This window comes from Schistocerca serialis, chromosome 8 (genome assembly GCF_023864345.2).
Source record: "Schistocerca serialis cubense isolate TAMUIC-IGC-003099 chromosome 8, iqSchSeri2.2, whole genome shotgun sequence".
Taxonomy (NCBI): domain Eukaryota; kingdom Metazoa; phylum Arthropoda; class Insecta; order Orthoptera; family Acrididae; genus Schistocerca; species Schistocerca serialis.
Window position 1 is genome coordinate 196,497,131 of NC_064645.1, and position 1,153,433 is coordinate 197,650,563.

The 1,153,433-nt window shown below is 42.0% G+C and overlaps 1 non-coding gene across 1 annotated transcript; it reads left to right on the forward strand.

The window, feature by feature from the left end:
* Positions 1-780,761: 780,761 nt before the first annotated feature.
* Trnas-cga (transfer RNA serine (anticodon CGA)) lies at positions 780,762-780,836 on the forward strand. The gene has a single exon. It is a non-coding gene; the product is annotated as a tRNA-Ser (tRNA).
* Positions 780,837-1,153,433: the final 372,597 nt, after the last annotated feature.

Consider the following 1,153,433-nt stretch of genomic DNA (forward strand, 5'->3'; position numbering starts at 1 on the left):
TTTTAAATTTTTAAGCTGGCTGTATTTATGACAGTTGTTTGATAAAATTAAGTGCTGTACAATATTTACATGTTTATTTCTCCGATGGGACCTTCCACTAATGTCAACATGACACTTAGCAGATGTTTTCTGTTGTTGGTAGTAAGGCTAAATAGTTTAATCTGAATTATTTAAGTGAAAAACAAGCTGAACGATTACTTCATATTATAGACCAGTTTCCAGAAGTTTTAATGGAAGAAATTGGAGTGATAAGTAAAATTCAGTATCGCAATATTAACAAATTTTATTCCTTTTAGATAAACCGTTTATCGACAGTCGCCTCCAGAGATGGAGAAGAAGAGGAGGACAGTCGACCAGCTTCTGGAGGATGGTGTGATTAGGCCTTTGATGTGTCCTTACGTGCCACCCATTTTCTTAGTTCTTAAATTAGGTGGGGGCGGCTATCACCAGGTGGTGGACTGTCGCGCCTTAAATCAGAAAGTCGTTTTTGAATACGTAGAGTTGCCTGATTAAGGCAATTTAAAAAGACGCTTACAATTGTGGCCCTGTTGCTGTGTTACGTCAAGAAAAGGACGGCGAAAGGACGCTGTTAACATATAACTCACGATCTCTGTTAAAATGTGAACTAAAGTAGTCGGTCTACGAGTTGGAGGCCTGAGCTGTTCTCTTTGAACGGTATAAGTTTAAATGTAACCTCGAATAGAAAATCTTTGATCAGGAAATGGATAACCCCGCATTTGCCTTGATAAGCCTAGGAAACCCAGTCATTTTGCCTTAAAATTCTGCTGTAAACATATTCGCAGGTCGGAAAATCAGATTGCATATGCGCTGAGTCGGATGTTTCAGGAAGAGACTCCTGGACCACATCACCTCGTCCATGAAGACCCGTCTGAATGTGTCACTGCGGCCTTAATTGAGATTTTAATTTTATTTAACAATCTGTAATTGGGGCAGATTCAGGATCTGAAGCTTGGGAAAATTTTGGAAAAAAATTGGTCACTGTGTCATGTTAAAGTTGCCTAACATGGAAGGGGATTTACAAAACTTCAGGAAACTAATCGGTCAGTGGAAGTACTGTAAAGTTTCTAAGCCAAACCCCAACCTGCATCGGGATCTCTTTTGCCTCATCACGGAAAATAGCCCAATGCACAACTTCTCCACTGATTATATAGGACTCCTTCCCCATACTGAAAATGGGCCTATTTGTTACTGTGGATGTATTTCGTAGATTTTTTATCTTATTTACAACAAATGCTAACGTATAATATTTAACTAGTATTTTCTCTAGTTTTGGCCCACCAAAAGTTTTGGTATCGGTTAATGTGGCCGCCTTTATTTCTCATTCCTTTAGGAATTTCTGCTTTTATCATGCCATTACTTATGCCATCATTATCCCAGTTTCGCCCAGTCTTCACTTGCGGGTCCGCTCAACTGGAAGTCAACTTTGAAAATTTATCATTCCCATAATCAATCATGATGAAGTGTTTCAGTTGGCTGGAATTGTCATTTAACACTACAGTGTATTAAACGCATAACACTACTCCGAATAAGTTCATGTTAATCTAGCCTATCAATTTACTACTTAATAATCTGTAAACGATTGGCTACTAATTATCTAACAATATTGACTCATATAGCAGTAATAGCAAACGGAACTGGCCCACCACAACATCTCTCTAACACATCGGAGGCAGGCCAGTCGGTACAAGCAAGGTCGTAGCGGGGTTCTCCACCTTGTTGAGGACTTGGTTTATGGAAAGAACCTTTGAGTGCATAGTAAAGATAGACATGCAATTGTGCAAATGATGTTAACAAGTTCCATATGACCATGCTAAGTGGTCCAAAAAATCACATCAGTCAATTACTGTGAATACAACCCCAAAAACCGAGAAACTTACCGGTTTTCATCTCAGACAGCTTCAATTATACAATAAAGGCCATAAGGATGACGAAGCTGATTAGTGCTTACGCCTTCCTCATTTTATTAAGCAGGGGATAGTAAGCCAATAAGCGATCGATATTCAAAGATATTGAGACCACGTCTCTTGTTTATGCCTTGCCCGTTGTCCCACTGGGTAGCAGCAGGGTCTTCAGACTGGGCTTTGAAGTGCTGCACACCAGTCGGCTCATGGTTCTTGCGACCTCCAGCGAATGCAACAGTGAGTGACTCTTGTGGAAGAGCGGGGAAGCTACTCGTATATGGAACTGATGGCACAGGGCTGGCACAGTGTTACCCACATATGGAAGTTTGGTGGCAACATTCGTAGCAGATGTTTGCAGCGTCTTCAAAGAGTGAAGTTCGAGCTATGCTTAGATTTTTAATTGGGCGTTGACAAGAGAGTGTTATGTTTGTTTGACCAGCTAATTCTCCATCCAGAATTTGCTGTCTCCTTCATCTTATGCTCACCTGGCATGACAAGTAATGCTCGTGTCATTGTAATGTGGCTGCATTTTGCTGTATTGTTTGCGGATTTTCGTCATAGCAAAAAAAGGAAAGCGAAAATGAATAAACGGCGAGCTTCGCACTTTGAAAAGCTTCTGTGTTAATGTACGCCACCAATTAATCTTGACTAATAGTCTGACAGATCTGACAGCACTGTGTTCAAGATCATTTCCAAATTTATAATTTTATTTATTTTTTTTTTTTTTTTTTTTTGCCAGAATGCAGTAACGTTTCTGTATTCTGGCCAAAGATCTGGCGTTTCGAAGGCAATACATTTTAATAGCTATGCTCTTGTTGAAGTTTAGTGATTTATTTTCCTTAGAGAGAGAGAGATGTTCGTGAACCTGTGATTCATGTGACACTAGGTGCTCTTGAAAACACATTGTGAGAAAATGTTTTAATTTTTAATGCCAGAAATTTTGTCCAAACGTATTATTTATGTTGTAAGATGGCAGATTAAATGAAGGTCAAATTCGCACCTTACATGAAAGTTTTTATACATCATAACAGGAAGTTGAATATGTCACCTGACATAATGCTAAAAAATATATCGTCTCAACCACTTGTTTATAGTGTAAAACACTAATATTGACGCGTTTCGGAAGTCAAGCTTCCATCATCAGAATAATAATAAAAAATATTTAGGAAACCAACAACAACTGATGTGTTGATACAAAATAATTCCTGCCATCCTAATAGCCAGAAACTTTCTGCTTGTAGGTCTTTGGTAGATAGAGCCTTTAGAGTCCCTATGAATGAAGAAGACAGAATGACTGAGCTGAACATCGTGAAACAACTAGCCAGAGCTAACGGATATCACCCAAACGTTGTCACTACATTAATACGACAGAAACAGCGCGCGAATGCAAGGAAGAATACCTCAAATAATATTACGAGTGTCACAATAACATACTTCGGTGATATTTCGCAAAAAGTGGCTAACATTTTCAAACCTTTTAAAGTTGATACCGGTTTTCAGACCAATAATACGCTGCGGTTTAAACTAAAAAATAATTTAGAGCAGGAAAGCGATAAATATGAGAGACCTTGGGGTCTATAAAATTCAGTGTAACACGTGCAAGGCAAGCTATGTAGGCCAAACTGGTAGGTCCTTTAAAGTACGTTACAAAGAACATTGCGATGCTTTCCGGCTTAAGAATTTCTAAAAGTCAGCTGTAGCCACGCATATTTGGGAAACGGGACACCCCATGTTTGGAACAGATGAGGATCTCGTTATTTTACATAGACATGACAAAGGCAAAAAGCTGGATCTACTAGAACAGCTGGAAATTACGTAACATAGCGTGGATAATCAGAACACACTGAATGAACAGCTAACTGGTGATACAAATAACTTTTTCACACATTTCTCTGATTTCTTTTAGTAACTACATTTTTAGCAATTGGCAGGATACCATCATTTCATGAGGTCCTTGGAACATGTATATGTTATCTGTATAGACATCTTCGTGACTTCCTTGTTTACATGCGCGTGAGCTCACTCGCATTTCAGTGTCATGTTTGGCTACGTGGTGTATGGTATCAACGAAGACGCCCGGGCGGCTTACGACGATAGAGGAGAGAGCCATGTGGTTAGATGCTGAACACCGTAGGCGACACCATTTTAGAGTTTTTTATATTTTTATGTGGAGATGCAACTTGGAAGACATGGCTGCAGTAAGGGACGTAGCCACGATGTTTCAATTTTATTCATCAATTTTATTGTGCCTGGTGCATGTTCCATTATAGAGTTTTAACAGGATCTTTTACTTTTTATTATTCTGATGATGGAAGCTTGACTTCCGAAACGCGTCAATCTTAGTGTTTTACACTATAAACAAGTGGTTGAGCCAATATATTTTTAACATTATCATTCACAACCACGACCTCTCATATAGTATGAATAAAATTACCTGACATACTTTGGCGAAAATGAGCAGATTTGCCTATAAAACTGTGCAGTATGCACTGCAATGGGATAACAATCGACGGTATTAACACACGAAACCTATAACCTGCATGCCAGTGAGTCAAAGGTGAAACAAGCTGCTTGAGGAAACATTTCGTTTGGGAAATAAATGAGAGGGTCGACGTCCCGGGCACATCACGGATGAAGTACAATGGAAAGCTCTTAAAAGCAACCCGAGACAAGAGACAACAAACAGGCAAGGTGACTCACCCAGGAGGGCAAGTAGTGGGCCACCAGAGTTGTATGGAAAGAAGCTTTACAAAACTGCATTTGGGAATTCCAGATGGATACTAACAAACCACTGATTCAGTCAATTACGTGAACTGTGCGTGGTATGCTCATGATGTATGAATGTAACCTTTGACTAAAGTGCCGAAATTTCGAAACAATTTAATAGTAGGCCTTTGCGATTGGCAGATAGAGTTTCCACGTAGTAGTAAGAATAGTTTTGTAAAGAAACGTCTGGTAAGAATGAAGTTTTTAAGGTAGGAGACGAGGTACTGGCGGAAGTAAAGCTGTGAGGACGGGGCGTGAGTTGTGCTTGGATAGCTCAGTTGATAGAGCACTTGTCCGCGAAAGGCAAAGGTCCCAAGTTCGAGTCTCGGTCCGATACACAGTTTTAATCTGTCAGGAAGTTTCGTCTGGTAAGAAATTTTAAATTGTTGCGTTTAGAGTTATTTCGATTACTCAGGATGAAATTCGATCTTAACAACTGTCCTAATATTGCCACATTACAAACTATGCAACTTTGTGTATTTCCTTGACAATAGTTTTGCATTTAAACCAATTTGTGTACAGGTTAAACACTGTTGTGCTCCGTCATAGAGTAAAGGTCTACTCCTTACCCCAGACATTTATTCTATAGACTTACGCACTCACAGGCGTTTCTGCTGATGTCTGAGGAAAGAGAAAAAGAGTGGAGTGTCAGAACGTCACAATTAAGGCTATAGATTTGTTCAATGGGACCCCTGATTTAAGATTTGTTGTAGGTCTGTTACTTGGTTTTCTGATCAGATTACCCAAAAAAAGTGTTTCTCTTGCTCTTAGAGTGTAAAGGACATAGTTTCTTATTTCATTTTAAGGTACGTGTTACGATTGTTTTTATGTTTGTTTTAGATCAATGAAAAGTGTGATCTTCTCTGTGTCATGATTATCAAATTAAGAATGCTAGACCAGGCGGTAACCTTTGTAGCTCTTGTGAGATCTCTTTCCCGGAAAGGGACTGTATCTAATTTAATACTTAATATTTACATGTCTTAGACAAAATTAGTTTACATTTGTGGTCTGTATTGTTTGCTTTTAAATTTATAAAATGGGCATATTTATTAGAAAAATAATTGTACGTTAATTTCTCTGTTGGTATTTTGGTATTTTCTATCGCCGAATTGAGTGTGCTACCTTGCGGCACTTTTGAGGTAGCCCAAAAGTAAAAATAGCAATTATGAAGAATGAAGTAGTATAAAGAACCTGGTGGGGTAAACGAAGACTGCTGATTGGCCATTTAGAATGTCTTTCTTGGGGGGCAGAGAAAGAGCGTTTCTAATGGCACAGATACTTGGCTTGCTGGTATGGATAGTGAATGAATTGCTTTTGACTGACTACGAAGAGGAGAGTGTAGCCTTTGGCTTAGCCACTTTAGTAGTCAAAGCCGATGGGCTGTTAAGCTGATCTATGTGTACATAAAAGCTCTTAGTACGTTAAGAACATTCATCTTCAAAACGTTTAATTCTCTTTAAGGCCCTCTTCACTCCACTGACCTAATTATTAGAGCAATTTAAAATTTACTTAATGAGCTTCTAGACAATTGTATGTTTCTACAAACGATGTTTTTATTTTGTGATGTATAGCAATGGAGACCATTGCTATTAACAAGAAGTGCTTGATTTACCTGTTTCAGAACCGTTTCCCGCAAAAATGTACCCTCCCTGTGACGTCGCAGCAGAAGCTTCATATTCCAAGATATAAAAGGTAACATCGATTTCTCTGGAACAATATGTCTATACTACACCAACAGTAATCTTCAAGTAGTTGCGTCCTGGATAATCTCCGAACGTTAATCAATATAATTTTAGACAGAGCGTAACACAAAAATAAATATATAAATAAACACAGCCAAAATAGCCATGCTATAAAAGAAAGAAAGCTATAAAGATCCTAGAAGATCGGGGATGGCCTAGAATTCTGCATGTGTGCTGTGGTCTCACTCACATGGGGAGCCCTCTCACCAGTGACTAACCACCACAGCTCGGCAGGGCAATCACAAGGTTGTAATGCGAAAGAAAAAACTGTAATAAGCATAGGAGAGAATGAGATAAAAATCAGTAAAGGAGTGATTCAAATGTGTCCTATTTCATCCACTCTTCTAACAGTTGTCTTTTGAATGTTGCCAAAAATTGAAAATCGGTTACCGATGCAGGACTTAATTTACATAAACACACTAATCTAATTACGTTACTCTTTGCAAATGAAAAAGTAACTATGCGAGAATGTGAAGATGACCATCGGTCAGCAGTACACGGGGTGTACGTCTATGAAAAAAAAGTTTCTCACTGAGGAAAATTTCTCACCGGCTTTTCATCATAAATACCTAATACTGTCGACGTTGGTATTTAACAAAGAAAGAATTGAACAGAAATCACATTTTAAATATCTGTGCTTCGACACGAATTTGTAATGATATAGATGAAAGGCTGTACAAATTTCAAGCTGTATGTGGAACGATAAACATAATTCAGTAGCACAAAAGGCTAATGTATGCAAAAAAATAAGTTTCATTACACTAGGACAGTGCCATAAGTGTAGCACAGAATCCAAACTGGATAAATATAAGTAAAGGTGACAGCAAAATACAAGCAGCAGAGTTGACATTTTCAGAGAGTGGAAGGCGGCGTAAGATGTGTCTTAATAAAGAAAGTGAACATGTACGTGGCGTAAATGAGGAAATATTTGAATATAGAGATAGGTGGAAATAATGGGTTAATAGAAAGAGATCTTAAACGGTACCCACGAAAATCCTGAACTACAATCCAAAACAAGGAGAGACTGTGGTCGACCAAGGAAACGATTTATATAAACTTTGTGAAGACAGAACTGGCAGGTGACCCATTCCCGTACGTAAGACCGTGACTATTACGATAGTGATCATTTTAGCACCTTAGCGCTGAAAATATCACAACCGAAACATCCTCATGAGCTAAAACGTCAAGATCACCTCCTTAATAGCATGTTGGTCCACCTTTGGAACACAACACAGCAGCGATTCTGTATGGCATTAATCCGAAATGACCTTGGTAGTAGCCAGATGTTCACGCACAGGTTGCGTAATTTCCGTATACTACGGACCGATGGTTTGTGTGCCCCTACCTGGCGCCCAATATACCGGGTGATCAAAAAGTCAGTATAAATTTGAAAACTTAATAAACCACGGAATAGTGTACATAGACAGGTAAAAATTGACACACATGCTGGGACTGACATGGGGTTTTATTAGAACGAAAAACAAACACACAAACTATAGCTTGACGCGTGAAAGATCTCTTGCTCGCGTCGTTTGGTGATGATCGTGTGCTCAGTCGCCACTTTCGTCATGCTTAGCCTCCCAGGTCCCCAGACCTCAGTCCGTGCGATTATTGGCTTTGGGGTTACCTGAAGTCGCAAGTGTATCGTGATCGACCGACATCATTAGGGATGATGAAAGACAACATCCGACGCCAATGCCTCACCATAACTCCGGACATGCTTTACAGTGCTGTTCACAACATTATTCCTCGACTACAGATAATGTTGAGGAATGATGGTGGACATATTGAGCATTTCCTGTAAAGAACATCATCTTTGCTTTGTCTTACTTTGTTATGCTAATTATTGCTATTCTGATCAGATGAAGCGCCATCTGTCGGACATTTTTTGAACTTTTGTATTTTCTTTGTTCTAACAAAACCCCATGTCATTCCAAGCATATATGTCAGATTGTACCTCTCTATCTACATTATTCCGTGATTTATTCAGTTTTCAAATTTATACTGACTTCTTGATCACCCGGTAATTCCAGACATGTTCCATAGGGTTCAGATCAGGCGAATTTGCTAGCCAAGACATGAACGTGAGTTCACCCTTACGTTCCTCCAACCACTGTAGCCTTGTGATACGGGACTATCTCTGCTGGAAGATGCCATTACCATTGAGAATTCGTCAGACTTAAAGGTAAGCAAGTGGTCGGCAATGATAAAAACATAATTCTCTACTCCGCTTATAAACTTCCTTTACCACGTCACGTGATCTTACCGCCACTATGTAGCATTCAGATTTGCGGTGGTCAATAGTCATAATGTTTTGACTCGTCAGTGTACTGTCCTGTGGAAGCAGGAATGGGCTTGAAGGCTCAAAGCCACGAAACGGTCGAAGTATATACCTGTGAAGTATGTTGGGGTGATAACTTTTGTACTTCGGCAGAGTGGAATATTGCAAGGGTAAATCGTACAGCAAATTTCTCTTCTATATCCCTATTATATGTGCAGCAGTTTCTTTCGGTATTGACGCACTTTGTGAGATAATATGAGCAATCCCGCAGCGTGCTACACACTGTTTACTTACACAAGTCGAGTAAATTTTATGAGACACGTTAGTTTTTGATTCGTTATTTGTAACTCTGAGAGAATGCCAAAACCAAACATCAAACGGTTATAAAATGTTACCGGTATTTTAAGGCACAACGTCGGCCAAATCTTAAAATGTACGAAATCAGTATTATTAATTAAACAATCTAGCGTTTGTGTTTGTAATTAACTGTGAATTACAACGTAATTCCTTATAGTATATGAATAATTTCCTGAATCAAATCACATATGCTTGACCCCTAACTATAAACCTATAATTTTTTCTCGTTCCATTTTCCTCATTTGTTATATGATTCGTTGTAGAGTTTAAATTGTTACTTCCACGAAATTTTATTTATTTTATCTGTATCATCTGCAAGAATTTTCGTTTGGCATTTAACTCGGCGTCTTTTTTCATTAATTGAGAAACTATAAATACAGACTCTGAAACAATTAAATTCATAATGCGAGAGCTTGCTCCGTTCTCACTTTACTGATAACCGAAATGTTCTGCTGGCCAACACTAGGTATGGAAAGGATATTGGAGAGTGTAATTACATTCAAGGAACATACAGTTTATGTGAAGGACAATATAAAGGAAATGTTGACTGTTCAAGAACATCAACTTCATCGACGGGACCGCACTCTGTGACGTACGGCCGGCCGCGGTGGTCTCGCGGTTAAGGCGCTCAGTCCGGAACCGCGTGACTGCTACGGTCGCAGGTTCGAATCCTGCCTCGGGCATGGATGTGTGTGATGTCCTTAGGTTAGTTAGGTTTAAGTAGTTCTAAGTTCTAGGGGACTGATGACCACAGATGTTAAGTCCCATAGTGCTCAGAGCCATTTTTTTTGTGACGTACGCGAATTACTTGAATGTCGTTTGCTGTTAGGGAGATAGTAGTTCAAAACAGTATCGGCCAGAAATAAGGACAAAGATGCAATGATAAAGTCAAATACTGTTCGTAACTTCACAAATTTGTATACGAAGTGCACACCGCTCATGACAGCCTTCATATTGAACATTGATTAGACTGCTTTTTACGCTTCCAGGTCAAACACTGTTTGCAAAAGGTAAAACAGCCCAGTATTTGGTTTCTTCTTTATCTACATTAACAACTGAAGAATGTGACTACCAAACAAAGCACCGACTGATGGCAGAATCTTTCAACTACGGATAAGAAATACAATTTCTATAGTGAGTTGCACTGCACCATTGGACTCTGACATTTGATGAAACGTAAACACTATATGATTGTCGCAGATGATGGTTGATGTGTATTCATTTAGTCTTCCATACCGTCGCATCATAAAACCCTTTCCACTACACAATAAAAATTAAAACGAGCCCAACAATGTTGTCCCAATTTTCAAGAGACCTTTGGAGTTAATTTATGAAAAATAGAAAACATTTAAGCACATGATTCAAATGCTACGACGTCGATATGATTACTGGACGGCAAGTATTGAAGAAAAATGTTCCGATTTAAGCTCAAGTAATGTAACAAAATGTATTCTCGAAAATTTAAACAGTGGTTCTTAAAAGCCTTACGCCTACCTGCTTCTCGTTTTCTTACAGTAATGTACTTTACCAGGCAATATGACCATGTTCCTAGAACTAGTGCAAACACCAGAGAAACTACTTAGCCACCTACGCAAATTATATTACAAAAGGTAAACAATTCTGTAGTTAATTAACAGTCGTTGCTACTCGTTTACATATTGTAAGTGACTTAATTTACATTTAGACTGGGGGAGGCTTACGTCAAATTGCTAAGCTACCTAGCAATGAATTATGCAACCCTCAATATTCTGTTGCTTACATTTAGCTTTAATTAATTTCGAACTTACCAGGTACTACAATGAGAAAGAACGATCGATGAATAAGAAGACAGCAATTCTCCAAACCACTTTAGGAATTAATATGTCGACGCTCGAATAGTTAACTGTGATCACTACCTAAATGAGATGTTCGACGGCAGATGTCTATGCTTGGCTAGCAAAGATCAGTGTCCTTTACGGACTCCATATTATAGTTCGAGAAAAAACATAATCTCCCTGGGTTATAAAAAATATTTACTTTTTCTGTGTCCGTACGAACCGGTTAACCAAGTGTTTCACTTATCTGAAGAAGACGAAATGTGCTCGAAATGTGCTGTTCCCGAAATAGTACATAAAAAGCTACAGTTCTGGTAAATCATTTCAAAAGTGTGATGTATACTTTCACTGCTTGGTCAAAAAATTTGCATTCACTGTATCGCAACACAACGCCATGATATGTTTTATAATTTCGGTGCTATATGCAACAAATCTTTAAAGCGAAAAATGAATAACTCCAGACAATTAAGAAAACTCTAGACAAACATTAGGAACAGAGTACGGAGTTTTTAATAACAGATTGAAGTTAAAATGTAGAAGGTCACTTACTTCTAAATCTAAAGGATACATTTTTAAATATTCAATGTTTGAGGTCATACGTTGTCTACCTGTACTAATGACGCCACCCAGTGACATATACACACTTACAGGGAATGTGAGAATGTGACTATCACAATAGGACATGCAACGTCCAATTTTCAGCAAGCTTATCTATACTTCCGTTTATTAAATGTGTAATGTTTTGAGAAAGTAGAAACGTGTAGAGGTGACATTATAGATTTCACGAATAGAGCTGCAAATGCTGCGGTGTATACATATTAAATGGACCATTACAATTTGAACATGTGTTCAGACCTTAGGTTAGCTCCCTCAAAACATTCCTAACGATATTTTGATGTTTTGCGATGATTATCTGCTTAGACTCTGCATACTTAGCTCCACTCGCGTCTCTGTGTCAACTTGTTACGAATATGCAGCCGTAAGAATGAGAAGAAAGCATCTATGTGTCTCTCTAAACACTTTTAACTGCGTAATTATGATCTCGGCTAGGGTCTAATAAGTTCTTATGTGTATAGTGTCCTCAACCACTGATGAACGGAACAGTTCACAGTTCTGGCTTAATTTTTAACAATTAGACACCATAAGTGAATTGTCAAAACATTAGTGTGTTTGGAATTTTGACTTTACAACCTTCTGATCTTGATAACCTCCATTAAGTACCCTGCTATACAATGCAGTAAGAAATTGAGCTTGTTTCATTAATAACTCACGTGTTTAATATACGGTAGGATTTCAGCTGAACGAGAGAAAAAGTACAAAACATGGATTATCTTTCAACGTATTAAAGATCTCTATCAATGCCATAGAGGTTCCATATTTTTACTAGAAGCACGTGTGATTATCACATTTCAGATATTCATTTACTGTCTGCAGCGTCCTCAAACACATCGATAAAACTGATAATCAAGGATGAACAAATGAAAATTATTCACGTGTAGATATCAGATTTAGATTCCTCTCTGTCGTATGGTATTTACGAAAGACGATATGACGTCGTAAAAACATTCTGAATGTGGCGTAATCCAGCATTAAACGTGTAATATTTTCAAGTGGCATGTAGATGTACTACACAGCAACGGAAACTCCTCAGCGGAGCGATTATAGATCATTCTGGATTCCCGTGAAGAAGCATTGTTTTTCAAGTGCCACGCGATATAAAACTCCTGCGCTCGGGCACTCGTCCTTTCTGCAATATATGGTGAGAGAATGCATGCGTGTGTTGAACGGGTCGTGTCTCAGAATGATTTGGTGGTCTTTCGGTAGGATGTTTACTGTTCCCGTAGGTGAAGCAATCTGTTGTTGTGGGAATGTGCCGTGGTGGGATTCCTATTCTTGCAGTCCGAAAGGCAAACGGAGAAACAAAAATTCTGAGACGTTATAGGCTTGCCATTGTTGCGCAGTCGGAGAGATCATTCGTTCAGCCGAAATAACAAGGCGCCGCTTGCAGGCAGTAATACTTCCGAACCATCGATTTTAAAACTTGAAAATGATTTCACTTTGGGATAATTTTTCATGTTTCTCTTCAGTGATCTACCAGGAAACGAGCCCGATCGCAGTTCTGTTATACTAGAATACTCTTCCAAAGAGGAGTCCTGCCGAATCAGATGTATTGAATGCTAAAAACGTGAGCCTGCTGGAAACGGTCACGAACGTATGAGTGACATTTTGTTGTATGAACACGTCCATTCTTATGCTGAATTACGTTGAATGCTCCTGGACAGTCTGCTTTATATACGCTCAATTGTATTCACCAGTGTCTTATTTCTAGTGTCCACAATACATCTCCCTGCTTGTGAAAAACGTATCACCACTCCACAATTTCAGTATAGTATCTCGTATGTCCAGTATTTTGGCTATACCAATACTTATTATATAAAATTTCTAACTTTCCAGTTACCCATAGGACTCTCGGGAAGGCGTAAAGTACGTCTGATGTAAACCCGTTCAGCATTAAGGAAGAGATTAAACTTCTTTCAGTTGACCTCGGCAGATTCCAGTTGTCATCCTTCCGTCCGACACCGAGCTAATATTACTGTTAAGTCGTGAACTCTGCGTTTCTTTATGCATCTCATATACTAAATTTAAATTGCTATTGTCTTCCCTGGGCCTGCCAACCTCTTCTGTAGATTCGATTCATTGTGCGCAACAGTCCTGTTTCTCTCTTACGAGGGCATAAATCTGTTCTCTACAGGGGCGTTGTGTTTTGAGAAGATAGTAAACACAGTTTCAATACAACTGATGCTGCTGTGATACCTACATTCAGTAATGTTTTTACACTAATCGTAAGTACTGTTGTGATTATTCTGGGCAGCTAATGTATTACTCACATTTCAACGTTGACTCTATAGGCATACCTGGCTAGACATGTAAGACCACCATATTTGCTTTAGACGGTGGAATAGCAGCATTAGACACCTCGGTGAAACGTATACAGGCCGGAAGTAGTTGTATTAGAGAAGTGTCGCAGTTCAGAAACAAATTTTTGAACAATGATAGCAATTCTCAAACGGATGTTGCCGGTTTTTTTATAATTTCGTGCGGAATTTTTCTTTGCTGTACAACTTTGACGCCAATGAAGGTTTCCAAAAAGTTCAGAGAAACGAACTGTGAGAAATTAGCCAGCTACCAGCCAAATATGTATGTACAGTTTAAGTTAAATGCCACATGTAAAGTTAGACAACATCTTCCGTGTATACTGTGCAAGGACGGTCTTAATCTATACAGGAACATACGTGGCGTCACGAATCCTAGTATTGCCGAATATTAGTGTTAGAACTTCAGTATCTTCTGTTAACAACTTATTCACTGTCAATATCGATACATCTAGCTATTTAAGACATATACTTTATTGTCCGTCCTTACTGCATTAATATCTTAAAGTGACCGGTTTTTCTCCAACCTTAAGCACCTTCAGATCAGATTGTACGGTTACAAAAGTAATCCATCCACTATTCATTAAAGTTTAACACTCTAATCACAGAATAAAATGTCCTTTGACACAGCATGGTACCTCTGTCGATGGTTAAGCGTGTTACTTTTGTGTTCGATACAGTCAATTCGCTGCATGTTTCTTGTTGAACCGAAACGGCTCAATTGACCAAAAAAAAAATGCAATTTGTACGGACAGAAAGATGGGCTGTATTAAAAATAAGTGATTGTGGACTTTCCTCAAGACCATTGTCAAGTTCTTGCCATTTGCCGCTTTACCCACTTCGCTGTTGTGGCTGAGTCTCGTTTCAGGTATAATTCCAAGATTACGTATGTACAAGATATGCTCTGCAGGCAGTGCTCAATGGTCTTTAAACGGTTCAGAAAAGACGTGTAAAATCTACCAAAAACTATGGATATTCACACAGTCTCAGATGAACATATGTTATAAACTAATATATTGGTAATATTTGCGACCTGGTTTCGACTGAAGCTGCAGGAGAGTCCGATATAACAAAAATAATTAATATAACAGCTTTTAAAATTATTAAACTCTCTACTTTGAGTATTGTGCAACGATCAATTATTTCTCGCAGAAGCTCATGCTCTTGCAATGATCTGATGCTTACAATAGCAACAGCAATCTCTCTGATCAATCTTTTCGTGTTCAAGAGGAACAAGTGTAAAGTTGTCATCTAACGTTACTCTATATATATATATATATATATATATATATATATATATATATATATATATATATATATAACTGTTGCACAATATTCCAAATAGAAAGTGTAACGTTATTAAAAGCTGTTATATTAATTATGTTTATTATATTGGAACTCATGAAGTTTTAGTCACCACAAGGTCGCAAATATTACCAATAAAGCAGTTATGTTTATGACATACGTAGACCTGAGGCTGTGTGAGTGCCCATAGTTTTTGGTAGTTTTTAGACGTCTTTTTCTGAACCATTTAAAGACCATTGAGCACTGCCTGCAGAGTATATCTTGTACATACGTAATCTTGCAATTACATTTCTCTCAAACGGACATTTAAATTTTCAAAGCGGAAACTATTGTTTTATTAGAAGTTTTTAAAAATATCATGTAGAAAAAATATACTTCTGTAATCAAATGCTTTGCTTACCGATTATTGGTGCGTGGAAGGGTAATAATAGAACAGATGGACGTTTAAGTACACTATCGACTAAACTTTCTCAATATTTTTATTCTGGTGTAGTTGTTGTTGTTGTATTTATTACTAGGTACATGACCACGTTGTAGGTTGGAACATTTAGAAAAACCTTAATTTTGGGGACTAATTTTTTTAATTTTAAGAAAACGCTGTCGCGCATAAAAAGTGAATACCATTATTCGGTACTGGAATGCATATTGATACTAATATTAAAACCTTTGTCTCGTTTCCCGACTAACCACTGAACTGATTTCGATGAAATTAAGTATGGAGTGATCTTGAAACTTGAGGAAGTGCTAGGCTTCTATAGAAAGGATGTAATACAACACGTATTATTGATATGAAAAATACTACTTTCGGAAATGCTATTTACTACTCGACTTTCATTCATCATCAGTTTGTGAAAATCATTTTACCGCTTGATATGTTCTACATAGTGCGACTTAGAGAAGAACATAGACTACTCCAGAACGTAAGAAACTAAAACAATATAACATAAATTAAATTAAAAAAAGGAAAAACATAAACTATTTTAAAAATTATTAATTTTTTTGCGGAATGTACACGTTTTATAATAACTACTTCAGTACAACGATGGGTAGATTTGCGCACCTGCCCTCACCCATGCATAAGCACAGCACGGCAGCAGTGCGGCATGTGCTGTGTTGTCGTGTGTTGGGCAGCCCATGATAAGCTGGAACATCGTATTGTAGTTTATTTTCAGCAGCAGCGGAAATGTTTCAGCTGTATGAGACCACTCCAGACGACTAAAGAAGTCAATTGGATTGGCCTGATACAGCTTAAGTACATCAGTTACTGTCGAAAAGAAATTACTGTTCTTAAAAGCAATGTTCGGCCCCCTTAGCGCCAAGCTCAAGTTGTGTGGTGCTGGTATCTTAATCTGTAACACGACTAAATAAATGTATTTGTAAACAAACAAAATACGAATTATGTTAATTAATTTCTTCAAGGCAATAATTAAAACTCTTTTATTATCCCTCTTACAGTATTCCGAGGTAATCACAAGCAAAATTCTGGGCGATTTTTTATTCCCTAACGCGAATATAATCTCGCATGTCGTATTACGTTGATGATGCATGCTATGTTTATTTGTTGTCATATCTTTGCAATTTTCAAGCTGCTAGGCTAGTTTCGTTATCGCTGCCGTGCTGTTAATCATGGCTGGTCCGCTGTCTATTTGTACCAAAGAAGAGCAAAGTTCAGTGACCCGTTTTTTGTGGTCGGAAGGCGTATCAGGTGCCGAAATTCATTGAAGAGTTTCGGTACACTACGGGAGCAGTATTTTTCCACAACGAAGTGTCTACAAATTGACTGAAAAATTCCGAAATGGTCGTAAAGTATTATACTCGCTGAAGGAAACGGGCGACCGTGTACCGCCACAAACGAAGAAACCATTGAGCGTTCACATGAAATGACTCTCCTAGACAGACGATTAACTATTGAGGAAGTGGCACAGCGTCTGCACATTACTCACGGTTATGCCTACGAAATCATCCACAACAGACTTGGGTTTCATAAATTTTGTACCAGATGGGACCCAAAACAACTCACACAGTTTCCCAAAGAAGCGCGCTTGGACATGTGCAAAAAACATTCCGATCGCTATGGTAACGAAGGAGACAACTTCTTAGACAGGATCATTCCCGGTGACGAAACATGGATCCAAAATTACGAGCCAGAGACTGAACGGCATAGTATGGAATGGAAACATCCAATTTCTCCGTGCAAGATACAGTTCAAGCCCCAACCGTCCGCAGGAAAACTGATGCTCACGGTTGTTTGGGAAGCACAATATCCAGTACTGTAACATTATGGGGAAAGGGGTACAACAATAAACAGTGTACGTTACAGTGAGATGCTTACTGCCAGCCTAAAGCCTGCAATTCGAAGCAAACGCCGAGGATTGCTGTCAATGTTGTTTTGTTACCACGACAATGCCCGTCCGGATACTGCTGCCCACTCTGCTGAAACGCTCCAGAAACTCAAATTTGAAGTACTGGATCATCCTCCATATAGTCCCGATCTTGCCCGTTCTGAATATCATTTGTTTGGTCGACTCAAACAGGCATTCAGGGGCCGTCGATTTGCCTCGGACGAAACTGTAAAAGAAGCGGTCCATTCCGGGCTTGCAGCTCAACCGACAACCTTCTTTTATGAGGACATAAGTAAGCGTGTACAACAGTAGACCAAGTGCGTTGAAACGCAAGAAGACTATGTCGAAAAAGATGTTCTTGTAAGTTTACTATCTGATTACAATAAAATTTTATAACTGACTTACCCTCATATATTATATAAAGTCGCAGATATACCTCGCAAGATTCAAAACTGTTAAGCTTTTCGCCATCTTGGTTCTGTAGTTTGTAAACAGTGACAACGAAAATTACTAAGCGCAGATCTTCACAGTGAAGATAATGGGGAAACCAGAAACAGTAAGTGAAACGTAATGCTGACACATACACACACCTTCATACACACAGTGTTCCACGTAGAATCAGTGTTAGGCATAATCGTAACATTCTCTGACGTAAAATTTCGAATTAAATAACTGATTTAGGTTAAGTTTTAAATGGTTGCAGATGACAAACTATGAAAGAAAACAACTGCAATAAAAAACATGAAAATCAAGGAAAACTACAGCATGTGGTGACAAGATGTACATACAAGACTTTGTCGGTTTTTCAAATTTGGAAATACTGTCTTAAAAACTCAAATTTAAATGTATACAAGTAATAAACAGCATTTTTCTTGTTCTATGGCAAAATAATGAAAGCCCACATATAATGCTGGAACTTCTGTGAAACATATCAGGAAAATAAAAGAAAAAATAAAACTTGTGTTTAGCTCAAGGTGGATCCTCTGCAGAAACAAAGTTACACCTAGCGCTGTGATAAGTGATGGACTGATTGATTACTTGAAGGCTCAATCGAGGACTTTTGCTGTGCAGAGTTTCTCTCATACATAGGAGTGACAATCAGTACCTACGAATTCAAGGTAAGTTTTAGCTTCCCCACGGTTTAATTTATATATTTTAGGAATGACAGAGTAAACTGTTCTCGGCGAATCTGGTGTTTATGTGCATTGAGAAAATTATTCTCTCGTACACAATTTAACAGCTCTCCATCACAACACACCTCCTATTGCTTACTCAGATGTAACTGCATTGACTATCGACACTGTACAACTGACAACACTTTAATCTTTGAGAACAGAGGTTTTTCATTGTACTCTAAAATGAACATAAACAGTCCCGACCGCAATACTGACTGTTTCTCCTCCGACAACACTTTGCTCGTCCTTCGTTTATAATGGATTGTTTACTTGAGCGTAACTGTACTGATAATCAACAACTTACAATTCATAACAGTTTGCCTCATCCTTCGTTAGAATTAAAGCTGAGTTGCACAATCTGCACTCGCATTTATTATTGTTTAAGCTGTGTGTTGAAGAGCTGGGAGAAACAAGAATTGCAGTACCGCATATTATGACGGCGCATTTCGTGTAATAATTTTAGACATTTTTACTTCATAGTTGCCATCAACCGTTGAAACATGTCATGATTTTGACTGAAGCGTAATTACGTGCTGTTTAACCACTTCGTAGTGTATGATGCTACCCTGGGCGTGTCATGTGTTCCTTCCGTTGATGCCTACCTTAAACACCCGTGACTAACGCCTATCGAATTGGCACGTGAGGAAAATTTTCTTTCCGCTCCCTTGGTATCCCTCTGCATGTGGCGAAAGAATATGTCTGGCCCGCTCCTCGAAATTGGCTTCCCGTGCTGGTAACCGCGGCTGCGAGCTGCAGCTTTCGTCCCCGCCCAGGTAATTTGCCACAAAAAAGTCCCTGGGTCCGCACCGGACCGTCGTATCAGACGAAAACTTTTGCTATCGAACTCTGCAAGAAATCTAATAAAAGTCCCCACAACCTTTCTTCTTCCGGTCTCCATTTCTCTCCCCTTTCTCACATTACTTCCGTCCAACTTTACCGGGACGACTGCCTTCTTTTGAGGTAGGAAGTGAAAAACTAGCTCATTGCTCCCTTGACTTTATTTGAGGACACAGACAGAGACCTCGCTGATATCGTTGTATGTTCGTTGTGTAGGATCTCAAGGTGACATCCAGAGAGATATCGGTTGCAGATCTTGGCATGTTTACTATACAAGCTTTAAACTGCATCACCGTCTGAAACGCACATATCCTACGGTTTTTGACAGTCTCATATCACATATTCTCCATTCCCTACGCCGGGTACAGCGTTACACTGTCCCACCTCTCTTCAGACACTTTTCACTAATTCATTTGTTCATGAATTACTTCCTTCATTTCGCGTACCTCAGCTTCGATGATTCCTACATCCACCAATGCAATGGCAGTATGAGCATGATACACTTAATTCCTGTAAAGAGCATTCCTATCTCTGCATTTAACATACCTACAGAGTTACAGTTTTTTATTTTGATAACTTTGTTCAATAACATTTACACTACACGCCAACTCTTACTGCCGTATAATTTGATTTCTGATCAATTCATGCAACTATCTTTCACATTGCCTTGCGTCATAATCTTCCACTAGATTCACATTTTTCAGTTTACCGAAAGTCTGCAAAGATTGTAGTCTCCAGTTCTGAAAAGAAACATTTATTTCTTCGTGATGGTCGTAAGAAGAACTCAGGTGTATCTTTTACCTAATGTTTCAAGAATCGATTTGTAAGTGGAAACAAGCTATGTCCTTCGGCCGGAAATAGTTACTGCGTAGTGTACAGGTATTACACTCATGATTCTTATGTCCGTGTAATGTTCGAGCAACAGATGATTACTTTATCCAATAAAATAACAACACTCTGAGCTGGTCTCGCAGGCAAATACATATGACAGAATACAAAAATACCATATTGTACTACCTACCGTCATAAATAGCTGGTTTGGGGTATGTTCACCATTTTGGCATTTCTTAATTCCCATGTGTTAGCATTGTTAAATGTTCTGCGCTGTAAATAAGTTGAAGTATGTTAGCCACACGAATTTTAATTTTCAAATACCTATATATAATAAATTTTTGCTTCATGGAACATAATGTACTGGAGAATTGTTAACAACACTGATAAAATATAACAAATTTATATCAGGGAATTCAACCAAGAAATTCAGATAACTAGCATGCAGTTTTATTAATATGAGTAGTTTATCGCTCGTACCACAGAAACTGGAGCAGTCCCAAAACGTACCGAGCTGTTCTTGTAAATGTTATCAGCAGGTAATAACGTACCTTATACGCTACACTTCTTCACATTTATGTTGATAATGGTATATTCGTGTCTAATTAACACGGGGGTTCGAATGCTAAATTAATTCCTTTGTGTTCATAATCTCACCCTCAGTTTCCGACGAGAAGAATAGCTTCAAATAGGAAGGCAGTGTTAACACACTAGTACAAAACACAAATATCATATGAACTGAAACTATTCTCGAATGGAATATTACACTAGGATAACTTTAAATGCGAACATTTTAGATTAAGCTTTACCGTGACTGTTATTGACATTAAATGAAACAACAAGATTACTGTTACCAGTCACTCGTTATTTATCTCCACGACTCCTTTCAAAGGTTTAAACCTCCATCATCAGGTGGATTTACATTTGTGTGTGTGTTACGATTTTTCGGAGGAACTTGTGGCAATATCTAGTGGAGAAACAAAACATTATTTCCGAACAAGGTGTTGGGTTCCTTTTGACAAAAAATAAACGTATATTTAACGGTAAACATAAAATAAGTAAAATATCCTTCAGTGGTCACAAGTTCATCCCGCTGTCGTAACACACAACAAGTGTACTGTCATATTTTACAAACAAATATGGCGTCCGGAAACTACTGGGTGCAAGGATAATATAGCAGAAGAGAAAACATTATCACAAAGTACAACGAATATACATCGTAACGACATTATTACAGAATAAATTTTAAATTATTTTGAGGTGCTTGTTCCAGCAGAACAATGGGACATCCCACACGTCCAGAATTGCTACAGAGTTTCTCCAGGAACAGTCTTCTGAGTTTAAACACTTTTGCTGCCCACCGAACTCCCCAGACGGGAACATTATTGAGCATATGTGGGATGCCTTGCAACGTTCTTTTCAGAAGAGATCTCCACCCTCTCGTAGTCTTATGGATTTATGGACAGCCCTGTAGGATTCGTGTTGTCGTTTCCCTCCTGCTCTACTTCAGACATTAGTCGAGTCCAAACAACGTCTTGTTACGGCATTTCTGCATGCTCACGGGGACCCTATACGATATTAGGCAAGCGTACCAGTTTCTTTGGCTCTCCATTGAATTTCCATAGTCTGAGAGGGATAATTTCCGGCGCGACCTATGCTGCTATTTCACTGCTCAAGTATCTTACATTGCCTTCATAAACAATGACAAAAAGAAGCCTTAGGCAACTGAAATATAACTTCGCAGTGAGAATAAAACTGTAAAGTAAATGTAGCTCCTATAAGTTTTTCGTCGGATCCACTTTTCCCACCATCTTCCGGGCGTACATCCGGCATTTTATTAATTCTTCATCCAGTAATTCGGCTTACATCCTTAAAGCCATTTTCAGGGTGAATCACTTTTAAAATTTTCGAAACACTTAACAAGAACGCCGGACTTAGCCAACATTTTATGCATGTAAGGGTAAAACACAGAAAACACATTCAGCAAATTCACACTGCTGTCGAAGTATGGACTTGATGGTTATGGATTACACATGTTGGAATGCCACAAGAGTGCATTAGTGTTGTTTGTGTTTCATGTTGTTACGAAGCGCAGTAGGTTATATAAGGAGCATAAACAGCATTTGATTTCGAGTGATCAGTGTGGAGGATACGAAGATGCGGCGTCCTAGTGTGAAATCTCGATCTGACAGAGTTCGGAAGTGACTTTCTTATGGGCCTCAAGACTTCATCATGGGTCTCCACTTGGCAAGCTGATCGCGTTAAGCAAAATCTCGATCTGTGGGGCAATTAGAACTGACCGTCGTCCGATGTTGTACTGCATGGGAACCTGACCACAGTCATAATCGCGCTCAACTTTCCAAACAGCTAAGTATGACCACCACAAGAACGACCACTCTTTTGATCTCCAAGCGCATGTTAACTCCTTTCAAACCTGTGTCTCCCATGAGAGGCTGGGAAATGGACCCCCTGAAACAGTTTTTTTCATCTCACCCCATTGATCGGAGACTAACAGCAGCCGGCGCAGTGAATTACCTTACCATGCTGAGGCTACAAATAACACCCCAAGACGAAAGGCTGCGTTTGGAGCGGTACAGTGACCGCATAACGTCACTTTATTTACAGTCATGTTTATGCTTTTTTCGTATCTTTGATTGTCGATTTATGGTCCAGAGAAGCTTACGCCGTAGCCATTTACCCCTAATTGCAGCCTATCTGAAACTATAAAAGACATAACCGCCATTTAATGAAACACTTTTCTTCGATACCCCACTACTTCGACAGACCCACGTCTGTGAATCTTCTTCTGCAGTAGACAGCTTCTCAGCTAGATTTTGCTTAGGTTTCGGTATGATATGAGAGCTGATTGAGTTTATTAATTAGAATAAATGTTGAGAATTAGTTTACGGCAAAATTTCAGACATTGTGAGTGTTGTTATGCGGAAAGCGTCCTAAGCTAATGATGTAGGGAAGTAATAAAAGATAACGTCGACTTATCTGTGAATTATTTATCGATCATTATCAATTAAGTGCTTAAAAACACTCATAGCAATTTAACAGTGATTAATTCAAAATACATGTGAAAATTTCGCAACGTTGTCCGGAAGAGTAGAATGTCATATACGTTACTCACGCTCGTTTCTGTCTTGTTGATCATTGAACCTGCTACACATGTCAATTACAAACGTTCACACACTCAATTTTAAGTCTACAATAATTAGAAGCATTTTCCAATGCCATTTGCCGCCAAATAAGTCGTGCGTTAGTGTCGTACTGAATTTTAACACTCGGAAACGAAGCAAAGTTTATGTTACTCTCGTAGTAGGCGAAATTTTGTAATAGTACCTGTCAAGTACTAATACACTGCCTTTCACCTGGCAAAATTTTTCGGACCCCAGTGGCGCCGCTAGCGGCTCTTAAGTTTCTCGGTTGAGAATCGACGGTGCACATCGTGTTCGCATAGATTTTCGATTGGAATCACATCCGGTGAGGTGGTCGTCACGAGCGTTCGGTAAACTAACTCTGGTGCTCTTCGAACCACCACACACGTACACTGCGAGCTGTGTGACACTTTGCATTGTTCTGCTGGCAGAGGCCATCGTGTAGAGGATAAGCAAACTGCATGTAGAAATAGACGTGGTACCGCAGGATAGATGCGTACTTGTGCCTTCAATAATGGCGAGGTTACTCAGGGAATGCCACGAATATATTCTCCAGACCATAACGCTCCCATATACGCCCTGCACTCTTCCAAAGACTGTTGCTGAGTCTTTGCTTTCCGTCCGAAGAGCATAAAATATGAGTCACCTGGAAAGGCCACCTGTAGCCAGTTAAAAGGACGTCCACCTGCGGTACTGGTGTGAAAATTCCAGCCTCTGTCGCCAATGAACAGCCGTCAGCGTTGGTGCACGAACCTGACACCTGCTGCAAAGACAATATGTAAAAGTGTAGGCTGAATGGTCGATGAGCAGAGACTGAAGGAAGCCCCTTGGTTCATGTGAGGGGTGAATTGTGTAACGTCAGTTCGCCCTTACACACCTTCCCAGCTGTCGTTCACCCCTGTCACTTATGGCTCCTGGTGCATTACACTTGCCTCTCTGCCGGTGATGAGTAATGTAATTTAGCCACGCACGTTAAACATCAAATATTCAGGCTCATGTTCAGTTTAAAAACTTAGCCGTTTAGGAAATGATTCCACCCTTGGACCGACAGCGAATGATTAAGCCCTTTTGGACATCGGATTAATAGCGCCCTTCCACATTATGGCCGGAATGCACTGTTTTCCGCGTCCCCCCGACACTCATTACACTCGTATACCCTCCACTAGTAGGGCTGCCATCAGCTGTCTTTGAGTGGTTATTACACGTTCAGTCAAACATAGGCGGTGGTCCCTTTAATGTGACTAGACGTTGTTTGACTGGGAGGTATGGGTGAGTGATGAATGGCGTCGTGTTGTGTTCACCTGTTAATCAGGGTTCTGCTCTACCCCAGACGTCCATAGGCATTCGGCATAGCGGTGCCCTAGAGAGAGTTTGCTTTCTTCCAGTGGTTTGGAGTGTGTGGTGCTACTCTTGACTTTGGTGTTAGGAGCCATTAATGGCTTCAGGTAACATCTGGTACTAATTGAGGGAACTCTGACGGCACAGCTGTAAGTGACAGACATCTTTTGTCCTCCTTTGTCACCTGTCGTCCGACTGTATCCAACTACTATTTTTCAACAGGATAACTCTCGGCCAAGTGTCTCAGTGAAATGTCTGAGTGATGTTGAGGCACTTCGGTAGCCAACAGGATCACAGACGTGCCGTCAATAGAACATGTATGGAACCAGCACAGGTGACAACTCTCTTTCACTGTCAGTGTTTATTGTATCATTGACCGGTTGCAACAGACAGCCTTCCGCTGGAGATGATACAACTATTTTATGACACATTTCACAAACGAATCAGTGCGTGCATACAGACTTGAAAGGATGAACGTCAAACTGGTGAGTGGGTTTATACTGCCATGTTCTATGTAAATCTGATTCACTGAAACAACACCAAATATGCTCTAGGCACCTGAAGTTTCTTTTCGTTTCTTCATCCACTTCTGGTGCTCTATCTTTCTCTCAGGCAGTACATTTAACTAAGAAGTATTGAATTAATATTTAACTGTGCATCTCACGTTTACCCAGTAAACTGCAAAATCTGCTCTTGGAACATTAGCACGCTCATGTGGAACAACATGTGAACACATTTGTCTGTTATCTTAAGAGCTTGTATCTAGAAGCGACCAACTTTCATTTAAGTATGTGTTTTGTAGCTTAACTTATTAAATTTATTGCATCTTTGTGTGCTTACTGGGCACATTCTACGGTTTTAATAAGGTTATGGTGCATAATTCCACTGTCTTTAGTGCGGACAGGTACAGATGCGAGCTGAATTGGTGACCAAATGATCACAATTAGCTTTTCTGTTGGCTTTGGTCAGGCAGTTTGAGGCTGTTGCTAATGGGCACCACAGTGGAGAGTCGGACAGGTAACGTGAAATTTTGTGATTTTTATTACTTTGGGTGTGTGTGAGTTAACGCAAACAGTGTGAACAGAATTTGGTACTCCTAATTTTTCAGACAGAGTGAAGAAAGCGATTGGTAAGCACTTGAAAAATGACTTAGAAAATAGTGCGTTCCACAGTGCTTCCACGATTACCACACTAAATGTTATTACACATATAGCTCAGAAAACATAACACCTACAGGCACTTACACATAGGCGTGGCAGTGATGTCTTTGTTAACGTAGACAAAATTATAACTGTGTTACTAAAATGACAGAATAAGGAGAAGATCATTCTTCATGATTTTCTTAAAACGATTTTACTCAATGTATCGTCTGTGCAAATCATATATGCTTTTTCCTTTTAAATAGTGTAGTACTCAAAGTCCTGTCACATTTGTCTCTTTTGGAAGGTCACATAAAGGTATCCCAAGTTATCCTAGTTCACAGCGGGTACTTTTTGGCAATAGATCAGTGTTCAAAATGCTAACATTTTCACATGCTAATATAAAACATAAAGCGAAAAATTTTAATATGATATCTAAAATATTTCATACAAAAATAAAATTTTTTAAGATGGTCACTCTCACAACATAATTGTATGGCAGTTACTCACGAGTTTTAAATGATAACTGAGAAAGAAGTATTCAGCGAATGGAAATGAGATTTTTAAGAATTACGCCAGGAAATAATAGACAAATAGAGTAAAAAATATAGACTGTACGAACCTATTTATAATGACTGGTGGGAAAAAATTAAAAGAATAGAGGACACTACGGAATGATCAAGTATGTAACTGAGCTACAGAAAATCTACCAAAAGACTTAAGTCCCAGAAGAAATGTAAGAATGTAGCAAGTGTAACAGGCAGTAGTCACCCCATAAGCAAACTGGAAAAGATGAACATTTTCTTGCTTACCTTTGTTTCGAGATATCTATCGATTTTATGGAAGTTGCGGTGTTTTTGTCACCATTACTAAAAACAAAGAGTGAAACAAAAGCTATTTTATATTATTTTTTGTAAATAAAGCCACCTTTCTTTGCTGAAACTTAATTAATTTTCCCACACGCGTTTCGCCTTTTTCTTACATTAAGCCATGTTCAGCGGAATCTAGAAAAATACAGTTTTGTTAGTTTTAGATTGTCAAACAGTTCATGTCACGTTTTTTACGTAAATAAGTAATTACGTACAGTTGGTTGGCATCTGTGTTTGCTCTCATTTGGTCTCATTTCCGAAACATAAGCAGAATTTTGTAATCCCAACTTTTTCTTTCACTCTGTTCACAATGATTTTCCTACTTCTTTGTGATGCACTTTTATTCCTTTGCCAGTAGTTATAGCTGTTCTTTCCGAACGCTGTACTCTTCACGACGTAAATACTGTGAGTTCATTTTGGGTTTCCTATTTTTGGTTTGTTTAGCTAGGTGTTGCCAACCTAACGAAGTATATGTTGAAAACTAACTTTCATTCATGATGTTTATATCTGTGTGTGTGTGTGTGTGTGTGTGTGTGTGTGTGTGTGTGTATCAGAGAGAGAGTGCGAGCTGAAGAGTGTATATATGTCTTTTTTATTTATTTATTTATTTATTAGTATACGTGTGTCTGTTGGAGGGGGAAGGGATGTTCGGAAGGCGGGGTTGGTGGTGTTAGTTGTGGAGTGTTGAACATGAATGTAAAGTTGCCAGGAAGTGATTGAAAGCTTTGGTGATCATTCGATTTGAGTTTTGGTTTAAATCATCTGTGGAGCGTTCATGGACAAGTGAGTGAAAAAGTAAAGGACGGAATTATCATTATTATCCTTTCGAATATTTTATCTACCCAATTGTATACACTAAAAGATAAAATAACACAATAACACTCCAGAAGAGGATTATTATCATAATAGTAACAATACCACTCAACACCTTTTCACTCACTTGTCCATGAACCTCTGCACATACTGTTTAAACCAAAACTCAAATCAAATGATCACCAAAATTTTTGACAACTATTACATTCGAATTCAACACTCTACAACTCAAACCATCAAATCTCCACTCCCCTTCCCCCGTCACACACAGTGAAAGAAAAATGAAAGAAAAAAACATATACACACTCTTTAGCTAACGCTCTCTCACATACACACGCACAGATATAAACAACATGAACATACGTTGGTTTTCGACATGTACTTCGTTAGGTTGGCTACAATTTGGTAAACAAACCAAACAATGGAAACAAATAGCAAACTCACAATATTTACGTAGTGAAAAGCACAGTGATAGAACAAGTAGCTATAATTAATGGCAAACGAATAATAGTGCACCGCAAAGAAGTAGGAAAAATATGGTGAACAGTGTAAAAGAAAAAATTAGGAATGTAAAATTGTGCTTATGTTTCGGATATGAAGTGGTAGTGCGACGTCCAGACCAGACGAGAGGAAGTGCAAATGCCAAAAAACTGTGAGTAATTACTTATTTACATGAAAAATGTGACGCGAACTGCTGACGATCTAAAAATAACGAAACTGAATCGTCCTAGGTCCCGATGAAGTTGCCTTAGAGTACGAAAAAAGCGAAATGCATCTGGGAAAAATAAGTTGCAGCCAGAGATGGCAGCTATATTTACAAAGAGGTATCTCTGTGTTTGCTGCTTAGAATTGCCAGACAGACAAACTTACTATTCTTTGTGCTTTATAGTTACCCGTAGCCTCAAAGTAATTCGTGCCCGGGTGGGAAGAAAAAGAATACAATGTGACTACAATGCTCTCAATATTGCGTTGTGGCGACCATTGCACGCAGCGTAAACATGCAAACGAAATAACTGTAGTTTTGCTACAAACCCGTCCACGAATTGTTGCAACGGTAAAACAAACACTGCTAATTAAAATTACTCGTTTTCGTTCAGCGACGACGTCACAGACAAAACACTGTCTGTTTCACCGGTGTCGGGGGTATTCATTGTTAACACACTGCGCCATCCTATCCATATGCAAGCGCAGCAGGCGCGCGTGCGCACACATGCACTTGCCATAACTCCACATCGACTGTATATAGTAACAACTGCGTAGGGAAACACTAGAGAAAATAAAATGGGAGATAAGGTACCACATTTAAATGAAAAATTTTCGTTTACAAGCACCTGAAAAGATAATCATTTTTCATTCTTCCGAAATATCTGGGTATTTTGTAGAGCATCTAGCAGAATCATGACGTTAGCAGCGACATTCCTCACAGGAATAAACTTAATAGTAGAAAAGGTTCAAAAATTACACAGTAAAGAGAATTTTCCACTTGAGAAGGCCGAATAAATATTACGAAAGAGAAAAGATTTTTCATCGTTCTGAAACAGGCGGAAGGAATAATTTGTAAGACATCTCATACCTTTTAACGGTGCATGGGGGCTTAATTATACTAAATGAAAATATTTTTAGTAGCTGTATGTCCGGTTACGAAGTCTCGTAACCGGTTGGCCCTGAGTAGTATTAGTACGCAAACTGACTGCAGAGAATAACAATAAAGAATGAAAGGAAATTTCCATTAACACAATTGATTAATTAAGTCCCCAGCAACTATAAAAGCTACGAAACAACAAAGCACAAGTGTAACTGTTCTGTGTGTGGAAGTGTGATTCAACGTACACATCTGGCACGGATCTTCCTCAATACGACACGATATTTTAAACACCATTTACAGTAAAGTAATTAAAAAACAGAAATACTATAATTGCATATAGAAACCAGAATTACAATTTAAAACACGAACACAAGCCAGATGCTTTGTTGACTGAACCTGTGACCAACAGGCATTGCTATTTAGGAAATTTGAAATAAAAAATTTTCTTTGTTACCTTCATATATATTGACGAAAAATACACTGTGATCATTGCAACATTCTCAATCGAACAGCATCTACTGTCTCACCCAACAGAACAACTGCACACGACATGCTCTCAACTAGTACAGCTATCGACATCCTCTCAACAAGCACTTCCCACAGCAACCTCTGAACTACCACTGCCCCAGTGGAGACGGTTCAATAATACTCTTTGGCGCAATCTCTGGTGCTGTGACTCAGTGTAGTCAGCTTTTCTATGCCCCTCCTCCACGGGCTGGAATTTGATGGTATTTTTGCCAGCATTGGTGGTGAAAATACCACCAAATTCGTCCAAAAAAATACAGACACAAATAAAAGATAATATTAATAAGTAAATATCACATAACTAAATAAATTTTGGCTTTGCACTGACCCTTCAATAACCTAATATATAAAATACAGTAAGGAATGCAAATGCTTGAATACATGTGATTTTACATAATAGTTTATACAAATATCATTCAATCAGTGGTCAAGGTGGTTGGTAGAGGTAGCACTTTTGCTTGGGGTTGACTCAGTACTGGTCCTCACCACCCCAGGGATGAGCTGAGGAGGTATGCAAGAACTTTGCCTCTGAGGAAGCTACGTCCAAGACCGTCCGTGCGTGGTGAAGAGCCACATCCTACACGAGGTGACCCTGTTAACGCAGAACACGGCGGATCTATAGGAGAAAACCTTGAAAAAAAACTCACATTCCAAATCCTCAATGCGTCTGTACTCGAGTCGAGCGGCAGCGAGGTCAGCGTCTGTCCATCTAGTAGGTGCGGCTGTATTATATGCTCCAGGAACTGACAATCCCTGGTTCTAAACACCCAGTGGGAACACTGGACCAAAACTTACAAGCTATCATGATTCGTGAGAGTAATGACAGAATTACCCCAGGTGGCAACCAATCCACTCGTCGACAGACGACAACTGGGTTTTCGGATTCTGGGGAACCCGGGCCATCACGATCAGAGTTCTCAAGCAAACTTCGTCCCAAGGTTCCCATGTACATTGGTACCTTTAACATTCAGATCCTAATTCAACCTGGAAAATTACACAACTTAGTAACAGAGCAAGACCAACAAAAAGTTAAGGTCTTAGCGTTACAAGAAACTAGATTCACGGATGAAAATACAATAGACTATGGAAACTATCGCATCTTCAAGAGCAAGACTGACAAACGAATTGCCAGTGGTACGCCACTCCTGGGCATGGCATTTGCGGTGCACAGAAATATATTAGGCTCAATTAGAGAGGTCTCTTCCATAAATAATCGCCTCATGACCATGCGTATCCAGTGCGCCAACAAGAAATACACATTGATAAATGTTCATGCACCCACAAACATAGACAACAAGAAACGCCAACTACAAACTGAAAAATTCTGGACTAAACTTGAAGATGTCATGGCCAAAATTCCCCGGGATGATATCAAAATCTTAATGGGAGATTTCAATGCACAAATTGGCAGAGAGAAAGAACACCAAAAAACTATAGGAAAATATCCAGCACACAGAATCACCAACAGAAACGGACTGAGATTTATTGAACTATGCCAAAAAAGTAATCTAAAAATAATGTCTACATCTTTGAGAAAAAAACCTAGAAAACTAAAGACCTGGAGGTCCCCCATACAAGAGATCGGCGAATATCAGATTGACCACATTGCCATCTCCTATTTCGTACAGAAAGAGATCCATGATGTCCAAGTCCGCAGAGGGGCGAACATTGACTCAGACCACTACTTAACACGCATTAAAGTGAAATTCATCCCAAAAAAATTCTATCTGAAGAAAACACACATGATGAAATTTGACACACGAACAATCAAAGAAACCAATCTGAAGGAGGAGTGGGAAAAGGAACCAGCTGACTCTTGGGAAAAATTTAGAACAAAAATTACAAAGAAGGCAAAAGAATTGATCCCATTGAAAAAGAACACAAAACACCCCTGGTGGGACTCTGGATGTGAAAAAGCGCTGGAAGAAAGAAAGAAAGCCTTTCTGAAGTATAACAGTAAAAAATCCCCAGAAAATCTAGATCACTTCCACAACACCAGAAGACAAGTGCCAAAAACAATCAGACAAGTCAAGAGGAAGTACCTCAAGGAACAGTGTGAGTCTATTGAAGAAAATTTCCGTGACTATAATGTACGAGACTTCTATAAGACCTTTGCTGGGAGAATCAATGGATACGGCTCACGAAATCTATGTTTCAGAAAACCAGATGCAAAACTTGCGCTCACAAATCGGGAAAACTGTGAGGAGCTGGAAAGATACTTTTCCGGACTCCTCAATTGCCCTGAACCTTCTTCAATATTCCCTCAAGAAACTGCTATCTACACAAATCCAGAATCCCCGCCACCTATACTAGAGGAGATCCAAAGACATATTCATAGACTGAAAAACAACGAGGCATCCGGAGAAGATAATATCACTGCAGAACTACTTAAAAATCTTGGACCAAATTCCCTCAAAGAACTCACTCAAATCATCACAGACATTTGGCAGACAGAAAAACTACCAGAAAATTGGAAATGCGCCCTAATTCATCCACTGCATAAAAAGGGAGACATGGCAGATATAAACAACTATCGAGGAATCTCCCTTCTCCAAGTCACTTATAAAATCCTCTCAGCTTGTCTTCTTCAACGAACACAAGAACAACTCGAACACAGTATTGGTGAATACCAAGCTGGCTTTCGCCCTCACCGATCCTGTGCAGAACAAATTTTCAATTTGAAGACAACACTAAAATACAAAGCAGTCAGAAACAGTCCGATCATTTGTTCCTTTGTTGATTTCGCGAAGGCTTATGATTCAATCGATAGGCAATCTCTCTTTATTATCTTTGAGGAGCTAGAACTCGATCCGAAAACCCTAAACCTTATCAAAGAAACGCTCACAAACACAACTTCTAAGATAAAATTCCTGGGTGAAATATCAGAGTCCTTCCTGATCAAAACCGGCGTCAGACAAGGTGACGGCTTGTCTCCACTCCTCTTCAACCTTGTCTTAGACAAAGTCATCCGAGAATGGGAAAAAGAACTGAAGAATCAAAATTACTGGAAGCCTATATAACTAGGAAGATCTAAAGATGGTATTAAAATTTCATGCTTGGCATTTGCAGATGACGTGGCCATTCTAGCAGAAAACGAGACCACAGCAATTAAACAGATATACATTCTCAAAGAATGCGCCGAAAAAGTTGGGCTACAAATTTCCTTCCAAAAAACCAAATTCATCTGCTCAAAATTTGAAACTCAAAAACTGACTACAAAATATGGACAAATTGAGAGTTCCATTCTTTAAATACTTAGGCGAGGTCCTAGAACCCACAGGGGGAGAGAAAACTGCACAAAAATTTCGACTGCAAAAACTGAAAAGAGCATACTGGAAAACCCACAACATCTACAATAAAAAGTGTCTCTCCATTCACTCAAAAATACGACACTACAATACAGTAATCATGCCCGAAGCACTATATGCCAGCGAAACACTCACACTCCATAGAAAAGGCAACCTGGAAGGCATCCTGAAAGAGTAACGCAAAATTATCAGAAAGATTCTTGGCCCAAAAAGAACGGAAGATGGATACAGGTTACAGTCTCGGAAAACTACAGAAAAATTATCTAAAATCGCCGCAGACATCCGGAAAAGAAGACTAAAATTTTACGGTCATATCCACAGACTCCCAACTCCCAGACTCTCCCACAAAATTTTATTATACATTGAAAAATTGAAAACCATACCCTGGATACAAGAAACCAAAACAGATCTAGCAAATGCACAAATAAATTCTTCAGAAGTTATAAACAGAAATGTATACAGGCAAAAAATCAATAGTTGGAAAGTACAACCCGAGAATGAAGTTTGCAAGAGACAGGGGACAAAATGGACAGAGGAAAGAAAGAGAATTCATGGGGAAAGAATGAGAGAAGTTTGGAGAATTAAAAAATTGAATCGGAAAAGCTTTGCGTGATCCGTATGGGTCCAATCGCACATAATAATAATAATAATAATATCATTCAATCAATGGCACCAGCAATGACGAATAGGTGTAGGTAGGAGTCTCATAACATTTCATGAACAGTACATACACAAAAAACAGTTTATACAAATATTCACATAAAATCTTTTCAATAATTCAATAAACAAGTAGCACTCCTCAGAGTAGATGACAGTTCTAACAGCAGCACCCAGCAATGGTCAACAAGTGCAAATAGCAGTCTCATAACATTTCATCAGTAGTATTTAAGCAGCTCCAACAGTGGCACCCAGAAATGGCGAGCAGGCGCAGACACCAACGAGTAAAATTATCTCAGTAGCAGCAGTTCCATCAGTAGAACCCAGCAATGTTGAACAGGTGCAGACACCAACAAGTAACATCATCTCAGTAGCAGCAGTTCCTTCAGTGGCACCCAGCAATGTTGAACAGGTGCACACAGCAACAAGTAACATTATTTCAGCAGAAGCAGTTCCATCAGTGTCTCCCAGCAATGTTGAACAGGTGCAGACAGCAACAAGTGACATTATCTCAGTAGAAGCAGTTCCATCAGTGGCACCATTAACGTTGACAGATGCAGACACCAACAGGTGACATCATTTCAGTAGAAGCAGTTCTGTAGAAGCAGTTCCATCAATGGCACCCAGCAATGTTGAACAGGTGCAGACATCAACAAGTAATATCATCTCAGTAGAAGCAGTTCCATCAGTGGCACCCAGCAATGTTGAACAGGTGCACACAGCAACAAGTAACATTATTTCAGCAGAAGCTGTTCCAACAGTGGCATCCAGCAATGTTGAACACGTGCACGTAACAGTCCATAATATTCACTATTATTAATCAGACAGTTCATCAGAGTTTATCAGCAGAAATTAAACATTTACAAGTGGCACCCATCAATTATGATAGGTGCAAGCACGAACAACAGTTTGAATGTACACACAATTGCCTTTACAAAATTATTATCAATGCTCTTACACTAAACATACAAATTGTAATAAACACACAAATGGTATCAGATAATTGTCATATTAACTATTACAAATACACAAATATCAGTAAAATTATAATATTTATGCATGTCAGTGCAAGCCACAACAAACAAATAAAATAATATTTAGGAGGTAGGTCGGTACCAATTATTTGGGATTAGGAAAGGAAAACACACAAAACACACTCACTCATCTTTCTAAATTAATAGTGTTAACTGTGTAAATGCAATTCTGTCAACAATTTGATGTTCAACATGTGTATCAAGTAGTAGTGGCAGCAGTATATAACAGTGAATAATAGTTAGTCAACGTCATAGTCACCATTTCAAGACCAATGTTTGCCAAGCCAAATCAAATGTACGGTTGCTGAACAACTGTCAGTGTGCCAAGATATGCAAATACTTCCTCTCTCCAAAAGAAAAAGCATATACTGCTTATTGATTTAACAAAGTGTGTGTGTAGACAATCTTCCTTCTACTTGAGTGTTTTAGTCTGCCAACTTCATCCTCCTTGTTCCATATAAACCAACAAAAAAAATTTGCTCCTCACTTACTTTACCTCTTATCCACCAAAACTCCAATAATCATCAGCATCACATAATCTTAATACTTCAATAATACCTCTCACGTCGATACTTATAAACCTTATCATTAATATCATTTGCCTTACCTCTTGTCTACCAGAACTCCAATAATCATCAACTTCACACAATCTCAATACCTCCATAATACCTCTTCAGTACGTCGATACATATAAACCTTATCGCCAATATCATTTCACTTCCATAACAACTCTTTCCTCTAGTCAGTCTCCTCGAACAAGTACAGATAAAATCCTAGTGCAAACTTCAGTTCATCATCCCATACAATCCGAAGGCACAATGTCCACACACAACCTCTGTGTAATACATCTGACCCAAATCTTCTACTCATTATGAATTATAAAATACATTTTGGTTACCTTGTCCATCATTAAATAAAAGAAATGCATACATGACCTCTAACAGCCTTTAGTTTGAATAACTTTCAGTAAATAAGTGCGAGTACAGAGTGTGAATGATCGTAATATTTCACTGTGTGTACACCACTTCAAGAATCATGACAAAACAGAAGCAAACATGTGGAGTATTTCTTGTGTCAAGTGTCACTTGCTATTTCAATTGCTCATGAAGAATGCAGTGTAATAACTGTCAATGGTCTAAACCTAGTGTTGGTATGTCATGTCGTTAGCTTCCTTCCTATTAGCATAAATTTATACAGCTTCCATAAAACCTCCAGCTTATGTGACTCCAATGAAGTTTCTTGTACCAATGTCGTTCATTGAATTATAGGAGTTCATTTTCTTATCTTAAAATATAAGGCACTGAGCGAAAGCAAAACGTGCAATAGCGAGTAAATATACCAGTAGAGAACAGAATGTTAACAAGTGGATGTATCACAATCCCTATAACGAGGCTGTGCCAAGCGAGCAATCTATAATTAATACCATAGTGTGACATAACTCCATGTTCGTACACCGTATATCAGCATTCCTACGTACCAAATTAAAGACTAGTTATGACAAACAAACAGAAATGTGTAAATATTCAATCCATCTGCAAGCGGCAAGTATATTTCTTACATAATAAACAGGTCATTAGCATCATATCAGCATAAGCAAATAAATGTTCATATGTAATCTTAATAAGTCAACATGAAGGCGCAAGCAGATAAATCACAAAGTATAACTTACATACATAACCATATCAGCACAACTAATCAGGTGACAATTATAATTTAAATAAAGAAGCACAGCAGGCACATAATAAGAAAAAGTGACATCAATGAAAAAGCAGTGCAGCCAAGCGATGCACAGTATACATAAGTAACAACACTGTTCATTAATCAATCATTGTCAAAATCAGTTAACACAAAGTATAAATCAAAAATCACGAGCAGCAAATTATGTCTAAAGTACGTACCTAAGTGGAAATATATTATCTGAAAAATAAACTCAATTAATAGTTACCTTTTCAGTTTATTACTTTCTTCTTCGAAATTACATTCTTCCTGAATTTTCTCGATAGCAAGTCCTCTTAACGTCGGACACACACAGAATTTACCTGAAGTTCTTAAATATTTTATACAACTGTATCCTGAAAAAACTGAACTTAATAACATGATTTATCAAGTCACTATAGCTTTATACTGAATTTAATCAGAGAAATCAGACTGCGTATTTGTTTACGGCTGTCAGTGCATTCGCACTGAGCGCTCGATCAGCTGTAGGTACGCGTGACGTAGGAAGTAATTGTTTGCGGTGAACGACTGGCTTGTGCGGCGCGCAGACTTGACTGTTGCTTTGAGTATGTGCCGCCGCCAGAACACGGCGCGGTGTCCTTGTATTCTCTGCGTGTTTACGTATAATTGTTAGTTTCTCAAAAGTATGTCATTCCACAAAAATTTTAACGTTCGATATATGATGTATTCCCTTAGAGTGCCGAGATTTGAGAGTTTCTACTACGACAGTGTTATCATGAATAATTTTGCGAACTCTATACGAACCGTTATAAAGCAGGAAAAATTTGCGACACAAGACTTTTCCTTTGTCAGACAAACGATGAGACTTAATTAACATCTTTTGACCAACTGACAAGGTTTTTAATCGACCAGGACGTTTAGCTGATTTCTCTGTCCAAGCAGCCGCAGATACAATATTATCTAGAGCCAGGTTGACAACTTCAGAATGCCGCAGTTTCCGTGAAGGCGGAAAAGGAACGATTTCAGAAACGCAATTTGTCGTTGCTTTATTTTTTAATATCAATTTAAGCAGTAAAGGTGTTGAATCATTAGGCAGTTCATTCAGAATGTTTTGAAAAATATGAAGATACTGATCCCACGTTCTGTGATTCTGATGACAATAAAGTCGACACAATTTATTGATTTCCCTCATCCATCTCTCTGAGGCGTTAGATTGAGGGTGGAAAAGTGAAATGAAAATTGGTTTCATCTTACGACGCCGTAGAGTATGAAACCAAATTTTAGAGCAAAACTGTGATCCATTATCTGACATAACCTTATTAACATGACCCACTTCTTTAAGAAAATGTTTGATGAAAGCATTAGATACTAAACGAGCTGTTGCTTTGCATACAGGTGTAAAACACACATATTTTGATGTCAATTCCACTGCTACCAAACTGTACGCAAGACCATTAGTAGAACGAACCACTGGACGGAATAAATCGACTGCAGCTATCTCCTTTAATTTCACTGGAATGATAGGAAACAACGGTGCTCTGTGAGAAATAGTTGACGGCTTAGTCTTTTGACATAATTTGCATTTGGCAAGAACAGATCGAATACGTTTTTCCATATTAGTGAAGTACAATTTTCTCGTAATTTATGAAAGCATTTTCTGGGACCAAAGTGTGCATAACAGAAATGTGTATACCAAATCAATTTATTAACCCACTCATCAGGAATGCAAACTAACCAAACAGAGTTGTCGACCAATTTTCGTTTAAAAAGAATTTCATCGCGAACTAAATAATACTGTATAATCGCTACGCTTTCCTTTCTCCTCCACTTCTTCTTAATGTCCTTCCAAATTGGATCCTTGTTTTGCTCCTTAGCGATGTCTTGGAGCGAAGACGAAATAAAATTTTCAAACGCAACATCTTGAATATACTTCAAACAATAATTGTTTTGTTTGCAGTCCTCCTCAGCACTTTGTTTCAAACCCATAGGTGCACGTGATAAAGCATCAGCAATAACATTAGAAGAACCCTGTATGTAAACAACACTAAAATCAAATTCCTGTAGACACAGCGCCCATCGAGACAATCTTCCATGTGTTAATTTTGTTGACATAAGGAATTCAAAAGCTCGATGATCGGTGTAAACCTTAGTATGTCTGCTATACAAAAATACGCGAAATTTTGTGAAAGCCCAAACAACAGCCAAGGCTTCAAGTTTCGTAATCGAATAATTCTTTTCTGATTTAGAGAGAACGCGTCTTCCAAATGCAATAGTTTTCTGCACTAGAACGCCGTTCTATCTCTTGAAATATGTGTGCACCTAGGCCTTTGTATGATGAGTCCGTCGGCAAACAAAAATCTTTAGATAAATCCGGATGTGAAAGATGTGGAGCAGCAACTAAAGCATCACGAAGTTGTTCAAATTCTGATTGAGTTTCCTCATCCCAACACCAATTAGAATTCTTTCCAGATAGTTCACATAATCGAGGTGTGGCCAAATTGTCCAATCTAACAAAGCGTCTAAGAAAATTAGACACCAAGGAAACTACGAACATCACGTTTTGTAGTCGGAACAGCATAATTACGAATAGTGTCTAGTTTCTCTGGATCAGGAAGAATACCTTCTGTAGAAATAATATGACCGAGAAATTTCACCTGAGAACGACCAAATTCAGATTTTTCCAAGTTCACTGTAATGCCAACTCTCGCAAAAATACGTAATAATGAATCCAAAATTTTGTTATGCTCAATCCAAGAACATTTAGCAATAAAAATGTAGTCAACATATGAAGTAATATTGTCACGAAGATAAACAGGTAAAATTTCGTTTAAACTACGAATGAATGCTGCAGAAGATACGGTAAGTCCAAACGGTAATTTCCGAAATTGATAACAGTTACCAAAGGCTAAAAAAACATTCAATTTTCTACAATCAGGGTGGAGTTCTATTTGACAAAAACTTGCGCGCATATCAATCGTGGATAAAACTTTAATTCCATGGAAATGTTGAAGAAATTCATCTAGATTTTGTGGACGGTCAGTTTCAGGAATGATGATATTATTTATCTGTCTGGAATCCAGAACCAAACGAATTGACCCATCCTTTTTAAGGTCGACGTGTAATGGGCTGGTATAAGGACTGACTGCTGGCTCAATAATGCCTTGATCTAACATGTATTGAAGTTCACTCTTAACCTTGTCTCTGTAAGCCAAAGGAATGACGTACGTTTCCCCCCGAAATGGTGTGTGTTCTTTAATTTTAAATAAGTATTGTAAGACTTGTATAGTTCCTATGTGATGACTAAATACTGTAGCATGTGAAGTCAAAATTTGGTGCAATTCTTCTCTTGCAACGTCATCTGGCACTTCAGCTTTGTTAACCATTTCACTAGTCAATTCTTCGCTATTAATTATATCATCCATCCCGTCTCTGTATCTATTGTCGTTGTCATGAATGAACACATTGTCGTCATAATACTCAGCGAAAACATCAGAAGTAAGAAACCTTAAACATTTTGTGTCTGACTCAGATTTCGTTAAACAGTCGAAAAATTTCAAACATCTCGGCATTCCGGCAACAGTCAAGTTCACACTTCCTTCCTTAAAGTTTAAAATTGCCTTATGTGTGTTAAGAAACTCCATACCTAATATAGTTTGTGTACTGAGCGACGGAACAATAATAAAATTAGCAGAAAATTCATATCCTAGACAAATGAAATTTAAGTTGGTCTGTTGTTTAACTTCCACACTTTTTCCACAAATAGCACCTCGAATTGTAGTTTTAGAAACAGGTAACACAGGACATGCAATAGTTCTTACACAAATACGAAAAACTGATTCACTAATAACATTCAATGGGCTCCCAGAATCTAAAACCGCAGTGAACTCATTCCTACCCACACATACTTTAATAACATGATGTAAAAATGCGTCTACATTATTTTCCTTTTCGTCTAGCAAAATGTCTCTTATGTCTTCCAGGCGTACGTAGTGTAAAGTCGTAGTGTCATTACTTTCTGAACCGTCTATATTGCTGCCAGAAGCCGAAGCCACAAGTCATTGTCGATTGTTTGCGTCGCGCCTTTGATTATTCGCGTCATTTCGCGGATCAATTTCTACGATTTGCACTTGTCTCTCTGAATTTCTGTCACACGGAGGATGACAATTAGGTACCTCCTGTCTGTTACATGGAAATTCTTGGTTGTGTCTGTTATTAAAATTTCTATTTTCCTGGCTATCTGCATGACTACTTCTTGTAAAATTTCGACTGTCACTTCTAAAATTGTTGTTATATCTACTACTCTGGTTATTTATGTAGTAAGAACTCCTATTATTGTATTAATAACTTCTGTCTTGATGATACCGATTACTGTTTCCGTATGATTGATCATTCCGGTAGGAATTTCCGTTATTATAATTGTCTGTGTAATTTCTGTTAGAACGTCTGTTACTGTCATAAGGCTGGTATCTATTGTCCTGTCTGTATCGTCTGTCATTTTCTAAACTACCGCTATAACGTCCGTTCCGATCACTATCCCTTTTCTCTGAAAACCTATAGTAATTACTGTTACTGAAAAAATTACAAGAAGTCCTGTCGTCGTTGTCATATTCAAGTTCTTGTAGAAAAGTCTTAAAAGTCTCAATGTTTTCTTTAGATCTTTCGGCTAAAGCAATTTCTCTTATCGATTGTGACAGCTTAGTTAAGCAAATGCGAATTATTTCAGTCGGGCTATAAAGGTTGGAAAGGAACTGATTCTTTCACATCATGTCTTCAAAGTATTCTGCCAGCGTGCGGAAATCAGACTGTTTAAAATTACGCTGCATAATAAGACTATGTTTGACTCTGTCTTGCGTGTTTTCGGACCAATATGCCGATAGAAATGCATAATAAAAATCATTTAAATTATTACAATCTCTAATAAGTGCGCGCATCTGCGTCGCCGGTTCGTTTTCTAAATATCCACACATAAATTCCAGTTTGTGACTTGTGTTCAGTTTGGTGGAAGTGCGTACATAAATAGATCTAACCACGAACATGGATGGATGTCATTCTTAGAAGTGCGAAAGATCTTAAATTTCCGAACAGTTAAAGAGTGTTTATAGTCAAAGTTTTGGACTCGTGGCGACAAAGACCTACCGCGTCTGTCCCAGTCCGAATACCGAATATTATCAAGTTCGCGCGCATGGCGCTATCTTGTTATATCTCCTGAATGAAATAAATTATTTTCTTCAAAACCCGCTGCTCTCGGTGATTCCAAATTTCTTCTACTGTCTTTTCCTACGATTTCGCTTTCAATTTGTTTGACTTGTTTTCGTAACGCCTCAAATTCCCTTTTAATGCGTTCATTAAATTTTCCCTGATTTTCAACATGTTTGTTTATGTTCTGGTACTCATTGGTTTCTGCAAATGACTTTGGAGCTGTATCATCTGAACCTCTGTCCCCATTTAAACTAAGACTTGTCAATTTATCTGAAATCTCCTCAACTCTTTCCGATAAGTCACCTATTTGTTCTTTCTGTTTATTTACGTCTTCCGCAAGTGTCGCGACTCGGGTTTCAGTATTGACACATTTAGTAGTTAACTGTTCATATTCTTGTGTTAGGTTATTTATTCTGTCATTTGGTACGGATTTCTCGATTCTTTCAAATATTTCTTCTTTATCGTGTGCTCGTTGTAAATTTAACTCTGAAAATTTTTGTACTATCACGCGATCTCTTTCTTCCTGTTCTCTATCCTCTTCCTTTTGTCTGATTTCTATTGACAATAATCTATTATTGTGAGCATTCAAAATCGGTTGTACTTTTTCTCTAATTTATTTCTTTAATTCATGTTTCATGATTTTAAAACATGCTCTTATTCGTGAGTCTAACCGTGTTTCCATTGTTTCCATATCGGTTTTAATTGTTCCTATTTGTGATCCCACTGTTTTTAATTCAGATCTTAACTGTGTTTCCATTGTTCCCATACCAGTTTCTAACCATGTTGCCAACTTTAATATAGCACCCATCAACTGCTCCATATTAACTGGTTCAAAATTCTTTTCGCCCCTAATATTTCCCGTAAAACTAACTTCTTTTGGCATAGCCGTAAAGCTGTCTGTGTTCGATACTATTTCAGAATCTTCTATCGTTAATCTCGTATTCTGTGAATTTTTTGATTGAGAAAAATTTTGAACTGTTTCCGGACTATTTTCCCGGCTTATTAAATTGTTTTCAACGTCACTATTCATCATACTGTTCTCCTGTGTTGGCGAGTTCGCCATGTTAACAATTTCGTCATTCTGACTATCCATCATTTTTGCCTTTTTCATCGATCACGTAATCATTTACAAAATATACAGAACTCGTTACTATACGAAAATTACACACAATGTACACTTTATCACCAACAATACCATTCACACGAAATGCTTCCCGACAAACACGATTAACGAACAATTAAAATCTTCATAATTGCACAAAACTGTCAGCCCCGTATACGAGACATCATAAATTAAATTTTGCAAAAATACCATTAGAGAAATGTCAAGAAAACTACAAATGTTCAATTACCAAATCTACACATTCAATATAGACTTCAATTACTAGACTACAAATTACTACAACAGTACTACTGTCTGCTATTTTTACTATCAGAAGATTCCAAGGGACGATCCGAGGCAGCGGTCGCCACGTGCGTGGGGGCTTAATTATATTAAATGAAAGTATTTTTAGTAGCTGTATGTCCGGTTACGAAGTCTCGTAACCGGTTGGCCCTGAGTAGTATTAGTACGCAATCTGACTGCAGAGAATAACAATAAAGAATGGAAGGAAATTTCCGTTAACACAATTGATTAATTAAGTCCCCAGCAACTATAAAAGCTACGAAACAACAAAGCACAAGTGTAACTGTTCTGTGTGTGGAAGTGTGATTCAACGTACAAATCTGGCACGGTTCTTCCTCAATACGACACGATATTTTAAACACCATTTACAGTAAAGTAATTAAAAAGAAAAATACTGTAATTGCATATAGAAACCAGAATTACAGTCTAATACATGAACACAAGCCAGATGCTTTGTTGACTGAACCTGTGACCAAGAGGCATTGCTATTTATGAAATTTAAAATAAAAATTTTTTTGTTACCTTCATATATATTGACGAAATATACGCTGTGATCATTGCAACATCCCCAATCGAACAGTATCTGCTGTCTCACCCAACAGAACAACTGCACGCGACATGCTCTCAACTAGTACAGCTATCGACATCCTCTCAACAAGCACTTCCCACGGCAACTTCTGAACTACCACTGCCCCAGTGGAGACGGCACAATAATACTCTTTGGCGCAATCTCTGGTGCTGTGACTCAGTGTAGCCACCTTTCAAAGATTGAAATAGTTACTGCTATAAAGTGAGGAATATAATGGTGAATACAAAGCCGAATTCCCAAAAACGCTACTATGTTCACTATTTTTCAGTGTTGACACATAATGAATTTTGATATAGTAATCGAACGAACTAGTTTGCTATCTAGGATAGACCAGACAGAAATAAATCGAAAGTGCTAACGAAGAGTTCTGTAAGGGAACAAGGAAGTAGGCAAACAATCGGACTCCCTCCAGCGTGGAAAGCATGTTTCCGTAATCGCTGAGTCCGCACTCCCGGGCAAATACCCGCGCGTCAGCTATCCATGAGGAATAAAAGTGGGTCTTCCTACCGGAAGGATGATTGCTGTTGCTGTCGTCAGCTACCAGGCTTCAAATGTTCAAATGTGTGTGAATTCCTAAGGGACCAAACCGCTGAGGTCATCGGTCCCCAATCTTACACACTACTTAAACTAACTTACCCTAACTTATGCTAAGAACAACACACACACACATGCAGGAAGGGAGGACTTGAACCTCCGGCGGGAGGGGCAGCGCAATCCGGACATGGCACCTCATACCGCACAGCCACTCAGCGCTGGCACCGGGCTTCTGCATCGCCTACTAGTCGGTAGGCTACAAGGAAGCTGACCGCTACACAATACATATTAACGCGATTTTAATGAAGCTAAGTAAATCAACGGACGGTGTTCGAATGCTGATTACCTGCTCGCCGTAAGAACCTCACACTGATACTGCCATTCCTCTTGACCAGCAAAAGTCCTTATAGTTCATTTAAGGAGAATTTAATATACTGAATGTGCGACTACGTTCAAAATACGAAAGACCAAGATGGGCCAAATACTTTCCTATTGTATCCGTCAAAAATTTTGCTCTGTGTTTGTCGTGATACATACTTCAATCACCTGAATTAGATCACCGCCTGTCTCCGACGTCAAAATACAACAACCATCTGCCAAGGGCAGGTGGCAGTACTAACAATGGAGGGTGTATAACTTTGTCAGGGGGACTTGGGAATCAATACAGACCTTGTCGTAATGTGGAAACGGAGCGATTTATCTGGCGTCCAATGGGTCATGATCATTGCTTGTCGGGCCAACGGGGTGGAATCATTTCCGAAACGGCTAAGTATGTAAACTGCTATTGTACCGCCGTGGTCTAAGTATCCCACGCATGGCAAAATGGCGCTAATGATGTAATTATTACTATCACCGGCTTATATCTTTGTACGGGGGCCGCCCCGGGTGGCCGAGCGGTTCTAGGCGCTACAGTCTGGAACGGCGCGACCGCTACGGTCGTAGGTTAGAATCCTGCCTCGAGCATGGGTGTGTGTGATGTCCTTAGGTTAGTTAGGTTTAAGTAGTTCTATGTTCTAAGGGACTGATGACCTCAGAAGTTAAGTCCTATAGTGCTCAGAGCCATTTGAACCAATTTTGTGTACACAGGCGTGTTTCTAACTTGGATATTTACTTTACTCTGTGGGTACACTGTCACTCAGGTTATCCGAGCATACGTTACAAAAAATTCGAAGTATTTCTGACCTTTAGCATCAAATATGCGGTAAAGGGTTCTACAAGTATATTATGCTTTATAGAACCAATAATCGGAAGTGAATTTTTCTTTCCTGTCGAGTCTGAGATTGTTTGCAATCAACTACAGGAAAATTACTTACAGTCAGAGTGTTTCATTACTGATAACTACTTAGTGTTCAGTCGTATTGCCCAAGCACGGTCGTTAGAGTCGGTCTTCTTTTCGTTCGCAAGACGATCTGGCTCCGGCAGTACGGTGCACCGCCCCTGTTTGATATTTGTAGTATGATTTTGAGTAATTGAACAGAAAGTGGGGTAACAGTTGGAATGGGACCAATGGTCGGATCCCAGAGCCAGCGCGATCTCTGGATATCATTTATTTCTAAATCGATTACATTAAGTCTTGAAGTCTTTAGTAGATGAAGCCCCTGCAGGAATGTACTAGGCACCCGTAGGTAGGCTCTTAGCTGCCTCTCTCGTTGCAGAATACAGACAACTAGGCGACTGAAGAAAAGGTCGCAAAAATATCATGCGCCACTGTAATGTTCCCATTAGGATCGTTAGTTTGGATATTTTGTATGAGGATAAATTGTTGATAACATTTGTAAGTTGCGTATGGCAGTAACATTTTAAATATTTACTACCGCTCAGTCTTGCTCTTATCACGGGGTCAGCATGTTAATTTGGATTTGGCAGTATTAGTTGTACAGCGTACCCGGATGGCCACCTGTTCCTTTCTCCATCCACCTGGCTCGGTCTAAGACACACAGTTCCGATACAAGGCACAAAATATCAAATCGTGTGACGACAAGTCAGACACAAAATAAAGTAAAACAAAAACTGTAAAAACTGTAAAAATGCACGTACAATTATCTGTCATAACGGTAATTTATAACGAAATGAAATAATAACGGATCAAACGGACTCTATAAGAAAACTGCATAGGAACTTTGTGGTAATTAATTCTTCTTTTACTCGTTGGCGAAAGGAATTAAATAAGACCAGCATTATTACTCACTCACTGTTCAAAACTCAAGGCTAACGCACGCTACGGCGGCCATTTCGCATTTAAGTAGTAAATTTTAAATAATATATGGTAATTTATGTCGATTGTGTAGTTTTTTCTTTCACATACCTAGTGACCTTCATGCAGAAGTTCAAATATTATTTATACGGCTTCCAGACGGCGAGATAAACAACAAGAACAGTTGAACAAATGACCATTCTTGGCAGGAACCTTGCGTAGGAATAATTTCATTCTAATTTCATTGCGTTTCGTCATCAGCAGACGCTTCAAAAGGCTCGCACCATAATTTTTATAGAAAATTGAGTGAATATATTAAAAACAAAAAAACACAAATACACCTGAATATAAACCAACTGTTGCAAAGAACATACCTGTGTTGCACAAATTAACTCATAGACACTGGTATCAAGTTATCAGTAACCAAAACTGAGAAGCGATCACAATAACTGAAGTCGCTCTTTACATTCACCTATACAGCAGACCTCGGTGTGACAGGGTCTTGGAACGCCCTCTATGTGGCGTGTGTCGCGTGAAGACTTAACAATTCTTTATTTGCCAAGAGATTACCACAAAATACCAAAGTGCACTTGCAAATCATTAATTGAATATTTCAGTTTTAAAATTATACATTAGAAACGCATAGCAAGAAAAACAGGGGAGAAATGCACATCTTGCCAACATACGCTGGCGTGTTATTTAAAGAACATGTCAGAATAAAAATCAACAGGTGAAGTTATATGGTGTCAGATTACAGGAATAGAAAAGAAGAAAAATATACAAATAACATGACATCAAATATAAAAGAATTTGTTATAACACAGCAACCGCCATCTGGCGAAGGCAGTCAGAGATGTAAAGTTTTTAATTTACGTAAAATATTACATTGAAACCAGGAAGTCAAATACATAAATAGTGGTAATTATACAATGTATGTCACAATATAGCAGGTCAAAATGCCATGAAACTCATTACGTGTTATTTAATAAATATTAAGGTTGCAGACTAACAATTTTTTATCGTATTTAACGACGTGATGAAACACACATCTCATTCATCCCGTTGGGACATGTGAACACTTTATATAAATTAAAAAATTATCGTAATTATGAAAGCAGAATGTTTTAAAAGCACATTGTGGATGTAGAGATCTTTTAGCGCATTCGTGAGTGAAAACTTCTGTTACAGATTGCAAAGAATAAATTATATGTTGGACAGAGACAAGTGTATGAAATACGCTAGTTTAGTAGATGCCTCCACTATCACAACTATTTTTTTAGTTTTTTTTTTTACAATCGTATGGACCAACTAGGATCACGTTAACAACCTCAGTTCCTCTTCTTCCTTTGTTGTTGCTTCCTATTATTTATAGAAAAATTTATTATATGATGCAAACAGAACTTGGGTATAAGGAAACAGTGTTCTCTTTAAAGTATAAAAGCTTTGTCCCAAATAAATGCATCGCGCTCAAGTTTCGGCAATCCACAGTTTGGAAACTGAATAGAGAAATGTAGAGGAATTGTTACCTGCTGCTAGCGATCAACAGCTGCAACAGTAGACAGGCGTCAGCTCCGCTGACGACTGAAACAAAACAACATCAGTTGTAAACAGCCGATGTACTGCCTCAGCCAGCACCGACGAACGATTTTCTAGCCGTGTTGCTAGCAAATCTCGAATTGAGATAAAACGAAAGACAGAAACGCGAAAAAGTGGAACATCTCGAAAGAAAAAGGGCTGTAATAGCTCAAGTGAAGGGGATATTAGAAGCAGAACGCTTAGAGAGAGGAAAGAGGAAAAGCAGAACGCTTGGAAAGGCAAAGGAAAGAAGTGGGACGTGACGAACGTTTAGTTGGTCTGATAAACCACATTTTAGATGAGCGAGGTAAAGTCATTGTCTCACATTAAGGGAGAGAGAGATAGAACAAGTTTCCGGATTGGTAATACAAGGTAAAGGCATTCCTAGGAAAGTTCGGAAACTTGACGAGAGGTAATCGAACTCGACAGAGCGCAACAAGCCCTAGACTGTCAGGTGAAATCGCTAGCTAAAAATCTAGATCAAGCAGCTGACAGTGTAGAAATAAAAATAGAACAAGAAGTAACGAATGCGTTGCAAAAATTAAAAATAGGTGTCGAGTGTGAGAGCCAGGGCTCGATCACGTACACTCAGTCACAAAAGTATTCGGACAGCACGTAACGGCGCATAATTTTGCAGTTTTCCGCATGAAAAAATACAGAAATTGCACTTTTTAATGTATTTGGGACTCTGGGTACGATGTCGCAACGTGAAACACGCGTCAAATACGAAGAATTGTTGTCGGACATGTGTCTGTTACGTAATATTTCCTGAAAACGGCATGCGAAGGTGCAACAAAAGTATTCGGGCGAAGACGGACAACGTGAGAGAATAGTTCATTCCGATATGCACAGAGGGTGAAGCGACTGCAGTGTGTCCGACATTTCCGCGAGACGATAGCGATGATTAGGAAACACGTATCGCGTGCCTTTGCAGGTCGACGATGGGACGCAGAGGAAAGCGTTCAACGTTCGAGCAAAGGCAACTTGTCGTTTATCATGACGCGAAGGGGAATACCTGCAGGGAAATTGTCGCAATAGTGAACATGAAGAAAAGTACAGTTCACGACATTATTAAACGGTTCGAGAAAGAAGATCGATTGGAATTCCGTTGCAGTACAGGACGGCCACGGACATTTTCACGGAGAGATGAACGTGTGATTGAGCGAAAGGTACAACAGAATCCGAAAATACCTGCCACACGAATCGCAAGTGAGGTGGAGGGCGACCTTGGTATAAAAGTTCATCCCGAAACCGTGCGGAGAGTACTACGACGATCGCAGTACCATGGTCGAGTGGCACGGCGAAAGCCATTCATAAATGCAGTGAACCAGAAGGAACGTATGCGGTTTACGAGGGAATACGCCGAATACGATCAGGCTTGGTGTAATCGGGTGATATTTTGCGACGAATCTAAATTTACATTATGGCAAACCGACGGAAAGGCAAACGTGTGGCGAAAGACCAATGAAGAGCTGAATCCCAGGAACCTCAAACCAACAGTAAAGTTTGGAGGTGGGAGCATCATGGTGTGGGGATGCATGTCCGGCAATGGTGTGGGTGATTTAGTGTTCACTGATGATACGATGAACAAGGAAGCGTATTTGAATATACTGCGAGGACATTTGAAGCAAAGTGCACGACATTTAGGTATTGCGAACAACTTTCATTTTTATCAGGATAATGATCCCAAGCATACCGCGCATATTCTACAAATGTGGTTGCTCTTCAATTGCTCGAAAGTATTGCACCCCCCTCCCCAATCACCAGACCTTAACCCAACCGAACATTTGTGGGATAAATTGAAACGGACCCTCCGCGCGGACAACATCAATACGAAGGAGACCTCGAAAGAGACACTGCGCCAAGAATGGGCAAATATAGGCACAGATTTCACGAAAAAAACTCGTGGAAAGTATGCCTAGTAGATTGGACGAGGTATTGAAAATGAAAGGTGGACCCACAAGGTATTGACATCTAGTGGACAGTGTCCGAATACTTCTGTATCGGCAGGGTGTGCAGGATGTTTCATTTTTGTTGTTAATTTTTCTGTTATTTATGTTTTGGAAATGAAGTAATACAATAATTCTTTTGTAATTAATGTTGTTACGCGTATATATTGCTAATAAATAAGTTTGGGTTTCATAGTCAGTGCTTCTCGAGTACTCATTGTCAGGCTTCCCACTGTCCGAATACTTTTGCGACTGAGTATACTTAAACCCGGAACTAAGTGAGATGCCGTAGCGCACTTCCGCTTTAGATGGGGAAGATGGTCTTAGGGAACATGATAGCACACCACACATTAGTACCTGTGAATATGTCCAACGGTGCTTAATACTGCAGTTATGCCAAGGAGTATAACCCATGCAGTTACGGGAGAATTGTTGGTGCGACAGACGCGTGTGCAGTGTAAACTTTCGAACACGTAAAACATGAGGAGTCGCTTAGTAAGCACGGGCAGTTCTAAATATTGACGGACGTACCAAAGTGAATCCACCCAGTAATATTCATCAAGAGTTTTATAAATGTTTTACCTCCTTCGTGGACAGAGATTTATTTTACAAGCGGAGATGCGGGTCTCTGGGCAATGGAGGCTGCAGAGAATTGTCAGGTGTACTCAGACTTCGAGATAATGATTTTAGCTCGCTTCTGGTAGTCATGTGTACAACAAACGTTTCAGAAAGCAGGTGTATTACCCTGTGTATTTTAATCTCAGGCAAGGCAATCATCGAAAATACTTCGAAGGATATTTAAACAAGACACGACGCTGGGACGAACCCAAGCTTCCGAGAGACGTATTGCGTATATTAAAGGGCAAGTTACCCGTTTCAATTAGGGAAAAGCTTGTTCATGTGCCTGATACGAACGTCGAACAATTTATGACCACCATATATTCTTTAGATTTAATACAAGAAGAAGCCAGGCAAAACGAATTTGCAATGGCGGGTCAGGATTGAACAGTAGTAACAATAAGCAAAGAAATCCGAATGGAACAAGTCCCAGATAAGGTGGACAGAATAGTGAAAGTGATTACCGCGCCGACGACAGAAACAACAAACAAAATAGACACAGTGATTCGGCTGGCCACCAATACAATGGAAGTAGTAACCAATCCCCGAATAAAAACAGAAACGGAAATTTTAGTAGGAAACGGAGGAATGAAGGAAGTTTTAACATTTCCTTCGCTAACTAAAACATGCGAACTGCAAATGAGCAGTGGCACAAATCTGGACCTGCGAAGTGTCACAGCCGGCCGTTGTGGCCGTGCGGTTCTAGGCGCTTCAGTCTGGTACCTCATGACCGCTACGGTCGCAGGTTCGAATCCTGCCTCGGGCATGAATATGTGTGATGTCCTTAGGTTAGTTAGGTTTAACTAGTTCTAAGTTCTAGGAGACTGATGACCATAAATGTTAAGTCCCATAGTGCTCAGAGCCATTTGAACCTTCTTGAGTGTCAAGACACAGCACGCTTTCGACGATCGGAACGTACCGGTGAATAACATGAATGTTATACCAATGCCGCCTCCAACTACGCAGCAATATTGGACACCACAATCGCATTATGTCCCAAAACAGCAATAACAGAAACGAAATGAGACAGTACGCTGTGCGGAAGGGGTTGAGTAGCTTCAACTCATATGTTCGGGGACTATAAACTCCAACCAACTTATGAAAGCCTCCCACATAGGGTCGGTATGGCACGGAGTACGTGGTGCTGCAAAACGAACCATGCAGTTTAATTTGCATGCCATAAGTGCGTCCACTAATTATGACAGGTTTCTCGGAGAATACGTAACTATACTCGTTTAGCAGGTTAGTCAGTTCATTCTTTTTGTTAAGGTCGTGTAACTCGATTCCGACACCTTTACTTCAATACCTTGTCTTACTTCTCTTGATGGACTATCTTATTGTAAGTCCCCATGTACCAGTCATTTTTCTACATGCAGTACCTTTTGGTCAGAGGTATCCACCTGAATCTGCCTACAATAACTGTTATATGTGGCAGCAGTGTTTATTAGTGTTAGTTCAATAGCCGTATTGTGCTATTTCAAGGTGCACGTTCCAAGAGGGAGGTCTGTCTTTGCGTTCCCTTACGCAACGTATCTAAACCCAGGGTACAGGATACTGCTAAGTTCCAAACGACCAAAAACGAGCATTTCATCGCTTATTTTTCTGTGTATAGGACGGCGTGAACTTGATTTTTAATGATCTGCACCCGGCCATGTATGGCCCCCACAATTTTACAGTTTTGCACTGGTAAAATTGGCAGTCTCTTAAACTGGTATAGACATTTATAAAACTGATAATTCGTATCTGAAGCACTTGCTCCTGTATCAATAATGACAATTATGGGTATTCCCTTTATCTGAGCCTTAAAAGCAGCTTGTACTAACTCAACCTCTTGTTGCTGTGTTTGCCTTGGTTCAGCAATTAATTCCTCCCTGAGATTTTGACCTTCATTATATCTCAACATGAATGTTTCGACGATTTGCCTGCCTTCGCCCTGTGCCCTCCTAGGGACTATGCAAATTGCATACATTTCGTTAGTGACATTGTAATTTTATGAAATTTGCACTAACTGTGCCGTATGTGGTGCGCGCTCGTGCCATCTCTTATTTTACATCCTGTTTTTTGTGTGTTGCCACCTCATTACGTTAGTTTCAGTTTCTGTTGCCACTGTGTTGCTGCTTTGTCTGCCCAACAGTGGCTGCAGCAGCACCTGTCGATATAGCCCTCACGTGTTATCTTTCTTGCACTGCTATTACTTCCCGGTTGTCGTCTGTCGAGGAGTGAGTTGGAATGTGCCATAAGGGCAGTTCGTGGAGTTAGAGCGCGGCACTAATTCAGTCGGGTTCGAGCAGCAGTGAGGCCTGGATGTCCATGGCTCGCCCGACCGTTGCCGCCACGCATCACTTGAGCCAGCGACGGTCTTCGTGGATCGTTGGTTGGTCGTCCTACTGGACGACGTGAATTGGCTCGCCGATCGCTTGTGGCTTGGCTGTGTGTGTTTATCGACTCACGATTTGTCTTTGTGAGGGCACAGCCACAGCTGAGTGTCGTTCAAGTCTTCGTGTAAGTGTTTGTCAAACTGTGTGAGTACTTTGTGTCATTTCTATTAACAACTTGATTTAAGTGTTGTCGGTGTACTGGCAGTGAGTCGGTTGGTTGGAGCGGATCAGCAAGGAAGTCTCCACGCGGCGCAGTCGGCCGGGCCTGCTGGCGGTCTCTACGCAGGGTCAGAGCGTATGGGGGCTGTTCCGAGTGTTACGAGGTTGTTGGCCCACCTACCCAGGACATGAAAGTAGAGGGTGGTTTAATTGCCGAAGCCACGTCTGTTCACGTTGTCCGCTTGGTTGGTGGTTAGCTGTTGGCGGTATTACTGGGAGCAACAGCTAGTACTCGAGTTGGTGAAGATTTATCAGCCGTGTGGTGGAATTAACTATATTTGTCGTTTTGAAACTGTAGTGCACCATCGGAATTTTCTGCCTTGTGGCCGTTAGTGTTCCGGTTACCTACCCCGGTCGCTGATGTAAATTCAGGCAGTGTCCTTTTCTCACCTGTTGTCGCTGTCCAACATGGTGTGTAGTTTTGACAGCTCTATGTATTTTTGGTTGAGGGCGGCTATGACTGTAACGTTTTGGCTTTGGAATTCTCATATACTAGTCGGTGGTTAGCAAGTCGTCTTGTCGGTGGGACCCTGACTGTCTCTTCGTTGTGATGCTGGCGGATCGAGTGCTGGGCCGACTTCTTGTCTCACCTAAGCGAAAGTTAAGATTTCAAGGGCAGACGGAGCCCCCTGGAAACTTCTGAGCGCCGTTGCCTATACTGCCTTTCATGTTGGGGATTAATTGTATATTTTTAATTGCTCATAGCCGATGGTTCTAATTTGTATGCTTGTAATCGTGTTTTTAAAAACAAAGGCCTTAAGCCGTTTTAAAAGTAAGTTTGTCTACATTGGGCAAGTCTTACATTGTCTGAAGATAAGGCTTGGACCTTCTGCCTGTTGAAAATTTATTGTAATTGTGTTGTTCTGAAAACGATGGGCCTTCAGCCGCTTAAAAATTTTGGATTCTTACTTATCGGGTCTTACATCAGTTGAGCTTAAATACTATTTAAAGTTAAATGCTTTGGGCCTTCTGCTTTGGAAAATTGGTTGCAGTGTTTTTTTTTTTTTTTAAAAAAAAAGGCCTTCAACCGTTTGAAGTAGGGTTTCTTATTGATCATAAATCTTGGTCCTTCTGCCTGTTTAAAGCTTATTGTAGTTACGTTATTTTAAATTTATGGGTCTCCAGCAGCTTTTAAAAACTTAATATATCTGACTCGTCAAGTCTTACAGCGCTTGACCTTAAATACTATTTCAGATTAAAGCCTAGAGCCTTCTGTCTAAAAAATTCAGCCGTTTTACAATTAAAGACTTTTTGTCGATAGTCAAGCTTGTAAGTTGCGCTGTAATGTTTGGACAACTAAATAAAGTGTAATGTTTGGAGTGTAACTGACAGTCGCTCATTCTGGCTCCCTTCCACCATTCCTACTACTTGTCCTGTCCTGTGGGTTTAGCAGGGCGTTTCACTAACTAAGTGCACTGCCCTCATTAGTAATTCACTTTTGTTTCCATAGTTCACATGCCCTCTCACGCATTCATGCAGACATTTTGCTCTCATACACAGACACCTAAATATACACATACATAAAAATTAGGCACGTATTTACAATACACACACGCAAGAAACATACAAGAACGAACCTAAAACTAATTAAATACCCTTACACTACTGTAACTACTTCTGTTTCGTGATCTTCATTTCAGGTCAGGTTCTTACAGATATAATGATTTTGTTACAGTCTCGGGCATCCAACACTAGCCGCATACTTCCATCTGCTTTCGCGACTACGAGCAGAGGGCTGGCATATGGCGACAATGAATGTTCTATTATTTGCCATTTAAGCGTTTATTGAATCTCTTTAGCTACGGCTTGCTTTTTAGCCAAGGGCACGGAGTGAATTGCGCGTGGCAATGTCTAAGTATTAATGTGAAATTTCTCGTACATAATAGTTATATGCAGTGTAGAAAACTGTTGAAATATCACACGCATAAAAGTGTTAGATGGACTGTCAAACGGCAGAATCTGCATACGGCAATGAGTAACATGAAAACACGGGACATCGGAACGCTTGGAGTGACAGGTGGACCAACATACAACAGAACATCGTAACGGAACAGGACAACTATTCGAACACTCTAGGAAGTGAGAATGAAGTGCATGTGTCACGGGAGGTGTTGAGAAGCTATGAGCTGTGCATTTTATGAACCAGTAAGATAGCAAAAGCTTAATCTTAAAATGTCATAAAGTCGTGGACTAGTGACGTTCAAAACAAAGTACATAAACAAACAAGACAGTCACACGTGTGGCTGAAGAGTGAGATGCGCAGCGACCGCCGGTAGGAGGCAAGTTCCCGATCGTTTGCTCAGAATTCCAGCGGCGCCCAACAAAAAAATCAAGTGACGAGAGCGTCATCACGATCCTTTATAAAATTATGTTCTGTAACTCCAGATAATTGACATATCCTGCAGTACTGACTGCGTCAGACATGAATGAGAAGGTTTTTGGTGTTGTACGTATCTGCTAAAAACTATGTTACTTATATAAAGTGGACGTACATTGAAACTTCATGCACTAGAAAAGTGAACGAACTTAGTAAAATCAACCATAAATAAAATATTTTAACACTATATTTCCGATGACATGAATCAGATGTGAAAATTGTAAATATTGTGTAAAACAGTTTTCTGTAAAAATGATCGTCTACAGATCAAGGTAATCAAACGATAATATCATTCACAATAAATACTTGAAAGTAACGGGAGTTTGAACCGTTTGAAGAATCCGGGCGGTGTTTTTTTACCCGTTTTTTCCCGTCGCTCGTAATCAAAATAGGGGAGTAAAGATATTGTTTACCGGGATTGTTCAATCATACCAAGCGGTTCTCACCCGTCACATAGTGTAAGGGTGAAAGGTAGAGGAATGCCCTTAGTCGAAATAGATGAAAGCTCGTAAAAAGGGAAAATCTTCTTCATAGAGAAATGAAGATAAATTATCAACCATTGTACAGTGATATACACTGTATATATACGCATATGTGTAAGAAATAAATGAGACGTAAAGTGGTATCTGTCTAAAAAACATACGTGTGAGAAGTAACATGTGTTATTAGAAACGTGGTATGACTTTTCGGAAACCACAAGTGTTTTTGGCCCTTTCATACCAGGGGTTGCTTGTACCGATACACGGCACAAAATATCAAACCGTGCGACAAGCCAGACACAAAATAAAGTAAAATGAAAACTGTAAGAAACTCTGAAAATGCGCGAAGGATTAGCTGACATAACGGTAATTTATAATGAAATGAAGTAATAATGGTGCAAACAGACTCTATAAGATAACTGTCTAGGAACTTTGTGGTAATTAATTGTTCTTTTCCTCGCTGGCGAAAGAAACTAAAAAAGGCCAGCGTTATGACTCACTCTCTGTTCTAGTGTCGAAGCTAACGCACGCTACTGCGGCCATTTTGCAGTGTAAGTTGTAAATTTTAAATAATATATGATAATTTATGCCGATTGTGCATTTTTTCTTTCATATGCCTAGGGGTGACCTTCATGCATCTACATCTACATCTACATCCATACTCCGCAAGCCACCTGACGGTGTGTGGCGGAGGGTACCCTGAGTACCTCTATCGGTTCTCCCTTCTATTCAAGTCTCGTATTGTTCGTGGAAAGAAGGATTGTCGGTACGATTCTGTGTGGGCTCTAATCTCTCTGATTTTATCCTCATGGTCTCTTCGCGAGATATACGTAGGAGGGAGCAATATACTGCTTGACTCTTCGGTGAAGGTATGTTCTCGAAACTTTAACAAAAACCCGTACCGAGCTACTGAGCGTCTCTCCTGCAGAGTCTTCCACTGGAGTTTATCTATCATCTCCGTAACGCTTTCGCGATTACTAAATGATCCTGTAACGAAGCGCGCTGCTCTCCGTTGGATCTTCTCTATCACTTCTACCAACCCTATCTGGTACGGATCCCACACTGCTGAGCAGTATTGAAGCAGTGCGCGAACAAGCGTACTGTAACGTACTTCCTTTGTTTTCGGATTGCATTTCCTTAGGATTCTTCCAATGAATCTCAGTCTGGCATCTGCTTTACCGACGATCAACTTTATATGATCATTCCATTTTAAACGAGCTGCTTCCAGTTGCTGACCTGCTATTTTGTAGCTAAATGATAAGAGAACTATCTTTCTATGTATTCGCAGCACATTACACTTGTCTACATTGAGATTCAATTGCCATTCACTGCACCACGCGCCAATTCGCTGCAGATCCTCCTGCATTTCAGTACAATTTTCCATTATTACAACCTCTCGATACACCACAGCATCATCTGCAGAAAGCCTCAGTGAACTTCCGATGTCATCCACAAGGTCATATATGTATATTGTGAATAGCAACGGTCCTATGACACTCCCCTGCAGCACACCTGAAATCACTCTTACTTCGGAAGACTTCTCTCCATTGAGAATGACATGCTGCGTTCTGTTATCTAGGAACTCTTCAATCCAATCACACAATTGGTCTGATAGTCCATATGCTCTTACTTTGTTCATTAAACGCCTGTGGGGAACTGTATCGAAAGCCTTGCGGAAGTAAAGAAACACGGTATCTATCTGTGAACCCGTGTCTATGGCCCTCTGAGTCTCGTGGACGAATAGCGCGACCTGGGTTTCACACGACCGTCTTTTTCGAAACCCATGCTGATTCCTACAGAGTAGATTTCTAGTCTCCAGAAAAGTCATTATACTCGAACATAATACGTGTTCCAAAATTCTACAACAGATAGACGTTAGAGATATAGATCTATAGTTCTGCACATCTGTTCGACGTCCCTTCTTGAAAACGGGGATGACCTGTGCCGTTTTCCAATCCTTTGGACCGCTACGCTCTTCTAGAGACCTACGGTACACCGCTACAAGAAGGGGGGCAAGTTCCTTCGCGTACTCTGTATAAAATCGAACTGGTATCCCTTCAGGTCCAGCAGCCTTTCCTCTTTTGAGCGATTTTAATTGTTTCTCTATCCATCTGTCGTCTATTTCGATATCTACCATTTTGTCATCTGTGCGACGATATAGAGAAGGAACTACAGTGCAGTCTTCCTCTGTGAAACAGCTTTGGAAAAAGACATTTAGTATTTCGGCCTTTAGTCTTTCATCCTCTGTATCAGTACAATTTTGGTCACGGAGTGTCAGCACATTTTGTTTTGATCCACCTACCGCTTTGACATAAGACCAAAATTTCTTAGGATTTTCAGCCAAGTCAGTACATAGGACTTTACTTTCGAATTCATTGAACGCCTCTCGCATAGCCCACCTCACACTACATTTCGCTTCGCGTAATTTTTCTTTGTCTGCGAGGCTTTGACTATGTTTATGTTTGCTGTGAAGTTCACAAGTGCAGAAGTAAAAATATTATTTGTAAGGTTTTCAGCACGCGAGATAAACAACAAGAACGGTCGAACAATCGACCATTCCTGGCAGACATCTTGCATAGGAATAATTTCATTATAATGTCGTTGTGTCCCGTAATCAACGGACGCCTTAAAAGACTCGCTCCATAATGTTTATAGAAACTTAAGTGAATATATTAATTACGTTTTATGAAGATAAAAACTAAGAACATTCAGTTATGTTCATACATTGGCCACTTCTTGGCAAAATATAGATTATTATGTTTAAAAAGGGTAACATTAATTCAAGGATTTCTTTTAATTAAAGTTCGCAACAGTAAAGATATCCTACAGCAAAATTTTAGTATGATAACACGAAATACAGTTCCTGAGATTATTTCTACGTTTCTTTGTCAGTATGAACGCTCCACGTAGACATCAGTTTCAACAAATTCCAAAAGCGCCTCAAGCAGTCCTTTATTAACAAGGCGGTGAGTGGCGTGCTGTTAAATAATTAGAGCTCAGAGAACTACAGCCAGGCTCTTGCCAGGCGTAAATATCAGCAATGTTATGCGTTAAATTCTTCTTACACCCTCTTCGTCATATTCTTGAGTACACCGTAAGTATATTTGAGACGGTGTCCGCGCCGGGGCAGTAGTAGTACAACACTTCAGACAAATATGTTTTTTGTCAACGTACACAATGTCACATATTGCTTAAATGACTTATTACTACGTTCTCTATAATGCAGTGGGTGTAGCTGGTATTATAAATGGATTGCTGTAATTCAGTCCCTGGGTCTATTGAAAGTATATCTGAAAATTACTACGGGGTATGTAATCAGCTAACGTCCACACAACATCATTGTCAATCGGAATGCGTCAGAACATTAAACCTGATTCTGTATTTCAGCTTTGCTCTGATTCCAAATGTACAGTCTAGATAAATTTCAAGTATCAGTAGTGTCCTCTTGACTTTCTAATATGATGAACACGTGTAATCAGGAAAAGATTGGTTTCTTCATCTATTTATTTTTCCTAATAAAACTTGCCGGCCGCGGTGGCCGTGCGGTTCTGGCGCTGCAGTCCGGAACCGTGGGACTGCTACGGTCGCAGGTTGGAATCCTGCCTCGGGCATGGGTGTGTGTGATGTCTTTAGGTTAGTTAGGTTTAAGTAGTTCTAAGTTCTAGGGGACTTATGACCTAAGATGTTGAGTCACATAGTGCTCAGAGCCATTTGAACCTAATAAAACTTGTTGCGACAAACGATTCTGCATTACAGTGGTATGATATTGATGTGAGTTGCAAAACTGTACTGTCAGTGGATGCTATTGACGCTAGGTTTCAATTGAAACCACATGGGTGCAGATATTTTACTAAAATTCATATTAATTAAAGTGAAATATTAACTGGACATTTTACAAAGCATTGCGTATTTATTGAAACTAATGTAAATTAGTACTATTGTGTGGACGTTACTTGCCTGTTAGGGCTTCTACGACGGATATTCAAAAAGTAGGGGAAGTTTCCGTCTGACGACGTTAACCCGCGCCGATCGCGTATATTTTGGTATGTGCTTGCTCGGCAGCTCAGTTGGCATCCATCCGTCACCGGGCGAACGTCTCTGGGCGTCTGGTTTTTCAGTATTCGAATCTGAAATGTGCGGTGCAATCGAAAATCCCGCCAGTTGTGAGGCGAGGTCTGTGATGCGGTTTTTGTTGGCAAAAAGCCTAAAATCCATAGAAATTTATCGCAATCTGTGCAAAGTGTACGGAAACAACGTAATGACTGAATGTTCTGTCCGGAAACGGTGCATTCGGTTTAAAAATGGCCGAACATACGTTCATGATGAAGTGAAGAGTGGACGCCCGAGCATTGTGACTGATGATCTTGTCGCTAAAGTTGATGAAACGATTCGTGAAAACCGTCGCTTCACAGTAACGGAACTTTCGCTTTGTTTTCCACAAGTTTCACACACTTTGTTGTTTGAAATTGTCACTCAAAAGCTAGGCTACCACAAATTGTGTGCACGATGGGTGCCAAAAATGCTTACAGATCGCCATAAAGAACAGCGAATGGGGGCAACATTAACATTTCAGGAGGCCTACCACAAACGTGGTGATTCAATACTTGATCGAATCGTTACCGGTCACGAGACTTGGTTGATACGCCTCAGTTGCGAGACAATAGACGCATAAAGTGGTGGCACACAAGGCTCCCCCAAGAACCAAGAAAATGTTTGTAAACCTTGTCAGCAAGGAAGTTGTTGGCAACAGTGTTTTGGGATAGGCAAGGTGTGTTTCTCATTGATTTTCTCGACCGTGGAACAACCATAAATTCTGCCCAGTACTGTCAAACTTTGCACAGCCTTAGAAGAGCAGTTCAAAACAAACGCAGAGGAAAGCTCACGTCCAAAATTTTGTTTTTGAACGAGAATGCCCGACGTCACACGGCAAAATGCACTAAAGAACTCCTTAATCCATTCAAAGCGGAAATATTCCCCCATCCGCCCTACAGCCCTGATCTTGCACCAAGCGACTTCCACTTGATTCCCAAGATGAAAAACTGGTTTGCAATGCAGTGGTTTGATGACAACGCGGAACGCCAGGAGGACGTGAATCACTGGCTGAAGTCTCAGGCGGCAGAATTTTACGACTAAGGTCTTTCAAAGCTTGTCCACCGCTATGATAAGTGCCTCTAAGTGTTTGGTGACTATGTGGAAAAATTATATGTCAGTCGCTCTTTCAGATGTATACAGGGAGGTCCATTGACCGTGACCGGGTCAAATCTTTCACGAAATAAGCCTCAAACGAAAAAACTACAAAGAACGAAACGTTTCTGCTGTTACAATAGATAACAGCGTAATAATAACAACATCACCTACACATTACTGAGAGTCACCACATTCATCCATTCTTCATTTGCTTCCTGCAAACATTTGTATATTCAACTTTTCAACTTTGCCATTAATCTTGCACGGACGTTTTCTAACAAAAACCTTAATTGGTTGCCGGTCGGCGTGGCCGTGCGGTTCTAGGTGCTTCAGTCTGGAACCGCGTGACCGCTACGGTCGCAGGTTCGAATCCTGCCTCGGGCATGGATGTGTGTGATGTCCTTAGGTTAGTTAGGTTTAAGTAGTGCTAAGTTCTAGGGGACTGATGACCACAGATGTTAAGTCCCATAGTTCTCAGAGCCATTTGAACCATTTGAGCTTAATTGGTTGGTAACTAACTCTCCTAAATGGATAAACTGGTCCAGTTTCCTATTAGCTAAATTTTCTTCCACTTTCTCTGATGCTTGTCTCAAACTTTACCTGTCTTCTTCCACTTGCTTTCTTGGTCTTTTGTGGCTACTTGAAGTAGTACTTCCACTTGGGATTGAAGTTGCAAATGGACTGTCAGTTACATTGTCCTTTTCTGATTCTCTACGCTGATAAGTTGAGTAGTTTCAACTTCGACAATTTCTTCAAATGTTTAATTATCCACCTCAAGATTTTTATAAGGAAAAATAATTTATCCTCCTCACTTTGGGGTTGAGGCTTCGATGACCTTCAAAATATGTAACACATTTTCAAGGCAAAGTGAGCTGTACTTTATAAACATTATAATCAAAATAGATTAAAGCATTGAAACTGTTTTTGGTAGAATCCACATGTAAATGAAATACAAAATAACAATTTTCTTTCCAGCTTCCGGCTAGTGCAAAGGAGTGGATGGAAACTGCCAAAGGTTATGAAGAAAAGTGGAATTTCACCACGTGTTTGTGAGCTATAGATGGGAGGCACATTTACATTGCTGCACTGCTCAGTAGTGGAACAGTATACTTTAATTATAATGAGCGCTTCAGTAACTAATGATGCTAATTATATAATAATTTATATTAATGTTGGCACACAAGGGCGGATTTCAGTGGTGATGTGCAGACCCGACATTTCACAGAATGTTAGAGAACAATACTCCATGTATACCGCCACCGGCTCCTCTTCCTGGTAGGGATAAGCCAGTTCCATATGTTTTCGTGGCAGACGAACCCTTTGGCTCAGCAGAAAATATCATGAATCTGTTTCCAGGTCTGCATCACAAATATAGTTAGCAACGTATTTATAATCATGGATTGTGTGGAGCACATAGAGCTATTGAAAATGTGTTTGGCATTATAAACTCTGTTTTCTGAGTTTTGAGGAGGTAAATACTGTTGAATTGAAAAAAAGGCTACAGTGGCGACACTAGCTTGTGTGTATGTACATAATTTTCTTCAAAACAGAAAGTCTTAAACTAATCTACCACTAGGAACATACGAAAGAGATGGAGAAAATGGGAACTTAATACCTACGTCTTGGAGGAACAGTCCTAAACTGTCCAGAACTGGTAGAAAAACATCACTGTTAAATGACAACTGGAAATAATATGTGGAATTATTCTGCGTTATTTAGGGCTCCATACCATGGCAGTACAGAAAATAATTTCCTTAAATAACACAATTACTGAAAATACTATAATTATTTAACATTTTACTTAAGTAAACTATTGACTGGCGTATAATTAATAAACTGATTTAACAAATTTATTTACTGGTACTACTTGCTGAGTACTCCTGACCCGCCAGGGTAGCCTAGAGCGCTAACGCGCTGCTTCCTGGACTCGGGTTGGCGCGCTGGCCCCGGATCGAATCCGCCCAGCGGACTAACGACGAGGGCAGGTGTGCCGGCCAGCCTGGATATGGTTTCTTAGCGGTTTTCCACATCCTGCTAGCTGAATACCAGGCCGGTCCCCACGGTCCGCCTCAGCTACACAACTCTCATATGAAACAAGTTCGCACTATTCCATGGATTACACTAGACGCAGACAGTTGGTGTACAGACATTCAGTCCTGGGGGCTATGGGGTGGCGACAAGAAGGGTATCCGGGTACCCCCTACAATTAACATGCCAAATCCGGTTAACCATGGCAGCAGACCCAGCTAGTTGGGATTAATGCTTGGAAAGAAAGAGAGAGACTACTTGGTGAGTGCTCCTACGAGAGAGTGGTCTGTAACTGCTTGTTACGAAATGAAGACTTTCAAAAGGGTACCAAATGGACTGGTACACATTAGTAGCACTACTGCCAGAACTTCTGCTACTTTTCCACTTAGACAACTCACAACTGTACTGACTTTTTATGTTGTGCCACTTACTTTAACACTCTTTTCTAGACAAAAAATTGTATTGCAATCTCTCCTCATTTGCCAAACTTTTTTGGCAATTTTATAGTCCACGGGCTCCATATCCAAAATGCAGGCATGTGAGCCAACTTTTTCAATAAAATGAGTGTGTTTCGTTCAGCAACTCGTCTCTGGTGGAGACCAATTTCCAAAATAATTACGAGGGAAGTATGTGCACAATGGCCCGCCCATTTGGCCGAGCGGTTAACGCACGGCTTTCCGGGCGAAAAGGAGCGCCGGGACGAATCCGCCCGGCAGATTAGTGACGAGGTCTGGTAAGCCGGCCAGTCAGTAGATGGTTTTTTGGCGGTTTTCCATCCGCCTCGGCGAATGCGGGCGGGTTACCGTTATTCCGCCTAAGCTACACTATGTTGGCGGTTGCCGCGCAAGTTCTCCACGTACGCGTACAGCACCATTACCCGACGACGCGAACATAGGGGCTACACTCGTCTGGTGTGAGACGTTCCCTGTGGGGTCCACTGGGGGCCGAACCGCACAATAATCCTGGGTTCGGTGTGGGGCGGCGGAGGGGTGAAGTGGACTGCGGTAGTCGTCGTGGGGTTGTGGACCACTGCGGCTGCAGTGGGGACGGAGCCTCTCCGTCGTTTCTAGGTCCCCGGTTAACATAACATAATATAACATGTGCACAATACATTAAGACTACCACGAAAAACGATACCTTCACAGAACACTGAAGAGGGATCACAATGAAACACCTCGCTGAACAACTAACTGGACGTCTCTGTTGCTGGTGCCGACACACTCGTCTACCAGTTGGGGTACTCAAAGGAGTGTGCCCGCTGGGTTCATCGCCGCCTAACTGAGTACCATAAAGAGCAGCTAAGGGCCATCTGTGTGGAATTGCCTGCGCGTTACGATGCTGACTGTGAAAATTCGTTGTCGAATATTGTCACTGGCGGTGAAATATGGGTTCATCACTTCGAACAGGAAATAAAGCGACAATTCATTGAGTGCCGCCACTCCACTTCTCCTCGGAATAAAATGTTCAAAACCGCACCCTCAGCTGGTAATGTCATGGCAACGGACTTGAGGGACTCTGAAGGAGACATTCTGTTCTACATTTTCCCTCACGGTGCTACTATCAGCTCGGAAGTATGTTGTGCTACCCTCAGGAATTTCAAGAGAAGACTTCATCGTACAGTCGTCACAAAAATGTGGACGAGTTTTTCCTTTTCCATGACAAAACAAGGCCTCACGCTCAATAAAGAATGCACTTCACGGGAAGCAACACGTGGATTGTGGGAATGTTATTGACGCAATGAGACGTTGGCTCCGACATCGACCAGTAGAGTGATACCATGCGGGCATACAGGCCTTCGCAGTAAGTTGACGTTAGGCCATCAACTGAACTGAGACTATGTTCAAAAACAGGATTTTGTAGCCAGAAAAGTGGGGAATAATGTGGTGTATTGGAAACCTGAATAAAACCATCTTGATATCAGAAAATAAATGTGTCGCAATACACCTCTGAATAATAAAATTCGTTCCTTACTGACTGCGAGTACTGTCCTACCCACAGCTGAGAGAATACCACCGCGATAAGTTTGTATGATCTGTGAGTTAGTGCATTTAATTTTGTTACTAAATTTACTGCTGTTGAGCAGCTGATTAGAAAATGATGCTACTGATACTTGAAGTTGCGGAGGGTAACGTTCTTTTTTGACTAGAAACACCTCTTTGGCGGCATGAATGAGAGCTCTGGTTCCGTCCTAACATATCTGAGGCAACGTACTACTATAGTACCCATGGTTGCCAGATCTCATCTTGTCGTGGGTTTAATCACACCGTTTTTGTTCTTTCCTGAGAGTCTCCATGCAAACAAGAGCCTACAGCCCATTCTACACAGCTTCCACTACCAATGTAGCCGTCTCCTGTATGTGGTGGATCCCTGATCTACTAATCGAGAGATCTGTAATGTACACATGGATGCATAACCTCTCTGATTGAAACCCTCCGTTTGGCTCTGCACCAAATGTATTCGGCTGGTACTGTCGACGATGTTACTTGTATTAAGCTGTGCCTTCACCTCGGAAGCTAGACTGACAGTCTTTACCAATCCACACAGCCATCGGAAACCTGGGAGAATATTTTCCGATCCACCTCCTGCCGTTCGCTGCACCCAGTGCTCATCATGGCATCCGGAAGGAGCCGTTCCTTATGTGGAATGACCCCCTTAGAATGCACGCAGAGGACACACGTGACTTCTTCCTGTCCATGAGAGCCATATCTCTATGGCGCCCCGTTGAAACTCGCAACTCCCAGTAATTCCAACCTCTGTGACTGCCGGGATCTTAGAGCCTGAGAGGCTTCCTCTGAAACAGAACAAGAGACTACATCTGGCTCAGTATTTTTGTTAGCCACAGATGCCGCCTGTTACCTGTTTGACGGACAAACTAGGGTGAATTTTCGACGGGCTCCTGAATATTCTTTCGCTGCGTGATTCACCCTGGAACGACCTCCCACTCGACAACGGTTGAGGAATCAAGCTTTGTACGGGCAGTAACTGGGACAGCCACAATAGTGGACCGATCGGAAGCCGCGTGGGATGCGCTCGACGTTCCTTGGATCTCCAAGTCCGCGTCCCTCCCTGCTAACACAAACCCCGCCCCTATCCCCCCGCCACCTTTCAGAGTGATGCCGACTGGCAACAGCTCCAGGCTACGTGACCGTAGCCATCACCGTCTGGGATTGTGAGCGAAGGGCTATCAGCAGAGTCCCCATCCAGACACAGCAATCACAGTACCTACCCGTACTAAAGACGGCGGACCTATACAATACACAGTTCTGAAAACGCTAGACTGTGCTTCGTAAGCATACAACTGCGAAAGAAATTTGAGAGTTGAACTTCTAAGCACATAGGTAACAGAACATAAGTCGTTTCCATTTGATGCTCGTAAATATAATTAAAAAAGGAACACTGTACTCGCCTACCCCTTACTAAACTGTAATTGAAAAACGTTGCTCCTATTTGTGAAATAATTCACAAACGAACGCTATACACAGCTGTGCTTGTGGAGTAATGGAAGCTGCTGCCTTACGTTTTATTCTGTGATACAGACAAGCTTCAAAATACATCGAGCGGTCACCTTTGCTGGCAGCTGTGGCCGAGCGGTTCTAGGCGCTTCAGTCCGGAACAGCACTGCTGCTACGCCCGCAGGTTCGAATCCTCCCTCGGACATGGATGTGTGTGATGTCCTTAGTTTAGTTAGGTTTAAGTAGTTCTAAGTCTAGGGGACTGATGACCTCAGACGTTAAGTCTCATAGTGCTTAGAGCCATTTGAACCATTTTTTGGTCACCATGTGAAACGGTAAAAAAATAGTCCATCAGGAACAGTAACCATCACGTTCACCCTATACTACGGTGTTGACTGCTGTAGCTGAGGTGTCGAGCTGGGGCAGACTTCGTACTACTTGACACTATATTGACCTCAGCGTGAGGGCGCTGCTATCGGTGGGTTTGGGGTGGCTTGTTTGGGGGAAGAGAGCAAACAGCGAGATCATCGGTCTCATCGTATTAGGGAAGGACGGGGAAGGAAGTCGGCCGTGCCCTTTCAATGGAACCAACCCGGCATTTGCCTGGAGACGCTACTATGCTGAGAGGTGATGTGTTGTCTTCAAGAGCGCTTCCTATACGACGTTGTGGGCTGAAGCGAGCCCTCGCTAGTGTCTGGGGAATCGGTTCGTGTTGTCAACCTTTGTGTGGCAAAGCGATCTCTGTACGAGACAACATAATTTCTACTATATATACAAGCAAAATTGTGAAGAGGACAATTACTGTGGATATTCGTGTAATACACTAATATCGTACATGGAGTACCAATATACGATGCCGACGCGACATTTCCTACAGCTGAATGTTTCTTCTTGAGCCAATATGATTGTTAGGAATCTTTCATCTCGCAAATTTGTCTAAAAAGAACAGCTTTAGTGAACATGTAAGTTTTGTGGTTACCAGACACATGTAACTTAATTACCCCGCAATTTTAATCATAATTCAATAATTTATAAAAGTTACTTTTGTTACTGGTTTTTTCTGTAGAAAAGTATTGTACACAACCAAATACCACTTATTTTGAAATTGTTTCTTTTCTTGTAGCAGCTACGTGTGTTTCAAGATCATCTCTGGTGGTACAGAACTTTTCATTTCATATTTTCTTTATATCTTATTACGTATGATATATATCTGTATAGATTGTCGGTGTTATTTGTTCTGCATCTTTTTCCAAATGCGTGACAAATAACGTGTTGCTTTATGCAATGCGGAAGTGAAATCCTGATTCGTACAGTAGTCTTCAGTCAGTCAGGAAAGAATAAGTGAATTTTCATTGTCGAAGTATACAGACTTTGTGAAAAAATTTAAATCTGACAAATACGTATTGGCTAGAGACTGTTTACGTCTGAGAACTCGACATACTATAGAGCCTTTGTAGGAATTTACTTACCTATGTCGGTGAATATCAGTAACTGTTTCAGTCCAAGTGAGTGCGAGATTCCATTTATTATGGAAAGCGAGAGTCAAGATTTTGTACGTTTTGTTATTCCCAGTTGATACTCTAGGGACTGTATGGCCATTTCACTAAAAATAAGAAAGGTTTTCACCACTTTTAGTAATTCTTGGGCGAATTATGCTTCAATTTGATTGATCAGTTATTTCAGCTATTAAATTTTTTATATATGCACGATCCTTCGTTGTGTTTGTGTTACCGTTGATTGTTCTGAAGTACAACGCAAATCGAGCAGGAGACATTCGGTGTGTAAGTAAGTAAAGTGTAAGAAATACGAGTGAGGAACACAGAGTGAATGACTGCTTTGGATACATAGTCTTGTGAAAAAATTTCCTCAACAGTGTGACACTTACAGGAGACTTAGAGAGTGAAATTCTTTTTACTTTATTTATTTATCTGGAATAAATGAACGAATGTCGAATAGATTTCCCACCTGCCACTTCCTCAGAGTCCAGTGAGAATGCCCGCATCTCGTGGTCGGGCGATAGCGTTCTCGCTTCTCACGCCCGGGTTCCCGGGTTCGATTCCCGGCGGGGTGAGGGATTTTCTCTGCCTCGTGATGGCTGGGTGTTGTGTGATGTCCTTAGGTTAGTTAGGTTTAAGTAGTTCTAAGTTCTAGGGGACTGATGACCATAGATGTTAAGTCCCATAGTGCTCAGAGCAATTTGAACCATTTTTTAGCCAGTGAGAATATACATTCCTATATTATTCAAGAAATAATTCCATGTTTTAGTTTTAAAGACTGAATACGAATTTTGCACTTACGTTTAGCTGAGCAGTTAAAATATCTACTATTCTCAGTGAAATAGTAATTTTGATTAATATACAGGATTTGGATCTCTACTTGTTGAGACAAGCCTTGAAACTGTGAAAAGGTACAATGGGTTTTTTGAAGGATAGCTAATGTTCGTTTGTCGTTGCTTCAGTTATTCTGCAGTGGGTTTTTCATTGCTCATGGCACTACATAAACACGTTCCCTTTTTTAATACTAACTGATAATTACATCAAAGTTTCTACTTAAACATGTACCTTCCATTTTACGTTGTAATGTATTCGTTATTAGACAAATACACTTTTTAGTGTCTGCCTGCGCTCTTCTATTGAGAGCCGTGTGGTAGCGATTGCAGACCCGAAAGTCAAACTGAAGTCGAAGCAGATGTTAGAAAAGGAGGAGGGGGTGACAATCAGACAGAACACAGGAAATCTTTTCTTACTGATAACACGAAGTCTGCTCAGTGAAGGAACTCCACCCACAATAAAGTCAGCATGTTCTCGTCCTTTTCCTTCGTAAGAATTGCGGACGGTACAAAACACCTCACAAGGATGGTGAGCGATAATTTCATCTACTATTAAAAAACAAAATACGAGCCAGCCAAACGAGTGTAAGAAGGCGCCCTGCGACCCAGCTCCGGAGAAAGCAAAGTAATGTCCTTGGAGCCACATTAAGGGTCGATGCTCTGGAGAACGCAAAGAGACTTGTGGTCAGGAATACAAAGGCGACACTTCCTAGGGAGAGTCGAGATATGACACGTGGCTCCAGAGCGCTTTCTGCCGCGTCGGTTATGCATTCTGCAGACACGCTTCGCTAGCCGATCTCTTGTCGGTACCGGCAGACGCTGGCAGCCACAGACAGTGCGTCTACCGCCATGCCAAGAGCCTCACGATAGCCTGGTAAAAATGCGCAACGGTTCTCGCATTATAGTCGGCCTATCAGTACCGTTTGTCTCACAGCAACCACAGTTTAAAATCCCTGGTAACGAGACCTGAGAATCCTGTTACTGGCGATAGTGAAGTACTTGTTTCTTTCCTTATGGGCAAAAGAAATTTGCACAACATAATTGAATAACAGCAATGCAGAGATAATGTTGTTCCTAAAAATATATTTCTCTGACTAATTCGCTAACATTCTGGTTGCTGGCACTCCTAATCCTTTTACAATTTGTACGCAAATGGCGTACTACAGTGCAGTTTAAAATACTGTGACGCCTTTGATTCGACAAGTAACTGGTGAAAATTTTAGTACAGAAAAATCTATAGTATTTTCTTTCTTTTTTTTCAAAATCTCGGTAGCTTCTCAGTTTTTCTTGATCTCCTGTTGTTTTTCGTTAATGTGACGCGTTCAAACCACAAATTACCCGCCTTCGTTTAGTGCCATCATTGTATAGAGATGCGGTCTTTCTATTGGTGGAATTTGAGGTACAATTTGAATGTACGGAATTGTTTGTGGTCCAGCACGACATGTTCTACATCGGACTAACGAGATGAAAATTTACTGCAAGATCCAAAGATCGTATAAACAAAAGTGGAAACAATCTCTACACATTTACCATGCATCTCTGAGAAAATCGACACTCTACATTAGACATAAGCAATAATTTTCAAAAGAAGTCAACACACATTTAGCAGAAAATCCGAATAAGATCGTAAACAAACAGGCAAAACTCTGAACTAAAAAAATGGATTTAAAATACCAACAAAATCCTTATCTATGGCCGGCCGGTGTGGCCGTGCGGTTCTAGGCACTTCAGGCTGGAACCGCGTGACCGCTACGGTCGCAGGTTCGAATCCTGCCTCGGGCAAGGATGTTTGTGATGTCCTTAGGTTAGTTAGGTTTAAATAGTTCTAAGTTCTAGGGGACTAATGACCATAGATGTTAAGTCCCATAGTGCTCAGAGCCATTTGAACCATTTGAACCTTATCTATGACATAATTTAGAACGAAAGAGTCCAAAATTTCACATGTAAAATGAATAGAATTCAGTCAAATGGATATTTTTGCTTGTGCATTTTAACAGCGTAGCTCTGATGTATAACTCGATAAAGTAACAATCATCCACAAATATAAAAATATGCTAGGTATTCCATGGTTGAGAAATAGCATTTACGATGTTGTAGCGTAAGTAAAAAATTATAATAGAATCATCCTTTCCATATTTTTATCTACACACACGTATACAAATAATACCATGATTCCGTATAGTTACCGCTTGAAAATGAGATCGGACGAAACCGGTAACAAAAAGATATACATAAAAAGCACCTGTAGCTGGCTATCATTGCAATAGTGCACATTTCATAGAGTTGAAACCTTTTTTCTTGAAGTAATAAGCATAGACGCACTGTGCCACGTTATCTCAGTTTGCCTTGTAAGTAGCTTACTTAATATTAACTATAAATATAGTCACATAAACTGGCACGGTGCCACCAATATCATTACATCATTCAAAATGATGGATCACAGCAATCAGTAGTCCTTTTCATTCGGTTTTTATTAAGCAAATGTAGTTTTTGGCTAGTGTCTAGTCAGCATCAATTCACTGTATCATAGTATCAATGCATGTCCTAGAACCTCAGTCCCCTGTTGTTGGGGCTTCTGTCACAGTTTGTTCAAGACAAATCTAGATTTGCTTAATGCAACCTGAATGAAAAGGACGACTGATTGCTGTGTTCCATCGTTTTGAAAGTCATATCAAAGCCGTTAAGAGCACCAACATTCTTAAAGGAAGGTAACTTTGATTACGTTATTATCATAAGAATACAACGCAGTGACTGGCCCATTGCAGTTAACTTGATGTCTTCATAATCTGCAATGGTTTCCGGACGCTCTGCTGGTTGAACCACTGTCAAGTGGCCGTCGAGATTCACAATGCCTACGACGAAGTACTGCGTTTCCCGGCTGTTTGAAATACTGTGTCACAGCATCAGACTTTCTCAAAACAATTTTAGAGGCATTAATAAAAGGGTTATCCCGCAGCTGGAGCTTTCATCCCATCCCTCGGCAAATATTTTTTGAACATCGCCCTGGCCATATCACTTTGCAGCAGGAAATAAAAAAGTTTCACGTACCGCTACGGTATGTTCCACTAGGAAAAAGCTGTCGATATGTACCCCAGCCCCACATTTTTCAAATTAACGACTTTGCCGAGCGTTTCATCAGTGTGAGATAACAAAAGGTATCATTTACCAACGATTTGTTTTAAAACTCGTATACAATATTTTGTGTCACTGAACCGGCAGTGTGTCGCTGACTGTCGTTTCTACATCTGCATCTACACAGATACCCTGCAAGCCACTTGTGTTCGTGGAACTCGTTGGTTGTCTGTAACATTTCCTGTGATAGCGCTTGGGTTGTCTGCAAACGTCTTGTCCTTTGACATCCGTTCTGGCTGCTTTCAAATTAGGAACCTGAAGGAAACAGTAAGGGATTTACCTCAAATGATTGATGACAGTACCTTAGCAAATTCGAGGGACATGGCCCACACGCATGGATTTCGTTTGCACATATTCTATCTTCAACTTATTATTTTTGGGGAAACGGCAATACCTGATAACTGGAACCATGTGTCTATCGAGGAATCGTTCAAATTTATAAACTGCAGCTTATTTTGTGCTCAAAGCAAGTTAAGTCGTTTCTCATGTAATCAATCTTCTTGCGTTGCAACCTGTCCATCCCTGCGGTGAAAACTTGAATAACACTACACGATAATTTCTTTTCTACAATGAGGCGCCACTCTTTACCATGAGACATCTGCTTCATTATAAGACGAGTAGATGAAGTAGACATTTGGCCAGAAACAGCTTAATTAACTTAGACATGCCCGAAAGAACAGACACCATATCCATGTAAGTATATAGTTCTTGCAGTACCGGCCATGACCTTCTTCTTCTGCGCCGATGCACACATATCCCCCGAACTCTTACGGGACTTGGTAAGAATGTCTTCCACGAGTAATGAGTGTGTTGGAGTGGGACACTACGTATGTCGTGTGGGGACATACAAGGTGAGAATGTGTGTCTCGCGGGAGGCGTGCATGAGATAGTCCCTGCAATCGCGCTGTCCTTTGTGCCCTCGGTGGCTCAGATGGACAGAGCGTCTGCCATGTAAGCAGAAGATTCTGATTGCGAGTCCCGGTCGTGGCACACATTTTCACCTGTCCCCCCGTTGATATATATCAACGCTCGTCAGCAGCTGAAGGTATTAATGTAATTCTAATTCATTGAGGATTTCCCCTGCCAAACCAATCAACAATGCAACATTTGAATCTTTGTGTTCCAACGCAATGTGCAGTTTGTGAAATCAGTGTTTGTATATATTAACACAGCAACTGTAGCGACATTTACTACAGTAACATATTTAGTTTAAAAGCCCGTCGGACCTAACAATCAGAAGTTTAGGAATGCTTAAGTATCCTTATGAGGGTGGGTATCTTCATAGACATTCACGCGGTACTAATGAATTATAATCGTAATAACCCGTAAAATATCTTCATTTCGGTGAAATACTATAAGCCCGACAACACCTGCATAATTTATCATAAACAACAAAAAAACCACAGATGAAAAAATATTTCAGCGCGATGCAGAAGTTAACGGAGCATCTGAAATGCATATGTGACAGAAATGCTCTTGACTTCAGCAGAAACTGCTGTTACTACTTAAGTCTCAAGGGGTGAAACTAATGTCAGTGTAGAGAGACACGTATGAGATGACTCAAGCAAGAAAAAATGTCTGATGCCGCGAATGGGGGAAGGATTCTGATTGCAAAACGTGTTCCCTAACGACGTTCCCACCCGGCGACACTCCCTGACGTCACGATGGTTGTGCAGTCACTCGATATTAATAAACACTGTCTCCATTGTCACTTGTCTACCATTAAGTTCTAGCACAAGGAAGAAATAACGTTTGACTACATTTCAGAAAGGTGCAGCAATTTTATGGTTCAAATGGCTCTGAGCACTATGGGACTTAACATCAGAGTTCGTCAGTCCCCTAGAACTTAATACTACTTAAACCTAACTAACCTAAGGACATCACATACATGCATGTCCGAGGCAGGATTCGAACCTGCGACCGTAGTGGTTGCGCGGTTCCAGACTGAAGCACCTAGAACCTCTCGGACACACCGGCCGGCGCAATGGTTTTTTGTAGTTTTTATAATTGGCACTGAATGTATTTAAAAAGTTCAATGCTAGCGAAACATTTACTCTCTCGTAAAATGAGTTTCAATAGGTTTAATCTTTCCTACATACAATTTGGAAAGAGCAGATCCATTAAAAACTAGTGGTATGCGAAGTTTGATAAAATCTGTGTACCTTAAGTACACTCGACGTTGAATGACATTCTTGTCCCGTCGCAAGGCGGGTAAACAGACCACTGGGCAACGTAAAAAGCTATTTAACGAGTGGAAGTTTGAAGATCAATTTTCTCAGAATTGTATATACTAGAAGTCAGACCTTTGGATGACATTAAAATCATTCGCTTTGTGGGGCAGTGGACCACTGTTTTAAAAAATCTCGTAATGGCCAATGTCTAGTGGAGCTTTCTCATTGATGGAATAATGTTTGGCGTAAGTTTTGAGCAGAACATAGTGAAGGAATAGAATATTTGGGCACACTGCAATGAGGTGCAGAAGCAGATGCTTGGGGCTTGGATACATGGAAAAGCGACTACTTTCAAATCGCGCAGTGAAAGTCAGGCTTGGATTTCTGATGATCAACCGATCACACTGAAGCTCATGACCAGTCTCTGGCACCAGACTCTACTGTCTGTACGACTTGACACTCCAATTCATCATCAAGGCATTTCCTTTAGTTCCCTTGCTACTGGTACTGATCAGGTTTCGTTATTTAACATCTGATTAGCGATTTGAGGGCTCATCCATGACTGAGTCGTCTTCGTCATTTGCATGAAGATTTCATATCTCTACCTGTCATGATAGGACCAGTTACTGCAAACCCATACACAGATAATTCCGAAGATGAACTACTGCGACTGTAATTTCTGTAGTCACTCTTGTTCCTTGCAGGCTTTGCCAAACCAACCTACACTTCATTTAACTGCGTTGAAATATTCATAACTGGTATTTCCTCTCACCTAGTGATTTGTTGCTCACTTTAATGTCTAATTATTGCTTTTGTTGATTATATATTAGCTTACAAGTAATAATTGTAATAGACTTGGGTTAAATTGGGAAAGACTTTTCATTCGGTATTTAGATAAATTTTATTCTTTATAAATAAACTAATCTCTCTTTTAAAAATCAACACAATGAAATCAAAATTGTTAAGGCTTTCGTGGCCACTTGTTGACAAACTGCCTATTGGCTTCTGTCTCGGGTTCTTCGGCCGACGTTCATCTAATGATTTTTCTGACGTTTCGCCAGCACGCCTGGCTGGCATTGTCAAAGCTTCACCCTCCACTGCCGGTGGTGAACTCCAGCCGAGCTCGCGGGCTCAGACTATATGTACCTGGCGCGCCAACGTCCGAGGGCTTCTCCGCGGTCATTTCCGGTGCAGTTCTCCTCTTGCTACCTGCGACGGTCGTTCGCTGCAGTACGGGAAGCCAGGATCCCTTTACCTTAAGGTTTTCCTCTTTCTTGTTCAAACTGTTCGCGTGCTTTTGTATTTCTTCAGCTTCTCTGTACAAGCGCGTGTGATAATGCTTCTCTACAGCCAGAACTTCCGTGTCGGCGAATTTTATTACGTGGTCGGTCTCATTCAGTGCGCGCTCTGCCACGGCCGATTTCTCCACCTTCCCCAACCTGCAATGTCGCTTATGCTCTTTGATCCTGGTGTTGATGGATCGTCCAGTCATTCCGACATAAACTTTTCCGCATGTGCATGGTATACGGTATATTCCCGACATTGCAAGTGGGTCTCTTTTCTCCATCGCCGATCTAAGACACTCTTTGATCTTCCTTGTCGGTTTGAAAATCGTCTTTACGCCATGTTTGCGCAATTTACGGCCGATTCTGTCCGTCACTCTGGGAATGTATGGCAGAAAGGCCGTACCCGACATTTCTTTTTCTGGTTCCTTACTTCGCCGAGTGTTTGGCTCTGTTACACTTCTAATATAATTTTTGGAGTACCCATTGCTCCTCAGGACAGTCTCCAGGTGTTGCATTTCCCGTTTGAGGTGTTGCGGCTCACATATTCGTCCTGCTCTCGTTACGAGCGTACTAATCATGCCTCTTTTCTGTCTCAGGTGGTGGTTTGACAGTTTGTGCAGGTATCGGTCCGTGTGTGTCGGTTTTCGATACACGCTGTGTCCCAGGTTTTCGCCGTCCCTTGTGACCAGCACATCTATAAATGGCAGTTTCTTGTCCTTTTCTACTTCCATGGTAAATGTTATGTTGGAATGGAGGCTGTTCAAGTGTCTTAGTAAGTCACCGAGCTGTTCTTCACCATGGCTCCACACCACGAAAGTATCATTAACGTACCTGTACCACACCTTAGGTTTGCAAGTCGCCGAGTCCAGTGCCTGTGCTTCGAATTGTTCCATGAAGAAGTTGGCCACCACTGGACTGAGATGACTACCCATGGCGACGCCTTCCAGCTGTTCGTAGAAATCTCCATTCCACGTGAAATAGCTCGTGGTGAGACATGCGTGGAAGAGCTTTCTGATGTCCTGCGGGAAAATGGAACCGATGTCCTCCAGAGCGTCACTGAGAGGCACTTTCGTAAATAACGAAACAACATCAAAACTGACCGTGATGTCGTTTGGTGTAAGTTTCAGTTTCTTCAGCTTCTCAATGAAATGTCCTGAGTCCTCAATCAGTTCATTCCACGACTATTGCATTTCCGTACCTGGCTGGATGGAGAGCGATCTGTCATCAGGCACACATCATAGCAGCTAAAACGCTTGCTGTCTCGGTTGGCATCGTACAAATATCGTTTACCTTGGTTCAGTGATATGTTTTACTGGGGTTTTCTCAGGAAAAGATCTCCTTTCAGTAAAAAAATCCCCTATAACTAAAAAGTCCAAAATGGGAATACAAGGATGATTTATGACTATACGAATGGCTCTGACATACAGTCACGAGACGTTCGGATCAAAGTGATTTCTACGCCGTCAGCTTCGATGCACCAAATTTGCCCTGTGAGCCGTCTCCTGAAACGCTACTTGAAAGGCAGAACTCACCATATCGAGCGCCGGATCCCAGCAGCCTCAGTGCTGTCTCCGCTGCTAAACGCTCTGTAAACATCGGATTCGCCGTCGAGTCCACGTGCGCAGCTCAACACGGCATGGTGTGAGTGCTCAGCTTGCGCAGCGCAGTTCCCAGACCTCACGTAACAACCTCCCGTCATAGGCGGCGAAATGGCGGTTGGCCTTTAATGCAATTAAAAGAAGCGCTCCTGGTGAAGACACGCCCAGTGCTCACACATGGGAGGCAAATAGACGTCCGGCGTGAAGTTCGGCAATGGGAGGCCACAAGTAAGAACCTGTGTGTCACTCTCCACTGGCCGCTTACACGGCACAAACACGTCGAAGGCCTGCAGGATGAATGATTTACAATCGTTGCTAAGCCCGACCACAATCACACAGGTCCTTAGAATAGTTCTGCACAAAACGAGACTGCGCCCAGCTGAATCCAATAACAACGCTATCGACGGTATTTTAAAGTATGACAACACAATTAATTTTTCTTTCATCTTCCTTTCTTTCTTGGCTAGTTTAATTTCCCAGTTCCGTTTGCACATTTGGGCCTAATTTTGTTTCTGTTCTTTTTAGCCGTCACACTTGGATTGTAGCCGTTATTTAGAGCTAGGCTTTTAACTGTGTGTAATTATGTCTTCATATTTTCTTTGCCATTGGTGACTTCAATCATGCGACCTGTTTCTCAACAAATAATTATATACTTCGCAATACTAATGTTAAAAATAACTCCTTCTATTATACTATCCATCATCGGTTACTCCGTGCAAAATTATACAATATGATCAAGGACGCCCACCTCGTTAGACTACTCAGCACCCTCCTCCAAAACCGCAGGCTTTTTGTTGAATTTCAAGGACAACACAGTCGCTAGTGAGCGCAGAAAAATTGTCTACATCAGGGAAGCGTCTTGGCTCCTCTTCTCTTCAACATTTATACCAACGACCAGCCATTGACCCCAGCCACAAGGAGATTCTTATATGCAGATGACCTAGCCCTTGCTACGCAGAACTCATGCTTTGAAAGAGTGGAAAGAAACCTGACAACAGCACTTACAACACTGTCAAGCTACCACAATCGGAAACAACTCAGACCAAACCCTTCGAAGACACAAGTGTGTGTCTTTAATTTAAGGAACAGGGAAGCTAATCATGAGCTACATATTGCATGGTCAAGCATCCAACTCCAGCATTGTCACGCACCTAAATACTTGGGAGTCACTCTCGATAGAACTCCGACATTCAAAACCCACTGCAAGAACACCAAAATGAAAATCTCCGCTCGAAACAACCTAATTCGCAGACTAGCGAGGGCACAGTGGGGATCACATCCACAAACTATTCGCTGCTCTGCAATGGCACTGTGCTTTTCTACTGCTGAATAAGCTTCTCCAGTCTGGTACAAGTCATCTCATGCCAGACAAGTAGACATTGCTCTCAACGAAACCTGCAGGTTGATCACAGGTTGCTTAAGACCTACCCCAACTGATAAGCTCTACTGCCTGGCTGGAATAGCGCCACCATGGGTACGCAGAAGAGTGGCTGCTAACAAGGAGAGACTGAAAGTGGTACAGGACAGTACCCTTCCAATGCACGGACATAATCCACCACAGCAACGGCTGAGATCGCGAAAGAGCTTTCTGAGAACATCCGAGAAGCTCACCATTTCACCAGAGAAGGCAAGGCTGGAGTTATGGAAGAAGTCAACTCCTCATCTGCAGACGCCAGAAGCTGAAGAACTACCACCTGGACACAACGAGAGCTGGCTGGTGTGGAAATCTTTAAACAGATTACGATCAGGAGTTGGACGACCCAGAGACAACCTGAAGAGATGGGGCTTCGTAACAGAAGAGACGTCCTGTGATTGTGGACAAGAACAAACCACAAGCCACATGTTACAGTGCCTTTTGTGCCCTACATCCTGCACGAAGTTTGATCTCCTGCAAACTACTCCAAGCGCCTTGGAGGTTGAAAAGTACTGGGCACATGTTATATAAATACAATTTGAATATATATATATATATATATATATATATATATATATATATATATATATATATTAATGTGTATGGCTACTGTAAATTTGTATGTTTCTGACTCGAGAATAAAAAAATCTATTAACGAAGATACCACACTACTGGAAAAGAAATAGTGCACCTATTAGAGTTTTCCAATTCACTAATGATGTATTGTTGTGACAGTGGATATGGAATACATGAAATGGTCACATTTACAGATCAGTGCCACAAGCGGTTCAGCGGTACTATGCTGGAACACCCGTATTAGTACATTGTGTAATCTCTACTGGTGGAAATAATTGTACAGATTGCGAATACTGTCCTCGGATACGTTATTCTACACCTGCTCGACATGAATACATAGTTCTGTAACTGTTGCTGGTTGATGAGTGGCACGAGTCACTTCTCGTCCCATTATACGTCACACCTGCTCCATTGGAGACAAATTTGGAGATCGTGCTGCCAGGGAAGTTGCTGCAAGTCTAGCAGAGCACGTTGAGAATTTCGATCAGTGTGTGAGTGATCATTATGCTCTTGGGACAACACATTACTTTCCTGTTGCGCGAACGGCAATAGAACAACATTTTCCACCTACCGAGCGTTGGTTAGCATCCCCACCAGAAACACAAAAGGTGAACAACGGTTCTTGCTTAAATGCTCCCTAAACCTTGAGGTCAGGGATGGAGCCAGCGTGTCTTGCACGAATGCACTCTAAGAGAGAGCGCTCACCAAGTCTACGTGTAAGTGTGAACGACCACCACTTGCGAGGAGGCAGAATGTACTTTCATCGCTGAAGACTACGGTCCGCCATTCTGTCTTTCAAGTGATCCTCTGATGACAACATTCGAGCGGTGCATGTCGATACTCTGGCGTGAGTGGAAGACAGGCTATAGATGTGTGTGCGCGTAGTCCCACTGCAAATAACCGGTTCGCAACACATCTGGACTCACAACCCCTTTCATTGTTCTGTCGTAGCTGTAAAAACTGCCACTGATGCCCTTACAATACGAAGATTCTGGCGTGCGGCTGTGCTACGTGGACTCCAGAACCTTATCTACAGGTGTGAGAAAGTTCACGTGACTATCGATACCATCAGCGTAGCACAACAGACGTAGCATTCGCAACTTGTGTGACAATACTCCGAAAGGACCTTCCCGCAACTCGAAAGACCACAATTTGACCTAACTCGCTAAACTGACTGTAGGAAGCATGTGTGCGTCTCTTTGGCATGGTTTTATTCATGCTTCTCACATCTGCACAACAGTGAGCCATCGGGCTGTGAGTATTTCGTATTAAAGGGTAGATTTTGCCATTGCCAGTCTATATTTTATATCCTCTCTACTTCGGTTATTTTGCTGCCCAAATAGCAAAACCCGCCTACTTCTATAAGTGTCTAAGTTCCTAATCTAATTTCTTCAGCATCACCAAATTAAATTCTACTACATTCCATTATCCTCGTTTTCCTTTTGTTGATGTTCATCTTATACCCTCCTTTCAAGACACAGTCCATTCCGTTCAACTGCTCTTCCAGGTCCTTGTTGTCTCTGACAGAATTACAATGCCATCGGCGAACGTCAAAGTTTTTATTACTTCTCGATGGATTTTAATACCTACTCCAAATTTTTCTGTTGTTTCCTTTACTGCTTGCTCAATATATAGATGGAATAACATCGGCGATGGACTACAATCCTGTCTCAGTCGCTTCCCAACCATTGCTTCACTTTCACGCCCTTGACTCTTATAACTGCCATCTTGTTTCTGTACTAACTGTAAATAGCGTTTCGCTCCCTATATTTGACCCCTGCCACCTTCAGAATTTGAAAGAGAAAATTCCAGTCAACACTGTGAAAAGCTTTCTGTAAGTCTTCAAATGCTAGAAATGTAGGTTTGCCTTTCTTTAATCTATCTTCTAAGATAAGTCGTAGGTCAGTATTTCCTCACGTGTTGCAACATTTCAACGGAATCCAAACTCATTCCTCTTCTACTATTTTATCCATACGATTGTAAAGAAATCGTGGTAGTATTTTGTAGCCATGACTTATTGAACGGATGGTTCGGTAGTTTTCCCTCCTTTCAACAACTGCTTTCTTTGGGATAGGAATTATTGTAGACTTCTTGAAGTCTGAGGGAATAACGCCTGTCTCATACATCTTGCTCTCCAGATGGTAGAGTTTTGTCACAGTTATCTCTCCCAAGGTTATCAGTGGCTCTAATGGAATGTTGTCTACTCTCGGGGACTTGTTTCGTATTATAATTTTCAGTGCTCTGTCAAACTATTCACGCAGTATCATATCTTCCATTTCATCTTCATCTACGTCCTCTTCCATCTCCATAAGTATTGTCCTCAAATACGTCGTGTTTGTATAGACACTATATATACTCCTTCCACATTCCTGCCTTCCCTTCTTTGCCGGGAGTAGAGCGGGCGCTCTTCTTGCAGCCAATAACTTCCTTCTTGACTTCGAGACTCCAGCAAGCACGCCCGGTACGCCTATAAAAGGCTCGGAATTCGTCGCGCACGGCCTATGCGACACCACGCGTGGAGTCGTTCTTGATAAAGAGCGTAACCACATGCTCTGTTGATAAGAGCCGACATGGCACAGGTATATGGACGACAGTGCATCAGGCCACTGCCCATTCCAGTTCTAGAGATTAGCAATTTGTGTGCACTAGTGACTGCACTGAATATTTAAACTGCTACTGGAACTTATGTCGCGTTAAATTTGTATGGCGTTCTGTGACGTGAACAAGGAAACTGAGAGAGACAAGTGAGAAACTGGACTAATATTCGGGTGAATAATGATCCAGTTTCTTGTCTGTTTATCCAGACTTATATTTACCTCGATTTTCCTAACTCCCTTAAGGTGAATCCAGGATTGCCCATTGAAAAAGAGTGGCCAGTTTGATTCCGCCTTCATTTCTCAGTCCATTTCTAATGACCTATAAACCAATGGGTCGTTAAAACTTAATCATCCTTTTTCTACCGAGTACGGAATCATAGTGAAATATTGTCTGAAATGTCTAACGCTACACTCTAGGATAGAATGAAATGTGCTTACTTGTCACACAGACTTTCAGTACCATGCCAGCTCCGTGATGTTCCCAAATATCCCATAATATACGTTTAGAGAATCTCTTTCTATCCAAGGAAGCGACGTTGAGTCTTTGCTCTTGAGTGCTTTCTCTGAATCATTTCATCAGGAGACTTCAGTTTTTTAGTGATATGGAAATCTAGGAAGTATGTAAAATCTATGAAAAAAACAGAGTGTGCCACATTCCAGGTTCAAAAAAGAAATGGTTCGAATGGCTCTGAGCGCTATGGGACTCAAATTTGAGGTCATTAGTCTCCTAGAACTTAGAACTAGTTAAACCTAACTAACCTAAAGACATCACACACATCCATGCCGAGGCAGGATTCGAACCTGCAACCGTAGCGGTCTCGCGGTTCCAGACTGCAGCGCCTAGAACCACACGGCCACTTCGGCCGACTCACATTCCAGGAAACCGATCTGCCATCTTCCTTGAAATCGAGACAGAGTCGCTGCCCTGTATGGCGGAGATATTTTGTTCGAGTCACAACACTCCATAGATACAAGTAAAGCTCGTTCTTGCCCCTGCGTGTCCAACATGGAATTTCAATATGAACAAACACGTAAGTCAACAGTAATAGATAAATTCACCTGTCTGGGGTGTGCAATAACTTTTCACAACTGGATAAAATAGATTCAAGGCATAGGAGATCTTATTCTGTTGAGTTAGAGAAGATAATGGGAGACTTTCAAGGAGGAACTGTTACGCCCATCCTGCCTGGATCGCCGCCCCACCTGCCTTCTACAAATCCCTTCAAATCCTGGAACGCCTTGCGCTCTGCCTCACCTATCACATCAGCCTCCCCTCCGCCATGCGGATCCTCTACGACATAATTCCGTTCCCACAGCTCCTCCTTTTCCTCGAACGGATACGGATCCTTTACACCTCCCGCTTGTCTCTCCCATCCTTTCCCACCCCTGTCCGCTGCCGCACTTGTACTCCCACATCCAACGCACTCTCCATCTCTACACACTCCATACCCTTGCTCAAGGTGGCTTCTGCCAACTCCCCTCCCTGATGATGCCCTCATCCCCTCCTACCAATTCTGATCCTCCTCTTCCTACCCCTGTGTTTTTTCTCCAGAGCACCCTATTTCCCTTCTCTCCCCCCGCGCTCTTCCACCATCCCACCCCTCCCCCCCTCACCGGGCTTCTATGCACCCATCTACCCTCTTCCCTCCCCATCCCTTCTTATCTCCCACTGGCATCAACACTCTCCCCCTCTCCCACCTAGCCCGCCAGTCGGTTGTAGGCGCTACAGTCTGGAACCGCGCGAATGCTACGGTCACAGGCTCGAATCATGCCTCGGGCATGGGTGTGTGTGATGTCTTAGGTTAGTTAGGTTTAAGTAGTTCTAGGTTCTAGGGGGCTGATGACCAAAGACGTTAAGTCCCATAGTGCTCAGAGCCATTTTGAACCTCTCCCTCCTACCCTCACCTCTGACAGGCCCCCGGCTTTTTTGTGTGAACTGTGCGTCTTCGTGCGCCGGAGATTCGCGCTGCAGTGCTCGTGTTTGTCGTTCCGTCGGTGCATCAGTGTCTATCCGTCCGAGCTCCTCAGGTCATACGTGACATTCTGTATTCTCCGTTGTGTGCAGTGGTTTTTTTTTATTTTTTTATTTATTTTTTATTTTTTTTTATCCGAGCAGTAAATCGTTGAACGACTTCGCTTACTTTTACTATGTTTGTCTCCCGTTTTTGTCCTCCACGTATGTTTGTTTTTCTGTATTTCTGTTATACTGTGTGTCTTTCCTGTGGCCGAAGAGCCGCTGCCGGCCTACATTGTTTGTAAGATATCAAAATGACAATAATTAAAAGAAAGAAACAAGGCGGAAGTGACAATGACCCAGGGCGGTTACATATGTGCCATTCGCTTTCACATTTTTAATGGTTCTGTGAAATTTAGACACGTTTTAAGATATCAAGGTTTATTTTCTATTGTCCTGTAGGGAGCTGTGGCGAGTAATTAATTTGGGGGAAGAGAGACACAGGTATACATCCATCAAAAAATTAGGAGTTACGGTGAAAGGGCTATTGTGAGAAGATGAAAGTTATCATGAAAATTCATTGTGGAGAAGGTGAGGCTTGTTGGCAACAGGCGAGGTCAGGCAGGTACGACAGACTTTCCGTACCAACATTGAGGACCGCAGGTAAAGTCGCGATTAATAAAACTGTTAAAAAAGGAAAGAGGAGATTGACCGCGCTATTTTAAAATTTTTAATTCGAAAGTTACGACAAGTACCTCACTTTAATAATGTAAATATTAGTTATTAACGAGGTATTATCACAGAGGTGACTTAGGTGGAAAATGAAGCCTCCCGATTAGCTAGTTGGTAACGTCTTTCATGGGAGGCACGGAGGGACACGCTCCAGCGGTATGTTCGACTACATCGTTATTTGATCCGGAAGGTAGACATGTCTCTGTTTGTGAACAAAAGAGAATTCTAGCGGTGAAATCTAATGGACGTGGCCACCGATCTGCGATTTCATTGATATACTTCCAAGATAAATAATTTTATAGTTAAGGTTAAGTAAAATTTCAAATCAGTTTTAGAGCATATTCATTTCGTCCCACGATTATTTCTACACTCTGGCAATTATTTGATGAGCATGTAGATAATAAATGAACTTTGATTACAGGCAATGTTATTATTCTGGGATGCACCCCTGTGGAGACTATGCAAGGAAATTAAAATGAATATTTCAATTGTTCCAGCAGCACTTTCCACGGTCGCACTCCAGAACACATATACCTTATGATGACTCTGTTACGAGAATAAAGTGAAAATCACATGGCGTGAGAAGTAAGAAGCAAAATCACGTGAGGGTACCAGTGAAGTAGGGCGAATGAAAAACATTTGTAAACTAGGGTAAAATACATGACACATTGTCACTGCCGCGAAACATGCTGGTTAATATTCACTAGTGTCGATAGAGTGTCACTAGCGAATGTCCCTAGAAGTTAGGAAATGACGACTTGGACTTTTCTAGCCCTGGCAATACTTCTTTATTCAGTTTGTGAGTGTCGCGCTAGCACGCTTTGCAAAGTGTTCGCAAAGTTGTGCTTGCAAATGCAGGCCAGCGTGAGAGGCAAAGTAGAGCGGCGAGCGGGCGCGCGGCCGGACGAGAAGTTTTATTCGGCGCCCCTAATTAATTTGGCCGTGCGCCAGCGCGCCGTGTACCGCGCAGCCTTACCGCTAGCCCGGGCATTGCAAGGCTGCAGGATTTAAGGGGCGTCTGTCTACTGCGAGCCACAGTAGCGATTATCAGCTCCCCAGCCCTGTTAACAGCTTACCGCCCACGCCTGGTTTCGGCTTATAGAGAACGGAGCATCTGGCTCACCGTTCTAAGGCTCCAAGCACTCACATTAAATTGAGAATTGTAAATCACCGAAGCTGTACAATGGTGTCAAACTACCATGTCGAAAATTGACTTGTTGAGACCATGGAAAAGACAAAACATAGGACATTTCTTGCTACATCCAGAACTCCGCAACCGGAAACTGCTAATTGACTTACGAATTATTGGGTTGTTGCAAAAGTCTGTAGCACTTCTTCCACGACAGGTACGCATAAAGGAGACTTCAGTCATCAATAATATATGCTGATTCACTGTTTACAATAGTCTGTCAACGCTGGGGTGACATTTCGATTCCGGAACTGTAGAAATCACTTGCTTTTGAGGCGAACTCGTTGAGACATGTTAGGAGTCCATTTTTAGCCGCAAAGGAAGTTCTGTGAAGATTGTTTGACAGAGAGCGGAAAAGGTAAAAATCTGACGCCAGAAGATCTGATGAATAAGGTGGACGCGGAATGACACCCCAATACAACTGATTTATACTGTTTCTACATCTACACAGATACTCCGCAAGCCACAGGAAGGCGCATGGTGTGGGGTACGCTGTACCACTACTAGTCATTTCCATTCCTGTTCCACTCGCAAAAACAGCGATGTAAAAACAACTATCTATACGTCTCATTATGAACCTTAATTTCTCCTATCATATCTTTGTGGTCCTTACGCGCAAAGTATACTGACTGTAGTAGAATCGTTTGGCAGTCAGCTTCAAGTACCGGTTCTCCAAATTTTCTCAATAGTGTTTCTAGAAAAGAACGTCGCCTTCCCACCACAAATCCCATTTGAGTTCCCGAAACACCTAGGTAACTCTTACATGTTGTTCAAACCTACCAGTGACAAATATAGCAGCCAGCGTCTCAAATCTTTCGAAGCGTTCCTTCAGTACGACCTGGTGCGGATCCCATACAAGAGCAGTACCCAAGAATAGGTCGCACCAGCGTCCTATGTGGAATCTCCATTACACACGAAACACTCTTACTTAAAATTCTCGCAATAAAGCGAAGTCAACCTTCACTTTTCCTACCACAGACCTCACATGCTCCTTCGATTTCATACTGCTTCGCAACCATACGCCCAGGAATTTAAATGACTTCACTGTGTCAAGCAGGACAGTGATAACACTGTATCCGAACATTCAGGTTTGTTCATCCTACTCGTCGGCAGTAGCTTGTGTATTTCCACATTGAGACCTGGTAGCCATTCATGAAACAACCGGCCGGGGTGGGCGAGCGATTCTAGGTGCTACAGTCTGGAACCGAGCGACCGCTACGGTCCCAGGTTCGAATCCTACTTCGGGCATGGATGTGTGTGATGTCCTTAGTTAGGTTTAATTAGTTCCAAGTTCTAGTGGACTGATGACCTTAGAAGTTAAGTCCCATAGTGCTCAGAGCCATTCATGAAACAAACCAGAAATTTTGTCTAAGTCTTCTCATATCTTCCTACATTCACTCAACTTCGAAGCCATGCAGTACACCACAGCATCATCAGCAAACAGCCTCAGATTGCTGCCCACCATCTCCGCCAAATCATTCATGTGTATAGAGGACAACAGCGGACCTGTCACACTTCCCAGGGCCACTCCTGACTATTCCCTCATCTCTGATGAACACCCGCAGTCGAGGACAACATACTGGAATGAGTTACTTACGAAGTCGCGTAGTCACTCACATGGGTTGACAAAAAATTGTGACAACACGGTTATAATTCATACCAAACTTGACTGACGGATGTTTACCTTTTTACATCCAACAAAAAAAGGTTTGCGTCACCTCGGTTCCGAGAGTTCAGGAACATACACAGGAAACTGGAATAGAGGTCAAAACACACATCATTTCCGGACTTTTTAACCAAACATCATTTCCGCCCTTTTGCATTGATGCATGCCTGTATTCGTCGTGCCATACTATCCACAAGTCCGTCAGGACACTATTCGGCCAGACTGTCCCACTCCTCAACGGCTATTCGGCGTAGATCCCTCAGACTGGTTGGAGGGTCACGTCGTCCGTAAACAGCCCTTTTCAATCGATCCCAGGCATTTTCGATAGGGTTCATGTCTGCAGAGTATGCTTACTACTCTAGTCGAATGATATCGTTATTCTGAAGGAGGTCGTTCACAAGATGTGCAAGTGGGAGCTCGAATTGTTGTCGATGAAGACTAATGCCTCGCCAATAAATTGCCGATATCGTCGCACTTTCGGTCGGAGGATGGCATTCACGTATCGTACAGTCGTTACGGCGCCTTTCATGGCCACCGGTGGCGTACGTCGGCCCCACGTAATGCCTCTCCAAAACAGCAGGGAACCTCCACCTTTCTCCACTCTCTGGACAGTGTGTCGAATGCGTTCAGACTGATCGGGTTGCCTTCAAACACGTCTCCGACGATTGTCTGGTTGAAGTCGTATGCGACACTCATCGGTGAAGAGAACGTGATGCAAATCCTGAGCGGTCTATTCGGCATATTGTTGGCCCCATCTGTACCGCGCTGCTTGGTGGCGTGGTTGCAAAGATGGACCTCGCCATGGACGTCGAAATTGCAGTTGCGCATCATGCAGCCTATTGCGCATAGTTTGAGTCGTAACATGACGTCCTGTGGCTGCACGTAAAGCATTATTCAACATGGTGGCTTTGCTGTCAGAGTTCCTCCGAGACATAATCCGTAGGTAGCGGCCATCAACTGCAGTAGTAGCCCTTGGGCGGCCTGAGTGAGCAATATGATTGACAGTTCCTGTCTCTCTGTATCTACTCAATATCCAAATAACATCGCTTTGATTCACTCCGAGACCCCTGGAGACTGCCCTTGTTGAGAGCCCTTCCTGGTACAAAGTAACAATGCGGATGCGATCGAACCGAGATATTGACCGTCTAGGCATGGTTGAACTGCAGACAACACGAGCCGTGTACCCCCTTCCTGGTGTAATGACTGGAACTGTCGTACCCCCTCCATCTAATGGTTGTTTACATCTTTAGGCGGGTTTATTGACACCTCTGAACAGTCTGTGATACAATATCCACCGTCAGGAGTTCTGGGAACCGGGGTGATGCAAAACATTTTTTCATGTCTTCATATGCCCTCAATATAATCGCTGTCCCACGAGGACCGCCCACTGGCACGATGATGTGTTGTGTTGTATAGCGTTCCACGAAGAGCTTCTTTCATTTTGGTGACCGGGTCGTAATCGCACTGACTCATGTCGGGTGAGTGAGATGGATGCTCCAGTGTCTAGCCTCACGGGATTAGCCGAGCGGTCTAGGCGCTGCAGTCATAGGCTGTGCGGCTGGTCTCGGCGGAGGTTCGAGTCCTCCCTCGGGCATGGGTGTGTGTGTTTGTCCTTGCGATTATTTAGGTTAAGTAGTGTGTAAGCTGAGGGACAGATGACCTAAGCAGTTGGATCCCATAAGATTTCACACACATTTTAACATTTTATTGCTCCAGTGTCTCCCAGCCCCAAGTACGCAGAGGCTCCTTCACTGGATTCGGCATGTGGCTTAGTGCATTATTATGAAGGATGATGGGCTGCAGTACCAGATGGAAAAATTGCTGTGAGCAGGACTACGCACCATTTGAGTCTTGATCCACGCACGCTGTTCGTTTTTCCTAATCATATAGTTCAGGTGCTTGAACTGGTCTCCCACACTTTCAGTCAGTTCAAGCAGAAACTGACTCAAACACAGCCATTGCCGCTCACTGCATTACTTTAATTCACCTTCAGGTATCAGCAGAAGACAGCGGGCACGGCATGTGGCGCACATCCTTCATGTTACGGCAGTGTTGCCACTACCTTTTTATTTATTATCCTACCAATGTAGAACTGAGAGATTTAGTATGAGTTAAGAAGTGTTTCAATACGTATTTCAACGTGCTGACGTTAAAATTTGGACTCGCATAAACACACACACACACACACACACACACACACACACACGCCAACACAGACAAAGAGAGAAGCATGTATATGCATTACACTAAGTGTATCCTAAAGAAGTATTTTCTCTTCAAGGGGAACTTTTGATTGTGAAAATACTGAAAATTATTTTTGCGAGGTGTTCAGTATTTAATCATCAGTGAGTACTTACGTCACCGCTGCAGTCAGTGACATAGAAATTGTGTGTGTTTTGAGTGAATTGTAGTGCTGAAGTTTCCGGCGTTATTAATCAGCATTGACCGGCTTCTTTCATTTTGTGCACCATTAACAGCTTCTGGGTCTCGTATACCGGGGGCATCACCTAAGAGACGTCACGAGCGTTTTCTCTGGTGTTTTGGAGATCTTTCCAGTTTCGTCTTTGTAGATGAGGTCGATCCAACCAAATACTGGTCAACACATGTTTCGTGCTACGCACAGTGGTAACGAAAAGCTTCCGTTTGTTCCCAGTTACAAAAGCGGAATTTTACGATTCCATTCGATAGAACTGTCCCAGAATAGTCTCACGCGAAATTTATTTTACAGATGCGTGTTATCGCGGACGGGAAAACGCAGTGAAACTTTTGTTTGCAACGTCTTCGTAGTTCAACTTGTCCCGGCTTGTGTAATTCCCTCGCCTGTGCCGTGTGCTGCTGACATGCAGCAGTGTCACTCAGTATCTGTTTGAGAGCTTGTTATTCTTAATGTTTTACTATCCGTGTTAGTATGCAGGCTATTCTAGAACAGGTGACAGATGAAAGAGAAGATCAGAACAAACACATTTAGATAAAAAACATGTGGTCTCTGAAGTCGATTTGTAATGTGCTGGCGCAAGCTATTGTGCCGCTGTCACTGTGTGGGAATGTGTACTGTCATTCAAAACTGCACTGTGTTCTGATGGTTGGTTTCTACTCGTTGGATGTATCTGCCTGTTACACAAAGGATACACTCCCAGTGCAGAAGGCCACCAGTCCATTTCAGCGATGCTGTGAGGAATCATCTGAGAGCCACGATCGGGATTCGATGGATCGGACGCACTCGCCCTGTGGCGTTGACAAACAAGTTAACTGCCCCCCTGGGGCATATGAAGCAGGTGGTGTATGAAATCGTTGCGGAAACAAATGAAGATCTCGTCGCTAGAACTGCGGTCACTGCTGGTATCATTGTGGACATGCCAGTAACCTTCGAACGGACACGACAGTCAATGATCCGACCACGTACTGCGTGCATAAAGACCAATGGTCGTGCATCCGAGTAGATCCCGTGAATCCCACTGCTGAAAATAACATACTAAGTTACCTTCCGTTTCAATCGTCCCTAGCACCGTAAACTTCCGTCCGTATGTACCACAAATAAGTATATTTGTTTTGATGTTCTCTACGTCTTGTGTTAATCTGAAAAAAATGTTTCGTAGTATCCTATAACTCGCCAAACCGGTTATCACACCATACTAATTTGGTCGGCCGTATCCAAAGAGCGCATAAAACCCTGCATTAAAAATAATTTTGTTTTTAAGAAGAAACAAAGTGACGCTTTTCGCTGATACTGGGTGACGAGCAGATTAGCCTGGACTGACTTAATCTGTATATTGGAAAGACGAAAAGGTGTGCTCAAACCCCAAAGAAAAATTCCCCTGAGAATTTTAAGAGAGGCACTGGATATTTAAATATGCTGGGTGTAACGGTTATATCTGCAGATATTTTTATCGGTGACTAAGGACGGTGTACTGAACGTCAACACACGAGTATTTATTTCATTTACAAATTAATAATTGTAGCTATTAGCAGTAGTATGATCTTAGGCTGGTTAGTTTTTTAGGGTAATTAGTATCTAAAAGTAAGTGTGGCAGCGTGTCACCTGTTGAAATGCGGACGTGTGGATGCAAAACGGTGTTCTATATCGACAGAAGTCGTTTATTTCGCGACCCAGATACGACAATGCACAAAACGACAGATCCTAAATTTGTAACGTGTTTCTGGGAAGACTGTTCGATGCAGAGAAAAAAAAACAACCGACACACCGACGTGTGTACATATTAAGATACCACATGTACAGACATTTGCACTTACACCCGTTACACCCAGTGTGTCTAAAGCGTGAACATCAGTAAAATAGACTTACTGCAGGAATGGTTTTCTGAGTAGAAAAGGAGGAAAAAAGGTCTTACGAATATGGACACTGTGTCTGCAACGACAACAAACCGTCCTGGAACACAGCACAGAACAGCATCTCATCGACGTCACAACAGTTGTTCAAAGTGGGCTTCATAGGACTGCTGATGATGGGGACAGTAGCGGCTGTCATGCAGGATATGCGTATACGTACTTTGACTTACACCTCATTGGTGGGCCAGTACCCTGGAGCTTGTCTTAGGGTTGGTCTCTATCATGTAGAACCGCATCCTCTAGATCTGATGTACGTCTCCCTGCAAGATCGCAAGATCGTCTAACTGAGAGGACCAATGTTCACACAATCGCCCAAAAAGGGTTTGAAATGATGTGGTTGCTGTCTATGAGGTCACTAGTTTTGGTATAGCCGTGCTGCCTGTCGATCTTTCCCCCTCCCCCACACACTGCTGAGGTCATCGGTCCCTAGACTTACAAACGACTTAAATTAACTTACGTTAAAGACAACACACACATCCATGCGCGATGGAGGACTCGAACCTCCGGCGGGAGTGGCCGACCGATTCGTGACCTGGCGCCTGTAACTGCACAGCTGCGATCTTTTCCATCCGCCGGCCACTGTGGCCGAGCGGTTCTAGGCACTTGACTTCGGAACCATGCTGCTGCTACGGTCGCAGGTTCGAATCCTGCCTCGGGCATGGATGTGTGTGATGTCCATAGGTTACCTAAGTTTAAGTAATTCTAAGTCATGGGGACTGATGACCTCAGATGTTAAGTCCCATAGTGCTTAGATCCATTTGAACCATTTTTTTTTCCTTCTGCTTGGGTGTACACAAATGCCATCTTGGCTTTTCCCCGACACTGATACCAGAACATTCTGCTCCTTACAGTAGTCCCATCAATCAAACAGTCTTCAACAAACAAGGAACACAGGGTCGTGACCAGAGGAACTGTCATTAGTCAGCGCCATCCACCGTGACAACCATGGATGGATTCCCGGCAGTGGCGGATTTACATATAGGCTCACTAGGCACGGGCCTAGGGACGGCATCTTAAGAAGGGTGGCAGTTTTTTCTCTGTACTCGTTTTAACCTTTTAGGTTTTAAAATATCTGCGCTTACAAACGACAAAAATTTTAATATTGTTCGACAACTTGATAGTTTAAATAAGCTTTAAGAACGAAATAGCTTAGCAATATACATAGTTTACTTGGTGACTTTATGGAAATTTAACGTTGGATTTCTGTGTGGTATCATCTTCAAGATTGTTCAAAATATTTTGAAGTAATCTGTCAGGACGGCAATCTACTATACAATGAGAACTTTTAATATTGCAGCGCGTCAGCAGTCGTGAATAATTTAATGATTTTAACAATCCGCATCGAATTCAAATAGAAACCGGATGTTGACCTACGTTTCGGTGCGGATAACCAGGTCTTCTTCGGAACAGCGTCTTCCACAGAGCTCTCTGGAGAGCCCGCTGCCCACCGAACGTTGGCTGGGGTGAAGAAGCACGCTTCTGACGTTTGAGCTAAGTACAGCTATTAACATGGTACACACGTAACGTATATTTTATATTTTATGCGAGTCTTTTGCCCTTTTGGTCGTTTTGTATTAATGTTGGACCATGCCCCTTAGGCAGTTTGTAGTTTTAGTGTGTTCTGAAGAGGGCCTAGGTCAACATTTGGTTTCTATTTGCAGTCAAGGCGGATCCTTTATAATCACTACAATACAATGTTGAAACATTATTATTCCGCGAATGTTGTAGGCTTCGACTTAGCCGTACCATATTTTCCCAGCGAAAATACCGGAACCCCTGAAAAGCCGTGATAAACTAATCAGCAGTTTCTTAAATACTGTAACATCTGTAAGCCTCAATATTTAAAACACAACTCTATTTAAATTTCTTGTAGAAATTACGGGGAAGTATCGAGTCAATCCTTCATTACTGTAATTAATGTGAAAGCGCTGTGGTCTTCAATATCTGAGCTTTGTTGATACTGGGAATGTTTTACAATTTTAAACACATGTTTATACGAATAGAACATTAGCAGAATATCTGATAATGAGTGGCATACACTTCAGAAGAGTTTAAAAATTTGTTTACTTGTTTACTTCGTTAATTTTTGGCGAAAAAAGGAGAAGAAGCGAACTTTCGTTCGTCTCATTTATTGTGCTGCGGCCTGCAGGATATGAAAGTTCCCCACTCTGTACAGTCGAATAGTACGTGACCTTGCAAATTTTATATTAAACTTCTTAACTAACCTTTTTTTCTTCGAGGAAAGGTTATTTCTATTTTATGTTGGAACAAGAGGTCCATTCTCGTGTAGACATAACAGCAGTGTTCTCACAAATGACAACACACCACATTAACTGCCAACAAAACTACTTAAACTTCGTAGTCTGTCTTCTCTAGGCGCTTCAGTCCGGAACCGCGCTGTTACTACGGTCGCAGGTTCGAATCCTGCCTCGGGCATGAATGTATGTGATGTCCTTAGGTTAGTTAGGTTTAATTAGTTCTAAGTTCTAGGCGACTGATAACCTCAGAAGTTAAGTCGCACAGTGCTCAGAGCCATTTTTTTTTAATCTTCTCTGCCACAGAAACCGCTATAATGTTATAAGAATAAGGAGATAAGAGTCGATCCAGCATACCACACTGCAGGAAATTGCAAAAATTATTTGCTTTTTGAGTTAGAAAGACAGTGTCAAGAATATTCAGAACATATTTGCGTCCCAGCTAAAATTCCGGTGACGCGGGAGACAGGAGCCAAAAAAGGGACTGTCCCGTTTTCTTTACGAGACGAATTCCAGCCGGCAGGTGTGCTTCTACTGTTCACTGTCAGCAGAGAAAGAGGCGACAGTGAAGTTAAATTATTCTGCATTGTCGTTCTTTCATAGGACAGTTATGTCCAGTAATCCGAGTAGGTCCGTCCATCGCTCCGTATTTAAAGGAAAAATCTCTGAGCTCGTGCGCCGTGTTTAAAGTGAAAATCTTTATGCTCATGTGCGATGTAGTATGATTGGAACTGGATACAATCTTTCTTTCTTTCCTTTTGCAATTTTTTTGTTTGTTTTGACTGTTGGTTGACAATTTTGTAAGTGCCTTAACATGAATAACTGTGGAAAAAGCAAACGTGCAAAATTAAGTGGAGCGAAATTTCGGAAATTATCGAAGGAAAGACGAAACCGAGAATCCTATGTTCTAAAAACGCTTGGCAGAGTATATAAATTTTTCACAAAGAATGTTGCTGGTTCGACTTCGAGTTCAAGTAGTACGGATGATATTTCTTGCACTTCAGCTGTTGTAAAAGAAGTAAATACAGACGAAACAAAAGTACAAAATGAAGAAAGGCCATTTGTTCCTGATTTTGGCTTTCACAAAAAACTAAGTTTCGGGTCATCCATTACAAAAAGAAATAACATCGTTAGTGATGATCCTGCAGAAGGATGTGTCAATGAATCAACAATCGACATTGTTTTACAACGTGGCTTGAATCCAAATTGTAACGGTGATTCTCCTAATTCACGAAAATCTATAGGCGATAAACCAGATATTTGAACAAAAATATGTTTTACGATAAACTTTTAAATGGTGAATCAAGTTTGAATGATTTTCTAGTACACTCCTGTAGCACCTGTGCTGTTTTCTGTGGACCATGTAAATTGTTCGGAGGTAAGGCCGCGATTGCAATTAATGGTATTTCAGATTGGAAAATTATTTCTAATATTTTATCTGATCATGAGAATTCACTTGAACACAAAAATTCTCAGTCATCACTCTTAACAAGCAAAAAGTCATCTGGAACAACAGGTAACCATTTCGAGTCATATGTTGAGACCGAAAAACTTATACTGGCGCAGTGTGTTGAAAAGGGTGTTTGCAGTAGTGAAGGAGCTAACAAGACGTCGACTTCGCCTAAGTGGACAAGTTGAAAGATTCCATTTCCTACATAATGGCCAATTTATGATGTCTCTTGAACTTATAACTGAGTTTGATGCTTTTCTCGCAAAGCACGTAGTACGATATGGAAATCCTGAGGAGGGACATAAAAGTTACCTTTTTCAACAATCTGTGATGAAATAATAGACCTTCTTTCTGAACGAATGAAAATAATTATTATAAGTGAAATAACACAGGCCAAATATTTCTCTGTAACAGTAGACTCTAATGCGGACATTTCCCATATTGATTAGTTATCATTCATGTTAGGATACGTCAGTGAGAATGGTAATTCTGTTGAACGTTTCCGTCTGTTTTTACCAAACCCGTGCCACAAGTCTGAAAACGTAGCTGAGGCCGTACTAAAAGTCCTGTCTACAAATTCCATTGATTTTACTGACTGTAGAGGCCAGTCATATGACAACGCAAGTAATATGTCTGGTTTCCAGGCTCGCATTAAAGAACTAAATCCGGAAGTCCATAATGCGCCTTGTGCAGCACATTCTTTGAATTTAGTCGGCACTAGTGCTGCAAGCTGTTTTCAGGAAACATGTTCGTTTTGGAATGTAGTGCAAAACTTTAATAATATTTTCTCTGTTGCTACACAGCGCCGGGATTAACTTCTTTCTTTCATCAAACCAAGAAGCAAAAGGGTAAAAAGTTTATCAAAAACAGGTTGATCAACATAGGAATCATGTGTAAGTTTATATGAAAACTGGGAGAGCGTTATCGATTCCCTCACAGATATTACCAATAATACGTTTGAAAAACCACTTGTGCGAAATGAGGCTTCAGCTTTATTGTATCAACTCAGCAGGCCAGAAACAATATTCATGATGACGGTTTGGAAGAACATACTCCAGAGATTTAATAGTGCAAATCTGAAATTGCAAAAAGTAAATATTGATAATAAAATAGTGTATGAATTATATGAATCACTTGTAGGATTTACTGCATCCATTAGTGCATGTTCTACTATTATGAAAATAAATCCATGGAATTTGTGACTGATATAGACAATGGATGCACCTATAGAGAATGACGAAAAAGAGGTCTCTAAAGAAGTTTTTCTGACTGGAAGGGAAAAGTTTAGATTCGAAACATTTCTCGCAATACTCGACAACTTGTACGCCGAATTATTGATTAGGGAGGAAAGCTATAGAACACTGTAGGGCTCCTCACAGATTACTGTAACATTAAGAACCGTTCACCTGACGACATTGCTGAACTTGCAGCAAAACTCGAAGCGTCATATGGCAGATTTAGAGCCTTCCTTCCCTAGTGAATGTGTGCATTTCGCGGAACTTATGAAATCTTCTGAGATTAGTGATATGCCAGTCGGAATGAGGTTAGAGTCCGTGTTTCCGAATGTTAACATTCCTCTTAGAATATTTCTACGTATCGCCCTTAAAAATTGTTCAGCACAACATTCGTTTTCGGCTCTTAAAAGACTGAAATCGTACCTACGTTCTACGTTGTCTGTAGTGAGATTGAACACATTGTCCATTTTTCACAGCGAAGGTGACCTTCTACCTTGTAACTGTCTGAACTATGAAGATATGATCAACTAGTTCTCTATCATCAAAGCCAGACGAAACTTTGCTGACTGGTGAGTTTGTTTATTTATTCATATTAGTTTTAAAAATGTAAGATTATGATGTGATTCTTGTTATAACTTAGAGCATATCCATTGGATTTATAAAACACCTATTACCTGTTTATTTTACAATTTCCGATGACAGAACGCGGAACTAAACCTCGTTTACGTGGGGACATGACCGAAGGCGCCCGACAATGCAAAACATTACCGCTGGGCGCTATACAGTCAAGTCATACTCATATTGTAAAACTGATGCGTATTCTTGGTGTCTGCTGACATGTATAATATCGTGGAAACATACGATATCGGTGAGTACGCTCAGACGAAAAAGGGTAACTAAATAACGTAGTTCAGTTCTGTCGATAAATACGTAAAAGCTTTGCTAATACCGTTAGAAAAAGCTATGGTGAGAGCAGTAGCTGCAGTACAAAACTGTTCATCCCTTACATGGTTTAAATATATTATGTACACTTATTATGCATCATCTAGCTACACAAATCCTAATGCTTTACACTTTAATTATTAGGTAATAGATAGATTTCCACACTAGTCTGTAAAATTAAAAGTGAATGTAAAACAAAAATCCGTTGTCCCCGACACGTTCTGCTGAATTTTTAGACCATAAAGAGAAAAGTTAATTTCCTTCTGTTCGTTTCTGTAGTCTTTCGACAGAAGAATGTATTAACTCAATGCAGTTTTAAGTTTGTATTATCCGCTGTCGTACACCAAGTACAGTTCAGGAACCATATTATATCTTGATAGAACGCGACTACACCGCTAACACGTCCTTCAGAACAACGAACAGCAGAGTACGAAAACAGCTCACAGCGCTCCCACCCAAGACGGCTATTATGAAGTGATCAGATAACAGTTATTATTTAAAATATGTTTTTTTTAGGGGGGGCGCATATAACACGGTGTGCCTATGGGCACAAAATTCTTAAATCCGCCACTCTTTCCGGACACACGTTCGTACGTCCTTTCTCCTCCATTTCCCTCCAGGAATCCGTCCGTACAGTTTGTCGGTCTTATTCATATTCACCCTGTATATTATTTTCACTTGGTATTGTTTCCAAGCACGAAAGTCATACAATTGTGGGCTTCATATTTTCTCGAAACGTGTGCACGATTTGGGATACGTGTTATCCTTGCACATTAATATTTGCGTATGTAATTTTGTAGTACGTTGGGAGACGTTTCTTTTGTGTTAGTTGCAAATATTCTTGCATTAATATGAATTTTGAAGATACTTAGCGTGCGCTATTAGCAAGGAGGACTTAAACAACTCAGAATGCAGTAGTGTTTTCTCTCATGGAAATCCCATATACACCAGAATATTTCTAATTGGACTGTACGTGATTTCAGCGCTTAGTTATGTTTTAGACTTGACATGTATCATTCTTACCCAGCCTGTGGATGAATATGCATGAAACTTCAATTGTGTTGATAGTCATTACAATGTAAATGGCGTGTTTCATGTAAACTATAATTGTATGTTTCGTTCCCTTTCCAAATGACATTTTTTTCTACTTAACATCTTAACATACGATCGATTGGATTCAAGGGATTCTCCAATATATGCAAGTGTAAGGTATCAGTTATTTCCAATTTTAGAAACACTAGACTGCAGTTAAGAGTATTACTTTTTTTTATTTTTCAGTACACAGTCAAACCTAGATGACAGCTATAAATAAGGGGATATTTGGTTACAGTAAATGACAGTTTGTAAGCTGCTCTCTGTCTTCTCTATTAAGTTGGATTACAAGCAAGTATTATGACGAAAATATGAAAATTGTGTTTTGGGTGGCTGCCGATATTACCTCGAGATTGGAAAGACAGACAAAAAGGAACAGAGTGTATTTCCGCGACCTAGCCGTGCTTTCGGAATTCGCAATGCAACACACTAAAATCCGCTTTATATTGACCTGGCAACTCTATCTCCAATTCCAAACTGTCTTCTTTGTGGCCTGTCACACTACAGACATAATCAGCACTCTCTGCATTGATGAAAATAACTGTCTGGGGAGGACTACTTTTGAACGCTCAGCAACCAATGAAATTATCATAAAAAACATAAAAACTAAAAATTCTAGAATGAAGAGGAGTTTCCAAAAGCCAAACGTAAGCAAGGAAGTGCTTTATTTGCAGCTACTGATTTCACTTTATTATAGACACATGTTCAACAATGGGTATGCCTTCATGCTGTTGATGGAAAATTACCGAGTCCCGGCATTCGAGAAGTTATCCACATTAAGAGTCAAACCACATTGTGGGATGTACTCGGTTTTGTTACGAAAACCCTCAAGTTGTAATTACCAGTGCTTTTATTGTCATTCACTCTGCATATTGTGGGTGTACTTTAGCACGGATTGTTAAAATTCCAAGGTCGCAAACGGGTAACATACTGAAAATGAATACATGCAAGTCATGTTAATTTGATTTCTATTGCTATAACTGTCAACCATTTACACCTGCTTCAGGTTATCACATGTAAACATCCTATTATAATTATCCAAGATACACAAGCTGATAAGGCAATTACACTGTTTAGCCTATTACGTAATCCTGGGAAATAGTTGACTAAATTGAAAATTATCTACTCTTGTGGGCTTTCAAAACCTTTTAGCTAATTTGTCGCAGGGTGTGGTAATATCTTGCATCTCTCTCCTACCTGAATTCCTGAATATATTTTTTGAAAAACGATCTGGTATGTCCTACTGATCAAATTAATATATTACTTGGGAACTTCGGAAAATTGAATGGAATGCTTGCAACGTATACGTCAGAATTACAGTCTCTTTCACTTAGAAATTATTTATATGAAACAAAGACACTTATTATGTGCAACACACGGGGAAAATTACAGTTCAGTGGTTGCTACTCACAATAGAAATATAATTTGTGGCTGATAGAAATATACAGCTAAGGGATATAAAGTTGGCGGTGGTCACGATAGCAAATGGCACGAGAAATGGTCATGGAAAATCCACACAAAATGACATTGGAAATGAAGCACAGGAAACACACATAAATCCTTCTGTACACACGCTCAAAAAAAGGAGATCGTACAAGACATGCCTACACAATCTATTACCCACTAGAGACAGAGAGAGAGAGAGAGAGATTTGTCATCTATGATGTGATGCAACATCACAAAAATCCGTGATATTTATTTTTTCCCACTTGCATTTTTTTCCCTAATCGAAAGGAACGTTCCTTGCTATTCCAAGATAAGATCGGTCCAAGCATTATATGCAGGATAGAAACCCGTGGTTGGTTTGATGGACTAGCGATGAAAAACACATAAAATTCAGTATTTTCCAAACCAAAGAAATCGTTAATACATTTAGGTATTTATCAGAATAATAAGAGTGCGATGTTTGTAACGGAATAACTTATTCGTGCAATACACAATTGCAGCTTGTGGCTGGTCTATAGCTAAACCAGATGGATGAAATAAAGTGCCACGCAATTTATACAAATTCGCTCACAGAAGAAAAGCCTGCACTTACAGAATTACTACAGAAGATATCAAGGTATCATTTTGACCGTGAGAGCTGATGGATCAGTCAAAATCATGGAAAAACAAGGGAGGCTACTGACCGAAGTTCAACAAGCATTACAGATCTCTAAAAATAGAAAGAAATGATCCGGTGCAAACAATGAATGTGAAACGGCGAATTGAAAAGATGCCTTATACTGAAAGAAATTGAATCACAAAGACAGAAAATCTTTGAATACACTTAAGCACAATTCCAGTAGCTGAATCCAGCTCACTGCAGAGTGTCTTTAGGACACATCTCTTCTTACCAATGAGTACTCCCGTTGTTAGACGAGGGAGAAGGCTGAAAGCTACCGGTAGAATCTCACAGAAGTGTAGCACAGTCAGTATTGCCCACGTCTCTGAACTACTCGCTACTCTCAACAAGTTAGCCCCAAATAATACGTTCCCGACACCCACGATAAGTGTGAATTGAAACCATCCACACAATCATGCAAACTATTTCTGATACACAGAGTGAGGGGACAGGAAGAGAGTACATGTACAGAGAATATAAATTCATACAATAAAACTCTGCCAGAAGTTTGCTGTCATTGCACTAGGTATAAGTGTAGTCTTATGCCACAAGAAATCAGAACAAATGATAAGATTTCTCAATGAAACGGATTAAGTGGAACGGTTTCAACTGGCTGTCTGGAACCGCAAGTTCTACCCTATACCAATCCCTTCCTTCAAAAGTAACTAAGCTACGAATCGATAGTTAAGAGGCAGACATAATGCCAAACGAGCAAAGTATTGGATGTGGCACATCACACAATCACTCTTACCTGATGTCTCTCGACTCTATACTCTCAATGTCCCACAAAACACCGTCTTTTTAATTTATTCAGCTCCAGACAGGCTCGCACAACTAGTGCTGGCGTTAGCAAATCAGAGTCTGTGATTCTCGTCCACCTTACTCAAGCCTTTGGTATTCATTTTTTATTAACTCTTCGTTCGATAAAAGTAAAATATCTCCTTCAAAGACATATGCCCCCCCCCCCCTTTCCTGCTAGTAATGAAGGTAACAACCATTTTTATAGTAAAGAGAAATTCCTCAAGTGTTAAGTTGCGATTTGTCCGTTTCGTATCTCGGTGTTCAGCACTGTATTTTTGGCTACAACATAGGTTCAAAATGGTTCAAATGGCTATGAGCACTATGGGACTTAACATCTGAGGTCATCAGTACTTAGAAATACTTAAACCTAACTAACCTAAGGACATCATACACATCCATGCCCGACGCAGCTTAGCGGTCACTGGGTTCCAGACTGTAGCGCCTAGAACCGCTCAGCCACTCCGGCCGGCTAAAACATAGGACTTATGGCTGTCTGCACAAGTGCATTGCCACGTATTGGCAGAGGACTATCGTCTCATTGTGTCCCTTTTGATGCGAGCATTCGCCTGGTCGAAGAAGCTGCTGCGGCTAGGTCTCATCCTACGACTTGAACTCGTTCTTTCTCTTCATTAAAAGGGCTCGTTACGTTGCGCACCACACCTGCAAGGATGTTTTCCCTTAATCAGTTCCACATGGTTTTCTAGAACCCTGCATAGCCGGGGTACGCAAGAAAAATGGCTTCTCTAATCCTTCTACACTCCAACCATAGTTTCAGAGAAGTCAATAGCCCATCGCGTGACCAATTTTGCTACCTATAGGCTAACATTTTCTTAATTTTAGGTACCTTTATATTCCCTATTCTTTTATTTGTTATACAACTTTTTTAAAAGTTCTTTCCGTTACCTTTGCTCCTTTTGTCTAGCCCAGGTATGGTGAAAGGACAAGGGATAACATTTGTGCTTCTGGCATAACCGACCATACTGAGCGTATACAGCCATGGTTTTGTTTTTAGTATTTAGTACGGGCCTTATAAACATCGTAGTACCTAAACTGAACCTTTTGTAACATGCAAATACAAACAAATGATGGCTGTACTTAAGTTAGCTTGAGTTTGACAATTACAAATATTTTTTTCTTTTTTGTTTCGGCCAGTTCTTATACCTAGTGACCACCGCTCCTTTACAATACCTTTTTTCTTTGTAACTGTCGTGCCTCTGGCGACACGAGGAAGAGGTTGTTTCGACATATGACCCTTGATTTAGATAAAGATCTCAATGATGAAACTATCTGCCATTAGAAGCGTTTAACTAATTACAGTCTCGTATCGTAATCATTAAATTATTTTTGTTTGCAATAATGTAGACATACTACTGTCAATAAACCTAATCATAAATTTAATGAGCTTCTAATTTGTTTCATTTGAACACACGAATGCTAATAAACATCCACAGAATATGTATGGCAAAAAGAATGACCTGGAATTATTGTCTACAACAAGACAATAATTAAAATCGGACAATAAAATATGTATTTTGTAGCACCAGTGTTGGTATAATCGTGGTCTAGTGGCATCTGCACGGTACTAAGCGTTTTCGATCGTGGGTTGGCTGCCCTCTGTAGTAAAAAAAAGTATTCAACGATAAACGTGAAGCCCCTCCCCCCCCCCCCCCCCAGACTAGATGACGAGAACAATGACGAACAAAATGAGGAAAAAAGGAGGGAAGGAGGGTAGCTTCTTTGAATAGTACTCGAATCTTCCTCGTCACCGGGTTCGAAACACTTCACTGCTTAACTCTCAATAAAGATATTCATAAACGGCGGTCAAAGAGCCACAGCGTAAGAAGTAAATCTCATTTCTCCAATGGCTTTGTGAAAGAGGGAGGAGAAGCAGACAGAGGTTAAGGACACACTCGAGTTCTTAGATTGGTAAATTAACCCTAAAAGGTGAAAGATCAGCGTTATGAGAATGCAGAAGGCAATAGAAACCAGCGCATTAAAACCACATATGTGTAACCAAATCACATGTGACCTGTAACAGGACAAGCGTCACCATGATCGTTCGATAGGCCAACCAGTGTAACCCCCCTTCGGAACTCCGTAAGGTGGTTGCCAAGGGGGAGGTGACCAGCAGAAAAAGACTGCGTAACCAACGGAATGATTACATTCTACGTGCCGGGGCGTGAAATATCAGAAGTTTGAACACGGTACAGACGCTAGAAATTCTGAAAAGGTTATTGGCAATGCTCAATGGTGACATAGTGGGCGTCATTGCAGTGAAATGGAAAGAAGACGACGATTTATAGTCATACGAGAATTGGATAACGTCAACAATAGCATAAAAATGCTATAACTGGAGCAGGATTCGTTATGTATAGGAAAAGAGGGCAGAGAGTGTGCTACTGTGAACAGTTCACTGATAAGGTTGTTCTCATCAGAATCGACAGTAAATTAAAACCGAAAACATTAGTTCAGGTGAACACGCCAACGTCGTAAGCAGAAGATGAAGAGATAGAGACAGTATATAAGGATACCGAATGGATAATTCAGTACGTAAACGGAAATGGTCCAGTAGTCTTGGCGGATTGGATTGCGGTTGAAGGGGAAGAGTTAGAAGAGATGGTTACGGAGAATATGGGCTACGTAGAAGGATTGAGAGAGGAGATTGATTGAGTTTTGAAATAAATTTTAACTAGTAACAGCGAATACTCTGTCCAACAACTGCAAGAGACGGAGGTATACTTGGAAAAGATCTGGAGGTATGGAAACGTTTCAATTAATTAAATCGCGATCAGGTGTTGGATTATAAGGCGTACCCAGGAACACATATTGACTTACATAACAATTTCGTATTGATGCTGTGTGCTCTGAACTTTAAGTGACACGCCAGGAAGAAACAACGCACAAAGACATGTGGTACAAAAGTGCTAAGGAAAGAACAGATATGTATAAAATTCTCTGAGACTACATAGCTTTGGAAGACTTAAGCTGAAATATGACAGGAGAGGTACATAATATTCCATCGGAATTAGTACAATAACTGGGAGAAGTTGCAACAAAACGAATGTTGGTGTATTGAATTTATGCCATTGGCGATATACCATCAGACTTTCAGACAAACATTATCCACACAATTCGGAAGATAGCAAGAGCCGACATGTGCGAGAATTATGGTATCAACTCAACAGCTCATGCATCCAAGTACCTCACATGCATAATATATAGCAGAATTGATAAAAATATTGAGGTTCCGTTAGATGACGATCTGGTTGGCTTCAAGAAAGATAAAGGTACCAGAGAGGCAGTTCTGACTTCGCGGTTGAGAACGGAAGCAACACCAAAGAAAAATCAAGACACGTTCATAGGATTTTGAGACCTGGAAAAAGCGATCGAAAATGTCTAATGGGGCATAAGCTCGAAATTCTCAGGAAATAAGAGTAAATTATAGGGACAGACAGGGAATCTACAATATGTACAAGAACCAAGACGGAACAATACGACTGGAAGAACGAGAACGAAGTGCTCGGATTGAAAGCGCAAGACAGGGATTTAGACTTTCACCCCTACAGTTCAATCTTCACGACTAAGAAACAATGATGGAATTAAAATAAAAGTTCAAAAGCGGGATCAAAAATTCAATTTGAAAGAATATCAGTGATAAGATTCCCTGATGACTCGCTATCCTCAGTGAAAGTTAAGGAGAATTATAGAATGTGTTGAATGGAATGAACAGTGTAATGAATACAGATTATGGTTTGAGAGTAAATTGAAGGAAGAAGAAAGGAGTGATAAGTAGCAGAAATAATAACAGTGGGAGGATTATACCACAATTGATGATCACGAAGTACGTGCATTTAAGTAATTCTGCTACGTAGGTAGCAAAACCCCATGAAGGACAGAACAATCTGGGCATAAAAAGCAAATTAGTAGTAGTGAAAAGAACATTCCTGCTCAAGAGAAGTCAATTAATATCAAACATAGGGCTTAATTTGAGGAAGAAATTTCTGAGAATGTGGTTTTGGAGCACAGCATTAAATGGTAGTGAAACATTGTCTGTGTGAAAACCGGAACAGAGGAGTATCGAAGCAAATGAGATACGGTGCTACAGATGAATGCTGGAAATTAGGTGGTCTGATGAGATAAGGAATAAGAAGGTTCTCCGCAGCGACGGCGAGGAAAGGAAGACATGGGAAAAACTGAGAAGAAGAAGGGACGTAATGATAGGATAATGGTTAAAACACGGGGGAATGATTTACATGGTACTAGAGGGAGCTGTAGAGGGAAGAAACTGTAGATCAAGACAGATTGGAAAAATCCCGCAAACGACTGAGAACGCAGTTTGCAAACATTACTCTAAGCTCTGAGAAGAAAAGTTTGTTACAGGAGACGAATTTGTGGTGGGTTGCATTAAACGTGACATATGACTGATGACGCAAGAAAAAGGAAGGAAAAAATGAAAAATGATACAATGTGTCGCAGGCCAGAAAAATGTGTATACACTTTCAGATCACTGCTCTTTATTAAAACGGTTAACATTTACTTCAACAATCACACACAGAAAACGTAAAACACTGCAAATTACGAGATATCACACGGTAGTAAAACAAACGTGACACTTGATTAGAATCTCTCGTGTCAAAGAAGTGAGAGTAATCAAGCTCATTTCGTCTACCATTGCTTCATCTTTAAAAACGTCAACTCATCAAACATACGAATAAAGTGTAAAAGACTATAATTACTAGCTAGAAGAAAACAAACAAAAGTAAACTGGAAATTCACGTTTTAGTTAACTAGAATGTGTCATGTCCGAATAAGAGTGTTTATTCACATTCACTACGGTCGCAGGTTCGAATCCTGCCTCGGGCATGGATGTGTGTGATGTCCTTAGGTTAGTAAGGTTTAATTAGTTCTAAGTTATAGGCGACTCATGGCCTCAGAAGTTAAGTCGCATAGTGCTCAGAGCCATTTGAACCATTCACATTCATGTCATCGATTATTTCTTCTTCTTTAAAAAATAACAGACCTCCACATGAATAAATGAGAACATCTGCAAAACATAGCATTAAAGTAAACTAGACATTAATGTCCGTCAAATATAAATTTTATCATGGGCTATGCACTTAGTTTCCAGCATATATATGAATGCAGTACATTGAAGCATAGCTTTGACAGCATGGCTCTTCTGCCTATTTGCTTTCTTAGTTCTACATATAATCGACGATCCTCAACTGACGATGTTAACAAATAGACAGATCAATCTGAAGGTGAATGCTGCTATTGAAACTGGTAGCTGAATAAAACAAATACTTACTATCATAAACCGTATTGATTTTTATGTTTTTAAAACTTGGATCTGTGTTATGTTCAAGGTGTTCTCGAAACCCCTCCTCGAATCATGCATGGCGAAAATGGTGTAGACTCGTGACATTTCAAGTATCACATTTTCGAGACACTTAATTCTGTCAGTGAATATTCATATGTATGTTGCAGTCGACCAATGTCTTATGTTTGCCTGCTCCAGGAAACTGGAAGCATGACGATATTTACGAACGTAGATTGTATTGTTTACCAATTCCCTTCTGGCGTCCATAAACGTCTGAGAAAGGACGTGAGACGCTTAATTAAATAGGATTGTCTTATCTTGCGTCATAGTCATTCTGTCAAGTTCTCTTCTTAAAGACTGATGGAAAGTGGGCATCTCTCTCTCTGTCTCTCTCTCTCTTTCTCTCTCTCTCTCTCTCCCCCTCCCTCTCACTCTCCCCCTCTCTCTCTCTCCCTCTTTTCTAGCTTTCGGGGTGTGCCCTTACAGCCATTTCAAGACTGGAATTTTTATCATGACAACACCCAGTCACTGACTGAAGAAAATCTCCAACCCAGCTGGGAAGTGAAGCAGGGGTCCTTCAGTTAGAAATCCGACTGACCGCACAGCTACTGAGGTGGACATGTGAGCGTCTTGACTGGGAAAACCTCGGTAACCACACTTATCTCCTCTGCCAACAAAATAATGTACACAAGGACAGGCACTGGAGGCAAGACGGACGGTACGTGCGAGAGCGCAGCCCAGATCGGTACAGTGAACTAAAGGATCAAGCAATGGTATGGGCTCCTCACAAGGAGAATGAGTGGAGGCTAGAAAGAACGCAGGAAAGTGCACGGATAATCGATGCTGCAGGTGTTGGTCATCATGCACAACTGGGTGCTTGGGAGAAGTTCTAGGCTCAATGACGAGTTGAGAAAAAACTTCCAATGTATCAGATCAAATAATATCAACCGCTGGTAAAATTCTGCGCAACGGGTTAGCTGCAATATTGGGCTCAGATAGTCAATTATCTCCGGCTGCGGAAGGAAATATAAATGAAATACGAAAGAAAAGGCCGATTCCACTATTACAGCAACAAAAGAGCAGTCAGTGTTTGCGTTGTGTGCAAACGGCATTTGTTTTACTTCACACCCTTTTTTAGACAAATTTATTAAATTACTTTTATTTCGATACGAATTAACTAAATTAACTTTATTTTAATTTTTAAATATTCTTTATTTTTAATTAATTTTATTTATGAAATTTTTCAGGTGTTTATATTGAAATAAAATTAATTTAATTAATGCGCCGAAAAAATCGGCGTGCAACAGAAACATGACAATTGTGTTCATTTACCCACCTGCTACTATATAAAAATTCACATCAGTTTTCAATGTACTAGAATTTTTTTAAAAAAATTTGATCAAAGGTAAAGAAAGCACTGTGATTGAAAGCACAATTAAATTTGATAAATTTTTTCATTTCTGATTGTAACAAGTGAGCCCGTTCAGGGCATTTGCGTGCAAATTCTTTATAATTCTTCTCAAGCCGTCAAAAACTAAAAAACATCAATTTTTTAGAAAAGTGGTAAATTAAGGCAACTCACTGCAGTTAAAAGATTTATTCATGTTTACCTATTTTCCTTTAATAAGGTTTCAAAGACTGCTAAGCAATCCGCACATTGCTCTCCACACAACTTTTGTTTGTTTCTGACTCCTCTGACCATATGCATGTGGCTCTATACAAAAACTAATTTCTGAATTAGCAGAAGCGGTAATAAGTACGTAGGCACGGATTTTAGTTGCTTAAGCCAAATGCCAGCACACTCTACACATTACGTTATAGTGGCCTCACATAATGTGCACTCCCTTTGGTCGACATATGCAGTAGAATTTGGCTGAAGTAAAGAATCTCAAATGTGGTACATATAGTTAGTATTTCAGTGACAAACTTGATCAAATTAATTCACTTTTTACAGTTGTACTTTGGGTGCAAATAAATTATTGTTGTATTTTGTTTGAAGAGACTAAATGTAATGTGGCTTACAATATTCAAATTAACATTAAAAAAGATTAAGAAAATGAGGTATGTGCTCTATTAATTTACACGAATATTACGTCAACGCCACCTGTTGACAGATTTTTGCAACACTATAGCGCAGAATCTTTCTGAGATGCCAAGTTCAGAGTGCTTGAACTTTGTTTTTGTTATAACCTTATTTATTTTAAGAGATGCATCCCATTGATTTATTACAGGAGCCTCACCCCTGAAATTCCGCTACCCCTAATACATGGAAATAAGTTGGCTTGCATAGCTCTCATGGACAAGGGACAAAAATCATTTTTGGAAAATTTCTCAGCCTAATATTGACTGATTTTAAAAATTTATAAAGCTAACATGATATACATGAAAAGGAATATCCAAAAAAGAAATATGATCAATATACTCGGATATCATCTACTGTCTAAAATTTTCATGGAGTATTCTGTGTTAGGTGTCCCATGCGAAATTTTTCTTTCATACATGACTATAGAGAAAACTATCTTTTGGTCTTTTATCGTTAAATGTACCGACCAATTTTATCGTTGTCTTTTGATTTGTAGCAATATCTTTTTAGCAGTACTCTTTCTACATGTCAGGTTAATCATACATGTAGAATAATTTTTTGCGAATAAGAGCAGCTTCTTTCAGTGTCAGACAGGTAAGAAAATCACATCGCTATGCTTTCAGCTACCTAGTTTCAACTACCTTACGAAGACAATTAAGTCTTATCAATTTTTATAATATTTTTATTATATAATAATAATTTTCATTTACAATAGTTTTATTATATTACTTACATTTTCTTATTTTTGCAATACTTTTACACATATCGAATTAAAATTTTTTCTGTACAAATGAAGTTTAGAAATAAAATATATACTACAAACCAAAAGGAATATTCTATAACAGAACTACTTGGAAACAAAAAAGGACAACTAACAATTTAGTTGCTTTATGGTAACTTACAGAAAATTTAAATCATTATAATCTGATCACAGATATTGGAGGTATTTACTGCACAAAAGGAGAAAATCTTAGAAGAATTTATGACAATTACAGAACCATTATGCGACAGCATTATGATTTTTAAAATAACATATTGAGATTGAGAATTGGAAAACAATAGTTTTCTTGTAAATAACTGGAATATGGCAGTTTTAACAGTTTTTAAAATCTAGGTTTACTAAATTTAATTCAGCTGGACGTGGAGTTAAAGTAAAAACTCTTTATCTGTTTCTAATGTACCAAAATTAATGGTGCTAATGAAATAATTAATAAATATATAAAAATATAAAAATTCTATTGATATTCTTTATAGAATAGTATTAGCAGATACAAAATTAGATACATTATTAAATGAATTACAAAATTGCGACGTTTCCACGACTATTGCAAGACGGTTCATCATGGTGTATTACTAACCGCTGAATGGGCGCTATTACTTATATACTATGGAGGCTTGCGATCATTGGATATGAGGGTGAGGAGAAGAGTATTAGTTGTTCTTTTATTGGTATTTGCATTGATTGTTATCACGCCCACTTCCGGCAATGAAAACACGTAATACAAAGACCAATAAAAGAACAAAAAAAATGGTTCAAATGGCTCTGAGCACTATGGGACTCAACTGCTGTGGTCATAAGTCCCCTAGAACTTAGAACTACTTAAACCTAACTAACCTAAGGACATCATACACAGCCATGTCCGAGGCAGGATTCGAACCTGGGACCATAGCGGTCGTGCAGTTCCAGACTGTAGCGCCTTTAACCGCTCGGCCACTCCGGCCGGCTAATAAAAGAACACCTAATACCCTTCCACCTCACTCTCATATCCAATGACAACACTGCTCCATACCATATAAGAAATCAAACTAACGCCCATTTAGCAGTTAGCAATACACCCTGATGAACTGTCTTGCAATAGTCGCGGAAACGTCAGAATTTTATAGTTGACAATGCGATCACGAATCCAGGAGAATTTGGTGGCTGTGACAAAGGCAACGGAAGCCTACGTTTACATGATTAGCACTGTTAAATCATCGAGCTTTTAACTGGTCATTGAGATACTGATTTGACTTCGTCCGAACAGGCCTCAGAAGGCCCAGCGGTACCGGTCGACCGCCCTGTCATCCTTAACTGATAGGCGTCATTGGATGCGGATGTGAAAGAGCGTATGGTCAGCATACTGCTCTTCCGGCCTTTTTTAGGTTCCATGGACGGAGCCACTACTTCACAGCCAAGTAGCTCTTCAACAAGCCTCACAGGGGCCGAACGCACCTCACTTGCCAACAGAGCTCAAAGTCGGGCGATCTCCCATCCAAGTGCTGGCAAAGACCAACAGAGCTTAATTTCGGCGATGTGATGGGAACCGGTGGCATCACTGCGGCAACGCCATTGACTTAGATACTGATTTAGTTCTCAATATTCAAGCGAGAAGCTTTCAAACACGGGTAGACATTCCTGGCAAACATCCACTCTTGCATTGCTTAGACACGGACACCGTCCTGTTCTAAGTCAACCAAACTGTTTCCAAAAACTTTTCCTCAAATTCTCTTAGCGTGCAGCAGAAATCAGCCACCTTGAGACCCTATGACCACACCCTTTCCCGTAAACTACTAACTACATAACTAACATATCTCCTTTACTCCAGGTTCGAATCCTGCCTCGGGCATGGATGTCAGTGATGTTCTGAGGTTAGTTAGGTTTAAGAAGTTCTAAGTCTATGGGACTTACGACATCAGATATTAAGTCCCTTAGTGCTTAGAGCCATTTGAACCTCCTTCACTCCCTTGGATCGGTAACAGTCTATGAAACTGCGTGACGAAAGCTGCCCGATGCATTGTATTTGACAGTCGATATGTGTGCAGTGCACAAAGAAAGAGGAAACTATCCAAATCGTGGGTGCCTCCACTCCTGTTACTCCATGTGTCAATTATATGTAGTATAATCTGTAGTCATACTGTACAGCTCTAAGCTGTACAACACATTTGAACTTTTCGTCTGCTCCTTGAATAACATTATGTTTTCCCGCTTGTAATGTTTAAGAGGAATAACGATTTAACAACAAAAATTTTCTGACGCATACAGTTGTCTAAAGGCAGAGGTTTTATTATTTACCAAAACATATAATAATGAAACCTAGGAAAGATAAATTTAGTTAGATGTTTTTGGTCTTTCTTCTTTCTGCAGTGTCTTCAACTATGGAGCAATAGTTTTCTGCTAACGTTTGCAGTTCCGCCGCCCCACCAATCGTTTTTCCATTATTACAACGTGTCGTATTTTCCAAGTTGTCGAGGATAAAGTCAAAATGGCAATCAATAATATTTAACTTTGGTGACATATGGCATTATGTGCGTTGGGAACTTCTTTTCAGGTTATTCACAATGTCTTTAAAGTCTTTTGTGATTTCTAGGAGAGTGCGTACACGATGGCTTGAAAGCATTCCATCTATCTTTATCAGTCTCACTTAAGACGTTAGTGAAATCTATGTCTTGCATAAGTTGTCGTATTTGGGGGCCAGTAAATATTTCCTCTTTAAGTTGTCCACTGCTCATATTGAGAAAATTTGTCTTCCGATCGGCAAAAGCTTCCCCGTGCCTGTACAGCGCTTCTACAGATACCTATATTAACCTAATTGTAATACTTTGTTTTGATATTTTATCTTATATTTACTATCGGCTCGTATGACACTCTCATTTTGCCTGGAGTGTAGGAGTTTCACTCGGGGCACTTTTTATGTACATAATGTCCTTTCTTTTTCTGACCACCCTACTCGCACAGAAAGCAGTAGTACTTCGCGTTACTTGGTTGCATACCTGTCAATAGCCGTATTGGTTTTAGAACAGCACATAATATCCAGTTATGTCAAAGAGTAAGTATTTGAGCTAATTTCGCATAGATTCATAGTATCCTTCTTGTTAACCGAGTATCCGACTGGAACTGAGGAATATTTAATACCATTATTAAGGAGGACTGCCTTTAAATTTGATTTCGATGAGTCAAGAAAGTGTGTCCATGACTGAGGCTTATGAACATGACGCAGCGCTCCAAATAAGCCAATGATGTCACTACAGTACAAAAACTTAATGGAGGAAGAGAGAAAGGTTTCAGAGTCATTCTGGTGCCTCGTACATTAACACTCCGAGAAAGCAAATTCCATCACCGCAATCGCGATGCCAGTTATTTAGAGTGTGCCTGTGGCAGATTCAAGTACCTACAGGGGTCGTTATGTTCTCCCTGTGTAATGCCTTTAGGTGATGTTAATTATGATAGCAAATACTTCGGATCCGGACCAACAGGTGCTGTGCTGATTACGGCTCCTGTTTTCTACCCATTCTTGTCGGATAACATCTGTATAAGTTATTCATCAACGGTCAAATTATTTGGTGGCTTAGGCGGTAGAGAAACATCATGAAGAACTGGCAGCATGTATCAGGTCATATTTAGATGATAAATACCATCTTTCGATTTTGCCAGAATACCGCTCGGTCTCGAGTAAAATTTTCGTGATGATGGGTGTGAGAGTCGAAGTGTGAGATATAGCAAAAGATCCACCATCCTATCCAGAAAATGCACTGTAGCGTTAGATAATTAAGAGACCATAAGATAGAGAATCACCAATGCAAAGTCATACCCACTGGGCGGAGTTTCTCATGTGTAATTGTTGTGTAAAATGTAATGGCGTGTTTAGGTTAAATAAGTTAGTGAAAAGTTAAATAAGTTAGTAAAAAGAAAAAGATTGGTGGCCTTGTTATTCGAATAGTGTATAGTCATGATAACCAGAATTTATAATGTGTGCGCCATTCATATTCAGTGCGATGGCCACGTGTTGATTAAAGCCGTTGGGTAAGAAAGAAAATGTGGTATTGCCAGAGCGTAGTGAACAATCAGAGTTGTGTGAATTCCCAATAGTCAGATGTTCGTTATCCGTTTCCGTTGCTTAATATTCAAACAGGAGAATAATTTGTAGCTTAATTGTGGGTACTAGAGCTCATAATGAGTCACTGATGTTACTCGAGAGATAAGGATAAATCGACTCGTTTGGCAGACCACTCATCTTGCAGGCCTGACTGCTTGATGCCACAGTATGAGCAAGGCTTGTGGGTGTCTCTCAACTGTACGTTTATATTGCAATAATAAATAATTCAGAAAAATTCCTGTCCCAGATGAAGGCTCAATGAACAGTGCGTGGAATAGCTCGTTAGTGCAGCTAGACCGAAAAGAAATAGAATTTCAAAATAATGGCAAAATGTGACTATAACATTTAGAACCTTAAGTAGAAAAATATGGAACTGTATTGACTTCATAGGGATGCCGCTATTCCTCACACAAAATATGTGCGAGTAACATGCGATACAATGAATCATTATTCTTTGAATAACTGAAAAATCCCAATCTTCATACATCTAAAAATATTGAAAGCAGCTCATTAAACGGATATGTGATGAGTTCAAATGCTTGGATTAATGGAAAATCGATTCTGCACCGTGCTTCGAAAGCAACCAATCTTACAAATACAAGAACGTAACCTCACTGTTATAAAGCGTTCCCTAATGTTCTTAAAATATTACAAATATCAAGCTAACCCTTACATACGTAACTGAAAAAGGCATTCATTTATAGCACGATGTCTACGAGTGAACAACAAACTGCCGTTCTACCATAGTCTTACGTAACTATAAAGCGTCTTACCACAATTGCCGATGACAAGGTTCAGCGCCAAACTATCTTCTTCTTTCTCCATTCAAACACAACGTTCCACAAGTGTAAAACAGCATGCACGCTCCCCATTGGCCTCGCAGTCGTCTCAGCAATATGCTTACTCAAAGCTCCTAGTGTTTGTAAAAATTATTCCATCCATTGTGTCAGCGTACGACAGCAACCAGTTCCGAATTATTTAATAATGACAACGGTTTTTTTTTATGAAATTATTTAATATCAGTGACGCGTTACACCCTTTTGGGGCATCATCATACTGTCTATAAAAATAAGAAACCAACTAATTAGTAACAAATAGAGGGAGGTACATGGTTCTGTCTTGCACGACGATCCGCAGGTAAAATGATCTGAATGTAATACAATCTTACGTAAAAGTAGATGGACATGAAACCCATCCGTCATAAAGCGATATAAAATGGGAAGTGGACACAAACAGTAACTGGATATTTAACGACCAGTCTTAAAAACATCAAATACGAAGTGGACCTAGTTGAAAGAATAGAAACCTCCAGTTTATCATGAAGAAGTTACAGAGAGATGCCAGAAAAATTTCACCGGCTATCGCATGTTAACTTGAACACTAATTAGGTTTAGGTTGATTTTGTGTTTCGTATATGTGCCTTAAGCCGGTCATGTGCGCCACCTGGGCACCACTAGCCGCACCAATCACGGTGTTTGCGTCTTAAACTGCCACACTAGTATTGTGTACACGACAAAGGGAGAATGTGCTGCGTGCTGCATACGGCTCATACCGCGTTTCTTTTGTAAGAGTGGATCTGTTTTGTACTTTAATGGCAGGGTCATCTGAAGCTTTCCTCTGATTTGATTGGTTTCTTGTTTTTATAGACAATCTGCTGATGGCCCAGGAGGGTGAAACACGTCACTGATATTAAATAATTTCGTAGCCGAGACTGTTTCTATTTTGAAATAGGCCTACTGATTTTGTCAAAGAGAATCTTGCTTTCAGACATCGATAGCTCGGTAGAATGTCTTTGCCGGTTGTCTGCTATAGGTGGCGCACGAAATGTGTTACCATTTTGTTTTTGAATACAAACTTTATTGTCAATACAATCTGAAAGGAACATATACTACAATGAAGAGCCGTCCATGGAGATTTGTTACAACCCAGAACATGCTCTGTATGTCCACCATTTGATTTCGTAACTTCATTCAAACGAACACTGAAGTTAGTGATTATCCTACGGCACATGTCTTCCGTAATTTCACTGCAAGCTTGAAGAATAAGTCTTCTGAGCTCCATTAAATCACGTTGACGTTTCGGGGAAATTTTTTCCTTTAGGTATCCCCAAAGAAAAGTCACATGGATTGAGGTCTGTACTATTGGGGGGCCAATTTTGTCCGTCATTGCAGCGACCTGGAAACCGGAGTGAAATGATTCGCATGTCGAAATGCTCGTGTAAAAACTCCAACACAGTGTTTGCAGTTTGTGGCCTTGCTCCATCTTGCATGAAACACTGCGTGTTGAAGGGCAAGGCAGTAGCAAGAAGCTGTGGAATGAAGCTATTGCGAAGCATGCTCAAATAACGCTCGCTGTTCACAGTTTCTTCGAAGAAAAAGGGTCCATTAAGTCCGTGACTGGAAATTGCTGCCCACGCTGTAATCCTCGGAGAATAATGTTGTCTTTCATGAAGCAATTTTGGGTTTTCAGTGGCCCAAAAGCGTACATTTTGTTAATAATAAATGAAAAGCACAAGTTTGCTTTTGTTCTACAATATTATTTTTATTGCTAACCGGTTTTCGGCTTACAAGGCCATCTTCAGACATTTACTGAGTATTATCACCAAAGAAGTTAAATGTTAGCAGACAACATTGGAAGAGAAGTAACACATCTAGAGTGAAGTAGAAACATACAGTGAGTAACGTCTTTGCAATGAAATAGTAAAAACTGAACAGTACATAAATATCAATGGAGTTGACAGGAAAACCCTTAGCACAAAATAGGAATAGCATGCCTACATAACAGTTTCTATTGATAACCAAAACTAATAAAATAAGATAAGATTAGTACTAGAAAAGGCTGCATCAAGAGGTATGAAACATGGAGAGTGATACACAACCAATTAAAAAAGAAGAGACAGTTGTCAATGTAAATACAGAATACACGAGGAACTTAAGCAATATCAATAATATAAACAGAAATTAGTAAATGCAGGAAAATTGAGGTGTTTGAGGGAACCTACAATCTGAGAGTGTGATGGTACTGCATTTTAACATTAACATTATAATCAAAGCAGTGGCTGTATACCAGTTTACATTAAATAAATGAGCAAAGTAAAATATGAACAGTATTTGATGAGACAACTACAAGGGGAGTTAAACATGGACAGTAATACAAGTACAAGTTAAAAGCAAACCCTTAACTATTGAAACTACAGCATATGTGGAATACAAAGACAACTGCAACAAATAAAACTACTTAATGACTACAGGAAAATGGGAATATGTAGGAAGAGAGAGTGTGGGAAGTAATGAACAACAAAGATGATTATATGAAGTTTAGGAGAGGGGAAGTGTTGAGTTGTGTCTGGTCATTTAGGATGAGATCTGGACTGTTGGCAAGATGTTTGTTAATTTCTAGGGCTTCCAGCAGGTTGAGTTTATGGCCTTCGTTTGCTAAGTGAAGTACATGGGACACTGGCTGGTAGTTGTGACTCTCACTCAGTACATGCTCAGCAAATGCAGAGTCTGAATTCTGCAATCTCCGGCTGCGTTCATGTTCAGCCAGCCCAGTTGATATGTCTCTGCCTGACTGACCAATGTAAAATTTGTCACAATCAGAACAGGTGATTTTGTATACCCCACTGTTGGCTAATAACTGGATCTTGTCTTTGCTATTAAAAACACACTTGACTGTAGTGTTCCTATCATAGTAGGAAACCCTATACTTGCCGGATTTCAGTGCTTTGGCTACAGTCTGTGATACCTGACCTAGAAATGGTAGAGTACACCATTTCTTGCAGACAGTGGATGGGGAAGCAGTTGGGGCACAGAGGAGGGGTATAATTTACCGTTTTTGTTTTCTGTGCAAGATGTGGTCAATAAGAACTGCATTATAGCCATTGGCTGAGGCAATAAATTTTATTGTATCTAACTCTGCTTTAAAATCATCTTTGGACATGGGGATAGATATGAGACGGTGTACCATTGAGTGGAAAGCTGCATGTTTGTGAGCTATGGGCTGTTGTGAGCAAGAAGGTATTACTGTGTCTGTAGTTGTTGTTTTTCTGTAAATTTTGAAACAATGTGTGTGTGTACTGATGTCAATGGTGAGATCTAAGAAGTTTATGCATTTGTTGCCAATTTCCATAGTGAACTGGATATTTTTATGTTGACCGTTTAGGTTTTTCAAGAATGTGTTGAGTTGTCTTGTAGTACCAGTCCACATACACAGGACATCATCTACATATCTAAACCAGTATTTGATGTTTGCACTCAAAGGTTCTGTTTTTAGAAAATTTTGTTCAAAATGGTCCATAAATATTTCAGCCAACAGCGGACGAAGAGGGGAACCCATAGCTAAGCCATTTAATTGTTTATAAAGAGTGCCTTGGAACTGGAAATAGTTGTGTGCAAGGCAGGTCTGTGTGGCCAGTCTCAAGTCATTCAATTCCACAGGATTGACATTAGACTTGTGCATCAGCTCTGCCAGAATGTCAATACATTCTACTACTGGTATGTTAGAAAACAAACTGCTGACATCAGAGGATACTAATATATCACTGTGTGAGACAGATATACCTTTTAATTTGTTTACTCGGTCCACAGAATTTGAAATACCATGCTTTGGTTTGAATTTAGTCTTGCTCTTAATTAGGACATCAAGATTACTGGCTAGTTTGTAAGATGGAGCAGTGAATGATGACACAACTGGACGAATAGGAACATCTTGTTTATGCAGTTTAGGAAGCCCGTACATTCTAGGAGGCACTGGCTTCATATTAGTTAACAGTTTTACTTTAAATTCAGAGAATATGCTTTTGCATGAAATGATTGCATATTTAACATCCTCTTTGAACAATTTAGTAGGGTGTTTAGGAAGGACTTGGAAGCCTGTAGTATTCAGAAAATCATTAACTTTATCCACATTATCACATTTGTTCAAAAGCACAATACTGTTGCCTTTATCATATTTTGTGGCAACGATACCTTGGCGTTGTAATTTCTGTTTTAAGGACTTGAGGGTGTGAAAGTCAATAGACCGTGGGATGTTACACACGAATTTGGTTTCGTTCTTTAGTGCATTGGCAACTATATGTTCTGCAGTGGTGTCTTTCGTTAAGGCATATTCAATATCAACTTTCATAACATCCAGTTGTTTTTCTGATGGAGGGTGGAGAGGAGCATATTTAAAACCTTTTTCAAGCACTTTTTGTTCCTTTGGGGACAGAACCAAGTTCGATAAGTAAATTACACGTTGCGAAGAATTTTGTTTACAGTTTGAGGTTAGAGGATCACTGACCTTCCTAGTCATAGATAATTTCTTGTTCTGCCGCAAAAATACATCGTGAATAACATCACTTACACTTTGACGAACTTCTCGATCGAAAACATCGAACTCACACGGGTGTAACTTAGATGTGATTGCCATATGTATTACTTTTAGATGTGTACACACGTTGTCACGAACACGATACCATTTCTTCATTTCTTCCTTTATCTTTACATTTTGTTTGTTAACCAAACGATTGTTTGTTGACCAAACTTTATTGAGAGTTTCTTCCCTAACCTCCGCACACTGAGCAAACAGTAGTCTCTGCTGCTTGTGTTCTTCAGTGAGCTTCTGTGCACATGTCATCTTGTATGGGTACATATCGAGGTCACTTTTAAGAACGCTTTGAACGGAGCGTCTCGATATTCCCAGTTGCACTGCTGCCTTTCTAAACGATTTCCCGGAACTTCTCTGTACAGCAACTCGTACCGCTTCAATATTCTACGGCGAACAAACAGGCTTAGGACGACGTCGCTTCTCTTCCTATACTGTTCAGGGACCCATCGTGTGCTAAACTGTTGTCGAAAACGCTTATGAGTCTCAACAAGGCTTTTCGTTTCATGAAACAGAAACACAATTAACGATCGTTGCTGTGTCGTCAGTCTTCCATTGTCAGCCATTGCTGCTTATTTGTCTCCTAGCGGCAGTATCGTGAATTACACGTCATTACGTAACTCATTTGTTTTTCCAAGCTCTGCTGATACTGCTGTAGAGATCGCAGCGGGATATCTAATGGGCATCGTAAATATTAAAGAAACAATTGGTAACACATTTCGTGCGCCACCCTGTATTTAAGAACACGTGAAAGATATTCAGTGCTGAAAGTACAGAATGTGACAGCCAACCTTCAATTCCATTGCTGGTAACCACGTTATGTGCTTTACTCTACACGAAGGTGATAGATTTGTCGTACATAATTTAGCATTTCAGTATTCCTGTAAGCAACAGGAGAACCCGTTTCGCTGGAAAATGAAGTCTGCTTTTATCTTCCCTCTTGTTGCAACTCCCCAACAAGTGTTCACTTTCGTAGTCAGTCTACAGAACGACATGTGTGCGTAGCAAGTCCGAAAATGGTGTCCCGTACTCCTGTACCACGTGCTGTGTGACACAGAGGCCGACTTCTGTTCCGGTTCGCCAATATTGCTGCCAGTTAACTTTTATTCGCGTCGCCTGGGTACAAAAACATAGAGGGTGTCGAATGTAACTTGAAGAAATACGCGTAAAACTGTGCGGTTCGTGTGAACAGGGACAGGTTGTGTTCACGGTAGAATATTCTTCTGCCCAGAATACAGGATCTATCTGGTTCTTGTTATCTGCGTTCTGTATTGCCTTAAACAGCGGTGTTACATGCGAAGAGTATCTCCGTGTTGAGTATTAGCTTGCACAGTTGAACAGCAACAGAAGACATTTATGTACCCTGATCCTAAAGAACTATATAATCAGGATACATTGTAGATAAATGTGAACATTTTCCCCACAGCAAACAGAAACCGAATACTTTGCGCTAAATGTGATAAAATGGTGAACAATTACCGAATCAGTAAAGGAGAACTCATAACCAGAAAGCGTATTTACACGACCCACCAATATCAACAAAAAACGGAAGGCCAAAATTACGGTCGAAGTTAGAGTATCAGGGAATAACTTTCAGCCTGGCAGAGAAAATGTTCAAACCTCCGGCGGGTGGGGCAGCGCAATCCGTGACATAGTGCCTCAAACCAGACGGCCACTCAGTGCGGCCGTGGCAGAGAGTTGCCGTACGTATGTACGAACGTTCTAATGTTGTTCGTACGTGTTGCGTGAAAAGTTAATGCACCTACACCTTGCCTTCTTCGATCTCGAAAATACCTTTCATCCAGTGTCAAACGAGCTAATTAGGCTTGCCCTGGGAGAGTGTGGAGTACCCGAAAAACTGCTACGATCTGTCTGGCTACTCTACCATGATCCGGAGAGCCGGATACAGTCATCCGCTGGGATATCAGGGGATTATCTTATATCAGCAGAAGTGCGTAGGGTATCTGGTCTCTCGCCTCTCCTCTTGCTCACGGTCACGAATAAAGACATAGTAGATATACAGAAGACCGCTCTCTGGAAGTTAAGACTGGCCTGCAATGTCAAGTCCAATTAAAGAATGATCCCATTGCAGAAGTAGATCTACGGCTCAACGTTAAAAAACGCATCGTGTCCCTAAATGATCGATGTGATTCATGTCGGGCAATCTGTGTGACGAAATTATGTGGATACCATCAATGACATCTACTTACCAACAGCGAGAACTTTGAAGTACCTATGCTCGACAATTAATGCTAATGGAAATCTCTAACGACCAGAGCCGCATTTGGCTCAAACGGCTATATGGGTACTTAATGACAAAGATTGCAAACAGGCTCAAGCCGAAAGTAGACCGATTTGTAATCCGTTCGGTTGCACTATATGGTGCTGACAATGAGTACTGGCGTTCGACAGAACTATTCAGACGTAAGGCAGTGGAGTTGACCTTAAAAAATTTATACAACCGGGTGCGCTAGATCTATACTGAGGTGGCAGGAGTCATGCGATAGCCCATAGCACCGTGTAGGACTTCTTTCGCCCGGCGCAGTGTAGCGCACAGACGTGGCATGGACTCGAAAAGTCGTTTCAAGTACCCTGCAGAAATATGGAGCCATGCTGCCTCTATGACCATCCTTAATTGCCAGAGTGTTGCCTGTGCAGGATTTCGTGCACGAACTGACTTATCGATTATGGCCCGTAAATGATCGATGGGATTAATGTCGGGCGATGTGGGTGGCGAAATCATTTACTCGAATTGTCCAGTATGTTCTTCAAACCAATCGCGAAACACTGTGGTCCAGTGTCATTGCGTATTGTCATCTATAAAAATTTCGTTGTTTTCGGGGAACATAAAGTCCATGAATGGTGGCAATCTCTAAGTAGCCGAACATAATCATTTCCAGTCGGTGGTGGGTTTCGTTGGACCAGAGAACCTAGTCAACTCCAACTAAACAAAGCTCAAACCATTGTGGAGCCACACCAGCTTGCACAGTGCCTTATCGATAATTTGGGTCTATGGCTTCGTGGGCTCTACGCCACACTCGAAACCTACCATCAGATCTTACAAACTGAAATCGGGACTCATCTGACCAGGCCGGCGTTTCCAGTCGTCTAGGACCTAACCGACAACGTCGCGAACCAAGGAGAGGCGCTGCAGGTGATTTGGTGCCGTTAGCACAGGCATTCGCGTCAGTCGTTTGCTGCCATGCCGATTAACGCTATATTTCGCAGCATTGTCGATGCATGTCCCACATTGATTTCTATGGTTATTTCACGCAGTGTTTCTTGCATGTTAATACTGGTAACTCTAAGCAAATGCCGATGCTCTCGGCCGTGAAGTCAAGACCGTCGCCCGCTCCATTGTCCGTGATGAGAGGTAATTCCTGAAATTTGATATTCTTGGAACTCTCTTGTCACTGTGGATCTCTCAATATTGAGTTCCCTAACCATTTCCGAAATGGAATGTCCCATGCGTCTAGCTCCAACTATCATTCGGCGTTCAAAGTCTCTTAAATCCTGTCGTGTGGCAATAATCACATCTCACACCTCTTCACTTGAGTACAAATAATAGCTCCGCCAATGTACTGCCCTTTTAGACCTTGTGTACATGATACTACCGGCATCTGTGTATGTACACATCACTATCCCGTGACTTGTGCAACCTCATTGTATGAGACAGGCGAAAGTCTGTGAGATTACAAGAGGAATTTATTAATTCTAAACCCAAGGAAGGCATGTGCTGACAGACGTGAATAGTACCGAAGCATCACTTGAAAAGTCAAGGCAGTAAACTATTTACACGAATTGTTTAAAGAAGAGGCCAACCTTGTGGAGGATCAGTTTGGGTTCCGCAGGAAGGTAAGTACATGGGAGGAGATACTGGCTCTACCGTCTTCGGAGAACATAGGTTGACGGAAAGCGAACCTACATTTGTAGCATTTTTAGAGACAGAGAAGGCTTTTGTCAGTGTTAACTGCAATTCCACTCTTTGGAATTTCGACGGTAGCAGAGGTAAAATGAGGGTTGTAGCGTACATAAACCGCTCTGCAGTTATAAAAAAGTTGAACATGAAACGGGACCCATAGTCTAAAAGGGAGCGAAACAGTGATGTAGGCTATCCCCGATGTTATTCAGTCTGTACACAGAGATTTCTACGAACAGCTGGAAGGCGTCGCCATGGGTAGTCCTCTCAGTCTAGTGGTGGTCAACTTCTTCATGGAACAATTCGAAGCACAGGCACTGGACTCGGCGACTTGCAAACCTAAGGTGTGGTACAGGTACGTCAATGATACTTTCGTGGTGTGGAGCCATGGTGAAGAACAGCTCGGTGACTTCCTAAGACACTTGAACAGCCACCATGCCAACATAACATTTACCATGGAAGTAGAAAAGGACAAGAAACTGCCATTTATAGATGTGCTGGTCACAAGGGACGGCGAAAACCTGGGACACAGCGTGTATCGAAAACCGACACACACGGACCGATACCTGCACAAACTGTCAAACCACCACCCGAGACAGAAAAGAGGCATGATTAGTACGCTCGTAACGAGAGCAGGACGAATATGTGAGCCGCAACACCTCAAACGAGAAATGCAACACCTGGAGACTGTCCTGAGGAGCAATGGGTACTCCAAAAATTGTATTAGAAGTGTAACAGAGCCAAACACTCGGCGAAGTAAGGAACCAGAAAAAGAAATGTCGGGTACGGACTTTCTGCCATACATTCCCCGAGTGGTGGATAGAATCGGCCGTATATTGCGCAAACATGGCGTAAAGACGATTTTCAAACCGACAAGGAAGATCAAAGAGTGTCTTAGATCGGCGAAGGAGAAAAGAGACCCACTTGCAATGTCGGGAATATACCGTATACCATGCACATGCGGAAAAGTTTATGTCGGAATGACTGGACGATCCATCAACACCAGGATCAAAGAGCATAAGCGACATTGTAGGTTGGGGAAGGTGGAGAAATCGGCCATGGCAGAGCACGCACTGAATGAGACCGACCACGTAATAAAATTCGCCGACACGGAAGTTCTGGCTGTAGAGAAGCACTATCACACGCGCTTGTTCAGAGAAGCTGTAGAAATACAAAAACACGCGAACAGTTTGAACGAGAAAGAGGAAAGCCTTAAGGTCAACGGATTCTGGCTTCCCGAACTGCAGCGAACGACCGTCGCAGGTAGCAAGAGGAGAGCCGCACAGGAAATGACCGCGGAGAAGCCCTCGGACGTTGGCGCGCCAGGTACATATAGTCTGCGCCCGCGAGCTCGGCTCCAGTTCACCACCGGCAGTGGAGGGTGAAGCTTTGACAATGCCAGCCAGTCGTGCTGGCGAAACGTCAGAAAAATCATTAGATGAACGTCGGCCGGAGAACCCGAGACAGAAGCCAATAGGCTATTTGTCTAGAGCTTAGTTCTGTGTTGAAGTGAGGCAAAGGCGATCCAGACAAGAAGAATATAGGAGCTTTTGATATGAGGTGCTATAAAAGATGCCGTGGATTACATCGGTATATCGAATAACAAATGAGGATATACTGGATTGATTTGAGGAAAAAGGAAATTTGTGACACAATTTGACTGAAAGAAGATACCGGTTGCAAATTCAGTCGACAGCAGTGGGCACTCCATATTGATGCACTGCATGGATTTGTAGCCTCATGACTGACTGCAAACGTCAGACCCTTAAAATCTATCGATTTCAGTGAACGCTACGGCCCATTACTGTTACAGAGCCTGATAAAATACAAAATCATCTGAATGCCATGTTTGCGAATCCTTTCCCATATATTTTCTAAATGATTTCGCATACTAAACCACTAAATTCCTTGTTTTTCTATCCAGTTCGGCTGATGGAGAAAACAGTTTACGATCGCTTGCACTTGCAATGACACACAGACCCGTTAACGGCAGGCGGTTCCTGTGGGTGATGACAGCAAGGTTCACGACGAAATGGGCTATCCAGAACGAAATTCCAGAGCGAAGTGAAAATCATCGTAACATTGTGCAGACAGTCCAGGAAGCAAATCAGAATGAAATATTTAAACTCACAGCAGACCGATCCCGTGCCGAATGTTTCAGAGAACTGTGAGGACTCCTCAAGAAGTGTGGCGCCACGGTTATTAGAGGCGCTCTCACCTCGGTGTATGGTCCCACGTGACTTCACGGCTTCTACGGCAGCGGCCTCCATGGGAGCAGTTTGCGGCCGTGTTGTGAAGCCCAAGTGACTTATCATTCCTCCGTAACGATACTTGGGCTACAAGCGGAACCAGAATCGCTGTAGAATAATGAATTTGCATTATATGAGTATACATTTTTTTCCAATTCCAGATATGCCAGCATCATTTGCATCTGGCCTATCCTTCTGTTGTACACTGTAAGACGCACTGATGAGGACTTCGAGGAAGGAACGGAAATCGGTAGATGTGTTCTAAACGTTCGGACAATAAATAATTACAATCCCAGAAAAAAATGGACGATTGATTAGCTGATTGTTTCCAGAGAGATTTATAAACTGTGCAAGTCAGTAATGCGTTGATACGCCTCTATTCCTTATGCAACGAGTTATTCGCCTTGGCATTGATTTACAGAGTTGCTGGACATCCTCCTGAGAGATAGTGTGCCCAGTTCTGTACAATTGGAGCGATAGATCGTCGAAATCCCAAGCTGATTGGAGGACATAACCATAAGACTCCAAACATTCTCAACTGGGGGGAGGTAGTGCGACATTGCTGCTCAAGGTAGGGTGCCGGTGGTCAGTGTCTTACTGAAATATACACCCAGGAGGTCTTGCTATGATGGACCACGAAACAAGACGTCGAATATCGTCGACTTATCACTGTGCTGTAAAGGTGCCACGAATAACCAGTGGGGTTCTGCTGTGAAAGAAAATGTCACACCACACCATCATTCATCGCTGTCTGGACATAAGGCGGAAGCCGGTCTGCTTGGTAACCCACAGCTGTCTGACGCTTCTCCAGGCACGTCTTTGTTGGTCATTGGGGCTCAGTTCGAAGCGGGACTCATCAATAAAGACTCTTCTCTCCAGTGAATGAGATTCCAGGCCGAAGACATGTCTGGAGACGCTCAGGAGAGCGGTACGTTGCCAGCGGAGCCCTTACAGCACATCCAAGCAGGCGTACAATTCAGAAATACGATGACCGGTCGCCCGCCGCGAAAGTTTCTAATTCTTATCTTCGTGTTTTCTAAACTGTTCCTTGGGCAGCAAACAGCTTGGGATTTTGACGATCTAGTGTGCCAACTAGACAGAATTAGGCAGGTTATTCCTCAGGGAGATATAAAACAATTTAATCAAGAAGTGCCAAGTCGAATAACTGCTTTCATAAGAGGCAGCAGTAGACTAACGGATTACTGATTTACTCAGTATTTGCATTTATTTATCTGCACATGTACATCACATCTACCGATTTCCGTCCCTTCTGAATAATTATTTCATGGTAAGTCTTATTTTTAGACTGTATTTTACCGTACGAACTTAAGGTGGGAGATGATGTCGCGTAGAAGACATCAGACCACTATACTTTTTCAGTTCTTATCCACTCGTAGCTAGGTCTCAGATAATTGTTCACTTTGCAGTTAAGAAGTGATTTACTGACGCAATTAGTGTCAGCTCTTCTCATAGTGTAGATTGCAGCTCACGAGACCGATCAGCCTTCAGCTCGGGTTCGGCTCTGATTACTGTCATAAGTCAATTTTTGTACCTCTTTCTTGCTCGGTTTTAGGAAACAAAGGAGGAACACGTTTGACGACGTTTTCTCTTGTCGGCTTCTCGAATTTGCACGCGCAACCGCCTGACTGGCTAACTTCAATTAATTAACTCGGAGACGGCACAGAGTAAGGAGATCTCTTCTTAACAATTTATTCTTAGCGTAACTTACTCTTCAATACCCGTACCAGCTTTTCAGACTTTTTCTGACCGACCTGTATATCGTCATTCAGATTAACTGTTATACCTAATATAAGTACATTTGCCAACAGTTTGTATTTTATCTTTTACCACCAATGTAGCGGAAATAACGTAATTTTTTATACCTCAGTCCCGCCACTTGGCGGCAGTCTCTGTGAGATACTGTTTGTAAAGCTGTTTATTGAATAGTGTATACTATTGTTTTATTATATTTTTAGGGTTTTACTTAGATTTAGCTTTATATTTTTAGTAAAAGGATGTTCAGCTAGTTCTACGGGTACAAAAAGCGGTAGTGTTCTTATACATTCAAGCCGCTGGAGGCATGTGATATCGGTTAAGCTTTGTAAGTCTAATGATTTATTATTAATTACATTTGTGGTTATCAGCTTGCATGTTTCCTTGGCAGGCATTTCCGACGACGGGCAGAGACGAAAACGGGTCAATAAACCACTTCTCAGTGGGAAAATTAATATTTATTTTAGTGGCCTATTCAGCAACGTATAGAGAATTAAATCTCTGTACGTCCATCTCTTTAGAAATGGCTGCAGAACTCGGCTGTTCGGTACAGGATGTCAAATGTCGGGATGTCATAATTAAGTTGCCATACGAAACTGAGATTCATATTCTGTTGCCTTTGAAACTAGAGACGTGTTCGAAGCTATACACAACCAATATAACTTCAGTTCTTAACTCATACTAATTCTGAGGGCTCTCTACGGTTGATCTGCATTTAACTAACTCTATATTATCTTCTCTTTGACTTCTGCAGGCTGAAACGTTTATCCGTTAACTACAGTGACTGATCACTTCCTGCCTTAAAATATGGGCATAGTTGATCATTTCGCACATACAGGTGTTTCTTATATCTAAAGCCTCCGTAACTGATACGGTAGGAGTGTGGGTGCTTCGTGTAACCAGTTATCGATATTACCTATAGTGGTCTTATCTAATTGTAAATAATTTTTCTGTTTTTACCTAACGTGACTTTTGGGTAAATGTGCTCTTTGATGTAACTTCGATGTATATGTTTTATTCTTTACATACGATAATTTATAAAATTGTAATTAATCTATGAATCTAATTTCAAAAGTAATTTGCTGTAAATGTTTCTAAAAGCTAAAGATTTAATTGTAATACTATCTCATGCATAGTGAAAGTGGGTTTGTCACAATGTAAAACTTGGAGGGAAGTCACGCCGCAACGCCAGGCGGGAATAGAAAAGGCGGATCTGGCGGTCGAACTGTAGAGCTCCTTTGTGGCATGAGTCAGAAGGTGGCTAGCAGGCAATGGACGCGCCTCTTGTGAACTGAAAGAGGCGAGAAGAACTGCAAGATAGCCTCGGATGCAGAAGTAAGCGGTTTATTATTCATGGTATACTCTGGTTAGCTCTTTACTATGAAAATCCGACGCCTAGAAGAGATTTCTCAGAGCTCGTCACACAGGAGGAGCCTTGGATACTTTGCCGCCCTTTTTTGAATGGCACAGGAGATCGACACTGCCACCACCTCCGTCTCACATAAGAAGTTGAGTACTGAATATTTGCATGGACCAGTTACATGGTTTAGCTTCCAATGATAATTTCGTGCCCTGTAAACGTTGTGTTCAGCCACGATATTTGATCCTTTGTCATTTACCAGGAAAGGGTCCTATCCCTATCCGATTAATCCGTGTACCCTGTTTTATTGAACTGAAAAAAAAATTATTTTACGTAACAAAAGTCATAGAACTTCATGGAATTATAAAGTACGTACTATTTACTGGGCATAAGTTTTGAAATACTCCACATAGTTACAGAACTTTGTGAAGTTGTGAAGTACTTGCTACTTAGTGAGCATAAATTTTGAAATACTAAACGTAGTAGACTGGACAGTTAAATCGTACATTTTAGAGTTTATTTTAATTGAAATAATCGTATTTACTATTTCATGTGTAATGTAGTTAACAGTGTTTTCAATTTTTTGTGACTAAAGTGTTCAGCCACAATCTGAATCTAGTGATAAATTAATTTCTCTGTCCCCAGGCTGGTTGTTGAGCCAAATTTAAATGTCGTATTGCAATAACAACTATCAAAAATCCAAAACTGGTTACAATTATTGAAACAATGCTAGATCCAGGTGCCACATATTCCATTTCAGCTAAATAATTGAAGGTAGTGAACATTCAAGACAAAATATATTATTAATTCAAAACTATTTCAAAAGTAATAATTCCCTATAACTAAACTGACAAAAGAACCTTTTTTCCATGTCAATAGTGCTCCACCATTAATAATCACTTACCTATAATTATTATCATTTTCCTAGCGTAATGCACAGATCCAGTTGTTGCCTAAACACAAAAATACCTCTCCAGTGTACTTCAAATCAATTCACAGGAATCAAATCACAGGAAAGCTACTTGATAAATGGTGCTACTGTTCTGCATCTTGTTAGCAAAACAGAAGTCTAGTATCAGGTAAGTCAACCCATATAGTTAACTCTCCTTATGAATCTTGCTAAACTGAGTTCAAGCTTGCCTAATTAGCCTGGCGCCGTTTCTTGTCACGTAACTACGGTTTGCTTGATTACTAGTAGAAGCTCGGCTCGATTCCTGTTCATTTTCCTATTGTTTCCTTTCGATAAAAATCTTCCCAGAATCTAAAAACAGTCCGATACGTTTACATTACACATAGTCACGGTCACAAAATATTTTCACAGGTGTAACATTATCGGTGTAGTACTAGTATAGCAGCCGTTAGCGTTATATCCGGAATGGAACGTGCTGTGGGCTTTACTGGACATAGCTCCAAGTTTTCTTTTGTTAATCAACATTGTAACACCACTTTACACTTGAGAGCGATTTTACAAACATCAATCACTACCGAATTATATAGTCGTTTGCATTTTGTCGCATTGACGAATAAGTTAAACAAACATATTATCTTGTCAAACACGAAAATACGTTCACAAATTAGTTCTTCATAACATTAAAACATAAAATGAAAACAAGAAAACCTCCTCGGCACACGTTTTAAAATATGCGTAACAATATACTAAATTATTTCAGAGATTTTAAACGCTTCACATAACATTCGTGCAGTAAGCACTCTAAAACTTACTAGACCGGCAGTTATCAAAACAGTCACCTGAAACGTTGAATCATGGTACTTCTCTCACACACATGGTACCTTCCCTATTCAGTCTCTCCGCTACCAGAGCAAAAAATTAAAAAAAAAATGGGGCCTCCTTCTTTAACTCACGGAACATCTGATTTTCTTACATCACTTTAAGACATACGTAATGGCCGACGCCGGAAACTAAACTTAATATTATTGAAAATAGCGAAAGGACAAGGAAAAATCTCGTCATCATAAAAATCTCACATTTGTGGTAGATAGTTATTACACTAAAATACATAGTTAAGAAAGACAAGAACTCACTGTAGTATGTAACACCAAGGTGAAGCAATACTTGACACAAAAATTATCACAAGAACGCTACTGCCAAGACGCGGTAATAGACGACAGCTAAAATTAATGTCGTTCATACACAGTTGCTGTTCGAGAACACTTTTGCACACAAGCGAATTATCATTTGGTGTCCCCTATCCCTCTACTCGCTCGTGCTTTCTCACCCGTGTTCATTTTCGCTACCAATTGCAATACGCGTACTACACATGAATTTGCGTGCCAGGGGCGTCGCAAGTGGCCGCTACTGATTGTAATAGTCCTGCATAGAAATATTACTGTTGTGGCGCCTCTGACACCCTCTCAGTTTGTCTCGCCAAGCGGCGGGTTTCGTCGCATGGGCCTAAAACTGCCATTGCTCATCAACCGTCAAACCACATCGGCCTCCCAAATGACATCACTGAACACGTAACAATACAATGACCGCCCACAACGACGCTTAAACAGTGCTCTCCCACACTGTGGGTAAACGGCACCCTGCTGCACGAACATGCAGCACTAAAGAGAAAAATAGGGCAGACAGCCTCTACCAAAAGAGATTCTCGATGAACCACAACAAACTGACCAAGACTACACTCTGGTACCACCGGCGTGTTGATTATTTGTGCTCTTGCAACCACAGCCAAACACCATGCTAGCATCTTCCCTTTCGCATCAAAAATGGTTCAAATGGTTCTGAGCACTATGGGATTTAACATCTGAGGTCATCAGTCCCCTAGAACTTAGAACTACTTAAACCTAACTAACCTAAGGACATCACACACATCGATGCCCGGGGCAGGATTCGAACCTGCGACCGTAGCTGTTGCGCGGTTCCAGACTGAAGAGCCTAGAACCGCTCGACCACATAAGCCAGCCCTTTCGCATCAATCTAAATGACAAACAATGCATTAACTGGAGTGCCTTACATGCGCTCGGCAGCGAGAGATGGCAGGCAGAGTGCCGGCATTCGCTGCCTGCAATTCGGCATCTACTCGGTAATTTTACTCTGTACACGGAAATGAAAACGTGAGGCATACAGCGCACTTTCGTTTCCAGCACCTGAGCACCATCCATCCAGAGCCGAATTCCATATGCGGTCTCATCTCGGAAACTCCGCACATCGTGTGTCGACTTCCTCGTCCACGGGTAGACCGTCGCTGGCGCTCCGTCCAAGCTTGCGTTGTTCCACTCCTGCCTTAGGCACAGAAAATACTCGCTACATTGATTCCACGGCAAACCGCTCTGATATCGACGGCAGAGACGTTCCTGGAAGGTCTCAACAAGCGACCTGCAAATTAGGCAGACAAGTGATTCCACTTGTTTACAGTAAAGTATTTGTGAGAGAGCTAACACTAATGTTCGTACCTATTACTTATTTTGTTTGCGTCGTTTAGTAAATAACCTCAACTTCAATGTTTGGGTCTCCTTGCTGTGAATACCTTCAGGCAGAACAGTTTTGTGCTTCGTGACTGGAAATCACCTGTGTTAATAAAGTCTACGAAAAAAAAGAAAACGCAGAACGAAGAAATTCTCTAAGAGTTACAGAAATCGGTAGATGTGTTATACATGTACAGACAAACAATTACCCTTACAGAAAAATTTGGATCATTTATTCAGGAGAAACAATTTCAAAAATTGAGCAAATCAGTAACTTGCTGCAAGCGTCTATTCGTCTCGACACTGATTGATAGAGCTGTTGGATGACCTCTTGCGAGGTATCGTGCCAAATTTTGCCTAAATGGCTCATTTGATTGTCAATATCCAGAGGTGGTAGAAGGGCCCTCCCCCTAATGCTCCATGCGTCGTCAATTGGCGAGAGGTTCGGTTACACTGGTGGCGAAGGTAGACTTTTGCAAGCCGCCTTGCGCGGGCGGGCATTACCTTGCTCAAATGTAACCCAGGATGGCCTGCCGTGATGGGCAACAAAATGAAGGGTAGAATATCGTCGAACTACCGCTATGTTGTGAGGGTGCCCCAGATGACAACCACAGGGTTCTTGATGTTAAAAGAAAAATCACCAAAAACTATGGTTGTAGGGCCATATGGTACATGACAGTCAGGCTGGTATCCTACCAGTGTCGGGGGCATCTCCAGACACGTCTTAGGCCTATAATCTTACAAACTAGAGTGAAATTGTCTTCAGTGATGATCGAACTGATCTCCAATGACGAGCGAAGACGTGGCTATAGATTTGAGTGTCACCAGCCACACGGCCCGATAATTACGAGAGATGGTCTTGGGTTACATGTATTTCCTAAACGGGAACCATTTGGTTGTCATCTGCAGCACCCTTACAGCATAGCGGAATGTCGAGGGTATTCTACGGCCCGTTTTGTTGTCTTCATGGTAAGCCATATTTGGCTTAAATTTCAGCAACACAATGCCGGTCCTCGCACCACGAAGGTTTCTATCGATTGTCTTCGTGCTTGCCAAACTCTACTTAACCTGGAAGATCACTGGATCGATCCCCAGCTGAGGACGTTAGGGACATTGTGGACAGGATCTTCCAACTACGTCTTGATATTGATGATCTAAAGTGCCAATTGGACAGAACTTGGCACGATATCCAGTGGGAACAGGTCCAACTACTCTGTCAAACAATTCCAAGCCGAAAAACTGCTTGTATAAGTACCGGAGGTGGTCCAACGCATTACTGAATTACTCAAGTTATGAAACTCTTTCTTTTGAATAAATCATCCAATTATTCTGAAACTGTAATCATTTGTTTGCTATATATGTACGTCTACCTATTTCCTTCCCATTCATATATTTCCTTTGTGGTGGGACTTTCTTTGCTTTTCCTTTTTCTTGCCTTTGGGTGTACAACTAGTGTTTCAAATTACAGCGTCTAGTCCTCTGGGGCATGCTGTCCAGTATCGTCTTTTTTTTTCAGGTGATCTCTTACTGGAGGCTTGCTGCAAGCATCAGAATAGCTGCAGCTTGGAGCCAGAGCCATGGGCAGCTGCTGGGTAACAACACACGGATAACGACGCCTAATGGACAGCGGTCGCGGTAATTGCCGATGACTTGCAATCCAAGAAATCCATTCGTGAGTTAACTGTGGAGCTGCAGAAGATCCAGGACTAATGTCGTGTTCATGTGGAGCCGACTGGCAGTTAGTGGCTGATGGTACAAGAGAGAGGTCCCGAAGGCTAGGAAGATGGGTCATACGTTTTTCATATTAAATGCACTGTTCTGCCGGATACTCCATATCAGCGAACTCAGCAGTCATTACACATCGTGAAAGAGCAGAATGGGGCGCTCCGCGGAACTCACGGACTTCGAATGTGCTCAGGCGATTGGGTGTCACTTGAGGCCACTCGGTGTAGTCGCGCGGTCACTGGCTCCTTGTCACGGTCTGCGCGGCTTCGATTCCTCCCTCGGGCGTTGGTGTGTGTGTGTTGTCCTTAGCGTAAGTTAGTTTAAGTTAGATTAAGTAGTGTGTAAGCATAGGGACCGATGACCTCAGCAGTTTGGTTGCATAAGATCTTACCACCAATTTCCAAATTTGTCTCATACGTCTGTACGCTAGATTTTCACACTCCTAAACATGCCTAGGTCCACTGTTTCCGATGTGATAGTGAAGTGGAAACGTACAGAACAAAGCGTACAGGCCGACCTCGTCTGTTGACTGACAGAGAGACCGCCGACAGTTGAAGATGGTCCCAGTCTGTATATTACAGACCATCACACAGGAATTCGAAACTGCATCAGGATCCACTGCAAGTACTACGACAGTTACTCGGGATGTAAGAAAACTTGGATTTCATCGTTGAGCTGCTGCTCGTAAGACACACATCACGCCGGTAAATGCCAAACGACACCTCGCTTGGTGTAAGGAGAGTAAACATTGGACGACTGAATAGTGGAAAAACGTTGTATGGAGAGACGAATCACAGGACATAATGTGGTGATCCGATGGTAGGGTGTGAGCAAGACGAATGCCCGGTGAACGTCATCTTCCGGCGTGTGTAGTGCCAACAGTAAAATTCGAAGGCGGCGGTGTTATGGTGTTGTCGTGTTTTCCATGGACGAGGCTGGCACCCCATGTTGATTTGCGTGGCACTATCACAGCACAGGCCTACAATGATGTTTTAAGCAGCTTTTTGCTTCCCACTCTTGAAGAGCAATTCGGGGATGGCGATTGCATCTTTCAACAAGATCGAGCAACTATTCATAATGCACGGCCTGTGGCGGAGTGGTTACACGACAATAACATCTTTTTAATGGACTGGCCTGCACAGAGTCCTGACCTGAATCCTATAGAACACCTTCGGGAAGTTTTGGAACGCCGACTTCGTGCCAGGCTTCACCGACTGGCATCGATACCTCTCCGCGAAGAATGGGCTGCCATTCCCCAAGAAACCTTCCAGCACATGACAACGCATCTGACTGAACGTATGCCTGCGAGAGTGGAAGCTGTCATCTATAATTCCAGCATTACCGATGGAGTGTGCCACGTACTTGTAAGTCATTTTCGGCCAGGTATCCAGTACTTTTGATCACACAGCGTACGAATAGGAAGTAGAATAGGCCATAGTGCTACAAAGTTTACAAGGGCATTGATATTGTATTACCTGATCATGTAATAATGCTGACTTTAATTGGTTTATGTGTAGTTATATGGGAATGGCTGGCGAAAGATGATGGGTGTGCCACTGAGCCTAGTTAAAATTCAATTGTTTTTTGTTCTGGGGGTTTCCAGCACATGAACTGTAGCGCGAGTTCTACGAGTTTAATGTTCGAGGATCTAATATTATTTGTTAATCTGTTTTTAGAGACATTAGATGAATCATTTTAATTATACTTTTGTTTATTTCATAGTGGATTTTAATTACTGTACGTCGATCTTAGGCATTGGCATATTGTAATTCTGCTGTTTTTGGTGTCGCTAATATTGACTTTGCACTCAACTTTTCCATTCTTTGTGCTTTACTGCTTAGAAATACACTCGCAGGTATAACGGAGGGTTGTTGCGTTTGCTGCAATAGGACACCGAGTGGATATTGTATCACATAAAATATTAGTTCCTAAGATATTATTTCCCTTTATTACCAAATATATCTGATGAATTACTTAACTTTGTATAGCCCATTTAAATATTTACCACTGTCTCTGAACATAAACATATCGCTTAATTCAGATGATATACAAGTCTCTCACTCAAGTTACATCTAACAGTAGTCTCCACGTAGTGTCCTCTCAAATGCAGTGATCACACAGCTAGCATACTAGAAGACCATTCTGTCGCCTTTGTTGATGACAGCGGACAAGTGCTGAGCGATTTTGCACTTGGCCGCAAGTAGAAGATCCGTTGCGGCGGCGTAGCGGAAAGTTTCTGGTTGGTTCAATCAACTGGTATTCATATTTGCTTTCTTGTAGGAGGTCGGCTTCACAATGAAAATCGCATACAATCCGAAAATTTTCACACTTTATGCGAGTTTTCCCTCTTATCATAAAACCTATGCGTTTTACGAAGATGACCACTCGATATAAAATCAAAACACGTAATATTTCCTACAGTATCGGTGTCAGAAAATGCGCAATTTTGGTGGCCCTTCCGCAAGAACGTTAGAAACGGCCACTCCCGCCACCTACAACTCGAAAAATATACAATTTGTCATCACAAATTTCTACACCATGTGTAAATACGTTAAATTTCCCTAGAAGCGAGGTCTGTAAGATCCAGTTTTATCGTAAGCGGGGAGTGTGCAACGTGAAAATTACGAAAAATGCCTCGTACGCTTTACAGCCAAACGTCCCAACTCACCTTTTTATTTCTTGTCGGCACGGTATTGTAAGTGCATTATTCTTAGGCTGATTTGCACGAATTGATGAGAAATTATTTCTGACGAAAACATTAATAAATTACATTTATAACCTATTAGATACGGGCCACTGAATAAATAGATGAACATGACATCTCTATGTAGTAAGGGATATGTGGCATGAAATACCGAATTTAGGACTGGGTCAGCATTTCGTGTATGTTCTCCATCCGCTAAAGAAAGAAGGCATTTAGTGACAGATTATGTATGCATAAGATTAATAAGCTCTACACTGAGCAATCGATGTATGAAGAAATACCGGTACTGATATCATGTAGCCAGCCTTTTATTCGTCTCCGTTTGGCGTATGGTGATCCAGGCAATACTTCTTGGACACCAGAAAGTCAAATGAGGGGGGAAATGGAAGGTCTGGGGCTGTGGAAGGTCCGGGTTTAAAGGTGAAGTGAGGTTGTTAAACTGAAAAATTTGTAAATGTTTTATTAATGCGATGATGGAGAAGAACTGGTTAGTAAAGATGTATAATACTGCAAAATATTTCATGAGCAAATGCCTTTCCTCGCCTCAGCAGCAATGGGATCCTCCAGGTCATTTCGCTTTCTGCACCCCTTCGTGTAATTGGTACAGTTTCAGACATTACGGTCCAACTCGTCTGCACCCAATCAGATCCTGGAAATCTATCTTGCATTACCGAGACATAAATAAGAGAATTCTTAGTAGTAATGAGAACTACCCATTTTGTCAACTTCCATCGCCACTGCTCTGGATTCAGATAGTTGTGGTGGCTTTTTGTTGTCAGACTTGTATGGTCGAGTGGGCATACCTTCGAGCTAATGTGGGACACGTATATCTGTTAAGTACCTATTAAATACAATTAAGATGTACTAATTGTCTTCGATGGATACTCGGGAAGACTGACTCTGTGGAAGTTGACAAAAATGGGTTGGTGTCCATTACCACATGGAAATGCACGGCTCCCGAGAGGCTTCTTCATCTTATATCTTTCAAATACAAGTCAGATTGCCCAGGTCAGTGTGGGTGTAGACAAGCAGGACTGTTGTGCACAAAACCGCTCCAGCAAAGTGAATGGTCGCAGTCCAACATAGACGACCATTTGGATCTAGAAGACGAAGACGACTTAGACGTGCCCCTATTTTGGGATCGACAATGAATCATTTCATGACACTTGTACATAAATACTACGTTGTTACTTGAGTCATCAGTCGTCTGACTAGTCTCATGCGGCCAGGCACGAATTCCTCTCCTGTGCCAATCTCAGAGTAGCACTTGCAACCTACGCGTGTAATTACTTGATGAGTGTTTTCCAATCTTTGTGTTCCTCTACGGGTTTTGCCCTCTACAGCTCCCTATAGTACCACGGGAGCCAGGCCCTGATGTCTTACCGGATGTCCTATCATCCTGTTCCTTCTCCTGTGTGTTTTCCACATATACCTTTTCTCTCCGATTCTGCCCAGAACCTCCTCATTCCTTATCTTATCAGTCCATATAATTTTCAACATTCGTCTGTAGCACCACATTCGAAATTCTTCGATTCTCTTCTGTTCCGATTTTCCCACAGTCCATGTTTCACTACGGTACAATGTTGCGCTTCAGATGCACACTCTCAGAAATTTCTTCCTCAAATTATGGTCTATGTTTGACACCGGTAGATTTCTTTTTTAAGGAATGCCCTTTTGCCAGTCCTAGCCTGCTTCTGACATCCTCCGTGCTCTGTCTGTCATTGGTGATTTTGCTGCCTAGGTAATAGAATTCATTAAGTTCGTCTACTTCTTGACCAGCAATCCTCATGTTTTCTCGCTGTTCTCATTTCTGGTACTTCTCATAACTTTCGTCTTTCTTCATTTTAGTCTTAATCCATATTCTGTACTCATTAGGCTGTTCATTCTAGGCAGCAGATCATATAATTCTTCTTCAATTTCATTCAGAATTGGAATGTCATCAGCGAATCGTTTTACTGATGTCCTTCCACCATGAAATTTAATTTTTCTTCAGAATTTTCCTTTTCTTTTCATCATTGCTTCTTCGATGTGCAGATTGAACAGCAGCGGCGAAGGACTAAATCGCTGGTTTGCCCCCATTTGAATCCGAGCATTTCGTTCTTGTTTGTCCACTCTTATTATTCCCTCTTAGCTCTTGTGCATATTTTATACTACGCGTCCCTCCCTAAAGCTTACACATATTTTTCTCAGAATTTCGAACATCTTGCAAAGTTTTACTTTATCGAACGTTTTTTCAAGGTCGTCAAATCCCATGAGCGCGTTTTGATTCTTCTTTAGTCTTACTTCCAATATCGACCGGAACGTCAGTTTCGCCCCTCTTGTGCCTTTACCTTTCCTAAGGCCAAACTGATCGTTATCTAACAAGTCCTCAATTTTCTCTTCCATTTTTAGTGTATTATTCATGTCAGAAACTAAGTTGCATGATCTGTTAAGCTGATTGTGCAATAATACACTTGTCAGCTCTTGCTTTCTTCGGAATTTTGTGGATGACATTTTTTCGAAGGTCAGATGGTATGTCGCCAGACTCATACATAATAAAAACCAATATCAATAATGTTTTGTTGCCACTTAACCCAATGATGTTAGAAATCCTGATGGAACGTTATCTATCCCTTCAGCCATATTTGACCTTACGTCCTCCAAAGCTATCTTAATTTCTAATTCTAATACTGGATCCCCAGTGTCTGCTATATGGACGTCTGCTTCTTCTTGTATCAAATCAGACAATCATCCCCCTCACAGAGGCCTTAAATATACTCTTTCCACCTATTTGCTCTCTCCTGTGCATTTAACAGTGGAATTCTCGTTGTACTCTTAATTTTATCACCCTTGCTTTTAATTTCACTGAAGGTTGTTTTGAGTTTCCTTTACGCTGAGTCAATCCTTCCGAAAATCATTTTTTTTCCGACTTCTTCCCATTTTTCATGCAGCCATTTCGTCATAGAGTCCTGCATTTTCTATTTATTCCATTCCGCTGCGATTTGTGTTTCAGCATTCCTGAATTTCCCGAAACGTTTTTATACTTACTAAGTACATTTTTGTACTTACTACATGCATATCTAATTATATTCGTCTTTATATATAGTGCCACGTACGTAATATGTCATAAACGTTATTTATTAATGTTTTCGTCAAACATGGTTTCTCATTAATCCGCGCGAAATAGCCTGTTTTAATAATGATGCACTTGAAATTGCAACACCGATGACAGACAGAAAAGTGAAAGGTGTCGTTTGGCTGTACGGCGCACGAGGCATTTTTCGTAATTCTTGCTTTGCACACTCCCCGCTTCTGAGACAACTTTCACGCGAAACAAAGGTTTTTGTTGATGTAATCTAAATTTTTCCAGTTAAATGGCGTATGAGGTGGCGTTTTTGACGTTTTCGCAGCAGGGCCAAAAACTCCTTGCCTTTAATTGCTCTCTAGCGTCGGAACGACCAGTCGAAAAATCAAACCTGAATAGTGCAATTTGTATTAAGCGTTGTCTATTTCGATTTCGCGTTGAGCGGTCATCTTCGAAAGACCCGTAGTTTTGGAGTCATGAGAGGAAAACTGAAGGAAGTGCCAGAATTTTGCGTTTTCGTTGTGAAAGCGACTTCCTACGAGACAGCAAACGATAATCATATGCACCTGTTGAGAAAAGAGACTTATTCATCGACGCCGCATGCAACGAATACTTTCTCTTGTGGTTGTATCGTGAGGTAGCAACCTTGCTATGCCACTTTGCTCTTGGGACCACACCACACATTATTCATTTCAATTGTTGTTATGTGTAAAATAGGCACTTATCTTGATACAAGTAATAATTTTTCTATCTATTCCGATTAACTGCAGCAAGCAAAAATATGTTGTTCATGGCTATTGGTGATAGGCTTTTCTCTGAATATGGATCCTGGTTTAAGTATTGTGTGTTACTTAAAAGACTTTCTATCAAGATTCTGTCTTTATAATGCACAGTTAAATGAAATATTTTGCTGGTTGTTTGAAGCTGATTGGGCGATAGAGTACTATGATAAGTGACGTATACGCCCCCAGACCTCCATGACACTTCCACTCGTCAGCCTATGCTCTCGCTTAACCTGCCGATCTAGCTTCAGTTTTAATTCATGATAGACAATAGACAATGCCAATGAAATTTCTTTCAGAGTGGAAAGCGTTTGACCAGGTATTCCATACTGAGCTATGGGATTAAAATAACTTGTAAATGTTAACGATCTCAGTGTCACTATAATGATACTGGCACCTCGAGTTCTGCTGTCGTTCAATAATAGCATATAATCTTCGTCTCCATGTCTCTCTCCATCCACATACAAGTTTGCCGTTTAAGCCCCGTAATTATGTTATAGCTAAAGTTTAGTCTATGGAACACACTTGCACCGTTTAGCGCCGCGGCATCAGTACTTAAGATGCAGTTTCAGTACTCCTATAAGAGTAATACCCTCCTAGTAGAATTAACGTGTATAAAGGCGTTAATCATCCAGGCGTCAGCTTCATATCTTTCTTCTAAGGCGCTTTATTCCGGCCATTCTTTGTCAGAATACGTGCCTATAAACTCTATGTGTCTCTCGCTTCAAGAGGAGACAAGTAGCAGTTCATTACTTCTTAGATTATCAAAGACGTTACGAATATAAAACATGCATCTTCACGAGAAACGCGTTTGTTACAACTTCATTTTGCAAGAGCAGTGAATCACTTAGAGCTCTTGAGTCCGACAACTGTTCTCGCAAGATAATTGTAAACAACAAAATGAATGCGCATGTGAGTATGCGAGGCCTTATTTATGATCTGCAAACCACTACATTGGATTTGTGGTGATGAACCTACGGACAAATTTCGTTATAACCAAACAGTGAAAACTGCATACAATAATATTTTAATAGCCTATAACGCATCATTTCAGGTTTATAATGTAATTACACATAATTTCATACAATTTATGACGTAATGAGTTAATGAGATTTTAAAATATATATCGTTTCGTGCTTCGTCATTTAAATGACTAGTCCTTTACTTCGTACTTTATGATCTTCCGTAATTATAGATTAGTGGTAGCTAAATCTCTGCAGATGGCTGTTCCTAATGTGAACCACTGGGTCACTTCAAGGCTAAGGAAATTACATTCTCCCGCAGTCCTGTGTTAATCAGAAATGCGATGCGATGTGCCTTCGGATTTTCATGTACGTCCGGAGGAACAGGCCCCGTGGGAGTATAGCCGGCACGAGATATATGAAATGAATGCGCTGTCCCCACCAGAAGACCATCTCTCTTTCTCCCTCTCGTCACGCGTTCTCTAATTATTAGTGCTGTTTGCGTATTAACTTTAATTCCACCTCTTCTCAAGGTCCCGTTAACACAAGTGTACAAGGAGCCCTCCTTGTGCCATTATGGCTTATTGGTTTTAGCTTGCTGTCAACATGGCTGCACGTCAGCCTGGCACCGCTAGACAGCCAGCCTCAACAGTTCCCCGTTTTGCTGTCACTAGTGCAATCCAGACTTGATTTCACTCATGGACATAACAACTAGCAACACTACGTCGCTATAAGAAAGGTACATATCTGCAGAATTTATTATATACGACATCGCCACACACAAACGAGACAGAGAAATGGTAACAGTGCAGCAGAAAAATAGAGTCTTCCCACGTGCAAAGTTAAAGATAAGTGACAGAGGTCATTTTACTATAAAATGTGACCTTACAGACAAGCACCGTATACCGATAAACCGCTTCTTCAAAGACCAATAACCAACATGATTGGAGACACAATGACTGCTGTGAAAAACGGGTCACACTAACCTGGTAATATTGCATTTCACTCCGTATTGAAGACAAGAAGATGTGTGGCTCTGTCAGCCCAGGTTATTGACTCCTACAGACGTCACTGTGAGCCTGCAGCCATCTCTGTGAATAAAGAACAAACTTTGGCAGTGCAACATACCCCATATACATGTCCGCTATTCATAGGGAAGAGCCATCTCTTTGGCTCCAAGTAACTGCGGGAAAAATCATATGCAAGCCGAGAGATGGGTGGAATAAACGACGAGTAACGCACTCGAATTCTTTTCCAATTGCTTTCATTTGATAACAAACACCGAATCTGTTGCAATGCTCCCACGCACCGCATTTGATCAGCAGAGACCCGTTTGGCTCAAATGGTTCAAATGGCTCTGAGCACTTTGGGACTTAACTTCTGAGGTCATCAGTCCCCTAGAACTTAGAACTACTTAAACCTAACTAACCTAAGGATATCACACACATCCATGCCGGAGGCAGGATTTGAACCTGCGACCGTAGCGGTCGCGCGGTTCCAGACTGTAGCACCCAGAACCGCTCGGCCACCCCGGCCGGCGAGACCCGTTTGAAAACGCCACCAGTGTGTCGCCCACAGGCATGAAGCAGACATCAGGGACTGTCAGAATAAAAGCGTTTTAAATTTAATCTATAGGAAACATCTGTAAGCTGCAGCATACAATCATTTTAACAAAAAAGTATTATGTACTACAAAAAACAAAAACATAATTTTATTCATTCCAATAATATCAGCAGAGTTTGGAGGTTAAGATTCTGCTACTAAACCGCCTCTGACATATCGTTAGTGCTGCGGGAGCACGATTTCGGGACCGTGTTGCGAGGGCAGACCCTGTAAGTCGGCAGCAGTAAGCGGCGCATCCCTCTGCTGTTCCATTGCACCAGAGGAAGGCGTGCAACCATCCTCGTTAACAGTAGAAACGAGATCAGCTTACGTCTATTTTCGACGCTGTTCGGTACAGATAACTCGCCGTGGGCTACTAGTTTTAAGGTTTCATTGCAAAGCAAGCATGTACCAATTTGCCCACCTACACGCTCTATGAAAGCGGTAACCGTAGAGGGAATGCTACGTTTCACTACCGTCTCCACTGAATGGACTGCGCTATAAGATTGTTCAGTGTACCAGCATTCGTTTCGTATACCCCTCACATCACCATAAGGGAGCAATACCTCCTTAAGTAAACTGTCGACGAATTTCGGCGAGAGACTGAACTCTCAGAGATTGATATAATCCGGATCCACGTTAGCAAGAAGCACAGTACTTGTAGAACCAACGTGATACTTAAACGGAACTTGAAAACAATGACGCAAAAGCAACCTGTCTGCTTGTAGTTCTACTAAAACACATAATTATGAAAATGTGGCTCTAGCCACTATGGGAGTTCGGTCATCAGTCCCCTAGACTTAGTACTACTTAAACCTAACCAACCTAAGGACATCACACACATCCATGTCCGAGGCAGGATTCGAATCTGCGACCATAGCAGCAGCGCGGTTCCGGATTGAAGAGCATAGAACCGCTCGGCCACAGTGGCCGGCAATTATGAAAATAAAAATAGGTAGTATGAACCTGATTAGATGTTACAAGAATTGTATCAACGAGCCAATCATGAATCTCGAAAGGTCCGGGCTGCAAGGAATCCGTGGATTTGTCGAAACCAAAGCTGACTGTACCTTTTCTTGGAACGTACTTGGAATGCATGATGGAGATTAAGAGCGAACTACGCCGCTGCCAGCGGACGCACATAAACATCTATTGCTACGAACCTAACAACGATGTGACATTCAACAAGACTGAATAAAAGCTGTTCAGGTGCGCACGACGCTGCGATGAGGCGATAAACTAACGACCTTCCCGCTCGGCGCTCGAGGCAGAAATATTTATTAGGCTATCCGAGTACGACACACGGCCCGACCAACCTTCCATATCTCGTCACGCAAGCAAGTCCGAAGGTTCATCGTAATTCTGAACAACACAGGTTCCGCACTATATCGGTAGTACTTACTATCTGACACTGGCAAGTGACTTTCAATTAAAATGTCTCTTCCGTACGGAAATATAAGTAGCAGTGCAGGATAAAATACACTTTGTGGACAACTTATGGAAGTTTGGTTCTGGACAGGGAGCATGCTCGAATAGTCTAGTAGTAAGAGGACCATTCGCGATAGTCGGATAATATGGGTTCGAGTCCCTGTCTGGCACAATTTTTCACTTTCGTCATCCCACTCCACAAATAATGGTCGTCCATACAAGAATGATAAAAATATCTACTTCACTTGAAGCAATCCACTTTCACATGAATTATGAGAATATTTACAACTGTCTTTGAACAGTAATGCACCACTTTAGTCACACAATTACAAATACTGCTCTTGAAATGAAAGTTCAACGTTTACAAACTACAGTTACATCCTAGATTTGACTAGGTGCGTTCAGTCTTATCGCAGTTTGTGTGCCCTAATGCTGGCTCCAAACACAAAGATAGCAGTAATGGTTGCAGCATAATAGACATAAGCAGTTGCAAGAGGGTCTACATTCGACGGTTCTTGCTCTTACCAACCACTACATAACTTTCCCATCTTTGTGATATATCTAAGAGGTATGTGTATGAGGATTGCGCTTCTCGTCAAGTTTATACACAAATACGTTAATATCTAGAATTGGATTTTTACTCAGCAGCGGAGTGTGCGGTGATGTGAAACTTCCTGGCAGATTAAATATGCGTGCCAAGCCGAGACTCGAACTCGGGACCTTTGCCTTTTGCGGACAAGTGCTCTACCAACTGAGCTACCCAACCACGACTCACGCCCCGTCCTCACAGCTTTACTTGTGCCAGTGCCTCGTCTCCTACCTTTTAAACTTTTCAGAAGCTCTCCTACGAACACAGTTTTAATCTGCCAAGAAGTTTTACTTTAATGTCTCACTGGAGCGTACCTGATCCCCCAAAATGTGAAAGATTCTGCAAGTGCTAGAGGCTGCGTTTTCTTAGTTACTATCTGAGCACTACTTTTGTATCCGAGTGAGCACATGACATGCTTATCTTTCCAGTCTGGCACATATGTCCTGTACCACCGGAAAAATATGTCATCGGTACAGGATATGACTAATACCTGAGTGATTTAATTCAGTGTTGTTTCATATCGCTAAAGACTATGGTGCCTTAAACCCGACCCATATAAAAAACTCTTAGGACAACACCCACTATTTTACTGCAGATTTTGCCCCACGCCACAGCACTACTTACACTCTGGAAAGCTCTTGTATAAACATTATGGGACAATGGTTGTCTCAGACGGACAAGTGTCGCAAGCCACCACAAAATGTTAAAGACGCCCGGAGTGTCAACGACGAGGCCTCCGACATACATTTGTCCACAGTGCTAAAGCACGGTTTATTCCTTCGTCTTTGGAATGAGGCGATTGAATCACGTAACGTTTGAAACAAAGGCGTCACCACAAAATACGCCAGAGAGACACGAGAGGAATACTTAACATTCGGCTGGCACGACCAGTCGACTTTTACAGACTACGTGCAAAACTCACTCGAGTGCGCTTTACGTCTTGAACTAGCACATTGGGTGACCTCCGAGTTTTTCTATACATATACAACCACCTTACCATCCGCCTCGACAGCTGCAGCGTCAGTGTGGCGGATTGTTAAACTAATGGTTTGATTCCCCAATGCGTCAAAGATTTCCTCCGTTCGGGGACTCTGTGTTGTGTTGTCCTTCCTTTTGCATCTTCAGAAACTTCATTGCATTGCGGAGATGCCTATGTGGGTGCGTCCACAACGTCAATGAAAAAATTTTTAAAAATCAGGCTATTGATACTGCCGGTGACGTGGTCGTTCGATTTTAACTGTAAAAGGTGCAGTGCCATAGTCTCAATGCAGTCATAACTGAACTGCACTTGATGTGACACAGCACGCAAATCTCTTCCTGTTACTGTGCTATCGCCAACTGGGCAAGACGCACTTGTGTAATGAACGTGAAACGTCCCCTTCGAAAAATTAATGAATTACTGTGCTGATAATCCTCTTACATTATTTGATTTTCAAACAGCTAAGCAGAACTGAACGTACTCAGACATTTCGCTCTTTACCTATTGTGACCAACACTAAACTGACACACAATATTTTTAGCGCAACTTTCAATAATCCCTACAAAAGAATGGCCATGACTAATATTAACCTATACCTTTCACAAATCACTTACCTCACAAAAATCTTCGTTACTCGAACTACTGCAATACAGCGAGCGCCACTGCTGTCAGCTAAATAAAAGATTCAAACTACTTTAGGCACTAACTGATAGGCATAGTTAGCAAATGAAAGATTTTGATAGAGAACAAACCATGTGTATACCTTAATAGAGTTCAAAAGTCATAAAATATATTTGTAAGACTGGATGTCATGAACTGATATATATATATATATATATATATATATATATATATATATATATATATACCAGTTCATGACATCCAGTCTTACAAATATACTCTCTCTCTGATGGACACACGTCCAGATCATCCGCTCTCAAAACTCTGCCATCTCTCTGCTCACATCCACCACTGCTGGCGGCTCACCTCCAACTGCGCAACGCTACGCGCTGTTAACATCCAACTGCCCAACACTACAATAGCATGTACTCCAACAATGCAAACCAACCACGGCCTTCACACAGCACAGTCAGTGCTTTCCATACAGAGCGCTACGTGGCTTACCAACATAAAAACCTAACCAACCTACTTAAAAACGAACTAGTCACCGAGCTATTTGATCCTGAGAAAGCGGCCGGTTTCTTGCAACTGACACCTAGCTAAACTTTTAGTTTCGATGAATAAGTAAAAGCTTCCCCCAAGTTCCTGTTAAGAATCATGTACAATAATGAAATTGGGTGAAACGTTTTGGATCATACTGTATAGTGAGAAATAAATAATTAGTGGTATTGTGATGCCTGATTAAGGGAATGCTTTTAATCTCTGTAAAAGCAACGGTACGGTGACCACAGAAGCGTGAGGAAGCGGCTAGTGGTGAGATAACGCCCGAGGGAGCACGGAATGTGGGAGAGGAAGGGCGCGACGGACAGCAGAGCAACAAACGCAGCTGCGAATAATCACGACACGGCCTAGAGGAACGCCGGAAGCCATGTATAATGGAGGCGGAAGGCACGGCGCCGGCCAGGCGCGCTAAGTGAAACCACAGAGGACACGGCGCGCCGCCGCCTCGGCCGCCCCCGCGCAAGAGTGGTCCCTGGAGGCGGCCCGGCTGTCCGCAATCCGCTGGAGTGGCCGCCGGCGCTGGACAGGGGCGTAGGCCGCTTTGCGGAGGGTCGCCGGGCCATGAACTGCCCCTCCCTTCCCCCTCCACCAGTGGGAACGTGCTATCTGTTCCAGCTCCAGCTGCAGCTCCATTCCCGGGGCAGTGAGCCGTCGCGCCAGTTACGTTGGAGCCGGCAGCCGACAGAAGCCGGGCGTTTATTAGCATTCGTTAACGCTGACCGCCTCTGTTAACTAAGTGATTCCGCAACGACCCTAGTAAAAGGAGCGTAAGAACCACTACTGACAAGAATAGTAGTCAGAACAATGGGGACGCTAAATTGGGGGCTTGTTGGATAACGATCATTTTCAGTTTAGGATAGGCAAAGGAAACAATGAGACAGATCTGATATTGCGACTGTGATTCTGAATAGCATGAGCGGGATCGGTAACAAGCGAGGAGCTGGGAGTGGGAAGGTGCCAGGCCACAAAAACATAACACTTCATCCACAAATGAGATAAATTCTTATAATTTTCAACATAGCTGTGAGCCAGCAAGTGTAGAAGTATATGATTTGTATAATACATGCAACCGGTTGCAACAGACCTGGTTCCGACATATGCATTTGGTATCTTCATCAGAAAATCCAAAACAAACTAACACGTAGTACCAGATGAACAGATTTACCAGCAAAACTCTCTCGTCATACAAAATAACTTCATAAGAAGGTCATATTTCATCATATAAAAATTAGTGACATCGCAACTCACATAAAATTGGTAATTTTCAGCAAAATTGTAGCTACTAGACATAGCTAACGGCTATAAGACGAAACAGGGAGAGAAGGTGCTATAATATTGTTGGCAGTCACCAATTTTATAACAGTTTCATGTCTATGATTTTTATACCGTTTAGAAGTGATCTTCTCATGAAGTAATTTTATATGACTAGAGCATTTTGATCGAAAATCCATTCATCTGATATCATATGTAATTTTTCTGGAGTTGTGATGAAGCCATCCATAGTCGGCCTTAAAATGAGGTTTAAGTAAAAATTGTAGCAAACCCGTTTAGTGAATTATAAATATAATATTAATGGAGCTGTGAAAACTTCTTAAAAATTAATTTCTACATGAGAAATTTGCTAAATATCAATTATAAACCTTTGGAATTTATATTTACTAAGATGGTATCTGTTCTTTCGGACATGTCCGAAAGTTAAGGCTCACCGGCCACTTGACCATCTTCTTCTTCTGTGCGAATGCACAAACAGTGCACGAACTCTTACGGGAATCGGCAACGCGCCGCGAGTAATGAGTACAATGGGCGGGGGCACTACGAATGTAGAGCGGGACAATATGTTGAGAATGTGGATTTCGCGGGAGGCGTGCCAGAGATAAATCCCTGCAGTCACAGAATCCTCTGTGTTCTCGGTAGCTCAGATGAATAGAGCGTCTGCCATGTAAGCAGGAGATCCCGGGTTCGAGTCTCGGTCGGGGCACACATTTTCATCTGTCCCCGTTGACGTATGTCAACGCCTGTAAGCAGCTAAGTGTATTCATTTCATTGTAATTCCATTTTGAATTTAATTTGAGACAGCGAATTACGACCTTTTGTAGAGTTTGACCTCAGTAAGGTGATGTGTGTGAAATACAATTAACCACAGTATGAAATCAGGTGCTAGTAGAACAGACAGAACAAAACTTCAAGTAACAAAATTTCCAGAACAATACAATAGACATCAATAAACATTTAGCTAATGCATCAGTTAACACCTGTAACATGCCAAGCCACATCATGCAATGAGCAACTTTAAAATATTTTACCTAAATCAAATCAGAACAGTCTTTTAGAAGAGCGGGAGATAACGAAAAATTAGACAAACATAGAATTCGATGGGCTGGTAATCTCAGTCAAGGGAGGATGTACAAATGTGCTTAAATTGATTTTGAGTTGTGACAACTGTCTCTAATTCTGGGGAAAAATGTTGATGTGAATTTTAAACAACACCAACATGACTTAAAGTAAAACTGCAGGTAACGTAATGGAACTTACATTAAGCTGAAGTAGAAGTTAAATTACATTTAAGATTAGAAAGGAATACGACAACTCACCCAGAATAATTACGACACAAATCATTTTACCTTTGTAACGTAGCAAAGATGGAACCGAGTTAAACTTAAAACAATATAACACATACAGCTAAAAACTCTAACGGCACAGCAGACAGCTCCAAAAAATAGTCGTACGCACTACACACAGAAGTACTCACCAAATATGCCCAACAGTTGACAATGATGACGGATCACTTAACCCTCTTTGCCCACGAATAATTAGTCACAAATAGCAGACAAAGCTCCTAAGATATTGAGCCCTAGCTCCTTCGATATCCATCGCTCGCACTGCTTCATTTCAAACAGAAGTTTGCTGGAATCGCTGCGGTTGATTGATGGTGGAGTAAAGACAGGGTGAGGCGGCTCGCGATGGATTGAGTCGGTTCCCGCCATTGGGCAGCGATTGGCACGGCGGTTAGTTTGGCAGCACGGCTCTGTGAGAGAACGTGTCGTCACGTCCTCCTGATCTTGAAAAATAAATTGGAATACGGGCATTAGCTTATAACTGTGAACGCAATTCGACCACTAGTGCCCTCGTCCACGACAGTGCCCAAGCTTGTAAATTTCCTACTGACTGATATAGCGATGTTTAGTTGCTTAAGCAACTTCTGTATGTTAGTAGTGTTTTCAAAAGCCTACTTGTGTGACCAAGTCGTCTAAGCGACGTGTGCTGTCGTAAACGACCACGCACAATGAGCCTGTGAGGTGTTGATTTTTTTTTTAATGAAAGAAAACATTTTTGGTTTTGTTAGTAGTATTCGTAACTGTATTTCAACCATGAGATGACAATTTGGAAAAAGGGTTTACTGTTTTTAATTAACACCAAGTGGTGGACGCAGGATTAGCTCTTCAGCTGTAACTAGTCCTACGCCGATTCTTTTAATCCTCGAGTATGGTAACCAGAAAGGTTTCCTAGAAGTAAGTTTGTGCCTAGTTGCAAAATGATTGCTTTCCCGCTTCTTAATTTGATCGTTATTGAAAATGATATCAGTGCAAAGCAACGTTTGTGTGATGAATTTCTTTCATTATTATTTGTCATGCACAAATCATTCTTGATGAATGGCTTGTTAAATTGTTTGGTCAATAGTAATCTTTGTTGTTGTTCTCTCAGAATGTAGTGTTAATAGTGGTCTGCAACTATTTTTATAAAATTGAGCAACAATTTATCTAGATAATGGCTATTGGAGCAAAGAAAAGAGGACAAACAATAATATTGTTTAACTGCTGTTGAGCGGACATATTTGTTAAGAGTGCAGCCTTTTGTGAGGTTGTTACCTTGTCGTTCTGTGTAATACAGATATAACCGTAGGAAGTTCAACATATTGGATGTTAGTCAGTCAATACTTATGCCAAAAGAACTGAAACGCACCTCACCCTTTTTTCACATGATATCCTGCGAACCATGGATGAAGGGTATCAGACGGATGCCATATTCCTTGACTTCCAGAAAGCGTTTGACTCGGTGTCCTACTGCAGACTCCTAACTAAGGTACGAGCAAATGGGATTGGTAGCCAAATACGTGAGTGGCTCGAAGACTTCGTAAGTAATAGAACCCAGTACGTTGTCCTCGATGGTAAGTGCTCATCGGAGGTGAGCGTATCATCTGGAGTGCCCCAGGGAAGTGTGGTAGGTCCGCTGTTGTTTTCTATCTACATGAATGATCTTTTGGATAGGGTGGATAGCAACGTGCGGCTCTTTGCTGGTGATGTTGTGGTGAACGGGAAGGTGTCGTCGTTGAGTGACTGTAGGAGGATACAAGATGACTTGGACAGAATTTGTGATCGGTGTAAAGAATGGCAGCTAACTCTAAATATAGATAAATGTAAATTAATCCAGATGAATAGGAAAAAGAATCCCGTAATGTTTGAATACTCCATTAGTAGTGTAGCGCTTGACACAGTCACGTCGATTAAATATTTGAGTGTAACATTGCAGATCGATATGAAGTGGGACAAGCATGTAATGGCAGTTGTGGGGAAGGCGGATAGTCTTCTTCGGTTCATTGTTAGATTTTTGGGAAGATGTGGTTCATCTGTAAAGGAGACCGCTTATAAAACGCTAATACGACCTATTCTTGAGTACTGCTCGAGCGTTTGGGATCCCTATCAGGTCGGATTGAGGGAGGACATAGAAGCAATTCAGAGGCGGGCTGCCAGATTTGTTACTGGTAGGTTTGATCATCACGCGACTGTTACGCAAATGCTTCAGGAACTCAGGTGGGAGTCTCTAGAGGAAAGGAGGCGTTCTTTTCGTGAATCACTACTGACGAAATTTGTGTGTGTGTGTGTTGGGGTTTATGGGCGCTCAACATCGAGGTCATCAGCGCCCTGACACACATTAAAAGGAACGAATGTGGAGAGACCTAATAAAACTGAAAAACACATGCAAAGAAAACAGGAAAAGAGGGAAATTACTACATAAGAAAGTATAACCGAAGGGAAGGGAAAACAGAGCAACAAGAATGACACAGGAATGTGTCATTGGCTGGCCACTTACAGAAAAGATGGGCGAGCTTGTCACACAGTGAGAAAATTAAAATCCGCTCCCTAAAATCTTTGTAAAAACATTTGACAAGGCACAGAACTTTAAAACTTTAACCACATCGAAATTTAGAGAACCAGTATTTGAGGCTGACTGCAGTACAATCTTACTGCCGCCAACTTATATTTCGCGGAAAGACTACAAAGATAAGATAAGAGAGTTTAGGGTTCGTACAGAGGCATATAGGCAGTCCCTCGTTCCGTTTGGGAGTGGAACAGGGAGAGAAGATGCTACTTGTGGTACGAGGTACCCTCCGCCACGCACCGTATGGTGGATTGCGGAGTATATATGTAGATGCAGATAATGTAGATGTCTTTTGGAATAAATTTGAAGTTAAAACATATATCCTCCATTGGGATCAGTGTTTATACTCGAGCACCTCCAGCGCCCTGTTTTTCTACCTACCAGTAATAGCAGGGTACGGTTGCGTTTCATGGGATGAGGATAAAAAATGGTACACTGGTGCTACCATAACGGTGTGGTTGTTATTGTATATTATATTTGCTCTTGTTTCCGCAGCTCTTGTCGTATTGTATTGCTTTATGTTTCAGTATGGGTACCACTGGAGTAAGGAAAGTCATTGGTGGGGCAGCATCCGAATCTATGTGTCCAATGTGAGCTGCGCATACGTAAAAAGGAAGTGTTGGTGAACTCTGGCAACGATTTCCTGCTACCATGACCTTGCCAATAAACAATTTCGGGCGAATCAGTGGGAGAAGTGAGTGAGATGATTCTACAGGGTGAGTCACGTAGAATAACTCCGGAAGTATAGTAGATGCTGAAAAGTTTGTGTCAGATGCACGTTAGATGGATACGCCGTATTAAGCGAATATTTACTATTTGCATGATATACGAGAGAGAATAATCATAGTCGATAAATGCCGAAGTGATAAGTAATACCACTCAATCCACGATAAGAAGATAGCATGGTCATCACTTCGAACACCTTCTGTAAATGGACGTTCATGCCACTTCTCTGACCTTCGTTGACCTTCAAAGACCTTACTGTTACACATCATTGGGTTCGTCTCGATATCCGCCACCAGAAAACAAGTACCAAACTATAGCATCCCATTTAAGAAAACGAAGTTGATCTTCATAGCTCTGAAGCGACCCGACCTAGCAACAAAAAACCAGCGTCATATTATTGCCCACGTTGTCCCACGTAACTTTTGTCCACAAACGGGTTCAAAATGGCTCTGAGCACTATGGTACTTAACTTCTGTGGTCATCAGTCCCCTAGAACTTAGAACTACTTAAACCTAACTAACCTAAGGACATCACACACATCCATGCCCGAGGCAGGATTCGAACCTGCGACCGTAGCAGTCGCGCGGTTCCGGACTGAGCGCCTCAAACGCGAGACCACCGCTGCCCACAAACGTTTCAGCTATTGTCATACAGTACTTTCGGTGTTATTCTTGATGGCAATAGTTAGTATTTTGTAAAAATTTGTTAGGGTATCTACAGGATAATGTGTCAGCATTCTAAGTTATCTCCCGGTGTCGTAAGCAAATTTGCCGAGTACAGGCCCTCCACGATCATTTGGCTGACAGGATCCGTTATGTTTATACTTTCAGTAAAGATACCTTGGTGTCAACTGAAACTCAAAAATTGAAGGATGAAGTTTTCTTCCTGCGATTACACAAGTTATGACTAAGATGGTAAGATGGATAACGGAATGCTGATATTCATTTCAATGGCGTCAAACGTGAACTGAAACTTTTTAATTATTTCGGAAGGTTACCTAATAAACTAATGACTACTCTCAAGGAATGATGAGTTTATCTCTTGATAGTCCTGACGAATTAAGGGAATTTTGTAGTTATTGGTTGAATTACATGAATTGGCGAATGTGTAGCGGGCTAATCATTGTTTCGTGTTGCAATTTGTTTATCCATTAGTCATGTCTCGTTTGCCCAGGACTACTGCAGAGGCGTTAGAGAGTAAGGAATTGGAATTTCCGGAAATCACTTTTGACTAAATGTTTTGGGAGTCACGAGAAGAAAGCGTTGCTAAATAAACACGTGCAAAGTGTGCAATGCAAAAATGAACCCTTAGCTTTCAATATCAGTGAAGCCGATAACCAAGCCTTGAGCTGGACGTTGGCCCGCCCTCGTAAGAGCAGACGGATAGCGCGGTGGACAGTGAAGATTTCCACTGAACATCAGAGGTGGGCAAAACAAAGTTGTTGACGCCTTAAGTCGCAAGTTTCGAGAGGGTGAGGCCGAGCAAGAGCCGGAGTCTCCAGCGAAGCGAAGTGCACCATGGTAGTTATAACAGAAATAACATACTTGTCTGCCAATCTTAAGGAGGAATGGCGAAGTGATTAAGAATTAAAATCCATCCTTATTAAGCTAAATGAGGTTAAAATTCTGGGCGGCTATTTCATGCAGAAGGGCTTGCTATGTTTCCAGGCCCATGGTATCAAGTGACCTCATCTGTGTGTACCCAGTAGTTTAGTCCCCGGTGTATTATAGCACTTCCGTCAGTCCGAGTTTGGGGTCATTTTGGGTATCATAAAACATTCCTCAAGGTGAGGGAGTAGCTAACTTCGGAGAGTATGGACCGCAACATTCGCAGATTGGTAGCGGAATGTTTACCATTTAAGGCTGCAAAACCTGATACTTATGCCTCGGTGGCCGAGCGGCTCTAGGCGCTATAGTCTGCAACCGCGCGACCGCTACGGTAGCAGGTTCGAATCCTGCCTCGGGCATGGTTATGTGTGATGTCCTTAGGTTAGTTAGGTTTAAGTAGTTCTAAGTTCTAGGGGACTGATGACCTCAGAAGTTAAGTCCCATAGTGCTGAAAGCCATTTGCAAATTGTTCTAAAGCTGATGCACCACACATCACATTAGTCTACACAAAAGAAGGATCGTGAATGCGTCAGTTAGATCCGCTATTAAAGTAATGTTATATTCTTAGGTGTACTTCAGATGATGTCACTGCACAATCCGAGGTAAGTAAGTTGTTTCTGGGGCAGAGTCAGAATGTGACACAAGAGCTAACTGCTCAGGGAGAAAAATATGATAAAGCATTTCAAGAATGGGTTTCTAAAAACGATAGCGAAATAACGAAAAAGGTTGAACAAAAAATATGTCCCGGGGTTCAATCCTTAAGAGCGGAAATTGTGTCCGATCCAGGAACTGCAGGCGAAACAATTCACAGGGAACTAAGTGAAATGCGGAAAATTTTAGTAGAAGATTTGCCCCAATCACGCGCTGGAGTAGCCGACCTCAAACAACGTATCGAATGAGTTGTTAACACGCCGCGTGACAAAATACACAAGCCCACACACATGCCGTAAACGTACGGGTATGTACGGATGTACAACAAGCAAGCGCAAAATGAAACAGGATCTTATGGTACTGGTGCATGATGCAGTTACGATTCTACTGACACAGTACCAACATTAGCAGCCGTGCTTTTGGAAGAAAGCCTTCTTAAGCACAGGCAGTTTCATGTGTTTATTCCAGAAAAAATTTGTTCTCATCCGGTGATATTTATTCTTAAGCCAATATAAAAAAATTCAAGCACGTCTTAAGATGTAAAGTATTCAACCAGGACACTTGCAATGCTAAGCAAGTGTTCGGAAATATTTTGAAAAGTATATTGCAAAGACACGGTGCTGGGACAATCCTATATTAGAGGATGATATGATAGGAATTTAAAAAAGCAAATTGACAAAGAATGTTCGGGACAAGCTATTACATGGGCCAGAAGACAGTTTGCAAAACATTATATCTGTGGTAGATTCGCTTGATTTAATTCAAGAAGACGTGAGAAGTATGACCTGCAACAGTAATGAAAGCCCGCACCATAACGCTAACCACAACAATGGTAGGAATCATGCTGGGAACGGCAACGGAGCCACGCCCACTGGTGAGCACAGGAATGACAGCGTGCACGCTCAAAACCACACCGGTTCCGAATTTGTGGGTAGAAATAAAAATAATAGCCACACATATAACCACGTGTATCAGAATAACAGACACTCGCAAAATCAGGAATATTGGGGTAAAACCAAAACCAAACCGGGAGTCAGTGGCAGCCTAATAATTTTCGTGGTTCGCCGCCGGCAAATATTTCACAACCGCCTCCCTGCTAAAAAGACCAACAGCATGAAGCCAGATATAATAACCAACCAATATAAATAGTTGGTTTACCGATCAACAACATCAACAACATAAACAGGTGTCAGACTAAAAGCGGTCCTATCATCCTCCCGGAAATCGGATGCGTAATGGAATGAAGCCGGAATAAATGTTATGGCGAACATGAATCGTTGTAAGGAGAAGGAAGTGACGTAAGGGATGAGTTATCTAACGATCCACATTGGAGAACAGTTTGTTACGAAGAGCAATTTCAGGCAGCAGCAAACGCTGTAGTAGGTGGAATACCAAACACAGTCATTACATATACAGGGGCGAAATTAAATCTACTTGCTTTACATTTTTTTATAAGATATGTGACACCAGAAAGGTTCCGACTTAGCCTTTGGAGAATTGTGTTGTCTCGGGAGCCATTGGTGGAGAGACAAAAAAGATTGAAAAGCAGACACAGATCAAAGTATTATTTGAAAAGGCAGCTACAGAATGCTCGTTTTTCTTCGTTTACCTCCTATTGTGTTTCAAACAGAAACACACAGATTGTGAACGCGTCAGTTAGACCCGCTTTTAAAATAATGTTATATTCTTAGGTGTACTTCAAAATATGTTTCCTTGGTCTATTTTATGTAGGAAAACCGGCACTGGAACTTATCGACATTTATTGAATATAATTATTACAAAGTAAAAATTATTTACAATTTTTTTTCCAAAAATGAATTATTCTTAGAGGGTATTTCAAAATACCTTTTTTGCAGAAAAACACACATTGGAACTTATGTTTCTACAATTATGGCAGACAATAATTAAATTGCAAAATTTGACTTTGAGGAACCGTACTGAACTCAATTTGCATGCACATCGCATCAACTTATGTGATTCTTGCAATAAATGGCTGCGTGTTCTTGACAGAGGATAGACTGACATGTATTACACATTTTGTTTGTCTTTCGGTCTTTCTTAGGTCTACACTCTTTTCGCCAGCCTCTGTTCTTCTGTTATTTTGCTCCTGAACTCGTTGCTGCAATACTCTCCAAATTAATTTTGAACTTCTTAGAAAGATTTTTGGTCATCCCTTCCTCTCGCATTGGTTTCAATAGCTCATATCCAAGTTCTCTAAGAAATAGCCCCCTTCTGTACAGTTTCTTCTTACAGTACTCTGGACTGATGTGTACATACAACACATAAACATTTATTGGAGCTGTATCTAGCATGTTATAGAACAAATAAAGAGCCCATCGTTTAGTATACCTTTAGCAGTAATAAGTACTGGTGAGTTTATCTGCTGTGTCAGCTCTTTCTACCGTTTTGTTGTAGCGTAGTAATATTTCAGGCTTCTTATGCACTCCTGAAGGCAAACCACATTCACGATGCATTGTAGAGTAAACTGTTTTTTTTTTCTTTTTTTTTTTCTTGGCACCAACATTACGTCCCCCTGAAACACAAAGATTGTTGGAAGTACCGATCTACTATTGTTTGGCTGCGTTTCCTTCGTAGTCTTAGCTTTGTTCTTTCTAAGAGTTTCTACTAATGTTAGATTTTTCTTGAGAAGTTCTTTGCACACGGTGTAGTCCGTAACGAAATTATCGGTTTTAATGTTTCGCCCGGTTTTCTCAGTTCTTTTAGTAAGCCTCGAAACAACATTTCTGCCTTGATTTGTCTCTCGTGGCACATTATCTGGTTTTCCTGGCTACATTTCTTACACACAAACATAAGCTGTCTTTACGTCGTATGACAACCATAATTTAATTCCCTATTATCCTCTGGATTTTGAAGATTTATACTGCCGGAAGGAACACCTTCCTCTGAATGGATCCCATTGCTCATCCACTGTGACAAACTGGTAAGGAACGAACATTTAGGCAACAGTTCCAGAAACATTTAGAGAGAGTCCTGATAGCAGCCAGTTTATCGTGACGTCGTCTAGCTGGTCGATCTCCTCTGTTTTCTAATCTGAGGAATCTGTTCACTGCATGGAAACGCTGAAATGGGATCGTTGCACGAAAAACTGCCCGACCAATAATGTTGCCCCTGATTCTTCAGCAGATCTGTACACACCAGATTACGTAAGAAATCCTAAATAAGCATTCGGTTCCTGACTTGTAATAGGAGTGTATGTCGCATCTTTCACTTGTAATACCCGTGTACTGTTCTGTTTGTTTCACTCAAAATCACTTGTAACTTCTCTTCAGTTATGAACAGAAGTAAATTACGATAGTTTCGTTTTGTCAATAAGTTGGAGAGCAAACTGTGCATGGCATGGAAAAGGACAGGAATATTGGCAGCCCTAAAATAAACTAGAGTTAAAGACAATGCAATAAAAGAAGTAACTGAGAAACACATAAAAATCTAAACCTAGCAATAAGTAAAAAGTAAACATGTACTGCGTACAAGCCCAAAGGACGGATAGATGATAGAGGTTTTCAATTTTGTAGACAAGGAAGCCTGTCCCAGGGCCGTGTTCCACACTAAAACAATCACCCATGGATGAGTTTCGAACCCATGAGCACAACGGTGGCAGCCCAGCTCTCTAGTCACTAGACTATGAAGCAGAGGAATAATAATAATTGCAACAGTATACCCATGAAACACAGTTACGTATATTTATTATGCTCACCTTGTTCTTAACTCTGCTGTAGGATTTCCAGACCACTCTGTAACTTTAGGCGACCTACACTATGTGGCCAAAACTATCCGGACATCTGAATGAAAATAACTTACAAGTCCATGGCGCCATCCATCGGTAATGCTGGAATTCAATGTGTTGTTGGCCCACCATTAGCCTTGATGACAGCTTCCACTCTCGCAGGCGTACGTTCAATCGGGTGCTGGAAGGCTTCTTGGGGAATGACAGCCCATTCTTCAAGGACTGCTGCACCCAGGAGAGGTACCGATGTTTGTCGGTGAGGCCTGGCACCAAGTCGGCCTTCCAAAACTTCCCATAGGTGTTCTATAGGATTCAGGTCAGGACTCTGTGCAGGACAGTCCATTATAGGGACGTTATTGTCGTGTAACCACTCCGGCACAGGTCGTGCATTATGAACAGGTGCTCGATCGTGGTGAAACATGCAGTCGCCATCCACGAATTGCTCTTTAACAGTGGGAAGCAGGAAAGTGCTTAAAACATCAATGTAGGCCTGTGCTGTGTTAGTTCCAAGAAAAGCAAGGGGGTCCAAGCGCCCTCCATGAAAAAGACCACATCGTAACACCACTGCCTCCGAATATCACTTTTGGCACTACACGCTCTGGCAGGTGTAAGTTCACCGAGCATTCGCCATACTCACACCTGCCATCGGATACCCACATTGTGTACCAAATGGTTCAAATGGCTCTGAGCACTATGGGACTTAACATCTGTGGTCATCAGTCCCCTAGAACTTAGAACTACTTAAACCTAACTAACCTAAGGACATCACACACAGCCATGCCCGAGGCAGGATTCGAACCTGCGACCGTAGCAGTCGCGCGGTTCCGGACTGAGCGCCTTAACCGCGAGACCACCGCGGCCGGCCATTGTGTACCGTGGTTCGTCATTCCACACAACGTTTTTCCACTCTTCAATCGTCCAATGTTTACGCTTCTTACACCAAGCGAGGCGTCGTTTGGCATTTACCGGCGTGATGTGTGGCTTACGAGCAGCCGTTCTACCATGAAATCGATGTTTTCTCACGTCCTGCCGAACTGTCATAGCACTTGCAGTGGATACTGATGCAGGTTGGAATTCCTGTTTGATGGTCTGGATAGAGGTCTGCCTATTACACATTACGACCCTCTTCAACCGTTGGCGATCTCTGTCAGTCAACAGACGAAGCCGGCCTGTACGCTTTTGTGCTGTACGTGTCCCTTCACGTTTCCACTTCACTATCACATCGGAAACAATGGACCTAGGGACGTTTAGGATTGTTGAAATCTCGCCTACAGATGTATGACACAAATGAGACTCAATCACCCGACCGCGTTCGAAGTCAGTGAGTTCCGTGGAGTGCCCCATTCTGCTCTCTCACGATGTCTAATGACTACTGATGTTGCTGATATGGAGTATGTGGCAGTAGGTGACAGCACAATGCCCCTAATATGAAAAACGTATGTTTTTTGGTGTGTCCTGATACTTTAAATCATAGTGTATATATACGAGCCCCAACTACATTAGTTTCTTTAAACAACGATACTCTACCTTCATGTATTTCAATCCCATCGCTCTCCTCACTTTCAGCCGACACGTTATCGTCATCACTTGAACCATCAAGAAGATCTTGAAAATCAGGATCATTGACAGAATCACATACCATTTCATCGTCTGATACATGCAAAGGTCTTTCTAACTGATCATCAGTTAGCCACTTTGACACACAAAATCAGACTAATGATGCAATTGTTACACTTGTACCTATTCTTACAACAATTTGAAATGCCTCTGAACCATTGTAGAACATACGACAACAATGGAATTCATTTCATATAGAATTTTGTTAGAATTCAAACGACAGTATCTCAGTGGTTGAAAATGATCAATTCAGAATAAGAGTGTCAAAGCTGTGTGTCTACTAAATTATTTTAGACTTTGAAATAAACTTTGAGGACAACGTAAATTATTACATATCTGAGTATTACCTGTGGCCCTGTTAGAGTACAAACATTACTTGCGGTTTTATAGTGATTTCACTAAGCGATCTGCCTCAGTTAGGCCCATTCACAATAGCAAGTTTAAGGGCTTATCTGTGTCTTGGCAGTTAGGTATGGAATTTATATGAAGGGGGGATGCAAAGATCGACCTCCGGAGTGGAAACTGCCAAAAAAATAAAAAAAAAAATGTTGGAGGTAGAGTTTATTTTGAATTAGTTGTTCACTAAGGCACGTCAAGACTAATTTTGTCAGAGCCTTAAACTGAAGATTATAGGTTGCAAGGTGCTGTAGGCAGACAATTATCTGGTTGACTATGAACATGGAAAGAACGTATCCAATCATATAAATGATGTTTTACCTGATTCTAACAAGATATTCGTTAAGACACCAGAATCAGAATATATTAGCGAACAGCAGAAAGCTCAGCCATCTTATCCGTCATTATGCTTCTTAAATGTGTTTTCTTGTAAACCTAGAATCATAAAAGGAAACGTATACAAGATGAATGTTGTTTCACGTGAGACATTTTCACGTCAAGCATAATCCATTACGTGGTCGAAAAGCGAGGCAGTTAAACGAGAAATGCAAAAGATATGTGCCTGGAATATTATAGAAGCCATCCATAATAATCCTTGCTTCAAGAAAAAAATCAAGAAATGGAAAACAATGCATAACGGTCCATTCAAAATTGTCAACAGAACTCATGAAGGATCATATTTGCTGGCATGGCCAGACACAAACAAGATCAAAGGATTGTACCACCACCGCTATCTGAAAAGATTTATCCAGCATTTTGAAAAATTTGTAAATAACCTGTTCTTGTATAATTATTTTGTCATAAGGTTTTAGGGAATTGGGAAGCTTAAGAATCTAGATTACTGGAGCGTTTCCATGCATTCAAGGTAGCAGGCGCCAGACTCATGAAATCTTTGTTTGCGACAGCTGTGGCCGAACGGTCCCGAGTTCGAGTCTCGGTCGGGCACACAGTTTTAATCTGCCAGGAAGTTTCATGTATGAATGTGTTTATTTTGTTTTTTGACTTATACTATTTCGTGTTGTCATAAATTGTCAAGATACTATTATTTGTAATGTGTGAAAGATTGCATGCCATGTTGACGAAGTGCGTCTCACCAGTAAAAGCTGAAAAACTGTGAAAAGAAGTGTCACAATAATGCAATTTATTCACGTCATCAGCATTAACCCAGAGTGGTATCCACCAGCATTAAATCTCTGCACTGAGCAGCGGCGCTCCATTACACGCGGCCGAGAAACGCATCGTTAGCTCACTTCTCCATGCGCGGCCTGCCGTTAACGTCACACGCCTCCTTCGTGCGCATGAGCTTCAAAACACAGCGTTTGGCCACCCGTTACGCTCTTCGATTGGCTGCCCAAAGTATACAGCGACCGCAGCCTCTGGCTCCACTAATAATGGAGCCTTATTTAACGCCACTCCTGACGTCTGCAAGCCAGTTCTCATCGTGCTATTCCACAACTCGGAAGTGCTACGCTGCGGTTGACCTGCTGTTCACTGTTGATTCGGCTGCGCTCTGGACTTAAAATCCGAATGCTATACTGGAACTTGGCCTTCAACGTTAACTAGGTTTAGTATGTCAACGTACTTGTGGTTTCCGCCGGAATTCTGCATTTCACTTGCACTTCCCAGACATTTACATAATTTTTCGTGCCGGCCGAAGTGGCCGAGCGGTTAAAGGTGCTACAGTCTGGAACCGCACGACCGCGACGGTCGCAGGTTCGAATCCTGCCTAGGGCATGGATGTGTGTGATGTCCTTAGGTTAGTTAGGTTTAAGTAGTTCTAAGTTCCAGGGGACTTATGACCACAGCAGTTGAGTCCCATAGTGCTCAGAGCCATTTGAACCATAATTTTTCGTAAAGTGTTCACCTACAACTTGGCGCTTGGTAACATAATTATTTTTATCGGTGTTGTGCGAATAAAACGTAGGACGGTGATATTTTTGCTGTGTTATTCCTAGTTACAACACAGTAATGTGGCGACAATCCAGCAACTATCAACAATGGAAGCTCTACTCACGCAAATTATTCATCAGCAGGACGAGAACCGAAGCTGCTATTAAACGCACACTAACCACTTCTTCAAAGTGCCGGATTTCCCTTCCTTTCATAAGGCTTTAGGGAATTGGGAAGCTCAAGAATCTAGATTACTGGAGCGTTTCCATGCATTCAAGGTAGCAGGCGCCAGACTCATGAAATCTTTGTTTGCGACAGCTGTGGCCGAACGGTTCAAGGCGCTTCAGTCCGGAACCGCGCGACTGCTACGGTCGCAGTTTCGGATCCTGCCTTGGGCATGGATGTGTGTGATGTCCTTAGGTTGGTTAGATTTAAGTAGTTCTAAGTTCTAGGGGACTGATGACCTCAGAGGTTAAGTCCTGTAGTGACCAGAGCCCTTTGAAACATTTGAACCAAATCTTTGTTTTTGCCAGGATCAAAACCTGAGATCTGCCGGTTATTGTGAAAACTGGCCCCTTTATCTAAGTCTTCAGAGCACAGCTTTTCAAATATTCGTTCGTTGGTGACTAAGTACTAATAGCGGCAAACCCATGTCATTTCCTCCCTGGTAGCTTTTTACTAATGAAAGAAACAGCCAAAGCAATCTCACAGAGAATGGGCCGCAGAGCTGCAAGGTTCAGGGCGAAAATGTCATTTTGTTACCCCTAAAAGTAAGGAATCATATCGTATAATCGAAAATTCTTACCCACTGTAGCAACAGACACCGCCCCCTTTTCTCACGATTGAAAGAGGGGGGTACCGTTCCTGTGGACACCAGCTTGCGAGCGCTCCTTCCACAGGTTGAAACTCTAGTTATTGATGGCGCCCGTGCCTCGTATGTTTTGATCCAACAAAGCAGATAGTTATTGCAAAGGGCGCATCTGATACAGGCGTCGGAGCGGTCCTGGCACACAGGCAGGCTGATGGCTCTGAACACCTTGTGGCCTATGCATCGAAAATATTGACTGACACCCAACGCAGATACAACCAAACATGAAAAGAAGCGCTGGTTATCACGTTTTTCTTTATGGCACAAATTTTCAACTCGTCACAGATTGTAAACTGCTGATCTCTTTATTTAATCCACCAGAGAAGTTTCCAGGCAGGACTGCTCACCGTCTCCAGCGCAAGGCTTTATTTTTGGCGCGCTACCAGCATGAGGGCAGGAACCGCGAAACTGCAGAGGAAGACACAGACTGGAATACATCCAGCAAATCCGTTGGCATCTTGGCTTACATGTACTCGCACTTGGGAGTGGGTACACACTGATTTTGTGAGGCCACTGCTTAACGCCATGTTCTTGATAGTGATTGATGCTTACTCCCGATTTCCGTACATTGTCCGATGCAATGCCACCTCAACACCATCACTACCTTAGAAAAAAATTTGCGATTGAAGGTCTTCTGGAAGTGCTCAAAACTTACAACGGTCCACAACTCCATAGAAATGAAATTTGTGGTCTCTGTGCCCAGCATGGCACTCGCCGTCTTCCAACGACCCTCTTCCATCGTAATCGAATGGAGAAACCGAGAGGATGGTCCGCACTTTCTATACTGACATGAAGAAATACCTCCATAATCACTCCACTGATGAATCACTAACTTTTTTTGAGTAGTTACAGATCCACACCCATTGGACTCAAAGTCCTGCGGAACTTCACGGACGGCAGCCCCTGACCCTCTTGAGTCTGCTCATGGTAGCACCACCACTGACTACTTCCACATTCCGCTCTGGGACCTCGATGTGGGCGCAATGGTTTAAATGGCTCTGAGCACTATGGGACTTCACATCTGTGGTCATCAGTCCCCTAGAACTTAGAACTACTTAAACCTAACTAACCTAAGGACATCACACACATCCATGCCCGAGGCAGGATTGGAACCTGCGACCGTAGCAGTCGCGCGGTTCCGGACTGAGCGCCTAGAACCGCTAGACCACCGCGGCCGGCTGTGGGCGCAATGACTTGGCCAGCAACCAGCTTGGGACAACCGGGAACAATCGTCCAGCACCGGTGCTGGAAGGTCTTCGTGGTGTAGCTTCCGGATTGGGAGCTTCTGCGATACGCAAATCAACTTTGTCCACGACTACTATGGCAACAGTTATCTCCGTCCCACTCTCTGCACCACCATTGCCAGTCAACTAGTTCCCATCATACCGCAAGCCACCCAGGCAGATTAATACCAGACTTAAACATGCCTTTTGCCCACAGCCAACTGACCAGTACTACGCCCCAACAAGAGCGACTTACCTCAGATGTCCCCCAGCCCTAGAGGCTGCCCTTTCTGGAATTGATGTCTCCCAGTCACCAAGCACAAGTAACTCCGGATGAAGATGAAGACATGCTGCTAGTTCCAGCTCCACCGGCTCCGCTGTCGACGTCCTTACCATACAACCTTCACCCACGGCTGGGGCGTTTCCGTCCGTGTGCTCCTGTGCCCCAAGTCAGCACCGCGGCTGAAGACTTCATGGATGTCGCATTCATTCGCAGCAGATGGTTCCCGCTTCCCCAAGGGGGAAGGGGCATAGTATCCACCTCTATTAAATCTCCGCACTGAGCAACGGCGCGGTCCATCTTGCGCCGCCGAGAAATGTATTGTTGACCGCACACTCCGGGCGCGGCCTGCTGCTAACGTCGAAGGCCGCCCTCGCGCGCGCTCCCATCGAAATATTTGGAAATTTGTTGTAAGGTCTTATGTGACCAAACTGCTGGGGTCATCGGTCGCTAAGCGTACACACAATTTAATCAAACTTAAACTAACTTACGCTAAGGACGACACACACATCCACGCCCGAGGGAGGATTCGAACCTCCGACGGGGGGAGCTAGCTTCGAAACACGGCGATTGGCCACCCATAACACTCATCGATTGGCCGCTGAGCATATACAGCGACCCCAGATGCCGGCTCCATTAACTATGGAGCCTTACTTGGCGCCACTCTTAATGTCTATAAGACAGTTCTCATCGTGCTGTGTTTCTACTCCACAATTCGGATGTGCTACGCGGTAATAGACCTGCTGTTCGACGTTAAATCGGCTGCGCTCTGGACTTTACTAGGCTATATGTCAACAGACTTGTGATTTCAGCCGGAATTCTGCATTTCACTTGCTTTTCCCGGAAATTTATATAGTCAACATCAGTTTATATAATTTTCCATAAAGTGTTCATCTGCTACAACCTGGTGGTTTGTAACACAATTATTTGTATCAGTGTTGTGTCAAGAAAACACGCCAGGGCACCCGAGAGCACTAACGCGCTACTGCCTGGACTCGGGTAGGTGCGCTGGTCACAGATCAAATCCGCCTGGCGGATTAACGACGAGGGCCGGTGTGCCAACGAGCCTGGATGTGATTTTTACGCTGTTTTCCACATCCCGATAGGTGAATACCGGGCTGGTCCCCACGTTCCACCTCAGTTACATGTCTCGCAGACATCTGAACGCATTCGTATTCCATGGATTCCACTAGAGACACACAGTTGGGGTACACTAATTTCTTCCCGGAGGGTACAGGGTGGCTACAGGAGGGGCATCCGGCGATCCCTTCAAATTCACATGCCGCATCCGATTAACCAGCATACCCTGCAAGTCGGGATAAATGCTTGGAAAGAGAGAGAGAGAGTGGTGTGTCAAGAAACTGTAAAACGGTGACGTATATACTGTGTTATTCCTATTTGTAATATCTAGATGTCAGTCTTTTATTCTTATCAAATGGAAGAATTTTAAACAAATCTTGGACTAACGAGAGAAACCCAGCACATGCTTTCAATGAAAAAAAAAGAGGTGCTAGGTACAAAACAAAACCAAAGACTTTTGTAAAATGCAAATTCCATATAAGACTATGTTTACATGACAGTACACAGTACGCACATAATTTTTTCGTTAGATTTAGAAGCTGGTAAGCAAATGGTATGTCTATAGCAGAAAATGTATTACTTGTTTCCCATTTTATTATTTGTATTAGAAATAAGACCTGAATGTGTTTCTCTTTGTATATTTATTGAATTGTTCTCACATGTGAATATATGTCATGGTATCCAAGTAGGGATGAGCCCTGCCTTATTTACGTAAAAGATGAAAACGATTAGGATTTGATTCTTTGCCATGACCGAACGTCACTAATTCCCACTGTATCTAACTTTATCGTATCCATTTCCCTTTTTAAATTTTCTAACCTAATTGCCCGGTTATCATTCCATATTTACACTGACTTACTGCACTATGATTTATATAACTAATGTAATGTTTTATTAGCTATATACGTGCATACGTAAGTACTTTTTTAGTTGACATTTATATGGAAGTGTGTACAAATAATTTTAAATACTCAAACATTTTGTAAAGCCAAAAATCTCATTTTCAACAGTACCAAAAAGAAAATAAACATTTATGGAGTTATGTGCAGAGACCTTCAAGGGAATATATAAATAAAATAGCTTCAAGCATTCTGGGGCGCATGAAGCATTACGTGGACAGACCCAGGTAATTTGAAGTAAATTTATGGTCTCCGACACAAAGAACAAATGAAGTGCATTATCCATTTATTTACAGTAAGTAAATGGAAATCTTAATAAGTCACGTAATTAATTTTGTGAAACGTAATTATTATTTCACAAATATTATTCAAAGATATAGTGGCAATAAGCCTGGGGCTGATTGCTGCCGATTGTAAATTTCTTTTCAGTTTTAGAAAGTATTGAGGTGCGTTCTTGCTCGGATCCCTCCGTCCCGTCTGTTAGCCTTCGTACTGACAGGATGCACTATAGCTGTGTCCCTTGTGTATCATTAATTAATCTTTCTTTTATGTAGACGAATGTCGTGTGTCATGTATTGGCCTTAGAACCATTTGCAATTAAATTAATGTAAGTTTGTTACGTCTCATGAGTTCACAGTTTAGCAGTTCTCCCAATAGATATATGATACGTGAAATGTTTTATTGCTTTACTGTTAAAGCCAACGACCAGCACCGGCTTAACTGACGGTGGCGTGGAGACGCAATGGCCCAATGCAAACAGTATTCTGGCATTTACTCATTTGTTATATCTGCAGCGTCCCAGAGATTAGTTGCCTATCATCAAGAAGCGTTTTGCCAACTTGAATGCAAGAGTGGAACCTCAAATGATCTGGAAATAGTCTCCAAACTATTATTCCTTTTTCCCTGTTTATAACAGATAACGGTCCCGCGAAACTGATGGTGGTATTACTGGTAAAAGATTAATCTTTTCTAAATATTACAGCATTTTCTTTGAAGTCAATTTGATCACTAGAAAAAATTGCATCCACCATCAGCAATGGCCATCTGCTCTAGTTTCATTTCTGTGATTAACTTCAATTTCTAATTAAAAGCAAATTATCATTCCTTTTAGTAATCTGTCATGAGCAGAGGCCGCAGACCCATGAAGCGCTTAAGACTAAACCCGCCAAGTTGATGTTCGCATTTACTTTGAATTCCCTGTTGGCCAAACTTTGGTCAGTTAATGACCTCCTGCATGAACAGCTGAATCCAAAAGAGATCAAGCAAAAATGGAGGCAACCAATAACAATATTTAGCTGGAGTAAAACCGGGAGAGGATTAGACACAACAAGGACAGAAGGGTCTCCTCTATACCGATCGGCGGCAGGGTTTTCTTGAAAACGTGTAGCAGGCAGAGTAAGGGCAGGCAAGGAATTACTGAGAACTGGAGGCCCAGATTCGTGGGACATTATATAGCGGATACAACGCTCCCACTGGAGAATTTCCTGTTCTGAGATACCCAGTCGGGGGAAGAGCAATAGCGTGCACCTGAGGTGGATCAAGAAGGAGTTTACAGGCGTGGCACCTAAGCCTCAATTCCACTTCGAGCGAGATTAGTTGAGCTGTAACTTCCGTTGATATCCTAGGTCCACGCTGGTTTATCTGAGAGAGTATAGAAGTTTGCAGGCAGCCGCTATGGTTGGTTGGTGGCGGATTAAAGAGAGGGTGTGGCGGCTCGCGATGGATGCAATCGACATCGAGCATTGGGCAGTGAGTGGCAGTATGGCAGCACGGCTCTGTTGAAAACAAAAAAAAGAAATGTTCAAATGTGTGGTGTGCGTACTGTAAGGCCTTCGGTACACACACCATCAGATTATTTGACTTGTCGCTCTAACGAAGTAGGCGAGTGTCAGCAATATGTCTCGTGGTCTTATCTTGGCGTGTTTATCTTCTGCCGTTAGGTCAGACGATAGAAAAGCCACTTGCATGCTTAGAGTAGCAGATTGACGGTGACCAACTTTAAACTGAACTTCATTAATTTTCACACACATTTATTAAAATAATAACAAGCATAAAGATAGCTGAACTTGGTTCTGGAGGCTATTTACAATTGACAGTCTGAAGTTCCTTTGGTCTTGGTATGTTGATCTTATTCTCACATATCTCTGGTACTTAACAAAATGTCTATACATTTCTCTTCATGACTATTGCAGACTGACTAATCAGAGGTCTTGAAAGGTGGCTACACTGAGCCACTGCGCCAGAGATTGCGCCAAAGAGTATTATTAAGCCGCCTACACAGTGCTTGTCGAGAACTCGTAGTAGTCAGTGCCTGTTAAGAACTCGTAGCGGTCAGTGCTTGGAGAGAGCTCGTAGTAGTCAGTGCCTGTCGAGGACTCGGGGTAGTCTGTGCTGAGATGTTGTAGCAGAGAGTGTTCGTTGAGATGTGCTATTAGGCAATGCTTGCTGAGATGTGATATTGGAGAGTTCTGGTAGAGATATGATGTAAGGATTAGAATGATTTTCATCAATATAAATGAGGTAATTAATTCAGTTTGTTTTTATTTTAGTGTCCTAAATAATGCGTCATTACAGGTTCAGTCAACAAAGCATCTGGCGTGTGTTCTTATATTAGAGTGTAATTCTACTTTCCTTGAGCAATTATGGTATTTCTAATTTTCTTTTATCACGTCAGTATAATTGGTATTTAAAAATTCTTGTCTTGTTGAAGAAGAACTGTGCCAGATGTACGTTGAGTCACACTCCCACACACCGAACAATTACACTTGTGCTTTGGTTTAGTAGGTTTTATAGTTGCTGGGGACTTAATTAATTAATTGTGTTAACGAAAAATTTCATTTCATTCTTGTTGTTGTTCTTTGCAGTCAGATAGCGTAATAATACTAGTCAGGGCCAACCGTTTACGAGACACAGCGTAATCGGACTTACAGCTACTAAAAACTAAAAGTATTTTCAATCATATTTAATTAAGCCCCCATGCAGTCTGTACACTCGTTATAATACCTCGAGCGTTCAGGTATCACAGTGCGAGTGTAATCTGCGAGGAGAAAAGGTTCTATGTTAGCAGAAATCTCATTGGGTGCGTTACATATTAATACGCGGATCGGCGGAAGCATAAATTGGTCCGTCTCTAAGACAGCGCCATCTCGTAGTGCGGAGATGGACGAGCGCTGCGCCTGCGCTGTTGTGCTTAGCGGGGCGCGCTCTATTGGGAAAGTTGTATACGCGCTGACTACGCGGAACTATGTACACAACAAAATGTGTGTGAAATCTTATGGGACTTAACTGCTAAGGTCATCAGTCCCTAAGCTTACAGACTATTTCGCTTAAATTATCCTAAGGACAAACACACGCACCCATACCCGAGGGACGACTCGAAACTCCGTTGGGACCAGCGCCCCAGACAGCTCGGCTAATGCCGCGCGGCAGGCTCTGTTGGACAATGTGGCTTGGCGCATCCTGATTGTGGAGCCACTGTTGGACTGGGAGCGAGAAGCAGGGGTGGCTGCTGCTATGGGTTGTCAGTGTTTGATGCGCCCGCCGCAGACGATCCAGGGAAGAGGCAGAGTCGCTGCTCGAATTGATATTAAATGGTGAGCCACATTCACTCCTCCACATCTGACTATCTAATGGGCTCGAGCTCTACTCTGTTAGGGAGTTAACGCCATTCTATCCAGTACTGATGGTTGCATCAATATGTTGCCTCGTCCGAGTTCGATTTTTGGTTCTGAGTGTGCCAGGGCTCTTCTGACAGTAGCGTTAAGGATATAGAAAGGAAAGCAATTGGACTTGCTTCTGATAAAGGTATATATTTCCTTCTCTGAGTCCCTATTGCGATTGTTGACAAAATTAGTCTTTGCAAGCTATTATTGTGGGAATGTCCCAACTAATACGTTAAACAACTGCGGTTGAAACAGAGATCAAAATTGTTTGTGGGGGTTGATATTTCTAACGGTTGTTTAAGCCATGTATAAAAGGCGCTGTCATGGAACACAATACTTGAAAGTTACTGGTGTAAAGTTTGTATTCGGTGGCATGTTTAAGGTTAGTGCTTCTCTGTTCCATTTGGAGAATAGTCTGGAACACGGGAACAAGTTGTAATTGTCCAGATAATTCAACAACTAGTGCCCTCGTTCACAACAATGCCCAAGTTTGTAAATTGCCTACAAACTGATATCGCAACGTTCAGTGTCTGAAGCAACTTCTGTATGTTACTAGTGGTTTTATATTTTTTAGATTTAGGATTTCGTAGCCTAGGTGTCCTACCTATGGCGCAGTTTCAGTTGTGGGACCAAGTTGGCTGGGCGCTACTAATGGTGTCGTAAACGACCATGCACAACGAGACTATAAGCTGTTGATGGTCTTCTTTTTTAATAAAAGCGAAGATTTTTCGCTCTTGCTCTTAGTGTTAGTAATATTAGTTTATGTTTAAGATGAAAATTTGTAAAACTGGGAAGAGGTTCATTGTTTTTCATTAACGCCAAGTGGTGGGAGCCAGGATTGGTCGTTCAGCTGCAACTTCTTTTCTGCCAGGTTGTTTAACCTATGGTAGCCAGATTGGTTTTTAGAAGTAAGATTTGCTCTAGTTGTAAAATGATTGCTTCCTCGCTTCGTAATTTGACCTTATTGAGATTCAGAACAGAGCAAGGCAGTATATCTGTGAGTATTATCCTTCATTTTCAGTTGTCATGCACACATGTTGCAGAAGGAATGTCTCGTTAGTCTGAGAGGCCAGTAGTAGTCTTTGCTTGCTATTAGCTGTTAATTTCTTGTTAATAGATGTCGAAAATTGTTTTTATAAAGCTGAGCTACAATTCTTTCTATCCTAAGGCTAGTGAAGCAAAGAACAGAGAGAAACGATAATTTTGTTTAACTTTTGTTAATTTAAAAAAAAAGGTTGGGAAGAATTTCTTAAGAGTGTGGCCCGTTGTTAGCTTGTGTCCTTGTCGCTCTATTTAATGCTAATTTAACCATAAGTATTTCATCATGTTATATAAGCCCGCCCGGCTAGCCGCGCGGTCTAACGAGCTCCTTCCCGAGAGGGAAGGCGTGCCAGTCCCTGGTACGAATCCGCCTGGTGGATTAGTGTCGTCGTCCAGTGTGCCGGCCAGCCTGTGGATGGTTTTTAAGGTGGTTTTCCATATACCTCGGCGAATGCGGGCTGGTTCTCCTTATTCCGTCTCAGTTACACTATGTCAGCGATTGCTGCGCAGGCACTGTCTCCACGTACACGTACACTATAATTCTCTACCACGCAAACATTTGGTGTTACTCTCGTCTGGTATCAGACGTTCCCGGGGGAGGGATTCACTAAGGGCCGAACCGCACAATAACCCCAGGTTCGGTGTGGGGCAGCAGTGGGACGGGTGGACTGCTGTGGCCTGTTGTGGGGTTGTGAACCACTGAGAGCTATAGCGGGAAGAAGCATCTCCGTCTTTTCTAGGTCCCCGGATTACATACATAATACACCATCATGTTGGATATTAGTAAATCAATCAACATATACGTTAATACCAGTAAAGCTACTTTCACGTCTTTTGGAATAAACTAAAAACTAAATTATGTATCCTCTACTGGGCTCATTTTTTCTATTCCAACAGATCTTGTTGGCCCACCTTCGAAATCTTCTCGAGGAAATCTGCTGAGCGAATTGCTTTTCTGGCTCGCAAGTTGATGCATTAGAGAATTACATAACTGCTCAAACACAAAATCAACTTTCCCCAGTGCGTATTTATTGTTTCGTCTAAGTTGCACATTTTTGATAATCTGCGGCAGCAACTCGTGTTGTCTGCTCAAAACCAAGTACCATAGCTGTCTGATATGAAGTTCTAGGTAGACAAGACGAGTTGCTGACTCAGCTGCATACATCTGAAGATGACCTTGAGTCATTAAATCTAATAAAATATGTGCCACTAACTAGCATCAAGAAATGAGAGTTTTCTCAAATATCTACGGTGTTGTTGATTCTCACAAAACGAATGTGTCAGATGTAGTGAAAATCAACTGTAACCAATGCTCTTACCATTATAGCATAGCAACCGCAGAAAAACTGTAAATTAACTTATCGATATTCATCAACAATGGAAGCGCTCTCTGCTCCCTTAGATGTGCAATAATTACTAACTCTGTATCGTGGTATGTAAGAAAAGGATATTAATGTTTTTTTGTCTTTTCCTTTGTCTTCCTGGTCTTGTTGGTTCTGACGTCCTATCTGACGGTCACATAGAGATCACGGTCTGCAAATAATTAATAAAATTATCTGAAGCGTTATTATCAATTTTGTCAAATATATATGCAATTATTTATGGTGGTATGTGTTTTTGTTGGTAGCAAAAAGTACCTTCTCTGACCCATGATTCATTTACGTAGTAATTAAATGTTGCCCTGGCCATTTTGTGTAAGTTAATTGTTGTAGCGACGCCATTAATGACAAAATGATAAAAACACTTTTAATAGTCATTTCTTGCAAGAAGTGTTGAAGATAACAATCTTAATAAATACAGAACGGCGACTTGTAATATTTCCCATTTCCTTTTTTATGCCAGAGGTACAGTTTTTTGAATAATAATTTTTACTAATGTATAAGCTGCCATTGCACGTAAGCAGCTATTCTGGAGCATCAAGCCTCACAGAAAAGAAATAATTAAACAGTTTATTTAACTGATTTATCACGTAACACAAAAGAAAAATTTTTTTAAATCCATCGTGAGTAAGGCGGATGTCTTCACTTTGGAATTCGTATGATATTTCTGGCGGTAGCGGCCTGAGAGACAATTAGCCGTGGCTTTTAACCAACATAAACGAGAATTTTTAACAAAACAGTTTCCTTTTCAATTATCAGAATAATTTATTTCACTCTCTTTTGAAAAACGGTTACGCGATAACTGGAGCACAACGTGGGACCCGATGTTTCTGAAAATGTATGTATATGTAAAAAATATATTTTTAAGTTAAGAAAATTAATGCTGGTACATGTAACCTGTTGCATGTTTAAGAGGATTATTAATTTCGATGTAAAGATAAATCCGAAGACCTGGAACCTACCTTGCTATCAGATCTGAAATATAAGAATAAAGCCGACAATAAGAACCAAGGTAAGGGCTTCTGAAAATATCTCTTGCTTTCGTGTGTGGTGTTGTGTGCCAGTATTCACGGTTCGTACCGAATGGTAGTGTTTGGCAAATAGTAATTCCAGTACGCAAGGAAATGTATATTTGTTTTGGATTTTGTGTAGAATTAGAAATTTTAGATTCTATTATTATTAATTTTGTGTCGATTACCATGTAAAGGTAGTTGCGCTAAAATGATGTCCTGTTCAGAATCCATGGAATTACGTGGCAAGACTTTTCGACCGATATAGAAGCAGATTCAAGAGAGGATAATGATAAGGAACTATAGAAATTTCCTATGGGATCTACCTTGCATAGGACTATGCAGGACAATATTACTAATCATGAAACCGAGACTGCACATCAACGCGCAGTGATCGAGCTTAGTGCTGATGGCAGTGTGTTGCCAACTGTTGCGGGTGAAACTGCTGCGCCCGCAACTAAACAACAGTTACGGGCGCTGCCCAGGGTTACGTCACCGTAACTGCTATTTTGATCAAATTAGATCAGTTCGAAAAGCAACTGGAGGAGAGAGAAAGAGAGAGAGAAGAAAGGGAAAACAGAACATGCGAACAATTGAAAACTTTTAAAGTCATGAAAGCAGACATAGCCAGCTTAACACAAGCGTACCAAGAATTACAAAATTTGGCAGCCACTCTAATGACAGATGTTCAAAATCTGCAGATAGAACAAAATAGCATGGAGGAAGATATCCAAAACATAAACGAAAGGGTAGAAAGCATAGAAATAGGAAATGAAGAAAACATTCAGAAATGCGTAGCGGAACACACTAAAAAGGTTGTTGGAAAAGTAGAACAATGGATAGATGACAAAGAGAAACAAACAGACGATAAAATACAGACAGAAGTGACAGCTGCTATCAGCGCAGTTCACTCAACCGGTCCGATTAATCACACACAACAAGAAAGGGTAAACAACGTGAGAATGAATGTTATTATATGCCTGCTTCTCATGTTTCACACGATAATCCGCCGTTCGCTGCCACCTATAACACACTTCATGGGGTACAGGCAGGAACGTATAGTCCTAGCAGTGAATTACTGAATGGTTCGCGGGCTGTGCCTACTGTATCTTCAATAATGATGGAGGAGAGTTCAATAGAACACCGCCAGTTTCAAACCCTCTCCACCGATAAGAAAAACATTCACCCTGTAGTATTCATAAAGAGTTTTCAAAATATACTGCCCAGAGCATGGACCGAGAAACAAAAGGTACAGTTTATTGTTTCGCACATAGTAGGAGATGATGCTCTATGGGCAGCTGAAACTAGCTACACCTGTGAACAGTTTGGGAAAACATTTCGAAACAAAGGCTGATCACTCTGTGTTCCGGAAAGACTTAGAAAAGGAATGTACAGAGGCATACAGTCCTAAACAAGGAAGCCTGAGCAGGTATTTGGAAAAATGTGTTAACAAAATGCGATCTCAAATCGTTATGTGATCAGACTATTAAAATCCCGAATTCCACCCATTATTAGAGAAAAACTAATCCATGTACCAGACAATGATTTGGATAACTTCTTGTCTGTCTTGGATTCAATAGATCTAATCCAGGAAGACTTAAAGTTGCAAAGTAGCAATGGAAACGGTTACGAGTATAAAGAGAAGAACAAAAATGGGCAAAATAGTTGAAAAAATTGTGGTAATTGTTCTAATGGGCGAAAACACAATGGTAAACCTATTAATGGAAATCAGTCACTTAACAGCCATCCGAATGATGACAAAGCTAATAACAATAGACCGGCTTGGTGATACAGTTCACCTCAACATAGACGAAAAGGAAGATATGACGAAAGGTTAGGCCCAGGAGGTGGCAATCAATAGCAAATGCGAGATTCAGGGCCATAGGCAAAGTATAGGTTTGCAACGCCATGGTATCCGAGACAGGACAATCTGAATAACAACGAAAGATACTCAAACAATACTAACAAATAGAACGAACTTGGTCAAGCATATACTTCAAACAACCCGGCTTGGCAGAACCAGAATCAAAGTGTGAGAATGGTTGTTGTTGACGAATGACAATCGTCCAACATCAACTGATTCAGCAAACTAAAGACGGCGGCAATTAGCTCTCCGTTGTTGGCCATAGGACGGGGAGGAGAGCTCACTAAAGAGTAAGGGGAAACAGGATATAGTCAATATGTTAACAAATAACAATGGTGTTGCAATGAAGGAGGAACTTTTAACAGAGTACAAGAGACGTAAGCAAGTGCACTACTTTGCAAAAAAAATAAAATAAAATAAAATAAAATAAAAAAATGCTACACCAAGAGGAAATGCAGATGATAAACGGATATTAATTGGACAAATATATTATACTAGAACTGACATGAGATTACATTTTCACGCAATTTCGGTGCATAGATCCTGAGAAATCAGTACCCAGATCAACCACCTCTGGCCGTAATAACGGCCTTAATACGCCTGGGTATTGAGTCAAACAGGGCTTGGATGGCTGGTACAGGTACAGCTTCCCATGCAGCTTCAACACGATACCACAGTTCATTAAGAGTAGTGACTGGTGTATTGTGACGAGCCAGTTGCTCGGCTACAATTAACCAAACGTTTTCAATTGGTTAGAGATCTGGAGAATGTGCTGGCCAGGGCAGCAGTCGAACATTTTCTGTATCCAGAAAGGCCCGTACAGGAACTGCAACATGCGGTCCTGCATTGTCCTGCTGAAATGTAGGGTTTCGCAGGGATCGAACGAAGGGTAGAGCCATCTGAAATGTAACGTCCACTGTTTAAAGTGCCGTCAGTGTGAACAAAAGGTGACCGAAAATTGTAACCAATGGCACCCCATACCATCACGCCGGGTGATACGCCAGTATGGCGATGACGAGTACACGCTTCCAATGTGCGTTCACCGCGATGTCGCCAAACACGGATGCGACCATCATGATGCTGTAAACAGAACCTGGCTTCATCCGAAAAAAAATGTCGTTATGCCATTCGTGTACCCAGGTTCTTCGTTGAGTTCACCATCGCAGGCGCTCCTGTCTGTGATGCAGCGTCAAAGGTAACCGCAGCCATGGTATCCGAGCTGATAGCCCACGCTGCTGCAAACATCGTCGAACTGTTCGTGTAGATGTTTGTTGTCTTGCAGACGTCCCCATCTGTTGACTCAGGGATCGAGACGTGGCTGCTCGTTCCGTTACAGCCATGCGGATAAGATGCTTGACATCTCGACTGCTAGTGATACGAGGCCGTTGGGATCAAGCACGGCGTTCCGTATTACCCTCCTGAACACACTGATTCCATATTCTGCTAACAGTCATTGGATCTCGACCAACGCCAGCAGCAGTGCCGCGATACGATAAACCGCAATCGCGATAGGCTACAATCGGACCTTTATCAAAGTCGGAAACGTGATGGTACGCATTTCTCCTCCTTACACGAGGCATCACAACAACGTTTCACCAAGCAAAGCCGGTAAACTGCTGTTTGTGTTTGAGAAATCGCTTGGAAACTTTCCTCATGTCAGCACGTTGTAAGTGTCGGCACCGGCGCCATCCCTGTGTGAATGCTCTGAAAAGCTAATCACTTGCATATCACACCATCTTCTTCCTGTCGGTTAAATTTCACCTCTTTGGCACGTCATTTTCCTGGTGTAGCAATTTTAATGGCCAGTAGTGTAGATAGCGAGTTGATACAGGCTGTGGTTCGAGCTGAAGTTCTTAGTACACCTGTCAATATCATAATTGATACAGGAGCCACTGTTAATGTGATGAGTTATGATTTCTATAAGTTGCGCCAATTGTATAAAGTGCCAGTGTTGGCAGTTCAGAACTGCAAAGTATCAGTTGCCATTAGTGCCCAAGCACAGGTAGTTAAGGGACAGGTACAGGTGGACGTATTTTTGGGAAATGGAGCATTTAATTGCCCGTTCCTAGTAGTAAAGAGATTGAGAGTTGTCTGTATTCTCGGTTGGGAGTTTTTGAGAGAAAGGAATGCCTATGTGAGGAGTGCAACTGGAATTGCTACGCACAAAAGCTGTACAAGGCAAATATTGTCACAATGTCAAAGTAAAGTGTAACCTGCCAAAAATACTGCATATGAAGCAGTGTTTTGGGAGGCTAGATTACAACTAACGCAGTGGAGAGAATGTTGGTTCCACAGAATCCTGTTAATCAATAAAACATAATGTAGAGGAATCCTCATATCTGACACCAGAGCAACAATTACAGTTATCTAAGCTGTTAACGGAACATATATCAGTATTCCCTGAGAGACCAGAGGTCATCAGAGGTTATATGTACCACATTGATGTGATACCACATAAAACATTTTGAAATGCTATTTACTCCGTTATGGTCGAAAAAGGAGGCAGTTAAAACGGTTCAAATGGCTCTGAGCACTATGCGACTGAGGTCATCAGTCCCCTAGAACTTAGAACTACTTAAACCTAACTAACTTAAGGACATCACACACATCCATGCCCGAGGCAGCATTCGATCCAGCGACAGTAGCGTTCACGTGGTTCCAGAGTGAAGTGCCTAGAACCGTTCGGTCAGAGCGGCCGGCAAGGAGGCAGTAAAATTAGAAATATGTAAGATACTAGACTGGGGAATAACTGAGCCGTCAATGCCACATTACAGAAAGCAGCCCGTTACTATCAGTTACAATACACCGAGCGGGGTGGCGCAGTGGTTAGACACTGGACTCGCATTCGGGAGGACGACGGTTCAATCCCGCGTCCGGCCATCCTGATTTAGGTTTTCCGTGATTTCCCTAAATCACTCCAGGCAAATGCCGGGATGGTTCCTCTGAAAGGGCACGGCCGACTTCCTTCCCAATCCTTCCCTAATCCGATGAGACCGATGACCACGCTGTCTGGTCTCCTTCCCCAAACCAATCAATCAACTATCAGTTACAATATACCCATGTAAGAACATGAAAATTTTTTATAAATAATATATACATCTAATTGATGTAAGTTTAGGTTTAATAATGTTTCATTTCATTAATGAATTTTCACTTTATTTGTATTCAAAATGAAAGTTTTTTTGTAGTATCTAGTCAAAGTTTTATGCACTGTATATCATTGTAAAATTTCTTAAAAATATGTAATGACAAATGCAATGGCGTATCTCGAATTTTTGAAAAGACTAAAGAATTTATCAATTGGCTATGAGCGTAGTTCACCTGTTACAAGCTATGAATCAACTAAAAGGATCAATAGCTATATCTAGATAATTTTACCTACTTAATTTATAAACATATGACGTCATTAAAATCCGTTCACGATTTCAGTGAACCGAACTGTCAAGCACAGTGATTTTAAAGGATAACGCGGAAGCAGAGACATACTCATAAGTCCTGTATTCAGATAATACATCTATCTATTTGTATATATCCTACGATGTGACAACCTGAGCTGTTGTAAAAACCAGACCAGTGTCGTAAAGGCCAAAAAATGGTCTAATTGACCCAGAAATGTAACACGGAGGTATTGATACTACCTAATGTACATTGTAATAAGTTATAATGTGCATCCGAATACATTGTGTATTTCGTCATGAAAACAAAATGTTAAAGTTTTCATATAGAGTTCAATGTACCACACAAGACTGTAAAGAACAGTGACTGTGTGTCGACAGACCCGAATGAATGTTGTGTCAATAAACTCTATTCAGTGTGAACAAAAATAACGTCATTCATGGGAACTACAGTGATGAACGGTGTTCATGAAACAATATCAACGGTACAACACCAGAGACGTTGGTTTTATTATAGGGTATAAAGTTTAATTGAAGTGAATATCTTACAGACCGTAGCGAGCTGAAAAGTATGTTTCGGTCAAGGACGTTATTTAACGCAGTCGAGACACAGCTGATTTAAACGGACGTCAGCAACTCAATGAAATGACTGGAGGAAGTCAACAATGGGAATCAGCCCGCGCAAGCGAACAGAACAGCTGATCTGTGCAAGCGTGTCCGGAAAGACCTGTTTGTGTGTGACATGAGAAACAATGCGGTGTGACCGAGGTAGTGAGACGGTATAAGCTACTGACTCTTGGGCACAACAACTGTGTGAAGCTAAGGTTAACGTGTGACAAACAGTGCAGTTGAACAGTGTCAGACAGCAATACGAAACTGAAATGTAAACTTCAACAAAAGTGTGACGTACTATTGATTTAAACAACTTCGTATGTATAAGTAAATAAAGGATTAATTCATACGCAAACTGGTGCTGGCTGACACAATAAAACAGGACGAATAATCCTGAATAATGAACTAAGGCTGCTGATGTTCTTGAATTTCATGAAACTTTGCTTTGGAGTGGTGGCGGAGAACACCTGCAAGGAGGGTAGAAGACAACGCACGTCCGGTACGCGGGTGGGTGCGACTCGTCGCTGTCGCGCGTCAGCTGATCGCTCGTCTCGGTGACGTCACGACCTGCAGTGCACGCTGTCGGGAGCGCAGGCCGGCGCCCACGCCTTCACCACCTCATCTGCTCACCGCGGAAGGAGATTAACAGTAAATATTCTGATTTTGTAAACTCATTAATGAACGTTCTGATTTTGTGTAAAGTCAGTAATTAACATTCCGATTTTGTAAACCCATTAATGAACATTCTGACTTTTGTAAAACCATTAATGAACAGAAATAGACCATGTATATAATCATGTCTGTAAATGTTTGATAGGAGTACAGTCTTATAGCTCTGCCCTGGTTTTCCCTAGGTTTCCCAGTGGCTTTTACCCGAATGGGGCAGCGTAAAACACACCATTCCGAGAAAAGATAGTAAAAAGACGGCACTCAGCTCCAAAGAGAAATCTTCTACGTACAAGAATTCAACTGTAAGAAAGTACCGGTATTACCATAACTACTGTGCGGCTGGTCCCGGCGGAGGTTCAAGTCCTCCTTCGGGCATGGGTGTGTGTGTTTGTCCTTAGGATAATTTAGGTTAAGTAGTGTGTAAGCTTAGGGACTGATGACCTTAGCAGTTAAGTCCAATAAGATTTCACACACATTTGAACATTTTTACCATAACTACTGAAATCTCATAAACGTGCCGTCACCTGTTTGGACACAGGCATACTTCAAACTTATTAATATAATAATAAATCTGTCCTCAACTGTTGGAAGTAGACGAATTCAATCACTCGATAATAATAAAAAATAAATCAAATAAATCTGTCGTCACATGTTTGGGTGCAGAGAAACTTACAATCTATTAATACCCTGATTAAATCAAATATGTCTACCGTCACCTGTTTGGACGTAGGCCTTTATAAACAGTAATATGCTATCGTGGAATGCCATTCACAAGACTAAGTAACTATGCAAATGGCATTCCAGGGGGCTATTATAGAACAGCCTCCGGAAAAAAGTAATGTAAATTAACTTATTGATATCCATCGACAATGGAAGCGCTCTCTGCGCCTTTAGATGTGCAATAATTACTATCTCTCTAACGTAGTATATAAGAAAAGGACATTTTGTTATTTTGTCATCTTCTTTGTATTCCTGGTCTCGTTGGGTCTGATGTCCTACGTGACGGTCGCATAGAGATCACGGTCCTTAAATAATTTAATATAATTATCTGTAGCGTTATTTTCAAATTTGTCAAATACATATGAAACTATTTATGGTAGAATGTGCTTTTGTTGGTAGCAAAAAGTTCCTTCTCTGACCCATGATTCATTTACGTAATAATTAAATGTTGCCCTGGCCATTTTGCTTAAGTTAATTGTTGTAGCGACGCCATTGACGATAAAATGATAAAAACTGTTTTAATAGTCATTTCTTGCAAGAAGTATTAAAGATAATAATCTTAATAAATACAGAACACCGTCTTGTAATATTTTGAATTTCATTTTTTAGGTGAGAGGTACAGTTTTATGAGTAATGATTTTTATTAATGTAAACGATGACGTTCATATAAGCAGCTATATTGGAGCATCAAGCCTCACAGAAAAAGAAATAATTAAGCAGAAGAAAGATTTTTCTTAAATCCATCGTAAGACGGATGTCTTCACGTTGGAATACGTATGATATTTCTGGCGATAGCGCCCTGAGAAACAATTAGCAGCGGCTTTTAACCAACATGGAAGAGAAATTTTAACAAAACATTTTCAATTATCAGAATAATTTATTTCATTCTCTTTTGAAAAAGGCTACGCAATACCATCGTCATCCCACTTTATGTAGAGTCCTTCTCCTTGGATGGCCATCGTGCACTTACTGGTGGTAATGACTGAGAATAAGGTCATTCAGGACGCTGTTAAGTCGGCATGGTGAACAGCACCCATGACTCCAGACATGACGCTAAGGGGGTGGCTGTTTAGCTAGAAACGTAAACAGGTTATACCATAGTTTTGGGACAACATCAAGGAGCTGCCCGAAAAATAAATACACCACCATAGAATTTTTCGACCAGAAATCAGCGTTCTACAGTGAAAAATAGGGAATGGTGTTTGAAATGAGGAAAATAAATGGTGCAAGTAACATAGGACAAACAGTAACATACACAACGTACAGGAATCAAGGGGGGTAAATAAGGATGTGAGTTCCAGAAAGTAGTGTACAGATAAAAAGAAGTCTGTAATCTTTCGCTGACATTATTGAGTCAATGGAACGTTGAGGCAACGACAGGAATAAGAGAGATTCAAGGGAAGGGTTAAGATTCTGGTTGTTAATATCGATATCAAGATATACTGCTGACATTCCTATCCTTAGTAAAAGTGAGAGAGAATTGCAGAATCTGTTGAATGTAATAAGCTTCTAAAATTATCGGCTGAAGTTTCCAAAATAAAAACGAATGGAATATAAGTCTCCAAATTGGTTTGCCACAGGATGCTTTCTTGTTGCTTGCTTGACGACAAGCCCTCGATGATTGCCGTGACCGGTAAAATTCGAGCTTAGTAAAGGCACTCGGTCACAGGCTGCTCTTCCTTCTCTGCGACACGGTAAGGCAAAATGGAGTTTCACACCATTAATATAAGAAGAAGAAAAAACAGAAATAGTGACGTCACGACAGTGGGCAGAAACAACTTGAAGTAACCACATTCCAGTCATTTACAAGCTACATCTACATCTACATGGATACTTTGCAAATCACATTTAAGTCAATGGCAGAGGGTTCATCGAACCACCTTCACAATTCTCTATTATTCCAATCTTGAATAGCGCTCGCAAAGAACAAACAACTATATCTTTCCGTACGAGCTTTGATTTCGCTCATTTTCTCTTGGTGATCGTTTCTCCCTATGTAAGTCGGTGTCAACAAAGTATTTTCGCATTCGGAGGAGAAAGTTGGTGATTGGAATTTCGTGAGAAGATTCCGTCGCAACGAAAAACGCCTTTCTCTTAATGATTTCCAGCCAAATCCTGTATCATTTCTGTGACACTCTCTCCAATATTTCGTGATAATACAAAACGTGCTGTCTTGCTTTGAACTTTTTCGATGTACTCCGTCAGTCCTACCTGGTAAGGATCCCACACCGCGCAGCAGAATTCTAAAAGAGGACGGACAAGCGTAGTGTAGGCAGTCTCCCTAGTAGGTCTGTTAGATTTTCTAAGTGCCCTGCCAATAAAATGCAGCCTTTTGTTAGCCTTCCCCACAACATTTTCTATGTGTTCCTTCCAATTTAAGTTGTTCGTAATTGTAACACCTAGTGTAATCATAGTTTCTATTGTTGGACTTGGCTAGGTACTAATAACTGCAAGTGCACATTTCGTTTTACATCGCTTATGACAACAAAGTCGTCAGCGTTTGCTGCTGTTGTAGCTGTCAAATTAATTTTTTGGACTTCTGAAAGTTGCAGACGTATGCATTTAAAATGCACTATCTCATTGCCAATCAGACTAGAGTAGTCAGCTGTTAGCTGTTGTGCTGATTGTGGCAGTATTTTGTGAAGTACACTCTACGATGTTGGCGAGGGTCGTTCCCCAGCAGCGGCAGGGACAGACGTTCTGAGCTGATTCTGATGGAAGGGCGTGCACGGCACGAGTTGTCTGTGGACGGTCCGTCAAGGCAGGGGTGCCTTGGCTGTTTTAGGGACTGAACGCCGTAACTATAGCGTGGCCAGTTAGTCGAAACATTTTGTGACTGTGTGATTTTAAATTTGCAAAAAATATTACCTGAAAAAAATGAGCGCATAGGAAATTAAATATGAAATGAAGTTTCTTTCTCATCAGACTGGATTCAAGTTGGCGAACACGGTGAAAAAAAATCCGCAAAATTGCAAAATTGTTTTTCTTAAAGAAGTTAAAATCTGCAGCTTCGATTGGAAAAATGTTAAATTTGTACAGAAAGTTTTAGGAGTTAGAAAGATGTATCGAGAGGTTTTTTATGTGATTTCCTATTCATGTTTCGAGATATACAAAAAAAACTTAAAAATCGAATTCCCTGTAACTCAATATACACTTTCTCATACTTGCTATTTACTGCAAGTGTCACCTGCGGTAAGTAGGAAAAGTACTTGTTTGAAAAAGTAAAAAGATATAATTTTGCTTTCGAGATATAGCGATTTTTTTTAAAAAATAAGAGGCCCTTTCAATAATTGGCCGTATCATCTCAGTGGATGGTCCTACAGTTGCAGTAACAGCTGCTGTGGAGCCGCCCCGTAACGAGTGTGTGTGTGTGTGTGTCTCGGAGTAAAATTGGTGACACAGCACCGTACTGACTGTTCTGAAGTGAAAAGATAGTAATTTGCCCCCTACTACAGCTCTCGTTGAAAAATTGGTCATTCCAGAGTTGTTTCCCGCTGTCTCCGCGATCCTCTCTGATTGCCCTCCTTTAGGGAGTCGGCATGCCTTGTAGAGTGTCTGTGGTGTCGGGCAGGCCCCTCGCCCTGGGATGTTACAGATTACTGTGGAAGTGGCCTACGCTGCCGACTGCGGTGGCTATTATGCCTCATAGCCGGCAGTTTCACGCAAAACAACCAAGTTTAAGGTTCAAACGGTTCAAATGGCTCTGTGCACATCTGAGGTCATCGGTCCCCTAGACTTAGAACTACTTAAACCTAACCAACCTAAGGACATCACACACGTCTATGCCCGAAGCAGGATTCGGACCTGCGACCGTAGCAGCAGCTCGGTTCCGGACTGTGGCGCCGGAAGTTTCAACGGAAACTGCCTTATTCTTTTGGGAATTTTTCCATTGCTGAGTTAGAGGTGCTAGACTCTGGTTGTGGGATCGGGTGTATATATTTTGAACTCACCGTAATTCTATTATATACAACATCTGTTTCTGGTCGCAAAGTGGAACGTTCTCGTTTTCATGAAAAAGAGATTATTTCTTTTTTACGTAGGAGTCCTCAGGGTGTGTTGGTGGGAGATGATTTTAACAGTGTTCTGCGTCCTGCTGATCGGTCTCCCCATTTTAATTGTCGTCGGGATTTAAAAGAATCGATACGCTTGATACACTAGAAAGATTTTTGGGAGTGTATGCATATTACGTTCGTCAAATGTACTCAACTTACTGCGACTTCTAATAGCAGAACTGACTAATTCTACTTATTGCATTTGATGCCCGATCGCATTCTTGCAGTCAACGTTGCACCTGCTAGCTTGTCTGAGCACCGTGCCTTGGCTGGTACTCTTCGACTTGATCGGCAGCAGGCGAGAATGTTCCATTCCCTGTGGATGTTAAATGTTGCTCACATGGGAAATCTTTCTCGCGACGATGCGTCTTCGATCCTCTGGGAGGTACTCTCCCACTCTGCAGTGGCGGACTGTTCTAAGTAAACAGAATCTCCGTAAATCTCTGATAATGTATTGTGATGCTAGGGCGAGGGATTTTCGGAGGACTCATGACTTTTATTATTATGTCTCGTGCGACTTGTATGACGGTGCTGATCGCCTCACACTCCACGCGGATTGCAGATATACATTTTACTAAAAGAAAGTTGTTGCAATTGAAGCGGCGATGGATGAAAGGGTTGTATGTGAGATCGAAACCAAGATCATTTCGTTACACCATCTGCTCCAGCGACAATTTCGGAAGTGCGAGTTAACGAATTCACTCCTTACATCTGTTGTTTACAACGTGGAATTTTCCTTCGACCCGGCTATTGGGACTTTAAGTAAGCCATATATTTTTCTGTGAAAGCCTGAATCGCTTGATTTTAAGAGGTTTATTCCATTTACTAGTTTCGGCAGAATTGTGCTTCATCTTCAGAATATCACTCCACTGCATGAAAAGAAAATAATTAATCGATAACCTGCAACATATAAAACCACTTTCTGTGTGACCTAAATTTTGCAGAAACTATTACATACCTTTGTGTGTGTATTTTCAAATACATTTGACGTCGACATTTTGACAATAAAATGTCAGTACATCAAAAAACTCCAGATGGTTTTTCATTTATGACATAGAATGCTCCCAGACTGGTTGTCTAATGAATTAAACGTTAAAGTACAACATCCATAGCACCAATAGGGTTAAAACTATACGACATGTTGACGACCTCATGTAAACTAAAGCTGAGGCATCGTGGACCACCTGTGACAGGTGGCACCATCGTATTAACCAGCGATGTATTGAAATATTTTGAAATTAGTCCCATGAAAATTTTTACATACCTTCAAAAGCACGTTATATTTTATTGGAATTACAATGGTAAATCTTCATACCTGATCCATATACACACATATAGCTCTTTTCACCAATATAAATTACATATTTGGAAAAACACAATGGTAACAAATATTTGTAATTCTCCTAGATTGTCATTATGTGATACCAGGTGCACGATACACCACAACTGCCGTTAAGCTCGCCCATTCTACACGTCAATTTTTTATTGATACCCTACGCATACCATTTACCAATCCAACCAAGGCTATTCATACAAAAGAAATTATTATAAGCATCATAGAACAATAAATCCAAAAATCATGGAGAGTGGGTGGGAGGATGGGATCATAGGAGGGTAAGGGGGGCCATATGAGAGGGGAGTACAGGAGGAGGGTAGGAGAAAGGTTGGGGGAAAGAAGGGAAGGGAGGTAATGAGAGAAGGAGGATGGGAAGGGGAAGGCAATCTAGAGCTGTAGGGAAGTGAGTAGGAAAAGGGGGCAGTGAGATGAAGGTTGGGAAGGAAGAAAAAGGGGCAGGTGCAGTGCCTCGTGGTTAAAAAGTTATTTGTCATGACATGTTTGCAAAGATCAATAGTGAAAATATGCTGCTTAAAAGGAAATAATAATATATTAATACCATAGTGTCCATGAACCATAATAATCATAAGAGCTGGATGATAGCTAAGCAGAATTACAGTTCTATTGTTGGTGTACCACTTGCAGTAGCCTAGGCTCTCGCACAGGTCCAAGAAATATAGATGTATCGGGTAGCAGTGAGGATATTTTGATGAACCGGTGACAATACTGTATAACCAATGGTGGACAGATTGCACAATATGCTAACATAAACACTGATTACTATTTATAGAGCAAAAATGGTATCAAGGGACATAGTTGTAAAAATAATAATTGTGTAGTAGTCATTGGTGAACAGTATGCATAAGATGGTATCTAAATATTCATTGTCTGTTTTAAACAGAAGAATGCCGCCAAGTGTAACAATTATAACACATAAAATACACATGTATAAGTACATGTTACAATTTTTTTGTAAATATGAGTGAAACATAATATGTTAAGTGGATAAACACAAGGAGGGGTGTTTAAAGAATGGGTTCAAATTTTTGACGTTACAAATAATAACTAATCACACAATAACGTAACCTGTCGGCAAGGGGAATGGGGTAGGGGATTGGGTGGACGGCTGGTGGGGTGGGAGGGAAGGTGATAGTTAGACCTACTTAGTACATTTGAAACCATATATACAGCAGCAGCATAAAATATCTATACACAGGAATAGCTCAATATAGCTTAAGATACGTATGCTTATATTAACCGTTTGCCTTACGATTTAAGTTCCGTTAGCGTGAGCCGTAAGTGACTGCAAGGTACGGATGCGCCTTACGGTTCCCGGCGCTTACACACGCCAAGGCTGCGGTGCACTACGCCTGGTGGCGTCGGACGTCGTGCAGACGCCCTCGGGATTTGTAAGGACGTGTGTGAGATACCAGTAACGTGACATTTCTACAGGTATCATAAATAATGACGATTAGTTGTCCATCGGAAACGAAACATTCATTGTCTCGAACGCCACGATATATTCACAAACGTTTTATTTTCCTTTATGAGCAAACATACATTGATGAAAAACATCTTAATAAAAATATTCACAACAATGCAATGATCTAAGACTGTATAATATTTTGTTCAAAACATTCTGGGACCTGTTACGTTAGTACGTTGGCAAACATATTTTCAAACGCAAAATCTTCAAAATGACATGTACACGAATTTAATACTCTTCGATTGTATGATATCATTCAAAACAATCTGGCACATATACTGCAACCCTACATTCTTTGCATTCCCATGTTGTTTTCCTGCGTCATTTATGCTTTCTGCACGCTACACAAGCTCCCTCAAGATTTACATTTGATGGTGTTGGATCAATATGTTTGGGAAAATGTGTCCAATGTCGTGCGTGCAGTCTTTGTGGTATATCGACGGATGCTAATCGTCCCTTCCGATTATATTCCGGTAAAGGTGTAGTTTTCAACAATGATTCTGCAATGTGAATCCTATATTATGCCTAGCTCTGTCGTGTGCCGCAATGTATTTTGTAATACAAAATGTACGTGTTAAATAAAGCAACATCAAATAGGTAAAAGAATATCTTATGGTATCCTTTCATACATTTTCTCGTCACCGGGAAGCATGCAAGCATCTGATATTGGCGGTCAATTCCAATCATACCTCTATCGTATTCGACGACACATTTCGGTTCCCACGACGCATTGCGGAGAGGTGTGTCTGTGGCAATCATTTCTGCTGTTGAATGTTTTGTGGAAAGCATGTGAACGTCTCGATCATATTTCCGTTTTAGTGCCAATATTCCATTACAACTCCTCACTGTACATTCTCCCGTCTTTAATTTCGCCTTCAGGAAGTCTGAGGGCATATTTTTTTCTGTTTGAGCGGACTGTTCCAATCACATTAGTTGTATTGGTCAGGAGAGTTTTGAAAAGTTTCGGTGAAGAAAACCAGTTATCCAAATATAGAGTATGCTCTACGTGTAATACCGACTGTGATAGTTCTAGAGCTACACTTTCAGAGGCACTATCGCTAGCATCACGTTTGTCACAACCCGTGTATATCTTAAAATCACAGCAGCATACTGAACTTGACTCACACAATTTATAAATTTTAATACCAAACCTCGCTCTTTTTGATGGGTTAAATTGTTTGTAGTATAAGGGTCTTTAAATTTCAGTAATGATTCATCAATGGCAATATTCTCTTGCATTGTGTACAGTTCCTTAAATTTTTGATTGAACATATCTATGACTGGCCTTAGTTTGTATAGCTTATCTGTGTTGTTGCCTACTCTGTTATTCGCTAGATACAGAAATCTAATTATGTGCAGAAAACTAATGAATGGTATCGTCTTCCTAAATATCGGCGTTTCTATAACGGCCCTTCTAGACCAATACTTCTGAATCGACGGTTTCCTTACTTCAGCCATGATTATACACAGCCCAATGTACATTTTTATTTCATTACAGTCGATAGGACGTTGAGTACGTCTTGTGCATATCTATTCGTCTCAGTTACGATGTTTTCTCAAAATGTACTGCTAAATATTACATAGAAAACATCTAATTCTATTATGGTTGTACTCACGTGCTGTAAAGCTGCTCGCTTTATTCCGGGAATTTCCGTATCGTCCAGATTGTTGGTTCATTGTCTTCCTTTTGCCACATCCACGAATCTGATTGTTGCTGGAAGGTTTGCTCTTCTTCGTCAGTATCATCTTCAATGACCAGCCGTTTATACCGTTTTCGTACAGGAGGTAAAACGTCGCTACCACTGCTACTGCCGTTGCCAAAATATCCTGCAAAATCATTGCTGGCTATGCCACCACATGTCTCCCTTTCCTCGTGAACACGTTTGCTACACGACGGGAACATTGTGAAAGTATTTTTGTAATGTTGGCAGGTTCGAATGCGGCGAAGAACACTTCGTGTATGCCGCTTGTATTTGATCAGCTCCGCAACATGTCAGAGACGTTCTGTTTACATTCGGCGCGGCTGACCGACGACGTCTCTCACACGACATGCGCTTGTTCGGCGCGGTAAACATACCACGTCTCTGATACGTCTAGGTGATGTTTGGCCAGATCGGCACACTACGTCTCTCACACGACATTGTAAGCTAAGGGGTTAATAGGACTTCATCAGTCTGAGTGAAGTAGGGACGATATATCTTAAAAGGACCATGTTAATTACACTAAAATAACTAAGGTAACAGTATTACTGATGATGTAGTGAGCACACCATGTCATAAGCTGTCCTATGGGAGGAGGAAATTTCTGGTTAATGAGGTTATATATTGGAGTCATACCACTTCAAAGTGAGACAAAAAATTATTTACAACAATCTCCTAAAAACATATAAAATCAGTATAAAAAGAAGGAAACACATTGAAACAGGTATGGGACTGAAACATATACTCAGAGCAGGTACACAGAAATAAAAAATGCTGGGTGGGGAGAATATGAAAGCGATACAAAGTCTACAACCCAATGCTCTTCACCTCATATTACATTATTATATGATTATTTCCTATTGGTAATGCCAGATATGTACCCTTTCGTTAAACATACCTATTGGTGTTTATCCAGTTACCATATTACGTTTCATAAACATAAATAAAAGTATTTCATAACACTTGTGAATATATTTATATGCTATGTCATATGATTATTACACTTGACTCAATTTTCTGTTTACATCTGACAATGGGTATTTAGGTAGCATATTAGACATACTGCTCACCTTTGGCTACACAATTATTATTGTCATAACTATTACACTTGATACCATTTTTTGTTTTGTAAATGATAACCTGTGATGATGTTAGCATGTTGTGAAATCTGTTCTTCACTGGCTATACAGTGTTGTCACTGGTTCATCAAAACTTGCTCACATTATCACTTATCACACTCTTATATTTCGCCGACCCGTCTCTAAACCTAGGTAATTGCGAGTACTACAACAACAATAGAAATTTTATTCTGTTTTGCTATCCTCCTGCTCTTGTGATTATGTATTTCATGCACACTATGGGATTGGTATATTGTTAATTCCTTTTAGCACCATGTTTTAACAGATGATCTTTACAAACATACTGTAGAGTCAACGTGACGAGCAAACGTTTTTATCCTTATCATGACAGATAACTTTTAACCAGGTACTACTCCAACTCCCCCCTTTTCTACCCTCTGACCCTTTCCTCTTTCTGCCCCGTTTCCCTATACGTTTCCCTAACCCTCTAACTTTCCATTCCCTTTGCATCTCACTTCCCTCATTACCTCTCTCCCCCCTTTCCCACAACCTTTCCCTCTCCCCCTCCCCCTATCCTCCCCATCCACTCGGCCAGCCCATTCTCGCTGTCTTCACATCCTCCCACCCATCCCCCATGGTTTTTGGATTTTTTGTTCTATTGTGCCTACAACAATTTTTTTAGCTAGGTTTTTATGTATTGGTGAATGTTATATATAGAGTATAAACGGAAAGATCGTCGAGTGCAGAGGGCGTGTAGTATACTGGGCGCCTTGTAGCACATTATGACGGTCTAGGAGAATTGCAAATGTTTGATACCATTACGTTTTCCCATACATGTAATTGATTACAAACAAACATGTGATTGATTACAAACTGAGAGACATTCGAAGGTTCTAAATAGCTGTCCGCTATATGGGAGCCGACATATTGCAGCGGCCACTGCTCAGGACCAGTATTTTGCTGGTAAACAGGAAAGGGATTCCCTGCCCAAATTGAATCGAACTATTATCACCGTGAATGCCCTGTAACACTACATTATGTGATCAAAAGTATCCATATTCCCTTAAAAACATACGTTTTTCGTATTAGATGCAGTGTGCTGCCCCCTACGCCCAGGTACCCCATATCAGCGACCTCAATAGTCATTAGACATCGTGAGAGAGCAGAATGGAGCGCCCCGCGGAACTTAAGGACTTCGAAAGTGGTCAGTTGATTGGGTGTCACTTGTGTCATACGTCTGTACAGGTTGACCTTGTCTGTTGACTGACAAAGACCGCCGAAAGTTGAAGAGGGTCGTAATGTGTAATAGGCAGACATCTATCCAGACCATACACAGGAGTTCCAAACTGCGTCATGATCCACTGCAACTGCTATGACAGTTAGGCGGGAGGTGAGAAAACTTCGATTTCATCGTCGAGCGGCTGCTCATAAGCCACACATCACGCGGGTAAGCGTCAAAGGAACGTAAACACTGGACGGTTGAACAGCGGAAAAATGTTGTGTGGAGTGACGAATCACGGTAAACAAAGTGGCGATCCGATGGCAGTGTGTGCATATCGCGAATGCCCGGTGAACGTCATCTGCCAGCGTGTGTAGTGCTTACAGTAAAATTCGGAGACGGTGGTCTTATGGTGTGCTCGTGTTTATCATGGAGGGGTCTTGCACTCCTTGTTGTTTTGCGTGGCACTATCACAGCACAGGGCTACATTAATGTTTTAAGCACCTTCTTGCTTCCAGCTGTTGAAGAGCTATTCGAAGATGGCGACTGCATCTTTCAACACCATCGAGTACCTTCTCATGATGCACGGCCTGTGGCAGAGTGGTTATTCGACAATAACATCCCTGTTATGGACTGGTCTGCACAGGGTCCTGACCTGAATCCTACACAACACAAAGTAGATGAAGTTAAGGAATTCTGCTGCCTAGGCAGCTAAATATCCAGCTGCGGGCGAAGCAAGGAGGAAAACAAGAGCAGACCAGCACAGGTAAAAAGAGCATTTCTGGCTAAGGGAAGTCTACTAGTATCAAACACCTGAGGCAGAAATTTCGGAGACTGTACCTTCGGAGCAAAGCATGGTATGATAGTGAAGCTTGGACCGCCGTAAAATCTGGTCAGAAGGGAATCGAGAATTTGAGATATGGTGCTACAGCCGAATGTTGAGAATTATGTGGACTGATAAGATAAGGAATGAAGAGGTTCTGCCCTGAATAAAGGAAGGAAAGGAATATGTCGAAAACACTGAAAAGAAGAAGGGACAGGATGAAAGGACATCTGTTAATACATCAGGGAATAATTTCCATGGTGCTAGAGGGAGCTGTAAAGAGTAAGATCCAGAGATGAAGATAGAGGTTCGAATACATCCACCAAACAACTGAGGACTTAGGTTGCAATTGGTACTCTGAGATGAAGAGTTTAGAACAGGAGAGAAATTCGTAGAGGGCTGAATCAAGCCACTTAAGCAACTGCTACTCAGAGATGAAGAGTTTAGAACAGGAGAGAAATACGTAGAGGGCGGCATCAAACCACTCGGAAGACTAATGACACACAAAAAATAATACCAACCCCAAGAAGTTTTTCGTTGTGGTTTGTGGTTGACCTTCGTAACTTGCAACCAGTTTGTTGAACATCTTTCATGAGGGACTTCCAGAGTATCATGTCGTACGAATTTACTTTAGTAATTTTCGAAAGTGGTTAATGAAATTAAAGTGTGCTAATTGACAGCTAAAGTAACAACAAAAAACTAAATAACTTTTATTCTCCATGAATTGACATGCCAGATGGCTAAATTTTAAACGTGGACAAAACAATCTTAAGAGTACCGTTATAACTAAGATCAACACTTGAGTTCTACACAGTAGAGGAAATCAGTATAAAGGTATGGATATTTGTAGAAAAATTAACCATGACAGCTGAAATAGTTGTGCACGGTGTATATCCAAAGTATGAGATGCAATATACTGACAAACGTAGTCAAATACTAACGCAATTGACGTCAGTAATATAGCACGTAACAAGGCGTCAACGATTCAGGTGGTCGAGGGTGGAACTCGCTCTAAATGCAATTGGCATGTGCGGTTTTAGTGCGTGCGTACGTGCCTTTCCTGGAGAAAGGAAACGAACACCAAAACCAATGTGTAGAAGGAAGTGGGACTCCACAATCGTGAAATCTCCAAGAAACTGGAATGTTCAAGTACAGTGATTTGTAAATTAGTTAGATTGGGCGCAGTATATAGACAGAATGGAAAATATGGCAAGGCAGAAAATTATTGGAAGCATCAATCGAAACGATTACTTTTGCGTCAAGCAAGGGCAACAAAGCGTAGTTCTTCTCAACGTGTCGCTCATTTACAGTTGCCAGTAACTGTCAGACGTGAACGCCAGTTTAGTCGAATGATAAACGTCTTACAGTGAAGAAACGACTGCAGACACCTGCTTTAATAGCTAAACATAAACAGGCTAATTTAAAGTTTGCTGAAAAATATATGTCATGCACTTGCGATTGGGATACAATGATATTCAGTGATGAGAATGCGTTTCACTTAGATGGGCCGGATTTGCATGATCTGAGAACAGGGCAACGAGTAAGAGTGAGCAAAACTTTGACGGCGGAGGTGTAATGATCTGTAGAGCCATCCCCACAACATGTAAATCACACACTGCTTGGGCTACCATTAAAATGGGCTCTGAAATGTGCTGTGAGATGCTAGAGAGAGAGAATGGATTAGAACGTTTGTGGACCTAGAGGACGAAAGTCTAATGTTTCAACAAAACAATGCATTGGTACATGTTCCAGCAACAATAACATGTCTTGTCCTGGTCTGAATGTAGCCTGGCTGCAGCCAATGGAAAACCTTTCGGGAATAGTTTAAAGACGTGTTTATCTCAATGGAACGCAATTTGAGGCTGTATCTGACCTGAAAAGAGCGATGCGAGAAGAGTGGGTAAGAATTTCAATGCGAGAACTAAATATCCTAAAAAAATCAATGCTAAATAGAATTTTTTAGGTAATTAGGAAGAACGGAGTTTGAACAAAGAACTAACAACGGAATAACGCAAAAGGACAGAGTGTGCCTTTGTATCAACTTGCATCCATGAAATGCAAACGACTGATTTTGTTGCTGGTGTTATGAAGAAAACTATGTAGTTCCGTCATGATCTACTACTTTCATAATAAATTCGTTACAGACATACAACCCTGACTATGCTGATTTCCACTGCTCTAGACCAAGAACATGTGCCGTATATAACGACAGGTAGCGCATCTGGGTAGAAGTAGCATTTATCACGGTGAACCAGAGCATGAGGCTAAAACGAAACTGTTGCACTCTGACACCGGGATATGATAATAGCTATCACTTACAATTAGATTCACTTACATGACCAGTTTTTACTCCAAGAATTTATTTTGTTATTTAATTAACGTTCTGTTTCTTCTCTTTTTCTGAGTTATATTATTGTCAGTAGTGGTTGTGCTGTTTGCTTTTGTGAGCTGTAGCGCCTTTCGTCCCATCGATTCTCCTACAGAGATCGGGCCCTTCTGGCGCTTGTGATGCGGTCGCGAGGTCGTGGGAACGAGAGAGGATTGGACGAGCGTAGGCGCAGAGTGAGATGGAGGTAGTAAAGGCGTACGTTGGTAGTGAACACGAGAGGCAATCTTGGAGCCGAATACTGTAGCTATGAAAACGTCTATTTGATCAGTGTCGGGATGGACCGCGTAGCGAAGAAGCTTGGTGGTGGTTAACCGATTACATGTTGTTGCGGGTTCTGACTCGTGATGTGCCTTTCCGATGCTGTTGGACTCGGCCTTCAACTGACGTAATAATGTGATATCGTTGTGTTTACGCAATTCACTGACGACACGCTTCCTGCCCTCCGTGTTGCAAGTGCGATGAACCTGAGACAGATTACTGCTTGATTATCAATCACGAAGCTTTGTGCATAATTTATCTTGTGGTTCGCCCATACGACAGTTATGTCATTATGACTGTAGCAATTCATTTTGACATCTGATTCCGCCGATATTATAGTTTACCATTTAAAACTTGGGGGCTACTGTGTATTATTTCTTAATTTTAGTGTCCAGTCTGTTACAGAAATCACTGTGTATCACAAAAGCGCACCGATGCACCAGCGTATGGCTATTCCAGCAGATCTTTCCGTGGGGTCTTGAACGTTTGGATCCATACAAGACAGGTAATTATTCTAATGCCAATTAAACGTTTTATGCCTTCCCTTGAGACAATCTGACATTGGAGTGATTTGAATTTCTTGTTTAAAATACCTGGGGTTTGAGTGTGATTTGGTTACTGCCTGGAGCCCATGACAAGTTGTTTAAAGTGTTCTCGTACTAAATTGACGTTTTTTCATCTAATATTGTTCTAAGTGTACTGCCTTGGGTTCACTAGGCTAGAAGTATTTACATAAGGAGTTTAAGCTGTAGCGTGTTCGTTGTCGCATTAGGACCCGCGATTAAGTGAATCATAATTTCTTACGATTTGTTGTATGTCTGAGCCTGGGTTGTGGGTTTGACCGACGCCTTCAGCCCATTGTCCCCTATTCATTTTGAATCCATGTAGCAAACCAGAGACATGATGGCAATTAAAAAAAAATAAAAGAAACTAGAAGAGTTGAGCGAATTTTGATATTGCAGAAGTTGCGAAGCAGATCGATAGCGAAGGTGGAAGATTGAGACAGTGCCAACGACTGCACTATGGAATGTGACATTCATTAACAAGAAACAAATGCTACATCCAGTAGTATAAACCCTTACACTACAAAGTCTTCATTGAAAGCATAACTCTGTATCTGCGCGAAACATGGACAATGGGCAGGCCGGAAATTAAACAAATAGAAGCCTTTGATCTGCACGGAAGCAACCAAAACAACAACTTGCAGAATTCCAACAGCTTTGAGTCACGCTTTTTTTCTGTCGAGCCGATATTTCGAGGGTGCTTTTGTTTTTGACAGCTGATTTCATGGCCATTTACATGGTTCATTGTTTTAGCGTTGTACGGGTTGGTTCTCTGCCGCCAGAAATATTGTCTTCATAACAGTACCGTAACAGGACGCCATGACAGATAATTTGTAATTAACCTACAGGATGCAGTTGAGGTGAACATTACATTCCGTTTAGACCTAATAGAATTGAAGTCTGAGTGACATTTTTGCAGGTGGGAAGAACTCTGGTATCTCCTAGTAAAGGACAACAGTAAAATATCGACAGACGCGATATGGCAAGGCACAGAAAAAATAACAATGCATACATTATATGAATTCAGTATGTGCCTGAAGTCCGAAAACAAGCGTGATTATCAGCAAAGTATGATCAGCCGGATGTAACCCCTCTGTTTTGACAAAACTCTGTGCTGTTGGTTATTGTTAATCGAACAAGATAGCGGTCTGTGGTCACATTCAGATGCCCTATAATCGTAACAATATCTCCCTTTTCACAATTTCTCTTTTCCCCATTTATTCTACCATGGTTAGCTGTCATAGTACCCAAATTTCGGACTTATACAGACACTGGTTTATGACGTTCTTCGTCGACGATTCATTGCTTTCTAGCATCATGGTCCCTCAGTAGCTGACATCTACGTAACATTGATCGTTGTGTTCACAGGAACATAGAGCACAGCTGAACAAGCGTACGTGCATTAGTTTTGCTATTTAATCACCTGTTGTCGGAACTCTGTTCTAGCCTGGTCGAGTAGCTTGGCTACATGTTGGCTAGTCAGCTAGTCAGGCAGACTCACACTCACTTCACGTGCTGAATCGACGAAAAATTGCTAAATGGTTCCCAACTTCCGTCTCATACAAATATGATAACAGAATAGTTAAAATACGATAACTCACCTACGTTTACAGTTTTGACAGACATGAGGTGTAAATTTATCCTTTCCCCGTCCCCCTCCCCACTCACACCCCTATTATCACCAGTTAAGCTAACAATCAAGATAGAAATGAAAGTCAGTCATAAGGTTAAAATAAAATTTAAGAAAAAAAAATATGAATCTGTGGACCCACCAGAGGTAATAGAAATGCTACTGCAAAAATATTGCAAGTACTTTGTTCCAAACTAAATCGGACTTCAACACATTCAAATAATTCTTTTCGCATGCAGCAATTTATACAGCGTAATTGCCTTTTCCTACTTGCAGAAATAACGAGGTGGAAACAACTTGTTAAAGTAATAGTACGTGTTTTCTAAGACTAGCAAAAAAACAAGTTGTGTGTTTTCCGTGCTGTTTTATCATTTTCCACTTTCAGAATAATTGTCCACATACAGAGAATTTGTGGTCATTCTGTCATATGTCTACTTCATTAATACAGGTAATTTCCCATATTTATTATCCAAAACTTGCAACATTTCAATTTCACTTTCCAAAAAAATAGTAAATAGCATATGCAAAGGCTGGAACACATGTTACACTTTTCTACCATACCTCCATCTGGCACTGTCAATTCCTGTTTCAAGGAATTCTGTCGTAAAAATAAACATAATTACATGACTATAATGCTCATATTATTGTGTTGAAAAGTTATTTATGTTCACGGATTACCCTTATTTTGGGGAACGATAAAAATCAACATGAACCTCACCATGAACTAGAAGGTGACATGATTAGCCGTGTCCAGGTTATTTAAGCTTCCGCAAGTTGCTCGATACATATCCTCACTTCCGTCTACTCATAAGAATACGAGTTTACAAAGAATCACACTAAAATTGTGTCTGGACTCGAAACTTCGTAACTAGGACAACTCAACAGGTCCTCCTGGTGACCAAATGGAAAGATGTAAAATTTCTTTCGGGCATACTTGAAAAAGGCGATGTAGGCACATAACTTCTTATAATACTTTTGTAAATTCTGTTGTGGAAGGTTATAAGTTCAGTGACCATGAAGGACTGGCAATAGAGCAAGAATATAAATCAGTGTGAAATATTTTTCGGAAATGCATGAAGATATGAAACACTGTTCGACTGTATTACGGTTGTGTGCGTCATTCGCAACAGTTATAACGATTAAACACCGGTAACTAATCTTCCAGAGGAAACGAAAACATAAAAATAATCTCGGTAACAAAACATTTCACATTGAGATACACAGGATGCATCTCAAGGAAAAGTAATTCGCCAATGATATATGTAAATATGACTCTGTTTGACTGAATAAAGAAAAGCCTAAGGGGGGGGGGGGGGGTAGGACATGAAACGGGCCGACTTGGAGCAGGAGAGGCATCACAGGACATTTTAATTTCGAGTGTCTATACTTTTACAAATAAATTCATAATACATTGTCAGCATCACCAAGAAGGATTCAGGATTCACACTCATTGAAGTGGAAGTTCGGAAACATAACAAAATACATTTTTTTTCTTGTGAAATTTCATCATTTTTTCACTTACTAATGGCTGCATTTGTTGCTATATGTACACTTTTCTTCATAAGTCAGAGAGATTCTTCGGCGAATTTTGCACATCATACATACCATACTCACAGATGCATGAAACTCTAGAATTTATTTAATTTATGAAAAAACCAATGAACTGTTATATTTTAAATTTCATGTTTAGGAAAAACACAAATTTTATAGTTAATTACCTAAATTTTTACCACAGTTTTTAATAGATTTCTAAAATTCTAGACTTTCATACACCTTTAAGTATGGTTTGTATGTTGTGAACAATTCATCGAAGAATCTCTCTTCCTTATGAAGAAGTGTACCTATAGCACCAAATACTGCCATTAGTAAGTGAAAAAAATGATGAAATTTCAAATGTAAAAAAATTATTTCGTTATGCTTTAGAACTTCCACTGCTATGAGTGTGAATTCTGAATCCTTCCTGGTCATGCTGACAAAGTTTTTTGAATTTTTTTATAAAAGTATAGACAGTGGAAATTGAAATGTCATGTGGTGCCTCTCCTGCTCCAAGTCGGTCCGTTTGACGTCCTATCCCCGGAAGCTTTAATATCCATTTAACCATCCAGTGTGGTCTAGAAATATGCAATATCTTAACATATATGAAACGATATCTGATCCTTAATAATCTATACTATAAAAATTAGTGACAACCCTCCCCGCCCCCCCCCCCCCCCCCCACACACACACAGAGACGCATACTGAAAATATTCCGCTGTCAGATATATTTCGTACTGTGTAGTTATGCCTGTGTCAGTGTCCACTCGCATGTCTCAAAGAACCAGCAGTCAGTTCTGCATCTGCGAGGGTAGTTTATTTTCACATAAAGACTGTGAGTATGCGGCTTAGGTGAGATTGGCGGCGGAATCGGTTAACATGGCAGCATGGTCAGCGGACAAAAGAACGCCCTCTGCTTCCGTTAGGTTGTGCTTACGGCCTTAGAACACACGCTCACTCTTGTTAGATTGAAATGGGTAGATTTAAGCGACTTCGTATTGATTATGATGAGATCGTTGTTGGCTTGCTCTCTGTCTGCGTAATTGCGAGTTACGTGTTTTACATTACATTTGTGTGTGTCTATGTGTGTGTGTGTGTGTAGAGATTGAATATGATGCTCCACTTGCGATCAAATTTTTATGTTAAATGCAATTTTTAGGTATGGAGGTAATTTCATGATACGTACTTCCAGCGAGGGATCCTTCGAGATGCAGTACTGCTACGAATCTTCCTGAGATCTTTCATATTTATTAGTATTTGTAAGACACAGACAACATAAACATCTGCGTTACACATATTATATCAGAAAGATGTACTTTATAGCGACATACAGTGAACAGCTGCACGAGATCTGTTGTAAGACAGATGTTTTCTGTTTTTTCTTGGCTTAGCTTTTGTTTAAGTATATTGAAGTATGCCGTTGAGCTACGAAGAAGATCCTTTCATCACGATATTTAAAAATAAAAGTTAGTCGAGTTGTGTTAATCACATATGGGCCAGATTTAATGTACGTCAGTAATGTTTCCGGGCATTGAAAACCGGTGTCATAGTCGCTTTTGATATTGTGATGATCACACATGAATCCATTTCCTGTTTAAAGGTACCAGTAAAATTAACATTCACATATTTCACAGTGCCTTTAGTATTGTCATACATTATGCAACCTCCCTTTACTTTTTTGCAGGTACCAACAGGCTAATGAAATATCCAGTAGAACGTGACCCCCTATTGCTGCATATTGCCACTTGCACGACCAGCGAACGTGTAAGGTCCTTTTTCTGTGCACAGCCAGTATTCTTCACCTCCTCGAGATATGTGAGGGCGAGGCGACACTATACTGTCTGTTATTGCAGTCAGTATTAGTCAATTATGTCCGCACTTTGCGCTAATTTGAATCATTATCTATTGTTAAAAAGCTTAGATTCAAATTATTACTATGGGCTAGCAGCGTTGTTTAGCGGTTGCCGCCAAAGATGCACATAAACAGTTACTAGGGGACCCATTCGCTTTTTCAAAATGAATTGATATACTCGATTTGCGTAGCACATATACATCGAAGTAATTCCTTCAAAGTCACTTGGTTCCTTTAACACCGCACGATAATTTGTCCGTTGAAAACTATTCCCTTTAATATTAATGTAAAATAAACTATTACTGTTATTATTGTTCAGAGGTAATAGAATACACGGTTCACTTCTCGCTATATTCTGTTCGAAATCGTAGGACACTACAGTTTTCCTTTTGTTCGGTTTTTATTAACACAGTTCTTTTGATATCATTCACTACTATGGTCACATTTCATCCCGATAATAAATGATCAAACAGGGTCTATAATCGAAAGTCAAGGTGCTACGCGATGTTTGAATAGTAGCTATGGCAACAACTGAACCTCTGAAATTGGAATTAATGATATAGATCTTTTATCGGTTGAGAGGTTGGCGTTATCTCAGTTCAGATGCTTTTGGTACTATCGACAATAAATTAAACGTACAGAAATTTACTTTTATTAGCCCGACTTGAAATGAAATTAATAGTTTCACGCAGTGGCGCATTAATTTAAGAGACGCCAATACTCAGGACTCAAATACTAAAAGCTCGGACATTAAAATCTCGAACACAACGACTCCCAGGGGCTAAAGACGTTAACAATACGTGCGTTGAGTTTATGTAGTAGTTGCGAAACGAAAGAGAGTTTCGTTAGACACTCTTTGAATAAAGCCCCTTGCTTCTTTGCATGTAATAATCTATTATTCTCTTATTTAATTTTCTCTACTTCAAAACGTGAATTTTTGACTTAATATGAAATATGTGAATTGTTCATGGCCAGTTCGAATAAATATTAGTTTCAAAACAGACCAGATGTGTTACGAGAGGTTACACAGCCCCTCAACAATGACTATTTTAGTCAAGTTATCGTTTCAAGTTACTGCGGGATAAGCTAACATTACGCCTATTGCTCGGTCACGTTCCACCAATTGTTTGCAAGGCGACCGAACGAACACACGACCGCGACACCCTCGGTCTACGTCGTGGAACGGCTCGCAGGTCGTGGTTTCCGTTTCTGCAGCCGTACGGCGAAAATATGTCTGGTCCCACAAGATAACCGCAGCAACCCCCCACACTGTTTGGGCTGCAGGCTCAGCGACGGGCAACATGACTTTTAAAATGCTCCAGATGACGAATATAGAACATAAAGAAACAAAGAGGCATGAAATCTAAACATAATGTCCATTAATGTCGCTCATTCAATTCTATCCACAACAATCAACGTCTTGTTTAATAACGTATGCTGTCTCTCAGCCTTTCTAATAGTTCATAGCCTTCATTTTCTCATCAGTGTCAGACACTAACTGTTTGCACATGCGATATTTTATTGTTTCACAGTTATTCTTTTTACTCAAATCATCATCATTTCCAGCCGGCCGGAGTGGCCGTGCGGTTCTGGGCGCTACAGTCTGGAGCCGAGCGACTGCTACAGTCGCAGGTTCGAAGCCTGCCTCGGGCATGGATGTGTGTGATATCCTTAGGTTAGTAAGATTTAATTAGTTCTACGTTCTAGGCGACTGATGACCTCAGAAGTTAAGTCGCATAGTGCTCAGAGCCATTTGAGCCATCTTCATTTCCACAGGTTGCGTTGAGATTTGCGATTCTGTCAAATTCAGTTCCAGGCGCAACCGTATTGAAGTAATTGACACATCACTGGGCCACCAGCACCGAGACAGTTTAATATGCAACTAAATTCAATAACTCATTGCGGTTGTTCATAATCTAAGGTCTCTGTTCACTGAATAGTTTCATGTGAAGCACTCAACGAAATTACAGAACTAAGTATTAACAACTGCATTATCACTAATTAGTATACTATTTAACAGAGAATGCATTTATATACAATAATAACGGAACAGTACTACCAAAATAAACTTTAATATTACTAAACTACGAGAACTACTTAGGCAAAGCTTAAAATTCAGTATCCCATTAACTGTCACTAAAGTTCTCATCTATAAAATCTCTTCAGCTCTATGTGAGGAAACAAATCCTTGGTTTGCCCCTCTCCCCCCCACCCCCTCCCCGTTATCCTCACAAATAGATTCACACATGCAGAACGCAAATAATCTGGTAAGATCCGGAGTAAACATTTTGCCATTTCTTGTTTAACCTCTTACGAGCCAATGACTTAGGGTGTTTTCTTAATAAGACCTTATCGCCAATGGTATGTGTTATAGCTCTAGCCAATTTAGCATAGAATTCGGCTTTACTCACTGGCGCAACTTGCTTTAGTGATACATGCACGTCGGCGAACAACGACTTCCTATCATTGTTTGTATCAGTCAAAATCGGTAAAGGTCTAATTCACACATTATATTCTAGTGTGTTATATATTATCTCTGCTGGTGTATGCCTGATGGGCGAGTGTGGCGTGTTATTGTCAATCTCTTCAAAACTCACACGTACTTTATCCACATACATTGTTGTGTTGCAGCGTAACTGTGAATAAATCTGTTAAAGTCTCTAAATATATGTTCAAGTGGCGATGCTTCTGCATGAGATCGTGATATCTAGATATTCTTTATGTGTAGTTTTAGTATACAATCCTTCCAACCGTTGCTGGTATAATATGATACATTATCTGACAGAATTAAACTAACCTTAGCAAGTTTAGTTGTGTACCCTCTAATTAAGTGGTTCCACATAGGCTTAACATAAGTGGGCTTTATTGGGTACATTTTAACGTATTTTGAAAACAAGTCATAAAAGGGAGTTACCTATTTAATCTACCTCTTGAAGTCAGAAGTGACTCGGTCACAACGCAAGGTAGTATCGCTAAAGTTTCTGATGAAACTATTGGGTGTGGTACTAACTTAGTGCTGTAATTAATAGGTTTTACCTTTTGACGTAGGGTGCACACCTTAATAAACATACACTATATCTATACAAGGTGGTCCATTGATCGTGACCGTGCCGAAAATCTCACGAAATAAGCGTCAAAAGAAAAACCTACAAAGAACGAAACTTGTCTAGCTTGAAGGGGGAAACCAGATGGCGCTATGGTTGGCCCGCTAGATGGCGCTGCCATAGGTAAAACGGATATCAACTGCGTAATTTTAAATAGGAACACCCCCATTTTTAATTACATATTCGTGAAGTGCGTAAAGAAATATGAATGTTTTAGTTGAACGACTTTTATCGCATTGTGATGGATGGCGCTATAATATTCACAAACATATGGCTCACAATTTTAGACGAACAGTTGCTAACAGGTAGGTTTTTTAATTTAAAGTTCAGAATGTAGGTACATTTGAATATTTTATTTCGGTTGTTCCAATGTGATACATGTACCTTTGTGAACTTATCATTTCTGAGAACGCGTGCTGTTACTGTGTGATTACCTGTAAATACCACATTAATGCAATAAATGCTCAAAATGATGTCCGTCAACCTCAGTGCATTTGTCAATACGTTTGACGACATTCCTCTCAACAGCGAGTAGTACGCCTTCCGTAATGTTCACACATGCATTGACAATGCGCTGACGCACGTTGTCAGGCGTTGTCGGTGGATCACGATAGCAAATATCCTTCAACTTTCCCCACAGAAAGAAATCCGAGGACGTCAGATCCGGTGAACGTGCGGGCCATGGTATGGTGCTTCGACGACCAATCCACCTGTCACGAAATATGCTATTCAATACCGCTTCAACCGCACGCGAGATATGCCGGACATCCATCATGTTGGAAGTACATCGCCATTCTGTCATGCAGTGGTACATCTTGTAGTAACATCGGTAGAACATTACGTAGGAAATCAGCATACATTGAACCATTTAGATTGCCGTCGTTAAAATGGGGGCCAATTATCCTTCCTCCCATGATGCCGCACCATACATTAACCCGCCAGGGTCGCTGATGTTCCACTTGTCGCAGCCACCGTGGATTTTCCGTTGCCCGATAGTGAATATTATGCCGGTTTAGGTTACCGCTGTTGGTGAATGACGCTTCGTCGCTAAATAGAACGCGAGCAAAATATCTGTAAACGTCCCGTAATTTCTCTTGTGCCGAGTGGCAGAACTGTACACCTCGTTCAAAGTCGTCGCCATGCAATTCCTGGTGCATAGAAATACGGTACGCGTGTAATCGATGTTGACGTAGCATTTTCAACACCGACGTTTTTGAGATTCCAGATTCTCGCGCAATTTTTCTGCTACTGATGTGCGGAATAGCCGCGACAGCGGCTAAAACACCTACTTTGTTGCCGGTCATGGCTGACGTTTCACGTGTGGCTGAACACTTCCTGTTTCCTTAAATAACTATCAGGCGAACGATCTGGAACCTTGGATGATGTCGTCCAGGATACATAACACAAGCCCGTTGGGCATTTTGATCACAATAGTCAAACATCAAGTCGATATCGACCTTTTCCGCAATTGGTAAACGATCCATTTTAATACGAGTAAAGTATCCCAAAGGAAATACCGTCTGCACTGGCGGAATGTTACGTGCTACCACGTACCTATAGGTTTGTGACTATTACAGCGCCATGTATCACAAAGCGAAGAAAGTGGTCCAACTTAGACATTCATATTTCTTTACGTACTACACCAATATGTAATAAGAACGGGGGTTACTATTTAAGAAAACGCTGGCTGATATCCGTTTGACCTATGGCAGCGCCATCTAGCGGGCTAACAATAGCGCCATCTGGTTTCCCTCTTCAAGCTAGAGGAGTTTCGTTCTTTGCAGTTTTTTCGTTTGATGCTTATTTCGTGAGATATTTGGCCTGGTCACTATCAATGGACCACCCTGTATAGTGTGTGTGTAAAGGTATATATAAAAGCCGGAATCGGCCTACACATCAATTAAGCAGTTCATTGGAAATAGACAAATAAAATTCAGTGGAATCCAAAATGAAGATGAGATAGTATTATGTGAGCAGAAAGACACATGGTAGAAATGTGGGGACAATACCTTGGGAAACGTTCTGCAGGAAATAATGAAGACCTGGAACTGGAGAATGCTGAGGAAATCGATTTGGAAGAAGAGGTAGAGTTTATCTTGCGCGATGAGTTCAGTCTTGCCGTCAGGCAGGTAAAAACTGGGGAAGCCATCGGAGGTGATGATACACCAGCAGAACTCATGAAGACTGGAGGATAACAGCTACGTGAAGGAGTGTTCCAATTCATGCAAGCTATATACGAACCGAAGCGTGCTTGCAACAGACTTGAATAAGTGAATCACAGTCCCAATTCGAAAGAAAGCATCTTCATAGACGTGTGAACAATATATGACCCTCAAATTGTATCTAAGAACTTGATCTCCGTTATTCTGAGGCGGTTAGAAGGCCGGGTGGATGCAATTGTCAGAGACGACCAGTTCAGCCTTAGAAGAAGTATAGGTACACAAGAAGAAATTCCCAGATAGGGATTAATTCTTGAGAAGAAACTTAAGAAGGGTCAAGACCCATATATTGCCCTCTTCCACCCGAAAAAGCATTCAGCATGGCAGACTGGCGACAGCTTTTAAGACGCTGAGCGAAACTGGTATAAAGCATAAGGGCAGAAGAATAGTATGGAGTCTGTATAGAGAAAGTATGACAAGGCTGCTCGCAGTCTCCTGTCCTCTTTGATGGATGCATTAAGAATGTATTGGGTGGTGACAGTGAGAAACTCGAAGACATTGGAGAAATTAAAACTCATATTAAGAAACTAGACATCCTGAGATTCGCTGATGATACCACAGAGTTAAGTGAAGATGCAGAAAAATTAGAAGCGATGCTGGTCCAGGTGGAAATCACCCTCAGCTCTTTCTATTACAAGAAAATTAATAAATGTAATACAAAAACGTTAGTGCTGAGCACACAAAACAAGGTTGCCCATTGTTCACTTGAGCGACTGGAGACCGTCGAATCCTTTGCCTAGGGAGGGAGCAAAATTACATCAGACGGAAGGTCAACGAATGATATTGGAAGCCGAAACCAACAGGCAAAAACTACTTTTCACAAGAGAGGAAACCTTTCCACCTCCAGCAACAGAAACAAACATCTCAAGAAAAATCTCATAACGACGTATGGCTGGAGTGTGCTGCTTAACAGAAGTGAAGCCTGGTCACTCGGAGAAGCATAAAAACATAAAATAACAGCCATAGATTTGTGGTACTACTTCACAATGGTCACGATTTCCTGGGCAGACGAGATATCAAGGGAAGAGGTGCTCAACAGAGTGGAGGAAGAGAAGCCTCGAAGGTAATCGAACACAGAAGGAACACAATGATTGGGCTTCTGTTGAGACGTAGTATCAGTAAAAGAATCATTAAAGGAAAAGTAGAAGGGAAAAATTAAACAGACGAGATTAGACTACGTCTATCACATCTTGGAACGTAGCAGCTGCATCTCCTATACTGTTCTCATGAGGAAGGCTGAAGACAGAAATGAATGGGCAAATGCTGCTAAACAATATACGGTTGAAGAACTGAAAGAAACATCATGCCCAGCAATGCGAACCCTCGTGCTTGGTCTCCCTTCTAAACTATTGTAGTAAACTTGTAACTGACAACGAAGTCACGTGTCAAGTTTCCGGGCAAACGGACAGTGACGGAGAATCGCGAGTTAAGTCTACATCTACATCTACATCTATACTCCGCGAGCCACCTTACGGTGTGTGGCGGAGGGTACTTATTGTACCACTATCTGATCCCCCCTCCCTGTTCCATTCACGAATTGTGCGTGGGAAGAACGACTGCTTGTAAGTCTCCGTATTTGCTCTAATTTCTCGGATCTTTTCGTTGTGATCATTACGCGAGATATATGTGGGCGGTAGTAATATGTTGCCCATCTCTTCCCGGAATGTGCTCTCTCGTAATTTCGATAATAAACCTCTCCGTATTGCGTAACGCCTTTCTTGAAGTGTCCGCCACTGGAGCTTGTTCAGCATCTCCGTAACGCTCTCGCGCTGACTAAATGTCCCCATGACGAATCGCGCTGCTTTTCGCTGGATCATGTCTATCTCTTCTATTAATCCAACCTGGTAAGGGTCCCATACTGATGAGCAATACTCAAGAATCGGACGAACAAGCGTTTTGTAAGCTACTTCTTTCGTCGATGAGTCACATTTTCTTAGAATTCTTCCTATGAATCTCAACCTGGCGCCTGCTTTTCCCACTATTTGTTTTATGTGATCATTCCACTTCAGATCGCTCCGGATAGTAACTCCTAAGTATTTTACGGTCGTTACCGCTTCCAATGATTTACCACCTATGGCATAATCGTACTGGAATGGATTTCTGCCTCTATGTATGCGCATTATATTACATTTATCTACGTTTAGGGAAAGCTGCCAGCTGTCGCACCATGCATTAATCCTCTGCAGGTCCTCCTGGAGTACGTACGAGTCTTCTGATGTTGCTACTTTCTTGTAGACAACCGTGTCATCTGCAAATAGCCTCACGGAGCTACCGATGTTGTCAACTAAGTCATTTATGTATATTGTAAACAATAAAGGTCCTATCACGCTTCCCTGCGGTACTCCCGAAATTACCTCTACATCTGCAGATTTTGAACCGTTAAGAATGACATGTTGTGTTCTTTCTTCTAGGAAATCCTGAATCCAATCACAAACCTGGTCCGATATTCCGTAAGCTTGTATTTTTTTCACTAAACGTAAGTGCGGAACCGTATCAAATGCCTTCCTGAAGTCCAGGAATACGGCATCAATCTGCTCGCCAGTGTCTACGGCACTGTGAATTTCTTGGGCAAATAGGGCGAGCTGAGTTTCACATGATCTCTGTTTGCGGAATCCATGTTGGTTATGATGAAGGAGATTTGTATTATCTAAGAACGTCATAATACGAGAACACAAGACATGTTCCATTATTCTACAACAGATTGACGTAAGCGAAATAGGCCTATAATTATTCGCATCTGATTTATGACCCTTCTTGAAAATGGGAACGACCTGCGCTTTCTTCCAGTCGCTAGGTACTTTACGTTCTTTCAGCGATCTACGTAAAATTGCTGATAGAAAGGGGGCAAGTTCTTTAGCATAATCACTGTAGAATCTTAAGGGTATCTCGTCTGGTCCGGATGCTTTTCCGCTACTAAGTGATAGCAGTTGTTTTTCAATTCCGATATCGTTTATTTCAATATTTTCCATTTTGGCGTCCGTGCGACGGCTGAAGTCAGGGACCGTGTTACGATTTTCCGCAGTGAAACAGTTTCGGAACACTGAATTCAGTATTTCTGCCTTTCTTCGGTCGTCCTCTGTTTCGGTGCCATCGTGGTCAACGAGTGACTGAATAGGGGATTTAGATCCGCTTACCGATTTTACATATGACCAAAACTTTTTAGGGTTCTTGTTTAGATTGTTTGCCAATGTTTTATGTTCGAATTCGTTGAATGCTTCTCTCATTGCTCTCTTTACGCTCTTTTTCGCTTCGTTCAGCTTTTCCTTATCAGCTATGATTCGACTACTCTTAAACCTATGATGAAGCTTTCTTTGTTTCCGTAGTACCTTTCGTACATGATTGTTATACCACGGTGGATCTTTCCCCTCGCTTTGGACCTTAGTCGGTACGAACTTATCTAAGGCGTACTGGACGATGTTTCTGAATTTTTTCCATTTTTGTTCCACATCCTCTTCCTCAGAAATGAACGTTTGATGGTGGTCACTCAGATATTCTGCGATTTGTGCCCTATCACTCTTGTTAAGCAAATATATTTTCCTTCCTTTCTTGGCATTTCTTATTACACTTGTAGTCATTGATGCAACCACTGACTTATGATCACTGATACCCTCTTCTACATTCACGGAGTCGAAAAGTTCCGGTCTATTTGTTGCTATGAGGTCTAAAACGTTAGCTTCACGAGTTGGTTCTCTAACTATCTGCTCGAAGTAATTCTCGGACAAGGCAGTCAGGATAATGTCACAAGAGTCTCTGTCCCTGGCTCCAGTTCTGATTGTGTGACTATCCCATTCTATACCTGGTAGATTGAAGTCTCCCCCTATTACAATAGTATGATCACGAAACTTCTTCACGACGTTCTGCAGGTTCTCTCTGAGGCGCTCAACTACTACGGTTGCTGATGCAGGTGGTCTATAGAAGCATCCGACTATCATATCTGACCCACCTTTGATACTTAACTTAACCCAGATCATTTCACATTCGCATTCGCTAATAACTTCACTGGATATTATTGAATTCTTTACTGCTGTAAATACTCCTCCACCATTGGCGTTTATCCTATCCTTGCGGTATATATTCCATTCTGTGTCTAGGATTTCGTTACTGTTCACTTCCGGTTTTAACCAACTTTCCGTTCCTAATACTATATGCGCACTATTTCCTTCAATAAGAGATACTAATTCAGGAACCTTGCCCTGGATACTCCTGCAGTTTACCAATATTACGTTGACTTTTCCTGTTTTTGGTCTCTGAGGACGGACGTTCTTTATCAACGATGGTAATGTCCTCTCTGGTAAGCCGTCAGGTATTTTATCGTTTCGCCCAAGGGGGGGGTCCCTCTAACCTAAAAAACCCCCGTGTGCACGCCACACGTACTCTGCTACCCTAGTAGCTGCTTCCGGTGTGTAGTGCACGCCTGACCTGTCTAGGGGGGCCCTACAGTTCTCCACCCAATAACGGAGGTCGATGAATTTGCAACCATTATAGTCGCAGAGTCGTCTGAGCCTCTGGTTTAGACCCTCCACACGGCTCCAAACCAGAGGACCGCGATCGACTCTGGGCACTATGCTGCAGATATTAAGCTCAGCTTGCACTCCGCGTGCGATGCTGGTTGTCTTCACCAAATCAGCCAGCCGCCGGAAGGAACCAAGGATGGCCTCAGAACCCAAGCGGCAGGCGTCATTCGTTCCGACATGTGCTACTATCTGCAGCCGGTCACACCCAGTGCGTTCAATAGCTGCCGGAAGGGCCTCCTCCACATTACGGACGAGACCCCCCGGCAAGCACACCGAGTGCACACTGGCATTCTTCCCCGACCTACCCGCTATTTTCCTAAGGGGCTCCATAACCCGCCTAACGTTGGAGCTCCCTATAACTAATAGGCCCGCCCTCTGTGACTGTCGGGACCTTGCCGGAGAATCGGCCACTGGCCCAACAGGCGAGGCATCCTGTGGTGGCTCGGAAACGATGTCATCACCACTAGGAAGCACCCCGTACCTGTTGGAAAGGGGTAAGGCAGCTGCCACGCGGCCAGATCCCACCTTCGCCTTTCGGCCAGGCACCCGCGAGCCCACCACTGTCCGCCATTCACCCTGGAGTGATGGATGACCGGTAAGATGCTCACTGCCGGAAGACGCAGCGACATCAGGGGTTCCATGCGATTCCAAGGCCACCGAAGTAGGCATAGGTCTCACCACAGTTGCCCCAACGCCACTACGAGCCGACGCCTGCGCCTCGAGCTCGATGAGCCTAACAGACAAAGCCTCCACCTGCCCCCGAAGAGTGGCCAATTCTCCTTGCGTCCGCTCACAACAACCACAGTCCCTACACATGACTATGTTTACCCTACAACCGAACGGTGTACTCGCCTTATTAGCAGCAGGAAATCGAAGTGCTCTCTCACTGACGGTCTAACCGACACTGAGCTGTTCTAACCAAACAAACAAAAGCCTGTACGATACGAGGGTCGATAGCAACGGCGATACTGTACACTACACTGTTATTAAAATAAACGGTTGTGTCTAGTAGGCACTCAAACACGCAATAAATTACAAAAATAAAATAGTAACTACCCAGATAACTGAAAATAAGTTGTACCTGTTTGAAGCTCGCAAAAATGTGTAACAAGCGAACGGTGTACTCGCCTTATTAGCAGCAGGAAATCGAAGTGCTCTCTCACTGACGGTCTAACCGACATACGTAGTCGGTGAGTTCGAAAATTACATCATAGCGCCTGGTGACGAGTTTAATGAGTATATACGGACCTCATTTACGATCTCTACTAGACAGCTACTAAGCACAGATAATACCAACAAATCCCAGGGACGCACCTCGACAGAAAGAAAAAATTAATATTACGGTTTTTGGCGTATTATGGTAACACTACGCCTCCTTGCTTTGCTTTCTGTAGGTGCCTAACATATAATGATGTATAAATTATTGCTTGTTGTATTTGTGCACACAGCACTGGCGTTCGACTGTCCTTAGCCAACCATTGAAACCAGAAGAACTTTGAGGAAGATGCCTGCTTCGATGGGAGAAGTTCGCTGAAAAACTCTTTTTACGGCTCGTTTTTCTAATGCATGTTTTTGACAATTAAACTTTTAACTCGAGCTGTAAGTCTTTTTCTAATTTTTATAAAGTTTGACCTGGGTAACCCACCAACAATAGAGACCTAAAATGAAAATATCCTGAAATTAGTAATTTCCCATCTGAAGAGTCATCACTGAGATCCCAGATTACGCATCTGTTTCAGATAATAATATGGCGCCGCTCCGGTTGCGAGTCAGCTCCAGTGAATACCAACTATTAAAACACATAATAAATGAATGTCAGTAACTACTACTAAAAAGTGCACACCATTGGAAATAAGTAATTATACAGTCACATTTATCCTCTCTGTAAGATAAACGACCGTTCATTGAACTAAAAATTTGAATACGGTCTGGCAACAATATTACAATCTCTTCACCTTGTAAGGTTGTCACACGGTTTTAAATCAGTCTTACTAACGATAGAAGTAGCTCTAGCCTGACGAAACCAAAAAGGTAGACTATACAAATATGTGACTGACAAACATGTGTTATGTCATCATTCTAATTTAGATTCGGCAGCAACATGCAGGGGACTCCATGCTGTTAGGTGATGTTTCCACGCCTCCGTCATCTGCTACTGCATTGCCTCGAATTCGACCCTGGGCCGTAGAATGGACATTACACAGAAAAAAAAAGCAGGGAGCGGCTCCTTTGATTTGTATGAAGTGAAGTGTTTCGCTCGACGCCGTATTGAAACCGAGTAAACGCAACATGCCAGTCGATAAGTAATACGACTCGAAATTAGCATTCTTACGAAATGTAAGTAATGTAACCGAATAAATGTCAACTTCACCGGAAAAGACCGTAAATGAAACAAGTTGTGACATATATTTAATTAAATGTTATCACCAAAGCTTTTAGATTGATTAGTGTTGAACTGTGCAGGTTATGAATTGCCACTGTGTTTACTTTACATGACCATGAAACCACTTTCTTTTGAAAATACCGTTTTTTTCTTTGCAGTAGTTTTACTTATTAATTAATTTATTTTTTTTGCTGAGACTGAGACACTGAAGTGATAAATTACCTTCACTTCTAACAGAAAGATCTGTTTTGGGACACTACAGTAGGATCAGTGCTAGTTTCAGGTTCAAAACATGACTGAAAATTCCAGCTCTGGTACAACCACGTAGGTATTATTCACTTACATATTTACATAACATTCATTAATGGCTATTGATAACCGTCCGAAATTAATTGGAGTAAACAGGTATGTACGGATAATTAAAGTCGTTAATGCAGCCACTCGTGATAAGCGGGAATCCAGGTTCGAGTCGCAGTCCAGAACAAATTCTCAAATATCACTAATAGGTAGAGCATCTATACGTAACACAGCTGAACCCAAGATCTTCACACTTACAGAATTTAGTTAGATGTATCTCATGTAGTACTTCATGAATCATATCCATTTAATAAATGACTGTAGATAAAATAAGAGTTCTAAGGAAACGCTCATCGAGTATTCTCCCAAATGTGAAATATATTTCAGATTTCCCTTTCGTAACTCGTGGTGTGAAATATATTCTTCTTTATCATTTTCTTCCACCAATAAGTACAACAATAAATCGCGATCACAAATGTATAGCTTTTGTAACTCGTAGTGCGAAATATAGGCCTATTCTTCTTTATCATTTGCAGGATATTTGCATGCAGTGCCGTCAGGAACCACGCTCAAATAAAATATTTCAGTTCCTACTTTCTCCATACTGTAGTGAGATGCGGCTATCATTTCAACTTGAAACACAATCTCGTTATGTTAGCTACATTTATTACACAGCAGCATGTCACCTAAAATGAACCAAAGGTGAAATAGACAGCGAGGGTATTTTTCGTAGTAAAACTTTCAAACTTTATGCCGCAGTGAACTTGTATCACAATAGCTATGGGCAATATGGGAAACAGATACTTCATCATCGAGTTGTGATACGAAACAGAAAGTTATGGGAGATATCAGTTTTGCATCCCATTTGCTTTCCTCCGAATCGAATGACTGATAATATATATAGCTAAGAAGCAAACGTGAAAATGAGAAGCAATTTGTTTTATGCATATAGACCGAAGTGGCGGGTAAAAATTTTTACCCAAAGAGAGAAATCGAACCCAGGTCTCCCACTTACATGGCAGGTGGACTAGTCTCTGAGCCAACTCGGCGCAGCAGTTGGCACAACTTCATGGATTACACCGGCATGTCTCCCTCCTCGATCCCAGTTCTTTCATGTGTAAGGGGAAGTTTAAAACAGACTGGTGACGCAGTGAGAATTTGGATCTAGCAGACAGACGTGCCAGGGTGGTCCAACCAGTTGTGCGAATCGCTGTGTCAGCGTAGCTTAATGGCCAGCACACGTGCCTAGTAAGCAGGGGAATAGGGTTCGATCCCTCGCCTTGGTACAAACGTTTTACTCGCCGCTTCACTTTATATGATAAATTAATGCCTGTACGAGACCAGTAAAGTCACTGAAAACATGTCATTTCATTTGCATAAGTACGGTTTAATTTTTTGATGCAAAACTTGAACCTCTGCCGAATAACAAACACCAGCAAATATGTAGCTTTGCTCCATTCAGATTAAGAGCCTTTTACAGTTTAGCGAGTTTTATTACTTACAGCAAGAGAATCGGAAAACTCGTTTTAGTCATGTACTATCGGCTGGTTTGTAGAAAACGCTCATCACTTTTCCGTGTAGTCATATTTCTCACCACTCCTCATTGTGTATGTCTAATTTTTACAGTACATCAAACAGCTGTTTACTTGTAGGTAAGCTCAGCACATAAAACGCGCATTCAATAAAATGGACAAAACGTATCCGCTTGCCTTTGGCTTTAGACATATCTGTTTACTCAGTTTTGCACATATACACTAAATTTTGGCGCATGGAGTGCAGCCCAATTTCCATTCTCCCCTCTATGCTGCCTCTTGGCGGCTGCCTGGAAGTTCTTTGATGAGGATTTTTCCAAAAAAATTAACGAAAGTATTTCGTCTCAATTTCAGGCATTCAGCCAACACACGCAAACAATTTGGAATTACTGTTTGCCCTAACATATATTTGGAAGTCATTTTTCATAGAGGATTTCTAAACAGGTATGTAAATGGACCATTAAAAGTTTTAGTATTCAAAGTATTTTATTTCATTGATAAAAGCCGCTAAATCCTGCATTGTTTTATGCGTCGTATCATTTATAAGGTGAAGAGATAGGTTAAATATATAGAAAACACGTACGATGTATGTCGACTCTTGAATATGCGTAGTTTTTCTTATGCACTGCACGGCCAAATTTCTGCGGAAATACTCGGAAATTGTTCACAGTTGCTTTTTTACTATGCTGCGGATGATATTGTTCGAACATATTATGTGTATTAATCGTTGCATTGGCATCGATTGTCCTTTACTATGTTCCACGAGAGACGGGATTTGTGTCTCCTTGTTCGACAAGGTTGATGAACCATATGGCTCAACACCTGTTCCGGTATCACTTTCACTTGTTGATAACTGTCTTTGTACTCCTCATGCACCTCGTCCACACATGTGAGTGACACCAAATGTTCCAGTGACTCATCTTAAAGAGAGGCTACAATTTCGTCTGCCACATCTTTGTAACTCTGTAAAATTCCTACTATTCTACGTAGCCTCACGCTGTGATCACCACTGGATACTTCCCGTCCCGCCGTTAGCAGCCAATATGGTGTTTGCACGGTAGGCAACATGTAGGACGTCGAAAGCTGTAAACATCAATCGGTTTTCGCCGCCCCGCACTGAAGTGGTTCCTTATTAGACCACTGACTGCAATGTTTGACGTGGATATCATAAGGGACTGGTCCTACAGAATGTTCGTTTGTGGCTATTTCACTTTTGCGGCCACCACTATCTCAACAGGTGAATGTCTTTGTACCATTCACTCGTATTTCATGTTCTATATTTAGGGTAGTCCATATGTAGTTTTTAAGGCAAACTACTACCTGATTTGTGTCTATAAATTAATTTACCCTCCAGCTTCCACTCATTGTATATTGTGGATAAACTCATGAACTGACTCAGGGATTTTGATATGGTTTTCACTAACAGACTGATTCACCAAGAAGGTTTATGTATTTAATTTGTTGATAGTAATGATGGGTTTGTAACATAAGTGATGCTATCTGTTTCATATTTAATTGTCGTCTTCAGAGACATGTCGTTGCAATGGCAGGGGCTACAACCTGGCCAGTTTGAGACGCGCGGTATTTAGAGAGAAGTGCATTAAACTAAGGTCTCCAGCAACTCCAGAGGGCAGTGAAGATTGTCCAGGATCTGTATAAATTATAAACTGAAATCTTCGTCACTTTTATCCGTCCAGTTGTTATGGCTGCTATACGGAATCAATGTTAGGATCTTGATACTGAGGAGTATTAGACATTTTATCAGATTGGTCGCCTTATTTAAAAGGGAGGATTGTGTGTACGTCTACACATTGGGAACAAGTCGTGCAGACGTTACTAGTGGGACGCCAGGTTTGTGTCGTTAGTTTAACATAGTAGGAATATAACGGTTAACTTTAAAATATATGAATTTCATTCAGAACATTGAAAAGATGGCAAGCCAGTTACAATCCTGCCAAAATAAAATGTGCCGGGATGTTCGCTGAATAAGGAAAGGATCGCCACACATTCTGACATACACTGGGAGCCTAGGTTTGAGTCCAGACAACACGTGAAATTATGAATGTTTGTGCAGTCACGTGTCATCGACACATAAAATCGATGGCATGCCTCTAATACTATTTATGTGCTCTGTCTTGTTAGATTACAACAGGCATCGCATTAAAATAACGCGTGCTCAAAGCGTTGGTCGCAAGCACTACAGACGCATGAGTCATTTGCCGGAGTGCAGATGACAAGAGTATCCTCCCATATGGAATTGGCAGGTAAGACTCCCAATAAGAAGTGGGATACGAATGACTCACTCATTGTGGCCACAAAGCGTTTGGTACATCCCTACCAGACATACTTGCAACACCACAAAGGAAAGCAAGAGACAGTTTCTTAACAGTCCATACCTAAAGCTACATTTACCTTACCAGCACTACGCCCAACTACTCTCTTCAACCACCTGTAGCATATGTTTGGGATGGAGTGGCGTTTTGTTCTGGGATCTTTTTACAACAGAACTGGACAACCTATGTATTTGCCATTAAATACAGTGACATAATAAGACTGATTTGAAGTAATAGGAAACAATCCCTGTTTCTTCTTCAAAGGTTCCTGCGTTAACAGTGGCGTCACACATCAATAAATAGCAAATAAGAATCTTATCCTAAACAAACAGAATTTGTACAAAGTGAATCGGACTACGTCCCTTGTCACACCAATGGAAACCAGCGTAGCATAGAAAACACAAACTAAAGTACAGTGCATCATAATATTAACGTCCAACTTCCAGTATTACAACAGATACGTAACTGTAGTAATAGTATGGTACAACAGAAGGATTACAGATGGCCCCTGGATGCCACATGGTCGTCAACTCCACTTCGACTTAAGTAGTAATGTAAACTATTAAAATACTTTCTTGTTCATAAATAAGATCTAAATAAGATTCATTATTCATATCACATACAAGTGCACTTCAAAATGGCTTCATAATGCGAAACTGGCAATCTTATTGTCTACTAATATCTCACCAAAGTCTTCTGACGAGATTACGGTAGGGTGTTAAAAGGAAGTGTTACGGGAAGGTGTCAAAAAGGGGCATTTTTGCACTATGCTCACCCCATCTACTTCTGCACAGTACACGGTCACGCGTGCTGCCCCTTTGGAGTATGAGTTCGTCCCATTACCCGTATTGTTTTGAAATGGCGCGCACTGACTTCGTCGTCTTGCTCTCGATGAAGAAATCGGGAATCACGTGACTGGCGACCTGGTGGAACCTTCCCTGACCTGCCAAACTGCAGACTAGTTCAACAAAAGTCTGCGCCGAGTCATTCAGCGTTGGAACAAATGCATTTCATTGATTGGTGATTGTACAGACAAGGACTGACATCAAGTTTGATGATCACAGCCTAACTTATTCGGGTTGTTAACTAAATCTTTAAGACTTTTAATTTACAAAAACATTTTATGTGGCCACATAGAAATTAAATCATTGGGTTTCTTGGGAACTCTCATTACCGGCTGGTATAAATAATCATACTAACTTCCTCGAGAATGGATTTTACAAAGTAAATGAGGCCAACACATTCAGACTCGGCTGGCGGATGAAACCCGAGATAAAAACTCCCCAATGGGCCTCGCCAGACTGGTTGTAATTACCATATTCAGCAAAACAGCGGAATTTTGAATCAAACATGTTGGTTTTCAGCATAAATAAACAAATTTACTGTTAGTAAGGAACCAAAAAAGTACAGAAAATTGTTTAAATATTCGCAGAACAGTTTAGTGTCTTTGAAAACGGAGTTATTTACAAAACACAAGATTATTGATATTATGTCCACGATTCGGTGATAATTTCTATGATGTCGACAGTGCGATGCCGATGGTACAGCAGGATGGTGAGAAGCTGCAAGACATCGGGATGGAATGCTGGTCGGTGGTGATAACTGGTCATGTAATTAGATGGAAAGCTGTTAGTGAAGGACTAGATGCTGGAATGGGGATTACTGAGGCCCCACAACGCCAAGATAGAAGTTCTCGCGACATGCAAAAAGGTACAAATGAATGAGCAAGGACAAAAAGACGAACTACAGCGCCTATCTGAAATAAAACTGGTTATCGCTGAAATCTACCCAATTCGGTCCTGTGTATAAACAGTCCACTTCGGTTCGTTTTTGCACTTGCACTCCAGAGTGTCCAACATAAACAATCAAAACAAGTTACAGTACGCTGAAAACAATGTACACTGAGTTATTTTCTCAACACCAGATACGTTGTCCAGAGTATTGACAGTTACATTATCAAATGACACTAGAAGTCTTCAGAGAAGATTAGCGCAAAGAGTCACAAGTGTACTAGCGACTGTGGAGGGTGGATCACTGTCTTTGCGTAGTAAGACTAGTCTGCCTAACACCATAAAAACCACATCACTGTCAATCGACAACACTTCCATTGAAGTTTCACTGTCGGACAGCACACAGCCTTAAAATAACTCACAGTAACAAAGTTCACTGTCTTTATATCGCTGAATGCGATTTCAGAACAGTCACTAGTTAGCATGGGACACAATAGTCCCGACAAAATACAACACACAGTTTTACAGTAGAGTTATGTATAAAATAATATTTCCAAGTTTTACCTTCGCAGTCAAACAGTAACAATGTTCCCGTCTGCGATCTAATATATATAAAAATCTGAAACTTGCAGAAAAGGGCATAACGTACAGAATCAAGAAAACAATATGCAGATTATCCTACACGTAGTAACAACAGACAAGAAAAACAAGCATGGTGAAACTAACCGTAACTAAACCACATAGTTATATCCCTACATCTGGATTGAAAGTTCACTCATTTTAGAACACTAGTTCATGTCAAACAATGGCGGTATATTATCATCACATGTCAAACTACATAACTTAAATAACTACTAATTACAGATCATACAGTTGCACAAAAAAGACGTGCCAAGATATCTCAATAATTTTATTTTTACATGAAAGCCTGCACCTTAATCTACTTTTCTACATAATTTCCGTCAATACTGAGGCACTTATCATAACTTTGTACCAGTTTTTGAATACCTTCCTCATAGAAGCCTGCCGCCTGACTTGTTAACCACCGCATTAACACTGTTTTGTCTTCGTCATGAAGACGCTGACGGCACAGTTGTTTCTTCCAGTGCCGGTACAGATGGTAGTCACTGGGCGCAAGATCGGGCCTGTACAGAGGATGATCTAGAGTTTCCACTGAAAAGATGTCATGACATCTTTAGTCTGATTCGCCACACGCGGACGGGCATTGTCTTGCAGCAAAACGATGCCCTTGCACAACTTGCCTCGTCTTTTGTTCTGAATTAAACGGCGCAGATTGTGCGATGTCTCACAGCAAGCTGCTGCTTTGATAGCCTCATTACGAGGCAGAAATTCCTCAAGCAATACTCCTTTTATGTCCCAAAAACCGTGCATATGATTTTCCAGGCAGAAACTGTTTGCTTAAACTTCTTTTTGTGCGTGAATCTGAATGCCACCATTCCATGGACTGTTCCTTTGATTCTGGTGTGACGTAGCCCACCCTTGTTTCATCTTGAAGAAGCACCTTGCCGGCCAGCGTCTTCAAGACGATGACGAAGTCAAAATAGTGGTTATGCAGTGGTTAACAAGTCAGGCGGCAGACTTCTATGAGGAGGGTATGAAAAACTGGTGCAACGTTATGACAAGTGCCTCAATATTGAGGGAAATTATGTAGAAAAGTAGATTAAGGTAGAGGCTTTCATGTAAAATTAAAATTATTGAGATATCGTAGCACGTCTTTTTTTAATTTCAGAACGGTGCTAACTTAAAAAACACGGCTCTTTATTTTCCATGTCTTTGCATATGCCAACAGATATGCACGTGGATGTGGCAGTTTTATAATAACATATGGTCCATGGTACATTCTTTGCCACTTCTTGGTCTTCTTCTCCAGAAGCGAAGATTTTGAATAAGATCTCAATAGTACCACATCTCCAACCTTATAGTATTTTCTTCTCTTTTATCCCTCGTCGTGTCTCTTCTTTCTCATAAGAGCTTTGTCTTTCACGTTGAGGTAAGCATGAAGCATTTTTTCTTATTCAAATGTGTGTAAAATCTTATGGAACTTAACTGCTAAGGTCATCAGTCGCTAAGCTTATACACTACTTAAACTAAATTAGCCTAAGGACCAACACACACACCCACGCCCGAGGGAGGACTCGAACCTTCGCCGGTACCAGCCACACAGTCGATGACTGCAGCGCCCTAGACCGCTCGGCTAATCTCGCGCGGCATTTTCTCTTCCCACGAGATCCTATTTCGGGGTATCTTCGGTAACGCTTGCACTCACTCATTGTTTTCTTACGTATTTAGGAATAATCTTATTTATCTATCTTGCCTCCAAAACTATTCCAACATTGTCCTCTGGTTTAGGGACAACCAATAAAGTACTAGAGTAAAGGCTTGTGGAGGGCTCAGTCAGCTTCCAATCCATCATTCGTTGCAATTCTTGACCGACAGATCGTCGTAGTCGCCAAGGTAGAGGGTAAAAACTTTGCCAATATGTTCTATGTGGGTGCCCTTCTAAATTGCACACATAACCTTTCACTATACCCGTTTTCTCACTAATGACATCGATATTCTGCTGCAATAAGTTTGTAAATTGTCTTCGCTGCCGATCGTCCAAACAGATTCGGTCATCTTTTGAGATATAGCATCAGTTAATGTGCATACTTGATAAACCTCTTCTGAATTTGATCCCCGATTCTTCTTGAAACACCATACAAGCTTAAATGTTGAACCCCGACAATATCTTCCGTGGCTTCACCATCAATCTTAAACAGGCACATCCCGCAGAGAAGTCGAATTTTACGTCCTTCTCCCGAATACTCTCAATACCCAAAATACAATCCTCTATTAATTTATTTATTACTAGGAACGCGCATAAAGACGCTACATTCCCTATTCTTAATTCAATAAGTGTCTGTATCTTTACCTTCTGTGCCCTGGCAGCGATTGCACTTGTAACTTCACAATTACTCACGGGAAAGACTGATAGCTTCCGGTGTCGTGCCAACCTCTCAAACAGTGCTGCTGAGATTGCATTCACATTTGCACCTGTATCAAGAATTACTTTAATGTTATGGCCATATGGCCGCATTTATTGCCGGTATAGGAACGGACTTACGCTTGCCTGTACAATGCTGGACGTCAAGCGTAAGTTCATCCACTAGTCTCTCTCCTTCATTGCATTGGAACATAACAACTCTCTTGCCAGAACCCCTACACCACACCCGACCGATAATCCGGGGCACGATCAGGTCCTCTTTAGTTTAACGGATGGGTTCTGGGTTCATCAGTGACATCCGTAATCACTGGCGGTTGCTCTCTCCAGTCATTTATATTCAGAGATAGCTGGTTAATATTTTGTGGTTGCCAGTTCGGATTACTACAGTGGAATTGCTGATTATTCTGACTATGTATGTTGTGGTTATTTTGCTTCGTGGTTTGCATCTGGTTGAATCTTCGCTCTTCAGGTTCACTTTTCACCCAGCGAGGTTGGATGACCACCGCATTGGCATTCAGTCTCTGGCCGCCGTCCTGCTATTGTTTGTTATGCAGAGCTAGGAAGCCTGAGATCTTCTACGCTCTACTATTATTACGGCCGCTCGGTCAGGGATGATATGCAAAGTTCTTCTTCGACGGCCCATTCCCATGATTTGTAGCTCTTATGTCTTCGTTTAATAGATCGATGGTGTCGAAGGCAGAGAGAAAGTCTTCAACATTGTCTTCGGAAGCGTACATGAGTTTTTCACGTATCTCGATCGGTAACGTTGCCTTAATATTCTTCAAAATATCCACCTGTGGGACTGAAGTATCCTAATGTCTACTTCTATTCAGGTACTTCTCGAAGTACCGACGCAAGTTCTCACTCCGGACTGAAAATGGTTCTGATTTATAAACCACTTTTTTCAGTTGTTCTTGAATTCCCTAATACCAACTCAAGAACGCTAGCTCAGAATCCTCGTAAGGACCACAAGTTTTCATAATATCCGTGCACAATAAACTATCTTCCGCTTGTACATAGCCAGTGACAAAAGAAATCTTTTGCGCATCATTCCATGCACGGGATAAAACCCCTCTGAACCCGCGAATGTAAACGACGGGGTGAAGAGTTTTCTTCTCGGGACAGAAAGCTTGGAACCGCCGGTGCTTTAGGAGCTTCTCCTCTTTTAACGTTTGGGCGTATACGTTGTTAGGTGGTATGTTGCCATAAATATCTGTCTATTGTGTAGCTCAGAGGTTCGGCACGAGCATTTCGGAAACTGCACGACTTGTCAGGCGTTCTAAGAGTACCATGGTGAGTGTCTTCAGCATGTGGCGGAACCACCTCCAGACGTCTTGAGATTGAGTGGCCAATCCCCTCATTACAGATGACGGACGTCGTAGGCTTGGGAGATTGCTAAAACTGGGCAGGTGGTGAACTGTGGCGGAACTAACAACAGACTTTAATTCTGGTCGGACTATAAATGTGTCCGAACACACAGTGCACTGAACATTCCTAACGGTGCGCCTCCGCAGCCGACGACCCATGCATGTTCCAGTCTAACATCAAGACATCAAAAACTACGACTGACACTGAACGTTGGCGCAGTGACAGAGCGTTGCAGGTTCTGATGAATCCAGATACCTTCTTCGTCATGCCGATGGGAGGGCGCGAATGCGTTGTCTTTCAATGAAACAGCTCCTTGACACCTGTACTGCGGAACGGAGGCAAGCTGGCGGCGGCTCCATTATGCTCTGGGGAACATTCACGTGGGCATCCATTGGTCCCGTAGATTTATTGCAAGGCACCATGGCATACAAGGATTATCGTACTGTTTGCAGACCACGTACCACCATTCTTGAGGATCATATTTCTCAATGGCAGTGGTATTTTTCTAGATGTCACTAGGCCAGAAGTTTAATGTAGTGGTTCAAGGAACAAGGCTACGAGTAACAATTGATGTGCTAGCCCTCCAGCTCTGAACTCGGTCGAACGCATCTGGGATATGATTGGACATGGCTTCAGAGCTCATCGCCCCTCTCGAGGATTTTACGGGAACTAGGGCACTTGCATGTGCGGATGTGGTGCGATCTGCCTCCAGCGACCTTGAGAGGCCCCACAACTTCCATGCCGCAACGTGTCACCGGCTTTACTCGTGGAAAATGTGGGCGTGTCAGCTGCCAGGTAAGTGGTCATAGCACTCTCGCCAATCAGTGTTCTTCTATCAGCTAACCTTCACAGTATCATCTATGGCAATTACAGCATTCAATTTTAGTACCCCATATACAAAGAACAACCTGTGATGTCCCTAGGTAATGTAATATGATTGTAATACTCCAGCTGCGAGTACCAGCGATGATGAGCTACCGTACTCTGATACGACAACGCTCTTTGCCCTGACGATAACGCTCTTTGCTGAAAAAAAAAGTGGAGCATCTATGTTTCACTTGTAATTGTTGGAGATAAGTTTGCATATAGCACTAATCTGAAGTGCAGAAGTCAACCTGTAATCGCGATTATCAAGAATAAAAAACTGAATTTGTGGAAAAAAAGATAAACATCTTTACGAACCTTTATTCGATATTGGATCCTCGTACCTTCATAAAAACTGTTGGTGTGTTTGACAACACAGAGCATAGTGATTTCTTCGCGAATTAGCAATACTGCGCGAAACTGCTTCTATCATGGTCCGAACGACGCGCAATATTTCTCCATCAGCTTGTATGTTCAAGACGTTCCCTAAACGAGCAGTTTATGTCAGAAGATGTCATACTGCCACTATTATTGGGTCTGGTGAAGCAGGGGATACTACCCGTCGGCTTTGACCAATGACGTCAGAATTGGCCAGAAAGCATTTATTACACAGACGAAAGAGCTAACAAAACTGTTCAGATACGAGAGACGAAAATATAGTTGACATATAGCAGTGCAATTAGTATTTTCACGTTGAGGATAACGCGTGTTTGTATCGTATTATTTCTGTGGAAAATGAAGGGGAAAAATGGATGGAAATATTGGTAGCAAAGAATACCTCACGTCACATATATATATAGGTTGTATCTCGAACCTCATTCGAACTGTATTAGTTAACTGAGTACGGGATACAAGTTTAGCGTACGTCGATTTCTTCGTTTTCGTTAGCATTAATATCCTGTTGTTCAGTCGAACTATATAGGTCAACTGAAGCACGGGATAGAAAATTTACATGTGTTGTTTCTTTCGTCTCCGCTACCACTAATAGTCTGTTCTTACGTAGATAATAGTATTTCCGATGGCAGAAGGATCTACGTACATAATATTTGTGTCGAATACTTCCATTTACCTATATATATGTACACTGCTAACGAAAACGAAGAAAAAATATGCGTCCATAGGGAAGAGTTTGCGGATCCAGTACTACAATCAAAAGAGTTAAGATCAAATAAGCTATCGACTGTAAGTTATAGTTTTGATCACAGCAGTGACAATAGTACCTATTCCTTAGTTGAGCTATACAACTATATATAACATTTGTACCCTGCTCTCCAGTTGGCATATGTAGGTAAATCTCATCACTGTTACATATGTCGTTCTTTTGTCAGTGTGTCAGTGTGAAGGTCAACAGAAGGATGGGATACAAATTGTAGTTGTGTCGGGCGTTTCGCCTTTAGTACTGTTAGTAAAGATTCGAAACGAAAGAAGAACGACAGCTGCGAAATTTCTATTACGTGGAGTACACGAAAACATACGTAATGGTGTAATACAACAATGAAATACGTCAAAATAGTCAAATGCAGTAAAAGAAAAAATGGAAAACTGTAGCTACCACACTGGAACTTCTTAAAAGAACCGAAGCTCGCCTAGAAAGATGTCAACAAAAATCACATACCCACTTTCACAACAAACAAGACATTACGAAAACACTCACAGATACACACACACACACACACACACACACATTCACCCCCCCCACCCCCACCCCCACCCCCAATCCTAATGTGAAATTAGGTAACATACACTCCTGGAAATTGAAATAAGAACACCGTGAATTCATTGTCCCAGGAAGGGGAAACTTTATTGACACATTCCTGGGGTCAGATACATCACATGATCACACTGACAGAACCACAGGCACATAGACACAGGCGACAGAGCATGCACAATGTCGGCACTAGTACAGTGTATATCCACCTTTCGCAGCAATGCAGGCTGCTATTCTCCCATGGAAACGATCGTAGAGATGCTGGATGTAGTCCTGTGGAACGGCTTGCCATGCCATTTCCACCTGGCACTTCAGTTGGACCAGCGTTCGTGCTGGACGTGCAGACCGCGTGAGACGACGCTTCATCCAGTCCCAAACATGCTCAATGGGGGACAGATCCGGAGATCTTGCTGGCCAGGGTAGTTGACTTACACCTTCTAGAGCACGTTCGGTGGGACGGGATACATGCGGACGTGCATTGTCCTGTTGGAACAGCAAGTTCCCTTGCCGGTCTAGGAATGGTAGAACGATGGGTTCGATGACGGTTTGGATGTACCGTGCACTATTCAGTGCCCTCTCGACGATCACCAGTGGTGTACGGCCAGTGTAGGAGATCGCTCCCCACACCATGCTGCCGGGTGTTGGCCCTGTGTGCCTCGGTCATATGCAGTCCTGATTGTGGCGCTCACCTGCACGGCGCCAAACACGCATACGACCATCATTGGCACCAAGACAGAAGCGACTCTCATCGCTGAAGACGACACGTCTCCATTCGTCCCTCCATTCACGCCTGTCGCGACACCACTGGAGGCGGGCTGCACGATGTTGGGGCGTGAGCGGAAGACGGCCTAACGGTGTGCGGGACCGTAGCCCAGCTTCATGGAGACGGTTGCGAATGGTCCTCGCCGATACCCCAGGAGCAACAGTGTCCCTAATTTACTGGGAAGTGGCGGTGCGGTCCCCTACGGCACTGCGTAGGATCCTACGGTCTTGGCGTGCATCCGTGCGTCGCTGTGGTCCGGTCCCAGGTCGACGGGCACATGCACCTTCCGCCGACCACTGGCGACAACATCGATGTACTGTTGAGACCTCACGCCCCACGTGTTGAGCAATTCGGCGGTACGTCCACCCGGCCTCCCGCATGCCCACTATACGCCCTCGCTCAAAGTCCGTCAACGGCACATACGGTTCACGTCCACGCTGTCGCGGCATGCTACCAGTGTTAAAGACTGCGATGGAGCTCCGTATGCCACGGCAAACTGGCTGACACTGACGGCGGCGGTGCACAAATGCTGCGCAGCTAGCGCCATTCGACGGCCAACACCGCGGTTCCTGGTGTGTCCGCTGTGCCGTGCGTGTGATCATTGCTTGTACAGCCCTCTCGCAGTGTCCGGAGCAAGTATGGTGGGCCTGACACACCGGTGTCAATGTGTTCTTTTTTCCATTTCCAGGAGTGTATTTCGGACGGTACATTTGCCCAACACGTATAACAAAACATTTCAACGGGCAATATGTTTAAGGAATAGCATGCCTCCATGAATATTCGTCTAAGTGACTTTAAAGTGTGGAAATCCGGCTTATCCCCTTCCCTACAAGAGATTTCACAGCTAACCAACAAACCTCTATGTTATTTGTGCAAATCCCTGTGGATAATGATCCGATCTCAATATTGTGATTAACTACGAGATGCTGATAACCCCTTTCCCCTAAATCCACGAAAACGTGGAAATGAACGTACGTTACATTTGCAATCTCTACCTCAATTGAACTACGCGAAGAGGCAATAAGACGACACATATACAGTTTGTATCCCGTGATTCACTATGGGGTTCAGTTTTTTTTCGCCTACCTTCTAGCTTATTTCCTTCTGTCTCCTCATACACATCTACACCCTCGTAAAGGCCATCAATGAACTTTTTCCATCCATCCGCTCTCTCTTTTGCATTTAATATTGGAATTCCCGCTGCACACAATGACTCACGCTTTCAGTTTCACTTAAGGTTGTTTTGACTTTCCTATACGCTGGAGTCAGTCTTTCTGACAATGTTTCTTCCGATTTCTTCACTTTTTTCATGCAGCCATTTCGTCTTAGCTTTCCAACACTTCCTGTTTATTTTGATCCTCAGCGATTTGTTTTTCTGTATTCCTAAATATTCTTGACGTTTTTGTGCTTCCATCTTTCATCGATCAACTGAATTATTTCCACTGTTACCTCCTTTGTATCTGCGTTTTTATTTCCAGTTTACCTAGAAATTTGAGGCAGTGGTTTGCACACTGTACTCCCATTCTGGAGGACGGTGATTCAAACACCGCATCTGGCCATCCTGATTTACACAACGTGATAAGTGTCCGGACACCTGGCTCAATATGACTTACAAGATCATGGCGACCTCCAACGGTAATGTTGGAGTTCAGTACGGTGTTGACCCACCCATAGCCTTGATGACAGCTTCCACTGTCGCAGGCATACATTCAGTCAGGTACTGGAAGGCGTCTTGGAGAATGGCAGCCCATTCTTCACGGAGTACAGCGCTGAGGAGAGGTACCGATCTCTGTAAGGCCTGACATGAAGTCGGCGTTCCAAAATATCCCTGCGGTGTTCTATAGGATTCAGGTCAGGACTGTGTGCAGACACAGTTCCAGTTCCACTCTTCAGTCATCCAATTTTTACACTCCTCACACCAAGCGAGACGTCGTTTAACATTTACCGGCGTGATGTGTGACTTATGAACAGCCGCTCGAACATGAAATCCAAGTTCTCTCACCTCCCGCCTAAATGTCATAGTACTTGCAGTGGATTCTGATGCAGTTTGGAATTCCTGTGTGATTGTCTGTGTAGATGTCTGCCTATTACACAATACGACCCTCTTCAACTGTCGATGGTCTCTGTCAATCAACTGACGAGGTCGACCTGTACACTTTTCGCCTCTACGTGTCTTTTCACATTTCCACTTCACTATCAGACCGGGAACAATGGACCTAGGGATGTTTAGGAATGTGAAAATCTCGCGCGCAGACGTGTGACACAAGTGACACCGTATCAGCTGACCGTGAACTCCGTGGTGCGCTCCATTCTGCTCTCTCATGATGTGTAATGACTGCGAGGTCACAGATATGGAATACCTGGCAGTAGGTGGCAGCACAATGAACCTAATATGAAAAACGTATGTTTTTGTGGTGTCCGAATGCTTTTGATGACATACATTATGTTTTCCGTGATTTTTCTAAATAGCTTGAGGCAAATGCCTGTTTGGTTCCTTTGAAAGGGTACTGCCGACTTCCTTCCCCATCCTTCCCTATTCCAATTGCACTGATGACTCACTGTTTGGTCCCCTCCCCTAAATTAACCAAACAACCTCTTTCCAGCTTCTGTGGCTGGCCTTTTTAGACATGTCTATTACTCTGCTGAGCTATTCCTTTTTGCAGCATATAAAGCATTAGACAACTTGAAGCGTCTCTCATCATTCCTTAGTTCTTCCGTATCACATTTCTTCGCATATTGATTCTTCCTGACTAATCTCTTGAATTTCAGCCTACTCTTCATCACTACTATATTGTGATACGGGTTAACATCTGCTCGAGGGCACGATTTACAATCCAGTATCAGGTTTGTGTATGAGTATTGTAAGTGAAATCTTCCCGTATCTTCCGGTCTGTTCCAAGTATACCTCCTCCTTTTCATATTCTTGAATAAGATATTCGTTATTATTAACTGAAATTTATTACGGAACTCAGTTAGTCTTTCTCCTTTCTCATTCCCGAAACCAAACTCATATTCTCCTGTAACCCTTTCCTTTGCTCCTTCCCGTACAACCGCATTCCCGTCCCTCATGACTAATAGACTTTCATCTCTTTTTACGTATTGCATTACCCCTTCAAGATCCTCATATTCTTTTTCTACCTCTTCCTCTTCAGCTTGCGACGTCTGATTGTATATCTGAAATATTGTTGTCGGTGTTGGTTGGCTGTCGATTTCGATGAGAACAACCTTATCACTGAACTGTTCACATTGCCAGTGTCTGTCTTACTGCCCTTTCCGTACCAAATGCTATTGCCGTTATACCATTTTCTGATGCTGTAGATATTACCCTATACTAGCCCGAGTTGAAACTCTTGGCTTCATTCTATTTCATTTCACTGACCCTACTATATCTAAACTGAGCCGTTGTGTGTCAGTTTTCAGATTTTATAGCTTCCCAACCACGTTCAAGCTTCTGAAATTCCACGTCCGGACTCGCAGAGCTTTATCCTTTCGTTAGTTATTCAGTCTTTTTCCCATGGTCACCTCCCCGTTCCGGAGATCCGAATGGGGAACTATTCCTGATTCTTTTACCAGTGGAGAGATCATCATGACAATTTTTCTCTTACAGGCCACTTGTGTCCTTAATACCGCGGTTTCCATTGCATACTGCATTCTCATTCAATTGATCATTGCTGATTCTTCCGCCTTTAGGAGCAGTTTTGCACGCCAAGAAGAACAGACTGTCCTAAACCTCTGTCTACTTCTCCGCCCTCTTTGCCAAGGCCGTTGATAGCATGAGGACGACTTATTATGCCAGAAATTTTCGTCCGCCAATGCTAACTGTTGTTCAGTATTACGGCAATGGAACCCGGGACAGTGGACGTTTTGATTACTAATCAAAGACGCTCTCATTAAACTACGGGGGCTGATAAGCTAAGCAATGAGAAGATTCTCTGCAGAAAGAAATACGTGGAAAGCATTGACAAGAAGATCTGTAGAAGACTAAAAAATGGTTCAAATGGCTCTGAGCACTATGTGACTTAACATCTGAGGCCATAAGTCCCCTAGAACGTACAACTACTTGAACCCGATTAACCTAAGGACATCACACACATCCATACCCGAGGCAGGATTCGAACCTGCGACCGTAGCGGTTGCTCGGTTCCAGACTGAAGCGCCTAGAACCGCTCGGCTACACAGGCCGGTAGAAGATAAAACTGCAGCTGAAAGCAGAGATTGCAATATATCCACAAATTATTGACTATGGTGGATGCAATTACTACTTTGAAACGTAGGGATTTAACCGGACAGGAAGTTGTGATGGGCTGCAACATACCAGTCAGAAAACTGAAGGAAAAATGAAGCAGATGTAAGAAGTGAAAATTTTTATTTGTTTCAGCTGTCTGCAAAAATGGAGAAAAATCGTCAGTAATCGACATAGTTAGGAAAAAGTAATTACATACGAAAATGACATTTTGCGATAGTTTGAGATCACACCTGAAGCAAGTAACAAAAGCTGTTAGAATTACTGATGGGAAGACTAATGAAAAGCGTGTTATCTGTGTCAAGAAACAGCCAACAATTTGGCTTGAGATGATGAGATAGAGGTATTTTCCGAAGGCCACATTACAGAGCAGCATGGAGCCGTCTTAGTTACCGTCTTGCACTACATGCTGCTATACAATTCTTTTCTAAGGAATACAAACGAAGTGATACGTTCCTCGGAGCGACGAAACTTTGGCGGGTATGCTGCGCAGCCCGACGCCTCCGGTCCCAAGGCGGCAGCTGCCGTCTTACTCCTCTTCGGAGGGCCATTTACGTCCGGGAGAGGCAGCCGACTGCAGCGCTCCCAACGGCACTCTGCGAGATCCCATCCCACCGCGCCATCTGACAAGCATCAGCCCACGAGGCTCCTTTGCGTGGGCTCCAAGCACCGGGCTCACCTGCCAAATGCACCGGGTGACAAATGCTCTTCACCACTAAACCTGTAAATTTGTCGAGGTGCCTTACTTTCTGTTGCACTCTCTTACTGAAAAGCCAGGTAATATACTGTTTTTCTCTCTTTACAACTACGTGACGTAAAAAGTCTGGAAGAATTCCATCAGAAAACTGTCATCCAGGACAGAAAGAAGGTCAGAATCGGTCGGTTCAATTTTATCTTTCCTACTGCACTTAAGATTTAGTTTTCAACTGACAGTGCAACTACAATCACAGCGTTATACATAGCAATCTAGACTGCTATCTTACACCTCTTCATAGACAGCAGCTACGGCATTTGGACTCTAGATTTGCAATGCAATAAAAGACACAGATGACATTACGACCAAAGCTGACCTTCTCTCTGCCATGGATTACATCACGCTCGTGAAACACACCCGTTCCCAAGGAATTGAACGTGAGAAAAATGTTACACATCGAAACTGGGCCACAAAACAATTTTGTTTTACTGACATCAACAAGATACATAAAAATATAAAATTCACAATTGAAAGAGAACAGAACAACCAAATTAACTTTCTGGATATAACAATCATAAAACAAAACAATAAGTATATGCTTGAAATTTGCCGTAAAACTGACATTATCATTCCCCAATCCTCGAACCACCCACACGCACAAAAGCAAGCAGCACTTCGACACATGTTCCATAGACTCAACACAGTACCACTCACCAAAGAAAACTACCAAAAAGAACTGGACATAATAATGAAGATAGCACAAAATAATGATTACAATAATAACATAGTTACAAAGCTAAACAACAAAATTAAAAGTAAAATAAAAGCAGAAAGCTCCAAACCACAGACAACATCAGAATATAAGCAAACACAAACATGCAGTCCCATAACAACTATACAGGACACTTAGAAAAAGATGAAAGAAAACAGAAGATGGTACACAATGACGTACAAACACAAACTCCTCCATAAAATCACCAACATTTGGAAAACACAGGGAATAAACATAGCATACACAACACACAATTCTATACAAAAATACACCGCAAAACTAACAAAAAACAGAAGCATATACCAGAAAGCAGGTATATATTAGCTACAGTGTAACACTTGTAAAGGCATATACATACGGCAAACATGGAGAACATTTGATGTCAGATACTAGGAACATCTGAGAGCCTGGAAATATGTGACAAACCACTCCACATTTGCAGAACACCTAAGAGAAAATGACCACAAACCACTAGAGAAGATAACATTAAAATAATTAGAATCAACAATAAAAAACACCTCCTGACCACTCAAGAAAATTGCCACATACATAAAACCACAGCAGAGGGGAAAATCCTGTTCAATGATCAAGTACACATGGCAAGCAATTCATTGTTTAAACTAATAGACAAAATAATAGAATAATGTTCGCAAAAATTATTAATATAATAATACCGTCCAATGTAATAATAATAGAACCCAACATCTTTACACTCACTCATCCATGAACCCGTCCACAGAATATTGAAACGAAAAGTCAAAACAGCTGTCACCAAAGGTTTCAGCCACTCGCTAACAGCTAGTACACCCACCACCCCCCACTACAAAACAGAAAGGTTGGCTCTATCCCCCTCCCTCTCACACTCATGCACACACACCATAAATAGAAGTTAGTAACTATCATATACTTCGTTAGGTTGGCAACAAATAGGTAAACATACCAAAGAAGATGAAATACGTAATGGAGGAGCAATATTTACGCTGTGAAAAGAAGTGTACGACGAAATAGTTGTATAGAGGGATAAAAGAACACTAGTCCACCACAAAAAACTGAGAAACATGTTGAATAGTGTGCGGAAGGCGAGAACACAAATATGTGATTATATGGCAGTGATAAAAGTGGTAGTGCGACCTTCAGACCAGATGTGAGGAAACGCAAATCAGCAAATCGTAAGTAATTACTTTTTTTTCCAAAAAATCGAGAAGTGAACTGTTTGATGATCTATAACTAATAAAACTGTATAGCTCTAGATCCCAGTGATGATGCCTTAGAACAGGAGAAGGCGAAACGCGTATGGGATAAATAAAGCAACTAGCAGGAGGGAAAGGCAGTTGTATCTACAAATGTTCATAACATTAAAGTTACATCCTGTGAATGGTCCTCTCCTCAACACATATGTTCGTCCATTATTATATAGGAGTCTCTCGTGCTTCGCTGTGACGTTTCAGCTGAGAAAATATGATTATCATCTTAATCTCTCTTAATTATGCCACTGTCCTTGGACTTCTCTCTGAAAAGGGGTTACATCTGAATCTAGCTTTTAATCATAAACACGCCCTCTGTCTTGCATGGTGACAGTATGTGGCATTATCGATGCTGACCGCTTCATTCCTTTGGTACAGGTACGTCGGAGGGTTTCACTGCTGTTGTAGAGGGTTGGACTATTTGCTTACATCTGATGCTATTCTCCAAATGCCTTTCTCGTTGTAATGTTCCTTCCGTTGCACTCTCGTTTCTTGCCATGGTGCAGAAATCTTACTTCTCTCTTTTCCCAAAACAGAATACGGTAAGAATGAGGAAACTTATTGAATTGCCTTACACGGGATTTCCGATTGATAGGTGGAACCGGGTCAGGATGGCTCACATTATTCCTTGATTTTGTCTTGGGTTTGGGTTGTTTGGGGAAAGAGACCAAACAGCGAGGTCATCGGTCTCATCGGATTAGGGAAGGACGGGGAAGGAAGTCGGCCGTGCCCTTTCAAAGGAAACATCCCGGCATTGACCTGGAGAAATTTAGGGAAATCACGGAAAACCTAAATCAGGATGGCCGGACGCGGGATTGAACCGTCGTCCTCCCGAATGCGAGTCCAGTGTGCTAACCACTGCGCCACCTCGCTCGGTTTGATTTTGTCGGCTTGTATTTTGAGTTCCCCGCTATTGATCTTTCTATGTTGAAACACTGGTTCATTCTTTTAGCATCTACACAACCAAGTTATTGCGGCTTATCATTGTTTGTACATTCATAATAAATATTTAGTACACTAATACATTCGAGACCACCCTATTACTTGGTAAAAAGTGACCCAGTAACAAAAGTAAGTTGGCCAACATGATTTCATCATTTGATTTAGTTATTATATTGATTATTTAATGAAAATATATCGACTTTAATACAGTCAGTTTTTTTAACACAATATTTTGCCGCTTTATGGCCAAAACTAAAATCATAAATTGCGTTTCGTTATTACAATGAAAGTTTGGCAGAAAATAATGTCTACAATTTTTATCAATCTACCTCTGAATACCGGTGAATACATTCGTCTCCTTCAGTGCTATCAGATAATGGTTTAAGACACCTAAGTCACATGTTATCCTCATTCGCATGTTCTTCATCTTGACGAAACAGCTGCACTTTACTTAATGATTTTTATCATGTTATTCAGTTTGACTATGGCCATTTTCTTTTTAAAAACAAAGAAATCTGTTGTTTAAATTACCTTAAACCATTGCCATTTTGCAGTTTCAGAGGGTTTTAAATTTTCATGTTTATTGCAGTCCCTCTTTAAACTGTTTCTAGGAATGATTAACTATTGGGTGACTTCCCTATATGATGCTTCATGCCATTATATTTGCATCACTGTTAACCTCGTAGCTGTTTTAGAACTATTACCACTTTCAGTTTTCTTTTTATGATTTCGAGCCATCCTAAAACCTAAACGGCAACACGACAATAAATGAAAATGACTACATTGGAAGATTCACGTCGATTTGATACTTATATGTCCTGCAAAGTTCTATAAGTAATAATTTTAAATTTATATCACAGTCCTAGTAAAAGACCTCAACACAAATTATGGGTTTCGGAGGAGGACAAAAAGAAGTGCAACTTTGCATAAATGTTTTGGTTTAAAATCAGTGCAGGACACAATATAACAAAGTAAAAATTACGCGGGTATCATCCAGACTTTGAATACGTTGAATTTATTGAAATTAATAAGAGTACTTACTTACAAAAAGACAGTGAGCAAGTTGGCCATGTGGGTCGACGTGCCCTTAATCAATATCACCAAATGGGAATTATTTTAGTTAGTTGACTGACGCGGTCCAAACGTTTGGTGGCGTCTACAATGTAAGTATAATTCCTAATCTGTGAATATTATTCGTTGTATTTACTTGATTAGAAAGAGTATTGTTTTGGGGCATACATAATATTCGTTGAAGAAGCAAAATTTATTTTCACTAACAGAAAACATAGAATTTGTGCCAGTCCTCGCCCGACAATTTAACAAGCATTGGCGCGTTTGTGGAAAGACGACGGTATTTTACTCCCTGGTTGGAGGCGTATTCCAACAGCAGGTTAACGAAATGAAACCAATTGGCCGTCGTGCTTCTATGGGCAATGTTCCCCGGTCTCGTCTAATAACAATTTAACATATTCGTACTTTTTTCCACTATGATCAAACTTCAGTGAGCGCTACGAGTATATGCAACTGCTGTTATATTAAGTACCTGATTTGTAATTGTGCTCAGTCTTGAATCATTTCGTGTAACCAACTTTCTTATAACCAACAGTGGAATCGTCAACCACTCCCTTCCAACGGTCACCAACCAGTCTGTTGGCCGATTCGTACTAAAAGGGATGTATAACAAGGGGAGATGGCGATATGGACTCAAAGCGTATGTTGCTCTGAAGCCGAGCCGACGCCGACATATCACACGCCCCAAAACGTTAGTAGACTACTGTTTAAGACCGCTTCTTGTTCTTAATTTATGTTGTGTGCACGTAACAGTTGTTTTAAATAGAAAATGTAGCAAAGTTTTTGTAAATAACACTGTGTCGAGAGGCTATTTTCAAATGCTTTTCTGGTCTAAAATGCATATTTAATGCAGTAATACAGCGCGTTCCTCCTCGCTAATTAACTTTCTTCTTGTCATACGTTTAGAATAACCAAGGAGAAATGCATGTGCTATGAAACCGCAGCTTTCGTAATCCAGCATTTTCGTTAACGAAGAAAGTAGTGTTCCGTCTATGTCCATTCCCAAAAATGCTGAGAGCATATTCTGCTATGTTTGGTAGGTTTCCATTCTTTCCTTCTGACAGGGTTTCTTCACAGAGCGTTTCTATTAGGACTGACAGCAAATGTCAGGTCGAATGACAGAAATAAAACTACCACCAAAATTAATGTACACGCTACAAATTGTCGCTTAAGTTACACCATTAAGAATGAAATCTAATTCCTTTGAAATTTAGTCTATATTCTGAATCATTAATACATCCGTAAATGACGCAAGCTGGTAATTTTGATCGGAACACTTCCGTCAGAACGTAATGTTTACGGCAGCTAACACAGCGGACGTCAGTCTCAAGTTTGTGCCATCAAGACAGCTCCCTTTGTTACACCTCCATACCCACTACCACCGGGCGCTAACCGTAAGGCAAAACCCACCCACTGTTATGGCCAAAGATATATCTTTATTTACTCTCACAACTCATCGATGCTACATTTTTTAAAGTAAGATTCGATTGTCACATTTGATGGAAGTCCGTTATGTGATGTTGTCTTGTAGCTGTATGGGTTTCACTAATTTCTTTACTCTTGCTTCATCATCATCATCGGCATCATCAGAATGAGCACCACCATTACCAAAAATTTTTAGCTCCTTAGTCTAGTCCCAAATTCCTATTCATTACCAATATTCCTTGCCTATTATGTTAATTCTCCTTATTGAAGCAACTCGTTAGAGGAATAAGTGCCTCGCGCTTACTGTTGCTCGTCGGGAAATTCGTTGTTATGCTTTACGTTTATCTTCACTAATTGGCACGCTACCACAAGGAATGCGTTGTCGTTGGTTCTCGCACGATCAGACGCTTCTAACGAGGAACGTTTCAATCAACATGGAGAATACGGTCCACGCTCTTTTAGTATACCTCACTGTAACTGCTTGGTCAGGGAAATAATAATCTACATGAGTGAAATGCGTACACAGTTGATGTACCTCACCAGTATATCAACAATGTTATTGGTTTGATTAGATTTTCTCGTCAGGGCATATTTTCTTCGCGCACTAATCTCCAACGTACGAATTATAGTTTAGGAGATGCGCTACCAGGGTCATTAGTGCCCATGCTGAAAAAAAATGTTGCTAAATGATCTGATATGAGCTGCCTACGTGAAGCCGTATATTTAGGTGCTAAAAATCAGTTTCAGTTTAAATTCCCACGAGATGTACAAAATTAGGACGAAAACGTTACAATTCTCTCAACAGATATTTGTTATATAAGACGCTTACCAACGCAGAAGGAAACACTAGCAAATAAGATAAAATTTTCTTCGGTGCATCGTTGGTGCTTTACTAACAGATTAAGCAGCTGTTCTCGAATATATTAAAGCAGATTGTTTTTATCTAAGTCCGAGGAGGAGTCCACATATAATCATATTACTTGTAAAACTTCGGGAATACCCTGCTTATACCCCTAAAATGGATGAAAGGTGACTCTCTAGACCAATTTTTGCTCTTTTGCTTGCATAATGAACGCAGGCTGTCAAGTAGTTGTGTGATGTGCCTGCTCTGCAACAACCACAACAAACTGAGACGTATTGTCCCTGCAGGGGCCTGGGAGGTGGCAGTGTTGCAGACGGCAGTGTTCTGTTCTTTCATTAGCGCCGCTTCTTTCCATCTGAATTACTGGCATAATGCCGTCCTTCGTCTTGTATAAGGTATCACCTGCCGTAGCTTCGTGGTTTGTATTGCCAACCGTTCGCTTTCGTACTGACACAGGACCTTTCTTCAGAACTGTGATCTAAATACAACGCAGTGGAAAGGCACACTGTGTCATCCTGTGTCCCACATAGGACATCTGGATGCACTGACAGCTTAATCAATTCTATGGAGTCCCACGCGCTCTGGTACACACATGAATGGCAGCTCTTGATCCTGTAGAAGAAGATTATCCGGGAGATTAGCTATTAGTTTGCTCACCGGCTACAGTCTTTGCAGGGATGGTCACTGAGGGAATCTGAGAAATCGATGATATTCGTGTTCCATCTTTCCTCAATCGTTACAGCACTTTTACACAATGGTTCTGTCCAATTTAGGAAACCCCGTGCAGGGTGCAGGTAGGCATCTACTAAGGAAGTCTGATATAGCCACAGAGACGCTGAAAAAAATATCATATTGCTTTAAATAAGTGCATTTTTTAATATTTTTTGCTTATCTTAGAAGCAGACTTGTATGCAATCTCCAAGTGCAAATTTATGTGTGAAAGGCATTTCTGTTGATAAAAGTAATAGAAATCTATTCATTACTGTGCATTAATTGTATCTGTTCATGTTTCCCTACGATATACCTGGAAAAATCATCGCTATGTCTAGGGAAATGAGGGGCTCAGGCGCAAAAGATGGTAACTGGCATTCTGGGAAAGAATGACTTATGTTGCATATGATGTAATACATAGCATAGATTAGGTACTTTTCAAAAAATATCTTCAGATGGTAGAAGAATACAGCTTGTATTCCTGATAACTAGAAACTGCTGCATGTATAACTAGGAGAAAGCTTGAGTTCCAAGGGCTCATGAATGTGAACTGTACTGTGATGTTAGAACAACTATTAAACAGTGTTAATGAATTTGCTGACTTTGAAAAAGATCCAGATTACTAAGAGAGAGAAATTGAAAGTGACGACATTGTTAGTAAAGAAGAAAATGAGGTAAGAAGTGTCACTAATTTCAGATCTTTTTTTGCATGCCCGGATTGGTATCTGCCGTAGTTAACGTTTCGTACATGGTATGAATAAGTGCAGATGGTCTTAGCGTGTACAGCATGTTTTCGTGAAAAGTTAGGAATTAGAAATGTTGTGAAGATGTAGTTTTCAAATAGGGAACCTGAAAAAATGAAAGTACGAAATTTATCCCATGGTGAAATGGACCTTATATCAGTAAGACGAAGAGGGCTTCCAGCGCTGCTCCGTCAAGGCCCATGACCAATCGAGGTACCTGAATTCTGTTCTGTTCTGTTTAGTTTCCAGTACATACTTTGAGATCATTACGCTTATTCGAAGGCATTAAAAGCTTCTAATAAATCCAAAGCTAGCTATCAGAGCAGAGAAAGTGAGTTTTGAAAACAGATATTAGTGTTTTCAAATCATAAACTGAATGAATTTAATGACATAACATTATCTCATTAATACGTTGCCTTAAATTATGATCCACCAAATTTAAAGTAGAATTTTCCTGTGGCCGGTGAATATTTTCAACGCCTTGACTGCAATGGTATGTACATTTTACGACCATGAATAATCTGCTTTCAACCGTCTTTAAATCAATACCTTTTCTACAGTTTTTCTTCTATAATTTAAATAGCTGTTTCCATTTTGTAATCCTACCAGTGCATTCTTTAATGTCCAAACGTTTCATAAAACTAAGGAGAAAGAATGAACATTTCATATGTGTAGTTATATTTATATAAAACTTTATATTCTAATAACTTCAGTGCACTAAAATGTCACATACAATATGTTACATCCGATCTCCTCAAATACTGCCATCGTTTGGGCCGTAGCAAGAGGAGAAAAGTGTAAACAGCATGACCAGTATTTTTCTCTATGTTGAATGTAGAATGTAGCTGCTTAACAAATACATAGCCTCTTTTCGTAAGTTTTTCAAGTAACTTTGACTCGTACGGGAGAAACGTGCATTCGAAGTACAGTCATATTAAAAAACGTGTAAATTTTAAATAAAGGGAACCAATAAGACTCTTTAAGAAAATTGTTATTTTCAAGAAAGAGAACTATGTAAGTCATGTGAAAATTAACAATTTTATGTAGTTTTCACCACTGGCATTCAAGCGCAGATTTTTGGCGTATAAGTAAAAGAAATCACATATGCTACTTGAAGAACTTACAAAAATAGCTTATGTATTTGTTAAGCTGTTTCCTTCAAACTTTCTGGAGAGTATTAGTCATGCTCTTTGCCCGAAATTACCGATGGCGTCTTGTTAATTAACACCTCTGGTTAATTGAAACGTATTTTACTCATTCATTCACATTTTAGGCTACCATATTAGTAGTTATATCCTGGCAAATTATCAAATGCCAAATGGTATTCTTTAGAATTACAGTTAGATATATTCTTTTTGCTTCATATGACATTTCCACCATCCCTTAAGCGGTTTGTTTTCTTTCTCCATCTGGTCTCCTCCCTGAACGGTAGTTTTATAGGTTGCTCATACAGATAAACTAGCTACAAAAATAAGGAAGTGTTGGTGCCCAGTGTGTTGCATGGAACATGTGTATATTTTTGACAGGCTCAGTGGTACTTCACTATTTTTTTAAAGAGTAATTATAGTCCCTTTAGTGTTTACACGGTAGGTTGCTAATTTCGACGTGAAAATGTCGTCACCCCTGTATAAGGGGTGAATGCAGTATGTTGCCAGACTTTCTCCATCCATTATTCCAAAATTCTGATGTTTTCTGTAGGTCTTAAGATAACCCTCCTGTTTGCCACATATGGCGGATAGTACCTTTCTAGAGTGTTTTTCTATCTTTCCCCGTGAAGGAATGTGTTAACCACAGCTGATATTTTAGGGGAGAGAAAGTTTTATTTAGCGTTGTTAACTGGTTCTTAAAAAGAAAAATTGTAACTTCATACATTGAGTTTACTTAGCACATTAATAAACACAGCAAAATCTATTCCCCACATCAAACATCATTTAGTTTTCTCTTATTGGTACTATCTGAGGCTACCAACAAGAAGTAATGAACGTCTCAGACATCGACACATGAACTGCTTTTGATTGCTACCAAAAATGTAGCTTGATCTTCAGCTTACTCTAAACACCGCCAGTACTAATTCACTGCACGTTCTCCATCAATATCTGCATTTATACTCTGAAAACCATTGTAAAGTGCAGTGTAGATCGCTCTTCCCGTTGTATTACGAATTAAGGTTTTTTTCTATTCCATTCACAAATGGAACCATTAACAATGACTTCCTAAATCTCTGTGCTCTTCGTTTCGCTACCCCTACAGCAGGAAGAGGAATGCAACATGGTCCTAGGATTACGGTTCTTACAAACTTTTGGTGTAGCACTCTATTATCAAATAAGGCTGAATGAGTTTAAAAGTGTTTATTGTTTTACAACATAATACACTTTACGATTTGATATGAACTCCTATCAGGGAGGCTCGAAGAAGAAAAAGAAGAAGAATTGCAAAATGTCAGATACCTCTTTTTAACAAAAAATGAGACATTACATAGATAATCAAGACACTAAAAGGAGGTTAATACTCTGCGGTGTATTCGTGTATCTAATATCGTTCAAATACAGTGTTATGTTTGTTTCATCGCCCTGGAATGGAGGAGACATTGTCTATTACAGAATATGGATGCTGTATTAAACTTTAGTTCACTCACTTCACTCAGCAGTTTGAAACAGACGATACACAATACTAGTACTTAGGTAGCCATTTTGGAAAGGACATGGAGTAATTTCGTTTCAGTCAATTGATATTATAAAAACTAATCTCCTTCTTACGACATTCATATTAATATACTGATATGGAGAGCTTTCACAAAATTTGCAATAGAATACTAGGTACCATGCCTCACTGCTTAGTGTTAAAGTTTAAAATTAGTTATACTCTGAGGAATTTTTCAAAGTGAATTTGCAATTTTCTGCACCACTCCCCTGTAGTCAGCAGGAAAACTGGGAAAAAGCAGTGCCAAGGTGTATAGACTTTAACTCTTTATAGGTGATATTCAGGTGAATCATCTTCATGCAAAGAATTGTAGGAAATGCAATAAAAATACTGAGTCTTTGATTTGTAGCTCTTGTTTTAAGTTACTTCAACAATAGATTTTGCTTAGTAAAGAGGTACTTAGTAAACGTTTTAACAGTCTCTGTTAGTGCAGTTTATATATGTATCATTTTGTAAAATTCCTATCGACGTATACGTCCCTAAAGAAGTTAAGTTTTAAGGTTTTGTTGACACATGCAGTATGGTGTAGGTGATGTTCGATTTGAGGTGAAAGCACACTGTGAAAACAACCTTGGTACACATCGTAAGACGAAGGAGTTCAAGAGCTGGAGATGCTGGACTGTGGTGATGGCCGGATGGCCCAACAGCACGATTTAGGGGACGGTTGCCGGCCGACTGCATAAGGGACCATCATGATGGCTAGGATCTGGACATTGGGATCGATGATCGGACGAGAGACAAGATGATTCAGCGTAGCTTCTTTGCATTTCAGATACATGTAACAGTTAGTTTTAAAATGTAATCGGAAATACGCAGTGCATGACTCACACGACTTGCGCTGAAGGAAGCACATTTTTAACATCCAAGTAATCCCCTACTTCGATAAAAATAACACAGATTAATTTGACAACATTAATTTAATTAGATCCATCTTTAATTTTAGGGAGACCTCTTGTATTTCTTTTTGAAATCATTATTTAGTGTACAGTACACTGCGAACCAAACAGTCAAATTTCGCTCTTAATCAGCAGTTGTTATCAACGTAAGTCTTGTATTTTTAATGTCTAAAACATGCACAGAGAATATGTCTCAGACGGGCAACTTTTCATTTATGGTTCTGTAAAACTGAAATCAATAACAGTGCATCAATACTTCACATCAACCATCGTCAGCACTGGTGCTCATAACATTGTCTCCTCTCTACTCGAATAAAAGTTCAATCTCTAACACGGTACCACAAGTGGATAACAGTTCGCTCATCTCAATTCAAATAAGTGCAAAATAGATCACATGGTTTTCTTTTTTTATTGGGAATTCAGTCTAATTGTCCATTTCAACGTGTTCTCGCACCACATTTGGTTACAATGTTGTTATACATTCACCAAGCAATCACTAATGGAGAAACATTATTAGAACTGCGCTCACCATTCCACTGTCATCATACCACAGTCTTACAGTACATATCTGTTAAAGACTCGTGCGTTAACGTCACCCCATCCGATCTCAATAATTTGGTGATACATAGCATAGGCAATATATTTATAGGATACATATGTACATATTTCAATGGGAATCAAATCCGCAGTTCTTAGTACGCAGTGGATTCCATAACATTAGGTAACTGTTTACGACTCTAGCATGAGCTGCTAAAAATTGATATCACTTTGCAACTTACCATTCATGTAGACCAGGACAAATTTATCCAGCATTTAAAGTACAAAATTAGCCCTTGCGTCTTTGCATAACGTCGAATCCAAGTGCAGAATCACAACAGAAAACAGAAAGAACAGAAAGCAGATAGCAAAACATTTAATTATGAATCCGAATTTCGAAGGCAAATGCAATTATTCAAAGCCCACGTACTTTTAGTAATACTACTGTTCATCTAAATTTTGACACAATTAGTACAGAATCTAAGCTTCATACACAAATGACGGTAACAGTAATATTACCTTTGTTTAAACGATTAGTAGTGATGGCATTCCCTTCATAAACCAAGCTCTGTTTTTATTTAGTACTAGGAAAGACAAATAGATATTTCTTATGGCATATTACGTACTTAATGCCATGAAAAGTGGTAGAAGCAATTATTCACATAGTAGAAGATCAAGTTTTATTCGCAAATGTCTCCGTTACTTCGAGAACAGTTACGCAGTTTTAAATAACATATCACCTGAGTAACACTGGGTAGTAAAAATTCGTTTTCAAATCATGACTCAGTTCGTTTTCCTCTTGGAATGTTGTAACAAGTAGTCTTCAGTGTGAAAGTTCAATCTATACAAAACACACACTAACATTGAAAACGTCTGTTTGCTTTGTGCCACTATCAGTTAGTATTTAGGTATATGGATTTCAGTTATGCATTATAAGACACAGCTAGGGCAGTGGACAGTATTCATTCTAACTGAGTACAAATATTGTTGAAAATACTGCTTAATTTATGTACTAGTCATGGAGATTGTCAACATGCAGTAAGTTTCCAAATGTGAACAATACACGTGAGATACACTTCTCCCAGCTTATGTGGATTCCATGTGTAAGAATAGCTCTAAAATCTTCTCCACGAGTAGCAAGTTAAGTTAGTTAGTAATATACAACTAATTATTATTCATGTTTTGCAAACGTTAGTAAAATACAAACAAGATTAATCACTAGTGTAGATCCTTTCGAAGATCGTAATGGGAATACAATCCCTGTATTTTGTTGGTTTTAGGATACGCTAACAAGTAGGTCCCTTCATTAGAATTCCTCATTACTTCGTAAGGACTTTTGTAAAGTAGTTGCTGTTTACTGTTCTTCCTTTGGGGAAGACAGGATTGGTGGTGAATTTTCGAAAGTATTCCGCCTGCTTCGAGAAATCGTCGTTCAAGAGCATGACAGAAGTTTGCATTACCATATCTTCAAAAGAGTATTCTTCTTTTCGAAACCCTGGAAGAGAATCTATCCACTCGTTTCTCTACTTTACTTCAAATACGAGTTTGGCTGGAGTCTATTGTGTGGTTTATCGTGGCAGTTGGTTAGTGTTCATGATATTCTACCAAACGTGTTTGCTGGTTAACTGCATAATACTGAATGAGTATATTAAAATCACAGAAAATTCTCTCCATTTGGGTGAACAAGCACTGAAATTCTGAGGTAGGCGGTAAGGATAAAACGGCTCAGTCGAATTACTGTAATAAATTGCATAAATTACAAATACGTGCAGAATTCAACAACGGAAATTCCAGGATTGAACATTATTATGAAAAGGATGGTTGCTACTCATCACTTAGTTGAGATGCTGAGTCGCAGATAGACACAAAAAAAAGACTCTCAGGAGAAGGAGCTTTCTGCCAAAAGGGCCTTCGTCGGAGATAGAACATACATACACACTTACATACGGAAACGCAAGTCGGAACACACATGACCTCAGGCTCTGGCTGCTGAGTCCACAGTCACACTGTGGCCGCAACAGCCAGAGACTGCGGTCATGTATGTGCACGTTGCGTTTGCATGGATGTGTGAGTGAGAACTCGTGGACTTAGCAGCCAGAGACTGTGGTGATGTGTGTGCTGACGAAGGCCTTGTCGGCCGAAAACCCTTCTTTTCGTAATATTGCTGAGTAGCAGAAAAAATTGAAAAATAAAGTGTATTTGAGTTGGTTGTTGCGATGGAATGTTGGCATTATGTAAGCAGATGAATGTTGATGTATGTGTATAGATACACATGAATGTATGTAAAAGAGAAAGCATTCGCCATTGACTACTATTGATAGTGCAAATAATCAAGTGAACAGTCGACATCTCAGCGGGAAGGGATGGAACAAAGCAAAGTATATGGTGGCTGCATACTATGATATGGAACACGGCATTGTTTAACTGGTGCTGGGCTGATACTGATTTCTTTATCTAGATGGTCTAAATGAAGTCAGGCCAGTTTGAGACACATTGTACAAGCACCAATACACCTATTTAACCCAGATAGTTTATGAAGTTATTGAGAGTCAGTTTCTTCTGTGATACAGGAAGTGTGGACTGTGCTAGTTATAGAATATAGTATACCATTATTACGTTAATAGATAGATATTATGAAAATATAGCCAAATACTGCTTTTGTTCTATTACTTTCTGATCTGATTTTCTGTCGAGTTTGATGGAAATCCTCATCATACTCTGTCGCAATGTTTTGCTCGACTGCAGGTAAAGCGTTAGGGATGTGAAATACCGCCATTCGCACAAGAATGTGCACATTGTCGTCGAAACAGAAGAACCAGAGGGTGACTTCTGAGTGAGTATAATCAGTTCAGCGTTATTGGCTATACATTGCTTCGCAAAAACTGATGATTTCAGTGTAAATTCGTACACGAGAACGGCGATGTCAAAGAAAGTGGGGAAGCGGACAGAGGTTTAGGACACTCCTTTGGATGCGAAACTGCCCTTAAGGGCGGAAGAATCAGCAATAATCTACTTCAAGGCAATGTAAACCACGACGTTTAGGACACATAATATTTATCTACATGATGTTTTTATCTGTAGTTAGAAAGGTGACATGAAGATCATTCCTTTACCAAAAATTCCAGACTAGTCCATCGTTCGTACCTTCAGAAGGAGAATGTCAAGAGGGAAGTGACCATTATTAAAAGGTGGAACAACCAACGAAAGGATAACCGTATACGACTCGCAGCGTGGAATATCCGAAGTTTCAGCGTGGTAGGGACGTTAAAAACGTGAAAAGGGATACGTTAAAACTGAATTAACGAGGGCTGGAACTTAAATAGTGGCAACTATTTATTCACAGCCGATAAAAAAGAGTTACATGTTTTCACTGTTTACTGTCCTTCAAAGTAGCCACCAGCGTTGTGTAGAACTCGTTGCCAGCGATGTGGTAGGCGTAGTATACCGTTAACAGAGCCTGTTCTGTTGATGGTGCGAATTCAGCGGTCTACTGCCTGTCGGATTTCTGGAACAGTTCTGATGAAAATGCCACGAAGTTATTCCTTCATCTTCGGAATCAAATCAAAGTTACAACGACAAGTCAGAGGAGTATGGTGGATGGTAAAGTACTTCCCAGTCCCATCGACCGAACAGAACAGTCACACCTTGTGCTGTATGTGCCTGCGCATTGTCGTGCAAAATGATGGGTGGGTTGCACAGAAAGCATCTCCGCTTCTTTCGCAAAGCTGCTAGCAGATGATGCTCCAAAAACGTACAGTAAAACTGTGCATTGACAGTCTGCCATGGAGGAAAGTAATGCGTTAGGATAACACTATCACAGTCGTACACGACAATCACCACAACTTTCACCATACTGGGGCTCTGACGCACTTCCGACTTTCGCGGCAACACATAATGAAGCCATTCGTTGGATTGGCGTTTCAGTTTTGGTTTCGTGGCATTTGCTTCAGAACTGTTCCAGAGATTCGACAGGCAGTAGACCGCTCCATTCGCACCATCAACAGAACAGGCTCTGCTAACGGTACACTACGCCTTCCACATCGCTGGCAATGGGTTCTAAACAACACTGGTCACTACTTTGAAGGGCAGTAACAGGTGCAAACATGTAACTTTTTTGTATCGTTTCTGAATAAATAGTTGCCACTATTTATCTTCCAACACTCGTAGATATACTTGGCGTCAGCGAAGTGAGATGGAAAGAAGAGAAGGATTTCTGCTGAGACGAGTGTAGGGTAGTATTAACAGCAGCAGAAATGGAATAACGGGAGTAGGATTCGTTATGAATAGAGACATAGGGCAGGAGTGAGTTATTGTGAACAGTCGGGTGATAGGATTGATCTCTTCAGAATTGACAACAAACCAACACCAAAAACGACAGTTCAGTTATACATTTCGACACCGCAAGCCGAAGATCAGGAGACAGACATAGTAATTAAGGATTCAGAACAGTATTCAGTACGTAAAGGGTTTGGAATGCGTTTATAGGGGAAGGAGTAGAAGAGAGGTTTACGGGAGAATGTGGGTTTGGTACTAGAAATGAGAGGGGAGAAAGGCTAATAGCGTTCTCCAGTAAATGTCAGATAGTATTAGCGAACACTCTGTTCGAGAATCACAAGAGGAGGAGGTACACTTGAGAAACGACGGGAGATATGGGAAGACTTTGGTTAGATTACATCGTGATTAGGCAGAGATTCCAAAATCACATACAGGATTGTAAGGCATACCCAGGAGCAGATAAGGACTCAGAGCACAATTAAATAATAGTGAAGGGTAGGTTGAAGTTAAAGTGAATAGTCAGGTAAAATCAATGTGCAGAGAAGTGGGTGTAGAGGTACTACAGAATGATGAGAGATGCTCGAAGTTCTCGGAGGCTATAGATAATGTGTTAAGGGTAACTCAGTAAACGATTCAGTTGAAGAGCATTGGATAACTATTAGAAGGGCAATCACACAAAAACATATAGGTACAAAGAAGGTAACTGCGAAGAAACGTAGAGAAACGGAGGAAATACTTTAGTTGATCTATGAGAGAGGGAAGTCCAAAAATGTCCAGGGAAATTAAGGAGTACAGAAATACAAGTCACTTAGGAATGAAAAAATATTGGAAGTGCAGGGAGGCTAAGGTGAAATCGATGCATGTAGAATACGAAGAGATCGGAAAAGAAATGATTGTCGTAAGTTCTCACACATCATACAGAATAGTCAAAACAACTTTCGGCGAAATTAGGATCAATGGCGGTAACATTAAGAGAGCAATGTGAATTCCACAGTTAGATACAGACGAGGAAGTGGATTGATGGAAAGAGTACAATGGAGGCCCCTATGAGGGAAAGGTGAAGAAACAGGAGTCGATGAAGAAGAGATAGGAAATCTAATATTAGAAGCAGAATTTAAAAAAGAAACGTCATACAATTCTGAAGATTGCAGGTGCCGATAAGTACGAATATTCCGCACAATCAGCTTAACAGCTGAAGCATCCAACTGCTGACATGGGGAGTATACAGAAGAATGGAGAAGGAAACTGAGGATCTGTTAGAAGTTGATCAGTTTGACTTTATGAAAAGTAAAGGCGCTAGAGAGGCAGTGCTGGGACTGTAGTTGCTAATGGAAGCAAGACTAAAGGAAAATCAGTACACTGACATAGGACTTGTTGGCCTGCAGAAAGTGTTCGACAATGTTCGATAGTGCCAGATGATCTAAATCCTGAGAAACAATAATGGTACGCTATAGGGAAAGACTGGTAATATACTCTACAATACGTACGAGAGCTAAGAGAGAGTGATCAGATTAGAAGTCCAAGAACGAAGTGGAATAAAAATTCAACGTGCAATATTATCGCTGAAAAGATTCGCTGATGACATTGATACTGAGTGAAAGCGAAGAAGAGTAATAGCACCTGCTGAAAGAAAGGAATATTCTAATTTGTACAGAATATGCATTGAGAGTTAATCAAAGAAAGACGGAAGGATCGATTACGAATTAGATGAAGTTAAGGAATTGTGCTGCCTAGGCAGAGCCATGACGGTCGGAGCAGACTAGTACTGACAAAAAGGGAAGTATGCTACTATCATAGTCCTAAATTTGAGGGAGGAATTTCAGAGAATGCACGTCTGGGGAACAGTACTGTATAGTAGTTAAACATGGACTGTGGTAAAACTGGAATCGAAGCATTTGAGATGCGGTACTACAAAAGAATGTTGAAAATTATGTGAACTGGTAAGGCGAGAAAGAAGGAGGTTCTCCGGAGAACCGGCAAGGAAAGGAACATAAGGAAAACCCTGACATGAAGACGGGACAGGATAGTAGGCCATCTGATATAATTCACGGAATAAAGTCCATGGTACTGGAAGGTACTGTAGATGGTAAAATATGTATAGGGAAACATGGATTGATGTTGGGAGATAATTGTGAAAAACATGAGGATACCTCGTAGTGGTGTGAGACTCTGTTCTCGGCACGTTACATGTTGGACATGGACTCGTTGTCGGTCTACATTTGGCCCGCTGGTCGAGTCGTTCAGTATGCAGATTTGTGGGGAATTCGGATGACACAGTGAACAGATTTCGACGATGTGGAAATGAGGCAGGCATACACGTTCTCAAACTCCCGGTCGACCATGTCTGCCCACCATAAGAGATGACAACCACATTGAGCACCAAGCATATCAAAATACCTCCACAACTGTGTCTCTCCTCCAAGAACATTCTGTGCCATCGTACACCATTGTTAAGAGACTAGTAGCAGATGGACTAGGGAATGCTTTGACACTCGTTAACACAACAGATACGGCTTTGCTTGAAGTGATACCATTACCACTAATCATGTACCGCTATTGATGGGCGTCGCACTACTTTCAGCGATGTTGCACTGTCCTGCTCTACCCTTTATTCTGTCTCCCTTACTCCACCTCTCACTTTTTTACTACTGGAGTTAATTTCATTCGGCTTGTGGTTTTATTTATTTGGATATGATTATACAGTGTGAGTCACCTAACGTTACCGCTGGATATATTTCGTAAACCACATCAAATACTGACGAACCGATTCCACAGACCGAACGTGAGGAGAGGGGCTAGTGTTGTTTAATACAAACCATACAAAAATGCACGGAAGTATGTTTTTTAACACAAACCTACGTTTTTATAAATCGAACCACGTTAGTTTTGTTAGCACATCCGAACATATAAACAAATACGTTATCAGTGCCGTTTGTTGTATTGTAAAATGTTAATTACACCCGGAGATGTTGTAACCTAAAGTTGACGCTTGAGTACCACTCCTCCGCTGTTCGATCGTGTGTATCGGAGAGCACTGCAACATACATCGCGTTTCTACAGAATGATCTGCCAACGTTGCTGGAGAATGTCCCACTGGAAACGCGTCGACGTATGTGGTATCAGCATGATGGTGCACCTGCACATTCCGCAATTAGCACTAGGCTGACCCTTGACAGGATGTTCGACGGGCGTTTCATAGGACGTGGAGGACGCATAAATTGGCCAGCCCGTTCTTCTGATCTTACACCTCTGGACTTTTTTCTGTGGGGTATGTTAAAGGAGAATGTGTACCGTGATGTGCCTACAACCCCAGAGAATATGAAATAACGTACTGTGGCAGCCTGCGGCGACATTACACCAGATGTATGCGGCGTGTACGACATTCATTACGCCAAAGATTGCAATTGTGTGCAGCAAATGATGGCCACCACACTGAACATCTATTGGCCTGACATGTCGGGACACACTCTATTCCACTCCGTAATTGAAAACGGAAACCACGTGTGTACGTGTATCTCACCCCTCATGGCAATGTACATGTGCGTCAGCGAAAAAGACCAATAAAAAGGTGGTAGCATGTGGACGTAACGTGCTGTTCCAGTCTCTTCTGTACCTAAGGTCCATCAATGTTTCCTTTGGATCCCTACGTAATTCGGTGCTCTCCGATACACACGATCGAATAGCGGAGGAGTGGTACTCAAGCGTCAACTTTAGGTTACAATATCTCCGGATGTAATTAACATTTTACAATGCAACAAAAGGCACTGATTACGTATTTGTTAATATGTTCAGATGTGCTAACAAAACTAACGGGATTCCATTTAAAAAAGCGTAGGTTTGTGTTAAAAAACACACTTCCGCGCATTTTTTATGGTTTGTATTAAACAATTACAATAGCCCCTCTCCTCACGTTCGGTCTGTGGAATCGGTTCGTCAGTATTTGATGTGGTTTACGAAATATATCCAGCGGTAACGTCGGGTGACTCACCCTGAATATGTGTAGCAGCGAGTAAGTTGGTACATGGTAACTAGTAACTTTGCTTTACGATATTAAAGTTTGGATTTGCAATGTTCAGACTGATATAAAACTGAAACAGAGTTGTGGCAGTACACAAAATTAATTGTAACAAGTTGCTATGGTTTTGATTCAATGTTATTACACTGTCTTTACTCAGTAATTCTTCCTTCATAAAAGCAAGTAACTTTGAGTAATGTTGAATAAATATTTCACTTTGGATGTATGAGTCACACTAGCACACATATGTTAAGTTCAGACATGGAGTGGGAGAGGGAATAAGTACTTTTATCATAAATGTGGCACACCGTGGATCAAATTATTGCTTTTCCACATCTGCTCTGGATAATCATGTACGGAACATTCACTTGCTACTGTAACGAAATCAAGAAAGAAAGAAAACTGTATCTGAACTCACTACCTTGCATAGTATTCAGAAAAGTCAGTAATGAAACTCAATTGATCGTTACAGCAGTGAATGTTGGTTACGTTATGCAGTGGATTTTTGAATAATGTTAATTAGAACAGGCGTGCGGATAGCCCGCGTTCTCTTAATCTCAGGGAAAAATATTTAAAATATTGCTTCAGTTCCACAGAGCAGGGCCGGCCGGTTTTCCCGTGCGGTTCTAGGTCCTTCAGTCAGGAACCACATGACCACTCGGGCATGGATGTGTGTGATGTCCTTAGGTTAGTTAGGTTTAAGTAGTTCTAAGTTCTAGGGGACTGATGACCACAGATGTTAAGTCCCATAGTGCTCAGAGCCATTTGAATCATTTTTCACTGAGCAGACCTTGCCACAAAATGTGGAAATGATTAAGTCATAACACAGTTATTCATTATATTTTTGTGCCCGCATGGAATATGTCGTACAGTACCTTCCAAATCAAACTGAGAAATGCACTGAATAACATAATATAGTCTGCCGGCACTGTTGGAAGCTGTAAGAAAATGTTAAATATTATTATGTTACCTCGCGTTACCGGCGAGGCGACTGCGACGCCTGAAATAAACATTTTTTAAATGTGCCTCGTCTGCGGCCGTTGCCCTCGCAGATTGGTACAGCGGCTACCGCTAAATTAAATGCTGAAAATGTCTAAATTATTTACGGGACGAATGGCTGGCAACCTTACAAATTATTTGAAAAACATATTTGCTCAAACTCTATACATTCAAACAAAAATGCTTCAATTTTACACATCTTTTTACAACAACTCGCCTAATGGTGGATCTGAAGCTTCATGAACAAAAGACTCACGGCCAGCATATACATTTCGTTAACACGCAAGTGTTACTCGTAACGAAATCAAAGACAACAGAGAGATTATTACAATGCTTTTTACTATTTATACATGTGCTGAATTGTCCTTTTTATCTGTGGCACAGATCATAGTCACTAATTCATTTAACAAGAATACGATTTTCAAAGATAATATTATGTCATGGATTCAAAGTTAAAAAATGCATAAAACGTAAAATAATTATAAATGTTCTACATACGCACATAATACATTCGTGAAATGTTTACACAGTTTTACTTTATTGCTTCACTTGATGATGTTTATTCGTGTTTAAATTATTTCTCTTTCACCGTGTGCGTGGCACTATATCGATAAATGTTAACTTGTCTTACACACACGGAAAAAATTCTATCACAGGCTTTTTATTACGACTGGCCATGAGACGCTACACCTTGATGCCCATCATCGGCGACGATCAGAGGAAAAGACCCATTTTTCCAATGTTTTGGAGAGGTGCAGCTATGTTACTACTGCCAACATGGTGTGGGGATTCATGGGGTCACGGCTGGTAGTAATTAATTGAACTCTGACGGCACAATGGTACGTCACGGACACCATGCGTTCTCGTGTGTTACCTCTCATGGGGCAGTATGATGGAGCTGTCTATTAAGTGGACAGTGCACGTCTAGACATGACACGTGTCTTATGAAACGTCTACGCGATGTTGAGGTGCACCAATGGTCATGGTTCCCTGATTTGTTCCAGAGACAACATAGAACATGTGTGGGGCCAACTAGCACGTCAACACCCTCCCAGTCTCAGTGTTAAAAATTTCAAGGACCATTTACGACAGATTACGCCATCTTACCTCACGAGACGATATGACTGCTATGTGACGACATTTCCAAACGAATGAGTTAATGCATCCTGGCAGTATGGAGTACAGCGTCATACTGTTAAGTGGGTTGATATTGGAAAGCTCTTAGTAAATTTGTTTCTTGTTCGTAATCACTGAAATAATATCCCATACCCACTCATATGGTGAAGCTTCACTTGTTTCTTCGTCCCCTTCAGGGTGCTTAATGTTTTTGGCAGGCAGTGTAAATAAATTCTATAATGGAATCTGCATTTGGTTTATTTATATGAAATAAACGCAAATAATTACATAGCAATGCAGATCAATGCCTGCATCAAAACTAGAATCTATTTTGTTGTGAAGACAACACTCTGTTATACACGTTATTTACCACTTTACGTTTAATATAACGCATTTCGATAGTTATGGAGGAAAACATTATGACAGTAATATAAAAAGTTATTTGTCTGCGTGAAACTGTAATGACAACTATTTACAGAGTATATAGCAGAGACCTGTTGTTATAAATTTCATTCTAATGACAACACACGGCGGTGAGTAGGAAAGCTTGTTTAGGCCACAGTTGTCAGCCACGCTAGCGCTGCGCTAAACCCTGCAGCATTAATCAACTCCCATCTCTGACCGCAATATTCTGCAACAAAGCGTAACGCTATTACGTGCGCTATACACGCGCTGCGTGTACCTCGTATTGTGATGAGCTTTTAATGGTGGTTATTTAACACTTTAATTTTCGGTTCACCTGTGTAGCGGAAGCCACGGAGTTAGCCTTTTGTGATTTACAGACCGCTATTTGTTAAGCGGCAGCCACGTAAACTGCTTAAAGACTGCTATAAATTCGCAGCGTAAGAGGCTTTGCGGTATTTGAGTTCACTGGTGAGGTCTTCCTATAATTTATGTTGTTCCTCGCTCACAGACTGCAAGTGTATTGTCTCGAACAGAATTTATTGTACGTCTCTACCGACTTATCGGAAGGAATGACGCTCTAGGTACCAGATTCGCTAGATGTTTAACGTCAAACTAGCCACTGTTAGATGGTGAGTTGCAGATGTATGTTGCCAGGATATAGTAAGAAAGGTTAAAATTTATCATCTTGTTTGTATTACAGCTGCAATGTTTATTCAGTTGAGTAAATGAAGGTTAAACAGATCGCCCGCCATGCGTTTGATGTGATTTAGCGGAACTACGAAAAATAGACTACTTGGGTTTAAACATTATCCTTGAGTAATGTCAGTTTCGTTACAGAGTGCACATTCCCGCCAGGAATGTCCTCACATCTTGCAATTACCTAGTCCGCTCTCAACCAAACAGTAAAAATGAAAGGAAAAGTTTCAAGTTCAAGTAACTTGATTCACTTAAATTAGAGAGAGATGATGAAGTCCAAGATGACATGAAATAGTTCAAATGGCTCTGAGCACTATGGGACTTAACATCTGTGGTCATCAGTCCCCTAGAACTTAGAACTACTGAAACCTAACTAACCTAAGGACATCACACACATCCATGCCCGAGGCAGGATTCGAACCTGCGACCGTAGCGGTCACGCGGTTCCAGACTGAAGCCCCTAGAACCGCACGGCCACACCAGCCGGCCAAGATGACATAAATCGGATTTTTATAGTATGTAAGAATTACAGAAATGAGAATAAAAATAATGCTCTGATGTTTTGTGAAAGCATGTGTCTAACAGTAAGAAACGAAAAAGGTTACAGAAACAACAATATCGGAATTGTGAGTCCGCCTTGATGCAAGACAGCGCGTATGCTGGTGTTAAAACGAAAACGTTGAAAACGCTTTTCTTGGAATTTTTGGTAAGTTTCTACTGCTCATCTTTTCCACTATTACGCACATATTTTCCACGCCTGACCCATCAAATTCGTAACCTAACTTCAAACCTTTTCGTGACAAGAGTATGCATTTCACCTCATTCAAGAGAACAAATAAAACATGTATTAAGACGAATTACACCTGGTGATGGACCCACAGGGTACGAAATGCATCGTGTACTTAATAAAACACGAAAAGTTTTCACTGAAGGCGTTTTTTTAATTTATACCTCCAGTACCTTGTTATTTGTTTACTTATTTATTTGCCAAACTAGTTTCGGCGACAAACATCACCATCATTAGTGGGTTCATTAAATCTAAAACACACATTTAGCGCATCTGGCACGGCCGGCACGGTAGCTCAGCGTGTTCCGTCAGAGAGCTGGTTGGCCTCTGTAATAAAAGAAACTGGGTGGAAGGATCAACAAACGAACTTGAACGGATGCAATGTGACGTCCGCAACGACCAAACACAACAATCACCAATAAACAAAATGAAAAAAAAAATGCTAGAGCACTTGGCCGCGAAAGGGAAAGGTCCCGAATTCGAGTCTCGGTTCTGCACAAAGTTTTAATCTGCCAGGAACTTACACAGTAACACATTATTACAATCTTACTGTTAGTTTTTTTGAAATATAGTTTTCTATGGATACTTTCATAGTACCTTATTTATTCTATGTTATGGTACCTTTTAAGAATTACTGTCACTGTTTGCGTAATATTATTCACCGTATAGTACTCGGTTACTAACAGCCGCTCACACAGTTGCAGATGACGTGATGTACGCTGAGGAAAAACGGCAACGTGAAAAAGCGCAGAAAATGTAACGCAAACAGCGACAACAACTCTTAAAAACCTAGCATAATATAAAATAAATAGGGCAGCATGACAGTATCTGTAGAAAACTACATTTTAGTGTTACTTTCACATCAGATATTATCGGCAGGATTCGTAAAAACTATCGATGTATCGATTAACTATCGACTGTTTTGGACAGGTATTTCAAATGAAAAATTGTTTTTTAAGAATTTTGATTACTTAAAATATAGCAATACAAGATATGCAAATTTTGCTTTATAAAAAGGTATTTAAATTCATTAAATTCCTTTAGTCTGTAGTTTAAAATACAACATTAAAAGGTGTTTAAATTCTTCTCCTTTAGTCTGTTGCGTTTTTAAGTAATTATTTATCCTGTCTTGGACCAAACCCTCTCTGCAAGAACTGAAGTCGCTGGATACCACCAAAATTTAATGGTCATTACATGAAACATTCTATTAGATTTTGCACAATATTCTAATAACATTCATACTTGTCTATTACGGGTACTATTACGGGTATTTCAAGATATTGATGCACGTCAATTATGGAATCACTAACTGGTCTGACGACATCAACGTTACGCTGTTGGTAATTGGGCAAAAGAAAGTAGATCATCCGATTTGAAACTGTTAGACGTATCAGTAGAAGTACTGTATTAGCACTGCTCATGGATGGACCTGTTTCAGGTATTATTCTTGTAGCATACTTTTGCTGAAGTACTTGCCATTTCTTATGCAAAAAAATGCGCCTTGAAGATATGAACATTTTGACACTTCAAAAATATAGCAAGTGCTCGTCAAAGTGAGTTTGCCCTTATACCACAATTTGAATTTTCTTAAGTATCTTGTTTGATACAACTAAATATTTTTTTCGGAACATAATCTCAAATGGGTCCGTTTCGCAATCTACATTTGGCTACTAAATTGAATAAAAATTGTCTCTTAAATCGTTATCTTTTGTTAATTACTTCATCCACGTTCAAAAGTAAGCCGTTTTTTCTGCAAAACTAGACCTCACACTGGTCAGTTTGACACAGTTTGGCATCCCATTTGTCCATTTTTCCACCCTTCTTTTGGCTATGAAAATCAGGAGAATAATTCGTTGTGTAATTGTATTCTCAGATTGCTAAGTTTTTCTTAATTACTCTGATTACTTTGAAGCACTTAAATTACAATTTTTTTGAAACTAGACTCTACACTAGTCAATTCGGTACCCCTTATCTCCATTTACCGCTCTTAATTTGGCTACGAAAATTCGGAAAATATTTTTAGAGAAATCGCTCATTATTTTTTTAATTACCCTGATTACTTTAAGGTAATGATCCCTTCGTTGCGAATCTAGACGGTTTGATACCCATGTGCCCGTTTTCCGTTTTTCTACTGGCTATGAAAATTTGGGCAGCTAAACAGTTCGTAACTTATAGCGAGACTTGTTTTCTAGCTACTCTATCATTTGACCAAGCTTTGGTATTTGTGTGGGAAATGAGTCAGCTGTATCAAGTTAACAGGTTGAAAATTATGTATACCTCAGTTGTGTTATTACTGAAGTTGGTGGAAGTAGCCCATTAATTCCACGAATAAATGAAAAACCGGAAACTCAAAATAACACACTTGTTTTGCTTCAGTACAGTGGTAAGATTGCAGTGAAAGCGCAGTGGTCTAGTATCTTTTCGTGAGTAATTTTCCCAACACATTTCAACTAGTTTTAATGTCATTCTATTCCCTTTGGGTTTTTACCAGTATCCCTGCTCATCAGGCAAAGGTGGCTGTGAAACATTTCATATTTCCTCAACAAACAGCCATTACTGTACGAAAAATGTAGACCTGTTAAAAAGGTAATTCACAAGGACTCGACTTTACAAGGAATTGCTAAGTCTTGTTGTTTATATATATATATATATATATATATATATATATAAAGGTAAATACATTGTTTGTTCTTGATCAAAATCTTTCATTTGATAACTATGCCTATCAGTAGTTAGTGCCTTCAGTAGTTAGAACCTTTTATTTAGCTGGCAGTATTGACACCCGCTGTATTGCAGTAGTTCGAGTAACGAAGATTTTTGAGGTAAGTGATTCATGAAAGATATAGGTTACCCTTAGTCAGGGCCATTCTTTTGTAGGGATTACTGAAGGTCAGATTGCGTTAAAAATATCGTGTGTCAGTTTATTGATGATCAGAATAAGTAAAGAGAGAAATGTCTGAACACGTTCAGTTTTGCTCAGCTGTTTGAAAATCAAATAACGTATGGGGTTTACCAGCACTGTCATTTATAAAATTTTTCTAAGGGGATGTTTCAAAACTTTCGAGAACGTTCTAATTTTAAGTTGAAATTTCGTACGTAATTTCGAATTTGCTGTTGTAATTCCTGAGAGAAAGGGGTTTTAGCAGCCAGAAAGCCAGAGAGTCGGATTACACGTGACAAAAAAATATTTGGTCTTCTCACGTGATTAGAAAATAATTTTCCTTTTACTGATAAATCTTGCTTCTTGCAGAATTGTATGATGCTTGGTCTTGCAGCCTGCCTAATTTCATGATTTTATGCCAACAGGAAGTACCTTAAAACTTTGACAGGTGAGTTTACGAGTATCAAAATACATGTCATAAATGGCTGTATCCTTTGATTATACTGCTTAGCAGCTGAAATTTTTTACATCTCAGCTGGAAGTGTTTGACACAAATTTCAACTTTATATGTTAGTTCGTAAATGAGAAAAGGATTCTTAACAATCAGACACACAGACAGACGTTTATATAGTACACCACTAGCTCTAGCACCATGTTACCAAAGCGGGAACTGTAAAGATATTCTAATATCGGTCTGCTTGATGAATTATTTCTGGAGACAGACATTCTGTGTACGGAATGAATTATAATGTTACGTTATGGAGAGATTGCGTATTACACGAATTATGTAAATCATATAATTTCTTCTGTCCTATACGTTCTGCTCCTCCCCCCCCCCCCCCCCAAAGAGTCATTAGTAGGTTAGTAAAGTGTATGAGATGCCTCTGGCATAATACACTCACATCACAAAGCACCTGTTAATGGATGATACGGAAACACATACAATATTCACATTCCAATAATGGCGTTCCCCAAAAGGTCTTGGCTACGTCTACACTAGTTCTCTTGCGTTTGTATCCTGATTGGACTAATATGCTGCGCGGGATTAGCCGAGCGGTCTGTGCGCTGCAGTCATGGACCGTGTGGCTGATCCTGGCGGAGGTTCGAGTCCTCCCTCGGGAATGGGTGTGTGTGTTTGTCTTTATGATAATTTAGGTTAAGCATTGTGTAAGCTTACGGACTGATGATCTTAGCTGTTAAGTCTCATAAGATTTCACACAAATTTGAACATTTTTTTGGACTAATACGTGACACAGCACGTTTAACTAAGCCCGGCTAAGCATCGAAGGCTGCTGTTTTCGATCGCACATTTTTACAGATTTTTCCAAATTTCTATCAATTTTCTATGCATATGTACACAAGAATATACGTGCTGTCCCTCATGTTTCAAGTATCGTGTTTGTGTACTGCCTGCAGCATACTGTCTTTGACTTTTGCACCATTCGCCTAAGCATCATCCCATGCTTGGAAAACATTTAGTATAGAAACACGATGACTATGTGTACTATCAGGAAATGCTTCTTGTTGATGACGATTGTCCATAGCAGAAGCAAAAAACCATTGTAAGTAGGAGCTGTAGGCAGTGAATCACAGCAAATAAAAAGAATATTACGCACACTCTTGATTTATTCGGTAATCATCCGACCCCAGGTACTTGGCTGCCGAAATATATTAATTTCCATGTAGTTCACGATCCTACCAAAGCCAATTCTGTTTAAATATTATTATTACACACGTCTGCAATAACTCGGCAACTAACCTAAAGAATGACTCTCCGCAAACCTATATTTTTGCTGTAATTTCCTAAATTTCCCCTTCACGAGATATATACAGAAGCTTTGCCTCTGGCTACAATCCCTGCTTGGCCTGTCTAACACAGCTACACTAACACCTAACCTACGCTTACTCCATAAACACCGAAATTATCCACACTCTCCACGTCTATACGCTGGCGTCGTGATACGAGGTTTGGAACTTTAATAGTGGCAACTATTTACTTACAGCTTGTACAAAATAGATACGTGTTTCAAAGTTTTACTGTCCTTCAAAATGGTCACCAGCATTGTGTATAACCCGTTGCCAGCGACGTGGAAGTCGTAGATACTCTTAGCAGTGCCAGTTGTGTTGTCAGTGAGAGTGGTGTGGTCTATTGCCTGACGAATCTGCAGCAGTTCTGAAGCGAATGCCGTGAAGTGTTTCCTTCAGTTTAGAAATCGAGTTGAACTTACAAGGTCTTAAATCAGGGGAGAGCAGTAGGTGGTATAGCACTTAGCAGCCCTATCAGTCAAACAAATCAGTTATATCTTGCACTGTAAGTGCTTGAACATTGTCCTGCAAAACAATGGTCAGGACCTCCAGAAAGTGTCAACACTTCTGTCTCTAAGCTGGTCGTAGGTTGACTTCCAAAAATGAACATCATAGAGACAGAAATGATGACACTCTCTGCAGGACCTGACCATCATTTTGCAGGTCAGTGCTCAAGCCCGTACACTTACTATTGACGATTTGTTTGACTGATGGGGCTGCTAAGTGCTATACGAACTACTGCACTCCCCTGACTGAAGCCCTCGTGGGTTCAGCTCGATTTCTAAACGGTAGGAAACACTTCACAGCATTCGCTTCAGAACTGCTACAGATTCGTCGGGCAATAGACAGAGCCGCTCGAACTGTCAACATAACTATCCAACGATTTCCACATCGCTGGCAACCGGTCATACAGAAAACTGGTGACTACTTTGAAGGTCAATAAAACTTTGAAACACTTATCTATTTAGTACAAGTTGCAAAAAATAAATAGTTGCCACTATTAAAGTTCCAACTCTCGTACATAGTTTTCCGTCAGCGACTCTATAATGTGATCTGGGCCTTTGCCTACAGGTTATTTCAAAATGCGTCCCAGAGGGACGAACTTTCGGATGTTTATTTACAGTATTATGGAGCTGAGTGTCCAGCACTGAGGAAAACACTCGTATGCTTCTCCACCTAGTACTATTGCGCGCAGTACTACCTCCCGCCATTAACAAATTTTAAGCACAACAAATTTCAAACACGGTAATGTTGTGCGTCATACCCCCTGCCACCATTAAAAAAAGTTTCCATAAAATAATTAAAATGTTCTACTATATACATTCTCCCTTCTGAATTTGAAATGCAATTAGTTTACAAAGAATTCCCAGCACTCCAGCAGAACAATGTGATTGGATGCATAACTTAGACTGCCACATACTTTATTTGCAAATAACTAAAAATCTATAGGCAGCCAGAGCACAGATTATAAATTGTGCTGAATCATGACTGTCCGGAGATATGTACTTCTAGACAGCCTACGTCCGTGTGTTCATCATATTATTTCTGGACAACAGCGCCACGTCTGTTTTATACTCGAGTGGAGCTAGGTCACGACCAGTTTCCGTTTGTAACAAAAGTGTATCTAACTGTCAAACATTGTAACCATAAGATGCCGATAGGCTGTCGCTGGCGCCTAGATAGAGAGCGTTGATCGTCAGCTCTCTCGATGCACCAGAAACAGTGCTGACCTAATGCATGGAGATGTGATATGGACTGGAATCGCGCGAACAAAATCTCGCAGTCAATCTTCTCCCAAAAATTGGTCAATTTCAAGTCGAAATCAGTCAGTTGTATGTGTCGAAAGCGGCGAGGGTCCCATCACTGGTGCTACCAGAGAGAACAAGCATAAAAAGAGTAAAAACTGCGATGAATCTTGTAAAATTAAGCAAACGCTTCACTATTAAATGTCTGCTACTCACGTTGGACACTGAGCACTTATCTCCTCTACCAGCAAAGGTCTTGTGGGTTTGGCAGTAGTGACGTCAATATGTGACCCATGTGTCTATTTCTATTCTTTCTTATGAATTCATTCCACTTTAGTTTGCGTCAAATATCTTCCGATTCAAAATACATGACACAGCACGCGTGTATTTGGAGAGAATACCACAGCATTCAGAGTCCAAGTAAAGAGAGTCTTAAATCAATCTAACATCAGTATTAAAACGACTCGAAATAATAATACTTAGCACATGTTAATAACTTTTATTTTCTCCATATATATCTAAGGAGATTGCTGTTTAGAAAACGAGTAGATGCCTCCCAACTTGCATCCAAATAGAATCTTATGGCAGGGAACGTATTGTAAATACTGATATCTAATTTGAAAGAATGTGTAGTAGGCCTTGTGTGCAATTCTGTTAGAGCGTATATTAACAACTTGTTCCTATTTTGAGGGTAAATACAGAATAACATTATCTTTGCACTGGTAGTCTTCCTCTTGTTCAAGAAGTCGTGGTTTGATGTTTAGCAGTCACACAGCATCATATCGATAAAGAAATTTCAGTCGAAGTCTGGCCCTATATCCATGAAGTTGACGCAATAGTCAAGGCACTTGATCCATTAGAACATGCATTTGATGTTGACGTAGCTGCAGGCTATTTTTATATTTTCCTCGTCATGGTTTTCAGCGCTTCCCTACCAAAAGTCACCCTATATACCTACAGATGTTGCATATGATTCAATTGTAGAGGAATATAGTAATTTTGTCATGGCACTATGTTCCTCTCGAATTTCACCAATTAAAACACATACCACATCTCTCCCCTATCTCTGACTCGTGGTTACACAACAATTCCTACCATAATTTCGAATTGCCCGTTCTGTATAATGCTTTTCCTCAGTGTATGTGTGGTGTGACTCGCCTCCTATATATCCAGATTTACGCCACCAAATTTCGATTAGCTCCTGTGTATAAATACATATTATCATGATTTCCCGTAGTTTTCCATATTTTCCCAAAAATTTTATTTTTTCCAAATTTTCTCGTATTCTCTTTTTTCCATATTTTCATCCAGATTATATAAGTCAATATGCAAGACTCTATGCTCTTATTGCATACCCTACCAATTTTCCATAGCGCCAAATAGTGATTTGGATCCCTCCACTGAGACAAAGTGTCTGGAAGATCACTTCTTTCTGCAAGTAACAACACAGGAAAAACACGCACACCCTTCGACTGCTGACTTTAGATAAGTTAAAATACAGCTTTATGCCTAATGATTCCTACAAATTATCATTCCAAGACCATCTAATAACGACGTCATCAATTTATACTTTCTCATGTTAATAATACAGAATACGGTCTAACTACAGCTGGCAAAGCTTCACATATCTAAGGCAACAATGATCATGAAATAGAAGGAAATGATGGTTATGCAGATGACGATGATGATGATTGTTATGGTAATGATAGAGGAGTTGTCTTTATACGGTGTGGCCGTTTGTTGTATTAACTGGTTAATACAAGCTTCGGCTGTGTTTCTATAGGTTCGTTAAGACAATCTTAGGACTGAAATGATATCCTAGTGTCTCTGCTTTCCTGCTTGTTTAAGTAAATATGTGAAGGAGCATTAAAAACATTCATAGTGTCGCAATTCCTTATTAATACAATATCTATCTCCACTAAATTCTTGCTGTCTCCCACCAAACAGACATGAAAAATCGTAGCCTGATTCTGTCGTTCCTCGCCCCCTCTATGTAGCCTCTCGCGTATTCGAGACGAATGACCTCAAATCGCACTTAACCTACAGTTTCACTGCGAGATTCGAAGTAGGTAATTTGCGACCCACATCGAATTATGACAATTTAAAAGGGAATCAAACTCAAAGATGAATGAAGATATATTATATAGTGAGTTGAAGCAAAAGGCATTGTGTAAGAGGACCAGTTGGTTGGGGAAAGTCAATGAGAAATACAGGCAGACTTTGGAAACACTAATTGGGTAAGTACTACACTGAGATATGGCACTGGAATAATTGAACGATGCAACCTGGGCGAAGTTAAGAGGAGAGCCATCTACATCAGAATGAGAACTGGAACACTCGTAACTAAATTGTCCTTACAAGGCACAAGGGTTGGGGGTTGTGTTGGGTTGTTTTGGGGAAGGAGACAGACAGCGAGGTCATCGGTCTCATCGGATTAGGGAAGGACGGGGAAGGAAGTCGGCCGTTCCCTTTGAAAGGAACCATTCCGGCATTTGCCTGGAGCGATTTAGGGAAATCACGGATAACCTAAATCAGGATGGCCGGACGCGGGTTGAACCGTCGTCCTCCCGAATGCGAGTCCAGTGTCAAGGCACAAGGAAACTGTATAGAAAAGTGATTACCGAAAAAATAAAATCATTAATTTCATCTGCCGCTAAAGTAGCTCTTAATCAGATGAGGATGCTTACCAAGAAAGAATGTGAATACCTTTCAGAGGTCGATAAAAAGGTTCATGAGTAGATTATGAGAAAAGCTGCTAGGAAGAGGCAAAGCGTAAGATACAATGAGACGGAAGCTTTCAAAGAGAGTTCCTACACGAAAACCAAATTTAAACTACGTGGTGAGACAAGAGACTGCGCAGATATCTTGTATTTGTACATTTCCTCCAGAGACACCAAATGTATAGTACTTCCCGAACGCAGCTTACTACAAGGATGTGATAAGTGAAAGGCTCAATACCAGAAATGAGAACTGGAACACATCCGAGTGCGAACACGCCTAACTATATTCTTCTGTGTCCATGTGCACATAGAGTGGTAAGGTACTGAGCACACAATAAATTCCCAGTTTTCGAGAAATAATGCATTAACCGCAATCAGTTTGAGCAAATGAGGTGTCGCTTAGACACTTAAAGAAAATACATATGGTATTCTAATACAAAATACAGGATATTATTTTAGGACCACTGCAACACAAACGCAATAATATCTAGGTGCGCTAAGGTTTTCATGTTAGACATCTGGAGAAGTGTGATGTTTCTCTTGAAACAGGTCTGTTCGGAGTTTGTTGTTTGCTTTTCTGAAATCTGCATATACTATGTATGTCTCAAACGCTAGGTAAGAATTTTGAAATTGTTGATTATTTGCGCGCAGTCTTTGGTCAGAGTATCTGTGTCGTTGAAAGACGTGCTTGCTTTGTCATCGCTGCTTGTCAGGGAAAAGCGCAGGAGTTCTGTCGTTAGAGGAGTAGTGAGTAACACTCCGAGCAGAATACTCTTGTCAGGGTAGACGTAAAGTTAAGTGTATACGTGTATAGGTATAATGATGTATGTGTGTATTTGAATGCTGAGAAACAGGAGAGGAAGATTCGATTAGTGATTTAGAATGTAATAAGATTAGAAAAGCATATAAAGAAGAATGAAGGTAATATTTTGTTAATTAGTCGCACTCAGTTTTGATCCATTTTTGAATCACACATCGACATCAGGTAACTTGAGATTTTTCATTGAAGATTGAGTAACTTTTCATATTTGGTAATTATTTGTCTAACATTTGGTAGAGTGAGAGTTTGCTATCAGCGTTGCACTTTGCCAATGTTAATGAGTGTTGCATCATGAATTTCATACAAGTATTAACATATCAGCTAATTCAAAAAACAGTTTTTAAAAGAAATATTTTACGTAAGAGAATTGTCGACTTCCTCGTTCTAAGTCGTTTCTATTTAGACAGCGTCTCACTCAATGATACGTATAAAATAGTTCACTTTTTGTCTGGAGCATTGCACTAGTCACTCAGCTATTGTAGTTAGAAATTTGCAACTTGCACACAGAGGGCAGAAAGCATCGCATTTCCAATCAATTACAGATTCGAAACAAGTCCCCCGGAGTAGACAACATACCATTAGAACTACTGACGGTCTTAGGAGAGCCAATCCTGACAAAGCTATACCATCTGGCGAGCAAAGATGTATGAGACAGGCGAAATACCCTCAGGCTTCAAGAAGAATATAATAATTCCAATCCCAAAGAAATCAGGTGTTGAAAGATGTGAAAATTACCGAAATATCAATTTAATAAGTTATAGCTGCAAAATTTTAACTCGAGTTCTTTACAGACGAATGGAAAAACTGGTAGAAGCCGACCTCGGAGAAGATCAGTTTTGATTCCGTAGAATTATTGGAACACGTGAGGCAATACTTACCTTACCACTTATCTTAGCAGAAAGATTAAGGAAAGGCAAACCTACGTTTCTAGCATTTCTAGACTTAGAGAAAGCTTTTGACAATGTTGACTGGGATACCCTCTTTCAAACTCTAAAGGTGGCAGGGGTAAAATACAGGGAGCGAAAGGCTATTTACAAATTGTACAGAAGCCAGACGGCAGTTTTAAGAGTCGAGGGGCATGAAAGGGAAGCAGTGGTTGGTAAGGGAGTGAGACAGGGTTGTAGCCTCTCCCCCATGTTATTCAGTCTGTAAATGAAACAAGAGAAAAATTCGGAGTAGGTATTAAAATCCATGAAGAAGAAATAAAAACTTTTTAGGTTCGCCGATGAAATTGTAATTCTGTCAGAGACAGCGAAGGACTTGGAAGAGCAGATGAACGGAATGGACAGTGTCTTGGAAGCAGGATATAAGATGAACATCAACAAAAGCAAAACGAGGATAATGGTATGTAGTCGAATTAAGTCGGGTGATGCTGAGGGAAATAAGACACTTGAAGTAGTAAAGGGGTTTTGCTGTTTGGGGAGCAAAATAACTGATGATGGTAGAAGTAGAGATGATATAAAATGTAGACTGGCAATGGCAAGGAAAGCATTTCTGAAGAAGAGAAATTTGTTAAGATCGAGTATTGATTTAAGTGTTAGGAAGTCGTTTCTGAAAGTATTTGTATGGAGTGTAGCCATGTATGGAATTGAAACATGGACGATAAATAGTTTGGACAAGAAGAGAATAGAAGCTTTCGAAATGTGGTGCTACAGAAGAATGCTGAAGATTAGATGGGTAGATTACATAACTAATGGTTAGTAGGACATGATCTGAGGCAACAAGGGATCACAAATTTGTCATTGGAGGGCGGCGTGGAGGGCAAAAATCGTAGAGGGAGACCAAGAGATCAGTACACTAAGCAGATTCAGAAGGATGTAGGTCGCAGTAAGTACTGGGAGATGAAGAATCTTGCACAAGATAGGGTAACATGGAGAGCTGCATCAAATCAATCTCAGGACTGAAGACCACAACAATAACAACAGCAACATTGCGAGGTAAGATATTTTTACTTCAGGAATAGTTTACTACGAAAATTATTAACGTACATGGTCCATTTCATGAACAGCATCATCAGGCAGAGTTCGTTTTTTTGTAATTGCAAAGTCACCCAAAGCTAAACAACAACTAAATTACAACGAAGCATGAAAGCCAGTACACAGTATACAGCAGAAAGCATTTTCTTTAGACCACGACAGTCCACGATACCTGGAGATCCATTTTGCGTGTTACGGTATGAGTTGGTGCATGTTATTGGATCCCTAGGCTCAGAGGTATAATACAATGATAAAACGGAGGTTGCAGTCGAAGAGATTTTGACAATAAATTACGAGTCAATATGACACGCGCAACGTTTACATGAGCCACCAAATCCGCTTTCCATAAACCGCTTTCTAATGACGCTTCTGATTTGTCTGGTAAACACTTCGTTATCGACTCCAGAAAAGCAGACAAGTTCGCTCATTCCACAATCTGTTTTCGCTGCATGTAAACTGTTCTATCGAATTTGAGTCGTTACTGGGGTGACAGGTCGCTAATCGCTATTCATAACGTAGGTTAAAATAGGCGAAGTGATTTTATGCGCAGAGGAAGAATTGATGAAATACCTTCTAAAGTTATTCGTTTCTTTCTTTAGGTAACGAAAATCGTGTATTATTTTTATGAGATGATTACATATTTTTTTAACTTTCTGGGTAGTTAAATGTGAGATTCTCCTTATTTAAATGTAGGAACTGAATAACTTTTCAGTCAGTTCAGGACTTTTCTATTCCTGTACGTAAAATCAATTCGTCTACATTAATGTCCGTTTTGGGAAACAATTCTGGAAAGGAATTTGTTTTTGCCTGTGTATAAAGTAAATTAGAAAAATGAAATTGGCAACAACCCTACATAGCGCGTAGCTCGTTATTTCTACATTGTTATACATCCACTCGAGTTTAGTGGCAAAGACATTCATACATAAGCGATGGTTAGAAACTAAATTATCTGTTCGTACGATTAGGAATGTGTTTTTATTCATCAGCATGTAAGGGACGATCAAAAATTTCGAGGTCGTTGCTGCAGCGTATATGTACCGTTAAGTCGACTATGATGCGTGTATCCCTGTATAAAGCCCCGACAGCAGGCAAGGAATTAGTGCATTTATGTCTTTCGGACGTTTGTGTGATAAATATGAAAACGTGACCTGTGGCTAGGTTACTGCCGCATGAGTCCAAACAATACCGAAGGCTGTTACTATATTCTTGGTGACTATAGCGACGTTGTTACCAAATGCATCCAGAAAGGACCAACGTGCTGTTACTCTCTTCTTGGATGCCGAAGGATAAACAGCAGTAGATATTTATCTGTCGGAAAACACAGTTGTGGAATAGAGCGACAAGGGTACTGTTGCTTTACGATAACGCACGTCCCATATCGCAAATGTTGTAACTCAGAAATTACGCAAACTCAACTTACAGACATTCGTCCTACAGCCATTATATCTCTCAATGTGATTATCAGACCTTCGGTCTCCTAAGAAAAGGCCTTGAAGGGTTCACGATACCAGTAGAACGAGGACTTGCAGCAGGTAGTTACGTTTTCTTCAAGCAGCAGCAGAAGGCACTTTATCAGGTGGTTATCCTTCAACCTGGTCCATCGGTGGGATAACTGCTTAAAGCTCACTGCGATTTTGCTTGACTGGCGTGCCGGTTCTGTGTTGTACAGCCTTATAACGAAAACTTTTTAATCGCTGCTTATATTAGAGTAGTAAAATCTACCGTCCATGTTCAGTTGGCACTTTGTACCACTACATGCGTGCGTTTGTTGGATATAAAATAGTTTGGAAGTCATTAACTGGTGGAGGGTAATATTCGTAAGCGTCTCTTCTTGTAAATCCCTCTACATTTCCTCAGTGACAACCACAAAAACATCTTTTCTGCATCGTAGAATTAAAACTTTTATGAGGGAACTGATTACCACCGCGAAGAAATTGTGTCAACTGACTTACTAAAACGTAACAACTGCTGCTCGCGATTTCGGTATTTTCATCTGGTTTGCAAAACCAATACAGTTCTTAACACGTAAACAGAAAAGCTAAAAAAATTTACGAAAATCGGTATTCAACATCTGCATGTTGTGTCAGAAGGAGATAGGGCAATAGCGTACTTTAGATATCAGATAGCTGTCCACAAAATTACGCAGGGTTCATATTAGGGAGGAATGTTATTCGTATGTGTGTATTTAGATCATCACGGTAACAGAATGCTTACGCAACAGCAAATATAATGGCCAAGAAGTATTTTTATCTATTGGAGGATAGGTTGCAGCTGGATAGTTTGATTTATAGAATCACCCGTAACAAAAGATACATATAATTTGGAGCGAGATGTGTTGAATAAGTAAAACTTTTTTGCTTGGACTTCGGTGAACATCTTGACGTCTGCATTGATTGTGGAAGCACACAACGGCGTAGCACTGATAGTACATTAGACCTTACCTAATGTCCACTTGACACCTACTAATGCTTTGCACTTTTCTGTGGGTCTTCAATCTTCTGACTAGTTTGAAGCAACCCGTGTCGAATTACTTTCCCGTAACATCTACACCTACAGCTACATCTATACTCCACAGGTCACCTTACAATGGTGTGTGACGATGCAAAGGAAGAGCAATAGTAAGAAATTTCTGTGTCAAACGGTTTCGGAGAAAATCGTTTGTTATTTCCGTATTTTTGCCTACGCCATTTTTAGTTTCGATGCCAATACGGTCACAGACTGTTCGGACAATTGGCGTTTATTGATTTAACACATGACCAAAACAGGTTAGGATGTTCTTTTACTTTCGAAGTCATTGAACGCTTCACGAAAGGCTACCCGTAGGTCAGCTTTGGTTGCGTTAAGCTGTCAGGTTTCGGATGCATGTAAATTTGCAGTGAAGTTTTCTCTACTTTTGTGCTAGTTTTTTAACATGGTTGTCGAACCTCGGTGTGTGTTTTCTGTCATAACGTTGTTCTGCAGATTCCTGTCTAACACATATTGTGCAATACTATTGAACTTTATCCTTTGATGTTTTACGTTCTGCAGCTGAATTCTTCATTTTGACCACAGAAGTAATCCTAAATCTGTTTTTTGTCCCTCTTGCTAAGCGAAAATACTTTCCTACCTATCTTTAAATTCCTATTTCCAAACGTATCCAGTGGTAGTGTATCTATCTCATGAAAAATTATTCTCTTTTCTACGCTGAGATGGTTTGGCTCTTCTTCAGTCGGTTCTCTAACAGGATCCTCAAGTAATTTTTGGATAAAGCGTTTCGAACAATATCACACGATTCTCCCACCTACAATCCACCTTAATTCAATCTATAGATGGTAGTTTGAATTACGCAAAATCTGCTCCATGTTTTCCCTGATATGTTCGGCCACTACTGCTCCTGAGACAGAATATCTATACAAGCATTCGACGACCTTGTTTTATCCTCTGTTAACCCTTATACCCATACAAATTAGTAGTGTGTTCTAACCTCACTAGATGTTATCGTAATTCAGCAATAAACACCTCCTACCACCATCCTTCAACCTATCTTCACGATATAGATTCAAAACGGACTTTATGATTTCATTGATATCGATTTCATACTGCAGCCATGTTTGTGTTTCTAGTACTATGTGGGCATTGCTATCGGTTACAAGCGAGATTAGTTGGGAGTTACTGTTCTTCTTTGTCTGAAAAAATAAGGTGTCTAATGGGATCTGTGGAAGGATTAATGTATCCTAAAAAACCATTTGATGCATAGAAACGTACTCTACTTTACTAGCTGCTTCCTGCGTGTAGTGCACGCCTAACTTATTACTGGCGGGTCCTAAAATTCTCCACCCTGTAAAAGAGGTCGAGAAACCCAAGATCTTTAAACAGTTGTCTGAGTTTTGGGTTTAATTCAGCTTCGTGCTTAGCTCCAAGCCAGACGACACCGATCGGTTCTGGGGACAATGGTGCCAGACGCTATCTCTGCTTCCACGCAATGGGCGAGTCTAGCTGTCTTCAGGAAAGCGACCAGTTGCCTGTAGGAACCCAGGTAGCGATCTCCATTCGAGTTCATACTAGCCAGCCTTCGTAGCTGGGTGCACAAAGTGTGGTGGTATTGCTGTCCGCAAAGCCTCCTCAAAATCTCGGGCTTGAACCTCCTACAAGATAACAGAGTGGAATCTGGCCTTCCTCAGCAACCTGCCCCTATTCCCCTAAGGGACTCCTTCATACATCTAACTTCGGAGTGCCCAGTGGCAACACATTTCACCATTTGCGCTTTTTCGTAACTTTCAGGGAGACGCCCACGTCCCAACAGGCGAAGCATTGCGTGTTTGCTTACATGTACTTTTAGCAGTTGACAGTACCTCCAGCCTGTCAACAAGGAATAAGTGGCAGCTGTGTGTCCAGTATCACCTTACGCCTTCCACCCAGACATTCACTCCCTGACACTGTTCATTGTTCAATATGAAGAGAGATTCGACTTGCCAGGACCACTGAACTGGAAGCGACGCTATATGTGCTACAGGCAGTGGTCAAATCCCTTTGCATCCGCACAGAACAGGCTGAATTCCTATCCACCTTTAAAAGAAGTTCGTCTACACAAATAATATAAGACTACCGCAAATAGTCGCTGTATACGATCAAATACTTCTGCTGCGCTGCTTCTGGTTTATTTATTGAATACTCTGGAGTCACAACCATTTGACTGGTTTCATTCGTACGCCGCGAATTCCTCACATGTGCCAACCTCTTCGTGTCAGAGTAGCACTTGCAATCTGTGTGCTCAATTATTTGCTGCGTGAATTCCAATCAATAACAAAACAAAGACAATACTATTTGCTGATTTTAAGAAAGGCCATGACAGTATATCCAGAGATGGTTGTGGAAGAAAATGGGAGATTCTGAATACCGAATGTTGGGGGTGTTGTTGTTGTTGTGGTCTTCAGTCCTGAGACTGGTTTGATGCAGCTCTCCATGCTACTCTATCCTGTGCAAGCTTCTTCACCTCCCAATACCTACTGCAGCCTACATCCTTCTGAATCTGCTTAGTGTATTCATCTCTCTTGGTCTCCCTATACGATTTTTACCCTCCACGCCGCCCTCCAGTACTAAATTGGTGATCCCTTGATGCCTCAGAACATGTCCTACCAACCGATCCCTTCTTCTAGTTAATTTGTGCTACAAACTCCTCTTCTCGCCTATTCTATTCAATACCTCCTCATTATTTATGTGATCTACCATCTAATCTTCAGCATTCTTCTGTAGCACCACATTTCGAAAGCTTCTATTCTCTTTTTGTCTAAACTATTTATCGTCCACGTTTCACTTCCATACATGGCAACACCCCAACAAATACTTTTAGAAACGACTTCCTAGCACTTATATCAATACTCAATGTTAACAATTTCCTCTTCTTCAGAAACGCCTTCCTGGCCATTGCCAGTCTACATTTTATATCCTCTCTACTTCGACCATCATCAGTTATTTTGCTCCCCAAATAGTAAAACTCCTTTACGACTTTGAGTGTTTCATTTCCTAATCTAATTCCCTCAGCATCACCCGACTTAACTCGATTACATTCCGTTATTCATGTTTTGCTTTTGTTGATGTTCATCTTATACCCTCCTTTGAAGACACTGTCCATTTCGTTCAACTGCTCTTCCAAGTACTTTGCTGTTTCTGATAGAATTAAAATGTCATCGGCGAACCTCAAAGTTTTTATTTCTTCTCCATGGATTTTAATACCTACTCCGAACTTTTCTTTTGTTTCCTTTATTGCTTGCTCAATATTCAGATTGAATAGTATCGGGGAGAGGATACAACCCTGTCTCACTCCATTCCCAACCACTGCTTCCCTTTCATGTCCCTCGACTCTTGTAACTGCCACCTGGTTTCTGTACAAATTGTAAATAGCGTTTCGCTCCCTGTATTTTACCCCTGTCACCTTCAGAATTTGAAAAAGAGTATTCCAGTCAACATTGTCAAAAGCTTTCTCTAAGTCTACAAATGCTAGAAACGTAGGTCTTCCTTTCCTTAATCTTACTTCTAATCTAAGTCGTAGGGTCAGTATTGCCTCACGTGTTCCAACATTTCTACGGAATCCAAACCGAAGGAGATTATAAATCATGTCAATGTGACACTGAAAGGTTCGAAATGGTAATGAAAATGGGTGGAGAATATTCCAAGGCGTTTGATATACAAAACAGCAGTCATGTAAGGAGATGGCATAACACTCCTTTTGTTCAACATGGTGATACAGGACGCGCTGGACGCAGCAAGTGAAGCAGGAGAGGTACTTAAAGTAGCAACAGAAATAAATGTACTGACCTTTGCAGATAACGTTGTACCAATCGTTGAAATGACCTTAAAATGTGGCAGAAAGACTCTTTTAAAAATCAAAGCCTACTCGAGTATAAGTAAACGATGATAAAACAAAATTCATGAGGGTAGAAAGAAACTACAGAACCAAACGACGGGAAACTCTTCAGATCGATAACCACATGTTTCAAGGAGTAGATCAGTAAAAATATGTGGGTTCCGTTGATCTGGGGAGGAGACCAAACTGCGAGCTCATCGGTCTCTAAAAATATTTGGGGTAGTGTAAAACAACAAAAACGATAAGAAGCAAGAAACTGAGGCGAGGATGAAAGCTCCATCCAGAACGTCATACTAACTCAACGAACTCCTGCCACCTAAAAATTTTTTCAAGAAGAACAAAAGTAAGAATATATAAACTACCTTAGGTGAAATTAAAAGGAAAGGTGGTATCATTAAGTGTGGAATAGGAATACCACAGTCAAATGTAGAGGAGAGAGCGGATAGGTGAAAATAGTACATTACAGGCCCCTATGAATGGGAAGACTTGTATGGTTTGTTGTAGGGAGACACACAAAACAATATAGAACGAATAGGGGATCCAGCATTAGAATCAGCATCTAAAAGAGCGTTGGAAGACTTGAGGCAACTAAGGCAAAAGAGATAAATAACTTTGCATCAGAACTTCTGCAGTCTCTGGGGGAAGTTGCAACAAAACCATTATACACGATGGTGTGTAGAATGTGTCAGTCTGCCTATATACCATTTGCCTTTCGGAAAAATTTCATCCACACGGCTCCAAAGACTCTAACATCTGCCAAATCCGAAAATTATCGCAAAATCAACTGAACAAATCATGCATCCAACTTGCTGACACGAATAGTATACAGAAGAATGGAAAAGAAAACTGAACATGTGGTAGATGACGGTCATTATGGTTTAGGAAAGGTAGGAGAGGCAATTCTGACCTTGTGGTTGATAATGGAAGTGAAACTAAAGAGAAATCAAAACAAGCGCGTGTGACAATGTAAAATGTGCAAGGTGTTCGAAATTGTGGGAACATTTGGGTAAGCTACAGGGAGAGATGGGTCATATACAACTTGTGTAAGAACCAAGGAGGAACTAAGAATGAAGTGCACGGATTAAACAGTGTGCAAGACACGGCTGTAGTCCTTCGTTCATATTGTTCGATCTGTAAAACGAACAAATAACGATGGAAGTAAATGAGAGATTCAAGAGTAAATTAAAATTAAAAGTGAAAAAATATCCATGATAAGATTCGCTGAGCGTATTTCCGTCCTCAGTAAAAGTGAAGAAGAAATACAGGATCTGCTGAAAGGAATGTGCAGGCAAATGGCAATAGAATATGGCTTGAGAGTAAATCGAAGAAAGACGAAAGTAGTGGAAAATAGCAGAAACGAGAACAGCGAGAAACTTAACCAAATTGAGGCAGTCAGCTACCTAGGTAGCAAAATAATCCATGATGGATCGAGCACGGAGGACATCTGAAGCAGACTAGCAATGGCAAAAGGGGCACTACTGGCCAAGAGAATTCTACTGGTATCAAACATATGCCTTAATTAGAGGAAGAAATGTTTGAGAATTTACGTTTGGAGGAGAGCACTGTATGGCAGTGAAACATGGACTGTGGAAAAACCGGAACAGACGAGATTAGAAACATTTGAGATGTGATGCTGCGGACAAATGTTGAAAATTAGATGAACTGATAAGGTAAGGAATAAGGAGGTTCAGCGCAGAATCGGAGAAGGAAGGAATAAAGGGGAAACACTGACAAGAAGAAGTGACAGGATGTTAGGACATCTTTTAAGACATCAGGGAGTAACTTCCATGGTACTTGAGGGAGCTGTAAAGGGTAAAAGCTTTAGAGATTGGAATACATACTTATTTACTCTTACTCTCCTGTCCCCTCATATCGCAGTCGGATTCTGACCTTGTCAAGTAGCCTCTTCCATAGTACTGTTTCTTTGGCATCTTCTTTCCCTGCTCCCAATAGCTGGAGATTCTTGGCAACAAGGTACCTCCATCTAATTTTCGTCCTGGCTAGAGGTCTTCGTCCTTCCGGTTTATTCTCTGATACTTCTCTCAGTAAAGATCGCTGCTCTCTTCTACAGACGTGGCCAGCCCGTCTTAGTCTTCATGTCTTGGCTTCCGCAACTACATCAGGTTCATTGTATAGCTCCTGAGCTCCTTGTTCTTTCTTCTTCGTCATTCTTCTCCCTCACAGATTGGTCCAAATATCTTTCGCGGTATTTTATTTTCAGAAACCTTTAGCTCTCTCTCCGTGTATCTATCTATTCCCCATATTTCTGCCCATATAGTAATGCTGGTCTGATTGACTGTTCTACAAAAAAACCTTTTTTTCTATTTCTGATAAAAAATAGTGTGATCCCTGTTGTATTTTGAGTGCTGAATTGAGAACTGTTTTTGGTTTTTTTCTGTCAGGGATAGTTTATGAGTAGTCGCAATTTTAATTCTCTTTTCAGTTTCTGATATACTGCAGCAAACGTGAGGTGAAATTCGACAAACAAATGCACATCTTTATGAAGTTACAAGTTCATCACATTAATGGAGGATGGGATCTAACATATAACACAGTAACCTTTGTGTATACAATTTGAAGCATTTATTTGACATGAGAAATTACAGAAAATTGACAAACAATGAGCCACTGCCTTGTAATGAACATCACTTTTTTCTCTTGTATTGTGAATCTTTCTTCTCTCGAATGATATTCCAGCAATAATCTGCTAACATAGAAGGTACCCACTTCCCTTCATAGCGCCTTTCTATGGTAGAAATGTCTTTATGGAATCTTTCCCTATGTTCATCCGATACGTCACTACAACTCTCTGTGAAGTAGTCCAGATCAGAGTCCATCATATGTACCTTCAAAGACATATTGCACCCCAAATCCTGATATGCTTTGATCATATCCTTCACCACTGCTTTGTAGTTAGTAGCTCTTCCTCTTCCGAGGAAGTTTTCCGACACCATCTTGAAACAGTCCCATGCGGTTTCTTCTTTATCAGTTAAACATGCTTCAAAATTTGCGTCTTTCTGCAGCTCCCTGATTTGTAGGCCCACAAATACACCTTCCTTTATTTTTGCAGCTGAAAGACGGGGGAAGTTGGTAGCTAAATTTGCAAACCCACAGCCTGTTGGATCCATGGCCTTCACGAATTGTTTCATAAGGCCAAGTTTGATGTGAAGCGGTGGAAGTAGTATATATTCAGGAGCTACCAGACTTTCACGTTGTACATTCTTTTCGCCAACTTTCCATCTTCGCCTAGGCCATTTCTTTTTCACGTAGTGAGAATTTCGGTCTCGACTATCCCACTCGCAAAGAAAACAGGCATAATTTGTGTAGTCTTGTTGCATTCCCAGTCCCATAGCAATTACCTTGAAATCTGCACATACTTCCCATTCTCGATAAAGGCAGATCTGGGTAAACAATGTGCCTCTTCGACTTTTTGTTTGTAAAACCCTGAATTTTTGTTAGACAGAAATAACAATCAGTAACATGGTCCTTAGGCTCCCTCCACACCATGGGAACAGCAAACAACGCCTCATCCTCTTTACCTTTCCACCACTGAATTAGTTTGCAGTAACATGTAGCACAACAGAAATGTGGTGCCCATTCTTTATATTGGTCTCCTACCTTTACTCCAAAAAAATGTTTGTATGCTTTCTTTATGACTAAAGAAATTTCTGGCAAAAGTGAACTTCCCACAGATGTAGCAGAAGTTGTCCGGCTTATATCGACATCCAGGATGACGCGGCATTTCTGCAAATTTAAAAATACCACTTTGGTATTACACCTGTATTAAATTAATAGTAGGGAACTAGAGGAACGTTGATGTGTAAAAACAAGCAGTCGTTTTACCTTCAGCACCAGGCTCAATCAGCTTACACACAGGAACTAAAAAATTCAACCGTGCTCGGAAATATGACAGACAGTAATTTGTCAGCCAAAACACCCACTCTTTAAGACTGACACAAATTGCGGCTAACACCACTGTTGTGAACTCGATGCACCTGCCCCTAGGAGGCGTGAAGCTTTACTGCCGAGGTAGCGACCGGCTGTCGCCGTTCGAGTTAATGAGATGTTTCAGGTGGTCTTAATGACATAGGTGTGGCGGGGGATAACCTAATGATGTCTGATTCTTCCCACCTGCTGTTGCACAAGAAATTATCACATTCTATCACTACTGGATGCGGCAACATACCCGTATTTCTCTATAACGTCTCTGTGTTTGCCATGAATTGTGAATATACATATATATATACATATTACATAAAAAGTATCCCTGACAACGATATTTTGTTTACATATTTGAATTTCCCACGGTAAAATGGTCTAGAAGCACATACTTTAATATCAGAAATAGAACCCATGTCGAACAGTGTTATGGTTTTATATATTCTGAGTCAGTCTATCCGACAATTGTTTCCTTTTTCAGTTTATTCACATTCTTCGTGTAGCCATTTCGCGCTATCTTCCCAGCACTACCTATTTATTTCACAACTAAGTGATTTGTGTTTCTGTTTTTTTTTTCTGCCGTGGTTACCCTTTTTAGAAGTGCCCATTTCTTTTCAACTGAACTGCCTACTGAGTTACTCATTACGGCAGTATCTATAGCCTTATAGAACTTCAAGCGTATGTCATCTTTCCTTAGGACTTCTGTACGCCACTTCTCTGCGGATTGATTAGTCAAGATTAGTCTCTTAAGCTTCAGCCTTCTCTTCAACACTGATAAATTGTGATCTGAACCTATATCTGTTCCTGGGTATGCCTTACAACCCAGTTTCCACTTCGGAATCTCTGACTGACCATTTCTAAATGAAATATTCCGGTATCCACAAACCTTTTCCAACTATACTTCATCGTCTTGTGATTCTTGACAGAGTTTCGCTATTAATATTTGAAATTTTTTGCAGGACTCAGTTAGTCTAACTGTTCTCCCATTTGTACTACCAAGTCCCGGTTCTCCAGTAACCCTTTCCACTACTCCTTCTCCTATAACAGCATTCCAGTCCCGGATGACTATAAGATTTTCATCTCCCTTTACGTGCTGAATTACCCGTTCTATATCCTCATATGCTTTTTGTATCTTCTCATATACAGATTGCGACGTCAGCATGTAAACCTGAACTTTCACTGTCGGTGTGGATTTGTTGTCGATTCTGATGAGAACAATCCTGTCACTGAACTGTTCGCATTAACACACTCTCTGACCTAGTTTCCTATTCATGACGAATTCCACTCGAGCTAGACCATGTTCTTCTGATGTTGATATTATCCTATATTCATCTGTCCAGAGATCAAAAATGGTTCAAATGGCTCTGAGCGCTATGGGACTTAATATCTGAGGTCATCAGTCCCCTAGAACTTAGAACTACTTAAATCTAACTAACCTAAGGACATCACACACATCCATGCCTGAGCTAGGATTCGAACCTGCGACCGTAGCAGTCGCGCGGCTCCGGACTGAAGCGCCTAGAACCGCTCGGGCCCCGCGGCCGGCTGTCGGTAAATCATTGTCTTCTTTCCATTTCACTTCATTGACACACTACTAAATCTAGATTGAGCCTTAGGATTTCCTTTTTCAGATTTTCTACGTTTCCTCCAAGTGGCGTGGTTCGAATCCGTTACCGAGGATGTTTTGTTTGTTAATGATAGACTATACCCCTTTTTTACGTGGGAACCTTACTGGCGCCAAAAAAGAGGGGTCGGTGCAAAGTGGCCAGGTCTGGCCTCAATGACCCGTTCGCATTCTCCAGGCACCAAGAAACCGTAGGGAACATGGAGTAGAGATACAATGAACTTCATTTATTTATTTTTTCATTTTATTTGTGTATTTACTTATTTATTGTTTTCAATATCAATACCACCGAGAATAGCAGGAAACTGGCACCGCAAGGAGGTGGGCACAGGAAGTCGTCAGACTCATTGAGACTATCGACAGATAGTTTTTCCGAGAAGAACATTCCGTTGACCTGAGAATATAGTGGTTCTAAATGTAGAAGAACCGGGCATCAACTCTTCATGACAGGAACACCCCATCTATGGGATGGGTTAAGGAAGACAATGCAAGGGAAACTGGATAAAAATTCTCTGTATTTATGATTGCGGACAACAGCACAATGGTATTCATCAAGGAAGTGCCAAAATTTGAGAATACTTTCTCCGCCATTAGCAAACAGGTAGCGAGCTGCGTGTCCACAAATCCACTTCACAGAGTTCGTTTTCGCTTGCGGGAAGTATTCTGTCTTCGGAAACAGGAGCAGTTGAGTAGGTATCTGATGACGAGTCGTACGCGTAATTAGGGGCAAAATCTGTCGCACCAAGAACTAGAAACTTATTGCCGATCTACACACAAGGCGATGCTCGTCTGTGTTCAGAACATCACAGGCGACACACAGCGGGGTGTCGGCGAGGTGAATCCTGTGTAGGCGTGACAGTAAGGTACCATGCAGACTAAACATCAGTGTCAAGATATTGAGGGCACACCGATCACCAAAGGGCACTCCAGTCGACGTGGGGATGATTCCCCTCAACTACATTCGATGACCTGTGCTGCTGATGGCAACCATGGATCGCCTTCGTTGATGGCAAGTACTGGACGTATGACGGTACGGACGTAGCTGAGTTCAAGGAAAATGTGGGGGAAGTAAAGGAAGGGCGATGGGACTTCCGCAACGTGGCTCGGTGCTGAGAGAGAGAGAGAATGAGAGTAGTGTAAGGGCCTCCAGAAATAAGTAAGGCACGTAGGACAATGGAGCCACAACGCCAAGTGAAAGCCAATGAACCGTCGGGGTAGCTGCACGGTCTTGGTCGCCTTGCCACGGTTCGCGCGGCTGCCCCCGTCAGAGGTACGAATCCTCCCTCGGGCATGGGTGTGTGTGTTGTCCTTAGCGTAAGTCAGCCTAAGTTAGATTAAGCAATGTGTACGCCTAGGGACCGATGACCTCTGGGTCTCGTACTCATCTTGAACAGCATGCTGTGGCAAACAAATGAACCTAATGTCGTCAGCATGAAATGGGTCGTGTTTGATGCAGTAGGAAATGTCTATACCAAGAGAGGGGGGGGGGGGGGGGGAATGTTATGTGTTGCCTAATATACGTTTATAAATTGTTGTCCGTTGCTGAAGATCAAGTGGTCGTAAACGATGATCTAAGAGCCTAGCTCTTAGTTGGGAAAGTAGGCGCCGGCAGTTGAGGACATTTGTCTGCGGCAGATCGCTCGCGAAATGGAGTCCCAAGCATTATTAGCTATACGCAAAGGAGCAGCGCTATCTGCAGGAAGACCGAACCTCTAGCCATGGCGTTCGACTTGAGGACATTATGGCAGGTACCAGAAGCTTAGCCTATGTCAGTGACTCCGTGATCTAAGCACCGCCACGAAGAACGTTGACGAGATCGTCAGCATAAGCACAGCAGCTGGCTCCAGAAGAGGATGAAATGTCCGATAAAACTCCTGTGGGAGGCTGTGAGAGCCCCACAACCTGTTCATAGAACCCCGTGAATACATCATGTACTTCGTCCTCTGTGACGTTAGCAAGCAGATCCATGGTCGCATCCAAGAGAACGGAGCCAAAAGGGAGCCTGAAGACCGCAGTAAAGTTGGCCGGGTGGTGACGTTGTTCAGCGTACAGCACAAGAAAACGTGCCTGGAGGACAGACCTGATATCCCATTGGGTATCAAAACTCTGCACATCATCGGTAGTAAGAACGTTAATCAAAGTGTCGTTCCGCTATGACATGATACACGGATGGGCGCTCTTGCTTTAACCCATCGTGTGTTCGCGCCCTCACTTTTGCTCCTTCAAGATTGCGGCCGGAGAGGGGTATGAGTTGTGCCTTGGCACGATTCACCTACACCTGACGCTCTGGCGAATACGGCCTCATAGTACATTCCTGGAGAATGGTGAAATAGAATTCCTGAGTCCATCGCCGCCAGGCCGCAAGCTCCCTTCCGTCACCAATCAAGGCCTTGTGGAGAGCAGGCTTTGCACAAAGTACTCACCAGGGCAGACTGATAGGCATCAGGGCGTCGACGACAAGCTGTCCATGTCATCTCGATGATCTGCTTGCAGTCGGGTGAAGTAAGGTGCATCGTGTTCACTTTCCATGGTCCACAGCGCCGCCACACCACTTGGCGGCAGAGACTGGTGGCGAAGATATATACGTCAGGGTCAAAGAATGCAACGGGCTGAACTTCAGCAGCCTATACCACACTGACAATATCGCGGTAGATGTAAACACGGTCGAGTCGACTGGAAGAATGGCTAGTAAAATGCGTAAACACCCGACGATCGCCGTGAATATACTCCCAAGAATCCACTAGGCTGAGGTGCTGGAGAATTGTCGCTAGCGCCGTGCACAGAGAATGAGGTGGTAGTTGGTTTTTGGGTGTTTGGGGGCAGTTGATCAATGCACCCAGGCATAGACAGATGGAGCATAGACATTGACAATCCTGACGCCACTAAACGTGAGAGCCATACCTTTTGCATCAGGGAGTTAGGCAACTGCATCAGCGAGGATATCGTCACGTAAGAGGATCGCCACTCCACTATCAGTACGTAAGCATGAGAAACATGTGCCGTAAATCGATGGGAAGCATAGAAAATTGCAATGTGCACCTCTTGAAGAAGAGCAACGTCAACGTCCGTGGTATAAGGTATGTCATGGAGTAAAGCCAGTTTGTGGCGTACGCGAATGGTGTTGACACTCACGGTGGCTATGCGATGAGTCTGGAGAGCTGCCATCGACAGAAGGATGGGCGATTCAGACACGGGGGAATCACAGGCAATTCCCTGTTAGGTCCCTGTGGAAGGGGACATCACGGGGAGGGAGCTGACCCCACCATCCTCAGCATCGTCGTCCGCCTAGGAGACACGCATATCATCGGGCGGATTCAGAGGAACACTACCAGAGGTACGCCCATAGGTAGCGTCACACAGAGAAAGGGAGGCATCCGCAGGCGGGTAAAGGTCGGTGTCCGGAGGTGGACGCTGACCGGATATGGAGGCGGGTAAGGACGTCGCGTCGTCAGGTGGCAGGGCGCCAGAGGACAGCGCACTTTCAGTAGCAGTGTCGTCATCCTGTGCAGACATTCGATGGAGACAGTCATCGGAAGGGGTACAGCGTTGTCTCTTCCGTTTCCTTGGCAACCGTTGCTTCCTAACATGCTGCTCCGTGTCGGATGGCGGACGGCTATCGTCCAATATGTTGCCAGATGGCAGCAAATCGGAGGTTGGTCAACAACATTGGGATCGGGAGAGACAGCTTGTGCCTGCTTACGGTAATCGTTCATTTGTATTGGCTCCGGCGGGGGTGTAGGAGAGACAGGCAAATCTTACATCGCATCGTCGAGAGGAGTTTACGCCGGTACCGACTGATTCAGAGGGGGAGCAGCAGGCAGCACCGCCGCAGACGCATAAGATAGAGGAAACACAATGGGCCCTGCAGGAAGAGCAACGTCTCTGATCGTCTACGTCTGAGACATTCAGAACGGACATGGCCTTCCCGGCCACAACCTGAACAGGTGCGCGGCTGGCCATCGTACATGGCGACAGCCTTGCAGCCGGAAATAGACAAGCAGGAAGTAGCTCCTGGAAGAGCTAAAAAATTAAGAAAATTCCAGTGTTACATTGTTGATTTTCTTTATTTAAACTTACGACTTGTCTCCTGAAAATGGTTTTTTTTTAATTTCATTTTATCTGTTTATAATATCGTGTTAAAATTTCATGTGTTGACTCGTTCCATGATCATGGAGACTTCTCCTTAATTTGGTCCCACGGAACAATAAATAAATAAATAAGGAAGGCACGTGTTTCCGTAGTTCAGTTTTTATCTAACGCCTACCATTGATTTTATCAAAACTAGACACGATTGTCTTAATGGGATTTCCGCTATCGTTCATTAAATAAAAATATTTCATTTCAGTCTTTGATCACTATTTTTTATTTTCAATGAGCGGTTTCGGGCTAACTGCCCATCTTCAGATCTGTTAGACAAAGTTAACAGACGGTATGTTGACGACACTAATTTATTATTAAAAGAGAAAAAAGAAGAAGTAGAGGAAATGACTAAAGTTTTAAACGAGCAGCATCCAAAAATTCGATTCGCGCTAGAAATGGAGAACAATGGGGCCATTAACTATTTACATTTGACCGTCAGAAAGGAGGGAGGTAGGCACGTTTTCGGCTTCTATAGAAAAGACACTTGCTCCGACAACATCATAGAAGCGACGTCGCACCACCCGGCACAGCTTAAAGGAGCGTACTTTCATGCAATGTGCAACAGAGCCCTGAGATTGCCACTAAAGGAAGATGAGATGCAGAAAGAACTAGGTATTATTGAGCAAGTAGCAGCAGCTAATGTATAGAGGACACAAGATGTTACGTTGGCATTTAATACGTTCCAAAATTTCTTTTTGTAAACTAAGATATTTCTATCACTAACTTTATCTCTCTTGTTAATTATACTTTTTTAACTTAATCTAACAGATCGGAAGATGGGCAGCTAGCCCGAAACCGGTCACTGAAAATAAAAAATAGCGATCAAAGACTGAAATGAAACATTTTTATTGCATACCATTGAGGTTGCGGTACGTTTCGAACGTCTTCCATCTTTCAGCCACGTGACTGATGACGTTGCCGTGAGGTTTAATGACGGCCACCACAACGTACGACGGACCTCAAACGGGAGTTCGAGAACCCGCAACGTTCGGAGGCCAAAACCAGCGTGATCCGTCACGACAGTCCCTATAAGTCCATCAGAGTATCGGAACTTGAGATAGCTAGCGTGGCGTTTCACGACGTCGGCGCACAGCTCGCCATTCGCCAGCTTTATGTACATAGTAGTATTGAGAATCGAAAAATGAATTTCAAGAACATCTTGTGCCGGGAGACGCATTTCGTCCCGTATAAAACGCTCTACTTCATACGCCTTCGGTCGTTCGTGATCCAAAGGAAAAACTAATTTGATTGTGGCTTAGCAGTAAGAAAACGCCACGATAGTTGATGACGTTGGACTCAGAGACAAGCCGCTACGCGGAAGTAAACAAACGCGCGCTCGCTCGCAAGCAGCACAACAGACGAGACGCAATCAAGGCGTGCGCCCCTCACCAAAGCCAAATGCCGACTGCCACTAGACCACGCTTGTTACGCTGCTCTGTGCAACAGTCCAAAGGAAGCCACAGATGTGAAATGTGCTAAAATTTATGCAACAACTGAGAATAAGCGAACATAAACCAGTCAGCACAGCAAAATACATAGAAAACATTTACTTTTTCACTGGAGAACAACAGAAAGTAATTTAAACGAAATTCTGTGTATAAAGAGAAAATGATGCTGCTTCTGGCGTGTCCCCTACGTTTTCCAGTTGTACATATTGCAATCTCTGTCTTTCCCCATAGTTCTCACCCTCCAAATCTCCCTCGAAAATCGTCGAAGGAATTCCTTAATTTTTAATACACGTCGCATCGCTCGGTTTCTTCTTTATGTCAGTGTCTTCCACATGTTCTTATCCTCTCCGATTTTGCTGAGGCACTCCAGATTCGTGATATTGCATCATTTTCTGTTGTCATAAGCGTTTTCTGCGTCGAAAAATCGTGTGATAGTGTTAGGATTTTGCTTAAGTTTAGGTTTGTGATGTTACAAAATAAAAGTGATGTTGTTATTCAATGGAAAGTTGGAAATTGAGATTTAGCTTACTGTTTTATCAATCGCAATTGGCGTAAGAATCATGGATTGACCATTGTCATAAAATATTGCATTATGAGATGTGAATAGTTTCTACTTGCAGTTTCGCGTGGCTTGAGGCAGTCTCAACTAGCGTGCAATTGATTAAGAAATTGCGTTATCGTCTTTCTAATTACTTCATGATCGTAGATACGTTCATACCCGGTTGTGAAGTTATTGTTATGACAAAACAATTTCCTAAGGGACCAGAAAGTTCTTAAGGGCGCAAAAAACAACTGTAATATCACACAAAAGGGAAATTCGATATTAAAGCTGATGCAAGAAGACGATAAAACAGTTTTCTTTTTATCAATGTAACACGCACATTAGACTGCTGATCTTGGTGTCTGTAATATTAGCAAAATGCATAATTAAAATGAAAATAATACTGAGGAGATAATAGGAATGAGCACTGCTAAATGATTCAGTATTCCCAGAACAAATATTTATTATAACTAAAACATATATCGTACCTTAAGCTTAATACAACAATGACGGTAGATTTTTATGTCCGTATCATGTCCATTTAGCGCTCTTTTATATAGCCATTGTCTTCTTTGAGTCGCTAGTGCGTCGTCACGGTAAGTTATAACAGTTCTTTACACTTCACTCAACTCAGACATACACGTTTTTATACTTTTAGTAAAAATTAGATCAGACTGCCACAAATCTGCGTCCGTCTTACTTCAGAAAAACAGTACAAGTCTTCTTAGCGCTCCAAGCTTCATTTGTTCTCCAGCGAACAAAATAGTGAAGGCTCGTATATCTATCCGTATTTTTCTGTTTTTATTGCCGCCCAAAGACGACAAATTACATCACTAGAAAATTCCACCGTCGCTATGCGAGCCTCATTATACATTAATCATTATTTACAAACAAGTATTTGCCTTCTGGCTGAAAGTATTAACTACTCGTATTTTCTGTTTTAATGAAGTCAAAAATAGCGAATATCTCAGGTTCCATTATCGAACGCAACATCACGAACTCTAACGCACCTAAATAAGTGTCTGTCTGCTAGTGTTCCGTTTCTGTCAAAGCATTAATGCCATGCTCTGAAGAGATTCATTAATATGAAGGGGTTAATATGCTTTTTATCGTTTTTAAACTTAATTAGTGATATAATGATGTTTATTGCTCCAGAAATAGTGTCATGAAGTCTGATTGAGTTGAATCTGGGAATAAGATAAACTTGTTGTTGTTGTTGTGGTCTTCAGTCCTGATACTGGTTTGATGCAGCTCTCCATGCTACTCTATCCTGTGCAAGCTTTTTCATCTCCCAGTACCTACTGCAACCTACATCCTTCTGAATCTGCTTAGTGTATTCATCTCTTGGTCTCCCTCTACGATTTTTACCCTCCACGCTGCCCTCCAATACTAAATTGGTGATCCCTTGATGCCTCAGAACATGTCCTACCAACCGATCCCTTCTTCTGGTCAAGTTGTGCCACAAACTTCTCTTCTCCCCAATCCTATTCAATACTTCCTCATTAGTTATGTGATCTACCCATCTAATCATCAGCATTCTTCTGTAGCACCACATTTCGAAAGCTTCTATTCTCTTCTTGTCCAAACTATTTATCGTCCATGTTTCACTTCCATACATGGCTACACTCCATACGAATACTTTCAGAAATGACTTCCTGACACTTAAATCTATACTCGATGTTAACAAATTTCTCTTCTTCAGAAACGCTTTCCTTGCCATTGCCAGCCTACATTTTATATCCTCTCTACTTCGACCATCATCAGTTATTTTGCTCCCCAAATAGCAAAACTCCTTTACTACTTTAAGTGCCTCATTTCGTAATCCAATTCCCTCAGCATCACCCGACTTAATTAGACTACATTCCATTATCCTTGTTTTGCTTTTGTTGATGTTCATCTTATATCCTCCTTTCAAGACACTGTCCATTCCATTCAACTGCTCTTCCAAGTCCTTTGCTCTCTCTGACAGAATTGCAATGTCATCGGCGAACCTCAAAGTTTTTGTTTTTCTTCTCCATGAATTTCAATACCTACTCCAAATTTTTCTTTCGTTTCCTTTACTGCTTGCTCAATATACAGATTGAACAACATCGGGGAGAGGCTACAACCCTGTCTTACTCCCTTCCCAACCATTGCTTCCCTTTCAGGTCCCTCGACTCTTATAACTGCCATCTGGTTTCTGTACAAATTGTAAATAGCTTTCGCTCCCTGTATTTTACCCCTGTCACCTTTAGAATTAGAAAGAGAGTATTCCAGTCAACATTGTCAAAAGTTTTCTCTAAGTCTACAAATGCTAGAAACGTAGGTTTGCCTTTCCTTAATCTTTCTTCTAAGATAAGTCGTAAGGTCAGTATTGCCTCACGTGTTTCAGTGTTTCTACGGAATCCAAACTGATCTTCCCCGAGGTTGGCTTCTACTAGTTTTTCCATTCGTCTGTAAAGAATTCGTGTTAGTATTTTGCAGCTGTGACTTATTAAGCTGATAGTTCGGTAATTTTCACATCTGTCAACACCTGCTTTCTTTGGGATTGGAATTATTATATTCTTCTTGAAGTCTGAGGGTATTTCGCTTGTTTCATACATCTTGCTCACCAGATTGTAGGGTTTTGTCAGGACTGGCTCTCCCACGGCCGTCAGTAGTTCCAATGGGATATTGTCTACTCCGGGGGCCTTGTTTCGACTCAGGTCTTTCAGTGCTCTGTCATACTCTTCACGCAGTATCATATCTCCCATTTCATCTTCATCTACATCCTCTTCCATTTCCATAATATTGTCCTCAAGTACATCGCCCTTGTATAGATAGACCCTCTATATACTCCTTCCACCTTTCTGCTTTCCCTTCTTTGCTTAGAACTGGGTTTCCATCTGAGCTCTTGATATTCATACCAATCGTTCTCTTATCTCCAAAGGTCTCTTTAATTTTCCTGTAGGCGGTATCTATCTTACCCCTAGTGAGATAGGCCTCTACATCCTTACATTTGTCCTCTAGCCATCCCTGCTTAGCTATTTTGCACTTCCTGTCGATCTCATTTTTGAGACGTTTGTATTCCTTTTTGCCTGTTTCACTTACTGCATTTTTATATTTTCTCCTTTCATCAATTAAATTCAGTATTTCTTCTGTTACCCAAGGATTTCTACTAGCCCTCGTCTTTTTACCTACTTGATCCTCTGCTGCCTTCACTACTTCATCCCTCAAAGCTACCCATTCTTCTTCTACTGTATTTCTTTCCCCCATTCCTGTCAATTGCTCCCTTACGCTCTCCCTGAATCTCTGTAAAACCTCTGGTTCTTTTAGTTTATCCAGGTCCCATCTCCTTAAATTCCCACCTTTTTGCAGTTTCTTCAGTTTTAATCTACAGGTCATAACCAATAGATTGTGGTCAGAGTCCACATCTGCCCCTGGAAATGTCTTACAATTTAAAACCTGGTTCCTAAATCTCTGTCTTACCATTATATAATCTATCTGATACCTTCTAGTATCTCCAGGGTTCTTCCATGTATACAACCTTCTTTCATGATTCTTAAACCAAGTGTTAGCTATGATTATGTTGTGCTCTGTGCAAAATTCTACCAGGCGGCTTCCTCTTTCATTTCTGTCCCCCAATCCATATTCACCTACTATGTTTCCTTCTCTCCCTTTTCCTACACTCGAATTCCAGTCACCCATGACTATTAAATTTTCGTCTCCCTTCACAATCTGAATAATTTCTTTTATTTCATCATACATTTCTTCAATTTCTTCGTCATCTGCAGAGCTAGTTGGCATATAAACTTGTACTACTGTAGTAGGTGTGGGCTTCGTGTCTATCTTGGCCACAATAATGCCTTCACTATGCTGTTTGTAGTAGCTTACCCACATTCGTATTTTCCTATTCATTATTAAACCTACTCCTGCATTACCCCTATTTGATTTTATGTTTATAACCCTGTAGTCACCTGACCAGAAGTCTTGTTCCTCCTGCCACCGAACTTCACTAATTCCCACTATATCTAACTTCAACCTATCCATTTCCCTTTTTAAATTTTCTAACCTACCTGCCCGATTAAGGGATCTGACATTCCACGCTCCGATCCATAGAACGCCAGTTTTCTTTCTCCTGATAACGACATCCTCTTGAGTAGTCCCCGCCCGGAGATCCAAATGGGGGACTACCTCCGGAATATTTTACCCAAGAGGACGCCATCATCTTTTAACCATACAGTAAAGCTGCATGCCCTCGGGAAAAATTACGGCTGTAGTTTCCCCCTGCTTTCAGCCGTTCGCAGTACCAGCACAGCAAGGCCGTTTTGGTTATTGTTACAAGGCCAGATCAGTCAATCATCCAGACTGTTGCCCTTGCAACTACTGAAAAGGCTGCTGCCCCTCTTCAGGAACCACACGTTTGTCTGGCCTCTCAACAGATACCCCTCCGTTGTGGTTGCACCTACGGTACGGCTATCTGTATCGCTGAGGCACGCAAGCCTCCCCACCAACGGCAAGGTCCATGGTTCATGGGGGGGGGGGGGGGGGAGGGGGGGAAGATAAACTTATGGAAAAGAAATGATTTATGTGCACAGGCTTTGCATAGAAGTACAGAATCACCACGAGAAGTGTATGTTTGAACAAAAACGCTGGTGCCAGCGAAGCCTGCAGGTTTCAGTGCTGTATTTGACCACGAGGAGCCGGTCGAGGTGGTCGAGCGGTTCTAGGCGCTACAGTCTGGAACCGTGCGACAGCAACGGTCGCAGGTTCGAATCCTGTCTCGAGCACTGATGTTTGTTAGGTTAGTTAGGTTTAAGTAGTTCTATGTTCTAGGGGACTGATGACCTCAGAAGTTAAGTCTTCCCATTTTGACCACGACGAGCACATATCCAATGTCCTCGATACGTTTCAAGCACCAGTCGTGGTCAGAACTGTGTTATGGGAAGTTTCGAGTGCATTGTGTCGGAGCTAAGTGAATTAGAACGTGAGTAAATTGAGGGACTTTCTTAAGGTATGTGCTTCCGCAACCAACGGCGCCAAAGTGTTTTGTCTCTGTATGTCCATCTTTTCGCAGATGGTTTAAGGGATCACGACTGTTCAGTACAGAATGTCAAGTCAAACTCCTTTCAGACGCCTAAATTTCCATATTGTTATTTCATTGGCTTAACAGTTTCGGCGATATACTACGCCATCTTTATACCACCTGGCTGACGTTTACGACGATTCCCATCTTTGGTCCAGCATTCAATGACTGATATCTGTAGATTTTTGAGACAGCGATCACTTTAATGTCGAGATTTCCTCCGCACACAGAGAGAGAGGAAAACGTCATCCACTAGGTCACAAAGTGACAAAACGTATGTTCACTATCGTGACGGAAATCATTGAAGAGAATAGTGAGGAAAAAAAAGAGGACGACTCGTGCAAAATCACTGCAGAACATTTACGTCGCACTCGCAAACACTGTCAGCACTAAAATTAAAAAAGCAGTGCTCCAAAAGTACGGAATAAGTGCAGGGAGAGCAGGAATTCCAAAACCACTCGTCGGTGATGTCAATGTCCGGAACAGGAAAATGTGGTGTCGAAGCCACAAAACCTGCACTAAATAGCTACAGAAGATGTTATTTGGTCGGATGAGTTTTGTTTCACACTGAATTTGATCCACTTCACGTCCCCAGTGTGCAACATGGTCGGATTACGGTGACGATCCGTGCAAGAATATCATGGTATTTTATGGACCCCCAAGATTATTCTGCAACGTCCCATTACTGCTAAGGATAATGTCTCTAATTTGGCTGATCAGGTTCATTGTTTTCCCCAATGCTCATGCTATATTCCAAGGCGAAATGGCCACTGTTCAACTGTTTGCTTCATCGAGGACTGTCTTTTTTTAGTACAAGAATGAACTATCGTGTCTGCCCTGGCCACCACATTCACCAGTATTGTTGATCCCTTTGGTCACGTTTGGAGGAAAGGGTACGTGATCGCTATCCAACTCCTTTATCGTTACGTGACCTTCCCACTAACTTATACAGGAAAGCATACAGGACCTGTATTTATCCATTCCCAGACGATTGAAGCTTATTTAGGATGAAAACAGGTTTCCTACATCACATTAGGCATGGTAATATGTGGTGTTTTAGGTTATTTCACATTTTTGTCGACCCCAATATTTTAATTACACTACTGGCCATTAAACTTGCTACACCACGAAGAAATGCAGATGATAAACGGTTATTCATTGGACAAATATATTTTACTAGAACTGACATGTGATTACAAAAAAATGGTTCAAATGGCTCTGAGCACTATGGGACTCAACATCTTAGGTCATAGGTCCCCTAGAACTTAGAACTACTTAAACCCAACTAACCTAAGGACAGCACACACACCCATGCCCGAGGCAGGATTCGAACGTGCGACCGTAGCAGTCCCGCGGTGTGATTACATTTTCAGGCAATTTGGGTGCATAGATCCTGAGAAATCAGTACCCAAAACAACCATCTCAGGCCGTAATAACAGCCTTGATACGCCTGGGATTGAGTCAAACAGAGCTTGGATGTCGGGTACAGGTACAGCTGCCCATGCAGCTTCAACACGATAACACGATACACAGTTCATCAAGAGTAGTAACTGACGTATTGTGACGAGACAGGTGCTCGGCCATTATTGACCAGACGTTTTCAGTCGGTGAGAGATCTGGAGAATGTGCTGGCCAGGACAGCAGTCGAACATTTTCTGTATCCAGAAAGGCCCGTACTGGACCTGCAACATGCGGTCGTGTATTATCCTGCTGAAATGTAGGGTTTCATAGGGATCGAATTAAGGGTAGAGCCACGAGTCGTAACCCATCTGAAATGTAACGTCCACTGTTCAAAGTGCCGTCAATGAGAACAAGAGGTGACCGAGATGTGTAACCAATGGCACCATATACCATCACTCCGGGTGACACGCCAGTATGACGATGGCGAATACACGCTTCCAATGTGCGTTCATCGCGATGTTGCCATCCGAAAACATGACGTTTTACCATTCATGCCTTCAGGTTCATCGTTGAGTACACCATCGCAGGCACTCCTGTCTGTGATGCATCATCAGTGGTAACCGCAGCCATGGTCTCCGTGCTTATAGTCCATGCTGCTGCAAACGTCGTCGAACTGTTCGTGCAGATGGTTGTTGTGTTGCAAATGTCCCCATCTGTTGACTCAGGGATCGAGACGTGGCTGCACGATCCGTTACAGCCGTGTGGATAAGATGCTTGTCATTTCGACTGCTAGTGATACGAGGTCGTTGGGATCCAGCTCGGCGTTCCGTATTACCCTCCTGAACCCACCGATTTCATATTCTGCTAACAGTCATTGGATCTCGACCAACTCGAGCAGCAATGTCGCGATACAATAAAGCGCAATCGCGTTAGGCTACAATCCGACCTTTATCAAAGTCGAAAATGTGATGGTACGTGTTTCTCCTCCTTGCACGAGGCACCGCAACAACGTTTCACCATGCAACGCCGGTCAGCTGTTGTTTTTGTATGAGAAATCGGTTGGAAACTTTCCTCATGTCAGCACGTTGTATGTGTCGTCACCGGAGCCAACCTTGTGTGGATGCTCTGAAAAGCTAATCATTTGCATATCACAGCATCTTCTTCCTGTCGGTTAAATTTCGCGTCTGTAGCATGTCATCTTCGTGGTGTAGCACTTTTAATGGCCACTAATGTACGTTCTAGAATTCGGTAAACTTAGTCCTGATATTTGAAATTGATTAAAAATGCTGCAGTCTAGGGTGGCTAGAAAATACCGAATATAGATATTCGTTTGTCAGGATGAACGGTGACAGAAGCGTATCAGGTCGGAGAAATTCCTTATTGGAGTTAACAAAGTACTCGCTTGGCAGGAATGCTAACAGTGACTATATATCTTGACTAGTGAAAATATATGCTGTGTTATCTTTCCTAAGGAATGATGTTACTTTTGCAGTTAGCAATTCTCGCTTAGTAGTATTATCCTGAACGAACATATTAAAAAGTTAGTGAAAGGGTTGTTTCAAGGGGGTCTTTATTGCTGTTGTTGTTGTCGTTGTTGTTGATATGCTGTTAGGTTCTGAAATTGGTTGAATGAAGCTCTCCGTCTAGCTATTACAGTCTACATCCACTTTAATTGAAAGCAGTGGACCCTAATCAGAAACGTCACGAGATTATTCCATTTCCTGCTGCTTTCGCTTTTTTAGTTCTGGTGGAAATGCGTGGAGTTACTTGTATGTGATGTGAGCGATGATTTCGATTGTTTGACGTTGCGATATTGATGTTCTATTGTCGGGTTAAATCACACTGTTCGCAATATCTTACCATTCTTCTTCATAAACACAGTCTGAAGAGTTCACGATTCTGAAACTTCTTCTATGTGCATTATTTTCAATTCCATGTAGGGTAGACGTTGTGGACGTGTTACATGACGCTCAGTTTGGCGTTAGGAAAGGTAAGTGCACAAGAGAGACAGATCTGGCCGGCCGCTGTGCCCGAGCTGTTCTAGGCGCTACAGCCTGGAACCGTGCGACTGGTATGGTCGCAGGCTCGAATGTGTGTGATGTTCTTAGGTTATTTAGGTTTGAGTAGTTCTTAGTTCTAGGGGACTGATGACCTCAGATGTTAAGTTCCATAGTGCTCAGAGCCATTTGAACCATTTGAGACAAATCTGACGTTGCGATTTATAATGGAAGCAAGTTCAAAGACGCATTCAGAGAATCTGTCGGCATGGAAAACCAGTTCCATAGGACGTTCGAAATCTTTAGTCAAACAGAAGTAAGCTATAGGGATAGGCGGATATTATAGAATGTTAGTGAACGTAGAAATGCTTCGTAATTGTTAAATAGTAATGAGATTCAGATGTGCGTCTAGAGTGTAGTTGTGTACGCAGCAGCAGCCTAGTGACGAAAACAAGAAAAAGACAGGAAAAAAACCGATCTGCGGAGGATGAAGATGATCTGTGACGACATCCAACAAAAACAGATGATGTGGTTTGAGCATGTGAATAGGATTGATGACGACAGAATACCATCCCAGTGGAAGAAAAAGGGTCGCCCACAAAGCATCTGACAAAATGATGTGGAGGAACCGATTAAAGCAAGGAATAAGAACGTTGATAATAGCCGAGACAGAAGAAGACGGCGACTGGGGGCGGAGAAGCAGCGATAGCCGTTTATAATCAGCAAGACGATGAACACGAAGGAGGAGGAGGATGTACATTATACTTTGTTATGGTATAATTGACAACTGTGTCAGGATTTAAATTACGGGTTGTCTTCGCGACTGCACCTACTTTCGATGTAAGGAACTGGAAATTATGAAAAAAAGTATAGGTTATGCATGAAGAGGGCTGCTTTGTTTTCGTTTTACTGTTCAAACTGTTTTTACGTTTTCTTAAAAAATTGCGCGTAATACAGTTACAGAAGTTAATAATACACAACATTTTCCGGTCTTTGGCTGCTCTGTGGTAAGAGACTTGGGCAAACTCGTTCTTGTTACAGTGAACATGAACACGGTTTTGGTTTAACAAGCGCTGTTCCTCCTACTCGATTTGGCATAGCTGACGAAACCTGTGGACTCTTTACATCTCCTTATGAGGGCATTTTCATGGCTAGAAGCAGCATTACACGGCATTAGCCTGATTTGTCCTCTGGGAGTGTTTATTACGTGTGTTAAATTACATTGTATATTTCTTTGAATTTCGCAGAAATCCAGATATAATATACAGCTGTATTATTAGTCTTTTTGTTATATAAATCTGATGTCTGTTCTTTCGAACACCCACGTTCGAAAGAACAGACCCAGAACCTATACAGGGTGTTACAAAAAGGCACGGTCAGACTTTCAGGAAACATTCCTCACACACAAAGAAAGAAAATATGTTCTGTGGACATGTGTGCGGAAACGATTACTTTCCATGTTAGAGCTCATTTTATTACTTCTCTTCGAATCACATTAATCATGGAATGGAAACTCACAGCAACAGAACGTACCAGCGTGACTTCAAACACTTTGTTACAGGAAATGTTCAAAATGTCCTCTGTTAGCGATGATACATGCATCCACCCTCCGTCGCATGGAATCCCTGATGCGCTGATGCAGACCTGGAGAATGGCGTATTGTATCACAGACGTCCACAATACGAGCACGAAGAGTCTCCACGTTTGTTACCGGGGTTGCGTAGACAAGATCTTTCAAATGCCCCCAAAAATGAAAGTCAAGATGGTTGAGGTCAGGAGAGCGTGGAGGCCATGGAATTGGTCCGCCTCTACCAATCCGTTGGTCACCGAATCTGTTGTTGAGACGCTTACGAACACTTCGACTGAAATGTGCAGGAGCTCCATCGTGCATGAACCACATGTTGTGTCGTACTTGTAAAGGCACATGTTCTAGCAGCACAGGGAGAGTATCCCGTATGAAAACATGGCGGTGAATCGAGGAAGTACAGTACATACTGACGAAAATAAAATGAGCACTAACATGGATATTAAGCGTTTCCGGACACATGTCCACATAACATCTTTTCTTTATTTGTGTGTGAGGAATGTTTCCTGAAAGTTTGGCCGTACCTTTTTGTAACACCCTGTATAATAAGTCCCCTTCACGGTATATAGATTTTCCAGTGCAGATGCACAATAATGTCCACCCTCTCGTACGAATGCAGTAGCGCTACGGGAGAAATAGTCAGCGCACTTTACTCTGTAGTGCGTGGCATATGGAGATTTGGGTCGGAAGGGAGAGGTGTTCGGATAGCCGAAGCGGTTAAGATGACCATTCGTGAGAAGCAAGAAATCCGGTTTCGAATCCTAGTTCGGCACAAATTTTCGTCTGTCGGCAGTATTTCAGAACCCCAATTTAACAAAAGTCGAAAATTTCTTTCATCAATTTATTTTTGTGTATCATGTAACTTATCTTGGAAGAACATTAAGGTCACCTCACTTATCCTACTTACATTGACGATTGTAGGCTGTAATTTTAGTGCCAAATACAAGTCTGTTACAATACGTAAAGAGGTAGTTGAAGTGTCCGTGATGCTATTCGTAAATTATATTTAAGTTATACCATTTTCAGAAAACAGTGAGGTCTCTTGGACTAGAAATCTAGCCTTTTCTCTTGCTAGTTCAGATCGAGGACCCACAATGGCGTCAGCACCAGCTTTGTGTTCGCCGACGACTGAATGGAGCGGCAGTATTTCAGAAACCGAGGCGAGGCATCGCTGCTGACGTCAAATATTCTGGCAACGGGGAGGAGCTGGGGTTGGGTGGTTGGGGTGGGTGGGGCGGTATCAAAAGGGAGAGGGGGCAGGGGCAGGCCTCCCCCGTGTTGACTGACGACCCAGGCCGGCCCGACGGTTCCCCGTCCGCCGCCCTCTGTCAGGCGCCTCGCGACGACTGGATCAACATCGAGAGGTTTCACCCGCAGACGCTTTAAATCCTCTGCCGCCGCTCGGAGGAAGTGCTGGCCGTCTGGATGGAGGGCACTCGTTGCGCGATGAATGGCCAGGCTCGCCTGTTCGTGCCTTCCGATACAGCTGCCGACCTCAATGAGTTAAGTGCTGCGCTAATTCCCTACACCTACTTCACCACAGCTACTACACATTTCACGGCTTGGCGATGTGAGACGAACGTGTCCATTGCGAACAGTCTGTTAAAATTTAAGGCAGGCTACTTCATAATTCGGTATGACACTACGCAGAAAGCACAATATGAGTACCTCAGAATATATTTTTGCGATTTTTTTATACTGGGGAAAGAAAATGGATCCCCCAGTTCAACGACATAAAATTAATTGATACATAAAACTTGTTCCAAACAAAACTTTTAACTATCACTCTATTCTTATGCTCTGGAAGAAGCCATACGCAGAACTGTCCGGCATCCCAATTTAAGGGGGATAGGACGTCAAACGGGCCGGCTTGGAGCAGGAGAGGCACCACAGGACATTTACATTTCCACTGTCTATACTTTTACAAATAAATTCATAAACGTTTCTCAGCATGACCAGGAAGGATTCATAATTTACACTAATAGCAGTAGAAGTTCTAAAACATAACGAAGTAATTATTTAACTTCTAAATTTCATCTTTTTTTCAGTTACTAATGGCAGCATTTGTTGCTGTAGGTACACATTTCTTCATAAGTAAGAGAGATTCTTCGATGAATTTTGCACAGCATACAGACCATACTTAAAGAAGTACGAAACTCTAGAATTATCCAAATCTATTAAAAACTGTGGTAAAAATTGAGGTAATTATCTATAAAATTTGTGTTTTTTTCTAAACATGAAGTTTAAAATACAACAGTTCATTCGTTTTTTCATAAATTAAATAAATTCTAGAGTTTCATACACCTATGAGTATGGTATGTATGCTGTGCAAAATTCATCGAAGAATCTCACTAACTTATGAAGAAAAGTGCAACTATAGCATCAAATGCAGCCATTAGTAAGTGAAAACGTGATGAAATTTCTCACGTAAAAAAAAAAAAAAATATTATCTAATGTTTTCGAACTTCCACTGCGATGAGCGTGAATCCTGAATCCTTCCTGGTGATGCTGACAATGTTTTATGAATTTATTTGTAAAAGTATAGACACTGGAAATTAAAATGTCCTGAGATGCCTCTCCTGCTCCAAGTCGGCCTGTTTGACGTCCTACTCCCCCGTAAGTGGTTCTGTCCCAGTTTTAGTTTTGAACACACACATCCTGACTAAACCATGTAGAGATACGTAAGAAACGAAAAACGTGCCACGTAATGTAACTTGTTAGTTGTACAAGTGTTTAAATTTCGGTTGTAAGGTAAATCACAGAGTTTAATAGTCGCCGACGGCAAGAAACCTAGGCATTATGAACAAATGAAAATGAAACATAAGGTGGAGAATATTGTTTGGAGGGCAAAGAAAATGACTACGTTTTATTGACATAACACATGCATACCTAAGGGAGTGCCTATACCATGCTTTTCCGTCCTCCTCAGTAAAATTACTGCGCGGTATCATCAATAAGGTCCAAAGAAAGGAAGCAATCTCAATTTCGAGCACCAACTCTCTCCTCGGAGTGCCAAGCTAGAGGCAAATGACCGCCGTAATAAAGAAAAGAGTATTCAGAGCTCGCAAGGAAATAGTTAGCTGTTCATTTTCGAACGTTAAATAAATAGCCTGAAAGTTATTCTATGAAAGCTCTGCCATACAATTAGGTGTGATTTCGAATCACGTAAATTAAGCCCTTTAAACGCACGCGAGGAACAAATTTTGTTGATGGTCTGTACTGAGTTAATCTGGGAAACCAGCCCTCAGTTGCATTTAGCAACGAGTCCAAAGTAAATCAGAGCGATTGGAGATTGTTAATGTGCATTTTACAGTTACTGAATCATTTTTAGAAATACAAACATCGTCAGTCAGCGAAACTAATCAAATGCCAGTGACGGGAAAGAATGTGAAGTTTAAATTGAAATTTATCTTTAACAGCGGTGTAAATTTTGGTGAAGGCTTAACTGAAGGGAAGACCGTGCTGAACAGTGGTGTAAAATTTAGTGACGACTTAACAGAAGGTAACACTGTTATAATGCAAACTGTACTGCTCGCCTATCAGTTTTAGTGTGTGCCGAGGTGGCAAAACTGATGATAAAAAAATCACGTATATGCTGCACCACATAAGAGTTCCATTAATCATTGGGCCTCAAAAACTAAAATAGAAGTACTTAGTATAGAAAAATAAACAGTGAAACGAGTCATAGTTCTAACTGTGTGAACTGCGACGGAAATTTATTCTCGTACGTTTTTTCACATTCATAAATCTCTGCAAAATATACATTTATGTGCAAGAAACGTCATGGGCCTTTACAGTTGAAGGCCTGTACCTTATTCGTTCTTTTCGGCTGCAATCAAATTAATAGCTTTCCACTCCCATCGTTGTACCATTTCAAGGACAGCGAACCGGTAGTTTTAGGATATATAATTGAATTAGAGTCCTGTATGTGCTAACTGTAGCTTTAGAAATGCCAGAGTTGGGAAAATCTCCACCTTGTTTATAAGTGTGATGTTAGTAAAAAAATTTACGACTTAGCTTAGAAACGACTTGGAAAACCTGCATCCACACGAACGTGCCAAAACTACTGAAATCCTACTCCATCATATATTAAAAGCAACTCACAAAGAAAAGCACATCCGATACGCTTCTCAAGCTGCAGCGCCGGTCCTTGCCTTTCAAGGCTCCAATAAGTTTCCATCCGGAGCAAAAAGCTTCAAGTTCTCGTGCTGCATACATTCAGCTAATTTATGACAGCTGTATTTAATTAGCAACAAGTTGCTTCTGGCTGGCGTCACTCGAGACTGCTGTATAAGAGTTATACTCTCCATACTGTACTGTATGACCGCATTACGCCATCTAACAGCATGCTATGCAAGTCGTAAGTAGCCAGTGCCTCCTTAAGATTAATACCACCAAACATCAGTCGTAAAATATAGACGCTTTTATCCTAGTTAATTCACGCCCCTTTAACTGACAACATTTTACACCAAGTCCTATTTACAGTGCTTAGTCGTATAATATAGGAATAGATACTCAATTTCAGAAATATTAGCGAACGATTTGTCCGCATTAAATCAGGTCAATATTGTATCGCATTTTTCCAGTTTTTGAAAATACTGGATGCAATAGAAGTTACACATCGCAACAGACACTGTTTAAGATAACATTTAGTGTGAATTTGGACCAGTCTTAAAAAGGTAAAATTTTTGTTGTATTTAAAGCTCTTGGAGTATTTATGTCATTTCAAAAGGATATCAAGCGTTAATAAGAAGTAAACGCAAACCCAAACAGTGTTAATTCCGTAACGCATGCTTACTTTGAAATATCAGGATATTTGTATAAACGTGCATTGCTCGACTTAAACCACTGTCGCAGAAACTCTCTTCATAGGCGAAGAAATTGAAGCATAATAACAAGCCTGCGAGGTTGTAGGAAGTTGGAAGGACTACTGATATGCTTACTAGAAAGCACAGAGCTAAATAGGGCAAGTAGGTGGAGCAGCAGCCATTTGAAACAAAATTGCTGAGTGGTCCAAGGATACCCTGACTGGTAAAAAGTTAACCTGATTGACTGTATTGAAATAACATGTTTTTGATATTCTGTCTCACTGCCTTCTTGCACAGCCTGCTGTAATGTCAATTGTTACTGCAAACATTCGCACATTTCAGCGGGCTAGTATCTCTTTCTGTTGCCAAGTCTACGCTGTTTTTTTTCTTTCAAAGTTATATGGTATTGCATTTATTTACCTCTAGTTTCTGCTTAAAAATACAGTGCTTAATTTATTCTGTGGTCCTTTCGGATAAATGAAATAAAATAAATTGAATGAAATAAAATAAATTGAGCAAAATGAATCATTCTATAAACATTAGCCAGAAAAATTATTTCCCAAAAACAGCAATAAGATGATTCAGACACTTGGCTTCGCTTTTCCAGCTCAACATTTGGAAATATTTACCTCGCTGTGCGTCGGTAATCAAATAGTATTGATCAGTATTTGTAGAAATATATGAATATTCAATCTAGGACAGGAGCAAATTTTGTATTTGGATTTATTTGTCTTTCGACTGTATTGTTGCTTATCTTTCTTTCCATAGTTCTTTAATGTTTTAATCTGTAACTTTATACGAAACTTAAGTTCTTCCGTAAACAGTTTGCATATTGGGATCACTGGCTGCAAGTATAGTTTGTCCTTTTTTCTGCTGCTGCTATTACCAAATAAAAGAGACAGTTTTCATTTCACACCTCTCTCATCTCAGTTTCAGAGTCTTATTTTTCGCCAGGTTATAATTGTTTTCTATTTTTCGTCACTTATTTTCAAATATATCACGTAAAACTTTCATACAAGTCCAGAGAGCGGTAATACAGTAGCCAGCACAGAGGACTCGCATTCAGGAGGACGACGATTCAGTTCCCCTACCAGCTGTCCTAATTTAGGTTCTCCGTCATTTCCGTAAATAATTTGAGGCAAATTCCGTGAAAAACAAAAAGGAACAGTGGCTCACCAAAGACTAACTTTTTCACTGGCCTCCTCTACTTCTGACGAGACGCATCTCATGTTGACGCTGTGGAATCCAACAGGAGCAAGATCTCGCCGGCTGCCGATGAATAGCGGGTGTGGATAAGGCTATGCAAACACGCCAAGGGCGTGCGAGATTTTAAGCTGGTGCCGCAGAGGGTAGACAAGACGTAAGACTCAGGGAATGGAGTCGGATCAGAAGAGCTCTCTCACTGCACGCCTCCGCACAAACGCCCTAACTTCCACACCGTCTTTCATTTCCAGCCAATCCAGGCACTCACCCTCACCACCATCTTACAATTTCCACTAATCCTGCCGCGCAGCAATGTAAAAATCGCTGTGCGGATGCTATGGTTCCCACAATAAGATTCAATAGGTTTACTCAATACACAAGTCCGAAAACCAACTTTGGAATCTGAAAGTTTATTGATATTCCTATTGCCAGCAAAGAATAACGAGATGTCACACGAAAATTCTCATTATAAAGACATTCCGCTCACATCACGAAGTGTATTCTGTAGGTCTATTAGTATCATCAATCGGAATAAACAAGAAATGTAAACGTATAAGTCATGCATCATACATTTAATATAACGAAAACCACGTACTCACGGAAAAATGTGTTGTACGTCACTATGCTAGATAATAGTGTGTCTAATACCGAAATATACATCGCCGATTAGGGGGAAGCCACTAAGTACGGAGTTTTTTAAGATAGTTTCCATTGGTAGATGGGTGAATAAGTATTGGATTTATTATGAACAATAACCTGTTGAATATTATCACGAAACAGGTGATTATTTGACTCATCTCCTTAATAAGATTCAGGACGGTGAAAAATAGGTGGCGATAAACAGCCTTGGTCGTCTTGCCACGAAATGTTTTGGTAAGGCCTCAAGCTTTCGACGATTATCACCAACTTCTTCTTCAGGAGCAACTGACGGTCACGATTTATGCGCGCTTATGACTTTGTTGAGGCTTCCTGCTATCTTGTACGTGACCGACATTGGATGTGGTTTCCCAGACTGCTGATTCACACACTGACGCGTAGGGTTCTCTTGCATGTGCCGGAATCTTTAAACGATATGGTGTAGTTGCTTTGTCGGGAAATCCCTTTGAATTGGCAAAGCATGCTTGAAGCCTTTGTTTCGCAACTGTTTGCAGCGACTTGACTGTGGCTGCAGTGCCGTTTCCACATACCATAACAGCGTACTCGAGCACTGACTTAGCAAGTGCCAGTGGTCCAGTAAGGTATGAAATATTGCTTGGATTAGGTGGGGTAGAAGATTATACCTTTCTAGCTCGTTCATATGGTTGGAAATATTGGGAAACCAAGTTTTACTAAAAGAACTAGACCGCTAAGTTTGCTGTAGTCAAGAATCATTCAAATTTTGGAACTTTTTTAAGGTTCTTCCAAAAATTTTGTTTCTTGTACGCTTAGCGCTTTGGCGTCCACTTCCTTTTTTAAAAGAGCACAAAATGTGATAATGACAACTTTTATTCAGCACCCAATACCATGGGTACTACAGTTCGTCAAAAATAACTAAGTTAACTGATCTAGCGCTAAATGACAGTATAGCAAGTTTTTGAGCACTTTTATTTCAGTTCCTGATTATATACACTCCTGGAAATGGAAAAAAGAACACATTGACACCGGTGTGTCAGACCCACCATACTTGCTCCGGACACTGCGAGAGGGCTGTACAAGCAATGATCACACGCACGGCACAGCGGACACACCAGGAACCGCGGTGTTGGCCGTCGAATGGCGCTAGCTGCGCAGCATTTGTGCACCGCCGCCGTCAGTGTCAGCCAGTTTGCCGTGGCATACGGAGCTCCATCGCAAACACTGGTAGCATGCCGCGACAGCGTGGACGTGAACCGTATGTGCAGTTGACGGACTTTGAGCGAGGGCGTATAGTGGGCATGCGGGAGGCCGGGTGGACGTACCGCCGAATTGCTCAACACGTGGGGCGTGAGGTCTCCACAGTACATCGATGTTGTCGCCAGTGGTCGGCGGAAGGTGCACGTGCCCGTCGACCTGGGACCGGACCGCAGCGACGCACGGATGCACGCCAAGACCGTAGGATCCTACGCAGTGCCGTAGGGGACCGCACCGCCACTTCCCAGCAAATTAGGGACACTGTTGCTCCTGGGGTATCGGCGAGGACCATTCGCAACCGTCTCCATGAAGTTGAGCTACGGTCCCGCACACCGTTAGGCCGTCTTCCGCTCACGCCCCAACATCGTGCAGCCCGCCTCCAGTGGTGTCGCGACAGGCGTGAATGGAGGGACGAATGGAGACGTGTCGTCTTCAGCGATGAGAGTCGCTTCTGCCTTGGTGCCAATGATGGTCGTATGCGTGTTTGGCGCCGTGCAGGTGAGCGCCACAATCAGGACTGCATACGACCGAGGCACACAGGGCCAACACCCGGCATCATGGTGTGGGGAGCGATCTCCTACACTGGCCGTACACCACTGGTGATCGTCGAGGGGACACTAAATAGTGCACGGTACATCCAAACCGTCATCGAACCCATCGTTCTACCATTCCTAGACCGGCAAGGGAACTTGCTGTTCCAACAGGACAATGCACGTCCGCATGTATCCCGTGCCACCCAACGTGCTCTAGAAGGTGTAAGTCAACTACCCTGGCCAGCAAGATCTCCGGATCTGTCCCCCATTGAGCATGTTTGGGACTGGATAAAGCGTCGTCTCACGCGGTCTGTACGTCCAGCACGAACGCTGGTCCAACTGAGGCGCCAGGTGGAAATGGCATGGCAAGCCGTTCCACAGGACTACATCCAGCATCTCTACGATCGTCTCCATGGGAGAATAGCAGCCTGCATTGCTGCGAAAGGTGGATATACACTGTACTAGTGCCGAAATTGTGCATGCTCTGTTGCCTGTGTCTATGTGCCTGTGGTTCTGTCAGTGTGATCATGTGATGTATCTGACCCCAGGAAAGTGTCAATAAAGTTTCCCCTTCCTGGGACAATGAATTCACGGTGTTCTTATTTCAATTTTCAGGAGTGTAGGTCTGTTATATTATATGTAATAGTATACATTGCAACTGAACGTCTCACTTGGCAGTATTCAATGACTATGCGTGCCATCAGGTGATTCCGGGCATGCATCTATTGTGATTCGTATATCACTAGACGAAATTAAGCTCCAGAATACTTCAGTCGTGACTGATGCTTATTTATAAAACTGCACCGTTTACTAATTATGTTATATGAGTATAAACGTTGGTCACATTGGATGTCCACTTCCTCAATAATTTCCATAAAATGTACTTTGTATCTTTTTGCTTAGCATAAAAATTACGGCATGTTTTCACAGCTGACTCCACAGCAGTTCTAGACAATGTAAGAACATTTAAAACCTACTTTTCTACAGGAGGATATTGCTCATTGAGCATATTTGTACTAATAGAAACTGACTATAGCAGAAACACGCAACACATTGCGAAGGTAATTCGTGACTGAGGGAAATAAAAAATACTGTGACCCAAAAGTGAAATTGCAAATGAATAGAATATTTTGAAAATTGTCTCTTGTAACACTAATTACTCGTTGTAGAATGGCTACATTAGTTTAAGAGTTTTGTCGCAACAGCTAAGCATTTTTCCAGCTTTTGGTTGTTGAAGGTCATGGGAGCCTTCTGGTCGTCTAGCTTCCCATTGTGGACGTCAGTCTGGCAAGAGAGTGGCATAAAGCTTTTACACTGAAGCTAGTCGTCGGATAGTGGTATGCCCATAAAGAGAGATGGCGGTACTATCGGTTACACAAATTATGAAAGTTCAGTACGTTATCGGAGCTGTCGTTTGTACTCAGCTGATTCACACGAAAAGGTTTCCGATGTGATTATGGGAACTGGACGGGAATTAACAGGCTTTTAACGCGGAATGATAGTTGGAGCTAGACGCATGGGACATTCCATTTAGGAAATCGTTAGGGAATTCAGTATTCCAAGGTCCACAGTGTCATGAGTGTGCCGAGAATACCAAATTTCACGCATTACGTTTAACCATGGACAATGCAGTGGACGACGGCCTTTGCTTACCGATCCAGAGCAGCGGCGTTTCCACAGAATTGGCGGTGTTGCGTGAAACAAGCAGAGAAATAAATGGGGGACAAATGACGAACGTATCCGTTAGGGAAGTGTGGCGAAATTTGGCGTTAATGGTTTCTGACAGAAGACGACCGACGCTAGTGCCTTTCCTAACAGCACATCGGCTGCATCACCTGAGCCCCTGACCATATAGGTTGGATGCTAGACTATTGGAAATCCGTGGCCTCGTCAGATGAGTCCTGATTTCAGTTGCTGAGAGCTGGCGGTAGGGATCCGGTGTGGCGCACACCGCACGAAGCCGTATACCGAAGTTGTCTACAAAGCACTGCTCAGGCTGGTGGTGGCTCCATAATGGTGTGGGCTGTACGTGGAATGGGCTGGGACTTCTGGGCCCACTGAACCGAGTATTGACTACAAATGGGTGTATTCTGCTACTTGGAGAACACTGCAGCCATTCATGGACCTTATGTTTCCAAAAACGGATGGAATTTTATGGACGACATCGCAGCGTGTCACCAAACCCCAGCTGTTCGCGATTGGTTTGTAGAGCATTATGGACAATTCGAATGAATGATTTGACCACCTAGGTAGCCCAACATTAATCCCATCGAACATTCCTGGCATATAATCTAGAGGTCAGTTCATGCACAAAATCCTGCTCTAACAACACTTTCTCAATTATGGACGGCTATAGAAATAGGAAGGCTCAAAATTTCGCGCGGGGCTGCCAACGACTTGTTGAGTACATATCACGTCGGATTGCTTCACCACGCCTGACTGAAAAAGCTCCGGCACGACATTAAGAGATATCCCACGACTTTTCTCACCTCACTGTAAATGAATGAAAGAAACACTATCACTTGCAACAATATTTACTCCACTTTAATAAAACTGATTTTACGTTTCTTTTTCACTGCATCATTTTAAAGAGCAAATACGCAATGAGGCGCGAAGCGTAGCGGAAAGGTGGCCTACTCCTGCTGTTTTCGGCGTCATTTTGGTCCTGTATGGAGGGCATGGAATCAGTACCTTTCGTCACCTTACATACCGTACAATCCTTGCTTCTCATTCATGTAGCACGTCAACTGCCCTCATGAGGCACATTAAAACATCCCACTCCAGCCTTCCCTATAGGAAACATTCTCCGGCCAAAGTAAGAGCTGAACGCTGGTCTTTCACATAATTGTAGGACACACTGATCGCGCTCAGCCTTAGAACGGACGCAGCATAGTTAAAGATTAAATGATACTGTGTTTGAGATAATTCACGTACTAGTGAATCAAGGTGTTAGTTTCAGATATTAACTTGGTCCAGCCTTACGTCTGCGTGTAGTTTCCTGTATCTTCGTTTATGCCCTGCATTACACAGGGCTCAAGAAACAAGTGTACTAAATTTTAGTGTGCTTAGAGCATACGGGAACAGTTTTTACTGCATGAAGAAAATGAAGGTTTTTACGCTAGTGATCTTCAAGGACAGTGCTCTAAGTACCGTGTGAAGAATATTGCTTTCGATATGTTGCTGAAAATGCCGTCCGTTTACATTAATGCTAAACTGGCATCATTGCACTGATGATTACCTAATAGGTTCACAACTGCCAGTGTTTCACGAATAATGGCTGAACATTCACCAGAGCGGGCAACCAGCTCTTTTGGGACGTGTGCCTATTGGAGAATGTCATGTCAGCAGTCAGGCAACTACTACGCCGGAGAATATTTAGGCGATCCCCAATTCTTGACCTGGGTGATGTGGGCCAGTACAGTGAACTTCACGTTCTGCCGACGGCACTCCTGCGGATTTCTTCCGGTGCGGGAAGCTGAAGTGTCTGGTGCGTGAGACGGCGATAGACACTAAAGAAGAGTCGGCTGTCCGTTTGGCTGAACCTGCAGCAATTATTCGAGATGCAACTCGTTGCTTCGAGTGTGACGGACAAACGTTAGATGAAGATGTCAGTTGTGTATTAATATACGCGGACGACATTTTCAGCAACATCTCCAAAACATTTGTCATCACACAGAAATCTGAACACCGTCTCTCAACAACACTAGAGTCAAACCCTTCAATGACCACCAGCGGAGTTAACGTTCCACCTGTGACATTTTTATCTAAATAAATATTCCTGTTTGTCTCCTGTAAGCATGTAAAATTCAGTGTACGTAGCTTTTTTACACTCTGTATGAATACTTTGTATGAATCGAGTGCAGTGGTGTATCACATATGTTCCCTACTTTCTATGTATTTCTTCGCTGCACATTGTCGAAAGCCTTTGACTCATTTGTGAACACGACTGCCTTTCTTATGAAACTCGCATTCCTTTTATTTTTCTTATACTAAAAACGTTATCGATCCAGGATCGCCTTTCCAAGCAATAAGTTTTCTATTTTACACGATATATGACATTGGTTATAATTTATGTCATACTCCTATATTCAGAAGGCTTGGTCGTGAAATTCTGGACAAAAGTCAGTTCTTTCATTTAACGATGCGACTAACGAAAATTATTTCCATACTCTACAGATTCTCGGTGCCCTGATAGTCACATTACTTTACTACTTGAAAACTTTCAAAAAGGTCGTATAATGAAATTCTCTAACCACCAACCACAAACTCTTAGTTTTGCATACATGGTGATCCCGCGAAGACGTCACAAACTTTAAGGGATGATGAAAAATAAATTTCCTTTGTTTCAGGTCTATGGTCACAAACTTTTGTCACGAGACTACCGGTTTTGGTCTGTAATGACCATCTCCTGATCTTTTTTATGAAAACGTGTCCTAATATACGGGACATGTTTTTTTTTAAAATTTTTAACAGATCTGAAGTTGATCTTTATAGACGGAAACCAGCAGTCTGATGACAAAAAGAAAATTGTGACCATAGGCGTGAAGTAAAGGAAATTTATTCTATGTTAGGGTCACTGTCCAATTCGCGACTGTGTCGCAGGTTGTGGAACGACAAAAATGGTAAAAGCATCAATATCATGTAAGGGACCCTGATGCGGAAAGGATCGATTCGAAAGTTATAAGTGAAAATAGTAGTCATACATCCGATAGTCGATCTTTCATAACTGCAACCTTTTCGTTTCCCATGTTGTCGAAGGAGGTAGTATGGACCAAAACAAAACAAAATTTTCCAGTAAACGTCGACTCTAAGGAAACGCATACCTTAAGAGCTTTGAACGCTTATTCAGTAGAAGGGATGTGTTTTCGTAGCAGCAAAGGTGAACGAGTGGCCGTTGCTCTTAAGGTATGCACTGTAGAGCCCACACTATCTCCTCCCAAAATATAGAAGGGACAGAGCTTCCAGTAGAAGAGGTCCAATGTCAGACATATCAGAACGATATTCACTTAGAATGTTTCCGGACCGTAGTTCTACACCTCAAATTGTTACAGGTATCCTATTCAATTCTACCTGAAGGTTTGCATCAATGACGCGGAATCACCCACTACATCTATATCTCCGTCTTCTTTTAGTAAAATAAAATGCAGACAGGCCTGTGAGCCCTGTGAACTACTCAGTGATCGAACACGTTGGAGCTATGCTGTCCAAATCGGGTCACACAAGCTTGGACCACTTGTCTCTGTTCCCATTTATTTTTCACCGAACGGTACGGCCTCTGCAATGCGGATGGTGTTTATTTACCTCTAACGCAGATACCGTTAATGCCTGTATATTTTATTTGACACATTTCATACAAAATAGAAAAGATCGCTGCTGTTTGGTACACATTAAAATGAAGTAAATATTGTAAAACTTACACACACAACAAAATTAAATGGCACTTCGAGCTTCGAGAATCCTCTTATTAATGCAAACGGATGACAAATTTATTTAGCTCTAAGAATGCGCTCCTGCATTTTAAAGGTCTTTTTAACTAATGATTGCTAGAGAAGATATCATGCTGTTCGTAGCATCTTAAGTTATATGCCGAATTAATAAGCATACCTTAAACGTTAAGGAAATTACTTGTACTATGATGAAATTTATTTATAGCAGGGAAGTTAGCCATTGGATATCAGACGTTGTTTTGTATTCTAACGACTTCTAATTTTCTCAGTATGCTGCCTTTAGTCCCCACAGCACGACACTGGTCTCACATAATTATGCTACGTATATGCCAAATGTTGCGTTCTAAAGTTTTTAATGAGAATCAGCTGCCATACTAGCTGACATGTGCCACATCACTGCAACGTAAAAATTGTGATCTCTGTTACGAAATGATATACTTTCTGATTGGGTCAGTTGTAACGGCATAATGCCTTTGGTAAGACGATATTTTTTACATTTAATCATTTTAGAGACTAATTCTATATGCAAATATTGTTTCATTTTCACAGCCTCTCCTCTCTGTTAATATAAGTATATTCAGTTTTATGACCATCGCTCAATTACATTGGCCGCGACCGATTAAAAGAGGTTTTCAGTTATGTCATGTATTGATACTGGCATTGTAAGAAAGATGTGCGAAGCCGTAATAAGAGCTACACTAATCAAGAAAGTTTTCTGATATGAAGACGGATAGATCGTTAACTTAAACTAGTAATCCAATTCCTAAAACGAAAAAAAGGTTTGAAATGAGTTTATTTTACTTAATGTTCTATGTCATCCTTTGAAGTGCAGCAGAATATCTTCGGGATAAAGCATTATTTGAAAGAAAATTAATTATTTTTCTTGATTAATTTTGTAATCTTACACATATAACGTATGACCTTTTGCCCCCTTAGTGAGCAGGTTGTGCTCCAGTCAGCTTTTGTTTCTTGATATATGAATGTCAAGTAATGTTGACAAGGTTATTGACGACAAGAAGTAGTTCGACATTTAGTCTACAGAAATCAAAAGGACCGTGAAAACTACAAACGCCGTTCTTTAAAATAAATATGCGTATCTCTTTATTCCAAAATACTTTAGGATGATACACATTTAGTTCTGTAAGCAACATAACCAGATAAGAGTCTTTTTATTCTTTACTGGCAGCGAGGATACTTAATAAATGTAGCTGGGCTCCCAGGAACAGCTTTTAATGGAGACTATGGCATGGTGGTGGCAAATGTGAGGATCGGTAAAATAGAAAAAAGTAATGGCTGAAATGGAGAGGAAAATATATGAGGAAACTAAAATATAAGATTTTACAAGAAAACTTCAGGAGTTGTTTAAGCTTAAATTCGCAGTCAGTGAATTTGGAAGTGAGGAGGAGGAGTGATGTAAGTGTCAGAATATCTGGAAGGGCGAAGGATAGGGAGACTAAAAGTTAGAATGAGCAGGTGAAGTAAGCTGTAAATGAAGAGTCAAAAACATGAAAAGAATGTAACAGAGCCAAAAAGGGAAGTAACAAAAGCATAAAATGAGAGAAACAAAGAGAAATGCAAGAAAATGGTGGCGCAAGAAAAGACGAAAGCTCGGGATAAGTTCTTACGGGAGTTGGAAGAGGATGTTAACTGGGTTATAAGAATGCTGTATAGAATTATAAGAAGTAAAAGGAAGGGAAGCATGTACACAAAACTGCTACAACGTGAAAATGGTTAGCTAATAACGCAAGACATGCGACATAAGGGAAAAATGAAAAGAGTGCTATGACAAATTACTATTGGCGATGATGACACACTTTGGGAAACCAGCAGTGAAGGTCTACAAGAACAGCTACACATACCAAATGGAAAAAGTTGAGAAATTGGCATAAACTGCAGTGTGGAGAAAGGTAAGACTATGGTTCTAACTAGAGGGAATAGGGAAGGGAAGGGCCACATTACTGGTAAAGAGCAAGATATAAATATTATGGACCAACTTAAGTATGTAGGAAGCGAGACAATGCAGACTGCGATGATGGAGGTAGAAATTAGGAAAGGGATACAACAGAGCAATACATTTTACGTGTGTGTGAGGGGCTTACTCTAGGGGAAAAGGTGACAACGAAATGTAAAGAAGTGCCTTAGAATAAAGTACTTGACACTCATATTGACAAATCTTCGGAGACCTCGATAATGACAGGACTTCCGAGCCAGTGAAACAAAATTCCTAAAAACGTATGTGAGGGAAAATGGGGAGGGACAGGGTGAGAAATTAGGATGATTTGGAGGAAACCGAACTAGAAAAACTGAATAACATTACTGAGAAGAATAGGTTGAAATGGCTGATATCCGTTAAAAGAATGAAATTTACCAAAACGAATGAAGAGGCCAAATTCGAGGGCTAGACTACAAGATGAAGACCCGGAGCATAGATATTGACTAGATCAAAACCTGTTTGTTGTTGTTGTGGTCTTCAGTCCTGAGACTGGTTTGATGCAGCCCTCCATGCTACTCTATCCTGTGCAAGCTTCTTCATCTCCCAGTAACTACTGCAGCCTACATCCTTCTGAATCTGCTTAGTGTATTCATCTCTTGGTCTCCCTCTAGGATTTTTACCCTACACGCTGCCCTCCAATACTAAATTGGTGATCCCTCGATGTCTCAGAACATGTCCAACCAACCGATCTCTTCTTCTAGTCAAGTTGTGGCACAAACTTCTCTTCTCCCCAATCCTATTCAATACCTCATTAGTTAAGTGATCTACCCACCTTATCTTCAGCATTCTTCTGTAGCACCACATTTCTAAAGCTTCTGTTCTTTTCTTGTCTAAACTATTTATCGTCCATGTTTCACTTCCATACATGGCTACACTCCATACAAATACTTTCAGAAACGACTTCCTGACATTTAAACCTATACTCGATGTTAACAAATTTTTCTTCTTCAGAAACGCTTTCTTTCCATTGCCAGTCTACATTTTATATCCTCTCTACTTCGACCATCATCTGTTATTTTGCTCCACAAATAGCAAAACTCCTTTACTACTTTAAGTATCACATTTCCTAATCTAATTCCCTCAGCATCAGCCGACTTAACTCGACTACATTCCATTATCCTCGTTTTGCTTTTGTTGATGTTCATCTTATACCCTCCGTTCAAGACATTGTCCATTCCGTTCATCTGCTCTTCCAAGCCCTTTGCTGTCTCTGACAGAATTATAATGTCATTGGCGAACCTCAAAGTTTTTATTTCTTCTCCATGGATTTTAATACCTATTCCAAATTTTTCTTTTGTTTCCTTTACTGCTTGCTCAATATACAGATTGAATAACATAGGGGATAGGCTACCACCCTGTCTCACTCCCTTCCCAATCACTGCTTCCCTTTCATATCCCTCGACTCTTACAACCGCCATCTGCTTTCTGTACAAATTGTAAATAGCCTTTCGCTCCCTGTAGTTTACCCCTGCCACCTTCAGAATTTGAAAGAGAGTATTCCTATCAACATTGTCAAAAGCTTTCTCTAAGTCTACAAATGCTACAAACGTTGGTTTTCTTTCCTTAATCTTTCTTCTAAGATAAGTCGTAGGGTCAGTATTGCCTCACGTGTACCAACATTTCTACGGAATTCAAACTGATCTTCCCCGAGGTCGGCTTCTAGCAGTTTTTCCATTCGTCTGTAAAGAATTCGCGTTAGTATTTTGCAGCTGTGACTTATTAAACGGATAGTTCAGTAATTTTCACATCTGTCGACGCCTGCTTCCTTTGGGATTAGAATTATTATATTCTTTTTGAAGTATGAGGGAATTTCGCCTGTCTCATGCTTCGTGCCCACAAGATGGTAGAGTTTCGTCAGGACTGGCTCTCCCATGGCTGTCAGTAGTGCTAATGGAATGCTGTCTACTCCGGGGGCCTTGTTTCGACTCAGGTCTTTCAGTGCTCTGTCAAACTCTTCACGCAGTATCATATCTCCCATTTCATCTTCATCTACATCCTCTTCCATTTCCATAATATTGTCCTCAAGTACATCGCCCTTGCATAGACACTCTATATACTTCCATCTTTCTGCTTTCCCTTCTTTGCTTAGAACTGGGTTTCCATCTGAGCTCATGATATTCATACAAGTGGTTCTCTTTTGAACCAAGTGTTAGCTATGATTAAGTTATGCTCTGCGCAAAATTCTACCAGGCGGCTTCCTCTTTCATTTCTTAGCCCCATCCATATTCACCTAGTATGTCTCCATCTCTCCCTTTTCCTACTCTCGAATTCCAGTCACCCATGACTATTAAATTTTCGTCTCCCTTCACTATCTGAATAATTTTTTTTTTGCTCATCATACAATTCATCAATTTCTTCTTCATCTGCAGAGCTAGTTGGCATATAAACTTGTACTACTGTAATAGACGTGGGTGTCGTGTCTATCTTGTCCACAATAATGCGTTCACTATGCTGTTTGTAGTAGCTTATCCGTACTCCTATTTTATTATTCATTATTAAACCTACTCCTGCATTACCCCTATTTGATTTTGTATTTATAACCCTGTATTCACATGACCAAAAGTCTTGTTCCTCCTGCCACCGAACTTCACTAATTCCCATTATATCTAACTTTAACCTATCCATTTCCCTTTTTAAATTTTCTAACCTACCTGCCCTATCAAGGGATCTGACATTCCACGCTCCGATCCGTAGAACGCCAGTTTTCATTCTCCTGATAACGACATCCTTTTGAGTAGTCCCCTCCCGGAGATCCGAATGGGGGACTATTTTACTTCCGGAACATTTTTCCCAAGAGGATGCCATCATCATTTAATCATACAGTAAAGCTGCATGCCCTCGGGAAAAATTACGGCTGTAGTTTCCCCGTGCTTTCAGCCGTTCGCAGTACCAGAACAGCAACGCCATTTTGGTTAGTGTTACAAGGCCAGATCAGTCAATCATACGGACTGTTGCCCCTGCAACAACCGAAAAGGCTGCTGCCACTCTTCAGGAACCACACGTTTGTCTGGCCTCTCAACAGATACCCCTCCGTTGTGGTTGCACCTACGGTACGGCTATCTGTATTGTTGAAGCACTCAAGCCTCCCCACCAACGGCAAGGTCCAAGGTTCACCTGTTTCGGAAGAACGAATTTGGTCTGAAACAAAACAGCTGTAGAAGAAAACAAAGTGAAGCAGTGAAGTACCATAAATATACTAAATCCCGCCTAATTCCGGATGAAGAGGAAACGAAGACGAGTTACACGGATAAAATTGGCAATATCAGAAAAAAAATACTGGAACAATGCTACATTTGAGGAAAGGAATTAATATTAGGATTACCGCTTATCAAAACGTCTATCAGAGAGTTATTTAATGATATATTATCGTGTGACGTAGCATGTAAATTGGCTAATTAGTTAAATGGGTAACTCTTAAAATCTGCACATTCAGTTTTGACGAAATCTGCGCCACATTCACATCTTGTAGTCTCGAGCTGTCCAGAACAGCAGTCGTGGCTGCCGCATCGCGGTCGCGAAGTGGGGCCGAGGCAGTTTCAGATAAGTTTTTACAGTCTGACGATAATTTATGTATTTGTAGTTTTAGCTTGGCGATGTCAACTATGGACAAACTGTAGTTACTGTTATTCTGAAGAAGGTTGCGTTATGCCGACTGAAACCTAGGTAAATTCTAGGTAAACGGTGCAACTGAGGCTGTTAGTTATTAAATTAAAATTAACTGGTATACCATCTGGACCGGAAGAAGCTTTTATTAGTGTTTCACTACACCAGGGATACCTACGTCTACGTTACTTATGTTTGCAGCTGATCTTGATTAGAAAGCTGGAATATTTCTGAAGCCTGTGTATAGTAACTCTGCTTTGGAATCACTGTCTTCGAAAGTATCTCCAATGCTATTGTTCAGAGAAGGCACTGACCGTTTCTTGGCGCTAGCACACTTCGCATCAGGCTAGAATCTTTGGAATTTCAGCCAGGTTTCGAGACAAAGTTTCGTTGTGGAAACTATTATAAGCATCTCGCACTGAAATTCGAGTTTCTGTCCAAGATCACCAACTTGGGATATTTTGCGTCCGTTTAAATTGGGCATGTTTTCTTCGATGTTTCTGCAACAATGTTCCGACCTGTTTTGTGTACCAAGGGGGATCATCTCCGGCGTTTGTTAATTTGGTAAAAATCTCTTAGTTGCTGCCGATACTATTTCTTTGAATTCAAGTTAAGTTTTTGAAGGCGTCAAGTGGATTTTTTCCTGTTTATTTGCAACGGTATATTTGACGCATGTTTTTGGAGGATTTTGCACTTAAAATATTCATTCTCGCTTCGACATCCCTGTCTTGATTAATTGCTGTTTCCATTTTTATTCTAGTTAATAGCTCAGGATATTTGCTGCTAAGAGATCAAGTGTGTTTTCACAACCGCTTACTATTCGCTTGGGCTCGTGAACATCGCTTGGGCTCGTAAAGTAAGAGCTCGAAACAATTTTGAGAGACGGTGTTTAGCACAATTTCTGATGATGTTTTATGCATTTCTCCAGATTTCAACATGTATTATTGCCAACATATCGAGGTTAATTGAAAGTCATCAACAACTATAATTGTAAGAGACAGTTACGTGTTCGAAATCAAATTCATCTTTTCTTTGAACCTTTCAGCAATTGTATCATCTGAATTGGGAGGTCGGTAAAACGATCCAATTATTATTTTATTCTGGTTGCCAAGAACGACCTCTGCCCATTCTAACTTACGTTAACTATCTACTTCAATTTCGCAACAATAACATAACTGCCAACTGCGTTTAGCCCATCCTCCCGGAACACCGTTAGGTTCTCCGCAAAAATTTCGGCTGAACTTATCTCCGGCTTTAGCCAGCTTTTAGTGCCTGTAACTATTTGAGCATCGTAAGTTTTCTAATGCCTCTCCATTCTCTGTTGTATTTACAGTTTTTGTTTTCTTTATACTGATTTGCATCCGGTAGTTCTTTCTTTTAGGTTTGATGACATCCACTGTGTCGTGCAATTCTTTTTCATCCGTTACTATAAATAGCATGTCAACGACAAACATCAAACACCATACCCTTCTTTCTTCAACATTTAGCCTTTGTCGTATGGTGGGCAGTGCTAAACCGTACTGTGTTGAAAGGGTTGAGTGGCAGGTAGCAGCCTTTGTTATTCTTCTTAGTAATTCAATCGGTTTGGTACTTTGTATTCTTACTGACGCTTTTTGCTATAAATATTGTGAGATTATAAGTTGATTTATTTTCCAGCTACTCTCTTATCCCTCATAACATTGGCAAACATACTCCGATTCTCAATGTAAAATGCTTTTCGTGAAATTTATAAAAAGCACTCTGTCTTCAGGCCACGAGTGGCCTACCGGGACCATCCGACCCCCGTGTCATCCTCAGTGGAGAATGCGGGTAGGAGGGGCGTGCGGTCAGCACACTACTCTCCCGGTCGTTACGATGGTATTCTTAACCGAAGCCGCTACTATTCGGTCGAGTAGCTCCTCAATTGGGATCACGAGGCTGAGTGCACCCCGAAAAATGGCAACAGCACATGACGGCCTGGATGGTCACCCATCCAAGCGCCGACCACGCCCGATAGCGCTTAACTTTGGTGATCTCAAGGGAACCAGTGCATCCACTGCGGCAAGGCCGTTTCTGAAATATATAAAAGGTATGTTTAATTCTTCTCCATTCGCCGCAGATCTCTGTCTCAAAATTCGCAAAAGTTATTTTTCATCTCTGTGTCCATAATCAAATAAAACCGAACTGAAAGGTCCAAAGCTTTTCTGTGCAGATGAAAAAAAATAAAAATAAAAAAATAATAAAAAAATCCCAACATCAAGATATAATCAACGTGTGGCTACGACACTTCGGAAAAACATTTGTCTAGGAAAATTCTTAAGTTATTAACGTTCCAAGATCAGAGGTTAATGTAGGCTCGAGGAAAGCCATTGTAAATGTGAGATGCTGGAACATTAATAACCGGTAACACAGCCAGAGCGTTGAATGCAGTCGTACAACCCTGCATGCAATGCCTCGTACAGGTGCCGAATGTCACAGTCTGTGGCCGGCCGTTGTGGCCGAGCCGTTCTAGGCGCTTCAGTCCGGAAACGCGCTGCTGCTACGATTGCAGGTTCGAATCCTGCCTCGGGAATGGATGTGTGTGATGTCCTTAGATTAGTTAGGTTTAAGTAGTTCTAAGTCTAGGGGACTGATGACCTCAGATGTTAAGTCCCATACTGCTTAGAGCCATTTGAACCATTTTTGTCAGTCTGTGGGAAGGAGTTCTAGGCCTGTTGCACTTTGTCAATACAGGGACAGTTAGTGCTAGGTGTGGATGACGCTGAAGCCGTCCTCCAATGATATCCCATATGCGCTCGATTGGAGGCAGATCTTATGATCGAGCAGGCCAAGGTAACATGTCGATAATTTCAAGAGCTTTTTGGGTTACAACAGTGGTACATGGGCAAGCGTTTTCCTATTGAAAAGCACCCCTGAAATACTGTCATGAATGGCAGCACAGTAGGGTTTGCAGTCAGGGTGCGTTGTATAACTACGACAGTGGCCCTGCTATCAAACGAAATCGCGTTCCGGCTATAACTCCAGGTGTAGGTCAAGTGTGTTTAGGCGACAGACATATCGGTTGCAGGTGCTCACCTTGCGTCCTTCTAATCAACACACGGTTATCGCTGGCACGGAGGCAGAACCGGCTTTCGTCAGGGAACGCAACAGATCTCCACACTGCCCTCTAATAAGCTCCTGCTTGATACCACTGAATTCGCCGACGGCTGCGTCTGGGGTCAGTGGAATGCACGCTTCAGGCTGTTTGTCTACTTGAATTAACCGATTTGTAAAAGTTCGTTGTGGTTCTGGCGTGTCGATTTCTCCTCGAGTTGCTGCTGCAGACGCGATACGAAGCGCCACAGACATCCACTAAACACTGAACACGACGGTCTTGTACTGCCGCGTGTACGTCTAGAATCCAGTCTTCATACGACCTCACCGCTTACAGTCCGTATTTAGAAAAATCCTGATATACTCGTACATCCTCATAGTGGCACTTCTAACGCTACTCTTACGCGACTGGAAATTTGGGTTGACTTCCAACTGTAGAAACACGCCTACCAAATTTCGTTTATCTCTCACGACACGTTCTTGGCGTTGGCATAGTTGTTTCCTTCTATGTAATTGTTTGAATGCATTTAATCCTCTATAAATGCTTCTCCAGTTGAAGAATTCGATCTTCATGACCACGTTAGATGAACGGCGTCTTTTTAACAGCAAGTAAGAGACAGTATTGCCTTCTTCATAAGTAAATGTTTCATTAAAAGAAAACTTTGTGATATCTTTGCGTGTTAAATGTTAAAAAAGGAAGAAACGCGACGCACATCTCGGATGCCCCTGAGCGGCGATAGACTTAGCAGAGTTAACTTGCTGTCGATCTGGCACGCCAGGCAGGGGGGATTTGCATGTCAACGTGGTCAGCCGGGACTCGGGCTGCCACCGCGGCTGCAGTGACACGCGCCGTTATTCAAATTCCCAGCGTTCCGCATCAAGATGAAAGCGCCTGCGCATATTTGAATTTATGCGCCGCGAGGAAGCAGCCTTCAGCCAGTGGGTCGGCTGTCGGCTCGCATTTTTCTGCGGTTTCAAAAGTATTCATCTGGCTCTGTGCTCCCTGACTCTGCTTGCAATCTTGCCGTGGAAGCGGTGAGCAAGAATTGCCCCACAGCAAACAGCCCTGTAATAGAACCGGCGGTTGGAGAGAGCACCACGATGAAATGTTTCCTCTAAACGCAACACATTCTCGACGTATTTTGTCGAGCGCGAAAGAGTCTTTTTCTCTTCTGGTATGAGTGTAGAACATTTAGTACAAAAACGGAATTGTTAAAGTGATTACAGTCCGCCAAAACGAATTTTTACAGTTGTGGAAGAGAATTCTCTCCGTATCATTAAAATCTGGACTAGTTACTAAAAGAAGCGTAACATCATCTACTATAACAGCATGTTTGCCTACATGGCCAGATCTGCGTTTTAATCTATATTCGTACTGCTTGAATGTCGATTATTCAGTCAGTATCTTCCGTCGGTGTTCATTACCTAGTGTACAATGTGATCATAAATGACGATTATATTTACATAAACATCTACTGAGGGTAGCATAATAGCAAAGATGGAAGTCTGTCAACTGCAAGAAATTTAGATAAACGTCCTTTTTTCTTACGAAATTTGCAGTTGATACATTTTTATGATGATTTAGAAAAATTAACTTTAGTATTGCAGGAATGGTATCTGCAAAGTACCCAATACCATTTTAATTCAATAAACCTCTTAAAATTATGTTTGAAAACACAGGTGTCCGCCTTTTAAACCAGAATGTGTAGATATCCACTGCACAGCAATTAACTTCGTATGGCTGTGTATGTTTCACAAGAGTATCAGCTGGGAAATTGTAGGAATTTAGACGCAAAGTGAAAGAAATTAAGTTTGCAACTGTATCACCTTCTTGAAAAAGTGAAAAACCTAAAAAATCATAATAATTCTTTTGGTACTACATACAAAATAATACATAAATTTTAACAATATTCGTACAATTAAAGGATTTTGAGTAGTAATGAAACTTTTTATGTATTTTAAAAATCTTAGACTATAAGGAAATTGCCAGAAGAACTTCAAATTTTAATTGATATTGGGAAATCAGACTTCAAACAGGCGTGAATCTGATGCTAAACAGACATTAAAACGAGATCATTGCCAAAATCTGTCTGCTGTGTTTCCCTTTCACATTGATCGTGAGGCAGATCTAATTCTCGAGCTGGTCTCTGTAGTACATTTTTGCACCACTCATGAGTGGGAAGATTCCTCCAGTTTTCTCCAAAATACTTGAGTAGCAACCTATCAACATCTCGAAGTTTTCTGTCTTGACTAGTAAACCAATGCGAATGTTCAAACAGTTTATGTTTTCCAGTTTACTGTTGACCTTTGGAACTAGTTTCTCTGCTCAAAATTTCCTTTGATCCCCATTTTTTCCAGTCTGGTTTCTGGAAAATTTTGCGCTTGCTTGCTGACAGCTTCAAGTAGAGCTGACATACTGACTTAGTATGCCCCTTAGTTTGCTCTTTTCCAATCTTGAGATACCCAACTTCCTCAAATCTATCCCAGAATTCCATACTTCTCAAAAACTATGTGATATACAGCTTTATTTAATATTTTATTTATTTAATTATTTATTGATTTATTTAACCTGGCAAGATTAGGGCCATCAGGCCCTCTCTTACATCTAACCAGGCATTCTACTTATTTTACATTCATATGTTTTAGTAGGCATGTTAAACTACATCTAGTACAAAAAGTGAAATAAACAATTTGAAAGGTACACCTGGAAAAATACATACATATAGAGTTTATATTCTTAGGTCACAAGTACTGTTATAATTAGACATTATTGAAGAGACAGATTTTAGATAGGAGTTCCGGCAGCAGGGAGTATGAGGGAGACTCATGGTGAAGAGAGGAGAAGAATAGAGACATGATGAAACATAATTAAGGAAATATAAAGGAAAAGAAGATTGCGTGGCTAATAGAGAAAGATGAAGAGGAAGGCATCTCAGGAGTAAGATAGGAGACGCTAGCTTTGCTATTTGACAGATGAGGGGATTGTCCTTGTACATTAATTTTGTGGAGAACTTTGTGAGGATGATAATAGGAAATACTTCAACTTCTTCTTAAAAGCAGCAGGAGATCGAATTTTGCGCAAGGTAAGGGGCAGTTTGTTCCAGAGGCGGACAGCGGCAACTGAGAAGGAGTTTGCAAAAGTTTTTGTTTTGTGAGTGGGCACAGTTAGGATACCAAATAAGAGTGACCTCGTGTTTCGATTATGATGACATGACAGGTTTTTAATCTCTGAAGCAAGGTACTGGAGTGCTTGCGCGATGAGGAGTCGGTGGAGTAGACATAGAGTGTGGTAGTCACGCAATTTGTCCGGCCGCAGCCACCCTAGCTCGGAGTATGAAGCACTAACATGATCATATCGGCGAATGTTGCAGGTGTAACGCACACAGGCATTCATGGTTAGCTCTAGCCGTCTTTTGTTTTCACTACTCATGCCTTGTTGAATCACATCACAATAGTGGAGGTTCGGTAGAACGAGTGCTTGCACGAGCTGGCGTTTCAAGTCCTGTGGAAATATGTTCCGAAACTTTTTGAGAGCATAGAGACAAGCAGACGTCTTTCGGCACACTGCGACTGTATTCTCCGCCCAGTTGAGATGCTCATCCAAAGTTACACCCAAGTTCTTCACTGTTTTCTGATATGGTATTGGAGTACCGTCGAGCAGAATAGGAGGTAGCCGTTCGCGGAAATCTGAACTTATTAATTTCTGATGGGCTATTAAGATTACTTGCGTCTTTTTTGCATTTAGTTTAAGCCCCAGGTTTTTCGCCCATCTCACTACTGAAGACAGATCATCATTCATCTGAGCGATTGCAGTGTTTACATCTTCAGGTCTGACGCTTAGGTAGAGCTGGAGGTCGTCGGCATAGAAATGATATTTACAGGAGGACAGAACCGACGAAATATCGTTGACATATAAAGAAAACAAAAGTGGTCCTAAGACTGATCCTTGTGGCACTCCCGACGAAACATGTTTCCAGGAAGATTTTTCATTTACGCAGACAACACATTGCTGTCTGTCTTTTAAGTAGCTTTCAAACCATCTCATTGCACTGTCAGAGAAATTAAGCTGTTGCATTTTTCTGAGCAATATGTCAAAGTTAACAGTGTCAAAAGCTTTGCTGAAGTCCAGTAGCGTCAATATTGTTGCCTTTCGATTGTCGACGGCATATTTCAGGTCATCAGTTACTTTAATTAGAGCAGTGTTTGTGCTGTGATGTTTACGGAAACCGGATTGAAATTTGTCATATAGGCTGAATTCATTCAAGTGTTCAGTGATTTGATCATGAACAATATATTCAAGTGCTTTGGAAACAGCAGGCAGTATGCTAATTGGTCGGTAATCACTAGGCAGTTGCGGGTTTTCGATCTTAGGGATGGGTCGAATTAGGCTTCTTTTCCATGCAGTGGGATATATTCCGTTCACGAGGGAAAAATTAAATATGTCAGTTAAGACAGGTACTAAGATATCGGCAACATTCTTAATCATGGTTATACCGATACTGTCGTTGCCTATTGCATCAGAAGAGATTCTCATTATTGCTTTTCTTGCCGTATTTGTTGTTACATGTTTTAGATGGAAGGTATCGTTGTTAGTTATCCTGTTTGGGGATTCTTGTGGACGGTAATTATCAGCTGTGCTGGTATTCAGAGGTGCAGAGAAGAATTCATTTAATTCGTTAGCTGACACATGAAAAGTAGTTTCCGATTTTGCCTTTCCGACCCCCAAGCTACGGAGATTCTTCCATAGAGTCGTGGGCGTCAGATCGCTGCATACAAGGGAGCGAGCGTGCTTGATTTTAGCATTGCGAATGCATTGTTTCACTCTGTTCCGTAGCTTTCTATATTCTTGGAAACGCTCGGGTTTCGGATCTGCCTTGAAACGCCTGTGGGCAGCATCCCTATTAGTCATCATTTGACGTAATTCAGCTGTCAGCCAGGGAGCAGGAGATTTTCTTACACGGATTGTGCGCACAGGTGCATGTTTGTCATAGAGGGCAGCGAGTTTATCACCAAGTTCATTAATTTGGCCGTCGATTGTGGGTTTTCTGATTATTTGATGCCATGAGATTTCTGAGCAATCGGCTGTTAGAGTGTCAAGGTCAATACGTTTCATGTTCCTACAAGTTATGTAACGCGATTTGATCCTTGGGGGCTGCACAGAGTAGGCCAGGAATATTACATCATGTGCTGAGAGGCCAGGGGCCGATGTTTGACCAACATCTCTTACTTTGTCAGTCTGTTTCGTTGCGATTACGTCTATAAGAGTATGACTGTGCGCCGTATGGTGTGTAGGTTGTAATGGAAGAATGTTCATGCTATTGCAACTAAACAGTCTTCTTAGGTTTATTGCGGAGGGAGTGTCTCTTAGCAGGTCTATGTTCAAGTCACCCATTACGATGACATGTTCGTATTGACACTGAAGTGAATGTAATTCCGACTGGAAGGAACTCATTGAGCTTATTTTTGGCGGCTTGTAAACGACGCCAGTCAAGAATTTCCGACTTTGTATATTTATTTCAATGAACATGAATTCAGCCTCTTTTTCCTCAGCAGGATTTGACGTACATAAGACTTTCGCTTTGAGATCTGTTCGTATATACGCGCCGACCCCGCCACCTCGCTTTTTTGATCTGTCTGCCCAAAGAAATGTGTACCCTGGGAGATGAAAAGATGCAAAGGATATGTGTGGTTTCAACCACGTTTCGGATAAGAGGATTACGTGGTAGTTTAGTTGGTTGAAGAGGAGGCTAAGTTCTTCGTAATGCGCAGGTAAAGACTGGATGTTACAGTGAGCTGTTAAAAGCTCTGACGCGTTCCGCCGAGCAACCTGGACTAGGGTGGCAGACTGGTTTGTCCCTTTGTTAGGCACTACCTGCCGCGAGGGGCACTGGCCGCTGCTTCCGCCAAGTGACATAACACAGGGGTGTCCGAGTTTTTGCACGCCCTGTTTGTGACACCGCGAGTGCCGAAAGAAAGGCGCCTGCTAAAGATTTTCTGAGGTTGCGGGAGTATAGAAAATTGATTAGTGGTATTCTGTGCAAGGAGAATATGACCAAAATAGTGACGGCTGTGTGTCACTGTGTATCCTCTGTCGTAAGAGGAGAAATGTAATTAGCGTATTTGAAACAGCTTAGAGTGGAAATAAGGGAGAAGGGAGTGATTTAAGAGGCCGATGCTGCCAGCAGAGAGAAGTAAGCTTAGTAATTAATAGATTATCGTAGGAAGCTAGAACTAAATTGAAATTTTCTGAAGTGATACTGGTAGTGATTATCGTAGGAAGCTACAATTTGATTGAAATTTGCTAAAGTGATACTGATAGTGATTTTTGTTATGAACAATTTAAACCGAAGAGATGGGTGATTAATGAACTAAAGGAGAGACTAATAATTGCAATAGAACTATTTCAGAACGGAAGAGAATAAACTGAGAAAATGAAAAAAAGAATTAGCAGTAACTAAAATTAAGTAATGGTTAGAGCTACAGACACAAAAAAATAGTGAAAAGTTAATACAGTTACAAAAACAATTAGTTGAAGGTACAAATATGGGTATAATTAAAAAATTAATAAAATTACAAGACTATATCTGAGTATTGGGGCTGTTACAATTGCAAATGGTGTTAAGTTTGCACTTTTGGCTCGAGTAACTTCACTTAATACTATTCAGTTCTGTCATGTTTGTGACTGTCTTCTTTCCAGCTGCTGTCTTAATGATTACTCTGCCATCCTGAGTCCACACATTCTGAAGACCGAAATGGGATATGGCACTGTTTAAAATCTTTAGCCGTTCGTGTGTCAGATCTTCCCTTATTGTAAGCCCTGTCCTTGCTAACTTCTTCTTCTGGGTAAAGATCTCTGCCCTTTTTCGGTACGAGACAAATTTAATTATTATTGGACGAGGTTTGGTGGCACCTGGTAATTTTCGTCCCACCCGATGGCTCCTGTCAATGTCTGCCTTGGTCACTTCAACGCCTAATTTTTCACGCGCAACCTGTATAAGCAGGTTGTCCGTGTCTTCTTCCTTATTTTCTACTACTCCAAACAGTACTGTTCTAGTTCGTCAGTTGCGGCAGATAGTTTGACTTCCAACTCTCGTGCCTTTTTCTCGTATTGAGACACAGACTTTTTTAGTGCTGTAATTTCGGCAGTATTGGCCTCAACAGTTTCACGCATTTTGGCCAATACTGCTGCCGTTACAGTATCTGATATAGTGCCTGCTATCAGATCGAGATTGTTTTTATCGCGAAGCGCAGCGTTTACCTCAGAGCGGACCAGCTCCGCTATACCGGGAGCCGCGGCCGCACCTTCCGCCAAGAGCGGGCCCGCCGCACCTGCTGCTTCCCCGCTGCTGGACGCGCTGCTGTTCACTATTCTGTTTACCATTTTCTCGAAGATATTGGCGGAGCACAGAAAAAAAATAGCACTACTGCACAGAACACTGTTGTTTTCACGATTTCCACTTGTACTAGACAACACCACCTGCGAGAACACCTTCGAATTCAACTAAATTTCGCGAGCCGAACTTAACACGTGTTACACTGCAGCCGCCTTAGATCTCTTTCTATTAAACCAAATACTCTGTTAACTTAGGAAAGTTTGACCAGTAACTGCCAGCCGCGGTGGTCGAGCGCTTCTAGGCGTTACAGTCTGGAACCGCGCGACCGCTACGGTGCCAGGTTCGAATCCTGCCTCGGGCATGGATGTGTGTGATGTCCATAGGTTAGTTAGGTTTAATTAGTGCTAAGTTCTAGAGGACGGATGACCTCAGAAGTTAAGTCCCATAGTGCTCAGAGCCATTTGAACCATTTACCCAGTAACTAGAAAAACTATTTCAGTATTCAGAATGAGATGGTAGGAGACGAGATACTGGCAGAAGTAAAGCTATGAGTACCGGGCGTGAGTCGTGCTTCGGTAGCTCAGATGGTAGAGCACTTGCCCGCGAAAGGCAAAGGTCCCGAGTTCGAGTCTCGGTCGGGCACACAGTTTTAATCTGCCAGGAAGTTTTATTTCAGTATTCATTATGTTTGCAGCTGCGCAGCTAGCCAGGAACTCGGTAAACATTTGGCCTGCACATCCATCCGCCAGATCCAACAGCTTTCATCTTATTGCATGTGAGTATGTGATGGAAGCCACCTGCTTCGAGGATTTCTCGCCTCCATCTTCCATTGAGCTGTTTACTAGCACATTAGCACTAGGCAAGTCCTGAAAAACTGGAAGGTTGTAGCAAAAAAATTATTTGAAGTAGGAGACACTTTGGTCTCTACCTTAAGGACAAGAATGCTCTTTTAACGGTAGGAGCTCAAGAGAAAACAAACTGTTGGTTTTCATATGCAAGTGTAGGAAGATTAATTTGCAATCCCGACTTATTATTTTCATTTAGTACTACTGGTATTCTGTTTCCTAGTTCAATGCAGTTGCTAAACTCATCTCTACTTGGGCAAGATAATCCGATGTTAAATTGTGTGTGTCGCTCTTTCTGTACTGAACATTCTCCTTAGTTTGCTGATGCTGAGTTCTGTAGGCAGGTAAAAATGGAATTTTTTTTCTCTGTAATAATACGATTTATAGTAAATTAGACTTCAAATGAAGGTCTTCACCACTTCCCTAAGTGGGTCAAATTGGATCTAGATCTGATTTCCACCTCGGGATTCTACAGGGCATGAGAGTCACTTTTCTTGATGTTTCTGACCCCTATCAACCTGTGCATGGTTACTGGAGTCTACATCTTAAGAAATATTCGACGACACCCTTTTGCTCTGCGGTCTTTCTTTGTTGAAATGAAATTAGAAAACCAGAAACAACTTAGCGTCATATACAACTAGCACTAACGGTCCCTGTATTGATCAAATGCAACAGGCCTAGAACTCCCCACACACTGACATTCGGCTCCTGTACGACGCAGTGCGTGCAGGTTTGTACGGTTGCATTCAACGCTCTGGCTGTGATACCGGTTATTAGTGTTGCAGCATCTTACATTTACAATGGCTTTCCTAGAGCCTACATTAACCTCTGATCTTAGAACGTTAATAACTTAAGAATTTTTCCTAGACAAATGTTTTCCCGAAGTGTCGCAGGCACAAATTGATTGTATCTTGGTGTTGAGATTTTTTTTTTTTCATCAGCGTAGAAAAGGGTTGGACCTTCCAGTTCGGTTTTACTTGATTATGGACACAGAGATGCAAAACTATTTTTGCGAATTTTGGGACAGAGATCTGCAGCAAACGGAGAAGAATTATACATACTTTTTATAACTTTCCCGAAAAGCATTTTATATTGAGAAATGGAGTATGTTTTCCGATATTATGAGGGACAAGAGAGTGGCTCGAAAATAAACCAACTTATAATCTCACAATATTTATAGCAAAAAGCGTCAGTGGGAATACAAAGCACCAATCCGACTGAATTACTAAGAAGAATAACACAAGGCTGCTACCTGCCACTCACCCCTTTCAGCACAGTACGGTTTAGCACTGACCACCATACAACAAAGGCTAAATGCTGAAGGAAAGAAGGGTATTGTGTTTGATGTTTGCCGTCAACATGTTCTGTACAGTAACGGATGAAAAAGAATTGCACGACACTGTGGATGTCTTCATACCGAAAAGAAAGAACTATCGGATGCAAATCAGTGTAAAGAAAACAAAAACCGTAAATAAAACAGAGAATGGATAGACATTACAAAACTTATGATGCTCAAATACACTACTGGCCATTAAAATTGCTACACCACGAAGATGACGTGCTACAGACGCGAAATTTAACCGACAGGAAGAAGGTGTTGTGATATGCAAATAATTCGCTTTTTAGAGCATTCACACAAGGTTGGTGCCGGTGGGGACACCTACAACGTGCTGACATGAGGAAAGTTTCCAACCGATTTCTCATACACAAACAGCAGTTGACCGGCGTTGCGTGGTGAAACGTTGTTGTGATGCCTCGTGTAACGAGGAGAAATGCCTACCATCACGTTTTCGACTTTGATAAAGGTCGGATTGTAGCCTATCGCGATTGCGGTTTATTGTATCGTGACATTGCTGCTCGCGTTGTTCGAGATCCAATGACTGTTAGCAGAATATGGAATCGGTGGATTCAGGAGGGTAATACGGAACTCCGTGCTTGATCCCACCGGTCTCGTTTCGAACATTATGAACTACCTCGAAGAAAACGGTCAACTGATACACAGCCAACACGGATTTATAAAACATTGTTCTTGTGAAACACAACTAGGTCTTTACTCGTACGAAGTGTTTCGTGCTATTGACAGGCGATTTCAAATTGATTCCGTATTTCTTGATTTCCGGGAGTCTTTTGACATTGTACCACACAAGCGCCTTCAAGTGAAATTGCGTACTTATTGAATATCGTCTCAGTTATGTGATTGGATTCGTGATTTTCTGTTTGAGAGGTCACATTTCGAAGTAATTAACAGAAAGTCATCGAGTAAAACAGAAGTGATTTCTGGCGCGTCCCGAGGGAGTGTTATAGGCCTTCCGCTGTTCCTTGTCTATGTAAAGGATTTGGGAGACAATATCAGCAACCGTGTTAGGTTGTTTGCAGATGACGCTGTCGTTTATTTGATCAGTAGATCAAAACAAATTGCAAAACGATTTTGAAAAGATATCTGTATGGTGCGAAAATTGGAAACTGGCCCCAAATAACGAAAAGTGTGATGTCATCCATATAAGTGCTAAAAGGAACCCGTTATACTTCGGTTACACGATAAATCAGTCAAATCTAAACGCCGTAAATTCAACTAAATACCTAGACATTACAGTTACGAAAAACGTAAGTTGGAAAGAACACACAGAAAATGTTGTGGGAAGACCAACCAAAGACTGCGTTTTATTGGGAGTGCGGGTAAGCTACTACAAACAGCATAGTGAATGCCTTATTGTGGCCAAGATAGACACGAAGCCCACGCCTACTACAGTAGTACAAGTTTATAAGCCAACTAGCTCTGCAGATGACGAAGAAATTGAAGAAATGTATGATGAAATAAAATAAATTATTCAGATAGTGAAGGCAGACGACAATTTAATAGTCATGGGTGACTGGAATTCGATAGTAGGAAAAGCAAGAGAAGGAAACGTAGTAGGTGGTTATGGATTGGGGGTAAGAAATGAAAGAAGAAGCCGCCTGGTAGAATTTTGCACAGATCATAACTTAAACATAGCTAACACTTGGTTCAAGAATCATGATAGAAGCTATATACATGGAAGAAGCCTTGAGATACTAGAAGGTATCAGATAGATTATATAATGGTAAGACAGACATTCAAGAACCAAGTCTTAAATTGTAAGATTTTTCCAGGGGCAGATGTGGACTCTGACCACAATCTATTGGTTATGAACTGTAGATTAAAACTGAAGAAACTGAAAAAAGACGGAAATTTAAGGAGATGGGACTTGGATAAACTGACTAAACCAGAGGGTGTACAGAGTTTCAGAAAGAGCATAATGGAAAAATTGACAAGAATGGGGGAAAGAAATATAGTACAAGAAGAATTGGTAGCTTTGAGGGATGAAGTAGGGAAGGCAGCAGAGGATCAAGTAGGTAAAAAGACGAGGGCTAGTAGGAATGCTTGGGTAACAGAAGAAATATTGAAGTTAACTGATGAAAGGAGAAAATATAGAAATGCAATAAATGAAGGAGTTGCGGAAGTTAACCAAGTACGATAACTGGACAGATTATGTGCCTAACTAGCATCGAAAAACTTTTGCTCGTGAAAGAAAGGGTTATCAGAGATAATGATATACTGGAAGATGCTCACTGTGCAGTCACTTTAATGCGGCCATGCATCAGAAGCCTGAATAACCATCTTTTGCAGCGCATACCAGTGCGAGGGGTGTAAGAAGAAGGTCAATGAGGTTCAAGAAGGGAACGACAGTGATGTGGAGTCATGCTGATTACTGTGCCTTGGCCAGCTGCGCTAGGTTACTCGGTTGAGGATCCATGGCTCGAACAGCCTGTTCGAGATGCTCTAATAGGTTTGAAAGGTGGAAGTTTGGTGGCGACTCATCCTGGTGCTCTTCAAATCGCGTATGTACACTGCGATCCGTGTGACAGGTGGCATAGCCCTGGTGATAGATGCCATCGTATCGAGGAAAAACAAGCTACATATAGGATTGTGTACAGTCCCCTTGGATAGATTCCCCCAGGGGGATCGCCACTCTTTGGTAGGTTCGTGCTTGGCTTCCACGGGACCGTAGACTTTGCAGCATCTCTTACCTTCCGTCTGCATGTCTATTCTCTTGCTATTTTGCCCCTCCTTTGGGGAAGGTGTCTGTGGTGTTACTGGGAATGTTCTGCACTATCTGTCACTGACGTAAGAACACCCTCTCCACTGTCTTTCGTTCTCTTTTCTTTGCTTCCCTTGTCTCGTTCCTCCGCTTTGGCGTTTGAGGTTCCTCTTTCCCTTCTTCCTCCCTGTGCGCTCCTGAAGATCGGCCCACGCGTCTCACGCGCTGCAGGAATCTGGGTGACGCGCAATTCCCACCGCTAGGTCGACAGGTAGGCTTTGCGCGTACCCCCTGGTACAGGCCAGGCCCAGGGAAGGGTAATTGCCTGAGCTGCAACCTTCCCAAATTGCCGATTGGTCCCTCTGTCACGTTTTCGGGAGATGTAACGTGAGGTGTGAACAATCACGTAAGGCCAGTGCGCCCCCTTGTGAAGGGGGCAACCATTTGGAATGATCATGCCATCGAAGACGCTGGCAATCATAAGGGATTTCCTCGCAATGAGTCAATCATCTTCCAATCAATGTCTACGAAACGTGGGCATGAGGTAAACGATTCAAAGACCCTTCCCGCTGCACCACTGCTCCTTGGGGTTTGACATACTGAGGATGGTCAGTCCCTCGCCACTGTAAATCCATTTATTATTCAGAAAGATATTGTTGCAGTTGTCGGCTCTGTGAAATCCTGCTCTTGTTTACGGAATGGCACTTTGATTTTGGAAACTACTTCTGACTGTCAAGTACAACTGCCTGCCGCCTCGCTTCTCCATGGCTACCCTGTTCGTGTTGAGACCTCCCGTGGTGTTGTTTACACTAGGCTGCTCAACGGTCTAACTGTGACGAAAATCAATTTTACCTCCCTGATCAGGGTGCCATTGCTGTCCATCAGGTAGTGAAAAAGGTAGATTCCTCCTTTTTGTCTACCCACACTCTTCCTCACATTTGATAGAGTGGCGCTTCTGTCCAAGATCAAAACTGGCCATGAAATTATCACAGTCTGGCCCCACATTCCTAATCCGATGCGCTACAACCACTGTCATCGTTTGAACCAAGTAAGAACAGCTTGTCGGCATCCAGCCAAATGTTTCACCTGTGGTAGGGATACGCATGAGGGCGATTGCCCCCTTATTCTCCCCAATGTATCAACTGCAATGGCGGCCATGACGCATCCTCTCGGGATTGCCCAGTGTCTCTTGATGAGTGAGCTGTCCAAGAGATCCAGGTAAAGAAAAAAGTGCCGTAGCCAGTCGCTCGCAAGCTATTGCTAGTTGCAAACCCTGCGTTCTCCCCTCTGCCACCTATAGTTCTTGATACCCCTCGCTCCATGAAGGACATGAACACGCAGACATGCGACCTCCAATTCAGCTCTGAGGTTGTGAAATCGCCCAGTGCCAGGGTAGCATCGCCATCACCCGATCCAGCTGTGCAACAAGCCATCAACCTCTCGCCTCAAGAAACGAAGCTATCAGCTAAATTACCTGTAGTCAGGAAAGGACAGAAGGAGTACATCCGTGAAGACTTCCTATGTCCCTCCAGCCAACCAACACCCGAGTCTTCCTCTAACCGGAAAGGCTCAAAGAAGTCCATCAAAGACAAACGGTCCTCTTCACCAACTGGAAGATCCTTTTCGACGGTGTCGCCACTTGATACCTTAGCGCAGACAGCCTCCGCGTGGCCGGTGCGCACCACCAATCGCTTTTCAGCGTTGGACCCACAGACCGACAGCACAAGTAAGCCGATACTTCTGTGGACCCCAGGGATCAGGATCCTGATGCTTCTATGCCCTGTATTAGCGACTTTTCACAGGCTGTCACACGGTAGCCGCCGACTTTTTTTTTTACCATGACTCTCCTTGAGCTTTCACGTTTCTTACCGTTTCGTTTTGATCTTCCCCCTGAGGTCGGCATTCCATCTCATGGGGGCGTCATGCTGCTCATATGGGATGACATTCATAGTCAGCCTATCTCCCTGATTACCCACCTTCAAGCTGTTGCAGTTCGCCTTTTCCTCCCTCACCTGACTATTTCCCTCTGTACCATTTACGTCTCTGGTACTGCGCGCCGGGGAATTTGAATCCCCGCCAGACGTCATGGACGTCGAAGATCCATAGAGGTCTCTGTACCATCGCGCCGTAAGCTGTGGCTGAGAGCGCCTTCTGGCCCGCATTTAGAGTGAGGGCGCCACAGTGGAACACATGATTACAGCGGCCAATAGCGGCGTCACCGATCGAGTACTTAAGAGCCTGCATGTCGCTCAGCCTGCCAGTCTAACCTTGCGTACGTCTCAGGACATATCGCCTCGCATTACACAGCTTATTGACTTTCGTGTTTTCTTTACGAGTGGACGTGGCTGTCTTTTGGCTTTTGGTTTTCGTAACTCTATTGTCCGTTCTTGTTGTGTCATAAGGTCCTTCGTTGGTCGTGTCCGCCCTCTCCCGTTGTGTTGTTGTTCTCAGGCCGCTCCGCGGGTCCCGCCGCGTTTCCGTCACTACAACCCCGCGACTGTTCCGGTCGCCGTTACAACAATGTCCCTCTGTCATTCGATGTGGATATGGCAGACTTTCTTCAGCTTTTTTAGCAGCTACCTTTACTTTAACCCCTTTGGGGTTCTCGCAGGACCTATCAGAGACGTGCCTTCTTGGCTGACATTCTTAACCAACTTAACCTCTTCTGCCTTAGCACTGGGGCACCCACTTTCCCTTCCGATTCCTCGCACATCTATTCCCATTTGCATATATCCTTCTGCAATGCTCACTTGCCCATCGTCTTGAGTGTCCGTTCTTTCTGACACCTACTCGAACGATCATTTCCATGTGCTTTCCCTTTGCTGACTCCTAGCCCAACTGTGTGCACACCCAAATAGGAGCTTACTAAGGCTTACTGGAACCTTTACTTCTCCCTGGCGCCCTTCGAAGAACAAGATTTCCCTAGTTGTGATGACCAGGTGGAATTCCTCATAAACGTTATCGTTACTGCTGCAGAGTGTTCCATTTCTCGCACTTCCTCTTTACGACGTCGTGTCCCAGTCCCTTGGTGGACTGAGGCTTGCAGCTGCGCACTTCGTGCATGGAGACGTGATCTCCGCGTTTTTAACCGTCAGCCTAAGATGGCAAACTCCATTCATTATAAACGGATGCGTGCAAAGTGTCGTCGCGTTCGTGGGGACAGCAAAAGAGCTGGCTGGATTTCATTTACTAGCTCTTTTAACAGTTCCACCCCTTTCTCTGTCGTGTGGGTCGACCACCCACAGCTCTCTGGGACCAAGATCAATTACCCAATTTCCGACCTGACAGTAGCAGACGCTGTCATCGAGGACCCTATTGCTATCTCCAACACCTTGAGTCACCATTTTTCGGACTTTTCGAGCTCTCCATTCTATCACCCAGCCTTCCACTATCGGAAACGAGCGGAGGAGGCTCGGGCAATACCATTTTCTTCTCGTCATTGTGTGTGCTACAATGCCGCCTTTACTATGAGGGAGCTAAGCCAGATCATGCTCTCAGTTGATCCAGATCCACTAACCCAGGACCAGAGGCCGTCCACATTCAGGTGTTGCATCACCTTTCTCTTGTGGGCAAGCGCATTCTGCTTAACTCGCACAACTTTATCTGAGCAGAGGGCACATTTCCCAGACGTTAGCATGAAACCTACATCACACCCATACCTAAGCCCAGTAAGGACAAAATCCTTCCTTCTAGCTACCACCCCATCTCTCTCACTAGCCGCATTTGCAAGATGTTGGAACGTATGATTAATGCCCGGCTGGTTTGGTGGCACGAGTCTCGCAGTTTACTGACGAATGCACAGTGTGGATTTCGAGCGCGGCGTTCTGCAGTTGACCATCTCGTTACATTGTTCACCCATGCCATGGATGGTTTTCTGCGGAAATCCCAGACCGTGGCCATGTTTTTCGATTTGGAGATGGCCTACGATACCTGCTGGAGAACTGGTACCGTCAGTACTCTTTACACGTGGGGCTTCAGTAGCCGCCTGCCCTGTCTCCTTGAGGAATTTTTAAAAGACCAAGTTTTCAAGGCGAATTTCCGCTTTGTCGTACACCTTTATCCTCGGGGTTCCGTCCTGAGCATCGTCCTCTTTGTTATCGCCATTAAGCCTGCAATCGCCTGTCTCCCGCTGGGAACCTCTGGTTACCTTTCTGTTGACGATTTTGCCATCTGTTACAGTTCTCCACGGACTTGTCCCACTGAGCGGCGTCTTCAGCGATGTCTTGACAGTCGTTTCTCCTGGAGCATAGAAAATAGCTTCCGTTTTTCCACTGACAAAACCGTGTGAATGTATTTCTGGCGGCGCATGTGGTTTCTCTCGCAATCTTTACATCTTGGGCTGACCACTCTTCCTTTCGTTGAAACTTCGAAATTCCTTGGGCTCGTAGTCGATAGGAAACTCTCTTGGTCCTCCCATCTGTTTTATCTGTCTTACTGTACGCAGTTCCTCAATGCCCTACGTGTCCTCAATAGTACTTCCTGGGGTGCCGATCGAATCAACCTCCTCCATTTCTACCGGTCCCTTGTCCGTTAGAAACTTGACTATGGGGGCTTCGTTTATGTGTCTGCACGTCCGTATCCATTACGCTGTCTCAACGCTATCCACCATCGTGGCAACCGTTTGGTCACTGGCGCTTTCTACACTAGCCCAGTTGAAAGTCTGTATGCTGAAGCTGCTGAACTACCACAGTCCCATCGCCGTGACTTTCTCCTTAGCAGGTATGCATGCCGTTTGTCTGCCGTGCGTGGCACCCATCCTATGCCTACTTCTTCGATGATTCCTTTGATCGCCAGAATGAGGCGCGTCCCTCTTCCCTGTTAACTCCTGAAATCCGCTTTCAACACTTGCTACGACGGCTTAATTTCACTCTACCTGCTACTTTCCCGGTGGGTGTGAACCATTCACCACCTTGACTCTGACCACAGAGTACATCAGACGACACAGCCTTTAGAAACTTGTCCTCACACAGTGCCCTTCTAAGTCTATGTACGATGTACACCGCCCATCTCTTAGTGCAGTGGGTCCAGGAAAACTGCCACTTTCTCACTCTTGGTGGAGCCAGTGTGATGTTTCTGTAGGTTCCTGGTCATGTCGCTCCGCCAGGAAACGAGGCTTCTGACGCTGCTGCCAATGGTACAGTCCTCGTACCTCAGCCCCCTACTTCCTATATTCTCTCTGATGATCTCTGTGTTGCCATCTGTCATGAGGTGGTGTCACTTTGGCATCGCCAATGGTCGTCCCTTCACGGAAGTAAGCTCCGACTTATTAAGCCTCTGCCAACGGGCCTTGCCGCAGTGGTAACACCGGTTCCCGTCAGATCGCCACAGTTAAGCGCTGTCGGGCTGGGCTAGCTCTTGGATGGGGGGACCAGCCTGTCTGCGGAGCGCTGTTGGCATGCGGGATGGTCTCAGCACTTGTGAGGCAAACTGAGGAGCTACTTGATTGAGACGTAGCGACTCCGGTCTCGAAAACTGACATACGGCTGGAAGGCGGTATGCTGAACACATGGGCCTCCATAACCGCATCCAGTGACGCATGTGGGCTGAGGATGACACGGTAGCCGGTCGGTACCTTTGAGCCTTCATGGCCTGTTCGGAAGGAGTTTCATTAGGCCTCTCCCAGTGGCTTGGACAACCTCCTCTCGATCCTCCCGCCGGGAGGAGGTCATCTTAACTAGGCTGCGTATTGGGCACTGCCTTTTTAGCCATTGTCATTTGATAAGTGGTGCTACCCCACCACTTTGTTCACATTGCGGAGGCCGCCCGCTGTGGCCGAGTGGTTCTAGGCACTTCAGTCTGGAATCACGCGACGACTACGGTCTCAGGTTCGAACCCTGCCTCGGGCATGGATGTGTGTGATGTCCTTAGGTTAGTTTGGTTTAAGTACTTGTAAGTCTAGGGAACTCATGTCCTCAGATGTTAAGTCCCATAGTGTTCAGAGCCATTTTGAACCATTCACATTGCGCCCAAGTTCACCACTTCTTGACGGAATGCCCTTTTCTTAACCGTGCTGTCTAAGTTATTGGCCGTTTTAGCAATTGACGCGTAGGCTTTAGACCGCGTTTTACATCTTATCCGCCAAAAGCAGTACGGCGAAGGCCATTTAATGTTTAGTTTAGGACCTCCTTTTCTGTATGGTGACCTTTTTTAGCCCTTCCTCCACATGCCTGTTTGTAGCTGTCTGAAGCCAGTTAGGCATGGCGTACAGTCTTTTTTAACGCCTCTGTGCCTTCGTGTTCTATAGTTCTGACTTGAGCGCACATGATCCCAGTTGGTTTTTGTGCAGTAAAGTAAAACAAAACCAAAACCCTTGGATAGATTCATCCTTGTGTTGATCCATTGTGCCTTCCAGAATTACGAGATCATCCACGAGATGCCACGAAATAATTCTTCAGCCAATAACGCTTCCTCCTTTTAGTCTTTCCGACGTTTCACGCCGTACACGCCAATGGCCAACTGTTGGAATGCGAAACTTGACTCATCTGCCAGGACCATCTGTCACCGCACAGTGAAGTCGAGTTACCGTACTGGCGTGCAGTTTTCAGTCTTTGACACTGATGAACAGCTGTCGGTATGGATGCTTGGAACAGTGTGTGCTGTGGAGTCCCATTTGCACCAACGTTCGCTGAACGGTCGTTGAGAAGACATTGTTCGCAAACCGTTGGTTCATCTGGACGGCCGGTTGATCAAAAGTTGTAAATTATTCGCAAATACACACCTTTTCAACTGTCGTTCATTCCTGTCGTCTACGACACTTGGTGCACCGCAGTTGCCTCCAAGTCAGTTTCGAATAGTGCCGTGCAAGGTATAATGTAACCACGGTTGCATGCAACTGCTTCACTGCTTCAGGCATGTTTCCATCCTTGGCCCGAAAGCCAATGATCATGCTGTGTTATATATCAGATAAATCGTTCTGTCTCCATGTTAAGACAACGACTGCAGTGGTTTCCGCGTCTCCTGTGACGCTTTATATACCCTCTTCTGTTAGTACTGCGATATGCCATCAGCGAGTCGTTATTGCATTTTGACATCAAACATGGACAATGGTAACATTAATGTGATTGGACTGCACATTTTCAGATACGTACGATATACTTTTATTGATAAATGTGTCCAAGTGAAAAAAATGATAGAAAGTGTGGTGTGCATACTGTAAGACCGTCAGTACACACACCATCAGATTATTTGACTTGTCGCTCTAACGAAGTAGGCGAGTGTCAGCAACATGTCTCGTGGTCTTATCATGGCGTGCTTATCTTCCGTCGTTAGGTCAGACGATAGAAATGCCACTTGCACGATTAGAGTAGCAGATTGACAGGACCAACTTTAAACAGATCTTGATTAATTTTCACACACATTTATTAAAATAATAACAAGCATAAAAATTACTTACCTGGGTTCTGAATGCTATTTACAATTGACAATCTGAATTTCCTTTAGTATTAGTACATTAATCTTATAGTCACATATATGTCTGATACTTAACAAAAGTGTCTATACATTTATCTTCATGGCTATCTACAGGAATATGGTAATCTTATTAGGTACAGACTGAAACTTGACTATAGACTGGTAAAGACAAATGTAGAACTTGTACAGACTGGTACAGACTAATGCAGACTGGTACAGACTGATGCAGACTAATGCAGAGTAATGCAGACTGACTAATCTGAGGTCTGTACACTCGTTATGATCCGCGAGGAGAAAAGGTTCTACGTTTGGAGCAATCTCATTGGCTGCGTTACATATTAATACATGGGTGGGTGGAAGCAGAATTTGGCCCGTCTCTATGGCAGCGCCATCTCGTATTGCGGAGCCGGACGAGCGCTGCGCCTGCGCTGTTGTGCTTAGCGGGGCACGCTCTAGTGGGAAAGTTGTGTACGCGATGACTACACGGAACTATGTACACAACAGAAAGTGAATGAAAAGCCTTATTTAACCTGCTGGAAGATGAGCTGCCTTTAAATAAACAATATAAAATAGAATAAATCTGAGAAAGTTTGTAGGTGAATTAAATACCACTACTTTATAATTCACTTATAAAACTATCATAAAATTTTGTGGTACTAATAAGTTTGCGAATTATGGATGGTTAGATTTTATCGTTTCGAAAGCTTGATCAACGTTCCTGACACCAAAAGCTTATTGGAATTGTTGTGAAGCTGCCATACAAGTCGAAGCACGAACTGACAAATGGCCAGTCAGTGAAACAGATTCACTCACAAATGTGGTGAAATAGGCCATCGATCCTCCGCCATTTTGATGTAGATTCTTGTGTGCCCTTCGTTTGGGAAACAAATCTTCTTCCTCCATGCTTGACTCTCCAGTATTTCATTTCACTAACTCGTGAATTTTTCAGAAGCACGGAAATGAGCACCTTCTTCTTTCTCCTTATACAGTCGCTTCGATCGTGATATCTAAATCAGTATCCATTTAAGTTCTCAGCGGATATACTGTTTGATTTTGCATATGTTTTCAATAGTTGAAGCTGTTTTAAAACTTTCAATAGAGACATTTATATACTTCCTTCAATGACTATAAGAAATTAGTTATGCAATGCCTCGTTGCTGATCGTTTTTCCGGTGACTAAATTGGACTAATAATGTCGTCGCCACGAGGATATCGTTACTTCCTGTATACGCTATTGATGTGCGTTTGATACTAAATATCGAAAATGCGAGTAAATAAATAGCGACCAAAATGTTGTCCATGAACGAATTTGTTTGCGTAAAAGAAGATTTCAAATGAACTGCATTCTTTCTAGATAGCATTTCAATAGTTAAATGAGCAAAATTTTAATTTGCACAGTTGAGAAAAGCTTTTCTTAATATTGTTTCTTACTCTACGAGGAATTCCCATTTTGTGAATGAGCTCATGGCGAAATGGATGAATTTTTCTCAAGCGAGTTTGTCCGTTTTAAATTAGCAATTGCCTAAAATGTATTACTTGTGCTACATCTCCATCTTTTCTTCAGACTTCTTCATGAAGAAAAGTTCATTCATGATAATGTTCTTGGAGAACATTTGCATATATTTAATGTGTCTCCTCACAAACACTGCAACTGTTCGTTGTCATTCTTTTCCTTGTTCATGCCGGAATTTCAACAGCATAATTAATCAAGAATGTGCATGAACGCCAGATTATGTTTGTTATTTATTGTAACGTCTTTCTTTATCCATTCTTAAAAGTACATACAAAGGTTGATTATAATTTCTGTGGCAGTTATTTTCAAAATTCCTTTTCCCTAATGGGTCTGGCAGCTGCTAACTATAAGATCCTTATTTCTCCTGGAAATTCATTTCACAGTATTATCAAAGGCGTATTTAGTAAAGAATTTGTCATAAGCGTTTCAGAATCAAATGCTGATATCAGTATAACTTCGCGGAGATGAAGATTAATGTTCACACCCTAAGTCGGTCACCAAAAATTTCAGTTTTCAGTGGATTCGCATATGGGTTTATAGAAAAACTATGATGGTGTCTGAAGAATACATCGATGTGCCTACCAATCCTGCCCAAACCATAGGTTGTCTTTCTCCTCTAGTAACTGTCTTTGACGGGACGTTGACTCCTAATCTTGATTTATTTCACTGCACTCGAGTAGTAATCCAGCAGATATAATAGGGCAAGTTAATTATTATCAGCAATTTACTTACATTTTAGGATATTTTGGTAGTACTTTCGTTTTACGTTGATAACGCATGCTTTGTTTATTTGCTCTTATACCTTTGCAATTTTGAAGCTGCTAGGTTAGTTTCGTTATCGCCACCGTCCTGTTAATCATGACTGCCCTGCTATCTATTTGCACCAAAGAAGAGCAACGTTCAGTAATCCGTTTTTTGTGGTCGGAAGGCATATCAGGGGCCAAAATTCATCGAAGACTTTCGGTACAGTACGGGAACAGTGCGGAGTGTCTACGAATAGATTGAAAAATTCCGTAATGGTTGCACAAGTGTTACGCACGATGAAGGAGCCGGATGACCGTTTGCCGCCACAAATGAAGAAACCATTGAGCGTTCACATGAAATGATTCTCTTAGACAGACGATTAACTATTGATGAAGTGGCTTATCATCTGCAAAGTAGTCACTGTTCTGCTACGCAATCAACCACAACAGACTTGATTTTCATAAAGTTTGTGTAAGACGAGTCCCAAAACAACTCACACAGTTGCATAAACAAACGCGTTTGGACATCTGCGAAAAGCATTTGGATCGCTATGGTAACGAAGGTGACAACTTCTTAGACAGGATTATTACTGGTGACAAAACATGGATCCATCATTACGAGACGGACAGTAAACAGCAGACTATGGAATGGACACATCCAATTTCGCCGTGCAAGAAAAAGTTCAAGACCCAACCGTCCGCAGGAAAACTGATGCTTACAGCTTTTTGGGACGCACAAGGTCCTGTACTGGAAGATTATGGTGAAAGGGGCACAACAATAAACAGTGTACGTGACAGTGATGTGCTTCGAAGCAAACGCCGAGGACTGCTGTCAAGAGGTGTTGGTTGTTGTATGACAATGCCCATCCGCATACTGCTGCCCACAGGGCTGAAATGCTCCAGAAACTGAAATTTGAAGTACTGGACCATCCTCCATATAGTTCCCATGTTGCCCCTTATGACTATCACTTGTTTAGTCCTCCCAAACAGGCATTAAGAGGTCGTCAATTTGCCTCGGACGAAGTAGTGAAAGAAGCGGTGCGTTCCTGGCTCGCAGCTCAACCGAAAACCTTCTTTTATGAGGGCATCAGGAAGCTTGTGCAACTATGGACCAAGTGCGTTGAAACGCAAGGAGACTATGTCGAAAAATGATGTTCTTGTAAGCTCCCTATTTGATTAAAATTATTTTTTTTAAACTACTTACCCTCGTTATACGGTATAAAGGGCAATCTTCGCTCACTAATGCACTATTCTTGCAATATACTAACAAAGCATGGAAGCGGTTCCAATCGTTCAGTTTCGTGTAGTTTAGATCGCCTTGGTGCTCGTGAAGAACCTTATGACACTTAAGGATTGATGCCAATGAACAAGAGCTCCTCAGTTGTTTAGAAAATCGTGTGAGCAATAAAGTCATGTTGTTAGAAACGTTATGTGCAGAAAGATCCTTAGTCATGCGTCCAGACAGATCAGTTGTAGGACTGGATGAGTTACCGGAGAGCTGTGAAATGATATAGAGGAAGAGGGCAGCCAACAGACAGTATGTGTCTTCGAAGTACCAGGCTGCCTCCTCTGTGTGCTAGAACTCGGTAGAAACAGTCTCTGCGACGCAACGAAGTCGTGCCGCGATATTTCGGCACATGCTGAAGTGAGCGCGAAAGGTTTGCATAACTCCAGCGTGCAGGGAAATATGGGATAGTAACCCACTTCAGATTTTGATGTAGAAAGAGGCACCTATAACGGATACTTATTTAATTGGTGACCGCTTTCGGGTTATATCCGTTCTCAAACCAATCAGTGTTTGCTAAGTCGAATTTCCTACCAAATTAGCAATAAATAAAGCGGGTGCATTTGTATATAATGCCAATTATCGAACATTAGTGGGGTCCATGCATATATATACCTACTTTATTTACTGATATTTTGGACGGACCTTTTACTTGGAAAACATTGGTTGGTTTGAGAATGGGTAATGCCCAGAACCAGCCACCAACTAAATAAACATCCATATTCGTTGTAACTCTGTCTCTTTTTACCCCACAATAGAAATATTTTCTAGATAGCTTTCAAAACAGGGTTGTATGGGGCGCCTAGTTCTTGCTGCTCAGTGTATTGTTATCACAGTAAAGGACTGCTGCTATCTTTCTTGCATGGTATTAAGGGCATGCTCAGACAGTTTCGTTCTGTGTTGGCCCAGCACCTGGAGCACTGGAATCAGTGTATGGTGTCTAGATTGACGGCTGTTACTTTCGTATCTGGCGTTTGGCTTGTGGGCTGCACATCTGTCTGTGAGCGCTTGAGGGAGATCTTACGATGTTACAAGGCAAGATTACATACGAAAATTTTGCAATAGGAAGCCAGCTGAGACTAAAAATCCATGGCAATTTTATCTTCTATACAATACCTCTCTGAATAGCCCTCGTATCCAGACAATTCAGTATCTAACCAGTGGATTGCTCGAAATCGTGTACGCTATGCAAACGGACACAACCTACATCAGAGGCATGCCTAGCAAAGCTCAGCAGTTGAAACCAAAGGTTACGATACATCTACATCAGCTTAAACGGCGCTCGGCTATTTTTCCAGTTGTGGAAATATATCGCAAATGTCCTCTCCCTTGGAATGGTATTCTGTTTGGCATTTTGACCCTGATACACACAAATCTTCCGAAGTGGTTCCAAGCCATAGTTCTGAATAAATTTAGTTTCCACGTATTATGCTAGTTGTACAATGGTAACGGATTACCCACTTCTGAAATGCTTTTCAATTAGCGTGCTCATATGTCAACCGGTGCAGGTAGTTCCCTCCTACAATGGCTATGTCTGAGACTTATTCACGCATTTGCCACATATTCATGCATTTATGTTATTTAATACTTTATTTATTGTTGCTTACTGATTTCACACTAACCGGATTTGAACGAATGCTTAATTACATTAGCCTAATAGGTTGTGTTACGCGAAAGCTACTTCTTACTTTTGCACTTTTTGCTAAAGGTACTGGTGAACAGTCGTTGCGGATGTTGCTCATTAACGCAGTTCTGAATTACGTTCTCACCATATTAGACTCGATCAGTGATTTTAATTCTCGTCTAGTGTACCACTGAAGCCCACCATTCCACTGCGATGCTGTACTCTTTCAAAAGTGTATTGTTGACTGAGAAAACCGACAGTTCATGTTTCCCGTGCGAGAAAAATGACATCTGACAACTGACGGAAAATGTATATAGCATTTAGTTCAAATAGTTCAAATGACTCTGACCACCATTGAACTTAACTTCTGAGGTCATCAGTCCCCTAGAACTTAGAACTACTTAAACCTAACTAACCAAGGACATCGCACACATCCATGCCCGAAGCAGGATTCGAACCTGCGACCGTATCGGTCGCGGTGTTCCACACTGTAGCGCCTAGAACCGCTCGGCCGCTAGTAGTTTGTATTTTGTGGAGGCGCAAGCAGAAACTGAAGGATCTATGGGAGTGGGAGACAATCACCAATAGATTGCGAGAAAGCGAGAGATATCTCTGACAAGTAAAAACGTTGACGATCAGCGGGGTGGTTTTTTCTTACCAATGAACCAAAACAGACGACTGGCTCTTCAGTTGAAACACGCATCTGTCATAAAAAATTGCTTCAGTGTCACGTCATTGTTCGTTACAGGCCTAGGCTGCTATTTTCGGAAGCCCAGCCAATTTATAGAAGCTGTCTGTGTGTAACACTAGGCCAACGCGCAACAGTCTTATGACCAGTACCAGCCTCTACCCTGCTTATAGTCATTCTTTCGGCCATAACCGCATCTCGTCCGCTAAGAGGCGCCATGTTTATTACCACAGCTGTTTCCACAACTTGCTACTAGTTCCTCAGCACCCCCTTTTTTCCAAGCAACAAAGCGGGAGTTCTCTTTTAAGGGCAGATCACAGAAGCCACTGTATGACACATTGTTCCAACGTTCTTAACAATCCCATTAATTAGTTCATTTTATCAAGGGACGTGATAAAATAATGTCGAATTAGTTCAATATGGTATTTATCTCCCATTTAATTTTCACTAGATCAAAAGAGACCAGTAGCTATATTCTGCGTTCAAGTTACGCTTCCAATTATATCATGTAACATGAGGAGTGACCTTTAAATAATTATGGCCACTTTATTTATTGTAGTGTGAAGCATTATGCATTATGCATTTGACATGAATCTGAATTTTTCTATAAAACTACATACAATGCCGAGTTCTTAATCGGTGTATTGCAGCATTTCTGCTGGAACTCACACTGCTTCTGTGGCTAATAATCTACGTGTACCGTAAATGATGCTGCGAATGCCTCATTTCATGTTTACTAAGTCAGTAAATAGGAGCTTTTATTAAATAATTACTCTCCCGTTCCACGGCAGCCTTTAAAGTCTGAGTGACGCATCACTTCACCACTTAAGGATTTGCGCAGTAATGTTTTAAATTACAGAGTTACGACTACGAAGTTTCTTAAGAGCATTTATTGTGGACTGCAGTGTTTCAGGTTAGAGGCGCACAGTCTTCACTCGAAAGCCAGTTTGTGGCTTCATCAACTGCAAAAAAAATGGATCCGACAGCATTATCTGTAACGCAGTCATCTCTAGTACAAAAGTTATAACCGACAAGGAAACGACTACCGATGCACTAAAATGTTGTAGCTGTTAAACTGGTTTACGAGTGACAACATAAATTGAGATTAAAGGGTTGACTACAATAATACATTTAAAAAAATCCGTTTCACCTCATGCACTGGTGACATCACCACGTAACAGACAGCAGCGGTAGTGCAGGCACACATGCTGCAGGTCACAAGCTGAAGATGAAGGGACAGAGGAGGTATATGAAGATACTGAAAGGTTAATACAGTACGTAAAGGGAGACGAAAATCTAATAGTCATGGGTGACTGGAAAGCAGTTGTAGGGGAAGGAGACGAAGGAAAGAATACAGGAGAATATGGGCTTGGGACAAGGAATGAGAGAGAAGAAAGGTTAAGTGACTTGTGAATTACATTTCAGCTAGTAATAGCGAATACTGTGTTCGATAATCACAAGAGGAGGAGGTAGACATGGAAAAAGGCGGGTGATACTGGAAGATTTCAGTTAGATTCTATCATGGTCAGACAGAACTTCGAAATCAGGTACTGGATTGTAAGGCGTACGCAAGAGCAGATATAGAGATCACAATGTAGTAGTGATGAATTGTAGGCGAAATTTGTCAGGAAGAATCAATACGCAGTGAAGCAGGATACAGAAGCTCTGAGGAATGACGAGATCCACATGAAGTTCTCTAAGGCTGTAGATACAGCAACAAAGAATAGCCCAGTAGGCAGAACAGTTGGAGAGTGATTGACATCTCTAAAACACGGAAGTTGGAAAGAAAAACATAGGTACAGAGAATGTAACTACGAAGGATCCATGGGTAACGGATGAAATTCTTCAGTTGGAGAATGAAAGACGAAAGTACAAAAATGTTCAGGGAATTTCAGGAACACAGAAATGCAAGTCACTGAGGAATCAAATAATAGGAAGTGCAGGGAAATTAAGACGTAATGGCTCCATGAAAACTGTAAAGATATCGAAAGAGAAATCATTGTCAGAAGGAGTGAGTCAACATACAGGAAAGACGAAACGACCTTAGGTGAAATTAAAAGCCAGGCGGTAACATTAAGAGTGCAAAGGGAACTCCATGGTTAAATGCAGAGGAGAGAGCGGATAAACGGAAAGCGTACATTGAAGGACCCTATGAGGGGTAAGATTTGTGCGATGTGATAAAAGAAGAAACAGGAACATATAGGAAATCCAGTATTAGAATCCAAATTTAAGAGAGCTTCGGAGGACTTAAAATCAAATACGGCAGAATGGATAGATAACATTCCATCATAATTTCTAAAATCATTGGGCGAAGTGCGAACAAAACGACTATTCACGTTGGTGTGTAGAATGTATGAGTCTGGCTACATATCATCAGAGTTTCGGAAAAATATCATCCACACAACTCCGAAGACTAAAAGGGCACACAAGTGCGAGAACTGTCGCAAAATCAACTTAACAACTCATGCATATAAGTTGCTTACAAGAGTAATACACAGAAGAATGGAAAAGAAAACTGCGGATGTGTTAGATGATGATCAGTTTGTCATTTGGATATATAAATGCACCAGATAGGAAATTCGGACGTTACGGTTGATAATGGAAGCAAGACTAAAGAAGAATCAAGGTACGTTCTTAGGATTTGTCGACGTGGAAAAAGAGTTCGACTAAGTAAAATGCTGTAAGATGCTCGAAATTTCGAGAAAAATAGGGGTAAGCTGTAGGGAGAGACGGGTAATGTACAATGTGTACAAGTGCGAAGAGGAAATAATAAAAGTGGACGACCAAGAACTAAGAGCTCGGATTAAAAAGGGTGTAAGACAGGGATGTAGTCTTTCGCCCCTACTGTTCGGTAGACATATGATACGATTCACTGACGAGATTGCTATCCTCAGTTGAAGTAAAGAAGAATTGCGTGGTATATTGAATGAAACGAACAGAGTACAGAATATGGACTAAGAGTAAATCGAAATAAGACGAAAGTAATGAGAAGTAGCAGAAATGAGGGAAACCTAACGCCAGAATTGATGGTCACAAAGTAGATGAAGTTCAGGAATTCTACTACCTAGACAGCAAAATAACCAGTGACGAACGGAGCAAGGAGAACATAAAAAGCAGACTAGCCCTGACAAAAAGGGTATTCTTGGCCATGAGAAGTCTACTAGTATAAAACATAGGCCTTAATTTGAGGAAGAAATTTCTGAGATTGTACTTTTGCAGGACAGCATTGCACGACACTGAAACATGGTCTGTGGGAAAACCGGAACAGAAGAGAATTGAAGCGTTTGAGATGTGGTGCTGTAGACGATTGTTAAAAATTAAGCGGACTGATAAAGTGGGGAATGAGGAGGTTCTGCGCAGAATCGAAGAGGAAAGGAATACGTTGAAAACATTGACAAGCAGAAGAGACCGGATGATAGGACATCTTTAAGGCATCAGGGAATGACTTCCACTGTCCTGAAAGGCGCTGTGGAAGGCAAAAACTATAGAGGAAGCAGAGACTGGGATACATCCGACAAATAACTGACGACGTTGGTGGCAAGTGCTACTCTGGAATGAAGAGGGTGGCACAGCAGAAGAATTCGTGGCGGGCCGCATCAAACCAGTCAGAATATTGATGAGCAAAAAAAAGTGATATAGTACCTCGTTGGAAGAAAGCGATATCGTCGATATATTGATTCTTTGTACACCACAGAACTTGCAGAAGCCGCTGATGACAGTATTGAGGCGATGAATTAAATTCCAATGCATTCGATGTTGTTTGATTGCATGCTTTTGAAACTAATGCTAATCCCTTGCTGCGCCAGACCACATTAATTAATAATGATATGGAACTTAACAGCGTTTGATTTACCAGAAGGGATAACTATATGTTGTGAGGTACAGTGAGTGTAATTATGGTTTGAGAATAGACTGTAAAGCTCAGTGTTCAGTAGTGTACGGTTTCATTTTACCAGTCGACAGAGCTGGGTGAATGTATAGTGGTTTATTTTTGAATTTGGCTATTACAGCATTATTTAGTTTTCATTTAAAGCACGATATGTGCTATACGGAGAGATAATTATTTTTTGTGAGACGTGCGTGCGTTAGTATCGATATCCGCTCCTCGTTAAAATTCTCTGTACTTGGTATCATAGCGACGGTCTAGGCAGTGTGCCAGCAGGGGCAACGTAGTTGCGTACTGGGCAGGTTTAACTGCACACAAGCTCTACTAAACCGAAGAGTTTGCTTGCTGATCGGCACGGTAGCTTGGGTAGCTCTCCGAGGACTAGGTTCTGTCCGTCGAGTTGTGGATGGTGATGCTTTATCGTGGAATGTATGCCTAACATCACTGAAGGGTGACTGCTTCCCTCTGCCATCTGGTCGGAAGTTTGTATCTCAGAAGTCGGCGTGTTTCTTATTTCTGCCAGTTTGGTTTGTGGACACTGAGTTGCAAGCTAAGGACTGAAGTAGAAAGTAAAACGGTGAGCATCTTTTACTATGTGTCACTAAAGTACTGGTTGTCATTAGCGAAAACCCTCGTTCTTTGAGCGAGACTACGTTATAGAGATTTAATATCTATTAACGCATGTGACACTGCCTAACTTTGATTAACGACCGTCACATTGGTCTTATTCCCCAGTGCGGATCAGCATTCCGAGATTCCACTACATGGCAGAGTTACTTTAAGCCTCCTCTCTTGTAAACGTCAAAGTTAAATTGAACTATAATTGTAGCGTGGCACTACAGTACAACTGCGAGCTCAGGAATGGGGAACCATGGTGGGAGGGGGAGAGGGGGGAAGTGAATTGGAGAGAAATGAGCAGTGTTCGTTTGAAACATTTGGAAATTTAGTGGTCCACCAAATTGTTATTGCAAATCGAAATTGAGTACCAGATAATTATTACGAATTAAAGTAATTTTAACAAGGGAATCATTATTTCACTGGAAAGCACACGTGACATAACTATTAAATCTTACTAGATAGGTAACAGAATTTGCGAGCTCTTTCAAGACTCGTTTAAGTTTTATCCGAACGTCCTAATAAACATGTTGAAGATTCTTCAGTTAATACAAAAAGCAAACTTTACAAATGGTAAAAGATAAAAATACCGAAAATAACGGTCAGAATGCATACAAAAATAGTGTCAGGCGTGATCTCCAACAGTGTGAGTCCTAAGACCGATCAACGCTGCCAACTGACTCGTCACTTGAAACTGGCACAAGGTCTGCCCAGGCCGCGCAAGCAGATGCCAAATGCTGACGTGACGCACCAAATTATGATTGACTTCTGTAACAGAACAAAACCCTTTAAGACAAGTGGGAAAACGCGTATTACAACCAAACTTTTTAACGTAAACAAAAAAAAGGAGTTACCTTGAGATAAGTTGCAGCTTTTAACAAAATTCAAACACAAAATGCCAGAAGATGCTCAAATAGCCAAACATACTTAAAAAACACTTACACCAAGTACACCAGCCCGAATATAAGGTGTAAACTGATAAGTCAGAACGTTATCGATATAAACCCGTCTTGGCGATGGCAGCGCCACCTGGCAAGGAATGACTGCTACTCAAACACACACACACACACACACACACACACACACACACACACACACACACACACACACACATGTAGGAGATTCCCGGTTCGAGTCCTGGTCGGGGCACACATTTTCAACTGTCCCCGTTGATATTTATCAACTCCTGTTAGCAGCTAAAGGTCTGGATTTCATTGTAATTTCGTTTCACACACATGTAGTATCATAGGGCATGTTGTTCGTGTGTAGAATGGGGAAGGCGCGCGATCTATCTGTGACCAAGGGCACATTTTGATGGCCCAGAGGCTCGGCACGAGCATTTCGGAAACTGGACGGATCGAAGATTGCCGTGGTGGGTGTATTCAACACGTGGCGAATCCGGAATGAAACCACTTCCAGCCGTGGAGGGGTTGGGAAGCCAGACCTCATTATGGACGTCGGACGTCGTAGGCTGGGCAGACTGGTAAAACAGAACATGGAGCGAGCTGTGGCGGAAACAACGTCAGACTTTATTGACGGGCAGAGTACAAGTGCGACTGAACAAAGGATGCAACGAACATATCTAACGATGTGCCTTCGCAGCCGCCAACACATGGATGTGCTAATGTTAACATCACGATATCGGCAACTACGGCTGAAATGGGCACGGGACTTTGGCGCAATGGTAGAGCGTTGCATGATCTGGTGAATCCGGATACCGTTTTCATCATGCTGATGGGAGGGAGAGAATCCGTCGACTTCCAGCCGAAAACTTACTTTATACCAGTACTGCGGGTCGGTCGCACAAGATGTTGGCGGCTCCATTATGTTTTGGGGAACATTCACGTAGCATTCGATGGGTCCAGTGGAGCTCGTGCAAGATACCAAGGAGTATCGTACACTCGTTGTAGACTACGTACACCCCATCATGACGATCATGTATCCCGACAGAAGTCGCATTTTTCAACATGATAATGCGTCGTACGCAGGTACCCGTGGTCTAGGGGTAGCGTCTTTGATTCATAATCAAAACGTCTTCGGTCCCGGGTTCGATCCCCGCCACTGCCTAAATTTTGATAAATAATCAGCATTGGTGGCCGAGGACTTCCGGCATAAGAAGTCAGCCTCATTCTGCCAACGGCCTTGTCAAAGAGGGCGGAGGAGCGGATAGAGGTTCAGGGCACTCTCTTGTCCTAGGGGTGGGAAATTGCCCCTAAAGGCGGAAGAATCAGCAATGATCAACGACATGAGGATGCAGAAGGCAATGGAAACCACTGCATTAAAGACACGTAACGTGTATCCACAGGACATGTGGCCTGTATTTGAAGAAGTGTCATGATGATCTCTCCATTGGCAAAAGATTCCGGAATAGTCCCCCATTCGAATATCCGGGAGGGGACTGCAAAGTGGGAGGTTACCATGAGAAAAAGATTGAATAATCAACGAAGGGATAAAGTTCTACGAGTCGGGGCGTGAAATGTCAGAAGCTTGAACGTGGTAGGGAAACAAGACAATCAGAAAAGGGAAATGCAAAGGCTCAATCCAGATATAGTAGGGGTCAGTGAAGTGAAGTTCAAAAATGGCTCTGAGCACTATGGGACTCAACATCTTAGGTCATAAGTCCCCCAGAACTTAGAACTACTTAAACCTAACTAACCTAAGAACAACACACACACCCATGCCCGAGGCAGGAATCGAACCTGCGACCGTAGCAGCCTCGCGGTTCCGGACTGCAGCGCCAGAACCGCACGGCCACCGCGGCCGGCGAAGTGAAGTGGAAGGAAGACAAGGATTTCTGGACAGATGAGTATGGGTAATATCAACAGCAGCAGAAAATGGTATAACAGGTGTAGCATTCGTTATGAATAGGAAGGTAGGGCAGAGGCTGTGTTACTGTGAACAGTTCAATGACCGGGTTGTTCTTATCGGAATCGACAGCAGACCAACACCGACAGCGATAGTTCAGGTATACATGCCGACGTCGCAAGCTGAAGATGAACAGATAGAGAAAGTGTATGAGAATATTGAAAGGGCAATGCAGTATGTAAAGGGGGACGAAAATCTAATAGTCATGGGTGACTGGAATTCAGTTGTAGGGGAAGGAGTGAAGAAAAGGTTACAGGAGAATATGGGCTTGGGATAAGGAATGAAAGAGGAGAAAGACTAATTGAGTTCTGTAACAAGTTTCAGCTAGTAATAGTGAATACCCTGTTCAAGAATCACAAGCGGAGGAGGTATGCTTGGAAAAGGCCGGGAGATACGGGAAGATTTCAATCAGATTACATCATGGTCAGACAGAGATTACGAAATCAAAAACTAGATTTTAAGGCGTACCCAGGAGCAGATATAGACTCAGATCACAATATAGTAGTGATGAAGAGTAGGCTGAAGTTCAAGACATTAGTCAGGAAGAATCAATACTCAAAGAAGTGGGATACGGAAGTACTAAGGAATGACGAGATACGTTTGAAGTTCTCTAACGCTATAGATACAGCAATAAGGAATAGCGCAGTAGGCAGTACAGTTGAAGAGGAATGGACATCTCTAAAAAGGGCCATCACAGATGTTGGGAAGGAAAACATAGATACAAAGAAGGTAGCTGCAAAGAAACCGTGGATAACAGAAGAAATACTTCTGTTGATTGATGAAAAGTGGAAGTACAAACATGTTCCGGGAAAATTAGGTATACAGAAATACAAGTCGCTGAGGAATGAAATAAATAGGATGTGCAGGGAAGCTAAGACGAAATGGCTGCAGGAAAAATGTGAAGACATCGAAAAAGATATGATTGTCGGAAGGACAGACTCAGCATACAGGAAAGTCAAAACAACCTTTGGTGACATTAAAAGCAACGGTGGTAACATTAAGAGTGCAACGGGAATTCCACTGTTAAATGCAGAGGAGAGAGCAGATAGGTGGAAAGAATACATTGAAAGCCTCTGAGAGTGAAGATTTGTCTGATGTGATAGAAGAAGAAACAGGAGTCGATTTAGAAGAGATAGGGGATCCAGTATTAGAATCGGAATTTAAAAGAGCTTTGGAGGACTTACGGTCAAATAAGGCAGAAGGGATATATAACTTCCATCAGAATTTCTAAAATCATTGGGGGAAGTGGCAACAAAACGACTATTCACGTTGGTGTGTAGAATATATGGGTCTGGCGATATACCATCTGACTTTCGGAAAAGCATCATCCACACAGTGCAACAATTATCGCACAATCATCTTACAGCTCATGCATCGAAGCTGCTTACAAGAATAATATACAGAAGAATGGAAAGGAAAATTGAGAATGCGCTAGGTGACGATCAGTTTGGCTTTAGGAAAAGTAAAGGGACGAGAGAGGCAATTCTGACGTTACGGCTAATAATGGAAGTAAGGCTAAAGAAAAATCAAGACACTTTCATAGGATTTGTCGACCTGGAAAAAGCGTTCGACAATATAAAATGGTGCAAGCTGTTCGAGATTCTGAAAAATGTAGGGTTAAGCTATAGGGAGAGACGGGTCATATACAACATGTACAACAACCAAGAGGGAATAATAAGAGTGGATGATCAAGAACAAAGTGCTCGTATTAAGAAGGGTATAAGACAAGGCTGTAGCCTTTCGCCCCTATTCTTCAATCTGTACATCGAGGAAACAATGATGGAAATAAAAGAAAGGTTCAGGAGTGGAATTAAAATACAAGGTGAAAGGATAGCAATGATACGATTCGCTGATGACATTGCTATCCTGAGCGAAAGTGAAGAATAATTAAATGATCTGCTCAACGGAATGAACAGTCTAATGGGTACACAGTATGGTTTGAGAGTAAATCGGAGAAAGACGAAGGTAATGAGAAGTAGTAGAAATGAGAACAGCGAGAAACTTAACATCAGGATTGATGGTCACGAAGTCAATGAAGTTAAGGAATTCTGCTACCTAGGCAGTAAAATAACCAGTGACGGACGGAGCAAGGAGGATATCAAAAGCAGACTCGCTATGGCAAAAAAGGCATTTCTGGCCAAGAGAAGTCAACTAATATCAAATACTGGCCTTAATTTGAGGAAGAAATTTCTGAGGATGTACGTCTGGAGTACAGCATTGTATGGTAGTGAAACATGGACTGTGGGAAAACCGGAACAGAAGAGAATCGAAGCATTTGAGATGTGGTGCTATGGACGAATGTTGAAAATTAGGTGGACTGATAAGGTAAGGAATGAAGAGGTTCTACACAGAATAGGAGAGGAAAGCAATATGTTGGAAACATTGATAAGGAGAAGGGATAGGATGATAGGACATCTGCTAAGACATGAGTGAATGACTTCCATGGTACTAGAGGGAACTGTAGAGGGTAAAAACTGTAGAGGAAGACAGAGATTGGAATACGTCAAGCAAATAATTGAGGACGTAGGTTGCAAGTGCTACTCTGAGATGAAGAGATTAGCACAGGAAAGGAATTCGTGGCGGGCCGCATCAAACCAGTCAGTAGACTGACGACCAAAAAAAAAAAAAAAAAAAAAAAAAAAAAAAAAAAAAAAAAAAAAAAAAAAAAAAAAAAAAAAAAAATGCGCCTTGTTACAAGGCGAGGAGTATGGAGTATGATGGAGTGGTTTGAGGAAAAAAAGCGACGAGTTCCAATTGATGTGGTGGCCTGTCACATCACTGGATCTGAACCTGATCAAACACATCTGGGACGTGATCGAACGTGGCGTCAGAGTTCACCGCCGTCCTTCGCGGAATTTACGAGAATTACGCGACTTGTGTGGGCAGATGTGGTGCCAGCTCCCTTGAGCGACATACTAAAGCCCCACTACTTCCATGCCACAACGCATCGCCACTGTTATCCGTGCCAGATGCGGACATAGCGGCTATTAGGTAAGAGGTCATAATGTTCTGGCTGATTACTCTAAAGACGAATCAACAAGTGAACACAATAAAGCAGAAAAGCTTCGCAATAGAAGCCGAAAGCGAAATAAATTACATCCAAGACGGAGGCTCAACATTGCTACTATATATACATGAAAACGCTAAAGTTGCACTAAAAAAGCACTTCTGGCACATTTCGAAGTGAAGAGGAAATTGACGCATCCGAACACAACAAATGGGCAAGCTACCGAATAATATTCCACGAACTGTGGAAAACGCACCACTACCCGGAACTGACGAAAACCGGCAACGCTCATGGATAATTACAGTACTCACCCAGTCTTAGTAAATCCAGGAACAGCAAGGCTTCGTCCTCCGGATAAACCAACACCAACAGCGACATCTGGAAAACAGAAGTTGACAGAGGCCGCACGCCTTCTGGTCGCGGCGCGTCCCCGCTGCAGGGATCTCCCGCATGGCGTGTTTACTCTGTTTCTCCTTTACTCGCCCAGCGAGCTCCAAACAGAGTCCTTCCGTACCGAGCGCCTCGTAGCCAAAACAGACCGCCAGCGGCATCTTTCAGCGACAGCCACCAGAAATCTTTCCCCGCGCGTTGCACCAACCTGCTCTTTCCAAACAAACCAAAGATAGCCTCACATCGGAGCACCATAGACGTACTCGCGATTCCGGTGCGAGGCATCGACTTCGCAGCACGGCTCAGTAGTGGACGTTTAAGGAAGTCTTTCTTTATTTGTATTCTTTCAAGAAACTATAGCATTATTTTTAAAAATTGTGTTCTTCCCTTTAAATTCGCAGTGTTACAACTGTTATGAGAAGTTGATTTTTTTAAGCTGCCACAATTTTTTTCGAGGTCACTAAGAGTTAAAACCTGAATAACTCTTGTGAGTTTTTCGCCGTGTTATTCGTAATTCACTTTTGTCTTTGTCGTCTTGTGACTGTGGTTTCAAATTTTACCCTTTATGTGTTAAAGAGTAACTAATCTGAGAGCTGTGAAGGAACAGAGCGATGTCTGGGCTAAGCTCAGACTGGTAAACTTATGTCTGCGCCTGACCTATGACCAAATGCATTTCTTTCAGCTCCTTGATTTGGATTTCCGTAAGTGTTTAATCACATCTAGTGTCATGCTCAGTATGGAATTTATAAGTAGTTTGATGGTGGCTCTTACAACCCTAGTTTCGGGTCGTTCACTTCACCAAATGGCTCTGAGCACTATGGGACTTAACATCTTAGGTCATCAGTCCCCTAGAACGTAGAATTACTTAAACCTAACTAACCTAACGACATCACACACATCCATGCCCAAGGCGGGATTCGAACCTGGGACCGTAGCAGTCCCGCGGTTCCGGACTGCAGCGCCTAGAACCGCACGGCCACTACGGCCGGCGTTCACTTTACCAATGTTGTTTAAATTTTGCTGAGCGTGATAAATGTTAAGTCTTATTTCTTTTGCTTTCGGATTATTCCCACTCCAAGCTTCAGGCTGCCTAACATTTCATTTTTCACTGTGCTTCTCTTTCTTTAAAAGTTTGATTCACCTGGAGCGAAGAAATTGTTTATTAGAAATTACATGAACTTAAGCAGCCATATGCGAATTTGGGCCTCAAGAAGACGATGCATTTATCCATTACCCGTTATCAAAGATTTTCTGTTTCTACGGTTCACCCAGAACCAAACATCAAGAATGAGATACTGTACCTCAGCGCCTGGACGTTGGGTTATTTCTTAAATTCCATCTTTCAGGCCCTTAAATAAGTTCTGTGAAGCCTCGCACGCTATTCAAGTGAATTTGCTTGGCTACAGAGCTCTGCTCCAAATAGTTTCTAATAAGAGCTGTTTATGAATTATGTGACCGGGCTACACCCAGGTTCGTTAGCAGTTACCATCGTTTATCTATATGACACGCACAGTTTGTGGTATGAAACCTGAGACCATACAAATTTTTGTGTAACTTTTTGGCCAAAGTAGAGGGACACATTTTTAAGTTTATTGAATAAGTTAACTCGTTAGTGCATAATAATCGATAATGATCATCATTATGATTCATACGTGAGAAAGAGACGAGGATTAGATACTACTTCTACCTAAATATTTTTAGTAATGCCAATTTTATTACAGTCCCCCCAACCAGTTAGCATAACTGTCTTAGCCGTTGTACAAGTGTCTGTCTTTGTATAAAAGATGTCAGCAGCGGAAGAATGCTGGAAGTATTAGGCGGATGCTATTGTTCCTCATAATTCCCTTGTCAAAGTGAATCAGTCTGCTGTAGAAACGTCGATTTAGACTGTCTTACTACCCAATGTGGATCAGCACTGAATATTAGAATATAGGGTCACCCATAACTGTATGCTGTATTTTCGGAGGAACTGGGTTTTGAATAGGATCCCGTACGATTACTCAGTCTCTTGTTGGTTTCCTGAAGTGTTGAATTTGCAAAATCCTTGTGGTGCAGTCATTACCCTACGCAGCAGATCACGTTCGTATGTGCCATGGCGGCGAAAGACGCGCGCAGACAGCCTCAAGAACAGATCGCATTGTTTACGATTCGTGATGCGCGCATTGTAAGGGACAGTCAAACGTAAATGATACGCGTGGGAAAAAGTAAGTAAGATCTTCATTATTCCAAAAGTAATCGCATTAACAGTTAATACTTATATTCTACTGCTAGACAAAACGGACAACGTCGTTATGGAAAATGTTTGCGATTTTGCCTATGGAAGCGTGTTTGTACCTAAGCTTGCACCGCTTCGTCCGAAGCAAATCGACGGCCGCAAAGATTCTTCTTCAGGGATCAAAAAATATGAAAACAGCATGAGGACAAATTAGGACTGTACGATCCAACGAAACTTATGCAGTGAAGTAGTGACATGTGGACAGGCCTATATGTTACCAGTATTGTTTCGACTAAGCGGAAGAAGTTTCGTAGGGAAGTCCTTACACATCAACCATACAGTTCCGATTGAGTCCCATGCTATTCGTACATTTACTTGGAGCTATGAAGAAAGACTCCTAAGGCCGGCTATTTGCTTCAGACGAAGAGGTGCGTGCTCAGGCACAAACATGCTTCCCTAGCAAGGGGGAAGAGGAAATTAGTAATTAACGTTCCGTCGACAAAGAGGTCATTAGAGACGAAGAACAAGCTTGGTTTAGGGAAGGATGGGGAAGGAAACTGGAAGTGCCTTTTTGAAAGGAGCCACCCGGGCATTTGCCTCGAGTAATTTAGAGAAGTCACGGAAAATCTAAATCAGAGTGGTCGGATGCCGATTTGAAGTGTCGTCCTCCCGAATGCGAATCCAGTACGCTAACAATTGCACCACCTCACTATCTCTTCCGTAGGGCACTGACTATCTTGTCTCACAGCGACAAATATGAATTAACTGTTGTAGCGATTACATTGAAATAATAAACACCCAATGTAATCCTTTCCATCTGTCTCATTTTCATTTGACTGGCGTTTGCAACATGATATACTTGATCGGAAGAAGAATCACAATAACTACCTACACGCCGTGGTGCTGTCGGTTCATTGCTCATGTTTTCTTTTTTCGCTCGTCTGAACTGTTTAGCGACTACACAAATATCACGGGATATGCATTTGGTAACTGTTATTTAATATAGAAACTTGATAATTAATATTAGTGCACGTATTTCCTCTGATTGCAATGCCGACTTGTGTTTGCAACCAGTTGCGTATCATAAGGAAGCAATCTAGCTGTCTTGTCAAATCTGGCATATTTTTAGTCTTGTCTTTGTGATATGGCCCTTCCAGTTTACCTACATCCGTGTGATAAACGCTGATTAATTACTGTACGAAGTGACTACTTGATTCTTACTCATAAGGTCCTAGGTACCAGTGCATTGTGTCTCAGAATACACGAAATGAAATCTCTCTCACTTTCTGAAGCAACATAAGCTCGAGTTAGCCGTAGCGTCACAGCTGCTTTTATAATTTTTATGTTGCTTTCAGTAAGAAATTATGCACGACTTTTAAAAGTAAGAGCAAGCAGGTCCTCATCCAGCGCTCGCAACTAGACACATCAAGGAGCGATAATAACAACACAGGTAATGTTGGCAACACCATCAGTAACAAATAACTATTATTAAAAGTGTGTAATACCAAATGAATACTGATCAATTGTTTAGTGATAATTGGTATAACACGTTCATTAATTTGAATGCACTATTACGAGGAAAGACAGAAATATTTATTATTGGGAACTTGGCAGTGCACCGATTCATGGAGGTAAGAACTGTTAAAAGAAAGAAATAATCCTTCGTTTTCAGAATACTATAAGTGTAGTTAATCTTGGTCGATTTAATTTATCACATTCCATTAATGTACGTGCATTTTCTTCTTAAAGGAGTAAGTATTCACAGTTTGTGGACTCTCGTGTTATTGTGACTCATGTGATGTGCGTTTTGTCTGTTAATGCAAAGGACTTCTTTTCTTGTGAGGTTCGCGTTAGTAAACCAAGCGAGACTTGTAATCTATTGCTAAATCGCCCAATAACAAGTGCCTTTTGTGTTGTGGTCAAGTCTACTAACACTTTTTGCTGCTTTTTGCTTGGTTAGTGGGTACGCTAAGAAAAATAGTGTATAATGTATTTCGGTTGAACGCAGATGCTGCTAAGGCTTCTCACTATATCGTCTGCCAAGGGATCTACACTTTCTCCTTCGGCTACCCTCATAAGAGAAAGCAGGGCACTCGTCATGTTAGAACGTATTAAGAATTATCTGCTTGTAAGCCGACTTCCTGAATGGCAAACCTTGTTGTCGCCAGAAGGAATTTTTCACTTTTCACCGGAGTGTGTGCTCATATGAAAAACATATTAAAACCGGTACTCGAGACAGGATCTATGACTTTCGCAGGTTTATCGTAGCACTCCTGGCCTCAAGCTCTACTTCCCCCAATACAGAACTCCCAGTTTCGAAGCTTTAAACTCACAGGAACTTCCAGCTCAGCAGTGGGTCTCTTCTCCGATATTTATTCTTCAGTAACCTTGTAATTTTCGTGCTCTTCCGAATTAATGTTGCATCAATAACAATTTTTTGAGGCGCTATGACTTTTCTAGTAGTTTATATCGAGCTGGCTTCAGTTTAATCGTCGATGGAGCTCTGCTAAGCAGATTGTGCCTTGTTTCTGGGATATCTCATGCTCTTAGCCGACTACATACCAGCCGGTGGTTTCTCTATAGAAGAATGGTGCTAACAATAATAATGCTGTAGCATTTGACGACATGCATCTTCCTATTCTAAAACCCGTTTCAGTGGCGATAACTCGTATCATGACGCAGTAAATATCGGTGGGAAGAAGAAATTGTCATCGCTACCATCGTTACTACAATAGGTGTAGCTAATTTTTGTGATCTGTGTCTTATAAATATGGATGAGAATATTATCATAGAAAAGTGGTAATCAGTGACAACGTTTCGAATATTTGACCACGACAGGTAATATTGATTTGAAACCCACCCCTGTTTCAAGACGTTTGCATTGAATATCTACAGTGCAATCGTGGTCTTGAACAGTATTTAGCATCACTCGTAATCTAAATTATTTGAAACAAAGCTTTTGTGCAGTTTACTCCATTGAGGAAATAATATGTTGAACACATTTTGTATTTGCACATTACGTCATGGTGATAATGTACCGATTAAATTATTCGTAATATATTTGGTATGTGGCACTCCTGCACAGGAACAATTACTGACAAACTAAGAACTTGTCCCACAAGTGGGATTGGATGCATTTAAATTCGTTGCATTTTGTGCGTGTTAAAACGCAGTGTATGGGCCTGAAGGAAGTAAGCTGGCGCAGCGAACACATCTGCTGGGAATAAGCACTTTCGGATAGTTGGCAGGCTTAACGTCGGCCACAGTCAGCATGAGATGGACAAGACGCTTAATGTCGTCCGTAGCCCCTTCACCCTGAGAATGCTAACCATAAGTCTAAGAGCCGTTACCGTTATCCTGTAGAGATCTTTTGTACCGGGAGAGCACCTAAACGATTTTGGTTTACTAATCTATCATCAGATTGGGTGTCTTCGGAGTTCTTCTGTTACTCCACGAAGAACCAAGATTCCTGCCCCTTGTCCCATAGTTGGTGACAGCGCAAATACATTTCCTTATTTTCTGATCTCACTGCGAGTAAATTCTATTGTTGGTCGTTGTATTAATATTACTCGGACATGGATCCTGCGACTAGGGGACCGTTCCATCGCATACAGCAGATAGTAAAATTGCTGTGCCACGTAATGGGGTACTCAGTTTGTGCGAGTACAATGACCAATTACTGGAGATCCATTGCGGGGCAGAAGCTTAGGGGCCAACGTGCTAACTTACTGTTATGAAATGTTTAGTGGTCACGGCAATAGTTTACAGTCTCCCCAGTGCATACGGTACAGGATGTGCATCATAATACTGATCGATGTTAATTTTACTTTCAAAATCGTCGACTGTGTGTTACTGTGCGTACCACTGCAGTATGAGGCCATTGTTTGACAAGCTTTTGTCGGAGCTGAAAAGAATTTTTTCTGTTGCGAGTAAACATAGCAAGAGATATCCTAAATTAGTAGTTTCATAGATAGCCATACCCATTCCACACCTCTCGGTCATACTATGGCGATGCGTCGCAGAAGCCACTTACGGCATATCTCTGGTTTCCAATGGGTTCTGCCTTGTCTGCTATACCACGAATGTTTCAGCAGAACGATTTTTGTGGTAGTGTGTGCCGTGTGCCCTAGACCAGTCCCTTCCAGAAGTCACGGTGACGTGTGGCGGCCATATATCGTTTTGTAGAGATGGGGAAGTGCAAACTTTTTCTTAAGAGCAATGATCGTGTGTTAGGTTCGCCGTAGTGCATATACGACCCTGTGCTTAGAGTATCTGATTTCAAACCGATGAAAAGCAGCACTATGGCGTGGTAAGGAACGTGGAAGCGAAGGTCATACACGCCAACATCAATCTGCAAACAGTGCAGAAGGCCTAGGTATAGTTAGCTCTTACAGGCCAACATGCGACAGGCATTTGTGCGATACATCTCATGACAAAATAAATCTCGCATATTTCCCTAAAATTTTTCCTCAACACACATTTACGCGACTTACAAGCTTTTAGATGCGATTATGTCGACGTTTGGACCCACATGTGCAAGCAACTTTTCCGAAATGAAGAAAACGAAATCGACTCACAGAAGTCCGCCAACAGATTTCAACTTAGAAGCTTGTCTTCGGATTAGCAGTGTTTACAAAGAGGTAACAGACATTAGCACTTTAGTGAAAAGTGAAGTAACTGTTCATTGACGTAGCACTTTTATGTTGACTGCATGACTAAAACAGTCACAAATTGATGTCAGTTAAATTTCTTCATAAAACGACAATTACCGTAAGGTTGCATGAATCTGAAGAACTATCATGTTTCCTACCTAGCTGTCCCTAATCTACGCTTGATCAATAAAAATAAATTTAATTATTTTCATTGAATAAATTTAACATGAAAGACTTTAATCAATTACCGTGAAGCGGAACATCTCCGTAGAACCATCATTAGCGGCTGTGCAACAGACTCGTTGACTACAGTTCCTCGTGCGGGACTACCTTCTTTTGTCAGCTCGTTTCAGTATACTGCGGATGTAAAACTTGATTTATATCGGAATCTGTCCTATGTAATTTAGATCCAGGGTACGACTTAAACCCACGTGAATAATTATGAAAGCAAACTTTTGTGTAACATTTCCAGTTCTGAAATATATGGCATGTAGAAGAAAAAAGAAGGTACTGTGTTTCCGCCAGTTCCCGGAAAGTGCTGAACTGGAATTTAAAGTTTTGGAACTTGCACGGGCTCTGATAACCACGTTGTTGAGCGCCCCAAAAACCAAACATCATCATCATCCGTAACTTCCGCTCCCCAACCCCTACCACTCGTGGTTAGCCGGCAGGTGGTTCACTTATGTGGTTTGAGAACGAGCCAGCTCAGACGGCCAGATCGGTGAGCAGGCCTACTCTATACTAATATGAAGCTCGGCAGACACTTTCATGCCCCTGACAGTAATATTAGTGCTGAGAACCCCTCGTAACGATATCCGGTCTTTAAAAATTTGTGTTTCTTTCACTATTGTTTTAGCCCAGCATCTGTTGCCGTGGCACAGTACGTACAGACACCTACCTTTAAGCTGTTATTGATGACGCGCCAACTTAGGAACAATGGAAATTTTACTTGCTTGGAGTCTGTACCAAACGAAGTAGTAGCCGCAAAAAATACGTCACACATGTCACTGAAAAAGGTAAGTCCAAAGAATCATTACAACAGACGAATTAAAAAGTAAATTTCTGAGCTGGTTTTTCAGTATCAAATACTTCATATGCTTTTGTTCCACGCGTGCAGCAGGCATTTCTTTTACTAATGTACACTACTGGCCATTAAAATCGCTGCACCACAAAGATGACGTACTACAAACGCGAAATTAAACCGACTGGAAGAAGATGCTGTGAAATGCAAATGATTAACTTCTAAGAGCATTCATACAAGGTTGGCGCCGGTGGCGACTCCTACAGCGTACTGACATGAGAAGAGTTTCCAACCGATTTCTCATACACAAACAGCAGTTGACCGGCGTTGCCTGGTGAAACGTTGTTGTAATGCCTCGTGTAAGGAGGCGAAAAGCGTACCATCACGTTTCCGACTTTGACAAAGGTCGGATTGTAGCCTGTCGCGATTGCGGTTTATAGTATCGCGACATTGCTGCTCGCGTTGGTCGAGATCCAATGACTGTTAGCAGAATATGGAATCGGCGGGTTCAGGAGGGTAATACGGAACGCCGTGCTGGATCCCAACGGCCTCGTATACTAGCAGTCGAGATGACAGGCATCTTATCCGCATGGCTGTAACGGATCCTACAGTTGTCCCTGAGTCAACAGATGGGGACGTTTGTAAGACAACAACCATCTGCACGAACAGTTCGACGACGCTTGCAGCAGCATGGACTATCAGCTCGGAGACCATGGCTGCGGTTACCCTTGACGCTGCGTCACAGACAGGAGCGCCTGCGATGGTGTACTCAACGACGAACATGGGTGCACGAATGGCAAAACGTCATAGTTTCGGATGAATCCAGGTTCAGTTCACAGCATCATGATGGTCGCATCCGTGTTTGGCGACATCGCGGTGAACGCACATTGGAAACGTGTATTCGTCATCGCCGTACTGGCGTATCACCTGGCGTGATGGTATGGGGTGCCATTGGTTACACGTCTCTGTCACCTCTTGTTCGCATTGACGGCACTTTGAACAATGGACGTTACATTTGAGATGTGTTACGACCCGTGGCTCGACCCTTCATTCAGTCCTTGCGAAACCCTACGTTTCAGCAGAATAATGCACGACCGCATGTAGCAGGTCCTGTACGGGCCGCCATCCAAGCTTTGTTTGACTCAATGCCAAGGCGTATCAAGGCCGTTACTACGGCCGGAAGTGGTTGTTCTGGGTACTGATTTCTCAGGATCTATGCACCCAAATTGCGTGAAAATGTAATCACATGTCAGTTCTAGTATAATATATTTGTCCAATGAATACCCGTTTATCATCTGCATTTCTTCTTGTTGTAGCAATTTTAGTGACCAGTAGTGTATATTGATTTTCATGAGGCACTATTGCGTGGTTTTTTTAAATGACGAGTTTTTGATCTAAGTTTTAAATATTGTTACTCTTCTATGAATTATCGCTTCTGTTTAGGGGTTGCAGAAAAATATTATTTCAAATGTTAACATGTGTATGCACCTTACGTTTAACGGCACATGTGAAAACATGTGAAATTTTCCGTGGCCACCCTGCCACAACATGGTGCAGAAGGGCTCCCGTGGCGAGCAAACAGCCATTTGCTACTCTATTCTGGTGTTGCGCACGTAACAGTTTCATTATTTTAAATTTATTGGTAATCCAAACTGACAGCAGTAACATGGGCACTACCTGCGGCGGCCTAAAGTTAGTCGTTATCATAACGAGTGTGTAGTACAGTACACATTATCCAGATGATACTAAAACCAGTTGAATATGTATGAGGCCGTCTTTCGTTTCGAGCCAAATGACGCCTCTCAGTTAGTACAGAGCGATTACAGTGAGACTCTAGTTGTGGATTAGTTTTCGGTAATGTTCGGACTACTGTCCGTAAACCTGTACCACATTAACATATATTAAATTCTGATGAACGGCATTCTCTTTAGTCAAGGACTAAAAGCTACGTCAACTACACTGGTGGTAGAAATTCAATTATTTGAAGAAACATAGAAGTTTAAATAAATGGTTGCCACGAAAAGTGTGTTAACCAGTCTGAGACTATCACCAAATTCTGCATGACGCAAAAATTAAATAACGTATTATTATAATTAACTCTAGAAGGCCCAGCTTCGAAATGTCCTCTGGAAGGCCATATTGAAGTCAGTTTACTGTTATGGTTTGTATTGAACTTCTCTTTAATATTGATTTTCTTATTCTTCATCCATGATAATTATCTACGCACAATTGTAATTGAAGCCGTTGAATTATATTTTTATCTTATATCATAAAAAAAATTATTTTATATCATACAAAAAAATGAAGTTGAGTTAGATAAAATTTACATAGGTTTTGTGTTTTACAGTCATATAAAAACAGGTGACAAATATTATTATTGTACTGCTTAGCTATTCACTGATTATAATCTTGATCATGTTGAGTCCACAGCTGTCATTGATGTTAATGTTTAATGGAAATCACCTAACCTGTATTATTACACACTTCTTGTATTACAAACAATTCCGTTTTTTTTTTTTGACATCTAGAGATTGCCGAGTTGTACTGAAGTCAGGACATAAAACGTCTGGTTGTAACATGTAATGTCAAAAACCATCACTAATCGTAAACATTGGGTCGGCGGAATGTCTACGATCTCTGTTCTTTGATCAGGTCCTTAATATTACACTGAGGTGACAAAAGTCATAACATACCTCGTAATATCGTGTCGGCCCTCCTTATCGACGGCGTAGTACTTCAACCCTACGTAGCATGGACTCAACAAGTCAATGGAAGTCCTCTGCAGAAAAAAATGTTAAGCGGCCTCCAGACATACTTGATCAAATTCGTTAAATCTAGTGATGAAAACTGACAATGCCGAAATGACTGACGTTTAACCATACTGTCCTGTTGATAAACGTGAAGTGACAACGAGCTATTGGAAATTACGTTGTCAGACAAATATCTGAAAATTACTTTACACTGTAGAAATACATTTTTAAATGATAGCCTAAATACCAGTATTAGTTCCAGCTGGTGTCCCAGTTATATTAGCAGTCTTTTCGTCATCCTCCTGATGAAAGAGGTGTCATTATGTCCTTGGTAAGAATTCAACAAAAGCTGTGAATTATATTCTGCAAATGGTAAGAAGACATTTAGGATGTAAGTTGAAAATTATTCTCTCCAATTTTGGCAAATTTTGTTGTGTCGATTACAAGATTTTTACAAGGAAAGTCTTTTTCCTTTTAATTTTTAGTCCCAATTTTCCTTAAGTTTACTGAATACAAATATAAAACTGTGGAAATAGTAATGTGTCGTAGCATTCATCGACTGCACAGTTGACTTCCTTTCTTCTTTCGAAAATAGTTAAGTGAGGTTTTCTCGCAGTTACTGTGAAATTCTAGAACCCGTATAGATACAGATGATATTAGCAAGCACATACGCATTTATTACAAAGAATATTAATTTAGTTTTCTCTCTGTTGTTAACACTTACCGATACTGCAAAATTCTATTGCTAATTATTGTGGATATTAAATGAGTTGTAGATTCGAGTGAATAGAAACACTGAACCACAGTCAGAGAAACCATCAACGGTAACAAATTCACAGATCAGGTTGTACCACGTTATTTATCTTCTTTTTTATATACACGTCAAGTTCCGTAGGACCAAACTGAGGAGCAAATCGTCAAGGTCGTGGAACGTGTTAGTACATGAAATTACAACATAAAAGTATTAACAGATAAAAGTAAAATGTTTGTGAACCTGAAAAAAGTCAGTCCATAAGTTTAAGTAAACGCTATCGACAATACGGTAAGAATAAGCTTACTTTTTCAAGGAACTCTTCGATAGAATTGGAGAGACCCATTAGGAAACTATTCAGCTTCGATTTGAAAGCGCGTGGATTACTGTTCAGATTTTGGAATTCGAGTGGTAGCTTATTGAAAATGGAAGCAGCAGTATACTGCACACCTTTCTGCACAAGAGTTAAGGAAGTCCGATCCAAATGCAGGTTTGATTTCTGACGAACATTAACGAGTGAAAGCTGCTTATTGTTGGGAATAAGCTAATATTGGTAACTAGAAATGAGAGTAAGGAATATATATATTGAGAGGTCAATGCCAAAATACCCAGACTCATGAACAGGGGTCGACAAGAGGTTCGTGGACTCACACCACTTCTTACCCGAACTGCCCGTTTCTGAGCCAAAAATATTCTTTTAGAATGGGAAGAATTACCCCAGAAAGTAATACTATACGACATAAGCAAATGAAAATAAGCAAAGTAGACTAATTTTCGTGTCAAAGTATCACTCATTTCAAATACCGTTCGCATAGTAAAAAAGGCAGCATTAAGTCTTTGAGCAAGATCCTGAACGTGGGCTTTCCACGATAGTCCACTATCTATCTGAACACCTAGAGGTTTGAAATGTTCATTTTCCCTAGTCATATGCCAATTCTATGAAATTAAAGCGTCAGGTTTTGTTCAATTCTGTGTTAGAAACTCTAAAAACTGCGTCTTGCTGTGATTTAGCGTTAGTTTATTTTCTACAAGCCATGAACTTAGATCATGAACTACGCTATTTGAAGCTGAGTCAGTGTAGCACACAACATCCTTTACTACCAAGCTAGTGTCATGAGCAAACAGAAATATTTTAGAGTTATCCGTAATACTAGAGGGCATATGAACCATGGACCTTGCCGTTGGTGGGGAAGCTTGCGTGCCTCAACGATACAGATAGCCGTACCGTAGGTGCAACCACAACGGAGGGGTATCTGTTGAGAGGCCAGACAAACGTGTGGTTCCTGAAGAAGAGCAGCAGCCTTTTCAGTAGTTGCAGGGGCAACAGTCTGTATGATTGCCTGATCTGGCCTTGGAACACTAACCAAAATGACCTTACTGTTCTGGTACAGCGTACGGCTGAAAGCAAGGGGAAACTACAGCCGTAATTTTTCCCGCGGGCATGCAGCTTTACTGTATGATTAAATGATGATGACGTCCTCTTGGGTAAAATATTCCGGAGGTAAGATAGTCCCCCATTCGGATCTCCGTACGGGGACTAGTCAAGAGTACGTCGTTATCAGGAGAAAGAAAACTGGCGTTCTACGGATCGGAGCGTGGAATGTCAGATCTCTTAATCGGGCAGGTAGGTTAGAAAATTTGAAAAGGGAAATGAATAGGTTATAATTAGATATAGTGGGAATTAGTGAAGTTGGGTGGCAGGAGGAACAAGACTTTTGGTCAGGTGAATACAGGGTTATAAATACAAAATCAAATAGGGGTAATGCAGGTGTAGGTTTAATAATGAATAAAAAAATAGGAGTACGGGTATGCTACTACAAACAGCATAGTGAACGCATTATTGTGGCCGAGATAGACAAGAAGCCCACGCTTACTACAGTAGTACAAGTTTATATGCCAACTAGCTCTGCAGATGACGAAGATATTGATGAAATGTATGATGAGATAAAATAAATTATTCAGGTAGTGAAGGGAGACGAAAATTTAATAGTCATGGGTGACTGGAATTCGTCTGTAGGAAAAGGGAGGGAAGGATACATAGTAGGTGAATATGGATTGGGGCTAAGAAATGAAAGAGGAAGTCGCCTGGTAGAAAACTTGCGTGAATATCAAGAGCTTTGATGGAAACCCAGTTCAAAGCAAAGAAGGGAAAGCAGAAAGGTGGAGGGAGTATATAGAGGGTCTATACAATGGCGACGTTCTTGAGCACAATATTATGGAAATGGAAGAGGATGTAAATGAAGATGAAATGGGAGATATGATACTGCGTGAAGAGTTTGCGCAGAGCATAACTTAATCATAGCCAACACTTGGTTCAAGAATCGTGAAAGAAGGTTATAACATGGAAGAACCCTGGAGATACTAAAAGGTATCAGATAGATTATATAATGGTAAGACAGAGATTTAGGAACCAGGTATTAAACTGTAAGACATTTCCAGGAGCAGATGTGGACTCTGACCACAATCTATTCGTTATGAACTGTAGATTAACACTGAAGAAACCGCAAAAAGTCGGGAATTGAACGAGATGTGACTTGGATAAACTGAAGGAACCAGAGGTTGTACAGAGGTTCAGTGAGAGCATTAGGAAACAATTGACAGGACTGGGGGAAAGAAATACAGTAGAAGAAGAACGGGTAGCTTAGAGGGATGAAATAGTGAAGGCAGCAGAGGATCAAATAGGTAAAAAGACGAGGGCTAGTAGAAACCCTTGGGTAACAGAAGAAATATTGAATTTAACTGATGAAAGGAGAAAATATAAAAATTCAGTAAATGAAGCAGGCAAAAAGGAATACAAACGTCTCAAAAATGAGATCGACAGGAAGTGCAAAATGGCTAAACAGGTATGACTAGAGGACAAATGTAAGGATGTAGAGGCTTATCTCACTTGGAGTAAGATAGATACTGCTTACAGGAAAATTGAAGAGACCTTTGAAGAAAGGAGAACCACTTGAGTGAATACCAAGAGCTTTGATGGAAACCCAGTTCAAAGCAAAGAAGGGAAAGCAGAAAGGTGGAGGGAGTATATAGAGGGTCTATACAATGGCGACGTTCTTGAGGACAATATTATGGAAATGGAAGAGGATGTAGATGAAGATGAAATGGGAAATATGATACTGCGTGAAGAGTTTGACAGAGCACTGAAAGACCTGAGTCAAAACAAGCCCCCCGGAGTAGACAACATTCCATTAGAACTACTGACAGCCTTGGGAGAGCCAGTCCTGACAAAACTCTACCGTCTGGTGAGCAAGATGTATGAGACAGGCGAAATACCCTCACACTTCAAGAAGAATATAATAATTCCAATCCCAAAGAAAGCAGGTGTTGACAGATGTGAAAATTACCGAACTATCAGTTTAATAAGCCATAGCTGCAAATTACTAACGCGAATTCTTTACAGGCGAATGGAAAAACTGATAGAAGCCGACCTCGGGGAAGATCGGTTTGGATTCCGTAGATATGTTGGAACACGTGAGGGAATACTAACCCTACGACTTATCTTAGAAGAAAGATTAAGGAGAGGCAAACCTACGTTTCTAGCATTTGTAGACTTGGAGAAAGCTTTTGACAATGTTGATTGGAATACTCTCTTTCAAATTCTGAAGGTGGCAGGGGTAAAATACAGGGAGCGAAAGGCTTTTTACAATTTGTACAGAAATCAGATGGCAGTTATAAAAGTCGAGGGGTATGAAAGGGAAGCAGTGGTTGGGAAGGGAGTGAGACAGGGTTGTAGCCTATCCCCGATGTTATTCAATCTGTATATTGAGTAAGCGATAAAGGAAACAAAACAAAAGTTCCGAGTAGGTATTAAAATCCATGCAGAAGAAATAAAAACGTTGAGGTTCGCCAATGACATTGTAATTCTGTCAGAGACAGCAAAGGAATTGGAAGAGCAGTTGAACGGAATGGACAGTGTCTTGATAGGAGGGTATAAGATGAACATCAACAAAAGCAAAACGAGGATAATGGAATGTAGTCGATTTAAGTCGGATGATGCTGAGGGAATTAGATTAGGAAATGAGACACTTAAAGTAGTAAAGGAGTTTTTGCTATTTGGGGAGCAAAATAACTGATGATGGTCGAAGTAGAGAGGATATAAAATGTAGACTGGCAATGGCAAGGAAAGCGTTTCTGAAGAAGAGAAATTTGTTAACATCGAGAATAGATTTAAATGTCAGGAAGTCGTTTCTGAAAGTATTTGTATGGAGTGTAGCCATGTATTGAAGTGAAATGTGGACAATAAATAGTTTAGGCAAGAAGAGAATAGAAGCTTTCGAAATGTGGTGCTACAGAAGAATGCCGAAGATTAGATGGGTAGATCACATAACTAGTGAGGAGGTATTGAATAGAATTGGGGAGAAGAGGAGCTTGTGGCACAACTTGACTAGAAGAAGGGATCGATTGGTAGGACATGTTCTGAGACATCGAGGGATCACCAATTTAGTATTGGAGGGCAGCGTGGTGGGTAAAAATCGTAGAGGGAGACCAAGAGATGAATACACTAAGCAGATTCAGGAGGATGTAGGCTGCAGTAGGTACTGGGAGATGAAGAAGCTTGCACGGGATAGAGTAGCATGGAGAGCTGCATCAAACCAGTCTCAGGACTGAAGACCACAACAACAACAACAACAGAGGGCATATCATTTATATACACAGAGAACACGAAACTGGAAACTATGAAAGAGCTGCTCGTTTGCAGCACTTTCCTAACATAAATTGTGTTAATGTATTAACCACTGTTAACCACTGTGCCGTCAACTAAGGATATGGTTCCACGGTGTTTAACAAGCACTGACTGCTTCAGCAAACGTCAGGAGTGTGCAGAGCTCCAGCCACCTGTCGACTGATGAATTTGGCAAATTGGCAAATGAGGAAACATCTTTTTCTTAAAAAAAACAAAAAACAAAAAAAAACTTGCACTTTTTCTTAGCTGCTATACTTTTAACAGTGATTTTAGTTTGGTGTATTATTACTGCACAAAAAATTTCAGGGCAGTTTTTGACATGTCGGATTGGACATACATTTGTCAGTTATTGTTTATTTTACTAAATGCTACTGCTGCTTTGGCGAACTTCGTATACTGGCAAGTTTATGAAATATAATAATTTTGAACCCATAGCTGTTTTAATTAACAGTTACATGATCGAAATGCCAGGTTGTTTAATTTTATATGCAGAATAGAGTTACCTAGTGAAGTAAAATGAAATAGCAATATATATTTCTTTAAATAGCGTCGTCAAGCAAAACATTATATTCATGGAATGTTTATTATATCCGTTCAACAAGGCGCTGAACATAAAATCCATGGCATAAATATAAAACAAAACCTCCTCTAGAGAACATGAAACTAGAAACTATGAAAGATCTGCTCGTTTGCATTACTTCCCTAACATAAATTGTGTTAGCGTGTTAACTCGGTACGATTGCGACGTTTTCAAACGATGCTGAAGACAATTTTTCTCATTTCAACTACGTGTTTGTTACTCCTGAAAATATTTTTGTCGAAGAATGTCGATAATTTAATACTGTTACACGTTCATCTCCAGGCGCAGAACCACATACAAGTAATTCATAAGAAGTATTATCCTTATACTATGCAGACCTGTTTCATACATGAAATATATCTTAAAATTATAAAGAGTCATACACTAACAATATGCGCAATTGCGTGTCGTGGAAATGCCATACCCAGACAGCTACAGATGAATCTAGGGTTGAACTTGGACTTCACACCAGAGCGTAACTTTCGAATTTCACATACACACATTAGTAGTACATGGGGAAAAAATCAATAAGAGACAAAAAAATTGCTTTCCAGAAAATTTGTGGATTAGTGGTCTGACACAGCACTCAGCACAGCGCCACACTTGTCCTGTCTACTGTTTTATAAGTAATATTGTCAGGTATGCAAGTTTTTAAAATTTTGTTGTGTTCCATCAGAACTGAAAGTATCGAAGGGCTTAGTTCGGCTGCAAGAGGAAGAGTAACATCAGCAATCACCATGAGTCAAGAGGACATGTTAAAAAACAGCGAAGACAGATATTAATCATTAAAACGGCGTGCCGGATAAAGACTCGAACCCGAGACATTTGCCCCCTCGCGGGCAAGTGCTCTACCAACTGAACTACCCAAGCACGACTCACGCCCCGTCCGCACACCTTTACTTCTACCAGTACCTCGTCTCCTACCTTCCAAACTTACAGAAGCTCACCTGCGAACCTTGCAGAACTAGCACTCCTGAAAGAAAGGATATTGCGGAGACATGCCTTAGCCACAGCCTCTGATATGAAACTTCCTGGCAGATTAAAACTGTGTGCCGGACCGTGACTCGAACTCGGGACCTTTGCCTTTTGCCAGCAAGTGCTCTACCAACGGAGCTACCCAAGCACGACTCACGCCCCCTCCTCACACCTTTACTTCTACTAGTACCTCGTCTCCTACCTTCCAAACATTACAGAAGCTCACGTGCGCAGGTTCGCAGGTGAGCTTCTGCAACGTCTATAAGGTAGGAGACGAGGTACTGGCAGAAGTAAAAGTGTGATGACGGGACGTGTGTCGTAGCTGAGGTCGTAGAGCATTTGCCCGCCTAAGGCAAAGTTCCCGAGTTAGATTCTCGGTCTGGCACAATGTTTTAATCTGGTAGAATGTTTCATATCAGAGCACACTCTGCTGCAGAGTGAAAATCTTATTCTAGATATTAACCAGATTGACATTAAGTGATGAATGGTAATATACATACAGTCCGTGATGAGTGATTTGTGATTAAATGGATATGATTGTCAGTGACATGACAAGTTTCTGGACAGCCTGATAAACAAAGTGAATGGTAATATACATACAGTCCGTGATGAGTGATTTGTGATTAAATGGATATGATTGTCAGTGACATGACAAGTTTGTGGACAGCCTGATAAACAAAGTGAAATATGTGGTCAGATGTTGGCGGATATGTAGATGACTGGAGCTGCAGTTCCTTGTGATAGGAAGAACAGATATCAGAGTACATCAGTGCTGTTGGTATGTAGTTTTGTTCCAAAGCCTCCTACTGTACATAAAGACCACGAACAGTGCCGGGCGCTGAGTAACGACTGTGAAGGATACGAGGAGACAGTGTACACAACTGAGATGGCGTTTTCAGCACCTGACAGAGTTTGGTAGGGCCAACATTATGTTTCCACATTTGGGCGGCTGCTCGAATTCAGCAGCCCAATTTCGACAGTATGGAAACGTGAGCTCATATACTCATCATCAGGTTTCTGGTGGAGCACATCTGACCACCACAACGGATGATCGCCGTATTGAGCACGAAGCGCATAGTAGCCCGTTCATATCTTCGCGTCCCACCTTAGGTCAAGCTATGGACTTTTTGCAACATTCTGTATCATGATGCACCATTAATCAGACACTAGCAGTTGCTGAATTAGGGCATTACTGTCTCGCCAGTATGCTGCCATTAACAACGCAACAACAGTCGTGTCACCTTGTGTCCAGTGATGAATCACGGTTTTGCACCCTGGATGACCATCATCTGCTAATATGGTACTAACCCGGCGGACGTCATATTCTTACTATGATTTTCACAGGCACATCGATGCAGTTTCTGGATTCACGGTGTGAGGAGTGATTATGTACTGATTCAGGACACGAATAGTAGTAACTAAGGAAACTCTTACATCACAGTGGTACGTCACTGGCATCCTGCGGCCTTAGTATTACGTATTATACGACAGTGTCATGATGGTATTTTCCAACAGCAAAATGCTCATCGATATATGGCACCTGTGCCTAAGAACCGTGTGCATGATATTGGTGTAGACTCATGAGGTCTCCGCGATTTCAAAGGCCAGTTGCAACAGTTGTGGGGCAGTGTGTCTCAGGAGAGGATACATTGCCCATATGATGTCCATCCCGAACAAGTTCAGGCTTGATGCAATGTCATAGTGACTAGTGTTATGAAGCCGTTGTAGCTTCTGCACAGACAACGAGGCTAACAACTGTTACAATCGGTCTTTGATATTCTGGATACTGGAACTGGGATCGAGACGAGTCTGAAGTGATGCGGGGATCTTGTTGTCCACTGGAATACAACAATATTGCGTCACCAGAGTCCCGTCAGTTAGAAATGACCTTAAGTCATGCCGAGGCCTCTCCACACTGCTGCACCTCTCCCGAAGATCTAACGGATAGAACCTCTTACTAGGTCACGGCAGTTCTATTGAACGATGGTATTCTGAAGTAGTGAGCTGTGATTCGTCACTGAACACCATTTATCACCAGTCATTTATCACCACTTGTGATTAGGGCCTCCCGTCGGGTAGACCGATCACCGGATGCAAGTCTTTCGATTTGACGCCACTTCGGCGACTTGCGCGTCGATGAGGATGAAATTATGATCACTGGGACAACACAACGGCCAGTCCCTGAACGGAGAAAATCTGACACGGCCAGGAATCGAACCCAGGCCCTTAGGATTGACATTCTGCTACCGGGGGCGGACTGTGTTTTAATATTAACGACACTACTATGTATGTGACGGCAGTTCCATAGGCTGCTGTCAGTCTCTGACCGATGATATGGGATGAGACAGAATTTTACAGTACGCCGTTTACTTGTTATTGGGTGGCAGCCAACATGGCAAGTGGTTGGTTGGTTGGTTTGGGGAAGGAGACCAGACAGCGTGGTCATCGGTCTCATCGGATTAGGGAAGGATTGGGAAGGAAGTCGGCCGTGCCCTTTCAGAGGAACCATCCCGGCATTTGCCTGTAGCGATTTAGGGAAATCACGGAAAACCTAAATCAGGATGGACGGACGCGGGATTGAACCGTCGTCCTCCCGAATGCGAGTCCAGTGTTTAACCACTGCGCCAGCCCGCTCGTTGGCAAGTGGTTCAGTATACTTGGTCCACAATACTGCGACCGTTCCTTGTCGTCAGACCCAGTCACTGCAAGCTCGTTAATGTTTACGCATGCCATCACGTAGCCAAGCAGTCCCACATCAGGACACTGTCACAAACAAATGCCCCACAAACCCGGATATTGCACGATTCGACCAGCCAGCCAAATCGAGACCCGCAATAAATCACATTTCGAACTCGATAGGCGCTGATAATGCAGTCTCACCGGTGAATTCGGTATCTCTGCGTCTTTCCCTGTAGTCATTAAACGTATGACTCTGTTCATGGCCAAACCCTACTAGACCTAGTTTCATATGGCGACAGAAAAATAAAGAAGAGAAATTTAAATTGAAATTTACTTCTATCAGTATTAAACTTAAAATGGTAAAGTTGAAATAAATGTTACTTGAAGGTTGAGTTAAATGCTAATGTGCTTCACAATGAAGTTTTCCTCCTTAATGAGGTGTGCCTTTGAATGAAATAAATGTCGTGTGGCTAGGGCTTCCCGTCGGGTAGACCGTTCGCCTGGTGCAAATTTTTCGGCTTGACGCCACTTCGGCGACTTGAAATGATGTTAATAAGGACAACACAAAACGCAGTCCCTGAGAGGAGAAAACCTCCGACCCAGCCGGGAATCGAACCGGTAGGCATGGTATTCCGTCGTCCTGACCACTCAGCTACCAGTGGCGGACTGCCTGTGAATGGGTCTAAGCATTCAGCCTTGTCCATCTATGCCTACTGTAATACGTTGACTAGTGTGATGTAGGTCATACAGTCACCGTAACGATAAAATGATAGCGACGGCCAGCTTAGCGTTCGCGCTCTGCGCCGCTGTTATTGCACGCCGCTCTCCTGAAAAGCTCATTTAAGTTTATTTCTCTCGTTAGACATGCGTTTAACACTCTTAGCACAGTCTGTGATGTACGAATGTAATCGTCTAAGATTTGGGGGGAGAAAATATTAGTAAGTTTACTTCCGGACCGCGTGCAGGCTACGATCGATAAAGCCGCAGAGATGAATGTCTAATCGTGCGTTTGCGTAAACGTGAAGCAGAAATTTCGAGAGTTCTTAATATGATGAAATTGCTCGCTATGGATAAGTATGTATACGATAGTTCTCATTAACAAAACAAGCACTTTCGACTTTCTATTCGCAAAATATTACGATTCACATATTACGTAAACTTATTTCTCTAATTCAGTAAGAGCTATCGTGCAATAATATAATTAGATCTACTCCGACTACTGGTCTTTCTATTCCTGTAACTGAAGCCATAGTAAAAATTATTCACAATCCATTGTCAGGGATTCTATATCAACAAAGAGTACCATCGCCAAAAGTGAGTTTATTCTCTCAGTGACTTTTTTGGCTACCACAAATACTCCAATCCTCGAGAGCGTATAGCTGTTTGTAATGTAAGACATTGTCAACACGGCTGATACCTGAGAAATAGAAATTTGTGGTAAGCTGCTATGGGACTAAACTGCCGAGGTCATCGGTACCTAGGCTTACACACTACTTAATGTAACTTAAACTAACTGATGCTAAGGACAACGCACACGCCCGTGCCCGAGGGAGGACCCGAACCTTCGACGGGGGAGTCTCGCGAACCATGATAAGACACAACAGACGGCGCAGCCAACCCCCGTGGCGTTGGTTCCTGATGTGATGTACACAACACGTTTCTAAATTAGCACTCTGGAGACTGCTCTAGCTGCCACCCAGACTTGCGGCTCCAATCACTTTCATACCTGAGGTGATATACACAACTCGTTTAAAATTAACACACTGTTGACTGCTCTAGCGTTCACTGAGATCTGCAGCTCAAAATATTTACATACTTGGTGATGGTGTATAGGTGTACGAAGTTAAATTGATGTTTAACCGTGTCACCAGGTTTCTCCACTTCTTTTGGGAACTAGTGTACGACAAATATTAATCATGACCGCAAATTTATGATGTACATATCTCGACTGAAGTGACGAATGAAAATTTGTACAAAGGATTCGAAACTAAGTTCCCCGCAAACTAGGCAAATGTGCCAAACACCATCTTGGCACAGACGCTTTGCACAGCTGCAGTGGTGCACAGCCTCTGTGATCTGGTGGTGTAGCGGTCAGCTCTCTGCCTAGTGAGCAGGAGATTCGGGTAGGAATCCCGGGCTTAGCAAAAATTTTCAATGTATACATCACAGATATTTCATACTTGAGAAGCTCTCCGGAATCATATAGTTTCGATTGATTAAAGCACCTATGCCTAGGTTTCCCCAATTTCGGTAATTGCTGAGGCACTGTTCTAATACAACTGGAGAGCCTCTGCTAAGGCGTTCGGTAAATGGAAGTAGGCTGAGGAGTGAATGAGAATTTGGACTGAGGAGGGAGGCATGGTAGGACAGTCCGCGCTGGTGTGCAAAGTGTATTGGTTGCCCTGGGGAGAATAGTATTTATTTATACGGAATTACGAACAGTGCAAGACTTTTACAATTCTTGAAAGACAAACGTAAAATGTACAGAAAAATCGTTTAACATTCAACGAATTTAAAAACAATATCGATCTATTTCGCATATCATTCTTTGTTCTATGTTAAAAATGTTAATAACGGTGAAACAGTCGAATGATTTTATGGCCGCGCAGAGTGGCAGCGTGGTTAGAGGCACCATGTCACTGACTGCGTGGCCCCTCCAGTCGGAGGTTCGAGTCCTCCCACGGGCAAGAGTGTGTGTGTTGTTCTTAGCATATGTTAATTTAACGTAGTTTAAGTAGTGTGTAAGTCTAGGCCTCGATGACCTCAGCGGTTTGACCTCTTACAAATTCACACACATTTGAACGTTAGAATGATTTTATGTAATTACTTACTCTGGTCTTGGGTCTTGGGTGAGGATGGACGTGAGAAGCGTTGTAAGCGTGCTTATGACGGATTTTGGTTACAAATATATATTTATTTGCTCTTAAAACCTTTATTTGTATATCTTCAGCATCCCTACCAGTTAGGAAATTAATAACTTATTATTTCAGAGTACTAGAACGCGCAATGCAGCGCGAGCCAATGGTCGATTGTCGTCGGCGTATGCACGGCCGCACCGTTTTATTTGAATATAGCCACTATTAAACGTCACAAAGCTGTGGAAATAACTTACAAGGTTAGCATTTTATCTATATTATTTAACTTCAGCGTCATTTCAATCTGTTTGCACAAATTAATACCAATTTTCATTAAATTCTTGTAGTTGCTGCATAACAGCTAACTTTTCTCTCAGCTATGTAAATCCACAAAAATTAACTTACTCGGGAATGATCAAACAGCAATGCGCAACGCAATAATACATTTCTAAGCGAACCAATAAAATTAAAGGTATTTATCCCAATGTAGCTGCAATGCAAAACGAACCTGAGATATACGTTAACACACGAGATAGTACTATGATTTACACCGCTCTTTACGTGTTTCATATTGCGGTCATTAAACTTTCAAATAACAATTCTATAAAGAAAAGTTGCCCGTGGTAAGTTCTGTTATCACTTTTGTGTGTGTGTAGCGTCATTTGACGTTTAACTATACGTATAGGTGGCTACAAATCATACAGCTTAACGAACTACACGTGTACACACAATTAAAGCGTACCACTTGACGTACAGAACAGAACACAACATGCATATTGAAAAACAACACAAAAGCCACAGTGCCAACGGAGAATAAAGGTCTCAGGAATCGTATAGTTTCATTTCAATAAAAATATTCTTGTCTTGCTGGCCAATTCCTAATTATTGATCAGGAATGGATTGTGGATCAAACTTATTTCGAATATGATGTTGTTGTTGTTGTGGTCTTCAGTCCTGAGACTGGTTTGATGCAGCTCTCCATGCTACTCTATCCTGTGCAAGCTTCTTCATCTCCCAGTACCTACTGGAACCTACATCTTTCTGAATCTGCTTAGTGTATTCATATCTTGGCCTCCCTCTACGATTTTTACCCTCCACGCTGCCCTCCAATACTAAATTGGTGATCCCGTGATGCCTCAGAACATTACCTACCAACCGATCCCTTCTTCTGGTCAAGTTGTGCCACAAACCTCTCTTCTCCCCAATCCTATTCAATACTTCCTCATTAGTTATGTGATCTACCCATCTAATCTTCAGCATTCTTCTGTAGCATCACAATTCGAAAACTTCTGTTTTTGTCCAAACTATTTATCGTCCATGTTTCACTTCCATACATGGCTACACTCCACACAAATACTTTCAGAAAAGACTTCCTGACACTTAAATCTATACTCGATGTTAACAAATTTCTCTTCTTCACAAACGCTTTCCTTGCCATTGCCTATCTACATTTTATATCCTCTCTACTTCGACCATCATCAGTTATTTTGCTCCCCAAATATCAAAACGCTTTTACTACTTTAAGTGTCTCATTTCCTAATCTAATTCCCTCAGCATCACCCGACTTAATTCTACCACATTCCATTATCCTCGTTTTGCTTTTGTTGATGTTCATCTTATATACTCCTCTCAAGGCACTGTCCATTCCATTCAACTGCTCTTCCTAGTCCTTTGCTGTCTCTGACGGAATTACAATGTCATCGGCGAACCTCAAAGATTTTATTTCTTCTCCATGGATTTTAATACCTACTCCGAATTTTTCTTTTGTTTCCTTTACTGCTTGCTCAATATACAGATTGATTAACATCGGGGAGAGGCTACAACCCTGTCTCACTCCCTTCCCAACCACTGCTTCCCTTTCATGCCCCTCGACTCTTATAACTGCTATCTGGTTTCTGTACAAATTGTAAATAGCCTTTCGCTCCCTGTAGTTTTCCCCTGCCACCTTTAGAATTTGAGAGAGAGTATTCCAGTCAACATTGCCAAAAGCTTTCTCTAAGTCTACAAATGCTAGGAACGTAGGTTTGCCTTTCCTTAATCTTTCTTCTAAGATAAGTCGTAAGGTCAGTATTGCCTCACGTGTTCCAGTATTTCTATGAAATCCAAAGTGATCTTCCCCGAGGTCGGCTGATAACTGTACTAATTTTTCGGGTATTACTCCTATTGTGCCTGGTCACTGTAGAAGATGACAGATTGAGAGCACTTGTATGGAACATTTGTTGTTTAGTTGCGCCAGAGAAATAGAGTCGTATATCCAAGTGTTGCCATTTCACATCATATTTGAATTCCATCCGTCTAGCAGTTCGCGCTTGCGCTGCTCATGATCTGCTATGAGACGAGCACCGCAGTTTTCGCTCAACGCCTGCTATGTGACGGCGAGAAGTGGGTTGGTAGAGCGATAGAAATTCGCCGGTACGGAGCGGAAACGGCCACAGCGTGCGCTAAACACAGGAACTGCTGTGGCCAACGGCGGAGAAGCCGTAGGTTTACCGCTGTCCCTGCATAGCGTTCAGCTTTGGATGTCTTGTTGGTGATCATCTGACAGTGTTGCAGTGGAATGGAGTACGCTGAAGCAGACTATAGCAGTGAGACCCTGGAGAATCAGAGAAAACCGAGGAGGGCAGCAGTATAGAGACAGAAAGTAATGAGCCTGCGTGGGTGTGACCAGCTGTAACGAGAACACAATTTGTCTGTGGCGGCAGATATGTTTCCCTTCCTGCGTCCAGAAGGAACGGCAAATTGGGGCAGGGGAGAAAGGCAAAGGAGGCCTTCCCTTAAGACGGCCTGCAGTAGCGCATAAGAGTGATCTGTACCCCTGAGTGTTCCATAACTGAACCTCACAGATATTTGTATTAGCCAAGGATTCGACTGGTTGAAACGGTGGGGTCGTGGTGAGCCTGGAGAGTCGAAATTAGGGTCTCCATGGTTTCGTGATAAGTGAAGAAGCACGTCGAGGCAATGGTGTGTCTGAAATGTTTCAAAATTGATTTTGAATTTCAAAAGTATAGAGACACCGAGGTAGAATAACTGTTCTTCATTTCGAAAATATGACGAGGTCACTGCAGTGTCATCGTCTATGAGAGAGAAGTAATCTGTGTCTATGGTTAGCATACGCAGTAGCTTTGTGAATTATTTGCCAGTTTATTGGCCATGTAGATCGTGTTGATTACTCATGTTACCCATCTGGGATGTGGTTTTGAGTAGATAATATAAGTAAGTTATATTTATGTCTTCCATTTATAAATTGAATATGTCAGAGTTGTTTTATATATATAATAATGACCAAACGTATCTTACCACAAGTTTCCATTGAATTTTGTTATTGCCTCCTGTGTTATCCATCTGAAACATGGGTTAGGCGTTGGTGAAAAGGGGTGTAGATTAGCGAAGTTTCTTGCTGTATTACTTCTGTGTCGTATTTGTAAAACTGGTACGTTGGCTGAAGTGTTATTGTTTGATACATATGATTTCCATACATATCTCGGGGTTAATTCCCAATGAATATTCTCATGGCCATCATTGGATGTATTATTACCTCAGCATTGCGGGATATATAACATTTTTGGTTCCTGATATTATTGTTAATCTGATATTAATAGGCTTACGATGTTGAGTAGAAGTGTCTCCCATGGTATTCTAAATTGTTGGTTAATAAATCTAAGCTTCATTAAAAGTCCACAGTCGGATAACCCCCATCCAGACTACACTCCGACCCAAATCCTCACCACTTTCTGGTAGCAGAGCGTCGCTCTACCCTGTGCTGGCGTTACCCCTTGATGTAGTATGGTGATAGCGTTTATCCGGTAATAGCGTCTTCTGCTTCATGTGACATACTGCAGGAATGGCTGTTACGGATAAGGCGGGTGTTGGTTTGTTGGGAAAACGTGAGCTGGGCTACGAGATGGTATTTTGAGGTGAAGGGGGGGGGGGGGGGGGAGAATGTCTCGGCAAGCACTGTGGCCGAGTAATGCTGCAGATTCGCCTAATCTACGTGAGCTGTTTCAGCTGATGCTGCCTCAGCAGCTGGAAATGAGCATACAGTCGACGTTGAGTGGGGCAGACACTGTGTTAATGTTTTACATATGTGAGGCATTCTTTCATGTTCAGTTACGTTGATTAAAGTTTAAGGTTAGTAATTATGAGAATAGGATGAGTATTTGGGTACATTTAAAGAGGGAGTCACCAAGGAGACTTTATGTGAATTGCACAGTAGGGCAGCAGAATGTGACGTCTGCAACATCATTAGAGGTCACTAAAATGAATCTACGTAACATACAGGGCGAGAATATTAATGAAGCAGGAGAGGTAGATGCCCCATAGTTTGCATATATGAAGGGCGTGCAATAAGTAAATTAGCATTGTCTTTTTCTGAAAGCAGGTTGGTTTTATTCAGGTTTCCAGAACACCACTTTAATCTTCATTCATTTGGCTACGAAACTTTTATCTCCAATGTAATCGCAGTTAAATGGGAAGACCTTACGCCACGATTCTCTTAGGGCTTGTAATCCCACATGGTACCATTGCTGGTCGTCGTCGGAGCCAGTAACCTCTCCAACATCCACGTACTGCTTCCCGTGGAGTACATCCATCATTGGGTCAAACGAATGGAAGTCGGATGGTGCGAGACCTGGGCTGCAGGACTATTAGGAAGAACAGTCCATTGAGGTTTTGTGAGCTTCTCTCGCTTGGACATCCTTGAGTGTGGTCATGAGAACGGAGAAGCACGTTTGCATTTGCATTTTTATGGCGACGAAGACGCTGAAGTCGTTCCTTCAGTTTCACTACACTTCAGCATTGATCGTTGCATGATAAGAGGGAGCATCCAAGAGGACAACTCCTCCAACTCCCAGAAGATGGTGGGCGTGACTTTATCGGATGATGGTGTGGCCTTGAATATTTGAAACGTCCCCTTAGAAAAATTATGAATTACTGTGCTGGTTAACCTCTTACGTTGCTTGATTTACAAACACATGACCAAACCTCAACGTGCTCAGACAGTTTTCTCTTTACTTGTTCTTATCATCACTAAACTGACAGACAATATTTTAGCGCAACGCAATCTGGCTTTCAATAATCCCTACAAAAGAATGGCCCTGACTAGCAATAACCTTTACCTTTCATGAATCACTTACCTCACAAAAATCTTCGTTACTCGAACTATTGCAATACAGAGAGCGCCAATACTGCCAGCTAAATAAAAGATTCTAACTACTGAAGGCACTAACTACTCATGGGTATATTTAGCAAATGAAAGATTTTGATAGTGAACAAACAATGTATTTAACTTAATAGTGTTCAAATGTAATAATATGTATTATATATAATATTTTGTGATATCCCAATAAACAAATCTCCTTTTTCTGATGGACACACGTCCATATCTTCTGCTGAAAACTCTGGTATCTCTCTCTCCACATCCACCACTGCTGGCAGCTCACCTCCAACTGCGCAACACCATATGCTTATATAACTGCCCAACAGTACACAAGATAATATTCAAACAATGAGTCCTACCAGCCACAGAATGCACACAGCACAGTCAGTGATTTTCATACAGAGCGCTGAGTGGCGTTACCAACATAAAAACCTAAACAGCCCACTTACATAGCCACCATGCTCCCCACTAAAAATTGGTTTAGGGCAATGGCCAATATATATTTGTCAATTTTTTTTATATTAACGATAGCAAATATAGCAAATGCACGCACTTATTGATACACTGTTGGTCACAAAGCAAAAATTGTGCACTGTCCATGAAGACAGTCCTGATTGTTCATCACAATAGTAATTATATTGCACAAAGTCTGGTCGGTAAAAGAAAATACACACACAAGTAGTTGATTTCCATGCAGTCTCGAAGAAGTAGTGTTGGCCTTCCAGCGGAAAGACAGTGTTGACTCTAGACACGCAGACAAGTAATGGGCCACAACAGAGCAAACCCACAACCCACAGCAGAGTCAGTCGAAGTTTTGAAGAATATTAATAGGTGGGTCGCCACAGAGCAGACCCACAGTACTTCTTGTAGAGATTATGGTATTGGTGGGCCACCAAAGATGCAGACCCACTGTAGTCTTTGTATAGATGGTCAGCAGCCATCTGTTGCGACAGTGCGAGTGTACAATCACCATCGAAGGGTCTTGCTGGTAATACAACAAGTCCATGAGGCACCACTTGTGCAATCGCAAAATGTTTTGGAATGTCCTTAGCGCCAGCAATGCTGTTAATCAGTCCCTTGCCGAATTATCAACACACGTGTGAGCACTAACAGTCCTTTTTTTTCTCACATTTTATGCACATACTATGACCAACAGAAATGTGTGCATTGAAATGAAACTTAATTTGAAGAACTGGTGACCATATAATTACAAATTTACGACATGAGAATCCAATTACAAATGTAAAGAAAACATCATTAAAGAACATAATACAGATAACCTTTGTAGTAATACAGGCTTTACAAAAGAATAGAAATCAACATATGCATCAGTGTTAAATGAATTATGACACAAGTAAGTACATAAAAGATGAGAATAGCTTTCGAAACATTAACTTCACACACGAGCATTAAAACGGAACAGAATAAATAATGTATAAACATCATTGCAAAGCAAATAACATATTATTAACGCAAATTATATTTGAGGATAACAGTATTCCTCATCATAGTGAATGTAGCTGAGTGTTAGAAAAATTCTAAAACATAACTCTTATCAGATAAGCACATAAAGACAGGAAGAACACAAATAAACAAGGGTACACAAACACATAGCGTAATAACACAAAAGGTTTGTTTTCAGTGTGACATTTCGTACTGCAGACCATCCCAAGACTTCATTCCATTGCTCTTACCTCTTATTTCAACATTTTCTTCCAAAAAAAAAAAAAACCATCTAAACCTGTTGTCGCTAAACCCTACTGTTTTGTTCATATCCTCTTTTACAATTATTATTCTTCATTGTACACTACTTTTTGGCTAAACCTTTTTCTTATACCTTGTCAACGCATTTCTTCCTATTCCTCACAACTCATTCACTTATATAGCCTACCCCCTCTTAAGGTAACTTCTGTCTACTGAGCTCATATATATATGCTAGAGAACAAGGCAACGCAGCAGCACAAAACAATTAACACAAACAGCAATGACAAAAAAAGCAAACTGGCAAAGCCAGCAGCAGAACATCTAAATTAGCAGAGCAAATGCAACATTACAATTAATATGAGCCAATTTGCAGCAACAAGAAAAATAAATCAGCTGTAAAACTGGCTTAATACAACGTAAAACTCAGTAGGACAATGCCTGACAAACAGCTGCAGCAAATGTAATAACTTATATCTAAACATGACAAAGCTCAAGCTGAAAAAATACTACAGTAATGACAGGAAATGTCTAATACCTATGTCATATCTTAACGCTAGAGTGATGCATCACAATAACTTACTCTACTAAGTAAGTTACGATGTTGTTCAAAAATTTATGTATGCAATTTCTGTGAAGGGAAATGTCTATTTGTGCTCCTTTTTTTAAGAAAGTAGATCATAAATTATTATTTACTGGATCTGTAGACAGAAAATAGTGATATTAGTACATCTAATAAATTTATTTTAACCAATGCTGCAGTGCGGCTAGAAACTAGATATTAAACAAAATGAGCCTATATATATATATATATATATATATATATATATATATATATATATATATATATATATATATATATATATATATAAACCAAAGCATGAAACATCATTCACTAGCCATACGGCATTTCAGTAAATATCAGCAATTAAGAGCTTCAAAGTGTAATTATATGTCTCCAAGTATGAGCGTGTCGTAATTGCAGTGCTTTCTACAAAGAAATGTCAATAGCGAGGTTAATGGCCTCTTTTTTCTCCAATGGCATTTTTCCAGGCCACTGTCGTGCAGGTGGGCACCTAGAGTACATTACATCGAGGTCACTTACCTCCCTTACTGAAACATTTCCGACAGCAGTTTCCACTACAGTGACAGTCTCATATAAAATAAAATAAAATATCCACACGTTGAAAATTTACAATGGAAATGTGTAGAAATGAAATCTCATGAATAGCAGGGTTTCCAACATCCTTTTTCACAAATCAGAGTCCCTAACCACTACTCATTATTCCTTACCTTATTACTCATATACATATTCGTTGACACTTCTTCAATATTTCATCATAATAAATACGAAACATAATCAAATTCCTTATATAGCATCAGCTTGTTTATCATAAACATACCTCAACAGCTTAATACACATCGTCGTCGTAAAAAATAACATCGTAACACCTCAGTCAAATCTCAAAAACGTTGTAGCTTTCTTCTATAATCTCAAAACCTTAAAAAAATGCTCTCTCCTCGTTTCAGTAAAATCATCTACCTCAAACGTACTTTAAAAACGCGTGATCCCATACCAAATACATCATTCAAAGCTCACATGGTATCACAATGATTCTGAAAAAATACGAAGAGTTTACAAAGTACACACAAAATACATTTTCGTAAGTGTGAAGTTATCCAACTGTGTAACTGCATAAACATCTTTCACTGACATAGCAAAAAAAATGTTTGTCTCCGTCAGTTAAACGATCAGATAGCTGTGTAATTCGATGTTAGAGAAATATGGTACCGATGTGTAAAGTTGTATAAGCAAATACCATATTAGCTAGGGCTCCTAGCGCTTGCCACACGCTTGGTACACAAAACAGGCGTGAACCCCCTGAGGATTAATGTAATCATACCCTCAGGTGTTACAAATTACAGCAATGGAATGAAATGTATCGCCGAAAACTTCCTTTGTATCTTTGTAATTCTACAATCTTTCTACAAATGTTCCAAGCACAAAAACTAAATACTCAAATGCGTGTACTGTAGCGCTAGACTCTGCTTCTTATTGTAAGATAATCTCTGTCATTACTTAACGGTATAAATGGACCAAGTGTCGTAATTATCGTCGTCCATAAGCCAAGTTCTTTACTTACCTCGTAATAAACAAAAGTAAAATGCTATGCGTATAGATTATTGCCGTGATCAAGAAAGTACTATACTGTAAAGCATTGTTGTGCTACGAAAAACGCTGTCTCATTGTAGCTATACCACAAAAGTTACTACTGAAACCTGTTTTACTTTCCAGAAGAAGGTAGAAACACTGTGCAGATAAAAAACAGATACAGCGCAAAAACTATAATGTAAATTGTGTTACTCATTAATAGCGACGTGATGTAATTGTGTAGCTGTCAAATAAACTAACCACAGTGTCATCTGTTATCTCTCAGATATTACTTTAAATTCAGAATGTCTTTTCAAGTAAACCAGAATGTTCCATTAAAATCTCATTAGCAGTACATGTTCTAAGTAAGCCCTATAGTCGTTACGTAATGTTGAAACGAACAAGCAAGAATGCACACACAATAACACTGTGTCGTCCGTTCACTTCAAAAATGCATTCGTAATTGCTGTCTAAATAAGTACCCTACGATCTTGACTGGATAGTTAACTTTAAAACATTGTTGCATTTTAACAGTTTCTAAGTGTGACAAAGCGTACTAGTAATGTGAAGTGAAAAATTTTATGGCAAGACTAAGTTAAAAATCAGATTATCTGTCACTGAATGGTTTTACATTTGAAATGTAGTGTAAACCTTTACTCTTCCTAGAACGTAGAGTTTCAACTTCAACGCAATTATCGTGTGGTATACGTCAGATTCTGTAACGTCCATTGTAAATCAGAACGAATTTGTGACTCAAGTGTTTCTTCTTATGTGACAATGATTGAGTTTTAATGAGAACTTTCTGACTAATGTATAGTTTCTTTGCATTTGCTTTACCGTGTAGTTCTCTCCTTTCGTCTGCAACAGAATTTATATTATTAATAGCCAAATGAAGTACGTCTTTGTGTCGAAGTTTATGTGTATTCGGAAAAGGTACAAGCTCTCTGATTCAGTTTGGTGGTTCTTCATTCTTCAGTACAAGAATAGGTGGTAAAGCAGTGGAGTCATGAGGCATTACATTGAGCATGTTTTGAAATAAGTGTAAATATCTGTCCCAATACTGATTCTTTCTGTGACAATAAAGTCAGAAAAGCTTACTGATGTCTTTCATAATCCGTTCAGACTGCTTACAATGTGGTGTGTACAAAGAAATAAAAACAGGTTTGATTTTATGATTCCGAAGCATGCGTGACCAAACAGAAGACCTGAATTGTGGTCCGTTATCTGAAATGACTTAAGCAACACGGCCACCTTCACGTAAGAAATTTTTAACAAAGGAATTTACGTAACGGAGTGAAGGAAACTAATTTTGAAGTAAGTTCAACAGCTACTACAATGTACGAAAATCCGTTCGATGTTCTGACAAGGCGTCCCAAGAGATCAACAGCAGAAAATTCTTTTAATTTAGAAGGAATGATAGGAAACAACGGCGCACGATGTGAGATGGTAGATGGTTTAGGTTTTTGACAAAGTTTACAAATAGAGAAGACTCCCCAAATTCCCTTTTCCATATTGTTAAAATAACAAGTCATCCGAAGAATATGATAACATTTTGGTGGACGAAAATGTGTGTAGCTGAGATAAATGTACCAAATGAGCTTATTAATAAAATCGTCAGGAATGCAAAGTACCCATAAATGGTCATCAACAGTGCAACACTTGAAGAATACGTTGTTTCTAACCAGATAATAATGCCGAATCTGTGTGTGTGTGTGTGTGTGTGTCTTTTCATGCCATTTGCTTTTAATGTCTTTCTAAATCGGATCTTTATCTTGTTCATGAGCAATGTCCTTGAAAGATGTGATGATGAAGCTTTCAAAGGCGACTTTCTAAATGTAAAGGATACTGAAATTTTTCTCGAGGTTGCCTTCTGTGTACTTTCTCAAGCCCAGCCGGTGCACGTGACAGTGCGTCTGCAACAATGTTCTCGTTGCCAGGAATGTAGACTATTGTGAAGTGGAATTCTTGCAGAAACAATGCCCAACATTTTAACCTGTCATGATTTAATTTTGAAGACATAAGAAATTGTGATGCACTATGATCACTTTATACTTTTACGTGTTTACCGGAAAAAAAGAAACGGAATTTGTTAAATGTCCAAACGATAGTTAAAGCTTCTAATTCAATGCCAGAATAATTCCTTTCAGATTTTGTTAGCACGCAGCTAGATAAAGCAATGATTTTCTGAAAAGTAGTGTCATTTTCTATGGCTTCTTGAAATAAATGGGCAGCAAGACCGACTGTAGAAGAACCCGTGCTAAGGCAGAAATCTTGTGACAGATCTGGATGAGCTAGAAATGGCGCGGTAAGTAGCACTTCTTTCAAAGATTTGAATTCCAACTGTGCTAGTTCGTCCCAGTTCCCAATAGTATTTTATCCAGAGAGAGAACAAAGTTTTGGTGTAACTAGAATTTGCATATTCAGAAAACGACGGTAAAAATTTATGAGACCTGGAGAACTGCGGACTTGTTTTTTGTGGATGGAACTGGAATGACTCTTATTGCTTCTAACTTTTCAGGATCCGGCTGAATGCCTTCTGAAGAAATAATGTGCCCCAAAAACTTTATCTTTGACCCACCGAATTCAAACTTTACCAAGTTAACTGTAATTCCAGATTCTGCAAAAACACGTAACACAACGCTGAGGATGCGATTACGTTGTTCCCATGAGGCTTATGCTATTAGAATATCGTCCACATCTAAGGCGATGTGACGTTTTAAGAACTCAGGTAGTATGGAATTTAGCCCACGAATGAATTCTGCCGAAGAAATGTTCAAACCAAAAGGAAGCTTCCGAAATTGATAAAAAACGGTATTGATTTGTCTCGAATCCAAGACAAGCCTGATCGATCCATTTTTCTTCTCAACAACAAGTAACGGATTGTTGTATGAGCTTACTGCAGGCTCAATAATGCCATCGTCAAACATAGATTGTACTTCTGTTCCAACACGGTCCCTATAACGCGCCGGAATTACGTGTGGTCTGGTCGTGGGGTAGCGTTCTCGCTTCCCGCGCCCGAGTTCCCGGGTTCGATTCCCGGCGGGGTCAGGGATTTTCTCTGCCTCGTGATGACTGGGTGTTGTGTGCTGTCCTTAGGTTAGTTAGGTTAAAAGTAGTTCTAAGTTCTAGGGGACTGATGACCATAGATGTTAAGTCCCATAGTGCTCAGAGCCAATTACGTGTGGTCTAACACAAAATTTAGTATGCTCACGAACACGAAATTGTTATTGAATCCCTTCACTGTTACTGTTTTTTGAGTAAAAACTGTGGAATGTGCTTGTAAAATCTCAAAACGGTCCTGCCTCTCAATGTCATTACAATTCTCTATCGTTTGGATTTTATTCTGAATTAACTTATTAGTATCAAATACGCCGTCGATATCATCCCTGTCAATTCTTGCAGAGTGATTGTTAGTGTCAAGCTATGTCGAATGATAGCGCAACACATACCGATAGCAGTTACTTCTGTAAAATATCTGGGAGTATGCGTGCGGAACGATTTGAAGTGGAATGATCATATAAAATTAATTGTTGATAAGGTGGGTGCCAGGTTGAAATTCATTGGGAGAGTCCTTGGAAAATGTAGTCCATCATCAAAGGAGGTGGCTTACAAAACACTCGTTCGACCTATACTTGACTATTGCTCACCAGTATGGGATCCGTACGAGGTCGGGTTGACAGAGGAGATAGAGAAGATCCAAAGAAGAGCGACGCGTTTCGTCACACGGTTATTTGGTAACCGTGATAGCGTTATGGAGATGTTTAGCAAACTCAAGTGGCAGACTCTGCAAGAGAGGCGCTCTGCATCGCCGTGTAGCTTGCTGTCCAGGTTTCGAGAGGGTGCGTTTCTGGATGAGGTATCGAATATATTGCTTCCCCCTACTTATACCTCCAGAGGAGATCACGAATGTAAATTAGAGAGATTCGAGCGCGCACGGAGGCTTTCCGGCAGTCGTTCTTCCCGCGAACCATACGCGACTGGAACAGGAAAGGGAGGTCATGAGAGTGGCATGTGAAGTCCCTCCGACACACACCGTTGGGTGGCTTGCGGAGTATAAATGTAGTTGTAGATGTTCCGAACTATAGTCTAACAAGAGGTAAGGCCGATTAATTTCCTCGTGATGGTTTGAGAGCCAGTCTTCAAATTCCAAAGGTATTGACTTCCCTTCTTTCTCCAAACTTATTTCAGCATCGTGAAAGTTTAAGATTGCTTTGTGTTCATTCAAAAAGTCTACTCCCCATATAATTTCCGTCGACAAAATGGAACAGTAAGAAAGTTCATACAGAATCCGTGGTTATGACAAAAGAATTCTAAGTTAGTTTGCTGGCGTACATCTACTCTTTTTCCAAAAATGACACCTTGTAAATTAATCTTACGTAACGGAAGTGTGGGCCAATCGTTCGATATGTTGCGTTTGCTAAAAGCTGTTTCACTATTTACTGAAATAGGACTCCCAGAGTCAAGTACTGCCGTAAATTTTACGTCATTTACTGTAATGTGAATTACAGGATATGCAATGTTGTTCTGTTCTACGTCGTGTTCCTGGAGTAAGATGTCCCTAATGTCTTTCATTTTTTACGTGATTAATAGCCACGGCAACTGCGTCGTCAGCTTCGTAAGTATGTTTTGTCCCAGTCAGGGGTGTGAATCATTGTCTACTGTCTATTTGTTGTCGCGCATCGTCATTGGGATTGGAGACTTAACTTCTACAAATTCGCCTTACCGAGAGGGCCCTGTCATGTTTGAATCCCGCCAGTTCTGATGAAATTCAGGTCTGTCGTTATGATCATACCGTCGTCATGTCGGTAGCTTCCATAGTTTCTTTCTTGTCGGTTATGTGGTGGAGAATTCCTCCCGGAATCGCAACTGCGCGGTGCACCGTTGCATCTGAAGTTATTCTGTCTCCTTTGATAATAATTATTTTTGTTCCCATATTGTCTGTTTCTCTGAGTGTCGCTGTCATAGTCGTTACTGTGGAGAAGTGATCTTTCCCTGTAATTATTATTACTCTCCCAACGGTTGTAATACGGATGGTGTCTGTTTTGGTCACGACTTGCATTGTAAGAATAGCCTTGTCGTCGCGGAATTGTGACGAATGTGACCTGTAATTGTTGTGTTCCTGTTTCCACGTCCCGCGATTGTCAGTGTCAATTTACAATTCTTGTAAGAGTCCCTGAAAAGCTTCAATGTCGTCTTTGCAACGTCCTGCCAAAATAATATGTCTCAAATGTACAGGCAATTTGATTAAGCAAATGCAGATGAATTCTGAGTGGCTCTATGGCTTTGACAGGTACTGATACATGTGCAATATGTCTTCCAAATATTTGCCAAGACTTTAAAATTCCGATTGTTCGAAATGTTTCATCATTATGATGCTATGTTTTACGTGATGTTGGGTAGCATGAGATCAATATGCTGAGAGGAAGGCATGATAAAATTCTTCTTCACTGTGACTGTCGCGAATGACCGATCGCGTTCTTAAGGCTGGTTCATTCTCTGAGTAGCCACACATTAATTCCAATCAGTGCTGTAATGACCAGTGGGGACGAAAACAATGAGAGAATGGAGCAATGCTTGTGAATGAATGTCGCTGCAAGAATTCTTAAATGTTTATAATTTACGTGTAGTAATGAACAGCTTATAGTCAAAATCATCATGACGGCGAGTCGCATACCGGTCATTGTTACGTCGTGTCGGCGATTCCATCTCAAAATTGGGTGCACTTGCCGATTTCTCCATATCAGTAACATTCATACAACTGGCCATCACATTTTCCCAATTTATTTGTAATTAATGCTCACTGAATATGGTATTCTTTGTAAAATAAATACTTGTAATGCTACCTTGATCCTTGAAAATAAAATTTACTGCTACTATACTTGATTGAAAATCTCAGTGCACCATAGATAGACGTTAATACAATTGTTACTGTCATATTATTCATTTTATCTCACCTCTATGTTGATCCTTGTATATAACACAGTATTTAGATAATACCATATAAGTAGGATTCATACAAGCTGATTACTACATCTGTCAACTTCACTTGTAGTATTATATGCTCGTAATGTAAGGTTTTTTTCATTTTTTTCAATGTAAGGTTTATCTTTGTGTTTTAATTTTAATTAAGTTATGTTATTCTGTAAAAACAGTCATTCTGTGTAATCAAAACAACCTGTATGTTCTGATGTCTCTGAGAGAGAACGTCTATGACACTGTTTTGTTTGTAAATCTGCAATCTTTGTGATAACTTCACATGTGGCAAAATTCTTTTTGGTGTGTGTGTGTGTGTGTGTGTGTGTGTGTGTGTGTGTGTGTGTGTGTGTGTGGTGCTTTGCACAATATGGTGATGTACAAATTACATAAGTGCTGGATATATTTAGGAATATTCGGAAAATACAATGCTGCAACTTCGCAACAAAATCACGCGGAATTTTCGACGTAAGTACCATAACCTCTCACCTCACATATTTATTTACGCTGTAATTCATCGTTTAGAGGCTAGTTATTTTCACATAGGACGATTCCAACACTGTTTTCTACCATAGGGCAACAAGAGACGAAAAATAGTTCGCCACAGTGGAATAACAAAAATCGAAAACGGACGATAATGTAAAGTGTATCTTGAAAATCATGTGAACAGCCGTCTGATGATGAACTTGCCAGTTCGAAACCGGTAACGGCGCTATTTACCTAAATAAATAGCAGTATTAATAGTGGCTGGTTGCTGTTTTCTTCTTTGTAAGAATTGACCTACATTTTGCACTTCCTCTCACCTTGATTTTTTAAACGTTACCGTGTGTATTTAAAGCAAACCTAATCTGCACCCTCATAGTGGCACTACTACCGCCACCGTTATGCGACTGGAGCGAAATCTAAACACACATCTTCTTTTAGATGCAGTAACACGCCTACCAACTTTCGTGTGTGTCGCAGAACTTCTTCTTGATGTTGCGATATTTCTTCCGTCAGTGCTTATTTACTGTAAGTGGGCTTGTACCTCATACTGAAGTCAGTGACAGCTCGTAACTTCACTTTCACATTAACTTGCAAATGCCTCGTTTGTGGACGGATGATTACAGCGGTGCTTTTGCCTCTGCATCCGTATACATTCGCCTGTACCACTTTCTCTATCAATTATGATATTCCTAAACCTGGCGTCACAATAGGTAAAAGTAAAGTTCTTGGCTTCATGAAGCATTGATTCTTACAAAGAACGAGATGGTTAGCGATGGGTTTAGCACAATTTTTTGCGTCGTTTAGTGCGCACTGAAAATTTTACATGCTGCCGTTTGACTGGCCACGTAGGAACCCATCCTCCGTTGCTCACACAGTCTCGATTTAGTGCGGGCGAGGGCAGTCAGGTAGGATACGGTGAAAGAATAACAACGGCAAACGAAATTGAAGTGTCCGGGGGCGGCGCTGGAGGCGTGAAGCCGTCGGATAAGCGGCGCCGTTGTCCGCGGAGAAGGGGCGGAGTGGGGGGTGTATTTCCCGCCTCCCTTTCCGGTGGTCCGCCGCCCACAGCAGGTCGCGCCGGCTGGCTGTACTCCCGCCTCACCCTGCAGCAAAACCCTCCGCTCTTCCGCTGTTCTGCTCGTAAATTGTAGGCCACTCCAGAGCCAGCTCCATTCCTATATACGGGGCTGAGCACTCCAGCCGTGGCAGGTGTACGTCTCTGAAATGGAATTTCGAAACAACACGAAGAGCGGCGGAGAAATGTGCATAGCCGGGATCTTACCTAGACACCTTCTAGAGAGGAGAGGATGTGCCGTGGAAAGGCTGCGCCCAGTTCGTTCTGCTTGTAGAGGGGAATATTGTGAAAGAACCAATAGAAATGGCATTTTCGAAATGCGTCGTTGTATCACTCAACATATAATCTATTATTTTGAGATAATAAAGGTAATCACACCTAGACGACGAGTTTTCCAATTTTTATTTATCGCACCAATGCTTTTTAGAGTAATTTTTTTATAACACGCAACATTCTATAGAAAAGCTAGCAGATAAACTCACTTGGCATGGAATAATCCACGCCATTAAACGATCACATTGGAGTGCTATACACTGAATATCTACCAGGTGAATTTTTCAAATTCCTTCACTGACGTAAGTCATGGAAGTAAATTATTAATTATACATGCGGGACTGGCAATCGAACCTATGTCCATTCCATTTTGTGGGCAAGTGCTGTGTCAATTTGGCTATCCAGTCACAATGAACAACCCATCCTTACAGCGTCACTTGCGCCAGTACCTCGCCTCTGCTCTCTAAGGTTCACAAAAGTTCTCCTGTCTAACTTCCTTTCTTCCAGGAGTGGTAGACCAGCAAGCTGCACACGAAAACTACGCAAAACCTGGCGGATAAGCTCACCCAGAAATAAATTATTCGACCACTTAAAAGATTACAGAAGTCGCTCTGGAGTTGGTTTGGTTTGTGGGGCGGTCAACTGAAAGATCATCAGCACCCGTACAAGTCCCAATTTTTATACAGTCCAATTTTTAGACAGTCCGGTCTTACCACTGTCATCAATGATAATGATGATGATGATGCAGTTATGAGAACAACACAAACATCCAGTCCCCAGGCAGAGAAAATCCCCAACCCGGCCGGGAATCCAACCCGGGGCCCCGTGATACAGAGGCAGCAACGCTACTCACTAGACCACGAGATGTGGACGCCAAGGATACTGAATATCTAGAAGCAGGTGCTTTTCCTCTTTTTTTATGTTTCTTTCAACTTCAGTCACTGATGTAAATCGTGTAAATAAATTAGTAATTGTGTATGCTGATCTAGGAGTCGAACTTAGCTGCATTACATTTCGTGGGAAATTGCTTTACTACCGTCATTGCTCACCTCCTGCTCCTTGGCGCAGGTCGCTGTGGCCGAGTGGTTCTAGGCGCTTCAGTCTGGAACCGCGCCACCACTACGGTCGCAGATTCGAATCCTGCTTTGGGCATGGATGTGTGTGATGTCCTTAGGTTAGTTAGGTTTAAGTAGTTCTAATTTCGAGGTGACTGATGACCTCAGATGTTAAGTCCCATAATACTCAGAGCCATTTGAAACATTTCGCTCCATGGCATCACAGGCGGTCCGCTGCATAATTGCAGAGTTCTTTCCCGGGGAGTCCTGGTCCTGTGATTTGGCAAGAGAACTTCAGTGAACTTTGAAGGACAGTAGATGAGCTAGAGGGGAAAGCAACAGTGTGAGGACGTGTCGTGGGTCTTGTGTAGGTAGGTCGGTTTATAGAGATGTTGCACATCAAAGACAAAGTTCCCGTACTCAAGTTCTGTTCCAGCATACAGGTATAGTCTGCCAGGAAATTTCATATCAGTGCACACTAGGTTACAGAGTGAAAATTACTTCTGCTACTTACGTTACTGCCAGTTTTATGGAACCAGCAGAATATGTTAGTCGACGTGTAGATGCAGCCGGACGCCATATAGGAATTACCGTATTAGAATGTGTGTGCGTCAAAATAGGTAACACATATCGATACCATAGACGTTATCGAAGTCTCACTACAGTCCGCAACGATGTATGGAAGCACTCCTGAAGACAACAACACAGCAACACCCACTCACCGGAGGTCAATACAGTATCAGGGACGCAAGAGCTCCCTCAGTTTGTGACATTAGCTCTACTGGTTAACAACATAGTGTATGACCAACGAGTTGTTCAGCGCTGTGATAAAGTTGTGCTTCAGTAAAGATTGTTCAGTAGACCTCAAGAGAATATTTAGTTCATTACTGCATCAAGTGTTGATTTGCTGATCAATGAGAGTTGTAAATTATAGGGCAATGCTGTGAGCAAATAAGTGCGCCAAAGTTAAGGAAATCCTTTATTCATTTAAGTAATAAATTGAACTAATTTTTCATGTACTATAGTTTGAAGAACCTTCTCCCTTACCAATGAAAGAACTTGCAGTAATGACCAGACAAACGTAGTTTCGTCTGTTCACAATACATACCATGAATGAAGCTGCCTAACATGCTGGTGTATCAACAAAGAATGCCATGCTTCTGATTATCAACAAGGAATTGTATACCACTCGCCACACGTAAAAGCTGAAAGTGGATATGAAAGATACCGCTTATGACTGCTGATCTGTATCAAACGCATCTGTAGTTACTGCTGTCCATGTGTAAGTCCACCTCTACCACTTTCTAATGGAGCACTGTAGAAGGAGACGCATGCAGTTTATTTTGGGAGACGGATACCTTGTAAAAGGCCATTGCTCACAGAAGGACATATAGTTGCACGTCTAGAATGGGCTGTACAATGTAGACTGCGCACAACAGCTGACTGTATGCATGTAATGTACAAGTAGTGATTTTTACTCTTTTTAAATGGTGCAAGGCGATGAGTAACCCGATCGCCAAATGATGCGTTTGGCCCACATTGTGCGAAGGTTCATGTCGGAGTATGTTTCGTAATACTTTGGTCGTGTTTGACGTGACTTTTTATTGTTGCATCCTACCCTTGCACATGGAAGCTAACGCTTATTCCAAGTGCCAGAGTGAACCTATTTCGCTTATGTTACAGCTGGTCGACAATAGGTGGCCACAAAGAATAACATTTCACCACCCAGATTGGATGAGGGAAAATACAACATTGGAGCTACTACCGAACCAGACAGCAAACTTCACCAGAAATGTAGTGGGGCAGAGCAGCTAGACATGATCATGTCACCTTTGTTATATGATCAAATAAGTGCTATTGCTAATGCAACACAACATACCAAGAGCTTTCACAAACCAGTCTTACACTACGTCAAGCAAGCATGGCAGGATGAGAATCACTGATCCCTTCCTAATGGCAAGATATATACAGTAATGACAAGTCACAGCTTTGCTCCAAAAACGCCCCAGGTTTTAGTCAGTCAGACTGATCAATGGCACAAATAAAGTTCACGCTAGATTCCATTAGCACAGTAAAGTGACATCTGGCAAAACTGTTGTAGATTTCCTGCATGTTACTGAACAACAACAACCATAACTACTACTGAGAGAGATGGCCAGTAGCAAGGTTCAACACCACAGCCCGACGCTGTCGCAGTTGGGTGGATCCAGGGGTCTTTCTTCTCATCCGATGGAATGACACCATCGTCCTTAATACTTTGGTAAAGTGACCAGGGCTTACCCGAATGGCTGGCCAATACGTTTTACAACACGTCTAAGTGGAAACTGTCGTCACAGGTTAATGGACGAAGAAGAATGGCGCTGAGCGGGAGGATCACAGAACCTCGCAAATCAGCATGTGTCAGTCCAACATGTGCGCCGCCTTCCCTCACCGCCGTAGCGTCACGGTACCGCAGCGCCGGAGCCACTGCAGACGACGAAACGTCATAGCAGCAGCTGGCTGGGTTTAGCTACCTATAGCAGGCTAAAAGCCACTTACTACGCGACTGCTAGACAGACATCGACAGCTGATGTCAACATTTAGTCAAGACACTGATTATAATCCATGCAAATATATAAGTTAATCCGAATCTTATATCACTGCGCCTAGCGGCGAAAGCAGGTCACCATCGTCCTTCTGAAGAAACTGGCAAGGAGCCAACTGGGGAGTGCCACCAGACACAGAAACCTCTCTACTTCTTCCTTCCCAAACGTCACATTTTGCATTAATGTGAATATGAACGAGGATGTTGATTTCTACGTTCTCGCTGTTCGAATATTGCCGTTTCCTATACGTCTTGAAGATAAGTGTGGTGTGCACATTTCCGCTTCACAAGATCACAACAGCTGTCTCCTCATGCACTCTATCGCACCTTGAGAGGTACACTACACAATCCCATGGATTCCCACAGAAAATGCTTGAAGGTATTTGGAACAGCTGGTCCAAAGTGGCGATCTATATTTTTGAGGCTCTGTGGGATCAGTAAGTGGCCTCATCTGGATATGCCGTACTGGAAAAACTTGTGGACTCTATGTCTCTGAGCTGAGGCCATAATCGAGACTAATGTCGGTGTTAAATATTATTATCCTGATGTCTTCTGGGGATGACCAGATTTTGGTCCAGTGTGTTCAAGCCATTTTAGGTTTAGACTAAGGTAACAGTAATCCCATCACCCACCGTCCTCTCTGTTGTTAGGTTTCAACTGAATCACCACTCACCTTGTCGAATGGAAAAAGAATATTTAAAATTTCCATCATTATTGGAACAGCAGGAACGAAGCCATTTAAACTGAGAATAAGAATTAATTTGCATCAGAGTGGAATTAGATGACATTCATATTACAATAAGAAATGAAAGTCATCCAGCTGCAGTCTGGGGCATATACTGTCTGACTCACGAACAATCAAATATATATATATAGCAACTGATATTGTTGCTAGCAATTTAAGGTTGTGTAGTGTTGAACATCACAGTCGTCATCACACCAAAATACTGCCCTTATTCTAAGGGCTATTCTATCTATGGTGCTTGGCTCGCAGATGATTAAACTATTGCAGCGAATAAGTTCTTTAATATGCGTAAACGGCAACGTGACGCGTGTAATGTGACGCATTTCGTGTGATACGATTGGTGGATGGGGGAAAAATCTTTTCCATTGTTCTTCATACTGTCGTACTGTCCGCAAATACCGTGGTTAGGAGAAAGTTTTGATCAGTCTCTACCTGAAGAAGGCTTATGAACTTTTTGTGGCTCCAAAACTTATATCACTACCTGTGTTCAGTAACTGAAGCACGAGCGTGTATTTATACCAGACCACTGGATGACTTTCACAGACTATAAGCAATTCGCTATATTTAGTGTGATTTCTTGTTCCTGCAGAAAATTATGAGTAGGATGAAAACTATTCCTTACAGCAAATTGGCAGTACTGATATTCTACAATATTCCCGAAATCCATTGCCCGTCACGTTCTACACGTCTCTCTGTAGTCCAAGCGGACATGTGTACCACCAAAAAGCGCCGCTTATTGTCCTGAGAATCCGATGTTTAACGTGAGTTTGAGAGTAGACTTACAGTACGTGGTTACACAACACTGTGTGGGAACATAAATGCTGATAGTCAATTCACTACTGCTAATAACATTTCTGTAAACACATATAACATGAGTTTCCACTCAACGACTACTAGCGTAGCCCGTAAGTAGACTACGAATTATACACATGATGTAATTTATGCCGTGGTATTTTTTTCTCCTGCGAATGAAATAAATAAGTAATGCATAAGTGAAAACAAAGAAGAATCAATTTTATTATGAGCATCTCAATTTTCAGATTACACTAGCGTTTTTAACTTATGTAGCAGAACGGTCATAGTTCCTCCTATAAGAGTTTAAACCTCTGATTTCTTTTTGTAGCGAATTATGGAACATTTGTGAGAAGATTTATGTGAAAGGAAAGTCTTAAACAGTTTTCTTGCACATTCTAGAAACATATCGTGGCTGCCATGTTGCATTTAAGCAAAGTAATGTGTACAAGTGTCTTTGGCCGTGACACACGCACAGCTACAGTTCAACATTATTTTAAGATAGTGATCATCTAACAGACTATTTTGTATCGGTTCGTTCTAATGCTACATTGTCACATTGGGTGGTTGTTGTGTTCTAACTTGTATCGTATGAAGAAGTGTTGTTTCCTGACTGGTGATTTAAAAACCGTTTACAAAATACGTTATGTGTTGCTCGAGTTGTTACAGCAGAAGGTTTTCAAAAAGCCTGCGACGATGTTTAACAGAAAAGGAAAACGGAGACTCTCACTCACATCTACTTGCAGCAGTCTCATACACAAAACGTAAACAGTATTAAATTTACATAAGTTCTCCAAAACATTTACAGCTAAATAAAGAAAAAAGCAAGGGTGTTGTGCGTCCGCTGAACCTTGGAATACGTACATGTACGGGTGACGAAAAGGAAACATGCTGTTTTAGATACCCATGACATACCATCTGCACACGGATCTAAAAAAATCTCGCGATGCGAAATATAGAAATTAGCCCTAATCTACGAAAAAATATAAAGTGGTATACTTAAAGCCAAACAAAAGTAATTGCTCGGAAGATTAAAATCAAGAATGTAGAAAACTTGCGTTCGCGAGAGGATCGAACCACATACTTCTTGGATTCCATTTACGTGTCACTAGTGATTACTTAAGCCTCGACAAAAGCCAATAAGTCCAGAATGAAAATCAGCAAATAGGTATGTGGTTCTTAAGATCTCCTATACATACTGAAATTGGTGCATTCACGGAAAGAGAATCATCGAGAGTACGAGCACAATACTAAAAAATTTCCATGTTACAATTGATACTGTAGGTAACAAGAAATAGGATAAAATTACACACAATAAGAATTAATTGCAGTGTCACATATAATGAGCAGTAGATAAAGTAAATGAGTTCAGAAAGCACATTTAACACAAGGCAGCGCAGTCAGCCTCAAATGGTGTGCTGCTACTCAGCCTAACATTTGTTTGAAGAAGAAGATTACAGTGAAGTGGGATGTCCACAGCTCAGAATGATTCTTTAAGCATTTCTCATTTGTTCTTCACTCTCTTGCATAATGTTTTTTATTAAAAATGTGCAACCGATCAGGAGGAACAATTTATAATTAATATGAGCAACTGAAACAGAAGAATGAATGAAAATTGTTTTAAATATCAACACAGTTGCCAATTGTCTCGGGACAAATGTGTCGAATATAGTCAAAATAATAGTATTATGTTTCTAAATCATATGCGCTTTTAGCAGTACACGTCAAGTAAACTACCTGCTCGGTATTGTGCAAAACTACGGCCAAGCTTTCAAGACGTATCCTTGGTGAATATTGTTGTATGGGTACAATGCGTATTAATGTGTTTAACCTATCACTTTCTAATGCTGCAGACTTTCTCAGTGATTTAAAATACTCAGCGGAATTCAACGTAAAAAAGTTCAGCCAGCCGAACTACTGGATCAACATGAGCTTTTGGTACGACCAGTCGGCTTTCAAATAACGTAGTACTGTTGTGGTGTCTTTGATTAATGATCAGTTGTCGTAGTAAGGATCGAAAAGTGAGCATAGTTTACGTGAACTTGGAAACATTTCTGAATACATTTTCTCTTCGGACATAAAATTCATGCTTGGTTTGCTAATTGTTTTTAGAAATCGAAGCTCAGGGACGTAAAATTCATTAAAAAGCATTTTTTTAAGCAGCAAAAATACCAGTAACATTTTTCTAGTGAAGAATATGATGCATCACCTTCTGCTCCGTCTAAAATGGTGATTGGTGAGATATAGCATTACTGTCACGTTCCTACATCTACATCTACATCTACATGATTACTCTGCAATTCACATTTAAGTGCTTGGCAGAGGGTTTATCGAACCACAATCATACTATCTCTCTACCATTCCACTCCCGAACAGCGCGCGGGAAAAACGAATACCTAAACCTTTCTGTTCGAGCTCTGATTTCTCTTATTTTATTTTGATGATCATTCCGACCTATGTAGGTTGGGCTCAACAAAATATTTTCGCATTCGGAAGAGAAAGTTGGTGACTGAAATTTCGTAAATAGATCTCGCTGCGACGAAAACGTCTTTGCTTTAACGACTTCCATCCCAACTCGCGTATTTTATCTGCCACACTCTCTCCCCTATTACGTGATAATACAAAACGAGCTGCCCTTTTTGCACCCTTTCGATGTCCTCCGTCAATCCCACCTGGTAAGGATCCCACACCGTGCAACAATATTCTAACAGACGACGAACGAGTATAGTGTAAGCTGTCTCTTTAGTGGACTTGTTGCATCTTCCAAGTGTCCTGCCAATGAAACGCAACCTTTGGCTCGCCTTCCCCACAATATTATCTATGTGGTCTTTCCAACTGAAGTTGTTCGTAATTTTAACACCCAGGTACTTAGTTGAATTGACAGCCTCGAGAGTTGAACTATTTATCGAGTAATCGAATTCCAACGGATTCCTTTTGGAATTCATGTGGATCACCTCACACTTTTCGTTATTTAGCGTCAACTGCCACTTGCCACACCATACAGCAATCTTTTCTAAATCGCTTTGCAACTGATACTGGTCTTCGGATGACCTTACTAGACTGTAAATTACAGCATCATCTGCGAAAAACCTAAGAGAGCTGCTCAGATTGTCACCCAGGTAATTTATAGAGATCAGGAACAGCAGAGGTCCCAGGACGCTTCCTAAAAACGTAATGTGTTGAAAGTTCATTCAGTATATCTGCAGGAACATAGTCTCAGAAATATCAATATCGTTACGTACTTACTGACTATTAGCACATGGCAATAGCATTGTGGCTGTAATATAATAATTTATAGTCATGTTCTCAGCACCAAGTGTACGTTACACAACATGTCGTCCGCAACTCGTCGTCTAGTGGCTAGCGTTGCTTCCTGTGGTTCACGGGCTCCCGGGTTCGATTCTCGGGCGGGTTGGAGATTTTTCTCTGCATCTACATCTACATCGTTACTCTGGAATTCACACTTAAGTGCTTGACAGAGGGTTGATCGAACCATTTTCATAATAGTTCTCACTATTCAACTCTCGAGTGGCGCGTGGGAAAAAGGAACACCTAAATATTTCCGTTCGCGCTCTGGTTTCTCTTATTTCATTATGATGATCATTTCTCCCTACATAGGTGGGTTTCAACAAAATATTTTCGCATTCTGAAGAGAAAGTTGGTGATTGAAAGTTCGTAAATAGATATCGCCGCAATGAAAACCGCCTTTTTTTTTCAGTGTCTGCCACCCCAACTCGCGTAACATATCAGTGACACTCTCAACCCTACTGCGCAATAAAACGAAACGAGCTGCCCTTCTTTGCACTTTTTCGATGTCCTCCATGAATCCTACGTAGTAAGGATCCCACACCGTGCAGCAATGTTCCAGCAGAGGACGGACAGGTGTAATGTAGGCTGTCTCTTTAGGGGTTTTGTCGCATCTTCTAAGAGTTCTGCCAACAAAGCGCAGTCTTCGTTACGCCTTCCCCACAATAATATCTATGTGCCCGGAGACTGGGTGTTTGCGTTGTCCTCGTCATATCCTCATCGTCATCATTAGTGACAGTGGCTAGATTGGATTGTGTAAAAATTCGACTGTGTAAAAATTGGGAGTTTCTACGGGCGCTGATGACCATGCAGTTGAGCGCCGCACGCACCAAACATCAGCATCACGTCACAATATGTCGTGCCGTTAACAAAGGCATTCGCGCCGGTAGTGTGCTACCGTAGTCCATTAACGCCAAATTTCTGCTCACTATAATAACGAATAAGATCGTAGTACATTTCAAATTGACTTCTGTGGTTATTTGACGCAATGTTGCGTGTCTGTTAGCACTTAGTACTCTGCGCAAACGCCGATGCTCTCGGTCGTTAAGTGAAGGCGGTCGGCCACTGCGTTGTCCATGATACGAAGTAATGCTTGACATTCGGTATTCTTGGCGCGCTGTTGACACTGTGCATTTGGGAACACTCAATTCCCTAACAGTTTCTGAAATGGAATGTCCATGTGTCTAACTCCAACTGCCATACCACATTAAAAATCTGTTAATTCAGGTCATATGGTTATAATCACTTTTCACATCAACGACCTGAGTGCCAATGACAGGTCCACTTATGCACTGCACTTTTACACTTTGTGTAGGCTACACTGACACCATCTGTATATGTCCATATGGCTATCCCACGCCTTTGGTCATCTCAGTGTAGTTTTATCATGTTCTGCGCCTGTTTCTCCTCCGCCTGTATTGTATCATACTTTACTATCTCAGAGAGGCATTGTCACGTTAGGAACAGTATTGAGTATGTTTATTATCATTTTGCTACGTCTGATCTTTCCGCAACATGAAACTTTAATCATCTTCCTAACGTGAGGTCTCGATATTGATACCCCTAGACCCATGCGCAAGGTAAGCGTAAGGTCAAATTTTAGACACTGGAACGATGAAAAATTTTGAACCTACCTTAAGACGGGTGTAAGTGAAATATTGTTCTTTTCTACTCTGCATTTCAGCCACACCCAGTTTTTCGGTCACTGTGTACGGAGGCGAGGCAGTTGTGGATTTTGTGGAGAGTTAGTCACACGCGCCACTTCTACATGGACTTGGACAGCGATTTTGATTGGGAGCTACACTACTAGCCATTAAAATTGATACACCAGGAAGAAATGAAGATGATAAACGGGTACTCATTGGACAAATCTATTATACTACAACTGAAATGAGATTTAATTTTCACTCAATTTGGGTGCGTAGATCCTGAGAAATCAGTACCCAGAACAAAAACCTCTGTCCATAATAACGGCCTTGATACGCCCGGGCATTTAGTCAAACAGAAGTTGGATGCCGTGTACAGGTACAGCTGCCCATGCAGCTTCAACACGATACCACAGTTCATCAAGAACAGTGACTGGCGTATTGTGACAAGCCAGTTGCGCGGCGGCCATTGACCAGACATTTTCAGTTGGTGAGAGATCTGGAGAATGTGCTGGCCAGTCGAACATTTTCTGTATCCAGAAACGCCCGTACAGGATCTGCAACATGCGGTATGCATTATCCTGCTGAAATGTAGGGTTTCGCAGGGATCGAATGAAGAGTAGAGCCACAGGTCGTAACACATCTGAAATGTAACGTCCACTGTTCTAAGTGCCGTCAAAGCGAACAAGAGGTGACCGAGACGTGTAACCAATGGCACCCCATACCATCACGCCGTGTGATACGCCAGTATGGCGATGACGAATACACGCTTCCAATGTGCGTTCACTGCGATGTCGCCGAACACGGATGCGACCATCATGATGCTGTGTACAGAATCTGTATTTATCCGAAAAAATGACGTTTTGCCATTCGTGCACCCAGGTTCGTCGTTGAGTACACCACCGCATGCGCTCCTGTGTGTGATGCAGCGAGAAGGTTAACCGCAGCCACGGTCTCCGAGCTGATGGTCCATGCTGCTGCAAACGTCGTCGAACTGTTCGTGCAGATGGTTGTTGTCTTGCAAACGTCCCCATCTGTTGACTCAGGGATCGAGACGTGACTGCACGTTGCGTTACAGCCATGCGTATAAGATACCTGTCATCTCGACTGCTAGTGATACGAGGCCGTTGGGATCCAGCACGGCGTTCCGTTATTACCCTCCTGAACCCACCGATTCCATATTTTGCTAACAGTAACTGGATCTCGACCAACGCGAGCGGCAATGTCGCCATACTATAAACTGCAATCGCAATAGGCTACAATCCGACCTTTATCAGAGCCGGAAACGTGATGGTAAGCATTTCTCCTCCTTATACGAGGCATCACAACAACGTTTCACCAGGCAACGCCGGTCGACTGCTGTTTGTGTAAGAGACATCGGTTGGAATCTTTCCTCATGTCAGCACGTTGTAGGTGTCGCCACCGGCGCCAACCTTGTGTGAATGCTCTGAAAAGCTAATAATTTGCATATCACAGCATCTTCTTACCGTCGGTTAATTTTATCGTCTATAGCAACTCATCTTCGTGGTGTAACAATTTTAATGGCCAGTAGTGCAGTTTAAATTTTCGTGGAATTAACTTCATAAAATTTTTAAGGATATTTATTAGAAGCATTGTGCGGTTCTTGAGAGTGACACCTTATGCTAGGGTTAATAGGCAAGGAGCACTACATTATTAGAGTGTGGATAAGTTGAGAATTTTGGTCTTTTGGGAGGCGTGTCACGGAAGTCCATGCAGTTGCGATGATCAGTGTATCAAGACGGCACAATGGTCGGAGCCTTTACAAGAATCCCGGGTTCGAGTCCCAGTCCACCACAAATTTTCAACTTTCACACTGATTTAAATCAACGTCTACTCGCAGCTAGTGTCCATAATCCCTTTGTGTCTCAATTACCGTACTTCAGACCGACTGATTAGGTACTGAAGTTTACTAAATGCTTCCTAGTATCTTCCTCTTATACGGGTTACATGAGTTGAGTGACAACAAGAGAGGAGGTGGCGTGATGTTTAACGAACTGAGATTACTCGAAAATGATATTTGTTCATAAGGTGTCGCGTACGCGTGAAACATTGAACACGTATGATTTCGTAATACGGAAACAGTTTCTCGTTGTATAAATAATCATTGCACGATAACTATTTTGAGAAGGGAACGCAACACGGACATTCATGCGCTCACACACAAATATCCAAATAGTCACATGATAACTGAAATCAAAAGTCAGCATTTTCCGTAAATGTTGTGAAGATTTAATTGTCAAAACTGGCTTATGTCTCGCAGCGAGAAGAAGCGGAAACATAATCGGAAATACGATGGATAAGACGAATCTGGACCGGAATAAGGGGAAACTCATATACCGTGTGTGCTCTTTCTGACATGCCCGAAAGAACAGGAACCTCTTACACTACTATGTGATCAAAAGTATCCGGACACCTGACTGAAAATGACTCACAAGTTCGTGGCGCCCTCCATTGATAATGCTGGAGTTCAAGATGGTGTTGGCCCATCCTTAGCCTTGATGACAGCTTCCACTCTCGCAGTCAGACGTTCAGTCAGGCTCTGGAAGGTTTCTTGGGGAATGGCAAACCATTCGTCACGGAGTGCTGCGATGAGGAGAGGTACCGACCTCAGTCGGTGAGGCGTGGCGTTCCAAAACATCCCAAAGGTGTTCTGTTGGATTCATGTCATGACTCTGCGCAGGCCAGTCCATTACCAGGATGTTAATGCCGTGCAACCACTCCACCACAGGCCGTGCATTATGAAAAGGTGCTCGATCGTGTTGAAAAATGCTATCACCATCCCCGAATTGCTCTTTACATTGGGAAGCAAGAAGAAGCTTAAAACATCAACGTAGGCCTGTACTGTGATAGTACCACGAAAAACAACAAGAGGTGCAAGCCCCATTCATTAAAAACACGGCCACATCATAACACCAACGCCTTCGAATTTTACCGTTGGCACAGACATTCGCCATACCCACATCCTCTCATCGGATCTTCACATTGTGTACCGTGATTCGTCACTCCACACATCCTTCTTCCACTGTTCAATCGTGCAATGTTCACGCTCCTTACACCAAGCTAGGCGTCGTTTGACATTTACCGACGTGATTTGTGGTTTATGACCAGCCGATCGACCATGAAATCCAATTTTTCTCACCTCCCGCCTAACTGTCACAGTACTTGCAGTGGATCCTGATGCAGTTTGGAATTCCTGTGTGTTGGTCTTCATACATGTCAGCCTATTACACATTACGACCCTCTTCAACTGTCGGCGATCTGTGTCAGTCAATAAAAAAGGTCAGCCTGCACGCTTTTGTGCTGTACGAGTCCCTTCACGTTCCACTTCACTATCACATCGGAAACAGTGGACCTAGGAATATTTAGGAGTGCGAAAAACTCGTGTACAGACGTATGACACAAGTGACACCCATCACCTGACCACGTTCAAAATCCGTGAGTTCCGCGCTGCGCCCCATTCTGCTCTGTCACGATTTCTAATGGCTACTGAGGTCGCTGATATGGAGATCCTGGCAGTAAGTGGCAGCACAATGCACCTAATACCAAAAACGTATGTTTTTTGGGGTGTTCGGAGACATTTGATAGCATAGTGTATGTATATTCTCTCCTTAAATTTCCTTTGCCCAATTTTTTATGATACACCACAGCGCTAAACTCAATGTTTATGTATATTCAAGCGGCTTGGAATTGTCAATTGGAAATTCGCTATGTGGCAAGGCAGATGTTATCACATTTAGAAGTTTTCAGTATTATAAACAATGAACGACATCTAATCTTGCTAAGAAGCAAATAACGAATGCTAGAGAGCCTTTAGTTTGTTATTTAAAAACGTAATTCTGACGTTTGTTCGATCAACGCTGGCTCACTTTTCCATCAAATTTCCTGTTCTGAGAAATTTTCAGAAGCACTTGGTTCAATAAACCAAGGAATATTGCTATTAAAATAGAAAATCGATTAGTTTTTCCAGTACGCAACACAAATAGCAAGGAGGAACTTTATGATTACGAGTGCCGTGCGATATAACGTCCCTGTTGTGTTACAGTTCAATATCAGCGCCCGTATAAATGCAGCGCTCCGTTGTCTATAATGGAATAGCCAGCGGGCAGTAGCGCACGAAGCTAGAGGCGAGCTTTTGCAAGCGCATTGCGACCGCAGGGGGGGCTTTGCTGCACAAAGGCGTGCTCTGCTGCATCCTGCATTCGGGTTAATGCGGTGAGGGGACACACTTACCTTTGGCCGCAGAGTTCTTTGTGCTCCTAGAATTTCCGGAATGTCATTCGCGTGCTCGCCGCGCTTGTTTGACGATGCTATTACTAACGACACTGCGTTACAGAATCGGTCGGGAACGTCTGCACTAGTATGTGCACTGAGAGAACGAAGCAAATTTAATTTAGCGTACACTGGCTGTTACACGAGAGGATACCTTACGCTGCCTAGCACATCTCTATAGCTCGATTGTGCAGGATTTACCGACAGGATTAAAACTTTCTTTCTTGTTTCCATATTCTTCTTATAATACTGTGGATCTGAGAAGACGAAGTAGCATAGAGAATATTTTATCTTACGCATCGAATCTAAAAGATTAACTGGCGTCAGTTATGAGATGTCGGCTAGGTTGCATCTGCAAAAGATCTCCATGGTGCAACTAAGTCGCTCACTTACCTGTACGCTACCAAAGGCGCGTCATGATTGGGATAAAAAATTAAACGTGCGTGTGGCTAGGGCCCTCCGTCGGGTAAACTGTTCACCAGGTGCGTGTTTTAGTTGAAGCCACTTCGGCGACGTGCTTGTCGATTAAGATAAAGTAATGATGAAGACAGCACAACACCCAGCCCATGAGTGGAGAAAATCTCCGATCCGGCCAGAAATCGAACCCCAACCTCTTGCATGGCATTCTGCCGCCCTGGCCATTTTTTTTTTTTTTAATTACAGCTTCCTGGTACCCAAAGAGAAGGCTGCGGGCAAAGTGAGCAGAGGTTGCAACCCGAGGACTGGCCACCAAGTTCTGATCCCTCCGCCCAGGCACCAAGAAAAGTGTGGGGAAAGTGGAGGAGAGTTACAAAGAACATCGATGATATAGTTATTTTGTAAATCATTATTAATACCGCCGAGAATACCAGGAAACCGGCGTAACGAAGAAGAGAGAGCGGCAAGTTGCCATATTCGGTGAGACTATCGACGTACAATAATGTGCAGAAGAACATTCCGATTAACAGAGACTCTAAGAGTTGAAAAGACGTGTATCAATTTTTCATTGCAATAACACCCCAACTCTGGGGTTGGTTAACAAACACACTACAAAGATAACTGGAGAAGTCTGTATTTTGGATTGTAGACAACTGCGCAACGGCGTTCATTAAGGAACGGCCAAAAATCAGTGAAATTTTCTCGCCATCAGCAAATAAGTAGTGAACTGCGTGGCCACAAATGCACGTCAAGGAGTTCGTCTTCGATTACAGGAAGCGCCCGCGTCCCGGAACTGGAGCCAGTAGGGCCAGCATCTGTCGCACCAAGGGCCAGACACCTATCGCTGGTACGCACACCAGGCGCCGCTCGACCGTGTGCGGAACATCACGGGCGACACGCAACGGGGTACCTGCGAGGTGAATCCCGTGAAGGCGTGACAGGCATACTTGCTTCTCATTGAAAGTGAAGTACCATGCAGACCTGACGTCAGTGTCAAGATAAGGAGCGCACACTTATCGCCGAACTACCAGACAACGAGGAAATGCTTCCTCTCAATCACCTCGCTGACCCGTGCTACTGAAGAAAGCCATTGATCGCCTGCGTGGACGTCAATTGCGCTGGCATTATCGCAGTACGGACGCACCTCAGTTCGAGGAAAAAGTGGTGGATGTAAAAGATGGGTGACGGACATCCAAAAGCAGAATAGGTGCTGTGTGTGGTGCAAGAGCCTCCTGCAATAAGCTGGTAAGGCACGTAAGGCAACGGCGCCACAACACCATTTGACAGATGATAAAGAGGGCTATCGTTCTGTCAGGTACGTGATACACACCTAAACCGCCCCTGGACCGCAGGAACGTTAGTATTTCGTACCTTATCTTCAACAGCAAGCCGTGGCAAACATATGAACCAAGCGCAGTTATCATACAGTGATTCATGGATGGCGGAATAGGAAGTGTCTGTACCAGCAGGTGTTTCATATACTCCAGGAGCAGTAATTTTTTTTTCAACCACACTTAATATACGATCAGAGGGAGTGACTTCAGATGAAACACCATTATTTGTCTCATCGGTTGCTATTACAGCCTTCTTCTTCTTCTCTCACTTCGTGTTCTATATTATTTACCGACCGAAACTTAAACTATTAGGATATATTGTATGGGCTCACGGTATAGTCACAGTAGTAGTAGACATGGGCACATTCTGCATCAGTAACAATAATTATTGTGGTGCCAACAAGAATTAAGGTATTCAGGTGACTGGCAACAGTATATGGAACAAGATTCAAGTTTAAATCTTACATTATTATCAGCTGTAGGATTCATTTCCTTATTTACAATTGGAGGATTAACAGCTTTAGTACTGGAAAATTCGTCTCTTGACATTGTACTTCATGACATATACTATCTAGTAGCACGCTTACGTTATGTACTATCTATAGGAGCAGTATTTGCAACTATAGGAGATGTTATTCAATGATAGCCTCTATTTAAAAGCCTAACGAGAAATAACACACGATTAAAAATCGAATTTGCAATTATATTGGGGTAAACACAACCTTCTTCCCTCAACACTTCCTAGAATTAGCGGGAATACCACAACAGTACTCCAACTATTCAAATGCATATAAATCATGAAATATAGCACCAAGCATTTTATCAAAAATTTAATTGGTCAGAATCATTATATTCAATGCAATTTTATGAGGAAGAATGGTTACAAATCGATCAATTATATTCAGAGCTAATATGAGTAGATCAACTGAATGATACAAAATAACCTGCCTACAGAACACACATACTCAGAACTACCGTTAATTTCTAGATTCCAATGTGGCAGATTAGTGCAGTAGATGTAAGCTCCAAATAAAGGTTTAACCTTTTATTAGAAAGAATTCATGTCAATGTGATTGGGCTTCACCGTTAATGGAGCAACTGTCACTCTTTCATGATCATACCATAATTGTATTATTGTTAATTACAGTCATTGTAGGCTATGCTCTTAGCTATATGCCAGTCATCGCCTACACAAACTGAAATACGCTTCATGGGCACTAAATTGAAACCATTCGAACAGCATTACCCTAATTTCTACTGCATTACATTCATTATGTCTACTATGTCTATTTGATGATTCTTCAGATGCAAAGATTACAGCTAAAACAATTGGATGATAATGATACCGAAGATATAAATATTCAGACTTTACAGATGTAGAATTTGACACTTACATAACTCCTATGGAAGACTTAGGAAAGGATGGATTTAGACTCAGGATGTAAGCAATCGAACAATGGTACCTGTAAATACAGTAGTATGAGTATTAATATGACCTTCAGATGTCCTTCACTCGTGAGCAGTGCCTACATTAGGTTAAAACTAACAATAGACCTGGATTTTACTTCAGTCAATGCTCTGAATTTTTGTGGAGGACACCATAGATTTATACCATTTGTAATTGGAAGAACTTCAGTGACCTTGTTTATCGAATGATTATCTAAGGAGTTATTTAAAATATAATATTACATTGCCAGTCTAAAATAACTAAGTAATTGGTACTCCTTGAAACATCAGATGAGTGAAGTAAGTAATGGTCTCTTAAACCAAAATGTGGTAAATCAATGGCAACCTCTAATGGGGAGCTATTAATCTAAATACCTCAAGTATCACCACTAATATGATTCTCCCTATTTCATATATTTTCAGCTGCTTCAATTTTATTTAACAAAGTAGAATAATTATATTTTATATTTGACATTATTAGAAGAGTAGAAAAAAGGAGCAGTGGGATGAAATAAAAAATGTCGACTGAATGTGATAACAAGTTTGTTCTTATAAATTGAACCCCCTATAACATCTTTATTTTACCATTCAATTGAACAAGAACATTCCTAGGACTACTATTAACCCCATCGATGACCTGGCTTACATCTTCACGAATTAGTGTTATGTAAAATAAGTGAAGTCAGACCTTATACAAAACCTTATTAGGACCAAAATCATTTAATGGATCAACATTTATTCTCATCCCAGTTTTTGTTATAATGCTATTTAATAATTTCATAGGATTATTCCCACATATTTTCTGCTTTCACCTTAGCTGGGTGATTAAGATCTATACTATTTGGATGAACTAATCATATCAATCATACATCTACACACATACATCTACACATCTAGGTACTCCACCCTCACTGATACCATTTATGGTTTTAATTGAGACCATTATTTCACCAGGAACATCATCTGTATGACTAAGCGCTAGCTGGATACTACTGCTAACATTATTAGGAAACATTAGTACTTCAGTAGTGATAAATTAAATCTCTTCATTAATTATGGGCTATTACTGGTTCTAAAATCAGCAGCTACTATAATTCAAGTTTAAATTTTCTCAACCTTAAGAACCTGTATTCTAGGGAAGTATATTGAACTTACATTAACTAGTCACTCAAACCACTATTTCACCTAGTAGGTTATAGACCTAGACAGTTGACATGAGCAATTGGAGCGATAGTTATAGTATCAGGATTAACAATATAGTTTCACTCATTCAGTATTAACCAACTGAAGAATGTATTTGGAATTACACCACTCACAATAATCCAATGATGGCGAGATGTAGTGTGAGAAGGAGCATGCCAAGGACTATATGCAGGATTTGTCTCAACTGAATTGTGATGGCGGATAATTTATTTTATTGCATTAAAATTTCTGGTTTTCATGTATTTTTCATATCAGTATTCTGAATCTTTTTCAGTAGAAGATTAGCACCAACAAATATGGCAATTCTCCTTGCATGAAGAGTAACAGTAACATGAGCACACCACAGACTTACTTAATCTAACCTTGCTCAAGCATTACAAGGACTATTCTTTGCAGTAGTAATAGGACTATATTTAACTTTACTTCAAGCATGTGAATGTGGAGAAGTACTTTTTACCATCGCTGATGCAGTTTATGGATCAACATTTTTCGTTACCACAGGATCCATGGAATGAATGTAATTATTGGAACAATCCGTTTAATAACATATTTACTTTGACATTCAATAAATCAACCCTCACCAAGACATCACTTTGGATTTGAAACTGCAGAATGATACTGACACTATGTGGGCATAGCTTGACTATTCTTAACCATCTAAATTTATTGATGAGTGAGATACTAGTTTTCCTAATATAAATAGTGCATTTGACTTCCAGTCAGAGAGCTTGACTATTGATCAACAAAACAAATCATAGTATTATCTACAAGAATTTTTATTGGATCTATTATTCCAATATTTGTCATGGTCCTTGCTACAATTGTAGCAAAAAATTGATTAACGACCAAAAAGATCACCATTTGAATGCAGATTTGATCCAAAAAGATAAGCATTAATACCTTTTTTGGTTTGATTCTCCCTAATCGCCATAATTTTTCTAATGTTTGATGTAGATGTAGCATTCATTTAGCCAATCATAACTATCATAAATGCATGAGACATTACAATCTGAACAGTATCAACAATATTTTTCATCCTAGAACTTTTTGGTGATTTATTCATTAATGAAATCAAGGAGCACTACAATGTCCAGTATAAAGAACTGTAATTAAATATAACATTTGGGTTGCATTCAGAAAGTATTGATAATGAATCAAACTTACATCAAGTAATGAAGGAACTATTGCAGCTAATTTTGACCTTGAAGGTTGGTAAATACTTACCATTATTCTATATTATTTGAAGCCAAAAGAAGCATATTACAGTTATTAATATAACTGGACTATTAAGTTCCAATTAAGACAATATGAAAGCTGTTAGTTTTTTTACATTAGCAATTAACTTCTGCTAACATTTCTAACATTTATATACCTTAAGTAAAACATTACATTTTCATTGTAAAAATAGTATACTTATATTTATAAAAATAATCTAAAAATATAAATATTTCCTTATATGCTTCATTCTTCAATGTTCTACTCTAATTATATGCTATTTAGATATGAGAAAAGTAACACTACTAGAAGAAACATTCCAAAAATAAAAGTTAATAGATAAATCTAAAAATTAGAATTATATCATCTGTGAATAAGACCAATTAAGCAAATAAATAATGTGTAAAGACTCTGATCACAAAGTAATTGCCTCCAAGAAAGACGTTGACAATAACAACCCACTGTAAATATCTCACAAAGATTCTTGAAAGATTAGGTATAAACACAGAAAACCATTAAAATTAACTAAAGATAACGCATTTAAAGAAAATAAATTATGAGAAAAACCAAACTCCTAAATAAGATAAAAATAAGAACTTAACACAAGAACAGTGGTTGTTATAAGCTACAAACAATAAGGTAAAGCAATTGTTTGTAGAATAGGAAAAATCAGGCAAGATAAGTCTACAACCAAAAACATCAACTAACAATAAACCAACTATTGTGAAAGAGATGTAACAACTCTTAGCATCAATCGAAAATTCCGAATAAAAATTGTTGTAACCATACACTGAATAATAAAACAAACAAAAAGAATGTGTGTGTGTGTGTGTGTGTGTGTGTGTGTGTGTGTGTGTGAATTCCTAGGGGACCAAACTGCTGAGGTCACCAGTCCCTTGACTTACGTACTAGTTAGACAAATTATGGTAAGAACAGCACGGAGACCCAGTCCCAAGGGAGGACTCGAACCTTCAGTGGGAGGGGCCATGCAACATGAGACATGGCGTCCTAATGGCGCAGCCACTCCAGGCGGTAACAAAAAGTATAAGAAACTGTTAAACCAGTAGAAAAAACAAAGTAAAAAATTAAGCAATTAATTCATCTTAAACAAGTCATCTCAGTGATTAAATTTTCTGAATAAAATCCAGTCAAAATAGCTTTACCACACAGAATCAATCTAGAAACTTAAAACAAACATAAGAAAGACACATAAAATTTACAATAAAACCTGCAAACGAATACCCTGACAATAATTTAAGTTATTAGTTATAGAACCTGCACATACAAATAACAATGAATTAAATAATGCATGAGACAACAAAAGAAAGGAAGCAAGATCTGCATAACATATTGCCCAAATTCTTCTTATTAAATAGGGTTGCCTTAAAATAAAAAGAGAAACAATCTTTTTCAAATCACCATCAAAATCAGCCTTCAAACCAACTATACATATATTTACACTACCAATCAATAACAAAAATTAGACACCATTATATGTCCCCAATATTGGAGTAAAATACGTTAGTAAATAAACACCAGCAGTAGCAAGAGCAGAAAAATAACATAATGCAGAAACTGAAGTATGAGTAGCTATAGCTACTGGGAGTAAAGAAGAAAAAGGGATCTCAGTTCTGTTTCAATAGCTGCTAAAATAGTTAATACAGTAATAAGATTTATTTCAAACGAATTAAAGATAAATCATACTGAACTTAATTTCAACCATCAAAATTTAATATTGAAGCAACTGAGATCAGAACAACAACCTCACAAATCCAGTTAGACAAAGCAGTAAACATACTCACCACATTAGACTTTACATTTTGTTAATAAATGCGTATTTACGATTTTCGGATTTTTTTCCTTCTACTGTACTGTAAATCCTTGCTTCTTGACAAATTTTATGATTCTATGTCGAACCGAAGTACCCTCTCGGTTTTCACGAGTGGGTTTGTGAGTAAATAAGACGTGACATTAATGACCATATTTCGGACTGCATCGGTTTAGAAGCTTCGTTTTATTACATCACTAAGGGGCAGTAGACCTTAATATGACTCAAATGTCGACTAGATACATGTAGCCACTTCGGAGAAAAAGGGTTTTGATGAGTCGACCAGACTGACAGAGAAAAAAGTGATCCTATAAGGGCTCCGTTTTTACCGATCCAGCCAAGGAACCCCCCCCCCCCAAAAAAAGGACTCTGTTTAAGTACCTTCACTTCTAAAATACATGAGCTACAGTGAAGACAGTTATTCTAAAAATGCTAGAAGAAATGGAGCTCCTTGAGCACCATTTGTATGCTCGTCATCTATCCAGTGTAGGACACTTCAGCCAACTGCAAAAGATAATTTAAAGCTTTGTTGTTAACCGTAAATATAATACAAATGTGTGGATAGTTTATACTGCGTTTAAATTATATAACTTTCTAAAATCTGATGCATGATGTTCAAATACATCACAAGTTTCCATCTTCAGTCATGTAAGCGGCGGGACCTTGTAAAGTAAGATACATCCTTCTAGAAACCATGTACAATCGAAATGTGCAGACGACGTTTACTGTATGCAACGACGAGGCAAAAGTCATGGGATAGCGACAGCACATATAAAGACCGTGGTAGTGACGCGTACACACAGTATAAAATGGCAGTGCTTTGGGGGTGATGTCATTTGTAGTCAGGTGATTCATGTGGAAAGGTTTCCGACGTAATTATGGCGGGACGATGGGAATTAACAGACTTTTAACGCGGAGTGGTAGTTTGAGTTAGGCGCATGGGAATTTCTTATCGTAAATCGTTAGGAAATTTAATATTCCGAGGTCCAAAGTATCAAGAGTGTGCCAAGGATACCAAATTTCAGGCATTACCTCCAACCATTGACATCTCAGTGGCCGAAAGCCTTCACTTAACGACCCAGAGGAGCGCACTTGAGTGGAGTTGTCAGTGCCAACAGGAAAGCGTGAAATAACCAGAGATATAAATGTGGTTACATATGACGAACGTATCAGATAGGACAGTGCGGCAAAATCTGGCGTTAAAGGGCTATGGCAGCAGACGACCGACATGAGTGCCTTTGCTAACAGCAGGACATCACCTGCAGCGCCTCTCTTGGGCTGGTGACAATATCGGTTGGACCTAACACAACGGGAAAACCCTTGTCTGGTCAGATGAGTCCCGATTTCACGTGGTAAGAGCTGACGGTAGGGTTCGAGTGTGCCGCAGACCCCATGAGCACTTGCGTGACTTCCCCTTTCTAGTCGGCGAACTGGATTGCGATGTAACTGACCGTGATCGCATGTGCCTAATGAGATTTTACAGTGAGTAAGGCCATCGTTACCGAAGGAAAATAACGCCGGTAAGTTGGAGGAAAGTGTACAACAGACTCTTCTACATCTACACCTACATGGATATTCCACAAATCACATTTAAGTACCTGCTAAAGGGTTGTTCGAACCACCTTAACAGTTCTCTATTATTCCTATCTCATATAGCGCGCAGGAAGAATGAACACCTACACCTTTCCGTAGGAGCTCTGATTTCTTTTATTATATCTTGGTGCTCGTTCCTTCCTACGTAAGTCGGTGTCAACAAATTATTTTCGCATTCGGGGGAGAAAGATGGTGATTGGAATTTCGTGAGAAGATTCCGTCGCAACGAAAAACGCCTTTCCTTTAATGATGTCCATCTCAAATCCTGTATCATTTCTAAGACACTCTCTCCCCTATTTCGCGATAATAAAAAACGTGCTGCTTTTCTTTGAGCTGTTTCGATGTACTCAGTCAGTCCTATCTGGTAAGGATCCCGCACCGAGCTACAGTATTTTAAAAGTGGACGGACAAGCGTAGTGTTGGCAGTCTCCTTAGCAGGTCTGTTAGATTTTCTAAGTGTCCAGCCAACAATCGCAGTCTTGGGTTAGCCTTCCCCACAACATTTTCTGTGTCTTCTTTCCCATTTAAATTGTTCGTAATTATAATACCTAGGTACTTAGTTGAATTTACGGCTTTTAGATTAGACTGATTGATCGTGTAACAGAAGCTTAACGCGTTCCTTTTAGCATTCATGTGGGTGACCTCACACTTTTCGTTATTTAAGGTCAACTGCCACTTTTCGCACCATTCCGGATCCCGCACCGAGCTACAGTATTTTAAAAGTGGACGGACAAGCGTAGTGTTGGCAGTCTCCTTAGTAGGTCTGTTAGATTTTCTAAGTGTCCTGCCAATAAAACGGAGTCTTGGGTTAGCCTTCCCCACAACATTTTCTTTGTCTTCTTTCCAATTTAAATTGTTCGTAATTATAATACCTAGGTACTTAGTTGAAATTACGGCTTTTAGATTAGACTGATTGATCGTGTAACAGAAGCTTAACGCGTTCCTTTTAGCATTCATGTGGATGACCTCACACTTTTCGTTATTTAAGGTCAACTACCACTTTTCGCACCATTCCGATATTTCTTCTAAATCGTTTTGCAGTTTTTTTTTACCCTCTGATGACTGTATTAGTCGATAAATGACAGCGCCATCTGCAAACAACCGAAGACGGCTGCCCAGGTTGAAGGAAGAATCTATTCTAGACTTCAGCTAACTACTGACAATAATTTTGAAATGTGTGGAGTACAGTGTAATCGCTCACGAACCGCACGGCAGGGAAAGAGGGTACCACGTAACATTTACTACAAAAATCACTGATAGCACAAGAAAACACTGATTAGCTAAAAAGGGGATAATTCAACGGTCGCCAGCCCGCTAGGAAAATGAATCTCCAGAATCCTGAGAAAGGTAATGGCAAAGAAATTTAAGTAAATAATCACTGGCGGTTGCCACGCTTTTCGACACCACACTAGTTCACGAGAAAATTGCTGAATCAGAAAGCACTGAGTTGCAGTTACTTATTCTGAAATACTAAATTTTGAAAGCAAAATTAAATGAAATTATGTGTTAAATAAATGACACGCTTAACTTAAACTTTGTTATGCAAAAGAATGACTGTAAACTTTGGTATCTAAAAGAATGACTTTCAGTAACCTCAGTGTAACGTATTGGGAAATTTAGAAAAAGAAATATGCGGTTTACTTTTGATTATAGAAAGACTGAACTGAATTTACTTTAAGCAAATGAGCAACTTATTTTACTTTTAAAATAATAACAATAAAATACATACCAAGCCAGGAGCAGTCACTCGCTATGCTAAATACAGAATAAATGAAATTCCGCACTCTTAATTTGTGCTGTATCTTTAGTTTTTAGTCTTGCCCGTGAAATTTTACTTTACTTTAAGTAGGCTCTGTTTGCAATACAAGAATGAACAGGTACAGAGGCAGAAAATCAGGAATGCAATTGATCATTAGCAAACACACAAAGCTTGCACTAAGTAGTTAATCAGTTTTCGTATTCTTACGACACTCGGTGACTGCATGGAAAGGTAAGGGGCCCTGCTTGGTAATAATGTCGTAGAACAAAGACATCGCAGATGCCCTACAAGTTTTATCTACAACAGGTTAATATTCAGGTTAGCTATACTTCGTGAAAGAAATGTTGCTGGGTAATGCCTATGTAAGTTCAGAATTTTTCACTGAACAGTCTTACGATGTTGTAGCGGTGCGGACGACGAAGAATGTACCCGACGGCAATGTTGAGCTGCAGTTGTTCCAGCTGCTGCTGCTGTTCGATGAGAACCCTGAGTCGTCTCCAGACCCACGAATAGTTATGGGAGAGGCAATAGTTGGAATTGCTGCTTCCTCCACCTGTCCACTCGTACCGTGCACTCAATACTCGCGGGTTAACGAATCAGGTGCGTCTGCGTTGCACGAGCACAGCTGCACATCACGTCTGCTGGAGCGCCCAACAAACACTTCCGCACTCTTTTATGACTCAAGCTGCTCTGCCTCCTCTCTGCTCGCAAAACGACAGGGACTCTCCATGCGCGAAGATAAACTACAGCACAGCTACTGCCATTTCGTCGTTACTATCGATAGATTAGATAAAGTTCGCTTGGCTATTACCCAGCTATTTACAATGTTTTAATTATTATTACGATCAATTATATACAGCCAGAAATAAATACACAATTACATCGATTATTTATTAAATATAGTTTCTGAAATACATCTTACAGCTTCTGAATCATGAGTACAAGGCAAGTTATGAACCGATATTAAACGGTGAAAATTTTGGGTGGTGCAGAAGGTATTTTATCTGTATTTTCGGTGTTACACTTGGACCCAAGTTTTCAACAAGGCGCTGTACGAGAAGGTATTGGCTCCATAATGGTATGCACTGCTCATACGTGGAATGGACTGGTTTCTCTGGTACAACTAAATTAATCATTGACTGGAAATGGCAAAGTTTGGATACGATATCAAGAGGTGTCGCATGACTCTTGTCACTTTAGTGTATATGTGTAAGGAACCCATTACTCTAAAATAAAGGCGTAGTGAGATATATGTGTGGAGCAACACATTATGAATTTTTATAATATGTTAGATAGACGCCATTAGATTAATTAACGCCGTTTCACGTACACGATGTTGAAAGACAGGCCTACATGTGCTGTGCACCAGCAATACCTGCGACTTGCCCTCTAGTGTCGACCCTTCTTAGCATGTGCTCTTTGGCTCTTCTGTCGTCTTGTGGATGATCAAAAAATAGGAAAAGCTTGTAAATTTATAATCGAGACAGTGAAAAGACATACAGAGGATCTGTTTGGGGTTTATAATTGATCATACATTGAATTTTATTTTCTATTTAAAAAAATTGTGTCCGTAATTATGTTTTGATCAAGGGCGTGAGAGATTGAAGTAAACACACTGCGTGTGTTGTAGCCCCCCTGGGGTTAACTGAAATAATAAATGGATAACATCAGGCGATACAACGTTAACATTATGGGAGATAATACCTAACCATAGTGAAATAACCTTAAATTTAACTGTATAGTGCTAGCTTGAACTTTGAGTTCGATGTTTTGGGGATTTGTTTCAGCCTTTATGTCTTTAGAAAAAGATTGTTAACGTTAAGAAATTTCATGTATTGTAGGTAAAAGCTCCCAAGAAAAGTATTTACTTTGTGACATCAAAGACTGAATTTAATGGCTTGAATCGTTTTTACTTTATGCTGCACGCAGTTTTGAAAAATCGTCTCTCAATAAAAACCTGTTGAAAGCTTAGGGAAAACTTTTATACATATTATTCGTATGAATTGCGTGAAAACTACGTGCTATTATATATTTATGACGTCGCTGAACACAAACCTGAAGTTAAATTTTGAAATTTCTATATTGCCTATACAATATGGTGGAGCACAAACTATGTTATGACCAAAGGAGACCAAAATTTGAGCAAAAAAGTGTTTTCGTTACTTTCGTTTAGTCTGAAAGTCCAGGATCGTATATAAAGCCACCCTCTAACTCGAAATGATAGCAGCTCTTTCGTTCATTTTGTTAAGGAAAAGCAATATAGCTGACCTGTATATGCTGCTTTCGGCAGGCTGAGCACGTTGTTCGTGAACTTTTTCGGCGAAAATGTTTTCATACATACTTCATATAGATCATTTTGTGAACGTGCGTCACGGCATTACAGGTTTTCTACCTGAGTCGACCGTCTTCGGCTAAGAGCGTCCCACGGCGACTATGACACTGTATCGAACAATAGGCTGTAGAATCATTGGCAAAGCACGGATTAAAAGACCTTTCCGTCCCAACATTCTAGACACATAGCCCTTTCAAAAAATTAAATAAAAGTATCTAATTTTCGACCATTTTCGACAGTGGTGGCAGGAAGGCAGTACTGATCTGCTAAATTAGCTTAATGTATTGAGCTTAACAATTACGGTTCTTATCAACATGTAACTGGTTCATGAACAGAAGGTATAGTAAAACTGCTTCACAATTGTTCGTGGCTCTTGGCACTGTTTTCTTGTACGTAATACATTGGAAGATTTCTGTAGTGTTAAAGAAGGAAAGTAATATTTTTTGCACACTTATTGAATTATCAAGTAAGTTGAAATGTTTGATGTATTAAAATTTCTGGCCAGGTCATAAATTTCAAGTTCCACTTATTAGATATTTTCTGAACTGCTTAAAGTCTCGCCTTGGCCAATTGATTCCATATATTTTCTTGTGAATCAGCAAAGCTGCTTTTCAGTATAAGACTGCATCTTTAGCAGTTCTGAGTATGCTATATTTAATGTCGTCCGTGGTTGTTTAGTAACTGGGCTGGGTGGCTGTGATTGGAAATTGTTCTCTTCAAAAGATGCTTAACCGAGAGATAGTGAATAACAACTTGGGCCGTTGCTGTTTTCTATCAGACCAAAACTGTTCTTCTCTTTCAATGAAAATTTTTATTTTTCGGTGTTAAATTCAGTTACTAGAATAATGTTTTAAGATTTAGTTTCCTTTCAGTGTACGTTTAGGTTGTTTGGTAGGTTCTTTCTACTGTTTACTGTCTTCGAATAAGGCTTCAATACTGTTTATGTGGTTAATCAAATGGGCTTTAGTCAAAACATAAAGAATTTTCCTTATGAAAAAATCTTCGCGGTTGCCCGCCATTAGCAAACTTTTGTAACATTTCGACCACAGTGCCTTTTAAGAATAAAAGTAACATAAATTTAAAGCTATTCTGGTATCAGCCTCATGCATACATATATTAGTCATACAGTTTAATTTTAAATTAAGTACAGGGTGGCAAATAAAACTGGCTCGGAGAACAGAGTTCCACAGTACAAAGGAACACACCGGAAGGAAGGAAATACCGTACTAACTGACTATAGCAGATGCTGAAAGTGATCTCCATTCATCTCTTGGTACTTTTCAGTCCTCATCAGCAAGTTGCTGAAGGTGGGTCGAAGTTCGATTGCTGGGATTGCTGCAGTCTCATAAGAAATGTCCTGTTGAAGTTTCTGGAGTCTACGAGGGTTGTTGCATACATCCTAGACTCAAGGCCTTCCACACAAACTAATCGCACACTGACAGATCAGGTGACGTGCGTGGCCAGTTAGGACCGCGACCAGACTGACCGCTATTAATAGCTGTGTCAGGGGTGAAGATCGTATAAATGTTCTCCAACTTTCGACCTGCTGTATGGGGAGTTGCTTCATCGTGTTGCAAGTAGCTGTAGGTCTTTTCCTACTCCGTTATTGCTGTCATAAATGGTTTCAAAATGACGCCAACGTAACATGCCTAAGTCAGATTATGATGGAATAAGATGGGACCAATAATGTGACGTGCAGACACTGCACACCAAACCCCAATACTCTGACCAAGCATTAGTGTTTCGTACAAGTTAAATGGTTTCTCAGCTGCGCACAACATTGACTTTCTGAGATGACATAACTAATCAGGTGAAACCAGGATTCTTCAGACACACGGACACAACGAACATATCTGAACCGTGGTACTACTCAGTTCTTTAGAAAATCAAAATTGCACTATCATCACAGATATTTAAAGGAAAAAGGAAGCTCGGGATCACTGGTGATGGACAAGCTTGTAATTGTTTTACAATTTTAATTTGACTCAAACAGACTTTATTATAAACTTCAATTCGGACATTTGCCCTCTTACTGATACAATATACAAATTTTCACTTTAACTGGATTACATAAACACGAATAAGAGTCATATTTTGCATGCGCAACCAAAAACATAAATAGTAGGCATGGTGAATAATCAATAATAAACAATCGTTCTTATTTAACCATATCTCAAAAGGCTTCCAAACCAAAGTTATACAACCACATAATACCACAACTTCATTAAGAACAAAGATCTTAAAGCTTAATAAAACTGAACTGCCCACATAAATGTCCACAGTGAAACATGGTTACACTAGAAATGAAAAGTAGGCCAACCAATGTCGCAAAAGTGGCACACAGGAAAAAAGACAACTTGCACATTCATTAAAGACACACACAAATGATTAACATAAGTGTTGAATAAAATGACTCTGAGCACTATGGGACTTAACTTCTGAGGTCATCAGTCCCCTAGAACTTAGAACTACTTAAACCTAACTAACCTAAGGACTTCACACATATCCATGCCCAAGGCAGGATTCGAAACTGCGACCGTAGCGGTCGCGTGGTTCCAGACTGTAGCACCTAGAACCGCTCGGCCAGTGTTGAATAAGAATGCCTAGTAATAACCAGTAAAACAACTTACAGAAACGCTAATATTAACCAAGTGGCCTTACTTAACTTTAGAGAACAGCGTTAAGGCCCACAGCAGTATCTGGAAGCAATAACGCTACGGCCGGCAGGCAATACGAGCGTTCACTCCCCACGGCTTGTGCACAGGCTCACAAACAGGCGGTATATATTTATATATAGTCCTACCGGCCTCACAATGAGCGGTCCTGACAAGAATCCATAACCGCACCGACGCCAAGAAACGAGCAGACTTAACAAATTGCCTGCAGCACAAATAGATTGCAATGAGAACAAGTTCAAATCACAGCCACACTGGAATATATAATAATCATGCCTCCAAATTCTTATGGAGCCAAACTCTAACATTACTCGTGACCTATTAAACTAGCAAGAAACTTAGAGATCACTTGCAGTTGCCTTAAGGCACCGTTAACATTAAATAAACATACGAAACCCTGCCGTAAAAAATGATTAAACCATTAACTCTACGGCTGCCGTGAGCGTACACAACGGCAACCAGTCCCCAAGCGATCAATATGCCCTAAAACAAGTTAAAACTTGCACGAAAACCACTTAAAACACACACTCCACAAATGATGAGCAAATAAATGAGGAACATCAGCCTCCCTATATATATTAAAAAAAAAAAAACAACGCTGTGGAAATAAGTTCAGAACCATCTCCGGCAGCTACCCATGTCACAATAAGTTTCAACAATCTTCTTAGTTAAACACGAAATAACTAGGAGCTTGCAAATTACGAGCTGGGGAGCCGTTCAGCGTATATATAAATATATATACCCACCACAGTTTTGCACGTCAAGGCACCCAATGATCGGCACCGTACATTCGGAACGACAAAAGACACGGACGGCGAGCACGGAGAGGCCCGTGCACCACGGTTAGGGACGCTGGCTTGTTTTCAACACAAGTTGGCTTGATGAACGCCGATCGGAGACTCTTCGTCAAACGTTCACCCGGAAAACCCGCCGGGGGGAGCAGTCAAAGATAGCAAGACAGCCAAATATCGTTGTCAGCGATGAAAGTAGAACACCGTAGCGTCAGCCGCCAAGGCTCAATATCCATGTCCAAGCCATTCATTGTTTTCTGAGTGAACAGCCACACACAAAACTGGAGATACTGAGGTGCATCCACGGGTTTTAATGCATGAACAACAGACACACAGCGGATGCATGTGCATTTCGATGGAGCATTCGTCCTCATGATCTAAGTGATATACTGGCCTCATGAGACAGGCTTCGGGTCGATTTGGTAGGACTCTGACGTATTTTCCGATAAACTGCAGCAATATTTCCTGGTATGGCGGGCAGGTTTCAGAATGTTTTTTAATTTGTTCAAAACAGATCGCGTCACACCGTCTTCGGACTAAGCGGTGCATGACACCCTTTCCTGGCACTTTGACACCATTCAACTTCTCAGCTAATAACTGCCCACACCGGTTACACTACTTTGTTGTCACGTAACTTTCCACAACGAAAATCAGCTACTCCGTTACGAGTACCGTATTCCACCCTGCACTGTTCCATTCGCAATGACACAGCCTGCACTATGCTCTGAAACGTTGTGATCACTTAGTGGGCGTACGAGGTGAATGCGTCACGAGGTGTGGTTATATGTATACATTTACGTCCAATCGCATCCACTCGTCCAGGCCACTTTTATTTGCCACACCTTGCATGTGTAATATCCAAATTTGTTGCATATGTAATGTGCTTAGGTTTTCCATTCAGTAAGGATGCATTTATTAAAGATTGTGCGCCTACTTGTCGTATTTTACTATTGCATGTTTTTTTTATTATGTCCGTGTTTCACAGTGAATCTGAGAGTATATTAAATTAATGTTATTTGACGGATTTTTGTTATAACATTCAGTAGGCTGAGCTCAAAACGAAATCCCAACCCGCTCACTGCCGTTTCACTATTTAAAAGCATGAGATTTGAAATAGCTGTCAAGTACGTGGTTTGTGTACAATGACACACTAGGCCTTATTTTCCCAGAAAAAATGTTAACTGATTTTATCCGAAGCTTTGCTATAGATTTATGTGGGATTAAAAAAGGATTTCACCTTACGCAGGTAAAATGGTAACACTCTGAGATTTACTCTCGAATTCGCGACATCCTAGGAGCCGAGGTTTTCTGTGTGCGACTTGCAATTCCATGATTTGTTCTCCCTCGCTAAGTGACTTCGTCTGTTACATTTCTTTTTTTGTATCTAGGAAAATTAAGGAATGCTGATTCGCCTTTCTGCTGTTTGCTCATAACTGCCTGGGATCGTCAATCTCCTGATCGAAGGAAGGAAAATAAATTTTACTATGCGACAAAGTCAGATAAAGCACTTTAAAAATCAAATAAAGCACAGGAAATAAAATTTAATGTTGTCATCGCATGCAGTATGAGACTCAGTGACACAACAGCAACGAGATGTTTTCTCCATGTGAACTGCCTAGACACCATACTTCCTTATGAAGTACGGTTTCCTTTTCTAACATACGGAATGTACAACGTAATTTTAAAAGTCTTTGTGTGGGATTCTTCAAATCAAATTCTAGTACAAGGTCACTTTAACATGTCCAAAATATATCCGATTTTGATCCGTTAATCGAAGAAAATTTCACAAAATTCTCTTGCCACAAAGACATAACTAATATTGCCTGCTTACACTATTTGGAATATAGAAAAGTCCTCACAGTCACATCCAGTGCATAATCGTTCCGATGGATCCCATGACACTCGCTGAATTAGGTGGCCCCTCAAATAATAACCCAATGGACTCAGTTGAGGGGCTAGTGAAGATTGGTGAGGGGTTAGTGAAGGTTTAACCCATTGCTCTCAGTAAGTATACTCCGATGCGTATCGAATTATGTGACTCAGTATGTTGGAGACCCGTCATACACAAGCCATTTTCTTCCTGGAACCTTATAATAGCGAACGACAGGCAGTATTATAAATACACGACCACTACGAAAGTAGTGGGAGCTGTATTTTGGTTTCGAGTGCTGCTGTTCAATTCGACAATAAAACCTTCTTATCTGACGGTGTTTGGCATTAGACACGCTTTCTATTTATTCTTGGCTTTAAACTGAATGATCCGAACATATTTAAATTGAAACGTGAAGCAGATTCACCGGAAAACCAGTTAAAGTAGCGCAAATACCAACTCTAAATTCTAGGCTCTTAGATGAGATTACGAAAACGTGCACTTTTTATTTAAGTTAATCAATGTTTGGATTATAATTGTTTTATTTTCTTAAGAAATTGTTTGATGGGGCTATACATATGATTCACACCTATAGTTAATATCACATCTTTTCCTTTCCTTCCTGGAACCTTAAATTACCTAAGAATGCATTGTACCTTGTTACATTCACAAATTGCTGTCAAAAATTCTTTAGAATGTATTTAACAGATCAGCTCAGTAAGCTCTAATGCTGAAAGAACGACTAAACAAAATCTATCGCACAAGTGAAGGCCTTAAAAAGACAATTCTTTCGTATTTTCTAATAATCAGGATGTAGAACGAAAATTATTACAACGATGACTGAACTACGCATGCAAGCGTCTCGGGAATCAAAAGATATGGAACGAGTAGAAAAAATGGTTCATAATATAATAATATGTTTTACATCCTACCGGATTAAAACTGAGCGCGATCAGGAATGGAACGTGGGACGGTTGCCTTCCGCAGGAAAGAACTCTTCCGCCTGAGGTGTCCAAAGCACAACTCAGGTCCTCTCAGCTTATCTTCCGCCAGTACCTCAACTCCGTCTCATTCCGCCATTTCATTCCACTTATTTCCCGTCACACAATCTGCATAGAATTGCAAGACTGTTCTGATGAAATTTGGGTAAGAAGCACATGCAAGGAGCGCTGGGCGAAAATATGAATTTATCACACACACCTACAAAATTTCAGCCCACAGGTTAATGAGACTTCTTCCGGAGTCTAGCCTTATAAACACCGCTATGGCTCTAGACGCCATAAAATTTTGTTTAGGTAAAATAGCTTTTTCATAACTTCAAATCCTCTCATTTGTAAAATAGACAAATAACTCCCTATAGAAATTTGTTTACAAAATTTATTAATACTTCAGTTCTTATGGAACAGAGGCATTTAGTTCATCAAAATGATTGACCTATTAAGCATTGCTAAATTACTCCGTCATTACGACCTTTATCCATCACTCTCCGTAAAAGCATGGGGATAATCCAGTGCTTCGTTTTCCAGAATATGACGAATTCACTCTTCCAGTCATCAAGAGTATTTAATTTTGTGCTATAGAATTCCACTTTACCCCACCAACAAAAGAAGATGTCTCAGGACGTTACCTCAGGATTTTCTCCTGCTCTTTCGAGAGGGCCATGACGTCCCAACCAACCTACTGCACAGAGGGTGTCGAGCCACCCATGTACGAGCCTTTCCAAATAAGGCGGGGATCTGTCGCGCGTAAAAGTTTGCTCGTTGTAATTGTGTGGCCGTGCGGTTCTGGCGCTGCAGTCCGGAACCGCGGGACTGCTACGGTCGCTGGTTCGAATCCTGCCTCGGGCATGGGTGTGTGTGATGTCCTTAGGTTAGTTAGGTTTAAGTAGTTCATAGTTCTAGGGGATTTATGACCTAAGATGTTGAATCCCATAGTGCTCAGAGCCATTTGAACCATTTGTAATTGTGTGATGTCGATAAAGTACCGTAAATGCAGTCAGAAAGCGTATCATGCTACTGTTGAAATTCATTGAGTCCCAGTTTACGTACGGACCAATATCTTTCGTAGATGTTATGTTGCACCAGACACTAATCATTAAGAGATGTTGACTTTTTTCCAATAACCACCCCAGCATCCTCTGTTGCTCAATAGTAGCATCTGTGCCGGTTAACCACAGTTTCGTGGCACCATAGGACACCATAGGATGTAATAGAACATATCGGACAACTCTTTATAACGAATTATCATCATTTCACCACATTCCAGGCGATGGTCACTGTCGTACGTCGGTAACTCTGGCAGTAATGTGGTTTTCATGAGCACTAATCCTTCACAACAGTTAGAATTGCATGTATAATTATACTTTTCTCGCAAGTAGCCTGTCTTTTTATTTCTGGGGGCTTTGAGTGAACATTGCCTGAATAGGTGAATAGGTGGCTCTGAGCACTATGGGACTCAACTGCTGAGGTCATTAGTCCCCTAGAACTTAGAGCTAGTTAAACCTAACTAACCTAAGGACATCACAAACATCCATGCCCGAGGCAGGATTCGAACCTGCGACCGTAGCGGTCTTGCGGTTCCAGACTGCAGCGCCTTTAACCGCACGGCGAACATTGCCTGAATTACTTGCACATTTTCCTCCGTCTTAGTTGCTGAGGGGCCACCGCGTCTCCTCATATCTGACGGAGAGCGTATGTCTATTAGATAAGAGTTGCAATTCCTTATGTTCTTTCCACGAAATAGGGAACTCAGGGTACTTTCACATTTCTCCGTCATCTCTGTAATTGCAATGTACCTGACCGTAGTCAGTCTGCTCAAACGTATCCGGACACCTACTATTGGACATTAAAATTGACTGTGTCCACCTATCGTCTATATGACGACTTGAATTCTGCTGGGGGCTCTTTCAATGAGGTGGTTGAGTAACTGACGGAATGACAGTATTTATTTCATCAACACCCAAAATCAGCGAGGTAATGGAGTCGGACGCTATAATCTCGAGAACAGTCGACATTCTAGCTCATCTCTAACCTCTAACATGTACCATTTTGTTCAGGTCAAGATTCTGGGCAGGCCAGTCCAGTTGAGGAAGTTACTGTTGACAGACCATTGCCTCAAGGATGCTGGTTTGTGACAGGTTGCAATGCTATGCTGATAAAACGTTCAACATTCAGAGTTTTCCTAAGCGTAATAAGGGGACTACACACGAACCACAAAAAAGTACCCCCAATCCGTAATACCACCTCTCATGTATTTCTCTGTTGGCACTGCAAACGATGCCAAATGACATTCTCCAGTCATTCGACAAACGCAAACACTTCCAGTGGATTGCCACTGGTTATAGCGTGACATCTCTTCAAATTACTTCTTTACAGCCATCCGTTCTCCAGTGGTGTCGTCGCTCTTCACGCCGCCTCAAGCATGTCTCACTACTGACTGGACAGACTGTATTTGTCGACGGCAACGAACAATTCCCTTCCTATGGCGTCTCAATCTTGCTTTCCGATATACCTTCCACGCCTCGCTAAATATTTCGGAGCATTATACATCGATTTTCAACGAACCGTCTGTTTCGAGACTAATTTAAGCATGCCAACTTTCCTGAAGGGCAGTAAGTTACGTTTTTATGAATACTTCGATAATTTATTTTTAAAATTTCGACACTCAGTGTGTCTCTACTTTGTATGAGATCTACACTCCTGGAAATAGAAATAAGAACACCGTGAATTCATTGTCCCAGGAAGGGGAAACTTTATTGACACATTCCTGGGGTCAGATACATCACATGATCACACTGACAGAACCACAGGCACATAGACACAGGCAACAGAGCATGCACAATGTCGGCACTAGTACAGTGTATATCCACCTTTCGCAGCAATGCAGGCTGCTAATTTCCAATGGAGACGATCGTAGAGATGCTGGATGTAGTCCTGTGGAACGGCTTGCCATGCCATTTCCACCTGGCGCCTCAGTTGGACCAGCGTTCGTGCTGGACGTGCAGACCGCATGAGACGGCGCTTCATCCAGTCCCAAACATGCTCAATGGGGGACAGATCCGGAGATCTTGCTGGCCAGGGTAGTTGACTTACACCTTCTAGAGCACGTTGGGTGGCACGGGATACATGCGGACGTGCATTGTCCTGTTGGAACAGCAAGTTCCCTTGCCGGTCTAGGAATGGTAGAACGATGGGTTCGATGACGGTTTGGATGTACCGTGCACTATTCAGTGTCCCCTTGACGATTACCAGTGGTGTACGGCCAGTGTAGGAGATCGCTCCCCACACCATGATGCCGGGTGTTGGCCCTGTGTGCCTCGGTCGTATGCAGTCCTGATTGTGGCGCTCACCTGCACGGCGCCAAACACGCATACGACCATCATTGGCACCAAGGCAGAAGCGACTCTCATCGCTGAAGACGACACGTCTCCATTCGTCCCTCCATTCACGCCTGTCGCGACACCACTGGAGGCGGGCTACACGATGTTGGGGCGTGAGCGGAAGACGGCCTAACGGTGTGCGGGACCGTAGCCCAGCTTCATGGTAACGGTTGCGAATGGTCCTCGCCGATACCCCAGGAGCAACAGTGTCCCTAATTTGCTGGGAAGTGGCGGTGCGGTCCCCTACGGCACTGCGTAGGATCCTACGGTCCTGGCGTGCATCCGTGCGTCGCTGCGGTCCGGTCCCAGGTCGACGGGCACGTGCACCTTCCGCCGACCACTGGCGACAACATCGATGTACTGTGGAGACCTCACGCCCCACGTGCTGAGCAATTCGGCGGTACGTCCACCCGGCCTCCCGCATGCCCACTATACGCCCTCGCTCAAAGTCCGTCAACTGCACATACGGTTCACGTCCACGCTGTCGCGGCATGCTACCAGTGTTAAAGACTGCGATGGAGCTCCGTATGCCACGGCAAACTGGCTGACACTGACGGCGGCGGTGCACAAATGCTGCGCAGCTAGCGCCATTCGACGGCCAACACCGCGGTTCCTGGTGTGTCCGCTGTGCCGTGCGTGTGATCATTGCTTGTACAGCCCTCTCGCAGTGTCCGGAGCAAGTATGGTGGGTCTGACACACCGGTGTCAATGTGTTCTTTTTTCCATTTCCAGGAGTGTATTTCGGAGCATTATACATCGATTTTCAACGAACCCTCTGTTTCGAGACTAATTTAAGCATGCCAACTTTCCTGAAGGGCAGTAAGTTACGTTTTTATGAATACTTCGATAATTTATTTTTAAAATTTCGACACTCAGTGTGTCTCTACTTTGTATGAGATCTATTTTGTTTTGTGCGTATTTACCGGCAAACGATCATTAAAAGACCTCAAACTACAGCATAGCTTAAAAAAACAAATATGCTCTAGAAGTAGTCTGCTACCCGAGTAGCTTCTACCTTTGTGTGGTGCACTGATGACCTATCAAGAGGAGTCGTACTGCTCTACAACCCGAAGCGCAGGTCCAGGACACAGAATCGACGGAGTCTCTGGTAGAAATCCTTCACACGGCTCCAAGCCAAAGGATCACGATAGACTCTGCGTACGATGTTGTAAATTTAGAGCACCCGCTTGGCACTTCCGCCAGCCGCCTCTAGAAACTGAGGATGGCCTCTAAACGGAAACGACAGGCGTCATTAGTGCCCTAAGGGAAACAAGTTGCAGACTACTGCAACCTCTATAGCAGCAGGTAGGGCCTCCTTCACATCTCGGATGAGGCGACTACACCGAGTGCACACTGGAATTCCTTGCACCTCTGGATACTATTACCTAATACGGCTAACATTAGAGCTCCCGATAACTAATAAAATCTTTTAGAAGAACGACACCCTGTCCGCTCACACAGTGAAACGGCGAGGCCGTTAATATTGGTCTTTGAAGGGTGTCTACGTAATGCGTAAATCTGTTGATTGCAGTAGGTCTTGAATTTTAATTCATTCGAATGAATTTGTCTCTATCCATGAAATCAAAGTCTCTAGCGGGCACCAGCGTTAAAGTAAAGTACACGTTTGCTATGCACACTTCACTAGGATGTCTTGTTATGCTAACTACCAATTAATTGAATACGAAAGGTGAGTGGAAATTAACTTCTAGTTGTAAAGTGTTTATAACTTTGTTGTCATTAAACGAATTATCAAGGAACAGAAAATATTTTGTTCCTTACAGTGGTGAAATTTATTACATAGTGTCTTATTGTGGGTAGAAACGTGCGAGAGCCATATCATCTGGCATCTGGTAAGAAGTACACTATCTGATCGAATATATGAGGACTCCTAATGTAAGGTGGCATTCGCTTCTAGAAATCACGAGAGGCTGACAGGCCGGTACAACAGAGGTGGCCAGCGAGTACCGTAATGTCAGGAGAGAAGTGATAACAGCAGAACAGGTCGCCTAGGAGAGTTCAGTGACCCAGAACCATGATTAGTTACCGGATGTCACTATTATTATCATAGCGTAAAGCTATTGATAGTGTCTTGCTGCTGGTGTATTTTACATACGACCAGATTCTGCTGGGTTTTCTGCCAGATTTCAAGTTAGTTTGGTTGTGGCAACTATTACCAGCATCATGCACTGAAGTTCAAGCTAAACTTCGAGCTTCTACAAAATTTTGGCAATCACGGAGTTTTGTGTTTTCCTAAAATCTGAAATGGTAAATGTAAAGGCTCAATCTAGATATAGCAGGGGGTCAGTGTAGTGAAATTCAAACAAGATAAGGACTTCTGATCAGATGGGTATAGGATAATACCAACAGCAGCAGAACATGTTATCATGGGCATAGGATTCGTAATGAGTAAAACGGTAGGGCAAAGAGTGTGTTACAGTGAACAGTTCCGTGATAGGGTTGTTCTTGCCATAATCAACAGCAAACAAACACCGACGACGTTAGTTCAGATATACATACCGACGTCGCAAGCTGCAGATGAAGAGATAGAGGAAGTTTATGAGGATATTGAAAGGGTAATACAATACATAGAGGCAGATGAATGTCTAATAGTCATGGGAACTGGAATACAGTTGTAGGGGAAGGAGCAGAAGGAAATATTGCAGGATAATATGGGTTTGGTACTGGGAATGAGAGAGTAGAGAGACTAATTGAGTTCTGTACTCAATTTCAACTGGTAATAGCGAATACTCTGTTCAAGAATCCCACGAGGACGAGGTAAACTTGGAAAAGACCAGTTGAGAGAGGAAGATTTCAGTTACATTACATCACGCTCAGACAGAGATTTCGAAGTCACATACTAGATTGTAAGGCTTACCCACGAATGGATATAGATTCAGAACACAAGATAGCAGTGATGAAGAGTACCCTGAAGTTTAAGACATTATGCAGGAAGAATCAAAACACCAAGAAGTGGGATACAGAAGTTCTATGAGATGACGAGATACGCTTGAAAATCGCAATGGCTATAAAGACAGCAATAAGGAATAGCTCAGGAGGCAGTACACTTGAAGAGGAGTGGGCATCTCTTAAAAGGGCAATCACAGAAATTGGAAAGAAAAACATAGAGACAAAGAAGGTAACTGCGAAGGAACAGTGGGCACAAAAGAACCATGGGTAACAGGAGAAATACTTCAGGTTATCGATTAAAGAAGGAAGTACAAAGATGTTTAGGATATTCAGGAATACAGGAATACAAGTCTTTGAGGAATGAAATAAGCAGAAAACTGCAGGAAAGCTGTGACGTAATGGCTGAACGAAACATATGGAGAAATCGAAAAAGAAATGATTGTCCGAAGGACTCACTCAGCATACACGAAAGTCAAAACAACCTTCTTTGACATTGAAAGGAAGGGTGGTAACATGAAGAGCGCAACGCGAATTCCACTGTTAAATGTGGAAGAGAGAATGGACAGGTTGAATGAGAATTTTGGAGGCCTCTATGAGGTAGAAGATTGGTCGGACGTGAAAGAAGAAGAAACAGGAGTCGATTTAAAAGATATAGGAGATCCAGTAATAGAATAAGAATTTATGAGAGCTCCGAAGGACCTAAGGTCAAATAAGGCAGAAGGGATAGATAACATCAGAGGTGCTAAAATAACTGAGGGAAGTGGCAACAAAACGTCTATTCACGTTGGTGTATAGAGTATATGAATCTGGCGAGATAATATCTGACTTTCGGAAAAATGTCATCATACAACTGCAACAGCTGACAAGTGCGAGAATTAGCACATAATCAGCTTAACAACTCATGCATCCAAGATGATGCCAAGAGTAATGTACAGAAACATGGAAAAGAAAATTAAGGATGCGCTACATGACGATTAGTTTGGCTTTAGAAAAGGTAAAGACATAAGAGAGGCAGTTCTGGTGTTTTAGTTGATACCGCAAGCAAGAGTAAAGAAGAATCAGGAAATGTTCAAAGGATTTGTCTACCTGGATGAAGCGTTCGACAATGTAAAATGGGGAGCTCCCAAACGTTGACAATATTAGGCATACTTGGACTATTATATCTGTTATTCATGAGAAAAAGGAATTAAGTTCCCATATTGGTCTCAGAAAAACACAGTATAACAGGTTTTGAATTTTAAACAAACCCTACAGTCATCACATATCTGTCAACTTTAGATCTCTAGTAGTATAAAAATTGAACTATTTAAAATCCACTTTGTTGTTGATGACTTCATATGCACCAGGAAAGAGACGTGGGCTCCACAGTGGTGCAGCAAATGTTGCCATAGGGAAGCTGAACTGGAGCAGAAATGGTTAGCGAACAAGTTAACACGACAGGCAGATGATTTACATAACTTGTATACCGACTCGTTACAAGTACTACAGCAAGAAATGAAGTCCAAGCATCAACGTCAACTTGGATGAGGCTATTAGGCGGCATTAGCACAGCGACCCTCAGTGTAGAGGCTCCAAGCACAAGTAGGATGGGTGGCTGCCACACACACACTTGTATATCACAGCGGCAGAGGGCTGCTGGAGGTGTGCCTCAGTGGTCACAAACGATATGGTCCACCCTATACCGCGCAACCGCTGTCGCCATCAGACGAAAAGTTGTGATTCTCTTACCAACCCCCCCCCCCTCACAAAAAATAAAACCTCCTCACCATCATGTGGTGTAGATGAGCGACCGATGATGGTGGCGGCGGGGGCTGGGAACGCGGGGGGGGGGGGGGGGAGTGCTGGATGCAGGTGGCAATAAGCAGATGGGACCTGAAACTGAGGCTGGGCTGGTGCCGAGCTCCCACCCGCACTGCGGCACACTGCCTGGGTGTGCCCGGGGAACACCAGCCAAAAGGCGAGGCAGAAATCGCGCACACACATCCAGAGGCAGAGTAACAAACGTAGGTATCCCGACAGCATGCAGAGAGACCCAAGGTAGGAAGTGGCAAGGGGCCCATTCCCAGTGGCTGTCGAGACGGGGACGACCGTGAAAGGGTGTCGAGCTTCATCAGCTCCAGGAACGGCGCCGATGGCGGCATCTCAGCAGTCCTCTCGATTCCTGCAGGAGAATCATAAAACGTCGAATTCGTTGCATAATGATGCCTGGTTTCCAGAACCTCCATCCGCCATACAGTCTGTAAAGGACCCTATCGTTAGTTAGATGCTTTGGCTGTGATGGTGATGTGGGCTCCACCCTCCGTGGTGAGTACAGCACCTGAAGCCAGATGCGGTGGCACTGTCCACGTAACAACTCCGTCGGTGATGGGCCGCCGCATGGATGGGAGCGGTAGAAGAACAGCAACAGAGCCTCATACCGTGTGTGGGAGGCATGAAGTTTGCTCATCTGTTGCTTAAAGGTACATAAAAAGGGTTCAGCTTTGCCGTTGGATTGCGGGTGGAATGGTGCACTCTTGATATGGTTGGTGCCGCAGCAGTGCAAAACTGTTCAAACTCAGAGGCAACAAACTGAGGTCTGATGTCAGTCACACCAACTTCAAACATACTCTTGAGATAAAAGAACGACGACAATTCCTGGATTTTGGGACTAGCTATAGTGGAGTGCATAGGACGGCGATGAGCAGTCGTGTTTTTCAGTAAGGAACCGCGAAACCCAAATGCACACGCTGTAAAGGTGCGTGATGTTTGACCCAAGCAAAGAACTGCTGACTCAGGGGTGACTGGTGATTAATACAGGCTTCGCACACAGAAGTCAACTGTTCGGTTTGCTTATCCAGACCATGCCCAGTACAGTGACGTCGAGCCAACTGATTAGTGGAACGGCATCCAATGGATCTTACTATAGCAAACGAAGCACATCATGCTGCTCAGCGTGGAGTACCACGTAACTCGTCATTATCACTGCAAAACAAAATGACACTTTAGTGAAGTGTAAAAGCATTCAGATGGGCAAAATATCGGCGAAACACAAAGCTGTGAATCTGTCTGGCTGTCTCCGGCCAACCACTGCGGATAGAGTGCAGCGGAATAGGGAAGTCGAATCTGCTGCTACGGCCTGGGCAATTTCCCTGTGATATAGTGCGAAGTTTTGCAACCATCTGTGTCTTGTGTAACAGTGGCACAGAACAGGGAATCAGCGATCATAAACCGGTTACTGCATCGATGATTTCAGCTGTAAATACAAATATTCAAAAAGGTAGGAAGATTTTTCTATTTAGCAGAAGTGACAAAAAGCAGATTTCAGAGTACCTGATGGCTCAACACAAAAGTTTTGTCTCAAGTACAGCTAGTGTTGAGGATCAGTGGGCAAAGTTCAAAACCATCGTCCAATATGTGTTAGATGAGTATGTGCCAAGCAAGATCGTAAGAGATGGAAAAGAGCCACCTTGGTACAATAACCGAGTTAGGAAACTGCTGCGGAAGCAAAGGCAACTTAACAGCAAACATAAACCTAGCCAAAGCCTTGCAGACAAACAAAAATTACGCGAAGCGAAATGTAGTGTGAGGAGGGCTATGCGAGAGGCGTTCAATGAGTTCGAAAATAAAGTTTTATGTACTGACTTAGCAGAAAATCCTAAGAAATTTTGGTCTTATGTCAAAGCGGTAGGTGGATCAAAAGAAAATGTCGAGACACTCTGTGACCAAAAGTGTACTGAAACAGAGGATGACAAACTAAAGGCCGAAACACTAAATGTCTTTTTCCAAAGCTGTTCCACAGAGGAAGACTGCACTGTAATTCCTTCTCTAGATTGTCGCACAGATGACAAAATGGTAGATATCGAAATAGACGACAGAGGGATAGAGAAAGAATTAAAATCGCTTAAAAGAGGAAAGGGCTCTGTACTTGATGGGATACCAGTTCGATTTTACACAGAGTACGCAAAGGAACTTGCCCCCCTTCTTGCAGCGATGTACCGTATGTCTCTAGACGAGCGTAGCGTTCCAAAGGATTGGAAAAGGGCACAGGTCATCCCCGTTTTTAAGAAGGGACGTCGAACAGATGTGCAGAACTATAGAGCTATATCTCTAACGTCTATCAGTTGTAGAATTTTGAAACACGTATTGGTTCAAATGGCTCTGAGCACTATGGGACTTAAAAGCTGTGGTCATCAGTCCCCTAGAACTTAGAACTACTTAAACCTAACTAACCTAAGGACATCACACACATCCATGCCCGAAGCAGGATTCGAACCTGCGACCGTAGCAGTCGCGTGATTCCGGACTGCGCGCCTAGAACCGCGAGACCACCGCGGCCGGCGAAACACGTATTATATTCGAGTACAATGACTTTTCTGGAGACTAGAAATCCACTCTGTAGGAATCAGCATGGGTTTCGAAAAACACGATCGTGTGAAACCCAGCTCGCGCTATTCGTCCACGAGACTCAGAGGGCCATAGACACGGGTTCCCAGGTAGATGCCGTGTTTCTTGACTTTCGCAAAGGGTTCGATGCAGTTCCCCACAGTCGTTTAATGAACAAAGTAAGAGCATATGGACTATCAGACCAATTGTGTGATTGGATAGAAGAGTTACTAGATAACAGAAGGTAGCATGTCATTCTCAATGGAGAGAAGTCTTCCGATGTAAGAGTGATTTCAGGTGTACCGCAGGGGAGTGTCGTAGGACGGTTGCTATTCACAATATACACAAATGACCTTGTGGATGACATCGGAAGTTCACTGAGGCTTTTTGCAGATAATGCTGTGGTGTATCGAGAGGTTGTAACAATGGAAAATTGTAGTGAAATGCAGGAGGATCTGCAGCGAAATGACACATGGTGCTGCAGAGATTGGCAACTGAATCTCAATGTAGACAAGTGTAATGTGCTGCGAATACATAGAAAGAAAGATCCCTTATCATTTACCTACAATATAGCAGGTCAGCAACTGGAAGCAGTTAATTCCATAAATTATCTGGGAGCACGCATTACGAGTGATTTAAAATGGGATGATCATACAAAGTTGATCGCCGGTAAAGCAGATGCCAGACTGAGATTCATTGGAAGAATCCTAAGGAAATGTAATCCGAAAACAAAGGAAGATGGTTACAGTACACTTGTTCGCCCACTGCTCGAATACTGCTCAGCAGTGTGGGATCCGTACCAGATAGGGTTGATAGAAGAGCAACGCGCTTCGTTACAGGATCATTTAGTAATCGCGAAAGCGTTACGGAGATGATAGATAAACTCCAGTGGAAGTCTCTGCTGGAGAGACGCTCAGTAGCTCGGTACGGGCTTTTGTTGAAGTTTCGAGAACATACCAACACCGAGGAGTGAAGCAGTATATTGCTTCCTCCTGCGTATATCTCGCGAAGAGACCATGAGGGTAAAATCAGAGAGATTAGAGCCCCCACAGAGGCATACCGACAATCCTTCTTTCCACGAACAATACCAGACTGGAATAGAAGGGAGAACCGATAGAGGTACTCAAGGTACCCTCTGCCACAGACCATCAGGTGGCTTGAAGAGTATGGATGTAGATGTGATGTAGATGTAGAAAAGCAGACGACAAGTCTAATACAGAATTTGTGCCAACAGGGAGGCGAGAAAGAGTATCTGCTTTGGCATCATTAGATGCGGGCTGACACACAGTCTCTTATTGGTAATTTGACAAAAGAAGAGCCCACCGTTTTAGCTTCTGCGTTATGCGAGCCACAACTAACTGAGAATGGCTAAATAAAGATCACAGAATTTTATGCTCTAGTGAAATTTTGTGCTGAAATCATACTGGTGAAATTTAGTGACACCATAGACTAGAGGCTGTTCTCTACGCAAGGGATTCTTATTACTGTGTCGTCAATACGGGAGTCTATCCGATGGTTGAATGACTGTATGAACGATTTCTTGAACGTGTAATTTAAAACTTCGACTTTCGTTTTGCTGTCTTCAACTGCCACACCAGACTCGTCAACAACGGACTGAATGGAAGCCTTACATAAAACAAGAATTTCCTCGGGTTCTGTGCCAGATCTTTTGCTAAGGTGTGGTGGTGATGTTCTATGTTTCGCGCCCGTACCTCTGCCAACATTCGTTTGTCGTTATTTGTGCATTATCATTTGAATCGAGAGTGCAACAGCCTCTGATGCCTTAGCGTTCTTCGAATTTCGTTATTAATCCACCATAGGATTTTCCGCCCTTTATCCACATACTATGCAGATAACTCTCCACAGTACAACTTACAATCTGCTTAAGATTTGCCCCACAAACCAATCACATCATCACCACCCTTCCTATCGCCTCTTCCCGATATACGTTCTATGACTCGCTAAATATCTCAGAGATTCTCACTTTGCGTGGCAGTCAGCTATCGGTCCCAAGAATAATTTAATCGACCTCAACAGAAACACCCTTGCGTAGAGAACAGCCTCTTGTCTATGGTGTCACTAAATTTCACCAGTATGATTTCAGCACGAAAACCTTAGAGCTTTCCTCTTCAGGTTTCAGCCAGCTCTCGGTCCCGAGAATAAATTGAACGCTTTTCCTGGAGGGCAGTAAATTTGGGAACAATGTTACGAATACTTCGACAATTTACTGATAATGTTTTGACAGTCGATCTGTCTTTACTCCTAAGGTGATCTTACTTCGCTCGCTGCTTATCGACTGGGCTGTGTTCATCAGAGTGCCTCAAACTACAGCCTATCCACAGAAAACCGTCATATGTACTCCACAAGTACTCTGCCACCAAATCAGTTGCTTCCTTTGTGTAGTCCACCCTTGACCTTTCAAGTTGAGTCCTCAAATCCCCATCCGATAACGTAAATCTAGAAATCTGTGCCAAGACCATCCCAGCTTTGACGAATCCGTTGGTTCAAGCCCTCCACTTGATTGCAAACCACAGGACCCGGATTAACTCTTCACATCTCGGATGATCCGAACCCCGCTCCCCCCCCTCCCCCACCCACACACACACACACACACACATTTGCCCTTTGTCTCGATCGACGCGAACGCGTTAGCACTCGCCACTCACTCTGCTGTGAGGACAGATCCATGGCATCGGGTACATTAGGAGGCGCCACGGAAGTAGAGCTGAGGTGTCCCATGTACCGCGCCAGATTCTCCGTCACTGCTAGACCCCGAGACAGCAGCCTACTTAATGGCATTCAACTCTTCGTTCGCGGCCAGTTCCTTCTGCATCCACACACATCACGCACACATACTAACCAACCTAACAAGACTGCTGCAAAAGCAGACAAAATCCTAGATATCTACCCTTATGAAGTGTAACTAATGGAAGCTGATGCGTCAATAAGCGATGTAGCTGACTGTTCAGAAGAAATGAAAACTGCACTACAGACTGAGCGAATCCTCGCTTTTAAAATGCGAGCTTGCACCTCATAAAGAGAAAAACACAACATTTTAGAATCTTACTACAAGCAAAAGACAGGAAAAGATAAACACCTAACTTGCCGCTCTGTAGCTGGGTATCAGCCAAGAGCTGGCGCCTTATACACCAGCACCAGTGTCGCTAATAAGCTGCCGCAACGTTGTCAAAAGGGAACTTTTTAAACGCCCCTTATATATTACGTTAGATACTAGGAGGTGGTATCAGTGGGTGTGTTTATAAATACCTTTTCTGTAACCAGTCACCATTTCCCTTTATTCATATTTTACATTATGCATTTGTGGAAATGCTTCCAATTTTCAAACGTGTTTTCTCTTTGTACTACACCGCTTTTACATAACGTTTCGATATGTGAGGTTCCGGGGTTGTGTTGTTTGGGGAAGGAGACCAGACAGCGAGGTCATCGGTCTCATCGGATTAGGGAAGGATGGGGTAGGAAGTTGGCCGTGCCCGTTCAAAGGAACCATCCCGGCATTTGCCTGGAGCGATTGAGGGAAATCACAGAAAAACCTAAATCAGGATGGCCGGATGCGGGATTGAACCGTCGTCCTCCCGAATGTGAGGTTGCTTTGATATGTTAACTTTACTGCAGTACAAAGAAAAGGCACAATTGATACATAGTTATCGATTTTTATATGTAGTTAGAATCGAAATTTGGAAGAACTTGTACTTGCAGGTTTCTTATGGTCCATTTGCGCAGTCTCACACATGTTAAACAACATTTACAACTCTCAGAGCACAGTATTCATCGAGAATAACTTTGTAACTGTTTTTTTGTGTAAGTTATTATCCATGTGTACTGTGCACTGAAAAATGTATGTGATGTTTAACATGTGTGACACTCTGCACAAATGGACCGTAATAAAACTATAAGTACAAGAAAATGGCTCTGAGCACTATGGGACTTAACTACTGTGGTCATCGGTCCCCTAGAACTTAGAACTGCTTAAACCTAACTAACCTAAGGACATCACACACATCCATGCCCGAGGCAGGATTCGAACCTGCGACCGTAGCAGTCGCGCGGTTCCGGACTGCGCGCCTAGAACCGCCAGACCACCGCGGTCGGCACTATAAGTACAAGTTCTTTCAAATTTCGCCACTAACTCCAAGTAAATTAAGTAAAAATAACCCATTTTCTATATATTGCTGTAAAGTCAACAAAACAACGCAGAACCACACACATCGAATACATTACGTAAAAATGTCATAGTACAAAGAGTAAACACACTTGAAAATAGAAATATTTCCCGAAACGCGCTATGTAAAATATGAATAAAAGAAAATAGTGATTGGTATCCGAAAAGTTATTTATAACGAAGCCCATTATTTTACTGTCATAGGCTTTCGAAAAACTATTAATTTATAATGGAGAAAATCAGATACGTATCAAAATACAGAATGCGTAGATACAAATGAACGAACTTGACATTTATTATTTAAATCCTTTACAGCTTACGAAAGAAAGAACTTAGTTATCAGACAGAGCGTGTCGTAATCCGTCTTTACTCCTGAATTTCACGTTCCGTGGTATGCATCGAAAACAGTTTATACAGCTGCCGATAAACGTACGCCAATTCCTACGCTTACCAGCCAACAGGAACATACCTTTACTTGTAAACTCCAATTCTTATAGCTTTAAATTACTTACTGTCGATACAATACTAAGCCCTCTTCTGTGTGGCTGAATGTCAGCGTAATCGTAGCCTTTTGAACGTACGCATATTGCTATAAAATTTCATTTTCTAAAAGTCAAAACTTCGGGATGTAAAGGTATTTTTACACGTGGAATCATAATGCAGGGTGTATCACATAGATTCAGCAGTTTTTTTAAAAAGAAATCATAACTATTATGTTATTTGAGATATGTGGGTGAAGAACGTACTGTTATAAAGAGCAGACTCATGATTGCACATGGTTCCCGCTAGATAGCAGCAGAGCGGCAATTTCTAAATCAAAGGATTACTGCCACTTGTGTGGCCGAGCAGTTCTAGGCTCTACAGTCTGGAACCGCGCGGCTTCTACGGTCGCAGGTTCGAATCCTGGCTCGGGTATGGATGTGCGTGATGTCCTTAGGTTAGTTAGGTTTAAGTAGTTCTAAGTTCTAGGGGACTTATGGCCTCAGATGTTAAGTCCCGTAGTGCTCAGAGCCTTCTGAACCATTTGATTACTGAACGGTGGATCGGTCCGACTGGACCAAATGATTCAGCCTCCCTTGTACCGGACCTGACTGTATGTCATTATTTATTGTGGGGGTATATAGAAGACTCTGGTTATGTACCTACGTTACCAACAGCACTGAATGAACTGAGACATCACGTAACAGCAGCTGTGAAAGCTGTAACTCATGACGTGCATTCTGCAGTGTGGGAACAATTTGAATACCGCATTGACATATCCTGTGCATCTCAAAAGGGGCACATCGAACACCCACGAAAAGATATGATAAAAAATTTTGTTTCCCGTCCATCAGAAAACAAAGCTCATTGTATATGTTTACTAGTTTCAGAAATACAGAAGTGCCAAATCGGATGATTCTTTTCGATACACCCTGTATTTACACACATCGACGTGTTTGTGGCTTTTTCACTGCGTCTACCAGTCTTCCCACAAACATGTTACAATCTCTATGATCTGAGGTTTTCTGCATGGCTGCAACTGCACCACGAAGTGAACTAGGTCTGTCACTATAGAATAACCGTTTCGTTCCCATATGTCCACACTTCAACACCTGATCTGGCCCTTAGGGAAAAATAAGCATTAATGGCTTGCTCTTATGAAGTGTATCTGGAGGTACTAAACAACCTAAAAAGTACTACTACTAATAGCTATAATTGTTAGCCTGCAAATGAAGTAAATACTGATGTAATGTTGGTCAATACACCGTCCTCTGTCACCAACTGAAATATTAGCGCTAATGCTGTATACAAAGAATCGTGAAGGAAGAGTGGCGTATTACACTGCAAATACATATTAGCGGGACGCAGACAAAAGACAAGTATTTATTGGTTCGTAGTGGTATCCTTCAAGTTTCCATCGAGAAACAAAGGCGGAGACTTTATTGTTTTTGCAGGAGATAGGTTATTAACTGTATTTTGTAGCAGGATAATAGGTTCTGTTCTCCTATAATGGAAAAGAGATCATTCCAAAGTCGCGTTCCTACTACCGAAATGGAACTTAGATGAGGCACCTAGCGAAAGGAGTGGGGATGAAAGTATATGGGTCCAGTGCGAACGAGCGTTTCTGCTGATCTGTGACTAGGCCACAAAATGCGAGGGACCGTGTTCTGAGGCTCTTGCAGCAAGCACATTGTTATATAAAACAGGTACGTAAAGGGATGCTTCACGTTCCTGTGTGTCCCATCAAACTCATACGAGGGCTACATGCGCTTTACGGGCTTGCATTCAATTCACAAAAAAAAAGATCATGAAAGACAAAAAAAAATGCATGTTTCCGGAAAGTGTTTCTGGCTGTTCGCCCGGCGTCGCGCTGCGTAACAGCGACGGGCATCGCTACACTTGAGGCCGAGCGTCGGTCGTAATGAAAATGCCAGTTAGCGAGGCGGGCCGTGAAAGCGAAGCTAATGAGATCCCTCGCCGTGCGATTACGGCCGTGTGCTTGGTTAATTAGTGCTAACTTTTATGTGACGCGTTTCACGATAAATTCCCCGTGCCCAACGAGTGCGCTTTGTGTGCGCGCAGGCTGAAATTTCGAATGCAGTTTTTCTGCGCGGGCCTAAGCGTTTACCGCAGCTCCGGAACTCCGCTCTGAGCGCATTTAAAGTACGCCGTCTAGTCGCGCACTGCTGGCAGCGAATTACTCCGCAGGGTAAAAACTCTCCATGAGCCGGTTTCACTGTTATGTATGTGTCGCGTTCATGAAACATTACCTCTGTTTGACTACCTTTGTCTCCTTCTCGCTCAGGATAGGGCTGTGTTTCAGATGAATGCGATGCGGCTGTAAAAAAATCCACTAACGCATATGTCTCTCTCTCTCTTTCCTGTCATTTATGCCGTCGAATTGGATCTGCTGTTTTCGTGATCTGGTCTCTCGTGGCATGATGCCAAACCTATCGCCCCATTCTCACTCAGCAGGAGGTTCAAATGGCTCTTAGCACTATGGGACTTAACTTCTGAGGTCATCAGTCCCCTAGAACTTAGAACTATTTAAGCCTAACTAACCTAAGGACATCACGCACATCCATGCCCGAGGCAGGATTCGAACCTGCGACCATAGCGGTAGCGCGATTCCAGTTGTAGCGCCTAGAACCGCTCGGCCACTCTGGCCGGCCGCAGCAGGAGGGATGTAAGTTGTGTGCGCCCTCCGTCTGTGAATCGTGTACCTTTTATCTGTGTGTTGTCGTACTGAAGTTGTTAGCATGTCGTGTTTGCTGATACGGAGCTTCGGTATCATCCAGCATATGTTTAAACGAGGGCGTAAAACCTCCTGATTTTCACACTCAGGATGAGCGGTGTAACAAACTATTGGTCGTTAAACCAACGATCGGATTTTACCGTGTCTGACTCAACTCCCAGTATCTAAGGTAACGCTCTGCCCGCTAAGGTATACGAGACGGTCACGGTAAAGTAATAACTGTATTCGGACATAATCTTTCTAAAATATCTTAGGATGCTATGCGCAAAATACACTCATGCTCATAAATTAAAGATAATTGCAGAATGTGGTGCCACACAACGTGGCATTACACAAAACTGGCGCTGATAGCATAGGCACATAGGGAACACACATGAAGATCTGTAAGTCCACGGTATTGGTGATAAGTTGAGAAAACCGTCCCGAAACGCATGTGCTACAAAACTCCACTGTTTCCTGGGCATGTACCCCGACATCAATATGGGATATGATCACCGTACACACGTACACACAGGCCGCACAACGTGTTGGCATACACTGGATCAGATGGTCGAGCAGATGCTGGGGTACAGCATCTCTTTCTTGCACCATTGCCTGTCGGAGATCCTGATGTGTCGTAGGGATTTGAAGACGTGCAGTGATACGTCGACCGAGAGAATGCCAGACGTGCTCGATGGGGTTTAGGTCTGGAGAACAGGCAGGCCACTCCATTCGCCTGAGATCTTCTGTTTCCAGGCACTCGTCCTCCCATCAAGAGGGAAGTGGGACCCACTGCAACCCTTAAAAGGCGGACATTCTGGTGCAAAATGACGTCCCGATACATCTGACCTGTTACAGTTCCTTTACCAAAGACTTACATGTGCACCAATAATAATCGCACCCCACACCATCAAACTACGACCTCCATACAGGTCCGTTTCAAAGACATTTGGGGGTTTCTATCTGGTTCCTGGTTCACGCCAGAAGAAAACCCGACGAGAATCACTGTTCAGACTATACCTGGACTCGTCCGTGAACATAACCTGGGACTACTGTTCCAATGACCATGTACTGTGTTCTTGACACCAGGTTGTACGGGCTCTCCTGTGACCCTGTGACCAAGAGTCAGTGGAATGCACCTTGCAGGTCTCCGGGCGAATAAACCATGTCTGTCCAGTCGACCATGTCTGTCCAGTCGTCTGTAGACTGTGTGTCTGCGGACAACTATTCCAGTGGCTGTGGTAAGGTCCCGAGCAAGGCTACCTTCAGTACTCCATGGCCGTCTGCGGGCACTGATGGTGAGATGTGAGTCTTCTTGTGGGTAGTGCACTGTGGACTTCCCGTACTGTAGCAACTGGACACGTTTCCTGTCTGCTGGAATCGTTGCCATAATCTTGAGATTACACTTTGTGGCACACGGAGGGCCCGTGCTACCACCTGCTGTGTTTGACCAGCCTGCAGTCGCCCTAGTATTCTGCCCCTCACAAGGTCATCAATATGTGTTTTCTGAGCCATTTTCAACACACAGTCACCATTAGCACGTCTAAAAACGTCTGCACACTTACTCGCTGCACCATTCTCTGACATGCACCAACACACCTCCGCGTATGTGGACTGTTGCCAGCGCCACATGGTCATACCCCGAGGTGATTTAAACCCGCAAACCGCCCACCAGAGCGTAGTTTCACCGTGTATCAGCATTATCCTTAATTTATTAGCATGAGTGCACATCACATGAAAGTGTAACCTGCCACTCTGCTTGTTTGCGTTCTGTAGAAGGATGATGATCTTCGTTAATGATAACACTTATGTACTGCTACAATAAAATTGCTAACAGCATTCGCACATTTATCTCAGTTCGTGTTCATATCGTCGCTACACAATAAGTAGCAATTTACTGAAGACGATTTTAAACGTGGCTGTTACTCAGCAATTGTATACTAGTTCAATATAGGATTACATATTCAAGCACTTGCACGTAACTGGTAGGAACAATGGCCTGGGTTTCGACACCAACTAGGTGTGTCTTCATCAGAACGAAATTATGGTAAATCGTAAAATTACATTACTAATAAGCGATTACTAGAGTTTATAGCAGCTGTGTTCCAGTCCAAAATTGAAGCAAAACATTCTAGCCTTAGCCACGTGTGCCCAGCTGGTAATGACATTGTTCCCAGCTTGGCACACTTGCCAAATGCTTAATTTCACTTTTGACTTGAGTACGGCCGCTCCAAATTCTGACCATTGCTTTTTAGGAATGTAATTTTACGATTTATCATAATTTCGTTCTGATGAAGGTGCCTTTACGGTACGTGTTGAAACCTAGGTCAATGTACCCAGACGTTATGTGCAGCCACCTAGCTGTGTAATACTATGGAGAAGAGTTAGGAAAGATTTTCTAAGAATAGGGGGTACATCAGAAATACTAGAGCGTGCTGAAAGGCCATGCCTCCGAATGTTTTATTCTGTTGTCTACATCAGTTGGGGTATTACATGTCATAGCTACGTAACTGGTCGACTTTCCCGGTTCGCTGACGAGCAAGCAAACCTGTGCCGCTACAGCACCCCCGATTGTAGCGTGTAACATGGCGGAGTGTAACGAAACTACACTGCTGGAAAAAAAAGAAGTACATCTTGAAAGACGATGTCGATTTTGATCCGATCTCGGCATATACCACCTGATAGTAATAGATGTAGTCGGCCAACAGACATGGTAGTGGCATAGTTACCGGAGCGCCATATGTGTCTACTTTTAATAGGGAATGTTCGCTGCCAGAGATCTCAATGTGGTGCAGACATGTGAAGCAAGCACGCAACCATGTCACGGAGACTCAATCTTGTTTCCAACAGCCAACTGAGCGAGTCTGAAAGGGATTAAATCGTCGCCTTCCCAGTGGCGGGGTGGACCTTTCGTAGAATTGACACACAAGATGGACGTGCTGCGTCAGCTGTGAAACGATGCTGCTATCCGTGGTGAAATGAAAATTCCGACACTGGCAGACGAAGTTCGAGACGTCCACATAGCACAGACGCCCGCCAGTTTCGTCGTATTGAAAGACAACCGTGGCACATTGTACAACTACCACACCGCAGATAAGAGGGCTTGTGAATCCAGACGCGTCAACACGAACTGTTGCTACTCGATTTTTAGCAGTGGGACTAGAACCATTCACATCTACAGCCTGTCTTCTACTCACGTCGCCGGCCGAAGTGGCCGTGCGGTTAAAGGCGCTGCAGTCTGGAACCGCAAGACCGCTACGGTCGCAGGTTCGAATCCTGCCTCGGGCATGGATGTTTGTGATGTCCTTAGGTTAGTTAGGTTTAACTAGTTCTAAGTTCTAGGGGACTAATGACCTCAGCAGTTGAGTCCCATAGTGCTCAGAGCCATTTGAACCATCTACTCACGTCTTAAAGCCGGCGATTACGGCTGGACTGATGCCGCCAGAGGATCACTTTGTAGATGGAATGGTGCGCCGTAGTCTTCAGCGATAAAAGCGGATTCTGCCTGCACGCAAGTGAAGGTCGTTTTCACCTACGACGCTGACGCGATAAGCACTGTCTCTTAGAGTGCCTTCGACCAAGACTCAGTGGTCCCACACCAGGCCTTTGCGGTGCAATAAGCTACAACTCTCCTTCACCTTTGGTGTTTCTGAAGTTGACGCTAACCAGCACTCGATACGTGCAGAATATTGTTAGACCTGCTCTTTTTCCGTCACCCACACAATGTCCCTGAATCTCGATGTGCAGCAAATTCCATGGCCAATTCCGTGGCCAGCACCATCTCCAGACTTCTCCCCAATCGAGCTCGTGTGGGGTATGATGAGAGAAGTGACTCGTGCTACTCGCCACCAAAAATCTCTTACTGAACCACGTGAACAGGTCAGCAGGAGTAGCACAACGTATCCCAGGAGAGTATTCGCCATCTGTAGGATCGACTTGATGCCAGAATCAGCGCCTGTGTTACTGCACGTGCAGGCTACACCAGGTACTATTGTGGGTGTTTCAGCATGGGTGATACGTCGTACCACAGGACCGATTGTGATACTGATCTGTTAATTTTAATCATTTCATGAACTCTATATGCAGTATTCCACTAATATATCCTGAGTGAACTGAAAACTACTAAAACGATAAACTAATTTCTTTTTCCGCTGTGTATGAAGGTGCGTGAGAAATAGCGTACTATAATCGAGTTTCTAGCAGCGAGACACGTGCGTCCAATGGAAATCTATACGAGAATAACAACGATATTAAGAAAATTTTCCCTTCTTATCCGGAAGAATATCTGTATAATGACAGCGTTAAATAGGCGTAATTCAAATGAAATTTAATTTACGGCTGATTCATCGTCTATGAACTGCAGTGATACGTAAACTTTACAACGATTAACACTATAGTTTGCAAAAACAAAGATATTGGTGTTAATTAATTAATTAATTAAGCTTCTTTTCTATCGCTTGATCTATGCCTGTTGTCGCTGAGCTCTACCATTTAATGTGAATTTAATGTGTAGATCAAAAACACATTAAAAGGTTTTGCAGGAAGGCAACGTAATTCAAAAGACCTTGTCATTTCAAATCAAAATAAAAGTTAATTATTTGCACTGACAGTAAAATATTTAAATTCGGAAGCATTTCGTTTGGTCTGCGATCATTACAAACGCCATTTTACCTATAATTACTACTTATTTGTTACATTCGTTAAAACCTGCAGTTCCTTATTTTTAGGAATTTGGATATTATTTCTGAATACTATTTTTCCTAACGGAAATTACATTTCTTTCACAGTAATCCGATACACCAAACGAATTGTCCCCAAGCCATAGCTGTATTTTTCATTTTCAAAGTAGATGAGAGCATTATTAATCAATCTTAACTTTTGTGAAATCAGTCAAGATTGAATCAAGAATGTAATTTGGCTCCAGTTGTCTTAATATGAAGCCGACAAAGACATTCAGGTATAGTTAATTATTCTGATTACCAGATTCCGAGTTTAAAGTCAATTTCACTACAATTACAGGTGGTAATGTTACACTCTGTACGAAGATGATTATATCAACATCAGCACAATTTCAAGCCTTTTTGCCAGACTTACGATTCCGTGGAACAATGCCACGTCATGGTCGGATGTTCGAAAAATAGGCTGCGGCAATCGCTACGCCAAGGCAGCTGGGTTGTGTGCCATAGAGGTAAAAGAATACTGCTGCTAGTACAGTTAATTCGAGAAACTATTTCTAGCCTCGTATTGGCCTGCATGAGTGCAGGACTGACTCCGTTAACAACTTTCAATCCTAGAGCCGTTCCAAGCCAGACTGGGTAGTTTATGACAATATTTCGAGAAGTACATCAGGCAAGCTATTGAGTTCATCCCCTATCACATAGTGTTGTTGCAAGGATACTGATGATGACGCTGCCTATACACACACAGAAAAAGTCTTTAAACGTATCAGAATTGGACAGTGAGGCGTTCATGTCATGTTTGTATTGCATAGATCTAGCCCACAAGGACGTAGAAGCCTTGAACAGCATGTAAGGTTCAATAACAATAGTGCTAGCGACAACACAGAGCCAAATCATCACGCAAATTATACCGGATAACATTACGCCCTGGGAAATCGGCAACATGACGATAATAATAACGAACAGAACCACAATAAACACTTCAGTCAACGTAAGCAGAAACGTCGTGTCAATGTTTCATGGGAAAGGTTCGCCTTGATCATATAAACTATACAATTCAGAGTTACTGGTTGCTGACATTGCCATTTCACTGTATGCTCCAAGTAGAAATGCAATTATGTGAAAAGCTACAATTCGGTACCAAAGGCCGGCTCTACAAGAGGCAAAAATGTTCAAATGTGTGTGAAATCTTATGGGACTTAACTGCTAAGGTCATTAGTCCCTAAGCCTACACACTACTTGACCTAAATTATCCTAAGCACAAACACACACACCCATGCCCGAGGAAGGACTCGAACCTCCGCCGGGACAAGGGACGCAGTCCATGACTGCAGCGCCCTAGACCGCTCGGCTAATCCTGAGTGGCCTACAAGAGGCCTAGGAATATATAAAAAATAACAAATGAAAAACAATATGATTAACTGTGGTGTCACCGCCAGACACCACACTTGCTAGGTGGTAGCGTAAATCGGCCGCGGTCCATTTAGTACATGTCGGACCCGCGTGTCGCCACTGTGTGATCGCAGACCGAGCGCCACCATAAGGCAGGTCTCGAGATACGGACTAGCACTCGCCCCAGTTGTACGGACGACATTGCTAGCGACTACACTGACGAAGCCTTTCTCTCATTTGCCGAGAGACAGTTAGAATAGCCTTCAGCTGAGTCAATGGCTACGACCTAGCAAGGCGCCATTAGCCTTACATAGTTTGATAGTTATCGTATGAAATGTCTCATCAAGAATGCTGTATTCACATGACGGAATAAAAGTTAAGTATTCGAGGAGCTGCATACTTTTCTTATTAGCATTCACTACTTATCCTGTTCCAGAATTCACGCCCGTCTGCGTTAGATAGCGTGCATTTCGGCCTCCTCTATCTACATGGTGTTGGCACAGTTGCCAACACATCACTGGCGACGAGGGAAACGTGTTCTTTATAATTGCTTACATTTACTTGTGTCATGGCTTCGCCGGATGTACTGTCCGAATTTTATCGCTTGCAGAATTAGCAGACGCAGGCGTTATTGAATGCCCTTGGACAGCTCGTCCAGGGTCAACGTGCCATTCAACCCGATGCGGCAGCCGCCGCTTCATCGCTGCCGCCGCCACAACATGCAGTTGCACCGCCGTTTCGCAAGTTTGACCCAACCCACGAGACCTGGACTGAGTGGTCACGCCAGTTTGGATTTCATCTCGCCGCCTACAGAATTCAAGGTAACGAGCGCCAGCCTCATTTATTGTCGTGTGTCGGCGTGCAAACGTACCGTGTGATAGTGAAATTGTTTCCCCGACGCGACGTAGCAACTCTGTCCTACGAAGAAATTTTGTCGGCATTGGACGCCTATTTCAGAGAAACAGTTAATGTGGTTGCAAAAAGGTATACTTTGTTTCGTACAAAACGTACGGCCGGTCAAACTAATAGGGAGTGGGTTGCAACATTGCATGGACTTACTAGGGAGTGTGCATTTGAATGTGACTGTGGACTCCCTTATTCAGATACAATGGTACATGATGCAATAGCACAGAACGTTTCTGATGTTCGCATACGGGAGCAAATTTTGAAACTAGTTAATCCCTCCCTTCAGCAAGTGATAGACATTTTGGATAGACAGGACACGCTTGACTTTGCTCAGAAATCATTTGCAACTTCGCCAGCCATGTGTAACATTAACCGGCCCGCCGGACGCGCTGCGCGGCCCGGTACACTGCCCTCGCGCACGTCCGCGCAGCTGCCGCCACGCTCTAAACCAGGTGTGCCACGCCAGCACACAAATGCAGTGAAATCATGCCCGCGTTGTGCTACTAGACATTTGCGTGAAAATTGCCCGTCACGTCACGCTATTTGTTTTTACTGTCATAAGAAAGGACATGTTCAAAGTGTTTGCCAGAAAAAGCTCTGATCAGACAATCACAACCATTCCAGGCCTTTTGCTTCGCGCCGGAATCGAACCAAGGACACTCTGGCTCGGGGACCTTCGCCCATGGACATTCATGTAGTTAATTCCGCTTCGTCCAGTGCCACTCTTTCTAACAGTGACTGTGTTCATCCCACAAAACGTGTGCGTTGACGTCGCCGGAAATCACGTCAATTAGCAAGTGATACTGTACCTGTATCAGTTCAATTTGCACGAGACAGTCGCTCTTGTCGTCAGCAGGACGATAAACTTTTTGTAGATTTGGACTTTACTGGCACGGTCATACCATTCCAGCTCGATACCGGAGCTGCAGTTTCATTGCTCAATCACGACACGTACAAACAACTGGGCAAACCTCCGTTGCGTTCCGCAAATGTTAAGCTAACTACATATTCAGGACAGAAAATTCCTGTGTTAAGACAGTGCACTCTTCTTGCAACAAACAAGGGACAAACAAAACTTGTGTCATTTTACGTTCTTCGTTCTTCTACTGCAGTGAACTTGTTTGGTTTAGATTTATTTCAATTGTTTAATATGTCTATCATAAATCAGGTCCCCTCAGTGAATCAGACTGTGCCTTCAGACAGTGTTTCTCGGCTATGTGAAGAATTTGCAGACATTTTTGCACCGGGCTTAGGTTGCGCTAAAAACTATGAAGCACATTTGGAACTGAAAGTCAACGCGCAACCGAAATTTTTCCGAGCGCGCAATGTTCCTCTCGCATTGCGTGATGAGGTCGCAAGAACATTAAACGATTTAGAATCACAAGGTGTGAGTGCATGTGCGCAATGCCTCTTCCATTTCAGCTCCGCTTCATCGCTTACGCCGTAAGGGTGTTCCGTTCGTCTGGACGACGGAATGCGAACGCGCCTTTCGCCAGTTGATATCGGCGTTGCTTTCAAATACTTGCCTGACGCCATTCGATCCCCAGAAACCCCTTTTGTTGATGGTAGATGCATCGGATTTCAGGATCGGTGCTGTGCTTGCGCACAACGATGGGTTTCATGATCGCCCTATTGCCATTGCGTCAAAATTGCTCTCGTCTGCGCAAAGAAATTACTCGCAGATAGAGAAAGAAGCTTTGGCTCTCGTATTTGGTGTCACAAAGTTCCATGATTTCTTGTATGGTCGTCACTTTACCATCATCACAGACCACAAACCTTTGACCTCGCTGTTTCATCCGAACAAGCCTGTACCTCCGCGTACAGCGCAGAAATTCATTCGCTGGTCTATTTTCCTCTCGCAGTACCGCTACGATATCTTGTATCGGTCCACTGCTAAGCACGGAAACGCCGATGCGTTGTCCCGTTTGCCTGTTGCTGAGTATAAAGCATTCGATTCTTCCAAACTTGCTTGCATGTTCATTGATTCGGAAACTGATGACGTGGTCGACTCGTTTCCGATTGATTTTCGTCGTGTAGCTACAGCCACAGCTGCTGACCCAGTCCTTGCTACCGTTTTGCGTTTTGTTGCTACGCAATGGGCTTTGTCCAAGTCTCGGATCGAGGATCCGTTGGTTCGCCGATTTTTTGCTCACAAGGAGAGACTTTTTGTTCGACATGGTGTTTTGTTGTTGCGTTCTGATAATGATCAGTCCAGAGTCGTGGTCCCACGTTCGTTACAGTCCTCTGTTTTACGGCTTCTTCACCAAGGACATTGGGGTATAGTGCGAACGAAACAACTTGCTCGTCAGCACTGTACTTGATTCGGAATCGATGCTGCGATTACGAATATGTGTTCTTCTTGCATGGCGTGTGCCGAACAACAATCCGCACCGCTGCGGAAAGTCTTTGCATGGCCAAAAGCCACTTCCCCTTGGCAACGCTTGCACATCGATTTTGCTGGTCCATTCTGGAATGCTCGATGGTTGGTTCTGGTAGATGGCTTCAGTAATTTTCCTTTTGTTGTCCGGATGTCTTCCACGACGTCCTCTGCCACCATCCAAGCGTTGTCTACTATCTATTGCATTGAAGGTCTTCCGCAGACTATTGTTTCCGACAATGGTCCACAATTCATGTCTGCAGAATTTCAGTCTTTCTGCAAGGCCAATGGTATTCAACATCTGACATCCGCGCCGTTTTCGCCTCAGTCAAACGGTGCCGCTGAACGACTGATCCGGACTTTCAAGTCACAGATGTTGAAGTTAAAAGAATCGCATTCTCAGGAGGACGCGTTGTTGCTCTTTTTGTCATCGTATTGCTCTCAGCCCCGAGATGGTCGTTCGCCGGCTGAGTTGCTCCACGGTCGTCCTCATCGAACCTTGATGTCTTTGCTGCATCCGCCACATCAGGTTCCTGTGCAGCGGCAGACTTCTGCTTTTGCTCCAGGCGACGTTGTATTCTATCGCAACTAGGTGTCTGCCGGTCTCGTGATGGAAGCTGTGTGATCAGTACTCTCAGCACTGTGTGATAAAATTCAGACGTTGCCCGACGCCAGCATGCTCTGTCACGCCGCCGGAGGGCGGGCCTGGGGCGGTCGAGTCATCAATGTAAGGTGGGAGAATGTACATGTAAACTCCAGAGGTAGCAATCCCACGTAGCAGCCATATCCCGTCGACATGCGTCTTCGTACAGGTAGGAAACGCTCAGCGTCCATGGATCGTGGCTGCTATATGTGAGTTGTCGGTGGAGTATGATTGAGCAGATTATGCCAAATGGATAGTGAAGGCTGTCAGCCACAGTTCCGCGTCGCGGCTTCGAGTCCTCGGGAGATGTAAATCTGGTTGAAGCGGTTGCCAGAGTGGTCAGTCAAGTATGTATAGCCACAGCAGTCCGCATGAAGGAGACATCACGTATCTTGTAAGGACAGACCCCGCACGACTGCCTGTAGCTCCGCGCATGAAGAGTAGCGTCGTGTTTGGTCCGCTGGATCCAAGACGCTGTTAAAATCGCCGCCTATAATGTAGTGTTCTGTATTCCCTTTCAGGAGTGGAGCAATTTCGTCGGAATAAACGGTGGCTCTTTCACCATAGTGAGATTCTCCGGAGGGTGCATATACTGCTCCCACCGTGATAAGGCCTTGTGCAGAAGACAGATACGTGAAGTCCAATGCCTCGATGCCGTCGCGTAACAGGATGGCGGTTCCGCCGGCACTGTCACTAGATGGGATTCTGTAGGCTGTCTATCCATAAATGTTCAATAGGAGCTCAGGGCGCATTTCTTGAACGAGGGCGATATCCACATAGGGCACATGTAGCATACCATGGAACATGCATATTTTGGTGACAGAGTGTATGCCATCAACGTTAACTGTACCCACACAGCAGGACTGGACCATTTTAATGCAGAGTATGCGGATGCTAATGGCGGCCTCTCGATCATAATGAGGCTACACTTGTGGCAGGCATGATTAATTCAGCCCTTCTACGGGTGTTAGGCTCTCTCCCGCGTGGCGGAGGAGCGTCTAGCCGTCTCGCGCGTCTTCTGTCTCCATTACAGCAGCCCATTCACCAAGCAGGGATGGGGTTGGTGATAGCGTGTCTTTGTCCTTAAGGGTTTCAGCTATGGGGAGATCTGGGGTGGGAGAGACCGCCGTCCTGGGTCGAGTATCGGATGCCTGCCGTCTGGCGATACTGGTAGAGTCCGTCGGCAGCGACGCGTCAGAGAGGAGTCGGCACTTGCTCCCTGTCTCTGCCCCGTTTGTCGTCTTCCTTCGAGAGGCGGCGTTTCTTATGACGCTTCGGCGACCGTTGTCTCCGCGTCCGTGTGTCCACCCTCGTCGAAGGGCCGGGGTCAGTATCTTCAGAGATGCGGCTAGCGTCCGGAGCCGACTCCTCTGGTACGACGACGGTGGTGGTGGTGATGGTGGACTTTGTATCCTCCAAGGGCTATCGTCACCGTGTCGTCGGCGGCTGAGGCTATGGGCGCGGTGTCTGTGCACACGGTCCGCTCCGCTTCTATATATGTAAGTGGTAAAGCCGCCGGCGCCGCTGCCTGTGCTGGTTCCGCAAGGGCCACCTGGACAAGGCGGTGCTGGAGGCAGTTTGATAGGACGTGGCCTGTTATTAACAATGATGGCTCGGCAATCGCCGACGAACAAGACGGCATATATTTGCGGAGTTCCATGGGTAGCTTTCGGACGCCATTGAGAACGTGATAGGTTTTAAGGGTGTTCCACTTCTCTTCCATGTAGCTCAGGACCGTACTATATGGGTGCAACGTGTCAGACCGGCGCGCCCGGGACTATGAACAGCTCTTCGACTACGTGCACAGTACACACTCCCATACCGGCGTTGCCCGCGGTTACCGTGCTGACGTTATCGTCTGTATGGCGAAAGCGGTAGCCGTTGATGGAAGGTCGGACAACGTTTTCCCATGTCTCTTCGTTCTTCATCTTGAGATACATTGTACTGGAAGTGATAGATGTATGACTATCAACTTGTGAGGATTGACAGGTATGTCGCCTCTCAAATACCGTTCGATTTCGTATGCCTCTGGACGCGCGTAATAATAGTCGAATCTGAGTTTCACCTACACCTGGCAGTAAGGGAACGTCATATCTAGTGAGAGCTATAAATCACAACAACGAACGCAGTGCCTCTTGCAGAAAGTAATCAAACACATATGCGAAGCGCTTCTCGGGACGCCGCACGCTCGCTCCGTGTCACGGCTACACGGCTAATCTGTGACCCCAACGTCGTGGGCTGCCCCTGTCAGCAAGAAGGTTTTGTTTTCGTTCAGCAGGCCCTGTGGGAGAGGGCCTAGTATGCTCGTGACTTGAGGCCAGCGCACACGATCGAACACTAAGCTCCTAAGGTGTGTAACGCTGCTCAAAATAGTAGGTTTCTGAGTACAGCAACATAAGCATTCAAGTTAACTTATTCTGTTCGTTCAAAGTATGTACATAAATTCTATGTACATAAATTTCCATGTTTTCCAGCATGTTCAATAATCTCCTTTTAGTGCCTTTAGAAAACATTTATATTATCCTTCATGTTCCTTACCACATGATTTTCTTTATCTAATTGTCTACCAGATGTCCTCTTATTTTGGCTTTCTGTACATTGTAGAATGAAGGCTTTCACGACCGGGTGACATGGCTGTTGATATACTTTCCGGGATGTGAGGTCGTGGTCCAAGAACTTTTCTGCTCCCTACGTTTCGTCCAGGACTGCGCTGGACTTCCTCAGAGGCGCTGCTCCGCTGAGTCTTGCCGACTGACTGGTCGGGTGTTTGAGAGCGACTTATATCGTGAGAAATGGGGGCGTGGTTCAGGTGACACGTGATGAGCAGTGATAATCCATAGCAAAGATAAGGTTGACTATCGATTGCCACCTTGTCAAAGATAAAAATTGTTAGCAATTTTGTAGAGCCACTGTCCATATATCGCTAAGTTTCATAGCCTCCTCTTTCCTATTAAAATTATCGTGATGTTTATAAATTTCAATAGCTTTTCTATATAGCCGTGGTTAGTCAGTCGGCAAGACTCAGCGGAGCAGCGCCTCTGAGGAAGTCCAGCGCAGTCCTGGACGAAACGTAAGGAGCAGAATAGTTCTTGGACCACGACCTCACATCCCGGAAAGTGTTTCTGTACATTATTGTTATTTAAAACGAATCTTGAAATTTCTTCCCATCTGAGCAATACAAAATCTTTCTGCCATGGTAGCTGATCTTGCTTGTAGGCACAAGTTTCCAAATTTTTGTTGCTGTTGGTGTACCTTATGTTTGAAACATAGTTTTTACTTTGGTTTTTCTAAATGTTTGTGCAATGTTAAGAAGTGCACCATTGTATAACATAGCAAGAACACTCGTGCGCTCTCGACGTATTGTATGCTTCTGCTCATGTATTTTTGACATTAGGTTGTTATAAATGTACGTTACATCATGGTACCCTGGATACTTGTTTAATCACACTTAATGTTTCCATTTCACAGTTTTAGTATTCTGTTGTTCGTGACTCTAAAGTACACTTATATATTCTTCTTACGGTGACAGCTTTTCACATTTATAATCGTGTCATTAGGTGTTGCCTCTATCAAACATTACTCTTATATCCCACATATTTTTTAGTTAACCTAACATTCAAAATGAGGGTCGATACAGCCATGGCTATATAAATCACCGGGGACTTATGACCTAAGATGTTGAGTCCCATAGTGCTCAGAGCCATATAAATCACAACAATTATACACTGGCGGTGCCAACATGAAGGGCATCAAATGAATCACTCTGGTTCCAGACAGGCATGAGGCAGGCAGTGACAGTCGATTGTCCACGCCTATCTAGGATAACTAACAACGATTGCCTTAAGCTCTGAGATGCCCGTCTAGTAATGGCGTACGTGCAATGATTAGTCTATTTACCTAATTATATATGGTAATGGGCTTCACATTATTCATGAGCTGTGGTGTCAAGCTACTTAGTGTAATAGCTGACACATCACCATGTCACACTCTGCAATGAATACATGTGTAAGGAATATCACAACTGCAGTAATACTAGGCACAGGTGTAGCTGTGATTGTAGACTCTAACGACTTGTAAAAGAGGGCATGTCAGCGTATGGGTACACCAACCTTGCCCATCAGCAACTGTAAGGTGCTTGGAGCTATACGCACCACATCTCATAATTTAAAATAGCAAGCCTAATTACCATGGTGTCTAGGAAATGTAGGGACTTCATGCAGGTAATTGAATCTTTCATAGCTCACTGCATTTGACGAATGGAGTTTTTACACGAAAAGAATTATAAACTAGAACTTTCCATGAAGAGATGCAAGTTTGTCATTGACCAATTTGAGGTTTATCTAGAATTGTAAAAGGGTACATTGGACATCAGAAATATTGCCATGGCCTTACAATTACGTTAATGAGCAGCGAGACTAACTGCATGGATAAGTAACAACTTGAAGAGACTTGAAGGAGCAAGTAGTTAATAGAGTAAAAGAGTGTATGTGTTTCAGCAATGGACACTGTTCTGTCTAAGCAAGTATTTTGTTAAGCTATTCAAAAGTGTTTGAAGGGATACTTAATGTAATCAAGGAGTATCAATATCATCTGAGTGTCATATCTTATGAGGCCTTCTCCAACGGGTTCCACCTCGTTCTATGGGCTAAAAGGACAGCTGTTTCTAGGGCTATAAGAAAGAGTTGGAGTAGAATACATAGAATTTTCTATGAACCTGTACTGGAGACCACTACTATCTGTAGCAAAAACAGATGGAAGTATTTGGCTTGTCATTGACGCAAGGACCATCAATAAAATTATCATACTGATGTGGAGATGATTCAAGAACATAAAGGAACTGGTACAGAAATACCATGGAGCCACATATCTAACCACTATCGATCTAAGCGCCTCTTTTTGGCAAATTCCTGTAGATGAGAAATCGTGGAAGTACATGACCATTAACTATGCTCCTGTTGGCAAATTCCTTTGGATGAGAAATCATAAAAGTGTATGACCGTTAACTCTGTTGGTCGAAATAGTCTATAAAATGTATTAGCTTTCAGCCCTAATGGCAATATGGGGGGATTCATTCCTACTCTCGACTCTGTCCTCGGATCAGAATTATGTGGTAGAGCGATCCTGTTTGTAGACAGCCTCTTAACAGCTACACTAATGTGGCAGGACCATACTAACATTATCAGAAAAGTACTGAGAAAATTTTTAGAGGCTTCCAAAATTCGAAATATGGTCATGAGAGAATGAAATTTGTAGGACAAGTAGTCACACCACATGTATTCTTTATGATGAGGGCAAGTTAAAAGCAGTAATCTTTCGAACCATGAAAAGGAAGGGAATTAATAAAATTTTGTGTTGGACTAGCCTCATTTTATCATATATTTGTTCGAGGGAATGTATTAGACTGTGAACCAATGCTGAATTTGTTCAGGAAGCAGGTCACATGTAATGTGTCGAAGGACTGAAAAATAGTATGTGTGGAAATCAAAGAAGCGACAGTGAATTCTACAATGCTTTGCCTTCCAGAAAAATCAATTGAATTTTGGCTTGCCACTGATACATCATCGAAGTACGGAACATTAAAGGTAATTCTACGGTTCTCACTTTAGTGTTTGCTAGTGACATGAACTTAGACTGGAAGAGAACCGAAAACAATGGTCTGGCATTTAGACGATTTCGTCATTATCTCACTGGAAAACGCAGCAAGGTATACTTTGACCATCAGACTTTGAGTTTTATTTTGGGTTGTGAGCTGTTACACGTTCAAATGGTCTAGTGCTCCTTGACCCTTCAAGAGTACGATTTTGAAATTAATTATGTGAAATGCGAAAGCAATATGGGGGCAGCCACTTGTCTCACATATCTTGAGGACTACAGAAGATGCTGGATTGTGAAAAGCAATCGTTGAAATTCACAGCTCTGCCAATGTAGGATAAAATGTTTGGAAGGTAAAGCATTCACATATGTGAAAATATGGGACATTTTCAGGACACTGATACAACATGGAACAGAGTGAAACAGCAATTATTGATCATTCTGAGGGAGAATCTTACCTACCACAACATGATTTGCAATAAAGAATTATTTTTGCATCGTCTGAAAACAGGTACGTGAGTATGCCATCAGATTTCCAAGGAACGTTAATATGGTATGGCTTGAGCGTACTTCATTGTCATCAAGCACATCAGCAGGATTGAGTATGGCTACTCCCTGAACATGGCGAGGAAACTATGACAAACTCTGCAGACATGCTTACATTGTCAGAAAACAAAACCTCCTAACAACAATTGAAAATTATATGAAATTATTACTTGAAAATCCATAAAGATTGTTGCAGGCAATGCGTGTGGATCCCGTCTTTGTGTACATGCTGGAACCAGTCACAGAGGAGCTCAGTACAATGTGTTCTCCGAGCACATAAATCAATATGCACTGAATACTGCAATGAGTGCTCTGGTAATCTCGAGACTAGTGAGCGGCTACATTCCGAATTTATGCAGGCCAGCACATAATTTGACAATGCAATGAACCTCGCCAGTGCAAGCTGGAGAAGCTTCTTGCAAGAGAATAATATCAAGCAAGTATGGATCGCAAAATTTACTTTTCCAGCAAACAAACCATGTTAGTAAATCACCTAACACCATTTGAAGATATAGTTCATAACCTTCCACAGAATGAGTTCATGCAAAGGAAATTAGAACAGGGTTAATTGGGTTGATTCCTTACCAAGAAGCTCAAGAAATGATTTATTTTGGGATGAAAAGTTAAGGCAACCGCTTGCGACTTTGACAGACAAAGCTGCCCAAAGAAGATGTGGTTTGATGAAAAGATATTATAAGTGCAATGTAGGAAAGAGAGTTCTTTCAAGAATCCATCCTGGTTAGAAAGAGCAAGAAATGACAAGTGCTATACACTGATCCATTTGAAATTGTTGAAATGCTATATGCAGCAGCTTATTTATTATTGTAGTTTGTGACAAATGAATGAAAGGGGCTATACCCACACCAGGACCTACAAAAATGTTTTGTAGCAGGGTTTCATATGGGGATATGTATGCAGTTATATGTGTAAATATGCTGCGATTATTCAGTAGATCTGAGTGACTTAATGTTTCACTGGTGATGTATCACAATGTCAACCTGGACTGCCTAGAGTAGCACATGTGTGCAATCTACAAAATGTATATGCATATGTAGATTGAAGAGTCTACATACAAAGCATGAAATTAATTTTCTACTGCAGAAGGAATATGAAATGCCATGTTCATATTGTTGCTGTTGAATTAGTTATACTTTTTCTACGCTGGCAGACAGTCTTATGTACATATTAGTGAAATGCCAAGCATAAAAGGGAATTCTTAATCAGAAAATTAACATGTAGTCAGAGTATTGTACGTATGTATGGAACGAGGGACAGTGAACTAAGGCAATCATGACAATGTACTGATAATGTAGAATTGCCTTTGCCCATTTAGAGTAATGTAATATTGTATGTTACAGTGACTAACTTGTTTACCATGCTATCAGTAAATGGACTATTTTTGCATACTTAGCTGGTTTAAGTAGTATGACATTCTTAAGACAATTTGACTGATAAAAAAGTTACTAAGCAACAGCAGTTGCTATCAATCTAATAAGTTAATATTAACTTAATATAAAGAGTCTGTTGGATTATGAACGATATTTAGTTGAGCAGGGCATCGGGTTTTATGCTGAGTTGACTGCTGTCTAGTACAGTATTTCTCTGTCTCATTTAGTTTTGCTATCAGTCGTACACCTCACTGAGCTTGGAGCAAGGGAGTTCTGTATGGGAACAAATGGGGAAGGAAATATAAAGCCCTCTGTATTGTCTACGTGTGTACATATGGACTCACTCCAGATAAGGTTGTACACAAAACACTGAGGAGCTGAAGTGACAATACAATTTTCCATACTTGTAGGTTGTATGATTTGTAATAGCAGTCTTAAATGTTGTACTGTGGGAATGCGATATGATTCTATCAGATTTACATACGCAAAATCAAATATATGTACAATCAAAAGTTAACTAGTTAAGTAATTTATACGACTATATAGTGTGAGTAAAGGATGACAAACTGCAGCTGGGAATACCAAGAAACCCTTCGAGGCCTAAGCATTCTATAGGCAATCCGGTATTACATTCTGTTTTTGATGGATCTTTGGAGGATTTGCAGTCAAAAAAGGCACCAGGAATATAAGTTCTATTGTGTGAGAAGACAATGAAATATGTATTAAAGTTGGTGTGAAAAATCTATGAGGCTTAAGACATATCATAATATTACCGGAAAAAAATCACCCACAGAATTCCGAAAGTAGCAAGGGCAAATCAGTACAAGAATTACCTCGCCATCAGTTCAACACCTCCTACATTAAAGGTTTGGAGAAGAACAATATGGTGAACAAAAAAGGAAATTAAGAATATCTTAGATGACGATCAGTTTGTCTTTAGGAAAGACAGAGGCAGTACTGTCGTACATAACGATGGCTACACGTAAGAAAAATAGAGTTGTTTGCTCAGTTTTTTTCCGGCTAGAAAAGGGAGACGATAATGTAAAATTGGACAGTTTGTTCGAAGTCACAAAAAAGAGAAATAGGTGTACGATTTCAGTGAAAGAAGAATAATATTTGTTTTCTCCGCCTACCTTTGACTACAGAATACACCTTTTCCTCTGGTATAATAAAATGCAAAGAACGATGTTCACAGATTGAACAGTGAGTAAGAAATGAATGCAGCCATTCTCTCCTATAGCTCAAAGTGTCCACTGATGAGGTAGTGACGGATGCGAAAGTTACCCAAAGGATCAGGTGGAACACGCAGAGTGAAGAAAATGTCAGCTATAACATTCGCTAAAGTCATTGCTATCCTCGGAGAAGACGAGGATGAAGTACTGGATACACTGAGTGGAATAAACAGACTACTGAGCAAAGAACTTGAATTCAGATTAAACCGAAGAACGACGAGAGTAATGAGGCGTTGCAGAAAAAATACCACTGATAAACTGCTCTGCCTCGTGATGGCTGGGTGTTGTGTGATGTCCTTAGGTTAGTTAGGTTTAAGTAGTTCTAAGTTCTACGGGGCGGATGACCATAGATGTTAAGTCCCATAGTGCTGAGAGCCATTTGAACCACTTGATAAACTGAACGTCAAAACTGAGGACCAGAAAATAGACGAAATGAAGGGATTCAGCTTCCATGGAACTAAAGTAACGTATGACGGACTAACCCAGAAGCATATAAAAAGCAGTCTGTCGTCGGCAGAGAGAGCCCACCTATCGAAAACTAGGTTTTTGGTACCAAGCACTGGTCTTACTTTAGGGAGGAAATTTCTGAGAATGTGCGTCTGGAGCAGAGCCTCAACGGATGAGAAATATGGACTATGTTGTCGAAATACGGAAATGAAGAGAATCGAAGATTTAGGGTTGTGGTGCTACGGAACAACGTCGAAAATTAGGTGGGTATATGAGAAATGAGGACTTTCAACACAGTGGCTGTGCGGACAGAAATATGTGGAATACATTGATAAGAAGAGACGATGATACGACAGGACTTGAGTTAAGGCACGAGGGAACTACGTCAAAAAAATCGTTCGAATTTCTCTAAGCACTATGGGACTTAACATCTGAGGTCATCAGTCCCCTAGAACTTAGAACTACTTAAACCTAACTAACCTAAGGACATCACACACATCCATGCCCGAAGCCCGAGGCAGGATTCGAACCCACGACCGTAGCAGCAGCGCGGTCCCGGAACGAAGCGCCTAGAACCACTCGGCCACAACGGCCATCGGAACTACGACCTTTTTGCTGTATGTAGTAATAGAGGAAAAACCTGTCACGGATGACAGAGAGTGGAATGTATCAGAATATAACTGAGGACGCACTGAGTGCCTGCATGAGATGAAGAAGTTGGCTTATCAGAGAAATTTTGGTTCATAGTACGACAGGGGGTTGAAAACCGTCAATAAAAAAGTGTTGTAGTAACAGCCAGTTTTGTTTCTATTAGTCATCACTTCCTGTTGTTCTTTGGAAGAAGCAGTTAAACTACGCAGGCAACTATGATTCAGTTTAGCCACGAGACAAAAAAAGTATCGTTAAAAGAGCACACCTCAGGGATGCCAGCGACTCCATCATTTTCTCATGTCTCTGTATTTATTGGAGAACGTTTCTGTCGCATATCTGTTTCCCTAAACACTACATTCCATATTGTTTTGATTTTATTCTGTAACATACTTGTCCTGTTTACAAAAGTCACGATTTAATGAGACCTGGAAGTTTTCTCCAGTGAGCTGCAACACCTGAGTTGCGACTCTAGTATACGTTCTGTCACATTCTCTACATGCTTTCTCAACATTAGCCAAACTGGGAGGTTAAAATGAAACGAGCTCCTCGACGAAGTCTTAAATACCCAAGGGATTGCGACGGCCGCCATATGATCCTCTGCGTTGCGACTTCATGGGAATGCATTATGGGAAGGGAACACGTAGCCGTCACACGGCTCTCCCGGCCGATTTACTCATATCAGTAGCTCTCCAACTGGTATCACGAGGCTGATTGCACCTCGTAACAGTTCCCCCATTAAGGACAATTTTTTGGTAGTGCCGGGAATCTAACGCAGATCTTTCAGCATGGCATCAATCTACGCTGACCAACAGATAAGTAGGCGGACGGGAAGTTAATGTGAAGAATTTGTGAAAGAAATATTACGACCATGAGAGGGAGCAAAGAATGACTTTTTTACTCAACACTCATATCAGCTAATTGACGTGAGGCGTGAATCACGTAACGACTTATTCAGAGGTTGTAAATTCAACGGGACGCTGTGACTGGATTATTTTTCGATCTGCGTACTCAGTGAACCATTAGAGACTTGGGACAAAACAATACTACTAATGGGCAGCAGTCCGCCGCGGTAGCGGAGTGATCAGCGCGACAGAATGTTATGCGAAGAGCCCTCGTTCGATTCCCGACTGGGTCGGAGATTTTCTCCGCTCAGGGACTGGCTGTTGTGTTGTTCTCATCACCTCATCCCCATCGACACGCAAGTCGCCTATTTGGCGTCAACTCAAACGGCTTGCACCAGGCGAACGGTGTACCCGACGGGAGGTCCTAGCCACGAGACATTTAATTTTATGTGCAGCAGACTAGTTCTATCTTGATAATTTCACGCTCCGATTCTCTGTGCTAGGGAACTTCGTACTTCGGTGTTAACTATGTGGTGCGCAGTCCTGCGGCTGGGTGATAAGGGGTCTGCACCGGATGCTTTGTGAGAGGACCGGCGTCGGCTGATACTATTCATATGCTCCCGTATTGCATCTCACGAGCATCACGCGCTCGTCCTTCCCTCCTTTGATAGTGTTTCCCGGTCTTTATGGTGAAAAACTACAAAGTTTATTTTGCCCGTTAACCTTATAATAGTTGTTGCGCCTCCTAGTACATTATTTTCATCTTACATATGCATTCATATTCCCTTCTTTTTTTTACCTTTTCCCTAGCACCATCAACGTTTACTCCAAAACGCACATTACCGGGGAGGGGGGAGGGGAGGATACTTTGCGGCAAGTTAAAGAAAGCAAAAAATTATTTGACTGTTGGTGATTTATATTAACAACATAATATAAAAGAGGTATTGATATGTAAGGAGGGTCTAGAACCTGAAAATACATTTTAGAACATTCTTAGAACATCAATGCACTTTCAATGAAGTGCAATACCGACGTTATGGCCACTACGAAAAAAATAATTAAAATATATAAATTTCGTTCATTATTGTTGAATTTTACTCTCAATATGCTTTGTAAAGAGATATTAATGTGAAATTAAGGTTCTGAACCAGGAACTATTGAATACGACTTTATTTGGGGAAAGTGACATAAAATAACTTTTCGGTTAAACTTCACCCAAAACCTAAAAACGTATGTACATTCTGGTAGAATAATTCATTAAAATCAGTAAACATTTTTTCAGGATTTTAAAATATCAAGTAAGTGACTAGATTAAAGTATTTTCAGCAGGTGAGCATGAAGTCCCTACTTCCACATCAACAACAGGCGAGCATAAAGTAGCCCATCACCCCCCCCCCCCCCTTTCGGTTAATGCAATAAATATTAGTATTAATATCATTATAGAAGATGTATGGAAGCATCAATTTCTTGCTTAGCGCGGTTACAGATTGTTTTTCATTATCTGTTTACAACACTTGCAAGAACTAGCGGAAGCCGTGATGAAACCGGAAACATGCATCAGGACTGACATTAACCGTAGGTCTCCTCCACTATCGTCACTGTAGATTTGCTAGGTACGCAACGCTTGTTGTTGATCTACAGGTCACTGATAGTGAACAATGGATGAGTCGCAGACCTTTCCAGCTCTACAATTTTATGACCTTACTATATACCGAGTTCTGGAGACGGCGCATTGACAGGAAGATAGTGTGAAAGAATGAGTACACACTACTATGATAACTGTGGGGCTGCTGTAATGCAGATGCACTTGTCCTTCGGCTGATGTCTGTGAACTTTCTTTTTCTTATGGCTCTATTACTGAAGATAGATACCTGCAGAAACTATTTCTATAGTCTCCACCCTGAGGACAGAAGCAATGCCTTACTCTAGCATAGCACGCAGCGGTATCTTCTTTTCTGTGTTCATTTAAACGCGCTTACTGCACTCAAGAGTTGATCTCCCACTATCGCCACCTGTTCTTCCGTTACCAAATTAACGGTTCTTAGTGCTCAGGCGGAGTCTCATTAACTTATGACTGCTAAATTTAAAGCTACAATGGGTGGGGCTGCAGCTGCACAGGGCACTAAAGAGCTGATTGTTTCTGAAAGGGATTAGTGGAAAAATTAACAATTCTGCCGTTTCCGACCACCTGCCAATTTCAAAGAGAGAACTTTTTCCCACGCTGAATTCATACTAAATCCTCGTTTACACGTAATAAGGCACTGACTAAATATCAATAAATTCTAAGATAGTAGTATCTCACTGCTTTGAGAGGACGGAAAAGCTTCGAATTGGAATAACACAACTACTACTGAAGTTATTGGCTTTTCTTGTAAACGACTGTGTTACAACAGACGGCGAGATGCTCTCATGAGCCCAAGTGTTATGTCTGCCTGCTTAAAACCGTGCTGATTCACATTTGGAATGCAATACCACAGCGATTCGGTTTGGCACAGATTCGAGAAGCCCCTAGGTGCTCTAAAGAAGTATCTGGCACAAGATGTCCATTTGCAAGTCGCTCAATTCCCTTTAATTCTGGTGAGCACAGGGATGGTGATCGATAATGTTTGTTAGGTTTCCGATCAGGCGAATTTTGTGACTAAGAAACCAATAATATTCACTATCACACTCCTCAGACCACTGTAGCACCTCTCTGGCCTTGTGACACGAGCAGTTATCCTGATGGAAGACGCCATCGCTGCCAAGAACGACATTAAGCATGAGAGGAAGCAAGTGGTCCGCAGTAGTGTTCACGCAGCACACAGCTGTTATGGTGGCTTCGATTTCTACCGAAGGTCCCACGGAAGCACAGGTGAATGGTCGCATACCACATCATTGCACCCACCGGTCTGCTGCGTGGTGCACCGCATGTTTCGAGAAGGTATTCGTCCGTGTAGCGATGTAACTCAGCATTGGCCAAACAGTACTCCGCTAGCGCTAATGCTCCGGTTGCGCTCCTGCCTAGCATTCCGAGTACAGCGATGAGTGGGGCTGTGAAGCGAGGAGATAGAGGACAATGAAGGCTGCAGCCGCTAGAGCTGGACAGTTGCGTTGTCAGACACCAAGTAGTTTTCTGACTAACCTGCATTAAATTAGATTTAATGTCTGCGTTAGGAATATTATGGCGTCTACGCAGTCGTCCAAAAAAGAAAAAGTGAAGAAACACTCCTTCAGCGCCGAATAGGAATTGTCTTCCTCCTGGTATCGTTTAAAGGCAAACCAGTGTGCTTAATCTGGCATCATCCTGTTATGAGCTGGAAAAACATTTAATGGAACATCATTACATCACCCATAAAGACGATACGATGCTTTTGTTTTCTGACGAACGTTGGTGAATTGTGGCTGTATCGAAAGAGGTAATTAGGGAGTAAAACAGGGTTAAATGTATGTGCAGTGGTGACAAAATCCATAATTGTTGTCGTCACGTACAACTTTTATTCTCTAAGTGTCTTAATGCAAATGGTGAATTTGGTAACAGATCTGGCAGGCAAGACTGATGCTATCAAACAAAAATTAATCCAATGGAAAGTTAGGATTCAGGTACATGGTATGAAATATTTCCCATAACTCAATATGATCATTTGTGGACCAGACATGACTGAATACGTGTCAGTTATTGAAGCATTTCATCTTGAGTTCTCAAAGAAATTGAAAGACATTGCACAAATAGAGTCGGACTTCGATTTATTTGTCGACCATGTACGCTTTCGCTACTAATGCACCTCATTATTTCCGAGTTCAGGAGATAGGTGTATAATGGAGTTCCTAACTGGGCGACATTTGTGACAATCCAAGAACTTCCAAGACTGTTATAAAATGTTACTCCACTTCGCATACAAGCCAAAAAAGTTATCTCAGTGTTTGCTTGAACAATGTCTGTGGACGTTTTACTTCTCTTATAAAACTGACGAAGACCCTTTAATGTTGTGTATTAACAGATTTACGTAACTCTATGTGTACAAAATATACTGCCAGAGGTATGCCATATCCTAAAATCGAAATCTGTGTAACTTTATAAATACCGAAACATATTGTTAAATGCATCTATGTAATAGTTTTTGTAATTAAGCTTACCATATGAGCACTATGTTTGATGTATTTATTTAATTGAATAACAAAAGTAACTGCCTTACCAGCAAAATAATTAGTTGGAAACACACACGTGTGATAAAATCCCTGTTTAATCAACTCTTAGAAGTAGCTGCCCTCTGTTGCTAACAGATTTACAAAGTTTCCAGGAGTGCAAATGATGGCCAGGGATCATGTTACCTGACACCCATCGTCGACCAAGTGTAAAGCGAAACGTGATTCATCCAAACAGGCGACACTGTTGCACGATCCATTCTCGATGAACCCCTGCCCACTGCAGTCATAATTCACAATGTCGTTAAATCAGTAAGACAACAGGGTTGTCTGCCGTGCAGCCCCATGTTCAAGAATGTTGTGAGGTGAGGTGTTGGGCTCGCGAAATGCGTGTATCACATGGATTCACATGAATCTTCTTTATGAGAACTGCTCATACACTAACCCCCCCCCCCCCCCGCCCCCCCCCCCCGTTTAACTACCACCTTAACTTATATACAATGGAGAAATGAACGCTGAGAGAATAATAAAAAGGATCCTGTAGATTAATAGTGAAAAGGGCTCCACACACACTGCAATTTCATAAACTTGTTAGACAGTCTCTATGCTCAATAGTTGTACCAAGTGGGCAGAAAATGAAATTTATCAGATGACTACTAAGTGATAAACAACTTAAATATCAGAAAAAGATTTGTTTTATGTAATCAGCATGTAAATATACGATTCACTTAACAATACATTAATAAAACAAGGGCAAAAATAATGGTGTTCAGAATAAGTAGTTGGCAGGTTTTCACAGAGAGCATCTACTCTGAAATATTGAATACTACATTGAATTATGAGTGGGTCAATCAACACACATAATGATAAACCCTACTACAATAGAACGTCGATCGGAAAGGAGATTGGTTGGTTGGTTTTGGGGAAGGAGACCAGACAGCGAGGTCATCGGTCTCATCGGATTAGGGAAGGACGGGGAAGGAAGTCGGCCGTGCCCTTTGAAAGGAACCATCCCGGCATTTGCCTGAAGCGATTTAGGGAAATCACGGAAAACCTAAATCAGGATGGCCGGACGCGGGATTGAACCGTCGTCCTCGGAAAGGAGAATTCTGTGAAAAATCCACATCTAAAATGTGGGTACTGTAGTGCTAAAACGAGAACATACGTTGCCGAGGGCGTCAGAGAAGAATTATAGGTTCCTAATGCGCCGATGCTGCAAATAGTTTATCTCTGACATCTCAAGCAGCGACAAGAGATAAAATTGCCGTTCGTATTTGGCAGCTGTCAAACGTCAGAATTTCTTACAATGGTTCAAATGGCTCTGAGCACTATGGGACTTCACTTCTGAGGTCATCAGTCCCCCAGAACTTAGAACTACTTAAACCTAACTAACCTAAGGACATCACACACATCCATGCCCGAGGCAGGATTCCAACCTGCGACCGTAGCGGTCGCGCGGTTCCAGACTGTAGCGCCTAGAACCGCTCGGCCACCCGGCGGCCAGAATTTCTCAAGTGACTACCAGCGAAGATAGAATACCTTTGGGAGGACTACTGCAACAGTCTTTATTTGTAGACAGTTCTGGCCAAAACGTCCTTATGTCCAACCAATAAAACCCATGCTGTCGGAAATAACATCCTTGATCGTCAGACATTTGGCGAAAGAATAACCTCACATGGTTGCTGCGATGTCGGCTCTGAAGGATAGAGGTCTGTACGTAGTCCAGACTTGAGCCCTGTAGAGCACCTGTAGGCCTTACTACAGGATGCACTCTTCAAAGATTCTCGTCCACGCAAATAAATCAGCTTATTACGCGTGTTCAGGAGGGACGGAACTCGGTCACCCCTGAAGTGGCAGCACTGCCCTCGGAGAGTTTCGTGCAGACAGGCTGAAAAATGTCTAATTACTCAGGGACGCCGTACAAAATGCTGAAAAAATAGAACGGATGACATTCCAAATCATTCACCAAAAGCTTGAGCGTGAAACTTTGCTTCCTCTCTGTACAAATAATTCCTGTATTACGCCATGCAGGTTAAACCGCTTCAAGCAGCATGATTAGCTCTCGACCGTAATTCAGCACAGTTAGCTGAGAGCACAGAATATTACAGAGCCGTGCTCTCTTTCGATATGTGATCGAAAGCCAGATTTGACCTTTTTGAGTGCAGTTAGGCAACGGCCTGCTTAGCGTCCCGCCATGGGGCATACACCAGGTCGCGCGGGATTAGCCGAGCGGTCTATGGCGCTGCAGTCATGGACTGTGTGGCTAGTCCCGGCGGAGGTTCGAGTCCTCCATCGGGCATGGGTGTGTGTGTGTGTGTGTTTGTCCTTAGGATAATTTAGGTTAAGTAGCGTGTAAGCTTAGGGACTGATGACGTCAGCAGTTAAGTCCCATAAGATTTCACACACATTTGAACATTTTTTTGCACACGCCAGTCTGCTCGCGACGCCTTCACACCGCCCCGGATCAGCTCGGTCTCAGTTGTTGCTGACCGGCAACAGGAGGATGCGCATCCAACAGCAGCGTCCGGCTGTCCTGTGGGATTCGGGCGCTACGCGCTATTACTGGAATTGAGTAGCACCTTGCGTGAAGGGCTACGTTACTAACCTACGTTACTAATGCATCAGCTGTCTAGGGTATGTAGAAGAATGGGATGCAATCCGTCGGCTTTGAGCAATGACGTCATATTTCAGACATTAGTTAGTTTATTTTTGAACCATAATAAATCGGTGGAAACAAAAGAAAAATTCAGAGTAGGAATGGAAATCCATGGAAAAGAAATAAAAAACTTTGAGATTGGCTGATGACATTGTAATTCTGTCAGAGACAGCAAAGGCCCTGGAAGAGCAGCTGAAAGGAATGGACAGTGTCTTGAAAGGAGGATTTAAGATGAACATCAACAAAAGTAAAACGAGGATAATGGAATGTAGTCAAATTAACTCAGGTGATGCTGCGGGAATTAGATTAGGAAATGAGACGCTTAAAGTAGTAAATGAGTTTAGCTATTTGGGGAGGGAAATAACTGATGATGGTCGAAGTAGAGAGGATATGAAATGTAGACTGGCAATGGCAAGGAAAGCGTTTCTGAAGAAGAGAAATTTGTTAACGTTGAGTATAGATTTAAGTGTCAGGAAGTCGTTTCTGAAAATATTTGTATGGAGTGTAGCTATGCATGGCAGTGAAACGTGGAAGATAAATAGTTTAGACAAGAAGAGAATAGAAGCTTTTTAAATGTGGTGCTACAGAAGAATGCTGAAGATTAGATGGGTAGAACACATAACTAATGAGGAGGTACTGAATAGAATTGGAGAGAAGAGAAATTTGTGGCACAACTTGACTAGAAGAAGGGATAGGTTGGTAGGGCATATTCTAAGGCATTAAGTAATCACCAATTTAGTTTTGGAGGGCAGTGTGGAGGGTAAAAATCGTTGAGGCAGACCAAGATATGAATACACTAAACAGATTCATAAGGATGTAGGTTGCAGTAGGTACTGGGAGATGAAGAAGCTTGCACAGGATAGAGTAGCATGGAGAGCCGCAGCAAACCAGTCTCTGGACTGAAGACCACAACAACGATAAATCGGTTATCTTCTGTGGCGAAGCGTCATAGTGGTAAATAGAAATAAATGAACGGGTTATGAATAGATATCGTGTACGCTTTTTGTCGTTTGTGGTAATTTTAAATCAGTTGTGCACACATCTTCAATTTTAAACCTTTGTATAATAGTGAGTCGTTCCAATTTACTAGGTACTAATTTTCACTCTTAGTGATTTTCAAATGGTTCAGAAGAGTTATCTTTCATTCTGGACAATTTGTAATTTTTTTGTTTCTTTATGGGTGTGGGTTTACCTATTCCGATGCAGAAAGATGACTTGGGTTGGGGTCATCGGTCTCATCGAATTAGGGAAGGATGGGGAAAGAAGTCGGCCGTGCCCTTTCAAAGGACCCATCCCGACATTTGCCTGGAGCGATTTAGGAAAGTCACGGAAAACCTAAATCAGGATGGCCGGACGCGGGATTGAACCGTCGTTCTCCCGAATGCAATTCCAGTGTGCTAACCACTGCGCCACCTCACTCGGTGAAAGATGACTTGAATAAGACGTTAGTTGTAGATATGTTCCCTGCGAATCGTTTCTTGCAATTGCGTTGGCTAATAGTTGTTCATGTTCGCTGTCGTGGGTGCACCGAACATATGCGTCTAATTAGTGTTTCAGGGCGTCGTACCCATAATTTATAAATATGGAGATGGAGCAAAGATAAATTATGGCGCTCGATTCGAAGAAGCTGACCTGTTTAGGTCAACTGAAGTGTATGATACAACGACTTTCTACTGTGGAAAATGCGATATACGCAACATTACGTTCGAAATACGGATGTACATGACATTCCTTTGTTTGTCAACATTCTTCTATGCTTTTAAATCTTTGCAGTGTATCGGCTGTGGTAGCTTGCGATGTCCTTGGTCAAAGCCGACGGATGGTATTCCATTGTACAGTAATCTCGTCGCATGTCTGAGTCATACGACGCTCGAGTCTCGTGGAAGACGGCCTTGGTGCTGTGTCTCCTGTGTGGCGTCTACAAAAATTACAGGCAGAGTGGACTGACTGAGTCATATGGACTTGCTTGGTGAGCATCGTGATGTGTGGACTGTACTTAAAGCTATTTGCAGTTATCTTCTGCGCCGTGGAGTTCTTTCTTTGTGTGTTTCCGGCTTCTGTTAGGCCCTTTGGTCTTAAGAGGCATTTGCCGCTAGTTACATTGATAAATTTCCCTTTACTTCACGATTATGTCTTTTGTTGCCTTTGAATATTACGAGGGTTCCAGTAACTTGGACTCAGCGTAAAGGCATGTTCAAGTTTCTGTTTTAGAAGAAGCTGTATGAGCGTACTGGTTCAAATTTTATTTGTATACCTTTTGGGTGGAATTTGAAATCAAGCCATGCACATTAATAACGATCTCTTTCCATGTTGCAAATATTTATCTTTATTAAATGTGCGTCCAGTTTATAATTTTGGAGTGTTATTTACGCTGGCATGGGCACGCACTGTTAAATTTATTATTTTTCGCTGAAGGCAACCGGGTTTTCCGTTTTTTAAACTTTGTTTAAAAATCTTTTATCGTTGCCCATTTGCTGTACAGTGTTCTTTTAACAGTGGCTATTGTCTGCTCTGAGCTGCTAACTAAATGTCCCTTCGTGTTAGTTTTAACGGTAAATAATAGCTGATAACTGATATGTTTTTCTCTCTGTTTTAGTTCATATGTGCTTCTTTAACCTTTGTTGGAACACCGCTGTTGGCGATCTGAATCCCATCAATTGCCTATCCAAAGCTAAATTGTTCACTTTCTACCTGTAAAATTGCACTATTTCTTTGACTGTATTTATTGAAGTTTCCTCAGACTTACTAAAGATGTGGTAAAGAAAAACATAAATTTGTGCAGTACGTGTTTTCTTACTATTACATTGCCTTTTCTCCATAAGATGCTATTTTTTGGGACATGGCACCTTACCACTGCCAGCACTTCGCTAATTACAACATGTTTATTGAACACTGCATGGTTGTGGCATCATACTGGTTGAGCCAAAGTTCTCGACGCAACCTTGTCTTCTGGAACCTGAAAGTAATCTACCAGAATGCTGTAACGAATCTCACACTGCCGAAAAGTCTGTACGAGATTAAAAGGTTTTTCTCAATGAAGTAATGTTCGTGCTAAAGGCACAACATAACAGTCAGTAATCCTCACTGTACCAGTGGTACCTGTATCTTAGTTAGAGGAAGATTTTGCCTAGAAACTACCCCTGAAATTAACAGAAATGCAAGAAACATTGTGTGAATCAGGAACGTATTTTATCAACGTGATTACTAATTAAAAGCACTTAATAAAGAGAATGGAAACTGACTCACATTAATCATAACTGCTAGTCTCACTTCGCTATTGATACTGCCTCGGTACACAAACGAACGCTTCATACTAATATGGCTCGTCAAGGTCAAGTTTACAGAAAGCTGTTACCTGGTTTTCCAGCGCGGGTGCATAGAGAAATGTTGCACACAATCCTTTTATGTATCCAGAACCATCCATGCTGTAATCACAAATCACTTTCCCTTCTCAGTATAATTCAGAACAACTGCGTTCCTTACATTAGAGAGAAGGTTGGCCATAATATTGATCGTTTATTGACAGCAAAATGGTTTTCAAGCACATAGTGATCATCTTCACTGCTGTGGTGTACAAATTAAACTCATATGCACTGGTGTCAAGTTATTATTAGTATCCAAAGCTTATGAAACGATCACAATAACTGCGTTCCTTATCACACCATAACACATGCAAGTAGAGAACAGAACTAAAGCCAGCACAGAAAAGAAAAGAAAGAAAAAGCCTTTTTTACCCTTGAAATCGCAAACAATACTGTCTGCACAACCGCATTTCATTGTCATTCGACGAGCCACCGCTCGCCACAAAGACCTCTTCACGGATAATCGACCACTAGATGCAGATACCATAGCAAAGATTGCTCGCGAATAACGGACACACAAAACATGATTCTCGGAAGTTGTCAGTTATAACAGCCAACATTCAGGTTAGTGGTGTTTCATAAATCATGATTTGTAACAACAGCCTAAAAACACCGATGGCATTAATTAAAATGGTTCAAATGGCTCTGAGCACTATGCGACTTAACTTCTGAGGTCATCAGTCACCTAGAACTTAGAACTAATTAAACCTAACTAACCTAAGGACATCACACACATCAATGCCCAAGGCAGGATTCGAACCTGCGACCGTAGCGGTAGCCCGGCCCCAGACTGTAGCGTCTAGAACCGCACGGCCACTCCGGCCGGCGACATTAATTAAATGGAATCTTAAATCAAAGGGGCGGTAAACGTGCGTACTTTCCATCCTAAGAACCGCTGTTTCGAAATTTTTGTTATGTTTTCGTCAGTAATTATTGGGCGAGATTTTTAATTAGATTTTTCCAACCCTTTCCTAGTATTCTCTTACGGGAGTGAAGTAACCATATGATCAGCCACAACGCCGTTTTTTGTAGTTATGTACTTCAGTACCTTTGTAAATCAACCTAACATTGATGCCATAAATTGGTCAGAATTTCCGTCCTGTTATTATTCATCATAAACAATCCGTTTCGAGAACAAACATTGGTCGTTTCTTCTAATAGACCACGAATTTCATCTAATGCTACACTCCTGGAAATGGAAAAAAGAACACATTGACACCGGTGTGTCAGACCCACCATACTTGCTCCGGACACTGCGAGAGGGCTGTACAAGCAATGATCACATGCACGGCACAGCGGACACACCAGGAACCGCGGTGTTGGCCGTCGAATGGCGCTAGCTGCGCAGCATTTGTGCACCGCCGCCGTCAGTGTCAGCCAGTTTGCCGTGGCATACGGAGCTCCATCGCAGTCTTTAACACTGGTAGCATGCCGCGACAGCGTGGACGTGAACCGTATGTGCAGTTGACGGACTTTGAGCGAGGGCGTATAGTGGGCATGCGGGAGGCCAGGTGGACGTACCGCCGAATTGCTCAACACGTGGGGCGTGAGGTCTCCACAGTACATCGATGTTGTCGCCAGTGGTCGGCGGAAGGTGCACGTGCCCGTCGACCTGGGACCGGACCGCAGCGACGCACGGATGCACGCCAAGACCGTAGGATCCTACGCAGTGCCGTAGGGGACCGCACCGCCACTTCCCAGCAAATTAGGGACACTGTTGCTCCTGGGGTATCGGCGAGGACCATTCGCAACCGTCTCCATGAAGCTGGGCTACGGTCCCGCACACCGTTAGGCCGTCTTCCGCTCACGCCCCAACATCGTGCAGCTCGCCTCCAGTGGTGTCGCGACAGGCGTGAATGGAGGGACGAATAGAGACGTGTCGTCTTCAGCGATGAGAGTCGCTTCTGCCTTGGTGCCAATGATGGTCGTATGCGTGTTTGGCGCCGTGCAGGTAAGCGCCACAATCAGGACTGCATACGACCGAGGCACACAGGTCCAACACCTGGCATCATGGTGTGGGGAGCGATCTCCTACACTGGCCGTACACCACTGGTGATCGTCGAGGGGACACTGAATAGTGCACGGTACATCCAAACCGTCATCGAACCCATCGTTCTACCATTCCTAGACCGGCAAGGGAACATGCTGTTCCAACAGGACAATGCACGTCCGCATGTATCCCGTGCCACCCAACGTGCTCTAGAAGGTGTAAGTCAACTACCCTGGCCAGCAAGATCTCCGGATCTGTCCCCCATTGAGCATGTTTGGGACTGGATGAAGCGTCGTCTCACGCGGTCTGCACGTCCAGCACGAACGCTGGTCCAACTGAGGCGCCAGGTGGAAATGGCATGGCAAGCCATTCCACAGGACTACATCCAGCATCTCTACGATCGTCTCCATTGGAGAATAGCAGCCTGCATTGCTGCGAAAGGTGGATATACACTGTAATAGTGCCGACATTGTGCATGCTCTGTTGCCTGTGTCTATGTGCCTGTGGTTCTGTCAGTGTGATCATGTGATGTATCTGACCCCAGGAATGTGTCAATAAAGTTTCCCCTTCCTGGGACAATGAATTCACGGTGTTCTTATTTCAATTTCCAGGAGTGTATTTCTATGAACACTTGCAAGTAATAAAACCAGATACAACATTCTTACGCCTCGTGACTTAGGAACGATACATTGAGAAGTAGTTGCTACTCGTTCAACGAGATTCATATGTTTTCTACGTCACTGTACAGCTCGTCAGTACTTCCTGGATAACACTTCCTCCATGATAAGTACATTATCGGCAAGAAGGTTGTTGTGAGTAACACTATACATTCATTAATGCGTAAATGTTATACAACAATTACGGTTCTACTAAATTTTCGCATGCAAATTCGAAGCTAAGTGTGCTCGTCATACTCTACGTCCAGGAGTACTAAGTCCAAGGCGCGACTGTCCTCACTTCAGTCAGAATCTGACCCGATATCCCTACTGTCATTTCTTAGTACGTCTCCACATACTTTTGCATCAATACTTTGGGTCAAATGGTTCTAACGGCTCTGAGAATTATGGGACTTAACTGCTGTGGTCACCAGTCCCCTAGAACTTAGAACTACTTAAACCTAACTAACCTAAGGGCATCACACACAACCATGCCCGAAGCAGGATTCGAACCTGCGACCGTAGCGGTCGCGCGGTTCCAGACTGTAGCGCCTAGAATCGCTCGGCCACTCCGGCAGTCTATCAAAACTTTTCGACAGTCTCTAAACACAGAGTACACCTACGTACCTCTGTACATGGCTCTTAGGTTATCATGTGTGAAGAACACAAGATGGGTTTTACATAATTGCTGTGTTCAAAAATGTTCAAATGTGTGTAAAATCTTATGGGACTTAACTTCTAGGGTCATCAATCCCTAAGCTTACACACTACTTAACCTAAATTATTCTAAGGACAAACACACACACCTATGCCTGAGGCAGGATTCGACCCTCCGCCGGGACCAGCCGCACAGTCCATGACTGCAGCGCCGTACACCCCTCTTTTTTTGGGGGGGGGGGGGTGGTAGTGGACTGGCACTGGCTTGTGGGGCAAAGAGGGCTGGGGTCGAAACCCGAGGCCTGGCCACAGTGTCCCCCTCACCACCACCGAGCCTGTGGTGCTTAGGGAAGTGGGAGACACAGGAATCAACACTAGTGGAAGGCGTTGTTGTTATTTATTTATTTGCAATGTGTTTTTGTAATATACATTATTATCATGAAGTTATGTGAACACATCGGCGAAAGAGGAAAAGCGATATAAATTCTGGTTAAAGAAAAGGAAAATAAAAAGGAAAATCAAAAAGAAATAAAAAACGCGCGATCTGCGACGCGCTCTCCCATCCGCGGTGGTCAGAAGTATAATCGATCGTAGGCGTTTTAAACTCAGACACCGCCGGGGGAGGAGGGGTAGGTGCCCTCTGAGCCAGGCACCCCCCAACTCAGTGGAGGTCTAACAAAGACCTCTCGAAGATAGTTAGCAAATAATGTTCGGTAACGTGGCGTGTTTTCGAGAGCTGCATGGGCTGTTCCTAAATGGGTCCAGAAGTCGAGGAGGGATTTAAGTCCCTCATGAAAGAGATAAGCGACCGCCCGCCCTTTGACCCACGTAATAGCGTGACATTTGGCGGCGGGAAAATGTCTGTCCTCCGGGCATAGCAACATTCGAGGTTCGATTGTGTCTGGTGGCACCCGGAGACAGCAGGCAATGATTTGCTGCACGAAGCGCCATACATCTTGCGATGAGGCGCACGTCAGACGGTGTTCATCAGTGTGCAGTTGCTGGCAAAGGAGACAAAGCGGGGATTCTGGCAAGCCAATATTGTGCAGTCGCTACTTCGTGGCAGATTTCCTGTTGACTATGTGATACCACAGTGCCCGGACGTTCATAGGGAGGAAGGGCTGGTGGAAGGTAGTCCACACTATGGGCCACTGGATAGAGGGATGTTTGGTCTCCATCACATTCCGGGGAACACAGAGCAGCAGCAGGCGTTAAAAATCCTTAGTCCTGGGTGGGCGCGTATCTGGGAAACTGGTATGTATGTAACTGTAGTCGGCGAAAAAGGTCGAAATAGGGGACAAATGAGGCACGATATGGCCGACAGACACCGGTGGTGAGGTGGAAGCAGGTAGGAGGACCTCAAGCAAGCTGCGTGTTAGAGATGTACCCTGGCCCATCCACTGTTTTCTCATGGTATTCATGTACAAGGCTGCAGCTCGCACACGGACATTGACGAGACCGACGCCACCATCCCGTGAGGGCAGGGTAAGTGTCTCATAACGGACTTAAACATGGAACCAGCCATGAGGTAATAGCCAAAAGCCGCCTGAAGGTTGCGCCCAATTGCAGTTGGCAGAGGGAGAACTTAAAAAAAAATCTCTATTTCATTTCATAATAATTATACAATAATGACCCACCACCTTAGTGATTAGTGGGTCCTATGTTTCTAGATTTATAATAGCAGCTTTAACATTTTTCTTAACTACAGACAGTTCTACGATTTCTACTAGGCAGACTACTTCTGGTTTACTAGCTAACATAATTTCCAGTTACTACGATTGGTTAATACTAACTGCCTGCAGCGTTACAATTGTGCCAGTTTTAATAATATAAACCTACTTAGATGCCTTGCTCATAGAGCTAATCCCTATGAGCAAGCCCCTGGCACAGGTCAGGCAAGGGGTAACTTATCGCTGCAGGTTCATAACTTACTATCCTATTCTAATTAACTAAATCTAATTCTTATTCTATGTCATAATCGGTGCGTTTTCTTCATTCGGGATCGCCCCAGTCCCCCTGGTCCCGGTCGTGGCGGATTCTAACTGTAAAGTCGACCTATCCACGAACAGGCGGTACAGGATTGGGGCAGTGGTCGCATTCGGTGTTGTCTATTTATTTAAGCATGAAGGTCTCTCAAAAAAGTTGTCAATACTTTTTGTGATACCTCGTTTGCTAGCGTATTAAGTCTCTGAAATGTCTCCTCCCGTCTTAAAAGGTCATAGGTGTTAGTGCTTGGTAGTTGTCGTCTCAGTGTCCCGGCTACATCATCGAAAACAGGGCACTCGTAAACCACATGGTCGGGAGTACCCTCCGGTGCGCCACAGTCGCACGCAGGCGTTGCCCTTTTCCCAAACCTACAAAGATAAGTCGGATAGGGGCCATGACCGGTGAGAAAGTGGAACACTCCCCGAGTTGGCTCGAAGTACTTCATTTTCAGTCTGTCCTTTACATCTGGTAGGAACTGAAAGGTTCTTCTACCAGTTTCATCCGACTCCCATATTTCCTGCCACAGATCTACCCCTCTTTCCCTAATCTCCCCTTTTTCCCTGACTGGTGCCCCCATAATTTCCTCTACCTTGGTGATAACACCCTTTGTGGCCCAGTACCATGCAGCCTGTTCCCTAATCTTTATATCTAGGGGACAGAGCCCCATTATGATTAACAGGGCTCCCCCTGGAGATGTTCTGTATGCTCCCACGGACCTTAATATCATGTTCGTTTGTACTCTTCTCACTGTCACAGCAGGCACCACCCTCGTGAGCCTGTGAGCCCAGACTCCCGAGCCGTAACCCACTATTGACGTCAGTATGCTGTTATGGTAGAGTTTGATTAAATGAGGCGGGAGGTGGAATCTCTTATGTCCTATGGAAATTAGATTGATTAGTAATTGTAGTGCTTTCTGGGTTACGGTTTCTATGTGCTTTGCAAAATTCCACCTTTCATCGATGATGATTCCTAAGTAGAGCGTTTCTCGTCTCCGAAGAACGGGCATACCGTCAATTCTCACAGTCGGGTTTCTTATTAACTGTCCTTTAAGTAGTAGGTAGGTCGACTTGGATGGTGAGACAGTCATTTTGGTCATTCGGCACCATAGTTGTAGTTTGTTTATTGCTCCCTCTATTTTCGGTTCTATGTCCTCGCGACTTCGGCCGCCGACCAGCAGGAGGAGGTCGTCAGCGTAGGCTGTCACCTCTAGCACATCTTCGCTCTGTTGCAGGCTATCCAGAAGAGGCTCCATGTGGATGTCCCAGAATAGGAGACCCAACACGGAGCCCTGGGGCAACCCTTGGTGATAGTTTTCCGGACATTCCCGCTAGGGGATGATAGCTGTACCTCCCGATCTTCACAATAGCTCCTCAAACACCCATATAGCAGCCCTGGGCACTCCTTCTCCCGAAGGCAGGAGAAGAGCGAAGGCCACCACAGGTTGTCGAAGGCGTCACTGATATCCACCATGATGCCAACAACATACTTACCTGGGCTGAGCCACAGACCTCGGCCGCCAGGGCGATTGCATCAGATGCCGATCGCCCCGACCTAAAACCGAATTGCCTGCCGCTCCTCCCGTCCAGCGTGCGGTGAGCAGTCAGTCTATCCGCTAATAACTTTTCAAGGAGTTTGCCAAAGCCGTCCAACAGGCAGATGGGCCTGTAGGATTTGGCCTCTGCAGGGTCCTTCTCGGGGCCTTTCTTGATAATCACCACGTTTGCAGCTTTCCATATTTATGGAAATTTGCCTTGCCTGAGGCATGCGTTGAAGATATGTGTAAGTGGTGCAACTAGCTGGGGGGCTAAGAACTGCACTACCTCCGCCACAATGCCGTCTGGCCCGGGGGCTTTTCCTTTCTTTAAAGACTTGATAAGAGTAGCAACTTCCTCCTCAGAGAAGGGGAGGACCGCCACGTCATTTGCATACCTATGAACGTCTTCATCTCGTAATTGACGCTGCTCTTCGGTGTCGTCATTTCTATCATCGTCAGGCAACAGCGACCGGAGGAGGTCCTCAGCAGTTTCCTGCCAGGATTCCGTCATCCCGTCCCCGTGCCTGAGCGATGATATCATTGTTAGGGATCGAATCTTCTCCCTTACCAATCTATATGGCACACCCCAAGGATCAAGGGCCAGCTGATTGGTTACAAAATTTTCCCAACTAGTTATTCTGATCTTTTGTAATTCTTTTTGGAAGTTGTCTTTTGCCTCCCGGTATAACTGCAGCCATCTTTGCTTTTCCCACCAGACGACACTGCGCTGGTAGTGCTTCCTCAGTCTCCTGACAGACTGACGTAGTTCTTGTAGTTCGGCTGACCATGGATGGTGCCGGTGTGGCCGCCACGGCTCTCCTCCTGGTTGGTACGGCCGCCTTAATCGCCCTTGTTATTGCATGTACCAGCCCTCCGGTTCTGTCGTCCACGTTGAAGTCCTGTCGTTCGTCTCCTTCTGGTGACGGAGGAATGTCGCACTCTCTGGCTAGGCGTTCCCAATCTGTTTTTCTAAAATTCCTTTGCACTTCCCACCCCATGGCCCAGCGGCACTCTCTGTCTCCAACAGTAAAGGTGATTAGATTGTGATCGCTAGTGGTGGCATTGTCTTCCACTCTCCACTCTTGGAGTATATTCACTGCGTTTGGCGTGAGCAAAGTCACGTCAATGTTGGTGCTCTGTCCTCCTCCAGCTACGTAGGTGGGGGGATTACCTGGTCTGTTTGCCACCACTAGTTGAAGAGCCATTATCATTTCTACTGCTTTTGCACCATTTTCATCCCTTGTGCCACTGTACCATAGGGGGGATTTGGCGTTAATGTCAGCAGTTATAATGATTTTGCGCCCCCGCAACGCCGTGACCACACTCACTAGATGATCTATGTGTTGTTCAATTCTATCTCCGTACTGAAAGTACATGTTAATAATGATAACAATTACAGCAGGAGATTGTATCTCCACGACGTTGCAGTGACTGTTGGAGAACAGTGACAAGGGTGTTGCACGCAGTGCAGCGTTAGTTATCAGAATGGCCGCTCTGGGAATGTCCCCACTGCTAACAGTTTGCCATGTTGCGGCAGTGAACGCAACTTTTCCAGCCAGAGAGTACGGCTCCTGTAAACTGAGTATGTCCAGTCTCTTTTCCACCACTTTCTTTCGGAGCTCCTGCATCACTAGTCGACTGTTATGAGTGTTGAGTTGTCCGATTTTTATTCTGGTCGTCATGGAAAGTAAGTATGTATGTGGTCATGTGGCCAGGTTTTATTCCAGTCATATGCCAGTCGTCCGTTTGCTATCACTGATTGATGGTAAATGTCATCCAGGTCAAATTTCTCTCCTCGTCTTTCAAACACTTTTTTGAGTAGGTCCCGCAGTGCTCCGAAGTCAGTGGGGAGGTTCACCGACTTTAATTGTATTCTGTCCACAGCCTCCATCACCGAGAAGGTTACCCTTCGTCCGTACTCATGTCCTACTCGGACCACATGACGTAAGGCAGTGGTCAGGGTAGTCGGCTGCTCCAGTCTAGCTAGTTGCATGGTGTACTCAAGGTTTGGGTACACCCTCACCGGGTCCACGGGTGGCAACCTAACCACGCTGTTGGAGTTGGCGGTGGAGCTCGTTATCGTGCTTTCTTGGACGGGTTTTGCTGCTTTATCTGTCACTACCACAGGATGCTCTTGCCGTTGTGGATTTTTAGTCAGCAGCGTGTCCCGGCATTGGGAGGAGGGTGCTCTAACATGTGAGGGGAGCTCGGTTTGAATGCCAATGTCACTGGTGGAGGACTCAGGTTCTATGGATTTGTCGACAGTTGGTACGTCGGCGCTGATAAGCGACTTCAGGAAATTCCTGAATCTACTTGCTCTCATAGCATCCCTCCCCCTTTTGCTCGGGGATTTATGCTTTGGCATCCTGCATCGTATGCCGTTTTCAGCCATAATCGATTCGAGATATCAAACTTTGTTCGAGCATCCTGTAGGTAGGGCAGTTTCGTCCTGTGGCTCCACAAGACTTCTTGCCACGACTCTTGCACGGGATGCAGACACCTGTGGCCTTGCAGCCTTTCCGGGTGTGTCCGTTATCACTGCATTTTGAGCAGGCCGACCCCCTGGTGCAGTGCCTCAGAATGTGGTCCAAGTCGCCGCAATTATGACAACGAGGTACCACGATGTAATCTTTAGTATTTATAGCGTGGAATCCCACGTATAGTCTGCCCAGTACTGTTATTTTTCTCCACATTGTTGCGGAGACCTCGGCGACGTGATGTACGATATCACGGTCCCGAGGACCCGTCTTAAATCTCAGTTTAAAACTTTTTTGAAATTCATTTTCATTCATGTTCTCAAAGTTTTGCTTTCTGATTGCCTCAGACAGTTCCTCATTTGTCATAACAGTAGGAACATCATACAATATGACCAAGGGGTTCCTCTTTTTTGGGGGTTTGCATTTTACTACTGCGTTCAGTTCAGGATTTTCAAGAAGTTTGTTTTTATCCTCTTCAGACGCAGCTTCTACAATCACCAAGTTGCGGCTTGGTTTGACACGTTTTATCTTTATTTTATCTTTTACAGGGTCAATTGTGGTGGTCAGAAGTTCCTGGATCCTTTTGACGCTCGTATCTTTTCCAGGCAAGGTCCTAAGAAAGACTGCCGTCTCCTGTTTCTTTGTCACCCTGTCTATTGCCTCTTTCGTATTGTTTTGTCTGGTGGGGGCTTGTGCAGCCACCGCCGCCCAGGTCTTGCTCGGTTGTTGTTGCTGTTGTCTCATCCGGATGTTTTCTTTCTCCAGCTCCTCTACTCTTCCCTCCAATTTAGCATGAGCAATTGCCCATGCAGCCAATTCGATTTTTATCTGTAAGGTTGCTGCCTGGCTTATCTTCCCATTTTTGATACTTGGCTCCAGGAGCAACGTAATTTTTGAATGCCTCTGCATTACTGAGTAGTCCTCCTCTGCCTGTCCCGCCTCGTATTGTGGAGAGGGATCAGGCGCACAAGAAGCTTTCGAAGGCGCACTAACATCACTCGTCTCTGATGTCGCCATTATGTACGAGTGATAAAAAAGAAGTGGGAGCCCGTCTCTTACCCCGGACCGGCTCCTCTGGGATGGGGGGGGGGGGGGGGGGACTCCTGCAGCTCGCCCACCGACCTCGCCCCTAGGTCAAGGGCACTTCAGAGCTGTTGGGTTCAGCGCACCGTCACCAGTGCACTGGTCCCCCTCGGTGACTCCGTCATCGACGATTTCACGCGACGCTCCTCGGCAACTGCACCCCGCACTCCGGAGAGACGGATGCACCTCTCGCCCTTCGCCGCCTACTTGCACGAGAGGGAGAAGTTGCGCGATGTGAACCAAATTTGATGCCACACAAAGATTAAGAAACTCAACCCGTTGAAGTGTGCCCTGGCGGCGCAAGAGGTTCTGGCGGACGTCGTTGCGGATGACGTGTAACAGGCGACGGAAATTAGTTGCCACTGTGCGTGTGATCGTGGGGGTAAAGGTAATGCCAAGGTACCGGAAAGTCCGCACAAGCGGCAGGGGTGCCACTTCAGCCTCCTGGAGGCCTCGTCCAATGAGCATTGCAGAAGATTTGGCGACATTCATGGCACTGCCAGCGGCAGCCCCGTAACGGGTAATCAATTCGAGGACTTCTCGATTCTCAGAGCCGGAGCGAATGAGGAGGAGGAGGTCATCAGCATATGCCCGACAGCAAAAAGTGTGTTGGCGTAGGGTGAGGCCAGAGAGCTCGGTCGTCAAGCCCCCAATAAGGGGCTCAAGGGCAATGGCATGAAGGAGGGTAGAGAGGGGGCACCCATGCCTTATCGAACGGCAGATAGGTACCTGCCCTGCTAAACGTCCATTTACTTGGACACGTGAACTGGCACTGTCGTAAAGACGCCGGATGACGTCGAGAAACGGAGGGGGGATGTCCAGTCAGGCTGCCACCGAAAACAGGAAACGATGGCGCACTTTGTCGAAGGCGCTGTCGAAGTCTATAGCGACTACCGCTGCACGGAGTCTGCATGCCGCCGCCATCGCGATTAAGTCGCGGCATTCCCCTGTGGCAGTCTGTGTGTTTACCTGTCCTCCAGGCGTCGTTTGCTCTGGCAAGAGGATATGAGGGAGTATTGTTCGGAGCCGCATTGCCAGTAAGCGCGAGAAAATCTTGTAATCGGCATTGAGGAGGGTGAGCGGTCTGTAACTCGTGACCATCGAACCACGGTCTGGTTTGTGGACTGGTATGATGATGCCCAAAGCAAAGGCGGGTGGGATTGCTTGGTCAGATGTCATCGGTTCTTGATACATAGTCGTCCACCGTGGTGCCATGAGGTCCCGAAAGATACGGTAAAACTCAATCGGTAAGCCGTCAATGCCGGGCGATCTGTTGACAGCACCCTTGGTGATTGCGTTGTTGACTTCGTCTCGCGTGACCGCCACTGTCAAAGCATCCGCTTCCGTATGGGGGAGGGTGCGCGTGACGTAATGCAAAATGGAGTCGTCTGCTGCAGTTTCAGCATCTTCTTCACTATAAGTATGACGGTGGTGCTCGACGAATGCGTGGTCGATGTCATTCTCAGTGGACACTTGCGTGCCATGAGGCGTGGTCAGAGTGCTGATGATCTTCCGACGACGCCGTCGTTCGTCGGACACTATATGATGCATGGATGTAATTTCTAAATCCGCGTGATCGTGGCGTGGCGTCCGTATCACGACCCCATGCAGTTTCCGGCGTGCCAGTGCAATTATCTTCGCCTTAGTTCTTTGCCGTTCCAACTGGTTGTCCGGGGTTGGCGGTTGAGCGTCCAGATCTCGGAGAATCACATAATAGAAGTCAACAGTGTTGCGATGCCAGTCGGCTATGTCCTTCCCGTATCTCATAAGTGTCCTCCGGATCGCCGGCTTGGCGCAGTCCAACCACCATGTCAATGTCGAGTGGTAGCGGGGAAGGCGTCGTTCGCAGGCTGTCCACGTTTCAGTGACTTGTTGGCGACGTGCCAGGTCATGCAAGTGTGAAGTATTGAGTTTCCATGGCGCACGGCTGCGCCATACTGATTGCGGCGGAAGGAAGACCGTACAGATGTAAGCGCAATGGTCGGAAAAGGCCAGCGGCCAGCGTTCGGCGCCCCGTATCGCAGATCTAAGAGTTTGTGAGATATATCCTGTCTAGTCGGCTTGCCCAATGACTGGTAAGAAAGGTATGGCCAGCACTGTCGCCGTGTTGAACTTCCCAGGTATCATGAAGCAGGAGGTCTCGCACCACTATACGTAATTCCTGGCATGTAGTATAGTGGGGAATCTGATCATTGGGATGCAGAACGCAGATAAAATCACCTACTAATAGGCAGTGGTCATAACGCCCTAAAAACAGGGGAGCGATTTCCTCGGAATAAAACTGGGCTCTTTCGTGCCGTCGGTCGGTGCCTGAGGGAGCGTAGACATCAATGATGCGTGTCACCATGGCAGTGAGTGCCATACCCCGAGCCGATGGAAGGAAGGCGACATCGGTCATAGAAATCCCGTGGCGGACGTTGATGGCCACTCCGCAGCCCATAGGATCACTCACGGAGGCGTGGGCGGGAGACTAGCCAAGTGAACTTCCTGCAGAAGGGCGAAATCAATATCCGAAGCCCAGAACACCTGCATAAGGCGGATTTTCACCCTGGAACGGATGTTGTTGGTGTTGATGGTTGCTATCCGGTAGGCCTGGTGTCGGACTGCTGGAGGCTGGTCCTCTCCGCTGTCCGCGCAAGGGCGTGGGCGTCGCAGCGGAACATTATCCCGCTGGCCTGCAGGGGATTCTGGGGTGAGTATGATTAGTGGTGCGGCCGCGACGGCGCAGGGTCCCGTAACGGGTCCTGCTCCTCGACCGCCTCCTCGTGCCACGCCGCGGAAGCGGACACTGGTGTATCTTCCCTTTTGTCTGCAGAAGATGTTGTAATGGTGCGTGGTGGAGTGTCGCCTGTGAGACGTTCATGATTGAGTTCAGCATCAGCTCGGGGCGCAGGCACACCGGTAGATATCTCCGCGCTCATAACGTCTTCGTCAGCAGTAGCGGGTTCTGAGGCCTCGTCCTGGTCGATGGTTGCGTCCTCCTCGACTTGTAAAGTCTCCTCTTGGCCGGAAACTGTGCGACGTTTCGGAGAACGTTGTTTCCTTGTGCGACCCTCCGTGTCCGACGACGGAAGGGAGTCGCGTCGCTCTCGCAGAAATGCCGCTGCAGGAGCGATGAGCGACTCGATCTCCATCGTGTTGCCGAGGTCAGGGTCAGCGTCCGGTTGCGTTGGCATCGTCGGAGCGGCGTCGATGGCCGGCTGAGGCGGCGGGCCGTCCGAGGCGCTCTCCGTCGGTGTCTGGTCGGGCTCGTTGGTGGCGTCGTGGGTGGCGCCCGGGCGACGTTGCAAAGCGGTAGGAGACGTTAGAGCAGCTGCGTAGGTCACCGGTAGCACTGTAGGTTGCGACGTGGGTTGTTCTTCGGCAGCTGGAAGTTGCGTAACACGCCGTTGTAGGCATTCGGATCTAAGGTGGCCTTCTCTGCCGCACCCGGAACAGGTCCGAGGCTGGCCGTCGTATATAATTATTGCACGGCATCCACCGATCTGTAAGTAGGACGGGACGTGGCTTCGGAGATCAATGGTGAGCTGTCGGACCCCGTTTAGGACAGGATAGTCCGAAACTGTGTCCACTTCTCCGCAGTGTGGCCAGGGACTGTGCCGTATGGGCGTAGTGCCGCGACGACTTCCTCAGCAGGAAGTTCGAATGGCAATTCGAAAATGCGTATCGTTCGCATACCTAAGCCTGCGTGGTCGACGGTTACCTCCCCCACATTGCCATCAGCATGACAGAAGCGGAGCCCCTGTTTGGTCTCACGTAGTATGCGTTCGCACGCCGCGTCGTTAATGATTTTCACATAGACCGTGCTGCTCACGATTGACAAATGTATGCCGATAATATCGGTCACCGGGATCTTCACTTCTTCTCGCAGGAAACGCTCCACCTCGAGTGCTTTGGGTCGGGCATAATCTTTGCTAAAAGTAAATCGGAGTGTTGATTTACGTTAACGGTTCGCCATGGATCTTACACAGTAAGCCGGCACTTAACCAACGGCCGTCAGAATGTAAACAAGGTGAGCTCGGGCTCCGCATGCAGTCAACACGTACGCGTCCGCTCTGTTGCCCTGCCGAAGGCAGACTGCTCGGCTAATCCCGCGAGACCGATTGCTGTGTTCTCAACCCATGTTCGTTGCCTATTATTTCTTCATAAGAGGTGAACACGTTTTAATTGTGAATAAATTTTACAACCGGCGTACAAATAGAGATTACTGGAAAGGGACTTCCTATCCAACGTACGTTGCGCTAACCTCAACAACAACAAAATAGCTAAGCAATTGCACTCAGCCCTACATTTCGTTCCACTAATGAAACTGTTGTTGTCTTCTATGAATAGCTCTCAATCACTCTGAGAAAACAACGACAGAAAATAGTAAGCAAAATTTGCAGCAGTTAAACAGTTACAGAGTTAAATCGAAGCAACAGTAAACGTAGCCGGAATAGTAACGAGACTGCCGTTCGACTGGAAAATCATTTCCGCGTGCAGCTCCGCACTCTCCGCGTCGGGCCATCCAAACACAGCGTGCCGCAGTTCGGCCGCTGCGGTGGACGCGCGTCATTTGATCGCTCCGCAAACGAGCGTCAACAGGAAACGCATTGTGGCGGCTGCGGTGGACCGCATTCGCCCCTGCGCTCTAATTCCGGGCGGCAAAAAAGAAGACAAACACCGAAATGGGCGAACTGCAGCGGAAATCGCACGGGATTTTCACCCCTCTGTGCGCCAGGAGAATTGCGAAACAATGTTTATGCAAATCACTAACTAGATGAAATTTTAGGTTAATCGCGTTGGCTACAATAACATTTTGTCATGCAACAAGTGCCATTATGGAAGTTGTGTAATCGATTGTGAACGATTTGGGAAACAATGCGTTTGTCAACATGATGTCTGCACCAAAATATCGTCGAGTAGTAGTTATAATATACTCTTCATAACCAAAGCACTTTCTTAACATCGAACAAGTTAACAGAAATACCTTGAGTTGCTTCTCATGAACTCCAGTGATAAAACCTTTCCATGTCCTACTCGTTCCATTAAAAACGAATGGACCAGCTTTTCATTCACCCTATAGATATATTATATATCAGCGTCATCAAAGCAACAACTACTGTTAAGAAATTATTGTCTCCATAGCCCACCATCCCCAGCATTGTGACAAGTGATGGCCGCAAGGAAAGGGAGTAGAAAGACGAAATTCTCAATAGGATCTGGTGTGACGATTGCACACTCTAACCTTGTATACCAGTAACACAACGAGTTTGTAGTCGCAACACTTTTTATTGGTTACATGTACACATGAATTCATCAGCAGTAATAAACAATTAACATTTTCATATCAAGGCCCTATCCACAATTAGTATTTAAAAATGATCAAAAATAAGTATGAAGAATTGTAGCGCACAGAAACAGCATCAAATATATAGTAATTAAAAAATTTTATACAGGAATGAAACTTTTCGATGTAATGGAAGCAGTAACTTAAATTAACTTGCAAACGGGAGGTATTTCAGTCTTGCCACAGCCATACTGCAAACTGACAAAATCTTAAATTACATTAAATATGCGACTTACGGATAAGCACAACCAACGTGCAATTTACCCTTTGCGTGTGTTTATGTTCGAAAATTTACTGCCTTCCTTTTATTATGACTCAGTTTTACACCTATGCAAGCTTAAGGCGAAACGTCAATTTGATGCACATGTGATGGACGAGAGCAAACGTTGATCTGTTACGATTTCACAGACACACGATCCAAAGGGTGAACTTATACTCAGCTTTGGGCAGTAGGAAATCTTCTGCCGAAAACAAGCCTCTCGTTGAATGGAATAGAGAAATTGCGCGTTAACGGGGTCCGGACGGCCCTGAGGTCAAATCCTGAGATTTCCGTAACACTGAAAGCTCGTAGAGCGAGGTTTTCTCGCGTCAAGCACTATATACGTTTCCGAAAACAGGAAAACATGGGCGGCAGATACACTGTAGTATATGCAAGTTACACACATAGAAGCAATGCCTTAATATAAACATATTACAAGTTAACCAATGAACGGAATTAAGGAGCTTAGTTTCCTTTGATAAAAATAAAAGCCGGCCGCTGGTGGCCGCGCGGTTCTGGCGCTACAGTCTGGAACCGCGCGACTGCTACGGTCGCAGGTTCGAATCCTGCCTCGGGCATGGATGTGTGTGTTGTCCTTAGGTTAGTTAGGTTTAAGTAGTTCTAAGTTCTAGGGGACTTATGACCTCAGCAGTTGAGTCCCATTGTGCTCAGAGCCATTTGAACCATAAAAATAAAAAATAAAAAATCTAGATACTAAGTAACTAACGTGAAAATCCATACACACAAGAAATTATTAAGAAACAACAACTACCACTAATTCGTAAAACCAGAAAATTCTAAATCTATAACTAAATTAAGAAATGACGTTCAAGTGAACCAGCTACCTTCAGCGTGCCACTAAGCACCAAATTCAAACTTACATATACGAGGCGCTATTTCTAGCCACTTTAGTAACATAATTTCATGTTCGTTCCAGAACGTAACTCGCCTCGCCACCATTGCAGTTAATGGTTTGCTGCCCACTAGCACCAGCAACTGCTACAGCCAACAGTCCTTAAGTACACTATAATATTCACTATATACAGAAGGAGGAACCCACCACGAAAGATTAGCGATTAATTTTTTCTTATTCATGTGAAATTCACACGCCATACATCCACATAGCTCTCGAGGTGTTAGCAAATCCTGGTCGCCACTGGCCAGCCGTGTCAATACAACTTTAATACTTTCCGGCAGCGGCCCATGCTTCATCGTTGCTCCAACTCAACTGGTCCTCACGGCATACGGCCGTGCCACGTGACATGGTGTCGCCAACTTCCCACAACGACAACATCGAAAGCACGTCACGTCACATACTGACTTGCCTCATGCGCGGACCCACTCTCCTCGACCTGCGCACGTGTGCCACCATAAATAGCCTGCCTCAAAGACGCAAAGAGAACAAGGCACAGGACAACATTCAAAGACGGAAGTAAGAATGGATATCGCCTGACGCCAGAAACCCACCAGTTCTGGATCTATTCGCCGTTTGACGAGAAACTTCCCTTCTTTGGAAAGATAAATCCGGAAAAAGCTTTACCCCTATGACAAACTGCCTGTTCCCTTCTGTCTCGGGTTCTTGTTTATGATTTTTCAGACGCTTCACCAGCACGAGTGGCCGGCATTGTCAGATCTGGACTCTCCATCGCTGTACTGGACTCGAGTCGAGCTCGCGGCCGCAGATAATATGTGCCTGGCGCGCAAATATCCTAGGGCTTTTCCGTGGTCATTGCCGGTGCGGTTGCCCTCCTGCTACCTGCAATGATTGTTCACTCCAGCACGGGAATCCAGGATCCGTTCTAATTTTACTGTCTCATCGGCCTCACATAGTGCGTGCTCTGTCACGGCCGGTTTCACCACCTTCCCCAACCTGTAATCCTCGTGTTCACTGATTTTCCAGTCATTACAACACAAACTTTTTCTCATGTGCGGTATATTTCCCACATTGCAATTTCTCCTTTGCCGATGTGAGATACTCTTTGATCTTCTTTGTTGGTTTATAAAGAGTCTTTGCGCAATGTTTGCGCAACATGCGACCGATTCTGTCCGTCACTCTGGGATATTATGGCACAAAGGCCGTACTGGCATATCTTTTTCCTATGTGTCTTAATTTGTAACAGTTATGTTATAACTGGCAGAATATAGGTCGTAATTTGGGGAAGACATATCTGAGAATGTGCGATTGGTGCACAACAGTGTGTGGTAGTGAGACATGGACTGTGGGAAAACCGGAATGGAATAGAAGCTTTTGAGAAGAATGTTGACAATTTTGTGGAAGTTCTTCGCAGAATCGACGAGGAAAAGAATATATAAAAAACACTGACAAGAAGAAGAGATAGACTGATATAACATCTCTTAAGGCATCACGGAATGATTTCCAAGCTAAGCTAAGCTGAGCTGTAGTGGGTAAAAACTGTAGAGGAAGTGGAATACTTCCGACAAATAATTCATGACGTAAGTTGCAAGCGCTATTCTGGAATAAAAAAGTTGGCACAGGAGAGGAATTCGTAAGGCCGCAGTACGCCTCTCAGAAGACTGGCCACTCAAGAAAAAAAAAAAAAAAATCAAGGGCTCTAAAGTGTATACCTATGAGTACTTGTTCATCCCTGTTTCTCTGAAACATCTCTTCCAATGAACAAATGCTCGTAGATCTGAAGGTATGCGTTTCAGGGCCCATATTTACTAGATAATTATCGCATATTTTGATCCGTACTAACTCTTCCCCAAACACTGAAAGCGAAGAGGTTGCAGCAGAAAAGGTCTATTCTCAGACATATCCGAATGATTTTCTTCTTCTTCCTTTTTTCCTATGCTAAAGCAAGTTTCCTTGAGTACCCCTTAGTCTACACTCAGGCTTTGACTCCACTTTTTCCTTGGACGGCCAATATATATTTTACCAGCTAGTAATATATGTCTTACGATTTTCATCATCTTCTGATCTTCCATTCTGTTTATGTGCTTGTTCCATTCATGTTTCACTTATGGACCCACTCATTAATGGAGTCCGCTTTTCATCCTGTTTTAGTGCTTTCACTTCTCTCTCTATGTCGCAGTGATTTCCCTGTAATCCCTCGCAGAACTTTCATTTCTATGGTTTCTAAATCTCGTTTTGATTTTGATGTTTACGGTTTTAGATCAGCTGAGTATGTAATAATTGGTCTCAGCAATGTTTTGTATGGTGTTGCCTTTGCATATTCTCCTACATGCCTGTTTTTCCATATAGTATCATTTAAATAGACTGCCACACTATTTGCTATTGCTACTTGTTCTCTAACTTCCTTTTCGACCTTTCCGCTACTGGACAGTCAGTATCACGATATTTAGATTCCATTACCTTTTGAATTATTTTTTCCATCCACTACCAGTTTGCTTGTCATTGGATGCACAGATGTGGTCATACATTTGATTTTTGGGCATGTGTGACCACATTTAGGGTTATTACTGCTACGTTAAATATTGTAAAGGTTATCTCCACTGTTTGCCAGTAGAACTGCGTCGGCTGCACAACAAATGATTTTCATTTCTCCGTGCCCCATTCTATAACCACTATCAGGCATTACCTTATCACCTAGTTCATGGCTATATTAAAGAGTAGCGGGCTCAAAGTCGCCTTGTCTAATGCCACTATCAACAGCTACGCAGCCAGTTAACAGGGAATCAATTTTGGCCTGGATTTAACTGTTGAAAATAAATGTCTCCAATTGTTGTTATTAAGTTGGACGGTATCCCTCTTTTGTGGAGCAAGTTTACCACATCTGTTAACAGTAACCTGTCGACGGCCTTATGTGAATAAAAAAATCAATGGTCTGCTGTATCCAATGGACTTTTCTACCAACTGTCTAAGAAAGAATACTGCATTTGTGGATGGCTTGCTGAACATACAGCCATACCGCTCATCTGCAAGGGTTGTAATGCTTTATATTCCATTTCCTATTATTTTTGTTATGAATTTCAAGACTGCACACAATAGATCTATCCCTCTTCAATTGGATGAGTTTTTCTTATTTCCTTTTCTGTACATGAGAATTGTAATAATAAATCTTCCTTTATTACAGGTTATAATATTGTTAACCAACTTACTTAATTGTTAGTTTGGTAGACATTTCCAATAATCTGTTAATTCATTGGGGATTCTATCTTTCCCAGGAGACTTCCTACTTTTTAACAGCCTTACGACATCTTCTACCTCAACATGTGAAACAGTAGGTCATCATTTACCTGTATACTAATCTCTAATCTTTCTTAATTTTCTGGTCGTTTGCTATCTTTGTAGAACTCGGCTAAAATTTGACCCTTGGTTACTGATTTATTTTCTTCGTTTGTCAAATTTCATTTAATTGTTTCCCTGGCGTCGTTTGATTCTACAAATTTCTTCCTGCAGCCCATAGAGCTAATTTCTAATTTTTGAGAAAAGGTTTCCCACTGCTCATATTTAAAATGATCGCCTAGTGATTTGTCTCATTACAAGTCTTTTCGTAATCGTTACAAGACATTTGGGTCTTCAGTGTTTTGCATTTAAAATAGGTACCCCCTTCTCCTTCTTCACATATTTCTTTTACCTCTTCGCGAATCCACCGCGTTCTATTTGTTTTCTTCTGTTGCATTATAATTCATGTATCTAACGCTTCTTGAGATGCTGCTTCAAAACTTTGATTTTATCGCAAGCCTAAGTTATATTCTACATTAATGGATTTCTTTTTTTTCCCTCTGTTAATCGTTTCTGATACAAAACTTTTGTAGATTCATTCCATAATCATTCTATACTAAATTGCTCTCTAGCGTTCTTATTTCTTCCTACATGCAATCCGACTTTTGCCAAGAGTAAAATGCGATCACTCGCTACGTTGCCAGAGTTTAATGTCCTAACATCTAGCACAGAGTCGGGAGAACATTCCTGTTTGTAACAATTTAATCTATTGTAGATTTATGATGTATTGTGTTCTGAAAAGCGTATTTGTACTTCTACTTTGGCCCTAGTAGATATTGTCTATTCTCAGTCCGTTGCTTGAGCGTAAGTTGATCATAGTCTCTCCATGAATGTTTATAAACTATTCATTACATCGTTGTTTAAGTTCAGGGTTGAACTATTTCCAATATGAGCATTAAAATCCTCCATTATGACCACAAGACGATTCTCACTGATAGCTTTTGTTTAGGCCGTTTCCGAGCCTGAGTTCCTCCTCCTTTATTCCTGAAGGACTGTAACATCATCACGGTAACCCTGTATCAAAACTAAACGATGCGTCCGTTTCATCTGCTTATGGATCATGGTCACTTTAGTAGACGCTATATCATTTGAGAATGCAAATCGAGGCCCAGTCTCAAGAATCAGCGTTAAAGATCGTCCGGTTAACAATGGCGCCATGACGAATTTTTGAAGTATAACAGTTATATATATCAGTGTCGACTATATACTGTACTTTAGATGCTTCAAGACGTGATGCACGTGAATAACAATGGCATAGCTGAAACCTGCTTGTACGGAAATTTTGTGACTTGCATTTGGGATATTGTATTAATCTTTCTAACCTTCCACATTTCACACAGAGAAATTTTCGACTTATGGAAAGATTGTCTGCAGAGAGTGCTGATATTTTACAATCCTAAATTATCTTCCTATTTATTTTTAGTATTGTGTACATTTCTCTTATTGAGAGTACGCGGTGGACAGAGAATGTCAACTGACGACTTTCATCAACTAGTTTTACTGGCCAAGTCCAGGAACTATTAGTTAATTTTAAAGCTACGACCACTTTCATTTGGTTCACTGCTGAAATTTTCGTGTAGTTTGCTACAAACAGGCTTCAGTTAGACGAAGCAGCTCCATTTTATTAATGAGCGATCTGTATATTCTTCTGATTAAAATGTAGCAATAATTCCTTAAATAAATATTTATGCGAAAAATGCTACGTCACATTTCGATAGATTTCTTCAGCAGACTTGGTGAAGGATGCCTATCAAGTTGCAATATATACAGGTAGTCAAGACACATCAGACGCATTTTGTCTTGTGTTTCGCCAGATATTTTCAATTCCGGTTTTCAATTTGTAAATGGAGGTGTCCCAAATATTTACTGTTCATACAGCCATTCATGCTACGTCCATTTTAGAAGGAAAGCGTCGGTTTGTTTCCCGTTACAAACAAACTCGTTTCTAGAGCGGAATTTCGCGCTCCCATTCGACAGAGCGGTCCCAAATTAGTTTTGTGAGATATTTGTTTTATCGATCTACAGAGAGATTATAATTAAACTTTCAAACCGTTGTAGAAATAAAACCACTGGCCAGAATGACGCCAAATTGAAACGGAATATTACCGGAGAAGGGGGAAATCGCATGTCAGAAGGAAAAGAAGTAGTTGCATAATGTAGAAATAAATGGCGCCATAAGCACCTTAACTTAATAGTGTTCGACTACAAATGACAAATGAATCATACAGCGATACCTAAGGTGTACATTTGACATTAAAGAAACTCTACTACTCACGTGTATAGGTGTGATACTATTAGTTACGTAAGCCCATCCACCACGGCAAGGTCATATCACATCTGATGGAAAAAATCTGTTTTTAATTATCCTGAGTCAAAAACCGCATAAAAAGCATCACTCACATCGGTTTTTAATTGTCCTGAGGCCAGAAATTGCATAAAAAGCATCATTTACTTAGGTTTTTAATTGTCATGGGGCCAAGAACTAAATATAAAGCATCAATCAAATTCAAATCTGATTTTTAATTTCCCTGTGACTGGAGCAAAACGTGTTCAGTATGCTCTCCACCGGTTCCTGGAACAAGTTGTAATACCGGGTGATCAAAAAGGCAGTATAAATTTGAATAAATCACGGAATAATATAGATAGAGAGGTACAAATTGACACACATCCTTGGAATGACATGGGGTCTTATTAGAACCAAAAAAATACAGAAGTTCAAAAATGTCCGTCAGATGGTTTTTCATCTTATCAGAATAGCAATAATTAGCACAACAAAGTAAGACAAAGCAAAGATTATGTTCTTTACAGGAAATGCTCAATATGTCCACCATCATTCCTGAGCAATAGCTGTAGTCGAGGAATAACATTGTGAACAGCACTGTAAAGCATGTCCGGAGCTATGGTGAGGCATTGGCGTCGGATGTTGTCTTCAGCATCCCTAGAGATGTCGGTCGATCACGATACACTTGCGACTTCAGGTAACCCCAAAGCCAATAATCGACCAGACTGAGGTCTGGGGACCTGGGAGGCCAAGCATGACGAAAGTGGCGGCTGAGCACACGATCATCACCAAACGACGCGCGCAAGAGATCTTCCACGCGTCTAGCAATATGGTGTGGTTCTAATAAAACCCCATGTCATTCCAAGCATGTGTGTCAATTTTTACTTCTCTACTTCTCTATCTACATTATTCCGTGGTTTATTAAGTTTTCAAATTTATACTGACTTTTTGATCACCCTGTATAGAAACAGCATTTTGCACAAATGGTCGAAGTGTTTCCGGGAACACGTTCTGAATGTGTTGCGCAATGAGTGCCTTCAGCGCAGCTAAGTTTGTAGTCGGAACACTGAACACAACATCTTTCAGGTAGCCCACAGCCTCAAGTCACCCGGATTAAAATCGGGTGATCGGGACGGCCAGGCTGTAGGAAAATGGCGGCTGCTACTTCTAGCATTTCCGAAATGGCGCTTCAGCAGCTGCTTAACTGCATTTGCAATGTGCGGAGGTGGGCCACCTTACTTAAAAATGATTCTATCCACACATCCACGCTATTGGAGAGCTGGAATGAGATGGTTGGACAAAAGACACTCATAGCACTTACCAGTGACTGTACAGGTGACAGGACCGAAAGCACCTGTCTCTTCGAAAAAATATGGCCCTCTGATACATGATGCCACACAGTGGCCTGAGCCGCGCTCCGGCTTGCGTTTGTGCCGTTGACAGGTTGGCGTCGTGTATTCGGATTGTGACCTCTCGTTTTCTTAGTGCGTTCACTGGCGCCACTACGTTTGCTCTCTTTGTCTGTCCGTGAGTGGCAGCAGCGGCGTTTATCGATAGCGAGTACTGCGGTACTATCTTTGGAGCGACCTCTAGTATTTCCGGGTCGTCGTGCGTCGGGAGTTCGGTTGGGATGAGGGACCAGTGAGGTCCAGAGGATCAGTAAGGTCCGCACAGCCCCAGGACACGCCGGGACAGTTGCCAATACATGCACTACCTAATAGAAGGATGTGGTCGAGAGAGTGCACGACCACGCCAAGGACCAGATTCAGCTAGTTTAAGTTGAATTCGAGTAGTGAAACCGCCACCATTGTGTGTGTGCGCGTCCGCCGAAGTGACCTCATGGTAACAAGCTGTTAGTTGGCGATTCATATTGGTACGTTTGCCTTAACTGACTTGGTCGAGAACGACCATTAGTTAGTCGTTCGGTCGGTCGCCTCAACGGACGACCTGTATTTGCCCTTCCGACGGCTTCTGGTTTCTCTGTGTTTGTGTCCACTTGTAATTAGTCCTTGTTGCTCCACAGTGACTGGTTGTAGAATTGTTTGAGTTGTTTGTGGAATTGTTTTCGCAGATCAGTGTGTATTTAGTGTGATTTTTTAATGAGATGTCAATTTAACGGTGTCTGCGTACTGGATTCGTGGAGGCAACTTGTTGTGATTACCTATGATTATTCTTGCGTTTGAACATGTTCTCTTGTATAATCTTTGTCGTTTTACGATATCAAGAGTGTAGTCCACTCGTATGCCTGGCATGGGTTATGTTATCACGTATTAGGCATCGGACGAGGCCGGCCATGTTGGCCGAGCGGTTCTAGGCGCTCCTGTCCGGAACCGCGCGACTGCTACGGAAGCAGATTCGAATCCTGCCTCGGGCGTGGATGTGTGTGATGTCCTTACGTTAGTTAGGTTTAAGCAGTTCTAAGTTCTAGGAGACTGATGACCTCACATGTTAAGTTCTGTAGTGCTCAGAGCCATTTGAAACACTTGAAGCATCGGACGTTAGGAAGATTTTGCGAGAGTGTTGGTCTTGCGTTTAACTGTGACTGCTTTGAGTTGCCATCCTGTTAATTGAGTATAACACTGGACTGCCTGTCTCACATTACTTACGGTTGAGGGACTTTCCGAGGTCTTTCCTTGGAGCACTGTCTGTGGATCACTCCCTTCCTTATTTGGTCTGTCAACTGTTTAAAAAAAAATGTTCTTTAAATTATTCCTATTGCTTGTGGCCTTCATCCGACCAATAATTTGAATTCTTTTTAATAAGGCCTTCAGCCGTGGGTGTAGCTTGTGTTACAGTCACTTTTTTAATATGACTGTTTTAAAAAAAGATTTTGGTATTTTAAAAGTGTAGTTGTCTTGCTGATTTCTAATTGAGGCCTTCAGCCTTTAATTGTTCTGAACTATAGCTTGTGGCCTTCAGCCGACAAATAATTTCAATTCTTTCTTAATAAGGCCTTCAGCCATCAGTGTAGCTTGTGTTACAGTAAATTTTTTTACGATTGTTTTAAAAATTATTTTGGTATTTTCAACGTGTAGTTGTCTTCCTTACTTGTAATTCAGGCCTTCAGCCACTAACTGTTTGGAAGTATTGCTTGTGGCCCTCAGCCGACAGATAATTTTGAATTCTTTCGTAATAAGACATTCAGCCGTCAATGTAGCTTGTGCTACAGTCAGTTTATTTAAAAAATAATTGTTTTGAAAAAATTATTTCCTTAACTAAAGCGTGCGTGTTTACTGTGCAACCAACGGTAACTGATTAGGGCCCGTCCACACCTTTTCCCTCCTAAGTCCCCATGTTTCATGTCCTTTTCAGGATGAAGCGGTACTGGTTGATTTGCGTGTGGATTTTCCGTTGACCACATTCGACAATTCTGTGTAATGACATATCCTGTCAGATAGAAGTGGGCCTCGTCTGTCCATAAAATGTTCCACGGCCAATCATTGTCCACTCCCATGCGAGCAAGAAATTGTAAAGCAAATGTCTCTCTTGATGGCAGGTCTTCAGGAAGTCACTCGCGCACATGGGTAATTTTGAATGTATAGCAGAGAAGGATGTTTCGTAAGATTTTACGCTTCGTGCTCCAATGTTCGGGCAATTCTCAGTGCACTACACGTTGGCACACCGCCACCCGTCTCTTCCTGCATTCCTGTGGCCACTGCTTCCACTGACGTCGAATCGCTTTTTTTCCATCCTCTACCAGGTTGCACACCAAAATAACCCGCCTTTTCGAATTTCAGAATCATTTTCTCCAGACCCATAGCTGTCATTAGACCAACGACTTTTTCCAAACCCTTCAGTGTGCGTAACTTCTGCAGAGCTGTGAATGCACAGTAATAGTTACAAGCAGAGCACGATCCTGTATTGAGACAGTTACGGCGAACGTTGTAGAGGCGAAAGGGGGAAAATCCGTGTACCCGGCGTGTTTATACCAACTTCAATGGATAGTGGGCATGACAGGTCTTTTCATTTACGTATTCTGACACAAACAGAGTCATCTATTGATCAATTTTCATTTAAAAAAAAATTTCTTCTGTAATACCTTTTCCCCCTTCTCCGATAATATTTCGTGGCAATTTGACGTCATTCTGACCAGTGGTGGTATTTCTACAGCGTTTTGGAAGTTTAGCTTTAATTATAATCACCCTGTACAGTAACAGGGACAGTGTAACACGAAGAAGAACCAGATAACCAGTACTGCAGCAGTGACTGCGCTGCGCATCTGCATTACGGAATTGGCAGTAGCAATTAGCACGACCAAGGCTGTACTGTCGCTACTTGAGTACTGGTGATCTAGTCATTCTTCGTGTTATACTCTCCCTGATAACGCATATCGATAAAACGAATATCGTACTACAGTAGTATGGGACCGCTCTGTCGTCTGGGCACGTAAAATTCCGCTTTAAAAATTATTTTGCTTGTAACGGGAAACAAACCGACGCTTCTCGCCGACACTGAGCGTCACATGAAGGACATGATGTTAAATATAAATGTCGTGGGACTACAGCCTCCCGACGGGTAGACCGTTCGCCGGGTGCAAGTGTTTCGATTTGACGCCGCTTCGGCGACTTGCGCGTCGATGGGGGATGAAATGATGATGATTAGGACAACACAACACCCAGTCCCTGAGCGAAGAAACACTCCGACCTTGCCGGGAATCGAACCCGGGCCCTGAGGATTGGCATTCCGTCGCGCTGACCACTCAGCTACGGGGTGCCGACGACGTGATGATGAGCAGCACTTGTTTGGGTTGGATCCTGCTACAAGTGCAAAAACTAAATTGCAAATATCCGCCCAAACGCAAGAGGAAATGCCCCTGACGGCTCTGAGGAGGGACACGCTACATTTCAGAACATAAATCTACCTAATTTATAAAACAGTGACGTTCTGACCAACTGAAGTGGGTTGATAGCAAAATGCTGGAAATTTCCGCAGGGTACGTAATAAATGAGTGGGTAGAACTTGAGGGCACTTGAACAGCGTCCTTTGACCAGTCTGTATATTATTATTACTGTGTGCATGGTCATAAAGTTGCCGGAAGCTCATGAAAGACGGTTGAACAGTTCTTTTTATTTAATTTTAATGGACCTATGCTATCAGTTTCCAAGAATAGTAGATCTCGATGAGCAAGTTGAATGAAATAGCCCTTTTGTTGATCTAACAGGAAATCATGGAGTAAAGTTCACTGAATACAGCGATTTACGTGCTGTCATTGTTGCTGTCGAATTGCTCGCGACCTCTAAGGTTCCATGTCTTGCAGAGGCCTAGGCAATAGACATGTGATGTTTATACTACTGTAGAAGTAGACTTCAATCATTGAGAAAGGACATACCTCATCAGTGTGTATTGCCCGTCGATAGAATCGGATAAAGTGCAGTGGAACAATTACGTAGATCAGGTTTGTAACGAGGAGTATTGAAACTGGTCTAAAGGGAGCGCATTGCTTGTAAACCAAACAAATATTCGATCGTTATGGCTTACACCACTTTCAAGAGTACAGTGGCATTTAATAATGAATAAGTGATTGACGTGCTATCAAACAGCTTTTACAACTGTTTAACAATTATCTTAACAACAGCACTACACACGACCTTTATTGTGAGGTTAATTCCCACCATAATCTGAGACAGTTTGATACGTACTATAATGGTATAAGCTGTTCGTGGACATAGAAGACTGAAATCCTGCTGTTATAGTGTGACTACGCATGCGGATTCCGGTAACAAGGGAAATCCAGAGGATCGATATCTCCTTTGTATTACTCAAGCTCAATTGACCCCCATCTATAGCTTCAGCTCAGCATAATGTGTACACCGAACACTCTACATACAGAACGTGCAGCTTCAGCACGAACGAGTAAAAACATCAATGCTGTCGCTGGGTTCCTAACCCAGAATAAACAGATTAAGACAGAACAAGAATGTTTTATATTATACTTCTCACACCAAAACAACAATGGGCAAGTGATTAATTTTTCGGAAGCACCCATTTCAATCTCACGCTAATAATGTGCACTTGGGCCATGATTTGTTCCTGGCCGGGGAAACCTAACGCTAATGAAGGCAGGCATGTACACAATGCCCCACCAATATTGTGCACCACTACACTCAAACCTGTCCACCAATTCACGAATGTAAATGAAGTGATGCGCCTGTCCACGAGAGTCCTTTTCCCGTGTTATCATCTCCAGACTGGATCACTCAACGATTGTTTCTGACAGTCAACGAGGGGCCAGTATCTTTCTTCACGTTGCATTAGCTTTGAATGTTCTATTATAGTAACTGTGGCTTTATAATTAAACTTTCCAGATGTCCTGTTTGTAAAACAACCTCCTTTGTCATCATGTCTTGAATTCAGGAGGCAGTTCTTAGAGAAAATGCTGTTCCTAGATTCGTTGACTCCATTTTTTTCGCTAGCCTCAGTACTTTTTACGTGCGGAAATCAGGTTGGACCGTTGACTTCAACCCACGCCGGCGAAAACGCATTGCGTTCTCAAAGAGCTACTGTATCTCTTTCCCAACCAGCCTGCATGGCCTGTTCTCCAGTCCGGCTTGCACCCTCGCGTCATTTTTGGCCTTCTGTCTCTCTACATAGCGTGAACCACTCAAATCTTGCACGGCAGATACTGAGGAAATAGAAAGTGTCGTCGTAACTGCCGTCTGCTTCAAGCCTGCTGTGCAGCAAGCTACGTTAATTTAAGTATTAACTGTATTTTTCTTATTTCTCACTTCTTCTTCCGTGTTTTTTTGCTTTTGGAGGCTTTAATTGTCGAGTACTAGTAATAGTGATCCATAGATTTCGTGTTTGTTTTGATGCAGTCAGAGAGAGTCCCTTTAGTCAGCCATAGTGCCAGTAGTGTCAGTGTCGTCGTAACTGCCGTCTGCTTCAAGTCTGCTGTGCAGATAGCTACGTTAATTTAAGTATTAACTGTATTTCTTATTTGTCACTTCTTCTTCCGTGTGTTTTTGCTTTTGGAGGCTTTAATTGTCGATTGCTAGTAATAGTGTTCCATAGATTTCGTGTATGTTTTGAATACAGTCAAAGAGAGTCCCTTTAGTCAGCCATACTGCCAGTAGTGCCAGTGTTTGTTTTGAATACAGTCCAGAGACAGGTAGTGCTATTTTCATTGTTTTCTACAAGAAGTGTCTAGTAAAACACTGTTTAGGAAACTATCAGCCGCCTTTAGTGAATTAGCAGTCTAGTTAAAAGTTGATTAACTCTCTACAGTGAATTGATTTCTTAGGATGGATGGGATGTGTGACTTCTGTGTACGGACGCAGGAGGAGCTGGCCACTGTTCGCGAACAGCTGAACGTGTTGATGGCCGCGGTCAGCCGTCTTCAGGCTGCTGCCTCGGAGTGTGGCGGCAGTGGGGAGTCTGGTGCGTCGCATGGTACACCCCAGGTGTTATATGCTTCACCCACTGTACCTGCTGTCGAGACATCTTCGCGGGGACCGGGCGCTGTTGGGCCACCCTCTCCCCAAGGGGAGTGGCGGGTTCAGCGGCGTTCGCGGCGCACGAGGCGGAGGGTCAATGTGAAGGCTTGCCGTGCGGCGTCGCCCGCTCTGCATGTGAGTGGACATGTGGCCGCTCCTTCAGCAAGGTCCGAGCAGGCACACAAGGAGAGGGGTTTATTAGTGATTAGGAGCTACAACGTTAGGCGGGTGATGAAGCCCCTTAGGGAAATAGCGGAAAGGTCGGGGAAGAAGGCCAGTGTTCACTCTGTGTGCTTGCCGGGGGGGTCTCATCCTAGATGTGGAGGAAGCCCTACCGGCGGCGATAGCACTGGGTGCACCGGACTGCAAATTGTTGTTCATGTCGGCACCAATGACTCCTGCCTTCTGGGTTCAGAGGTCATCCTCAGTTCGTACAGGCAGTTGGCGGAGTTGGTGAAGGCGGAAAGCCTCGCTCGCGGGGTGGAATCTGAGCTAACTATTTGTAGTGTCGTTCCCAGAACCGATCGCGGTCCTATGGTTTGGAGCCGAGTAGAAGGCTTAAACCAGAAGCTCAGACGATTCTGCGGAGATCTGGGATGCAAATTTCTCAACATCCGCTATCGGGTGGAGAAATGTAGGGTCCCCCTGAATAGGTCAGGCGTGCACTACACGTAGGAAGCGGCAGCAAGGGTAGCGAAGTACGTGTGGAGTGCACATGGGGGTTTTTTAGGTTAGAGAATTCCCTCCCTAGGCCCGACAAGACGTCCTCGCAGACGCGGCAAGGTAGGAGTAGGCAAAATGCAACAGGGAATAACAATATTAATGTGCTAATAGTAAACCGTAGGAGCGTCTATAGAAAGGTCCAAGAACTGCTCTCATTAATAAACGGTCACAATGCCCACATAGTAGTAGGGACAGAGAGTTGGTTGAAACCAGATCTAAACAGTAATGAAATCCTAAACTCAGATTGGAATGTATACCGCAGAGACAGGCTGAAGGGGGAGGCGTGTTTATAGCGATAAGAAGTGCAATAGTATCGAAGGAAATTGACGGAGATCCGAATTGTGAAATAATTTGGGTGAAGGTCACGGTTAAAGCAGGCTCAGACATGGTAATTGGATGTCTCTATAGGCCCCCTGGCTTAGCAGCTGTTGTGGCTGAGCACCTGAAGGATAATTTGGAAAATATTTCGCGTAGGTTTCCCCAACATGTTATAGTTCTGGGAGGAGCTTTGAATTTGCCGGATATAGACTCGGAGACTCAAATGTTCATAACGGGTGTCAGGGGCAAAGAATCCAGTTAAATTTTTTTAAGTGCTATCTGAAAACTACTTTGAGCGGTTAAACAGAGAACCGACTCGTGGCGATAACATATTAGACCTTCTGGTGACAAACAGACCCGAACTATTTGAAACTGTTAACGCAGAACAGGGAATCAGCGATCATAGAGCGGTTACTGCATCGATGATTTCAGCCGTAATTAGAAATATTAAAATAGGTAGGAAGATTTTTCTGTTTAGCAAAAGTGACAAAAATCAGATTTCACAGTACCTGATGGCTCAACACGAAAGTTTTTTCTCAAGTACAGTATTGAGGATCACTGGACAAAGTTCAAAACAATTGTACAACATGCGTTAGATGAGTATGTGCCAAGCAAGATCTTAAGAGATGGAAATGAGCCACCGTGGTACAACAACAGAGTTAGAAAACTGCTGCGGAAGCAAAGGGAACTTCACAGCAAACATAAACATAGCCAAAGCCTTGCAGACAAACAAAAATTACGCGAAGCGAAATATAGGGTGAGGAGGGCTATGCGAGAGGCGTTCAATGAATTCGAAAGTAATGTTCTATGTACTGACTTGGCTGAAAATCCTAAGACATTTTGGTCTTATGTCAAAGTGGTAGGTGGATCAAAACAAAATGTCCAGACACTCTGTGACCAAAATGGTACTGAAACTGAGGATGGCAAACTAAATTCCGAAGTACTAAATGTCTTTTTCCAAAGCTATTTCACAGAGGAAGACTGCACTGTAGTTCCTTCTCTAGATTGTCACAGAGATGACAGAATGGTAGATATCGAAATAGACGACAGAGGGACAGAGAAACAATTAATATCGCTCAAAAGAGGAAAGGCCGCTGGACCTGATGGGTTACCAGTTAGATTTTACACAGAGTACGCGAAGGAACTTGCCCCCCTTCTTGCAGCGGTGTGCCGTAGGTCTCTAGAAGAGCGTAGCGTTCCAAAGGATTGGAAAAGGGCACAGGTCATCCCCGTTTTCAAGAAGGCACGTCGAACAAATGTGTAGAACTATAGACCTATATCTCTAACGTCGATCAGTTGTAGATTTTTGGAACGCGATTATGTTCGAGTATAATGTATTATCTGGAGACTAGAAATCTACTCTGTAGGAATCAGCATGGGTTTCGAAAAAGACGATCGTGTGAAACCCAGCTCGCGCTATTCGTCCACGAGACTCAGAGGGCCATAGACAGGTGTTCCCAGGTAGATGTCGTGTTTCTTGACTTCCGCAAGGCGTTCGATGCAGTTCCCCACAGTCGTTTAATGAACAAAGTAAGAGCATATGTATTATCAGACCAATTGTGTGATTGGATTGAAGAGTTCCTAGATAACAGAATGCAGCATCTCATTCTCAATGGAGTGAAGTATTCCGAAGTGAGAGTGATTTCAGGCGTTCCGCAGGGGAGTGTCGTAGGACCGTTGCTATTCACAATATACATAAATGTCCTTGCGGATGACATCGGATGTTCACTGAGGCTTTTTGCGGATGATGCTGTGGTATATCGAGAGGTTGTAACAATGGAAAATTGTACTGAAATGCAGGAGGATCTGCAGCGAATTGACCCATGGTGCAGGGAATGGCAATTGAATCTCAATGTAGACAAGTGTATTGTGTTGCAAATACATAGGAAGAAAGATCCCTTATCATTTAGCTACAATATAGCAGGTCAGCAAATGAAAGCAGTTAATTCCATTAATTATCTGGGAGTACGCATTAGGAGTGATTTAAAATGGAATGATCATATAAAGTTGATCGTCGGTAAAGCAGATGCCAGACTGAGATTCATTGGATGAATCCCAAGGAAATGCAATCCGAAAACAAAGGAAGTAGGTTACAGTACGCTTGTTCGCCCACTGCTTGAATACTGCTCAGCAGTGTGGGATCCATACCTGATGGGGTTGATAGAAGAGATAGAGAGGATCCAACTGAGAGCAGCGCGCTTCGTTACAGAATCATTTAGTAATCGCGAAAGCGTTACGGAGATGATAGATAAACTCCAGTGGAAGACTCTACAGGAGAGACGCTCAGTAGCTCGGTACGGGGTTTTGGTGAAGTTTCGAGAACATACCTTCACCGAGGATTCAAGCAGTATAGTGCTCCCTCCTACGTATATCTCGTGAAGAGACCATGAGGATAAAGTCAGAGAGATTAGAGCACACACAGAGGCATACCGACAATCCTTCTTTCCACGAACAATACGTGACTGGAATAGAAGGAAGAACTGATAGAGGTACTCAAGGTACCCTCCGCCACACACCGTCAAGTTGCTTGCGGAGTATGGATGTAGATGTAGATGTAGATATATGTGGTTTTCACAGAATGCGTTGGTAGTCAGGGACTCATATTGTTAGCCAACACACAGTTTGTAATAATACATAGAAGGCACAGATCTTGGCCAAACATACACATTTTCAAATGAAACAGTGTCTGTTGACATAAACAAACTAAAAGAAGGGTGAATTATGAATCAGTGGTGTTTGTTGCAGGATTATAGTAAGAGTCGTTTACAACATACCGTGTTTTGAGAAGTTTCCACACCAACATCTGTTCGTGCCATTCAATCTCCGTAGTTTCTAGGTACGTTGTTGTTATGTTATCTTGTAGTAAGCATAAGTGGACCTTGAGTGCATAGCTACTTGTTAGTCAGTTAATTTGTGAGAATCCAACCAGTAGGTCGTGAGCGCACGATGGAATGTACCAACGCAGGAAAAGCCGACCTGCTCATACACTATTGGCCATTAAAATTTCTACACCACGACGATGACGTTCTACAGACGCGAAATTTAACCGACAGGAAGAAGATTCTGTGATATGCAAATGATTAGCTTCTCAGAGCATTCACACAAGGTTGGCGCCTGTGGCGACACCTACAACGTGCTGGCATTAGGAAAGTTTTGAACCGATTTCTCATACACAAACAGCAGTTGACCGGCGTTGCCTGGTGGAAAGTTGTTGTGACGTCTTGCGTAAGGAGGAGAAATGCGTACCAACACGTTTCCCGCTTTGATAAAGGTCGGATTGTAGCCTATCGTGATTGCGATTTATCGTATCGCGACATTGCTGCTCGCGTTGGTCGAGATCCAATGACTGTTAGCAGAATATGGAATCGGCGGGTTCAGGAGGGTAATACGGAACGCTGTGGTGCATCCCAACGGCCTCGTATCACTAGCAGTCGAGATGACAGGCATCTTATCCGCATGGCTGTAACGGATCGTGCAGCCACGTCTCGATCCCTGAGTCAACAGATGGGGACGTTTGCAAGACAATAACCATCTGCACGAACCGTTCGACGACGTTTACAGCAGCACCGACTATCAGCTCGGAGACCTTGGCTGCGGTTATCCTTGACGCTGCATCACAGACAGGAGCACCTGCGATGGAGTACTCAACGACGAACCTGTGTGCACGAATGGCAAAACGACATTTTTCGGATGAATCCAGGTTCTGTTTACAGCATCATAATGGTCGCATCCGTGTTTGGCGACATCGCGGTGATCGCTCAATGCAAGCGTGTATTCGTCATCGCCATACTGGCGTATCACCCGGCGTGGTGGTATGGGGTGCCACTGGTTAAACGTCTCGGTCACCTCTTGTCCACATTGACGGCACTTTCAGCAGTGGACGTTAGATTTGAGATGTGTTACGACGCGTGGCTCTACCCTTATTTCGATCCCTGCGACACCCTACATTTCAGCAGGATAATGCACGACTGCATGTTGCAGGTCTTGTAACGGCCTTTCTGGTTACAGAAAATGTTCGACTGCTGCCCTGGCTAGCACATTCTCCAGATCTCTCACCAACTGAAAACGTCTGGCCAATGGTGGCCGAGCAACTGGCTCGTCACAATACGCCAGTCACAACTCTTGATGAACTGTGGTGTCGTGTTGAAGCTGCATGGGCAGCTGTACCTGTACACGCCATCCGAGCTCTGTTTGACTCGATGCCCAGGCGTATCAAGGCCGTTATTACGACCAGAGGTGGTTGTTCTCGGTACTGATTCCTCAGGATCTATGCACCCAAACTGCGTGGAAATGTAATCACATGTCAGTTTTAGTATAATATATTTGTGCAAGGAATACCCGCTTGCCATCTGCATTTCTTCTTGGTGTAGCAATTTTAATGGCCAGTAGTGTAGTTTATGGACAGCGTAGGAAGCATTCAGTTCGTTATTGTGCGCCAACAGATGTCAACCATCTCGGATACTATTTATCGCCCTCTTCAACCACTTACGTGTGAATGGTAATGTAACGCCTAGACAACGTAACAGAAAGGGAACAGATGACGACAGACGCGGAAGAAATTAATGTTCATGCTGCTGTTGCTGATGATCCACACACTAGCTCCTGTAAAATCGCACGAGGAAGTGACACGAATCACAGAAGTGTTCTACGTATTCTACATCCCTTTAACATCTCTCTCCGTGAAGAACTGCATGTCAACGATTATGAGGATCGTGTTATGTTCTGTACTTGGGCGTTGAGACAGGATACTCCATGTGTACCATGTATCTCGTTTAGTGATGAAGCTACATTCACAAATCATGGCATGGGTAACCATCGAAACATGTAGCATTGGTGTGTTTACAATCGCCATGAACTCGGTTGGGTGAAACACCAGCGTCCGTGGAATGCAGCCATGTGGTGCAGGATGATGAACCTCGAGCTCATAGGCCCGTATATAATAGACAGAACACTGAACGCGCGCAGGTATCGCAGCCTCCTAACAGACGGATACTAGAAGGCAGTCTTCTGCAGATTAGAAGGAACTTGTGGTAGCAACAAAATGACTGCCCTGCTCATAGCGCACGGAGTACTTCAGCATGTCTTCAAGAATTGTTTCAAAAATGGCTCTGAGCACTATGGGACTTAACTGTTGAGGTCATCAGTCCCCTAGAACTTAGAACTACTTAAACCTAACTAACCTAAGGACACCACAAACATCCATGCCCGAGGCAGGATTCGAACCTGCGACAGTAGCGGTCTCGCGGTTCAAGACTGTAGCGCCTAGAACCGCGTGGCCACCCGGTGTTCCAAGAATTGTTTCCAAATCGTGGATTGGACGCAGAAGACCTGTACCCCGGCCGGACCGTTACCCGGATCTGACGCCTGCAGACTTCTTACTTAGGGACAGTTAAAAGACGTTGTCTACAAGAACATACCAATGACACCTGATGCTATGGAAGGACGTATTACTGTAGCCTGCTCTGATATCTCCTCTGAAACGTTAGCACGTGTGCAGCAATCTTCCATGCCACACTAAAAGCGAGTATTGGCACTGCTGGGGGTCATTTTGAACACAACCTGTGGTGGCCAGTTGTCCCGTTACTTGTCAGAATGCACGAAACAAGTGTATACACTTGTGATGTTCTTCATTGTGTGCTACCATAGGTACCGTTCAAATGTCGGTGTGAGACCTTCCCAAAATACTATGTCTTGTAAACGACTCGCACTTGAATCCTGCTTCAAATGCCACTCACATTATAATTTAGTTTGTTGACGTCAATAGGCATTTTTCGGTTTAAAAAAGTGTAGGTTAGCACAAAAAATATGATATCTAAGTATTATTACAATCTGTGTATTGACTAACAGCACGAATCCCTGACTACCAATCCATAATGTGAAAACCAAACATCAACAGCACTTTACATTTCCGCAATATTTGCGGTGCAAGTTTTAGGTGATTCACCCTGTATATTTTCTCGTTACAGTATTTATTTCTTTATAAAGGCGTCCTCTAGTCTCCTCCATGCATTACGGTAGTAGTCTAAATGCATCCATTCTGCTCTTGCGTATTGTCTAACATGAACCTGATCTTAACGTTGAGAAGATATGCTCATCGCGAAACTTGAAAGACTGGTAGCTATCGACATTGCAGTTAGAAGCCTCATACGTTTATCAACTTTTCTATAAGTCTTACAAGGAAAACTCCCCATCGCGCCCCCCTAAAATTTAGTGATAATAAGGCCTTGTGGACAGACCCTCAAAAACTGAACTCAGATCAAATATGAAAACAGGAAGAAGGTGTACTGGACAGAGAAAATAAAAGGGAAAATAGTAACGGTCCAAGAAGAGGAAGTGCAATAAAGAGCAACGTGAAACAGCAACGACGTTATGCGTAAATGATCATGGTAGTAGACTACCAAGCGAGCGAGCTGTGTTCAAACCTCAACCTCAACCTTACCGTGAAAAAGCAACGACGTTGAGCGTAAACGATCATGGTAGTAGACTACCAAGCGAGCGAGCCGTGTTCAAACCTCAACCACGTCATTTTTTTACGCTGTTCACTTTGTTCAAATTTGTGTCTGTGTCGTGTTGTAACGTTTGCAACAGGTAGGTAGGAACCTATCATGACAGTTAATTCTGCACAACTACTCGCTTAGCAGCCGAAATGTAGAGGCTTTCGAACGGGAACCGAAAACGTCTGAACAAGACACATGTCAACCGAATCCACCGGAAAACACGTGTGGTGTGCCAGACACAGCATTAGTGACAGTACCTGTGCCATATGATAGGAATCTCTTATCGACGTAGCTAATTTGTACGACTGCTGAGTGAGTTATGCCTCTTGACCGATTTAGGTGTTCGCATGAATGTGAATGTGATCACTCCGAAGGAAATGATGAAAACATAACAGTTTGTCACACAAGCTGCAACAAGTGACAGCAACAGTTTCACAGTCACACAGTTTCTCTTGCTCTGTCAAAACATATGTATCTATTGTTTTAGAAGTTGCGTCCTGTTTTGAACGTCTTGACTCTCGAAGTCCTTCTACATCTACATCTACATTTATACTCCGCAAGCCACCAAACGGTGTGTGGCGGAGGGCACTTTACGTGCCACTGTCTTTAGCTCCCTTTCCTGTTCCAGTCGCATATGGTTCGCGGGAAGGACGACTGTCTGAAAGCCTCCGTGCGCGCTCTAATCTCTCTAATTTTACATTCGTGATGTCCTCGGGAGGTGTAAGTAGGGGGAAGCAATATATTCGATACCTTCATGGTAACATAGACCGCCCCTGGTAGCTGAGTGGTCAGTGCTTCGGAATGTCATACTGTTGTGTACATAGTTCCGCGTAGTCAGCGCGTGCACAACTTTCCCACTAGAGCGAGCTCTGATAAGCACAACAGCGCAGGCGCAGCGCTCGTCCGTCTCCGCACTACGAGATGGCGCTGCCTTAGAGACGGATCAAATTCTGCTTCCGCCGATCCGCGTATTTAACATGTAACGCAGCCAATGAGATTGCTCCTAACGTAGAACCTTTTCTCCTCGTGGATCACACTCGCGCAGTGATACATGAACGCGCGAGGTATTATAACGAGTGTACAGACCTCCGATTAGTCAGTCTGCATTCATCTGCACCAGTCTGTACCAGTCTGCATTAGTCTGTACCAGTCTATAGTCAAGTTTCAGTCTCCACCTAATAAGATTACCATATTCCTGTACATAGCCATGAAGATAAATGTATAGACACTTTGTCAAGTATAAGAGATATATAAGAATAAGATTACGTACCAAGACCAAAGGAACTTCAGATTGTCAATTGTAAACAGGATCCAGAATGAAATTACGTAATGTCTACGCTTTTTATTATTTTAATAACTGTGTGTGAAAATTAATCAAGTTCTGTTTAAAGTTGGTCACCGTCAATCTGTTACTCTAAGCGTGCAAGTGGCATTTCTATCGTCTGACCTAACGGCAGAAGATAAACACGCCACGATAAGACCACGAGACATATTGGTGACACTCGCCTACTTCGTTAGAGCGACAAGTCAAATAATCTGATGGTGTGTGTACCGAAGGTCTTACAGTACGCACACCACACATACCTAACGGGCCGTTAGATTCAATTCCTGGATGAGTCAAACATTTTCTCCGCTCAGGGACTGGGTGTTATGTTTTCTTTATCATTATCATTTCATCCCCATCGACAAGGAAGTCGCCGAGGTGGCGTCAACTCGAAAGACTTGCACCAGGCGAACGGTCTACGGGACGGTAGGCCTAGTCACACGACATTTCCATTTCCGTTGTAACATAGTACACACCCGTTTATTTGTTGTTTTCATTTCTGTGAGGAGTCTACTTGGTATCTCGCCTGCTGTCGCTGTTCATCATACTTACTTGCGACGGCAACGTATTCTTATCACATGACTCATATTCTGTAACCGATGTAGAGTATGACTACTACCAAGACTGCAGAAAGACAACAAACACTTCCGTGACAGGCTCGCCCTCTTGGCAGTCCAACGCCACGGAATCTTACCTATGTCGCCGTTGCTGTTTCACGCTGATCTTTATTGCCCTTATTTTTCTTGAACCGTTCACTGTCTCTCTTTTGCTTTATTTCCACAGTTCGGTACACCTTCTTCCTGTTTTCGTGCTTGATCCGTGTTCAGTTTTTAACGGGTTGTCCAGTGGGCCCCGTTACCACTAAATCTGAGTGTGGTGCGGTGGGGAATTGGTCTTCTCAGTAATATCGAAAATGAAACTCTCTATTGTCATTGAGCAGCCGTAAGTGTTGCAGTGGTGACCACATTGAAATTCCACGTCTCACTGCCATTTGGCCGTACATTCAATAAACACTGAGTGTAAGTTCCTGTTAACAATATTCTCTTTCTTAGGTGTCAAAATGTTTGCTAGCCGTGCCAGCACATCTTTGGGTATCGATATCAGAGACTGGTGCCGGGCTCAGTGTGAATCCAGCCTACGAACAAGGCTGGGAACACACGGGCCGCTGGAGTGGCCTGGGTAGCAGCCAGCTTGTGTACTGAAGCTGTGGCTACGGCGGTGAGCGATGAGGGCAGCCACGAGTCGTGCCCGTTGAGTGCAGGCTGTTTGTTTGTCTGCCACTTGTCGGCGGCGTGCACACAGTACGGCGCCGCTTACAGATGTTGTGAAGTAACTGGAATTGAAAGCTGGCTGTCTGCCTGTCAGTACTTCGGTGTTGCGCTCCAAGTCAGCCGACGCTGCAGACTCACCGGCCACGGGTGTAAGCTGTCGGCTCGCCATTTTCTCACTCCTGTCTGTAGGATACGGCGCCCAGGTACTTGCTACACCCGTCACTTCCCTGTCGGTGTGGATGTTAAAGTGACAGCATCTTGTTAGCATTAAGCTCACTTGCAGCTGCAAAGTGTCAGTCGCAAGTGTGCGTGGGGGAGGGAGAGGTAGTGAGTGGCATGTTCTCGAATGAGATACTTCCTCCTCGTTTGCCGAGGTTGGTCGAATTTAGCGTATAGCTTGGCTTGTCCTTTGTGTACTTGTGTCTATGACTGTGTGTATTACGTGCTGCAATGGACAGTCATGTTTTATGGATACGTTAAATTGTGAAGCTACCTGTCATTCCAATACTAAATGTGATGCATGATATTTCTGTAGAGTTTTGTATTCGATATTTATTTTTATGGATTTCTTGTCTGCTTGTAATGTATTACCACTTGCACCAAAGTGATGGAACTAATGTACATGAGCTATATATATTTTTATTCAGCTTCCGTTGGGATTGGAAGAATACAATGATTCCAATCCCAAAGAAAGCAGGTGTTGACAGATGTGAAAGTTACCGAACTATCAGTTTAATAAGTCACGGCGGCAAAATACTAACGCGAATTCTTTACAGACGAGTTAAGAAAGTGGTAGAAGCTGACCTCGGGGAAGATCAGTTTGGATTCCATAGAAATGTTGGAACACGCGAGGCAATACTGACCCTACGACTTATCTTAGATTAAGGAAAGGCAAACGAACGTTTCTAGCATTTGTAGACTTAGAGAAAGCTTTTGACAATGTTGCCTGGAATACTCTCTTTCAAATTCTGAAGGTGGTAGGGTAAAACACAAGGAGCGGGAGGCTATTTACAATTTGTACAGAAAAAAGGATGGTAGTTATAAGAGTCGAGGGGCATGAAAGTAAAGCAGTGATTGGGAAGAGAGTGAGACAAGGTTGTAGACTCTCCCTGATGTTATTCAATCTCTATATTGAGCAAACAGTTAGGGAAACGAAAGAAAAATTCCGAGTAGGAATTAAAATCCCATGAGAAGAAATAAAAACTTTGAGGTTCGCCGATGGTATTGTAATTCTGTCAGAGACAGCAAAGGACCTAGGAGAGCAATTGAACGGAATGGACAGTGTCTTAAAAGGAGGACATAAGATTAACATCAACAAAAGCAAAACGAGGATAGTGGAATGTATTCGAATTAAATCGAGTGATGCTGAGGGAATTACATTAGGAAATGAGACACTTCGAGTAGTAAATGAGTTTTGCTATTTAGGGAGCAAAGTAACTGATGATGGCCGAAGTAGAGGGGATATAAAATGTAGACTGGCAATGGCAAGGAAAGCTTTTCTGAAGAACAGAAGTTTGTTAACATCGAGTATTGATTTAAGTGTCAGGATGTCGTTTCTGAAAATATTTGTATGGAAGTGAAACGTGAACGATTAATAGTTTAGACAAGAAGAGAATAGAAGCTTTCGAAATGTGGTGCTACAGGAGAATGCTGAAAATTCGATGGGTAGATCACATAACTAACGAAGGGGTATTGATTAGAATTGGGGAGAAGAGAAATTTGTAGCACAACTTGACTAGAGGAAGGGATCGGATGATAGGACATGTTCTGAGGCATCAAGGAATCACCAATTTAGTATAGGAGGGAAGCGTGGAGGGTAAAAATCGCAGAGGGAGACCAAGAGATGAATACACTAAGCAGATTCAGAAGGATGTAGGTTGCAGTAGGTACTGGGAGATGAAGAAGCTTGCACGGGATAGAGTAGCATGGAGAGCTGCATCAAACTAGTCTCTGGACTGAAGACCACAACAACAACAACAGAGTTTTTATGTGAAACGTTACTTTAGAAATTGTGGTAATCGCTTGTAAATGCCTGTAACGATTCGCAAGTAGAAAGTGAGACTTGAGACGTTGCAGTATCTGTAATTTTCAGTATTTGTTTTTATATTGATCATTTGCATTTAGTTCAGTCATTACGTTTGGTGGATAGTTGTGCTTTATGAATAAGTATGTCAGAGCTTTGTTGTGTTTCCAATGTAATGTGCATGAGACATTACAAGCAAACTAATTTTTCTATCTACTGTAAGGCCAAATACTCATTTTCTTGATGCTGAATGTAATTAAGTGATATATCTCGTCTTATATCCTTAGCTCCCGGTCTCGCGGTAGCGTTCTAGCTTTCGACGCACGGCGTCCCGGCTTCGATTCTGAGCGGGGTCAGGGATTTTCACCTATATCGAGATGAGTAGGCGTTGTTGTCTTCATCATCATCCTTTATCCCAGTTACGGTCGGAGGAAGGCAACGGCAAACCACCTCCTCTAGAACCTTGTGTAGTACGTCGTTGCGGGTTTCGCGCATCGTCCCCCTACACTCTTTCAAGAAGCATGGGACTTCTTTTACATTTCTCGTCTTATCGCCGAACGTAATAAAGTGTGCCTTGAGATCGTAGTGCTGTGATCAGCCAGCATGAAGTTATCTTTATAAATGTGTATAATTTTAAATTTGGTCTTTTATGAATAAATGATGAATTGAAACTTTGCCATTAAAACCATCAGTACCAAGCACTCCTCCCACTGCCACGCTCCATACCATTGCAACTGGGGTAACCACTCTGGCCAGGCACGGCGTTGGCTCTCAAGCACTGTGACGACTGATTTCATGCTGCTTCCCAATTACCTTACAACCAGTTTGTTTCGTTAATAATTGTGATCTGATCTGCTGCACAGTGTTACTGCTGTAACTGGCTATTGTTGGCTTCCACAAAGGAAACGTATCTTACCGCAATTCCTGCTATGCTATTGTATAAACTGAGATACGGCTGCGATTGAACTTGTTAGCAGTAGTACTATTCCAACCAATACTCTATTCTTTCGGAATGGCTTTCAGATACAATTCCGAGTGACATTTAAAGTTCTACACGCCGGTTCCAGAATTATTCGAGCCGTGTCGGCGTGGTTCAGAGCTGCACCTCGTCTAGCCGCGGTGCACCGCATGCAGAATTCATTCGCTTGTTCGCTGCGAGTTGCCAACCACACGATATTTAATAGACTCCGCCGTACCGGGCGCAATCGGGGTAAACTCCGCGGACAGAAATTACTAACGAAGGGCAACCGTTGCCCTAACTTAGTTACAGCTGGCGGCCCGAACCGTAAACCGGGCTACCCGCAACTGAAACAGATTCCAGCTACTGGAAATACCGTCAACATCTGTGTCGATCCGGTTTCTGAGCGAGGCCTTAGGGGTATGACTTGACATTGCAAAGCGCACCACGGCAAGATTCAACTTAAACTGAGAGACAGTATGTGGTTTATAATTATTGTCTTAAGGCTTTGTAAAACATACACATATACTTTGTACGTTTGATGTTGCAGTTCAGCTATCAGATCGCACCAGTCGGTGTCGCTTGATGCTAGCCTTTCATCCTTTGGAAGAATAGATCTAAGAGCAGTTCTCCACAATACTTTTTATTCAATTGGTTCAAATGGCTCTGAGCACTATGCGACTTAACTTCTGAGGTCATCAGTCGCCTAGAACTTAGAACTAATTAAACCTAACTAACCTAACGACATCACACACATCCATGCCCGAGGCAGGATTCGAACCTGCGATCGTAGCGGCCGCTCGGTTGCAGACTGTAGCCCCTAGAACCGCACGGTCACTCGGGCCGGCGGAAGTGGTAGAGTTTCGACCATTAGTGACAGGAAAGATGAAACACCGCAATGCGGTCGCTGGATTTTGAATAAGGTGGACGCTCTAGTTTGATATTTCATCCAGTCACTGTTACCGCTTCTCTATGAAACTAAAAACATCTGTGAACGAAAGACATCCAAGGTGGTTGAGTGATTTCTGGAGTATAGCGATTGGATTATGAAAAGCGCTATTTACAAATGAGTGCTTAGGGAATCTCTCTTCTGAAGGATTTACAGTTTGACATGTATTTTTTTCTGGGATCAGGCAGAGCAATGACGGAAGAAACAGGTAACAAAAAATGGTTCAAATGGCTCTGAGCACTGTGGGACTCAACTGCTGTGGTCATAAGTCCCCTAGAACTTAGAACTACTTAAACCTAACTAACCTAAGGACAGCACACAACACACAGCCATCACGAGGTAGAGAAAATCCCTGACCTCGCCGGGAATCTAACCCGGGAACCCGGGCGTGGGAAGCGAGAACGCTACCGCACGACCACGAGATGCGGGCAACAGGTAACAGGTGAATGAAAATGTCAGAGTCGTCATGGCGTTACTCGGACGTATTGCTTTGTGATAAATTCAATGGTTTCTGATGGAGGGTAGCGATATTCACCTTTGTGGTGTCAAAAGATATAATACGGGATTATGAAGTATTGTGTTGTACGGAACTGGGACCTAGAAATGCGGAGAGGCTTCGTCCCCGCCGTAGTCGTCAGTGGTACACAACTCAAGAACAGGCTACAGCAGTCCACTACCGAGTGAGGTGGCGCAGTGGTTGGACACTGGACTCGCATTCGGGAGGACGACGGTTCAATCCCGCGTCCGGCCATCCTGATTTACGTTTTCCGTGATTTCCCTAAATCGCTCCAGGCAAATGTCGGGATGGTTCCTTTCAAAGGGCACGGCCGACTTCCTTCCCCGTCCTTCCCTAATTCGGTGAGACCGATGACCTCGCTGTCTGTTCTCCTTCCCCAAACCAACGAACCAACCAACCAGTCCACTACGCCACCGTTGCCCCACACCGAACCCAGGGTAATTGTGTGGTTCGGCCAAACGTGCCCCCCCCCCCACCACTCCCCCAGGAACGTCTCACATCAGACTAATGTAACCCCAGTGTTTGCGTGGTAAAGCAATTATGGTGTACGCGTACATGGAGACAGTGTCTGCGCAGCAATCTTACGAAGTTTGAGACAAATTATCATAACACTATTCTCAATAAAACCAAGCTCTAATATGTGATCTATTAGTGATGGTGTCTCGTACCCCTTTCATACCTTTCGAACGCCAACGTGCAATTTTGTCAGATTATTAAACAATTACTGATATACTATTGGAGGTTCGATTCCGGCACGTCTGTTACCAGTGACATACATACAGTTGCCATGAGTTGGTAAAGTCCCGTTTCGTTTGTCCGAAGTGCGACTATTAGTTTCATGGTAACACAAGAAGGTTTCACGAGTGAAATTCGCCAAAGAAGTCTAAAACTCCTGCGACCAGAAGACTGATCCGATGTGGCTTGTGTGACGTCAGTTGCCTTATTGACAATGCCGAACATGGATAATTCTCGTTCGGATCCACAGTAAGAGTAGATGCATGTTCGACTGTAGTGATAACAGTAGAAAAGCTGACAATAGCGCTGAACTGAACAAGTTTGTATGTGCCGAATGCTATCATTATCACCGTATGAATTTAATTTTGTATGACCGCTGCCAATATTCCAAAAAATTACTCCACGCCTATTACTTCTCTTGCTTCAGTTATTGACTACTTCCGTACCACAAATCAGTTTGTTTACACACATTTAAAGACGAATAAACAAACTTTCCAGACATATATAATTACTTACACATTACTCCACATATCTGAAACAGTTACTCTCTGAAGGTGGTCAAACGCAGCACTCAACGGAGACACAAAATGTAACAGCAGCGGCACGAGCGCTTTCTTGCGCTTAAACAAGGCTCAAAAAGTGCTGTCACTTTCCTGATCTCCCTCATATTTTCAGAATTAGAAGCAGTAGGCCTTATTTAAAATCGCGCATTATTATTTGCTCTTCCCTTAATTTACCTTGATCTTAAATGATTGTACTTACGTGATATTGTAGTCACTTAGGTCGAAGAACATCTGTATTTATTACACTGAACTTGAAACACATTACATTTTTCCAAATCTAGAGGGCTGCTCCTTAGATTAGACACTTTCGAAAAGTGTAGATTCTTTTAATATCCAAGAAAAATTCTAAGAATCTCACTGTCGGATGACCATAATATTTAGGCAAGCGATCATGTTGAAACAATGGGGTGTGCTTGAAAGGTGTCTACTAGGGTACATTTAAATGTGGTGCTCGAATACTGTAACGATACTAATGTAAACTAAAATGAAACTATAATCTTACAAACTACGTACGTCTCTGATGGGCTCTGTAAAGCAGATAGCTCACTGTGCATGACTGCAGAGTCAAAGATACTGCTTCTGGTCTGAGATTGTAGTGTTGGAGTAAGAGCGCGCTTCGCGCACAGGTGTGGGTAGCTGTCTGTGAGCGAAAGAGGATGGAGCAGGCGGTTTTGTCGTGTGCTCTGTGAAGCCACGAAGTGTTACATTATAATGTAGGAATTACGCGTACATGTGTTATTGGAAACATAAATGTGGAAGCAGAAGTCTTCTCTCAAGCAAGGTAAAGATTTTAAATATTTATATTATTTTGCCTGCGCGTTAGTGTATATGAGTTGGCTGATAAATGACATTTATAGAGTAACTACAGAACGTACGTAAACGGATCTGATGTAAGGGGTAAGGGATAGGTAGATATTTCCTTTTTGTAATGTTTCTAGGATTTGTTAACACAGGTATACGTACTTAATGGTTTGTCTGTATGCTCTTTTAGTGAGCTTAGGAAATACTTGCTGTATAACTCTCATTGTTTGTGACTCATTAACAAAAAGGATGAGGTTTTTGTGCGTAATGTAATTCCAATAGTCACATTTTTTGGAAAGCGAAACTTATTTCTAATACAATTTCACAATTGATAGGATCAGTGTTATAGCTCAAATGGCTCTAAGCAATATGGGACTTAACATTTGAGGTCATCAGTCCACTAGACTTAGAACTACTTAAACCTAACTAACCTAAGGACATCGCACACATCCATGCCCAGGCATAATTCGAACCTGCGACCGTAGCGGGCACGCGGTTCCAGACTGAAGCGCCTAGAACCGCTCGGTCATAGTGGCCGGCGGTCAGTGTTACTAATTCACCCAAATCAGTTCCGCTCCCTGTAAAGGTGATATGTTTTTCAGATTCACTGAATTTTTCTTAAATGTTTTTATTTATCAGCCAAAAGAATTTGATGTACATTTTAAAGTAATACGGCCAGCATTGCACACCGTTGAGCCTGTAAACATATTTTATTGTTGTAATTGGTATTATGACGCGATACCATACCCAGAAAACTTTTATGTCGACTGACTCTGGCCGCGGAAGCCTACGCAGTTACATTTTATTCTTCTTCATGAGAGACCAGAATGTTTCACAATCCATCGTTGTTGTTTTAGAGGTAAGACAATTTTATTTATTTGTTATGTGCACAGGGACCAAAGCTATCAATTTTGAACAGGGCGAGAGGACTCAGTGCGTAACGGTTTGAATGTATTTTGCAGTGACTGTATTTATTTATTGGTATTGGGAGTTGCATTGCCGAAACAGATCCTATAAAGTTTTTGCTAACAATAACAAAGAATAAGTACACCACTTGCAGTTACAACACGCTGCATGATTACTCCAGATCTGTGTGCATTCCGAACTCAGGCATTTTCATTCAATATATTATAAAGAAATTCCTTAAAGAAAGAACGTTACACGCTATTGAACAGAGTATAGCAGCACAAGAATGGCGGGTTCATCTCTCCATTCTCCCTTAATGCTACCCATCACCAGTCACCCGTGGTTAGAAGGGTGGAAGGAAAATTGTTGGGTTGAAAGCCCTACGATTGTTCATTACATTAATTCATCAAACATTTCAGAAAGGCAACGCCTGCAGCTAGATTGTTTCTTAAACATTGATCTGGCGTGGTTTTGTCCGCGTGAGTATAACTGAGGTACGTTTCATATTGTAGTATACCTTGAATCATCTCTAAATATCGCCGTATTTTGCGGAGGAGTTTGTGACTCCAAATGGTAGTTCACTGTACTAATATATTCCAAACGGTGTATAAAATATCACGACCTCTTGAGATTTTTACTTTCGTATTATCCACTTACACTTGTAACATGGAACATAGTTCTGCATCTCACAGGATATTTACCACAGCTTTGAACTTTTCACATAGCCCTATAACCAATTTGGTATTAGACAATTCACATGAAGAAATAGGTCAAATCACTCCTACCTTCTAAACCTATCGAACTATGAATTAAAAGCGTCTTTGTAAAAGACCTTGTGCACACTATAGTAAATGTTGCAACCGATATCTATTACTACTTCACAACTGATTTTAACAAATCAATGATGTTGAATTAGGCTTGGGACTAATTCAATCTTCGGTTAGTATCCTAATAAACAAAAATCATATACATTAAGTAAGCGAACAGCTGCTGGGCGATACTACAGATGAACTGCTCACACAGTTTTCGCGTAGTCGTTACAACTCAACCCAAAGCCGCATAATTTGTAAGCTGTAATCTACAATGTGGCTCTGTGCTTGATGTAGTGGCGGATTCCCAGAAAAGACATAAGAGCACGTCTCATGATTTACAGATCACTCAACAATAATTGTATCCATGTGGTCGCCTCATACTTCGGGCCAACGTCTGGATGCCCACACTTCCGTAACACTATTGTTGCTTTAACGCGTGTTTCTTGCCGTACACGAATCCAAGATGCCCGGGTATTTTATATATATGCAAGTCGGATATTTCAGAGTGTCACAGAGAACAGTCGGAGGGGCGCATAAACTTTAGCCAATGTTAACTCGTAACTAACAATTATGTCAATGAGAGAGTTTGAATAATTCATTTCAGTTAGGACCGGAAACCCAGAGATACTTAGCCCCTATACATTGTTCAGGTTATAACACAAGAATGAAATTCAAAATTAAGGAATATTTGTCATACATCCTGCAGTCGTTTTGTGAAAGGACACACAGTGGGATAGAGCCTAAAAGATCTCTACTTCAGCACTGACAATATTTATACCATTGATGTACTCCTGTGTGGATTTTAAAATTGTTATTGGGTCAGAAACTACTTATACTGTGTTCGGAGTGACATTAAAGATTCCAACCAGTGCATACTTTGGCAATTAGAGGCGCCAGTATTTTGGTAGTGACAGAGCGGGCTAATGGGACCACGATTCTACATGTATGTACAGTCTTAGACATAAACACTGACCGCCGGCCGGCCGCCGCAGAGACTAAGTCCGAGTAGTTCACTTAAGGTGGTCGATAAAACTGACCGATCCTGACGAAGTCCGGCCATCTGCACAATCTGGCAACACTGTAAGATGCGGAAGTGTTAGGAAGAAGTGTTGTCTACTCCCGAGATGTTGCCGCGGTGTGCGACCCCGTAGTCTAGTGGGCCGGCACGGTAACTCAGCGTGTTAGGTCAGACAGTTAGATGGCCCTCTGCAATAAAAAAGCTGAGTTAATGGATCAACGACGAACTAAAACGGCTCTCTTGCGAAATCCGCACCGAGCAGATGCAACGAATGGAAAAAAAAAGAACAAAATGAGATAAAAAAAAGTGCTAATCGTCGTGCATTCTAAGCTCGTAGTCCCCTGTTCGCGTCCAGCTGTATTGTTATTATTATTTTTTTTTCTTTAAACCACATTTCGGTCTAAAATTATGAGTTTGATTGAATATCGAGGTTAATTCGGTTAACATTCTACCCACTAGCAATAACAAGTATTCCAGAAACAATTCCACACAACAGCCCGTGGCTGCGTCGCGATCATAACAGCTTACGCTCGAATGTTTCCTCGCGCTGCAGCGGCTACCGGCCACCGGCCAGACACCACCCGCCGCCTGAAATCCGGCGCCGCCCAGGTGAACGCGTCGCGACGCTGTCAGTGTATGTATCAACAGTCATTATCGAATTTGAAGTTCTAGTTACCGTCTTGCAATTAAGGATTGGATTTTGCAAACTTGAAAATCATGAACTACAGTTAAGATTGTAAAATTGAATCACAAGTGGAAAAAGGTGTAACATATGCAACACAGAGTTTACTTTTGGTATAACAGAGGGGTGAATGCAGAGGAGGCAGCTAGAAAGATCTGAACTGTGTGTGGAGCGAGTGCTTTTGGGGAATATAAGCCAGAAAATGATATTCTTGTTTCAACAAAGATCGTTCTGGCATGAATGATTTTCCAAATAGCCCGCATCTCGTGGTCGTGCGGTAGCGCCCTCGCTTCCCACGCCCGGGTTCCCGGGTTCGATTCCCGGCGGGGTCAGGGATTTTCTCTGCCTCGTGATGGCTGGGTGTTGTGTGATGTCGTTAGGTTAGTTAGATTTAAGTAGTTCTAAGTTCTAGGGGACTGATGACCATAGATGTTAAGTCCCGTAGTGCTCAGAGCCATTTTGATTTTCCAAATTAAGGAAGTCTCGACTACTGATATATGTGATAGATTACCATTTTACCATCATGCCACATTTGCATTCAACAGGCAATGTTCATTAGTCTGATGTAGGAGTACTGCATGATCTAATTTGAAGCAACTAAGATCAACAGAGTGACTATTATTGAACGTCATCAGGTCGTCGCTCATTGAGCATTCCTATGCAGAACTGTAACTGGTGACGTATTATGATGCCTTTATCGTTAACTTCCTAAGAAGAAATGAAAGGCTGAGCCCCACCAAAACAGCAAATAGTAGTGTGAACATAATATTTTACATCTGACAGCTCCAAATGTGTGTTTTGGGCTACGAATTCTGCCCCAAGGAGTGTGTGCAACTCAGATGGAATTTGTTGCCAACAACTGAGACACCGTTCGGTCGCAGTGTAAGAAAATCGAGCAACAAAACTTCATCACCTGTTCTATTGCATGATAACGCACTCTGATGATTTGAGAAACAAAACTATCCGGGAGATTGAGAGGAAAGTCGTCTCTCAGGCGCTTTTATTGATAGGGAAGTCATCTCTCGAGCACTTCTCCCTCTCGTCATATATTCGCAAAATTTTACCTTTCCCGCTCTCGATCGATCAACCGTCAAGGTTAAAACTATACTGGTTTAATGACATCGTTAGAACCAGTAGGTTTCTACTGGCGTAGAATTTGTAAACAACTTTAGCATTGTCAGATAGTTTTAGATATGGTGAAGAAAATTCTGCTGCTGATTAATTTCTCTTTGATTATTACAGTTGCGTTTAGTAAACTAATGGAAAATGCAATTAAAATATTCACTGTACTATGTGTTCTTTTATGAGGGCTGCACTATTCATAATCCGAACGATCAGATCGGCTCTTGGGTTTACTTATTCATTGTAGACTTCGCCTTAAACCAACCCAGCAGGCAAATATCCAAAGAGATAATGTCCGGGGACCTTCAAGGCTAAGAAAAGTGCCCATATCTAATGATCCATCTTCCGGGAAATGTTAGGTTTTCGGTAATGGGTCACCTGACGACAAGAATGTGCAGGAGCCCCGTCATGCTGTAGGAACCTAGGCATTCTTGTAGCCAAATGAACCCCTTCCAATAACGCTGGAAGCTCATTTTCAAGGAAGTGTAGACAACTGGATCCAGTAAGGGCCAACATACGAAAGGAAAACGCACTGAACCCAGCTATATGTATGTTCAATAAGAATTGGACGGATGTTAAATACCATTTTTTGTGCAGTTTGACTATACTACCATCTCCTACAATATTTACTATTCCTCCTGAAACATCCTGAATAAGTATTTGAGTGTCGATGGATCATCGAAAATTTTCAGTGCTAGACGCACGACATCGTCAGAACCCTCGCGGCAATACAGTGTGGACGCGAGCGAGTGGAATAAAGGCCGAGGGGGGTACCGCCTAAGTGGTATGCGGCAATGATGGGAATTCACGGCTGCCGAGGAGCGTGTGTAGATAGGTGCTGCAGAGAGGTTGACTGCTGTGTCCCGACAGTGGTCGCCGTCGGAGATTGGTGTCGTCCCTCCGGCATGGGTGTGTTTGTTGTCCATAGCGTAAGTTAGTTTAAGTTAGATTAAGTAGTGTGTAAGCTTAGGGACCGATGAACTAAGCAGCTTGGTCTCATAAGTTCTTTCCACAAATTTACAAAATTTTGAATCCAAAATACTGCATCTCGGTTCTTACAATAGTGCAATAGGTCCGCACTGGTTAGACGTAACTCGGATTGTGGTTATGAGCGAATCCCAAGCGCATGGCCACGAACAGTTGGGAGCGGAAACTTAATGTCATCGGAACCTTGTTGAAGGACCATGACATTTGATCGTTAGACCGTCTGCAGAAAGTTCAGTTTATAAATACATATACACTTAGCAAAATATATTATGTCGCAGCAGTCTTACCGATGCCGCAGGTCACTGCACATAAAATATTAGCTGTAGCCTCCTGCTATGTGTGGAAACAAAATATCTTTCAAGTATCTTTCCACACGGCGACTTTGGATAGGCAAAACGGTAGACTTGGAATTAAAGACGTGCTTTTAAACAAACACATGCCAGTAAGACAGGTATCACGAAACTTCTGTTCCTCTCGTTAGATCCTGGGGATAGGAACGCTCCTGTTAATGTAGCACGCCAGTATAGATTACGTCCGAAACTACTATGGCGATTGGAGCTGTGTAAGACTTCCACCAGCCCAAACCAACTCTAGAACCGTTTATGATAATATTACCAGACATTGTCTTCACAAACCAATTCCGGTAAATTAACCTACAAAAAACTGGAGGAACGTCTGAAAAAACTAGAGTCAGTGCCGTATGATGAGACGTTGTAAACGAAACCATACCCACAGCGGAACGATTATGGAAAATCAAATTGAGACCATCTCCACGCCGGCCGGTGTGGCCGTGCGTTTAAAGGCGCTTCAGTCTGGAACCGCGTGACCGCTACGGTCGCAGGTTCGAATCCTGCCTCGGGCATGGATGTGTGTGATGTCCTTAGGTTAGTTAGGTTTAATTAGTTCTAAGTTCTAGGCGACTGATGACCTCAGAAGTTAATTCGCATAGTGCTCAGAGCCATTTGAACCATTTGAACGATCTCCATACTGCGACAAATGTCGGCTTGTAGAAACTGTAGCGCACACCTTCTTATGTGAAAATAGAATCAGAATTTGAAACTGAACTAGGAAGAAATTAGCACTGTCAACAGAACCGTAGAAAGTCATATACCGATAACTGAAGCTTTACAACCCGTCTGGAAATGTTACCCGTCCGAAAAAAATAACAGTTTTTCGTGGCATCTGGGACAGTTTGTGATTTACGTCATAACCAACAGACTTAGAACTTAGAAGAGTACGTGTTCTATCTTGCAGAAGAACATTTTAAGCTGAAGAAGAATAACAAATACAAGGAATGGTTTAAATTTTTTTATCTTTTGCTTTATGTGGGCTACAAAGAGGTGGGCAGTTTTATTGATCAAAAGCAGAATACTATTCTCTCACTTCTTTTTAATTCCTGGAATATTCTTTTACGTTGGCTCTAAAATCTGAACTGTACTAATTTGTCAAAACCCCTTTCTTTCATTTGTTGAAAAATATATGGCTTCCTTACAGACCTAATATGCATCCAGTGCATAATAACTTAAATTGTGAATATATTTCAGAATGAATGTTTGTTATGTATTTTCCCGTCCCCCTTTTCACTGTTATAACTTATGTTCCACAAGGAACACACGCCATTGGATGCGGCAATCTGTAATTTATTTTACCTTAATTAGTAATTCAATTTTGTTCTACAATTTAAAGGAATATATGGGTGCAAACACGGAATACATGGGAATAATGCAGCTGCTCAGTGACAGGTAGGGGGAGGCGTTGTGGCCAGGCCTCGGATCTTCGACCCCTGTCCTCGTTGTCTCCGCCTACCAGGTGCTGAAAATCTTCAAAAATTTAAAAAAAAATAATAGTAATAATAGTGCAGTGATCATCCCGTCATTCAAGTAAGCAGGAGGTCTAGGTTCGAAGCCCAGTCGGTCACAAATTTTCATCTGCCGTCGTTGCTGTGTTCCAACGCGCTGTGACAGAGTGGACGTCGGTCCTTCGAAATTCCATATGCAACTGTTTTTTGAGGCAATAGAGGTGATTTGTGAGCATTTGTACTAATAGAAATTAAATTCAGCTCACTACAGAAACATCAAGACGGCAGTCTACCTTAATAAAGCGTTAAGTGTCTTTAAGACGATTGAGCCTATTTAAACGCGAATTAGTAGTATATTATCGACTTTTGACTTCGAAAAGATCTGTATTTACTTCATTTCCTGTATTATTTGCAAGTATTATGAAAAAGTGGCATTTCATAGATAAAATTATGTTTTCACACCAACAAAAATATGTCGGCATAAAACAAAAGAGGCATTATGTATTTGGCAATACCGTAAGGTTTTCGCTCTGACACTAAGGGTTACTGAAAGCAGCAAGACGAATTTTGCTCCTTATTGAGTTTGTATCTGCCTTCTTGTTGCTCTGTTGCAAAAGAATTAAAAATCTGGCTTTCAGCGAGTCTCGAAAGGCGAACGAAAGCAGCTTTCACCTGGTAGCCAAGCATGTTACCTGGGAACTGGCTTTTTCCTAAAGTGGTGGAGGGTTTCCCCTATCCGCCACGCGGGACATATTTCTCACTTTTTCTGAGACAGTTGCTGCCTGTTACTCCATCATAGGATTTTATGTGCGCAGCATTTTTGCATTACGGACGTTCAAATTATCCGATTTCTGTAATTTCATTTCGATACCAGATCGTTCTAATCGGATTCAGCCGGTCAGTCTTAATGTGGATATCCGACTACGACTCTCATCATATGATAGACTGGGCAAACCACATTCTTAATCGGACTGTTGAATCTATATCTCTTATTTACGATAGGGCCTGAATTCTTAAACACTGTGAAAAATAATAATCCACTGTGCTTATTACAAATACTTTATTTAAATATAAATAAATAATCTAACGAGATAACAGTTTATTTACAGGGGCAGAGCCCCATCCATCATAGCAGAGCAGTGCGAGATTGGTTTTAGGGCCAAGAGAGGATAAAGCTGTTGCCGTTTGTTCAACGATCACCGAACGTCAACCAGATAGAGAATATGTGGGCAGAGGCAACAAGGTCATTGCCATGTGGACTTACAAATGCAAGCGACCTTTGGACGACTGTAGAAAACGTATGGTGGGAAGTAAACCATCACGCTACACTGTCGACGACTTAATGAAATCAGTTCCCCTACGCCTTCGAGAAATCTTACGTAATGATCGTGGGTGGGTTGGTTACTAAACGTATACTCGTCCACAAAAACCACGTTGACAATTATCTGATAATGGGTCAAGCTTTGCTTCGTCGCAGCTCTTTAGCATACAAGTCCATTTACTTTCAGTCTCCTCCTTACAATTCTTGCAGTGCAAGGTAATTGAAAAATCTCATCCACTCGACGCCAACTGAGGAATTGACTGGTGCATGTATTGTTCAACACACAGTAGTTGTCACCCTCACTGGAATCAATGACTGTGTGTGTGTGTTTTCGTGCTCACGCACAATCTGAATCAATACTATTAGCTTTAGAGAGACAACCAACAATAAATATTGCATCAAGTAGGACTGTAAAGTATTTTAATGCGATGGGAAGCTACAAACTGAATTTTTACCCAACCCACGTCCTGCGTATTACGTCAAGTACGATGTATTAACTCCATAGTATCGTTAGCAGAGACAGTGCGCTCTTGCTGTTGAGGCTCGCGACAAGTGCAGCGATTAGCAGTGCCCAATGCCGCCGCGATTTGTTTATGTCAGCTGACCGTGGACACTGCAGCAGACGCTCGCCATAAACAGAAAGAAATCACCTTGACTCTGACTGCAGTGAGCGGATATCACTGCCTGCGTGTCCTTATAGTAACCAACGTGAGACTCTACTCACAGGTGCCATGGAACAATTGCAGCGGGTATTATGTCATTAGTCATAAGAATATTCACCAGTGATGAAATGTCCACTATATTTGAATGCTAAGATAATAGGAACCTTCTCACAAAGGAATGTGAGGTGATGTCAAAATTTATGCAACGTACAAAAATTAATTGCAGGGCTTTCATGTATGTAGTAGTAGCACACAAGGAAATATTATGTCTTGGAAGCATGACTCCCGCTAGGAAATTCTTATTTAAGAACTTGTCGGCACCACGTTCTTCAGCAGAACAATCCTTATGTTATTGTGCTAATTACGGAAAAAAATGCAACAAAGACGAGTTCCCCTAGAGCAGTGAGGATATTTGCACATGTCTGTATTCAGCAATGACTGCCAGCTGCCACAGCACTTCACAGAATCCTTGCGGCAGGAAACACAACTGTGCGTGCACTTCAGGCTTCATTCAGTAAGACGTCAGGAGATGGATGGAAACGTCAAATTAACGTCGCTTTCCGAGTCGTATTCAAACCAGAATGAGGTGTTATTAAGGTAGTTGAGCGTTCTAGCAATTACACTTTTATAATTCCCGTATGAGTATTCCGATAGCCAAAAGAACCCGTTAGTGTGAAACGATCGGGAACTGCATTAATATCAAGCTGCAAGAATGTGAGATAATTCGTGGACTCTTCTCTTCGTTGGGTGACCTATTACTGTTATTTAGGATTCTCTCCGTCCTAGGCATAATGCAAACGGAGCTTCAGAGGCGCTTTCCGCTATTCTTGACAAACATCAGCAACTTGTAATCACTGCAAGTTACAACTGCGTGATGGTAATGGTTCAGGTTGTCAGTAGTTGTAGTGGTGTTATGCTGTCAAACTGCTTACTGTAACGTTAATAGTGGCGCACATAATTTAACGCTGACTACCTACTTAAGTGAAGATAGTGATGCGGCGCCGTCGTTTGTCTTTATTAGGCCTCAGCTTGAGTAATCCGATTTAATGAACATGGTACTTCATTCGCGGGCTGCTAATGACACAGTATGACTACAGACATAATCGTGCGGGTATTACATTAATTCTGCAATGAATTGCTTAACAAATAGTACCCTCAGCTATGCAGCTGGAATGACTCATTGCACAGGTACTCTATGTTGCACTTGGTTAAGTGATCAGTTCGCTGCAATCCTGCTTGTAGTGTTCGTAAGTACTTGTATACTTCAAAAATGGTTCAAATGGCTCTGAGCACTCTGGGACTTAACATCTGAGGTCATCAGTCTGCTAGAACTTAGAATTACTTAAACCTAACTAACCTAAGGACATCAGACACAACCGTGCCCCAGACAGGATTCGAGCCTGCGGCCGTAGTGGTAGCGCGGTTCCAGACTATAGCGCCTAGAACCGCTTGGCCACCCCGGCCGGCATACTTGTATACCGACCATTCGTTATTTGACTAAATACGAACTACAATCTGATTGGCATATATATGACACGGGTTAGCGCCGACACAAAGCAATGACTAAGGGTTGGATGCCGTTGAAGTCCCGTTGCATTGATGGCAAGACAAATGTTGGTAAATAACCTCTACTGCCTCAAAAAACAGTAGCATCTTGAATATCGAAGTACCGACGTCCACACTGTCACAGCGCGTTGAAACACAGCAACGACGGCAGATGAATATTTGTGTACTATTATTACTACTATTTTTTTTTATGTTTCAGAAGACTTTCAGCACCTGGTAGACGGAAGGAAAGAGGCAGGGGTCGAAGATCCGAGGCCTGGCCACAACGCCTCCCCTTACCGGTCACTGAGCAGCTGCATTATTCCCATGTATTCCGTGTTTGCACCCATATATTCCCTTAAATTGTAGAACAAAATTGAATTAGTAATTAAGATAAAATAAATTACAGATTGCCGCCTCCCATGGCGTGCGTTCCTTGTAGAACATAAGTTATAACAGTGAAGAGGGTGAGGGAAAAATACATAACAAACATTCATTCTGAAATATATTCACAATTTTAGTTATTATGCACTGGGTGCATATGAGGCCTGTAAGGAAGCCATTTATTTTTCAACAAATGAAAGAAAGGGGTTTTTACAAATTAGTACAGTTCAGATTTTAGAACCAACGTAAAAGAATATTCCAGGAATTAAAAAGAAGTGAAAGAAAAGTATTCTGCTTTTGATTAATAAAACTGTCCACCTCTTTGTAGCCCACATAAAGGAAAAGATAAATAATTTTAAACCATTCCTTACATTCGTTATTCTTCTTCAGCTTAAAGTGTTCTTCTGCAAGATAGAACACGTAATCTTCTAAGTTCTAAGTTTGTTGGTTACGACGTAAAACACAAACTGTCCCAGATGCCACGAATAACTGTTATTCTTTGCGGACGGGTAACATTTCCAGACGGGTTGTAAAGCTTCAGTTATCGGTATATGACTTTCTACGGTTCTGTTGATAGTGCTAATTTCTTCCTAGTTCAGTTTCAAATTCTGATTCTATTTTCACATAAGAAGGTGTGCGCTACAGTTTCTACATGCCGACATTTGTCGCAGTATCGAGATGGCCTCAATTTGATTTTCCATAATCGTTCCGCTGTGGGTATGGTTTCGTTTACAACGTCTTACCATTCGGCACTGACTCTAGTTTTTTCAGACGTTCCTCCAGTTTTTTGTAGGTTGATTTACCGGAATTGGTTTGTGAAGACAATGCCTGGTAATATTATCATAAACGATTCTAGAGTTGGTTTGGGCTGGTGGAAGTCTTATACAGCTCCAATCGCTATAGTACTTTCGGACGTAGCTTATGCTGGCGTGCTACATTAACAGGAGCGTTCCTATCCCCAGGATCTAACGAGAGGAACGGAAGTTTCGTGATACCTGTCTTACTGGCATGTGTTAGTTTAAAAGCACGTCTTTAATTCCAAGTCCACTGTTTTGCCTCTTCAAAGTCGCCGTGTGGAAGAATACTTTGAAGATATTTTGCTTCCACACATAGCAAGAGGCTACAGCTAATATTTTATGTGCAGTGACCGGCGGTATCGGTAAGACTGCTGCGACGTAATATATTTTGCTAAGTATATATGTATTTATAAACTGAACTTTCTGCAGACGGTCTAACGATCGAATGTCATGGTCCTTCAACAAGGATCCGATGATATTAAGTTTCCGCTCCCAACTGATCGTGGCCATGCGCTTGGATTCGCCCATAACCACAATCCGAGTTACGTCTAACCAGTGCGGACCTATTGCACTATTGTAAGAACCGAGATGCAGTATTTTGGATTCAAAATTTTGTAAATTTGTGGTAAGAACTTATGAGACCAAGCTGCTTAGGTCATTGGTCCCTAAGCTTACACACTACTTAATCTAACAATAACTAACTTACGCTATGGACAACAAACACACCCATGCCGGAGGGACGACTCCAACCTCCGACGGCGACCACTGTCGGGACACAGCAGTCAACCTCTCTGCAGCACCTATCTACACACGCTAATCGCCAGACGCGAATTCCCATCTTTGCCGCATACCACTTGGGCGGTACCCCCCTCGGCCTTTATTCCACTCGCTCGCGTCCACACTGTATAGCCGCGAGGGTTCTGACGATGTCGTGCGTCTAGCACTGAAAATTTTCGATGATCCATCGACACTCAAATACTTATTCAGGATGTTTCAGGAGGAATAGTAAATATTGTAGGAGATGGTAGTATAGTCAAACTGCAGAAAAAATGACATTTAACATCCGTCCAATTCTTATTGAACATACATATAGCTGGGTTCAGAGCGTTTTCGTTTCGTATGTTGGCCCTTAGAGGATCCATCAAAGAGAAATTAATCAGCAGCAGCATTTTCTTCACCATATCTAAAACTATCTGACAATGCTAAAGTTGTTTACAAATTCTACGCCAGTACAAACCTACTGGTTCTAACGATGTCATTAAATCAGTATAGTTTTAACCTTGACGGTTGATCGATCGAGAGCGGCAAAGGTAAAATATTGCGAATATATGACGAGAGATGACTTCCCTATCAATAAAAGCGCCTGAGAGACGACTTTCCTCTCAACCTCCCGGATAGTTTTGTTTCTCAAATCATCAGAGTGCGTTATCATGCAGAAGAACAGGTGATGTAGTTTTGTTGCTCGATTTTCTTACACTGCGACCGAACGGTGTCTCAGTTGTTGGCAACAAATTCCATCTGAGTTGCACACACTCCTTGGGGCAGAATTCGTAGCCCAAAACACACATTTGGAGCTGTCAGATGTAACATATTATGCTCACACTACTCTTTGCTGCTTTGGTGGGGCTCAGCCTTACATTTCTTCTTAAGAAGTTAACAATAAAGGCATCATAACACGTCACCAGTAACAGTACTGCATAGGAATGCTCAATGAGCTACCTGATGACGTTCAATAATAGTCACTCCGTTGATTTTTGTTGTTTCGAATTAGAACATGCACTACTCCTACACCAGACTTCTGAACATTGCCTGTTGAATGCAAGTGTGGCATGATGGTAAAATGGTAATCTATCACATATATCAGTAGTCGAGATTTCCTTAATGTGGAAAATCATTCATGCCAGAACGATCTTTGTTGAAACAAGAATATCTTTCTCTGGCTTATTTTCCCCAAAAGCACTCGCTCCACACACAGTTCAGGTCTTTCTAGCTGCCTTCTCTGCATCCAACCCGCTGTTATACTAAAAGTAAACGCTGTGTTGCATATGTTACACCTTTTTCCACTTGCGATTCAATTTTACAATGCTTAACTGTAGTTCATGATTTTCAAGTTTGCAAAATCCAATCCTTAATTGCAAGACGGTAACTAGAACTTCAAATTCGAAAATGACTGTTGATACATACACTGACAGCGTCGCGACGCGTTCACCTTGGCGGCGCCGGATTTCAGGCGGCGGGTGGTGTCTGGCCGGTGGCCGGTAGACGCTGCAGCGCGAGGAAACATTCGAGCGTAAGCTGTTATGATTGCGACGCAGCCACGAGCTGTCGTGTGAAATTGTTTCTGGAATACTTGTTATTGCTAGTGGGTAGAATGTTAAGCGAATTATCTTCGAATTTTCAATCAGACTCATAACTTTAGACCGAAATGTGGTTTAAAGGAAAAATAATAATAATAATACAGTTGGACGCGAACAGGCGACTACGAGCTTAGAATGCACGACGATTAGCACTTTTTTTTATCTCATTTTGTTTGTTTTGTTTTCATTCGTTGCATCTGCTCGGTGCGGATGTCGCAAGACATCCGTTTTAGTTCGTCGTTGATCCATTAACTCAGTTTTTTATTGCAGAGGGCCATCTAACTGTCTGACCGAACACGCTGAGTTACCGTGCCAGCCCACTAGACTACGGGCTCACACACCGCGGCAACATCTCGGAAGTAGACAACAATTCCTTCTAAGACTTTCGCATCTTACAGTGTTGCCAGATTGTGCAGCTGGCTGGACTTAGAGATGTCAGGGGCGGTCAGTTTTACTGGCCACCTTAAGTCAACGACTTGGACTTAGTTAATATGGCGGCCGGCCGGCGGTCTGTTTTTACACTCCTGGAAATGGAAAAAGGAACACATTGACACCGGTGTGTCAGACCCACCATACTTGCTCCGGACACTGCGAGAGGGCTGTACAAGCAATGATCACACGCACGGCACAGCGGACACACCAGGAACCGCGGTGTTGGCCGTCGAATGGCGCTAGCTGCGCAGCATTTGTGCACCGCCGCCGTCAGTGTCAGCCAGTTTGCCGTGGCATACGGAGCTCCATCGCAGTCTTTAACACTGGTAGCATGCCGCGACAGCGTGGACGTGAACCGCATGTGCAGTTGACGGACTTTGAGCGAGGGCGTATAGTGGGCATGCGGGAGGCCGGGTGGACGTACCGCCGAATTGCTCAACACGTGGGGCGTGACGTCTCCACAGTACATCGATGTTGTCGCCAGTGGTCGGCGGAAGGTGCACGTGCCCGTCGACCTGGGACCGGACTGCAGCGACGCACGGATGCACGCCAAGACCGTAGGATCCTACGCAGTGGCGTAGGGGACCGCACCGCCACTTCCCAGCAAATTAGGGACACTGTTGCTCCTGGGGTATCGGCGAGGACCATTCGCAACCGTCTCCATGAAGCTGGGCTACGGTCCCGCACACCGTTAGGCCGTCTTCCGCTCACGCCCCAACATCGTGCAGCCCGCCTCCAGTGGTGTCGCGACAGGCGTGAATGGAGGGACGAATGGAGACGTGTCGTCTTCAGCGATGAGAGTCGCTTCTGCCTTGGTGCCAATGATGGTCGTATGCGTGTTTGGCGCCGTGCAGGTGAGCGCCACAATCAGGACTGCATACGACCGAGGCACACAGGGCCAACACCCGGCATCATGGTGTGGGGAGCGATCTCCTACACTGGCCGTACACCACTGGTGATCGTCGAGGGGACACTGAATAGTGCACGGTACATCCAAACCGTCATCGAACCCATCGTTCTACCATTCTTGGACCGGCAAGGGAACTTGCTGTTCCAACAGGACAATGCACGTCCGCATGTATCCCGTGCCACCCAACGTGCTCTAGAAGGTGTAAGTCAACTACCCTGGCCAGCAAGATCTCCGGATCTGTCCCCCATTGAGCATGTTTGGGACTGGATGAAGCGTCGTCTCACGCGGTCTGCACGTCCAGCACGAACGCTGGTCCAACTGACGCGCCAGGTGGAAATGGCATGGCAAGCCGTTCCACAGGACTACATCCAGCATCTCTACGATCGTCTCCATGGGAGAATAGCAGCCTGCATTGCTGCGAAAGGTGGATATACACTGTACTAGTGCCGACATTGTGCATGCTCTGTTGCCTGTGTCTATGTGCCTGTGGTTCTGTCAGTGTGATCATGTGATGTATCTGACCCCAGGAATGTGACAATAAAGTTTCCCCTTCCTGGGACAATGAATTCACGGTGTTCTTATTTCAATTTCCAGGAGTGTATGTCTAAGACTGTACATACCACGCAGTCCACCATACGGTGCATGGCGGAGGGTCCCCTGTTCCACTACTAGTAACTCGCTTTCCTGTTCCACTCGCAAATGGAGCGAGGGAGAAACGACCGTCTAAATGCCCTGAAGGCTCCCTAATTTCCTTTAGTTTCACGATACTTACGTGAGATCAAACTTGAATGCAGCAGAATCACTCTGCAGTCAGCCCCGAGTTCCAACAGCCTAAACTTTGCCAATTCTCTTTCGCGATAAGAACGCTGTGTTACGCCAGGGATTCCCGTTTCAGTTCATTGAGCATTTTCAGTATTATCTTGTTAATCGGACCTACATACAACAAATGTAGAAACACTCATTTAAAGTGTTTCAGTGTCGTCTTTCAAGCCGACCTTGTGGGAATATGAAACACTCGAGCAATACTCGGGAATGAATCGTACCACTGCTCCTTTGCTGCCTTCTTTACAGATGAGCTATATTTTCCTACAATGTTGTCAATAAAGCGAAGCAGACCTTCCGCAGTACCGAAGTTATGAGCTCGTCCCGTTTCATAACGCTTTGCATCGTAACACCTAGATATTTAATCGATGTATCTGTGTCAAGCAGGACACTGCGATTCTTTCTAACGTCACTGGATTGCATATCTTACTCATCCATAGTAATGAACATTTTTCTACGTTTGCAGCAAGCTGCCCTTCATCAAAATACATAGAAATTCTAAGCCCTTCTGTGTTCTACTACAGTCACTCAACGACGACACTTTCGCGTGCACTACAGTGCAATAAGCAAACAGTCGTAAATTGCTCCTCACTCTATCCGCCAGACTGCTTTAGTGTACTCAGGACAAGGGCGGTATTATCACACTTCCATTTTGACGATACCCTTGTCTCTGATGAAAACTTGGTATCCAAGAAGAGTATTGGCTTTTATTACTCAAGAAGTATTCGATCCACTTACATACATGCTAACCTTTTCCGTTTGCTCGGATCTTCGCTTACAGTCTGCAGTGGAGCACTGGCGAAACGCTTTCCATAAATCTAGGGAATCGGAGTCAGTCCATCGGATTCATCCACAGTTCAAAGGTTATCGTTCGATAAAAGAGAAAGCTGAGTAACGTACTTTCGGTCCTTTCTAAATCCGAGCTATTTACGGACAGAAGCTTTTCTGCCGGAAGAAAATTTATTATATTCTCAATAATTCTGCAACAAACCGATGGTCAGTATATTGCTCTATAATTTTGTGGGTGCATCTTTTTACCTATATTATATACGGAGACATTGTAGATCTTTTCAAGACGCTAGTGACTTGGTGCTCGGCGAGAAAATCGCCATAAATATTACATAGATTGGTGCATCCTACCATTTTCCCATAACGTTAATAAACACAACAGATTCACATAAACTACACATTACTCATTAATAATAGATTCTCCTCCACTGCTTAAAAAAGTCTGCCAAATCTGGGTTAACTTTTCTATTCCGTGACTATAGAAATCACGAGGTTTTCGGGCAAAGACCCCGTCGAACCGTGTTCGGAGTGCAGTTTCATCCGTGAGGGGAAACTCCTTGAAGATTTTCCGATAGAAAACGCAAAAGATCAACATCTGAGGGCACAAAATCAGATGAGAAAGATTAACACGCAATGACTTCCCAACCACACTGCTACATAGCGTTATCTCTCAGTCTAGCAAAATACGCGTGCACGTTGTGGAGTAGCATTACTTCACGCAGTCTTCCTGCTCCACCTTTCTTGGATTGCGTCCGCAAGATGTGTCAGTTGCTGACAACAAATGTCAGCAGTGATGTTTACACCTCGGGAAAGCAATTCGTAGTACACCAAACCATTACTGTTGCACCAGATCCATAACATTACCTTCTGCGTATGAGCGCAGGTTTTGTACGGGTACTTTCTGATTTGCTTCGGCTCGGCCATTGCGCTCATTTCTTTACGTTAACATAAAGACACCAATGCTCGCCACCAGTGAAGATGCGGGATAGCAATGGTCGGTGTTCTTCACGAGCCAATTGATGACAAGGAAGCAGAGATATACATAAGGCCACCTGCCGATTTTCGTGGTTTTCGCTTAGAGCATGTGGTACTAATACACCAGATTTTTGAACCATCCCTATTGCGTGCAGGTCTCACACGATGGTTGAATTATCAGTTCATCACATTTGCCGGTTACCGAGCTCAATGATGTGGATCATTGAGTCCTCTGCCAAGCAGTTTATTGTGAATAGCAGAGTAATCACGTAGATGTAGGTCTAGATGTAGATGAAGATCATTGTGGATTAATGCGTTTAAACGATCACCAAACCTCGAAGTCCTTCTTGAACGTGGAGAGTCACTAAAGTCGTAGCGTAAATAAGAAAACAATTTCCTTGCCATGCTGTGACCATTGGCATGATCCCCACACACAGCACAAGTCTTTCTTGCTGTCACCACTCTACTGAATTGAAAGAGAAGAATATGTCGCAAATGTTCCGATTTCTCCACTTGCCACTTCATTTTCTAGCTCACACAGGTATTACCTCCAAATGGCAAAATGACAATATGTAAACTGAGACAGCAACATTGAACTATGAATAAGAAAAGACGCTCGATAAATAAACCCATAGCAAACGAGTATCAACATACAAACCAAAAGTCTACGAACTTATGCCCGAACCTAATTCAAGCTAAGTAAAGCCCTACTGACGGAGATCACTCTCAGCCAAACTGTTTCAGATGCTTCTGTGCACATGTATCAGTACCCCTAAAAGCGGGAATTAATATGAGATGTGTCCCTCTATCGCCTTTATATGAGCCTGTATACTGCTGGAACACTTTCCATGAAATGTCTGAATGTTTGTGGAGGAATGACAGATCATTCTACTCCAAGAGTCGAAACCAGAGTAGACAGTAGGGTTAGATAATCAAGTCTGCAGCAATGTCGATGTTCTCATGCATCACAAAGGTATTTCATTGCGTTCAGGATGGGGCAAGCCAATCCAGTCCGTTACAGGAATATCACTCTCCACAAATCAGTGCCTAACACACTCTGTTTTATAACAGGAAGCATTGTCATGTTGATACACATATTCCTCGCCTCCGGGATGTTACGTCACTGTACGAGCCCATTATCCTGTAAAATGTGTTCATATCCTTCCGCATTTATCATTACCATAACCACAGTAAGGTGACCACACCCTTACTACGACAAACACCCCCATACCGTAACACCTCTCCCTCTATGCTTCACTGTGGTACTTCACATGATAGCACGTAACGTTCTCCAACCAACCAACCCCAAAGCCTTCCATCGGACTGTCACAGGGTATGCCTTGATTCATCACTCCATATCACATGCTTCCAATAATCCACTATCCAGTGGCGGCGCTTTCTACACTACGTCAAGCGTCGCCTAGCGTTGTTACAGAAATGAGCGGTTCATGAGGAGCTACTCAATTATTGTAACCCATTCTTTTTAACTCACTACGCACATCCATTGTGCTACATGGACTGCTGGTAGGTCCTTAAAAACCCCTAGTGATCCACTTTCATGAAACAACCCTTCACAATGCGCGACGATCCCTGTTCGTCAATACATGACGTTTCCCTGGTCTTCGTTTTGCTGTGGTTGTTCCTTCCTGTTTCCACTTGACGATGAAGTCACCAAAAGTCGACTTCGGCTGGGTTGAACCGGCCCAGATGGATCTGATGCTCAGGTGACATCCAATAACTATTCCACGGTCTCCTGGTCTGCCCACTTTGTTATTACCCCTTCTCTACTGACGATACCAAACTCCCCGCCTCCATTTATATTGGGGATCTCACCTCTCGTAACATCTAGAGGTCAAGTCTTCATTACCTAAGGGTCTCAGGATACTTCAGCTAGTATATTTACACGACCTCCGCCATGGGGCCCACGCGACGATCAAACATCGATATATCTGTGTGATCCTCCTGCGTGAATGATTTTTTTTAGAATGGGAAAGCAAAAGTTCAGCTGTCTGTTTCCTGGCTTCCGTTCCCACACCAAACCGGTCGATGAGTCACTTTATGCAGGACCAGAATTTTGTACGGTTCTAGGCAGTATCTTACGCTGACGTGTGACGATGGAAGTTGTATGCTTCATGCATTGATATTTTTATAGGCACACGATTTCTGGGCTTGTCGATATTTCAGCTATTTATTTATTTTTTATTTATTTATTTATTTGCTAACTGAGCCTGCAACAGTCTCTGTTTTCTACATTTATCAGTTTTCGATGTCAGACCACGATGGATTTTTCCCGTGCATGATCCATTTACTCGCCACATCTCCACTCTAAAATTTACCCATATTTCTTCTATAACCATAGTACTAGAACTAAATAATATCTATTCTAAATAGTGCGCTATAAACTTATATTAGCTCTTTCCAGCGTAAAACCTGCCATAGCTTTATTGATGGCTGCACTAACGATAGTAACCATCGTTGCTATGAACGCCAGTTCTTGTCTTTATATTGATACTGTCGATGAGGTCAGGCATGTTTGTAGCTACAAGATCTAAATTTTTTCCACTGCATCTGGATTGTCGAACTAACTGCTCAGGACAGTTACCAGATAGTGTTTTCGGAACTACTTCATAAGATTGTCTGACTGTATCACATGCATTGAATCAATAGCTGTCCCCCTAGGTAAGTTAAAGTCGCCTCCAACCAATATTGCTTGACCGCTGCGCGTAGATTTTGGTTGCACGTAAATACCACCAATAAGAAAAAGTTTCCCCTGTGTTGAACACATCGGTGTGTTGATCAGGACATTAGACTGTTTACTGGGTAATGAATTGAGTTCAAAGATATCAGTGTACATTGATGACCTGGTGATTGCCACTATGTCCTGGCATTTGACACTATTGGAGAAAGTGTTCAAGGCTTTGATAAATGGAGGAATGTTAAGTTGGAAATATGAGATTTCGTGAAAAAGAGAATAATTTTCCTGGGGCATATCGTAACTACTAATCGGATTTAGAAAGATCCAGAAAAAGTAAAAACTAAACTCCTCCCGAGCACGCCATGAAGGCCCAACGGTACCTACCTTCCGCCGTGTCTTCCTCAGACCATAGGCGTCACAGGATGCGAATATGAAGGGGCATGTGGTCAGCACACCGCTGTCCCGGCCGGATGTCAGTTTCCGAGACCGAAGCCCCTACTTCTCAATCAAATAGCTCCTCAGTTTGCCTCACAAGGGCTGAGTGCACCCCACTTGTCAACAGCGCTCGGCAGACCGGATCGTCACCCATCCAAGTGCTAGCCCAGCCCGACAGTACTTAACTTCGGTGATCTGACGGGAACCACTGTTACCACTGAGGCAAAGCCGTTGGCAGAAGAAGTCAAAGCAATAAGGAATTATGCTATGCCCGGTCTAGGAAACAGTTAAAAGCGTTTCTAGGCTTGTTTTCTTTCTATCGCAATTTCATAGATGACCAGGCATTTAACTATCCTCATCTGAACCAGTTGGTGAAGAATATCCAGTTGTGTTATCCAGCCTTACATGAACCACTCCATATTGACACGGACAACTAGGCTTATGGACTGCGAGTGTCGGTGTTTGAAGAGAAAAAGGTAGATGGCTATGTAAAATATGAGCCAGTGCCTTTTCCAGACACACCCTAACCAGGTTTGAAAGGAATTATACTCGGCCAGAGAAGGAAGCATTAGCCATTATTTGAGGCTTCAGAAAATTTGGAAATTACTTTTTGAGGCATAAAGTAATTACACACACAGACAATCGCACATATGTTCATAAATGATTGGAGACTGTTGCATAACAGGCTAATGAGACTGGCGCCGTGCCTCCAACAATATGACATACAGGTCAGATACACAACATAAATTATGACAACATGGTACACAGAGAACAACGACCTGACTCTATATTTAAAAATGAACAGTCGAGATCGCAATAATATATCATTATTAACCGGTTTTGGCATATCTACGAGCCACCTTCAGAATTTCTTGGCCACATATGGCTGATGACGGCAACTCCTCGGATTTTTCGTAATACCACGATCATGGTATCACGAAAAATCCGAGGAGTCACCAGCACCAGCCATAGGGGGCCAAAAAATTCTGATGATGGCTAGTAGATAAGCCGAAACCGCTAAACAAAGAAATATTATTGCAATCTCGACTGTTCATTTCTAAATAAAGATACATAAGAGGCACTGAAAACTATGTGTCCGATGCATTGCCACGATTTCCGAAAAATACAACCAAAGAAGCGGAAGAGGATGATTTACATTTAAGATCAGCTACTACAAAGATGTGGAAGGTAAATACATAATAAGTGGTGTTTTCAGAAATATGAGCCACTATCACAAAGACGATGAGACATTGAAATCAGTACAGGTCAAATTTTACGATGTCATTGCCACTAATACTAGGCTTCATGTGCAAGGGTGTATTGTATTTGCAGAAGGCAGCCAACACAGGAGTATAGCGAATATGTTGTCCAGGACAGTTTGTACAACACATGGTACATTATTTTCATTCTGCTTATAGTTACTGTGGAGACAAAAAGTGTAAGAGATATTGTTAGAATTCATCACTTTCAATAATCTGGCAACGAAAATGTCACAAAGAATAAAACTGTGCTACATATGCCAAAAAGCAAAAGGAACAATTGCCACAAGCAGAGATCAGATGAAAATTATTAAACCCAGCGATGTGCTGGGTACAGTCGCATTGGATATTTTTGGACTGTTACAGAAACCACTGCTAATTTTTCATATATTTTGGTAGTGGTGCAAGTCTTCTCAAAATTTATCAAACTCTGTCCATTGAGGAAAGCAACAGCAAGAGCCATATACACTAGAATGGTTCCCGACTATCTTCCAAACGTAGGTAAATCAAAGAGAGTGCTGTCTCACAATGGCTCTCAGTTTTTCTGAAAGTTGTGGAAGGATTGTATGGTGAGCAACAAAATATAGGTTGTGCATACCATTCACGAAGTAGTCCGGCTGAGAGATATATGCAAGAGATTGGGCGATTATGTTAACTTACTGCCACGAAAACAATCGGGCGTGGGGAAAGTACATAACTGAATTTGAGCGAATAATGATTTCATTAAACCATGAATGTACGGCGTACACTCCTAATGAAATTTTGAAACTAGGGAAAACAAAGAGCTTGGTGGAAACGTTTTCAGAGTTTTCCCCTTGTAAAGACATGAAAAAGGACGAGAACAAAGAATTGATTAGAAACAAGCTGGCAAGAGTAGGATTCGTCAGCGTGACGAAAACTTAAACTTTCCAAACTGTAACGTAGACAATTTCATCCTCCTCAAATCTTACAAGAAATCAAATGAGGTTAACCATGAGATAAGCAAATTTAAATTTGTGTATAATGGTCCATACAGGATGGTAAACATACCACACACCAATGCTTTTTACTTAGAATACACGATATCAAGAAAAGTGTCAGAATTCGGAATGTGGTCGATCTGGAAAGGTATGAGCCATCGGTTTGAAACGACAACTGTCAAACATAAAATAAATTCTGGGAAGAAAGAAAGAGAAAGAAGTACAAAATCAATATTGACATTAATTAAAGTATTGCAGAAATACGTTCAAGTGCATATATGTTAATAGTCGTGAACAGTGTGTAATTTTCCTAGTTTCGGGAAAACTTTACATAATATCGAGTTATTGTAGAGAGGACGGAGCTTCTGTAGTGGAGCCTTGGAAATAAAGTGAAATAGTAAGCAGTGAGTTGTGAGAAAGGACTCGCAATGTGTTAATTAAGAGGGAATCATGGGTACTGGGGAACAATCACTGAATTCTCCATGAACGTAAGGAAACAAAAAGAAAAGAAAGCGTTCAAGGGATGTTATAGGGCGCAAAGGCATCTCTCTTGTTCTATTTCAGAAAAAATTGTAAATGTAGAGGTTAGTTTTGTACAGTATTACAGTGTACCAGTAAATACAAAAGAGTAACCAAATAATAACTGTTGAGTCAATGGTAAATGTGACAAAAGACTTTTCTGAAAGAAAACAATAGACAATTTATATCGTGATAAGTGCATTTCTATATGGATAAAGAAGTTTAAATTAAAACTGGAAGATGTTGTAGAATAGGAATTACTTTTATGTATTAGTGTAAGGTAAATTTGTTTTTTCAATTTCTGCTCTCGTGGTAGAAAACCGATCAACTCTTGAAGTAGATTATAAGTTCATAACGAAGTATTGTTGCGCAAAGAAAAATTTCTTAGAAGCAACCCTTTTAGGAAGATCGAAAGAAATGTAGGACACATGTGACGACACAATTACATTCAAAGTGCAGTGTCTAAAATTTTTTATTTATTGAAACAGTATCCAGTGAAAATCGACTGAGTGAAATGTTCAGTATTATACAAAACTTTAATATTAAAGAAATCTCTGTAACTATGTCACGTCTGTGATAAATTTTCGTTGGCAGCATAGAGTATTTTGTGACACGTTTGATAACTTGATGAAAAATAAAATATAGAAATGAATGTAGGTTATAAATGTACTAACTCTAACATGGCAATTGTGTTAGACCATCGTACTCTTTTAAAGAAATGGAATGCAGTATAGGTTTTCGACAAACACTCTTTTGGATGGCCATCGAGCGATCAAAGCAATGGAGGAACAGAACGAAAACCAGAAACAGCTGAAGTCGAGCCTTGGTAGTTTATTGAGGGGTGCCTTGTCTGGTGATGTGACCGTTAAACAGTAAAATTCGGTGTGAAAGTGCTTAATGCTTGGTGTGGCAGTGGCTTGTGGTTGCTGAAGTCATCTCCAGTTTATTTTGTGTCGGAAAGCAAGAATATCTGACTGGTTTTATATGACGGAATATGGAGCCGATTCTACAGGAAGTTAACATGGCTACGGAATGCATATGGTAGTTATAAATTAATTGCATCTCTAGAAAAATGTAGAGCTGATCCAAATGTTCAAATACCAAACAACAACTTCAACACCGATATGACTGCAGTGAATAAGAGAAAACATTTTCTAATTAATAATCCTTAGCAGTGTATAAAAATGTTACAGTCATTCCAATAGATTGTCAAAGTTTTATTATAGTTTTGCTAAAAATATTGGTTAGAATCATTGTACTAAACTCATATACCAATGCTAAATTCTCTTTAAATTTTGTTAAATATCAATTTTGTGTAATTCTGTACAGTCAAAAGATCATAGTTAATTAATTTTTGTTTTACGACAATCTTGCAGCGTCATATAAAAGTAACTTCCAAGAATAATTGTACTCTTTCAATCTGAGGAGACAAGTAGTTTGGTTGCTTTGATATGTTATTGTAAAGTTCAGTTTAATGAGATTAGTTACTTTTAAATTTGCTTTATCAGAAAAGTAACTTTACATAATTATTCAAATTAAATATGACAGTCATTAAGCAGTGTAGGAATACCTCAGGCCACCTCCATCTTGTTTTGAAGTAAAATTGTGGCCACATAAAAAATTAACGTAAGCTTCCTTCTGGCACAATTAAAAAAATATAAATTGAAATAAAGTACTGAACTTGTTCTTTGTGTAATAACTTGTTTAGCGTAGCGATGCTGACAATGGGACCACATAATCATATCTCGCTTTGAAGAGAAGTTTGGGCCATGCTAATAATAGTATTCTGTTAGGTAACATGCGTCAAAACTTGTGTTATAAACTGTTGTTAATGTTACTAAAACAGTGAAATGTTGTGCGGTTTAAATGAAAACGCCCTTCTGGATGAACTAAAAGCTATCTTGATCTGAGAAGCGACACTCAGTGAGCACGGGAGAAACGAAGGTACTTCTTTTATGCAAGGCAGTCCCGGCAGGTAGCTGTACGCGTGGGGTATCTCAAACCTGACAGCTAACCGATTCACTTTCCGCAGCGCGGTCAAATGCGTATTTTCACTTATGGAGAGATACTGAAATTATTCTGCATATTATTAGTTCCATTTTAAGCAATATTTGCGGGTGGTACGGCTAAATATTGATACGTTCGTAGTTAAAAAGCATTCCTTTCCCTGTTACATACAATTAAAATTGGTTCTATTATACGCGATGCAGACATTTAAAATACAAACGCGAATAGGTGACACGTGGAATCGAGGGTTCGGTTCCACACACCATTCGAAACTACATCTTTCTACACCTCGAGTTCTAATTTCTGCCGAACGTGTGCAGAAGAAAGTATCAAATGAAGTGCTTTTCATGCAAATATCATATTGTTTTCAAAAGATTTTCGGACGCCATCGACATAGCTTTCTTTTCAAAATATCACAGATGCCTTCCACCCTCCAACAGCGAACCAGTATTTCTATTATATTGTGAATACTTTTGTAGCGGTACTTATTTTATCGTGTTTCTTGTTTCTGCTCTTCCCTTATCCCGAATTGACATTGCATTTTGTCGATCTTGCCCGAATTAGTTAAAGTCACCTACCGATTTCAGTTCTTCTGTATTGTTAACATGGTTTTATATTTGTATTCCATTAATTGTGTTCAGCAGAAATTTTATTTTTTGAGGAATTTACTTAACACAATGTTAATTAGACAGACGTTTCTGGGTTAAGAGTATTGAAAAGTATTACTATACTTGTAAGGATTATAACGACAATTATTATGTTATTGTTATTATTGTTGCTCTTATTATGTATTAGTTCTCTGCTTGCAGTAATGTCATTTCACTCTCGCTGACATATTCGTCGTTAAAGATACATCAGTCATGAAGATATTCAGAGTTAATCGTTTACACTGTATTTTATATTTTATCCTTTATGTTGTGCCAAGTGCACATTTCATTTTGTGGTATGCATCCTTTCGATCAGAGTTGACTGTCTTGAGATCTACATAGCAGTCTGATTTGTAGGTCCATTTTAACACTATCGATTAGCTATGGAACTACTTAGTTCTGATGATCCACATTGATCAAAACTAATAGTACATCAGAAATTGTTGTTCAGCTCAGAAGAGAAAATAAACGATTAATTCTGGAATTACATTTGTAGACAGGATCTCTAAAAACGTACTATTACATGTGAAAGAGTGCGTGACAGATCTAATCATATTAGGTAATGTAAATAAATGTGTACGTGCGATAGGATATTGCAGTGCCTGTGTTAGTCTGATTATGATGCAGAGTTCCTTCGCTCGGTCCGACACAAATTTTCATTATCTTCATTCCATTCTACAGCCGATGGTTGTCTTTCGCAACTGAAAATTCAGTTAATGTATTTCATTACGCCTGTAGTCGCAGCAGTGGCTGCCGATACCGGGCAAGTGACTTTCAAGTACAACGTCTGACCTGTACATGAATACACATAGTGGATGTGCAGTACAGTCGTAGACTCAAGGTTGACGACATACAGAAATATGGGTCCCGCCGGGAGTCGTGCACAGACAGTCAAATGGCAAGGCAACCACTCACGATAAGCGCTAAATTCGGGCTCGTGTCCCGGTCTGGCACAAATTTTCATTGTCGTCATTCCATTCCACAGTTTCTTCTCTATTGCGAATTCAGTTAATATAAATAAATGTAGCCCACATACTCGTATATAAAGCAGTCAAAAATGGCTCTGAGCACTATGCGACTTAACTTCTTAGGTCATCAGTCGCCTAGAACTTGGAACTAATTAAACCTAACTAACCTAAGGACATCACACACATCCATGCCCGAGGCAGGATTCGATCCTGCGACCATAGCGGTCGCTCGGTTCCAGACTGTAGCGCCTAGAACCGCACGGCCACTCCGGCCGGCTATAAAGCAGTCGACGACAACGGCAGATCATTTATAAACCTCATGGATCTTTCGCCTTAATTCTACACTTACAGCAATTTTATCCCTGTTATTAGTGATCGAAAACCAAACCCTGCCACAGTCAGTCCAATACGTAAAATTTTTCTTATTTTGCTATCGATTTACCGTGTCCCTCATTACTGAGTGAGGTATGTCGACTTGAACCATTAGCGTTACAAGTAGTAACATGTTAAACTTAGTATAGAAAATCACCCCCTATCACAAATGACAAAATAAATGGAAAAACTGCTGTATACTCCATGTAAGAAAGCATTATCCTACCACCAAGTTGCAGTAGATTGTTAATAGAGTGTTACCCTAAGCCATTGGGTCAGATTCAGTTCATATTTTGTTGCACAAAAGGTGAACGCAGTATTTTCAATACCTTATCATATGAAAAAATTTATATTAAGTTGACAAGAATGTTGAAGTGCATAGAACGTACTACGCGACAAATATAATGAAGAAGGAAGGGGCGCTGCTGTATTTCTGGTCAAGAAACAGGGAGTCGTGGAAGTATGAGAGGAAAAATACAACATATTCCTTTTTCGGCCAATTTCGTTTGAAATAAATGCGGAATTAGTTGTGGCACATAGTCGAATATTCCCTCTTCAGATACTAGTTTCATCGGGTTCCGATAGGTCGCGGTGCTATGCGTAGCCTCCAAAGAGGTGTCTGTAACTGAGGTATGTCCCACGCAGAGTGGTGTCATTGAGTTTAGCGCAAAACCAGAGCATCCTAGACATTCATAGACGCTTGCTAAATGTCTACGGAAACCTGGCACTTAACGAAAGCTCGGTGAGTCATTGAGTGAGTCGTAATGGGATCACGTAAACCATCCGGATGGCCTTACACGCCTTCACAAAGCTGAAGAAACAACTTCAGAGTGTTCGTCGCCAAAAAAATGCGAACTAACTTCTCTTTCTCCATGACAACCCGAGACCTCACCCAAGTCTGCGCACCCGAGAGATAGCTCACAGAAATTCACTAGACTGTTGTTGGTCACCCACAATAAAACACGGATTTTGCCCCTTCTTATTTCCATCTGTTTGGCCCAAGAACGATACATTCAGCGCGAAATACTAAGTGAATTATGGGGTTAGTTGACGAAGTAAGACATTGACTGGGCGTAGACCAGTAGGGTGGTACCATGCAGGCATACAGGCTCTCCCAGTGGGGTGCCGTAAGGCCGTGGTCATTGAATGGACATTCTGCTGAAACAATACGGTTTTGTAGCCAAAAGAGCACAGTTGAATACTGAGGAAAACCGACCTACTTCCAAAAAAAAGTGTTTTATTGCTTATTTAACACCTCTCGTAGCAGTCTCACGAGCGGTACGCCATCAAATACTACATGTCTATTCAGAAGTGTACTGTGTCTTACAACAATTAAGCTCTGCCTGCCACTTTTGTTTTACAACATTCCTTGCACACAATCACGTTGAAAAGATGTATTTGCTGTGTAATGCGTATAAATCAGCGTTTTGTTTGCGTAAACCGCTGACCGCGTCAATTTTGATGCTTCTTTTATTCGTAAACATCTAATGTAGTACGCCTTTTTTCAATTGATACGTTCGCACATGACGAATTGTTTCTTCCGGAACTTTTCGAGACCAGGTGCCATAGGCGGAACAGCGATTTCGTTGCTAGCCAAGAAGCGCAGTTCTGTGCGATGTAAACCGTAATTATTGTGATTTACGTCTTACAGTTTTTCGTAATGCAGAAGAAACTGCCAGCCAGTATCACGGTGGGATACTTATTACGTATCTTGTTCCTCTATATCCTAGATGATTACACCCTCTCCAGTCAGTATCATGAACCTTCTGCCATAATTTGCACTTAGACGACACACTCAACTTTAACACTGTCGTCAGGATTCTCATTCGCATCTCCTAATAGTCGCTGGTAACTGCAAGCCATCACAGTTGCCCATTTCGGTGACCTCCGCCATTACTCTCCATGTTTGCATTACGAGGAAATATTGGGCTCAACGTTGCTGCACCTAGTTATTGGTTCGTAGAAAGAAGCTAGTTCCCGTAAAAGCCAGATCGACGACTGGATTTGTAGAGTAGTAGTTAATAAATTGTTTACCACTCCTCGGTTGCTCAGTGCATCGAAACTTCGGAAAGAATGTTCATGTCTTTCACTAAACATTGTAAAACACACAAGGGAAGTACTTGGCCTCGAACACTCAGAACTACCAAAAATATGCTTAAAAAATAAAAAAAGCCTCATCAACCGCAGAAACCATGGTATGAGGAATTCAGATGCAAAACTGCGCGTCCTATAACGAGAGACATATGAACAACCACTTTGGTAAAGAGAATAAGCTGAATGTCAATATAACAGGACCAAAAACACACAGATTTCAATGTCTTGCCCTCTTGCTACATTTGTCCCTGCTTAAAATAAATACGTTACCCTGAACAACGAACTTCGTCTACTGATCTCATGTACTGGCACGGCTATTCAGTCTTCAAAGTCCAGGTGTGATGTTTCACTGATATGATCAGAGCAAAGAGGAACAGATTAATAAGTGATCTTGATGAAAGCCACCTTGTCACGTTAGACTTCGCTTCTGCATTCAAGTAGTAGTATCAATTATGTCTGAACGATTAACTACGGAGGCGTTTCAAGTTGGTTTGCTTCATTCACAAGTGATTTTGAATGTGAAAATGTCGTTTTAGTCACATGTGCAAGTTGTTCTGTTCCACTTTCCTGTGACCACCTTAACTGAAATTCCAGATGACACTATGATGACAGAGTGGATGTGCAACACTGTCAGGTCAAAAGAAACAATTTGTTGTTCGGATAACGGTAATTATTTTAAGCAGGAGGAAATATTGCAGTAAATCGGGAGAAAGAAATAGATGGTCTTTTGTTCTATTATATCATATTTTGCTTCTTCGCCTTACCAAAGTCCCTCTCTTAGGCATTGCAGAGGTAATCATTCAAACGTCTGTCGTCGTAAGACCCAATGCTCTTACCAATGCTTTTGCGATGAGCTGAGATAGGCGATTTATGTTCTAAACACATTTTAGCTGGATTCGAAAAGTCCGAAGTAGCGCACTTCGTTTGACAGAAACAACGGCGAGACACACTATTGTGGTTCGCGAGTAAATTAGTCACCTTATTTTCTCTATAAGGTTATTTTGTACTTCAATACGTTTACATTTGTTCCACTGTTCTCCCAAATACATTTAGAACTGAACACCAATATTTGTTAACAAAATCACTCTATTCGGTAACTGTTTGTTTAGACCATATTTCGTGTTCTCCTATGTTTTCAACGAAGAAGATAGAAAGGTAACTAGCACGTTCACAAGAGACCCAACGAGTGTCACAGAAGGTCGCCGCACCGGAATGTGTTTTTGGAGTTTATTACGCAGTTATTTCTCCCACGTCGCGTATTTTTTCCAGTCCACAATGGAAGCTCGCCGATGGCTGCAGTATGGTAAAACCGAGCTGAGCTGTCCATAAATAGATGGGCGCCGCTTTGTCCCACCTCACATTACCGGATTATCTAGTATATTCCGCTTGGCATGTCCATGTGAGGTAGAGAACGCTGGAACACTGGGTAATCTTATTTGCGCCGTGCGTACGACGTATAAAATACGACAACGTTTCACAAGATATGAATTTAATCTTTCGTTACTAAACGGCAAATATTCTTCAAAGAACACTTGGGGGCCAAAGAGACAATTTTTTCATTTAACTGGAGTAGTACTTCGACAAGTCTAGCTGTAGTTTAATAGCCGGTATTATCGTACATGACAAGAGCTAAGTAAAAAGGTTACCTACCATGAATAAGTATTTTAAGGCTATTCTGCACATTTTCTGTTACGTTAGTGGATGTATCGAAGGATACGGTTTGAAATACCGTTAACGTATACATCGATAGAGACAGAGCACTTATTATGATTGGCCAAAGATAAAAAGAGAAACTACTGATACCTCATGCAATGTGCATTTCCATTTTCACTCTTGAAAGCATGAACAAATGTTGCTGATATTCGGTACAACAGTACGAGTAAATTAGACAATTACGACCTGATATTTATTGCTTTATCATTATTCAACCAATGATCTTCAATATTTTACAAAACTTTTGTATACTCATCGTTTCACGTCAAATTTCCTTTCATCATTTAGTCGCCGATGAAGTTTAATATTTTGTGAACATCTCTCATTAAGCTCTCAGAAACTATGTAAATACTCTTTTCAGAGATTTTCATTTGTTTTTGTATTTATGAGATGTACTCCACGGATCTGTATTTAGGAGAAGAACGAATACCGCCGAGTTCAGCCACACATACCTTAAGTGCAGTACAGAAAACATATTTGCAAACCCCTTGTAACGTTTCACGTACAGTGGATAAATTTGCGTCCTGAACTAGTAAATTTATGACTCTTCGATATTTCAATACGTTCTTATGGATGAAATACACACAGAATGACTATTGTGAAACATTACAATAACAAAACAATTCTGGAGCCCACTTAGCTACTTGATTTAGGTAATTTTGTAAAATACAATACTATAACAGAAATAACTCCATTTGCATCAATTTACGAATATTTCAGTTTTCCACTTTTTGCTTTAACCACGCTACTCTGGAACAATCTTCAGCGAAATTAAATTTAAAAACTTGAAAAGAAAATCATTACGCTTTTCCCATGTATTTAGAGAATTACAATGTTTCGTAACACGTTACTCCACATTTTGCGAACACATTTGTTCCATCTCGTATCTTACCTCCCCTTCTCGTTTTAATTTTTAATTTTAAAGAATATTTTTGCTTTACAATGATCATTACAATATATACTTTCATCTGATGTAGTTTATACCACGTGAAGATGTTTATGACTGTGTTGTGCGAAGTAAACCACCCGAATTGATGTAAAAGAGGGACTGAAAGTAGATGGTAAGTGACTGGTTCAAAAACTTGACGGGATATTAGTATAATGGTAGAACGAGACATAATAAAAATATCAAATAGAAGCTGTTAAAGCATACAGTTGAGGAAACATTATTATAATTTTCGTTTCCCATTTCAAACGGGATATTTCTGGCGTCTGCTGATACAATTTATATTATTATCTGAAGACCAATTATTTGTAGGATCCTCGAACATTAACTGTGACAGCAAATACGTTCCCGAGTGAATTCTACATTTATTGTACTGTATATACACTACTGGCCATTAAAATTGATACACCAATAAGAAATGCAGATGATAAACGGGTGTTCATTGGACAAATACATTATGCTATAACTAACATGTGATTACATTTTTGCGAAATTTGGGTGCATAGATCCTGAGATATCAGTACCCAGAACAACCACCTCTGGCCGTAATAACGGCCTTGATACGCCTGGGCATTGGGTCAAACAGAGTTCGGATGGCGTGTACAGGTACAGCTGCCCCCTGCAGCTTCAGCACGACACCACAGTTCATCAAGAGTAGTGAGTGGCGTATTGTGACGAGCCAGTTGCTCGGCCACCAATGACCAGACGTTTTCAATTGGTGAGAGATCTGGAGAATGTCCTGGCCAGGGCAGCAGTCGAACATCTCCTGTATCCAGAAAGGCCCGTACAGGACCTGCAACATGCGGCCGTGCATTATCCGGCTGAAATGTATAGTTTTGCTGGGATCGAATGAAGGGTAGAGCCACTGTTCAAAGTGCCGTCAATGCGAACAAGAGGTGACCGAGACGTGTAACCGTTAGCAACCCATGCCATCACGCCGTGTGATACGACAGTATGGCGATGACGTATATACGCTTCACATGTGCGTTCACCGCGATGTCGCCAAACACGAATGCGACAATCATGATGCTGTAAACAGAACCCAGATTCATCCGAAAGAATGATTTTTTGCCATTCGTGCAACCAGATTCGTCGTAGAGTACACCATCGCAGGCGGTCCTGTCTGTGATGCAGCGTCAAGGGTAACCGCAGCCATGGTCTCCGAGCTGATAGTCCATGCTGCTGCAAACGTCGTCGAACTGTTCGTGCAGATGGTTGTTGTCTTGCAAACGTCCCCATCTGTTGACTCAGGGATCGAGACGTGGCTGCACGATCCGTTATAGCCATGCGGATAAGATGCCTGTCATGTCGACTGCTAGTGATACGAGGCCGTTGGGATCCAGCACGGCGTTCCGTATTACCCTCCTGAACGCACCGATTCCATATTCTGATAACAGTCATTGGATCTCGACCAACGCGAGCAGCAATGTCGCAATACGATGAATCGGAATCGCGATAGGCTACATTCCGACCTATATCAAAGTCTGAAACGTGATGGTACGCATTTCTCCTGCATACACGAGTGATCACAGCGTTTCACCAGGCAACGCCGGTCAACTGCTGTTTGTCTATGAGAAATCGGTTGGAAACTTTCCTCATGTCAGCACGTTCTAGGTGTCGCCACCAACGCCAGCAATGTGTGAATGCTCTGAAAAGCTAATCATTTGCATATCACAGCATCTTCTTCCTGTCCGTTAAATTTCGTGTCTGTAGCACGTCATCTTCGTGGTGTAGCAATTTTATTGGCCAGTAGTGTATACAGGACGTGTTCCACGTGACAATATACAGTAGTTCTAAGGTATATGCTTGATACAGCAAATACAGTACTGTATTTGTTCAACATATCTTGTTTATAATTGTTACTATACCGTCATATGTTCAATTTGTTTCCAATTAACTACATTAGATGTTGCTGTGCATTAGATGTTGCACTGGGATATAATTTTTACTGACATTGATCAATTACAAAACTCGTTCTTGGTGAGATAAAATCGAGTAGATGACCCTACAATGCTACCGAGCGAGGTGGCTCAGCGGTTAGCACACCGGAGTCACATTCTGGAGGACGACGATTCAAACCCGCGTCCGACCATCCCGATTTACGTTTTCCGTTATTTCTCTATATCCGTTCAATCAAATGCCCGGATGGGTCCTTTGAAAGGGCATGGCCGATTTCCTTCCCCATCCTTCAATAATGCAATGGGACCGAAGACTTCGCTGTTTGGTTCCCTGCCCCGAATCAGCCAACCTAGCATGCTACTTTAAATAACAAATTCCTGCTCTAGGTAGGAACGCAGCAACACTGATTTAATATAGATACGTATGAACCTCTGCAGACAACGTGGGCGAATATTTTAATCTCGCTAATGGAGCAGATAAATATCAAAGATTCATTAATTACGTGATGGCAAGGATTTACAGCGCAAAAGAGCAGCCTGTGAACAGAACCAGCTGCTAACATCCAGAAATATAAATTTGGCGCTATATAAATATCCACCAGAGATATATTTGGAGCACATCTCTGTATAGTATGAGTAACATGGACAATGGTAGAGATAGAAATACAACGACTAGGTGCCTCTGATTAATGGAGTTAAAGAACGCATGTAGTGATGGAGTATGAAACGAAGAGTTTTTCTGTCTTCGACAAAATGTGTAACACAGAACACAAGGAAACTAATAGGTACAACCCTAGGCCACACATTACAGCATTATACGTTGCTAAAAAAAATACTTCAAGTATTTTATTTTGAGCGAAATAATCTCAAGTGCAGAAATAAAGAAGTTTTCTGTCATCGAGAAAACGTATACTAAGGAACACTAGGAAATTAATAGGCACAATACTAGGCCACGTATTACAGCACGATACGTTGCTGAAAAAATATTTGAAGAAATCGTAGAGCGAAATAATCCCAAACGCACTCTTAGTTATGAGCATGTAAGGAAAATCGTCTATAACATAAGATGCAGCAGTTACGTTCAATTAAGAATTAGCTGGCAAGCCACAAGAATGATGAGGTTGCGGTTGTAAACGAACGAGTTATTACAATATTCAATTGGTGTTCAGAACTATTCAGTGAACGTGAAAATAGTTTCCTGTATTCCAAAGTTAACGCAGCGTAAAATTTGCTGTTTGTTACCCACATGCATGGACACCCAGCAGTTATAAATTGTATCCCCTACAAATTAAATACTGGATGCAGTGAAGCGAAGATTAGCGGCTATTGCTGTTTATAGTTTATCTACGGGTTTCATTTGCGCAACACTGAGATGAATTATTCATTTACTCCACCATACAGAAACTGCAATAGAATTTTCTTTCACAAAAATGTAGCTACATTTTCAAATAGTTTTGTCTTCCAGGCGTCTAAAAGGTTGATTTTAAGGTCACGGACATACTAAATCTCCCGTTACCCCAGAAGTTCCGCTTACGACAGACGTTTAGTGCTTCTTCTGATCTCCGCAAAGTTAATTTCGAGTCGTACAAGAATTTATATAGACAGCTGCATGTAATATGTGCATTACCGCTAGATTTCGAAACTAACATTTATTAATCTGTAACAATAAGTAATATTTTGTTTAAGTACGATAACTTTGTATCTACATCTGATCGAGTCAAAGTTGTTGACAAATGTCACCCACACAGAGCGTTAACACCCCTGTGGAATATTTAAATTCAAATTTCCGTTAGATAGTGTGCGGTTTTCTACGATTAGAATTTTTCATAGTCTGTCACTGCAGTAACTCTTCGTTTTCCTGAATTTGACAGGAAGTATTTGGGAAATAGCAATAATTGTGTTGAGGACATGATTGATGGGGCTGGAAAGAAAATGATTTTCAAGACAGATAGTGTGCTTTTTACTTGTAACTTTAGATTGTATATATTTATCATCTGATCCAGTGCAAACAATTTAGATTTATGAACTGATAATTCATAAAAAAGAGTGATAGAACCAATACTTCTTCTGTTTCATCACGTGGAAGTTATTATTATTACCAGCAGCTTCCTAATGTAAAAAGTATTAAAAGATGGGAAATTTCAGTGGAACTACTGCAGATTGATCAAAGAGCCATTTCGTCCTAAGCTCAAGAGAATCCTGACCGCATCCCCCCCCCCCTTTTCCCCTCATCTTGGTAGAGAACGTTCAACGGCTGACACAAGTGGCTAAGGATGCTGGCATCGAATATGTCCCAGGATAAGGAGAATCCTTTTGCCAAGTGATAACAGTAGCATCGGACAAGGAAATCGAGGGGAACTCCCGTATTAAAGACCCGTGTGCTATCTCTAATCCCAATGAACCGTTCTCTGAGATGGTTGCTCTTGAGAAGAAAAATTGTGGAATATGCCGATGACTTGATCTTTTGGTGAGTACATAGCTAGGGGAACTGTGTACCGAACTGAACCAAGGTAAGAAGACTATTGCTGCGTGAAATGTGAAGACAATGAATAACATAGGAAAACCAGGAAACGTGAAGAGAGAAATGGGGAAAGAAATATATTTTTAGAGTGAAGAAAGGATCAGTGGGAAGGAGAAGGAGAATTTCAGTCCGGAGAAAATTTACAAAGTGTCGGAAAGGAAGAAAATGGAGATGGAGTTATACTCACTAAACATTCGGACAAGAACATAGCAACGCATAGTACAGTTACTAACTGAACGTATCAGTGAAATTATAGAGTAACCCTGTGGACACACTGATTATTCTGGTTTACATGCCAACATCAGATGCAACTAAGGTAATAGGGAAAAATTATATGAGCGCCTTGAAGACGTGAATGACAAATTTCAATAGGAACGACTGTAATGATATGAGATTGGAATATCATAGTGGAAAATGGAGGAAGGTACAATTTCGATACAAAAACATTTGCAAAACCATTGCAAGAGCACGTGATTTAGAGCGTAATTTACTCATAGTGCACATTTGGCCATGATTAAGACAACAGATGATAAGATGGGATATTGAGAAATTGAAGAATGAAAACATTAAGGAGGACTCCAGTAATTTTGTCGAAAATAAACTAGGATGTGTAATGCACAGAAGCCACTACAGAGTATATATCATTAGAGATAAAGTTTTGGAAGCATTAGAGATAGGAATTGGACAAGTGTAAAGAATTAGGTATTAGGAAGAGTGGATAACAGTAAATATGTTGAATAAAATGGATGTGTGCAGGAAATTAAGAAATGACAATCTGGTAGAAGGCAGAAGACAGTACAGAAAACTGAAGAATGAACTAAGAAGATTAACTGACCAAGTTAGGAAAGACTGAATGAAGAAATGATTTCAGGATTCAGGAGGATTGGAAAAAAAGGTAGAATTTGAGAAATATACAGAAGGGTAAAATCTTTAACAAATAGTGGTTTGAGAAAAATAAACGTACAAGGAATGTTAAATAAACATGGGAATAAGATGGAATTAGGAAAAGAGAGGAAAGTTTGGACAGATTATGTGCAAAAGTTACTCCATGGACAGATGGATAATGTCAGAATGGTTTGGGAAGATGAAGATGATCAGTATGAAAAAACTAGGTACCAAGATACTGCAATGGGAATTGGAGAAAGCAGTTCAGGAGCTATGGGAAATGCCACAAATTTAGCTTAGACCCCAATTCAGTAGCTAAACTGACTGAGAATATATGATGTAGGGAGCTGATCCCAGAATCTACATTAGATTATTCCAGTATCATTACCTAAAAGTATGAAAACAAATATTGCAAATACTACTGGACAATTACTTTTGTAAGTCCTGTTTAAAAGGTTATAAAGAGAGCCACACTAAGGAGAACTGAAAGAAAATTGAGGAAAAAACTTGGGAAAACCCGAAGGGACCAGGAGTACAAAATTAACAGAAATATAGGAAAGGCAAAAATGATGAAAAAGAAGAAAGTACAAGCCAACATAGTATTGGATGGAAAGAAGATAGAACAAGTAAAGTTCTTTGTGGTACTAGGGAGTTCAGTGGCATCGAACTGAAGCTGTACAGAAGAAATAAGGAGGAGTATATCTATGAGAAAGAGAGCCTTTGAAAAGCTAAAGTAGTTACTAACAGCTACAAGAACTCCAGTCGGACTGAGGAAAAGATATCTGTAGTATTGTATAGCAGCGAATCATGTACATTTAAAAGGACCGAAGAAGGATATTTAGAAAGTTTTGAAATGTGCCTTTCGAAGAGAATGCTGAAGGGGAAGTGGAATGACACGACTTAAGAATAAAGATAATAGAGGAATAAGAAAGATTATTGGAAGTGATCAGAAAGAGAAAAAAAAAGTTGTCATGGAGACAAACTGCGTAGCAATTGTATACAACATAGAGTGAAAACGCAAATAATGAAAGGAAGTCGTAGGAAGAGAATTGGATTGATGGGCGACATTAGAAAAGGACAAATATACAAACAGTTGAAGGAAGATGCTCGGAACAGGTCAGGTTGGGGAGTCTCCAGTCGAAATCTGTCATAAGAAAGATACACTAAATAAGAAGAAGGAAACTCATAAAAAGTATTAACTGGTATGATTCAGTTGTATGTTTTATCGTACAGAATATCATATCGAGCTAAGCGCGTTGGTTGTTCAGTATATATTGTTACTATAATGTTTGAGACCTCCTTTATATGACTATAATTTACCAGAAATTAATATCTGTTTAACTTTAGAATTTTTTGTGCGGAATTTTAAATTGAGCTCACGCCTGAATTAATAGCACTATTACGTTAAGTCGTTTCACTTGAGCTCTATTTGAAAATATGTATAGAACGTGACCACAATCATACAGATTTTTAAGTACACTAATTTTTGGAAGATATGCAGGTACTCTAATTTTTACAAGTTAATAATTAAAAATTAAGCTAGAAGTTATTAAAACCACACCCAACAAACATAAAGAAACCGTTGTTTTCCGTGTAAATGTATATGCAGAAATTAATAAATATTTAGTATGAGAAATTCAGTGGTATCATTCCTGAAAATATTCGCAAGGTATTTCCTACGTACAATGATTTACGTGCGTGTATATCGGGTGACTGTGGTGGGGGACGGGGAGGGTGTAGTTGGATGACTGTGAAAGATAGCCGAAAATAGCTAGCTGAAAGTGCTTCCATTTTTACAGGGATGTTATTTTAACTATTTAACGTTGGAATTTGTATTTCAGGAGTTTAAGTAGACTAAGTTGAGCGACAGATCTATAAAATTGCTAAGACAGATAGACTGACGAGGGATTAACCCACAGCAATATGCCGAATTGATCTAGAAGTGGCTGGATGGAGGCATGTCCACCCCCACGAAAATAGACTGACAAAGGGTTATACAAAATACCAAACCGGATACTCAGCGTTGTATTAAGGCCTATATCATGCCAGTATTCTGTTTTGCACATCCACATGACAGTCAGCTTGTCGTAAGCAATTCAGTTTCGGAAACTGTAGTGAGAGTAAATCTGACAAAGAACACCTACGCATCTTCTCTACAGGGTCTGGTTGGTTGCGACATAGAGCGAATTATGTTTTCCTGTTAAGTATAAGAGACATTGTTTGTCAATCAAACCTATTAAAATTATTGAATGTGTATACCTAAGATCTTTCTACAATTTTTCCACCGGAGATAAATAATACTAGCTCGGATGGAGTTGATTGTGATGTCGTTACTGATTATGACTCCTATAATTCGAATACAACATAGATTTTTAGGTGGATGTGTAAATATTGTGGAAGCCTGTAATTTAATAGAGTATTCGGTAATGGAAGGATTCAGTACCACGATATTTTACATAAAGAAGACAATTAGAATCTATAATGGTTTACAAAAAATGTGTTACAGCTACGAAAGACTTACTCCCACGAAGCTGATCACAACCTTATTGAACACATTGATTGATCATAGCTCATTTTTCTTCGCTGTATGTACGATGTATGATTCTATATTGTGATACATTAATCGTGATGTAACGCTACAATTTTCCTAGATTTTCTTAATCGCTATACATTCATTTATAATTACAATATCTACTTTCGAATTTGCTGGTCCAAAGACGTAGCCGACATCACATGGGAAATGCAAAAGTGTCCTTGATACGTGGCAGATTTATTCTGTCGATTTCCCAATTGAAGCCGTTATATATGAACTTCTCATGGAATGCAGCTAAGGAATTTTCAAGTCCATTATGGGAAATTGTTCGAAAGCAGCGCTGGATGGGTGCGGGGTTGGGGAACTGGGTGGTGTTCGGGATTCGATTTCATTACGTTCATGGGCTAGTACAAGTTCTGTATACACATTGAGTAGACCTTGGGGTTGCGATCTTTTGTGTAGACTCGCTGAGTGAAATTTGTGGACATATTGTTTGCCTTAAGTATTAATCTATCTACTCCTTGGTTTGTGGGGAAGGTGATTGGTTTCCCTTTTGATGCATTATTCTTTTTATGTATGAGAGGGTGATGAGTAAAATTCTTTGGTCTTCCAGTTCGTTCAGTTTCACGTGGCAGTCTGTAGGTCTGGGTGGTATCTACTGTACCTAAACACTGCCTGGTATCTGTAATTTTCAGTTCGATCAAGATGTTTCGCGTGTTTGACGATCTGTAGTGCTTGTGCCTTCTATACTGTTACTGTATGTTCTTGCACCTAATTCTAACGTCGCTGCTTTAATATGTGTTTCACTCTTGCGGTTTCACAATTTTTTACTGCAGTGGAAGTGTTATCTACGTTTCCTATGGTACTTCTGTCGTTTTAACTGTAGCAGATTCTGCAAGACGTGATGCGGATCCGTATTCATGTAAGTTGTCTCCCTGGTATTTTGTATGCCTGTTTTGTATGTACGGATCAATATTGGAGGCTGTTTATCATTACTCTTTAATATTTCATTGTCCAGTTCTTAGTTCTAGCTGCTAACTGAGATTGCAGTATCGCACTTTGAGAAATTTGTTCCCTGATTTCTATAGCAGGTTCCGTTCGCGTAACTCAGCTGTTGGTGTGTAATAATTTAGAAGTTACTCTCCAGTTAAATCGTTCGGAGGGTCTCAGCGTACTGAAGGTTGCTCTTAGACATGTTATTTGAGTTGGGCATCCAAAGGATAATCTATGACTATCCTACACCTGGGACATATACAGGATTCTTTTGAGAGAAAATAATTTGACAGTAGGGTTTAACCATTAAGTGAACTCCTTCGACGGTCGTTGGAGATAAGAAACGAATCATTCGAGACTGAGCAGTTGCACATGGATTCTGTAAAAGCTCATGGAAGGGTTTACTTTGACCCAGCTCTCATCTCTCGAAAGAGTTTTTTCGCGCTCTAAACACATAAAACGAAAAAGCTATTGCACAAAAATGTTGCAAGAGGTAAACTAGCTGCTACTGAAACACGAGAACTAATTGATGACGTGAATGTTGATACAGACTGCTTGCAAGCACTGTACTGTAGAAAAAATAGGCTTCTACATTTTCCTGCGAACATTTTGACTTTTTGGCCACAATGAGGCAACGTCTGCCATTTTTCTTTCAAGCAAGAAATTCACTGAAAGTAAAGCGGCACAGCTATGTGACAGGCACTTGGTAGCTGTAGAAATGAAGGATGCGCAGACAGACTCTGAGGTACCAATGGTCTTGAGATACTTCCTAATATTGGGTCGGACCTCCTTTTGCTAGAAGTAGTGCAATAACTCGATGTAGCATAGACTGATTAAGTCGTTGAAGGTTCCTGACTGCCTCTATAGCCTTCCATAACAGCGTAAGTGTTGCCGATGTAGGATTTTGGGCCTAAACAGACTTCTCCATTACGTCCTATAAATGTTCGATGGGATTCAATTAGGACAATTTGGGTGACCTAATTATTCGCTCGTACAGTCCAGGATGTTCTTAATACCTATAGCGAACACTTGTGGCCCAGTGACACTGCGCGTTATCATCCATAAAAATGAACGCCATGATAGGTGCAAATGGTTTCCAAGTAGCCGAACATAGCCATTTCCAGTCAATGTTCGGATCAGTTGACCGAGGAATCAGTCCATTCCATGTGCAAACAGCCGATGCCGCTATGGAGCCACCACCACATCGCACAGTGCCTTGTTGGCAATTTGAGTCCATGGCATCGTGAGGTCTGCGCCACACTCCAACCCTACCACTAGCTCTTACTAATTGAAATCAGGACCCATCTGTCCAGGCCACTATTGTCCACTCGTGTTGGGTACAACCCACAGGGCCACGAGCTATGGTCACGAGCCCCGGGGATGTCGTGCGGTTAGCAAAGGCAGACGTGTCGGTTGGCTGTTGCCACTGCCTACTAACGCCGAATTTCGCCTCACTGTCCTAATGGACTCGTTCGTCGAAATTCCCATATTGATTTCTGTGGTTATTTCTCACGGTGTTGATTGTCTGTTAGCACCGGGAACTGACACAAACTTGGCTGCTTTCGGTCGTTAAGTGAAGGCCGTCGGCCACAGTGTTGCTGAGACATAACGCCTGAAATTTTGAATTCTCGGGACATTCTAGAGCAATGTATATCGGAATACTGAATTCTCTAACAGTTTCAGAAATGGAACGTCCCACGCATAAACTACCATTTTGTGTTGAAAGTCACTTAAATCCCATCACATGGCCAGATCATGTCGTAAACCATTTTACATGAATCACCTGATGGCAAATAACAGCCTTGCCAGTGTACTGCCCTCTCACTTCTTGTGTACACCATCTGTATATGTGGATATCGCTCTCCTGTGACGTTTGTCACCTCTGTGTACATATAGTATTCTTACCTCATTGTACCATATGGAGATCAACTCAGGGCGGTAGCTCTATTCAGAAGTGATGGGTGTCTCTTGTGGCAAAAGATGCGAATGGAAAATCCTCTCTGTGGCACAGCAGATGAGATACTAGGGGATGCAATACAGGATATGGACTTCATTGTTTTAAATGTAGAAGGCTATCCGAGCACATTTGAGGGACGAGTAGATGTAGCTGTTGACACTGATGTTGCTTTAGCACACAGGATGGCAGCATCTAAATTAATAGTTGTCAGGTGCTCTGGTACCTAATATCCAGCGACCATAATGCAGTTGTCGTCGAAGGAAAAGCGGCAACAATAGGTTGAGACAGAGGAAAGCACGACTGGTGATAGTATGGTAGGGTTAGACTTCAGGAAAATGGTTTGAATGGTTTAGTTGCATACAGTGCAACACTTCTGATGGAAGTGCTTCAGGTTCTTGCAGACTTGAGTGCGCAGCCACGAAGTGAACTGTTGCAAAGCGCACAGGACCTCTATGTCCCTAAGAAAAAGATAAACATTTGGACTATAATCTCTAGGAGCCCAAAACTATCCACGCTCAGGCAAAGGGTAAGATCAAGAAAAAGAGCTTTTCAGCTTTCTTTAGGACAAGCAGAACCCTGAACAGCGATCCATAAATACAGGACAATTAAGATGCTCTTCCAAATATTGCTTCATGGAACTAAAAGAATACACATAAAAAAGTTTCTACGAGGACACCTGCAATTTGACGTATGGGGAAGGACGTATAAGTTACTGACGAAAAAGGCGAAGAGACCTACTGTCACGATCAGAGTGTGTGAGTATGATGGATCAATGATGGCTGGGCGGAGGGAGTCAGCTGAATATCTGGTGTTGGTGATACCCCTCTAATAAGAAATTGTTATCACTTCCAACCAAAATTACTGGAAAGGAACCTGGACCGGATAGCGTCTACCTAGAGGGTGTGCGGTCGGAGGGTCGGTCGATAGTATCTTATTTCACAGCACTTCTAAAGGAGACAATGGGAATATGTACGACCCTGGAGATATGAAAAACAGCTAGAACACTAGTGACGAAAGTGCATAAAGACCTGATATCACGGAAGAGCTATAGAATTATTTGCTTATGGAACGTCTTGGCCAATGTGCAGGAGTGTTCGCTTTGTAACCGGTTGCAGGGGAACATCCACCCCTTGGGTCAAAACTGATGTCAGTATGGATTCAGAGAGGGCGTTCTACAGATGCTACGTTAACAGAGCTCTTCAGAATGTGGAAAATTAGACAACGATGAGTCCAGTTCCACTCATGATTGACATCGCGCGGAATATTCGATAATCTTTAGTGGCCTGCGATTTTCTTACATCTCCGAGTTCATCAGGATCCCCAAATATCTGTATAAAAGTTTTGTCGATTACTATAGTGGACGTAGCATCCAGTGTCTTGCGGGCCAGAGAATGGTAATCGCAAAGGTTACCAAGCACTGTACTCAACGCTCCATTAGTGGTCCGCTGTTCTGGGATCTTAGTATTGATCCTCTATTACCTCTGAAGCTATTGAAGATGTTGTTGCATACGCAGATATCATCCTAGTAGTTGCGACTGCAGACTCCAGGGCGAGACTTGAGGAAAAGACGAATTATGTACTTTATCATATGCAGCACTGGTGCAACAGCAACAAACTGAATATAGCTCGTCTTAAAACCACGTACATACTTCTGAAGAGAAGATCCTCTCCTGCAGTTTGACGGAATACCTGTAAAAAACAGCACTGTTTTCGGATATTCAGGCATTCTTCTAGATGCTAAAAGGCTTCCTAGAACATCTAAAATCTGTTATTCAAAAGCGGCTGAAATGTTGCATAAGATTTCCCGTGCTGGCACTGCTGAATATAAATTACCGTTTCTAGTCCTGCCGTCGTATCACGAATACCTTCAACACCATTCTGGCTTCGCTGCCAGTGGCTAGGAGCATCGCCTTGGACTAGGCAGCTCCAAAAGTATACTGCGACGAATTCAGCGGAACGTACTCCTGAGGCTCACTTGCTTTTCGCACTACACGTGCCGAGGGTTTCCAAGTGATTGTAGGACTATGTCCGATGGAGATCGTTGTACGTTACTGCGCAGCACTGTATTGGTTGAAAAAGAGAGAAGAGTACTATATAATGAAGACTTTCACGACAGGATGCCATAGTTGTTGATGAGTCTTCCAAGCGGTTTGGTTGTTGACACGTCGGCAATACTTAGAGTCGCCAGGAGCACCTAGAAGATGTCCAGCGCAGCTCTGGGAGAAACTTCAGGAACCTAAAACTTCCAATAATGTAGCAAAAAGTAGGTTTTCAAGTAGATATGGTTGTAGTTGGTCGGAAAATCTCGAGTTATTCCGCTGCTGCCAGTAACATATACAGTTATATGGAAGCTCTTCGCTTGGAAACTTAGTTAATTGCTTTAATTTGAGTAATTTTTTATTCTTATTTTCAATATTCTCTTTTATTTCTACATCAATATTACCAGTGGTTGGTGTCAACGTAGCCGGCCTATGTGACCGAGCGGTTCTAGACGCTTCAGTCCGAAACCGCACTGCGGCTACGGTCACAGGTTTGAATCCTGCGTTGGGCATGGATGTGTGTGGTGTCCTTAGGTTAGTTAGATTTAAGTACTTTTAAGTCTATGGGACCAGCTAGGAAAAGAAATATTGGCCGTCTAAGAAAACGATGAATTTAAAACCTGGGGTGGTAGACTGAGGGATACTGAAGGACACAGGCTTGAGCCTAGAAAGAAAGGAAGAAGAAATTGAATTGTCGATGTATTGTGAAACGCTTAAGAAATTGTCGCTGATATTAAGAAAGAGAGTGTTCAGTAGAAGAAGGACATGTAAAAGTATCCATTTCATTCGCCTGTAACACTACCTGGGACGGCCGCCATGCTTTAGTGCGTCTCCAGTTCCGCAGTACTATAGACGCAGGTGTTCTCTCCGTTTTGGTTATGTGTGATTTATACTCTGTATTCGTTTTAGTTGAAGGGGTTGCATTATATTCCATCTTGGTATAATTATAACCTAGAAATTTACCTTTTCAAGACGTTAAGGGCGTCGTACATTCGTTGCTGCTTTGCGCACTTTCTCTTACCTTACCGACATGGTAAGATTCCAGGTGAGTCGTTCATTCATCTGGTGACAAGGTAGAGCATAATTGCCTTATGTCTGGCGTTTTGCGTTACAATGTGTCGTAGTGTGGTTAAGGTCATGGGACTTAAGGCGTCTCGAAACTGAGGTGCAGTTGTTAATGTTAAAAGTCTAGAACCCTATGTAAACCTTTTCCCTTCCCAAGAGTACGTCCGTTAGTCATGGAGTAAGTTCAACAGCTTGATGACATCTGCCATTTTGGTGGAGAGTTTTATCTGTACCAAAAAGTCAGGTCCCTCTACTTTGTCTTTTGAATCGAACTGGTAAACGTTTTCTAATGTTTCTTCATCAGATTTTTATTTTATATATCATATATTGCCAGAAGAGGCAACATTAAACTTCCCTCTGATTTCACTTGGTGATTCTTTCGCTTTCTTTCCGTTTGCGTCTAAGTCTGAAACATGTTTTATGATGTCCTGAACTCTGTTTTAGCTTCCAGGTAGTTGTGAGTCTTCTAATTGGTACTCATCTATTTCCTTACAGGAAATGATGAAATTGCTTGATCTTCGGGAGTTCATAGTGTTGAGCTAGCAGTGCGTGGTCATCTTTTGCTCTGGGCACTGATGACGCATTGCTGACGCATTAACTACTCCCAGTAGTAAAGGTGCAGCTAGAGCTGTGTCCGCTCAGCTAATGTGCCGCCTATGTACACGGCAAGACACTGCAGACCGGCGTACGGAAACACGCGATTGCTTCTGTGCGTAGGGTGACATACTCTGTTTAGCTAGCAGACAAGTATTTCACTTACTTGCATCTAGCGCGACTGCTCATCCTGTCACCAACACCTGTGCATAGCACTGAGTTTCAGAACTGACAAATTACAGCGATTCATCATTCATTTATCAGCCGGGCATAATTTAACTAGGAATTTTATGAAATTAAAAACGAATAGTCGCTCCTCGCTGTCGGCGTGGAAGCAGCTACAGTGGGAGCAGACATCACAGCTTTCTCACCGTCTACAAATGTCATAAGATAGGTAGAATTTTTTGGCCACCAAAAACAAGATTCCAACAAAATTATCTCTGATGATATACTCTCTGGATATCAGTAGATTAAATTATTAACGAACTTCCAGAGAAAAACTCATCTCTAGAATTCGCCGAGAAAACCTGTATTCGAAAATTAGGCGTGTCAAGTGTACATCCGATGAGTAGCAAACATTTATATTTCGAACAAACATCAATATTAAACAGCTCCTTCTCTTGAATAAAATGATTTTATAATTTTATATTAGTCTACTCTTTTATTGAACGAAGTCGTGGGTTTTAGGTTATTTACTATTTCAAAGTTCACGTGGGCTTATTACTTACCCTCCCCTGGGCAGCAGGGTCCGGTGTGGACGTGTGGATACATGGATGCAGAACGGTTAGTCCATAACGACAGGCGTAGTTTACTTAGTGGTTGCTGAAGTACGACATCGCAAGAAACAACGGGTTGTATTGTGACGTGTTTGTAGAGGGCTGCTCGACACAGAGAAAAAAAACAACCATCACACTGAAGTGTATACGTATTAAGGTACCTCATACAAAACTATCTGCAGTTATACCCATTACACTGTCATGGTACATGTGGGGGTGGGCGAAAACTGTAAGGGTGCGTCTGAAAAAAAAGGCGTAAAAATAAAGTTTTAAGACGTAGAAATTAGAAACACTCCCGGAATGCCACAGTATATGTCAAGCATGGATCACTCACAGTAATGTAACCAGCACGTGTGTTCAGCGTCTGCATGCAATAAACACACACAAGTGGAAGGTGGCAGCAGTACCAATGGACGGTAAATGAAATGTGTCAGGAGGCGTGGAAAACAGTGCAGTCGGTGTCGAAATTCGGATATGGAGCGAGTTATCTGGCTTTCCGAAACGGCTACATTTATAAATTGTTCGCTTGCTGCTGTGGATAAAGTATACTGTGCGTGGCACAGTAGCGTTACCTAAAACCAGCGATGAGGCAGGTGTGGTGCGCCACCAGCCGTAGAGGGTAGGACAGAACGATGGCTGCATGGATGTATATCGGGCTGACAGAAGTGCAGCTGTTGAGCAACTGATCACCCAGATGAAAAAAAGGGCTACCAACAGCGTCAGCGAGCGTTGATATGTATGTGCCTCCGCAGCAGGCACTTCATGCATGGGTGACTGCTCTTCATCGGCAATGAAGGCTGGAATTAGCATGCAAGTATCGAATATGGGAGTTCATTGAGTAGTGATAGGTAGTCTTTTCAGATGAACCACGTTCTGTACTCCATCACGCAGATGGCCACTGAAAAATAAACAACCAGTGTACGTTATGGTCAGGAGAATGTTTTCTTGGCATTTCCTGGTGATCTTATCATTCTGGATGGCACAACGGATCAACAAAGTAGGCACCTATGCTTGGGGACAGTGCCCTCCACTAAAGCATTTTGTTGTTCCTCAGTACGATGGCACCCACCAGCAAGACAGTACAACCAGTCACACAGCTTGCAGTGTACGTGTGTGATTTCAAGAGCACCAGGATGAGTTTATCATATTCCCCTGGCCACCACACTCCGCAGCTTTAGACCCAATCGAGAATCTGCGAGACCACCTCGATCGAGCTGTTCGCGCGATGGATCCTTAATCGAGAAACTCTGAACATGGAACTGGAGTCGTCATCGTTCCACATCCCTATCGGTACCTTCCAGCAGTTTATGACTCTTTTACTGCACGGTTCGTAGAGAGAGTATGCAGATGTTCCTTCTCGGATCTATTGACACAGTTACGATACTGCAAAAACAGACATGGAAGAGATAGGAAATTAAACTCAATAATTCTTGCATCAATCGTTCCTGCTACAAAACACCGAGTGATAGGTGCTCATTGTCACTTCTGCATCCCTCAGTTATTAAATACAGTGCTTCGCCACTGTATGCAACAGAAACTCGTCACAATGAAGCAACACAGTAGAAATGCACCCACTTACCTTTATTCTTTAATGGACTCCGAACCATGGGGAAACTGCAGAAATTTGTTGGTAAGGTAGGGCTGAGACTCAATGTTTCAATTTTTCTAATCGAGTAAATGATTGACAGTAATAGTGCAGAACAATGTTCTGACAAATGTGCCGTACAGCAACGTTAACCTCTATGAGACCTCCACCTAATTGGAAGACTGGAAGAAAAAAGGTGAATAACACTTCCACATCAGCTCAGCTTGTAATTTCACAAAAAGTGAGACATATTAAATGCCACAAGCTGGTCATACAAGATTCTCACCAGCGTTACCTAAATACGAGCTGCTCAGAAGGTGGATTGTGGTATCTTCAAGGTACAACCAGTGGACCATTGCCTCGATGAGACAAGAGTCGTCAGCGACAGCCCAGTTCCACGTTCTCTCCAACCATACAATCTGTCGAAAGATAATAAGGCCTCAACGGCCCAAGAACACTGGAATGCTACCGAAACTTCGCACTGAAGCCGTACAGAAAATGATATTATAATTTATTAAGATAGTAATTGTTTAGAACAGTCTCCCTCCGTCGCTTATCAACGTCTGCACACAGTCACAGGAGCGATACTTTCATCTGATCGTAATTTTTGGAGGGAAGACAAGGAACTCCACCACGCCTCGGCAGCGGAGGTAGGCGACGCGCTTCCACATGCATACAGAAAGGCATATATCGTGCAGAAAGGCACAAAGGCAAACATGGGCAGGCAAATACTATGGCATCCGGTGACACCGCGCTTGCGGTAAGCGGATTAGCGCCGGAAACAGACCACAGCAACAGTTCTCGAAACATGACCTTTACGCCCCACTGGTCAATAGTATGCGGCTGCTGTTCTTTCTTTTGAGGCACGCTGAAAGCCATCTGTAGATCAAACTGTGATCTTCCGAGCACCTCGTTTCACTCCCTTTCTGATATAAAACAGCAAAATAACCAACCTCACATACTAAACTATTTAATAATAGCAACAGAGGTGAAACAGTATTGCGAAGCGTTATGTGGCAGAAAAGATGCAATACAATTGTCCGAGAAATAAAAATAATCGCTGCCCCCTGTTTCGAGTAAGCTTAATGGGAGGTTACCGTTGATTATCATCCGAATGCTTGGACTACAAGCACTCTCTCCTAAGCATTCCGAATTAAGATTCACCCTGCCTCACTCCCGGCTTTCATGGGTATTGACTGAACAGAACCACGTCCCATAAATGAGACGCATGTCCAACAGCCGGCTTTATTCCTTAGAGAAAATGGAGAGCGTGTTATTATAGTAACTGTACACGTGACACTGTATCTGATTTTACGTTAACGATAAAAATTCCTTAACCAGCAAGAAATTTAAACCCATGTTGATTTAAAATTTTACGTGTAGAAACTACACGCTATTGCGTAAATTTTACAAACGAGTGTTATTTACATTTCGATGGGTTCTTCTGTATGCTTTTTGTATTCAATTATACCGTTTAACAAAAATAATCAGAAGAAAGCCAATGTTAAATAGGAAAATTACATTTGCATACTTACTGCTTCCTTTACATTTGATCACTCTGTTTCTATTATTGGTCATGTTTATAAGATTCTTGAATTATTTACATCTTTTGATTGAATACAATGTCATATTACAGATTGTATATATAATCACCAAACTTCTGACTGAGTTGATGCTCCTTTCCACGAATCTCTCGTCTATGTCAACAACTTGATCTCAGAGTAGCAGTTGAGACCTACGTCCTCAGTTCTGTACTGGTTGTATCCCAGTCTCTGTCTTGCTGTACCTTTTTACCCCTTGCAGCTCCTTCTAGTACCATGGAAGTTATTCTTTAATGTCTTAACAAATATTCTATAATTCTGTCCCTTCTACTTGTGTTTTCCATATATTTCTTTTCTCTCCGATTCTGCAATCTCCTCTCTCCTTACCAGTCCACCTAATTCTCAACATTCTTTTGTCGCAGGACATCTCAAATGCTTCTGTACTGTCGCGGAATAGTAAAGAGTTGGAAAACGTGGAATATTGCCAAAGTTTCGTTGCCTGTGCCGAGAGCCAGAGGCAGTAGGTTAGCCAAGAGGTAAGAGGATTGTACATGTGTAGGAATGTGCCGTCACGCGGGGGCAATGGCCTGGTTACACATAACGGGCGAGAGAGAATTGCTTAGCACGTAGGTTTGTGTTAGGCGAAGACTTTCGCAGAGTGTAAGACAGAGGTATAGCGTCAGCTGTATTGCACTTGACAACTTCGCATAAGTCTGCCGTAACAACGCGTAACTCTGTCGCAAGAACACCTAAGGGGCGAGTACGACAAATGAATCAGCAGTATAAGTGGAACGAATGCATTCATTACGAACAAGCATGATGTCAGGACGTCGCTCATGCTTCCTTTAAACACACCAGCTTAGATAGCAACAAGGCACTCGTAGTTAAACTTGAAGTTAGATGTGTATTGGGTCGCTGCGTAGCGCTCAGCTCGGTGATCGACATGTTAATCTTTATTAAGGAGATGTTGCAGTAAGGGCAGCCCATTCAGCAGCAGACGTGAGGGGACAGTACCAGCTCTGGTCTTCTCTGCTGCCGCTGTCAATCATCAACGCAGGATTAGTAGACATCGCGGCAGACTCGCTCGCCGCCAATGTTGACCACATCAGTGAACCGTCGTCGAGATCGGCATAGGCCCTGTGCATCCGCCGTCACAAACGGGTGAGCCGATGACTTGGGGGACTGCAGCCCGTTCCGCCCTTCCACCGCGGACCAGCAACCAGGAGGAGCAGGGAAGAAGACGGGTTGGGATAGAGTACACTCCGCACTACGAGAACACCTCTCATGCCGACAGCGCCTGGACTCCAACCCGGAGCCTCCTAAGTGCAGCAGCCTGCTGTCCGCAGCCAAGCCGACCGGCTAGCCGGGCGCCGCCAGCCACACGCGGCCGAAGGAATTCCAAGCTACGACACAGCACGCGGCGCTGCGCTAGCAAGACTGGTGTGGCCCGGAGCTGGTGTCATCGCCACGAGTCAGCGAGGACTCAGGGAAGGTCGTTGATATCACCAAGCTCAGCCAGCCTGTGTTATGGACTCGGCAGGAATAAAGGTGTTATGAATTAATAATGTTTCTTTGGCGTTCCTGATGCGTCCACAGTCATTTCCTAGCATCGTGACAGCCACAGTGCTACGCTTGTAAACGCTACGGTCACAAGGCGAATGAGTGTCGTAGTAAGCAGAACGGTAACGGGAATAAACAGGAAAAAGCCGCAAACGGGAACGGGAGTGTTTCGTCCGTTTGAAGACATTCCCGGTAAGCAGAAGTACGGTGAAAACTAGTACAGAGACGGATTTTTGCTTGATGGGTGTTGTAAGGAATAACAGATGTAAATTTTTGATTGATATGTATCTGTTGATACTCTAGACCTCGTGGGTAGGAGAAGATTAGGTACTCCCAGGTATAGATTACGTGGAGTAGGGAATAATGAGTTGCAATCATTGAGTACAACACAGCTCGTTTTTAAGATTGGAACTGTAGAGTTCGGAGAGCAAATGGAAGTGTTGCCAACTGTGGGGTATTCTGTGATTCTCGGACTGGACTTCCTCGATAAACACTATGCCAAAATTAGTCTTTCACAGCGTACAATCGAACTTAGTGGAAACTTGTTTTCAATGGGTACAACAGCTGTAAATCTTTCTATGTTGCGAGGTGCATTCATTGCTAAGATGTCACCAATTGAACCGCGTACAAGGGCATTAAAGATGATTACGCATGTCAAAGTGCCTTCGGGTACAGGGAAGGTAGTTTGGTTGTCAGTAGGTACCGATGTACCACAGCAGACTATGTGTGGTGGAGCGACTGCAGAGCAATGAAGCATTGCATGAAATGCATTGTTTTATTAGGAGTAGCGTTGGTGCGTAACGGATATAAATGGGGAACTGATGATTCCGGTCAGTGTAGATAATTTTGGGGCAGATGAAGTGGATCACCCAAAGGGTTTAGTGGTAGCAAGTTTGGAAATACTTGACGATGAGGATACTCGACGATGAGGATATAGGTGAATCCCAAGGTGATTATAACGTCAAGCAAACCGTCAAGGCATCTGTACTACGTGATAACATTCGTCATATGGAGAATGGTGATCCGAAAGGTATGTAAGCTTTGTTATTAGAGTATTTAGATTTGTTTAGTTCAGAAGATCCATTACCAGCAAGTCCTATTACACAGCACCTTATACCGACTGGCGATAATCCGCCGGTCTATAGAAAACCATACAGGATAGCGAAACACCTACAACCACTAGTGGAAGAATTTATTAATCAACAGCTAAGGGACGGTATTATAGAGAACAGTGAAAGCCCGTGATCTGCCATCATAGTGGTAGTTCCTAAGAGGTCATTGGACGGTACTAAAAAGAATAGGTTTTCTTGTGACTATCGTTTTTTGAACGTACGAACTGTAACAGATGCGTATCCAATACCGAACATCACGGAAACATTGGACAACCTAGGTCGGTGTAAATATTTTTCGACACTAGATCTAAAGAGTGGGTACCATCAGAGAGAAGTAAGTCCCGAGGATAGACCAAAGACGGCCTTTACAACAAGCCTTGGTCACTTTCAGTATCGCAGACTGCCATTTGGGTTGAAAAACGCTCCTGCTACTTTCCAGCGTCTGTTAGATGGTGTGCTTAGGGGACTGAAACCAAAGATTGCTATGGTATACCTCGATGATATTGTTACTTTTTCGCGTAATATAGAAGAGCATGTGGAACGACTGAACGAAGTATTTAGTAGGCTAAGAGCGGCAAATCTTACGCTTAGTGTCGAGAAATGTCAGTTTGCTCAGACGCAAGTGACTTTATTATCAGTCAGGATGGGGCAAGAATGAATCCTCGTCTAACGTCGGCTGTGCGTAGTTTTCCAGTACCACAGACCACTAAACAAATTCATCAATATGTCGGTTTATGTAATTACTACAGACGATATGTAAATGGGTACGCGGAAATTGCACATCCATTAACGAGATTGTTAAAGAAAGGTGTTAAGTTTGAGTGGACAGCACAGTGTCAGGAGGCATTCGAGAGGCTCAAACAGATACTAACATCAGACCCAGTGTTTATACTTCCTGATTTCGAACAAGAGTTCATACTATCTTGTGATGCTAGTAATATTGCTGTAGGTTGTATTCTTTCTCAGAGGGTTAATAGACAGGAACATCCAGTGGCTTACGCTTCCAATCAACTGAATAAGGCGGAGACGAATTATTCAACTACAGAGAAAGAAATGTTAGCAGTGATTTACGGTATCTCGTATTTTTGCTGTTTTTTATATAGGCGTAAGTTCAAGGTGATCACAGATCACTCACTATTGAAGTGGTTGTTGGGGTTGAAAGATCCTTCGAGTCGTTTAACGAGATGGGCACTGACACTAAGTGAATTTGACTACGAGATGATTCACAAACCAGGGGTAAAATATACGAATTCAGATGCGCTTAGTAGAAAAATAGCAGCTGTACAAGTTGTGGGCATAAGTGAGAAGGAGTGGATAAAGGCACAAGCAACTGACAGAGAGTGTCAATTGTTCCAAACGCAACCACAATTTGAAATGCATGATGGGTTGCTTTGCAGGAAGACGAATTGCGGACTGCGCGTCGTAGTACCGGAGTCGCTGAGGGAAGAAGTGTTGAAACAAGCGCACAACCATGTATTGTCGGGTCATGGTGGTAAAAAAACGACTGATAGACGGGTATCTGACTGGTTTTGGTGGAAGACACGTCGCAATGATGTAGAGCAGTATGTGCAAAATTGTATACCGTGTGCGCAGAGAGCAGATTTATGTCATCAGATAATTCAGTTACAGAGGCTATCTGAAGCGGATCGTCCGTTCGCATTCATCGGATTAGACGTAATCGGAGCATTTAACAAGACCCAAGTGGGTAATCAATACGTATTAACAATATTAGATCAAACTTCCTGGCAGATTAAAACTGTAGTGTTGGCTGAAGAGCCAACACCGTGTTACTAGAGGAGGCCGAAATGCACGCGTTTTAGCTCACGCAGGCTGGCGTGAGGAGGGAAGAACTATACTGACGTGAGGTCTGGAACATGACAAGGAATTAGAATTCAGAAAGCGGACGTAATTAGCTTGATACTTAACTTTAATCCATTAATGATGAACGTCGCTCTTGACGGTACATGATTCACAATATCCTCTGTTCAGAATACATTCATAGTACTGAATATGGCGCCTTGCTAGGTCGTAGTAAATGACATAGCTGAAGGCTATGCTGAACTATCGTCTCTGCAAATGGGAGCGTACGTAGGCAGTGAACCATCGCTAGCAAAGTCGGCTGTACAACTGGGGCGAGTGCTAGTGAGTCTCTCTAGACTAGACCTGCCGTGTGGCGGCGCTCGGTCTGCAATCACTGATAGTGGCGACACGCGGGTCCGACGTATACTAACGGACCGCGACCGATTTAAAGGCTACCACCTATCAAGTGTGGTGCCTGGCAGTGACACCACAAGAACTATGTGCCGGACCGAGACTCGAACTTTCCTAAAGACAAACTGATCTTCATCTAAGAGGTTCTCAATTCCCTGTTCCCTATCGACGTCTCTTTAATCCTCTATCACATCATCATATAAGTTCTCCGCCACATAGAGGCCCTCATTGAACTTTTTCCACCTATTCGCTTTCTCCTCTGCATTTATCAGTGGGTCTCCCACTGCCTTCTTAATGTTGCCGCCCTTGGTTTTAATTTTCATTTTGGCTCTCTGTACTCTGAGTCAGCCCTTTCGACAACCTTTTCTCTTTCGATTTTTTCACGTTCTTCATGTAGCCATTTCGCCTTAGCTTCCCTGAAATTCCTGTTTCTTTCATTCCTAATTGGCTTATATTTCTGTATTCCTGAATTTCTCTGAACATTTTTCTACTTCCTTCTTTCGCCGATCAGCTAAAATATATCCTCTGTTACACATGTATTCTTCGAAGTTACCGTCCATATACCTAAGTTATTATCTACAACTTTCGTGAATGCCCCTTTAGAGATGTCCATTCCTCTTCAACTGAACAGCCTACTGAGCTAATTCTCATTGCAGTATCCATAGGTCCAGAGAACGTCATTAGCATCTCTTCCTCCTTAGTACTTCCTTGTCGCACTCATTTGCGCATTGATTCTTCCTGACTATGAACACTCCATCATTACCAAAATGTGATCTGAGTCTGTATCAGTCTTTCTCTACTCCTTACGATCCAATACATGATTTGCGGAATCTCTGCCTGACAATGACATAATCTAAGTGATCTTTTTATCTTCGTCGGCCTTTCCCAAGTATACCTCATCCTCTTGTGATTCTTGAACTAATGATTCGGTGTTACGATCTGAAATTTATTGCGTAGATCTTTCATCTCTCACACTCCTAATAAAGCCCATATTCTGCCTTAACACTTCCTTCTACTCGTTCTCCTAGAATTGTATTCCAATCCCCTGCTACTATTAGATTTTCGTCTCTCTCTACGTTTTGAATTACCACTTCATATACTGTATCTACCTCTCGTCTTCTGCTTGAGACTTCACCATGTATACGTGACCTACTGTTGTCAGCATTCATTTGCTGTAGACTTGGTTGAGAACATTAGTATCCCAGTAACTCACTCTCTGTCCTATCTTCCTTTTCATAAAATCCTACTCTCCTTATTGCATTTTTTGCTGCTGTTGATGTTACTCTATGGTCGCCTGACCAGTAGCCCTAGTTTTCTTTCCATTCCACTTCACTGACTCCCACTATATCTAAATTAAGCCTTAGCATTTCCTTTTTTATATTTTCTAGTTTCCCTGCCATGTTCAAGGTTCTGACATTACACGCCGCGACTTGTAGATCGTCATCGTTTCGATGGTTATTCAGTCTTGTTCTCATGCTCATCTCCTCCTTGGCAGCATCTCCCGGACATCCGAATGGGTGCTCATCTGGAATCTTTTGCCGATTGAGATATGATCATGAGCCTTTTTCAGTTACATGCCACATATTCTCTGTATACACTTTATGCCGTGGATTCCATTGTCCTCTGCATCCTCATGCCGTTCATCATTGCTGATTCTTCCGCCTTTTAGGGGCAATTTCAGATCACAATGCCAGAGTGAGTCCTGAACCTCTGTCCACTCTTCCGCCGTCTTTAACGAGGCCTTTGGCAGAATGTGGGTGACTCCCTACGCCGAAAGTCATCGGCAACCATTGCTGATGATTATTATTGAATATTTAAGCAACGGCGGAGTTAAAACCCGGGACAGAGGATTTCTTGACTACCAATCAACGACGCTAACAACTTTTTTCCCAACCTCCTCAATTTGTTCGATATTTAGTGTGGGCGGACGTAAAAGTCACTCCTTGAACTTCATCGTGGAATACTAAGCCTGAAGCCACGGGTGTCCTGTACATACAGGGCGATTTAGAATTCCTACCTCACAGTTAGAGGTGTTGTAGAGGAGACCCAGAACAGCAATATTTGACAGTCAATCCATTCTGGAAGTGCCCCGATTGGAAGATAAACTACTACGACGGATGGAGGGAAATATCCATTGTTGTAGTCAGTCTCTCTTGTCACGTGATGTCTTATGTGACGTCATGTCACGTGTCATCAGGGAACAACCAAAGGATGTTGATGCGCATGTACATCAGTTGGCACTCAATGATCGAGAACGACGGTGCATTAAAAAACGTCAGAATGCTTGTTTTACGAGTACACCGGCATGTTTCTGATCTACAGCCAAAACGGACGAAACAGTCGCCTGTATCACGAACTGAAAAGACACTCCAGGACTTTTTAACGGTGGACATCTGAACACTGTTCCTAGACTCACTTTCTGCAACAAAGCTCGTGGTCGCCACTTCGAGCGTTCTGTTGTAGTTCACGCAAGTACGCCTGGTTGATGCACTTCAAGCGTACCTTTGTCGTTGTATTAGAGTGGTTTTCCCTCCAAACGGTGCATTTCCAGACGTCTGTTTATTACCAACTATTGCTGTCCTTTTAGTCCTCTGTGCAACAACTGCTGTTGTTGTGGTCTTCATTTGAAGACTGGTTCGATGCAGCTCTCCAAGCTACTCCATCCTGTGCGAGCCTCTTTACCTCCGAATACCTACTGCAACCTAAGTTCTTCTGACTCTACTTACTGTATCTATCTTTTGTCTTTCTCTACGACTTTTACCCCCCAAACTTCCCTCCAATACTAAACTGGTGACCCCTTGATGTCTCAGAACGTGTCCTATCAACTAATCCATTCGTTTGGTCAAGCTGTACCAAAAATTTCTGAACTCCTCAGTTCGACTCAGTACCTTGTCGTGGGTTACACGCTCGATTTATTTTATCTTCAACATTCATCAATGGCACCACATTTATAAAGCTTGTATTCTCTTTTTGTCTTAACTGTTTATCGTCCACGTTTCACTTTAATACATGTCAACATTCTATAAAATACCTTCAGGAAAGACTTCTTAACACTTACATTTACATTCGACGGTAACAAATTTCTCTTCTTCAGAAGTGCTTTTCTTACCATTGCCAGTCTATATTTTATGTACTCTCTACTCCATACATCATCAGCTGATGCCCAGAAAGCAGAACTCACGTACTACTTTGTCTCGTTTCCTAATCTAATCCTGCCACACCTATAACTGGGTAACTGGAGTCCTCAATATATAGTTGTTGATTAGTGGGGTACACGCTCGTATTCCATAGTGGTGCATTTGAAGAAGAAAAGAATTGAAGAAGAAAAGCATTAAAACAACCACCTTCTTTAGAATATTAGTTGAGAGATTACATGCATATGTATTAGCTAAAAGTTGAAGAAATGAGAAGTAAAAAAACCAAAACGAATACTTGACAGATAGTATTTAACAGTACTATATTTAACAGTAGGAGAAATTGTGAAATTGGTTTTAAGTAAGATAGCTTTAGCAGATAGGGTCTGATAGACTGAACACAATCCTGTTATAAAAATGCAAATGCAGTTATACAAAAATGTGTATGTCCTCTGCACCGTCGTTAGAGCACGTTATGTATGTCTCTGCTGTAAGAATCAGCAATGATGAACGGCATGAGGATGCAGAGGACAATGGAAACCACGGCATAAAGTGTATACAGAGAATATGTGGCATGTAACTGAAAAAGGCTCATTGCTTTTAGGTTTTTGTGTGTGAAAACAGTCTCGGAAAATCTCCGATGTGTTAGCAGCAGTGTATTACATTTCAAGTATTATGCATCATTTTCCGAAGCACAGTTCTTCATCACTGTCGCCGAGTTGGAACTAGATGGTTAGCCTATGTGGGGATGATGTGGCCCTGCAGGTTTGGATTCGTGTGGCGCTGTGATGTTCTGGTCTTTGTTGTTCCATACTCACAATCGGTAACGCAACGCATTCACATCTCCCACAACAATGAACCCGTTAGTACTTCGTCATACACATTGGCGCTTCTGTGGCAGGGTTTTGTAATTCCTTCAAATTTGTCAGTTATATGTCAGTAAATGACGCTAGTAACATTGTCCGATAGACTACAGAAGAAAAATAAGTTGTAGTCCTCAATCAAAGCACGTGGCGTCGTCATTTGGCACAGCTGATGCCCACGTTAACTACTCTCTCTTTTGCGGTTCTCGGCTGGTGCCGTAATGGAACTGTTTCGGCAGCAGCCGCGCCACGAGCACGTACCGCGCGTTAAATACGGAGCGCTGTCGCCACAGAGGGCGGTGGGCCGCTCGCACGTACCGCGGGTCTGCCTGCCTGCCAGGAGCAGGCGCCTCGCCGCGCCGCACAGTGTTTGCGGCGTGTCAACAGCTGGCGGGCGGAACACGCGGTAATGGAGGCGCGGCGATTACGCGGCCGCTATTGCGACGTGTCCCCGCGGCACCGAAGCCGTCGGCCGCGTCGATCACAGCCTGTGCGGAAGGGGTGGGGCTGCCTGCTGCCTATACCTGCAGAGCCGGCGCAGTTGACTGGCAGTATACCTGTTACCTGCGGTATTCGAGCCCCGAAGTGTACCACAGTGATAGGTGACATTCCACGAACTGCTGCCCAGTAGCAAAAAGGCAGGCTGTGTTCTGTATGTTGCAGGAATAAATGCTTTGTGCTATAGCCCTTTCGCTGCAACAGATGGGCGCTTTGCATTCCGTGCTCAGGAGGCTTTAGTTTGGCTACACCGCTCGCGAGATACGGTTCCTGTGCTGAGAGACAGTGTTCCGGCCGATATGTAGTGTTTATAATCTGATTTTTGAACAACGATTAGGTAAAAAAAATTAATTTTTGCACTTCGTACAGCCTGATATCTTCACTCGACAAACAACTGAATTTCTTTCCGTTATTTGTCATACTTACTACGTTGCATCGAATTAAGTAGAACATCGCATAATGTTTTAAAGAGTTCGCAGAGGTAAAAATGCACTGCAAAAAAAAAATTATGCAAATGGCTCTGAGCACTATGGGACTTAACATCTATAGTCATCAGTCCCCTAGAACTGAGAACTACTTAAACCTAACTAACTTAAGGACATCACACAACACCCAGTCATCACGAGGCAGAGAAAATCCCTGACCCCGCCGGGAATCGAACCCGGGAACCCGGGAGCGGGAAAATGCACTGCATAAACATTGCGTATGGTCGACTTTAGCTCGTACATTGTCAGTGAATGAAGTATAGATAAGATACTGGAATTCCATTTTAAACTGCGAGCAGCACGATCTTCCATTTCGTTCTCGAGTCATTTTGTTCTACATCTGTGGGAGGGCCGTGCACGACGCGTCCAGTTCCGTCCAACAGACCTGCCGGCTTCTATGAAATACTTGTCATCGGCTTTTAAGAAAACTATTTGCTAAAAAATTGTTTTCGTTTCACATGTTACAGTCTGATATCTTCGCTTGATACAGGACCGAATTTATTTTCGCTATATGCCGTAACTATTGTACTACATAAAATTAAGTAAAACATTGCAGAAATTTTAAAGGTTATTGCAGAATTAAAATCATATTGCGTAAACGTTTTATGGTTGATTTTAGCTCATACACTACAGTGAATGAAATGTAGATAACATATCGAAATTTTATTTAAACTCGAGAGCAAAAGGAAACATTTCATTCTCGAGTTAGTGGGGCTCACACCAGTCGCACACGATGCGCACATTCATGTCTAAGCGCATCGCGAATCATGTGGTCGTAACAATCGTCATACGCCATAAACATCTCAAGGAACCAAACCGGGTCTTTCTTTTTATTTTTTTTTTTTTATTTTTTTTATTTTTTTATTTTGAGGTAGATCGTCTGCAGCAGTGAGAGGTCGGCAGTTCAGGACGGCTTCAAAACTGTACAGAAATCCAAGAATCGGCCATATACACGTGCACATCACTGGAGAAGCCGCGCGGGATAGCCGCGCGGTCCCGGGCGCCTTGCCACGGTTCGTGCAGCTACCCCGTCGGAGGTTCGAGTCCTCCCTCGGGCGTGTGTGTTTGTTGTCCTTAGCGGAAGTTAATTTAAGTTAGATTAAGTAGTGTGTAAGCCTAGGGACCAATGACCTCAACAATTAGTTCCCACAGGACGCTACGGTCGCAGGTTCGAATTCTGCCTCGGGTAAGGTTGTATGTGATGCCTTAGGCTAGTTAGGTTTAAGTAGGGGACAGATTACCTCTGATGTTAAGTCCCATAGTGCTCAGCGCCATTTGAACCATTTCTTTCCTCATCGCTGGCGGGCGACGCACACGACCACACGCCAAGCCGCTGGGGCGCAAGGCGCTGCTCAAACTAGTAGGTTTCTGAATACATCAGAATAAGCAATTAGGTTAAACTCATGCTGTTCAATCAACAGTAATTCTGGTTGCCGTTTTCTGTGTACATAAATCTCATTTCTTTCAGTAGGTTCAGTAGCTGCCCCTTTGACGACCTATGCAACGCTTTCATATTATTCTTTATATTTCCTGCCGAATGTTCTTCTCTATCCAAATGTATACCGAAAGCGCTCTTATTCTGGTTGAACATATGCTCTCTAAAGCGAATGTTGGTAGTCCTTCCTGCCTGACCGATATAAACTTGTCACCCTCTTGGCATTTGATCTTATAGACACCATATTATGAATATTTGTTGCTGTTGTTGCCAACATTGTGGCGTAGCCTAGAACCAGTTATACTTTTCCTTTGAAGTTCCATTTTTACTTTCGTTTTTCTGGAAGCCTGTGCAATTCTGAAGAAAAATGCACCATTGTATGACATAGCAACAAACTTCTTGCCCTCTGGTTCTATTGTCTCCTTCTTGTCAAACATTTTTGACTTTACTTTATTATAAAGGATCATTACACCCCGGTACTTATATCCGTTTGCCTCGGCTGCTTGACTAATCACATTTAATTCTTCCTTTTCTTCACTAGGGGTGAGTGGTGGGTTTAGCGTTCTGTTGAATACGGCTCTCAAGTATGCCTATTTATGCTTCTTGGGGTGACAGGATTTCACATTTATAATCGTGTCAGTAGCCGTCGACTTCTTAAATATGCTAATCATATGCTTTCCATACCTTTAGTTAACCTAAGACCCAAAACCTTGTATTTCCTTCTTCTTCCAGTTACAGTGTGAACTTAATTCTTTTCGTGCATCCCACGCATTCTTTCTACTACCTCGCAGATGTCACAATTTTGTTCAAAAAATTTATTTTCCAGCTCATTTTCAAATATCTCAGCTTAAGTACCAGGCAAACTAGTGACCGTTGAGAGTCCGTCGTTTTGATAAAAAATCTTATCGTTAAACTTAAAATAATTAAATGACAACACAAGTCAAAATTTTCTGGGAGTTTTGCTATTTCGCCTTGACTAATCTTCTTGTACGTTGGCAAGTTCTTCCTTATAATCTCTAACGTATCGGTTTCTGGAACGTTGGTATACAAGTTAACAATGTTAAAAGAAGCCAAGGTATCTCCAGCTGGGATTGGTACATCCTTAATATCATCCGCAAATTCATAACTGTTCTTGACACTGAATGGCTTTTTACAAGTATACGCTGCTTTTTTGTTGCATCCCCAGTTCATTTTGTAATTGGACATGAAATATTGTTAAGAATAGGCCTAATTCGTTCCCCCATCTTGTGCAATTTAATTTGCGAACGAAGCACAGGAATGGACGTTTCTCTTTCTCATCCGGAAACAAGAAGCTACTGATCTCAATTGTTTTCCTTAGATCTGACTGAAATTTGTTCACATGATTTCTGTAGACTTTGAATATGTTTTTACCTGCTTGAAATTTTTCAGTTTTTTAGATTTAGTTGCAATCTGAAACTAGACAACTGAATTTCCTTTGTCAGCCCTCTCATCTAAAACCGTTTCCATTCCCAATTTTTGATTTGGCCTTTTAAGTGCTTCTAAATGTTTTGGATTATTACGTTCGTAGTGACCTACATTGAATATACATTTGTTACTTTTACTGCCATTTACATTTGATCTAATTTATTGAGTTTAGCCACGTCACAAGCAACTTTTAGTTCTGCAGTAGTATTTTTGATTAAGGCTGGCCTCAATTTCGGAGTAATACTAAAATTTAAACCCTTATTCACAAGATACATTTCATTATCCGTCATTTATATGTTCGTGATATTGACCACCGTGTCCGCAAATTGATATTTGACTTCGCGCTTTTCGTCTAATCTTGCTGTATACTCCGTCTACAAATTGGAGGATTTCTTCCTATGTCTCATTGCCATGTGTTTCTGTTGATTGCAAACCACTTTATTCACAATTTTGAAAACGCATGAGAATTGTAATGGCGAGAGAAGCGTCCCTAAAAGTAACTGAAGTCTGAATGCTTCCGAACAATTCTTTATTCTTGTATGCTTCCCTGAGCTCAGTCCCATTCACAGCACTTTACTTTTGCGTTTCAGGCTTACCGCTCCAGAAAAATGATTACTAAACCTGGCATTAACATATTAAGAATAATCCCCTCACTCAAACAGAATTTGTTAAAACCTTAATTTCATTATATCTTACATAATGCGCATTAATTTTTAAGGAAGAGTTTTTCCTCATTCTTGGCCTTCCTTGCACAAATTTATCAATTGAAGCCATCAAGTCTGAAAATGAGTCCGTGATCATATTTTGGCACTATATTGTACAGGTTCGTCTTGATCACACAAAATTTTACACATCAATATCACCGGTTTCGGCTACTGCCGTCTTCAGATCTGTTACAAACAAAAACAGGGTGTAACCAACAAAGTTTTGCTGAAGCTAAATTTATAAAGGGCCTGGTGTTATATAAGAAATATAAAGTTTAGCAGTTGTATGTACCAACCATACGTACTATAAAAAGTCCTGATGTATTGTGAACGTAAAAATAAAAATGTATTTGCATAGTAGGTGCTGGTGATGATCAGAATGCGACTGGTATTCATAAAAAAAAGAAAAAAGAAAACGGAACTGATCCCATCTGAGGGCCCTACAGCTAGGGTACATGAGTAACCAGTATACCAGTATCGCAAATGTAATGTTTAAAATGCAGTACGCGTAGTCATTAATTAAAATTACTGTACGCAGCAAAACTAGCGTCTGACATGTATTGACATGCAATACGTAGAATTAGGCCCATACTTAAAATCCGCATAAAAAGTAGAAATACCAATAATGTGAAGCTCCTAGCCTGTCAATGTAGAATATACAACCGTGTAAAAGGCAGAATAAAAAGTTTAAGAATAAAATCACATCCATAAAACGAAATCTTCCAGCATGACTAAACAATTTTGTAACAAAGCTTAAGTTGGCAGTAGCCGAAACCGGTAATAGTGAAGTGTAAAAGTTTGCGTGATCAAGACGGACCAGTAAAATTAAGGGCCAAAATATCATCACCGACTCATTTTCAGACTTTATGTTCAAAAATGTTCAAATGTGTGTGAACTCTTACGGGTCCAAACTGCGGAGATCATCGGTCCCTTGACTTACACACTACTTAAACTAACTTAAACTTATTTATGCTAAGGACAACACACATATCTATGCGCGAGGGAGGACTCGAACTTCCGGTGGGAGAGGCCGCGCAATCCGTGACATGGCACCTCGAACCGCGCAGCCACTCCGCGATGCGCGAAACAACAAAATTCCACAAAAACAATTCTCCCTTTTTTGGACATCTTATTAATATTGTTGTTATTACTGATATTATTATTATTGACAATCGCTGTAGTATAAATATGTTGATAAGCACAACTTTTATAGAGCAGATGCTGTTAATTTCGCAATCTCATATTTATCTGAATTTAAAAATTTGTAAACACCCAGAATGGATACCTACGAGCTTCCACTGACTATAGATGGAAGCATGTGCAGCAGATACAAAGTTGGTGTGAGGTGTCAACCATCCGCCATCGAATTTGATTATGGGTTGAGAGCCGGTAACTTCCATCTTTCGTTTCCTGCGTCTTGCAGGTGATGCACTTGGTGGCTTATCTCGTTCCTTCTTCCCCATTAGCTGACTAAATCTCTTCAAATATAGCGCGCAGTACTGGAAGCCGATGCGGTGTTATTATATTTGAGCTGTCGACGAAAATTGTCTGCCATGTCATGATTACTTCACAGAGGCAGTTTCAGTGACTATACGGTTCAATTAAGACAAGAGAGTGCAGTCGGATGCTTAAGGATTGGAGCATCGAACAGAAAGGAAGGTCCGTCCGTCACGGACTGGGAAATGTGTGTGTCACAAACTGATCAAAGTTTGATTCATCGGTCGTCCTGATCGATTCGTCTCTCTTTCTTCATTGCTTCCTGACTCATCTATCTCTGACTCATTCCACTGATGGCATTCACTGATGCACTGTATCACTCACTGATTTCCCTCGCCTGTTCCTTCTTTGTAGTTTGGTGAAATAATCCCCAACTCTACCCTCCAGGGCGCTAAATTTACATACATATCGTATTGGTCATTTGCGGGCCCAATGTACAATCCTCCCAAATAACGATCGACGCTGTGTAACCAAGTCTTCGCATTCTTTGTGCAAGGTGAAAATATCCGAATTGCGGTAGCATCAAACTTTGAAACTGTCGCATTTCTCTAAATGTTTCAGATTGTGACATTTTACAGTCAGATTGAAGCTTCCTTCCAGTTAGGCACTGCTTGCAAAATTCTTTGAGTGTGTCTCCTTTCCCTAGTAGTTAAGAAAGCAAGGACCCAACAAACCCATCTGTCTATCATCGGAATCTCTGTTCTCTACAAAAGCTTTCCCAGGTTTTTGTGACATCATGGCATCCGTCTTGTGGGCAGCCAGACTTTGAGTCGGGTAACCACGAATGAGGCAAACACTTAAGTTATGATGAACTGTCTGGCTTTTGGAAAGCCTCTGACGCAAGGCTGTTGCTTTAGCATATTACACATTTCATCTGCATAGCAAATACACTCTGAAACAAGAAAACGACACACCACAAAGGAATTTTCCAAATAGGTTGGAAATCAGTAAAAGTGATGAACATGTACAGACAAACAAATTATCACAATTTCGGAAAAACTGGATGACTTTTCAAGAGAAAGAGCTTCATAGAATGAGCAAGTCCACACCCAAAGGAAAAACGTAGACCTTGTAGCTAGAAACAGCCTGGACCTTATCTAAAGCGCCAGTATAGAGAAGCTGATTGGAGATCAAGGTGTCATTACAGCAACTATGGTTACTGAAATTAAAATACCAGTTAAGAAGGTTGCGATAGCATTTCCGCTACAAAGAACATTTCAGCAGTTGTTAGCATCTCACTGAGACAGTGAACTGATATCACTTAGTTCTAGTTAGAAGGACGCAGAGTAATTATGGGCAGAGTTTAAAAAGACTGTAAATCTGGAGAGCTATATGCCTAATAAGTATATTCAGGACGGCAAACATAGTTGTGGGTTAACAAAGAAATTCGGAAATTGTTCAGGGTGTAAGAACTGTTGTACTCTCGTTCAAAAGAGAACGCGCAAATGACGACGGGCGAAGACTTGTAGATACACGTGTGTCTGTGAAAAATCCTACGCGGGAAGCATACAATAACAGTAACCTTCATACGTTTGCAAAGGATCTGGCCGAGACCCCGAGAAAATTCTGGTCACGCTGGAGAGTAGAACAGATATACAGAAAGAGATCCCGCTGGACTACGTCTGGCCCATATGGAAGCCATTATTCGGCTTTTCATTGACTGATGTAGCTGTTGGATATCCTTCTGTCCAATTAATGCGTTAGATATCAAAATCCTCAAATTCCAAGAGGGCCCTGCACATAATGTTCCAAAGTTTTCAACTAGGGAGAGATCCGGCGCAATTTCTGGTCAAGTTAGGGTTTGGCAAGCATGCAGATTAGCTGTAGAAAATCTCGCCGTGTGCGATCTGGTCCAGCCTGAATGATTTCGTGTCCGTTGCAGCCGAAGTTGACGACTCCGTTGGGCCAACATGGGAATGTGTAAAGGAAGTCTTCAGCGGAGCCTCTTGTTCAGCAACGTAGTCTGAACGATGTTCTCCGAAATAATTGCGCCTGAAAAAGAACTGTACTACTTTGCCAGACCGGCTACAAATCTCCGCCTACTCTACTTCAAAGAGAAGGTATGCTACCGATCTCCACGTCTGTTATAAGGTGGATGTGCATCACTGTGCGACAGATGCTCACAGCAGTAGAACTAGATCAGCCAAGAAGATTCTTTCCAAAATTCTGCTTCCCAGCTGGCGGATCTCAAAAATGTACCCTTTGTTAAAGCCCCTTATGCCTTTTGATTTCACCGTTTGAGGTCCATATTAGCGCTAGATGTTTCACTAATTCCTTCTTCTCCGCTTATACACTGTCCATACTGCCTCATGTGGACTTAACGCCACCAGGAAGTTTGTAATCTCGCAATGGGCAGTGGCCTTATTTTTTGGGTAATCACTTTATATTGACAGGATAAGTAAGGTTGCGTGCTAATCAACGGTATTTTGGAGATACACAGTTAAGTGCAGTTTTCCATCAAACTAGCAGAGCCGGAATTCACACATTCAGTTGCCATGCTGTACTAGTAAACTGTAGCCTTCACATGTGAGAGCGTTCACATCCGCATGTCTAAGCTGTAACGTTATTATTGTTAGGCCTACTTGTGCTATTTTATCCATCTTCAATGTGTGGGGCACACTCTTTTCAATTGAAGAGGACTGTAAGGAGCTTTTTTAAACTACATCTACGGCTATATAAGTACTCCGTAACCTACCGGACGGTGTATGGTGGAAGGTTTCCCCGCACCACTTTCAGTCCTTTCCTGTTTCACTCTGAAATACAGCGATGAAAGAACGACTCTGTCTATGCCTCCATATGAGACTTAATTTTTCGTATCTCATCTTTGTGGGCCTCACGCGAAATGTAGGCTGTCGGCAGCAGAATCGTTCTGCAGTCAGTCTCAAAAGTCGGATCTCTAAATTTTCTCAATAGTGTTTCTCGAAAAGAACGTGACCTTCCCTTCATGTATTCCCACTACAGTTCCGAAGCATCTCCGTAACACTTGCTTGTTGTTAGAACCTACCAGTAACAAATCTAATAGCCCACCTCTGAATTGCTTTGATGTCTTCGTTTTATCCGACAGTGTGCGCATCCCAAACACTTGCGCGTTGCTCAAGAATAAGGTCGTTCTAGCGCTGTACATGCTGCCTTCTTTAGAGATCAACCGCAGTTTCCCACAATTCTCCCAAAGAAATGAAGTAGATCGTTCGCCTTACCTGCCACAATCCTCACATGCAAGCTCGATTTCATACTGGATACAGAAAATAATAGCTGCCCTATCGCACTACTTTGGGGCACTCAATACCTTTGTCTCTGATGAACACGCGCCGTCTCGGACAACATTCTGTGTTCAATTACTGAAGTATTCGAGCCACTCACATATATGGAAACCTAATACATGTGCTCATACCTTTGTTAACAGTCTGCAGTGAAGCACCGTTTAAAATGCTCTCCGGAAATCCTACCTACGGAATCTGCCTGTTACCCTTCATCCATAGTTCGCAGTATATCATGTGAGAAAAGGACACGACAGAGACTTTGTAAGTCTATGTTGATTCGTGGAGATAAGGTTCTCAGTCTCAAGAAACTTCATGATATTCTTAGTTCGAATGTGTTCAAAAATTCTGCAGCAACCGGATATTAGGGATACTGGTCTGCAATTTTGCGGGTCCGTTCTTTTACTATTTTCTACACGGGAATCATCTATTCTTCAGTCGCCTGGGACTTCACTGTGGGAAAAAATCGTGTAATTGATAGTTAAGTAAGGTGCCAATGGCGTAGAGTACCCTCTGCAAGAGGCCAATGCCACTGAGTACTTATCTCTAAAACCGAACTGCAATCCCATCCAGACCTGGTGACATTTTTGTTTTCAACCTTTGAATTATTTCTCTGCATGGAGACGCTAATTACTATGTCTCCCATGCGGGAGTCCGTTCGATGGTCAAACGATAGTATCTTTGTAAGATTCTCCTGCGTGACCAGAATTATCTCGACTTCTCTCCCGGATCATTTGCCAGTGTGTGACGGTTGCAGTCGTTGTTTTCTTCGCGCGCAGAGATCTTTTCACAGATTCATGAATCTCTACTAATCTTTACCTCTCGTCATTTGAGCGTTGTCGTTTCAACCGAGAATACAACAGCTCTTACTTTCTGAGCTCTTTCCTAATTTCGTTGTTAAACCACGGCTGGTCTTTTCCGTTCTTAACCCACTTACTAGGCGCTCAGTTCTTCAGACCAAGATTAAGTGTGTTTAAACGTCGCCCATAATTCCTGTACGTTCTTTTTGCTGGAACTAAGTGATGTAAAATCAGTGTCTAAATGAAACGCTAACAACTGATTTCTGCTCTTTCTAGCAAAACACTCTGGTAGCGTTCTTGACCGGTTTATTAACTTCAGTAACCGTGGATTCTATAATGACATTATGATCAGTAACCTACACTGTCTAGAACGTCCGGCCTGTTTATAGGTGCAAGCTCTAAGATATTTTCATTAGGTGTTGGCTGACGAACTAGTTGCACGAGACAGTTTTCAGAAAATTTGTTCGCAAGTACTTCGAAAGACTAGATAGTTCTTAATAAATCCACAGACGTCCCGGTCTACATTTGACGGGTTACGTCGCCTCCAATTTCTGCTCTTAATTTTGTATGTTTAACGAAATTCTCCCAAACAGTCTGAAAGTTAAAGAGTGCTACATATTTCATCTTTCACAACCACAACTCATGTATGTAGACTTCTATTTAGTGCGTTCTAGTACAATATAGAATATGAAATCTAAAGCGAAAATGATCAGATGTTTACACAAAGAATCTCTAAATGTGGCAGCAAATCCAGAGATCTTCTGGTCGTACGTACAGTACACCTGCGGAAAGACACAATCAATACCCACACTCTGCAATGACAATGCTGACGTTACGGATGACAGTGCCACTAAATCACTGTTACTAAACACATTTTTCCGAAATTCCTTCATCAAAGAAGATGACGTAAATACACCTATATTTCAATCAAGAAAATGTGTCAACATGATTGACATGGAAGTCAATGACTTACGGATTCCGGACCAGATTGTATACCAGTCAGGTCCCTTCCAGAGTACGCGGATACAATAGCTCCATACTTAGCAGTCATATACAACCGCTTGCTTGTAGAAAGGTCCATACCTGACGCCTGGAAAGTTGCACACGTCACACCAATACCAAAGAAAGGAAATAAGAGTAATCCGCTGAATTACAGATCAATATCGCTACCGTCGATTTACAGTAGGATTTTGGAACGTATACTGTGGGTTACCTCGAAGAGAAGGATTTATTTCCAAATAGCCAACACGGCCTGAGAAAATATCGTTCTCGTGAAACTCAGCTAATTCTTTACTCTCACGTAGCAATGAGTGCTATCGACAGGGGATGAAAAACTGATTTCTTATATTTACAGAAGGCTTTGGACACCGTTCCTCACAAGCGACTTTTAATAAAATTTCATGCCTATGGAGTATCGTCCCACTTGTGTTACTGGATTCGTGATTTGTATGTGAGAAAGTCCACAGTTCATAGCAACTGATCAAAGTTCAAAGTAACTGACGGAAGGTGATCGAATAAAATGGAATAATATCTGGCGTTGCCCAAGGAACTGTTATGCGACCTCTGCCAGTCCTTATCCACACAAAGGGTTTTGGGAAACAATATGAGCAGCTTTCTTGGATTGTTTGCAGATGATGCTGTCGTTTACCATCTTTTTAAGTCATCAGATAATCAAAACAAATGGCCAAACGGTTCAGACAGGACATCCGTATGGTGCGAAAAGTGGCAATTGACTCTCTGTAATGCAAAGTGTGCTATCGTCCTGATGAGAACTAAAAGGAATCAGCCAAATTTCGGTTACAGGACAAAATATACAAACCTGAAGGTTGTAAATTCAACTAGAAACTTAGGAATTACAGTTAAGAATAACTTAAACTGGAACATTCACACAGATAACTACTAAAGTTACTGCCTTAACCACGATCGTCCATCCTCTTCTGGAGTAGTGCTGTGCAATGCGGCGTACACATCTGATGGGCTTTACGTAGGACGTCAATAAATTTCAAAATTATGTGTTACTCCGAAAGAGAGGGAACTGTGCCGCGCATATGATACATGAAGTGGGGTGGCAATCATTAAAGCAAAGGCGAATTTCGTTGCTGCAGGGTTTACTCATGAAATTTCAGTCACCATCTTTTTCCCCGGAGTGTGAAAATGTGTTGTCGGCGTCAACCTACATTGCAAGGAATGGTCATCCTCTCATAAAATAAGAGAAATCAGAACTCACACGGAAATATTTAAGTGTTCACTTTTCCCGCCCTCTGTTCGAGAGTGGAAAGGTAGGGAAATAGCGTACAGGTGCTTCAATGAAATTACGACATGAAAGGCTGCATTCTGACCTCATTTGAGAAGAAAAACTTCGTTGATCGTCTGGTAATATTCCACGGTTGTCGGAACTCACGACTTATATTCTGGAAGAAAGATGTCAAAATTAACGTCAGACCATCAAGAGTCAGGATTATTGCTGTCATTAGGTTACTCCACCGGTGTAACGGTTTTGTGACCTACAGACATAGCTGAATTTCTTCATCATGCTTGTTCAAACGTTCCGACTCCGTTTAGTGTCCTGTTCCTTTAGCTCGTAACACATTATAGCTGAAACTTCTGTTGTCTAGATACATGCAATGCTGTTAAAATATTAATTTTCTTTGCTTCACTAGTACTCTTCTGAAATGCATTTCCTGGAACACTATTTCTCGTAACGCAACAATGGGGTGATCACTCTCATTTCATGTAAGCACGAAACTGCCAGTCCATCAGCAGTCGAAGCTATTATTTGCAGCGCGCCGTTTTCTGCGTTAATCAGTAGAGTGATCAGAAACTAGTGCAAAATAAGAGCCGGAATCGTTTCAATTAAACAGACTGATGATAATGGATCTGGAGATCGCTTGGTGACGTGACATAGCTTTTTATAGCTCACGGCTTAAAACAGAATCTACGCTCTCCTACGTCATTTCCTTAATGGGGATTGCAATTCTGCCTGTCGGATAATGATTTACTTCGCTCGGCGTTACTGCAGTAGCATCCTCCTTTCTTCATCAAACGTTGTTGATTAATTTGTTGATTTTACTTATCGTCTAACAAGAAAACATAACGAAATGCACCTCTATTCCCAAGTCAGTTACCTATTAATTAAGTTAAGTTGTTCTTAAAAAGCTGACTGAGTGGGTCATAGTGGTCTTCTTATTTTTCGTATGCTAGAATTTTGCTGAAAGGAATTTGTACCAAACGCCAGAAATCTGCATTACCATATTCAGAGAAATTCTGCTAGATGTCGTTTACTGTTGTCTTCTGACTACCTGTCATAAAATGTAATATTTTGTTGCCTGCTTCTTCCCTATGATAAAACTTCATGTGTATATCTGTGTAATATAAATGTGCATAGAGTGTTTGCGGTGGTGAGACGTGCTTGTGTTATTATGAAAGTAACAGGTAAGACGAATGTATTGCCAGCACCTGGTGTATACGTGTTGAAGTACAAAAGAGCGTGCCGACCATAACGCACCCGTTCAGATCCTAATCACTAGCGTTTCATTTCTACTAGAATTCTGAAGTACAGGATAGAGTACTGGTCTCTGTGTCTTTCTTTCTTTAAATCACTTTTCTGCAAACTGGTGGTACTATAGGAAACGCACTTAAATTGTGTGAAAGTAAAATTAATTACAAAATTTTAGTGAAATCAGCGAATTTAGATCTCTGTCCAACCAAATTGTTTCGTATTTATGAGTGATAATATGTCGGTGCATTTACATGACAACGTTGCCACTGTGTTTCTTCTGTAGCCATGTTTATCACCTCTCGGAAACAAAAATACACTAGTCGTATGAAGAGTGGAGGATATAATGAACAGGTAACACAGGCACAGGTAACACAGGCAGTTATGGCCAAAAGTAATGAACTAGTATGAAACACAGACGTTAATACGAGAAAAAAAATTCAGAAACTGTACGTTTGGAGCTCATTTTTGTATAGCAGTGAGTAGTGGACTGTGAGAAAACTGGAAGAAAAAAACTCGAAGCATCTGAGACGTGGTGCTGCACAAGGATGCTAAAATTTAGGTGGAATGATAAGGATGAAGAGATTAGCGGCATAAATCTCATTATCTTGATGCTGTAGAGGAGGTTAGGAGAGTAGTATGTCGTGTGTTGAGTTGGGAACGTTCACGCAACGGTAACATAGCAGCAGCTCAGAGGGGTGCTTTACGTCTATTCAAATTAGATCTGGAAATCGATATTTTATCGGTGGACAAGAGCTATGCTACAGTGGCTTTTGGGCAAGCAGGACTACGCTCAAAAGATGCGGTGTTTACTATCTCATTCAGTGTGTCGCAGTATCGATGGTGGTCCTACAAAAACTGTTGAGAGAACTACTACCAACCACCTGAAGAAAACGACCCTGTCGCAATAGTGTATCGAGAGTCTTAATTGGTTCTGTGTGGTAGACTATAATATTCCCCACTGTTTTCACTATAAAACCCTATTTATCAACATAACCTATATTCAATGCGACGACCACACGCCTCCTTACTGATTGTGTCTGTATATTCCCATGGTACCATGCTAATGGTCACCGTCGGAGGCATTGTCTGGCTGCATCAATAACCTCCCTATCATCCCAGTACTCATCCCCGTGGCGTGTATCCTTCATTGGCCCAAAAAGTTGGAAGTCGGAAGGTGCGAAATCGGAGCTGTAAGTTGGGTAAGGAAGAACAGTCCAATGAAGTTTTCTGAGCTTCTCTCGGGTGGACAGAAGTATTTTGATGGTGATGAGCACGATGGAATAGTTTCATCAGTTTTCTGAGGTCAGCTGAAAAGACTTCCGCGTTGATGCTAGCAGCAGAGTCACAGAAGACCGACGGCATGACTGTACCGGCTGAGTTTGAGGCTTTGGACATTTCCTTCAGAGGACAGGGTGTGGCGCCATTCCTAGGACTGTCGTTTTGTGTATGATGAGAAGTGATGACCGATATTTCATCGCCTGTGACTGTGTTCGACAAAACATTTTCACTATCAGCCGTGTAACGCGCAATCCATCCCGCACAGATGGTCCTTCGTTACTCGTCCTCTGTTAGGCTGCGAGAATGCAAGACTTGAGTACACCAATTGGCTGATGAGTGTGTCAGCACTGTCAACAGAGACCTGCAATTGGGCAGCGAGATCTTTGCTTGTGATCCGTTGATAACCCCCAATAAGAGTGTCCATAATTCGCAACATTGCAGGAATGACAGCCGTGTGCGGCCGGCCGTCAAGTGAGAGATCGGACAGGTTGGTGTGACCCTGTTGCGTTGATGACAGTCTCCTCTCCCCAACGACTCACCGTGCTTTTCTTCACTACTATACTCCTGGAAATGGAAAAAAGAACACATTGACACCGGTGTGTCAGACCCACCATACTTGCTCCGGACACTGCGAGAGGGCTGTACAAGCAATGATCACACGCACGGCACAGCGGACACACCAGGAACCGCGGTGTTGGCCGTCGAATGGCGCTAGCTGCGCAGCATTTGTGCACCGCCGCCGTCAGTGTCAGCCAGTTTGCCGTGGCATACGGAGCTCCATCGCAGTCTTTAACACTGGTAGCATGCCCCGACAGCGTAGACGTGAACCGTATGTGCAGTTGACGGACTTTGAGCGAGGGCGTATAGTGGGCATGCGGGAGGCCGGGTGGACGTACCGCCGAATTGCTCAACACGTGGGGCGTGAGGTCTCCACAGTACATCGATGTTGTCGCCAGTGGTCGGCGGAAGGTGCACGTGCCCGTCGACCTGGGACCGGACCGCAGAGACGCACGTATGCACGCCAAGACCGTAGGATCCTACGCAGTGCCGTACGGGACCGCACCGCCACTTCCCAGCAAATTAGGGGCACTGTTGCTCCTGGGGAATCGGCGAGGACCATTCGCAACCGTCTCCATGAAGCTGGGCTACGGCCCCGCACACCGTTAGGCCGTCTTCCGCTCACGCCCCAACATCGTGCAGCCCGCCTCCAGTGGTGTCGCGACAGGCGTGAATGGAGGGACGAATGGAGACGTGTCGTCTTCAGCGATGAGAGTCGCTTCTGCCTTGGTGCCAATGATGGTCGTATGCGTGTTTGGCGCCGTGCAGGTGAGCGCCACAATCAGGACTGCATACGACCGAGCCACACAGGGCCAACACCCGGCATCATGGTGTGGGGAGCGATCTCCTACACTGGCCGTACGCCACTGGTGATCGTCGAGGGGACACTGAATAGTGCACGGTACATCCAAACCGTCATCGAACCCATCGTTCTACCATTCCTAGACCGGCAAGGGAACTTGCTGTTCCAACAGGACAATGCACGTCCGCATGTATCCCGTGCCACCCAACGTGCTCTAGAAGGTGTAAGTCAACTACCCTGGCCAGCAAGATCTCCGGATCTGTCCCCCATTGACCATGTTTGAGACTGGATGAAGCGTCGTCTCACGCGGTCTGCACGTCCAGCACGAACGCTGGTCCAACTGAGGCGCCAGGTGGAAATGGCATGGCAAGCCGTTCCACAGGACTACATCCAGCATCTCTACGATCGTCTCCATGGGAGAATAGCAGCCTGCATTGCTGCGAAAGGTGGATATAAACTGTACTAGTGCCGACATTGTGCATGCTCTGTTGCCTGTGTCTATGTGCCTGTGGTTCTGTCAGTGTGATCATGTGATGTATCTGACCCCAGGAATGTGTCAATAAAGTTTCCCCTTCCTGGGACAATGAATTCACGGTGTTCTTATTTCAATTTCCAGGAGTGTATGTCTTCTTAGACCACCTACAATGACGTATGAATACCTGAAACGCTCTGTTTTTCCGCCAAAAGAAACCTCTGTTACAAACATAATTTTGAAGGCTGCGTATAGCGGCGCCACCTGTTGGAGCTTCAAGAGGCTATAGGGGATGAAGAGGGAATATTCCGCGGTGTACTATAACAAAGTCCGCACTTCTCAGCCGAAACTGGCCGAGATTGTTGCATACTTATTGATCGCACCTCGGGTGTATATAATATATACGTAGGTGTGTCCAATAATTATCTGCTAATATGGTAGCAGTCCGAATGCTCAAGTTTTGATGACGATGTGAATTCTGTGCTCAGGACGCCAAATGGCAAGTAAGTCAGCATCAAAGAGCAAAAGTACCCTTTCTAATGCTGTATTTAATATGGCGCCTAATGAGCGAACAGCGCCCGATACAGCTCGCCAGTTTAAGATTGTCCCTTAGCAGTGCCGTTGTTGTGAATCTCTGAGAATCACACCTTGATACACTTCCGTCTTTGGTTCTCTCGCATGTGTACCTCCATAATAAGGGCAAAACGACGAGCAGCATGCAGTGACAATAGCGCGGCAGCCCAGCAGGTCCCGGCAGTAGCGGTCACGTTGGCCGTCATCCCAGCGGACATCGGTGGGCTCGTCCGCAAACAGGAGACCGCCGATACGTTAGACCTAGTGGTGCAAGCCATCACTGAATCCGCTGCGCTTGAGAAAATACAGAGCACCATTGAACTCAATAAGAGCAAGGTTAACGCCCTAGAGAAGTCCCTTGCCGAAGTTAGCGAGAAACTACAGGGCTATTACAAATGATTGAAGCGATTTCATAAATTCACTGTAGCTCCATTCATTGACATATGGTCACGACACGCTACAGACACGTAGAAAAACTCATAAAGTTTTGTTCGGCTGAAGCCGCACTTCAGGTTTCTGCCGCAAGAGCGCTCGAGAGCGTAGTGAGACAAAATGGCTACAGGAGCCGAGAAAGCGTATGTCGTGCTTGAAATGCACTCACATCAGTCAGTCATAACAGTGCAACGACACTTCAGGACGAAGTTCAACAAAGATCCACCAACTGCTAACTCCATTCGGCGATGGTATGCGCAGTTTAAAGCTACTGGATGCCTCTGTAAGGGGAAATCAACGGGTCGGCCTGCAGTGAGAGAAGAAACGGTTGAACGCGTGCGGGCAAGTTTCACGCATAGTGATGTGAAAGATTCAGTGTTTAAACCTCCTCTACCAAGAAACGTGCCAGAACTGCGAGCTCGCATCAACAATGCTTTCGAACTCATTGATGGGGACATGCTGCGCCGAGTGTGGGAGGAACTTGATTATCGGCTTGATGTCTGCCGAATCACTAAAGGGGCACATATCGACCATTTGTGAATGCCTAAAAAAACTTTTTGAGTATTTGTATGTGTGTGCAAAGCATTGTGAAAATATCGCAAATAATAAAGTTATTGTAGAGCTGTGAAATCGCTTCAATCATTTGTAATAACCCTGTACGTATTCTTGAAAACATGTGGTTGACGGATCGGACGAGATTGAAGAATACCGAAGACGTAATAATCTCGTAGTCTTTGGTGTACCTGAAGAACCTGGTGAAAATACAGACGAATTGTTCTTCAACATCACCCGCAAAAAATTAGGCATTAACATTTCGGAAATGGATATTGATAAGACCTAGGAAGCCAGATTTCAAAAAACCTAGACCTATCATGATAACATTTTTGCCCTATCGGAAACGCTTTGAAGTCTTTCGAGCAAATACTGCGATCTCTCAGTTTGGACTGCAGCATGTGTGGACGGGAGATGGCAGAATAATGGCTAAGACAGCTGCTGAAAAGCACTCAGTGAGCAACAACACGGAACTTGAAATACTAAGCTGTGGGAGTTCAGAATGATCTGACGTAAACAAACAATTGATTTTGTTCTACTATCCTTAAATGTAGTTTTCCAGTCTTTATCTGTTGCTGTTTTCGGCTCATTGTCAGTACTTTGTGTTGGTTATTTCTGTATACAAACACTCCACTTTTTAGCTGTTCTACCGGCCGGTGTGGCCGAGCGTTTCTAGGCGCTTCACTCTGGAACCGCGCGAACGCAAGGGTCGCAGGTTCGAATCCTGCCTCAGGCATAGGCGTGTGTGATGTCCTTGGGTTAGTTAGGGTTAAGTAGTTCTAAGTTCTAGGGGACTGATGACCTCAGATGTTAAGTCCCATAGTGCCCAGAGCCATTTGCACCATTTTAGCTCTTATCTTCAAAACAGTTCTCTTTAACAACATTATTTTCTCTGCTTAGTTTTACTCTTAGTACTAATTATTTTTGTAAACAAACATCTTATTTTAGGGTGCTCTACTTGGAATTGGTTTACTGTCATTATCATTATGCCCCTTTAATTTTAATTCTGTAACTACACTACTGGCCATTAAAATTGCTACACCACGAAGATGACGTGCTACAGACGCGAAATTTAACCGACAGGGAGAAGATGCTGTGATATGAAAATGATTAGCTTTCAGAGCATTGTTTGACTCAATACCCAGGCGTATCAAGGGCGTTATTACGTCCAGAGGTGGTTGTTCTGGGTACTGATTTCTCAGGATCTATGAACCCAAATTGCGTGAAAATGTAATCACATGTCAGTTCTAGTATAATATATTTGTCCAATAAATACCCATTTATCATCTGCATTTCTTCTTGGTGTAGCACTTTTAATTGCCAGTAGTGTAGTCGTCAATTGTGTATGCAGTTATACGTCGCTATTATCTCGTTATTCTACCATTTCTTTGTTTCAGACGATTTATTCACAACCAATTTATCATTTTCTATCATAAGTAACATCATCTTAGGTATACCGTTTCTCTGCTGCTCCTTCTGCTTTCCCATAAGATTATTTATTTCCTGTTTATGTATGATTTATTGCACGTTTTCCTTCCTCTTACATTACTTCTTCAGTATAATCACTCTTTCATTACCATTTTGTCATATTCTTATACTTTGCTTGTTTTGTGGTCGTGCTGCTCGCTCCTCAGGGAAACCCTGCACCTTTGTACGTCACGCTTTATGTCAGACAAGTCTGCCCGACCTTTAAACTCCCACTTTGTTTCCGTCGCCCTGCCCACCTGCACCCAACTCCGCGCACCCCTCCATCCCCTTCTCCCGCCATTGCGCAAGGCCCTGGCCCGTGTCTTTCTCTGGGACAGCCACCCCTTCCACTTTTACGGTAATAGCGGAGCACCCTCGGGACACCTCTGCGGTACAGATCGCCCACACAAATGCGCAGTTCTTACAAGCCCACCGTTGCATATTTCAGGACCTCAGGTTTCACGTCATACTACTGGCAGAGACATGGCTGAAGCCTAACATCCCCTCCAGTTCCCTAAGTCTACATGGCTATGTTCTTGACAGATGATACAGACGAGGGGGCGGTGTGGCAGCAAATTTGTTCCCAAAGTTCGTGCTCACGTCCAATAACGAGGACAAACAGCCCGGATACGAGTTCTTTGAACTTAAAACTTTTAACAGAAAGTGTCTCATGCGCGTAATATAAAATCCACCTTAAGCCGGAGAGCTCTCCAATTTCCAGTCTGTACTGTCAAATCTTCAACCTAGCTGGAGATATCAACATAAATGTTCTGAACAATAGTCCTTCCGTGTCAAAATTTATTCACATATTTTACTGCTCAAACCTCACTCTCATTCCACTCACCCTACATCAAACACTCATATGTTCATCGATACATTCAAGACCAGATCGCCAAACAGAGTAATTCACACTGATCAGATTACAGTAACAAACCTGTCTCCTCATGTTGTAGTAATAATAAATTACTAATTTTAGTACCCAAAGAATGACCCGGCGCATAAATTTGTCTGAGATTACAGCAATCGCTGAAGATACTTCTTAGCACACAACAGCGGGGAATAACTTCGACATCAATAACAAAGTCTCTAATTGTACGATAAAATGCTCCCCTAAAATCAGTAAGAGTAAGAAGAAAACCTGTGCCGCGGCTCACAGATCATGTCAAACACCTCATGAGTGTCAGAGAAGCATCATACAGGAAATATTCGACATCTGATAATCACATCACATACAAGCAGCTACGCAACCGAGTAAGTCAATGCGTAAAGGATGCAAAACTCATGTATGCCCACTCGCTAGCTGAGGACTTTCAGATCTGCCGTACTGTGGAAAAATCTGCAGGGCCTAGGAATAGGCAAACTTAAATCTACTGTTGAACATTTACTTCCTACTGAAGATCTAAATGAGTATTTCACAACGCCGACCTCTATACAACTTCCTATTGAATTCCGACATGTATATTTTAGCAACACAGAAGGACGCCGGCCGGTGTGGACGTGCGGTTCTAGGCGCTTCAGTCTGGAACCGCGTGACCGCTATGGTCGCAGGTTCGAATCCTGCCTCGGGCATGGATGCGTGTGATGTCCTTAGGTTAGTTAGGTTTAAGTAGTTCTAAGTTCTAGGGGACTGATGAGCACAGATGTTAAGTCCCATAGTGCTCAGAGCCATTTGAACCATTTTGAACCACAGAAGGACACAACTATCGATTCCCTTAATGTATGAGTGGTAGGCGATACGAGAAATTCCTTCAGCAGACTCTGAGCTCTAACACAGTAAGAAAGTCAATTGGGCGAATTCGTTCTACAGCCACAGAAAACGACAATATTTCACTGCAAATGATCCATTTTCTCGTTGATCCACTGCTGCCCATAATAAAGGACTTTTTAACAATTCTTTAATGTTTTGCACCTTTCCATCAGACTGGAAGAAGTGAGTCATCAAACCATTACCAAAGAAGGAATCTGCCGAAGAACCCTCCGACTACAAACCCTTTGCATAATACCAACACTATCCGAGGCTTTCGAATATACAGGTTCACGGACAGCTCACTAATTATTTAACATCAAATAACTTTTCATACGAATACCAGTCTGGTTTCCGGCAAAACTCAGTACGACGACTGCTCTTATAGAAGTTACTGACGATTCAAAACAAGCCATGGACAAACAGCAGACGACTAGTATGTGCTTTTCAGACTTCAGCAAAGCCTTCCACACTGTGACTTCGACATTTTATTTGCTAAACTTTTCTTCAAGTCGTATAGAATGGTTCTACTCGTACCTTATATTGCGATTGCAGTGTGTAGTGGTTGGAACAAAAAAGGAACGATGTAGCATGAGAAGTCCCTCAAGGATCAGTATTGGACCTGCTACTATTCTCATTATATATTAATGATGTCTCAGCTAGTCTCTGCCACTCTAGTTATCACTTATACGCCGATAAATCTCCAGATTTATCCAACTGCAAACACAACAAACTTGTGAACAGCCATCAAGTATGTAAATGTTAATTTTCTTGCCTTGTCAGACTGGCTGCAGAGATTAGGTTTGAAGCTTAGCCCATATAACACGCAAACAATCTTAGTCGCTCATAAAAGACTCATTACCCCTCTGTACAGAGAATCTCTCCTACCATTAATCCTAAACGGTACGGAAATATCCTTTTTTCTTCTGCAAAGGACTTGGGAATAATTCTGGACCATCATCTAGACTGAACTGAACATACAATTGCAGTCTGTAAGAAGGTATCAGCGTCATTTCCCTCGCTATAGAAATATAAAAAAAATCTTTTCTTTCTAACTTTAAACGAAGATTGTAGAGTAACTTATATTCCCTTTACTCGACTATGGTGATGCTATTCTCACTGGACTTTCATCCGAAAGCTCACGCAGGTTGCAACTGGTGATGAATACTTGTGTATGACATATTTGTGACATTCGCTTTTCCGACCACATCCTTACCTACAAACAATTATCACGGCTTCGCGCCAATAAACGTAAAGTCTATCACACCCTATGCTTGCTCCGTCACCTTCTCAAACACTGCACTCCCTCTTATTTATCGTCAAATTTTATACTAATATCTGAATAGCATAGCAGAAACCTTCGCTCTCTACACAGAAAATCGTCTCTGTACCAGCAAATAACACTGCCATGTTCTCTAAATCATTCTCTGTATCCGGAACCCGCCTCTGGAAGAGGCCGCTCTTGTACGTTTTGACTACCAAAACATTCTCTCTCCCGTGGATGCACACACGTTCTGTATTCGCAGCTCCACAAAATCACGTACGACCGATCCCCTGGCTCCATCGCCCTCTCCACGCAACTGCGGACTCTGCGTTCCGTCGTTGCGTCAATTATGGCGTGACAAGAAAGAGATTTTGGACCGAGGATTCTAAGAACGGTGACATAAAACGTGGGGGACATAAAAATAGCCTTACCCAAAAATTTTTTGATAGTCGTGATGAAGCCTTACCTGCAGCAGAACAAGTTTATTCTGTTAACTGACTTGTGGCGAGAGATTTTTCAAGATTTCATGATGATTGAAGAACGTTATGGTGACGCATCCCCCCCCCCACCACCCCCACCCCCCATCACCTCTGAAGTCTGCTGGTGTGCAACACTGAAACGTCTATTTTGATCACTAGATAGCGAAAATCTGCTCAAAAAGCTTCAAAACTGTCTCTCTCGCATAGAGAGAGAGGAAAAGAAATCACACCCTGAGAAGACTGCATCAAATTACGTTCCAGTTTATATCAATAGCTATCCTCGCCAATCAGTATTTGGTGAAATGATGTGTTACGCGTGGTTTGTTACGGAACAGTGGGAAGAGACAGTACCTCTTAGGAATATAGGCTAACACCCATGAAACAAAATGCAGCGTTTATAACATATGCAAGATGCCGAGAAAATTACTGTTTCCCCGTTTTTACAATGAATGTCATCACAGCACGTATAAATCATCAACAGCAAAATTTGAAAACGAGTTAAATTATTGTACGAAGTTCTCATTTACGTCTTACAACCGCTGCCTCGAAATTTATTTGCAGTCCCAAATTTTCCTTTGTCTTTACTTTTTTTTATTAAACTATTACCATATACAATATATTGATCATTACTTTGGTTGATTTGCTGTGTAATGTAAAAACTGAAAAACTGAAAGAAGTTTTCTCGTATTACAGTTCTGTTCTCTTTCCACGGCCCCAACGGCTGCCTGGAAGCTGTGATAACATATGTGTTTCATGCTTCGCCCAACCCCCGTCAAAAGTGCTGCTATTTCTAACGCTTGGCTATCTCTAACTCCTACGTTTATTTCTAGCAAAACTAAACAGTCTCCTTGTGTGTGTCGCCTCCAAACATATCACACATATGCCTGCTGTTTACCAATAGCTGCGCAACACCATGGGAGATTCGGTGGGAGAGTAATACAATGGGCCACCATCATAACAGCTCACCACGCCCGCGCGTAACGCCGATTCTGCTACGCGATGAGAAGAAATGTTTAATCCCCCGTTTCGAAGTATACAATTACCGAGACGTCTGTATGTCCAAGTAGAATGGCTGTAATCTTGTTCTGTATGGATGAAGCGTATAAAATTATAATGAATGTAAATTTTTCCCAAATTATTAATTTAAATTCTCAACATATTAGCGACCAATGTGGGGCCACCCCACCAGTAATTTAATTTTTTATAATGTTTTCGGGGACCAGGGAGAGACCATTCGATTTCCAAATGGGTGTCACACCAATTCCGTTTTATAATAATGCATTATATTACATATCCGTACACATGATTCATTCTTCCGCATTTTCTGACATGGTACTGTTTTCAAACTAAACCTGGTCACTTGAATCACCACACTGGAAGTATTTAATGGAGCATAATGCTGTAGACGACGAGAAACGACCGATAGAAGATGGAATGAAACCATCTGTAAAGACTCTAAATATACAGGGCGTTTCAAAAAGAAAGAGCAGATTTCAAACATTTATTTCTCAAAAACTACAAATGATAGAAACACAATTCCAACGGTCCTTCACTCAATATGAGTACCAAATGTTACACAACAAATATCAAAACTGTACCTCAATATGAGCACCATTTGTTACACGACAAATATCAAACCGGTATCTCATTTCTTGCCACACACGACGCAACTGGTCTTTAGTTACCGAATTCACGGCCGCAACAATTCGATGTCGTACCTCTTGAAGAGTAGCGGGCATAGGTGGGACATAAACACAGTCCTTTATGTACCCCCACAAATAAAAATCGCAGGGAGTAAGGTCTGGTGACCTGGGAGGCCACAGACGATGACATTGATCTTGTGCTCCTGCTCTTCCAATCCACCGTCCTGGAATGGTGTTATTTAGGTACCGTCGTACAGGTTCAGAGAAGTGTGGTGGGGCGCCATCTTGCATGAAGATGAAGTGATTTGAATCTTCCTGAAGTTGAGGAAATAGCCAGTTTTCTAACATGTCCAGGTAAATGGTTCCTGTGATAGTTTTCTCCATGAAAAAGAAAGGTCCATAAACTTTGTTTACCGAAATTGCACAAAAGACGTTAACCTTTGGTGAGTCTCTTTCATGTTGAATAACGTCCCTCGGAGTTTCACTCGCCCAAATTCGTACGTTATGCCGATTAACTTTACCAGAAATGTGAAACGTTGATTCATCTGAAAAAATTAATCGTTCGGCAAAATTGTCCTCTTCCATGTCCTGTAGAATTGCAGTTGAAAATTCGAACCTTTTGTTGTGGTCGTCAGGACGCAATGCTTGCAATAACTGCAGTTTGTACGGCTTCATGTGCAGACGCTTACTCAGAACGCGCCATACCGTTGTTTTAGACATGTTTAGTTCGTGACTTGCCCGTGTCGTGGCTTTTCTAGGGCTCCTTTCGTAAGCTGCACGGACACGCTCGACATTTTCATCCGATGTGCGTGGACGACCCGTGCTTTTTCGCTTGCAGATGCAACCATCTTCTACGAATCTGTGATGCCACTCATAAATTTGCTTATGACGAGGCGGCTGTTTGTTGAATTGACGGCGGAATGCACGTTGCACACCAACAATGGACTCTAACTTTGCAAATTGCAGCACACAAAATGATCGTTCCTGTGGTGTCGTCGCCATTTTCCTACAAACAAACGCCAGCGCCACTGCGGATTTGCATGGAACTTCTGCGCGGACCATTGAAAAACTTTGAACCTTTCTCTGACAAGAAACGTTTGAATTGTGTTTCTATCATTTGTAGTTTTTGAGAAATAAATGTTTGAAATCTGCTCTTTCTTTTTGAAACGCCCTGTACTTCCTGACTGCAGCTTGATTGTACAATGTAGGATATTTTTATTAGCATATAATGACACTGATGGAGACACATAGTGGGTTGTTTAAAGTAGAACGCTGGCTCAGGGCAGTACTGTAAATTATGTGCTGAAGTTAGATATTCTGTGTTTAACAGTTAAATAATGTACTTTGTACAGTATAAATAAAGCAACAATGTGTTTCCAGCGATTTAAAACATCACAAGGTGTCTTAAAATTAGTTGTAAAGAGTATATGGCCATGAGTCGTCAGGTATGGCATACTTTTATTTAAAGGCGGTCCTTCTTAGAAAGAAAAATCATTAAAGTGCGTGTTAGAGGTGTACCCAGACAGTATCTGTCCATAGAGCGGCAGTGAAAGCTCGCATAAGTGTGAGGTTGCATACGCATGAGATCTGGCTACAGTCAATATGGGACGGTCCATTTGAGGTCGTCGCTGTTAGAACTTATAGGGCATTTAAGCATGATAACGATCAGGAAGAACAGCACAAAAAAAAATGCATTGACAGAAGTCGTCATGACCACAAGATGTTATCCCACTCAACTACGATGCTGCTTCCTGTTTGCCACCATTTACAGTCTGATGTAGCATCTTATAATGACCACCACCTTATAGTCATGGTAACTGCAGTAATGACTGAACTATTACCTCAAAAGATCAATTTAAAGTGTTATATCCCCGAAAAGGTTATATTGTTGTCACCGAAATTTCAACCATCAATTTTGACTCCGCACCATCCCTAAAACCCAATTTGAGCATTCGGGCGCCCTATGAGTGCTACTAATATTGTTACAATTTATTTGAGCATTAGTTCCAATGTTTTATTCTACTTAACCAAAAGCCCGTAACTTGTACAATTATGAATGCGACTGAGGTATGACACACATGCCTCAAAAGTTGTCAGACTATAAAACGGATTTTGCTAAGCCGAATACTAAGACTGGCTGTGTTTCCTATATTTTATTTGGCGAATGTGCTCCATTTAGTGCTTGTCAGATTGAAGGTTAATGTACGATTTCATTCGTACTTCTTATCCTCCACAGAACAATCACAGACACAAGGTAGGCAACATGTAGCAAACCGGCGTCATAATCATCAGCGCTGCCTTCATGCCGATCTGGATGACTTTGTTTAAATAGCTCAGATTATCAGGTTAGTTACGGTGGCCAACGGAATGTTTTTAACTTAGAGACTTTATTCAAGACTTACGCAGTATTATCGAATCCTTTACGGCATTTGGCCCTGTGGCTAATAATTTTGGTATCAGAGTCCAGTAGATTCAGCGTTACGATTACGCCCAGTATGGAATGGAATTAGCTATCCTAAGCGTCTCTGAAATTCGAGACGTAATAAGGTAAAGTTATTTGGACTGAGAACGACGCAAACAGGAAGTAAATGGTCCTTCAAAATTAATGTAGTGACCTTAAGGCTATGTAACATTTATTACGTTCAGCTTAGGTTATAAATAATACATCAAATGAGGGAAAAACTCAGTTTTTTGTGTCTATGTGGAAACGGAAGAGTATGGAACGAACAACAGTGATTGAAGAACATGTTAAACGGGTGACAATCTTTCACGCGTGACCCCGCAAAGGATAGTGGTGAATTAGCAATTCCAGTTACAAGTACATCCTTACCGTTGGCAGTTGTTAGATTCTATAATGTCTAGAGATTACGGTTTACTGGCCAACTTTTCAAACGAAAGGTTGCTGCGTGACGGTGAAGATTTTCTGGATCGTATCGTCTTCAGTGATGAGTCGACATTTCGCCTAATTGGAAATGTGGAGATGTATCATGCGCGTATCAGTGCAGCTGCAAATCCGCCTCCTCACTGGCATAACTCAGTACTCGAATGGTTAAACGATGCTGTACCCGACCGCTTTATGGGCCGGAAGTGACCGGATGAAAAAACTTGATTTTGCATGACCTCCACGTTTATACACGATCTGACGCCGTGCGCTACTAGCTGATCTTCTCGACTTCAGAAACAGCAATTTTGCAACAATTACTCCAGAAACACTGATCAATGTTTGACAAGAATTCGCTTATCGACTCGATGTGTGACGAATAGGGCTTACTTTGAACACGTAAGAAAAAATGTTTGAGTTGCACTTAAAACATTCCCGTCTCCTCTATACCTCTTGAGTTTTTGCTAACCTTCCCTTTTACAACAAACGATGTAACCTTTTCTTAGGATTTCTATCTCTTGCTTAATATTAACAAATGAAATCTTCACTCTGAAATTTATTCTCTTTCTCTGTCTTCGTATACAAATTTAATTGCTGCTTATTAAAAGTGATTTTCTGATTATTTCGACGAAACATAGAATGTGTCGTCGTCGTGGCCCTCAGTCGTTATCTGCCATAACCCAAAACTGTTCCTTACCTTTTTTACTGTTACGGATCGCCATCTGACTGCTACATCGAACTGTGACATGAATATACTTACTCTGTTTTACTAAACTCTATTAGCTGCTGGTGGGCTTTCATAATGAGTGGCTGTATTTATTACCAATGTTGACGTTATTCTTTAATAGCAAAGCTGACGTTATTCTTTAATTAATTTGACTGAAATTACGTAATTCATAGTTAAACTTTTTATTGACAACAATAAAAATTTTGCAAAGTTTTACGTTGATGGTTTTTGGGGTGGATTATATTTAGAAATGCAATATTGCTGGCAAAACTTAATTATATTCTGAATGAAATTGTTTTACAAACGTTCAAATGAGACTTACTTTTTACAATAATCTTACAACTAGCAATGCGCAAATATAGCTTCAGTAGTCTTGAGTTTCTCCAACAATTTATTCAATAATATTAGTTCCTCTTATTATAATAGTTAGCTGATATCTCTGTACATCCATTTATAATCTCTTGTCAATCATAGCTAGTGGCTGGTAGGCACACCGCTCCTCTCAACCTCTCGCTTCAGACCTGCTACCGACTCGCTTCACTTCACGCTTCACGCTTATTACTGACTTCCTACAAGCGCTAAAGTGCGGTCCCACCTGCCAACAATGCTTTCTGGTGCAGACAATCGCTGCTACCATTACAAAATGTATCAATGCGCGGTCTTTCCCGCTCTTTTCTTAAAATGTATCCATACGCGGTCTCTTCCACCTATTTTTAAAATTATATCAATTTGCGGTCTCTCTTGTCAACAATACTTTGGTGCAGACATTCCCTGCTACCACAATTATTTCCAACATGACAAATATTAATTATTCCTACTTAATCCTACTAATAAACGATAAACATCTTTCATAAATTGTGATTTGACAATAAACAATAGAAATATACACTTCTCACACACTTTCTTGTGAAGTGTTATTTATAATCGAAAGTTGAATGTAATAAATATTACAAAGCCTGCGAATTGTGAAACAAATTGTATAAGGAAAAGATCAACTTAGCGAAGACCGCAGCTGGAAAAGGCTCTTTGAAATATGGAAACACCGCCACCAGATAGTGAACGTGAGTAGGGGGAATAAGTATGTACCAGGACACGCTGCATTGTTGCCAAATGTATTCAAGATGCCGGCGATTGCGTCATCCAAGATGGTGGCATGTAGACTTGGCAATGTCGCATGACATCATCCAAGATGGGGGCCTTTGGCGGGAGAATAGTCCAATTGTGCTACGTCCACTAACCTAACCTCAAGAAAAAATGGTGGGAAGTTTCAATTTTGGCCGAAAAATAGTCCAATCGTGCTACGTCCACTAACCTAACCTTCAGAAAAAATGGTGGGAAGTTTGAATTACAACAGGATAAGGCATGCAAAGTCCGTACTTGCCTTTATTATTATTATCGATTATTATTCATTATCATTTATTATCATTCATTATCATTCATTGTCATTTATTATAATTTATTATCTTTCACTATCATTTATTATCATTCATTATCATTTATTATTATTTATGATTATTGACCTACCTCCACTAGAAAATTCCCTCCAAATTGAAATTCCAACATGATAATGGCTGCAAAACCTTACTTTTGTTTATTATTCATTATCATTCATTATCATTTATTAACATTCATTATCATTCATTGTCATTCATTATCATTCTTTATCATTTATTATCATTCATTATCATTTATTATTATAAGCCTACCTCCACTAGAAAATTGCGCCAAATTCAAATTCCAACACGATATTCTCTTGAAGACTGTATTTCTATGTATTATTATCATTTATTATTTATTCAAGATGTCTGATTTTCTCAGTGAGAAAGCCATTCTCCTTACATCCACAACAAAAATCTATCACAAGTTCAAATCCCCAACACCATAATTGATCACTTGTACAAGCTTTCTCCGTCACTTATCTTTTTTCACTGGTACCCTATCATAATCGCATCAATTAATAAATTGCACTTATAGTAACGTAATTCACTTCCTTTGATTTTGCAGGGGGGAAGGGACTGAAGACATTATTTCTAGCAGTACGGTCATCACTTGTTCTCCAACACAGTCATCACACACATCTTTTATATCGCAGTGCAGTCACCACGACGTCCGCGCTCCAACTGAACTAGTTCAAATCCTCGCCACCCCCTGGCTAGCACGCGAAACACTGCCTACGCCTGTCACGTGAGGCGCACGGCCGCTACCGCGGGGTAAGGGGGGGGGGGGGGGGGCGAGCCCAGCGATCGGTCCCACGTCATAAACATGTTTTTGCTGGACACACTGGAACTTGTCGAGTTTGACCTCACAACGGCCCCTTGTCCGCTCACCACATGCATCCGTCGCCTCCACACGTTCCCCGCCAAAATTGACTCCCTCGGAGCTGAATCACCCAACGGTCGACCGTTTCCTTGCAACACTTCCGGCACCATGTTCAAACCTGTCGATGCCGACCTCACACAGCCGTTCACCACGTGTCCCTGTGCGAGTGAGAAAACAGTGCTACACTTTTGGCGGCAAAGTTTGCTCGACAGTGGAATCCGCCATGACTATATAACAGCACGTTTGGAAGGTACTAGAACGCCCGATAATTGACTCGCTCTAGCGCGCGCGCATAATAACTGTACTATCGCTGCGCCACCGCCCCGTTTACGGCACACACCGTCCATACACGCGACGGACATAGCCTTCTGTAAATACCTCGAAAATAACTCTTTATTTCACACATTATTATCATAAAGGTGTATTCCAACTGACTTCTCCATGCTCACACAGCCAAACTCCAGAGCGCGGCTGACGTACGCGCGGCCACCTAAGCCAACTCCCTGGCCGGCTGACGTCAAGCGGTTTACGGTGAATGCACAGCCCCCACAGCCCGCACGCCAGGTAGCGGCGGCGGGCGGCGCCACAAACGCTTGGCCGTGAACACTTAACACCGGACACGATTTTTCCTGTCGACTGCGTGCCGTACAAAGGATACGTTTGGCGCCAGAGTTTGACCGACAGTGCAATCCACCATGACCATATAAAAGCGCATTTGCTCGTCGCGATAACGCTCGCTAATTCACTATCAGCACCCCGCTACATTAAATAATTCTATTTACAATTTCATATACATATTCAAACGTGTTCAACTCCCTAATATCAACTAGTTTTCGTGAACCACCTCTTCCTACTAGGAACCAGCGCCAAGTTCGTAATCTGCCAGTAAATAAGCTCACTTGCGCTTCCGCCAACAGCCTAAGAAAATTCTTTCAAACTAAGCCACTAGCACTCAACCTCTTCCTACATGTTTCTGGTAAACGGAATGTTTTTTCTAACGAATTGGAAACTTCCTTGACGTCACAACGCACAATCGTTCACGTGGCTCTGTCAGTCAAAGAACGCTCTCACTGTGTTAACTGATCACCTGATACACATTATTCAGCCCACATGCTTCGATTATCTAACCCAGGATCTTGGCGAAAACACACGCCCATACACATGAGCCATCGCGCGCACCTAGCTTAGTATCTTCGCAAGTGAATGTAACAAAGTCCACATGACTATTTAATTAATCTGATCAATTAACTAACCTCTCTGATGCGGGAAACTGCCACGTCCACCTAGACTTGGAATCAATTTTCGCCACTGCCGCACCCACCTGGACTTAAAATGAAATAGTTAAAGTCCCTGCCGACCACCACGTCCCTTTTACCAACCCATGTTTAGTGGCTAACATGTACTAATGCTTACTTCTGTTTACTAACATGCACTATCGTGTACTAACCCACATTAACTTATATCACATTCTGTCTATACAATGTAAGCCAAGCTTCAATTCTAATAGTCAGTTCGTGTTTCGCTACCAAACACAAGAAAATTGTGGCAAACGAAGCCACTAACCTAAGTCACCTACGATGACTCAAAATCGTCTGCTTTGCCTCTCTCACACACCACGAGCGCGAGTCCGCCCACATCACAGTCTGGAACTTTATACTAACGTCGGACATACTCCTGTATAAATATCCTAGCTAAACTATTACCCTAATACTGTTGTTCAATCCACACGGTCTAGCACATGGCCAGAGCACACCCCCAGTACCTAAGATGAGAACATTGCTCACCCCATCTTTAGTTAACCGCTGAGAGACGGAGATATGATGCAATCACATACCTCGCGCTGTCGTAGCTACTCACCTCAGCAATTCGATCTAACAAACCCTCCAAGTAGAAAAAATAACAACCGACTCGAACTCACTCATATTTTATATCGTCCCACAAATACTTAACGTACATTTTATTTATGCATCGAGTATACCTATCACTCTCATACAAAAAACACTCGGCCTGATATACCTGGTGTCATGTTGCACAGTCGGCAGACACGCAAACAGCTCCTAATTTCAGTGCACAATATCAAACTGCTCCTAAATAATGCAGTACACATAACTGTAAACACCATCAGTACTCGTAATCTGCCCAAATAACGCACAACAAATTATCTCAACAGACACCCGCAATCAACCTATCCCACATTAAGTCACACATCCGACAGCTCTCAATTCGCTCAAAGGCCTCTGTTCGACCCTTCAAACATGACTTGATGACAGCCGCATTCACACCGAACACCTGAGAAATTCATATCACCTACACGCCGAACATGACTATCCAAGCCAGACCACGCGAGTCGTCTGTCACCGTCCTAACTCAGTGCAGTCCAACACACATGTTAAGGCCGCATTCCATTGCTCGCCGGCCTATATGCGACATATTTCCAAGTTCACGTCTGTTGTCACAATAGCCGAGAGCGAGTTAACACACACACCGGCCGCACACATCCCAGCGCTTCTATCCCCTCTCAATCTAAAGCGATCATTTGAAAATTAAAAAGAAAAAATAAGAGCCCAGTCAACCTATCCGAAATTGTATAGTGCCCCAGAAATAGTTAACGCTCGCTTTCGTGTTTTCTAAGCTTATTTGTAAATTCAAATTCTTACCCCAACAGAACTTGTTCACCAAAATAATAGTGAATGCGCTCCCCACCTCCTACCTTTCCAGCTCTCAACATACGCAAATGTTCTCAACCCGCCTATATCCCAGCACAACCGGTTAATCATTCGTATTCCTTCTTATCGAATTTACTGGTCTAATTTCCTAAGGACCCGTTATCGAAGTACCATCCTGCTTTTCTTTCTGATGCTTCCTGTGTTTACTTTTACAGAGATTGCTAAATTACCACCACAGCCCCCCTCAATCTACACACACACACACACATACGGTCGTCCTCTCTACTCATCCCATAACACAACCATTAGTAACTTTACAATCCATTGTATACAAACCCTACACAATGTAAACCACATACAATACGCACTACATGCCCCAATTCTCTCAATTCCTAAGCCAGCACAGTGAACTTGCTCTTTCTTTCTACACACTCCACAGTCAGCGGTAAACAGCCCTTCTGCATCAACGGACGGAAGTCAAGTCCCTCTCAGAACTGTTCCACAAATTCAGCGATCGCTTCCCCTCAACACAAATGCTTTACTCTCTCTTCTTCTTCCTAGCCTGCTCGCTTTTTTTCAACAATCTTATCCAGACTCATAGACTACAAGAACACACCAAATTTTTTTCAAAGTACAGCATCCTTTAAACCATTCAATAACTAGAAACAAACAGACCTAAAAAATATAATCGCACTCTGGAATACCGAAGTCGTTGATCTCATTATACTTACACAGTTAAATCTCACGATCGCGGTCTCATTTGATTGGCATTCCACAATGAGCTAAGAATCGCAAATACACTCTCTTGACCGCTGTTACTCTGGAAATATCTCTACCGTGCTTACGACTTCCTCTCTACTCGTCACATTACATAATCAATATTAACTCTACAGCGCAGTATATATAAACGCTACACAATGTAAACCACATTAACTTCATAATACAGTATATACACATTTGACACACAACAGTGCACTTATCCAGTATATCTCTACAGCATGCGACCAATATATCCTATCCCTGCAGCGTCTATATACAGCAATGCTCCCCAATCCTAGGAGAGCACCGTCAACCTGTTCTCTCGACAGACCTGACACTCAGAGCTAATCTTCCCTCTTACATCAGCGGACCTAAGTCACCCTCTGTTTTTACAAATTCGGTATCGTCCCCTCCTCAGCACAAACGCCTTACTGTCTCTCCTTCCTTATCTGTTCGCTTTTCTTCAAACATCCTCAGACTCATAAAGAACAGATGTACTTTCTCCATAATATTACACCATTTCAGCTGTATTTCTCAATATCATGCACTAGGCTACACCCTACGCGATCACTAGTTCATCATAATTCCCAAGATATAGATTTCAAATTAATTCTCTACAAACGCCGAACTTTATCTATGTGCAGCATGCTGTAAACCACTGACTAGCTAGAAACAAACACACGCAAAATTATATTTCCACTTTCGAATACAGGTCTCAGTCATGTAACATCTTCGAGATCTTGGCTATAATTTACATGTCAACTAAGGTCCGTCCCAGGTCTAGAGAACAGACAAGCATGTATCCAACACATCACAATCGATCTTCACTCAGCTAAATAAAGGAAGCAAATGTGCAGAAGTAGTCAACGGAACAATCTACATCCCATCTAATAACACTACAACCCAAATCAATCATCTTCTCAAATTCTGACTTGCTCACCAAAGCCGCCCAACACATAATATTACTTCGCTATTCAGTCGTCTTGAGGACGTCAAAGTTTGCTCTTACAGATCCATACACCCCAACAGGTCTCTGCATTCGTACAGCTGCTCCAGTTATTTATTATTATTTACCATGAATTATTATTATTTATCATGATTTATTAATTATTATTTATATCATGTTACCTAACAAAAATGGCTCCAAGTTCAACTGTGTTTAGCTCCTATGACAACCACCAGAGCGCTCTGTCATCACGTCAGTTGATTATGCAATTACCATTATTCAAGATGGCTGCACCCAGTGCGAAACGTGTCACCTTTCCCGAACCTGCATGCCACATTAAAGTTCCAGCTTGGCTTTAGTCACACCCTACACATTGTTCAACTGATCCCATTTCCAGATCTTTGCGCATCTGATATGTGCAATTTAATTCGGAGAAAGACAAATCAGTTACCTTCTGCAGCCTGTCTACAAGCAGAATGACCTCAGTTACTGCAACAGGACCTTGCCTTGACCATTCGCCTGAAATTCAAGCGCCGCCGGCGGCATATCAAAGCTGCATATCTGTCCATCTAAATAGTCGTCCACTAAGCCCCAGGACCAGCATGCCGTAGTGGGCTCTCTCTCTATACCTGCTCTCCAGCTATTGTCTAACGACATACACTGCACAAACGGATTCCTGAATAGCGCAGATCTCTATCCTCCCCTGCATCTCCAACTCGACATGTAAACAATGTCTCCCCCACCCAGTGAACCCGTCGTTATTCACGTTGCGCCGACAATTCTGTCAAAACTCACTTTCTAAGCAAAGATCATATTCATTTAGAACGAATAGACAAACATAACTCCAAGCAGAAGTCATATATATGATTAAGTAGAAAAAGTGTCCTCAATTTAGATTACCGGACTTTATTTACATGTCCTAATGATACAGTCGTAGATGAGTCGTATTATCCACGTGCTCACTCCTTCTACACACGCTTTCACAGAACTTGTTCTACTTATATGCCACCCACCCTGTTATAATAATTTTGAACCAGCATTTACGCCCCCACATATAACCCAGCTCAATAGATTATAATAATACCTTTTTCCACACACAGCCATATTTGGTGAACACTTAAATGTACTAAATTACACAAACATGTAATCAAATAAGCAAATACTTTTAACGATATACACACGCCTCTCACTGAGGATAGCGCATTTAATATTATATACTTAAACACAAACCAATGATAACCATATTCCGACGCGCACCTTGTCCTCGTAATAGAGCACACTGGACAATCATGTGACAGCATGTTTTCCTAATTTTAATGTCATAACTAAACCATACCTCGTCTACTTTGCAAGTATCATTGCGAGCATTGATAGATGACTGCTCAGTACGTCCATTCACACTTACTTCTCAAACACATAAAACCGACCAATGTATACCAGACAACGATATACATATTTCTAAGACCTCGCGCATAGTACTCGAGCAATCTCTCTGCCTATGGCGGTCACAGAGCAATGTCGCCCTCTTACCTTAAAAGACCATCCCCACTTCAGCATTGACCACTCTACCCCGCAATGTCGCTACCCAATTAATCCTCAACCGAGCAGAGGAATATAGCTTCACTTCACCTCTCCTGTCTGAATAGAGCTTTCCTAGACCTAACCCCTCCAAGTGCACCACATTTCTCGAGATGTACCCAAGTATTGGAGCTCAGCACACCATATCGATCTACACTCCTGGAAATTGAAATAAGAACACCGTTAATTCATTGTCCCAGGAAGCGGAAACTTTATTGACACATTCCTGGGGTCAGATACATCACATGATCACACTGACAGAACCACAGGCACATAGACACAGGCAACAGAGCATGCACAATGTCGCCACTAGTACAGTGTATATCCACCTTTCGCAGCAATGCAGGCTGCTATTCTCCCATGGAGACGATCGTAGAGATGCTGGATGTAGTCCTGTGGAACGGCTTGCCATGCCATTTCCACCTGGCGCCTCAGTTGGACCAGCGTTCGTGCTGGACGTGCAGACCGCGTGAGACGACGCTTCATCCAGTCCCAAACATGCTCAATGGGGGACAGATCCGGAGATCTTGCTGGCCATGGTAGTTGACTTACACCTTCTAGAGCACGTTGGGTGGCACGGGATACATGCGGACGTGCATTGTCCTGTTGGAACAACAAGTTCCCTTGCCGGTCTAGGAATGGTAGAACGATGGGTTCGATGACGGTTTGGATGTACCGTGCACTATTCAGTGTCCCCTCGACGATCACCAGTGGTGTACGGCCAGTGTAGGAGATCGCTCCCCACACCATGATGCCGGGTGTTGGCCCTGTGTGCCTCGGTCGTATGCAGTCCTGATTGTGGCGCTCACCTGCACGGCGCCAAACACGCATACGACCATCATTGGCACCAAGGCAGAAGCGACTCTCATCGCTGAAGACGACACGTCTCCATTCGTCCCTCCATTCACGCCTGTCGCGACACCACTGGAGGCGGGCTGCACGATGTTGGGGCGTGAGCGGAAGACAGCCTAACGGTGTGCGGGACCGTAGCCCAGCTTCATGGAGACGGTTGCGAATGGTCCTCGCCGATACCCCAGGAGCAACAGTGTCCCTAATTTGCTGGGAAGTGGCGGTGCGGTCCCCTACGGCACTGCGTAGGATCCTACGTTCTTGGCGTGCATCCGTGCGTCGCAGCGGTCCGGTCCCAGGTCGACTGGCACGTGCACCTTCCGCCGACCACTGGCGACAACATCGATGTACTGTGGAGACCTCACGCCCCACGTGTTGAGCAATTCGGCGGTACGTCCACCCGGCCTCATGCATGCCCACTATACGCCCTCGCTCAAAGTCAGTCAACTGCACATACGGTTCACGTCCACGCTGTCGCGGCATGCTACCAGTGTTAAAGACTGCGATGGAGCTCCGTATGCCACGGCAAACTGGCTGACACTGACGGCGGCGGTGCACAAATGCTGCGCAGCTAGCGCCATTCGACGGCCAACACCGCGATTCCTGGTGTGTCCGCTGTGCCGTGCGTGTGATCATTGCTTGTACAGCCCTCTCGCAGTGTCCGGAGCAAGTATGGTGGGTCTGACACACCGGTGTCAATGTGTTCTTTTTTCCATTTCCAGGAGTGTATAGTAACAGATCTCAAAGTACCTTAATTTAATAGCATACAGTTAAGAAGAACAAGAACGGAGTGATATTTATACACAACGTAGTTCAACACATATTTACGTAAATCATCCAATCTATCATGTGTAAAGCACTGTAGCTGCATATGGCTAGAATGCAGGCTATATCACGTGACTGAAGCATCCAGATAGAACACTGGAAAAAAATCGACCTTCAGCAACTTGTCTTTCTCCAGAATAAATGAGTCAACGTTTGAATCCTACCTATTTACAGCTCTGTCTCAATCGATCATCCCGTATACTCTCTGTTATCCTTTAACACAGAGGTGAGTAAGTTTAGACGTGAATTATTCTCTGTCCTCAAAAGCATCAAATAGATTATTCAACTCGCGTGTATCACTGCTACCTCAGTAGACATACACTAAATACGAACTCAACGAGGAAAAATTGACTACCTTCCTTAGTCCACTCCCTTCGATGTCGTCGTTTTCCTACATTCCTTATGTTGCAGCATACTTGACTCCATGTACAAATTCCCCCCTGCGAACCAGAAGATTAGCAAGTACGTTCTCATTTTCACCACATTTCGGTGTATATTAGGTTACTTTATATATATATATATATATATATATATATATATATATATATATATATGCACTAATCAGTTTTCGCATTTCTTTCGATTTTATGTCAGATACATCCATGTGACCGCGACACAAGTTATTGTTCTGTGTTATAAAATTGTCTCTAAATGTAACCAAGGCGTATCCAGTCACCGCCACATTCGGAGAGCGCTTGCTCTGTTTTCTGTATCTCTTTGCGCATGCACACCTCGCAGATGACTCGCAGGACCGGCGGTAGAGTAGGGTTGACGCGTCGGAATATGGTTATCATTGGTTTGTGTTTAAGTATATAATATTAAATGCCCTATCCTCAGTGAGAGGTGTGTGTATGTCGGTAAAAGTTTTTGCTTATTTGATTAGATGTGTGCGTAAATAAGTACATTTAAGTGTTTACCAAATATGGCTGTCTGTGGAAAAAGGAATTATTATGTTCTATTGTTGCTTGCTCAAAATTATTATAACTCGGTGGGTGGCATATAAGTAGAACAAGTTCTGTGAAAGCATGTGTAGAGGGAGTGAGCGAATGGATGACACGAATCATCTACAACTGTATCATTAGGACATATAAATAAATGTCCGATAATCTAAATTGAGGTCACTTTTTTCTTTTTAATCATATATATGATTTCTACTTGGAGTTATGTTTGTCCATTCGTTCTGAATGAATACTGATCTTTGCTTAGAAAGTGAGTATTGACAGAATTGTCAGTGCAACGTGAATGACGACTGGTTCGTGGGTGGGGGAGACACTGTTTACATGTCAAGTTGGAGATGCAGGGGCATATAGAGATCTGCACTATTCAGGAATCCGTCAGGGCTGGTATAGAGAGAGAGGTCACTACGGCATGCTGGTCCTGGGGCTTAGGGGACGGCTGTTTAGATGGACAGATATGTGGCTTTGACATGCCGCCGGCGGCGCTTGAATATCAGGCGAATGGTCAAGACAAGGTCCTGTTGCAGTAACTGAGGTCATTCTGCTTGTAGACAGGCTGCAGAAGGTAACTGATATGTCTTCCTCCGACTTAAATTGCACATATCAGATGCGCAAAGATCTGGAAATGGGATCAGTTGAACAATGTGCAGGGTGTGACTAAAGCCAAGTTGTAATTTTAATGTAGCATGCAGGTTTGGGAAAGTTGACATGTTTCGCACTGGGTGCAGCCATATTCAATAATGGTAATTGCGTAATCAACTGACGTGATGACAGAGCGCTCTGGTGGTTGTCATAGGAGCTAATCACAGTTGAACTTGGAACCATTTTTGTTAGGTAACATGATAAAAATAATAACAAATAATAGCTCATAATAAATAATAATAAATGATCATAAATGATAATAAATAACTGCAGCAGCTGTAGAAATGCAGAGACCTGTTGGGGTGCATGGATTGTAAGAGCAAACTTTGATGTCCTCTAGACGACTGAATAGCGAAGTAATATTATGTGTTGGGAGGCTTTCGTGATCAAGTCAGAATTTGAAAAGATGATTGATTTGGGTTGTAGTGTTATTAGGTGGGATGTAGATTGTTCCGTTGACTACTTCTGCACATTTGCTTCCTTTATTTAGCTGAGTGAAGATATACAATGATTCAAATGGCTCTGAGCACTATGGGTCTTAACATCTATTGTCATCAGTCCCCTAGAACTTAGAACTACTTAAACCTAACTAACCTAAGGACAGCACACGACTGAGTGAAGATCGATTGTGGTGTGTTGTATACATGCTAGTATGTTCTCTAGACCTGGGACAGACCTTAGATGACGTGTAAATTATAGCCAAGATCTCGAAGATGTTGCATGACTGAGACCTGTATTCGAAAGTGGAAATGTCAATTTGCGTATGTTTGTTTCTAGTCAGTCAGTAATTTACAGCATGCTGCACATAGATAAAGTTCGGCGTTTATAGAGAATTAATTTGAAATCTATATCTTGGGAATTATGATGAACTAGTGATCGCGTAGGGTGTAGCCTAGTACATGATATTGAGAAGTACAGCTAAAATGGTGTAATATTATGGAGAAAGTATACGTGTTCTTGAATTCTATGAGTCAGAGGATGTTTGAAGAAAAGCGAACAGATAAGGAAGGAGGGACAGTAAGGCGTTTGTGCTGAGGAGGGGACGATACCGAATTTGTAAAAACAGAGGGTGCCTTAGGTCCGCTGATGTAAGAGGGAAGATTAGCTCTGAGTGTCAGGTCTGTCGAGAGAACAGGTTGACGGTGCTCTCCTAGGATTGGGGAGCATTGCTGTATATAGACGCTGCAGGAATAGGATATTTTTGTCGCATGCTGTAGAGATATACTGGATAAGTGCACTGTTTTGTGTCAAATGTGTATATACTGTATTATGAAGTTAATGTGGTTTACATTGTATAGCGTTTATATATACTGCGCTGTAGAGTTAATATTGATTATGTTATGTGACGAGTAGAGAGGAAGTCGTAAGCACGGTAGAGATATTTCCAGAGTAACAGCGGTCATGAGAGTGTATTTGCGATACTTAGCTCATTGTGGAATGCCAATCAAATGTGACCGCGATCGTAAGATTTAACTGTGTGAGTATAATGAGATCAACGACTTCGATATTCGAGAGTGCGAGTATATTTTTTAGGTCTGTTTGTTTCTAGTTATTGAATGGTTTAAAGGATGCTGTACTTTGAAAAAAATTTGGTGTGTTCTTGTAGTCTATGAGTCTGGATAAGTTTGAAGAAAAAAAGCGAGCAGGCTAGGAAGAAGAAGAGAGAGTAAAGCATTTGTGTTGAGGGGAAGCGATCGCCGAATTTGTGGAACAGTTCTGAGAGGGACTTGACTTCCGTCCGTTGATGCAGAAGGGCTGTTAACCGCTGACTGTGGCGTGTGTAGAAAGAAAGAGCAGGTTCACTGTGCTTCCTTAGGAATTGAGAGAATTGGGGCACGTAGTGCGTATTGTAAAGTTAAGGTGGTTTACATTGTGTAGGGTTTGTATACAATGGATTGTTAATGTACTAATGGTTGTGTTATGGAATGAGTAGAGAGGACGACCGTATGTGTATGTGTGTGTGTGGGTGGGTGGGTGTGTGTGTGTAGATTGAGGGGGCTGTGGAGGTAATTTAGCGATCTCTGTAAAAGTAAACACAGGAAGCATCAGAAAGAAAAGCAGGATGGTACTTCGATAACGGGTCCTTAGGAAATTAGACCAGTAAATTCGATAAGAAGGAATACGAATGATTAACCGGTTGTGCTGGGATATAGGAGGGTTGAGAACATTTGCGTTTGTTGAGAGCTGGAAAGGTAGAAGGTGGGGAGCACATTCAGTATTATTTTGGTGAACAAGTTCTGTTAGGGTAAGAATTTGAATTTACAAATAAGTTTAGAAAACACGAAAGCGAGCGTTAACTATTTCTGGGGCACTATACAATTTCGGAGAGGTTGACTGTGCCCTTTTTTTTTTTAATTTTCAAATGATCGTTTTAGATTGAGAGGGGAGAGAAGCGCTGGGATGTGTGCGGACGGTGTGTGTGTTAACTCGCTCTCGGCTATTGGGACAACAGACGTGAACTTGGAAATATGTCGCATATAGGCCGGCGAGCAATGGAATGCGGCCTTAACATGTGTGTTGGACTGCACTGAGTTAGGACGGTGACAGACGACTCGCGTGGTCTGGCTTGGATAGTCATGTTCGGCGTGTGGGTGACATGAATTTCTCAGGTGTTCGGTGTGAATGCGGCTGTTATCAAGTCATGTTTCAAGCGTCGAACAGAGGCCTTTGAGCGAATTGAGAGCTGTCGGATGTGTGACTTAATGTGGGATAGGTTGATTGCGGGTGTCTGTTGGGATAATTTGTTGTGCGTTATTTGGGCAGATTACGAGTACTGATGGTGTTTACAGTTATGTGTACTGCATTATTTAGGAGCAGTTTGATATTTTGCACTGAAATTAGGAGCTGTTTGCGTGTCTGCCGACTGTGCAACATGACACCAGGTATATCAGGACGCCGGCCGGTGTGGCCGAGCGGTTGAAGGTGCTACAGTCTGGAACCGCACAACCGCTACGGTCGCAGGTTCGAATCCTGCCTCGGGCATGGATGTGAGTGATGTCCTTAGGTTAGTTAGGTTTAAGTAGTCCTAAGTTCTAGGGGACTTATGACCACAGCAGTTGAGTCCCATAGTGCTCAGAGCCAGTTGAACCACATATCAGGACGAGTGTTTTTAGTATGAGAGTGATAGGTATACTCGATGCGGAAATAAAATGTACGTTAAGTATTTGTGGGACGATATAAAATATGAGAGAGTTCGAGTCGGTTGTTATTTTTTCTACTTGGAGGGTTTGTTAGATCGAATTGCTGAGGTGAGTAGCTACGAGATCGCGAGGGATGTGATTGCATCATATCTCCGTCTCTCAGCGGTTAACTAAAGATGGGGTGAGCAATGTTCTCAGCTTAGGTACTGGGGCTGTGCTCTGGCCATGTGCTAGACCGTGTGGATTGAACAACAGTATTACAGTCATAGTTTAGCTAGAATATTTATACAGATGTATGTCCGACGCTAGTATAAAGGTCCAGACTGTGATGTGGGCGGACTCGCGCTCGTGGTGTGTGAGAGAGGCAAAGCAGACGATTTTGAGTCATCGCAGGTGACTTAGGTTAGTGGCTTCGTTTGCCACAATTTTCTTGTGTTTGGTAGCGAAACACGAACTGACTATCAGAATTGAAGCTTGGCTTACATTGTATAGACAGAATGTGATATAAGTTAATGTGGGTTAGTACACGATAGTGCATGTTAGTAAACAGAAGCAAGCATTAGTACATGTTAGCCACTAAACATGGGTTGCTAAAAGGACGTGGTGGTCGGTAGGGACTTTTTCATTTCAAGTCCAGGTGGGTGTGGCAGTGGCGAAAATTGATTCCAAGTCTAGGTGGACGTGGCAGTTTTCCGCATCAGAGAGGTTAATTAATTGATCAGATTAATTAAATAGTCATGTGGACTTTCTTACATTCACTTGCGAAAATACTAGGCTAGGAGCGCGCGATGGCTCATGTGTACGGGCGTGTGTTTGCGCCATGATCCTGGATTAGGTAATCGAAGCATGTGGGCTGAATAATGTGTATCAGGTGATCAGTTAACTTAGTGAGAGCGTTCTTTGTCTGACAGAGCCACGTGGTCGATTGTGCGTTGTGACGTCAAGGAAGTTCCCAACTCGGTAGAAAAAACATTCCGTGTACCAGAAGCGTGTAGGAAGAGGTTGAGTGCTGGTGGCTTATTTTGAAACAATTTTCTTAGGTTGGTGGCGGAAGTGCAAGCGAACTTGGTTTACTGGCAGCTTTCAAACTTAGCGCTGGTTCCTAGGAGGAGGAGGTGGCGTTCTGGTCCTCGAAAAGTAGTTGATATTAGGGAGTTGAACACGTTTGAATATGCATATGAAATTGTAAATAGAAACATTTAATATAGCGAGGTGGTGATACTGAATTAGCGAGCGTTCTCGCAACGAGCAAAGGCGCTTTTATATGGTCATGGTGGATTACACTGTCGGTCAAACTCTGGCACCAAACGTATCCTTTGTACGGCACATGGTCGACAGGAAACATTGGGTCGAGTGTTAAGTGCTCTCGGCCGACTATTTGTGGCGCCGCTCGCCGCCGCTACCTGGTGCGCGGGCCGTGGTGGCTGTGCGGGCACCGTAAACCGCTTGACGTCAGCCAGCCATGGAGCGGGTTCAGCCGGCCACGCGTACGTATTGAACTTGTGATAGTTTTTTGTTATGGATGTAATGAGAATGGCTTTCTCACCGAGAAAATCAGACATCTTGAATAAATAGTAAATGATGATAATATATAGAAGTACTGTTTTCGGCAGATTATGGTGTTGGAATTTGAATTTGGCGCAATTTTCTAGTGTAGGTAGGTCTATAATAATAAATGATAATGAATGATAATAAATGATAATGAATGATAATGAATGACAATGAATGATACTGAATGTTATAATAAACAAAAGTAAGGTTTTGCAGCCATTATCATGTTGGAATTTGAATTTGGAGGGAATTTTCTAGTTTAGGTAGAGCAATAATAATAAATAATAATAAATGGTAATGAATGATAAGAAATGATAACGGATGATGATAAATGATAATGAATGATAATAAATGGCAATGAATCATAATGAATGATAATGAATGATAATAAATGATAGTGAATGATAATCAGTAATAATAATAAAGGCAAGTATGGTCTTTGCATACATTATCCTGTTGGAATTCAAACTTTCCGCCATTTTTTTTGAAGATTAGGTTAGTGGACATAGCACAATTGGACTATTTTCCCTCCAAAATTGAAACTTCCCACCATTTTTTTCTTGAGATTGGGTTAGTGGACGTAGCACAATTGGACTATTCGCCCGCCAGAAGCCGCCATCTTTGATGACGTCATCGCCGACATCTTGAATAAATTTGGCAACAATGCAGCGTGTCCTGGTACATACTTAGTCCCCCTAGTAACGTGGCATTACAGAGGAAAGAAAGACACCAGTGAGAGGACGAACAGCAAGTAACGAAATGCAGTAAGGAAACATTAAGGATGATAGCAACCGACAACTCCATCAGAGCCCTGGTTCCGCACAGTTAAAGCTACTAACAATTTTGTGGTTTTAATAGTTCTCAGGTAATCGTGGATAAGCTACAGTTTCCTTCATGCAACACCAGTACGAAATAATACTCACTCCGACCGTGATGAAGTTACGACGCTTGATACAAATCACATTTTCTTCGCACGTCGGATGGAGAAAAACTGAAAAACGGATTTATTGCACAGAGTATACTAATATGGCAACTTATTTTTATAAAAGTAGTGTATTACTTTTATAAAAGATTATGAAAATTCTGAAAGAATGAAAACTTACCTCTTGAGGTGCTAGATAGTTCCTAAAACACTGTTAGATGGTTGTATGTCCTGCAGGCATAAGGCCACAAAAATAAATTGAAGTTATAGACAGGTGGTTTGTCTTCGGCTTCTTTAGATAGCCATTCGGATTTTGCACAAGACAACATACTGTGTAGTATGGACGAGAAATGTTAACTAGCCTGAATTTACGTATTATTAAAATAAGAAGTAGCTGATGGAAACTCAGCGCCTGTTTTGAATAAATGAGTTGGAAAGTATGGATTTGTACTGTAATGAATATGGATCATGTAGTTACGACAAATACTTTTCATTTGTTTGTTGTGGTAATGAATCCATACTACTCGACCAACCAGAAACTCGTACAATGTGTATAAACAGAGAAAATCATATCAGTGCTGCAGAAAGAGGGTATTTGGAATCTCTTCCTCAGTTACGTCTTGTGACGCACTGCCTGATCTTACGAACCGTTTTTTTCGTTCTGTATCCTCTCCACACGAAAAGACTAGGAACATGACAGTGCATACGTCTCGCAGTTTCGCTGGGTGACCAAACATTTTTTGCTCCAGTTCGTCACCAGCAATTTCTTTCTGTTTCCGTTGGATATTACTTGCAAAACACTGGGTTCAGAACTGAGGTGACGGTACACAACGATTAACACATCGTTTCAGCTCGACGTAGGCAAGATGTCTCCCTAAGAATGACACAAAATTCCAGGACATTCTAAGAAGCAATACAGTGGCACCATGAGATAAAGAACGTTGCTAGGGAAACGTCACAATGAAATGTCGGGAACCAGATTTTCTTGTTAGGTACCTAGCGGAGGTAAAGTTTTCCAAATCTTTAATAGGATCCCTCCTGTGTTTTGCAGGTGCAGTTCCAATAAGGCGCGCAAATTAGCTTAGCGCATATCACACTCAGCAATAAGAGTGACTGCCTCAGATAAAAACTTTAAGGTAGCCGTCTTTGTTTAAACTTACTCTAACATTCATTCACTCTGAGTTCGTGAAAACTGAACGTTACAAAAGAGATCTTCTCTATAAATGGCAGACACGTTCACCAGGAACTGCCACCAGAAACTCAAAAAAGGAAATAGTATGACAAAAACAAAGTTGTAAGAACAAACAAACATAACTTTTTAAAAGAATACATGCTGGCAAATCGCAGGTAGAATTTGTAACCAATGTCAGCCTGTATCAAACACGATGGACAACTGCTCCAAAACTAAATGTTGTGATAAGGAATTTAGCAAAATGCCATAGATCATGGAACACCCAACCACGTTTGATTGAAAAATATATTTAAAAAAACATGAATATAACTAAAATCTCCTGAAGATAACTGTATCAAAGATATTTATCGTTATGTAAACACAAAACTAAGCTGAACCTGAGGGAAAGAACCCCAGCTGATAATACCAGTCAGGTTACACCATTCAGATGCCACCAAAACCATATACTGGCCTCATTCTGTCTACCATCATGAGACGTTCTCCTTCTTTATAACCAGTGAATAGCCCAGGTTCACAAAGAGATACTACTAATCTCTACGTATCGTTAAATGCAGTTTTGTGTACAGCTATTTCCTTGGGCGTTTGCAACCTGTGTATTTTTACGTAGTTATGACACTTAGCATTCCCCATTTGTGTAGGGCAGAGTTTATAGTTACAAGTTTATGTATGTCTCAGTAATACCAAATATTAGTACTACCAGTCGCCGGCCGGGGTGGCCGAGCGGTTCTAGGCGCTGCAGTCTGGAACCGCGTGATTGCTACGGTCGCAGGTTCGAATCCTGCCTCGGGCATGGATGTGTGTGATGTCCTTAGGTTAGTCGGGTTTAAGTAGTTTTAAGTTCTAGGGGACTGATGACCTCCGATGTTGGGTCCGACAGTGCTCAGAGCCACTTCAAGCCAGTCCAACCAAAAAAAATATTGCGTTCTTGGTTTCCGAAAGGCAATCGTAGCTTCAGGTTCTACTCAAGACCTGTAGAGAGATAGTCCATGGTTAAATGTTTTGGGAAGTGCTTTCTTTTATAAGTAAACTTTGGAATACATGTCCACAAATCCCCCGTATCATTTACATATGTTGTTGCTAAAACCTATACGAGTGAAAGCTCGACGCAAGTAGTAACACACGGACAAGTGTCAGCCATGTCTGGGTCTCCCTTCTCTCATTCTCCATTCACTATTTTAAGATCGTGTTTACTTGAATCTATTCTCATTGTGACATCAGAATGGTTTACAAACGGAAAATGATTGATTGCTCCATTTGTACTGAGTTCTTCGGTAGATTACCCTCCTTAGATTCTTAATGCATTTAGCGTAACATCGGTGGATAGGATACAGTGGGTGGCAGGATGTCGGCTAAAGTTCTGCGTGCTGCGCTGGGAATGAGAGAGAGGATTTTGCGTCAGTCCCCCTGTTTGGAAATCGACTGGATTCAGGGAGTTGGATGAGACAGCTGGCATTCAATGATTTCGTTCCGCAGACTCACTGGAATATACCTTGTCTTCAGAAATGAGCTGTGGTCAATGCAAAGCGGCCGCCTGGGCGGCATAACTAAGCCTTCAGCGGCACCCAGCCGACCGACGAGACGCTGATCTGGAGGAGTGAGGTTTGGAGGGCGCATCTGCTTCCGGAGGCAGCTCTTTTGATGGGCTCCTCATTGCTGACTGCGCCGATATGTGTTAATTATTACTGTTTATTCCTTTGATTGGAAGCTTTGTCTCACGTCTGCTTCGTGAGCGGTCGAGGTGAAGGAAAGACTGCTCTGTTCCTAGCTTAGATGGTGAGCCACGGAATTCTAAACTCAGTCATTCCGATTCGGGACCCCGCAGCGAGAGACTTTCCGTTCTGATTCGCAGATGAACTGCACTGGACGCTGGTGCGGACTTCGACATCAGCGCCGATGTGTGATGGTGGCACACTGGGTAGCAGCCTGTCCGCATACGCTACTCGGCATCGAAGCGAGAGCCTAACTTAATGCGGCAACACGCCGTCTGTAGCCGCAGTCAGTAATCTGAGGTTGGAACGGCGTGCAATGCCAAGTTTAGAGTCAGTAACGAGGAGCTGCACGATTGTATTTCGGGTTAAGCAACTTAGGGGTTAGATAAACAGTAACACCAGTTTGTGCGGACAGAAGAATGAATGGCTCTGAGCACTATGGGACTTAACATCTATGGTCATCAGTCCCCTAGAACTTAGAACTGCTTAAACTAAACTAACCTAAGGACAGCACACAACACCCAGCCATCACGAGGCAGAGAAAATCCCTAACCCCGCCCGGAATCGAACCCGGGAACCCGGGCGTGGGAAGCGAGAACGCTACCGCACGACCACGAGATGCGGGCGGACAGAAGAGTTCAGCCGTGCAGCGAATGAGGATTTGGCCTTTTCCTTTTGTATTGTTTCAGTCGACTAATCACTCATCGGAATAAAGTCGTTGGTATGCATGTCGTTGTCATATAAGAAAGATAACTACGTCTATTTCTGTAATCATTTCCAGCTCGGTCTTTCCCCCTCACATTCCAGGTAAAGCTGGATTACTGTTGGTTATTACTGACGCTGCGTAATTCTCTGTGTTAGAAAGTTTAAACTACTTTTTTATTTGAAGTGTGTGCGTAGCTTGTGGCTACCACATTTTGTAGATTTTCTTTTGTTTTCATGAGTAAACCCATGATGCCGGACCTTTAACTGTCTCCTGATAGACTAATCATTGTGATTATTGAACTAAGATAAGTCAAAATCATAACTTACCGATTATGGCCACGTCTGTAATTATTGTTTCTCAATTAGGGAGCTAGTAGCTCCCCTCAGGCGCGACCCTTTTCTCACCACTAGTTCAAAGATGTTTCCCTGCGGCACTACGTCCAGAGTGTAAGGCAGCTATACGAACTCTGCTTCGCCAGACCCGAAGATTTAGCAACTCTTACTGATGTTCAACATGTACCCTTTCTGTATGTTTGAAAAGCATGGACTGCTATCAAACTTGGTGACAAATAAGACCTAATACTTCAATGATATGCAGAATACAAATATGTAGCGCCCAAATGCGCAATTTAGCAACGCTATCATACTTGAGTGTACGTAGGAAATGTTCACGGAGAGCACACTTATTAAAATTCAGTGCAACGGAAAGAATGAGCCTGCACACCGAAATATCGTATGTATTACAGGAATCAATACTTCGATGAAAGCTAAAGATTCCTTTGAATATGGTGGCAGCTTTCTGTTTATAGCGTCGAGCTGTGTTTTCGTGCAATGTAAGTGGAATTCATAATGCTAAAAGCTGGTCCGCCCCCTAGTGACCGCGATCAGAGCGGTCGATAGCTAACCAGAGGGGTCAGGTTCGATTCCCGGCCCGTTTGGGAATTTTCTGCCCTCGGGGACTGGGTGCTGCGTTCCTTACGTACGTACCGTCATACCTGACATTCCACTATTGAGATGATTGTAGGGAGAGGCCCTGAAACTCCGTAAACTAACCAAAAATGTCAATTGCGGCTGATGTATTGTTATAATAGTTCAATGACGCAGTACTACCACATTTAAACAGACGCAAAATACCCAAGATTGGCGATCTTTTACAGAAGCTCGAATTTTAGCGCCGACTTCAAGGCGAGATTCGTATAACAGTTTCCACAACGAAACTGTCTCGAAACCTGGCAGAAAATGAAAAGAAATTCTGGTCGTATGTGAAGGTATGTTAGCGGCAAGAAACAATCAATGCCTTCTCTGCGCGATAACAATGTAGATACTATCAAAGACAGTGCTGCCAAAGCAGAGGTACTAAACACAGCCTTCCGAATTGCTTTCACAAAAGGAGACGTAGTAAATATTCCAGAATTCGAATCGAGAACTGCTTCCAACATAACGTAGAAGTAAATATCCTCGGAGTAGTAAAGCAACTTAAATGGCTTAATAAAAGCAAACATTCTGGTCCACACTGTATACCAATTACGTTCCTTTCGGAGTACGCTGATGCATTAGCTCCATACTTAACAATCATATACAACCGTTCGCTCGACGAAAGATCGGTCCCAAAGACTGGAAAGTTGCACAGGTCACACCAAGCTTCAAGAAAGGTACTAGGAGTAATCCACTAAATTACAGGCCCACATCGTTAACGTCGATATGTACCAGGATTTTAGAACATACATTGTTTTCGAAAATTATGAATTACCTTGAAGAGAACGGTCTATTGACACACAGTCAACGTGGATTTAGAAAACATCGTTCCTGTGAAACACAACTAGCTCTTTATTCACATGAAATGTTGAGTGCAATTGACAAGGGATTTCAGATCGATTCCGTATTTCTAGATTTCCGGAAGGCTTTTGACACTGTACCACACAAGCGGCTCGTAGTAAAATTGCGTGCTTATGGTAAATCGTCTGAGTTATGTGACTGGATTTGTGATTTCCTGTCAGAGAGGTCATAGTTCGTCGTCATTGACGGAAAGACATCGAGTACAACAGAAGTGTTTTATGGCGTTCCCCAAGGTAGTGTTATAGGCCCTTTGCTGTTCCGTATCTATATAACCGATTTTGGAGACAATCTGAGCAGCCGTCTTCGGTTGTTTGTAAATGACGCTGTCGTTTATCGACCGACAATGTCATCAGAAGAATAAAACAAACTGAAAAACGATTTAGAAAAGATATATGAATGGTGCGAAGACTGGGAGTCGACCCAAAATAACGAAAAGTGTGAGGTAATTCACATGTATGCTAAAAGGAACTCGTTAAACATCGGTTACACGAAAAATCAGTCTTATCTAAAAGCCGTAAATTCAACTAAATACCTAGGTATTACAATTACGAACAACTTATATTGCGGGGAACACATAGAAAATGTTGTCGGAAGGCTAACCAAAGACTACGTTTTATTGGAAGGACGCTTAGAAAATGTAACAGACCTACTAAGGAGACTGCCTACACTACGCTTGTCCGTCTTCTGCGCGCGGTTTGGGATCCTTACCAGATACGACTGACGGAGTACATGGAAAAAGTTTAAAGAAAGGCAGCACGTTTTGAATTAACGCGAAATATGGGAGAGAGTGTCACAGAAATGATACAGGATTTGGACTGGAAATCATTAAAAGAAAGGCGTTTTTCGTTGCGACGGAATCTTCTCACGAAATTCCAATCATCAACTTTCTCCTCCGATTGCGAAAATATTTTGTTGACAGAGACCTACATAGGGAGGAACGATCACCACGATAAAATAAGGGAAATCAGAGCTCGTACGGGAAGATATAGGAGTTCATTCTTTCCACGCGCTATCGAGATTGGAATAATAGAGAATTGTGAAGGTGGTTCGATGAACCCTCTGCCAGGCACTTGAATGTGATATGCAGAGTATCCATGTAGATGAAGATGTAGACATGGCTCATATTAGGGAACAGCACTCCAGCAAGATTCACAGCTTTACCTTACTTTGTTCCTGATAACTAAGAAGCATGCATAGAGATTCCGCTTATTGTCCACGATAATAATCGGTACTGCACTCTGAAGATGAGTGGCCATTCATGAAAATGGCTTAAAGCATATTTGAGCTCCGTAGCAGCACAAGATGGCAGTTCATTGACATGGCACATTTAAATAAAGCAAGTACACACAATAATGTGTTCCTGGTAAATAAACTCTTAACATGTATTTTCAGTGGTTCATATACTGACCTTCAAATCAACTGGTACAGTTTACTAACTCATGCTGACAGTCCAACCCACTCCACAAGCATTTACCATCGAAGCATTTAAGATAGCACGGAATGAAGGAATTGTGAAGGATGTAGTAACCAGCACCCAAACTGTTATGAATTCGCCACCTCTATTCCGCTATATGAAAACACGCAACGAATACTAGCGCCCGGAGCCATGCTAATAAACAAAATAATTTAACTTCACACCGAATATGTTACTTTAGCACTGAATATAAATTAGAATGATTTTACGAGACTCCTTGTCCGGTTTGATAACATGGTTCTCCTTATAAAACGTGACTTTCAGAACAGGAAGTGATCTCGAAAGTAGCTCTCCTACTTACGACTCGAACTGGAATAGATGTTTCGCTCCATAGTACTGTGATGTAATGGTGAACTTCCTTGGAACAAAGAAGACATATACTTTGCAAATCGCCAACGAATGTTATTGTAGAATAGCCATTCCATTTGCCAAAGATTTAATACTGATGCAAAGTTTGTGAAATGTTTGCGTTGATATATTTCGGAATTGTTTAGTGCGAGAACTCAAAGACAGTAGTAAAATATATTTTAAGTTGACAAAGGTATAATTTACTGTACGGAAATGAAAGAGCCGACGAATAAGCACCTTTTTTACATTATGTTAATGATATTTATGTATATCATTTGTTAAAGTTACACTTCTGTAACCATGCGCAGGAAATAAATTTATTAAATCCGACAGCTATCTTTGTGCGTATAAGTGAAAGCCAGACAGCTACGATTACAGAACTAGCTTTGTTTATTAAATTGTAGTGAGTCTATTATTGTACATTATATGTATTTAAGGACATTTTCATATTACTAACTTTAAATAATTCTGTACAATTTCGTTGTTGCAAATTTGTTTTATCTGCAGCTCTTGAACAAATGATGAAAGCTGTTGCATAAAGTAAACAGGGATCTTTTATTATTGTTTTAAATCCTTATTATGAGTTAATTCGCCAAAATGTAGCTACGTTTATGAGCAACCTGTGATTTCGACGTAGTCGATCGATGGTGTGTGGCCCTTGCTATATGAACCCGGGATTTCCGCAGTGAATCGCATTTCGGTGTACCTTGTACGCTTGTTGCTCTCGGTCAGTGATAGATGTACCGCGATTTTCCAGTCCCCGGTGTCAGCAAGCGCCTTCCGTCCGCTTTTCAGCTGCACATTGTTTCCGCTGGCCAGTGTTATGATTTCCCGCTGACTATCACCTATTGTTCCGGCACATTCAATAGAGGGCCTCCGCATTCATTTCATCTTTGTGCAACACTGTCGCAGCTGCAGAATGCTGTATGACGCAAACTGTGTCTTAATGAATCCGCTGTGCCTGGTCCAGGCGTTCTTTGTTTTGGAGATGGTCCTCTATAACGAAGTGTTAACTTGAACTCGCATAATTTCTCTCTCGATGATTCCAAAAGTATACGATTTTCGTAAGTTTGTTTCTGATTACGAGTTACAGTAGCCCTCAAAGTCAGAGGTACAGACGTGTTCAAATTATTAGACTAAACACATTTTTTACTGAACTTTTACATTTATTACACATTTACATCCGAGTACAGATTATAATTACACATTCAATACTTTGTATGCATGCCTTTGTTCTTAATCACCATTTTTATCCTATTTGGCACAGTTTTTATTATTTTTTATCATGGCAGTTTAATATCATGGTCATGGTACCAGATTTCCTCTAATTTATCCATGAGATCTTGTTTGGCGGTTATTGTAAATTTCCTTATCCTCTGTTTCACAACAGCCCGTAAATTTCAGTTGGGTTCGTATCAGGACTATTCCCTGGCCAGGGCAACACTTTCTACATCTACATCCATATTCCGCAAGCCACCTGACTGTGTGTGGCGGAGGATACCCTGAGTACCTCTATCAGTTCTCCCTTCTATTCCAGTCTCGTATTGTTCGTGGAGAGAAGGATTGTCGGTATGCTTATGTGTGGGCTCTAATCTCTCTGATTTTATCCTCATGGTCTCTTCGCGAGATATACGTAGGAGGGAGCAACATACTGCTTGACTCTTCGGTGAAGGTATGTTCTCGAAACTTTAACAAAAGCCCGTACCGAGCTACTGAGCGTCTCTCCTGCAGAGTCTTCCACTGGAGTTTATCTATCATCTCCGTAACGCTTTCTTGATTACTAAATGATCCTGTAACGAAGCGCGCTGCTCTCCGTTGGACCCTCTCTATCTCTTCTATCAACCCCATTTGGTACGGATCCCACACAGCTGAGCAGTATTCAAGCAGTAAGCGAACAAGCGTACTGTAACCTACTTCCTTTGTTTTCGGATTGCATTTCCTTAGGATTCTTCCAATGAATCTCAGTCTGGCATCTGCTTTACCGACGATCAACTTTATATGATCATTCCATTTTAAATCACTCCTAATGCGTACTCCCAGATAATTTATGGAATTAACTGCTTCCAGTTGCTGACCTGCTGTTTTGTAGCTAAATGATAAGGGATCTATCTTTGTATGTATTACATTGAGATTCAATTGCCATTCCCTGCACCATGCGTCAATTCGCTGCAGATCCTCCTGCATTTCAGTACAATTTTCCAATGTTACACCTCTCGATACACCACAGCATCATCTGCAAAAAGCCTCAGTGAACATCCGATGTCATCCACAAGGTCATTTATGTATATTGTGAATAGCAACGGTCCTATGACACTCCCCTGCGGCACACCTGAAATCGCTCTTACTGCGAAAGACTTCTCTCCATTGAGAATGACATGCTGCGTTCTGTTATCTAGGAACTCCTCAATCAAATCACACAATTGGTCTGATAGTCCATATGCTCTTACTTTGTTCATTAAACGACTGTGGGGAACTGTGTCGAACGCCTTGCGGAAGTCAAAAACACGGCATCTACCTGTGAACCCGTGTCTATGGCCATCTGAGTCTCGTGGACGAATAGCGCGAGCAGGGTTTCACACGACCGTCTGTTTCGAAACCCATGCTAATTCCTACAGAGTAGATTTCTAGTCTCCAGAAAAGTCATATTCTCGAGCATAATATGTGTTCCAAAATTCTACAACTGATCGACGTTAGAGATATAGGTCTATAGTTCTGCACATCTGTTCAACGTCTCTTCTTGAAAACGGGGATGACCTGTGCCCTTTTCCAATCGTTTGGAACGCTACGCTCTTCTAGAGACCTACGGTACACCGCTGCAAGAGGGGGGGCAAATTCCTTCGCGTACTCTGTGTAAAATCGCACTGGTATCCCATCAGGTCCAGCGGCCTTTCCTCTTTTGAGCGATTTTAATTGTTTCTCTATCCCTATGTCGTCTATTTCGATATCTACCATTTTGTCATCTGTGCGACAATCTAGAGAAGGAACTGCAGTGCAGTCTTCCTCTGAGAAACAGCTTTGGAAGAAGACATTTAGTATTTCGGCCTTTAGTCTGTCATCCTCTGTTTCAGTACCATTTTGGTCACAGAGTGTCTGGACATTTTGTTTTGATCCACCTACCACTTTGACATAAGACCAAAATTTCTTAGGATTTTCTGCCAAGTCAGTACATAGAACTTTACTTTCGAATTCATTGAACGCCTCTTGCATAGCCCTCCTCACACTACATTTCGCTTCGCGTAATTTTTTTATGTCTACAAGGCTTTGGCTATGTTTATGTTTGCTGTGAAGCTCCCTTTGCTTCCGCAGCAGTTTTCTAACTCGGTTGTTGTACCACGGTGGCTCTTTTCCATCTCTTACGATCTTGCTTGGCACATACTCATCTAACGCATATTGTACGATGGTTTTGAACTTTGTCCACTGATCCTCAACACTATCTGTACTTGAGACACAACTTTTGTGTTGAGCCGTCAGGTACTCTGTAATCTGCTTTTTGTCACTTTTGCTAAACGGAAAAATCTCCTACCTTTTTTAATATTTCTATTTACGGCTGAAATCATCGATGCCGTAAGCGCTTTATGATCGTTGATTCCCTGTTCTCCGTTAACTTTAAAAAATTTCACTGGATTCTTTGTCCCTGCCATCCGTTATGAACGTTTGAGTCTCACAGTCTATATCCGGCAAATTAAAATCCTTACCCAGAAGTATAATATGGTGGGGAAATGTACTCGAAATATTTTCCAGATTATCCTTCAGGTGCTCAGCCACAACAGCTGCTGAGCCAGGGCGCCTATAGAGACGTCCAATTACTATGTCTGAGCCTGCTTTAACCGTAACCTTCACCCAAATCATGAGAGCAGTTCTGGGACCTTTCTATAGACGCTCCTGCAGTTTACTATTAGCACATTAATATTGTTATTCCCTGTTGTATTTTGCCTACTCCTACCTTGCCGCGTCTCAGGAGGCGTCTTGTCAGGCCTAGGGAGGGAATTCTCTAACCTAAAAAACCCCATGTGCACTCCACACGTACTCCGCTACCCTTGTAGCCGCTTCCGGCGTGTAGTGCACGCCTGACCTATTCAGGGGGACCCTACATTTCTCCACCCGATAGCGGCGGTCGATACATTTGCACCCCAGATCTCCGCAGAATCGTCTGAGCCTCTGGTTTAAGCCTTCCACTCGGCTCCAAACCAGAGGACTGCGATCGGTTCTGGGAACGATACTACAAATAGTTAGCTCTGATTCCACCCCGCGAGCGAGGCTTTCCGCCTTCACCAATTCCGCCAACCGCCTGTACGAACTGAGGATGACCTCTGAACCCAGACAGCAGGAGTCATTGGTGCCGACATGAGCAACAATTTGCAGTCGGGTGCACCCAGTGCTCTCTATCGCCGCCGGTAGGGGCTCCTCCAGATCTCGGATGAGACCCCCCGGCAGACAGAGTGAACACTGGCCTTCTTCCCCGACCTTTCCGCTATATCCCTAAGGGGCTCCTTCACCCGCCTAACGTTGGAGCTCCTAATAACTAATAAACCCCTCCCCCCCGTGTGCCTGCTCGGACCTTGCTGAAGGAGCAGCCACATGTCCACTCACAGGCAGAGCGGGCGATGCCACACGGCCAGCCTCCACATTGACCCTCCGCCTCGTGCGCCGCGAACGCCGCTGAACCCGCCACTCCCCTTGGGGAGAGGGTGGCCCTACCGCGCCCGGTACCCGCGAAGATGTCTCGACAGCAGGGACAGTGGGTGAAGCATGTAACACCTGGGGTGTAGCTTGCGACGCACCAGACTTACCACTGCCGCTACACTCTGAGGCAGCAGCCTGAAGATGGCTGACCGTGGCCATCAACACGCTCAGCTGTTCGCGTAGAGTGGCCAGCTCCTCCTGCGTCCGTACACAGCAGTCACACATCCTATCCATCCTAAGGGATCAATTTACTGAAAGTTTATCAACTTTTAACTAGACCGCTAATTCACTAAAGGCGGCTGTTTGTTGACTAAACTGTGATTGCTAGCCACTTCTTGTAGAAAACAATGAAAATAGCACTACCTGTCTCTGGACTGTATTGAAACCAAACACTAGCACTACTGGTACTATGTTTGACTAAAAGGACACTCTCTGGCTGTATTCAAAACAAACACGAAATCTATGGAACACTATTAATAGCACTCGACAATTAAAGTTTCCTAAAAGCAAAATCACACGGAAGAAGAAGTGACAAGTAAGAAAAATACAGTTAATACTTAAATTAAGGTAGCTCGCTGCACAGCAGATGTGAAGCAGATGGCGGTTAGAACGACACTGACACTACTGGCACTATGGCTGACTAAAGGGACTCTCTGAATGCATTCAAAACAAACACGAAATCTATGGAACACTATTAATAGCACTCGACAATTAAAGCTTCCTGAAAGCAAAACCACATGGAAGAAGACGTGACAACTAAGAATAATACAGTTAGTACTTAAGTTAAGGTAGCTCGCTTTTCTTCCAAGTACTTGGAAACACTTTTGGCTTTTTGGCAAGGTGCCCCATCAAGCATAAAAATTGCATCTTTATCAGGAAACCACTCATTTATTTGGGGGAAAAGTTCCTTTTCAAGGATTTCTTTGTATTGTTCTTTCTCATTGTTCCATCAACAATGCATAATCTGCCAGGACGTTTCACGTACATCACACTCCAGACCATAACAGAAGTTGGACGCTCCACACATTGCTGCACACACTCAACTTTGAACTGTTCTCCAGTTCTGCGACGAACATACTGGTTCCCTCCTTCCCTCCATTCATCACTGAAGCATACCTGATGCATGTGTACAAAGTTGCAAGTTATAAAAGTTGCGAATAGTAGTATAGGAGACCTCAACAGTCCCAAAATTCATATTTGTATTTCTTCAGAATCAATAAAACATCACAATTTCAATCCAACACTCCTAACTTTAGAGATCAGACCCTCTTAATTTTCATATCATTGCGCATACCTTAGCCTAGTTCTCACTTGTCCACTCCTGAAGTTGTTTAGCCCAGTGCAGTCTTTTGATTTTCATGGCAGATGTGATTTTCTATTTTTTTCTTGGTCGGCATGCTTTTAAACCACATTGAAACAGCCCCCTCCTCATTGCCACAGGCGAAACGCCAACACCCAGACCATTCAGCTGATGGCTCTTGTCTGTAGAAATAAGTTTACGTTTCATTGTTGCCTTGTTTGTAAGATTTCTCATTGTTCTAGGACTGAATTTTCCATTATGTCCACATTTTCCTTTCCAGTTTGGCTTGTATTCATCACCTTTCTGCACTGAAACTTTGATTCAGCTGACAGTTTTCTGTGATATTTTCATCCTGTCAGCTAATTTCTTGCTGTGGATAACGGTTTTCAGCAAGAAGTGCTACCACAGGGGAAACTTTCAGAGGTGAAACATATTTAGCCTTCCCTATAATCTCACTTTCTTTGGAAACTCCACGATTTATTCCTATAGCTAAGAACATGTAAGAACACAAGCCATATAATGTCTTGTTAATGTAGCAAGAAGTTGATAGAATAAATAACATGCCGAAGTACACCACAGGAACATCAAACATTACTGTAAACTCAGTTTCAAAGCATGTACACAGACTACTAACAGCAACACGATTTGGAGGGAAAATGACAAATGTTACTAAATGTGAAAAAGTCAGTGATCTGTGAGTTGTTTGGAAGGGAAATTTCGTGGCATCAATCAAACCATTAAAAAAATTAATTATTACATATTTCTCTCCTATTTTTACACCAGAAAATTTACGAGTATCAAAAGTAATCGTTTAGTCTAATAATTTGAACATGTCTGTAAAGCTGTAAACACTCCCAAAATATTATACCGCGTACGATACTGTTGAAATACTAAAGGTACCAGGGATAAAATATATGAAGCGGGAAGTTATCTACGATTTGTAGAGAAATCAGACGGCAGTTACAAGGACCGATGAGAAAGAAAGAGAAGCAGTGGCGGATAAGGAAATCAGATTGGGTTGTAGCCTATCCCTAACATTACTCTCTCCCCCAATTTTGCTCAATTCACACGCTGGAAAAAAGGAAACGTAGAAATAAAAACAAAGTTACGACATGACCTCTTTAATATTTTCCGATGACATTTTAATCGTTTCAGAGTCGGCAAAGAACAGTTTTGTATTGAAAAGAGTTTAAAACGCGAGCATCACAAAAAGTAATAGATAATGAAGTGTAGTGGAACTAAATGAGAAGACACTGAAAGATGTAAGTTAGTAAATCATACACTAAAAATACGACACGAGTTTGCTATCTTAGTAGCAAAATATCTGACCGATGATGTAGTAGACAGGATAAAAAATGGTAACTAGCGATAGCACCCGAAAAAGAAAAGTTTTTTACTCCGAATAAAAATAAAGTGTTAGGAAGACTTTTTTAACGTCATTTGTTCCGATTGTAGATTTTTACGACAGTGAAACGTTCAGAAAAGAAGCTTCCGATACGTGGCGCTACAAAAGAATGCTGAAGATAGGCACTGGAAGACTGGATTATCTTTCAATAGGTACTCGGTCGAATAGGCGAGATATGAAAAGATGCCGCCTTAACGAACCACTGCCTGTGCAGACGAGAGGGTTTGTCTATTCTGGTAAAGCGGAAGGCTGCACCGGCGTGAGCGTAGCTGCTTCCAGGCTCACCCAAGCGGACGAACAAGACGAAATATGTTCCACAGGTCCCCACTTCCCTTCGTCCTGTCGTGTTTTCCTCCATATCTGGATGGGCAGGCAGAGCTCAAATTCCGGAAATGCAATCTGCCTAGAATACGGCAGCCCGAAATATTGACCAGTCCTCCAGCATAGGTGCTGAATCGTTTGGCCAGCACCCTAGCAGTCGCAAAACAAAGGTACGATATCAAAAGCCGCGAATGAAAAGTGGAACACTGCAAAGGCGAACATGACAACACGTGTGACGGTTCCATTGCGGGTCAGCAGCTGCCACTTTCAGTTCCTGCAGAGTTGTGTCTCCGACGGCAGCAGTGACTGAGACGGCTCAAATGGCTCCGAGCACTATGGGACTTAACATCTGAGGTCACCAGTCCCCTAGACTTAGAACCACTTAAACCTAACTAACCTAAGGGCATCACACACATCCATGCTCGAGGCAGGATTCGAACCTGCGACCGTAGCGGTCGCGCGGTTCCAGACTGAAGCGCCTAGAACCGCTCGGCCACAAAGGTCGGCACTGACAGGGCGCTCCGGGATCGGCAGCGGCGTGGGAACAGAGCCTTCCGCAGACTTGTCGCTGGGTTAGAGACGGCTGAAGAAGTGTGGCTACCGTCTTTGCCCTTGTGATCCGTTGGACGTTTCGGGACACTTGGTCAGCAAACCGGAGGTTCCAAGCCGAAGCGTTTTACGAAGAGGCCCTCTGGAACTGGTACATACCGCCATTCGCCATGTTGTGGACTCTGAGCTACGTTGAACAGCAACGTATAAAAAAGGTGATATTGGTCGAGATGGCGGTTTTCAGCTGTTTAGCGTATGTGGATTCGAGTGGCTATTAGGAGCTTGTATAGGTGTATTCACTGCTCAGATACTAAGTACCTTAGTTCGTTGTAGTGAACCACGTTAATGGTGCGCATCCTTGTTATTGTACTGAGATCACGTGGTTTTGGATGGGCGTGCTTGCCTCGACAAGAATGTGCTATGTAATACTGTGTATCCTGTTATTCATTTGATTGTTGTTGAAAAACGTGTTGCTCTTTTTGGGAGGAAGGGCTGTATATGGATAATGTTAGCGCGTGAGCTATCAGTTCAGTGTAGTAATGGACTTGTCTACTGTGTAAGGATTACCTGGTGTAATTTTAATATCATTCATTCTGAAATGAAGGACAGTGAACTGAACTCAGTGACTAAATTTAAATTTTTTCTTCTTATTTGATAGTGAGATATATGCGATTTCTGTCGGCCCTGTTAATTGATGGGTTTTGGTTTATGTAAGGATTATCTGTAGGCGCTTAAAAATTGTTTATTCAAAATGCAAGGAAGTGAACCCAGTATATAATTTGAAAGATGTTTTAGTAGATTCCAAGTACGCTTATGTCGTGCTGGATCATTAGCTGCTGTCTTAATGTCAGTCGTTTCTTAAATGTAAAGGGGATATGAAAGTTTAAAATTTTCCTTGCTCAATGATTGTAAAAGTTTTATGTGAATGAATGGTGCTTTTTACTTTCGATATGTCCAAAGGAACAGACAGCATGCTTTCATATAACTGTTTTGCCTAGATGGGCTAGGGATCCACCTAGTGCGGATGCAAAAGTACGTTCGACCTCCTGTGGGAGTCACAAGCATGGGGAAATGGACAGGAACTGCGGATACATGGGGCTCGGTGGAAATGTGGGCGGCAGTGAGGTGAGCATAGATAGCCCGCTCAGTGTCGATAAACACTGTGTTAACGCACCTGCCTAGTAAGCACCGCCGGCACGGTAGCTGTGTTCGGTCAGAGGGTTGGTTACCCTCTATAATAAAAAAACTGAGTTAATGGATCAACGATAAACTTGAACAGGCGTCATGTGACGTACGCCCCCAAAAAATAAAACGAACTGTAACTAACAAAATGAGACCACAAAAAAAAGCGTGAAATCACGGGCTCGTATCCCGTTCTAACACACATTTTCATTCGTCGCCGCACATTCCACGTAATGTGCCGATGCAGCTGACATCAGTTACCCCTTTCCTTTCCTTTCCTTCGTCCACCTTCAGTTTATAAGTTTTGTTTAAGACTGAGGGATTTATTTTTTCACGTTCAGAGCATTGTGTTATAAAAATTGTTTTATCGATTCTCTTGTAAGGCTAAATAGGGTTCACCTCTTCAAAGAACTTCCTGTTTAAATATTTGCGTTTAATGAAAGGGTAGAGCTCTGTTCATTGACATGTTATTACGTACGCCTGTGAACCCCAGCGCCACCACTCCATTGCTACGTTATAGAATGTACAGGACTTGAATACCAAGAAAAGAGATGGTTTCCAGCACTTGGAAACGACAAAGGCAGACGTGGCGTACAACAGAAGAAAGGAAGGGAAGTGAATCAAAATGGTGGGCGATGATGTTATTTTACAGAGGTGTCGGAGGGGAGGACCAACATAATTGTGTTAATAGTGATCCCCAAGAAGCATAAGCTCATCATTAAAAGTTGGGAACTAACGAATGAAACAGTTCTGGTTTTTTTTTCTTTATTGTGATTTCATTCCCCTGTCCCATATGGGCAGGGGAGGGCTGTCCGCGGCACAAACCGCCGCTCTTCAGCCGAGTGACAGGACAACTTAAAATAAGAATAAAATGTTACATACACAAGGCGATAAAGGGGAACTTGAAACAGAATAACGGTGGAAATGGAGGTAAAAAATAGAGACTAACACGGAGACGTTCATGGAGGACAGTTACAAAAAGTCACCAGAAAGTTAAAAATCACAGTTGGCGATTCTTGAAAACTCAGAGAAGACACTGGATGGACATGCACACGTTAAAAGTCGGCCACAGCAGTAAAAACACTCCGGAACGACACACTTAAAACACACTTGGAGCACACACGACGAAGAATAAAACTGCCAGGCGGGACCTGCCGATGGACAGTTGTGGCTGTTGTCTCATCTATGTACGCACATGGTGTACATTTTGGTGCGAATAGATGCCCCAAAAATGACTCTGATGGCAAAAAGAAAAGGGTTTGGTGAATAATTGACAAGTGTCCTTGAAAAGATAAATTTTTAAAATTAAAATAACCGTCCTTATGCGGGACTGAAAGGGAAGAATAGGTACAGACATGGATGATGACAGGAATGGATAAAGGAGAGATTGGATGATGTGAGACACACTTGTAACGTCCCCTTGGAAAAATTAATGAATTACTATGCAGATAAACCTCTTACACTATTTGATTTTAAAACAGCTGAGCAGAACTGAACGTACTCAGACATTTCGCTCTTTGCCTATTCTGATCAACACTAATCTGACACACAATATTTTTAGAGCAACGCAATCTGACTTTTAATAATCCCCGCAAAAGAATGGCCCTGACTAACAATAACCTATACCTCTCACAAATCACTTACTTCACAAAAATCTTCGTCACTCAAACTACTGCAATACAGCGAGCGTCAATACTGCCAGCTAAATAAAAGATTCAAACTACTGAAGGCACTAACTACTGATAGACATATTTAGCAAATGAAAGATTTTGATAGAGAACAAACAATGTATTCACCTTAATAGTGTTCAAAAGTCATTATATATATATATATATATATATATATATATATATATATATATATATATATATATATATATATCAGTTCATGACATCCAGTCTTACAAATTTGCTGTATCTGATGGACACACGTCCAGATCATTCGCTCTCAAAAATCCGCCATTTCACATCCCCACATCCACCACTGCTGGCAGCTCACCTCCAACTGCGCAACGCTACGCGCTGTTCACATCCAGCTGCCCAACACTACAATAGCGACTGTTTCAACAATGCCCACCAGCCACAGACTGCACACAGCACAGCCAGTGATTTTCATACAGCGCGCTAGATGCCGTTACCAACATAAAAACCTAAACAGCCTACTTACACACTTCAGTTTGGCCGTCAACAGAGGGCTGACTCGCTTGAAAATGCCGAAAGAGCAGTAAATATTTGCACAGCTTTAGATTCGAAAAATTAAATGTTTTCCGCCACCGAAAGTGGATACACAAATACACGTAGCAGAGTCACTCATCTGATATGAGAGCAATCGTCGAATACATCATGTAAGGGACAATTACAAACTTCCCGTTCGAAAGCTACACTAACCCCTGTTCTGTGATATATCTGCATCGGAGTTGGGTGCATATACACTGTAGCAACGCCCTCAAACGGTAACACTTTGATCGTCCCTGACACAAAAGAAAAATCTATGCTCAGGATGATTAACGTAATGGTATACAGAGACCTAGAACGCGCCTTAGACCTTTTCTTCCTTGGAGCAAGGATTGGCTATCCACCATGGGAAAAAGAGTATCTCAAGATTAAAATTATGGGCACTGTCCAGTATCTTGCGAGTAGCCTCAAAGATGCAAGAGTTGAATGTCCTTATAAACAGAGACTAGCTACCAAACTGCAAAATTCTGATGAAGGTGGAAATGGTCAACAATTTACATTTTGCTTTCATGGGACAATATATGATGCATTGTGTCAACAAAGCGAATAAAACCCAGAGTGGTGGACGGAGAACGTAGGGCAAATGCTAAAAGTGAAGAACAAACTCTATAAGAATTTTCTGAGGGCGAAAGATATGGAGGACAGTAACAAGCAGTTGAAAATAAACAGGGACTTTAAGGAAGAAATTACTGTTAGGAAAAATGAGATATGGGAACAGATGTATGGGGCGGGGGGGGGGGGGGGGATAAAAAGGTAGCAGGGGCCTGGAAAACTGTGTAGCGCATAAGAAGAGATATGAAAGGAAAGACAAATACAAGGGCTAATTCTTCTCACAGAACAAAGAGCCAGGCTTAAGGACACAGAACTTGATTTCAGGAATAGATTATCTGTGGTAAATGTAGACCGAATAAGTACACAAGAAGTAGGAAGATCTGTGAAAGAAATGGATAATGGAATATCCGTCAGACAAGGAAACATACCAATAGTATTAGTCAAATATGGGATGAGTGCGTTATGGGAATGTTTGAGTAAGTGGTGTAATGCAAGCATGTTAGAAGGAGAAGAAGTGCCCAAGGAATGGAATCTGGCATGCCTAAGTCCCTTTTATAAGAAAGGTAGTAAGATGGCATACAGAAATTATCACGCACTCAGTGTAACAAACTGAAGTGGTAGGTTGAATGGTCGGGTCGTAAAGACGGGTTAGAGGGCATCTTGATGGACGTTGAAGAGCAAAATGGATTCGGGAAGGAAAAGCCTTTAATGACACAATTTTTACTTAAAGACAACTAACGGCAAAGAGATTGGAAACGAATTGAGTAGCATTTACTGTTCATAGAAGTAGAAAATGCGTGTGTCAGAGCACCACTGGAGAAGCAATTGTGAGGGCAGTGGGTTTGAAAAGACATGTGCTAGAAATATATGAAACTTATTTAAGTTTGCAGATTGTGTAATCGAAGTGACGAATAAAATTTTGTCACGGCCTTTACAAAACTGCAAAGGGACGCTGCTCGTCTACTACATTGTTTAAAATAAATACCCAGAGAGTCTTAGACTTTCGGGGAAGGAAATATGTAGGAATGTGTATTCACTTAACAAAGGAACACTGCAGATGATGTGGTGTTGGTAGCTCATGAAGTGCTAGATATCTACTTTACGCTGAGAACATTATTAGAAGAAAAAAATAAGTGGGGTTTGAAATTAGATTTTCAAAAGACTGTATACTTATTTAGTGGGAAAGATGTAAGAAGCATAATAGTAGGTGGCCACCACATTAAGGTATGTAAAAACTTAAATGTTTGGATGGAGTTCTATCGGAAAACAGAACAGGTAAATGGGAAACGCTGCAACGAATGGCGAATAAGAAAACAGCAACACTCTGCCATGGCCCTCTAAGTTTGGAAAGTAAAATAGTAGCCTTGTAGAAGTGTTGTATAGCCTATAACAGCTTTTGGACTCGAGTGACGGGAGCTTACTGGAAAAGCTGAAAACAAATTGAGAACTGCAGGAATGAATTATCTCAGAAGGTCGCATACAATAGCTGGGCCAAACCACCTAATAAATACGAGATCTGTTAGGAAAGAATCCGATCTCTGGCCAGCGAAAAAACTTGCTTCCCTGGAGCGTTGGACACCTAAATCACCCTCACAGTAGGTCTCTTGGGACTTCACATACTTCAATCAGAGATGCCTCCATTGTTGGAAGCATGACGAAAAAGCCTCTTTCTGAATGGAGTTTAGCTCGGCTGTTGCTGCTGCCGTAATTTCTTCTCATGTTGGAAATCGCATTCCTTTCGGTGGCCTCTTGAGTTTGGGTAACAGTCAGAAGTCGCAGGGGACCATATCAGGAGGGTAAGGGGACTGTTGAAGCACAGAAATCCGGTTTTTCGCCAGAAAAGTCTGAATCACCTGCGAGGAATTTGCTGAACATTGTCGTGATGAAACCGCCAACTTCCTAATGACAGCAAGTCCGATCTCTTGCGCCACACAGCAGCACGTAGCCGACGGGGCCATCCCTGTAGTACTCTCTGGTGACTGATTGACCCTGCGGTGTGTACTCGTGGTGTACCACACCGCAGGAGTCAAAGGAAGCAGTCAGCACCATATTGACGTTGCTGAGCAAATGAAAGGTCGTCTTTCATCTTAGTGACGAAGTATTCTTCCACTGTGACGACTGGGATTTGGTTTCCGGGTCGCACTGAAATATGGTTCAAATGGCTCTGAGCACTATGGGATTTAACATCTATGGTCATCAGTCCTCTAGAACTTAGAACTACTTAAACCTAACTAACCTAAGGACATCACACAACACCCAGTCATCACGAGGCAGAGAAAGGTCGCACCGATACACCCAGGACTCATCACCAATGATTATGTTGTTCACGAAGTCGGGATCATTGTATCTAGAGTTGAGCAAGTCCTGTGAGACTTACAGACGGAGCTGCAGTTGCTCCGCTATTTGCAGCTTCGGCAAGAGTTTCGCCGACTCTCTCTTCATGGTCAAACCTTCGGTCACAATGGAAGCGCCAAAAAAGCGCTCATTCCTATCGTCTCCGAAACTGCGCTCAAGTCACACAATGATCCAGCATCACCACAGCGTTCATTTTGGCAATGACCTGGTCATTTCGTCATGTTGATGGTCAATCGGAGATTGGTTCACTCCTCACCGATGTGCAGCCTTTTTTAAACCCGTTGTACTACTCCTTAATCTGTGTAATGCCCATAGCTTCGTCACCGAAAGCCATATGAATCTCCTGAATGGTTTCCACCAAGCTGTCACCCAATTTAGGGGTAAAACTGATGCCGTAGCGATGCTCCATACGTTCCGTCATTTCCACTGCAATGGAAAACAAAACGCGAGCGCTACACACTACCTCACTCAACTGCTGCTGACGCTATCGACAGGAGGGTTCCAAGGTTCCAGGTCGCCTCATGCAAGGGTGCCAGATTCAAATCCATCATGTGCTTGCAACAGAAAATAAGGTTGCATAGTTCTCTAACAGACCTGGTACAACTATTATGGAAATGGCTGAAACGTATCAGGTAGAACAGAAGAACGGCACCTCTCCTTGTGTGGACGTGTAATGTCATTGGCAGATAACAGTTGTGCACCGTCAGTGAAGAAAAAGAAGAGGGAGACTGAAAGTTACCTTATTAGTCTGAGTAAAGGAAGTCTTAAAAGAAAGAGAAACCGAAGATGAGAAGAAAGCATCGGAAGATAGAAACCTATGGCGGCAGATATGTGGGATTCGGCGACAGCTTCAGAATCCCACAGGAGACAGGCATAAATTTATGGAATAAAATTAATCCAAAATTAGGGAGTGATTGATAGTGGTCAGACTGAGACGTCAAGCAGTTTTCATTTTTGGCGGTAGAGGAAAGTGGAGAGGGTAAAAAACTGCAGAGGGAGACCTAAGCTTGACTGCAAAATACTGATCGAAATGGAAGTAGGTAGCGGTATTTATGTATGAATAAAGAAGCTTGCACAGGCTAGAGTACAGCAGAGAGCTGCAAATCAACCTTCAGACAGCAGGCAGAAACTCTGTAGGAGGTGGTATGTCTTTGCGTTACTATGGCCCTCGAACTCACTGTTACAGCCAGTTATGTGATGCAGAACAACGTCATAGCTTGGTGAATGGCACATGTGATAATGTAGATATGTACTTTAGAGATCTGCGTGTTCTAAATAATTTTCAAATGTCTTTGTGATGTCAGTTATTACATGGAAATTTCTAATTTATTTCAAGAGCACTGTCCACTACACACTTTTAATTTGTATGCTATACCTAATGTACACATAGAGTGGGACAACTTTCTGGTAGTAATACAAGCGGATATGAATGATGGGAGAAACCTCGTATTCGCCTGATCTGTAAAAGCGAACTCAGAGAGAGTGGATATTTTAGCGATCACATTAGGCTCGAGTCTCATTGTCTACAACGCTAGTAGACTCTCCTAACCATCTCGCTCGGTCTACACGAGATTTCATGTTTCCAGGGTAGAACGTCTCTTGGCAGGCAAACACAAATTTTGTTATTATCGGATATTTTCAGCAATTTTCATTTACTTTTAATATGAAAATCCTTTCCCTACTGTTTGTATGTTACCACGCATAAACATCTTCACCAAAAAATTCGATTTCTGCCATATAGGCAGTAGAAATGTCTCCGCAGGCTCGTTATTGATTGATCTTCTTCCAGGCAGTCACCTCACTAAGAGCAGCTTTGCGAGAAACGCCGAACTAACTGCCGCGAATGTCACAGACAATATTATCGACAGCATTACATATAAACTGTACAAATGATAGGCAGCCACAAAATGTACTGTCATTATGTACTTTCCCTATAGACAGAGATTCTCTGCAAGGAAGCGTGTAACGCATGGTGAAGAGTGTCTCTTACAGTCCGCTCCGGGAAACGGAAGAGACAACATCGGCGAGCTACACTGTAAACACTTGCTACCCGGCTAGCGCTCGCGCTGTATATACAGTGATAGTTCGTTCCGGTATTTGTTCTACTTCCATAGAAGACTCTTCTGGATCGTGAAAACTTTTGCTACGCTGCTACACGACTATGGACGGTAGTAATTGCAGTTCCCTTGTTCCAAGACCTTCGCGAAACGAGCCACAAATTGTCGCCTTGAATACTGAAGTACTTCATGCAGTCGACAGTGAAGTGATTAGCGACGAAATCGTCGCATCCGACAACGCAGGCACACACCAATGGCAATGCAGCTACAGTAACAGACCTGCTGTCCCCAAATGAACGCCAACATGACCACAAAGAAGAGGAAGGACAAGACGACCACCATGACGAAAGGGAGAAAGTTTTTATATGTCGATCCTTCTGATTGAAGGTTTGACGTCCTTAGAACATTATTTTTTATATGGCTACCAGAGGACAAATGTAAGAATGTAGAGGCTTAGTGATATCACTAGGGGTAAGATAGATACTAGGGGTAAGATAGATACTGCTTACAGGAAAATTAAAGAGACCTTTGGAGAAAAGAGAACCACTTGTATGAATATCAAGAGCTCAGATGGAAAACCCGGTTCTAAGCAAAGAAGGGAAAGCAGAAAGGTGGAAGAAGTATATAGACGGTCTGTACAAGGGCGATGTACTTGAGGACAATATTATGGAAATGGAAGAGAATGTAGATGAGGATGAAATGGGAGATACGATAATGCGTAAAGAGTTTGACAGAGCACTGAAAGACCTAAGTCGAAACAAGGCCCCGGGAGTAGACAACATTCCATTAGAACTACTGACGGCCTTGGAAGAGCCAGTCCTAACAAAACTGTACTATCTGGTGAGCAACATGTATGAGACAAGCGAAATACACTCAGACCTCAAGAAGAATATAATAATTCCAATCCCAAAGAAAGCAGGTCTGGACAGATATAAAAATTACCGAACTATCAGTTTAATAAGTCACAGCTGCAAAATACTAACACGAATTATTTACAGACGAATGTAAAAACTGGTAGAAGCCGACCTCGGGGAAGATCAGTTTGGATTCCGTACAAATATTGGAACACATGAGGCAATACTGACCTTACAACGTATCTTAGAAGAAAGATTAAAGAAAGGCAAACCTACGTTTCTAGCATTTGTAGACTCAGAGAAAGCTTTTGACAATGTTGACTGGAATACACTCTTTCAAAATCTGAAGGTGGCAGAGGTAAAATACAGGAAGCCAAAGGCTATTTACAATTTGTACAGAAACCAGATGGCAGTTATAAGAGTCGAGGGGCATGAAAGGGAAGCAGTGGTTGTGAAGGGAGTGAGACAGGGTTGTAGCTTATCCGCGGTATTATTCTATCTGTATATTGAGCAAGAAGTAAAGGAAACGAAAGAAAAATTCGGAGTAGGTATTAAAATCCATGGAGAAGAAATAAAAACTTTGAGGTTCGCCGATGACATTGTAATTCTGTCAGAGACAGCAACGGACTTAGAAGAGCAGTTGAACGGATTGGACAATGTCTTGAAAGGCGTATATAAGATGAACATCAACAAAAGCAAAACGAGGATAATGGAATGTAGTCGAAGTAAGTCGGGTGACGCTGTGGTAATTAGATTACGAAATGAGACACTTAAAGTAGTTTAGGAGTTCTGCTATTTGGGGAGCAAAATAAATGATGATGGTCGAAGTAGAGAAGATATAAAATGTAGACCGGCAATGGCAAGGAAAGCGTTTCTGAAGAAGAGAAATTTGTTAACATCGAGTATAGGTTTTAGTGTCAGGAAGTTGTTTCTGAAAGTATTTGTATGGAGTGTAGCCATGTATGGAAGTGAAACATGGACTATAAATAGTTTGGACAAGAAGAGAATAGAAGCTCTCGAAATGTGGTGCTATAGAAGAATGCTGAAGATTAGATGGGTAGATCGCATAACTAATGAGTAGGTATTGAATAGAATTGGGGAGAAGTGGAGTTTGTGGCACATCCTGACAAGAAGAAGGGACCGGTTGGTAGGACATGTTCTGAGGCATCAAGGGATCACAAATTTAGCATTGGAGGGCACCGTAAAGGGTAAAAATCGTAGAGGGAGACCAAGAGATGAATACAGTAAGCAGATTCAGAAGGATCTAGGTTACAGTAAGTACTGGGATATGAAAAAGCTTGCACAGGATAGGGTAGCATGGAAAGCTGCTTCAAACCAATCTCAGGACTGGAGACCACAACAACAACAACAACAACAACCAGTTTCGGTGTTTCAACACACCATCTTCAGGACTTAATACAGAGGCGGTTATCTCTAGTCATACTTACGATTCATCAGTGGCCAACATCTAGAAATTTGTTTTCGCCGATTACCTGTGAACGCAATGTTGTGTTCAAATGGTTCAAATGGCTCTAAGCACTATGGGGCTTAACATCGAATGTCATCAGTCCCCTAGCCTTATAACTACTTAAACCTAACTAACCTAGGGGCATCACATCCATGCCCGAGGCAGGATACGAATCAGCGACCGTAGCAGCAGCGCGGTTACGGACTGAGGCGTCTAGAACCGCTCGGCCAGAGTGGCAGGCATTTTGTGTCTCCAACTATCAACTACCAACTGAGTTGGGACTGCGAGTCATTATTCAGGTGGTAATTAGTATTACGACTTAAGGGTAAGCCGTGTGGAAATGTGGACATTGTCAGAATAACTGACAATGCCTATATATCGAAGCTCTTCACTCTAAACACACCATCGTCAATAATGTTGAAACCTCCCTTACATAGAACTAGTTGGTAACAGATATGACGGTTTGCTGGAAATTATTAATATTAGGAGATTTAATAAATATATAATTCCGAACTCCCTTAGGCGGCTTCGGAATACCCTGGTTAGCGACTGTAGGTCCATAAGATGAGTTCAGCATTACTGGTGTCAAGCTCCTTTAATTTCCTTCCTGTCAGCCTCCCTTGGCCAACTCTTGTGTTTACAGTCTCAAAGGTGTAAGGTTTCTGACTGGTCGAAACCCGGAAAGCGCTCACGCAGTGATGCGAGAATCGCCAGATGCCGGACGACGTGTACCTGTTACCATTATCACCGGTATCCAGAACAACATGCGGGTGTTACACTTGGTAAGAAAGGGCCACACCCTTTATGTTTCGGAAGAGGTTGAAATCTTCAGAGTTCTGAAGAAATCCACTCACCCCTCCCTTAATGCCCAGACCTATCTGAGGCACAAGGATCTTTTGAAAATTTTGATTACTTAAACAGTTAGCCTTACCCCTATAGCTTACTTGTTAGTAGGTTCTGTCCAATATCTTTTTATGTGTACTCCGGGCCTTACACATTCAGAACCACCATATTTACTATTCTTATGGTTTTAACTAACTGCCCATTTTTTATATTGCCTACCTAGCATGGTATTAGACTTTAAAAAAATAGACATAAGGAATTTTTTATCAAATGTTGAGCACCCCCCACTCTTTACACCTTGTACACGTTATTCGGCCTCTGGAGATCCTGGCGCCACTGCGTGAGCGCTTTCCGTGTTTCGACCAATCAGTCAGGCCGTTTCCGCTGCCGCGCGGCTACTCTCAACTTGCACGGTATGTTCTGATATGTTTACATGGCACTAATTCCGCTCTTTGTTCATGCTAATGTTCCACTCTTGGCCGTTCGTGTTTAGGAGAATTTTATCAGCTTCGTATTTTATTTTTATTTTGTAAGTCATTGTCGCTCCCATCATTTAAAAATAATTTTTAAAGAAGATTTTTAAATTTTAACTACTGCCTTAACCACATGACGGCATATTGGACGTGAATGGTGGGGAGTGGCTACAGGGCAATGCTCAACGTTAGTATGTTATAAATAGCTTATGTGAGTACTTCTGTGTTTCATTCAAAAACTGGCTATTTAAAAGTTTAATTTACACTTCAGAATTGGGGGATAGAATAGTTTATGTGAGCTCTTATTATATTATTTTTCATACAGATTGCCTTTGGATGCACCAATAACTGGTGCGAAACCGGTCGCAAATTTAATTAAAATCATTCATACAGCCAGTGTGGAATTTTCTTTGAGGGAAAAAAAAAAAAAAGTCACATTGTTAGAAACAGGTATATGCCTCTCAGTAAGTGACAGACGCGGGCCCTTTAAAGTCTGGCAACATAGTGTGTGGCCACAGCTTACCCAAGGCAAAAATCAGATTACATGCAGGAAGGAACAAGATCCGAAAAGAAGCAACCTTAAAAGAGTAAGAAAAATTCAATATAAAATCATTATAGAATGAATCTAAAAAAATATTGTCACAAACTATTAGAAGCGAAAAACAAAGATAAATCCATTAATGCAAAGGATAACATAGATGAGGCTAGAAAGGAAGCCAAAAAACGCTGTGAAGCAGCAGATCAAGAAGCACTAAGTACACATGTACTAAGGCAAAGGAGGAAAACAGACAGAACACCATGATTTCTCAAAGAAGTTAAAGAAATGTTTAAAAAATGTGATATGCCTATTTGAAATATAAAACACTCAAGAGTCTCAGGAAGACTACGAAGGAAATCGTCATGAGACAAAACCACCAGTGAATCCTTTCAAAAACGAATAACGTTGGAAGAAAACCTTCTCAAAAAAATTTAGACCATGACATCTACAGTCTGCAGAAACAAATTTGGAGAATGATACGACAGCAGAGGAAAGAAATGAATGTCATTTTGAAAGTGAATAACATAAATAGATAGCATGGGTCAAATGTTTAAAACAATTTTATAGAAGTAAATGTTCACCATAAAATGATCAGAGATCAGTAGGCACGAAAATGATGATGTAATTGTTTCACTTGCAGAGATAGAAGAATCTGTAAGTGTGGTAAAAAATAAGTGGTCTCTGGGGAAAAATAGAATCCTCAGTCAATTACTTAAGTGTGGAAGATATCCACTAATTGCAAAATTAACCAAGCTAATTAACAATGTTATAACCAGTAGTAAAATTCCAAACAATTGAGTACTAGTATTACAATTCTCATATATAAAATGGACCTAATAAAAATGATACATCCAACTATAAGGGGCTAAAACCACCGTTTTAAGTCCTTAAAAACAATAGTTGTAAATAAAATAAAAAGCATTAAAACCACTTCAGAGCAGTACGCCTTTAGATCCGGGTGGTCACGCAGAGATGCAATATTCGTTCTTAGGTGGGTTGTACATAACTCCGTTGAATACAAAAGACCAGTTTATCTTAGTTTTAGTGATTTAAAGAAGGCTTTGGATAGGTATAAGTTAACAGATGTGGTAAACCCTCTTTAGGAATGGGGGATTGCTTCTAACTTAATAAAAAATTGAAGACATTTTTTCCAGCAAATACATCTAGGCGAAAATTGATATCAGGTTAACTACCTGCATAACTGTTAATAGTGGTTTTAGACAAGATGACTATTTGAGCCCGCAACTTTTTTACACAGTCATGTACTAGGTTATAAACAGGGTATTGCCTGCCAGCTTTTATAGAATGAGGGACAAAGATATAAAACTTATTCGTTTGCTGACGATGCAGCTCCGCTGGCAAACGTTGAAGATAACACGCAGAAATATGGTCATAATTACTCAAAAAACCGAATGTATGATCACAGCTATGGACCTAATGAAATACAAACTCGAAGTGGAAGGAAATGTTATTCAACAGGTAATGCCTTTTAAATAAACTGATAATGAAGTGTCCAGTAGTGGCTTTGTTGAAAAGGAAGTCAAGGAAAAGTAGTGAAAGTAAACAAATGGCAGGGTGTTTAAATGACACTATTTGTGAAAACAAGTACACAGAAAAGGATACAAAGGCCAGAATATACAAAACAATTGTGAGACCAGTTATGAAACAACACTAGATTCATCAAAAGTAAAATGACTTTTGGAATCAATGTAAATCAAAATTCTGCCAAGGATTACGGGGGAATACATTGAAAGATAGCGACAGAAGTGAGACCACTAGAAAAGGAGGTAAAGTAGATTCCATTAACGAGTAACTACATAAGGGAAAAGATGAATGAAACGAACTCATGGACAGGATGGATGAACAGCAGATTGTGAAAATCGTAAGAAGTAAATTACCAGCTGGTAGAAGAAATATTGGCCGTTGTAGCTATAAACATTCAGATAAAATACCTTCCGTATCATGCAAAACATTTCGCACTTTCATACCTGTTGATAACTTGTGATATACTGCTCTTTCTGAATCTATAAGCTTTAAAACAGAAACTATATTTACTACATAATGGACGTAATAATGTATTTACTTGTGAAGATATATAATTGATTGTAGTTATGATGTAAATATAGTAAACTGCTGGTTATTCACTTTCTTTAGATATATCGATAATAACGACGAAATAGCAGTAGCTGTGCAGTTGTATATCTCTGCGTATGGAGAGTCTCTGTCACACTGCGAATAGAGGGATCACAGCAGCTTGAGTCGTGAAAGAGTGGGGAAGTGTTTGTTTGGCACTCCCGCAGACGCAGTGTGCAGTTATGATCGCGCCATTGTAGGCACACCTACATTATTAACCAGCGAGCATTGTGAGTATGGTCGGAGTGGGCTTTTGGAGAAAGTTGCAGTTCTAACTATTACCTGTCCCATAGTTATCCGTGGCTCTGGATGAGACTCTTGGTTCTTAACCAGCAGCAGCAGCTCAGCATTGTCCTTCGGCTACATTCTTCGCCGTCGGCACAGCTACAACATCGTGAGACTGTTAACTGACAGAATGTAGCTAATAACAACTCTAATGACTAAATTTCTTGAATAATGACCTGTGACAGTTAAAATTTGTAGGGGACCTCTGTTGTCATTGTCCTCGGACATTATTATGAAGCAGGGTCTCCTTCCCTTCCACGCAATCACCGAGTGTCATAAAAATGGTTCAAATGGCTCTGAGCACTATGGGACTTAACATCTGTGGTCATCAGTCCCCTAGAACTTAGAACTACTTAAACCTAACTAACCTAAGGATTTCACACACTTCCATGCCCGAGGCAGGATTCGAACCTGCGACCGTAGCGGTCACGCGGTTCCAGACTGAAGCGCCTAGAACCGCACGGCCACACGGGCCAGCCGAGTGTCACAAAAATATGAAAACTGCTTAACAGTTTGCGTCCAGTTTTGTTTGTTTGCTGATGATGAGTTTCAGTCTAAATTTTTTTTTCTCTCCGTAACTGCTGATTCATGTACTGCATAAAAGAAGCTTAACTAAATTGCAATTCTGAGCGTTAGTTTCACTCACTTAAAGTAACATCACATTTCACTGACAAAACGAGTAACTAAAGATATAGTATAAATTAAGAGTGTGCAATTTCATTTACTCCGTATTTAGTTTACCGAATGACTGCTGCTGGCTTGGTAGGTATTTTATTGTTCTTATGTTCGACGTAAATCAGTTGCTCATGTGCGTAAAGTAAATCCAGTCCAATCTCACAATACTTAAAAATAAATTACTTGCAATTTTCCTAATTTTGCATTACGTTATGCTCAGGTTACTGAAAATCAGTTTTTACGAAACCAAATATAGTTGCAGTAATTTATTTAACCAGGAACTTCGTTTAACTTTACTTTGAAATTTCAGTGTTTCAGAATAAGTAAGTACAAACTCAGTGCTTTCTGTTTTATTTATTTTCTCGCGAACTGTTGTGCTCAGGAAAAGCATGACAACCTTCTTTTGCCATGCTAGAGATTATTTGCTTAATTTTCTTTGCCATTACCTTTCTTAGGATTGTGTATATTCATGCTCTACTGGATTGGCGACCGCTTAATTATCAAGCGTCATATCAAGCAGTATGCTGTTGGAAATGTACACTACCGCCTGTGGAAATTGCAACACTAAGAAGGAAACGCACGAATTCAATTTATTTAATAGCACAGCTTGGGTACATGACAAGTAACAAATAATTACCTTTAAATCTGCACATGTCCTTTGAGTCTTACTATTCAGTATGTCGTGTGGCCACGATGCGCTGTAATTAGAGCTGCTGTACGCCCTGGCAACGAATCAATAAGGTTCTGAATACGTTCCTGATGGATTTCCCTCCACGCGGTTTGAATCCGAGCCCACAAATCCGTGACACCAGTTACTGGAGGACAGTGACGCACCAGGCTCAAACGGCTCTGAGCACTATGGGACTTATGAGGTCATCAGTCCCCTAGAACGTAGAACTACTTAAACCTATAGACATCACACACATCCATGCCCGAGGCAGGACTTGAACCGGCGACCGTAGCGGTCGCGTGGTTCCAGACTGTAGTGCCTAGAACCGCTCGTCCACACCGGCCGGCGACGCACCAGGTGCCGACTAACCATATCCCAGACATGTTCGATGGGCGATATGTCTGGCGAGCGTGCAGGCCAGGGAAGCAATGGTACCCGTCGCTCTTCGAAGTAGGCCTGTACATTCCTCGCAATATGTGGCCCTGCATTGACCTGTTGAAATGTGGCCTGTGGAGATGCAGGAGGAGTACTTCAGGTTCCACAACCTCCGTTAGGTACGTACGAGGCGAGATTAGTTGTTGTAACCAATGTCTCCCCAAACCACCACACTTGGTGTCTGTCCGCTGCGCCACTCTACAATGCAGTCGGAGATGCTTGTGATTTCTGGACAATGGAAGCTGACGTAATGGCATGCGAACAACCAGTCCAACCTGAAGTAAACGGCGATGCAGACAAGTTCACACCTGTTGCAGTGCTCCAGCGACAAGTCACTACTGTGGATGACGCTGTACGGTCCGTAATGTTCATGCGGACAAGACGAGGGTCATTGCGAGCTGTGGTCACGTTCAGTGGTCCAGTTCCAGCTCGTCGCTGCGTACGACCTTCCTATATCCACTGCTTCCACACACATATCGCTGTCGTAACAGCATGCCCAGTGCGAGTCGAGATGTCACGGTATGACAACCCCGTTTCCCGGAGACCGATCATTCTGTCTAGTTCGAACTCGCTCACAGACCGATATGGCTCCCTTTGACGTCGACGAGGCATACTGGCACTCAATGTATTGTTTACACCTTGTTGACAGCTCTGCACCGACTACGCTGGGCGCAACACCGACCCTGTCGGACCGACACGAGAGGGCTCTGCTCGGCCTACCTGTACCCCATCACGCTGCAAAACATATCACGTATCGCTTGCACACCCGTCGCCACTTCCACCAAGTGTGGCGCTACACGGGTAATTCCATCTCGGTGTTGCACTTTCAACAAACGGCAGTGTATTTGTAACTTGTATCAGAGTATTTTTTGATTTTCATGTCGTTGCCGGCGTTTCAGATAACACATCATGTGAATAAAAAAATCATTCCTGGAATTTTGTTACCGTTGTTCTGATCCACCCCTTACTAGTTTGTGGCGATTTTCCGTTCACAGTAATTTATTGTCAATAATATAAAGGCGGGTCGACACTGAGCGCGCCGCGCCGTGCTGCGCCGCGCTGCTCCAGCCCGCGCACAGCTGTAACAGGGAGGGATGCGCCTTCCGCGCCCCGCCACGCCGCTCCGAGGCGCGCACTGTGTTCCAGTTGGAGCGCGCGCATTGTCTGAAGATGGAGCGAGCCGAAGCCCCGTCTAAACAGAGCGCGCGCGAACGCGCCGCTTCCTTTGATGTACCGACAACAGCCGGAAAACTGCGCGGCGCGGCGCGGCACGGCGCGCTCAGTGTGGACCCGCCTTTAGAGTAACACAATGTTCGGCCGTCCTACTCGGTGTGAGTGCGTTGAGTGTGTGAATTCGTAAGGGACAAAACTACTGAGATCATCGGTCCCTAGACTTACACACTACTTAAACTAACTTATGCTAAGAGCAACACACACAGACCCATGCCGGAGGCCGCGAAATCCGTGACATGACGCCTCAAACAGCACGACTACTCCGCGCGGGGTCGTCCTTCATGATATTCGTGGCCTTGCTTAGGGTGAGACGATTTTGAAGTCTTCACAGAGGAAACACTAGTTAGTGGGTCCATAAAATTACATGCTATGAAAATCGATTCGAGATTTTACGATGAAAGCTTTGTATGGAATACTCCGCAGTTAGCCTTTGTCGCGACTGGCTACATAAAGGCTGTAACAATCAGAAGAGACACTTACTGTACTGTGAACATAATGAGATCTATAATTTTCTGCGTTCAAATTTGACAGAAAAAGTGTTTTCAGTGATTTTACTTTTTATGTGTTCTGCAAGTCAACTGAATATAACAATATTCGGCGTGCCATTTTTGGAGTTACCATTATTTTAAAAGAAAGCTATTATTTTATATAATTTGGGTGATTCGAAGGAAATCTGTACATATGTTACTGTTGTTGCTCATATTACTCATCCTTGCTCTCGTTTCTCATTCTTTCCCTCGTTTCTCATTCTTTCCCTGATTTCTTTAGTGAACCTTCCAAGAAAATATTCTGCTGTACAGCTGTGCTTTCAAATGAGATAGGTTTCACTTGTCTTGTTAACTATCTGTATCGGTTTAGTAAATACTGTAACTGTTTAGAAGATCGAATGTCAAACAAAGATTTTAATCGTATTGACTTTCTGTAAAAGATGATCTCAGCAGTTAAGAAGTTCGTATGCGAAATTTGTGATTCATAGCTCGGATACTCGTCAAAATATTCTTTCGTTGTGTCTCTGACAATGAAAAGTTCGATATCACTTAATTTTTGTAGATATCTTCACTAATGAAATCTTAGTACCAGATACTAGGCCTAAGCTCCTAATATTTTACATAAACTGCATTCTCGTCATTTTATTTAAGAATGTGTCATAATTCAAGGCAATAGTTAGTAAATACCGTAAAAGAATTTGCTTGAATCAATCGCAGTTTGTTACTGATGGAAGAATTATTCTAAGAACCTTCCTGAGTCGTTTCGATATAGTCATTCAAATTATTTTATCGCCTTCTGATGGAACAAGACGCTTGAAAATACCTACACTGCCCAACACAAAGGATCACCATTTCCAAAACCTAGTTGTCTCCCATCGTGTCTTAAATATCAAATTTGGCTGAAAGGTGTATACGACAGTCCTCCATAATGGTAAGGAAGCGTGGCGCCCTGTGACGTCACCCTGGGGCTGGACTACTCTTCAAACAGCAGAGTGACGACACCCAAAAAAGACCAGAGCTCAGAAGTTCATGTGACGCTTAGCGTGGGTTAATGATACCACATTGTCACCAAATTTCCTTGGGATTCTACCTAAGACCGCAGTGGATGTGTGAGACGATACGAACGTCCTCATACCGCTCTTCCCCGCAATTCACTCGTACCTCTGACGCCACTGCGAGACCCCAAGCGTTGAAATCACAAGGACCTTTTGAGTACTGCGCGTCTGCGTCGTCAGGCTGGAAAGAATGCGCATATTCAACCACGACTCTGCCTTTCACCATTTTTAAACAACTTCAGAGATATCTCGGTTCGGATTGCACGCACTATCAGTTCGTACACTCATCACACGATCTGTGCACGCGGTATCTATGACCACCCTTGAGACGATAAGGCTTCCCCTTCGTTGTGATTATTTCCATTACTCACAGTGTATAGAGCTAAAACAGTTTGCACCTACGAAACTGAACAAGGAAAACATTTCAAGCACATCGTTACTGAGAATCGACAAGTGTAATGCGAAATGACGTTTTCGATCACGAAATGGGTGGGAACCAGTGCCACAAGGAATGGGGTGGTTTCATTAACGCCCATTATGCCACACCCTGAGGCCTTTTAGTGTCGGTTCTGAATGGTGGTGTGGTCAACTATTGCATCGTTAAATAGGAAGGTTGGGGGCACCCTTTAGCGAAATTTCAAACATATGAGGGTCAATCGAGAGCATTTACGGGGTTTCGGAAAAGTGAATCCTTAATTGTGTTGCTCAGTTTGGATTTAAAACGCAGCCTCATTTGAGACTACATGTTAGGGCCTGTGGGGCTATAGCATGTAGTTTGTATATGTGTGGTAGCCTAATGTTGACTCTGCAATGAAATTCTGACGCCTATAAATGATGAAAACCACCCTGCCATTTACAACGTGCATTTAGGTATTTCCATAAAATGAAATATCGTGTTGTGGTTTTTCTTCATTTCAGTTTATCAAATGTAACCAATTTTTCCTCTGTGGATGTTACTAGAATGAATCACACCTTAGATTTATCCCCAAAAAAACACAGACAGCAAAAACTGTGTAAGTATGAAGTGCACAATGTCAAATTCAACCCTAAATGTATGTTAGAGATTGGCAAAACGTATGTTTGACTTTTTGTAGACCGCACCCCACTTTATTGAGGTTGGCTGATATTCGTGGGGAGGATCAGAAGATCTGCTATCTGACAGGCACTATATGAAAAAGCTCAGTGGAAAATAAAATGGAACTCAAAATATCCACTGTGAGTGTGTTTCTCGACCAACCGAAAGGGCACATATCATTTATTGAAGTATAGAAATCAGTTGTACTGCACTGATGATCAGCTCGATGGGGCGTTGGGCGCTGTGAAGTTGAGCACGTGACACACCTGGAACTCTTTGCCTACACAGTGGACGCAATATGCCGTCTGCAAACTCTTAGGCCTGAAATTACCTCAGTACAAGACGGAAAACGAGTCAAGATTTTTATTTGCGCAGTAGAAAGAAACAAAATTTGACTCAGGTCATCTTCCGTAAAGACGCACTTCACACAGGCGTAAAGAATCACTTAATTAAACAGAATAATAACTCTGTTCACAGCCAAACGATTTCATGTGCTCCTTGTAGCGCAATCTTCTGAAACTATGAGATTCTCTGCTGTGGGTTTCACCGGCGATATCTCTGTCTATCCCCAGAGGCAAGTGTCTTTACCCCATACATCCGCTCCCCCCTTGGACACGTGGCGTCTGTGTTTGCGCTCAGGCGACGAATCCCCAGCGGCCGTTACAAAATAATACCTTCCACTACATGGTGATGAATCTGCCAGTCAATCGCCTGAAGTTCATACTCATTTCAGAAGACTTTCTGGAAGTTTCCATTTCCCTTAGCACTCCGTCAATCAAGTACGTGCCTGCAGTTTTCGGCGGGAACTTCCTGTGAGAAGAGCCCTCGGAGGTCAGCTCATTACCCGCACATTTCTCCGCACTAAAAAAGTATGTCTTTTCGACTTGTCGCGTGCCTGACGCTCTTCTATCAGGTGCGCTACTCTGAAATCTTTTTATCCGTTCCACCAGAATGCCACCTCCCCCCATAATGTACGTGCTACAGGGGTTCTTCGGTCTTCTGCGTTGTAAGCCGCCAAAACCTCGCTCTGTTCTCACTCAGGGCAGTAAATATCGGTCTCTACAGAACACGATAATTCTCTGCCCACGCCCTCTTTCGCTGAAAGTGGTTTCTGAGGTAAGAGTTTCCCATGGCGTCCTTTCTGTCAGCACTCAGCTCTCCCAGACATTCTGTACCACAGAAATTTTTAGTACGTAATGCTAGCCAGTATCAGACAATGAAATGATTAATACTCCGGATGTGCCGATTATGTATCGAAAACAGTGATCTAATATGAAGATAAATCAAAAATAATCAACAGAATATTGAATATCTTGTGACACTACGACTACACATGTAAATGAAAATGGAGACAAGAGAATACAATTATCTAATGTTGGATTTCATACGTTTTTGCCTTTTTATGGTTCTATTAAATTTTTAACCTTTTTTTAACTTTATTTTATACATACCTTAATTTAAAAAAGTAAATCGATTGGCATACAGCAGTGATCCCCCGTGGCAAACATTCTATGTGTCCTCAGTAGATTTCAAGAGAAATGTGGGTCCAAGTATCTATGCATAACCCGAGCTAATGCTGTAAATTGTGGGTCGATAATTTGTGGGTGCAAAGCTGGCACCCAATAGCGTTACCATATGTCTCCCAGTCGGTTCAGAATAAGCGGAACTCGTGTCCAAGACATCAACGTGAGGTCGCAATCACGCTTCTCGATCTACTGTGTTATGAATCTGGTATTATGACATGATTACCTTTCTGAAAGATGTCACCATCTTCTGAGAAGACATAAAGCATGAAAGGGTGCAGGTGGTCTGCAATAACGTTCCCTTTGTCCGTAGTGGCAATAATTTTTTCATTACTCCCACGGCTCTCATGAACGACCAGGTGCTAGTCCACCACAGTAGAATACTGCCGTCAACTGTACTGCGTCCGTGGTGTGGTTCATGTTTCGACTTGCGTTCGTAGGATGATTGAATATCTGCACATAGTCATCTTCTTGGTTTAACATGAAACGTGATTTATACGACAAGGTGAAACGTTTCCATTGTTCTTTGGTCCAATTTCAATGAATCGATGCTCACTGCAGAAGTACTTGACCATACCGTTTGGTCGGAATTGGAGGAGGTAGGGGTCGTCTACTACGGAGCCGCATGCTCTACAATATTTGATGAACAGTGTACTCCTTACACTTGTGCCTCCACTAGTGTTGCTCTCTGTTGTTAAATCAGCCACAGATCGTCTCCTATTTAATTTTAGAGACAGGCGACTCTCCGACTTCCGCTTCTGATAACGTGTGGACATCCAACGACTTGTCGCCTACTCTTGGCTTCAACCTACTTAAATTACCAGAGATGCTCATACGAACCGCCGACCAGCTTAGGCGTTTTCGATATGCTGCTTCGCAGACGCCTTTCGATGCCAATGAAGCATACGTGAGTGGTGTTCCCTAGTTGCGGTTGATTTCGTTGCTACGCTCATAAAGTTTCCTTACAACGTCACGTGACCGTACCGCACCCAGGCTACGTTCAGACTCGTGGTGGTCAGTAGTCATAATATTTTGGCTCATTATGGTAAGCACAACACCTTCCCCTCTTTGTAGCTTATGCGTTTTTTTTAAGTTAACGATTACTTTGTTGAATCTCTGTTTTTCTGCAGTTTTATTATATTATGTGTATCCAGGGAGACTTATAATAACATATCAACATAGGACAGAGAAACAGCTGGAAAAGAGGCAACACTCTGAAGGAAAACGTCAGTTTTTTGGTAGGTGAGGTGACAAGAAGTTAATCATTGTAGGGGTATACGATAAAAAATTCAGAGAAAATGAAATATACACGTCACATCTCACAGTTAAAGATGCCCAGATATCAGCATCAATACACAGTGTATACGCGCGAAAAACAGGCGCGTGCTCCCGGTGGCCAACGATCTGAGAAGTGCCCAGTGGCTTCATGCGATAGACTGTCCCAAGCAGTAATTCTTGCAGGACTTAGAGAACGAATAAGTTCCCGCATCCTGATATCCCATATGTGTTTGAAAGGCGATAAATATCCTGATCTTGCTGGCCAGAGCAATTGTTATATACCACGTAGAGCAAGTAGCCTCTTAGCAGCCACATGTGAAAGTGAACTGTCCTGCCAAAAAAGGACACCACCCCCTGTAGAAGAAACGGAAACCACACCATGAAGCCTGGGATGGACCCTGTATGTCGTGGGTGATTGATGTAAGGAATAGGCCGTTCATCAGGTCTACGCCTTACACGTATACGCATCACGATCATACAGACAAAACCAAGTCCCATTACTGAAGGGTCTTTTTCACGACACCAGAATAGCCATGCTTGGTGATGTCGTGGTGTCAACGGTACCCTGCCCCCGGTAGCTGAGTGGTCAGCATGGCAGAATGTCTATCCTAAGGGCCCGGGTTCGATTCCCGGCTGGGTCGGAGATTTTTCCGCTCAGGGACTGGGTGTTGTGTTGTCCTAATCATCATCGTTTCATCCCCAACGACGCGCAAGTCGCCGATGTGGCGTCAAATCGAAAGACTTGCACCAGGCGAACGGTCTACCCGACGGGAGGCCCTACTCACACGACACAACACAATGGTACCCTGGACAAAGGCACACGTGATCTTAATTGTGCTGCAAGCAGACTGTTGCCAGTGGTCCCTGATGAAACATCAGGTGCAATATGTGCCTGGTTCCTTCCTGTATGACGTTCTGTCGACCACGACCGCTCGCGCAATGAGCCTGATCTACAAGATTGGGAACGTTCCACCGTCCGCTATTGAAAGTAGCGATGCAATATCGCTACATCATGCCCGACATGTGCAGCATTCCGTCTGTAAGTTCATCCAGCTGCCTGCAGGCCGACAACGCGAAACCGTATGAGACGCGGCGGGGTTGCTGACGTCGCCTTTCTAATTCCTGCACCACTTGCTCGACCTGTAGTGTGACGTCCCTCTGGCTTGAAGCCACTACGATCTCTGCTCGACGTTGTTGATAGGGACGGGGCGTGTTGTGGCGGGGAGTTGGGGAGTGGTAACGGAGCGAGGAGGAAGGTGTGAGAGGTCCGTCCCGAGAGGAAGGCGAGCACTTGTGCAAGCGTCTTGGGCACGGAGTCCAGCGAGTGGTTGCTGGGCTTATTTGGAACCGTGGTTGACTTGTAGTGCCGTTTTCGTGGGTAGCATGGCCAGCCAGCTCTCGGACGTGACCCACAGATGAGAGAGTTGAAGCCTGTTTTTGCTGAATTCTGGGGCCCCTTTGGAACCGTCAAGCTTCGCTTCGATTCATTATCTTTAGATAAGTTTTGGATTTAGAAATCTTAACCCATTATTTCATTATTTTCTTACTGATATATATATATCAGAGAGCACTAATGCGCTGCGTCCTGGACTTGGGCCCCGATCGAATCTGCCCGTTGGAATACTGACGAGGGTCGGTGTGAACTTAAGAGTATGTGTACGAAACGATTTGAAGTGGAATGATGATATAAAATTAATTGTTGGTAGGTTGAGATTCATTGGGAGAGTCCTTCGAAAATGTTGTCCATCAACAAAGGAGGTGGCTTACAAACCACTCGTTCGACCTATACTTGTGTATTGCTCATCAGTGTGAGATCCGTACCAGGTCGGTTTGGCAGAGGAGATAGAGAAGATCGAAAGAAGAGCGGGGCGTTTCGTCACAGTGTTGTTTGGTAAGCGTGATAGTGTTATAGAGATGTTTATCAAACACATGTGGCAGACTCTGCGAGAGAGGCGCTTTGCATCGCGGTGTAGCTTGCTGTCCGGGTTTCGAGAGGGTGCATTTCTGGATGAGGTATCGAATATATTGCTTCCCCCTACTTATACCTCCCGAGGAGATCACGAATGTAAAATTAGAGAGATTCGAGCGCGCACGGAGGCTTTCCGGCAGTCGTTCTTCCCGCGAACCATGCACGACTGGAACATGAAAGGGGGGGAGGGGGGGTAATGACAGTGGCGCGTAAAGTGCCCTCCACCACACACCGTTGGGTGGCTTACGGAGTATAAATGTAGATGTGGATGTGCCAGCCAGCCTCAATGTGGTTTCTAGCGCGGTTTTCCACATCCCACTATGTGGAAACCGAGTTGGTCTCCATGTCCCGCCTTAGTTACACGACTCGCAGACATTTGAATACGTTCGAGCTATTTCATAGCTTACACTAGACACTGACTTCTGGTGTACGCCAATTCCGTCGCATGGGGTACGGGTTGGCGCCAGGAAGGACATCAGACGACTCTCCGACACTAACACTGCCAAATCCATAGTAACAAGGCCGACACCGCGTTGAAGTGGGACAAAGACCCTAGGAAATGATGGTGATGATACCTATATCTCTGTTGCCATCATTGCGATTTCTTAGCTGATATAATTCGCCACCAGTTGGTTCCTTGAACTGTGGCTGTTGTTTGCTTTCCTGAGTAGATACTGGCCTTCTTTATATGTTAACCAGCTAACTTAACTGTGTGAGCCGATGGTGTTTCCAGAGCTGCAGCGGTAGCCTGTTTTTTTCTACGCTGTGACCGGACACCCTCGGTCGTCAAGCACTACCTGGACGGTTGGGTTTTAGCCAACCTCCACGTAAAAAATCTTCGAACACCAGATACGTACCTTTCTCTTATATTACGGTCAGGTGCCGGTTTCGAGATACCTTCGGGCATTGCAGACGTCAGCGCTCTACTAACTATATTGGCTTAGGAGGTGCCTGGCTGTGCTGCTGGTCCCGGCGGAGGTTCGAGTCCTCCCTCGGGCATGGGTGTGTGTGTTCGCCCTTAGGATAATTTAGGTTAAGTAGTGTGTAAGCTTAGGGAGTGATGACCTTAGCAGTTAAGTCCCATAAGATTTCACACACATTTGAACATTTTTTTGGGGTGCCTGGATCCCGTAATTTGCAATTGCTGAGGCTGTGTGGGTTTGGCAGCCTAGTTTTCTTTCGAGTGTTTCGCCATCGTTGTAGAGACGGTATCTTGCAGTGATGCGAGTATATCTTTTGCCTAGTTATTGTTGCTTTCACATAATTAACCTTAGCTTGTTAATATTTCTTTTGCCGGTCTGTACCCAACGAAAAGTGCCTTGGAATGCCAGTCCTCTCGTTGTAACCATTCTTGGCCTTCCTATCTGGTGTAGTCTTTTGCCTCTTGCATATAACCCTTGTGTTACAGCCATTGTGAGGAGACAGTCCCAACACTTGATTACTCAACTGTAGCAGCTATTCATGAAGGCCTACCTGTTTTATATTTGGTAGTCTTACTTAACTGAAGCTGTTATCAAGGAAGGCCTGCTTGTTTTCTGTTGGGTAATTTCCCTTAACTGAAACTATTACCATTGAAGGCCTGCCTGTTTCCTATATGTTAATTTTACTTAACTGAAGCTGTAATTGTTGGAGGCCTTTCAGTTCTCTATTTCGTAATCTTATTTAACTGAAGCTCTTATTATTGAAGCCTTTCCTGTTTGTATTTGGTAATTCAACTTAATTGAAGGTGTTATTATTGAAGGCCAGTCTGTTTCCTATTTGGTCATTTCACTTGGTGAAGCTGTGATTACCGAAGACCTGCCTGTATTCTGTTTGGTAATTTAGCTTATCTGAAGCTGTTATTATTGAAGATCCACCTGTTTTCTATTTAGTAATTTTACTTAATTGAAACTGTTATAACTGATGGTCTGCCTGCTCCCTTTTAGTTAAATTACGAGCTATTTCATAATTTCTGTTAGCTTTAACTCTTGAAGTTCTTACTAATCAATGAATACCTGTTTTATTGTCCTCTTATTGAGATCTGATATCTTACTCAATCTTTGTTGTAACTAAACGAAGTGTGATTACTTGTTTCAGACGTATTTATGTCAGTAGGAGAAAAATGGCTCTGAGCACTGTGGGACTTAACATCTGTGGTCATCAATCCCCAAGAACTTAGAACTACTTAAACCTAACTAACCTAAGGACATCACACATATCCATGCCCGAGGCAGGATTCGAACCTGCGACCGTAGCAGTCGCGCGGTTCTGGACTGAAGCGCCTAGAACCGCTAGACCACCGCGGCCGGCTGTCAGTAAGATAGTAACATTAAATGACACATGATGAAACAAGGCCCCTAAAATTTCGTCTCACATCCCTTTATCCATAATTGTAGGTTCCACCGTGTAAATGGTTGAAGCTGTTCTACAGCAGTATGTACACGTTGAAGGGGCATGGTTATATCTACAACGAAAGTTTCAACCGCTGTTCACCTCTAAACTCAGGTCAGTTACTGTCAGCAGTATCAGAATGGACGGTACAAAGATCAGACTCTTGAGCGCTATCTGATCGCCGATGACTATGACAAAAGAATCACGAACACCACAGCCCCTCAGTATGCACGTTTATATATCACAGAAGCGCCAAAGAAACTGGTGTAGGCACACGTATTCAAATACAGTGATTTGTAAACAGGCAGAATACGGATTTACGGTGGGCAACGGCTATACAAGACAAGTGACTGGCGCAGTCGTTGGATCGCTTACTGTCGTTACAATAGCAGGTTATGAAGATTTAAGTGAGTTTGAACGTGGTGTTATAGTCGGCGCACGAGCGAAGGGACACAGCGTCTCCGAGGTATGGATGAAGTAGGGATTATCCCGAGTGACCATTTAACGAGTGTACCGGGAATATCAGGAATCCGGTAAAACATCAGATCTCCGACATAGCCGTGGCAGCAAAAACATCCTGCAAGAACGGGACCTACGTCGACTGAAGAGAATCGTTCAACTTTAGAGAAATGCAGCCCTTCCGCAAACTGCTTCAGATTTCAAAACCGGCCCTTCAAAAATGTCAGCGTGCGAACCATTCAACGAAAAATCATTGATGTGGGCTATCGGAGCCCATGATAACTGCACGACACAAAACCATAGGCCTCGCCTGCGCCCTTGGACAGCAACATAGAACTATTGATGACTGGAAAGGTGTTCCCTGGACGGAGGAGTCTCGTTTCAAATTTTATCGAGCTGATGGACGTGTACGTGTATGGAGACCACCTCATGAATCCACGGACTACGCAAGTCAGCTGGGGACTGTTCAAGCTGTTGGAGCTTCTGGAATAGCGTGAGGCGTGTACGGTTGGAGTGGTACGAGACCCATGATACGTCTATACAGGGTGTTACAAAAAGGTACGGCCAAACTTTCAGGAAACATTCCTCATATCATACACAAATAAAGAAAAGATGTTATGTGGACATGTGTCCGGAAACGCCTAATTTCCAATCCTTTTTTTTTTTTTTTTTTTTTTTTTTTCATCGGTCTACTAACTGGTTTGATGCGGCCAGCCACGAATTTCTTTCCTGTGCTATTCTCTTCATCTCAGAGTAGCACTTGCAACCTACGTCCTCAATTATTTGATTGACGTATTCCAATATCTGTCTTCCTCTACAGTTTTTGCCCTCTACAGCTCCCTCTAGTACCATGGAAGTCATTCCCTCATGTCTTAGCAGATGTCCTATCATCCTGTCCCTTCTCCTTATCAGTGTTTTCCACATATTCCTTTCCTCTCCGATACTGCGTAGAACCTCCTCATTCCTTACCTTATCAGTCCACCTAATTTTCAGCATTCGTCTATAGCACTACATCTCAAATGCTTCGATTCTCTTCTGTTCCGGTTTTCCCACAGTCCATGTTTCACTACCATACAATGCTGTACTCAAGACGTACATCCTCAGAAATTTCTTCCTCAAATTAAGGCCGGTATTAGATATTAGTAGACTTCTCTTGGCCAGAAATGCCTTTTTTGCCATAGCGAGTCTGCTTTTGATGTCCTCCTTGCTCCGTCCGTCATTGGTTATTTTACTGCCTAGGTAGCAGAATTCCTTAACTTCATTGACTTCGTGACCATCAATCCTGATGTTAAGTTTCTCGCTGTTCTCATTTCTACTACTTCTCATTACCTTCGTCTTTCCCCGATTTTCTCTCAAACCATACTGTGTACTCATTAGACTGTTCATTCCGTTCAGTAGATCATTTAATTCTTCTTCACTTTCACTCAGGATAGCAATGTCATCAGCGAATCGAATCATTGATATCCTTTCACCTTGTATTTTAATTCCACTCCTGAACCTTTCTTTTATTTCCATCATTGCTTCCTCGATGTACAGATTGAAGAGTAGGGGCGAAAGTCTACAGCCTTGTCTTACACTCTTCTTAATACGACCACTTCGTTCTTGATCGTCCACTCTTATTACTCCCTTTTGGTTGTTGTACATATTGTATATGACCCGTCCCTCCCTATAGCGTACCCCTACTTTTTTCAGAATCTTGAACCGCTTGCACCATATTATATTGTCGAACACTTTTTCCAGGTCGACAAATCCTATGAAAGTGTCTTGATTTTTCTTTAGCCCTGCTTCCATTATTAGCCCTAATGTCAGAATTGCCTCTCTCGTCCCTTTATTGTTCCTAAAGCCAAACTGATCGTCACCTAGCGCATTCTCAATTTTCTTGTCCATTCTTCTGTATATTATTCTTGTAAGCAGCTTCGATGCATGAGCTGCTAAGCTGATTGTGCGATAATTCTCGCACTTGTCAGCCCTTGCCATCTTCGGAATTGCGTGGATGATGCTTTTCCGAAAGTCAGATGGTATGTCGCCAGACTCATATATTCTACACACCAACGTGAATAGTCGTTTTGTTGCCACTTCCCCCAATGATTTTAGAAATTCTGATGGAATGTTATCTATCCCTTCTGCCTTATTTGACCGTAAGTCCTCCAAAGCTCTTTTAAATTCCGATTCTAATACTGGATCCCCTATGTCTTCTAAATCGACTAATGTTTCTTCTTCTATCACATCCGCCAAATCTTCACCCTCATAGAGGCTTTCAATGTATTCTTTCCGCCTATCTGCTCTCTCCCCTGCATTTAACAGTGGAATTCCCGTTGCACTCTTAATGTTACCACCGTTGCTTTTAATGTCACCAAAGGTTGTTTTGACTTTCCTGTATGCTGAGTCTGTCCTTCCGACAATCATATCTTTTTCGATGTCTTCACATTTTTCCTGGAGCCATTTCGTCTTAGCTTCCCTGCACTTCCTATTTATTTCATTCCTCAGCAACTAGTATTTCTGTATTCCTGAATTTCCCGGAACATGTTTGTACTTCCTCCTTTCATCAATTTACTGAAGTATTTCTTCTGTTACCCATGGTTTCTTCGCAGCTACTAGTATTTCTGTATTCCTGATTTTCCCGGAACATGTTTGTACTTCCTCCTTTCATCATTCAACTGAAGTATTTCTTCTGTTACCCATGGTTTCTTCGCAGCTACCTTCTTTGTACCTTCGTTTTCCTTCCCAACTTCTGTGATGGCCCTTATTAGAGATGTCCATTCCTCTTCAACTGTACTGCCTACTGCGCTATTCCTTATTGCTGTATCTATAGCGTTAGAGAATTTCAAACGTATCTCGTCATTCCTTAGTACTTCCGTATCCCACTTCTTTGCGGATTGATTCTTCCTGACTAATGTCTTGAACTTCAGCCTACTCTTCATCACTACTACATTGTGATCTGAGTCTATATCTGCTCCTGGGTACGCCTTACAATCCAGTATCTGATTTCGGAATCTCTGTCTGACCATGATGTAATTTAACTGAAATTTCCCCGTATATCCCGGCCTTTTCCTAGTATACCTCCTCCTCTTGTGATTCTTGAACAAGGTATTCGCTATTACTAGCTGAAACTTGTTACAGAACTCAATTAGTCTTTCTCCTCTTTCATCCCTTGTCCCAAGCCCATATTCTCCTGTAACCTTTTCTTCTACTCCTTCCCCTACAACTGCATTCCAGTCGCCCATGACTATTAGATTTTCGTCCTCCTTTACATACTGCATTACCCTTTCAATATTCTCATACACTTTCTCTATCTGTTCATCTTCAGCTTGCGACGTCGGCATGTATACCTGAGCTATCGTTGTCGGTGTTAGTCTGCTGTCGATTCTGATTAGAACAACCTGGTCACTGAACTGTTCACAGTAACACACCCTCTGCCCTACCTTCCTGTTCATAACGAATCCTACACCTGTTATACCATTTTCTGCTGCTGTTGATATTACCCGATACTCATCTGACCAGAAATCCTTGTCTTCCTTCCTCTTCACTTCACTGACCCCTACTATACATACACTCCTGGAAATTGAAATAAGAACACCGTGAATTCATTGTCCCAGGAAGGGGAAACTTTATTGACACATTCCTGGGGTCAGATACATCACATGATCACACTGACAGAACCACAGGCACATAGACACAGGCAACAGAGCATGCACAATGGTGGCACTAGTACAGTGTATATCCACCTTTCGCAGCAATGCAGGCTGCTATTCTCCCATGGAGACGATCGTAGAGATGCTGGATGTAGTCCTGTGGAACGGCTTGCCATGCCATTTCCACCTGGCGCCTCAGTTGGACCAGCGTTCGTGCTGGACGTGCAGACCGCGTGAGACGACGCTTCATCCAGTCCCAAACATGCTCAATGGGGGACAGATCCGGAGATCTTGCTGGCCAGGGTAGTTGACTTACACCTTCTAGAGCACGTTGGGTGGCATGGGATACATGCGGACGTGCATTGTCCTGTTGGAACAGCAAGTTCCCTTGCCGGTCTAGGAATGGTAGAACGATGGGTCCGATGACGGTTTGGATGTACCGTGTACTATTCAGTGTCCCCTCGACGATCACCAGTGGTGTACGGCCAGTGTAGGAGATCGCTCCCCACACCATGATGCCGGGTGTTGGCCCTGTGTGCCTCGGTCGTATGCAGTCCTGATTGTGGCGCTCACCTGCACGGCGCCGAACACGCATACGACCATCATTGGCACCAAGGCAGAAGCGACTCTCATCGCTGAAGACGACACGTCTCCATTCGTCCCTCCATTCACGCCTGTCGCGACACCACTGGAGGCGGGCTGCACGATGTTGGGGCGTGAGCGGAATACGGCCTAACGGTGTGCGGGACCGTAGCCCAGCTTCATGGAGACGGTTGCGAATGGTCCTCGCCGATACCCCAGGAGCAACAGTGTCCCTAATTTGCTGGGATGTGGCGGTGCGGTCCCCTACGGCACTGCGTAGGATCCTACGGTCTTGGCGTGCATCCGTGCGTCGCTGCGGTCCGGTTCCAGGTCGACGGGCACGTGCACCTTCCGCCGACCACTGGCGACAACATCGATGTACTGTGGAGACCTCACGCCCCACGTGTTGATCAATTCGGCGGTACGTCCACCCGGCCTCCCGCATGCCCACTATAGGCCCTCGCTCAAAGTCCGTCAACTGCACATACGGTTCACGTCCACGCTGTCGCGGCATGCTACCAGTGTTAAAGACTGCGATGGAGCTCCGTATGCCACGGCAAACTGGCTGACACTGACGGCGGCGGTGCACAAATGCTGCGCAGCTAGCGCCATTCGACGGCCAACACCGCGGTTCCTGGTGTGTCCGCTGTGCCGTGCGTGTGATCATTGCATGTACAGCCCTCTCGCAGTGTCCGGAGCAAGTATGGTGGGTCTGACACACCGGTGTCAATGTGTTCTTTTTTCCATTTCCAGGAGTGTAGATTGAGCCTTTGCATTTCCCTTTTCAGATTTTCTAGTTTCCCTACCACGTTCAAGCTTCTGACATTCCACGCCCCGACTCGTAGAACGTTATCCTTTCGTTGATTATTCAATCTTTCTCTCATGGTAACCTCCCCCTTGGCAGTCCCCTCCCGGAGATCCGAGTGGGGGACTATTCCGGAATCTTTTGCCAATGGAGAGATCATTATGACACTTCTTCAATTACAGGCCACATGTCCTGTGAATACACGTTACGTGTCTTTAATGCAGTGGTTTCCATTGCCTTCTGCATCCTCATGTCGTTGATCATTTCTGACTTTTCCGCCTTAAGGGGCAATTTCCCACCCCTAGGACAAGAGAGTGCCCTGAACCTCTATCCGCTCCTCCGCCCTCTTTGACAAGGCTGTTGGCAGAATGAGGCTGACTTCTTATGCCGGACGTCTTCGGTCGCCAATGCTGATTATTTATCAAAATTTAGGCAGTGGCGGGGATCGAACCCAGGACCGAAGACGTATTGATTATGAATCAAAGACGCTACCCCTAGACCATTTTTTTTCTTTGTTTTTAGGCTGCCGTGGCGCAATATAAGAAATGAAATGTCTTCTTGAGGGTTTTTTTTATATATTTTTTTTTTGAGCCAAGTAGTAAACAGAAATTTTTATGGTGCACAAAGACTATCACTTCATAGTTGAAGGAAATTTGCCCCGCTGCTCTGCGAGAGAATGGAAAGGTGAAAACGAAAATGGGAAAGAAAAAATGCCTTCTGCATTGGTGAGCATCTGAATAGTATCGTAAAATTCCGAGAAGAACTAAAGTCCCAGGAAGCAATTGGGATTCATACATACAGGTCACTGGCAACCTCTGCTATCCGAAATATTGTATTTGAAGCATTTAACCGTTAACTATGATGTTCAGCATATTTCCAAATATCCTCCTTTAGTCACAATGTTGTCTCATTTTAAAGTGTTCAATTTCTATGTATGAATAATAGTCGAAGAGAGTAGCATGCCTATTCTACATAATAAACGATGCTGTGTGGCCCATGATCCACGTTGCAGCGTTGTTTTTTGCTCGTGGATATCTCAGTTTTTGTGGCTGAATGATCTCTAAAAGATCTACACCACAGGGCGTCTTACGGTCCATCACCGACAATCGTTGTCGAAGAAATGTAGTAATTTCTTCTGCATGTCCACACGTGAACCTATGAAGAAGCTTATCGACCCTTCCGTATGCGTCACAGTTGGGCGTTGGATGAAGGCCAATTTTATGTAGCTTTTCATTCGTTGCTACTTTATCGTTGACTGACGCGTGACGGTAACACGTCGCTGTGCACATTCCGCCATACTATACTCCAATGTGTATGTGGATGTTTTTCTTCGAGACGATTCCTGTGGTTTGTTGTCATGAGAAGGCCATAAAGCTTCCTGTTCGTCAGGCTTCCGTTATCGACGATGTTGTGTCGAATGTAGCTCATTTCCATGTAGTACAGTCGCACATGTCGGTAAGAAAGTGGAATGCCGGCGATATTAACGGGTGGGTCAAGGCTATGAGGCTTCCACCGCTGAATGAGGTTTGTGATGATACTGGTCCTCCGGGTACGGAACTCCTTCCTGATGCGATTTAGGAGCAGGGTGACACATTTTTTGTGTACTTTAATGAGGTTAAGGCCACCTTTGAACGAAGGTAAGGTTAAGGTATCGAATTGAACTTTGAAAATGTGCCCCCTAAAAAGAAACCAACATAACGCTTGTTGTATACTCTTGGATAGATGGTCGGAGATGGAAGAATTTGCGCCAAAGAATTCAACTTGCTCGTAATGGCGATCTCAATGGTCTTAACTTTCTGTAGTATGTTCAAGTCACGGTCGGAGTGATGTATTAAAGCAGCACGTAATTTATTAAGCATGTGTGACCAGTTCTTCGTCAGGAATTTGTCTGGTTTGGCCTCAAAAGTAACACCGAGGGTTGTGTGATAATCCTTGACCTTGTACCAGGTAACATGGGATATGTCTCCGATACCGCCACCGATCTGCAAAGCTGTGGTTTTAGTTCTATTGAGTATTGCTCCTGAAAGAAACGTGAATGTTTGTAAAAGAGTTTCCGCTGGCAGAAGTTGTTACGATGATGACACAGTGACGCATACATCGTCAGCATACGCAATGCATGGAATAGTGACAGACTCGACGCTAAGTCCGATCCCGCTATGCGCCAAGTTGTTCAGTAGCGGCTCCACTGCAATGGCGTACAAAATCATTGACAGAGGACACCCTTGGCGGATGGATCGCTCAATGGAAACTTCTTTTGTAAAATGGCCATTAATGAGAATCCGTGAAGAGCCGTTTGTAGTAAGTTTGCGAATTAATTCTATGAGATGAAGTCCAAATCCTAGTTTCTTCATGCTTTTAAAGAGGAAGTCATGACGTACACAGTCATAAGCCTTCTCAAAATCTAGAAAGATCAGAGCGCCCTGCCCTTTGGTTTCAGCATATGAACAGATGATGTCCCTCAAATCGCAGGCAGCTGAGATTGCACTTCGGCCTTGCACTGCACTGTACTGGTAACTGCCCAAAACCTTGTACATAACGGTTTGCATCCTTAGCTTAATCGATCGGGTGATGATTTTGAAATCGGCATTCAGGAGTGTGATGGGTCGCATGTTTTCGACCTTCCTGCTGTTCCCTTTTTTCGGAAGGGCAGGATGATATCTTCCGTAAATGCCTTGGGTAATACTTCCAGGTGCCAGAGTTCATTCGCTATCTCGAGGAGTGTCGGACCGAGGAGTTTCCAGTAACGCTGGTAAAACTCAGCGCTGAGACCGTCGGGTCCTGGTGACTTCCCTTTCTTTGCACTGTGGACCGCCAGTCGGATTTCGTCCTCTGTGAAAAGAGATTCCAGATTTGCATTATCCTGTTGTGACAAGCGACAGCTCAAGGTCCTAAGAAAATCGTCGCACGAGTGTTCATCAACGGCTTGCTTCTTGTAAAGTTGACTATAATAGTCGTAGACGTGCTAGAAGACGTCACGTTGCTTCGTGATGGCATTCTCAGCGTCATCAACGACGGCTTCAATCAACATGGCTTTACACCGTTCCGTCGTTCTCAGGATGTGGTACAGAGAGGCCCGTTCTTCGGCGGCAACGTCCTAGGGGTGGGCTCGCACGATGATGCCTTGCATTCGTTGGCGTTGTATCGCCGTGATTGTCGCTTTATATCGTTTGATCTGTACGTCGATATCGCGAGAAGGATTGTTAGTGCGACTGTACAGTTCTCTCAAACAGCGATAATAAAACTCAATAGTCTGTTTCTACCAAAATCTTTTTTGTCGGGCGTAGCTCATGAGGGTGAGGCGTAATTTAGGCTTAGCACACTGAATCCACCACTGTAGAACGCTATAGTAACGATGTCGTTGCCGCTGGAGCTGTTGCCACGTTATGTTCACCTCCTCTTCAAGTCGGGCATCCTGCAGAAGGCCGACATTCAATTTCCAGTAGCCTTTCCCGCGGTATATTTGCTGGCGTTGTAGGTTAAGGTAACACTGATACGCACAATGGTCGGAGATGTTGACAGGAGCTATGTCACAGTTCACAGTGTGTCGCTGGAGGGCATCGGACACATAGATCCTATCCAGCCGACTGGCAGAATGACTGGTTACGAAGGTGTACGCTACCCGTTCACCGTGCAGTTGTTGCCATGTATCGTGAAGACGCATGCCATGAATTAAATGTTCAAGTTCGATACATCTCTTCGTGTTAGGAGTTTGGTCTCTGTCGTTAAGCACACAATTGAAGTCACCACCGAGGATGAGATGTGCACGATAAGCGCTAAGAAGAATGGGAAACTCGTTTTTATAAAATGTGGAGCGATCTCTCTTATGAGTGCTACCTCAGGGGGCGTACACGTTAACAATCTGCACACCATTCACTCGAAGAGAAATGCCACGGCCACTAGGCAGCCGCTGCACATCCGTAAATGGTATACCGTCGCGCAGAAGTATGGGAGTGCCTACAGCATCCAGGAGATTGATGTTATCAATGAGAACGTAACCGGGCACTTCTAAGACTGACTACCTCCTGTAGGAGGGCAATGTCAACGCTGGAACCATACAAGAAATCAGTTAGCGAACGGGGGTTCACCGCACTTTGAATTCTATTGACGTTAAGTATGTTAACGTTGTAGGTCTGGTTATCGCACATGATGGTTCAGAGGACAATGAGCTCTGTGTTGGATCGTCCTTCTCGACGGCTTTGAACCAAACTCGTTGGGAACGTCTGGAGTACGAAACGAAATGTCAAAACCAATAACGGGTCAGAGAGTGGAAATGCCGCAGCGCGATGGTCATGCGCGAGAGCAGCTACTGCTGCATCTCCTCGTTCTGCTACCACTACGGCTCATTGCTGTCGGGGTGCTGCGCGGTACGCGCGCCGCCCTGCCCGCCACCGCCGGCTGAGTCTGTCAACGTGGTCGCGTCCGCCTGGCCACCACGCGGGGCTGCGACTGACGTAATGGAGTTCCTGCGGGAGCGCTGCTGCAGCTGCTCGCTACTCTGTTCGCTCTTCCTCTTAGCCGTTACGGTGCTCTGTTCCCTCTCAGCGCTCAGTATTGCCTTCAGGTGTTTGGTTTGTTCACGAATGCGTTCTTGCCTCGCGGTGTCCTCGCTGCCACTGTCTGACACGTGTACGGGTCTCAAATTATCCGACTTTTCCTCTTTGCTACTAGTCCCTTTGCTTCTCCTTCGGCGGCCTTTCTTCGTTTCTGCTGCAGTCTCTACCGATAGGGGTGGTTCAGGCAAACTGATCTGCACCCGCTCCTGTGTCTCACACGGCTTAGTTTCAGAGGTGGCTGGCGCATCGTTGCTATCCAGCGGTAACTGCCCCGGTGAGGATGACGGTGCCGAATCGACGTCCGTCCTACCGCGAATGTCTTTGGCACTGCATTCCACCTGAACTGGCATCTCCGCCTCGCTAACGCGTTCCGGCTGCCGAGGTGGTGGTACAGTCCCCGCGACTACCTCACTCAATAGCGGAACAAGCTTTTCACTAGCGTCTGCAGGACGTTCCCGTGGAAGTTGAAATGGACGTCGACGTGTACAGTTCATCCGCAGATGTTCTGTGGAATGGCAGATCGAACTGGTAGGGGGTTGTCCAATGTAAGTTACCTGTGCATGACAGCCGCCAATGGCAACATACGTTGGTATATGCTTTTTTAAGTCTACATGTACACTTCGCACCCCGCTGTTAACTTGGTAGCGATAAGCACTCGTTCATTTTTCATTTGTAACTGACAAAACTGCGCCGTACAGTGACAGAGAACGCGCAATCAGGTCATTAGGGCACTCAGGTGGCACATTAAATACCCTGACGGTTCTCACTCCGTATCCCGAAGGCACGATTTGGGCATTACTAATACTGCCATAATTATGACGAAATGATCTCACACCAGCATGCTCCTCAACGAATTTCTTATAAGTGTTACTCGAAATAAATTTGATAAATAACGAGTACTGCACAAAGTCCAACTGGAACGTGTCGACTATATCTTCCGGCAATTTCAGATCCTCAGAGAGCCACTCATGGATTTCAAAAGCCTTCGGTCGCAAGGCAGCACGATCGAAAACACACTGAACGCTGTTCGCTCTGTTAATTGTCGACATCTTACTTACAACAGTTATACAGAAACAAACGTTAATAGCGCTCGCACACGCTGCTCAGCTCTCCACTTCAGCATTGCTCGCGACGCAAACACCGGTCCGCGCTACCGCCCGTCACCGCGCGATGTGCACTGGCCGAGTGCCTGAACACGACTGCGACATGGGTGCTACTTTCCATGTTAGAGCTCATTTTAGTTTCGTTCACCTACGCTCAATGGAGCACGTTATCATGATTTCATACGGGATACTCTACCTGTGCTGCTAGAACATGTGCCTTTACAAGGACGACACAACATGTGGTTCATTCGCGATGGAGCTCCTGCACATTTCAGTCGAAGTGTTCGTATGCTTCTCAACAACAGACTCGGTGACCGATGGATTGGTAGACGCGGACCAAATCCATGGCCTCCACGCTCTCCTGATCTCAACCCTCTTGACTTTCATTTATGGAGGATTTGAAAGCTCTTGTCTACGCAACCCCGGTACCAAATGTAGAGACTCTTCGTGCTCGTATTGTGGACGGCTGTGATACAATGCGCCATTCTCCAGGGCTGCATCAGCGCATCAGGGATTCCATGCGACGGAGGGTGGATGCATGTATCCTCGCTAATGGAGGACATTTTGAACATTTACTGTAACAAAGTGTTTGAAGTCACGCTGGTACGTTCTGTTGCTGTGTGTTTCCATTCCTTGATTAATGTGATTTGAAGAGAAGTAATAAAATGAGCTCTAACATGTAAAGTAAGCGTTTCCGGACACACGTCCACATAACATATTTTCTTTCTTTGTGTGTGAGGAATGTTTCCTGAAAGTTTGGCCGTACCTTTTTGTAACACCCTGTATACGACTCTGACAGATGAACAGATGACACCTACGTAAACATCCTGTCTGATCATCTGCATCCATTCATGTCCATTGTGCGTTCCGACGGACTTGGGCAATTCCAGCAGGACAATGGGACAACCCATACGTCCAGAATTGTTACGGAGTGGCTCCAGGAACACCCTTCTGAGTTTCAACACTTCCGCTGGCCACCTATCTCGCCAGACATGAACATTATTAAGCGTATCTTGGATGCCTTGCAACGTGCTGTTCAGAAGAGATTCCGCCGCGTCGTACTCTTACGGATTTATGGACAGTGCTGCAACATTCATGGTTCAGTATCCTCAAGCTCTGGTTCAGACACGAGTCCTTGCCATGACGTGTTGCGGCGCTTCTGCGTGTTCGCGGGGGTCCTACACGATGTTAGGCAGGTGTACCAGTTTCTTTGGACCTTCATTGTAAAATGAGATAGATAATGTCCTGGCACAGAGATATCCACAAATAAATATGGCTGTAGTATCGCTTACAGAATGTATAAAAGAGCAATTCATAGGCGGAGCTGACCTTTATACTCAGATGATTCATGTGAAGGGGTCTGCGATGGGATTATGGAGTAACAAATTTAAAATGTGACCTGGAAAATGGAGTTAGACGCATGGGACATTTTATTTCGGAAATCGTCAGAGAATTCAATATTCCGCGATCCACAGTGTGTAGAGTGAGTCGAGAATACCATTTTAAGTCATTAACTCTCACCACTTCAATGTTCGATGGCATTCACATTGTAACCTCCCAACAGTAAAATAAAATAAATAATTATATAATTCGCATTCTGCGTAACCTACCGACAGATTAATTACATATATTGCATTCACATTTAGTGTAGCCTCACAACAGATAAATTGTATAATATCTCCCAACAGTAAAAAATATAAGTATATAATTCACATTCAGCGTAATCTCCCACGAGTAAAAATTATAAGTATATAATTCACATTTAGCGTAACCCACCAACAGATAAATTCCGTAACCTTGGAACAATAATATAATGTGACTAATCTCTCAATAAAAAATTGTGGTTCACTTATAACCTTTCAATAATTGACTGTGAATTTAAACTGGTAAATTTTGGACTTCAGCAGTGCTGCGTCATGGCCCTGAAAGATCATTTTGAATAAATTGAAAATTCTTACCTCAATAAGGTCGCCGGATAACGCATTTATATCTGCTCCTATATGAAATTTTTCTGGCACAGCCCAGTGCAATGCTGGCCGATAGATTTATCATGTATAAAAGAAACAACTGATTTTTCTTTACAATAATCAGGATGACCATGGATTGGAGAAATTAGTAAATTCATTAAAATGAAATGAATGATTGTCAAAAGTTAATTTTTATAGGAAAGATTATTATAAAGAGAATTTTTTAAAAACATTTACATGGGACTTGTTATAACAATACTACATATGCGCGAGGCTGCTTTTACCTTATACTACATCGCTCAGGCACCGCCATCGCTCCCACGACCGTCCCAGCCAACTCGATACACGAGACTGCTCGCTAGCAACTACTTACTCCAACTGCTACAGACACTGCTCTTACTGCATACAACACTGCCCACTGGTCTGAGATTCTCTTATACCTTACATATCGCAGGCAGCGCGTGAGCAATCCATCGAAATTACATCTGCTCGAGTGCGCTAGCAACAAATTCCTAAAACATGGACCTCTTACATAACCCTCCACTAGGACGGTAAAATTTTAGCAGCGATTTTGAGTCAATTGGACTTGCCATGAGCAACAAATTTTACTATATTCTATTTAGTTAATAAGACTACAGTCACAGTGTATATACGTTATTGATAAGTGCAGGACATATTAAGATATGAAATATAGTGCACATGCACTGAGTACAGAATATATTAAGAAATGACAAAGTGTATACGCAATGAGTACAAAATATATTAACAAATGACATAAAGTGCACACACACTGTACAAGACTTCAACATTTTTACATGAACTGATCACATTAAGAGATGAAATAAAGTGCACACGCACTGTATAAGTCTCTAGCATTTTACAAGAACTAGGAAAGGAATGGGAAGGATAGCATCATGGTTGTAGCACAGTGGGTTGCTCGTAGCTGCACTGAAAGTCCAAATCATTCTATAGAAGCACAACACCAAGTGAGACAATCTGAAGTTCTCATCCCTGAAGTATTTATCAGTGTAACCAAGACACTGAAATGTTGTATTAATATTGTATGTTATCACTTAGGTAGTACATTAGGTACACCAAACAGTAGGACCATAATAATTTCTCCATCGTTGAAGGTGGTGGACAGCTTGCTACGTCAACACCACATTCTGGTAGAATCCATACCCTTACATCAACGTAGAATTAGTGCAAAAACCAAATATAGTGCTCCATGATCATGAGGATGGACAGAACATACGGATATAGCAGTAATTGGTGGTAATTAGGTAAGAAGGTGAAAGACATTAAGTCTTATGCTAGTCATCATTCAGAATTACACTAGTGTATCAACCGATTTGGCACTCATAGGCTAGTTACTAAACATTTCTATATATGTATGGAGTATTACAAAACATTAATCATAAGTCAACTTATTACAGTAATTATTTGCATAGCATTTATGCATAAGTCATCTAGTTACAGTAATCATTGGCATAGCATTTATAGAGTATAAAAAAATATTATTTACAGAAATTATTGGCGTAGCATTTATGCATAAGTCATCTCATTACAGTAATCATTACAGAACATTATTCATAAGTCATCTAATTATAGTAATTATTGGCATCATAGGTCTTATCATTATAGTAATTATTGGCATAGCATTTATGCATAAGTCATCTCCTTACAGTAATTATTGGTATAACATTTCTGCATAAGTCATCTCATTACAGTAATTATTAGTGAAAATTATTCATAAGTCATATAACTGCAGTAATTATTGGCATCATATATCTTCTCATTACTGTAATTATTGGCATAGCATTTATGCAAAGTCATCTCATTACAGTAATCATTGGTATAGCACTTCTGCATAAGTCATCTCATTACAGTAATTATTACAGACCTGTATTCATAAGTCATCTAATTAAAATAATTATTGGATCATAAGTCTTCTCATTACAGTTATTATTGGCATAGCATTTATGCATAAGTCATCTCATTACAGTAATAATCGGTATAGCATTTCTGCATACGTCATCTCATTACAGTAATTATTACAGAACATTATCTACTTACAGTAATTATTGGCATCATAAGTCTTCTCATTGCAGTAATTATTGGTATAGCATTTATGCATAAGTCATCTCATTACAGTAATCATTGGCATAGTATTAATGCATTATTGCAGAACATCATTCAGTATTACTCAGAAGTCATCATTCAAAACAAGAGTTATTGCGTGTAGCATTAAGCTGTCAGTGTTTATATATGATATCATGCAAGTGACGTAAGACATATTTAAAATGTAACACATTGTAACTATTACTCAAGGTCTGTAGTCCAATGATACATAGATATAATGCATTCAATACATCAGAGAAATTTGTATTATATTTAGGACTAGAAATATACCTTAAACTGGTAGCATTATTTAGTTGCATACTGGTAATAGATGTGACTCATAATAACTTTTTTTTTTGTGTGCTAGCAATGCATTGCATTGCGATCGATAGTCAATTGCTGGGGCATGAAAATATTTGCTTTAGACTTATTGCTGGAGATAAGGAATAATAACATCATTCATAATGAGTCAGCCATAGCAAGGTTATGAAACAAGTAGAGTTTATGTGATCATGTTCATGAATGATACACACAAATGGGTAAAAATTGCAAGTATTAGAACAAGTTTCATAACTAAGTGTTTATAGCATATTAATATCATGAAAAGCTTCTCCTGGAAAAAATACAAAATGGATTATTGAGCTGAAAGAAGAAATGCATATTATGCTGAAAAGTAGTGAACTTCGAATTAACAGGTAATGAAACGTGTACTTAATATATATGTACTCTAGCTGTCTTTCCCTAAACACTCTGTCATTATAGTATGTGACATAAGACATACTGTCAAAAGGAACTGCAACAAATACTTAAATAACTACATAGCATTTCTTAACTAATGGAAAATATATAAACTCCATCATTATCATCATCTGCAAAGAAAAACTTCCTTATTCATATCATCATAACTTCATCATTATCGTCATCTGTAAAGAAAAACTTCATTATTCACATTACCATATTCTTCATATAACTATTCATCATCATTTATCATCATCTGCAAAAAATAGACACTTCATTATTCGTATTCATATTACCATTCACTTCATACAACTATTCATTATCATTCATTACTTCATATAGTATAGAGTTTCTTACTTCTAGCATATTTCATCACTAAAATTAACATGTGTAGTTCTGTCTGACAGCCTGCATAAATCGCCTAGTATTCTGAAAGAAAAGTAATTAGTCAAAACTGCTGTCATACGATGCGTATAGTATATTCTTGTTAATGCTTGTTAATTCTGATCCATTTACTCTTCATGACAATGTATTGCGTTTTCATTCTTTCATTCCGATGGTGAAATTTCTATTTCATAGTAAACGATTGTGGTTTGTTTAATTTATTTCTTTTACATGTTATTGCTTTCTGAAAATGATGAATAAGGATTAATATCTTGCATTTAAATCATATACCCATTATATAAAAACTTGTTTCTAGTGACATAACTAAGCATACAGCATAGCATGACAGAAAATGTATTATGTCAAAAACATAGACAGTTTTCAAGTGTAAAAAATGTATCACAATATCATAATGCAGTAGCAAAAAATGTAGAAGAGTCAAGATATTGAGATATCATAAGGATAATGTCAAAGTCAACTGGTGTTTGTTGTATCTTAAAAATTTCATAGTGTATACAGACAAAAATTCTGCTTTCGATAGGACACAATCATACATACACAAAAAAATGAAAAATGAGCACGGTCTGATGTGTAACGACAAGAAAAGCGACCTGCTAACCTTTGCTTGCCTGGCACTTGCCAAGAAAAAATATGATCGTCATCAGTAGGTAGTCACGTAGATATAATTGCATAAGTGGTCATACAAATATCAGGAAATAGCATTACAGTGTGATAAATCGTAAAGTATGTTCATTAAATAAAGGGTTTAATATTGTAAATATGGTGATTGCCCTTGCTTTTTCTGGTTCTCAACGTTTCGACGTGTACTACATTGGGGTGAGGAATGCTGCGAATTCTATATGGACCTGCATATAGAAGCTCAAATTTACTGCAACTACTTTTTCCTCTGTTAGATAAATAGTGTGTGCGTACTAATATCTTCTGTCCAATGTGAAAGTCACTGCGTGTACAAACCCGTTTTTGCTGTCTTCTCCGGCACTCTGGGGAATGTTTGATGTTGCTGAGCGCAATGTCAATTATTTCATGGTGGCGTAGTCGACGAGATGTAGGAAAGGATACTAATTCTTTAATTGTGCTAGGTGGTTCAACATTTTTCAATATAACAGTCGGAGATAGCATACTAGATTCATTTGGTATGGAGTCAATTACATCCTGGAATGAGAGTATGTGTGCGTCCCAATCAATATGTCTTTAATGGCAGATATTCTACATAGTTTACCAATTTCTTTCATCAGTTGTTCAGAAGGGTTCGAAGAAGCGTGATACCTGGATATATAGATCGGAGAAATGTTTCTAGCTCGTAGCATACGTGTCCATATCGCAGATCGAAATTGTGGTCCACTGTCGGAAATTACTTTCAATACGTGCCCTACATGAAATAAAAAATGTTTTACAAATGCATTCGAAATAGATTTAGCAGTAGCTTTGCTTAACGGAGTGAAGGTAACAAATTTCGAAGTGAGTTCAACAGCGACAAAGATGTAACAAAAACCTCTATTAGATCTGGAAATCGTACCAAAAATATCTACAGCGGCCATGTGTCTCAATTTACCTGGTACAATGGTATGTAACGGAGGAATATGTGAAGTGGTGTCTGACTTAGCTTTCTGGCTGAGTTTACATGACGCTAAAACTCGTCGACTAAGTTTCTCCATGTTGGCAAAATAACAGTTCTGTCTCAGTATAAGAAAAAATTTTCTGGCTCCATAATGTGCGTAACTTAAATGAATATACCAAATTAATTTGTTAATAAGTTCGTCAGGAATACACAGTAACCAGTTGTTGCTGTCAGGGTGAGAGCGGCGAAACAGAATGTTCTTGCGTACAGTATAATGCTTTCTAATGGTAAAGTTATTCCTATCTTGCCAAAGGTGTTAAATTTCTCTCCACACGCTGTCTTTGCTCTGCTCTTGTGCTATGCCTCGAAATGACGACGAAATAAAATTTTCAAATGCAACTTGTTGAATATACATGACCCTAGAATTTGCTTTGCAGAAGTTGGTTGCGATGTCTTGCTGATTGTTGCTGTGAGAACGGGATAGTGCGTCTGCTACAATATTTTGTGTACCGGGAATGTGAACAATTGTAAAATTAAGTTCCTGTAAATAAAGTGTCCATCTGCTTAACCTGTCATGTGTAAATTTAGCGGAAAGTAAAAACTGTATAGCTCTATGATCTGTGTAAACGGTAGTATGTCTTCCATAAAGAAAATGCCTAAATCTAGTAAATGACCAAACAACCCATAATGTTTCAAGTTCTGTAACAGAATAATTGCGCTCAGCAGGTTACAGAATTCGACTACCAAAAGCGATGTTTTTGATCACTGTAGTACCGTCTTCTTGAATTTCCGGAAAAATGTGTACTCCTAAAATGGTGTTAGAACTGTCGGTGGCAATGGAAAAATTTCTGGAAATATCTGGGTGTCATAAAAGTGGTGCACTCAACAAGGCATGTTTCAGATTAACAAACTCAGACTGAGCTTGGCTATCCCAGGACCAAATAGCGTTTTTATCCGTCAGTTGCCATAATCTAGGTGTGTCTAAAGCAGCGTAATGAATAAATTTATGGAAAAAGTTAATTAAACCCAGAAAGCTGCGTAGTTGTTTCTTTGTCGTTGGAACAGTAATGTCACGTAAAGCTTGAAGTTTTTCCGGGTCGGGCGCAATGCCTTCTGCTGAAATTACATGCCCAAGAAATATTATGGAAGTTTTGCCAAAGTGCGATTTGCTAAGATTAACTGTGAGTCTTTCTGTGCGAAACGTTTGCAACAGTTATTCCAGAATCAAATTGTGTTCAGACCAGTTAGGTTCTGCGATAAGGATGTCGTCTACATATGTTGTGATTCTCTCTGTCGGAAGTATAGTATTTAAACGGCGAATAAATGCTGCTGAAGAAATTGTAATTATTGCTATACGGCGCATTGCGACAGGAGTTGAAATGATGCGTCTTCTGTACGTAGTGATTTCTTTGTTGCTGTGCCGTGCTGTGTTGTTGGTGGACCCGACGCTACACGTGTAGGCGGAGAAACATTAAAGCCTGGTTGACTTGGCAGATACATTGTTGGTTAGGTATGCTAACCGGCTGGTTTTGATTCTGTTGCGGAGAAAACCCTCTATTGTTGCCAAAATGTGTCTGCGATCGCTGAAAATTTTTTTACATACTGATGATTAAAATTTGGTCTGTTATTAAAATTATGCTGGTATTTCTTTTTATTTCGCGAGTGTCTAATGAAAACTGTCACTTTCGGTAAAACTTGTCATATCTGGTTTTCTTTACTCATTCCCAATTCTGTTATTTGTTCCTGACGTATTACGTTCGGGATGATATCTACTGTCTGGTTCATTCATGATAATCTGTTGTTGCGGATGATTCTGCTGCTGATAGGACCGACTGTTACGCTGAAAACTGTGCTCATTACTTTTACGTCTGTCATGATAGTCATTGCTATACGGCGCGTTGCGATATGAGTTGAAATGGTGTGTTTTCTGTACGTAGTGATTTCCTTGTTGCTGTGGAATACTATTTGAGGGAGCCGACGCTATACGTGTAGGCGGCGAAACATTAAAGCTTGGTTGACCTTGCACATTACATTGTTGGTTAGGTATGCTAACCGACTGGTTTTGTTGTTGTTGTGGGGAAAAACCTCTATTGTTACCAAAATTCGTTTCCTGTTGCTGATAATTTTGTCGATACTGATAATTAAAATTTTGTCACTCATTAAAATTACGCTGGTAGCTCTTGTCATTCCAAGAGTGTCCAATGAACACTGTCACCCTCGGCAAAACCAGTCACATCTGGCTTTCTCCACTCATTCCCAATTCTAGATAGATCGATAGCTGAAGAGTTGTTTTGATAGATATAAAGGATAGTAAAAGAGAAGGCAGCAGTGCAGAAAACTAAAGATGAAACAGCACTACTACGGCTTGGGGCCCTGTGCACGCTACGGCACATATTCATCGAAGTGCAATGAATCCCATGAGGTCAGTTACGTGCTGCAAATAAATTTTAGTTTCTGCATTACAGGCGATGCCGTGAAAATTCAAAAGCAAATTGTTGTATCCAGTCCAAAGAGTGTATCTGTGTTATGTCATTCATAAATACCTTAAATTTTCTAACTGATGGAAAGTGCTTGTAATCAAAATTATCATCTCTGAATGTCTGAGCAGGCTCAGGATTGTATGATAATCTGTTTGTCTGTGATTGTTCGGAATCTAAATCACGTACTCTCTGTAAATTAACTAAGTTATACTGGCTGTGTGAGTGTGACAAATGTTCAGAATGTGGCATATGCTGTGACGTGTTAGCGGTTGAAACATTTTTCATTTCTGTCACTTCTTGCTGTAGAGATGACACTTTTCTACGTAATGTATTATTGGATGAACCTATCTCACTGATTGTCTGCTGTAAGTTTTGGAATTCCGGTGTTTGATTGAACGAAATTGGTGACGTATCGTCTGAATTGGTGTCATTGTTATTTTCGATAACATCAATACGACTGGCCAATTCATCGATTTTTTCAGTCAGTGCTTTTACCTGAACGTCATTTTTAGTGTCACAAACATGAATTTGTTTTGGATTTTACGGGTGGTTTTGTTCAATTTCTTAACGTCTGCTTTAATGACATCTGGATCCTGTATTAATTCCAGTTGTTCAAGTCTGCTGGTCATTGTCTGAAAGTCTACTGTGTGTGTGTCTGTTTTTGTTTTAAGAGCGGAGATTTCATCATGCAATTCAGTTTTCAACTGTTTGATAGTATTAATTTCATCTGATACTGTAGCAATGTTGTTGTATACGTATGTTTTTGCTTTCGTAAACAATTTACGCTTATCTTCCGGTCTCTGTGCAGTAATTGTTTCCATAACTTCTTTCTTTACTTTGTTCTGTTCCTGTATAAATTTACGGTAACGCGTTTCACTGTTTTGTAGGCGGTGATTAAAACGTTCGTCAATTTGGCTGTTTTGTTGTTCAAATTTCTAGTCGACTTTCTCACTACTGTTCCTAGCACAAGACTTAATTTCCTCACTTAATTGTTCTTTAGTGTCATGACATTGCACGGCAACGCCTGTAACCTGTTCACTAAGCTGTCTGAAATTGCTGTCTTGTTTTTCATTCGACTGTTTGACATTTTCATTAAGGTTGTCGTGTTTTTCATTAAGTTGTTTGTTCGATTTATTAAGTCGTCTGAAATTGTCTTGTTCTTTCTTCGACTGTTTGAGATTTTCATTAAGTTTTAGCAATACTGCCATAGCTTGATCCATGCCAAAATTAGCGACTCTATTTTCTACGCTCAGTGATGGTGTATCTGCATCTGTTGCGTTTTGGGTAACCATTAGGTCATTGTCTGATTCACGAAAAGGTTTGCTAATCGGATGTGCACTGTTGGTCACTACATCGGAATCAAATAAATCTGACGTATTTTGACTACATTGTTCATTTTCAATGGAAACATTTATCTGTTCACTGCGTAAATTTTGCAAATCAGATGTATCAAACTGGGCAGCGTTCATTGTAACGGAATGTGCCATCAATTGTTGTTAAAGTAAGTGTGGACACAATTGAATTTGTTTGCTCATCATTAGGATTAAAATCATTACTAGTGGTCGGTACGCACTGATTATCTGTAATTGGAGAAATATCATTATGAAACCGAGAGTCTTTACTATTATCTGTCAAATTATTGAAGACCTCATATTCATTCACTGCGCATCGCGATGTACTGTTAGCAGTTTTTCGCGGCATTTTCACAAGTCAAAGTACGCACAAAATCAAACAAAGACTCAGAAAAATTCAGCAAATACAATAACAACAAAGAGCAATAAATTGCCGATGATCTGTGAAAGAAAGAATGACAAATTAGTAAATGCGATGCGCCAGATGCAAACTACATTTAACATTAAGTAAATAAGAGCAGCTATATAACCGACTACTTATCAGAAATTCACAAAGAAATACGACCCTGGAAGGGTCTCCAAGTGTAACCTCTGAACAGTAAAATAAAATAAATAATTATATCATTCGAATTCTGCGTAACCTACCGACACATAAATTCTATTATAATCTCTCAACAGTAAAAAATATAAGTATATAACTCACATTCAGCGTAACCTCCCAACAATAAAAATATAAGTATATAATTCAAATTTAGCGTAACCCACCAAACGATAAATTCCGTAACCTTGGAACAATAATATAATGTGACTAATCTCTCAATAAAAAATTGTGGTTCACTTATAACCTTTCAATAATTGACTGTGAATTTAAACTGGTAAATTTTGGACGTCAGCTATGCTGCGTCTAGGCCCTGAAAGATTATTCTGAATAAATTGAAAATTCTTACTTTAATAAGGTCGCCGGATAACGCATATATATCTGCTCCTATATGAGATTTTTCTGGCACAGCCCAGTGCAATGCTGGCCGATAGATTTATCGTGTATAAAAGAAACAATTGATTTTTCTTGACAATAATCGGGATGACTATGGATTGTAGAAATTAGTGAATTCTTTAAAATGAAATGAATGATTGCCAAAAGTTAATTTTTATAGGAAAGATTGTTATGAAGAGATTTTCTTAAAAACATTTACATGGGATTTGATATAACAATACTACACATGCGCGAGGCTGCTTTTACCTTACACTACAACGCTGAGGCACCGCCATCGCTCCCACGACCGTCCCAGCCAACTCGATACACCAGACTGGTCGCTAGCAACTACTTACTCCAACTGCTACAGACACTGCTCTTACTGCATAAAACACTGCCCTCTGGTCTGAGATTCTCTTATACCTTACATATCGCAGGCAGCGCGTGAGCAATCCATCGAAAGCACATTGTCCTCGAGTGCGCTAGCAACAAATTCCTTAATCATGGACCTCTTACACCATAAAGACCGAAAGCAGTGGTGTTTGCGGAGAGATGTCAGTGCTAACAGACAAGCATGTAATAACGGCCAAAATCAACATGGTACGTACTATGGACGTACTAGTTAGGACAGTGTGACAAAACTTGGCGTCAATGGACTATGACAGCAGATTACCGGCGTGAGTGCCTTTGCTAATAGCACGACATAGCCTGGAGCGCCTCACCTGGGCTCATTACCAGATCGTTAGGATCCTAGACGACTATAAAACAATTGATTAATCACATGAGTTCCGATTCCCGTTGCTTAGAGCTGATGGTAGGGTTCGAGGGTGGCGCAGACCCACGAAGCCAAAGACCAATTCAGTGGTTCTGAAATATCGGCGTTCGATGTTCGCACACATTATGACGAAAGTATGCTGGAGCGCCATCATGCATCAACCACTTTTGTATTGGTTGCTACAACGGCTCAGTCTCCACAAGGTAGGCAATGGATTAATGTGGAAATCCACATAATATGTCGCGGTTAACCTTTGTGGTAGCACATATGGCTCTATTTGTCTACCAACAAGTACACCAGCCTACACCTTACTTGGGGCTTACACCTGCCCCTACATGATAGTTGTGGAAATTTGCAACATCATCTCTCTATCTCATCGGTAAATAAAATCTTGGATGTGAACAGTGGATCTGGAGCAAGCTTATGAAACAATCACTGGGTGAACCGCCGTTTGCCATGATGGTCCTGTGACCATAGAGCCTGAACGCGCCGCAGATGATACGGTTCAAAATGATTCAAATGGCTATGAGCACTATGCGACTTAACTTCTGAGGTTATCAGTTGCCTAGAACTGAGAACTAATTAAACCTAACTAACCTAAGGACATCACATACCTCCATGCCCGAGGCAGGATTCGAACCTGCGACCGTAGCGGTCGCTCGGCTCCAGACTGTAGCGCCTAGAACCACACGGCCACTCAGGCCGGCTCTAGATGATACGATTACAGGAACTGTTCATAAGGCACCCCCCAGATAAGAGCGTGAGGCACCCCTTCGGCTGCTGCTAATAGTCGTACACTGGTCCCATGGGTTTCATGCACCGAACGTAGAACACGCTCCACCTTGTCAAGCTAGCGGAATGTGCGCGGCCTTCCACTGTCTTCCGAAACGCAGCGATTTGTCGCTCAGACACTGGAAAAGTCTGCCAATTAGGTTATCAGACGGCCCTCTGCGCTGTGGATATTTTTCAGCGTATAGGAAGCGGGCTCACAGCCTACGTCCATTTGCTGAACATAGCAGAATGTCGTTTCCCCGATCTCATGTGTCAGTTATTAGGCTTCCTTTGATCATAACCAAAAAAGTGTCCTATACTTAGAGAGATGGTCGTCCTCACAGGAACAACAGAAATAAATCCAATAAACATGGGTCTGGAAATGAATACTTTCCAAGATAAAGACCTTTTTACGGAAAGGAGGACGCGACGAATTGTTGCGCGAATTGTTGCGGATATTAGACAGTCGTAGAATTTAGCTCTCTATCAAATGTGTCGGCAGGACACTTTTTGCAATAAGAAAAAACAAAGTGGAGAACGGCGTGTTCCGCGTTGGAGACCAGTTCATGCACACAGTTACAATCTGTCATGAGGTTTCATAACAGTGCAATTTCGGGTGTAGACTGAAAGACACGTACTTAAAATCGCTTAAGAAATTAAATTTGTTATATAGTTCCAGTTCCTCTAGTATGTGCGTCAAGATTCCCACTTATCACAATTTTATTTTACAAGAAAAACTCACTGTTCTACGGTCACATAGTTTATCTGTTTGTAATCTCTTCATTGCCAGTTTTGCTAATGGCAAGACCTTTCACCCAATTTTAAGAAGATGAACTGGTAATGGGTTGTATTCTGCTTGTAATTAATAGTGACTCCAGTAATCGCACATCGCAATGGAAATACAAACTTCGGCTAGTGATGTTTGGTTGGAAACAGTTCTTGTCGTTTGCATTTCAGCAGAAAAAAATTCCAAAGATGTCTGTCCTTGCGCTTCCACAAAAAGGATGATATCTTTAAAGTGAGCTAAAATTTTATCAATGATTTAAATTCAGCGAAACACTTTACACTACGAAAATAAAATTTACCGTTACATATTCACTGTATCGCCTCTGACTCGGCTGTAACCGCCCTGCGGTTGCCGACTGAATGGACTTCTTTTTCGCAGACGTTGTGGGAAGGTGGTGGATCAAGAAAACTTTGCCACCCGAGAGCAACAGATCTGCTAAGCTCCCCAAGTTCGCTCGTTAACACCGAACTCTAAAATGGATCGGTCCACTCAGAGAGAGCTCCGCGGAAAGCTTTAACGGCAAGTTCGCGAATCGGCGGCCCTTGGCGGGCGGATCCACAGGACGCCTGCCCCATTTACGGCTCTGTGTCTGTGCTGGGCTAACGGACTGCCGGTTTTCTTCGCCTGCACAGATAGTGGCCTGGTAGAAGCTGCGGTTCTAGTCACACACATTTTGTCAAGTAATACAACACTTCACATTCTCGCCTGTATAAAGCACAGCAGATGCGCCGTAAGATTTTAATCTAACGTCAAAATCGAAAACAAATAATCAAGTTATTGTAATGTGATGTATTTAGAAGGACCGAATATAAAATCATTTATCTCAACGAAGTTAGAGAACCCCCGTATTTCATGTGTTTTCTTTCACTTTCGATTCGTTCATTATTTGGAGCACCGGTTTTGTGACTCGCCTGATGGTAAACATGAATTCCTCTTCTGTACCAACAGGGATGCAGTCTTTCGTCCCTGCTTTCAGTCTGTGTACTGAAGAGGCAAAGATGGAAACAAAAGAAAGATTAAGAAGTGGAATTAAAATTCAAGGTGAAAGGAGATCAATGACACGATTCGATGATGACATTGCTATCCTGATAAAAAGTGAGGAAGAATTTCACGATCTGCTAAATGGACTGAACAGCCTAATGAGTACAGAATATGGATTGAGAGTAAATCGAAGAAAGACGAAAGTAATGAGAAGCAGCACAAAGAGAACAACAAGAAACTTAACATCAGGTTTGATGGTCACGAAGAAGATGAAGTTAAGGAAATCTAGTACCTAGGCAGAAACATAACCAATGACGGAGAGAGTAAGGAGGACATCAAGAGCAGACTAGCACTGGCAAAAAGGGCGTTACTGGTCAGGAGAAGTCTAATGGTATCAAAGATAGGCCTTATTTGAGGCAGAAATTTCTGAGTATGTACGTTTGGAGTACAGCGGTGTATTGTAGTGAAACATGGACTGTGGAGCAATCATAATAGAAGAGAATCGAGGCATTTGAGATTTGGTGCTACAGACGAAAGTTGAAAATTAGGTGGACTGCTCAGGTAAGGAATGAGGAGAGGAAAGGAATATGTGGGAAACACTGACAAAGAGGATGGACAAGATGATAGTACATCTGTTACGACATCAGGGAATGACTTCCATGGTACTAGTGGGAGATATAGAGGGCAAAAACTGTAGAGAAAAATGAAGATTGGAATACATCCAGCAAATAATTGAGGACGTAAGTTGCAAGTGCTGTTCTGAGGTGAGGAGGTTAACACAGGAGAGGAATTCGTGGCGGGTCTCATCAAACCAGTCAGAAGACTGATTATCATAAAAAAGCCAATCTCGGATTAGCACTTACAACCTACGCCGTCCGTTATTTGATGGATTTATTGCGATCACTCTGCCCCCTGCAGTTTGTACGCTCCACAACTTCCTTTGGCTCCACGGGAAGTTTGCGTCCGATGGTTTGTCATACATCCTGTCACCTTGTTCCTTCATCTTCTCAGTGTTTTTCGGCTGTATTATTGCTCGCCGATTCTGCGTCACTCTTTATCCTATCAGCCCATCAGTTTACAACATCCTTCTATGGCACCACATTTTAATATCTGCGATTCTCTAATTTTCCGGTTTTAGAAGTCCATGTTTCCCTTCCATATAATGCTATGTTACAACTTACATCTCAACAATTGCTTCATTAAGTTAGGATCTGTACTTCATATTAGTAGACCTATTTTAGCTACTAATATCCTCCTTAGCTTTCCTAGTCTCCTCTTTACGTTCTTACTTCGTCCATCACATGTTATTTCGATTTCAAGGCAGCAGAATCGCTTCATTCCGTGTGCTTTTTGATCCCAAATTGTGACATTAAGTTCGCTTTGGCTACTCGTCATTACTTCGTCTATTTCATGATCACGAATTATCTAGATCCTGATACAGCACACATCTCCAGCGTTTCGTTTCTCTTCTGTTCCAGTTTCCCGGAGCCCACGATTCGATACCTTACTTCATTCTTCTCCTGCCGCACATTCTCGGATATTTCTTCCTCAAGGTGTGCCATTCCGGTTTTTATAACCTTCTTGCTTGATCCGCCAGTTGTTACTGTACTTCCAAGGAAGTAGATTCTCCTACGTTGTCCTAATTTTATCGCTAATCTCATTTCTGCCACTTCTCATTATTTTTATATTTTATCGATTTATTCTCAGTCCACGGTTTGTCATTGCACAGTTGAATCCGTTCAGCAGGTACTATATGTATTATTCACTTCCGCTGAGAATGACAATGTCATCCGTAATTATTATCATTGGTATAATTTCATGTTAAATTTTAATTTCAAACTTGAATCTTTCTTTATTTCTGTTATTGATTCTTGGGTATAAAGATTAAATTGTGGGGATTGTTTTTGATCTACTCAATTTGTTCTTGGTCTTACAATCTTGCTGTATATTACCCACCTTTCCCCAAATATTACTCCAACCTGTCTCAGCATTTCGTACCATTCTACACTGTCGAAAGCTTTGCGTAGGTCTACTGATCTACGGATCTACCCATCTCTACTTCAGCAATCGTGTGTAACACAACATTTCAGAAACCTCTAATCTCTTCTTACCGACCGAGGTGATCTTGTGCTTACCAAACTCGACACGCATTGAGGAGGACGAGGTTCAAATCCGCATCCCGCCAATTAGAGTTAGCTTTACTGTGATTAATAACTGAAGAGAAATTTGTATGACTTATCTGTTTCGGGTAGTCCTAATTCACTCCAGGTAAATGCCGGCAGTGTCCTTATGAAAGGGCATGGCCGATATCCTTACCATTCTTTGATTCATTCCGATCTTGTGTTCCGTCTCTAGTGACCTCGATGTCGACAGGACATTAGACCCCTATCTTCTATTCTTTCTTTTTATCTTCTTGACCTATTTATCACCCACATTTCAATTCCGTACAAGATTTCACTCCAGACAAATATCTTCAGAAAAGACATTTTAACAGTTAAATCTATATTCGATGTCAACAAAGTTTTCTGCTTCAGAAACGTTATTTGTGTCATTGTAAGTCTACAATTTATATCCACTCTGCTTCGGTAAACATAAGGTATTTTGCTGCCCAAATAGCAAAAGTCATTTACAATGTTTTGTGTCTCACTCCCTAACCTATTTCCCTCACCATCGCCTGATTTGATTAGGCTGCATTTCATTACGCTATTTTTGCTTTTGTTGGTGTTCATCTTGTATCCTCCTTTTAATACAATGTCCATTCTGCGCAACTGCCTTATGACAGACTGAATAACGAAGGATACGCTACATCCCTGTCTCATCGCCTTCTCAAGCACTGCTTCCCTTTCAAGTCCCTCGGCTCTTATAACTGCTGTCTGTTCTCTGCGCAAATAGATGTAACCTTTCACTCCCTCTATCTTTCCCCTATTTCCTTCAAAATTTCAAAGTGTGTATTCCAAACAACACTGTATAAAGTTTTCTCTAAATTTAACAAAAGATATGTATATAAGTCGGCTTTTACTTGTCTTCTAAGATAAGTCTTAGCGTCGGTTTTGCCCAGGGTGTTGGAGGAGGAGGTCAGTGTTCACTGTCTCGTCGACAACGACGTCATTAGAGATGGAGCGCAACTCGGAGTAGGCAAGGACTTAGACGGAAATCGGCCGTGCCCTTTCAAAGGAACCATTTCGGAATTTTCCTTAAGCGATTTAGGGAAATCACGGATAACTTAATTCCGAATTGCCGGATGCAGGTTTAAATTGTCACTCTCCCGAGTGCGAGTCCAGTGTCTTAACCACAGCACTACCTCGCTCAATACCCGCGTTTTTGTTTATTTCTTCGGAATCCAAACTGATCTTCGCAGAGGTCTGCTTCTGCCTGTTTTTCCATTCTTCTATAAAGAATTCGTGTTCGTATTTTGGATCTATGACATACTAAACTGACAGTTCTCTAATATTTACACTTTTCAGCACCGGCCTTCTTTGGCCCTGGAACTATTACATGCTTCTTGAAGTATGATAGTATTTCACCAGCTCATAAATGCAAACCAAATGGATGAGTTTTGTCACGTCTGTCTCTTCCAAGGCTATGAGCAGTTCTGATGGAATATCGTCTACTCCCGGGTCCTTGTTTCGTCTTAGGATTTTCAGTGCTCTCTCAGATTCTTCTCGCAGTTTCATGTCTTCCACTCCAATCTCCAACTATCTCCTCTTCCGTTTCACTGATACTGCCTTCAAGTTCATCTCCCTTCATCTACACCTACATCTACATGGATACTCTGCAAATCACACTTAAGTATCTTACAGAGGAACCACTTTAACAACGATTCCTTATTATTCCACTCCTGAACAGCGCTCGAAGAAACGAACACCTATATCTTTCCGTGGAGCTCTGATTTTCCTTATTTTATAATGATGACCATTCCTCCCTATGTAGGTTGCGCTCTGTTTTACTCGATGACTTTCCATCGATTACTACGAACTATGAACTCTCTGACAGGAAATCACGAATCCAGTCACATAGCTGAGGCGATATTCCATAAGCAGACAATTACACTACAAGCTGCTTGTTTGGTGCAGTTTCAAAAGCTATTTGGAAATCTGTAAATACGGAATCAATTCGAAAGCTCTTGTCAATAGCACTCAACACCTCGTGTGTGTAAAGAGCTAGTTGTGTTCCACAAGAACGATGTTTTCCAAATCCATGTTGACTGCGTGTCAATAGACTGGTCTGTTCGTAGTAATCTGTAATGTCAGTACACAAACGATGTTTCAAAGTCCAGCTGCATATTGACGTTAATGAGATGGACCTGTAATTTAGATGATTGCTCCTACTAGCATATTCCTTGTGTAGACTCTCTATATATTCCTTCCACATTTTAGCTATCTTTTCTTTGCTGAGGGCTGGTTTTCTATCAGAGCTCTTGAACTTCCTACAGTGGCTTTTCTTTTCTCCATAGGCCTCTCTAATTTCACTAGTATGCAGTTTCTAACTTTTCCATAGTGATATATGCTTCTAAAACCTTACGTTCGTATTCCAGCCGTTCTTACTCAGTCATTTTGCACTTCCTGTCAGTCTCATTATTTAGACGTTTGAATTCAATTTCACCTGCTTCGTTAGATGTATTTTTATATTTCCTCCTTCCATCAATTAAAAGCAATATCCACTGTGGAATCCAAAAATTCCGACAAGGCCTTGTCTATTTAATCCTCTGCTCCCTTTACTACTCCTCAGTGCTACCCATTCGTCCTCTAATGTATTCCTTTCCCCTTTTTAGTCAGTCGTTGTCTAATACTACCTTTCAAACTCACAACAACATCTGGTTTCTTTCAGCTGATCCATATCTCATCTCCTCGATTTCCTATCTTTTCGCAAATTCTTTAGTTTTAACCTTCAGTTCGTCACCAATAAGTCGCGATCAAAGGTGACACCTGTCCTTGGTTACATCATACAGCTAAAAATCTCGTACTGAAAACTCTCTACTACTGCTATATAATAAATCTGAAGCCTTTTGGCCTCCCCAGGTCTCTCCCACGTATAGAACTTTCACGATTTTTAATCCAAGTACTTGAGAGGGTTAAATTGTGCACTGTGCAAAACTCTACGAGCCAGCTTCCTCTTTCAATACCTTTCCCCCGGTCCATATTCGTTAACTATTTTTATTTTCTTCCTTTCTTCATTATCGAAACTTGGTCTCCCACCACAACTAAATTTTCCTCTATCTAAATTTTCCTTATCTCGTCCTAATCTGTAAAGTAAGTTGGCATATAAGCTTGCACTGCTGTGGAGGGTGACGGTTTCCTGTCTCTCTTAATCACTATATCCAACTTCAATATGTTCACTTCCCTTTCGAAATTTTCTAACCTACCTGTCCGATTAAGCAATCAAACCTTCCACACTCCGAGCCGTAGAAGGCTAGTTTTTTTTCCTGATGAATATAAAAAAAGGGAGGAAGGTTTATCTGTTTAGCAAGAGTAATAGAAGGCAGATTTCAGACTACCTAACAGATCAAAACGAAAATTTCTGTTCCGACACTGACAATGTTGAGTGTTTATGGAAAAAGTTCAAGGCAATCGTAAAATGCGTTTTAGACAGGTACGTGCCGAGTAAAACTGTGAGGGACGGGAAAAACCCACCGTGGTACAACAACAAAGTTAGGAAACTACTGCGAAAGCAAAGAGAGCTCCACTCCAAGTTTAAACGCAGCCAAAACCTCTCAGACAAACAGAAGCTAAACGATGTCAAAGTTAGCGTAAGGAGGGCTATGCGTGAAGCGTTCATTGAATTTTAAAGTAAAATTCTATGTACCGACTTGACAGAAAATCCTAGGAAGTTCTGGTCTTACGTTAAATCAGTAAGTGGCTCGAAACAGCATATCCAGACACTACGGGATGATGATGGCATTGAAACAGAGGATGGCACGCGTAAAGCTGAAATACTAAACACCTTTTTCCAAAGCTGTTTCACAGAGGAAGACCGCACTGCAGTTCCTTCTCTAAATCCTCGCACAAACGAAAAAATGGCTGACATCGAAATAAGTGTCCAAGGAATAGAAAAGCAACTGGAATCACTCAACAGAGGAAAGTCCACTGGACCTGACGGGATACCAATTCGATTCTACACAGAGTACGCGAAAGAACTTGCCCCCCTTCTAACAGCCGTGTACCGCAAGTCTCTAGAGGAACGGAGGGTTCCAAATGATTGGAAAAGAGCACAGATAGTCCCAGTCTTCAAGAAGGGTCGTCGAGCAGATGCGCAAAACTATATACCTATATCTCTGACGTCGATCTCTTGTAGAAATTTAGAACATGTTTTTTGCTCGTGTATCATGTCATTTCTGGAAACCCAGAATCTACTATGTAGGAATCAACATGGATTCCGGAAACAGCGATCGTGTGAGACCCAATTCGCCTTATTTGTTCATGAGACCCAGAAAATATTAGATACAGGCTCCCAGGTAGATGCTATTTTTCTTCACTTCCGGAAGGCGTTCGATACAGTTCCGCACTGTCGCCTGATAAACAAAGTAAGAGCCTACGGAATATCAGACCAGCTGTGTGGCTGGATTGAAGAGTTTTTAGCAAACAGAACACAGCATGTTGTTATCAATGGAGAGACGTCTACAGACGTTAAAGTAACCTCTGGCGTGCCACAGGGGAGTGTTATGGGACCATTGCTTTTCACAATATATATAAATGACCTAGTAGATAGTGTCGGAAGTTCCATGCGGCTTTTCGCGGATGATGCTGTAGTATACAGAGAAGTTGCAGCATTAGAAAATTGTAGTGAAATGCAGGAAGATCTGCAGCGGATAGGCACTTGGTGCAGGGAGTGGCAACTGACCCTTAACATAGACAAATGTAATGTATTGCGAATACATAGAAAGAAGGATCCTTTACTGTATGATTATATGATAGCGGAACAAACACTGGTAGCAGTTACTTCTGTAAAATATCTGGGAGTATGCATGCGGAACGATTTGAAGTGGAATGATCATATAAAATTAATTGTTGGTAAGGCGGGTACCAGGTTGAGATTCATTGGGAGAGTGCTTAGAAAATGTAGTCCATCAACAAAGGAGGTGGCTTACAAAACACTCGTTCGACCTATACTTGAGTATTGCTCATCAGTGTGGGATCCGTACCAGATCGGTTTGACGGAGGAGATAGAGAAGATCCAAACAAGAGCGGCGCGTTTCGTCACAGGGTTATTTGGTAACCGTGATAGCGTTACGGAGATGTTTAATAAACTCAAGTGGCAGACTCTGCAAGAGAGGCGCTCTGCATCGCGGTGTAGCTTGCTCGCCAGGTTTCGAGAGGGTGCGTTTCTGGATGAGGTATCGAATATATTGCTTCCCCCTACTTATACCTCCCGAGGAGATCACGAATGTAAAATTAGAGAGATTAGAGCGCGCACGGAGGCTTTCAGACAGTCGTTCTTCCCGCGAACCATAAGCGACTGGAACAGGAAATGGAGGTAAAGACAGTGGCACGTAAAGTGCCCTCCGCCACACACCGTTGGGTGGCTTGTGGAGTATCAATGTAGATGTAGATGTAGACAGCAGACTCCTGAGTACTCTCCACCCGGAGAGACGAGTGGGAGAGTACTACTGAATATTTTATCCAAGAGGATGCTACCATCATTTAACCATGCAGTAGAGCTTCATACACTAGGGGAAAATAGCGGTCTATCACAGAATCAACATGTGAAGATCGTGTTGGCTGATGCCACAAGGGCAGATCAATCATTCACCCAAAGTGTTGCCCCTGCAACTCCTGCAAAGACCAGTGCCACATTTCAGAAACGACACGTTTGTCTAGCCTCCCAACACGCACTTCTCTGTTGTGGTTGAACATACTGTGTGTGTGGCTGAGGCGCGGAAGCCACCCAATCACGGCAATTTCCTCGATTCATGGTGATGGACTGCTACGAAGTGGTAAAAGCAAAGAGTTTATCGTTTACTATATTTTCGCCCCGCACCTTTGGTTAATAAAATTCAGTTACTATTCAAAAATAATTCTCCTATGTTCAGAAATTTTATGGTATGATAGGCTGGATAGGGGCACGGAACGAGCATTTCGGAAAGTGCACGACTTGTGGGGTGTTCGAGGAGTGCTGTGGTGAATGTCTTCAACACTTGGCGAAACCAAGGTGAAACCACTTCCAGACGTCGTGTGGCTGGACGGCCACCCCTAACTACGGCTGTCGGAAGTCGTAGTCTGGGCAGGCTGGTAAAACAAGAAAGGCGTCGAACTGTAGAGGAAGTAACACCAGTCTTTGATGCTGGTCAGAGTACAAGTGTGTCTGAACACAAAGTGCACCGAACACTCTTAACGATGGGTCTCCGCAGACCACGACCCATGCATGTGCCAATGTTAACACTGAGACATCGGTAACTACGACTAAAACGGGCGCGTAGCCATCGGCAGTAGTCGATGGCGCTGTGGCAGGGCGTTGCATCATCTGACGAATCCCGATATCTTCTTCATCATGCTGTGGGGAGCTGCTTGACACCTCTACTGCGGGACGGAGACAAGCTGCCGGCGGCTTCATTATGCTCTGGGGAACTTTCACGTGGGCATCCAGTGGTGAAGTGGAGCTCGTGCAAGACACCATGATGGCCAAGGAGTTGTTTGCAGCATGTTTCCTGACGGAAGTGGCATTCTTCAAGAAGGCGATGCGCCATGTCACAAGGCCAGGAATATGACGGAGCTCCCTCCAGCCACCTACCTAGGTCTCATTCCTTCCATGGCATGACGCTTTGTCACTGTTATCTGTGCAAAAGGTAGACATACCGACTAATAGATTGATGGTGTGGTGTCACCTGGAATCCTATGTAATGTATGACGTGATGTATTAACTGATATGAATGAAATGTAAAAGAAAGGAAATAATGCCTGTAATATATAAGTAATTTTGTCCAGTCTGATAATATCCTGTGACAAATATTGTAAATATTTTTCATTAATCGCAAAGAATGCTATATTTCAATACGTTCCATGAAAGTATGGAACTTCAAGCGTAATATATATACACAAGAGCCATGTTGCTCGCCCCTGTTTGTTCTCTGTTTTTCGGTTGCTCTCTCTCCTGTGGATCAGTGTATGTATTACTAGTTCTCTGTGTGAGCTTCAGGGTTACAATGTATTGTTAATTGAAAGTACCTTACGTTTTCTTCCAAAAATACCTATCCCTCGACGTAAAATTTATTTAAAGATAATAATAATATTGCTGTCGATTGCCTATCTAACTTCGACTGTGTCGGAGGTGCTGAGTCCGCCATTAAATGCACTAAAAATATTTCAGTGTTAAGGACTTTTATGAATTTTTACAGTCCGTTTTCAATATTAAATTTAGCACATATTTGTGATTACAAAACTTATTCAGAGATTTAACACCGCAAGGCTTAGGTGAGGCTTCACCTCCCGTTTAAAATATTTTCAGTTAGTTCAACAGATTAAAAGTTAACTCAATACTTAAAGAGATAAATTTAAAGAAATTCTTCTCAATTATTTCAAAAATACGCTGGTGTTGGTATCATTCTTTCTTCCTGTGTAACATTAGATTAATTTGCTTGAAATGAAACCAGTTCATGCTTTATATTATCGATGGACTAGTTGCAGGTTAGGTTATGTTGCCATTCATTGAAACACAGCGTAACACTACCATTAATAATAATTTTTTGTTTGTTTGTTTGTTTGTTACGTATTGAGATTTAAGTCGCGCTACGGATATTTAAGGCGCATTTACTCGCGCTCAAAATATACGTGGATTTCCAAAACCAATATTCAGAATTTAGACAGCTACGTTACATTGTCAACGCTGTAGGTTGCGACTGACGCCTGCTCGCGTATTTCAAACCGCACGTAGCAATCTGCACTGACTTATATAGAATAACTAAAGTAGTTCAACACCACAAAAATTACGCACAATGGAGGTAATGGTACAATTGGGTGGCCATAATATCCCAGCTGATCAGCGTGTAAACGCGAAAGTAGTGAGCCATAACTAGCTCATCTTATACGTTGGATTAAACATTGTTTGCTATTCTGCGTTTAGTCTCCCGCGGTTATCGATATTATGCTGCTATCCTCTCTCTCGTTGACTGGCCACTGCGATGTGTATCGATAATGGCACCTTGTACTATGTTTGGCTTGGCGCTTATACTCGTAGTTTCTACTTTCTAAGTTGTTCCATTGAATGCCCTGTTGTGCGGTGGTCGAGTGGAGCAGAGTTATCTTGTCGGTGGGTCCGTTGACTGTCTGTCAGTTTGGTTGTCGTCGGATCGAGGATAGTTGGGCTGACTGCCTGTCTCACGTAAGCGAGCGGTAGTGTTTGAACTCCAGGCCGACCCTCGGAAACTTCAAAGCGCCGTTAGGTGTACTACCTTTTCTTATTTGTTCTTGTTGTTTGTATTTGTATACCTTCTAGCCGATTTTTAAATTGAGGTTGTTTTGTCCTTAAGGCGTAAGATTTTTGGGGCCTTGTGCCTAATTTAAAGAACTGTTTTAAGTAGGGCCTTTGGCCTTTTTAAAAAAATTATTTTGCTGAGTCTTAAATGATGGGCCTTCCGCCGATTTTGAATTAATGTTGTTTTGCTCTTAAAGTGTCAGATTGTATGGGCCTTCAGCATAATTAAAGAACTGTTTTAAGATGTGGCCATTTGCCTTTGAGAAATTAAATTAGGGTTTGAGTTTTAAGAGATGGGCCTTCAGCCGATTTTTAAAAAAAAAAAAAAAAAAAAAAAAAAAGTTGTTTTGATCTTAAGGTGTGAGATTGTTTGGCCCTTCAGCTTAATTGAAGGAACTGATTTAACATAAGGCCTTCTGCGTTTTAAATTTCAGATTTTGGCCTGAGTTTTAAGATATTGACTTTCAACCGATTTTAAATGAAAGTGGTCTTGCCCTTAAGGCATGAGATTGTATGGCGTATTGAGCCAGTTATTAAGTTGCAAACATTAATGTTTTTTTATAAAAAAATAATTATTTCTTAGCTCATGTATTGTTTGGTCAAATAAATAAAGTTGTATGTTCAAATGTAACTGACACTCGCTTATTTTGGCCCCTTGCCACAATTTAAACTACCTGTCCTCTCCTGCGGGTTTAGCAGGTTGTCTCAAGTATCTCCGTCTGTTAAACTCTCGCGAGTAAACAGATGAACTGAGTTTTATGAAATTTGGTATGGATATAGACTGAGCACTGAGGGATCCGCCAGATTAGCTTTTATTGCTTGATATGTTCCACATAATACGATACAACATAATGATTACAATGCTTATATACCCTCAATGTGTTTAATCCATACTAACATACTAATATCAGTCATAAGCCCTTCGCATTGTACCAGCTGACGGTCATGTGTCTCTTATAGCTTCTGATATGCTCGAAGACCCATAACGACGGCGTCATTTAAATGATACAGGGCAGTGACACGTCGTGGCATTCCATGTAGAAGTGGGACGCCTTTAGCGAGACTGCATTCGATTATGATATATCTGACACCCTCATGAATCCATCTGCAGTGCATGTCAGCAGGGGACTGTTCAGCTGGTGGAGGTACTGTAATGGTATGGGGCGTGAGCAGCTGGAGTGATATGGGACCCCTGATACGTCTAGATACGACTCTGACAGGTGACACGTGGGTACGCATCCCGTCTGATCACCTACATCGTTTCATGTCCGTTGTGGAATCCTACGGACTTGGGCAATTCCAGTAGGACAATGGGACGCCCCACACCCCAGAATTGCTACAGAGTGGTTCCAGGAAGACTCTTCCGAGTTTGAACACTTCCGTTAGCCACCAACTCCCCGGACTTGAACATTTTGAGCAACCACGGACTTATGGATAACCCTGCAGGATTCATGGTGTCAGTTCCCTCCACCACTGCTTTAGACACTAGTCGAGTCCATGCCACGTCGTGTTGCGGCACTTCTGCGTGGTCGCGGGGGCCCTGCGCAATATTAGAAGGGTGTACCAGTATCTCTGGCTCTTTATCGTATGTTTGGAAGTGCTAACCAAACTAAAAACATGTGCCTTGTAAGGCTATGATCATTAGTTTGCAAACGATGTAAATACTGGTGTAATGTTGTTCAATACACGTTCCTCAATCACCAATAGAAATATCTGCGTTTATACGCTTTACGCACTTTATAATGTTTGTGATTTTTCACCAACTCCTTCAAGATCCCTTGGCTTTCTGTAAAGTACACAAGAGTGAGAATTGTACTTGGATCGCCCTAGTGACAGTTGCCGCTTCCTTCCTTTTTTACGTTGTGTCATTAAATAAGTTGTAAGTAATGTTATTTAACAAATTCATAAAATCCGGTTCGCTGTAGACTTTTGGCAGAGTACATTGTCAAAATCAGTCTAGCTCTTTCGACACGTAGACGGTAGTAAAATAACACCTCAGCCCACCACCAAGAGTTTAATATCTGAAGCACCGGCATGATGGGCGCTTCATCTTTGGACCAAATTGGGGCTTGTTGTGTTATTGACCAGTCGTCGTAATATTTTGTAGCTCGCGTTGTACAGTGCTGTATGTCTGTTTTATTAGGCAGGTCACATTAATATTATGGATACATACAACCATGACAACAGAGAATGCTAGCGGCAAACGTGAAAATCATATTAATGCACGTGGCAGTATTTCTTTCCCCGAAGTTGTACCAGGATATTAAATAAAGTTCCTCAGGGAGCATATAAAACAGGTGCCCTATTGCCCTGAGAGGCCTTTATTGTTAAAACAACGTCCTGTCCACTTAATTCCTTTAAAAGTTCATTATTATCTTCATAATCAATTTATTCGCTTATTCAGTTTAAAAGCTCCTCTTGTCTCTCCGGCATGGTGTCTGCCTTCTCGCATTAAAGCGCAAAATAATTTATCGCCTATAACTTAATTTGCAGCCGTGCGTGCACCTGCGTTCCACTGTCACCCGTCACCCCACGAATCGCTGTTTTTTTTTTTTTCAATTTTTGTCGGGCACATTTTTCCTTGCTACCTGCGCAGATAATCTATCTAGTCGTCTTTCCGCTCTCGAGACTATATTTGAAACCTCTACTCATCCTTCCACCCCCCCCCCCCCACCATCGGTGGTTCGCGTTCTCCCTGGGGCATGGGTGTGTGTGTGTGTGCGTGTGTGTGTGTGTGTGTGTGTGTGTGTGTGCTGTCGTTAGTGTAAGTTAGTTTAAGTTAGATTAAGAAATGTGTAAGCCTAGGGACCGATGACCGTAATAGTTAGGTCCCATAGAAACTTACCACAAATTTCCAAATTTTCCATCCTTATCTGATACGTCTGGTCGTTCTGTACAGATGGTAGAGGAAAATTGTAGTGTACCTCAATTAACACCTAAACCATCGAGAAGAATACGTAGAGCCATTGTGCGTCACTAGCCCAGAGAGAACTCATCCTTACCACTGAACCTCGACATTGGTTTACAATATTAGGATATTGAACGCATTTTTCGATGATAGTTCTGGTGCGATAGTAGTCCCTTGTCGGCTAATTTTCATATCTAGCGATTTCGCATATTACCGAGATCCATGTAATGAAAGTTGAGCAGTGCTACAAAATTCATGGTCGTTTGCTCACGATCGTTGTTATCGAATGGCTTTAGCAACGTATGTAGTTCCGTATGTGTCTTACTGTCATATATCAACGGATAATGAACAACAGTCAGTTACTAGTCCCCCCGCTCTCCCAACAAGTTTCATTAAAAGGCAACTTTTAAAACTCACTATTAAAAAGACTCTTTTCTTGCAACTAATACCTTTTTAGAAACTCTAGATATTCTTCCTATTGGAACAAGAGTGATCTCGGGAAAACTTCAGTATTGTCTTGAACTACATTCGATTGTGGGTTTCCTGGGTTACAGGCGTTCTCCATTTAGTCACTGTTCCAGTCTTAAGTAAATTGTCAAGTGATCGCGCTCGAAATTCATCAAATTTTAATAGGACAGCTAGCATCAGCATCTCTGAAGCTTATCGGTATTTAAATGTGATGTGGGAACAGCCACCACCGTTTGCACAATATCAGTTCCCAAGAGCGGAGAGGAAGGTTATAAGATATCCGTATAAAAGTAGTGTGTGGGAATAGGATGCTTAGGTTAAAATACATTTTTTGAATAAACAGTAGCTCCACGTATACAAAAATCTGTTATATGCCACGATCTATTTCAGTCGCTAGGCCATTCCGATTGCCAATTAACATGACAGAATTACTTTTGAAACCATTTGCATTTTACTCTTAAACAATTCCTGATAAGATTAATTTACGGGCCAGCACTAGTAGAGACGCAAGTTGCACTGAATCAACGGTAAAAGCAGAGGATACTCTGCGTCCAGGATGTAGAACACTCTCGACAAAATAATAGGTGTCAAATTTTCAACAATAAAAACCTTTAAGTTCGCCGTTTTCCTATATTTTGTAATCATAGTAGTGTATCCCCCCCCCCATGAACCATGGACCTTGCCGTTGGTGGGGAAGCTTTCGTGCCTCAGCGATACAGATGGCCGTACCGTAGGTGCAACCACAATGGAGGGGTATCTGTTGAGAGGCCAGACAAACATGTGGTTCCTGAAGAGGGGCAGCAGCCTTTTCAGTAGTTGCAGGGGCAACAGTCTGGATGATTGACTGACCTGGCTTTGTAACATTAACCAAAACGGCCTTGCTGTGCTGGTACTGCGAACAGCTGAAAGCAAGGGGAAACTACAGCCGTAATTTTTTACCGTATGATTAAATGATGATGGCGTCCTCTTGGGTAAAATATTCCGGAGGTAAAATAGTCCCCCATTCGGATCTCCGGGCGGGGACTACTCAAGAGGACGTCGTTATCAGGAGAAAGAAAACTGGTATTCTACGGATCGGAGCGTGGAATGTCAGATCCCTTAATTGGGGAGGTAGGTTAGAAAATTTAAAAAGGGAAATGGATAGGTTAAAGTTAGATATAGTGGTAATTAGTGAAGTTCGGTGGCAGGAGGAACAAGACTTTTGGTCAGGTGATTACAGGGTTATAAATACAAAATCAAATAGGGGTAATGCAGGAGTAGGTTTAATAATGAATAAAAAAATAGGAGTGCGGGTTAGCTACTACCAACAGCATAGTGAACGCATTATTGTGGCCAAGATAGACACAAAGCCCATGCCTACTACAGTAGTACAAGTTTATATGCCAACTAGCTCTGCAGATGATGAAGAAATTGATGAAATGTATGACGAGATAAAAGAAATTATTCAGGTAGTGAAGGGAGACGAAAATTTAATAGTCATGGGTGACTGGAACTCGGTAGTAGGAAAAGGGAGAGAAGGAAACATAGTAGATGAATATGGATTGGGGGGAAGAAATGAAAGAGGAAGCCGCCTTGTTGAATTTTGCACAGAGCATAACTTAATCATAGCTAACACTTGGTTCAAGAATTATTAAAGAAGGTTGTATACCTGGAAGAATCCTGGAGATACTAAAAGGTATCAGATAGATTATATAATGGTAAGACAGAGATTTAGGAACCAGGTTTTAAATTGTAAGACATTTCCAGGGGCAGATGTGGATTCTGACCACAATCTATTGGTTATGAACTGCAGATTGAAACTGAAGAAACTGCAAAAAGGTGGGAATTTAAGGAGATGGGACCTGGATAAACTGAAAGAACCAGAGGTTGTAGAGAGTTTCAGGCAGAGCATAAGGGAACAATTGACAGGAATGGGGGAAAGAAATACAGTAGAAGAAGAATGGGTAGCTCTGAGGGATGACGTAGTGAAGGCAGCAGACGATCAAGTAGGTAAAAAGGCGAGGGCTAATAGAAATCCTTGGGTAACAGAAGAAATATTGAATTTAATTGATGAAACGAGAAAATATAAAAATGCAGTAAATGTAGCAGGCAAAAAGGAATACAAACGTCTCAAAAATGAGATCGACAGGAAGTGCAAAAAGGCTAAGCAGGGATGGCTAGAGGACAAATGTAAGGATGTAGAAGCTTGTCTCACTAGGGGTAAGATAGATACTGCCTACAGGAAAATTAAAGAGACCTTTGGAGAGAAGAGAACCACTTGTATGAATATCAAGAGCTCAGATGGCAACCCAGTTCTAAGCAAAGAAGGGAAGGCAGAAAGGTGGAAGGAGTATATAGAGGGTTTATACAAGGGCGATGTACTTGAGGACAAAATTATGAAAATGGAAGAGGATGTAGATGAAGATGATATGGAAGATAAGATACTGCGTGAAGAGTTTGACAGAGCACTGAAAGACCTGAGTCGAAACAAGGCGCCGGGAGTAGACAACATTCCATTAGAACTACTGATGGCCTTGGGAGAGCCAGTCATGACAAAACTCTACCATCTGGCGAGCAAGATGTATGAGACAGGCGAAATACCCACAGACTTCAAGAAGAATACGATAATTCCAATCCCAAAGAAAGCAGGTGTTGACAGATGTGAAAATTACCGAACTATCAGTATAATAAGTCACAGCTGCAAAATACTAACGCGAATTCTTTACAGACGAATGGAAAAACTGGTAGAAGCGGACATCGGGGAAGATCAGTTTGGATTCCGTAGAAATGTTGGAACACGTGAGGCAATACTAACCTTACGACTTATCTTAGATGAAAGATTAAGAAAAGGCAAACCTACGTTTCTATCATTTGTAGACTTAGAGAAAGCTTTTGACAACGTTAACTGGAATACTCTCTTTCAAATTCTGAAGGTGACAGCGGTAAAATACAGGGAGCGAAAGGCTATTTACAATTTGTACAGAAACCAGATGGCAGTTATAAGAGTCTAGGGGCATGAAAGGGAAGGAGTGGTTGGGAAAGGAGTGAGACAGGGTTGTAGCCTCTCCCCGATGTTATTCAATCTGTATATTGAGCAAGCAGTAAAGGAAACAAAAGAAAAATTCGGAGTAGGTATTAAAATTCATGGAGAAGAAGTAAAAACTTCGAGGTTCGCCGATGACATTGTAATTCTGTCAGAGACAGCAAAGGACTTCGAAGAGCAGTTGAACGGAATGGACAGTGTCTTGAAAGGAGAATATAAGATGAACATCAACAAAAGCAAAACGAGGATAATGGAATATAGTCAAATTAAATCGGGCGATGCTGAGGGGATTAGATTAGGAAATGAGACACTGAAAGTAGTAGAGGAGTTTTGCTATTTAGGGAGTAAAATAGCTGATGATGGTCGAAGTAGAGAGGATATAAAATGTAGACTGGCAATGGCAAGGAAATCGTTTCTGAAGAAGAGAAATTTGTTAACATCGAGTATAGATTTAAGTGTCAGGAAGTCGTTTCTGAAAGTATTTGTATGGAGTGTAGCCATGTATGGAAGTGAAACATGGACGATAACCAGTTTGGACAAGAAGAGAATAGAAGCTTTCGAAATGTGGTGCTACAGAAGAATGCTGAAGATAAGGTGGGTAGATCACGTAACTTATGAGGAGATATTGAATAGGATTGGGGAGAAGAGAAGTTTGTGGCACAACTTGACTAGAAGAAGGGATCGGTTGGTAGGACATGTTTTGAGGCATCAAGGGATCACAAATTTAGCATTGGAGGGCAGCGTGGAGGGCAAAAATCGTAGAGGGAGACCAAGAGGTCAATACACTAAGCAGATTCAGAATGATGTAGGTTGCCGTAGGTACTGGGAGATGAAGAAGCTTGCACAGGATAGAGTAGCATGGAGAGCTGCATCAAACCAGTCTCAGGACTGAAGACCACAACAACAACAACAGTTGTGTATCAGAGACTACTTTCGGTAAAAGTAAATATGGCTCTACATACTTATATTGATATCTACCTGGGCTACGCAACAAGCTATCGTGATTTAAGCTTATGATGAAGGCACGTTGAAGAAATGTATTTAGTTACGCATGATCCATTCCCAGCAAGAATTGCAACGTAGAATTATCTAAATGGGAACATAATAGGTGGCTGATGTAGACTGTATGGATTCTGTGTGATGAGAAGCGCCTGCTAAACCAGGTAACTTATGCCGACAGAGGCACTGGGGCAGGGCGTGGAACGGTATTTGATGGAGGCATTGAGTTTTGGATAAGGCAGTGAGAGGCCTTATGTCTTCGACGGTGCTACACAGCAAAGACAGTCCCCGTCTGGTACATACAGTACGGATAAATATGTCGATATGCTCTTTTCACCAAGTCATAACGGAAAACAAGAACTTTATTACGAAGGAAAGTATGTTCGTACATTTATAGCTTTGGTATTACGACACTAACTTTGTGTCACTTAAATTTCAATATATTCGTTTTTCTGTGATCTGGCTAAGATCCTCCGATGAGGACTTGCACAACGTAACACGTGTGGAACTCGATCAAGTTCAATGCAGATACCGGTACTGCAGACCACTTTCTAGGAATTAGGTGGAGGGACCCCCTTCAAGAATCTGCTCTACAGTATTTAATGTAAGAAAAATCAGGCGACTGAGGTACGATTCTTCTATTTACCTCTGTTCTAAAAGTCTGTTAGCCTATTTTGTTAATGTAGCTTTCCGGCAACTTGTCCGTGAGGCTAATGATATTCATCATCTACAGCAGAGTTGGATCCTTTATCCATTCTGTTTGCTTCGAAATTGGTCATTCCAAATCTTCATGGGTCTTCCTGGAGACCTTTTGCCTTTTGATTTATATTGTTGCAGATGAAAGGAAGAGCTAGCGAACTTAGAAACTGAAGATAATATACTGGGTGAACATCAATAAACCCAAAGCCTACAGGGACGGATTCCTGACTGAAAATGGATGAAAGAACGTCCTACGAACATGTGTCCGGAAACGCAAGTTTCCTCCATTTTCAGTCGGTTTCAATATTGCCCACCCTGTAGAGGAAGAATTGCAAAATCTAAATAATGTCATATATATAGAACCAAGAGAAGCTCTCGATAAAAAGAGAAAAATAGGGAAAAGAGGGACCCTAAAAATTTGGAATGAAGGTGTAAGAAAATCTATTAATTAAAAACAGGATGCTTGTATAAAATACTTAAGCAACCCCACAAGTAAAAAATGCCATCCTATGAGAAGAGATATAGGTAAATTTGTAGTAAGAAAGGCACACTGATAACTTTATCATAGATTTATTTCTAATATCGAGAATGATGTTCACGGGAGACAGTCTATAAGTTTGTAAAATCTTGTAACATGGAATAGAAAAAGAAGATACAAATGAACAGTATCGAAGATGGACAATGTGAAAATTATTTCAAAGGATTGTGGTATGATGATACAGCATTAGAACATGAAATTGAAACAATATATGACCGGGCATTAGATGAAATACGTACTGACTATGTTAAATCTGCACTAACATCACTTCACAACCGAAAAGCATCACGGAGAGGTGGTATACATGCTGAATTGCTAAAATATGGAAGAATTGTGCTACATCTACGACTGCTACATCTATTAAGCGAATGTTGGAAGAGCAAGAGCGTCTCCAAACACTGGCAGATTGCTACAGTGATATCTGTTTCTACAAAAACAGGCATATGCCTGTGTAATAATCACAGAGGAGTAAATTTACTGGACTCAGCATACAATATGTGTGCTAAGATTTCAAACACAAGGCTTAAAAACATAACGGATGTAGTACATCATATGAAACAAATGGGTTTTAGGAAAGGACGCTATAGATGCAGTTTTTATTTAACAACAGATAATACCAGAACGCAGAGAATATTGTCGCAGGAGTCAAGCAGCGCATTCGACGTAGTGCAGTGGTTATGGTACTAGATTGTTGCATGGAGGGTCGTGAGTTGAAAACTCGCCTGAAATGTAGAATTTTAATTTCTGTTTTCGTTTCTGTAGCTGTATATATACCGTATGTGTTCTGGCCGGAAGCAGTTCGCTCCACGCTGTCGTATGTGCAAAGTGCTGAATAAACCTTCGTTTAGTGAAGTTAGTGTTTGTCATTCATCTACTTACACCTTCCTCTACGTGACATTATCCTGGTGTAGACGCTGGGTGTTGGAACTTGTAATGCCGCACATTATCGACGACACAGTGGCTCACATCAGGCCACGACAGAGCCGCCGTTTATACGTGACGAGAAACCCGAGCTCGAGCCATATTCAACAGATCGCAATCTATCGGAGACAGAAGAAGAAGAGGACTTTACGATGACAGAAACTGTGTGCCACGACATGAGACATCCTTCTCTAGTGACGATGGCCAAGATCCAAAGAAGTGGCTGAAGGTAAATGAGCGTATGGCCAAATTTAAAAAATAGTATGACTCCATGTGTTTTGGCTAACGTGTTTTTCTACTTGGAGGGCACAGCCAAGCAATGGCATGAGAACAACGAGGAGACGTTCACAAGCCGGGAAGTATTCCAGGCGGAACTGCGCAAGTATTTTGGTGACACACAACGACAGAAGTGCAAGGCTGAAGATAAATTAAAGTGCAGGGCACAGCTTCCAGGAGAAACGACAACATCCTACATTCAAGATGTCTTGGAGCTGTGTAAAATAGTGGATTCTAGAATGAAGGAGGAAGATAAGTTTGCATATATCATAAAGTTTGTTGCTGAGGACATGTATCAAGGCCTACTCCTGAAGGAGGTTTCGACGGCAGACGACTTCATAAAATGGTGCCAGTATATCGAGACAATACATCAAAAAACAATTACACGCAAGAAGTTTGAACGACTTGCAAACGTCGTATCGATGTCTGTGATGGAGGAAGAAACTCATTCCACAAGTATTCTTCGTCAGATAGTGAGAGAGTAACTTCGGAAGGGACTTGGATTGCATGGCGAATAAAAAACTGAGACGCTTCAAGAGGCCATGAGGGAGGAATGGAACAGACATCGATCCCCTGTCTCGTCCTTCATTTTCCTTTAAAACGGCAAAAAGTTGAGACCCAAGCGAAGTTACGTTCCTACAATGCCGCATGAGGAACCTGTTTGGGCACCAAGGAAGACTGATGTCTGGAGGACCAAGGATGACCAACTAATATGTTTCCAGTGCGAACGATCGGGACATGTGCCATGCTATTGTCGAGAAAGGCGGCCAGAAGACAGCAGCCAGATCTTAGTTTACGCCAACTCCGGGACGATGAAGAGGAAGACGTGGGTGCATGAGGACGTAGGTCACCATCGCCACAAACTAGCCGCTGGACAGGACGCTCCCCACCACGCCGATGTAGGTCTCCATCACCGTTTAGAAGCTCCAGCCGATCACCTAGCCGCTGCAACCTGGAAAACTAAAGGGTGCGACCTTCCTTGAGGGTGAGGCCGCCGAAGAGAAAAATCCTCCGCCATCGAATACTACAAAAATGATAGGTAACTACGTCGATATAGATGGCCGACCAGCCCAAGCTCTTGTGGATTCTGCAGCATCATATTCAGTCATTTCGGAGAAGTACCGTCACCAGTTGTTGAAAACCATATTCGTCGACAGCAAAACATCTATGCTGAAGGCGGCTAATGGGAAATACGTAAAATCTGCAGGAAGATATGTCATTTCTGTGGGTATAAGTGGCCATACACAGCCCTTAGAATTCATCGTTTTACAAGAGTGTAGTCATGACGTCATTCTCGGATGGGACTTTTGTAAGCTTCTCAAGCAATTATGGATTGTGGTCGCTCGAAGATTATGCTAGGCGAGATGTGATACTGTGGACAGGAAGATGTGCATCCGAGTGTATGGAGACTGTGTGCGCTGGATGAAGTGATGATTCCTGCAGTCAGCGCTAGAAAGGTAGCTGTCATGTGTCTTGCCATGCATCAACCTGTCGACCTTGTAGTGGAATGTAAAAGACCCATACCACTGAAGAATAACTTGGTCATCCCAGCCTCTGTCATCTCGTTTAATAACGGATGCGGTGAACTGTGGATAGTTAACTGTCGCCGAGAACCCCAGATCCTTCCAAGACGCATGTGCATAGCAAACACCGAGCCATTAATTGCAGAAGAGCTGAGCGTCATAGAAAACTCCCATGCCGAGTCAGTGGGCGAAATTAGCGCTACCAGAACAAGAACTTCTGGCTCGACTATTACCAGATCTCACTAAGGAACAACAGAAGTAGCTACTTGCCATTCTTCAAGAGTTCTCTGAATGCTTCAGTCCATAGGTGAAGAGCAAATTAGACGAATCGACAGTGAAGCACCGAATCAACACTGGAGACCATCAACCAATAAGCCAGAGAGCATACTGTGTGTCAGCAAGGGAACGTCGAATAATTCGCGAAGAATTAGAGAAAATGATGAATAATGACATCATTCAGACTTTGCAGGGCCCATGTTCGTCACCAGTGGTTCTTGTCAGGGAGAAGGATGGCAGTTGGCGATTTTATGTTGGTTACAGGAAGCTTAATAAGAGAATTAAGAAGGACGTTTACCCTCTTCCACGAATTGACGATACACTAGATTGTCTGAAGGGGATTAAGTTTTCTGAACCATGGACTTGTACTCGGAATACTGGCAAATCGAAGTAGACGAGGCTGATCGTGAGAAAACTGCATTCATCACTCCTGAGGGCCTGTAAGAGTTTAAGGTAATGGCGTTTGGTTTGTGTAATGCACCAGCAACTTTTGGACGAATGATGGATAATCTTCTAAGGCACCTGAAGTGGACGATGTGTCTGTTATGTAGATGACATTATAGTGTTCTCAGAGACATTTGATGAACACGTAAAAAGACTGAGGGCTGTTCTTAAGCGTCTCCAACAAACTGGACTGAAACTTAATCCAATAAAGTGTCTCTTTGGAGCAAAAAAAATCAAAAAATTAGACACCTTGTGAGAAAGGAAGGTGTGCGGCTAGACGCAGAAAAGGTGAAAGCTATAACGGAATTTCCTATTCCTGAAAGTATTAGAGATGTGAGACGCTTCCTCGGATTGAGTTCTTACTATCGTCGCTTTATCAAAGACTTTTGTATCAACTCCAAGAGTTGTTAAGAGCTGATGCGAAATTCATCTACGGTGGTGCTCAACAAGGTTCTTTCGATGACGACTCTGACGACTGACACTGTATTCGGTGTGTATGATGAGAGAGCACCTACAGAACTACACACGGATGTCAGTGGGTATGGGATTGGTGCTGTTCTGGTGCAGATCTCGGATGGAAAACAGAATTTTATAGCCTTTACGTCTAGGGCACTTACCAAAGCCGAGAGAAACTACTCAACTACAGAAAGAGAATGTCTTGCTGTGATCTGGACCATGTGGAAATATCGACAGTATCTCTATGGTAGGCCATTCACAGTTGTCACAGACGATCATTCACTTTGTTGGTTGATAGGTCTTAAGAATCGAACAAAACGACTCGCCAGGTGGGCACTACATCTTCAACAGTAAACCTGGTGAAATAACAAGACTTTCGGAATAATATAATCCACACATCATTCTGAAGACTGAGAGAGCAGTCAAGTACGATAATTATCGCACAATCAACTTAACAGCTCACATATCCAAGCTGCTGACAAGAAAAATAGACAGAAGAATGGAAAAAGGAAACTGAGGATGTGCTAGATGCCGATCAGTTTGGTTTCAGAATTAAAGAAGGGCTCGGATTAAAAAGGATGTAAAGGAAGGATATAGCTTTTCCTCTCTACTGCTCGATCTTTACATCGAAGAAGCAGTGAAGGAAATAAGAGAAAGGTTCATGAGTGAAACTAAAATTCGAGGTGAAAGGATATCAATGATAGGATTTGCTGATGACATTACTATCCAAAGTGAGAGTGAAGAATAATTACGTGATCTGCTGAATGGGATGTAATGAGTACAGAATATGGATTGAGAATAAATCGAAGAAAGACGTAAGTAATGAGAAGTAGAAGAAATGAAACTCAAGATCAGGGTTGATGGTTACGAAGTACATGAAGTTAAGGGGCTCCTGAAAGGCTCAAAATCATGAAAAGTTCAATTTTTACTTTTTTGCGTTTTCTGAATCTGCAGACTATTACCTTTTAATAGATATATAATTTATTCAATTCCTAAGACTACAACTATTTTTAAATTTTTCTTGAAATGTGTTCTACATGGGCGTGACCCACTGTGACTCTGTTAAACTGCTGTCAAATGGTGTTATTATTAACGTCCGTGTTCATCAGGTACATTTTAGTGATGTGAGACAAAGTATGTGTTGTGGCTAACCTGTGATGGTTCAATATATATCGCTGGTGTGATTGTCGATTGTTTCATGTTTATTTACTCTGTCGATATCTCGAAAATATTCGTAATTAATTCGGTTTCTTGAGTCTCTGTTTTGTTGAAGTATCATAATGAGTAAAAGTAAAGTTATTAGAAACCCTCTGAAGGCATTTAAGAAAAGGAGAAATGTGGGAAAGCCAAAGGTATGTGTTATTACTGTAAACAATAAAGACGATAACCAAGTGAGTGAACCTAACCTCTCAAGTACACCTGCCCATAGCGGTGAAAGTGGGAAAGAAAATACTTCACAGAAGAAGCTTGGTTCAATGAGTGAAAACTATGAATGTTTTATGGGCGAATCGGATGTGAATGAAATATTTGATATGTCGGTTCTCAAAGGAATTTTTTCAAACTGTGTAAGATGTATTCATTGTAGTGAAGTTGGTCTGGAACTCTCCATAATAAAGCACGTAGGACTTGCTAGTGAAATACAACTGAAATGTGATAAGTGTTCATACATGACCACCTTTTGGAACAGTGTTGCAGTAACTGCAACTGAAGAAAATGGTAGCAAAATCTACGAACACAACAACGAGCGATGCTTGCTTTAGACAAGGAACGCCTTCGGGCTGCAGACAGGGCTGTAAAGAGTCTAGAAATACAAGCAAGAGTAAACAGGAGGAGGAACAAGAGGAAGCTGGAGGAGGAGTTTGCAGAGGATGAAGACAATCCATCCTATGGACCTGGAATGCACTAAAAAGTTAATCCAATCTTTGTCGCTCGATTCCCAAAACTTTTATTTTCTCATACTAATTACATATTTTCTAAGGATCTTCCAAACATATTTGTTTCAAACTTTCAGTAAATGTTACACAGTACCTTCTGCATAATTTAACACAGCCTTTTTCCAAAAAACTGTATATTTTTGAATATATAAATAAAAAATTGCAAAAAAATGTTGTGAATTTTCATTACAATTGAAAAAAAAATCATCTTTAATAACTGAACTAAAATTTTGTAAAATCCCTGTGTTAAGTTGTAGCCCATATTCCAATAAATAATCTGTAAAAAGTTCAATTTCCTACCTCAAATACTTTATGAGGAAAGATGTAATTTATAAGCGTTATTTTAACATTGCAAGTATAGGGCGTTCCGGAGACTCTTAAGGGATTCTGCTACCTGGGCAGCAAAGTAACCAATGATGGATGGAGTAAGAAGGCCACCAAAAGCAGAATAGAACTGGCAAAAAGGGCATTCCTAGCCAAGAGAATTCTCCTAGTAGCAAAATAAGCATTAATTTGAGGAAGAAATTTCTGAGAATATGCGTTTGGAGCACAAAATTGTATAGTAGTGAATCAAAGACTGTAGGAAAACCGGCACGGATGGTAATCGAAGCATTTGAGGCGTGGTTCTACAGACGAATGTTGAAAATTAGGTGGACTGATAAGGTAAGGGTTGACAATCGGGGAGGAAAGGGATATGTGACAAAGACCAGAAGAACGGACAGAATGATAGGACATCTGTTAAGACACGAGGGAATGATTTCCATGGTACTAGAGGGAGCTGTAGAGGGCAAATATTGTAGGGGAAGACAGAGATAGGAATAGGTCCAACAATTAATTGAGGATGTAGGTTGCAAGTGTTGCTCTGTGACGAAGTAGTTGCCATAGGAGAGGAATTCGTGGCGGGCCGTATCAAGCCAGTAAGAAGACTAACGACCCCAAAAAATGGCTTTATACAGGAATTACGTGGTATAACCTTTCTCGGAGAATCTGTTTTGTGGTGTGAAGTATAGATTTGAGAAGGTAGTTCTTGCTAAGGTGTAATGAATGAATATAGGGTACTATCAACATCTGTGCAGAACAGTGTAGAAAGAGCAGGATTCATCATGAAAATCAAGATAGGCCAGAGAGGACTTAAAATGCTAGCATTAAAACATCCAAAACTAAAGGTGAAAAAGCAATGTAAGATTATTCTCATCATAATCGACAACAAACAGTAACAACAGAACAGGCATGATAGCCGACATCAAAAGAAAAAAGATGAGAAGTACTTGTATGTTAGATTACTGAACGAGCCGCTCTGCACATAACAGGAGATGCAAAATACAATGATCACGGGGCCTGGAACGCTGTGGCAGAGGAAGGAATAGGTGACAGAGATTTACAGGAAAATACAGGATCACTGGGAGAAACCAGTGAGAACAAAAATTTAGTTACACATTAAATTTCAGTTAGTAATAGCGAACTCACTATCCAATCATCACAACAGTATGAAGCATACCTAAGAAATATTAGCCGCGCGGGGTAGCCGCGTGATGTAGGGCGCCTTGTCACGCTCCGTGCGGCTTCCCCCGTTGGAGGCTCGAATCCTCCCTCGGGCATGGGTGTATGCGTTGGCCATGGCGTAAGTCAGTTTAAGTTAGATTAGATAGTGTGTAGGGTTAGGGAGCGATGACAGCAGCAATTTGGTACCATAAGACCTTAGCACAAAGTAAACTGAATTAAATTAAGAAATATTCAACACTCCTAGAATTGTGATGCTGAAGTACTCAGAAATGATGAAGTGTGTTTGAAGTTATTTAAGGGTGTTGATACAAGAATGAATACACTAGTAAACAATGCAGTTGAAGAGGAATGGACGTTTCCGAAAATTGAAGGTAATGGAAGTGGGACAGAAAAATGTAGATACAAATAAGATAAATGTGAAGAAACTTAGGTAAGACAAGAAATACTTTACTTGATCGACTAAAGATGGAAGCACATATATAAACGTGGAAAGATAAATACAGCAAAAAAAGTTAATTAGGAGTAAAATAAACAGAAAATTAAGAGACTTTAAACGATAAATAAATGTTTGTCAGAAGTACTGCTGCAATATAAAGATATGTAAAAACAACCTTGATAAGATTAAAAGCAAAACCGTTAACATAGTCAAAAGGAGTTTTACACTTAAAGGTAGGAGGGAGTTCGGCGAAGTGTCAATGAGAGCCATGCAGAAGATCCGTTACGAAAGTCAGAGTTTAACGGAGCTTCGCGATAATTGCGGAGAAATAAGGCGGAATGTATAAATAACATTCCTTCGAAATTTATGACATTATAGAGTTAGAGTCAAGCACATATTCCTTTTGGTCTGTAAAATCCGTGAGTCTGAAGAATTACGATCAGACTTTCCATTAAATATCATACACATCGTCGCCAAGGTGATAAAACCAGATGACTGTGAGATATTTTGCATAGTCAACCTGACAGGTCCCGCATCAAAGCTCATGCTTCAAACTTGCTAACAGGAATAATGAATAGAAGAATGGAAAAGAAAATTAAGAATATGTCAGAAGGCGATCAGATTTGAAAGAAAAGCGAAGGACACTAGCGAGGCAGTTCTTTAGTAGCACGTGATAGTGGAAGCAAGACTTAAGAGTCTCAATAGCCGTTTTAAAATTTCCAGAGAAATTGGTGCGAGTACGATATAGTCGTACTTCTCAGGAATAAATGTGCAAATCATGGGGAAAGAAGAGTAATACGTAAGATACATAAGAAACAAGAGGGGATGAGTAAGATTGGAAGACCAGGATAAAGTGCAATGATTGAAAAGGGTGCAAGACGGCAACAGAGTCTTTCGATTCCACAGCTGAATAGATACAGTGAAGAAGCAATGGCGGAAGCAAGAAAAAGGTTCAAAGTGGGATTAAAATTCAAGCAAAAAGGGTTTAAGTTATGAATTTCGCTAATGACACTACTGTCCTCGGTGCAAGAAATGAAGAACTGCAGGACGTATTTAATAGAACGAACACTCTAGATTAAGAAAAAAAATGATCAATTGTGTGTGAAATCTTATGGGACTTAACTGCTAAGGTCATCAGTCCCCTAAGCTTACACACTACGTAACCTAAATTATCCTAAGGACAAACACACACACTCCTGCCCGAGGGAGGATTCGAACCTCCGCCGGTGTAGATTGAGATAAAAGGGAAGACAGAGGAATGTAGTAATCAGTAGATGAAATGATTTTAGATATAAAATTAACAAAAAACTGGTTACCATGAAGTAGACGAAGCAAAGGAATTCTGATACCAAGGAAGCAAAATTACATATGAGGAAGTAAGGATGATATAAGAAGCAATTAGCACAGGGGAAGAGATATTAGTAGCAACAATAACTATATTATTAACAAAAACAGGCCTTAATTTGAGGAAGAAGGTTCCGAGAAGGACGTTTGGAGGACATCATTACGTGAAAGTAACACAAAACTCATGCTCACATGGGATGTGAGAAAACGGAAAAAGGATTGAGTTTAAGCGTTTGAGATGCGGTGTTTCAGAAGTAAGTAGAAAAATAGGTGGACTGATAAGCTGAGAAATGAATTTCTGCAGAATCCACGGGATAAATAATGCATACGAAAGACTGACGAAAAAGGACGTTGTGTTTGTTAAGGCATCAGGGAGTAACATCCGTGGTGCTGGAAGGAGCTGTAGAGGGTAGATACTTGGGAAAGCAGTTGTAACATTGTTACAAACAATCCAGTCGGAGGAACATCCGCAACTGAGCATTATACCAGAGGTCGAAAATACCGCTATAGTTGTAAAGTTTTTTATTATCACGACCGATTTCGGGTTCTCATACGCCCATCTTCAGGAGTCGTAACTTGGTGCTGTGACCCCCGAGCGCCGCAGTGGACGTGTTCAAGGCGCGGTGTCCTACGTACGATCGCAGAGAGAGACTCCATGCTCTGCTCTCGTAGGTATGACGCCGCGCCTTGTACATGTCCACTGAGGCGCTCGGGGGTCACAGCCCCAATTTACGACACCTGAAGATGGACGTATAAGAGCCCGAAACCAGTGCTGTGATAATAAAAGAACTTTACAACTCTAGCGGTATTTTCAACCTCTAGTGTAATATTTTTGATCGATAAAGGATATTTCAGTCTAATTATTGTTTGAATGTATTCATTGACTCAAGCCGTCAACCTGTCTCCAAATCATTTATTCCATTTATGGTTTATATCTGTTGCCGGGGAAAAATCAAGCCGATCACATTTTCTGCTGCAAGAAATATTATACAGCAAAAATTGCGCGAATCTGATCGGTTTATATTTCCGAAGAATGACGCCCGTCAGCCTACTCCGTGGTCTGATATGACAGAATATAATTGAATAAATGAAAGGATGGGCTCCCTAAGGTAACCTGAGTGGTAAATATTGTGCAAACTTCAATGTGTTGTACTGCAGCGTGTTATTTAAGCACACGGTAGCCTTCATCAATGTGGACTGCCTCCATGTCGCGACTGTTACGCTATATGCAACTTCATTATTTACAGGTCTATAAATTTCAGTCAGTCCTTGAAAATCGCATTCTATTAATATCTCACTAGTGGTACAAGAGGTAAAGCCACAAACACAGGCTTAGGAATATATTTCGCAATTACGAGGTTTATAATTTAAGCAGTAACCAGCCACAGGTACAGTTTGAAAAGGTTAATTTAAATCAAACAATAGTCCGACTTGGAAATATTACCATCCCATCTCAGATGGTTCTTACAGGTTTTCTTTCTTTCCTGCTAGATCTTCCTGTTTTACGCATTACTGGCTTCGAGCATTAACATAAATAAAATTTTCCTTTCACATTTCCGTAAATTTACGAGAGATTCTTTTCCTCTTTAACCTTCAAAGAATAAAACATGGAATGATTTTATAATTAATAATATATGAAATGTGGCGAAAACTGCTATATGTGTATTTCTGTGCGACGAATTTTCCTGTATTTGTGTCATGCATTTTAAAGTAAACTCGATTTCGCACATTCCCTATGTAAGTGATGTTTAATTATCTGGAAACTTGTTTAAGACTCACCATCGTATCGTTTATGGTAGCACATATGCTTTTCATTTACAAAACACGAGTAACAAAAATAGCAGCTTCAAAGATGTTAGAGCAGTAAAGTGGTAAATTCTAATATGGCCTTATTCTCAGTGACTGAGATAACGCCAACAAATATTGTACATAAGCAATGAAAGGGCTATAGGTGTGAACTATCTATTCTGATCCAATGTGTGTTACATTCCGAACAGATGAAGTGTTGTACAGTGAATAGAACCAGCATTGAAGGTGGGCATTAGATGACCAACACTGTGAAATTTAGGATCAGCGTGCGTCCGCGTTTCCCATGTTTAATGCGACCTCCGTACGAGTATACATTTTGCGATTTGTACTGATATCTACATTTTCTTTTTTTTCTTTTTTTTTTTGAGTTTTGGCTCTGAGCACCATGGGACTCAACTGCTGTGGTCATAAGTCCCCTAGAACTTAGAACTACTTAAACCTAACTAACCTAAGGACAGCAGACAACACCCAGCCATCACGAGGCAGAGAAAATCCCTGACCCCGCCGGGAATCGAACCCGGGAACCCGGGCGTGGGAAGCGAGAACGCTACCGCACGACCACGAGATGCGGGCTTGAGTTTTGGGTGTTAAGATCTTCGTGAATTGGGGTAGCAATCATTAAAACAAAAACGTTTCAATCACCAACTTTCTCCTCAATGTATGAAAATATTTTGTTGGCGCCCACCTTCACAGAGTGAAATGAACAGTCTAATAAAATAAGAGAAATCAGATCTAGCACGTCAATATTAAAGGGATACACTGTATATCCTATTCTTGTTCTTTTTTTACTCTTATTTCTATTATCAACCGTAAATTAGAAGCACCTCAATACTGCCCTTTTCTGTGATAAAGCCATACCAATCGCCATGGAAATGATCGTGGGTTGTCTGTTACATTTTTTGCGTAACACTCTATTCAGTAAGTTGTATGCATGAGTAATCCAGCTGAGTGTGCGATAGTCCTAGGATTTATTTAACCTAGGTACCGTTGGGGTTGTAAGGACAATGTCCTCCCAAAAGTCCTATATTTCGTCATCTGTCTCAAACACACTACATAGTAATCCACGCTATCATTTGGTTACAAACAATGAATTCGTAGTTTTGGCATAAGCTTTATCTATATTTTTGGCAAAGGTACTAGTACTTTGGAGAAATCTAACACTCTATCACTCAAGTCCTTTCAATCGAGACACATTTCACCTATCATGTTATCAGGCATTCTCTCTCCTTCTTCCAGCACTCAGTGTACTTTTTTCATCCATCAGTTTTCTCTTCAGTATTTGACACTGGAACACATAATGCACTCCTAGCTTTTTCTCCTTTGCTTTTACATTCTTCGAAAGTTATTTTGTTATTTCTGTATGACGAATATATCTTTACGACGTCAGTAACCACTTCACTTTCTTGACATTTCTATGATTACCCTTTTTTTGAAAAAAGATGCCTATTTCTCTCTAACCAACTGTGCTACTACGTATGGCAGTTTCTATTGCTACAGAGGACTTCGAAAGCACGTCGTCATTCCTCAGTACTGCAGCACTGCTTGTAAGCTGATACTTCTACATCAGCCCTCTCCTCATCGTTAGCAAATTGTGATTTAAGTCTATATTTACTCATGCCCACGACCTACAGTCCCGTATATGATTTCAGAGGACCTGTCTTACCTTAATGTAATCCAGTTGGTATTTTCATGGCCGTTTTGAAGTATAATTCCATCTCTTGTGGTTTTAAAACAGTGTAAATGCTATTAGTGTTTGACAATTACTGAAGATCTCGTTATCTCTCATCTCTGACTTATTGATTCTAATGATGCTCTGTTGCTCTCTGTACAACAGAGCAGCAATCTTCGTAATTAAAACAAATTCAGTCACCAAATCCCATGGTGCTCAGCACATGTTTATGATGAACTTATTTATTTTTCACTTTTCACTGCACGTCCGGCACGTTATCTAGGCTTGCAGGTAGTACAATGAGAAGTATACTTGATACAGTTAGTTCCCTGTTCCAAGCGTTGGTCGCGTTTTGTAAATACCAAAATTATGTGTAAATGCATATCAGCCCTTTTGGAAGATTCACATCTGGACAATACGAATCATCATGAATTGAATTCTCCAACAGTTTTGCCTTTATGATGGAAAATAAGTAAGTTTTTAGTACCATTGAACAATACTGAGACAGTTAATGCCCTTGTTCAGTTAATGTCCTCGTACACACATCAAAACAAGTCTTGCATCACCCCGGTTGCCTGAACCCCTGAAGCTAAACGTTGACTGGGGATATTGTGTGAAAGACACAGTCCCATTGACGTGTCAGAGATGTCACTAAACCCGCCCAAAGATGTAAACAAGCATGCTTGAGCAGTGCCTATTAGACGGAGGGGTCCGACAGCCGATCAGTTCCAGTCATTCCACCAAAAGTAAGTACACCCCTAATGTTGTCTGTAATTCAACTACGCCTAGAGCTCAAGACCGCGGTTGAATAGCGTGCGCATTGTTGCTTTGTGCCAGGAAGGGCTCTCAACAAAGGAAGTGTCCAGGCGTCTCGGAGTGAACCAAAGCGATGTTGTTCGGACACGGAGGAGATACAGAGAGACAGGAATTGTCGATGACATGTCTCGCTCAGGCCGCCCAAGGGCTATTACTGCAGTGGATGAGCGCTACCTACGGATTATGGCTCAGACGAACTCTGACAGCAACGCCACCATATTGAATAATGCTTTTCGTGCAGCCACATGACTTCGTGTTACGACTCAAACTGTGCGCAATAGGCTGCATGGTGTGCAACTTCACTCCTGACGTCCATAGAGAGGTCCATCTTTGCATCCACGACACCATGCAGCGCGATACAAAAATGGTTCAAATGGCCCTGAACACTATGGGAAATGATTCAAATGGCTCTGAGCACTATGGGACTTAACATCTGTGGTCATCAGTGCCCTAGAACATAGAACTACTTAAACCTAACTAACCTAAGGACATCACACGCATCCATGCCCGAGGCAGGATTCGAACCTGCGACCGTAGCTGTCACGCGATCCAGACTGTAGCTCCTAGAACCGCTCGGCCACTCCGGCCAGCAGCGCGGTACAGATGGGCCCAAAAACATACCGAATGGACCGCTCAGGATTGGCTTCACGTTCTCTTCACCGATGAGTGTCGCATATGCCTTCAACTAGACAATCGTCGGAATCATGTTTGAAGGCAACCCGATCAGGCTGAACGCCTAAGACACTGTCCAGCGACTGCAGCAAGGTGGACGTTCACTGCTGTTTTGGGATATCATTATGTGGTGCCGTCGTACGCCGCTGGTGGTACGGAAGTCGCCGTAACAGCTGTACGATACGTGATAGCCATCCTCCGACCGATAGCGCAACCCTATCAGCACCATATTAGCGAGGCATTCATCTTCATGGACGACAATTCGCGCCCCCTTGTTCACACCTTATGAATAACTTCCTTGAGGATAACGACATCGCTCGACTAGGGTGGCCAGCATGTTCTTCAGACATGAACCCTATTGAAGTCTAGGACAGATTGAAAAGGACTGTTAATGGAGGACGTGACCCACCAATCACTCTGAGAGATCTACGCCGAATCTTCGTCGAAGAGTGGGACAATCTGGACCAACAGTGCCTTAATGAAGTTGTCGACGAATACAGGCATGCATCAGTGCAAGAGGACGTGCTACTGGGTATTAGAGGTACCGGTGTGTACAGCAATCTGGACTACCACCTCTGAAGATCTCGCTGTATGGTGGTACATCATGCAAAGTGTGGTTTTCATGAACAATAAAAAGGAAGGAGATGATGTCTATGTTGATCTCTATTCCAATTTTCTGTACAGGTTCCGGAACTCTTGGAACCCAGGTGATGATAAACGTTTTTGATGTATGTAATTGTGAAAGCTGTGCCTTGTTTGTCTTAAATACTTTTCTATAGGAAATTGAGAAAGATTACTTAGCTAACTAAATCAGTCAACAGGCGATAGTTATTTAATTCAAACTCTCTATCGCCTAGTCATGACTCGCAGTGAGCCATGAATTTTCTCTTATTCGGAAGAGAAGACTTTATTTATCAGCACTTCTTTAAGTGTAATGGTAACTGATGTGTTGGCAGAAGAGCCAACACCGTGTTGCTAGAGGAGGCCGAAATGCACGCGTTTAAGCTCACGCAGACTGGCGTGAGGTCGGGAACAGTTAAAGGAGTTGAGTCTACTAAATAAAGTACGGAGCTCTTGGAATACTTAACTTTAATCCATAATTGGAGAACATCGCTCTTGTTGATACATGAATTATAATCTCAATATAAACAGGTAATGGCGCCTTGCTAGGACGTAGCAAATGACGTAGCTGAAGGCTATGCTAACTATCGTCTCGGCAAATGAGAGCGTATTTGTCATTGATCCATCTCTGGCAAAGTCTGCTGTACAACTGGGGCGAGTGCTAGGGCGTCACTCTAGACCTGCCGTGTGGCGGCGTTCGGTCTGCAATCACTGACAGTGGCGACAGGCGGGTCCGACGTATACTACCGGACCGCGGCCGATTTAAAGGCTACCACCTAGCAAGTGTGGTGTCTGGCGGTGACACCACATTAACAACGGGTCTGCGAGAAGAAAGGGGGCCTTAACAAAGAAAAGCACGAGATCCGCACGATCTTATGGAGACCAACTAAGCAAAACATCTATTGCTTTGTTAATTTGTTGATCATAATTGTTAATGGAGGATTGCAAGGTGCTCTTAAATGGGAGGGGTGCTTCATTGAATTGATGAATGCAGATAGACATTTGTTTGACGTATTTATTACAGAAAATGGGCTCTGAGCACTATGGGACTTAACAGCTGTGGTCATCAGTCCCCTAGAACGTAGAACTACTTAAACCTAACTAACCTAAGGACATCACACACATCCATGCCCGAGGCAGGATTCGAACCTGCGACCGTAGCAGTCGCGCGGTTCCGGACTGCGCGCCTAGAACCGCGAGACCACCGCGGCCGGCTATTACAGAAAGAGGGAGTTAACGGTAACTTGTATAAATACAAAGAAAATAATGTAATTATTTCCTTCCATACAGATACTATTGAACATAATTTTGCGGGAGGAAGGAAAGGTTCATTCAGCAGTCTGCCCTCTCCACCACGGCGAATAAAGAAGTATGGCGGGAGGAGGAATCAGTCTTCTCATCGTTGTGACTAAAAGAATAAGCTACCAATTGTAGAAGAGAGCGGAACTGCCGTCATGCACTCGCCACTGCCGTAGACTGAACAGAGTAAGAGATAAATAGCAGAATACGAAAGTGCCAAAGTGGCCTCCCCGCCGTAAACTAGGTAACTCAACTGCATATCCGTCATAGCAACACTCGTTTAAGGAAAGAGAATAAAATCACTTCAAGGCTAAGAAGTTGCTGTGGAATTAGGAGTACGCAAGACCAACCGCTAGCCACGTGTTCGAGTGTTCTAGCACTAAGGATCATGAGTCCATTTCGCGGAGTTATCAACTAGGAACGTAAATCCTCACCCATATCACTAGAAAAAACTGAAGAAGTGATGCTGAAGACGATACTTCAACTTTGAGGACCAGAATCTCTACCCTGATATGGCTCATAGCTGACCAAGCTTTCGTAACGGACAAAGGTCGGACGCCAAGTCCAACATTACTCATAAATTATCAAATTTCCGAAACAAAACTTATGAGAAACGAAAAGAAAATATAACTCTCTCACTAACGAATCCCTAGTGCTCTAAGTGCATTAGAACCAACTAATTTGGAATTCACTGGGTACATATATGCTTACGTTTCAGAGGTCATTGAATTGCCGCGAAACACGATGCCGTTGTGGCTAGCCGCCCAAACACAGGGAAATGGCTCGTGATTCGTCAGAATATGGTCAGAGTTTCGTCAGGAAGTGCAGTTTTAAAAGGGAATGAGAAGTTAAGCTTCAGGTTGGTTGCAACAACTTGTTAGACTAGGAAGGGGGACAACTTAGGCCGCTATATAGTATTCAAACTGGCTCCACATGCTCCCTACAGCAACGATCAACGACGGAAAAGGGAAACTATCATGGCAACTCCATGGAGACTGCTAAATTGGGTTCACAAATAATGAAAAATATCCTTCGCCCATTCTCTCTCACTGACCAGCGTAATATTGCTATAAAATTATCTAGGACTTTGAAATCCCACTGCAATTGTAAATGATGAAAGAAATGCAAAACGAATAAAATACGAAAGGCGTGCATAGTGAATGAGAATTAAATGCACATGTTTCAGTTGCATATCAATAAAGTAGATGATCTGCTCTCTGAAAAGGTGTAGCATTAGCAATGAAATAGTAACTTCATAGTAGCAGGGAAACGTCACACGCACAGAAAGCGTCGCTGTGAATATGTCAGATAACCGTCCCTATATCCTTTCATAAATGTCAACTGAATATAAATCTGATTTATACGGTAGAGGCTGGAAAGTTCGGGGCAAAGTGACGGCTGCAACGTAGCTAATCCGTGTTACCTGTGAAAAATACCTCAGGTTACGTTGAAGTATTGATGTATGTGACGCGTGTTTGTCAAACTCGAGAGACGAAATATTCTGTGGAGTGTTACCGTCGCTTACACTCCTAGCCTTTAAATCCAAACATCTCACTGCAGTATGCACAGATCGTCGTATTGTGTTGTGTTCAAACGAGTGTCTGTTTTCCTGAATCCACAGCTCAATGCCCTATCTAAAAGACCTGCGAACGAGATGTAAATTTGATGGTGACACTTACTTCATTGTCGTTTCCCCAACGTGAAGAGTCACCTGTACTCAGTCAGTTATACACAGTATGTTACATCCACCCCGAAAACATCGAATATTTGTAGTTCCTCAACCAAAACAGATTAAAATGAGACATAAGTTAAGCTCAAAGTTGGCATATATTAAGAAAAATATTGGCTCCCCTCGAAATGCCAGATGTAAAATCACTATCTTGAAACAGATCAGGAAATACTCGTGAGAGCACGTCGTATTTAACAAAAGCAGGCTTACGTTGCTAAATAAAAGATGATCACATATTCATAAAACCTAATAACAGTGAAATGAAAGAGCTCCACAGTCTCTGCAAACGGTTTAAGGTTTCACAGCATTCTTGTATTACACCCCGTAGCAAATGAAAAGCCTTAGGCAGATCAAGCCAAACTTACGCGGCTCCTTGCTGACCTCGACCGTTCTTACACGCACAAATTGGTATGCCTCTTCTTGATCGATTCTGACGGAGGCGTTCCTCGCTACTAGCGTGAAAGAAACTATTGTTTCAACTGGTATTCGTTAATTTGCTTTCACTGTTTTCTGTGTGTATTATGTTATTAGTCACTGGCCATTGTGGCCACAGAATCAGTCAGGAAGGCCTTCGTAATAACTTCAAAACGTTGCTTTTACATCTTATAGTTGAAATGTTTCATACAATAACGCGGTACAACAACCAGAACTACTTTAATCGGCCGCGGAAGCCTACATAGTTATGTCACTAAAAAAATTGTTTATAGCATCTGTACGCAATTTGTACCGACCTATACAAACGTTTAAAGAGGAAGTCTTCTATATGAAAACTACCAGCCTAGCAATCCTAGCAGAAATACTCTACATACTGCCAATACTTCGCCGTGGAACGGGCAACATATCGCAGATGATTCAAGCATTTCGCTAAACGAGCTGCAATTTCGCAGTTATTCGAAAGGACGGAGTCATGCCTCCTTTTCCAATTTAGATTACGTTAACTGTATAAAGCCGATGAACAACCCCACCACAATGACACCCTCATCACACTATAGTACCTGTTTATTAGAAGGATTCCAGTAAGGTACCTACCATCATTACAGATTACTGACAATGAAATAGAATACCTGAAATGTTCATAAGTTACCGCATTTGGAACGCTATAAGGAAAATACGAGTATATTACTACCACCGCTAGACTGTAAAATTCCTGAACTGGCTGATCTTTGGAATTCACGTTACTACAGTTATTGTCGCAACAAGAAGACAGAATTAACCTGCATGTACGCCTACATTCATACACTGAAACGCCAAAGAAACTGGTATGCGTATTCAAATACAGAGATATGTAAACAGGAAGAGTATGGCGCTGTTGTCGGCAACGCGTATATAACACAACAAGTGTCTGGCGAAGTTGTTAGATTTGTTATCAAGATTTAATCACTGCTCGTGGTTTTACAGTCGGCACACGAGCGATTGGAAACAGCATCTCAGAGATAGCGATGAAGTGAGGATTTTCCAATACGACCATATCACGAGTGTATCGTGAGCATCGGAATTCCGGTAAAACATCAAATCTCCGACATCGCTGCGGCCGGTAAAGTATCCAGCAAGAACGGGACCGTGAACACTGAAATTGGATTGTTTATTACTGGAAACATGTTGCCTGGTCGGAAGTATCTCGTTTCAGATTGTATCGAGCGGATGGATGTGCACGGATATGGAGGATGCCTCATGAATCCACGGACCCTGCATGTCAGAGGGGAATGTTCAAATCTAGGGATAAGGGTCCTGCTTGTTGCCCTTCATCGATAGTTCTGAGGATACCGTGTAACAAGACGGCAAGCTGAATTTCGCACGAGCGAGGCTTTCCAAAACTGTTTTGATTAACAGACAGAGGTCCAATGAAGAGCGGCGCAATTCGTCACGGGACAGTTTAATCGGTGCAACAGCATTACGGAGATGCTGAACAGACTATAATGGCAGGCGCAACAGAAGAGGCGTTGTGCAACAAGGAGGAGTTTACTGCTGAAATTCAGAGACAGCGCGTTCCGAGAAGTCTGACAACATATGACGTCTTCCCTCATACCTCTCATGAAATGACCACAACCAGAAAGTTGGAGAAATTAGAGCTAATACAGAGGTTTACCAACAACCATCCTTCCCAACGGTCATTTCCGAATGAAACGTGTAGGGGCATCTGTTAGTGGTACCATAAGTACTTTCCGTCAAGAGTGTCATGTGATGCCGGCCGGTGTGGCCGTGCGGTTCTAGGCGCTTCAGTCTGGAACCGCACGACCGCTACGGTCGCAGGTTCGAATCCTGCTTCGGGCATGGATGTGTGTGACGTCCTTAGGTTAGTTAGGTTTAAGTAGTTCTAAGTTCTAGGGGACTGATGACCACAGATGTTAAGTCCCATAGTGCTCAGAGCCATTTTTTTTTGTCATGTGATTTTCGGCATACTGATGTAATTGTTAATGTATGGGACCTTATCTGGGCTTCATTTCTGTAAGTGATAAAGTAAACTGAGATCACTTCACGACGACAATTCACAGAAACGTATTTATTTCTTGGACCAAGACGTGTTTTAACACTATCGCCATGTTGAACCGAGTGACGTGGTGCAGTTGTCAGCAGAAGGACTCGCATTTCGGAGGACGACTGTTCAGATCCCAGTCTGACCATTCAGATTTTGGTATTCCGTATTTCCGTAAGTCGCTTAATGCAAATGTCAGGATTCAGCTGTTGAGAATTTTTCCAGGTTTTATGGCCGTGGTCCATGAAACTCTTCAATCCCTGACGTTTGGTCCAAGGCTACGTTGGACATCTGTGCTGAGTTTTGCCTCCGAAGATGTCCTTGGACGAAACGTCAGGGATAGAAGAGTTCCATGGACCACGGCCATACAACCCGGAAAATTCTCAGCAACTGAAACATGCGGTTGTGAAAGCCTTCACTGTATGATTCAGTGCCAGAATTGTTTTATTTGAAAATGTCACTGCCAAGTTTCATCTCCATCCCTAAAACAGTCCCACCGTATGCTCCGTCCCTAATGATCCCGAATTCTAAGAACGTTAAGCTAGAAACTTTCATCCTTTCTTTCAACAAGTTGGTTCTTTTGTATTTTGCTAATCTTGAAATACGTACGAACGAACGGCCCGTCGACTTAAGTTACGTCGAAAAGAAGCACGTGCAGGTTTGAGAACGGTCAACATTTTCAGTAAAGCTTTCAGTAACATTCATTTTGGGCTGTGTATACTCTGTCAGCCTCGGATGATACACACATACTACCATTACAATTTGTCTTCTACCAAAACAAGGCATAATCAACATAAAATAATGTGATCAACTTCATTTAGGCCTGCATTGTGGTAATTTCCACCGATTTTTCACTGTCTCTAGCTCTTCTAGGTTAGTCCGTCTGATTGCAACAATAAACCTTTATCTCACCCCTACATCCATCTGACGTGAGCATCTACCAGCACGACAGTTTTGACACATCACTGAGGTCAGGTAATCCAACGCGAAATCATCCGCGGAACATTTCATTGAGCCCCTCTCAGTTCCAAATCTACTACTCAAGCACGTTCATTAAGAGGTGACTGCAACAAAATTCTGTACAAATCAATTCATTTAATTCTCCATTGCGTAGTTCAATTGTTGTTAGGAATACTGCCATCAAATGTTACTACCAAAAGCAGATACTAACTTACATTTCAAATTTAAAATCTGGTATATTGAACCAACAACTGGTAAGTAACAGGCAAACAGTACACAGGATCTATTCGGACGATGTGAACTTACAATGCGTTTCCAGGAATGCTAAAGAGTACACATTAACCAACACCAAGTCATCCAATAGACACCAAAATACCAAAATACAGATTTTCCCAAGCATGAATTGCTACAGAGTTGAAAACATGCCAGTACACAGGACCAGTGTGAATGTATCAACGGCCTCATCTGAAAACTTTGTCTAGAAACAACTAATGAATATTACATTCTGAAGAACGTTATTGAATGTGATGTATTGTCAGTGATTAATGGAGGGCATATTTGGAGGAAGAAAGTTGCAGAGATTTACAGATTCGAAACGAATTCCTTTAGGTTTTCCATCCTCAAAAATACAATAACGGAACTGAATCTGGTGACATGGCAATGCAATAAATCTATATGACAGAGAAGCATCAAGACAGACGGTAGGTAAGTGCTGTATAAGACAATCAAACTTACTAATATGGGCAAATCTGATTTAGTGGGTGACTAGAGTGCATTTCTTTATTTTAAAATGACTTTCCCTTCCCATTTAAGTCTTCTTCCACACATGTAACTGTTCCAGGGACACTACTATTCAAAATGTGAAGAGGCATTCGTTGGTGCCTCACATATAATTGCGAACGATGTTTTGAAATCAGAGAAAGTATATAAAATATCTGGACAAAGCTTATAATGTCATTCAAATACGAATACAAATTGCCCAAATAGTTATGAAATATGACTAAATAGCTACATTCTAATGTGCTTGAGCTGATACGGTTAACCAAACTTAAAAAACATTTAATTCTTCTTTTAATGACGTTCACATATCGATCTGCTGAAAAAGAAAAACTACAACAGTGAACACAATGGTTTAAACACTTTTTGGTACGAATAATTTTAGATCTTTCACGACTTCAATCAGAGAAAGCATGCTGTAAATAAAAGCATTTCTTCTTCAAATATCTTCTCCCTGTCTCTTACAGTTAAATACTTATAGCACGTCATTTTTACTATGTTGCTCCATTTATCTTGCCTCAAACAGACGCCAAATTCAGCCAGAAAACAATACATTTCTAGTACTGGCTTCTTGGGCTAAAAATGTACCACCCGCATCACATAATTATTATGTCATTGTAGACTTCTCAGCTCCCAACTTCCATTCTGCGTTGACGCATTAATATTCTAATTTCACCGTTGGTTTCCACTCATCCTTACTCTCTAGTGATCCCCGATCACATACATCATGCCACCCTGTAACAATATGCCTCAATAAAATTCTTTTATATTAGTAGATTTCCGCATTTGTGGTCAATATCGTCGCTCCAGTGATTACACAATCTTTTTCTCTTTTGTTTCCTAATTGTTAACTAACTTCCAACAAAAGGCTGGGTTGGCCGTGAATAATATTCAATATATGTTTGAAAAAACATGAAACAGATGATAATAAATGATATTTTGATGGGCCATTTTTATGACTGTAAAACATCTTAACTGGTTGTGTATTATTGTTAAACAATCAATTACGATAAATTTAATGTTGCGTTTGCGTAATGGTGATGCTTTTGTTTCCCATTTGTCTCCGTTTGTATATAGGGTAGTTCTAATTATATTGCCATTACTCCTCCCCCCCCCCCCCCCCCACACACACACACGGGGATCCAGTGTGGGCTGCAATTATTGTATAGCAGTGGAACATGGTAGATATGCTAATCCGTTAAAGAGGAACCAATTTCAACATTAGTTCCAATTTTGGCCGTGGAATCACTGATAAATGGCTTTCTTGAATTCAGAGCGCCAGATTTGCACCTGGTGGCCAGCGTATTTCGTTTCCGGAGTAACATGTTGGAATATATACAAGTTTCGTTGCCATAAGATAGTTAAATCTTGCACTGGTCTTACTGGCACACGGGCCTGTAGCTCCACCAGGCAGTATTCTAACTCGCAGTGGTCATAATGTTTAATTCTTATGTATAATCCTTTTCATTTGTTCTGCGGTATTCATTACTTTAATTCAACATGTAAATCTACATAGTTCTTTGTTCAAAACTTTTGTCAAAAGAAAAAATCCAGTACCCAACGTGTATCACAATTTTGGTAATTCTGCAGTATGAGTGAAGTGCTTTTAACCCAGAATTGATCTTTATGTCTCTCTTTAACATAGGTCGGAAAACGAGTTTATTAACAATGCATTAACTACATCAGTATTCCAGCACGTGCAAAGCTCTTTGCTTCTAATAAATGAACTGACGCTGAACACATTTCCCTTTGGGTCAATATATTTAATAACAACCTCACTGTCCTATGGCGTCCGGAATCCGATGTTAGTGAAGGATAACGAGAACAGATTTGCCGAAGCACTTGATTCGATCAGTTCCTTTCGCACTTGGCTTTATCGGCTGGAGAAGATTATATGTCATTTATTAACTGACGCTGGAATTAAACTAGAAACAAATAAATGCATGACGAGGTTGGAAGCGAAACAGCCGTCGAATATTGCGGCAGTGCCTTCACGGATAAGGACAAGGTAATATTCACCACTTATTGCGTATTTGCTGAGAGAAGCTATAAAATACAGCCATCATGAAGATATGAATTTAATAGCCATTACACAAATATCGCGGGATCTTTTGCGGTATGATTCAAATTAAACGCTCTAGCGTGTAGAAGAAAATATGCCACAATTTTTAAAGTGTAGTACACTATCGATGTACCCAAGCTCTGTTTCTATCAAGAATGTAAACAAAAAGCGGAGAATATATACGCCACGTCCATTGCAAGGCACTCCGAATACCATAGCGTCGCATGCACGTCATTGAAATGCGCACATTTAAATGAAATTAACGCGAGCTGTAATGGGAAACCAATCACAGGTTAATCAGTGTCAGCAACGGTAATTATAAATGCATTTACAGCGGGGACGCTCTTTGAATTACGTAAATCCGTGTTCAGTAGAAATAACAAATTCGTTTGATTTAAAAAGTGCTTTCGTGAACAGATGTTTTTTCATTCAGGACGCGTTTACAATCATGCTAATTATGTGGGTTTTCCACAATACATAAGAAAAATATTTGAAATTGGCATGAAGCACCGCCTATTGAGCGATTCAGAAATGTCATATAGTTGTGTCTGTAAAAGTTATTTTGCGTTATTATGCGGCAAAACAATTTAATCAAAATAATACCGCAGGAAACATGTTTCGTTAAAAATTCGAGGTAATTTTAGTTGCATGAGATGAAACCCCAGATACTCTGGCAATGCATGGGAAATGCCTTACCGTGTGAGGATTTTTGGTATTTCCGGCACAAAGAAAAATGATGCGACATGACGAGTAAATGCGATGTTTAGAGTTGTTTCCATATTTCTACATGAAAAAGGAATATATGTCTATGTAAAAATCATAATATTTATCCTATTCCAGAATGTGAGTTTATAAAATAGCTCAGCGCTGAAGTATATCAACAAAAGTACCGTACTGAAAGGTGCCTCAGTAGAAGGTAGGAGTATTAAGATTTATCTGCCGTCAACAGCGAGATCATTAGGGACCAAACACAACCTCAGATTAAAGAAAAATACAGGAAATCTATCGTCGCCTTTTGAACTGGACCATACGATCATTTGTTTTCATTGATTTAGGGAATCCCCGGAAAAGCCTCATTTTGTGCAAACACATGGCTTTTAAGCCCCATTGCTCCAAACAATGCATATCTGCCGACGAACACTGGATGAATGTGAGATTAGTTGTACGGGTTATAGTAGCTACAACTGCACAGATCAAACGTTTTCCGTCCCTCTTGCGATCCTCACTATTCTGATGAAAAATCGAATACTTGTCACTCCCAAAAACAATGTACCAGGCTCACGCAATTAATTATCTCGTAGTCGTCACAGAACTGAGAAAAAATGTGAAAGCAATATGCGACAGGCATATCACAAACATTATAAGTGCAGCAACTGCTATGTATATTTGAAGCATTATAAGAAGTAGTCTGGTGGAGATGAAAAACATTTATTTGACTATGAAGATTGCTTACAGTTATTGGCATATAAATGAGCCACAAGTTCCTCATATTGTACGTGTCAAGCACAACTACGTATGAAAGAAAAAATTGCCTCGCACACTTCTATGTGACACTTATTGGAATCGTTATGAGTGATACTGCATAAAACACTTTCAAGAGCTAAATGGGCAAACGGCATACGAAGTAAAAAAGTACTAGAAATAATATTTCGAGTAAGAACTCAGTGCAAAACGTTAATTGCGAGAAGATATCAGCTGAAGTTTTCTGTAGAACTTATATTGGTGACATAAGGTAAAACGGACACGAAAAATTAAAGGGACAGACAAAGATCAAAATTTTAAAAAATAGTTTATGAAGTTTTTGGTTGCAGCAGTTATGGAGCTATGATAGGATTTACATTAGATAGGAAGACACAAAGGAGCTTATCAAACCAGCCCACAGAATTTTTAATATCAAAGAAATTTTTAAAAATTTGTGAAGGCTCAGAATTAACCAAAATTTCCCTCACAACAAGCTGAATGTATTATTCCCGATTGCCTCTACAGCCACATTGTAGACGCGGCTAGACTATAAAAGACTTTCATTTACTAGAGTGACTCCTAGTACTTAACTGCACTAATATCCTGGAGAAGCAACTGAATCACCTATGCCTGCTTTGTAGCAGGTAACTTCCTTTGATGATAACACCATAGGAAGATATTTCTCGAGACGCAGCGAAATGGTACTGCAAGAATCCGGGAAGATGAATGGTTCTCGTGAAGGCCCCGAATGATTTATGTCTCTGTGTACACACAACCGCTAGAAGAGTGTCCAAACACCATGTTAGAACGGAGACAGTATTGCTTTCACACCGTACACAGTATTACACAAGACTTCTTAAGACTACCAATGAAATGTTTTCTCGCCGTTGTGATCATCAATACGTTTCGACGCCTATTTCACGTGACAAGATCATTTACTTAGAGACATTCAGACGACATATCAATGTAGTGTTTTTTGAAATACGAGTCCACTTGTTGATTAACTGCTGCTATATGTTTCGCTTTACTGGGACGATATTAGATGCAACACAAGGCTTCCCTACTATTTAATATGATTCCCTGACATTTTAAGATTTTTATATAATTCCGTAAGCTATGTACAGTAACAAAACGAGTCCGTGGTAAGTTCCAGCAGAAACACTACTATCTGACTGTGTCCGACAAGGTAATAGTATCACGACCTCACACACAGAACATGACAGACATCTAGGTGAGCTGTCAAACTTAACGCATAAGAACTATGTTATGAACGCCTTCTAAAGATGTGAAACTATTCAAAGTGTTGCTCACTCTCGATAACTTTGGAAATAGTATATAACAAGAGCTCCATATCAGTTAATCTACATCCATACTCCGTAATCGACCTTACGGGAAGTACTTTTGGTATCAGCGTCACTCTTCCAGTTTCCTGTTCCAGTCGCGTATGGTCACGGGAAAAACGACTGCTGCTACGCTTCCGTGTGATCTCGAATCTTTCTGACTTTGTCGTGGTGGTCTTTCCGGGAGATACAAGTAGGGGATAGAAATGTACTGGTTGAGTCTCCCACGAGTTAGACACAGAACACCTCTCTTCTAGCGCCAGCCACAGGAGTTGGCTGCGGATTTCTGTCATGCATTCGCGTTTAGTAGATGAACCTGTAACGAAACGTGGTGCTCTACTTTGGATCTTCTGTGCTTCCTCTATCACTCCCGCCTGGTACGGATCCCATAATGACGAGAAATATTCAAAAATTGTTCGAAAGAGCGTTTTGTAAGCTACTTCCTTTGTTGATGGACTGCATTTCCTCAAGATTTTTCCACTAAACTTCAGTCTTGCGACTGCCTTACTTGCGATTAATTTTACGTTGTCCTTCCACTTCAGATCGCTCCATACGCATACTCCTACACATTGTATAGAAGTAACTGCTTACAATGATTGTTACGGAACCGTGCAATCATCCAGTAAAGTGTATTTCTGTTCACGTATTCTCAGTTAGTCGTCAGCCGGGACCGATTATCTTTAGTATATTGCATATTAATGGGGTGTGCTCGGGCGTGTTGCGCTTATAAAACACTCAGTAAAACTGTAAGAAAATGAGACGCCTAGAGCCGTCCTCATGATCTTATTTATTGTATAGCTACCAGTTTCGGCGCTTTAGTGGGCCATCTTCAAGCCGTAGTTGATGCATTAGGGGTTAACACCATCCATGCATACACCGCATGTGACCGACATAACTGGTTTACGCACACTTTCTGTAAACTTTGGTGTGAGAACTCGAATCATCAACTGCCAAAATTGGCAGTTGATGGTTGGAGTGCTGAAATCACAATTACAGATGGTCTGCGTGACCCAGTTTTGTTGGCCACTGTTGCAGCGTACATATATGGAGCGGGATAACCCCTTCAGCATCAACTAATGCTTGAAGATGGCGCACTGAAGCGCCGAAACTGGTAGCTACACAATAAATAAGATCATAAGGACGGCTCTAGGCGTTGCATTTTCTTACTATAGTCAGTGGCCCTAGTCCCCAAGATCCCCTGTCAAACGGATCGACATGCAGATACTCGTTAAAATGGTTCGACTTGAGTAAGGTAGTGAGTAACTGGAAGGAAAAACTTTTCGATAGCTATGTTAAAAAGCTATTACGAAGTTAGAGCTTCACAACAGAACTTTTCAATCACTGCGCTTTGTTTCCAAATAGGAAATAAACGAAATACAGATTCGTATAATGAGGGAAATGGATGGAACGTTCAGTCAATATAGGTCCAGTATCGTATTTTTAAAAATTCTCAACCACTTTCAAACGGTTCGGTGTTACATAACGCCATTCAACAGGTCAATTTCATCCACCAAAGCGGACGTAGGGTCACACTAGCAGTGAAGCTACAAGTGACAAGTACCCACCGTCACTGGAATGGCGAAACAGAGTTAGAGAAAAGCTGTCCTAGGACGGACAATCAATGAAAATTGCTATAACCGGGAAATGGACCTGATGGGGTACCGGTGAGGCTCTACACAGATCACGCGAAACAGCTAAATCCTGTCTTCTTTGCAGTTTATCGTAGGTCGCAAGTGGCACGAAGCATTTCAAATGATTTAGGGATGCTCAGGCTCTCTTTCATTTCTGAGAAAGTCTTTCCGGGATCCATGAAAATATAATAGTCTATATCGTGACCTTGCAGTTGTAGTATAAATAGTTATGTGATCACGAGATATGACATTCTGGAGTGCACAAATCTTTCCCGTAGCACTAACATATATTTTGCAATGTTCGATATGTCTGAACTCAGTTTCTAGACAGTTTTTCGTTGACGTCCTGAAGATACTAGATAGATTCCTGCACTGCCGGGTAATAAAGGCGAGCTAAAGCGTCATGGAAGCGCTCCTACACTTCCAATGGTAGACACTACTAGCTAGTCTTACTGGAAAATTCACAAATCATAGGTTCTAAGAAGAAGACATTATTCCGCCAGCTTGTGGAGCTGTTACCAGCAGAATGGATGTGTAATCAAAAACAGGGTTGTCTCTCACTAGCTTTCGTGGTCGACATGCTACTATACTAAACAGCTGCCGGTTTGAGTGGACAGAAAGAAGAATCTCCAGGCTGCAATTCGATAAGCTAGCATTTGACGTTGACTGTATGATTTGCATGAAGTTTATTAGTTAGACCGGGGTCCCCACGAATGTAGTCACATTGACTGGCAAATCCACAGGGATCGTGGGTGTACCAACCTTCTAGAACTTCCAGATCGCTGTTCGTTTTCTTCACATTCTAAGGTTATTATTTGAAAAACTTTGCATAATATTTTTGTTGGTTTTAAACTTCTAAAGAAACAGAAATAAAAGTGAACACGCATGAAAAAATTAAACTTATTTGGCATCTACGAACCAACATATAATTAGCCATATGAACACAGCACATCGCTAGAGAAGCAGCACGTTTTAACATACATCACATGTTTACACGTACTGCTACAACCTGTCCATCTTCAGTTTCTTAACGAATTTTACTAACTGTTGGTAGATTAACGAGCTATTCATCGTAATGATGAACTACCTACCGAGTTATTATGTATTTTATAAGTCGCCAATTTACAATGAAAACGACTTAAGTGAATAAGCGACTCATAACATAAAGGATGCTCATCACAGAGTCCCGGTGCTATGTTCATGCAAGTCATGTGTATAAGCCATTGACTGATCTAGGTTAATACGAGGAAGTTAGTACGAAAATCACTGAACAATGACGTTGCTACTTTATTATCACAGTACAAATTAATCTGAATGTTACACTTGACGCATTCTACCGAGAGTACTGGATGTGAGAATTATGTATTTGTAATCAGTTTTTATATAGGCAATGTTTACATAAATAATTAATATTTTCGGGTCGAAGATTTAATTTAAGAACGTTATATAAAATATTACATTGTGTGGGAAACCAGCCGTATGAGCTAAAGGATTTGGCCATCTGTTTAAATTAGGATACTTCAGTTATTTAAATACTGTGTTTACGAAATGGTGGTACGCTGCTTTCTTGTCAAGCTTGTTGCAATTAGCTATTCGAAACTATTAAACGACTAAACAAAACGCGCATGATTTTCTACAAATGGTTACGGACGCTAGGCACAATTTATAAAAAGGAAACTAGCAGTGAAGGCTAGGATCACATGATGGTAACTGGGTGTTTGACTGCTTCGGAAAAAAAATTCCGTGTTCATGTCGATAGTTTATGTTTCAATAAAACGAACTTTCATAATGGATAAAATTAGGTTAGAAAAAAAAAAGCTTTCAGTGTAATAAAGTTGAACAAAATGTTGAGATCCTTCTGATGATCGTTAATTTTAATAGCGTTCGACTCAAGATAATTATTTCACGAGTGTAACCAAAATAGACGCTCTAAATTTTATGACATTGCGCTCAAGCTCTGTGCCACATTATTTACTTCAGGATAGCAAGCGATAATTCTATACGATTGCCCTGTCAGTGCAAAAATGATTTTCGTAAATTCGTGTTATACACTCCTGGAAATGGAAAAAAGAACACTTTGACACCGGTGTGTCAGACCCACCATACTTGCTCCGGACACTGCGAGAGGGCTGTACAAGCAATGATCACACGCACGGCACAGCGGACACACCAGGAACCGCGGTGTTGGGCGTCGAATGGCGCTAGCTGCGCAGCATTTGTGCACCGCCGCCGTCAGTGTCAGCCAGTTTGCCGTGGCATACGGAGCTCCATCGCAGTCTTTAACACTGGTAGCATGCCGCGACAGCGTGGACGTGAACCGTATGTGCAGTTGACGGACTTTGAGCGAGGGCGTATAGTGGGCATGCGGGAGGCCGGGTGGACGTACCGCCGAATTGCTCAACACGTGGGGCGTGAGGTCTCCACAGTACATCGATGTTGTCGCCAGTGGTCGGCGGAAGGTGCACGTGCCCGTCGACCTGGGACCGGACCGCAGCGACGCACGGATGCACGCCAAGACCGTAGGATCCTACGCAGTGCCGTAGGGGACCGCACCGCCACTTCCCAGCAAATTAGGGACACTGTTGCTTCTGGGGTATCGGCGAGGACCATTCGCAACCGTCTCCATGAAGCTGGGCTACGGTCCCGCACACCGTTAGGCCGTCTTCCGCTCACGCCCCAACATCGTGCAGCCCGCCTCAAGTGGTGTCGCGACATGCGTGAATTAAGGGACGAATGGAGACGTGTCGTCTTCAGCGATGAGAGTCGCTTCTGCCTTGGTGCCAATGATGGTCGTATGCGTGTTTGGCGCCGTGCAGGTGAGCGCCACAATCAGGACTGCATACGACCGAGGCACACAGGGCCAACACCCGGCATCATGGTGTGGGGAGCGATCTCCTACACTGGCCGTACACCATTGGTGATCGTCGAGGGGACACTGAATAGTGCACGGTACATCCAAACCGTCATCGAACCCATCGTTCTACCATTCCTAGACCGGCAAGGGAACTTGCTGTTCCAACAGGACAATGCACGTCCGCATGTATCCCGTGCCACCCAACGTGCTCTAGAAGGTGTAAGTCAACTACCCTGGCCAGCAAGATCTCCGGATCTGTCCCCCATTGAGCATGTTAGGGACTGGATGAAGCGTCGTCTCACGCGGTCTGCACGTCCAGCACGAACGCTGGTCCAACTGAGGCGCCAGGTGGAAATGGCATGGCAAGCCGTTCCACAGGACTGCATCCAGCATCTCTACGATCGTCTCCATGGGAGAATAGCAGCCTGCAGTGCTGCGAAAGGTGGATATACACTGTACTAGTGCCGACATTGTGCATGCTCTGTTGCCTGTGTCTATGTGCCTGTGGTTCTGTCAGTGTGATCATGTGATGTATCTGACCCCAGGAATGTGTCAATAAAGTTTCCCCTTCCTGGGACAATGAATTCACGGTGTTCTTATTTCAATTTCCAGGAGTGTATTACACAGGGGATCAGAGGGAACTTAGTAAATGAGCTAGCTACGTTTTTCCGGAAATATGCGTTCCCAAGTCAAAAGAGAAGAAAAGACTTAGCTTACCAGCTTTTGTGGTATTATAGATGTTCATTATTCTCAACAGATATTACTAAATTAGAATGCCCGACTCGTTTTTCTGCCCGTACTGTATGTGAAGGTTAATCTCAGAAACTTTAATTCCACTTTCAATACAGTTTCCGCTAGTAAAAAAATGATTCACGAGGTAGTGGTGGGTATATAATTTACTTCCAATACACCAGACATATTGTCCAGCCGTAGATACAGTACTTAGTGCTACCGATACAAAACTGGGAGCAGGTCGCCAGTCTATATATACGAGTATAACTAGCTTAGCGCCAGTTGTTTCGCTCTTCTAGATTGCATGGCTTGCTGAGATTCTTTTGTTTTTATTTAATCCAATTTTTATGTTGTTCACAAACACGTCTTTTAAGCTTTTTGCGCTACTAAAGGTGATATAAGCTTGATCTTTACCAAACTTATCTCTGACAGAAATGCAATTCTGGGGGGCTGCAATCCAAAGTGCCTTTTGTATTCTTGTGGAGGTATTTCCGTAGCAAGTTTCATCCATTAAGAAATTTTTCTTTATACCTCACCGAAAAGTGAAATACCAAATTTCTTAAAATTTTGCTTTAAAACTTTTTTAATGTAACGGAATATTTTCTTAAAAATGTTGAGCCCCTACCGCACTTTCTTAATGGTTAATATTCCCGGAAAACTGAAACAAGAAATCTCTTTATTTCTATCCGAGAAACCAAATACCAGTTGTTATCGATGTAACCTTAAGAATCCTTTTATGGTTTGTTAGTAATTACTTATTTTCAAAAGAACTTACGCCCACTATTTCACTCCCTAATGGTTAAATTTCCAAAAATATGAAAACACGTATTTGTTTATTTCTAACCGAGAAACCTAACGCCAATTTCCGTAGGTTCAGCTTCAAAATTGCCTTAATAGTGACATTTTTAAAAAAAACCTTTATCTTATATTTCAACCACTTAAGCTAAACTTTTGAAAATTCTCTTCTTAAACGATTTTAACACAATAAGGTCCACACCTTCTCGAAATTTTAAGTTTATATACCTATTGGCGTGGGCTGGGCGATAATGAATCAGTCAATAAATCAGGACGTTGCCTTATATATACAGAGATTAAAAGAATCCAAACAAGTTGTCTGTGTCTGAGGGCAAATTTCAACAACTACCTCGGGGACTGTGACTATGGTTTCACTAACAGACTGACTCACTAGGAATCGTTGTGAATATAATTTAGATTAGATGCGTAGATCACATAAATAATGAGGAGGTATTGAATAGTATTGGGGAGGAGTTTGTGGCACAACTTGACTAGAAGAAGACATCGGTTGGTAGGACATTTTCTGAGGCATCAAGGGATCACCAATTTAGTACTGGAGGGCAGCGTGGAGGGTAAAAATCGTAGAGGGAGACCAAGAGATGAATACACTAAGCAGATTCAGAAGGATGTAGGCTGCAGTAGGTTCTGGGAGATGAAGAAGCTTGCACAGGATAGAGTAGCATGGAGAGCTGCATCAAACCAGTCTCGGGACTGAAGAACAGAACAACAACAACATAATTTATACTTATGATAATGAGGAACGTCTAATATATATTGTGAAGGGTTACATATTTAATTAGACCGATATACATAGCTGTAATGAGACATGCTAATGGAAGAGCTACTGTGAAGGAGGCATCTACTGCGAGGAACAGTAAAATAATAGACACCAAAATCCCCGAGTTGGGAAACTTGATCGGAATCTATTCATTTCTATATCTAGCGCAAAATATTATAAAACTGAGCTGTTCTAGGAAAGTCTCTGTCGGAAATCCTTGCTGCGAGTACTGTTTGGCTGGAGTTACCTGTGGCCAATTAGGAAGTAAGGGAGCGCCAGCTAACTGTGGTGTTTCCCAAAGCAGTCTGCCTGGGAATGAGAAAGTGAACACACTGTCTAGTGGGGTAGGTCGGCGAACAGCCAGGCTGTGCTCTGGAGTCATGCCAGTGATCGCCAAAGTTCAATTTATTGCCTGTTCGCAGTGCTTTACCATGTGCTCTGTTCTTGTAGAGGCTGTTTAGTGTTTTCCTCTACAGTGCCATAGAGCCGTGCAGCAGTGTGACGAGTATGTAAAGTATGGTTCCTCAGTGATCGAGCGAGATTGTTTGGTAGACAGTATGGTTGATCAGTACTTAGGTGTTGTCACTTGGCTGACGTTGTGGTTCATCAGTGTGAGCGACCTTGTTTTTGCTGCCAATGTCGTTCCTTATGACGTCGTCCTTTTAAGTGTCTGTTTCGTAGCATTTGCATCAATTCTACGTTGCCTCCTTGAATGAGTTTGTGTATCTTATTTTGTTAGTATCAGGTAAAAATAAAGGGGTTGTTTTGAATACCAATCTTCTTACTCGTTCGTCCCTTGTTTTAAAATTAGTGTTAAGTTTGGCTTCTATTTTGCTTAGAAATGTCTGCAAGCGTTTGATTGTTAAGTAATGCAAAGGAGTGTGATGTTTTATTGAGAGGTTACATTATGAAGCTTGCCACCATTTCATTGCTTTCAGATATTTACTTCTCTGTCACTGCCAAGATGGTGTAACAGATGGTGTGATATATGTGAAGGTTATTGATCTACGGTTGCCACCATTTAACTACGTGAATATTATAGCACTATTTGCGATAAGGTTGTGTCAGCTACTAGGCTGTGTCAGACTAACTAATCTATATTTGTCATGTATGTTTCTAGAGAGTTTGTACCGAAAACCGTAAACATCTTTCGTTATTGTTAAGGAAAAGGATCCCCTGTTGCAAAGTTTCCGTTACTGTGACTTTCAGTATTTATTGTTTTGAATCTGGGCATCAGCATTCAGTTTTGCTATCACTTTTGGTGGGCGATTGCAACTTAATAGCGTTAATACTGTATAACTGGCAGAGGGTTGCTTTTTTTAAATTTGCCTGAAAGATGCTGCAAAGTATTTTACTACTAGATGTCAGATTAAAGAGTTGTTTTCTTATTGCCAAATGTGATTAAACACTTCTAGAGTTAAATGATGATGATGATGATGATTAGTGTTTTAGGCTGCACAACAACGAGGTTATCAGCGCCCGTTCCCAAAAGAAATGTTTACGAGTGGAGCCAAGATCTGTTAAACAAGGATCAATTCAGAGCCGATCTGTGCGAGAACTGTAAATGCTCGAATTTACAGACTGGACACAGCACATCAAAACAGGTAGATAAAACTAAAAATAAAATAGCAGTACAAAACAGGTAAAAATAATTAACGGTGGCTGAGAGACCACCTACAAATAATGGGTGACCAAACCACTGTACAGCACATTAAGACCTCAATCCCAATATTTTTGGAAGTCCAGACACCACACAAAAACGTAAAACTCTAGCGACACTCGCCTCATTATTAGTTAAAAGAGAGAGCAGGTTTGGTGGGAAACTTAAATGTTCCCTCAAACCCGCATATAAAACACACTCAGTTAAAACATGTCTTATCGACAGCTGTGTCCCACATGTCTGACACGTTCGTGGCTCCTCACGACGTAACAGAAAACCATGTGTCAACGGACAATGTCCTATTCGAAGCCGTGTGAGGGCTACTTCCTCAGCTCGTCGTTGTCGGAAAGAGGTGAGCCACGGTCGGACAGAATCCTTCACCGCTCGCAACTTATTATCCCTCACTTCCAGCCACTGAGCCTCCCACCAACGCATGACCTTCCGAGTCACGAATGATGTTATTGCCTGCAGGGGGACGGAGCAGCGAGCAGGAGGTGGGATGGAGCAAGTCTCCTTGGCAGCCGCATCTGCAAGTTCATTTCCAGGAATCCCTATGAGCCCTGGAACCCAGCAGAAAATTACATCCTTACCCTGCTTTTGCAAGAGCAGGAGTGCGTCCTGCACTTCTTGCACCATCCGATCTGCTGGGTACATCTGTTCAAGAGCGTGTAGAGCACTTCGGGAATCGGAGCAGATGATGAATTTCGTGCCATGATGTCGGCGCATATGCTCTAACGCTTGCAGAATGGCAAACAGTTCTGCATAGTAAACTGAGAACTGCTCTGGGAGCCCTATCCTACGAACAGTATCGGGAAACACAGCAGAGCAGCCCATAAAATCCCCCAGTTTAGACCCATCCGTGTAAACAGTAATAAAATCTGAATGGCGGTCTAAAATCTCAGTAACTTTGATTTTAAAAAGGTGGTCCCGGGTACAATACTTCTTGTAAGCAGCCAGATCAAGAGGTAATCTTGGCCTTTGTAGTAGCCAGGGAGATCCCCTACTCCATCCCTGGTGGAGGACCTTAATGCCCTCCAGGTGTACTGACTCGAGACTCTCCTTTGCACAGATGCCAAACGGCTTTGTTGACTTCGGACGGTGGCGGAAGAGACGTTCCAGTGCGGGCTGGGAAAAAGTGTTGGACGCCAACGAAAGAGGAGTGGACTTGGCCCTGTATGCTTGCCGTACCACGAGCAGAAGACGCCGAATGAACAGCGGAGGCTCTCAAGCATCGACACATAGACTAGCAACTGGACTCGTACGATAAGCCCCCGTTGAAAGCCTAATACCCTCATGGTGAATCACATCCAAAATTTTGAGGTACGATGGTCTTGCAGATCCATAAGCTTGACATCCGTATACCAGTCGAGGCCGCACAAAGGCCTTATAAAGTTGGAGCAGACGTGCCCTGTCAGCGCCGTAGGATCTATGACTAGCGCATTTAACGACGATTAAAGCCTTGAAACAGCGGGCTTCTAGATCCTTTAGGTGTGGCAACCATGTGAGCTTCTCGTCAAAAATAAGCCCGAGATATTTCACTTTTTCCATAAAGGTGAGACAGTGTCTCCTAGTTTTAAAACAGGGAGATTAAAAAGAGAACGGGAACGGTTAAAATCTACACAAACAGTCTTCTCCAAAGAGAATTTAAAGCCTGTGGACTTAGACCACTCCTCCAATCGCAGGACTGTCAGCTGTAATTGGCGTGTAGCAGCTGTGAGGGAAGAAGAAGCACAGAAAATGGAGAAATCGTCCACAAACAAGGAGCACTGTACGGGCCGTCGGACTGTGGACGCAATACTGTTGATGGCAATTGCGAAAGCTGTCACACTGAGGACACTTACTTGAGGGACACCGTTCTTCTGCTTAAAACGGTCAGACAGGACAGTCCCAACCTTATACCTAAAATACCTGTCTGACAGAAAAGATCAGATGACTGTGGGTAAACGCTCACGAAAACCCCACTCGTAAAGCTGCCGCAAAATGTTATGCCTCCAGGTAGTATCGCACGCCTTCTCCAGGTCGAAGAAAACCCCGATAAGGTGTTGCTTACGTAGGAAAGCATCTTGTATCGCTGTTTCGAGTAGGATCAGGTTATCTAGGGTGGAATGGTACCTCCTGAACCCACACTGGCAGCGGGTAAGTAAGGATCTGGATTCGAGAACCCACACCAGAGGCCTATTGACCATACGCTCAAATGTCTTTCCTACGGAGCTCGTGAGACTAAGGTTACGATAACTACTGGGTTCGGTCCGATCCTTCCCTGGTTTTAAAAGGGGAATTAAAATCGATTCTTTTCACGAACTAGGAAAGTCATCTGTCTTCCAAATTTCATTAAAAAGTTGAAGGAGGACTTCCTTTGACGCAGATCCAACTGCTGCAGCACGCTATACGATATCAGGTCTGGACCAGACCGAGATACTGACAGTGCAGATTCCAACTCCCACAAAGAGAAATGCTGGTTGTATTCCTCAGTGTTTTTTGAACGGAAATCAAAACCGGCCCTCTCCTTTGTACCCCGATAGCGAAGAAATTTGGGGTCCTGGCTAGAATCGGCCGTAATAGTTTGAAATGATTCTGCCATCGCCCGGGCGATGTCTCTTGGAGATGTTAGGAGACACCCCCGCTCACGTTTAGCTGCTATGGGCGGTCGAGAGTATCGCCTTGAGGTCCTCCTAATGGCTTCCCATACTTTGCTTGAAGATGTGGACCTATTGATGGAGTTCAGGAACTCACACCAAGACCTCCGTTTACTCTCCCTAACGATTCTTCTCGCCCGCGCCCGTGCTATTCGGAAAGTTGCCAGATTCGCATCAGTGGGGCACCGATGGAATCTTCTCAAAGCCGCCCTTCTGTCTCTGATTGCGGTACGACAGTCGTCATTCCACCAAGGGACAAGCTGCCTCACAGGTGTTCCCTTTGACTTTGGTATGGATACATCAGCGGTGATGTGATCCACCCAATCCTGTAAGGTCCTATAACGTGGCAGTAATTATCCACAGTTTAATAATAGAAGAATTGAGCAATATTTCGGTTCCATATGTAGCTGGCGCTTAGACTGACATCTCATGTGAATGGTGGCAGGTTCGAGTTGACCTGGCTAGTCTTCCACCCATAAATCCTTTCTGCTAAACGTGCGAGCCTGGGGCAGGTAACTACTCCATTTACTTAATTTAAAGATACCTGCAACGTTCTCTGCAGGTATGTGAAATCTACCAGGAGAATCAGTAAAGAGACTGATGTGTTGGTAAATGTGCCAACACCTTGTATATGGAGGAGGCCGAAATGCACGCTATCTAACGCAGACGGGCGTGAATTCTGGAACAGGATAATTAGTGAATGGTAGCAAGAAAAGTATGCAGCTCCTCGAATACTTAACTTTTATCTATCCTTGTTGGTTTACATCGTTCTTCTTGTTGAGACATTTCATACGATGACTATCAAACTATGTAAGGCTAATGGCGCCTTGCTAGGTCGTAGCCATGGACTTAGCAGAAGGCTATTCTGTCTCTCGGCAAATGAGAGAAAGGCTTCGTCCGTATAGTCGCTAGCAATGTCGTCGTACAACTGGGGCGAGTGCTATTCCGTATCTCGAGACCTGCCTTGTGGTGGCGCTCGGTCTGCGATCACACAGTGGTGACACGCGCGTCCGACATGTACTAAATGGACCGCGGCCGATTTAAGCTACCACCTAGCAAGTGTGGTGTCTGGCGGTGACACCACAGAGACAACGCAACTTAAGACAGCTAGTTTGACAAGGAACTATACTAATTGTAAATTAGAATCCCTCACTGCCTTTTTTGTCTGTACGTTGTAACGTCTCCTTGAAAAATTTAGTGGAAAATATAAGCGAATTGTATCAAAATGACATAAAAATTTAATCGGAGATTGCAAGTAGATATACAAATCGCATCTATGACGCGACCAGACCAAAGAATATTCTGAGACAATAATTGTTTTGAAGTGTGGAGACTACAGTTACTTTGTCATCATTCTGCGCGGATTCTAATATCTGTATGCTCATATTTCTCTTGGTTGGCAAATGGTCTGTACTGCTAAAAATCGTGTATTTGTTGTCTTTAAAATATAACTTACCTTTTTTTTAAAAGTAATATGCAGTTTTATTAATGTAAACATTAACATCCTCTCTCTGAGTCTTTGCAGAATTAATTTCAGACAGAGATTTTCATTGTTGACAGTCATTAAGCATGGATTACTAATTTGTTTAACACTAGAAGTACAAGTGGGTCACTTTTGACCGTGGAGGGTTTTCGAGGGTCGTATCCCCCTCCATAATCATCGCAGGAGCAAATGCTTCGGTGACCTTTCGTCATTTATGGGGTTGTAAAACGTACCAAAATTTAATTCCCCTAGCCCACCGAGAAGTGTGAAAAGTTTATGTTATACCAGTTGTACGATGTGAGTCGTTTTGGACCCTTACGCATTTTAATGCAATTAGATATCAGAAACACAGGTTTTCAGACACATAATAGTTCCTGAGCATGCCTCGATGCTATTCACGAGATTCTGGAGTGTATTACGATACTTTGGACCAAAACGAACGTTAAATACGGAGGTCGGGCGATACCTTATATCAGCGCGGCTTTCCGTTTTCTACTGACTGGCGACATGCAGACCTAAGAAGTGATATTGGGGAGCCGCAGTTGAACATATTATACCGTGGGCAGTCCTCCTCCCTCCTTCCTGCAATCTGTCAGAGGCACTGCTGGTAGTACTCTTATACGACAGCAGATATCAGCCGCGTCGCCCTTACGTAGGTTTCCTGTCAATACATATGTGTCTGTTGTTCTCGAGCGGGCTGAGACAGTCCTGACGCCAGTGGCCTGAGCTTGCAGTTAATTTTCGCAAGTTTGCATCATTGAAGCGACAATGGCAAGACGAAGTGACCTTGCGGAGGCCGAGATCCTCTACTATTTGGAGGACGCTTCACCTACGCAATCGAGTGATGAATCCAGTAATGAGGCGAATGCGGAAGAGAAAACGATTTTGTTCCAAGGCAAACTGATGACTCAAGTCATTCAGACACATCAAATGAAAAGAAAAGCATAATATGATCCATCTGACGATGACCTACCTCTTGCATAACATAAGAATTAACCATTCTACCTAAGTTTTTGAACCAATGAACGCACAGTCCACGGCTTTCCCTCCTGTGTTCTTCAGATGTCAAATTTACGAATTCTGCCCAAGGGCGTGGACGTCCCTCCCAACAATGAGCTAAACGTGCATGCAGTGTAGGACGGAGTCTTCAACAAGGATGAGGACGGTCAGATACCTGATGGAGTCGGTAAGTCACTTGAAAATAAATCTTTATTCAAAACTCAAAAGCAGTATCACTGATCATCTAATGTAAATGCATAAGTCAAATTGCCGTCGTGGGTACCAGATGTAGTGTAGCAGCTCATCATAGACGACGAAGAGGAATCGCCATGCGGCATCCACTTTTTTACGAGAAAGTGGAGAGTTCCAATGGCACGAAGTGGACACGGATTGAGACAGGCGACACAGCGTGTAGGTGCAGTGCCCGCAATGTGTTGCGGGAGATACCCGGGCCGACGGGACACGTCAAACGGCCTGTTGTAGACGAGTCACCACTTCTCTGCTTTGCGGCTATATTTAGGCGACCCGATCATGAAACTGATAAGTATACTGAAGAAAAGGCTCACAGCACAGTTAACAGTAATGAGTTGTCCCTAAGCTTGAAAGTACTAGGTGCTTTCACTGGATTTCTCTACGCTTGTGGAGCATAAGACGCTCAGGGTATTATGGAGCTATAATTGGGGACCTCCTTTCTTTTAAAACACTGCGCCAAGAACCTGATTTGCAGAAACATGCAGCCACCTTAGAATTGATTCTATGTCATCAAGAAGACATCGTAAAAAAACTGCTGAATTTTTAATTGCTTCAGAAATATGGAGTCTATTTACTGACAATTTCAATGCCTGCTTCAAGTCAGACGAAAACATGACTGTCGAAGCTGTATTATTACAAGTGCAGGTGCCCATTCATACAGTACATGCTGAGTAAACCTGTTATGTATGGGATAAAATATTGGCTTTTGTGTGATTCTTACAATTGCTACACCCTGAATGGATTCCCTTACCGTGGAATTCAAGAGAGGGTCTTGCTCACCATGTCGGCATGAAGCTGGCACAGACATTTCTTAACTGTGGCAGTAACATCACGAATGACAACTTCTTCATCACCATGAAACTGTCGGATTAGCTTAAACAAAACGGAACAAGTTTACTCGGCGATCTTTGGAGATCACTCACAGAGGTGCCTCCTGCAGCGCAAATTGGAGACTACGCGTTGCATGCAACACCCGTGTACAGATCAGACGACAATCTGCTCACAGTATACCAAGGGAAAAAGATAAAAATCCCTACTCTGATCATAAAGCATGCTGATATCATGTGAATGAGAATACTGAAGATAAACTTCCAGAAACTGTGAAGTTTTATTGTGAAACTGAGGGTGAAGTCAACATAGTTGATTAAATGGCTAGACGCTACGGTGTCCAAGCTGGCACAAACCGACGACGTGTGCGTGTCTTTTACAACATTCTTGAATTTGCCATTATCAATGCTCACACCGTTTTTAAACTAGTTACACTTAAGAATATTTCACCCCGACACATTATCCTCAGATTAGCAGATGACTTATTGACCCCTACAAACTGCAGAGAGGAGCCAATCTCCCGTCGCAGGCATCTCATACTGGCGCTGGTAAATATGGAAATAGAAAACGTTGTCGAATCGGGTTTCCATGAAACAACAAAAGTGGAATAAAACATCAATCGTATACCTCAATTACATACACAAACTCTTGTCGCATATCTGAACTGAGAGTCTTTCCCAGCATAGACAATTCTGTTAATTGTTTGTTCCTAAATATTTCCAAATATTTATAGCTATAGACCGAAGTTGTTTGTTCTTATGTTTTAGTTCGTTGATTGACATAAGCAAGAAACATGCAGAGTATTTTAGTGACCTGCTACGTTTTAGTATCTTTCACAAATCCTCGATACTTACCCTATTTATCTGAAAAAGTAAAAGTACTGTTAGTACTCACATAAACAGTATGTTTTGACTCTGTTTCAATCTTTTTATAAAGAAGTATATTGTAACACTGTTTTACTTAACAGTTAAGTAATAATTATTGTAACTATGATTAATAAAAGACTGTGGAATTTCTTCTGTGAAATTACCCTTTGGTTACAATTCAGAGTCTTTCTGAACGTACTGTGAACATGGCGGCACTCAAAACACCACCCAAATTCGAATAAAACGGTGGTTTCCTAGCATGGGTCAGAAATGAAGCATATGGTACTACTAGGGTACTGTGATGCCCAGTACTTCTAGTGTTAAAAATGGTCACAAAGGCCAGCTTATTGAGAGAAAAACTATGTCGTTACTCACTACGGGTTATTACTCAAGTACGACTATCAGAATTTCAGCTAAGTTTAGATACACCAAATTTCAGACTGCCGAGTATGTTCGAGTACTGATGCAGCTTAACAGTTTTATCTTGAGTCAAAAGTACCGAATGTTGTCTTTAGCTTCAAGCAAACGCTGCATTACGTCAGCAACACTCACAGACCAGCATATTTCCCCCGAAAAGTTGTTCTTATGTTAAGAGCGTCATTCGTTATGAAATCCTCACGGTGAGATAATGTTATATTATAAATTCACTCTTATAAGTATGCAGGCATAAACTGTTGGCACTTCGTGTATAAAAGCCCGCAACTGCAAATCACGGTCATCTACACGACGAATATCACTTTCGATTATTACATTAGTAAGACCTTTTTGTAATTAATTGGCGCCAAACGTGGGGCCAAAGTTTACAATGTTTGTATTTATTTAAGTAAAAGGTATGCCTATGCAGATGTTTTATCTGTATATTAATACAAGTCCATTTTCATTTTCTTGTACGAATGAAAAATATACTGATTGGGAAATATAAAATTTGAGAATTATCCAGAAACAACAGTCGTACTAACTGTACGAGAAGACAGGTGAAGAGTCTAAAAAAAGTATGAAACTGTCGGCATATCTTTGTGCTTCCAAGTCGCGTATAGCTGAGCCTGCAGGTTAAGCAGATAGTTATCGAATTGCGTTAAGATTTCACAAATAACTGACGCTATAATGTTGTCCCAGCATCGGCTGCTACCTAATTGTCAACAGACAGAATCAATTTTCTGCTAGCAGCTGAACAGTTTTTCTGTATGTTCGCGTGTATTTAACTTTATGCTCTGCAGCATTACGTCTTCGTGTGTTCCGTGTTACCTAAGTACAGCGAAATGGTTCGACCAAAGAGGAAAGATAAAGCTGACGTGGAAAAAATTCCAGGTACGGAAGCCCATGTCAGTATACTAGAATCTCATACACTATGTGATCAAAAGTATCCGGACACCCCCAACAACATACGGTTTTCATATTAGGTGCATTGTGCTGCCACCTACTGCCAGGTACTCCATATCAGCGACCTCAGTAGTCGTTAGACTACGTGAGAGAGCAGAATGGAGAGCTCCGCGGTACTCAGGGACTTCGAACGTGGTCAGGTGATTGATTGTCACATGTGTTATACCTCTGTACGCGAGATTGCCACACTCCTAAACATCGCTAGGTCCACTGTTTCCGATGTGATAATGAAGTGGAAACGTGAAGGGACATGTACAGCACAAAAGCGTACAGGCCGACCTCGTTTGTTGACTAACAGAGACAGCCGACAGTTGAAGAGGGTCGTAATGTGTAATAGGCAAACATCTATCCATACCATCACACAGGAATTCCAGACTGCATCAGGATCCACAGCAAATACCATGACAGTTAGGCGGGAGGTGAGACAACTTGGATTTTATGTTAGAGCGGCTTCTCTTAATCCACACATCATGCCGGTAAATGACAAACAACGCCTCCCTTGGTGTAAGGAGCGTAAACATTGGACGATTGAGCAGTGGAAAAACGTTGCGTGGAGTGAAGAATCACAGTACGCAATATGGCAATCAGATGGCAGGGTGTGGGTATGGCTAATTCCCGGTGAACGCCATCTCCTAGCGTGTGTAGTGCCAGCAGTAAAATTCAGAGGCGGTGGTGTCATGATGTGGTTGTTGTCTTGCGTGGGACTATCACAGCACAGGCCTACATTGATGTTTTAAGCACCCTCTAACTTCCCACTGTTGAAGAGCAATTCGGGGATGGCGATTGTATCTTTCAACACGATCGAGCACCTGTTAATAATGCACGGCCTGTGGCGGAGTGGTTACACGACAATAACATCTATCCTGAGTGCAGCACACCGTGAAGAATGGGCCGCCATTCCCCAAGAAACCTTCCAGCACCTGATTTAACGTATGCCTGCGTGAGTGGAAGCTGTCATCAAGGCTAAGAATGGGCCAACACAATACTGAATTCCAGTATTACCGATGGAGAGCACCACGAACTTATAAGTCATTTTCAGCCAGGTGTCCGGATACTTTTGATCACATAGTAATATAATGAGTTATAGGATGACTTCTGAATCTTATATTCGAAGAACTGAAGATCATAGTATGCCTTTAGCCATAGTGGATTCTGAACAAGTTCAAAGTTTCAGCGTAAGTGCGCCTACTTTGTTAGGTAGCAGTAATGTCGTAGATGTTACGGGGCGGGGGACAGCAACAACCGATTCTTTATCAATCGAAATGTGGATTCGTAGGGCAGAACGGGTCGAGTTGTGGAAAGGAGCCAAAGTCAATTACTTTTAGTTACACAAGCAAAAACACACAACTTTATTTCTCAAACCAAGGCACAGATTTCTCTTTAAAACAACAAAGATCAGTTCACGGATGAGGGCCGAAGTAACTTCTCCAGAAAAGTTTAAATGATTGCCTTTAAAACAGCAGGATTTAGAGTAACGGCTGAAGGCCTTACTTCTCGGTTAAAGGCCGAAATAATATTTCAGATCAGCTAAGGAAATTCTTTAAAAGCCAAGCATTTACAAATTCCGGCTAAAGGCCATACAAAGGAAAATTCAAGTTACTTCTTTGGCTCCATAAAATAAATTCTTTACATAATAAGAGACACGCTTTAAAGATAAGCTTTTATACAATACAACAAAAAACATCATAATGAAAACTTGAAGTATCTTCTCGGCTGAAGGTCCAAACAATTACTAAAGAATAATAAAAGGCAACCTTAAGATAAACATTTACAGAACACGGCTAAAGAGGCCGGCTTGTGTGACCGAGCGGATCTAGGCGCTACAGTCTGGAACCACGTGACCGCTACGGTCGCACCTTCGAATCCTGCGTCGGGCATGGATGTGTGTGATGTCCTTAGGTTAGTTAGGTTTAAGCAGTTCTAAGTTCTAGGGGGCTGTTGACCTCAGAAGTTAAGTCCCATAGTGCTCGGAGCCGTTTGAACCAATTTGAGCGGCTGAAGGCCTTTTCTAGAATCCAAGATAGTTAAATAGAAAGCTTCGGACAGGGATTCACATGTTAAAGCCACAGATTCAGAAACAAACACGGCTGAAAGCCTAAATACAGAGCAACAAGAATTTTAAATGAAACACAGCTGAAGGCCTAAACTTAAAGTAGTTAAGTTTGGCTGAAGGCCATATACTAAACATAAAACAGACAATATTAATACAGGGCTGATAGCCTGACGCAGTACCTGCGACCAAATGAAATGACAATTACAACTCTGCCGACCGGGTGGCCGAGCGGTTCAAGGCGCTACAGTCTGGAACCGTGTGACCCTTACGGTTTCAGGTTCGAATCCTGTCTCGGGCATGGATGTGTGTGATGTCCTTAGGTTAATTAGGTTTGAGCAGTTCTAAGTTCTAGGGGACTGATGACCTTCGACGTTTAGTCCCATAGTGCTGAGTGCCATTTGAACCATTTTTTTTTTTTTGACAATCACAAACAACAACAGTGGTGCTAAGGAGTGTTCCAATGGTCGGCCTGGGGAGGAAACTCTAACCACAATTTAGGTGAGACAGGCAGCCAAGCGTAACACTAAACAATCGGATGGCAACACGAACTAGGGACGGCTGAAGAGCTACCTAACAGCCTAATCAATTCCCTTCCACCCGAAACACTCGCTGCTTTATTTCAACCGACCGACTGACTACTCTAGTACGCAGACAGCATTCATCTGCTCAATGGAAATCACAGAATCTACACACGGTTCCATGTATACACACTTGCACAAGAACCCGAACAACACTAAAAGTAATCACTGTGGAAAAAAAGGACGAGTCAATTCGACACACAGAGAGTTTTCACAAGATGTCGGCGACCAAATACAGGTTGTCCGATGATACGACCGGCCGAATACCACCCCATGTCGTTCTCGCCCAAGTTACGTGTGTCGGCAACGGTTGGGAGAGTCTTGGCTGTCCGAAGCTGACTGCAGCTCCAACCCGAGTCAACTCCACATCCGTTCGGAACTCGGAGACACGGCGACCCGGTCACACTGTCTCGGGCCCATCCATGCAGAGGTAACTCTCGCCCATTGACCACGACATCTCTGCACAAGGACGGAACCGACCCACGTCCGGCAAGATGAGCAAGTGACGAGGTCCAGAAACGGTCAAAAAACCCAATACACGTCGCCTGATGAGACGACCAACCGAACGACCGACCACCGGTCGTCCCGTCGTCCCGCTGTAATCTCCTTCCGTCGGACAGTTCACGTATGTCGCTAGCGGTCGGCGAGCACTGGCTGTCCGCATCTCAATGGCGCTCCGACCCCGACTTCACTGCTGCTGCGACCGGACTGAACTCCCAACTCAACTCCAGACACACGACGACCAGTAAATACTAGCGGTCGCTCCACAGATGGTACGAGAATGCACATATCGATAAGCGTTGCTGCTGCCACTCACGGGGAAGCAAACCAGCAACCTAGTGATGCCAGTAAATCGAATTAAAAAGAAAAAACTAGGCGATAGAATCGCAAAAACAAGATGACGAGCAAAAAAAGGCATGACCCCGAGCCGTACACGCCTCACCAATAATAAAACAAGAAAATTATTTTATCGCCATACTGTTACAAAATACTGGAATTGCGTGCAAAGCAACGAGAGGAAACACAAGCTATTAGAGAAAGGCAACTTTTCGTCGAATATGAGAAAATAGCGAGAGGAGAAACTTTATACTAAGAACGATAGGAAAAGGAAGACGTTTCAGGCAAAGGACGAGAGGAAAGATAGGCGATTAGAGAAAGGCACCTTCTCGCCGTTTCTGAAAAACAGGGGAAGAAAAACAAAGAATTTTAGGGGAGGAGCGAGGGCAGTAACAACCTCTCGAGAAGAAGTAGATGACAGACAGTTCAATGGAGATTTAGCTAATCGTGGCGAAGAAATATTCGCAAGGTTCAAAAAATGGCTCCGAGCACTATGGGACTTAACATCTGTGGTCATCAGTCCCCTAGAACTCAGAACTACTTAAACCTAACTAACCTAAGGACATCACACACATCCATGCCCGAAGCAGGATTCGAACCTGCGACCGTAGCAGCCGCGCGGTTCCCGACTGAGCGCCTAGAACCGCTACACCACCGCCGCCGGCCGCAAGGTTCAATCATGTACTTTATCCTCACGACAAATCTTTTTGCTGAAACTGTTGGGAAACATTTAGCTAGTATTCGTAGCGAGATCAGCAATGATTTACCACAGACAATGGATCAGCTGAACGCGGATGTGGCAAACATGCATTTAACCCAGAACGATTTAGACGAAAAGTTAAGCATTTAACCTCATCTGTGTGTGAGATTAACAAATATACGAGAGATATTACTAAGGATGAGGGTGAAACAAGTGGAGAATGCAGCTGTCGAAGGAGCCTTTTGATAAGCGGGAGACCCGGCACTTTTTGCAAAAAGACTTAGAGAGCACATGGAGTCCCGTTCAGTGCTTGTTTTCAGCGTGGTAAGCGCAGGATAGGAGTCAGATCTGAGAACCTGAACAGGATCTAAGAAGTAATAAAATGTTCACGCAAACGAACGTACGTTATCCTGTATTACAGTATGGGAACACACTTTTGCCACCATCAGGATATGAACCATCGTTTCATGGAGATATGGGCCAGGTTAGCCCACATTTGCCAGAAGTGGGAAGGAGTATGACTGTTATGGAACCAGCCATGCCAACGCTGACCAGTCTAATGCAGGAAGTAAGCTTAATAAAGCACCGGCACTTTCAGAGGTTTAACGAGGATAAGAAAACAATTCATCCCGGAGTTTTTATTAAGAACGTTAGTAATGATTTGTCTAGATCGTGGACCGAGCTGCAAAATATTGGATTTACGGTTTCACATATAACGGGAGACGCTTCGTTGTGGGCACTGCACGCTGCTGAAAGTTGCACCTCCTTCGCAGAATTCGAGTAGTGTTTTTAGGACGTTTCTGATCAAGTTCTGCTCAAGAACGGTTGAGGAAACTTGCATATAGCCCGGAAATATATAACCCCAAGGAGAAGAGTCTTAGAAAATAGAGAAATACTTGTATGTGATACGATATTCAGACGAGCTGGGATGTTTCTCGTTTGCTAAAGACACGCTTTCCAACCTCGGTTAGAGATGGCAGTTCATGTACCCTATAGAGATTTGGAAAATTTTCGTCTTGTAATCGATTCTTTGGACCTCATACAGGAGGACGCGAAGAATTCGAGTAAGAATAATATGGCAAACCGTAGTAACGGCAAGAATGGTTGGAACCACAACAACCATCGAGGTGACTGTAATCAAAGGAAAAGTAATTTCAGACCAAGTAACAATGGTAGCGGAAATAACGGATACCGTAAACAGGATTCAGATAGTATTACAAACAGTAATTACGATAGGCCACACTTTGGTAATCCGAACAAAGGCAGTTACCAGAGTAACTACAACGATTCTAAACTCAAAAAGCGAAATGACAACGGGTTTAATTCAAACAGGTACAAAAACATGCGAACTTGTAGTGGGTCATTGTAGAACCCCACAATCAGTGGCTGCAATCCTAATTCAGGGCAACAACCATAACAATCTCAGAATGTAACAATACATCAAGCTACTTCGATTCTTATGCCTGATGCAAGACACAAGTCGCAATTGTAGCCATCACAGCAAAATATTCGAAATCAAACACTGCAATATGGTGTACATATCGTGGAGGCGACTGATAATAATCGAGTAAATCTTCACGAGTGTCTATCTAAGTTCGACCCCCATAAGCTTTCTGCAGGCGGTCGCGGCACTGCATGAAGGCATTCAGCAATATGTTCTACACATGCGTAAGGCTTATTTCACATCTACCTGGCAGCCGGCAGCCGGCACCGACTACCCTGTTGTGAGGGTGAGGTGCTTATAGGACGTTTCACACCAGGCCGACAGATGACGTGGACGGCTGAACTACAGCCGACAGCCGGGCCGAGGCTTTTGGATGCCGGCGGGTCCCACTGAGTCGTCGCGTTGTCAGTGTCGTGCGGAAATACGGGCGCAGGAGGTGGGGCATGCAAAAGAGTAAAGCGCTACACATCTACCCGACAGCTATCGTGTACCGGCCTGTTATGTTTTGTTTTGCTGGTGGTTCAATCTGTTCTGCGCATTTCTAGTCTAGTGTGTCATGGCGGAAATTGATATCGAAATCCTTATAATATTAGTTCAGGAACGACCAGTTTTGCGGGACTAGACTTTAGGTATTTAAAACGACAGACTACAAGCAAGGAACGCATGGATCGAAGTTTGCAAAGAACTGAACGAAGGCTTTGAACAGATGTGTGACAAAGACAGAGACGACTATGGTACTTACAAATCTTCATATTTTTTATGTCAAATACAAAAAAAATTACATCAGTGGCATAATAAATTTTAGATAATGGTTGTTTCACAAATCAATCAAGTGTCATAAAATAATAATTTATTGGCAAAAATTCACCTTTAGTTATACTTTCAAGCCCAGTTATGGACAAAGCATCCTCAGGGCTGTAGCCTTCTCTTTTAACAATGGTATTGTGCAAAGCAACACATGCCTTGACAATGTCAAGAGCAAAATCGGGTTTTAAATTTATAGCTCTGCGGAATATTCTCCACTTATTAGTCAGTAACCCAAATAAACATTCTACATACCTCCTGCCTCTTGACAGGCAATAATTGAACACTCATTTAGCACGTGTTAAGTGGTGCCCAGTGTATGGTCGTAGAAGGTGTTGATGCAGTCCAAACGCTTGATCACTAATAAAAAAAAAAAAAAGGTACCTTTGGACTTACTGTACTACGAAGGCACCTATCTTCAGGAATCACCACTTTTTTTTGCATCAATGATTTCCACAAAAAAAACATTATTTAAATATAGTAGAGCCATTCTCTTTACCATAACTGCCCATATCTACGTAGATAAATCTGTAGTCAAGAGCCAGCCCCAACCATCAACAATATAGATGAATATCCTTTGTAACTGTAGCACATTGAGTTACATGGATCATGGATGGACGATACGAAAGTACTTTCCATCTGTAGCTCCGATGCAGTGAGCTCTTTGCTCAAATTTTCCAGCGATGTTTTTAAAGTCGTCTTTGGTGGGTAGAGGCATTCATTCATTACGCAGAGACCAAATAGCTTGCCACACACATTTCACTATTTTACTGATTGTGGAAATGTTTACCGATGTTTTAATATTTTAAGGTGTAAAACAAAAATGTACATCATTTAGGAAGATATATTTTTTTTTTTTAATTTTAGCTATTTATCTTTCCTTCTCACATGATTGTAAATCCCAACATTTGTACAGGCTGGATACATTCTCGGAAAGATGTAGTAAGGCGTTGAATGGATCTCCGCATTCATGCATGTAGATGGTCAAAAGTTCGTAAACTCATCCGAAAATAATTAAAAAACTTATCATCATCTCCCCTTAATTACTCAAAAAGAACGAAGAAGGCACCCACTTCGTCTCTTCTCACATGGATCGGATGGACTCAATGCACTCTTCTTCTTCTTTCTCTTCTTCTGTTTTTCAAACGTCTGTGGCCGCGCGGGATTAGCCGAGCGGTCTAAGGCGCTGCAGTCATGGACTGTGCGGCTGGTCCCGGCGGAGGTTCGAGTCCCTCCTCGGGCATGGATGTGTGTGTTTGTCCTTAGGATAGTTTAGGTTAAGTAGTGTGTAAGCTCAGGGACTGATGACGTTAGCAGTTAAGTCCCGCCGGCCGTTGTAGCCGAGTGGTTCTAGGCGCTTCAGCCTGGAACCGCGCCACCGCTACAGTCGCAGGTTCGAATCCTGCCTCGGGCATGGATGTGTGTGATGTCCTTAGGTTAGTTAGGCTTAAGTAGTTCGAAGTTCTAGAGGACTGATGACCTCAGATGTTAAGTCCCATAGTGCTCAGAGCCATTTGAATCATTTTGAGTGAAATCCCGTAAGATTTCACACACACACAAAGATTTGTACAAGAGATACAACGCTAGTAGATGGTCGTGCTCCATTTGTAGTCGACGTCAGCCGAATACGCAGACACGTAAGGACGGCACAGCATGCCGTGCATCTGTCGCTTACGTGTGAAGAGGCGGTAGGTCCCGTGTCGGCCCAGCAAAAACGCCGGCTTGTCGGCTGTCGGGTTCAGATGAAATAAGCCTAAGGTGTAATGACGGGCAAAAATCAGGCTGAAACTCTTCGGGGAAACCCGTCATTGTCAGAAAGAAAGTGTCGAGAAAGTCCAAGCTGCAGGAAAAGGCAGCATACACAGCATTCAACTACAATTGGAAATCGACACTGGAGCATCGCTTTCGGTGATAGATAATTATTTAGACGCATCAATCAGATTAAAAGGCTACCCATGTCACCAGTGGAAAATTGTGAAGTAGTTAGAGCCATCGGTCAAAAAAGTCAAATAATTAAGAACCACGTGCAGGGCGAAGAGATACTCGGAAAAGGAACCGTAGGATGCACTCTTCTGTTGGAAATAATTTATCAGTCCCTGTTATTCTGGGACGGGATATTACACGCGTAAGGGACGCACAGATCGACCTCTCACGTGGACTTATTAGCTTGATAGATCAGGGAAGGAAATTAACAACGGATATGATTAAAGCCATAGACATTCCTTGCAAGCGGTTCGAGTACGGTGAATCTGATAGACGGCAATAACCAATCAAAGGATGGCTATTGTAGGAATGAAATGAATCACACGCAATGAACACAGTAAACCGGCAATCTGATTAAATCAGAGTGCTGGAATCTGACTGCCTAACTCCCGCACAGCAGCGACAACTTTCACCGCTGGTGCATCAACAAGAAAAGGTATTTTTAGAAACATCAGGTGCTATCCTTGTAGACAAGCTAACTGTCTATGTAGATGACTTAATTATGGATTTAACTAATTGACGACAAGTGAATTCGTTGAGAGAGTACTAATTACGCCTATGAATGCCGTCAACACAGGTAACTTGAAAAATCCAGGTTTGGGCACAAACAGATTAAGTTCCTTGGACGTATAATCACACACAGAGGAATTGTACCTGAGCCAGGACAGATCGATAACATTTAAAATTTTCCATAACCCAAATTCAAAAGACAATGAAAGTCATATTTAGGGCTCACCTAATTTTTTAAAGGCTTCGTGCCAGCGCAGCTTCTGAAAACCCTGTGCCTATTGAGATAGAATGATGCATTGGACCGATGAATGCAAGACTGCATTCGATGCTACTAAGCAGGCACCAGTTGATTCGGGTATTCTGAAACAGCCAGACATTAATAAGGATTTCTATCTGACAACAGATGCGTCAAGCTTTGGCTTGAGGACGTGCATCTTCCTGACAGATGAAACATTCTAGGAAACTCAAGTTAGAATCATTGGTTTCGCAATCTGTCAGGGTGCGGACAAGCATATTCAGTGACAGAAGTCGAGGTCCTGAATGTAATGTGCGCGGTTAAAAAATATCATTACCATGTTTATGGAAAACATGTTAACGTATTGTACGACTATCAGGCACTCAGTTTCCTTTTGCACTGCACGTTATTTCATGCATAGCTATCTCGATGGACATTATTCGAGATTCGTTATGTAAATTGACAGGAAAACACAGTAGCAGATGCCTTATCCAGGTTACTCCAAGGTCTGTCGGAATTTACCCACATGGTTGAAAAATCTTCAGTGTACGAACTACTTCTGATCAAAGATGCTAAGTACAGACAAGGGTACCAGAATATGTGTAGGAACATAGATTAGGATGCAGACCCTATGTGGAGAAACAGAGGGCCGGCCGCGGTGGTCTCGCGGCTAAGGCGCTCAGTCCGGAACCGCGCGACTGCTACGGTCGCAGGTTCGAATCCTGCCTCGAGCATGGATGTGTGTGATGTCCTTAGGTTGGTTAGGTTTAAGTAGTTCTAAGTTCTAGGGGACTGATGACCTCAGAAGTTAAGTCCCATAGTGCTCAGAGCCATTTGAACCTTTTTTTTTTTTTTTTTTGAGAAACAGAGAAGAAACCTTAAGAACCGACTCTGTACGTGCAGTTAGTCAACATTACCTGTTGCATGAAGAAGTGTTACACTATAGACAGAACACTAACCCTGATAAATGGTGTGTGTGTGTGTGTGTGTTTGTGTGTGTGTGTGTGTGTGTGTGTGTGCGTGCGTGTGTGTGTGTGCATGTATGTGCACCTTTGGTGTACTCTTTATACCTGGGGGTATTTTCGCATAGAAAAATCCTCAGGAAAGATAACCCAGTATTGTTATTACCACAACTCGAAGAAGGAGGCACGGAGGTTACTAAGAACATGTGTCATTTGCCAAAAGCCAAAGCCTACAGTGTGTACAATAAAACTGAACTGCTTCCAACATTGTCAGTAAAATGCGTGCAGATCATTGTTTTGGATATAGCAGGACCCCTTCCAACTGCCCAGGAGGGGGCGTGGGGGGGGGGGGGGGTATTGCTTGCGTAGTCGTCGTTATAAACGACTTCTTTAGTAAATATGTAAAGATGTACCCAATAAAATCTGCAACATTCACCTCGATTATGAGCATAATTGTTTCTGATTTCCTATCAACGGTAGGAAAACCCATTTCCGTATTATCTGATAATGATTCCTATTTTGTAAGTAGGAGGTGGAAAAATTTCATACAGCTATGGGATATAAAACCTATTTTAATATCCCACTTCAGCCAGAGTAGTAAGCCCGTACAGAGGAAAATTCGAGAGCTGAATCGATATGTAAGAACTTACACTCACGTCAAGCAAACCAAATGGGTCGACTACGTCATTCTATTTGAAAAAATTATAGTAATCTATCTCATACCTCTACGATTTTAGAATATTCAGAGCTTATGTTTCCTGTTACAGAATCCAATGAATGGTTAGTTCATTGTCCTGACATGAAAAGAAATTAAGCAACCCGGGAAGATAAAGTAGAGGCAGGCTCTAGTCACAGTTTCAGAGCAAGCTAATCTTCATGGGAAAGACAAAACTTCAACAAAAACACAATTATGCAATGTTGGAGATTTAATGCTGTTTAGGTCCATCCAAAGGCATCACTAACAAAAAGAAAAATAAGAAATCGATCTTATTGTATAATGGGAAATATAAAATTCTCAGCATACCTCTTAAGTGTTGTTACGTGCTGGGAAATCCTAACAATAGCGAAGTAAGAGACTCACATCCCGATATGGACCTCAAGAGGTTTCATACGTAAAAGGAATTATTTTGCTGAATCAGCAACTAAATATTTTTCTCGATATATATAGTAGTGATAGGTATTTTTTCCTATATTTATACCTCATGTATGTTTAGTTTTAAGCGCATAATAACTTTCGTACTAAAGACAAAATGTCAGATATTATCTGAAGTGAGAATCTACACTCATCACTCGATGGTGTAGCGTAATAGTACAGTTTTAATTTCCTTTTGTAATGATTTTATTTCATTTCACATACCTATATACATGTGTGTCTTAATTTGTCAGACAGAACGTACTGCCAGCATAAATAAGTAGTTTCAAATAAAGAGAACATGAACACAGATCCTATAATGTTTATCAGTTAGGATGCCATTCCATGCTGACTCACTGATCACATCAGAGATATACCGAGTTCCAGTTCCTTCAAAAAAAAAAAAAAAAATAGGACAATTTAGTCCATCTCGTTCCCTAAAGTCACGTTTCTTGGTTCGTGTTACGCGTTAGTTTCTTTGTTTATGCCGAGATACATGCATAAAGGTCCTCATTGAGATTATAAGTCACTAAAGGGAATGGATATGAGTGAAACATACACAGCGTTTGTAGGTCAGTGAGGTCAGCAAGTGATTACATTTTACTGAAAGACAACTTGTATAAGGCAATTTTATGTAATGATACATCAATAGTGGAAATTTTCCTAAGAGATATTCAGTACAAGGACGTCATTGTTTAAACAAACTGATCGAAGTACTTCCGCGTGTCTGATGAGCCATTGACGTACGGGCAGTGAATAGTAATTCGAATTTGCGTCCAAGCACCTTCTATGTATAAACAGTCATGGGTAGTCCAAAACGTGTGTGAGCTGATAAACGACTTTAAATGATGAGAATCAGTGCAATAGAACACGCTCTACGGGTGCAAACACCGCTTTAATCCGAAGGGAAGGACCTTCACTGCGTAATTATGTAAATGAGTAGTTAAGAATAATAGTGAAATCCTTTTTAAGAGGAATACACCGTGAAAGAATGAAATCAGTGTCAGAAGTTGAGAGACAGACTACCCATGAACGGCGTAACAATAAATATTTCACGTAACCGGTCGAAATCTGCGACCGTGCAGACGCTGACAAATGCATCAGATTTAAAAATTCGATACTTGCATTACCAAAGACCATCATTCTAGTACAAAAGATAGTGTTCATTGTCACTAGACAAAGTGTAATAAAAGAATAGCACACCTATTGAGTTGTCCGAGAGTATACAGGGCGTTCAGAAAAATACCTTGAGAGGTAGTAGTACTCAAGAAAAAAGTGGTAATACCAAAACAATAAGTCCATAAACGTGGGACCGGAAATGCATATTTTATGAGATATGTCCAATAAACATGTGTGCAAAATTGCATGCTTTCTGCGGAAAGCACATCCTTACAGGATGTTCAACGTGGCGTACTTTCATCATCCCTCTCTCCTCCGGCGTCAAGTATGAAGTACCCTTTGAAGTATACTCTGGTTTGGGCTAGACCAATTCGTTCAAGCGTCCCCATAACCAAATGTCTAAGGGATTGAGTTCTGCGGAAAGAGCAGACCAAGTTGTGAGGACCTCACGATCAATCAAACGAACCTGACATGTCTGCGTCACATGTTCACGCAATTAAATAAGAAATTACAGATAATTCCCCAGTTAATCTTTACCTTAGCACGTACGGCTCTATTATTCTATCGCCAAGTACGTCCTCCCATACTGTAGTTGAAAATCGAAGTTGATACCCATTTTCCGAATTGCTTGTGGATTTACACGTGCCCACACATGCTCGTTATGGTAATTCACAACACCTCTAGTGAAACCTGCCTCATCGGTAAATGAAATCTTGGATGTGAACAGTGGATCTGCGACGCACTTCTGCAGCAGCCATTGACAGAACTGCTGTCTGCCATGATGATCCTGTGGCCTGAACGCGCTGTAGAAATTACGTGTACAGCAACTGTTTATGTAATACAACCCCCAGATAGGAGAGTGTGTGACACATCTTCTGCTCCTGCTAATCGTTGCACACTCAACCCAGGGGTTTCTTCCACCGAACGTAGCACACGCTCCTCCACGTCAGGCGTACGCATTGTGCGGGGCCTTCTACTGTCAGTCATCCGAGTAGCTAGGGTACATGTGTCACTCACAAGGGAACCTCCCCATCGCACCCCCCCCCCCCCTCAGATTTCATTATAAGTTGGCACAGTGGATAGGTCTTGAAAATCTGAACACAGATCAATCGAGAAAACAGGAAGAAGTTGTGTGAAACTATGAAAAAATAAGCAAAATATACAAATTGAGTAGTCCATCTGCAAGATAGGCAACATCAAGGAAAGCGTGAGCTTAGGAGCGCCGTGGTCCCGTGGTTAGCGTGAGCAGCTGCGGAGCAAGAGGTGCTCGGTTCAAGTCTTCGCTCGAGCGAAGAGTTTAATTTTTTATTTTCAGACAATTATCAAAGTTCAGGCACTCACACATAATCAACTTCGCTCTCCAAAATTCCAGGACATGTTCAGATTTGCTTGGATATGTGTAGGATTTGACGGTCTACACAGGGAAAAATTTGAAAACGTTAAAAACATATGTTTTGACAGAGCACAGGGAAAACTGTGCAACTGTGAAACCTAAATCGGGCAAGGTAGGAGAATCTTTTTACCCATTCGCCAAGTCTACAAGTTACGTGGGTCGACAACATATTCCTGTCATGTGACGCACATGCCGTCACCAGTGTCGTATAGAATATATCAGACGTGTTTCCCTGTGGAGGAAGCGGTTGACCTATGGCCTTGCGATCAAATGTTTTCGGTTCCCATTGGAGAGGCACGTCCTTTCGTCTACTAATCTCACGGTTTTGCGGTGCGGTCGCAAAACACAGACACTAAACTTATTACAGTGTACAGAGACGTCAGTGAACGAACGGACAGATCATAACTTTGCAAAAATAAAGAAAAACTTTTCACTCGAGTGAAGTCTTGAACCAAGGACTTCTCGGTCCGCAGCTGCTCACGCTAACCACGGGACCACGGCGCTCCTGAGCTCACATTGTCCTTGATGTTGCCTATCTTCTCATGGACTACTCAGTTTGTATATTTTGCTTGTTTCTTCATAGTTTCACACAACTTCTTCCTGTTTTCTCGATTTATCTGTGTTCAGTTTGTCAAGGCCTATGCACTGTGCCAACTTATAATGAAATCTGAGGGGGGTGTGATGGGTAGGTTCCCTTGTCAGACTCTGGAAAAGTCTGCCGAACAGCTTATCAGGGGCACTCTCCACTGTGAATAGGTCTCAACACAGAGTGAACGGGCACACTGGTTACGCCCATGTGCTAAACCATAGCAGAAGTATTGTACAATAAGGAACATGAACCGTGGATCTACTTTCAAAATCTTTTCTTAAAGAATTTACTTTATTTACTAGCGATTCATCAAGAACATTAACACATTTAATCATACTATGTGAGCGTGGAGGTAGTTGCCAGTGGGTAACTGCTGAAAACAAATTTCTTTCCAAGAATAGAAATTTTATTCCTAAAAATCTTTTTTTTTAAAAAAGACAGATTTAAGAATTATAATCAGAAAACACCCTCTAAATTTCAAGTTACAATTTATTCAGAGGCAGAAATAATTTTTTTTAAATTTTTTATTTATTTTTTTTTTCACGGTACGAGCTTTCGGGCTGAGAACCTTACCGCTCCCTTCTAACACAGCCGTAGTCACGACCGCTCAAAACAACCTCTCAAAGACTACATTGGTGCAAATCTGCAACACACCAGATTACTTTAAACTAAAAATTTTGACAACCCACACAAACACATAAACTATGCACCCCTTAGGAGGGATTGAAATGGTACAAAACATTCACATAAAAAAAAAAGAATTGCCACCGAAAGTGCGACTTGTTTTTAAAAGAAAACTATTACGGTGGAAGGGTGGCAACTTTATATACTAAAATGACCATTTTCATAAAAACCAATGAAATGCAGTCTTACATAAAATGTACCAACATGTTTTACATTACACATATACCGCCTCTCAAGATGATAAGCAAGATACAAACATATTTCAGGAATTCGGCCTTTACACCTTAATCAATAAATTTGGTAACACCGAATCCGACAAACATGACAGAGGCAGCTATTAACGTATGGCAGATTGACAGAGGGATTACTGAACAAACCGAACCACAGATTGCTCTAACACGCCCCTACTCCACAAGGGATAAACGGACCATCCAATTCATAAATAACCACCTTCCCACGAGTGGGCAAACGGAGAAGAATGGTGGGACGACCCCAAAACAAAGCGGCTGGTGACCTCACCAAGGACACAAATAGAATTTAGCAAGTAAATGAAACCATCCCTCCAATTACTTAACTTCTAATAAACTGCGATTTCTGGCGAAGACCTGGCGCAGCACCCCCAACGCTCTCCCGAACCGTCCGCTGCCAGCCGCTTCAACGGACGCAGGAAGGCGCGCCGATCTCCCATCTTACGGTGTCGCGGCTCTCACCGGCCAGCCCGATGTCGTGGTTTGACTCCTGTCGTTCTCGTGTCGACCACGAAGCCACTACCCCTTTCTATACGGCGCGGCCCAGTGGACTCACGTGGGGACCTCACATGCGTCGACGCTCAAGGCGAACAAGTTATCTTGTGTCTCAGTGCGCGACCGACGATCGATCCAACGGCCAATGACCGTTGCCCGAGAAACTCGAGCAGACTGGCGGCCTAACGCAAACTCAAATGCAGGAACTCAGCCCCGACCGGGCGACCACTAACTGAGTTCTGTTACTGGCGGCGTAGCAAGACTCTCATTTTCTGGCTTTAAAGTTTGATCCAAACGACAGACATACTAGCACTCCGACGACAGACAGACACTAACTGCCGCACAAATGCGAACGAGAGACAGACCAGCAACTGGTGACGCGAGACTGTCCCAGACTCACTCCGACTGACGAACTGCCCGACTGGCGAGCTTATAGCGCCCCTTAAATGCACGTGAGCCGGCAACCTTTTCCCTTTTCCACCAGAGAGAGACACCAAAGCTGCGAATGCCATAGCGGCGCCACCGCCAGAAAAAGAGGGCGACTGCTTCACACTACGCGCTCACAACATATTTTCAATTGTAACTGCTGTCCCTGCATAATAATTTGTACTTCATATGTAATTCAGATATGTGTTCATAAAACAAATCACATGAAATTGCAGTGGCTCACGAACTTAATAATCACAATACACAGTCAGACAACGCAACTTAAAGGATCCAGGTCGATTTTCATTCTCGGGTTTTCCGACGCCTGTGAACCCACATGAGTGAGCATTTAGTCACACCGCGGGAAGCATACAAATTTTTTTCCGATCTGTATTTTGCTGACTAACACCACACAGTATGTTCCACCACACTATTAACATCATAATGCAATAGTTTTCATTATCACTGTGTTTGAATACATTTGTCTGGTATACAATTACCGTATGAAATGAAGAATATTTAGTGTTGAACACTTGCATGTTGACAAAACAAGTGTACCTTCTTACTGATTATCTACTTTGTAAATGTAAAGATTAACATCTTCCAGTCAACGAATTGGTAATGTTCCCTCCGTATAAGTTATAAGAAAGACAAAATATTTCCAGAGGCTTTGCAACGTCTCCTGGAAATATTTAGTGCAAAATGTAAGTGTAATGTGTCAAAATGACGTAAATAGCAGAGACATGGAACACAGAAATTTTGTCTGAGTTTGCAAATGGCTATACGAATCCTCTCCACGATTCGAAAAAGAAAAAAAAAACAAAAAATACTTCCAGGAAGTTCTTTCTTTTGTAATGTGGAGAATATGGTCTACTATGTGACCATTCGGCTTTTTCGGTCTCATCGCTAAGTAGATTGTAATTCTGGATACTTGTATTTCGTTTTGTTGATAAAAGGTTTGTACCGCTGGAAATTGTATGTCTGTTGTCATTAAAATATAACTTATGTATGTTAAAGTGACATGTGATTTTAGTTACGTAAAAAATAACTTCCTCTCTCTGAGCATTTGCAGAATTAATTTCAGACGGAGATTTTCGTTGTTGACGGTGTTTATTGTCTGGACTACTAATTTGTTGAAATGCAGCCACAGCGGCCTGCTTATTGATAAAAAACGTACATCTTTATTCAGCATAAATAACTGCGCAATTACAACTACTCAGATTGTCCTGAATTTGAGACTACAGACTGCCAAGTATTGTCCATCGACACAGATAATACCTTTATCTTCTGTAAAAAGTATTAAATGTGCTCTTTATGTCTGAGAAAATCTTACATTACATGGAGAATAAATATAAATGTCCATATTTTCCATGTAAATAAGGTATGAACATGCTCTTGACTGAAAAATTGCTGTTGTATGAATAGCGTAACGTCTCACTTAGGTCATTGCTAGCCGTTCTTTAGGAAATTCTCCTTAGTGTGAGATGAAAAATATTAAACTAGTATTTCACGTAACAGATTTGTTACTCTATCTCATTTATAAATACGGGGACACGTTGTTGACATATCATCTATAAAAGGCCGCAACTGCAAACCACGTCAAATTATACGACGAATACCATTTCATGTTATTAGATTAGTAAAACCCTTCTGCAATTAGAGTGAGACTAGATTTTACAATAATTATATTTACTTAAATAATATATATAGCTATGTAGATTTCTTTTCTTATATTAATACACATGTTGTAACCTCCCCATTATATTTGTTTCTGTATGAAATTCGCCCTACTATAGCTCCCACTTCATAAAAGGTCTATGTATTATCAAAACTGTGTTCGCACATTGTTATCCAACTTAAACTCGTACGCTAAATTTTTACTAAAGAGACTCTAATCTGAATTAAAATGTAACTGGTCTGAATACAACGCGCATTTAATTAAACGCGCAACTGAAGTAAAACAACTATGTGGTGTAATCAAAATTTCCGCTTACCTCGCGTGTTGATAACATTGTTGCAGCTTTCTCGAAAGCACACCAGCAAACAGGAAGCAGGCAGCGGGTAAGCTAGATTTCTATTTCTAAATTAATTTTCAAACAATATTGAACCTGTGCATACCACATGGTGCCATGTGGTTGTTCATAGTGATAAACATTTGTACAGTGGAGTGGGGAAGGTTATTTATGAAATAGTATGCCAGAACAACGACTTTAGAATGAAGTATGCATTCAAAAAAGACAGAGTCAATCTTTGCACGTTCTTGAACGTAGCATTGGTTTGAACAATACTACACTTAAAGAAGTAAAGAATGGAACTTCCTGGCACATTAAAACTGCTTTTCGCAGGGAAGTGCTCTAGCAACTGAGCTACCCAAGCACACAGCTTGGATAGCTCAGCTGGTAGAGCACTTGCCCGCGAAAGGCAAAGGTCCCGAGTTCGAGTCTCGGTCCGGCGCACAGTTTTAATCTGCCAGGAAGTTTCATATCAGCGCACACTACACTGCAGAGTGAAATTCTCATTCAAGCGAAGAATGATTTAAAAAGGGTACAATGTTAACAGATAATTTCTATAAATTCAAACAACTTAATCAATTCATACCTTAATGCATGATTCGGGGAAGTGTGGTGGTCTTTCTCTCAGCTCTGAGCAAGTGGACAAAGTTAACTAGCTACCAACATGAAATAGACTGCGCAGAGGCAAAGACTGCGCCATAACAAGACCAAAAATTATTTAATAGTAACATAACTTGCTCTCACACTGACATGCACATCGACGTTGAGCGCCTATAAGCTCCAACATGCACATCGATAACTTATAGAAATCAAAATTACATTTCCACCTTACAGTGTAATTTCCCTTTCACGTTCCGATGAAAAACATTCTGAGGGGGAACGGCTGGTTCAAATGGCTATGAGCACTTTGGGATTGGTTCAAATGGCTCTGGGCACTATGGGACTTAACATCTATGGTCATCAGTCCCCTAGAACGTAGAAGTACTTAACCCTAACCAACCTAAGGACGACACACACAACCATGCCCGAGGCAGGATTCGAACCTGCGATCGTAGCGGTCGCGCGGTTCCAGACTAAAGCGCCTAGAACCGCTTGGCCACTCCGGCCGGCGAGGGAGAACGTCTAGTACATAAATTTACATAAATTTTGTAATAGGGAAAGTCAAGCGCCGGCACGCCAGTCAGGACCATTAGAGCAGACAGGGCTGTGAAGAAGACGTCAGCCAATCGGACGCAGACTGACCCCTCTCTAGGACGACAACCCGACGCCAGCTCCCTCTACGCGAGGAGAACGGAAGCACTGCACCCAACTGCATCGAGTTCAAGAATAGCATCAAGGCTAGCCGTTTCTCTTCTGCTATGTAGTGTTTTCTATACTGAAGAGATTTCTTATTTTCATGTCATCCTTTGCTTGCAACTCATTGTAAGTTCTCAAAGTTAACTATTGCCATTTGTCTTACTGTGAGAAAACCTCTTTAATAAGATTTGCTCGAATTGTTGTCTAGCGTTCCGAGAAGCAGGTTTCCTAGGCACCCCATATTTGACGTGTAGGCAGGATACAACATTGGAGACGAGAAGACCAATGGATCCCATAGTGGCAATCTGTTTCTTGCTCATGGGCTTTTCTGGCTGCCGCCTTAGTTCTATTTTGTCTTTCCTTTGCAGCTATGTTTACTTGCTTTAATAGTGTTCAAATGGCTCTGAGCACTATATGACTTAACATCTGAGGTCATCAGGCCCCTAGGCTTAGAACTATTTAAACCTAACTAACCTAAGGACGTCACACACATCCATGCCCGAGGCAGGATTCGAACCTGCGACCATAGGAGCAGCGCTGTCCCGGACTGAAGCACCTAGAACCGCTCTGCCACAGCGGCCGGCTCCACTATTTCTTGTCCATGGTAGGCACTGCAGTGTTTAGACTCATTCAGAAATTATTCCCTAATGCCACTTCGAGGAGCTTTACTACCTTGAATTTGTAGATTCGCTAACTATTGTGACTAACAAGTGAAAGTGATAGCAGCTAGGTATCAATTCTTTAATTGCAAGAAACGGTCACAACAGACTTATCGCGAGTGGGAAACAGATTTGCTTGGTATGACGAGTACAGCCAATTTAAATGTGCTTGTTGTGCTTTATACTACGATGTTATATTGCGTGATGCGATCGGTTACAATGTAACTGAAGTCTGACTCAGAGAACAAATTTGGAAACAGCCCGATTCATCATTTCAGCAAATAGTGCAAATACAGTCATTACGATTCAGATGCTGTGTCGGCTGATAAATTCAGCCATAAATTTGTTACGTTGAGTCGCCTCTTCCTCGCGACAGGCCCATCTGGCATTGACACCTTGCGTAGGCCACTCCGCATAAACAGCTCTCTAAACAGACAAACAAAATTAAGTCATGCGCTCTGTGCTATTCACTGCACAAACGCCAGGACTGCCCGTCAACAAAAGCACATTGCTACGCATGTGACAAGAACGGTCACGTACAATCTGTATTTTTGCAACTGAACAAACTTAAGAATTCTGCCCACTCACAAATATCTAGTCACAAGGCCCATGTAATCAATGTAGTATATTCAAACCCTGCTGCAGACATTAGGGAAACTAACAAGCGAACAGTTTCTTCAGTGATACATCACTGAAACCAAACTTTTGTTCAATTCCTTATTTGTGGGAAATGTATGAAATTTCAGTTGGACACGGGGCCTCTGTGACGTTGCTAAATCGTAACGCATATGAACTGTTAAGCTACCTGCGCATGTCTAAAACTAGCACACATGTCGGCTTATAAGGGACAAGTCGATCCCATTCACAGAAAAAGTACTTTGCCTGCCACATATCGCTTAGCTGTGCTACAATCACGCAATTGTGAGAACGTATTTGACCTTCATTCATCTGGTTTGTTTGCCATTAACATTCGGGACAATGTGTTGTCAGTGACTGCATTCAAGGCAAAGGATAGTATAGCTAGCTTGCTGAAAGACTGGCCGGAATTCTTTTCTGAAGGCTTAGGCAAGCCTAACTTTTGCCAGGCCAGAACTGTTCCCATTTCATTATGGGATAATGTTGTTGCTGAACTTAAAGAATTGCAATATAGTGGAGTTATTTCGCCCATATCAGCCTGTTAATGGGCAATTCCAATGGTTTTGCTCTCCAAACCTTCAGGTCGCATTTGCCTCTGTGATTCTGCTTGGTAATAGATCACAAGCCATTGAAGTCTTTGTTTCATCCAATGAAGCCGCTCCCTGTACGAACTGCCCAAAAACTGCAACGGTGGTCTTTGTTGTCGTCTTAATACCAGTACGAGACTTTGTATCGTCCGACTGCGAAGCATGGTAATGCGGACACACTTTCATGTCTTCCGATTGGCCCTGATATAGCCCTTGACGCTTCTGCTGCATCCTGTTGTCACATCAAATCTTGCGATTCTGAATTGCTCCAGTCCTTTCCTCTGAATCATCCGAAAATTTCACAGGCTACGGAAGCTGATTCCGATTTGAAAATTTTGCTAAATTACATTCGCACATATTTGCCTCGCTCAATGCAAATCTGTAGTGAGCCAATAATTAGCACATCGGCATAGCCTAACTATACAGAAAGGTTTGATTCTTGTTCAAAATGACAGTGGCCAGTCACGTATGTTGATCCCCAAAAGTTTGCAAAACGTAGTGTTTCAGTTACTTCCCCAAGGATACTGGGGGTTATTGGTACGAAACAGTTACCGCGTCGCCACTGTACTTGGCAGGGTATGGATACCCGTCAGTCGTCTTGCCTTAGGTAGTTACTGCTGCATGTGAGAGGCTGGGACACCTGGATAGTTTATATATAAAAGCTGTTGTGAGATCGACGTCGTTAATTGCACAAATTAAAATCTGCGTAGTATTCTCTGATACAACTGATCAAAACACATGCAATCATATTTTCCCTCCACTGTAGAGGATAGTCGTAGATTGGGTCACTCTTGTAGCTCAACAAAAAGAGGTAGAAACAGTGATATCGGTAAACCTTACTGAACTACGCGCCGTCCACATTTTTCTAGAAGTTACGAAGAGATGCTATTGGACGGGAGTAGCGTAATCTGCTGGTCTGCCATAGTGTTCGTTGGTATGTGCGTGCTCCTTACCCTTCCCGAACGAGGACTCCACCTGCTTTACAGCGTATACTTCGTTAACGACTAACTGGCACGTGTCTTCGGACAGATTATGCATTTTTCGCGAAGGACATCACGTGTTCGAATCGTGTGTTGGGATGATCGGGAGTCAAAACTATTTTAGCTTGGCTTTTCATACCGGGAAACTACGGAAGCAATTATATCATACGAGCTATGTAAGTATTATCAACCCCAAAACGTTTTCTTTTAATTTCAGAGAATATGCAATTAATGGCATAAATGAATATGAAAACGAAAAAAGATATACGCTATACATTTTGTACAATCACGGACACGACTTCTCTAAGCAAACCGTCGATTATCTGAAATTAAATTTGAACTAATTAGCTGCACCATCGATGCTCGGAGCTGTATTCCAAGACAATAGTTTTTTTCGATCACATTTATTGGAGGACAGCTCGTTCCTGTAAAAATCTGCAGGACCAGTGGGAGTCACGTATACCTCTGTTGTGTTCGTAGTAGGACGCTAGGTTTAATGTGAATTCTTCGTAAGGGAAACGATCAGGCGATGGTAAAAAGGAGTGGAGAAAAGTGACGAACAAACAAATCACTAAAAATCGACCCAATTTTTTGCCGTGACGTATGTCGCAGTCCCTTCAGCACCAGGGATTCATACAAAAGATTTTCCGTGTAGGCTTGGTGGTGAGACGTGAGATGATACGCGTAATAGGCCTTGAAAAATCGTAAGACTGTTTGCTCGATACGTATCCTTGTGGTTGACTTAGTGCTACTTGATGACTTTCCTACCCGACATACACAGGGTTTATTCACTGATTCATGCCGGCGATATTCAAAGTCACGATTAATTGGCCAAGTCGACCATCACTGAGCACATACATCCAGGATTAGACACTGTATCTCCAATTTCAGTCGACGACACACGCTGATGATGCTGTGGCGCCTGCAGATTGCATTCCCACACTGTGCCGGTTTCAACAGATCTATGGTGCGCGACGAGATAGCTGATGACGCCTTTATACACGCACAGACGAACATCACTGGCCGTTAGCACAGGCAGTTAATGACCTGGTTGTAACGCCGGAAATGCATATCCTCCTATTTCCATCTACTGCACTGCAAATTTTTTTATTTATTTTGTTACCTGAAGATATAACATTTCTGTGTCTTTGTATATTGTAATTGTTTTACTATTTGTATATATATGCATTTATGTCGATGTATAAACTATGCTATCGAACGAATACATCAATAAGTCGTGTGGAGAACCAAAGTGTTTAGGATCTTTGGCAGTGTTAACTCTGTCGCGTGGAGCGCGGGCAGGGGGAGTCTGGCTGGAGTAGTGGAGTGGAGCAGGTGTGTTGTGTGACGCTCCCGCGAGTTGCCGCGCTTTCGGGGTTTGGCAGCATGTAATTGCGCTCGACTTGCTATGATAGTTTCTGACACGGTGTCGCGGACGGGAAGCGTTAGCTGGCGCACATCAAGAGCCCGTTTCGTCTGGTGAACATGTCGAGAAGAAGGCACGCCAACATCCAGCTTCTGCAACAGCGACGGCCAACAATGAGTGACTGTCGCCACCTCCTCAATCGACGGCTTCAAACCTTCAATCAACCAACAAGGAAGACTGGAAGCACGTAAAGTTTTAGAACTGTATGGCAGACCTCAGCTTTTAAAATTGTTACTACACAAAATTACAGCAACGTAGCATGAACCTTTGTTGCTCAGGGTCCCTCCCTTTTCCGGAATGACCCCGAGTGTCGTTGAAATTCATACGCCAGCATTAAAGTAATTTAATTCGATTTCACTGCTTTAATTTCAACGTTCAGTTAAGGTATTCATAGCTGGCTACAATATTTAGATTACACAAGCACAAATTAAGAGTGTGAGTTTTGTTACCGTATTTTAGCTTACCTGTGACTGCAGCTCAGCTTGGTACATACTAAATTTTACTATTGTTAATTGTTCAGAATCATTTAATTCAAGTTCAAAGTTAAACCTCTTATTTCTAAATTCCGTAGATTCAAGTAGCTTTTGAAATGATTGTTGAAGTAGCCCAAGACTAACCGTATTTTACTGAATTTCGATGTGCTTCAGAAACAAAACTCACTATTAATTTCAGCCACTAAATTAACTTTCAATTTTCCGGTTTTATTAATTCTTTTGCTAAATTAAGTCAGAGTGTAGCGAAATTTATTACTTCTGACAAACTTTCAGTTTTCACACTACACGTGTCAACCTTCAGTTGCCACGCTTCTAGTGCTAATTATATGTGTAATAACCTTTCTTTTTCAGTTACTATAGTAATTGTCCATAGGACTGGCGACCGTAATTTCCCCCAAATCTGAAATATCTAATTACCGCTAGTTAATTGTTAACGTAACGGCCGCACATTTACTTTCTTTATTGACTTTACCCCCTTTCAAAATTAATTTCCACCAGTTTCATTTGCATTTTTCCTTTCAATTAAAATGTAATCCTTTCCTCCCTCTTTACCGACAGATTAACTTCGGTGACGATTGCTTTCCTCAAATTTCCATTAGGTACACGTGGTTTAATTTTTCACTGTCATTAAGGTCGATACGTAAGGGGGAGGTTACATCTACATCTACATCTATATCTATACTCCGCGAGCCACCTTACGGTGTGTGGCGGAGGGTACTTATTGTACCACTATCTGATCCCCTCTTCCCTGTTCCATTCACGAATTGTGCGTGGGAAGAACGACTGCTTGTAAGTCTCCGTATTTGCTCTTATTTCTCGGATCTTTTCGTTGTGATCATTACGCGAGATATATGTGGGCGGTAGTAATATGTTGCCCATCTCTTCCCGGAATGTGCTCTCTCGTAATTTCGATAATAAACCTCTCCGTATTGCGTAACGCCTTTCTTGAAGTGTCCGCCACTGGAGCTTGTTCAGCATCTCCGTAACGCTCTCGCGCTGACTAAATGTCCCCATGACGAATCGCGCTGCTTTTCGCTGGATCATGTCTATCTCTTCTATTAATCCAACCTGGTAAGGGTCCCATACTGATGAGCAATACTCAAGAATCGGACGAACAAGCGTTTTGTAAGCTACTTCTTTCGTCGATGAGTCACATTTTCTTAGAATTCTTCCTATGAATCTCAACCTGGCGCCTGCTTTTCCCACTATTTGTTTTATGTGATCATTCCACTTCAGATCGCTCCGGATAGTAACTCCTAAGTATTTTACGGTCGTTACCGCTTCCAATGATTTACCACCTATGGCATAGTCGTACTGGAATGGATTTCTGCCCCTATGTATGCGCATTATATTACATTTATCTACGTTTAGGGAAAGCTGCCAGCTGTCGCACAATGCATTAATCCTCTGCAGGTCCTCCTGGAGTACGTACGAGTCTTCTGATGTTGCTACTTTCTTGTAGACAACCGTGTCATCTGCAAATAGCCTCACGGAGCTACCGATGTTGTCAACTAAGTCATTTATGTATATTTTAAACAATAAAGGTCCTATCACGCTTTCGCTACGGTCGCAGGTTCGAATCCTGCCTCGGGCATGGATGTTTGTGATGTCCTTAGGTTAGTTAGGTTTAACTAGTTCTAAGTTCTAGGGGACTAATGACCTCAGCAGTTGAGTCCCATAGTGCTCAGAGCCATTTTGAACCTATCACGCTTCCCTGCGGTACTCCCGAAATTACCTCTACATCTGCAGATTTTGAACCGTTAAGAATGACATGTTGTGTTCTTTCTTCTAGGAAATCCTGAATCCAATCACAAACCTGGTCCGATATTCTGTAAGCTCGTATTTTTTTCACTAAACGTAAGTGCGGAACCGTATCAAATGCCTTCCTGAAGTCCAGGAATACGGCATCAATCTGCTCGCCAGTGTCTACGGCACTGTGAATTTCTTGGGCAAATAGGGCGAGCTGAGTTTCACATGATCTCTGTTTGCGGAATCCATGTTGGTTATGATGAAGGAGATTTGTATTATCTAAGAACGTCATAATACGAGAACACAAAACATGTTCCATTATTCTAAAACAGATTGACGTAAGCGAAATAGGCCTATAATTATTCGCATCTGATTTATGACCCTTCTTGAAAATGGGAACGACCTGCGCTTTCTTCCAGTCGCTAGGTACTTTACGTTCTTCCAGCGATCTACGATAAATTGCTGATAGAAAGGGGGCAAGTTCTTTAGCATAATCACTGTAGAATCTTAAGGGTATCTCGTCTGGTCCGGATGCTTTTCCGCTACTAAGTGATAGCAGTTGTTTTTCAATTCCGATATCGTTTATTTCAATATTTTCCATTTTGGCGTCCGTGCGACGGCTGAAGTCAGGGACCGTGTTACGATTTTCCGCAGTGAAACAGTTTCGGAACACTGAATTCAGTATTTCTGCCTTTCTTCGGTCGTCCTCTGTTTCGGTGCCATCGTTGTCAACGAGTGACTGAATAGGGGATTTAGATCCGCTTACCGATTTTACATATGTCCAAAACTTTTTAGGGTTCTTGTTTAGATTGTTTGCCAATGTTTTATGTTCGAATTCGTTGAATGTTTCTCTCATTGCTCTCTTTACGCTCTTTTTCGCTTCGTTCAGCTTTTCCTTATCAGCTATGATTCGACTACTCTTAAACCTATGATGAAGCGTTCTTTGTTTCCGTAGTACCTTTCGTACATGATTGTTATACCACGGTGGATCTTTCCCCTCGCTTTGGACCTTAGTCGGTACGAACTTATCTAAGGCGTACTGGACGATGTTTCTGAATTTTTTCCATTTTTGTTCCACATCCTCTTCCTCAGAAATGAACGTTTGATGGTGGTCACTGAGATATTCTGCGATTTGTGCCCTATCACTCTTGTTAAGCAAACATATTTTCCTTCCTTTCTTGGCATTTCTTATTACACTTGTAGTCATTGATGCAACCACTGACTTATGATTACTGATACCCTCTTCTACATTCACGGAGTCGAAAAGTTCCGGTCTATTTGTTGCTATGAGGTCTAAAACGTTAGCTTCACGAGTTGGTTCTCTAACTATCTGCTCGAAGTAATTCTCGGACAAGGCAGTCAGGATAATGTCACAAGAGTCTCTGTCCCTGGCTCCAGTTCTGATTGTGTGACTATCCCATTCTATACCTGGTAGATTGAAGTCTCCCCCTATTACAATAGTATGATCACGAATCTTCTTCACGACGTTCTGCAGGTTCTCTCTGAGGCGCTCAACTACTACGGTTGCTGATGCAAGTGGTCTATAGAAGCATCCGACTATCATATCTGACCCACCTTTGATACTTAACTTAACCCAGATTATTTCACATTCGCATTCGCTAATAACTTCACTGGATATTATTGAATTCATTACTGCTATAAATACTCCTCCACCATTGGCGTTTATCCTATCCTTGCGGTATATATTCCATTCTGTGTCTAGGATTTCGTTACTGTTCACTTCCGGTTTTAACCAACTTTCCGTTCCTAATACTATATGCGCACTATTTCCTTCAATAAGAGATACTAATTCAGGAACCTTGCCCTGGATACTCCTGCAGTTTACCAATATTACGTTAACTTTTCCTGTTTTTGGTCTCTGAGGACGGACGTTCTTTATCAACGATGATAATGTTACATGGTGAGGATTGCACCTTACGCAGTAGGGTTTCGAATCAAGACATTAGGCTTCCACAGCCCACTTTGCAGAACCTAGGTCGTCTGCTCTAAGAGGTGGATCTTAAATATGTGCGCTAGTTAAACTGTTCTGATTAGCCGAGAGGGCCAAGGCGCTGCAGTCATGGACTGTGCGGCTCATCCCGGAGGAGGTTCGAGTCCTCCCTCGGGCATGGAAGTGTGTGTTTGTCCTTAGGATAATTTAGGTTATGTAGTGTGTAAGTTTAGGGACTGATGACCTTAGCAGTTAAGTCCCATAAGATTTCACACACATTTGATTTTTTTTTTTTTTATTTCGTGTCAGCTATTTTCGTTGAGTGCTGCTTATTACAACAAACCTTAAGAGCTAGATATCCCGGTTATTTTAGGTCAGAGAATAACCCACCTCTAAGTTTTAAGTGTTTCCTTCTTACAGTAAGATTAAATTCTGTTCGGTAGTCCAACCATTGCGAGTAACATGTCGTACCCAGCGATTAATTAATTACTCTCTGCTTCTCAGACTGACAAGTTACCAGTCTCGGGACTTTCCAGAAGAACTTGGGTAAAATGTAGGTTAGAGAGATTGTGCCCAACAAGATACAATCACACTCCAGGTAAACCACCTCGCAATTGTTTGATATTGTACCATGCAAGATGTTCTATAAAAAATAGCTCAGACAATATACCAGAATGGATCCTGAGTTTAATTAAATGGCCGAAAAGCCGAAACACAGACGAAATTTAGCTCTCATAACATTGACACAAAAAAAATTTTCATTGTACAAAACCCTACATCTTTTCCCCAAATATTTTTGTCATCATTTTACGAAGTATCTGAATTAGGTAAATTTATTGTCTATGACACTGATTCTACCTTTTTTAATGTATGGAATTCGACTATCATCAGTGATCTGTGGCCAAATAATAGACTAACAGAACTTCATAGCTGATTGATCCGTAGACTTTACTTGTGACAATACCTATTGAAACATCCGATTACGTCTCCCGCCTGGCAATTCTCTGTACACTTTTCAATCCATTCAAATTCCTTGTGTGTCTGACTTTTTGCTTTTCTGTTCGCTGCTTCTTTACAGACGTGACAGTGTTTGCTATACTGTTTTATTTGACGAGATTTTTAAACAGCCTCTCCGAAAAGGTTACTGGTGCCAAGTGATTCACCTCCTTGAAAATCGTAACATTAAGAATTCCAAGGCGTAACCCAAACTCTTGACAAAAGGATACCATGCAATAGATACAGTGTAGACAGATTTCAATGTTTTCATCGCAACTTATCTCCTTTAAGTTCATTTGTTTCTTAATACATAATGTACGTCGGAAATTGTATTTCCAAAACAGTTTTTGTGGAACCCGTCCGAGTAGAGAAAATGTAGCGAACGATCTTCCTATGAGCCGCTATTTCTTCGCTCTAGAGAAAATCTAAAATTAAATTACAGAACTAGACTAAAATCCGTAATCAGTATTCCGTCGTATTTTGTATTGATACTCGCTTCTGTTAAGCGCAGAGCAATTTATAACAGTAAATTTAATTAGGTTCCAGCGAATGAGTTTTATGTGCAGTTTTCTACTTAACAGATTCTGCATATTAGTGCAATATACATGCTGGCGTATCCTTCATGATATACGTAAATCGGGAGCACTGAGTGGAAATATACTTGGAATCTGTTAAGCAGTGGTACTTTCGCGAAGCAAGCAATCAAATAAAGGCGGTGATGCGAAATCTCCTCCGCAGCCGTCCGTTTCGCAGGAAATATCTCTCTTTTCCTCCGAGGGCCTAAAAGCAGGGATTTCCGGTATGCATTATTCAAAAGTAAATTTTCGGATCAAACAACAAGCGGGACTGAACGTTTTCTGCTCATTAGCCGTTTATACACAAAACGTGGCAAAAACAGGCGGGAATGTGTAACTGTCAAACGAAAGTTTTTGAATAGATGTTTAAATTATACATTCCAATGGGTTTTTAAAGCCCGTTAAATTACAACCCACAAAACACGCAATAAGGACGCCGAAAAGAGCGCTACATCGGATTAAACTCGTTTTTCTGTCGAACTCTGCAGCAGAGATAAACATTAATTCTTATACAATACACAATTTACCTCCTGAATCACTGATGGCACTGCTTGTAGACACTCTATTCCACTGGCCTTCACTAAACTTCTTTATCTTTTAGTGCTGTGTTTATGATATTAAGACAGTAATTGAATGCAAATATTCCTGAGCATCTAGATAATAATTCTCATAATATGTTACACTTATGTTCTTATGTTAGTTAGGTTTAAGTAGTTCTAAGTTCTAGGGGACTGGTGACCTCAGATGTTTAGTCCCATAGTGCTCACAAGGGAACCTCCCCATCGCACCCCCCTCAGATTTCATTATAAGTTGGCACAGTGGATAGGCATTGAAAATCTGAACACAGATCAATCGAGAAAACAGGAAGAAGTTGTGTGGATCTATGAAAAAATAAGCAAAATATAAAAACTGAGTAGTCCATGCGTAAGATAGGCAACATCAAAGATAGCGTGAGCTTAGGAGCGCCGTGGTCCCGTGGTTAGCGTGAGCATCTGCGGAGCGGGAGGTGCTCGGTTCAAGTCTTCCCTCGAGCGAAGAGTTTAATTTTTTCTTTTCAGACAATTATCAAAGTTCAGGCACTCACTCATAATCAACTTCGCTCTCCAAAATTCCAGGACATGTTCAGATTTGCTTGGACATATGCACGATTTGACGGTCTACTCACGGAAAAATTTGAAAACGTTAAAAACATGTTTTGACAAAGCACAGGGAAAACTTATTGATTGGCGACTCCATGTTGTCTTGTGCACTACGACCAGGAAACAGGTATACTTGGAAAAAGAGACAGCATTGGTCGTATATTTTTTACTATTGCAAAATCGATTTTCTGTCACTGAGTGATTGCCGTAAGCTTAGTGACAACAGTGTATCTCAATTTAAGTTATACAATATAGCACTGAAGATGGTCACTCAGTGACAGAAAATCGATTTTGCAATAGTAAAAAATATACGACCAATGCTGTCTCTTTTTTCAAGTATACAGGTAAAACTGTGCGACTGTGAAACTGTTGCATTCATTTGTTGCAGATTATGTGGCAAAATCCTATGTTTTCATCAGTTTTTTGGGGTAGATTATCACATCCAGAAGAAAACCTAAATCGGGCAAGGTAGGAGAATCTTTTTACCCATTCGCCAAGTGTACAAGTTACGTGGGTCGACAACATATTCCTGTCATGTGACGCACATGCCGTCACCAGTGTCGTATATAATATATCAGACGTGTTTTCCTGTGGAGGAAGCGGTTGACCTATGGCCTTGCGATCAAATGTTTTCGGTTCCCATTGGAGAGGCACGTCCTTTCGTCTACTTATCGCACGGTTGTGCGGTGCGGTCGCAAAACACAGACACTAATCTTATTACAGTGAACAGAGACGTCAGTGAACGAACGGACAGATCATAACTTTACAAAAATAAAGAAAAGCTTTTCACTCGAGGGAAGTCTTGAACCAAGGACTTCTCGGTCCGCAGCTGCTCACGCTAACCACGGGACCACGGCGCACCTGAGCTCACATTGTCTTTGATGTTGCCTATCTTCTCATGCACTACTCAGTTTGTATATTTTGCTTATTTTTTCGTAGTTCCACACAACTACTTCCTGTTTTCTCGATTGATCCGTGTTCAGTTTTTCAAGGCCTATGCACTGTGCCAACTTATAACGAAATCTGAGGGGGGTGTGATGGGGAGGTTCCTTTGTCAGAGCTATTTGCACCATCTGAACCTTGAGCAGTACAGTAATAGAACTACTCTCATCAGGATCGGCAGAAAATTAACGCCATCAACAATTGTTAAGATGTACAAGTAGGAGATGCAGAGAGAGAGAGGAGAGAGAGATGGTTCAAATGGCTCTGAGCACTATGGGACTTAACATCTCAGGTCATCAGTCCCCTAGAACGTAGAACTACTTAAACCAAACTAATATAAGGTCACCACATACATCCATGCCCGAGGCAGGATTCCAACCTGCGATCGTAGCGGACGCGCGGTTCCAGACTGAAGCGCCTAGAACCGCTTGGCCACCAGCGGACGGCCAGAGAGAGAGAGAGAGAGAGAGGCCACCGTAAAAATTTAATTAACAACTAAAAAGTAAAGCTAAGTAATCTAATTTTCGCTTATTTGTAGATACATGTTAGCGCAACTGGCAGACATTGAAATTCTCATGATACATGTCGCAGCACACCGCTAGAAGACACGAAACAAAACAGCGCAATCGATCTGGAGCTTATTGATGGACTGCGTCATTTCATTTTGGTTCATATAGACACAAACTAAAGACGTGCGCCTCTAAACAGAACGTGTTCAGCCATCGAGGAACACCAATGAAATCGCAAAGAAGATCTCAGCACTGGGACAGTACCGTTTAAGTCTGATCTGGTATGACGATCGGCCTAACGACTCATCACATTACTTTTGACTAAATTTTTAAAACTTTTCGAGATGATAAAACGCTCTGACTGCCTCTTGTATGCGAACAGCGATCAAACCTTAATAACCGTGGAGACTAGAATGCTATAGTAGGGAAAGTAAGGAGGAAAAATAGGTTTGGTAGTATAGATGAGAAGTCTACTGGAGACGTCTTCCAGTATTGAACATAGGACTTAATCTGAAGAAATAAATTTCAGAGAACGTGAGTTTAGAGCACAGCATTGTATTGCTGAAGAATTCCAAGAGGAGGCTATGTATTTTGAAAAGGTCTGCAGACAGGAGGCTTTCAGCTGGATTACCTAATGGCGTGGTATAGAATGACAGAAGTGAAAAAAAGTTGACTTCCGCGAAGGATATCATTTAAGGAGTGGAACAGTTCAACATTTCCATTAGTTTTCGTTCCCAGCATCCAGAAAAAAGAAGCAAAAGCTACCACTCATACTGTCCAGGATAAGTCACCACCTTTATTATCCAGATAGATGGCTGTCTGAGTTATCGTCACGTTGACGACGAAGTCATTAAATACGGAACGCTGTCTCGAATATGAGAAGGAAATCCGCCGTGTACTTCTCAAAGAACCATAGCGGTGCTTGCCGTAAGCAAGCATAGCAGCACACAGTCTAAATCTGGCTGACCAGAAATCAGTTCCTAGAGCAGAAATAGACGCATATCACAATTTGGTAATGACAAATCTTAGAGTGGAATTTAACACAATTATGAAGAGGAATAGTGGTCTAACGTACTGGGACATGTGGTAATGTATGTACGTTTGCAGATCTCTGGGGCTACAGATACTGCTGTAACGAATATCACACTAAGCACATTCGTTGAAGAGGAACGGGTATCCATAAAAGGGCCACACAGAAATTGAATGAACAAACACAGGTACAAGTACCTAATATGCAAGACATGGGGTATCGACTATCAGTGATCTGCAGAGCCTTGGGTGACACGAGATCAAAGAAGGTGGCAACTATGGTTGACATTCGTTGGAAATTTTTAAAATCATTGGGGGACGTGCCAAACAAACAAATACTATAGCTGGTATGTAAATCTTTGAGCCTATAGACCTATGATCACGCTGCTGGATAAAAACAAATTTCAGCCACATAGTCCCGAAATTTTTGGAAGTGCCGGAATTTTAACAATAAAAGGCTACGTAGAAAGAACAGTCGAACACCGCTACATCAATGCGCTTACGTCTTCGATTAAAAGAACACAAGTAGTGGCTTTCATTACTACAGATAATACCGCACAGCGCAATTTTTGGGAGTGTTGTATTTAAAGTTTTAAACATGCCTGCATTGTCAGCGACCGTTACAAAGTAAAATTAAAGCAATAACAGCCCCGTTTGCAAAATGAAGTCATTTTGACCTAGGTTTCGGCCACTATTAAGAGTGCCTTCACCAGAAATAAAACATTTAAACTGGCCCATAACATAAGTTTAAAGTTTTAGGAACAATTATTTTAAGTGTAAGTAGAGACTAACAGTATAAAAAAAAGGTATATTACTTACGTGTCACGTATAAAATAGATATCAAGCGACAAAGCTTTAGTCGCAAAATTTTAAAATAGAGAACAGAGGCAGGCAACTTATATTGTACGTGACATGTAAGTACTATGCATTTTCTTTTCAAACTCCTAGTCAGTACTTATACTTACAAAAAGTTTTCCAAAAACTTTGTGCTTATGTTATAGCCCAGTTTAAATGTTTTATTTCTGATTAAGGCACTCTTAGTAATGGCCGAAACCTAGGTCCTAAAGACATCATTTTGCGACCGAGGGCTGTTATTACTTAAATTTTTTTGTGTTGTACATATTTACAATTTATGTGTCATATGTCTAATTGTCAGTGGTCTGAGCGGCGGTTCACTTTTGCCGTTGTAAAACGAACTGATGTTCCTGTCCCGCTGTATTTAATCTTGCTGATCTGTACTGAGCATGAGGTGTCACCAAAGATACATAAAAATTGAGACAGACATCCCTGTGAAGGCAAAACTGCTAATTAGTGAGCTCAAACGATCTGTATTGTATATCACTACATTGTCCTGTACTGTCATGTCGTATTTAGTTGTAGCTTCCGAAATTTTATTGAAACCAGTTCATAGTATAAAAGAGGGTAAAATCCCACTGGTGCTTCCTAGTTCACAGCATTTTCGTGTATTTGTAGTGTTTCAGTATGGCGCTAAATTAGGGCCATGTAATAAAGTACAGGGTGTCCAGAAAAGGGCTTCCTGCTTTCAAAATTAAATATCTCGAAAACAAAGATCAAAGATCGATAGAGGAATGCAGTAAACGGTATGTTTGTTGTGAAAGCTGTAAGAAGTTTATACAGCAGTTTGAAATAATATTTACAAAAGCTGCTAACAGACGGCAGACGGCGCTGTACGCTGTACAGCTCATATCACCATTCATGAGTGAAATAATCGTATGAAAACAATCTTTGCAAACAATCACATCACAATGTTTTCAAAATGTTCACCATTGGCACTACAGAGGTGGCGCAAACGAAGAATGAAATTCGCCATCACATTTCGTAGTGTCTCAACCGAAATGGATTCACATGCCACAGAGATCGTCGATTCAAGCTCGTCCAGCGTAGCGGGATGCTTCAGGTAGACCATGTCTTTCACTGTGCCCCACAGAAAAAAAGTTACATGGAGTCAAATCCGGCGAATATGGAGGCCAATCCATGCCTGCACCAGGAAATTTGGGATATTCCAAAGCAATGACTCCATTCCCGAAGTATTCCTTAAGAAAGCGAAACACTTGTTCGGTCCGATGTAGTCGGGCTCCATCTTGCATAAACCATGCAGTACCTTGTCGATCCTCTAACGCTTGCTGTGTGGCGACAAATTGTTCCAAAATTGCAACGTAACGTGCACCAGTAACCGTTTCCCGAATGAAAAAAGGGCCAATAATGCATCTGCTTCATACTGCAGCCCACACAGTAATTTTAGGAGAATACAGGGGTTTCGCTTCACACCAATATGGCTTTTCGGAACCCCAAAATCGCCAGTTCTGCTTATTCACGTATCCATTCAGGTGGAAGTGTGCTTCATCTGTAAATCAGATGCAGCCAACATCAAATCCTTCACTATCAATCATTGTGAGCGTCTGATTAGCAAAGGCAACCCTTTGTTGCACAGCTCGTACGGATATGGCCTGGTACGTTTGAATTTTGAATGTAAACATGTGTAGGCTCTTTCTCAGTATTTTCTGCGTGCTGGAACGCTTCAAACCAGTCTAAGATGCAATTCTACGGACGGATGACGTTGGATTTCGCTGAATAATTCCAGAAACTGTGGCGATATTTTCAGGCGTAACTGCGGTTTGCTTGCGGCCAATATGCCCCACTAGATCATCAGCTACGCTGCCTGTTCGTTGAAATTTTTCGAAGTGCGTACGAATGGTTTTTGCATCGGGTCCTTTTGGAACATTAAATCGTGCTTGAAAACTTCGCCTTGTTGCAGTAGGACTCTCTTCTAACCTGTGGTACTCTAGCACCAGAAAAACGCGTTGTTCAGTGGAGTACATGGTTTTAATCTCTTTCTTCGATACGCCAACTTCCTTCCACGTTTCAATAGTGGAACTGATCGCTCTAGGCTTCGGATCACTATTTATACTAGGTATTACGTATGGCGATTACATCGCCATCTTTTAGCAGCTTTTGTAACTATTATTTCAAACTGCTGTATAAACTTCTTACAGCTTTCACAATAAACATACCGTTTACTGCATTCCTCTATCGATCTTTGTTTTCGAGATATTTAATTTTGAAATCAGGGGGTCCTTTTCTGGACACCCTGTATATTAAACATGATGCAAAGAATATTCTTTAAGCCCGTTTTTTCTTCTGATGGTCGTTACTATGACTTAGGCAAACACTGTAAGATAAGGTTTCGTAAGTGTATAATCGTTTGTCTATATTCTTTTTCTTCTGTCCTGTTACCTGATAATTGCGCAAGCTTTTACATATGCTGCGTATTAGATATGAAGCAGGTCAGCCGTACCGCAAGAGCCACTGCTCTTCCCTTTGACAGTAAGGGTTACCTCAACTGGATCGCTCTGAGGAACCACTTAGCAGACAAACGTTCGCTCCAGAGCTTCGTGACGCAGCGTCCCTTTGGTGACGTGCGGATGTAGTTTACTTGGACACACCTGGAAAGCAAGTACACTGGCCAATAGGGATGCCTGTAAGCATCCAGCGGCGCCAACTGGAGCGCAGAGCGCCTCCCAGCGAGATCAATGGACCAATCCGGAGCGAGCCCCTGGCACGGCTCATACGGCTGACGTCTGTCTGGCGCGCCGATGAGACATCAAACGGAAGATGGTACGCCTGACAAACAGAGTGTGCAATTACTGTGTGATTCACAGCTGAGCATCCGCGAGTGAGACAACGACCTCCACAAACAACGATCCACTCGTAAGCTGAGAATAAATACGCACACAGGGAGACATCCCATAACACATGGCCATCCGTGAGGGCCATTCTTCATTCGTCAGCAATATGTTTAACAGCTTGGCTCTTCGTGTGCTGCCGAAGCGCTCCATTTATGTTACAGATGATATTCACTGACAACAGTCCGAAGAAATTCATACAATGAAAACACGACCGCAGAGTTGTAGAAGACTGTAACAGGCTAGGTGGATAAAAGCAGGAATTTGACAAAAGTACATGCAGGGAAAAGTTAATAAGATAAAAAGGAGAAACATTCACATAGTAAATAAGATAAAGTTAGTGATATCTTCGTGATCCTCACACAATAATCATGAGGTTTATGCCAAACAGTTCCTTTTATTTCATTGTAAAATATCTCGCGCGTATATGAAAACACTGCATTCGAGACTAGAAGACGAGCGGTAGCATCTGTCCATTTAATGAATGAATAATAAATTAAGAAATACTACAAATAATTTTTTGCTGTCGAAGGCCATTTCTTCTTATGAACTCTAGACCCTTTATCAACAGGAAATCTGGTTGGCTACCTTTGAATTTGTCTGATCCTTCCTAGACTCAATACATCGGCTAGTAAGCAACTATCGCTCATACGCAAACCTTGGAACGAGCTGTTATGCTTGTCTGAAAAGAACAACGGCTGTAATCTGAGGTTAAGAAAGAGACATTCACGAAAAAAACTGGCAACACGTGGCGTACATTTGTTTCATTGTTGCACTCCATTAAAATGTGATTCTTAAATAAAAACCAAACCGCTATGAAATTAAACCACATATGGCGTAGGCAAAACAGATACAAACTAGACAACTCGTTATTTGATTTATTCTTATCAATTTCCGAGTCATTTAATTTGGTAAACTTTTTACCACTTGAGTTCGAGCTCTAAACTCATATAGCTGATTTCTGCGCCCTTGAGATCCCGGGAACCCGGCGTCCATATTGAGGATTAACTACTTATTCATTTTATCCTATACGGGAATATTTCACACCACGAGATAAAATTCAATTGCAGTTACATTCAATAACCGCAATTAATTACTCGTATAAAATTCGCTCATATAATGTAACTACATTTAAGCTGTATGAGCCAGCTTTACAGATATCTTACTTGGTGCTTTGTAAAAGAATTTGGCTTATCTCAGAAACTTTATCATTGTGTTCATTGTACTACGATATGCAACTCATTTAAGAGGGTGCGGTGAAATTTCGGTCATTGGTGTTGAACTTTTGTGATGATCGAGGGAATAATCAAGTTCTACATTTAAAAATTAAAGTATAAATGTTATTGCAAGCTTCAGTACAGGTACCACTTTCGACATTATACACTACTGGCCATTAAAATTGCTACACGAAGAAGAAATGCACATCATAAACGGGTATTTATTGGACAAATATAATATACTAGAACTAACATGTGCTTACATTTTCACGCAATTTGGGTGCATAGATCCTGAGAAATCAGTACCCAGAACAACCAGCTCTAGCCGTAATAACGACGTTGATACGCCTGGGCATTGAGTCAAACAGAGCTTGGATGGTGTGTACAGGTACAGCTGCGCATGCAGCTTCAACACGATACCACAGTTCATCAACAGTAATGACTGGCGTACTGTGACGAGCCAGGTGCTCGTCCACCATTGACCAGACGTTTTCCATTGGTGAGAGATCTAGAGAATGAGCTGGCCAGGGCAGCAGTCGAACATTTTCTGTATTCAGAAAGGCCAGTACAGGACCTGTAACATGCGGTCGTGCATTATCCTGCTGAAATGTAGGGCTTCGCAGGGTTCGAATGAAGGGTAGAGCCACGGGTCGTAACACATCTGAAATGTAACGTCCACTGTTCAAAGTGCCGTCAATGCGAACAAGAGGTGACCGCGACGTGTAACCAATGGCACTCCATACCATAACGCCGGATGATACGCCAGTATGGCGATGACGAATACACGCTTCCAATGTGCGTTAACCGTGATGTTGCCAAACATGGATGCGACCATCGGGATGCTGTAAACAGAACCTGGATTCATCCGAAAAAATAACGTTTTGCCATTCGTGCACCCAGGTTCGTCGTTGAGACACCATCGCAGGCGCTCCTGTCTGTGATGCAGCGTCACGGGTAACCACAGCCATGGTCTCCGAGCTGATAGTCCACGCTGCAGCAAACGTCGTCGAACTTTTCGTGCAGATGGTTGTTGTCTTGCAGACGTCCCCATCTGTTGACTCAGGGATCGAGACGTGTCTGCACGATCCGTTACAGCCATGAGGATAAGATGCCTGTCATCTCAACTGCTAGTGATACGAGGCCGTTGGGATCCAGCACGGCGTTCCGTATTACCCTCCTGTACCCATCAATTCCATATTCTGTTAACAGTCACTGGATCTCGACCGACGCGAGCAGCAACGTCGCGATACGAGAAACCGCAATCGCGATAGGCTACAATCCGACCTTTATCAAAGTCGGAAACGTGATGGTACGCATTTCTCCTCCTCACACGAGGCATCACAACAACGTTTCACCAGGCAACGCCGGTCAACTGCTGTTTGTGTATGAGAAATCAGTTGAAAACTCTCCCGTGTCAGCACGTTGTAGGTGTCGCCACCGGCGCCAACCTTGTGTAAATGCTCTGAAAAGCTAATCATTTGCATATCACAGCATCTTCCTCCTGTCGGTTAAATTTCGCGTCTGTAGCACGTCCTCTTCATGGTGTAGCAATTTTAATGTCCAGTGGTGTAGTATTATAACAGGTGACACTAATTGACGTGTAAACCGCTTTATTCAATTACGGAAGCAGAAGACCCCTTAATGCACCTTTCATTTATGTTCCATTCGAATTTCTGCTCCACCAAAACTCTATCACTCCATCCAAATCCTCAAAAGCTATGCACTCTTCTTTGATTTACACACTCCACCAAAACCCTTTCACCCCATTCAGTTCTTCAAAAGCTATACTCTCCTCTTTGATTTCCACTCTCGCTTACTTTCTCCTACAATATTCTCGAAGCAAGATTAAAATTTGCTTTTAGCCGTACTGAACAACCATTGATCATCAATACATTTACAAGCACACTGAACAAACTTTAGGAGGCATTCCCTCACCTCCCAGACATCCAATCCACCAACGTTACACGTACACCCCCTCCAGATCGTATGGCAACAAAATAATCATCTCATCCCCCCTCTCTTTCTCCAATATGGCTGTGAATTTTACCCACATACCTGTCCATCCCCTCATATTTCTTTTCCTTACCTGCGTCAGCAAGGTTCGGGACTATGCTCGTAATCATTCCTGACCACCTTCTTGACATTCAGCCGCGTATTACAATTCACAAAGTCGATATATACTCCACCATTCAGTCAGAAAATGAACAAAACTGCATCTCGTCTTTAGCCACAAAACAATGTATCTTCCTGATACGTGTACATCGATTTTTCTCTGCGATTGCAGTCTGGCGCAGATATATTGACTGTAACTGTGGCATATGTGGCCTGCTGCGAAGCGAAAAATGCCTGTTAAGCACTGCGCAGGAAGGACGGTGACGACTTCGATGTTGTGGCCGGTTAGCGTGATGTTGAAGTGAGTAGCTGTTTTCGGCAGCACTTGCTTTGCTGTGGACTGGTGTTCATGGAGCCACGGCAGACTGGAGTGTACGGTGGGGAGCAGGAGAGTGATAGCAGCCGCCATTGTTCAGGTCTCTAGCTGTGACACTTTGCTCTGACCTTGTCTGTCAGCAGTAGAACGAAAGTTGAGTGTCTTCTGCGCTCTGTCCAGTAGTATTGTCATCAGCGAAGCTGTGGATTGCCTTTTACGGTGTCTGTGACATTTGCCTTACTTAGGCTACTTGATGTTGGAATCCCAGTAAGTAGAATTCGTTCTGTTAGAGGTAGTGGACTCACTTCCACGTTGATCTACAAACTCAGCTCCTGGTGTAACAAGGTGTGAAAGCAAGATATATTTCTCACAGTTCTGTTCAGTCTACGAAAATCTTTATTAGTACAAGCCCGAGGTTCAGAGTTCCTGGGTCTAATCCTGGGTCTCAGTACGCTTTCGACCCACTTTACTATCGGGTTCTCTAGCACGCGCGCACACTCATACACACACACACACACACACACACACACACACACACACACACACACACAAAAGAAAAAAAATGGGGTGAGAAGGACCAGCGCTCTTAGGATTCCGTGCAAATCTAATTATGTACATACACTCCTGGAAATGGAAAAAAGAACACATTGACTGCGGTGTCAGACCCAAAATACTTGCTCCGGACACTGCGAGAGGGCTGTACAAGCAATGATCACACGCACGGCACAGCGGACACACCAGGAACCGCGGTGTTGGCCGTCGAATGGCGCTAGCTGCGCAGTGTTTGTGCACCGCCGCCGTCAGTGTCAGCCAGTTTGCCGTGGCATACGGAGCTCCATCGCAGTCTTTAACACTGGTAGCATGCCGCGACAGCGTGGACGTGAACCGTATGTGCAGTTGGCGGACTTTGAGCGAGGGCGTATAGTGGGCATGCGGGAGGCCGGGTGGACGTACCGCCGAATTACTCAACACGTGGGGCGTGAGGTCTCCACAGTACATCGATGTTGTCGCCAGTGGTCGGCGGAAGGTGCACGTGCTCTCGACCTGGGACCGGACCGCAGCGACGCACGGATGCACGCCAAGACCGTAGGATCCTACGCAGTGCCGTAGGGGACCGCACCGCCACTTCGCAGCAAATTATTGACACTGTTGCTCCTGGGGTATCGGCGAGGACCATTCGCAACCGTCTCCATGAAGCTGGGCTACGGTCCGCACACCGTTAGGCCGTCATCCGCTCACGCCCCAACATCGTGCAGCCCGCCTCCAGTGGTGTCGCGACAGGCGTGAATGGAGGGACGAATGGAGACGTGTCGTCTTCAGCGATGAGAGTCGCTTCTGCCTTGGTGCCAATGATGGTCGTATGCGTGTTTGGCACTGTGCAGGTGAGCGCCACAATCAGGACTGCATACGACCGAGGCACACAGGGCCAACACCCGGCATCATGGTGTGGGGAGCGATCTCCTACACTGGCCGTACACCACTGGTGATCGTCGACAGGACACTGAATAGTGCGCGGTACATCCAAACCGTCATCGAACCCATCGTTCTACCATTCCTAGACCGGCAAGGGAACTTGCTGTTCCAACAGGACAATGCACGTCCGCATGTATCCCGTGCCACCCAACGTGCTCTAGAAGGTGTACGTCAGCTACCCTGGCCAGCAAGATCTCCTGATCTGTCCCCCATTGAGCATGTTTGGGACTGGATGAAGCGTCGTCTCACGCGGTCTGCACGTCCAGCACGAACGCTGGTCCAACTGAGGCGCCAGGTGGAAATGGCATGGCAAGCCGTTCCACAGGACTACATCCAGCATCTCTACGGTCGTCTCCATGGGAGAATAGCAGCCTGCATTGCTGCGAAAGGTGGATATACACTGTACTAGTGCCGACATTGTGCATGCTCTGTTGCCTGTGTCTATGTGCCTGTGGTTCTGTCAGTGTGATCATGTGATGTATCTGACCCCGGGAATGTGTCAACAAAGTTTCCCCTTCCTGGGACAATGAATTCACGGTGTTCTTATTTCAATTTCCAGCAGTGTAAATAGTTCATCAATGCCGAGAGAGTCTCGACGATTTTTGCCTGATATCGTTAATATACTGGCAAGATACCTGTCCTGGGAATGTTTTAATTGTGAGTTTAAAATCGGACGACAAATGACAATATAAAAATCTCGTCGTGTGATAGAATTAAAATTTAATAATTTTCCGACTTTTTTTTCCTTTACTTGCATTGTGAAACAATGTTACTTGACTAATTCATGATACTAGATCAACGGCAGCTACCCTAAAGGTTTTAATGAGTGAGTATGGGAATACCAAAATATGTGACGTAATTAGCGTATCCTTTGATTGCATTGATTTATAGGCTCAGCAATTTTACGAAGGGACCGATTGAGGCACGGAACTCTAATAAAAATGTCGTCACTAACGCAGTGCGAGTAAGGCAGCGTCGGACAAAGGAATGGTGTCTTGCATACTCCGTTTGTATTCCTCGTACTGATCTATTGTAGTTTTATGCAGTTGTTTTACGGATAGAATGATTTTCCCTAAGTTCTGTTTTATTACATATGATTCTTTTACGCGACTCTGAGTATGGTCATTTTATACCAGTTTAGTGGACAGGTAAAGTTTGTCCGTTGGATCTCCCAGATGACCTCTGTGTATAAATGTGACTGCCTGCTGCTATAGTGTGCAGCAGAGCAAATTTGCTTACATACGAAAAAACCCTCAAGTGCACAGTCATTGAGCATTTATAAAAAAATAAAAAGTATTAACTTTCATTAACACAATCTTAAATTTTGTGAGAGGTACAGCCCGTGTTTATGTTAACTACTTTTGCGGGTGCAACAGTTTGGGTGTGCAACAATTTGGGGATTTTGTCAGTAAAATTTTGAAGATTCTTGTTCAATTGTGACCTTTTCACTGATTTAGGGGAAGATTTCATTAAAGGTTCTTAATACCGCCCAGCTTATATGTTGCTTAGTACTTGAAATTTTTAGTGGTATTTGTTTGAATATTGACTGATTGATCTTGGGAGGTTATACTCGTGTTGGTGTTAACTGTTGACGTGGGAATAAGGCCGTTGCGTATGTCCAGATGTTTGGGGCACGTACCACATGAAAGTTTGGTGGTTTTTAAAAACTATTGTTAAGATATTAGATTAAGTTTCTCATTGCGGAATGGGTAAGGTCCGTCAGAGTTTTCTAGTTGGCAACCCAAATTTTTTCGGTAGAGTCACTTTTAATTATTGTAAAAAAATTGTATTTTCAGGTTGGTCTAAGTGGGCTAGAGCCTGATGTGATTTTAATGTTTAAATTTTTTAAAAAGTGAGAGAAAGAGTGTTTTTTTTTTACTTATTAGAGACTGAAAGTATCACAAACGATGTGTCTGTTCAGGTACCAATGACTGAAGAAACATATACTCTAGTAACTGTTGTGTTAATGAAAGTAAATTTTTTTATTTTTTTATAAAAGCTCAGTGACTATGCGCTTGAGGGTCTTTTCGTATGTAAGCAAATTTGCTCTGTGGTTAACCGTCTACTTTTAATTACGACAGAGTCAGTGCAAGAAATCACATATTGTTTAAACGCATTTCGTAAGCCGTAAGGGAATATTTTTTTTTTTTGTCTTCAAAGAAAATCTAAAAAAGTGATTCATACATTTGTTGATTAGTAACCTCGTACTCACAAGGAAGCATAACCAAGTTGACTTCATAATTTAAGGAGGAAATTTCCATTTGTAAGGTATCAGATCTAGTGTAAGGATGTAGAGGCTTATCTCACTAGGGGTAAGGTAGATACTGCCTACAGGAGAATTAAAGAGACCTTTGGTGAAAAGAGAACCACTTGTATGAATTTCAAGAGCTCAGATGGAAACCCAGTTCTAAGCAAAGAAGGAAAAGCAGAAAGGTGGAGGGAGCATATAGAGGGTCTATACACGGGCGATGTACTTGAGGACAGTATTATGGAAATGGAAGAGGATGTAGATGAAGATGAAATGGGAGATATGATACTGCGTGAAGAGTTTGACAGAGCACTCAAGGACCTGAGTCGAAAAAAGGCCCAGGAAGTAGACACCATTCCATTACAACTACTGACAGCCTTGGGAGAGCCAATGCTGACAAAATTCTATCATCTGGTGAGCAATATGTATGAGACAGGCGAAATACCCTCAGACTTCAAGAATATAATAATTTCAATCGCAAAGAAAGCAGGACTTGACAGGTGCGAAAATTACCGAACTATAAGTTTAATAAGTCAGGGTTGCAAAATACTAACGCTATTTCTTTACAGACGAATGGAAAAAATAGTAGAAGCCGAACTCGGGGAAGATCGGTTTGGATTCCGTAGAAATACTGGAACACGTGAAGCAATACGGACCTACGACTTATCTTAGAAGCTAGATTAAGGAAAAGCAAACCTACGTTTCTAGCATCTGTAGACCTAGAGAAAGTTTTGACAATATTGACTGGAATACTCTTTCAAATTCTGAAGGTGGCAGGGGTAAAATACAGGGAGCGAAAGGATATTTACAATTTGTACAGGTGGCAGTTATAAGAGTCGAGGGAGATGAAAGGGAAGCAGTGGTTGCGAAGGGAGTGAGACAGGGTTTCAGCCTCTCCCCGATGTTACTCAATCTGTATATTGAGCAAGCAGTGAAGGAAACAAAAGAAAAATTTGGAGTAGGTATTAAAATACATGGAGAAGAAATTAAAACATTGAGGTTCGCCGATGACATTGTAATTCTGTCAGAGACAGCAAAGGACATGGAAGGGCAGTTGAACGGAATGGATAGAGTCTTGAAAGGAGGATAAAAGATGAACATCAATAAAAGCAAAACGTGGATAATGGAATGTAGTCGAATTAAGTCGGGTGATGCTGAGGGGATTAGATAAGGAAATGAGACACTTAAAGTGTTAGAGGAGTTTTGCTATTTGGGGAGCAAAATCTGATGATGGTCTGAATGTCGAAGTAGAGAGGATATAAAATGTGGACTGGCAATGGCAAGGAAAGCGTTTCTGAAGAAGAGAAATCTTTTAACATCGAGTATAGATTTAAGTGTCAGGAAGTCGTTTCTGAAACTATTTGTATGGAGTGTAGCCATGCAATGAAGTGAAACATGGGCGACGTGTAGTTTGGACAAGAAGAGAATTGAAGCTTTCGAAATGTGGTGCTACAGAAGAATTCTGAAGATTAGATAGGTAGATCACATAACTAATGAGCAGGTATTGAATAGAAGAGTCATTTTAGGCCCAAATTAACAAGAAGAAGGGATTGGTTGGTAGGGCATGTTCTGAGTCATCAAGGGATCACCAATTTAGTGCTGGAGGGAAGTGTGAAGGGTACAAATCGTAGAGGGAGACCAAGAGATGAATATGCTAAGCTGATTCGGAAGGATGTAAGTTGCAGTAGTTATTGGGAGATGAAGAGTCTTGCACAGGATAGAGTAGCATGGAGAGCTGCATCAAACCAGTCTCTGGACTGAAGACCAGAATAACAACAAAAGTTGGTAAGGATTCGAGTCAGTATATATATTTATACTTTTATATTCATATTTACATATTTATTCATCCCTAGAACAATGCAACTGGTATACGTTATTAGATAAACGTAAATGGATTTTTGCCATTTTTACGGATCTTAAAATTACTCTTACAGTATTTATAAATATGCCATGTATTGTTGCATAATGTATAGGGTGTCTATAATATTTTTAAGTATTCATTTGCAAGGTAGCAGCTTTTCCTTAGTAAATATGTTTCTAGCTTTTGACTAGAGGTATGAAGTTCATTTACACTTTTAGTTTCCCGTGGCAGCCAATTGTTCAGTTTTAGGCATTTATATAACTTACTGTTCTGTGTTTTTGACTTATTTCTCGTGTTTAGGTGTAAGCAGTGACAATATATAGTTTCATGCACATCTATAGAGCATTTACTAATACACTGATTGAATATATTTTCTTATTTACGTTATACTCTGGAAAATGAATTCACATAGAAGTCCCAATTTCTCGATTTTTAAATAAATCAGTACCATGGGCCATATCGCTATTATATGTTACTATCCATACATCACTTTTCTCCACCTTGAAGGAAGTCTGAATGTTCCCAGTACTTATTCCACGAAACATAATTCCGTAACTGAAGACTGAATGCATATATCCGCAATAAGTCACTTTGAGCTATGAAACATTTCAAACAGGTGAAACTATCGTAACGCGTAACATGATGCGGATAGTCTCTTTGCCACATCTCTTATATATTCCGTCCATTTCAACTGTCAGTCTACCTTCAACACCAAGGATTTGTGAATTATAATACATCATCAATAATTTTTAATCTAGCATCATTGTACTTTTTATTCAATTGGAATTACGTACAATTAGTTTTATTTACGTAGAGAGATACTTTATTTTTCAGTGCCCAGTTGTGGGAATCTTTGAGAGTCGCATTAACCTTTTCTGTCAACTGTTTTGCGTTTTAACTGTGATCCACTAAAAATACTTTTTCTTCACCTACACCCGACATTCTGTGGGACATCACTCATGTAATTAAGAAAATGGAATGGGTCTAACCACACCCCTGTAGGGGACAAATTTTAAATTACAATGTATTTGAAAATGAATATCCGATATTTTACGCTTTGTACCATTTATTACATTCATCTTAAAATTGTAAATGTTACTTCATATCATAGAGCAACTCAAAGAATTTATCTTACAAGTGTTTAATGTGAACACCATTCGTCACACGTCACACAGCGAGTCGATAGGAAAGTTCTTCCCACACTTTGATCAGTCAGACTGAAATAATTGCAACAACTGCTTCAGTTCTGTTTCTTAGGCCGGTTAGACCGGCTGGTAGCGGGGGCACAGTCACGTGATCCTTTATGAACCTCCTCCTTCTCGACATTATTGAACCATATCAGCAAACGGGGAAGGAGAGGGGTTTACTAACCCCCCCTCCAGATGCGGAAATTACGTGCGTTCACATTTCCAGTCAGATGAATTGTCATTTTGTCACTGATGACGACAGGGTTCAGAAAATGTTTATCATCATGCGACAACATTTCACTTACAATGTTGACACCAAAACCGTACGCTTAAAGCTTTAGAGCTTGTAACAACAGGAAACAGTAAGGACGTAGTTGTATGCGTCTCCTTTAGTCTTCACAGAGACGCCACCAGAACTGCTAATTCATCTATAGGCTTCGGAACTGATTTCTTGGGGCTACACGTAAAAGACTCCCACTCGTTCACTTTGCTACTAGCGCTTTCTAACGGAAGACACAGGAAACAGTGTATGCGAACAGATATACAAACAAAACGAATTGAGTTTCTCTTTCATATGCTACATTATTTTTAATTGTAAATTGACTTTAATAAATGCTACCAATCATTAAAACCCGGGTATTCATTTTGAAACACTCTGTTTTTTGGATCTGACATGTATTTTAATAGAAATCCTTTTTAAGTATGAGAAATCTTAACTCGTTGTAGCCAGTTTTCCAGTATGATTGAAACCACTTCTTAGCCATACCTCTTATTTCTAGTTACTCTAATTAATACAATGAAATTCTCTGTTCAACTATGTCGAATGCCTTTTAGTGCAAAAAAATGCCGTTCACATGATTACATTTGGGGTTACAGTGTGGGATTTGTTCAAAGTATTTTCATTGGGGGGAATGCAGTGGGGAAGCCAGTGGGCATTCTAGCGAGACCCTCTCCCGAGAATGCAGGATCTGTAGTAGAAATAAGTTGACAGAGAAGCAGTAGCTTAAGATATCTGCCCTTCAAGTGCAGTTACAACACGCAGGAGGGTGCAGGATGCTGGAGAATGGGAACTGGCTGTTGGTAAGAAGGCAGATAGGAGCAGGAGGTATTCAGACAGTTATACTTCGCGTATATGCAATAGACTTGAGCAACTGTTAGAGTTCAGTGTAGAGTAGCCTCTTGCAGCTGTAGATGTAGGAAACACGAAGCAGTCCTCAGCAGTTAGTAGGCCTAGGTCAGTGCAAAGTCTAACAGAAAGTAGAAGGCTCTGCTGCTAGGTTTCACTAGGCATGGCCTGCACCTCAACAGGTATGGGAATGAGAGGCTTGCAAAGATTGTGGTGACAGTGTAATGGGTGTTGGAGGGATCACTGATATTAAAATTTCTTTATTAGTTGGTGTAAGAGCTGCACCTTTTTTAGACTGAAGTCATCTGATAGGTTTCGAACGCTTGGCATATTTTTTGATTTAACTAAAGCCTTTTATTGTGTTGATCACAAAATATAGCTCCAGAAGTTGGACCATTAGTAATAAGGGGAGTAGCCCACAGTTGGTTCACCTCTTACTTTAGCAACAGACAGCAAAAGGGCATTATTCACGATGTTGAGATTGGCTGTAATGTGGGGTCTGACTGGGGTATGGTCAATTGAAGAGTGCCCCATGGATCAGCGTTGGGGCCACTCCTGTTCCTTATTTTTATAAACGATGTGCCCTCTAGGATTAGGGCTAACTCTAAAATATTTCTGTTTGCTGATGAAACTATCTTGGTAGTAAGGGATGTTGTGAGCAACATACTGCAGTTCATGACGTAAGTTGATGGCTTGTAGAAAAAAGTAACGCTAATTCACAGTAAGACTCAGTTTTTACAGATTCTAACACACAATCCGACAAAACCAGACGTTTTAATTTTACAAGATAAGCATATGATTAGTGAAACTGAATAGTTCAGATTTCTAGGTGTTCAGATAGTAAACTGTCGCGGAAAGCTGATATTTTTACTATTCGAAAGGTATCTGAAGTGAGTGACCGTTCGACACAAAAATCAGTCTACTTTGCTTATTTTCATTTGCTTATGTCGTATGGTATTGTATTTTGGGGTAGCTCTTCCCATTCTAAAAGGATATTTTTGGCTCAGAAATGGGCGGTTCAGGCAATAAATGGTGTAAGTTCACGAACCTCTTGTCGACCCCTGATCACGAGGCTGGATATTTTGACATTGGCCTCTCAAAATATATATTGCTTACTGTAATTTCTTGTTACCAATTGTAACTTATTCCCAAGAATAAGCAGCTTTCACTCAGTTAATACTTGGCAGAAATCAAACCTGCATTAGGATCGGACTTCCTTAACTCTCGTGCAGAAAGGTGTGGAATATACTGCTGCATCCATTTTCAGTAAGCTATCACTCGAATTCAAACATCTTAGCAGTAATCCACGCGCTTTCAAATCGAAATTGAAGAGTTTTCTTTTGTGTCACTCCTTCTATTCTGCCGAGGAGTTGCTTGAAAAATGAAGCTGATTCTTGTTGTATTGTTGATTGCGTGTACTTCCACTTATGAATTGACTTTTTTCCGCTACATAAACATTTTATTTTTATCTGTTATTACTTTTATGTTGTAATTTCATGTACTGACACGTTCCATGACCTTGGAGATCTACTTCTAAATTTGGTACTACGGAACTTGACGTATAAATAAAGAAAAAAATAAAGTGGTAGAAACTTGGGTAGCTCAGTCGGTAAAGCACTTGGTAGCGAAAGGCAAAGGTCCTGACATGGAGTCTCCATCTGGCAGACAATTTTAATCTAACCGGAAGTTTCGTATCAGTGCATACTCCATTGCAAAGTGAAAATTTCTTTCTCGAATAAAGATAATGGTTTGTAGTTTTCTATATTTCCGCATCATCGTTTATAAACATGGATATTACGTTTACTTGCCTTAAGTGCTCGGGAAAACGACCAGGTTTGAATGATACATTAATTATTTTTGACAATGAATATTCTATGGTATTTGCACATTCCTTAATAACAAAAGCTGGAATTTTAACTAGATCTGTTGGCTTTTAATTTTTTAACTGGCATCGTTCAATGAAATTAAGTGTTTCGCCCTATCTGAGTGCATTGGTAGTGCCCTTATATTGGCGCCTAGCAGGCCGCCTCACATCTGTGCAGTGCAGATACCAGGGAGGGAGCGTAAACGTCGGCCCGCAGCCTTGTCGGCCTTCGGTAAACATTTGCTGGACCCGTATCTAGGCACGAAACGCGTCGGCTTGTTTGTAGTGGGGGGCCGCCATGGGGTCAACAGAAAAAAATATATCCGGTGATGCCGCCACTGTTTCTGGAGTCTGGCACGCTCCCAGGTAGGCAGCTCCTGCCTCAGAAGCAAGGATTATCGGATCAGGAAGGAAGGAAGGAAGGAAGACGTCGCCATGTCCCGTGGGAGAGCAGTCCTTAGCAGTTAGTAGGCCTAGGTCAGTGCAAAGTCTAACAGAAAGTAGAAGGCTCTGCTGCTAGGTTTCACTAAGCATGGCCTGCACCTCAACAGGTATGGGAATGAGAGGCTTGCAAAGATTGTGGTGACAGTGTAATGGGTGTTGGAGGGATCACTGATATTAAAATTTCTTTATTAGTTGGTGTAAGAGCTGCACCTTTTTTAGACTGAAGTCATCTGATAGGTTTCGAACGCTTGGCATATTTTTTGATTTAACTAAAGCCTTTTATTGTGTTGATCACAAAATATAGCTCCAGAAGTTGGACCATTAGTAATAAGGGGAGTAGCCCACAGTTGGTTCACCTCTTACTTTAGCAACAGACAGCAAAAGGGCATTATTCACGATGTTGAGATTGGCTGTAATGTGGGGTCTGACTGGGGTATGGTCAATTGAAGAGTGCCCCATGGATCAGCGTTGGGGCCACTCCTGTTCCTTATTTTTATAAACGATGTGCCCTCTAGGATTAGGGCTAACTCTAAAATATTTCTGTTTGCTGATGAAACTATCTTGGTAGTAAGGGATGTTGTGAGCAACATACTGCAGTTCATGACGTAAGTTGATGGCTTGTAGAAAAAAGTAACGCTAATTCACAGTAAGACTCAGTTTTTACAGATTCTAACACACAATCCGACAAAACCAGACGTTTTAATTTTACAAGATAAGCATATGATTAGTGAAACTGAATAGTTCAGATTTCTAGGTGTTCAGATAGTAAACTGTCGCGGAAAGCTGATATTTTTACTATTCGAAAGGTATCTGAAGTGAGTGACCGTTCGACACAAAAATCAGTCTACTTTGCTTATTTTCATTTGCTTATGTCGTATGGTATTGTATTTTGGGGTAGCTCTTCCCATTCTAAAAGGATATTTTTGGCTCAGAAATGGGCGGTTCAGGCAATAAATGGTGTAAGTTCACGAACCTCTTGTCGACCCCTGATCACGAGGCTGGATATTTTGACATTGGCCTCTCAAAATATATATTGCTTACTGTAATTTCTTGTTACCAATTGTAACTTATTCCCAAGAATAAGCAGCTTTCACTCAGTTAATACTTGGCAGAAATCAAACCTGCATTAGGATCGGACTTCCTTAACTCTCGTGCAGAAAGGTGTGGAATATACTGCTGCATCCATTTTCAGTAAGCTATCACTCGAATTCAAACATCTTAGCAGTAATCCACGCGCTTTCAAATCGAAATTGAAGAGTTTTCTTTTGTGTCACTCCTTCTATTCTGCCGAGGAGTTGCTTGAAAAATGAAGCTGATTCTTGTTGTATTGTTGATTGCGTGTACTTCCACTTATGAATTGACTTTTTTCCGCTACATAAACATTTTATTTTTATCTGTTATTACTTTTATGTTGTAATTTCATGTACTGACACGTTCCATGACCTTGGAGATCTACTTCTAAATTTGGTACTACGGAACTTGACGTATAAATAAAGAAAAAAATAAAGTGGTAGAAACTTGGGTAGCTCAGTCGGTAAAGCACTTGGTAGCGAAAGGCAAAGGTCCTGACATGGAGTCTCCATCTGGCAGACAATTTTAATCTAACCGGAAGTTTCGTATCAGTGCATACTCCATTGCAAAGTGAAAATTTCTTTCTCGAATAAAGATAATGGTTTGTAGTTTTCTATATTTCCGCATCATCGTTTATAAACATGGATATTACGTTTACTTGCCTTAAGTGCTCGGGAAAACGACCAGGTTTGAATGATACATTAATTATTTTTGACAATGAATATTCTATGGTATTTGCACATTCCTTAATAACAAAAGCTGGAATTTTAACTAGATCTGTTGGCTTTTAATTTTTTAACCGGCATCGTTCAATGAAATTAAGTGTTTCGCCCTATCTGAGTGCATTGGTAGTGCCCTTATATTGGCGCCTAGCAGGCCGCCTCACATCTGTGCAGTGCAGATACCAGGGAGGGAGCGTAAACGTCGGCCCGCAGCCTTGTCGGCCTTCGGTAAACATTTGCTGGACCCGTATCTAGGCACGAAACGCGTCGGCTTGTTTGTAGTGGGGGGCCGCCATGGGGTCAACAGAAAAAAATATATCCGGTGGTTCCGCCACTGTTTCTGGAGTCTGGCACGCTCCCAGGTAGGCAGCTCCTGCCTCAGAGGCAAGGATTATCGGATCAGGAAGGAAGGAAGGAAGGAAGACGTCGCCATGTCCCGTGGGAGAGCGGCGGCTTGGGAGGCGCTCTCAGCCGGCGTGCGGCGACCAGGAGAATGGCACTTCTCAACTCTGCACTTCCACTGTTCTACTAAAACATTCATTTTGATAACTAAGAGTTTCTAAATTTTTCCCTTCCATCAAGCTGGCTATTACAGCTACCGTAGACGGATTATCTTGAAGGTTAACGTTCTCGGCTACGAAAATTATTGTTCAACGACACGTTTCGCTCTTTAAGGGTCCGGCCACAATTGTGGGTTCTCCTAGTGTTCTAGGAAATTGTCCATGGTAATCCACAACAGATAAAATACCATTTCACATTTTCACATGTATGAATAAAAAGATTTTCTTAACCTGAGATAGTTCTTTGCTACAGAATTGCCTATAATATTTACAAATGTCAATGTCTATGGAAGCATCATTCGATGATCAGATATTGTTCTCTTCTAGTACTGTGTTCAACTTTGATCAAAGTACATGTTGATCTGACAGTTATCACTGTTCCTTCACGATTTTGTTAACTGCTGAAGTCAAGGTCACAAACTGCGCTGAGCTCTTACATGCTCGACACATTCAAGATTCCTGACTGAAAATGGAGGAAAGAAAGTCCCATGACCATGTGTCCTAAAATGCAGCGTTGCCACGGTAGATGTCGCTGACGAATGACAGTTCCTCTGGCCACATGCCGTTTGCTCCTTGTGTGTTGCAAGCTGTGTGATTGACACGGTATACTGTATGTCGCGAACAAGCCGAGATCGTGTTTGTGTATAGCCAAGCAGATGAAACGGTCTAGAGGCCCCATGGCTAAACCAAAACAAGTATTCTCACAGACACGAACTACATTACACAACATTTAAAACCCTTTTTTGGGCATGTGGGTGATCATTGGTCCTTTCATACAGTTGAAAGTGCAGGGACGCGGCGGACTGTACGTACACCAGATTTGGAAGACCAGGCTCTACAGGATACTGAGACGAAACCTACTAGAAGCTCCAGGGGCCCTATTCTGTATCGTTCATACCGATCGTTGTAGTATGTTAGTCTCGGTAGTGACGTGATTTTCGGTTCTTTATCCAAATATCCTATTCAGTAAGCTTCTGAGTCATGTTACCGAACGGCCCTCCCACCGATTTTACGACAATTGTACCGAGAGGTTTTGGATTTCGGTCTGGCCCTGTCGATCGGTGAGCTGTGGTTTATGTACACCTATAATTTGTTATTTTAAACATATTTAACGGTTTTAGCATTGGATTTAGTGATTGTGTTACTAAAGAATCACCAGAGGACGCATCCAATTGGAAAGTGAGTTCGTAATAGACTATTTACCTTTGTTAGAAATGTAGTTAGGTTACGTTGTTACTGTGAATGATCACATAAGAAAAAACATTTTCGGTCAATATTCTCTCAAAATACGTCTTATTTTTATGCAAATAAGAGTTAACATAATTAAATATCAAGATATCAGCTCTGCTTATGTATGTTACATGAGTGTGAACTGACATTACTAAAGCCTTTGTGTACTTTTTCCCACAAGTGGGTTCGTTAGTAGTTAGTGAAACGTGTTTACAACTTTCAATTTACAATGGAAATCAATTATGTGAAGCCTGATATTGGATATCTTCCAAACTATCACGCATTTGTGACTTATGCAGAACCGTTTGTCAACGGTCAGCCTACGTTCCTCTACAAAATACTACAAGAACTGAGCTCTGTGTAGGTGTTGTTAGGCATGGCCAATTGGTTAGCGCGCGTGAATGCGATATTAAAGGTCGCGGTTTCGTGCATGGGTGGATGCAAAAAAAATTTTCTTTCCTCTTCATGTATGCGACACGTTCTGAAACATTGTTAAGATTTTTCTGCAATATTCGTTATTACTTACATGTAAGAGCGCACTTCCTCAGTAATGATTTCGTGATTTCTGTGTGTTTAAAAAACGAAATATGAAATTGCTGGAGATGAAATTGCTGTGAGTGAAACAACCTCCAGTGACCTTTATAGTATTTCTTGTCAGAAATAATTCACCATTTTTTCCGAATATGTAGCGATTTCTGAGTATGCGGTTGGACAGGAATCTAAGAGCACCACTTAAATTACTGGGAAAGTAACTAGCAGCAGTCATCTTCATAATCTTGCTTGTCACAAGTATTTATCTACAATGGAATCCTCAACAACAGTAGACAGAGATGAAATATTTTTAGACTGTAGCACCATATACGAAACATTTTCATTCATGAGATGCATGTTAGAAACTTCGACGAACTGCAGGAGCTCTCGAAAACGCGTTTCCTTTCTTTTTCTCAATTTTGTTGTTAAGACCCAACTCGTTGACACATCATATAGGGAAGTGGGATACTTAATCATTTGGATCTCTAGGAGCGTGTTACAACCACATTCTGCTTACCTTCTTATTCTTTGGAACTCTCAGAATCAATTTTTCGGGTGTTTTTATAGATGTATTAGTACAATGTGGTACTACACACTGTTCCTAACTCATTTTCCGAAACGTAAAATCCAAAATGCGATGTCAGTGTGAATGAGAATAAGACGACGTAATGCAGCATTTACGACACTCTGCAGAACACAGTCAAATACGCTATCGTTATTATACATGCATGGAAACATGCGGTCAGAGACACTGTAATAATTTTTATGCATTTCAGCAGAGAATCATGGAAATGGATATACTGCACCTGATACTGTTAAGGAGGAGAAAAGAGAGATGAAGGCGGCACGGCACCTCGATGGAATGCGGCGTCATGCGTTATGGCAACGTAAACGCAATTTTCGGTTCTTCGAAGAACAGCGCGCCTGTGTCGTCGGCTAGCCGCTTTGTGTTCGTGGTGCTGTGCGCGCTGCAGTGCGCGTGCGCGGATCTGCGGCCGCTTGCTTTTGGTTGGCTACCACAACACGAACCGACAACAGCGCTTCGATTCTGTAGACCCTAACGGTTTCGCTACCGATATGCATACTGAATAACGCAGGGACTCTAATTCGAGTACTAGACCGTTCGGTGCTATTGAGTACCGAAACGATCGGCACAATGGCGGAAAGATACAGAATAGGCACCCAGGCAAGGAAACTGCTAACATGCAATGAGCCAAAGTACGATTACGTGTGTCCTGTGTGACAAACGCTACTGTCTCCTTCACCTACAATCCCATTTAGGCAACTCTGAACGTCTGTTGAGATGTGGATGAGATGCAGCTGTGCACTGGGACGATATGTTGTCGTTGCAAGAACATAGTGAAGACACAGGTTCATAGCACCTTTATTCCTCCACTTCCAATCAGGAATCCGTCCCTGCAGTTTGTCGGTTTTGTCGTTGTTCACCCTGTACTGACCTCAGCCCGAGGGTGCTGCTATGCTGAGAGGGAGAGCGTGTTTTCTGAAGTGACTGCAATTGCTTGTTGCGGTTTGGAGCTAGCGCTAGCTAATGTCTGTGATATCGATTCCCTTTGCCGACTCTGGTGTGGCGCCACGATCTCTGGACGCTACCACAAAGGGTGTCAACAGATTTTCCACAAACACATGCATAGCTCAAAGCAAGACTATCAAAGAAGCGTCGGCGATCCATTAGAAAGAAAACTTACATTTGGTATTACGCTGTCAAAAAAGAATATGGCAAGAGCGCGCTAAACAGTGGTGTATTTATACAACAAGTAAGAGTGATGAGGAAATTTTTAGAAATGAAGAATTGCAACAGAGGGAAATGAAAAGTGCAAATATTACCTTAGATTCACACACGTTGGCAGGTACGGCAGTGCGCCGGTAGCACCACTGTTACTGAGTTCTCATATGGCTTCATTTGTATACAGTACAGTGAAACAGACCATCACAGCTGAAGACGCCAAGCATCTGATCAGCTAAGCACTGGAATAGTGCCTCGCGGAACTTAGTGGTGAATATTACACAGATGCCGCGCACGGAAATTTTTAAAATATAAATTAAAATTGAAACATATAATTGAAAATTAAAACTGATGCAACTGAACAAGACACTCCAAAGAACTTCGTAATGTCGTGTCGGACTTGATGTGTTGGCAGAAGAGCCAACACCGTGTTGCTAGAGGAGGCCGAAATGCACGCGTTTAATTACACGCAGACTGGCGTGAGGTCAGGAACAAGGTAAACTAATTATCCTATAAAGAAAGAACGTAGTTCTTGGAATACTTAACTTTAATCTATAATTGTAGAACATCTCTCTTGACGGTACATGTTATAACCACAATATACGAGGGCAGTTCAATAAGTAATGCAACACTTTTTTTTTCTCGGCCAATTTTGGTTGAAAAAACCGGAAATTTCTTGTGGAATATTTTCAAACATTCCCACTTCGTCTCGTATAGTTTCATTGACTTCTGACAGGCGTCAGCGCTGTACGGAGCTGTTAAAATGGCGTCTGTAACGGATGTGCGTTGCAAACAACGGGCAGTGATCGAGTTTCTTTTGGCGGAAAACCAGGGCATCTCAGATATTCATAGGCGCTTGCAGAATGTCTACGGTGATCTGGCAGTGGACAAAAGCACGGTGAGTCGTTGGGCAAAGCGTGTGTCATCATCGCCGCAAGGTCAAGCAAGACTGTCTGATCTCCCGCGTGCGGGCCGGCCGTGCACAGCTGTGACTCCTGCAATGGCGGAGCGTGCGAACGCACTCGTTCGAGATGATCGACGGATCACCATCAAACAACTCAGTGCTCAACTTGACATCTCTGTTGGTAGTGCTGTCACAATTGTTCACCAGTTGGGATATTCAAAGGTTTGTTCCCGCTGGGTCCCTCGTTGTCTAACCGAACACCATAAAGAGCAAAGGAGAACCATCTGTGCGGAATTGCTTGCTCGTCATGTGGCTGAGGGCGACAATTTCTTGTCAAAGATTGTTACAGGCGATGAAACATGGGTTCATCACTTCGAACCTGAAACAGAACGGCAATCAATGGAGTGGCGCCACACCCACTCCGCTACCAAGAAAAAGTTTAAAGCCATACCCTCAGCCGGTAAAGTCATGGTTACAGTCTTCTGGGACGCTGAAGGGGTTATTCTGTTCGATGTCCTTCCCCACGGTCAAACGATCAACTCTTCAGAAATTGAAGAAACGACTTCAGCGTGTTCGTAGGCACAAAAATCTGAACGAACTTCTCCTTCTTCATGACAACGCAAGACCTCACACAAGTCTTCGCACCCGAGAGGAGCTCACAAAACTTCAGTGCACTGTTCTTCCTCATGCACCCTACAGCCCCGATCTCGCACCGTCGGATTTCCATATGTTTGGCCCAATGAAGGACGCAATCCGTGGGAGGCACTACGCGGATGATGAAGATGTTATTGATGCAGTACGACGTTGGCTCCGACATCGACCAGTGGAATGGTACCGTGCAGGCATACAGGCCCTCATTTCAAGGTGGCGTAAGGCCGTAGCATTGAATGGAGATTACGTTGAAAAATAGTGTTGTGTAGCTAAAAGATTGGGGAATAACCAGGTGTATTTCAATGCTGAATAAAACAACCCCTGTTTCAGGAAAAAAATCTGTTTCATTACTTATTGAACTGCCCTCGTAAAATAATATCAAATGCTATGGCGCCTTGCTAGGTCGTAACAATTGACGTAGCTGAAGGCTATACTATCTATCGTCTCGGCAAATGAGAGCGTATTTGTCAGTGAACCTTTCCTAGCAAAGTCGGCTGTACAACTAGGGCGAGTGCTAGTAAGTCTCTCTAGACCTGCGGTGTGGCGGCGCTCGGTCTGCAATCACTGACAGTGGCGACACGCGGGTCCGGCGTATACTAATGGACCGCGATCGATTTAAAGGCTGCCACCTAGCAAGTGTGGTGTCTGGCGGTGACACCACAGGACTTTCTTCAGCAAGGCGTAGGCCAGCAGCTCTACGTGGCATGCACTCAACAACTCACGTGAAGTTCCTTACAGCAATATTGAGCCATGCTGCCTCTGCAGCCGCCCATAACTGCGAAAATGTTGCCGGTGCTGGGATTTGTGCTCGAACTGAAGTCTCGACTTAGCCCCATAAATATTCAACTGGATTCACGTTGGCCATCTGGTTGGCGAAATCATTCACTCGACTTGTCCAGAATTTTCTTCAAACAAGTCGCGAACAGCTGTGACCTGGTATGTTCCACATTACCATTCACAAAAGTTCCATCGTTGTTTGGGAACATGAAGTCCATGAATGGACTGTAAATGGTCTCCAAGTAGCCGAACACAACCATTACAAGTGAATGAACGGTTCAGTTGGACCAGAGGACCCAGTCTGTAGTTGGATCGGAGGACCAAACCCATTACAAGAAAACACAGGCCACACCATTATGGACCTATCACCACACTGCATACTGCCTTGTTAACAAACTTGGGTACATGGCTCCATGAAGTCTGCACCACCCTCGAAACCTGTCACTGAAAGTCATTTGATCAGGCTATGGTTTTTCCAGTCGTCAAGGTACAAGATCAAGAGCCCAGGAGAAGGGCTGCAAGCGATATCGTGCTGTTATCAAAGTCACTCGCACTGGTCGTCTGCCACAAAATTACCCCGAAATGTCCTACCGGTGACGTTCTTTGTACGTCCCGGGTTTATTTCTGTGACTGTTTGATGCAATGTTGCTAGCTTATTAACACTGACAACTCTGCGCAAACGTCGCTGCTCTCAGTCGTTATGTGAAGACCGACGGGCCCTGCGTGAGAAGTAATGGCTGAAACCTGAATCCTCGACACCCTCCTGACACTGAGGATCCCGGAGTACTGAATACCTAAAGATTTCCGAAATAGGTCCCATGCGTCTAGCTGCATATACTATTACGCGTTCAAAACCTGTTAATTGCCGTCGTGCGGCCATCATCAGGTTGGAACCATTTTCACATGAATCATGTGAGTCCACATGACGGCTAAGACAAAGCACTGCCCATCTATGCACTGTGTACAAGATATACCACCATCTGTGCATATAGCATATCGCTATCCCATAACTTCTGTCAGCTCAGTCTGTATTAAAACAACAAATAACTAAACATATTGGGTCATGGTAAGTGAAAATTAGAAGAATATCATTTCCATAGAGCTCTAGTATGCCACGCGTGCAGTAGCACGTAATGGCAAGTAATGTGACTCCAGATGCATAAAATAACTGTATCAGTAAAAAATTAAAAAACGAAAAACAATTTTATGCAATCTAAGTAAATATTTCGAAAACTGACATGATGGAGTCTAAATAATTCTGACCAGAACTAATCAGCTGGTCATTGACTGTATATGTATATTTTAAAATTTCCGTTTCTTAGGGGACATTAATCATCTTACCTTTCCGAGCATAATTTAAAATCTGGAGTGTCCAGCGTAGGTGGTTGGTGCTCCGATGCTTTCAAACGTAATTATATTTCCCTTTCTTATTTGTTGCAGAAAATCTGATGACGCCCTAGAAAGGCGAAACGAGCTAGAAACGTTAAAACAGTAAAGTTGTGGGAGGGGGGCGGCATATGTTGCATTGTTACTAAGCCATCGAAAATTTTACAACTCTATGTTTTATTACTACATTATTTTATTATTTACAACGGTCTGTGTGGTAATACTAATACAGCGCCATCAAACAACATGAAAGGCGTAACATGTCACTCCCGTCAGTTGTGAAATATTTACACACCCAGTATTAATTTATACTACTCTTTAAGTCTTCCTCTGATATTGTAAGGAGGTTCCACCTTTTAGTGTGTAGGCTGCAATCACAAGAAAGTAATTAAATGTTCGTCAAAATACTCTAGTGTGCAAAACTCTAGGATGAAAGCAACTTTCGCATGACGTTTCACTGCAATGTAGCGTCGCTCGGTGAAAATTGGACGATACATAGGAGGAACTGCTATTGTATAGTACAGAGGTTAAAATGACGCTTTTATACAAAAACAATAATAATGCTGAAGACAACGCGATTTATGATGGACACTTGACATTACAATAGGCGGGACGCAGTTCTTAATTGGATATGTAATCGCCACGGACGGCAGTGAATGCTCTGTAACGTGCTTCCATTCTCACCACTAGGCTGGAAGGAGTTCGTGTGGTAAGGCATTCCTTTCCTCCACCAGAGAGTTTAACAACTGCTAGATGGTCGCTCATGCATGTGGACAGCTCCCCAAGGCATCCCATTCGTGCTCGACGTGATTTAAGTCGGGTGAAAGGGTAGGCCAGTTTTTTCGCCCAATATCCTTACGTTCCAAGAGTTCCTCCACGTGCGTCGCTCGATGCTGTGATCCATAATGTTGTGGATTGGCAGGAGCCCACCCACGGGGATTGGAGGAAGCCGAAAGGCACGCGTTTAAACTCACGCAGGCTGGCGTGAGGTCTGGAACAGGACAAGGTATTTAGACTTCAGAAAAAAGGTGGTACTTGGTGGAAAACTTACCTTTAATCCATTAATGTTGAACGTAGCTCTTGTTGTACATTCTTTACAATATCAATAGCAACTGATAATGGCGCCTTGCCAGGTCGTAGCAAATGACGTAGCTGAAGGCTATGCTAACTATCGTCTCGGCAAATGAGAATGTATTTTGTCAGTGAACCATCGCTAGCAAAGTCGGTTGTACAACTGGGGCGAGTGCTAGGAACTCTCTCTAGACCTGCCGTGTGGCGGCGCTCGGTCTGCAATCACTGATAGTGGCTACACGCGGGTCCGACGTATACTAACGGACCGCGGCCGATTTAAAGGTTACCACCTAGCAAGTGTGGTGTCTGGCGGTGACACCACACATAAAAATTAAGTCAGGACCAAATGCTCCCTTGAAAAAGATGCAAATGGGAAAGGGGTACAGCTCACAAAAACATTGACCGGTGATTGTACCGTGTTAAAAGATTTGGTTAGTGCAGCCTCCCCTCACCGAAACACTTGGACAATCAGAATCATTATGCTTGACAATGTTAGCTGTTGCACTACGTGTTCCCATGTCTCGTCATAAGGATTACGTCCAGAATTACTAGTCAGACAATCCGAATGCGATTCGAGAAGAGCACACCACTCCACTCCTCGTTGGTTCAATATCTATGGTCTTGGTATCATCACAAACTGTGGCGCCGATGAGCGAGTGTCAACGGAACGTAGTGGTTTTCGTGCAAGGATATCAAATCCGCGCAGTCACCGCGGCATGTGCTTGGGATTGTTTACCTAGCAGTTCTATTAAATGTGATTGCAATTGCAGCCGCTGTTTGACGTGGATCTCTTCATGTCTCTTACGCAATGTAAGTGTCATCTTTGGATGAAAGGTTGGCACCACCTCCGCAATAGCATCTCTGCAACATGGATCAGGAGTTTGTCATGTGACTTGGGCGGACGTGTATGTGGAGCGAGCAACGGATGACTTGCTTCTTGGCAGTCGGGCGGTATGGTTGACGCTCTCGACAGCAGTAGCTGAGCAGCTGTTTATACGAGTTGGGTATGCTTCAGAAGCCACTGTATGTTGCGCAATGCGTGGGTGCTAATCGTGTTTGCCCTCGAGCAGAAGCGTGGGTGTATGCGTCGAGCACAAACGTGAGTAATGTGTGCCGTACCGAGGTATGTTATAGTGAAGTGAACACAAAGTGACATCCTATTCTCATTGTCGCAGTTTATGGATATATCTAGGGCAGTGCTAGTCGTGGATTCTTACGATATGAGTGCAGCCTTGACAGACTAGAAATGTTACCAGTTATACGTGATTGTTTCATGAATATCTATCTGGCTTTGCTCATTCAAGATCGAACAAAAAATGGTATTAGTTATTTTGAGAGTACAGACGGCGAATGTGCGTTGTTGGAATGTGTAAGCCAACCATTTGAATTATTCCTAAAATACTTACGTTTCATGAAAAATGCTGCACTTAAGCAAGGAAAACAATGTTGTTCATGTGTATAAGTGACGGCCATGGACTTGGCTTCTTGATGGTGTAAATAACCGAAAGTAGTAGATTCTAAATTGCGAAGCTTCCGAAGTGAATTCGGAACAAATTTCTGTAAGAGCGACTGACACTACAGATTTGTTATTGACACGATTTAATCCTCTTATGAGTTGTACTGGAAGTGTGGTGCTCTTAACTCCTCTCAGAAGTTGGAATTTTAATGATAACTTCATTTTAAGGCAGCCATCATCATTAGTAATATCGTAATGGTACTACTTGTATGTGGTTGACATGCCGCAAAAAAAAAAAAAAAAAAAAAAAAAAAAAAAAAAAAAAAAAGTTGTTGAATTTAGGCTGATTTTCTTGACTTTTTTAATAATTCTGGAAAATTTCTAATAACAAATTGCCTACCAGATTCTGTCTCGGATTCTTTGGCCAAAGTTGGTTCGATCATTAGTCTGACGTTTCTAATAACATGTTTTATTATTCTACAACGATTGGTGTATTTCAAAGAATAAATAAAGATTTTCAGGAATCTAGGATGTACAGTTTCCATCCCTGAGATGAAGGGCTGGCTACAGGAAGGGCATCTATCCACCGTATACCAGTAACCATGTAAAATCCAGATTAATTTCCCGACCTCGTGGTTAAGACCAGGACAAAGAAGAAGAAGATTTATAAACTATTGGCATCGAAAAATGTCCACCGGCCATTTACAGAAGTACACTTTGGTTGGCACTGCACCAGTTCTTCTAACACTTCACACTGTTTTAGGCTCTAGCGAAGCGTCCGCTTGATGATAAAATATAAAGTCAGCACAGTAATCAGCAATAACAGCTATACATAATTTTGGCCGCTTGCTAACTAACAAAAAAGTGAATAAGATAAAATTAAACTGCTTAGTCATTTCGGTGACTGTTAATGTACATAAATATATTTGTAAAGGGGAGATCTTATAGGAGCACATAGAAAAAATTACAATTTACAAACTGTCAATGCTTGCTTTACATCGTCGAAAGTTTTGTGGTTGTTTGTACTTTATCCGTAGGCTACAAAATTGGGGAATGCAGTATTAATTTAAAGACAGAAACTGGTATTCATCAATTCCTTAAAGTAACAGTCTAAAAACCTGTCGAAATACACATCGCGTCAAATGGTCGGCACGACTTCAGTCATAGTCTACAGAACATTTTCAAGGATGCGCTTGTTACTGCTGTGTAGTCTACGTATTGCAATTGGAACAGGACATACTTTTTAAAATTTATGATTTTCAAAACGTCATTAATTCATTAGGTTTGTAAAGCGCAGTAGAATTATTATAAGTGCATAACTGATTGAGGCGTAATGTACTTGTGGAGAATGTCATTAAATTGGAGTAAGAGTGGAAGTTTATGCAGATGCATGTACACCGTAGCTATATTCAGTAAAGACAAGAAATTATGTGACTGCTATTTATAAGAATAAAATCTATCCAATGGTTGTACAAATAAAACTGACGAGTTCTACAATCTAGGGAAATGTGTCACATAATTTTTGCTCAGATGGAAAACTACACAATACGGAAACTGTTTACGGAGTAGCCCAAAACAGGCAATTTATAATAAGAGGTGGATACTGAAAAATGGAAATTACAAGTTATAATAAACGAAGCACAGTAATTTATATATTTAAACAAGAAGGATCTCAGTTTATCTAAAAAAGTTCTATTCATTCAAGTCCTTGAAAATAAATTAACAATTTGAATACGAGATGTTAAAAAACATTTAGAAACAGATCTCATAGAACGCAAAGAATCTGCAGAGAGACATGAACCTAGCCAAAATGTATTTGGAAAACTTCAGGGTTGAAGATCCGGTGCAATGTGTCATAGAAAGGAGAAAGAGAGGCGAGGAGAACGCATGGAGCAATACTAGAGAAAGAGAAAATGCTGAATGAAAATTAACTGAAACTGGCACGTGGTCTGTACATGGTATAGCTAACATAAAAGAAATTGCGATAAAACCTCGCTAACCCTACCACGGAGAGTTTGACTTCCAGCTTAGCACGATCATCAGATTTTTGGCATTTGTTTACGTATAAGAGCCACTGCTATGGACAGCCGATGATTCTTAGCCTTTGATAGGGATCAGTAGGCAGTTTATGTTTGGTAGGTGGGGTAGTTCGTTCGGTTTTGGTATAAAGTAACTTGTTTCCAGATGGATAGTAAGTGATGGTGTGCACGAATATGTTTCATAAATTAATGAGTGTCATTCTTACATATTAAAAAGTGCAAAACTAAATTATTGCATCACTAAGCGCAGACATGTCACACTGCCTTTAGCGGAGAAAATGAAAGTGTTTGAAAGATTAGTTGAAGGTGAGCTTTTTCAAAACATTGAAAATGAGGCAGAGGCTGACATAACTGCCATTTAAGACTGGAGAAAAATTAAATCTAGAAAGTCATACAATGAAGACAGAAATAAGAAAGGACAGAAAATGTACAATACTTCGATGAAGCTTAACATTGAAATTATTGTTAGTGTGATTTGAGCAGGAGAGAAGAAAAGAGCACCGTTGTCTGGACCAATCATAAGAGAAAAGGCACGCATTTTGTATAAGCAATTAGCTGGCTACACCGGTGGAAGAAACGACATGGCGTTGGAAATGCAACTATTTTCGACGAGTATCTGTCTGCTGACAAAACAGCAGCCAATAAACTTGTTCCTAAATTTGAGAACTCTGCTAAAGGGCTTAAACTGAGCGATGATAAAGTGTGTAATGTTGATATGTTCGACTTAAACTACAAAATGCTCCTTACAACAAATCTTGCTTGACAATCTGAGTCTGTAACAGCCACAAACCGCACCAAAGATAGAATTACTATTGCTATCTGTAGCACCGGTCATGGAAGTCACAAAATGCCATTGTTTGTGATTGAAGAAAAGAAGGAGATAGAGAGAGAGAGAGCGAGGTAGTGTGAGAGAGAGAGAGGGGGGGGGGGAAGAGATAGAAAGAGAGAGAGAGAGACAGACAGACAGAGAGAGAGAGAGAGAGGCGCGTTCAAAACCTTGTACCCGTAGGGGCGGATTAGCGACATTTTACTGCAGTCCACACTGTAGAAAATATTTTCTTAGTAAGCTCGAAAGTTCAAGTGGGTATCATAAATGACACTTATTGTAAATGAACTGTGTCACGATCTCTCCCGATTTAATTATTCTTAGCATTGCAGCATCCTCTGTGTAGCTTTGACTTTTTATATGGTACAGAAATTTTAAATCTTTGTACCATCATGCATCTACATGCACCTTATCTCAAAACGTAATGACCTGCTGAGAGTAGTTTCCAAAAATATGAGAAAAGGCAGAAGATTATTCCAGATTTAAGAAGGCAATTTGTAGCCTCTAATTTCTTCTCGCAGAATGTGAAGACTTCTATGTACACTATTTGATCAAAAGTATTGTGCTGCCACCTACTGCCAGGTACTCGACATCAGGGACCTCAGTAGTCATTAGACATCGTGAGAGAGCAGAACGGGGCACTCCGCAGAACTCACGGACTTCGAATGTGGTCAGGTGATTGGGTGTCACTTGTATCATACGTCTGTACGAGAGATTTCCACACACCCAAACATCCGAAGGTCCACTGTTTCTGATGTGGTAGTGCATAGGAGGTGTGAAGGGAAAGGTACAGCACAAAAGCGTACAGGCCGACCTCGTCTGTTGTCTGACAGAGACCGTCGACAGTTGAAGAGGATTGTAATATGTAATAGGCTGATACGTGTCCAGACCATCACACAGGAATTCCAAACAGTGTCAGGATCCACTGCAATTACTATAACAGTTAGGTGGGAGGTGATAATTTTGATATCATGGTCGAGCGGCCGCTCATAAGCCACACATCACGACGGTAAATGCCAAACGACGCCTCGTTTGGTGTAAGGAGCGTAAACATTGGACGATTGAACAGTGGGAAAACGTTGTCTGGCGTGACGAATCATGGTACACAATGTGGCGATCCGATTGGAGGGGTGTGGGTATGGCGAATGCCCGATGAACATCATCTGTGAGTGTGTGTAGTGCCAACAGTAAAATTCGGAGGCGCTGGTGTTGTGATGTGGTCGTGTTTTTCATGGAGGGGGCTTGTACCCCTTATTGTTTTGCGTGGCACTATCACAGCACAGGTCTGCATTGATGTTTTAAGCACCTGCTTGCTTCCCAGCGTTGAAGAGCAATTCGGTGATGTCGATTGCATCTTTCAATAATATCGAGCACTTGCTCATAATGCACGGCCTGTGGTGGAGTGGTTACACAACAATAACATCCCTGTAATGGACTAGCCTCCACAGAGTCCTGACCTGAATTCTATACAACACATTTTGGATATTTTGGAACGCCGAGTTCGTGGCAGGCCTCTGCGTCCGACATCGATACCTTTCCTCAGGGCAGTACTCCATGAAGAAAGGGCTGCCATTCCCCAAGAAACCTTCCAGCACCTGACTGAAACTGGACGATGTGGCCGAGCGCTTCTAGGCGGTTCAGTCTGGAACCGCGCGACCGCTACGGTCGCTGGTTCGAATCCTGCTGGGGGCATGGATGTGTGTTATATCCTTTGGTTAGTTATGTTTAAGTAGTTCTAAGTTTTAGGGGGCTGATGACCTCAGATGTTAAGTCCCATAGTGCTCAGAACCAACCTGATTGTAGGTATGCCTGCAAGAGTGGAAGCTGTCATCAAGGATAAAGGTGGGCCAACACTATATTGAATTCGAGAATTACCGATGGAGGGCGCCACGAACTTGTGAGTAATGATAATTTTGGACACATAGTATACTTATAGCCTCGTCTTACATTAGGAGTTACTCGCACATAAAGTTTCACAGCTCTTTATCTCTCAAATTAATGAACTCTCGTTTAGATATTATCCTTTCTTCTCTGCATCAACATTGTTATACGGAAAAGGAGCTTTTAGATATTCTCATATGGGACCAGAAAATTGGAAACTTCTCTTTCGTATATTTCTAGACCTACATATACTTCATACGCAACAATGTTCCCCCGGGGAAGTGTGTTTATTATTACCTTTACAGCAGCCTACAGCTGTCTTCGTAAAAAATGTGTATATTAAAATCTGAGAGAACTGTTGACTAGTTCAGACATATTGACAAGTGAACAACAAGGTTTACATGGAATCTCTTTCGACTATTTTATTTTTATTTTTAGTTCAACAATTGGGCTAATGTAACAATCAACACGTAATATTCGTAGAAGAATAGCTAAACTAAATATCAGAATAAATATTTATAAAAGACGTTCTGCGGAAGTTACTAGGAACGCATTTTCTTTCAGAATAAACGCAGATAACAAAAAGATACTATATGACTAGGTATTTACCTTTTCTTGCGCGTAAAGAATTTTCGTGTCCGTTCTTGCCTAGATAGTATAGATTTTCTTTCGGAAGTCAAATTACGCTACTGTTCCGAGACTGACCTAAATCTTCATTTCGTTTGTGGGCCTACATGTTGGATGTATTTTGACTTTTGTATGAAACTTCGAGAACAAAGATCGGCGTGGAACTCCCAGAGGGCTCAAGTACCCATCCCTTAGAGACGTGGCTGTCGGCACGGCGGGAGAGCCATCCTAGACCGTCTGGTGCGGACGTGTCGTCAATGGATCGGCTGGACGTGCTGGCGACAGCCGAGGGTTCCCCGTGCCGACTCCATACATAATCTGCCAATAAATTATATCGCCGCCGCAGCGGCGGACGGACAATCGATGGGAGCGGCAGCTGCCATCCGCCTCTGAAGCTTCGCCAAGTCAGCTTCGCCCTGGCTGTACCTACACCTGCTGCGTTAAAGAGCGTCTGGAGAACATCTGCATCTCAAGAACAGCTGCTGCAGGATCGAAGGATGGCTTGGGGTTCGGTGTTCAGGCGAAGACGAGGCTATTAGCGACGAAGTGCGGTCGGGATAGGAAATTTGCATTTGACGTAACGTATTAGTTTAGTCCACACGTTAGTAACGCTTTTATTTCGAGTGTTGGCATTCCGGCTGTTATGGGTTTATTTACCAATTATCATTTTTTATTTGTATTTCTCTCTTGCTACTTACGTTTGAATACTGTTGTTTTGTGATGTGGGGATAGTGAGTGGATCTGCCCACGCTAGAAAGTGGAGTGCCAAGTGCAGAAATAGGTACATTCCAGACGTAGTCTATTGTTTGAGTTCTGTAGGGGCCGGCCGGTGTGGCCGTGCGGTTCTAGGCGCTTCAGTCTGGAACCACGTGACCGCTACGGTCGCAGGTTCGAATCCTGCCCCGGGCATGGATGTGTGTGATGTCCTTAGGTTAGTTAGGTTTAAGTAGTTCTAAGTTCTAGAGGACTGGTGACCACAGATGTTAAGTCCCATATTGCTCAGAGCTATTTGAACCATTTTGAAGTTCTGTAGAAGAGTGAAAGCAGCGGAGGCAGCCAGGAACATTTGAGCCTTGTGTGGGACAGAGAACTGCAACAAAACGGTTTTCTCGTTTTAAGAACGATGGTTTTGAAATTAGTAACCCCCCACGTTCAGGAAGACCAACGGCATTTGATGACCGTCGTTTAAACAATGAACCTCGTCACTGTATTTGTGAAACGAAAAATTTGGTGGACTGTGATCGTTCCACCATCGGGGGTCATTTGCAGGCAACGGGAAAGGGTCAAATATCGGCTATATGGGTACCGGGTGCTCTAAGCCGAAACTGATAGTAGCGGTGTGTCATACGTGCATCTTTGCTTGCTCGAGACCAATTCGCTCGTGAAAAACAACGACAATTCCTATTCTCTACTGATACTGGTAGCGAGAAATGGTATCATTATATTAATACAAGGAAAAGAAAGAAATAGCTGAGCCCAAAAAGCAGCAACTCTCCCTACAAAGAGCTGCGCGCATCCTCAAAAGATAATGTAATACACCCGTGGAACAGAGACGATGCGGTGTACGACAGCTTGTTTCCCCGTGGTGTAGCTCACTGCTGACATTTATTGTCAACAGCTGAGACGTCTTGCAGACGTATTCCAAGAACAACGACCAGAAAGACTGAGTGGAGGGATGCTACTCCACGGCGACGACCGCCCGCATTCTACTAGACTTACAAAAAAACACCATACAGGAGCTGAGTAAGGAAGTCATTCCGCACACACCTTATTCACCTCACCTTGCGTCGTCAGGCTTTCACCTTTTACGCTATCTGACGATCAACCTTCAAGGAAATTCCGTTCCAGATGAAAACGCACTCCGGACATAGCTCGACAAGTTCTTCACTTCGAAAGCACCTGAATTTAACAGTCGCGTAATCGGGAAGCTACCCCGCCGTTGGGCGACTATTGTAAATGGTGAAGGACAATAAATTATTTATGACTAATGTCTCTGTCATGAGTATTTGTTGCGTTTATTAAACTTATGGAAAAATGGTACCAAGTTTTCCACAAACCTAATAGTACTTCATAAATGTCTCCTCCTATAGGTCTTTTTATTTTGAGGCCGTTGTCAATAATTTCCCGTATAAAAATAATCTGAAAGGCTTCTTTACGCGAACATAATAAAGGACCTCACTCCACGATGAAATTGTTTATCTTCATAATTCATTTTATGCCTTAGATTTTCGCATTCAAGCAGCAGAACTGACGTTGAACAGGCACAAGTATACGCTACGTATCGAAGGCAGTAATTCGCTATGCGCGGCAGAGCCTTGGTGGCTGACGTGGCCCGAAGTGGTACGATTTTGTCCTTTGTGCAGACGAATGAGATTGTTCCTGTAGTTTGTTGGCGTACGTAGAACTTCTGTCACATGAAAAGCTCGCGGGATGATTATGTCAAAGGGGAATTCCCGTAATAGGTAATCTGTGCAACAAATAAACATATCGCTGACGTCACAAACTACTACCAGCAGTTTATTAACCGTTCAGGTTGTAACTATTTATTTTAGTGACGAACTAAAACAGGTAAAGGAGAACAAACCTAATCAGGAGATTTCGTCTCTTATATGTATTATTCTATACGTTCATTCATTCGCAGAACTCAAAATGTCTGACCTAACCTGCGGTTACGTAACCTGCGAAAGCGTACAAAGAAAGGTGAGGGGTGCCTGCTCAGACATTAGCGCGCCCTTGACTGCTAGTCGTAACTTGACTTCTTTTAGAGACAAGTCGGATACTTCAACACTTCATTAAAATGTTAATTTCGGAGAGAATATCGTACTTTCTAAAGTATAAACACTCTTTGGACGACTGTTGTTTCCGAACTACCAAAATTAAGACAGGCTGTTATTTTGCACAAATTACATGAAAGTAACGTGTCGTGTAGGAAGTAGCATTTCTCTGCGTGTGAAAGTATTATTTCTTATTCTGAGAGTGTCCTAGAGCGTAGTTGGATTCGCGTTGTAAGGGCAAGTGATGTTACATCAATATGGTCCTGATGCTTTCTTCAGCGTTATAATACTCTGACGAGCAAGAGTTTGTTTCAGAATCTTAGGTTAAATACATGGAAGAGCAGATTTTTCGTTTTTTCGTTTTCTTTTGTCTTTAGTGTACCCACACAAAACTATTGTGCCGAACACTATTGTAAGTATTAATCCCTTCCTAATACTGTATGTACTTTAGGTTCACAGAGGACAAAGAGCAGTTAAATTAAATTGCTGGTTCATTAGAGGCTCCACTTTACTAGTTAGTGGTGAACCATACACTTCCCAGAATCCCCCATATTATTAAGCTTATTTTAAAGTAATCACAGCTTGTAGTAACGAGGACGGAACAACAGGACTATCCATGAGTGCTGATTCAAGGAGACGCTAAATTGTCAGGCTTTTAGAGGGTCGCAGAGCCTAAAAACTGTAGTAATTCCGTTGGCACAGTGCCTAGCAGCACTACCTAACTAATCGTGTGGCACCCGATCACTCACATAACTGGATGCTGATGCAGAACGGATATCTATTCCAATACTTTCACGCTCAGTTTTGCTGTAAGAAAAATTCGATTAATTATAGCGACCGGGTGAGGTGGCGCAGCGCTCTCGACTCGATTTGGAAGGACGACGGTTAAAATCCACATCACACCATCCTGATTTTGTTCTCCCGTGATTTCCTCAAATCGCTCCACGGAAGTTGCGCTTCGGTTCTTATCAAAGGGCACGGTCAATTTCCATCCCCATGCTTGAAGAAACCCGTGTTTGTGCAAGAAACCCGAATTTGCGCACCGTATCTAGTGACCTCAATGTTGACGGGACGTTAAAATTAATGTGTAGATGTGCAAATGCGTATTTTATTGTATACTGTGGTGGGTTATGAGGTAACAATCACCTCTAAGCGTTGAGTATATGGACACGCCAATGCACACATGTGTTCCTTTATTTTAAATGTTTTATTTATAATAAACCTCTATACAGTTTGCTACATTTTGTCTACATAACAACACGGAGTGTGGTCCATCTCGAAATGAACGCATTTTATAATACAAATTTTTGAAAACCTCAAGATGACAGCGAAGTCTGTCCAAATCTGTTGTTTGTAAATAAAGAAAATTTTACGCGATCTCGTCTTTAGAAAGTTTTTATCAAGTATAACAGATCACTCCTTCTAAGTTCTCCAAATGAGAAAATTCAATCAATTCAGGGAAGTGAAATGGGCCAGACATTTGCCAGCTGAGACGTCTCATTAATATCAGTGACCACCTCTGCTTAATAATCATAGAGACTAAATGTCACTCAGGTCTGAAGATGGTCATCATTGAGCGAAATTGGTAAAAATTTGTAGTCTGTGACTAGATTTACAACAAAATAATATTTAGTTTCTGTGCTCTGTAGTGGGAAGTGAGTGAGCATATTGGTAACAGTTAGCAAGATCAGCTGCAGAAGGTTTATAAATAATACGTCGTTTATCCCAGATTGCTGTTTTACATGCATGTTATAGTACACGCAAATCTTGGGCAGTTCTGACGACTCAGTGTAGGAGAACAAGCATTTCTGAAGCGCTTTTAGCCTAATGGACACAGCTAGTCATGGGTGTGTTGAGTCCCCGCGGAAGGAGTCCACAGTATGTCAAGTAATGGTATTTTCCGCCCACTCGAGAGTATTTTCCACAGACATGAATGAGGCAATGGCTGAGTATGCATTACGGGAAGGCGCACAGGGAGTGATGAACACCGCATACGTGATATTACTATCTTCATACATTTGACCCTCTGGCACCACAGGGGCGTGGCCACAGCGGCAGAATGTGTGTATACTTTACTAATAATGGCTTCCGCATGCTCATTGCGACTACTGAGCAAGGCAGAGTCGATCAGATATGTCTCTTCAGTAGACACTTGGACATAACTTCAGCTAAATAAGTGGAAAGAGGATGAGTTTCTTTGTGGGTTCCGATGCAAGCCTAACAAGAGAGAATTTTCTACAGGACGTGAGTCTCTGATGACGACACATCAGGCAGTTGGCCACACAAGAACGTACGGCGTCTGTTGTGCCTTATCTCTCTTCGCTGCGTAGTCTTACGTGGTAATTCTCCACTCGAGTTTGCTGGGAGGTGAGTTCCGAAAGGACTTATCCTGAACTGACTGGCTAACCACGAAAAAGTAGCTGGCGGAACAGTTGTTCTTGGTAGGTCACTGGGTAGCAAGTAAACATACGCGTTTTCTAATGCAGCGAGCCGGAGCTGAGCTCGGAGAGGAAATATAAAGATTCTTGGTTATTTCAGTTACTGGTAGCAGAAAGATGGAGATGATTTGCGTGTTGATTTTGATCGCTGAAGGAAAGTTTGACATCCTGCTTGATTCTTCAAATAGCCAGTAATTTGCAACCCAGACTGAAATGTTAATGTTAATACGAAGAAGTTCGAAGCAGTTGTTTTCTGGAACTGCCAGAGCGTACAATCCTTTTGACTCCATTAATTAAAGGTGGTGCCTTTCATTTCCTTCCCTTATTCGTTTCTTTTCAGGATTCTACTTGTGAGATGATAATATGCAGTCAGTAATCCTTTAATCTAAAAGTAATAATGATATCTGTTATACCCTTATGAAAGTACCTAGCCTGTGTAATCTTGGGTAATTCAATTGTTTGAACTTTTAGATTTGATAAACACTGCAAAATATAAGCTAATAGCTCATCTCAAGTTGATAGTGTAGCCCCTTAGCCTTTCTACTAACGATTGAGACGACTCCAGGACTACCAAATGAATGTATCTCATTCTATTTAAATAGTTCAAATTATCTAAATAGAAGGGGTAAAATACAGGGAGCGAAAGGCTATTTACAATTTGTACAGAAACCAGATGGCAGTTATAAGAGTCGAGGGGCATGAAAGGGAAGCAGTGGTTGGAAAAGGAGTGAGACAGGGTTGTAGCCTCTCCTCGATGTTATTCAATCTGTATATTGAGCAGTAAAGGAAACAAAAGAAAAATTCGGAGTAGGTATTAAAATTCATGGAGAAGAAGTAAAAACTTTCAGGTTTGCCGATGACATTGTAATTCTGTCAGAGACAGCAAAGGACTTGGAAGAGCAGTTGAACGGAATGGACAGTGTCTTGAAAGGAGGATATAAAATGAACATCAACAAAAGCAAAACGAGGATAATGGAATGTAATCAAATTAAATCGGGTGATGCTGAGGGGATTAGATTAGGAAATGAGACACTTAAAGTAGTAAAGGAGTTTTGCTATTTAGGGAGTAAAATAACTGATGATGGTCGAAGTAGAGAGGATATAAAATGTAGACCGGCAATGGCAAGGAAATCATTTCTGAAGAAGAGAAATTTGTTAACATCGACTATAGATTTAAGTGTCAGTTTCTGAAAGTAGTTGTATGGAGTGTAGCCATGTATGGAAGTGAAACATGGACGATAACCAGTTTGGACAAGAAGAGAATAGAAGCTTTCGAATTGTGGTGCTACAGAAGAATGCTGAAAATAAGGTGGGTAGATCACGTAACTAATGAGGAGGTATTGAATAGGATTGGGGAGAAGAGAAGTTTGTGGCACAACTTGACTAAAAGAAGGGATCGGTTGGTAGGCCATGTTTTGAGGCATCAAGGGATCACAAATTTAGCATTGGAGGGCAGCGTGGAGGGTAAAAATCGTAGAGGGAGACCAAGAGATCAATACACTAAGCAGATTCAGAAGGATGTAGGTTGCGGTAGGTACTGGGAGATGAAGAAGCTTGTACAGGATAGAGTAACATGGAGAGCTGCATCAAACCAGTCTCAGGACTGAAGACCACGACAACAACAAAAGTTCAAATTACCCAAGTGATATTATGTATGGCAAAAAACTTCAGGATTGTCTCTCTCTCTCCCTCTCATACACATACACTTAGAGAAGCTGTGGAATAACCATTTGACACATATACGTGGACTTCCATGGCTGGTGTTTCAACTCAATAAGTTTCTTCTGGATGTATGGCCATGTGGGCTGTGACGTCGTGTCTTAGATTTTCCTTATTATACTTTTATATCCTCCAAGTTTGTCAAATACCGCACAAATTTTTACATAGTAAAGAATTTCACTCAGAGTTCTGTGTTCTCTCCGGTGCACCCTAAATTCTTCTTGTCTAATAACATTGTTTTCCAGTTTTAGATTGCTGGAGCAAATTTCTACAGCGTGAGAAGGCAAAGATAATACTCTATGTTGGCCAAGGATGAGGACTGTGATGAACTTCGTATATATCTGTCGTCAACAGCATTCATTTAATCGTCGATGCACGGCACTGAATATCTATATGTTTTTCCAAAACAATACAGCGTATCAAGGCAACTTTTACCACTCAGAATATCTTTGGGCTTCATGTTATTGTTCTTACAAAGGTCGGGTGTTCCACCTACCAGCATTATTATATGCTGAAGCAAACAGAAGCAATAAAACTGTTGCTGTTAGAACAAAATAATGCCAATAGGTGGATCACTAGCCATTTGAAACAAGAATAGTATTTGTACAAAGGTGGGCCTACGACTGGTAGATCAAACAATTCTCTCTTAAAATTGTTTTGCCTACATAACCTGCCGACGTTTCGTTGTACGTCCCATGAAGTCCCCACCAGGCATCGGCGCGTAGTCGAAACTGAACTGATTTCTTCAGAGAAAATTAATTTCCATCTTCTCCTCGAAATTAGTACATGCATTTTCAGTGCAACTATTTCATTACGTTACAATCTTCAATAAGTATTTATTTGTGATGTAATAGTGGTACAATTGAATGAACAAGTAAGTCTGGTAAAACTACACTTCACTCAAAGCCAATTCCATTAACACATAGGTACCAAAATTAACAGAAAGGTCTCAAGGAAAAATTATGGGGATAATATGTGACTGTTCCTCAGTGACGGTGGTGTTCGTGACGTCTCAGGTTGTGACCAGATATTCGTCAGAGCGGCAGCTGTAATATGAGTTACAAACGTGCAGAGATCCCGTGTTCAGGGATCTTAGTTTTCAGTATGTCATGTAGTAACTGCGCAGTCGCCTTCTGAAACCTTGGAGGTGCTTAAAAATAATGCTGCATGTTCTGTCCCCATACCCAGCCCCCTTGGAGAACGAAACTAGGTGATATATTCTTTTCATGTTGTTACTATGATTAAGGTATTAATTAAAATAAGCTTGTACTAATGCCTTTGAAACAAAAAAGGTAGTCAACTGGTGAAAAGCGTCAGACATTTTCACCGAGGTCAGCCGTTACTTGAAGAGATATATATATATATATTTTTTCTTTAGTCTCATACCAAACACATATTGTACGAAGCAACATAAGTTGTCAAGCGGATTGTACTTACATTAGGTAGGTGGTAACGGGTACCGAGCGTCTCCTACTATTCCATGACACTACACGCAGCATCTTATAAAACACTGAAATTGACCTGAGGAAGACCCCTGAAACCCGGCGCAAATATCGATTACCTTAGTATTACATCCTTTAATATAACGTGACAATACATTCAAGAGGACTTAAATAAATGAGTTCCGATTTCTGACTTTGGCGGCAGTCGTGTTTCTAGATTAAATTTTGTGAATTCAGATAAGCGTGTTACGCAGAAAACTGTTCAGTTTAAATGCCTGAACATGTTATACCATTTTTTGCGCCAACCTTTGTGAAAACTGGTAGCGAATTATCATCGCACAGCATAAATACGATACGAATTTGGTGATCTGCTGGCTCGGCAACCTAGTTTCAGAATGCAAGCTGTTAAAATAAGATAATACAAAGAGAGTCGCAACCCGCTAGAACGTAATCAGAACATACATACTGTTTCCGGCCTAATTTCGTCAGAATCACTTTTGCGTTTGACGTTTTCAATTTTATCGAACTGAATGAACGGACGCACTGGTGATGTCACAAACGTGCTGAAAAACGTTTGGTTGCATTAAAAAAAGCCGTGCTGGTGTCTTATTAATGCCCCGCCTTGCACTGTAACCTTGAAAAAATAAAGGGATTTGAATTGCCATTCGGAATAGGGTTTTCATTATCCGGTTAGTTGCTTAAATAGTTCTGTATGTAGAACAAATTTTTACGCTGCTGTGGAGAGCACACAGATATGATACTTCCTGGCAGATTAACACTGTATACGAGATCGGAACTCGAACTTGTGACGTTTATCTTCCACGAGCAGTTCCCGACCGACTGAGCTGTCCAAGCACACCCGCCAGCTACGCTCACAGGTTTACTTCCCCCAGTACCACAACCCTCCGTCAGTCCTGCTAAGTATGCAGGAGAACTGTGTGAAATCTTACGGGACGTAACTGCTAAGATCATCAGTCCCTAAGCTTACACACAACTTAACCTAAATTATCCTAAGGACAAACACACACACCCATGCCCGAGGGAGGACTCGAACCTCCGCTGGGGCCAGGCGCGCAGGAGAACTCCCGTGTAGTCTGGAATGTAGGAAGTGAGGTACCGGTGGAAGCAAAGCTGTAGAGGGGAAGCAGTGAGTCGTGCTTGGATAGCTCAGCTAGCACAGCTCTTCCACGGTAAAGCAAAAGTCCATCTTTCGAACCTCGGGTCGATCCACAGCTTGAACAGGCCAGGAAGTTACGAGTTCTACATAAATATTGTTCGCACACCTCTGTCTAATTTCTACAGCAGCTCCGCATCTAATCACGTCATGGTTGCTAGGAAGTAAAATTATAAATATCTTATTCCCATGTCAAAAGAAGTTTATTTTCCCGTCTTATAACACTGCGCCTATTCGGCATTAGTATCCTTCATTGCAATTCCGACGCAATTTTGAGTGTTTTTAGAGGCAAGTGGAATACATACGCAAGGAGTCCACGATGTACCCTCATGAGTATTAAAAACAAAAGAAAAAGTAAACATCAAACAGAGATCGTGGTAGGAGAGGGGAGGGGGGGGGGGCAGCATACAAGAGAGAGATGTTGTTTTCTTACATAGTATGCTGGAGATAATCTTATTATAAACGTTAAACGTTATGGATTCCTATAAATAATCGTTTACTAGTCAAGATGGCAAAAAAACTCTATACTCATGTTAACTAATTTCGGCTATAAACAGCTATCCATTTTCAGATCTGAAATTTTGTAGAAAATTGGACATGAAAGAGAGTAGTGCAACATAAACTGTCATTATGGCAAAGGTTGCACAAAAATAATACCAAATTACGACTAACATTGCTGTGTCTATTCACCAGGCCGGTAGCAGACAGTTTGTCAACTAAATACATACTTGCACAAAAGAGCTTTCATATCCCATCTTTTTGTATATGTACAGCTAGATCAACAGTAACGTAAATATCGCCTATAATTACACAAATCACATCGAAAATAAGCCTCTGTTGGTCATTATACAATATCAAGGTTGAAAACACATAATTCTTAATCAATATGTGAGATCGTTGTACAACTCGTACGATAACATTGTATCAGTATCCACATATGTGGAGTGTTTAGCGGATAAATTTACCCCTGTCACATTGGAAAATCGAATAACAGAGTAATATACCCGAGTCAGAGCAGACAAAACTCTGACTGAAGTTACGTGCTGTGTCCTATTGGAAAACTTTGTACCACCCGGTGGCATTGCAACAACTATATATTAGTTGAAGATGAAGAATAATTGTACCAACTACTATAAGACGTATAGAAAATCAATAATTATTATTATACTGAAACGAGGAGATAAAATCACAGATCGCAAAAAAACTGCCTGATATTATTAAGGTAAAGGCGCCAAATTTCGTGTCTGTGCCTAATTTCGTCCCCCTAAGGTTCTCTGTTGTGCCGGTAGGGGCGCCATCGCGATATTTTTGTGCTCATGGCCACCAGTTAGTTGTGAAATTTTGACGCGTCCAGTCCTCTGCGTGGCCGTTTGAGAAAACGTATTCCAATTTGTCAAAAGGTGAGTTGTCGAAATACTATTTATAAATGCTCTTTTTGAATTATTATAATGTGTTTATTTAGTCGTCTTTAACATATCTGTTTAGGGTAAGCTACAAAGTGAATAATCTGAGCGTTTGGCAGTATTTGGTTTACTTCACGTAGTGTAGGAAACCGCCATATTCGAGTAGGAAGTTCCCATTTTCGTAACTCCATCTGTTCCTAAATTCGTCCAGGGGACGATGGAGATTATATGATGATGATTAGGACAACATAACACCCGTTCCTTAGCGGGGGGCGGATAGAGAAAGCGGCAACTACTACGGTGAGAAACAAGGAAGTGGGATATGAAGCTGAGATTAAGACATTTAGTGTGCCCACGGCAACTGTCACGGATTACATAGAGAAAGGAAAAGGTAAAACTGCTGAATAATTAATTGAAAAAGCTATTCGTAGAAAAGCATTTTTTTTCACGTGAGTTAGAGGCTGCCTTAGTGTCTTACTGTAAGGACGCGGAGAAAAATTTCTATGGCTTTTCTCTGAATTATCTTAGGCGAATGGTCTTTCAGCTTGCTATACGCAATAAAGTTGCTCACCTATTTTCAGTCGGGAAAAAAGCAGCTGGATGGAAGTGGTTGTGTCTATTTCTTCAGAGACATCCGACACTTTCTAAACATTATATGCCATTACTAGCACTACGTCATTTTGAAATATGAATGTACGTTACCATTACGCTGTTATAACCCTGAAGAAGAGAAGTTTGTTAACATCGAGTATAGATTTAAGTGTCAGGAAGTCGTTTCTGAAAGTATTTGTATGGAGTGTAGCCATGTATGGAAGTGAAACATGGACAATAAATAGTTTGGACAAGAAGAGAATAGAAGCTTTCGAAATGTGGTGCTACAGAAAAAAAGTTGTGATTAGGTGGGTAGATTACGTAACTAATGAGGAGGTATTGAATAGGATTGGGGAGAAGAGAAGTTTGTGGCACAACTTGACTTGATCGGTTGGCAGGAGATGTACTGAGGCATCAAGGGATCACAAATTTAGCATTGGAGGGCAGCGTGGACAGTAAAAATCGTAGAGGGAGACCAAGAGATGAATACACTAAGCAGATTCAGAAGAATGTAGGTTGCAGTAGGTACTGGGAGATGAAGGAGCTTGCACAGGATAGATTACTATGGAGTGCTGCATCAAACCAGTCTCAGGACTGAAGACCGCTACAACAACAACAACAACAACAACAACCCTGGGTTCCATATTGGACGGCGGTGGAGTGGGTGGACTGCTGTGGCGTGTTATGGGGTTGTGAACCACTGAGGGCTACAACGGGACGAAGCTCCTCCGTCGTTTGTAGGTCCCCAGTTCAATATACAACATAAAATGACGCTGTTAATTGTCATATGGGATTTATCTTCTTGGTTAGTTACAGTTGTTATTGTTACATTCTGCATACATCGAGTAATTTTACAGTTATTCTTCTTCTTCAGTTAAAATGTACTTATACTGCAATGCCACCTGGTGGCACGTAGTTGTCCTTTATGTCCCGGCGGGTAACATCAGGCAGTGTTCTGTCTGCTCTGACTGGAGTATATCAGTTTGTCATTCACTGGTGCTACGTGACAGAGGTGAAACTGTCCGCTAGATTGTGGTACGTACACTTCATACGTGGATCCTAACTGATACAATGTTACTGTACAATGTGTACGAAGATCTGGAATATATTGTTAAGAATTACGTGGTTTCAAGCTTGCAGTGGTATAATGACACTGTGTCATTTTTGCTGTTAGATTCGTGTACTTTTAGGTGATACTTATATATAAAACGGCACCTTTAGGGATCTGATTTACCCACATTTCGTGGTGGGAAATGGCAGTTTGCAGTGCGATGTGCCACAAAACGACGTCCTTCACAACCTTTGTCACTGCCGGCACCCAATCGACGCTGCGCCCATTCTCTAAGGACACTGGAGCCTGCACCCCAATGAGTGTGATCTGACTGTACTTTGACCGCAGCTTTTGCTCTAGTATGCAGGGTGGAACCACTAGGAACTCTGCAGAACCAATCGACGAAATCTGAACGTGATCAGAAACAACAAGGGGTGTTATGCTTTTCCAGTCCTCCTCTTTGGCACCTTACTGTGACGTGATCTTGAGGGGTGCGACATTAACACGTGCATCAGTAAAATGGCAAACAGTCCCTCTAAAAGTCCCCAGTTTGGCAAGACACTCGAAACCACAAGCGCACATTTGTTGACTATTTTAAAAATATGCCTGTACTGATTACTAAGCACAGTGGGCAGCGCGACCCTACAGCTGAGTGGCGCTACGCTGCTGCTCTTTCTAACCTAAGGACATCACACACATCCATGCCCGAGGTAGGATTCGAACCTGCGACCGTAGCGGTCTCGCGGTTCCTGACTGCAGCGCCAGAACCGCGCGGCCACTTCGGCCGGCGTGATGTCTTCCCACAGTGGCGTTGGACAGAGCTGTGGTGAATTTTGGTGCCAGTGTGACATCATTAACCCAACTGACACCTCACATAAACTTCTGGGCATTGGCCTGTTTTTCGAATGTGTCCGCACTTTGCTGTAAGCAGCGTCACCGAATCCAAGAGTGATGTCACAGGATGCCACACTTTGCAAATTTCATTAAAGGTAATTAGGCCTTGACACGTACAGCAATTTACATTATTGGCCATTAAAATTGCTACACCACGAAGATTGCGTGCTACAGATGCGAAATTTAACCGACAAGAAGAAGATGCTGTGATATGCAAATGAATAGCTTTTCAGAGTATTCACACAAGGTTGGCGCCGGTGGCGACACCTACAACGTGCTGACATGAGGAAAGTTTCCAACCCATTTCTCATACACAAACAGCGGTTGACCGGCGTTTCCCGGTGAAAGGTTGTTGCGATGCCTCGTGTAAGGAGGAAAAATGCGTACCATCATGTTTCCGATTTTAATAGAGTTCGGAGTTTTGCCTATCGCGATCGCAGTTTATCGTATCGCGACATTGCTGGTCGCGTTGGTCGAGATCCAATGACTGTTATCAGAATATGGATTCGGTGGGTTCAGGAGGGTAATACGGAACGCTGAATTGGATCCCAACGGCCTCGTATCACTAGCAGTCGAGATGACAGGCATCTTATCCGCATGGCTGTAACGGATCGTGCAGCCATATCTCCATCCCTGAATCAACAGGTGGGGACGTTTGCTAGACAACAGCCATCTGCACGAACGGTTCGACGACATTTGCAGCAGCACGGACTATCAGTTCAGAGACCATGGCTGCGTTTACCAAAAAAATGTTCAAATGTGTGTGAAATCTTATGGGACTCAACTGCTAAGGTCATCAGTCCCTAAGCTTACACACTACTTAACTTAAATTATCCAAAGGACAAACATACACACCCGTGCCCGGGGGAGGACTCGAAACTCCGCCGGGACCAACCGCAGAGTCCATGACTGCAGCGCCCGAGTCCGCTCGGCTAATCCCGCGCGGCGCTGCGGTTACTCTTGACGCTGCATCACAGACAGGAGCGCCTGCCATGGTGTACTCAACGACGGACCTGGGTGCACGAATGGCAAAACGTCATTTTTTCGGATGAATCCAGGTACTGTTTACAGAATCATGATGGTCTCATCGGTGTTTGGTGTCATCTCGGTCACATTGGAGGCGTGTATTCGTCATCACCATACTGGCATATCACCCTGCGTGATGGTATGGTTACAAGTCTTGGTCACCTCTTGTTCGCATTGACGGCACTTTGAACAGTGGACGTTACATTTCAGATGTGTTACGACCCGTGGCTCTACCCTTCATTCGATCCCTGCGAAACTCTACATTTCAGCAGGATAATGCACGACCGCATGTTGCAGGTTCTGTACAGCCTTCCTGGATACAGAAAATATTCGACTGCTTCCCTGGCCAGCACATTCTCCAGATCTCTCACCAATGAAAACATTTGGTCAATGGTGGCCGAGCAACTAGCTCGTCACAATACTCGTCACTACTCTTGATGAACTGTGGTATCGTGTTGAAGCTGCATGGGCAGCTGTAGCTATATACGCCGTCCAAGCTCTGTTTGACTCAATGCCCAGGCGTATCAGGGCTGTTATTACCGCCAGAGGTGGTTGTTATGGGTACTGATTTCTCAGGATCTATTCACCCAAATTGCGTGAAAATGTAATCACATGTCAGTTCTAGTACAATATATATTTTCCATGAATACCCGTTTATCGTCTGCATTTCTTCTGTGTGTAGCAATTGTAATGGCCAGTAGTGTACATAATACCTTAGGCGCTGATGTTTGCTGATAAAGCACATATTTCGATGCAGCCAGTAAAGAGTATCCACAGGTTGAGCTGCACAAGACACCGTCCACACTTGCTCTGAATTGGGGACTGGGTTCGTTAAGCTTATAGGTGACAGTATATTTCAAGGATTTGGGCACATTCGAGGATAAATTCCCGTGCTAATGTCTGTAAGGAATAGAAAATGTGAACTATGAAGTCGGGTATCAGATACCTTCCTCTTCAGGAAGGTTACTTCATTGCGGGTAGTTAGTTCAATAAATGAGGAAGCAGACCAGAAGGATTATTGAGTGACAATATTAAGAGTATCTCAGTAAAATAGTTATATTGCTAATTGATATACATACTGATAGTATTAGTATGTCAGAGCGTGATTAATATAACGAATAAATGCTTAATGCTTCTCTTGCAGGAGAACATCTTACCTGATTTCTATCCTAGGATTTTGTTGTAGGAGGAAGAAGTTGCCATCCACACCAAATGTAATACTTTATTCAAAGGAGGTGATGTATTAGAAACACTGTAAAAACTTTGTATTCGAATGTTGGGCAGGAGAGTTGAAATGTTCGAGGGAAGTACCATAGGAAATGGACTTCTTCAGATCCTCCAGTTCAGAAGAGTTGACGTTGTGCGAATACCACAGCCATCCACACACAGTTGCCTAGGTATATTTAAGATCTGTGGAGGAAAGAAACGAATCTCAACATGAAGCTATACAAAATGTTGCTGGTTGCTACATTTTGTCACATAATTGAGACCTTAGAGAAGCAGCTCAACCAACATTAGCATAGAAAAATTAAGAGAGGTAATTAGTCTTCGAATCAGGTTTACTATGTGTGAGACTAAACAGTAAATAAAAACTTATAAACAGCTCAGAAATAGTGGGCTTTCCAAAAAAGAATTATGGTAGCAATATTTTGCAGAATAGATATCAAGAAAACAGACGGACATTCAGTTTGGTTAAATAACTGTAATATAAAGATTTTCTGATAGTAATCGATTGTAGACAGGATGATTCTAGACAGAAGTCAATTTTAGCTGTACAAATACAATCCACAGATTTTCCAGCAGCACTGCGCTATGGAAACTTAATGACTATTGGAAGACAAAACCTGTAAGCAGCTCAAACCACTTTATAGTTATCCAAGATACCAACACTAAATAACGATTGTTGCAGATAATTCAAGGCCTCTAAAAGCTGAAATATATAAAGTTACTCAACATAATAGATCTATGTATTAATTACGAAAGTTTCACACCTGTGTAGACAATTTACGAAGGTCGTTTAAGGAAGATAGTTCCACATGATTACGAAAACTGGAAACTAGTGAATACAGAACTGTCTCTGGATATGGGAACAGAGATTGTTCTAAAGTCCTTAAACGGCTTACCATAGCATATAACCGTCGTGGGATACAACCTAATGATAATTATAAAATTTTAGCCACGAACCCACTATGCTGTCATATTAGGAGGAGAGGTGATACTCCTACGTGGCGCGTCCCAGGTGGCGGATAGGGAAGTCCTCACCGGCTTACTGGAGGACTTGAGTGAAATAAAATAGCTCTCGCGGACCAAACACACCCTCTACGGTTAACAACCAGAGTTGTAAATCGGAGCTTGCACCAACTAAGGTTGATAACCTTCAACAGTCAAAAATGGAAAGGTCTTTCAGGAAAAAAAATCCACCGTCCTGCTCAAAAAGGCAGGAAAAGGCTACATCGGATTCGGTGGGTAGTCAACTAGAAGACAGCAACGAATCGGAGCGTTTGCAACCATCCAAATGCACACTAAAACACAAAAAGAAGATTAAACATGAGCAAAGAAATTATATAGCAACACACAACATAAACTCACTACTTCAGACCGGAAAACTCTAGGAGCTCACAGATGAACTAAATAAACAAAAAATTTTAATAACAGGGATCCAAGAAATGAGAAACACAACAGAGGACCCATTCGAATCACAAGGGTACAGAATTTATAATGGGAAACCAGGACCGAGGGCAATGAAACAATGTCCCCAGTTTGGAACAGGGTTTTTAGTAAACATAAAAATAATAGATTCAGTAACGGATTTCCAAGCAGTATCACCAAGAATTGCGACTCTAAGCTTTAAAACAATGAATTAAACCTGTACAATAATAAATGCTAATGCCCCAACAAATGAATAAAATTGTCTAACGAAAACAAAGGAAGAGGTAGATAAATTTTGGGACTTTCTAGTAGAAACTGTGAATAGAGTAAATAAAAAGAATGTAAAAATCTTATTGGGAGATTTCAATGCTCAGTTGGGAAAAGAAAGGAAATATAAAGATATAATTGGATAATCGAGTCCACATAAATTTACAAACAAAAACGGTCAAAGACTTGTAGAACTCTGCAGAGAACACAACCTTATATCTAAATCAACATACTTTAAGAGGAAGCCAAGTAAATGTAAAACATGGAAACATCCAGACTGGAGGAAGGGCGAGTGGCAGCTAGACCATGTCTGTATGGACAAAAATTTTCATAAGGAGATCCACAATGTTAAAGTACTGAGAGGAGTAGACACAGGATCAGACCATTATATGGTTAAAATTAAAATCAAATTCACACCGTTAAAGAAGAGGACTGGAAAAACTAATAAAATAAAAAAGAGGTTTGACCCACATCAGCTAATTAAAAATAATAAGTACCAACAAATAACACAAACCATCAAATTAACAGATGATCTAGAACAACCAGTGCCTAATCTTAAAAAAGAAGCAGAGAATCTAGCTCCCGTGAACCCACGAAGGAAACATGCATGGTGGACATCAGAATGTGACAAATTCCATGAAGATAGACACCAAGCATGTTTAAAGTTTCAAACACATAAAACTGAAGAAAATGCCATCAACCTAAAAAATGAAAGAAAAAAATTCACTCAAAATATTAGAAGAATCAAGAGAGGATTTCATAAAGATATTATAAAGTCTATAGAAGGTAATTATCATAAAACCAACTCCAGGAACTACTACAAAATCTTTGGGAAACAACTACAACAATATGAGGCCCCTACACTAATACTGAAAGATGAAGATAGAAGAATGACACACAGTAACAAGGAAAATGCAGAAATCATGGCAAAAGCATTTTACAAACTTCTGTATTGCGAGGAACCCAAAGAACCCTTACAAATCAACATAAATACCCCAGTAAAATCCAAACCTAACAAACTAGACCCTTCAACTTTCCAAGAAGTAGAAGAAATTCTTACAGAACAAAAAAATTATAAGGCATGTGGAGAAGATCAGGTTTTTGTTGAAATGTGGAAATATGCAAGTGACACAGTCAAGACCTCCTTACACATGACTCTAACAAAAATTGGGTAACAGAACAATTTCCCAAACATTGGACCACAGCTATCATCCACCCACTACACAAAAAGGGAGATAAGTGCAAACCAGACAACTACAGCGGAATCTCTCTCCTAGGTTGCACATATAAAATTCTATCCAAGATCATATATGAAAGAATCAAGGAGCAATTGGAACAGGAGTTAGGGGAATATCAGGGAGGTTTCAGACCATGGAGAAGCTGTGCAGAGCAGATAATTAGCTTAAAATTGATTATGGTATACTACAAGAAACGGAACAAACCTCTGGCAATAACATTTGTAGATTTTAAGAAGGCATATGACTGTCTCCACAAACCTTCAGTATTAAAAATTTTAAGAAATCTAGGACTCCATCCAAAACTAATTAAAATAATACAACTCACTCTAACCAACACCTAATCAAAAGTGAAGTTTAGAGGAGAAATTTCGGAACCATTCCTCATAAAAACAGGCTTAAGACAAGGTGACTGCCTATCACCATTACTTTTCAACTGTGCACTGGAATACATAATGAGAGAATGGTACAAGGACAATCCAAAGAGGATAAGAACTGGAAGTGCAAAAGATGATATTAGCTTAAACTGATTGGGATTCGCTGATGATCTTGCTCTCCTAGCCAGCACCGTTCAAGAAGCCAGGCAACAAGTGAAATCATTACAAGAATAGAATATCATTTGAAAAAACGGAGATTATGCTAACTGATCCACCACTTGCAAATAAAATTACAATAGGAGAACAGGAAATCAAAATTCTTGATAAATTTAAATATTTAGGCGAAATAATAACATAATCTAAATGAGAAGCCATCATGGAAAAATAGAATAAAAAAACTGAACTATGCAAATTACATTACCAAAACTACATACAACAAAAAAAAGCCTACCTATAGATGCAAAATTAAAACACTATAAAACAGTTACACAACCATAAATAACGTATGCAGCTGAAACTATCTTGAAAACAACTAATACAGCAGAAATTGACAGAATACTAAAAATAGAAAGAAGAATAATTAGGACATGTATAAATAAACAGTATAAAATAAATGGACATTGGAGAATAGCATCAAATGAAACAATATATAAGAAAATAGAACCAGTCATGAGCACAATCAGGAAGAAACGCATCTCATTCTTTGGACATCTGATGAGAACTCCAGAAAACAGAATTAGTAAAAAAATAATACAAAAATTGTGGAATAGCAAGAGCGACATGAAATGGATCACAGAAATTAAGGGAGATATAAAAGAACTTCAAATTACAGTAGATGACCTAAAAAACAAGACAGAGAAAACCAAAATACTGCAAGCCCCGCAAACCAGACTACAAATGAAAATCAATAAAAGGAGTACAGGAAGAGTTGTCTCAGATGAAGAAAGAAAGAAAATATCTGAAAGAATGAAGAAATATTGGGCAGACAGAAGACCAAACACCTTTCATATAAGAATAGCCTCTAATAATTATATTACCTAAATATATTAAGTTATTGTCGAACCAAATTGTATCCATGTGTAACAACTTGTTTAGAACTTTGTATTTTTCACTACAGTGGTACAATGAAGACCATAAAATAAATAATAATAATAATATAAAATTTTAGAAATCAAATAATAGTGCAGATCATTACAAAAGTGATGAAGATTTCGACTGTTCGCAAATGATAATTTCCTAAAACAAAGCATATAATTTTATATCATGGTATTTTCTGATATATATGCTCATTATGACAATGAATCGTTTATAATGTGGATGCGCAAATGTTACCGCTGCTTGTAATTAACGTGCGCATGAAGTTACCAATTTCCTTTGTCTGTGACAAAAGCTAACTTTCGCATTAAAGAAACAAATTCTCTTATCACTTTAAAAAAGTGAGAAAGAACTGTACTGTAATTACTGTACACAGAACTCACTCATGGCAATGCAATCGCAACCGAAAACATCAATGCAGACCTCTGGTTGCACATGTAAAATATACACAATAGATCGGATAACGATGGAAGTACTCAGAGAAATACAGAACGATCGCACAAGATGAAAATTTTAAGTATAAGTTTCTTAAATGTAAAGAATTAATTAGTTATTCTTGTGAATCTGCCGAAACAGAAATTCAATATAGAAATAGTATCCAACCGGAAATCCTGTTGTAACTAGTAAATGGTTCAAATGGCTCTGAGCACTATGGGACTTAACATCTATGGTCATCAGTCCCCTAGAACTTAGAACTACTTAAACCTAACTAACCTAAGGATATCACACACATCCATGCCCGAGGCAGGATTCGAACATGCGACCGTAGCAGTCGCGCGGCTCCGGACTGAGCGCCTAGAACCGCTAGACCACCGCTGCCGGCTGTAACTACTAAAATAAGGAATCCAATTACACTGCAAGTTATCAAGAAAACGCTTCATTTGTGTATTAATTAATTTTAGTAGCGTTTTCCAGTTATTCACAGAACTTAATTAGAAACTAGTGGCTGAATCCCGTATCTGGCGAAGATAAACAAGTAAAAAGTCTGTGCTGCAACAAGCCACAGACACAGGTTTGTGACGCCCTCCATCGGTAATGCTGGAATTCAGTGCCGTGTAGGCCCACGCTTAGCCTTAATGACAAATTCCACTCTACCTTCAAAGATGCCGGAATATTTCTTGCTCAATAACAATAGCAGCTCATTCTTAGCGGAGTGCTGCACCGAGGAGAGGTATCGACGTCGGTGGGTGAGGCCTCGCAGGAAGTTGGCTTTCCAAAACATTCCAAAGGTGTTCTCAGGACTTTGTGCAGGCCAGTCCATTACAGGGACGTTATTGTCGTATAACCATTCCGCCACAGTGCATTATGAACAGGTGCTCGATAATGTTGAAAGCTGCAATCACCATCCCCGAATTACTCTTCAACAGTGGGAAGCAAGAAGGACCTTAAAACATCAATGCAGAACTGTGCTGTGATAGTGCCACGCAAAACAACAAGGGGTGCAAGCCTCCTCTGTGAAAAACACGACCACACCATAACACCACCGTCTACGAATTTTACTGTTGGCACTACACACGCTGACAGATGACATTCACCAGGCATTCGCCATAACGACACCCTGCCATGGGATCACCACATTGTGTACCGTGATTAGTGACCCCAAACAATGTTTTTCCACTGTTCAATCGTCCAATGTTTGCGCTCCTTGCACCAAGCAAGGCGCCATTTGGCATTTATCGGCGTGATGTGTGGCACAAGTGCCGCCGCTCGACCGTGAAATCCAAGTATTCTCACCTCACGCCCAACTGTCATAATACTTGCAGTGGATCCTCAAGCAGTCTGGAAATCCTGTGTGATGGTCTGTGATGGTATGTGTGATATCTGCCTATTACACATTACGACCCTCTTCGTCTGTCGGCGGTCTCTGTCAGTCAACAGACAAGGTCAGTCTGTACGCTTTTCTGCTGTACGTGTTCATTCACGTTTCCACTTCCATACTGAGACGCCCTGCTAAAGCCGCAGGACAGGACAGGTAGTTTATGTTGTGGAAAGGGGCTAAAATAAGCGGCTGTCAATTACACTCGAACATACAACCGTTTATTTGATCAAACATTAGAACAGCGAAGAAAATTTAAAAAAAAAGGAACACAGCTTCGGATTTGGAACATAATTAGCGGCTGAATGATCCGTTCAATCTCATGCCTTAGGGGCAAGATCACTTTAATTTAAAAAGGCTGACAGCCAATAACTTATAGCTCAACCAAAATCAGAAATTTAAAAGGCAAAGCCCTGTGTTAAAACAGTTCCGGCAATAGGCTGAAGGCCTAAAGAATCTGACACTTTAAGAACAAAACAACTTAAATTCAAAATCAGCTGCAGGCCCAACACTTAAGACTCAATAACATTGATTTTAAAAATACCAAAGGCTTTATGTCAAACAGTTCTTAAAATAGGCCAAAGCCCCAAACCCTCTGACAGCTTAAGAGCAGAAAAACTTCAGTTCAAAAACGGCTGAAAGCCCAAACCATCTGACACTTTAAGAGCAAAACAACTTTAATCTAAAAATCGAATAGAAGCCATACAAGAGCACCCAAGGACGCTTAGAAGTTCTGTGGGTCAGCCTGGAATAAAAACACTAAAGCTCGCTTTGGTGAGACAGGTAGTCAGCCCAACCATTGTCTATCCAACGACAACCCAACCGACAAAGAGTCAATGGACCCACCGACAAGATAACTCCACTTCATCTGACCAGCACACAACAGGGAGTTCAATGGAACAATGTAGAAGGTATTGGGGCCCACAACCATTTATAGATTGAGCTGCCAAATTACACACCATGCTGGACAGCGACAACATGATGAGGAAATTACACCGCCTGAATTTACGTTAACGGCCAGGTTAGGTAACCGGAACGTTAATGGCCACAAGGCAGAAGATTCCACTGGTGCACTTCAGTTCAAATCACCAAGTACAATTAAACTCCACCAGAGGGTGGCTAAAATTTGCCAACTTGAAAACACACATTGTTGCTCGCGAGAATATCGCAACAGCCGACAACGAACTCCAAAGGACACAATGACAAAAGTCGTGACTTGCTGGTAGATTAAGTCAAAACTCAACTTTCATGTCCAGGATTGGTGAGCCACGAACCTCTTAGGAATGGGAACAGCACCACACACTCCGACACCACGTAGATGCCATTAGCGGGCCCCGGCCAAACAATCCGCCACGGAGATTTCCTCGCTGCTCCAAGCCAACCGACCAACTTCCCAGGCCCGGAAACCGTGAAAGGACCAAATATACGTCGGCCAATGAGAGGACCAACCGAACGACCAACGAACAGTCGTCCTGATCCAATCTCCCTCCGTTGGACAGTTCATGTGTGCCGCTAGCGGTCGGCAAGAGCTGGCAGTCTGTGCCTCACCGGCGCTCCATCCCTGACTTTGTAAGTAGGCTGTTTAGGTTTTGATGTTGGTAGCGCCGTGTAGTACTCTGTATGAAAACCGCTGACTGCGCTGTGTGCAGTCTGCTGCTGGTTGGACTCATTGTTGGAATATTCGCTAGTGTAGTGCTGGGCAGTTGGATGTGAACAGCGCATAGCGTTGGGCAGTTGGAGATGAGCCACCAGCAGAGGTGTATGTTGGGAGAGAGATGCCAGGGTTTGGAGAGCTTACTATGAGCAGATGACCTGGACGTGTGTCCGTCAGAAATAGGAACTTTGTAAGACTGGATGTCATGAACTCATATATTATGACGCTTGAAAACTATTAAGGTAAATACGTTGTTTGTTCTCTATCAAAATCTCTCGTTTGCTAACTATGCCTATCAATAGTTAGTGCCTTCAGTAGTTAGAATCTTTTATTTTGCTGGCAGTATTGATGCTCTCTGTATTCCACTAGTTCGACTATCGAAGATTTTAGTGAGCTAAGTGATTCGGAGGAAAGGTATAAATTATTGTTAGGCAGGGTTATCCTTTTGTAGGGGTGATTGAAAGTCAGATTGCGTTGCGCTAAAATATTGTGTGTCAGTTTTGTGATGATCAGAGTAAGTAAAGAGCATACTGTCTGAGTATGTTGAGTTCTGCTTAGCTGCTTGAAAATCAAATAACTTAAGATATTTTCCAGCACTGCCATTCTTTAAATAGAAAGGGGAAGTCTCATATATCGTCCTTTAGTAGAGGATACCTCACTGGAATCTTTTGATATTTTTCTTGTGGTTTGAGTAATTAGTGTAGTTATTGTTTATTGCTAGCTCGTAATTGTAGAGAGAATTTCATCTGTAGTTGTAGTTTTTCATTGTTGTGCTGTAAAACAATTGTGACATGCATGTAGGTTTGAACCAAGTACTTCGCAGCCGTGCTTACAAATAATTGGATATTATTTTTCGTGCTATGTTAATGTGTTTTCTAATTTGCTATTCAAATTGTGCTTTTCTGTGTTATCATGTGAGATGTTTTGACAGTTATGGCGTGTGAAAACTGTAACACTAGGCTCCTAAGTGAACTGAGGAGTGATAGTGGCCAAGAGCGTAGCTTATCAGCACTACCGCATAATGAATGAACAAATATTCAGAATAGTAATTGGCTAATTGTGCACAGGGAAATGGAACAGGCAGTAAATAACGTTGTAGACAGTGAAACAAATTGTCAACAGGGAAGAATTGACGATCGATTGGTCGGCAATAGCTCGCCTCAGTATTCTTAAAAGACAGGACAAAATCTTGCAAATACCTTAGATTCAGGTTTTGCGTCCTAAACTTTTTCTCAATTAAGTCAAGACTCACACTCTGCTTTTCAAAATGCGAATGTTGCCGGTGCAAATGCACTACCGAAAAGCACATAAGGAACATGTTGAAGGCACTAATACTTTGTTATTGCAATTCGTGCAATGAATGGAAGAAAATCAGAAACAAATGGGGCAACAGCGTCAAACGTTAGACATAATGGAAGAAAATCGGAGACAAACACGGCAAAAGCTTCAATATTTATACTCAATGGAACAAATGTTTGAACAAACGTGTGAAGATTTAACTACTGAGTTACATAACATCGAATCGAAATGTCAAAAAGTTTGTAAACACGTAAAAATACAAATTTTTGAGCATTTTCATCCTATTTCTTCGCGTCTGGAAAATGCATTACAAAATCTCGAAGCAGCCACAAAAGAACTGTAAATTATAGTTCATGAAAATCACTACACCTTGCAGGCTAAAATTGACTCAGTTGCATCTACCGATGCGGTTTCGCAACTTGCAAAAATCTGAGGGTAACTTAAAGAACACAGTAGATACGCTTTCGACACAAATGGATGCTCTGAAGCTTGGTTCAGAAATACACACGGACGAAATCAGTTCATTATCGCAGAAAGTAGTCGAACTTTCGGATCAGTTCACTAATTTATTTACAAATGTGGATGATGATCTGAACGACACAAGACAGGTAGCTTTCGCTGACACAGAAGAGTATGAACAACTTAAGAAATTTAAACAAAATCAGAAACAAATTAAGACACGGTACAAAAGTGAAATGGGGAAGGTACAAGATCAGTTGACATACGTAATGCAAGAATTACATATTTCAGGGGCACTTGCGCTCCGACACGGGAAGAGAGACTTAGAAATACGGAAATGCCACAAAGTAATAACACAGAGCATTTTGGAAATTATGTAAGAAATTGCCCACGACACGAAGTAACAATGACCGATATGAGACCCGCTGACACGACGATTTTGACTATAAGCTGTTCATTACTCGCCGACATGATGATTTTGACTCTAAGCTGTTCATTACTACACGTAATTTCAAGACATTTAAGAATTCCGGCAAAGTTATTCATCCACAAGCATGGCTTCATCAATTCTCTCATTGTTTTCCTCCCAACTGATCATTAGAGCACACAATGGAATTTTAGTGTGGCTATTTGGAAAATGAACCTGCTGTAAAAATGTGTTCGGTCATTCGAGATGGTCCCAGTGAAGGAAAAATTTATCATGCCATCCTCTCGGCATATTGGTCTCAAGTTACTCAAGACTGAGCAAATCATACCATCATAATGATTAAACACTTCGAACTATCTGAATTCTCCAGTCTTGTCAAATATTTTGAAAACATGTTGCACAAGAATCAGTACCTGTCAAACCCATTCAGCCCCTCAGGACACATCCGCATTTGCTTAATCAAATTGTCTGAAGATTTAAAACATATTATTTTGGCTGGACGTTGCAAAGACGAAATAGAAGATTTTTGGGGACTTTTACAAGAATTAGAAATCGACACAGACTGTTGTGGGATGCAAAAATAGGAAAACAACAATTACAGGTCACATCCATCGCAATTTCATGATGACAATAATAACTGGATACGACAAGGCCATTCTTACAACGCAAATCGTAACCAAAACAGACACCACTGTATGACAACCATTGTGAGAATAATAATAATTACAGGGATAGATCACCTCTCTGCTGTAATGACTGTGGTAGAGACAATCATAGAAACAGACAATATGGGAACCAAAATAATTATTATCAAGGGAGACAGAATAACTTCAGTTGCAACAGCCCACAGCACAGTTACGACTCCAGGAGAAATTCTCCACCACATGACCGACAGGAAAGGAACTACAGAAACTACCGACATGACAACAGACGATAGAATCATTACGACAGACCAGAATTTCACCAAGAATGGCCTGATTCAGAGAGGGCTGGGTCCTCTCGACAAGTTGAATTTATAGAAGTTAGATCTCCAAATCCCAGTAATGACGCACGACAACAAAGAGACAATAGACAATGGTTCGCACTGCAGGCAGCCATGTGTGACAGCTGGGCTTGAGAAAAATGACATAAGCTAACCTTGAGAAAATTCCAGTAACCTTTACCGACATATACCACATGATAATTGCATTAAAGTTGAAACTTGTGTACTAGGAAGAGTATAGGATTACACCACGTTCCACATGTAAAACAATTTATTTATTTTTCTGAATTAGTCGTTGCTATAAAATTTCTACTTCATGTTACTAATGCACTTTGTCACACTTACAAACTATTAATATGCAACAATGTTTTGAAGTTAACTATCCAGGCAAGGACCTAGGGAACTTATTTAAACAGTAATTACGAATGTATTGTTATAGTGGACAGACAAAACAGTGTTAATCTGTGTACGTTTTGTTTGTTAGTTGCACGATTATGTAACGACTATAAGGCGTACATATTTGGAATATATACTGCTAATGAGACTTTAATGCCACATTTCAGCTTAGTTGAAAAGACATTCTTTATTTAAAGTACTTTCTGAGAGATTACTGATGACTTAGTATTTGGTATTTTTTACAGCTACACGGTTATACCACTAATGAGTGACACAATTTACATTATTACTTTTGTACTGTATCTGTTTTATATCTGCACAGTTGTTCTGTATTCTTCTGGAAAGTAAAACATGTTTTAGTAGTAACTTTTGTGGTATATCTATAGTGAGACAGCCATTTCCATCACACAACAATATGTTGAAGTACAGTATTTTCTTGATCACGGCATTGAGTGTAATAATTACGACAGCTAACGCATAGCATTCCAATTTTGTTTTGACGAGGTACGTAAATTGACTTCTGCAGAACTTTGCATATGGACGACGATAACTACGACACTTGGCACATTTTTACCATCAAGTAATGACAGAAATTATCTTACAGCAAGATGCACAGTTTACCGCTACAGGAAACGTATTTGAGTGATTAAGTACTTGGAACATTTTTAGAAAGATTCTTGAATTACAAAGATACAAATAATGTTGTCAGTGAGACATTTCATTCCGTTGCTACAATCTGTAACACCTGATGGTATAATTACATTAACCCTCAGGGGGTACACGTTACCTAGTGTACCTAGCGTGTGGCAAGCGCTAGGACCCCTAGCTAATATGGTATTTGCTTATATAACTTTAAACATCATCACCTCATTTCTCTAATGCAGAATTACACAGCTATCTGATTATTTAACAGAGATAGAAACATCTTTTTTACTATGTCAGTGTCACAAGTTTACACAATTACACAGTTGGATAACTTCACATTTATGAAATTGTATTTAGTCTCTACTTTGTGAACTGTTCATACTTTTTCGGAACCATTGTGATACAATGAGAGCTTTGAATGATGTATTTTGTATGGGATCACGTTTAAGGTAGATGACACTATTGTAACGAACAGGGAATTTTGTTTAGGTACTGAAATTATTGAAATAAGCTACGACGATTTTGAGAAATGATTAACGTGTTATGATGATGTTATTATGATGACAATGTGTATTATGATGTTTATGATCAATAAGATGATGCTATATGAAGAATGTGGTTACGTGTAAACCAAGAATCATACTTTAAGAGTTATGAAATGTGTGTACATACGTGAATGTGAATACAACAATGCTAACAAAACTATTTGGACACTGTTAAATATGAGATTTTGTTTCTGCACCCTTCTAAAATATGTTTTCAAACTGTGAAAATTTTTGTATGGGACTGTCACTGTAACGGAAACCACTGTTGTAAATGTTTCAGTAAAGAAAGTAAGTGACCTTGACGTAATGCACTGTGGACTCCCAGATGTGCCACAGTCATCTGGACAAAAAGCATTAGTGTGTCCCTTTCAGTGGCACAGGTGTAGGATAAACAGGTCATTAATCTCGCTAATTGACATTTCGTTGTATAAAGCATCGCAAATATGACACATTCATACATGAAAACATATGATAACACTTTGTAGCTCGTGATCTCTAATATTTATCGAAATGCGTTTGAAATCATGAGAAGTATTTTACGTCTGCACACCTGATTATGACAACTATCTTTCTAGCTGAGAGATTTTTTTTACTACCTTATGAAATGCCGTATGGGTAGTGAATGTTTCCTGCTTTGCTTTATATAAGTATTAGCCTATTTTGTTTAATATCTAGTTTCTAGCTGAGCTGCAGCATTGGTTAAAGTAAAATTTAATAGATGTACTAATGTAAATATTTTCTGTTTAGAGATCCATTAAAGAATTATTTTATAATGTACTTTCTTAAAAAAAAAAAAAAAAGGGAACACAAATAGACATTTCCCCTCACAGGAACAGCACACATATCTTTTTCTTTTTTTCTTTTTTTTTTTTTGCGACTTGGTAACTTGTTTGGTAGAGTAAGTTATTCTGATGTGTAACTCTAGTATTAAGATGTGACATAGGAATTAGACATGGCTATCTTAAGTGTAATATTATTTCTGCTTGAGCTTTGTCATGTTTAGGTATAAGTTATTGCATTTGCTGCTGCTGTTTGTCAGGCATTGTCCTACTGAGTTTCGCTTTGTATTACTCTGCTAAGCCAGTTTTTGATTTATTTTTCTTGTTGCTGCACATTGGGTCATAATAGTTGTAATGTTGCATTTGCAATGCTAATTTATATTTATTGCTGCTTGCTTTGCCCCTTTGAATTTTTTTCTTGTTTTTGTTTGTGTTAAAGTTTGTGCTCCTGCATTGCTTCGTCCCTTAGCTTATGTAGCTGAGCTCAGTAGACTTAAGTTAGCGTAAGATAGGGGGATACTATAAAAGGGGAAAGACTGCATTGAGAAGTTATAAGAAAAATATTTGGCTAAAAAGTAGTTTACAATGATGAATAATTATCTTGAAAGAAGAGATGAACAAAAAAAAGTAGAGTTTAGGGATAACAAGTTTAGATACGATTTTCTAGAAACAAATGATGAGGTAAGATAATGAAAAATAAATGATGAGGTAAGGCAATGGAAAATACAGAAAGCATGCTTAAATAGGACCTTTTTGCGAAAAAAAAGTTGATATAAGTGGAAAAATCTATTGAATGGAGTTTAGGGTTGAACTGCAGTCACAAATGTGAAACTGAAAACAAAACCCGTCCTTTCCTTTCGTGTTATTCTGCTATGTGTATTTGTGCAACCTTGTGTATTTATGTTCTTTCTGTCTTTATGTGTTTATCTCATAGGATTTATGTTGTTGAATCTTCTAATACTAAGCTACATTCCCTATGATGAGGAGTACTGTTATCATCAAATTCTTTGGAAAAATGTTTAAATATTATTTATTCTGTTATGTTTTCCATTAATGATCATATGTCATATTAATGTTTTAATATTCTTATTTCTCATTTATTTACTTATGTCAGAATTCCTATAATACTCATGTATATGCTTATTTCTATTCTTTTGTAAAACCTTTATTACAACAAAAGTTTTATGTATTATTATGTTCTTTAATGATGTTTCCTGTACCTTTATAATTGTACTCTTATAGCATAAATTTATAATTGTATAGACACCAGTTCTTCAAATTAAGTGAATAGTAGGGATTCATTTTACTTCACACATTTGTAGTCATATTGTATGTGTAAAATCTCAGATGCTAAATGACTCTCTTAGTGTTTAGATGTGTGTTGATAATTCAGCAAGGGACTGGTTAACAGCATTGCTGGTTCTAAGGACATTCTAAAAAGTTTGTGAATGAACCAGTAGTGGTTCATGAACTTGCTATATGATCGGCAAAACCCTTCGATGGTGACTGTGCACCCATACAGTCGCAACGGATGGATGCTGGCCTTCTCTACAAGGACTACAGTGGGTCTGCAACTTTGATGGCACACCAGTACCATATTTCTTACCAGGACTACAATGGGTCTGGACCTGTGGTGGCCCACTGATATCATTATCTCTACAAGAAATACTGTGGGTCTGCTCTGTGATGATCTACCTACCAACATTCTTCAGAAGTTCGATTGACTCTGCTGTGGGTTTGCTCAGTTGTGGCCCCTTACATGTGTGCATGTCAAGAGTCAGCACTGTCTTTCCGTTGGCAGGACACACTACTTCTCCAAGACTGCATGGAAATTCTCTTCCATGTGCATTTTCTATTTCTGCTCAGACTTTGAGAAAAAAAACACTGCAATTTTACTGTGATGGATGATCAGGACTGTGTTTATGGACTGTGAGAACAATTTTTGCTTTTGACCAACAGTGTGTCAATAAGTGTGTGCATCTGATATATTTCTTATTGTTAATATAAGAAAATTTTAAGAAATAAGTAATGGCAATTTTAAAATGAAATAACTGAAGAGTTTTTGCAGCATTGTCTTTCTTTACATACAAAGGGGAAGTTTGAACTTCACTGCTGCTGCGTCCCGACTGCACTGCTGGTCCATTTCGAACTGACTGCCAGACACACGACGACCCGGAAACAGTATCACTTGCTCCAGAGATGTTACGACAGTGCACTTATCGATACGCGCTGCTGCTGCCACTCACGGGCAATTAATGCAGGAAGTTAGTCATGCCAGTAAATGGAATAAGAGAACGAGGTGGCAGTAACGCAATAGAAGATGACAAACGGTAAATGGGATAAACGCGAGCCGTGCAGGGCTCAACTATTACAGTTTTACCTATTCAAACAAAATCCTAACCGTAGCATCCAAGGCAGTTACTACCCCATAATCATAAATGTAGTCGCAAACGTGTGGTACATGTTGCGCATCAGTCAACAATTAGTCACATATGAGCTTTATCTCTCTTGCATTTAGATATTTCTGAAGTGACGATCTGTTCTCCATAAACTAGGTTGTTAAGCAATGATAAATATACAGGTTACAAGTTACATGAAAGTTAAAACAGCAACCAGCTAATGATAATGCTGTTCATGAAGAAAAAATTACGCATTTACTAGTTTCGAACTGACAGGTTAGTCAGCAGACGCCTGACGACGTTACATTACTTTACGATGTACATACAATGTCAGTTGTCTTTGATGTGGCAAAAGTTGCCTTTGATTAGGGTATCATCGAAGTTTTGCATTCCTTTATGACAGTATAGTGTGTTTTTGAAATACGTATTTTCGTGGAAGTCCAAATAACATTATTCATTTTTCTGAAGTTTTAAGACATGAAAATGCAGAGAACGATACACAGCCGTACATAATTCTGGAGCACGAAGGTCTGTATACAAAGATGGAGATGCTGTTGTTGTTGTCTTCAGTCCAAAGACTTGTTTGATGTAGCTCTCCATGCTAATCTATCATGTGCAAGCTTCTTCATCTCAAAGTAACTACTGCAACCTACATCCTTCTGAATCTGCTTAGTGTATTCATCTCTTGATCTTCCTCTATGATTTATACCCTTCACGCTGCCCTCCAAAGCTAAAATGGTGATCCCTAGATGCCTCATAACATGTCCTACCAACCGATCCCTTCCTGTAGTCCAATTGTGCCACAAATTCCTCTTCTCCCAAATTCCATTCAGTACCTCATTAGTTACATGATCTACTCATCGAATCTTCAGCATTCTTCTGTAGCACCAAATTTCGAAAGCTTCTTGTCTAAACTTTTTATTGTCCATGTTTCACTTCCATATAAGGGTACACTCCACACACGTTTTTTCAGACAAGACATCCTGAGACTTAAATGTATACTCGGTGTTAAGAAATTTCTCTTTTTCAGAAACACTTTTCTTGCCATTGCTAGTCCATATTTAATATCCTCTCCGACCATCATCAGTAATTTTGTTCCCCTAATAGCAAACCTCATCTACTACTTTAAGTGCCTTATTTCCTAATCTTATTCCTTCAGCATTCCTCTTATATAATTCGGCTGCATTCCATTAACCTCGTTTTGCTTTTGCTGATGTCCATCTTATATTCTTCTTCCAAGGCACTCTCCATTCCGTCCAGTAGCTCTTCCAGGACCTTCGCTGTCTCTGTCATTGGCAAACCTCAAAGTTTTTATATGTTATAAATTTTTCTTTTGTTTCCTTTTCCGTATGTTCAATATGCAGATTGAATAATATCGAGGATAGGTTACAACTATGCCTCACTCCCTTTCCAACCACTGCTCCCCGTTCATGCCCCTCGAGTCTTATGAGTGCCATCTGGTTTCTGTAAAAACTGTGAATAGCTTTTCGCTCCCTGTATTTTACCACTGCCACCTTCAGAATTTGAAAGAAAGTATTCCAATCAACATTGCCAAGAGCTTTCCCTAAGTCTACATATATAAGAAACGGAGGTTTGCCATTCCTTAATCTGTCTTCGAAGATAGGTCGTAGGATCAGTATTGCCTCACGTATTCCAACATTTCTACAGAATCCTAACTGATCCTCCCCGAGGTCGGCTTCTACCAGTTTTTCCATTCTTCTGTAAAGAATTCGTGGAAATATTTTGCAGCCATGACTTATTAAAATGATAGTTCGGTAATTTTCACACCTGTCAACAGTTGTTTTCATTGTGCTTGGAATTATTATATTCTCCTTCAAGTCTGATGGTATTTCGCCTGTCTCATACATCTTATCCACCAGATGGTAGAGTTTTGCCAGGGCTGGCTTTCTCAAGGCTATTAGTAGTTATAATGGGATGTTGTCCACTCCGGGGGCGTTGTTTCGTCTTAGGTCTCTGTCACATGCTTCACGCAGTATCATATCCCCCATTTCATTTTCATCCACGACCTCTTCCACTTCCATAATATTGCCCTCAAGTACAGCACCCTAGTATAGACCCTCTATATTCTCCCTCTACGTTTCTGCTTTCACCTCTTTGCTTAGAACTGGTTTTCCGTCCCAGCTCTTGGTATTCATACAAGTGGTTCTCTTTTCTCCAAAGGTCTCTATAGTTTCCCTGTAGGCAGTATCTATCTTACTCCTAGTTATATATACTTCTATATTCTTACATTTGTCCTCTAGCCATCCCAGTTTAGCCATTTTGCACTTCCTGTCGGTCTCATTTTTGAGACATTTGCATTTCTTTTCGTCGGCTGCATTCACTGCATTTTTAAATTTTCTTCTTTAATCATTTTCATTCAATATCTATTCAGTTACCCAAGGATTTCAACTTGTCCTCGTCTTTTTACCTACTTCATCCTCTGTTGGCTTCACTATTTCATCTCTCAATGCTACCCATCCTTCCTCTACTGTATTTCTAAGCCCCATTCTTGTTAATTGCTTACTAATGCTCTGCTCGAAACTCTCTACAACCTCTAGTTCTTTCAGTTTATTCAGGTCCTATCTCCTTAAATTCCCACCTTTTTGCAGTTTATTCAGTTTTAATCTGCAGTTAATAACCAGTAGATTGTAGTCAGAGTCCACATCTGCCCCTGAAAAAGTCTTACAATTTAAAACCAGGTTCCTAAATCTCTGTCTCACCATTATATAATCTATCTGATACCATCCAGTATCTCGAGACCTCTTCCACGTATACAATCTTCTTTCATGATTCTTAAACTAGGTATTAGCTATTATTAAGTTATGCTCTGTACAAAATTCTACCAGGCGGCACCTCTTTCGTTTCATACCCCCTTTCCATATTCACCTACTACTTTTCCTTCTCTTCCTTTTCCTACTATCGAATTCCAGTCCGTGATGACTACTAAATTTTCGGCTCCCTTCACTGTCTGAATAATTTCTTTCATCTCATAATACATCTCTTCAATCTCTTCGTCATTTGCGGGCCTAGTTGACATATACGCTTCTACTGCTGTGGTAGGTGTGGGCTTCGTGTCAAGCTTGGATACAATAATGCGTTCACTGAGCTGCTCGTAATTGCTTACCCGCGTGCCTACTTTTTTTATTCACTATTAAAACTACTCCTGCATTACCCGTATTTGATTTTGTGGTTATAGCTCCGTATTCAGCTGACCAGATGTCTTGTTTCTCCTGTTACCGAAATTCACTAATTCCCACTACATCTAACTTTATTCAATCGATTTCTCTTTTTAAATTTTCTAACCTACCTGCCCGATTGAGGGATGTGATATTTCACACTCCAATCCGTAGAACGCCAGTTTTGTTTCTCCTGACAACGATGTGCTCCTGAGTAGTCCCCGCCCGGAGATCCGAATTTTACCTCCGGAAAATTTTACCCAATAGTACATCATCATCATTTAACCATACATTAAAGCTGCATGCTCTAGGGAAAAATTACGGCTGTAAGTATCCCCTTGCTTTCAGCCGTTCGCAGTACCAGCACGACAAGACAGTTCTGGATAATGTTACAAGGTCACATCAGTCCATCATCCAGACTGTTTCCACTGCAACTATTGAAGGCTGCTGCCTCTCTTCAGGAACCATACGTTTGTCTGGCCTCTCAACAGATACCCCTCCGTTCTGGTTGCATCTACGGTACGGCTATCTGTGTCGCTGAGGCACGCAAGCCTCCCCACCAACGGCAACATCAATGGGTTCATGGAGATATATCAAGCCAAAATCGTTCCAGAAAGTTTGTGTGTTAAAAGCGGATCTCCAAAAAGGAACTTGCGAGATTACGTAGGGCAGCCAACATCGCAGGTTCCACGTAAGTCGAATGTAGCTTCAAAGGCGGACATGTCGGCTCTAAACCTAATGCCGAAATCTACTCTTAATAACAAAATGTTTAAGCCTTTTTCACTTTCGTGTATGAATTAACTAAAATTTCTCCACAGCCACGATCCCAGCTTACCATATGACGACTTGACGTCATGATGAGAAGTTTGGTCGTCACACGTAAAGTCTGCCATATTCTTCGAAAATGTACTCATAACAGCGTGTACCTGCCTACTCTTTACACAGCGGCAGTATTTCGCACAAAGTACAATACTTACTATGTCTCTGGCACATTCTGAGTGAAACATACATTAACTCAATGGTAATAACACAAATGAAGCTGGAAATGCTGAACCATAGTGTGAAGAAATACACTGACGAAAAACAGATCATAACACTAGTAAAGAACTGTGCGACATAAACGGAAGCTGGCAGGCGTGTCTCTAAAACTGAAAGATGATGTCTATTCAAATTTCGTGACAGTCGCATAATAGTGGCACTAGTAGTGCCACTATGAGGATGAAAAACAATTTACTTACAATACACGCTGTAAGGGTCGTGAGCGTTAGTTGGCTTTGAGATTGGACATGGTGACTTCATGGTAGTAAAGAATGCCTTTAAATCGGCAAAGAGTAACTGGCTGTTGAGCTGGTCCTTACTGCTGTATCATAGCCTCTGAGAACTTCAAGAATGTCTCGTCATCCCTTAGTACTTCTGCATCCCACTTCTTTACGTATTGATCCCTCCTGACTAATCTGTTGAACTTCAGCCTACTCTTCATCACTACTACATTGTTATATGAGTCTGTATCTGCTGCTGGGTACGCCTTACCGTCCTGTACATCATTTTGGAATCCCTGTCTGACCAGGATGTAATCTAACTGAAATCTTCCCGTATCACACGGTCTTTTACAAGTATACCTCCTCATCTTGTGATTCTTGAAAAGACTATTTGCTATTACTAGCTGAAATTTATTACAAAACCCAATTAGTCTTTCTCTTCTGTCATTCATTGCCCAAAACCCATATTACCCTGTAACGTTTTCTTCCCCTCCTTCCTCTACAACTGCAATCCAGTCCCCTATGACTATTAGATTTTCACCTCCCTTCATGTACTGTTTTACCCTTTCAATATGTTCATATAAATTCTCTATCTCTTCATCTCCAGCTTGCGAAGTCGGCATGTATGCCTGAACTATCGTTGTAGGTGTCGATTCTGATAAGAACAACCCTATCACTGAACTGTTCACTGTAACACACTCTCTGTCCTACCTTCCTATTCATAAGGAACCCTACTCCCGTTATGCCATTTTTCTGCTGCTGTTGATATTACCCTTTACTCATCTAACCAGAAATCCTTGTCTTCATTCCATGTAAGTTCACTGACCCCCACTATATTTAGATTGAACGACTGCATTTTGCTTTTCACATTTTCTAGCTTCCCTACCACATTCAAGCTTCTCACATTCCACGCCCCGACTCGCAGAACGTTATCTTTTCGTTGATTATTCAATCTATTTGTCACGGTCAGCTCACCCTTGGCGGTCCCCTCCCGGAGATCTGAATGGGGACTATTCCGGAATCTTTGCCATTGGAGAGATCATCATACTACTTTCCCAATTACAGGCCACATGTCCTGTGGATACATGTGATGTGTCTTTAAAGGAGAGGTTTCCACTGCCTTCAGCATCCTCATGGCATTGATAATTGCTGATTCTTCCCAGTTAAAGACAGTCTCTGAACTGTTACGAATCGGTTACCTGAAGGACAGCTCCGTGCCAGACGCCCCGTGGCGTACATTCCACTGTCCCCAAATTGCCGTCATTCGTGATTTCAGTGGTGTCTACCGAGAGCTCTTTGGTGGGCAGAGTGGATATTTTTTTCTGATCAAACCTAATTCTGCCCCGTCGCCAGTAACACGTGTGTTGTTTAGAAAGAGCCAAGATGAGAGCCTACAGCCAACCGGTCTATGTGTAGACACACTTGACCTACACTTGGAGTTATTGTTTGGATGCGATTTCGTATGGCAGGTGGAGCACTCTCGTGGTTATCCTATACACTCTGCAAATGTGTTCGTCAGTCTGTTGATTTAGTCTACTGTGTTGCCTTTGATGAACAACATTCCAAGGGGTGTTTTCCAACAGGATTACGCCCGGCCACATACCACTGCTGTACTTAACATGCCCGGTAGGCTGTCGATACGCTGCCTTGGTCTGTTCGATCACTAGATTCGTTTGCAATCCAACACACATCAGACATCATCAGAGGACAACAACAGCGTCATCCACAACCAGCATTAACCGTCCTAGTGCAACAGGCATGGAACTCCTCCCTAGAAAGTGACACCCAGCACCTGTACATCACAATACATCCAAGTTTGCATGCTTGCATTCGACAGTCTGGTGGTTTCACTGGTTATTAATTTGCCAGTCGTTCACATTTACACTTATCTAGCGCTTACATAATCCCTGATCTTCCAGTGTTAATCACTTACGTATGTTACCTACACAAATGTATTCACAAAAATTTCATTCCTCTACATTAATTATTTTCTAATTTTGCCGTATTTTTTTCCGTCATTGTAATGCAGAATGCAACGTGGAGCGAAAACACACCTGGGTATAAAATATCTGTATGTTTATGGTTACTGTAACAAACAACTGTGTTTAGCTTAAGATAATTTGTTACAGCAGTCACATTAAGAAGAGAAAAACTAGTTCCAGATTGGAGAAATTTAGGAAGACAATTGTCTGTGACGGTTTGTGAACAAATTACAATGGTATGTTACATGGATATTCTTTCGCAATGTCGAGCTTGCGAGAGAAAAATCAAGTAAATACATGGAACAATATTAGGAAGACACGGATGAAGTCTTAAGCAAGAAGCCAGGTCATTAAGTAGAATACATTCAAAATAACTCTTCTACATAGATGTTGCAGTGACGTTTTTGAAGATTATGGCAAAACCATTAATTTAGAAAGATATTTTATTACAAACGCTTAGAGTAGAACATAGAAAGACAGAATCTATCCATCCATAAACTGCCAGTTAGTGTATACCTTTTCCTAGCGAAAGTGGCCAAGTATTTTCATTATTCACTTCAGCACGTTTGTTCAACATTCTCTTCTGGTTACGTTCGATAGAGAGACTTTGTTCGTGACCCATGCTAGTGACGTTTGATAGTTCAAGTTACTGCTTGCACGATTTGCTCGTAGGTTAGAAAATGTCGCTAGTGCTGCCTCTTTATAATACCTCGTTGACATATCAATAATTTGGACTGCTATATTCGAAATGTGCATGTCAAGGAAAGAAATCTATCTTAGCCAACTGATTCTAAGAAGTTCAAGTAGGGCTAACACTGGAGTTTTAATCAGGCATTAATGCATTTCATTTCCTTAAATTATGCTTTTGCGCTAAATCTGATAAGAAACTAATTATTTGGTTGCTGTTCATATATACAATTAATATGAATGTTATAATCGATAACTGTGACTTCTAAACTCCTTGTTTGTCAAGAACAATAATAATAATGGTTACCACACCACATTACACATTGTAAACTGATAGAAACATTGTTTCACCATTCGTTTATCCCAAACGTAAATGGGTTTTGAGAAGCACCAAACCTTTTTCTCTACGTCGTCGTGTCCTTCCCTCTTTCTAATTTCCTTCCAGCGGTTGTGTCTGAAACAATCTCTTACTTTCTGTACATATGTTCCTGGGAAAAAAGCATCCATTGCACGCGGTTTACGCAACGAGGACACAGTAACCCTTAAAGGCGCCGTAAAAGCCAGCGAAATGACTCCGTCCTTATAGCTGCGGCGTCGTTGCACGTGCGTACTTTTCTGTAACACGGGGAAGAGGAAACGCTATTTCAGTAGGCAAACGGTGTGGATATTTTGAAAAAGAAGAAATGGTGCCTGCTGCACCACACAAATTTCCCATTTTCTTGTGGTTCGCTTTGCCCTTTACAATAGCTGTACACAAATAATAAGTTAATCATTTAATACGAAATGTATCATCCAACGTGAATATTCGTGATAATTCTAAAAGGCTGTCAATACATTGTTAACACAGAAATAAACGGTAATTACACTGTATAGATTTCAACTAATTGGATTTGAAGCAAATGACACTATTTTTACGGATTGTCTTACTTGTTCAACGTCTCAGTAGTTCTCGGGAGGTAAGTAAATAGACGTAAATTTTTTTGACGCGTTTCATTAGAAAACAATGTGACAACTGCACAGTAGCACGCAGAAGTAACGAATTAAACGCAACTTGTCCGAAGAGCATTTTATGTCAGAAACGACGAGCGAAATAGAAAACTCCGCAAACAGATATTGTTTTTACTTGCTCAGTTGAGATATGTTATATGCTTGTGGTGATTTTTTGGTCTTCTCACCTGATGATAGTCATTTAAACTCAGAATCAGAGACATTAACACAACCGAAGATGGAATCACAAAAATAAAACAGTCTATGTGGCATTTATTCATTAATGTTTATTATCATTATCACCTTGGTAATTATGGTGTGTCGTTTGCTACTGTAAACTAAGAACAGGCTGCAGAGACAGACTCCTCAACTTTTTCTGCAGCTTTTCTCAGTTCGGTCACTTTTTCTTAATTTTTATGTAATTACACAGCTAATTTAGGAAGTCTTCCATACAAAGTATATTTTGGAAAAGGAAAACAAATTTTATTCTATTATTAAGAAAAATATGACGAAATGAAAGATTTAAATAATGAAAGAGGTCCCTTTATTTGGCTGCTACTAACTGGAAGCCTTCGGTAAACACATCGAGCCAGTTTCACTTGAATTAGCACATTCTGTTGTTATTACTATATGTATATATGTGATGAGATTAACTTTATGTTGATCGTGTCCTAGGTATGACAATACTATTTATAAGTTAAGGAATTCTGCTACCCATGACAGACGGAGCAAGGAGGTCATACAAAGCAGACCATGTCAGGCAAAAATGGCACTCCTGGAGAAGCCAACTAGTATTCAATGCCGGTTTTAATTAGGAAGAAATTTATGAGAATGTACGTTTGGAGCACAGCATTGTAAGGTAGTGAAACATGGACGGTGGGAAAACCGGAAAAGAAGAGAATCGAAGAAATTGAGATGTGGTTCTATAGGAGACTGATGAAAATTACTTGGATTGGCAAGGTAAGGAAAGAAGAGCTTCTCCGGAGGATTGTCGAGGGAAGGAACATATGAGAAACACTAACAAGATGAAGGGACAGGATGGTATGACGTCCCAACGTATTTGTAATTCCGTGTGACGTTTCTGGTCATTCGTCTTTTCCTCATAAAGGAGAAGCTTATTCAACAGGTACTCCGCTAAACATCTGTAGACCCTTGTGACAGTACCGCCTCAGCGCCTAGGAGTCGTCGGTACTGTTGGCGTCTTTACCTTACCTGTTTGAAGATCGAATGATCTCCCACCTCATATTATTTTGTAGCTGAGTTTTGACTAAACTGCTCTACTGATCCTCTTTGGTATTGTATAGTTTTTCTTCATATTTTTGTTTTGAATCGCGGCATAGTTCCAGACTTACTTCCCTCCTTTGCGACGTTTTTGATTTTTGGTAATGTTTTCTTTGGTTCCTAGCCTCAAAAAAATGGTTCAAATGGCTCTGAGCACTATGGGACTTAACATCTTAGGTCATCAGTCCCCTAGAACTTAGAACTACTTAAACCTGACTAACCTAAGGACGTCACACACATCCATTCCCGAGGCAGGATTCGAACCTGCGACCGTAGCGGTCGCGCGGTTCCAGACTGTAGCGCCTAGAACCGCTCGGCCACCCCGGCCGGCTCCTAGCCTCATTCCTTAGTTTAGTTAACTAAGTGGACTAGAGGAGTTTCTGTTTCAAAGCACCGTTAGACTTCGAGATAGCTACATGTTGTGCTTCTTGTAGCAGGTACGTCAGAATGTGTGCTTTCTATTCTACGTCACAACTGACTGTACGGAGGGAAGCTTTTTCAACCACGTCCATTACTTTTTGACAGTCAGCCTTAATTAGAAGAAGTCATTGTCTATTTTATGTGAATGTCTGTGTTAGAGTTTGCGTATATCTATGTGTGGACGAGTGTGGCATTGTGGTCACTGTGCGTGGCATTTCCTAGCACTTCCCATCTGTTGATTAGCCTTACAGATTTCGCATTTCCTAGTGAGATATCGATGTTGCTGGTTCCTCCTGCATTGTTGCAGTATACAGGTGTTTGTCCTGCTTTGTCAGGGAGAAAGACACTGCATTCATTTATTCTGTTAAATTCGGTTAGTCCACTATTGTCTGTATTGTCTGCGATCCATAGACAGGATCGTCCATTGACGTAACTAAGTATGAGTAGTCTTTTGTCCCCAGACAATTGCGCTACATCTCTTACTTGGTCAGGAAAAGGCTCTATCGTATTAATACTGTGTATACATGAACGTCATAAGCCAAGATTCACGTCGATGCGTAATTTCAGATGTGGCTACATGTTCAGGAAACTACATGTTCAGGAAAACGTTGTGCTATTTTTGTGGCTGTCTAACTTATGTTCGCCATTACAATTTCACTCTTAGTATCTTGTGTCCCACTAACTGTTATGAGATGTGAGATATACTCATGGTATGTTCAACAGATTTCTACAAGCATGGAGAAAAGAAAATCAAATATTATGACATCGTTAAAATCACGACGGAATTTATTAGGTCCGTTACCATGCAAATACTGAGTTTTTCTTCATGACTGACTTTTTTTTTATTAGTACTGTGTCAAAAATGGAGACCTTTGTTGACTGAATCAGTTATTCTGAAAGATTTCTACAAAATACTGTACTGTATTATCTAGGTTCGGAGCTTCATGGTTAATGCGTTAACTTTTCGTATTATAACAAAACAAGATGGGAAAAACAGATAGCACTGTAAAAGAACATGTATATGATATTAATAAGCACATGAGCCTCATAGGTGCTATAAGCATATGTTAAGTTAGAAAGCGTATTGCAATTTAATTTTGAATTTTTATAGGGTTCAGGCAGATAACATTATGAACCGCCAAACTTCAAGCACTGAAGAATTTAAAAAGATGTATTGGCACCTTCTCACTGTTAGCAGTTTACATTGACAAAAGAATGCCTGTCAGATGTAGATGTAACTCCGAGATCCGGTGAAACGACCGTGCCAGTAGGGACTGTGGATGTGTTGTAGAGTTCATGAGAAGAGAAATTTCACAATTGCCAATAATAACAGTTTAGCAGCCATCTGTTTTTCAACACATCTGCAAATAGGGAAAAGACATCTTTTTCCTTGTGAATCACGAGAGACGTTTACAAGTTCTCGACTTCTTTTAAGGCCACTCTTCGACACTCTTTAACGTACTTTGATCAGCCAGAACATTATGACCACGGATTTGCTACATAAGCGATCTAGGCGGTAGCAACGTCATTTGGCAAGGAATGAATGCTAGTCAGACAGACAACAGTGCAGAACGGGGATGGTGCAGGATCCTTCTGAGACTAACATAGGACGCATTGAGATGGCTCGGACGCTCGGCATGAGCATTTCTGACACATCACAACTAGCAGGGTGTTCTAGGAGTGCTATGGTGAAGTCCTCAACATGTGGCGAAACCAAGTTGAGATCGTGTCCAAACGTCGTCTGGTTGGACGACCACCCATCATTACAGATATCGTACGTCAAAGACTCAGCAGACAGGTAAAACAGGACAGACGGCGACCTGTGTTGGAACTAACATCAGACTTTAATGCTGGACAGAGTACAGGTGTGTTTGAAAGCACAGTGCACCGAACACTCCTAACGATGGGCCTTCGCAACCGACTACCCATGCATGCGCCTATGTTAACACCACAACAATGGCAAACATTACTGAAATGGGCAAATGACCATCGACTCAGGTCGTTGGTGCAGTGGCAGAGCAGTGAATGATCTAATGAATTCCGATATTTTCATCATCATGCTCAAGGAACGGCGAGAATCCGTAGTCTTATATGGAAACAGCTCCGTGGTACCCTCACTGCGGGACAGAGACAAGCTGATGGCCAGAGAGTATCGCAGACTACTTGCAAATCTTCCATGACGATAATGTTTCCCGACGGCAGTGGCATTTTTGACCAAAATAATGCGCCATGACACAAGGTGAGAAGTGTGATGGAACGGCTCGAGGAACACAGTGGCGAGTTCCAGTTGGCGCGATGACCCCCCACCTCGCCAGATCTGAATCCTATCAAACATATCTGGGATGTTATATTAGAACAAATAAGCCCTCGGTCACAAATATTAAGTCAAAATTGACCAGGTTTCGACGTAGCTTCAGAGATCATCGCCTCCCTCCTCGGAATTTATGGAAATTATGTGAATTGCGTGTACAGTTGTGATGCTAACTCCCTCCAGCGAGATTCCATTCTACGATGCGTCACCCATGTCATCTCTTCCAAAGGTGGACATACCAGCTATTAGGTAAGTGGTCATAATGTTCTCCCTGATCAATGTATATGAACTAGCTCACACATACATTTTATCTTTTGTTACACAATTCGACACTACCAGCATGGTAACTATTTAAAAAAAACAATCAATGGATGGCCACATTCTGTCAAACGTAATGTTCCTTTTCATCTCTTAAAAGACACACAGCTAGAAAGCTTGAAATCAACAAGAAAAGCCAAACTTAGTATTAATTTGAAACAGGGGACAAAAGAGGAAGAATCGTAATACCAAAAACAAACCCTTTTACTTGTACTAGAGACAAAAAAAGTAACATACACAGTTTAACATAAGACGAGCTCACGCTAGGAGACAATATTAGACAGATAAATCCACGACACAAACATGACTGGAAAGTCACTTAAAAAGGATAACATCGTACGAAACCACAGTGATAGCTTTAAACACTGTCGATCGCACCGATCAACCACAATGTCTCCAAACAGCGTCGCCCATATACTGATCAGCGACATTGTCTATTTATGTCTCTGAAGCGCTGATGGACCACACTTTATGTTTACCAGTCTCACTACTTCACCATCCCGCAGCACTAAAGAGGAAAACAGACAAAACAACTATAAGTATTGGTCATTGCTTCAGTTTAGGGGCGATCTGAAAGGGAGATCATTCTTCATTTTATTCCAGTATTATTTATAATAATAAAGGAACAATGTAGACAAAATAGCCTCCACCAGAACTGAATGCGTACCGAAGCGTGGCAAACCAACGACAGTTACTACTCCGGTGATCACTGGCGAGGCGGCTATTTATCCCCTTACAAGCACAGCAAAGAACCATTCTAGCATCATATCCCATCCGCATCCATCCTTATCGGAACGTGACAGGCATAACGTCCACCAGGGCGCCGTACTGTGTACAAGGCAGTGAGGAATGGAAACACACAGAGACAGCCTATATTTGTTGCTTGTAGCGCGGTACTGCCCTCGTCGCTCACTTGTTGCCCATTTGTGACAGTAGAAAAACGGCTGGGTGGTAGCCAGTGTGTTGACTTCCTTGTCCCCAGTCAGACTGCTTGACGACGTAACGTACCAGATGATGCTCATCAACTTCTTCCTTCGCCACAGATAACTTCAGCAGCGTAGTACCTATAATAAACCTTCTCTGACATGGACAGCAGTGATATTCCTGGAATGGCTCGTACAGCTCGCACAGGGTTTGGTAGTAGCCGATGTGCAGTGAGCAGTTTTCGCCCAAAGCCCTGGGCGAGTTCATTCGTTTGTTCGGAGGGAGAAGATGATAATTGTTTTCCATCTTTCGGCCGGTCAGCGATGACGTAATCGAGATGCGCACCCTCTAGTCTTTCTCAGAAGATTTTACAGAAACTGTTCGGTAAAAGAATCTCATTTTGGCTTTATTCATAGCCTTATATGTCAGGCTCATGATGACATATCCATTATTTCGTTAATGGTCATAGTTATTGCGATATCCACGTGTAAGTAAGACAATTCTTGAAATTCGGAAAAGTGTGCAATGAAAAATAGAGGTCGCGACGATTGTGCATTTGGTGCTTATTACATAAAATGTTGCTACGTATGACATTCGACTAACATACTGAATTTTTCTTTAGGTGTAGGTCGTCACCAATCTCGAGAAAATTGACCTGATGTATTAGGTCTACAATTTTGCTTCCTCCGTTTTGCAATTGACGGCAGTCGCGGCAATTGCGATTTAGGTGGTTGGTCATAGGTGTAATACTATTAGCTTAGGCATCTGTAAACATAATGTCATAAAAGTATTAGTCGACTTCTGATTTCATCATAAGGTTGTTCTCGATTAAGCACGTCAACTTACGTACCCATTTCTCGCCATTTGAGGGAAGTTTTAATTTTCTGCTTTAAGATGAAGAAATCTGCGGCTGTGGCTCTTAAAATGCCGGGTAAGACCAATGATGAGACAGCTATTAGTGGAAGAACGTGGACAGAATGTTTTTAACGCCATCATAACGGTGATTTTGATGTCCGAGACCGGCATTGCGATGGAAGCTTCTGAAACAGACGGTCACAGGACATCATTATCGAAAGCAGTTGATACGTTCGAGCCCAGCACTGAAACACAAACGGCCACAATACAGCGATAGACACGTAAAGGTAATTTTGCAGCAGGTCAGTGGTCGACTACATGTCGCAAAACCCGTCAAAATATACATGGAAAAGTTGAAATGAGAAGTCCTATCCCTCCCGCCGTATTCTCCATTCGCTGCTCTCTCTACCACCTTCGTCGATCAGTGGCATACAGTCTCGCTGACTAGCACTTCCGATCATATGAACAAGCGCAAAATAGAATCGATTCATGGACCCCCACAAAAGACGCCCAGTTCTTTCGCTATCCGAAATATGGGAGAATGTAATGGTCAGCATTGGGCAATACTATGAATCATAATTTTTTTGTACGTTTTTCACAATAAATCCCCGAACTTCGAGAAAAAACAGCGGAACCAAAGTTGTCGAGCTAGTAGCACACACATTTGTGATCGCGCCGCGTCAGCGATAAGGCCAGTGTGAAATATCGATAATATTTCTCATATTTCATGAGCGGTTTGAGGAATCGACATGATGTTTTGGCATATGATAGCACGCAAAGTGGAGAATACTTTAGCATATCGTTATTACGGAAAACTTCATTATTCGAATACATACAGACTTTTACGTTGAAAGAATGTAATATTAAGGACCGTCGATAGCTGGCGGAAGAAGAAATGCTACAGGTTTTGGAACAACATATATGAAGATATTACACCTTTTTTATGTAGCAAGGATGTGGTTTTTCATAAGCTACTTACTTTACTTTTCCTCAGTTCCTCACTTAATGAACGTAATAAATTACCGTTTAAGATTTTCCTCGCAATTGTCTGCACAACATGTTAGTGAGATGAGATGGTGTAAAGTCTGTCGTATTTTCACAGAAGAAGCAAATTTTAAAGTGACAACCAGAGAAATGTGTAGTTTTTACTCAAAATTAGGCACTCAAAAGTTACAAATGATTAACAAGCCAGACGAAAATAAATCAGCGGAATTCTTTTTAGATACTAACAAAAGCAGAGGTGATAGTAAGTCTGTTTGAATGGTCGCCATGCTAGTGTGGGTGTGGAGAAGACCCCTCCCCCCCTCCCTCCTCCCACATGAATATTTAGGATTCAGTTTAGGGCGGCACTACCCCTCCAGCGCTTGATATTTGCCCCCAGCGCTCTGAGCGATCACCCACCATGGCCGCTCTCCCCACACTTCGCTAGCCAGCTGCGCATGTAGCGGCCATGGTATTTTGCGCATACTATAACACGGGTTCATAGATCCATGACCACGTACATATAGTTCAAGTTATGCTGAGCCAGATCGTCTCAGCTCTACATTTAGAATTTCCAGGTATTTTTCGCAGACTGACGTGGGAATCTTCCAGACTCTCAGACGTTTTACATCTATAGAGAATGATCAACATGCGTATACAGTAATTAAATATAACACCAGAACTGTGGAGCACAGTGAAAGCGTATCTGTGAACCGCTATGCTGAACATCTCACGTAGGTGAGTTGGTAGAACGTGAGGTCATAGCACCCAAGGTCTTTTCATCAAATCCCACTCATGACAATATTTTTAAATGTTTACGTGTGAAACTGTTAAGTGGGAGAACTCTTTCCTGACATGTAAAAGGTCTTTCAGAGGTTATAGCAATGTTCTTTAGGCAGTCAACAAGCAGACAATATTTTTAGGTGTTTACTTGTGAAACTGTTATATAAGAGATCCTTTTCCTTACATGCAAAACGACTTTTTGGAGTTTGTAGCAAGATTCTTTTGGCACTCTACAAGCACACTGTCAAAGAAACATTGCTACGAACTCCATAAAGTCTGCTCTACCAATTCATCCATGCAAAATCTACGAAACAATTACTCACAGATAAGCTTTTCCCATGGCTCAGTAGTTCTGGTGTTACTTTTAATTACAGTTTACGCATGTTCTACGTGAGGACGGCACATAGCACGAGCTAAATCGGTGTTTCCGCTGTTACTCTATCGACATACAAAGTTTGGTACTGATCTAAGTCTCTGACATCTAGAAGTTTGGGTATCAGCTGCATGTGTGAATTGCATGTGACATATGACCATTTGAAAGTCTTTGCCAGACCGGGACCCGAACCAAGATGCTCCACTTCTCTTCAACGGTTGCTTTAGCCGCCAAGGCCATCCGACCACTCCTTCCGTCTAAACCAAAATCCCACATGTCGCACACTAGAGATGTAGAGTCCATCGTCCATTATCACATATTTTCTCTCAGCTATTCAGCTGAGTCCTGCAAGAGACACTGAGGAGGATAGCTGGTGGCTGTCAAGCTGGTTGTTCGGTGAACTGTTTCACATCGATCGTTCTTGGTTTCTAATATTACAAATTGCAACGTTAGATCGGCCCAACAATATGTGTAAATCTTGTAAGTTTGTCGGCCTCAATGGAAGTGTTCTCAAGTTGCCTCTTCAGTGGGATGTTAATCAATGTCAATCAGTTCGAGCAAATCAAATTACCCTTCTGGCTTTTTCAACGATCCTTTTACCTTTGGTGACCACCGTTACTGTAATACCATCACAGTTGCGGGTGGGCACCCGGAGTACGAGATAGTTGTCTGTTGATTAGTTCAGAGTTAGTTCGCCGGCCGGAGTGGCCGAGCGGTTCTAGGCGCTACAGTCCGGAAATGCGCGACCGCTACGGTCGCAGGTTCGAATCCTGCCTCGGGCATCGGTGTGTGTGATGTACTTAGGTTAGTTAGGTTTACGTAGTTCTAAGTTCTAGGGGACTGATGACCTCAGACGTTAAGTCCCATAGTGCTCAGAGCTATTTGAACCATTTTTATTGTTCGCATTACCATCTGCCCTCATCACCTTAAAACGCGTTCGTAGTTTCTCAGTCAGTTCTGGGTTGGTTAAACTATCTTCCACGAATACCGCTTCAGCGGGAAATTCCCGTGGTGTTACCCTTAAAGTAGCTTTGGGCAACTCTACAAGCAATGTTTACGTATCTGGTAGCACGTAGATATATCCAGTTATCCACCGACGCCAGTGACACACACTGTAACTGGTTCTGGACCATGAAATACGTAATGTTTGTTCTTCTTGCTACAATTTCCGATTTCCAGGGTATTTTTCAGATTATGTTCCACTTGGTGTTGAATAATTAATTGCTTTCTGATTTCAATCAACTCTCTATACCCATTATTACACTTTCTTGGATATAGACGATTTCTAGAATTTTGATGCTGACGCTTCATTAGTTAATAACTAGTTTTCATATGTGACCTGTTTTAACAGTTCATTTCTCATGCAATGGCCTTTCGATACGGGGATACGTCGTTCCGTCTAACCTGAAAAGAGCCGTGCACATTTCACACATATTACGCCACTTGAGTCGGCATTTATGGTGTATAATGGAATTATTGACACTTTACACCTCTGAATTAAACTTCTGATTCCAACATAGAGTGCGCGATCAACTGAAGACACATGGTTGACAAGACTCTCTTTTACTGCTGTGGTTTACTTCTACTACTACTCTGTCTAACCAATGAGAAGTAGTTACAGAACCTACAAATGTGAAATAATTCGTATAAGAGACGTCTAGTTCAGTATGAGGGAGCATTTACAAAAAATTCAGTGTAGCTTTGTTTGTTACTAGGTGGATGAATCACGTAGGCAGAGCAAGGTAAACTACGGTTTCCTTTGTTCAGAAAAGTGTTTTTCCTGACAGCGAACAGTTGCAGTCACTAACGTCAATTTTAGTCGGCATAACATGTTACAGATCATAGTTAGTGGTACGAAAAGTACCCTCCGCCACACACCATTAGTTGTCTTGCGGAGTATGATGTAGATGTAGATGTAGATGAAGAGTTCGGACGAGTGAGTGCAGCCACACGGAAGATCTCATTTCGTCTTTAAAGCGCATATGCGTTCAGATTTATATACAGGATGTTCCACTAAATGTGTTAGCCTCTGTGAGTTACGAAGTAGTAGGCGATGTAAATATTTATAGCAATAGGTCACCATAAGAAACCTTACACTGTCTGCGTGGCTATGAACATAGTTTACTGTGTTATTTTCCAAAGAGTTACAGCAAAAAGATACAATTTTTAAATGGAACAATAGTTGTTTCTACCAAGCACTGGAATCAATAATAACAGCTGTGTATACATCAATTTAAATTACGTTCCTACCACTTTTAGTTTGGGAGCTACGACCCTTCAAAGTTTCAGGGGAAGATACCACACACGCTCCGTATAACCCAATGCGCCTTATAAATGTGGTGCGGCTGCGTTGTAACGTCGCCGGTGTCACGGTGGGAGAAGCTTCCTCGATGCGCTGTTAGGCTGCCGACTGTCGCCCACGGCCATGTACCCAACAGTTGAAGCCACACAAACGGAGCTCAATATACCACAGTTACTGACCTCGGATGAAGATGACATACACATTCGTTGACAAGTTGTTGATGCTCGGCGAGTGACAACACAATGCCACTGAAGCAGCCATGGCGTACGCCGTGAGATATCCTAGGCGAAGAGCTCCGGCAGCCATTACGTTCTTACGTGCCGAACAACGACTTCGGGAAACTGGCAGCTTGGTAATCCGCCGAGTAACGGACGAAGAACTGCAAGAAGTGAGGAGACGGAGGTGTTTGTATTAGCTGCAGTACACCACGATCCTCATGTCAGCTCACGACCCGTTGCTGCAGTCGCTGGTGTCAGTCTCACATCTGTGTGGCGTATAGTACACGATCACAGGTTTCACCCGTACCGCCTGTCACTGACCCAGGAGCTGCATGGGAACGATTTTCGCGGGAGAATTACATTCTGTGAATGGGCCATGCGTAATTTCACAATGGAGTCTTTTAAAATAAGTTATGTTCTCTGAAGAGTCCACGTTCACAAATTATGGCGCAGTGAATCGCCATAACGTGCACACTGGGCCGCAGACAATCATCGGTGGGTGCGAACTGTCGACCGTCAACGTAGGTGGTCTATTAATGTACGGTGTGGAATCCTTGGGGATGAAATCATCGGTCCACACTACTTCCCAGGTACACTGACAGGTGAGCTATATCGCGCGTTTATAGTCGACGGTTTGGGTGGTCTCCTTGAACATGTGTGTCTACACAAGAGAGTCCATATGTGGATGCAGCACGATGGACACCCAGCCCAATCTACGCGTGCTGTTGTGGAAGAACTGAACAACAGGTTTGCAGGAAGGTGGTTGGTGCGCCATGGCCCTCATTCGTGGCCCGCAAGGTCGCCTGGTTTAACACCATTAGATTTCTTTTTGTGAGGTTATCTAAGGGATCGTGTTTACGTCACTGAGCCCACATCCCCAGATGACATAAAACGGCGCATCGAGGACTCATGTTGCTCCCTGACATCGGCGATGTTACAGCTCGCCCGCAGATCCTTTAGAAGGCGCATTGCATTGTGCATTCAGGAACATGGACACACATTTGAACATCTCATTTAAATCAACTTCCCACCGCCAGAACATCCATCACCCACCACACAGCCATTTATTATGTACAGCGTGTAGTATCTGCCCCTGAAATTTTGAACGGTTGTAGCTCCCAAACTAAAAGTGATAGGAACGTAATTTAAATTGATGTATACACAGTTGGTGTTACTGATTCCAATGCATGATAGATACAACTATTGTTCCATTTAAATATTGTATCTTTTTGCTGTAACTCTTCGGATAATAACACAATAAACTATGTTCATAGCTCCGCAGACAGTGTAACGTTTGTAATGGTGAACTACAGGAATATTTATTTTCGTCGCCTATTACTTCGTAACCTACAGAGGCAAACACATTTAGTGAAACACTCTGTATACGTTATGGCTTCTTTCGGACATGTGCGGAAGAACAGGTAGCACATACATACAAAAATGTCATCGAAAACGTTGTCATGTACTCACATTAAGAAAATGATCTCCCACATACCCTCAAAAAAATTCCTAGATATGTTTAAATTTGACGAAGCTGCCCCTATTGCTTCTGATTAAATGGTTCAAATGGCTCTCAGCACTATGCGACTTAACTTCTGAGGTCATTAGTCGCCTAGAACTTAGAACTAATTAAAATTAACTAACCTAAGGACATCACACACATCCATGCCCGAGGCAGGATTCGAACCTGCGACCGTAGCGGTCACTCGGCTCCAGACTGTAGCGCCTAGAACCGCACAGCCACTCCGGCCAGCCTCTTCTGATTAAAAACAGGATTTGTAACGAAACAGCAGCTATTTGCTTCACAGCGTAATCGGAAATACGTTTTAAATATGTACAGGCATGCTAGTAACATATACTTTTCGAGGAAACCTACAATGACAATTACTTCCTCACTGTTCTTTGTCTCCATAACTACTGATCCTACTCAGAGGCTGTGTGACCCTCAGACTTCTAATGAGAGACTGTCACACAGGCTAAATACGAGGTCTGTTCAAGAAATACCAGGACATTCGTAATTTCGCGCCAGTGTTGTGTTGTGGGAAAATGTAGCATGCATCCCTGCACACGCTTCATTTCAATGTGTTACTGCCGGAAGTTTCATTGATGTATGTGCTGCCTTGAGTAGAACGTTGTGCCGCACAGTTTGCGATTTTCGAGATGTCAGAGTTAGAGGACCAACGCGTCCGCATTAAAATGTTGCGTGAAACTCAAGAAAACCTTTACACAGAAATACCAAATGATGCAGGAAGCCTATGGTAATGAGTTCTTAAGCCGTATACGATGTTGCAAATGGTTCTTGCGGTTTATGAATGGCCTGACGAAAGTTAAAGGTGACCCTTCGAAGTCTACCGACGACACTATTGCCAGAAACGTCAAAGAAACTCTGCGTGCCAGTAGAAGACTGAGTATCTGAGAGATTGAAGAAGAATGTAACATTTCAGTTGGATCATATCGTGAAATCATGACATGGCATCTTGGTATGCATCGTGTTGCTTTCAACTTCGCCCCGCAGCTCATGGGTCAAGATCAGAGACCCCACTGCCTCGCAGTCGGTAGAGAGTTTTTGGATCGCTAAAAACCAGCTTCTCACTGGATGACACTTAAGGAAACGGGAATACAATGCAAACGTCGCTGTTCTGGCTTTTGTTGCAATCAGTCGACTGTACACGATGTCCACGACTATGATTTAACGCAACGTAATATTGCGCCGACGATACTGATTTGATGCGATTTGATATGAGTTATGTAAAAGATGATAACAATTGTAACACTAATACCCAAAAATCAATATTGTGACGAAAATTATGTATATCAGGCACTTTTTTTAGGCTTTACATGTTACGGAATACGATTTTGATAATGACGGCACGGTCGAAAATAAATTATTATACTTCCTAAACCAGTAATTTTACAGCCAAACAGTCCATGATGTCCCATACAGAGTGTTCGGAAATTCCCGTTACAATCGTCTAGGACTTATAGAGGGAAATGACTAGATAATATTTTGAGTGGTCTCATGTCCAGTAATCTATCGTTTCCATGCTATAAGCATTGCAAAACATGTTGATAACCTGACCGGGTTTACAAGTAATTGACTGGGCTTGACCAAGTACATCATTTGTTTTACAATTCCACTCATTAATTGCCAAAGAAATTACTCGTGTACTCATTGACGGGTTCTCTTCAACGTGATGCAGTACGGCCTCTCCAAACTGTGGTGTGTGGCGTCTCCGTGGAGCACCACAGTCACGCCTGCTGAGGGTGAAGGCACCATTTCTCGAAACCGTTGCGTAACTGTGGCGAAAAGAGTATGCGATGGAATCGGACGTTGTGGAGAACGGTCTTGATAACGGCGAGTAGCAGATTTTTCACTACCATGAGCATCGCCGTCCAGAAGGGTTACGTCGGCGTATTTTACAAACGAGTGCTGAACCGTGTTGCTCCAACATTCAGAACACATGAATAAGGTTCGAACCAGATCACAGAGGACAGACGTCAAATGGCATCAACCGATCCGACGTAACTACCCTTCACCATGATTACCCTGTTGCATACCTACCTAGGAAACATGTTTTCAAACGGCTATAGCACAGGAGTGGTATACTTTTCAACATGCGTTCCTATTCAAAATATTGTGAACTCACTCCCCTTTACAAGTGCTAGAAGTTTGTTAACGGGAATGTCAGAATATACGGTAAAAATGTTACATGACTGTGAACACCAGATATGAGAAATTAGCTCCACAGAGCATTGTTTCTAGATTTCTTGTAATTCACTTTAGTAGGCAAGTCTGGTATCAGCGATGAATCCTTTCATCCAACACCTCTACGGGCGTAGAAGTGTCTATGGTACCAACGTGGGCACTTTAGAATGGTCTACCACTTCTTGTGTCCCGATGGGTAACAGTATAACTACAAAATTATGTTAAAGATCCATGTAACTGTTTCTTAATATTTTGAACGTTATGGTTAAATAAATACGTCATACGTTTTTGAAGAGGTCTTGAGTGAGGAAGTGGATTGCTGAATTAACGAGATACACTCATGCTCATAAATTAAGGATGACCGCAGAATGTGGTGCCACAGAACGTGGCACTACACAAAACTGCCGGTAATAGCATAAACACATATGGAACACACACGAAACAGGTCTGTGAGTCCGCGGTATTGGTGATAAGTTGAGAAAACCGTCCTAGAAACAAATGTGCTACAAAACTCCACTGTTTCCGGCGCATATACCCCGACGTCAATATGAGATTTGATCACCATGCACACGTACACAAGCCGCACAACGGGATGGCATACTCTGGATCTGGTGGTCGAGCAGCTGCTTGGGTATAGCTTCCCAATCTTGCACTATTGCCTGTCTGACCGCCTGCAGTGCCATAGGGGTTGGAAGACGTGCAGTGATACGTCGACCGAGAGTATTCCAGACGTGCTCGATGGGGTTTAGGTCTGGAGAACAGGCAGGCCACTCCATTCTCTTGATGTCTTCTGTTTCAAGATACCCCTCCACGATGGCAGCTCGGTGGGTCCGTGCGCTATCATCCATCAGGAGGAAGGTGGGACCAGCTCCATCCATGAAAAGGCGGACGTACTGGTGAAAAATGACGTCCCGATACACCTGACATGTTACAGTTCCTCTGTCGAAGATATGCAGGGGTGTACGTGCACGAATCATAATCCCTACCCACACCATCAAATCACGACCTCCATACTGGTCCTTTTCATGGACATTAAGGGGGTTGGTATCTGGTTCCTGGCTTACACCAGATGAAAACACGGCGAGAATCACTGTTCAAACTATATTCGGACTCGTCCTTGAACATAACCTGGGACCACTGTTCCAATGACCATGTACTTTGTTCTTGACACCAGGCTATACGGGCTCTCCTGTGACCAGGCGTCAGTGGAATGTATCTTGCACGTCTCCGCGCGAATAAATCATGTCTGTTCAGTCGTCTGTAGACTGGAGGCAACAGTTACAGTTGCTGCGGTAAGGTCCCGAGCAAGGCTACCTGCAGTACTCCGTGGCCGTCTGCGGGCACTGATGGTGAGATACCGGTCTTCTTGTGATGTACACTGTGGACGTCCCGTACTGTAGCGCCTGGACACGTTTCCTGTCTGCAGGAATCGTTGCCATAATCTTGAGATCACATTTTGTGACAAACTGAGGGCACGTGCAACGACCTGATGTGTTTGACCAGCCTCCAGTCACCCTAGTATTCTATCCCTCATTTTCAACACACAGTCGCCATTAGCATGTCTGAAAACGTCTGCACACTTACTCGTTGCACCATACTCTGACATGCACCAACAAACCCCAGCATATGTGGACTGCTGCCTGCGCCGCCGTGCGACGACAGCGTGTCAAATGCACCGCATGGTCATACCCCGAGGCGATTTAAACCTGAAAACAGCCCACCAGATAGTTAATACACCATGTATCAACATTATCCTCAATTTATGAGCATGAGTGTAGAACGCTACTTCAGAAAGTCCAGCTCCTGCTCATACTTCGGTAACTAATGAAGATAGAAGAAAGGCAGTCGTGATGGTTAACGTTTCTGTGGTAAGTAAATACAAATTGCTTGTTAATTTTTTTGTCTAGGGTGATAAAATAAATAGGCAGCCTATATATAGAAAGCAAGTGACGTTACTCATACGTTCCCCGTGCGGCTTTGCTGAAAAGCTATAAATCTGCACGTCCAAGCATAAAGTGGCAACCCGTCAAATATGAAGTTTGTTGTACGCCTTGTAAGTGGGCTGTTTAGGTTTTTATGTTGGTAACGCCACGTAGCGCTCAGTATGAAAATCAGTGACTGTGCTGTGTGCAATCTGTGGCTTGTTGGCATTGTTGGATCATTCGCTATTGTAGCGTTGGGCAGTTGGATATGAACAGCGCATTGCGTTGTCCAGTTGGAGGTGAGCCGCCATCAGTGGTGGATGTGGGGAGAGAGATGGCAGAATTTTGAGAGCGGACGATCTGGACGTGTATCCGTCAGGAAAAGGAAATTTCTATGACTGGATGTCACGAACTGCTATATATATTATGCCTTTCTGAACACTATTGAGGTAAATACATTGTTTGTTCCCTGTCATAATCTTTCATTTGCTAACTGTGCCTATCAGTAGTTAGTTCCTTCAGTAGTTGGAATCTTTTATTTAGCTGGCAGTATTGGCGCTCACTGTATAGCATTAGTAAGAGAAACGAAGATTTTTGTGAGGTAAGTGATTCGTGAAAGGTATAGATTATTGTTAGTCAGGGCCATTAGTTTGCGGGGATTATTGAAAGTCAGCTTGCGTTGCGCTAAAAATATTGTGTGTCAGCTTAGTGATGATCAGAATAAGTAAAGAGAGAAATGTCTGAGTATCTTCAGTTTTGCTCAGCTGTTTGAAAATCAAATAACGTAAGAGGTTTTCCAGCACTGTCATTTAGAGATTTTTCTAAGGGGATGTTTCAGCCTTCTTCATGGTTTTCAGTTTTAATGCCCAACATTGTGACTGCAGAAGAGAGCTATTCATTCCAGAGACTGCTCAATAGTCGTCAGCGAGAAAGATTTTTAGAAGTGATTAGCGTTCGATGATTACGTCTATACCAAACGACAGATGTTGCACAAGTAAACACACCCTCATCTCCTACTGATTCATTGCCATCGTCAGATTTTTAACTTTAGACATGCTAAAAGAAAAGTTTAACTTATATTCGAATGGGGCTTGCGCTGTAATCCGCCATGTTCTACACTGCTGGCGGCGGTAAGGGAGTCGGGAAGAGCCAGCCAAGTGCACTGAGGCGAGAGCTAATGAATGGCACCGCCTGCTGACGCCGCGATGATAACGCGCTACCAAAGCGTTTTTCCCATCTCTGCTAGAGATCACACTTCTCTCTGTATACAGGCATTGGATGAATATGGGCACCGGTCTCCGATAGAACGTTTTAATAATATTTGATAACAGTATAACCCTAAGTCATTCACTGGGTTATAATGTCACAGAGGAACAGCATTTATCCAGGAAGAGAGTTTGGTATTGGTAGTTATGGAAGCAATCTCAATAAGCTCCTCACGTGTCATTCGCATAGTTGGGTTCCACCTTATGCGGCAGCCCGTATTCGCGGAATTCGTTGTTAATGCAAACTTGTACGAAATTACATGGCTTACGGAACGGATAATCTCGAAGTGCTGGTGAAAATATTTTCATCGCCAGAATTAATTGGCGAAGAGAAGAGAGGTAGTGGCGTAGAATCCCTGACTATGAAACCTTTCGCCGATATCCTCGCAAAAATTCCAAACCTACCCGAAGCATCGCATTAAGAGAGGAAATGTGAAATTTTTGAAAGTTACTCGTGCATTCGGTGGGGACGTGAAGCCCAGTGGCACCCAATCGAGCAGATTAAGGGGCTCCGGAACGCCCTATACTTGCACTGTTAAAATAACGCTTATAAATTACATCTTTCCTCACAAAGTATTTGAGGTAGGAAGTTGAACTTTTTACAGATTATTTATTGGAATATGGGCTGCAACTTAACACAGGGATTTTACAAAATTTTAGTTCAGTTATTAAAGATGATTTTTTTCAATTGTAATGAAAATTCACAACATTTTTTTGCAATTTTTTATTTATTTATTCACAAATATACAGTTTTTTGGAAAAAGGATGTGTTAAATTATGCAGAAGGTACTGTGTAACATTTACTGAAAGTTTGAAACAAATATGTTTGGAAGATCCTTAGAAAACATGTAATTAGTATGAGAAAATAAAAGTATTGGGAATCGAGCGACAAAGATTGGATTAACTTTTTAGTGCATTCCAGGTCCACAGGATGGATTATCTTCATCCTCTGCAAACTTCTCCTCCAGCTTCCTCTTGTTCCTCCTCCTGTTTACTCTTGCTTGTATTTCTAGACTCTTTACAGCCCTGTCTGCAGCCGGAAGGCGTTCCTTGTCTAAAGCAAGCATCGCTCGTTGTTGTGTTCGTAGATTTTGCTACCATTTTCTTCAGTTACAGTTACTGCAACACTGTTCCAAAAGGTGGTCGTGTATGAAAACTTATCACATTTCAGTTGTATTTCACTAGCAAGTCCTACGTGCTTTATTATGGAGAGTTCCAGACCAACTTCACTACAATGAATACATCTTACACAGTTTGAAAAAATTCCTTTGAGAACCGACATACCAAATATTTCATTCACATCCGAATCGCCCATAAAACATTCATAGTTTTCACTCATTGAACCAAGCTTCTTCTGTGAAGTATTTTCTTTCCCACTTTGACTGCTATGGGCAGGTGTACTTGAGAGGTTAGGTTCACTCACTTGGTTATCGTCTTTATTGTTTACAGTAATGACACATACCTTTGGCTTTCCAACATTTCTCCTTTTCTTAAAAGCCTTCAGAGGATTTCTAATAACTTTACTTTTACTCATTATTATACTTCAACAAAACAGAGACTCAAGAAACAGAATTAATTACGAATATTTTCGAGATAACGACAGAGTAAATAAACATGAAACAATCGACAATCACACCAGCGATATATATTGAACCATCACAGGTTAGCCACAACGCATACTTTATCTCACATCACTAAAATGTACCTGATGAACACGGACGTTAATAATAACACCATTTGACAGCAGTTTAACAGCGCCACAGTGGGTCACGCCCATGTAGAACACATTTCAAAAAAAATTTAAAAATAGTTGTAGTCTTCAGAATTGAATAAATTATATATCTATTAAAAGGTAATAGTCTGCAGATTCAAAAAACCCAAAAAAGTAAAAATTGAACTTTTCATGATTTTGAGCCTTTCCGGAGCCCCTTAAGCTAGGAGCAAGCACTTTTCCATTCCGCTTTCTAGCATCACCATAGCTGACACAGTCATCATCATTATTAGTATCAGCAGCAATAACAACATCAATACTAACACTAAACAAGTATTGATGAAAATCACCAACTCCCCAAAGTTTTCAAATACGGAAACCGTGTAAATGGCACTTCACTCGATAAGGTCAGCGAGAGTAGCCGGTTGTACACGAGCGTGTCGTGTCCCAGCTAAAGTTAAATTACGAAGGGTATGCAACACTTCTTTCTCCGTGATCTCGGCCAATTGTGAATGAAAAAAAGCGAATGTGTTGTGGAACATGGTTGAATATTGCCGCTTCATCCTCTATAGGTTCATGAAGTTACGTTAAGTAAGGGTGCTATACGTATCCTTCAAAATGGCATTCCAAGCATATAGCTGTCATTGAGTTTCTTTTGGCAGAAAACCAGAGCATCGCACATATTCATATATGCTTGGAGAATACTCCGGAGATCTGGCAGTGAACAATAGCACGGTGACTCGCTGGGAGAGGCTTCGGTCATTACTGCAACGATGTTACGCAAACCTGTCCGACTTCCCGGGTGCTGGCCGGCCGCACGCAGCTGACTCCTGCAGTGCTGACACGTGTGGACACTCTTATTCGTGGAAGGTAAAACCTAAGTAAAGGCAAGTAAGGTCGAAATTTCCTTATTCTGAGGATCTATCAGTTTAACTTTCTAAAATCATTCAAAAGCGAAGATAACATATACATTTATTTATTTAAAACAATCGGTTTCGACAATCTTCACAGTCATCTTCAGATCCTGAAACATCTTTTTGATATGAAATGTGTTCAACTTAAAATGAACATGTTTCACAACAAAACTATTTTTTCAAGATCTGAAGGTGGCGGTGTAGTCTGTCGAAACCGGTTTTTTTATACAAAGAAATATTTATGCAATCTTGGAATTTGAAAGGTTTTAGCAAGTAAAGGTTTCGGAAGCAATTTCAAAGGTCAACCGGTTTTCAGTTCTTCTATTAGTTCCCTATTTTTTCGATTTTAATCTACCCTAACTTGTTAGGAAGGTGAAAAAGCAGAAACACACAGACAAAAAAATTACAACACCAAGAAACAAGTAATGTAGAGTAAATTTCGGGAATACATTTGTCCAAGAGAGATGTTTAGGAGCTTAACTTTTCAAGATCGTGGGTTAAAGTAAACGTGACATTAGCGATTACAAACGTGAAATGCTGATGCATTAATAAGCGCTGTAACTGCCAGAATGTTGAATACAACCACGCAAACGTGCACACATTGTATTGTCTAGAGCCAAATATCAGACCATAACCTAAGATGTACACTGATGAGCCAGAACATTATGACCATCTACCCAACAGCCAGTAAGCCCACCTTTGGCACAGATAACAGTGGTGACGCATAGTCGTATGGAAGCAATGAGGCCTTTGTAATTCGCTGAAGGGAGCTGGAAGATCATCTGCACACAATGGTCACCTAATTTCAGGAAATTCCGGGAAGGGGGCAATGAACTCCGACGCCCCATTCAATCACCTTCCAGATGTGTTCGATCGAGTCCAGATCTGGAGAGTTTGAGGGCCAGCACATCAACTGGAACTCGACACTGTCTTCCTCGAACCACTCTATCACACTTCTGGCCATTAAGACGACGGATTCGCGCACTCCCACCCGTGTGATGAAGAAGATATCGGGATTTATCAGACTGCGCAACGCTCTGCTACTGTGAAAACGTCCAGCGGTTATGGTTACATGTCCATTTCAGTCGTAGTCGTGGTGTTAACATTAGAAAATGCATGGATCTTTGGCTGCGGAGACACACCGTTGGAAGTGTTCGGTGCAGTGTGCTCTGCCCAGCATTAAAGTCTGATGTTCGTTCTGCCACAGTTAGCCGCTTGCCCTGTTTTGCCAGTCTGCCCAGCCTACGACGTCCGACATGTGTAATGAGTGGTGGCCGCCCGACTGCACGACCTATGGATGTGGTTTCACCAGGTATTGAAGATACTCACCACAGCACCCGACAAGTTGTGCAGTTGCCGATATGCTCGTACCGCGCCTCCGGGTCATCACAATCTGCTCTCGGTCAGACTCAAAAAGATCGCGGTCCTTTCCCATTTTACGCAGGTAGAGCACGTTCCCTAATACTACATGCACCGTGCTTATATCTGACTGGCGCTCATTCCTCGCCAGATGGCGCTGCTGTTGCCTGGACGATTTATATCGACAGTAAGTTGGTGCTATCTCAGTGGTCAGTAGGTCCAGTGCGTGTTGGCTGCAGACGGGTTGGCTGCTGCTGCTCACCTGGTCTCCTCCCAAACAACACGCGGCCTTCAATTACAACGAGGTAGAGCTGGACTTCATCAGAAAACAAAATAGACCTCCAGTTCAATCTCCAAAGAGCTCTCGCTTGACACCACTGAAGTTGCCAATTTTGGTGGTTTGGGGTAAGCGGAATGGACGCTACCGGTCCTTGAAATAAATGATTTGTAACAGGTCATTGTGTCACAGTGATACCAACTGCTACTCGAACTGTTGGAGATTCAGTACGATGCGCCACAGCCCTTCGCAGAAAACAACGGGCTTCCCTCTCGGCAGTGCCAAGCGCTGTCCAGAGTTTACTGTTCTTGTGACCGCACATTCTCGTGATCACCACTGCCAGTAGTGTACAGTAGCTACATTCCTCCAAAATATTTCTGCAGTATCACGGAAGGAGCATCCAGCTTCTCGTAGCCCTATTACATGAACTCGTTCGAACTCAGTGTGCAATCGATAATGGCGTCGTCGTTGTCTTAAATACATTCTTCACTAACATCAGCTCAGTACGTCCAATATCAAACTTACATGACCATTACAGCGTGTATTTAAGGCCAACCTGATTTCCGCAGTCGTCGAGGCGCCATTCTTAGCCGACTGATGTAGAAACATGCCTACCAACATTCGTTTACCTCGCACAACTCTTTCTTGGTCTTGCGTTTTATTTTCTGCCAGTGCATGAAGAAGTAATAATAGCCCTTAGTGGTTTCTTCGGCAGTAAGCCGCACAGAATTAGTGACAGCAGTTCGTTCTGGTGAAAGTGTGTACACGCAATAACATTATCGGAAAGGCATATTAGTGTCATGTTATATTAATGGTAAAGAATAATGACGAAATTTTAATACCGTTTTCAGATTAACGTAGTAGTAAATAAAATGACCAGAACAGCAATGTTTTCACATCCAGCGATTAGGAAGAAATTTCTTCATACCTACACCGATACTCTGCAAATCACACTTAAGTGCCTGGCAGACGGTTCGTCCAACCCCCTTCACAATTACTCACTATTATGCAGCCTCGCACACAAAGAACGAGCACCTATATCTTTCCGTACCAGATACGATTTCTCTTATTTTATTACGATGATCGTTTCTCCATATGTAGGTCGGCGTCAACAAAATATTTTCACATTCGGAGGAGAAAGTTGGTGATTGAGATTTCGTTAGAAGATTCCGCCAAAACGAAAAACGCATTTGTTTTAATGATGTGCATTCACAATCCTGTAACATGCCTGTAACACTCCCTCCCATATTTCTCGATAACACAAAACGTGCGGCTATTCGTTGTTCTCAATGTACTCCGTTAATATTATCTGGTACGAATCCCAAACTGAGCATCAGTACTCCAAAAGAGGATGGAAAAGCATAGTATAAGACGTTTCTTTAGTAGCTCTCTTACAGTGTTTTGCCACTAAAAAGCAGTCTTTGGTTTGCCTTCCCCACAATATTTTCTATGTGTTCATTCCAATTTAAGTTGTTCGTAATTGTAATTCCTAGGCATTTACTTCAATTTACTGGCTGATTTATCTTGTAACTGAATTTAAAGGATTCCGTTTAGTACTCATATGGTTGAATTTACAATTTCAATTATTTTGGATCAGCTCCCAATTTTCGCACCATACAGATATCTTTTCTTAATAATTTTGTAATCTGTTTTGATCTTCTGATGACTTTACTAGACGATACACGTCAGCATCATCTGCATACAACCTAAGACGGTTCTCCGATTGCCTCCTAAATTGTTCATACTGTTGAGGAATAGCAGAGGGCCCATAACTCTAGCTTTGGGAACACTATAAATCACCTTTGTTTTACTCGATTACTTTCCCCTACTTACTACGAACTGTGACCTCTCTAACAGGAAATCACGAATCCAGTCATACAGCTGAGACGATATTTCATAAACACACAACTTCACTACAAGCCGCTCGTGTGCTACAGTGTCGAAAAAGGCTTCTATAAATTTACAAATACAGAATCCATTTGAAATCCCTTGTCAATAGCATCAATGCATCGTATGTATTTCACAAAAACGATGTTATCTGAATCCGTGCTCACTGTGTCAATCGACCGTTCTCTTCGAGGTAATTCATATTCTTCGAACATAATACATGTTCCAGAATCTTGCTGCATATCAACGTTAATGATATGAACCTGTAATTTAGTGGAATACTGCTACTACCTTTCTTGAATATTGGTGTGTCCAGTGGAATTTTCCAGTCTTTGGGTACGTATCTTTAGTCGAGAGAGTGGTTGTGTACAATTGTTAACTATGGAGCTATTGCATCAGCATACTCTGAAAGCAACCCAATTCGTGTACACTCTGGAACGAAAACTTGCTTTTATAAGATATTTAATTTGCGTCACTACTCCGAGGATATCTCCTTCTATGTTACTGATATTGGCAGCTGTTATTGATCTGAATTCTGGAATATTTATTTCGCCTACTTCGGTACTTCGGCTTTTAAGGTGAAGTAATTTTGGTAGTAGTTACTAAACACTTAGTAACTCTGTTGTCGAAAGTACACCAATTGCTATTGCACAGAGGAGGCATTGGTGTAAATCTCACTGCTGTCGATACTACACTGAAGCGCCAAAGAAGCTGGTACACCTGCCTAATATCATGAAGGGCCCCCGCGAACACGCACAAGTGCAGCAACACGGCGTGGCATGGATTCGACTAGTGTCTAAAGTAGTGCTGGGAGAACTGACAACATGAGTCCTACAGAGCTGTCCATAAATCCGTAAGAGTACTAGAGGATGGAGAACTCTTCTGAACAGCATGTATGCTCATATCCGGGAAGTGTGATGTCTGGCGGAAGTGTTTAAGCTCGGAAGAGTCTTCCTTGAGCCACTCTGTAGCAATTACGGTTCAAAATGGTTCAAATGGCTCTGAGCACTATGGGACTCAACTGCTGAGGTCATTAGTCCCCTAGAACTTAGAACTAGTTAAACCTAACTAACCTAAGGACATTACAAACATCCATGCCCGAGACAGGATTCGAACCTGCGACCGTAGCGGTCTTGCGGTTCCAGACTGCAGCGCCTTTAACCGCACGGCCACTTCGGCCTGCTAGCAATTACGGACGTGTAGGGTGTCGCATTGTCCTGCTGGAACTTCCGAAGCCCTTCGGAATGCGTAGTGGACATGAAAGGATGCATGTGATCTGACATGATGCTGACACACGTGTCACCTGTCAGGGTCGTATCTGGACATGTCAGGAGTCCCATATCACTCCAACTCACACGCCCCACCGCTTCACAGAGCCTCCGCCCCCATGGACAGTCCCCTGCTGACATGCAGGGTCCATGGATTCGTGAGGTTGTCTCCATACCCGTACACGTCCTTCCGCTCGATAGAATTTGGAACGAGACTGTCCGACCAGGCAACACGTTTCCAGTCATCGACAGTTCAATGTCAGTGCTGACGGACCCAGGCAAGGCGCTAAACTATGTGTCGTGTAGTCATCAAGGGAGTACTAGTGGGTCTTCGGCTTCGAAATCCCATATCGATGATGTTTCGTTGAATGGTTCACACTCTGATACTTGTTGATGTCCCGGCATTGAGATCTCTAGCAGTTTGCGGAAGGGTTGTACTTCTAGGACGTTGAACGATTCTCTTCAGTCGTCGCTGGTCCCATTCTTGCACGATCTTTTTCCGTTTGCAGCGATATTGTACATTTGAAGTTTTATCGTGTTCCTGACATTCACAATGCACTCTTGAAATGATCGTACGGTAAAATCCCACTTCATCGCTACCTCGGATATACTGTGACCCGTCGCTCGTGCGCCGACTACAACACCACGTTCAAAAGTACTTAAATCTTGATAAAATGCCATAGAGCAGGAGTAACCGATTTAAAAACTGTTCCAGACACTTGTTGTCTTATACAGGCTTTGCCGTCCGCAGCGCCATATTCGTTCTGTTTACATATCACGGTATTAGAATACACATGCCTGCACCAATTTCCTTGGCGATTTAGAGCATTTCTTTGAAATCAAGCCACATTCGGTCTGCATATACAGTGTTAACTTCGATGGAGTGGTGGGTGTCTCAGGAAGGTGCCGAGTGAATTTTTATCTGCTTTTTGAATAGATGTTTCTAGTTTTTCTTCGGTCGATCTGATAGTTGAGGTATGACAACCCTGACTTCACTAATCCAAGTATCTGTTGTGGTGCTCGTTTTTTAGCTCAAGATTATCTGTAGATAAGAGGTCAAGTGTGTTTTCACAACTGTTTACTATTGGCGTGGGCTCATGAACTAACTGCTCGAAATAGTTTTCAGAGAATGCATTAAGCACAATTTTTTATGATGTTTTATGTGTACCTCCAGGTTTAAACATGTATTTTCCCCAACACATCGAGGATAAATAAAAGCCACCTCCAGGTATAACTGTACGAGTCGTGTACGTGTTTGAAACCAAAGTCAGGTTTCTTCTGAACCTTTCAGCAATTGTATCATTTGATTCGGCAGGTCAGGAAAAGGATCCAATTATTATTTTATTCTGGTTGCCGAGAAAGACCTCTGCCCATACTAACTCAGAGGAACCATCTGCGTCAATTTCGATATAAAATACAGTACTTCTAACAACAGCAAGCACAACACTGTCTTCTGTGGTTAGCTTATCCTTTTAGAACACCATTAGGTTCTTCGAAAAGTTTCAGCTTATCTCCGGCTTTAGCCTACGTTCAGTGCCCACAACGATTTGAGCATCAGCTTTCTATTAGCGCTTTAAGCTCTGGTACTTTCTCCGACACAGTTACGACAATTAACAACTTGTGTACCTATGATTACTGTGTCTACGTTCTTCCTGTGTTCGACCTGCACCCCTTAAGCCTGAAACCCTTCTTATGTTTTCCCAAGATCCTTTAATCTAAAACACGACACAGCCTACGCCACGCAACCCCTGCTACCCGTGTACGGACACTCTAATCACGAAGCTCACCAAAACGCAATCCCAAAGTCACACAGTCAATAACCATGTGCTCTATAAGAAGCAGTATTGGTGTCAAATGCATTCGTTCTCACACGAATGCGTTATATACACTAATGGATAGTTGCCCATATGAGTAACGTTGCGAAACTGAGAGTAGTAGCAGAACTACCTCTTTAATGATAAACAGCAGCAGTCCATTCGCTGTTCAGTAGTAAATTTGTCACGCGTGTAATGCTTATAGTCAAAATAAGTTAAAATTTTTGATGCATCTTAAAATAATACAGCCCAATTCATGCCTTACGAGTCACTTATTAAGCTCTATCCTACTAGTTACAGCGAAATCATTACGAAGTACTATCAGGCGAGGCTTTTGTCTCCACAAAACTGAAGAAAATATTGCGCCAAGAATTAAGTCAATTACAGGGGACGGACAAAACCAGGGAAACACCAAAAGCACAACCCATGGGGTTTACCACGCCTAACACTATGTAGGAAAACCGTTGCTATTCAAAATCGCATACCTCGAAATGCATAAATACTGGTCCCGTTTAGTTTTTAAGGCTATTTTATGCTCTTCTTCAGGCAAAAAGTTGCACGTTCAGGCGACGTTGATGAAGATGGATAGCATTCTCGCAAAAGTACACCACAAGGGTTTCATAATATTCAGAAGTAGTGACTGTGGTAATCAAATGATACGCGTCATTCCACACTCTTGCTAACAAAACTATTCTTGGATGATGTTGCCTGTGTGAACAGGCGCCCTGTCGACTTGGAACACAGTGGCGACATTGATGAACTAACATTGCACTTGAACTGGACCTGATCAGCCAAAATGGTCACAATGTCCTTGAAAGTAGTGCGACCTTGTAGAGTAACCGTGGGCGTCCAGGCAATACCACGGTATGGCTGCCCAATTCATCACCGAATCACCTCTAAGATTCAGTCTTGGGACGTAAACTATGCCAGAAGTGCCGCGCTTGTTAGCAGCGCTGTCTTAGGCGCCTGGCCATTGTTCGCGCGGCTCGCCCCATCGAAGTCTCGAGGCCTCCCTCAGGAATGGGTGTGTGTGTTGCCCTTAGCGTGAGTTAGTTTGATTAAGTAGTGTGTAACCCCACGGACCAATGATCTCAGCAGTTTGGTTTCAAAGGAACTTACCACAAACTTCCAACCTCTGCCAGAAGTAGGAAGCAATCGGAAACAAGATCAACCGACATTCTTCCAGCGCTTCAAAGTCCATGTTTTGCTTTGGCTTCACGTTTCCCTCTTTCAGGCGTGTGAATCACTGATGAGTGGTTTTGGAATTCCAACTCGCATTGCTGCATTGGCTTTCGTTTTGTTCCGACGCTGACAGGGATCGCGAGTGCAACATTGAGTTCTTTATGATTTTTACAGCTGCCGACCTCTTGCTTTTCGTCACCAGTGTCTTGAATAGCTGTGTGTCACGATTACACCACAAACACTTTTGTCCGCTTTATGACTTACCAGGTGACGTTTTTCCTCTTTTCTTGCATGCGTTACGACTTAGTGGGTGATGTTTTACCGCTTTCCTTGTATGGGGTATAAATCTTAAATATGATTTCTCTTGATACATCAAACACTTCTCTATCTTAGTAACGGAAGCACTCACTGTACTAGCACCAACAATTTCCCACGTTCGAGCTCACTTAACTCCGACATAATGCACTCACAATTACACAGAACGTTGTTCATATCGAGAATGACGCTTACAGCGTGTTGAGGACATTACGCAGGTGCCGTTCCTGGTCAAATACAACAACGCAACCTGCCGACTTGGCTAGCATGTGTTTCTCGTAGTGTTTCCATGCTCTTTCTACCCACTGTACTTTACATTACCAGAGCGTTTACAGTACCCAATTACTAATCACTATTTTGTATCTATTGCCACACAGCTTCATCTAATCTCTATTAGGTGTACAGGAATCATAAGAATCAAGTCGCGACAATCCATAAAATATTCGTTTTTCAATTCCAGATACACCTGACCACCTGGACACAAGGGATGTCAAATACAAAAGTACTGCAACAGGGCAATAATTTTTTTGATTGGCAACTCCACGGAGTGCTGTGTGCACAACGACCATATATGTTAAATTAAAAGGAAGGTCAGCGTTGGCCATAATATTGATGGTTCATTGATTGCAAAATCGATTTTCAATCGCATAGTGATCATCTTCAGTGCTGTGGTGTACAAATTAAACTCATAGGCACTGGTATCAAGTTATTATCAGTGACCAAAACTGAAAAACGATCGCAATAATAGTTATTTGGTTACTGATAATAACTTGATACCAGTGCCTATGAGTTTAATTTGTACACCACAGCACTGAAGACGATCACTATGTGACTGAAAATCAATTTTGCAATCAATAAACCATCAGTATTACGGCCAACGCTGACCTTCCTGTTAATTTAATAATTTTTTCTCCTGAAATATGAATCATTTTTCTTCTCACAATGACAAATTATTATATAAATGTAGTATAAAATCAATAAATGTTATACACTCCTGGAAATGGAAAAAAGAACACATTGACACCGGTGTGTCAGACCCACCATACTTGCTCCGGACACTGCGAGAGGGCTGTACAAGCAATGATCACACGCACGGCACAGCGGACACACCAGGAACCGCGGTGTTGGCCGTAGAATGGCGCTAGCTGCGCAGCATTTGTGCACCGCCGCCGTCAGTGTCAGCCACTTTGTCGTGGCATACGGAGCTCCATCGCAGTCTTTAACACTGGTAGCATGCCGCGACAGCGTGGACGTGAACCGTATGTGCAGTTGACGGACTTTGAGCGAGGGCGTATAGTGGGCATGCGGGAGGCCGGGTGGACGTACCACCGAATTGCTCAACACGTGGGGTGTGAGGTCTCCACAGTACATCGATGTTGTCGCCAGTGGTCGGCGGAAGGTGCACGTGCCCGTCGACCTGGGACCGGACCGCAGCGACGCACGGATGCACGCCAAGAACGTAGGATCCTACGCAGTGCCGTAGGGGACCGCACCGCCACTTCCCAGCAAATTAGGGACACTGTTGCTCCTGGGGTATCGGCTAGGACCATCGCAACCGTCTCCATGAAGCTGGGCTACAGTCCCGCACACCGTTAGGCCGTCTTCCGCTCCCGCCCCAACATCGTGCAGCCCGCCTCCAGTGGTGTCGCGACAGGCGTGAATGGAGGGACGAATGGAGACGTGTCGTCTTCAGCGATTAGAGTCGCTTCTGCCTTGGTGCCAATGATGGTCGTATGCGTGTTTGGCGCCGTGCAGGTGAGCGCCACAATCAGGACTGCATACGACCGAGGCACACAGGGCCAACACCCGGCATCATGGTGTGGGGAGCGATCTCCTACACTGGCCGTACACCACTGGTGATCGTCGAGGGGACACTGAATAGTGCACAGTACATCCAAACCGTCATCGAACCCATCGTTCTACCATTCCTAGACCGGCAAGGGAACTTGCTGTTCCAACAGGACAATGCACGTCAGCATGTATCCCGTGCCACCCAACGTGCTCTAGAAGGTGTAAGTCAACTACCCTGGCCAGCAAGATCTCCGGATCTGTCCCCCATTGAGCATGTTTGGGACTGGATGAAGCGTCGTCTCACGCGGTCTGCACGTCCAGCACGAACGCTGGTCCAACTGAGGCGCCAGGTGGAAATGGCATGGCAAGCCGTTCCACAGGACTACATCCAGCATCTCTACGATCGTCTCCATGGGAGAATAGCAGCCTGCATTGCTGCGAAAGGTGGATATACACTGTACTAGTGCCGACATTGTGCATGCCCTGTTGCCTGTGTCTATGTGCCTGTGGTTCTGTCAGTGTGATCATGTGATGTATCTGACCCCAGGAATGTGTCAATAAAGTTTCCCCTTCCTGGGACAATGAATTCACGGTGTTCTTATTTCAATTTCCAGGAGTGTATGATGGACTAGAAATAGTCACACTATTGCCAAATAATTAGTTATTTATTGAAAAATTAGACAGTTGAAGATTATGTACTAGCCCTAGAAATTGATCTTGTAGTGCCAGAATCTTCACCGCACTACGTTCGTAGAGAGCCGTATAACGTTACGTGAGTTTGTGTTACTGTTAAGTAGTCTTTAATGTCTTTGGGTCAATGTTCCTAATTAATCTACATAACTGTGGTTATTTTGGGTGTTGCATATCCCTGGCGGACTATAGAGAATACCGGTGTCAAACACTTCCCTTGTAACGTGTCCGATTAGTGCAGCGGAAAACTTATCAGATAACCGTAGACATCGACGGCATCAGAAACGGCTTCCGGTCATATTGTTGAAGAATGGGGAACCGTCCCGACACTTGCCTTAACCACTTTAGGGAAATCACGCAAAACCAAAGTCACCAGTCGACAGGAAAACATACCACTGCTCTCCTATACAGGGTGTCCCAGATATCTTGTCCACCCAAAATATCTCTGGAACAATAACAGCTATTGGAAAACGATTTCACCGGTATCAATGTAGGGCTGGGGCCCATGAATGTACATATTTGGAAACATTCTAAAACGAAAGCATATGTGTTTTTTAACACAAACTTATGTTTTTTTTTTTAAATGGACCTCCTATATTTTTTCTTCAGTAATCCATAGCATGAGAAAGCACATACACAATGGCGTTGATTGCATCGCAATATTCCCATTACATCCCGAGATATTGAGACGCGAAGTTGACGCTTGAAACACCCGACATGCGCTGCTAGCGCACGTCCTGAGGCTCAGGCGTGAACCCCATGCTGCCCGTAATCGCGATGTGATTGACATTTGTAATCACACCTCCATACTTATCAAGAGGTCCGAAACGAATAATACGGTCTGCTGCCATCAACTCTCATAAGCACATAATGGTTTCCCTCTTGCACGTTTTACGTATCTACGTACACAATATGAACCAGTACCGATTGGTGTACACCCGTCATGTTGTCTTATTTATCCTGCACACCCAAAATAAGGTTTATCTAATGCGTTATATGACCCATTGTGCCTGTCGCGCAGGGCCTGGCTCTACCTAGTCAAGTGTCTAACGTAGTTCCCACTACTGCCACAGTTACCACTTCCCCTTGTCTATGATTTGCGACCCATGCAAACTCCTGTACTCCACCACCCTCCGAGCATTCCATTTGTTGTTGCTTTTGCGTGCAGTACACCGCTTGCCAGTGTAGTCGTGCATCAGAATAATCTAGTGACGGCGCGGAGGAAGTACACATTGTGAATAAACGTTGTGTTGTGGAACTTATACTGTACAGTATAATGTACACACATGACGATATGGTAGAAATGCTGCTGATCTATGGAGAATGTACGTTGACGGGAAATACGTTATGAGATTGCTTGTTTGTTGATAGTACTGTTAGCGAACATTATGATTATTAAGTTAATATGTCTGTTTTCTACCTTACTCTACGTACCTGTACTGTACCCTGTTGTAGGAGGACGAAATGCTGTTCAGACAGAACGACTGTACAGAAGACGATTCCCTGACAAGCCATCGCCTTCGCGCCGGATGTTTGGTCGTCTCACATCTCGTCTACGTGCAACGGAAAGCTTAAATCCAAGACCTCGACATCGTCCTAGAACACGCACAGATGAACGTGATGAAGTTGCTGTGCTCGCTACCATAGCCGTGAATCCTCAAATCAGCACACATCAAATTGAACAAGAAGTTGGTGTGTCGAAATAAAGTGCACAACGTATTCTTAAACGTCATAAATTTCATCCTTACCATGTTCATTTACACCAGGATCTTCATGGAAATGACTTCCGCAATAGGGTAACATTTTGTCGGTGGGCTCAGCAAAAACTTCTGACTAATCTAATTTTTTTTTTGCAGATGTTCTCTTTACCGACGAGGCATCTTTCTCCAACAAAGGAATTATCAATATGAGGAATATGCATTATTGGTCCGCAGGCAATCCAAAATGGCTCCGTCAGGTAGAGCATCAACGTCCGTGGAAAGTTAATGTTTGGTGTGGGATTATTGGAGATACCATTATCGGACCTTTCTTAATAAATGGCATCCAAAATGGCAGACAATACTCCAGATTTATACGACACAATCTTCCTGTTCTGTTGGACACCGTACCTCTGAACCGGAGAATGGTCATGTGGTATCAGCATGACGGATGCCCTGCACATAACGCCTTACGAGCACGACGACTTCTGAGCCGTAAGTTCCCTGGTAGGTGGATTGGACGAGGTGGCCCAGTTAGGTGGCCTGCCCGATCTCTGGACCTTACATCGCTGGATTATTTTCTTTGGGGAGCAGTGAAGGATGCTGTTTACCAACATGAACCAACAACACCGGAGGACATGAAGCAACGCATTATTGATGCTTGTACAGCCATCAAAGAGGAAACAGTAGCACGAAGTAGGGCATCCGTCATCCGCAGAGTGACCCTACGTATGCAAGCCAATGGGCGTCACTTTGAGCTTGAGATGTGAACGCTATGTTTAGTATGTAGTGCTGGTATCACAGTGGAAGTTTCTACAAAGGGCCATTTTACCCAGTGATGTTAAGAAACATTTGTTTGCAACAATTTGTCATTTAACGCATTAGATAAACATAACATTGATAATTATGTGATAATAAAACTAATTGGTTAAACATGTTTACATTCATCTTCTATGTCCTACCTGAACTTCCAAAATCAAAACATTTTTACCTAAACAACGGTAAAACTTTTAGTCCACTTGCTCGTTTCACTAAAACCATCAACATGAATTTTACTATTACGAATGAATGATTAACTGTCACTTGCGCTAGATCTACAGTAAAGTAAAGTTTTAACGTTGAACGGCATTACCTTTTTAGTGACGAATTAACGATAAGCGAAGTTAACTTTGTGACTAACGTTGCGAGAAACAGATATGTTACAGAACGGTATCACCCCTAGCCTATGGGATAAATACCTGCTGGAATGCACGACGTTAATGCAGGATGGCAACAGACCGTATTATTCGTTTCGGACCTCTTGATAAGTATGGAAGTGTCATTACGCATGTCAATCACATCGCGATTACGGGCAGCATGGGGTTCACGCCTGAGCCTCAGGACGTGAGCTAGCAGCGCATGTCGGGCGTTTCAAGCGTCAACTTCGCGTCTTAATATCTCGGGATGTAATGGGAATATTGCGATGCAATCAACGCCATTGTGTATGTGCTTTCTCATGCTATGGATTGCTGAAGAAGAAATATTGGAGGTCCATTTAAAAAAACATAAGTTTGTGTTAAAAACACATATGCTTTCGTTTTAAAATGCTTCCAAATATGTACATTCATGGGCCCCAGCCCTACATTGATACCGGTGAAAGTCGTTTTCCAGTAGCTGTTATTGTTCCAGAGTTATTTTGGGTGGACAAGATAGCTGGGACACCCTGTATACCACCGGTTTTTAATTACTAGAATATGTTAAGGGTGGAAAATGTGGTTCTTTTTTTTTTAAGTGGATCAAATGATGTTAGATTGTAATCTGTATCAATCTGCTGAACTGTAAAGTTTCATCTGTCAAGCTTTGAAAGTATTACATTTGATCATGACAGAAAGTATTATTCCATAATGCGATTACCTATGGTGAATATAATGCAGTTTAGTAACAATATATGATTTGGGAAAAAGGTGTTGAAAGCTTTAAAAATTTATTAGAAACACGGGCATAAAATCTTGATGGTAGTTACTTTACGACTCATTTTCATAATCCAGCTCAGCCACTGAAGTACGTAGCAGCCATGAAAGCAATTTTAACCATAGGTAGAAAATGTATCCTTGGTGCGAACAATGGATATTGTCGAGATAAGGAGGCTTGCATGCCACAGTGATACAGATAGTCATATCATAGGTGCAACCACAGTGGTTGGTATGTGTGGATAGTCCATACTAACCTGTGACTTCTGAAGAGGGACAGGGGCCTTTTCATTAATTTTTAGGAACAACAGTCTGGATGAGGGACTGATCTCACCTTTATCAGCCAACATGGCCTTGCTGTGGCGGTAGAACGGACGGCTGAAAGGAAGAATAAAGTACAGCTGTTACATTTATATCTGAGAGCATACATCTATACTGTTTGTTGTAATTATGATGGAATCCTATGGACAAAATATTCCGGAGTTAAAATAGACATAGAGTCCATTCACTGGGCCGAGATGACTTAGGAGGATGTTCCTAAAGGAAAAATAATTGGCACTCCATGGTTTGGAGCGCGGAATGTTACATCACTTAATTGCGTAGGTTGATGCTGCTGTGGTCTACAGTCCGAAGACTGGTTTGATTCAGCTCTCCGTGCTACTCTAACCTGTGCAAGTGTCTATATCTCCGAATACTTATCGCAACGTACATCTATATGAATCTGCATACTATGTTCTTTTCTTGGCGTCCCTCTACGATTTTTACATCCCACAGTTTCCTCCAGTAATAAATTGGTGATCCCTTGATGTCTCAGAACGTGTCTCATCAACAGATCCCTTCTTTTGGTCAAGTTGTGCCACAAATCTCTTGTATTTGTTCAATACCTCCTCAGTGGTAACGTGATCTACCCATCTAATCTTCAACAATGTTCTGTAGCATCACACTTCGAAGGCTTCTATTCTCTTTCTGTCTAAACTGTTCTCACTTCCACACTCAAGAAAATACCTTCAGAAAGGGCTTCTTAACACTTAAATCTATATTCAAAGTTAACAAATTTCTGTTCTTCAGAAATGCCATTTTTGCCATCGCCAATCTACATTTTGCATCCTCTCTACTTCAGTCATCAGTTATTTTGCTACTCAAATAGCAAAACTCATCTACTAACGGAAGTGCCCCGTTTCCTAATCTGATTCCGTCAACATTACCAGATTTCATTGGACTGCATTCCATTATCCTTGTTGTTTTTCTTATATCCTCCTTTCAAGACAACGTCCGTTATGTCCAACTGCTCTTCCAAGTCATTTACTGTCTCTGCCAGAATTACAGTCAACGGCAAACCTAAGAGTTTTTATTTGTTTTCCCTAAATTTTAATTCCCACTCCAAATCTTTCTTTGGTTTCCTTTACTGTTTGTTCGATACACAGACTGAATAAAATCGACGATCGGCTACAACTCTGACTCACTGCCTTGGCAACCGCTGTTTCACTTTCATGCCTCTCTACTCTTATGACTGCCGTCTGGTTTCTGTATAAATTCTATATAGCCTTTCGCTCCCTGTATTTTAATCCAGCAATTTCGAAGAGAGTATTCCATTTAATGCTGTCAAAATCTTTATCTAAGTCTGCAAATGCTGTAAACGTAGGTTTGCTTTTCCTTAACCTTTCTTCTAAGATAAGTTGTAGGGTCAGTATGGCCACACGTGTTCCTACATCAATCCGGAATCAAAACTGATCTTCCCCAAGTTCTGCTTCTACTAGTTTGTTCCATTATTCTGTACAAAATTCGTGTTAGTATTTTGCAGATATGACCTATTAAACTTGTAACCTCCCCACCGCAATTTTAAAGAAAATAAAGCAATACTTAATAGAAATGGGAGCCGAGTGTAACCTCCCCACAAAATTTTTAAAGAAAAAGAAAGGATGATACTAATTAGAAATGCTGATCGACATTGCTCTATGCGTAACCTGCCCACAATGAAATGTACTGACAATGGCAACAGAAATGTGAAATTCGCAATCTGACTCAAATATAAATCCTTCAAAAAATTAAAGTCCATTCAGTGACAAGAAAATTCAATTAAACCGAAATATCGGTCTTTGGCCCTGTGTAAAACAATCAGAATTAAAGTCTTACCTCAGAATAAATGGATGTCACATATCTGCTCTTGTTGTTGCGCACCGCTTGGAGGAACTGCATTGCAAATAATAATATTCTCTTTTTTTGTGATTTTAGTGGAATTTTTCTTCAAAAGAAGTGGAATGAAATGGGAAGTGCAACGAAATCTTGAGTTCAATAAAAAATTAAATTTTTGAGAAAATGCTTTTGAAATAAAAAAATTATTATTGGGAGACTTGTTGGAGAATAATTACAATAAATAAAATTTTTCATTATCTAATGATTATATTAATTAACAGTATACCTTATTCCTCATCTTGACCAGTGTTGCCGACCGCCTACATCACACAACCGCACTGGGCTGCTACTACTGACCGACCGCTCTGCATGACGACTACAGACTGAGTACTGCTCTCAACTAGACAGAGCTACAGACTCGCAACGACTACTGCTGACAGACTGAGAACCGCTCGCAACACTCGCGCGGTCAAGCGCATACTCTCTGGTCACAGATGCTACAATGCCTCGCCATCGCTGCTGCGTTACATACGTGTTTCATAACCCTCCACTGGGGGGGCAAAAATTTGGCAGCGATGGTGAGTCATTTGGACTTGCCAAGCGCGGCAAAATTTTTCATTAATTAATAAAATCCTACAACTTACAGAATATTTAAATGTTGTGCACATGCACTAAGTACAAAATATATCAGACAAAGACAAAATGTGAATACAAAACATAGTAGCAAATCAGAAAAATGTATATACAAATTTGACAGATAACAAAGTGCACAGGCACTGAAAAAATTCTTTAGCATATTCAGAACAAATAAACAGACTGGCAAAAAATATTATGTTGACAAGTGTACATGCACTGAAAAATGTCTTTAGCATTTTCACAACAAATAAACATAATGGCAAAAAAAAAAATCATGTCCAAAGTGCACATGCACTGAAAAATGTCTTTAGCATTTTCACAACAAATAAACATAATGGCAAAAAAATCATGTCCAAAGTGCACATGCACTGAAAAATGTCTTTAGCATTTTCACAACAAATAAACATAATGGCAAACATCATGTCGACCAGTGACATAAGTGTACTCACACTGGAGTTTAGCGAATCGAAAAATGTATAACCTATGAACATAAATGATGTTACCAAAAAATTTTTTCTTTATGTGACAAGAATCAGGATAGGAAAGGGAAGGATTGCATCATGGTTGTAGCACTTTAGATTGCACACAGCTGTTCTGAAAGTCCATATCTTTCCACAGAAGTACAACACCAAGTGACACAACTTGAAGTTCTTTTCCCATCAGAATTTATCAGTGTAGCCAAGACACTGAACTGTCGTAGTAATGTTCCATGTTTTCATTTTGGCAGTACATTAGGTACACCAGACAGTGGGACCATAATAATGTCTTCATCGCTCATGGTGGTGGACAGCATGTCGTGTCAACACCACACTCTTACAAGGCACACCAACGTAGAATTAGTGCAAAACCAAAGATAGTGCTCCATGATCACTGGGATAAACAGGACAAATGGACATTGCAGTAATTCAGGGTAGTCAGCTTATGAGGTGAAGGACATCAAGTCACATAATATTGACAATTACAGACTTAATTAGTAGTTTGTGGTATCCATAGCCCAGTTATTGAACATTTCTGTACCAAGTATGTAGTATTACAGAAAAATGTTCATTAATTGTTGTACATAGAATCACTAGCCTTCTTTTCCTGGTTACAAAGCATTATGAAATAATCGCATTCTTTTCAGTTACTGAGTATAATTAAGGATCATTAACCTTCTCCTAATTACAGTTAATTAATCATTTGTCATTCCAATAATCATTAGCCTTTTCCTAATTACAGTTAATTAATCATTTGTCGTTAATTAATCATTTGTCATTCTAATATAGTAAGAATCATTAGCCTTCTCCTGATTACAAAGCATTATGAAACAATCACATTCTTTTCCAGTTACAGAGTATAATTAAGAATCATTAGCCTTTTCCTAATTACAGTTAATTAATTATTTGTCATTAATTAATCATTTGTCTAATTACAGTTAATTAATCATTTGTATAATTACAATTAATTAATCATTTGTCGTTAATTAATCATTTGTCATTCTAATATAGTAAGAATCATTAGTATTCTCCTAATTACAAAGCATTACTAAACAGTACCATAGTTAATTAATTATGTGTCATTCCAATGTAGTAAGAATTATTACCCTTCTCCTAATTACAAAGCATTATTAAATAGTAATTAAGATTCATTAGCCTTCTAATTACAAAACATCCTAATTACAGTTAATTAATCATTTGTCATTCCAATCTATTAAGAATCATTAGCCTTCTTCTAATTACAAAGCATTATTAAACAGTCACATTCTTTTCTGGTTACAAAGTATCAACATTGGAAACAAGAGCTAATCAATGGCATAATTAATCACAATTCGTGGAGTGACATTAATTATTGGCACTCAGTGGCCAGCAAGTATTGAATAGAATCATCATTCAGTATTATTCAGATTATTACGAAGTCATTATTAAAAATCAGTTAATTACAGTCAAATCATTAATAATCACAGGCATTATAAGTGGTAACATTACAATAAACAGTGTTCCTCCTTCAGTAGTATTCAGACCATTACAAAGTCATTATTAAAATCAGTTAATTACAGTCAAATCATTAGTAATCACAGCCATTATAAGTAATATCATTACAATAAACAGTGGCAGTTATCAGCTAGTGACAAAGCATTATTTTGAATATAGTCTCATTAAGAGGTCATTACTCAAGTGACATGCTATTCATAGTTGATCAGTATTATTCAGAATTATCATAAACTAGTGACATTATGTGGGACTGGTAATACATTTTTTTGGTAGCAATGCATTGCGTTGGGATCGATAATTAATTGCTGAAACATAACACTATTTGCTTTTGACCTATTGCAGCAAATGAGGATAGGTAACGTCATTCGTCATGAGTCAGCTGTAGCAAGATTATGTAACAAGGCAGTACATGTGATCACATTTATAAGTGATAAACACAAATGGGTAAAAAATAAAAATGCAAGTACTAGAACAGGTATAATAACTAACAGGTTTAGTAAGTGTCATGAAAAACTTCTCCTGGAAAAAATACAAAAACGGATTATTGACCTGAAAGAAGAAACGCACACTATGCTGAAAAGTAGTGAACTTCGAATTAACAGGCAGTGAAATGTGTATAAATTGTGTTCCATAGCTGTCCTTTCCAAAACTTTCTGTCATCCTACTATGCAATGTAACACCTGCTGTCAAAGCAAACTGCAACAAATACTTAAATAACTACGTAGCATAAATACATAACTTCAACATTATCCTCATCTGTCACCTGTAAAGAAAAACTTCATTATTCATAACATCATATCCTTCATCATTATTCATCAGTATTCATTATCATCTGCAAAAAATCACTTCATTACTCATTATACAACTATTCCTTATCTCTAGCATATTTCATCACTAAAACTAAGATGTGTAGTTCTCTCTGACAGCCTGCATCAATCACCTTGTAATCTGAAAGAAAAAATTAGTTAAGACTGCTATTCTGTGATGAGTACAGTATAGTCTTGTTAATGCTTGTTAATCCTGATCCATTTACTCTTCCTCATAAAGTTATTGCATCTCCTTTCGTTTATCCGTAGGTGAAATTCCCATTTCTGTTGAATTTATTTCTTACACGCACCATTTCTTTCTGAAATTGATGACAGAGATTAATGTCTTGCATTTAAATCATATACCCACTAAATAATGACTGGTTTATGGTGACATAATTAGCCATACAGCATAACATGACAGAAAACGTAATATGTCAAAAACATTGACAGTGTTCAAAAACAAAAATATACACAGAATAATACTATGCAGCAGCAAAAAAAATGTGAAACAGTCACGATGTTGAGATGTCATAAGGCAAAAAAAAATTGTCAAAGTCGACTGGTGTGTGTTATATCTTAACTATTTCACAGTGCATATAAACAAAACAGGAATACAATCATACACACAAAAAAAAAAAAATGGAAAATGTGCACGGTCTGATGTGTAACGACAAGAAAAGCGACCTGCTAACCTTACCTTGCCGGGCACTTGCCAAGAAAAAATACGATAATCATCAGTAATTAGTCAGGTGAATTAATTGCATTAGTAAATGGCATCATAGTGTGTTGAATCATACAGTGGTTTCACTCAATAAACGGTTTAATGTTTGAGATATGGTGATTGCCTTTCTATTTTCTGGTTCTCAAAGTTTCGACGTGTACAACATTGGGGTGAGGGATACTGCGAATCCGATATGGACCTGCGTATAGAAGTTCAAATTTACTGCACTTACCTTTTAATTTGCTGGATAAATAGTGTGTACGTACTAGTATCTTCTGTCCAACGTGAAAGTCGCGGCGTGTACAAACCTGTTTTTGCTGTCTTCTCCGGCGCTCTGCGGCACGTTTGATGTTGTTCAGCGCAATGTCAATTATTTCATGATGTCGTAGGCGACGACTTTTGGGAAATTCTATTAATTCTTTAATTTTGTTCGGTGGTTCAACGTTTTTCAGTATAACAGTCGGAGATAGCATAGTGGATTCATTTGGAATGGAATTAATTACATCTTGGAATGAGAGTATGTGTGTATCCCAATCAATATGTCTTTTGTGGCAGTATATTCTACACAATTTACCAATTTCCTTCATTAATCTTTCACAGGGGTTCGAAGAAGCGTGGTACTTGGATATATAGATCGGAGAAATGTTTCTGGCTCGTAACATGCGTGTCCATACGCTACTACGAAATTGAGATCCATTATCAGAAATTACTTTCATTACATGCCCTACATGAAATAGAAAATGTTTCACAAATGCTTTCGAAACAGTTTTAGCAGTAGCTTTGCGTAACGGAGTGAAAGTAACAAATTTTGAAGTGAGCTCAACAGCGACAAAAATGTAGCAAAAACCTCTGTTAGTTCTCGGAATCGGACCAAAAATGTCTACTGCGGCCATGTGTCTTAATTTCACAGGTATAATGGGATATAAAGGAGGAATATGTGAAGTGGTGTCTGATTTAGCTTTCTGGCAAATTTTACAAGACGCTAAAACTCGTCGTATACGTTTTTCCATGTTAGTAAAATAACAGTTCTGTCTCAGTATAAGAAAACATTTTCGTGCTCCGTAATGTGCGTAGCTTAAATGAGTGTACCAAATTAATTTGTTGACCAGTTCGTCAGGTATGCATAATAACCAATTGTTGCTGTCAGGATGAGAGCGGCGAAACAGAATGTCATTGCGTACAGTGTAGTGGTTTCTAATCGTAACATTATTCTTATCTAGCCAAAGGTGTTTAATTTCTTTCCACACATTGTCTTTATTTTGTTCTTGCGCTATGTCCTGTAATGACGATGAAATAAAGTTTTCAAATGCAACTTGCTGAATGTACATGACACTGAAATTTGCTTTGCAGAAGTTGGTTGCTACGTCTTGCTGATTGTTGCCGAGAGAACGCGATAGTGCGTCTGCTATAACATTTTGCGTGCCGGGAATGTGAACTATTGTAAAATTAAATTCTTGCAAATAAAGTTTCCATCTGCTTAATCTGTCGTGAGTAAATTTAGCTGAAAGCAAAAATTGTATTGCTCTGTGGTCTGTGTAAACTGTGGTATGTCTGCCATAAAGAAAGTGCCTAAATCTCGTGAAAGCCCATACAACACATAATGTTTCCAGTTCTGTAACGGAATAATTTCGCTCAGTAGGTGACAGAATGCGACTTGCAAATGCGATGTTTTTAATTACTATTGAACCATCTTCTTCAATTTCCTGAAAAATATGTACACCTAAAGTGGTGTTAGAGCTGTCAGTGGCAATGGAAAAATTTCTGGTGAGATCTGGGTGCGATAAAAGTGGAGCATTCAACAGAGCATGTTTCAGGTTCATGAATTCAGAGTGTGCTTGCTTATCCCAAGACCAAATAGTGTTTTTACCTGTTAATTGACATAATCTGGGTGTGTCTAAAGCAGAGTGATGAATAAATTTACGAAAAAAGTTAATTAAGCCCAAAAAACTGCGTAATTGCTTCTTCGTTGTAGGAACGGTAATGTCACGTAGAGCTTGAAGTTTTTCTGGATCAGGTGCAATGCCTTCTGCTGAAATTACGTGTCCAAGAAATTTTATGGAAGTTTTGCCAAAGTGCGATTTACTAAGATTAACTGTAAGTCCTTGTGCATGAAAAGTTTGTAACAGTTGTTCAAGAATCAGATTGTGTTCGGACCAGTTAGCTTCTGCGATAAGAATGTCGTCTACGTACGTCGTGATTCTGTCTTTAATGCAAACGTGTCTCGGATGGCGTCAAAATTAATAACATTTTCGTGAACCAAATTCTGCGTGTCTAAATTATTGCTTACGTTACTGGAATATGCAGTCTGTGCTGTATCTGGTTAAAATCTATCGTATGTGTTATTATTTACGGGAGAATGTTGTGGCATATCCACTATATGAATTGTTCTGTTATTTCTTACTGACGTGTTACGCTATGGATGACACCTATTGTCTGTTTCATTCATGATTATATGTTGTTGCTGATGTTGTTGCTGCTCATAAGATCGACTGTTATTAAATGTACGCTGAAAATTGTGCTCATCATTTTTTTACGTCTGTCATGATAGTAATTTCTATACGGCGCATTGCGATACGAGTTGAAATAGTGTGTTATCTGTACGTAGTTATTTCTTTGCTGCCATGCGTTACTATTTGTTGGAGCTAGGACTATACGTGCACGCGGCGAAACATTAAGGTTTGGTTGACCTTGTAGACTGCATTGTTGGTTAGGTATGCTAAGCGGTTGACTTTCATGCTATTGTGGTGGAAAACGTCTATTGTTAGCAAAATGTGGTTTGCTATTGCTGATAATTTTATACATACTGATGATTACGATTTTATCTGTAATTAAAATTACGGCGGTAGTTGTCATTACGGGAGTGCCTACTGAAAATTGTCACATTCCGTAAAATATTTGTCATATCCGGTTTTCATTACATATTCTTAATCCTACAAAGAGCAATAGTTAAAGAGCAGTTTTGATAGATATAAAGGATAGTAGAAGAGAAGGCAGCAGTGCAGAAAACTAAAGATGAAACAGCACTACTACAGCTCGGGGCCCTATGCTCGCTACGGCACATATTCATTAAAGCGTAATGAATCCCCTGAGGTCTATTACGCACTGCAAATAAATTTCAGCTTTTGCGTTGCACGGAATAGCGGTAAAAATCCAAAGGCAAATTGTTGTATCCGTGCTAATTCTAGTTTCTTCATTATAGGCAATGCTGTTGTAAATACAAAAATAAATTGTCGCATCTGGTTCAAAGCTAGCTTCTGCATTACAGGCAATAGCGGTGAAAGCATAAAAACAAATTGTCGTATACAGCTCAAAGCGTGTACCTGTGTTCCGTCATTATTAAATTCCTTACACTTCCTTACAAATGCAAACTGCTTATTATCAACGTTCTCGTCACTGAATTTGAGAACACGTTCGGGTTTGCGTGAGAATTTGTTTGTCTGTGTCATTTCGTACTTCAAGTTACGTAGCTTTTCAGATTTTAATTCGCGTAGTTGCTGTAAATTGCTCACATTATACACGCTGCGTGACTCTGACAAATGCTCGCAAAGTGGCGGATTCTGTGACGTATTGGTGACTGAAATAATTGTTAATTCTGTTACTTTAATACTTTCGTCAATCTGGTTATTGTGTCGTTCACTTTTCTCGTCAACTTCCGTATTCGGAGTGTATGAAACTTCCACTGACTCTAAATTAACTTCGTCGCGAATCTGTACTGCGTTTTTAGGGCATTCTTCAGTGACTGCATTAATTTCGTGTATCACTGTTGCGTTTGCTGAACATTGTTCAGTGACTGCTTTAACTTCGTCTTTATGTAATTCTGTTGTGCTTACACGTGTGCTACTTAATTCTTGTGCAACAGTGCCAACCTTTTCATTACTGTTATTAGCACAAGTCTTAGTATCATCACGTAGTTGTTCCTTACTGTCCTGACATTGCACGGTAACAGCTGTAATCTGCTCACTAACTTGTTTGTTCTGTTCTTTACGGTCGTCTTGTTTTTCGTTTGTGAGATCGACACTTTTATCAATTGTTTCGCTAAGTTGTTTGTAATGGTTGTCAAAAATTTCATCAAGTTGTTGTTTGAGTTTTTTGTTATCTTGTTTGATATCTTCCCTAAGTTGTCTAAAATTTTCATTTTGTTGTTTGAACATTTTATTTAGTTCTTCACTGAGTTGTAGTAAAAATGCGATAGCTTGAGCCTCAGTAACATTACCCATTTGTTGTGCCAATACTCTAATTTCATTCTTAGTAACATCACCTACTATATTCTCTGTGCTGTTTAGTGGTGGATCTGGAACTTTCTCGCTTACTGTAACCATTTGGTTATTCTGAGATTTAGAAAAAGGTTTGCCAGTCGAATGTACACTGTCGGTCATTATTTCTGAATTAAATAAATCCGTCGTACTTTCAGTACACTGACCATTTTCATTCGAAAAATTTGTCTGTACATTACTTAGATTTTCTAAATCGGGTGTGTTAACCTCGGCAGCGCTCATTACTATAGAGCGTTCCGCGTCATCAATTGTCGTCAAATTAACAGACGAGACAATTGAGTTCGTTTGTTCATCATTAAGGTAAAACTCATCACTAGTGGTTGGAATGCACTGATTGTTAGTGAACGCAGGATTGTCATCATTACACTGCGTGTCACATGTCCTATCGGTAAAATTGTTTAAATCGGTAGTTTCGTTCGTAATACCTCGCGATACACTATTCATAGTCTTTCGCGGCATTTTTGCAATGGTCACAATTATTCACAAAACAAATGAGCACAATGCAAAAGCAACACACAAATACAACAAAGCAACAAATTGCCGTTGACCTGTAGAGAGAAAGTCACAATATTATTAAAAGCGTTGCGCTAAATCCTAATTATATCTAAGCAAACAAAAGCAGATATCTGACTGTTGCTCAAAAGACTCTCAACGAAATACGATCCTGGACTGGGTGTCGCCAAGTGTAACCTCCCCACCGCAATTTTAAAGAAAATAAAGCAATACTTAATAGAAATGGGAGCCGAGTGTAACCTCCCCACAAAATTTTTAAAGAAAAAGAAAGGATGATACTAATTAGAAATGCTGATCGACATTGCTCTATGCGTAACCTGCCCACAATGAAATGTACTGACAATGGCAACAGAAATGTGAAATTCGCAATCTGACTCAAATATAAATCCTTCAAAAAATTAAAGTCCATTCAGTGACAAGAAAATTCAATTAAACCGAAATATCGGTCTTTGGCCCTGTGTAAAACAATCAGAATTAAAGTCTTACCTCAGAATAAATGGATGTCACATATCTGCTCTTGTTGTTGCGCACCGCTTGGAGGAACTGCATTGCAAATAATAATATTCTCTTTTTTTGTGATTTTAGTGGAATTTTTCTTCAAAAGAAGTGGAATGAAATGGGAAGTGCAACGAAATCTTGAGTTCAATAAAAAATTAAATTTTTGAGAAAATGCTTTTGAAATAAAAAAATTATTATTGGGAGACTTGTTGGAGAATAATTACAATAAATAAAATTTTTCATTATCTAATGATTATATTAATTAACAGTATACCTTATTCCTCATCTTGACCAGTGTTGCCGACCGCCTACATCACACAACCGCACTGGGCTGCTACTACTGACCGACCGCTCTGCATGACGACTACAGACTGAGTACTGCTCTCAACTAGACAGAGCTACAGACTCGCAACGACTACTGCTGACAGACTGAGAACCGCTCGCAACACTCGCGCGGTCAAGCGCATACTCTCTGGTCACAGATGCTACAATGCCTCGCCATCGCTGCTGCGTTACATACGTGTTTCAAACTGATAGTTCGGTGATTTTCACAACTATCAGTAACTGCTTTCTTTAGAATTGCAATTATTACATCCTTCTTGAAGTCTGAGGATTTTTCGCCTGTCTCATATATCTTGCGTACCAGATGGAAAAGTTTCGTCATGGCTGGCTGTCCCAAGGCTATCAGTAGTTCTGGCGGAGTATGGTCTAATGCCAGGGCCTTATTTCGAATTAGGTCTCTAAGAGTTCTGTTGAATTCTTCTCGCAGTATCATATCTCCCATCTCCTCTTCGTCTGGCTCCTCCTCTCTTTCTATAAAATTGCCCTCAAATTTATATCCCTTGCATAGACTGACTATGAAATCCTTTCCCAAATCAGCTTTCCGTCCTTTGCTTAGGACTGGTTTCCGATCTGAGCTCTTGGCATTCATGCAGCTGCTCCTCTTTCCCAAAACGCCTCATTAAATTTCCTTAGGCGGTATAAAAAAAATGGTTCAAATGGCTCTGAGCACTATGGGACTTAACATCTTAGGTCATCAGTCCCCTAGAACTTAGAACTAGTTAAACCTAACTAGCCTAAGGACATCACACACATCCATGCCCGAGGCAGGATTCGAACCTGCGACTGTAGCAGTCGCGCGGTTCCGGACTGCGCGCCTAGAACCGCGAGACCACCGCGGCCGGCTAGGCGGTATATATCTTTCCCTTGATGAAATATGGTTCTAAATCATTACATCTGTCCTCTAGCCATTCCTGCTTAGCCATTTTGCACTTTCTATCAATCTGATTTTTAAACTTTTCTATTCCCTTTCGCCTGATTCATTTCCTGCACTTTTATATTTTCTTCTTTTATCAATTATACTCAGTATCTCTTGTGTTACGCAAAGATTCCTGCTATCCCCTGTCTTTTTACCTATTTGATCCTCTGCTGCCCTCACTGTTTCATCTCTTAAGGCTACCCATTCGTCTTTTACTGCATTTCTTTCCCCTGTTCTAGTCAAACGTTGCCTAAGTAGTGGTGGTGGTGGTTAGTGTTCAGTGTCCCGTCGACAACGAGGTCATTAGAGACGAAGCGCAAGCTCGGGTTAGGGAAGGATTGGGAAGGAAATCGGCGTGCCCTTTCAAAGGAACCATCCCGGCATTTGCCTGAAACGATTTAGGGAAATCACGGAAAACCTAAATCAGGATGGCTGACAGACGAGATTGAACCGTCGTCCTCCCGAATGCGAGTCCAGTGTGCTAACCACTGCGCCACCACGCTCGGTCGCCTAAGTAGTCAACCGTTGCCTAATGCCCCCTCTCAAACTCTCAACAACCTCAGGTTCTTTCAACTTTTCAAGGTACCATCTCCTTCATTTCCTCAGTTATACTGTTCACGACCAATAAATTTTGGTCAGAGTTCACATCTGCCCCTGGATGTATGTTACAATTTAAAATTTGGCTTCTCAATCTCTGTCTTACCATTATATAATCAATCTGACATCTATGCATGTCTCCAGGTCTTTCCCCCATATACAACCTTCTTTTACGGTCCTTAAACTAGGTGTTAGCGATTATTAAACTGTGGTCTTTGCAAAACTACCAGGCGGCTTCCTCTTTCTTTCCTTTCCCCCAGTCCGTATTCACCTGCTGTTTTTCCTTCTTTTCCCCCTCTTCCTTTTCCTACTATCGAATCCAGGCCTCTATTACTATTAAGTTTTCGTCTCCTTTAACTATCTGAATATTTTCTTATATTCTATATTTCTCCAATCTCTTCATCATCTGCAGAGCTAGTTGCTATATAAACTTGTACTACTGTGGTGGGAGTGGGCTTCGTGTCTATCTTGGCTCCAATGGTGCGTTCACACGCGTCGTGGGTCTGCATCCACTGGCACTGTATTTATACCCGCTTATTGCTACTACATTGCGGAGGGACCTGGAACGAGCTAGAGAACATAATCACTTCAGTACTGCTAATGATCTACCATATCAAAATCTATGTGCAAGTTCTTTATTTTTCAGAAGAATAACAAGCTAAAATACAGTCGAAACATACATGAAATTTAGTTAACGTCTGGCGTAAAGCAGCAGATGGGAGTAAACTGTTTGTTCGTGGAAACCGAGTAGTATAAATTTCTAAGGTAACAGATAACGACGAATCTTTTAGTTGCCACTATAAATAAAATATTTATTCAGAAATGTGAGCCGTACAGTAGAGAAGCAAAACAATTTTATACATTATTATGTCTTTCATTAATTTCTTATTGCCGTTTCTTACATAAGAGCTAGCCAGCGAGTAATACAGGAAAGTTTCTGTCAAGTTTGTAAGTAGCAGAGAGGTATTGTCAGATATGAAGCTGTAACTGACTTTCTCAAAGTAGCTGCTATCGTAACGATTTCACAATGCTGAGCTCAACCTGCGTAAACAACACAGGAATAAAGCGGTGTCGTAACGAACTTCTACATCTGAATGTACATCAGCATGTCTACTCTGCAAATCACACTAACGTGATTGGCAGAGGGCTCATCGAACCGATATCTTAATAATTCTCTATTATACTACTCTCGACAGCACGTGGAGAAAACGAACACCTTCATCTTTCCGTGCTAGCTCTGATTTGTAATTTCCCTTATTTTATTACGATGATCTTTTCTCCCTCTGTATGTCGTCGTCAACAAAATATTTTCCCTTTCAGAGAAGAAGGTTGGTGATTGAAATTTCATGAAAAGATCCCGCCACAACGAGAAACGCCTTTGTTTTAACGATGCCCAAACCACATCCTGTGCACGTCAGTGACACTCTCTCTCCTATTTCGAGATATTACAAAACGTGCTGCCCCTCTCGATGTACTCCGTTAACCCTTTCTCGTAAGGATCCCACTCCGCGCAGCGGTACTCCAAAAGAGGACGGACAATCGTAGTGTAAGCAATCTCTTTGGTACATTTGTTACATCTTCTAAGTGTTCTCCCAATAAATCGCAGTCTTTGGCTCACCTTCCCCACAAAATTTTCTATGCGTTCTTTGCAAATTCAGTTGTTCGTAACTGTAAATGTTAGTTGTTTAGTTGAATTTACGGTCTTCAGATTTGATGGAATTTATCGTGTAACCGAAGTTTAACCGATTCCTTTTAGCACTCAAGTGCATGACCTCACACTTATCATTTTTTAGACTCAGCTGCCAATTTTCGTACCATAGAGACATCTTATCTAAATTATTTTGCAATTTGTTTTGATTTTCTGATGACTTCGTTAAACGATAAACGACAGTGTCATCTGCAAACGATCTAAGACAGCCTCTCAGATCCTGTCCCAAGTCGTTTGTACAAATAAAGGACAGCAGAGGGACTACAACACTACCTTGGCGAGCACCAGAAATCACTTCTGTGTTACTCGATGACTTTGTCAGCTACTGCGAACTGTGACCTCTCTGACAGCAAATCACGAATTCAGTCAAGTATCTAACACGATATTCCATAAGCACCCATCTTAATTACAAGACGCTTGTGAGATAGGATGGAGAAAGTCTTCTAGAAATTTAGAAATATGTATCAATTTCAAAAACATTGTGGATAGCCCTTAACACATCGTGTGAGTAAAGCCATAGTTGTGTTTCACAAGGAGTTTTCTAAAGCCGTATTGATTGTGTGTCAAGAGACGGTTCTCTTAGAGGTTGTTCACGATGTTCGAATATATGTTCCAAAATCTTGCTACCTTAATAATACGGACCTGTAACTTAGTGGAGTATTAATAAACCGCTTCAGCTGCTTAATTTTTACGTCACTACCGGTTTCATGGGAAATAAAATCCAATTCTCAGTAAACATATAACTTAACGTCAGAGATGAAAAGTTCGGATTTTTTGAACCCAAAATTCCAAGCTTTCTAGTTCTAATGTTTCCGTTATACGTCAACATGACAATTAACATTAGAGATGAAATGTTCAGAACCTTGTACTCGACATTCCAATGATTCCGTTATACGCGAATTTGTAAATTAACTTTACAGATGAAATGTTCAGAACTTGATACCCAACATTCCAAACTTTCTAGTTCTAATGTTTTCGTTACATGTTCTCCTGGAGATCTGTTTTCTGTGACATGAAACCGATAGTGATGTAAAAACAAAGTACTAAATACAGCTGAAGCGGTTTATTTAAACCGAAAAGGATTACTCATATCTGCGGTTGCCCTCTATACAAGACTGTCTGGTGTAGTAATGCATCATACTTAATAATAAAAAATAATATTAAAAAGAAAATCACTCCGTTAGGTAATATGTGTCTTGAATGATTCCCCTTCTCTCAGTACTGAACGTCAAGATCTAAGCAACAGAAAAAGATGGAAGACTGCTTGCATGATGATAAACGTAAATGAAAATGAACGTTAACCTGTAATTAAAGTGAACAGTTTCAAGAAGGTGCTGTTTAGCATTAACAAACAGAGAGAGGTACTGGTGTCACTAGAGAGTTATCATGACTTAGGACTGTCTTAATATCCTTAAGAGCAGGACACACGATCAATTTCGTTCGCCAGCATTATAAATCGGAGTTGATATTCAATCATGTGTTTTGGCGAATTGTGATTTCGTGTAATGCTGCACTTTCATTTGGTTGTTAGAATGGATAATTTCAATCTCTGTGCGTCTTAAGAGAGCATAACCCCTGTAGCTGACGTAACCCCTATAGCTGAGTGGTCAGCGCGACGAAATGTCATACCTAGCGGCACGGGTTCGATTCCAGCCTGGGTCGGAGATTTTCTCCGTTCATGGACTGGGTGTTGTGTGATTATTATCATCATTTCATCCCCATCGACACGCAAGTCGCCGAAGTGGCGTCAGGTCGAAATACTTGCACCAGGCGAACGGTCTACCTGACGGGAGGCGCTAGCCACATGGCATTTTTTTTATTACTTTTTGTAGTACTGATCAACCCTTCAACTGTATTTATAGAGGTCTTATTTTCTTGGCAGTCAGTTTCATTGTTCCATTCCAAGGTTGAGGCTCGCCTGGAAACTTGAAAATTGTGTAACCTAACACGGAAAACAGTTCTTTACAGGGCAAAAAACCGCTTAAATTGCCAGTAATTTTTTAATTTGATCCACCACCGGTTTCAAGGCGTAAAGCTTCATCTGCAGGTGCCACTGACTGCAAAAAAGAGGAAGAGCTACTAGCGTACAAATACTATGGGGCTCACGTACCAAAATGAAAGCAATAGTTGTGAAAAGAGGTATACCACGTAATTATGGAAACATAAATGTGTGGAGGTCGGGCCAGTCATGAGGGGGAGGGGGACGGGGTGTCACACCCACGCCAAACAAACGCATGGGACTGGAACACTAACTCTAACTTTGGAGCGGGTTTCGGACAGAAATGAACTCAATACTAGAATAATTCAGAGAGTAACTGAACTCTTGCGAAGGACCAGCAGCCAAGAAGCTCAGCTCGGCAACACGACACGGAAGTGATTACTGCAGACGGCCCAGAGGTCAGCTGACTGCGGTCGCGGAAGCGCCTGACGTAGGAGCCAATGAGCGGCGAACGGGGCTCTGACTGGTCAGTCTGCTTATGTAAGTGTGGTTCATTCATTGTTCATTATTTCATTAACAGTACAGACTAATCCACCGTCTTGAAATGTAACGTGAGTCGGATGCTTCTGAATCTAACAGCGAAGACTTCTCATTGTTACAATCTTATTGGTATACAGGTGTTAATGCTTTTTTTAAAATAATATAAAGAGCTTAATATACGTGTGGTTCACAAGATCGATACAAAATAGAACTCCAAATATAAGAATAAATATAATAACACACAAACATGAGCAATCGGCAAAAATGCCTGAAAGCCGTTGTAACATAGCACACCGGATTAAAGAGATAAAATACCAAAAATGCAACTAAATCTGTGGGTACTGATTATGTACAGGGTGATTCTCATTTCGTGTTACACACTTATAGAGGTTGTGTGTGGGAGACTTAGTATATGAAAATTTACACAGGAACCAATGTCCGGAAACCTCAATTGATGGCGCTACAGAGTGTCAAAGTTACACGCGAGGCGCCTGTAAATGTTTGTCATACACAGGATTATTTCGTGATGATGTTGCAGCCGCATCGGCCGGTACCCGGTTACGCCTCCGCGTTTCCAACAGCCGCCACCGTGGCACGAATACGCTGCCACGAACGATTACGTCGCTGCCAAAGAGATGCAAGCATCCCCTCTCCGGAGCTCCAGCGTTGGGTGTAGTGAAATTTGAACGTTTACTCACTGACCCCATTTTTTGTGTTTGCCAATTAGTAAGCTCGACACGTCATTTTGATTTGTCTATGTTAGCCAGGTGCACGTCAGAAAGAGAGCAAGTTACGTTAGTGTTAAAAACTCTTAGGTCTTGTCATGGCACAGTCTTTGCCTTTGCGCCGTCTTATGCGTTCTTCGCTGAAGTGTGGCAGATGATGGATGTATTCGGTAGTGCTGTGTTGATTTGTGATTCTATCTGTTAGATGAAGAAACATTTACTGTAAACTACAGCAAGGATAAATATGACGTACATATTGAAATGTGAAAGGAATACAAATTTTTAATAATGTCCTTTTTTTTTAAGAGAAGAAGTTTGATATAAGGCTGCAGCACTGCGCATTTAATTTATAGAAATTATTATTGACAGCTAGTTAACTTTGTTCACTGGCTCAGAGCTGAAAGAAAGACCACTCGACTTCCCTGACTAATGTGATATCAACTGATTAAATTGTTTAGTTTTTTATAGAAATTCTTTGTTAACATTATACCTTTTTCAAATCATCGCTCACTTTGTAAAGCATAGTATTGTTCAGCCCAATGCTTTGTGTGAAGATCACGAGGAGCTTTACTCTGTCTTTTTGAATACATACTTCACTGTAAAATCGTTTTGGAATATCGTTTCATAATAATAATTACTCTCCGCATTCCATTTTGTAAAAGTTTATCATTACACATTACCACATCACATCATGTCGTAGGCAACTGTCTGAATATTTATTTAGAAGTTGGAAAATAGCTTAACTGCTCTCTGCTTGCTGTTTGTTGTTGTGCTTTCGAGAAATCTGCTGCAGTGTTGTCAAGATACGAGGTGGAAACTGTGATTAGGGTCACTTAATGTTTTACTTTAGTTGCGCATTTATACAAGTACAAGTTGTATTCAGACCAGTTCTAGTTCAGTTCAAATTAGTTTCTGTCCAGTAAAAGGTTAGCATACGAATTTAAGTTGTGTAACAGTTTTCGAGAGCATACTTCTGGTAATATGTAGACTTTTATAGAGTGGGAGGTAAGGCTGGGATAAATTCGGTACAGAAACACATGTAGTGGGGAGGTTATAAATTGAATAAATTCACAAACTTTCCTAGTGGCCAGGGCTCGTGATCTTCTGAATAGACATTACATTGAAGACTGTTTGAAATGTGACTTATTTGTGTCGACAGGTATCTGAACATTTAAATGTTGCAACAACGGCAGCTAAGTTATGTATATTTTTACTATTTGATATTAGCTGCAAAAGAAATTAATATATGAATTCACTGTTCATGGACAGCATCTGTTTCTCGTTCCTGTACCCATTAGAGAACCACCCAGCATAGAAAGGATGTCATAACAGTTAAAAACTTTCAGAGATGGTGGAGACGGGTAAATCTATCAATTTGAGCTAAGGGTCCCTGTTTAGGACACGAATGAGCCGAAAGTTGAAAGAGAAAATCGTTTTCATAGCTCAGACAGTGCAGTAATTGAACCGGTACTCTTGTTGCTAAGAATGTAGGGTAAGCATCTTTCAGAGGTGTAAGAATAGACCAAAACAAGAAAAAATGTCCAGTAAACATGGATTCTAAAACGCATACCTGAGGGGCTATGACCACTTGTTCATCAAAACACATGTCCTCTACTGAACAAGTGCCCATAACTCTTGAGTCTTAAGGTATGCATTTTAGAGCCCACGTTTACTAAATATTTTTCTTGTCTTGTATACCACGTCTGAATGTTAGCTAATCTACAATCTTAGCAAAACAGTATCGGTACATGTGTTTCACTGTTAGAGGCCTCAGAAACGTTTTGATTTCCGATACCGGGACCCTTCCATCAAATTGATACTTTTAAGACTTCTCCATCATCCTTGAAAGTTTGTAATGTCATCACAACATCATCCTGTATGTATATTCATGTACAGGTGCCGTCGCATCTAACTTTTACAATCTTTTTTCTGTCGTCAGTTGACGTTTCCCGACAAGCTTTCCTGTTCAAAACTTGATACTAAGTCCCGCCTAAAGCCCCTAGACTTAAGTAACAAGAATTGTGAAACACCCTGTAGAAAAAAATCTATAAAAACGGAGCAAGAAGACAACGAGAAATGAAGTTTGGTAGGAGAATGATGCCGCCTGTTAAGACTGTTACTCATGTGCGTACTACATGTCCTAAAGAGCAAAAATATGTAAGTATAAAACGCATAGCTGCGATTAAAATCATAAACTTAACAGGAACACCAGGTAAACGTATAAGACACCACTCTGCATCCGCAGATTATCAGGCGTAATAAATAAAAATAAAAATGTTTAAGAGCCAAGAGGAAATAATAGGAATGGACAACCAAGAACAAACCACTCTGATTATAAAGTATGTAAGGGTTGTAGTCTTTCCCCCTACTGTTAAATATCTACATCAAGAAGCAATGATGAAAATGAAAAGAAAGCTTCAGGAGTGAAATTAAAATTTAAGATGAAAAGATACCAATGATACGATTCGCTGATGACATTGATATCCTGAGTGAAAGTGAAGAAGAATTACATGATATCGTGAATGGAATGAATAACCTAATGTGTACAGAATATGGATTCAGAGTAAATGGAAGAAAGACGAAAGTAATGAGAAGTAGCCAAAATGAGAAATTTAACATCAGGATTGAAGGTCACGAAGTAGATTATGATAAGGAATTCTGTTACCCAGGCGGTAAAATAACCAATGACGGACGGAGAAGGTAGGACATCAAAAGCAGACTAGCTATGGCAAAAAGGGCAGTCCGGGCCAAGAGAAATCTGCTAGTATCAAACATACGCTTTAATCTGAGGAAGCAATTTCCGAGAATGTGTGTCTGGAGCACAGCATTACATGCTAATGAAACATGGACGGTGGGAAAACCAGAAGATAATCGAAGCATTTGAGGTCGTGCTAAAGGCGAATGTTGAAAATCAAATGGACTGATAAAGTAATGAATGAGGAGATTCTGCGCAGAAGCGGAGAGTAAAGGAATAGGTGGAAAACACTGACAAGGAGAAGATGGTTGGTTGGTTTGGGGGATTAAAGGGACCAGACTGCTACGGTCATCGGTCCCCAAGGAGAAGATGATTGTACCTATTAAGGCATCAGGCAATGACTTGCATGGCACTAGACGGAGCTGTAGAGGGCAAAAAGTGTAAAGGAAGACAGATATTGGAATAAATTCAGCAAATAATTGTGGACGTATGTTGCAAGTGCTAGTCTAAGATGAAGAGGTTGGCACAGTAGAGGAATTTGTGGCGGGCTGCATCAAACCAGTCAGAAGACTGATGACCGAAAAGAAAAATAGAACTAGAGAAAGCGAATGAAGAAATGAAGCCTATGTGTAGTGGATGAGATCCGTGAAGTTGGGGTACAATACGGTTAAAGCAACGACGGAGTAGCTGAAATGAGGTAACGTAAACTATATTAGATACTAGGGAGCGTCACGTTTAAGACACTGAATAGAATAAAACGCAGACGTAAGTGTTTGTGGAAGATGTCTGAAGATCAGCGTGACAAAACACATGACAACAAATGACAGAAGATAAAAATGGAACACAAAGAAGCGGTATGTATGTATTGCATTGTATGTTAACCGGGGGTCTCGAAACGATGGAGAGGCTCCGTCCCCGCCGCAGCCGCAGTGGACCACATCACCACGACGACTACCTCAGTCCACTTCACCCCTCCGTCGCTCCACACCGAACCTCTCTTTCATGGTTATTGTGCGGTTCAGCCCCCTATAGACCCCCACAGGGAACGTCTCACACCAGACGCGTGTAACCCCTATGAATGAGCGTATGGCATTGGTGGCCGGGAGACTCCTCGCGGGGCGGTTTGGCCGCCGCTCCACAAGTTCTTTAACGCCAGTACGGCGACTTGCGAGTGAATGAGGATGAAATGATAATGAAAGACACACAACACCCTATCTCGAGGCAGAGAAAATACTTAACCCCGCTGGGAGCCGAACCCGGGACCCCGTGCGCGGGAAGCGAGAACGCTACCCCAAGACCACAAGCCGCGGACAGTGTAGGCCATATGTTTGCATTGTAGAGTAATGGTAGCGTGCGCGTAAGTGGAAAACCTGTTTGCGCAGCAATCACCGTCATAGTGTAGCTGAGGCGGAATAAGGGGAACCAGCACGCATTTGCTGAGGCAGATGGAAAACCGCCTAAAAACCATCAACAGACTCGCCGGTTCAACGGACCTCGACACAATTCCGCCGGGCGTATTCGTGCCGGGGACCAGGCGTTCGCCGGCCGATGTGGCCGAGTGGTTCTAGGCGCTTCAGTCTGGAACCGCGCGACCGCTACGGTCGCAGGTTTGAATCCTGCCTCGGGCATGGACGTGTGTGATGTCCTTAGGTTAGTTAGGTTTAAGTAGTTCTAAGTTCTAGGGGACTGATGACCTCAGATGTTATGTCCCATAGTGCTCAGAGCCATTTGAACCAGGCGCTCCTTCCCAACCCGAAAGCCGTGCGGTACACCTCACGGCTAACGGGGTGGGCCAAAAAGAAGGAATACTAAGAGTATACAAAAAAATCCAGAAATTAGAATAAGACCACAGCTGAAGACTGGCAGGAATATGAAGCTTTGTGCTTAGAAACCGCTCGTGAAATAATTTTTAAATTACTAACAAGTGAAGCGGATTTTTTATTTACAAATATATTCCCGGGTTGCGGATGTTCACTTGATCAGATATAAGATATGTAAATATAACTGGAAGTGTCATTCCTACTATATAAAGAGAATGAGTTGAGGCCATATGACGGCCGGCTCCAGTCCGCTGCGGTTGGATAAATTATAGCGCCTCTTCCACCGCCGACACTTATGTGGCAAGCTCTGCAACGGCGAGCTCACCGTCCCGCGCAAAGCGGCATTAATAGCGAAACACGAGAGAGGCCGAGAGACCGCAGTTCAAAGAAATCAGACATGTAGATTAATGCGACTAACACAAAAGTAATGAATGCTCCGGAAATATGAGACGGGAAGGGCGCCGGAGATAACGGAGTACGCGGAGGATTTGGCGCTCGAATTGAGATCAAAAAGCTGGAGCGCGCCCGAGTGGATCCGTCGCGGGACTCTGCTCATTGCGACGAGTAATCCAGAGGGAGCGAGAGGGGGTGGGGGTTGGAGGGTGGTGGGGGAAATCAGAGCAAAATGAGGCGGGATAGTGGTGCCGGGGGGGGGGGGGGGGGAGGGTTGGAGGAAGCGAGGGCTAACACGAATGGGGCCTCCGAGAACGGGGACGTTGCTTTCAGCAGCGGAAGATCACTTGCGACAGACAATGGACAAAAAGAGACAAGACAGCGGCTTAGCGAGTAGTCAAGGGGAGGGCCTGAATGTAGGCGTGCAGCTCTGACGAGATGAAATGGCTCGAGTGGAAGTGTGTTGCGCCAATAGGAAGGACGTCTGCGGCTGTGGGTGAGTGATGGTGAGATTTCTTGTGGGAATGCTTGAGTGGTGAGGAGGGCTGCAGAGTCTCTGCGGCCTGTCATTGAAGGTCTCACTGGCAGAGCTCGCGATGATATGTCAAGTAGCTTACCTGCTTGTAAAATTCCCAAAGATAGGGTAAAGCTAATCATCTGCACTGAGCAGAGGTATTTTGTGTGCTAAATGAATGTGAATACACTGTTACACTTAAGAGTATTAAGGTGGTTCTTTGGCGAAGTTATTTTAGCGGTAAGATAAAAATTACTCAGTTATTGCCTGGATGACGAAAACGATAAGACCATTGCCCACAAAAGGTAAGTCACCTCGTTTGAGTACATTTCTGCCCAAAAGTTTTAGTCTTCAAGCAGAGTTTCGTAACAGAGCATTCTCTACTGCAGAGCGGAAATTAGCTTCAGAACGGTCCCATAATGTGTGGTTAACGAGGGCAGAATCAAACCTTTTAATCACGGATTTCTATTACTCTTAGGTATGTTACAGAGCGGCGCGTCCTGAGTAGCGGCCAGCGATGTTTCGTGCGAGGGTCCCTAGTTTCCGAGAAATCGATGTTGACGCTTCATATGTACTTTCTATATTACACTACTGTCCATTAAAATTGCTACACAAAGAAGAAATGCAGATTATAAATGGGTATTCATTGGACAAATATATTATGCTGGAACTGACATGTGATTACATCTTCACCCAATTTGGGTGCATAGATCCTAAGAAACCAGTACCCAGAACAACTACCTCTGGCCGTAATAACGGCCTTGATACGCCTGGCCCTTGAGTCAAACAGATCTTGGATAGCGTGTACAGGTATAGCTGCCCATGCAGCTTCAACACGATACCACGGTTCATCAAGAGTAGTGGCTGTCGTATTGTGACAAGCCAGTTGCTCGGCCACCATTGATCAGACGTTTTCAGTTGGTGAAAAATATGGAGAATGTGCGGACCAGGGCAGCAGTTGAACATTTTCTGTATCCAGAATGGCCCGTACAGGACCTGAAACATGCGGAAGGTGCATTATCCTCCTGAAATGTAGGGTTTGGCCGGGATAGAATGAAGGGTAGAGCCACGGGTCGTTACACATCTGAAATGTAACATCCACTGTTCAAAGTGTCGTCAATTCGAACAAGAGGTGACCGAGACGTGTAACCAATGGCACCCCATAACATCACGCCGGGTGATACGCCAGTATGACGACGACGAATACACGCTGCCAATATGCGTTCATCGTGATGTCGCCAAATACGGATGGGACCATCATAATGCTGTATACAGAACCTGGATTCATCCGAAAGAATGACGTTTTGCCATTCGTGCACCCAGGTTCGTCGTTGAGCACACCACCGCAGGCGCTCCTGCCTGTGATGCAGCGTCGAGGGTAACAGCAGCCATGGCCTCCGAGCTGATAGTCCATGCTGCTGCAAACGTCGTCGAACTGTTCGTGCAGATGGTTGTTGTTTTGCAAACGTCCCCATCTGTTGACTCAGGGATCGAGACGTGGGTGCACGATCCGTTACAGCCACGCGGATAAGATGCCTGCTAGTGATACGAGGCCGTTGGGATCCAGCACGGCGTTCCGTATTACCCTCCAGAACCCACTGATTCCATATTCGGCTAACAGTGATTGGATCTCGACCAACGCGAGCAGCAATGTCCCGATACGATAAACCGCAATGGCGATAGTCTACAATCTGGCATTTATCAAAGTCGGAAACGTGATGGTACGCATTTCTCCTCTTTACACGAGGCATCACAACAACGTTTCACCACGCAGCGCCGGTCAACTGCTGTTTGTGTATGAGAAATCGGTTGGAAACTTTCCTCATGTCAGCACGTTCTAGATGTCGCCACCGGCGCCAGCATCGTGTGAATGCTCTGAAATGCTAATCATCTGCATATCACAGCATCTTTTTCCTGTCGGTTAAATTTCCCGACTGTAGCACGTCATCTTCGTGGTGTAGTAATTTTATTGGGCAGTAGTGTAGTAACGTTAATCATGTTTCGACCAAGCGAGCGTAGCTTAGGTTGACAGCATGGTACCCGTTCAAATCATTGATTCGTGGGGATGGCAGCCATATCAGACAAATCTTTGTAAATGAGAAAATGCGTGCATCTGCACCGTTAAGCTGTCCCACCCAAGTATGCTCCACTTTGCCATTCACGTGGTCTTAATTTTACAGACTAGCTAATATTTTCAAGAAAAATATCATAACGCTCCCGACTTGCTGTAGACTAGCAGAGAAATCGCTTCGCGGCAAGGATAGATAAAAATGTACTGTTTAATTCTCCATCAATTTAGTGTATATTCTTTCAAAGGAATGATAAACTAAGCCTAATTGGCGTCGAGGTTGGTCGAAGGAAGAACAGTCTTTTTGAATGAAGACAAATTGTGTTTTCCTGTTTTGCTTCTGTAAACTCCTAGTGTTTCCGTGTGTCTTTCATGAAATGTGCGTGCTGTTCCGCAAATGTTGTCCTCGTTTACCTTCTACGACGTATACCATGAGGAATATTCTTCTCGACAGAAAGTGATGCAAACGATGGCGAGTAGACCTATTCTGTAACGTATTCTGTAACAGACGGAATGCATATTTTTGAATAAGTTTGATTTGTAAATTTAGTTACTAGGACGATAATGACTACCATTGAATAATTTTGCAATACATTTACTATTTAATGACATCGTACGCAGTGAAACTGAAAATACCCCAGCGGGATTCCAATCGCAGCCGCTGAGGTCCGATCGTTTGATTGAAACGAGAAAAACGTTACAGGATTAGGAGGTACGCATAAAACTCACCTAAATTCGTCATTACGAAGCCAGATGCTCCCCTTGTAAGTCATTTTTACGCACCACAAGAGTGTCTCTAGCCCAAGGTATGAGAGGGATATTTGGTGAAGTTTGGAAAGTGGGAGAAAGGTACTGGTAAAATTGAAATTGTAAGAACGTGTTGTGAGTTTTATCTGGATAGCTCAGTCGGTAAGATGACAGGCCACAAAATGCAAGGTTCCTCGTTTGAAACCCAGTCCCGCACACAGCTGGGATCAGAAAGAAGAATAGTTAATATCGGCGTGTAAATGGTATTCAGGAGACTTAACACGGTTCTTTCCTAGGTTCACCCTATTCCTATGTTCTTGAAACAAATAAATCACAGTTTATTTTACATAATTTTGTTTCGCAAATTCGATGGTACCACCTGAACCACAGCTACTTACTCACAAAAATGGATCAATGCATAGATAAATCACGTAAAATTTGTTTTGAATAAATACTGTAGTAAAGCGAAAAATCGAATAAAAATTTCTGATAGAATATACCCTGAAGAGCCAAAGAAACTGGTACACCTGCCTAACATCGTGTAGGTCCACCTCGAACACATAGTGGCATGGACTCGATTAATGTCTGAAGTATGTGCCACAGGTAATTGACACCATGAATCCTGCAAGGCTCTCCATAAATCCTTAAGAATACGGTGGACTGGAGATCTCTTCTGAACAGCTCGTTGGAAGGCATCCCAAATATGCTCAAAAATGTTCATGTCTGCCGGGTTTGGTGGCCAGCGGAAGTGTTCAAACGCAGAAGAGTGTTCCTGGAGCCGCTCTATAGCAGATCTAGACGTGTGGTAGTGTCGCATTGTCCTGCTGGAATTGCCCAAGTTCTTGGTAATGCACAATTGACATGAATGGATGGATGTGATCAGACTGGGTGCTTAGTACGTGTCACCTGTCAGAATCGTAACTATAAGTATCAAGGGTCACATATCGCTCCAACTGCACACGCCCCACATTATTCCAGAGCTTCCGTCAGCTTGAACAGCCCGTGCTGACATGTAGGGTCCATGGATTCATGAAGTTGTCTCCATATCCATATACGTCGACCCGCTCGACAGGATTTGGTACGACACTCGTCAGACCAGGCAACATGTTTTCAGTCATCATGTTGATGTTGACGGCCCAGGAGAAACGTAAAGCCTTGTATTGGGCAGTAATCAGGAGTATACGAGTGTGTCTTCGGCTCAGAAAGCCCATATCGATAATGTTTTGTTGAATGTTTCGCACGCTGACACTTGTTGATGGACCAGCATTGACATCTGAATAATTTCCGGAAGGGTTGCACTTCTGTCATGGGTGAACGATTCCCTTTAGTCGTCGTTGACCCCGTTCTTGCACAATCTTTTTTCGGCCGCAGCGACGTTGGAGATATGAAGTTTTAGCGGATTACTGATACTGACGGTACACTCGTGAAATGCTCGTAGCAGACTCCGCCAAAGAAGGTCCCACGGCCGACGAACTGTCTTCTGCGTTGGAGACACAACTATATAAGACGACAGGTTGGTGGTAAGAACGGTCAGAGGCTATTATTGAATCTCTCCAGATCTCTCCAGCTACCGGATCTGACTTCCAAAGAAACACATAATTTATACACGGCATCCGTTGCGAGGAACGTGTACTTAAAGAAGAGGCTACTATCCGTTAAGAGAACCGTGAACTGTTTGAGATGTGAAAATCATACTGAGAACAGTGGACTGTAATGATTATCATAAAATGCCAGAATCAGTAGTGTATGAAGAGCGAAAAAGACAAAAAGCGACACTGTGTGAACCGTGAAATGACGTCCTGTTTGACCTTTTGTAAGTTCCTTTGAACTTTTAGGCAACAACATTTACAAATGCCGCTAATTAATCCACTAAGTTGTAAGTGTGTGCGCGGTCTAAAGGCGTTACGTTTTATTTCACCACTACGAGAAAAAATATCGCAGAGAGCAGTCAGCAGAACAGCATACAGCAGGCGAGGAGGAATGACATGGAAGCAACACATGTCACCTCCAGCTGCAGCAGTCCAACGTCAGCTAGCGGCGAACGACAGAGACAGACGTCTGTGATTGCCTACGGCAGCCAAAGACCCCCAACACGACAAAAACATTGCGCCGATCAGCAGATCGCGCCATAGAACAAGATAGAATGTATGTTAATCACTTTACAGCTAGCGAGAGGAAGCTAGTTTTGACAACTATAAGGATTTTTAAGAATATTGTTAAAAATTTGTTTCGTAAAAATTTCTTTAATAACAAAATGTCGGGGGAAAGCAGAATCGGTACAATCATAGAAGTAGAGAAGCAGTGCAGCCTCTACGCAGTGAAATGAAGAGGCAAGCCAATTACATGGTATGCCAGATGAAATTAGTCGTATAAGTAATGAACAAATTAACCTAAATTCATTGATGGAGAATGTACACGAAAATGGTAGATGAGGAAAGTGTAGAAAACCAAATGGATGATAGCTATTTACCGGTATCATCTGATGTAGAAACTGAAGTTTTCCAAGAAAACATAATTTCTGATAGTAGCAATAGTGAAACTGGAGAGGTGGATTCTGGTGTAAATGACATGAATGTTACTGATAAGTTAAATAAGGTGAATGGTGATGTCAGAGTTGATGACTCTGACACTGCCATCGCTAATGAATCAACAAGTAGAACAAGTAAATTAAGCCATGCAACAGCATAAGCGGATACATTGTCTACAAAAGATTGTAATAAAAGGATGGTTGTAATATTAATGGAGATAGCATCTGGGCAATAAGAATTAAAAATAGGCTCAGAAGTAAAGATAGAACAGGGTCAAATAAAATTTAAAAAGGGTCAAATTAATTAAAGAAAGGGCAAAAGTTAATCTTATGTTTAAACATTTAGAGACCAGGGTTGATTCACATGGAACTAGAATAGGAGCTTGTGAGAAAAGAATGGAACATGAGAGTAAAGAATCGGGTCAAAAATTAGGTAAGTGTGTGCAAGAGGTAAGATTGATGTTGAAGTAGTGAGAGGAAATGATCTCACGCAAGCTCAAGATACTTTTGTATTGTCAGATAGGGATGAAGACATTAAATTAAGTAATAACAAGAGTAAAATAAACAAAATTTGAAAAGACACTCATGAAAGGCAAAACAAAGAAGTCGTAGACTTAAAGGACGAAAACGCAGTCCTTAGCCATAAATCATCACGAATAGAAGCTATTTGTAATGGTAATACAAATACGATTCAGGGTCGTTTGAGATAACAGAAAACAGAAGGTAGGAAACATACCTCAAGTAAGTGAGGCGAGCAAAAATATAGATAATACGGAAGTTGTGTTAAAACAGAAACACGAAACGTGGGTTGAACAGGAAAACCGTGAAGGTGTTGTTCATATTAACGTAATAGTCAATAATGCCAACGCTTACAAATTTCATAACTTTTCTAGCAAAGGTAGTACACATCCTGCTGCTTTCATTCGTCAATTTGAGGGCATCATATTTGATAACATTATAGAAAAGCAGAAAATCACATTTGTAGCCAGTCGTTTTGAAGGGGACACAATGTCACGGGGAACAGGAGCCAGTAAGGCATGTAAAACATACCAAGAATTTGTTAGAGCATTCTTAAACCAATACTGGTCCACAAGTACACAAATCAGTACAAGAACAAAAATATTTAAATCTAGGAGCTTTGAAAACAGTAGCTGCGCTAGTTATAAGGAGTTTTATCAGTACTACTGGGAAAAGAACCAGTATTTAACTGATCCATTACATGAATCTCACTTAGTATAAATACCTTTCCAGTGTTTGTACATGAGACACTAATTCATGTCAACAGGACTTAATTTAACAACCTCCTGCATATATTAGAACAATTGGACCCGCTTTCAGGCAACAGACAAGTGCCGGAAGGCTGGCGTAAAAACAGGTGGCGTACAGACCGCCGCAACGACCGTGACTGAAACAGAAATAGCTTGTCGAACAGTAATAACGAGCAAGGTAGAAGGGAGGAAGACAGACCTCACGACAGTAATCGTAGTCCATCTATAATGGGGAGAGGTGGATTACGAAGAGGTTTTAGGGAAGGAAATAACCATAATGGTGGCAGGGAATATTACAGTAATAAGGATCAGTTTCAAGGCAGAGATCGTACCCCGGAGAGGGAAAGAAATCAGATGTGTAGACGGTTCGGACATGATCCTGCCGCAAACGGCTGAAATAAGTGGACCACTATTGAGATTCTTGGGTTATGAGGACAGGTATAACATTAAAGATGCACTTACGGAAGAGGATAGGCCAGAGGTAGAGGAAACGCACCAACCAGCTATAGAAATCGAAGTTCAGAACATTAAGACAGTTGCGATTCTGGACTAGGGTAGCGAAGATAGTGCAAACTCAAGTGACTTTTACGAGAGAACAAAGAAAAATAAGCAAGTACCAGAGTTATGTGTACAAATAGTAACGGTAGTTACTTCTTGTGGGGCCACAATCAGGGTTATAAAGATGCAGATTTTTTTGGAATTTACATTGCACGAAAAGTTATTCACAGTTAATGTCATTGTAGTGGCCGGCCTGTGTGTCAATTTAATCCTGAGATCAGATTGATTAATTGCTAATAAAGCAATGCTAGATTTTGCTGAACGTGTAATGAAAATGAGAGAGGGACAGGAGGAAAAAGTAATAAAATCTGTAGGGAACAGCGTAATTAAAGTAATGCCAGAATAAAAATACTCCGGGCACAGATGTGTTGAGACCTCAAACCGAGAGAAACTCGTAGTTTATTTACCAGAGTGCCGGCCGCGGTGGTCTAGCGGTTCTGGCGCTGCAGTCCGGAACCGCGGGACTGCTACGGTCGCAGGTTCGAATCCTGCCTCGGGCATGGGTGTGTGTGATGTCCTTAGGTTAGTTAGGTTTAAGTAGTTCTAAGTTCTAGGGGACTTATGACCTAAGATGTTGAGTCCCATAGTGCTCAGAGCCATTTGAACCATTTACCAGAGTAGTCACACGAGGATGAAGCATCGAGAAGAGGGTCAAAGAAAAGATCGCAAGCAATAAAGGTTTAAATAACCAACAGCCCTATGAGTTAGAACATGTATTACTGCAGCAAAAGAGAGCGTTTTCAAAGGGTCCATGAAAGACTATGAGTATTGCTTTTAGTAATGCCATAGGATCCCTTTAGGTTTAAGCCCTATTCCATTCCACTGCCAAAAAGGGAAGCTGTGGACAAGAAAATTAAAAAGATTATTGAATGGAAAGAATTAGGTTGCTCCCAAATCCATTATAGTAGCCCTCTCGACATTGTATCAAAGAAGGATAACCCAGAATTACGCTCGATGCCAGGGCATTGAACAAAATAATGCAGCCCCAAATGGTTCGGCCTGAAGTATTAGAGGAATTGGTGCAGAAGTTTAATGGCGTCAAGATATTGACAAGCGTAGGCTTGACTGCCAGATTCTGGCAAGCACCTCTAGCTCAGTAATGTAAAAAATATATAGCGTTTTTATATGGAGGAAAAAGTTATCTCAGTGTGTTGCCATTTTGTCTGAAAATATCAACATCAGCCCTCATATGCGTATCGGACAAAGTGCTAGGAGCAGAACAGCTACTAGACGAAATCACAGTCTACATCGGTGACATTTTAATTACTGCCAAAAGTTGGAAGGAACATAATTAAATATTGAAAAAGGTTCTCGATAAATTTGACAAGAATAATATTAGTACCAACCTAGACAAGTCCAAATTCGGAAAAAGTGAAATTAAATTTTTAGGACATGTCATTTCAGCGAAAGGCAACAGGCCTGATCCTGACAAATATGAAGCCATTACAAATTTCCCACAGCCTAAGACCAAAGAGCAGATTAAATCATTTTTAGGGCTCACCGGATTCTACCGCAACTTTGCTAACAAGAAGGCACTCAATGCTCAGACATTACAGGGACACTTGGGTGTGGACTAAAGAGTGCGAGGAAGAGTTTCAAAAGCTCAAAGACGGATAATGTAACAGTATCGTGTTAGCCCACCTGAACTTAAATGAGCCATTCTGAATTTTGGCAGACAGGTCCGAATACAGTTTAGGGGCTCATCTCTGCCTTTTTATGGAAAATAGTGGGAAGATAGAAAAGAGGACCATATGTTTTGGCAGCAGAGTATTAAATAAATGGGAAAGAAAATATACTGTCACAGAAAAGGAGGCTTTGGCAGTAGTCTTGACATTTAAAAAATTTAGATATTATGTCTTCGGCAGAGAGGTTAAGGTTTACACGGATCACAAAGCATTATATTCCCTTATGGATTGCAGACTGAACCACAACAGGTTGACCAGATTGGACATTGATCTCCAGGGGTATGATTTTACTACCGAGTACCTTCCTGGAGAAAATAATATAGTGGCAGACGCCTTATCCAGGTTACCTGCTGGAATGGACAAAGCGGACTATAATGATTCAGGGCAAAAGAAGGTATCAATTGTGTACCTCACGCAAGTGAAGAATGAGAACAAAATTCGAGCCATCCTATAAAACCTAAGAAGGGAACAAAAGAAGGATGACTATATTAAGCTTATCAAAGCATAATGGCGTAGGAATACTAACAGTAAAATCAGGAACTATTATATGATGTATAAAGGGCTCTTATATAGGAGAGCAGGTCCTGAGAAAAAGCAATGGAAAGTCTATTGGACAAAACAGTGTATCAGTTACCAAATTTCGTTTATACGCTACATGTTTGCACACTTTGGCTCGAAAAAGTGCGCAGATAAGATAAAGGAATGCTGCCACTTCCGAAATATTGAAAACATGTTCAGGAAGTATTGAAAACGTGCATTATATGCCAGAAGCGCATTCTAGCAATAGAATGGAAATGCATAACACAATCCCGATCAAAGTATTGGAAAGTGTCTGTGTTAATTTATACGGCTCCCTTCCATTCTGTTTGTGGTGTTGGATATGTTGTCAAAGCATGTGAAATTGTATCCGTTGAGAAAGGTCAGTGATAAGTCAGTAACACGTGAAATAAAGTATGACTACGTTACCTAGGTAGGGAAAACCGAGAGAGTCATTAGCAGTAATGGAAAGCTGTCGACTTCAGTCTACTGGATGCGATTTTTAAATGACTTAGATATAAAACCTATTTGCATTTTAAAGTACCAACCTCAGTCTAACATGAACGATAGAGTAATGAGAGAACTCAATAGATTATTTAGAACCTACTGTGGTAAGAAACATTATACTTGGATAGAATATGTCGAAGAGTTTGAAAGAATAATCAATGATTTATCTCCTTCGACTACAGAACTACCTCTGCAGGCACTGTCTCCACATATGCGTATACCATAATTACTCTACCAGGAAAACATTTGGGGCTACACTCACCTGGTGTGAGACGTTCCTGGTTGGGATGGGTCCGCTGGTGGCCGAACCGCACAGTAACCCTGGATTCGGTGTTGGGCGGCGGTGGCGTGGGTGAACTGCTGTGGCTTATTGAGGGGTTGTGAACCTCTGAGGGCTACGGCAAGACAAAGCCTCTCCGTCATTTCCACGTTCCCAGTTTAAATACACAATACACAACACACCTCCGCAGCAACTGATGACAGAGGGGAGGGTGCCCAGTATTACCGAGCAAACAATTGGCTTTCCACCCCGAGATGAATTATCTACTCAAGAGGAAAGAGACCTGGCATTAAAGAAAATAAGAAAAAGGCAGCTAAACGTAAGAGTAAACATGATCTGCAAATCAGACATGTATTGCACCAAGTTGATGAATTGGTGCTAATTAAGTCCAGACCCTTCACCCTCGTGCTGTGGAGATGGACAACCTAAAGACAAGACAGAGCAAACGATTGTATAACATCGTTGATATCAAAAATTTCATCAGAAAAAGAGAAACCTCAGGGAGCAATATCACTATTTGCATTGTTAAGTATCTGAGGCCTATGAGTTACCTGAGTTGACTAACAGTTTACTTCCTTTCTTTTGACGCTGTTGGTTCTTTGCTCTTTATCATTCCGAACTAAAATCTGTCAAGTATCCTCCTCCACTATTCAAGATAAAGCGAAAAAAACATAAAAATGAGAAAAAATGGACCAATTGCAACAAAAGACATACTAATTGTCTAGTTAAGCAACCGATTGTAGACTATACTCGTCTGTAACAAAAGATAACATACAGCATAAAGTTTGCAAAATAAGTACGGAACCTAGACTACGCGTCTTGTCGCGGTCCGCACGGCACCCCCCATCGGAGGTTCGAGTCCTCCCTCGGGTAATGGTGTGTGTTTTGCCCTTAGCGTTAGTTACATTAAATAGTGCGGAAGCTTAGGGGACCGATGACCTCAGCAGTTTGGTCCCATAAGACCTTACCACAGATTTCCAAATTTCCTAAAATCATCATCAATACAGGCAGGAGAACACCCTATAAACTACATACAGAATTACACACGCATGTATACTGAGCCGTGGTAAAAATTGCTGTTTTGAAGAGCGCGCCGCAGCGCGTTGTGAGAAGCAGTCGCCCTCCGTTTCTGTCGGTGGCGCCGCTGTGGAAATCGCAGCTTTGGTGTCTCCCCCTGGTGGTAAAGGGGAAAGGTAGACTGTTCACGTGCATTTAAGTGGCACGATGAACCCGCTAGGCGGCGAGTCTAGGCGGTTGGTCTGTAGGAGTGAGTCTGGCTCAGTCTCGCGTCACCAGTTGCTGGTATGTCTGTCGTTCGCATTTGTGCGGCAGTTAATGTCTGTCGTATGGATCAAACTTTAAAGACGGCATATGAGAGTCTTGCCACACCGCCAGTAACAGAACTCAGCTAGTGGTCGCCCGGTCGGGACTGAGTTCCTGCATCTGAGTCTGCGCGTTAGGCCGCCAGTCTGCTCGAGTTGCTCTGGCAACGGTCATTGGCGGTTGAATCGATCGGTTGGTCGGTCACGCACGTAGACACAAGATGACTTGTCCGCCTTGAGCGTCGGCGCATGTGAGGTCGCCACGTGAGTCCAGTGGCCCGCGCCGTATAGCGAGGGGTAATGGCTTCGCGGTCGACACGAGAGCAACAGAAGTCAACCCACGACATCGGGCTGGCCGGTGCGAGCTGCGACGCCGTGAAACGGGAGATCGGCCCGCCTTCCTGCGTCCGTTGAAGCGGCTGGCAGCGGACGGTTAGGGAGAGCGTTGGGGGTGCTGCGCCAGGTCTTCGCCAGAAATCGCAGTTTATTAGAAGTTAAGTGAATGGAGATATGTTGTTTCATTTACTTGTTAAATTCTACTTGTTTTCTTGGTGAGGTCACCAGCCGCTTGGTTTTGGGGTCGTCCCACCATTCTTCTCCGTTTGCCCACCCGTGGGAAGGTGGTTATTTATGAATTGGGTGGTCCGTTTCTCCCTTGTGGAGCAGGGGCGGGTTAGAACAATCTGCGGTTCGGGTTGTTCAGTAATCTCCCTGTCAATCTGCCATACGTTAATATCTGCCTCTGTCATGTTTGTCAGATTCGGTGTTAAAGAATGTATTCCTTAAAGTGTAACGGCGGCATTCCTGAAATATGTTTTTACCTTCCTATCATCTTGAGAGGCGGTATATGTGTAATGTAGAGCATGTTTGTGTATTCTATGGAAGACTGCCTTTCATGGTTTGTTATTTAAATGGTCATTTTAGAATATAAAGTTGCCACCCTTCCACTGTAAGCAATTTTTTCTTTTTTTAAGATTAAGTTGCACCTTCGGTGGCAAGTTAATTTTTTTAATGTTAGTGTTTTGTACCGTTTCCATCCACCTTACGGGGTGCATAGTTTATGTGCTTGTGTGAGCTGTTAAAACTTTTAATTTAAAGTAATCTGGTTTGTTGCAGACTTGCACTAGTGTAGTCTTTCAGAGGTTGTTGTGAGCGGTCGTGGCTACGGCCATCTCAAAAGGGAGCGGCAAGGTTCTCAGCCCGAAAGCTCATACTGTCCAAATTTGTTCTTTCTGCCTCTAAATTAATTGGAACTTGATATTTAGAGGCTACTTTCTGATTATAATTTTAAATCTGTTTAAAAAAAGGGGGCTTTTAGGAATAAAATTTCCATTTGTTGAAAGAAATTTAATTAGTTTTCGGCAACTACTTCCACCCTCACGTAGTGTGATAAAATGTGTTAATGTTCTTGATGAATCGCTAGTAAATAAAGTAAATTCTTAAGAAAATGTTTTGAAAGTAAATTCACTGTTCATATACAGAGAAAACTATCATCTATATTTCTTCATTTAGCTAGCTTGCTGCTAACACAGAGGAAGAGGACGACGCCAAACCAAGTAAGTGGACACAATTAGAATAAACAACATGCAATGGTCCTGAGACAATTAGATTAAATTTTACTAGCATCAATTGGTAGGTGATCTGCTAGTGATTACAAGCAGTGATTAGGTTTCCGCTGCAAGACATAAAATATATATTTAGACTAGGATGAGTCCAGCCGAACTCAAAATTATCTTTAAATCTCTCCAGATCACTCCAGCTTCCAGCTCTGACTTCCAAAGTGACTCATAATTTATAAGCAGTATAATTATTTATGTCTCGGAGCCAGAACAGTGCTACAGAGGTATGAGGAGCATTACAGTGAACTCAATTTGATGTCCCGGTGACCAAATTCACCTAATGTAAAGACTATGGAGCACTTCAGTGTTGCTCTAGAGTGCCATCACTGCACACGAAAATCACCGGCCCATTATTTAAGCGAATTACATGATCTGTACGACATCTAATGCCACATACCTCGAAAACCTATTAACAAACTGTTGGATCCTTGATATGCAGAATCAGTGATGCATTTCGTTCGAAAGACGGACAAAAAATCTGTAAAGCAAGTGGTCGTAGTATTTTGGTTCATCACTGTATTTTGGATTAGATCTATTAAATGGTCTTATGGATCTAGTTACAAGGTCACATGGCGATGTTTTACATGGAATCAAACTATACATAACAGTCCATAACCTTTGAGAGGTTACTCGCCCTCCTAAACACCAAGAAAACTCAGGCATTTATCCTACTCTTACCTTGCATGGTTGTTTATATTAAACATTTTTTACTTACTAATTTTCATTGTATATTCGAGTGTAAGCAGCTACCAAACTTTCAGGGACATCAAAACTTTAAGCTACACAGGTACCCGAACCCAGATCCTAGGTTTTCACGTGCAATGGACTTACGACTTAGCTGAGTCGTATCTGGTTAGCTCAGTCGATTAGAACATTACCCAAAGTTTGGTCTTCCAGGGAGAAAAAAACTTTTATCTTGTTAGATAAAAATATTTATCCTAAAAGACTAAAAGAAATGTCAAGTTCATGTTCCTGTTCTTTGAATCTGTAGTTCATGTATTTCAAATCTCTATTTCTCTGGAAAGTTTTGGATTTTAATCGTAAAATCACGAGCCTCAAACTATGTTCGTTTCAGTAGCCAAATATGAATGTTTTAAACGCTCCGTGTTACAGAATTACGTTGCTGTCCATTGAATCTGTAACACCATCAAATCTACACACATACTGAGGTATGCAAAAATTGAGCATTTCAGAGCTGACGCACACAGTAGGTTCGTATAACACCATCTACATTCCTTACATAATAAAAGATTATTGTAGGGGTTGGTATTCAGAAGTCCCGGTTGAATATTGGTTGTTCCTGAGCAGATCGTCTTAAGGGTCGTACAGGTAGTAGCAACGTCTTTCAGTACGAGTCGGAATTTGACAGCGGCTGGATCGTGGCGTGTCCAGCCCATATATCTTCCAGCGACATTGCTGCTCGCGCTGGCCATTGAACATAGCCAAACAAAACGCCACACAAGAACTTAACGACACCACGTGACTAGGAGGCGACGTACTTTAAGTCAGGAAAGACAACAAATGCCCGTTTCGTTGTGGCACTATAGTACAGATGTGCTACCTAAAACTTTTGCCAAATATGTATATAGCAAATATGAGTACTTGCTCAATTCTGCAAAACGTTATATACTTTGTCTTAACTGAAAACGTAAGATGTACTGTAGCCTGTATAAATTTTTCTGTATTATTATATAATTATTCTACTTTAACGCCGTTCGCGAAAGTTAGGAAAAGCAACATCGCTGACAGAGAGCGAAAACTTCTATAGGAGAGCTGTCTCCGGAAACGAGTGTGACGCCAGAGCAGAGCGCGCAGAAGACTTACTTGGTGGTGAGACATGAGAACGAACACACGCAAGTGACGTATACGGTAGGAAGTCGGGCCTTCGTGAGGTGAAATTACTAGCGAGGCACCTTCGCATGTCAAGTGTAGGCAGGTGTAAGAGGCTCTAATTACATCAAAATCCTACACCATAACTGGTCTTTGCTGAACAAGGTGTGCCCAGAATATTACATGAAACAGCGAGGGCACAGTCCGCGACAACGAACTGTAACATCGTTTCATTTTCGTTTATTTTTGTGAGCCATTACTCGATGGCATAATTTGAGTTACTTTAACTGAGTAATAAGTAACATACATAAAAACTGTAGGTACGCAATTTTGTGATCTTAGTCATTGCCAAATATGTAGCATCGAATTTCTTTCTGGTTATTGAGTACCTGGTTGTCGCTGTTTGATCATAAAGGTAGACTAATAAGATGATCTTTGAAAGTTTTGTTTGCTTGCTGGAAAAATATTTAAAAGTAATTAATAATAAAGCCTCAATAAGTTAACTCTTTTCTTCAAAGAAGAAAAGTTATTCCTGGAACTTCTACGTCTGAATCTGCGTGGATACTCTGCACATCACATTTAATTGCCTGACAGAGGGTTCATCGAACCACCTTCACAAACCTCTATTATTCTAATCTCGTATAGCACGCGGTAAAAACGAACACCCATATTTTTCCGTGCGAGCTCTGATTTCCTTTATTTAATTGTTATCATGGTTTCTACCTATGTGGGTCAGTGTCAACAAAATATTTTTGCATTCGGTGGAGAAAGTTGGTGATTGGAACTTTCTGAGAAGATTCCGCCGATACGAGAAATGCCTCTGTTTTAAAGACGTCCACCCCAAGTACTGTATCATTTCAGTGACGCTCTCTCCCCTATTTCGCGATAATACGAAACGTGCTGAATTTCTTTGAACTTTTCCGATATACTCCGTCAATCCAAACTGGTAAGGATCCCACACCGCGCAGCAGTATTGTAAAAGAGGGCGGACAAGCGTAGGGTAGGCAATCCCTTAGTAGATGTGTCACATTTTCTAAGTGTCCTGCCAATAAAACGCAGCCGGCCGGTGTGGCCGTGCGGTTAAAGGCGCTTCAGTCTGGAACCGCGTGACCGCTACGGTCGCAGGTTCGAATCCTGCCTCGGGCATGGATGTGTGTGATGTCCTTAGGTTAGTTAGGTTTAATTAGTTCTAAGTTCTAGGCAACTGATGACCTCAGAAGTTGCGTCGCATAGTGCTCAGTGCCATTTGAACCATTTTGAATAAAACGCAGTCTTTGGTTAGCAATCCCCACAAACTTTTCTGTATGTTCCTGCCAATTTATGTTATTCGTAATTGTAATTCCTAGAGATTTACTTGAATTTTCAGCCTTCAGATTTGACTGGTATATGGTGTAACCGCAGTTCAACGGATTCCTTTTAGCATTCATGTGGATGACCTTACATTTTTGTTATTTAGGGTCAATTGCCAATTTTCGCACCATTCACATATCTGATCTAAATTATTTCTCATATTTGCTTTTATCTTCTAATAATTTAACTAGTCGATAAACGACAGGATCATATGCAAACGAACTAAGACGGCTGCTCAGATTGTCGCCGTAATCGTTTGTATGTATAAAGAACAGCAAATGACCTATAACGCTTCCTTGGGGAATGCCAGAAATCACTTCTGTTTTACTCGATGACTTTCCGTCAGTTACTACGAACTGTGACCTCTCTGACAGGAAATCACGAAGTCACGTAACTAAGACGATAATCCATAAGCACGCAATTTCGCTACAAGCCGCTTGTTTGGTACAGTGTTAAAAGCCTTCCGGAAATCCAGAACAATGGAAGCAATTTGAAATCCGTTGTCAATAGCACTCAACACTTCGTGCGAGTAAAGAGCTAGTGTCTCACTAGAGCGATGTTTCCTAAATCCGAGTTAACTGTGTGTTAAAAGACCGTGTACTTCGAGGCAATCGTAATATTCGAACACAATACGTCATCCAAACTCCTGCTGCATATCGACGTTAATGATATGGACCTGTAATTTAGTGGATTACTCCTACTATTTCTCTTGAATATTGGTATGACCTGTGCAACTTTCCACTGTTTGGATACGGATCTTCCGTCCAAAGAACGGTTCTTTATGATTGTCAAGTACGGAGGTATTGCTTCAGGATACTCTGAAAGGAACCTAATTGGTATACAATATGGACCTGAAGACTTGCCTTACTTAAGTGTTTTAAGTTGCTTCACTACTCCGAAGATATCTACTTCTAAGCTACTCATATTGGCAGCTGTTCTTGATTCGAATTGTGGAATATTTACTTCGCCTTCCTTGGTGAAGGAGTTTCGGAAGGCTGTGCTTAGTAACTCTGCTTTAGCAGCACTGTTTTCGATAGAACATCCATTGCTCTCGCACAGAGAAGGCATTGATTTTGCCTTGCCACTAGCATACTTTACATACGTCCAGAATCGCTTCGGATTTCCTTCCTGGTACATTAAAACTTATCCATTGTGGAAAGTTATTCTTGTTAATTAAAGTAAAGAAGATAAATTAAGGTAAAGTAACCTATAGTAAATTAATTCTGGGGATCTCAAATCTAAAGAAAGAATAAGTGAGGGAATTAAATTTTATACTGTGTCAGTTCCTATAGTATAATTGTGCAACATTGTAGTTATGCTCAGAATTCTTACATATGTCGCCGTTGCCAATCTGTTTAAAGCCAACAGCGGCTTATTCAGTCCAGTAAAATTTCATAGTAATTACGATCCATAGGTAGGACGAGGCTTGCAATATCCAGGTATCTAATGAATGCAAGTAAATGTTAATCTTAGGTAAGGTAAATTACTGTCGTAAAAAAGAGCTATCTGTAATCGTTTAAATATCTTTTCCAAATTAACATATCCGAATATTAACGGTATAATACATGAAAAGCACAAGTTTGCTTTTGTTCTGCATATTGTAGAACAAAAACAAACAGGTGCTTTTCATTTATTATAATGTTGTTCTACCAAGGACCGACGGAAGATTCTGTTAATATGATATAATACAATTTATAACACATTACGAAACAACAATGGACAAAGAAAGCATGATGATGACTATGACGATGTCGATGATGATAATGCTATCTTTGTTCAACCTTCTGCAGTCACACGTACAGTCAAACCGTTACGGATTCATCGCTATCCTCGTTATCTCTCAGATACTGAACAGACAATGCCCAGTTGTCTGGTCACCGTATTAAATAATTTTTATGTTATTTCGCATAGGTTCGTAGTGGACTATTTGAGTTACAGGATACCCATTTTCCTTTCTACTTATGTGAGTGATGGCACTGTTTTAAGTATCAAATAAAATCTAAATAAGTAGAAAATGCAGGAGCTGAATAGTTTGTTCTTTATAATAACTTGTTGTATACTGCCCTCCACCAACCAGTGAAACTTGTTTCGGAGACGATAGCCTTATCCAAAGTCAAGTTCATCAGGAGTACACGATCTTTTTATCACACTAACCGATTAGTTAGGCGGGGGTTACACTGTCTTGATTTACCTCGATACAAAGGATGTTCGTCTGCTGGTTTGCCAGTACGTTCTGCAGATGTCTCACACGTTGAAAATACGTGGTCAAAACCCTGGGAGAGTTTTGCTCGCCAGCCACTGGAATTGGTGAACTGTGACATACGGGGGGGGGGGGGGGGGGCGAGGGGGGAGGAGATGGGACCTGGATAAACTGAAACAACCAGAGACTGTAGAGAGGTTCGGAGAGAGCATTAGGGAATGTTTGGCAAGAACAATGGAAAGAAATACAGTACAAGAAGAATGGCTAGCTTTTAGAGGATCAAGTAGGTAAAAAGACGAGGGCTGGTAGAAAACCCTGGGTAACACAAGAGTTTTGCTATTTGGGGATCAAGGTAACTGTTGATGGTCGAAATAAAGAGGATACAAAATAGTAGACTGGCAATGGCAAGAAAGCGTTTCTGAAGAAGAGAAGTTTGTTAACAACGAGTATGGATTTAAGTGTCAAGAAGTCTTTTCTGAAAGTATTTGTATGGTGTGAAGCCATGTATGGAAGTGAATCATGGGCGATAAACAGTTTAGACAAGAAGAGAATAGAAGCTTTCGAAATGTGGTGCTATAGAAGAATGCTGAAGATTATATCGGTATACCACGTAACTAATGTGGAAGTACAGAATAGAATTGGGGAGAATAGGAATTTGTGGCACAACGTGACTAGAAGAAGGTGTAACACCATAGCTCTAATGCTGTACAGATTTATTTTGCTTTTGTTTTATTTAATGTTACATCGTTGAGCTTCAGTAAATGTTGTTTGATTGAATCGATGACACAAAATTGTATACTCCTATCTTTGTTAAAACTTTGATGTCATGATTTGATTCTATGCAATGTAGTATATCTGTCATTTAAACTCTTTGTCCCATTGGAGGGAACAAAACTTACTGTATATAATTGTAATTTTGTGTGAATAATTTTTGGTAGAAATACTAATATGTGCAAATGTTCTGTTTTATTTAATGTGTTTGGTTGCTGTTATGTGAACTGCTGACATTCACGTAGGGTTCTTATTTATTCTGTGTGTAAAAGGTGTTGTAGTTCCCCTCGGGAACGGAACTGTGTAGCGCGCGCCAATTGTGGTTGGCCTAGGTGGAAAAGCTGGAACAAGAGTCAGTCGGGGACGAGCTACGAGTCTGGGGACGAGCTGCCAAACTGTGCATTACCATGTAGATATTGCATATTGTGCTGGTTCCGAGAGAGGCTTTTTCTGCTAATTTCCAATGCCTTGGATGGATGGATAAATAGCTGGAATGATTCTGGAATTGTTATTCATCATCGCCACCAAGATGGGCCAAAATCCAGCAATTGTGTCTGCAAATCCGCCTACCAACATGCAGTTGCCACCACATTGGGCAATCACTGTAATAGAATACTATAATAATGTACAGTGAAGGATCAGCTTATTGGATGTGTTAGTGTGCTCAAATATAAGGTAACTTATAACTCAATTTATGTACCTACCTTAATTTTTTCCTTATCATAACACCTCTCAGGTTCCTCTCCGTTTGAACTAAAGTGATTACCGAGTGTCCCCACTGAAAGAACAATTAAGACCAGTGTTTTGCTAATTAATGCCTCTTGAATAGAGTAAAAAGAAAGTTAAAGTTAATGTGGCAAGAGAGTGAGTTAAAGTAAATGATGCTTACTGAAAATAATTTTCCTATTAAAACTGCTTGTTAAAGTGTTGTGGCCAACTCCAAAATTAAAAGTTCTTAAGACTGAGGCTTATAAAGTTTTGCTTAGTAAATGATCACATTGCTGCCTGTTGTAAATCGCAGAAGGTGAGTCAGTATCTTGCAAATTTGTCAACATTGTGTCTCACTGTAGTAAAAGTCCTGATTTGCATTTAAAGAAGGTTATACACACGTTTGCTAAGTGTTTGTCTCTTTTGTGTATTGGAAGCGCATATTAATAGTATAACAGGATCCGCAGTTTGTCTGTTGCGTTAATGCTGGGTAACAAGTAACGGGAAGACCACTATCTATGAAAACATTAATTTCTTTATTCAAAAGAAAGTGAGAAGTAACCTGTTGATGAATTCCGTATAACCTTCATTCTTAATAGAAAAGTATTTAGTTGAGAGAGACTTACCCCGTGAGCAGTTCATAATTTTGCAGTGAACTACTTGTATAATTTTATGTCAGCTAGGAAAATGTTTGAGCAATAATACTGAACCTATGTCCAATTAATGATTCTGCAGTGAATATTAATAGTAACGTTATAAAGACCATTCAGTTTGAATAAGCCCTGAAAGTTATAGTGTGTGTCGTTATCTGTTATATTTTTGCAAATAGTTTGTGCTGCTTTAGCTGTTTGTTCCAACGTTAACGTTAACATATGCAGGTATCTGAGTTCATTGCACGCGCGTGTGGCCAAGTCTAGGTTGTGTTTGTCCGTTAAAATTACTCATACCTACTTTTTTAAATGAGAATGTTAATCTTTCTCTTGCCTAATTAGGCTGGCGACCGTTTTCACAGTGTAGATAGGCAAAATATTGTTTGTTACTGTTCGAATATTTACGTAATTATGACTTTCATTTTCCGATAAGCCAGCTCCATTAGGTACAACACGGTCAACATAACAAAATATTCCTCTCGGAGGGTAACACTGCTCTGTTGCTTTATACCATAATAATTCTAACAAAATAATTCTGTTTTGCAAACTGCCTCCAGCTTCGAGGTTATGGTATAGCAGTAGCAGACGAAGGAGTGTTATAAACGGATCGGTTGGTAATACATGTTCTGAGGCATCAAGGAATCACCAATTTGGTGTTGGTGGGCAGCGTGGAGGGTAAAAATCGTAGAGGGAGACCAAGAGATGAATACACTAAGCAGATGCAGAAGGATGTCGGTTGCAGTAGGTACTAGGAGATGAAGAAGCTTGCACAGGATAGAGTAGCATGGAGAGCTGCATCAAACCAGTCTCTGGACTGAACATCACAACAAAAACCTTTAATATAAATTACTACGTATAAAAATGGCCAGTCTTAGTTTAGACATTGATTTTCAGACTAAACTGGCAAAAATTACGGCGATTGATGAATCTGATTACAAATTTGCTGTGACATTTTTATTGTAATGTATTTGCCGGTATTACGCGGGAAGCTACAATAAGCCCATTTCAATGACTGGCGAGTAGTTCTGTTTGACATCTCGGCCACTGAAACTGTCTTAGGCAGGGCTGCTACTTGTTGTTCATGGTTCTCTAAGGACAGCTCCTGTCCTAGGAGAAGGATTTACCATTAATAAATCAAGGCCCTAGATTCACAGCACCAAGTTTTCAGGTACTGATTGACATTTAAACTGCACTACATCAATTTCTCAAATTCACAAACTATGTGCTTTTCTGTAATCAAAATATTTGGTAACAAGCGCTGCAGGTAATCAGTTTTAACAGGTTCATTCCAGACGCGAATCTCATGTTGTCAGCGATGGGTACAGACCTTTTTGCATTACGGGAGAGAGGTACGTTATGTGACGAAGGCGTGGACACTCCAGCATGGAAAGTAAGTTGTTGTCAGATAACCCCAGGTTAAACCTGTGATCAATATTCACTCAATGAGACAGTACTTAATAGACTGACGTAAATTGTAAGCACAGTATATCAAGCACATACATCACGCTTACATAACCAGTGCGCGTAGGTGCTATGCAAATACCTACCATTCGCCTTGTTTACTTCGCCTCTGCAATATTCATGGACAAGGAAGCGGTACAGGAACGTTTTTGGCTGCTTACGAGTACATTCGTTGTCGTACCTACGTACACCGCTGATTGGTGGTAATGAATTGGGATGGCAGCAAGCTGCTTGCTAGCAAACATCTCGGGTAAACACGAGCGTTACGGTTTGAACGACGAAGTGCTGATGCGGCGTAACATGGAAGTCCGATACCACCGCCATCAGCGTTACGACCTTCCCGCTGCTACCGCAGTACGACACAGGAGTGCCGTAGAAGATTAAAGCGTAACCCAAATATCTGGGACCAGAAGCGCAATACCGCGCTTTAGATGTTTAAAATTAACGGAAGTATTAAGTGGACGAAGCTAGAAGACGCGATTTGACGCAATTGAGAGCTCAGACAGAAATTACGACAGAGAGAAACCTTTCGAGCAGCAGAGTGCTTTGATTTCATAGGAAGATTAGGTACAGCGCCAGCTGTTGCGGATGAACGCAGCCCCGTATATTTACAGCGCACGTCGAGCTTTGTCTCTGGCTTTAAATCGTGTAGGCGAGACAAGAACTGACACTTGTCTGCCCATTGACCGTTACTTTGACCACTGAAATATTATGTCGTCTTGATATCAATAGCCATCGACAAAATTGCAACAAATACAGCGAAATATTTTTCTTAAATTAGGTACTTCTTAGCATACAATTTACTTCCCTGGTATCATTTCTCGCTTTCATACAATATTAAAAAGGTAAGTCGTCAATTGTAACTGACAGTTCACGCATGAAGTTTTATCACATCGTATACCCGCGAGCGTGAATTTCTTTGCTGTTTTACACTCAGTTGGAAAAAGGACGTTTTACAGATACTGTATCGAAAAGATAAAATTAAGAAAAGCTGGCCGGGGATGCACTGAGGATTCCGTACTAATTTCATTATGTAAACAGACAGTTCATCAGTTACGGGAATTGAGAATGTCGACCATTTATACCCGTTATTAACATTGGTCTCAAGGATTCGAAGATTTCCGTAAATATTTTAATTTCAGTAATTTAAATGTGAATTAAAGTCATGCAGGAGGCAAGTGACCACTTTAACAATAATCAGTAACTCTCCTCCCGTGGTGAAAGGGTCGCAATGGTAAAAGTCAATCATCAAGCAAGGAGTGACTTCATTGCTCACATGATGCGTTTCCGAATTAATCCATCATTAGATATCCAGGAGCGATTACTGTACTTATATATGGTTTTTCAAGTTATATGTCAAACAAAAACATTCACAAAATAGTCTACGAATACTTTTTACATACAACTTGGAACGACATATAGACCTGCAGTAAACGCTTCTGGATATCTGATGTTGGATAAATTCCAAAACGCCTCAAGTGAGCAATAAAGTCATTCCTCGCCTGATGTTAGAGTTTTACCATTGCCTCCCAGTCAGCCTGAATGCTGAACTACTCATAGTTCTGATTTCAAGTTTGATATCGTATAACGAAAAACGAAAGAAATATTTTGTCACGTGATATTATTACAAATTAACAATTGTCCGATTTTTTTCCTTTACTTATACTGAGAAGCATTACTTCTTGCCAAAATTCATCATTTTCGGCTCCTCTATACATTATGATAAATACGTTTGTGAGAAATGGCTGTATCTTGTGATTGCATTGACTTAGAAGCTAATGTTCATTTTACCGTCAAGCTACTATACATTTCAACATGTGAAATAAATTTCAACTTGATACGTCTACCCCTTCCTGAGAAAAAGAGGTCTTAACAGACGGATGAACAGACAGAGATAAGAAATGAAGGGGAAAAAAAGATTTGTGTCTGATATAGTTATAAATTTAGAGTTTTCGGGTTTCTTCCTTTGATTGTATCGTGAAATTTTCCTGTTTGAAAAATATCATGATTCCAGGACAACGGGAAGTTTTGATGATTGAGCTTGCGAACATTAAAATATGTGACATAACTCGGAGTACCTTTTGTTTGCACTGACTTATAAGGAACATTTTACACGACCATCAGACCATAGACCCCAGTACGTGGCACAAATTTCAACTTTATACGTCCCACCCTGTTCTGAGTGAAATGGCTGTCAACAGTCGGACAGACAAGCGGACAACAAAGCAGTCTTAACAAGAATTCCCTTTTTAATGACTAAGGCACGGAACCCTAAAAATTATCTTGTATACCGGTTAACGTGACGGGTATTTGGTCATAAACCCGTTCTTTGGTTCGAATACTTATTGGCAAAAACTGTAATATGATCTGAAGTTTACGCCTCTTGTTCGAATTCAAAAGGTGGTCCTTGAACGAGACTGCATTCTGAATTCGCATTCACTATAAATGTATGTTGTGAGCTATTTTTTAGACACGAGAGTGTTATGATATGTTAATCAATATCTCCTCATTTCATCTTTAATGCTCTTCTCAAAAGTACTGGAAAAAGGAATATGTCTAAGAATCGGAATTAGTTTTCCAGAAGCAGCTTTGAAGTCATCTACCACATCATCGACAACGCATTGTAGTATTAAAGAAAGGTTTCACATGTCACTTTTTCTTGTTTATAATCGATTTGTCTCTGTGAATAACGACATCTATAAATTTCATAGGTTAAAGTTACAATGAGCAAATGAATTATTTCGTATGGAGCTGATGAGAAGTGGAGAGGGCTGTTAGGGGTTTAAGAAAATATTAATGATGAACCATCTCCTGTTTAATGGCATAAATCTGCTGCTGTTCACAGGGCTTCTTTACTGGGTCTCCTATTATTTTTGTGGGCAACTGACCTACATACACAAGTTATGTTCAAATATATTTCACGTAAGATACAGACGTCTCGATTAGCATAGCAGATAGGCAACAGCTGAAGTAAAAGAAACGAAACTTTCATCAAAGACATTAGTTCGGTTTCAGCAAAAATTATGCAACATGCGTAAGGTACAGTTCAATCAATTCTATGCTATGTGAAACACGAGTAGAATATCACCAATAACAACGAGTAGAATATCACCAACAACAATACAGCCAGCCGGAAAGGCGATATACAATAATAAATATCCAAAATTCTTGGGCGTGGTAAAAAGTAGACATAAATTGGAAGTTACATGGTGTCGACCTTCTAGGTTAGCAACATTGCGTATGTCTAGGCGGAAGATTAGCATTATTCGAACACTTTGACCCACTAATATGATAATCCTGCATCTGTGTCCTCAGACACGCCGATCGATAGTTAGCGATATACACTGTCAAAGAATTCGCCACCAGACGATAAGAGAGGCTGCGAATAATCACATGGGCATGGACTCTGACGTCTTGTGGGAAATAAAATCAGCCATCCTACCAAAATATACTCGCTTCGCAATGTTACTGTGCTTTTGTATCTTCCTCGCAGTCACTGTGCATCCTAGGGACGGCGTTTATCGCTGAAATATCTGGTTTCGGTTATACCGTTTTTTTCTTCACGTTAGTATAACCTGACTGTGAACACTGCTCAAAATAACCATTTCCTGAAATAACCGGTTTTCGGTTCTTTATTCCCATTATTTGATGTGTTTATTACTCGTTTCTGTCGACATTGTTTTTAAAATAGCACTGATCACATTCCCCATTTTCTATAATAACGCAATATTTCAAACCAATGTATATTTCACAAATAGAAATTACTCTATTTACTAAATATGGTTTCTTTAAAAACCAAAAGCTTTGGCATGCCGCTATGGCGTATTCATACACTTTATTACCCTTTATTACTAAAGAAAGCCACCTGTTATAATCTAGACGAAACAAATACAGGTAAATACCCTTTATTCATCACTAAAATACCAGTGTCGGTTTTAACTGGTCGGTTTTTCCAATCACTAGTGCATACATCGTCAGGCTGCATGAATACACTGATAATGACGGACTTTCCTGACTTCTGAGTATCTGGATTCTTGTCTTATCTCGTGTGTCTACCAGGTTATGACGATGCAGTGTGGACTGGCTTTGTGGACTTCTTTTAATCTAGAATCGTGAAATTTGGCAAGAAGAAAATTTTAGCGGTACAAGTAACGGAAAAAAAATCCGAAAATGTTTAATCTGAAATTATATCACACAAATATATATATATATATATATATATATATATATATATATATATATATATATATATATATATATATATATATTATTATTATTCACGTTTGGGCCCTTCTGGACCACGCGAAGTACAATCACGGGGCATTCAGTTATTTTCTTTTAGACTTTCTCTCTGCCCAAATTGTTTTCATTCTCTCGGAATGAGCTCTTTTCCTTTCATCAGACCATGTGGTTCCAGTTTTCTTTGGTTTTTCAGCTTGACCAACTACCCAGTCATGAATTTTTTGCCTAAATAATTTTCTGTCTTGAATTTCATCTTGTTTTATATCTGCCTCTTTCATGTCCTCTTTTATAGCAGCAATCCATTTTATTGTCTCAAATTTAGCTTTACTTCGATTTTCGTAGAATTCCACTACTTGTTTAGTTAGTCTGGTAGCATCCATTCTTTTAATATGCCCATAAAATTTTAATCTGCGTTTTTTCATATCCGAATATATGCTGGTGTATTGTTGAATTTCACTATTTGCTCTTAGCATATATATATATATATATATATATATATATATATATATATATATATATATATTTGCATTTTTGTGTAGGTCTTTCTGCCTCTCGGTCTGTTAAGGCCTCTTTTTATCAGGTATGGGTAGAAGTATCAAGCTGAACTGTATGTCAAATACAAAGGTCTACCATCCTTTGCTGATGTAAAATACGTAAGCTTCTAAGTCAACGAAGTAAAGAGGTACAATCATTTATGTCACATATTTTGATACTCGCAGACTCACTCATCAAATTCTGCAGATGAACCATCTGTATACATAATTAGATCTTTACGGAATCCAGAGCGAGTCTTACTCGCATTTGTCCGGTTTTCTTACCTTACTTTAGCACTTTTTCTCTTCTTTTTTTCATCCGAGATTTGCACATAATTATTGTAACAATGGTCTTTATTTTTGGAAGCATATGTCTATTCCATAGGCATTTCACAAACTGCTATTGTCAGTAACATTGTCAGGGTGAAAATTTACAAACAAACAGAGCTTGTGAACAATCTCATAGATTAGTAATATTTAGTTTCCAGAGTTTTATTCAAAGCCTCTAATTTACTACCGAGTCCTGTAAGATATATCAGCCTGAACATCTTGTCCAAGACCTCTCCGTGTCTGGGCGGTGAACCGTACTGCTCGTTCGCTTGTTCACACCTCGTGGTGTATCCGGCACGGTATCACGGCGTGTATGGTCAGAGGACTGGCCACAATCTGTAATAAAACAAAACCCAATAATAGACCTTTTCGTAGGCAGCTGAGTACAGCCCTTAAATATTTTTAAAAACACGTTTGTGTTCCATCAGCTGTACAATTGTATGATTGTTCTCTACCAGTTTAGGTTACTACAGCCATCTTCACAGGGGAAAAACAGTGTATATCAAAGGGTTTTTGATGTATTGACGTACATTGTTTTTGTCCTGCGAAGATGATTATAATAATCAGAACCAGTAGATAATTAGCACGGAATTGTACAGCTCGTGGCACAATTTTCCTTTTTTCAAAACACAACTCAGTATTGTTCCACATGTGTCTGGATACTTTTGCCTAACCATTTTGTGTGATATCCGAAATCACATTGCGAATATTTGTTTTTAACTCTTCGGTCATATGTGATATGTTACTGTAGACTTTATCTTTTAAATTCCTCATAAATGACAATAGAATGTAGACAAATATGGTAATCTGAGAGGCCATAATCATGTTGAAACTGTGCGTTCTTCTGAAGTTTCATGGACGTATGATTATGCAAACAGTGAAGTACGCGCTCCGTTTCCATCTAGCTGGAAAAACTCATACTCTAGTTCTTCCTGTGACAGGTGCGCTATAAATGGTTGCAACAACTCCGTTTCATTGACTTGAGAGTTCACAGTGTTTCTAAAGAAAATGGGGCCTACATTACGTTTGTCGGAAACTGAACACAAAACACTTACATTCAAATCATGCAGAGGCACCTCAAACCGTTCCCGGTATTGTCTATTGACAAACAGCGATTGCTTTAAGAGTTCATGTACCCGCTAAAATAAAATTATGCTCCGTCTGAGTTGAAGTAAAGGTTTGGATACAGATAATCGTGAGAGACATGCGTTAAGTAACCATTCGTTGTGAGTAATCCGTAGGTTTCAATGTTTTCATCACTCTTACCCTGTATAGTCACATACGCTATGTGATCAAGAGTATCTGGGGAATGGTAGCTAATTTTTCTCGGAGTGCTGCACTGAGAAGGGGTATCGATGTCGGTCGGTAAGGCTTGGCACGAGGTTGGAGTTCCAAAACATCCCAAAGTTGTTCTATAGGATTCAGATCAGGACTCTACGCAGGCCAGACCATTTCAGGAATATTATTGTCATGTAACCACTCCGCCACTTCCGTGCATTATGAACACGTGCTGGATCGTGTGGAAAGGTGAAATCGCCATCCCCGAACTGCTCTTCAACAGTGGGAAGCAAGAAGGTGCTTAAAACATCAATGTAGGCCTGTGCTGGGATAGTGCCACGCAAAACCACAAAGTATACAAGCCCCCTCCATGAAAAACACGATTACACCATAACACCACCGACTCCGAATTTCACTGTTGGCACTACATACGATGGCAGATGACGTTTACCGGGCATTTTCCATACCCACACCCTGCCATCGGATCGCCACATTGTGTAACGTGATTCGTCACTCTACACAACGTTTTTTCCACTGTTCAATCGCCCAATGTTTACGCTTCTTACACCAGGCGAGGTGTCGTATGGCATTTACCGGCGTGATGTGTGGCTTATGAGAGGCGGCTCGCCCACAAAATCCAAGTTTTCTCACCTTCTGCCTAACTGTCGTAGTACTAGCAGTGGATCCTCATGCAGTTTGTAATTCCTGTGTGAGATCTGGATAGATTGCCCATTACACATTACGACCCTCTTCAACTGTCGACCGCCTCTGTCAGTCAGCAGACGAGGTCGGGCTGTACGCTATTGCGCTGTACGTATCCCTTCACGTTTACACTTCGTTATCACGACGGAAACAATGGACCTAGGGATGTTTAGGAGTCTGGAAATCTCGCTTACAGACGTGTGACACAAGTGACACCCCATCACCCGACCACGTTCGAAGTCCGTGAGTTGTGCGGAGCGCCCCATTCTGCTCTCACGATTTCTAATTACCACTGAGGACGCTGATGATGGAGTACCTGGCGTTAGGTGGCAACAAAATCTACCTAATACGAAATACGTATGTTTATGGGGGTGTCCGGATACTTTTGATCTCATAGTGTGTGTAATACCTTCAGCATGTCCTGGCAAGACGTTCGTTTGATGTTTAGTTGGGAGCATAGACGTGTGTTTCATTTCGGTGGACTTCTTATTCTTACCACAGTCTTGAGAATACGTTCAATTTTTTCGAGTGAAGAAACTTTAATAGTTATGTTGGCGTTAGCGACTGAAACATTTGCTCTAAATTTAGTAAGCAATTTCACCACAACACTTTTGGTAGGGGTAAAGTTCTCATAGTGGGAACTTGAGAGATGTTACGCAGCGTCCGCACGGAACAACAAAAGAAAAATGCGACGGAGAAACAGATTAGAAAGAGAAAAACAAAAAGTGGTTATCAAATGGTTGAGATGGCTCTGAGCACTACGGAACTTAACTACTGTGGTCATCAGTCCCCTAGAACTTAGAACTACTTAAACCTATCTAACCTAAGGACAGGACACACATCCATGCCCGAGGCAGGATTCGAACCTGCGACCGGAGCGGTCGTGCGGCTCCAGACTGTAGCGCCTAGAACCGCTCGGCCACTCTGGCCGGCAAAAGTGGTTATCGTTGCTGGGTCTAGACATGAAAAACGATAGTTTTTTCTCTCTGTGTGTGGTTCCGGGTTCGAATCCCAGACGGGTTGTAGATTTACCACGCTTGGGGAATGTGTGTGTGTGGCTGTGCGTGTGCATATGTGTATGTGTGTGTGTGTGTGTGTGTGTGTGTGTGTGTGTGTTTTGTTCTAATCGATTCATCTGATTCATCACAAGCCCCAGGAGTGGCGTCAAATAGAAAGACATGCACCAGGTGGCCAAATTACTCTGGGCAGGACCTCCCTGCCAAAACTTTCCTTAAATGTTCTCCTTTTCCATTTACATTATTGCTTTTCTCCTTCTGCTTACTATTTTCCCGCACTCTTTCCCATTCTGTGCAGTATAAGAGCTACATTACACCAAAAAACAGGGTGGCGAAAATAAAAGAGGCCCCACGTCCTATAAGCAACATACAGATAATTTACTCGTTTATTGTAAATACTGAATAGATAGTAGTCAGTTATTAAGAGAAACAACGTGCTTGAAATTAAGTAGGTCATTTAGTTCAAAGGAAGCTCTGAAAATGTTTGCCATGACCTGCGATACACAACTTAGCAATTCTGAGTATGTCTCTGGATACTTTTTCCAAACCATTTTGTGTGATATCCGAAATCACATTGCGAATATTTGTTTTTAACTCATCAGTTGTATGTGGGATGTTACTGTGGGCTTTATCCTTTAAATTTCTCAGAAATTAAAAATTAAATTTAGACAGAGTGATCTGAGAGGCCATAAACCTGCGAAAACTGTGCGTTCTTCTCCTAAAGTTTCATGGACGTATGACTTTGAAAACCGTGAAGTACGCGCTGTGATGTCATCCAGGTGGAAAAACTCATACTCTCGTTCTTCCTCCGGCACTTGCGCTATGAATGGTTGCAAGAATTCCGTTCTATATACTAGAGAGTTCACTGTGTTGTTAAAGAAGGGGGGGCCTACAAAGCGTTGGTCTGAAACTGTACACCAAACGCCTACATTAAAATCATGCAGAGACACCTCAAAGCTTTCCCTTAGGATTGTGTGTTGACCGATAGCGGGTGCATTGAGAGTTCATGTACCCATTAAGGTGAAACCTGCTCCGCCTCAGTTGAAGTAGAGGTTTGAGTCCTGATAGCCGACAGCGACATGCGTTAAGTAACGATTCGTTTAGCTTAAACCGTAGGTTTCCATGCTTGCATCACTCTTAGTTTGTATGTTCGCACATGTAACACATTCAACATGTACTGGAACGACGTTAGAGGATAGACGTCTGTTTCACTTCGGTGGACTTGCTACCATAGACTTGTGAACACTTTCAATTCTTTCCGGTGAAAAAGCTTTAACGCTTACTTTCGGCGTTAGCGACAGAAACTGTTGCTCTAAATTTAGTCAGTAATTTCAACACAACACTTTTCGCAAGAGCAGCAGTCTCTGGAATTTTATCGTGAACCTTTCATTTAACGTTTTAAACGCTTTACGTCAAAAATAAACACACATCGGTTGACTGAAAATAGCATTCTGCACAACTGTATTCACAACAGGCTTCCAACTGACAATTGTCAACGGAGTACTCATTATTAAAGTGCTGCTCGACATCACGTGACCCCGGTCGATCACTGCCCTAGCGTTAAGAATTAATACCACTCAGATAGCTTCTTATATCACGTTCACTGTAACACAGGGCCACATTTATCTTGGCCACCGCGTATAAGGTAAATCAGTAATTATTATTTCATACACAAGACCTTGTTTCTTTCTTAGTAGGCCTTAACTCTATAGAACAAATGCCAAGTAATGTCAAATAGTGAAACATTTGAGTTACTTGCAGTTTTAAGGTACCAAGTAGGCACACAGCTAACAACTAGGCATCACGTTAAAAACAAAGTAAGCCAAAGAAATTCTCGTAGTGCTTTCTCTCGCTAGCAAAGAAAAAGAAATGTAATAAATTCCCATGTAAGTGAACTTTAAGGGTACATTTGTTAAATTTAATAGAAATCATCATCTAGCAATAGACGGAGGGCCTATTGATACTAACGTTTAAATTTCAGAGTGCAGAAACGTGGCAAATAATTATTAGATATATCTACATGAAAAGCGTGCATTCGGGTAGAGAGAAGTATGTTGTAGTATCAGGCGAAATGAGTAGGGGGTTGTCTCTAAATATGTTAAGTCTGCCGGCCGAAGTGGCCGTGCGGTTAAAGGCGCTGCAGTCTGGAACCGCAAGACCGCTACGGTCGCAGGTTCGAATCCTGCCTCGGGCATGGATATTTGTGATGTCCTTAGGTTAGTTAGGTTTAACTAGTTCTAAGTTCTAGGGGACTAATGACCTCAGCAGTTGAGTCCCATAGTGCTCAGAGCCATTTGAACCATTTTTTGTTAAGTCTCGGCGGGCTTCGAACATACTGAACGGCAATACGTCAGAGTATTTTATGTACAATAAGATTATAGGATCACGATGATCAGAACAAGAGTTTGTTACCTGCATAGTTTTCTGTCCGTTGCCAATGAACTGTAGCTGCAGCTGAAGGAGATGCATTGTTGCTACAACGTGTATATATCATTTCCCAAGTACATGCCTTATTTAGACTTGTCAGTCATAAAGAATAATTACTGCCAAGGGTGAAACGCAAGATAACGTCTCCCTCCTCCATCCCACCTCTCACTATTACATTGATAAACCGAAAGAAAGACATGAAAAACGATAGTTTTTTCTTCCTCTGCTCTGACCTGATACAGAACCACATTGATAATATTATAATACGTAGTGTGAATGATTAATTCTATTTAAGGAGAATTTATCTACATGTATTCTTTCAGAAAGAGGTGGTAACGAAGTATGCAGTAAAATGGAAGGAGGGCAATATTTCTCCTTATTTTCCAGTCAATATGCTACACCTCTGAAGAAGAGTGTAATTTATTAGCTCCAATTTTTCACAAGGCTATATATTAGCCGTGGAAGTAGGTGAAGAATTTGCCGAGAACAGAAAGAAAGATTGCCACCACCAACAAGTTAACACCGTATTCTGCATTCCAAGCGCCCTCTTTCCCCGAAAAAGTTTTAACTCACGTCCCGAGTCCCCTCGTTTCACACTTTAGTGGCTAGCTAATTGACCGTGACACACTATCACATTCACCGCCCGCATTTGCGTCCTCTCGCTCGCCAAAGCCTTTGCACTGCATACAGTTTCGTGTTGCTAATTACGCTATCTTTTCTCTTTGTTTTTTAGGTGTCACTTTATTTTAACTCTGCTAAACCACAGAAGGCATCTAGCAATCTGTTCCCTCTCTAATTTTATACCGAGTAGTTGCGTCGCCCTTAGCACATCTCCCTGTGCAAAGCAAACCAAGTACTTTGTTCACATTTTGCTGCTGTTTCCAGAGCTCTGTATCTCATCACCATTAGACTATAAGTTATAATTCGAGTGCTTCTTCTGCTTACGTAAATAATAGACTTAACTGGTTCTACTTATTTGCATGTTCCATGGTCCATGAATGCGTTCTCTCACTATGAAGGGTAAACCGTCGGTTCACTTATTAAGATATTAATTTTCCTCACAAGGAAGCCCTTGAATGCGAGGTCGCAAAGGGCCACAGATATTTACGGTGCTCGGCGCCCCACATATTGTCTACCATGCAAACACAATATGGGCTGCGGGAGGGTGGGACTGTATGGTATCTAATGGTGAGCACAGCATGATGCTATGGACTGTAGTTGACCCGCTTAGTCAAACACGATACAGTGCTAGTGGTCTTGGTACAAAGCAGAGCAATGGGAAGCATAAAAAACCGTTCTATCATATCTACAACAACAGTTGCCGGAATTGACATTCCGTCAGAATGAAACCGAAGGAATCTTAAGCGTCAGAAAGAAGGGAAAGATGAAATATTAGGGTTTCTGCAAAACGAGTCAGTGGAATTCGTGGTGGTTCGACTATACGGACAATGTACATGAGTTCAATGATGGCGATATATGCTTAACAAGTGAAAGGTGTACTTAAACAGTTGCCGAGCCATGTAGTTCATTATGCTTTCGGACAGGGAGCCCCTAATCCCGTCTGCAGCGAAACGTAATAAAGGACAATCGCTTGTAAGAAAAGCTGGTGTTTGCTTGTTCCAAGGATGCTCTACCTAATTTACAGGATGCTTATGATAGCTGATACGTTATGCACATCAAATTGCGTGCGGCAAAAATTATAGCGATTTCAAGGGAAGCAGTGGGCGGTCGCATAACTTCAAATGGTGGTACAGGTTCGAAAGACGTAAGACGACGAAATTTAGAAAAAAGCGTCAGTATGACGATGCACAGCAAACGGAATAGGTCCAAAAATTTGTAGATGAGATAAACAGAGTTATCTCATGGCTAAGCAAGGAATTTATTTTCAACCCCGACCAATCTGGATTTAAAAACGAAACGCATATGAAAAAGACCCGGGAAATTAGAAATTCGAAAGGTGCATCAACATGAATGTCTTGATTAATTCCTATAAAATTATGTCGACTATTAATGTGGATGGTAAATTCTCTGGAAATATATTTACTGCGCGGCGAGAAGTTGGAGATGCTCTGCTCCCTACGATTCTTTCTTGTGTGCGTGATCTTGTAAGGGCAGTGGGAATATTTGCTTACCAGCAAGCAAGGGTGATGAAATGGGTGTAAGAGAACTACAGATGTATGAGCAGTGCTTTCCGCCAGTAGCTGGTCAAAATAACTTGGTTTTGCTTGATTCCTCAGAATCAGAACTCAACACAGTTACACTTACAACGAACGGCCTCGCAAACATAGATATACTACCTCAGACGTTTCGCTTTAAATACGATTTTGCGAAGGAAGGAATACGTTATTGTTGTTATGATGAATCTACTAATCTAGATACACCATAATACAGTACGAAGAGCTCTACAATGTTTACATTCATCACAACACAATCAAAGACAGAGACGAATCTTGGTCAATGAAAATGGTGCAAAAAGACGCAAATGGACCGTTATTATCCCAAACATTACAATGAACAGCCTCGAAAACATAGTTACGCTCTCTTCGGAGTTTATAAACTGGAGTTCAAATGGTTCAAATAGCTCTAAGCAGTATGGGACAACACCTGCGCGGTTCCAGACTGAGGTGCCTAGAACTACTCGGCCACAGTGTCCGGCTATAAACTGGAGTGCAATGGTTGCCAAAAATTTTACATAACCCTAACTGGCAGGATCTTAAACACAGCATTCAACGAACACTTGCGAAACAACAAACGCCAGATAAAGCAGAACTGAGCCTTTGCAGAGCATTTGAAAACAACGTGCCGGCAACTACCCACGCTGGATGATTTCCAGGTTTTGCATTCCATCCACAAAGAAAAGAAACTTTACCTTGACGAATTGGGAGTTCTCGTTCGTGAACAGTTAATGGTCAACTGCTTAACGATGAGCTGATTAGGAAAAATCGGAACTACTTCCACCCTATTACGTCAGTTTTAAAATATTTGCTGTTATTTTTGTTTTCGTTATTCTACATTTATTTTCTTATTTTTTGTACACTTTTCTGTGTAATTTAAATGATGCATTTCCCACTACTTGTATGCTGAAGCTTGCTTTACTTTGAATAAAATGTTCTCTGGTTTCCAAACGCGTCAATTGCTTTAAACTACACGAGCTTTCGGCCAAGCGCTCCTTGGCCGTTGTCAAGTGCTATGACTGCCAGTGGACTGTTGGTGCGCCCTCATATACGCTAGCTGCCGGCTGTGACGTCACTGGTGCCCGTGACATTGCCATATATTGGCATGTCTTGAGTCGGTGTTCATTGTACCCTCTTCAAACGTACGATCGCTGGATCCCACCTAGCGCTGAGCTGCAAGCCACCGTCTCTATTCAGGGTGTTTGCGGTAATTTTATTTCAATAGCTTCCTTTATTTAGACTGTCCCAGAAGTCGGTAGTGCGAGCCATGACAGAGGTATCGTCAAAATTTAGGGTGACCGTTTTGTAACACATGCTCAGCTAACGCAGATTTCTCTGGATAGCGTAGGCGATAATAACTCTCATGTTCTTTCCTGCGTTGTTCCACAGTGCGCATTGTTTGTCCGATGTACTTCTGGCCACACTCACAAGGTATTTCGTAAACTCCAGGTGTTCTGAGACCTACTGCGTCTTTAACTGGTCTCAGTAATTGACGGATTTTCGTTGCAGGCCTGAAGATGGATTTGATCTTGTGTCTTTTCAACAGGCGGCTTATCTTGCCCGACACAGAGCCACAGAATGACAGCAAAGCAAGTTTCTTTTCCCGCTCTTCGTCAGTGGTCTTATGCTGATATTTCTCAGAAATCACTTCTTGCACCTGATAGGCCCTGTAGCTGTTATTCCCGAAAACCTTGCGTAGGAGACTCAGTTCGTGGGGCTATTACTCTTGGACGATGCACCAATGTTTGTAATACTGTGCGCTTCTGTGCCGGGTGATGATGGCTGGTGGCGTGCATGTACAAGTCTGTGTGGGTGGGTTTTCTGTAGACGCTGTGGCCAATTCACCCATTTCGTTTACGGTGGACAAGGACGTCGAGGAAGTGCAGTGCATTATCTTTTTCCACCTCCATGGTGAACTGGATATTGCTTTTCATGCCATTGAGGTGTTCCAAAAACTCGTCTAATTTCTCGCGTCCGTGTGTCCAAATGACGAACGTGTCGTCAACGCATCGAAAGAAACACTTCGTCTTCAATGGCGCAGTATCTATGGCAATATCCTCAAAATTCTCCATGAAGAGGTTTGCAACAGCTGGAGCCAACGGGCTACCCATTGCTACGCCGTCTATTTGATCGTAATACCGACCATTGTAGACGAAATAGGAGGGCGTAAGAGTGTGCCTAAACAGCTCGACCACGTCACTTACAAAGTACTGGGAAATTAGGTTCAAAGCGTCTTTGATAGGCACATTCGTAAACAGCGCCACTACATGAAAACTGACCATAATATCGTCCTCACTAAGGCGTAGACGGTTGATTCTGCTGATAAATTCTGCTGAGTTTTTTTATATGATGTTCGCAGTGTCCCACTTGTGGAGCGAGGAGCTTGGCCAAGTACTTCGCCAGCTTGTATGTTGGAGAACCTATTGTGGACACAATAAGGCGAAATGGCGTCCCGTCCTTGTGTATCTTCGGTATACCATAAGCAAGAGGTGGTCTAGGCACCTCTGGGAGAAGATTCTTAACCACACTGTCTTCCACTGAAGATCGCTTAAGAAGTTCTGATGTTTTTCTTACTATTCTTGATGTCGGGTCGCGTGGGAGCTTCCGATAAGTATCTTCGTACAGTAGCGCATAGATCTTCGTATCATAGTCCTTAAACTCCATAATTATGGCGGAATTGCCCTTGTCAGCGGGAAGTAACACGATGCTTTCATCATTACGTAGTGCTCGACGGCCGTTGCGCTCAGCCCTGGTCATGTTGGATGCTGTTAACTTCGCCTTTGTCAGTATACGACTGGTTTCTCGCCGTATTTTATCCACTGTTTCATGTGAGAGCCTGTGGACTGCCTGGTCAACACCGCTTATTATTTCACAGACAGGAATGTCCCGCGGTGAAGGTGCGAAATTAAGTCCTTTCTTAAGTGCCGACATCGCACCCGCGCCTATATCTCTCGCCGTCAAGTTGACGACGGTGCGTTCTGAAGATCTGTGGTCCGCACCATGTTCTTGTTGCCTGTTGAAAAGACACAAGATCAAATCCATCTTCAGGCGTCCAACGGAAATCCGTCAATTACTGAGACCAGTTAAAGACGCAGTAGGTCTCAGACAACCTGAAGTTCACGAAATACCTTGTGAGTGTGGACAGAAGTACATTGGACAAACAGCCGGCTGGTGTGGCCGAGTGGTTCTAAGCGCTTCAGTCTGGATCCGCGCAACCGCTACGGTCGCAGGTTCGAATCCTGCCTCGGGCATGGATGTGTGTGATGTCCTTAGGTTAGTTAGGTTTAAGTAGTTCTAAGTTCTAGGGGACTGATGACCTTAGATGTTAAGTCCCTTAGCGCTCAGAGCCATATGAACCATATTTTTTTTAACATCGGACAAACAGTGCGCACTCTGGAACAACGCAGGAAAGAACATGAGAGGTATTATCGACTACGCTATCCATAGAAATCTGCGTTAGCTGAGCATGCGTAAGAAAAAGGTCACCACATAAAATTTGACGATACCTCTGCCGTGGCTCGCACTAACGGCTTCTGGAACAGTTTAACAAAGGAAGCTGCTGAAATAAAAATATTCGCAAACACCCTGAACAGAGACGGTGGCTTGCAGCTCAGCGCTGCGTGGGATCCAGCGATCGCGCGGTTGAAGAGAGAACATCGAACGCCCACTCAAAACATGCCAATATATGGCAATATCACGGGCACCAGTGACGTCACAGCCGGCAGCTAGCGTATATAAGGGCGCACCAACAGCCCACTGGCAGTCATAACACTTGACAATGACCAAGGAGTGCTTGGCCGAAAGCTCGTGTCGTTTAAAGCAATTGACGCGGTTGGAAACCCGAGACCATTTTATTCAATGTTATCGCTGCGAGACTCTGCATTCATATATTGCTTTACTTTGCTTAACAGTTTTAATCATGGGCTCTTATTTTTGTGAATTTAATTGGTATGCCCCTTTGGAATCGATTTCTTCCTAATGATGTCTATTCTTTTATGCCTGTTTTTCTTCCTGTTTATATACGTATGTTATATTATAATTTTCTACTCTTCTTGCTCTTTAATTCTTATATTTTAGTGTTCTCTTCGTGTAATTATTGTTTATATAGCGATATTCGAAAATTTTACTCCACATTCTCCACTTTTTGCTCATATCACTTGGTATCGCGTGCTGCCATATGCGAGGCCCACTGGTGCGTTATACAAACTTGTTTCTTTTAAATCTTTTTAATATCTAATGTGCAACCTGTTACCTCTTATTACATTTTAGTCCATTGTTTTTATGCAGCTTAATTTTGGAATTTTTATTATAAAATGTATTTATGATGTGTACTATTTATGAGCACCATCTGCATGAGTTCCCGCTGCTTGACTGTACATGGTGCTTATTTTACTTCTCAGTTGCATACATGCTCGACGTCTTTTGCTGGGATAGGTGGTTTTCAATGCACTATGATTAATGAAGCAAGATGTGTGCAATTCTGTAAGTGTGGTTCTATTGCTGCATTACTGCACCTGCCGTCATATCTATATCGTAGGTTCTGTTGCGTATTTTAACCCTTTATTGACTTGCTACTACGGCATTTAGTCTTTCCTTATTTTCTTAGACAGCCGTACTCGATAGAACCGCACCTTAACTACTATTTCCCCTTTATTCTCTTTGTAGACAATGTTACGATGCCCTACGAGGACAAAACGCGTCATTAAAGCAATATTTTTGGGACCAAGAGTGTTTCTTTCAAAAACAATCTTTACACTTCTGAGGCACCACTCCGTCAGATGCAGTGGGATATGATTTTTAAATGATGATGATTTAAATCGGTGCGATGGCCAGGAATACCATGGCTCCAAAAATTTTGCTCATGTGGAGCAATAATATGTAGAAGTGGTCATTAAATGCTTTGATTGGAAAATAGTTGACACGCTAGAGAAGGTATATGAATATATGGTTATTGATGACCCCGAGAATCTAACCTGTAACTCCAAAATTATTTTTAGCTGGAAGCAGACCGAGAAAGGTATGCTCAAGGCACCTGTACAGAGCGAAATAAGCGACACTCTTATAGAGTTAAATATTTCAGGCGTAACATTGTTCTCCTTCTCGCTACCGTTAAAACCCCAGGAAAAATGGTTCAAATGGCTCTGAGCACTATGGGACTTAACTTCTGAGGTCATCAGTCCCCTAGAACTTAGAACTACTTAAACCTAACTAACCTAAGGACATCACACACATCCATGCCCGAGGCAGGATTCGAACCTGCGAACGTAGTGGTCGCGCAGTTCCAGACTGTAGCGCCTAGAACCGCTCGGCCACACCGGCCGGCAAAATCCCAGGAAACTCACCTGGCAACTGTACAACGGCGCTGTCTCCTTTTCGATTGACTGATCCACATCGAATTTAGTGTCACCCACAGACCCTACATTCATCAGCAACTGCAGCATGGCTACAATTCTCTCTCCCTTTTCGTCCTGTAACTTTCAGAAAAAAGCTTTCCCTGCATAGTCCTGCACACAGTGCGTACCACACAAAGTCATAGCCCAACAAAACCTTGTAGTAAGCCCTTCGACAACAGGTAACGTGAAAGGCCACGTGAAGTTTTCAGTCCGTAATTTAAAATACGCCTGCCCTACAACATATGAAACATCATCTAAAACAGGACGACAGTTCCTGCAATCAATCCACAACCTAGGAAGTTTCCCTACCCGGCGGAAAATAAAACAGTATACAAACTGGTTAGCGAACTAAGGATGGCGCGAACCACAGCGGGACGAACTTTATCAATGGCGTAGTGGGGTACAACTTAAAGACAGCCGAAGTGTGACGATAAATACGACTAATGCAATTCGCCTCCGCTAGGTAGAGTCATCACTTTGGGCGCTGGTGCCGCGGCTCCTCACAGTCTTTGACAATGTGATCCGTCTTGCCACAGTGAAAACATGCACCCTGAGGCAAGCTCCGCGCTCTTTCCAAGTCGGCAGATACAGCAGCAATGTCTGGTCTTTTCTCACGACTCTCCCCCGGCTTTTCAACTCTGAATCAGACATTCTCAATGTCGACGATCATTTTGCCTAAATCAGCAAATGTGTGTGACTTACTAGTAAATAAAAGTCTCAACCGGTTTTCTGGTCCCATAACTTTCAAAATATTACCCATCACCTCCGTCTTCGGAAATATATAAGCTGAGTACCAACATTGTCGTTCATATACCCTCAATATAATCGCCTACTGCTTCGTTCAGCACTTGCGTCCTGAGCTCAATGAGCTAATTTCGTCTAAAGGTCTCGAAAATTTCCAAAAGAACTTTGATCTCCATCTCATCTAGTGAGCCACTGGTCTGGAGAGCCATTAGTCCATTTAATTGGCCCACCGCTAATGGATAAATAACTTGGAACTGAATGGCACACAGAATTTGCAGTATACGAACCAGCCTACCTCTAAACGCAACAATTAACCATAATAATTCGAAACTTTGATTAATATTTCTGGCAGGTAACACCCGAGCATTCTGAACAAACTCCAAGAGAGTGTTCCACACAACTAAGTTCTTATTTGGCCCGTTAATCCTATTTAAGTTTTGCTCATGATCAATTCTAATTCCTTACTTCTCTGCCTGACAATTAAGAAAAGAAATAACAACACATCGTCTAGTAATTCATGAATGTCCAGCAAAAACTTGGGATCAGTAGCGAGCCACACATCACGAAACCCATTAGCAACATGATCTATGACTGGCCGTAAATGAAAAATTTGCGTGCGAGATGGAGAGCCACGAACTAACCCTGACAGGTTATCTTGCACATCAAGGAACAACGCCTGGTTAGTGGCACAAGTGATACTTACCTTCCCCTGTGTCTTTACGGTGATGTTCAGCAGACGACTTAATGCCGCCCACTACAGCTAACTTACCTCAGTGGTACATCCATCCTCTGGTTCGTTATGAATCCCTGACTGATACTGCGGGAAACCCTTTCTCAAATGCATTAGCCCCACAGTACTCCTTGCCGTCATGACCATATCCTCTGCAAAATAAGTAAAACTATATATACATTACACAGAGCTCCATTTGCATATTACCAGTGTGTGGAACTTTTGACCACGTGAATAACTACGGTCTGCCACCAAAGAAAATATATAGGATGTGGGGATCCAGGCAGTGATAAATTAGTGAGGCCACTAGCAATCTAAATTTTACAGTTTTATTTGACATAAACAATTTACACAATGCACGACCTTGTAGCATAAGGATATTTAGTCATTCAGTGTAGCAAATGTAAATTAACATCAGAGTGTCTGCCATGCATAAAACGATCTGATAGGGTGACACCCAAATCATTTTGATGGAAACATAAACTCCACGTCACAATATATTTGAAACCCCAGGTCCTTAAGAGTATAATTTAACATTACAATTATTTAAAGGAGAGCAAATAATTGGATGAGAAGACGCTTTAACAAAATGCTTTTTGGATGTCAGTAAAAGATTAGTTTGTCCTCAAATACTTTAAAGAACGCATGAAAGACCAAATTAGCCAATGTAATGTTGAATCGTCCCCTTTGAAAAATTAAGAAATATCAAACTTCCCCTTTGAAAAATTATGCATGACTGTGCTGCAAAACTCTTACGTTATTTGACACAGAGACAGCTGAGTAAAACTGAACGTACTCAGACAGTTTTATCTTTACTTATTCTGATCATCACTAAACTGACACACAATATTTTAGCGCAAAGCAATCTGACATTCAATAATTCCTACAAAAGAATGGCCCTGACTAACAATAACCTACACCTTTCACGAATCACTTACCTCACAAAAATCTTCGTTACTCGAACTACTGCAATACTGCGAGCGCCAAAACCACCAGCTAAATAAAAAACTCTAACTACTGAAGGCACTAACTACTGATAGGCATAGTTAGCAAATGAAAGATTTTGACAGAGAACAAACAATGTATTTACATTAACAGCGTTAAAAGTCATCATATATATAATTTTGTGACATCCAATTAAACAAATTTCCTTTTTCTGACGGAGACACGTCCAGATCGTCCGCTCAAAACACTGGCATCTCTCTCTCCACATCCACCACTGCTGGCGGCCCACCTCTAACTGTCCAACGCTACGCGCTGTTCACACCCAACTGCCCAACACTACAATAGCAAATATTCCAACAATGGAAACCAGCCACAGACTGTACACAGCGCAGTCAACTATTTTCATACAAAGCACTACGTGGCGTTACCAACATAAAACCCTGAACAGCCTACTAACAATATCAAAAGGACACCTTAAAAGGTGCCAATAAGAAGACTCCAAAGGTCAAATTAACCAATGCAATATTAAAATTTATTTTACACGTGCCAATAGTCAGATCAGAAACACTGTAACAATTCATGTATTTGAAATTATTGTAGCGTATCGTCCTCACTCAGTCGAAAGAGTATGCCAGGGAAGAAGTGAGTTTTAACCGGAGCAAGCCGCAGACAGGCAAGAGAGTGAAGCTTTGTGAAAGAGAACAGTGGCGACAGGCCTTGCGAATCAAAGCGAGCTGCGTGCGGTATAGTAATAAGTATGTGGAAAAGACGGAAGCCATTTCTCGCTTGCAGTCATGCAAGTGTTTAGAATATGTGCATTAAGCCCTAAATGAACGCAGTCTCGGCTGGTCCCGGCGGAGGTTCGAGTCCTCCCTCTGGCATGGGTGTGTGTGTTTGTCTCAGGATAATTTAGGTTAAGTAGTGTGTAAGCTTAGGGACTGATCAGCTTAGCAGTTAAATCCCATAAGATTTCACACTTTTTTTTTTTAATGCAGTCTGGAATATGTAAATACGCAGCCATTCATTTACTAAAATATTTTCATCTGAGCTTCACAGCCTAAACCACGAGCCTGTAACACCTAGATTGACATTCTGGAATACAGTACGGGGTCTGCAGTTCGATCACATGATAGGGCAACCTACCGCGAGTCACAAGAGAGCCTACGCCGGAGCAGGGAGCTTCCCGTTTGCTGGACGGAGATCACGACCATCATCAGCTGTACTGCCGCTCTATCGTCATGGTCGCAGGCAGAGGCTTCACTGACAGCGGCATTCGAGCGAAAGCACACTGTCCCAATCTTTGCGCTGTCAGCAATGCCGGACGTGAGGTAGTTCGCATGAGAGGCAACTGGACGCCTCCACCAAGCAGGTCCTGATGCACTACTGCTTATGGCCAGAATAAAGAAGTTAACTGAAAAAATCCACTGTCATCCTGTCATCTCATTTTACTCTCCATCGGTGACTGTCAAAGAGTCGCCTTACATTATTAAAAGTGGATGTCCAATGAAGGAGATTAGCTTACAACCCAGTTTCATACCGGCACCCTCGCTCAGAAATTTTCCCTGCTGACAGTTATATTCGACTCCGGTCACAACCGGTTGTTGCACTAGTTTTCACAAAACTGTTAAGTACTACCCCTCAAAACCGAAAAACACAGTATTATGAAACATACAGTAGCACCTTAAAAGCACATATTACTTTAAATATGGAAAGAGGTTTATATATTTACATCCATGAACTGCCCAGATAAATTCAGCCAGAAATAAACAGTCACTGCGCGGCTCCTTTCTCTGACAAAAAGCTATTTATGGCAGTGTACTGCCAGGCGTTCAAACTGTCGCTGACACTGCCTTAGATGTGTGAATAAAAAGAAAAAGAAAATATAAAAAACCACGTAAGTGGAGCACCCTAACTCTGACGGGGTCCACATGTTCATGTGTCTTCTGCACAAGCCAGTTAGTATGCAATAAGGTAGGCAGAGTTTCACGATTGGCTTCTGTTAGAACTGCCACGCATGCTCGATGATGTCCATTCATGGCGGAATGAAAGCCTGCTCCACCAAACCGAATGTTCACGCAATGACAGTGGAGATGGCCGAAAGAAGTGACGGCTTTACACATGGCGACCCATTATGAAACAGTCTCCAAACAGGGAAACCACTCGCCTTCTCAAATCAACACCCTCCTCTGTCCTGGTCCACATTCACGAATTGCTGGTTGCCAGCAGACTGATCCTCCCTGCACTGCCCAAGCCCTCCTTAACTTTCCACCCTTGCGCAGCATCTTCTCACCGGCTGTCAGCAGCAACGCCATCTCGTACCGTACCACACAGCTCCAAGTCAAAGCACCGCCTCAGATCACCCAAAACATATCGATACGAAATATCGATGGCTGACCTGTAATATGACTGTGCTTACAGCAAACACTATGTGTCGGTCAACATCCAAACAAAGACTGCCTAATCACTTTATAAAATAACGGATACTACTCCATATACTATTGTATGGGGCAATCATAGTCATTTTACAGGTTGAGTGTTTTTACCCTGGACATTAATGTTTGGGATCATAACGGACCATCTGTGTCTTGTTGCACAGTTATCACTGAACATGATTCGTCTCTGTTTTTGATCATATTGTGACAAATGTATGCCTTGCACAGCTTCTCCTAGTGCCTTATGAAATCTGCAGTTTAATTGTTTCATCACAATAAAAATAACGTCTTCCATTCTTCGTAAAACCGTGTTTAATCAATTTGTTTGTCTCATGGATATGTTCTGTGGCGCCGGCCGAGGTGCCCGAGCGATTCTAGGCGCTAAAGTCTGGAACCGCGCGACCGCTACGGTCGCAGGTTCGAGTCCTGCCTTGGGCATGGATGTGTGTTATGTCCTTAGGTTAGTTAGGTGTAAGTAGTTCTAAGTTCTAGGGGACTGATGACCTTAGAAGTTAAGTCACATAGTTCTTTAGAGCCATTTGAACCATTTTTTTATGTTCTGTGTGCTTTACATCGCGTATTTTGACCGTGCAAATGTAAGACACGCACCACGATGCCATTATCCGAATTGGACGGATATCGGTAGATCTGATGTACATATAAAGACAAACAAATGATTATAGTTTCAGAAACATTGGATGATATGTTGAAGTGAGAGAGTTACACGAATTGAGGAGGTCAATAACACGGTGGTTCACCTCTGCACTTGCGCACGTCCTTATTCGCATTGCTATTGATTGATAGAATTTTTGGATGTCCTCCTTAGGGATATCGTGCCCAGTTCTGTCCAAGTGGGACGTTAGATCGTCAAAATCCAAAGATGGATGGCGAGCGGTACACATAATGCTTCAAACGTTCTCAACTGGGAAGAGATCAGGCTACCTTATTGACAAGCACCAAGGAACAATTTACATGAGAAAATTGATCAATGCCCTACAGCGTGTATGGTACGCAAATAGAACTTCGCACATTGATTACTGCTACTTAACTACTAATTACATGGCATAAACACCGTGTCTGAGTTTTCATGTGCGCGCGCGGGTACGTCTGCATGTGTGTGTGTGTGTGTGTGTGTGTGTGTGTGTGTGTGTGTGTATATGTGTGTGTGTGTGTGTGTGTATGTGTGTGTGTGTGTGATACGTCTTTATGTATTTTCTTGCATTGGAAATGGCGCACAAATTCATATCGTTTGGGCATATTTGAGCACAGGCAATACGGCCGGTCTGGTGCTACATTTTGATATGTGTCTCATTATTATCTGTGAAGTGCTGAGGGGTGAGTGGCAGAGAGTGAGGAACAGTCAGGGAGTGGGATAAGGAGAGGAGCGTGTACGAAGTATAACTAGCTCAGTTGCTCCGTGTACGATATATGAAATTTTAAATTTTACCTATTTTTTATTTATTAAAATTGCTTTAATATCCAATCGCGCATTGTTTAATTTCTCACCAGCAGCGAAATTTCGTATTTTTTAATAAGCCATCAACGCCATCTTCGATTTTTGCCAACTGCAACATCATTCATGTAATGGAAACTTGATCTGAGCCCAGCACTCACTTCACTGACACACTTTGTTGATTAAAACATTCTGTGGTTACTCTACACCGTAACTTCAGAAACATGTCTTTAGAGGAGTTAATAAGAAGAAAAACATAAAACTGCGAAACCACTGAAAAATACTGTGAAATATTAACTGCTGAATCAATGCTAAAATATGGATATCAAGTGGACAATGCAAAAAAATGTGGAAGCCAAAACAAATTTCCAGCAGTATTTCACTTGTTTGATTCCTGTATTCATATGATCTAAAATAATGCTTCTTTCACTGCAGGACTGGTCCAGAAGTGTTCCATATGCGAAGTTGCTAGCAATTCATTAATCTTTCAGACCGTCTGATTACTAACGTGTCCATTAACTTTTACTGTGTCTTAGCTACAACAGAAGAATTTTTCCTACTGTAAACCTTAGGTACACAGTTGTAAATGTCAATCTTTACATCATGGGCAAGTTCTGCCAACTATTGGGCAACACTATGAAAATATCAGTAAGTTAATGCAGCAGTGTGCAGTAGCCCGTGACTACAAGAACACAAGGATGTGGATTGTTCGCTACATTCCACTGTGTAATTGATTATCGTTATTTTGCATTGCGATTAATGACTGATCATTTTGCTATTTACTACAACAGAGAATATTTCGCAATTAGTTATTCTAGTCCATAAGATGAAGCCAAGTGTACAAAATATTTTTTTTTTAAATGAGTCGATATGTTTGTAAGTACCTTCCACCTAAAATTATTTAACAAAATCATCTAAGAGCGTTACCTCATGAAGAAAAACTTTCCTTGCTTTACAAAAAAAAATTTGGTCTGGAAGGGTTAATATGATGTAATCGCGTAAACTGTTGTCAGAGTTTTCTTGTCTGCTCAATGCAACTAACTGGGATGCTTGTGAGAAACTCATAGTGTCAAATCTCGCTTTCAAATGCAAACGAGAGTACCCCGCCATTTACGAGCCACCCTACGATTCAAATCTCCTACTAAAGACACGTCCGTTGGTGAACAGGAAACTCTGCGACAACAGTTCACGCACATACTCAGAGCTTCAAGGTCTTTGTTAGGCAGATGTACCAGTCCTAACACCATTTTGTTCGTCCAATTGCATCCCAGTGATGACAAAAATTACGTAATAACTTTATAATCAACGAATATTTTTTGAGAGAACTTCATCGAATGTGAATATGGAATAGTAAACCATATAATGTTACTTAAGAGTTAGGAAAGAAAAAAGAAGCATTGTTAACTGACGCTAAGCAGTGGCGTTACACCATTGATTTCGTCTAGTAGCGGATTTTGTACTCAAAATCTATTTGACGATGTCTGTATGATTGGGAAGTAAAATCTTGAGAAGTTAACTTCACTTGATTCGTTCGATTATAGATTTATGGAAGTACTAACTTTTATACGGAAGATCTTTGTCCTGGTCCAGTGCTTCATAAGCCTTTACTCGTAATAATAACATCTGGTTATCAAATCGGCTCTATCCGCGAGATATTCTGGACATCAGTAGAGGCAGTAGTAACACGGTTACCACCTATTCTCGATAACGGTTGATGTATGTTATGTCATGCATAGCAGAAGTTGGGGTATATTCAGGCAAGGAGGTAAAAACGGGAATTCTCATATTTCCCTTTGCGAATTGGTAACATAGTTTCTTCGCCACTGAGAGAGGTAGTGCGTGACTGTCACAGTGGTGTCCCTTTCGGGAGGAGGACTGTTCAAACAGGCGTCGAGCCAACTAAGTTTAGGGGTTCTGTGATTTCCCTAAATCGTTGAGGCAGATGCCAGAATGGTTGCTTTGAAAAGGCACGACGAAGTCTTTCCGCATTCTCCCCTAATCCTGGCTTGTAGTCAGTCTCTAATGACCTCGTTATCGATAGGATATTTACAAGATACAGCTGGGGTAAAACCGGGTAGAAGGAATGGGGTAAAACTATCTGATATTATCCCATGAGTTCGATACTTACAGTTTACATGTATAACGCAAGAGGTACATGCTTTTAAAGGTACGCTAATTGTATGTGCTCGTTGTAATAACTTCAGCTGAATAATTGCACATGAAATTTACAATTATGTGCCAGTTTTTAGATTATTTTTGTCAGTAATAATTTGATCATTTACCTCTTATTGAAGAGGTATATTTTCATTTGAAATGGGACCATTAACCTCTTTATAAAGTCAAGAAATTAAGACAGGACTTAGCAGCCACGCTGTAACAGTGCCAACGTATTACCAAATAAATCAGTTGTTTGGACTTGCAGGTACTGGAACAGCAACAACGCAATATGACCTATTTCTGTTTAAAAAGACAAGTTTTTCTCGCTTAATGAAAATGCATTTCGTGAAGAGGAACGCGCACCATCAGACAGAGCACAAAGAATAATGCCAGATTCCCAAAACAAAACAGACTCAGTTCCTGCATCTTTCCAACGCCCTGGTCCGTCGACTGATGTGCAACACATTCTTCATTTACTGTACCTCAGGAGAGTCTGAAACCAGTGACTCATTATGAGAGACCATCATCAAGAATGTGAACAGGAAAATGCGCGATTATCACGGAGTCTCCCTAAAAAATAAACCCAATGCAAGAAAAGCATCTTCCTAGCAGGTTAAAACGAAGACTACTTTCGAACTTGGTATCTAGACCACAAAAAGAGCCATAAAGAGGCTGAAGAGGCAAACATCTCTTCTAAAAATCTAGATGAAATGCCTTGTCTTCTTTGCAAAGGGACCTACTTGTCGACAAGAAAACTGGGTGATTGGGTTAAATATTTAAAGTGTTGGAAAGGGGGTCATGAGGATTCTGCTGGGAGGGGTTGAAGATGACTATCTTGAGTACTGGTGTGTCCCATGCCTCAGACGAAAAATATAACATTGCCCGTTTGTGCCCTACAGAGTACCTGCTTTTACCTCAAGGTATTGGGTACAACCGTACATTGCACAATGCTGAGTTATATTAAATATAATTAAAACCAACCAAGATAAGTCTTCGTAGTTCACATAAGTTTTTGATGCCTTTTTCTGTCTTTCACTGAAATAAATTTGATGTCCCAATAATAAAAATTGTCTGTGTCATCTAGCTTCATCCTTGGCTATCCGATTACCCCCGAGCTTCTCCCTATTTCTTGGCCGAATTTCCTACTTGGCTGACACAAGCTGTAACCCTCTAGCGAATTATAGCGTTCAAAATAGCGGTATGTAACCTAAATATGTCGGTGAGTGTGAAACAGCGTCCACACGTAGAGCAAACTCTCCTTCAGTATGACAATGCTTGAACACGCACAGTGTTGCGACATCAGCAACAATCCGGCGCCTTGAGTTCAGTGACGACAGTTAGCCTCCATACAATCCCGACTTGGCCCGAACCGATTTTCATCTGTTTCCTGAACTTAAAGAACACCATCGACGGCTTCACTTTGACAGTGATGAAGTGGTGGAAGCAGAGATGGAGTTGTGGAGCCGTGGACAAATTCAGATGTCTGCCGTGATGATATCAACTAACTGGTTTCTCCTTGTGAGTTGTGTTCGTCGCCACTATGACTACGTTGAGCAGTAAATATGTAGCCATGAAGAATAAAGATTTCGAATGTTAATAAAGTTTGTTTCATTTAAAAAGCCTTATAAGTTTTTGCATAACAAATTTGAGGCATTGCCATTCAGCATACCCCCATCCTTTTCCAATCTTGCAGTAGAAGATGGAAAACGAAATATTAAATACAGTACACCTCAAATTACTTTGTTTTATTGTCCCTTTTACCACGTAACATACTTTCATAGCAATCCATAAACTCATCCAGACTTGTGTTAACAATTCAGTGCTTGTTACTTTCATAATGAAGAATATTTTGCTACATTGTTTTTCTGCATTAGCTAAACAGGTAATTACGTCCTCATATCACTATTTGTCTCCACGAAAGTTACAGGTTCACAAAGGGCATGACATAGTTTCAGCCATAAATCTCGTAACTAACGCAGCACGTCTTTCCCTGAAATAAATTTTACTCAAACAGTTTTCTCCAACGAACCGAAGTACCACTTTCAACTCTTTATTTTCTACCAATTTCTTCATACTATCAATTCGCGACGCGGTTGCTCGAGACCACTGGGAGCTGAAGCCCAACAACGACTCTGGGACACACCAAGACAGCGCATGACCACAAGTGAAGGGATACTGTTGGCTTGAAAGAGCAAGACATGGCTCATCAGGGAAAAGGTGCGCTTGGCTTCTGAAATTCCGGAACCCTGTGATAAGTAAGGAGTACAATACCGATGCGTTATAACGACAAGCATAACAGTACTCATTCTAATTTACGCTACTGTTACACAATTAAATCCCGAAGCGTATGTATATTGCCTGCCTTGGAATTGGACCTCTTTCTGTAAAAGTGTAACATTGACTTGTAGAACTAACAGGTCATGTGTTCCAGTACTGACTAATGCTGTTGTTGTTGTTGTGGTCTTCAGTCCTGAGACAGGTATGATGCAGCTCTCCATGCTACTCTATCCTGTGCAAGCTTCTTCATCTCCCAGTACCTACTGCAACCTACATCCTTCTGAATCTGCTTGGTGTATTCATCTCTTCGACTCCCTCTACGATTTTTACCCTCTACGCTGCCCTCCAATGCTAAATTGGTGATCCCTTGATCCCTCAGAACATGTCCTACCAACCGATCCCTTCTTCTAGTCAAGTTGTGTCACAAACTTCTCCCCAATCCTATTCAACACCTCCTCATTAGTTATGTGATCTACCCATTTAATCTTGATCATTCTTCTGTAGCACCACATGTCGAAAGCTTCTATTCTCTTCTTGTCTAAACTATTTATCGCCCATGTTTCACTTCCATACATGGCTACACTCCATACAAATTATTTCAGAAACGACTTCCTGACACTTAAATCTATACTCGATGTTAACAAATTTCTCTTCTTCAGAAACGCTTTCCTTGCCATTGCCAGTCTACATTTTACATCCTCTCTACTTCGACCATCATCAGTTATTTTGCTCCCCAAATAGCAAAACTCCTTTACTACTTTCAGTGTCTCATTTCCTAATCTAATCCCCTCAGCATCACCCGACTTAATTCGACTACATTCCATTATCCCCGCTTTGCTTTTGTTGATGTTCATCTTATATCCTCCTTTGAAGACACTATCCATTACGTTCAACTGCTCTTCCAAGTCCTTTGCTGTCTCTAACAGAATTACAACGTCATCGGAGAACTTCAAAGTTTTTATTTCTTCTCCATGGATTTTAATAACTACTATGAATTTTTCTTTTGTTTCCTTCCCTGCTTGCTCAATATACAGATTGAATAACATCGGGGAGAGGCTACAACCCTGTCTCACTCCCTTCCCAACCACTGCTTCTCTTTCATGTCCCTCGACTCTTATAACTGCCATCTGGTTTCTGTACAAATTGCAAATAGCCTTTCGCTCCCTGTATTTGACCCCTGCGCCCTTCAGAATTTGACAGAGAGTATTCCAGTCAACATTGTCAAAAGCTTTCTCTAAGTCTACAAATGCTAGAAACGTAGATTTGCTTTTCCTTAATCTAGCTTCTAAGATAAGTCGTAGGGTCAGTATCGCCTCACGTGTTCCAATTTTTCTACGGAATCCAAACTGATCTTCGCCTAGGTCGACTTCTACTAGTTTTTCCATTCGTCTGTAAAGAATTCGCGTTAGTATTTGGCAGCCGTGACTTATTAAACTGATCGTTCGGTAATTTTTACATCTGTCACCACCAGCTTTCTTTGGGATTGGAATTATTATATTCTTCTTGAAATCTGAGGGTATTTCGCCTGTCTCATACATCTTGCTCACCAGATGATAGAGTTTTGTCAGGACTGGCTCTCCCAAGGCCGTCAGTAGTTCTAATGGAATCTTGTCTACTCCCGCGGCCTTGTTTCGACTTAAGTCATTCAGTGCTCTGTCAAACTCTTAACGCAGTATCATATCTCCCATTTCATCTTCATCTACATCCTCTTCCCTTTCCATAATATTGTCCTCAAGTACATCGCCCTTGTATAGACCCTCTATATACTCCTTCCACTTTTCTGCTTTTCCTTCTTTGCTTAGAACTGGGTTTCCATCTGAGCTCTTAATATTCATACAAGTGGTTCTCTTTTCTCCAAAGGTCTCTTTAATTTTCCTGTAGGCAGTATCTATCTTACCCCTAGTGAGATAAGCCTCTACATCGTTACATTTCTCCTCTAGCCATCCCTGCTTAGCCATTTTGCACTTCCTATCGATCTCATTTTTGAGACGTTTGTATTCCTTTTTGCCTGCTTCATTTATTGCATTTTTATATTTTCTCCTTTCATCAATTAAATTCAATATTTCTTCTGTTACCCAAGGATTTCTACTAGCCCTCGTCTTTTTACCTATTTGATCCTCTGCTGCCTTCACTACTTCATCCCTCAAAGCTACCCACTCTTCTTCTACTGTGTTTCTTTCCCCCATTCCTGCCATTTGTTCCCTTACGCTGTGTACAACCCCTGGTTTAGTCAGTTTAACCAGGTCCCATCTCCTTAAATTCCCATCTTTTTGCGGTTTCTTCAGCTTTAATCTACGGTTCATAACCAATAGATTGTGGTCAGAGCCCACATCTGCCCCTGGAAATGTCTTATAATTTAAAACCTGGTTCCTAAATCTCTGTCTTACCATTATATAATCTATCTGAAATCTGTCAGTATCTCCAGGCTTCTTCCATGTATACAACCTTCTTTTATGATTCTTGAACCAAGTGTTAGCTATGATTAAGTTGTGCCTGCGCAAAATTCTACCAGGTGGCTTCCTCTTTCATTTCTTAGCCCCAATCCATATTCACCTACTACGTTTCCTTCTCTCCCTTTTCCTACTACTGTATTCCAGTCACCCATGACTATTAAATTTTCGACTCCCTTCACTATCTGAATAATTTCTTTTATTTCGTCATAGATTTCTTCAATTACTTCGTCATCTGCAGAGCTAGTAGGCATATAAACTTGTACTACTGTAGTAGGCGTGGGCTTCGTGTCTATCTTGGCCACAATAATGCGTTCACTATGCTGTTGGTAGCAGCTTACACGCATTCCTATTTTTTTATTCATTATTAAACCTACTTCTGCATTACCCCTATTTGACTTTGTATTTATAGCCCTGTATTCACCTGACCAAAAGTCTTGTTCCTCCTGCCAGCGAACTTCACTAATTCCCACTATATCTAACTTTAACCTATCCATTTCCCTTTTTAAATTTTCTAACCTACATGCCCGATTATGGGATCTGACATTCCACGCCTCGATCCGTAGAACGCCAGTTATTTTTCTCCTGATAACGACGTCCTCCTGAGTAGTCCCCGCCCGGAGATCCGAATGGGGGACTATTTTACCTCCGGAATATTTTACCCAAGAGGACGCCATCATCATTAACCATACACTAAAGTTGAATGCCCTCGGGAAAAATAATGGCTGTAGTTTCCCCTTGCTTTCAACCGTTCGCAGTACCAGCACAGCGAGGCTGTTTTGGTTAGTGTTACAAGGCCAGATCAGTCAATCATCCAGACTGTTGCCCCTGCAACTACTGAAAAGGCTGCTGCCCCTCTTCAGGAACCACGCGTTTGTCTGGCCTCTCAACAGATACCGCTCCGTTGTGGTTGCACCTACGGTGCGGCTATCTGTATCGCTGAGGCACGCAAGCCTCCCCATCAACGGCAAGGTCCATGGTTCATGGGGGGTACTGACTAATACTGCACTAAAAATGGTGTTAAGAACAAGCTGACAACTCACCTCAGAGTGACGATATCACATATTATCAGTTATGACATGGCTAATAATATATTAACAAATCCAGTAGGTTCTCAGAGAAGAACACATGAAGAAGCCATCAAGTTTAAACCCAAGTATTCATTGACATCATTAGGGACAAGAAGATTTATCATTTCTTTTGAATGGAGTGGGATGAAATCGATTGTACTACTCGTGGTTTAAAGAAGCAGTGGGATACCGAGATAAGAATGGCAGCGTAGGATGTTGATCCTGTCTTCTACATACGAACGAACGCTTAGAGCGTTCAGAAGCCTTGTTTTGTAGACACTTTATGATACTATGGAAATGAGCATACGGATCAAATTATTTGTAGATGAAGTATATGGGATTCATATACCAGCAACATTGTTTTCGTCAATTTATTTACTGGGATAAAGTATAATTTAGCCGTCTACACATTGGAAAAGATGAAACTTGAATCATTGGTATCACTGTGCTACAAAAAGAATACAGAACGAAGAGGAGCTATTCATAATAGGAGTGAAAAGACAGTCACCAACATCCCTTCCTGGCAGAAGGGAATGAGTAGTGATATAGGCAGAATGAGATCCTTTTACAATTGAATTGACCAAGGAAGAATCAGTTCAAGGGAAAGATTGCAAATATATAAAGTACAACTTCAAGGTAGATGTACATACACTCCTGGAAATGGGAAAAAGAACACATTGACACCGGTGTGTCAGACCCACCATACTTGCTCCGGACACTGCGAGAGGGCTGTACAAGCAATGATCACACGCACGGCACAGCGGACACACCAGGAACCGCGGTGTTGGCCGTCGAATGGCGCTAGCTGCGCAGCATTTGTGCACCGCCGCCGTCAGTGTCAGCCAGTTTGCCGTGGCATACGGAGCTCCATCGCAGTCTTTAACACTGGTAGCATGCCGCGACAGCGTGGACGTGAACCGTATGTGCAGTTGACGGACTTTGAGCGAGGGCGTATAGTGGGCATGCGGGAGGCCGGGTGGACGTACCGCCGAATTGCTCAACACGTGGGGCGTGAGGTCTCCACAGTACATCGATGTTGTCGCCAGTGGTCGGCGGAAGGTGCACGTGCCCGTCGACCTGGGACCGGACCGCAGCGACGCACGGATGCACGCCAAGACCATAGGATCCTACGCAGTGCCGTAGGGGACCGCACCGCCACTTCCCAGCAAATTAGGGACACTGTTGCTCCTGGGGTATCGGCGAGGACCATTCGCAACCGTCTCCATGAAGCTGGGCTACGGTCCCGCACACCGTTAGGCCGTCTTCCGCTCACGCCCCAACATCGTGCAGCCCGCCTCCAGTGGTGTCGCGACAGGCGTGAATGGAGGGACGAATGGAGACGTGTCGTCTTCAGCGATGAGAGTCGCTTCTGCCTTGGTGCCAATGATGGTCGTATGCGTGTTTGGCGCCGTGCAGGTGAGCGCCACAATCAGGACTGCATACGACCGAGGCACACAGGGCCAACACACGGCATCATGGTGTGGGGAGCGATCTCCTACACTGGCCGTACACCACTGGTGATCGTCGAGGGGACACTGAATAGTGCACGGTACATCCAAACCGTCATCGAACCCATCGTTCTACCATTCCTAGACCGGCAAGGGAACTTGCTGTTCCAACAGGACAATGCACGTCCGCATGTATCCCGTGCCACCCAACGTGCTCTACAAGGTGTAAGTCAACTACCCTGGCCAGCAAGATCTCCGGATCTGTCCCCCATTGAGCATGTTTGGGACTGGATGAAGCGTCGTCTCACGCGGTCTGCACGTCCAGCACGAACGCTGGTCCAACTGAGGCGCCAGGTGGAAATGGCATGGCAATCCGTTCCACAGGACTACATCCAGCATCTCTACGATCGTCTCCATGGGAGAATAGCAGCCTGCATTGCTGCGAAAGGTGGATATACACTGTACTAATGCCGACATTGTGCATGCTCTGTTGCCTGTGTCTATGTGCCTGTGGTTCTGTCAGTGTGATCATGTGATGTATCTGACCCCAGGAATGTGTCAATAAAGTTTCCCCTTCCTGGGACAATGAATTCACGGTGTTCTTATTTCAATTTCCAGGAGTGTAGTTAACATAATGCTGTAGAGATAATTTGAGTGCTTTAAACCAGAAATCACAACAGGCTCGAACAAATTAACAACGCAACAAGTAAATGCACATGAAACCTGAAGAGCGAATAAATAAAACGCTTCTTGAGGAACAAAAAAGAGTTTTTGCTATTACGACTGTAAAATAGCAGTCATTAAGGGCCACCAGCCATAGAGGTTAAATTTGCGAGCAAACAAATGCAATGCAAAATGTAATTTGGTTTGCTTCACTAACCAGCCAGGAACGTAATTTACCGCAAACATGATTACCAACGAATCGGAATGTAAAACAGTTAAAAATCAATTTGAGATAAAACGTTGGTTACCCGCCATGTGAAAGCGATTGAACCGAGGTGAAAATAACTGAAGGATTCAAAGCTTTGCGGGTTATAAATAATTAGCTTCTATTGACATGTTAAAACTGATACAAATACACTACTTCTAGCGGGAGGATGGTTTCAGAAGCGAGATATGAGGCAATTTACCAACAGTATCGGATGATACATATTGATGCTGGTATTTAATTTTGGACTAGTAGCATTTTCTTAAATAAAACGTTATTATTACCGTCTGCAGAGCACTACATGAGAGAGTAGTAGCTACAAAGGAAAGTGGAAGTTCCGTTTTGACACACTGAACAGTTTAAACCTAATAGTTTTATTATTTTATTTTGCAAGTTGTACTAATAGATAGAGTTTTTTGTTCTTGTACGTTAGAGCTTAACTATATTTTATTTCAACAACGAAACAACTGAAGGTAGGATATGAATACGATTATCACTCTATACTTTTGCTGTACTGATTATATGAACTTCGTAACTGTATGAAGTATACGACATTTTAATAGCTTTCCTGTATTTAATTTATATCCTCTCACAATATTGGCCAATTCGTTCCGACGAACGTTTATGACTCTATTGCAATTCCTTTCCTGGAAAAACTTGCGATCCATTCGGTGACTGAACTCTTTGGTTAAGCAATGCTGACATAGCGTTGAGATGACAGTCTATTCAAAATGTAACAGTGTACTAGTCATTCGTTTGTAGTAAGGATGACACGCTTACTCGTGCTTGTACAAATGTTGAACATCCAGAGATGCTTGCAGCTGGTAGCTAATCACCCTGTCCTCTAGTGGAAGAATCGTGAAACTGGTAATATAGTGGCTTTATCATTTCCCTTTGTTTCCTCCTCTGTCTTCGACTCAGCCTTCACCCGTTTCCGGATAGTCTTTTCTGTATCTCTGACACAATTTTCGCATTCTAGATATAATCTTTTACTGTCCTTGATTCAGCTGCTTTCGTATCCCGCGGCCTCGTCGGCCATGCCTGCTACCTTCTTGCGTTTATCAGGCAGCTCTGATTTCTCCGGCTGCTGGTGAGTCCTTGACCCGCGTTGCGGCTTCCACGTCTGCCGTATCGTGACAGAGGCTACAGTCGCCTTCGGTTCGGTTACCAGCTACCCTGACCCATTTCAGCACTGAGAGTCCAACGGTGACATTGTTTCGGTTGCCACTCATGTCCATTAGCTGACAGTCATATTCCTCCAGCTTTAAACAAAAGTTCGTGAACCTGGATGACAGGTCTGATATATTAGCTACTCATATTAGGGATTTGTGGTCAGTACATACTTTCTACCAAATACATAGGGTCTGAAGCATTTCATTTCCCAACAAATGACTAACGTCTCCCTCTCAAATGTACTGTGCTATCTTTCCACCTTGTTCAGCGTTATCTATGCGTACACGACATGTAACTCGTTTCCGATTTTTCTCTGGCTGAAAGCAGCTCTAATACTTGTCTGGCTGGCGTCTGTGGTAATTATGAAGCCCTTTTCAAAGTCCAAATGCTCAGTATCGGTAGACTGATCAGCTTCCCTCACAGATGCTGAAAAGCGTTTTCCTGTTCGACAGCCCAGGTGTAAGGCAATTGTCTCTTTAGTGATTCATCCAGAGGCTTCACGGTTTTGCTGAAGCTGCTTATAAAACGTTGGTTAAAGGCGCTGCAGTCTGGAACCGCCAGACCGCTACGGTCGCAGGTTCGAATCCTGCCTCGGGCATGGATGTTTATGATGTCCTTAGGTTAGTTAGGTTTAACTAGTTCTAAGTTCTAGGGGACTAATGACCTCAGCAGTTGAGTCCCATAGTGCTCAGAGCCATTTGAACCATTTTTGAAAACGTTGGTAGTATCCCACAACGCCTAGATAGGCCTTTGCCTGCTTCGATGTTTTAGACCTTGGATATTGCTTTATCGCTTTGACATTTTGCCCTCAGACGATAGAAAATGCCACAAATAACACACTTCCTTTCGCAAAAATTCACGTTTATCCACCTGAAACTTAAAATCGTGGAGTACCTTTTCAATGTCTTGCTGGAGTACCTCTTTCTGTGCTTGTGGTATTCTGAAGGGACGCGAATTAACTTCCGTTACAGGAATCAGTTTCATTTCGTGCGTGATACTATCTGCACCATGTAATTTATCTTCTGGAAACTGGACGAAATCTCTGTAAAGTGTGCATAGCCCCGTAATTGCTGTATTGTGTTCTGTATTCAACTGACTTACTCGGATGTTCTCCTTTCGTGTTCTTATTCTCCCTTCAACTGTGGCTTGTTTTCACTGACATGATTCATTCTGAACGATTCCCACAACAGTGCTCGCTCCGGACCTACATCCTGCTACCAACTGTGGGCATCCTAATATTTGTACTGTTCATCACATCTGTTAAGCATTCTCCTGATTCTGCTTTTACTAATGTCTCAGGCGCATACACGCCATTTGTGATCTGTTTAGGACTGATATAGTCTGTCATTTCTTTCACTTCTGTTTTTATTCAGCGTACCCGTCCCTTTCGGTGTCCCATTTTGAGGCTGCTTACATCCTCGGTATCTCGGCACAGCAGCGTTCTTCGTTGAACACTCTGTTCACATAACGCCTTACTTGTGATTCGAGCGTGCAACCCGCTGTGCACCCGTCGGTCACCGCGGCTGGATAAGGCGATTCAGCCGTGGGAAGGGCATATTAGAAACAGAGAACCAGAGAAAGCGGTAACTGCGGAGCACAACCTCATTAACCAACATTGATGAAACAAAAATTTTGTCCCTTACCTCAATATACTGGGGTTCTGTTATTAAAGAGGCTGTTGCAATAATGATCGATAAGAACTTTAACCGTGATATTAACTGAGAGGTGCATGGAGCGCTCGATGCAGAGAAGCAGCAAAGACATTCCTTGCAGTGTTTACGTTCCCACGGAAGCGGTAACACCACCAGCGCAGACATTAACACCGTCAGCGATAGCAGTACGTAATCGCTGACCAATCAGACGGCATCACAGCAGCAATGAAGACAGACATATCAATGCCGTCGCGAAAGACTTCCTTCTCATGTTCAGGATGGATTTGCCTCCAATTGTCGTAAGAGTCAGAGGGTGAAAGGAGACAAAAAACTGAAGTACTTGCAGCAAACACCAATTAGAAGATCCGCAAGGCTTGAAGCAGATGGCACTGTCAAGAATTTTCTACTGTATTTATTAGATGATGAGAAATCCAACCACAGCCTTTGAAGATGGACGCCAAATTTGAAATAATGTCACTTTTGAGGGAGTACAGCAGATACTACGGTTAACTTTCTTTATTGGTCATCTGTCTTCTGTCTCCTTTGATACGACCTGCCACAGATTCCTTTACGATGACTACCTCTTCATCACAGAGCAGCATTTACAACATACGTCCTCAATTATTTTGCTTGATGCTTGATGTATTCCAATCGCTGTCTTCCTTTACAGTTTTTACTCTCTACAGCTCTCTCTAGTTTCACGGGAGTCTTCCGTGGTGTCTAACATATGTCCTATTATCCTGTCCTATATTCTTGTCAGTGTTTTCCACACAATCCTTTCCTCACCGATTCTGCGGAGAAGCTCCTCATTGCATACCTTCACCTAATTTAGAGCATTCTTCTGTAGCTTCTCATCTCAAATGCTTCGATTGTCTTCCGTTCCTGTCTTCCCACAGCCCATGTCACGCTGTCGTACAATTCTGTGCTCCAGACCTATATATTCTCAGAGATCTCTTCTTCAAAGGTACATGTTTGACACTCATGTACTTCTCTTGGGAAGTAATGCCCTTTTTGCTAGTTCTAGTCCGCTTAATATGTCCTCCATGCTCTGTCCGTCAAGAGTTAGTTTGCTGCCTAGGAAACAGAATTTGTAAACTTCCTCTTGATCCCCAATAATGACGTTAAGGTTCTCAATGTTCTAATTCCTGCTATTTCTCATTAGGTTCGTCTTTCTTCGATTCACTATCAATCAATATTCTGTACTCGTTAGACTGCTAATTTTATCCAACAGGTTCTATAATTCTTCTTCAACTTAATTTAGGATAGCAATGTCACCAGCGAATTTTATAATTGATATGCTTTCTGTGGTGTCACCGCCAGACACCACACTTGCTAGGTGGTAGCCTTTAAATCAGCCGCGGTCCGGTAGTATACGTTGGACCCGCGTGTCGCCACTATCAGTGATTGCAGACCGAGCGCCGCCACACGGCAGGTCTAGAGAGACTTCCTAGCACTCGCCCCAGTTGTACAGCCGACTTTGCTAGCGATGGTTCACTGACAAATTACGCTCTCATTTGCCGAGACGATAGTTAGCATAGCTTTCAGCTACGTCATTTGCTACGACCTAGCAAGGCGCCATTATCAATTGCTATTTATCTTGTGATGCATGTACCGTCAGACCGATGTTCACCAATTATGGATTGAAGTTGAGTATTCCAGAAGCTACGTACTATTTTTGCTACTATAAAGACCTTGTCCTGTTCCAGACCTCACGCCATCCTGCGTGAGCTTAAACGCATGCCCTTTGGCCTTCCGTCCTAGTGGACTGGCTGTCTTGCCAGTCCACAAAAGTTGGCGACGCGAATTCTGCGTTCGTATTGATATTGCCCTGATTTACTTGTGTCATGGCTTCGCCACAATCTCCAGATGTACTGTCCGAATTTTATCGCTTGCAGAATCGGCAGACGCAGGCCTTATTGGATGTCCTTGGACAGATCGTCCAGGGTCAACGTGCACTGCAAAACGATGCAGCGGCCGCCACTTAACCGTTACCGCAGTCACACCACGCTGTTGCACCAACTTTTTGTCCTTTTGATACGGCACTGGAAAGCTGGACGGAGTGGTCGCGCCAGTTTGGATTCCATCTCGCCGCCTACAGAATTCAAGGTAATGAGCAGCAGCGTTTTTTGTTAGCATCCATAGGCGTCCAGACGTACCGTGTGATAGTGAAATTATTTCCCTGACGCGACGTAGCAACTCTGTCCTACGACGAAATTTTGTCGGCATTAGATGCATATTTCAAAGAATCAGTCACTGTAGTTGCAAAAAGATATACCTTCTTTCGTACAAAACGTACAGCCGGTCAGACTAATAGGGAGTGGGTTGCAACTTTGCAAGGCCTTACTAGGGATTGTGTTTTTGAGTGTGAATGTGGACTTCCTTATTCTGATACTATGGTTCGTGATGCAATTGCACAGAACGTTTCTGATGTTCGTATACGGGAACAGATTTTGAAACTAGTCAATCCCTCCCTTCAACAAGTGATAGACATATTGGATTGGCAGGACGCACTTGACTTTGCTCAGGAATCATTTGAAACTTCGCCAGCCGTGTGTCAGGTTAACCGGCCCGCCGGGCGAGCTGCACGGAACAGTAAACAGTCCTCACGCCCGTACGCGCCAAAGCCGCCTGGCCCTCAGCCACGTGTACCGCGCCAGCAAGCAAAGGCAGTGAAATCACGCCCGCGGTGTGCTACTAGACATTCACGTGAGAATTGCCCGTCACGCCAGGCTATTTGCTTTTTCAGTAATAAAAAGGACATGTTCAAAGTGTTTGCCAGAAAAAGCTCCGATCGGAAGCTCAAAACCATTCCAGGCACTTTGCTTCGCGCCGGAATCGGAATCGAACCAAGAATACTCTGGCTCGTGAACCGTCGCCCAAGGAAATTCATGTAGTTCTTTCCACTTCGCCCACTGCCACTCTCTCTAACAGTGACTGTGTTCATCCAACAAATAGTGTGCGTCGACATCGACGGAAATCCCGTCACGTCGCAAGTGATTCTGTACCAGAGTCAGTTCACGTTGCACGAGACAGTCGCTCTTGTCGTCGGCAGGACAATAAACTTTTTGTGGACTTGGACATTAACGGCAAAGTGATACCGTTCCAGCTCGATATCGGAGCTGCAGTTTCACTAATCAATCACGACACGTACAAACAGCTGGGCACACCTCCGTTGCGTGCCACAAAGGTTAAGCTAACTACATATTCTGGTCACAGGCTCCCTGTGTTAGGACAGTGCAGCCTTCTTGCAACATACAAGGGACAAACAAAACGTGTGTCATTGTACATCCTTCATTCTTTTTCTGCAGTGAACTTGTTTGGTTTAGATTTATTTCAGTTGTTTAACTTGTCTATAGTCAATCAGGTCCTATCAGTGAACCAGACTGTGCCTTCAGACAGTGTTTCTCGTCTATGTGAAGAGTTTGCAGACATTTTTGCACCGGGCCTTGGTTGCGCTAAGAAGTATAAAGCACATTTGGAACTGCAAGTAAACGCGCAACCGAAATTTTTCAGAGCGCGCAATGTTCCCCACGCATTGCGTGATGAGGTCGCAAGAACATTGCACGATTTGGAATCACAAGGTGTGATTGAACGTGTGCAGGCTTCTCTCTGGGCATCACCCTTAGTAATTTTGCCAAAACCTTCCGGAAAATTGAGACATTGTGTGGACTTCAAGGCAACAGTGAATCCACAACTAGTGATTGCAACTTTTCCTTTACCCAGCCCAGAAGATCTTTTTGACAAACTGTGCCCGGGTAAATATTTTTCGAAGTTGGACCTAGCAGATGCGTACTTGCAAATACCGGTGGACGAAGAATCCCAGCGCGTTTTGGTGGTTAACACGCATCTTGGTTTTTATCGATTCAAACGACTGCCATTTGGGTGTGCATCCGCCCCTGCGTTGTTTCAGCAATATCTGCAAACAGTTTGTGCGTCGGTCCCTACTGCAGCAAACTATCTGGACGATATTGTGATCTCCAGAAAGACGGAAGAAGAACATTTAGCCAATCTCAGGACATTATTTCAGGTCTTGCGCCAAAATGGTCTTCACTTGCGGAAGGACAAATGTGTGTTTTTTGCTCGTGACTTACCCAATCTGGGCCATGTACTCAATGCCCAAGGCATAGATCCCAGTCCCGAGCACCTCCGTGCCATACAAGACTTGCCTTCGCCGCAGAATTTGAAGCAGCTACAGAGTGTGCTGCGAAAAATAAATTATTATCATCGCTATGTGCGCCAAGCCTCTTCCATTTCAGCTCCGCTTCATCGCTTACGCCGTAAAGGTGTTCCGTTTGTCCGGACGACGGAATGCGAACGCGCCTTTCGGTAGTTGAAATCGGCGTTGCTTTCCAATACTTACCTTACGCCATTCGATCCCCGGAAGCCCCTTTTCTTGATGGTGGATGCATCGGATTTCGGGATCGGTGCTGTGCTTGCTCACAAAGATGGATCGCACGATCGCCCTATTGCCTTTGCGTCCAAATTGCTCTCGTCTGCGCAAGGAAATTATTCACAGATCGAGAAAGAAGCTTTGGCTCTCGTATTTGGTGTTACTAAGTTTCATGATTTCTTGTATAGTCGTCACTTTACCATCATCACAGACCACAAACCTTTGACGTCACTTTTTCATCCGACCAAGCCTGTACCTCCACGTACAGCGCAGAAATTCATTCGCTGGTCTATTTTCCTCTCGCAGTACCGCTACGATATCTTGTATCGGTCCACTGCTAAGCACGGAAACGCCGATGCGTTGTCCCGTTTGCCTGTTGCTGAGGATAGAGCATTCGATTCCTCCGAACTTGCTTGCATGTTCATTGATTCGGAACCCGATGACGTGGTCGACTCGTTTCCGCTTGATTTTCGTCGTGTAGCTACAGCCACAGCTGCCGACCCTGTCTTTGCTACCGTTCTGCGTTTTGTTGCTACGCAGTGGCCCTTGTCAAAGTCACGGATCGAGGATCCGTTGGTTCGCCGATTTTTTGCTCACAAGGAGAGACTTTTTGTACGACGTGGTGTTTTACTGTTGCGTTCTGATAATGATCAGTCCAGGGTCGTGGTCCCACGTTCGTTACAGTCCTCTGTCTTAAAGCTTCTCCACCAAGGATATTGGGGTATAGTGAGAACGAAACAACTTGCTCGTCAGTACTGTACTTGGTTTGGAATCGATGCTGCGATTACGAATATGTTCTCTTCTTGCATGGCGTGTGCCGAACAACAATCAGCACCACCGCGGAAATTCTTTGCATGGCCAAAAGCCACTTCCCCTTGGCAATGCTTACACATCGATTTTGCTGGTCCATTCTGGAATGCTCGATGGTTGGTTCTGGTAGATTCAATCAGTAATTTTTCTTTTGTTGTCTGGATGTCTTCCACGACGTTATCTGCCACCATCCAAGCGTTATCCGCTATCTTTTGCATTGAAGGTCTTCCACAGACTATTGTTTCCGACAATGGCCCACAATTAATGTCTGCAGAATTTCAGTCATTCTGCAAGGCCAATGGTATTCAACATCTGACGTCCGCGCCGTTTTCGCCACAGTCAAACGGTGCCGCTGAAAGTTTGGTCAGGACTTTCAAGTCACAGATGTTGAAGTTGAAAGAGTCGCATTCTCGGGAGGACGCGTTATTGCTCTTTTTGTCCTCGTATCGCTCTCAGCCTCGAGGTGGTCGCTCGCCGGCTGAGTTGCTTCACGGTCGCCCGCATCGACCCTTGATGTCTTTGCTACATCCGCCGCATCAGGTTCCTGTGCAGCGGCAGACACCTGCTTTTGCCCCAGGCGATCTTGTTTACTACAGCTACTATCGAGGTTCACGGCGTTGGCTCGAAGGGCGCATTCTTCGCTGCCTCGTCCGCGCTATGTATCTGGTTTTGGGGGCCTCTGGTGAGGTGCGTCGGCATCCCAATCAGCTGCGCCTCTGTCGTCGCACGGGTTCTGCCGCTCCCCGTCTGCTTTCAGCAACGGTGCCGTCCGGTCAGCGCCCTGGGGACCCATCTACTGGCTCGCCCCAGCCCCAGGTGTTACCGACGCTGCCTTCCATTTTGCCCCATGGCGACGCGCCGCCCCCGCCGCCTGTTCTTCCGCCGGCGACACCCGAAGTGGATGCGTCGCTGCAACCGCCGGGCGCCTCCCTGGGTCACGCACCGCCGAACGCTTCCCGTGACCCGTTGTCCTCCGCCATGGACTTCTTGCCGGACCACATGGCGTCTTCGCCCGTCGGGTGCCCCGACCCGTTGGAGGTCGACCCTTCGGCCCCTCCTGTCTCTTTACGGGCGCATACACCGCATGTTGGCGTGCACCCTGGACTAGGTTTTCAGGCGTTTCCTAGCTCCCCTCGGACCGAATGGCAGGGTGCGGGTGGCACAGCCTCGCCTGTCGTTAGGCTCCCCACCTCGTCGCATAGGTCAACATGGGGTCCTCCCCACGGCGGGCGGAAGCCTTATAACACAACCGTACGCCGATTTGCGGGGGAGGAATGTGGTGTCACCGCCAGACACCACACTTGCTAGGTGCTAGCCTTTAAATCAGCAGCGGTCCGGTAGTATACGTCGGACCCGCGTGTCGCCACTATCAGTGATTGCAGACCGAGAGCCGCCACACCGCAGGTCTAGAGAGACTTCCTAGCACTCGCCCCAGTTGTACAGTCGACTTTGCTAGCGATGGTTCACTGACAAATTACGCTCTCATTTGCCGAGACGATAGTTAGCATAGCTTTCAGCTACGTCATTTGCTACGACCTAGCAAGGCGCCATTATCAATTGCTATTTATCTTGTGATGCATGTACCGTCAGACCGATGTTCACCAATTATGGATTAAAGTTAAGTATTCCAGAAGCTACGTACTATTTTTGCTACTATAAAGACCTTGTCCTGTTCCAGACCTCACGCCATCCTGCGTGAGCTTAAACGCATGCCCTTTGGCCTCCCGTCCTAGTGGATTGGCTGTCTTGCCAGTCCACAAAACTTTCACCTTGAATTTTAATCCCACTCTTTAAGGATTCTTTTATTTTTGTCTTTGATTCTTCGATTATAGACTGAACAGTAGGGGCGGAAGACTGCAACCATGCCATACACCCTTTTTAATCCAAGCACTTTGTTCTTGTACATATTACACATTATCCGTCTAACCCTACAACTTACCCCAATTTTTCTCAAAATTTCTGTCATCTGACACCATTTGATATTGTCGAACGCTTTCTGAAGGTCGACAAACCCTATGAATGTGTCTTGATGTTTCTTCAATCTCGTTTCTTTTATCAACCGAAAGATCAGAACTGTCTCTCTGCTGCCTTTACCTTTCCTGAAGCCAAAATGATTCATCTAACAGTTCCTCATTTTTCTTTTCCGGTACAAAACTGTAATTTTCATTTCACTCCACACATAGCAGGATCTGTATATTCAGATCACTCATGACTGTTCTTGAATCCAATGCAAGCACAGGTACATCAAATCGTGATGCCACCCTTTTACCTGTATCACCTTATTTATCAGTTCTCACTAATTTATTCTCTGGGTATCGTAAATATTAAAGAGTTAGTTCACTGTATTTTAATATTAAACTTTGGGACATATTATTGTTAAACCAACCTTAAAAATTAGAGAACATGAAAAATAATCATTTTATGTGCCTTAAAGTAATCAGTAGTCTTTTCTCTTGCAATACAATATTCCTCATATGTGTGCTTCCCTGTACTAAATTATCGTAGCACATAAATCATGAGACGTCACAGACAATTTGAAGTAGAAGAATTTTGGACAGTATTCTGTCAGTTCCTCATATATAGTGAAAAAAGGCTACATTTCCCTCCAGTAGTTAACATACAGAGAATCTACGATTTGAATGATAGGGGTGGTGCGTCTACTTTCTTATCAAAAGCTGAGCGAAAAGCAACACTTCATCTTCAGAATCCATTTCGCAACTGTGATATAGCACCTCTTGACACAGAACTTCCCCCACGCAGTTCAGTCGAATGCCCAGCGATTCAGCCGCGCGGCTCAAACGCGCGGTAGTTACGCATTGCAGCGACTGAACAGCACGAGTGTTGAAACATGGCTGCAACCGGCTTGCGTCCTTTCTCCTTCTCTGCAGCTATCCTTGTTGCCTGTCCCTGTTGTGTTTTGATAGTTAATGATATTGTGTTCACACTCTCGTTCTCCATTTTCGAAATGTTCCTCGATTTGTGCTTATGCCTTTCTCGAAGGAGCATTATGTTTCCTTTGAATGTACCGAACCGAGCACGCCCTTTGACTCTTTCTTTAACTTTTACGCATCTTCCGTTCTGAGACTGAGCTTTCTCTGAAAGCCCTGTCACTTGCTTGTACTTGCGCAACTGTATTAGGAAGTTTCCGACTTCTAACACCTAACTTCACTGTGAGGTTCTCACACTCTAGCCCAGTCAGCACTGCTAAGCATTATCCGCGGATTGACAGGCTTCCGATGGTGTGATTCATTACGACTCCGTTTTCCTTCAGAATGACTCGGCCCATCGCCCATCAAACGGAGGATCATCGTCTTCCTCAATTACATGGACGCACTGCTTCACTGGCATTCCGCTTCCCTTTCGTAATATGAGTGTGATACTTCTCTCTGTCCTCCGCACCGTAATAGCGATTGCCCAAATCCTAATACTTTCGGCTGGATTATACTTTCCGGTGTTTCTCGTATTGTTTCGCCGAACTAATCTTTTTCTGCGCACCATTATCCACGAGAAAACTGATGCGACTGTTATTGTCTAGTGACACACCAGTTCTATAAACTCATTTTTGTTTTTGCAGGCGGCTGTTGATATCTTTCCAGGTAGGGCGAAATGCTACAGCTTTCGTACGTCATTACTTAGATTTCCTGTCTCGTACTTTTCATGTGCTCACTCTGTGCATGGCAAGCGCTCTCTTGACAGTCTCTCGCATAACGACCAGTTCATTTGCATTTGAAATAAGTTATGAATTTTGGCTGCACTCTTTGGCCTTTATGGCTTCACAAATTATTTTCTGAGTTCCGCTGCCATCCTGTCTTTTGATACAACCGGCCCTACCTTTCGTATTCTTCTACCCGCTCTACAGTCTCGCGCCATATGGCCTGGATTCCTGCACATGAAGCACTTCGTGGCCTTCCTCTCGTTCACTGAGACCGCACCAAAGCCTCAGGAATACGCCTTCTCACTATCAGAGGTTATGGCACTTAAGTCTGTTAGAAAGATCTCAATGGCCTCTGCTAACGTTGCTTGGTCCCCGTTCTAGGTCTTTATCTTTTCTTCGTAAACGTCTTGGATAACTACTGCTCGGCTTAATTTCCAAATGAGTGCAAGGCTTCTTTTTATGATTCTCGCATGGTACCTCTGATACCTTCCCTGACGAGGTGCCGTATTGTAATCAACCTCGAGCCCCACTGTGCTACGCTTTCCCCACGTTCTTGACAACTTTCTACGACCTAACTCTGATAGAAATTGAGTGCCCTTCTGCTGGCAAAGTTTTCTACGAATGTGGCATGCACGTCTCGCCTACTGGCGCTTGGGTCTCTAACCAACATCTTGCTACTTGCTGAGCCTACTGTTTTAGCTTTTAACAAATTTCAGAAGGATCTGGGTCAGTAAGTTCTAACGCATTATCGTAGTTGTCGAGCAATTCATTCACAGTGTTCTTAATACCACAGAACGACTGTGTTATTAATTTCAGAACATCTGACAATCAAACGAATTGCCTAGTGGTCGGTTTATGCTCGTCAGTGCTGGTGCTGCAACATATCTCCGTCGTGTGACATTCCTGATGACTCTTTAACTCACCGCAGGATTACATATTGCTACTGCTGTTTCTGTGCGCCGCTGGGAAGCGTTGCCCTCGGGCCGCCGTCCGTCGCTGCCGCCGCCGCTGCTGCAGGTGTCCTCCTCCGCTGTCTCGCACCGCCGCCTGCGACTCGTGCCCCGTCTGCTCAGCTGTCGCTGTTGGCTGCCCTCGCACCGTGTGTGACCCGCACCGCTGTCTACGGTCGCCGGTGTCGCTACCCCGCCTCCGCGTCGTCTGCGACCCCGTACTGCCCGCCGTGGCTGCCACTGCTGCTATCCGTTGTCACACCGTCGTCCGCGACCTCTCGTCGCTGTCTGCAGCTGCAGGTGCGACACCCCGCCGCTATGACCGGACCCTAACCGTCTTCCTGGATGTCCACCTTGACCCCAGACTCCGTCCGTCCGCTGCTGCTGAGGCTGCTCAGCCGCTGCCCCGGGACGACTACTACATCCCCAGGAGCCGTCTATCTACTGGCCCCATTTCTGTTTCCTCCGGACGCCATCCGTTGCTTGGCACTGGGTAGGTGTTTCTTCTTCATCTACATCTACATGGATACTCTGCAAATCACATTTAAATGCCTGGAAGGGGGATTTTTTTCGAACCACCTTCACAATTCTCTATTATTCCACTCTCGTATGGCACGCGGAAAGACTGAACACCTGTATCTTTCCGTACGAGCTCTGATTTCCCTTATTTTATCGTGGTGATCGTTGCTCCCTATGTATGTCGGTGTCAACAAAATATTTTCACTCGGAGGACAAAGTTGGTGATTGGAATTTCGTGAGAAGATTCCGTCCCAACGAAAAACGCCTTTCTTTCAATGATGTACAGCCAAAATACTGTATCATGTCTGTGACACTCTCTCCCATATTTCGCGATAATACACAACGTGTTGCCATTCTTTGAACTTTATCAGTGTACTCCGTCAGGATCCCACACCGCGCAGCAATATTCTAAAAGAGGACGGATAAGCGTAGTGCAGGCAGTCTGCTTTGTAGGTCTGTTACTTTTTCTAAGTGTCCTGCCAATAAAACGCAGTTTTCCTTCCCCACAACATTTTCTATGTGTTCCTTCAAATTTATGTAGTTCGTAATTGTAATACCTAGGTATTTAGTTGAATTTACGGCTTTTAGATTTGACTGATTGATCGTGTAACCGAAGTTTAACGAGTTCCATTTAGCACTCATGTGGATGACCTCACACTTTTCGTTACTTAGCGTCAACTGACATTTTTCGCACCATTCAGATATTTTTTTCTAAATCGTTTTGTACTTTGTTTCGATCTCCTGATGACTTTATTAGCCGATAAAAGACAGTGTCATCTGCAAACAACCGAAGACTGCTGCTCAGATAGTCTTCCAAATCGTTTGTATAGATAAGGAACAGCAAAGGGCCTATAACACTACCTTGGGGAGCGCCAGAAATGACTTTTGTTTTACTCGATGACTTTCCGTCAGTTACTAAGAACTGTGACCTCTCTGACAGGAAATCACAACTCCAGTCGCATAACTGAGACGATATTGCATAAGCACGCAATTTCACTACGAGCCGATTGTGTGGTACAGTGTCAAAAGCACTCTGGAAATCCAGAAATACGGAATCAATCTGGAATCCCTTGTCAATGCCACTCAACACTTCATGTGAATAAAGAGCTAGTTTTGTTTCTCTGGAAAGATGTTTTCTAAATCCATGTTAGCTGTGTGTCAATAGACCGTTTTCTTCGGGTTATTCATAATGTTCGAACACAATTTATGTTCTAAAATCCTGCTGCATATCGAAGTTAACGATATGGGCCAGTGATTTACTGGATTACTCCTACTACCTTTCTTCATCTTCTCGAGAGCTTATTTATCCTCCTGGCTCTGCCTCGCTGGTCTGCGTACGGGTTTACGGCTTATTCAAGTAATGCAAAAGGGATTCTCAAAGCCGTTCCTTCGTTTTACGTTACGTCAGGCTGAACAGATTTGCTATTCCAAAGGGAGGGGACCTATTCCAATAACCCGTGCCGTTCCAAACGTACGTTAATCCACGACCAGCTAACACCATACATGGCACCAGAAGAATGATTCATCTTTCTGGTCGCTTCCAGCGAGCGGTCCAGGTCAGTTGTAGTCAACTTGGTCACTACCGCCCCCTAAGTCATTCCAGCTTTTATGGTTGGCCGTAGGAGTTTTTAAGGATTTACATTAGGTTTCAAGAAAATGTTTACACAAAGTACATGGTATGTTCATTGTGATAGACAGAGGCGTATCTATATACAGTGGCGTATCTACTACTTTTACGAGAGGGGGGGGGGGGGGAGGTCCCTTTCATTTTACATTAGCTCAAATTGAAAATAAATTCTTTTGGACACAAAATTATAAAAGTATAGTGACTTACTGGCCTACATTTGTTTAATAACAACACTAATGAGGCTTGAATAATTTTAATAAAAAATAATCCAGTTGTTAAGAGAGTTTTCTGCACCGATTCTATTAATTATGGTCTATGCCAGTATTAATTTACTTTGAAGTGTATAAATTCTACTTTTCTCTAATAAACAGAACAAATGATGAAACAGTTTTCTAGAAGAGTTCCGAAGGAAGACAGCGGCCTCTTTATCTTACACATCACGTATCACAGTTTGGACATCAATCCTTCTCGAAGAATTGCTCTCATGGTGAACCCACTTAGATGTCCTTCGCTAGTTGCATTCCTTAGCTACATCTTGATTCTCTTAAGGGTGGAAAACAGTTCGCAGTCGAGTAACCTCTCATTGAAAGAGATGCCAAGACCTGTGGAAGCTGAAACAACTAAGATAGATCTGACAGTCGCAGTCAGACAACCCTTCCATATCGTTTTGAGGCAAACACTCCATTCGCCTCACCTATTAGTAAAAGAGTTTCCATTCAATTGTTCTCTTTAAATCGGCGACTAATGGATACGAAGCAGAAAATGATTGGAGTTTCGTAACTCCGTCTATGATACCTATGCCATCAGTTTTCCGTAATAGAACGCAATTATGGCTGTTAAAAGTTCACAATGTGTCAAGAACATATCCTTCAGTGGCCTAATTAAAGCATCCAGGCAGGAATGAACACAGACATCTCGTAGTAAATCTCAACATCACCATCGGTATCTTGATTTACACGGTATGTTTGTTTGGTAGAAATGTGTGCTTTGCTTGATTTAAATTAAAATGGCCGAACCTAATTCCTTGGCTTCCAAAAAAATTAACCGACTGAATGTACCATCAACACTTTTTCCTCATTGCCACCACTTCCCATTTGAGATCCCTAGCAACGTTAATTAACTCTGCAAATGCCATATCTTGTCGCTGAAATTGATGACGGGTGGACTCAGCCAGCGCAAACAGCTCAGAAAATATAACCGAGCTGACGACAGTATCTCCCACGTTGGTGGCTGCTAACAGAATTATGGCATCGTGGGCTGTGATCTTGTTGTCATATTCTTAAACCTTCCTCAGACCCTAAACAATACAGTCATGTATTTCCTTGAAGTTTTGTGCGCTGCGAAGACACTCAATCCATCTAGGGAGAATGGTACATTTCAAACTATGGATTCGTACATCGGTTAATGATTCAAGTGCGTAGTTCAATATTTGAATATGCTTTGATGACACAAAGAAACTTCATACTTTTTCCTGTGTCCATAGTGAACTCCTGATAAGTGGAATGTTGCATACACAGGTGACTACCAAATTGAAATTATGAACTGCACAGTGAGAAATGCAGCTAAAGAGTAGTCTTGTATGAATGCATGAGCCCCATGGGATTTTCCCGATATGGGTGCAGTATTGTCGCAGACCTGTCCTGGGAAAAATTACACGAAATTTTACTCAAGTTTTCAGTTATAGATATAGCTAACCCTTTGCCATTCACAACAAACACTGGAACAATTTGCACGAAATCTTCACCAATCACGAGATCCGTGGAAACAACAACAGTCATAAAGAAAGGTGCTCTATTCCAGTAACGTTAGCAGTTTCATCCGAAGAACTGTGAAACCTATAGCATGAGTAATGCACTGAATAATCGTCCCCAGGAGCTGGTTATTAATGGAACTGGTGATTTTATTTTGGATTGGGGAGCTAAAGTACATGTAGCGTTTAGCTGTTCTATCCAAGTTTACTCGTAGGTTTTCCTCATCTTTCGTGCAATATTTGAGAATGGCGTGAAACTTACCCAAGTACTTGTCATCTGAATGAGATTTTCACTCTGCAGTGGAGCGTGCGCTAATATGAAGCTTCCAGACAGAATAAAACTGTGTGCCGGACCGAGACTCGAACTCGGGACCCTCGCCTTTCGCGGGCAAGTGCTCTACAAACTGAGCTACCTAAGCACGATTCACGCACCATCCTCACAGCTTTACTTCTGCCAGTATCTCACCTCCTACCTTCCAAACTTCACAGAAGCTCTCCTGCGAACCTTGCAGAACTAGCACTCCTGGAAGAAAGGATATTGCAGAGACATGGCTTAACCACAGCCTGGGGGATGTTTCCAGGCTGTGGTTAAGCCATGTCTCCGCAATATCCTTTCTTCCTGGAGTGCTAGTTCTGTACATTTAGAAAGTTTTGATGCCAACAGAAATACAGAATTGGGCAGTAGGTAGAAAGCTGTTAACTCTCCTCGACGCCCAATGACATAGGAAGCTGAGGAAGATCCGTCCAGTTACCTAACATGGAGGTGGCTAACTGAATATTTCTAGGGAGTTATGGAACTTGATCTGGAAATATATGAACAAAAGGCAATGCTTGAACACTATCTTTAATGCTCGTCTGAACAAGAACAGTATGAGTGACTTTAATGAATGCACACGTATCCTATGCCTGATTGTCTAACTGCCCGGGAGGGAAGTATGTCGGTAAGTATGTACGCGAGCAGAGCCAGAGCAAATGCCGCAAGTCCAGGCCACAGGCATGACATCCGTAGGTGTCCCTCCTGTACAGCTGAACTGAACTCCCTTTTTGGACGTCACCGCCTCCTGCCACTTACTGTACAGCAGGCTACATCGCCCCTCCCACGCAAACGCTTTCGGCCACCGCCCTGCGGCGTCTTGTGTGTCGCCATGCACGGTTTCAAACAACGCCTTGCCGCTCCTTGTGACTTCTTCACATGATCTCACAAGATACCTCATGAGCTTACCTAACATCTGCGGCCAACGCAAAAACCAACGCCCTCCCTGTGCCGTCTCCTTTGTATTATTTGTAGTTTCCATAAATCTGATTCGTAAGTGGCTTCTGTTCTCTGCCTTTCGAAGTTGCATTTTCTAAATATCCGACAATTTGAATGAAAAGTTAAGAGTATTTAACACTCATAGAAAATATATTGCAAAAAGACTTTTAGCGCTGTGAGTGCGAGAGAAATGTGATATCTGATTTTACAGCAATTCTGTAAATAGTATTTTAGTTCCAAAACAAACTTTCAAGCAATAGCGTGGACACCGAAAGATGGATTACGTGTTGTACTGTACTGTGAAAATTTCTGAAAGAAATTCGCCGAGATTTAATGATACAAAATTCACAGAATCCATAAGCTTAAAAAGGACTGCTGCACAGAATTCGTTTTAAATATTGACAGGTAGCCCACGAACTGCAAATGAAGTTTTAAGAGAAGATTAACCGTAATTACGTCAGTAATCACAGCAACTGTTACGAATCGAGATTTGTACATCGATTTTGTCAGTAAATTGATGAACCGTGCAACCAACTTTGCTGATACCTAATAATTTTCCATGTGTCTGCAGTGAGGCAGAAATAATCTGGTAATGGCATTGTTTATGCAGTTTTAAACTTTCTGTTGGAGTTGTAAATCATGATTCTCGAGGGCATAACGAAGGAATTGCTCAATAAAAATGGTGTAGGGAAGTTGCAGACATCCAATTAAATCAATAAATCGCCGACATACTAATTTAGTTGAGAATAAGAGTGGAACAAATACTTGTAATAATTGTTTCGGCAAGCAATCAGCTGTTTGTACCTACACATCGAGTTAATCCACGTAACATTTCGGGTAGTACCTGCTCGCTGTTGTAATAATGTCTTCCTATAGTTTTAATAAGTTTAACAGTTTAAACTGAACAAATATGGATGAGGCTAACATGGTTATACAATGTGTAGAAAGTGATCGATATGTTCCTTCATTGGCATGGACAGGCGAAGGGGGTATATCTGACAGAACTTTACGATTAGGGCTTACTTCGAACTTCAAACGGACATTGTAAAGCAGTTGCATAAGAAAAGCTGCAAATGTAACATAGTGAAACAACTGTGTAAGAAAAGCAGACACTTAACCGAAAATACGAGTGTTGTTAGAAAACACCGCATTTTTGTAACTAAAGGGGCATTCTCATACAATTGACGTATATGAAATGAAAAGAAAGTGAAGAACTTAAATGAAAAACAATTCAATAGTAAGATGAAGTGATGGAATGTCTGAAGCACTAGCAAGTAACTTACGAGAAACTCATCTTAGAGTAACAGTTTATTAGAAAAATGAACACTTAATACGGTGAAGATATTGATATTCATTATGCGACACTAACAGAAAGATCATATTCATATGGAAGACAGTTCAGGCAACGGAATTTCATTTGGAGTATTACTTTTCACTTAACGTTTGCCACACCGGTTTCGGTTTTCCCTTCTTTACCTTTATATTTGAAATACTCAAAGGCTATAGAGACTGTGATAATGATTACAATAGTATGCAGTACAATAGAAATGAATATCTGTATAAAAGGCGATCACAAAAGTTTGACAGATGAACACAGGTACAAAGAAAGTAGCGGCAAAGAAATCTAGGGGAATGGAATGAGGTATTAAAATGTTCACGAAAATACAGGAATACAACAATGTCAATTCCTAATAAAGGAGATAGTTAGAAAGTGCTGGGAGGAAAGGCTCCAGCTAAAATGTGAAGGAATCGAAAAAGATATGGTCGTCGAAATGACCGATTCAGCATATAGAAAAGTCAAAACAAATCTAAACGGCGGAAAAAACGTACAGTGGAATGGGGATTCCACAGGTAATCGCATAGTAGAGCGAAGGTAGCTGTAAAAAGTATATTGAAGGCTTCTACGAGAGGGAGGACTTGTCTGTTGACGTAGGAAAAGAGTAAATAGGAGTTAATACGGAACAAACAGGCCATAATGTATCAGTGATTGACAAATCTTACTAACAAGTAACGCTGAAGGGATCCACAGCATTATTTTGCAATTTCTAAAATCATTGAGGGAATTGGAAACCTATCGACCGTTTAAGTTGGTGTGTGAAGTCTATAGGATTGGAAACATACCATTACACTTTCGAAAAAAGTTACGTCCATACTGCTCCTAGGTGACAAGTAATCGAAAAGAAAACTGAGATTGTACTGGATGATGAGCAGTCTGGGTTTTGGAAAGGTAAATGTACCGGAGAGGCATTTCCTAAGTTGCGTTTGATAATGAGAACACAACTTCAGAAAAAGGAAGACACTTTTATTGGGTCTGTTGACCTAGAAAAATCCGTTCAAAATTCCTTTAAAAATAGAAATGAGGTACTGGGTAAACCGAATAACATACAATATGTACAAGAACGTAAGAGCGAACAGTAACAATTCCATTAAAAAGCAAGAAGTGCAGGGATTGTAATAGACGTGAGAAAGAACTGTAGCCATTCGCACTTCCTGTTCAAACTGTACATTGAAGAAGTACTTATGAAAATAACACAAAGTTTAAGAGGTGAAAATAAAATCCTGGTTGACAAGATATCAATGATAATATTCATTAATGACACTGCTATCCTCTGTGAAATAGAAGAAGAAGAATACGGAACTTTTGAATGGAATGACGAATCTAATGAATGCAGAAATAGGATTGAGAATAACCCGAAGGAGGCGAGTAATGAGAAGAAATGAGATTAGCGATAAGTATGAAAATTGCTATCCACAACTTGTTACCTTGGCAACAAAATGACACATGTCGGGCAAAGCAACCATGACAGTAGAAACAGACTAGCACAGGTTCAGAGGGCATTCCTCGTCAAAAAATGTCCACAAATATCAGGAAAATGGCCTTAATCTGAGGACAGATTTTCTAATACTGTACACTTGGAGCATTCCATCGTCACGTAGCATACTATGGCCTGTGCGAAAACCGTAAAAGAAGAGTAAGGGTTTGAGATGTGATACTATAAGAGGATGTTGAACATTAGGCAGGCTGATAAGATAATAAATGTAGTTTCTCCTGAGGATGGGCAAGGTGAGTAACATCTGAAGATCACTAACTAGAAGAATGGACAAGATGACGGGATATCAAGGAATAACTTCCATGATATTATAAGTATCTGCAGAGAGTAAAAGGGTAAAAACTGTAGGGGAGGGCAGAGATTAGAATACCTTAAGAAATTAATTGTGGAAATAGAATGAGATGGAGGGATTAGCTCAAGAGCAGAATTCGTGGAAGACCGCACCAAACTAGTCACAAGACTTCTGACTCTGAAACAAAATTTTATCTCAATCATCGAAAGCAGTTGCAAGGAAGATTCCCATCAAATGGAAATGACCGAATTCCATTTTAGCGTTTTGTCGTAATCTGATTAACAGTCTATTAAATGTATTTTTTTAATGCAATCTGAAATTTCACTCTTCAGTGGAGTCTGTACACATTTGAAACTTCCTGGTATTTTTTTTCCATCACGTTCAGTGATACCACCCGTTCGTTTCATACTATAGCGTGTTACTGTTAACGTATAAGTAACACTGCTGGAAAAGAAACCAAAGACGGAACCCAGACCTACGGTATGCAAGCTGGAGGATGAACAATAAAGTACTACTGATAAATTAGTCCCTAAAGCTGTGTCAATGAAGCAAGTTCGTTTCGAAACAAGACAGTGAGTATGGTCGATATTTGCACTGTTCCACGGGTAGTTACATTTCAATACAGATGCAAATAAGTGGTTCTAGTGGTTCTAAGAACTTAAAAGAAATACACTCTGTAACGAGTCACCGGAGATCACAAATCCGCACTACGAAAACACTAATATGAGAGCCGGAATGCTGTCGCTGGAGTTCGAGTTCACCTTGTGCGGGGTAAGTTAAAGTTGCCAAGGGGAAACACTTGATCTTGGTGACCTGATTCGAATACAAAACTCTCACACCATCTGACTGCTTCACACACCCCTTAGTGATCGAAGTACGCGCTTCACGTTGTGAAAGATACATTACTTACACCATTATAACATTGAACGGACATGATGTACATTAGGTGTGATAAAAAGACTGATAAGGATCATGTAATCAAGATCAGCTACTGTAGCTGGTAGATCTCGTTTAACCGATGTTGCCTGGTTATAGGAAGAAACTTGTCGGATTCATCAGAAACGTGGAGGGTCTCGTAACTGTTAAATAGTTATGAACGTGCTCAGGTGAAAAGAAGTCGTTTTAATCGTGTGACGGTTCCCCGACGACGACCTTCAGTATTTGATTTTAATACTGGTGCACATCATTAAAATAGTAGATTCTATCGTTCAGTATTTCTGAGCGGCCAGGTGAAACTATAAATGAGGGATTTATCTGTGCTAATATGTATAGAAATACATTTCAAAAGCTACGAGGAATGTTTGTTTTTTCACGATCCAATCGGTCACGAAATTAAAACCACACTAAAATCCGTATGTGGTACGCAGAGTCTTTAGTATGCCTGTAGATAGCGTCGCACTTTCCCGTTCTGAGCGCACAGTGAGCACGTAAAAATGCCTTGTACAGCAGAGTCTCCCGCCTAGCGTGACATGCGTGCTGTAATCTTATTTCTTCATGTTGAGCGGTTCTTCCTTATTTCATGCTACCCACGTAACGTAACTGTCACGCATGACAGCAGTGTGCAGCAACGGACAGGACCATCGAAGCAGCGGGTACATATATTCACGATAAAAGCGGTCAGGGAAGAAAGCGAGTATCAAGCGATGGTCTTGTTTAGGGAGTGGAAAAGGCACTTCGCAAAAATTGTGTATGAAGGGCAATTCAGAACGAGGGAAGAGGAAGTTTATCATCAGACGTTGTCCTCAATGATAATACTCGCCCACATTCTGAAGCAGCAACAAAGATGCTACTGCAGCGTTTTCGATGGGAAGTGTTTGATCACGCACCGTACTGCCTCGATTTTGCTCCCTTTAATACTCATCTCTTTGCTCGTAGTAACTGCTGACTATGAGGAGAGGATTTTGGCACGGACAAGGAGCTGCAGGGCAACGTAGAGGAAAGCACAGGAAGCTGTCATCTATGAAGAGATATTGGAAGCTTAGTGCAACGCTACGGCTAATATGTAAGTCCCGGATTACAGTGGAGCGGCGCACCAAAGCAGGGCGGAGCTGGGCTTCGGGCAGCTGCCACAGCGCCGCTTCGCGTCCAGGAAAAGCGGGGTAGGGAGCATTGAGGCAGCGGGCAGGTTTCTGAACGCCAAACGCTCAAGCTGACCGAACTGCAGTCTTCCTAGTGAGATTTTAAAGTAACTGACAGCTAAAAAAATTGATTCTCGCAGGTCTCATAGCCTTACTCTCGAGCTTTATGATGAACTGATTATCTTGTTGTTAATCTTCATAGTTATTGTGATATTTCAAAATTAAGCAAGCCACTGCAAGAAAATCGAATAGACTGCAACGAAAAATAGAGGTCGCTATGAATTTGCGTTTGGTGCAAGTTATGTTATGTGTTACTGCGTACCAAATGTAGTTAACGTACTATACTATTCTTTGAAACTGGGGTGAGATTAATAACCGCTCCGTTCTCGAGAGAATGGATCGTATATAGCGCACTCCGTTCCACTTGCGTGCCTAGACGATAAAGCGAGAATGAAATATTTATAGCAACCTGGCCTCTCATAAGCGGTTTGAGGTATCGAAAAAAAATTTTGACAAATGATAGCACACAGGTAGGAATGTAGGTTGCCATATTGTTACTGCGCATAACTCCATTAAACTGGGTGACATACTAATAACTACAGATTTTTGTATGTGAAATAATGTAATTTTTTACGGGTCATCGACAACTGATGAAACGAGATTTGTAACAGCTTCCTATAAACCAGAAGTAGATTTTGAGACATGACTCTGACATTCAGAATGGGATTCATAGTCACTGTAAGAGTTGTGGAATCAACTACCAAAGTATTGTGGGATTGTCTCCAGCCACAACTCATGAGTGCCTTGTGAATATTATTTCCTAAATGCTGTAATTGATTTATAAAAGATGTAGAACTTTCCAAATAAGTCAGTGATATTGGTAGGAAATGCAATTGTATAAAACACTCAGAAACTTCTGGCACGATATTTGTAACTATAAGACATTTTCATTCCAATCATTCTAAATGTAATTTCAGATTTTCACGGGAAATTAATCATAATCGGTGTTCGGTGATAAGGTGATAGATTTCATTCTTCTAATTTATATGAGTTGATGCAAGAAAGATATCTCAATATACTGTCAGACTCTCCACTACCAAAGACATCAAGTATGCTGCCTTTTGTGTTCATTGGAGATGAAACAAGTCCGTTTTTGATGCATTTTATCATTTATTGCAGTCGATGGATTTTACATCCAGGGAAAGAATATATCAACAAACGCTTTTCCGGAAAACAACAATTAACTTAACGTCCTTTAGGATTAATGAGCGCTAAGTAGAGCATACTTTGGAAGCTAGTACAAACTTCATCAGAAATTTCTGACGACATTGTGAAATGTAAATGTTGATGCAAGAAAGGTATCTCATTATTCTGTCAGACTCTCCACTACCAAAGACATCAGGTATGCTACCTCTTGTGTTCATTGGAGATGAAACAAGTCCGTTTTTGATGCATTTTATCATTTATTGCAGTCGATGGATTTTACATCCAGGGAAAGGATATATCAACAAACGCTTTTCCGGAAAACGCAACGATTAACTGAACGTCCTTTAGGATTAATGAGCGCTAAGTAGAGCATACTTTGCAAGCTACTACAAACCTCATCAGAATTTTCTTACGCCATTGTGAAATGTAAATCTTCTTCCCATCGTTTTTTTTTATCTTAAAGGATTCATGAGTGTCTACGAGCAACATACAGTATAAATCGAGAGTTCTATACATGGCACTTACCAGACGGAACAAAACTTTAACAAAGCTTCAAACGAAGCTGTCCAAATGAGACATACTTGAAAATATTTTTCACGTAATATCACACGATTTTCGTGTGTATGCCAGCTTTGATACCTGAACTTCATTATGGCTTATCGTTTTAGGATAGTGAAAGAAATAAGAAATCAAGAAAATGTATTCTGTACTTGCAGTGTTTAATACTGCTGCCCCGTCATCAGATAACTTGTCGAAAATGAATCAGGTGTTGTGATGCTTGTTTTGCTGGCAGCATAAAGGAACCCGAGGTAAAAAAAAACTCCTATCAAGGCTTCTTCCATGCCATTTTCTCAAGAGTACAACAAAAGAAAGAAAAGGCCAGCAACAGTACTGGATCCACCACCACCAGCAACGGTCGAATGCTATGGGCATTGTCCGAATATAGCGGGAGTCACTCGAACGCTTTAGTCGTCGATCTCAGAAACGAACATGTTTGATTCTCAACATGGAAATCACAAATTGGAAATTTGTGGTAAGTTCTTATGGCACGAAACTGCTGAGGTCATCGGTCCCTAAGCTTACACACTACTTAATCTGACTTATAATAAGGACATCACACACACCCATGCCCGAGGGAGGACTCGAACCTCCGACGGGGTAAGTCATGCGGACCGCGACAAGAAGCCCAAGACCGCACGGCTACCCCGCACGGCTGGGAATCACACAGCCATCTTGTTGCAAATAACTGTTTGGTACACTGACCGAGTTTCGACACCTCTAACGATATCTCCATCAGGATGAAATTTTGAGAACCCTATAAAATAACACATAGAAAATTAGGCATGAGGAAAAGCATTAACCAAGATGACAATTGTCATGATGTACAAATGTTGCTTATGTAAAATTACATTGTGAGAAATCTTTGTCAGAATTAAGAGCAGATATGCTCAAGTCAAAACGCAAAACACGTTGCAGCCTTTGACATGTCTGTCTAGCTAGAAACGACGTCAGACTGATCGGCCCAGTGGCTTACATTGTTGCCACGAAAACGATATAAGTGACGCCGCCTATCGGGTACAGATTGTGACATGTGCCCTTTTGAAACATTGTAACAGAAAGAAATGAAGAAAACGACAGTTAATTAAAAAATACAAAAGAAGAGAGCTTAATGTAAGTTTGAAAGTAGGCAGTGCTGAAGCAGATGAAATATAACTGAGAGCCGTCTATTCTGTTTTACAGAAATTACCATTACGTAAAGGACAGAATGATATAGAAAAAATATTCAAACCCCTGTACACTAAAAAAAAAAAAAAAATTCTGCATTTTTCTTCAAATCGCATAGATGTGAACTACTTAAGTTATTTGATCAAGAAATTTTTTCGACTGTTCAGCCTTTCTACAATTTTTCTATATCATTCTGTCCTTCACGTAATAGTAATTTCTGTAAAGCATAATAAATGGCTCTTAGTTTTGTTTCATCTTGTTGATTACTGTGTGTTTCCAAAAATACATTAGGCTCTCATCCTTTGTATTTTGTTTTTAAAATTAGCTGTCTTTTTTTTTCAGTTATATCTGTCACAATGTTTCAAATGGGCACATGTCACTGTCAGCGCCCGATAGGCGGTATTGTGTATTGTTTTGTTTTCGTGGCAGCAATATCAGCAGCTGGGCCGATCAGTCTGTTGTTGCTCCTAGTTAGGCATATGCCTCAAGGGCTGGAACGTATTTTATGTTTTGACTTGAGCAAATCTGCTCTTAATTCTGAGCATTGCTTTCTCAGGATGTAATTTTATATAAGCAACCTTTGTACGTCATGACAGTTGTCATCTTGGTTAATGATTTTTCTCATACTTAATTTTCTGTGTGTTATTTTATGAGGTTTCTTATAATTTCATCCTGATGAAGGCATCCTCTACTGTGTAGAAACCTAAGTAAATGTACCAAACAGTTATTTGCAATCGGTAGGCTGTGTGATTGCTATGTTAAAACTAACATACGGTTGCTGAGGCACAGCCACGTTTAAAGCTGCTCGTTGGATTCGCACAGCGCCACTCTGTTGTGCATCCTTGACTGCTCTGGTCGTGCCGCTCCATTCCAGTGTAACCAGAGCCTAAGTCACAGCGGCCACAATTTAGAGAAGTACCTGGAAGGAAGGATAATAACCCTTGTCTTTGCTGTAACGACCCACGCAGTATCGGGATGCACTTGGAGAGGTGAAAGTACACAGCACTCAGCTGCGTTAGTAATGACAACAGGGAGACAATACACCGGCACCTGAAGAACATCCGGGCGCCACTGCTTCCTTGTGTGAAATAAAATTAAATGTTAGATACAGTGAGTCGTTGAACTGTATTCTTTGACTGCCGTAATCAATTTACAGCTCACCAGACTTTACCCTGAAATTAACTTGAAATGAATTATTTAAAGGATAATAAGGGAATTAGCGGGGCATTCTTGTAACATATATTTTTCAGAATATATGTACCAATAAGATACAGCATTTATCGTCTTGTAATTCGTAGTCTAAATTTAATGAAGTAGTAGTGTATTACAGTGATTATTGATTGAAGTTCAATATCAAACAATTTCATTTAATTCAATATGTGAAAATATAATTCTAAACAGTGCTAAATGTTTATTCTGGGGAACTCTAGATACTCCTGGAGAAATTTTAGATTTATCCAGGGACGAATTTTAATGTAACACAGTCAGATACAGATTATTAGTCCAGGCAGTCACTTTAATTAACGTGGCTTCTGAGTTCTCCCAGCATGTACAATGCTGAAATAACTTATGTGAATGCAGCTGGGTGACGTCATCAGCAACTGCCTTTAAAATGGCACGATGTGCACCTGTCGAAATATCGGTGGTTTTCGTTGTCACCCGGATGCTTTCCCATGAGTTATCTGAACATTTTAATTAATAACTGCGCATTCACTGGGGATTTATTTTAGGCCTCTAATATCCCAGTTTTCACCTCAGCAAAGGACTTCAATAATTTGAGAAGCAATGCGTATTGGGAGTGTGAAAGTAGACAAAGAGCATAAAAAACTCGGTATTCACCTACCGACACCAGAACACCGCTTTTGTCTCAAGAGAAAACTAGTTACATGTAAAATATGTGAAAAATTTGTTAATTATAGGGAATAAATCTCCATCAAATAAACCTGGGACATTGTGACGTCAGTCACCTTAATATGTATTTCGGCTATCATATTTCACCATGGCTACGGTAAGCACCGAATACAATCGGCTTAGCGATTTTACAAATGGCACACCTGCGTATGATCAGAATATCGGAGTCTCAACACTAGAGGAAAATAATGGTTGAACGGAAACCCACTTAAAGCTTGTAACTATAAACTCCGTATTACAAACTTCAAGATCAGGAAGACACTGTCAGGTTGTAACTTGAATACAAAAACTATCTTCGTGACACAGGTGCTCACAGTTTACTCTCCTGTGTTCTCTCTGTCTCCTGGAGGAATCCCGTTATTAAATTAGTGTAAATTGATTGATACGAGATTTGTAATCATGTATCTAATGTGACTGTGCCAGTTACTAAACTATATACGAATCTGCACGTAACATACTAACGCTCTATTTTTCTCTAAAGATCTACTTTATGTTCCACTGCGACAACCGTGTATTGCATTAACCACACTTATCACATTAGTTAGTGACTTATAAGTCCAGTAATTAGTGGAATCACAGTAAGTTACCATCGTTGCTTCACTCGTTCGACGAAGCAGATGAAGCCTATCACTTTCGTGTTACTGCTTGTATCACAAAGCTGCACGTGTCTGTATGATTTCGTGCTAGTACTGATCCCCGCTACTGACTAAGGGTTTGTAAAGTTATTTTATGAACAGACTATATAATTATTATCAGTTGTGGGGAAGTAACGGCGTAATACCTCGAAGTATAGACGCTGTGGAAGTTCCTTAACACGGGTTATTACGAGTACACCACTTAAAAAGATACAACGCGTTCCACAGTGATATTTCGTTGACAATGAGCTGCATTTAAGATTCATTATACCACTCTTCCTTATCTCTGGAAACGGAACATTACGTGACGGAAGCCACCGAAATGAGTTTACCTGCACAGCGAGGACGCTTTTCAGAAGATGCACACCACGCTTTGCAAGTAAAATTCCATTAACGTCGTAGTATGGCCCCTCTGATCTACCGTGCGTCCCAAGAGAAATTATAACGCGGCAACTGCAGGTGAAGCCGATGGCGTTATCCAGCTTTATGGACTCCACTGCAAGTCACTTATCACATTGCTATTTCCATCAAAGTAATCTGTCAGTCCTTCTGTCGCAAAAGGGAACAATTTCACAATTACCGCAACTGAAAGCTTAATCACCATTTTCACGTAAACCTGAAGTGTCCTTTAGTATTCTCATGCTTCACATTACTTGCTAGTTTGCCACTGGCACTAAATTTTCGTTAGGCGAAGAAAATTCTACATACTATTAAATTAAGATGAAAACCAACGTACTTATCGGAAAATCCTGATGACAGTCATAACTGCGATCAACATCATTTTGTACGATAGTTCTGGTAAAATGCAAATACTTCTGGATTAAAGGAGAAATAACAATATTCGACGGATGCTGAGGAAGCAGAGGCTGTGGCACTATCGGTTCAAAACGGAACGCACAAATGACGACAAGAGAAGGTTAGTAACCATTCGTGCGTCTGTGAAAAGATCTATGCGGGAAGCATATAGCAATTACCACCGTCACATCTTAGCAAAAGATCTGGCAGAAAACCAGAGAAAATTCTGGACTCAGGTAAAATCGATAAGCGGGTCTAAGGCTTTCATTCAGTCGCTCGTTGACCAGTCTGGTGTGGCAGTTGAAGATAGCAAAACGAAAGCCTAAGTTTTAAATCTCATGTTCAAGAAAACGTTCACACAGGAGCACCGTACAAACATACCGTCATTGACAGGATTGATTCCTTTATGGACTACATAGTAAAAAGCGTACATGGCGAAGAGAAACACCTGAAAGATCAGAAAGCAAATCACCAGTTCCGGATGAAATCCCAGTTTGATTTTAGAAAAAGTTCTCTACGGTATTGGCCTCTTACCTAGCTTCCATTTATCGCGATTCTCTCGCCCAGCACCAAGTCCCAAGCGACCAGAAAAAGCGTAAGTGAATCCAGTATATAAGAAGGGTAAAAGAACCGACCTGCAAAATTGTAGATAATTATCCGTAACTTCTGTTTGCTGTAGATTTCTTGAAGATAATTTTAATTCCAATATAATAAACATTTTTGAGATGAGAAGCTTATAACCACGAATCTGCATTGCGTTAAAAAGCATCGCTAATGCCAATCCCAGCTTGCCCTTTTCTCACATGATTTACTGAAAACTATGGATGACGGGAAACAGGCAGTTTATATATTTCTAGATTTTCGGAAAGCATTTAACACTGTGCAGCCATTGCAGGCTATTGACGAAGGTAGGAGCGTATGGAATAAGTTAACAGATATGTGAGTAGCTCGAAGACTTCTTAAGTAATAGAACCCTGTATATTTTTCTCGGCGGCGAGTGTTCATCAGAGACAAGGGAATCGTCAGGAGTGCCCCAGGGAAGAGTGATAAGACCGCTCTGGTTCCGTATGTACATAAACGATTTGGCGGACAGAGTGGGCAGAAATCTGCGGTTGTTTCCTGACGAAGCCGTGGTGTACGGTAAGGCGTCTAAGTTGAGTGACTGTAGGAAGATATACGATCAGCTAGACGAATTTTCAGTTGATGTGATGAATGGCAGCTAACCCTAATTGGGGAAAAATGTAAGTTAATGTGGATGCGATTGAAGGAAGACATCAAAGCAGTTGTTACCGGTAGGTTCGAACATCACGTAAGAGCGACGCACATGCTTAGGGAACTCTAATGGGGATATCTGGAGAGAAATCAACGTTCTTTTCGAGCAACACTATTGAGAAAATTTAGGGAATCGTCATTTGAAGCTGACTGCCGAACGATTCTACTGCAGCCAACATAAATTGTGCGTAAGGGCCACGAAGATAAGATACGATAAATTAAGGGTCATAAGGAGGCACGTAGACCGTCTTTTTTCTCTCGCTCTATTTGCGAATGGAACAGGACAGGAAATGTCAGGTACTGGTACAGGGTACTCTCCGCCACGCACCGTGCGGTGGCTTGCGGAGTACCTGTGTAGCTGTAGATGTGCGCACAGAAGAACAATGCTAATCCATTCCTATGCCATTCCCATTTCCAACCCATTGCCATACGGATCCTATCACTGCGTTACAACAAGACGTAAGACCAGCCCAGGCCATCCACACAGCTCTTCGTTATCCAGTCCCGTTCCGTCACCTTCTTATGTAACGCATAAGAGGTAGGGCGACTTGTGAAAGTTGCCATCTCATATATCAACTGTGCTGCAAACACTGTACGGCTTCTTATGACTAGCAAACAGATGTCCGCCAGAATGAATGACGACGGCTAAACTGTTACCACGTACTCAATTTTAATTGCTGCTCCACAACCCATGCCATCTGGAACCTTCCCTCCAGTATCAGAGTCTCTGAACTACGCAGACGTGAATTATTCTCACTACACAGCCTTCGCACGGGTAATCATCTTGGCCTCAACCTCTGGTAACTCATTGTCCTCACACATTCCACCAAAGCATTTCGCCTTCTTATGTCTTCCCCTCCTAACTCACAGCCCCACGTCACCTCCAGTATGCACCGCTCTGCACCGGCTCCGACAACCGTGCATCACATGCTTATCCACTGTACCTGCTACCATTCCAACCTAGTCCACCTGCCGAAATAAATACAGTGACTTTTGTGAAGTAGAAGTACTGCAGTGAATTGCTTTCCTCTCTTTACATTCGTGTGTCACCGTGTTGTAGTGCTGACCAATGCAAATGGTGTAACTACGAAACGCTATCTGATAAAATGAGTCTTAAAAGTAACTGAAGCCCTATAACTGTGCTGCAATTAACTGAAGCTGTAAATTAAAGAAACTGTCCTGTGAAATTCTGTATCGTGCATTACAATGAACAGTGCCACAGTGTGCGACGTCACACCATGACTACCAGTTTCAGCATACGAAACTAACAGAATAAAATATGATATGTAAAATTACAAATTGAATTTTGAAAGAGGAAATAACCAAAATTGTTTCAGTGAAAATACCCCGTGAATCTACGTACGGAAACTGACTACATAATATGGCGAACACAAAATGATGGACACACGAATATAACACTGTACTGTAAGATTGCCTGCATATGAAATGAAATCCGAAATGAACTTTACCTAATATGAAGCTGCTAATAATTTTGAAATGCAAAGCTAACTGTACACGATCTTGCTATGTTCTGACTGTGATATTATTAAACAGGTCCTGAATAATTTTTATGGTTCGCCTGTGGCAACGTAAACTCGGTACAGCTCAAGCGTAATGAACATTAAAGTACAGCGCAGCAGCAAAGCAGCTAAATAAAAGAAAACCTAGTGCCTAGTGGTGAGCACTTTAACGATGTGCATCTATGCTAATCAGACGGTGCTTCACTTTCAAACAACTGTGCTGCTCTCACTGCAGTGCGACGACACACATAAATAACGAGAATCGTGAGGGCGTGGTGGAAGATATTGCATATACTGATAATTAGAAGGAGACTATGATTCAAAAGTTCTCATACGAGTAATGAAACTCATTGTCAGACTATTATAGTTATCTTTACAAAATTATTTCTTATTAACAATATGGCTCTGGCATGAAATGAAGTACTAGAAAGGTTAAGGAGCGGTAAATCTATAACTTCTGAGTTTAAGCCATGTGAACAAATACATTTGCTTATTCACCTGTGAACAATGAAAACTAACTAACATGAAACAATAAAGGAAAACCCCAGTAAAACTTTCTGTTTTCCAAACACATAATAAATTACTCACAGGCAATAAAAACAACAACATTAACTGAAAATCTTCGCTAAACTCAAATTCTTTACCAAATCGTATCTTCATTATTCAGCATCCTGTGTATCTTAATCTCTGTCCTCTGAAAAATGTTTCCAGACTTTTCAGCAGTGTGACGTATACCCAACACACTCACTTATTTCTCACAGAAAGCTGCAGAAAGACAACGCTACTAGGAACAGGAGATCATAGTGTGTGTACTCAGAACCTTTCGGGCCTAACATATCGACTATTGGAAACTACTGTTCAGAAATGGTCCTCTCTACAAATATGAGGTACGACACATCACATGAAAGTATAGAACTCATATAACATTATTGAACACCTTAAAAAATTATAACCAAAATTATTCCTCAGCCATTTATATCAGTTAGAATTTGGCAGGATTTTTATTGCAAATAGTAAGGAATTTACAAGAAACTGCAGCATATTAGATCATAGAAGAGAGAAAAAGAAGAATTACATTGTAATTCCGTGCAAAAGTATGAGTAGAACGAATCTGACAAGTAAGAAAAATTATGTTATATTTCAATACCTAATACTAATGATTTCTGAATTTTGATTACATTGATTATATGTGCATAAGGCATGGCTTAACCGATAAATATCTAAATAAAGCTAAAGACTTCGAATAATATGGAACCTACACAATGAGTGAAATGTTCTATCTAAGGAGAAAAGAAAAAGTGTGGCACACAGCTGGCACTCAAAGTTCAACCACAACGCAACATGGTTCTTTAGAGTTTTCAGTCATGGATTAAATCGGAACAAAATGTTGAAATTGTCCACATGTGAAAACTAGAGGGCAGACTCAGGAAGGCCATTATGTGGTACATCCTCTGTTGACAACCCAGCTAGCATCTTCTCTGAAATGAGAATGACTGAGACATCACACATAGCACTGATGCATGAAACAACATGTATTTCCAGTAGGTGCAGACTCAGCAAGGCAAGTGAATGTGTTCATAAGTGACAGCCCACAAATCTATTATTTTTAATGATGCATGTACTTATGGCTTATCTGTAACACCGGAGGGGTATTGTAGATTGTAATGACATAAATGTCCCGTCCCTTCCTGCTAACCACACAGGACATCATATTCCTATTGTAAATAACTCAATGCCCAATTCATTTCAAGTCTTGGCCACAGTATATGTTCGTCTTTCCTTGAACAGATGTGTGTGTGTGTGTGTGTGTGTGTGTGTGTGTGTGTGTGTGTGTGTGTGTGTGTGTGTGCGCTTTGGTAATAATAGTTATCTCCCTGGCAAGTCCAAGAAAACTAATATGAATCATAATGGTAAATACCTTACACTCTAAGACTGAATAAGCTGTTCAAGCCGAAAGGAAATGGTTGGAATACGAGAAGTGACATGTATGATAACATATATATCTAAGTACATATAACCAGTTTCCTAATAAAATCTTTGTACAAATACATAAATTTAATGTTGCAGTCATTCATAAGATACTAATATAAAGCCCCACATGCATTGAAATCATGACAGTGCAAAGGAGCAAAAATTGTATTCCCAGAAATTGTAAAGGTAAAACATTAGAAAACATTGACAAAAGGAAATATGGATACCTGTAATCATGAAAATTATTACATGTTAAAAACAAATGAAATGAAAGAATAAAAAAATATTGTGTGCACACACCTAAGACATTTCACTATTTTACCTAAATACACACACACCAAGCGAGGCGGCGCAGTGGTTAGCACACTGGACTCGCATTCTGGTGGACGACGGTTCAATCCCGTCTCCTGCCATCCTGATTTAGGTTTTCCGTGATTTCCCTAAATCGCTTCAGGTAAATGCCGGGATGGTTCCTTTGAAAGGGCACGGCAGATTTCCTTCCCCATCCTTCCTTCACCCGAGCATGCACTCCGTCTATAATGACCTCGTTGTTGATGGGACATTAAACACTAATCTCCTCCTCCTCCTCCTCCTCCTCCTCCTCTAAATACACACAAAACAAAAAACCACTGCTAACCCATTACAATACACACAAAACACCAACCATACCTAACCCACTAGAAATATACATAAGGACAGGCAATACGTTAACTACAAACACATGTGAGGACAGGAAAAAAATAATTAACGAACTTATATCAATACAGGGAACAACCACATTTGGGCTAACTAAAGTAAAAGTTATTGAATGCATTTAGAGAATTAGCTTCAAGAAAAAGGTTGTTAGTGCAAAGTCAATCAAAAGACAAAATCTCGAAATATCATTCATTGCTAACAAACAAAATGACAAAAAAAATTTAAATGGTACTCCAAAGCAAACATATCTTACTGATTAAATAGTGTTATAAACGACCTATTTTGTTGCTTTCCGTCAGTATGTTTAATTTCAATAGTATCAGAACACAAAAGTTAGCAGAAAAAAACAGACAGAAATGAAGTAACTAACCAGGACTAAATCTAATGATTGTCTCTAACTAGAAGTTAGTAAATATATGTGTACACGAATAAGCTTATTTTAAATTGATCTAAATTTGTAAATACTTTGACATGTCCTACATCCTTGTAAAAAGAGAGCTACGGATGAATACTGCTACCACTACTACTACTACTACTACTGCTACTACTACATTTCCTTTCAGTGCACTGCCCTTATGATTTCCCATGTCGTTACCCAACCCTTATCACTTTACATCCCTTTTCTCTTATTATCATAGCTTTATATACGCTTAGTTTCACAAATATTTAACTGCTACAATTTAACATCTTTACTTTCTTACCTTGTTTCCTCCATAACCAGCAACATCTTATCTCATCAAATAACATCTTAATTCCAGTAGCACATTTCTGTAATATTAATATTCATGGTATGATATATCATTTATAAACTCTTATGGAATTCTTCTTGCTTCTGCAAAATATAGATAAATCCTGTATCCTCTTCTTATGCGTTTTCCTCTTTCACGCATGTTTTCAAATCCTTTTCATGAGTTACTCCCATCATTTAAGTGCAGTTATTTCTTTCTGTATAGAATGCTTTAAAATAAACGTTTTAGTTCAACTTTCTTTGGACTTGTACATCCCTGTAACGCACGAAAAGACATTTCAAAATATCTACATAACTCAATATTCTCTGTTACAATGCAGTACATTGGCAAAGAGTACAAACAGCCAATACACATTCCATAATTATTAAAGAAATAGAAAACTGGATGCAAGGACACAGTTATGTGCAAATATATACCTTCTCTCCAACAAGTAACTTCTTTGCGTTCATTCTTAAAGGTTTTAATTTGCATCATTTTTCAGCAGTTTCCATCGCGTTACTCAATGCGAGATCATTTACTTCCATGTGACGTAATCGTTGAGATGACAGAAAAGGTACAAGTTCTTGAATACAATTTGGTGACTACTTGAACTTCAACATAAGTGTTGGAGGTAGCGAAATAGAACCATGGAGTGGCGCATTAAGTATATTTTCTAAAATGTTGATGTATTTGTCCCTTGCCTGATATTGGTGGTGACAGTACGGTCTACACATTTCTTAAAGTTCTTCCATAATAAATTCCGTTGTATTGGATTCTAGCCAATAAAGAGAAATGAAAACTGCTTTAATTTAATGCAACGCCATTTACACAATGAAGTGCAAGACCAAACATTTGAACCATTTGCCAAAATCAGTCTATCGACATGTCCATCTTCTTTCAGAAAATTTATGACCTTTGTGATGTTTTTTCTCAAAGGAATGAGTGAAATAAATTTAAGCATTACTTTAACTGTAATACAAATATTTGAAAATTCATTAATTTTCCTAATGACTTATCCTCTTAAATGCACGGCAGCCAGTTATTTTAGTATAGCTGGGATAATGGGATACAATGGAGAACCATGTGAGATGTTTGGTAGTTCAGCCTTTTCACAATGTTTGCCTCTATTCATAACATGTTATTAAAATAATAAGAGTCACCAGATTTGTGAAAACATCTGCTTGGATCAAAATGAGCATAGCTGAGATGAGTATACTAGATGAGTTTACTCATGAGATCGTCAGGTATGCTGGAAATCCAAAGAGAACACTCCACACAACGTCTTTTCAAATTGATGTTATTATGCATCATATAATGTAGTCTTAACGCAATTTTTGTTTTTTCATACCATTTCTCTTGTACATCTTTCCAATATGACATCAATCTTGCTTTTTAGCAACGTCGTGGAAACAGGACGAGATGAAGTTCCCAAAAACAACCCTGTGGAGTATAAAAAACTGATTACTTTGTCTTTTTCCTTTTCTTCTATTTCCAACCAGACCAGTAAGAGCATTAGACCAAGTATTGGCTATAACGTTCTGCGAACCAAAAAACTAAACAAGACTAGAGTGAAATTCTTGTAGATATAGAGCGCAACGTTTGATCCAGACCTTTGTTAACTTGGATGACATCAAAAATTTTAAGTGTATGATTATTTGTGTAAACTTTAGTCCGTCTTTGATACAAAAAGAAACGAAGTTTAGAAAATGCACATTTAGTAGTCAATGTCACTAATTCGGTACTCGAATAATTTAGTTCAGATTTAGTCAAAACACAGGTAGCAAAAGCTACACTTTTTGGTGTTCAATAATACAATTCTCTTATACTTCTTGAGCATCGAGAGCAATTTCTGAAGAATCACGACATAGGTCTCGATGAGGTGGTACAGATGTAGCAAGAAGTGTTACCATTTAACTTTGAAATTCCATTTGATCTTGATCATTCTAGTGCTACACAATAATTCTTCCAGTAATTTCATACAGTCTCAGAGTTGAAAGAATTTTCGAATTTAGGATAGTATGGTTGAAATGTATTACGCCTACAAAACTGTAAATCTGACGCTCAGTAGTAGGAGAAGTAAGCATCGTAATAGTTTCTAACTCCTGTGGTTTGATGCCTACAGATGGAATGATGTGTCCTCGAAATATAACTCTCTGTATGCCAGACTCTGACTTCGCAATGTACGCTGTGATACCAGATTCTAGAAACAGTCGCAATAGAGGGTTCAAAATACGACTATGTACCGATCAAGACTTTTCAGCGACCAGTATAGTCAACATACGATGTAATATGGTCCTTTAAATAATCAGGAAAGATAGTGTTGAAGCTCCGAATGAAAGAAAAGCGAAGAACGGTTAAACCTAAGCGTGAATCTATAAAACTAGTAAAAAAACTCCAAAACATAGAAACACAGTACATTTTCGACAAAAGCTTGTCGTTAAATCAGTGGAGGGTAGTACCTTCACACCAAAAAAGTTTTGAAAAAGTTCATCTGAAGTTTGCGGTTGGTCAGTCCCAGGCAAAAATATGGTGTTAATTTGTCATGCGTTAAGGCGAAGTCTGATTGATAAATCTTTATTCTTTACCTCGTGGAACGGAGTCTTATAAGAACTAACTGCAGTTTCTGTGATGAAACGTTGTCTGAATTTCTGCTCTGACTTGTTCTCTCTAGTGCATTCGAATAACATACGGTGTGACGCGAAATTTATGATGTTCCCTGTATCGAAATTAACACTGAAAACTTTTGATAGTGACTGGATGATGGTTACAACCGAGGATATAGGTTTGTAAAATGTAAGAAATATCTTTTGTTTCATTTTCATAATAATCTTCAACATCTACTTTTTGCTGTATCAAGCTATGTATGTCAACGACATGCTCTGTGTCTTCACAGAAAGTATGCGCAAGATCTTCATCGTTACGAAAAAATTCGCGTGGATAATGCGACGTCAGCTGTAAAAGAAAACTACTTCTTCCTACCTAGAAATCCAGTCCTCAAACATCAAACGTAGTGACATTTTCAACCGTTAATCCTTCCTCACCATAATTAAAATTCCGAACAGCTTTACACTCACTCAATAAGTGTACTGTTAAAATTATCTCAGTGCACAAAAGCCCTACAATCAGAAAACTCCTGGAAAACATAAACCATGACACTCATAACCTAAGCAGGTATGTTCTTTGATATCTACTCACGTTACAAAGACAGAACTTTTCATTTTTATGTTCTCTAATGGTAACGATGGACAGTCAGCCGCTTTTTGCTCAATGGCTAACCACCGAGACAGGACTGCATGAATCCAAAACTACTAAAATATCTCGTATGTGTTCTAAACGAACAAAGTTTAACGTATTCGTAGCTGTGTTTTCTATGTGACTTAGCACATTGTTTGCTGTCGGTAGTGCTAATCATTGTTCTGTCGCACGTTTGCGATGGGGATTATCGCATGAGTTAGGCGGCAGAACATCAATCTTGCCTCTGTGGAGTCGCTCTACCACAATAATGTCCATTCGGAAGCGAATCTTGCCTGCAATTACTTTCATAGTTCCGAACGAAGCAATTTTCATTACTATAATTTATGTAATGCCACAGACTAATTCCTCTGCCATTGCCTCTACCAGGCATGTTACCTCTCTTGTGAAAATTCTCTCTTGCATTCCAGTTGTGTGTGTAGAATGGTTGATTCTGTTTTCGTGTCTGATTTTAACCTGATTTCAAAATTTCTACGCGGATGGTAGCTGCTTCTATGTTCGTTTGGTGTAAAGGATTTGATCTGTTGTAATAACGTTTGTTGATATTATGACTTTCATTGTGTAACTCCAATTCCTGAAGTAAACCTTGAAATACTTCCATATTGTCTTTGCATATGCCTGCCAGTATAATGTGTCTCAAATGGACCGGCAGTTTCCTCAAGCAAATACATATGAGCTCAGACATATCGTAAGCGTCTGACAAATAATAGTTCTCCCGCACAATTTCATGACAATTAAGTGCTGAGACTGAAAATCTTGACTGAACAAATTGTTTTACGCGATCTTGTGTAGCCTGTGACTATTACAAATATAAGAATGCGTGACAGAATCATCCACAACTTGTATACCGTCTCGCTACAGAGCGCATCCTTGTAGCAGGTTCACTTTCCAGTTACCTACGCATGAATTCTAATTTGTGACAAGGTTGTAATGAAAAATCAGATTTGTCCAGACAAGCACAAGCAATATCTTGGAACTAACATTTCAAAACACTTTGATTTTTGTAACTGTAGAAAAATGTTTGTAAACGAAACTGTCATTCTTAAGTGTGTTCGAATGTTCTTTGTTGAACCACATCGGCTGCCAAAAGTATTGCTAGCGAAACTAACATTATTCACTACAATGATACCTAAACTCCATAAGATTTCAAGTTCATCAGAGTTCTCTAAATGAAAATTACCCGAATCCCTAACATCACCACTTCGAGTAAGTTTTCTTTCGATATGTGTGAGCTAATCTCGTATTGTGTTTAATTCCAGTTCTGTTACAGATTTTCATTAACCATCTGTAAATCGTTTCAACGCTTGGTATTCTTCGGTTTCCGAAAAGTAAACCGGTAAGGCATCGTCAGACTCACTGCCTGTGTTGGTTGATAAATTTGTCACTTTTGTAGTCATTTCGTTGACTTTTTCAGAAAGGGTACCTAGTTGATGTTTTCTTTTTCTGATTGTAATTTTAGTGTTCCTATATGTTCATCCGTTTCGCAAACGTTAGCTTCGAGTTGTTCATTCTGTTCTTTTACTTCAGTGACTACAGCACTTAACACTCCACTGTTTACCTTGGTTAACAATTTCGGTTGGGCATGAAGTTGATTTTTATCAATAATTGAGATCAATTCATCTAACTTTTTACCTTTTTCTACAGGCGTCTCAGTCTGTAGACGCTGTTATTTCCCAAATTTTCTGCCCCTAGTTTCCAAATTATTCTTTATTGGCTGGAAATCGTCATTAATATCTTGCTTAATTTGAACTGACAGATTCTGCATCTTTGATTTCATTTCTTACTGTGACCTAGTAATTTCTTCCATTTTCAATTTTTATCTTACCTGTGACATGTTCTTCCAGTTTCTTATGTATCTTCTTCAAATTTTATTTCATTTTGTTCTTCATTTTTAGCAACTATTCTACAAGATTAACATTACTGGATGCGACATTCGTGCCAACAGGAGTGGATGCGGGTACAGTCTCACAAAAGAAACTGACATAAGACCGAATCTACCCTTTCTGTCTGCATGTGCTGCGAAATGTGGTTCTTATTCTTCCTCAAAGCCTAAGCTTCCTCCATTAGTGTTCAGTTCAGTACCTAAATTCGACAATACATTTGCTCTGAGCCTGCATATCTGTAATGTTTTCGAAATTCTCAGTGGCGCTAATAATTTGTGATAAATTTTCAACAAAACTAATTTCTCCTAATGTAGAATCCTCATTCTGAATTTCCCTTATTTCTCCCAAACTATGACTGGACCTAGTGCTACTAGCCATAGTGCTGGTTCATAACAAGAATGAAATACAACAAAAATGTTTCTCTTGCCTACAAAAATATGAAACTTCCAATCAAAGGATATTCACAGACGGATAAATTGTCCCAGAATGACTAATGAAAATCCTATGTGTTTCAAATAAAGCCTCGTAAAATTTGCATCACAATGACTTCAGTCTACACAATCGCCTTTCACCGAAACCATGCAAATGTCACACAAATAACTAACACATTCTCAGAAAATAGCACATATAAAGAGAACACAAGTGATAATTTATACCGAAAAATATAAAAAGTTTTACACCAGCATTAGTCAGCAAAGAAGAATGTGCGCAGTTTCTTGAACAAATTGGTTGTTATAACTTCACTATTGAGACGGTACCTCCATCTGACTATGATGTCAAATAGTTCCTAAAACTTTGCATCAAAGGCAAAGAATTCATCAAGCGTAAATTTTTTGAATATAAATAAATATAGTGAATGCTGTAAATTAAAAATGTCGTACTGAACTGTTTTCCTATATTTAACTCCATATATGTCTGTGTTGTAATGCTGAACAATCCAAGTGTTGCAATTAGCAAACGCTATCTGATAAAAGGAGTTGTAATCTAACTGAAACTATAAAACTATGCTGCAATTAACTTCAATCAAATTAATTAGAAAACCTCAAGTTGCAAACTAAAGACACTTTCCTGTGAAATTCTGAATTATACAGTTAAGGAACAGTGCTACAATGTGTGATGTCACAATACGTGAATTTCAATGTCAACACAAAAAACAAACAAAATTAAAATGCTACATTAAATTACAAATTCAATTTTGATGGAAGAAATAACCAAAATATTTTTATAAACGTGCTCTGTGAATCTACGTGCACAAACTGACTAAATAACATTCTGAACACTAAATAATGCATACGCGAATGTAACACTGCACTGCAAAAACAAGACTGTCTGCATAGGAAATGAAATCTGATATGAGCGTTACGTAAACTGGATCTGATGACAATTTTGAAACGCAAGCTAACTGTAAATGATCTTACTTTGTTATGACTGTGACGTTAAACTGGACATAGTTAATTTTTATGGCTCACATGTGGCAACGGAAATGCGATATTGCTCGACAGAGATGAAAGTTAAAGTACAGCACAGCAGCAGACCAGCCAAATAGAAGAAAGTATTGTGCAGTGCAATGCAAGTACGAGCATCTGTGTTAAGCAGACGGTGCTTCACTTTTAAGCAGCTGTGTTCTCCTCAGTGCAGTGAAGCCATACATAACCAAATAATGAAATTTGTGAAGAGACCGTGGAAGGTACTGATTTACTGAAAGATTAAAACGAGACTATCATTCAAAACCTCTATAGTGACTAATGAAGTTCATTATTTCACTATTAAAGTCAACTTTACAAAATTACTCCTTAATACAAATCTGATGCTGCCATGAAATTAATTAGTAGAATCGTAAAGGACTGATAAACCTCAACTTTCGACTGCAAGCCATGCGAGCATATAATTCTCCTCATTCACATCTGAACAATGAAACTAAATAACCTGATCCAGAAAAAGAAAATCCTACTAAAACTTTTCGTTTTCGAAACACAGTATAAACTACGTGCAGGCAAGTGAAGCAGCGAGAACATTGCCTGAAAATTTTTACACTTCTCAAATTAATATCCACAAAATCATATATACAAAATTCAATTACCTCTGTATCTTTACGCACTGCAAGCTATTCCAGACCGTTCCGTAGTGCGATCGGCAATGACAGAGCCACCGGCAGGCAAATATCACAGTGCTTGTACTCAGAAGCTCTTTAGCCTAACATATCGACTAATGAAAACTATCGTTTGAAAAATGTCCACTGTACAAATATAAAGTGTGACACATCGAATGAAAATATAGAGTTCATACCACATCCTTGAACATCAATAATAAAGTAGAAAACTTAAAAACTCCACCTTTGCATCAGTTGCCAGTTGCTGCCTTACGAATATGTGGTTACCATTAGGGATCCACTTGGTGCAGCGACAGCAAACGAACAATAGGCGTTTTGCTGCTCCGTTGTATGTGACCATTCGTGAAACACCACATTTACGTGATACCTTCCCATCCCACAAATTTGTGCGACTGCTCCGCTGTATAGCAGCAGCAGTGAATACAGTTACCCCAGACATGCTCGCAAAAGTGTGTGAAGAGTTTGATTATTGTCTCGATGTTTGTCGTGCCTTCTGTGGGGCACAATGAACAGTTCTGAAACTGAATAACAATTTCGATTCTCAATATAAATGAATCGTGTTAAAGGGGCTAACAGCCAGTTTTGCATAAATTGTGTACTGGATTGGTTAGGTGGTATTGGAAAAGGGTTTTAATATGCTAAAAGAGCTGCCTCCAGTGGTGGCTGATGTAGGTGCTACAAGGTCTGGTAATTGGCATGAGAGGTAACTCCTACGACTTGTCCATGCCAAATGAGGTAATTGCAGACTGTGTTAAGCGAGATATCTGTACTGGACATACGTAAGACATGCTTCCGCTAGCTCCTACCCCTTCGTATCAGGTATCCTGCGTGTCTTCGTTGGCGGCAAGATGGATAGCGAAAACAATATCAATAATTCAGCAGAAGGAGTAACAGAAAAACTGGCAACTCTAAAGGACGGTGTGAGCAGAGACGAGGAAGAATTTTGTTCCTGATCGTGTAATGAACACCATAGCAACAGCTCGCAATAAGTTACGATTTAAATTTCTTCAGATAAAAGACAGCTATTTTATGGACTTCCAGCAAGAAGTTGATATGATTAGTGAAGCAAATAAGGTAAATACAAGTTCTGCCTCATGAATTAAATGCCCACGCCTGGGGAAATTCAGATAAAAGAGACATTTAGTGAGGCAGAGAAATGGTAAATTACGAGAATATTGCAAATAGGGTGGCGATGCGAAAGTTTCAAAACGGCCACATTGACTGAGGTCACTTCTGCAAATTGGCTGTTTTCAGAGAAGGAAAGAGAAAGTATAATGGAATAACTACCTGAGGTTCACTGTTTTACAGCGAATTGTGCCATAACAGAACAGCAAAATGATTAGTAGAGGTAAAAATATTGCATAATTTCTTTGGGGGACTTAGCCCGTTTAGCATTTCAACACAAATTTGTTTAGAAAAGTCAGTGTTCATTTGCTGTTCTGATATTACGTAATGTGATAAATTGGTTTCCTAAAGTTAGTGAGCAATAGTTGACGTGAAGGTAGTGCATATTTACGTTTTTTTATTCGAATAAGTTTTATTCTGAATAACCTATTCCCTTAAGCTTGATGACCCTGCAATTAATTGTGATACGTACCAAAAGATGTACAGAAATGGATATACAAGAAAAATATCTGTAAAACTGGAATATTATTCTGAAAATAAAATTTTTTTTGACATGTGAGTAAATCAAAACCTTTCAAGTTTCTATCTTCATCAAATAGAAGGCACAGCCTAATGAAATCGGATAAATCTGTTTAAACACACTGTGTTTGTTCACTGCATGTAGCTGAGAGTGGTAAGAACTGAGTATTTAATCTAACGTAAGAAATACCGTCCGCTATGAGCGCCATTCGTAATATATTTGGGTGGAACTTCGTATTGTCGGTCATAGCTGACAATCTACATAAAGCATCGGTGCTGACTGGCAGCTAGTCGATGTTCGAAAAATAAGGGCTATTCGTATAGGGCACGGATCCAACGACGATTCTACTTCCGAGTTATTTTCGGAGGTCGTAAAAAAATTTCGTAGACAACAAGCACCAATCAGTGTGACACCTCTGGCCTAATGCGTTGCGAGACCTGTCAGAAGAACCAACCACCACTGAGTTCCACACTTCACCAAAACTGAGAAAATTTAGACGGGGAAGTGGGGACCAAACATTTATTCACGTAATTATGCAGAATTTATTAGATTGTAGACATACAGGTGTCGTCAGATATTCGCAAAAATATCATCCACATGATCCGGAATATAAGAGGGGCAGGATAACTGCGGGAATTGTCGCACAATCTGCTTAACAACTCATACATACTTTCTGGCAAGAATAATATACAGGAGAGAGAAAAATAATGTATAGTAGTTGACGGATGAGGATCAGTTTGGCTTTCTGAAATGAAAATCAAAACACGATCATAGAGTCTGCGAAACCAGAAAAAGTGTTCGACGACGTAAAATGACACAAAGTTGGAAGTCGTCTGCAGTAGATATCTTACATACGATGTGTTAGTACACATATTAGTAAAGATTATGTCTCAAAGAAACTATTGTCACTTTTTCGTCTGTTGGAGTAACGGTAGCAGTAGTAGAAGTTCTGTTCATCTGTAGATCACTTACACAAGGGTATTGACATGTCGTATTAGTACAACTTAGGACCAATAAAAATAACCTAATTCAGATATAAAGACGTTTACATGCTTATAGGTCTAGTTTGACAAGTATGGGGCAGGTAGCCGCCCATGGCCTAGTTACAGGAGTCACTTCGGCTTATGCCTCAAGTAACGTAGGGAAACCTCAGAAAATTTAAGTCAAGATGGCGAGATGAAGACTGGAGCCTCTGCCTTTCCGGAACAAAATGCCAGCCTGTTTACAACAGTACTACCTCATCTGTTTTATCCCTAGTGTACAACATAGTTGTGCAGATAAGCCTTTTAATAATGTAAGCTTGTTCTATACTTTTCATTCACCTCTCACTCCCAGTCACTGCACACACTATACACATATTATTTCATAACACACACTATCTACCAAAGTGAGGACCACGGCGACGATATTTGGTTTCCGTTTGCAAGCCTCAAAAATTGAAACAGAATCCCTCTACAATGTGATGTTGAGCTCAAGAAGAGGATAAAGTGTTAGTTCCATATATTGTGTAGCTTTCTTATCTGAGATGACAGACGTTATTTCTATATTATTATTATTAATGTGTAATATTATCTAACAAAACGTTCACAGTGTAAAATGTATTGGTTAGCAGATAATTTTAATTCCCTTTTTAAATAAGTTCGTTGTAGTGACCTCTTTAATCTCTTGGGCAATTTATTGTGGAGTTTCATTATTTGTTTGAAAATACTATTTAGAGATTTATGTTTATTATTTCTTGGTAAATGTATACTCAGTCTCGATCCTGCTCCATGGTCATGGAACGATCTGTTTGTGCAGTAGCTGACAATCTTATTTTTGATGTGCACAACTGTTTGGTGAATATACTAACATAGTGTAGTTTAAATCCGCAATATTTTGGTTCAAAATGGTTCAAATGGCTCTGAGCACTATGGGACTTAACTACTGAGGTCATCAGTCCCCTAGAACTTAGAACTACTTAAACCTAACTAACCTAAGGACATCACACACATCCACGCCCGAGGCAGGATTCGAACCTGCGACCGTAGCGGTCACGCGGTTCCAAACTGACGCGCTTAGAACCGCACGGCCACACCGGCCGGCCGCAATATTTTCAACAGATCTTTAAAATGAACTTGACTATCATTTTAGGTTATTACTGTTATGACCCTTCTCTGTAGGATGAAAACTGTTTATATCATGTGCATTATAAATGTAGAAAAGAATCCCGTAGCTCAGAACTGTGCGTAGGTGGGAGTAGCGTGTACTTAAAATATACTCGCTATTTCAGACTGATGCAGGACTCTTAACGGCATAACGTGCTGGTGACATTCTGCTTCTGCGTTCACGCCTCTTCAACTGAGAATCAATATTCGTCCTAGAAATTGTGAGATTTTTAAGCAGTCTGTAGAGGTGACTTCTATACTTAATTAAACTGTGTCAGTTTCTCTGTTTAAAGTGAAAATTATTTCTTTTTTCCATTTTTTTCTTTAAGTAAAATGGCCTTGAGTGTTTCATTCTCTCCCTCTGCAAAGCGGTGCCCATTTTTCTCTGCGACAGTAATACTGATTTCAGCACCAAAGAGAAATTTTACCCCGTGACTGACATGATTGGGAAAGTCAGTGATGTATATCAGTATTGTTGATGTATATCAGTGTTGGTCCTAATATTCTACCCTGAGGTACTCCTACATTATTTTGGTCCTGATAAGTGTTTCAGTAGAAGTTTAGCCTTATTTTAGCTGTGTGTTCCCTCAGCTATCATGTAGGCATAATCCAAACCTCTCATTAGTTATATCTTTTATTCCTAATGATTCTAGCTTATTTAGTGGAATCTTATAGTCAGAATTTTCAGAAGCCTGAGAGATAGTCAGTCGGCTGCTTTTGCTGCCTTGACTGGCGACGATTGTCTTTTACTGAGGTGGTCCGTGGAGCTGAGAAGCGGTGGCCTTGTGCCTACTGATATCACTATGTACGTTGCCGGATTGGACCAATTCGGCGATTGGAAACGGTGAGCCTTGCTGCGCCTCGGTCGACTCTGAGCGTAACGAATGCCTGGGAAGTGGCGAGGTGGATCACAAGCTGATTGTGAATGTTTCTCTCGAATCTGGTTCAATGCGTTGAACTATGTACGCTGGTTAAAGGTGTCACAAATGTAGTGGCCTCAAGCATACGTTTGCATGTGACTTGGTAGCACAGCATGCTCAGCTGAATTACATTGGCTAGTCTCTATAAATGCTCCCTTGCCCTGTGGGGCGTGCTGTAATTACATACACTGAACAGCAGACTGGTAGTAACTTCGTACATGCAGTTTTCATCTTGTCAGATAACTGAGTAACCTTGTGTCAATGCTCGTATGCCACGCGCCCCTGTAAGCAATATAAGCTTCGGTTTGGCCAACTGTTACTCCTTAGTAATGTTATAAACTTAGTCTGTTTCGGTGCACTGCTCCTCGGCTCGTGTAACTGGGCGCTTTTCCCTCCATGTCGTCGGTGAAGCAATTGTAGCGTCCAAATGGTCTGGGCCGATTGGTTGATGGAGAAAGGAAACTGCCGAATTCAATAAACGTATTTCTAATATTGCTGTCCAAAAGACAACGAGCTGGCGCCTTGGTCGTGGATTATGGACTAAGTTATTTACATAACAGCTCATTACAGTTATTATATTTAAAGGTTTCTGTTAGAGTGCCTTGCATAATTTGCTTGCCGCTTGGCATTAGGACTGTCTTTAAGTGTGTGCCTAGCACTATTTCCTTTCATTCTGTGCGAGTGCACGAAATTCATTTAATCACATTTTATTAGACTCTTACTGAATGTCAGTTTTACGATTTTAGCCGGTCGTGTGTCTAGAGAAATAACTGTTTCTGAAATGAAGTGATCAACAGTCTTCTTCTTGTTATAAATCTAATCAGTCATTTTCTTAACGTCAGTAGCTTTTAGTTTTCGATTTTGGCACGGATTCAGTGAGTTGCTTGTACTTAAAGATGTTGATTGCCTTAATAATTGATAAATATTTGAAGCAAACATCTTACTTAAAATACCAAATTACTTATGACACAGTGTGTCTGAGAAAACTTTTATTTTCTAAGGAGACCATTACTTCTACCTTTTTTAAAAAATATCATGATTCTATACGTTATCTAAGACTGTTCAAACTCTGTGATTTGTGACAGAAAAAATTTCATTATCATAAATGCTTGCATTTCCTTAAGGTTGTTGTATGAAATAAAGCTTTCCATTTTCAAATACATTTTCTTGTAAAAATTTTTAACTGAGTGGTGTTGCTGTTGTGCTACACTTCGATTCCCCTTCCACACCAGAGCCCTTGTTCCGGCGTTTAAATTCCACTTAGATGTACTCAGACAGATGACAGGAATGGCGCTCTGCTGCAAACCAACCTCAGAGTTTAACAGTGAAAGAAGAAGAAGAAGAAGAAGAAGAAATGTACTCCGTCAATCCTATCTGATAAAGGCCCACATCGGGTAGCAGTACTCCAAAAGAGAATGGAGAGCAGTGTGTAGTCAGTTCCATTAGTAGATCTGTTTTATCTTCTAAGTGCTCTGTGTTCTGCCAATAATACGCTCTTTTTGGTTCGCCTTCCCACAGATTTTCCACGTGATCTTTCCTATTTAAGTTGTTCGTAACTGTAATTCTTAGGTACCTATTTGAATTTACAGCTTTCAGATTTAATTGGTTTGTCGTGTAACCGTAGTTTAAAGCTTTCCTTTTTGCACTCATATGGATGACCTGACGTTTTGCACAATTTAATCTCCATTGCCAATTTTCACACTATACTGATATCTTATATAAATCGTCCTGCAACTCCTTTTGATCTTATGATGACTTTAATAGACAATAATCGACAGCATCATCTGCAAACAAAGTAAGATGGCTACCTAGAGTGTCTCCTAAACCATTCATGGAGAACACCAGAAAACACTTCTGTTTTATTCGATGACTTCCCGTCAGTCACTGCAAACAGTGACCTCTTTGACAGGAAATCACGAATCCAGTCGCATAACAGAGACGATATTCCATAAGCATGCAATTTCATTACAATCAGCTTGCTAGATAAGCTGTCATACGTATCCTGGGAATGTAGAGAAACGGAATCCCTTAACGATAGCACTCAACAATTAGTGTGATTAATGACCTAATTGTGTTCCACAAGAACGATGTTTACTAAATCCTTGTTGACTATGTGTCAATAGACCATTCTTTTCGAGGTAATTCGTAATGTTCGAACACAATATATCTTCCAAAATACTCCCTCATACCGACGATAACGATATGTGCCTGTAATTTGTTGAAATACTGCTATTTCCTGTCTTGAATACTGGTGTGACCTGTGCAACTTTCCAGTCTTTGGGTACGGATCTTTCGTCGAGAGGGCGGTTGCATATGATTGCTAAGTATGGAGCTATTGCATAACCATAGACTGAAAGGAAGGTAATTGGTATATGGTCTGGACCGGAACAATTGTTTTTGTTGTTTTAAGTTGTTTCACTACTCCAAGGAAGTCTTCTTATAAGTTGCTCATATTCGCAGCTGTTCTTCATTCCTTCTTTGCGGAAGTAATGTTGGAAGGCAGTGCTTAGTAGCTCTCCTTTAATAGCACTGTCATCGATACTATTTCCACTGCTGTTCCGCAGAGAAGGCATTGATTGTGTCTTGTCGGTAGCATACTACCAGGTTTTGAGACACAGTACCTATTACAAGCATATGGCATTGAAGTCCGCGCTAAATTTCGACCTTCTGTAAGAAATCGCTTGGCTTGGGAATTTTGTGTTCGTTTAAATTTGGCATGCTTTTTTCGTTGTTTCTGCAACAGTGGTCCGACCTGTTTTGCCTTCCATGGGGATCAGATCCGTCTATTGATAATTTAAATGTTACATACCATTGAAATGCTGTCGATACTACTTCTTTGAACTGAGCCAACATCTGATCTAAACATAAATTGTTAACATGGAAGGAGTGGAGAGTGTTTCTCAGGAAGGCGTCAAACGAATTTTTATGTACGTTTTCAAATTGATTCATTTTTCGTTTATTTTTGGTGGACATAGAATCTAAGGTATTGAATCTTGCTACGACGACATTATGTTCATTAATCATCTAATCTGTTTTGGTGCTCGTTATTAACTCAGAATTATTTCTTGCAAAGAGTTCCATTTTACTATAAGAGTGGTTTCATGTACTAATTGCTCGAGATAATTTTCAGAGTATGCCTTTAGCATATACTCGGGTGTTGCTCTATGTGTACCTCCGAATTTAAACATGTATTTTTGCCGTCATATTGAGGGTAAATTGAAGTTACACCAACTATTAGTGTGTATAAGTTTGGTACGTGTTTGAAATTAGACCCAAGTTTTCTTTGAACCTTTGAGCAATTGCTTCATATGAGTTGGGATGTCGGAAACAGTATCCAATTTTTGTTTTATTTCGGTTGCCAATAATGACCTCTACCCATACGAACTCACAGGAACTACAGGTATATGCTTCAAAATTATGAAAAGATAAAATACTTCTAACAGCAAACAAACACTACACTGCCAATTGGCTGGGCTCTGAGCACTATGCGACTTAACTTCTGAGGTCATCAGTCGCCTAGAACTTAGAACTAATTAAACCTAACTAACCTAAAGACATCACACACATCCATGCCCGAGGCAGGATTCTAACCTGCGACCGTAGCGGTCACGCGGTTCCTGACTGAGGCGCCTTAAACCGCACGGCCACACCGGCCGGCACACTGCCAATTGTGTTTAGCCTATTCTTTCTGAACAGCGTTAGATCCGTCGCAAAAATTTCGGCTGAACGTATGTCCGCCTTTGGGCAGATATCAGTGTCTATAACGATTTAAGCATCAGCGCTCGGGGCTCTGGTACTTTTCCAACAAAGCTATGGGAATCTACAACTGTTATTGTTCCTCGGTCTACGTTCTTCCAAGGTTGGACCTGCACTTTTTAAAACTGAAGTTATTTTTGTGTTTCCCCGTGCGCTCCAATCTAGGAAATCGCCCAGTCTACGCCACAGAGCCCCGGCTACCCGTGTAGACGCCGCCTCCGTGTAATCGATTGCTGACCTATTAGCGGAATCTGAAACACCACCACCCTGCAAGTCGAGGAATCTATAGCCTACACGATCGCAGAACTGAAACTCTGGTTCAGATGCTCCGCCCTGTACCGGAGACCCGTAATCGGTCCTGTCAACCGTGATGAAAATACTGTCCTGCCTTGGTTGCATACGTTTATCATCTGCTTCCAAAACCTAAAGATCACATTCGAAGAATTCGCTTTGATAGTGGCGATGCGTTGCAAGCAGAGGTGAGGTTGTCGCTCTGCGAACAAAGTTAAACATTCTACAGTGACGGTATCAAGTAACTGCTCTCTGGCTGGGAGAAATGCATTCGTCGCCAGGATGACTATGTTGAAAAATAAGTATGTAGACATGAAGAATGAAGATATAGAATATTAATAACGTTTGTTTTGTTGAGAAAACTGTGAGAGTTTCCACATAAAATTTCGGATGAATTACTTTCAGAATGGTTCAGCATGGCCCTTACCATACTTCAAATACATGATTTGGTATGAAGAGGTGGGAATCAATAACCAATTTCTGTTCACTCGTCTCGGTCTGCAAACTGCTTATCTCGTTGCTTTTCCATTAAATCGCACTGTGATATTTCTTCCGAATATAGGGCAATTTTTCGTTGCCTTTCGTAAATTATGGTCATGAAATGTCCGTTAAGGGCCTTTTTATTTAAGTCATTAGATTTTGTATTCATTTTCTACACAATACGTATCTGCATATCTAGTATTCATAAAATATGGGATTCTTACGAAATTATTTTTCACTCCTCCGATTCCTTTTCAATTCCTCAAATATCTTCACTTAAGATCTACTTTGGATTTCGTTACATTTAAGGACGACAGAGATTAAACTGCCTACAGCAGTGACAGCAGTACCTCATTCTTTAAAACGAGCATGGTAAGAGGGCCTCGGAGTGGAATTTCAGGGCACGTGGTTCAGCGAGTAAGAGTTTGAATGTAACTATCAAAAGAGCGCACTTCAATATATTAGGTGTAGGTCACAGAAAAAAATGTGTAACCCTTGCTCTATGGATAGAGTTTTGTGATAGAAATGTCCTGGGTTCCGCAATCGAAACCATCCACTACTTAAATTCTGAATAAAAATCATCAGCATAGGAAGTCATCTTCGTTCAGCCAGCTCCTTTGTCGAGAGAGCAGAAAACCGGACAGAGGTATGAGGTACATTCTAGCTCTTGGGGTGTGAAACTGCCACTAAAAGGCGGAAGAACCAGCAATGATCAACTGGATGAGGATGCAGATAGCAATGGAAGCCACTGCATTATAGACTCACAATATTTATCAGCAGAAAAAGTGAGCTCTGATTTGAACTCTCATCGGCAGAAGATTCCGGATTAGTTCCGCATTCGGATCTCCGAGAGTGGACTGCGAAGGAGAGGTGATCATGACAAAAAGATTGTATTATCAACTACCAGATAACAATCTAAGGTTAGGAGCTTGGAATGGCAGAAGTTTGAATGTAGTAGGAAAGCTAGAAAATCTGAAAGGGAAAACTAAAGGCTCACATTATAGTGGGGGCCAGTTAACTAAAATGGAAGCAATGTAACGATTTCTGGTAAGATGAATAGACATCAGCATCAACAGCACCAGAAAATGCTATAACGGAGTAGAATTCGTTAGGATTTAAATAACGGACTTGAGAAGCAGGTCAGGGAGTGCGTTACTGTGAATAGTTCGGTGATAGGAGACTTCTCATCAGTTTAGCAGCAAACCATCGCCGTCAGTGAGAGTTCATGTGTAGATGGCAATGTCTCTTGCAGAAGATGAAGAGAGAGGAAATATATATATTAGGATTGTGAACTAGAAACTCGGTATGTAAAGGGTGAAGAATCATGAGGGATTGAAACACTGTTGCAGGGGAAGGAATAGTCGAAAAGTCATCTGTTACCGTTCGCCGCGGAATCTGAATCCGCGCCAGACGTCATGGACGTCAAAGACCCATAGAGGTCTCTGCACCTTCTCGCCATAAGCTGTGGCGGCACGCGTCTCCTGGCCCGCTTTTAGTATGAGGGCGCCACAGTTGAACACGTGGCCCCAGCGGCCAATAACGGCGCCCCCGATAGCGTACTTAAGGGCCGGCCTCTCGCTCAGCCAGTCTCCTGAAAATCAATCGTTCCAAGACCCAGGCAATCATCGTAGGTCGTACCACTCGCTCCTTCCGGCTCCTGGATTTCTCCCTTACTGTCTGCGCCCGTTCTGTCCACCTCACCCCCACCCTCACCTACCTTGGCCTCACCATCGACCGTCGCCCCACCTGCATCCCTCATCTCTGCTCCATCCAATCCAAAGCCCACAACTGCCTCTGACTCCTCAAACTCCTCTCTGGCCAGACATGGGGGTTGCACCCCTCTACCATCCTCCACACCTACAAATCCTTAATCCGTCCCATCCCCTGTTAGGCCAGTCTCGCCTGGATATCTGCCCCCCCCCCCCCGAAATTCTATAAGTCCCTCCAGATCCTTGAGCGTCATGCACTCCGCCTCGCCTTTCGTATATTCTCCCGTCCCCCATGCGGATCCTCTATGATCTCATTCCTTTCCCCCATCTGCTCCTATTCCTCGAACATATCTGCATCCTCTACACCTCCCGCCGCCTTGAGCCCTCTCAACCCCTAGTTGCTCCTCTGATCTCCCATCCCTGCCCCCTGCCACGTCTTCACTGTTGTGTCCCCCCTACCCTCCATCTCTACACCCTTCATCTCCTTTCCCAAGGTGGCTTCCATCAACTCCCCCTCCCGGATGATGCCCTCTCTCCCTCCATTTATCCCTCCTATCTACTCTGATCCTCACTCCCCTTCCTTTCCTCTGTCCTTTTTCCGGGCTCCCTCTCCCCTCTCTTCCATCCTCTTTTTTCCCCACCTCCCCTCTCTCTGCCCCCTTCTCTCCCCCGAGTCCTTTTGCATTTCCCTCCTCTGCCTCTTCTCATTCCCTCTCGCGTCTGCCCTGCCCCTCTCCCCCCTTATGAGTCCTCTCCCTCCTTGGTCCCCCCTTTTTCGTTTTTTCCTTCCTCCCTCCTTGTATTTCTCCCTCCTCCAGGTGTTGCGAACGGCTATCATACTGTCGCTGGGTGTGATTTTTTTTATCTCTTGCGAACAGAAACCAGACTGTCGCCATGTTTTTTAATTGTGTGTGTACTAGTCTGATTCCTGTGTCTTTTATTGACATTGCCAACCCCTTTTATTTTCTGTTTTAACTTTCCGCATTTTTCCGCCATTTTACACTTTAAGTCACCGTTTTATCGCCTGTTTTTCTTGTTTCTTTTCTTCTTCCGTTTTTAAAAAAGTCTGTAGGCTGTAGAGCACCGTACTAGGCTGCTGCCAGCCCGCCCCCTTCGGGGGGAATTGAAAATCAATAAAGAAAAAAAAAGCTCAGCCAGTCAGTGTAATCTCGCTTATGTCGGTTTACACCTCGCTTTGCGTTAGACTGCTTACTTCCTGGTTCGTGTACGAGTGGACGTGTTTGTTTCCTTGTGACTCTGTTGTTCGGTCTTGTTGTATTCGTTCTGTCCTTCGTTGGTCGCGTCCGTCCTCTTCCGTTGTGTTGCTGTTCGCGGGCCTCTCCGCGGGTCCCGCCGCGCTTTCCGTAATTGCCACCCCGCTGCCGTCCTGGTGGCAGTTAGAACAAGTCATGGGTGGGGTATGTGCTAGGAAGTAGGTATGAGTTAGGAGAATGAGTTCTGCATTTAATATCAAACGGTAATTGCGAATACTTTGTTCAAAAATCAGAAACGGTGGAGAAATATTTGGATCAGAGACACGGGAAGTTTTCAGCAAGATTACATAATGGTCAAACAGATTCAGATATCAGATATGGGACTGTTAGGCATACCGAGGAGCACATAAATACTTCTGGTTTGGTCAGAGTATTCTTATAAGTTTCCAGTGCAATAGTCTTTATTGAAACTAAGTATGCTTAATACGAAATATGATTCCTCATTACATTTGCCTGCCACGTTTAGCACGTAGTCGGTATACAGGTTGTACTATTGAAGTTAGTGCGGTATTGAGTATTAATAAGTAAGTTGAAAGTAAATAGTATTTCTTTAAAGAAATGGTTCTAGGCGCTACAGTCTGGAACCGCACGTCCGCCACGGTCGCAGGTTCGAATCCTGCCTGTGGCATGGATGTGTGTGATGTCCTTAGGTTAGTTAGGTTTAAGTAGTTCTAAGTTCTGGGGGACTGATGACCATAGCAGTTAAGTCACATAGTGCTCAGAGCAATCAGAAATATTTAAAAAAAGTTTTGAACTTCTGTTTGTGAATAGTATTTTGTGAGATAAAAAGGAAATTGCATCCTTATATTACACCCTTTGCAATTTCAGCACTTCGTTCCTGTAATTCTATTCTTTTTGTTCTCTTATTTCTTCTGCTTATTTCCCGTCATTCAATGTACCTCAAATCAATTTTTTTTTTTTTTTTTTTTTTTTTTTTTTTTTTTTTTTTTTTTTTTTTTGGGGGGGAATCCAAACATCGTCCACCATTTCACGCCGTCCAACACCTTTCTAGACTACTAAATCCTACGAAAATATATTTTGATTTATTTCCCTCTGTATTTATTGTAATGGACTCAATAACCTACACGAAAGATGAAACAATCCACCTACATAGTGTATTTAACTAAAATTCTTCTGATTTTTGCAGACGAGTTATTTTCCTGGATGACAGAAAAGAACAGAAACGCAAGGGATTTTCTTCGTAAACGATTAACTTTCCATGATTTCAGAAGCCCTATTACATCACCCAAGTGAAATCACTGCGTGCACATCCTTCTCAGCTAGTTCCCTGTATTCAGAATCATGAGACCTTAAGGGCAAACTTGAGCGCCCATAACACCATACCCATCCACGTTAAGAGCAAACAGTAAGTGTGAGCTGTCAGTGAGACAGTCAGTTCGCACCACCGGGAGGATCCAACTTGTGGGCGGGTGGTCAGTGGCGGGCAGCTCGTTAGCGAGGTCCTCAGCATGTTCACGACAAGAGCGGGGGTCCCTTCACCTCCTACTGACTACGAACTTGGCGGCCTCTGTTCCCTGGCGGCGGTGGCGGCGGCTGCGGCGGCGGCACGCGGTCTGCGGTTAGAGGTAGTCTCCACTGCGCTCGCACCTCCTCTGGAGGTGTGGCTGTGCCCGTTCTCCGTGCACTGCTTCAAACGTCGTAAGAAACAAGACAGGTCAGTTACATACAACCGAAAAAGTCAGCGGAAGATATTTAAGCACGTCTGTTAGTCATTATCTTCTTTTGTTTTTTATCAATTGAAGCTATTAAATATAAATTTTTACTTAAATTGCAATAATTGAGACGGTGAAAATTCTACGTTTTTAATTAAACTGCTGATTGAAACTGAAGGCACAATCGCTTTGCTTGTCTTCATCGTTTGAACATTGACCCACAGAATGTTCCCTGACAAATACAACTCAAACTTATTCTATTCATTTATGACCCACAATATACCAGGGTAACGCAATCTGACTGCTCAAATAATTATCACAAAAAAAGGACCTTGAATTAGAAAAAACCCTAACAATAACCTCCACTTTTTCATAACACACTCACCTCACAGAAAATCTTCATAACACGAACTACAGCAAATACAGCAAATATACAACTAACTAAATAAAAAGATTCTAACTACTGTAGGCTCTGACTACTAAAAGGCATTTAGCTAGCGAAGGAAAGATTTTGTTGCAGAGCAAACAATGTATATAACAGATTTTACCCCAATCATGTGACATCTAGTTCCCAAAATTATGTAATCGTCCGTGACATCAGTTCCAAAAATTATGTAATCGTTAATAATTCCATTATCGACATTTTACAATCCATGTCCAACCAATACTAAATCTCCGTGACGGACACACGTCCAGACTGACCGCTCCTGCTAACATCGCTGACCTCCATCACTGCTAACAATTAACTTCTCACTGCGAGTCCGACCAGCCACAGAGTCTCTTACAGAGGGTGCACAGCGCTATCAGTGATATTAATGCAGAGCGCTGACAACATATACATATACACAGGCTACTTAAACTATATTATGAGAATTTTCATTATCACCTTTTTGGTATGTCTGTATTATCAGAGCTAATGAGTGGACGCTCTCCAGCTTCTTTTGTCCTGTATTTCTTCCTTAATCTGCTTCTAAACTCGTAATTTTTAACGTCATCCAACATTCTTCACACTATACCTGAAATCCTTTCCTCAATAAATCTTTGTTGCAAGCACTTTATTAGCACTACATGTCCCAACCGAGAAGTGTTATTCAGACTTATTATTTCCACACCTTTTCTTCCCTATCCATTCTTCGAAGCAATTCTTCATTCGGTACTTCTGCAGTGCATTCCCATTTTAATATTTATCTCCACAACTGCTTTTTAAACCTCTCCAAGCAGTTTCTACCTTTGTTTTTTACCATAGGCGAATCGCTGCCATGCAGTACGACACTCCACATAAAACACTTGTTGAATATTTCTTAATTTTATCACATTTCTTTTTATCACCAATAAACCCGTTCACATTTTGAAAATCTCAGTTACCGACATATCTTCTACGTCTTAAATTCCCTTACAATTTTAATTTTCTGTCAACCAATTTCCAAAGTAGCTAAAAGATTTAACTTCTTCGATGATCAATGCTTCAAATGGTAGTTTGACGGCACGCTAATGTTCGGTGAGTCTAATCACTTTAATCTTTCCTACTTTCGTTTCGTTTTACGCCTTATCCTTTTCTCATTTCTACCAACCATTCCATTGTAAATCTGTTGCCCTGCCCCTTAATCTATCACCAGTCCTTGATTACATGCATATTATTCAGTCTTTATCCTTTCTTTACCTACTAAGCCTTTGCGTTTTCTGATACTTTGTTAGTCTCTGAGCATAAGTACTGCAAGTCATCACCATTGTCCAGCGCTTGTTTCCTCACAGACAATCCTTACAACCACTCATTACTAGGTTACTGTGTCTACAGAACTATACGTACGAAATAATATCTGATACGGAAAGAAGCCATTGTCATAGTAAAACATGTATTGACTCTCACCTCGGAAGATGAACTGAAAAAAGTAGTATAAATTTACAACAATAAATTTTAGTCCTTCCTCCGATTCACCTCAACGCAGCTGAGTCTGTTGTATACTTATTTGTTTTAACTTCTCTCGTCGTATGAAGCCCTATGCGATTTATAATGGTTCTAGAAATCGTTGGTGATAATCAGCACTTTTGTGTAGCATCTCTTCCATTACACGTCATATTTGTTACGTCACCATTGCTCCTTAAAACTACTTTCTGTCTATGGATATCTTAACTTAATGCAGGTTAAGTAATGAGACAAATAACGAATGTACAGTGTCTTTCAAGCCAAACGCACAATATAACAGCATATACTGACGGAAGCCAAAAATGTTAAAATGTGTGTGAAATCTTATGGGACCAAACTGCTGAGATCATCGGTCCCTGAGCTTACGCACTACTTAATCTAACAAACTAACCTACGCTAAGGACAACACTCACAACAATGCCCGAGGGAGGACTCCAACCTCCTACGGGGAGAGCAGCGCAGTAACTATGCGAACATAAGCAGAATTTGAACAACGAAAACGCAGAGGAATCTGTATACATATTTAGGATATAGTCCTGGAACAACAGAAAACAAAATTTTGAACCAGAATTCACTGCACATTCCACTCACTTGAACTGAAGGAATTACCAATATTGTCTGCAATGAGTAAATGTTCCTACAATGGCTCTGGAATACTGTAGTGCGACAAATCATAAATATGAAGACATTATAATCAACATATTTCTGTTAGATTTTAAGTTTGCATGTGCTGTTAAATATTCACCAATGTAAATTTCCGTGCTCTTTCCTGATTTGGCAAAACCAACTCAGGTAGACGGTATACGACGCATGTATTTACTGCCACACTGCCTAAGAAATATATTCGTCTTGAAATTTTGACTAACATATAAAATTGTAGTAGCACACACATGCGCTGAAATGTTTAAATAAACCAAGAAAACATGTAACGGAAAATCTGGTATCACTACAGAAGGATGTGTAACACACGTAAATGCTACAAAGATATGACCTATGAGAGAAAAAAGTATTCGCACGATGATTACAGTGAAATGGTATCGGACGAGTAAGTTAGCGCTATTTTAATAGCAGGAAATTACTACATGTACAATTTATAAGCAGTGCGGAAAATTTACATTAAACAGAGAATATTTGTACGTAAATTCACCAAATCAATTTTTACATTTTAAACAAATCCTTTTCTCAGAATAATGGGGCAATGCTTCCTACAGTCTAACGTGTCATGGCGTGTCATATCACCATGACGTCTTCAAATTTGCCAGTTGTATAGCGATGCAGTAAAAACGTATTATTTACAGTCTCCTCGAAGAATGACTTATCAATAGTCCGCTATGTAAAACAAGTGTGTCTCACCCAGAAAAATGTAATCTCTGTCAATCTCACTGGATTTAGTAAACATTCCTGAGCACTGTTCGAACGTTATACGCAGTGCGTATGATTCTTAGCCGCGCGTGCCGTTATTAATTTATTGAATATTCATTTTTATTCACAAATTTTGACGTTTAATGTTGATACTGTCCCCCCTGTTGTTGAATACACAGTTCAATTCGTCTAATCATGTTTCCAAACACGAGCTGTATCATTTCATCTGTAACAGGAGCAGTGAATGTGGATACTGCAGTTTTCACTTCAACAATGGATTTTGGACGATTTTTATAGACAGTTGCTTTCGCTGCACCGCAGAAGAAAAATTCAGGTGGTGTTAGGTCAGGTGATCGTGGAGGCCAATTATGCTATCACCAAAAGCATCAGCAAGCAGTGACATTGAAACGCGAGCTGTATGCGCGGTTGCACCATCTTGTTGAAAATAACTGTTGAGTATTTAACTTAACATAAGTTCTCCTATGAATGAGTACAGAATATCACTGTAGTATTGTTGTGCGTTTATTATTTCGTTGAAAAATATGGGACCCACAACCCGACGTCTAGAAATTTCAATCCAAACTCCTATTTTCAGAGAATTAAGCGGTTCTTTATGAATACACAATGGATTTTCAGTACTCCACGCACGAGTATGTTGCGAGTTCATGTACCCAGATAAATGAAACCAAGCCTCATCAGTGAAAAATGTTTCATTAAGAATATACCTTGTATTTTGTTGAACGAAATTTTTGAACCATTGACAGTGTGGGCCGTTCCGACACTAACATCGATTTCCTGGGCGATTTTTCTTACTGACTTGTTTGGACTCATGGAGCTTCAGTGAACCTGTGCCACGAAATTTGTTAATCAAATCCCACACAGTTTCACGATTTGGGAATGTTGTCTCCGTAAAAACTGAATTAAATATTTGACGAACTGAAACTGTATTTACCGCCAGCTTTGAACACTTGTTCGACTAAAAACACACGTGTTTTAATGGTTAGCATTCTAACTGTTCCAACAACAAAACAACGAACAAAGGAACTAAGCTTATACGTTCACGTCATCACGTAACGACACAAACTAACGATAGTACTGACGCTGGCTGAGATGAACTAAACAGTGGAATGTTGGGAGAGTACACTTGAAGGGAAGTAACCCAGGTAGGCAAACAGTCATACGGCAAGCGCGGCTAACAATCTAAGCTCCTCCGTGTGTACTTCTGACCACAAAGCGATTATGATAGCTGGAGTCCAAAGTTTTTGTTGCCCGCGCCTTCTTATGCAGATACTTCCGTAGCAACTTTGATCCCTTAACAAATATTTCTTTATATCTAATCGAGAAGGGAAATATCAATTTTCACCATCTTAGATTTAAATTTTTTAAATGTAATGAAATATTTCCTTAAAATTTTTATCCCCTATTGTACTCCCAAAAACGCTGAAACACCTATTTTTCTTCTTTCTAACTGAGAAATATCAGTTGTCATAAACAAAATCTTAAGAATCCTTCCGTAGTTCTTGAGTAACTATTTTCAAAAAACTTTCATCCACTATTTTACCCCTAATGTCTTAATTTCCAAAAATACTGAGCATGTTGTGCAAGGACATCAGGGATATCCATTGCGTTCAGCATAAGAGACTGTGTGAAGTGGTTTCACAAGCTCCTTCGCTCTCGATCTTTTTTCCTTCGATCAACAGAAAATAATTAGTATAGAGAAATGAAATTTAGGAAATACATTTGAGCCGTGGAAAAAATTGCTATTGTGAAGAGCGCGTCGCAGTGCGTTGTGTGAAGCAGTCGCCCTCCGTTTCTGGAGGTGGCGCCGCTGTGGCAATAGCAGCTTTGGTGTCTCCCTCTGGTGGAAAAGGGGAAAGGTTGCCTGTTCCACGTGCATTTAAGGGGCACGATGAACTCACCAGTGATCCCCCTCCCGGATGACGAACTTCGCCGTGACATCTACCCTTCCTTCCAACTATAACCTGGCCTTGTTCCCCCCCCCCCCTCCCAAGGGCCCCCTTTTTCCTCTTCCCTCCTTCTCCCAGAGCGGATTTTCCTCCATCCTCCCCCTCCCCTGAGACCCTGCACCTCATACTTGCCTCTTTCCTTCCCACATCCCTCCCTACCTGGCCTTCTTCAGCATGCCCCCCCCCCTCATCTCCTCCATCCCTTCCCCTCCCTCCCTTCTTAAGGTCCTCCTCATCTCCTAGCGCCTGGCAGATCCTCTGTATTGATCATCATCAGTGTGCCACATCAGTGTTGTCTAGTGCTGTTTCTACTGCGCGTCAAGAGGTGTGATTTTAATTGTGTACTGCCTTGAGGTTTGCCGTCACTGTTATGTTATATGCTATGCCATCCGTCGATACCTTTATACTGTGCCTTATGTTCTTTTAATCGTCGCAGTGTGTGGCTTTTTGTGTGTGCTACTTTTAAACAGTTTTTTATCTCCATTTTAGTCACCCCATTTTTTTTGTCTATTGCCTTCCATGTTGTTCCCCCTTTTTTATATCTATGTTCACCTTATTCTCTCCTTTGCTGTTTTTAAATGTCTTCTATTGTTTGTTCTATGTCTTTCGTCTGAAGAGCAGCGCATATGCTGCTGCCAGCCCGCCCCGATGGGGAATTGAAATACAATAAAGAAAAAAAAAAACTCGCCAGTGGCGGTTGGTCAGTCGGAGTGAGGCTGGGTCAGTATCGCGTCATCAGTTGCTGGTCTCCCTCTCGTTCGCAGTTAGTGTCTGTCTGTCGTAGGAGTGCTAGTATGCCCGTCGTTTGGATCAAACTTTAAAGCCGGAAAATGAGAGTCTTGCCATTCCGCCAGTAACAGAACTCAGCTAGTGGTCGCCCGGTCGGGGCTGAGTTCCTGCATCTGAGTCTGCGCGTTAGGCCGCCAGTCTGCTCGAGTTGCTTGGGCAACGGTCGTTGGCGGTTGGATCGATCAGTTGGTCGGTCGCGCACTGAGACACGATATGACTTGTCCGCCTTGAGCGTCGGCGTATGTCAGGTCGCCACGTGAGTCCAGTGGGCCGCACCGTAAGGCGAGGGGTAGTGGCTTCGCGGTCGACACGAGAGCAACAGGAGTCAACCCACGACATAGGGCTGGCCGGTGCGAGCTGCGACGCCGTGAGACGGGAGATCGGCGCGCCTTCCTGCGTGGTTGAAGCGGCTGGCAGCGGACGGTTCGGGAGAGCGTTGGGGGTGCAGCGTCAGGTCTTCGCCAGAAATCGCAGTTTATTAGAAGTTAAGTGATTGGAGATATGTTGTTTCATTTACTTGTTAAATTCTACTTGTTTTCTTGGTGAGGTCACCAGCCGCTTTGTTTTCGGATCGTCCCACCATTCTTTTCCGTTTTCCCACCCGCGGGAAGGTGGTTATTTATGAATTGGGTGGTCCGTTTTTCACTTGTGGAGAAGGGGCGGGTTAGAGCTACCTGCGGTTCGGGTTGTTCAGTAATCTCCCTGTCAATCTGCCATACGTTAATAGCTGCCTCTGTCATGTTTGTCGGATTCGGTGTTAACGAATTCATTGCTTGAAGTCTAACGGCCGAATTTCTGAAATATGTTTTTGTTTTGCCTATTATCTTGCGAGGTGGTATATGTGTAATGTAGAGCATGTTTGTATATTCTATGTGAGACTGCATTTCATGGATTTTTATTTAAATGGTCATTTTAGTGTGTAAAGTTGCCACCCTTCCACCGTAAGAGTTTCGTTTTAAAAACAAGTTGCGCTTTCGGTGGCAAGTAATTTTTTTAATGTTAGTGTTTTGTACCATTTCCATCCCTCCTACGGGGTGCATAGTTTCTGTGCTTGTGTGAGTTGTTAAAAATTTTAGTTTAAAGTAATCTGGTGTGTTGCAGATTTGCACCAGTGTAGTCTTACAGAAGTAGTTGTGAGCGGTCGTCACTACGGCCGTGTCAAAAGGGAGCGGCGAAGTTCTCAGCCCGAAAGCTCATACTGTCAAAATTTCTTTCTGCCTCTGAATAAATTGTAACTTGATATTTAGAGGGTGCTTTCTGATTATAATTTTAAATCTGTTAAAAAAAAGAAAAGGGCGGTGGGGGGGGGGGGGGGGGGGTAGGAATAAAATTTCCATTTGTTGAAAGAAATTTAATTCTTCATCAGTTACCCACTGGCAACTACTTCCACGCTCACGTAGTGTGATTAAATGCGTTAATTTTCTTGAGCAATCGCTAGTAAATAAAGTAAATTCTTAAGAAAATGTTTTGAAAGTAAATTCACCGTTCAAGCGATAATAGCGATACCGTATGCATCTTTATCGACAGTATTAAGGGTGTCTATGATGTTATACAAGGTGCGAGTTACTTGTGGGTAGACTTGCCTCTAACCGGCAGAAGCCTTGCCTCGAACGCAGGCGTCAATCGGACTGTGTGCAGAGCCTAGGGCAAACGCCGTAACCAACTAGCTCGCCACAGCGAACGCCGCAATGAGCTGCGTCGTGTTAGTAGGGGCTTAACGCCTTCCCAGTAAGGGAATCAGGCGCGCTCTGTTCGAGAGGACGGGCGCTGCCTCCAAAGACAGCCCCTGGTCCACACATCAAAGGAGCACAGGCAGCGGCGTCTGGTTTCGGGGCTGCGTGTGTGCGCAGAATCCATAATAGCGTACACACTGTCTCGCCTGTGAGACAGTGTCTAACGTTCTCAGAGAGCTTCACCCTACGTCGCTTTACCACTGGAAGCAGTCTAATGAAAGTGATAGAGTATCGTTTTCATCAACAAAAACGTCAGTAATTTCACTTTAAAAGTTTCCTCGGAAACAGTGGGTGCAGGACTGAGATTCTTCCTGCTGCTCCAACTTTATGAAATAGTAACTATTGTAACTACAATTTCTTAGTTGCATAGAAGAAGAAACTGTAGATCAAATAACCTACGAAAAATCCGAACAAATGGTTAAAATAAACATATAAAAATCCTAGAGTGAATATTGAATTAATTACACAACACTTAGACATAAATACAGGTTCCTGGCCTCGAAGTATAAGGTGTCAGGTAAACGGCTATGTGCTATAACATACCTCAATGCGGAAAGAAATAAGTATTCATGAATGCCAAAAACATTTCTCAATAAGTTTAGTGTACTCACCAAAAAAAAGCTTTGTTATTTTCGGAAAGGAGTTTTATATTCGATTTTTATATTTGTCAGAGCAGTTCACACGACACTCATTCTTCCTGGATAATAAACAGAATTTGCATTGTGTAACCAGGAGTGACTGGTGGTAAACTAATAATATTAAAGGTACCTAAAGAAGAGCTTCATTAAAACTCGACTGCATTTTTTTTATTTTGTTGACTTTAAGATTTCTTGATTCGAGGCCCTCGGCCGTGAAGTAATTGCCTTTTTGAAACTCGTAGTTCTGAAGGTTCAGCTATGTGCCGTTTTGGTTTAAAGGTGTCATTAAATTATAATAAATTAAAATTTTGAGTGAAACTGACCCCAACCTTATTTGGCCGTTTCCACAATCCTAATCACCTGCTCTGCTCAGCGGGTTAAGAGGGCGTCTCGCTGACTTTCAACTAGAGTTACGCGGCATCTGTGTGGTAGGTATTAGGTAGTGGTTTGGTTTCATCAACGCTGCCTTACATTGCCTACCATGTATCTGCTACCACAGAGTAAAGGGACATAGACAAGAATCCTATCGAATCACGTGAAATGAAGGATAGCGGTATCAACAAGGCAGACGACCGATCCCGCACCGCCGCAAGGTAATGTTATTTTTCCATGCGTGTAGCTAATGCAGCCAGTACATTGTCGATTATCACAATAAACAGTAGAAAATCAAGATGTTCTCCTGGTGTTTGATTTTTTACAACTTCATTGAATGTAGTTGATGCACTAATATGGTCGTACTTTGTATTGCGCTTGTGTCGTCTTCAAGTTTGTTCCTGATATTCTTCACATTTAGTCAGGGATTTGTCTTTTTCCGTAATTTCTGAAAATGTGAACGTCATAACTTGGATAGATTCGTGTACGGATGGATAAAGCACATGTCCGGTGCTCAGATCTTGATCAGATGACTGCAGCGAAACGCTAGCCTCTCGCAAGCGTTCCAGGATTCTATTCCATGCGACACATATTATTCCCGTTTTCAACTTATTTTCAAAACCAGTTCGTACACCTTATTGCGGCACTCTGCCTTTTGAAGCATGTTAGTAGATATGTAATTGAAACTTATCTGATCGTATGAAAACCAAATAAAAGCGCTCTTGTAGCATCAGCTCTGGCCAGTGTTCGATAACGTCTACAAAATCGGAATTTTAGTACTATTATTTTTTAGCGCTGTGAAAACAAGGCCCCATTGATAGGTAGAAGCGGAAAAAGTGTACAGAGGCTTTCAAGGGAAATTGAGGAATGTCTACAACATTCAGCAGCACTCTTGGCGACCAAATTTAGCGAATGAGAAAAACAGAGAATACATTCAGCGTACTTATTTATATCTTTAATTTGTGCTTCTAAGCCGGTGTATCTGCCACTCATGTTATTAGCGCTGTCACAGCTTTGCCCAGGCCAGTCTTTGATATTAACGCCATTCTCTTCTAAGAAAGGTAGTAAGCTTTCAGAGAGTTGTTCTGCAGTATGACCTTCAATAACCAAAACCTTCACAAATCTTTCCACTGGTCTGGGTGGAAGGACATAACGCACTATCAGAGTCGGATGATTTACGTGAAATATATCTGGAGCAGAATCCAATGAGACTGAATAGTGTTTTAATCTCTTAATTTCGCAAATAATGTGATCCAGTATGGCTGATGCAATTAGATGCACAAATTCCTCACACATTGTTTTTGACAAATATGGCTTATGTCCCTTTCCTTTATTTGCATGAATACGTACATGTTGTGCTAGAAACACATCAAATTTGGTTCTTAATGCTAATAACCTTAAATAATTTCCACTTTGGGGTGAACCAAAAATTTCATCACTACCTCTAAACGCTCAGGTAAAAACTCATAACTGCAACAATTCGTTCTAAGAGTGCTAGCCGGCCGCGGTGGTCTAGCGGTTCTAGGCGCTCAGTCCGGAGCCGCGCGACTGCTACGGTCGCAGGTTCGAATCCTGCCTCGGGCATGGATGTGTGTGATGTCCTTAGATTAGTTAGCTTTAAGTAGTTCTAAGTTCAAGGGACTGAAAGACCATAGATGTTAAGTCCCATAGTGCTCAGAGCCATTTGAACCATTTTTAAGAGTGTTAGCCAATACTCTTGTGCGCTCTAAGTTTGGCTTATAAGTTGAGAATCGACACGTGCATCCGTCTTTAACAGGGAAATTATTGCTTTTCTATGCGAACTGCTTTCTTCATGTCTCTTCAGCAAAACATCTGCATGCTTCCAGACATCCAATCCGTCTTTCGTAAACCATGGCGAGCTGTCAGAATCTGCCACTTAGCAAACAAAACAGAACAGTCGCCCCCTGCTTTCTGAATAGCACAACCAATCTCTCATGTAAGTTTTATTCGTCAGTTTATGTTTAAAGTGAAAAAACAACTTTCTACAAAATAGGGGTTTATTTTTCCTTCTATTCTTATTGAATACAGAAAAGTACTGTTCATATGCTGAACTTCGCTGCTTCCTTTCATATTCAAATAATCTCTGTGAATGTTGTTTAGCCACTCACCAATATCGTTAGAATACATTTTACTTTCACTTTCTGTTCCACTTGTACAAGATGCGGTAACATCCGTAGCCTGTAACATTTTTTCGACTTCTCTTTGTCCTGAAGACGAGGTCTGGGCCGATGGGTCTTCCTATGCTTTTCAGTTCAGTTGGGCTTCTAGACGATATGGCTGAACTGGAAAGATTTGCCGTCTGTTCAGTTGCTGTATCACTTACGGAAAATTTAACTACATCGGTAAAGTTGCATATTCTGATGAGTCTTCTGTAGTATAACTATCACTCTTGCAATCAACTAAAGCTTTTGTATTTTGTACTTCATTTTCTATATATTCGAAAAAATCATTCTCAACATTAAAAAACTCAGACAGTTTATGTACTTTAGATATAACAGCAAGTGTATTTCTATTCTTTTCATCTCTTGCTTTACGCTTTGCACTTACAGCAGCTCAGTGGCGTCCGGTATATCTCTGTCTGCTGCTCAAGGTGGTTAGCTCTATCTGTTTAGAGGCGAAAATAAATTACAAAATAAAACGGAATACTACAGTTTTATCGGTTTGCATAACGCGAAAGTATCATAAATAATATGTCAATTTTCTATTGAAGTTAGTGCCAGTTGACAGCGCAAATGTTAAGCTATATATATATATATATATATATATATATATATATATATATATATATATATATTAGTCCAGAGACTGGTATGATGCAGCTCTCCATGCTACTCTATCCTGTTACCCTGTGCAAGCTTCATCTCCCAGTACCTACTGCAACCTACATCCTTCGGAATCTGCTTAGTGTGTTCATCTCTTGGTATCCCTCTACGATTTTTAACCTCCACGCTGTCCTCCAATACTAATTTGGTGATCCCTTGATGCCTCAGAACATGTCCTACCAACCTATCCCTTCTTCTAGTCAAGTTCTCTTCTCCCCAATCCTATTCAATAATTCATTAGTTATGTGATCTACGCATCTAATCTTCAGCATTCTTCTGTAGCACCACATTTCGAAAGCTTCTATTCTCTTCTTGTCAAAACCATTTATCCTCCATGTTTCACTTCCATACACGGCTACACTCCATACAAATACTTTCAGGAACGACTTCGTGACACTTAAATATATACTCAATGTTAACAATTTTCTCTTCTTCAGAAATGCTTTCCATGCCATTGACAGTCTACATTTTATATCCTCTCTAATTTGACCATCATGAGTTATTTTGCTCCCCAAATAGCAAAACTCATTTACTACTTTAAGCTTATTACTTCTTAATCTAATTCCTTCAGCATCACCCGACTTAATTAGACTACATTCCATTATCTTCGTTTTCCTTTTGTTGAATTCATCTTATATCCTCCTTTCAGGACACTGTCCATTCCTTTCGACTGCTCTTCCAAGTCCTTTGCTGTCTCTGACAGAATTACAATGTCATCGACGAACCTCAAACTTTTTATTTTTTCTCTATGGATGTTAATACCTACTCCGAATTTTTCTTTTGTTTCCTTCACAGCTTGCTCAATATACAGATTCAATAACATCGGGCGGAGGCTACAACCCTGTCTCACTCCCTTCCCAACCACTGCTTCCCTTTCAGGTCCCTCGACTCTTATAACTGCCATCTGGTTTCTGTACAAACTGTAAATAGCCTTTCGCTCACTGTATTTTACCCCTGCCACATTCAGAATTGGAAACAGAGTACTCCAGTCAACATTTTCAAAAGCTTTCTCTAAGTCTACAAATGCTAGAAACGTAGGTTTGCCCTTTCTTAATCTAGATTCTAAGATAAGTCGTAGGATCAGTATTGCCTCACGTGTTCCCATATTTCTACGGAATCCAAACTGATCTTCCCCGAGGTCGGCTTCTACCAGTTTTTCCATTCGTCTGTAAAGAATTCGCATTAGTATTGTTCAGCCATGACTTATTGAACTGATAGTTCGGTAATTTTCACATCTGTCAACACCTGCTTTCTTTGGGATTGGAATTATTATATTCTTCTTGAAGTCTGAGGGTATTTCGCCTGTCTCACACATTTTGTTCACCAGATGGTAGAGTTTTGTCAGGACTGGCTCTCCCAAGGCTGTCAGTAGTTCTAATGGAATGTAGTCAACTCCCGGGGCCTTGTTTCGGCTTAGGTCTTTCAGTGCTCTATCAAACTCTTCACGCAGTATCATATCTCCCATTTCATCTTCATCTACATCCTCTTCCATTTTCATAATATTGTCATCAAGTACATCGCCCTTGTATAGACCCTGTATATACGCCTTCCACCTTTCTGCTTTCCCTTCTTTGCTTAGAACTGGGTTTCCATCTGAGTTCTTGATATTCATACAAGTGGTTCTCTTTTTCTCCAAAGGTCTCTTTAATTTTACTGTAGGCAGTATCTATCTTACCCCTAGTGAGATAAGCTTCTACATTCTTACATTTGTCCTCTAGCCATGCCTCCTTAGCCATTTTGCACTCCCTGTCGATCTCATCTTTGAGACGTTTGTATTCCTTTTTGCCTGCTTCATTAACTGCATTTTTATATTTTCTCCTTTAATCAATTAAATTCAATGTTTCTTCTGTTACCCAAAGATTTCTAATAGCCCTCATCTTTTTACCTACTTGATCCTCAGCTGCCTTCACTATTTCATCCCTCAGAGCTCCCCATTCTTCTTCTGCTGTATTACTTCCCCCCATACCTGTCAATTGTTCCCTTATGCTCTCCCTGAAACTCTGTACAACCTCTGGTTTAGTCAGTTTATCCAGGTACCATCTCCTTAAATTTCCACCTTTTTGTAGTTTCTTCAGTTTTAATCTACAATTCATTACCAATTGATTGTGGTCAGAGTCCACAATTGCCCCTGGAAATGTCTTACAATTTTAAACCTGGTTCCTAAATCTGTCTTACCATTTTATAATCTATCAGAAACCTGTCAGTATCTCCAGGTTTCTCCCATGTATACAACCTTCTTTTATGGTCCTTGAACGAAGTGCTAGCTATGATTAAGTTATGCCCTGTGAAAGATTCTACCAGGCGGCTTCCTCTTTCATTTCTTACCCCCAATCCATATTCACCCTTTTCCTAGTCACCCATGACTAATAAATTTTGGTCTCCCTTCGCAATATGAATAATTTCTTTTATTTCATCATACATTTCTTCAATTTCTTCGTCATCTGAATAGCTAATTGCCATATAAAGTTGTACTACTGTGGTAGGCGAGGTCTTCGTATCTATCTTGGCCACAATAATGCGTTCACTATGCTGTTTGTACTAGCTTACGGGCATTCCTATTTTCTTAGTCATTATTAAACCTACTCCTGCATTCCCCCTATTTGATTTGGTGTTTATAGCCCTGTAGTCACCTGCCCAGAAGTCTTGTCCCTCCTGCCACCGAACTTCACTAATTCCCACTATATCTAACTGTTACCTACACATTTCCCTACCCGATTAAGGGATCTGACATTCCACGCTCCGATCCGTATGACGCCAGTATTCTTTCTCCTGATAAAGACATCCTCTTGAGTAGTCCCCGCCCGGAGATCCGAATGGGGGAATATTTTACCTCCGGAATATTTTACCCAAGAGGACGCCGTCATTTAACAATACAGTAAAGGTGCATGCTCTTGGGAAAAATTATGGCTGTAGTTTCCCCTTGCTTTCAGCCGTTCGCAGCACCAGCAGAGGAAGGCCGTTTTGGTTAGTGTTACAAGGCCAGATCAGTCAATCATCCAGACTGTTGAAACTTCCTGGCAGATTAAAACTGTGTGCCGGACCGAGACTCGAACTCGGGTCCTGTGCCTTTCGCGGGCAAGTGTTCTACCAACTGAGCTACCCAAGCACGACTCACGCCCCTTCCCCACAGCTATACTTCTGCCAGTACCACGTCTCCTACCTTCCAAACTTTACAGAAGCTCTCCTGCGAAACGTGGGCCTCATAGTGAAGGTATGCAGTGAAGACTCGTGCGCATGGGTTGTTCCTCACACGCGCTCCCACACTGCAGCCATTTATGGCCTAAGCGCGAAGTACCTACGTAACTTTGACCTACCGGCTACCCACGAGCTACAGTGCGTCAGTTCCTGGCAAGACTCAGCACAACCAGGACCACCTCCGAAAGTCTCCAACGTAGCTTTGGACGAAACGTCAGGGGTAGAAGAGTTACATGGACCACGGCCATACAACCCGGAAGAATTCTCGGCAGCTGAAACATACGGTCGTGAAAGCCTTCATTGTATGAAGAAAGGGTTGAATGTAATATAGCGAGAGCTAGTAAAGACACGACTGAATAAAATAATTATTTTCAGGCTATTTCACATGCAAATGGAAGTGTATGGGCAAGAGTGCTCTTATTTATACGTTCCAGTTTCGTTGCAGATGTCACAGACAACTTTCCAAATGAAGATGCAAATAATGGACTGACGTTCGGTGCTTGTTTACAACCTCCAATGGCGGTAAGGGCAATGGATACTACAATAAGTACGTGATAATGAAGATTGTTTGGAAGATTTAAAATCATCAGAAATAGCTCGGCAAGATGACGAAGGCGTATACGAAACGGTCTGTCACTTTCTGGAAGACCAGAAAGAAGAGAATCTTTCAGGGCCGTTAAGAAGATTTTTAATTTTTATAACAATAAAGATTTTTAAATTAACAGTAAATAATGTAGAAAGGTACGCTTGTGCAAATGTTTTCAAAGGTCAACATAATCGTTCTACATGATAATGTAGCATAATCGTATGCTACAATAACGTGACGGTACATGGCACTAACATATTGAGCCGTGGGACGTTACAGGCACAGTACAAGTGGGACAAATTTTCTAAAATAATCTGTTACGTAGGCGTACGTATTCTATAAGAGTTCTACTGTGGTGCGAAAGGTAACCCATCTTACTAAAACAAAACAACTAGGTATTGCTACGAAGCAGTTATATTTACTGCGTGTGAAGAATTTTTCAGCGACGCCCTATTTAGATATTATGCCTATGTGAGTTTTCGGTAGACAGAATACGTATAAGCGTCTTTTCATTTTAGATATCACGTATCGTCGTCGTCCTATCAAAAGGGACGAAAGACGGCACACTTGTGGTCTGTGCGTCAGGCATACTACATCAAGATACACAACATGCCAACGGTATCTGCAGATCGACACTCGCCGTCGCCTTTGTTTCTATTTTAATAGAAGCGACGTGCATACTAGGGGCTCGAGAAGAGAAAAGTTTGTTTTATGGGGATCATATTTTAGCAGACAGGTCATTCTATTGACCAGGAATATCGACAGATGCCGCGAGAAGACGTGTTTTCTAAAATCATACAAGATTACAGTAGATTAGTTTTCAAAAGATTTTTCTGGAAATTTGTGGTAAAATCTTGTGGTACCAAACTGCTGAGGTCATCGGTCCCCGAAGCTTACACACTACTTAATCAAACTTACGCTACGGACACACACACACACACACACACACACACACACACACACACACACACACACACACACACACACACTCATGCCGGAGGGAGGACCCGAATCTCCGACGGGGGGTTCCGCGCGAACCGTGATAGAACGTCGTAGTCCAAGCGGCTACTCCACGCGCCATAATTTTCATTCTGTAATAGTTCTGAGGTCACAAAACGTTGTGGATGAATGAAGAACACGGAACTGAAGAGTCTACTGTTTCCGGAATGACGATAAAACCAGGGTGGAGAAAATTGCCTACTGGTCCATATTTTTCATAAGTCTAGCTTTCTCCGGATTTGTCTTTGCTTCGACCGCATCCAAGGCTGTCCGTTGCGGGGAGGGACTGAGATAAGCCCGGACTTGTTCTGTTGTCGGAGAAATTAGAATGCTTGAAAACAACACTCGTTGCTAATAATTTACTAAATGGTCGCACTTGTGCGCGTAGTTTCGTTCGATGGGCGTTAAAAAAAAGCCAGGGCCACGCACAGTTAACTGCTCCCCTGCACTGTTCACGAACTTTATTAGTCTGCAACTGGTGCCAGAGACATCTTGGACTTTGTACATTTTTATGTTTTAGCTTTTACTCGGTACTTTCGCCGCGCGTAAAAGACGCCGTTGCGGGCGGCAGCTCACAAAGCTATGCTGTCCTGCCGGCACATTTGATTGTTTGCAGCAAGCGACAATGTCCTTTGGTGTGTAACACTCACAACACTCTGCGATAACTTTGATTCTACCCGCCGTGTCAAACTGAAAGCTGTTATCACATTTTAACCCTATGATGAATGGTGCCGAAAACACACATGAATGCATATGCAGGGCCTCCAAGGCCCTGCCCTAATTTAAAATTTTCCTCTTTTCATATAACCATTCTTTGGAGTTAAATTTATTTCTGTAAAATTTATTGTCATATTGAAAGATTCCTAAGAAAGAGTAACAGGATATGTTGGGCCTCATTAATGTTTTATTAATTGTTGAAAAAAGCTCTAAGAGTAAATTTTTATTAGTTACATCCATTTGCATAAAACATACAGAATTAATTTTATTAATTCACTTATAAGTTGAAGTTTACATTTTATAACATTTATTACAACCAATTTCTTCAATTAAAACATACTCATTATTCACAATATTGTGTATATAGGCAATATTTTGACAAAAAGTTATTATTCATTGCTCACACAAAATTGCATTTTTCTTAGATTTCAACATGTGACAAACAAGAAGCACACAGAACGCCACTACGTTCCTTACAAATGTTGGTTTTGCACTTAATGCATGTCATAGCACTTTTCATGTGTTTATTATATGGACAATAATTGCATCTTCTTCTTTTTCTCGATACAGGTAGTTGGTTCGGCAATATGACATCTTTTTGAACACCACATCTTTGCATGGCATCAACGATTTTCTTTGGAAGATTAGGGATTTGAATACGAAGTTCCATTAGTGGTCTTACCATTTTCTCTGCTAAATCTCTTAGGAACAAACGCCTTTTATCACTTCCTCCACTATGGTATGTCAGATGTTGGGCGGAAAATAAAATTTCACTGTTCATTGCTACGACGTCCATCATATTCATCCATAATGCAAATGGCCACCTTCTTGTTTGTCTCTTGCAAGTGTAATAACGAATTCTCTGGTCCATTTGATCTACTCCACTCTTCGTAGAGTTATAGAACTTTATTATATCTGATTTCTTTTTTGCATGAGTTTCATCAATGATTATGTCGTAATGCATTGTGCTAATGAGAACTACAGAGTTTTTCTGTTTGGGAACATAACTCACAATTGTGATGTCACCTCTAAATGCAAACAGCGGAATGAATCGCTCTTGAGGTAGATGGTTTCATCTCATTAGGAATTTCTGGTTTATTTTGTTTGATTTTTCCCACCACTGTAATTAGCTTCTGAAGCATCTATTCTGCCAGCTGCACACTAGTAAAGAAGTTAACAGTATTTTTTGATGATCCTTCAATTCTTTTAGCAAGATTTTTCACCACATTCAATACAAAATTTTTCTGAATAGGTTCATGGGGGTTCCTTCCCGTGTAAGCAATTCCGCCTAAAGCATATGCAGATGTAGCATCACATAACCAAAATATTTTTATGCCATACTTTGCTGGTTTAGAGGGCATATATGGGTGAAGCTGCATCTTCCACGGAATGGGACTAGCTGTTCAACTGCGAGCGAATCATCGTGAATCATTCTATTTCTACACTTCTCAAGAAATAGTTCCCATACATAGCGAACAGCTGCAAGTTTGTCATCTGCAGATCGAGCTTCACGGGTACACCTATCATCAAATCTAATCATTCTCCTGATGTCCTCGAATCTATTTCCTGACATGGTAGCCTTATATGTAGGATTTGCCCTTTCATCCAAGAATAATTCTCTAATAGGGGCATCCCAACTTTTCTCAACACCAGAAATCAGTAAAGGACCAAGAAAACCGTCCATTTCAGCAAGCGAAACGTTTTACCACATAAAGCAGCCACTCGTCTGCCTTCAATATTTGTGCAGTTGATGATTTCCTCTTCTATTTCCTTGGAGATGAAATAGTCCCAGGCATCCTTAGGTGTACAGGTCTTCAAACCACGGGCTGGACCAGGTGCCTTCCTCACGATATTATGGACAGGTGTACGAAAAGTTGCAGGAGGATCTAATCTCCAAGTCATTCCATTCCGACTGATGTATGTGTGGTCTTCTATACCTTTTTGTGGTGGTTCTTCATTTTCAGACTCTGATGAAGTAATTATATCAGAAGAACTGTCATCTGCCTCGATATTCACATCTGCATGTTCATTGGCTGATTCTTCACTACTTGCATATTCAAAAATATTTCCTTCCTCACAAGAATCATCTTCAAACCACTCAGACAAAACACTTTCAAAATTAGCTGCATTTGCACGTACTGACTCTCTTGCTTTGCGTGTTGAAGCCATAGCAAAAGGAGTCTCTCTCGAACAGCAGCTTGTGCAGCACTAAACGAGTCATACTCGTAACAATATGGGCCTTGCAGCAATAAACAAGGTACATTAACAATGAGGCTGACAAGAGCAGCACAGGATAACAATACTATGCAATAATAAAACATTTGATAGCAAAAAGATCAATAATACACCGACATCGCCAATATATGAAAGTAGTGTGTATTATTTTTTAGTTATACTATTACTACTACAGCTGCTGCTGCTGTTGGCACTCCTGTTGCTGGAAATACCACTACAGTTATTGTTGAATTAATAACTGCTCCCAAACAAATGCTGAAGACAATATAGGCTAAAGAACATTTATAAATGTGTGAGGGCTTCTGAAGCCCTGCATATGCATTCATGGTGTATGGGTAAACGTATTGAATTATACAAAAAACTTAAAAAGGTATCTCGTTCAGACTTGATAGGAGGAATGTGACAGTGTTAGTGAAAGAATACTGGAAAGCAGTTTGAAATCAAACCAAAAATTACAGAATTATTTTAAAAATGAAGACATACAAGGGCCTCGCAGGCCCTGTATATGCATCCTAGGGTTAAGTCAGACCTGCAAAAATATAACTGAAAATCGCATCCAATTCCGTGCATTAGTTCTTGCGTGGTGTTCGTACAGATATATACACAAAAAAAATCGAAAAATAATTTTTTTTCTCTTCGGTAGCTGGTAGAAAAACACCCTCATAGTCAGTTTGCTTAAATGTCTGCTACGTACACCCATCTTCAAGTTACAATTTTATTATACGTGTTAATTCAAATTGCAGTGGAAACCACTGAGCGTATCATTCAAGGAGCACTGGCTTTTGCCCGCATCTCGTGGTCGTGCGGTAGCGTTCTCGCTTCCCACGCCCGGGTTCCCGGGTTCGATTCCCGGCGGGGTCAGGGATTTTCTCTGCCTCGTGATGGGTGTGTGTTGTGTGATGTCCTTAGGTTACTTAGGTTCAAGTAGTTCTAAGTTCTAGGGGACTGATAACCATAGATGTTAAGTCCCATAGTGCTCAGAGCCATTTGAACCATTTGAACTGGCTTATGTACAGGAAAGCTATGTCCAATACTGAATTATTTTCGTTGCCAGTGTCTTGAGTAGCTTGGTGGACATCACTCCAGATCACAATCCTTCGAAAAATTGTTAGATGTACCGATAAGGGAACACTTCCTTTCAATCGTAAAGCTGACAGTATTAATATGACGTACAGATTCAAGAGTTACACCATTCTTCAACGCCACGGATTTGTAAATTGAAAATTATTGAACTTTTATTAAAATTATTGTTTAACCATTTAGCTGTCTTCGTACTTCAGGCTTTACCGTTAAGAGGATATAGTGGGGTGGAGTACTGCAACGAGATATTGCTTAAAATACACTCCTGAAAATGGAAAAAAGAACACATTGACACCGGTGTGTCAGACCCACCATACTTGCTCCGGACACTGCGAGAGGGCTGTACAAGCAATGATCACATGCACGGCACAGCGGACACACCAGGAACCGCGGTGTTGGCCGTCGAATGGCGCTAGCTGCGCAGCATTTGTGCACCGCCGCCGTCAGTGTCAGCCAGTTTGCCGTGGCATACAGAGCTCCATCGCAGTCTTTAACACTGGTAGCATGCCGCGACAGCGTGGACGTGAACCGTATTTGCAGTTGACGTACTTTGAGCGACGGCGTATAGTGGGCATGCGGGAGGCCGGGTGGACGTACCGCCGAATTGCTCAACACGTGGGGCGTGAGGTCTCCACAGTACATCGATGTTGTCGCCAGTGGTCGGCGGAAGGTGCACGTGCCCGTCGACCCGGGACCGGACCGCAGCGACGCACGGATGCACGCCAAGACCGTAGGATCCTACGCAGTGCCGTAGGGGACCGCACTGCCACTTCCCAGCAAATTAGGGACACTGTTGCTCCTGGGGTATCGGTGAGGACCATTCGCAACCGTCTGCATGAAGCTGGGCTACAGTCCCGCACACCGTTAGGCCGTCTTCCGCTCACGCCCCAACATCGTGCAGCCCGCCTCCAGTGGTGTCGCGACAGGCGTGAATGGAGGGACGAATGGAGACGTGTCGTCTTCAGCGAAGAGAGTCGCTTCTGCCTTGGTGCCAATGATGGTCGTATGCGTGTTTGGCGCCGTGCAGGTGAGCGCCACAATCAGGACTGCATACGACCGAGGCACACAGGGCCTACACCCGGCATCATGGTGTGGGGAGCGATCTCCTACACTGGCCGTACACCACTGGTGATCGTCGAGGGGACACTGAATAGTGCACGGTACATCCAAACCGTCATCGAACCCATCGTTCTACCATTCCTAGACCGGTAAGGGAACTTGCTGTTCCAACAGGACAATGCACGTCCGCATGTATCCCGTGCCACCCAACGTGCTCTAGAAGGTGTAAGTCCACTACCCTGGCCAGCAAGATCTCCGGATCTGTCCCCCATTGCGCATGTTTGGGACTGGATGAAGCGTCGTCTCACGCGGTCTGCACGTCCAGCACGAACGCTGGTCCAACTGAGGCGCCAGGTGGAAATGGCATGGCAAGTCGTTCCACAGGACTACATCCAGCATCTCTACGATCGTCTCCATGGGAGAATAGCAGCCTGCATTGCTGCGAAAGGTGGATATACACTGTACTAGTGCCGACATTGTGCATGCTCTGTTGCCTGTGTCTATGTGCCTGTGGTTCTGTCAGTGTGATCATGTGATGTATCTGACCCCAGGAATGTGTCAATAAAGTTTCCCCTTCCTGGGACAATGAATTCACGGTGTTCTTATTTCAATTTCCAGGAGTGTATACATCCTCGATGGTCAAAGCTGCGCGCTATCAAAGTTATCGCTCAAATTTTGAAGGAAAATCGATTACAACGTCGTTATTTCACGAGTGTTCGTTTACCTCTTTAAAATGTGAGAAAGTCGATGACGTTCAAAATGGTTCAAATGGCTCTGAGCACTATGGCACTTAATACGAGGTCAGCAGTCCCCTACTTAAACCTAACCAACCTAAGGACATCAGGCATATCCATGAACGAGGCAGGATTCGAACCTGCGACCGTAGCAGTCGCGCGGTTCCGGACTGAAGCGCCTAGAATCGCTCGGCCATCGCGACGGGCAGTAGACGACGTTCCATTGTGGTGTTAAAAATTCAAGTATATACCAGTACTGAGGTTGAACAAACTATGAGCGCTAAATAAATGTCCACAGTATTCGAAATCATCTAAATAAAAAAAACAGTGTTTTATGATGATATCAAACTGAAACAGCTGATTCCGACATAGTTACATACCGAGAAGAAACATACTTTTTTATTGTTTAAACATCGGGGTATATATCAACAATAAGGACCTCTCCTCACGCTACAGTGGTTCTCCCTTTTCAGTCAGCAACTTTGGAATCACTGTTTAAAATCTATGTCACCCACTTTGTAAAAGAAGTTGACGTTTGGCGCCCAAGCACCGATTGTTAGATGACTGTACCTCTCGGGACTTGCGTCGACTGCCCTTTTTGAATCGCTGTTTCCAACGTCAACACACTAATTTTTGTGCTGTGTGGCGTTGGTTACATGCCAGGCGTTTGTTGCATGAACTAAATGTCTCTCAGTAGCTATTGCTGTTCATCGAGGTTAGCTGCGACACAACTGTTACCTCGTTCATCGTGACGCCAGGAACATTATTAATCAGTTGGCAGAATGTTGCGAACTTAACCAAATGGTGAGATAATTCACGTTTTTCACTAGTCTACTTGCTAAAAATAAAAACAATACTTGAAATGACTGTCAAAAAAAGAAAAAAAACTCTAACCTGACAGGAGCCCAGGCGCGCTCCACCCCCCTCCCCCCCTCCCACCCCCCCCTCCTCCTGCCCCCTCCACCAAAGCGAGACGCCCGTAGCGTTTGCTAACTCCTGCTACGTGGCTAATCCGGCACTGGGTTTTGAGCAACAAATTGTAGCGTTTCACGCCGTGATGAAGTTTTATAAAAGTACGTTATAGGTGATAGTTAAGAATATTGCAAGGGTAATTCTTCGTGAAGTTTTAATATTGTACTAAGCAGGACTGTGTTTCATACTGAAATCAGTTGCGGCAAGTGATCATACGCTCGCTGGTGTCTTGCAAATTGATCGTTTACGGACACATGTTTAGTGGCCACATCACTCCACGAATCTCATGCAACAACAGTAATTAATTATTGCGGAAAAGAAACAGGGCATGCTCCAAAAGGCTTCTTTTATAATAACGCCTGTCGTGTATCTTCAGTAACAAAAGTTTTTGTTACGCGAAGCTATCTGGCACCGACAATCAGAGATTGGGGTAATGGTAATGTATAAAAGTTATTGCACTTGCCTTAAGAGTGAAATCCGCATTTGTCAGACAGTCGTGGTGGGGGGGGGGGGGGGGGGATTGTTGTGCTGGAAGAGACCAAACAGCCAGGTCATCGGTCTCATGGGATTAGGTAAGAAAGTCGGCCGTGCCCTGTCAAAGGAACCATGCTGGCATTTGCCTGGAGCGATTGAGGGAAACCTAAATCAGGATGGCCGGACGCGGGATTGAACCGTCGTCCTCCCGAATGCGAGGGTAGATAGAGGGAAGCCTTATTAATACGCGGATGAGCCGAGACACGCAGTCATCAAATTGGTACCAGGAGGACAAACTTAGAATTTCAAGATGCATGAAATTATATTGAAAGTTAAAAATTGTATTGAATTCTGAATCAAAATAAACCCGCTTGAGATAAGGAATAAAAATAAAACGAAAGTGAACATTCAGCAAGCAGAAGTGGAAAGCGGTGCAGAGATAGGAAGGCGATCACAAACACGTAATACAGCATGTAAACAGGCAATGCAGTGAAACCACGTAAACAGCAGAGTCAGTCGACTGCTATTTAAGGTAAAGATAATGGTAAAACTAAAACTGTGAAACGGTTAGGAAGGGAGGGATTAATACAAAAGTGGGGTATTTAGTAAGAATATTAGGGAATCAGTGAAACTGAATATTCTGCAAATAGAGCCAATGGCAGCCCAAAAAACTGCTGAATATTAGAGTAAAAATTTTGGAAAAATGGCTCTGAGCACTATGCGACTTAACTTCTGAGGTCATCAGTCGCCTAGAACTTAGAACTAAATAAAACTTAACTAATCTAAGGACATCACACACATCCATGCCCGGGACAGGATTCGAACCTGCGGCTCCAGACTATAGCGCCTAGAACCGCACGACTACTCTGGCTAAAAGTTCTGGACCCGAAATGAAAGGATGACAAGGAAAGAAAAAAGTAGAGAAGTCGGAAGTAAATCATAAATGGACGGAAATAAGGAATTTGAAGTATGGGTTGGGGGAGGAGGGTGAGACAGAGGGGTAATATAATGAATCTCAAGATAAAGATAGAAAAACATAAGAATAAGAATGTACACGAAGCCACAGTGATCAGAGAAATGAGTGTACTCATGGAATGGGCAGTTACTCAAATGTAGATAAAGCAGTCACCGTACTGTCCAAAATTTGACTTCTTGTGTCCATTTGGTCGACGGGACTTAAAACTCTAGAACGCTTAATGAATTTTGTTATTTCAGACTCTACAACAACTGGTAGTTTCTTACCTTTAGAGACACTGTGTAAAATCTAGAGGCAATCAGGAGTAGGTTCACAATGGCCACCAGTACTCAGGTGTTCTCGAGGAAGGATTTGTTTCTTATCACACCCTTTTTGGTAAAAAGAAGATTTTGAAATATTATTTTGACAAAACGATAGGTTTGTTAAAGGACATTGGGCACAGGTGAGCTTATATACACCTGAGATAATCTTTAGTTGCTTCTTCAGTATGGACGAAAAGGTACTGAACCTTATCACAGGTGGAGAAACAGACTAACATGATGCCCTTTGAGGAGGTTGGTTAGTCTATGCATCGTATCACTCAGGATAAGTAGAGTGACGTTGCTGAAATCTGAAGAAGTATTATGATGACTGATCGTGTCTTTCACAATAAAATCTCCTTTCGCATGGCGAAAGGAAATTGACCGTAGGGCCGGTCAACTAGGAAACGAGGTTCCTGGATTGGAAGCGGCACGATGTTTTGACAATCTTTTTTATATTTAACACAAGCTACTACATATGCACTTCGCCACGATGATTAAGGAAAATAGCTTCCAACAACACACTAGCGTACAACATTCTTAGTATTCAGCTAATTCTTTAACTTAAAATTTAATATTTACATTCTAGACTTAAAATAAAAAAATTGAAACATGCAATATAAAAAACTAAATCTGTTGCTTGCTCCACGTCCCCAGGTACGGCTTCAGAAAATTTATAATTTAATATTGAACAGAGTGTGCACACCAAAATCGATATATTAACGATTGATTTTCAACATCTGACAACTATGAGCGAGCTCGCCAAGTATTATTGCTAAACAATAACAGGGTAACTACTGAATTTACATCTGAAACCAGCACTGCCATAGCCGTTGACGATGATTTAGGGTACAGGTTCAAATTGGTTCAAATAGCTCTGAGCACTATGGGACTTGACATCTGAGGTCATCAGTCCCCTAGAACTTAGAACTACTTAAACCTAACTAACCTAAGGACGTCACACACATCTATGCCCGTGACTGGATTCGAATCTGCGATCGTAGCGGTCGCGCGGTTCCAGACTGAAGCGACTAGAACCGCTCGGCCACCCCGGCCGGCTTTGGTACAGGTTAGTATACCAAAATTTTCTACAGACATTTATTATTAGCAACTTAACCATGTTACATATTCGTTTTTAGCCGAGCAGTTTAACGGCCCGCCCTGGGCAAAGAGCTATTGATATAGGGGAGTAACAAGAACACTAGCTTCACTACTTATTAACAAGGTCGGATGGCGTGCGTGATCAGCAAAACACAAGATAAAGCACAATGCTAAATCACATTAAACACAATTACAGAATTCTGCAGCTGTTGCAGTACTGTTGGCCTGCCTAGTCCACAGGCAGGAAAGTCATAGGTCCCACACACATCACTTCGCCAGGAAGCATTTCAATCCTTGAAACTTCCTGGCAGATGAAAACAGTGTACCTGACCGAGACTCAAACTCATCACGTTATCTTTCGCTACCAAGCGCTCCACCGACTGAACTACCCAAGCATGAGTCACGACCCGTCCTCATGGCTTCATTTCTGCCAGTACTCCGTCTCCTACCCCCCATACTTCACACAAGCTCTTCTGCAAACCTCGCTGAACCAGCACTCCTGGAAGAGGGGAGTCGTTACAGCACTTGCCCGCGAAAGGTAAAGGTCTCGAGTACGAGTCTCGGTCCGGCTCACAGTTTTAATCTGCCAGGAAGTTTCATATCAGCGCACACTCCGGTGTGGAGTGAAAATTTTATTCTGGAATTTAGTCCTTGTCTACAACACACCACGAACACTCGATTGACTAGCCAAGAAACATTTCTTAACACATACATCTTCCCATTAAAAACACTGTATAGCTTCTCATCACAACGCTCAGTAATAAGAACAGGCCTTTAAATAATTGCCCACTATGTGCCTTACGCTCTCGAAAGCAACACGTAAAATCGTGGCATTTTTAGATACATGATGGTACTTCAAGGTGATAAATAAATAAACAGATCATCTTACCATATTTTTCTTTTCAAAGATCCCTGGAAGTAAGAGGCAGAAGCGAACCCCTCCTCAAGTTACCCATCAAGCCGCAAACCCTGTCACACAAACAAACAGCTGGCTTCCGCCCTACTGCCCGTCCTCGCCACAACTGACTGTCCCCAAGCCAGCGGTTCCGCGCTCGTTCACGTGGTTACCGACTTCCTCCAGGCCACCACGTCCCAATTGCAGTCGTCGCTCCCCCTTATACAGGTTGTTACAAAAAGGTATGACCAAACTTCCAGGAAACATTCTTCACACACAAAGAAAGAAAATGTTAGGTGGACATGTGTACGGAAACGCTTACTTTCCATGTTAGAGCTCATTTTATTATTTCTCTTCAAATCACATTAATCATGGAATGGAAACACACAGCAACAGGACGTACCGGCGTCACTTCAAACACTTTGTTACAGGAAATGTTCAAAATGTCCTCCGTTAGCGAGGATACATGCATATACCCTCCGTCGCATGGAATCCCTGGTGCGCTGATGCAGCCCTGGAGAATGGCGTATTGTATCACAGCCGTCCATACGAGCACAAAGAGCCTCTACATTTGGTACCGGGGTTGCGCAGACGAGAGCTTTCAAATGCCCCCATAAATGAGTCAAGAGGGTTGAGGTCAGGAGAGCGTGGAGGCCATGGAATTGGTCCGCCTCTACCAATCCATCGGTCACCGAATCTGTTGTTGAGAAGCGTACGAACACTTCGACTGAAATGTGCAGGATCTCCATCGTGCATGAACCACATGTTGTGTCGTACTTGTAAAGGCACATGTTCTAGCAGCACAGGTAGAGTATCTCGTATGAAATCATGGCGGTGAATCGAGGAAGTACAGTACATGCTGACGAAACTAAAATGAGCTGTAATACGGAAATTAAGCGTTTCCGGACACATGTCCAGATAACATCTTTTCTTTATTTGTGTGTGTGTGAGGAATGTTTCCTGAAAGCTGGGGCGTTCCTTTTTGTAACACCCTGTATACACGTCAAAACCACGCGGCCGCCGTGGTACGCCCGTCCCCTGGCTCGACACAAGAGAAACCGATGCGTGGAAAACAACTCGGAGTTAGATGGACACGCATGCTGAATTTCCACGAATTAGCTTGTCTACAAGGTTGTAATTATACGCTATTGCAGGCTTCCTCGGCGTATTTCATCTATGAAATCTTCACTACTTTTCAGCCGAGTGCTAGTCGCAACGTTTCAATTGACTGCGTATCCATCATCTTCAGGCGATGTGTCGTGATGTTCTCTCGCTCTCATAGGAAGGGGGGGGGGGGGGCAGGGGACGCGCGTGCGGCGTCGTTTCCCGCAGTCTGTTTATATCAGCGCCGGCCGCGGTCCCCTTCGGACCGGAGCGCTCTTGCCGAATTTTCCTAATTGCAGGATCCCAAGCTGCACTGAGGTGGTAACCACTGTCTCAATTAATTAAATTTTCGTGCAGACGAATCTCTACCGCTTCCGCGGTACGCTTCACATTAGTTAACTCGCGTTCTATTGAATCAGAATCCAAATGAATGTGAAGCACTCAGTCACGGAGGAAAGGAAAACAATGTTTGTGTTTGATGGATTGACATGACGAGGTGTGTATAATAGCATCGCTTGTAGTTACGTTTATGAAACGTCCCCTTAGAAAATTAATGAATTACTGTGCAGGTAAACTCCTTACGTTATCTGATTTTCAAACAGCTGAGCAAAACTGAACGGACTGAGATATTTCTCTCTTTACTTATTCTGATCATCACTAAACTGACACACAATATTTTTAGGGTAACGAAATCTTACTTGCAATAATCCCTACAAAAGAATGGCCCTGACTAACATTAACCTATACCTTTCATGAATCACTTACGTCACAAGTCTTCGTTACTCGAACTACTGCAATACTGCCAAATGAAAGATTTTCACAGAGAACAAATAATGTATTTACCTTAATAGTGTTCAAAAGTCATATATAATTTCATGACATCCAGTCTTACAAATTTACTCTGACACACACGTCGAGATCATCCGCTCTCAAAACTCCGCCATCTCACTCCCCACATCCACCACTGCTGGCGGCTCACCTCCAACTGTGCAACGCTACGCGCTGTTCACATCCAACTGCCCAACACTACAATAGCGAATATTCCAACAATGCCAACCAGCCACAGACTGCACACAGCACAGCCAGTGATTTTCATACAGAGCGCTACGTGGCGTTACCAACATAAAAACCTAAACAGCCTAGTTACACGTTCCAGAAAATGTTAAAAATAATTTGTTACTCTATCAAAAGAAGGTTTATGTCAAGGTAATTACGAGATTGATCTGAAGGAGTCAGCTCATACGTAAACATCAATTTAGGATCAAGTTTGCAGATCCCTTCCACAACCAAACTTATTTTGTTAATTTAGTTGTCAAATACAACGAAGATGTCGTTTACATATCTACAGTTTAAGGAGATTTATACTGAGAGGTGATTTCCGTCTGAAGTATTTGTTCTCTAATGTGGTTACGAAAGTATTTGCTAAACAGCAAGCTAAGAAGTTCCCGATTGCTAGTCAATCCTTTTGTTTATACATACAGTTTTCAACTGAAAAATAGCTATATGACGTAATTATTTTAAGGAGGGATTCGAGCTCGGTAATCTCATTAGAAATCCATGTTTTCTTCGCTGTTCCATTAACAACATTAAGTTTGATAGTTTAATCGATAAGTATGTTGGTGCACAAGTTTTTCACATCGAGAGAGGTTAAGCAGCAGTATGGAGAAACTTTACTCTGAAGCTTATTAGTGCGTGCTTTCCTACTTGAAATTGAGTAGTTGGCACGTAATTGCCTTAACATTTTATAGCAAATTTGGCAACAGATTCTGCCGGATTGCCTGTGCAGTTAACCGTGGGGTACACGGGAAATTCTGGTTTATGACTCTTAATTTGGGCGCAGACGTTTGTAGTCTTCGGATGCATTACCTTTACGTTATTTGGATTTTCGGGGCAGTGATGTTATAGTAAACAAGAATACAACCACGCAGTTCTCTAGCAATGGTCTGTGATGGGTTCAATAATATTTTCACTAAAAAACTGTTGAACTTTGGATATGTAATCAACCTTATAAATGACGACAGTCGAATCACCATTATATGCCCCTACCAATATCGCTTCGTGCTCCTTAACTTTCCTACTGATTAATTTTTTGAGTACTTGTTCCCTGTTAACATTATTTGCTTTAACAAATCGCTTAATAAACAACTTGCTTTACAAGCAATTTTCAGCTTGTTTGTACTGTCATCAACAGTTGCACACTTACCGTTCATTACAGACTGAATGTTACTTTTAAGGGCTTTACTTACAAGGTCATTCTTTTGAAGACTAAATTCTAAGTCAATAACATTGACCACCAGCTTTGCGAAAGAGAAAGCAACGTTGTTGGCTGGTTTAGAACTTTTCTTGGGTTTATCATCAATCTTACGTAAACGTAAAATTTTAAAATGGTGACTTACTTTAATTAATTGACTGGTTTCCCACGTAAAGATGACTAAAACTCACGTAAATTCGTCAAACTGCCAGAGGACAAGTAGACAGGTGCTTGCATTGATACATACACCATGTTATCAAAAGTATCCGGACACCCCCAAAAAGATACGATTTTCTTATTAGGTGCATTGTGCTGCCACATACGGCCAAATACCCCATATCAGTGACCTCACTAGTCATTAGACATCGTGAGAGAGCAGAATGGTGCGCTCCGCGGAATTCACGGACTTAGAATGTAGCCAGGTGATAGGGTGTCATTTGTGTCATACGTCTGTACGCAAGATTTCCACACTCCTAAACATCCCTAGGTCCACTGTTTCCGATGTGACAGTGAAGGGGAAACGTGAAGGGACAGGTATAGCACAAAGACGTACAGGCCGACCTCGCCTCTTGATTCACAGAGACCGCCAACAGTTGAAGAGAGTCGTAATGTGTAATAGGAAGACATCTATCCAAACCATCACACAGGAATTCCAAACTGCATCAGGATACACTCCAAGTACTATGAAAGTTAGGTGGGAAGTGAGAAAACTTGGATTTAATGGTCGAGCGGCTGCTCATAAGCCACACATGACGCCGGTAAATGCCAAACGACGCCTCGCTTTATGTAAGCAGCGTGAACATTGGAGGATTGAACAGCGGAAAAACGTTGTGTGAAGTGACGAATCATGGTACACAAAGTGACGCTTCGATAGCAGGGTGTGGGTATGTTGAATACCCGGTGAACGTCACCTGTCGGCATGTATAGTGCCCACAGTAAAATTCGGAGGCGGTGGTGTGATAGTGCGGTCGTGTTTTTCTTGAAGAGGGCTCGCACCCCTTGTTGTGTTGCGTGGCACTATCACAGCACAAGCCTATATTGACGTTTTAAGCATCTGCTTGCTTCCCACTGTTGAAGAGCAATTTCGGGGTGGGGACTGCATCTTTCAACATGATGGAGCACCTGTTCATAATGCACGGCCCGTGGCGGAGTAGTTACACGACAATAACATATCTGTAATGAACCAGCGTGCACAGAGTCCAGACCTAAATCCTACAGAACTCCTTTGCGATGTTTTGGAACGCCGACTTCGTGCCAGGCCTCACCGACCGACACCGATACCTCTCCTCAGTGCAGCACTCCATGAAGAATGGACTGCCATTCCCCTAGAAACCTTCCAGAACGTGATTGGACGTATGTCTTGGAGAGTAAAGCTAAGGGAGAGCCAACATCGTACTGAATTCCAGCATTACCGGTGGAGGACGCCACGAACTTATAACTCATTTTCAGCCAGGCGTCCGGATACTTTTGATCACATAGTGTAGGAATGGGGTTATCAGTTATGCGCTACCTGTTACATTTAATACTTAACGAAATTTTAATGATTTTGAAGCCACTTTTTAATATAAAGCAACCATGCCCAGTGCCTAACGAGGTAGACTTCTGTACACGTCACCCCACTTCATGAGACTGGTGCAGCGAAGTTGATTAACTATTCCAAACAGAAAAAGCACTGTATGTTACACAAGGCTTTGCTGCTAATGACGGATGTTTCGTGTTTGTGATCGCCTTCCTACCTCTGTAAATCATCTACACAAGCCTGGAACAACAGGTGCAGCTGGCTAGTGGCTTCTTTCATATTGTCTGAAAGTACGAGTAGCACGCGAAGAGAACGAGGGCTGTCAATAGCGGTTTAACACAGCGTCATGAAGTGGTCGGTAACGTCAGGAGTTCAATGTATTAAGACACACAACGCTCCACTGTTACGCCGCACGATATCAATAAATCACTTTTGGAGATTACAGTACAGGGAAGTGGCTGCTGTGACCTGAATGGAAACCACAAGTCACAAACCTTTACAAACCTGACAGAGTTGCCTCACGTGTTTTCCTGAGTGTTATCGCGAAAGGTCTCATGTAATCTACGGCATTTCTCATTTATATAAAGAAAAAAAAAAGTTGCGGCACCGTAACACCGGGCACGTCTTCCTCCAAGCTTAATAATAAGTGAATGTTCAGTAACCGGTTGCTTGACAACATTGGTCTTAGTTTAGGAGCAGGTGGCCACAACCGAAGGAAATGTTAGTGCTCTATGTTGCAAGAAACTATTTCGGCAAACATCATATTCTGCAGTGTATGCGCTGTTGTAGCCTGGGAACTGCATTTTCCAATGTAATAACATCACACTCACATGGCTGTAAATCCAGTAGGGGTACAACGACCTGCTTATTATTGAGCCCCTCTGCTGTGTCTCTCGCGGGATTTCAACAATTTCTTCGCTATGAAAAAGACTCCTATTTATCAAGTATGCGTCAATATTCAGTAATGATGAAACAGTACAGGATGCCCATCTCATCGCTGCACATTGATGGGTGTACGTTTATATTATTTGGAAACACTGAATTATTCGCAATATCCTATAGAAATAAAACTGGCAATAAAACCCTGTGAATCTACCTACTATACTCATCTCTTTGTCTCCCTCTACGATTTTTACCTCTCACGTTTGCCTGCAGTACTAGACTGGTGATCCATTTGTGCCTCAGAATGTGTCATACCAACCGATCCCTTCTTTTAGTCAGGTTGTACCACAAATTTCTCTTCTCCGCAATTCTGCTCAGTACCTCCTCATTATTATGTGATAACCGATCTAATCTTCAGCAGTCTTCTGTAGCATCACATTTGAAAAGCTTCTACTCCATTCTTGTCTAAACTGTTTATCGTCCATGTTTCACTTTCATACACGGCTATATCCCATATAAATACTTTCAGGAAGGACTTCCTGACACTTAAATCTATACTTCAGAAAAGCTTTTCTTGCTATTGCTATTGCTAATCTACGTTTTATACCCTCCCTACTTCGACCAACGTCAGTTATTTTGCTTCCGAAATAGAAAACTCATTTACTACTTTAACTTAGCCTACTCATTTCCTACTCTAATTCCCTCAGCATCAATGTTAGATGGAACGCAAGCACCTTAATATCTGCTGTAACGAACTGCATTTTATGGTTATGCACCTGACGGTAATGAACGTGAATCATATTTTATTTGCATATTCTGTCACATTGCAAATCACCGTTTACTCTTATATTAACGTTCCGTTACACGTCGTTTGCATTTCTCCACTTCCATTGTTGTCTTAATAGAGTCAAAGTGTGCTCCTTCAAAACCCAGGCAAACGTATGTAGGTACGAATATGAGTCTGGGTATTTATGAACTCTGACCACTGCCTCGACATTAATACCATAGAGAATGGCCGGAGATAGCAATATGGGACGCTTAGTTCCCTCTGTGGTGCAGCGGTAGTATCGAAGACCGAGGGCTAAACACGTGATGAAGTACCCTGCCCGTACCAGCACTTCGGAAGTGCTCAGGGTGCGGGGAGCCCGCGTAATCAATAGACGGCCAGGCAGAAATGGCGAACGGAAGTTCACAGATATGGCGCTAATTCCTGATACACGATGAAATGTGGAGGCAGCTGCGAGCAAGGTAGAATAACAGCCTCGCCAATGAAAGGGAGGGAGATCAGCCGTTGACGAGATAAATGGTGGCTGCAATAAATCATTTACTTCGCAAAAAGCTCGAACAGACGGCCATTAAGGAACCTGAAAGCATTGTAGCGTCCGTATTTCTTTCTTGGGTTTCTAGTGCCTATTTTTCCTGCTCTTTCCAGCCACTACACATCCAACCATTAGGTCCGAATGTAGATCTTATAGCTCAAGAATTACAGTTCCGATGCAGCAAGTAAACATTGGAGGTAGCACAGAAATATAAAATATGTCTTAAGACTCTACATAGAACTTACAGTGGTAAAACCATAAAAAGTAAAAAAATGCGAACTTAATGTACACCTCGTATTCTTGTCAGTCCTGGAGATATGTTAATTTCAATTTTCTTAACCAAACACTAACGAAAACCAGTGAACATCGACGTTAATGTAATAGGGAATGTATTATATCAGCAAAGATAATGAGCGCTAATACGATGAGAAAGATAACTGGATATGTTCTGGACCAGTGTGTAATGTTTCCAGATTTCAGCCCTCCCTCTTCTCTTCATGATTCCATCCGTTATTGACATCCGTTTTCATTCGTCCACACCTCTAGCGTCTTAGGTCTGTCACCCTACGCGTAAAATCAGTGGAAAATTAGAAATTGGTGGTAAATTCGAAATATCTCAATTTTGCTACAAGATTTTCCGTTCCTCTTAGATGTCACAGCTCATTTATACACAGTACAGTTGTACTAAGTGTAAAATTGTGAAAATTAGAACAGTCCAATATGGCCAGTTGTCCTACTGATGGGAAATTCAATAAAACCAAGATATGGAAATAGTGATACGGCTTGCATAGTGACCGGGTCACTTAAATCCGAGATAACGAACCAAGATGGCAGACTTCACAACACTGGCACAGAATGTATAGTTTTCTGGTTTCCTGTTTCTTCTCTAGCAATACGACGTCACAATAGTAGATGACGGGCCTGAGGATAGTGGCACAGACTACTAGATTTCTGCTGACGTCAGAATCCAAGATGGCAGATCTATTGACATTGGTGTACTTCTATGATTGCCTGGTCTTCCCTCTTACTGGCCAGCTTACTGGCCAGGTCACTAATGTAGAGACTAGAGCCTGGCCTAGTGTAAAATGGCAAGACATTCAAAATTCATTAATTTTCCCAAAACGTTGCTACTACATTTCACTTTTGCTATGAGTGCACTCGACATACGTTCAAAATAATGTAGGTCTCTATTGCAGCTTTCTTTTAACAATATCCTCCAGCCTCTGTCGTCACATTTCGCTGGTATAGGTGGCATGTTTAATAAAATGGCAACCTGAGTTTGGAGCCAAAAGGCTGACTTGCTGAAGTTTCAGCATTTATGATGGAAGACGATTGTGAGATTGCAAATTCATTTGAACAAATTGCTCGCTGCGCCGTGCCAGTGCTATGTTTCAAGCTTTACCGCAAAAAATTAATGATTTGGAAGCGTGTTAGCTATTAAACAAGCGCGTCCGTCAATATACAGCTCTCAGCTCCATTAGAAAGGATCTAATCTTTAATGCACCAGCCCTGCATTAGTTATATTTGAGAGCTAAATCTGCTCATAAAATTCGATTCACGATAGTAAGAAACGGTAGTAAAACGAGGTGGCCCAAAAAACATGTATACACTCTCTTAACGTGTACAGCACTAATGTTTATTAAGATATGAAATAATTCAAAACTGAAAATAATGAGAACAAATGTATAAACAAGCCGCTTATCTAAAGTGTTCTAATTGCTGGCCATTGTGATGAAAAGACAGCTGATAACGCTGACCGATGGAATCCAGCACGTTATTAGTAGTTGCTAAATGTATTTTGGTACAATCTTTTCCAGTGGCTGTTTTCAGTTCACTGATTGTGACTGGTCTTCTCTTGTGCTTAACATGCCAAATAGAAAATAATCCGTAGGGTGAAATCTGGTGAGCGTGGAGATTACTCGGTACTGCCTTTTCATCCTATTCATCTGTCTGGCAGGTGTTCGTCAAAGGTAGGCCTTGCTTCTTGATAGTAGTGGGGAGGTGCTCCATGTTGTTGGAAATATTCTTCATCCCGAAACATTTCTTCTGTGCATGGCATATTCCTCTATCAAGTTAAGGTAATTTTCACCAGTCAGTGTGTGCTCAAAGAAGAATGATCCAATCAAACCAAATACTAATACACCACACAACACTGTAACTCCTGATAGGTTCAAAAGTGACAATTCTTAGACGTCCAGTTAATAAAACTGTGAAGCAACACGTTTCTACTCATTTCCGAAGATGGTCATAACCTGGCTACAAATTAACATTGCGATCTATGACTGGATTTATAATAGAGAAAACAATTGTAATGTTTAATTGAACTATTTAACTTAAAAATGGCCCCATAACTCCAAATGGGAACTGTTTGATCTGTGTGGGTCCAGCTGTATGCCGCTCACAAATTTTAGTTATCTGGTCATGATCATACTCATTCAGAGCGTAGTATACACTAGCGATAAATTTTTCGATTGAACATTTTCGATGACTTCTCTTTCTCTTGTCAAGTAAGTGGACGTTCGTGGTTCTTGTGGGCATTTTCGGTCAATTCCTTCTTCCTCCAACTTATATCCCAGACGAGTAATTGAGAGTCGCTTGATGTTGAAACTTCGTTCTGAACTGTGTTTACACTTCACGTCCGTTCTCAGTCTTCCAATAGCATTACAGTATGAACTTTCCTTGCTCAATGTCCAGCCTTTCTTCAGCCATTTGTAAGACATTGCACCTAGAAAAGGTAGAAAATGTATTCATGATCTACACCTCATGACCTATACTCCCATGAGTTGGGGAGGCTTCCGTGCCTCAGCGATACAGATAGCCGTGCTAAAAGTGCAACGACAACGGGGGGGGGGGGGCGAGGGGGGGGGCTATCTGTTGTCTGTTGAGAGGCCAGACAAACGTGTGGTTCCAGAAGGGGGGCAGCAGCCTTTTCAATAGTAGAAAGGGCAACTGTATTGTTGATTGACTCATCTGGCCTTATAACATTTACCAAACCTGCCTTGCTGTGCTGGTGCTGCCAATGGCTGAAACCAAGGGTTAACTACATCGGTAAATTTCCTCGAGAGCGTGCAGCCTTACTGTATGGTTAAATGATGATGGCATCCTCTTGAGTACAGCATTCCGGAGGTAAAATAGTCCCCTATTCGGATCTCAGCTGGAGAACGTCGTTATCGGGAAAAAGAAAACTGGGGCTCTTCAGATCGGAGCATGGAATGCTAGGTATCTTAATCGGACATATAGGTCTGATAATTTAAAAAGGGAAATGGATAGGTTAAAGCTATAGTGAGAAGCAGTAAAGTTCGGTGGCAGGAGGAACAAGACTTCTGGTCAGGTGAATACAGGGTTATAAATACAAAATCAAATCAGTTCAATAAGTCACAGCAGCTCAATACTAACACGAATTCTTTACAGACGAATGGAAAAACTGGTAGAAGCTGACTTCGGGGAAGATCAATTTGGATTCCGTAAAAATGTTGTAACACGTGAGGCAATACTGACCCTACGACAGATTAAGGAAAGGTAAACATACGTTTCTAGCATTTGTAAGCTTAGAGAAAGCTTTTGACAATGTTGACTGGTATACTCTCTTTCAAATACTGCAGGTGGCAGGGGTAAAATACAGGGAGTGACAGGCTATTTAAAATTTGGACAGAAACTAGATGGCAATTCTAACAGTCGAGGTGCACGAAAGGGAAGCAGTGGTTGGGAAGGGAGTAAGACAGGGTTGTAGCCTATCCCCGATGTTATTCAATCTGTATATTGAACAAGAGGTAAAGGAAACAAAAGAAATATTTGGAGTAGGAATTAAAATCCATGGAGAATAAATAAAAACTTTAAGGTCTGTCGACGACATTGTAATTTTGTCAGACATCAAAAGACCTGGAAGAGCAGTTGAGTGCAATGGACAGTCTCTCGAAAGGAGGATATAAGATGAACATCAACAAAAGCAAAACGAGGATAATGGAATGTAGTCGAATTAAATCTGGTGACGCTGAGGGAATTAGATTAGGAAATGGCCGCGCGGAGTGGCCACGCGGTTTGAGGTGTCATGTCACGGACTACGCGACCGCTCCCGCCGGAGGTTGGAGTCCTCCCTCGGGAATCATTAGTTTAAGCAATGTGTAAGTCTAGGGACCGATGACCTAAGCAGTTTGGTCCCTGAGAAATTCAGAAACACACACACACACACACACACACACACACACATATATAGAGAGAGAGATATAGAGAGAGAGAGAGAGAGATATAGAGAGAGAGAGAGAGATATAGAGAGAGAGAGAGAGAGATATAGAGAGAGAGAGAGAGAGATATAGAGAGAGAGAGAGATATAGAGAGAGAGAGAGATATAGAGAGAGAGAGAGATATAGAGAGAGAGAGAGATATAGAGAGAGAGAGAGATATAGAGGGAGAGAGAGATATAGAGGGAGAGAGAGATATATAGAGAGAGAGAGATATAGAGAGAGAGAGAGAGATATAGAGAGAGAGAGATATAGAGAGAGAGAGAGATATATAGAGAGAGAGATATATATAGAGAGAGAGAGATATATAGAGAGAGAGAGATATATAGAGAGGGAGAGAGATATAGAGAGAGAGAGAGATATAGAGAGAGAGATATAGAGAGAGAGAGAGATATAGAGAGAGAGAGAGATATAGAGAGAGAGAGAGAGATATAGAGAGAGAGAGATATATAGAGAGAGAGAGAGATATAGAGAGAGAGAGAGATATAGAGAGAGAGAGATATAGAGAGAGAGAGATATAGAGAGAGATATAGAGAGAGAGAGAGATAGATAGCGACCTTAGCAAATGGGACACTTAAGGTGGTAGCAGAGTTTTGCTATTTAGGGAGCAAAATAACTGATGATGGTCGAAGATGAGAGAATATAAAATGTAGGCTGGCAATGGCAGGGAAAGCGTTTCTGAAGAAGAGAAATCTGTTAATATCGAGTATAGATTTAAGTGACAGGAAGTCTTTTTCTGAAAATATTTGTATGGAGTGTAGTCGTGTATCGAAATGAAACATGTGTTAAACTGTTTAGGCGGGAAGACAATAGAAGCTTTCGAAATGTGTTGCTACAGAAGAATGCTGAAGATTAGGTGGGTAGGTCACGTAACTAATGAGGAGGTACTGAATAAAACTGGGGGGAAGAGGAATTTGTGGCACAACTTGACTAGCAGAAGGGATCGGTTGATAGGACAAGTTGTGAGGCATCAAGGGATCATGAATTTAGTATTGGAGGGAAGCGCGGATGGTAAAAATCGTAGAGGGAGACCAAGAGATGAATACATTAAGCAGATTCAGAAGGATGTAGGTTACAGTAGGTACTGGGAGATGAAGAAGGTTGCACAGGATGGAGTAGCATGGAGAACTCCATAAAATCAGTCTCTGGACTGAAGATCACAAGAAGAACCTCTAACCCTCCTCGCTCTTTGCATAGGTGTGAGTGTGAGTCACTGTGGAAACAGGTGACTGGCCACAACTGCAGCCAGTCACAGGTGTGCAGCTGGTCACGGAGTGTGGTGGTATGAATTGAGCGTTGCCTCCCAAACGCCTGCACGTGCCTCTCAGGCTTTGCTGCGATACAGATTTTTAGGTAGGCGCATCTGCAGAGGACAGTAGACGTAACGGTGCAAGGGACCGAGTAGCACTTGTTCTCAGTTTGGACATTCTCTGCGAAGAATGGACATGCGATGTTTAGTCTTGTGACTGGGACAAGATTTCAAGCAATTAATCCATCAGTGGAGTTCTGTTCACTGGCAAAGTTTGTTTTTAGTAAGATATCATGTTTTAACAAAATTTCCAAATAATTTCTGACCAATGCCTGTGTAAAATGATGCTGCTCATATCCTCAAGTCACTTTTTTGTTTGGCAAGCTACGTCATGGGGAATGGCAACATTTTTCTTTTTTTTTCTCAATTTTGTCTCGAAATCGGTGAATTTTGTGGAGAAATCATTGAGTTTTGCATCGAAGTCAATACTGTGCTGAAATTGGCACCTTGTCACATGGCATAGTGAATTCGTCGAATGTGTACATGTAAAATAAAGTATCTGCAATATGAGGTGTTACCATCTGGGGTTATGGGAATGAGAGTCTTTTTCATTGGTACACTTTTCAGACTTTTGCCTCTAGCCAGCCATCTAATAAATTATACATCGTCAGTAAGGAAACACCGCATAAGTAGCAAGAGATGAATTTTAGAGGACAGACAAAAATTGTTAGAACACCTTACAGGTTTTATAGGAACGCTAATTTTACATTGTAGCACTAGAATTCCTCCCCTCTCCCCCCTCCCCGCCCACCGCTCCGACCATGAACCACGGACGTTGTCATTGGTAGTGTGGTGGTAGTGTGGCTTGTGCGCAACAGTGATAAAGATTGCCGCATTATAGGTGAAACAACACCTGAGGGGTATCTGTTGAGAGGCTAGACAAACGTATGGTTCTAGATGACGGGAAGCAGTCTTTTCAGTAGTTCCATGGCAACGCTCTGTAAGAGGGACTGCTCTGGCCCTATAACATCAAAACAAAATGGTCTTGCTGTCTTGCAATGCGCACGGTTGAAAACAAGGGGAAACTACAGCTGGAATTATTCACAAAGGCATGCAGCTCTCCTGTGTGGTTAAATGATGATGGCATCCTCTTGGGTAAAATATTCCGGAGTTATAATAGTCCCCCGTTCGCATCTCCTGACAGGCTCTACTTATGAGGTTGTCGTTATCTGGAGAAACAGAACTGGCGTTCTACGGGTTGGAGTGTGGAATGTTAAATCCATTAATTGGGCAGTTAAGTTAGAAAACTTAAACAGGGAAACGAATAGGTTGAAGTTACATATAACAGGCATCGGACAAATACGGTGGCAGGACGAAAAGGACTTCTGGTCAGGTGAACACAGGCTTATACACACGGAATGAAGTAGTGGTAAAGAAGGAGCAGGTTTAATAATGAATGAGAAAATCCAGTGACCCCAAGATCGTAGCTAAGGTAGACACTAACCCTACTCCAACTACAGTAGTACAAGTCTATATACCAGCTGGCTCCCCAGATTAGATAAAAGGAGTTATTCAGATTGTTATAGGAGACGAAAATTTACTTGTGATAGGGGAGTGGAATTCTGTAGTGGAAAAGGAAGGGAAGGAAATGAACAAGGCAAAAATGGGCTGCGGACAAAGGAATAAAAGTCGATGCCATCTGGCAGAATTTAGCACGGGCATAATTTATTCATCGTTGAAACTTGGTTCAAGAATCACGAAAGAGGGCTGTATACGTGGAAGACACCGAAAGATTTCAGATTGATTACGTAATGGTACGACAGATTTCGGAACCTGATTTTATACTGTAAGACGTTTCCAGGGACAGGTATCGACTTTGACCACAAATTTCTGCATTAAATGTGGATTGAAACTGAACAAATTGCAAAAAGATAGAAAATTAAAGGGATATGAGCTGGGTAATTTGAGAGAACGAGAGACTTTCGAAAGTTTCTGAGGGAGCATTAAGCATCGATTGACTACAACAAGATAAAGGAATATGGCAGAAAGCGAATGGGTTGTTATGAGAGACGACGCAGTGAAGGCAGCAGAGTATCAAAAAGGTAAAAATACAAGGCCTGGTGGAAAACCTTGGATGTCACAGGAGATCAGTTATGAAACTGAAGTAGATAGGTCCTGCGAAATAATATGGGTAGAGGTTATACTTGACAGTCGAAACAAGGTATCAACCGGATCGTTTTATCGCCCCCCCCCCCCCCCCCCTCCTCCTCCATTAGCAAGATACAGTTGCTGAACAGATCAAAGAAAACTTGAGTGTCATTTCAAATAGGTACACCACTCATACAGTTACAGACTATAGTGACTTCAATCTACCCTGAATATGCTGGAAAAATTATAAGTTTACAACCGGCGGCAGGAATAAAACGTCATCCGAAATTCTACTCAATGCTTTCTCAGAAAATTATTTTTAACAATTAGTTCATGAGCCCACTCTAAGCATAAATGTTTGCGAAAGCATACTTGACCTCTTAGCAATAAATAAGCCTGGACAAATACGGGGTATCATGACGGATACAAGGATTAGCGACCACAAGGCAGATGCTACTAGGCCTAATATCGTTACAACCACATCAATGAAAAAGACACGCAAAGTACGTCTATTTAAAAAAGCTGATAAAAATGCTCTTAACGCTTTTTTAGGTGACGGTCTCCACTCATTCCGATCATGTAAGCATATAAAAGATGTGGATTGCTTTCAAAGAGAAAGTGTAGAGATATGTACCACATAAATTAGTAAGTGATGGTATTGATACGCCAAGATACATGAAACGGGTCAGATCGTTGTTGCACAAGCAACGAAAAAAGCACGCCAAATTTAAAACACAAAATCCCCAAGACTGAAAAAGTTTTGCTGAAGTTCGAAGTATTGCGTGTCCTTCAACGCAAGATGCTTTTAATAATTTCCACAACGAAAATCTGTCTCGGAATCTGGCAGAAAACCCAAAGAGATTCTGGTCATACATAAAGCACACCAGTAGCAAATGCAATCAATACCTTCACTGCGCGACAGCAACGGTGAAGTCACTGATGACACTGCCACTAAAGTAGAGTTATTAAGCACGGTTTTCGGAAACTCCTTCACCAAAGAAGACGAAGGAAATATTCCTGAATTCCAGTCCAGAACAACTGTCAAGATGAGGAACATAGTAGATGTCCTCGGTGTTGCAAAGCAGTTTAAATCAGTTAATAAAGGAAGGGCCTCCGGTCCAGATTGTATACCAGGTAGTTTCCTTTCAGAGTAAGCTGACACAATAGCTCCATATTTAGCAACTATGTACAACCGCTCGCTCATTGAAAGATCCGTACCTAAAGGCTGGAAAATCGTTCATGTCACACCACTACCCAAAAAGGGAAGTAAACGTAATCCGCTGAATTTTACAGGCCCATATCACTAACGTCAATTTTCAGTAGGGCTCTGGAACATATACTGTGTTCAAACATTATGATTAACCTCGCAGAAAACGATTTACTCACACATAACACGGGTTCAGAAAATATCGTTCTTGTGAAACACAACTAGCTCTCTACACTCATGAAGTAATGAGTGCTATGGACAGGGGATGTCAAATTGATCCCATATTTTTAGATTTCCATAAGGCTTTCGACACCGTTCCTCACCAGCGTCTTCTAATATGGAATATCACTTCAGTTGTGCAACTGGATTCATAATTTCCTGTCGGGAAGGTCACAATTCGTAGTAATAGACGGAAAGTCATCGAGTAAAACAGAAGTAATACGCGGCGTCCCCCAAGGAAGTGTTATAGGCCCTCTATTGCCCTGGTCTATATTACCGACATAGCAGACAATCTGAGGAGCCGTCTTAAATTGTTTGGAGATAATGCTGCCATTTACCGTCTTGTAAAGTCATTGAAATGAGATTTCGGGATTGCAGCCGGTCGTCGTAAGCGTCATTCCACGATATTTCGGCAGGACAACGGCCAGCCATCTTCAGGTGAGCCGAACGAGGACTGACGAAGACGTTTTTTTTTTTTTTCTTTCTTTATTGTGATTTCATGCCCCTACCCCATATGGGCAGGGGAGGGCTGTCAGCAGCACAATCCGCCGCTCTTCAGCCGAGTGACATGACAACTAAAACAAGAATAAAATAATACATACATAAGGAGGTAAAAAAAGGGAACATAAAACAGAGTAAGGGGAGAAAATGGAGGTAAAAATACTGACATGTAGACGTTCATTGGAGACAGTTAAAAAAGTCACCAGAAAGTTAAAAAACACAGTTGGCGATTCTTAAAACACAGAGAAGACACTGGATGCGCATGCACAGGTTAAAAGTTGGCCACAGTATTAAAAACACTCAGAAACAACGCACTTAAAACCCACTTGGAGCACACACGACGAAGAATAAAACTACCAAGCGGGACCTGCCGAGGGAAAGGGCAGAAAGGATGGAAAAGGAGGGGAGAGCATGGGGCAGCTGGGGAAGCGGCGGGATGAAGAGAGGAGGGGCAACCGTGGGTTCACGAAGAGGCAGGAGACACATGGGGCGGGAGAGGAAAAGGGAAGACAGGGCAGGAGGGAGCGCAGAGACACTGAAAGAAGGCACAAGAGATGGACGGGGAGTAGGAGGGGAAATCCGCTCAGGAGGAGGGAGGGAGGGAGGGGGAGGAGAGGGAGCCCTGAGGAGGAGGCAGGAAGAGGGGGTTAGAGTTGGTAGGAAGGGTAGATGTCAGGGCGAAGCTCATCGTCTGAGAGTGGTAGACGGTGGAAGTTGTGTTGGGAAAGGAGATGGAGGGTGTGGAGATGGAGAGAGGGAGGGACACAACGGTAAAGGCACGGCAACTGGTTTGGAGTGGAGAGGAAGGGAGACACCAGGGGGTGAGGGGGATCAAGGCGGCGGACAATATATAGTGTGCGGATGTGTTCAAGGAAAAGGAGAAGGTGGGGGAAGGGGATGAGGTCATAGAGGATGTGCGTGGGGGACGGAAGGCGGATGCGGAAGGCGAGGCGGAGTGCATGGCCTTCCAGGATTTGGAGGGCTTTATAGAACCGGGGAGGGGCGGAAATCCAAGCGATGCTGGCATAACAAAGGATGGGGCGGATCATGTATTTGTAGGTGTGAAGGATGGTGGAAGGATGCAGACCCCACGTCTGGCCGGACAGGAGTTTCAGGTGGCGGAGGCGGTTGTGAGCTTTGTTTTGGATGGTAAGGAGATGGGGAGTCTTGGTGAGGTGGCGGTCGAGTGTGAGGCCAAGGTATTTGAGGGGAGGAGTGAGGTGGATAGGACGGCCGTAAATGGTGAGGTAGAAATCATGGAGGGAGCGGGTGGTGCGGCCTATGATGATCGCCTGGGTCTTGGAGGGATTAACACGGAGGAACCACTGGTTGCACCAGGCAGTGACTTGGTCAAGGTGGGTTTGGAGGGTACGTTGGGACCGTTGAAGGGTAGGATAAAGGGCTAGGAAGGCGGTGTCATCAGCGAACTGGAGAAGATGAACAGGAGGGGGAGGTTTGGGCATATCAGCAGTGTACAGGAGATAGAGGAGAGGGGAAAAGACAGAACCTTGGGGCACGCCGGCAGAGGGGTAGAAAGTACAGGAGTTAGAATTGTGGATAGTCACATAGGAGGGACGATGGCAGAGGAAGGAAGCAACGAGACGGACGAAGTTGATGGGGAGAGCATAGGTCTGGAGTTTGAAAAGGAGCCCGGGATGCCAGACACATTCATAGGCGTTCTGGAGATCAAGGGAAACAAAGATAGCAGAGCGACGGGAGTTAAGTTGGAGGGAAAGAAGATGGGTAAGGTTAAGGAGCTGGTTGTCAGCAGAGAAGGAAGGCCGGAAGCCACATTGGGTAAGAGGAAGGAGGCGGTGCTGGTTAAGGTGGCGGTGGATACGGCGAGTGAGGATGGCCTCAAAGACCTTACTGAACACGGAGGTGAGGCAGATGGGACGATAGGAAGAGGTAGCAGAGGGGGGGTTTGTTAGGCTTAGGGAACGGCCGGGCACGGGAAGTCTTCCACAGGTCAGGGTAAAATCCAGTGGAGAGGAGGACATTGTACAGGGTGGCAAGGACAGACAGGAAGGATGGAGGGGATTCCTTGAGGTGACGGTAGGTGACGCCATCATGACCAGGGGCGGTGTTGCGTTTGGAGAGGAGGACGAGTGTGATGTCTTCCATGGTGATGGGAGTGCTGATGTCGGAGGGGGGTAGCCGATCCAAGTACTGGAAGCTAGGGGCGAGTGGGGGGACATAGGTGTCAGTGCGGTCAAGGACAGTGGGGAAGAGGGAGTAATCAAAATGGGGATCGTCAGGAATGGAGAAGGCCTCGGACAGGTGGGAAGCAAAATGGTTAGCGTTACTGAGGTTGTCAGGAAAGGGTCGATCGTCATGGAGGATGGGGTAATGCGGGGTGGGATGGCTACCAGTAAGGCGGTGGAAGGCTGACCAGTACTTGGAGGAGTTGACAGGGAGGGTGGAGTTGAGGCGTGTGCATGTCTGATGCCAGTCCCGGCGTTTCTTTGTTGTAAGGAGGTTCCGGATATGTCGCTGTAATTGCCGGTGGTGGGTGAGAATATCCCGGTTACGAGTGCGGAGGAAGGAGTGGTAGAGCCTGTGGGATTCACGCAGGAGGAGGACGGCCTGTGGAGGAAGCGTAGGGCGGTGAGGGTGAATGAGTTTGGTAGGGACATGAGCCTCCACAGCGTCAGTGATGGTCTTGTGAAGGAAGGAAGAGGCATGGGTGATGTCATCAGGGTGGTGGAAAGTGAGGGGGTGGCTTTCGACCTGTAAGGCAATGGATTCCCGGTAGGCATCCCAATTGGCACGGTGGTAGTCATGGACAGATTTTGGAGGGGCAGGTGGGCGGGTGGCCGCAGTGGCAGGACAGGTAGAGGAGATGGTGAGAAGAACAGGGAGATGCTCACTATCGACGGGATCGAGGACATCAATGGCAATGCGACCAAGGAGGTTTGGGGAAGCGAGGATAACATCGGGGGTGGAGTTACTTTCAGGACGGGTGTGCTGTGGGAGAGGAACAAGGTCACCATGGAGGGTGGCAAGGAACTGATGCCACCACTGAAGGGTGGCAGGGTCACGGCTGTGGATGTTGAGGTCAGCCGCGATCACATAGGTGGAGAAGGTACGGTCAACATGGGAAATGAAGTCGAAGGGGAGAGGAGCTGTGGGGCGAATATAGTGGCACAGGTGACGGAGGGAAAAAAGAGGCTGAGGAGAATGTGTTCGGTTGGGTCATTGAGGAGCGGTTGTGGCTGGACAGGGAGATGCCTGAGGTGGCCGATAGCGACCCCGCCTCGAGCTAGGGAAGGGGATTGTCAGTGCAGTGAAGGAGATAAGGGGAGATGCGGACCACATGGTGGGGTTGGAGGAAGGTTTCATTAAGGATGAAGGAGTCAACCTGGTGCTGGGAGAGGGTATGCATGAAGAGGTATTTGTTTGCAGGGAGGGAGCGAATGTTGAGGTAGAGGAGACGATACTGTTGACGAGCCATGGGGTTGGGTGTGGGAAGGGGAGAGAGGGGCTTAAACGAGGGTGTCAAGGCGGGTGAAGGTAAAGTGGGAGTGGTTGTGGGAGTATGTGGCGAAGGTGTTAAAGTGGAAAACAGAGCAGGCAGCGAGGGAAATCTGCTGGAGTGTGTGGGGGCGCTGGAAGGGGTGGATGTTCTGCAGGACGACGGTGAGGAACCGGATGATGTCCTCTGCTGTAGGGGGAGGGCGGAGGGAATTGTTAGGGTGGATAGGTGGGTCAATGGGGCGAACGGGGACAGTGAGTTCAGGGTTGGTGGGAGGGGGCTTGGCTTTGCATTTGGAGGAATAGGTGGGGTGAGGTTCATTGCAGGTGTTGCAGGATGGGGGGGGAGGCGAGATTGGGACACTGTTTGAGGAAGTGGGAGGCTTTGCAATGGGGGCAGGTGGGTGGGTTCTTGCAGTTTTGGGTGAGGTGGTCATTGTACAGAAGACAACGTTGGCAGTGGTAGGATTGAGGAGGGGAACAGGATGGGTCAACAGGGTGGCGGCAGTTGAAAATTGGGGCTCCCTGCGTGAGGAGGTGGTCGATGGAGGAGGCGGACTCTGTAAAGATACGCGTGAGGTAAGTAGGACCAGAGGAGTTGTAAATATGGCGGGCAGAGCGGACTTCCAGGGAGGGGTAGGCATTCAGTTCCGCCAACACCTCAGCCTCCATGACCACAGGGCTGAGTTTTGTGATGACGGCAGTGAGGGTCGGCGGACGACGAGGCAGTTGGGGTTGACGAGAGGAGGATGTAAGGAATGGGGTGAGGGATGCGTGGGGCCCAAAGGTGATGCGGGGAAGGCGCCGGAGGAGATCAGTATGGAAGGACGGAGAGGGAGACTTGATGAGGACAGAGTCTCTGCGAGGGATAAGTTGGGTGATGGGTGCACTGGGGATGTACTTCCGGATTTCAAGGGTGAGGGTGCAGGCATCCAGGAATTTCGGATCAGGGTTGGTTAGGACAAAGGTATACAGGGAGGGGGCTGGAGAGGAGGGAGGTGGGGTGGTATCCACAGCGGGGTCAGTGGGAGGTGGGGCAGGCAGTGGCTTATTGGAGGAAGGAGTAGAGGAGAGGTCGCCACTGGGTCGTTTGGAAGATTTTTTGGCGGGTGTTGCCCGGGAGGAGGGATGAGGGACTGGATGGATTAGGAGGTGGTGGGAGGCAGGGCCCTCCTGTGAGGCAGTAGCACCGGATGAGAGGGTAGGGCGCTCTATGGCGGCGACTGTGGCGCGGCGGGCGGAGACTCTGGCAGGGGAAGCAGCGGTAGTCGCAGGGGGGAGAGGGGGAAAGTCGTCTCGGCGGGCGACAGGAGGGGGAGGGGGGTTGGGAGCAGGGACAGTGGCAGGAGCGGGAGAAGCAGCAGGGGTGGGAGAAGCAGCAGGGGCAGTAGCAGGGGTAGGAACAGGAGTGATGTGCAGGTGGGGATACATAGATGGAGAGGGGATAGATGGGGAGGAGACTGTGAGTAGGGGAGGTGCATGAGACGGGTGAATCCCAGAGGAAGCGCTCCATGACGTTAGTGGGGGCAGGTGAAGGAGAGGTGTAGATGATGGTGGTAGTTGGGGTGTCCATGATTGCAGGCGGCAGCGAACACCGAGAAACGGCGGCAGCGGCGTGCACCGAGAGACGGCGGCAGAAGAAGCGGTGAGCACCAAGAGGAGGCGGCGGCGGCGGCGGCGGCGGCGGCGGCGGCGGCGGCTGAAGAAGCGGCGACCAGGTGGCGGCGGCAGAAGAGGAAGCGGCGAGCACCGACAGACGGCGACCAAGCGGCGGCGGCGGCGGCGGCGGCGGCGGCGGGCAGCAGTGACGGCGTGCAGACGGGCAACAACGCGACAAGCACGGTCGGGGCTCTTCCACGTCGAAGATACAGCCTGAGAGTAGCCCAGGCAGTGAGAGTCCTCGATGAGGAAGTGAGGGAATCCAACCCTCGAATCGACGAAGACGTTCTCCACTCCGTCTTATATAGTGCGCTGATAGTAGTGCCGCGCATGCGTTGCCGTCGCGGAGACAGAAGGGCCACACCGCCCAGCGACAGCGACCTCGCTGGTGGAACTGCAAGACTCAGCTGCCGTCGGTATTGTCGCTGGCCGCAGCTATCGAAGTCGCCTGGCGTCTTCATCTGGAGAAAATTTCGGAGATGACGGGATTACACGCGTTGTTCAGTTGGTAACCACTGTCACGGCTCATTAGATTTTCCGCAATGCGTATTTCAACGGATTCTTTGACAATGGAGTCCCAAAAGGTTTTTGCTGTGGCCAAAAACGAAGTTTTGTCATATTTCATTGAATGTCCGTTGGAAATACAATGTTCGGCTACTGCAGACTTACTGGGTTGAAACAGGCGAGTGCAAAGTTGATGTTCTGTACAACGCTCTTGCACTATACGCGTTGTCTGTCGTGTATAGGCCATACCACATTGACACGGTATTTTATAAATTCCCGCCTTTCGTAGTAACAAATCATCTTTCATTGATCCCAGCAGATCCGAAATCTCAGAAGGTGGACGAAAAACCACTTTCACATGAAAATTGTTAAGAATCCTCGCTATTTTGAAGGAGGTATTTCTAACGAAGGGAAGAAAAGATAGGGACTTGGTTGGCGCGTTTTCCTCTTTATCCACTTCCCGGTTCCTGGCTTTAGTTGAGAAGGTCCTGTTAATTTACGCTTAACCAAAACATCCAGGACTGGAAGGCAACAATCTTTCTCTAGTTCCATAGTAAATCGAATATTCTCATGGATGGAATTAAGTTGACGAGAAAACTCCATTAACTTCTATTCTCTATGAGGTCAGACTATGAACGTATCATCGACGTATCTCCAAAAAACAGTTGGTTTACAAACCGCTGATTCAAGTGCAATGAAGTTTACGACGACCCGGCTGCAATCTCTAAATCTCTTTGAGCAGTTGACTGGCCGGGAAAATTTTAAATTTTACGTCTTGTAAAGTCATAAGATGACCAAAACGAATTGTAAAATGATTTAGATAAGTTATCAGTATGATGCGAATAGTGGCAATTGTCACTGAATAAAGAAAAGTGTGAAGCTATTCACATGAGTACTAAAGAAATCCGCCAAATTTCGAATACGTGCTAAGTCACACAAATCTCAAGGCTGTAAATTCACCTAAATACTTAGAGGTACAATTACACATTATCTAAACCGGATCGATCACATTGATTATATTGTGGGTAGAGCAAACCAAAGACGGCGATTCATTGGCAGAACAGTTAGAAGGTACAACAGGTCTAGTAAAGAGAATTGCTGTGCGTTGTGGAATCCGCATCAGGCGGGACTGACGGATGACATCTAAAAAGCTCAAAGAAGAGAGCTGGTTTTGAATTATCATGATACAGGGGAGATAGTGTCCCAGACACTTGAGTTGGAGTGAAATCATTAAAACAAAAACGTTTTTCGTTGGGACGGGATCTTCTCATGAAATTGCAATCGCCAGCTTTCTCCTCCGATTGTGTAAACGTTCTGGTGGTACCAACCTACATAGGGATAAATGATCATCTCCACGATAAAGTAATAGAAATCAGGGCTCGCACAGAAAAATTTGAAAGCTCGTTTCTCCCGTGCGCCGTTCGAGAGTGGAACGGTAGAGAGACAGCTTGTAGGTGGTTCATTGTACCCTTTGTCAGGTACTTTGTTGTAAATACGAGAGCAATCAAGTAGATGTAGATGTAGGTCCTGAATATAACTGATGAAAGAAAGAAAAAGAACAGAATGGAGCAAGCGAATGGGAAGAAAAACGTCTAAAAAACGACTGGCTGGAAGCGTAAATTAGCTAAACAGGAATTGCTAGAGGCCAAACGTAACGATTACGAACCATACTTCACTAGCGGAATACATAGGGTCGAGCGGAGACACGTCTGCATGAAATCAGAATAGATCTTGGAAACCTGTGAAGCGTCCTCGGCGCTAAGCATATGTAATTAGAGTTCAGTTATATATTCGCAATGTTTATAAGTCGTTATTCTTCCTCACCAGCTTCCGCTGTGTCTCATTCACCTGCTTGTTGGATTCTACGTCTACATCTACATCTACATTGATACTCCGCAAGCCACCCAACGGTGTGTGGCGGAGGGCACTTTACGTGCCACTGTCATTACCTCCCTTTCCTGTTCCAGTCGCGTATGGTTCGCGGGAAGAACGACTGCCTGAAAGCCTCCGTGCGCGCTCTAATCTCTCTAATTTTACATTCGTGATCTCCTCGGGAAGTATAAGTAGGGGGAAGCAATATATTCGATACCTCATCCAGAAACGCACCCTCTCGAAACCTGGCGAGCAAGCTACACCGCGATGCAGAGCGCCTCTCTTGCAGAGTCTGCCACTTGAGTTTATTAAACATCTCCGTAACGCTATCACGGTTACCAAATAACCCGGTGACGAAACGCGCCGCTCTTCTTTGGATCTTATCTATCTCCTCCGTCAACCCGACCTGGTACGGATCCCACACTGATGAGCAATACTCAAGTATAGGTCGAACGAGTGTTTTGTAAGCCACCTCCTTTGTTGATGGACTACATTTTCTAAGCACTCTCCCAATGAATCTCAACCTGGTACCCGCCTTACCAACAATTAATTTTATATGATCATTCCATTTCAAATCGTTTCGTACGCATACTCCCAGATATTTTACAGAAGTAATTGCTACCAGTGTTTGTTCCGCTATCATATAATCATACAATAAGGGATCCTTCTTTCTATGTATTCGCAATACATTACATTTGTCTATGTTAAGGGTCAGTTGCCACTCCCTGCACCAAGTGCCTATCCGCTGCAGATCTTCCTGCATTTCGCTACAACTTTCTAATGCTGCAACTTTTCTGTATACTACAGCATCATCCGCGAAAAGCCGCATGGAACTTCCGACACTATCTACTAAGTTATTTATATATATTGTGAAAAGCAATGGTCCCATAACACTCCCCTGTGGCACGGCAGAGGTTACTTTAACGTCTGTAGACGTCTCTCCGTTGATAACAACATGCTGTGTTCTGTTTGCTAAAAATTCTTCAATCCAGCCACACAGCTGGTCTGATATTCCGTAGGCTCTTACTTTGTTTATCAGGCGACAGTGCGGAACTGTATCGAACGCCTTCCGGAAGTCAAGAAAAATAGCATCTACCTGGGAGCCTGTATCTAATATTTTCTGGGTATCATGAACAAATAAGGCGAGTTGGGTCTCACACGATCCCTGTTTCCGGAATCCATGTTGATTCCTACATAGTAGATTCTGGGTTTCCAGAAATGACATGATACGCGAGCAAAAAACATGTTCTAAAATTCTACAAGAGATCGACGTAAGAGATATAGGTCTATAGTTTTGCGCATCTGCTCGACGACCCTTCTTGAAGACTGGGACTATCTGTGCTCTTTTCCAATCATTTGGAACCCTCCGTTCCTCTAGAGACTTGCGGTACACGGCTGTTAGAAGGGGGGCAAGTTCTTTCGCGTACTCTGTGTAGAATCGAATTGGTATCCCGTCAGGTCCAGTGGACTTTCCTCTATTGAGTGATTCCAGTTGCTTTTCTATTCCTTGGACACTTATTTCGATGTCAGCCATTTTTTCGTTTGTGCGAGGATTTAGAGAAGGAACTGCAGTGCGGTCTTCCTCTGTGAAACAGCTTTGGAAAAAGGTGTTTAGTATTTCAGCTTTACGCGTGTCATCCTCTGTTTCAATGCCATCATCATCCCGTAGTGTCTGGATATGCTGTTTCGAGCCATTTACTGATTTAACGTAAGACCAGAACTTCCTAGGATTTTCTGTCAAGTCGGTACATAGAATTTTACTTTCGAATTCAATGAACGCTTCACGCATAGCCCTCCTTACGCTAACTTTGACATCGTTTAGCTTCTGTTTGTCTGAGAGGTTTTGGCTGCGTTTAAACTTGGAGTGGAGCTCTCTTTGCTTTCGCAGTAGTTTCCTAACTTTGTTGTTGTACCACGGTGGGTTTTTCCCGTCCCTCACAGTTTCACTCGGCACGTACCTGTCTAAAACGCATTTTACGATTGCCTTGAACTTTTTCCATAAACACTCAACATTGTCAGTGTCGGAACAGAAATTTTCGTTTTGATCTGTTAGGTAGTCTGAAATCTGCCTTCTATTACTCTTGCTAAACAGATAAACCTTCCTCCCTTTTTTTATATTCCTATTAACTTCCATATTCAGGGATGCTGCAACGGCCTTATGATCACTGATTCCCTGTTCTGTACATACAGAGTCGAAAAGTTCGGGTCTGTTTGTTATCAGTAGGTCCAATATGTTATCTCCACGAGTCGGTTCTCTGTTTAATTGCTCGAGGTAATTTTCGAATAGTGCACTCAGTATAATGTCGCTCGATGCTCTGTCCCTACCACCCGTCCTAAACATCTGAGTGTCCCAGTCTGTATCTGGTAAATTGAAATCTCCACCTAAGACTATAACATGCTGAGAAAATTTATGTGCAATGTATTCCAAATTTTCTCTCAGTTGTTCTGCCACTAATGCTGCTGAGTCGGGAGGTCGGTAAAAGGAGCCAATTATTAACCTAGTTCGGTTGTTTAGTGTAACCTCCACCCATAATAATTCACAGGAACTATCCACTTCTACTTCACTACAGGATAAACTACTACTAACAGCGATGAACACTCCACCACCGGTTGCATGCAATCTATCCTTTCTAAACACCGTCTGTACCTTTGTAAAAATTTCGGCAGAATTTATCTCTGGCTTAAGCCAGCTTTCTGTACCTATAACGATTTCAGCTTCGGTGCTTTCTGTCAGCGCTTGAAGTTCCGGTACTTTACCAACGCAGCTTCGACAGTTGACAATTACAATACCGATTGCTGCTTGGTCCCCGCTTGTCCTGACTTTGCCCCGCACCCGTTGAGGCTGTTGCCCTTTCTGTACTTGCCCAAGGCAATCTAACCTAAAAAACCGCCCAGCCCACGCCACACAACCCCTGCTACCCGTGTAGCCGCTTGTTGCGTGTAGTGGACTCCTGACCTATCCAGCGGAACCCGAAACCCCACCACCCTATGGCGCAAGTCGAGGAATCTGCAGCAACACGGTCGCAGAACCGTCTCAGCCTCTGATTCAGACCCTCCACTCGGCTCTGTACCAAAGGTCCGCAGTCAGTCCTGTCGACGATGCTGCAGATGGTGAGCTCTGCTTTCATCCCGCTAGCGAGACTGGCAGTCTTCACCAAATCAGATAGCCGCCGGAAGCCAGAGAGGATTTCCTCCGATCCATAGCGACACACATCATTGGTGCCGACATGAGCGACCACCTGCAGATGGGTGCACCCTGTACCCTTCATGGCATCCGGAAGGACCCTTTCCACATCTGGAATGACTCCCCCCGGTATGCACACGGAGTGCACATTGGTTTTCTTCCCCTCTCTTGCTGCCATTTCCCTAAGGGGCCCCATTACGCGCCTGACGTTGGAGCTCCCAACTACCAGTAAGCCCACCCTCTGCGACTGCCCGGATCTTGCAGACTGAGGGGCAACCTCTGGAACAGGACAAGCAGCCATGTCAGGCCGAAGATCAGTATCAGCCTGAGACAGAGCCTGAAACCGGTTCGTCAGACAAACTGGAGAGGCTTTCCGTTCAGCCCTCCGGAATGTCTTTCGCCCCCTGCCACACCTTGAAACGACCTCCCACTCTACCACAGGTGAGGGATGAGCCTCAATGCGGGCAGTATCCCGGGCAACCACAGTCTTAGTCCGATCAGGGGATGCGTGGGACGAGCTGGCCGTCCCCGACAAACCCCCATCCGGACCCCCACAGTGATGCCCATTGGCAACAGCCTCAAGCTGTGTGACCGAAGCCAACACTGCCTGAAGCTGGGAGCGAAGGGATGCCAACTCAGCCTGCATCCGAACACAGCAGTTGCAGTCCCTATCCATGCTAAAAACTGTTTTGCAAAGAACGTCTGAACTAATCTACAGAGAGCGCAAACCAATCGACAAAATTTAAACGGTTATTAAAATACAAGATTGCCTAGTAAATGCAGTAATTTCTGCTGACGTCAGCCGAGTGAGCTCAGCGGCTGCGCTCCCTGGAGATGTCAGCGACCCTGGCGCCCAGACGGACTGCCGGCGAGCAGGCGCGGCCGTTTCCGTGTGGTTGCTGGAGAGTACTCGGTCCCACTTCCAATTCTGCAGTGACCATCTATGACTCATCTGCGATGTACCTGGCGTCGATGGTCGTGGTCGATTGAACTCCTCCCTACCTCGCAGGTTTCAGCAGCAAAGGTCCTGTCGATGGCTTCCGCGTTGAAGCCCGGTATTGGCAGCACTTTGCGATGTCTCGTTATAGGCAGACGGTTTCTCGAACAGCGAGTACCACGAAGTTCATAAAGTTAAGGCCACCGTCTTCAATATGTTTTCGGCTACTTCACACACTGGAGCATCTAGGACACAGATTCATACAGTATTGCAGTCATGCAATCGAGTGCTATTACTGTGAACCATCGATCCCAATGACCCCAAAGATCAACTTATGACGAGAGCTGGAGAGGTGGAGTATTTAATGGGAAGTAGCGTGACGCTCTCACCTTAGGCTAGGACCGTGCTCTCCTTATTCTGCTATATTTACTTAACACGCCGCTTATTGCTGTGCTCGTAGATACAGTTTCTAGCAAAGAATATACCTATCTCGCTTCCCTCAGTTTTCGTTGCAGTCTCCTTTCTGTTGAGTGGGTATCCTTAGTGGGCAGACTATGTCAACCTCAAGGACTTGCGAGATACTGGCTTCCTTTCTGCTTCCGTCTGTCTCTGGCATGACATTAGTTTGTCTGTGGGAATTTGAGTGACTTTTAATCATCTTTTTTGTAGTTTATACCGCTTACTATTCTGTGTCATAACAGAAAATATAGATGCCGCCTATATGAAAGTTAAAGAGGCCTTTGGACAAAAGAGAATCAGCTATTTGAATATCAGAGCCAAGATGGCAAACAAGTCCTAAGCAAAGAAATAAAATCTGAAAAGTGAAAGGATATAGTGGGTTTATACAAGGCAGATGTTCTTGAAGTTAAAATTATAAAAAGGGAATACAACATACATGTGGATGAAATGGAAGATACGAGTCAGAGAGAAGAATTTGACAGTCGATCACTGGAAGATAAGTTTGGATTCTGGAGAAATGTAGGAAAACGCAATGCAGTACTGACCCTACGACATCTCTTCGAGGGTACTGTAGTTCAAGAAAAGGGAAACCTACATTTGTAGCTTTTTTAGATTTTGAGAAAACTTGACAATGAGTACATTCTTTGAAATTTTGAAGATAGAGGGGGTAAATGCATGGCGCGAAGTTTTGTACGCAACTTGTACAGAAATCTGTTTGCAGTTATGAGATGGGAATGAAAGGGAAGCTCTTGTTGAGAACGGAGTGAGACAGACTTGTCGCCTGTCCCTGACACTGTACAGTCGGCACAGTGAGCAGTCAGTAGTGAATAACAAAAGAAATTTTTGAGTAAGAATTAAAGTTCATGGAGAAGAAATAAGAACTTTGAGGTTTGTCGATGATATTGTAATATTGTTAGAGACACAAAGGACTTTGAAGAACAGTTCAACGGAATGGACAGCGTCACAAAAGGAGAATATACGATGAACACCAACAAAAGCAAAGAAGGATAACGGAATGTAGTCGAATTACATCAGGTTATGCTTAGGGGCACAGATTAGGAAACAAGACACTGCAAGTTATAAATGAGTTTTGCTATTTAGGCAGAAAAATAAATGATGGCGATCGATGAAGGGAGGATATCAAATGTAGACTGACAATGGTAAGAAATGCGTTTGTGGAGAAAAAAAGGCGTTGATATAGATTAAAGTGCTAGGATGACTTTTCCGAAGTTATTTGTCTGAAATGTAGCTATGTATGGAAATGAAACATGGATGATAAACAGTTTAGAAAAGGAGAGGATAGAGGCATTAGAACTATGGTGCTACAGAAGAACGCTGAAGATTAGATGCGTAGATCGACTAATTAATGAGGAGGCACTGAATAGGATTGGGAACACAAGACTTTTGTGGCACAACTGCACTAGAAGATACGATCAGTTGACACCAAGGGATCATCAGTTTAGTACTGGAGGAAAGTATGGGCGATAAAAACCGCAGAGGGAGACCCGAAGGTGAAGAGACTTAGCAGAGTCAGAAGGGTACTGGTTGTAGTAGTTATTCGAGGCTTCAACAACTGGATCAACTTCTTCGAGCCGGTCTTCGGACTGAAGGCCACACCAGCAGCACTATGCTGTACTTTCACATGGTATCAGAAAGTGAAATAAAGAAAATACTATTGAGAAAGCACAGGAACGACAGATACGCCTAACTGTCTCGATACTTACGGTAGGCACTTGTTTGTCAGAGTCTCTTGTACGGCTTACCACCCATACGTTTGATTTTTTGCTGAGAGAGTTAGTAAAAACATAGCTTTTGTCTTTTTTTTCACGGAAACAACTTCGAATAGAAATTTCTTCGAGAAAAATGGGCAAAACGTCGTTCAAGCAGCATCTAAGAACTATACTGCACTGTCACTCCTGAAATAATAACATCCAACGTGACACTTGTTCGCAAGGAATGATGCCATAACATCAATGACAGTCCTTAGGATGAATAACTTCAAGCTTTTGTAAATAATCCCTTTCGGCGTAATACACTTTCAGTCTTTCTTTATACAGTTTTGCTAAGCAAACTTTTCCAAGAATATATCTCGGACTTCCCGTTTTCTTGCCACACTCCGCTGAAGGTGCGCTTGTAGTAAATAATACTATTTGTACGGTACTGTATCGCTCTCAGGTCCATAACTGTAGGCTCATTGTTACAGCTCTTCCACGCCTAATTGATTCACAGCCAGAAATTTTCATCTGCATAGCTTGTGGTAAAAGAGTAATCTAGTTAATGGACTTCGTAAGATCGAGGTTTTTCCCATTTCTTTAAGTATCAAGGCGCATTGAAGTGTAGCTTCACATCCTTTAAGCTTGCACTCGAGGGAACTGTGATCTGAGTCACACTCCATCTGATTATGACCTTTCTCCAAAACCTTTTGCGTAATCAATACTCCAATATCAACTGCTAATCTTAAAAGAGCGTTTGAGAATACGATTTTCCTGTCGCGACATGCGCAGCCTTCAAAAATTAATCGTTTTGGACAGGGTGTCCACGATACGGAAGGCAACACTTGACACAGCAAATTCACTTTTAGTTTCATCGAACCAATAACACACTGCATCACGACTTTCTACATTATGCATTGTAAATAGTGCTTCATAAGAGTCTGCACTAAAGTGTAAATGTGGAGATACATTTACTGCCTGAGACTCCATGGTATACTCTGAGCAGAGTTTTTGCTGCGCCTCTCTTTTACCTAGATCTCTGTGCTGCTTTGCCTGCTCTTTTCATTCAATGTGCTGCTTTCACACACCTTTACTCAAGTAACTGAAACTGCAGCTACAACTCAAGTCGCTCCACTCTTATTTGGGGGTAAACCAACTAATGCTGTCCTCTTCGAAAGTCGTGTTAAAGGTGGCCAGACTTAATGTTGGACCCTTCTCGATGTTACATTTTCTTCTGTAGAGACCATACTGCTATTTTCATTGAAGTATAAGGTCGAGGTGGAGCTTGGAGGCGGATTTGTTGCTTATATGCAATGGCTGTTTCGGAAGGCAGCCCGGGAGTTCTTTTATAAAGACTCTCTCATTTTCTTTTCTTCGTTTGATTTATTCGAGTACGTGACGATTATAATTGAAGGTTCACCCCATTTGTGTAATTATCCAGCTAATATCGGGTAATGCAATATTTAATCGCAGGAGAACTGGGAAACGCCTTTTTGTAAAATTTGTTTTCCCATCGAACTTCTTAAATGATAAATCGACATGTCTTCTCTTCTAGATTCGCCACAGGTCTTCCACAGACGTTTCGGTGGGACTATGTCCACGTATATCTTCCTCTGTCCCCTTGTCGCACTTTCCCAGAAAGTATTAAGTACTGCCTGCGTATCTCCAGCAGGAGATTAATGACACTTCCTATGAGCGGATATCTGACACATCGTCGAAGTATTTTTTGTGCGTCTCTGAGTATCGAGAGAAACTTTGTTACTTAAACCTTTTTCTGTCTTATATACGCTTATCCATACATTCTCAGAATTTTATTGGCGTTTTTCTTGCAATCTTCGGGGCCGGTTTTTGACTTCATTCTGTCACCAGTTCAGTCACCAAAAAATAGGTCCAGGAAGTAGAGATGAATATTAAAGTGCTATGGTTTTTGCTCCTGTTTCTGTATGAAAAATTATATCCTCCTATGACCTCCCAAGGCCGAGCGGAAACGAGGAATGCGTTCATTGAAGTTCTCCATGACGCGTTCACAAACACCTGGTACCCTTTCCATTTTATCCGTCAATTGGTGTATTGTTGGGGTTTGTTTACGTATACTTTTGATTTTCAAAATACCCACAAAAAAGGGCACGAGGTGCAAAATTGCATGATATCGCAGGCCATTGCTGGTTGGCTATGCGGTTCTAGGCGCTGCTGCTACGGTCGCAGGTTCGAATCCTGCTTCGGGCATGGGTGTGTGTGATGTCCTTAGGTTAGTTAGGTTTAGGTAGTTCTAAGTTCTAGGGAACTGATGACCACAGCAGTTGAGTCCCATAGTGCTCAGAGCCATTGCTGGTTGCCACGCAGAGAGAGAATCTTTTGAGGAATGTTTTCATTCAGCTGAGGAATCGTTTCACGGGATGTGTAACATGCCGCACCACCTTGTTAAAACCACGTATCGTCATTTTCATCAATAAGAGGGAAAAAACAATCCGAAAACATATTTCGGTAACGGTCACCGTTCAGCGTGATGGCAGCTCCGTTACCATTTTCAAAAAAGTACGAACCGATCACTCCTCCTGCCTGAAATCCATACCGCACAGTATGCGTCTCATCTTCCACAAACACTCGCGGATTTTCATTACCCCAGATTCTGCGTTCCGGCCTATTGACGTACCCACTGAGGTAGACGTACGCCTAATCTAAGAAAATTTTTCTTTTTCTGGTGTTCTGGTTCTGCGCTTGTGGAGCCAAGACCCATTGAGCAAATCGATGTCTCTTTCCATGATCTGCAGGCGTCAAATCTTGTGTAAGTTGAATATTGTACGCATGTATTTTCAGGTCTTTTAAAAATGGCTCTGATCACTATGGGACCTAACTACCGAGGTCATCAGTCCCCTAGAACTTAGATCTAGTTAAACCTAACTAACCTAAGGACGTCACACACAACCATGCCCGAGGCAGGATTCGAACCTGCTACCGTAGCGGTCTCGAGGTTTCAGACTGTAGCTCCTAGAACGGCACGGCCACTCCGGCGGGCTCAGATCCTTTCAAAGGACTTCATGCAGTGAACTTGGTAATAAATTCAATTGCGGAGCTCGTCAGCGAACCGATGTTTTGGGTTCACGGTCACATTGTCACGCACGACAGCAATACTTTCTTGTGTTCGAACAGAACGTCATCGTTCAGTTTTCTTAACGCGTGACACAGAACCCGTACTCTCAAACTTCAGAATCAGCTTTCGAACTGACAATTCGGTTGGAGGAGCATTACGCCCGAGTGTCACACGCATTTCAAGAACGGTTCCCGTGGGACTTTCACTGGTTTGTAGTAACGTTTTATGACTTTGATACGTTGTTCGGTTGTCACCTGCTCCATGACGAAAATAAACATAGAAAACAATGCTCTCTACACAAAAGCTATCAGGCTACTAATGGAAAGGATCGCATATAACAAACATGAAAAAACCACGGCAGTCAAACATCACATCACAAAAGGATGCATGATTCAAATTCGTCCATATTTCCCGGAGACCCTGTAATTGTTCCCGTTTCCAACATCTTCCTTCCGACATTCTCCAATAAATTATCCTATTTTTCTAGTAAACAATGAGCACCATCGTGTAACCAAGAGTACGAAGTAGTACTGGCGCCTCCAGCAGCAACTGGGACTGCTGGATCATTTTGACCATACATGTATACAGCCTACGAAGCTTCTACATACAAAACATTTATAATCGAGATTTGAAGGGGAAATTCATGTATTTAGGATAACGAAGATATCAATAACATTAATAATAATAATAACAAATAACTTACCTGCGTCATTAGATGGTGCAGGAGAGGTAATTGAGAACATCACATACGAAATAAATTCTTTTTCTGCCTATGTAACTTCACTTTTGCTACTCTTCTCACCTGTTGTTCATTCTGCGTTTACAGGAGAACCTAGAATTAACTGGGTTTCTAAAACGCTTGGCAGAAATGACTAAAGCGCACAATGATTGAAGTGTGGCGGACTGATATATGACCCAGTAAAGCAGCTGTAAAACTTAAATTTCATAACTTTACCGGATTACTGTTAATGCGAGGTAAATAATAAAGCAATTTTCTTACCACTGTCAGTCACTCTCAGATAGGAAACTCAGTTTTCATACGCTAAATATTAGCCTAGAAACAATTCCTTCCTCTGTAAAAATATAGTGTTGCACTGAAACTACAACGAGGTAACCACTTTCGAACACTAGGAGATACGTAGTATGCAATAACAATTTGCTGTGGCTACGTGCGCTTTTGCGATTGTGCGGTACAGTTTACCACGTACAAAACACTCTGGTTATGTGGTATTTGATTGTTTTACTGTTTCCCGGTATTTTCACGTATTTTTTCGCTGTGTCACATATGCGGAAATATTTTCGTTCATTTTATTCTAAATAATTAAAAATTCAGCGCTCTGTCGGTACGAGCAGATGCACGGGGAATCAAAAATACACATACTTACTGAAAAACGCAAAAGCGTCGTGTTGTCAGTCACGCGGTATCGCGGTATAGTTTCGTACCCGACGATATTTTCGTATTCCATTTTCAAACGATGGCATTTCCGTTATGTTCTAGATTGTTTTTCTGAAACTAAGAAATTATTCTGGGAGATTATGGTTTTTCCAAAATAAAAACATGTTCAAATGTACAGTATGGTCAAGTACCTAGAAACAAATTTTCGATTCTAATTTGCAGTAAATAAAATAGTATTAGCACTGCCTTTATTATCATATTAGTTACATTATTACTCTTTTACGTACCCATAATATGTTAGTGAAATCAAATTACATAGAAGTAACATAAATAAGTTAAAAGTTAAATGGACCTTGAAATAGAATCTACTGGAAATTATGACAAATTTCCGTTTTCAAGGCAGGTAAAATTGTTGACATTATAAAGAAACTCAATTCATGTTCCATGGCACAAGACTTTCCTCTGTTTGAAGGTACAAGATGGTGCATGAATGCCGTAGCACATCTGATCTGCCCACATTATACACAGTGATTCCGTTATGATGTTTAAAAGTTTCGGGGGATGTTGGAGAAGGTTGAATGTATGCATTTGAGAGCCCCTGTTCACTAGATAAGTTTTTCTTGTTGTGGTCTGGAACGACCGAGTCGAAATTTATAACCGAAAATAGTTCAGGGTGTCTTCTAACACAGACCCTTTGCTTTTCCTATTTTGGGAGGAAATGGTGAGGATCAAATTAAGGAAAAAGTGTCCAGTAAACATAGGGTCTAAATTTCATACGTTAAGAGCTGTGAGCACTACTTAATCTGCGTTATTGAGAAACGCATCTCTTGCACTGAACAAGTGCTTATATCCCATATGGTATGCATTTTAGAGCTTTTGTTTAGCATATATTTTTTTCTTGTTGTGGTTTGTGCTACCTCCACCAAAAATATGGAGAGCAAAGACCATGCAGCAAAAGATGTCCGATGTCAGAGTTAACAGAGTGGTTTTCGCTCATAACTTCGGTCTCCGTTATTTCCGGAACAGGCTCCTTTAACTCAAAACGGAAGAGTGGAAGGTTTCTATATTAATTGGAAAGTATAACACTAGCCTGCCGTGAAACAAGCTCAAGTTACCCTCTGAGAGGATTTGTAATTTTGACCGCACGTGTTTTTAATGGATAAAGGTATCGGGCTGTAATTTTGAATATGGTGAAAGTAGCAGAAAAACTGAACAGACTTTAACCATGGGAATTAATGAAAGTGATATAAAATTCATATATGAATGAAAAAAATGAACGGTCGCCAGCCTAATTGGGACACTAATTGGGTGATAAATGTTTAAGAAAATGGGATAATGGTTATTACAGTTACTTTCATTAAATTTCTCTTTGAATAACACATTGGATACAACAAACTGAAACAGGGAATTCTGTGATATTACTTTTTTGTGTGTTCTGCCTTACGGCAGGTCTTGCCATGAGGGAAGTCTCGTGCTGCAGTCATGGACTGTGCGGCTGGTGCCGGCGGAGGTTCGAGTCCACCCTTGGGCATGGGTGTGTGTGTTTGCCCGTAGGATAATTTAGGTTAAGTAGTGTGTAAGCTTAGGGACTGATGACCTTAGCAGTTAAGTCTTCTAAGATTTCACACTCATTTGAACATTCTTTGGGAAGCCTCGTCACAGAGGTCCACCGCATGAGCGTCTAGGGAAGGGATTCCAGTGGCGGTTTCCCATTGTCTTCAACTGCTGATGATGAAATGATAATGAGGACAACTCAACACCCAGGCCCTGAGCGCAGAAACTCTCCGTCAGCCGGAAAATATACATTACAAAACTCTAAATTTTCTGTCTCAAATCAATGACCTTAACTAACACAGAAGGTATTAAATCACAGTTTGCCTGGTATGTTACCACTTGGTGTCTCTCTGAATGCACATAAGTTGAAGCTTATCAGTTTATTCGGAATGTTGTTAGTCTAAACATCTTTGGATACTAAGGACATAAGTGATACGCAGTCTCTGATTAAGAGAGGTTACATTATAGATTAGAAAACTGGCAGACATGTAGATTAGGGTCGAGTCGAATAACAGCCTTTTGCAGCTGTAGTTGTTGAGTCGTTGAGGGGGGGTTTTAGATCGTGGCAGAATGAGTAGCTTGGATGGCATATGTACCGCACCGAGATTTCTATTTGAGATGTTCCATATTGTGTAAGTTATTTAATATTGTGTGAAGAGAGACAGCATTTCATAAAAGGGTAACTTATTTTGAGTTTGTTAGTTGCAACAGCGAGTTCAGTAAATAATCATAGATAGCATTGTGTCCGGTAAAATCTACGTGTTGCTAATCACAGGGTACTGTAAGTCGTGTGTTCGGTATTCTAATTAGATTTCCACTATTTAGAATAGTTAAGTAGTAGGCATTGCCGATCTAAGGAAACATATTTTGTAATAGAAACATTTTGTGTGATTCAAAGAATTGAATATAATGTCAAAGTACTTTCTTCTGTCGTTTATAAATACACTGAAGAGCCAAAGAAACTGGTACACCTGCCTAGTATTGTGCAGGGTCCATGCAGAAATGCCGCAACACGACGTCACGTGGACTCAACTAATGTCGGAAGTTGTGCTGAAGGGAACTGATACCATGAATGCTGCAGGGCTGTCCATATATCCGTTGGAGTACAAGGGGTGGAGATCTCTTCTTAACAATACATTGCAAGGCATCCCAGATATGCTCAATAATGTGCATGTCTGGGGAGTGTGGTGGCCAGCGGAAGTGTGTAAACTCAGATGAGTGTTTCTGGATGTATAGGATGTCGCATTGTCCTGCTGAAATTTCCCAAGTCCATCGCAATGCACAATCGACATGAATGGATGAAGGCGATCACAGGATGCTTACGTACGTGTTATCTGTCAGAATCGTATCTAGACGTGTCAGGGTTACCATATCACTCCAACTGTTCACGCCCGACACCATTATAGACCGTCCGCCAGTTTTAATAGTCCCTTGCTGACATGCAAAGTACATGAATTAATGAGGTTGTCTCCATACCCGTACACGTCCATCTGCTCGATACGATTTGCGTTTTTCCCGTATTTGCGTTTTTCCCGTATTTGCGTTTGTCCCGTATTTGCGTTTGTCCCGTATTTGCGTTTTTCCCGTATTTGCGTTTTTCCCGTATTTGCGTTTTTCCCGTATTTGCGTTTTTCCCGTATTTGCGTTTTTCCCGTATTTGCGTTTTTCCCGTATTTGCGTTTTTCCCGTATTTGCGTTTTTCCCGTATTTGCGTTTTTCCCGTATTTGCGTTTGTCCCGTATTTGCGTTTGTCCCGTATTTGCGTTTGTCCCGTATTTGCGTTTGTCCCGTATTTGCGTTTGTCCCGTATTTGCGTTTGTCCCGTATTTGCGTTTGTCCCGTATTTGCGTTTGTCCCGTATTTGCGTTTGTCCCACATTTGCGTTTGTCCCACATTTGCGTTTGTCCCACATTTGCGTTTGTCCCACATTTGCGTTTGTCCCACATTTGCGTTTGTCCCACATTTGCGTTTGTCCCACATTTGCGTTTGTCCCACATTTGCGTTTGTCCCACATTTGCGTTTGTCCCACATTTGCGTTTGTCCCACATTTGCGTTTGTCCCACATTTGCGTTTGTCCCACATTTGCGTTTGTCCCACATTTGCGTTTGTCCCACATTTGCGTTTGTCCCACATTTGCGTTTGGCCCACATTTGCGTTTGGCCCACATTTGCGTTTGTCCCACATTTGCGTTTGTCCCACATTTGCGTTTGTCCCACATTTGCGTTTGTCCCACATTTGCGTTTGTCCCACATTTGCGTTTGTCCCACATTTGCGTTTGTCCCACATTTGCGTTTGTCCCACATTTGCGTTTGTCCCACATTTGCGTTTGTCCCACATTTGCGTTTGTCCCACATTTGCGTTTGTCCCACATTTGCGTTTGTCCCACATTTGCGTTTGTCCCACATTTGCGTTTGTCCCACATTTGCGTTTGTCCCACATTTGCGTTTGTCCCACATTTGCGTTTGTCCCACATTTGCGTTTGTCCCACATTTGCGTTTTTCCCATAGTAGTAGGCATTGCCGATCTATGGAAACACATTTTGTATTAGAAACATTTTGTGTGATTCAAAGGATTGAATATAATGTCAAAGTACTTTCTTCTGTCGTTTATAAATACACTGAAGAGCCAAAGAAACTGCTACACCTGCCTAGTATTGTGCAGGGTCCATGCAGAAATGCCGCAACACGACGTCACGTGGACTCAACAAAACGCAAATATGCGTTTTTCCCATATTTGCGTTTTTCCCAATACTCATGAACCCATCCTACCGACCATTACCTTCTTCTAGTGAAGTTTTGCCACAAAATTCCCTTCTCCCATATTAGCGTTCACCCTTTACTCATATGCCCATGGCCCCCTGCGGGTTCGGGGGTTAGAATAGGCCTGCGGTATTCCTGCCTGTCGTACGAGGCGACTAAAAGGAGTCTCACATGTTTCGGCCTTATGTGATGGTCCCCTCTCAGGTTTGACCTCCATCTTTCTAAATTTATCCGAAGAGCGAGCCAATTGGGGAAGGGCGCCTTACATGGTGCACTGTATCCGTCGTGCAATTAGACCTTTAGCCGGATTTCTCGTCGTTGCAATGGTGTCCCGCTCGTTTTCGATCTCTTGGTTGAGGATACGTCCCTGGGTGCGATTACCACGCTGCAATCTGCAGTGTTTCTTTTAACTGCGACGACGACCTTGGACATTTTTGCACCTAAGATCCAGCACGGTAGCCAGTCCGTTGTGGTGGGGCCGCCATGTACCCTCTTGGTTGTAGCCCCCTGACAACACAGGGATCGCCCTACTGATGCCTGCGCCGTTAACTCTCCACGTATGCCAAGGAGTAGATGCCTATCCTCCTGGGGTATCGGGACTCCCGGCAACGGCCATCCTGCCAGGTGGCCTTTGCTGTGGCTGGGTGGCGCCCGTGGGGAGGGCCCTTGGTCGGAGTAGGTGGCATCAGTGCGGATGACCCGCAATGAAGCGTGGTACATTATCTCTCGCTGGCGGCCAGCCGCCAGCAGTCTCTAAGCGTTCTCGGGCTCAATTTAATGCTCAGGAGTACGATCAGAAAACGTTCCCCTCCCTGGCCACGCCGTGGGAAGAGCGTAAGTCTCAGGATGGAGGTAACAGTTATTCGCCCCGATTCTTAGTTTGCACGAGAGCTGATGGGGAGTCTTTTCTCTCCACAAAGCCTCAGTTCTTCGTCGAGCATTTGGAGGACAGGTTTGGGGAGGTGGAGGGCTTGTCTAAAATGCGCTCTGGGTCAGTACTGATACAAACGGCATCCTCCACCCAGTCACGCAGGTTACTTGCTTGTGACAAGTTGGGGGATGTTAACGTCACTATTACACCACATAAGAGTTTAAATATGGTCGAGGGTGTTATTTTCCATAGGGACCTCCTTTTGCAGTCTGATGACGAGCTGCGCGCCAACTTAGAACGTAGAGGTGTTCATTTCGTCCGGCGCGTTCATCGGTTTCCGAGGGACAATCAGGTTGCTACCGGTGCCTTCATCTTGGCCTTCGAGGGTGATACGTTACCGGAAAAGGTCAAGGTGATGGTCTACCGATGTGACGTCAAGCCCTATATCCCTCCCCCGATGCGGTGCTTCAAGTGCTGGAAGTTCGGCCATATGTCTTCCCGCTGCACTTCCAGCCTCACATGTCGAGATTGCGGGCGCCCATCTCATCCCGATACTCCATGTGCCCCGCCTCCCATCTGCATCAACTGCGGGGAGCACCATTCACCTTGCTCGCCTGACTGCAAAGTCTTTCAGAAAGAGCGCAAAATCATGGAATATAAGACCCTGGACCGGCTGACCTATACTGAGGCCAAAAGGAAATATGACAGACTCCATCCTGTGAGAATGACATCTTCTTATGCAGCTGCTACAACTACTGTGCTAGCCCCATCAGTTTCGAGACTTCCAGTCAGCTCGATAAGCAGTAAGACTCCTCCTGCCCCCTTGCCCGTGGGGGGCTCTACCCAACCGGTTGCTCCTGCACCACCTACCTCAGGAGCAACCTCCTCCCACCCGTCGGGGACGTCCGCCCCCGCTTCTCAGCCAGAGAAGCGTCTAACTTCTTCGGCTACTCTCGCCCATAAGGGTTCCCTTGGGACTCTCCCTTCACAGGGTTCCACCAGAGGGAAGGATGACGGCCGCCAGTGGCATAAGTCCTCACCAGCGGCCGGGTGTAGGGCTTCACGATCCACCTCTGTCCTGGAGACTGAATCGGTGAAGCCTTCCCAGCCGGTGAAACCTAAGGTTCAGCGAGAGAAGTCCAGGAGAAAGACCTCTAAGGCCAAAGAACTTGCGGTGGCGCCAACCCCACCGCACCTTTCGCGCTCTGCGTCTGCGGATGAAGTCGAGATTCTAGCGTCCGCTGAGGACCTTGATCTCGCTGGTCCCTCGGACGCCATGGATGCCTCTCGTACGGGTACTGAATCGGTGGCAGTGAGTGAACAAGCGGCGTAAATTGCCTGCCCAGTCCTTTCACGCCTTTCTCAGCCATGGACAATATCATCCTCCAGTGGAACTGCGGCGGTTTTTTCCACCATCTAGCTGAGCTCCAACAACTTATCAGCCTTCACCCTTTCTTCTGCATTGCTCTTCAGGAAACTTGGTTTCCAGCAATGCGAACCCCCGCCCTCCGTGGCTATCGGGGTTATCATAGGAATCGGGCTGCTTATGAAAGGGTGTCTGGTGGCGTCTGCCTCTATGTCCTTCACACTCTGCACAGCGAGTCTGTCCCTCTCCAAACACCTTTAGAGGCTGTCGCTATTCGGGTGTGGACGCCACAGGCTGTTACCGTCTGCAGTCTTTACCTTCCACCAGATGGTGATGACTCGCAGCATGTCCTGGCTGCGCTGATAGGCCAATTGCCGCCACATTTCTTGCTATTGGGCGATTTCAACGCCCATAACCCTTTATGGGGTGGGTCAGTGGCAACAGGTCGAGGCGCCATCGTTGAGCATTTATTGTCGCAACTCGATCTCTCGATTTTAAATGATGGTGCCTTCACACACTTCAGTGTGGCGCATGGCACATACTCCGCCATTGACATTTCAATCTGTAGCCCTAGCCTCTTACCGTCTGTCCAATGGAGTGTGCATGACGACCTGTGTGGTAGTGACCACTTTCCGATCTTTCTGTCACTACCACAGCGTCACTCTTCTGGGCGCCCTAGAAGATGGGCTATGAATAAGCCTAATTGGGACTTGTTCTCCTCCACTGCCGCTCTTGAGCCTCTCTCTAATGACGACACTGATGCGGTGGTTCAATCGGTCACCACCGGCATCGTTACTGCCGCCCAATCTGCCATTCCCCGCTCCTCTGGGTCCCCTCGGCGGCGGACTGTGCCTTGGTGGTCGCCTGAGATCGCTGCAGCGATTACAGATCGCCGGCGGGCGCTACAGCGTCACAAGCGACATCCCTGCATTGAACACCTGATCACCTTCAAACGGCTGCGTGCGCGGGCCCGCCGCCTTATCCGCCAAAGCAAGCAGGAGTGCTGGGAGCGGTACGTGTCCACCATAGGCCTCCATGTCACTCCATCGCTGGTCTGGGCCAAGATTCGACGCGTCTACGACTATCGGCCACCTGTCAGCGTCCCTGCGCTCTCCCTGAATGGAGCAGTTTGTACTGACTCCGACGTCATTGCAAACCACTTAGCAGAGCATTTTGCTCCGCTTCTGCGAATTACCCTAAGGCCTTCCGCTCCATTAAGGAGCGGATGGAACGTCGGAGCCTTTCGTTTTGCACCAACCAACCCGAATCGTACAATGTTCCATTCAGTGAGAGCGAATTCCGCAGTGCCCTTGCCGCTTGTCCTGATACCGCTCCTGGACCAGATAGCATCCACTGCCAGATGCTGAAACACCTCTCAGTGGACTGCCAGCGACGGCTCCTCGACCTTTACAACCGTATTTGGGTCGAGGGTGAGTTTCCGTCGCAGTGGCGAGCAAGTATCGTTATCCCCATTCTGAAACCAGGCAAGAACCCTTTGGAGGTGGACAGCTACCGCCCCCATTAGCCTCACCAACGTTCTTTGCAAGCTTCTCGAACGGATGGTGAGCCAGCGCTTGACTTGGGTACTGGAGTCTCGGGGCCTTCTGGCTCCATCTCAGGGTGGGTTCCGTAAAGGCCGCTCCGCCGCCGACCATCTGGTGAGCCTGGAGTCGGCCGTCCGTACTGCCTTTGCCCGCCGTCAGCACCTAGTCGCTGTCTTTTTCGACATGCAGAAGGCGTACGATACGACATGGCGTGATCACATCCTTTCTACGCTTCATGGGTGGGGTCTTCGGGGCCCTCTGCCGATCTTTATCAGAAATTTTCTGTCGTATCGTACGTTCCGCGTGCAAGTCGCAGCCTCATATAGTTCCACCCACGTCCAGGAGAACGGTGTGCCACAGGGTTCTGTTTTAAGTGTCTGCCTGTTTTTAATAGCCATTAACGGGCTCGCTGCGGCCGTGGGAAATTCTGTCTCTGCTTCCCTGTATGCTGACGACTTCTGCCTTTATTACAGCTCTACTGGCATTGCAGCTGTTGAACGTCAGCTACAGGGTGCTATCCGCAAGGCGCAGTCTTGGGCTGTAGCTCATGGGTTCCAGTTTTCGGCAGCCAAGACCTGCGTAATGCATTTCTGCCGGCGACGCACTGTCCACCTGGAGCCGCGGCTTTATCTTGCCGGCGAACTTCTTTCAGTGGTGGAATCACACAGGTTTTTGGGGGTGGTTTTCGATGCCCGGTTGACTTGGCTGCCTCATATCTGGCAGCTTAAACAGGCGTGTTGGCGGCATCTAAATGCTCTGAGATGCTTGAGCCACACCCGCTGGGGCGCCGACTGATTGACCCTGTTGCAGCTGTACCAGGCGTTAATCCAATCCCGTCTGGATTATGGGAGCCTGGCTTATGGCTCAGCATCCCCCTCTGCGTTGCGGGTGCTGGACCCAATACTATACAGCGGGATCCGACTTGCCACTGGTGCCTTCTGCACCAGCCCTGTGGACAGCATCCTTGTTGAGCCAGGTGTCCCTCCACTGCGGGTACGACGCCAACAATTACTGGCTGCTTATGCTGCCCTTGTTTTTAGCTTGCCCGGGCATCCAAATTACCGTGTCCTGTTCCCGCAGTCGGTCGTCCATCTGCCAGACCGTCGGCCCCGGTCGGGTTGTCCGATCGCCGTACGCTTCAAGGAGCTTCTCTGTGGGCTTGGGTTTTTCCCTGTTCCACCTCCTTTCCAGGCGCCTCTGCGTACACCGCCATGGTGTGTTCCTCGCCCTTGCCTTCGGCTCGACTTGGCACAGGGCTCGAAGGACTCGGTCCCTCCAGAGGCCTTCCGCCGCCGCTTTTATTCCATCCTGGACACGTATCAGGGCTCTGGAATTGTTTACACCGACGGTTCGATGGTTGCTGGTCGTGTCGGGTATGCTCTAACTCTAGGGGACCATTCCGAACAACGGTCCTTGGCGGCTGGCTGCAGCGTTTGCACTGCTGAGCTAGTCGCCATCTTTCGAGCCCTAGAGTATATCCGCTCCTGCTCAGGTGAGTCCTTCGTGATCTGTAGCGATTCCCTGAGCGGTTTACGAGCTCTCGACCAGTGTTTTCCTCGTTCTCGTCTGGTGATGGCTATCCATGAGTCCCTGCATACTCTTGCGCGTTGCGGTCGCTCTGTGGTCTTTGTGTGGACCCCCGGTCATGTCGGTATCCTGGGCAATGAACATGTTGACCGCCTGGCGAAAGAGGCCACGTGTAAACCATCTCTGGATGTTGGCCTCCCAGAGACTGATTTGCGGGCAGTCCTCCGCCGAAAAGTTTTTGCGCTTTCGGACGCTTAATGGCGCGATCGGATCACACCCAATAAACTCCGTGCCATGAAGGAGACGACGACTGTGTGGCGGTCATCCATGCGAGCCAACCGCAGGGACTCAGTCGTCCTTTGTCGGCTCCGCATTGGCCACTCCAGGCTAACACATAGTTATTTACTGCGCCGGGAGGACCCTCCTGTATGTCGCTGCGGGGCGGCTTTGACAGTGGCCCACACTCTGTTGGCCTGCCCCCTTTTAGCTGTGGTCAGGCAGACATTTCCGCTGCCTGATACGCTCCCTGCCGTTTTATCTGATGACCCTGTTATGGCTGCCTTAGTTTTACGTTTTATTAGGGCAGGGAGTTTTTATTCTTTAATCTGAGTGTTTGTTATATTTTGTTTTGTGTTGATTCTGGCCTTTGGCCTACGGTTTTAAACTAAGTTTTAATGTGTTTTCGGTGGTTAGCTTTTCCCCTTTCTTGTTCGTATGGTCGGCCAACCACCGTCACACTCCGTGTGATTTTATTTCGTTTTGGCTGGTCCTTGTCTATGTTCCTTTTGTTCTGTGTCATCTGTCTCCTATTCTGTTGACCATTTTTTATTCTCTGTGGGTATTTTTAGTATTTTGGAAAAAGGGACCGATGACCTCCGCAGTTTGCTCCCTTTAATCCTTAAACCAACCAACCAACATATACCCATGGTATCAATCGTTCCTTCTTTTAGTCAAGTTGAGTCCCAAAATTTCTCTTCTCCCGTGTTTGCGTTTGTCCCCGTGTTTGCGTTTGTCCCCGTGTTTGCGTTTGTCCCCGTGTTTGCGTTTGTCCCCGTGTTTGCGTTTGTCCCCGTGTTTGCGTTTTTCCCCGTGTTTGCGTTTGTCCCCGTGTTTGCGTTTGTCCCCGTGTTTGCGTTTGTCCCCGTGTTTGCGTTTGTCCCCGTGTTTGCGTTTGTCCCCGTGTTTGCGTTTGTCCCCGTGTTTGCGTTTGTCCCCGTGTTTGCGTTTGTCCCCGTGTTTGCGTTTGTCCCCGTGTTTGCGTTTGTCCCCGTGTTTGCGTTTGTCCCCGTGTTTGCGTTTGTCCCCGTGTTTGCGTTTGTCCCCGTGTTTGCGTTTGTCCCCGTGTTTGCGTTTGTCCCCGTGTTTGCGTTTGTCCCCGTGTTTGCGTTTGTCCCCGTGTTTGCGTTTGTCCCCGTGTTTGCGTTTGTCCCCGTGTTTGCGTTTGTCCCCGTGTTTGCGTTTGTCCCCGTGTTTGCGTTTGTCCCCGTGTTTGCGTTTGTCCCCGTGTTTGCGTTTGTCCCCGTGTTTGCGTTTGTCCCCGTGTTTGCGTTTGTCCCCGTGTTTGCGTTTGTCCCCGTGTTTGCGTTTGTCCCCGTGTTTGCGTTTGTCCCCGTGTTTGCGTTTGTCCCCGTGTTTGCGTTTGTCCCCGTGTTTGCGTTTGTCCCCGTGTTTGCGTTTGTCCCCGTGTTTGCGTTTGTCCCCGTGTTTGCGTTTGTCCCCGTGTTTGCGTTTGTCCCCGTGTTTGCGTTTGTCCCCGTGTTTGCGTTTGTCCCCGTGTTTGCGTTTGTCCCCGTGTTTGCGTTTGTCCCCGTGTTTGCGTTTGTCCCCGTGTTTGCATCTCGCCCGTTACTCATGAACCCATCTTACCAACAATATCCTTCTTCCAGTCAACGTGTGCCAAAAATTCTCTTCTCCAATATTTGAGTTGTTCCATTACTCATGAACTCATGCTAACAACCAATTCCTTCTTTTAATCAAGTTTGGCCCCAAATTTATCTACTCCCATATTTGCAATTCCCCATATTTTACGTACAGGGAGTGAAAGGCTATTTGCAATTTGTACAGAAACTAGAGTGGGGTTGTGAGAGTGGGGTTGTGAGAGTGGGGTTGTGAGAGTGGGGTTGTGAGAGTGGGGTTGTGAGAGTGGGGTTGTGAGAGTGGGGTTGTGAGAGTGGATGGGCACATAAGCGAAGCAGTGATTGAGAAGGGAGTGAAACAGGTTTGTTGCCTGTCCCCAATGATATTCAATTTGTGCTTTGGACAAACAGTAAAGTAAAAGAAATAAAAGCTTGATGTTTGCCTATGACATTGTAATTCTATCAGAGACAGCAAACGACTTGGAAGAACAGCTGAACAGAATGGACAGTGCCTTAAAAGGTGTATATAAGGTGAACATCAACAAAAGCAAAACGAGGATAACGGAATGTAGCCGAATTATTTCAGTTGCTGCTGAGAGAATTAAATTAGGAAATGAGACACTTGAAGTATTATATAAGTTTAGCTATTTGGGCAGCAACGTAAATGAGGATGTTCGAAATAGAGGAGATATAGACTGGCGATGGCAAGGAAAGCGTTTTTGGTGAAGAGGAATTTGTTGACGTCGATTATAGATTTAAGTATCAGGAAGTCGTTTCTGAAAATATTTCTATGGGGTGTAGGCATGTATGGATTCCAAACATCGACGACAAACAGTTTAGAGAAGAAGAAAATAGAAGCAATTGGAACTTGGTGCTGCAGAAGAATGCTGAAGATTATATGGGTAGATGACGCAACTAATGAGAATTTCCGAATAGAATTGGTGAGAAGAATAATATTATGGCAAAACTTGACTTGAAGAAGGGATAGGTTTGTAAGACACGTTCTGAGGTTTCAAGGGTATTATCAATTTAATACTGGAGGGAAGTGTGGGGGGTAAAATTGTAAAGGGAGACCAAAAGATCAATACACTAAACAGATTCAGAAGGCCGTAAGGTTGTAGTAGTTTGTATCGTATTGTATCGTATTGAATTGTATGGAACTGGGGACCTACAAACGGCGGAGAGACTTCGTTCCCGCCGTTGCCCTTAGTGGTTCACAACCCCACAACAGGCTACAGCAGTCCACTCAGCCCACCGCCGCCCCTCACCGAACCCCGAATTATTGTGCAGTTCGGCCAGTTCGGCCCGCCGGTGGACTCCGGCCCCCCGCCGGTGGACTCCGGCCCCCCCCCCCCCCCCCCGCCCCTATCACATTCCTAAAAAGCGATTTGCGTAAATAAGTTCGTATTCTAGAGCAGGGTAGCTACATAGATTCCAGATCGGAATATGTAATTAGAATTTAAAAATCAAACACTTTTCAGAGGGTTGCAGAGAAATGCAGTCGTGGTCTAGGGGTAGTGTCTCTGATTAATAACGATAACGTCTTCCGTTCTGGCTTCGAATTGCGTCAGTGCTTAAATTTTGACTAATATTCATCATTGGTGGCCGAAGACTTCTGGCACAAAAAATCACCCTCATTCTGCCAACGGCTTTGTCAAGTAGGGCGGAAAGCGGGCAGAGGTTCAGGGCACTCTCTTGTCCTAGGGGTAGCAAGTTGCCCACGAAGGCATTAGAATCAGAAATGATCAACGGCAAGAAGATGCAGAAGGCAGCGGAAAACTCTGTATTAAAAACATAACCTGTATCCATAACACATGTCATGATGATCTCTCCACTGGCTAAAGATGTAGGCCCCCATTCGGATTTCCAGGAGGCGAAGTCCAACAGGGAGGTGACGATAAGAGAAAGACTGAATAATCAACATAAGGATAACGTTCTACGAGATGAGGCAAGGAGTGTTAGAAGCTTGAAAGTAGTAGGGAAACTAGAAAATCTTAAAATGGAAATGCAAGGGCTCAATCTAGATTTAGTAGGGAACAGAGAAGTGAAGTAGCAAGAAGACAAGGATTTATGGTCAGATGAATATAGGGTAATATCAACAGCAACAGAAAATTGTATAACAAGAGTTGTTATTGTTATTGTGGTCTTCAGTCCTGAGACTGGTTTGATGCAGCTATCTATGCTACCCTACCCTGTGCAAGCTTCTTCATCTCCCAGTACCTACTGCAGCCTACATCCTTCTGAATCTGCTTAGTGTATTTATCTCTTGGTCTTCCTCTACGATTTTTACCCTCCACGCAGCCCTCCAATACTAAATTGGTGATCCCCCCAGGGGGTCCACAACTCTTTCGTGGATACGTGCGTGGCGAGCACGGGGCCCCGAGCCATTGCAGCCTTCTTTCTCTCCCGGGCTGCATTTCCTTTCCCTTCCCCTCCTTTCCCCTCCATACCCCTTTCCCCTCGCCATCTCCTCTCCCTCTATTGGTGTCCTTGCTTATGTTGGCCCCCGCTATCCTCCTGGTTCTGTTGGTTTTACACTCTGGCTTTGTTGCGTAATCATCTCCTCCTTTTGGCATTCCTTGGTCCCCCTCTGGGGTTTGACCTCCATTCCAAAATTTCTCTTCCATAGTGTGAGCCATTTGGGGAAGAGCACCTTACCTAGTGTCTCCGACGTGTGCCCTCCTAGTATCTTCCACCTTTTCTTCTACGTCGTTGTCTGATGCTAGGGTGCATAGCCAGCACGGTAGCCAGCCCGTGTGGTGGGGTCGCTATGTACCCTTTTGGTTGAGCCCCCTGAACACACAGGGATCACACTTCTGATACCTGAGCTGTGACCTCCTCATGCATGCCTTGGAGTGGTTGCTCGTCATCCTGGAGCATCAGAACTCCCGGCAATGGCCGCCGTGCCAGACGGCCCTTGCTGTGGCTGGGTGGCGCCCGTGAGGAGAGCCCCTGATCGGAGTGGGTGGTATCAGGGCGGACGCTATGCAGATGAAACGCATAAGGGTCCAAACCTCTGGCCGCTCTTCTGCGGCCGTCTCTCTGCGTGGTACTGATTCCTCAAGTGCTGCTTCTCTTGCCCCTTCGGCCTTCCCTTCCGTGGCTACCCCCTGGGAGGAGGGTCAGGCCCGTCGTCTAGGGGCAAAACCTTTCCCCCGTTATCTACTTTGCACCAGGACTGATGGAGATACTTTCACCAGTGTCAAACCTTTATTCTTTGTGGAACACATTGAAGACAAGTTCGGCGAAGTGGACTCCCTGAGCAAGATGCGGTCGGGTTCATTACTGATAAAAACTGCTTCGGCTGCCCAATCTGCGGCCCTTCGTGCCTGTACCCATCTTGGCACAATTCCCGTGTCCATTACCCCTCACCAGTCTCTAAATATGGTACAAGGTGTGATTTTTCACAGAGATCTCATCCTTCAAACCGATGAGGAACTTCGGGACAATCTCGGACGGCGGGGTGTTCACTTTGTTCGGCGTGTTCAGGAGGGTCCTAAAGATAATCGTATTGATACTGGTGCCTTTATCCTGGCCTTTGAAGGGGATACCCTTCCTGAGAAAGTTAAGATTATGGTCTATCGCTGTGATGTGAAGCCGTACATCCCACCTCCTATGCGGTGTTTCAAGTGCTTGCGTTTTGGCCACATGTCTTCTCGCTGTACCCAGGACCCTCTCTGTGGTGACTGTGGACGTCCACTCCATGAGGGGAGTCCCTGTGTTCCCCCTCCTGTATGTGTAAATTGTCAAGGTAGTCATTCTCCACGTTCAGCAGATTGCCCAGTCTATAAGAAAGAAAAAAAGATACAGGAGTATAAGTCTCTTGATCGTTTAAGCTACACAGAGGCCCGTAAGAAATATGCACGATTGCACCCTGTGTCCATGACATCTAGTTACGCCTTGGTTACATCTTCATCCCTTCCTCCCCCTTCCTTACCCCCGTCCCGGACCCCTCTCCTTCCCCCCTCCCCTGCGGCTCCCACACCTTCTCCTCTGGGCGCCGCTCCCCCTCCCCAGCCGGAGAAGTGTCCCACTCCTTCGGCGTCTGCCGGTCAAGGGCGCCTCTCCCGGGATGCCCCTCCCCGGCACCTTCCAGGTCAAAGGTCTGCTGGCGCGGCGACCGCGAGAGCCGCGGTCTATCGGCCCCCAGGTCGCCCGGTCTCTTTCTGTTCCTGATCTTGCTGCAGCTGGCTCCATTATGCCACACAGCCCTCCTCGATCTCAGCCTGAAAAGAAGAAGAAACATAAGTCCCGGGACAAAGAGCCTCTGGTGTCACCGGAGGTCCCTTCCCCGACTTCACAACCGGATTCTGACCTGTCGTTTATGGATGTCGCCCCCTCCCTGTCGGTGACGGCTGGGGACCCGGCGGTATGACTGGATTTAGCGTGTTCAGCCCTCATTTAAACCATCGTTCTGTGGTTCTCCAATGGAATTGTAATGGCTACTATCGTCACCTTCCGGAATTGAAATCCCTTCTTTCGACCTACTCAGCAGCTTGTGTGGTTCTCCAGGAATCTCATTTTACTGATGCTCACTCACCGACCCTACGTGGGTTCCGTGTTTTCTGTCGAAATCGGGTCGGACCCTTGCGGGCTTCTGGTAGCGTTTGTACGTTGGTCCGTACAGACATTGCTAGCACGTGGATTCCTCTCCAAACTACATTGGAAGCAGTTGCTGTTAGGGTCCACCTAGACTCTGCAGTCACAGTATGCAATCTTTATCTCCCTCCTGACAGGACTCTTACACCTGCTGCCTTAACCACCCTTCTTCAGCAACTTCCTCCTCCCTTCCTCCTCCTTGGGGATTTTAATGCTCATCATCCTTTGTGGGGCAGTGCCTTTCCATCTAGACGAGGTCTTCTTATCGACCAATTTATTGCAGACCACGACCTGTGCCTTCTTAATGATGGCTCCCCTACTCATTTCAGTGCTGGTCATGGTACTTTTTCTGCCATTGATCTTTCTCTTTCTTCTCCCTCCCTCCTCCCTTCATTACACTGGTCGCCACACGACGACCTTTGTGATAGTGACCATTTCCCGTTGATTATCACGCTCCCTTCCCGCTCCCCGATGGAGAGGTTACATCGTTGGTCTTTCCACCGCGCCGATTGGCCTCTATATACTGCACAGGTCGAGTTTTCTCCCTCTTTGTCGGGTTGTATTGATGACGTCCTACGTGACGTGTCTGACGCGATTGTTCGCGCTGCTAACCTTGCTGTCCCGCGCTCATCTGGACAATTTCGTCGTCGGCAAGTCCCGTGATGGAGTACGGCCATTGCCATTGCCATCCGTGATCGCCGTCGAGCTTTGCAACAGTTTAAGAGGCACCCATCTGTAGCCAGCCTTTCTACCTTTAAGCGCCTTCGCGCTAAAGCCCGTTATTTAATCAAACAGAGCAAGCGGATATGTTGGGAACGATTCGTTTCTTCCCTTGGTTCCACTGTCCCTCTGTCACGGGTATGGGCTACACTTCGCTCTCTCCAAGGTTGCCATCGGCAGTCCACCCTCCCAGGCCTTCACCTCCCAGATGGCATTTGTACGGACCCATTAGTTCTTGCAGAACATCTTGCGACCCATTTTGCAGTGGCATCAGCGTCGGCCTCCTATCCAGCTGCTTTCCTTCATCAAAAACAGCAGGCTGAAGCTGTCACCTTATGTTTCACCACTTGTGAGTCAGAATCTTACAACGAACCTTTCACTGAATGGGAATTTCTTTCTGCTCTATCTGCTTCTCATGATACAGCTCCTGGCCCAGATTCCATTCATAACCAGCTGCTTCAACATCTCAGTGCTCCACAACGGCACCATCTTCTTCGGGTGTTTAACCGTATCTGGCTCCAGGGTGACTTCCCTTCTCAGTGGAGGGATTGCATTGTGGTTCCTGTCCTTAAGCCTGGTCAGAACCCCCTATCTGTTGACAGCTATCGGCCAATTAGTTTGACCAATGTTGGTTGTAAGTTACTTGAACGGCTGGTAGCCCGTCGGCTCACTTGGGTCCTCGAATCTCGGGATCTATTGTCCCCTTACCAGTGTGGCTTTCGAGAGGGACGATCTCCAATCGATCATTTGCTTCGCTTGGAATCCGCAGTTCGGCAGGCTTTTTCCCAGCGCCGCCATTTGGTTGCAGTGTTTTTTGACCTTCGCAAGGCCTATGACACGGCCTGGCGCCATCACATCTTACTAACCCTTCATCAGTGGGGTCTTCGGGGCCCACTCCCGATTTTTATCCGCCAGTTCCTGATCCATCGGTCATTCAGAGTTCGAGTTGGTACTGCTTTTAGTTCTCCACGGACCCAGGAGACAGGCATCCCACAGGGTTCTGTCTTGAGTGTCCTTCTTTTCCTCATTGCTATCGATGGACTTGTGGCCTCTGTCGGTCCCTTGGTCGCCCCTGCCCTGTATGTGGATGATTTCTGCATTTGGGTTAGTTCCTCCTCGATGCCATCTGCAGAACGGCAGCTCCAGGTGGCTATACGGCGTGCCTCTGCATGGACCCTCTCCCACGGGTTTCAATTCTCTCCTTTAAAATCGCGGGTGGTCCACTTCTGTCGCTGTACTACGGTCCACCCTGATCCAGAGCTCTATCTCGCTGCACGAAGATTGCCTGTGGTTCCACAGTTTCGTTTCCTAGGTCTTCTTTTCGACAACAAGCTCACTTGGCTGCCCCATATCAGACTCCTGAAGGTAGGATGTTTCCGTAAACTCAATGTCCTTCGCTTCCTTGCCCACTCCTCCTGGGGTGCGGACCGTTCCCTCCTCCTCCGTCTTTATCGTGCTCTAGTTCTGTCACGTTTGGACTATGGTTGTCAAGTTTATGGTTCAGCTGCTCCTTCCACGCTGCATGTGCTGGATCCAGTCCACCATCGTGGTATCCGTTTGGCCACCTGTGCCTTCCCTACTAGCCCTGTTGATAGTCTCCTGGTTGAAGCTGGGATCCCCCCCCCCCCTTTCTGTTCGGCGGTCACAGCTTCTGGTGTCTTATGCCCTTACTATCCGTTCTTCTCCCGCTCATCCTTCCTATTCTATCCTATTCCCAGACCATGGACGTCGCCCGCCTGACTCCCGCCCTCGGGCGGGTTTACCGGTTGGGCTGCGCCTTGCGTCTCTTACCCGTGATTTTCGGCTTCCTTCTTTGTCCTGTCTTCCTCGCTCCCTCCCCTCCACCCCTCCTTGGTTAGTTCCTCGGCCTCGAATTCGGATGGATCTCCGCCGCGGTCCGAAAGATTCCATCCCCCCCGGTGGTGTTCCGTTCCTTTTTCCGCCAAATTTTATGGGAGTTTCGGGATGCTGTTGTTTTTTACACTGATGGCTCTAAATCTGCTGAATATGTTGGGTATGCCTTCACGTCCTTTGTTGGAACGGAAAATCATCTACTGCCACCCTCATGTGGGGTGTTTACTGCGGAATTGATGGCAATTTCCCGGGCCCTTACCTTTATTAAACAATCCCAACACAACCGCGTTTTGTTATGTACGGACTCGATGAGTGGCCTTCTTGCTATTGACCGGTGTTTTTCGCGCCATCCCTTGGTCTCTGCCATCCATGACCATCTCGCTGATCTTCACCGTGCTGCTTGTTCCATTGACTTCCTATGGGTCCCGGGCCATGTGGGTATCCCGGGTAATGAGCTCGCTGATCGTTTGGCTGGGGGAGCAATTACTTACCCCCCGTTTTCTGTAACCCCTCCTGCAGCGGATTTACGGCTTCACATCAAATCCCACTTTGCACAGTCATGGGCCAATTCTTGGGAGGCTACTCCGCTGTCTAATAAACTTCGTGCCATTAAGGTGAATATAGGCCCATGGCGTTCTTCCTTTAGCCTCTCCCGCAAGGACTCGACCACACTGTGTCGTCTCCGCATTGGCCATACCAGGCTGACCCATGGTTTCCTTTTGCGTGATGAGCCACCCCCGCTATGTGGTTGTGGAGCCTTCCAGTCAGTGGCCCACATTTTGGTTGAATGCCCCCTTCTTTTGGCTCTGCGTGCTAAGTACAGACTCCCCCACACTTTACCTTTGATGTTGGCTGACGATTCCCGGATGGTCTCTCTGGTTCTAGGTTTCCTCCGGGAGAGTGGTTTTTATTCTCAGTTTTAAAGTTTTTAATCTCCCTCTGGTGTTGGGGCAGGGGGGTGAGTGTTTGGGTGTCTCCCACTGTAGGCAGTGTTCAGAGATTCCCGATTCACCTCCCTGACCGGAATCCTCTTTTCTTTCCCTTTTACTCTGTTTTCACCCCTTCTTTTTAAGGCTTTGTTAGTTTTTCTATTCCCATACGTACTTTCTGCATTATAGCAGTTGTACCTTTTAAGTCACAGGTGGTCTTGCCTATGCTGTTTCAGCATAGTGTTGGGTTCGTTCTCTTGCCAACTTCCCTCATTTGTTTTTACTAATGACAACGTGACTGCCCTTTTACGTTTCCCCTTTATCCGTTTTATTTTTTCTGACTGTACTGAGATGTCCCGTTAGCAGAATGGAGTCTATTTGAAACAAGGGACTGATGACCTTGCTGTTTGGTCCCTTTAACCTCAAACAACCAACCAACCAACTAAATTGGTGATCCCTCGATGTCTCAGAACATGTTCTACCAACCGATCCCTTCTTCTAGTCAAGTTGTGCCACAATCTCATCTTCTCCCCAATTTTATTCAATACCTCCTCATTAGTTATGTGATTTACCCATTTAATCTTCAGCATTCTTCTGTAGCACCACATTTCGAAAGCTTCTATTCTCTTATTGTCTAAACTATTTATCGTCCACGTTTCACTTCCATACATGGCTACACTCCATACAAATACTTTAAGAAACGACTTCCTGACATTTAAATCTATACTCGATGTTAACAAATTTTTCTAACAAGAATAGGATTCGTTACGAACAGGAAGGTATGGCAGAGAGTGTATTACTGTGAACAGTTCAGTGATAGAGATGATCTTAGCAGAAAACCAACACCGACAACGACAGTTAAGGTATACTTTCCGAAGTCGCAATCTGAAGGATGAAGAGACGGAGAAAGTATATGAGGATATTGAAAGGTTAAATTATTAAGAGACATGGCTACATTATTGAAAGGTTAAATTATTAAGAGACATGGCTACAAAATGACTGTTCACGTTGGTGTTTAGAATGTATGAGTCTGGCGACATACCATCTGACTTTCGAAAAAATATCATCCACACAATTCCGAAGACCGCAAGAGCTACCAAGTGCGAGATTCATCGCAGAACTAGTTTAGCACCTCACTTATCAAAATTTTTGACAAGAAAAATGGTTCAAATTGCTCCGAGCACTATGGGACTTATCTTCTTAGGTCATCAGTCCCCTAGAACCTAGAACTACTTAAACCTAACTAACCTAGGGACATCACACACATCCACGCCCGAGGCAGGATTCGAACCTGCGGCCGTAGCGGTCTCGCGGTTCCAGACTGTAGCGCCTAGAACCGCTCGGCCTCACCGGCCGGCTTCTGACACGAATAATATACAGAAGAATGTAAAAGAAAATTGATAAAGTGCTAGATGCCGACCAGTTTGGCTTTAGAATAGGAAAATCTCAGGAAGAAATTTCTGAGAATGTAGGTTTGGAGCATAGTATTATATGGCAGTGAAAGGTGAACTGTGGGAAAGCTGAACAGAAGAGAATCGAAGCATTTCAGATGTGATGTCACAGATGAATGTTGAAAATTAGGTGGACTCATAAGGTAAGGTTCTGCGCAGAATCGGAGAGGAAAGGAATATGTGGAAAACACTGAAAAGGAGAAGAGACAGGATGATAGGATATCTGTTAAGACATGAGAGAACGACTTCCATGGTAGCAGAGGGTGCTGGAGGGGCAAAAACTGTTGAAGAAGCAGAAATGGGAATACATCCACCAGTAGATAATTGAGGATGTAGATTGCAAGTGCTATACTGAGTTGAAGAGGCTGGCACAGGAGACGAATTTGTGTGTGTGTGTGTGTGTGTGTGTGTGTGTGTGTGGGTGTGGGTGTGGTATCAAACCAGTCATAAGACTAGTGACTCAAAGGGGAGAGAGAGAGAGAAAAAAAAAGAAAACGACGGTGTTGGCAGAATGCTGAATGTGGACAGCAGTGAGTCGCCAGGTTGTTCCGCACGCTTACCTGCTCCCACACCTCTGTCCTGTCGGGTCTCTTTGCCTGCCGCGCATAAATGGATGCCGTTAACCGTCTGGCCGTTCTACCCGGCGGGAATATACTATTTATGCGCATAGCCGCAAAAGTGTAAGGTCTCTACTGATCAATGCACATACTGTTCAGTTTGCTGTCACATTCCCTCTTCACGCAATAAATTCGAACTGTGAACTTCGTCTGAAATATTACACGTTAGCTTTCACAAAATAAAAGTCCCGCAATCTTGCATCTCTAAGATCAGCAATCGCCGGAAATATTTCGAACTACAGCCATACACACTTTAATGTCGTAAAAATGGGCACAGTGGCTATATTTCCACAAGTGCGGTCATTTATTGCTCAGCTCCTGACGCAATCTTCACAAGAAGAACAGGTCGTGTACAAGTTTCCTGTGGAACGAACGACACGAGCTTGAAGTATGGCATAAAGTACTTGTGTGAAGATAAATGAAACAAGCATTTGTGTTACAATCCAACGATTTTTATCCAAAACATGCTACCAGTTTCGATGCTAGAAAGCGTCATCTTCAGGCCCCAGCGTAATTTGTCATCAACGTAAAAACCAATATGCTGGTATACACGCTTAAGAAATCGTACTGCTTCCAAAATGAAGGACGAAGTAAGGAGGACATCAAAAGCAGACTAGCAATGGAAAAAGGGCACTCCTCGCCGAGAGAAGTCTGCTAGTGTCCAACATAGGTCTTAATTTGAGGAAGAAATTCCTGAGAATGTACGTTTGGAGCATAGGTTGTATCGTAGTAAAACACCGACTGTGCAAATCCTGAACAGAAGAGAATCGAAGCATCTGAGATGTGGTGCCAAAGACGAATGATGAAAATTCGGTGGACTGATAGGGTTCCGAGTTCGAGTCTCGGTCCGGCACACAGTTTTAATCTGCCAGCAAGTTTCATATCAGTGCACACTCCACTGCAGAGTGAAAATTTGATTCTGTACTCCCTCCATTTGACGACTCTGTTGGCTACGGTCGCAGGTTCGAATCCTGCCTCGGACATGCATGTGTGTGATCTCTTTAGGATAGTTAGGATTAAATAGTTCTAAGTTGTAGGGGACTGATGACCTCAGAAGTTAAGTCCCATGGTTCTCAGAGCCATTTGAACCATTTGAACGACTCTTGTGGTCTTTGTCACTGAGGTTCGTACGTTGATGCCAGATTACGCTTGTGGCCTGAAGATGACGCTTTGTGGCGTCGAAACTGGAAGCATGTCTTGATGAAACGACGTTGGATTACAGTACATCTCTTGGTTTTAATTATCAGCCTGACTGCTGTCCAACTGTCCTCTATGGATTACCAGGGACACTGACATTTGTCAGAGATTAGTTAGAAGTCTTAAAGAAACGTATAAGCTCGCTAAAATAAAGCTTCCTACAAAATATGTCATACTCTTCCACTAATCGATTAAGACCACTTCCTTAAATTCAACTGTCTCCAATTAGAAATACGTTAGAATTGTTAGATGCCATATGTGCAGCATAAAACTCATTATGTGTGAGGGGTTAAAAATCACTTAAAAAAGCATTTCTGTCCTACACACATGCTGTGTTAGATGCTGTAGCACCACAACAGGCCATGGAAGCAGGCGCGCGCGCGCGCGCGCGCGCGCGCACACACACACACACACACACACACACACACACACACACACACACTCAAGAGTAGACCAAAACATCCGTACATCTAGATGGCGAGCTGGTGGGCAGTGACGCAAAAAAATCAGTGCAGAAGAAAGGCAGGAAGACTTTGGGCTCAGCTGGTGATTTACTATACCTCAGGGACAAGAGCTGGCTTTGGTTTACATGGCCGGGAGCTGTTCTTCAACAAAACAAAAAGGTAACATAGCTGCCAAAGGCATCTGAGCTGGGCTGCAGCATCTATGAGGAAGGTCAACACTGGCTGATGAACTGACATCGTTCTGCAAGCTCCCATCACTAGACCCTATTCCTGGTAGTGTCAAACTCAATACTGATGACATAGTGCTTTAGAAGCAGCGAGTCTCTTGAAGGCCTGCAATCAGACACTGCCGGCCTCATAAAAACCAATGACATATGTTGACAACCAACACATTGGGCCCAGGCCAGTACAGCTGTTCACTTGTCTGCCTGGGTAGGCAGACTCGATGGTGCTCACCATCACTAGCATATGTGACATTGTAGCTAAGGTCATCTTCCCCATACTGAGGCACTGGCATGATTTAACACTCCACAGCTCATGAGCAGCTAATCTATCTGCCGCCACTGCTGGATCATCAGCTTGGCAGAGTCCAGCGCTAATGCTGCTCCTCTAACTAGGTGACAGGTGGCTGTGAGGCTAATGGTGCACCACTAAACATCCCGTAAATAGGCGTGTGACTGTGGGGACATGGGACATAGCCGAACACTGCCACTGTTTATTAATCCTAGAAGTAGTAAAAATCCAGATTAATAATTAGGTTTTTGTGAGTGACCAACTGCCGCAACTCAGCCGTGCCACTGTAGAGGTAATCCACCACTAGGTCAGCAGCAGGACCAGGTATCTCATCCGCAACTGCAACTCACGGTGCCAGCACTCTGGAGATGAGATTTAGTTGCCTCAAGGAAGCTCAGGCAGTATTATGTGGATGAGTAAATACAAGATATTTATCGTGGTTGATATGGACAATATGTCTCATCACGAGCAAAGTGTGTGGCTCAGTTTTAGAAGTGTGTAGGGAGTTAACCATGTTTAGTGATTCAGGAGATGAACCTAAGATTTGATGAGAAGTGCTATGATAGTCTCATATATTAATTTTGCTTCTCATGATTCGTCTTTGCTGCTTCTGTGTTGTATTTATTGAAGAGAGTATGCAAAACGGCAGAATCTGAGAACTGTAGTACTTTGCATTGTTTGGAATTGTCAGTGTATTTTGTTTTGAGCAAATGGTTCGTTAGGTCTAAGCATATATGGCAGATAATATGAACACCTGCTCAAAGGGAGAAGTGATATTAAATTTAAGTTCCCTTCTCGTCGATCTGTTTCGTTCTCGTCGTTTGTTATTGTTTGAGTATTGACAAGGATGAATCTGTTGAGGGCTGAGCGCCTATGTATCAGAAGCTTGCAGTAATTTTAGCACCAGGCAGCAACTTGCACAGTAGTAGACCATACAATTGGTTGACACGGGCTGTTGAAATAGAACCACGGTTCATTGCGCACGATGGGTGGAGGATATTGGGGAAACTTAGCGTTAAAATTGCTGTCCGAGCAACATGACAGAATTAACCTTCAGCGATGCATTGAGGAACTCAGAGATACAGTATTCGAAACTGGGGAAACTGTCGCTAATGAAATACTGTCGCAAGGTCTATCTTAAGGGTCAAACCAGATGAACTGCGGACAAAATCACTAAGTTTTAATTCGCATGTTACAGTGCCATTGGGCATCAGGATGTAGTTGTGGGTTAGTGGGGTACAGGAAAGTGTAGCACTGCATCAATAATGCATTCTGTGATCAGCATTACAGTTATGGAAGTAAGTGGAAACACCTGCCAGGCTACTGCGTGTAGTAGCACTGTATTTGGTTTATGTGTGAGGATTATTTAAGGGGATGATTACTGGGCAAACGCAACAGAAACTATCGTCGCAGGGACAAAGTTCCGAATGCTGAACCAAAAGGGAGGAAGAAGAAACCATCACACAGACGAAGGGGAATGCATAGCATAAGAGATCAATATGATACGACCATATACTGTGAAAGACGATGGATGATTTGTTATGGATGGTTTATTAGGAGACAAAAACTTGTCGAGTATTATTTTTAGTTTGGTTCTGATTTTCAGTTCGGTACTTCACATGACCATTTATTAAGATTTGTGGTAAGAAGAATATGCTTATCTGTTTAGACCAGTCGTGCTAGACAAGCACTTGGATGGATGACCATCCGGTCTGCGGGGTGCTGTTGGCAAGTGGGGTGCACTCAGCTCTTGTAAGGCAAATTGAGGAGCTACTTGATTGAGAAGTAGCAGCACTAGTCTCATAAACTCACATACGGACGGGAGAGCGGTGTGCTGACCACATGCCCCTCCATATCCGCATCCAGTGACGCCTGTGGGATGAGCTTGACACCTCGGCCGGTCGCTACCGTTGTGCCATCATGGACTTTACGTGCGGCGTTTAGTTTAGTTTTTATATTCTCTTCGGTGATTAAAATGTTGTACATTCTTTTCATTTGTTCCTTAATGGATCTATGAGATTAACGGTAAGTTATAGTGACTTTAAGCGATTTTTGTATGATGAAATGAAATGATCGTATGGTATTGTTGGCCGGGAGGCCCCATGCGGGTAAGTTCGGCGGCCGTATTGCAAGTTCTTTTTAGTTGACGCCACTTCGGCGACTTTGCGCGTCAATGATGATGAAATGATGATGAAGAACACACAACACCCAGTCATCACGAGGCAGAGAAAATCCCTGACCCCGCCGGGAATCGAACCCTAGACCCCATGCGCGAGAAGCGAGAACGCTACGTCAATACCACGAGATGCGGACTTTGTATGATGATAGGTAGAGGATGTAAGCAATTTACAGCACCATGAAGATTTTCCAGTGGTTTCGTGGACTCGTGGGAGCCAGAATTGGCATCTGTATTTCATTTTGTGTAATTTTGTTGGGAATATATCAAGCCACTGTACTAATAAGAAGTTGCTAAGGGATTACAAACCGAGGGAAAACATAGGTAAGGTCACACTATTAGTGTGCAAGTGAAGTTAGCGGGCTAATATCATAGGGAAGAACGAAAACAAACACCTTCCAGCAAGGCAATAACGTTACTGGTGGATTTCGATGTGAGGGGATGAGAGCCTGAACGACACAAAAATGTCGATGAAGCAGCAATAGGAGTAAGACTCCGGGATCGGAAACCCAGACCTCGGAACTGCGAATTTGTTTTGGTGTACGTGGTTGGGAGCGGTGCTTCGGCAAAACTTGGGGGCACTGTACCCCTCACTTTTAGCTACGGTCACCTGAGTCTGCCGCAGTGTCTCAGAGAGTAGGACTAGACTGGATGAAGGCGTGACGTGGTTCTGCAGACCGCCATCACCAGACTAGTTCTTCTAGCAGCAAATACAATGCTGGCAGGTTAGCGCCCAGTTGGCTTCCTACAGGCTTACTATCAGAGGCTCCCCCTTAGTGGTCTCCTTTTTGGGCCTAAGGCAGTGTAAGCTCTCGGTCTTCTAGCGTGGGCAGGCAGACTAAGACGCTGCTTTCGATGTCCATGTGCTAGAGGCCATCGCTTCCTTGCTAGGGCACTGACATGATTCCGTGCGCCATAGTACGCGAGATCCTGGGCATACAGGCTGTCTTCCCTCTACCCCACGAGTTCCCACTGCTGCCGGATCAGCTCCTCTGGGCAGGTGGCACGTGCCCACATGGCAACTTGCTAACGGTGCACCACTCCACAGGCTGTAAACTGAATCCACTGTGGGGTTCGTGGGCATTTCTGGTCATCGTCACAGTCATGGACATTCTTGTGTGATCACAGTTGTAATAATATGTCTGATTAATAGTGACATTTCGATGAGTGATAAACGGCCATCATCTTAATAACAATCCACTGCCTCAACTAAGCCCTGACACAGCTAAGGTAATGTACCCAAGGCCTCAGCAGTAGGATGATTGGAGTGTAACGTATCGTACACTGAGAACTTTAGAGACTAAACACTAGCTCACACCGACGGGATCATAGCAAATCTGGCAGCATCGTTAGGTCTCCTATCTGGGATCGCGACATTATAAAGCAGAAAAACAATGCCGGCTGCACCAGTATCCTCAGGTCGCTCATCTTGGATCGTTGTCTTGGATCTAAGAGATCTGGTCATGATGCAGATTGTGCCACTATCTCCTGGACCACCTCATAGGATCTCCATCTTCATTTTACTGGTTTTCCCACCAACAGGACACATGACCATATTGGATTTTTTTATAAATTTTCCTCCATTTTACATGTAGATACACAAATGACGTCACAGAAGTGATGGAAACCCTCTAACACAACTAGGCTGTATTGAATTTTCCTCCAGTTTTGGAATTTCCTGCCATTTTATACCCAAGGCAGCTGGCTTATGATGTCAAAGCAGCGGACGAGTGGATATCTGGCAACAACAGATGATATCATGTTTGACATTATAGAGGCAGGGGAAAGACGGAGTGTAAGTGTGAATCTGCTAACAGTGCGGACTGCAGAACATGTCTGACTACTCGACTGAGATAAGCACAGCTTCGGCTGCTGTTGCTGCTGCTGCTAGACATAGGTCCTTCGTACATGTGGCACAACGCCATCTTCTCATGAAGAAATATTAAAATACAATCTATAAACGAGATAAGCGAATGTCCTCTGAAATATTAGCCATTTGTTTATGCAAACTATACGAATTTCATGTACGTTGGATATCACCTTATGGTGCTGCTCATTCATTGGCAAGCGCTGTAGATGCCTCACAAATGTTTCCTCCCTCCATACTTGTGTCCGTCTCACGTGACCACGTCAGCGACAAAATGTGCTTTAATCTTCCCTTTTTTTGTGTGCCTCTATCACATGAATAGTCTAAGGAAAATTATTTTATTTTTTATCAGAATTGATAGAGATATCTAACATTTGTATATATTTAACACAAAGCATTTTTACTGAACGGGATGCATCTTAACCCACTGTGTGTAATGAGTGTCCTAAATAGCGCTGGAGGTAAGATACAATCTGAGAAAGCAAGTTACATTACTAAATGATAGACAGAAAGATTTTGTCTAAAACGAGTTTTACAAATTTCTCCAATTTTATATGGATTTGTTTTTTCATCTCCCTATTACGATTGGTGTATTTTTTTAAATTTATTTAACCACAATATTATTCGAAATAAGGTACAGTTTGTAGAATATTTATAATTTTCTGGCTAAGCACATGGTTAAATCTCTGTATTCCTCAGTAGCTACTAACCCTTTAGTTGCTACGGACGTGTTCTCTGCATTCCGTGTTGAGGCGCCATCTGTTATATCTGCACTAATCGCCAAATGCTACTGCTTGTGCTGGGCGACAACGTTCTGACCTATTTGAAATACTTATCCTAGGATTATTAGAAAACTGTTAGGCTGTAATATGTGCAAAAATAATATTTTTTCACCTATCTTCAATCGGTAAAGGACTGATTTATACTTTGGTTAAGTGTCATAGTTACTACGCTGCATCAAAGTAGGTAAAACATTCCACAAAATATTAAATATTTTACTGAGGTAAAAACCTACGCGTAAACTTCGAGTATGGCTGATTTTAGTTCATATACTGAACTGAATGTAATGTGGATACTATATCGAAATTTTATTTACAATTGAGAGCAGAGTGATATTCGTTTATTTCGGAGGAAAGATATGCGAAGCGTCCACTCATGTACTTGTGCATCGCGAATGATGTAGTCATAACAATCATTATATTTCATAAACGATTCAAGATATCGAAAAAGTTTCTTTTTTTACAGTTACAGTACGCAATGAGACACATATGCTGTGTGGTAAACACACAAAACATTTTTATTCACCCAGATATGGATGTGACTAGTCGGCGGATCAGGACGCATACAGACATCCATAGCACTCCAGGAAAGCCTAGTGTTGAGCACATCTACACGACTACAGCACCTGGGAAAGGGCGTAACAGGACGTGTATAGACATCCACGTCAGCGAAAGGGTTAATATCGCAATGCTAATCTTTAAAGGAGCGATCCAGAAATATAAAAATTGTGGGAAATAGGCATTCAGCGAAAGACTACATCAACGCTGTGGATTATCATCGAATAGTTCCTGGATGATTCCACCCTCTTTATCAAGGGCGAAACCGTTCTGGTTGTGACGTAATGCACGAATTTAAAGCAGTGTGACTACTCGCATATGATATGGTTCATGGAAAGTTACTTACTCTACTAACTAAAAAGTAGCTCCGTCCAAATTAGTCACATATTGTGCACAGAACATCTCAAAACCTGTGAAGTAATAAAAACAAATAATAATAACTGTTAAAATTTACATAAATGTAAATGTCGTGTGACTATGGCCTCTCATCGAGTAGACCGTTCACCGGGTGCAAGTCTTTCGATTTGACGCCACTTACGCGACTTGCGAGTCGATGGGGATGGAATGATGATGATTAGGACAACACAACATCCATTCCCTGACAGGAGAAAATCTCCGACCCAGCCGGGAATAGAAGCCGGGCACTTAGGACTGACATTCTATCGCGCTGACCACTCAGCTACCGCGGGTGGACATAATTCTTATACATATTAATTATTATTGGTAGTAACAGTAATAATAGTAATATTGGTTAGAATTTTGTTACAAGGAATCAGCCTTACAGCTGAGTTACTTTTGTCGTTCCCATCATTCATAAACAAATCTAATGACTATGCGTCCATAGTTCGTGTTTGACAATTTATGATATTTTGAGATACTATATTGTAACAGACACGTTATAAAAACTTACTGCTGTACAACAGCATGCATGGAGATCAATATACGGTGTTGACTATAATCACTGATTAACAGATTTCGCCATCTATCACAGTTTCACAATGGCATAAGGAGCCCAAATCCGGTTCATGGCAGAATACAATTTGCAGAACTTTGAGAATTATTTCCATGTCAATAGTGTTATCGTGTACTACCAAGTGCTGATGGAAAGCTAAATTAATGATGTCAGACGTCTGTATTTACTTTTGTCATTGGATGTATACTGTTTATCAACAAACATGAAAATGTCATGTATATGCCTATTGACCGCTAACACGATTAGTATCCTAGACTATGAGGCTACTAATTTAATTTGAATTGTTGTTGGTTTTCTGTGAATGACACATATAACCATAAAACATATTGCATATTATTTCAACTGTTTAGTTTCGTATCACTACTATACAAATCAAGCAGATCAATTTCACATGAAATTCGTAAAAATATAACAAATTCCGAATGTGATGTTTTTATCAATGTACACAGACACTTGTAAGCTCTTATGTGCACGAAATGCAAATGGAAAACCGTTCTTCGGCTTCCCATAACGAATCAGATATAAAAAGCTACTCGATAAAAAGCACTGGTATATCGGTACTACCGATACTAAGTATTATGAAGAGAAACCGGAGAACTTGTAGTGTAAGACTGAAAAATTCGTATTTCAAAAGAAAACGCGCACAAACAGCGGCTGGTGACGTACCTTTACATGCAAGTCACTGATGAACAACGTGTGAAATTTTTCAAACCCTTCAGTAGCACGTGCCATCTTAAAAGCTAATGGATTATTAAATACGCTACTGAAAGGAACGTAACACTGTACATAAAACTGGGACATGACCTTTCTTCTTAGTTAAATATCTACATTACATTGCGAGATTCAGCTACCTCTTACTGTGTGAATCGATAAGACATTCCGAGGCACGAGAAAGTGTTCCACCCCTCTCGCATTCATCACCCTCCCTTTCTATCCCATTCTTCCATTCTTCGCCACCTTCCAGCATTTCCTCTTGACAGAAACCGGTGCCTTGGGAGCCTTTAATTTTGCCGGATTAGGAAATTCTTGAAATTCCTCCGCCCATCCCTGCAGTGTCCAGGAGAAGCGGCTGTGGTTTAACGGCCATTACTTTTATCTTACTCGGCACTCACTCCTGCTTATAATTTTCACGAGTAAAATATGGCTTACTAGTTGTCCAGTAAGCAACATTCCAAAGCGTAAACATTTCTATTCTAAATTAAACCGTTGTTCGAAAATCATGCAAAAATGGATCGCTTCCATGACAGTTAAAGTACAAATAGCGTAGCTCGTCGGTACATATTAACGAGGGCATGTATTGACCAACATCGATCAATGACACATTCTACTAATACAGTCGTTTAACCAATCCTTCGAGAGCAGGGACGAGCGCCACATTAAGCCGAATATGGTGCTCTGTCTAATTTTATGATTAGCGGAAGGTCGTTTGCTATAGCACATCAAGAAAAGCAGCTGCAGTCACACTTACTTCGAACTAGACGATTTGGGATAAAATTACTGTCAGGATCTAATAGAAAATACTTCTGGCTTTGTCCAGCTTTGTTCCTACTGCATTTTCTTCAAGAGAAAAGGATTCTGGAGCCAATAATGCGTCAATAGAAATGATTAAATCTGGAGAACAATTTCAGAGTTAGTGACAGAAAGCGGATGAAGGACTACAAATCATCGAAAGAAGAACCGGGCTGTAACTACCCATCGTAAAGGAGACAAACAAACAAACGAACGAGACCTGAATGGATGTGACAAAAACATTCTGTCAGTAACTTACAAGGTGTCAAGTAAAATTTTTGCCAGTTACATAAAAAGAAACAATAAAATTATATCCAACAAACGACCAAACTGTAGAAGTGGAGATAGCAAATATGACTACTACTAATACATCTAACGCGCTATGGAAATTTGTGTGAATTACCACTTTGTCTGGAATCCACGTATTTTTGGAATGCAAGACAATGAATATGTAAATACGAAATTCGCAGTGACTGTAACGGATTTAAAAAACGCACTAAGTGAACCTAAAAATAACACATAACCTGCTTCTGGTGTCATCCTAATTTCTACAATCTTATCATGTACTTACGAATATGCCATACACAGATAAAACCACCCCCAAAAAGAATAACATACAAGACGTACATATTTACAGTCCAGTCTCACTATTACCAAGCTTTTCTGAAATATATCCATTTATTGTAGGTTATCTAAAATCATTGGGGGAAGTGGCAACAAAACGACTATTCACGTTGGTGTGTAGAATATATGAGTCTGGCGATATACCATCTGACTTTCGGAAAAGCATCATCCACACAATTCCGAAGACGGCAAGAGCTGACAAGTGCGAGAATTATCGCACAATCAGCTTAACAGCTCATGCATCGACGCTGCTTACAAGAATAATATACAGAAGAATGGAAAAGAAAATTGAGAAAGCGCTAGGTGACGATCAGTTTGGCTTTAGGAAAAGTAAAGGGACGAGAGAGGCAATTCTGACGTTACGGCTAATAATGGAAGCAAGGCTAAAGAAAAATCAAGACACTTTATAGGATTTGTCGACCTGGAAAAAGCGTTCGACAATACAAAATGGTGCAAGCTGTTAGAGATTCTGAAAAAAGTATCGAAGAGCTATAGGGAGAGATGGGTCATATACAATATGTACAACAACCAAGAGGGAATAATAAGAGTGCACGATCAAGAACGAAGTGCTCGTATTAAGAAGGGTGTAAGACAAGGCTGTAGCCTTTCGCCCCTATTCTTCAATCTGTACATCGAGAAAGCAATGATGGAAATAAAAGAAAGGTTCAGGAGTGGAATTAAAATACAAGGTGAAAGGATATCAATGATACGATTCGCTGATGACATGGCTATCCTGAGTGAAAGTGAAGAAGAATTAAATGATCTGCTCAACGGAAAGAACAGTCTAATGAGTACACTGTATGGTTTGAGAGTAAATCTGAGAAAGACGAAGGTAATGAGATGTAGTAGAAATGAGAACAGCGAGATACTTAACATCAGGACTGATGGTCACGAAGTCAATGAAGTTAAGAAATTCTGCTACCTAGGCAGTAAAATAACCAATGGCGGACGGAGCAAGGAAGACATCAAAAGCAGACTCGCTATGGCAAAAAAGGCATTTCTGGCCAAGAGAAGTCTACTAATATCAAATACCGGCCTTAATATGAGGAAGAAATTTCTGAGGATGTACGTCTCGAGTACAGCATTGTATGGTAGTGAAACATGGACTGTGGGAAAACCGGAACAGAAGAAAATCGAAGCATTTGAGATGTGGTGCTATAGACGAATGTTGAAAATTAGGTGGACTGATAAGGTAAGGAATGAGGAAGTCCTACGCAGAATCGGAGAGGAAAGGAATATGTGGAAAACACTGATAAGGAGGAGGGACAGGATGATAGGACATCTGCTAAGACATGAGGGAATGACTTCCATGGTACTTGAGGGAGCTGTAGAGGGTAAAAACTGTAGAGGAAGACAGAGATTGGAATACGTCAAGCAAATAATTGAGGACGTAGGTTGCAAGTGCTACTCTGAGATGAAGAGGTCAGCACAGGAAAGGATTTCGTGGCGGGCCGCATCAAACCAGTCAGTAGACTGATGACAAAAAAAGAAAAATCTAACGTTTTCAAAGAAAGTAAGATACCAGACAATGCTCAATAGTTTCATAAATAGCTATTGCGACATCTGTTTTAGACTTCTTCAAGTAAATTCTCAACGTAGCAGGATTCAGGAAACTTAGTTAAGACAATAGGTCTCTAGAAGAGCATAGCGTTCCAAAGGACTGGAAAAGGGCACAGGTCATCCCCGTTTTGAAGAAGGGACGTCGAACAGATATGCAGAACAATAGACTTATATCTCTAACGTCGATAAGTTGTAGAATTTTGGAACACGTATTATATTCGAGTGTAATGACTTTTCTGGAAACTAGAAATCTACTCTGTAGGAATCAGCATGGGTTTCGAAAAAGACGATCGTGTGAAACCCAGCTCGCGTTATTCGTCCACGAGACTCAGAGAGCCATAGACACGGGTTCCCATGTAGATGCCGTGTTTCTTGACTTCCGCAAGGCGTTTGATACAGTTCCCCACAGTCGTTTAGTGAACAGTGTAAGCATATGGACTATCAGACCAATTCTGTGATTGGATTGAAGAGTTCCTAGATAACAGAACGCAGCATGCCATTCTCAATGGAGAGAAGTCTTGCGAAGCAAGAGTGAATTCAGGTGTGCCGCAGGGGAGTGTCGTAGGACCGTTGCTATTCACAATGTACATAAATGACCTTGTGGATGACATCGGAAGTTCACTGAGGCTTTTTGCGGATGATGCTGTAGTATATCGAGAGGTTGTAACAATGGAAAATTGTACTGAAATGCAGGAGGATCTACAACGAATTGACGCATGGTTCAGGGAATGACAATTGAATCTCAATGTAGATAAGTGTAATGTGCTGCGAATACATAGAAAGAAACATCCTTTATAATTTAGCCACAATATAGCAGGTCAGCAACTGGAAGCAGTTAATTCCATAAATTATGTGGGAATAGGCATTAGGAGTGATTTAAAAATGGCCGGCCGGAGTGGCTAAGTGGTTCTAGGCGCTACAGTCTGGAACCGCGCGACCACTACGGTCGCAGGTTCGCATCCTGCCTCGGGCATGGATGTGTGTGATGTCCTTAGGTTAGTTAGATTTAAGTAGTTCTAAGCTTTAGGGGACTGATGACCTCAGAAGTTAAGTCCCATTGTGCTAAGAGCCATTTTTGTGATTTAAAATGGAATGACCATATAAAATTAATCGTCGGTAAAGCAGATTCCAGTCTTAGATTCATTGTAAGAATCCTAAAGAAATGCAGTCTGGAAACAAAGGAAGTAGGTTACAGTACACTTGTTCGCCCACTGCTTGAATACTGTTGACTGGTGTGGGATCCGTACCAGATAGGGTTCACAGATGAGATAGAGAAGATCCAACGGAGAGCAGCGCACTTCGTTACAGGATCATTTAATAATCGTAAAAGCGTTACGGAGGTGATAGGTAAACTCCAGTGGAAGACTCTACAAGAGAGACGCTCAGTAGCTCAGTACGGGCTTTTGTTGAAGTTTCGAGAACATACCTTGATTGAGGAGTCAAGCAGTGTATTGCTCCCTCCTACTTACATCTCGCGAAGAGACCATGAGGATAAAATCAGAGAGATTAGAGGCCACACAGAGGCATACCGACAATCTTTCTTTCCACGAACAATACGAGACTGGAATAGAAGGGAGAACGGATAGAGGTACTCAAAGTACCCTCCGCCACACACCGTCAGGTGGCTTCTGGAGTATGGATGTTGATGTAGAAGTAATTTAAGGCTCTGTCTAAGGACGCCTGTCATTTTTTATTTTCACTAAAGGTTTATCATACCACTTAGGCGGCAAATGTGCCAGTGTTCCTCACAAAGTACGCTAGGCCCTTTCTCAGGATAACTATTTTTAGTGAGCAGAAGAGCACCTATTGTTCACAAAAGAAGGTAACCTCTTTATTGAAGGACTCAAAGAACATGATATAAAGCAGAATGTCTTTGGAGTACAGAGAATGGAGAATGGTTTGGTGACAGCCACATGGTGGTATACGTGAAAGAAAATTTTAAGGTTGAACTTTAGATACATAAAAACAAGAGCCAATAGTAATATAACGCAAGAATTATGACCAGCACAAGTGTTTTCTAACCGCCGCGGCTCCCAGGGGCGTCACAGTGGTATCATAAACATAATAATTTAGTCTCCCTGTTTTCTGAGTTAAGATACAAAGTTTGTGCCATAGTAATAGCCGGCAATTAAGTGTTGTTACCATGACAGCGTGGTAGGTGGTATCGAATGGCACTTTAATCCGAGGGCGTCGTTCTTGGTCGTCCACTCTTTTTACTCCCTTTTGGCACTTGTACACATTGTATATTACCAGTCTCTTCCTATAGCTTACCCCTATTTTTCTCAGAATTTCCAACATCTTGCACCATTTTACTTTGTCGAACGCTTTTTTCTGGTCGACAAATCGCATGATTGTGTCTTGATTCTTCTTCAGTCTTGCTTCCGTTATTAATTGCAACGTTAGAACTGCCTCTCTGGTGCTTTTACCTTTCCAAACTGATCGTCATCTAACACATCCTTAATTTTATTTCCGTCTTCTGTATATTATTCTTGTCAGCAACTCGGATGCTTGAGCTGTTAAGCTGATTGTGCGATAATTGTCACATTTGTGAGTTCTAGCAACTTTCGGGATTGTATGGATCATATTTTTCCGAAAGTCATATGCTATTTTGGCAGTCATACATTCTACACATCAACGTGAACAGTCGTTTTGTTGCCACTTCCCCCAATTATTTTAGAAATTCTGATGGAATGTAATCTATCCGTTCTGCCTAGAAGACTGATTGCTCAAAAAAAGAACAATGGAATTGACCTACAGTGTAAAAACTAATGACTCTGGTTTACAGAAGCAAAGACTAGTGACCTGCGAGAAGCACTTCAAATGGTTTACACCAGGGCTGGCAGCAAAGTGTTTCGTAGTAGAAAAGGATTCTACGCCAATGGGGTCCCTCCACTAGAGTCTTGTACCTTTTTTATGGCTATTGTTGGCCTGCTCGGGGTGTTACCTCGGAAAACCAAAATTAGAAGCTAGGCGTGTTGCAGAATTAAATACATGCTTTTCAATACTTGAATGTAACTGAGAGTCTTAACTTGGTTTTGAGAAGATAGTATCAGCATTGACGTTAGGAGTGGCATTTCCATATTATTGTAGAAATTAATAAAAGCATGAGTAAATATTAGTTTCACATTTATCCTCGTAATGATCGTCTAGAATCAGTTCCCTTCCTTTCCTTGTTGCTTCCAATTTTTTCAGTGCTCCATCACTTTCTTCCCACGTTGTAGTTCTCATTCTTCTGTCCAAAAATGGTTCAAATGGCACTGAGCACCATGGGACTTAACTTCTGAGGCCACCATTCCCCTAGAACTTGGGACTACCTAAACCTAACTAACTTAAGGACATCACACACATCCATGCCCGAGGCAGGATTCGAAACTGAGACCGTAGCGGGCGCGCTGTTCCAGACTGTAGCGCCTAGAACCGCTCGGCCACTCTGGCCGGCTCTTCTGTCCAAGTGTTCCTGATGTCTTATTGTTTGTGCCCTGACAGCCTTGTACGTTTATCATTACATAAATATTCTCTCTGTTTTTTATGCTTCTCTGATGTTACTGCTTTCTACTTCGTTTCTTCTCTCTGTATTCCAACCTATTGTTTACCTCCTTTTCGAGAACTGCAGGCGCATGCGTTTCGTTAACCTATTCCCATTCACTCTGTAGAGGTGTCTAAAGAAGATTAACCTCCCCGTTGTCAATTGTATCGATATTTTCCACATGTTTTATTAAATAACAGCATTCTAATTTCCCAACCATCTGCAGTTTGTCACACACATGTTTTCCCTTATAATACTTTAAGTGTCTGGAACCACGCGATCGCTACGGTCGCAGGTTCGAATCCTGCCTCGGGCATGGATGTGTGTGATATCCTTAGGTTAGTTAGGTTTAAGTAATTCTAAGTTCTAGGGGACTTATGACCTCAGCAGTTGAGTCCCATAGTGCTAAAAAAAACAAAAAAAACAACTTTAAGTACATCTATACGAACTTGTATATGATTTTTAAGCATTAACACGCATGAAAATGTTCTGGTCTTCCCATGCGGTATATATCTTGAATTAGCTTCAAATATTGGTATATGCACACAAAATCGCTACTGGTTCCAGGTCACTTGTAGGCAGTTACAAATTTTAAATGCCAATTACAGTACTATTGTGAACTGAAATTTCAAGCTCGGCTTAGTTTCTTTATTTTTTCATATATTTATTCTCCTTTCAAATTTTAGTTTTTTCGCTGCAGTCATCAGTTCTGTGACTAGTTCAATGGGGCCCGCCACGAATTCCTATCCTGTGTCAACCTCTTCTTCCCTGTGTACCACTTCCATCCTAGATCCTCAGATATTTGTTGTATATATTACGAACTCTGTGTTCCTCCAAAATTTTTACCTTCTGTAGCTCCCTTTAGTAACACTGCAGTTATTCCCTGAGCCTTAACACATGTCCTGCCATCCCATCCCTTCCTCTTGCCTGTGTTTTCCATATATTCCTCTCCTTCCCGATTATGCGGAGAACCAACTCATTCGTTACCTTATCAGTTCACGTAATTTTCAACATTCTTCTGCGGCACCACATATGAAACAATTCGATTATCTTCCGTTCCGATTTCCCGAAGTTCATGATCAACTATCGTACAATGCTGTGTTTCAGATTTATGTTCAAAGAAACTGATTTCTTGAATTGAGGCCTCTGTTTGATGCACGTAGATTTTCTTGGCCAGGAAATATCTTTTTGCTTGTGCTAGTCTGCTTTTTACGAACTCGTTGTTTCGTTCTACATGGGTAGTTTTGTTTGCAAGGTAGCAGAATTCCGTAACTTCTACTTCGTGATCACCAATTTTGATGCTGAGTTTCTCGTTACCCTCATTTGTACTACTTCATTTTATCGTTTTCCTTATTCTGTACTCATTGAGCTGTTCATTCCATTCAGTAGATGTTGTGATTCTCCTTCTCTCTCAGTGAGGATAGCAGTGTCATTAGCGCATCTTATCACTGACATCCTTTTACCCTGAATTTTGATCCCGCTCTTGAACCATACTTTTATTTGACTTTGTTTCTTCGATCCATAGATTGAATTGTAGGTGCGAAATTCTCTTTCTTAGACCCTTAGTTCTTAATCTTTAAGTTTTATTATTCTTTTCATTCTTGTACGTATTTTGCGCTACCCATCTTTCCCTAAAGCTTACTGTTATTTGTCTTAATATTCTGATCACCTGGCACCATTTTAAATTATCGAACTCTTATTTCAGGTCGACAAATCGCGTGAGAGCGTCTTTTTCTTCACCAGCCTTGTTTCCATTACCAGACGCAGGTTCAGGATTGCTTCCCTGCTGCCTTCACCTTTCCTCAAGCCAAGATCATATTCATCTAATAGATATCAAAGTTTCTTTTCCAATCTTCTGTACATTACTCTTATCACGAGTTCAGATGCATCAGCTGGTAAGCTGACTGTGTGATAGTTCTCCCACTTAGCTTCTCTTGCCATCTTCGGAATTTTGGGAATGATGTTTCTCCGAAAGTCTGATGGTTTGTCGCCAGTCTCACAGTTTCTTCACAATAACAAGAATAGTCTTCTTGTAGCCTCTTCTCCCCAATGATTGCCGGCCACGGTGGTCTTGCGGTTCTAGGCGCTGCAGTCCGGTCCCGCGGGCCTGCTACGGTCGCAGGTTCGAATCCTGCCTCGGGCATGGATGTGTGTGATGTCCTTAGGTTAGTTAGGTTTAAGTAGTTCTAAGTTCTAGGGGACTGATGACCTAAGATGTTAAGTCCCATAGTGCTCAGAGCCATTTCAACCATTTGAATCTCCCCAATGATTTACAAATTTCAATGGAATGTTATCCAAACCTTCTGCCTTATTTAAGTTTAAGTCTCGCAAAACTCTTTTAAATTCTGACTCTAATACTGGATTCCCTATCTCTTCTGGATCGACTCCAATTTCTTTTTCTATCACGTCATCAGACGATTCCTCCCCATCATAGAGGCCTTCAGTATGTTTTTCCGACTTGCAGATTCTCACCTCTGCGTTTAGCGGTGAAATGTAGTTACACCCTTAGTATAACCACCCTTACTAATAATTTCATCAAAGACTGTTTTGACGTATCTATATGCTGAGTTAGTCCTTCCAGTATCATTTCTATTTCTATTTATTTGCATTTTCCTGCAGGTTTTTCGCTTTGAATTTTCTGCGCTTCCTATATATTTCATTCCTAAGTGATCTATATCGCTGTATTCCTGTATTTCATTGAAAGTTTTTGTACTTCCTTTTCTCGTCGATCATTTGCACTATTTCTTCTGTTATCCAAGGTTTCTTTGCAGCTGTCTTCCTAATACACACGTTCGTGTGTCCTACATGAGTGACTGCTCTTTTTAGAAATGTCCACTGAAGTGCGTGTTGTTTATCGGATTATCCACATCTTTAGCCAACTTCATACGCGTCTAATCCTTCCTCGGCACTTACCTTACCACTTCCTTCTACGCTTATTCTTCCGTAACATTCTCTTCAAATTCCATGTATCTGCTCCTGAGTGCGATTTACCATCAAATATCCAAATTCCGGAATCGCTATCTGACCATGATGTAATCGGAGTATTCGTAATTTATAGTTGATATATATTGCAGAACTCCTACCAGTAAGTCGACATTAGGCCCTAATCCTTTCCACTGTTCCTTTCCTCAAAATGACATTCTAGTCCCTAATTATTATTAGGTTTTCATCTCCTTTTACGTTCTGCATTACCAATTCAGTATCCACATATACTTCCTCCGTCTCTTACGTCGAAATGTATACCTGAACTGTCGTTTTCGACGCTGCTGTACTGTCGATTCTGATGAGAGCAGCTCTTTTACTGAACAGTTCGCAGTAAATCACTCTCTACGCTCTCAATCATATTCATACCGATTCCTACTCCCGTTATACCGTTCTCTGCGGCTTTTGATATTACCATATAGTCGTCTGACGAGAAATCCTTGCTTTCAGTCCATTTCACTTCGCTGGACCCAAAAACATCTAGACTGACTTTTAGCGCTTCCCTTTTCAGATTTTCTAGCTTCTCTGTCACATAAACCTTATGTGTTTCTAATTCACTGCTTTCCATTCCCTTCTGTATCCTCGTGCTGTTGATCATTGGTGATTCTTCCTCCTTTTGTGGGCATTTTTCCAGTTCAAGGGCAAGAGAGTGCCCCGAACTTCTCTTCGGTTCTCTGCACTCTTTCACAATGCAACCGGCAGATCGAGGGTGACATCTTACGCCAGAAGTCTTCGGCCGCCACATCTGAATAATTTTATTCAAAATGTATACACTACATACGTTGCAACCCGGGACCATGAACGGTTTGATTACTCATTAATGACGCTACCCCTCGACCACGTGTGGTGGTCTACCGCCTACGTTACTTCCAGAGGTAGTTAGACAGTCGTTTATACCTTCATCAGTCCGCGAATGGAACAGAAATGAAAACTTATAATATTGACAGACTGTACGCTCTGCCACATACCGTACAGTGGGTTGGGGGTATTTATGTAGTTTGTTCAAATATATGTTAAGTTTGCAATCCGTGCAGGTGGTACTAGTAATCAGTAGCACATTTCCCACCATTATCCTGGTATATGGCTAAAACGGTCATCTGAACAACCCATGCGGCTTTTCGCGGATGATGCTGTATTATACAGAGAAGTTGCAGCATTAGAAAATTCCAGCGAAATGCAGGAAGATCTGCAGCGGATAGGCACTTGGTGCAGGGAGTAGCAACTGACCCTTAACATAGACGAATGTAATGTATTGCGAATACATACAAAGAAGGATTCTTTTTAGTATGATTATATGATAGCGGAACAACACACTGGCCGCAATTACTTCTGTAAATTATCTGGGAGTATGCGTACGGAACGATTTGAAGTGGAATGATCATATAAAATTAATTGTTGGTAAGGCGGGTGCCAGGCTGATATTCATTGGGAGAGTCCTTAGAAAATACAGTCCCTCCACAAAGGAGGTGGCTTACAAAACACTCGTTCGACCTATACTTGAGTATTGCTCATCAATGTGGGATCCGTACCAGGTCGGGTTGAAAGAGGAGATAGAGAAGATCCAAAGAAGAGCTGTGCGTTTTGTCACAGGGTTATTTGGTAAGCGTGATAGCGGTACGGAGATACTTAGCAAACTCAAGTGGCAGACTCTGCAAGAAAGGCGCTCTGCATCCTTGCTGTCCGGGTTTCGACAGGATGCGTTTCTGGATGAGGTATCGAATATATTGCCTTCCCCTACTTATACCTCACTAGGAGATCATGAATGTAAAATTAGAGAGATTGGAGCGCGCACGGAGGCTTTCCGGCAGTCGTTCTTCCCGCGAACCATACGCGACTGGAACAGGAAACGGAGGTAATGACAGTGGCACGTAAAGTGCCCTCCGCCACACACCGTTGGGTGGCTTGCGGAGTACAAATGTAGCTGCAGATGTAGAACCCAGTAGAAAATTGCCTATCTAACTACTTCAAGGTGCAATAAAATGTTATTTACACTATTTTGACCGAATATAAAATTTAAAGTGCTATCACGATTTACTCTTTAAGAGGTGTAACTTTACTTTATACAGGCGTTGGACAAAAACATAATAACGCCACGAGAAATGCATGCTTGAGCATAAAATCAGATCCTAGCCAAGGCTGCAGGTTGCGCTGTTGTATTTGAAGACGAACGGCACCTGTGCCGCGCCCTCAGTACGCAGTGGTCAGAACAGTGTGCTGTGTAGCTCTGAGTGCGTTTATGTCGGAATTACTGAAGTCGAACTTGGGAAAATTGTTGGTGCTCGTATGTTGGGTACTTCCGTAGCCAAAACACCCGAAGTACTTGGTATTTCAAGAAACAACATAGTGATGATTTGTATCACATACAGGGAAAACGAAGAAAATATGTGTTGATTAATCGCGACAGACGGCTATCGAAGAGGACTATGACGAAAAATAAGACAGCACCGAAAGTCACGGCAGTACTGAATGTCGCACTCGCGAGCCCCGTGAGCACCAAAACAACATGAAGGTTGCTCCATAAACAGCGAATGGCAGGGCGAACACGAATTTCGAAACACTCAGCAGTGATGGAAACGCCTGTAACGGGTTCAGAATGGTTCAAATAGCTGTAAACAATATGAGACTTAACATCTGAGGTAATCGGTCCCCTAGACCTACAATTACTTAAATCTAACTAACCTAAGGACATCACACACATCCATGCCCGAGGCGGTGTTCGAACCTGCGACAGTAGCAGCAGCGCGGTTCCGGACTTAAGCGCCTAGAGCTGATCGGTCACCGCGGCCGGCCCGTAACGAGAAAACGTGGTGCCGAAGCCATAAAATCTGAATGGGGCAGTGGAAATCCTTTATTCCGATGACTATTGCCTCACACTGTTACCAACTGTCGCTCAGTTTACGTCCCAAGAATGAAACTCAACGGTAATCGCTGCAGAGACGACGATGTTCGTTTTCGCGAAACACTGTCGAGAAAATTTAAGAAATCAATATATGCGGCTGTCTGAAGAGCGATTCTGCTGCCTTCAACGAGCATTTCGCACAGCAGCTGCGAACACGAATGTAAGTATGAATCGTATGGAGCCACACAGACAGTCGTTTTTCCCTCGCTCCGTTTGAGCAGTTCCGTTTCAGTTCTCACATAAGGAAATTTCGTAGTTTTGTGGGAGTTTAATTTTACCTCAGCTAAAGAAGCGTTAAAATAATATCTTTTGCAAAATAGCATCTGTGATCACCAAGGGCCTCAGGGTTTTTAAGCAGAAAATTTATTGTAATTTAATAAAACGATGATTCTGATACTCGTAGCTCAGAAGCTATTAAAAGTAAAATTCTCTGACGAAATTCAGAATATAGATAATACTATGTACTTTGTGCTGGTATTTATGAGGCGTTTTAAGAATTTATATTTAATCTAACTTTCATTGTGTTTTATATTTTCTCTGGAAGAGGCACTTTTAAATGAAATAAAAATCATGCTACACTGTTAAGCATTTAATTTAAAAACAATATTAGTAAAAATTTGTTTCTTCAGTGGAGGAGTGCTGTAGAAAAAATAAAAAGTGAGTAGAAACAGCGGCGAAACATACTGGCTGCGCCGCGCCACATATATTTACAAGTGTGTTGAGGAATTACCATTATCTGAGGCAAGTAAGTCTATCGGCAAATATTATTTCGTAGATCTTAAGCCACGAGACAATGCGTCTTCAGTATCATTTATTTATTTAACTACATTCCAAATTAATTAATGCAAACTAGATCAAAACAGTTTTTTCACTCTTTAGAAATTCAATCCAAGAATGTATTTATCAACCTATTTATAATAACGGTCCTTTTGACTTTAAGGTTATGTGCTAGCTGCCGGTATGACTGGAAGAACGCCGCTTTCAATACGAAGAAGACTCTATTCTACGCATATCGGAAGCAATATGCCGTCAGAGTAGCTATTCGTTTACTTCTAATAATGACAACTGCAAAATGTCGGCATGTCTCGTATACTGATCCTACCGAGAATCGAAGACAATGATCCACAAGATTCACTGTTCCAGATGAAATTGGAGACATCGCAGTGTATGCAAGATTACTTTTATGGGCATTTAAGGATTTATTTCAAAGCACCTTCAAACGTTGATGAAGAGGAAGTAAGGAGCGTAAACTGTACACGAAGATATGTTACGGGAAAAACCCATTGGAAATATTTGCCATCCGACAGGGGACACATTAGCGAACATACAAATTTCATACTTAGTGAGCTAGGTCATTATAAATAGTCTGAAATAGTAGAAGTATTTGAGTTGTGATTCTAATATTCATAAGCTCTGGAAAACATCATCGATCAAACAGCCAAGTACCATAATGATATATAGATTTTATTTCTAGAATTTCGCAAGTGATTTCCATCAACCTTGCTTTCCAAAGCCTCGTACAGACACTTGCAACGGCAGTGACCACTACAGTGAAGTCATGAAAAATAGAGGCAAGTTGATGATGCTTCAGCAAAATTAAAATTGAAACTACACTATAGAAATGCTTTAGTAGCTTTCAGTTCCATGAAAAGTGACAGTATTCCCTCAACATTACCTAACAGTGACATGTGCACTGTAGCCACGGATTTACGGAAAGTGTTCCAGCTCCCTAAACTCACAGATTAAAATATATATTACTCTCGGCAACTTAGTTTGTACACTTTTGGCATTCATATTTGTCATACTGGCGATAGGACGTGGCGTTTCCTCCCACTCCACCATTGAGGTGGCCAACTGAATTTATCTCAAGGTGTGTCACTGATTAGCAAATAATAATATACGCTATCTTTACTCAAATGAATTCCCGCGACATGTAAAGGATCCACACTGACGACAGACCTTTAGCTTCTAGAGGGCTATATGTCTCAGTTTACTTAATTTCTACATAAGTGATACATATGTTACCAATGGGAGCCCGCCACCATTTACTTTCTTTCGCAATAGGGGCTGTAACAGACCTTGCGCAGGCTGGCAGGCGTCATTGTTCGGATGCGGTGGCCGATCAGGTCTACGCAGTTCTCGCAATAGAACGTTATGCACGAGAAGGGAAATGATCGCTTGAAATATATAAGACAGGTTCTTTCTTCCGAAAGTGAAGCAGTTAACGAATGAAGGAGGTGTATCTCGATCGTTGACCTCCGAACAATCCACCTTCAACGTCTGCCACCTGGGTGCTGTGAAACATCAAAAATACAATCAGATTACGTATGTCGAAAAGAGACCGGATGTTTGTCATCACTAAATAATGAACTCGATAACGCATAGCGAAGTATATAATTATTTAGCTAAGAAATATTATAAGGTCACTCGACTTACATCTGCTCAGCACGAGATCCCAATAAAGAAAGATCGCATGGTATGAAGATACTCTGGAAGTTTCGATATATTCACACAGTTGGAAATATGCTTTTTAGTTCTTCAATGAGTAATGATTTTCATCGCAGCGATATTTATAAACAAATTGGCTTTCTCTCCTCATGAATTATCTCAGCATCAGTTAAATGAGTAAATGCAAAAATAAAAAAATAAATAAAAATAAAAGTAAACATTTCAGGGATTATGTGTGTTTGGCATGAGGGAGAGTCCTCTCGTGGTGGAAATCAGATGGCATCACGTTTGCTTCAGAGTGTTATCTGTCTTTTTTATGTTAACATTCAAAAGAGAGCTATGTGGTTTGAGTTATAACTGTTGTGGGCAAATGAAGAATCGTATGATGTTATTCTTGTACATGTTTCTGCTAAATACAGGAGTGTTTAAAATAATCGACCACAAGTTGTGATAGGTAGGACACAGTTTCCGTTCTTCTGACCGGGATTTTGCACTGATCGAGGTGCGCTGAGAACAATCAAAGTGTCTAGTTTCAGCTGACGTAGTCTCATTTATCACAAATACAACATCTACTAGAACTTACAAAACTGTAAAAATGAGAGACTATATTTTTGACTTCGATGAAACATTTGGAAGTGTCATGGAAACTGAAAAACTGATATCAGAATTAGTATGGATAACAGTAGATGGTGACAATCCTGGTATCGTGAAATACAAGAAAACATTCAGTGATCCCTAATTGTATTCACACTGTAAGGCTCTGTAGATTTGTCATTGTATAAATGACATACAACCCAATGAGTCAGATTGCTCAATGATCGGTAAGAGATCACAGCATCAAAATAAAAAAAATTTCCTTCAGTAACTGACACTTTTTTTCAGTATCACAAAATCTCCTAAGTTGCGGTATATCTTAGTGTTTGATAACTGACTTTTCTTAAACATCTTCTTCGAGGTCTTTCCTAGCTTACGTTAAGAATTTATCACATAGCTACAGTATTGGTATTATGGCACGTAGCTCTTTTCTGTTTTCCAGGATAGTTTTGGAAAGTATAAATCATTTGCACTAATTCTAAGATAACTACATCTGTGCATGTTACAGAGTACGTGACTATGTAGGTTTCCACAGAAGTCCGAGAACATACTGGTACTTATTACGTTTGTCCTAACTAAACAAAAACCACTCTTATGGCTCTTACCTCCTTTAGACCTTCCCTTCTACATTTATTATTTAATTATTTTTGTTCTATAGGTTCCAGACAAGGATTTGCTCAAAACTTTGAACTAAAATCAATGTGTAATAAAAGAGGACCAAACCTGTGTAAGTTTAATCTTTATGAGAATTGTATTTATGCATAATACATGAAATAAGGTTTTTTAAAGAATTTCATTAATTGTTCCGGTATTGCTATAGCATAACAATTGAAACAGACATTCATGTTCAGAAGTAATCAGTTATCTGAAATGAGATGTAAGGTTCTTGAGTTACACGGCAAAAACAGTGTCCCGTTCAGGAAATAACGCTAACTTTGCCGAATTTTAAATCGAACAGCAAGCAACATTTAAGAGATAACTACATAAAAGTAGTTTTCATTTACAGTAACTGACTTACGTAGAAATTAGTTATAATTTTTTAAAAAACATGAGGTCAATTTTCTCGTCTTTCGCTCGATCTCAGATGGAATCACCCAACTGCGAGTGGAACATGAAAATGAATGACTAATAGCGGCCGAATATAGATACCTCCAGATATTCTCACCACCTTACAACATTGCCAGTTAGTGATAATTTCAAACGTAAGTAAAAATTCCGAAAAAACATCTCTTCTTTTAGCCAAGAATATGATGGACTACATTCCAAAAGAAACTTTTTTCCAGTTACTACGAAAAAACTAAAACAGACTTTACAAGAAATTTTGAAGCAAAATAATTTTTTCACTACAGCCAGTTGAAAAAAAAAAGGGCCACTGTCTTATTTGGACTGCAAGAGCCGGCCGGTGTGGCCGTGCGGTTCTAGGCGCCCAGTCTGGTACCACGTGACCGCTACGGTCGCAGATTCGGATCCTGCCTCGGGTATGGATGTGTGTGATGTCCTTAGGTTAGTTAGGTTTAAGTAGTTCTAAGTCCTAGGGGACTGATGACCACAGATGTTAAGTCCCATACTGTTCAGAGCCATTTGAACCATTTTTGACTGCAAGAAATATGTGAACATCCTGAAAGTTTGTAGATCCATGTAATATATATTTTATCGTGAAAACTTAAAAATATTCCGAGTTAAAAAATAAGATACCTACGGAGGAGTGAAACTCTTTCGACTGTGCAACGAAAAATGTCGCTCATAAATCTGCCTTAGCTTGAACCTTTAAGAAACTTCCTGTGAGAAAGTTATTAAGAAAACTCTAAAATTAATTTTGGTAAAATCTGAGATACCGTTAATGTACCCCGTACCTATGAACGCAAATTACTCTCGATGGACTCCATAGACTAATACTTGTATGCCGCCGCCAAGATTTTAGTTCTGACGGCTCACCTTAAGATGACTTAGAATACTCTCTACTCAAGAAATTTTTTTTATTTGCAGCTCTTACTGGCCTTTCGTCACTGCGCTCATCAACAAAATGACTGTTATACACTACACAAAAGCAACTGTAGTACTTTAGGCCAGTATTTCCGTTGAAGTTGGAGAAAATATAGTTTAGCGTAAGGTTTTGTGAAACCTAAATTTTATCGAAGTACACTACCAGACTGTTGTCCTCAGGACACTGTAAGTGCATTGCACACAAAACCCTGTTCTTGATTGTGTAATGTCTCTGCATTTCATTAAGATTTTCCGTCCGTCATTACACTTTCTGAATCAAAAAGCAATTGAACGGAGAAGATAAAGAACGTAAGTCTTTGAGCCAGAAGTATTAATTTTTTTAGAGACATCATCAAGCATTTTTGTAGCCGTCAAATAGTCTGTCGTAGTATCAAAGTACTGTTTTATGCACTAAAATTTCGTCAGAATCATCATATTCCATGTATTTCCGTATTCATTCACACGTGCTCACATGTAGAGATTGTGCCGATGTCACAACATTGTTAATATCGGATACAGTCGATTCCGACATATCACAAAGTTTTGTCGTGATTTTCTGAACTCGTGCAAAATTTATATTATTTCTGGTTTCTTCACCTTTGGCAGGATCAGTAAAATAATGGTTCAAATGGCTCTGAGCACTATGGGACTTAAAAGCTATGGTCATCAGTCCCCTAGAACTTAGAACTACTTAAACCTAACTAACCTAAGGACATCACACAACACCCAGTCATCACGAGGCAGAGAAAATCCCGGACCCCGCCGGGAATCGAACCCGGGAACGCGGGCGTGGGAAGCGAGAACGCTACCGCACGACCACGAGCTGCGGACGATCAGTAAAATACTTCAGGACATTCGATAAGAAATTTTACATTGTTTTCGAATGTCGTTCCGTCCTTTACTTACACCGACCGGAGTAACACGACACGTAGATCCTTACTGTTTTATTTTGCTCACTATGAGACATACGTCAATGCACAGTCCCACGGAAGACTGGAACCACACGTGTAAACAAGTTACCGCACGGAAACCTGAACATTCAGTTGCGCTTCGAAAAAACACACTATATGCAGTTCAGAACTTGTAAGGGGTGTCCCACGAGTACATGCCTAACATACGATGACAAGCTGTTAGAAGAAGTGGACAGTGTTAAACTCTTGAGATTACAGCTTGATAATAAATTCAACTGGGAGGAGCACACCACAGAACTACTGAAGGGTCTTAACAAATCTCTATTTCCAATGCGAATTGTCAGACTTCGGGGATATAAAAATGAAAAAGCTGGCATACTATGTTTAATTTCATTCCATAATGTCATATGAGATTATATTTTAGCGTAATTCATCAAGCCAAGCTAAACTTTTCCGGGCAGAAAAACGTGCAGTAAGAGTTATATGTGGTGTGAACTAAAGAACATCCTGCAGAAGCCTGTTTAGGGAACTAGGGATACTAACTACTGGTTCCCAATATATTTACTCCTTAATGAAATTTGTAATTAAAAATATATCACTTTTTCAAACCAACAGCTAATTCATGGAATCAATACTACAAAAAAGAATAATCTTCCCAAGGATTTAAAGTCAGTTAGTCTTGTAC